The 833886-nt window shown below is 41.0% G+C and overlaps 3 protein-coding genes, 3 long non-coding RNA genes and 1 pseudogene across 14 annotated transcripts; 4 read left to right on the forward strand and 3 right to left on the reverse strand.

The window, feature by feature from the left end:
* Positions 1-41341: 41341 nt before the first annotated feature.
* PDE4D (phosphodiesterase 4D) lies at positions 41342-790852 on the reverse strand. Of its 8 annotated transcripts, none has more exons than XM_048851539.2 (15): positions 789569-790852; positions 223571-223762; positions 204991-205027; positions 200872-200945; positions 195739-195788; positions 111065-111177; positions 60108-60201; positions 54718-54890; positions 54117-54215; positions 53862-54026; positions 52042-52141; positions 47920-48074; positions 47403-47525; positions 46674-46856; positions 41342-45980 (listed from the first exon to the last, which is right to left on the reverse strand). In XM_048851539.2, the coding sequence occupies exons 1-15, from the start codon at positions 789919-789921 to the stop codon at positions 45567-45569; spliced, it is 2325 nt and encodes a 774-aa protein (XP_048707496.1). In that variant the 5' UTR covers positions 789922-790852; the 3' UTR covers positions 41342-45566. The 8 variants fall into 8 exon arrangements, with proteins under 8 accessions (XP_048707496.1, XP_048707497.1, XP_048707499.1 ...); XM_048851540.2 differs by lacking the exon at positions 789569-790852 and adding an exon at positions 689600-690210; XM_048851542.2 differs by lacking the exon at positions 789569-790852 and adding an exon at positions 537824-539009.
* Positions 332979-334825, reverse strand: LOC125637274 (uncharacterized). The gene is made up of 2 exons (XM_048851548.2): positions 334099-334825; positions 332979-333516 (listed from the first exon to the last, which is right to left on the reverse strand). The coding sequence occupies exons 1-2, from the start codon at positions 334682-334684 to the stop codon at positions 333236-333238; spliced, it is 867 nt and encodes a 288-aa protein (XP_048707505.2). The 5' UTR covers positions 334685-334825; the 3' UTR covers positions 332979-333235.
* LOC142071998 (uncharacterized) lies at positions 494888-497824 on the forward strand. Its single transcript, XR_012668282.1, has 2 exons — positions 494888-495041; positions 497499-497824. It is a non-coding gene; the product is annotated as an uncharacterized LOC142071998 (long non-coding RNA).
* On the forward strand, positions 516705-528381 carry LOC142071999 (uncharacterized). The gene is made up of 3 exons (XR_012668283.1): positions 516705-516819; positions 519478-519614; positions 528193-528381. It is a non-coding gene; the product is annotated as an uncharacterized LOC142071999 (long non-coding RNA).
* On the forward strand, positions 603227-604608 carry LOC142072000 (uncharacterized). Its single transcript, XR_012668284.1, has 2 exons — positions 603227-603381; positions 604053-604608. It is a non-coding gene; the product is annotated as an uncharacterized LOC142072000 (long non-coding RNA).
* Positions 790853-795065: 4213 nt separating the features above from the next.
* On the reverse strand, positions 795066-796177 carry LOC125637273 (ubiquitin-conjugating enzyme E2 Q2 pseudogene; annotated as a pseudogene).
* On the forward strand, positions 796124-802020 carry LOC125637276 (myb/SANT-like DNA-binding domain-containing protein 2). 2 transcript variants are annotated; one of them, XM_048851551.2, is made up of 4 exons: positions 796124-796218; positions 796780-796909; positions 800343-800922; positions 801511-802020. In XM_048851551.2, exons 2-4 carry the CDS (start codon positions 796880-796882, stop codon positions 801597-801599), a joined length of 699 nt encoding a protein of 232 aa, XP_048707508.2. In that variant the 5' UTR covers positions 796124-796218; positions 796780-796879; the 3' UTR covers positions 801600-802020. The 2 variants fall into 2 exon arrangements, with proteins under 2 accessions (XP_048707508.2, XP_048707509.2); XM_048851552.2 differs by having other exon boundaries at positions 800538-800922.
* Positions 802021-833886: the final 31866 nt, after the last annotated feature.

Raw genomic sequence — 833886 nt, forward strand, 5'->3', positions numbered from 1 at the left:
TTTTCCAGGGACTGAAGTGAGGCTGACTGGCCTGTAGTTCCCAGGATCCTCCTCCTTCCCTTTTTTAAAGATTGGCACTACATTAGCCTTTTTCCAGTCATCCGGGACTTCCCCGGTTCGCCACGAGTTTTCAAAGATAATGGCCAATGGCTCTGCAATCACAGCCGCCAGTTCCTTCAGCACTCTCGGATGCAACTCGTCCGGCCCCATGGACTTGTGCACGTCCAGCTTTTCTAAATAGTCCCTAACCACCTCTATCTCCACAGAGGGCTGTCCATCTCTTCCCCATTTTGTGATGCCCAGCGTAGCAGTCTGGGAGCTGACCTTGTTAGTGAAAACAGAGGCAAAAAAAGCATTGAGATGGGGGAGGCAGGCACCTGATAAGCCTTCAAATAGGTTAAGGCTGTCATAAAGAGGATTGTGATCAATTGTTCTCCATTACCACTGCAGGTAGGACAAGAAGTAATGGGCTTAATCTGCAAAGAAGAATTAGTTTAGATATTAGGAAATGCATTCTAATATATAAGCTTTGTAAAGAGTAGTTATGCTTTGGAATAGGCTTCCAAGGGAGGTTGTAGAATCCCCATCGCTGTAGGTTTTTAAGAACAGGTTGGACAAACACCTGTCGGGGTGGTCTACGTTTACTTAATCCTTACGCAGAATAGGAGGCTGGATTTGTTGACCTCTCATGGTCCTTTCCAGCCCTACATTTCTGTAATTAGTCCGATTTCAGATCTTTGTGGTTGGTTCTACTAATTTTGTTTAAGCACCCGTTTTGCCAACCGCAAATGTTTAAAAATCATGAATTGCCTCAAAAAACCATGATTTTGCAAAAACCACCAATGTGGGTTTCTTTTTCTTTGCTGTCTGGTTTCTGATCATTCAGGGTTCCATTTTCCAGCTTTTCTCTGCAACTATGAGGGATAACAATTCACTTTAAAAAAGAGTGAGAGAAAGCTGCGATTCCCACCTAGTCATGTGACTTTTAGGCTTTAAGAAAAACACCCAATATCATAAGCTGGCAACACTGCAGCACCTACACATTTAGATTCTTATCCCAAAACCATTGAATCTGCTGGATCTCTTTTATGAGAACAGGATTTTCTGAAGCTTTCAAAAGCTTCCAGTCAGGCCTAGAATACCCCAAGAGCAAGCTTTCCTGATGCAGGCTCACCCCTTCCATCGTTGGGAAGAACCAGGACATGTAGAGGCCTGCAAAAATGAAACACGCTGGACTGGCTGCTCACAGCACTGCATTTGTAGAGGTACCCCTTCATGTATGGACCTCACTCCTTCTACAAGAATGGGTGTGGATCTGCTGCTTCTGCAGCACCATTCTCTTCCTCCTTCTCCAGACACCCTCCCCGCTATTCGGAGTCTCTGAGGAGGGTGCAGAGATCTGCATAGGAAGAGGAGACAGGCAGTCAGATCAAGGTCAGCAAACAGTGTTAGGACCAGGGAAAGCACACATTGTTTTGTCATTGCCACACAGACCTGGAAGAGCCATGGGATTAGGAGTTGGACCAGCAGGGGACAAACCTTGACCTTCCCCCTGCCCTCAATGGAACTAGTTCAGGAGGAACTCTGCCTGGGGACTCTTGTGGATGTTTCCTCCTCTTTAGCTCCCTCCTGGAGACCCAGCTTTGTTCCAGGGAGCACCATTATCTCTGGGTGGTGATGCTCAAGGAGGTAAAGAGCTTGACTTTACTGAATAAATGAAAACAATTAATGTATATGTTTATTCCCCATTTCCTCCCCCACCCCCTTTTCTTGGTTTCATAGCTAAACTAGCTGTTTCCTTTTCTCTTGTGTTTCCCTGTTGGAGCGAGTGACAGTAGTCAGGCACAGAGAGGGGGGACATCCATTCAGGACCCTTCTTGTGACCTAGTGAATTCCACCCCACACACATACCAACTCCCTCCTATTCCGTAATATAGTGGGGCCCTGGGAGGGTGTATTCTTTCTTGGGACATGGTGGGAAAGGGTAAACTCTGGATGTTTGAGCGCTCTGGTGAGGTAAAGGGATTTATCTGGGCCTTGGGGAGCCTTGCTGTGTATTCTTCCACTAATGACCTTTTTTCTATTTTTGCTTTTTTGGATCTCAACAGCATGTGAGATAGTGCTGAGGCAAAGACACTATTTTCTGTAAAACCAATATAAACTAGTGCCAATGCTCATGATTTTAATCACACTTGTGATATATGGTGCTTTCTTTAAAGCCCCAGCTCCTGGAGTCAAGTTGTCGTGCCAGATTCTCAGCTTTCATTTAAAAAAAACCCAGAACTAATAGGTCATGGAGAAAAGTTTGAGAACATTTACTCTAAAGGCTGCAACACCACAAGGCAGATAAGAAACCAGTATTTTTTAAATCTTGTGATTTTTTTTAAGTCAATCTGCCAATCCTATGATTTTGGGGAGCCTGATTCATGATTTGAGTTGCCATGGATACTCCCAGTTTTCAGAAACACATGGATGCCCTAGCTGTTTAATAAAAGCGATTGTGTAGCTAATCCACTCTAATACAAAATGGAATGTGATCATGGTGGACGAGAGACAGTTTTGGGGGCTGGGGAGAGGTCAGTAATTAGTTTAATGTGGAGGTAGAGAGCGGTGAGAGAGCGGGGGTACAGTAGGTTGCAAAGGTTTGCAGGCCTGGCATCACATACCAAGGCCAGCCCTGATCATAGAATCATAGAATCATAGAATATCAGGGTTGGAAGGGACCCCAGAAGGTCATCTAGTCCAACCCCCTGCTCGAAGCAGGACCAATTCCCAGTTAAATCATCCCAGCCAGGGCTTTGTCAAGCCTGACCTTAAAAACCTCTAAGGAAGGAGATTCTACCACCTCCCTAGGTAACGCATTCCAGTGTTTCACCACCCTCTTAGTGAAAAAGTTTTTCCTAATATCCAATCTAAACCTCCCCCACTGCAGCTTGAGACCATTACTCCTCGTTCTGTCATCTGCTACCATTGAGAACAGTCTAGAGCCATCCTCTTTGGAACCCCCTTTCAGGTAGTTGAAAGCAGCTATCAAATCCCCCCTCATTCTTCTCTTCTGCAGGCTAAACAATCCCAGCTCCCTCAGCCTCTCCTCATAACTCATGTGTTCCAGACCCCTAATCATTTTTGTTGCCCTTCGCTGGACTCTCTCCAATTTATCCACATCCTTCTTGAAGTGTGGGGCCCAAAACTGGACACAGTACTCCAGATGAGGCCTCACCAATGTCGAATAGAGGGGAACGATCACGTCCCTCGATCTGCTCGCTATGCCCCTACTTATACATCCCAAAATGCCATTGGCCTTCTTGGCAACAAGGGCACACTGCTGACTCATATCCAGCTTCTCGTCCACTGTCACCCCTAGGTCCTTTTCCGCAGAACTGCTGCCTAGCCATTCGGTCCCTAGTCTGTTGCTGTGCATTGGGTTCTTCCGTCCTAAGTGCAGGACCCTGCACTTATCCTTATTGAACCTCATCAGATTTCTTTTGGCCCAATCCTCCAATTTGTCTAGGTCCTTCTGTATCCTATCCCTCCCCTCCAGCGTATCTACCACTCCTCCCAGTTTAGTATCATCCGCAAATTTGCTGAGAGTGCAATCCACACCATCCTCCAGATCATTTATGAAGATATTGAACAAAACCGGCCCCAGGACCGACCCTTGGGGCACTCCACTTGATACCGGCTGCCAACTAGACATGGAGCCATTGATCACTACCCGTTGAGCCCGACAATCTAGCCAGCTTTCTACCCACCTTATAGTGCATTCATCCAGCCCATACTTCCTTAACTTGCTGACAAGAATACTGTGGGAGACCGTGTCAAAAGCTTTGCTAAAGTCAAGAAACAATACATCCACTACTTTCCCTTCATCCATAGAACCAGTAATCTCATCATAAAAGGCGATTAGATTAGTCAGGCATGACCTTCCCTTGGTGAATCCATGCTGGCTGTTCCTGATCACTTTCCTCTCATGCAAGTGCTTCAGGATTGATTCTTTGAGGACCTGCTCCATGATTTTTCCAGGGACTGAGGTGAGGCTGACTGGCCTGTAGTTCCCAGGATCCTTTGTGGAAAAGGATTCTTCCTTTCCTGGCTTCCTCCGCCATCAACTGAAAGGCTCTGATGGATAGTCAATTCCTGGATTCTGGAATACCAGAAACACCTGGTATTAAGCCTCACTTTTTCAATGCACCATGGGCTTTTTGGGGAAAGGTGGCTACTTTAACACAAACCCTCTTGTCTTCTGCAAAGAAATATGTTCCATCTCTGCTTTCATGGGGGTTGCAAAGTTTCAGAGATCTTTTTTAGCCTTGGAATCTGGGCTGGGACCATAGGCGCAGACTCCGTGGGTGCTCTGGGGCTCAAGCATCCACTGAAAGAAAATAGGGGGTGCCCAGCACCATCAGGACCAGCTTAATCTTTTGTGGACCCTGGACCGTGGCCACCACTGGCAAAACCAAAAGTCAGCGCCTGTGCTCAGGACCCTCTCTTGACTGTCTCCCTTTCAACAATCTCTCACAGCTGAGGAAGACACCAGCATCTGCTTGTTCCCTGCTTATTTTATTCAGTAATCAGTCTTCACATTCAGAGCGCTCTGTTTTCCCTCTCTCTCTGTCCCCATTTCTGGCGCCTGCATAGCAGTCCAGTAAAGCAATCAGGGCTTCTCAAACTGGGGGGTCAGGACCCCTCAGGGGGCCGTGAGCTGATTACATGGGGGGTTGCGAGCTGTCAGGCTCCACCCCAAACCCTGCTTTGCCTCCAGCATTTCTAATGGTGTTAAATATATTTTAAAGTGTTTTTAATTTATAAGGGGCGGGGTCGCACTGAGAGGCTTGTTATGTAAAGGGGCCACCAGTACAGAAGTTTGAGAACCACTGAGCTAACTGATTTCAGAGTAGCAGCCATGTTAGTCTGTATCCGCAAAAAGAACAGGAGTACTTGTGGCACCTTAGAGACTAACAAATTTATTTGAGCATAAGCTTTCGTGAGCTACAGCTCAGCTTCTGCTGCTGGGGCGAGTTTGCCCCTCCCTCCTTTGTTCTGCGATCTGTCACTGCAGCCGGGTTTCCTTTCACTCTTCTTCTCCCCTTCCCCAACTCCGGGCCCCCACTTGAGAAAATGCTCACATTCCCCCACAGAGAGGTGGGAACTCTCACTGCCCAACTCGCCCCTCTTCTGTGTCCCTTTGTCCTCCTCCTCCTCACTCCCCCCTACCCACACACACCCCATTTTCCTAGAGTCCACAATGCAGAGTTAGTGAAGTGAGCTGTAGCTCACGAAAGCTCATGCTCAAATAAATTGGTTAGTCTCTAAGGTGCCACAAGTCCTCCTTTTCTTTTTGGTTCCAGCACTAAGCACTTGCCTGTTAAACCTGCTGCTTTCTTGATCTGCCGACGCAAAAGCGGGTAGCGCTTTCCCCACATCCATCCACAGCTGCGCATGGCTGTATTTAAAATACTGGTTTTAATTCCTTGCCCCGCCTACAAGTAGGTTTAATAAATGAAGCACTTTACTGCCTGTAAACCTGTTGCCATTCAGTTCATTCATCAGAGGAATCAGACTCGTTACATTTTGATGGATAACCCAGTGCAGTGTCTGTTACTGCAAGCCAGAGAGAAACCTTGCTGACTGGTCATGGGAAGAACAAGATAAATCCTTCCGGACTTTACTCTCAAAAGAATGCTTTCGGCTTGTGTAGCTGTGGCAGAGTTCACAAATTCTGTACTTCCAAATGCATTTTGTTTGCTTACTATTCATTTTGCTTTTTCAATATAAAAACAACCTGCTAATGAATGACACGCTCTCCCCGGCATGACCCACAAAAAACAAACCCCACTGGCAACTTATCTGCCCATCCTGAGGGCCTTTCTTGTCAATTATTTAGCAGGAAAAAAACATTATTTTTAAAAAAACAGCACTGACTAGAAACCACCACCAGATGTCACTCTGAAAAGCCAATCGGAGCTACACAATAGTTTCCTTGTTGACACAGTTCATTTTTGTCCCCTTTTAACCTTTATTTCTGAAAACGTAGAAGTATTTCTCGGAAGAGAAATAGGCAGGATGTGATCCCCGATCCTGCCTAATGATTCAGAAAAAAAGGCAAATTTAATTTCTAAAGGATGCTTTGTCAAACATTTGCTTTTGTACCGCACTGGATGTTCCATAGTTGCTGGGAGCAACATTGTATGCTCATCCCCCTGTGCAGCTTTTGCCTACCATTGACAAAGATTTGGGTCAAGTGGAGGAGAGCAGAACAAGCTGTCATCCTGAGATGCTTTAATTTTAAGTGAAAAAGACCCCTGTAGACTTTCCAATAATTCTTAATTGGTGGGGGACAGAGAGGAGGTTTCTGAGGAATGTTCCATATGAATTAAATGGGGCCAAAAAGCCAACAAACCTGTAAGGTCCCTCCTCCAAACAGTCCTCTTCCCAGTCCATCTCACTCAATGATGGAATCTTGTACTTCTGAGGCCTTGAGAGGGAGATCAAGTTAGGCTGTCCAGCCCAGCCCACACCAGCAGACAGCTCTGATGAGTCACTGATCCAGCCAGACTGTGATATCCAGATACCGAAGTCTTACTTTAATTTGTGGTGAGCAACTGGGGGACATAGTCGATTCTCATTTAAATGGCAAAGACAGTGATAAAGAGCTATGAAGACTGTGCTAGTGGGGAGGATTAAAGAATTGGAGTAGGGGGAAGAAACTACCTAGGGCTAACATTGTGAATAAATCCCCGTCACATTGGCTTCTGTTGGTGCAGGTGATGATGTCCGGAGGAAGATGAAGGTTTGGGGGACTCAGTATTGCCAACTCTTGCCATTTTTCCCCCCACAACTGATGTATGTGATTTTTGGCTCAGGATCTGGGAGCTCTTGTTCTACTAGAGATAGCTCCAATTATGTGTTTTGATCTGAATTTAAATCTCAAAGGCTATTCTAATTTGTGGCAGCTATCAATATGGCAACAGAGGAACCTCCCCAAGCATAGGAACACCTGTCTATGCCCCCATTCACCCAGCTATGTGCCCTGCCTTTACCTTGGTCATCAGCACACCCAAGCAAAGACTTTCTCTCTGAGACCACTATGCGGGGCGGGGGGTGGGGAATGGTATTCTTGCCAGCAAGTTAAAAAAGAATGGATTGGATGAATGAACTATAAAGTGGATAGAAAGCTGCCTAGATTGTTGGGCTCAGCGGGTAGTGATCAACAGCTCAATGTGTAGCTGGCAGACGGTATCAAGTGGATTGCCCCAGGGATCCTGGGGCCAGTTTTGTTCAACATCTTCATTAATGATCTGGATGATGGGATGGATTGCACACTCAGCAAGTTTGCAGATGACACTAAGCTGGGGGGAGAGGTAGATACACTGGAGGGTAGGGATTGGAGGATTGGGCCAAAAGAAATCTGATGAGGTTCAACAAGGACAAGTGCAGAGTCCTGCACTTAGGACGGAAGAATCTCATGCACTGCTACAGGCTGGGGACTGACTGGCTAAGCAGCAGTTCTGCAGAAAAGGACCTGGGGATTACAGTGGATGAGAAGCGGGATATGAGTCAGCAGTGTGCCTTTGTTGCCAAGAAGGCTAGTGGCATACTGGGCTGCATTTGTAAGAGCATTGCCAGCAGATCAAGGGAAGTGATTATTCCTATCTGTTCGGCACTGGTGAAGCCACATCTGGAGTATTGTGTCTAGTTTTGGGGGGCCCCCCACTACAGAAAGGATGTGGACAAATTGGAGAAAATCCAGCGGAGGGCAACGAAAATTAATAGGGGGCTGGGGCACATGATTTATGAGGAGAGGCTGAAAGAACTGGGCTTACTTAGTCTGCAGAAAAGAGTGAAGGGGGATTTGATAGCAGCCTTCAACTACCTGAAGGGGGGTTCCAAAGAGGATGGAGCTCAGCTGTTCTCAGTGGTGGCAGATGACAGAACAAGGAGTAATGGTCTCAAGTTGCAGTGGGGGAGGTCTAGGTTGGATATTAGGAAACACTATTTCACTAGAAGGGTGGGGAAGCACTGGAATGCGTTAGCTAGGGAAGTGGTGGAATCTCCATTCTTAGAGGTTTTTAAGGTCAGGCTTGACAAAGCCCTGGCTGGGATGATTTAGTTGGGGTTGGTCCTGCTTTGAGCAGGGGTGTTGGACTAGATGACCTCCTGAGGTCTCTTCCAACCCCGATATTCTATGATTCTATGGTGTATTTTTAAAATGTGCTAGTCAACACAACTTAACAAATGTGTTAAAATCCTTATGCATACAAGGATGTGGTGGTAGCTTTAACACATTACCCAGGCAAGGTAAGTGCTAGCAGAAGATGGTATTTTCAAAAGTGCCACAGGCCCTCAGGCACAGTGTTGCAAGGCTTAGGTGGCTTAGATAGTTAAATCCCATTTTCAAAAGTGACTTAGCTCTGAAGTCTCATGGACTTGCAATGAGAGAGAGGCTCTTAAATTCCTTTTTGAAAATGAGATTTCAGCTAAATTAGTCAGTCAGTCACTTTCTAAAATTTCCCACTGAATTTCTAGCTGTGTAAACACATGGGTAAGGTCATCACCCCCAACTCTGGCCCCTTTAAGCTGGGTAAAAGGACCAGAGTGGGGTAATGGGTCTGTAAAAACCCTAGTTCTGGCTGGAGGAGAATTCCCTGACACAGGAACTGCCAAAGACAGCTACAGGCTGCCTTCTGCAGAGCTGCTCACAAGCCCTGGTGTCAAAGGTGGGGCCACCCCAGAGCCGGCTGCCATGCAGAAATTCTGAGTAATGCTATTGTCAAAGGCTCCTACGCCTATGTAAATTAGGCTAGGGCACACTACAGCCCATGGCGCAGCCCAGAATTGGGGGGTAACGACCCTTTCTCCTGAACTACAAGTTTTGTGCTGGGGATCTAAGAAATGCTGCACAGAATCTCACCCACTTTGTTCAATTAGACCTCAAATCCCATCTACAGAAAAAACACTGTGTAAAGCTTGCAACTCTAGTGCAGTATAAGAAAAAGGCAAATAAAGCAGAGAATAATTATGGAACACATGAGTAGTGTAGGGGCAAGGTTGCGGAAGATTGGTGAGGAGCTAAGTGGTGGACTGAGTATGTGACTGGATGTAAGCGGAGGATGCAGGCAGTTTCAATGAACTTTGTCCGACAGACCCCGCCAAAAGATATTGTAGCATAGCTCAGCATATTTTTGCCTGTAAATAAGTTAGTTTATGTAATAAACATAAATCGTACATATAAGAATGTAACCAGCTGTTGACCCCATGTAACCCCGAGATAAGCGTGGAGAATATAGCGCCGCAGAGGACTCCCCTCCCCGGTGGAGTCCTGCATGGTCAGCTGTCCTGAACGGCCAGAATCCCCTGCAGCCCCTCCGCGCATCCTAGGGGCTCCCCCCGCAGATTGGAGCGTAAATTCTTCCTTCCTTCAATAAAGCATAGTTTACTATTCTTAGGCTTGAGTGTTCTCCTTTCGCTGGTATCTTCCCCCCACCAGCCCTTGTGGGCACAAGTAGGAATCATTTTTCCATTAACGATATGTGCCTAAATGGGGAGGTAGCCATTCACCACAAGGAGAGGAATGATTCTTCTAACAGAATACAACAACAAGAAAAAGAAAAGTATTAGCATTAAGACAATATACTATAGTTGTTAACCACATTCTTCCAGAACAAGCAATGCAAGAAGATTAGAAATTCCCAGAATAACACATCTGATATTCTGATAAGATTCCAGAATAATTCACACAAATGATGATCCTAGCTTAATTTAATTTTCCATGGTTAAATAAATTGAACGAGTGAAATAACCATAAGGCTATTGTTACTGTATCAGTCAAATAAGTAGGCAGCACTTTGAGATTGATTTATGAAAGACTGGCATTAAATACGTTTACAGCTGCAATTTCATATTGAAATCATAGAGGATGGGTATGGGTAGAGCACAAAAGCACATACATACACACACTGAACAGTTATGATACAGGGACACAAATTCACCTGCATGTATGTTACCTGCTCACACACATACTGTACAACATCTCCCTCCTAGTGTTCAAGAACTTCTACCCAAGCAACTCTTTGGCTTCATCGCTTACTTTGCAACCTGCTTGCTGTAAACCTTTTTTTGTCCCCTTCCTGCTAGTCAGACTTCATTCTAGAGACCCTGATCAAAAGAAACTAGTCGGTGAATGAGAGGCTTGTGAATACACATTGGGATACATTAAAAGGTAAAAATAAAATATTTACATCATTCTATAAGTGCACAGCAAACTGCAGTGTTGTGAGCGATGGCACCCTCTAATGAATAAACCACAGAAAAGATGAGGAATCCACCCTTATAATCTGCTAGTTCAAGTGACAGGTTTGTTACTTGAGAGAGAAAAACCAGAGGTTCCAAGTCCAACTATTCATGAGTGAATCATTAGTCTAATAATTCTGTCTGCTGCATATGGATTCTTTACAGATTGGTTTGTGACTGTTAGATTGCCATGCCTATCAATTCAGATGCTCAGGATGAGCTTTGTCTAACTGGTGAAGAGTAAGTAATGTATTCAGTGTATCTCTGTGACCCTAAGTACCCTGTATTCATGCCCTACATGCTATTGTAAAATCTTTGTACCAAATATGCCTTGTAAGGTATCATTTGAAAATAGTAACTTGCTGATCAACAGCAACATGGTGAAATGCATGTAACAACATTATAGATGAAGTTATGGATTCCCCTTATAGGCTGTTATGAGCACATGTTCAAAACGAGACAGCCTTGCCTAGGCAAAACAGGTCTCTCCTAAACAAAGGAATGTGAGTTTACCACAATTTACATATAAGCAGTAAATAGGACCATTAAGCAAGCAAGGGGAGGACACTTCAGGAAAAAGAACAATTTTCATTTTAGCAAAGACTAGTGGGGAGGTGGGAAAACAGCATGGCGCTTCCTTCACCACAAAAATCTGCCACATTTCTCATGCCTTGAATTAACTTTACTTTGAGGGATAACCTTCAGAAATATCCATTTCAAAGGTTCACTGGACTATAAAAGAATGGGCAGGAAAACCCAATTTCTCTCTTTCACCTAAGAAGACAAAAGAACCAGCACTTTTTGGCTTCTAAAGGAGATCCTGACCCAGGTAGGGGGTGGGTGGAGGCCAGTCACTATCTTGCAGGAATACTGTGAGTGAACAAAGCCATCTTGAAAAAAGCCTATACCTTGCTAGATTAAGTTTTAGATGTATGTTTTCACTTTTATTTGCTTGTAACCCTTTCTAACTTTATTCCTTTTACTTGGCATCACTTAACTTATGCCCTATTGTTAATACTTTTGTTTTATTTTTACTAAAAACAGTTCAGTGCTGTGTTTGCAGGAAAGATTATATTTACCCCAGTTAATACTCTGTGATGTGCTTTTGTCTCTTTAGAGGAACAAACTAACCTTGTAATTTCTCTGAACTGTCCAGGAGAGGGCTGGACATTGCAGAGCGTGTGGTTTGGGGAAAATATGAAACTGGGAGTGTGTTGGGGTCACCCTGCAAGTAGTAACCCAGGCTGGTGGAAATCAGAGTGGGGTTGTAGACAGGCTGCTGGGGTCAGAACTGCTGGACCAGGGCTGTCTAGCACACAGACACTCAGGTGTGACCTGCATGCTTGTAGGCTGGCTGTGAGTGTCCTAGGCTGTGAGCTACAGCAGCAAAACAATGTAAGGCACCCAGGATTACAGGGCAGGTGGTGACACAACCCCTCACTGGTCTGGATTGCACATTGAACCCCATGACAAGCCCTACCTAAGTAGCAGGGACATCTAAAGCATCCTCCATTAGCACAAAACCTCCATTAGCACAAATGGTAGAAAGCTCCCTTTTTCAGAGCTGCTGGACCAAAGTTGTAGTCCCAGCCCAACAAGGTTGTGTGTGTTTTATTTACACAGTAATGTATCTGTTTCCTGCCGAAACATGAATTTGGTCACAGCATGTGTAGTATAGATAAAAAAGCTTCATCTTTGTCATCTGGCCCTGTAGGATTGAGGATTTGCCTCTATTACAGCCTCTAATTGCACCACTAGAGAGGCACTGCCACTATTTGCCCTGATTTCAGACAGGAGTAAGCTCCATCGGTGCAGATGGCAGCTTTGCTTGTCCACACTACACAGTTACAGTCAGACTGATGACTGTAGTTGGGGCAAATCACCACTTCAGACAAGGTCTTAGAACAAAGTCTCCTTACAGTGCTGCTGCTAACAAAACTAATTAGTCCTGCTTTAAGTGCAAGGAACTGGATTAGATGACCTATTGAGGTCCCTTCCAGTTCTATACTACTATGATTCTATGAATTTAAAAGACTGTAGAAGACCTTGAGTTTTCTTATTTTTTTAATTTTAGATTAAAACAATTTGAGGAAAAATTAGGACAAACTTGAGCTAAAAGAAATACAAATTGCAAATCAGCTCTTACATGTTGAAAAGATATCTTCCAACTGCCAAGGATTCAGAATGTGCAAAAGAAAAAACCTGGTGTATATAAATAGAGGTGCTAAACATAAGATGTCAGAAAGTATTCTAGCACAGCACAAGAAGTTGATGATCTCACATGAAAATTACTGGGCCTAATTCTTCTCTCACACTGGAGTAATGCAGGAGCAACTCCAGTGAAGCTAAAGAGGAGGATAATTAGGCCTATATCCCAAGTTCTGGGTACCTTAAATAGGTTATTTTAATGCTGGAAAAGGTGGAGAGGAGGAGAATGCTGGTCAGTAGTTGAGGTACTTGCTGTAGGACAGGGATTGGCCACCTTTAGCATGCGGCCCATCAGGGAAATCTGCTGGCAGGCCAGGCCAGCATCTGCAGGTTCGGCAGATCGCAGCTTCCACTGGCCACGGTTCGCCATTCCAGGCCAATGGGGGCTGCGGGAAGTGGCGGCCAGCACATCCCTCAGCCCGCACCGCTTCCTGCAGCCCCCATTGGCCTGGAACGGTGAGCCATGGCCACTGGGAGCTGCGATTGGCCGAACCTGCAGATGCTGCAGGTAAACAAACTATCCTGGCTCGCCAGCAGATTTCCCTGACGGATCGCATGCCAAAAGCTGCCGACCCCTGCTGTAGGATCTTAACTAAAGGCTAGTGAAACTAGGTATTTCTTCTTTTGAAAAAGGGAAGACCCTATTAATACCAACAATCAAACCAGAATTTAATATAAGAGGTGGTCTTGGATCCAGATCTCAAACTGTGCCAAACTTCAGGGAGTTTTAGTTCCAGGGTTTTATTTGGCTCAATAAACAGAGAGAAAAATCAAGCGTGAAATCCATATCCATTCACATTCTGAATGCTGCCTTAGCCCCCACAATTCAAGAACATGCAGAATGCAGGTTGTGGTTCAGGCCCATCTTCATACAAGATGGTAGGAAACTGGGTCAAGTACAAATAGAAAGTGGGGAGGGGAATCAAGCTAAATGCTGGGGAAGGACTGGGCCCTAGAGACATGTAGGCAGCATTCTTAAAGAAAATGATACATGGGGAGGGGAGGGGAGTGTGTGCAGGGGGTAAATTGTTTTCTCTTCAGTAATACATACAGTAAATGGTAAACAGATAAGGGCCTGGCAGGTGGTGAGCTGTAATCACTATTATAGACTGGCCAAAAATTACACACATCCTAATACTTGTGACCCTGTCTCCCTCTTACACCCCCACCCCCTGGCCTACTTGATTGTCTCATCCACCTTGTAGAATTTAAGCTCTTTGGGGCAGCGACTCATTTATTTGTACAATGCCTAACACAGTGGGGCCCAATCTGGTTGAGACCTTTAGATATGACCATGAGTATAATCAATATTTATTATCATTGGTAGTGGTGGTGGTGGTGGTGAACAAAGAGATTCCTGTCCTAGGTATACGTCTCCAGACTGTACCATGACAGACTTACATTCTGTAAAGTTTCTGTCATCATGGAATTCAGATTACTTATGCAATTTAGAGACTTTGGGTGGGATTTTCAAAAGTTTAGCCTTCACCTAACTGCAAATAGTAAAGCTCCCTTTGGACAAAGTTTACCTGTGCGACGTGTTCAAGTTCACTTTGCACCTTGTGCTGGTCCTCTTCTTATGGGTGAATTCCCCCCTTTAAGTAGTATGATTAATAAAAGTTAAACATAAGTATAGCTATGGCAGCTTACTCAACAGGCTAAGCTCTTTTTCGAAGAACTCGCCCACAGACACAGAAGCACCCTCTTCTCTAGAAGTGTTCCTCTAGAACAAGGCTGAGGAACAAAGGTGTGACAGCATCGAGAAGCTTGTTCTGCTGCCTCCTGAGTTATATCTACATCTCTCTGGAAAGTAAGCTTTAGTTAGTCAAAACACAAGTTATTGGGCTCAATACAGGAGAAACTGAATGAAATCCCCTGGACTGAGACATACAGGAGGTTAGACTAGATCTGTGGTCCCTTCTGTTCGTGGATCCTGTGGGGAAAATGAGTTTGAGGACCAAGCCATACAGAATTCCTACCTCCACTTTGTGCAACTAAAGAATTTCATTTACCAAGTTGTCAGTCTCCCCACCCATCCTCTTTTTCTCACTGTCAGATTCACACTCTTTCTGCTTTGTATGTGACACACTAGCAAGATCTTGCATTTAAAATAAGAACTTATGAATCACCTGCCATTCAGCTAAACATTCCAAAGGCACTTTATATATATAAGACGAGACCCTGAAGAAACTCTACAATCTGAATAATCTCCCCAGATGCTATCCATGTCAAGCACTTGGAAAATGCTGCGGGTTCTTAGAATAGTGCAGTGTGTTTTAAACATGACCAAAACGTTTCCTCTCTCAGCACTATTTTTATTTTTTAGTTTTTGATACCTCCCAACCCCATTTTGGGAAGCACTAGTTAGAACTGACTGATACGTGCCCAGTTTCCTACTTCTACTTACTGAATTGGAAAACTTCAGATATTTTTCTGAGGTAGGAGCTATTAAAAGCTATAGAGATCAGACGCAGACAAACTCATGTCTTTAAAACGTGTAATTTTATATCACAGTTGCATCACAAACTGTTTCAGCTTTCAGTTCTTTTTCACATGGCAGCATTTAGACTCCATGTCAGTGTTTAGAGGAAGCATCTCATGAATGAATTTGCTGTTATCAATTAAAAGCATGCCATAATTAGTAAGCTTCCCCAGACATTAAAAAAAATTCTCTCTGCTCCCAGTGTACAACCTCAAGTTATACTAAAACATTTGTAAAACAATACCATAGTTATTTAAAATATTTCCATAAAGGGATACTAATGTATGAGTAGAGAGAGAGAGAGTTTATTGCAGATTGATCAGGATCAGATTACAGAGTTGTTTTAACACAATGCCATGTTGGTTCCATCTGAGATTATCAGTAAGAGACAATGAGAAACTATTTCGGTGTTTACTCCCAAATTCCTGCTACTTCAAACAGAAGCCCACGTTTCCAGGGCAGTGGACTCAGGGCAGTGAGGACACTCGAGTTATAAAAAGAGAGTTTGGTGAATTCAGCCCTGTGCAGGCGGTTAGCACAAGGCCCATGCTCCACTTTAAGTCCCACCTAAGCCTTATTTTTCATATTTCATCCATTTATAGTCATGTAGTCTGTACTGATTTTTTGGGAATCATAGATTTGTTTAGTATTAAGCAAGAGGAATAAAAGAGAGGGGGTTCAGATTAGGACAGGAAACTGCTCTTTAGCCTGTGTATTTACTTATTTATTTTAAAACAAAAAAACTTCAGTTTTTCCTCATGCCCCACTTAAACTTTGTGGCACTAACCTTTGCTTGCTTCCTTCTCCATCCCCCAGGAACATGATGCAGGAGCCCTTAGCAGCACCTCTAGGTGTGTCTGATCTAAAAAGGCCCCCACCTAAGGAGACGGAGAACTTGCCATTACTAATGCTAGTGCGGAATGGGTATACCCCTTGATACTGTTAGGTGTTAGTGTAACGGCTCTGTCTTAGTTCCTGTGGGTACGCCATAGCGACATGGGGTTACAGCAGCGTTAACACGAATGCTTGTACCTGGGAGATGGGTACTAGTTATTCCTGCACCACCGAGGTTATTGAAGGGCCTCACATCTGTCTAAATGCAGATCCAAGCAAATACCATTACAGTCTCCAGAAAAGTGAGGATAAGCATTCAATTATGGTACTTGTTGATAACAATTGTTTGTGCATGAGAAGCTGGTGCACAAAGTTTCTGGTAAATTTCTTTTACTATGTCAGTCCTGATCCCCACAGCAATCTGTGTTTATGCTCCATTTATGCTATTAAGGAATGTGACACTGACTTTGTATTAAAGAATGTTACAGTTCAGGATGTGCATGTATCCTATGTGCTATATGAGCATCTAGAGCCTGTGACACTGGCTGTCAATGTATCTTTATTGAGGAGGGAGTTTGGGTGTAGGAGGGGGTTCCGACCTGGGGCAGGGGGTTGGAGTGTGAAAGGGGGTTTGGGGTGCGGACTCCAGCCGGGCGGTGCTTACCTCAGGCAGCTGTCATATCCAATTCCTAGGCTGAAGGGCCAGGGGGCTCTGTGTGCTGCTCATTCCCACAGGAACTTCCCCCGCAGCTCCCATTGGCCGGACATGCTGGCTGCTTCCGAGAGCCGTGAGGAGCCAGGGCAGGCAGGGAGCCTGCCTTAGCCCCACAGCCTGGTCAGCAGTGCTGACTGGAGCTGTCAGGGTCCCTTTTCGACCGGGCTTTTCGGTCGAAAACTGGATGCCTGGCAACCTTATCACTACAGCATGAACGGGTTCCAGCTCAGTCTCTAACCTATACTCCTAGCTGGCTCACCTACCCCAAGCTTCACTCTCCTCCAAACCCATATTAGAAGCTTTTTGTGTGGATGGCAGTGGGGTTTGGGATAAAACCAGGGTTAACTGTGAAGTGAAGACATACCCCATAAGAAAGCACACTGTGTGTGTCTCCTGTGTAACAGTCTGCACTGGTCACAAAAAGGCTGACAGTCTCTGAAAACAGGACAGGCCTTGGAGACTTGACACAACGTCTGAGCACTTAAAAAGACAAAAACAGTTATGCCTGTAAATCTCTAGTGTTTAACTATATAGTTGGAAGAAATGCAAATAAAGAACTCTAAAATAGTTAGGTTTCAGACTAGCAGCCGTGTTAGTCCGTATCCGCAAAAAAAGAACCAAAATACTTGTGGCACCTTAGAGACTAACACATTTATTTGAGCATAAGCTTTCGTGAGCTACAGCTCACTTCATCGGATGCATGAACTAAAATAGTTCCTGACTATGGAGCTTTATTTAAGTACTGCAACATTATTAACCATGCCCAATTTTAAGGTTTAAGATACAGCACTTCAGAAGTGTGCATCCTGTTTGTCACTGAAGTTTCAAATACCCTGCAAGTGTTAGCATTTTAATGATTAGAACTAGGCTTTGATGTTAACACTCAATTAAGATGAATGGAAGAAACTTACACCTCTGTTTCTGCTCTGTTGTTTCAGTCTGTTCTGCCTAAAGAGAAACCAGGCCAGCATAGCTTTATAGACTGAAGGCTACCTTTGCTAATAAACATAGTAGATGTTTGGTTTTTTAGCTAAGGAAAGCATTGCTTCTGGAGGACATAGCAAATTCTCTAGTGAAAACCTAAAGCTGCAAAATCTGTGAATGTTTTGGCACTAGAATAGTTTTTATCTTTGTTAATTATAAATACAAAAATGCTGGCAAGAGACTTTAACATTGCCATCCGATGGTCTTACCCACCCCCTGTATAAGTTAAACAATAACAATCTGTTAGTTCCCCAATCACCGACATGACCTGTTTTCTTTTCAAGGAAACCATTCCTCTTGAAACCACTGTGCAGCTGGTCAGTGGAGAAACTGCTATGCTTCAGGTTCTCCTAGCGTCCAGAACAGCGATGACCTTTTTAGAGCACCATGTACACACCTGTGCTCGCTACCAATAATAGTTATAGGATAACAATCGGCTTTCATTTTATTAAGGCAGTGTTTTATGTGATGTATCAACAATGTAACACAAGTTCTGTTTGTATTATTTTTCTTAAAAAATCCGTTTTAAAAGAACATAAGATCATGGAATGATGAAAGTCACGATTTTAAGGAAAAGGAGTGAGGGCAGAAGACTAAGCACAATGGGCTTCAAAACAGCAGACTTCAACAAACTCAGCAAACTGGTAGGTAGGGTCCCCCTAGGAAGAAAATCTAAGTGAAAAAAGTTCAGGAGAGCGGGCAGTTTTTCAAAGAGACAATATTAAAGGCACAACAGCAAACTATCCTGATGTAAAGGAAAGATAAAGGCCAAAGTAAAAGGCCAATATGGCTGCATCAGGAGCTCTTTAATTATCTGAAAATGCTCTTGTGCTCTCATTGTGCATCCCATGCATCTGTGCTGGCATTGAACATTCAGGAAACATCCTGGTTCCGATATTCCTTCCTTCTGTTTTTGACTGGCCATCACTCCACAAACAGTGTTCTCATCATTTCAGGTTTCAGAGGAACAGCCGTATTAGTCTGTATTCGCAAAAAGAAAAGGAGTACTTGTGGCACCTTAGAGACTAACCAATTTAAAGTCTGCTGCAGTTTCCACGGTAAACATCTGATGAAGTGAGCTGTAGCTCATGAAAGCTCATGCTCAAATAAATTGGTTAGTCTCTAAGGTGCCACAAGTACTCCTTTTCTCATCATTTCAACCATTCTAACTTCAGAACTATCTGTCACTTACTATAAAAGTCAACCCTCTTGAGCCCTTTACAGTGGAGAGAAGCTGCTACAGGAGTAACCCTGAAGTCTATCCTGATTATATCAGTCCCTGTCACAGTGTGAGCTAGCCTTTTAAGAGGGTTGAGGCTCAGCCTCACTTGAGTCAGGAGTAGCCTGCCTTCCCAGCTGAAGGGAATGAGTCTAGGAGTCACGTGATGGGCATGTGTGAATAGAAACAAGGCCTAGGGTAGCCAACGGTCCCAAAGGCAGGCTGGGTAAGTTTCTGTAGCAGTCTCTTCCTGAATTTCTAATGCAGAAACCCCAAGGGGGTGAGGTGAGAGAGGTAGAAGCTTCGTGGTACACATTATAGAAATGGTCTCTATCAATCTCCTGAGGGAAAACAAACAAACACCAAAACCAGAGCATTTCCTTACCCCGGGGAGGTATTCCCCTGCAAAGGGAATCTCCTGTGCAGTCTGCATTCCCTCTGGGGGCTGGGAGAACATGAGCGAGTACAAGAGTCACAGCTGGGTGGCATCATTCTAAATTAATAATGATCCTGGACGTGCTCCCAGTATTTAAATAGAAACACAATGCCATGCTGTTCTTTATCATTGAAGTGAATGGGAACTGCCCAAGTGGCAAAGATCACTCTTTCAGCTCTACAGGACGCTGTATGGCTCCCACGCAATGAAACACCTGACAGAGGCCAAGATGATCCTTGAGAAATCTCTTTGTGTTCTGAAAGGACTCATCACACAAATTAAAGAAAGAGGGCCAGAGGAAATCTTTTCCTTTGAAAGCATTATAGGAAGCAAATGAAAACCTGATTTCTGTGCCAGGTTATGCCAACTAGCTCACAAACATGTTGTCCTCAATCAGATTCGTGAGCTCCAGATGCAAATTGTGCAGTGACGGTCATTGAACCAGCTCTAAGTCAGAACTCTTAGTGAGCCACTGCTGCGGTTGGAAAGGAGTTCAGAAAAGAGATAATCGATGGCAACAGAAGGGTCATGGGACCTATATAAGAAAAACAATCCATCATGCCTGACCATAGTATGTACATTACATAGAAAACTTGTAGTTGAGTCCAGTCTCAGAAAGAAAGACAGACTAGATGTCTGTTTGTAAAAAATGCAGACACACCTAGAAGGTCCACTCTGAAAGATACACACACATTACCCAAGTGAGGCTGTTAGGGGGCTTATTCCTTCACCCACTTACTTCCCTGGTCCTTCTCGCACGAACAGAGAGCAACAATACCCGAAGTCCAAAGATGCAAACAATTCGATATTTATTGGGGTGAACTTCCAGCAAGCATGATTCCAGTTTCCTTCCTTGGTGTCTCCCTTCCCAGCTCTGACACCACAGAAGCTTTCCTGTGTCCCTGTTCCCATTTCCCCCTTTAGCTAAACATGATTCCAATTTCCCCACCCCCATTCCCTGTTCCCATCCCCCCCGCCCCCTCACTCCCTGATTGACTGCAGACTATATAGTAAAACTTGAGTTCTGCTTAGCTATACCTTAACCAATCATTTTACTGAAATTTAACTAACCAATCCTAACATATTGTAACATGATTATTTAATCAATTATATCCCACCACCTTAATTAGTTTACACCCAGCAAAATTAATTATACAGCAGACAGAAACAATCACAGAACCAGACAGAGATTATACAGACAAACAATGGGGAAATGGGGACTGCAGTGATAGAACAAACACAGAAATGAGGATTTCACATCCCAGCTATTGATAAGTGAGTTCTTGCCAGACAGGATGCTATCAAACTAAGTTTCCTTTTACATCTTCTAAGCACTTCCCTTTCTCCAGAGGTGATAGGCATTATCAGGACAGGATTGTATTCCTAACAGCCCAATAGCACCTTCTTTCAATGTGACTAGTTTGGAATGGGAGGATGTGACCGTTTGCTTCCCAGCTTATGGCTGCCTCTCCTGCGTAGCGAAAGGCCTTAGCCTAAGAACAGGGCCTCAGACTGTCCCAGTAAGAGAAGGCCCTTACACTGGCAGACAGAGATTTTTGATTCTTTCTTTTATACCTCTATCACTAGCCAAGTGATGAGAATACACCTAAATTCTTAGAATACAGGCCTTTACAGACAGGCCTGAATATCTGTATCCTAACAGAGGCAATCCTGCAATGGTGGAACAGGCTTTAGGAGGACATTCCAGCCAGCAGAAATTAAAGCAGCCCTGAAACTTCTTTATTTTGTCTGTGGCTAAATTCCCTCTAAGCTGCACGGTCACTGCCTATTAAGCACCACCTAGGCGCACAGGACTGCAGTGGGGAGAGATTTCTCTCCCGCAGCCCCAGACCTGCCCTGGTGCCCCTCCCCTGGCCCCAACCCAGCGCACCCCTCCTCCGGCCCCGACCCAGCACAGCCTGGACATGCCATGGCCAGGGGAGAGGCGCCTCACCACCCCAGCCCAGGTGCTGCTGCGGGGAGAGAGGGCTGGGGACGGAGTCCCCTCTCCCCACCGTAGGCCCACTGCACCCCAAATCTCTCATCCCGAGCCCCACCCCAGAGCCAAAGTTTTCCCTCCTGCACCCCAACCCTCTGCCCCAGCCCTGAGCCCATTATCCTCGCTTCCCCCCGCAGCCAGAGCCCTCACCCCCCCTCTCCCCCGCACTCGAACCCTCTGCCCCAAACCAGAGCCACCCATCCCTGGCCCCACTCCAGAACACACACTCCCAGCCGGAGCCCCAACGCCCCTGAACCTCAATCCTCTGCCCCAGCCCAGAGCCAGTCATCCCCAGCCGGACCCCTCACCCCCCACACCCCTAACCCTCTGCCCCAGCCCTGAGCCACCTCCCACATGCCAAATCCCTCGGCTCCACCCCACCACATGAATTTTGTTATGTGCACCAATATGGAGATGATTTGTCACACATCACCTCCATAATGGTGCACATAACAAAATTCATTCTGCACATGGGTGGGAAAAATTAGAAGGAACACTGATCCCCAGATGCCTCCAGTGTTGGAGGAATGGGGCGGAAATCTACCTATAGAATCACAGAATCATAGAATATCAGGGTTGGAAGGGACCTCAGGAGGTCATCTAGTCCAACCCCCTGCTCAAAGTAGGACCAATCCCCAATTAAATCATCCCAGCCAGGGCTTTGTCAAGCCTGACCTTAAAAACTTCTAAGGAAGTTTTTGCCCACCCCCCCTCCTCAGAGTCCTAAGGATTTAACCCTTCATGTCACATTGCCAGTCCTCGACAACAGAATTGAGAGAAAACAGTTTGAATTGCACATGAAACAGCAATTGGTAGGCAAGTGGGAGTTTGCAAAGCACTCATAATCTTCACCTACATGCATGCCCAGTTTAGGCTTGAAAATACTCCAATACACAAGTCAAATCCAGCTTGCAAACATGTATAAGTTCCTAAACTAGGGGTGTGCAAAAGTGTTTACATATGTATTGTGAAACACCTGCCATGCATCTTTCTTGAACAGTTGCTGCCAATCATGCCAAACTAATGCCAAATTGTGTGATGAAGACAAATGTACACAAGGATGAAACTAAAAGCATCCATCGAAACCCTTTTGCACCTGCACCCCCATGGAGGTGCATAAAACTTGAGCATGGAAGGTAAGACAGAGAGCTGCTTATGAAATGACATTTTTGTAGAGATGAAAAATAACTTCCTAGTTTTCTGCTTTCTGTCTGGTATAAATACCTGCCAATAAAAACAGCACCAGAAAACAAAAGTGAGCCTGTGTTAATGTAACTTGACTTGAGCGTCAGAGGCAAAATCTACCCTCAGAGATGCACGCACAACCAATTGCCCTTTAAAGTAAACAGGAGCAGTGCATGCATAGCCAAGGCAGTCTTTCACCCATAGTATTGTAGTCCAGCTACCACAGAGACCATGTGCAGTGCTCGCGTGTGCTAAATAAAGGTAAGTAAAACCCCATTACTCCAGTGTATGGGGCACCAGTCTGTGGCAAGTGGACACAGCCTCTGGGTTCCGCACATGCTTTGAAAGCAGGATGGGTCTGAGTAGAGTCTACTCACTGTTTCTAGCTCTGGGTCTGTAAGGCATACTCCCAGGTTCAGACCTCTTGTCTAACACCCTTTTTTGGGATGTGGAGTTTTCTCAGACCCCCAAATCAATCTGAGATCTTTCCCTCCTCCAATTGCTCACATGTTCCCCTGGAATTCCACCGCGACCAGTGGTCCTCAAACTGTGGGGTGCAACCCCCCCCGGGGGGCACAGAGGAACATTTGGGGTGGGGCCTGGCCAGCCCCCATGGAGAATGGGGAGGGAGTGCCACCCCGCTCCACTCCACCCCCCGCTGTGCTGCAGCCCCACCCGCAGCCATAGCCCCGGATCCTGGCCCTGTGCCCAGTCCTGCCCCCAGGCTCAACTCCCAGCTGCGACCCGGCCATGGCTCTGCACCTGGCTGCGGCGCTGGCTGTCAGCCCCCAACCACAGCCCGGCTGCAGCTTCACTCCCAGCCCCAGCCCCGCCCCCAGCCTCGGTCCCCAGCGGCAGCTCTACTCCCAGCCCCAGCCTCAGCCTATGGCCACAGCGCCATTCCTGGCCCTGCTCCTGGTCCCAGCTCTGGGGGGAGGGGCAGATGGGGTAACAGTGGGCACGACCGTGAAAAGTTTGGGAACCACTGACCTAGACTGTGGCCATGGTGGACATCTAGTTTAACCCCTCCAGGCACCTATGGCAAGAAAGCAAGGAACACAGGCTTAGCAAAGGAATTGTTTAACCACAGAAACTTTACTCTTAAAGCACTTTGAAACCTATCTTTAAAAACCAGAGACAAGTCCTGAGGCCCTACCATAGTCTGATCTTAACACTTCTTGTGAAGCTGAGGTTTGTCAGCATTTCAGGCTAAGCAGTATCTCTCCTGCTCTCATCCAACCAATCCTTTGGTTGTGTCTGTGGCGATGTTTGTTCTCCTCCTTTGCACAGAGCAGAAGCTCGCTCTCAGTTAAAGTCTCATCTCTGTGCCAGTGTTCAAGGTGGGAGCTCCTGGCTCCCAGTCATGTTTGCCCCACCCCTCTGTTTGGGCCCCTGTGTAGAAATTCCGTTGTTCCAGGGGGATGGTCCCCTACTTGAGAGACAATCAACATAAGGTTTCAGAGTAACAGCCGTGTTAGTCTGTATTCGCAAAAAGAAAAGGAGTACTTGTGGCACCTTAGAGACTAACACATTTATTTGAGCTGTAGCTCACGAAAGCTTAGGCTCAAATAAATTTGTTAGTGTCTAAGGTGCCACAAGGACTCCTTTTCTTTTTTTAATCAACGTAAGTGGCCCTCCATTGCAGTCATGATGGCTTCCCAGAGACAGTCGTTCAAGGAGATGTGAAGCACCTCTCTCGGGTATTGCAGCTACAGAATGAAAGATTGAATAACCCTCTCCTCTGAATAGATGATAAATAGCCCCTTGACTGGGACGTTCACCTGGGAGACCCAGGTTCACAGCTCTGCTCTGAATACATCCCAGGTGAGTGCTATAACCACTGGACCATTGGCTAGTTTGCAGCGGTGTGTTTCTCTCTCTCTTTCCCCCATTCCACTTTTGGACCTGAGAAACCATCCTGACAAACTTTTCGTCAAAACCGGTATATTTCCCTGAAACGTTTTAGTTTTGATGAAAAAAAGTTAAGTCAAAAATGGTTTGACCAGCTCTCATTGGGCAGATATTTATGGCTTGACTCTCCAAAGGGTTGGTGTTAATGATAATGTAACAACCCCATCACAGGGTGCACTGTGGCTGGGCTGCCCTTCCCAGTTCTTCCCTCTTGAATGGTAATTAAGTGCTGATCTGAGGTCTGAAGTGCTGTGTTATCTTTGGTCTCACAAGGGGGCACCTTTGCATGGTTCATCTGCCATTCTGTTGTAGCAGCTGCCTCATGTCTCCTGTTTCTTTACTGCCCCACCTAGATCTTGATGCTGGTGACTCCCTGATAATATCACCTCACAGTTAGCCTCCTTCTCCCTCATCTCTCAGCCTACCTCCTACATGGCCTTCCTTCCACAGCTAGCTTCCTCTAGCCTGCTGCTCATCCTCACACACCGTTTGCTGTCTCTCTCCTTGTGCCTGAGCCTCGTGTTTTTAAGGTGTCACTGCACTTCTCTTTCTTGATCACTAAGCTTCCTATAGCCCTTTACTGGCTAGTTGCTGATCTGAGGCCATGTCCCTCTGAGAATGGCCTAACTTTTAATTGTTTCCTTCAAACTGTTTCTGAGGTGGGGGGTGGAGAGTTACTTTGAAATATCCTTCAGCCTCTTTCCAATAACTTTCATCAATATAGAGTGTTTCCTCCAAGGATTTCAAAGTGCTTTACAAACATTAATTAACAAAGCCTCAGCATCTGTGGCAGAGGCAGGTATAGAATCCAGGCCTAATGATCCTTATTCCCCTGTTCTAAGCATTACACCATATTGCAGCTCAGGTTTGTGCTTCCTACAGTGTATTTTTTACCTATGCTTGGGGAACCTTCACTTCACCTTGGCTGGTGTCAGTCTCAATGTTTTAAACTCTGCCTGTTATCTAAAGCAGCCAACTCTAATCACCCTTTCAAGAGCTCTGGCCTAAAGTAGGCTATGAAGATCTAAAAACATTTGCGAGCTGGGCCCCACTTCCCCTCTGTATTAATTATTAATGAAGCTTGAACGCTGGAGCGGTTCCGCTTCAGAAGCACAAAGAATAAAAGAGTGATTTACCACCACTAGTGCGCTGCCAATCCACCATCCGGTTACTGCTTCCAGCGAGACACTATATACACGCACTGACCCCTGAGTACATCCAGCTATTTGATTTGTTTTTAGCCGGTACAAGACAGTAACCTCTACATACCAGGGATTTAAATTTAATGATGGCTCATAGGGTGTCCTGGCAAGAATTGGAAGGTAATTGCATCAGACCATATGTACAGAGGACAGATAGTTTTCCTTGAATTACAGTATTGTATTCTGGATTGCCGGTCTTCTGTGGACAATTTTTTTTTCTCCCTTTCACAACCGTAAATGTATTATTTCTCTGTTACTAGAGTGTTTCTAAAACCAGACTTTTATCTCCACCATCAACCCATAAACTAGAATCTGGATTTTAACTAATCCTGGTTTTTTTACTTTGTGTTCTGAGCCTTTTTGGTCTGGGCACAAAAAGGCAGTCTCTTTGGACCATCTCCTCGATAATACATTGCAAATGAAGAGTTATTGAACAATACCTTCAAACATACTTGTAAATTGTCTTGGGATAAAAGATGGAGCTTACATAATGTCCAGAAAGCTAGTAAGAAATTCCAAGGGTCAAATGGCCGTCACAGAGGATGCATCGTCAGCCGCTTCCTTCCATTTACAGTGTAAGAGCTCCGGCTTGAGCACCTCTCTTGGCTGTGGAAGTATGGTGCGATAGCCTGCTCAGAGGACCGGGTGGGCTAGCAGTTAGCACACCTGGCCACCAGCCGTTTGCCTCTCTGACAGGGCGGTAGAGGCGCCTGATTCCTACACCTAAGTCAGGAATCTATTGGTTTCTACCCACATCTCGGCCTCAGTCCTTATGAGCCCTCCCTCTCCACCGGGTCCCAGCCCTGGACCTAGAGGAAAGCAACACCAGCAGGGTCCTCCCTTTAGCAATTCTAAGTCCACTGCCCTGGGCTATTTCCTACTTATATGTCCCTTTAGTTTGGGAGGTGGCCGCTATGGTCCAAACCATTAATTACATAACAAATAGTCCAAATGAGCAGGGTCCTGCTGGAACTGCTGATTCTCAAGGGAGGTGGTGCTTGGAGAAGTCACTGCTTTGGAGTCCTCTGTAGTCTCCTCTCAGTTTCAGCCTTCTGGTGAGGAGGAGCCAGTTATTGCTTGGGTATCACATATAAATATCTTGCCATTACTCAGGTCTTTAAAAGGTTTCTAGGTGAGACAATGATTTAAGACTAGTGTTGCCGTTTGTCTTATGCCAAAATAAATTGGTTTTGAAGCCCTTCCCTAGCAATGGGAGACCCAGTTTGGGCCAAATAACATCCAGATTGGAGCAAGCACATCTTTTCTGAAGTTCAGGACAGCTTCAGTTTAGATTCCTTTCCCCCCAGCAACCCAGCCGTTAGTTTTATCTGTATTGGCAGCTTTTCTGCAGGTCCCACTGCCACCACATTTCTGTAGCTGTAGGAATCCGTCTGCTACCAGTGGAAGGCCATGGAAAGCCCTGAAAATGTCTGTTGATGGTAGAGAGAAGGCATTGGGGTTTCAGCTCCACCACCCCTCGAGGGTAGGGTCTTCCCTGACTTCTGTCTGCTGTGTGAGAGCAGGGCCCCCCTTCCACAAAGATATTGTCAGCTATTGGGAGTTAGGTCCTGGAAACAGAAAACATCTGCTGCTGAAGGAGGTTGACAGGGATGATTGCAGGGACCTAAAAGGGTTCAGGGCGTTAGATAAGCACCCAACCCAAACCTTTGGGCTTTTGATTCATAGTAAACCAAGAGGATCAAGTACCATAATACAGTGCTCTAGCCAGTTAACCAATAGCGCAAGGCTTCACTCCTAGCCTTCACTAAAATGCACTTTGTCAAAGAACTTCGTTTAAACCCTGTTTGTAACTGAATTTAGTTTTGATTTTAGCCATTTACAAAACACTGAGCACCCAAGAGAAACATGTTTCAGCACCACCCACGCTTCCTCCTTGATGGCAGCGTGTGCAAACAGCCCATCTGGAGTAATGAACTTCAGGCACCTACCAGCAGCCATTGTACAGAAAAACAGCACAGTGACCCAGCTGCAGGCACTCAACTGGCAGAGATCCAGAGCAGGAGGCAGAAAAAGCAACAGACCAGAAGTCTCAAAGTTTAACACCACCCTGAGACAGACACAAGTGCTGGTAATTTAATAGAACCTGCTTTGAAATATCAATGAAAACACTCCCCTACATCTTGCAAGTTTAATATTCTCCCTAGACAGGCATGTATCAGCAAGTGTAATGGGCAGCACCCTCTGTTATTAATGTAAGGGGACTGTTGCCCCCTTACTAACATTCAGTGGGGGTGTTTTAGTTGCTAGCTCCCAGTACTAAAAAGGGGGAAGGGTTGATGGGGAATCAGGACCCTGAGACTGACAGCCCCCAGGAACAATGGGGAGAGGCCAATGCCCCAGGTCAGTCTGAATGACAGGGCGGGCCGGCTAATCAAGGAGTCAGGAGGCCAGGGAGATCCCGTTCTCCGTGTGAGCTGGATTTGCCTGGGTCAGACAGAGCGGGGCCGAGCTAAGGAGAAAACAGGGGCCCAAGCTGAGCTGGGGAGCAGAGCCGTGCCAGATCCCGAGGGACCGGAAAAGCAGCCCAGAGAGAGCAGACCCTGTGCTGGGAGCAGAGCTGCAGCCCCAAAGCCAGAGGCACAGCCCAGAGAGAGCAGACTTGCCCTGGGAGGAGAGCTGCAGCAACCAGAGCCAGAGGGGCCAGAAGAGCAGACCATGAAGCATGTCAGTGCTGGGAGCAGAGTCACAGAAGCAGCCTGCAGAGCAGACCTGTCCTGGGAGCAGAGCTGTAGCAACCAGAGCCAGAGGGGCCAGAGAAGCAGCCCAGGGAGCTGGAGGCAGAGCAGCAGCGGCAGTGCTGAGGCAGAGTGGTGCAGCTGGGGCTGGAACAGTCGGGAGCTGGGTGCAGTGAGCAGCTGGGGAGGCCCAGGGGGATGCTGGGCAGCAGGGCCAGCACAGGGAGATGCCTTAGCAAAGAGGCTCTGCAGGCCAGGCTTGGATCGTAACCCCGACAAGGTGGGGGCGACACTGGGAAGAAGGATCCTACCACTTAGAGCCTGAGGCCACCACCAGAGCAAGTGTCCAACCCACAGCATCCCTGGAGCACAGCCAGGGCCTGAGCAGGAGGCCTGGGACTTACAAGGAACACACTGTGAACTGCCCTGACATTCCAGAGACACTGGTTGTGATGTTCCCTGCCACAGAGCGGGGTGATGTGTTTCCTTTAACCTTTCCCATTTTCCCTTATTCTTTTTAAAATTAATTGTTGATTAAATAACTTGCATTTGATTTAACTTGTATGTAATGGTCAGTGGGTCAGAGAAGTGCCCAGTGCAGAGAGAGTATCCCGGAGTGGGGACACCCTGGCCCCTGTCCTAGGTGACCACAGCAGGGTTGGGGGTCGAGCCCCCCAGGAATCCTGGGCCCAGCCTTGTTGGGGTTACGAGGACTGTGCCAGACAGGAGAGTGGAAGGGGAGTCCTCAAGGGCAGGGAGGGCACTGGGTAAAGCAAGTGGGAGCGAGGACTCAGATCCTTTCCCTAGCCCACTTCACTGGGGTAGTGCAGAAGCCGGGAAAGTTCCCCCCAAGAGCGGGACTATTTCCCCGCTTACATTAACATTTAGAAAAGGGACATTGTCAAAGGTTAGGCCCACAATGTAGGTTTTGTGGAAAAAAATGTGTTTATGGCCTCTGATGTTTATCATAAACAGACTTGTCAAGTTCTAGAGCGCAAGTGGAGTGAAAGGCAAAAAGTAAATAAACCACTTCAGTGGCAAACAGTAAATTAGGTTTCTTAGCTTCTTTCAGCTTTTATAATCTCACTGGGAAAGAGCACTGATGCTCATGTAATTTTTTATCTTGACTGTGTTCTTTCTGGTGCTGGAAGCAAATCGCCATGTAGTCAGTAGCAGCACTTTACCATGGATAGTTTTGCAGTGTATCATTCTGTCTAGGGAGGTTGCCCAGAGAGGTTGTGGAATCTCCATCATTGTAGATTTTTTAAGAACAGGTTAGACAAACACTTGTCAGGGACAGCCTAGATCAGAGCTGGGCAAACTGTGGCTTGCGGGCCATATCCAGCCCGTGGGACTGTCCTGCCTGGCCCCTGAGCTTCCAGCCGGGGAGGCTAGTCCCCGGCCCCTCCCCCGCGACTCTGCCGCCGCCAGTGCTCTGGCCCGCCGCTCCTGCCGGGCAGCGCAGCTGGCTCCGGCCAGGTGGTGGGGCTGCAAGCTTCTGCCACTCTGAGCGGCATGGTAAGGGGGCGGGCAGCGGGGGGGCTGGATAAGGGGCAGGGGGTTCTGGGGAGCAGTCAGGGGACAGGGAACAGGGAGTGTTGGATAGACATGGGAGTCCTGGGGGGCCTGTCAGGGATCGGGGGTGTGAATAGAGGTCGGGGCAGTCAGGGGACAGGCAGCAGGGGGTGTTGGATGGGGGTGGGGTCCCGGGGGGGCGGTTAGGGTCAGGGGGGGTCTCAGGAGGGGGCAGTCGGGGGACAAGGAGTAGGGGGGTTGAATGGGTCGAGGGTTCTGAGGGGGGCAGGAAGTGGGAGGGAGCGTATAGGAGGCGGGGGCCAGCCCACCTGGGGAGGCACCGCCTTCCTTACCCGGCCCCCCATAGAGTTTCACAACCGTGATGTGGCCCTCGGGCCAAAAAGTTTGCCCACTCCTGGTCTAGGTAATACTTAGTCCTGCCACGAGTGCAGGGGACTGGACTAGATGACCTCTCAAGGTCCCTTCCAGGTCTATGAGTCTATTCTGCTGTTTTTTAGGACTGGAGATTTGGCAAAATGCTGCCCATTCCTCTGTGGTCATGCTGCTCGCCTGGTGTAGGGGAAGTCATGGGGTTGGGAAAAGCAAAATTTGTGGAGCCTGTGCATACCCTCCATATTCCCTGTGTACCATGGAGTCCAGCTCCAAAAGGGCTCCTGGTGTGTTAGCATGTGAGGTGAGGTGACGGGGACAGGGTTGGGCTCAGGGGTGGAGCAACTCTGCTGGCTTTGTCACTTCACATATCCACTGGCCATTACTCACCATCAAGTGGAAATGCAGCATCTGTGGGTGCTTCTGCTGCCCAAAACCTGTGCTCCTGGTTGCAGAACACCAACCGGGAGGACAGGAGTGTTGAGTAGAGCTGGTCAAAAAATGGGACCTTGTATGGGAAGCGTTGAATTTTGGAAAATGTTGAATTTTGAAATGTTTTGACCAGCTCTACTTTGGGGTTCTTTCCTCTCAGGGTGGGCAGTGAGATCCAGGGTTTGTTCTTATTCAGTGTTACATATGGGTGTCAATGGAGCATACCTAAAAATCTTATCTATCATTTCTTTCTAGAGGAGCATCAAGTCTGAGGTGCTACCAGAGATGTAGCATAACACTCACTTGTGATCAGCACTCTCATACCTACTAACCAACAGGCAGACACCACAACAGACTTACACAGTTATCTGAACTTCCTGCTATCCTGTTGGCTGAAGTGACTGCATGGGTTCATCCTGCACGTTTACCATCGAAGATACTCACATCTGTAATACCGTGTGCAGTGTTGGTCACCCTATCTCAGAAACGCTATTGCACAATTAAAGACATTCAGAGAGGGCAACAAGAATGGTTGGAAAACTCGTTCATGGTAAGTGATTGAAAAAAAAAGGGCTTGTTTACCTTAGAAAGCAGATGAACAACATGGGACACATTAGTGTATAAAACAATGCATGGTTTAGCCAAAGTAAATCAGGAGCTCCTATTCTTCCTGTCTCAGAGCACAAGAACAGGAGGACAGTCAATGAAACTGAAAGGTGACAAATTCAACACAGCTAAAAGAAAATACTTGTTTCACACAACATATCATTACGCTGTGGAACTCACTGTCACAGGATGCTGTTGCGTGCACAAGCTCAGTAAGGTTTAAAGAGGTATTGAACATTTATTTGACTAACAAGCATATCCAGTTATACTAGCTAGTGCTAACAAAGCATATTAGAAGGGAGATAAAAATCTCATGTTTCAGGATTTAACCCAATTTCCAAACGTTAGGGTTTAGGCTTGACCCTCATTGGCAACAGATTAGCTCTCAGCTGCCTTCTCGGGGCTTTCTCACACCGTCCTCTGAAATGTCTGGTCAGCCACAGGACAGTGGACTAGCTGGACTGATCCAGTGAGACAATTCCAATGTTCCTAAATTATACTCTACTATAAAGAAGCACAGACACAGATATTTGCATAAACTGTGTTGCTTTTTCTGCACATTCTATTAGATTTTGAAACAGCAAGGCAAGTTCTGTATGGTAATTGAGACTATCACATCCCCAGGTTTTATGTGGAAAGAGGCAGAAATTATACCTTTAATCCTGCTGTGGTGTAATTATCCCCAGAAAATCCCAGCAAGGGGAGTAGCCATTGCTATTATTAGCTCGCTTTCACATACATATATATAAATCAAAAGACAGTCCCAGAAATGACCACTTTCATTGTCTGAATGTTTGAAATCAAAGGTTTACAATGATTCATTTGCTCTGCTAGAAAGTCTACAATCTAATCAGAATAATCCTAGAGCCTTAGCTATTTTTTACTGCCTAGCACTGCTTTGAGAGCTCTGGATCAGCCTGATGTTATTCATTTCTCATGCCCTTTAATATGGTCCCATAAGATCAATTTTTGTGCTGGCCGCCAAGCTATTTTAACCCTTGTTGGAATCACAACTCATTAAAATGCTAGTATCTCACTGCAGAGATACCTGTAAAATGTCTGCACACAAAAGCATTCTCTAGTGTATAATTAATTGAAATTATTCTGTACAGCTCAGACTTATTAGATGCCTTCTTAATGTCCGGCAAATGTCTCTTTAGTTTTTTCTTGCTCAAAACCAAATAATATGGGAATCCACCTTTGCTGCAATTTTCTTAAGCTGGTGCTAAAATGTTTATGGGTCATGGACTCCAAGCACAATAAGATCCATTGGAACTAAACACGTAAAAATAGCAGAGGTGTGCTTCAAGTAACTGTGTACTGTACCTTGTACTTTAAAAAGCACTAGGCAAAAAAAGTCTTTTGTGCTCTCATTTGCTGCCTTATAACGTATAATCAAGCGTAACTGTATGGAGTCTCTGCTGTCATCATCCCACCAGTTATCTGGTCATCCAGTGAGTCTTTCAGGAAACAAGATTAAAAAAAAAACCCCACCTACATTTCTACTATTAAAAGCTCAGGCACCTCTGTGACAGCATGGGATATGTCTATCAAATTGTGTACTCCATTGTATACTAGCACCCCCATTTTGTACTAGGGATTCCATTTTGTACTATGTGCTGGACACGTGTCCAACCTTTCCCAAGGCAAGACTATAATGATGGATTCTGAACAGCTACCCTGCCCAGGAAAGGTGTTCAATGCCTTGTGATTGAGAAACCATCACAGACCAAGCTCAGGCCAGCAACTTTGATTGTCCCAGGAAACCATGGATTTTCTACACAGGGGTGCCTGTGTGGATAGTGGAGCTGCTGCTTCTCAGCCTGGACACATGGCAAAAGGAGACAGTGACTGTATTCAAGAGCAGGTTTCTGCTCTCTGCAGGGCAGCAGGGGTTTGAGCATGAACATCTTCCTTGAGCCGCCTCCATTCAGCTAAATGCCAGCGCCCCACGTGGAAAGGCAGGCAGGATTCTGCTCTACCTGGAATGCAGGCAAAATTTGGCCTCACAGATGGGGAGGGGTGAGCTCAGACATGGGAGGGTGCATCGCAGGACTTCTGTTGTTTTAAAAGCTCTGTAACTCTTGAGTGCTTTCACAAGTTAAAAGAAAAGGAGTACTTGTGGCACCTTAGAGACTAACCAATTTATTTGAGCATGAGCTTTCGTGAGCTACAGCTCACTTGTTTCTGGTTAAGAAATTCCTCTGCTAAGCCTGTGTTCCTGGCTCTCCTGTCATACCCAGGGTGACCAGAGCCTCTTGGGACGCATATGCAAGTGATCTGAGGGGCTTAGGAGGTCCATGGCACTGGTTTCAGGGTCTAGGAGGCTGGATTGTAGCCTTCCATGTACCAAGGAAGGGCACAGCCAAGAAGTGTGTCCACTAGGGACCTAGAGCCAGAAAGCATCACTAAACTCTGCCCAAGTCCCACTTAGAAGCAAGTGAGACCGAGCATTTGGGGCCCCTCACAATAGACTGATGTCGATCCAGAGGACTACTGGCCAGCTTGTAACATGCCCTGCCTCTTTTTTTTTCTTTTCATGAAAAACCTTCTTGAACCATCATGAAGAAGCACAAAAAGACACAGGGCCTGGATTTTAAAGGTATTTAGGCATTGCTACAGTGTTGCAATGCCTAACTGATTTAGGAGACTGTCTCATTTTTCAACAGTGACTTAGGGTGTGTCTACACTGTGATAATAGACCCATGGCACCGAGACTCAGAGCCTGGGTCATCGGACTTGGGCACAGGGGGCTTGGGCTCTGGAGCTATAAAATTGCAGTGTAGACGTTCAGGCTCCGGCTGGAGCCCGGGCTCTGAGACTCTCCCTCCAGAATGTCTACATTGCAATGAGAAAAGGAGTACTTGTGGCACCTTAGAGACTAACCAATTTATTTGAGCATGAGCTTTCGTGAGCTACAGCTCACTTCATCAGATGTTTACCGTGGAAACTGCAGCAGACTTTATATACACACAGAGAATATGAAACAATACCTCCTCCCACCCCACTGTCCTGCTGGTAATAGCTTATCTAAAGTGATCAACAGGTGGGCCATTTCCAGCACAAATCCAGGTTTTCTCACCCTCCACCCCCCCACACAAATTCACTCTCCTGCTGGTGCTAGCCCATCCAAAGTGACAGCCCGACTTGACTATGTAAAGAGTTATTTCCTGCATAGATCCAGGTTTTCTCACATCCCCCCCACCCCCATACACACACAAACTCACTCTCCTGCTGGTAATAGCTCATCTAAACTGACCACTCTCCAAGTTTAAATCCAAGTTAAACCAGAACATCTGGGGGGGGGTAGGAAAAAAACAAGAGGAAACAGGCTACCTTGCATAATGACTTAGCCACTCCCAGTCTCTATTTAAGCCTAAATTAATAGTATCCAATTTGCAAATGAATTCCAATTCAGCAGTTTCTCGCTGGAGTCTGGATTTGAAGTTTTTTTGTTTTAAGATAGCGACCTTCATGTCTGTGATTGCGTGACCAGAGAGATTGAAGTGTTCTCCGACTGGTTTATGAATGTTATAATTCTTGACATCTGATTTGTGTCCATTTATTCTTTTACGTAGAGACTGTCCAGTTTGACCAATGTACATGGCAGAGGGGCATTGCTGGCACATGATGGCATATATCACATTTGTGGATGTGCAGGTGAACGAGCCTCTGATAGTGTGGCTGATGTTATTAGGCCCTGTGATGGTGTCCCCTGAATAGATATGTGGGCACAATTGGCAACGGGCTTTGTTGCAAGGATAAGTTCCTGGGTTAGTGGTTCTGTTCGGCTGTTCCTCTGAAACCTACATTGCAATGCACAGCCTGAGCTCCTCGAGCCTGAGGCAGTTGACCCAGGTGTGAAGTATTTTATCGCTATGTAGACATACTCTTAGGAGTCTCAACCCCATTGACTGAGTGCAGCAATGCCTACATACCTTTAAAAAGCTAAGCCACAGCCCCTTTCACAAAGCACATTTAGGGCTTCATTTGCTGGGGCCAACCATTGTCCCAACGGATCTTGTCAGTTAATTAGAGCTGGGGCTTGTTCTCAAAGACGCAACCTCCAAATAAATCTCAGGAATCCTTTTTACCTGAAGTAGCCAAGGATTACTGACTGGCAGAAGGGGCTTGAGCATGAACATCTCCCTTCAGCTGCCTCTGTAGGCAAAGAGCATATTCAGTTAAATGCCGAAGGCTTGTATACATTTAATTTAAGGTCAGATTGTGGCTGCCCATTGCACATGTGCACAATATGGGCACATTCTCCCCCCCACCCGCCCCCTGCCCCCCTCTATTAATGGAAGGGCCAGTTGCAAGTCCCTCTCCACCACTTCCTGTAGCTCTCAGCTAACAGCACCTGGGATGCCAGGACACCAAAAGTGGCAAGGACTAGGGGCATGGTCTAATTCCCCTGCCACTCGTCAGCAGGCCTGACTAGCCATGGAGGAAAGCACACCATAAGGAGTGTTACACGCTTCCCTGAGCAGCTGTGACATGCCGAGAGACATTGTGCCTCTCTCTGATGGACAATGCTGGCCCGCAAAGCAATGCCTAAATAGGGCAAAGTGGTGCTCTGGTGCCCTCTTTAAGGGATGCTAATTAATGGCATGGTATAGCAACCAGTGTGGTTTTATTTCATTAAAAATATATCCAGTTCATAATCACAGGAAAAACACTTCAGAGCTTGTATTTATGCTGGATAGTGTCACACAAGACAATATATTCAACTGTGATGCTGTCTAAGTGCTGACACATTTCCTGACATACTTCATTGCTTAAGGGCAAACTTTTCCTCTCTCATTGGCACAGCAGATTTTCCCTACATCGCCAAAAATGACATGGCCCATACACTGTATATCAAAGAGAGCCAGCATTTCAAAAAATGGAATGGACACAGATTGATTGATTGATTGCCAGGAATTCCTAAGTAAGTTTCAGGAGGGCTTTGCCATTCATAAATAACAGTTTTAGATGGGAGGCATTCTTTAGAAATGGAAGAATGGGGGCTATTTGAAATCCAGCTGCAACTAAAGAATAAGGCAGGAAGGCCTTCCTTCCATGTGTGCGCACACACACACACACAGCTTTATGCTCCTCAAACACACCGCACCTGAGCTGGGATTACGTCACAATGGGAATGAGTGCACCAAAGCACATATGGTCTGGCAGCCTCCCTCCCGCCCCCCTTCCCAAAGAAGTGTTTTTCTGGTTAAAATAAAAAGCACACACCTTGCCATGCATGGTGATATGGCAGTGACCACCTGGTGCAATTGGCCTCAGATTTTCACACTTGGGTGCCAGAAACCAGGGTGCCTTATTTAGGACATGGACTAAAAGTGGCTTGATTTTTTTCACAGTTGCTGAACTCCTGCAGCTCCTGCTGACTTGAAGTAAAGTTTAGCCCTTCACTTATTTAGGGGCCTAATTTGCAGATCCCAGTCTGAAAAATGTGCAACAAACACACTGCTATATAACGCTGTAGAACAATTGACCACTTCAACACAGTCTCTCCCACTCCCATTCTCTCCCCTCTTACCCCACCCCTTCATTCTAACGCAGGCTTCTGCCTCATTCATTGTATGCACTACATTCTATGTGCACCTCCTCTCCATCACATTTGCTTCTGCGCCTCTTCCCAGCCCACATGCCCGCTCTCGCTCACAATCACAAGACCAGGAGCCCCACCGCCCAGTCAGCAGGATAGAACTCACTGAACAGTGGGAGCCCAGCAGGTCCACGCTCCAGAGGCAGGCTCTGAGGTGTGTGTGGGACAACAGCTGTCACAAGGGGGCCTTGCTGCACAAGCCCATTGGTTAGTGAGAGGGCTCTGTACTGTGTAGCAAACCAGGCTCTCTGAGTTTTAGAAAGTTTCTTGCAAGCCAAATCTGTGTCACACATGAGGATGGCGCCCTGCCCTGTGAATTTGCCTACGTGCAGCTGGCCGCAAAGTTCCATTTGCCTTGCATTCGGAAGGGCTGAATGGGGCTCCATTCATACGGGGGGCAGGCTCTCACAAATGTACACTGTTCTCTTTTATTTTGGATGAGAAAAACAAGGCTAATTACATGACACTAATACTGTGTGACACAGCGTTAGCGCAGCAGAATGGTGCAAGATGATGCTCAGCGGTGCTTCTGAGCCTGATTTCCTGTCCTCGTGCCGAATAGCGCCTCAGCCCATTCTGAGGGGAGAGAGAAACAGGATGGCATTAAGGGAAGGGCTTTGCCACATGGCTAATAGCGCTGCTGAGCAGTGAATGAAACCCAACAGCGTTCGCTTCACTGTGTTAGCACATGTGGAAGTAATAGGCCAGGGGTTCTCAAACTGGGGGTTGGGACCCCTCCGGGAGGTCCCGAGGTTATTACCTTGGGGGGGGGGAGGTAATGAGCTGTCAGTCTCCACCCCAAACCCCGCTTCACCTCCAGCATTTATAATGGTGTTAAATATATTAAAAAGTGTTTTTAATTTATGGGGGGGGGGTCTCACTCAAAGGCTTGCTATCTGAAAGGGGTCACCAATACAAAAGTTTGAGAACCACGGTAATAGACCAACAAAGACGGTTAAAATGAATGGTTCAGCTTAAAATTGATTCTTTCATAAAAAAACCCAGAGCATTGTGGCATAAAACATGCATTGATGTTTCAATAAACTGCTTTCTTGCTTTATGGTTGAGAAACTATGAATGGATAACTTACATGCACATCAAGCATTGGAACTAGGACTAGCTCACATTAATGAACTGTTAATGCATATCAGCAAAGTCCACACAGCCCATTAGAGGCTCGTGCAGGGTAGACTCGTACCCCAACTTGTTGTGAGCAAAATGTTCCTGTAGACAAGCCCGTAGTCTTAATAATAGCGCCTCTAGAGTGTCTTACAGTCTTTAACCCTCTGTTGTAATCTGTATTATATCCAGCAATATTTTTGAACAGCCATGGGAACCCTGTTAATTTTGGGTTAATGTGTACGTCTGGTTTTCTATCTAGCATATGTGCTTATATGAGCTCATTACCATAGCATCTGACTGCTTCCTAATCTTTACAGTTCTACCCTGTGCGGGCGGGAAGTACAAGTATCTCCAGTTCACAGCTAGGCAACTGAGGCACAGAGACATCCAACAGGAAGTCTGTAGTGCATCAGGATTTGAACCCAAGTCCCAGAGTAGTGCTGTTGTCACTGGACTATCTTTAACAGCAGTGAGTAGCTGGAAGACAGATTTGCACCCTGCCCATGGTGGGTTTTGCATTATTTCACACTCTGCGTTTCCTCTCCTCGTCCTTGTTATGTTTGCCGATTTCTCTGACATCTTTTTTTGCCAGCAGGAATCCAGGCACTTATCTTCATCCCTCACTGAGGGGTTTTGGTATGTTTTTGAATATGGCAAATCAGCTCAAAAATGTGCCCAGCTAGAAAATAAACTGAGGGGTGTCCAGTCAGCACTGTGTTCCCTACCAGCTGTCACTTTTTGTTTTAGTCATGGCAGAGAAAGCAAGTGGCTGGATTGCCACGGAATTGCAAATAGCGACGAGTCAGCTTATCAGTTTCAGAACTATTTTCAACGCCAACAGGTGCAGCGGGCTGCTGTAACACCGGGACTTCATTTTTGATCTTACGCTTCTGCTTGCCTAGTCTGTTGCATTACCAGCATAGAGACTGACAGGGTTTCGTCAAAAGACATAAAGGCAAAAGACATAAAGGGTTAGCTTCACCCTTGCTGGCTCAGGGAGGTATTTGCACCTAGTGGGGTCTTGCAGGGATTGGTTCTTGGGCCTACGCTATTTATCAATGACCTGGAAGAAAACAAAATCATCAATGACAAAGTTTGCAGAGGACACAAAAATTGAGGGACTCGTAAATAATGAAGAGGACTGGTCACTGATACAGGATGCACTTAGTAAGCTGGGTGCAATCAGACAACATGTGATTCAAGACAGTCAAATGTAAAGCCATACATCTAGAAACAAAAGACTATAGGTCATACTTACAGCACGGGGGATTCTTGCCTGGGAGGCAGAATCACTGAAAAAGATTTGCGCAGGGCATGGGGGGGTATAGTGGATAAAGAGATAAACCTGTGACACTGTGTGATTTTTGGATGTATAAACAGGGGAATCTTGACTAGGGGTAGAAAGGTTATTTGTTGCAGGTGTGACCACAGCTAGAATACTGTCGCATTCTGGTGGCCACAATTCAAGGCAGTTGATAAATTGGAGAGGGTTCACAGAACAGCCCATGCAAATGAATGAAGAATTAGACAACAAGTGTTATAGGGATAGCTTCAAGCAGGGCTGTCCCTGGACAGGGAGGTGCAGGGCCCGGGGCAAATCAGCCTGTATGGCCCCCCCGCCTCCCCGACTTAACATTTTTTATACCCATGAAATCTGGTTACAGTGAACTTCCAGGGAAGCTGCTGGCCGCAGGTTAAATATTGATAGCACCCAGCTGTATAATTATAATGTTGTTATACTGCAGTTCTTTTTTATAATTATAATGAAGTTCATATAATTAAAAAAAAACCTTCACTGACCATGCTCAGTGTTGTGCCGCTTGCATTCTGAAATCCACCTTCCTGGACTTCCTTGCAGCAGACTTGCTTCCCGGGTGCATATGGGCTCGCTACCCTCAGTGAATTTTTTTAAAAATGTACTTACAGATTCACAACACTGAGAGCCATGACGCCAGGACCCTCCAGCATGGAGGAGGGGCTCTAAGATTGGTTTTCTCTGAGGGCTGGGAGGGGGAGGGGAAGCGGAAAAGCAGATGGGTGGAGGACCCGTCCTGGTGGGTGGTGGAGAGAGCAGAGTTGTGGGATCCCAGGTCCTGGTACTGCGGGGCAGGGGACCCCCCAAGGCTGGAGAGCTGAAAGGCAAGGAGGCCCGTAAGGCAGGGGGAGGGGTGATAAGGGCTAGCCCTGGCCTGGAGATTACTGGCTGGCACTCACCTGTGCTGGGGGTGAGGGGGCCCCGTGTGCTGCTGGAGTGTCCCACCGGAAAAGGGAAGGGTCCATCCAAGACAGAAGGGCAGGGGGCAGGGTCAGCCTGGCTCAGCTTTGCACTAGTGGTTGGGCGTGGGGGGGGGGCACGCTAGTACCCTGCAGTGGCAGATAACGCTGGGACCTGGCAGAGCAGAGTGGGCTGGAGTCAGGTCACTTGCTGCTGCAGTGACTGAGCTCGAGCCCAGGGGGGCTACGGGCAAGAAAAAGAAATAAACAGACTGGCCGGAGACTTCTGCTCCCTCCGCCAGGTCCACCACAACCCCCCCAGGCCACCCTGCCCTTCCCCCCTGCATCCCTCTTAAGCGTGGGGGCCCAGGGTGGTTTCCCCGGTCTGGACGGGACTGCTCTGGTCTCAAGAAACAATCTATTTAGTTTAACAAAGAGAAGGTTAAGGAGTGACTTGATTACAGTTTTTAAGTACCTACCTGGGAAACAAATATTTGATAACTGGTTCTTCAATCTGGCACAGAAAGGTGTAACACAATTCAAGGCTGGACACTGAAGCTAGACAAATTCAGTAAAGCATCCATTTTTTAACAGTAAGGGTAATTGACCATTGAAACAATTTACCAAGGGTTGTGATGGATTCTACATTACTGGCAAGTTTTAAATGAAGATTGGATTTTTTTCCTACATGCTATGCACTAGAAATTATTTCTGGGAAGCTCCATGGCCTGGGTTATTCAGGTGGTCAGACTGGCTGATCACAGTGGTCCCGTCTAGCCTTGAAATCTATGAATTTCTTCCTTAGTGAAGTAAGCCTCGGTTTTTGATCAGTACTTTAACAACCATTGTGATATCATCCATTTAGATGAGGAGTTGTCTGGTGAATATTTAACTAGAGGAACTCCTCTTCCTTTCTGTTATTGCTCCACTAAGGAAACTCAATAGTGTTCTCAGGTCTTTTTAAGATGAGCCCTTTCTTTCTCTGGAGCCGTTCCTACTTCCACTGAAGTCAGTGGCAATTTCAACGGAATCAAGAACAAACCCTATCTTTTAAAGTGATTAGCACCTTACTGGATTAGACCCTTTATGGAATGTTGTCTTTGATGGGATAACCTCTTTGTTTAATTGACCCCCCCCCCCATTTACTTCTTGTTATTCGGTATATAATATGGTCCTGGAAATGTACTAATCTCATTCTTATTGCATTCATTTGTATCTTAAAATGTGTTGTTACTGATGGCACTTACTGTGTAAAATAAACTTTATTTGCAAAAGAAAGTCCAATACAGGAGCTAGGCAGAATCAACCCATGCTTTTATTTCCATTGCATATAAAAATTTCATATGAAGGTATTGATGTACAGTACTACTCCATAGGCTGTAAGAGAGGCTAAGAAACCATTGAAAGACTAATCATTTGCAATGTTCACACAAGTTGCCAGTCTAAAGACATACCCAAAGGAAAAAACAAATTAAAACAATAACAAAAATTGTTCAGGATTTCTGTTATTATAGTGTCCCTTTTATACTGTTTAAAACAAAAGCAATCAAATTCCTTTGGGCCAGGGCTGCTAAAATCTACAGTTTGTGTCAAAAAGGAGGCTCTGTTTTTCCTTGAAAAAGAATCTCTCCTTTCACTGAACAGTCACATGTTACAAGGGCTGGGCATCAATGGAATGGAAAAGAGGTATCTATCTTACACTAGCAACTTAATTGCTATCAGGAATCCTAACTGGCCTACAGCAATTGTGGTGTTTAAGTGACAAGGGTCCAATTCTGCAAAACTAATAGTAGTGTTATTTAAAGGGTTACAGTCATCCTTTACATCCACACTATGCACATGTGTACAAAAGCCTTAGGTACATCTACAAAAGAGGAAAGCTTTGGCGGCTTGTAACACTAATATTAATGTTGGAAAGCATTCCAAGATTTCAAGTTGTCTTTTACCCTACTCTATGGATTATGGTTATACAGTGGTATACTGTACTTCCTGTACATCTAAGTAAGGAAGGAACATGAAGGACAGTTGTCAAAATAATAACGCATATGAATTCTGATTAATTCATTTTCCTATGTGCCTAAGAGCCAAATGAGTTATTACAACTGTCCCACGTGTACAGCACAGCTGTGCAGTACTGTTTCAAATGATTGTGTTAATTTCAAAAAGGGAACAGGTAATGGCTGAAGTAATCCCTGATTATAGTCTTCAAAAGTGGAAAGAAAACAATCAGGTAGACAATACAATTCCAGTTCTGTAGGTATGGAAAAGCTTGACTTTCAAATGGGGCCATGAATGAAAACAGGTTGTAGTATTGTACATACTAGCTTGTGCCAGTGACCCAACCAATTAACTACTAAAAATATTGTAGGAATGCCCAGCCCTAGCTCCACAACTACCTTTCTTTCAAATGCAGCAAAACAGAAGAAAATATTGTTCAAAGTTAAGGCACAGCCCTGGGACCAAAGACCTGCAGCTTTTTTATTTATATATCTTTATGTATTTTATAGTTTTTCTCAAATCTTCCATAAACAAGCTCTAAGGTGACATAGAATATATTACAGGAGAAAAAATGTACAAGGAGTATGTATACATAATATTCATTCTCTCACCAAGAGTTTCCAAATATAGCAACACCAACCTGTCAAGGATGATGTTATAATAAGAACTGATAATTTACAATTAACATTACAGTATGTACATTACAATAAATACATGGTTGTAAACAGAGACAAACAAGACTGTATTACAGGTAAGGTCATTTGGTGAGAAAAATGCATGGCACAAAATAAAATAAATAATGCATTTTAAAAGAATTGTCAAAGCTTTCTGTAAAATCCATTTCATTCAAGTTTTTTTAAAAACCTTTGAATGCAATTTGTTCTACCTGTATTCGCTCATAATTTTTAACAATAATGCAAAAAACCCCAATTAAAAATAACAAACACAGCATTACTGAGTACAGTAACTTGCAAGCTAAAGTGTATTCTTATAAGCAAATGCAGGTTTTTCTTTTTTTCCCATTCAGTACCCAACTCATTGCACTTTCTTATGGCAAAAATATTTCGAACATGTAAAGCCACTTGTAAATTGTATTATTTTTAAAGCAGTGTGCAATGCTAAAGCACACTTCGGCAAAGAAAATAAAAGATTGTACAGTGCATTAGATCCCTGGCTCTAAGAAATCATGTCTTTTTCTACTATTTGATTGTCCATGTGTATGGGTGTATATTTCACAATATGGTGGTATTTTCTTTAAGACTATTTGTTTTCAATTAGTGCAGATGTAAAACCCTTTCAGGTCCATATTGTTTTTTGGAATTTATATTGCTTTTTTTCATTATTAAGATTCCAGGCACTCTTGGGGATTGAAAGGATATTTATATGGGAGTGAGGGCTCAGGGGGAGATGGTGAGGGAAAGAAATGAGCTTAAAAGCTCCTATCAGCATGGCGAAATCTCTCCATTCACTTTCCCCCTTTGGTATCTTCTCAGATAAAGCCCTTTTGGGGCTAAAGGCAGATAAACCTACGACCTGGATATAGAAAAATGCAAAATGCACTAAAAGCTAAACCATTACCCAAAGTTTTTTAAATGGGTTTGTATCCTAGATCTCTGAAATTGGTATAACCCCTTCTTCATTTCCTATAAATTCACTGGTTCAACTGAACTCAAGCAAAGGAAATAAGTGCCATTTCCATTTCATCTTGTCAGAAAGTCACCTATGCCTTGTCATTCGATCAGAATTTGTGACAGAAGGAATCTATTTGTTTTCCTGGGCAACTATTTCCCAATCTCACTCATCAAAATTAGTCTTAATAAAGAGTCAACCATAGGAGATAAATTCCTTCCCACTACACATGACCTATCAGTAGAACTGCATAATGAGAAGCATGACTCTATAAAACCTCTTTTTCCTTCCAAGTTACTGAAGGCTTAGGTACTGATCAGATTTAAAAGTAGAATCCTTCCAGCGCAACTTGGACATAGAATGAGAAACATTTTCAAGTTGTGAAGTAATCTGGGGGGAAATCCAAACCTTTCCAAGCTTTACTGGTTTATTTAAAAAAAAACAAACCCTTATGATCTGGCTCTTCATGCAAGGAAAAGGAGTTCTGAAAAATATGCTAATAATCATTTTTAAAGACACACACACACACACACTTCCGAGGTGAGCATGTGCTCCAGCTAAACAGAAATTACTGCCCAAACTGCTGACACAAAATAAGCTTTAAGGGAGACAAAATAGGAAAGATTCTACTCTTTTGCCACAGCAAACAGGTTGTTCTTGTTTAGTGATCGCCAGTTCTCAGCCTCAGAGTGACATTCTAAAGGAACTAATTTTATTAAGCAAAGAGAAAAGTGTTATGTTTATATAAAGATGGTTCATCACTTTTTCATACTGGGCCCACTCCTGCAAATCCTGACTTGAGTGGTCCCATTGGTTTCAGTGAGACCATCTGTGGGAGTAAGGGAGGGGCTGCAGGGTCAGCTCCACTAGGAGGACAAAAGCACAATGCAGACGTCTGTTGTTTGTCTGAAAAAATTATAATAAAAACAAACATAAAAGGAATTCCATCCCACTGAAAGGGTTTCCTGCAACACACACAAAAATATTTCAAGGAAGTCATTGGTATATAAAACAATGGATTTTTACAGCTCAGATCAAGGCTATAAAAATCTAACGTGCAAAACTAAAATAAAATAAAATGTATAACTAGATAACTAGAAGTATTATCCAGTGTTGCACAGATTTGTACTGAAAACTTGCAAGTTACTCTTTGGAAAAAATAACCAGTGGCAGATGAAGTTCTGAAGGTGTTTTTTTCTTTAAATATAATACCTCAATACATTTAATAATAAAAGTAAGCTCTACAAAAGATCTCTGTTTTACATATAATACAAAATGCAGAGGTCAGTGTAACCCACTTGGCCACACTTTCTTTATTTTTTTTTCAGTCATGTATTAGGAAGACTTGAAATTAGAAAATTATGCAATTTCCACAGCTCATCTTCCTACAGGTAACAGATTCATGTTGTGTCCCATTATTCATGTGCATTTGTTTTCCATTAGGAACCTCAGTTCATTCTCTGGCTGTTTTCTTAAAACTCTGATGATGAACGTTACTCAATGCCTTGCTTGTAAAATAAAAACAAAACAAAACAGAACACCCAATGCACACCAGCCTTTTGCTGGTAGGCTATATTCCTCTGAAACCACTTTAGAGACCTGATTTCTTTAATCAAATCTGCCAAATGGAGATCTTATTAAGATGCTGTTCATGGATGTTTTCCCCTTTGCTCTCTGATGCCATGGAGGTGAAATTGTGGTTACAATATTCCTGAGTGCCAAACTGAGTAATTAAGGTCAGTTTTGATCAACAAACGTCCTGGCAGGTGACAGTGAGGTGTGACCGTGGTTGTGGCATGTGACGTGCACTTTGGAAACCATTTTCTAATTAAAAAAAAAAAGAGAGAGAGAGACAAAGAGACAGAGAGAAAGAAACTGAGTCTTCACACTGTTACGTGTCAGGAGAATGATCTTCCTCTAGCACGCAAGGTTCTGTGTGGCTCTCCTCCCCTTCTACTTCTTCGCCTACTTGCTCGTCAAGGGGAATTTCAGTGGATTCTGAGTCCTGGGTGCAAAGAGTCTTGGAGTCACTGAAGCTGGTGTCTTCTTCCACTTGACTTCCACTGTCCTTTTCAGTGTCTGATTCACCATCTTCCTCCAGTGTTAGTTCAAACTGGAATTTTTCAGTCTGGCCCTGCCGACCCTCTTCCTGGTCATCCGGTGCAGGAGAAGGGCTCTGAGGGATTGTGCTCTGGTACCATTCTCGATTGTCCTCCAGGGTGTCCAAGATATCCTGGGCATCAGGGTGAACAAGATCTGCCCAGGTCTCCCAAAGAGGATGAACAATGTAGTCTATAAACCCCACCTGTTCCAAGTAATGTCACAATACAAAATTAGGATGAGTACCTTATTCCCAAGAAAAAATGCACATATAGGTTATAAAACAAAATAGAAATTCTTGATGACAGCACAGAGGATCCTGATGTTCATTCCTTCCCAGACGAACCGAGTACTATGTCTGAGCACACTATTGTCAGAAACAGGCATGCTGGATACCCTATCTTTAAGAAGGCTGAAAAGAAGCCGTGTTATTCTATGTGGAAAATGGGCTTTTATAGCATTCTCAACAGATTACAGTGCTCAAGGCTGAATCCTTAGCTTTTTATCTCGTATTAATGGGAGATGGATATTGGAAAGGGTTTATTTTTAAACCTAATTCCCCAACAACTCATTCTTATCTCTTGAGCTGAACTGCTATTTTACATATGATTGTGCTATTAAAGGGAAGCTTAATGAAAAGATGTAATGTATTCCTCCTTATAGCACATCCTACGTGACAGAACAATGCCATAATGGAGCTCTTTGGCCCAAACACAGCTATTTTTAATGGTAGGAAATCTCAACTCCTCTTAAAAGCTGTATTAATTAAAAGGGGAAAAAAATCCAACAACATACATCCAGAAACCCATGCAAATAAAACAAATCAAGTGGCTAAGATCCAAGTTTATCTATTAGAATGTATTGGCATGTTATCTCATTAATTATTCAAATAGATTACCTGTGATTTCTCTACAGATGCATTGTGCTTATCACACATGGGACTTATCTCCATGCCCCTCTCTCTTTCCCGGTCTCCTTGACGAAAGAACTCTTCCATTATTCTGTCGGTCCACTGGCGGTAGAGCTGGAGTGGCTTGGTTGGATTGCTTAGATCTGCACAGTGTACCATATTCTGTAAAACCTAAAATGGACAAACATATATTATCTACTGAGCACCTCCTGCGTTATTAACACTAGAGACGAAAGGCTCTTTATTCCATTTACACATTTGGTGGCTGCGAAACAGAATCTTGAAAATACAGGTAGCACAGCATTTATTCTGTACAGCAAAAGCTGGATGTGCCTATGTGTGTTTTTCACACTTGCATTAATAGCCAAAAATTATCTCACTTCTACAGCTTCTGTCTATATTAAGAGGTAGAAAATGTTTAAGTGCAAGACTGCTCAGGTTCAAAGATGCTTAGAAGTTAGGTCATAGCAAATTAAACCCAGAAAAAGTATTTTCCTTCCTCAAAGCTCAACCAAAGAACTGGTCAATGCCCAACAGAATGTGATACTGAAGTCAAATATGGCACTTGTGGCTAATGGACACATTTGAAAGGACAGGGAGAGCGTAATGAGGTGAGAATGGGGACAGAATTAAATGAGACGAACACCCACGTAGGACTGGGGAGACAAACCTAGTAAATGTAGGCTAGTGACTATTTTTCAGCATGGATGATCTTACCTGAATTCTGTCTGAATAATTATCAAGAAGTAGAACTCCAGAACTAGTCACTTTCTTGGTTTCAACCATAGTTTTCAAATCAGCCAACAGATTCATATGTTTAGACATGTCTGTTGCAAGTACCTTGAAGGTGAAGTCAAAGTATTAGTAACTAAAATAATTGAATGAGTTTTTTTCAATATTTGAATATGACAGCCCCCAAATCACAGAGAGATACAGGTTTATGTTGTTGTTTTTTTGGCGGAAGGTATGGGGGGAAACCATGATCTACACATATGACTATATACATTTTTTTCCTAACTAGGGTTCCCCGTGCTGTAAAGGCTATTGGTTGTGCCAGCCTTTAGTTTTAACTCAAAAGAACTCCAACATACATGCTTTATACATAATGCAATTTTCACTGCATTGCCTGCATTATGTGCCTGAGTGTATCTAATGTACCAGAAAACTACCTAAGGTTTGTTTTGTTAATTCAATCTGAATGAATTAGAAGTGGGAAATTCAAGCTGAAACTCACAATGTCAATAACCATTTTCCTCAGTGATTGTCTTTGTTTTTTGGTCAGATTCTGGAAAATGTCACAATTCTCTTCCTGTAGCAACTTGAAACCCACAGCTAAATGATGGTTCTCCAATACCGATGAGTCATTGTACATCAAGGCAAGTTCAGAGTCTGCAAGACAGTCATGAGGCAGAATGTTAACAAAGCTTGTGTTTCTCCCCAGGTTATTTTTTGATTTTTCAGATTCCCAAGACAGCTTCCTTGGGACATATTCCTCTAATATTTAGAACAGTCCTTCTCTTCATCGCTGCAGGTCAAACTAACCCCTTCCTAGATTTACCATTTGGAATCTAAGGAGATGGTAACATAGAAAAGTGAGTTCATAATGTTTGTAACAGGATTTAGAGATACACTTTTGTTCCTTCTATCTTTTAACTATCTGTATTGGCTTACACAGGAAACGAGTATTGTTTCCTGTGTAAACCAAGTAACTCAGAGACTATAGGAACTGATGAAGTAAACCTAAAACCCCAGAAAACCCTAACAAACTGAGGCAAAGGAGTATGGGGAACAAGCATAAAGAATCAGATCAGTACTTTCAGAACCCCACCCACATGTGCACCAAATCAGATGGAAAATATGGCACACACACCTTATAGCACAATATTATTCAAGTTAAATTGCATCTGCCTATAACTCAGAGCCAGGAAAACAAAGCTAAGGATTTGCCCTGGTTTAGGCATGTAGCAAACAGCTTGATTTTCAATTTATGCACTTCAACAATCTCAGGCACTCTGAGGAGTAAAGGGGTCATTAGTATATGAAAACAGCATGTTTTGGGAGGAGGGTGACAGGATAATACCAGTAGTGTTTCTCAATATTCTATTGGAGAGCCATATGGTTTGAAAGCCCTAAGCAGTGACCTGGCCCAATGACTGAATTGCATGCAACGCACTAATAGTGACAGAATGTTGCCTTTTCAAATGTGAGTATTCTTAATGCAGTCTCTATTGCAGTGAAAATAAAGGGGCTCATGTACCCTCTTAGCAACATCCTGGAACAACTTGTACTTAGATATATGCAAAAGTCTGCATGCATCTACTTAGGCCGACTAACCAGCCAACTTTGAAAATGAAGAGCATATTTTATTCCATTTACGCAGGAACACAGCTAGATTTTATACACACAACCAGATTTTATACATGCCTTTGAGTATATGGCCTATAACGATTGCATTATTGAAAAAGAATACTTTGTATGCAATCACACTTGTCATTTATTGACATTAATTTCTGTTTATTAGTTTCTGTATCCTAAATCTAGCTGTGCATCAGTCTATTCTACTCTTTGTCCTCGTTATCTTCTTTTATAGACACGGTAGTCTAAAATTCCTTCAGCTCACTGGGGTTGCACATGAAGGCTCTTGTGTTCAGATTTCAGGAGCCTCATTACGTATTCTCCTGCTGTCTCACTCTGCTGTACCGAACACGTGAATCTTGTGATTCAGGAAATCCTTCCTCTACCTTGAAGGCAGAAAAGCCATAATAGCAGAGAAGAAAAAGACCTTGTTTGTCAACCAACAGCCCTTTCATCTTTCACAGAAAATTCTGTAAGCATGTTTATTTGCTATTTTTCCAAGAAGGAAAGTGGAAAATTGTAGGAAAAACAGTCTTTCTGGAGGCCAAGGCCGAAAGGAGTGCTCAACACTACTGTTACTCAGAAAGGCTGGCCCTGTGGGTGGTTTGATTTTGTTAATATTTGTAATTGCTGTGGAAGAAGGAAAAGTACCCACATGTTATTCAATATAACAATCTTGTTAGCAGCTCCTGGTATGTTTGTGAGAAAAGACTGAAGAAAACTGTATGGCTTTATATAGTTGCTCTCCCTCAGGGGTTATGATTGAGGGGGAGCCCCTTAATTCCCCCAGGTCCAAGGGACCTTTGCCAAAGAGGCTGGCCATGGGGTGCAGAGAGTCTGTGTCTCCTCTCAGTGCCCTAGCCACATCCCTCCTGGTCAGTGGGAGACCTCTTGGGTCCCATAAATCAGTATATACACTCTTAGATGAACTGTCTTCTGTTTGGGGGAGTGTCTTTGTCCCCGGGGATGGTGATGCATTTTCTACTGTTTTTCTCTAACCCTTTTAAAGTTTGAGTCCCCACTGAATTTAATACTTGTGAAAAGAGCTCTAGTGAGAGCCTTTCTGGAGACTGGCATTCTCTGTTTATCCACAGAGTGAATAAAACACATGTAGTGACAGTACAGACTTCTATACGGTGCCATGGCAATGCACCTCCAACCTAACTGGCAGGGAACACTATCCTGGGGGGGAGACAGTGTTGTGCAGTCTTCATTGCCCTGAAATCCTTGGCCTCTCTTTAGCCTGCCAACAAGAGTGCCAGTTAGTGCCAAATGTAATGTGAAAGCTTCTCCAGCAGTAACTGGGCTAAAGTGATTGCCTCATTTCTTATAAGTCACTGAATAACTATATGAATAGTTGGGCTGGATTTGAACTGTTTATCCAGAAGTGAAGAGCTTTATATACCACTACTAGTCCCTTGAGTTGGCCAGTCACCCAATGGTAATCTCACAAAAATTCAGCAATCTCCCCAGAAACGAATAAAAATAATTCCCAGATTCAAATGCTTTTACTTAAATTAAAACTAATGCTTCTCATTCTATAGCAGTTCCATTCCCTCAAAATATTATGTTATCATTAAGTGTACCCAGGAAATGGTTTATTTACATCTTGGCATATTAAGTGCTATTTTGTGCACTAAACCTGGTTCAGTCTGTTCCTATGTTGAGCTGTTGAAGTGCACTTGCCATCAATATAGCTTTGAAACTTCTGTGACATCCCCAATCCTCCTCCTTGTGGATGAGTCACCAATTTGCATTTCACTGTAGGGTAGCCCGTAGGCCATTAAAGCACATAAAAATAAATTCAAATAATGTTCAGGGTCTTATTTGAACCTATAGCAGCAAAAAAGTCAAAGCTGGATCACTCTCCCTCAGACTGCTGGGTCATGGCATTGTAGCACTAGTGCAACAGAGTGCGTCAATGCAGAAATTACCTACAGTATCTACTAACATGTATGTAGATGGGTTAAAGATGCACCCACAGTCATGATTCCATTTTCTTGATTTTTCCTCCTTGCTTTCTCAGACCCTCAATATAATTTCAACCTTGATATTTCTGGTGAGCTACTGTAAAAGGAAATTCAGTTGGGATGGCAAAAGCAATAATAGTGTATAAAGTAACTTAACATTGATCCAGACTGTGCTACCTTTTTTTTATGCATGTTGTATAATATCTTACTCCACAAATAGTCCCATTCAAATCAATGGGGTTACACATGGAGTTAGGTTCTATTCAATAGAGGTATCACAATCTAGCCCTTAGAAAAATAAAAGTCATGCTCATATTTGGTAGAAAACTCGTGATGCTGCAGCACAGACCAGAGCAGTGCAGAACATGTCACTGGTACACTGGACTTCACATTCAGAGGTGGTGTTAGGCTGTTCCACGTCTCCATGCTTCTTTGTTCATATAGGGGGCTATCACTACAGGCTGTGGAGCATCAGAAATAGGGAGAGGAGAGGTTTTACCACAGCCTAAGAGACTTTGCAGGCAGGAGGCAGCCATGTATGCCATAAGGATGCAGCAGCTAGGAAATTATCACAGGTATGTACAGAAAGGAATGGGCACGGCACATGCTATTTTGCAAAGAGCCCCACAAACCTAGGGCTGACCCTACTCATATTAATTGTTTTCTTTCTTTTTTCCATTAATCTTCTATTCTGCTTTTACCCATTTTTTTCCTTACTGAATGGAAACCTTACAAAACTTCCACTTTATTTCAGGAGAAGACCCATTCTGCCCCTAGTGGGTGACAGTGCTAGAGTTCATCCACCTAGTAACTCCTGCCCCCTTTGAGTATTTAGTGCAATGGGCAGATTAGGGTTAAATTCCTTGCAAAATGACTGTCAGATTAAAATACAAACACTTGTGTATATTCTAAGAGAAGGGTATGAAGCGGAAAAGCTTGTGCTTCTCATTTTCTATGCACATATCTTACAGGATACCAACTGTAGAAACTGTAAGTATTAAAAACAAACAAACAAACCAACCCACACTTACTTGTGTTGATAAGAAATTGGTTTGAAACCCCAGGGTGGTCAACATCATGTATTGCACTGGCAAAAATTGCTGCAAGAATCTCCAGATCCGTGAACACTGCCTGAACCATACAACAGAAACAACAATTACTGAACAAGGAAACTGCCTTTTCAGTAAAAGGACAGTGCATTGATTTTTTCTCCTTCAAAATTCATATTTCAAAAAAATAAAACAAAACAAAAACATCTTTCAACACAGTTTAAATATAACAGGAACTTCAAAATGTTATTTAAATATGATCCTCACAAAGTTTTGGAAAATAGTTCATTACATATACAAGACATTTCATATTTGGGTATCGACATGCACTTGCATAAAAGTGTCTGTTTTTTAGAGGTCCTGAGCACTGAAAGTACCACTGAATTCAATGGAATGAAAAATCGTGGGTTTTTCAGCATCTCTCCATAAATAAGGTCATTTGTATTTAGATCACTAAATATAGAGAGGTGCCTAAATCTTACCACCTACCCAAGTCTGAAAATTTTGGCCTAACTAATCATTATACACTACGGTGTTACCCCAAGTAGTATATTTATGTTGCATTAAGCATGCTTATATTACATTATCAACATATAATATGTACTGGTTACGTTAAAAAGGAGCATGCCTCCTAAATGATATTAAGAGAGAATGGATATGATTTATTATAACTGTAAACTGCAAGGTATACATTCTACAATGTACTGATTCTCCTTTTAGAAGCCATTATGAAAATAAACCCATCAACAACAGCATGCAGGGGGATATGAGTATTTTACTAGCTCAAGCACTGTGCTGGAAAACAAGACTCTGAAGGATAACTGACGGGACAGATTAAGTAACGCTACTGACAATCAATGTGGCTGCCCACTGAAGCGAGTGGTAATGCAGCTCCATTTATGAAAAGAAGCTGAACCTCCTCCCTGCCATGAGGGAAATCTTCTACAAGAGGACTGCTTCTTTTAGGAGCAAAGAGACCTCCCAGATATCCCTAGAGCTCTCCCAATTCATTCACTTCAAGGAGAAGGCGAGGGAGGGAGGGAGGGAGGAGGCATTCAGCACCTTCCAGTATTGGAATCTCTGTGAGCCAGACGGCAAAAATGGAAACCTGGTCAAGGTCAAATCCTTTTGAGTTTCAAAGTAAGATGTAAGTTAAGCTTAATCACAGTTTTATAATAAAAGAGGAGAGAGATTCCAATGTTTCTCTAGCTTCCTTTCCCCTCAGAGACTTAAGCTTTCTTTTAAACAGCTCATATAAAGAGGATTCATTTTTAAAAAGCCTGGATTTCAAGGTTTTTTTTAACAAAGTAAGACAACCCATTAAGGATCTAATATGGGTTTAACACTGCCTGAGTATTGAATGTTACATTGAAGTAAATGTTAGAGAAATTCAGTTCAGAGAAGCAGAAAAATATAAATGTAACCTTCTGCACAGAAAATGTATCAGTGAAAAAAACAACACTGTACTATATTACTTAGGGAACCACATCCTGTCACCATGTTTCCTGTATAATTCCCATTGCTTTCAATGAGAACGCCACATGGGAAATGACAGGACATGACCTGTAGTTAAAAGCAGATGGTGAAAACAGGTTACCAAAAGAATGTGGTTGATTTAGCACTAGCCAAGTAAATAAACTTGGGTCCTCACTAAATTTCTTTAGAAGAGAAAGTCTCATGAAACTATATATATATATAACTTACAGACCCTAGGATAATTTACATTTAGCTTAGAAGAGTTTTTGATATTTCGCATGCATATATGTTTCTCTCTCCCCTCTTCCATGGATGTGTGGATTTACCTCCAAAGCTGGGGTTGATAGCAGCACGTGAGTAGACTGAACGACATCTGCAGCATGTATGTTGTTGTGATATGCCACATCTGCATGGTAATGGTCTTCTAGGGTCATCAAGTAAGTTATTAAAGTGTCTGCTGGAATTTTAAATGTTTTTAACAAATCCCGTTCCTGGAGGAAGGAAGAGGAAAACAATTAAGTTTATAAGAAACATAACGATTGATGAATAAAGAGCACTAGTGCAGCTTCCATCTCGCCCACCTGGAAAATGGTATGCATGATGACTGTCAGAGGTCTGTTTCCAGATAGTTCTGCTATTTTGAAAACATGCAGGCCCCATTTGTTCACATCTTCTAGTTCCTAGAATGAAATTAAGCAACAGAAACTCTTAAATCAAATACTTAATTTTCCAATCATTTTTGTTTGAAATAGCTACAATATCAGAGTCATGAAGATTCAAGCTAACAAACTGGTTGAACCACTGTGAAAATAATATACTAAACCTTCTGATAGTGCTCAAATTAAAGTTTGCCTTTTATTTTGCTGATGATTTATGCATAAGGACCTTATTAATACACATACAATGCTTGTTTATTTTACATTATGTTCTCCTCAGGCAGAAAAAATTCCCACTGCTCTCCTGTTGGAACAGAAGTTTACTATACACTCACTTCGTTTTTTCAGAGTTCCTGATTTATACTTGCCTAAGTGAGATCAGAAACTGGCATTAGCCCTTTAAATCAAAGGCTGTGGAAAGAGTATGGAAAAACACACTAAAGTCTGTTTGACAACCTCAAAACTTCATTAAATTGCATGGTAAGTTTCTAAGATCTTGGTAGAGAACAGGTTAAATCTTCCTTACCTTGGCAAGGACATCTTCTTGTTCGGTTTTAACTCCGAATTTGGGGATACTGGAATTAGTTAAACTAGAGCTGTGCATCAGTTTTTTCACTCCACTGATCTGAGACATAGGCCTCTTCTTTTTCTCTTTCTCTTTCTGTGTTGGAGAAGGGATTTCCACTTCATGTTGTTTGTCTTTGAAGAAAGGGGAGAAAAAAATAACTTTGAAGGGCATTTTCCATACTTATAAAAATTATATATTTTTTGTCGATCTTAGTGGTTAAGATTGATTTTGTGTACACTATAACCCTTCCATTATCATTCTGTCTTTTTTAAGCTAAATGTGGAGACTAATAATTATTCGAAATTAAAAACAACAACAACTGAACAAAGAAACTTTGTTCAACTGTATGAAGCACTGCACTATTCCAAAGGTTGTTTCATTATTTCTGAATAGACTTTGAGTGTAGTTTGTGGCTGCATCATCCCCCCTCGCCCAACAATGTATAGGGAGGTAATCCTTTCCACAAAAAGAAAGTAGTAGACCTGGCCAGAAACTCAAATCGTCGTTCCATGGGACCTTCCAAAATAATAATAATAAAAAGTTCAGAATCAGAATGAAAAAATGAATTTAGGTATTTCCTGTAGAATGCGAATTCCAAAATTTCGTTTCAAACTTCTGGAAACAGCAGGCAGGGAGTCAGGGCTCCCAGGGTTTCCGAACTGCCAGAGTCTGAAAGTCCTGGTAGCTCCCACAGTCCTGGTAGCTCCCACTCCGAGGCAGCCTTTGTGGCAAGCTTCCCCAGAGCCAGGGATTCTGGAAAGGCGGTTGCAAGCACTAGCAGGCTGCCAAGGGGCTGGAAGGCGAGCTGGCAGGAAACCAAGCAGGCAGAACCAACCAAAATCTGCCTGGTTTCTGTTATGAATTTCATTATAATCAATGTGTTCTCAAAGAACGTTTCTGCAGGAATACAACATTTAAACAAACTGGCATTTTCTGACAGAAAAAAATACTCTATTCCAGAAAATTTCTGACCAGCTCTAGAAGTTATATAACATAAATACAACAAATAGCTTGAGCAGATTATGGCAAGAAGAGTATTGATAGATTTTACCCTTAAATACTGGCTTCAGGCTAAAACATTACCATCTCTCATGCGCATATGCACAGCCCAAGGAAATTACAATATTTTTCAAGCCCTTGTCAAAATACTGCTTGTTTTTTCTTTGGTTCACACTTTTAGTTTTGGAAATGTCTGTTGTCTGAAGTGTGATATTCTGAAGGGTGACTTTGTAAAAATAACATTGTGAGGTATCATATGTCTTCTGTTTCTAACTTTGGGACATTACTTACTTAACTTATGATGCAATAGATTTCATTTCTTAAAGAATTGCCACACCTGGAAGTTCAAACTGGGATCTGAAAATCAAGCTGTTCTTTCTGGTGCTTACATCATTACCAGTAATAAAGATATCTGTAATCAGGACTTAACTTGCAAGTTTGCTCATGGCCTGTGAAGTACAAACGAGTGTAGTTTGTTGTTCTCCGATGAATTAGCTCTATCGTGTTAACCAAAGTGCAAACTGTTTTTGTCAGATATGCACATGTGACTTGAAGATGCAAAGGAAGGAGATGTGTTAAATAAGAAGGTACCATTTTTACAGAGTCACTTTTCTGACAAGGACCACACTGCAAATGTGCAGAAACACTTCCAACAGGAAAGCTCAAAGATCCAGAAACATAGGGCCTGCTTCTCATTTACAGATGGCTACTTTATGTTGCTCTGGCAGTGTAAAGGGGGTTTAAAGTTAGGGTAAATTACACTTAGATACACTTTAAGGCCCCCTTTACACTTCCAGACTAGTGAAAAGTGACCTTCATGTAAATGAGAATGAGCCCCAAAGGGTACACTGCAATAAAAGACCTGCGGCACGGCTGCAGCTGTCCCAGGTCGGCTTACTCAGGCTCACAGGACGTGGGCTGCGGGGCTGTAAAACTGCAGTGGAGATGTTTGGGCTTGATCTGGAGCCTGGGTTCTGAGACTCTGCAAGGGGGTGGGTCTCACAGCCCAGGCTCCAGCCAAGCCCAAACATCTACACTGCTATTGTTAGCCCCGCAGCTCGAGACCTGAGAGCCCAACTCAGCTGACCCTGACTCTGAGACTCAGTACCATGGGATTTTTATTGCAATGTAGACATACCCTTTGAGTCTGGATTTCATTGCATGCAATTCATTTGGGACAGGTTCTTCTGAACTGTTTTTATCTTGTTTCAAGCAGATGGAAAGCAACAAAGTCTGGAAGAGTTAAATATTACATGTATTGTTTCCCCGTATGTAAAAATTTAATTAAGTAGTCTCTGAGCTTCCTCCCCCACATTTAAAAAAGCCCTTTTTTTTGTGCTATGAAACAATGGAATATTATTGAATGTTAAAGGTTCTGAAGTTAGCCTAAGTGATCTGGGATGGCTTGCAATGGAGAGAAAAAAGTGGTTTTGCCCTTTTTGCTTCTTTATGATATATAACAGGAGGCATAAAAATATGTTTAAAAGCATTTTTCTTTTTTTCTAACCTTAGAAATAAGAGGGATAGCAAGTCCCGATCTTTCCTGTTTTTGATGGAGGATTGGTGAACTGAAGAATATGCCCTTTCACCCCTCAGCTGAAGAGACAGGGTGTGTGCATGTGAAATCTATTGCAATAGAGGGCTTTTCTCCTAATTTTTAAACAAAACAAATAACCCGCTCAAAAACCAAAACCAAATGAACAAAAAACAACTAAGCAAAGAGTTTTAAAAGTTTGATAAAAAAAGTCTCCTTCTCAATTTCTCAAGCTTATCTTTTGTGATGTAATACCACTATGTGTTCTCCAATCCTTCAAGGAAAATCAAGGACTGATACTTCTAACAATACTTCTAACAATACAATACTGGTACTTCTAAAAATAATCAGGGAAAATCATTAAAAATACACTTCTAAACAAGCCAACCAACCTTTTGACCTTCTATATGTTTACATATATATCTTACAAAAAAAAAAAGTACAAACATCTTTTCCCCTCCTGCCCTGGTCACCTTTAATGGAAACACTGAAACTGCCCAGGCAATGCAGTGGCATTCTGGATTACTGTGTTTGCTTCTTCAGTTTTTATTGTCTACTTTTCAGGAGTTTGCAACTACTGGAAAATGCAGAGAATTCTGAACAGATCACAGCAAAGATGAGAATGTAAAAATGTCACCTAGTTTTTAGCCTGAAGCATAATTCTCTCTTCCCACCCCACTCTCTGACCAATTAGAAAAGCAGGGTAGGAGGAGAGTTCTTGACCGGTGCAAAGAGACAACAGCTGAAGAGCAGTGACTCGTGTGCATACCTTGATGTTTATGGTTTCGGTCATATGCACAAAGTTTAGATCCATCAACGGAGAGGATTATAAACTGAGTTGTCAGATTAGCTCAAGTGAAAGGAAGTGTCTCTGTCTGAAAGATTTGAGATCTGCCATGGAATTCCATGGGATTTCCTCATGTTTTGTTAAATATGGGCAGCTAATGCTATGAGTGCTGAACACCTTTTGTATGTTTAAAATAACATAATTTACCATATTGATATGGTTTTTATAGCAAATTATTTTATACTGGTTGCTAGGTTCTATTACATTATCTGACTAGAAGAGCACTGGTTAATCACACTGTTTATGTATGAATATACTCTGTAGGAATCTTGATTCTCTACCAAGAGGAAAAAAAAAATATATATATATATATATGTTGTAATTATTAATAATTGCATTCAAGGCATGTGTCGCTGATTAGGAGTGAAGTGCCTATATTTCAAAGCAAAACAGGAAAACCCTATTTTTCTCACTAAAGGTTCCTAGCTTTCAAATGTTAGTAGGTCTTTAAATGCTCAGCAGATGGGGAAAAATGCAGAATTTGGTTAACAAGACATAAATTCATTTAAATTTTCTGTAAGAACATTTTCCTTCCACACATCGTTGTTCTGAATCTATATATTTATATGCATGTTCTAATTATACTCTACTTAAGGAGAGTTCTGTAACTGAGGTAACCGTGTTGCAACCTCTTACATTTGCATTTCCTTTATTTATTAATATATTGTTTTTTATTTGCATGCCAGCCACAGAAAGACAATATTCATTCTCAGTAGATTCTAAGTGTTTGTCTCTCCAGAGTTTATTCTGCTTGAGAGATGCAGGTCACATGTGAAAGGCTGACAGCTGCATTTTCTTATTCCTGTCAAAATGAGTCTTAATTTTTCAAGTGAAAACATGCAAAGATGCTGATAGCTCAGCCTTTTCAGTCAGAGGATGTGAGAGGCACCTTCTAAGTGGGTCATCTCCTCAGGCAGCCTTATCCTGAGTTTCTAAATATTCCTGAAACTGTACAATAGAGTTTCACTTCTCACACAGGCAGGCAAACTTTACTGTGTAGGTGAATCTGGGCATTCTACTGAAACAGTGAATAAATAAAATGGACACCACTTTAACCAATTCATTTAGGGTATTGTAGACTTGGATAAAATTTGTTTAAACACACACACACACACATTCATGCTATATTTTAACATATATTCTAATGCCCTTTAATCCTAATCTAGACATACCCATGTGTCCCTACCTATATTCACAATCTTAAACAGTCTAAGTGTATGCGTGTCTTCAAGACATGTTTAAATTAGCATTTCTATGTCTATCTTCAATATACACAAATATAGAATATTGTTTTTATTTATTTAAAAATAGCAAAAAAATCTTTTTTCTTTACAAAATCACACAGGTGGGACTTGAGAGGACTGTTCAATTATTATCTTCATACCTGCTAGTACAGTGTCAGGGTTACCAAGCCCTCCCCACCACAAGCTCCTTGGCTGAAGTTATTCTCCTAGCAGAAATCTGTTCAGATGTTGACTCAAGTCATGTTTATCACCCTCTCTATCTGCAGAGGGGGAATGCCAATGCACCACCACCATGTTCTGAGAGATTCAATGAGATTATTTTTAGCTGTGTACTTTCATCAGATCAAGATGCCTTTATAGTATAACTGTATAACTTCTGTACTGGGCAAAATGAGAACTGGGTGCAAGGATAATCTTTAAATCTATCAAACAATTCACTATATTAATCCCTCCTCAATTATGCTGGTAATAGGCAAGATTATTTCATGTTAACCATAACAGTTCATGGGAATACACAGGGATAGGTCTTTAACCTGAACGCTTTGCTACAGTACTCAACAACTCTCTGAGTAAAGCAGCAACACAAAATGTATATATGCAACAATTTATGCAGAGAGCTAATTTTATCAATTTATAATGATCTCTCTGTCCAAATACTGAACAATGTAGTTTATAAAATGCATAACTACTAAAAAGACAAATCACTCCCATAATATATTCTTACCTAAGAATGTGTTTGATATATATTCTGAGACCTGATTGCCTGATCGGCTCATTTCAGATAAGTGGGTCAACTCCCTGTTGAGCATTCTTTTAAACTGGAAAAAAAAAGAAAAAAGAAAAAAAAAAGCATGTTAATGGTCAAGAAACGGTTAACTTAGAATGAGAAAATGTTATTGATTTATAATAAATAAATACATTATATTCAGAAGATACAGTAAACTGAGAGATGAATTGTGAAAATAACAACACAAAATAATATTGCTTTACTCCGGAACTTCTCCATGGTTAGATGACAGAATTTAAAAATAGATATTCCCCAAAGATTCGGTGTCAGAGACATTGGGACCATGTGAGCTACTGAAAACTCTAACTGCAGGCATGTGCACACATGAATATAATTACTATTTTTGCTATTTCAATCTTCTGAATTTTAAATTGGGAGAGAAATAACTAAGTTATATTCTATGTATACACAAAGGAACACTCTTTAGTTGTGCTAAGGAATGGGAAACCATCATTTTTGAATGACTCTGTACTACAGCTCTCCTTATCATACACATACACTCACTCTTTCCATATGGTTTGTTGCCATACATTTTGCAATTTTCTCAAGTTTTTTTTTTTTTTTAAATAACTCAGATGCTCAAATATCTTTGTAGGAAGGATCAAACATGTCAGTATCTCTTATTTACTCCAAACCCATAACAAAGGCTATCCATGTGGAAATGTTTTTTGTTTGATTTTCTTTTGCAACAAAGGAAAATAGGAATTGCCCACTGGATCAGATCAATGATCAACTAGTCCAGTATCATATCTCTGATATGGGGTAGTAGCAGAGGCTTCAGAGAAATAACTTGCTCACAGATGAAGTTTCCTCCTTACTGCCCCCAGCAGCTAGTGGTTCACATATATATGTATCCTATTTATGTAACTGGATATTCTCATCATCCATATCAATGTGTAATCCTTTCATGAATCCTACCAAACTCTCAGCCTTGAGGATATCTTGTGGCAGTCAGTTCCACAGGTTAAATACACATTGTGAAAAAAAGCTTTACATTTGTTGCCTTTGAATGTAATTGAACATTTCTCTGTCCTTGTATTATGAGGAACAGTAAATACTATTCAACAATTCAAGTTACTTATGAATCCTCTAATTTGTCTAGGGCCCTCTGTATCCTGTCCCTACCCTCCAGCGTATCTACCTCTCCTCCCAGTTTAGTGTCATCTGCAAACTTGTTGAGGGTGAAATCCACACCATCCTCCAGATCATTAATGAAGATATTGAACAAAACCGGCCCCAGGACCGACCCTTGGGGCACTCCACTTGATACCGGCTGCCAACTAGACATGGAGCCATTGATCACTACCAGTTGAGCCCGACAATCGAGCCAACTTTCTATCCACCTTATAGTCCATTCATCCAGCCCATACTACTTTAACTTGCTGGCAAAAATACTGTGGGAGACCGTGTCAAAAGTTTTGCTAAAGTCAAGGAACAACATGTCCACCGCTTTCCCCTCATCCACAGAGCCAGTTATCTCGTCATAGAAGGCGATTAGATTAGCCAGGCATGACTTGCCCTTGGTGAATCCATGCTGACTGTTCCTGATCACTTTCCTCTCCTCTAAGTGCTTCAGAATTGATTCCTTGAGGACCTGCTCCATGATTTTTCCAGGGACTGAGGTGAGGCTGACTGGCCTGTAGTTCCCAGGATCCTCCTTCTTCCCTTTTTTAAAGATGGGCACTACATTAGCCTTTTTCCAGTCGTCCGGGACTTTCCCCGATCGCCATGAGTTTTCAAAGATAATGGCCAATGGCTCTGCAATCACATCCGCCAACTCCTTTAGCACTCTCGGATGCAGCGCATCCAGCCCCATCATAGTTAACCCAGCCCAAACCCCCGGTGTAGACGTGGCTAGGTGGATGCAGACATTCTTCCATTGACCTAGCTACTGCCACTCAGGGAGGTAGATTACTACATTGATGGAAAAACCCCTTCTGTTGGTGTAGGAAATATCCACACTACAAGTGCTACAGAAGTGTAGCGGCCGCACTGAAGCTGTGCTGCTCGTTGTGGAGACGTAACCTAAAAACTCCATTAGAACCACTTACACCCAATCTACTAATATCTAGGGAAGTTCAGTTGTTGAAATGTACATGCTACCTTTATTAACGTTCCTAATATGTATTTAGGCACCTAACTTTTGGCACCCAAATCTGAAAATTTTGACTGAACAGCCTAGGAAAGTTAGTCTATCCAGTCTAAAGATATACCACTTACTTTGGTAGATTATTCCACAGCCTAATACATCTTACCTTTAGGGTATTTTAAGACTAAATTCTTTCTTTCTTTAATAATACACTTAATTCCAGTTACCATTCACAATAGTTGCTTTCCGTCCTGAATGTATACACCTAGACAATTCTGTCTTTCATTTTTGTAGATGTAACATTCATTAATGGTACTCTTTATCACCTAGGAAAGATTGTCCTGGAATTTCTGCTGACCATGCCAACTGCTTAAAAAGTCTACACTCTCTGAATTTCACAGGAACTGGCCTGATGCAGATCCTTGGTCTCTCATCTGCCCATCATATGCATGGGTCATTTTAAACAACATAATCTAATCTAGACTGCCACACAGTATGAAATTGTACAAATATATTGGTCAATGCTTTCTACTTTTCTGCTATTGGATAATAGGGATACTAATATTAAAATAAGGCCCCTAGCAACTCCAATCCTCGGCAAAACAAATAAAAAGGTCACTAACACAATATTTGGAATAAAATCCAGGATTTCAGCCTTGGCCTTCAACGAGACTGGAAATATAAATCCCAAATCTATCCTTCAGTTTATTTCCCATACTAAAAAGGTGCACAACCAACAATGCTTTTGATATGATGTGCTGACTTCATTTTAAAAACATCTAGACAGTGGTTAACATTGCTTCCATTTTCTTTTTGAATTATATATGACAAAGCTAGGTGACTTTATCAGCACTAAGATATATGGTCTGTTGAAGTCCTTTATAAAGTTAATCTTTGAAATAACATATGCTGCCAGTGAAAGAGAACAATGATGCTGTTATTAGGCAGACAAGACTCAGGAATATATAGATATTCGTGTGTTTGAGTTTCTAATGGAGGATTGGGTTAGTGATGAAATAGTCCAGATTTTTTGTTGTTGTTGTGGTCGTATGCTGGTTTGCTGTAGTTGTTTATTATTTGATACTCTTTAATTCAGAAATTCTCACACGCAGTATTCTGTTCTTTCAAGAAACATTACTAAGAAATACAAATAAAATAATAAATAATAATAATAAATAATAGACATAACAATTTGGGCCATGTTCTCTCCTGCTGGGTTCACTGGGCTCTCATTGACTTCAACTGGGGCCAAGAGTGCACTTCAAAAGACAAGCAGAATATGTTGCCCTGCAGCATCAACTCACAGAATGTTTGTTCATCCATGCATTGTTGTTTTAGAATGAAACTGTACTTGGCACTCATGTGCCCACTGCAAGATCCTAGCTTAAATCACACAGGTTCTTGCCACGGCTTTGGGTCAGCACGGTATACATTTCACAGCCTGCCAGTAAAAGCCTCTCTAAGTGTATGAAACTTGGTTAAAATGTCTATACCCTGATGATTTGTAAGTTACAGAAACAGTAATATTGATCAGCTAAGAAGTGCTTTTACATTTCCAGACACGGCACATACATGATCAAAGAAATAAAACTGCTTCTTTGAGAAAACTCTAGTGTTTCAAAATGGCATAAATAAAAGCCAAACAAAATTTGGAATAATTATTGTTATTAATTTTAGATAATGTTAAAATGGTTAAAAAGTTGTATTTTAAAAAAACCCAAACCAACTACTGCACATTTTAAAATAATTTTTAAATTCACAATATGCAAAATCTATTGCTCCTAAAATACATGTACAACATACAGTGTAGCTATTATACTGGCATCTCAGCCTAAGGAACAAAGGTTTTCACAATGGAGATTGATGCCACATCAACAGGGTTTAATAATTCAATTACTGAAAAATCTCTGAAGACAGCAGAAACTCTAGTTTCAATTCTGACATGTTTCTATGAGACCTTTTTTCCCCTTTTCTTTTACTATTACTATAGAAAACTATAGCATAGACACTATATTCAAGTAATGCTAAATATCTAGCTCCAGCCCACAAAAGTGTTACAGTACAATAGCACTGCTTATTTTGGACTATATTCTGCAAAAATCTGTACATTTGCCTAATTTTAAACATGTGAGCAGGCCTATAAACTTCAGTGGGACTACTCACGTGCTTAAAGTAAAGCACATACACAAATATTTGCAGGACTGGGGCTTTTTCCTCAATACTGTGGTTATCTCCAAACAGTGAGTGGTCTTATAAATTGGGTTAGAGGCTTCCTAGTCATTTCAATTTGTTTTGGGCTGAAGCCTAGAATACATATTCCAAATTTCACTGAATTTTCATTTGTGTGTATGTTTACTTTATTCAGAATTTATCCAAACATTATTTTGTTAGATGAGATAAAATACAAATGGTATTTTTCCAGTACTCTGTGCAGAACACCTTTCAATGGTTCTTTGGAGAATGTTGACAATTTCTTGCAGTATTAATGTTTTCAGTCAACACCCATTACATGCATGTAACATTTCTCTGGGGGTTATATTTACAGTGGGTTGAACCTTGAAGTCTCAAGGATGGTAATTAGGTTCACAGTAAATTTATGGTAATAAAATCATTTGGCTTGTGTGTTTAATTTTATATCTACAGCTTTTTCTGATTAAAATTTAAAAACTTTCTGATAGTTTTTGTGATAATCTTGTCCTCAGCACAAAGCTTTAGTAAATGGGCTTCATGCAGGAAGATGTGTATGTGTTTGAATACAGTGAATCCCGCCCACAATAAATATGGGGGGCATATACCCTGCCATTCTGCTGCAGCTCAAGGGCTGTATTAATGGCTGCAGTCTACTGCACCCTCCTGCAACAACACAGAATTTGTGGCTAGTGGAAACAGGTAGTTTTGGACAAACTGGCCATAGCCTTTCCAAACCCTCAGTCTCAATGCTTTCATGGACAAAGCCATTGTGGAATATTGAGTAAAACAATTAAAAAGATAGTTCTAGAACTAAAATAAAAATAAATTAATTTTTTTGCAGTGTATTTGTAAATCTTTACCTTCTAAAAAAACCCCAGATGTGACAGAAAAGCTATTTAATATCGACCGGCCCTACTGGCTAATTCTCAGTCCTCAGTTACTCTTTACTAATGCAAAACTACCTTTCAATCGGAGTCTCACCTGATTGAAGATTTAATGTTTGAGCCCACAGTGTTTAATAAACCTCAAGGTCATGCTTAAGCTTTTATGTACAAGCTTGCTAAATGGATATATATTGTATATATCTCAGCTCTGAGATAAATGACATCTATTGGTGTAAAGAAAGATGCTCTTGGTAAACCATGTAGGAGTATTCCATAGGGACAATCAATTTTCTCAAAAATATTTTAACAAAATATGAGGCACTTTCCAAAACATACAGAAATATGTAAAGCAATTATCCAGTAACAGTTTTAAATGTGTTATGGTTCACTGTATCCAGGACATTCTTTTCTTCTTTAGAATTTCAGAAATGTCCTAAATTCTATAAATATTTATTGTCAGAAGACAAGATCACATCTTTATGGCTGGAAGATTTCCCCAAAATACATACATTCTGCAAACTATTTCTAAATATAATATACCAAAATTCTGTTCAAATACTTATTCAGCTTCTTAGCTAAAACCATTATCTATGCACACTGTATGAAGTTACCATGCACAGAAGACATATTTCATCATGTCTAATCAGGTAAGGCTGTTATATTGCCTACTAAAATTCAATTAGCAAAAGATCAACCCATTTTAAAGACTTCAGCAGAGAGATGGAAAACTGGTTGAACACATGTGTTTTAGGAAATATTTCTGAAAGAATGTTTTTAAATGCTTAACATTTAGATGTACTCAAGAGAATGGAAAATAATTTCAATTTTGATAAATGATAAGAGAATCCAGCTAATTGGCATAATGGAAAACATTCTCTTTACAGATGACTGAACAAAATATTTGAGAATATACTGTAACAATTCTGCAATAGCAGAGAGTAGATACAATGACGTAACAGGGGTTTTCCATTTTTCATTTTTCAGATTCTAAAACAAAGCTGTGATTCTCTTAGTATTAATACAACCAGGCATAAAAAATCCTGTCCTAAGTGAAAACGTCTGCATTATATTTAGCAAAATAATTTAGTTCCTATACTGGACTGTTTAGTTTAGAATGAATACACAATAACAATTTTATTTAAAACACTATGATCTCGAACAGCTATTGCATGTTAAACGTCTGATAATGAAGTTATATTTTAATACATACTCCATGAACAAAATTAGCAAGGCATCTCAGATTTTTTAAATGCATATGCAGCCACATAACTAGAAGACAAATAAAGCCCAAATATGATTTTGTACGAAGTTGATTCTGCATGGTGTGCTAATTAGCATACTGATTTAATTCATCAATGCAAAGCTTTCCATAGGAGATAAACTGCTTTATATTTGTTTGCTAGCAGTATTACAGGTTAAAACTAATTTGAAGTTGCTCTACATTCAATATAGTTCAATACTCAGAGAAGACAATTTTCAGTCTCTTAGTGCTTTAAAGAAAACCTTAATCAATAAGATCTCTATCTCTCTCTCTCTCTCTCACACACACAGGTAACCAGAAAATGCTACTTAAACATACCATTGATAATTGCAGTTATTCAGCTAATAAAAAACAGTATGAGTCATACATTCACCCATTATTTTCAACCTATTCACTTTAATCACACATTCCTTAGCATATGGTACAGTATTTCCACTTTATTTTCTGGAACAGCTTTTTCATGTCTGAAAAAGGCTACTTTTGTACCATGATAATGTTAAAATATCTTTTTTTTTTTTAAATAATTCTCCTGATTTTCTTTTAACTTTACATAGGCAGATACACACCATGTGTTTGGTCTAAATGAGGACTATGCCTTTAACACCTACTTTTTATTATATATTAATAATATTTTTAAATAGGCAAATATACCTTCTGGGAAAGAATGTATACAGTGTGGTGCACTATTATTGCTCAAAGGGGACTCTCTTTTCTGATTCTCATCTTCACAATCATATTATCCACCCTCATATTATCCCCAAACAAACATACTATCCATTATTCATACACTGCAAATCAAAATTATTAAAAGATAAAACAAAAGCCTACCTTTATGTAGCCCCAAGAAACTGAGAGTAAATAGTTTGCTTCAGGCATTTTTGATTTTTTATACTACCAATTTAACTAAAAATATTTAGTTCTTCTCTATCTGATACTGTAAAAGACGCTCCAGAAAAAAGGCTGTTATTATTATTTAGTTACTTTTTCTCATCTGAAGGTTCTCTGCAATTAGGTAGATATGAGGTATTCGGACACGAAATCCAATTGTGTGGTCTTCTGACTGTATAAATGCCATTTGTAAAACTCCAGACGTTCAAGGACTAGTTTGAAGAGACAGATTGGATGAGTTGAAGAAATATCTAAACAGCTACGGATCTGCATATTTCCTGAACACCAGGACTTCATGAATAATGTATGTCAAGATGCTCAGCTGCTGGAAAGACTGGTTCTATCAACTGCTACCAAATAAGGACCCGAGGGGAAAGTCACGAACAGTGTCAAGTAATCCCTCCCACAAACCCCAACTAAGAGCCAATTGTATTTCATCCTTAAAGATACCAATGCAGGGGATAAAGACATGCTTTATGCTAATTTCTGATTGGTTAACATGGGTGAATCTCCTGGGAACAGTATATTTCTTCTTTTGTATGCTAAATTGTATTTAATAATGGCATTCCTGCCTTTAGCATTAGCTCCACTCAAAAAAGAAAAAAAAAAGACTGATTAGCTTAACTTTTTTTTTATTGTCAGTATCATTTGCCAGCTCAATTCAGAGGGAACATTGAACCTATCCAAAAAAAGGTACAGCAGGTATTCTACACAAACTGCATGTCGTTTGTCCAGTCTCTTTAACTTTCTATGTGGGAAAGGAACACATCTGAATCTTATGAACAAAGAAAACCAGAAGAATAAAGTGTCCAGGATTCTTAAACATATGTGACCATCTGTAGCAATGAAAATGCTTTTTCTTTTGATGCCATCCAAATTTAAAAACAGATCAATTCTTGCTTGACCATAGATCAGTCTTCTAACTCAAAACGTTCTGCTATTTCAGCAGACAAAAATCACCTATTATTAAGATGGAACAACTCACAAGCCAACCTACAATCTTACAGTTCTGAATACATGTAAAGCTTCCATACAGAAAGCAGAACAAAGGCACTGTAGTCATGAAATTCTTGCTGTAGCTATGCGACTTTGCATTCTAGTGTCATACCAGATTAATGTAATTAATTACAGTTATACGTCACAGAAAAGAAGTGATTAGTTAAAAAGTGATGCATGTCAATGAGCTGACTCAGAGCTCTAAATGAAATATGCGTGCATGAGCCACTACACAAACATTTAAACTCAGAAAGATGAATAAATTATTTGCACCAATTGGTGTAAAACTTGTGCACTACTGTGACAAATTTCAGAGTCTTTGTTGTATCACAGAAGGGACAATTTTCTAACGTGACAATGGTGATATGCCAAAAGACAAGATGAATGAGGTACAGCATTCAATCTTAGCCCACACTGCTGAGTCATTGGAAGATGCTGACTGACAATAGTCATGAGGGAGCTTTTGGCTGAAGTGGTTTTTACCCCACTGAGTGATGATGCTAGAAAGCAATCTCAGCAGTGCTAAGTGCTTGAAAGGGAATCAAACCCTAGAAAAATCACACACACACACAAAATGAAATTAACAGATCTCCTTACAGGAGAACTGGAATGCAACAGAAATATAGGTTTCAGAGTAGCAGCCGTGTTAGTCTATATCCGCAAAAAGAAAAGGAGGACTTGTGGCACCTTAGAAACTAAGGTGCCACAAGTCCTCCTTTTCTTTTTAATAGAAATATAGCAAACAGTTACAGTTACTACATACCTCTGGCACAGTGTACAGTATGTTGATAAGGAGAATATTATACAATGAAATTTTATTGTATATTTCAAAAATGTAACAAGAAAATGTAACAAAAAATGTAACAATATTATACAATGAAATTTTATTGTATATTTCAAAAATGTAACAAGATTTGAATGAGTAAATCACAGAAAAATATTCTCTTAAACAGAGACACAATCCAATGTGCCTTACTCTTCTAGGCTTATATAGGGAAATTGTCCATAAAATATTTTACCTTTGGAAACACAGGTTGGCTACTACAGCCTCAGCAGAATATTAAAATGGCTCCAAAAAGATATTTGAGGAAAAAATCTACAGTATGAAGAAACATTGTCATAGGACCAAGCTAACCTACTATAGAGCACTGTGAGCTATATGACAGATTTCAGAGTAACAGCCGTGTTAGTCTGTATTCGCAAAAAGAAAAGGAGTACTTGTGGCACCTTAGAGACTAACCAATTTATTTGAGCATAAGCTTTCGTGAGCTACAGCTCACTTCATCGGATGCATTCAGTGGAAAATACAGTGAGGAGATTTATGTACATAGAGAACATGAAACAATGGGTGTTATCCTAACCCTAACCCTCACGAAAGCTTATGCTCAAACAAATTGGTCAGTCTCTAAGTCCTCCTTTTCTTTTTGCGAATACAGACTAACACGGCTGCTACTCTGAAACCACACATACACCAGTATCACTGAGAGTAGAACTTGATTCACCATTAGAGCTGGTCGGGAATTTTTCAACAAACCGCTTTTTCTTTGGAAAATGCCACTTCCTCCAAGCCAAAACTTCTCTGTGGGAAAGGATTGGTTTTGATGAATTGCCTGTTTCAAACAAATTTTGACGAAAGCTTGTCAAAAAACATCCTGTTTTGGTATTTTCAAAGAAGAAAAAAGTCTGTGTTTTGATTCAAAATGATATTTCTGGTAGAAATCTTAGTTAATTTATAGTACAAAGTGTAATTTTTTTTTTTAAAAAAAAGTCAAAACTGAGATGAAATGTTTTTAAATTAAATATTTTTTGTTTATTTTTTTTCACAGAATTATTTGAGATTTCAACTTGTCAGCCAAGATGGGATGGGAACTTTTTTCAAAATCTTGAAAACTCACAGTATGGAAAAACCCAGGTCTACTTGATATATGTTAATTAGCAAGAAAAAACAAAAGGGAAAATTATAGTTCTTTATCATTTGTACTGTAGTCCCATCTAGAGGTCCCACCCATGATCAGGCCCTGTCTTGAAGAGGAAGAATTGTCCAGTCAGTTGAAAACTATCCTTGGATTTGGGAAGCTGCAGTTCAATCCCCTGCTTTTCCACACACTCGCTGTGTGAACCTAGCAAAGTACTTTAGGTACATAAGTCTAAACTTTAGATCCTCAAAACTCTTGCTCAACTGCCATCTAACCCTGTAGTCACCTAAATTTTCTAGGCATGTGAGTTTTCACCAGTAAGTTCCCTAAACACTCACATTTCTACTAATGGGTACGTGCAAAGCTGCCTCAGTCTTAACACCACAAAGCCTCTCGGTACATAAGCCCAGATGGGATCCCTCAGACTACGATTCCCCTGCCTATTTTGCCCGTGGGGCCCAATCCCACAGACCTTCTCAGAGCACAAAGGGCAGTTGAGATGGTGGTGGACCCCCTCGCCCCCATACTAAGCAGGTCATTCATCAGGTTTTACGCTGGACAGTCCTGTTTTTGTATGGTTTGTCCCCTATCCAATACTGAGACAAAACTGACTAGGTTTTTCCAGTATCATGCACAGAGGATGCCATTTTGCAGCTCCCCTCCCCTAGCAGCATGAACTCCTATGCACAATGTGTGTGAACTCATGCCATGGGGGCAGGACATTTTGCAAAATAGCATGCTCCATGTGGCGTAACCACCGTGCATGCGCGTCACTCCACTGGGGCAGGGACAACTGAGGGGACATCCTGTGTTCTGGAGCTACATCAGTAGCCACCGCACCCTGTACACAATAGTTCAGATCTTAGGGCACTCAAGTAGGATGTGGCCAAACCAGGTTCACATCCCTATTATACCTGATTCAGAAGAGGGATGTAAATCTAGGTCTCCCACCTCCCTGTTGAGTAGGCTAACCACTGGGCTATAGGGTGTTCTGGGATGAACTCTCTTGTTGAAGCTGTTCCACATTGTATAAAATATTGGGCCAGAGAGAACACGCAAATAGCTTGTAGGTTGATAGGGCACTCATCAAGGAGGTCGGGTACAAGTCTCTGCTCCAATGAATATTTACATTTTTGACCAGCTCTATATACAGTCTAAACAAGGAAGACAGACAAACGGCATCTCAGTTTTGACTTTTTTTTTTTTAAATTACACTTTGTACTATAAATTAACTAAGATTTCTACCAGAAATATCATTTTGAATCAAAACACAGACTTTTTTCTTCTTTGAAAATACCAAAACAGGATGTTTTTTGACAAGCTTTCGTCAAAATTTGTTTGAAACAGGCAATTCATCAAAACCAATCCTTTCCCACAGAGAAGTTTTGGCTTGGAGGAAGTGGCATTTTCCAAAGAAAAAACGGTTTGTTGAAAAATTCCCGACCAGCTCTAATGGTGAATCAAGTTCTACTCTCAGTGACACTGGTATATGTGTGGTTTCAGAGTAGCAGCCGTGTTAGTCTGTATTCGCAAAAAGAAAAGGAGGACTTTAGAGACTGACCAATTTGTTTGAGCATAAGCTTTCGTGAGGGTGAGGGTTAGGATAACACCCATTGTTTCATGTTCTCTATTTATATAAATCTCCTCACTGTATTTTCCACTGAATGCATCCGATGAAGTGAACTGTAGCTCACAAAAGCTTATGCTCAAATAAATTGGTTAGTCTCTAAGGTGCCACAAGTACTCCTTTTCTTTTTGTGAGCTATATGTTAGAGAAGTGCTTTTCAATTAGCATGAAAGCAGCTGGCCACATATGTTGTATAGTTTTCACACTCTTAGTCAGCTTCTGCAGATGAGCACTGCTGCCACCTATCTGCTACCAAATTTACAAATTAAACCTATCTTTTGCTGATTTTTCAAATTAAATATGGTGAAAATGATGTAATAAAACTTTGGTCTTAAAAGTTACAGAAGAGTGCTATGAATAATCCCCATATCCAGTTTCCTTAAACTTTTTGTTTGGATTAAATGGGCACATGTTATTGCCCTGAGATATGCATGCATTTTCTGACAAATTTCCCCTGCTCTGCTTTTACGGCATATCTGTGGCACTCTTTCATTTTCAGGGACTCTGCAGAATGCTCTTAGAAATCTGGGGATGCGGAAGGGGTTGCGACCAGGCAGCCTGAGGGTAGAGAATTATGCAGGGCCAAGGAATCACATTTTTCTTCATCAGCCCCATAAACAACGCTGAGAAAAGTTTAATAGTCAGGGGCTCCAATACCTTTTCAGTGGTCCTCCAATATGATTCTTTTTAAGAGTCTGTGGGGCAACTCTGGATGCTTAACACCAGAGACAGTTGTTACAGTCCACAGAGCCAGCAGGAAATTCTCTGCCTCTTAACATACCATTGAGGGAAGAGGTGATCTAAACCAGTGGGTTTTAAACTTTTTTATTGACGACCCAGTTGAAACTTATTGATGCCTGTAACCCAGTGGAGCTGGGGATGAGGGGTTTGCAGTGTGGGAAGGACTCAGGGCTGGGGCAGAGGGTTCGGGTGCGGGGGGTGAGGGCTGCAGCGTGGGGCCGGGAATTAGGGGTTCAGGGTGTGGGAGGAGGTTCTGGGTTGGGGCTGCAGGCTCTGGGGTGGGGCCGGAGATGAAGAGTTTGGGGTGCAGGTGGGGGCTCCGGACTTGAGGAGGGGCTCAGGACTCGGCAGGGGATTGGGACACGGGATTAGGGGTGCGGGCTTTTTTCCGACGGCTCCCAGTCACCAGTGCAGCCGGGATGCAGAGGCAGGCTTCCCGCCTGTCCTGGCACAGAGGACCGCGCTGCACCCTGGAAGCAGCCAGCAGCAGGTCTGGCTCCTAGGCGGAGGTGCGCAAGCTCTCCCCTCAGGCACCGCTGCCCAGCTCCCATTTGCCAGTTCCCGGCCAATGGGAGTGCAGAGCTGGTGCTCAGGGCAGGGGCAGGGTGCGGAGCCCCATGGCCCCTTCATCTAGGAGCTGGACCTGCTGCTGGACGCTTCTGGGGCGCAGCGCAGTGTCGGAATAGGTAGGGACTAGCCTGCCTTAGCCACATAGCACTGCTGACGGAACTTTTAACGACCCGGTCGGTGGTGCTGACCAGAGCCACTATGACCCAGTGCCTCACATTCTGCAACACAGTACTGGGTCGTGACCCACAGTTTGAAAACCAGTGATCTAAACCATGACATGGAAGGTACTACATTAACAACCAACATATATTTTACTGTGTATTGGATGAAACCTGCATTCATGAAACTCTCATTGCAGTGAATTGTAAGAATGATCATTAAAAAGGTAAGTTTCCAGCCAGTGTTCTTATTTTGCTATGTTAAGTCTGGTTCGAGAGTTAGCTAAAGATAGTCCTTAAATACAATATGAAAAATTTTTCTACATCTTTGCTAAAAATACAAAAGCTGCATCAGGGAAGGAATATGTTTAAAGAGCTCTTTAAAAAAATTATGCCTGCTGCTACTCTATCTGAAAATACTATATTTTACTGAATATTATTCTCTCGATTTAAGTGAGGACACATCTACTTTAAAATTACAATGTAGGGCTTGTCTACACTTAAAATGCTCCAGCAGTGAGCTTCAGTGTAGAATGCTGAGGGGTCCTCTTGTCAGAGTAGGTAATTCTCCTCCCCAGGAGGTGGTAGCTAGGTTGACGGAAGAATTCTTTTCTGTATGGGGACTTAGGTCGGCTTAACTATGCTGCTCAGAGGTGTGGATTTTTCATGCCCATGAATGACACAGTGAAATTGACTTAATTTTCTAGTATAGATCAGGCCTTAGTAAAGAAGAAAATTACATTTATTATCTAGGTTTCACAGTAGAAGCCGTGTTAGTCTGTATTCGCAAAAAGAAAAGGAGTACTAGTGGCACCTTAGAGACTAACAGATTTATCTGAGCATAAGCTTTCGTGAGCTATAGCTCACTTCATCGGATGCATAAAAGTGGAAAAAAAACTTAGAGAGGGTTAATATCTAGAGAATGTTAAATTCCTGTGGTGAGGTTTGTGGGTTCATGCAAGATTTTGCAATTTTTTTTTGTAAAGATATTTACAGGATTTCTATAAAACTACATGAATACTTTGCTGAGTTTGCAGAGTGAAATTCCTGCAACATGCAAGAGCCTGGCAATCTTTTCAACTGATGACACTGAATGTTACAGTGTGACTTATATTAGTAGTGATTTACACTGTTGATAACTAATTCACACACCATGGAATAAATCTATAATTTGCTTTAGAACCATTAACCCATCCTGATAGGAACTGGCAACTCACCCAATATATTGCACCATCATCATTTTGCTGGTGACGTTAACATGTCACCTGACTTTTAGCTGGGAGGAAAAATATTGTGGACCACCTCATAACTTTAAACTTGGAAAATTCACACATATGACTCGTTTACAGTGATCTTTTTGGCTGATTCTCGTTTTCAGTTCGCAAAGTTGGAATGACTCACTAATGGGTCATAAAAAGAAAAGGAGTACTTGTGGCACCTTAGAGACTAACCAATTTATTTGAGCATGAGCTTTCGTGAGCTACAGCTCACTTCATCAGATGTATACCGTGGAAACTGCAGCAGACTTTATATACACACAGAGAATCATTTACAGTAAATAGCAGTCATACACAATAACCACCTAGGATAAAATGGCACATGGAAAGAACAAACTGGGAAATTCAGGCACTCAAAAGATGCTCTTAATGTACATAGCGGTAAAATGGGATATTCCAAGGATTCTCCTCCCCAGATAATGAGAATGGTAAAAGTGTTAATGACGCAGCTGTAAAAGTAGAAGTGTTCAATAAATATTTCTGTTCCGTATTTGTCAAGAATCAGGATGATTTGCTTGTATCACATAAGGACGATGAAGTACTTTCTGGACCACTAGTAACTAATGAGGATGTTAAACAACATACTAGGGATACTGGAATAAATATTTTTAAATCTGCAGGCCTGGGTAAGATGCACCCAAGAGTCCTAAAAGAGCTGGATGAGGAGAGATCTCTGGCTGCTGATGTTAATTTTTAATAAATCTTGGAATACCAGGGAAATTCTAGAACACTGGAAGAGAGGGAATGTGCCAATACTGAAAAAGGGCAAATGAGATGACCCAGGTAACTTTAGCCTGGTTCTGAGGCGAAATAATGGAAAAGCTGATGAGATCCAATTAATAAGGAATTAAGGACTGCACTACAGCTATGGCCACTCAACATGGTTTTATGGAAAATAGGTCTTGTCGTACAAACCTGATTTCATTCTCTGAGATTATAAAAGTTTGTTAATGACGATAACTGTGTATATATAAAATACTTGGACTTCTGTAAGGTGTTTGACTTAGTAACATATGACCTGTCGATTAAAAAATTAGCACTATACAATATAAAAAAGCACATTAAATATATTAAGTAAAGGCTAACTGACAGATCTCCAAAAATAGCCGTTAATGGGAAAAAATCATCAAATGGTGGTATTTCTAGTAGTGTTCTGTAAGGATCAGTACTACGCCTGACACTACTCAACATTATTATCCAGGATATGAAAGTAAATATAAATCACTGCTGCTAAAATCTGCAGATGAAACAAATACTGGCAGAATAGTAAATGATGATGATAGGGCAATAATAAGGAACAATCTGAGCCCATTCAAACAAAATACATTTTAATGCAACCAAATGCAAAGTTAAACATCTAGGAACAAGGAATGCAGGCTATACCTACAGAACGGGGGACTGTAGCCTGGAAAGAAGTGACTCTGAAAAGGATTTAGGGGTCATAGTAGATCATGAGCTCCCAGCGTGACGATGTGGCAAAAAGGGCTAATGTGATCTTTTGATGTACAAACAGAGGATTAGCAAGAAGCAGTAAATAGGCGATTTTACCTTTGTATATGGCATTAGTGAGACCATTGCTGGAGTACTGCACCCAGTTTTGGCATCGACATTTTTAAAAGGATGTCGAAGAACTGGAGAGGGTGCTGAAAAGAGCTACTAAAATTATTCAAAGTCTGGAGCAAATGCTTTACAGTGAGAGATTCAAAAAGCTCATTATGTTTATCTTATCAAAAATAAGATTGAGAGGTGACTTGATTACAAAGTGTAAGTACCTGAATGGGGAGAAAATACAGCATACTAGAAGGCTCTTTAATTCAGTGAAGAAGGCATAACAAGATTGAAAAGCTGGAAGTTGAAGCCAGACAAATTCAAATGGGAAATAAGGCACAATGTTTTAACAGAACAGAGTGTGATTAACCCTTGGATCAAACTAACAAGGGAACTGGTGTATTGGCCATCTCTTGATGTCTTCAAATCAAGACTAGATGCCTTTCTGGAATATATGCTTTAGCCAAACACAAGTTATACTTTAGTTAAATACAAGTTATTGGGCTCAATACAAGAGTAACTGTGTGAAATGTAATGGCCTGTGATATACACATCAGTCTAGATGATCTAATGGTCCTTTCTGGCCTTAAACTCAATGAATCCATGAGTATTTGCCAAAGCAATTCTAGGGTGGATGTCATATCAAAAGAATCACTGCAATAATTACTGTTAATTTCAGATTATTCTTCAGAAATCTCTCCCTCCTTCAATAGGATATTAACTTCCTAACTATTTGTAAATTAGATGTAAAAGTATAAGAATGAAATGAATCTTTTAAATAAATTATGCTGTTTTGCTTGTTTAAAGATGAATGGGCTTTCACATTAAAATAAACATTGAACCAAAGTGATGGTGGGATGGGGTTAGCTAAAGGGTTGGATTGCATTCAGTCAAGGATTTCTCAGTTCACCACAGGAAATTAACCCATCTACTGTGGGACCTTCATCATGCAAGAATTCTAACTTATAAGGAGATAAATCTCAAAGGATAGTTAGACTCCAGTGCTGTCAGCCACCAAAGCATCTTGACTCCTAAGGATTTAAAAGCTGTACAGTACATTTATAATGAAATCAGGATTATCATTAGTTTAAGTTATCTCAAATTTTCCTATCATAAAGGAAGCAGCAGTAAATACCTAGATGCAATTCAGTTAAACTATTTATTGATTTCCCTTAAAGCCCTGACGCACCAGACATATTTAGAAAAGTTCAACATCAACCAAAATTTTATCTCCATTTTGCAAGAACCACAAGTATCTGGTTATTGGGTTCTCTTTTTCTCAATCCTGGCCATAGAACAAACCAAGGACAGTGATTTAGTCGGTATGAGGAGAGGTCCACAGGCTTTAATTCCAAAATTTTGCAGCTCTTAGAAAAATGGTTTCATAATGTTGCCCAAATGGTCCCCATGGTACTGATTAATCATGGAAATCTGCAGATATTCTCACAGGAGTCCTGCCTATGGGCTATCTGTAGAACATACCAGAAGAACCTACAGATTCTACTTAATACATGATTTTCAACGATCTTCTTTTAAAAGAACCAGTATAATGTTCTGACAAGCAGGAGCATATTTCTGAGGAGCATCGAGGGACAGAGGGAGAAATTATAGATTTTCCGGAAGACTATGAGAAAAGCCTCAAGTCCCTAAAATACAGTATTTGCATTCCTTTCTGGATCAATACCTCTCACAACATACCTTTTAAGATCCATGTGTCCTACACATACCTTTCACAACATGGTAACATTTAGTAAGGCTTTTGATACTGTCTCGCAAGACCTTCTCATAAACAAACTAGAGAAATACAAGCTAGATGGAGCTACTATAAGGTGGGTGCATAACTGGTTGGAAAATCATTCCCAGAGAGTAGCTGCCAGTGGTTCGCAGTCAATCTGAAAGGGCATATCGAGTGGGGTCCTGCAGAGATCAGTTCTGGGTCCGATTCAATATCTTCAGCAATGATTTAGATAATGGGATAGAGAGTACACTTATAAAGTTTGCGGATGATACCAAGCTGGGAGGGGTTGCAAGTGCTTTGGAGGACAGGATTAAACTTTCAAATGATCTGTACAAACTGGAGAAATGGTCTGAAGTAAATAGGATGAAATTCAATAAGGAAAAATGCCAAGTACTTCACTTCAGAAGGAACAATAAGTTGCACACATACAAAATGGCAAATGACTGCCTAGGAAGGAGTACTGCAGAAAGAGATATGGGTCATAGTGGATCACAAGCTAAATATGAGTCAACAAGTGTAACACTGTTGCAATAAAAGCAAACATCATTCTGGGATGTATTAGCAGAAGTGTTGTAAGCAAGACACAAGAAGTAATTCTTCTGCTCTATTCCGCACTGATTAGGCCTCAACGGAGTATTATATCCAGTTCTGGGCACCACATTTCAGGAAATATGTGGACAAATTCGTCCCTTCCAGTCCTACAATTCTATGTGGTGTACTTCATCCAGTGCATTAAATTTCCCAAAAACAACTGTACGGGTGAAACCAATCACTACGCTCTCAAACAAACTCACAAAGAAAAATGATAAAAGACAAAAACACCATATCGTATGTGGATGAACACTTTTCACAAAACAATGACTCCATATCCAAACTCTTTGTCCTCATCCTCAAAGGAAACCTGTACAACACCTTCAAAAGATGAGCCTGGGAGCTTAAATTCTTAACTTTGTTAGATACTAAAAAAACTTAATAAAGACATTGGATTTATGGTTTATTACAACAATCTGTAACCACTAATCTCCCCTTTTTGTCCTATGACTGCAGAGGTGTTAACTGGCCACTCCACCTTGAATAGTCTCTCAGGGTATGTCTTCACTGCTATTAAACACCTGGGGCTGGCCAATGTCAGCTGAGTTAGGGTCACGGGACTTGAGTTGTGGGCCTGTAAAATTGTGGTGTAGATGTTTGGGCTCAGACTGGAGCCCGGGCTCTGGAACCCTCCCCCTAGAATATGTGTTAATTATTTATGCTAAACTATTTGTTCAATCTTGTATTTAGCTGTGACACTCTGAGTAGCTTTCCCAGACTTGAAGAAGAGCTCTGTGTAGCTCAAAAGCTTGTCTCTCTCCCCAACAAAAGTTGGTCCATTAAAATACATTACCTCACCCACCTTATCTTTCTGGCTTCTGTCATCTGAGAAAGGTTCTGAAGGATCAGTCAAAAGGAAAGACAGATAGCAACATTTCAAGCCTGAAGAAAAGAACATAATGGAGGCTGGATTGCCACTTTGGTTACTCAGATGCAGTGCTTTGAACGGTCATAAAAGGAAGACAATTTATGATTTTGGTTTTTCACTCCATGGGTCAGCAGCAGGTAATGGGGGAGCTGTAGCAGTTACATGCTTAGCCTTGAAGGAAGGAAGACCAGTTCTTTATATCTGTCAACTGCAAGCTCATGGACGAAGCTTCACCAAGAAGGTCCAGAAAGAATCCTGAACAGTCACTCTTGACCAGAAGGATGATGGTTGTAGTGCAAGCCATATGTAGTGAACGGTGCAAAGTTAAAAGAAAGACAGACTCTGTGCAAAACACAGTTTAACCCTTCATAGTCTTGTTTAGTTGTCAAAGTCATAGGTGCCACAAGCAGAATTATATATTGCAGTCTTCTCAGCCAAATAAGAATGCTGTTTGAAAAGATCAGAAACATTAATATTGAGTTTTTAAACACTAAATAATAGTAATCATCCCCCACATGGTCTCCTTTTCCTATTGGCAGCTAGCATTAGACTGTTTTCACCGCACTGACCAAGTTCACCTAGGTTTTATGTTGGAATGCACCTTGGCAGAAGGCCTCCCCCCAAAATGGAAAGTCTGCTGAGTGCAGAGGGTTATAGAAACAAAAACTCCTGTGAGCCAGGGTTTGTGTATGTATGGGCCCAACACAGTCATCAAATAGTTTGACATTGGTCAGGAAGGGGGTGCGAGTAGGGCAGCTAGAAATGCACTGATTCAGCCAATCACCTCAGCAGCTTCCCCATGAGCTTGACCCAACTTCCCTAGATTCTACATAAGACTGTCTTGTCGGATGAGACAAAATTTAGAACCAAATAGAACAAACCCAAGACCTTGCCTATACTAGGGATTTGTTCTGATTACAGCCATCTGTGTCCAGCCATCAATGTAGCTCAAGAAGAGTCAAGCTCCACTGGTGACAGGCGACTGAGGGCTGTAATTGGAGCAAATCCCCAGTATAGGCAAGGCCCATGAAAAAAAAGCTCAGCTTTAAAGAACATAATTACAGCCTAATTATGCTGTTGCAAAAGCACAACATCAGCAGTTTAATATTTTTCAGAACTACAGTCATTAAACCAATATTATGGTTTAAGCACCTCCCATTCCTAGCATGGCTGTATTTGGAAAATGGTATATTAATCCTGTGGTTTGAATAACAGTAGTTTACATCGCTGAATAGACAAAATGAAATGTATTCTGAATTATGACTCTTTTTGAGTGGGGAATGGGGAATAAAGAGTAAAACCCAGCATTTACTCACTGAGATGTTCAGTAAGATGTCATGTTCTTTTACTCATTTTGAAAAAATATAGACTCTTGCTGTATAATATGTAATTCAATTTAATCTGTTTGTATTTACTGCCCTCTAGTGATAATATAAGCATTAGCTATTTATATATTTACTTTATGGTGTTTTAAGAGCCCAGGCTTGCAATGTGACCTACTAATGTGGTGACCTGCAGCTGTACATGATTGGGTCCTTAATCAGTACAGTAAATATGGTCTTCTCCACATTTTTTTTATGGTCTGCTGATAGCCTTTTCTTTTTTCTCATTGACAGCTTTCCCTTATGCAGAAATGAGGATGGAATGACTATTCACTTTACTGGAACATTCTCTTTTCACTAACACAGCTTTCACCCACACTATTCTTTTTACATAGAATATTCATAATAATTACCATTACTTATTACAAACACAGCACCTTGCAAAATGAATATGGACAGCGGGCCAGATCCTGGCCACCAGTAACACTGCTTTGTGCCAGCATCTTAAATATGCTTTATCAGGATAGTTGGGATTACCTTGGTGTAGGGGATTCTCCAGCTGGGGAGAGCTGGCATAGCTAGCTCTTTGTCATTTTATCCCAGCCACTGCGCTGCAGCAATTCCTGGCTGGAATGACAGCCCTGCAACAGCCACTACAAAATGGAACATATTAGAGTTCACTCCTGATCCAACTTTAATTTACCCTGGAGGCTGAACCAGTATTCAGGAGTCCCAGGGATTAGGCAAGCATCAAGTTTGTTTAAAGTGATCTATGCCCCTCCACCTCCTCAAATGAGAGGTCTGGTTCTATTCAATATCTTCATAAATTATTTGGATAATGGCATAGAAATTATAAAGTTTGTGGACAATACCAAGCTGGGAGAGGGTTGCAAGCACTTTAGAGGACAGGATTAGAATTCAAAATGATCTTGACAAACTGGAGAAATGGTCTGAAATAAACTGATGAGATTCAATAAGGACAAATGCCAATTACTACATTTAGGAAAGAATACTCACTTGCACAAATACAAATTGGGAAATGACTGTCTCAGAAGGAGTACTGCAGAAAAGGATCTGGGGCTTGTAGCAGATCACAGTGACACATATGAGTCAACAATGTAATACTGTTGCAAAAAAAGCGAACATCATTCTGGGATTAGTATGAGCGTTGCCAGCAAGACATGAGACATAATTCTTCCACAGGACTGATAAGGCCTCAAGTGGAGTACAGAGTTCAGTTCTGGGCACCACGTTTCAGGAAAGATGTGGACAAATTGGAGAAAGTCCAAAAGAGGGAAATAAAAATGATTAAAGGTCTAGAAAACTTGACCTACAAGGAAAGATCGAAATAATTGTTTTTGTTTACTCTGGAGAAGTAAAGACTGAGGGAGGACATGATAAGAGTCTTCAAGCATGTAAAAGTTTGTTATAAAGAGGAGGGGGATAAATTGTTCTCTTATCCACTGAGGACAGGATAAGATGTTATGAGCTTAAATTGCAGCAAGGGAGATTTAGGTTAGACATTAGGAAAAACTTCCTAACTGTAAGCATAGTTAAGCATTGGAACAAATTGCCTAGGGAGGTTGTGGAATCTCCATCATTGGAGGTTTTTAAGAAAAGGTTAGACAAACACCTGTTGGGTATGGTCTAGATAATACTTAGTTCTGCCCTGAGTGCAGGGACTGGATTAGATGACCTCTTAAGGTCCCTTCCAGTCCTCCAAGTTCTAGGATTCTATAAACTCCACGTTGATGATCTGGGACAGCGTGTCTAATTTCTCTGAATATTTGCTGCCTATTGCTGAATTCAATCTACAGTCTTAAAGCTGAAAATAGTAAAAATAAATTAAAAGGGAGACAATTTAAAAAAAATTGATATTCTGAAATAAAGATGAAATGAAAATTATGACTAGAACAGAAATACAGGAGTATAAACTATTTGGATGTTGTGCATATATCTTCAAACTAAGTGCAGGAGCAACCAAAATGTATGCATAATGCTGGAAATTATATATTTGAGACAAGTGCTGATCTTCAAAACATGACATGGCATGCTTCTAAGGAGATATTATAAAATTAGTTGCTGTGCTTCTGAACACATACATAATGATTGGGTATAAAAATACATTATGATGATGATGGAATTCTAAACAATCATTCAAATAAATGGAAATTTACTGAAGTTTCTCAGCTCTTAGCTGTAAAAAAGGCCAGGCTGAAGAACAAATTTAAACATGAGAGCAGTTTGGGAAACAAAGGTTTTGTTATTCCATCAAATTACTACTGTGAAAAGCAGCTGTTGAAAATGGAAGGCTTTCAGCCTCACAGTTCTGCCTCCGAAAGAAAAGATTTACACACACACATCCCGCGGCGCTAGAAATCTCATCTGTACTTGGACGTATGTCACAATGTAACATACGTATTGTATGCTAGCACCTTAACAGGAAAGTAATTCCATGACTGCTCAGTTACTTATACTTCAGCTGTGGATATGTTCAAAATAAAATAAAAATTCCCTACAATAAGGTCTTATTTTTTTTACACTGGTGCTTAAATTGTGCAAATGCTAGTTCAAACCATTACTCCACTACAGAGTCCTAATTCATTAAAAAGAGGCATGTTGCTCAACACGCACCAATTTGTTTTGGTCACAAGTTTTCCCCTCACATAATAAAAACGCCAGCACAGAAATCAATGGTATGATCAGCATGCACAGTACATGAGCTTAAAGGCAGATCAAAATAATGAGTTATTTGAAACACTTTATTATTACTGTAAATGGGGTGGAGGTGTTAGCTTTTGCAGAATTTTATCTTTCTTATCTGAGGCATTTTGAAGGCATCTGTCCCTCTACAGTATTTCTAAGGGGCACCTGTAACCTCTGCTTCCATGCAGCAAACAACCTAAAGTAAACTCTATTTCAAGACATCCCTAAAAGAAAAAGCAAAATGACACATAAGGGGCCCACATCTCATGCTCTTAGTTCTTCCTTCACTATTCCACCCTGCACTGTTCCTTTTGATGGTTTATTTACAAAGTATTATAAAAGATCATTTCACAGAAATTATAGTCGTTGAGTCACTGAATAGGAAAACAGACAGAAGAAAGTTATATAATTACTGTCAAATAGCACAACTGAAGCACTGATCTCAAACGATTAGCAGTAAGATAATTACACAGAATTAAAATGATTTTTGAGGAATTCTTAGGTAATCTAAAAAAAGGAAAGAAAAGAATCAGAAATCAAATACAAAAGCTCTAGTAGATCATCTAGTACATCCCTTTGTCCAGTGCTGGATTGTTCCCCAGAGTTTTCCCCTGTTCTCCAGGGCTTTGCTCTATATGCTTTTAATATTAATAAAGGTGGCTTCCAACATTAACCTTAACAGCTAATGCAGCTAATTTTGCAAAGCACAATCAAACGAAAGGTTTGAGATTTGATAGTACCATGGGTTTTGGGTTTTTTTTGTTTTTGGTTTTTTTTTTGCTTCTCATGCCACTAGTGCATGGGTCAGATTACCCTTAAAGCTAGTTGGGATGCTGCTTTGGAAAAGAGTTTGCCTACCTACTGATGGTTGAGCGTTATGTTAGAGGAGAAATAATGGCCCAGAATGAAGTAGTGGATTAAAATACTATTCCTGTTTACTGCCCTAAGGATACAAATATATGCTTCATAGCACTGGAAACAGGTGGGTTGTGAGATATCAGACCTTAGAACTATCACTGATCCACTGAAATGCCAGTGTTTTTTGGTATTAGCCCAGGGCAGAACAATCCATGTCCTGGACCTCCAAGCAGATTCTGAATGCATAGTATACAAGAGAGAAAAAATACAACTTTTATCATTTTCCTTTGTCTTAGTCTCTTGTTACAGCAGCAGTAACACTACTGGTAGCACCAAGGAACTGGTATCACAGTGCTATTATGAATATGGTTACTTTATTTTGAATTGCATTGTATTAAGAAAACTAGTACCTCTTGAAGATTTCACAGAAAGAGAAAATCCCTATTGTAACCTTCAGTTCCTTTGTTAACAAAGAAACACTCACAACTACAGCTGGCTGTCAGACAGTCCTTCCATTTGGAGAATGAAGGCCTGCTGTAAGCCTCTGTTCTCGACTCACCCAACCAGGGAATGAAAAATAGAAGTCCCAACTACAGGTCACATCACATCCCTTTCTTCAGGGCTTGTTTATCTTCAAAAGCATACTCAAAACCAGAACAAATCAACTCAAACTACTGGGTAATTCCTTTTATAACCATGCCCAATCAGCCACATGTCAGGCAAGGACCCAGTATTTCCTTACATGCCAGAGCACCTTTACACCTTGTCACACCTACCCTAAAGACTTTTCAACTAGCCATAGTCAAGGGACCTCATGATTTGCCTGTAGTGTACCACACAGGACACCACTCACACTGAGAACTCATGCCCTCCTGTGGCCAAGACTCCTCTTGGAGGTCAACTTTTCAGAAAGAAGAAGGACTTCCCTTCCTAGCAAGCAAACCAAGGTTGGGGTCCATATGCCCTACCCATCTGCAGTCTAAAAGTTTGGGCCATTTATCTAATGTTTTTACAAGCAGTGCATTCCTGGGAGATCAGGTCAAAAAGTTGTGATATACAGAAGGAACAATTTAAAAAGTATTTTTCAGCACCAGTGACTTATAACATTAGAGGAACTCAACGTAACCCTACACTTCCCCTTCCCCTTAGAAATTGTACCAACACAGACCCTGTGCACAGTGACTTGTGCAGAAATAACCAACCACAGCAACTCACTGAACACAAAATTAGACTCAAAAAGAGAGAAGGTGGAAAAAAAGTCAAGCATGGGGTCAGAGAAAGAGGGTGGGACTGCCTCCCTGAGTCCTTTACAGTGATCACGGCCAATGAGTGGCTAATCGTGTGGCCCGCCCGTATGCCCATTTGCCATGGAGACCACCATTCAAGAGGCCATGTCACCAAATCTGTTGCTCTTTCCCTTTCCTTCCAGATCTCCACTGCCGCCAAGGAGAAGGCTGGTATTCAGGTCTAAACGTTGATGGCCTGTTAGAGGGCCTGGAAGCCTCAGCACTGCCATGATTTCCTCTCCTTTGCCTGCCCACTCTTCCTTTAGCTGCAGGGATAAAAGAGCCCTTCCTCCTTTGTTATTTTCCTCCTCCTCAGTTGCAGACAGACATATCAAACTGATAGGCTCAAATTCAGCGTCATGAATTGGCTAGGATTTATTTTCTGATCATTAGATTGCCAGTTTTCTTTGCTTTAACCAAGGCAATATTGCATGAACAACTAATCTGCGACTGATTCATGTGAGTTCCTTTAATTAAAAACAAAACAAAACATATCCATATCTGAGTAGCAAACTTAAAGAATAGTTCAAGGAAAATGTAGTTTCTTGCAAAGACTGACATTTCAGCCCACTTGTTTTATTGTAGAAGACCTTTGTAGTCTTACACAAGTTAACTTTTGCTCTCAGGTAAACGTCAATGAACAGAGGCATCTCATGTTAGGCAAAGTGTATTATGGGAAATGACGAAGTATGAAGATAACCAAAGCTACAAAGTCTATGAAATCATATGCTTATTAAAGGAAGTATACAGAACATAAGCTAACTAGAAAGACATTTTAAATGACTGCAAGATAAAAACATTAGAGACCTGAAAAGCAGGGAGCAAGTCTCGTGGCAAGTGCATCTAGGGACAAGAGACTGCTGATTCAGTTTTTCCTGAGGCAACCCACAAAAGTATGTGAACAGTGGCAGATGAAATGGAATAAGTGAAGCTAGCTCTTGAAGGGATGATGCTGATAGCTTCCATGGACAACTCGCCAAAGAGCAAAGATACACATAGACCAAACACTGAAACAATGACCTAATGGCTATAGTTGATGTGATCACCAAAAGTAAGGAGCTGCCAAAGAACCAGGGATTGCAATTTGTTTCACAAGCTTTAAAAATGATAACTCTCCCCTAAATACACTCAGTCAGAGGCCTGTAATCTAAGCCACACAAACAAGTTAGGCCAATTCAAGAGCTATGACTGGTAGACTGCAACCTCACCTTCTCACATTCTTTAATCAGGAATGAACTAGGTAAGAAAGTTGACATTTACATCAATATAACTGGGCATCTCAATGTGATGACCAAGGCAGTTCAAACAGCTATTGTTTCAGGATCTTTGAAAAATCAGGCCTCAAAAAAGGTATTAGGTTGCTCATCCTGGTCATAAACATGCCTTACAGAAGAAAGATGGAGAAGCTAGCAGTAATATTGGCAATATAGCCTGATTATGCCTCCCAATTTCATGAGTATACTTATTTCATTTTAGCTTTTCAGAGATTTTCACCCTCAGGATACTCAAGAAAATAAAAAGTGAATGAATTGTGACTAATACCACATGCCTGGAAAGGTGTAAAGTGTTGATAAAGAACTTAACTATGCAATACCAAAGTCAAAGAGAATGCTCGTATCAATAAGGAATATTGTACCATGAAAGTACAGATCTTTCTGACACCAGCTAACCAGCTCATGGCTGGCAGCATGGGGATCACTAGCACTTGTCTTTGTTATCCTAGCTAATGTAACTGTGGATGCTTTTCTGGGGGCTTGTCTAAAGTAGAGAAAGTTTTACCAGTTGTATTACTACAATTATACCAGTATTACCCCTTGATGAACATTTTGTTATTGGAAAAAGAATGGCTTTTTTTTATTAGGCTTAAATACTTACAAAGAGACATAAGCTAAATGGAAAAAAGACAGTTTTATACCTGAGCTTAAGTGTCCATATAAGGAATTATCCCAGTTTAACTATATCAATTTAAATTCACACTTTAGCTTATGCTGATATAACTTCCTTGTGCAGTCAAGGCCTTAGTAATATAAATATCTTTAGAAAAAATTACTAAACTTTTTTCCCTAACAATATTCTGTTGCAGAGAATTCCATTAGTTAATTACATATTAGACTGAGAAGAATTCTGCTTTATCCATTTTTGCCACAGCTTCCTTCTCAGTTATCCAGTTTATACTTGCCCTTAGGGTACATTCACAAATCATTTATGGACATCCAAGGTTAAATCCAAGTAGGGCAAATTCCCTGATTGTCACAAACTAAAAACAAAAAGGAAACTCTTATATATTGGGCCTGCTATTCAAAAGTTCATCTTTTTGTCACGACTAGTGGGGAGCAAACAAATAGAGTATATGCCTTGGTAACAAGCAGCCACAAAGCATACTGAGTGAACATCCCTTAAAGAGCATGTTGTAGGAGGACTATAAATGTTGCACTTACGCTTCAAACAAGGCCAAATATAATAAAGGAAATATGCAAAATAAAACTGGGTTTTTACAGAAAACTCATAATTTAAATTTAGCTAATAGGGTTTGGTAGTAAGGCAGAAAGTAGAGGGAATGCTTACAAACTGTTTTCTTTGGGACCACATTATGTCTGGATACTTAGGGCTTGTCTACACTGCTATGTTGTCAATAAAACTTTTGTCTTTCACGGTACTTAAAAAAGCGCCCCCCATGAAAGACAAAAGTTTTGTCGACGCAAGTGGCAGTGTGAACGTGGCTTTGTCGGCAGGAGTGCTCTCCTACCAACAAAGCTAATGCTGTTTGCGGGGCTGGAAGTATTTTGTCGGCAAAAGTGCCAATAAAATACCGACAGAGAGCGTTCACAAACACTGACTTTTAGCGACAAGCCTGTGTCGACATAGACTTGTCGCTAAAAGCTGCGTAGTGTAGACAAGCCCTTAGTGAAGAACTGTGACAGCAGGCTATATACGTCATGAGTTCTCTTTATGGAACCCACTGAGGCTCCTCCTCCTTTCTGTGGGAATAGCTGATTGCATCACTCTGATGCTAACCTAATCAGCTGATTTTAAAACACTTAAAGTGGTTCACTCCCACACTGTGATCTTGGGGGTGTTAACTAAAGTCAAAGGCTGTTTTCTCACATAACTGTTTAGCTGGAATCAATAAACAGGAGATGTGTTAACCTATAGAATCCTTTTGTTCTACAAAAGTCAGTTTTGAGATAACCTCAAACCCTTTTCACAAATCCTTTGAGCTGAAGTGGCTTTGCATGCAACTTGATGAACACTGATCAATGAAAGCTTATTCCCTGTCTTTTTTAGATTTCAAATAGATTTTCAAACTCAATAAACGATATAAAAGAATATTTAATAATATACACACATACCCCAGAAAAATCACACAATGTCCCCAATTTTCAATTGGTTAACTTTGAATTTCTTCCTGTGTGCTCTTGTTCTTGATAATAGAAAAGGGCAAACAGGAGTACATAAATGACCATCTCTCAAATATGAATGATTAATTATTATTATTATTATTGACTATTTATACTGCAACAATGCCTAGAGGCCTCAAGCAGGTTGGGGCCACATTGTGCAAGACACTGTACAAACACATGGCAAATGACAGTCCCTGCCCCAAAGAGCTTACAGTCTAAAATGTTATTTGCCCGACATAGGGAATTCCATGGGGAAGACTTGGAAACAAGGGAATGTGCACCTCTCCTATACAAGCCCTGCAAGAAATACTGAGCTTGGGGCTCTCTAACTTTTATTTTCAACATCCCTTTGTGCTGTGGAACGTCCCATAATAGGGAAGTACCATGGGCAGCTGCTGAATAGCTGTGGTAGGAGCTAATGGCAGCAGGGCTGCACTGGAGCGTCGTTGCCCTGCAGACACAGCAGGAGGCCCCAGAACCAATGTAAAGATCGATAGGCCTGTACCTTCAACATATCCCCCAAAATTCATGTGGACTGTGGAAATCCATAGGTTCTGAGAGTGGATCTTCCTGATGATTCCACAGTTAGGGGCAAACCTCATCCCCATCTGCAGAACAAGCTGAGAAAATCTCTGAGGGGAAAACTGTGGAGTTTTCCTCCCTCCTACCACTTCTCATGTGTTTTCTCCTCAGGAAGGGTAGTCTAGGACAATACCAAGAGTGTTTCTTATTAGCAGTGGAATCAGAGCTGTACAAATTTCATAATTCTACAATGTCTACAGGACAGTAGGTTTAAAAGAAGATCATCTCTCCCATAAACTGTTGCATAGTGAATAGACAAAGACATAATGTTATATCAGTCCCTCAGCAATCATGTTTAACAGTAAACATTTAATACTAAAAAGCAATGTGAGATCTGATAATCACACGTTTTTTAAAGTTACAGACATAAGTGCTATTCATATCTAACATTTAAATTCACACTGTTCTCTGTCCTGAAAGAAAGACAGATATACAAACCACAAATGTGCCTTTTTAAAATTCGATATACATATTTTTTGTATGAAAGCCAGACCTGAAGCAAAACTACCACTTTTTCTTTTAAATATTATTGCTCAGTTACCTTTGTGTCAAGATTTTTTTTTTAAGACACCACTCAGAAGCAGTCAGTGACAGTATAAATAAAAACATACAAGCATGGAGTGCTAGGTAACGTTGCTAACAGAAAAACAAACAAACTCAGTGGGGCCCTGACACATACATGCCATAGCAAGCTCCTATAAATCACACTCACAAGATATTTCAAAGGCACATTGCAAGCTGTTTCACAGAGACTTGTTGATTCTAGCTCCAGTTCCTATTAAGCTGGCTATCAGATCCTGACCCTGTCTGAAAAGGGTATCTTGTTGGTGTTACCGTTCCTTCAGAGAACTAATTCAATACTGGCTTAATCAAAAAGGAATCATTCCATTTTATGTCTGGGATACATTTTATTTGATTATGTATTTAGATGACATGCTATTCATATTTGTTTAATCAGAAAAGAAAATCTTCCAATCTAGCCTGAACATGACATGATTCAAATTCACATAACAACCTCCTGTATCATGTATAAATGCAGACACGCACGCAAATGTAATTGATTCTTTTTAAGTGGGCAGCCCACCCAAATGCCTCCAGAGCATATCTAAAAAAACAAGGAGGATGTTTCTAGTTCTGCAGTCTAGTGTGTTGTGAGTTGAGTTTACTGGTAGGCAGGCAAGAGAAAAGATGCCTTCAATGCAAGAAACAATGACATCCTTTGAATACATCTGTATATTTCTTATTCAGTATTTGTGTGGGTTAACTCTTCCCCATACATAGCCTGATTAATCAGCCTTTGCAGAGGAAGTTCCTGATGTTTGGAGGGAATGAATTCATGCCAGTCCATGGATATGCCATAATGCAACTTGGAAGCTATTGTTCCTTCCTATCACACACACAGAGACTCTTTCAAGGGTCTACTCCTTATGGCCCCCTTTGCACCAATGTATTTGGTTGGTGTTGGTGCAGAGAGACCTAATGCATGGCTGTTCTGTTTACACCACCCCTAAACAGTTCCACCACATTTAAGTGATTTGGAAGATCTTGGCACATGTGTGAATTTCACCATTTGCTACAAACATGTATAATCCAAAACAAATACAAGAAGTACCTCTTAAAACCCCACAGTGTATATGAGAATAGATTTACAGGTTTCCAGTTAACTTTGTGCAAGCAGATTTCAGATGAGTGGAAAGAAAATAGCTTTTACACTAGCCTGGGTTGATTTTCCAATGTGGAAATCAGTTTTATGCTAACTTTTACACAGGCTCAGAATGATTAGATTTTTGTTTTGGTCATTTGTCAATTTCACCATACACACACAAACCAATGAAAAAATGTTTCCATTGATAACTGAAATTTACACGTAGTAAAAGTGAGAAAAATGCTGCTTGGGAACTGATTAGAGTTTGATTTAAGGATATTTAATTTGTATATTTTGACATGTGATGCTGACAATTTGTGGATATAAAGCTTTAGCTTTTTGAATCTCAAAGTCTATTGTCATTAAATAATTATTGTCTGAGCACCCCCCACACTTCTGCCCCACCATAATTTCCTGCAACTGTGAAAATTTAAATAGGTAAAACTGGAAAAAAGCTTAAAAATAAACATTTGATATTAGCCTCAAAATTATATGTCTAAAAATTGAATTCCACCAAGCCTCATTTTCAGTGTATATATATGAACGGCTTAATATCAACATCAATAAGTGAAACTCCCCTTAGTGTTACCATGGGTTACATGTGAGCACAAATGGCATGCCAGAACACCAATAAATCGGTTTTAATAAGGACATAATTTCACAGCTAAATCAATATTGCCTTTAAGCCTGCATCTTAAAACTCACCAAGTTCCCAGTACATACTGTAACTTTGTACTGCAACGACATATTACAAACACTGCTTTTATGTATAGGTGTTTTTTTAGTCAATGAATATTCTATAGTAAAACTATTAAAAATATACATTAGCAGTAATTAATGAATAAAATATAGCCTAAATAACTACGTCACTCATGAACTTCAAAAGCAGAGGAGAACAGAGCATTAAAGGCAGTTTCATCTAAAGCACCACACTTCATATATAGAAAGAATTATGGTCAGAATGTTTTTGGATCAACAATATGCCATCACCACTTGCTTTCTGTGCTATCTGATTATGAGGAGGCCTAACCTAAGGACTCCTGTCATTCATGAAAAACAAAAAAACACAGGATAGATTAAAAAATAATGAAAATCACCACACATACTGACGAGTTATTGAGTTGAATTAAATAAAGGAAATGATTACATTGGGTACATTCTTTGCTGAATGTCTAACATGGATAAAGAATACAGATGTATTCAAGAAAGAAAGTGGCAAGACTAACCCATCTTTATTACCAATTTATCGTCAAAATCTCTTTTTAAGAAACACTGTATGTACCTCATATCACTCAGGTTAAATAGAACTTTCTGAAGTCCACATAAAAGTAGTCTCTAGCTGGAAAAATTTACTTTAAAAGCAAACCAAAACAAACCTGGCTTACTACTTTTAGGTTTTTCTTTATTTAGATCCTGATCAAAATGATCTAAAATCAACATTCTTCTTTCTCTTCTTTTTAAGCTTAGTGAAGGGACAATCTTCCTTCAAGTCCTAATTGTTTTAGTGTGAAGACGGTATGATCAATGCAGCATTCCACTGACATTAAAGATGACTATTTTCCACATCTACCTGATAAACAATACTCCTTTGGTTTAGCACCAGATAAAAATGAATGAATGCTCAAATGTGCTGTCCAGCGGCTCGGCTGACAGCTCCTGAAGCAGAATTAAGCTACGTAAAGTTCTTGAAACTGTCAGTACATGACTTGTAAATACTATTTTCCAAATGGGCCCTTCAGTGGTAAAGACAAGATTTGAAAATGCAGGGTACCTGCAAGCAACAGGACTAGTCAGAGGACAGTACAGAGGATGCTGTGGAGGGTCTTGATGAGAAGCTCAATTTCTTCATCCCGACCTGCCAACAGACCCTACTTCTTTAGACCTTGCTTACAGGCTCCCTATTTCTGATCAGCTTTAGGCTAGAATGTGTCTAAGTAAATGTGAAGCACTCTCTAACAGCTCCTGGCTACTGAAAACAGAAAGAGCATTCTCTATGTTCCCCCCACTTCAACCCCAAAACCTCCAGGCTGCTGTGAGGAGAGTGGGTCTCCAGTAGTCTACCCACCCAGCTGACTTCTGCAGTATGTGTGTATATCTGCTTCTCTAGATCTCTCCCTGTCTTCTGTTTGCTATCAGGGGTAGAGAAGCCTCTACATCCGCTCTCCATTTTGTGTTCTCATACCCTCTACACAGGTCCAGTACTTGCTTCAGCTGTGGCTCATAGTTTTCCCATGACAGGAGTTGGGTGAATTTGACTGATTCTTATCAATTTGCACTGTTGCTCACAAGGTTCTGAATAGATGGTTGGCAAAGCTCTAAGCAGCAAGAACTGTCTCTTGACATGGACAAACACAACAGGCCATTCCTTCACACTGGGTTCATTTTCTTGAGGTTATTTTTGCAGCCACAGGGACTGGAAAATTTTAAGAATAAAGAGTTTAAATTCTGCAGCAGATGGATCTGCCCCTTCACTTACTCAGGACAATTTCTGCAGTGACAATGACAAATAGGCAATTGGATTGTTCAAGCTCTGTGATAAGAGGTAAAGATAGCAAAGGAAAATGGTCAAGGGCTCAATCCAAAACCCACTGAAGTTAACTGAAAGACTCCCATTGACTTCAATGGTCATTAGATCAGGCCTTGATTGAATTTAAAAAAATGTGTTAAAATGCTTCAAGAAAATTTAACCGAGTTTCAAGTGGTATCTTTCAACAGCAGAATTCCATACACTTCTGGACCAAAGGGCAGCACTGACTTGATTAAACAAATATAACATCATTATGATCAATCAATGGGTTTCTATACCTTGCCTAAGTCGTCTTTCTCTAGTAAACATTGATATAGGAGCTCATATTTGATAATATTCAGCAGGGCTCAGAAATCTGAGACATTTTCACACTCACACATACCCCATCAATTTCTACTAAATTTAGCATCTCATAAATCTGCTGTTGAATATTAGTAGTGGTTTAGTATATGATATTTAACACATTAACTACCAGCATAGTAAATTCTAGTGAAAACACAACATACAAGTTTGCTGACAACAGCAACAAACATTTATGTCCTGTCTATGCTGCAATTTACAGTTGTGCTAATTAACACATCATAAAATGTGACTAAAAATTCAAGGGTAGATATACCCAGGCTTGTAATTGTATAACCTTTCAAATGCGAATGAAGTGTAAGCCAAAGCTCAGGTGTCTTCCTGAGTCTGCAGACAGGCAACTCCAGGGACTCTGCAGTTCCCAAGGTGCAGCAGAGTCTTGTCAGTTTTCAGTGCTGCCATCCAGAATTCTGTGATCAGTAACATTACTGACAAGGATGAGGTCAACGTAATGCTCTGGTAGTGTGGCAAAGCTCTGAGCAGCAGCATAGGCAGACGCAGGAGCAAAAATGACGCTGGGGAAAGAGTAGAATTGTGCAGACCTTCTACCCCACAGCAGCCACAAAGCTCTGGAGGGGATAGAAGAAACAGAAAATCCTCCTCTCTCCCAGCAGTAAGTGGCATTGAGCTTCATATTTCAACACTGACTATCCAAAGGCTGATACAAATGAGAAGCAGCATCTGCAGCCAGCACCCTTCCTGCTCTGAGCAGTTGGGTATAGCTGGCCTTCTCACCAGGACATGCCTCCCAAAGGTCGTTCATAGAGATGCCACACTCGTCTTTCATATTTATCTCTGGTTAAGAGGAACCAAGTTTGGTACATTTGTCAAATTCTGATAATACACAAACAAACAAACAATGCTACACACACATCAACAGATAGTCCTTTTACAGCATTACAGCCACAATCTCTGCCCCCTCAAAACTAGAAATGACGAAACAGAGGTGCAGCAGCACTAGGGTTTTAAATCTCCTTGGAAGAATACAAAACAATATAGTCACACTGATTTTTTTCTGCTATAGTTCTACTTTACACCAGTTATACAGTCTGCCATATCACCCCTCTTATGAAGTGGTCTTTCAGTATTATAAGGACAGAATTGTAAATATGAACATCAGACTATAGATGTATATTAAATTGAGTTTAAAAACATGCACACAAAGAAAAAACATTATTTTGTTTTAGTCCTTGAATCCCAAGATTATTTTTGTGTGAGTTTTCCTATGTATTCTTATATCTTCTATTTGGAAGATTTTTCAATTTAGTCATTTCATTGTAAATCCAAGTTTTGTAAACAAGGATTAATTAAAAGTTATCCCGGAAATCCCAGGCACATGCATCTGACTATATATTTTTACAGACTGCAACAACATCTTCACAACGATATTTAAAAGATCTCCTGTAACTGAACCTTTAAAGCACCACACCCAAACTACTTTAAATCCCTCCCAGCAACAAAAGTTATTCATTTGTTTTACTGATGTTGAAAAACCAAAATGCAGGTAATTATCAAACATGAAATGCAGTCTTACCTGGATCCAATATTCAGATGTACAAAACTTTGGCCATACTTCATAGTGTAAGCAACACACAATCATTTTACTTAGAAATATTATGCCCTCTGTGTTTCAATATTTAGGCATCCAAAGAGATATACTATGATTTGTTTGTCAAATAATTTCTCACATTAGTATTTTCTCAGAAGTAAGTGTGCTCTGATATCCAGCTAAAGTTTCCATTGCAAGTGAAAAATCAGTTCATTCAAAGAAACCTTTAAATTCCCCCGAAGTTAGTAATTAAAGACATTGTTTTTACAAGCAGTCTTCTTGCAAATACTGTGTTTCACAAAAATTCTGATGTACACATAGAGAACAGCTTTTAAATCCAAGAAGATACTTTCTGGCTTCTTGTAGACCCATACTAGGCTGCATTTACTCCAAAATGGCAGCCTGATCGCTCCTCATTGCTATGGATACATCATACGTCAGACCTGCACTTTTTTTTTCAGACCTGTTTGTTTACGACAGGCCTAGGTGCTTCCTATTATGGTGTCTGCATCAGAACAGCATGCCATTCGCCAGTAATAAGAGCCAGCGGCAGCCACCGAGGTGATCAGCATGCAGCAGAGGACAGAGATGCTGAGGAATCTGAAAATGCTCACTGTAAAACTGCATAGAATGGCTGTTTCAAGAATGGTTAAACAGCATATAAATAATGAATCTTGATTTTGCTGGGAACAGTGCTCTTAAACACGATTTTCTGTGGCAGCAGGTTTTTAATACAGGGGAGCTAAAAGGCAAAAGTGAGAATCCTGCTGGGTGACGTCTTTAGAGAACAAAATAAACATGGAACTTGAGAAGATCTAAAATACTTATCTATCCTACCAACTTCTGAAAAGCTGGTAAGGAGCTGCCATGGCAAGAGCACAGTGTACACTATCCGTATGAATTCTTTCATGACTAAGTGCTGAATGAAATTCCAGCACTAGAATAGATTACTTTCCTCTGGTTACAAAAGTGAGCATGCTTTGGTTGTTCTATGTACATTCAGAGGGAGACACAGCTCAGATTGAAGGTATGGCGACGCTCAGACCCTCCATCCACCACTGTGACCAAACCCCCTCAAACACATATCCGTAGTTTAGGATAGGATAGACCCCTGCCAAATGACCACACCTACTAGGAGGAGGCAAGGGTTAAGCCCATACTGATATATCTGGGCCCATTCACTATACATTTGGAAATAACATGAACACCATTTGAGTGGTAATTCCAATTTCTGGATAACTTCAGCTATATGTATGTTGAATACTGTCAGACTGATGACTGATCATGCAAAATACATGAAAGTTCTAATCTCAAGTGCAATCCTGGAGTCAGCAAGAGCTAAAGAGTGGTCACCATCCTGATAAAACAAGGTTAGAGAAGTACAAACCAAAAACCCGTTTTCCACAGATCTTTATTATAAACATATTTTCAAAATATTTTAAAGTTATTTGTATTTATTATTATTTAGGTTGTGACAGTGTCTAATATAAACTAGGAACTTTCTGAGCACAGAAGACATACTATCTGCTACAAAGAGTGCACAATCTAAAAATACTATATTTTAGGATTTATTCCACTATTTAATGTTTTTGTTTAATACTTTTATTGGAAGATCCACAACTCCACTCCACCCAGAACCCTGATTCAATCTCTGTTCTTATTTCATATCTCTCCTGCATCCTTTTTGTTCCATTAATAAAGCATACCTCACTTTCTTCTACTCTCCTCTTTGTGACTTCTTCCTTGCTTTCCTTTTCAGACTGGAATTCCTTCTCTTTTCCAGTGCATCAAAGGTGAAATCCTGGCTCTCCTGAAATCAATGGGAAAACTCCCATTGATTTCACTACAGACAGAATTTCAATCCAAGTGTCTATCTTTTCTTCATTCAGATCAGCCCTGCAAATGAGCTTCTTCCAGGAAGCTTACAACAATTGCTTCCCACGTCAGTAAATGCTCTCATGAATCACATGCTTACTTTGCAAAAATTGCTCTTAAATAGCCGTAATCTGTGTCTTCCAAGAGGACACCCCTCTGTTGTCTATTTGTTTGGATTATAAACCCCTCAAGGTAAGGTCTTAGTTTGAATTTTATACAGCACCAAGCTCACTGTTAGAGTTTTATAAATTGTAAATAAAATATAAAATTTATAAATAAAAATAAATGGAACCTACATTTCTAGCCCTTGTAATTAAGGTAACTTTCTCAATATGAACTGATGCAGTTCTGTCTTCCAGAGCCTACAGATTGACAGCATGAAACAGTGATTATAAGGGTGTCCTGAACGAACCCATTCATCTCAGTGAGGCTGTAAACAATTATTTGAAACCACATTATGACAATTTAAATGTCGACATTCTTAATTCGTTTAATGCTGACCACTTGAGAAGAAATTTCCAATTTATGTGCTTATCTTGTGTAGTTTGATTTATCAGACTGTTATGTTAACATGTTAGTTAGGTAACACTGCCTTTAAAACTCCTGCTAAATTGGTTAACACCTAGTGGGGAGCATAGGGTACAAGGTCAGCTAATATGGCTTCAAATGTGTCAACCTGCATCTTAATGGGGCTTTTCAGCTATGTTAAACTAACATGATTGAAAAACACCCTTTTTGCCCATCAAGGCCTACCTGTAGTTCTTGTCTAGACTAGAGGCTTATCTACACAGGAAAATTTACCAGCAGAACTATAGCAATATAATGATGCCACTATAACTCCATGTGTAAAACTCTGATTCTGATTTCAGTTTAGTTTATATCACTTTGAAAGTTCTGCTAGAAAAGTTTCCCATGTAGACAAAGCCTAGGATATAAGGTGAGTTGTTAGAACATGTTACCTAATGTGTTCTTAGGTATTTCAAATGGTGTAGACAAGGCACATTGCCTTAACACATGCTAAACTGGTGAAGTTAAAGCCTATGGGAAGCCTAGCATGCTAAAATATATGCTACCTGCTCTACAGTAGACTTTTGGAAGGGGATAGTTAGACTGGATCATGTTCTATCATCAAAATCCTTGTCTAGACAAGTGTGAGAACTTTCTCGGGGAGGGACCAGTTAATTTACATTAGTGCAGTGCCTTGTAGAGTGGGGCCCTGATCCTTGATTGGGGCTTCTAATAACTGCTATTATACAAATAATAAATATGAAATCTTGTAGCTAACATACACAAATGGGAGTCAGAACTGCATTCTATTTCTGGTCTGCCTATGACATGTTGTGTCACCTTGCACTTTATGCCTCAGTTTCCCAACCTGTAAATTGGGGATAATATCGGTTTAATAGTGGGCACGGTCTGTAAATCACTTTGAGTTCCTTGAATATCATGCACTACAGAAGTAAAATCTATTATTGTAGTGTAACATCATCCATCCTCTATTTCACAGAATCTGTAGTACAGGAAAATGACAGAAAAGAAACATTTGAAAAAAAGATTTGAAATATGAAAAGACATTGCAACTTTGAATTGTTTCAGCAGTCAAACAATTTTTGTTATGGAAGTCTTGTGTAATATATTCGGGATTGTTTTAAATAAATTAATTAACCACTAAAGCGTGTCTCAGTAGGAATTAGAAACTGACTTGTGAACAGTATAGGTGGACTACTAGAATGCAGAATTGTTTTTTTAGCCTGATTTTTAAACTGTGAATTAGGTACCTATCCTCCAATTATGATAAAAGATCAAAGCAGTACTATGAATCTCTTTTTTTGTTTGTTTTTTTTAAATAACAAACAAGCTAGCATTCTCGCCTCCTGCCATCACAAAGGAGTGGCTCAGTTTTATGAACACTGTTCTTTTATTCAAAATCAGAAAAACAGAAGTGTCAATCAAAGTAATTTGTCTGGCTGACCACTCATCAGTGGTTTACTACTTAATTAACAGAAAACATAAACTGTTTGAATAGTATTTTAGGAAATCTTGTAAACAGGCACTATGGACTAGTTTGGTTTACTGGTCTCTGAGATTATGGCCTTGTCTATGCTGGCAATTTTCACCCCAGTCCCACTGTAGGCAGGCAAAGCTGCTAAAAGCCACAATTTGTATTAGTGCAGTTCACCCCTGTTTCAAACAGGGATAAGCAGCGCCAGTGCATATGACTGTAACTGGCACAAATCTTTGGTGCAGACATGTCCTTTGTAAAAGTAAAATCTAGCCATGGTAAATCCATCTCAAAGCTGGAAACATAGGTTAGAGAGAGAAAAGTCTCTTAAATATATAGTGTCTTAGTAAAGGATTACAAAGAAAAATATGAAACAACATAACCAAGACAGCAAAACTGCTTCTGATTTCTCTGTCGTATTGCAACTGCACTGCTATTTCTGTGGATAACATATTCACTGCATTAAAAGTTATTTAGCCAAAGAAATTGCCTATAGTTAAAAATGCAAAACAAACGACACAGAAGAAAGATCATTCTTCTATCTTTAAGTGCTTCAAGTCTTATGACCTAACCATCACTACATCAGTACACAGCATAATATCCAGGAGATTCTTGGTTCTAAATTCTGCCATAAAGATCCACAAGTAACTAGAAGCCTTTATGAGTAACTGCAAAACCATTATTAGCAAGGTGAGTGAGCGATTATGAAGTATTTATTTACATACAATCCATTTCTAAGTAACATCTTTGCAATATTCAATACTATTTTCTTAGGAAAGACCTTGAGGTTTTTGGTGAGTATGCTCTCAAAAGAAGCACTTACATTTATATTTTACTTCCAATAAAACATTTTTTTAATTGTCAAAGATCTATTTCATATTCAAATATATATGATGGATGAAAACTAGGCTCATCTTCCCACATCATGCACTAAACTATTTTCACTGATTATTACTTCATAATATTTTCTATTTTTGCTACATTGTTCTGTGTCATTATACCTGAAGGAAAGAATCTTTCATACCTGCGCAAAATTAAAGAGGCTATAAAAAGGGGTGATTGTGCATCAGTGTGCAGGGACTGGGAACATTGCTTCGTTGAGGTGTACAGAGGAAGTCATCAGAGCCCAGGAAGAGGACAGACTGACAAAATCACCTCTACTTGGTTGAGATTGCACAAGTGGGAAGAGATATCCCATCTCCTAAGGCACTTCTTAGGGTAGCTGAAAACGGGCATAGCCATAGGGCTTTTGGGGAACTCAAAAGCTTTTGGGGTAGGAAGGAACTGTAGGTCTAAGCTCAGGCAAGCAGGCAGACAGAGTTCCAGGTTCAAGGTACTAGCTCCAGGTATTAGGTTGTCTGCTCAAATGCACAGTTATGGGACAGACCCCAAGTGCTGTTGCTGTGGCTGGTTGGGGCAGCAGAAAGGAGCAAAGTTGTGTAGAGCTGACAGCTAGCTGCTTGTAAAGAGCCACACAGAGAGTAGGGAAGTGCTTTCCTCTGAGTGCTGCCTGCTCAATGTTTGGAGTTGTCATTTTCTCCTTGGCATAGAACTCAATGCTCCTTTCATCTAGCATGAAGTGGAGAGACAGCAGTGCACAGCCCAATCCCAATGCCAACCCCAGCCAAGGCCCTACCTAGGAGATGAACAGCAGATCTTCTGGGCAGGTTTAAAACAAACAAAAGGAAGTATTTTTTCACACAACGCAGTCAACCTGTGCAACTCCTTGCCAGAATATGTTGTGAAGGCCAAGACTATAACAGGGTTCAAAAAAGAACTAGATAAGTTCATGGAGGATAGGTCCATCAATGGCTATTAGCCAAGCTGGGCAGGGATGTTGTCCCTAGCCTGCTTGCCAGAAGCTGGGAACGGGCGACAGGGAATGGATCACTTGATTACCTGTTCTGTTCATTCCCTCTAGGGCACCTGGCATTGGCCACTGTCAGAAGACAGGATACTGGGCTACATGGACCTTTGGTCTAACCCAGTATGGCCATTCTTATGTTCTAATGACTGTTCAGGGGAAAGCATTTTCTTAACGCCCCAGAAGGTTCTCGGCAAGCTGCTGCCTGACCTCAGTGTTCCTTATCTCTCATGTACTCATCACCCACCACACCAGCAGTTCAGCACAGGGGGTTCCTTGTCACCCAAAGCTGTCCCAGTAGATGAAACAAAGGCTGCTCTCACTCATCTGCAGAGTCCCAGACCCATCACCTCACCCACTGCATGTTTGTTTTTTCTCTTAACTCAATAACAGCCCAAAATCTCAGACCCACCTTCAACACTCCTCACTGATTTGCTCCTTACAAGGACAGGGTATCTAGCTGACTTTTCTCACTTGGAGACAGCAAGAAGTTTCCTTCTGGGGTGAATGGTGGATGTGAAGTCCCCCTACATTGGTACCCTTGCCACCCCTGAGTCTGTGTGAAGACACTGCAGTACTTAAACGGCAAGGAGGGCCTTGTACAAGTCCTCTGTATTATGGTAAATTTCACCCATTACCCGCTGCTCGTGCAAGTCTTTTCACAGTGCATACTAGGAAGTGCCTTACCTACACTCATCACTGTGCTTACCTTAGTGAAAGTTTGTTGTGCTCCAGCACAAGTGACCAGACTTACATGGGAGCAAGTAAGGTTAAGTACTAAGCATACTGACCTAACACAGAGGTCTCAGGACTTTTGCATACCTGTGCCATAGCATAAAAAAGAAGCAGAAAGTGAGGAAAGGGCTTGTTTGAGGAGAATTGGGTTTAAATCAGGGGTGGGCAAACTATGGCTTGTGGGCTGGATCCGGCGCGCCAGCTGTGTTAAGCTGGGGAGCAGGATCGGGGGGCCGCTCCACGTGGCTCCCAGAAGCCACGGCATGGCCCCACTCTGGCACTCCAGCTGGGGAGCAGGGTCAGGGGCTACTCCGAAAAGCAGCAGCATGGCTCCAGAAAGCATGGCCCCCCTCCGGCTCCTATGCGCTCCAATGGCCCCACTCCAATGGCCCCCTCCGGCGCTCCAATGGGAGCTGCAGGGGTGGTGCCTGTGGATGGGGCAGCGTGCAGAGCCACCTGGTCGCACCTCCGCATAGGAGCTAGAGAAGGGACATGCTGCTACTTCTGGGAGCCGCTTGACATAAGCACTGCCTGGAGCCTGCATCCCTGAGCCTCCCTCCACGTCCCAACCCCCTGCCCAAGTCCTGATCCCCCTCCCACTCTCTGAACCCCTCAATCCCGGCATGGAGCACCCTCCTGCATCCCAAACCCCTCATTCCCATCCTTATCCCAGATCCCTCAGCCCCCCCCACACCCTACCCCCCTGCCCCAACCCAGAGCCCCCTTCCACACCCTGAACTCCTCATTTCTGGCCCCACCCCGGAACCCGCACCCTCAACCACAGCCCTCACCCCCTCCCCAATTTTGTGAGCATTCATGGCCCACCATACAATTTCTATTCCCAGATGTGGCCCTCGGGCCAAAATGTTTGCCCACCCCTGGTTTAAGTACAGTTCTTCCAGCATGCAAATTTCGTGCTTAGCTACACATTCACCTTCTGCTTTACTCTTGCTATGAAGCAAGGCTAAGCATGGTGACCCTGTAGAAATCCTCTCATCAATGGAAGGTTGGCCTCCCTGCATTCCTTGTCTAGTTCATCACTTTTTAGCTCCTACATATACAGATACCATCCATACCTGTGCTGTACAAAATGAAACCCTCAATGAATAAGTATTTCCTGATGCTACACTCAATGAAGTTTTTGAGAACAGATACATCTTGTTTGTTTCTAATTCTTGTCAGAATTGGCATGCGTACTCAAGTAAGGAGCTAACCACATCCTTGGATTTTCCTAGAAAGATCAGGAACATCAAGAGTCAATTAAACTATCATGTCAACTAGCCAATTGTAATGGCATTGCCAGACATTATATAAGAATGCTGTCACGCAATAAGCTGCAGAAATTTTTGGAACCAATTATCAGCTGTATTTATCGCTGAAAAGCAAAACAGAGGACCTACCAATTTTGCAACAAAATTGACAGTCGTGATATTAGCAAATTCCTTTTCCACTATTTTATTTCCAGCACATATTTTATTATGTTTAATAGCTGAAACCTAAGAGAGTGACTGATAAAGAAATCCTCTTAAATTGGATATGACAGCATTATCCTTTTTCTCTAATTGGAATCAGGTCACTCTAATCTATGACCATGATTTAAGAAGATATTATTTTACTTTGGTTGAGCTTACAAATTTGGTAAAAATACTATCAAATACAAAGCTTCTACACATGGACTGTCATTCCTGAAGACAAGATGCTAGTCATGTAACAAACTATGTCAGCGTAACTAGAAGTGATTCAAAAGGACATGACTAAAAAATAGTCAGTCGGTTAACAAAAGCTGACTTCTAAATGGTGATTCATTCTTTCATACCACAACATTAGCCTCTTCCTTTATTCCTAGTAAGATGCACTGTATCCATCTAGATGACCATCACCATATTATCTGAGTGCCTCCCATGGGATAAAGCAAAGATGCCAATGAGCTCATACAATAATGAAAAACAAATTCAGTAAGGAAAAAGATTTTGGTTTCATGTGACTCAGTAGTTGTTCTAAACCGTTATTTTAATTCTAATTCTTAACAAAATATTTAGGACTTATATAGTGCTTTACATTTTCAAACCATTATACAAACATTAAACTAATGCACATGTCTCTGATAGGTAAGTAGGTAGGTAAATACTGTTTTCCTAATTTATGGAGAAACTGAGGCAGAAAAGACTTGACTGAGGGAAAACAGATAGTCTTTTGCACAACAGGTGTAAGAACTTAGGAATTCCTGGCTCCCAGTCCTAAAATCAAACCACTATACAAATACATAAATGTATGGCAAAATAAAGTGAAAGGAACATCGCCAGCTTATAAATCACACTAGCATCCAAATATCTTTTTTCCTCACTCTTTTTACAGTAACAGCTATGATTACTGTGATGGGGAAAAAAAGAGGGTGAAAGATACTTCTCTTTTTTATTTCCAATTTGTTTACTTTGTGCATTTGGCAGCATTTGCTGCGTAGTTAATTTAGTTTCTCTCCTTCCCCTATGCAGTCCGTTAGTCAGTTTCCCGTGTTATTTGTACAAGTCTTTCACACAGCAATAAAGAAGAAGAAAAATATTTTTCTCAATAGGAAAATGTGATTATTAAATAACAAAAATTGGCAGGGGACCTCAGTGCCCGGTGTAAAAAAATCATTATTTTAAATCAACTAGATTTCAAGTTGACTGTTTTCTCTTTAAGTCTCATTCTTGTTATCCTTAATGTTTACAATTAAGACATTTAAATTGTGTATAAAATGCAATTCACTTTAATAAAATGTTCAAACCAATCCCTGTTCTATTTATTTTTGTTTAAATCCTTTTTCAGCGGGTGATGGTATGGTCAACATTTTCAGCTGAGTACAGGGCATGGATGGCCATTACAGGAAAATGAAATGTATTCTTCCAGTGACTGAATATGTCCACAAACATTTGGATTGGTGCTCATAGCAAAGTCGCCTTTGAGTGTGAGAGATGGTTAGAGGCATTGCTGCTTTGGAAATCTGCATTTTATTTTTACTTAACAACTCAGAGGAACTTTTGCAGTCACTTGAATATAAATACCCGCATCAACACATAACCTACTAGACATGTTGGACAGCTACAACTTTATTTGATGTATCAAAAAAGTAGCTGTTTTGTGTGGTAAAACTAAATAAAACATACATCTTTCTAACTCTGATGTTTAGAGAAATGTCTTGGAGACATAGTGCACTCACAGTAAACAGGTCTGGGGCCACAAACCCAAGGTTAGCAAGAATGTATCCACATACTGTAACTAACAGTGATCCTCACTGACTTTTGTTCCCACCACTATTTTTGTTCCCAATGCTTTTGATGAATCACAAAGATAGCAAAGAATTTTATCATTATCTGTGGTAAACTTCAACATGCATTGAAACATTTCTGTGTTTAAATTCAGATACAGAGACATACTAAAATAATACACTAGAGATTTTTGCAATCATAAATACAGAAGTGAAAATATGTTTGCATGTTAGTTTCATTATACACACTCCTCTATATTTAACTCATCTACAGATTACTGCAGTCCTGTGGAAAATGTTTGCTAGATCTTTATTAGTAGCACTCCTGGACCGCAGTCAGGTTTCAGGGGCCCATTGTGCTAGGTTCTGCAGAAGCATGCACACACACATGCATACAGGTCCCTGCCCAGGAGAGCTGACAATCAAAGACTTTTTAAAAAAGGATAAAGAGTAAATAATAATAAAAATAAAACACCACCACATGTAACCTAGACATTTTTTAAGAAGACGATTTGCTTGTATGATTGTACCAAAGTGTAAGTTAAGCATCCAAATCCCTGCTCAGCACCTACATTAAAGTTAGGATTTTCAAATGTGCACTGGCGCTCATAGCGCTATCTGAAGTTACCAGGCACTTCTGCAAATTAGTGCATTTTTATTTAGCCATCTAAATATGCATTAGGGAGCCTAACTTTCGGCATCCAAGTTTGAAAATTGTTGGCCTAATATTTAAAGCCTCGGTAGTAGCAAACATTAAACGGAAAGGCCCATCAACGAATGGGGCACCCAGTCTGCATGCCTTACCCACTATTGCCAATCCAAGGACTCAAAAATCAGGAGTCTGGTCCCCGAAATCGTGAGATGATAAAACAATATTTCTTTTTATCTGCCTTCTGGTTTTTGAGCCGTTAGGGATTATGTTTTCAAGCTTTTCTCCACAACTATGTGGGCTAGAAACATACTTTATTTTTTAAATGAAAGCTGAGATTATCTGGCACTCATGTGACTCCAAGAGCTGGGGATTTAAGAAAAAACATCAAATAGTTCAAAATTCACAATAAAATCATGAGCGTTGGCAACATGCTGATTGACTACAGAAATAAACTCGCTATTTGATTGTGATGTTCTTTTGAACTGGTTTATTTATAGAGCCATGCATATAGACCAGGGGTGAGATGGTGTGCTGTTCTTCCAAGAAGCTACTTTTGGGCTTTATCAATTCTGGCACAGTCAGGGTCTGGCACAACCCCTAAATAACTTAAGCATCCCAGGAAGATGATCTGAGTTATGGCAGCCCTGGCTGGACTGCTTACCAGGCAGCTCCAGGCTATAGAGCTTCCCAGAATCGCCATAGCTCTCTGAGCTACACTCACTCTCCTGGCATGCCCAGGCTTGTGAGAGGGCCTGTGGAGCACCACCTATGCTACCTTACACAGTGCCTGCACTGAGGAAATTCCCACCCAACCAGCCAAGGGCCTTTTATATCCCGGTGCACTACTACAGTGGTGTGGTTCCTCAAGATGCTCCCTCGTATTTATACCAACTCCGCTTTCCTGAGTCCATAGCTATGAGTTTGGATATCACTGATTACTATTTATTGTGTACCAATAGCATGCTCTAAACTGTATAAACACAGGACTCAATCCTGCATTGAGATCAGATAGAGGAGCCTTCTGTGCTTGAGCAGACTTAATGCAGTCAGTCAAACTCAATAAGGGCTCAAGGGTCCATGGTATCAGATCAAGATAGTAGCTGTACAGTAGACATGCTCCCTGGCCTACGAAGTTTATAGTATAGTTCTGACACTCACGAGGCACAGACTACCCTAATCTGATAGACGTTCTTTCCTCTAATATAGCTGCTTTTGCACCACTAATATGAGTGAGTCCTTAGCTGGTGTAAAGACAACACAACCAGTTCCCTATGCCACCCCACTATGTCTAAAAGACTCAACAAACAGGGGAATTTGACTGACAGCACAGGGGAAAGAGTAAAATTGAACTGACTATGCAGAAAGTGCTGCCAAATGCACAAAGTAAACAAATTGGAAATAAAAAAAAGAGAAGTATCTTTCCTGCACCATCTCTATTTTTTTTCCAGTTACAGTGATCTTTCGATGTTACTTATAAAAATGGTGGGGAAAGAACATATTCAGACACTAGTGTGATTTATAAGTTGTTGGTTTCCTTTCACTTTATTTTGCTATACATTTTGGTATTTTTCTAATGCTTTGATCCAAGTACTGCGGTCAGGCATTCCTGAGTTCTTATCCCTGTTGCACAAAAGGTTATCTGTTTACCCTCAGACTAGACTTCTCTGCCTCAGTTTTCCCGTGAATTAGGATAACCGTATCTATCTACATATCTACCAGGGATGTCATGAGCATTAGTTAATGTTAGTATAATTGTTTTAAAATGTAACATGTTGTGTAAATACCAGATATTTTTAAAAATAATTAGAATTAGAATGACTGTTCATAACAACTCCTGCAACATTTGAAACTGAAAACTTTTTCTTATTGATTTTTTCCCACTATTGCATGTGCTCACTGTTCTTTGCAAGATGACTAATGGCATTTGATTTGTTTTTATTTTAAGAAAGAAGAACACTGAAAACATACACATAGATTTACATAGTCAAAAAATAAAAAGAGATTTCATTTATGGCCTGCCAACCTTAACGCAACAAAAAACTATCTGAGAGCATTTCTGAATATTTTAGCATGTTGCACTGAAACGAGCAACAGAGAGTTTCCGACATCTGTATCCATAGTTGATGGATCAAGTAAACCTACTCAATATGTGACTGCAATATTAATTTCCAGTTCTGACGTAAGATATGGCATCATTCTGATTGACCTTCAGATTGGCTATGACAACCCAGCTTACTGTATATCTCATATCAAATGCCTTGCCTGCATGATCCTGTTTCTAAAGAAATGAGAAGATCTTTATGAGACACATTTTCTTCCTGATTTCAATAAGTATATATGAATAATGTTTATCTGTTATCTCTGGCAAATCAGGAGTGCATTAACAAATACAAATACAAGAGGGAGAAAGGGGGTGGGATAAGACCTGCAGTTGTGCAGGGTGATGGAAGCTATAGATTTTTTCAGACAAAAGTCAATCAGAATGTTTTCAAAAATAATGACCAATCTTTTTAAAGTCAAGGTTATTAATATATTTGACTGAACTAGTAATTTTTATATTGATTTGTAACTGGTTAGATCTTATTTGTTTAAAAGTCTTGTCTCCTGTGTTCAGAAAAGGCATAAAAGGACTGAATTCAATAAAATATAACTATTATTTCTTTTTTTAAATAATAGAGAGTTTCTCAGGTACTACTGAAGCGAGGACCATATAAGTATCATAAACAAGCAAGCTGATGGGTCAACAGATTAGATAGACATCTTCAGCCTATAGAAAGCTTCCAATGTTAACTTGCTGTGGGGTCATTCCCCCTAAAGTGGTTGGACAAGTGTTTTTAAATGTATTTAATCAGATCCATAAAAGGCTTCGATATTATAATTACAAATAACTGGATAATATTTTTGTACATTTCCTTTCACAAATTAATTATCTAAGCCTTCATTCTTTCCATACTATAAATATCCAATAATTTGGATGGGATTTGCAACAAATGCAGGATCAGGCCCTAACTGTGGCACTGATCCCGCTCCCTTTTTAAAAATGAGAGTTTTGCCACTGACTTCAATAGGAGCTGAAACAGACCCACTATCTCTTGATTTAGAGTAAAAAAATAAGGACCAGTTCTGAGGTGAGGAATATCTGCAAGTCCCAAATGTAGGAGCTCAGTATCTCAGGATCAGATCCTGCTGGAATTGTTGTTAAACAATTTGGTACAAAACTGTTTTTAAAGTTTGGGAAATGTTGAGCTTTACACCATTTCTCTTTTGTGGTTCTGTCTCTTACTGTCAGTTTTACTTTCAAATCATAAAAGCAGCAGAAATAACCAGCTGACCAGAACCAGAGAGACTGTGGAGAAAGGACGGAGAAGCATAAATGGTCACTGAGAAATTTACTGGATATATTATGGGGCTTAAGCAGCATAAAAGCTGAAATTCTTGACATCTTATACATAGCCACAGAAGAGTATCCAGTTAAATAAAAATGCAATTGATGAAAACTGATGACAAAGTTGGGAATGGCAGTCAAAACAAGAAAGCAGAAAGGTAAAATAAAAGACAGAGATTATATGAAGAAAGACCTTACTTGTTTTTCTTGATATTCTGAAAAAAATTAAACTAATTCAAAATAATAAGTTTATTAAAAGGTGAATAGCTATTTGCATAGATGGAATAGAGGAAAGAAGTGTACTTTCTTTGTTACAATTAACCCCCCATTTTTCTAAAGTGATTACAAATGTGGGGAAAACATACGCCTCCCATAGTACCTTGTAGCAAGTTCTTCTTATTACAGATGTAAAATAAATTCTCAGTAATGTCAGGTAAAGCCCATTAAAATGAACACCATAAATATTAGCTGAATATTCAGTCTGTGGCCTTGAGGGCACTGAGGAAAGTAGGATGGTGAAAGAGCTATCTGGAAGCCCTACATATATGGCTTATTCTCTGCAGAAAATTTTAAAATATATGTTCTTTTTCCTTGCAAACATTAATAACAAACAATATTATGCCATATATTAGCATCAATATTTACAGCTAAAATAGGGTCTGTACCACTTAAAATACAATCGTATTGAATACAGTGTTATCTTTATTATCACCTTTTCAGATGTTTACACTCTGGCACAAGGTTGCTTACAACCTTGTACCTCTCCATTGTAGACAACTAACTTCTGAAATTGAAATATACCATTTACTTGGCTCCCAACAGAATGTGTGTGGCAAGAATAAATAACAGAAAAGATTGTAACGGTCAGCAATCAAATATAATACCTCTTATTTTAAACTCAAACAGAAATAGAGAAATAGTTTAACCTTCCAACACCTAACGTTTCACCACTTTCAAAATGTGCCTTGAAATTTACAGCCATAGGAATCTGCACAAACTACATGGGCAATCATTCAGATTCATATGCAGAGCTTCAAACGATGAATGTGTCCTGTGTTTTTCAAGCCCAATACAGTTATTTTAATTTCTTAGACCACTGCATCTTTTTTTGTTGTTAATACTATTCAGATAATTCCCCTTTAACAATATATCAAAGTCTCAAAACTGTTTGTTTTCAGCATCCCTGCTCTATGCACACACACGCCATCAGAAACAGAACTTTGCACTACCATCCTTGGTTGATCCACTCATATGCAGTCATATGAGTCAACAAACCCGTGAACATTTTAGTTAAGGATAACAGCTCCTTCATGTACAAACATTCAGGGTTTTTTTTTTAAATTAAACAGCTTAATTTACGTTAAAAAGAAGCTTAGAGATGCATTAGAGTTTTTACTTGGAGTTGCATGGCTAAACTCCAGTGTGGCCCAGAGAACGGGACCCTGTAAGTAGTTGGATGCATTTTATACCTGGCTAAAAACTATCCACTGGATTTCCAGCTTTGGTAGCAAGTGAGGGAGGAGAAATAGAGGGCAAGGGAGTCCGATGGGTCCTACCTTGTTCGAGGCCATTTCACTGACGGAGTGCCTAGTTTGCAGGGTCTCCAGCTGGTCCAGGCACCAGTCCAGCTCCTCCAGGGTCTCGCTGGCCAGTTTTTGGTAGGCCTCCTCTGCGAAGAGATAGGGAAAGGAGTACTCAGTTCTCAAGCGCTTCACAGGGCTAACAGCAAGCTCCAAAGGGTCCATCCTGCCATACCCAGCCATGCTCAGATGCCCAGTGCCCACACATGAGTGCTGCTCCTTCATATTGCTAACGCAGAGCACTGAGGGAGGGCAGGCTTCAGACTCCAGCTGGACCCACAAAGGAACTGCCTGGGTAACAGAGTCTCCAGCCTCCTTCTTTCCGCCTTAAAGTCAACGGTCGGAACCAAAATCTGCGGGGACACTTGGAAGGCTCGTTTGCTGCGGGCTCAGTCTCTCAAGCGGACCCTAGCCTGCATGATGCTGGCGGGAGGCTCGCCTCCTCTCTCTCTCCTCCGGGACGGCTGATGCAGGGACCTTTGCGTTGCCCAGGCTGGAGACAGGCAGCGCCGCCGCCCCTCCCCCCGCCCAGGCCCGCCCCCCCGGAGAAGGCTCGGAGCAGAAATGAATCAGCGCGGCTGCTGCCGTGTGTGCGGCCACCACGTTTCCTGTGTTCCCAGCTCCTCCTCCCGCCGCGGCGAGAAGCGGAGTCCGGGGCTGCTGCTCTCAGGGAATCCTTCTCCCCGGCCCCTCCCCCCCCACCAGAGGGTATTTTAAAGCCCCCCGTGATGGTCCGGGTTTCCCTGTGGTGGCACCACACGAGCAGCAGGCGAGCGAGAGCCCTGCTGCTGCTGCTCCCCGCCAGCCGGAGCCGGGGGCAGCCGCGTGTGCTGTGTGTGTGAACGGCGGGGGAGCGGCCGAAAACCCGGCGTGGAACTCTCGCAGTCGCCTCCGCCGAGCTCCGTTTACGGCTTAAGGAGCAAACACGTAGGTCCGGAGCCCTCCCGGCTTCTCCCCCACATGTCACCGCCACCTGCCTTGGGCGGGAGCATAGCGCGCGCGCCACAAATCCCCACCGCCGCCCTCCGGGCCACGGGCGCTTATGTAACCGCGAGCAGGTCAACACACGGCTTCGCCGCCGCCTGGGGAGATGCCCCGACAAGATTAGCGCCTCGTAACCTTGAGGCTCCGGGTTCTGAGCAGGTGGCATGCCAGGGCGCTCCGCAGCGGCTCAGCGCCACAACTCAGCTGGCGGGGAGCTGGCTCTGGCCACAGCTCCCTGCCCCTTGCCTCCCCAGCAGAAGTTTATGTCTCACTGGCATATTTCTTCACTGAATGATTATCTGTCACGTGTTGATGTCTTATCCCCTAGGTGTGTTAGCCTCTCGGCCTCAGATGCCCAGGAGTGGGGCAATAATAGTTTCTTACCTAGCCCCTAGGGTTGTCCAGCATTAATCGATTAATAAAGCCCTCTGAAAATGTAATTCCATGTAAGGACTAAGTATAATTATGTTTAGCCAAGGATGTAGCAGCAAAAGGATTTTTCAAATATTGCAGTAATATTTACTCTAAACCAAACGGTGTGTGTGTACAGTGCATCACACAATTTGCTTTGGGGAGCAGGGAGATAGGACTGCTGAAAGCTCTCCTGAAGTTTACCCTGGAAACCTAATATCAGGTTGGAAAGATTTTAGTCTTTTCTAATGTACTAAGTGTCACGTTGCAGCACGTTGTCCTACAACATATAGAAGTGGACGCAGAAAAGGAGCAAAAAGGGCCATGCACACATCCCACTCACAAAATGACCAGTCACATGAGAACCAGCATGCGCTGTGGGTTAGCTCACAATAATCAGGAAAAATAATTATATTTCCAAGGTGAGGATGTCATCTGTAAAGCCTGTCTATGATTTCTCCTACAGAAGTTGCATTTTTCAACGGGCTGAACTGACACTGCTGAAAGCAGTAGTGTAGTGAGGTGCTCTGACTTGAGAACTGTGCACTTGGGAGCCTATGTTAGGTACCCAAGTTTGAAAAGCTGGCATACTTGTTTCTGGAATCAGTGGCATAAGAATGCAATTTCAAGGAAGAGAAAAGGAAGCTCAATGGGTTTGCTCTTCCCTCCTAAAATATCTTCAGGAATTTTGTCCCAGATGAAATTAAATGTAATCTTCAAAATGTCAAGAAAAAAAAAATATTAAACCATTCAGCACTGGCTAGTACCACAGTCGTTTAATGAATTATCCTTATATATATTGTAGTTCTAAGTGCTACAAATTCTTTTAAATGATGTGTTTTTAGTCTGAGTATAAATTTCTTTAAGATAAGTATTAAAAAGTATAAATGAAAAGCTATTTGATTCACATTATGGTTATACAGTATATTGACCAGGTAGAGAGAAGTTTAACAGAGGGTCCATTGAAAATTAATCATATCATATTAATCATGATGATTAATCATATTTAATCATGCACTATAAGGTGGGTAGAAAGCTGGCTAGATTGTCGGGCTCAACGGGTAGTGATCAATGGCTCCATGTCTAGTTGGCAGCCGGTATCAAGTGGAGTGCCCCAGGGGTCGGTCCTGGGGCCGGTTTTGTTCAATATCTTCATAAATGATCTGGAGGATGGTGTGGATTGCACTCTCAGCAAATTTGCAGATGATACTAAACTGGGAGGAGTGGTAGATACGCTGGAGGGGAGGGATAGGATACAGAAGGACCTAGACAAATTGGAGGATTGGGCCAAAAGAAATCTGATGAGGTTCAATAAGGATAAGTGCAGGGTCCTGCACTTAGGACGGAAGAATCCCATGCACCGCTACAGACTAGGGACTGAATGGCTAGGCAGCAGTTCTGCGGAAAAGGACCTAGGGGTGACAGTGGACGAGAAGCTGGATATGAGTCAGCAGTGTGCCCTTGTTGCCAAGAAGGCCAATGGCATTTTGGGATGTATAAGTAGGGGCATAGCGAGCAGATCGAGGGACGTGATCGTTCCCCTCTATTCGACATTGGTGAGGCCTCATCTGGAGTACCGTGTCCAGTTTTGGGCCCCACACTACAAGAAGGATGTGGATAAATTGGAGAGAGTCCAGCGAAGGGCAACAAAAATGATTAGGGGTCTGGAACACATGACTTATGAGGAGAGGCTGAGGGAGCTGGGATTGTTTAGCCTGCAGAAGAGAAGAATGAGGGGGGATTTGATAGCTGCTTTCAACTACCTGAAAGGGGGTTCCAAAGAGGATGGCTCTAGACTGTTCTCAATGGTAGCAGATGACAGAACGAGGAGTAATGGTCTCAAGTTGCAGTGGGGGAGGTTTAGATTGGATATTAGGAAAAACTTTTTCACTAAGAGGGTGGTGAAACACTGGAATGCGTTACCTAGGGAGGTGGTAGAATCTCCTTCCTTAGAGGTTTTTAAGGTCAGGCTTGACAAAGCCCTGGCTGGGATGATTGAACTGGGAATTGGTCCTGCTTCAAGCAGGGGGTTGGACTAGATGACCTTCTGGGGTCCCTTCCAACCCTGATATTCTATGATTCTATGATTCTATATACTGAAATGAGGTTAAGTGAATCAATATGAGAAGGAGATAACATTTTGATGTCTAGCTAGACTTCAGGCTGTCTTTCAACATTCCTTGAAATTCAGAAATTGGGAAATTCACATTTTTCTTCACAAGGTAACAATTTTTCTGAAATCTGAGATTATATTAAGGTGGGGCTTTTGGGAGCAGAATAAAATAAAGTTGAAGGTTGTCAGATTTTAGTAAATAACGTAAAAGGTCCTGTTCACCATCTATTTGTTTTAAAGGTCATATCCCTCTTGCTGCCATCTATCCAGCTATCTTTAAAAAAAATACTCCTAACATTATTGTAGATGTGTATAATTTTATCTATCTGTCCTCCCAAAAGACTTTAACAAGCAGGAGCCCCTCCATTCCCTAACTAAATGCCACCATCTCTGTCATGGACCACTCCATGACAATGGACTCGGTATACTGGACTCTATGAGAATCTTCCATGGTTCTGGGGCTCCATGTGTAGGGAATGTATAGAAGAGGCACACTAGACATAACTCTAATGGAACTACCTGTCTGAGTAAGGACTACTAACATGACTTACAAGATTGAGCTCTTTCAGATCTTGAAGCCCAATTCAATCTCCAGTGACTTAAATAGAAGTTGGATTGGCCTCTGGGGCACCAACATGGCCATGGCTGGAGATGGAATATTGGACAGGGAAGGCCGATACTCTGAGGTGGTACCATGCATTCTCTCTCTCTCCCTCTCTCTCATATGCTTGGCTGGCTGGTTCTTGCTCACATGCTTAGGGTCTAACTGATGGCCATATGTGGGTTTGGGAAGGAATTTTTCCCCAGCTCAGATTGGCAGTGACCTTAGGGAATTTTCACCTTCCTCTGCAGTGTATGAGTGCAGGTCACTTGCCAGGATTATCTGGGTATATCTCACCTGATCATTTCCCTGCCATTATGGGGGCCATGGGCACTTAGGTCCCTCCTATTCTGTGCCATTGGCACATAATTAGTTTAGTCTCCTGTAGTCTGTAATACTTTGGTTTAATTTTGGTTGTTGGGTTTAGTGTGTCGTACTGGGTGGTGTTGGTGGCCTGTGATTTACAGGAGATCAGACTTGATGAGGACCTGATGGTCCCTTCTGGCCTTAAATTCTTTGACTTCACTATGGAACTTCAACGAGTCTAAAATAATACTGGTATTCACATGCTAATATAAGGAGTACTTGTGGCACCTTAGAGACTAACCAATTTATTTGAGCATGAGCTTTCGTGAGCCACAGCTCACTTCATCAGATGTGAGCTGTGGCTCACGAAAGCTCATGCTCAAATAAATTGGTTAGTCTCTAAGGTGGCACAAGTACTCCTTTTCTTTTTGCGAATACAGACTAACACGGCTGTTCCTCTGAAACATGCTAATATGTAAAACAAGCACCCCACTTTTGTTCCTAGAATTCTCAAAGTGCAATGCAACCAGAAGGCAGTTTTTCAGAAATACACCGTAAAGGTTTTGAGGCTCTAAATTTGACCCATCTTTAAATTGTTATAAAATCTGACAAGAAATATCCTGTAGGTTGTAAATTTTTAAAATCTACCATTCCATCACCAAGAAATTAAAAATAAAAATAAACAAAACATTAGCCACTAATTTCTGGCAGGCCCACAAAAAGGTTTCTGTCCCCTGCTTTGGCTCTAGAGTGGTAGTTAATTACCAAACACTTTCCCCAGAGCTGATCCAAAAATCAGCCAAATGGTATGGGTACACAAACAAAGTTCTTTTGTAACGAGAAAGTACTTCATGAGTTGAGCACAGCCAGATCAGTTTCATCTTCATCAAAAAAGGGTGTGTTGGGGTTGGGGAGGGGGTAGGAGGAGGATGTCAATGTTTGCCAAATAGAAAAGGTCAAATCTGGAAGGAAATTTTTTTCTAGGTAAGTATTATACAGAAGGCAGATTAAAATAACTGTGACACAGCTGGAAGGGAGAACCACCTTTCACACACTGATTCTGGAGGTACCTGGTGTTTGGTTTACAGGGTAATTTACTGTAGGCTGATAACTGAATTTATGCTCAGCTAAAACAGTTCCTAAGAGCCATTTTTACAGACAAAAGCGGCCAGATGTTTTGGTGTTCTGACCACGTCCCCTCTTCCCTGGAACGCTCCTAGAACAACTTACAGGAGTGACTGTGAGGGAAGAGCAGCAGCAGCGCTGTGCCACTCAAAGAATGCCCTTAACTGAGGCTATTACTGAGGCACCAATTCCAACCAGCTCTGCAGCCACCCCTTTATGTCACAAGAACTAGCAAAAAGGGATTACAGGGAGGAAGGTTAAATAGAGATTTATAAGAGATTATTTGACTTCTACAATCTTGAGTTGGGTTGTCCAGGCTATGCAGGTGAGTCTCTGTCTAACTGTTTTATAGTATGGTTTTTTTTATTGGTTTCTCAAAATATAAAGAAACAGACTTGAACATTTTATAATTTCTTCCTGTAAATTATTATCCCCTACTATGTATTGGGTTTTAAAGATTACTTAGCACCAATTAACTTGAAAATTTGCATGCTGCTGGGCAAGTGTTCTTAAAAAAAAAAGGGAAGCAGCAGTGACAAATTTTCTTTTTTATGTCAGTAGACTAACATAAACCGTTCCCATCACCCCTCCTTCTAAATTCCAACTACATGTGTAGAGAAAACAAACCCAATACTTACAAAAAGAACAAAGATTAGCCATAATCATTTGGCATTGCACAGCCATGTTTTTAAAAAGGATGTCTCAGATATTTGTGTTTACAAAACAATTAACTGTGAGAAAGCTCCTAATATAACTCCAGAGATAGCTAGCTATGTCCTCATTTACTCGTTTCATTCAGAAGCTTGCTGTTTAAAAGTTTAAATGGGAAAATTTATTGTACGATGATAATTTTGTCAACAGAGATAATGTCTAATTTGTTTAATGGATGATCGAGCTTTTTATATATGCGGTCACTTTATCTCATTTCTAGGTCATGAAAAACAATACCAGACATTTCTTCTATGGCTCGAGTATTTATTACATTAATCTTTTCAGTTTTCTCTTATAGACAGTTTTGACAAACACAGCTGAAGCCAAAGATAAGGGGCCAGATTCTTGGTTACATTCTGGCTACTTTGTACCATCTGAGCAGTGCAAAGGGGCTAGAAAGTAGTAGGATCTGGCCAGCAAAGAATTCCATTCAGTATGAAGGAGCTGTCACCTGGCACAGAACCAGTGTAGTTAGCCACTGCAATGTAGGCGTGTGTTTTGGATGTGTCACAACAGGAAAGGGCATGGCTGGAGGGTAGTGCCCTCCAGTTATGCTCAGTGGGTGTACAGTCCCTTAGCCAGCTGGGATTAGCAAGAGAGGTACCCAGGCTGCTCTGAGCTATGCTGAGGCCAGGGCCAGTTGAGATCCACTCAGAGAATCAGGGAGCCCTAACCCGCTCCCTGAAAGTCACCTTTGTTGTATCACAAATTCACAATAGAACCTCAGAGTCATGAACACCAGAGTTATGAACTGATCAGTCAAACACACACCTCATATGGAACTGGAAGTACACAATCAGGGAGCAGCAGAGACGAGAAAAAAAAAAAGCAAAATACAGTACAGTACTGTGATAATATAAACTACACCACTACCCCGATATAATGTGACCCGATATAACGCGGGTTCGCATACAACTTGGTAAAGCTCCAACACGCTGCTCTGAGCAGTGTGTTAAGGGGGCCAGGCCAGGGTTGAGGAGTTGGATAAGGGGCAGAGTGTCTCGGGGGTGGTCAGGGGCACCCCCCCGCAGGATCTGGGAGGCAGGAGCTGTGGGGGGGCACTTTTGGGGGCCCCGCAGTCCCAGAGTGGCCCGGGGGATTAGTGGGGGGCCGTGAGCAGCCCGCTCCGCTTCCCTCGCCCCGGCCCCAGCCGTGTCACTTGGGGGAGGGAGCTTGGGGGAAGGGATCCCCCCACCCCTGCACTCACCGGCAATGGCGGAAGTGGAGCAGCCCGGCCCCAGCCCGCTCCACTCCACCAGCTCCCAGGCACGGTGCTCCACTTCCTGCCGCAGGTGAGTGCGGGACCTTTCCCCAAGCCCCCCTGCCCACAGCGACACGGCTGCGCCAGGGCAAGGAAAGCGGAGCAGGCTGGGGCTGCGTTGCTCCACTTCCTGCCACTGCCGGTGAGCGCCTGTCAGGGGGCGGGGTGTGTGGATAGGGGTCGGAGCACTTGGGGGACATGGAGCGGAGGGGTTGGGTAGGGGGTGGGGTCGATTAGGGACAGGGGTCTCTGGATGGGGTGGTCAGGGAACAAGGGGGGCCAAAACAAGTTTGATATAACGTGGTCTCACCTATAATGCGGTGAGATTTTTTGTCTCCCGAGGACCGTGTTATATCGGGGTTGAGGTGTACTAAGAAAATAAAGGGAAAGCAACATTTTTTTCTTCTGCATAGTAAAGTTTCAAAGCTGTATTAAGTCAATGTTCAGTTGTACACTTTTGAAAGAACCACCATAGCGTTCTCAGCGTTACGAACAAACATATTCCCGAGGTGTTCATAACTCTGAGGTTCTATTGCAGTTGGTGCAGCAGAGTATCTAGGCCAAGATTTTCAGTTTCTGTAGTTGGCATTATGAACTAATCATCTTAGGTTCAAGTTACAGATTTCTTTCCTTAGACTAAAATGTAAGTACTTATAACTTTTAACCAGAATGCTTCAAGATATCAAATGACTTTGAACTTATACTCAACACCATCATCTACTGTAAACTATATTAAAACTGATTCAATGTCGGGGGAAAACAACCCTGTCTTCTTAGTCATCCTTCTCACAGCTGAAACAAATATAATCATGAATTTAATATTTATTTTTTCCTGAGAACACTTAACTACAGCTATTCATAAAAGTTGTGAAGCTGAAGATTCTCTCTAAGGTATGTTCACAGGTCATATTGTTGTCAAATTTAGAGATATAGACCACTTTGGAAGCTGCTGAGAAAATCCCCTTGATCTTGAGCAACACAAAAGGCTGGTGGTTAGATTTGGAACATGCATCTGTGAAGAGGAGCACAGCTGCAGCAAATTTCTGACAAACCCTGTGATGGTTCCACTTTGAACTCTTCTTTTCTCCATTCCAGGATTTTCTCCAACATTCCAATCTAATAAAGAACAAATGATGGTGCTGTTTAGTGACCTCATGCAGCCATAGATCTATATCTTAAGGACCAGGACTAGATTTCTTTCAGTGTGTGATGATCTGAAGGATTCCCCTGACACATTACTTTAAATTGTACCAGAGGCACCAGCTGAAGATGTTAAAATATCCCCATCTCTTTGAGAAGAAATTGTACTAGTTTCAAGGATAACAGCCGGAGCAGAACATTGAAACATTTTCCATTTGCAAGTGCTTGTGGAACTGCCCTGCAATTGTATTACAGATAAAGGCCATAATTACACAGATGAACATGGAGCAAAGCATGTATTAAATGAGGAACTACTTGAACTGCACAATTAGCTTAATTGAAAAAAGGCATTTCTCTGCCAACATTTCATATTTGCACTTTGGTGGTGCAAAGCAACTCTAAAAGTCAGCAGATATAACCCTCTGAGGATTCCTCTTCAATTAATTCTTGTAAACAAAAGGATATGGCTTCAGGAGTGCAACACTGAGAAATAGGGCTCTTTGCAATTATTGCCTGGAGAAAATAGTCATAAGACATTTGTTACATCTACATCTCTATCTGTGCTTCCTTGGGGCAGCTTTACAATTTGACCTCAATAAGCCCTCTGTTTCTTTGTTTATTATGGGGCAAATTCTGTCCCCACTCCTCAGCTGCACAAAGCAGTTCTGCCGCATGGAAGCGGGCACATTATTTGTGGAGTCTGCACAGGGGGTACACATCTCTCATGTGTGCAGTCCAGATCTATGGTGGCTTCCTGTGTGCCAAACAGTTTGGGCTATAACCTGGGGTCAGGATTTAGAGCTAAGTCACTATGACTGGTAGGATGTATTGTAACACCTGTTATAAAAGTCCTTTTGTGATATAAAGTATTTATCAATTCACCAAAAATCAGAGTTGTGCAAATACCCATATTAATAAAATAGACTATTGGGAAAACCATACTTCACTGTAACCAAAAACATCTGGAAAAGCACATAGGACAACATCCACAACATATCCAAATGATCTATTAATTTAGTGATGGGCTACCTCAGAATTTCAGAGTAGGGATGCTTATAGGGTTGCCGCCACCTTTCTAATTGCTGGTAATGGGACCCTGAAGCCCCTCTCTCTGCTCTGCCTCTCCCCCCCAAGGCCCTGCCCCTGCTCCACCTCTTCCCCCAAGGCTCCAACCCTGCTCCACCTCTTCCCATGAGGCCATGCCCCCTTCATTGCCTCTTCCACCAAGCCACACCCTTCTCCCCTCTTCCCCTGCCCCTGCTCCTCCTCTTTCCCCCAAGGGCCTGCCCCCATCGCTTACTCCTCTCTCCTCCTCCCCCTGTTGCTCACTGGATCATCTCCACCTTCCGGTAACTGGTAACAACTGGATTTTCTAGTTGACACCTGGGCACCTAGCAACCCTAAATGGCAGCTGGACACAGAAGCTGAAAACCAGACTGTCTGGGTAAAACCATGATGGGAGGCAAACCTAGATGCTCATATCAACTATTTGAAATTACCAAGGAACCCACAAGGCCAAATGGTCCTCTGTCTCCATACAGTTTCTCTTCATCTCTACCTAGTGCTGCCTTCTTGTCTGACTTTTTACAGGAAGCAACTTGTACATCCACTGGCATCTTTGGTCGACCACTCTCTTAACCAGTATGGGGATTGTCAGGATCACTGGCCTCTTAAAATTGTCTATGGAAAATTAGGTAATTCTTCATCACATACTGAGGCACACACTGCTACCACCAGTGCCAATTCCTCTGCAAGAGAGTCAAAATGGCTTCTGCTAACTCTCCTGATCGCACAGAGCAGGGACATATAGGAAAGAAAACCAATACCGTGTGACTTGTGACCAATCTCAACCAACCAATCCTGCTCAAAATGTAAAATTACATCAGGAAAATTGTATGAAGTGTTTTTGGTGTTGTTCTAACAACAAAATGTTTTACATGTGGATTTTAAAAAAAATCTGTTTCCATCTCTCTAAAGTTTTTGAACTTTGAAAAAGAGCATTTTTATTTGAAACATACCCCCACTCTCACCAATCAATAACCTTTCCAGCTCTAGTTGTGACAATTCAGAGCTAAAAAGATCTTGGGTAAGAAGTGGAGCCCATCCTTCAACCCAGTAACTCTGGTGTTACGAAGAACTTTGTTTCATGCAGCATATGGAAAATAACTTTTCCAGATTCTAGGATGTGTCTTAGAACTCAGTCCCCTCCCAAGTTGTAACATAGTTTTAAACTCATGATTCTGAGAAGAATGCTGCTGTGGCTGATTCAGTGTAATTTGAGTAGTGACAGATTTTCAGTGGAAAAAATGAATGTACCAGTCTGGAAAACAAGGCCCTCTTGGGCAAAAAGAGGATGGTTGGGACAGTCACACACTCCTGTTTACTGTTCTACAACATCGTGTAGTACTAATAGGGGGATCAAGGGAAATGAAAGTTGCCACCCATCAGGATTTCCCCTGATGAGACCAAATGTTAAATAGTATCCTAAATTATAGGATGAAAACAACATTAAATATATCCCTATAAAACGTGTCGCTCTAATCTTTATATTTTTAATCGTTAGTGAGTGCTATTCAGTTTTGGCTTCTTGTTTTCCTAAGACTTAAAACTTCCACATGAATATATAGCTTAGCCACTTGCCAAATTCCAGTATAAACTTATTGGAAATTCCAGTAAACTCCATTAGAATCCTTCAAACTGATTCCTGTTGGTTTCTGCAGGAGACCAATAATTCTAAGAACCAATGGATCTGTTGTTCTGTTTCAAAATCTTGTTACCAGCTGGAACTGTAAGGACCTAATTGAAATTTTATAACTGGGAGGTCCACCACAGAGAGATTTTGAGGAAATATATTTGTTTTAATAAAATTGTTTTGAAACAATGGTGTTTGAATATCCTTGGAAGACAACAACAGGATAAAAAGGTATCTGTGTATTCTTGGTGGCAATTCCAACTGGAAATAGTAAAAATAGATATATTAATCTACTGCAGTGGTTCTCAACCTATTCACCATTGTGGGTCACATATGCAGCTCTCTATGAGTTATGTGGACCACACAATATATGTAGTACCTGTGTGGCCCTGAGGATGTCACTTGGGCTGCAGCTGTGTGCTGATTGGGCCGCAAGTGGCCCATGGGTTGAGAACCACTGGTCTACTCGTTCCTGGGATATTATACTCTAAATGAAATCAAGTGACACCAGCAGGCACCATTTGAAGGCAGAGCAGGATTAAGCCAATCTGGGCCCTATAGACATTCCAGGACATAGGGCCTCACCTGAGTCTTGTCCCCAGCTGGAGTACAAGGGTCCCATTTTCCTCCCAGAGAGCAGCAGCAGGGGAGCAGCAGCCTCCCAATTACTTGTTTTTGACACTGGAATGTATTTGCATTAATAGGTGAGCTAGGGCTAGATCACCTGTGCACGTCTGCAGAATTCACTGAAGGCTCAGAACTCGGACATTTGCATAGCCTGTCAACCTGGGAATTGTATCAAACTTGGATTCTGACTCTTCTGATACACCAAAAAGAAGAATTTTCTGTCCTAGAAAGGATGACGGGAATCCTGTGACTTCTGGTCTGAACTTTTAGCGCTTACTATCCTCCTTCATTTAACCAGGGAAGGAGTTAAACATAAAAGGCTCGGTCAGCAAGCCTGGGTTACAGACGGAGAGGGTCAAATAGTAGGTGGCGGTCTGGTGAATTGCTCCTCAGAAAATATGAAGTATCGTCAGTCAAAATGAGGCAAGACAAGCATGAGGAGGAACAGATGGGGGAGAAGGTAAGGGCTGAGATGCAGAAGACAGACCCACCTGTAATGGTGAGAAACTGCAACTGTTTATGTGAAGGAGCATGTAAAGGCAGAGATTTAGTGGAAGGGCAATTTCATAAGTGCACGAACTCTGTACCAACCTATTAAACTATATCGGAGCCAACAGCTGACCTTTAGTACCTGTCTTTAATTTAAACATTTATTTAGTTTTTAGAAATTCCCTGCTTTAGGTCAAGTGATGTCTATCAGCTCTCCTGAGGCCCTGATCCTGCAATTTGTTCCACCTGGTGAACCCATGTGCCAAACCTGAGCTCCACTGAAGTGAATGGAGTTCAGTGAATGCTCATGGGTCCACCCACATTGAAAAAGTTGCAGGATCAGGGCTAAGGCAGTGCCTCCTGTCTGACTGACAAGACTGAAATCTGACTGAAATCTGTCTACGTAAAATTTATTAATACTCTTGATGAATTTTTTCCCCATCTACCGTTCTTCTTTTCTCTCCTGTGTTATACTTCTTCCTTCGCTTTTCTCCCATGTTGTTCTTTTCCGCATTGTCTGTTTGACCTTTCAGCCCTCTTTGATTTTGTGGAGAATAGCCGTTCCACACACACTGTGTCCCATAAACCCTTCCCCCTCACAGCCGCTGCCTTTCCCCTTAGACTATCCCCAGATGGAACATTCATATGAGCAATGGTTTTCTGTATCAGGCCCACAGACTCTGATCTTTAGGGCAGGTACTGCATCTTCCAATATGCTCTGTAAAGTTCCATGCACACCTCCGATACTATTGAAATAAAAAATAATAATTTGGTCTGGGGACTGCAAAACTGCAGAAGTGCATGGCTACAGTTTATTTTGAGCAAAATAACTCCAACATCCTCAACTTTGAGTAAGCTGTATGTTATTTACAGTTATCATAAAAGTTTCTAAGTTCTATGTTGCCTTTTGTATTCTTTATTTTTATTATTATTTAAAAATATTTATATTATGGTATCCCAAAGACCCAAATTGGGATTAGGACCCCTTTCTGCTGGTTTCTGTGCAAACATGAAAGGTTTGTACTTTTTTTTTACCTTAAAAAAAGGCAGCACACCTCAGCCTTACTTGCTTTTTATGTTTGTTTTGAAAAGAATGGTAATTATTATGTTTTTATTAATTGATTTTTTCTGGAAACAGGGACACTTATGGTGGTAGGAGCTAAATACATAAAATTATTATTATTATTAAATGTGATAGGTAAGAAATCTACACTTTAAAGCTGAATAAACTGTATTAGTCACACGGTTCATGTACGCTGGACAATGAGTCAACCACTACTTTTGTTACATTTCCTTGTTATATTGCCTCAGGAAGTTATCCTTAAGACTCTTAAACCTTGAGATGACACTGTAAATATCAATTAGTAATCATCCGTTTAGCAGTTGTGAAAGGGCCAGACTAGGGAGCGGTTTGTTTTGGATGACAGGTATGCAACTGTCACACGTCATAAAACAAAACCACAAAACAGCTCAACCTGCTCCTCCATGCGTCAAGTTTAAATCTTGACAAATACTGTCTCAATCTGTCTTAAAGCAAATTTCAGTTCTTTCACAATATTTTAACAGTCCTGATCTTTTTCCTGAAGAAGAATACAGTTCTTGCAGTTTCTGAGAAAAATCCCATAGGCAGATCCTCAACATTGATTTCAGTGGAGTTACACTGACTTACAGTGTAACTGTAATGATGATTTGCCTCCCTCTCCAGCTCCCCTCCCCCTCCCCCTCCCCCCAGTTTTTAGATAGGTGACTGGAAATCATCCAGATATATCAAATGTAACAGTAAGAAAAAATGCATGAAATATACAAATATATTTAAGTAATTCTCACTTTTTTCATTCTGCAGACTATTGCCAAAGAGAAGAACCTCTCATAGACTCACCTACCCTCCCAACTACCTAGGTCCAGATAACCTTTGTGTTCAGAGCAGCGTAAGGGGGCCAGAAAACAGCCAGATCTCCATATTGTGCTACAGATATTTTCAGTGTGTATAAGTTACTACTAACTGGAGCTGGCTGAAATGTGGGATTTCCAGTTTATGAGAAATTTTGATATTTTGAAATTTCCTGCAAACCAGAAATCCAAAATAATAATAAAAAATGTTTTGGAAACACAGACACATGGTGTTTCTCTAAGGACATTTCCTCCCACAGACCCACCAGCTGGTGAGTGAAACGGACATCCTTGTCAGTTAAACAGGCAAGAATGCCAGTTTCACTCACCAGCTGCCAGCGTCTGTGGCTCTGGGGCAGCCCTGTCATGAGGCCTGCCCAGGAGCCTGCTGGCAGCCTGAATAGCCAACTGGACCAAGAGTCTAGAAGCCCCGAGATCCCCAGTCCAGGGCAGTATTCATGGCAGGACTGCCCCAGACTCACACAACCTGGGACTTGGGAGCCCATCCCAGGATTTTCAGGCTCCCAGCTCCACGGCAGTGAGCTTGGAATCTCTGAGATCTCTGGCTTGAGCCAGGATTCTTAGGGCTTCCAGGCTCCCTGCTATGGAGCTGGGAACCAAGCACTAGTTACATTCAGGGCGTTTAGTCTCCTGGCTACACGGCAGGGAGACTGGAAGCCTTGGAGTGGCAGGGCTGCCTGAGAGCCACAGATCCTGGAAGACACAGTTTCTGGCCCCAGAGTGGTCTGAACAGCTGGCTGCCCTAGAGTCACAAACCCTAGAAATGTTCCCCCTGGCCTGGGGGAAGTGAACATGACAGGGATTCCTGGGAGCATGCCAGCTGAGCTGGCATGGAATCAGGCAGGTTTCCATAAGAATTCAGCAACGGTTTGTCAAGCTTGACTCACTTTTGGAAAAATTTGGGGTTCAATGAACTGGCATTTTCTGACAAAACTGTTTCATCAGACAATTTTTGAGCAGTTCTACTAATAATCTATGTTATCCTGCATATACTCCATGAGATTCAGGGAGCCTTAACAAGATCATTGATGATTCTCTGTCGCTGCTGCAAACAGCAACTTGGCACGGAGGAGAATCCGGACCTCGTTTCTCAAAATGTTGCATTTTCAAACCGCCAGCAAGGGATCTCTGGATCACAAATAATTTATGGTCCATACTTGGGGAATCAATTCATATTTGAAAATGTACAGTCCTTGTGTTGCATTCTGGGAAATCTGTCTATGTAAAATTTATTAATTCTGTGTGAGATTATGGACTCTCTTATCAAACTACAAATTTTGTTTGATTGTGTGGCTGGCTAGTCTACCTTCTCTGCTGTCTTTTTACATTTCAACTTTGGGATGAAGTTCTAAGAGGTGGTGGCAGAGGACTTATAATGGTGGGTTGTTAAACCTGGATAGTTTTCTAGTCAAAGGGAAGGAAGCACCTTTGGACAAAGAAGGTGGCCAAACCAAGAAAACTGGTTCTGAAAGGTGGGTTAGTAAACAGGTAGGGGATCACTTGGTTGGCGACTTTGAACTCCTGACAAGGCTGATCATGGGTCACCTAATGGAATGGACTGTCACTTTGTAAAAAGGAGGATGCTCTCACCAGACATTTTAGAGAACGGGAAAAGAGACCACAAGTAGATAGCAAGATTATGCAGGAGGAAGATCCTGGATACCCTAGAGGACTCTGACAAAATCCCAAAGAACTCTCAAAAGTAGTGATAAAACTGAGGAAGGGATAGCATATTGGTGTTTTATTGTTTTTAACCTAGATATGGATCTCTCTTGAGCTATCTAAAGTAAAGAGTAATTGTGTTGGAAATATTTACAAAGCCTGTGTGTTATGTGCTTAAATTATCATATATCCCTAAAGAGGTAAACTGTAAACCAGAGTTCCCATAACTGGAGCTCTGGGAGAGAGTGTGTTTAAGCTACTGGAGTGCTCAGAGAGGTCAGCGCAGGCCTAAAGCAGCTAGATTGCAAGGTCCCACTTCTGCAAAGGGGCAACAGAGTCTGTGCCCAGGAAGTGTGTCAGAAAGGCCAAATGAAAAAGACAGTACTGGAGCTTAGCCAGACCAAAAGATGTGTAAAAGCACACCTTGCTAATATAAAGTGGCTAATTTGTATTAGACACCACAGCAGGGGTGTGTCTTCTTCAGGAGGGACTGTTTGTTTAGTGCATTCTCAGAGATGCAGAAGACCTCAAAAGGAGAGGAGAGAAGAAGGGGCTATGTCTCTCCCTTTCTTCTGCTGGGTTTACAGAATGGGCCAGCTATGGCATGTTAACAGGCTGCACCATTCTAAAGGATCTACGTAGGATGACCTTAATGCTGTTTTGGAGGGGACAGCCCCCTTTTTAAGCCATGTCCCTGATTAGAGTTGTCAAGTGTCTGGTTTTCGTCTGGAACGCCTGTTCGAAAAGGGACCCTGGTGGCTCCAGTCAGCACTGCTGATGGGGCCGTTAGAAGTTCGGTAGGCAGCGCAGCAGGGCTAAGGCAGGTTCCTTGCGTGTCTTGGATCTGCGTGGCTCTCGGAAGCAGCGGCATGTCCCTGTCCACCTCCTAGGCATAGGGGCAGCCAGGGGGCTCCATGCACTGCCCTCGCTCCAGATGCAAGCTCCGCAGCTCCCATTGGCTGGGAACCACAGCCAATGGGAGCTGCAGGGGCGGCACCTATGAATGGGGCAGCGCGCAGAACTGCCTGGCCACACCTCTGTGCAGGAGCCAGAGGGGGGACATGCCTCTGCTTCTGGGAGAAGCCTGAGGTAAGTGCCACTTTGAGCCTGCATCCCTGACCCCCCTCCCACACCCCAACCGTCTGCCCCAGTCCTTATCCCCCTCTCACTCTCCAAACCCCTTGATCCCAGCCCAGAGCACCCTCCTGCACCCCAAACCCCTCATTCCCAGCCCCACCCCAGAGCCTGCACCCCCAGCCGGAGCCCTCACACCCCCATGCCCATATTCCCACCTTAGTCCTGATCCAAACCCCTCAGCCTCTGAACCCCTCGGTCCCAGCCCAGAGCACCCTCCTGCACCCCAAACCCTTCATCCCCAGCACCACCCCAGAGCCCAGACCCGCAGCTAGAACCTGCACCCCCTCCCACAGCCCAGCCCCCTGCCCCAGCCCAGCCCTGAGCCCCCCTCCTGCACCCCACACCCCTCAACCCCAGCCTCACCCCAGAGCCTGCACCCCCAAGTGGAGCCCTCACCCCCTCCTGCATCCCAATCCACTGTCTCAGGCCGGAGTCCCCTCCCGCATCCTGAACTCCTCATTTCTGGCCCCACCCTAGAGCCTGCAACCCTAGCCGGAGCCCTCACCCATTCCCGCACCTCAACCCCTTGGGCCAGTCTGGTGAAAATGAGCGAGTGAGTGAGGGTGGGGAGAGTGAGCGACAGAGGGAGGTGGGAATGAGTGAGCGGGGATGCAGCCTCAGAGAAGGGGCAGGGCAAGAATGTTCGGTTTTGTGCATATAGAAAGTTGGCAACCCTATTTCTGATGTCCCAACTTTTTTTTGGCAAAACTGGGCATTTATCCCATTTGCTCTTGCCAGTTGATCAGTTCACAAGAGCAAATAGGACAAATACCCAGTTTTGCCCAAAAAAGTGCCCTCCCACACCCAGAGAGGAGATGAGGAATGTTCGGGAGGGAGCAATGATGTTTGCGGAGGGACAGGAACCTAGCTGATGTGTCTCTGCTATGCTCTGCCGTCCAATCAGGGAGCAATGGGGGGTCACACACTCACTCTGCAGCCCAATCAGAGGGTAAGCGTGATCAGGGCCCTAATTCAAACTCTTCTCTGGCCAGGCCCTGGAGCCCACTCTGGTAAATGCCAGACTGGGTCCTGCCGGGGCACCAAATGTGGCCCTCCCTCCCCCAGCAGCCCGAGCAAGTGGTCCCCAGAGCCCCTACTCTGGTCTGGTATCCTCCCCACCCACTGTCCTTTGGGGCCATACCCTGGAGCCCTCTCCAGCCCACCCCCACTCCAACTGGCTTCTTTCCCTCCCCAATCTGCCTCTAGTCATCCGCTTCTGCCATATCCCAGCAGGGGTGCCATTTAGGGAGAGCGGGGGACGGGACACCTGCCCCACCAAATTTCGTGCCACTGGTTGGGAGCAACCCCCGCTCTGGTGACACATCAATCGCTCCTCTCTCCCCTCTTCTCACCTGCAGAGAGTAACCGGTCCTCTCCTCCCATCCCATCACCATCTGGGAGTTGCCTGCCCTCACCATACCAAAATCTGAAATGGTGGTCCTGCATCCACCACTTCCCCAGGGCTGCTCTCTTGGTTCCTCCCTCTACCTAAGCCTCCATCCTGCCTCTCTGTTATCCCAGCCCCAAAAAGGGCATCGCCTCACTAGCTGGATGATAGTCCAATAGCTTCACCTCCTGTCTCCGAGCCAAAAAGTACTCACACGCACACACACACCCTGCTTTACTTCACAGATCCCAGCCCATACCCATTCCTCTTCCCTCTGCCCCCATCTCTGGTACTTGGCTCACTGGGGATGCGGAAAAACATTTGTGGGGGGCACGGGTCATGAGCAGCAATGCCAGTTTCAGTTTAGAGAAATATGGTCACCCTAGATTTAGGTCCTCTGCAGACTATACAAAACTGCTCAAGATAGTTAAGTCCAAAGCAGACTTTGGATCTGACAAAACTGGGCGACTGGACAACAAAATGGCGGATGAAATTCAATGTTGATAAATGCAAAGTAATGCACATTGGGAAACATAATCCCAAGTATACATATGAAATTATGGGTTCTAAATTAGCTGATGCCACTCTAAAAAGAGATCTTGGAGTCGTTGTGGATAGTTCTCTGAAAACATCCACTCAATATGCAGTGGCAGTCAAAAAAGCTAACAGAATGGTGGGAAAATAGGAAAGGGATAGATAATAAGACAGAAAATATCATATTGCCTCTATATAAATCCATGGTACGCCCACACCTTGAATACTGCATGCAGCTCTGGTCGCTCCATCTCAAAAATATGTATTGGAATTGGAAAAGGTACAGAAAAGGGCAACAAAAATGGCTAGGGGTACGGAACAGCTTCCATATGAGAAGAGATTAATAAGACTGGGACTTATCAGCTTGGAAGAGAGAGGACTAAAGGTGGGATATGTTAGAGGTCTATAAATTATGACTGGTGTTGAGAAAGTAAATAAGTAAATGTTATTTACTCCTTCTCATGACACAAGAACTTAGGGGTCACCACATTAAATTAATAGACGGCAGGTTTAAAACAAAATTAAGTGTTTCTTCAAACAACACACAGTCAAGCTGTGGAACTCTTTGCCAGGGGATGTTGTGAAGGCCAAGATAATAACAAGGTTCAAAAAAGAACTTGATAAATTCATGGAGGATAGGTTCATCAATAGCTATTAGACACAATGGGCAGGGATGGTGTCCCTAGTCTCTGTTTGTTGGAAGCTGGGAATGGGCCACAGGGGATGGAGCACTTGATGATTACCTGTTCTGTTCATTCCCTTGGAAGCACCTGAAATTGGCCACTGGCAGAATACAGGATACTGGGCTACGTGGACATTTAGTCTGACCCAATATGGCAAGGGTTGCCAACTTTCTAATCACACAAAACCGAACACCCTAGCCCTACCCTGATGCCCCACCCCCATTCACTACATTCCCCCTCCCTTTGTGGCTCCCTCTCCCACACCGTCACTCACTTTCACTAGGCTGGAGCAGGGGGTTAGGGTGTGGGATGGGGTGAGGGCTCTAACTGGGGGTGCAGGCTCTGGGGTGGGGCCGGGGATAGGTGTTCAGGGTGTGGGGGGGCTCTAGGCTGGGGCAGGGTGCTCCAGCTGGGGGTGCAGGTGCTGGGGTGGGGATGAGAAGTTTGGGGTGCAGGAGGGGGCTCTGGGTTGGGGGGAGGTTCAGGGCTGGGGCAGAGGATTGGGACTTGGGGTTGGGGCATGGGCTTACCTCAGGAGGCTCCTGATCAGAGGCGCAGTGGGGCTAAGGCAGGCTCCCTGCCTGTCCTGGCTCCACACTGCACCCTGGAAGTGGTAAGGAGGTCCAGCTTCTAGGTGGGGGGGATCAGGAGGCTCCTCACACTGCTCTTGCCTGCAGGCACTGCCTCTGCAGCTCCCATTGGCCATGGTTCCCAGCGAATGGGAGTGCGGAGCCGGTGCTCAGGGTGGGGGCAGCGCGCAGAGCCCTCCCACCTAGGAGCCGGACCTGCTGGCTGCTTCCGGGGTGCAGCGTGGAGCCAGGACAGGTAGGGACTAGCCTGCCTTAGCCCCGCAGCACTGCCAACTGGACTTTTAATGGCCTGGTTGGCAGTGCTGACCGGAGCCACCAGGGTCCCTTTTTGACCGGGTGTTCCGGTCGAAAACCAGACACCTGGCAACCCTAGGTATGGCTGTTCTTATGTTCTCTTTGACTTACTGTAAGCATCTGCAGAAGCATCAACAGCAGAAGGTATTAAGGCAGCAGGTTCTTGCACAGCTGAAGAAGCCTTGAGATTTTAACAGTGTAAACCTGAGACCATCACTACTTTAAACACATGTATTAAACTGCCTGGAACTCATGTATCTTAAAGTTAAACGGACATACTTGTTTTTAAAAAAATCAACCAGAAAACAAAGCAAGATCTGTAGCGCTGCTTGTGAGTATGTAAACTGACTTCAGTTTGACAGCAATTAAATTTATTGCTCAGTTTCTTTGGTTGTTAAGCATTAAATCAGTTACTTTCTCCAAACTAAAACAAATATTTTTCAGAAAGAGCAGAAGTGAAAACTAAATATATGGTATCATTTTTGATTGTAAGATTATTCCTGAAACCACATGAATTCACCGACGTGCACTAAACTGTAAAGTTACATATCCAAAGAATAATCTAGACCATTTCCTTCTTGCATAATGAATGTATACAGCTAGAGCTAGACATGGTATTACTTGAGTCCACATCAACTTATCTCAAATCTTTTTCTTTATGCCAGAATAACCTTTAAAATACAAACTACAGCAATTTCACTAACCAGGTATATATGATCAGGAAGCAGTGTATATAAAAACCAGGACATGAAACTTTGAGGATTGTTGTCAAAATTCATCTCTACTTCAGTCTTTTAGGATAAATGCAAAGGCATGTCCAATATTATTGTTGTTTTAGTACAAAAGAATTTTAATCATTCACAAAATACTGTTTTATTTTCATTTTGTAACTTATACTTATTTGTTTTACTTATTCATGCAATGTTGCTGGAGTCACTTAGATGTTGGCATGATATGAATTCTATAGCCATTTTTTCATTTCCGCTAAGCAAACAAAGCCTGAGTGCTGAACATCAAGCTGTCCCCCCCACCCCGCCTCCCCAATCCTCCATCATCAATAAACCTGAACCTCAGATGCACCTTATACTTATGTTAATACTGAGTTTGGTCAGGGCTACAGGTGATGATGAGAAAACAGAGAAAAGCCCAGCTTGACTCTCATTCAAGGGTGAGTTTGCAACAGTGTTAGTTAGGGGTAAAAACCTTTTTATATGTAAACTGAAAAAAAGATAGATGAATCACAAAAAACATCGGACCTAACAGCAAAATTTTATAGTCACTTCAGAGCAGAATCAAACTACCAAGAAACTAATTCCTAAGCAAACAAGGTATTTTCTCCAGATACAATTGTAACATCATATCTGAGATATACAGTTGTAATATATGTCAATTATTTCAAGTAATAGCTACTAAAAAACTCAAAAACTGGCTATGCTGCTTTTCTTTTTTTGCACAGAAATGCTTATTAAACAGTTTTTGTAGCGTTGGTGCTTAGTGGCTACAAAGCAGTGGGAAGAAACAGATGGTATGGAAGATGTAGAAAATTGATTATTTTGAAAATTCATGTCATTTGACATAACCTTGATTTAATTTAAGGCACAATGAGTGAAGGGCTTCTAAGCATCATTTTAGCTGAGAAAAAAATGGAGTAAAGATGGTAGAAAAGGGTAAACTTTGAACTGTGTAAAATAACTGAAAAGGGGGCAGAATTGGCTTGTCTGTGCCCATGAGAAGTATTTGATGCAGTGACTGATGGGTAAGATGTCACTCTAGCAATTGGCAACTGCTGCTAAGAGTCCAGAGGTTCAGTACAATATAATGCAAGATTTGTACGAAGCATCTTTCATACAAAGTATCACAAAACACTTTGTAGAGGGCTCTATAAAAGAGAAAGAATGCTTTGGTGAGTGACTCAAAAGCAGAAAGGAAAAAACAACAACATGATGGAGAAGAATAAAAGAAAAAAAGTCTAAAATATAGAGGTGAACTGAAAAGCTAGTTTTAAAAAAATGAACAAATGTAACATAATTGTTTGAGATGCCATTAACAGAAACCCCATGTAGACTTACACATTTTAAACACATATGTTTTAACAGTGAACTGAAAGGCTTTGAGTTCTGGCACTCAAGGCTCTGTTTTTCCTGTAGGAGTTAGTGACAGCACTAACATATAAAGAGAGCAGAACAGCTTTAGGAGTTATTGATGGAATCAGCCTGTGTAAGGGATCTTCCAAATCAGGTTTTGGCAGGCAAGGAAAGAATACACTAATTTTCAAATATTCTGCTGAAAAGCTGGGTTCTTAAATAGTTTTACTTATGTATTTAATTTTTAAAAGCATTTCAGTTTGTCTTTAAACATGGACAAAATGCAAACAAGCAGTCTTGCCAAATAGTTCTGAGTGCAGAGAGAATGGAAGGATGAAATAAATAAGGTGGAAAGGGAAAGGCAAGGAGAGTTTAAAGTGTCTTGTTGGCTAAAGCTTACAAGTAGGTTTTAAGATGAGCTGTGAAGGCATGGAGGGAACAGAATGACCCAGAGATAAAGCTGCACAAATGAACAATTGAGCTCTATGCCCAACCATGGACCCCTTTTCTTCCATTGGAGAATATCAGTAACTCCCACTGAAGGCAACTGGAGTTACTGGTAACTTTTCAAAGTGAATTGAGCCCATGGAAAGATGCAGGAGGCAAAAAGGAGACCAACACTAGATATAGCACCAGACCCTAAAAGTCAGAAGAATCTTACAGAAAAACCTGCGGATGCCATGACTTCTCTTCTCCTCACCTTTAGCCAAGGTGACAAAGGGTGACAGAATACATAGCATTGTATTTGTTTACCCTTTGAGGATTTCTTAAAAATTCAAATTTATGGCAAGTTCTTTATACCCAAAATGACCTCTCTTTTATTGATGTTTTCCAATAATTACCACACTTCATATACCTAACACCAGCTCTAGCTGGATCTACCACAGTTTTGTTTTTTCTCAAAGGTGCTAAAAATGAATATTTTAGAAAGTAATTTTGAGATACTCTCAATGAGAAGCACTTTGTGTCACCCACAGGAGCGTGGAGCCCGCCTTCTTCACCCCATGTGCACACAATGCCCCTGTGGGGCATTTCAAACTTTTGACATGTGAAATTGATTATCTCAACAGGAATATTTACTTGGTAAAAATGCAATCAAACCAGTAGCATGTTAGTACAAATGAAGTAGCTTAACCTTCTGTCATAAGACATGTTAAATCAGTCTTTGAAAAAGTAAACTCTCTTAACCTTTGTGACATAAGTAACGTAACACTCTAAACTGCATCTTTATCTGAATGGATTTTGTGTCCTGTTTGAATTTAGAACAGAGAGTTCTGTTCTAAATTCCATTTGGACCTAATGGGAATGAGGATGTTTGTTTTATCTGATTAGAAAGGAAATTTTATATTCAGAGGTATTATTTTAACACCTTATTCTCTATACACATGAAATGGGCTGACAAAAGGTCTTTCAATGGAAAACATAAAAAATAAAAGGCCTGATCTCAGCTGATGCAAATTGATATAATTCTGTTGATGTCAATTGAGTTACATTGATTTACACCAGCTGAGGATCTGGTCCAAAGTTTGCTTTTGTTTGCACAAGTGTACTAAAATACACAAAACCTCCTGACTTCAAACTCACAAGTAATTGGTTAAATAAATACACCCAAAAAATTAAGCATTAAACCATGACAAAAGACATGTTCTTGTGAGATAACACAAAATGTTTGAGGTACTATGAGGTGTAAGCCAATGATGAGTGCCTCCAATAACCTGGGGATTCTGTTATCGCATAGCCCCATTGTTATTATAGAAAGGCTTTCACAAAAAGAACCAAAAAATTGGGTTTTGATAAGAGATCATATTCTCTTATTTAAAGTTTGTAAGCAATTTTGGTAGTCAAGAACTTTTATGTGTATTTAATTGTTGAAAAGATATCACTGTATATAAGGCCCAGTTCTTCCACAAGTAAGCCACTGTCTTACAACCAAACATTAGTCAAATGCTAAACAGCACATTCAGAAAACAAGAATGAAACAGAGTTTGAGAAATGAGATTAAACAGCCTAGCGTGTCCGTGTGGTTTCCTTTCAATGATACTGTATGCCCTCATTATTTCTGACACCTGATTAACAGTGATTAAATGTTGGCAAATTTTCTTTTCTGATATCATTTTAAAGTACTCTCTATCTAGCATTCCCACGTGGTAACTCTGGCTACCAAAAATACCCACCCATTTTATCCTTGTATAACAGCAGTTCCACCTACTTGCAATATGGAAAAAAAACCTTGTTCAGTAAAATATTATGTAACATGCTAACATGTTTATAATCTTCACTTGTAAATTCCTCAATAAATGTAATAAGAAAGTACCTATGTTACTGTTCTGTAGTCCAGCCAATCCAACAGTCATACTGTACCTTAGGACAAATGGAAAATTAAGTGAGGACCATTATACGTGGCGTGAAGATGCAGGTAGAAAGGGGAAGTCTGGAATCCTATTTTATGTTATGAGTTTAGGATGGCTATATAATGAAGGGAGGGCCTTGAGTGAGTGAATGGTATAAAGTGACCAACCCAATAACATGAAATTACTTTTCTTTGCTATGCGTCATGTAGAGGAAGGGATTTCCCCTCAGGTATCCTGAGAATCCCATTTAAAGGCCCTCTACCCATTACCTTAGGAATTCTTCCCTTGGTCAGGTAGGCTGGACATGGATCCCTCTGGAGCCTGGGAGTGTGAATCCTTCAGTCAGCCACAGTGGGTTAACTAGAAGGAAACAGAAAATGTTCCTTCCCAGTGACCGCGTGCATTACCTCTACAGAGCTCCCATCCTTGAAAGGCCTGGGCAGCAAAGGACTGGGCACAGCTCTTGAACACAGATCTGACTCTGGCCATTCCACAGGGGACTTATTACATGATGAAAAACTGTAGGGTGAAGACTTGATTGTAATTACTATCAATTGCTTTGCCCAGAAGCCTTGCCTCATTTAAAAAAAATAATTTGTACTTTTGATTGAGGAAGCAATTTTTAAATTGTGAAAGTGAATCCACTACTGGCACCCCATGCAGCCATGCGCTGGATCACACAAGTTAGCACATAAAAGTCAATAGAAAAAAACAAAACAATACTGAACATAAGAGAAATGTACACATGACTTAGACGCATGACTGGCTGCTGGCAGGACTCAGTTTTGGTTAGGGTGACCAGACAGCAAATGTGAAAAATTGTGACAGGGGGTGGGGGTAATAGGAGCCTATATAAGAAAAAGACCGAAAAATCGGGACTGTCCCTATAAAATCAGGACATCCGGTCACCCTAATTTTGGTAGCGTTTGTGGTTACCTATTTTAACTAATAGTATATTAGTAATTTTATTTAGCCAATCCAATTTGTTTCTTTATAAAAATGACTGACACAGAAGTACATCTCTGCACTTTCAGCAAAGATTACAGGGTTATGAGAAATTATGCTAAGCACTGTACTCTAAATCACTACAGTAATAGCTTTCTAATTATTAGAAATTGGTCAGCATCTTCCCATCACAAAATCAGCTATGTATTGACTGAATTAAAGAAACTACAGATTAAAGTAGATGACAGCATAGTTTGAAACTGTTACTTTGAAAGGGACACAGACGAGGCAGTGATTTCCCCCGCTTATAAAGGAGATGGTGGCTCAGAGCCATTTTCTTCATTGGGGAATAGGAGAGATGAAACCTCTTTCCCATCCCTATGGTCTCAATGGTGAAGGAGAAAAGGAATATATCAGAGGGTAGTAGAAAAGAATAGACCGCCATTCTCCCACCTATCAGTGGTGAAGAGAAGAGAATGATAGAGAAAGCATACAAAGCCCAGCACTGAAGACAGGCTCAACTGAATATTGAATCCTAATGTCCCTTATAAAAAGAAAAGGAGTACTTGTGGCACCTTAGAGACTAACCAATTTATTTGAGCATGAGCTTTCGTGAGCTACAGCTCACTTCATCAGATGTATACCGTGGAAAATGTCCCTTATGTGACAGGTCCCAAATCCGATCTGGCTCAAACCTTGATTTTGAGACTTGTGCACACACCTAATAAATACTTAATTTTTATCACGATTTTCTTTACTTCTAAACAACATACTTCCATCACAGCACATGTTTCCTCACATCTACTCCCTTTCGTCAATCTCCAGCTGCTGCTGGCTAGGTTCTTTTATGCTAAACAAAAAGTCAGGGAAATGACTAGTGGAATATGTTGATCATTAAAAAAGCAAGTGGAAATAAAAACAAGTCATGCTAACTTCCATTTTATCTGGAGAATCATGAAAATGTAGATGGGATTGACTATTACTCGTTCTAGTGCTGCATCCAGCCTGTTTAATAAACACACAAAAAAGCCAGCCAACAGGAAACTCAGCTTGCCTCTGCAGACTAGTAAAATGCTTTGAACTACAGGCAGTGTGCACACCCAAATGACATACTGTGATACTCACAATATTTGAGCTGTCCCACAATGCAGAAGCCAATTATTCTTGGCAAGCACTCCCACCATGCCTTCCAACTCACCATCACTCACATGTGGAGCAGTGCCACATCAAACAAACCAAGTCATAAATTCCATAAATCCTTACAGATGAAAGTCAAGTATGTGGAGGAAAAAAAACAACCTGTCAGTGCACATAATATTTAGAATAAAGTATCATTCATCTGCTCAGAGGTGTGATTGCTACAGCCCTTTGCAAGGAAATAGCTAAACATTCAATCTAGGATTGACTGGTGACCACTGCAAGTGAATGTTTAATAATGAAATTTCATTAGCTATAGACTGGGAGAATTTTGAACACATATGTTTGAAAAATATAACAATAGAAAATATTAATTACATAGAAAAACTAAATATTTAACCTTTTACGTAACTTTCCTGTACATTTCTACAATTGTTTGGCTGCTGAGAAGAGCCGCAAGGGTTTATTATTATTAGTTATATTACAGCAGTGCCTACAGACTCCAGCTGAGCTTGAGGCCCCATTGTGCTAGCTGCTGTACAAACATATAGTAAGAGACAGCCCACACTCCAAAGAGTTTCTGATCCAAACAGAGAAAGAGCAGGCAGGGAAACAGAGGCACAGAGGGGTGAAATGACTTGCCCAAGGTCATACAGCAGGGCTGTGGCCAAGTTGAAAATAAAACTCAAATCTCCTGAGCCTCAGTTTATTGCTCTGTCCATTTGATATGCTGCCTTATGGACAGTACAAAAATGAACCTGATGCTTTCCAGTACATTTTTGTTTGAAAATATTTTTATTGTACATTGAGTAACTAAAACAGAGGGTGTTCTCTGAATCTAAAAGTCAAGTACAGAGCAATTATCAGGGAGTAACATCCAGACGGCTGTTGTCTGGTGTTGTTTGTTGGGTGATTTTTGTTTTTTATTGTTTTTGGTAAATTGAACATAGCCAAAGGAATTGGATCCAACCAGTCTTACATATTTGGCAGCAGTCACGAGACATGGCGAAAGGTTTATGGTAAGAGAAAACGGAGTGACTAAGAGAAAAGTAAATTACACATCTACCTCAAGTGCAGAAAACATCCCAGCTCCACAACACTGCAGTCCCATCGGTTTTGATGCTGGTGGATGCTAGGCTATTGAATGTTTCCAAGAGGACAGCATTTCATACTGAGGGATCAGCCAGTGATCCATTTTATTTATATCTGTTGCAGTAATCCAGGGTACAAGAGTTTGCTAAGAGAGGTAGTTAAGGAATTATGCTGAGGAGTTAAGGCTTTATTGCATATCACAACAGTCATGAGGCAAAGAATAATGTCAGTGAACAGTCAAGTACAAGAAGGGGTGTCTGATGGAAGAAGACATGCAGTCCCTATAGACTTCAAGGGGACTGTGGTACAATTGCTGGCTTGAAATTATTATATATATTCCATTTCAGTGATGATGACTCTGTGGTAGCCAGTTAGTAATATCATAAATAAAATTAGTGGCTTGCCGTTGCATCATCATCCGCCAATCCTGCATCAGGCAAAGAATTGTGCAGAGAAGTATAACATATTGATACAACAGAGATAATGTTAAAAGGCCTTGTGCAATTAACTCCAGTTCAATTCTGACTATTGATATTCACAAAATAAAAAATATTACAGGAAAAAGAAAATCAAGCTTGTAAGTCTGAATAAAAACAGCAAGAACAACAAAAAACAGATGTTTGTTTCCATGTTGAATTCCATGGAAAGATTGTGAGAAGTGCTACAAGTAACAGATAATGAAGCTTCACAGTTTCATAATATTCATATGTTCCCAATCAGCCTTCCGTGAGAAGCAGGTTAATATTATTATAGCAAAATGCTTAATGCACAACATGTGTTGACACATTACTCTATATGTATGTTATTTTGTTGCTATGAAACCTATTATGTAACAAAATAAGGCATATTGGGTTTTGTGGTGGGATCAGAGCACATCACGGTAAGGAGTGAAACAAGAGGCCAAAGACCAAGTGCCCCCTGCAGCCAAGAAATGTACTCAGTTGCTCCACAACATATGTAGTTCCCACCAGCTGAGATACTTGGATGTCAGAGGTCACAATTATTTTATTAACAATTCCCTGAGCTATTCAGTCCCAACATATAATAGAACTGCATTAGCCCACACCCCCAAAATTGCAAATCCATGCTGAACGTGGATTTGGTGTCCTACAGTTTACTGAAGCACAAAAGCAAGAGTCTGCTGCTGTGCCAGCAGAGGAGCCTGTGTAGGTGATGTCACATTTCCGACAGGCCCCTGGGGAAGGCCATATCACTTCTTGGCTTGGCCCTTGGCACTCAGCAATGCCCTGAAACAGACGTAGTTTAGTTACAATAGTCTGGTTGTTCTGGTGCATCTTCCCTGTCTTGTGAACTCACTAACTCACACATCCACACTGGGGCTCTCCCCAAAGAATAGTGCAAGTTAGTGTGATTCCACTGAATTAATGATTTTAAATAATTTATACATTTCCTTCTTATTTTTCAATTATCAATCAACTCAACTAAGATAATCACAATTAATTTCCATTTAGAGTTAAGCTGAAGTCAGGATTCCAAGAGTAAAGTGCTTGGCCAAATTCAGAGGGGAGTCCAAAATGGCTAACTATACACCGTCTTTCAGTCCTTTGGCCTGCAACACTAGCTTAGATACCTTAGGCCCTGTCTATACTGGATCTTTTTGCACTGAGTTAGCTGTGTAAGTGCAAAAACCGCAGGTAGAAGCACAGCAATGTGTGCCCACATTAGGGATTTGTACCAGCGTAAATACAGTGATGTAATGACACTAGAGAAAACTTCCCTAATCTAGGTGAACACTTAGACTATGTCTACACTGCTTACCTTACAACAGCGTGACTGTCCCACTGCTGCCACCCCTGTGGTAAGGTAGACAATGCAGCCATTCTTTGTTGCCGGGAGAGAGTTCTTCCGGCGACAAAATAAAACCACCCCCAACAAGGGGAGGTAGCTTAGTCACCGGGAGAGGGTCTCCCACTGACAAAGTGCTGTCCACACGGGTGCTTTTTGTCGTTAAAACTTTTGTTGTTCAGGGGGTGGTTTTTTCACACCTCTGAGCAACGATGAGAGTGCCGTGTAGACTTAACCTGAAACTCATTAGGCCAAATTCATCCCATTCACAGCAGTAAACAATGAAGCATCACTAAAGAAGGCAGAGCTATACTGGGGACAAATTAGGTTTGCACAGGCCTTGTTTAGCATCAGGTCTGGATAACATTCCAACGGCGGTTCTTAAGGCAGACTTGAAGAACGCAGCATACCTTTCGATAGGCCTTTTACAAAAGATATGGAAAGAAAGAAAAAAACTGAATGAGTGGGAAAGGGGTAATATAGAGAAGCTGCCAAGGAAAAGAGACCTCAGTTAGTGTAAAAACTGTAGGGGCATTCAATTGCTGTCTGTCCCAAATAAGATATTTACATGTATTATTCTAGAAAATAGAAAGGGTAGATTCAAGGTTACAACAAGAAGGGTTCAGATAGACTAAATCATGTATTGTTCAAATAGTAACCACATACATAGGACTGTTGATCGAATGGTAGTCACCACTTTATATGAATTTTACAGATTTCCAAAAAACCTTTGACACAGTGGATAGGACAGGTTTATGGAAGTTGATAAACCACTATGGAATCCCTCAGAAATTTGTGATCACCATTAAGAGTTTCTATAAAAATATGACATGCCATGTAATGCTAAACAGCGAATTGACCACTAAGCCATTAGAGTTTACAACAGGTGTCAGACAAAGATGTCTTATGTCACTCACTTCTTGAGTGCCTCCTAGCGGCTGGGTGTGGTACCACAGTCCTTTTCTTGTCCCATGTGCCCTCTGCAGGCTGTCAGCCAACCTTGGTGGATTTTCAGTTGCTTGGCCCTCTAAGTCATAAAGTCCAAATGAACCCCTTCTAGGGTAGTGAAGAGTCCAATAAATGAACAGTTTCTGTGCCTTCGGTAGGGTCTTCGGGCTCAGTTTGGGACCTTTAAATTCAGTCCTTTGTTCAGGCTCTCAAAGAAGCCCTCTCCTGTTCTTGGAATCTATGTCTCTTTACCTGTGGCTGGTAGGGGAACCTGGGCCCACCCTCTACTCTGGATTCCAACCTTGGGACCCTACAAACAGCAGCTGCGCTCTGCTCGATTTCAATTTGTTGATGCTTCTTCCCTGGGCCTCTTCCTACCTGGCCCTTTCTAGCTTAACCCTTAGCTCAGGGTTAAGGTTCTTACATCCTCTCTGTTCCTCCAAACCCAGCTAAACAAAACACAGCCAGAAACAAACTCTGGTTATATGTCGAGCACCTTTGGTCAGAGATACGTGCTTTTCCTTGCCTCTCTGGTCCCAGCCAGGAACTAACCTGCTAAGTCCCTGCAGCTCCTTTAACCTGACCCTGCTGGGCTCCGATTGTCTGCTTCTGTGAGGACTCTCTAGGCAGGACTGGAGGACTCACATTCACTGCTCCTTTCCTGTCACTTCACTGCTTCCTGAGATGGGGTTTAGTAGAATCATGGGGCCTCCTGTAGGGAGCCCCAAAGGCCAGGTACATCCCATCACAGTTACTGATGTTCTATATACTGGTAGTGGATCGGGTAATGAGAAAGACCACAGAGCAACCAAAGGGCGCACAGTGGACTTTTCCACAGAAGTTAGCAGACCTACCCTTGCAGATGACATCAAGCTGCCATCCCATACTCAAAGAGACATGCAAGCCAAATTAAATGATCTCCAGGACTATGCACAATTAATTAAGAGTCAATATAGAGAAACACATGAGACACAACATTCAACAAGAAACACCAGTAACCCTTTCTGGGACTGACATAGAAGAGTTCTGGTATTTCACGTCTCATCAGCACTGTACGACAGACAAAGACACTAAGCCGGAATCGCTAAAGCCAGACATGCCTCTAAAGCCAGCCTGGAGGAACAAAAATTTTGTCTTCCAAACTAAACTTTGAATATTTAACACCATTGTAAAGTTGGTCTTACAATATGGCGCTGAAACTTGGAGACATATTAAAATCTTACTATCTAAATTCCAACTTTTCATAAACAACTGCCTTAGACAAATACTCAAAATCAGATGGCTGGAAAAAATCACAAACGAAGAACTTTGGAGGAGGACAAAATAGAAACCAATAGAACAGGAAATTATGGAACAAAAATGGAGATGGTTAGGACATATGAAGGAAAAATCCAAATAAAATAACAAGACAGGGGTTGGACTGGTAGCCTCAGGGCATGAAGCAATGAGGCAAAAGAGGCAAGGATACTGTGGATATGCACAATAGAAGCAGAACTGAAAGCTATCAGAATGGGATGGGAAGAAGCTACAAGTGCAGCTGGAGACCAGTAAAGATGGAAGGCAGTGGTGAAGATCCTATCTTCTGCTCGGATAGTAAGACATATGTGAAAAGAGAGGCCTTGTCTAGACTAGGATTTGAAGGTGTGATGTTAGCACAGCACTTACTAAAGTGTGTAACATGTGTACTCCCTTACACTTTAATTCTGAATTTGGCTCCTTGTGTTTTACCAAATTAGTCACCCAACTCATCCTTAAAGAAACACTCAGTTATGAAACTCCATTGACATCCATGACATAGCTATTATAATAATGCATGCACTAATTAAATGTCTGCTTCTGCCATTGTTTCCCCATTGTAAATCTCCCTTCAAAGGGGTTTTAACTTCAACTGTTCTATTTCTCTTTTGGATGAAAATTGGCAAACAAATTCTGACCCAAAGAAGTATAAAGCGTCATTGAAGATACTGCTTTCTGGCCCCTCCACAAACAAGCAAAAAAAGGCCTTCACTGAGGACTATTTTTCCACCTCCACCCCCTCAAAAAAGTCCCTCATTATAATCAGATCCACAAAAAAATTAGAGCAAAGCAAAATATATTTCCTCTGATTCCTTACAGTGTTCTTGTCATTCTCAAAAAATTCCACAAAAAACAGTGTATTTCACAGGACAAATTTTTAAAAAAGGGATGTTTATTAAGCTTGAACAACTGCTACTTTGCATCATGAGTGGCAACCATTCCATTACTTTTGGGGACGGGGAGGTGGTATTATACTGTGGCGATTACTGGGATAATGCTGTTTGAATAAGTTAAGGTTGGTTAATGGGTAATATCTTTATGGGGTGAGGTGAGACTTGATTTTACATACAACTTTAAAAAAAAAAGAAATGCATTTTTAATGTATGTAAAAGGCACCTGAACAACAGGAAAGAGTTTTATTTTAAAACTAATAACATAAATTAATATGCACGTTTTAATCTATATTACAAATTATATTTGCAATATTGAAACTATCCAAAATCCTAATAGATCTTAAACAAATTTGAATTGCATTACAGTTCATTCAGATCCTATTTATTGTTACCAGAAGTACTGATGGAAGATCCTTTAAAAAAAAAATTGCACCACATGTTGCCATGATTGCTTTTATTGGAAAACATGTAAAAACAGAAGAGTCCACACATGTTCCAGCATTGTACTGGAATTAAAAGTTGCATGTAAAGATTGCTATACAAATATATAATAATTCTGTGATTTTGGGTTTCTTGAATTCAGGATCAGCATGTCTTAATACAAGTAGAGCTCAATACTTATGTACCGTTGGAATGTTTTAAGTGAAGGCACCTAAGATGCTTAAACTATTTTGTATGTATAAACACACTACCGTAACTAAGCACAATGCTGTGTGTTAATGATAGAGTGAGCACTTTCTAATTTGCTTTGACATTTTGCTATAAATGAGGCCCTGAATATTACTAAATATCACTATATTTTGAAAACAATTATTTCTGCTTCCAATTTCATTACCCTTGATTTGCAGAACTTCTACACCTCAGGCTTGCACAGACAAGTCTGGAAAATAAATAACTGCTGCAATGATCGTGCGCAAACCCGTTCACAGAACATCTATGAGTATTTAACTTTCCTGCTTTTCCTCCCTTCTTTCAATAGGAAAGCTGTAAAAAATCAGTGCACTTGCAATAAAAGAAACAACGACTTTGTTAAGTTACAAAGAAACATGTTTATGTGACATTACTTGGAAATGATTTAAGAATGTGAGAAGGAAGATATCCAGCACATACTGCATGACAGCAGGAACTCTGGCAAACAGAGATATTAACTGACACTACTCAGATGATGACTTGTATCAATGTAGAAAAAGCAGAGAGAGGTCTGGAAAGCTGGGTGAGCTAACAAGGAGAAGGGAGAAATTTAGACAGGAAGGCATTACCCAGAACGAAAAGGCAGAAAAGCCGTCATGACAGGAAGTGATTCAAATGTGTTCCCTTTGTGCTAGAGATGAGTCCATAGGAAAACCCCAAAGGTGAAATGCTGGGAAAGCGTGCATATAGATCTGAACCCTGTAGCTATCCCCTTCTCTGTAATGCTCCAGATTAAATATGCTTGAATTTTGGGAAAGTTTGGATGTAGATCTCAATCTGAACCTTGCAACTGAAGTCCAAAGAAAGACTAGCTGCATTAAACAAGGGCTTTCTGTGAGTCACAATGCCATAAGCAGCAGTGAAGACTTGAGGTTGGGGGAACAGAAATGTATAGCAATGTTTTATAAATGCAATTTGTGATCGGACAAGCGACAGTCAACTTCCTGTTTCACACGACATTAAAGGATCTTCCATAAGGACATGTAGACCGGTCAACATGGATGATAATCTTCCAATACGCACAGTGAATTTGTCCATCAATCCTATTTTGTAGTGCTCAGAAATGGCACAGAGTATGTGCTTTTGTCTCATTTAAAACAATGTCAACACGGCAGATTTCACATATGAAATCACTGAAACATCAGGCTGAGCAGCGTGCAAGTACTCGGCATATATACTAAAGCAGGGAACACTACTGAGTGTAGTGATTCAAATATTGACACTTGTGGGTGATCCACTCTCCAAATTTGGAAGTGAGTCCTGCAGAAAAAATAACCCTACTGTGATCGCTATTTATGATCAACTTTTTCACTGGAGAATGTGACAGGCCCAACTAGTTAGTTGAGCTGACCCATCATGTGACAGGGTCATTAACCTTCTGTAATCCTGACATGACTGGTGCCAGGAACTTAAATGTCTCTGCTCTTGTGTGTCACACTTTTATTTCAGCAGATATTTCCTGATTGTTTTAGATGGGCTCGGTTATCTTTCATATTGATAACTGACACTTAATCCACTACTATATCAGTGTTCAGAATGACATGGGGTGATGTTAACATAACCACACCCTCCCCTCCAAGTTTACATAGACTTAGGTCTTTCATAAAAATGTAATTCCATACTGCAATGCATGATTTCCAGTAAATGTATCAGAAATATGTAAGATTAAAGTGAATCATGAATTAATATTCTCTTATTTCCCACTGCAAGAGAAACCTGTATTAATTATGATAGATGACGGCAGTAACTTTAGGCTTGTCATTTCAAGGAAAATGAAATTAGAAAAAAAGGAAGATGTGAATGTTTAAATAGAGTACAATAGTCTTGTTATAGTCTAAGGATTATAGACATTAAATGAGGGGATACCAATAATACTGCATCTCCTGTCTCTATCTGGAATAGTTGGATGACCAGAATATTAATATGCAGAAAATTCTTAAATAAAGCAGTTTAGGCAAACCAAAAGAGTATTTTCTATGCACTATGTTACTGTTCATATATACATCTTACTAGTGGTGGTTTTAGGGCTTAGACAAACATGTAGGTAGGAATTGTACTGTACTCATATAGTATCAAGGACAGAGCGAATAGGCGATAGATGAAAAAAAATATATGTAAAGACAGAAAAATAAGATAGGGTCTAAACAACCTCGGAGTGTTTCACATCAGGGCACCGGTCAGGAGGGAGTTTGTTTTCTGGGCTAGCGCTCTGCTTTCTGAGAATGTAACAAACATTTGGTGAATAAAAGATTTACTGAATTTCAAATATGCAAACATTATCCTTTGGAGATTTATGCAACAGAAATTCCCAAATCCATAAGGCTATGGAAATTTAGCTCTGTAGAGTCCATTTTTAATTCAGGCACTTACATTTCTGCATTTTGACAGGTAGGGACTGCTGCCTTTAGCTATATTTCCCCAGATTATCCCAAAACATGGAAGTTGCTTCACACTGCTAAAACACGTTTTAAACCGATCAGGGGAACATATGCCAACTGAACAAAGATGAAAACACATTGAGGGAAGGGGTTCTGTAGGCAAACTAACTGCTCCCAATTAATATCCCTTAGAATGAAAGGCATACTTCTTGCTTATGTGTGCCTACACTACAAAGTTTTGTTGGCATAGCTACGCTAGTCAAGGATGTGAGAAAAACATAGCCCCGAAACGATACAGCTATGCCGGCAAGACTTGCAGAGTAGGTGCAGCTATTCCAACAAAAGATTGCAGCTGTCAGTATAGCTAACATTATTCGGGAAGGCAGTGTTACCCTTCCGACAAATAAACTCCTTCTGATGGCATAAGCTCCGTCTACACTGGGGACTCTGCTGGTACAGATATACTGTTAATGCTATGCTGGCAAAGCATGTGTAGTGTAGACAAAGCTTGAGAGATTGCTTACACATCTTTCATCTGATTTCATTTTAATAGCTAACCTTATACATATATTCAGGTGGTGGTAACTATTATTTAGTGGAAAAGGAAGGAAAAAAAAGATGGCAAGTGAAAATAAACCAGATATGGATGTTGCAGTGTGTGGCTGGATAGAAGATTGAAAATGTTGCGGTTTGCTCAGATTTAGAGTCAGTGGGCCTGATTCTGATTTCACACCAATTTTATACAGAAGCAACACTGCTGCATTCAGTAGAGCTAGTCCCAGTTGCCCTGATGCAAATAAGAGAAGAACCAGGTCCAGTGTATACAAAATCATTTTTATTTTTGCCTGGTGAAAGTGCATTGACTGCTGGCTCACCAGCAACAACCACTACATCTTTGTTTCTTAGCACTCTTTCCGTTAAAAGGCATTCAGTCATTTTTCTTCCACACCAGCAGGATGAATTTACATAGCCCCCGAAACTACTCTCCCTTTTTCAGCCCAAGGAAGCTATGTATATGAAAAACAGTTTATCAAAATGATTACATAGGTTTGGGATGCTGTCAGTTCAGGCAGTCAAATAAAATGAGCTGTCCTAGTGACAGATATAATCCAGTCTGCTGCTGCTCTTTAACTTTTACATAAGTTTAAAGGATAACATCACAGACCAGAACAGCTCAGGAAGACAATTCTAATCAACGATACATTTGATAATATCTAGAACATTTTTGATTTAGTGCTATTGGTTATGAACTCTGATCTATCTTGTGTTTGTACCGAGAGACAGCGTATGTGATATAACGATATCAGAGATCGATACCCTTCTACACAAAGTCTATGGACATAGTTTTATTTTACAGTAAATAATAAATGAGAACTTGTCTTGCAAATACAATACCACCATGCCACAATTTTGTGGAAGTCGAATAATATTTTGTACTCTTTTTCTTATAGCTCCAGTACATGCTATACATATAAACTTATTTTAATTCTGTCTGATTCAGCGCAATAGATTCCTTTTAAGCAGCTTATTCTTTGTTTGGTGGCCCAGAGCCTATATCCAGCACATGGGCGGTATGCTTTATTTTCTTAGAAAACAAATTCCTACAAGATTAAATTATCCCTTTTTTGATAGTGTGAATGTTAAGTTCCTTCTCCAAAAGACTGCAGCAAGGTTGGGTTTTTTGTTTACAGGAAATGCAGAAGAAATGGAAGAGTTCAGCTGGAGCCTCTGCTTCCTTCTCCGCCTCGCTCCCTCTAACACCAGCTTTTAATTTTCAAAAGAACTGCAATTGCTTGGTGTGGTTTCAAGAGCAGGGGTGCCATTCTCCCTGATGATGACTCTACTGACGTCAATGGCATTCTTATCATGCTTAGTGCAACATCAGAAACCAGCCCTTAGAGGCTACTCTTGTCTAGAGTGGTTGTGTTTCTGATAATCTGTGGAGTGGAGTACTGTAGTGAATGGGATTTTGCTACCACTTTCAATATGGTAAGGAGGTGTGTGTACGTATATGGAAATATAGAAATATATATTTGAGAAGTTTATCATATTTGTCGAGTATTTTATTTAAAAAAACGTGCAAACAATATCATCATTAACAATAGACTGAAAATCAAAAAAATTCTGACTCTTGCTTTTCTATTTTTTTTTCCTTTTTACAGGTAATTTAAAATATTAGCAAATAAACACAGTTGCAATTACTTTATTTCCAGCTCCCCACACTCTAGACCAGTGGTTCTCAAACTAGGGCTGCTGCATGTTCAGGGAAAGCCCCTAGCGGGCCAGGTCGGTTTGTTTACCTGCCGCGTCCACAGGTTCGGCCAATCGCGGCTCCCACTGGCCACGGTTCGCTGCTCCAGGCCAAGGGGGCTGCGGGAAGGGCGGCCAGCATATCCCTCAGCCCGTGCAGCTTCCAGTGGGAGCCACGATCGGCTGAACTGCAGACGCGGCAGGTAAACAAACTGGCCGGCCTGCCAGGGGCTTTCCCTGAACGAGCGGCGGACCGGCTTTGAGAACCACTGCTCTAGACTAACTCATTAACCCCACACAGCCAGTGGCAGAAACAGCCATTTTAGGTTTAAGAGACTATCTAGTTCAGGGGTGGCCAACCTGAGCCTGAAAAGGAGCTAGAATTTACCACTGTACATTGCCAAAGAGCCACAGTAATCTGTCAGCAGCCTCCCTATCCGGTCCCCAGCCCCCAGCGTCTCCCGCCTGCCTGCAGGCCCCGCCAATCAGCGCCTACCCCCACCCCCTGCAATCAGCTGTTTCATGTGCACAGGAGGTTATGGGAGGGAGGAGCAAGGGCATGGCAGGCTCAGTGGAAGGGGCAGGGGCCTTGGGGGAAGGGGTGGAGTGGGGGCAGGGCTTGGTGCAGAGCAGGGGGTTGAGCAGTGAGCACCCCCCAGCACACTGGAAAGTTAGCATCTATAGCTCCAGCCCCAGAATCAGTGCCTAGGTAAGAAGCCACATATTAACCTCTGAAGAGCCGCATACTGCTCCGGAGCCACAGGTTGGCCACCCCTGATCTAGTTGGATCATGTAATCCGGGCCTGGGCAGCGGCAGGTCCAAGCTGAAGATGGATTTCATGAGAGCTTTAGTTTTCCTTCTCTTATGTAACTACCCCCACCTTTCAGTAATATCTGCACACGTTTGCAGCAGCATGTCTGTCTTCATGCTGCTAGAGTTGAATGGAGTTCCTTTTACAGCTCAGTTAATGCAGCTTCTTGTCTGGTGTCACTAAGGAGTGAAATGAGGTTAACCTTCCCTTGCAGAAACTGAGCAAACTGTGGCCTCTCACACTCTCCTTTCAGGTTGCAGAACAGGAGACAAGTTTCAGAATTCTAGCCCTGGCCTCCCTTCTCCAAGTTATTGTACTATCTCCCTCCCTCATTGTTTTTGTTAAGGAAAAACAGTTTGGAAACTAGAGGAGTTAGAATGCTGGAGAATTCAGTCATCTTTCTAAATACACATTAGGTTTAAAGAATCAGTTTTTCAACGGACACATTTAATATACATTAGCCCTAAGGTCCTGATTCTTTTTCTCACTAGTATCTGTTTACACTGTTGCAAGCTTCTTGTTTTCAAAGTGTTATGCCTGATTTACAACAGTATAAGTGAGAGGAGGATTAGGCACAAAAAAGCCAAGATAGCATTTCTTTTCAGCAGTATAGATTGCTATATTTTTAAAAAGCTCCTTTTGTAGCATTTAATTTTTATGCAAGCTACAATAGAAAAGTATGCATTTAGAATTAGTGTGGCAGTTAGGAGGTCAAGGTAATTTTTATACATAGATTGGAGATGACGTGGAACTGAAGTATCTGCATTGTAGAAGACAAAAAGGACAAAGCCATTCTGAGATTATTATGAGATTAAATCCCTCCCAAATTTGAGCTGATAGGGGAAAAACATGGCGAAATGTCAAAGGTCTGAAGGAGGATAGTCACTAGTTAACATATCTTGTTTTGCTATGCCAGGTGTCACAAAATTCTGCAGAATCTGTAGATTTAAATTCTTGCAAGGTTTGACATGCTAGTCAGTTTTACTCCTCCCAAATGCTTTAACCAGTTGTTGGCTGCCCTGAGCTATTACCACAAATTGCCCTGAAATGTCATTCCTTGCAAAAAGACCAAACCTGAAGTAGCAAAAATGGGAAAGATTTGTGGTTAAGGCACTTGAATGATTTGTTCAAAAATCATTACCATGTTGGCTGAACTATTGTCTGTAAAGCACAAGCCTCTTTTGAATGTAATAATTTAAAATGTGGTTCCACTGTTTCAGATACAGAATCATACATATAGACTCTGAACCCCAGATGGTTCCCAGTGACATGTACCCCTGGTGGCGTGATGACTCCTAACGAATTTGGGATAGGGTTACAACAGACAGGGCCAAATTCAATCCTGGTTTCAGTAGGTTCAACTCCCTTTCTTTTCAAAGGAGGTGCACCTGTTTACAAAATGTTTTAATTGCCCCACAAAGTTGGAAGCAGCATCTTGCAACAATTTGGAGAGGGAAAGTGTGGCTTGCTAAAGGTGTGCACACACAGTTGTTTTTGCTGGAGTTCTGAAAGTGTTTCAACTGCACACCTGCACACCGTAATTTTTGCTGCTTCTTTTGTGTCAAAGTGTTGATAGGAACTATGTGCATATTGTAAGTAAAAACAGAACAGGAGAGATCATCCTGAGTCCATGCCCATTCAATAAGGATATAACCTACTCCTGGGACCCTCTTCTCCCTTGCAGGATATCTGTAACTCGCACTGAAGCTAACGGGACTTATTCATATTCTTTCTTAGGGCAACTGAGCACAGAGAATCCCCAAATCCCTTGTGATCACTCCATGCCCATTGTTTAAGAATAAACAATTATTTTTCCCCCTTTGCAGCGGAGACTGTTGTCTTCTTAAGTATGGAAGAGAGTGTGAGAGCGAGACCAGAAAGTGCAGACTTTAGCTCTTGTCTGTACTACGCAGACTAGGAGTTTTTCTTTAAACATAGTTCCAGGTTAAATGTTTTGGAACAGTTTGTCCAGCCGGTGTGGATGGGACCAAACCATGGTAGAGCTGTTTTGCAAAGCCATGTCTCTTAGGTTAGATCACATTTCTAATCATGGTCCTAACATAGATTGGCCCCATCAGGAATGACTTTAACTGGAACTGTGCTTAAACTGGCTCCCTAAGGCTGTGACTATGCTAGGCTGTTTTTTACATTTCCTTCTAATGTCATCACTATTGCAGCTCCAGCGGTGGTGGCAACAGGAGGTGTGCTAATCCAGACCAACCACCAGTGTTTCAAGTGGCTGTTAAAACACAAATGGCTGCCAGAGCCTTGTCTACTCCACTCCCCCACTGCAGCCAGCTGTGTAGCTCCACCACTGATAGCAATGGTGAGAAATGGTAAGAAAAAAGTCTGGTGTAGACAAGGTCCAAGTTAGTTCCTGGCTCTAACGGTTCAGATCATTAGGATTGCTGTTTTATTCCCAGAGTGATCGGTTATGCCAAGAACAGCAAATGTGATTAGAGCAAAAGGGTCCCTAAAGTCTCTGGGCTTGAACACATTCTTTAAAATTAGGCTCCAGGCATGCTGACTAGCCACACCATCTAAAAAACATTTTAGCTAGAATCCTGTTTAGACAGTTCTTAAACACATTAAAAATGATAGCATTAGCCTCATACAAGAGGCCCCCGACTATATCATATATTTTGGCAAGCACAAACTTGGTTACCAAGAAACAGACTCTTTTAGTTGCTTTTTTTTTTTCCCTGGGAGAAATTAAAAAATGGTTGCCACATCTCAAACTACCTCTAAGGCTGGGAAACTTCTTAATAGCATAGGGAATCTATGTTCATATATTAAAATGTGAAGTAGGAGAGGTGAAATTTAAAAAAATTGTACCATTCTTTTAAGCAAAATGAAAGAGATAGAAGAATTATATTACATATAGGAGGCAGTTTCCAGGTAGGAAGATCAGCTACTTTTGGCCAAGTTTCATTTAATAACTAACTATAGAATATAATTTCCTCAAGTGTAATTTTCCTAGATGAGTATTTCAATACATTCAGTTAGCAAGAACATACATTATTACAACCACTGAGTCTTTGCTACTAAAGTTGCCTAGATGTTTTATTTCTATTTACAGTGGTGATGGACTATAGCCTATTCATTGGGTTAACATTTCAAATCCACTGGAGAGAATGACATTCATTCTTCACTTCATATTTCAAAAGTATTAACAATGCTGAACCACCTCAATACATTTGAGGAGGTTCTGACAGTTGAAAATGGCAAGAAGTGGAAATTATAGTCTTAGAAACACATCCAGCTAGATATAATGGCAGTGCAAGTATTATGAATAATGGCAGAAACGGAGATTGGAGGAGGGCCCTCTTTGCAGGAAAGCGGAGGAAGTGTACCATTGTTTTCTGTCTATTGCACAGTTTCTGTTGCCTAGTTCAGTTAAATAGAATAAGCTGTAAAGAGAGAGTGGAGCTAGGACACAAGTGTCTTGAATCCCAGTTCAAAGGCCTTATTCACTAGGCTATTCTTCCTTCTCACCTTCTACACAACTTCAATCTAACTTGATTTAACATGTGGTGCTCCTCATGTGTCTGCCTTTTCTGCATGACTGCATATTTTGATTTACAGAGCCAATTATAAAGATTAAAGTCTTTTAAAAAGCAAGCTGCATACCATCTGATGGCAGGCCGCATACCAACAAGATGTGTACCAAAGATTGAGACCTGCTAGAAGAGAGAGTACAGTAGAATGGGAAGGTGGTGAGTTCTGACTGTACACAGTGTAGGCTTTATTTTAGAGTAGGTTGAGAAAGGTGTCTGCTCATATTGAAATGCTGACATTGGATTCCCAATAACCCAAGCTATCCACTCCCTGAAGATAAAGGAAGCAGTGAGAAAGACAATAAAATGATAGTTCTACAGAAGTGGAGGAATATCGGTTAGGTTTATCATTGGTTGGATAGCTTAGTGTACGTAAAGGGCATTGGAGGTCTGTGTTTCAGACCAGTTCCTAGTATATAGGTGTCTAACTGGCATTCTTGCTGGCAATTTCTGAGAAAGAAGCCAAAGACTGAATGGACAAAATTAACCTCTTGTTCCCAGAGGTGCCCTCTCCCCACGCAATTTAGGTTGAGGCATGCGGGAAGCAGTTTAGGGAATTTTTCACTGTTGCTGAACCTGTACTTTAATTCCAGGGCTGTCAATCCATCACATTTCACTAGCACTAAATTCACTTGAAAGTAAAGAAAAGATGAATGATTGTTAACAGGTTCATTATTTTTTCCTAATGCAAAGTCCATGTCATAGAATCATAAAATATCAGGGTTGGAAGGGACCTGAAAAGATCATCTAGTCCAACCCCCTGCTCAAAGCAGGACCAAACCCCAATTTTTGCCCTAGATCCCTAAATGGCCCCCTCAAGGATTGAACTCACAACCCTAGGTTTAGCAGGTCAGTGTTCAAACCACTGAGCTATCCCTTCCCCCCGGCAATTGTCTATCTAAACAATTTAATAAATCACTGTATATTTAGGAATGCTAGAAATGTAGCCTTACATTGCAAAGACTGTAGAAAGGTACCATAAGGGGAAGTTAGAACTGGGCTTATGACATAGCGTATAGGAAGAACAATGTATTTCTAGGCAAAAAGGCATCTGTGGAGCTTTTCAAAAAGACTGGAATGACAAATGGTGGTTTTCAGAGAACTCTATAAAAACAAAAGTCTTGTATGCATCACAAGTCGATATCTAGGTTGTTCAGCCACCTAACTGCTGCAGCATTGAGGGTGGCACGTCCACTCTCCAATATTTTAATTGGGCACTCCTCCACCACATGTTTCTCCATCTTCATTGCTGCCCAGCAGTCACACTGTGGAGATTAGACTAAGCCAAATTTCTGCATTGTGGCAGCCATTCTGTGCATCCCAGTCAGCAGCCTGTTAAGCCTGGTCCAGGATGTGCAACCCAGGTTGCAAACAGGTAGATGTAAGTTAGGGCTTCACATCTGACAATGGAACATCAGGGCCAACAGCTATGTCCTCAGGAGTGGCAGTAACTCTTGGATGGAGAGACAGGCATGTTTATGACCTTCAGAAGCCCTAACTTACACCCACAGTGTCATATGCAGCTGACAGATCCATCAGAACAGCACCACGTATCTTGCCCTTCTTGACACACAATTTCTTGTATTAGATGAATGACTTGATCTTGGGAACACCATCCTCATCTGAAGCCAGCCTAAACAAAGGGCAATTGTTGATAATGAGCCTTGTTAATGAGCATCAGAAACAGTCTCTCCTTAAGACTCCATAAGACCAGGACCCCATTGTGCTAGGGTCTGTAAACCACAAAACAAAAAGACAGTCCCTTCCCCAAGGAATATATGGCAATGTGCCTGCTGATGCCAGGGCATTAGGCACAGTGTGCTACATCAATGAACCTGACCAGTGTGTGGGACCAGGTCCGAATTTACTCTGAAACAAACCGTGTGGTAGCACGGGGCCCTCAACAACAGGGGGGCCTCCAAAATGCAGGACAAATATCTGACAACCTGCCCTTGAGTCCCTGCCGGCGGTGCAGCAGTAGCTGGTGGCCCCACGCCACTCCCAGAAGCGGCTGGCTTCTGGCAAGTCTCTGCGCACCCTGGGAGGGGGGAGGTGACTCCATATGCTGCCCCCGCTCTGCCGGGCAGTGCACGGAGATCCGCTGTCCCCCTCCCCACAAGGGGCGCGCAGCTGGGCTAAGGTGGCTCCCTGTCCACTCTGCCTTCCTCCCTCCACGCTGCTTCGCACCCGGAAGCGGCTGGCATGTCCCAGTGGCCCCTGGGGGCAGGTGTATGTCTCTGCATGCTGCCTCTGCCCCCCCCTGCTGACTCTGCAGCCAATGAGAGCTCCCAGACAATGGGAGCTGCGGGGGCGGCGCCTGCCGGCAGTGGCATATGGAGAGCCCCTGGTCTCCCCCAGCCTAGGAGCTGCTGCTGGAGGGTGTGTGTGTGTGCCGGTCGCTTTGGGAACTGTGTTGCCTGAGGTAAGCGCCCCCCCCGCAACCTCACTCCTGCACCCCAACCCTCTGCCCCAGCCCAGAGCTCACACCCTGCACCCAAACTTCCTCCCAGAGCCTGTCCCCTGCATCCCCTCCTGCACCCCAACCCCCTGTCCCAATCAAGGTGCCTCACTTTATTTTCATTTACTTCCCGTTACTTATAATATAGGAGGAGGATGAAGAAAAAAAAAGAATGAAAAAATGGGGGAAGATAAGAGAGGATGTTCTTTTTCTTGGCTGGGTCCTGAGGGGGGTCCCTGAAAATGAAGCTGTGCACAGGGCCCCACTAACTCTAAATCCGCCACTATGTGGGACATAAGCACTGAATGTACATTGGCCTACCAAATGCCAGTTGTGGAAAGTGGTTTTGATGACCATTCTGTACACATAATGTATTTATCCCAAGATGCAAGTTGGGTGTTAAATACCTTTTTATAGCTTTAGAAACATTCTACCTTAAGGTTTTCTTACAGCACCCAATACTGCAGTACCTGAGTGCTTTCATATTTGCCAACAACTATCTAAACCTTACTAAAAGGAAAATCTTTAAAAAGGACTAGGTTCTGTGTGTAGATATGGTTGGCAAACTGTGTCCTGCCCACAATGAGGAAAGTGCTGAGCTTTTGATGAATGAGATCAGTAATTAGCAACAGATATTGAAAAGGCTCTCTGACTCAGCCCAAGTGTCACCAGAAAGAGAATGACAATAAATATGCATTTTCTTAGTTAATAATTTCATGTGCCAAACCCCCAAGGGTAGAATTTTTCTGTTGCCACCTTCTTTAATCTGGGGTTGTTACTTCAATAGTTATCCCTTTCATGAACCAATGAAGAAGTAAATAAGTGACCCACGGCTTTATTTACTCAGCAGACAAAAGCTGTGGGTATGAAAATATTTCCAAGTTATGATACTTCTTTTCACCATGTTACATCATTAGCCTTGGATAAATGAACCCAAACCACAAGCTTAGATTCAGGTTTCAAATGCTCCAACATATGTAGGTGTTTGGATCTGGGTTTTGGTCAACCTATTGTACAGTCATATATAAAACGTGGATTAGTGTTTCTAAAGTTTAGAGGAGTTCAGTTCCAAGCCATCTTTGTATGAGTCCTGTGCATAGTGTCTGTTTAGGCTGCTTTTTCCTTGCCATGCTGGATCATCTTTCTGAAACTGATCTTACTTTCCCATGTTGATACCAGTCAGCTCTGTGTTCTTGGGGAACCAGGGAGCAGTATCCAGCCTGTCTGACTCATGAAAGATAGACCCTCTCCCAGCCTCTGCTTGAACCAAAGCCGATCAGAAGAAAGACTTACAGAAAGCAATGAAAAGGCAGAGGGAGACACAGCTAAACCCCTCCTGGCAAGGGTGACAAGATTAAGGCAACTCCCCATGCCTCATCTGCATCAAAGATGGGACAGGGAGGCATCTCCATTAGCATACAGAATGGAGAACAGAGATTCCAAGGCAAGAACTGCACTGAACTCTGGGACCAGAAAAGCTGGGAAGCACTGCATGTTGGGGGATCTCTGCTCCAGATGTTAATGAACCTACACCCAGCTCAGCAGTTACCAGACCAATTCTAGTCATGAATCCTTGATTGATATCCAAAATACTGAAGCTGTCTAATTGCATTGTGAGCTCCCTCCAGGAACACCGCCCAAAGCCAGGAATGATCAGCTCCCATGTCTAGCCTGAACAAAACAAGTTTGGTATTCTCACTTGTTTACACATAAACAAATCTAGTGTTCTCCCTTGAACCATTGTTGTTTCTCTACAAAAACCCCTACCTATGTTCAAGTAAGTGTTCTGATGCCTGGATTCAAAATCTGCATCAGTTCCACTGGGACTCCATCTTCTCCTGACTGATCGTGCTGGGGGCTCTCCTGTCTCCAGCACTCAGGACCCTGAGCTACCACCATCACCTGGGAACCCTGATCAGTTCAAGCTTCATGGAGTGGTGAGACCCCACCTCTCTCTCTCTCTCTCTGTGTTTTCTTTTCTACCTCAGGTATAACTTTTTAACCCTGACTTGTTTGATCGGTTTTTGTAATCTTTAATAACGTAACTGTTATGTCTGTTTAGGCTCTCCTTGTGTGGTTATAACTATTATTCAATAAATAACTTTTACGATTAAGCTGGTTGCTTCCCTCCCCCTCTCTCTGAACTTTACTCTTTTGTGTTTTGGCTTCCCCATTTACTCTGCAGCAACGCTCCTCTTACCTAAGCTAAAGATCCCTGTAGCACCCAAAAATACTGTGGGGTTTGCTCATCAAGTGGGTTACTACCAGAACAATTGTAACATGAAATTGGGGATAGGGATGTGCTGAACCTGTGACATACAAGGGTGGCAGCTTGGAAGTGCTGCCTCACCCAATCTGCTGAGTCCAGGGGCATATAAGGGTAGCAGCCTGGAAGTGTTGTTCGACTCAGCCTGCTCAGGCTTACTCTATTCCGGTGCGGTACCTGTGGCATATAAGGATGGCAGGCTGGAACTGCTGCTGGGCCCAGCCTATTGAGTCCAGGGGCATATACAGGTGGCAGCTTGGAAATACTGTTTGACCCAGCCCACTGAGTCCAGGGACATATTAGGGATCAGCTTGAGAGTGCTGATTGACCAGGTCCACTCAGACTTGCTCTGTTTGTGTGTGTGTGTGTGTGTTCATCTGATTCTGGGGCTGGAGGAACCCAGCCCTGGGGAACCTAGGTCCTGCACGACAGCTCCATTGGGAGGGAACTTGCAGAAGGGAGAAGTCGAGCTCTATATGAAAACACAAGTGACACAAGCAGTACATTAATAGAATTACAGAAACCTCCCCTTCCCCCCAGAAAAGTAACCCTAATAAATGAGTGTCCCCAAAGTAACGGGCAAATCTGGTAACGGTGTCTGAGAAAGGGCGGGTTTTTTGAGACAAAGTGAAGGAAAAAATGCTTCTTTCTGAAGATAATAAAGATAATAGTAGGTCAAAAAAGATATGACTCAGCACTGCAGGGTTAAAAATAAAGAAAAAAATGAACAATTCAGAACAGGAGAAGGGAGGAAAGGGATGCAAGAAGGGAGAAAGAAAAGGACTGAATGAAGGGGAAAAAAGAGTAGGTAAGAAGAAAGAACTAGAAAACAAAGAAGATGAGGAGGAAGTGCTTTTTTTCTTTTCTGTCTTCAATTTGTTTGTTTGTGTTTTTTAAGGAATAAGGTGAAGATGAATGGAAAAAAAGAGCAAACAAGTTCAGTTTTTTATCTGAAGATTCCTTGCCTTAATACCAAGTGCTTCATCCCTCTCAGCCAGTTTTGCTGAACAAATGTAAAAATAAAATGAAATAAAAATCCATAGTTCACTTAATGAGCTGCATTAAGACTTCTGCAAATAGCTGATCATTTGCATGTTTATCAAAAAAATCCCAACTACATAATAACCACTTTTCACATTTAAATTCTTGTCTTCCTTATGGATTTTAGAGATCATTGAGATCAGACAACCCATACTCTCTCTTGATAGCTAAATGGCTCACATCATCACAGTATCAGAGCATCTCCCAGACATGAATGGATTTTTCCTCACCATGTCCCTCTGAAGTAAGTAATAGTATTATTCCTATTTTACAGATCGGAAACTTGTCACAGAGAAATCAGAGTGACTTGCCCAATGTCACACAAGGAGTCTGTGGCAGAACTGAAAACTTTCAGAGGCTCACTCCAGTGCCTTAACTCCAAAGCCATCTTTCCTTCTCTCGCTCCTTCTCTTCCCTCAGTCAAAAGGGCTAAAGCTCCCATTGTTGAGTGAGAAGTGAGAAATAGGGTTTCTCAAGTTACTGATTAATTTTGGTTTGAAACACATCAGCTGGAAACTCAGTTATTCCTAAATGCATGCTACTATGGGTACAATTTTCAAAAGCACTTAAGTCTGACTGAAGTCTTTTCCACATGGTCAGTTTGCATGTGGCAAGCTGTGATGTAACTCTACAGTGCTCTAGTCTGCTGTGCTCTAACTAGCAGTGTGGACCTTGCTACTGGGCACTAAAAGTTCCATATGGCATATTGACATACTATGGTTTCAAACAACAGCAAGTTAAAGCACAGTGTGCAACTTTTCATGTGTGGTAGGGTCCACATGACAACGTAGTGTGCAGCAAGCTACAGCTGCCGTGCACCAAGGCTTGGTCAACACCTAAATCTTAGGTCAACCTTGCTACTTTGCTCAGAGACGTAGTAAGCTGGTCTAAGCCCCGGGATAGACGTTGGTAGATTGATGGGAGAATTCGTTGGTCGGCCTAACTACTGCCTCTCAAGGGAGTATATTTAATCCAATGATGGAAAACCCCCTTCTGTCGTTGTAGCAAGTGTCTACACTACAGTGCTACAGTGGCCTGGTTGCAGTGCCATCGCTGTAGCACTTGTTGTGTGGACACACCCTTCATCTCCATGTGCACAAACTCTTAAAATCAATGGGACATAGGCTCTTATATCACTTTCAAAAATGGTACTTCAGTGTTTTTTTACCTCTTTCTAAGAGACACTGTCCCTTCCCCCACTCCCAATGTGAAGACAAAAGTATTTCAGGGATTGCTTTAAATTACTGTTCCCAGAATGAAATTTAAACTGCAAGCTTATGGCTAATTATTGTATATGCATAAATTAAAAATGGATTATATGTATTACTTTTTGAAACCTGGGTAATGGACACTGTTAATCCTCAATGAATGCACTTGAATAAGCAATGGGGATCTATTTTCTAATATAATTGTCCTGTTGAAAAGAAGCTGGAACCATTTAGCTCAGCAAAGCATTCTGAAAGTTCATGTGGGGAGAAGCACTTTGTGGCATGTGCTCACTTTTTGTTCCCTTCAGTTTTTCACATTTTCCTATTTTATTTCCTTCATAGTTGAATGTTATTTTGCACCCTTTCTCAGCTGAGAGTCATGAGCCTTCTCAGCTGCAATCCACACGGCTCTATAATGTTTTCCTCAGGGGGGCGAAGTGGGTTGTGCTGTACATGCATGTTTCACGTCTGAATGCCATATCTGGATACTGATCTCTCTTACAGTATGATCATTTGATCATAGAACCATAGGGTTAGACGGGACCGCAAGGGTCATCTAGTTTAATCCCCTGCCAAGATGCAGGATTTGTTGCATCTAAAATGATATTCCCAAACTTTGCCACTCTATAGATCCTGAACTTTTAGGGCAGCAAGCTATTACAACATAGGTAATCATAACACTGGAGAAGACAGACCACAGAGAGGACATGGGTTTTCTGGGTGAAAAAACATTCTGCCCTATTTATATTGTTTTGGCATTTAAACACTATTCAGCCTGTATGAGGGAAATGATGCCAGATACTTTGATCGTTCATGTTACTTTGGTTCCTTAAAAAAAGCCCCTGAAACCCAACACCACACAATGATTTTCAGGACCACTGTGTTATCAATTTGTATACGATATCTCTACATGACACGTTTCAGATACAGATTATGACAACAGTGTGTTAGGTATGGTGACAAGAGTTGCTGACACAGACTTGTGAACCACCAATCAGTCTCTGTGTCACAGCAGGCCCATTTAAAAGATAGGCTATACTAATGAGTCCTTATTAGAGCTGCGGTAGAATGCAGCTACATTCTCATTGTGTGTCCTGTGATTACACTTTAGGGGAAACCAAAGCTACCACAGGGAACTGAATCTACTGGATCCCAGTTACTGTGGACCTAGACAAGGACAAAGAAATGCTATAAATGCTGGCCCCTCTCTTAATGCCCTTAATGTGCTACAGTTTAATGTTGAAGGCCTACCAGCCACAGAGCACTTTGTTCTTGAAAACATTGCCTCCCAACACAATGTTGGTGTCATCTACCTTCAGGAAACCCATGTTAATTCCCTTATATCCAATCAGTTCAGAATCTCTGTTTTTAATCTCATAAACTACAGTTTGCATGAAAAATATGGCAAAGCCACTTATGTCAGATCCAATTTAGCTGATGTGGAGACTCTGCTATCTACATCTGACTACTGTGACATCATAAGGATCCATCAGTTTAAAATGGCTAATATTTACACACACACACACACAATCTGTTATGGCCTGCTCCTGCTCTATCATCACTTAAGCTTCATGCCATCTATGCTGGAGTCTTCAATAGCCATCACTAACACCTGGGGCTGTACAGAATGTGATCAAAGTGAGATAGATCTTGCAAACTTGACCTCCCTCAATGAATTACACCTTCTTCATGACTCTAAGCAACCAGCAACTTTTCATTCTGCCCACTGGGACCAAGGCTATTCTCTGACCTCAGCTGGGTCATTTCTGCTGGAAACCGACTCTGTATCAGCCACGTTCATGGTCCTTGGAAATTTCCCCAAGAGCAGCACTGCTGCATCCTCATGCAATTAGGGGTTACCATACCTATTGTGACCACTAGCTCAAGGTTACATTGGAACCACAGAAAGGAAGACTGAGACAATTAGACTAAGATCATTGACTAATATACAGTCTATATCCTGCATAACATCTCAATAGAGCAAGCATATTCAAGATTTACCAAATCAATCTTTAAGGCCATCTCCAAGTCCATCCTATATGGCTGCCACAAAACCTATATACCAATGTCTATATACCATTTCCTTGTAAGGGAGGAAATACCAAAGAAACACACCACAGTGGAATTTAACTTCAAAAAGGGGAACTACACAAAAATGAGGAAGCTAGTTAAATGAAAATTAAAAACACCATAATAGAGGCTCAAACCAAATGTGATATACCCAATTAAAAACAAACAAACAGTAAGAGGACCACAAAAAAAAAAAAGCCACCATTACTAAACAACAGAGTAAATGATACAGTTAGAGGCAAAAAGACATCCTTTAAAATTGGAAGTCAAATTCTACTACGGAAAATAGAAAGGGGCAAATACTCTGGCAAGTCAAATGTAAAAGTATAATTAGGCAGGGCAAAAAAATGTGAAGAGTAACTAGCAAAAGATACAAAAACTAACAGTAATTTTTTAAAGTACATCAGAAGCAGGAAGCCTGCCAAACAGTCAGTGGGGCCACTGGACGATGGAGGTGCTAAAGGAGGACTCAAGGAAGACAAGGCTATTGTGGAGAAGGTAAATTAATTCTTTGCATTAGTCTTCACTGCAGAGGATGTGAAGCAGATTCCCACACTTGAGCAATTCTTTTTAAGTAACAAATCTAAGCAACTGTCCCAGATTGAGGAGATAGAGGAGATTTTGGAACAAATTGATAAATTAAACAGTAATAAGTCACCAGGACCAGATGGTATTCACCCACAAGTTCTGAAGGAACTCAAATATGAAATTGCAGAACTACCAACTGTGGTAAATCAGCCTCTGTATCAGGTGACTGGAGCTAGCTAATGTAATGCTGATTTTTAAAACAGGCGCCAGAGGTGACCCTGGCATTTACAGCCCAGTAAGCCTAACTTCAGTACCAGGCAAATGGGTTGAAACTATAGTAAAGAACAGAATTATCAGACACATACATGAACACAATATGTTGGAGAAGAGTCAACACACCTTTTGTAAGGGAAATCATGCCTCACCAATCTATTAGAACTCTTAAAGGTGTCAGCAAGCATATAGACAAGGGTGATTCAATGCTATATTGTACCTGGCCTTTTAGAAAGTGCTTGATAAGGTCCCATACCAAACGCTCTTAAGCAAAGTAAGCAGTCATGGAATAAGAGGGGAGGTCCTCGCATGAATCAGCAACTGATTAAAGATAGGAAACAAAGGGGAGAAATAAATGGTCTGTTTTCACAGTGGAGAGATGTAAACAGCAGCATCTCCCAATGATGTGTTTTGGAACCTGTGCTGTTTAACATATTCATGAATTATCTGGAAAAGGGGGTGGCTAGTGAGGTGACAGTTTGTAGATGATACAAAATTACTCAACATAGTTAAGTCCAAAGCTGACTGTGAAGATTTACAAAGGGATCTCACAAAACTGGATGACTGGGCAACAAAATGATTGTTGAAATTCAATATTGACAGTGCAAAGAAATGCACATTGGAAAACATAATCCCAACTATACATACAAACTGACAGAGATAAATTAGCTGTTACCACTCAAGAAAGAGATTTCGGGGTCACCTCTGAAAACATCTGCTCAATGTGCATCAATAGTCAAAAAAGCTAACAGAATCGTTAGGAAAGGGATAAACAATAAGATAGAAAATATCATATTGCAACTATATAAATCCATGGCATGCCCACACCTTGAATACCTCATGCAGTTCTGATCACCTCATCTGAAAAAAGATATATTGGAATTGCAAAAAGTACAGAGAAGGGCAACAAAAATGATTAGGGGTATGGAACAGTTTCCATACAAGGAGAGATGAAGAAGACTGGGACAGCTTTGAAAAGAGACACCTAAGGGGGGGGATGAGATAGAGGTCTATAAAATCATGAGTCGTGTGGAAAAATGAAAAGGGAGTGTTATTTAACCCTTCATATAACATAAGAACCAGGGTAACCCAATGAAATTAGTAGGCAGCAGTTTAAAACATACATTAAGTTATTTTTCACATAACACACATTCCACTTGTTGAAGTCTTTGCCAGGGGATGTTGTGAAGGCCAAAAGTATAACTGGGTTCAAAAGAGAATTAGATAAGTTCCTGGAGGATAGGTCTATCCATGGCTATTAGACAAGATGATCAGGAATACAAGCCCATCTGGTGGGTTTCCCTAAACATCTTACTCCCAGAAGCTGGGACTGGACCACAGAGGATGGATAACTCTATAATTGACCTGTTCTGTTCATTCCCTCTGAAACATCTAGCACTGGCCACTGTCAGAAGACAGGCTAGTGGGTTAGATGGACCACTGGTCTGACCTGGTATGGCCGTTCTTATTTTCTTGGATGAAGAATGTGTAGCTCTCCTTAAACAATACAGAAAGCCGGTGATCCAGAAATAGTGAACCAACTCTTAGAGAGCCTGAATGTAGCCCAAAGAGAATGCTGGGGAAGAAAGTAACCTCAGAAAAGGATCTAACAGGAAAACATGGACACGCATCAGGAAATCTGGAGCAGCACAAAACTCATCAGATATATGGCAACAGAAGGTCTCTCCAAACAGTGTCACCATATACTTGACCAACATCATTAAAGCAGATAAGTTAAATTTTCAAGGTGTTGATCAAAAAAGAATGGAGTCAATACAAGTAATCTCCCCAGCTCAATCTAAATGAAAACTTCCAGTGATTCTCTAGAGAAGAAAGAGAAAAGGCACTGAAATTAATGAAAACAGGTAAAGCCTGTGACTTTGACAATATATTACCAGAAGTACATCATCATCTTGGCAAGAAAGCCCAACACTGGGGGGTTTATGACCATGTCCCATATCATACAGGAGAACATGTTACCAAATATATGCTGGAATGCTAAAATGACATCTTTACCAAAATCAGGTAAAGACCACTGTATAATAGCCAGCTATCACACAATATCATTCCTGAGTTGTAGCTACAAACTCCTGGAGTGGATGATTCTACAGAGAATTACACCCATGATAGAACATTTGAGCAATGATTAGGCACGTTTCTGACCAAATCAGATCACCTGTGATCCCGTGTTAGCACTTACTATGTATATTGAGAATGGAGAAAGAAAATTGGAGCTGTCTTTTTTGACCTTACAACAGCCTATGGTACCATCTGACACACTGGCTTGCTGTAGGGGGGTTGTCATGGCAACTGAGCTGATGCTCGGAGGCAGATATTTTTAGGTGGTTCTGGACCTCAAAACCAGCACTTGGAGATTCCAGAAGAATGGATTCCTGCAAGACTCAGTGCTGGCAACTTTATTTAATGTATTTGCCAATGACCTACCAAACACCATCTCCAGGCAGCTCATGTACGCCAATGATATCTGCTTGGCCTTAAGGGACCATAGCTTCCAAAAAAAATGAAGCCAACTGAACAGTGACGGAACTACTATAGGTGGCTATTACAGGAAATGTACCAAGTACATCAAAGACTATGTGAACATGCTCCCACATTCTCAGAGCCAACTTGAGCTTAACATCTCTTTGGATGGGTCAGCACTTGACACACAATTCAAAGCCAGTGTATACAGAGGTCACCCTCATTTGTACGCTCGCATACTTCACATACAAATACCATCTCAGTAAAGTAGCTCAAATGATCAAGACCAGAAATTGTCTCTTGAACAAAATGGTACGGTCCAACTGGGGAGCCAATGCACAAACACTGTATAATTTGGCGCTCGCTCTCTACTACTCAACTGGCAAATACAGTGTCCCAGTTTGGTTAAACTCTACTTACGCACACAGTTTAATCATACCATGAACATTATCCCAGGCACACTGAAGCCAACAGAACATATATGGTTACTGGTCCCAGGCATATTCCTCCACCTAACATCTGGCATCAGAATGCAGCCAATAAAATGATCACCAAGGGACAGCAAATGCCAGACTTGCTGCTGTTCATCCAGCCATAGGATGCTCCCTATCATCGACTGCATAGCAGAAATCCTATTTGGACAATGCTGAACACTTTCCATCCAGCAGCTGCTAGCATCATCAGCTCACTGTGGTGGACAAGATTTTATGCATTAGGCTGAAGTCTGCTGTGAGTATTGACATAATTTGGAATATTTTAAAGGAATTTGATCACATGACAGAACCTTTACACAGGAAGTGGTTTGATGCTAGCTGTGTCTGCAAAATAAATTAAAGAATTATATGTAGGTTTAAGGACTAGAACTGAATGAATTATTTTTTGGTTCACTGGTAGTTCTAAAACATTGGAAAAAAATAGTTTGAAAGTGAAATGACAGCCTCTGCCACTACCAGGAACTCCTACATCATAATCAGGCCAAATGAACGACTACCTGGTTTTGTACATTCACGTCATCTCTAGAACCAGCTTTATAGGTTCAGGTGTCGTATGGTTTGCTGCATCAAGATAGACCGTGCTGGGGCATCCAAGACTGTGCATCTGTAGTGCTGTGGTGGATGCTGCACACGTGCTGGATGGCTGTTCTTTTGTTGTTGGGCTCCCTGGAGGTCTTCCCAAGCTGAATGCTGCTGATTCAGAGGCCATTGGTTGGCTCAAGATCATTTAGCTGGGGTTTTTGTTGTTTTTTAAACTTGGCTTTGCTTGTATTGTCCATATATATTAGAGCTGGGCAAAATTTTTCAGATAAATAGTTTATTTGCTAAAAAATGCAATTTCGGGTTGACTGGAACCATTCAAGAATTTTACATAAAATCACCAACAGTTTCAGACAAAAATATTTTAGCTAGAATCACATGAAGACTTAGGCCATGTCTACATTTAGTGGGGTCGACGCTGCTGTGATTGATGCAGCGGGAGTCAATTTAACAGGCAGACCCACTAAATCAACCGCAGCGCGCTCTCCAGTCAACTCCGGTACTCCACCGGAATGAGAAGGGTAAGGTAAGTCGACAGGAGAGCATCTCCTGTCGATGCAGCACGGCGTAGACACCACAGTAAGTCAACCTACGTTACGCTTCTCCAGCTACATAAATAGTGTAGACAAAGCCTGCGGCACCATTCACTAAAGAGAAGGAAGTCCCACGTGGAACACAGATTTGAAGCTAGGTCTCTCCCCTCCAGGTGAGTTTCCTAACCACCATGCTGTAGTATATTCCTGGATGGGTCTCTCCTGTTGAAGCTGTTCCACCACCACTACCAACACCACGTGTTTTGTCAGTCTAGTCCTTCATTTCTTTTGCTTTTATTTCAAAAATGTTAAAATGTCTGGAAAGGAAACATTTTATTTTGTGATAAACAAAATGTTTCATTTGATCCGAAATACATTTTTCGTCAATTTTTTCAATTTGCTGAACATTCTGAAAAGTTTTACTTTCAAACTAATTTTTTCCAATTATTTAGGACTGCCAGTGAATCAAAAAAAATTCATTCAGTTCTAGTCCTTAAACCTACATATAATCCTTTAATTTATTTTACGGACACAGCTAGCATCAAACCACTTCATCTGTGTAATGTTTCTATCATGTGATCAAATTCCTTTAAAATAGTCCAAATTATGTCAATACTCACAGCAGACTTCAGCGTAATGCATTAAATGTTGTTTTGATTAATATCTGTCATGTTGTAGCATGCATTTTGCTATCAAAAACCATATATGTTCTTGAGGGAATCTCTACAGAAATATTTACATTATTTTTGACTTTGTTTGGAATGGAAATGTGTTCAAAGCTCTTAAATCAGGTTAAATACTGTATGCTTGCATGTGTTTGAATTGCAGTGAATGGATTCAGAAAACAAATGTGTTGTTTCATCACAGATGTATCTCTGAGTAAAAATGTGTTGGTTGCTAAAATAAATATTGAAACATTACATAGCCTGGATTATTTTATTCTGGAGTATTGAAGCCAATCCATTTTAGGTTGTAATCTCATCAAGGTCAATACACGGATGGGACAACTCCAAGATAATGCACAGAACATTGTTAGCGATTCTGTGACTGACTCCTGGGGACACTGTGCTGATGGGATGTGTCATCTTTCATGTATAGCCATTTAAGGTCCTAGGATACTTTTGTCAAGAAAAAATATTAGTTTTTTTCCTGACCAAAATTGAGTTTAGGCAGTGAAATGTGATTGTGCTTCCTTAAATTCTCTTACATACTGCCTTTTATCCTAAAGCTCTTTACAAACTTTTCATCACCATAGTATCTGAATACCAGAGGTGAAAGTAAGCCAGTATGGTCTGGTACAGCGTACCAGTAAGAAAATGCCGACCGTACCGGCTGGGCCACTGATGGGGGAGGGAGGGCGTACAAAGGGCAGCTGCCCCAGGGCTCCGGCAGCAATTTAAAGATTCCGGGACTCCTGGCCACTGCTGCCTACCATGCCAGCGGCCAGAGCCCCGGGCCCTTTAAATCAGCGCTGGAGCCCCGGGCGGCATGGGCTGGGCAGCACTGAAGGGCTGGCTGGGGGATTTTGGCCCCAGACCCACCCCTTCTGGGGACAGAGTCGTCCCCCCACACACCTTGCCCAGGACCCCTGTGTACTGGTAAGTCATTTAAGTTACTTTCACCCCTGCCAAATACTGAGTCCTTCATGTTACATTCATTCTGGCTAGAACAAATTTTAGGAGTTCCTTGCTCCAAAATAGCCGCAGCAAAGAAAACCCAATCTCTGACATACCAAATGTTTTCACAAGCAAAGTCTATGTGACAGACCAACACAGATTACGCAGTAAAGTGCCAATTCAGGAAGGCAATTCAACTAGTGCTTAATTCCCTCTCTATTCAGGGCAGCACTTAAACACATGCTTAACTTTACGCACTAGCTTATGTCTTATTCATCTCATTTAAATCAATAGGACTCAAGCAGATGCCTAAAAGTTCAGGGATGCTTTCCTAACTAAAGGTTAAAATTAGTTAAATCACAGGGAATAAAAATAAATAAACAATGTTAAAATAATGCTCTATCAGTTTGAACTGCACTTTGAGTTTGTCCCTATGTTGATCATAGATTAGAATGACCTAGAAAAATTCTGTATAATGTAAAAGGAATGGAAGCTCTGGGACAAACCTTAAAGTAGGTCTTGCAAGTTGATTGAGTACCATTGACTGAGGCTTGGTATCTGCTAGGGAAATTTTAATTTGTTACTAACACTTCTTTCACTGAAACCAGTGAGAGTCACACTGGGAATCTCACTGTAGATGTGCTGCCAGGTGCAGGCATTGTTTTCAGCACCATTGGTCAATTCCTTGTGTAGGTAAGGGTCCAGAGAGGCGTATGGATATGCATAGTTGTAGCATATTATGTACTTGTCTCAGAGTATTATATAGCCCTGTCTACACTGCAGAACATGTGGGGTAGGCTGGACCAATATTAAAAACAGGTTCAGACTATCAACGGTATATCATATCTCTATCTACTCCACATGAAAGCATGTTATCCCATTTTAGAAAACCCTTTTCACACTTGATCTTGAAAATGATTCTTTAAAATGGAATTAACATACTTTTGCCTGATATACAACGATCAAGAAAAGCATATGAAATCCATGGGAGGATAAACCCATTTTTAAACTAGGTTAATCTAACATGGAATTTTTAGTGCAGGCAAGGGCCTTAAATATGTGCTCTGGGGCATGAGACCCAGCCTCTTCCTAGGGGAAAGGAGGACATTTTGGACAAATATAAAGCTTTTTTGTGGTTTATTTTGACCTTTCAGTTGGATAAAGCTGTTATTTCTGTTTTAGGGAGAAGCGGGGTCTGATGCACGCATTTTTATTTTATTTTGAGTTTATTCTTTGGCTGTCCCAAGATTCGTTGGGACATAATTTAGAACCTTGCTGTGAACTTTCTCCCTCTCCCCCCATTTACAGGAGGAAACTTGGTTCCAGAAGACATTTTGTAATTCAAACTCCACAGGATTGATCTCTACATAGCATAAGGGATTGATCCTTCACCAGCATTATCACACTTTAAAGCGGGGTGGCCAACCACTGACTCCAGAACCAGAACTGGCTCTTCAGAAGTGAATATGCGGCTCCTTGTATAGGCACCGACTCCGGGGCTGGAGCTACAGGCGCCAACTTTCCAATGTGCCGGGCGCTGCTTACTGCTCAACCCCTGGCTCTGCCACAGGCCCTGCCCCCACTCCTCCCCCTCCCCCCCCCCGAGCCTCCTGCACGCCAAGCTGATCGGGAGGTGGGGGAAGGAGCAGGAGGCACTGATCGAAGGGGCTGCTGGTGGCTGGGAGGCACTGGGAGCACGGTGGGAGTGCTGATGCGGGGCTGCTGATGTATTACTGTGTCTCTTTGGCAATGTACATTGGTAAATTCTGGCTCCTTCTCAGGCTCAGGTTGGCCACCCCTGCTGTAAAGTGGATTTTAAAAATATCAATCAGTATTACCAATTTTATTTATTAAGTAGGTACAGTTTGGTAGATTAGCAACCAACCTGCCTAGGTAATTCCTGGACACCACCGCACTGTATTCACAGACAGTGTTTTTGTAAAAGAGACTGACAGAATTTTAGAGGATGAGCTTTGAAAGGTTTCAGATTAGAACTAGAGAGTATTAGACAACACCAAGTCGATTTTTATCCTATCACAATATGCATCCCTCCTAAGAGGGGCAACACTTCTACTTGTGCTGAGCATTCTATATCAATCTTGTTCTCCAAGGGACAAGTCTGTTTAGTTAATAATGTCTATATGTCAGACTGAAGAATGCATATTATATTTATACAGGGCCAAATTGTAGCTAGCCTTTGCATGGGTGCTGAGGTTACAAAGAAACTTCATCTCCTTTGTGTCTTATTCCACTAGAGTTGATCTCTGTTGCAGTCCAGGAGTTCTTCTGAATACAGGGGCTGCTGCATCAGATTTAACTGGGATTTGGTCCTGCTTCGAGCAGGGGGTTGGACTAGATGACCTTCTGGGGTCCCTTCCAACCCTTATATTCTATGATTCTATGATTCTATGTAACCACCCCTAGGGAACAAGTCACCCCAAAGAGGATGAGGAGGAGGTAAGGTCATGGTCTTTGTCATGGCCCTTCACCCCTAGGAGCGAAGTAGAAATGGTATATTCCCACATATACCAATTAACTCTGGAAGCATAATAGCTCTTGGTGCCCAGCAAGGACAGTGGGGTTCTGCATTTCCCCAAGCTCGGGGTTAAAAGCAGCAATAGAGCCCATAAATATTTCATTGCTATGGGACTAGCTGAGTTGCCTTCTCTGGAAGCACATTGTGGTCTCCCCAAAGCAGTAAAAAAGTAATAAATGCTTTTTAAAAACGACTGTATCTACAAATCCTACACCACTCTAAAATCTCAGATCATTTACAGAATCCATGTCACATGAAAAATAACTTTCCTAGCAACATGACAAAGTTGACCTGAAAGGCTTTTTACTTGTCAGTGATTCAGATCAGAGCTCTGTGCTCCCAATGCAAGAGTTGAGGGCAACACTAACTCCTAAAGTAGCATCAAGAGAGGTACTACCTGCTCTGGCTGGGTAAATTGATACCGCTATTGAGCTATGTCTAAGGGCACACACAAGACCTTTCTGATCACATTTAAAACTTATGTATTTATATTTTGTGTAGGTCCAAACTTACATTCTGTTAACTAATCTAGGATCTCAAACGAGATTATTTTAAAAGTATTTTAGATTATCCACAAACATGTTCAAAGCATTTAAAAAAAGTTGAAGGAAGATGTTAAATTCTCAGATTCCCCCACTCCGAGGCAATTTTTTTGTTCCCATCACCTCTGAACTGTCACTGAATATAAAATGCATTTTTAAAAGTAGGGAAGTTGTTAAAAAGAAATAATTCCCTAGTATACCGAGATTTAGGACTAAATGCTGTTGTGTCTGGCAAAGGGTAAGGAAGAAGGGATGGTAGAAATGTGAGGCTTCTGCTACCATAATCCTTCTGGTAGGACAAGAATCTCCATATTGAGCTGGAGAACTGTGCTGCATGGTGTACTTTGCTGCTTCTTTGAACTTGCTTGTTGATGACTGCAGTCTAGGATCTTGCCAGGTGAACAGCTAGACACATCCTCTAAAATGCAGACCATATCTGTTGAGGATGTGGTGACTGGGTGAGTATTTAGCTGGTGCTCTGCTGCACAGTATCAGAGATTGTCTCCTGCTGCTTACAGTGGTGGTGATGTCGGAGTGGATTCCAATGCCCTCTTTTCCACATTGGAGCACAAACAGCACCAGACCACGATTCAGCAGACAGAATGGCGCATGCCAATAAGTGCCACTATTTTATTGCAATGTGGTAATACTGCATAAAAATTACCAGGGCATATTTCCATAGGGTCACACAGAATTGGTGCAGCTTTGCTGAATGTATATTGTTATAATACTTTATTATTGTATTATGGAAGCATTTAGAAGTCCCATCCAACACTGGGGTCCCATTATGCGAGGCCCTGCATAGTAAAAGATAGTCCCTGCCATGAAGAGTTTGCTGTTTAAGTACATGCAATGGAAAAAGAGTGGGAGAAAGGAAGTATTATCCCTGTTTTAGAGATGAGATACTGAGAGACAGAGTGGTTAAGTGACTGCACAATATTACACAGGAAATATGTTGCTGAGCAGAGTACTGAAAACCAGATCTCCTGAGTCCCAGCCCAGTGCCTTAGCCATAAAACCAAGCTTCCTCTTAGTGTATAATATATGGCACATGATATATCCATATGGCACTGAAAAAGCTCAGTTCTGGAAATTATCATGAATGTATTATTCACTAAATATAATGTCAACAACAACAACAACAAAAAGTATGGTCATATACCACTTTTTGTTTTAAGTTCTGGAGGAGCTAGACAAGTATTTAGAACACTTGAAAAATCACATATTTGTGGAGATGAAGTAGGATACAGATTTGAAAAACTATACATTTGGATGCTACATGATAGCTGCTATTATCCTGAGCCCATAATTATACTAATATTCTCACAGACAGCCAGATTCGGCTGCCACCCTTATTCATGTTCAATCGAATCTTACTCAACAAACAGCCACACGAAAGCTCATGCTCAAATAAATTGGTTAGTCTCTAAGGTGCCACAAGTACTCCTTTTCTTTTTGCGAATACAGACTAACACGGCTGTTCCTCTGAAACCTGATATTGCAGAGTAAGGCTCTACTCACCAGAATAAGAGTGTCAGACTTTCTCCTTGATGAGAGAATGATCTAGAATAGAGCAAATCTATTCTGGTTTTGCTGTTTTATATTGATAACTTGTGGCATGTAATATGATTGGGTATATTTCTAAGCAGCACAAACATATGAAAACTATGTGGTTTACCACTTTACTTTAGCTTTCCCGTGTGAAATGTTTACACATGTTAAATGTATGCAACACTTTCTTGTTACTGGACTTTCTGAAAATAGAGTCTTGAAATAAAAGGACATTAATCACTCTATGAACATGGAATTCTTCCCCTCCCACTTAAACCCTGCTATCCTCCTTTGCACAGATCCTCAGTATCATAGTTGGAGTTTGTGATGATAGTGGCATGATAGAGTTTAAAACTACTTATTTATCCCATATGCAAAAAACTAATGGTTGTTCTACCACTACAGAAGAGAAAAGAGCACAACTGAAAACAGAAATAAAATGCTACCACTGCAGCTGAGCTCCTGCATCTGGTTCTTTGTTATCTGCAAACATTAGGGCTGGAATACTAGAAAAAGTTTTAGGAGTTCAATTTGCAGGAGCTCTGCCCATTGGGATGTTAAATTCATCAACGTGTGGTCACAACTACTACCCTTGTGGTATACAACTCTACCCACCAAACTCCCACTGAAAATAAAATATGAAAACAAAACAAAAGCCAGTAATTCTGAATTTTGGAGGAAAATTCTGAAGTACCTGTTTCTCGTCAAAACCCTTCTATATATTTAGCAGTCTTTAATAAAAAAGAGTAATCACAACAACAAAAAGGTTGTGTGACACCTTTCCAGCACAGATATTGAATTCTCTCCCATTAGATGACTCTGCTCATCTGTCAGACCTTTCCATATCCCATTAATACCATTCAGTCAGCCTAGGTGTTATGGTGATGTCAAACTGTTTTCAGGAGATTTTGTCTTTCATTTATTTTGTCACTGTCTTCTTCCTGGGCTTTTTCTCACTGTTATCTTTGCAATTCTTCAACTGAGAAGTATTTATTCAGAAGTTCCTACAGTAACATTATTAAGCTTCCAACATATGGCTTACTAAATACAAGGGGAATTTGAAAAGTCCGCTTAATCCAGTAACCACTTGCGTAATTTATTTCTGAGTTATTTCCTGTTTCCTTAGTACAGTAATAAACTGGTTGTTCCCTAGTGGCAAAACTCACACACAGATGTAATTCTGCATGATCATTTATTTATTTATTTATTATTAAGAATAAAACCCAACCGTTATTTTACTAATATGCAAAAGTTAAACTGCATTTTACTTCATTGTCTATTATTTAAATTTTGATTTGGTTTAGAATTGACTATTAATTCTACTTCACATCTAAGCCATGCTTTCCAACATAAATGTCAATGGTAAAATTTAGTTTCAAACACTATTGAGGGGAAAAAATCTGAAATATATACTGTATACTTAAACACTAACTTTTCAATTAAAAAAAAGAGAATTTTTTGTCTATATATTAAAAGTCAAATAGAACTTCATGATATGGCTGTGACTGCCTTGACCATTCAGAACTTCATAGTGAATAAAACCCAGATACTCCTGATCCAAAAGAACAGCCCCCTACCACTTGGAGTTGAATCTTCTTTTATCTTCTTGACAAGTCTAGTATGACATGCACACAAATTATTGTGATTCAATCCGAGAGAAGGCAATGGTAAATGTGCAGCAGTGGCAAACAATCTGTGGACCTCGAGGCTCTAAACTGTGTGATTGAAGGTGATTGTTAAGAACAGAAATTTGTATTTAGTTACAAAATGAAAATATCTTCCCTGAGTCTTGCCCTACAATCTTTGACTCAGGCCCGTTGCTATAAGGTTGCTGCACAGGGTACTGCCTCCCACTGCTTTCTATACAGCCCGAGTATGAGCCAGGTTGCAATTCTTCCCCAACTAGCCACCTGTTATGGAACAGCCCTATGGCATTTTGCATATAAATGGATATTCTGGAAATCAAACAGGGTTCATGGACTGGTTTCTGTGTAAAACATTACGATGAAGGATATCTACATTTAAAAGTATCCTCACAGCTGGAGAGGTGTTGATGCGTCAATGGTCGTAATTGTGGGAAGATGGGTGGCGTATGAAGAAGTGGGGAAGCATTCAGGTTCTGGTCATGAGGGGCACATAAAAACCTAGGTTTCAGAGTAGCAGCCATGTTAGTCTGTATTTGCAAAAAGAAAAGGAGTACTTGTGGCACCTTAGAGACTAACCAATTTATTTGAGCATAAGCTTTCGTGAGCTACAGCTCACTTCATCGGATGCATTCAGTGAAAAATACAGTGGGGAGATTTATATACATAGAGAACATGAAACAATGGGTGTTACCAGACACACTGTAACGAGAATGATCTCTTAAGGTGAGCTATTACCAGCAGGAGAGTGGGGGGGAAAAAACCTTTTGCAGTGATAATCAAGGTGTGCCATTTCCAGCAAGAACGTCTGAGGAACAGTGTGTGTGTGTGTGTGGGGGGGGCAATAATGTGTAATGACCCATCCACTCCCAGTTTCTATTCAAGCCTAAGTTAATTGTATCCAGTTTGCAAATTAATTCCAATTCAGCAGTCTCTCCTTGGAGTCTGGTTTTGAAGTTTTTTTTTTGGAGAACTGCAACTTTTAGGTCTGTAATCGAGTGACCAGAGAGATTGAAGTGTTCTCCAACTGGTTTTTGAATGTTATAATTCTTGACGTCTGATCTGTATCCATTTATTCTTTTACATAGAGACTGTCCAGTTTGGCCAATGTACATGGCAGATGGGCATTGCTGGCACATATCACATTGGTAGATGTGCAGGTGAATGAGCCTCTGATAGTGTGGCTGAGGTGATTAGGCCCTACGATGGTGTCCCCTGAATAGATATGTGGACACAGTTGGCAACGGGCTTTGTTGCAAGGATAGGTTCCTGGGTTAGTGGTCCTGTTGTGTGGTTGCTGGTGAGTATTTGCTTCAGGTTGGGGTCTGTCTGTAAGCAAGGACTGGCCTGTCACCCAAGATCTGTGAGAGTGGTGGGTTGTCCTTCATGATAGGTTGTAGGTCCTTGATGATGTGTTGGAGAGGTTTTAGTTGGGGGCTGAAGGTGATGGCAAGTGGCGTTCTGTTATTTTCTTTGTTGGGCCTGTCCTGTAGTAGGTGACTTCTGGGTACTGTTCTGGCTCTGTTAATCTGTTTCTTCACTTCAGCAGGTGGGTATTGTAGTTGTAAAAATGCTTGATAGAGATCTTGTAGGTGTAAAAGAATAAATGGACACAAATCAGACTTCAAGAATTATAACATTGAAAAACCAGTTGGAGAACACTTCAATCTCTCTGGTCACTTGATTACAGACCTAAAAGTTGCAATTCTTCAACAAAAAAACTTCAAAACCAGACTCCAAGGAGAGACTGCTGAATTGGAATTAATTTGCAAACTGGATACAATTAACTTAGGCTTGAATAGAGACTGGGAGTGGATGGGTCATTACACAAAGTAAAACTATTTCCCCATGTTTATTCCCCCCCCACACACACATACACTGTTCCTCAGACGTTCTTGTCAACTGCTGGAAATGGCCCACCTTGATTATCACTACAAAAGGTTTCCCTCTCCCACGCCCCCCCGACCCCCCGCTCTGCTGCTGGTAATAGCTCACCTTAAGTGATCACTCTCCTTACAGTGTGTATGGTAACACCCATTGTTTCATGTTCTCTATGTATATAAATCTCCCCACTGTATTTTCCACTGAATGCATCCGATGAAGTGAGCTGTAGCTCATGAAAGCTTATGCTCAAACAAATTTGTTAGTCTCTAAGGTGCCACAAGTCCTCCTTTTCTTTTCATAAAAACCTAGATCTATAGACAGACGGTTTTTATTTTTGTGTATTTCAGTTGAAGAGTTACAAGCATCACAGAAATGAGAAAAATGACACCAACACCATCAGTCGTTCTTCTCTTGCTGATTCTCCTCACCACAAGAGAAACCACTCTCTGTTCTTTCTGCTTATTTTGTCATTCTTATTGCTACAGTAGATGCGGTGTGGACTTACACATACTCCTCAAAGCACAGTGACAGTAAATGAGACAACCAAGATCACAAGGGAAGAGGAAGAACGCAAAGTTTGTCGTCATCATGTCCTGTTTTTCAATGAAATGAATAGTTTTGGTTAGGTGATTCACAGAACTATCGATTATAAAGCCAGAAAGGACCACTGTGATCATCTAGTCTGACCTCTTATGTGACACAGGCCATAAGACTTTCCTGAATTAATTCCCATTTGAACTAGAGCATAGCTTTCAGAAAACATCTAATCATGATTTTAAAATTTCCAATGATGAAGAATCCATGACAACCCTTTTTCCAAGGCTTAATTACCCTCACTGTTAAAAATGTGCACCATATTTCTAGTCTGAAATTGTCTAGCTTCAACTTCCATCCATTGGATTGTGTTGTACCTTTTTCTGCTAGAGTCAAAAGCCCTCTGTTATGAAATTTCTGTTCCCCATGTAGGTACTTCTAGACCAGTGGTGGACAACCCCTGGCCCGCAGGCCACAGGTTCCCCACCACCGGTCTAGACTATGATCAAGTCACTTAATTTTCTCTCTGTTAAATTTAACAGACTGAGAGCCTTGAGTCCTTCACTATAAAGCGTGTTTTCCAATTTTTTAATCATAATCATGGAATTTCCCTAAACCCTCACCAACTTATCAACATCCTTTATGAATTGTAGATAACAGAACTGGACATAGTATTCCAGTAGTGGTTGAAGCAGTGCCAAATACAGAAGTAATATAAACTTCCTTACTCCTACTTGATATTCATCTGTTTATACATCCAAGGATTGCATAAGCCCTTTTGGCCACAGTGTTAAACTGGGAGTTCATGTTTGTAGTTGTTTATCCACTGTGACCCCAAGTCTTTTTCAGTGTCATGCTTTCCCAAAGGTTCCCCCTCCTGAATAGCCTACATTCTTTGTTCTTAGATGTATGACTTTACATTTGGCCATTTTAAATACTCATATTGTTTGCTTTTTGTAAAAGCAGCTCAACAGTGATTTCCCATGTTCAATTACATTTTGAGATCTTGTCAATTTGTCTTTTTTAATCCATTTTATGTATTCCATGTTCATTTGTATGATTCTAATCTCTTAATCAAAATGTCATGTAGTACCAAGTGTAGGTATAATATATCAGCATTATTATTTTTTATCAACCAAACTTGTAATCTCCTCAGAAAATAATACCAAGTTACTTTGACAAGATCTGTTTTCCATAAACCCATGTTGACTGGCATTAACTATGTTACCCTCCATTAATTCTTTATTAATTCAGTGCTTTACCAGCTGTATCCATTATTTTGCCTAGGATCGATATCAGGAAAGAAAGATGATAAAGAAGATTTTACAGAAAGCAAGCCAAAGAAAGTGGCAGGAGAAAGCAAAAATGGCACCCTAATTTGGATTTAAAGATGATAAACTACATCTATACTAGGTCTTAAGTGGTATTTCAAATTAGGTTAGCTATGCTAGGCAACTAATTTGATTAAAAAAGACACCCTTTTCCCTAGTCTAGACAAACCCTAATCGTCTCCCTCATGATTTTTTGTAAAGGAAAATTTATTACACATATTCAGTTTTTGCACAAAATGTTCAGGTATGTTTTTAAAAATCTATTGCAGTACTACTAAAAATAAAATTAAACTTAGATGAACATAGAATCATGGAATATCAGGGTTGGAAGGGACCTCAGGAGATCATCTAGTCCAACCCCTGCTCAAAGCAGGACTAATCCCCAACTAAATCATCCAGACTAAATCATGATGCTTGGGTGTAGTGGACAGAGAAGTGTCTTGAACTCCCATCCAACCGCACCACACTCCACATTCATTCTGAAACACCCTCCATCACCAAAAATTAAACAAGAACAAAAAATGTTAATACATAAATAATCAGGGCCAAGTGTCTCACTTTTAAATTACAAGTTTGGGTTTATTTTGTAATTTGGTAGATGTCTTCCCCTGCCAAATGGAGAACAAATCCCGGAGGGGGAAGGGATCTATGATAAAATCCCAGGCTTTTCAACATGGATGTTGTCAAGCTAGGCAAGTGTTAACTTATGACTTAACTTCTTGTGGAAGTAAATTAAAGTTTTAACAAACGTCCTCAAATTTGATTAAACTGTCAGCTGTCAGTCAATGAAGGCACTGGATATGGGTTAAGAAGCACTGTGATAAAAAATACTGGGGAAATGCATCCTACTTGAAAACTTATTAACTAACAGGATGTTAAACATAACTTAGCACCTAGTCTAGACAGGGTGGTCCACAAATAGGCAAACCTCAGGCTTTTCAATTTCCCATTGTAAGCAGCTACTATATGGCTAAAAGAAAAGGAGGACTTGTGGCACCTTAGAGACTAACCAATTTATTTGATCATAAGCTTTCGTGAGCTACAGCTTACTTCATCGGATGCATCAAGTCCTCCTTTTCTTTTTGCAAATACAGACTAACACGGCTGCTACTCTGAAACATACTATCTGGCTGTAATACATGGCAGCCCTGCACAGACCAACACAGAGGGATGGCTGTTTATAGCAAACAGGGTCACCACTTACACAGATCAAGTAACTACAAACCCTGCATAGAGTCATGAAAGGGCTAAGGCACTAGTGGCTGTGGAGATGCAGCAGCACTGCTGTGTCCTGTCTGTAGAAAGGGGGTGGATTCTGTCATCCCAACTCACTTCTAGTTCCCTGCACAAAGCCCATTTCCTTTGTGCAGGGAAACATGAGTGAATTTAATTCAGAATGTAAGCTTATAGTGCCCAAGGACTCGTACAATAATGAAATGTGCAGTGTGTGAATAAACTGACTCAATTCTGTCTGTTGAATTAACCAAAGGTCTTCATCCAGATGCTAATCAGTGATATAATGCTGAGAACTAAAAGAAAAATCAGGTTAAAAGAAATTTCAATTGTTTTGACCCCACTACAGTTAATGTGTTTTGGAGCAAGCACTGCCTGCATACACTAAATTATAGGAGACAATGGATAGACCATGCATTTGGATAAAGAAGGGATGAAAGACTACTTTTAAAAGTACATCAGAAGTGGATACTATGAACACAGAAACTAAAATGTGACATTTCAATCCCGAACAAGTGCAACAGAGATTCTCTCTCTTACTGTGGATCAGAAAGATAGAAGTGAGATAACTCTCTTTTAACCATCAAGACCCACTCAGGTCCTTTTATAACTATTTGAAGAAAAAGACAGACTAACCCATATGAATATTGTTGTTTCCAAATCTTCTCTATTTATGAAAAATAAAAATTCCTTTAAAAAGCGATGCCCAAGCCTCTTTACATAAACTATATACTGTCAGGGTGGAGGTTGGGTGAAACCCCACAGAAGCTGGTCAACATGATAGCCTCCCTTTATTCAGGATAAATGTAAGAAGCAATTAAGTTCCATTTTGGAGTAAGATAGCTGACAAAATAGGAGCAACCACCCAATATATAGGTGACAGGCAAGATTGGTCAGAAGCTGCACTCTGTGGGCAGAGCAGTTTCACAGCAAACACAAGACCCTTTCCAATGAATTGTCTAAAGGCATATGTCTGCAGCAAGAAGCAGCCAGAGAAAGCAGCAGGGAATTCAAGGAGATAGCAAGAGAAGCACTTGGAGCATGGCTGTGAGAGAAAGCCAGGAGGGAGAGCTTTTTGGATAGAGTGCTGGCTGGAAAGAGGGTTGGAAATGTAAGCAAAGAAACTGACTCCTGTGGCTTGATTCCTACTCTCTTCAGTGAAACAGGACTTCATGTACATTCTCTGTAAATAAACAGGGTTGCATCAAAGAAATACTTGACTCCATCATCAATTTCCTAATGGAAACAACCCACAAGACCCAGTATATTGGCTTATTGCTCAGGTCAAAAGGGGTAACAATACAATATATTATAGTTTAAGCAGTCTTTGCATTCATATACAAATCCCGCTGCTGCTCTCATCTTATTTCTGGTTCTGTTTAAATAAAATGTCCCAATATCAGCTAAATATACGCCTGATCTACAAAGAAAATCTCCCACTGACTTCAATAGGCTTTCGATCAGGCCCTAGGCTTGTAGCTTTTGAAATATTCCAAGTCATAGTGCTGCAATCATGATCTATCTTCCAATACAGCCATTAAACCCCAAGGGAGTTGCTATCAGCATTTCAACAAAGTTAAGAAAACTGTGGTTTGTTGATTTTTTTGTTTTAAAAAACCAGACAGATCCAGGTCTGGCAAAATAAAGCTCAGCATCTTTTCAATGGCCATCTAAAGAGCAATACAGGAAAAAACCCTAAACTCCTAGCATAGCACCCCATACAGTCAACAGAACCCAAATATATTACACCCAGTGTTAGCACATCAATTCCAAATAGGATTTCTTATGTAATACTTAATTCGGAGGGGACCTAGAAAGAGAATAGAGTTTAATATTTTCTAGAGTAAGACAGATCTTTTAGATTCTAAGAGCGATGGCATTATCACTACTCCATCCAAATATACCTTTGTAAGGAGGTAGAGTACGTCATGTAGACTAGGTCATTAGGCTTTTAATCCTACTTCCACCTCAGCCATCTGTTGCCTACTTTCATTTCTGCCTGTAAAGCCCTGCATATAAGTGCCTTACATAACTAAAAAAAAAACCCCAAAAAACCCCCACCCCAGAGCAGGTACACTGGTCATAAATAAAGACCTGCATTACTTAACTAGGGCTAGTAATACTTACATAATGGATCTTACAATTCTATACAATACAAAGGATTGTTGTTTCAGCTCCAGTTCTTTTTCATGCCATTCTTATTTTATATGTGGATACTGAGTTTGGATTAATAAAAACACCTAAATCTCAACATTAACTTTAGAAAAGTGGCAAATTTTCCTTCTATATAATTCTAGAATCACCGTTCAGTGTGATTTATTTTTGAAGGAGATCATAAAGAACACTTATTTCCTGAAAAATGTGTCTCCCTTCCTTGAGGGCTTTTCCTGTTTTTAATTGGCCCTTACACTTCAGAAATCAGTGACACCTGCTGGCAGTAAACAACTATCCTGGTTCTAAGTAACACTAACAAAAAGGAAATACCAACTCCTTTGTGCATTGTACACTGTATTTGTGCATTGTACACTGTGCTGCTAGCCTACACTGGGACCTATTTAAATAACAAATTTCATTTTCACTTAAAAAGGGGGGGGAAAGATGTTTATGAGGTTAGGTGATATACACATTGGGCACAATCAGGTTACTCCTAATGAAGTTCAAAAATGTATTGAAGACATAAAGGGCAATAAATAAAATCATACAGACAATAACTGAATACACACATATGAGACAAGTAGGATAAACTGGTAAGTAATTAATGGGACTCTGTAACTTGTAAAGCAGGGTGTCAAGTAATTCACTGTAAAACAAAATGGAAGTTCAAAATGAATGTTTTCTTGTGTCTTGGAGGCAGGAATTGAGTTGTACATAATTAACAACTTAGTTTGTTTATTCTTCTTCTCAACAATGACAACAAAACAGTGAGGTGCACTATGGATCTCTTCCAAATAACACAATATCAGGACTTAATCAATGTGAACAGCACATACACTAATATACAACCTCTCATCTGATATTTCTTTCAATTTATCTATATTTCTTATTCCTCTACTCCTCCAATAGACTAAAACCCACTGTATACATCATCAGGTGTTATTTTTGTCTTTTACACTTGAGAAAACAACTACAACTTATGTGAATGTATTTCACAGAGATTGATTAAGGGGGAGATTTTCAAAAGCACCTACAGGATTTAGAAGCAAAAATCTCATTGACTTTCAATAAGACTTGTGCTCCTAAATACCTACAGCAGCACTTTTAAAAATATCCACTTCAAAGTCCTAAACTGTTGTATTAGATTGAACTGGACTACCTTTTGTGTCTATCATTGATCTTTATTGTATGTCAAATCCTTCTAATTATCTTTTCAACTACTGGTCCTGTCTTCCATACTGCCTGTCTGCAGATACCTGCCAAATTTAGAGTCCACCAGGAGGACAATTTCTCAATTTCTCAAAAACTAGATATAATTTCCTGCATGTTAAAAGACTTAAAGGTATTTCAAAAAGAAAAGTAACCTACTCTTCGTAACTGTGGTCCCTATTTGCATTCCACGGTGGGAATGTATGCATTCCATGCACCAGTGACTGGAAGATTCTTGGTAGCAGTGTCCATTGGTCCACACCTGCACTCCTCTTCTTCTCATGCTCTGATCTGAGGATATAGGGTGTGGAGCAGATCAACTGCCTCTCTAATTCCTTCTTTACTGCAATTTAAGTCTTCATGATCCAAAGCAGAAGGGAAAGAGAGTGGATAGTGGAATACAGATACGGACCACACATCTCAAAGAACTCCTGTTATGGAAGGTAGGTGACTTTACTTCTTCAAGTGCTGGTCCCTATATGTCTTCCTGATTAACAGAACTCAAGACAGAGGTGGGTGCAAGGATATCTGTTGTACTGATGACTGTAAGACTCCTGACCTAAATGATGTACCAGCCGAGGAAGCTTGTACCAGGACATAGTGTCTTGGGAAGGTAAGAATAGAACTTCATGTGGCAGCTTTACATATATGTCAAGGAATGGTATTACCTGAAGCAAAGCTACTACAGGGCCTGTGCCATGGTGGAGTGGACCTTCATTCCATAAGGTGGAGGATCATCCAATAACTGGTAACAGAGCAAGATACAGCCTGAAATCCACTTTGATAGCCTCTGGGAAGATATTGATTGCACTTCCATGTGTTCTGCTAAGGCCACAGCACTCTAGGTGATCTTCTAGAGCATTTTGATCTCTGACGATAGAACACCTATGCCTGATGTATGTCCAGGGAATGCAGTTTCTGGTCCTCAGTGGTGGTATGAGGCTTAGCAGAAAAACACAGGTTAAGTGTACAGTATGATTCAAGTAATGTCATTACCTCCCAACAAGACTTTCCCATCAGAAACCAATCATCTAGGCAGGGAAAGACTATCAAACCATGCACCGGAAGTGTGCGGCCACTACTGAAAGTACTTTAATAAATACTCTGGGCACTGTTGCCAGTCCGAAGGGAAGCACCCTGTATTGATAATGGTTTGCACCTATCATGAAATTCAGGAACCACCTGTGGGATGGGTGTCGATGTGGAAATAGGCATCCTTCATGTTGAGAGCTGTAAACCATTTGTTTTTATTTAGGGATGGGATTATCAAGACCAGGGTGACCATCCTGAATCTTAGCCTTCAGATAAAGACATTGAGGTGCTGGAGATCTAATATGGCTCTCAATATGACTCCCTTGCATAACAATAGGAGCTGCCATTTATCTAGAGGCTATATCTGCCACAAATACTATGGATTAAAGGAAAGATCTGGCTAGCAGTGTACCCACTTCCATTAGGGCTTGGAATTGCCCTGTCCTCCTGAGGGAGTTTGTCTTTAAATTCTGCAAACTTGGAGTAGCTAATGAAATCATACTTTGCAAATAGTGCCTGATTATAGACTATACCAGTGGTTCTCAAACTTTTGTACTGGTGATCCCTTTCACATAGAAAGCCTCTGAGTGTGACCCCCTTTATAAATTAAAAACACTTTTTAATATATTTAACACCATTATAAATGCTGGAGGCAAAGCGGGGTTTGGGGTGGAGGCTGAGAGCTCGTGACCCCTGATATAATAATCTTGCAATCCCCTGAGGCATCCCGATCCCCAGTTTGAGAACTCCTGGACTATACAGAATTAGAGGCTGGTAATTTCTCCTTCGGAGGTCGAAGTGTTTGGCCTGCTTTTCTGAAGGGGTAGATCTGACATGTTGTTTTCTATTCCTCTCCATAACAGCTTGAACAACCAGAGAATTGGGGGCAGGATGAATGAAAAATATCTGTTCCCTTTGGAGGAATTTTTTGTCTGCCCTCTTACAAGTAGATTAACATGTCACTAGGACATGTCACGCCACTTTGGTTGGCTCTCGGATAGCCTTGCTGACAGAGAGTGCTACCCTAATAGGTCCCGTACTCTCCAAAATATTCAGATGTTTGTGGGATGACTCTTGGACTTTCTTCAAGGGGAACTGGAGGGCATCAGCAACCCCTTTGAAACAACTCCTGAAACTGCTTGTGATCATCTAAGGAAGACAGTGATGCTGGAGCAACTCTCTCACTGGGAGACGAAGACAATATACCAGAAGGTGCTGCTGGATCTGGCTCGTGTTTTTTTTTTTTTTTGTCTTCCCCAGGAGCTCCCAGGGAAGTTCAGTCTCATCTCTTGGAGGAGAGGGATGGTTAGATTATCAGTGGTATCAAATGGATCTGGGATAATGCACATATGGGTCCCATGTTTCCCAGTAGAGCCAGCTAGAGGGATCCATCATGAGTTGGGGTAGACACCAAGGCATAGCGTATTGCCCATCCTGAGGATGGGGCAATCCCATTTTATGGAGTCATGACAGGCCCAAAAGATTCTGGAGCCTGTATCTGGGCTCACGTCCCTTGGAGGAGGTGATGAGGGTACTTATTCCATATCAGACTCACCCGAAGAAGAAAATATCCAAGGGCGGTGATGTTGGAAACGCTGATGAAAAATGACACCAGTCGTTAGAGGGAAGAGAACAGTCTCTTCCATAGTGTTAATGAATCAATGGTGTCAAAATCTCCCTTGTAAGAATTGGTTCACCTAAGAGGGAAGATTCCATATTTGGCAAGATGATGATGTCTTCCAAAGTGGTGTATTTGTCACCATGATGAGTTCTGTCTCTGTGAATTGCCAGTGTTAGCTCAGAAGAGTGTCAATGCTGATGATATATGGGGTAGTCATCTGCACATTGGTGTCAGAGATTGTACAGGCTGAATCTCATGCCTCTCTTTACACAGTAATGATGATCCTGCTCCCACCAATGGTGCCAAAGTAGAAGTATTCTTAGTCTTTGAAGTCTGGAGTTCAATACCATGCCTTTAATGGATTTTTGAGCATCCTGGTAACAGGTGTGATGACTAACCCAACTTTGAAGGTGTACAGCAGGGGTCCCCAATGTGCGCCGCTGAAATGCCGCAGCCGGAGAACTGCCAGCTGAAATGCCACCAAAAAGCATTGCCATTTCTTGGCGGCATTTGGTGGCAACGCTTCTTGCTGCTGACACTTCTCGGCGGCATTTTGGCAGCGGGGTGTCTGGCGCCTGCCACAGTCTTCTGGGAATAAGAATATGCTATTCCCACAGAAAGATTGGGGACCACTGGTGTAGGGGATGCAGCCCTCTCTTTAGAAGTAGATCTGGAGGTGAATTTCTCTTGCATATTTAGAGAGGTCTTCTTACCCTTGGAGTCAGCCCGAGATGAAGAGTCCTTGGCTCTACCCTTGCTTGCTGCTGTGTCTGAAGTGGTGGTGTTGGGCAGTGCATTCCTTGACACCTAAGCCCACTGTTCAGGGGGGGTCTGCCCAGCCCAGATCCAACTGAGGCCTCAGTCTGCTGCGTAAGGTGCTTCCTGAGCCTGAAATCTCACACTTGAAGGGTTTGGGGTGCGAAGAAGCTGCAGATACTACTCTTAATGGAGATATGAGCTTCTCCAAGGCAGTAGAGACACCTCTGGTGGTGGTTGCCGAGAACAAAAGAATGGAGGCAGATGATGGGTTCCAGGCAGAAGCCTGGAATCCTGGGCATACTCAGAGTCCTGTACCAGGAAGGATGGGGAAGTGGGGGCTAAAATCTAACTGTCTAAAGCTAACTAAACTATACTAAGCAGAGTTATTTACAATATTTACTGTTTGTTAATATTTATAGGAATAGTGTTGGAGGATAAGTCGATGGACACTGCAGGGTTCCATCTCAGACCATGTGGCACTAAGAAGGAGCTGCAGAGGCAGTCAGTCCATACCACCCATTGTACTCTCAGATCAGAGCTTGAGGAGAAGGGTGCAGTAGCGTTGCCAGTGTCTGTCTGGTTGTCGACCGGAACACTCAGTCGAAAAGGGACCTTGGTAGCTCCAGTCAGCACTGCTGACCGGGCCATTAAAAGTCCAGTTGGCGCAGGACTGGCAGGCTCCCCACCTGGCTCCACGTGGCTCCCAGAAGCAGCGCCATGTCCTTTGGCTCCTAGGAGGGATAGCTAGCTGACCCTGCCCGAGCTCCAGCTCTGCAGCTCCCACTGGCTGTCAATTGGATTTTTTTTTAATGCCATCTTGGTGAATGGCTGTGAGGTGGAATCAACCAGTGTTTTACAATTGTTTTTTTATTATTATTATGGGCCAATGGGAGCTGTGGGGGCGGCACCTGTGAGCAGAAGCACTGTGCAGAGCTGCCTGTCACCCCTGCACCTAGCATCCAAGGGACATGTTACCACTTCTGGGGAGCTACCTGAGGCAAGCACCATCTCGAGCACACCTTTTCCCACACCCCAACCCCCTGCTCCAGCCCTCAGCCCCCTCCTGCACTCCGAACCTCTCAGCCCCATCCCCCCAGCCCGGATCCCCATCCTGCACCCCAAACCCTTCATCCCCACCCCATAACCTGCACCCCCAGCCAGAGCCCTCACCCCCCCCAGCACCCCAACCTCTGCCCCAGCCCGGAGCCCCATCCTGCACCCAAACACCCTCCCGGAGCCTGCACCCCACACGCCCTCCTGCATCCCAATCCTCTGCCCCAGCTCAGAACTCCCCCTGCACCCCAAACCTCTCATCCCCAGCCCCCAACCCAGAGCCTGTATCCCCAGCCAGACCCCACACCCCTTCTCACACCCTAGCCCCCTGCCCAAGCCCGAGTCCCCTCCCACACCCTGAGTCCCTCATTTCTGGCCCCACCATGGAGCCTGCACCCCAAGCTGGAGCCCTCACCCCTTCCCACACACCAACTCCCTGCCCCAGCCCGGTGAAAATGAGTGAGTGAGGGTCAGGGAGAGCAAGCAACAGAGGGAGAGGGAGTGAGTGGCGGATGGGCCTCGGAGAAGGTGCAGGCCTCAGAAGAGGGGCGAGGCAAGGTTTTGTGTGATTAGGAAGTTGGCAACCCTACGGTGCAGGCATGGACTAATGGATAATACTAGCAAGAATCTTCCAGTCTCGGGCACACGGGGTAAATGCATACCCACAGTGGAATACATAAAGGGAGAAACATTTGATCAGTCAGATTTTACACCAGGATGTAAGCCTACTTGGTATTTATCTTGAAATCCTTATCAAAATAGTTTGCTGTGGTAAATTATGTTTGATTAAAATACCAATAGATTGTACACGAAAATCAAAGAACCCCAAATGCACAAATAACAAAACAGTCAAACTTCCTTCAGCATACAAAGACACTGTACCAACAAACAAAAAAATCCCTCTTCTCCTCAGAACCAGGCCTTCCATGCCACTCCAATGTGTAAGGAAATCTCCCCCAACTCAATCATCTAGAGTTAGGATGATCAACGCATTTATCTTACCTCTGCCACAAGCCAGGCACAGTTTACTCTGTGAAAACTTTTCATCGATCAGAAAACAGTATATTCAAAGGGCAAGTGAATTGTGCCTAAATCAAGAGGGTTGGCATATTTGCTGCACTTCCCTCTTGACCAGGATGTGTTTTATATACCCCAAACCTATTATGAACTCCAGGAGCTTCACTATTTTAAAAGGTGACTCTGATAACAACCATGCAAGATTTTACTTTGTTAAGTGATCTGAGATATTGATTATTTTAAACGGTATTAGAGGCCACTGAATTTCATATATCCATACTCAAGGTAGCAACAATACTTCACAATTGTAGGAATTAGCCATTGTAAGGCATGCATCTTTTGTTCTTTGCTGCCCCCTCATGTTTTTTCACGTGTACTTTACTCCCTGCTCTTCACCAATGGAATCACAGAAGCTAGAAAAGACAAAAACCTCTAGATCATTCAGCACATCTCCCTGCAGCATTATACTGTACAGTTCTTTGTCCAGTTTAGCTTTAAAAGTTTCAAGTAACAGGATGTTAATCACGTCTTCTGGGAGACTAGTCTACAGTCTACATCATTAGGAAGATTTTCTGATATTCAGAAAAAATGCTCTATCTTAATTTCATCCTATTGCTCTATTAAGCTTTTCAGATCTATTGTTGGTTTTGATGAAGAGTGTGTGTATGTGTGTGTGTGTGGTGATGACAAAGATACAGAATGGAAAACTATTACATAGTTGTTTTTTAAAAATAGTTTGGTTTCACATTTCAAGGCTGATATCACTTATTCAGTTACTGTGCTCAAGGTTAATAGTCAGTCATATTTTTCAATGAAAGAAAATCATATTGTTTCAAATATTTCCATATTGTCATTTAATTTGGAGCATATTTTTTCTAAAGCTGCTAGGTCATTCCTAGAGATAATTCAGTCTGTAATTCTTGGAGGTAGAGGGCTTTATATTTTCTTAGTTTGAGTTTTTAGCTACTATTAGTGCTTTGTAGAGCCATCTTTCTATTCCATTGATTACAGTATATAATTTAGTGTGGAGGGACTATTACCTAAGAGGTCTGGAATTTGCAGAGGTATGATTCCTAGAACTTGCTTCTCAATATACTCTTATTATACATTTTCTCACCTCATTTATTTTAATCTTTCCATTTCTGATTTGCATCTGTAGCCTTTTCTTTTCTTGTCTTTTCTTTTTAAAAATGCAGCTGCTGTCATTTCTGAAAGGGCCTAATATGTGTGAATGTGGATATATAGTTTTATTAATTTTTATTATATTAAAAAAACTGCCTATCTTAGGCTGTAAGGAGCCTGATGAACTATTAAGAACAAATCCATAATAGTAAAATAAAACAACTGTAAAACACTGGTTGATTCCACCTCACAGCCATTCAGCAAGATGACATAAAAAAAAATCCTTCACCTCTCAGTTCATTCCAAGAAAAGCCTAAACACCACCCTTCAGAAGCTCTATTTAAAGAAACCACTAAAGGAGAACAATTGTTTAGAACATGTCAGACAGTGGGATATTTGATCATCAGTATCAGCTGTGGTTTTTAGTGCATATACCTAAGCATGTTGGACAGTTCCTCTAGAGCCAGATTGTGGGGCAAGAACCAGGAGCTACGCTTTCCATGTGAATGTGGACAAATTAATGTCAGTAGGACATACTCCAATTAATAAGTAAATACTCCATATTGAACTAAACAACTACTGCCCATTTTAAAAGCCACCCATCTCTTTCCTTCAACCATGTAGCAATACTTTCTTTAAAGAGCTCTGGTCAAATGATCCAATGCCCTGGTTGCCATAATTCCTGTCAAACAGTTTGAAAAATTTTATTCATGTGCTACTGTACAATGAATTTCAGTAGCACCTCATTCCAGCTAAAGCATTTTTTCTCCTCACATGTGCTTCCCTGAAATGAATATCTATAAAGAACAGTTCCTTTTGCAGTGAAGAAAATCCATATTCCCTTCCTTATTTCCTTTGCATCCCTTCCTCACCTTTTCTTTTTCATACCTCCCACCATGCTGCCTCTTACACTAGGAATTCCCTTCACATTCTGGCATCCTCCCTCTCCTCATTCAAATCCTTTCTGAGAACACAATTTTTCCAGGAAGCCTATCAACCTTAATCTACCACCCAAAGTGCTTATTATTTACTTTTGTGACAATGCATCTTCCAGTCGTCTAGTTTAATAGACTTGTGCCTGGTGCCCTCAGGTTCCTGCTGGCAGTGTTAGCAATGCTGTCTGTACTGCTGTGATGAGTGTTCCACTTGTCTGCTGGTAGGAATGTTTAGAGCACCAAGAGCAGCACTGACAAGAAGACTTTCCAGCAGCAAGGAAGCCAGATAGTCAGCACTTCAAACACCTCTGTCAAGAGGCCAAGGGTGGCGCCAGAAAAGGATTGCTTTTTTAATTGTTCTGAGAAAGAATGATACAAGCATTTTTCCTGCCTTTCTCCCTTGGTGCACTGCTTTGGTGTAACATGCATTACCATGATTTTATATGGCTCAGGCAGGTATCTATGCAAACTTCTCTGCTTAGTCATGAAGGTCTGTTACTATGGAAACAACAATAATATCAAATACAACATTATGTCTAGGGATGGGCAAACCAGTTCAGGCAAAATACCATCCAGCTTCAACCCTTACTCATTAGCCAAAGTGAATCCTAATCCTTTTCATGGTCTGCAGTGATTTAACACTTTTTCCAACCCTTAAAGTCTTTTGGCCGTTCAGATCCGACCACCCTAATGTGTAGGTTGGTCATGGGAGATCTGGTGGCCTTTCTGGTGGAGCATGTTAACATTACATTAAATTAAACTACTCCTACACTTCACTGCTCTCTACTGTTGCTCCCTTTAAATTTCCTAGCACAGAAATGTTTTCTAGTTAAATTGCACCCTGAGTGCACCTCATACCTTACAGGAATTCAAACCTCAAATGATGTATTGCTTCTGACATGCACGTTGCACTCCAGGGATTAAGTAAAGGGAAACCTCCAGATCAGTGGGAAATTGTAAGAGCGCAACAGTGTCATCCAGCAGAAAGTATCCTGGGTCCTGCTGTTTGGGCAGCTATTCCTGCTGGAAGAAAGAAATTGGCACAAGGCCTTCCCTGGTAGAGGAGCTGGTAAGGCACTGGCTTGTGTGTGTGCAGATGTGCACGTACAGCCTCTCTTTAGGGTATCATCACATTGTGGGATGCAATCCAGACCAGAGAGAGGTTGTATCATTGCTTGGCCCATAACCCTGGGATCCTCACAATGCTTTGCTGTTGTAGTTCCTAACCTGTGCACCCACAAACAGCCAAACAACTTGCCGGTCACACCCTGAGTGTCTGTGTATAGCTGCAGCCTGCCAGCAACACTCCAGTCACATTCTGGATTCCAGAAGCCTTCGCTACCACCTGCAGGGTAACCCCAACACACACCCAGTCCTCAATATTCCCCAAAAACATGTATTCTGCACTGTCCAGCCCTCTCTGGGGCAGTTCAGATATTAGAGATCATTTGCCCTTATAAAGGGTTAATATACAACAGTTTGCTACTTTAATTGGAGTTACCACACAATTCAGCTTAAACACAACGTTGGATTAGTTTTGATTAAAAATACAACTTTTTTAACTACAAAGAGATAGATTTTAAGTGAGTACAATTATAAGGTATTAAAGTCAGAAATGGTTACAAGAGAAATAAAGATAAAACACTTTCTAGTAACTAAAACTTAACAAACTAGACTTTGTTCGAGGTAAAATCTTTACCACATGTTCCCAGCAACATTGCTAACCAAATTCTCAGGTCAGGATGCCCTCCCAAAGTCAAAGGGCTGGTTTCTTTGTCTTCTTATGTCAAAGAGATAGGGAGAGAAAGAAAGAGAGACTACCTGGGGTCTTTTTTGCCCCTCACTTTTATTCCAGTTACCCTTTGAAATGCATTTTCCTAAGGGTTGCCCCTAGATAAAGTTCCTTCCCACTGTGAGGATGGAGACATGGAGTCTCATGGTGAAAAAGTTTCCACGTTGTTGTTGTTTATTAAAATGTAGATTGATCTATTCCTGTCCTCCTTCTGTTGCCAAAGAATGGCCACTTGACTGGTGTTTGTGTAACCAACACAAACCCCGTACAGAGAGAGAGAGAGAGATTAATGAGTTTGCTCTACAGCCTTAGCAAACAGTCTTATGGCTTTTAGCTCATGTGGTAGAGGCTCATGCACTAAGCTCCAGAGGCCCTAGGTTTGATCCCGCCTGCCAATGACAAGGGTCTGTCAGCATTACAAGTGGGGGCTCATCCGGGATTTGAACTGGGAAGTCTCTGAAGCTCAGGACACGCTTCCTCAGCTATGGGAAGTATGTAGCCCACACACCTCCTAGGTGTAGTGTTCTGTCCCATCTAGTGGCACTGAGACCACTTAGAGAGAGAGAGAGAGATTAATGAGTCTACTCTACAGCCTTAGCTAACGCCCATATGGCTTTTAGCTTATGCAGTAGAGGCTCATGCACTAAGCTCCAGCGGCACAGGTTTGATCCCGCCCACTGACGACTGGTGTCTGTTGGTGTTACATTTTCCAATCAACTTTGATGACACCTGGCTAGAGAAGTTAATAGTCCTTTGTCTTTGAGGAACAGGTTCACTCCCTCTCAGGACTTCTCGGGTAAATACATGTAAGTCAAAATTTCAGCTTATGTTCATAACTTTACATATAATGATGTTACACACATTTCACCATATTATTGACCAGTGAGTTATTAGTTTTCAAATGATACCTCAACAAGGCATATTTTGTACAAAGATTATTACAGTAGTGTGTATGGTTTGAATATAGGAATGCTTTTGGTCACAATTATCAGATATTTTCTTTTATTATTTGGAATTTTTCTGTGCTACAGACTTTCTGAATCCTTGAATCTATAGGAAGGGGCCAAAATTAATGGAAAAAAAAGAACCTGAAACCTATCTCCTTTAAAGGCAATAGAGTCTGGATAATCAAAGTATGAAAAACGGGAAATTTCTGCAATTAAAAATAAGCAGAATAGCAAACAATAATTTAAATGGTTCATGGCTGCTAGCATGAAACCAACCCCCAATATACCTCTTCAAAGAATGCATTAACAAGAGGTTATGGTTACAGTTGTCATGGGGAACAGTTACAATTAATGAGAGATCTATGCAGCTAGTTTTTTCCTCATTTCTTTAATTACCATGCATTTAAGAATTATTATAAAAGAATCTTAGTTGCAGATGATTTTCAATGTGTAAAGAAGTGGGTTTTAAAAAGCTCAAAAAGCCGTTCAATCAAACTCTGATCCACATGTGTGAAGCAGGAAGCAGAGCTGTGCATAACTTGTCATGAAATCAGCAAGCGAGGTGAGCATTTGCAGCATCAGTGAACTTCAGGCTGACTTCCAAGTGCTATGGAGGAATTTAGACTTTATGAAGGAAACCATGCAGAACACAGCAATTGTACATTATTTCAACCCTAAACCAGGTCAAACTTTGTGGTTTTGGCCAAGCTTCCCTTCAAGTATCAGGATTCACTCAAACTCTGAACTCAAAGTGCAACTCAATGAATATGAATCCATCTGAACAAAACAAGCAAACAAAAAATGTTGAACAGGAAACTTACGCTCCTAAGTCACTTACGTACTTTTGAAAACTTTCCACTGTCTACGCTGGGTACTAAATCATACTAAGACATTGCCTCAGTACCTGCAGAACTGCAATTTCCAATCAGTACATCAATTTGTTGCCTGTGCCTACATTTCAGTGCATCAATTTACCAATATACAGTATTACCAGATAGTCACTTATGGATACACGCAGAAGAAAATGAGGACAAAAGACCTTGGTTTATTGACATTTCCACCATCTCAAAAACAAAGTTTTGGAATGAACTCACATTAACATGAAGGATATATCTATATCTAGACATCCATGTCTAATATGACATATCACTGGAAAGAACTAATTTGCTATTTGTGGTAAAAATTAACCAAAATCTTATTTATAAAATAAACTTATGGATGTAAAACAATATACTGTTTTTATTTCAAAAGAGCCATACATTTCTGAATTACATTTTGATTTAATAAATAATTATTTAGTTTCTGAAGACCATTATACTTTCACTTTGTGCTTATATTAATCTCTCTTACCTGTTATAGTTGCTTTGTTGATGGATGGTTGGTTACACATGGGTGACCGTCTGACAATGGGAAAAAAAAAGGCATAAATGCGTCAAGTTTGTATATTAGTGCATTCTTTAAACCATTGTTTGAAAACACTTTTATTTGAGAGATTATTTGGGGTTGGAATGTATAGAAACTGACAAAAATAGTTCATTCAGAGTACATACAGAGGTGAACAGAACTCACAAATGAACCTCATATTATTTCACAGCTTGCGAACTCCAGCTTGGGACGTTTTCAGGCATTACAACTGCACTGAAAAATTGTGCTTAAACACAGTTTACATTTACTTATATTTAAATGAAGTTGTAACACAGTTTGGGAAGGACCAGGTCCTTATGTAGCACAATTTCTCTAACCCCACATTACCTGGCCAAACAGAAGCAGGCCTGCATACCACCTAATACAACTTTACATTCATTCAACTATAAAGTTTTTGGGATGGTTGCAGTGAATCCATACCCAATCGCCATTTGCAGTGACATGCAAGTAGATTCTTTGGAGCTTCCAGAATTCCAGGAGACCTGGAGTGAAATCCCATCCCTACTGAAGTCAATGATTCACACTGACGTCAATGGAGCCAGGATTTCATGACCCCTGATTTGGAAATTGAAGGGCATTGACCATTACATTAATTTAACCCTCTTAGTCTACTTGGCTACAGAGTGTAGGTAAATGTGGAAAGAAAAATAAGGAATGATAAGAATGCCACAATTAATTATGAACCTGGACGTAGAGCAGGGGTAGGCAAACTTTTTGGCCAGAGGGCCACATTGGGGTTGCAAAACTGTATTGAGGGCCGGGTAGGGAAGAGCATATTTTAACTGTTGTATTTCTACAAACCATAACTAGTACAAACTCCCAAAGTCCTCAGAGAGATCCTACAAACCTTATTAAATACTATAAAACCTTGATTCATTCCCTTAGCACCCTCCATCCTGTGCACTGAATGAGGCAGGGCTCCTATAGAAAAAATATTATGCGACCCTGCAATTAGAGACTGAAGATTATTGTGACATGTGTGCACAAAGATAAAATAAAAGTACAAAGGAGAAGGAACAGGCAACCTTAATTCCAGTATTTCCAAATTTTGAATGCTGACTATACAACCAATATATGTTCTGTTAATTTAGTTTTTTAAATCTAATATAATATAAATTGTGTGAAAATTCCTACTGCATACAATAAGGTAGACCAGTCATATTGGTATTACTTTGATATTAAATTGGTACTAATATGAAGCTTTTAGAATACAATTTCAATAGACAGCATTCTAAAAAGAAACTGTCTAGCGTCAAATCCCTCACATTGGGATACTACAGCATAGAGGCATGTCTCCTGGCTGGGAGATGGCAGTAGCCCATCTTGGGGAAAGGTTGCACTGAATATTATATAATAAGGCCCCATGAATCAACAGTATGTAGGAGAAGGAAAATTCTGAATTCAAACTAGGCAAACAGAGCTCACTTAGCCTCTTCTGGCAAGTCTGTCTAGGAGAAGGAAAACTCTCATTTCAAATCTGAACAATCCAACCACTGATACCTGTCCCTAGCAGGCCAGCTGGCTATGCCATGGCATTCCCACGAGCTGGACAGGGTGGATTGGTCTAACAAGCCATTACATTTGAAACTCACTTATTACAGAAACAGGACAGTAAATCAAATTGATTCATATGAATTTTACCCATGGCTAACAAATGGAAATAGATTTTGGCTAATGGCTAAACATGTATGTATTGTGAGCTGGAATGTGAGAAGTCTATTTGCTCTAGACCAGACTGAACTAGTAGTGGTGGAGTTAAATTATCAGTTTCCTTGCTGCCATGCAGGAGACAGGTACAGGAGAGTTGACAGTTGGAAAATACTTTGAATGTTCAAGTGGACAAGTGAAACAGAGATGGGGTTATTTTAGTGGTGAATAAGAAAAAGTTACTTTAGTGAACAGCTGGAAACTGGCATCTGAACAGATTGTCATAACAAGGTTTCCTGCTGCCTCCAACAACCTATGCATAGCTGTGACCTGCTGTTATGCACCAGCAAAAGAAGCAGAAGAGGAAGAGGAGGATGGATTTTATCAACAACCAGATAGCAATATCAACGAGATTCCTGATTATGATATGAATCTAATAATGAGAGATATAGCTGCAAAGGTTGGTAGCAGACAGAGTAAGCAAATGAATAGTGTTGGACCAAACAGCATCGGTCCATGTTAGAGTCTACAGAAGTGCAGAGTGTGGCAGTGATCATGAATCACTAATAAGAAAGTTTAAGATTAAGTTAAAGTCTAGGAAAAATATAATACAATTGGCACCAAATTTGTTGTTGATAAGTTAAAGAATAGCTCTGCAAGGAAGGGATACAAGACGCACTTGGAGGGCATTTCAGGCTATTAATTTGTGATGATGAAGACATTTCACCACAGACTGCATGGGAAATATTCAAGAAAGTGATACAAAACACAGTGGATGAAATTATTGGAAAGCATAAGAAAATAAGGAAAAGCCAAACAAGCAATGAAACACAAACATTACAGGAAAAGTGTAAACAAGCCAAGACTGCTGGGAAAGCGGAAGAATTAAAAGCATTATGCAAAACCATTAAGATATCACAAAGAATGGACAAAGCAAAAGTTTTCAAAAGAAGAGACTCAAGGAGGCTCAACATGAGAAGACATCAAGAAAACAAAATATGAAAAAAACAATATACAAAAAACTAAGGTTGTATGGCAACACAATCAAGCCAATAATGCAAGCAATAAAAAGGCTATTGGTGGATTGACAACAAATGCCAAAAAGGTGTTGGAAGTAGGGAAGAAGCATTTTGACAAATTGCTGAACCCTACAGTTCATCTGTAAGCATTCCAGATATGCTAGATGAACAAGGCAGCTTGCAAGACAGAATACAGACCAGCACTGAACCACCATTAGAAAAAGAGAAAGAGAAATGAAGCAGTTAAAAATGGGGAAATTGCAGGAACACACAACATAAGAGCTGAGCTGCTAAAAGCCAGCAAGACAAGTGCTATCCAAGTACTAGAAAAAATATACAAGAAAGTATTGTAGCAAGAGGAGATAGCAGATGTCTGGCTAAAGGCAATACTTGAACCAACCTTGAAAAAAGGAGATCCTGGTGTTCCAAATAATTATAGAGGCATAGGCTTATTGTCAGTACAGGGAAAAATCATGACAAAACTACATCAACAGATTAAGGCCAATTTTAGAGGAAGTAGTGGTGAGAAATACAGCAGCTTCAGACCAGGCAAAAATTGCACCGATCAGATACTCATGCTCCAACAGTTGATGGAAAAAAAGCAAGAATGGGGATTAAAGATCTTTGCTGTTTTCATTGACTTCAGTCAGGCTTTTTGATTTAATTTGGAAAGAAGCATTAGAGAAAGGAGCAAAATTATATGAAGTTCCAGATAATATGATTGCAATTATAAAAGCTCTGAACAAAGAGTCATACGCTGCCATAAGAACTGGTGGAAAATTTAGCAACTGGTTCAAGTCAAAGTTTGCTGTAAGACAAGGGGACATGGAAGTATCGTTGCTTTTCATCTGTTCGTAAATTGAATATTAAGAATGTTAGATGAGTCAGAGGGTTGACATTGGATAATCTAGAGTTAAACTCCTCAAATTATGCAGGTGATGTACAACAGGCAGAGAAGTTTGAATTAATTATGATAATCTTTGCTACCTTGGAAAATTGGTGTAGTTGACTTGGACTTACAATAAGCACTAAGATGAAGTGATTGCATTTTGGAATAGGGACAATAAATGTAGAAGTGATGAAGTCATAAAACAAGTAGAATCTTATGTGTATCTAGGAAGCTTGATCAGTGCCAATGGTTCCATCAAAAATGAGATTAAAAGGAGGTGTGCCTTTGCTACAAGTGCTGCAAGAAATTGATGAAATTATTGAGCAATAAAAACATTATGTTTGGTACCAAAGTGAAAATTTATCAAACTAGTGTACTGACTATATAACTCTATGGATGGAAGCAGCTGCATTAAATGAAACGGACATCAGAAGGCCGGAGGTAGTAGAGAAAAAGGGCAGGTATAAAGTGGAATGATTTTAAGACAAATGAAGAAGTTAGAAGGAGAGTAGGATGTGAATTTAGGGTATAGGACTGGCTACAATTGAAAATATTATGATGATGGCAACACTGCAGAAGACCGATAGTGATAGGATGCCAAATAAAATAATGCAAGCACATTGACGGTAAGTTTGACCAAGAAGCTGACTACCAACTAGATGGCTGGATGTTGTTTGCAGGGACATGACCAGACGGGGCTTAATGGAGGAACAAGCCAAGGACAGGAATGAATGCCAACACTGTTAACTGCTCCCTGTGTCTACAAAGATGCTCCAGGATGAAAGAGTGTCAAATTATTTTAGAAACTAACAATGCACTATAAACAAGTTCTATCTTGTAACTACAGTGACAAGAAACCCAAGTTCTACTCATAATTTACAACATTAACCACTATCCACAACTCATTAATGGAATTACAGCTGTATATTACATGATTTTTTTTTTGTATGTAAAACAGGTTTCACTGGTGTTAATTGAGACTACATTTCTGTAGCAATGTTGGAAAAAAATGTTGTATGTGTTATTTCTGTTTTATAATCAGACTTCAATAGGTATGCTAAGACTCCATTACCATATATTTTCAAACAAAGGTTTCACTGTCCTGGACTCAATAGGCAGAATTTTAGAATCAGATCCTGCTAGTGAGTTGCCATGTGTGTAGTGGTTCACACACTTGGATCCAGTTGCAGGATCCCTTACACATGACTAATTTGATGCAAGTCACATATATTGCTTAGAAGTTACTCCCAAGTTTAAATAATCACATTGTAGGTAAGGTACTGCAAGATAAAATGATGGCTGTTGGCTTAGTTTTAATGTTTAACACTGTTATTTCAAAATATTAATCGAAAATTAACTGATCATATCATTTGACATCATTTGAGGCTTTTACAAGTCTAATAGCATGGAATGCACTCTGAAATGTAAAGACATCACCCTTAGTTCTAACATTTAATAAGCACCACTCCAAAAAGTTCAGAGGGGAAAAGAGTCTGCACTCACTTGTTGGGTGCCCGATCTGGTAAGTTGGTTAATGCAGCAAAATTATTCCGTACAGTACGCAGGCTGGCCAGCACCTGGAACAAAGAAAGATGTTTCATTCTGAATTCTTGCATGTGATATTGATTTATTGCCACTCCGCTGTGTTAAAGGCAAAAGTAAAATGCATTACAAAATGTTTCCAGGCTTGTTTTAATGTCTGAAGACTGAACATTATTTAACAATAAATCTTTTGTAAAACAAGAACAACAGTTTATGGCTTTCCCCCCTTCGCTAAACAACTCATTATTTGTTTAAAGACAGACTCATTCGAAGAGGAGGAAAGTTTTTCACAGAATGCAATTTAACTCTCCAAAATGACCAAAAAATAATTCATGTTTTGAGAAGAATAGCCCACTAATACCTAGCACTGCATACATAAAAATGATTACATGATTTTCCATTTGCACAGCAGCAAGCTTTTACATTTTACATACAGTTTGAATAAAATGTAGTGAAAAAAGTTACCAAATTCATATGCCTTGCCTATATGAACACTAACAAATATGTGTGTAGAAAATGCATTTAGTACAATGCTAGACCTGAATATAAACAAAGGATAATGTCTAGATTATGGGCACACATGAACCAGAATGGGGCATGGAATGAATATAAGAAACAACAAAAATTAGAAGAAAAGATTTGCTGCTTTTTAAAGAAAGAAAAAAAGAGTAATCAGAAGAGAAAATACTAGATAGAACTGAGGGAAAAAAAAGAGTATGAAGATATTGTAGAAAGACAGAGTGAGCTGGAAGTGGGAAGGGAAAAAAGGACTAAAGGAAAAGAGAAAAGGTGCAAAAATAAGGAAAGATACATGCTTGGCTTTATAGTGAATTTGTATTTAACTTGTATAACCCTCTGTTCTACTCTTCTGGCAGATATCCTATGAGATATCCTGTGAAGGAGGAGAAAAAGGGGAAGGGAAGTGGTTGCTAGCTGTATTTTGAGTAACTATGCTAAAATGGCTAGATATTTATCTTGGACATATAGTTACATTATTGATTATCTCTAGGGGACAGATTCCGGCTGCTCCTGTGCAAGTGGTGAGAATGAGGGGAGGGAACATGGAGCCCTTCCCTAGTTGTGCAAGGGGCAGCCAGAATCCCACTCTTTGAACTCCTTGAGTGGAAAGCGTAGCAGATCACAGCACTGTGAAGATTGCTTGACACATCAAAAAGGCCACTACTTCTTTCCCAAACAGTGCACTAGGTGATGTTCCGAGAACAGTGGTGGTGGGGAGATGCATGCTGCACTCCCATGCTGCTTCTCTATGTGCTCCCCTCAACGCCTGCCAAAGCATTCTACAGCACCCTGCAGGCAGATTGCTTCTGTCATCTGCTGCAATGCACCAGATCTCCACACACACCCTTACAGCGGCTACAGGTTTAAAAGTAACAATACATTAGTTACTAGTGACAGTGAATTCTAGAGTTAAATAATTTTAATTCTCTTTTTTGCTAATTATCTAAACAGATTTATAGTTCCGGCTTTTCTGTTTGTTTTTCCTTCCAATGGGAATATTCCTGTGTATAAAAAATGATACTTGCTTGTAAGTGTTTGTAGGATCGAGGCCTACAAGGGAAAACCAATTAATAAAACTTCACCTCTCCCTTCTAAGTGAACACACCTCTGCTACACAAGGTTTAATCACTCAATACAACTGTTCTTCATTTCAAAATCAAAACATAGGCAAATGTGTGATCATGCAATGAATGAAATCCGCTATGCCTATTTTTAATGTATCATGCTAGACTACTACAGAAATAGATTAGACCTAACTTTTAAAATAATTCCAACTTTATTTTATTTTTAAAACTGGAGTGCATAGAATAAGTTAATTACAATAGTTTCATTACATTAAAATATGAAAAAACCCAAATATCCTAATAATAATGATATTTATTGTACAGTAAAATATTATTAGGTATGGGCCAGATTATGCACTACATGGCATAGTACTCTGTTCTACCTCCAATAAAACAGTAAGTGGTTGGTAGGCCTTGGCCCTTACTGACTACCTTTAATAACAACTGAGCAACCACCACCAAGTGGCTTACGGTTACATGAAACAAAGCCTCCTGCACAACTGAAGCAATTAAGGAAGCCTAGAAATAAACTCAGATCTGTTCCAAATTCCATCACCCAATTTCAACAGTAATGACTACATTAACTAAAATTATTGCTGTGTTATTTGCATAATGAAAATGTATCTGACAAGAAAAAAAGAGCTCTTTCTGAGGAACATATTAGAAAGGTAACTGGGGGGATGTGTGACTGGGATGACGTGTGTAGATTATATAAACAGAGTGCCCAATTCCGGAATCTTTATTAAGGCCCCAATCCTGCAAACTGATCTGCTTGGGTAGACCCCTGTGCCCTCTCAGAGCCCTAGTGATGTCAACAGTACTCTGCATAAACACAGGAGTTTGCATGTTCAAATCCTTTTGCAGGACCAGGGCCTAAATTTTTACTGAATCCTTAACTCAGGCAAAGTTCCCCTTCAAAGTCAACAGGTGTTTTGTCCCAGTACAAAAATCAGTAAATCTAACCTAGTCTGTCTACTTACTGTTTTCCAAGGGAGCTCATAACCTGTTTTATTTGAATGTTATATAGTGTAATTAAGATTGGCATAAAGAGGTCGAGAAATAGTAAATTTGATAATGCATCAAGTCTTTTCCAGTACTAGGGTAGGCAAGTTTTCCTTACTGGGCCAATTTTTCTCCAGGTATAACTCAATTCAAGTTAATTGAGTTACAGCTATAGATAACTTGGTCTACTGTGGTGTGTGTTTGTGTGTGTGGGTGTGCGTGTGTGTATTTTGTATAGGATTCTTTCGAGGGCCTAATACTGCAAGGAGGAATATTGTAATATTTTTTGTTGCTATTTCAACTGTAATTCCTTGTGTTCAGTTATTTTTGGAAAAGCGTTTGCAATTCGGCAATCTGAAAATGGTCAGGCTCAGTCTTTTCTCCTCCAATAAAAGGAGAACAGAGAAAATCTTATTGCCAGCTCTCAAGAGTTTTACCCAGTGCCCTGTCAGCTGCATGGTTTCAGAGTAGCAGCTTTTATGGTGGGTCATGAATGACAAGATGATCTCTGATGCAGGTAGGTGCCAATCCAGTCCTGACAGACCAATATGGATCCCAGGTAAACCATGTACTATTGATTAGCTCACTGAAGTTCTCATAACTATATTTTAGTAATATTCATTTTGTGACATGCACAAACATCATGCTAAGAAAATTTGGATGCTCAAACTGAAGGAGGACATTGTTCTTACTTTACTCTGCTATATCTCACCCTTCCTCTCCTCTTTCGTCTCCAATCACATACAGCTCCATGGGCTTAGGTCTACCGTTAAATACACAGAGGCAACTCTCAGTCACTTCAGTGAGAGATGCCCACATCTACTTGAGAGGAAAATGTGGTCCCATGAGTTCTGAAATTCACCACTGAAATACTTAACTTTTGATATATCATAAGACAGCTATATTGTTAAAATGTATCCATGATTTATATTTAAGTTATAATTATATTTGAATTGATATTTTGTAAAACATAATAAAACCTGGTTACAAGAATCGAAACTAAATAATTAATATATGTGATTCTGTAAGTGAACATATTCTGTGCAGAAATTATTATATATAAAAATATCTGCAAATAAAGAGCTGAAAGTGGCTAGTAAACTCTGGATGACAGAGTATACTGACATTTTAATAGCAGGAGATCACAGTTTTCTCCTGTTGATGGCACAATAGCACTATGACTTGACACAATATTTGAGGAGAAATGAAAATAGGTTATTTTGTAGTTTATGTAACTGCTTTTTATTACACAAATAATCAGAGGTAAACCAATAAAAAAGAGCTGTAGGTAACATCTGTGGCAGAATCAGCTTGTTGACAAAGTTTTTTTTTTTCTTTTCCTTCCCTGAATCAAGCAAGAAATCTGATTTCAACATAAGAGACAGGAAACAATGGGTGTGACCATGGGGCCCTTCAAATGTAAACTGTAACATCACCTGAAAATTAGATTACTCATCATATTACTTCATATGGATATATGATAAGTTGTGCCTACCTGAGCGAATGGTGTCACAATCAAGTCATCTCCGTGTCTGAAAAATAAACAAAATTATAAATTAGATGTTACTCACGACTATTCTCAATGAAGCTACTTTTAAAAATATCAGGACATAAATTAAGTCTTATAAATTACTTTAGTTAACCTCAGTCTTATTCCTCAATATCCATTCATCCCAGCTGCTTTAAAAATGTCTCTGAGAGGAAAACATTTAGCAGTTATCCAATCACCCGGTGGCTTTATGGGACTGCTGGAGAACCAGTTGATTTTTACGCTGCATGTTGGACAGATGAACATGGACACACAGGATGAATCAGCAAAGATCACATTCCCAAACTTCCATTTCCCCCCCTTCCTTGAATCTAAATGGAATCTCTTTCATATAAGAATTAACCAGGCATGCCTGTGTGGCTGGTAGCACCCACAATTAGTTTTGGTGGAGGGACCCAGCCCACCTAAATATTGAAAGTGATTTGCATTAAGTGTTACTAACAGATTATACTTTGTGAGTGTTGGACAAGCTAGTAACTGCAGATGACTGGGGACTGCATCACAGACTAATAAAAACCTAGTTAAACTTTTAAACTGACTAACATATCTGAAGTTATATGGGAGTGTTACTTAATGTGTGCGGTTGCTGTAGCAACCACACCCACACCATGCTAGGTGATGTAGGCGCAAAGTGTCATAATGATGTGTCTTAGTGGAGGAGGGAGGGAAAGGGGGTTATTATTTCTTCGGTAACGAAAACTTCTTGTTGGAGGAAACTGGGTAATTCCCACTTCCCTGGTGAATAAAATTTCAAAGTTATACATAAACTACCACAGATAGTCATGGCCTGCGTGCGATATTTTGCATTTAGTTACCAGAGGTACTGAGTAACCACAGAGCAAAGAAACTTAGAGGGCTGACATATATGTACAGTTTATCCACTCTTTAATGACATTTTCACAGAACTGTGACTGATAATGAATATACTGTAATTAACCCATGACAGACACATACATAATCCGATAAGTCATCATTTGAAATATTTTTCCCCAAATATGCTCCAATATGAACAATTTGTCTAATATTACTTTTATGGAATAAGGGTTCTAATCCTAGAGTTACCTGGCATCCATGTTCTTTTCAGAAAAAATAATAATGCTAGCTTTATCCAACTAGCTGGAGCTAGGAATTTCTAATTTTTAAATAAGGCAAAGAATACAGTCAATAAAAGCCAGAAAATGATTCACAAAGAAATAATTTAATGAGAATTTGTTTTTAATATGCCTGCTTTATGCCTGCAATAGATATGTCACACAGGTTATTTAACAAAAGGCCAAATGTGGTGTGCAAACAAGACTTTACTCCAGTAGGTGGCAGGTGGGGGTAGGTGGGGATGAGTTCACTTTAGTCTGTCTGCCCTACCTGAGTCCATCCACTTCCTCTGTTTTAGGCTCTTTACCGGTAAGGCCCTCTTGACCTGGGACGAGCCCCTGGAGCCATGCATCTTACCATCACCTGGAAGAGGGTTCCTTTTCTGGGTTCAAGCTTCAGACGGGTAGCCGTGTTAGTCTGGATCTGTAAAAGCAGCAAAGAGTCCTGAGGCACCTTATAGACTAACAGACATATTGGAGCATGAGCTTTTGTGGGTGAATACCCACTTCGTCGGATGCATCCGACAAAGTGGGTATTCACCCACGAAAGCTCATGCTCCAATACATCTGTTAGTCTATAAGGTGCCACAGGACTCTCTGCTGCTTTTTCTGGGTTCAGGGTCCCCACAGAGGTCAAACCATAGCAACTCTTCTATGAAACGGCATATAGTCCTCTGTGATCTGGAGTTCCTGTTGCTGTCTGGTAAGCAGACAGGTTTTCCTAGGGGGTTGGCACTCATAGCTCTTCCTTCCTTTTCAGAACCTTCTGTGTCTTGGAGCACTCTTCTTAGGTTCCCTTTCTTGGTGAGCTTTCTAACCAACAGAGGCTGTCCTAGCTATAGGCAGACTTGGATGGATATTTCTGTGATGGATGACGCTGGCAGGGCAGTCAATGGATGGAACCAGCTGAGGTTCTGAAGAGCAGGAAATTGCTGACAGCTGGGCTGCCAAGGAAGCACCACCACCCCTTCCCCATCTGCTCCCCATGCTCTGGATGGGTAAGATCGTAGCTGCGGCTCAGGGCTGCTCCTTGGCATTACTGCAAGCATGGTTGTGGCTTTGGCCATAAGTGTCACTACCTGCCTAGCTCCATATCAGCACCTAGCTCACACCTTCCACTCCGCACCTGGCCTCCACAAGCCAGGCTGCTTAGGCAGCCATTGGCGCCTGCCTCTGCCCCAGCTTCCACCCTTGACTCGCACTGTGGCTAGTCCTTCAACTCAGGGCCGGTCCACAACATTTTGGCACCTGAGGCAGGGAGCTCAAATCATGCCCCCATGCCCCCTCGCTTGGGCCAAAACTTTGAAAGGTCTCAATTCTGCATTCTTCCTCTTCTACTCCTCTCATGGTACTGCTCTGCTACCTACCCCAATAAAGGAGAACTAACTACTTTCAATGCCTTGTTCAAAAATTTTAAGTAACACTTAACTTTCAAACTCCTGAACAGCAAATGTAACTTTTCTTGTCTCCATAGTAAACACTGGCATTTTTATCTGTTTGAACAATCAAAGTGGTGCTTTCCGTGTCTTCTTGGTTGCAAAGATTTGAACTGCTTCCTGCTGAAGGTCCACAGTCTGAGCCAGCTCATGCTCTATTGAGATGGTTGCAAGGCCGACCAGCCTCTCCTGTGTCATTGTGGAGCGTAGATGTGTTTTTATTAACTTCAGCTTGGAAAAGCTGCGTTCTCCACTGGCAACTGTCACAGGAAGCATTAGAAGTATGCTCAGAGCATCAAAAGCATTTGGAAAGAGGGTGGTCATCTTATTTGTGCACATATATTCCAGAACAGCCTTTGGAGTTGACTTTGCTGAAATGTATCTTGAAAGGGCTTTCAGTTCATCACCTAAATCACTTGCATCAATATTGCGCATGTCATCATCTGTCAACACTGTCTCTAGTGCCCTGCATTGCTGGTGTAGGTCTTCTTCAGGTATAGTGAGGAGTTTTGGAATATCATACAACATCCCAAATATACTGCTGTGTTCCTTGAGCTGCATGAAACGTTCTTCAACTGACTTTATCGCACAATCTAGCACCTGGTTAAAGAATTCAACTTTGAATTGTTGTTTGGGGTCTCTTATGGGATTATCCTGTGCCTCATAATCAAAATGTCTTCTTCTTCAGTGACTCTTGTACTCTTGAATGGGTGGGAAAATAGCTTCAGTGTGAAGTTCCTCTGCCAACTTCTGTGCACTGTTCAGAACATTTTGAAATCCCTCATCTGACCGGTAAGACTGTAGGTATGACTTTGCTTTGTCCAGTTGTTCGATTGCTCCAGATATATCAAGGCCAACACCTTGGAGTCTCTTGCTTACACCATTTATTTCAAACAGTATGTCATGCCACAACACTAAGCCACGTAGAAATTTGAAGTTTTTTATGTTTCTGGTGACTCCATTTCCCTCTGCCACTGTTCTCCCACAAACAGTTCCTGTCATAGCATTATCCTCCATAATGGCAACTATGGCATCATCTATCTTCCCAGTTTGGTATTTGATAGGCTTTATCGCCTCCACTCAACTTTCCCATCGTGTGGCACTCAGTGGTTTCAGTGTCAGAGAGGATGTTCCCAGATGTTGCTTCAAAATTTGCCATCGATAAGTTGATGCAGAGAAAAATATATAGATGCTTTGAATTACATTTAAAAATTCAGCAGCCTCACTAGAAGCTGATGCTGCATCACTGACCACCAAGTTCAATGAATGAGAACTGCATGGGACAAAAAAAGCTCGAGGGTTTAACTCTCGGATCCGTGTCTGCACTCCTCTGTTCTTTCCTCTCATGTTGGCACCATTATCGTAGCCCCGACCTCTCATGTCAGCTATCGCAATTTCTGTATCTTCCAGCTTTTTAAGAAGCACATTTGTCATACCAGCTCCTGTAGTATCATCAATGTCAATAAATTCTAGAAAATGCTCTCTGACCATCACCATTGCAGGGACATTTTCACTAGGTTCTGTTGTTGTTACATAACGCACCATTAAAGTCATCTGTTCCGTATGGCTGATGTCAGGTGTGCAGTCCAGAATAACAGTAATATCTTGCTGACTTCAGATCTGCCACAATCTTCTGTTTGAGTTTTGTTGCCAGTAACTGTATCATCTCATTTTGAATTGTTTTTCCAAGGTAGTGGTGGGTGTACGTTTCTTGGGTGGTGACTCTTCTTAGATGCTCCTGGAGTACAGCATCAAACTCAGCCATCAGCTCCACAATTTTAAGGAAGTTTCCATTGTTTGGCACATACAGCTAATCTGAAGTGCCACGTAGTGCTAGGTTTTGGGTAGCAAGCATTCTCACAATGGCAATGAGCCTTTTCAGAACATTTTGCCAGTAAAGAGATTCTGATGCAATCTTCTCTTGATGCTGATCATCTATGATGGCCTTTAACCTTAGTCTCATCTCAAGCTCTTTCCACCTATGGAATGCTCTCTGGTGATTTGCTGCCTTCTCATGGCATGCCAGATTTCTAGCCAGATTTTTCCAGTCCTTTGTTTCTGTAGAACCCAATGTGTCTGGAACATTAGACTGGAAGAGTTTGCAACAAAAACAGTATGCAGCATTCTGGCTTTTTGAGTACATAAGCCATGGCTTCTCCACTTTGTCACCATTGGGGATTTCATGCCAGTAATATGTTGGATGGAAACTTCTATTTTCATGGTCTTTGGGAAACGTGAAGTTTTTCACTTGCTGTGGCCCATGCAGTACAAGGCTACTGCTCAAGTGGGTCAACAGTCCTGGATCATCTAGACTTAAGGAACTAAACTCAGCAGCAGCTGTTTCTTCCACCTTCACCACACTCTTCTCTGATCTACACTTTTCTTCAGGAACGTGCATGGTTACATCCGTTTGAGATGGAGATATGGATGCTGCAGTAGCTGCCAGGTCACCTGTACTCTGACTAACTGGAAGATCAGGCATCTCCTCACAAGCCACTGACATAGCACTTGGACACATTAAATAATAATTATAATTGAATTTGAAAAGTGTCTCCATGCTGAGGCATTCAAGGTGGTCAACATATACTAAAACTGAGTGGCAAAAAACTACATGAAGGTAGAGTTAAGGTTGCTTGATGGTATGTCGTCCCTGTGCAGAAGTTGACCTGAGCAAAACTTAAACTTCTGAAAACCAGGAAATTTCCACAGTATGCATCCGATGAAGTGAGCTGTAGCTCACGAAAGCTTATGCTCAAATAAATTGGTCAGTCTCTAAGGTGCCACAAATACTCCTTTTCTTTTTGCGAATACAGACTAACACGGCTGTTACTCTGAAACAGGAAATTCACAGTTACAGTTGTCCATAAAACCTTAACTCTGCCTTATTTTAGCAATGCCCTGGCACAGGTCATTAACACACATAGCTCTACTCTGCCAACCCCACAGTCACTGGAACATACAAGCTCTTCACCCCCTTTTTACAACCTATTCATTCTCACCCACAGGTTTCCATCTAACACTACTAAAGGACAAAAAGGGGGAAAAAATGTTGTCCATGGCACACCACGTTCCCTCTGTTCCTCTGGAGCTGGCACTAGTCAATGGAATTATTTACATACACTCCAGAAGCAGTCATTGTGTTAGGCATACCAATGTTAGGCACACCAAATTTCAAAGCCATCTGAATGACCATTCAGATATCAGAGCACTTAGAAGAACTGAGCTTTAAAGCATATAAAATGGTGGGAATGGGAACCCTCTAGCCATTTTTCTTTACTGGCGCAGAAAGAATGTACAGAATGTACATTTTCTTAAATAGCATTTTCAATTCGGGTCTTCTGAAATTTAGTGGGTGCCATGCACTGTCTTGGGTAAAACTCAACAGACAAACCATTTTGACCCACATCAATAGTTTGATCTCTAGCTCTGGGCAAACAAACAGACAAACAAACAATGCCTAGAAACCTTTTTTTAAAATGGCTATTTTGGGGCAGCTTATATCTTTGCAGCCTCTTGGTCAAATTACCTCAAAGTTAGGTCACTAAACCCTACCCTGCACCTGACTGAGGCACACCAAATTTCAAAGGAATCCAATTAAGCCTGTGGATTATGGAGGTTCTAGAATGGTCAGCCTTTAAACAGGACCTGAACGATAGCGGCACTGCAACTATAATATAGAATAATCACAGACATAATGAAACAGAAAAAGGAAACCCAGACACACTATTATATAAAGCCAAGTAATGTAGACTTAACAAAATGGGTATAAGAAAACTGGATGCGTACTGGACTGACAGAGTATAACTGGGAAAAAAAATAGTGTTTTCAGATTATTTTTACAGTGGTGTGAGAAAGGTCAAGACAGACGTCCATAAGGTGAGAGTCTCACACACTTCCTTGGGACCACCACAGCAGTTAAAAAGTCATCCTCCTGAAATATGAGTGTGAGCCTGCCAGGATGGAACTCCTGAGCGGTGTCATGAATGAAGTCTCCCTTCATTAAGGGCAGTTACCACCGAGGGGGCCAGAATAAAATTGATTCATCATCGTACAGACAGATCACATAAAGAACACAAGATGGGCATAATATGCTGTGATAACAGCTCAATCCTGTGAGCAGACAGGCTCCTGTATTTTGTACAGTTTCAAGTGGTGGAGAAGCCCTGCTGAGAGCCTTAGCTAAGGGTACATCTGGACTATGAGTTAGGGGTGTGATTCCCAGATCCCATAGGCATACTCGTGCAGCTCTCATCATAGCTAGCATGCTAAAATAGTAGTGTAGCCTCAGACCACAGGCAGCCATGGCACAAGCTAGCAATCCCAAGTACAAACCCACTTGAACCCCATGGGTAGATACTTAGGGTGGCTAGCTCATGCCATCGTTGCTTGTGCTATTTGTTTAGATACGATCAAGCGCTCATGCAGGCAGTGAACAGCTTGGGGGATGGAACTTTGAGGGAAAATCACATATTACTTCCTTCAGTGATTTGAATACACACATATGAAAGAATATAGTAAGTAACAATATTGGCCCACATTTTCAAATATGTGAGTGCAAACAGGTGGGTTTGGAAATGTGGTTTCTAATGTATCCAGTTAAAATCCCACAGAACTGGTTAATTTTCACAAATGTATTTATAATATATGGTGGATAATACATTCAGAGCATTTTGAAATTCTATATCACTTTAAAGTAGAGTATTACACTGGTATACAACTGAAACACCAAGGTATCTTTCCAGGATTTGCACTGGATGAGAAGGCCAAGCAGTCTGTAAAGCCAGCAGGCATTCTTTGCATGGTGCTCTATGGCTGGAAAATAGCTTTCATAAAAGGGTGGAGCCAGGCAGTAGGCTTTGAAAAGGCTGTGCTCAATGTTATCAACCCTGGGGAACTAGCATCCTTTGACTGTTCTCTGGGGCTGGGAACTTAGACTGTTGGATAAATGGGGTGGCAGGGTGATAAAATTGGCCCATTTTTAAACGCTGCACATCACTGTAAGGTATATTTCAGCATATTTTTCATGTATTAAAATTTATCAAACAACAAAATATAGGGGAAAATGTCATTTGCTCTGTAGATGTGCTTGGGACTTTGAGCTAACACTGTTTACACTCAAAAATTGCACAATATATGAAAGGCCACTACTGAATATTATTATGGTCTTCAGGATGAACCCAAAAAAATCTATTACAACCCCATCCTCACTGTATACTTCTATACTTGGATTAAACATGGCATCCACCCACCTGTCTTTGTGAGGCTGGTTCGGACATGGTATGAAGCCTGTGGATGCAGGATTAGAGAAGACAGTCTGCAAGCCCTACGGTTGTGTTGTGCATGTACACCAGACAACAACAGTAGCAGGAGCGAAACCTATGAGTACTACATGTGAAGTAACATTGCTTGAGTACCCCATGCCTAGACTTTGTGATGTCTGCCCTGTTAAAACCTTATAGGACTTGATGAAGCCTTTGGAAAAAACTATACATGTATGATCTGCATGGTCTAGAGATGTTAAAAAATACTGACTATTCAGGATCAGGTTCTAGCTACAATGATGGTCAAAACTGGAATCTGAGTCCAAACTGCGTTATGATATCACAATGTAAACCGCATTATCACATTACGATGCCAATGCAGCAGAGTCTGAGCTCAAAGGATAGAGAGCAGAAAAAAGGGATGGCTTCTCCTTGTACCTAGGACTCTCATACCATCTGCACTTGGGAAATGACCCACTGAGTGTCAGATTTATGTGCTGGCTTCACAATTCTAATTTTACTGAACTCAGTGCTTTGGGTGAATATATCAGAGGTGTACAGAATTTAATTTATATAGGCTCTTCTCCCTCCCCCTCTTTTAACCATTTCCTTAACTCTAGTAGTCAAGAAAAAGTACTTGAATATAAAATACGTACTTTCAAAGGAAACAAACCAAAGGACATACTATTTCAGACTTTTCATCTTTTAGAGAATGAATTCAGGGTTAATACAAAACTATCATCAATGCAAGCACGCAAGAAGCTTTTTGTGCCCGAAGGGATGAAACATGAACTAATGTTTCGTCTGGATTGATAGTGAAGTTAATTCAGTACCTGTGCATATCAGGTGACCAGTGAGCTGGAAGCTGGACACAGAAGTTTCCCAATGAGCATTAAGATTTCAGTTTTAAGAAGGCTATCTCTCCACACCGCTCCACCCTGAGGCTATGCACACACACGGAACTCCCATTATCGCATTAGCAGGAGCTATGCAGCAGGCCAGGAGATGACTGTTATGATTAATTGAACTCTCAATTTAGAATCTTTTTTATTGTAACATGCTTCCTGCAACAGCATTAGCTTTGTCTAAAGAGAAGGTTTAGGAACTCAGTTTCCTTTGCTAAGTATACTGTTAGTGAGTAACTTGTTTTAAACATTTAATATTTCCACAAGGAATAACAAAACAAGAACAGACTCCTTAAAACTATTAATGGAAGAAGTAGTGTGTTTTGCAGTAAAGATTTTTATTTGGAAAACAAATAAGTTTTAGTGTTAAGCAATACTACCAGTGATGGTTCTGCATTTTTAATAATATAAAATGAATTCTACTTGTATGTCATAAAGAATAATATCCCGTATTATATGGTATTGTAAAGGCAAGTGAGCAATACTTAGGGGATCCTGGATTCACATGCATGAAAAAAAATCCCATGGTCATAAAGAAACACACCCTTTTCTTGCGCAATAACAGACTGATTGCATAGTCAATAAAGGGAATTAACTCGGCCTTATTTCACAAACTTGTTTGAAAAGGGGATCGTAGTGAGTACTTTGCCTTCGACACCCTGTGAATTTCTGTAAAATATTGCAAGCAATTGGAAATGGCACAGTACTCAGGCACTGGTCTTCATTTTCGGTTATTCTTTGTTTATAACTTTTTAAAAATGGGTTATCAGGATTTCTTTAAAATATGGTAATATATTCACTGATGCCAAAGTCTAGAGCAAGTTTGAAGTTTAAAGGCTTATCTAATCTAAATATAAAATCTTAAAAACAAAAAAACTATGTTGCATCTTTTTCTTAAAAGGCCATAAATACTTTTCTCTTGCTTTAATAAATAAAATATGCCCCTGTTTTACTGAAATTCTCCAGAAAAGTACTCATGTCTGAGTTGAAATTAATCAAATTGATCAAAAGAAAACATATATAGTAGTGGGAATGAAACTTGAGGTTCAGAATGGAATGGTTCTTTTCATCCCTTGTACATATTTATGTCACTCATTCTGAGAGAAGAATCAAGATACCTGCAGTCCAAATTCCTCAGAATCTAAGGAAGCCAATAGTCGTTTCTAATTTTGTTAAAATATAGTGCAAATTCAATTTTTTAATAACTATGTATTTTTTCCTCTCCTTGAATCTGACAAACACCTTAAAATTGAAAACTTTTTGCAGATCATCTTTAAGGAAAAGATGCTTTTCTTGCATACCCTAAGAACTGACATCATGTTTACTTACAGAGTATTATTATAAGCGTTAGATTTCAAGTTCTTTCTGGCTCAGAAATATGAGTATAGGCTGTATCATGGGGTAATTTGGCTTTCTGTTCTTGAAAACAATATATATTTTAATTTTTTAATAGTAAAGGCCCAGATGAAGCTTATATAGTAGCTCAACTGGTTGGACCTAAGCTTCACTAAGCTTCAAGGAACTCTCCTTTCATGGGCTTAAACTTGCACTCAATGCAAATTCTACCTGAACAAACAGTACAGGATTAAGAACATTTATCTAAGTTTACCTGAAAATGTCCTTTCCTTGAGTAATAAGATCCATAGTTCCACTACAATGGGTATTTCACTCTGTTTGTAACTTCACGGCAAATCCAGACCTGTCCGTCATAGGCAGTAGGGGAAAGCCCTCCACCTGAAGTTCTCTCCATTTCAGTCAACTTCCATATCCAGGATAATTCCAATCTACTTTCCTAAATTACAGATTGTGTAAACTACACTTTGGGAGGTGAGTGGGGGGAACCACAGTGTTTTCTCCTACTGTGGAACATGGGGATAATTAATCCTGAAAAAGTAAACCCAAATATTTGGATATCATTTTCCATCTCTGTCCGATGAGAGAAAGACCCTTTTATTTCCAAGGTTGTAAGGATTTTCTCTCTGAGCCAAAGACACAACACTGGGTCTCACCAGACAAAGCACTCAACTCCAAAAATTCAAGTGGTGGAGATAAACAGCTAATGAGAAAACCACTTTAATAGAAAAAAGTTAAGTGACGGTTCCAACAGGAGTTCAACTGGATGATCCTTGTAAGGACCAGAATGAGGACCTTGTCGGGGTGGAATAAAGATAGTCTTTCTAAGAAAGCACTTACTGTCAGGATTTGTGGAAAATTCTCTTTTCCCAAACACATGGAGAACATGAGACTCTGCAGCACAGACGCTCTTCTACAGCTATATGAAGGCCTGACTGCACTCAGTGCTATGTTGCACTCCCTTTAATATGGAAGTTAAAACATGGACCTTGCAGCAGCTGGTAGAATATGTTCTGTTTGTTGACTTCTTTTTAGGATCCATGAAAGAATTAATCACATCATCTGACTAGCCATTTTTGAATCGGGATGGAGAATTGGTCCTGGATGGAGAATTTGTCTTTGCACTAGCAGATATCCTCTATGAATCAACGACATTGGGAAGTCCACCACTATGTTAATGAGTACTGTGAATCACAGCACCTTCAGTCAGAAGGCATAAATAGTATCACTACTGCTTTCTCTTTCCTAGCTTTTGAATGATTCTGGGGAGCAGTGGAAAGGCATACCAAACACACCTTGGCGAGCTCTACAAGAAAGTAGAGCTGTCACCTCACATCCTAAGTCCTCACATGAGAGGAGGCTATCGGTGCTTTATTGCTGCTTCCAAATGCAAACAGGTCAATCAGCAGATTGCCAAGCTAAAAATGAGTGAGGATACTTCCAAGTGGATTCTTTGACGAGAAGATGCCAGTAAGACAGTTTGATGTTTTAGGACGATATCTAATATATTACATTTACTATTTAGCTAACAGTTATTCAGGTCATGAGAAGGTGCAGTAAGTAGTAAGAAATAAGAGAGAAGCCAGAAAAGGTGATGGAAAAAACTCTTTGGAAAAAGCAACTGCCATCTATATAGCCTCCAAGTGAGCAGCAAATCAAGCAATCAGAAAGACGAGAAGCCTACCTTTAGAGAAACTGCATAATGAGTTAAACAACTGCCCACAACTTGATCAGAGGAAAATACATGCAATTGTGTGGACAAGAAACAAAAGAATGATGGTGTGAACACATTATTCATAAATGATGCAGGAGGCAGACTGCTTGTGACAGGAGACATGGTATGTAACCAATGCTGAGAATACTATAAGAGTCTACTTAATAAGGAGAACCCTTTATATGCTACAATACTATCATGTGAACCAATAATTACATGTGTTGAGGACCTGTGAGAGGCAGATGTCAAAGCTGCCCTGCTGAAGATGGCATCCAGAAAAGAAGCAGATCCGGATGAAGTCATGGCAGAAATGATCCAAGATTTTAGAGAAGTTGGTGCACACTGTCTCACACATATCCTGCACATAGTTTGAAAAGAGAAGAAAATCCTAAGAGAATGGAGAAAGTCCATACTGGTATTAATTTACAAATGAGGAGGTGACATACAGATTTGGTTGCAGTACCGAGGAAATAATAAGCTACTGCCCCAATGCATGAAACTGCTAGAGAGTAGCAAGTACTGGAGCCCATTTTAGGAAAGGAGTAGTTTGGTTTTAGAAAGGAAAAGGGGATGATAGATGGTATCTTCATCATTAGACAGTTAGTGGAAAAGAAGCTGGAGGGAAATATTGACCACAGTTGGGGTTTTCTCTCTTTGGAGAAATCACTTAAATTCCTAGGAGATTGCTGGTGCCTCTATAATGATTCTCTGGGGTACCAGAGGACCTTGTCCAGATGGTGTCCAGGTTTAAACAAATTGGTTGTTTAATAATTTGTTCCAGTATCTTTGTTCAGTATTGAAGTTAGGCTTACTGGTCTATAATTCCCCAGCTCTTTCTTTTACTCCTTTTCAAGATAGGTACTATGTTTCCCTTTTCCAGTAATTTGGTACTTTATCAATCCTCCATGAGTTCTCATGATTCAGAGATTGCTTTCCCTAGTTCCTTACGTACTCCAGGGTGATATTTCATCAGGCCCTTCTGACTTGAATATATCTAACTTATCTACGTATTCTTTAACCTGTTATTTTTCTGTTCTGGTCTGAGATCCTTCTTCCTTGTTAATATTAATTGGGTTAAGCACCTGGTCACAACTAACTTTTTTAGTGAAGAGAGAATTAAAAAAGGCATTACACTTCAGCTTTCTCTGTGTCATCCATTATTTGCTCTCCTTCCCCATTAAGTAATGAAACTACACATTATTCCATTATTGTCTTACATTAGAAACATTTATAGAACCACTTCCTATTTCTTTTTATGCCCTTGCTTGTTGTAACTCATTTTGCCCCTTTACCTGTCTGATTTTGTCCTACATGTGCTGTTTTTCTACACGCTTTCTTAGCAATGTGCCTTTGTTTCCACTTCTGGTATGGCTTTCCTTTTGATTTTCAAGAGCTCCTGATGCAGCCAGATAAGTCGATTCCTATTCTTCCTATCTTTCCTCCACATTGTGATACTTTACTGCTTTGCCTCTCTTCTCTCATTCAGTATCAAAATGCTGACTCCCACTTCCGACTGGCCAGTAATGCCAGCCTCCTTCACCCACTTGCTAAATTTTCAAGCATGCATCTTTTGTTCTTTCTCCCAGGCTGCCCCTAGACTTCAGAGGTGGTCCCTGTAAACATCCACAAAGTTACCTCCTCATTCTCCTTCAAATCCCTCCTTAAAATCTCAGTTGCTGCGATGCCTATAAAAAAATTGACAGTAGTGAGGGTGCTGGTGTGCTGAAATCATTGCCCATCATGCTGACCAATGATATCTCATTATTTCCTTGTACTCCCCCATCTATCTGTCTGTATCCATCTGCTGTCTGATATGTTGTCTCTTATCTGTATGTCTTGTAAGCTCTTTGGGGGAAGGAACATCATTTTGTTCTGTGTTTTTACAGGGTCTAGTACAATGGGGTCCTGGTCCATGATTGGGGTTCCTAGCCAGTGCAATAATCCAAATTACGTAATTAATTAATTAATAAGATCATGAATTTATACATCAATACTGCCATCTATTGGCTATATTTATTCATAACACTACACATTTGTGCTTCACTTTAATATTTCTTTACTGCTTTTTCTTTTGCTTGCGATCCTGGAAATCCAAAGTGATATCTTAAAAAGCCCAATTTATGCTGATGTGTAATGGAAATCAGACATCTCTAAATTATTTAAAGCCAATATATTATTTCCCTCCAAGTACATATGTACATTTTGTGAATTACATACAGCTAGAGTTAATGCACTGTTGAGGTTGAGAAATCAAGCACTCAAGAGTCAGAGAGTTTCAGGGATTTTCTTCTATAATATTAATCCAGTTAAATTGCATATCCTATATATTTTGTGATATGCATTAACAATACAGAAAGAAACATTAATGTTTCTATTTAACCAAAAGTCAGGAATAGAAATAAATTGCAAAATGGCAAAGTAAATAATATGGCAACAACTGTTACCTTAACTTTGGGAATTTCCAAACTTTGCGTACTTGATTTCTTGACTTTTATGATGCTAGTGTTAGAAGTTTGCATTTTTTTCCTCCTCTAATCCACTTCTTTCCCCTTTATCTTTTTCTTTTAGGGAAGAGAGAAAAAAATGCCCTTTGCTGAAAGGAGCTGACAGGCTCGTCAGGGTCTCCAAATTCCTTGAGCTAGAGCTGTGCATCTTGAAGACTCATAAACCAACTGATTTTGCCAGAATCCTTCTGAATGTAGCCCTGCCTTGGCCCCAGACTAGGGTGATCAGATGTCCCGATTTTATGGGGACAGTCCAGATTTTGGGGTCTTTTTCTTATATAGGCTCCTATTACCTCCACCCCGTCCTGATTTTTCACACTTGCTGTCTGGTCACCCTACCCCAACCATTAAAATCTAAGGAAACTGAGGAAAATACCCAAGTTTGTTCTCAACTGTTAGGAGGGTCCATAGGATGAAAATGGTCTCAGACATATCTAAGCTTCACAGATCAAAAGTCAACATACTGAATGTCACCAAAAAGCAAATTGCAATTTGGAATTCTATGCGGAATTTGCTATGTTCTTTGATTGGATATTCAGTGTACAAAAAGCCTCAAAGCAAGTAAGCTTTGCCATGAAAGTTTTCATCTGTAATTTGTTTGAGGGCTCAGAAAATGGTAAGAATCAGAGCACAGTATGGAAGCTCCCATTAATTCAGCAACATTTCACAACTATTGACTAAGAAGAGACGTGCTAGTGATCCTGATTTAAAATCAAGAGACCAACTGGGTTTATGACTCCTTGCAAGAAAACATATAATAATATATATACATATAATATATGCATATAATAATATAATATATATATATATATTATAATAATAATTATAAACATATAATAATTGGCATCATTTTGCAAAACAAAGAGGATTTAAAAAAGGCTTGGAAATAGCATTATACTCCTGCTATTACTATTATTTCTTGACTCATATTTACTTGTTTTAAAGCACTTCTGGAATCCTGTGCCAGGTCTTCTTAGACCTCCCCTCCTTTGACTAAATCATCAAAAAGCTATGCAGTCATTACATTCACAGGCACCACGGACCTGAAAATAAGACTTGTGATCTTGTTTGTTAAATATCATGTTGTGTTAATATTAGCTGCTGGGCTACACATTGCTCTCGCTGTAACTCTGAATGATAAACATCAGGACTTTTCTTTTTGCTGTATGGTCAGCATTTTATCCCTGTGTTAATGTAAACTTTATGTATGCATACTGCCCTGAAGAATATTCATCAGTTAAAATTAAGCAGGAACTCAATCCATTTTTTCCTCATTATTTTTCTTGTTTTTATTTTTGTCTGTGAAGTGGCTCCTATATTTGTTGTCCTGAGGTGAACAGGTAATACTGAGGGATCATAACAAAGATATCATGAATGGATAACTAATAAATGTAAATGATCTTTAAATATTTGGGTTTTTTTCTTTACTATCTGTCTTTCTTTCTCTTTCCTTGCTTTTGTTTCTTTTTCTTTTTTCATTTCCGTCTTAAATTTACTGTTGTGATTTAATTAAACTTAACAGAAACATGTTTATTAAGGTTTAATGATAAATATGCAACTCAGATATATGATAATGTGTGCTCAGATGAGCCATATAAATCTTATTGTATCCCAACAATGTATTTCATTAAATTTTCCACATAGCATTAGTATAAAATGACTAGGTATAACTTTTCAGTACTGCTCACCCCTTCTTTTCATTTATGTACTCTTCAATTTTTTGCACAATTAAAATTAATTTTAAAGAATTTTGCCTGTAACAAGGTGTACTTTAGGAGTCTGTAGAAATTATGTTGGTTGTATACTTTATTGTGATATGACCTTTGCTTTCTGCTTTGAGTAGCAGCTTTTCAAGAATGCTGACCAATCAGATAGATGGCTCAATCTCTTATTTGGATACTGAGATCACTAGAAGGACATGTGCGAGAAATGTGTTGCCTCCTAACCGGAAGGTGTGAAGATGTCTGTTTCTGGGAGGAGTGCAGACTGCTTCCAGCCTTTGTCACCTCAGTGTCTGAACGAACAGCAGATGAAGACACTTACGATGTCAGGACATTCCAGTGATGGCAGTCAGAAGAAAATGCTTGGTCAAGGAGGGGTATTTGACTATCCAGAGGTAAGAAGGTCTGCTCTTTGTATTTCATGTTCCCCTCCATCCTGCATAGTGAGCAGTGTCATATAAGAGCTGCTCCATTGCACAACGGCAGAATCTCTAGTCTGATGGGGAGCACTGGAACGTTTACCCATTTGTGAGCTCTGATTAGCCAACTGTTCTTACATGTTTAATGTTGTTTCAAAGGAACACTGATTATAAATATCAAAAGAGAAGAATGTCTTCAGTGTTGCAATAGTTAAATCATTATTCCAAATTTTTGCTCTGTGTTGAAATCTCACTAGGAATTCAAGGAAATGCCAAAATGAATTATGGGTTTATGGGAGGAGCAGTAATTGAAATTGTTAACTGAAATAACTCACCTAGAAGCAGGTTGGGGATCCGTATTGTACCTTAGACTGGGAAAGTCTTTTCAAGTAGGATTGTCACAAGAGGTGACACAAAAAGTTTGGCCTCATGGAAGTAAGGTCTGGATCAGACTGTCTGTCTGTGATTACAATGTGTTTTTACATTCTTTTCAGGCAAGACAAGACCATTTTTGTCTCACTGATCTTTGGTCTCACCCATATTGTTCATACAGGGTGAAAGGGAGAAAAGGGGCGACACTAGGCCTAGGAAGTGTTAAATCAACAGGGCTTACATGGTGCATAAGCCTTGTGCTGCCTCTTGGCACACAGATGAATGTCACCTACAATGGCACTCAAATGGGAAAAGAGCTGTCATTGGGTAGACAAATTAACATCTACAAAAAAGATACATAAGCTGAAAATAGCAGTCCCAAATTCCCAAGGATTGGAATTCTAGAGGAAAATACATTTCACAGTAATGAATGAGAATTCACACATCCCGAAGGGTGACTTGTTAAAAAAGTATGATGTTCAATTAATTTTTATTCCATTTTTATAAAATAAATCTTAGCACTTACATCAAGATCCGATGTTTCTATTCTCCTGATTTCCTTGTTCAGTAGGGGACCTTTGCAAGCATGTCTATCTACTTTAGCGGTTTACAATTCAATCCATAACACATACTCAGCAATGGAAGTTGGAGCAGATTTAAAAATTAAAAAATCATTTGGCTATTATTCATTTCTAGCAGTTAGTAGAGGTTAGAGAATTACATGTTTTTTTAGTGCCTTATAAAATAAAATAGATTTGCATTTGACTTAGGACTATCATATGAGTAACATTTGTTTTGGTATGTGTTTGCAGGATTAGCCCGTCTGGCAGAAAGTACATAAAACACAAAAATAGTAAAAAGCAGTGAGAAGCTTGAGGAGCCCCTCAAGAGACCCTTGTTAAAATTTTGACACCAAAGTGAAGGGAAGTTAGAGTCTTTTTCTGCCTCTGATGGAGTCATTCCATCTCTGGAATCTGCTAAATCATTCCTGTCAGAGCCTCAAAAATACGTCAAAAGGGCAATTTTAAAATTTATTTATTTATTTTGAGCCTTGGGAATAGACTGGATTGCAACGTAACAGATTTATCATTTTTAAAAGGGTGAGGATACCTCCTTACAAACTGTTCATCCATCTCACCACTATGCTGTACTACCAAAGCAGTGTACTTTTAGGAACAAAGTATAAACATTTTCAGAAAAGGGTAGCTTATCATAATTTAGCTGCTACATTGTTAACCTTGTGAGAAATTGTTCCTGTGGAAATGCTGGAAAAGTAAACACATTCTCCAGTTCCTCACTTCTTTTGTCCACAACCACAGGCAACCATGGTACACAGGGTTTATAACAGGCTCGATGGGATAACTGTTGCACCCCTTGCCAAAAAAAAAAAAAAAAAAATTAACAGCCTCACCAATTAAAATAAGATAAATACATTCCTTACAAAAATCACTAAAGTAACATATTCAGAAATTGAGTGAATTTCATGGGCTGATTGACATATTTATTGGCTATTTTGAAATCGGATTGACAAATTAAGTGCATAAAAATAGCATGTATGTGTAAGGTTGATTGTAAAAACTCTTAGTAGTGAATTCAGCAGCATTTGTGATTGTTGTCTTTGATTTCTGAAGGAGCTGATTTATGGTACCAAAAATGTAATGGACCATTTTGCCTGGGTTTGTTGTTAACATAGGGTGAAATGATAGCTAAAATGTGGGAGGTCTACATTTTTTCTTTTTAAAACACTTACATGTCACTGGCAATGGAAGAGTTCCTGGACATGGACTTTGGAGAGAGGTCATAGTCACTGTCTGACCGGTAGAGGAAGGACTCCCTGCGTTGACTATGGACGAAGTTAGCCTGGAGAATTAGCCCTGACCCAGGGCTCGTCATGGGATCCAAGGGACTCCGTCCCGAAGATGTGCCATTGTCTACATCAAAACTGTAAGAAAGAGGGGGAGGGGGTAAAACAAAGATTTATGCTACAGTTATGCTGAGAGTTTTGAAAATAATAAATGCAGCTATAAGAGCAGATGCCTCTAACACATTTTTCACTAACTAAAACCTTCTGTTAATAGTGGGAAAATCTACTGCTGATCAACTCCACTGTTCAATCAATAACAAAGGTGTGTCTGGAGATATACTGTGGAATTGCTGATAACCAAAGAAAGAATGACAGGGGAGGGGGGCAAGATAAATCACTATTAAAGTTATTGAAGTTTACACGCTTCTTGGGATGTGGGGTGTCCACTGGTGGCACTATGGACTTAGTGCATGTGTTTTCTCAGCTGAAAAGTGTGTAAGAGAAGAAACACAAGCTTGGGCCAATGAGCTGGAGCTGCTCCTATGGTCAGCTGTATTAGGGAACACAGCAGGAACAGGGAGGGAAGGTGGTTTTCAAGAAACTGCTTATCCCTTTGCACACAAGAGCACATTAGCACATTAGGGAGTCAGAGTGGATCCAGAAGCTTTCTTCACCTTCACTGGTTTCTCCTCCATGCCCTTGTCCCCCTGGTCTTGTGACCTGCCTCCCCGTCTCCCACTCCAAGGGATATGATTCCAATCTAGCTTCTTACATGGGCATCATAATACCTGACAACTGCTCAAATATTAAAACAACAACTGTCCTATTTTTATTCCCAGCAGTTAGGAATATAATGCTTGAATAGAATTAAGGGGTGTGGGTATATTAGGGATTGTTCTTATTGTAAAGCTAGGTCAAATAAATTAGTTTTGCATTTATGACTATTCAGAGTAAGATTTGTGGCCATTCTTATTTCTTGTGGCAGTGAGTTCCACTTCCACTGTCTAGATCCAGTTCCTGCCAAAGCTCTGTCTACTGGTCAACGATTTCATTGTTCCCAAGGAGCATAGCCGGCCTGGGAGGCCGTGGTCACAAAGAAAGAGAAAGGTGGGTTTTTTTTAGGTAGCTAGAATCAATTCCACAAAGGGCTTTGAAAACTCAGAACAAAAAAGTCTTGAACTGGACTCTGTAACCAATGGGGAGCTGGTGCAGAGTGCACAGCGTTAGGGTGATGAGCTCATGGCAACCTGTGTTGCTTAGCAGCCCACCCGCAGCATTTTATACCAGATGGAGAGATTTTTGGAGCATATAGCTCAGTTTCTACAAACAATGAGTTACAGTCTTCAAGTCTGAAGGTGATGAATGTGTGAACCACAAGGTCAGGGATGCATCTGATAGGATGGGGTACAGTCTTCTGGACAGGCACAGTTGTAAGTGGGTGCTATCTGCTACCCTGGCGATTTGTGCCTCTACAGAAATAAACAGTTCTATTTTCAGTGCTCCATAACAGAAAATATATGTTGGGTACCTTGGGTGCTGCACTATATATCTGGTGTGGCTCTGCTGAAGTGCAAGTGTTGGAAGTTAAAGGTTGATTCTTAAAGAATGCTGCTAACATCTGCTGCAGTGAAGCGGTTAAAAGAGGATGGAACAAATATTAAATATTCACTCTGAATGGACTGTGTCAGGTCTGATTTGTCCATCAATCATGGCAGGGACTGTCTGCTACTTTGCATTTGCACAGTGCCTAGCACAATGGGGCCCTATTCTTGGTTGGTCCTTATGCACTACTGTAATAAACATGATTCATCTTATACTACTAGATACTCTTCCAAGTAGCCAATGAAAAAAAGAAACAAAGCAATTGAGACGGGAGAGCGAGTGGAGGAACTGATGACCCATCAGAATATTTTGGGCAGGGAGGGGAGATGGTAACATCCAAAATAGAGATGACACTGCTTAGTAAAGAAACAAGCTCATTTAAAAAAATATTTTAGAAAACAGCATTCAGAGGAGGAGAAACAGCCCTCACATTACGTCTCAATTCTCAGCAATCCACCCTCTGGAGAGAGGTCTGCATTGCATAAGAGAGTATAAACAAAACCCAAGAGTTTATGTATTTTACTTTTATCCTCTCCTCAATCAGTTTGTTATTCTTCCTTGAATTTCAGGCATTCTGCTGCATTTCTCTTGAATCTGTCATCACCTCAGATACCATCTCTCACAAATGGTTTGAATACAGAAAAGGAAAACAAATATTCTCTGAAAAATTATTCAACACAATGGTATTCAACAAGGACTCCGCAGAGTGAGCCCAACAGATGTTTTCAGAACTGTTCACTGATTAGATCATCAGTAATATCCTGAGATGCATGGTCTTTTGAACCTTTGTCTTTACATTTCAATTCCTTTTGCTCATATCTGAGTACGTTTCCTGTGACTACCAACACCCTGTTATTACAGGCCCCACAGAATTTCCAAATCTCAAATTAGCTGCGCTTTATAATTTGAGAAATAAAGCATAGTATTTAAAGGCTCATGGTTACCTATAATATTTTAATGGCCCTCTTCTGAAATCAGTGCACTCATTCACTGTTCTTCCAGATTCAGTTAAAGCTTTTCGTTCTCACATTTAAAACACTCTACCCTTCCAGCTCCTGCTTATATCTCTGTCCTAATTTCCTCATACAACCTGATCCTGCTCCCTACAGTTTCCTCAAGTCCCTCCCCTATTTTCTTTGCCCCATTCTAGTCTCCTTTCATTTTTTACATGCTTTCTGTACCCTTGGAAGAGCATCCGAGTCGATATTCACCAAACACTCTCCCACTCCTTAAAACTCGTATGTCCTGCATGTATGCACACAAAATTCCCCCTGCAGCTCATGTGTATTCCTTTTTTTTTTTAATTCATACTATATCCGTTTGAGTCGTTAGGATGGCAGCTTCTGGTGGGGGAAGGAAATGAGTTTCAGAAGTCTGCTGTTTTCTTACAATAAAGCACTGTATATACTGTACGCTGGCACAGGTGCTGCAACTAGGGGTACGGTTGGTGCTGTCGCACCCCTTGGCTCTAAGTAGTGATAGCTACCCAAATACACTGTTTCCGCCGTCTGCACCCCCACTACAAAAACTGTTCCAGCACCACTGCATGCTGGTATTTAAATAAATAATAAAATTACTGTTTATTAATGGCCAAAATTTTAAGGCTTAGTTGCCTAAAGTTTACAGAAGCGCTAAGCACCCACAGTTCTTGTGGAAATCTATGAGAGATGCACATGCTCACACATCTGCAAATCTGGGCACTTTTATTTAGGTAACTATGGATTTGGGAACCTGCCTTTCACAGCCAGGCCTGACAACTTTGGGCAAGGATAATTATTAATAAATAGAGTACCACTAGTTTAATCATGTCTGAATATGACCCAGTTCAAAAACATCACTTAATAGTAAACCAGAATGCTTACAGAAACTCAACAGCATCATAAAAGCAGTTTAAGAATCCAAGTCATTTATAGGATACACGTTAAAACTTAATTGAAAGGCTTTACTCCTGTTAGCACCTGAGTTCTGGCAGACAGAGTTTGGAGCAACTTCTCTTGAAGCACATTGAAGATATCTCTAACATCTAAACAGTACAGGGCCAGCAGAATTTCCTGACATATCTTCTGTTAAGGATTTGAAGGCTTTCAAAATTATTTTAATAAGCTCTTCAGGTCACCTTTAATATAATTTTAGGCCTGGTGGATGATGGCTGGCTGACTTTTATTTTAATTGTAGTTAGGGGGAAAAAAACTTTATTTCTTGTGTTATGAGACTGTCTCCCATGCCACTTGTAAGTTTGTGTAAAACTAGCAACACCGAAAAGCAAGAGAACATATGAAATTGGTTTGAGTTAATCAAAAAACAATGTTGAGTCATATGAACTTTTTGAAAACATGGTCCCAAATTCCATTTAATTATTTTCAGGAAACTGCATCAAGATTCAGATGAGTGTGGGCTGGCTTGTTTCAGGTGGTAGCATTGCAAAGTTCAGCGGTCTTGGATCATTTTGCTTTGAGTTTTAGGTTTGTTTAAACCCAGAAATTCAAAGTGTCACGGGATGTAATCCCACACAAACTGAAATAAGCAAACCAAATGTTTGCCTCAAACCTCTCTGAATGGGAGCTGGAGTCTTCCATAATTCTGTTCATTAAGTAGTTCAGTAACCATTATTCATTTGGACCCGAAGAGAGCTCTTAATTTAGTCAAGCAAAAACTTGGAGGAGAACAGTGAAACCCAACTGAAACTTATTTAACAGATGTGGTCCTCTAATTAAGAATCTGGGGGCAATGCCAGGCAGTCCCCAAATAGGTGGTTGTCTAACAAGTATGGTCTTTTGTACAGGTTTCCTTGACCATGGAATTCATCAGTTAATTTCATAGGATAGTTCAGGTGTCTTTGGGGTTTTTTTTGTTTTGGTTTTTTTTGGTTGGTCGATCACCCTTTTGGGGGAATCAGATATGATTTTTTCACTTACAAAGCTTATTTCTCCCAGTGTGGATTTCTGGTGCTTTGAAGCAAATGATTTTGCCCTCCACTGAGGCAAAGGTTTATGTTTTTAAAAGTTTTAAATTTAAAATCATGTAGGCTAGAATCAGCAGAGTTGCATGCAATCATTCCTGACATGAGGGGACCCATAATCTATATTTCTGGACATCCACTAGTATGCATGAGGCTGAGGAGTTTTGTGACTTTGGAAGTGTTTGGAGTTTAACATTGTTATACTGTGCTGTATCCACTAGATGGGTGTCAAAAGTCAAAAAAGGAATCAGCTTCAAATGAATCAGGCAGGCACTTGGAGCTTGTGCTGAAGAGCCCCAAATGACTCTCTCAAGTAGGTTTTTTATGAAAAAAAGTTGATTGATGGTGCATTAATGGAAAATAAGTCAGATACAGATTGCGGGAGATAATGATGCTTGAGAAATTAAAAAATGCTGACATACTAAAAAAATTTCAGTAACACTGGAGCACTTACAAATGTTCTGTAGACCTTGCTAGTTCCTGAGGAATACAAGATATACTAAAAAAACTTTCAGGCACAAAACACTAAACTACTATGTGTGCATGACTGTAAACAAAAGAGTTTGTTAATCTGAAAAGAAAATATATTGATTCTCTGGGTGAAGCACATATCTTATTTGCATGAATTAGTATGACTGACCACATCACTGCCAAGTGGATAGACAGCCATAATGAGCAAATTTATTTAGGACTTTCATGCACAAGATAATTTGTCATTTCATTTTATATATATATTTCTAATATATTATAGTTTAAAATTCATTATTGGGCAGATTTACTATCCTACCCAAGTAGAAACTGCAGTGAGCCAGTAGTGGCTCCTTGATCCTCATCCTCCAGCCTTGAAGTAAGTTTAAGTTGCCAGGAGCAGTTGTAAACACTATTCTTTCTCGGTTTCAGAGTAGCAGCCGTGTTAGTCTGTATCCACAAAAAGAAAAGGAGTACTTGTGGCACCTTAGAGGCTAACAAATTTATTTGAGCATGAGCTTTCGTGAGCTACAGCTCAGTTCATCGGATGCATCTTACTCAAATGAAGAAATGGACGTATGGAACTCTGCTCATCCACATACCCTCCCTATTCTGCCCACACCACATCCCCAGAATACTCCCCCACACACTTTATAAATTGGGGGGAGAGGGGAAAGACTGGCAAAGGAGGTGGAAGAGCAGCCTCTGCCATCTTCTCACTGGCAGAAAGTTCCCCTGTTCTCTACTGGCCTTCTTTGTCCCGTTTAAGGCCATTTTGCACCACTTACACAATGCAAAGTGGCTATATTGGACTGCAGAATCTAGCACATAAAGCACGATATACCAAACATACCTATATTAAAAGAACTTTAAGGTTCCAAAGAGAAACACCCCAAAGCTAGGAAATACCAACATTAATTCTGCCATGCATATGCGGGGATTTTGAAAAATCTTCTAATGATGAGATCACATACAATTTCTTTTCACAGAACCCTTCTTCATTCCATGTACATAATGCTCAGTGAATAACAGCATGCTCAATATTTCTTCACCATTCAAAAGATGCCCCCATGTCTCATTCATTGCATACCATCCAAACACTGCACTCAAAATGGACTAAATACAACCTATATACCTTTGTACAGTGTACATTCACAGGGTAACTGTGTGCCTCCCAAACATTAATGTATTGATACTCACAATGCCCCATCAAGGTGGGAAGTATTATTACACCAGGTGATACTCAGTAAGATTAAATAATTTGTTCAAAGTCACATAAGGAATCTGTGGCAGAGGCAGAAACAGACCTAGACTTGCCGGGTACCAGCTCATTGAGTTCTTCCCTTTTGATGGAAAAAACACTGTCTCATTCACAACACAATACAGCTTCTGCGCTGAATGAGGACAAGTTTTTTCTGGACACCAGACCAATTTAGTATACAAGCCTCTCTCCTTCTCTCTCCAATATGCATAGAGAATGAGGCAGGGGCCCTTGGAAAAAAACAATATGTGCTTAGCTAATAAAACATTGTATCAAAATACATACACACAAAAGGGAAGAAGCAACCTTAGCTTTGTCATTTCCTTACTGTTGTGTAATATAGTTAACAGCCTTAATGTTCTTTCAATGTAGTTTTGTTTGCTTTGTATAGAATTTCCTAATTTAAAAAAAAAAAAGAATTCCACCATATTCAGCTATTTGCTAGACAGCATAAGAATACTCTATTGTGCAATATGTGCAACCAGTCAGGAGGAGCTCTTGTGGCCATCCATGCACACCTCTCTCATTTGTAAGGAAATGGCCCTGGTCCCTGAGCACTTTCAGTAATGACAGAAAAAGACACAGCTTTGCCTACAAACTTTCCTAAGCAACAAACAGGCAGAACTGTGGCCTAGGATTGCATTACAAAATGCAGTGTGAATATGCAAAGAACACTTTAAAACTCTTAGACGTTTTATAAACCACAACCCATTTCTACCACACAGCCATGTCCTACAGACCAATCCCCCTGCCAAATTTCAAGGTGTTACCACTGACAGGTTAGAGCTGTTCAAAAATGTTTACGTAATGGGAAATCTGTATTTTGGTTCTTGAAAATGGAGGAACAACTTTCACTCAAGCTTTCCACAATAATTAGCTCCCTGGCTTAGAACAAACCGGCCACATTTCAACCAAAAATGTATGAGACTGCAAAAAGTTATATAAGCAGCTCAAAATAACTATTTGGAATTCAAAAACACAGGGCCTGTTTCTTTATTTCATCCAGCTTCTGCCAGACTCAGCAGAGGGTGAGAATGCTGTTTACAAGCTCCCTGATTCCTGACTCGACTCCAGGCACTACCGTAAAGTGCACCTGGTAAAATGTATGATGGTCCAGGCACTCCTCCTTCCTTTCCTCCAACCTCACCTCCATTGCAGCTGTGGGGAGGGAGATGTATGAGCCAACATCTTTGAGGGCTCGTTTACACTACAGGTTATGTCGGTGTAACTTATGTTGCTATGGGGAGTGAATCAGCCACTCCCCTGAGTGTAGAGTTGCCAGCTCTGACTGAAGCTATTCCGGGAGGTTTTTTTTTTTTTCCCCAACATGACATAATGTCATTTTCTTAAAATATCCTATTAAAATCTCCTGGGTTGCTTTCAATAGTCACCAGGAGATCGATTTGATTCTTGGAGACTCCAGGCCAATCCTGGAGGGTTGGCAACCCTTCCTGAGTGATGTAAATTACACAGACCTAACTGCCAGTGTGGACAGCAATATGTTGGCCGGAGAGCATTTCGCACTGACATAGCTGCCGCCTCTTGCGGAGGTGGTTTTATTATGCCCTCGGCACACAGAATCTTCACCAGATGCTATGCAGCTGTGCTGCTGTAGCCTTTCTAGTGTAGACTAGCCCTAACTCTACACCTACTGGGGACTTCTCCACACTACGAGTGTCTGTCCTCAGCAGAGAGGTTATGGGCAGCCTCTGACTGCCTTGTGCTATGGGGCTGAGAATGTAGCCAACAATGTCTCCTGGAGTTCCCCAGCGTGCCTGAGGGTGGAGAGAGTGCGCAGTGTGTACCGGTGGCATTTTCTGGTGCACAGGCCCTGCTCTGTAGGCCAAGGTATGGAGCCAGGGGAGGAAGGGGAGTCTCCTTTTCTCCATTCATTTTTGAACAGCTGGCTCACCAGAGGAGGAAGTGGTGAACAGTTCCAGCACCAGGGAACTGCTATTGTGATCAGACCTTGTGTGGGCTGCAAAAAATGTGTGTGCTGAGGTTTTGTGTGTGTCACAACCAGATAAGGGATTTATCACCATCTTGTTCTTAGTTATTACAGCCATTGACTTGCTGTGTTTAGATGCTAATTATTTCAGAGGCTATGCCAGTTCAGATGATGTCGAAATCATGCCAAATACAATAACCCAGTTATTCAAATCACAAATAGAGACTCATGTGATACCATATCATTAAAAGTCATCTCACAAAGTCATAAAATTAACATCCCCAGAGGCAATGTCCAAATCCCAGTCATACAAAGTAGGGTGGGAGGACATGAAAGGAAGAATGGAAGCTTGTCTTTTAATAAAAACAGAAACTGACAGTTAGTAAGAGTGGGTTTTTAGTGAAGTATTTAAGTTGCCTAGGAAAAGTTCTGCCTTGATTTGCACACTATGCAAATTCATTGATTTCAACGAAGTTGCATGAGGAGCAAATCAATAAAATTGAGGCTCCCTATACCTGTCCCAAAACGTGTTTAAATTACCACAGAATTATTAAAATATGATTCCTTTGTGAAAGTACTGATTTTTGAACAAACTGGGTAAATAAATTAGAGGGTCGGACAAATACAGTACAGAATACAACAATTACTTTTCTTTAGTCTTTTCTTAATTTTTTTTATCAATAACCTTAATATTAAAATTTCTGAGCCAAAAAGCTGATTTACATGTGGATTTTGATTGACCTTTGTGACCTGAAAATAGGTACCCAAAGGTCACTCAGCAATGCTCAGTAATAAAGGTCAAATTCTTGAATGTTCTCCTGTTCATCAGAAAGAAACAAATCTTCAACAATTACATGTCCCCACTGATTCCCAGCTGGACATCAGATTTTAAATAGGTTAACCCACATTCTCAGAAAAACAAACCCTGAGAAGTTCTTCAATTGAGTCACATCATCACTTCTAATCTGATCTGAACTGAACTCTTGCGTAGATGCAAACTCTTCAGTGACGATTCTTCAACACAATTTCTTTACATAGATACATGTCCAGGGACTCAGGTGCACCAATGTCTAGTTTTTTACTTGTTTTCTTTGGATTTCTTCCCTCTTTACTAGTAAGAAGTAAGGTTAGATGGAGATGAATGGGCAAACACCAGAGAAAAATCTGCATTGAAACTTCAGTATGAAATATTAATCCATCTCCCCATGTTTGAAACAAAAATCACTGTTTGTGACCCACGTAAATATTTTGTACTTTCCCTACAGCAAAAGTTTTTGAAAATAAAGCAACATTAACAAGAAAGCGATGATCCAAATTTGAATTTTTCACTTACCATACTATATTGTAGAATTCAAGCCCACTATTTACTTGTTGGTTTGAATTTCCACTTCAATGATTCAGCAAACCAACCCAAAATGGCATGGATAGGTTTTTCCGAACCCAGACTCCAAACAGAAGAAGAAAATGTGTCATTGATTGTAATTTTTTTATTTTATCACCAAGGCTTGATTTTTGCTTTCAGTGTTACTGTCTTTGGAAGCATTTTGAGTATAATAGAGCTTTATAATTAAGAGGAAAAATATAGAACTTTTTCTAATGATATTCTAACAGGAGAAGTCACACTAAAATGGCAAACAAACAAACAAAAAAACCTATTAGAACATCCAGTCCATCTCTCTAAAATAGATTTTGTAGTGTTTGGATCAGTCTTGTTTTAAAATTCTCAAAGAATGGGGATTCCACATCTTCCTTATGGAAACTATTCCATGGCTTTGGAGGTCTCATTGCCAAGATTTTCCTGATAGTCCACTTAAAAAAATCCTTTTTTTAATTTCACCTAATTATCCCTAGTTACACCTCCATGCACCATTTATCTAAAAAGGATGTGACCTCCTTGCAAATTGAGCATCACCCAGATCAATCTCTGGCAAGATGCTTGAGGTAGTCTGGTTGTATGCCCATTACAGGCTATCTTGTTGTGCCACTAAAGCTTTTGATACCCAGATGATTATCGGCCACGTAGCCGCATTCTTTGGTACACACACTTTGGAATTCATTGTTTTTCCATTCTAAGAATACACCCATACCAAGAAAGCCACCAAAACTGCCTCAGAGCTGATGTGGCAGTTGCTATGTTCAGCTTCAAATATCTTCATTTCTGATCTTGTCCTGCCACTTGATATGGAAACATTGATGAAAATAACAGGACTCAAAAATGTCAGTCCGATGTTCTTCAGCCTTCCTCAGCTCCCATGTTTCATTTCCATAAAACAGAGTTGGTATAACAGTGGTTCTATAGATCCGCAGCTTCAAAGCAAGCTTGACACCACAATGTCACCACAGAGGCTGCTGAAGAGCCTAAAACACAGCAGCAGCTGCTGATATACAAATGCCCACATCCTCCAGCACAGTATATGACACTGCCCAAATATTTGACAGTTGCCACCTGCTTGATATCTTGCCCAGTGGGGTTAATACTGAGCTAGTTATAATCTGGAGCTGGAGGCTGCTTGATGGTAATGGCCATGGATTTAGTTATCTGGATTAATAACCAAATCATGTTAACATCTTGAATCAACAATGTGGCAAAGGCTAGGATACTCAGTGCAGCTTTAGCCCTGGTTGTTCCATTGTTGATCAGATCTTTACCTTGAGATCACTTTTTGAGAAGATGGCTGAATTTAATAAGCTATGTGCAGCACCTTTTATAGACTCCTGTCAGGCCTTTGATTCAGCACATCCAGCAAGTTTGTGGGATCTGATAAGGAGCATTGGCATCTCTGGGAAGATGGCATGATAGAAGAGCTCTATAATGGAATAGAAAGCTGCATTGGCAGATAGACAGGAGTTCAGAAACACTGTGTTCTATCATCGTAAGTGTTTAGTATCAGGATAGACTGGTTGATGGACAAGCTTGTGGACGTGGTGTTTAGCTGAACTCCATTCTGTTTCCAGGTCTTGAATACACTGACTTGTTGGCTCAGTCTGGTGAACCACTGCCGCTGATGGCTGATGCAGTTGGGCAAGAAGCAGGGTGCACTAGTCTGATTATTAATTATTATTATTATTAATAATAATAATAATTCAGATATCCTTGGTATTAACACCTTATAAATATTTGTAAACTTTATTAGATCAGTCTCTTAATTGTTGCTTAGCCAATCTACGTTCATTTTGATGCTCTTTAATTCTTTCCTCATAAATGAGTTCCTCCAGCCCCTTTGTACTTCTCTGAATAGCTTCCAATTTGTGAACGTCTTTCTAGTAATGTAGAGCCCAAAACTGAATGCCATGTACTACTACACCAAAACCACGTAGATGGAAACTATCTCCCCTCTGCTCTATGACATTTGTGAGAAGCCCAAAATAGCAATTGCCTTTTTGCAGCGCAATAAAAATGCAAGAAAGAAATCAGGGGGGAAATTACATAAAATACAGTTGGAATGAAAAACAGTAATTCTGAGGAGGATTAGAAGTGAAAGCGAATGACTTATTAGATTTGAGTTTGTCCTGTACTATTTTGCCCCACACTTCTACTCATTTTAAGACACACTCTGATTTTTCTGACCCAATACTCCTAGAGGGACTATTATGCTAATTTTACAAATGTAGAGCACAGACATGTTGACTTGCCCAGTGTCATAATGGAAGTCTATGACAGGGCCATGATTGGTATGTGTGGAGATATCACTTAAGAGGCAAAGCCTATTTTTCTATATTTGAATAACCTAGAACAGATGAGTGCAGAAAAATATGAAATAATAGATATTGAAATTGTTAGCTCTGAAAAATTTGAAAAAATAGATAGCAAAGATTATAGATCAGAAAAACAACTCTTAGATCAGCTAATCTTTTTCCTGCATCATTGCTGGATTCTTATTTATTTTAATCACCTAAATGTTCTGCCTGATATATTCTTGAACATCTCTAACTGTGGTACCTCAGTGTTGTTGAGGGATCACTATTACTAATACCTAAATTACATTCTCCCCCTTGTACCATTCAACCACATAATTCTTTACTCTCATTTATATTATGCAATGTCACATCTCCACTGAGTTTTCTTTTCTCTAGGCTGTACATATTAAATTCCCTTAATTTTTTTCATAAGTTACACCATCTAAATCTCTTTATCATCTTTTTCTCTCTTTGAGAACCAGTTTAAGAATGACTTCTGTAGATCTATGGATTCCAGGATATGCCTTACTTTTTCCTGCCAATGGTAGTGTGAGATTATGTCTAATTTGATATCCATTATCACCCTCAGATCTTGCTCTCCATTACTGAGTTTTAAGAAGTATTTTGGACAGAGAGGTACAAAATAAACATACAGTAAAATGAATGAGTGTGTGAGACAGATTTGTTGTACTTCTACTTGGTGTTAGCTTTTATCTTATTTAAATTTAAAGACAGGGCATTTGGGAAGTACTTTTATTTATTTTAGAATTTATAAAAATGTACAAATATTATAAACATTTTGACCATTACCAATTGAAGTGAAGCTCCTCCAAGACAATATCTTAATGCATCCCACAGTTACCCTTAGGCAAATTCCCCAATATAAAAGTGAACCTAACACTATACTTTGAAAGTCATCAGACAAAAGCTTTGTTGAAGCAAACTGGGGAAATAAATTCCAAATTCATGGGCCCTCCAGTGAGAATACTCAACTCCTACCACTGAGAATTCACTTGTTAGCAAAAGTGGTTGAGGTGCTCTGAAATGATCTCAAAATTAAGAGTGAACTGAATTAGGTATGTAGAGGAAAAGGCACTGTCTCTGATCACCAACATCCAACAAAGCACTTTAAGGACCTAAATCAACTCTTTCAGGTACATCTGAAAGCAAACAGAACCCAGTGCAAACTTCTGAGAATCAGTTTAATATGTTCCTCAGGGCTAACTCTGCTATGGATGGTCACATGCTGCAGAAACAGAAACTCCTGAAAGATCTTCAAAGGTAATCTCAAGAGCAGAGCACTGCAAGAATAAACATGTCTAGAAATCACAAAAGACATAGATAACTGTGCCAGGACTTGTAATCAGAAAAAAACTCTAACAATGTCCTGGTCAGGTAATAAGCAATAATAGTCACTAACAATAATAATAATAGTCAAGAAGTCCAGAAGCACCTCTAGAGTGCAAACCTTACGACAAATGGAGGGCACACTTCTCAATATCATCTCAGCCATACTTCCTTAAGTCCTCCTCCACTGGTCTCACCATTCTCTTTTGTCTAGAGCAGTGGTCCCCAAGCTTTTTATCACGTGCCCCCCTCTTACCCCTGTCCAACCCCATCCCCTGGAGCCAGGACAAGGAGCAAGGGCATGGCTCCAGGAGGGGTGGGGATGTGGACAGGGATAAGAGGGCTGAGGCTGGGGCCACAGCTGCGGGTGGGTATGGAACCCCAGGGGTGAGGCCAGCAGCCGGGACTCTGGGTGAGGGCTGGCAGCCTGGGACCCTGGGCGCGGGTCCAGGAGCTGAGCTGCAGGCATGGGGCCAGTAGCCAGGAGTTTGTAAAGGGGTGTGTGTGTGTGTGGTGTTCTGGTTTTGGTTTCTGTGTTTGTGGGGTTTTATTATTATTTGACAGGAGCTTAGGAGGGAAGGCTATGACAGCTACAGAAGCAGCAGTAGTAGAGTTCTGAAGAATGGAAGAGACAGTGAAGACACTGCTGTGGAAGCTGTGGGGTGTACATTATTGATGAGGTAAATGGCCAGTGGAAGCTTGTGACTATGAGAACAAGGCAGAGGCAAAGATTGGCGCTTAGCAAAGGAGAAACAGAATGGAGGAACAGGTTTGCTGAGTTGGAAAATGAAGGGACATGGCAGGCAGTAACAGAAGGTGGGAGGGCAAGGTGGAAGAGAAGATGTGCTAATCTTATAAGAAGAGGGGAAGAGTCAATGGAGATAGCCAGAGTTTGGAGCCCCTGGATGATACAGGATGACTCGCAGAAGCTTGCAAGTGAGAACAAAATAAAAGGAGACTTGCAACCAGAAAGAACAGAAGGAATAAGGCCGCACAATTTCACCAACACCAGGAAAAGGCAGGTATTTGTGATTGGGAACACCAGACTAAGAAGAGCAGACAGGCCTGTCATCATAGCTGATCTGGAGAACAGAAGGGTTCTGGAGGATGGTGTGGATTGCACCTTCAGCAAATTTGCAAATGACACTAAACTGGGAGGAGAGGTAGATACGCTGGAGGGGAGGGATAGGATACAGAGGGCCCTAGACAAATTAGAGGATTGGGCCAAAAGAAATCTGATGAGGTTCAACAAGGACAGGTGCAGAGTCCTGCACTTAGGACGGAAGAATCCCACGCACCGCTACAGACTAGGGACCGAATGGCTAAGCAGCAGTTCTGCAGAAAAGGACCTAGGGGTTACAGTGGATGAGAAGCTGGATATGAGTCAACAGTGTGCCCTTGTTGCCAAGAAGGCTAACAACATTTTGGGGTGTATAAGTAGGGGCATTGCCAGCAGATCGAGGGCTCCATCCCGTAGCCCGCACCTCGTACCCCATCCCACACTCCAACCCCCTACCCCAGCCCTGAGCCCACTCCTGCATCCAAGCCCCTCATCCTTGGCCCCACCCCAGAGTCCACACCTCCAGCCAGAGCCTGCACCCTCTCCCACACTCCTTCATCCCCAGCCCCACCCCTGAGCCCTCACCCCCTCCCACACCCAACCCTCTGCCCCACCCCAGAATCCACACCCCCAGCTGGAGCACTCACCCCCTCCCACACCCCAACCCCCTGCCCGAGCCCAGTGAAACTGAGTGAGGGATGGGGAGAGCAAGCGACAGAGGGAGTGGGGGGGCATGGCCTCAGAGAAAGATCAGGGTCTCGGGAGAGGGGCAGGACAGGGAGCAGGGCAAGGGTGTTCGGCTTTGTGCAGTTAGAAAGTTGGCAACCCTAGCCCCTCCCCAGCTCCGGGCCCAGTGCTCATTGGTCAAAGGGGCCTTGGGCTGGCTGTGTGTGTGTGGGGAGGGGGGAGTTGACCCTGGCACCCTTCTGACCATGGCACCCTAGGCAGTCACCCATGTCACCCACCCCTAAGGCCGGCCCTGATGATGTCATTGATTCTTTTGCTGCAAATCACAACAGACAGATTGTCCTTAAGTGATATGTCTCATCTGTGATGAATAGTAGCTCAGTCTTTGTACATGCAGTTATTTGTTTCATAATGTATGTCAGTTTTTCACTGGTTTAGTGAAAACCTTGAAAACCACTCGTCCCATACTGTATGTTAAAAAATAACTGGTATTTACATCTTGATTTTTGCTGCCTGTCAAATGCTGTTTTGGGGCTTTATTGGCAGCGTTTTATTTATTTTGTGCTTTTTTGGGTATTTTTGTATTAACTGGCAGTTCATTTAGTTAAGAGCCAAATTGCTTTTGTTACTTTAACGAAGACTGTGGCTCATGTGGGTGCACAACAGACACAGGAAGAGTGAAACCACTCTCTCTCCACCCCCCCAAAACAGCTTTAAAAATGTTTAGAATTTTCAGATTGTATGTATTTGATTTGACAATGAAAAGACGGGCTCAACTGGCTAGGGGAACAAGTGTACTTAGTTTTGGTCAGTTGTTTATTCTACTTTAAACAGCAGTGTGTATGTGTTGTTGTTTTGTTTTCTTTGCATGTGCAAATGGCTAATTTTAAAATATAATACAGTACGTTCTCCAGTTTAAAGTAATTAGCTAATAGTATTATTTAACCAGTATTTTTTCCAGAAGTTTTCATTTGTTTATTACCATTGTTAACATTATTCGTATTATTAGTTTATTTATTTATTGGCTTTGGGTTTTTTCCAATTGGTTTTCTGTGAATAAATGCTGCACCAATGAGCTGCCATAGGTGAAGTTTAACACTGACCTGGCCATATATATATTTATTCTCCTTTTCAGGATGACATAGATAAAACACACATTTAAGTGCATATTGTTAAAAAAATAAGTAAGTATGTGTGCTCACAAGATGTATAGCGGAACCGCCCAACCCCCCAATATTCTGTCTAGCCCACCTCAATCCCCACACCAGGAAGAGACTGGCACCACCCCTGATCCACTGAGATTATTTTTTTTATTAAACATCCACAAAACATTTTTCTGATTTTTTTCCTGCTGGTTTATTTGATAAGCATACTGTTATTTTATTCAGTGGAGTGACTGATGAACCCCCACAGGAGCTCAGACTGGAACTGCAATGTTGGAAACTTACATTTTAGTGGTTAGTATACACACTTCATCATTACTGCATTCCACTCTGTAATATAAATTTGATTGACTGAGCATCTAAAAGGCCTCAAAGATAATGTGGAACATATTTTCTTTCAGAAAGTTTAACTGCAACCATAATTTAAACAGATTTTAATTTAAATTCTGTTTCCATGTAGATTATAAGAATTCTATTAACTATTAAACAAAGTAACTACAATTTGCACTCGTTTTGCTGTCAAAGACATTGTCAGACTTGCTGAGAGGAAAAACTCAAAATGTAGTTCTTTAACTATCAAAAGAAAGAACACAATTAGTGCAAAGTTACCACAAGCACTCACCAGCCTTAATTTGCTAAATGACATAAAGCAGCACAAATAGGCACGTTTTCAAGAGCCAGTCCAAGATGAACTTGAGATGAGATAAAACAGAGCACTAGGTGTTACAGTTCTCTTACGCCAATGGCAAAACAGACTACGTCTTGTCAAAGAAATGATCTTTCCTCCATTGAGAAATGCAGAGCTACACAGCTACCATTTCATGGTCCTTATTTAGAAGAGTTCCTGAGAGAATGCTAGCACATTTCTTGTAAATGTGATTTAAAACTTTCAAACATATCTCACATTAGTTGGTTACTTGTGCCAATTGGGCTGTACATAGTCAGGGATTAAGAAAATTGAAGTTTAAAAGTCAAAGCGTCTTGTTAAAAATAGAATTTGAGCAGCAATAAATGTAATGGTCTGGAATGAAATAGGAACAAAACAAATACATTATATTGTAATGGACAGTGATCCAGGAACCAAAAGCAACCGAGAACATCATCATCTAGGAAAAAAGTTATTCCTTTGATCAAGAGCATTAACCCCTTCCTATTGAACTGATATCTGACTGCTTTACTAAACATTACAACACATTCAGAAAAAATATGCCCACACACAACTATCAACAAACAAGCACAAATTCAGGCTCTCCCATCCCACTGCACAGGGTAAACAGGATGTGCGGAGCTCAGTCCAGCTCCATGGGAAACTTGTGCTCTAGTACAGTGGTTTTCAGCCTTTTTTCATTTGCGGACGCCTACAAAATTTCGAATGGAGGTGCGGACCCCTTTGGAAATCTTACACATAGTCTACAAACCCCCAGGGGTCCGCAGACCACAGGATGAAAACCATTGCTCTTGTGTACAGCAAGGGATTAAGGCTATGTCTACACTTGCAGAGTTTTTGTACTGTCAGTTTCAATGGTGATGGAGAATCAGTAAAAGAAAAGCGCTGGTTTGTGGTCTCATTTACTTCCACAGGCATCAGATTGTGTTCACATTTGCAGCACTTCGATGAGAGCAATGCACTGAGGGCAGCTATCCCACAGTGAAGCTCTCTCCATTTTGAGGATAGGTCTTGTGGGAAGGGCGGTGTGATCGCAGGGCATCCTGGGTCCCTGCACAGCCTCCTCTCCCCAAACACGGATCAGCTCCAGTAGTTCATCATTGCTCCAAGAAGGGATCATTTGCTTCGTGAAGCAGCCATTGTCACCTGGCCAGATGATAAGTGAGCACTTGCCAAGAAAACAGGAAGGGGAGTTTCAAAGTTCCCAGGGCTTTAAAGTGGGAGGGGCAGATGTCTGTTTACTTGGCATCAGAGCAGCAGAACTGCTGGCCAGAGTGGTCACCTAGGCACTGTGGGATATCCTCCGGACGCTAAAAGCTGTGTAAACAGGAAGAACGTGTCTTCACTTGCACATTACTGCAAAAGCATCACCAGTAAGAGCTGTACACCTCTTGTGGAGCTGGTTTTCTGTTTGTCGTGAAACTTTGAGTTTCACTGCAAAAAGTTATTGGCAAGTGTAGACGCTCCCACAGTTTTTGTGCAAAAAAGGGACTTTTTGCGCTTTAAATGGCAAGTGTAGACATGTCCTAAGAGCAGGGTTGAGAGGCTGATCGGTGGATTGCTCCTGTGTTGATTCATCAACCATTACTTGCCTCCCACGGAGCAAAAGAGCTAACTGTATTACCCTGGAAAAGTTACAAAATGCTCAGTCCGACAGATGCATATGGAGAAATGCCAACGTCCAGGACAAGTGAGTATAGTAAAACAATGACCGGATAATACTGCTGATCTGGGAACAAGGTTTGTTGAGAACTTACTTGCACTGAGACCTGGTTACTTCATTCCTCTGGAGTATTGCCTGTGGAATCTGCACTTTTGCAAATTGTAATCTAATAGTAATGTTAGCAAAGCTCAACCTACATCTCTGAAATCGTTGTAAGCCTATCACATGTGGACACATATGCACAGGCACTGAGGTCATCTCTAACCACACACCATCATCAAAGTCATATGTGTGTGCAAACACCAGCCACTCTTAGCACATGGTATTGTAATAAAATTCATGACCAAAACCTCTAGCTTCTGAACAATGAGATAAAAAAGTAACCCCGATGGGTTAGCCAGTAGCGGGACGCTGTGCAACTGAGTAAGGGACAATAGTATATTAACATATACACTTGCTAGAGCAAAAATTTTTAATTCAAATAAAAAACAAAAAAATGCCTTAGTGGCTAGAGCACTGGACTAAGACCTGGGTTCTATTTCTGGCTCTGATACTGGCCTGCGCGGTAACTTTGGGCAAGTTAGTTTGCCTCTGTGCCTCTGTTTCCTCATCTGTAAATGTGGGTAATGATATCTGTCTCCTTTGCAAAGTGCTGTGAGACCTACTGTTGAAAAGCAGTATATAAGAGCTAGGTACTATTTTTAAAAACTGAAACTTTGCCAAGAAGCTTATAATTTCTCTGACACCCAATTTTTTTTTTTTGATTTTTTTTTTTGGTCCTTTTGTGACAGAATACAGCAAAATGCAGAATGCAGAGATTGGCTTTTTTTCTCTCTCTCTCTAACTTTTTAAATCTTCCTCAGCTTTGGCAAAAGTACAGTGGTCAAAAGGAAAAAGACAACAATGAAAAAGTGGGTAAAACCCCCCCAACGTCTGGACATCGAGTCTATTGCATTCAGTGGTAAAAAGGAAGGGAGGGGAAAAAAAGGGGAAAAAAAAACAAAGAAAAGAAAATTCACACTAACATTTGTCAAATAAGTTCCATTAAAAAATGAAAAAGTGCAAAATCATTCTGCTTCAGATCAAAAATGACTCAATTTTTTCATAAAACTGTTTTCCCTTGCTTAGACCAGCTCTATATACTACTACATTACTGTTTTTCCTGTCAAGTATGGAAAATCAATATTAAGGGGAAAAATTAAGTGGATTTGTTTTACAAGTAAAAAAATACTAAAATGTAGCAATTATCTGTCTCCAGCATACCAAACTTAATTGTGTCTAGAATGCAAAGCTCTAGCTGAGATACTGTATTTGGCATTTGTGGTCTGGCCTGTACTTGGAAGGCTTTGCTGGTATAGCTATGCCAGTATACTATCCTGGCAAAGTGCTCCGCTCTGGATGCAGCTTACACTGGCAAAAATTGCTTTTACCAGGATAATTTACTCCAGCCCCTACCGAGTGAAATAATATGTACTGACAAGACCACAGCTTTGGCAGTACAACTGCATCTACACTTGGGGCTTTTGTTGGCACAGCTACTTTGGTTGCAAATCACACCTCAGAAACCTGCCTGACATAGTTATGCTGGCAACAATTTGACCTGGCCTTCACCTCAAAATGTAGTATTGCCCAGAAAGGCTAGAGCCAGGCGATGCTTGACACAAAATATAACAACTGAAAAGGAGAGCCAAATAAGCAATCATGCATAAGACTTACAGGGTATGTTTTTTTCTTTGGAATTTGTCTCAAACTGTCAATATAAACGAGAACTCCTTCTTGTTTAGTCAAATATCTTTTTTATAGCGCTGCTGATCAAACAAAAAGCAGCAAATGTGATATTTTAATGTAATTTTTTGCTAGCAAATGATGGTTACAGCCTAAAGTGGACACACATGTTTATGTGACAGAAATAAAAATAAGTATATGTTTACTTCATCTTCACAGAGTTGTACAATTGAAGGAATTACTATAAGAAATCTTTGAGACATGTAAGTTTTTGTTTAGGAATCTAATTAAAATTCCTTAGGCCGTATTTCAAATAGAAAGAGAAAGTGGCTGCACATTTATTTATTTTTTTCAATTATTAAAATCTAAACATTCACTGACATTTGAGACACTGAAATAAAAAACAGTATTTTTTTATTTGAATCTTAAAATAATACTGTGTTCTAGTATAATCTTTGTGATTGTTCATACATTCAAATCAGCACAGCACTTTTGCCAGATTCCATATAATTTGAACAAACAGCAATGATAAAGAACTTTGTTTGAAGAGTTTCAGAGTAGCAGCCTGGTCGGGGTTCTAGGCATGTGTATTCTATCTGCTTCCCAAGATCCATAAACCTGGGAATCCTGGACGCCCCATCATCACCGGCATTGGCACCCTGACAGCAGGATTGTCTCACTATGTGGATTCTCTCCTCAGGCTCTATGCTACCAGCACTCCCAGCTATCTTCGAGACACCACTGACTTCCTGAAGAAACTACAGTCCATCGGTGATCTTCCAGAAAACACCCTCCTGGCCACTACGGATGTAGAAGCCCTCTACACCAACATTCCGCACAAAGATGGACTACAAGCTATCAGGAACAGTATCCCCGATAATGTCACGGCAAACCAGGTCGCTGACCTTTGTGACTTTGTCCTCACCCACAACTGTTTCACATTTGGGGACAATATATACCTTCAAGTCAGCGGCACTGCTATGGGTACCCGCATGGCCCCACAGTATGCCAACATTTTTATGGCTGACTTAGGACAACGCTTCCTCAGCTCTCGTCCCCTAACACCCCTACTCTACTTGTGCTACACTGATGACATCTTCATCATCTGGACCCATGGAAAAGAAGCTCTTGAGGAATTCCACCATGATTTCAACAATTTCCATCCCACCATCAACCTAAGCCTAGACCAATCCACACAAGCGGTCCATTTCCTGGACACTACTGTGCTAATAAGCAATGGTCACAAAAACACCACCCTATACCGGAAACCTACTGACCGTGATACTTACCTACATGCCTCCATCTTCCATCCAGGACACACCACACGATCCATTGTCTACAGCCAAGCTCTAAGATACAACCGCATTTGCTCCAATCCCTCAAACAGACACAAACACCTACAAGATCTCTATCAAGCATTCTTAAAACTACAGTACCCACCTGCTGAAGTGAAAAAACAGATTGACAGAGCCAGAAGAGTACTACAGGACAGGCCCAACAAAGAAAATAAGAGAACGCCACTAGCTGTCACCTTCAGCCCCCAACTAAAACCTCTCCAGCGCATCATCAAAGATTTACAACCTATCCTGAAAAATGATCCCTCTCTCTCACAGACCTTGGGAGACAGGCCAGTCCTCGCTTACAGACAGCCCCCCAACCTGAAGCAAATACTCTCCAGAAACCACACACCACACAACAAAAACACTAACCCAGGAACCTATCCTTGCAACAGAGCCCGATAACTCTGTCCACATATTTATTCAAGTGACAGCATCATAGGACCTAATCACATTAGCCACATTATCAGGGGCTCATTCACCTGCACATCTACCAATGTGATACATGCCATCATGTACCAAGCAATGCCCCTCTGCCACGTACACTGGCCAAACCGGACAGTCTCTACGCAAAAGAATAAATGGACACAAATCTGACATCAGGAATCATAACATTCAAAAACCAGTAGGAGAACACTTCAACCTCTCTAGCCACTCAGTAAAAGTTTAAGGGTGGCAATTTTGCAACAGAAAAGCTTCAAAAACAGACTCCAATGAGAAACTGCTGAGCTTGAATTAATATGCAAACTAGATACCGTTAACTTGGGTTTGAATAGAGGCTGGGAGTGGCTTGCTCATTACACATATTGAATCTATTTCCTTAAGTTAAGTATCCTCACACCTTCTTGTCAACTGTCTAAATGGGCCATCTTGATTATCACTACAAAAGCTTTTTTGTCCTGCTGATAATAGCTCATCTTAACTAATTAGCCTCTCACAGTTTGTATGGCAACTTCCAACTTATAGGAAGAAGATATATATATACATGCAGATATGTTCCATTCTATGCATCCAATGAAGTGGGCTGTACCCACAAAAGCTTATGCTCTAATAAATTTGTTAATCTCTAAGGTGCCACAAATACTCTTGTTCTTTTTGTGTTTGAAATAAAGCTAGGCTTTTCTGACAAAGAGCTGCCCTTATTCTCCTGAAAAATATCAAGCATTTCTAAAGCCAAACCAACAGTAAGTATGACTACTTTTATTCTGCCTCACTGAACGCTACATTTGAGGTTGGTCTTGAAAAGAAAGAACTGTATTTAACATTTAATAATACAAATTACAAATAATTCAAACAATTGTCTATAAAGTCTGACAGCAGTTTAGAAAATTAACTTTGAATTAACAGATGTTGTTATTCATCATTATCATTATTTTGGCAACACAGACCTTGGGAGACAGGCCAGTCCTCGCTTACAGACAGCCCCCCAACCTGAAGCAAATACTCTCCAGCAACTACACACCACACAATAAAAATACTAACCCAGGAACCTATCCCTGCAACAAAGCCCATTGCCAACTCTGTCCACATATCTATTCAAGGGACACCATCATAGGACCTAACCACATCAGTCACAACATCACGGGCTCATTCACCTGCACATCTACCAATGTGATATATGCCATCATGTGCCAGCAATGCCCCTCTGGCTAAACTGGACTGTCTCTAAGTAAAAGAATAAATGGACACAAATCAGATGTCAAGAATTATAACATTCAAAAACCAGTCGGAGAACACTTCAACCTCCCTGGACACTCAATAACAGACTTAAAAGTGGCAATTCTTCAACAAAAAAACTTCAAAAACAGACTCCAACGAGAAACTGCAGAACTGGAATTAATTTGCAAACTGGACACCATCAGATTAGGCCTGAATAAAGCCTGGGAGTGGATGAGTCACTTCAAGAACTAAAAAAACCAAATCTCCCCATGCTAATTTGCCCCTACTGTTACTTACACCTTCTTGTTTGAAATGAGCCACCCTGATTACCACTACAAAAGTGATTTTTCATCCTGTTGATAATAGCCCATTTTAATTGATTTGTCTCGACCCCCCCACTGGGTAAGGCGACTCGCATCTTTCCATGTACTGCTATATCTATCTATCTATCTTCCTACTGCATTTTCCACTCCGTGCATCTTAATAAGTGGGTTTTAGCCCATGAAAGCTTATGCCCAAATACATGTGTTAGTCTCTAAGGTGCCACAAGTCCTCCTTGTTGTTTTTGCTGATACAGACTAACACAGCTACCACTCTGAAACCTGTCACAATATGATAGAGACTGTTTTTAGGACTTAGGAAATCACAGCCCCTGTTGTGAAGGCTTTACAATTAGAAAGTGAAGCAACATACAAAGGATGGGGGAGAGGGATACAATCACAGATCCCAATCCTGCATAACCTTGTATACAATATCTAACTTTGGGCACAAGTAGTCCCATTAAGCAGAATGATACGTAACATCATTTTGTAAAATTGCATGGGTAAAGAGGGGCAATTTCCTCTTAAGCACAGCTAGCTATACTATATCATTTGAAGCAGGACAATGGATAAGTCTTATATTTGTTTTCCTAGTTAATACAACTGCAATTGCTTTTGTTATTAATATAAAAAAAAGTCTCAATAATATCCTCCAGCAAGGCATTTTGGGCTGGGAAATAATTTTTTCCTCATACTATACTTCTAAATGACAAGGATTTTGGGAACTCTAACTTAAAAAAATACACCTTAACGTACTTGGAGGAGAGCCCAAATAGAACAGTGAGCAATTTATCAGAAATACTACACATTAGACTAAACAGAGAGCTACAAGAAAATCAGCTCCTCCAAGCAGCATGGAAGTTTCTGTACAGAGATTCTTGTTAAGAACATAAGAATGGCCATATTGGGTCAGACCAAAAGTTCATTCAGCCCAGTATCCTGTCTGCCAACAGTGGCCAATGCCAGGTGCCCCAGAGGGAGTGAACCTAACAGGTAATGATCAAGTAACCTCTCTCCTCTCTTAGAGCTAGGACAGTTACAGGTTTTAGTTATTTGTGGTTTCTACTACTACAATTAGACAAATTGAATTTCACACTGCACCTCTGTACTACACTTGGCTAAACATCTTGAGAACAAATTATGACAAAAATAATTAAATTTGGGGAAATGTTGACATCAAACCCACACCAATACCATACCAATTGTATCAATGGATGAAATATAATATTGTCATTTACTAGAGCTAGTTACCATGAGAATGTTGCAGCCATGCAATGTCAATAATGCAGTCGTCAGTGAAATAATATTACCATATGAAGGTCAGCTTATAGATTTCAGGGAAGAGTGTCATGACTTTGGGAAGAAAAACTGCTTGCAACAAGATCAAAAGTGGTGATGATTTTACAATACATCATTTCCTAGTTATTCATCTCCAGGACTTTCCAAAAGGAATAATAGATTGCTTCACAGCTGTGAAATTCCTGCCCCGCCAAAAATGTGATTATAATTAGTGTCTACACATCAAAGATGAATGATGGTACTGCCAGTGAATATGAGTAGTGACTTAATGGAAACTTCGACCTATAAAGCTGGATGTCAAGTTTAATTTGGAAGGGGTATGGGTATGCTATTAACATAAACAGCATGTGTGGAAACCCTGGCCAAAGCAGTGAGGAATTTAGTCAGAAGAGTGAACATAATTTTATTGAGTGACTGCAGTATTTGTGTTGATGCAAATGTTAAGATTTTATGAAGTCCTCCACCACTACCACTGGGGCCCAAATAGTTCAAGACATTTTTCCAACTCAAATCTATGACCCTTAAAGCCTGAAAACCAAATGCCAGCAAATAAAGCACTAAGCTGCTTTTTTTACTAGACAGGAAACCAGTTCCTGAGGCAATAACGTCTAAGCCACTTCTTTGTATGATTTCCCAGACGGCCTGGAGTATGAATGGCATCCAATTTATATGGCCACTACTGTCATACACTAAACTAGTCTATCTTGTTTCTCACTTTAACAGTGTGGAATTCAGTACAGATGGTACTAGGAACTTTGTACCACAAGATGAGAGGGACATTTAAAGCAGAGGCCAAAACACACATTGGCTGAGCCAGAGTTTCCAATAAGGCAATTAAAGAAAATATACTTCTGCAAACTAAGATGGAAATGTCACAGAACTAAATCTGGGATAGCGTCAGCAGCAGACTTTGGCCCATAAACATATTGGTAAAGACGACCTGGCTAGTTTGCTTTATAAATCTGTGTAACTTTTATAACACAATGTAAATAAGTAATCAAGATTGTATTTTTAAAATACCTAATTAAATGTGCATTTGTAGTGAAGCCCCAAATGGATCATGAGTATGGTTTGAGACAGAAACTTTAGGATGGCAGCACAGGCCTCTACCAGTTGAACTAAAGGAACTATCACATTAACAGTCAGCGGCAGTAGGCTGGTGAACCAGCCACTAGAGCTGGGGGGAGGACTCATAACGTACTGACACAGTAGGTTACACTTGTAGTAACCATCCTATTTTATAGACACAGATTTGCTAGGTTCTAGCCTCAATGAGGTTAATGGCAAAACTCCCGTTGACTTCAGTGGGATCAGAGTTTCATCTCTAGGTTCTATTCCCAGCTTCACCAAACTCTGAAGAAAATTCTAATTTGGAAAAAGATCCTGTATGCTATGTAAGTTTTCAGCAGACTGCAAGTTGTGTGTGTGTGGAACCTAGGGGTCAAAATATGCCTTACAGAGTAGGTCTACATGGCATACTAAGTCCAGGCTCTGACTCAGATTTAAGCCCAAGCTCCCATTCCATCCACAGAGAAATTAGTCTGAGCCAGGCCAGGAACTCTTCATGACTCAGGCCTGCAGACCCTGCTAGGGGGGGTGGGTCAGAGCCCAAGTTCCACAGTGACATGGGACAGAACCCAGGTATTTTGCAGTATGGATGCAACTCAAGTCAGGTCGCCAGTCTCAGTTGTGTAGAGTCTGCTAACTCTAACCCACAATCTCCTGGGGCTGGGGTGGGAGTGGGGGGTTCCCAGTCCTTCATTGCCAAAACTTGCCACTTGCTTCCTGGGAACTGGACACAACCTCCTCGTTCAAATGCAGCTGCTCTGCATTTAACCCTGCTTCCAGTGCTCAACTGGAAACACAGTCAACACAAATGTGTGTTAGCTGTGGCCAACAGTAAGATGAAGTCCAGCATCAAGCACACTGCTCGTTGGCCAGAGGAATGCAGCCAGATTCTGGTTAACCGCTTGTGATTAGACCGCAGAACAATGCAGCGAGCAGATCAAGCAGCTGAAGACAGAGTACTGCAAAGTCAAGGATGCGAATGGCATCTCTGGAAACACCCTGTCTTCCTGCTTATTTTAGAAGGACTTTGACCAGGTACTGGGAACTATACTGAGCACTGAGTCCCCAATGTGCATGACAGTCCATTGAGTGGGGATGGCATCCTTATAACCCCAATGTCAGGCACCACCAGAGGAAAGCCAGCTGCCAGATGAAGGGCAAGAAATGACCCTGGAGCTGAGGCCAGCAATCAAAGAGGCTATGCCACCAGAGCAGCTACAGTGTATCCTGGGTCCATACATGGATGACCTATTTGGGGACAATCCTGGGCAGCCGCCTACTACATAATCAGCATCAGAACAAGCACCAGTGCCCGGTAAGTTTCTGCAGCCATATTTATAGTTATTAATGTATGGACAGGAGGGATTTCCCACTTATGGGCCTATTAAGTAATTGATACAAGCTAGAATTTGTGTTCTGTTCAGGGCAAACCCAGGCCACACCAAAATGACCACCGTGAAAAGAGGGGTGAGGGAATAAACAAGCAGGTATGAATTTTTTTTTTACTAGTTACTTGCTGATTGTTAAGCATGGGTTGTGGCTCCACAATTCATAGCCTGACAAACGCTCATCTAATACAGCACACCTTATAAATGAGCCACATGTGCACAGTGGAAGACTACGTGAACTGAGTCCCCAAAAACATGGCCTTTATGTGTCCAAACAAAACTAGTGTGCATATTTGGTCCATTGCTTACTTTAATGTCTGAGTACAAACTACAGTCAGTCTGTGTTAGGAGTCCCAGTGGCTGGCAGTCGTTGGGGTCTTTGCAACGACACAGAGTACTTGTATGGAGGCTGTACCACGTATGCATGGAAATTCAGCATCTTGTTTTTATCATTGCAAGATGCAGTGTTACTGTACGTACTGATATAAAGGGGCTTAAGTATAAGTACCATGTACACCATTGCAGAAGTATTTATGAGTCCAAGTATGTGCTTATGTATTTATAAGTAAAAGTACAAGTGCAAGCACAAGTACCAGTCTGAAGTAAACAGGATGAAATTCAATAAGGACAAATGCAAAGTACTCCACTTCGGAAGGAACAATCAGTTGCATGCATACAAAATGGGAAATGACTGCCTAGGAAGGAGCAAGGAATCTGGGCACCACAGTGGGATCACAAGCTAAATGAGAGTCAACAGTGTAACACTGTTGCAAAATAAAGCAAACATCGTTCTGAGGTGTATTAGCAGGAAAGTTGTAAGCAAGACATGAAGAAATTCTTCCACTCTACTCCATGCTGATTAGGCCTCAGCTGGAGTATTGTGTCCCGTTCTGGGCACATATTTCAGGAAAGATGTGGACAAATTAAAGAAAGTCCAGAGAAGAGCAACAAAAATTATTAAAGGTCTAGAAAGCATGACCTTTGAGGGAAGATTGAAAAAACGGGGTTTGTTAGTCTGGAGAAGAGAAGACGGAGAGGTGACATGATAACAGTTTTCAAGTACATAAAAGGTTGTTACAACGAGGGGAGAGAAAAATTGTTCTTGTTAACCTCTGAGGAAAGGACAAGAAGTAATGGGCTTAAATTGCAGCAAGGGCAGTTTAGACTGGAGATTTGGAAAACCTTCTGTCAGGGTGGTTAAGCGCTGGAATAAATTGTGAAGGGAGGTTGTGGAATCTCCACCAGATTTTTAAGAGCAGGTTGGACAAACAGCTGTCAGGGATGGTCTAGATCAGGGGTTCTCAACCCTTTTCTTTCTGAGGTCCCCCAACATGCTATGAAAACTCCACAGCCCGCCTGTGCCACAACGGGTTTTCCACATATAAAAGCCAGGGGACATTAGGGGACAGCAAGCAGGGCAACTGCCTGGGACCCCATGCCACAGGGTCCCCCACAAAGCTAAGTTGCTCAGGCTTTGGCTTCAGCCCCAGGTGGTGGGGCTCAGGGCCCCAGGCTTCAGTCCTATGTGGCAGGGCTTCGGCTTTCTGCTCTGTGCCCCAGCGAGTTTAACGCTGGCACTGCTTGGAGAAACCCCTGAAACCCGCTTGCGGCCCCTGGACCCCTGGTTGAGAACCACTGGTCTCGATAATACTTAGTCCTGCCATGAGTGAGGGGACTGGACTAGATGACCTCTTGAGGTCCCCTCCAGTCCGATGATTCTATACTTTCAACTGCTGTATTATATGAATTAGCTCATCTATGATAAGAATTAGCTTATCTATTTTTTTCTTTGGACACTGGTCTATCACAATCTATCACAGTTGCATCCGATGAAGTGGGTATTCACCCACGAAAACTTATGCTCCACTACATCTGTTAGTCTATAAGGTGATACAGGACTCTTTGCCACTTGTTCTATCACAGTAATCGCTGTAGAATAGTATCCAAACAGGGAGCCTTGTACTTTGGGGTGTCTCCAGCTACTGTGAACTAGGCTGCTGGCTGTAGTGACCAATGAGAGAAAGGGTGAGTGGCAGCCCACCTCCCTGGCTGGTGCAGCAGCCTGGCCAAGCAAAGAAACCTGGCAGCCAAAACTTATGGCCTGGAGCTCCCAAGACAAGACAGTGGATTCTGGGGGCTAACTAGAGTCCAGGCCAGTTGGGAGGGATGTGGTTGTTTAAAAAACAACTATTTTTAAAATATACTTTCAGATAAAAGAAAAGTTGCTTACACTTCAAGTTCCTTTAAAATGTACTTAAATACAAGTATAAGTACTTAAATACAAGTTTGTAGAGTATTTCAAAATAGTTAAGTATATATCTAAGTACAAATTTCCATGGGAATTCTGCTTCCTGCTGCTGAAAGCAAGTTTCACCAAGTAGGCACTCCAGATGGTCGGCTATGTTACAGGGCAGAGCATACGTATTAGAGGTGACTCTAACTCACAAGCCCCCTCCATTCTGAGATGTCCTGGTCGGTTACTAAATAGCTCCTTGGCATACACAGCTGGCTGTCCTAGAATAGAAGTTCACGCTTCCCCGGGGACCTCCAGAATATCAATGGGCTCCAGAGCTTGCCCTGACATCACTGCAAAACCATACCTCATAACTAGACCACTCATAAGTCACACCCAGCCAGGGGAATATTGAAATAATTTTAGTTGAAGTTTGTATTTGTGTCTTAGCATGATGTGTGCTGGTGTCCAGTGATCTTTGAAAGGAAGTCTGAAGTGGATAGTGTTATGTGCGTCAATAGACTACAGCCCATTGATAAAACGTTATCATCTTTTGACCTTTAATTAAAACAACCTTTTTCATAAAGTGTGAAATGTAATTTTTTTTTATCATGATCAGGCAATAATGTGCTCTGTCTTTCTCCATTCTAGGGCAAAACACATGGCACCAGGGGGTAAAGACCAACCTACTGCAGGGAAAGAGAGAGAGAGAGAGAGAGAGAGACTGAGATGAGCTGATGGGAGAGCTGCCAGATAAAAAACTAATCAACAGATATCTGTCCAGAATGATCAAAAGGAGTACCAAAAATGCGAAGAATGCTTGCAGGCCAGAAAGCAAGACAGAGGCTGCACAACCTGAGGAGAGACTGGTGCACAGATGCTTGTATCATTACCACAGGTTAGGGGAGAGAGACAGAGTATAGCAGTTTGAGTGATTACTTGAGATCATGGCTACCAGATTGCAGCCTTCAGGTCTTGCTCCTGACCCACATGGTCCGAGTCCCCTCATCACAACTGTCTCCTGCACAGCATGCATCCTTTGGACAATTCAGGGGTTGGCTGGACCGTGTTGCAGGCAATGAACAGTAGCACGTGAAACAGACAAATGTAACCTATACATTCCATCCACTTCTGTCCAGTTGCAGCCTGCATGTGAAAAACATGCCAGAAATGCCAAGGGGAACTGTCGGACAGGGGACACCCAGGTATAGTTGGGCATATCATTTGGGCACATGGACCTATAACTTTTTTTGGCACCATGTTTTTTACTGTGCTGCTGCTATGATGGCAGCTGCTCTGCCTTGCCGGTTCTTGCAGTAACTACCCATGTTTAAAAAAAAAAGCTGAATTTGCACACAAGACTACAACAGGAAGTTTTATTATATGTAATAGTAAAAGTGGCATTAACTTTAATGAATGCCATCAAATACCCAATCTCTAACTTTAACAATACAAATTTACAAACTGTCATCACAGTAATCCATGAACTGTGAGTTGCAATACATGGCCAGTATTGATAAAATGCATGACATCTCCATACAATGCATGAAAGTGTTTACAGAATTAATACACAGTACCGATACATTTACAAAAATCTTCGCACTGCTGGCCCGCACCCCTACAAGGCACAGTACCATTTCATCTTCACCCCCATGCATGGGGCCACGCAAACACATTATGTGGGCGCAGAAAGCATCCCTGATTTCTGTTGCACAGCTGGATCCAGATCCAGTCATGACAGGTGCACAGTCTGGCTTGTATACCAGTTCAGATGTCCAGCAGTGCCCTAGGTCCACTCCTGGTGAAAATGTTCTCCCTTCTACTTGCAGTCCTTGTACGGAACACAGCAGCCCACAATAACGTGGACTGCATTGAGGTAATTGGCATTCAAATGGTTTTGAAGGCAGCATCAAGAGTATTTCAGTCTGTCAAATGAACATTCCACAACTATCCTACAGCTATTGAATGTATAGTTGAACCTTCTTTTGCCGAGTCTGCTAAAATCAGGGTATGGTTTTCATAACCATGGCAATGGGGGAGGGGGAAAGTAGGGTCCCTTAAAATAACAATGGGGACAGTGACTCCATTTATAATAATCTAATTTGGTGAGCATAATATCCCAGCCTGTCCGTGAAGGTAAAGTCCCAATCTCTACAACACTCGGACATCATGCACCGTACCAGTGCATCCCAAGCGAGGGTCCCTGAATCTGCCCCTGTGGTCAAACAGGGCCTGAGTAACAATACAGTTTATGTGCTCATGTGCTCCTTGTGGGGCACACTATAGGCACATGAGTCCCATGAATGGCCCCAGAGCAGTTTGGGAAGTCCATTCGCTGAAAACCAGCAATAATTTCAGGAACATTTGTAGTGCCCACCACCTTTGGGTACATTGCAGTCTTGATTGCCTCACAAACCTCAGCCACAACCTCCCTGTGATGGGTTCTCCCCCACTCGGGTGCTGCCTGGAACTGGGGTACCACTGAGCCCACCTGACCCACCAGCATGGGCTCCCTTTCACCCTGTGGTGCTGTTATAAGTTGCCAAGCTCTCCAAGTTTGCTCTTTCACCAGCATACACACAGATATTAACTACAACAGATAGATTTTAAGTGATAGCAAACAGATCAAAGCAGATTACCTTAGTAAATAAACAACACCGCAAACTGAGCTTAACACACTAGATAGGTAGGATATGAATGAGCAAATTCTCACCCTGAGTGATAAACAGGCTGGCAGATTCTTAAGGCATATGCTGTGTTGGCTTTCCCAAGTTTTCAAACACAGGCTAAAAATCTCCCTAGCCTGGGACCATTACTTCCCACAGTTCAGTCCTTGCCCCTCAGGGGTTTCCAGGTGTGCTGTTGCTAACTCTGAGAGGTTTCTATTATACACAGTTCCTGGGGTAATCCTTGTGCTTGTGTGCATTTCCTCAATAAGCCATTAACATTGTTTGGCCTTTTTACGGTTGTACTTGAAAGGCTGCTTCTGGGTGTTTTCAGCCACACATGTTTCAGTAACACGTACATAGACAAACTTCAGAGCTTCACATATGACGACAGCACATAGAGTCCAACAAGATATTACTGTCTAGCAGATCAAGACTTTTAGAATGACACCTTACAAGGCATACTTTGTACAAAACGTATCCTAATTACATGACAGTGGTGAATACTGGGGTGCAAGCGTATCACACCTCCCAACACACACAGTTGATTTGCCAACTCCAAACTGGTTAGCCATGGACCTTTAGAAGTTTGGGGTAGCCAGCATCCAGATAGCTATCACAATCCACTTTTGGAGCAGCATGGACACCCTCATGTGGGTGTCCTGATGTTGGAGAGTAGGGGCAAGCTGATCACAAACCTGCAGGAACATCTGCTTCTTCATGCAAGAGTTCTGGACCCTCTGCTGGTCATCCGAGGTCTGCATGATGATGTGGTCTCACCAGTCTGTATTTGTAGCTCCAGAAGCACTAGTCTCCAGAGGGGGAATCCGTGGCTAAGGCAACAATAGGCATAAGCAGCATCACCTGGTTCGCAGCTGGCATGTCAATATTCTTTTCTGAGAGATGCCTAAAGCAGTTCAAAAACTGCCACTGAAACGTCCACCAGCATCTCCACGTATTTCCCAAAACAGGACTGAGAGCATGAGGTAGAGGATTTCTTCTACTTGCGTGGGATCCAGGTTGGCTCTGGTTACTGGGAGCATGCAGACCTAAAGTGGCTTGACTGGATATATTTGTGGGCTAAAACCAGCCAAAACACTTCCAGTCAACTCCCAGAGAATGGACAGACAAGTTTTCCCACAAGCCATACGAAATAAGCTCCAAAGTGGCATCAGCTGGCTCGGGCACTAGGAACCCTGGGATACAACAGCACATGTTCACAGAAGCGGAAGTTCAGACTCAGGTCTGCATAATGCAGCATGGACACGTCAGCATGGTTATGAGGTCCAGGTTTCCAACACAGTGCGGATTTTCAATCTGAAGGTCACAGAGACCAGGGTTTAGTGTGTAGTGTAGACGTACCCACAGTAGGAATGAGAGATTCAGCCTTACCTTGAGGATTACCACTGTATTTTCATAATTAATAAGTGAACCCCAAAGTGTGGGTAAGCATCCAAAAGTTTGGATGTTTATCCAGACAGCATCCCCATTGTATCCAGATTTATTTAAACTGAAATAAAAATCTCCTCAATTTAGGCTTTCTTGTGAGATTTCCATTATATCTGGGTGTCAGACAAATGTGAAGGACTAATAAATGAGGGATTTTCTGGGAACCAGGCACTGGAGTGCTGATATTTCTGGAAGAGGGGACTGCTGGCATTTATTTGTGACTGCTTCTGTTCCAGTATTGTTTATCTGTGTGAATAAAACAAGTTACACTTAAACTATACTTGGGCTCTACATCACTGACTTCTCCTCCCAGGAAAGCTGATCTGCAAGTCCCTGGAATTCTGCTACCAGTGAGCATAGGAATGATGCTGGTGCCAGACTGCGACACTGGTTTTAGAAGAAGGGCAACAATATAGCAACTCTTTTTGGGCATGGACAGTCTTACAGTGTGTGAACAGCATCTAGAAGAAAGGGACAGTGATCCTAGGTCCTACAAATATTAAACAGCTACAACACTGAACAACACTGAACCCTTGTACTGTTAAGTTTGGGGAAAAATACTAGAATTCAAACACCCTTTAAAAATCTGTTTGGCAGTCCATTAACACAAGATCTAAATTTTGTGAAATCGTTACAATACTGAATGCATTATAGAATTCAAATCCCCTCTTGACAAAGTGCAACAGCTATTACGAAAAACATAAGGCATGAAAGATTAGTGGCCAAGATCTCTCCAGAGAGCAATTTCCTTGCTCCCCAGCAAGAAATTTGCTTGCTATGTCATTTTATATAGATAGAAACAAAAAAGAATTCAGAGAAACATTAATGAATTTCATTTGCTCCAATCTTAAAAACCACCACCAGCATCAGGAGATATTTCCTGCCAAATAGCCACCTCTAGCCCTACACTGTGGAACACTTTGCTAGGAGAAATAATAAATTCTACTTTGATTTTTTCAGAGCATGTTGCAATAGGATGGCTTTTGCATTATGTACTGAAGAATTAATCCAAAGTAATGAGAGATGAAAGAAACAAGAGACAGATAGGAGTGGTGGGGGGGGGGGGGAAGGAGGAGGGGGAATCCAAGAACTACAGTGTCTGCTGGCAAAGATGGACATAAGCTGCATATACAAAAAAATGGATTTTACCCATTCACACTGCCAGAAAATTTAATCTCAAGTTTCAAAAAAAAACAAAACCAACCAAACAAACAAAAATAACCCCAGAACTTGAGGGCTAGGATGGTCAGTATGGAGCATGTTTTAAATAACCACATGTTTTTACAATGACTGGTGGTAGACAGAAAAAGAAGTAGGAAAAGTTATACAATTTCAGAACCATCTAATTATGTCAGATTCACAATCCATTACTATGTACCAGACCATGTACCAGACTACAGTAACCTAGAATTGATTTGGAAATGATCTGGATCTTAAATCTTCAATTCTAAAACAGATTAAAGCTGCCGAAAACCTTGGAAACTATTACCAACATCTCATTAAATGCTATTTTCTCAGGCTAGCCAGTTAGGTAGAACTGCAGGATTACCCTTTCAATTTATATCTTGCAACTACATTCTGATACGGAGTGGTCCTTTTTATTCCTTTAATTGCTTTCAAATCACTGAACATGCTTATAAGAAAACTTAGGCCTAAGCAGCAGAGAGGGAGAGAGACAGTCTTCCTTAATTCCTTAATTAATGGCCTTAATTCCATTTAGAGTCTTAAAGAACACAGTTTTTCCCCTCTTTTCCATTAGTGACCTTCTTAGGTCAATTTTTTGTGTGCTTGTTTTTGGTATTCCAAGAATGCACATGTGAGCAAAAAATGAATGACTAATACAGTCCCTACTACTGAAAAATATATGATGATGACTACTACGAGAACATCTACAAACAGATAGCCTGAGAAAACATTTTTTGCTGTACACCGGCAACTCGACATTTTCATTTGTCACAAATGAATATGCTCATAATCAATGTTATTGACTGCGAGGTTAATAGCTGTTCTACACACCTAAAGTTCATATTTAATTCAATAGATTTTTGTCTGTAAAAGAATGCGATGCATGCTCACAAATTCCTTCGACAGCTGCAGATATACTAGGGTCAAGCTCATTAAAATCTATATACACAAGTAACACAAACTCCCTAGAGGAGTTTGTGAAGTGATTTTTTTTTGGATCCATCAGACTTCTTACATCCATGATTCCCTAAGGATTCTTCTCCTTTGTGCGCTTCAGGACCGTGTCATCCAATAAATGGAAGCTATATAAAACCAGACTTACTCAAAACCAAGGAAAACAGTAAATAAACAGTGCAACCAAGTCCACGCACTATTAGGTGCCCCCTCATGGGGTCACAGCTCTCTCATGGGACAGTTGCCCCCACTGCATCATTCCGGCACTCTGGAGATTTCTCTGTGAGTAACTCATCCATTAACTCAGCCCTCCAGCAGCATGGTCATCATCTTTAGTCCACTCCTTCCAGGTCCTGGTTATCCAAACCTAATATCCCCAAACTGTCTTAATACAAAATAAGTCCTTCTTTTCTCTTTAGGATTCTTCCTCAGTCAGTCCTTGGTTCTGCCTTCTGCCCCCTTGCTGGGCTCAACAACCAGTGTGCAAAACTCATATGGCCCTCTCCTGGGGGCTGGTAGGGGAACCCAGCTCTAAGTTCCAGCCCAGGGCCCTGTACTGAACAGCTAGGTTAGTTCCTTTGTTTGTATTGTAGTTTTCCCTAGGCCACTTCTTACCTCACTTCTTTACTTCACCTCTGGGTCTCCCAGTCTCTTCCCTGTTTGATCAGCTTTCCTCTCTGCTCTGACTCTCTTTCTGAAGGCAGGTGTACACTAGAAAATTAAAACAACCCAGCTATGTTGCTCAGGGGTGTGGAAAATCCACAGCCCTAAGCAACGTAGTTGAGCTGACCTAAGTCCCCATGAGGGCTGCCCTAGGTCGCTGGAAGAATTCTTACATCAACCTAGCTACTGCCTCTCAGGGAGATGGATTATCTACACCAATGTAAGGAGTTCTCTTGTTGGCATGTAGTGTCTACACTGAAGTTCTACAGGTACATCAGTTGAGCATCTGCAAGGACCATGGGCATCATCAACACCTTCACCTTGCCAAAATCATGGGTATTTGTGCCACAGGACACCCTCTTCATTCTTTCTATCTTGTTGGGGGCCCCAACCCTCCTTTTGCCACCCCACAGTTTCCTAAGCAGTCAGCATCTTTTTATATGGCCTGCTTCTCTGCATCAAAAACAAATCACTCTCTTCCTTGTCTTGATAGTAGGCCACACCTCTGTGGTTTTCCTCATCCTCCACTCTCCTGGGCTAACTTTCTCCACAGCTCCTTGCCTGTTTTCCCCTATCTTCAGGTTTCAGAGTAGCAGCCGTGTTAGTCTGTATCCGCAAAAAGAACAGGAGTACTTGTGGCACCTTAGAGACTAACAAATTTATTAGAGCATAAGCTTTTGTGGGCTACAGTACACTTCATTGGATGCATAGACTGGAACATATAGTAAGAATATATATATATATATATATAAACACACACACACACACATACAGAGAAGTTGCCATACAAACTGTAAGAGGCTAATTAATTAAGATGAGCTATTATCAGCAGGAGAAAAAAACTTTTGTAGTGATAATCAAGATGGCCCATTTAGACAGTTGACAAGAAGGTGTGAGGATACTTAACATAGGGAAATAGATTCAATATGTGTAATGACCAGGCCACTCCCAGTCTCTGTTCAAACCCAAGTTAATGGTATCTAGTTTGCATATTAATTCAAGCTCCGCAGTTTCTCATTGGAGTCTGTTTTTGAAGCTTTTCTATTGCAAAATTGCCACCCTTAAACTTTTACTGAGTGGCCAGAGAGGTTGAAGTGTTCGCCTACCAGTTTTTGAATGTTATGATTCCTGATGTCAGATTTGTGTCCATTTATTCTTTTGCGTAGAGACTGTGCGGTTTGGCCAATGTACATGGCAGAGGGGCATTGCTGGCACATGATGGCATATATCACATTGGTAGATGTGCAGGTGAATGAGCCCCAGATGGCATGAATCATAGAATCATAGAATATCAGGGTTGGAAGGGACCTCAGGAGGTCATCTAGTCCAACCCCCTGCTCAAAGCAGGGCCAATCCCCAATTAAATCATCCCAGCCAGGGCTTTGTCAAGCCTGACCTTGACATGGCTAATATGATTAGGTCCTTTGGTGGTGTCACTTGAATAAATATGTGGACAGAGTTGGCATCAGGCTTTGTTGCAAGGATAGGTTCCTGGGTTAGTGTTTTTGTTGTGTGGTGTGTGGTTGCTGGAGAGTATTTGCTTCAGGTTGGGGGGCTGTCTGTAAGCGAAGACTGGTCTGTCTCCCAAGATCTGTGAGAGAGAGAGGGATCATTTTTCAGGATAGGTTGTAAATCTCTGATGATGCGCTGGAGAGGTTTTAGTTGGGGGCTGAAGGTGACAGCTAGTGGCGTTTTCTTATTTTCTTTGTTGGGCCTGTCCTGTTGTAGGTGAGTACTGGGTACTCTTCTGGCTCTGTCAATCTGTTTTTTCACTTCAGCAGGTGGGTATTGTAGTTTTAAGAATGCTTGATAGAGATCTTGTAGGTGTTTGTCTCTGTCTGAGGGATTGGAACAAATGCAGTTGTATCTTAGAGCTTGGCTGTAGACAATGGATCGTGTGGTGTGTCCTGGATGGAAGATGGAGGCATGTAGGTAAGTATAGCGGTCAGTAGGTTTCCGGTATAGGGTGGTGTTTTTGTGACCATTGCTTATTAGCACAGTAGTGTCCAGGAAATGGACCGCTTGTGTGGATTGGTCTAGGCTGAGGTTGATGGTGGGATGGAAATTGTTGAAATCATGGTGGAATTCCTCAAGAGCTTCTTTTCCATGGGTCCAGATGATGAAGATGTCATCAATGTAATGCAAGTAGAGTAGGGGTGTTAGGGGACAAGAGCTGAGGAAGCGTTGTTCTAAGTCAGCCATAAAAATGTTGGCATACTGTGGGGCCATGCGGGTACTCATAGCAGTGCCGCTGAATTGAAGGTATCAATCTTCAGAGTCATTTAAGAATTCACAGTTCAAGGGCAATTCAAACAATCCCCACAAGGAATCCTATTTATTTAGTCCCCTGGGTACATATACTGACCCTCTAGGCTCCCATCCCGGATCAGTTTCTCTTTGTCCCAGTAATCCAAAATAACAGTCTTTCAAAAGAGAACACAAACACGAACACTCACTGTCTTCACCCCAGGTTCAGCTGGGCACGAGGGTCTCTTTGCTTCCCAGTACTTCCTGCCTGGAATTTATCCTTCTCTCCAGGCCTTTCCAGATAGGCCCTTGCAGTCTCCTCCATGTTTTGAGCAGGATCTCTTCCAGGCCTTGAGAGCCTTCCTCACTCTCTCTGCTTGGTAAGGGTCTCTCCCTTGCTTCCCTGCTTAGAGAGCTATCCTCCCTGCTCTGAGCTTCCTTTCCTGCTCTTACTCTCCTTTGACCCAGAGCCCTGTGAGAGCCCTTTTGCTCCCTGCAGTCTCTTCCCTCCAGCTGGACTCTATCAGCACTTAAACCTGGCTCCTTTTATAGAGGAATCACCTGATTCCTCCAAGTGGGGCTCATTCTGTAATCAAGTTGCCTTAGCACCAGGCTCTCCAGCCGAAGGACAAACGGCCCTGTTACACAAAAGTAATAACGTTTAAATAAATAAATGTTAAATAAATAACAGAAAACCAAAAAGAGGGTTCTTTGTACCATAAACAGCTGCTGAGACCACTTAGAAAGATTTGAAAACAATTTATTTAAATCTCTCTGTGTGTGTGAAAGAGTGTGAGATTCTTTCAGTATTGTCAACCACAATGGTTCAGAAATCACGAGACAGGCTCCCAAAATCATGAAGTTGTCTTAAAAATAATAAGATTTTAAAATAATAACTGTTGTGTTCTTTTTATTTGTCATCTGATTTTTGAATCTTTAAACCTCACATTTTCAATTTTTTTTTTGGAGGGTGAGGTACCCATGAGGGCTAGAAACTTACTTTTAAAAAGAAAAAGAAAACAGACTCTCATGTAATCAGTTAACTCCAGGACTTGGGCTATAAGAAAAATGCAAATTTTGCAAGATTTAGCAACACTGTGTGCTTCCGCACTTTCATTCTTCACTACTAAGAACACTTGCTTGTTTACAGAACTATACTTGTTTCTTAAGATTTCCAGCCACTTCTATTATGTATTCTTCAAAAGAACTAAGCTCATTCTGAGGCCAGAATCTTTACCACACCAAATGGTGCTGGTTTCACACACCAATCAAAATTATGTTGTTAAACAGCAATTAGGACAGTAATACACTTTCAAATCCACAGGACTAAATAGCTTTCACCCAAGAGTGTTAAAATAATTGGCTGAAGAGCTCTTTGAACAATTACTGTCAATATTTAACAAATTTTGAAATACCAGGAAAATTCCAGAGGATGGGAGGAGGGGAATGTTGTGCCAATATTTACAAAGGACTAACTAATATTTACAAAGGATGTCCCAGGAATGGATAGGCTGGTTAGTCTGACATCAGTCCTGGGCAAAATGATGGAAAGGTTGATATAAGATACAGTCAGTAAAGAATCTAGAGATAACAGCATAATTAATGCCAGTCAACATGGTTTTATTGGTGAAGGTCTTTTCAAACAAACTTGATAATGTTTTTTAATAAAATCACAAATTTGTTTGATAAACATAACTGTATTGACATAACATACTTAGACTTCTGTAAGGCATTTGACTTAGTCTCATTCGGGTAACAAAATAGTACTATGCAAAATCAGTGTAGGTCATATTACATAGATTAAAAACTGGTTATTTGATATATCTAAACATTTATTATAAATGAGGGATCAATCATCATCCAACAGAGGGGAAAATGAAGCAGCTACCCCGGGGCCTGCGATTTTAAAGCCCCCCCGTACTGGTAAGAGACACATTTTACTTTCACCCCTGACCACACGTATAAGATGGGGGACTGTAGCCTAGGAAGCAGTGACTCTGAAAAGGAGTCAGGAGTCATGGCAAAGAGCCAACTGAACCTCAGCTCCCAGTGCAATGCTGTAGCTAAGAGAGCAAACAGAAATATATAAACTGGGGAATATCAAGTAGGAATAGGGAGTTAGAATTGCCTCTACATACAGCATTAGTGATATCATTACTGGAATACTGAATAGGTGTAGACAACTAGAGGCTTGGGGAGGCTTTAGCCTCCCCCCAATCTGTAGGGATTGCATTAATCAAGGAAACACTGAGTTTGGAACATAAATTCATTTATCCCACTTTATTGAAAGTGGACAAATTTAATCATGATACAAAACTACTCGTTAATGAGATATTCAACAACTATTTTCTTTGTCTATAGCCCCCCTCCCCCACAAAAATAAAAAAAGTTGTCTACATCCCTGTACTTTATGCAGTTTCTAGTGTCCATGCTTCCAAAAAGATATTGACAAATTGGAAAACATTCAGAAAAGAGCTCCTAGAAGGACTCTAGGTCTGGAACACATGCCTTATAGGGAAAGACAAAACAACTCAATTTATTTAGTTTATCCAAGAGAAGGTTAAAAGTTGACAATCATGGCATACAAGTATCTACACACAGGGAAATGTCTGATAGTAGATAGCTCTTTAATCTAGTACAAAAAGCTATAAATAAATACAGTGGTTGGACGCTGAAGCTGGGCAAATTCAGATTAAAAATAAGGCACACATTTTTAAGGGGAAGGTAATTAACCACTGGAACAAATACATAGGGATGTCATGAATTATCCATAACCTTTAAATCAAGCCAGGATATCTTTTTAAAAGATATGTTATATTTTAACCCAAAATTATGTGCTTAATCCAGAAATTAATGGGTGAGATTATTTGGTCTGTGTTATGTAGAAGGTCAGACTAAATGATCATAATGGTTCATTCTGGCCTTAAAATATATGGATCTATGTCAGGCTGGAAATAAGCTGCTGATGGATTTTTGTGAACAAAAGTTCAAGTTTTCATGCAAAAGGCCTCAGAAATAATATAAAAGCAGGATGAAATAAATATATATATATATAAGCAGAATTCAGTTTAAATAGGTTTTTTATTATATCATCCATGAATCGATTAGGACTTTAATGTATTATAAAAAAGGTGGTCTCCTAAAAATGTGGTACTTCATGTTCAGTCATTTATACTATGGTATCAATGGAGGATACATACCCTTATGCAGATTTTCACCTAAAACAATAAAGAAGTTATTAACTTCTATCTGATAACACAAGTGATATGAACAATTTTCAAAACTGGGAAATATGCAATCATATAAAAATGAAGTTAGAAATTATTAGTGTTCGTGCAAACAAACGTACACTACATTGACATATACTGATATCAAGCATATGAGCTGATGATACAGTGAAAGGAAGGAGCTGTTAATAAGACAAATTATTTCAAAGCCATTCTCCCCTAATGTGCACATACTGTATTTGTAAATAGTTTTCTCTTATTTTAGTTATCTAGTAAATTATAAGCTAATATAATGCACTTTAAAGTGAAATTTGTACAAGAAACTACTCCTAGCAGGTAACCTCCCTAAAATACTGCTCCAAAGTATCCCCAATGTACTAAATAAAGTTCTGATCCTAATCAATGTTTTTTTGTTGATGCCTTGCATCATGTCTTAAAGACTGGCTTCACTATACTTTTATAAGATACAATTATTTTATAGCATCCTAAGGTGTGCTAGGTGCTCTAAGGGTATGTCTACACTGTAATCAGAAGTGTGATTGTAGCATGTGTAGACATACAAGAGCTAGCTTTAATCTAGCTAGTACAAGTACCAACAGTAGTGAAGCCACGGACTTCAGCGCGGGCTAGCCACCTAAGTAAATAGCCAGGGTCCCAGGCAAGCTTGCACAGCGTGTAGTGAATCCCATGCTACCACAGCTTCATTGTAGTTTGGGTATGACTACATATGCTGCAATTACACTTCCAATTGCAGAGACATACCTAGGAGGACACCAAAAGACATGGTCCCTGCCCAACGAACTTACAATCTAAATTTACAATGAACGAGAAAGAATTTGTATACTTTGAAGTACACTGAGTGGCACTGGGGAGAGACCTGGAGAATTGAAAAGAAGAATCCAGTGTGCATGGATGACAGTAAAAAGGTGACAGGAGTAGTGAGGCACTAGCAATTAAGTAAAAAACCAAAGGAAAAGTGTATGGTGCATGTGTTTGCCACTGCCCATTCTGTGATCTGGAAATGGTAGCGCTTGATGAAGAAAAGAAGAGACACCTACATATATCATACAAGAAGATCTGGATGACCTTGTAAAATGGAGTAATAGAAATGGGATGATATTTAATAGTGCAAAGTATTTAATGATATTTAAACTTCATAGTGCAAAGTTGTGGGCACCTCCAACCCTGTGTAAAAGTCAATAGGAATTGAGAACTGAAGTGACAATAAATGAAGATGATAAGCATTAGGGAGTAGATGGGGTTAGGAAGGATGGTATAGCAGTAATACAAGTAGGTGGTTTTTCCGGCTTGGTCTACACTACAGACATAACTATATAATGATGTCGCTCAGGGTGTGGAAAATCATAGTTATATTGACCTACCCCCGCTCCCTGCCCCATGTAGACAGCGCTATGTTGATGGGAGGGCTTCTTCCATCAACATAGCTTCTGCCTCTCGGGGAGGTGGAGTACCTACACCGATGAGAGACGTTTTCCTGTTGGCATAGGTGGCATCTTCACTAAACACTACAGTGGCGCAGCTGCATTGGTACAGCTGTGCTGCTGCAGCACTAAATGTGTAGCCAAGCCTTCAATTTAAGGCATTTGAACATCTTTGGTGGTTTTTAAGTATGGAAAAACGAAAGAGATCAAGTTAAAAATTGTGAAAATAATTATCTCATTGCAGGTATTATAGAAGTAAGTTTTCACAAGAGACTTAAATGAGGAGAGGAGAGCATCAGACATCTGTCAAGCAGAATATTCCAAAAGTCTTTATAAGAAGAAGGTGCAAAGTAAGATTTAATTGCAGGTGGTAATGGCTCAATGGGAGGAAGAAGTAAAAGTTTTGGCTCAGAGGGGCAGTATGAGTAACCCATAATTGTGGAAAGTGCTCAGAGACAAGGCAATGACTGCTGGAGTAGAATAAGCAGGAAAATGGGTATGTAGATATGAAGTCAGGGAAATAGGGGGATGAAGAAATACTTGGAAGTCTCGAATGGCAACGCGGGAATGCCTCAGTGATGCCGTATGCTTAGCAATAGTTAAGAAGTGTTTGTAGTCCTACAGTTTGGCATATGCCTTGGAAAAGTTTCTTATAAGTACTTTTTTTGGAACTGAACTTACAAAAGATCTTACAAAAGCAAAAACATTTCAAATATTGTTATTACAGCATATAAGCAGATAGTGAGAGATGAAGACATTCATCCTTATGACTTCACCAGTCACAACACACAAAAGTGTGCAGGAATCCAGCTGTAAATTGTGCTGTATGTTGCAGCTTATAAATACCCCAATGCACACTATTACACACAAAAGCTTGAACTACAAGGCTATATAACCACTAAGAAGTTCTGATGGAATCAGAGTAACCATGAACATGGAGGATGAGTAGTTTGTTATATCATCAAAACTCGGAGATGTTTGTACAGTGACTTTCATAGTTTTCCTGTGTAGCTTATGTGTTATAAAAACTCACAGAACAAAATATTTGTTGCCTCCTCAACAGTAGCTGAGTTATGTTTATGATAATGAAGGTTTTTCTTGTACCTTAGCTAAGTTTCATTGCTTTAAAAAGTTGGTGATTTTTAAAAGTTTAACCTTAACTTGTATTTTCCTGGTTTTCTAATGTTTGGGTATTTTTGAACAACATTGTTCTCTTCTTTTCCCCCTTTAAATTACTGATACTTTCTCAACATTAACTTCAGCCTATACAAACTTTTTTTTCCTGACAATTTTCTGATTTTTAAAGTTATGAAGGAAACATCCTCATACTTCTAAATAGGAAGCTATTTACTCTCCATCATTATATTACATTATACAGTAGATGTGCTATTTAGCATATCTTGACCTTATATTTAGTGGAACTATACCAATTTCCGCAAAAATATGGCTGAAGTCTTAAAAAAACTTCAACACAGGTGGTTCAGTTACAGTTGTGATGGGAGGGAAAATTCTGTATATTTGTGGAGTGGGTGTGAGGATGAATTTGTGTGTGAAGTCCAACTTGTGTTTGCAGGGAAAAATTGGAAGTAGACTGTTGTGGGCTCTGGGCAAATTGTGTTTTTGTGTTTGCACATGCTGGGGAAGAAGGTTCTGTGTGTTTGAACAGGTTGAAGTGAAGTGCTTAGGAGGATTGCGTTTCTATGTATGCTGGAGAAACAGTTGTTCCAGAATACTGAAACAGTATTATCAATGTCATGAAGAATTTCCTGAACTTTGTCAGATCATGAAGAAGTTCCAAATTCTGATCAAATGACTAGTGATTAGCTTGAAAACTAACATTTAACATCTAGCCCTATTTGCTAGATCTCATCAAGTATTCCTAGAGTACAAGGCCAGAAGGGACCATTGTAATCATCTAGTCTGACCTCCTGTATAACACAGGCCATAGAACTTCCCCAAAATAATTCCTAGAGCAGATATTTTAGAAAAACATCCCATCTTGATTTAAAAATTATCCATGACAGAGAATTAATCACAACTCTTGGTAAATTGTTCCAATGGTTGCCTACTCTCACCATTAAAAACATAGGTCTTATTTCCAGTCTGAATTTGTCTAGCTTCAGCAACTTCCAGCCATTGGATCATGTTAAACTTTTCTTTGCTAGATTGAAGAGCTCATTATTAAATATTTGTTCCCCAAGTAGATATTTATAGACTATAATCAAGTTACCCCTTAACCTTCTCTAAATAAAACAAATTTGAAGATTTTAGACCAATTGGTTTTTAAATAGGATTTGACTAGAAGTTAGAAAAAAAATCATGTATTTTAAACTACCGGTATTTATTCATTTCCATCTCAATGTTAATTGATTCATGTTCAATTTTTTTTAAAAGTCTTCCCTGGCCAAAAACAGTACATACAAACTTTCAAGCCCAGTGGGCCTTTGAGGTATTTAGAATATAGGGTGGAGAAAAGGGAGACCAAAGTGTAAAAATGGGCCTCACAACAGAAATCAGTGCAATTTTATAACTATGGTGAGACTGTTGTCTCTCCATATCTCCTCAGAAAGAAATAGGATCTAAGAAAACCCAACAACCACCACCCCACCACGTCTTTACAATAAATTCTGACACTAAATGTGCCTTTCTAAATAATTGGTAAGTTCTGAGTAGAAGCTACATTACAACACAAAGCTTTACAGTTTGATTTTAATAACAGTTTTTTGTTGCGTGCTAGTTTAGCTACAGTTGAAGTAACTCAAGCAATCAAACTTCACAGACTTATCAACAGTTCATCTGCACTCTTAATCTTTCCAGTTGAAATAGTGCTAGTCTGTTAGTGTTGTCTTGAGTACTCTCAACACTGTCAGCAAGTAATAATTCATGGCCTGCTCCTGCAGTCTTTATTCATGTGAGTATTCTTACCAACTTCAACTATTCAAGCAAAAAAGTCTGAAGACTCAGGCCCACAGACATGAAATATACAATATATTATTTTTCTGAGGATAAGAGGATTTCTGTCTCTACTGTTGTCAATTTGGCACCTTTTAGGAGCATAAAATACATTTAATTAAAAAACACAAAAAGGGTATGTCATAAATATAAAGGGAAGGGTAAACCCCTTTGAAATCCCTCCTGGCCAGGGGAAAGCTCCTCTCACCTGTAAAGGGTTAAGAAGCTAAAGGTAACCTCGCTGGCACCTGACCCAAAATGACCAATGAGGAGACAAGATACTTTCAAAAGCTGGGAGGAGGGAGAGAAACAAAGGGTCTGTGTGTCTGTCTATATGCTGGTTTCTGCCAGGGATAGACCAGGAATGGAGTCTTAGAACTTTTAGTAAGTAATCTAGCTAGGTATGTGTTAGATTATGATTTCTTTAAATGGCTGAGAAAAGAATTGTGCTGAATAGAATAACTATTTCTGTCTGTGTATCTTTTTTGTAACTTAAGGTTTTGCCTAGAGGGGTTCTCTATGTTTTTGAATCTAATTACCCTGTAAGATATCTACCATCCTGATTTTACAGGGGGGATTTCTTCATTTCTATTTACTTCTATTTTTATTAAAAGTCTTCTTGTAAGAAACTGAATGCTTTTTCATTGTTCTCAGATCCAAGGGTTTGGGTCTGTGGTCACCTATGCAAATTGGTGAGGCTTTTTATCCAACATTTCCCAGGAAAGGGGGGGTGCAAGTGTTGGGAGGATTGTTCATTGTTCTTAAGATCCAAGGGTCTGGGTCTGTAGTCACCTAGGCAAATTGGTGAGGCTTTTTACCAAACCTTATCCAGGAAGTGGGGTGCAAGGTTTTGGGAAGTATTTTGGGGGGGAAGGACGCGTCCAAACAGCACTTCCCCAGTAACCAGTATTAGTTTGGTGGTGGTAGCAGCCAGTCCAAGGACAACGGGTGGAATATTTTGTACCTTGGGGAAGTTTTGACCTAAGCTGGTAAAGATAAGCTTAGGAGGTTTTTCATGCAGGTCCCCACATCTGTACCCTAGAGTTCAGAGTGGGGGAGGAACCTTGACAGGGTATTTTACGTAACTAAGCTGACTCAAATTGGTATAAGTTCCAACACAGCAGAAATGAAGTGGGAAGAACAAACTTTCGATGTAAGTTTGCAAGGTATATATAGGATAGCATGGGATAGTTGATTTTCTCACTTTGTTAGACTTCCATAATGTGTGAGAAAAATACCAAATTTCTATGTTATTAGATACAAAACATAACTCCTTCAGGAAATGGTACAAAATAAAAACATTGATGGCATCTTCTCAGGAATTAAGTAAACCTCAATTCACTGTTAAATATGCCAATAGCTTTTTCAACAGCAAGAAATCATACTAATGTTACAGCAAAACTGTTAAATCATCTTTATTCTCAAAATAATCAGTTGCTGCTTTGTGTGTACCATCATATATGGATTATCTCAGTACAGAATTTCTAGCTTCTAAGAGGACAGTCTGTAACCTGAGAGTACAGAATCTACCTGCATGCTTGTGATTGACCTCAGCAGTCAGAGGTATACATAAGACCTGATTTTTTCCTCATTTACATTAGTTTTACACTGGTCCAATACCCTGGATTTCAGTGAAGTTACTCCTGATTCACACCAGCATGAGAGGAGAATCAACCTCATTGACATCCATGGAATTAATCCCGATTTATTCCAGTGTGACAGGAGAATAAACTCTTTTGTCCTTTCAGAAGACTTCTGTTTATAAGTCCCTAAAGAGGGGGTAATTTTCACTTTCCTCCTTCCAAACCAAACATGCATGCTGACTCTGCAATAATCTAACCACCAGATGGCATAATGGCTTCCTTTACCTGACTAGAGAGGCTATTTTAACTTTCTCGCTAACCCCTCTATTTCAAAAGGTACCATTATCCTTCCTCTTTTCACATCAGTTGCTCACTTTTCAAATAAAGAGACCATCTTGTGATAGCATCTGAGGGGTGAATTGCAGCAAAATCACACAAAAACTCAGTTAATAAGGTAAACTATAATTGCATTTAATGAAAATGAAACAAGCATTTTCTGAGAGAACAGTTTTCCATCGGAAATGCTGATTTGAATAAATTGAAATGTTCTATGGGAACATGTAGCTTTTGTCAAAACATCCAATAGAGACCATGCAAACAGACAGGCTGGTTAGCTCCTGACTTGTTTCCAGGAGCTGGTCAGTTGGCTGTTCAGTGGCCTGGCTCCCTGGGCTCTCAAGCTACTTGACTGTTCAACTAATAGGTGGTGGGGCTTTTGGGCTAGCCAGCTTCTGGGCTACATGGCTCCCTGGCTCTGCTCTTTGGTGAGCTGGCTCCCAGATTACCCATTTCCAAATGAAACTAATCTGGAAATGCACAATTTTCAGCAGAATGGAAACTCTGGTCCCCAAATAACGATCTCTGCTTACCAATAATAAATAACTAAGTCATCATGATTACATAGCTCACTTAAAGTGCATCTATTTCTGATTTAACCAAGAATTTACCTCACAGTGAATTGCTCTTTTATACCGGTATTTCTCCTGGTGAATACAAATGTCATGCCAATGTTATTTCTTTCAAAAGCTGATATCATGCAGCAGCTACAGGCTCTTCTGCTGAAACATCAGTATCCTTTGTGAAGTTAGGAATGAGAGGCAGCCTTAAGTGATGTCAAATTATTTTTTTTTTACTGCAAAACAAACAACTACTTCTCATTTTTTCTCATGAAAAACAATGATCTGTTTCCATTACAGAATAATAGAATCATACAAATGTAGGGCTGGAAAAAACCTCAAGAAGTCATTAAGTCCAGCCCCCTGAGCAGAGGCAGGATCAAGTAAACCTAGACCATCCCCGACAGTTGTTTGTCCAACCTTTTCTTAAAAACCTCCAATGATGGGGATTCTACAACTTCCCTTGGAAGCCTGTTCCAGAGCTTTAGTACTCTTACAGTTAGAAAGTTTTTCCTAATGTCTGACTTCAATCTCCGTTGCTGCAGATAAAGCCCATCACTTCTTGCCTTCCCTTCAGAGGACATGGAGAACAATTGATCACTGTCATCTTTGTAGGAGCCCTCAACATATTTGAAGATCGTTATCTGGTCCCCCCTCAGTCTTCTTTCCCCAAAACTAAACATGACCAGTTTTGTTTTGTTTTTAAATATCTTCTCACCGGCCAGGTTTTCTAAACTTTTTATCATTTTTGTTGCTCTCCTCTGGACTCTCTCTAATGTGTACATATCTCTCCTAAAGTGTGGAGCTCTGATTGGACACAGTATTCCAGCTCAGGTTCTGACAAGTACAGAGGGACAATTACCTCCTGTAGTACACCTCCGAATGATATTAGCCATTTTTTTTTTGGAACTGCATCATGTTGTTCACTCATGTTCATAAGTGTTCCACTATAACCCCCAGATCCTTTTCAGCAATACTACAACATAGCCAGTTATTTCCCATTTTGTAGTTGTGCATTTGATTTTTCCTTCCAAAGAGTAGGTTTTTTTGCATTTGTCTTCATTACATTTCACCTTGTTGATTTCACACCGACTCTCCAATTTACCCAAGGGCATTTTGAATTCTAATCCTATCCCCCAAAGTGCTTACAACCCCTCCCATCTTGGTGCAATCCAAACATTTTATAATCATACTTTCCATTCCATTATCCATGTCATTAGTGAAAATATTAAGCAGTACCAGACCCAGAACTGACCCCTGTAGAACACTATTGGATAGCAGATTGATAGCAAACCACTGATAAGCTATACTCCTTGAGTCTTTCAATCAGTTGTGCATCCACCTTATAGTAATTTCATCTAGTCGGAATTTCCCTGCTTTGCTTATGAGAACGTCACGTGGAACTGTGCCAAAAGCCTTATTAAAATCAAGATATACCATATCTACTGCTTCCCCCATATCCACTAGGCCAATAACCCTGTCAAAGAAGGAAAGTAGGTGGGCTTGGCATGATTTGTTCTTGTCAAATCCATGCTGGCTATGTCTTATAATACCGTTATCCTCCAGGGGGTTACAAATTGATTGTTTAATCATTTCTTCTACTATCTTTCCAGGTATTACAGTTAGGCTGAATGGTTTATAATTCGCTGAGTCCTTTTTGTTCCCTTTTTTTTGAAAGATAGATGTTCTTTTTTGAAAGATGTTTTGCCCTTATCTAGTCTTCTGAAATCTCATCTGTCCTCCATGAGTTCTCAAAGATAATTGCTAGTGGTTCCGAGATTGGTTCAGATGGTTCTTTAAGCACCTTAGCATGAATTTCAGCAGCCTCTGCTGACTTGAATACATCAAATTTACCTTCTTTAACCTGTTCCTTTTGTTTCTGCTTGCGTTCCTTCCCCTTTATTGTTAATATTAATTGTGTTGAGTATCTGGTCACCATTAACCTTTTTAGTGAAGACTGAAGCCTTCTTGATGTCATTAGATAGTTGCTCTCATTCCGCACTAAGAAGAGGACCTACACTTTCCTTCATCTTTCTCTTGCTGTTAACATATGGAAAGAACCTCTTCCGATTGCCTTTCATGTCCCTTTCTAGGTGTAACTCATTTTTTGCCTTAGCATTTCTGATTTTGTCCCTATATTTTTCTGTACTCCTCTTTAGCAATTCATCCATGTTTCCATTTTGTGTAGGATTCCTTTTTGATTTTCAGGTCATTAAAGAGCTCCTTTAGATTCCTAGGTTAGAAGGGACCATTGTGATCATCTAATCTGACCTCCTGTATATAAAAGGCCATATTAACTTCTTCAAAGTAATTCCTAGATCATATCTTTTAGAAAAACATCCAATCTTGATTTAAAAATTGTCAGTGATGGAGAATCTACCATGACCCTTGGTAAATTGTTCCAATAGCTAATTACTCTCAGCGTTAAAAATTTACACCTTATCTGCAGACTGAATTTGTCTAGATTCAACTTTCATCACCATCCTGGTTTGAAATGACGACACTGGATAAAAATTTCAAAGGTGCCTAAGTGACTTATGAGTCTAAAGTGCCTAAATGATTTAGGATTATAAATCATCTAGGCTCTTTTGACAATTTTATTCACTGATCCCAAAGCTCCCCTACGGAAGTTAGTTCTGTGTTGGGGCTAGAGCATTCCAGGAGTTTTTACTTGTGCAATTTTCCTGTCAATTCTTTCATAAGAGATAGGGTTTGTCCCCTCACAGAAGTGACAAGGGTTTGGTTCAACTTTCAAGCCACTAGAGACCAGGGCAAGCCCCACAAATCCATGCTCCCAAGGATTCCCCTGCTAACCGCTGCCTCTGCACGAGGGATGATTCCAAATTGCCAGGAAATGATGGATCTCAGTGCACATCAATTCAATATTCACAATTAGCAGGAAATATATTCCGTCCCACCAGATCAGTATATTCATTCAGATGTGCTACAGTGACAGGGGGCCACACAATGAGACAAAAAGATAGATTAGAGAGACAGAACATCAAGTTGTCATGTCAGAGACCTTGTAGGGTATGCACACATCAGCATGAAAGATATTTTTGTGAGAAAGAAGAGCAGTAAAAATGGTATCTCTGAATAACCTCTCCACTTCTAAGTAAGATATTTAGTGTAGTTGCATATTGTTTTCTTATGTACAAGCTAAGACATTCATATACTGTCTCACTGATTTAGAGGCTATATACTGAGATTGATTATGTATTATTTTAGATCAGTTGAGGCCTCTAGGACATTATTGCTTCACCATTTTACACAATATTGTACAAAGTATAGATCTATCTATCTATAGATCACTGCAATTCTTATTTTTATTACATTTAAAACAAAAATAAAAAAATCAATACCTGGGGATACATCTTGCAGTCCTTATTCAGGCAAAATTATCCCTGACATCAGTGAGGGTTTTGTTTGAGAAAGCTCTGAGGATTGCATAGTGTGGTCAATAGTTTGAAATTGTTAACACTATTCCATTTTATCTTGTTTTAATACAAGATAGCTAGAAACAATTAGTTACCACTTATTATCACTCTCACCTGTACTGTATGGATTGGAGTGATTCAATCAAAAAGCTTGTGGAGTTATGGCAAAAACAAAACTTTTATAAGCTCAAGATCAACTATGTTAACTTGACAGGTTTGACAACTAAAGATGTATCTAATTAGTATTACACATCTGAGTGAAAGCACCTAGGAAATATACTGCTTAATTCTAAGCAACAATTGTGATTTTTCAGAAATAGAAAAAATCCTTTAAAAAAATAGTATAGAATTTTACTTTAATGGTCCAAAACACCATAGTTTACTACAGTGTCAGTGCAGGGTTCTGAACCATTACCCTAAAATACTGTAGGTTTTTTATATCCATAATAAGGTATGATATAGGTAGGAGACTTAGAAAAAGGTAGGAAATTCACTAACAAGCTAAATTTGTTTATTTGTATAGCTACGAGAAAATTTGCCCTTCCTGTGTTAATCAAGCTCCACAAAGTTCACTCAGTTTAGTAATGAGAATAATTAAACAACAGATAATACAACCTTGACAATCACCAGACGATAAATTTAACAAGAAAACAAAACACACTGTATTGACTGCTAATTTAGTCAACTTTCACTTTTCTGAGTGGAGGAAAAATGCATAATCCATAATGCAGCGCAGAATCTCACTTTATGTCACTGTAGCTGCTGTCTGTCTTTTCTGTGGACAGTCATCCATGAGCAATAAGTCTTAGTGCAACAGAAACCATTAACTGTGTATACGTATCCAAAAATAGCCAGTGAAAACTACAATTTTCATTTTACCTATGAGACTACAAATCTGCAAGTTTGATTTCAGCAACTAAAGTTATAATTCAGATCAAGTGTCACATATTAAAAAGTGTCTCAAGTGAATTAAACTGATTAGTAAATGTGACCAATTGATAATCTGCATTCCTTATTCAATATTAGGAACACACTGTTGTACAAGGAGGAGCACACTAATTTTTTTTTTTTTTGCTATTAACTATTCAATTAAACTTAACAGCTGAGCATTTCTAGTAACCATGCAAGATCTGTCAAACACCATTAAATACAGCCACTTTTTCAGTGTGTTTGTGTGAGAGAATGGGGGGTGGGAGGATGACAGCATCAGGAAAAGAAAACCCCAAAACACATTACCAAATTGTATCTGCAGTCCTTAAGGAGCTGGTAGATCGGGATCTTGGCTTCATAACAATACTCATTTTGAAAAATTCCCCAAGTATTTTTAGCAGTGAAACTTCAGTTGCCCTTATAAAGCTCACTCCACGTATTCCATTTCAAAGTGAGATTTGTGTAAAAAAAAAAAACCCTCTGAAATCCTCCTCCCGTAATAATCCAAGCTCCAAAGGAGGAGTTGCAATTCACAGGAACTCTTTCCTTTTTCACACTGAATTTACTCCAGGACTAGCCTCTTCAGAAGTGACAGTGCTTGTCTCTTCTGTCTCCTATTGCCTGGGGAGGAACAGTATTTTGAATCTATTCTCCATCTCGGTCACATGGGAACCAAGGCAGCTGAAAGAGACTCTTGAGCTCTTTTTCACAGTCCTATAACAACAGGTTTAAAGGTCAATCACATTCAAAAAATAGCAATTGTAAAAGGAAAATAATGAATGTAAGGTATTTCCAGGGAAGTTCCCTTTTCAGAAGTGCTAGATGAGTTCATCCCAATGGAGTAAGGGAAAGGGAACAAAGCTTTTTCACCTCAGGTTCACCAGATGTCTTATCAATGAACAGAAAAGGAGTACTTGTGGCACCTTAGAGACTAACAAATTTATTTGAGCATAAGCTTTCGTGAGCTACAGCTTATGCTCAAATAAATTTGTTAGTCTCTGGTAAGGTGCCACAAGTACTCCTTTTCTTTTTGTGAATACAGACTAACACGGCTGCTACTCTGAAACCTGTCATTATCAGTGAATATAATTCTTCCCCTCCCCTTCCCCTATGTCCTCTGCCTCTCCTAGATTTGTGAATGAGAAGCATTATTAACCTCACAAAGCAGAACATATTCTTTGAGGGACAAGTGACCTCTCTGTGAAAACAATGCAGGGAAATTAAAGAAAAATAAAATTCCTCATTGATTGTTAAAGTTTCTGTCTCACACACATGCAACACACACTGCTATAAATCACTGAAGTACAAAAATGCCATATATCAAGTGCCATATTATGAAGTCCTTTTTACTAAAATGCAGAGAGCTGCTTGTCCCCTGCTACAGCAGAGACTAACAGCATCTCCATTACAAACAGCTAAGCTTTTTATTTTTAACTTCTAGCCAAAAGCTTAGCATAAAAGCTTCCAGCCCAAGAGCAAATTCCCTTTTGGAAATCTTAATTTAAGTTGGTTTGTCAGTTTCACAGTTAGTGGAAGCAAAAAAAAAGTACATTTTGTCTGCTTACTGTTTTAAAACATATACCTTTAGTTAAAAAAGAACAGAACTGTGTTTGTGTGATTTAAATGAAGTTTTGCAAGTGTACTGTAAACCAATCTGCAGTGGAATTTCTTTTTAAATTGAAAGAGCCAAGTTATTACTCGACAAGTGGTTACATGCATTGTAACAATTCCTTTACACAATGTTTTCAAGGACAGAGAGCATACTATTTTGATGATGGAACAGCTGTGTGAATAACTGAGAATAAACAAATATTTTATTAGTAAACTTTTGTGAAATTTGAATATATTCAGGAATGACCCATCTACTTCTATAAGCCACATGGATGGTGGAAACAATGTGCTACTTAGTTTATTCAAAATATGTAATAAAATTCATCAAGTGAAATATTGAACTATCGCTCAATGATCGTATGCAATGTTCTGTTGATACTAATGAATCTTTGCATATTCACAGATCCATAATGTGCATTGTAGAGTACAGAGCATTGTCAGAAAAGATCCTGAAGGGCCAGCAGGCTTCCACTAGTTATCTGCATATAAATTGTTCCCTGACAGCAGAAAGAATTTTAATGAGAGTTCATGCCAAGCATTCTGTTCTTCATGCTTTCAGGGCTGCATCTTTCAAATCACACTTACTGGCAGATATAGGAGCTAAAAGAGCCTGTGGAATCATGTAAGATAGTTCCAAAGAGTGGAGGACCAGAAAAGATTTTGCTGATAACTGTAGCTTAAAATGAGAAGGGTCCAGCATCCACAGACCTTTAATAATAGCTGGATCTGCCAGTAAACACACCACACTTCTTTGATAGTATATCTAGATGTGCCAGGACTTGCTGAACCTTGCTCCATCTTGAATGAAAGCGGGATGGATTCAAATAAAGACAGAATGGGTGTGAAATGGGAATGCTGGACTGTTATGGAATATCTAGACATTTTTAATTTTTTATATTTTACTTAACCTGGTTACGTACCTTATTATTAAACTTAAGTGCCAACACCCTCCCACACCCCACTTAAATAACAATGAGTCAGAAACTCACAAAGATTATCAAATCATGCATTAGTAGGGCTTTGGACAAAATGGCCTCAAAGTACTATACCTGAATGACATTCAAGCACTAAAAATATCACAGTGTCAGACAACAGAGATCTCAGGATGGTTAGATCTCAAAGACACATCAATGAAAATGCTGCCTCTGTCTATATGAGGTACCTCCAGTTCAACGGGGTATTTATTAGGCACCCAGAGGCAGAACACTGTAGTGCAACTGCATCCCAGCGAGTCAAATGATCAAGACCATGCCTCAGGCACCATTCTGGTCCAGAAGAGATCTGGGACTCCAGTAACAAAAGGGGGGGGGGGAAGAGTGTGAAGCCCTCCAGGGAATGCTGTTATCTGTATTATATTCAGAGGTTGCCCAAGGACAAGTTAAAGAAAACGTGTGGAGGCGGGGGGAGGTGAAATGCAGAGAGCAAAGCTAAACTATGAAAGAACACAATTTCTTACCTAGGGGTTGGGAACTTTGCAAGCCTGGTGGTCTTTTCTGGATGCAAGAGACGAGCAGTGATTGCAAAGCAATACCTGGATCTTCTCAGTTCAGTGAGTGGACAGAGAAATTTGCTTTTTATACTCTAGTTATTGTACAGACAGTATTTTCAAAAATGCACCACAAAGACAAAGTATTCTAGGTTTTTGAGCAAACATATTAAACAGTTAGGCATAGCTTGGAAGAGACCCCAGTTTCATATAAGTTTTCATATTAATGTGACCTTGTTCACATTAATGTCAATGGGAGCTTTTATCACTGATTTGAATAAGGGCAGGGGCAGGCCCTTACACTGCACTGTGGTGACAAACATGACAGCCTACAGACAGTACAACAATTGCAGCAACATAAAACAAACATATTTTAATATACCACCAAGTAATCACTCAATCACCACCAGGTGAAACAAATGGAACTTTTCATGGATATAAAAGATTGCATTAGCAGATCCCAAAGCAGGATCATGGCCTATGAAAGAAAGAAATGTGTATTAACTCATTGCAAAACAGTTTTTTCCCCCAATGATGTATTTTGTTATTTAAAATGGCAGCCTGTTGCGATATTAAGCCTAATGTGCCAGCACTTGTCTTTAGGTGTATTTTAAGTAGTTTAAGAAGAGAATAGTGAATGCAAATATGTTTATAATTTTATATTTTTTTTGTAAGTGGCTGTAATATGCTTTACAGATTCATGTTTAACTTGTGTGTACCTTTTATGCAGACAGCCAATCAACTGCTTAGAACAAACGTAACAGCCATATGTGGTAGGTGATTTATGCATGCAGTATTTTCAACTGGTAAAATTCAGTTTGTGTGTTTTTCCATGTAGTAACAAGAAAAGCAACAATAGCATGTTTTGACTGTATATTCAAACTCCATCAGTACTAAAAGATATGGATGTGATTTCAAACAATAATAAAAAAAAAAAACATGTGCAAGAAGCAACCCAGGGTGCTTTCCTTTCAATAATACATCTTTAAAGTAGTATGTAATCAGATGAAAATTTTGACTAAACTGAAAAAAATAATGTAAAGAATGAACAGTGTGGCCAAGGGGATGAGGACTGGAAACCAGTTCTGTTCCATACTCTGCCACTGGTTTGCATTGTGACCTTGGGCAATTCACTACTCTGAACCTTAGTTTCCTAATTTGTAAATCAATTTGAGATGTATGGATGAAAAGCATTATATAAGCAGTAAGCACATGATTACTACATAGTATTTGCTGAAGTAAATGCTCAATCTTCCTTTTAAAAGATGAACTGAAAGCCATTTTAACTGACAAGACTTGAGTTCTATGTTGTGTGTTATTCGTGCAGTGGCTGATGTCACCAATATTTACTGGGGAAAAAAATGCAGGAATCTGCCATAAATTTGTTTTACTTTAGGAGTCTTAGGGATGTTGTCAACTCTATTAGGAGAAATATAGAATCTTGGCAGGTAAATCAGGTCTTGGCAGGCAAGTAAAGGATGAATGGACTCTTCAATAATTTGTTTGAAATGTATTTGTAAATGCTAGGCCTATATGCCTATTCTGATACTTGAGAGGGATTCTTAAATTGTTTTACTTATTTATTTATTTTGAAAAGTATTTCACTACACCTTTAAGAAAATATTATTGATCATTCTCCAAAGATACTTGTGCTATTTCCCCCTTCTGCTAGGTCTCTTAGATGCTATTCATGAAACTGGACCCACACACGCAGATCCCCGTGTCCCCACAGAGTCCCATTACAATGAATGGAGCTTTGTTTGCATGGATGTCTGAGTCCCTCAGGGTAGATCCAGTTGCAGAATCAGGGATTTAGTTGAATCAAACTTTTAAATCTGTGCTCAGATAACACTGACTGAACTAAGTGGAAATTTGGCCTGAATAAGGTCAGAGAGGCAAATTTTGACTTCTGTATACTATCAAAATAAATGGACTTTGTACTTGGTGGAAGTCAGGGAGTAAGGACTATACTCCTCCTGGACAGCGGCTCCATATGGTTTCATTCCTTCTCTGCTCCTAACTCCATCCTATGCAGTAGTAGTGACTGAATCATCAAAGATCAGTACAAAGAATGAGGAGTACTTGTGGCACCTTAGAGATGAACAAATGTATTTGGGCATAAGCTTTCATGGGCTAAAACCCACTTCATCAGATGCATGCAGTGGAAAATACAGTAAGAAGATATATATATACACAGAGAACATGAAAAAATGGGTTGCCATATATAGTTGGCATAACGAGACTAATCAATTAAGGTAGGCGATTATCATTAGGAGAAAAAAAACTTTTGTAGTGATATTCAGGATGGCCCATTTCAAACAGTTGACAAGAAGGTGTGAGTAACAGTATGGAACAAATTAGCATGGGGAAATAGTTTTACTTTGTGTAATGACCCATCCACTCCCAGTCTTTATTCAAGCCTAATTTAATGGTGTCCAGTTTGCAAATTAATTCCAATTCAGCAGTCTTTTGTTGGAGTCTGTTTTTGAAGTTTTTTTGTTGAAGAATTGCGACTTTTAGGTCTGTAATTGAGTGACCAGAGAGATTGAAGTGTTCTCCGACTGGTTTTTGAATGTTATAATTCTTGATGTCTGATTTGTGTCCATTTATTCTTTTGCATAGAAACTGTCCAGTTTGGCCAATGTACATGGCAGAGGGGCATTGCTGGCACATGATGGCATATATCACATTGGTAGACGTGCAGGTGAACGAGCCTCTGATAGTGTGGCTGATGTGATTAGGTCCTATGATGGTGTCCCTTCAATAGATGTGGACAGTGTTCTTCATTACCTGGAGAAGCTGCGTCCCCATTGCAAAGTGTTTCTGTGGTTGGGAGTCCTCTGTGTGGTGTAAACACAATGAATCTGCTACTTTTGAGGACTTTTACAGGCCACACGATTTGGGCATGAGTGAAGGCTGCGGGCTTAGTCTTTACATTCACCATTCACATTAAAGTCACCTAGTTTATTATTTATCTTAGAATGCTCAGGAATATTTATTTATGAATAGATAACTCCTATTGTATTTTCTTTGTCATATTTGAATATGTCTCTATGGATAAGTTAAAACTTTGGGAAAATAAAATTAAATAAAAAATAAAAATTAAAAAATATTTATCTGCAGCTTGAAAGGCACTTATTTACAGTCCATGTAGCTTATGACTCAAAAATAGATGTAAATAAACAAAGAAAAGCTTATTGATGGAATGAAGTGTATTTCTGCTTTGGCTTTTGGATTAGCTTCCCTTGTGACACATACTTAAGAATTATGAGAAGTTACAGTTTCTGAATTATTTTTTTAGTTATTTACTGGGCAAAAATCTCCTTTTCCAGCTCTGATATAATAGCTCCAGTCAAAAAGTGATTTTCTTTTTCTTCAGGTAGAGAAAAATTGCATCACTGTCCCACTACTGTGCAGTGTGAGGGTATTTTGCTGCCAATTGCTAAAGCGTAGTAGAGCACAGAAGTCCCTACGGCACTTCTGTGTGGAAAAAAAAACAAACACCTTAGATGGTTAGATTTACTGTACATTCAATCTAATTCCCACATTACTAATTCTTAGTTTTAAACCAAACATATATAACCCAAGTGGGTATCTGGAGCCTGTAAGTTCAGAAATGCTATAATAAAACTTTCCTAGCTCAAAACACAGGAAAAGGAGTTAATCTTTGGATTTTCTAGTGAACTTCATCTACTGCTTTGTCAGAGGATGACTAGGTAAATGTGAAAAAGGGTATTCAGCATCTTTCACTAAAAAGCATTATGACTATGTACAGAAATACATATGATTTACCAGTAGCATATGTTAAGGGATTGATAGGTGATATTGTACACAGGTATCTGGCACCTCTAGGTCCCAGAAAAGACAAGGAACTTCAAAAACAGCCAAAGTAGCAAAAATCTTACATAGGGATTCACCAATAAACAGGCAGAAGTGGGAGTGAAGTGGGGAAGATGGTTCGGCAATAGCAGGTGTTCCTTTCAAGTTTTACTTTTAAAGGTAGTTCTAGTCTTGAAATATGTTAATTGCTCATGAATTTGTTGTACTTTGTTTATAATTAGAACTAGTGTAAAACATTCAGAGTGTGAATTATGAGTTAAGTGATATTTTGGCACATACTAATTTTATTATTATGACTGAAGACACACTTTTCATTAAACGGGACATAAATTTTGCTATGGGGGAATTAAAAAAATAATTTGTCAGAATAATTCATAATGTGGTCAAATGTGTTGTTTCATTGCAACCCTTCACATAGCAGTACGCTGGAGGTGTGTGTAATTGGTATTATGCATACTACAGGTCAAATTCTGATACTGCATGCTTTCACAGTCTCATCAATGAGATGGAGATCAGAAAGCCAGCTTCCTGTGCACTGAGGAATTAATGCTGTGTTGTTGACAGGTCTGAAAACATCACAGAAACATATCCTTCCTAAATTAGACCCTGAGGCTCATAATGGAGGTTGCACCAGCAGAACTAAGGAGAGTATTTGGCCCAGAGAATATACCAACAGATTTTCAAGGTTGGCATGCTTAACTATGCAGACGTATGAGGGTGCTCCTAAATTAAGTGTGCAGATATGTGACATGCATAGACAGATCAAGTATGTGAATGCAGACATATTCAGTTAAGTGTAGAACTGTCCATGGCATGCACACAACTATAGGTGATGAAAAAAATGGGTTTGTTATTAATTCTTATTATTATTACTACTAAAGAGTTATAAACCTTTATACATTTTAACAGAATGTTCTTTCCCAGCAAAGGTTACATTTTCAGTAAAACAAGTTACATTGTTATCTTCAGTATGTCAGCCCACAATTGGCTTTTCCTGATAACCAGAAGGTGCAATTTAACAATCATGATGTTATGGAAAACTAGGCACATAACTCCACTATTCTAGGTTTTGGTTTATCTAACCATATGGTTCAGCATATACTTGGGGAAAAAACCCTGTGCGTCTGTGTCTACGTGCACACACACAAAATATGTTAGAGATTAGCCTCAAACATATACCTTAATGTATATGGCATATGAAAAGTGGGTGAATAATTTCCTAACTTTTTAATTATAAATTTGTCACTATAAAAAGATAGTAAGCATTGGTTCCCATCCTTAATTATATAGGGGCTGATCCTACAGTCCTATCTTGGGCAAATCACCCACTGAGTTCAACTGGAGTTTTATCTGAATAAGGATTGCAAGGTCAGGCCCATTTGGGTATGTTTACACTGCAATTATACACTCGTATCTGATCAGTGTCAGCTGACTTGAGCTCATGGGCTTACACTAGTGAGCTGTTTAATTGCGGTGTAGATGTTCACACTCAAGCTGGAGCCTGGGCTCTCCCATCATGGGGTCCCAGAGCCCAGGCTTCAGCCCAAGCCTGAATGGTTACACTGCGATTAAGCAGCTGCATAGCCCACGCCCTGTGAGCCAAAGTTAGCTCACACAGGCCAGCCACAGGTGTTTAACTGCAGTGTAGACATACCCATAGACCATAACTGCATGGAATGCTTCCAGCAATTCAGTATACAGAGGTCTGAAATAGCTAAACATATGTTAAGCCCTACCTGGGACGAACATGTGACCCTTAGACACTAAAGTAGGCATTAACAATGTTTTTTGCTAAAAACAACTGAAACTAAACTTTATTTGTTTGAGTAGTTCTATAAATCTGTCACATGTATTACTAATATTATATTCTCTGTTATTTACGCTGATGCCAATGTTCACCTTTTTACAAAGAAGCAACAATTTTTTCAAGGCCTATTTTATTTAATTCTTAAATCTTACTGAATGGTAGTTCGTGAAATCTGTTTTTAAATTACTTGAAAAAAGTTCAGGAGATTGACTATAACTATACTAGCATAAACTCATAGCATAAATGCAGCCTATAGCCTACAGCAAGAGACAGGGGTTTTTACATTGGAGTAGGAATACCACTGTGATGGGTTGGGTCACAGAAACCCCCTTGGGACTGTCACCTCATGTGCTGAGACTACCTCTGAGCCCATTTTCTCTGCCAGTTTGGGCCTTCAGAACCCTGCCTTGTTGAGCCAGATACACTAATCTGCTGCAACACAGACCCAGGGTCTGACCCACGCCCCCAAACCTGCAGACTTAACTGAAAATGGCTTAGCAAGCGCTCCTGTCTCCAGCACCCAGACACCGAGTGCCCTATGGGATCCAAACCCCAAATAAATCCATTTTACTCTGTATAAAGCTTACATAGGATAAACTCATAAATTGTCCGCCCTCTATAACACCGATAGAGAAATATGCACAGCTGTTTGCTCCCCCAGGTATTAATTGTTTACCTTGGGTTAATTAATAAGCAAAAGTGACTTTATTAAGTATAAAAAGTAGGATTTAAGTGGTTCCAAGTAATAACAGACAGAACAAAGTAAGTTACCAAGCAAAATAAAACAAAACATGCAAGTCTTAGCCTAATATGTTTAAGAAACTGAATACAGGTAAATCTCACCCGCAGAGAAGTTCCAATAAGCTTCTTTCACAGACTAGACTCATTTCTAGTCTGGGCCCAATCCTTTCCCCTGGTACAGTCCTTGTTCCAGCTCAGGTGGTAGCTAGGGGATTTCTCATGACTGCAGCCCTCTTTGTTCTGTCCCACCCCCTTTTATAGCTTTGGCACAAGGCGGGAATCCTTTGTCTCTCTCTGGGTTCCCACCCTTCCTTCTAAATGGAAAAGCACCAGGTTAAAGATGGATTCCACTACCACGTGACATGGTCATATGTCCAGGACTGGCCCGTATGTATGCAGTGGAGGCTTGCAAGTAAACAGAGGCATTTACCACCAATTGTCCTAGTTGATGGGAACCATCAAGATTCCAAGCCACCATTAATGGCCCACATTTTGAATAGTTCCAGTAGGAGTTCAGAATAACACTTCATATTTCTAGCTGCAGATACAAGAATGATACATTCATACAAATAAGATGAACACGCTCAGTAGATTATAAGCTTGTAATGATACCATACAAGAGACCTTTTGCATAAAGCATATTCCAATTATATTATATTTACACTCATAAGCATATTTCCATAAACATATGAAGTGCCACATCACAACCACCTCCCTAAATGACAGTAGCTAGGTTGATGGAAGCATACTTCTGTCAACTTAGTTGGGTCCATACAAGGAGCTAGGTCAGCATAGCTACATCACTCAGGGGTATGTTTTTCCACACCACTGACGCCCTGGCCAAAGACAGATCTTTAAACACATTTTAGAATCTGATATGGTTCAGAAAAGTTTGAAAAATGTAGAATCTTCAAATAAACATGAAACATGAGATGACAGTGCATATTATTTATAGTATTTATCATAAAAATAGTTCTGCTCTCTTGTTGATGTCACCTCCCTATGTTGGCAAATTATGCCTTTAGAGTGAAAGGCCTGAAACGGTTTCTATAATAACCTTTGTTTTTCAAGGGCTCACAGCTTGTTAATGACTATTTGCTCCACAATGAAACTTGGCATATAAGATCTCAGATGAATGATTATTTACAAAATAAAACACAGGTGCCTGTTTTAAAATCATGCTTATTTTTTCAAAAGCAACTGTTCAGCCTTTTCACCTGTAAAGTAAACTTATGTGTGGTGTGTGTGTGTGTGTATGTGGTTTATTTTTTTGTTTTTGTTTTTTTAAATGAAAAAGTTGACCTCTGAATGAAGGGTAGGTGAAAACCCTGTATTCCACTTAAACTTAATATATTAGGGCCTGAGTCTATAAAACAATAACCACTCAGTGCGGTGCTTACTATCTCAAGAATGGTGGTCAAATATTATGCCTAATAATGTTTGCAGAAATAGGTCATTAGTTGCTACTTTTCTGAGGAATGGAACAGGAGTCTACTGGCATTGCTCTAAGGTAAAAGATAGGATATGAGGGAAGGACATCTCAGACACTTGGGAACTCCCGCCGTTACAACAAAAGTTCAAATGTACTCAAGCACATACACAGCCTGGAAAATTCCATAAATACAGACATATATACATACACATCTGAATTTCAAATATTTTAGAATAAAACATTGTATGAATTAAAGCTGAAATGTTAATTTATTGTATTTAAATTAGGGCTGTCAATTAATTGCAATTAACTCACGTGATTAAAAAAATAATTAAAATAATCAATTAATTGTGGTTTTAATTGCATTATTAAACAATAGAATACCAATTGACATTTATTAAATATTTTGGATGTTTTTCTATATTTTCAAATATATTGGTTTCAATTACAACACAGAATACACAATGTACACAGATTTCAATTACAACACAGAATACACAGTGTACACTGCTCACTTTATATTATTATTTTTGATTGCAAATATTTGCACGGTAAAAATGATAAACAAAAGAAACAGTATTTTTCAATTCACCTAATACAAGTACTGTAGTGCAATCTCTATTATGAAAGTGCAAAATAAAAGTGTTGATTTTTTTTTTGTTACATAACTACACTAAAAAACAAAACAATGCAGAACTTTAGAGCCTACAAGTCCACTCAGTCCTACCTTTTGTTCAGCCAATCGCTAAGACAAACAAGTTTGTTTACATTTATGGGAGATAATGCTGCCAGCTTCTTATTTACAATGTCACCTGAAAATGAGAACAGGCGTTCACATGGGACTTTTGTAGATGGCATTACAAGGTATTTAGGTGCTAGATATGCTAAACATTCGTATGCCCCTTCATGTTTTGGCCGCCATTCCAAAGGACATGCTTCCATGCTGATGATGCTTGTTAAAAAGTAATGCATTAATTAAATTTGTGACTGAACTCTTTGGGGGAGAATTGTATGTCTCCAACTCTATTTTACCCACATTCCGCCATATATTTCATATGTTACAGTAGTCTCAAGTGACAACTCAGCATACGTTGTTCGTTTTAAGAACACTTGCGCTGCAGATTTGACAAAACACAAAGAAGGTACCAATGTGAGATTTCTAAAGATAGCTACAGCACTCGACCCAAGGGTTAAGAATCTGAAGTGCCTTCCAAAATCTGAGAGGGATGGGGTGTGGAGCATGCTGTCATAAGTCTTAAAAGAGCAACACTCCGAAGCGGAAACTACAGAACCTGAACCACCAAAAAAGAGTATCAACCTTCTGATGGTGGCATCTGACTCAGATTATGAAAATGAACATGCATTAGTCCACACTGCTTTGGATCGTTATCAAGCAGAACCTGTCATCAGCATGGATGCATGTCCTCTGGGATGGTGGTTGAAGCATGAAGGGACATCTGAATCTTTAGTGCATCTGTCACGTAAATACCTTGCAACACCGGCTACAACAGTGACATAAGAAAACCTGTTCTCACTTTCAGATGACAATGTGAACAAGAAGCGGGCAGCATTATCTCCTGCAAATGTAAACAAACTTGTTTGTCTGAACGATTGGCTGAACAAGAAATCAGGATTGCGTGGACTCCTAAGCTCTGAAGTTTTATATTGTTTTATTTTTGAATGCAGTTTTTTTTACATAATTCTACATTTGTAATTCAACTTTCATGATAAAGAGATTGCACTATAGTACTTGTATTAGACGAATTGAAAGATAATATTTATTTTGTTTTATCCAGTGCAAATATTTGTAATAAAAATAAATATAAAGTGAGCACTGTACACTTGGTATTCTTTGTTATAATTGAAATCAATATATTTGAAAATGTAGAAAACATCCAAAAATATTTAAATCTAAATGTATTCTATTATTGTTTAACAGTGAGATTAATGGCGATTAATTTTTTAATTGCTTGACAGCCCTAATTTAAATATTAACTCAACTTTTGTGTAAAAGAAAAAAACTGCCATCATGACGAGATTCGATTAATACTATACACAATGTTCTGGAAGTACTCACTCACATCCAAAAATGAACATGTTTTGGCTTGTGCCCCTTTGCAAACACTAAAGCAATTGAGTTTTATCATCACAAATGCTAGCAGAAAACAAACTGTAAGCTCACACAGTGGAGTATTTACAACTGAAGTGGTATGTTTATATGGGATGGGATAGTGCTTTACACAAAAAGGGAACAGCTTTCCCCAAATCCCTCAGCAGAATCCTGGCACACAGGTAATAAGCATTGGATCATGCCCTAAATGAGCAAGATATGGATCAGACCACATTCTTAGCAGCTCAAGGGCATATGCAATTTTGTGAGAAGGCAAAGTTAAATCTAAATTCTGCACAATGCCAGCAAATCTATTTTCTTAAGGAATAAGGCCTCTTGGCAAGTCTTACATGACCCAAAAAGGTAAATGTTTAACTTTTTCTAAAATTTCTTAATCCTGTTTATCTCCCACCTCTCCCTAGGAGTTTCAAATCCCCAGGGACGTCTTTCAAGTATGGTACAAAAATATATATTGTGAGTTTTATATAAACAACCTCTCAAGTAAAGCAGCTCAAATTTTTTAAATCGACTATTGAATTTTTTGTGATCAGTCCCTGGTGGCTGGGAGCAGAGGGAAAACAATAAAATAACAATAACTACAACATATCTGAGAAATTTTGATTAATCAATTAATATAACAAAAATGGCACTCTGCTGGAGAACATTCTGCAAGCAGAAAACAAGGTTAAACTCAGAGCAAATTACTTGCTATGAATTATTCACTCAGTTCTAAACACAGCACAATAGACGTCAAGAGGACTGACTGTACAGTGCTCTAACATCACTATTTGACCTTCAATACTTTAGACTAGAGGCAGTGCTTGAACTGAATGGAGATCTAATTAAAAATTACCACTAGGCATTTGTACAAAAATGCAGACTTAGAATTATCATCAGGTTTTACTTCAGGTCTTATCATGTTTGCAATAAACTAAGGATGAAACCATGTCAAAATACACACACTACACCACATCTATAATGGATGTGGTAACTGTCTACCACTATTCAAGGTAAGCTGTATCTTTGACTCCTGACTCAGCCCCTCCATGGGTCCCTCTTTCAAGTGACAGGCCCAACTCTTGCACATCTCTTAGCGTGGAATCCGGTGACTCACACATTTTAAGACTGGGTGTCCAGATTACACCACAGCAAGTCCAGATGTGTTTGGCTCCTGCGCTAGAGACTTCCTTTCTGGAGCTATGAGTTTATGCAGTCCTACCGAACTACTTCTTCAAAACAAAGTATTATTTATCTAGCCATAGGAATGTAGCAGAGAGAAAAGTGTTAAAAAGGTTAAAACAACAAAAAAGGCCTATGAGTATTTTATCTTACCTAAGCTTAGCATTTCCCTCAGAATTTAGGTAGGCCTGACTTATCCCTGGTAACTCAACATTGGTGAGAGGAGGGTCAGTGTCTCCTCAGCAGTCCTTCTGGTGTTCTCAGCTTCAGAGCTGAGGCTTTTAACCTCTTCCAAGCCCTTTGTTTCATTTTACCAGCTTGGATTTCCCTCCTCCTCTTGGGGTTACCAGACAGCCTGATGATCAGAGCATGATGGGGATAAACCTTCACAGGAATTGACACCTGTGTTGTTTCTTAAGTATCAGTGATTGGGTTATCTACAGCCACTGACTCTGGGTGTGCAAAAAACCACCTAGGAGTAAGTTAACTCCTTGCACCCATGTAGCAGACAGTATACTCAATCCGCAGTAATCAAACAGACAAAGGCACATATAATATTCATAATAATAACAGACATTTCCCACTTTTTTCACAGTAATAAACAGACAACTCATTTACAGTAAATGAAGTATATTTCTCTAGCCAAACAAACAGAATTCAAACCATCATTCATTCAGAAATTCCTCAGTGTCTGTTTGCTCAAGTGTCATAGGAAAAAATGAAAGGGAAGGTGGGTCAGATCCGTTGCCCAGTATACAAATGAGATGTAGAATGAAATAAAATCTTGAGCAACATTTTCCCACCAACTCTCAAATCACTTTTAGCTAAACAAATACTGTAGGGAAGTTTAACTTTCTTGCTGGGTCAGACAAAGGAACAGCACTTGTCATCTTGTTGTCCATGAGTCACCACAAACAGCAAAGCAGCTTTTTCTTTTCCCGTTATTACCATCAACAGTGAAGAGCTTTTAAAAAACCCCACAACCCGATTTTCTATCATTGTAAAACTGTAAAGCAATAATTGTAAAGCAATAATTGCAGTTGCTACGCCATTTCTAATTTTTAAAACATTTCATTCATTCTACAGGCACTCTTTACTCACAAACATACATGCACGTCCTTACCTATCATAGATATAGCATGTGTGCCCTGCACAGGGCTTGATCAAACCAAATATCCAGTGGGACCGGCCATTAACATGCTACAAAGGTGTCAGGTAATATAATGTATATATAATCCCAACTATACATATAAAATGATGGGGTCTAAATAAGCTGTACTCAAGAAAGAGATCTTGGAGTCATTATGGATAGCTCTCTGAAAACATCCATTCAATGTGCAGCAGCAGTCAAAAAAGCAAACAGAATGTTGGGAAACATTAAGAAAGGGATGGATAATAAGACAGAAAATATCATATTGCCTCTATATGAATCCATAGTACACCCACACCTTGAATACTGCGCGTAGATGTGGTCGCCCCATCTCAAAAAAGATATATTGGAATTGGAAAAGGTTCAGAAAAGGGAAACAAAAATGATTAGGGGTATGGAATGTCTGCCATAGGAGGAGAGGTTAATAAGGCTGGGACTTTTCAGCTTGGAAAAGAGAAGACTAAGGGGGATATGATAGAGATTTATAAAATCATGACTGGTTTGGAGAAAGTAAATAAGGAAGTGTTATTTACTCCTTCTCAGAACACAAGAACAAAGGGTCACCAAATGAAATTAATAGGCAGCAGATTTAAAACAAACAGAAGGAAGTATTTTTTCACACAAAGCACAGTCAACCTGTGGAACTCCCTGTCAGAGGATGTTGTGAAGGCCAAGGCTATAACAGGATTCAAAAAAGAACTAGATAAGTTCATGAAAGATAGGTCCATCAATGGCTATTAGCCAGGATGGACAGGGATGGTGTCCCTAGGTTCTGTTTGCCAGAAGCTGGGAATGGGTGACAGGATGGATCACTTGATGATTACCTGTTCTGTTCATTCCCTCTGGGGCACCTGGCATTGGCCACTGTTGGAAGACAGGTTATTGGGCTAGATGCACCTTTGGTCTGACCCAGTATGGCCACTCTTATGTTTTTATGTTATGTTCAGATTTAAAGTTGGCAAAGTTAATATAATCATCTATCAGAGAAAAATTACTATCCAAGTGTTTAGACAATATGGTCATAAAATATGGAGCATGACAAAGTAAACTTTTTTTTTCAATTTATCCTTGTTAGACATGGTGTCTGTGGTATCCCTCATGGCACAGCCGCTTTGGCTAATCTATAAAAATAAACTGGCTCCATCAGCTATTCAGGCTGACACCAGAGAAACTTGCTGCAGTAGCAAAACACTTAAACCCCAGGGTACTGCTTGTGGATGGTGACTTTGGAAAGACGATTTGCAGCAGTGCAGTCAGGTTTCCACTATACAATGCTGTGTCTCAATAGTTAATAGAGAGGACAAATAGCTCCCTTAAAACAGAATTATTTTGTGAGGTGACAGTGGTGTCTTAGCGGTTTTGTTCCAGAGCACCATGACCAGGGATTCCCATGATACACCACCTCCCCTTACCAAGAGGGTTGGTGCACCATCAGCAAGTTACTCCAACCAAGAACCTCAGGCTATATAGAATGAGAGCATGAGGTATTTGAACTACAACTCCCATGAGGCACTATTGCAGCATTTCCAAATGGAAGTATTTCAGTTTTTGATTTTTCACCAAAAAATTGAAATTTTTTGGTTTTTTTCTGTGCAGGTCTAATATTTATCTTTTTAAAATATTTGCAGTGTTTTCTAAAACACATCTTCTTTGTTCTTTAAGCCTTTCCTTTCTTTTGGGTCTTGGACTATCTCCCTGTAGTTTTTACTGTCAGTGCTTGCCCTCTCTCTTCCATTCCACCCACTGGTCCTCTTGCTCTTCTCCTAGTCCCTCCTGATCTCCACTATCCTTAGTTATTTCAATTAGTTAAATGTTTTTTATCGTGCTTTAGAATGACGTGCTATACAGCAGGTAAGTATTATTGTATAATATCCCTCCACTTGATCTTTCTCCTATGTACTACTCTCCACCTTGTACACTTACAGATCTCACCACTTCATAACCCCCCAGCTTGGTCTTTTCCTCACCTTTTCACCACCCCAAACTCTTTTCCTTCCCCTTACCTCTCCATCTTCTCCCAGCCCTTTAAGTGCCGCTCAACTTTATTGGCCTCAAAAAATTTCACCTGTCTATTCTGCCCTGTTCACTGGTCTCCCCAGTTATTTTCCTCCAGGAAGAAGAGCAGCACCTTTCTGCCTTGCACACAGTACCAGATCCAGGGGAGGAAGAAGCAGCTTTACCTCTAGTTTGAATAAAGCACCTTCTCTTCCACTGCACATGCAAAAAAGAGAAAGAGCGGAACCCAACAGGCAGGGATTTTGAGGGAGCTGAAGTTTTGCCAGGCCGGAGCATAGAAAGCTTCTGATCCCAAAATCTTGTTCTCCTTTTCCAATACATGTTATCAAAGGATGATCAATGTGGATGAAAGAAAGTAGAAATGGATGCCAATGACAGTGATGAAAATTGACAGAGACCACGAGTACTAGCAATATTTCAAACCCAATTCAGTGTTGCATAAAGACAATGTCAAATAGGTCAGCGGGAGACCTGACATATCTATCTTTGCCTTTTGGGGGGAAAATTGTCACATGATATCACATCCTGTCCAAATTTGTGAAAATAAATTTCGTAGCTCAACTTATCATATTGGTTACACTATTTAGATGCATGTGGTTTTCAAACTGTTCCTCAAAGGTCGAAAGTTCAGCCTGTTATCAGCCTCAATTCTCCATTTCTTTATTTCAGCCATTAAGTTCTAGTTATACCCTTTCACTATAGCAAATATTTTTTCTCTTTCCTTGCAGTTTACCTTTCAAATATTTGTGGATTTACAGCTCTCCCCACTTAGTTGTTGATTAGCAAAACTATATCTATTTAATATTTTTAATCATTTATTTTAAGCCTTCCACTAGCCATTTGACATAGTGTAAAACATAAAGAAATGCTAAAAACAAATAAAACAGTCTTCCTTTAAAAATTTAAAGTTACCAAGTTGCTCTCCTCTTTTTTATTCTCTCCCCACCCTCTTTTAATATATAAACAATTTCTTTATCAACATCACAAATTTCCTGCAAATAAACTACGTCCTTGACCATTTGCAATGGAAAATTTCTTACCTATTAATTTCCTTTCTGTGATTAATATCTCTACCAATCCATTAGTGATATGCTACTTTTCTCTAGTCTAGACACAGACCCGGAGAACCCTGAACTATAAACCAACCCATTCTCCATCCTACTAGGAGAGTACCTTCATAAGTGTTTAGATAACTAAGTACTTATTAACTTTGTAACCATTATATCTTAAATTTTTCATCCAGAACAAGAAACTAATGTTAAGCCACCCCTGAGGCAGTAAAACCTTAACCTTTGTTAAAATAGTAAACCAAATGAAGGTGACTCAGACTGAAGATGTTTATCAGTTAGGAAATTAAAAGCAACAGAAATTTGTCTGTGTCTCAGACACTTGCTACTCACCACTACTAATAAGAAGCAGCAGTAGTGAACTGAAAATGCCTTCTCAATGAAAGATACATAATCACAAATTTTATTTGGCTATAAAATGTTGTCTATGTCATAAAGTATATTTTTCTAATGTAAATTAAAAGTGTTTAACATGTTCTATCAATTATGAATTTTGTAGTCAGGTGGCTATAAATCATTCAAACTTTTAGACTTGGTTGGTAACTCATACATTTTCTATATCTATTTCCCCTTTATCTTACCAAAGCCTTAAATGACCTCTTTCTAGCCAAATCTAATCTTCATCTTCCTTGATCCCTTGTGCCTTTTGAAACTGTGAACCACTCTCCATTTCTTAAAATCCTGCCCTCCTTTAGCTTTCGCAACACCATACTCTCAAGGTTGTCCTCATAACTATGATCCTTCGTTTGGAGTCTTGTTTAGTGGATCCTTCTCTTTTCCTGTCTCCTTTTCAAGTGGGTATCTTCAAAGTTAAATCCCATGGCCTCTTGCTTTTTTCTCATTTCATCTTATCTCTAGATGTGCTTATTGACAAGCATATATTTGTGCTGATGACTCTGAATCCAGCTAATAGACATGTCTCCTTCCACTGAATTCTGCGTCTCAGCCAGTCTTTCTGACATCTCCTCATGAATGTTCAACCAGAAATTTAAGGATAAAATGTCTAAAACTAAGCTTTAAATAAGTCTCTAAACCAGGGGTCGGCAACCTATGGCACGATTGCCAAACACGGCATGCGAGCCAATTTTTAATGGCATACTGCTGTCTGCCGGACATGGGCAGATAGCAGCGTGCACTAAAAATCCTGCCAGGCCCGGCCCGCTCTTTTCCGCCCACCGCTCTCTCCTTCCACGGCAGGTGAGGTTCCCCCTCCCACTGCCTCTTCCCCCAGTGTGCTGGGGTCCTGCCCCTCCTTCTCTCCCTCCCTGCGACGGCCCTTGCTACAGAGGGGGAGAGGTAAAAGCGGAGCCACAGTGTGCTCTCTGCTCTGGGGACCTTGGGGAAGGGGGTGGAATCAGGGCATATCCCCTCCAGCACCCTGCCGTGAGCTGCTCAGGGCAGGGGGCTGGGAGCACCCTCACAACCCCAGCCCACACCCCCAGCCCTCTGCCCTGACCCCTCCTCACACACACCCAGCCCTCTGCCCTGACCCCTGAACCCTCCTCACACACACCCAGCCCTCTGCCCTCACCCCAGCACCCCCCACACACCCCAGCCCCATGCCCTGACCCCTGCACCCTGCCCCCACAACCCCAGCCCTGACTCTGGCACTCCTCACACACCCCCAGCCCCCTGCCCTGACTCCTGCACCCCACACACATCCCCAGCCCCCCCACACCCTATGCCCTGACTCTTGCACCCTCCACATCCCCACTCCCACCCTGAGCACCAAACAGGAGCTCCTACACACACCCACACACACACCCACACCCATTCCCACCTGCACCCCTCACACCAAATGGGAGCTGCCCAGGTAAGCGCTCCACACTCAAACCTCCTGCCCCTACCCTGAGTCCCCTCCCTCATTCCAGCTCCTGGCCAGACCCTGCACCCCAACCCCCTGCCTGCTCCTTCACCCCCAGCCCTGCTCTCAGCGCACTCCCACCCACAGCTCAGTGCATAGAATCATAGAATATCAGGGTTGGAAGGGACCTCAGGAGGTCATCTAGTCCAACCCCCTGCTCAAAAGCAGGACCAATCCCCAATTAAATCATCCCAGCCAGGGCTTTGTCAAGCCTGACCTTAAAAACTTCTAAGGAAGGAGATTCCACCACCTCCCTAGGCAACGCATTCCAGTGTTTCACCACCCTCCTAGTGAAAAAGTTTTTCCTAATATCCAACCTGCAGAGAGAGAGGAAGAGAATGGGCTAGAACCAGGGAGAAGGTAGGTACCTACTCTATTTGGGCAGGGCCGGGTTCCCAGACCAGCAGCAGGCTGAGCGGGGCCGGCAGCTGGGACCCTGGCTGGCAGGAGCCAGTGGACGGAACCCCAGACCGGCAGCGAGCTGAGTGGCAGTGGGCTGAGCCGCTCAGCCCACTGCCGGTCTGGGGTTCCAGCCACCGGCCCTGCTCAGCCCACTGCTGGTCTGGGGTTCTGGCTGCCGGCCCCTTGCCAGCCAGGGTCCCGGCTGCAAGTGAACGGAACCGCAGGCCAGCAGCAGGCTGGCGGTGTAAGATCAGCATTTTAATTTAATTTTAAATGAAGCTTCTTAAACATTTTGAAAACCTTGTTTACACATGACAATAGTTTAGTTATAGAATACATAGACTTATAGAGAGAGACCTTCTAAAAAACGTTAAAATGTATTACTGGCACGCAAAACCTTAAATTAAAGTGAATAAATGAAGACTCGGCACACCACTTCTAAAAGGTTGCCGACCCCTGCTATAAACCTTCCATCTTCTCAATTTTTCTGTCACCATGGATTACATCACATCTTTACACTCAGTCCTGTAATATGAGCATCACCTTTGACTCAGCTGTCTCTCCTGATCCACACACCCAGGTCATGTCCAAATCTTGCTGCTCCTAGCTACATAATACTTCTAAGATTCAGCAGTTTGTGTCTGTCCAGACTTGCAAAGTTCTTGTTTAGGCCCTAGCCATCTAACTCCTCAACTTTCTGGCCTTGATGCCCTTTACAAGCCCATTAAAAATACTGCCACTAATATTACCTTTGTGGCATTATCTTTCTGAAAAATTTTCAATAACATCACTCCCTCTGGGTGTGTCTCTACTAGTTCCCTCTCCTCCATTGTATCAGACATTAACACCTTGTCTTTTCCCTTCAGACTCTTGACCATTTAGCTTTACCCAATCTACCAGATCTACTAGTTTATCAAATAGTCGACCCCTGCCTTTGCTATGCCAATAATGGCATCCTGAATCACTGAATCACCAGTCTGACTCTTCCTCCATGCTTTCTCCCAAGGCACCCACATTCATGGAAAAATTTTCTACTGAGTTTCACAGAGCCACACCATATCTGCTTTTAAATTGCTCTTTCAAACATACTTTTGCTGTGATGCCTACAAATTACACTGTCTGATACTGGCAATGACAAGCTTCAACTTCTGTTTCCTATATGCTGTCAGGGTGAAATCCTGGCTCCACTGACGTCAATGGGATTTTTCTCAATGACTTCAATGGGGCCAGGATTTCACCTTCTTTCTTTTACTGTTACTTCTTCCTTCCTATCCATCTTTACCCAGTTTGTCTGTTTCACATAGATACAGGCATCTAGGCCAAGGACTGTCTTTGTTACATGTCTGTACTCCACCTAGCATGATGTAACCCTGTTCCCAGGTACAACCATAATACAAATAAAAAACAACAATACATAATATATGTATAGGTTCCATCTGGCATGAGTTTGATGGTCACAGACTTATTCTCTCTAAGGGACATATATGGTTGAGGAGATCTGCAAGGATTTGAGGCATTTATATACAAGGAATTACTTAACTTCAAAACAAATGTTTAAGTCCTTTATTGAATCAGGGTCTAAATGGATAAATCAGTGTCAAAGTGGAGTATATTACTACTAAAGATGTTTGAACATCCTGACTCTGCTATTCAACTCAATAGAAACACAAAAGCATTCTCACACAGTGAGGCGGGAGGGAAGTAATTTGAAGGTCAGGATAGGGACACGGGATATTAGTATTATGTGTATTAGATATGGCCTTCAGTTTGCAGTGCGAGAAAATTCAGTTGTTTGAAAAAAGCAATAGCATCTAAAAGGAGAACAATATTTTAGCATATATTTTAAAATAGGTTGAAATTTAGATTGAAATCATTACAAAATTTCTACTAATTGGTGTCATAGGAAACTATTTAATTAGTGCCCCAAGCAGCATGCATGCAGGAAGTGAGTTCCTTGTTGATTTTGGTGGCTTCAGGGTTTATCTGGACAGTATTTCAATGAGCTTGCAGGAGCGCTGGAAAAAATGTCTGATTTTTAAAATTCTATTATCAGCACTTTACATGTTACTTTACAGCTTTTTCCAAATCCAAATGTACATTAGGCAAGTAACTATAGCATGTTGCAGATGCCATTCTATATATTGGGTTTGCCCTTCACCTTTAAATCATCACAATATTGAAAATGTTAGTGAAAATAAGTTGTTCCTAAATTTCTGATTTATAAATACTAATTGGCAATGGCATTTAAAGGGCATTTCACAAAGATTTCTAAAGTTTATTAGTCATTCTAATCTACAAAAAATATATAGGAAAGGCTCTTTTCTTCAAAACTAGCATAACACTGCTAAAACTGCTTGCAGAAAATGATGCCTACTCTGACATTACAAGGACCGTTACTTAGAGACTGTTTAGATAAAATGTTGGTTCTAATAATGTGGGGACAATGTGTATACCATTCTCCATGCTCTCATGTATATTGATTTATCTAATAATCATCATTTAGTATCACCAAAAATGTGTCAGGAGCTTTTTAAAAAGAAAGGGAGATAAAGCCTCTGTCTGAAGAATGTAAAGATTAAAACAATAACATTCATTCTCAATATTTGATCAACCACTATATACTTATGTAGCTGGACTTACAAGTAGAGCAATTACTAGAAAATATCAGATTCCTTATTGGGAGATAGTGTTATATTATCTCCCATTCCTTAACAAATAAAGTGCTGTAAATAACTTTGATATCAATGCACTGGTTTCAATAACATTAATAAGTCTATTTTGAGGATAGGGAGGGAAAAGGTTAGAATGAAAGGCATGTGAATTTAGTACTTTTGACAGTTCTGGAGGTTTATCCAGGGCTGATCAACACCCAATGAAATAAGGTAAAAGTGATTTTTTTAAAAAAATGATTGACTTGTTTTCTTTCAACATTTAACTATGAACCTTAATTATTCTAACCTTATTTACCCAAAACAAAGTTATATGCGGCTCTAGTAAGCTTGCCATCTCCAATAAACCCCCTTGTGGCTAGGATCACATTACAGGCAGCCTGCCTCAGTTCCCCCTCTTGGACTGTTCAAATAAAACTTCCCTTCAGTTGTTTTTTTGGTCAAAAATACCTCTCCTTGAGGGGCTGGTTTATTAATATAAAATAAACGGCAAATAAAGCTCAAAATTCCAACCAAAAGGACATTCCTATGTCCACACAACAAAACGTTTCTCTTTCTCCTCCCAGGGCTTCCTGCCTAGGACTTCTTCAGTCCCTCCCCTGCCTGAACAGGGCCTCTCCCAAGTCTCCCTGCCTAGAGAACCTTTTAGTCCCTACTTCACTTGGATAGGGCCTTGCTGACTGGGCAAATCTACATTCACATATTATTATGTTCTATGTAGTTCATATTGACTGTTAAATTACCTACAGAAAGAGAATAATCGAGAACTAGAGAAACACAGATTGTAACTTGTGTTGTGTGGATTTAGGAATGTCCTTTGATTGGAATTTTTAGCTTTTATCACATAAATATGCAGAACACACAATCCAGAGAAAAGGAGGAAGTAGAAGTTATCAGACTGTTTGTGGCAGCATCTCTTTCATTTGGCTGTTCTGCTGTTGTTATGCAGTTGAAGAGCCTAGGTGCTCAGTACAGAGACTGTATAGTATGTATCCGATGAAGTGAGCTGTAGCTCACGAAAGCTTATGCTCAAATAAATTGGTTAGTCTCTAAGGTGCCACAAGTACTCCTTTTCTTTTTGCAAATACAGACTAACACGGCTGTTACTCTGAAACCTGTACTTTAAGAAACACAAATCACATCTTCACAATGTTGTTAGAGTTGACCCAATAATTCTTGAATTCTTGAGCTAATAGTTTATTTGCACAAATGCAGGCTCTAGAAGTCTGCTCTTAATCTCTTAGAAAGAAGGAATGTCAGTGAGACTAGTCCAATTGGTTTTGTTTGCTTTCGAGAGAAATCCTCCATGTGTGATATTTTCCTTATATAAATTGTACAATTGCTTTGTAATTCAGTTCAGCCAATAGCTGAAAGGAATGGATTCTCTATGAGTCTTAAATATCTATACATTGTGCAAATCAAGGTGTTCTTTCTTTCTTTCTTCTTTGTGAACTAGTAGCGTACATTGTCAATTTCCAACCACCATCATGAAATTTTACTTCTACAGTGTAGTTACAGAACACATCATAAATCAGTGAAATACTGCATGATCTCACTGTTGTGTTCCAAGGCCAATAGAAGGACCAGACTACAGCTACGCTCTCTACAGGAACATATGTGTCAGCGGGGGAACAGTCCCGCTCTTGGGGGGAACTTTCCTGGCTTCTGCACTACCCCGGTGAAATGGGCTAGCGAACGGATCTGAGTCCTCGCTCCCACTTCCTTTACCCAGTGGCCTCTCTGCCCTTGAGGACTCCCCTTCCACTCTCCTGTCTGGCAGAGTCCTCGTAACCCCAACAAGGCTGGGCCCAGGATTCCTGGGGGGCTCAACCCCCAACCCTGCTGTGGTCACCTAGGACAGGGGCCAGGGTGTCCCCACTCCAGGTACTCTCTCTGCACTGGGCACTTCTCTGACCCACTGACCATTACATACAAGTTAAAGCAAATGCAAGTTATTTAATCAACGATTAATTTTAAAAAGAATAAGGGAAAATGGGAAAGGTTAAAGGAAACACATCAACCCGCTCTGTGGCAGGGAACATCACAAACAGTGTCTCTGGAACGTCAGGGCAGTTCACAGTGTGTTCCTTGTAAGTCCCAGGCCTCCTGCTCAGGCCCTGGCTTTGCTGCAGGGATGCTGTGGGTTGGACACTTGCTCTGGTGGTGGCCACAAGCTCTCAGGCTCTAAGTGGTAGGACCCTTCTTCCCAGTGTCGCCCTCGCCCTGTCGGGGTTATGATCCAAGCCTGGCCTGCAGAGCCTCTTGGCTGAGGCATCTCCCTGTGCTGGGCCCGCTGCCCAGGGTCCCCCTCGCTCTCCCCAGCTGCTCACCGCACCCAGCTCCGGACTGCTCCTGCCCCAGCTCCACCACTGTCTCTGCACTGCTGCTGCTGCTCTGCCTCCAGCTCCCTGGGCTGCTTCTCTGGCCCCTCTGGCTCTGGTTGCTACAGCTCTGCTCCCAGGACAGGTTTCTGCTCTGCAGGCTGCTTCTGTGACTCTGCTCCCAGCACTGACCTGCTTCCTGGGCTGTTTTTCTGGCCCCTCTGGATCTGACACAGCTCTGCTCCCCAGTTTAGCTTGGGCCCCTGCTTTCTCCTTAGCTCGGCCCCACTCTGTCTGACCCAGGCAAATCCAGCTCACATGGAGAACGGGACCTCCCTGGCCTCCTGACTCCTTGATTAGCCGGCCCGCCCTGTCGTTCAGGCTGACCTGGGGCATTGGCCTCTCCCCATTGTTCCTGGGGGCTGTCAGTCTCAGGGTCCTGATTCCCCATCGACCCTTCCCCCTTTTTAGTACTGGGAGCTAGCAACTAAAACACCCCCACTGAATGTTAGTAAGGGGGCAACAGCCCCTTACATATGCTTCAAAGTCTAGATTCTACTAGTACTACTACCACCTAACTCTTATACTGCACTTTTCATCAGTAGATCTCAAAGCACTTTACAACAAAGGTCAGTATCATTATCCCCATTTTATATTTAGTTTACATTTTACACTACTGTACATGTACATAGCAATCTCACACACCTCTAGAAAAGATCCCAACTTGCTTATTGTGAGGAAGGTGGGAGATATTTGTATATTTCATTATTCTGATATGTACCTCTGTCTATTTGATTGCTATCATGCTGTCTGCTACATGGGTGCAAATAATTAACTTAGTCCTGGGGGGGTGGGTTTTAAACATTTTCAGGAAGGCAGGCACTGGTAGTAGATTGCCCACTCACTGATAAGCAAGATCTGTGGTTTTGTCTCTGTCCAAAGGGAGAACAATCACTCTCATTTTAGGACAGAGCCAGGGCCTTAGGAGGACAATGGAGACTACCAACTGAAGACTATTGACTTGCTAATGACTCTAATCCACAGTAAGGAACACAGAAGGTTGGAGAATTACAGAGTGGAAAAAAAGTAACAGGGGAAGAACAGGAAGAGACAATGGGCTAGAATTACCTGTTCAAAGAAGACTCTCTGGAGCAGAAGGGAACAGAACAAGAGGAGAAGGCTGAGCAGGAGGTAGGGATGACACTGGGACATCCTAGAAGGACGCTGATTAAGACCTAATGGCTCTCAGGAGGTGTGAAGAAACTGAGGGAAGGTTTTGCATGCAGGTATTAGATATATTTCCATAGATCTATGTATTTATTGTGTTGTCTCTATGACTAAAGTGTGTAGGAGTGCCTTTGCAAAGTCTGTGTCACTTGCTTTAACCATCATGAAGTCCCCGAAGGGATGAACTATAAACTGGAGGGGCCCATCACTGTTGCGCTCAGGATAGGGTAGGCGTGAGCTACTGTGGAGACCTGGGCATCAGCTCTGGTCTTGAGGCCTAGGACAGCTGGGCCACAGGGTCCCACAACAAAAGAAGGGTACCAGCACTGTCTGTCCCCCAGTAGTGTGCCTGACAGGCCAGACTGTCTGGATGCTGCTCTGACTCAGCTGACCTAAAAGTATATTAGTTCCAAGGTTTGGATTTAATTTATCAGCCTAGTGGCTGTCCACAAGGGGGAGTTCAGCCAGAGCTATAACACTTATAGGCTGTAAAAGTACCACATCAGTAAAATGTAGCCACCTCTAAGGTGGAGAGTGGGAGGTACTGGCACACTGGCTCACAACAGTGCAGAAAGGAGAAATTTTGGCTGTGGATACCAAGCATGGTCAGGATTTAATTTCTTTAAGGTCTACATTCCAAAGACCCTTCCTCCCAGTAAACGTCATGGTACTTAATGTATCTACACTGGAAAGATGAAGAGTTCCATCTACTCTTCTGAGATTTGGGCCTATGGCTTTTGGGAATCTAGGGATTATAATAAATCAGGATTTGCACACAAAGTCTGAAAATGTCAGACTTTTTGTAGTTACTGGTTTTGTTTCACATTCCACTACACCTCCATATTTACCCTTCTATTTCAGATAGATACACCAGAATGTTCCTACATTTTCTATATATTTGTATATTTAAATATTTTAAACTAATAGTAACAAAACATGCTTTTCTAAAATGCAGTAACCATTAAACTGAAGGTAAAGTTACTGAAATAGATCTGATTAATGTTACTCTCTCTTCCCCATCTCCCAGAATTTCCACAGCACTCAGTGTATTTATTATGTCTTGAGGAACTAACCACAGCATGCTAAAATTCTCTACACAGTATAAAGGTCATAGCTTCCTCCCCTGCCCTTCATTTATAATCTAACACAGTCTGAGACAGAACAAGAAAAGCAAAAGGTTCAGGTTAAAGGTGAAGAACTCACAATGGAAAACACCAGAGTGATGAACAATGTCCAGCCATATAATTTCTCTCCTGTTTAATAATTTTTTTAATGATCAATACAAAGCTCACATCAAAGATTTCTTATGTACAACAAAGCATACTGAAAAGTCTACAAACCAATCCACCATCTCTACAAAGATTCAATTTTTAATTTATATATTCAACCAACTGTTTGATACTCTTTCTGGTTTCTATTTAGGATGATATCATATATCGGCCAATCCCATCATGAAACAACATCTCAGAGGCCAGCTGTGCAAAGTGAGTAGTGAGTCAAGGCTTTCACTACTGGTGGGAGTCACAAGGAAAATAATTGCTCTTTAAAGACCTTTGAATGATAGCATGCATTTACCCTGAGGGACTCCTTCCCACTAATACAGTCTTTACTATTCCTTTGCTTATCCAAAGGATTTGAAATACTGTAAAGAGAAAACTTCATTTAAAAAATACCTGAAGAGGCCTTCCCCTCCATTATGTGGCACTATTCTTGTTTTAATTTGGCATAGGTTTTTGTCAAAAAATTTCAAGCAACAAGCCACTGTTCACAATGTCACAATTTCACATTTTGCATTGCCAGGTATGTCTCCCTAAGATTAGTGAGATATATCTTTTGAGCCGTAGTATAAGTAACATAACTCTATCTATTTACTTCTCACCCCTCATTTCATTCCACAGCCCCTACTTGTTCCTTATGCCTTACTCTCCTCTGGATGCTTCCATTCTAATTTCTCTCTTTGTCTGGTTCTTCCACTCTCCACTTCACCCTTTCTTTCTTCACTAGGAACAGTTTATATGGTATGTCTGGATTAGTATCTTGAGACGCTTGAACAGACTTCTGCACTTCCTGAATACTTATTGTCTTCCCTCTCCTCCTTCAGATCCTTCTCTTTTGTGATGATGTCATGCATTTCACTGACTTCCTCCCCAACAATCTCTCCATACCTATTTGTCTTTGAATGGCATTCACATGTACCATATTTGTCTGAGCTAGACTGCAAGGTCATTGGAGCAAGGACTTGTCCTGCTACATGTTTAGTAACACACAGTTTAAGCTTACAGATATCTATAAATAATAATGAATAAAACAAAATTCAAGAGTCCCCCTATAGTTTTGGGGTTTGAGTTGTGAAGCTGACATCTTACTGCACACTCCTTCTTTCCCAATTCTTTCCTTATTAATACAAGAACAAAATTAATGCTGTTAGTGCACCTGACTTAAGAAGCTTCCATCTTCATTTGCCTCCATTTCTTTTTTTGTGAATGCTTTGAGTGGTACAGTAGGAGAGAGGTATCCCTCAGGTCAGTGCACATAGAAGAACATGGTGAAAGGATGTTAATGAAGCATGACAAAGCAGCGGAATTCCAAAAGCATGCATTCGTGCATAGAAAAAAAAAAACAACACTGAGTTCTTTCCCTGCCAAGAAGCTTACATCCTACATGCACACAAATCAGCCATTGAAGTTTTAATGAAACAGGGAGCTGCAAAGTAGTTAACATGAGACATTTATTTCCTAAATGTCTATACTGCTACCCAAATAGATAGGTTTCTTATAACTTGCTGTCAGTGGTTCTCAAGCTTTTTGGGCTCAGGATCCACTTGTAAATGTTTATGGCCTGTCTCAATCAAGTAAATAGTGTGGGGGTGGAGGCCCTGGGGTGGTTTCAGTCTGTTCCTTCCCCCCCAGGGCTGGTTGGTGTTTGGCTCCTGCCCGGCACTCATCCCACAATAGAGGCTCCTGCAGCTCCTGTGCCGTGGGGCTGGCTGGGTTTGGCTCTTGGCTTTGGGTGTTGTAACCTCTGGGTTGCAGCACGGGTCAGGTTTGGTCCTGCCCCCTGACTGGAGCAAATTTGTGTGAGTGAAGTTGTGACGTGGCTACAGAGGTTGCAGTGCCACTCACTCAAATTTGGCCTACCCAGACTCTTGTCATCATGATGGCTGGGCCAAACTTGATTGGCGCTGGGACTCCAGCAGTTGGAGTGCCTGGAGCAGGGAGGCGAGCCCAGCCAGCCCTGTGGGACAGGAGCCACAGGAGCTGCCACGTGACCCTTTGAAACTGGCTGGGTGAGATTCGGTGGCCTGCATTGTGCAGGAGGTCAGACTAGATGATCATAATGGTCCCTTCTGACCTTAGTATCTATGAAACATTCTAGTGACCCAATTTTGGGTCCCGACCCATGAGTTGAGAAACTCTCTTGTAGCTATGTTGTGCACAGATGCTTTTTCATGTCAGAAAGATGGTGGAAGGGGGAGTTATTTTTATCTGAGGTAACCATTCTGGCAATCGAAAGCAAACAAAATAAGGAAAGTTCTCTCTGGCTCAGGGAGAGACCATCAGGAGTTCCAGTTCCTTCCACAATCTTTTCTGTTATGAAGGAGGAGACTGTTTATATCCCAATCCCTGTACCTAGTAAGACTTCCTGTGGAGGCCAACACACCCCAGCTGCCCCAGGTCGTATCTCTCTGGAGTGTTCCTGCCTGAGATGAAGGGGAGCCTTGCCCTTAAAGGCTCCAGTCCTTGGCCCTTGATAGAGTCAGCAGCTTGAGATCACTCTCAAACCATAAACTAACAGCTTGGAACCAATTTCTTCCTCTTAGAGGTTGTCAATTTTGACCAACAAATCTGTCTTTGTTCCTGCATTGGGGTCGTATGGACTTCCCTCCTCAGACTTAAAGGGCCAGTATACACAATTTAAAATTGTAAACATCTATTATTTAGGGTTTTTTATACCTATCTACTATCTAGAAAGTATAAATCAAGGCCCTTATCCTGCAAACATTTATGCACATGGGTAAGGAGGGTGGTGAAGCACTGGAATGCGTTACCTAGGGAGGTGGTGGACTCTCCTTCCTTTGAAGTTTTTAAGATCAGGCTTGACAAAGCCCTGGCTGGGATGATTTAGTTGGGAATTGGTCCTGCTTTGAGCAGGGGGTTGGACTAGATGACCTCCTTAGGTCCCTTCCAACTCTGATATTCTATGATTCTATGATTTCCTCTTTTACTTTCTCCGGTCACTGTCATTTTCTAAACCTTTGTGCAGATGGGAAAAAGGGAAGCCAGCAGACTTATTACTTTATTCAGCAAAAAGATGAACTGAATGTCTCAATCATTCCACCAAAGAGCACTAATTCAGCTAGCACTTTTTTTTTTTAACACATGAAAAATCCAAGTAAACATGAAACTCTAAAGGTGAACCATTTAAAATATCTCCGAAAAGAGAGAGCCATTCCATCACTATTCCTTACTGCACTTCAGTGCATCTAATAGGCTAAGCATTAGCAGCAGTCTGTCAAGTACAGCAGATTGTTTATGTGCTTGAATGAATTCACACCAATGATAGGCCTTCTATTACATTGTGGCTAGGGTAAATTAGATCAGGATACAGTATTAGATACTGGATAGTGCCCTGCAGTTTCTTTTCATTGTTTAATATAAGTAGATCTCCAGATTCTTCACTTTTGAAAAAAAAATGCATCTACTAGTAGAGCTGTATGGAAATTTTTGTATATAAATTAAAAAGGGAAAACAACAAAAAAGTCCCATTTCATCACCAGCAAAAACTACCATTGGACATCACCTCAAAAGGGTAACTAAAGAGCAAAGGATAAATTCTTGGGGACACCATTTGCATTGTCTGAATTTTATCCTCCCTGTTAGAGAGGGAAGGAGCTCTCAGGTAGGCATCTCAGGTACTGGTTAAGAAATGTGCAGCAATAAATGGCACATACACTCTAGCTAATGCTGTTTTCTTTCCTCTGTGTTGCCTTGGAATGTCAACACTGCAGGCTCATTTTGGTGACCTTGAATGGCAGGACATCTTTTTGTGCTTGTCAATTCATGCCCACTAACATTACTTGAACAATATTTTCTTTGATTAAAAACAAAACACCTCCTTTAGAAACCCTTTGAGTATGTGCCAGAAGAGCACAATATTTGACTACAACTAGTTGAAACTTATCTCTGCAATTGATAGCAGGATTGAAACCAACCATGGCAGCACTGATTTGGAAAAGAGGTGAAGGGACTGTTACCAGAGTTAAAGGGGTTGTGACAGACATGATTACCACTGTCATTTCCCTAGAGGGAACAGAACTGCAGGAGCTGAGCTGCTAAGTACTAACTGCTGAGTAATCATGGTTACTACCAGCCAGGCGACACTAGTGACTTGAGACCTGAGCATACTTGATGGGACCAGGGGAAGTCAAAGGTGTAGTTTGCCCAGTAACTGTGACATTGGGTAATCATTGATATATTTTTAAAATAAAGTGTCTCTATCAATCTTACTAATAAGTACTCACCATAAAATTGAAAAACTTTTCAAATGTAATTTAATGTCACCACCTAGGCTGTGCGTCCTTTTTTTCTATTTTCTCAACTTGGACAATGAAATAGACCAGAAGAGAAACCTGAGGAAGATAGTGATGACCACTGGGTCGCTATTAATCTCTGTGGGAACATTCTTGCTGTTTTCCAGTAGACAATGCCACAGATCTCCCAATAGTTCCAGCACATATACTTCCAAAACCACAGAGCTTCCACTGGGTTGGGACAAGAAGAGAATACTGTCAGTTTCCAACAGATTTTGCTCATTAGTTGAGAGGAACATATGAAAAAAAATAGGAAGTAAAACTTTACTGTACCAACAGGATTAAAGAGGGAGCGCTAACAATCTCAGGTTTCAGAGTAGCAGCCATGTTAGCCTGTATTCGCAAAAAGAAAAGGAGTACTTGTGGCACCTTAGAGACGAACAAATTTATTTGAGCATGAGCTTTCGTGAGCTACAGCTCACTTCATCGGATGCATTCAGTGGAAAATACAGTGGGGAGATTTATAAATATAAATAAATATAAATATAAATCTCCCCACTGTATTTTCCACTGAATGCATCCGATGAAGTGAGCTGTAGCTCACGAAAGCTTATGTTCAAATAAATTTGTTCGTCTCTAAGGTGCCACAAGTACTCCTTTTTTTCTAACAATCTCAGACATCCAGACACAAAATAAATGTGTCACTACAGGGCCTACAAGAGGAAATAAAGTTAGAAAATATGGGGCACAACTCTCCCATGCCCATATTCATCACTCCATAACTTCTAAAATACAGAAGAAACAAGCCATATCAAGCTCACTTTGTTATTATTGATTGATTACATAGCAGCAGTACCTACCAAGCACTAGGTGATTTTCAAACACATAAGATGACATAGTTTCTGCGACAGAGTGCTTACTGGTTAGAGTAGCTAAACAGAGATATATCTAAAAACCTAAAACTAAGAGAGGCAAAAAGACTCACAAAGTAGAAGCTTGATAATTATTACTTTGCTAATCTGCACTGTTCAATCAATTTTTATTATCAAGCTGTGATACTTACTGATAGGACACCAATTACTTTAGAATCTAGGCTTTAAGTACAAATTATGAAAAAGAGAAGATGATAATATTAGCTCTGCATTTACCACTGAAGCTCAGCCACTTAATTCACTGGGATTTTTACTTTTTTTTAATTTCCTTCCCCCCTTTCTTCTTCTTTTTCCCATTCTTTCTTCTACCCACCTCCCACCTCATCTTTTTTCTCAGTATTGAACAAAGCAAAAATGTACAGAATAATTGTACAAAGTACATTTTGTGAACCATTAGCCTTGCTTTTTTTGTGTGCATTCACTTATTTCCAAAATTCAGTACATTCCGGTGGGTCTCCTTGTCATTCATCCTCAGAGATATACAGAATATTCTTAACTAGAATGACACAACATATGGAATAATGATGAAGCAGTATTAAATACAAAGTTAAATCTCCAGCACAGACTCTACTGGATTTGGGTTTATTTTTTAATTTTAAGGAGGCATTGATTAGGCCTACGAAAATCACTGGAAAAGTACGAAACATGCAATAGGTTGTCTGTACACTCTTGGCATGTCTTACCAATTATTTCCTTATTAAAATCCTGAAAATGTTATATTGAGACCTGTAATACCCATGGCGGTACCATTATGTATACTTGGAGACACAACAAACAAAATTACAGTAAGTGAAGCAGGCACAAAAGAGATCAGTCCATTAGCCAAAAAGTAATGGTAAGAGATTTAACAAGGAGCAGAAAAATCAGCAATTAAAGAACAGATCATAACTCCAATGAAAGACAGTTATATTCAGGTTGCAGCATACATAAAATGTCAAGAAAAATCAAAATTGTATGCGAAACACGCAAATCAACAGACACAAGAAATTTTTTTTTTTAAATGGAGGCAACAAATAGCCTTCTCCAACCTATCTAATGATATGGTCTATTCCTCTAACACTTTCCTAAACTTTCCTGATTTATCCTGTGTGTGCAAAAACTAAAAATTAAAAATAAAAACCAGATTCAGGCCCCAAGAGCTTAAGTGTAACAGAAACAGGTGTGTATAAATGCTTCAGGTAAGATACATCACCAAGTGCAAAAGCAGCAGTAATAAGGGATTGTGTTCAGGATGAAACTGGCCCTAAACATTCTCTTCCTCCAACATTATTCTGTTCAAGTTCTGGAGTAGCCTAGCTCTGATTTTGACCCTACTTACAAATATTATTTATTAAAAAAGCATATATCCCAAATGCTGTCCATGTACATTGAGAACTCTAGCTGTAGCATAAAACATCAAAAACATAAGCAACATATGGCAATGTTAAAAAAAATCAAAAGTTTTTATGTTAGTTCTGGTTTTCTGGGCTTAACATTTTGGGAAGTGATTCTATGCGAATAAGCATATACCATAGAATCGTAGGACTGGAAGGGACCTCAAGATGTCATCTGGTCCAGACTCCTGCACTCATGGCAGGACTAAGTATTATTTAGACCATCCCTAACAGGAGTTTGTCTAACCTGCTGTTAAAAATCTCCAATGATGGAGATTCCACAACCTCCCTAGCCAATTTATTCCAGTGCTTAACCACCCTGACAGTTAGGAAGTTTTTCCTAATGTCAAACCTAAACCTCCCTTGCTGCAATTTAAGCCCATTGCTTCTTGTCCTATCCTCAGAGGTTAAGAAGAACAATTTTTCTCCATCTTCCTTGTAACAACCTTTTATGTACTTGAAAACTGTTATCATGTCCCCTCTCAGTCTTCTTTTTTTCACACTAAACAAACCCATTTTTTTCAAACTTCTCTCATAGGTCATGTTTTCTAGACCTTTAATAATGTTTGTTGCTCTCCTCTGGACTTTCTCCAATTTGTCCATATCCTTCCTGAAATATGTGCCGAGAACTGGACACAATACTCCAGTTGAGGCCTTATCAGTGTGGAGTAGAGCGGAAGAATTATTTCTTGTGTCTTGCTTACAACACTCCTGCTAATACATTGCAGAAGGATGTTTGGTTTTTTTGGAACAGTGTTACACTGTTGACTCATATTTAGCCTTTAATCCACTCTGACCCCCAAATGACTCAGCCAAATTGTGCTGTCTCTATTCAGCTGCAGATTCAATTCAATTCTATATAGGTTTTTCATAAAGTCCTCATCAACTTAGCAACTGAGCTCCTTCCAATAGTTCGTTAAGCCATGTGACTATGCATCTTCATGTGTTACTTGTGTAACACTGACAAACCCTGGTTGTCGGTGGGTGGAATCGAACCTAGGACCTCTAGAGCTTAGTACATGAGCCGCTACCACATGGACTAAAAGTCAATTGGCTGTTAGCTAAGGCTGTAGAGCAGACTCATTTCATATCTCTCTCTAAGTGGTCTCGGTGCCACTAGATGGGACAGAACACCACACCCAGGAGGTGTGTGGGTTACACTTGCTCTTTTATCCTCTACTAGGGAGGCCACTTGTCTGGTTTTAAATCAGACAGTCCTCTCTTTGGTTTCTCCCCTACCCGGTACTGAGACAAAACTGGATGTTGTTGTGCCCAGTATTGACCAGGGACGCCATTTTGAAGAGCATGCCACTCTGCCCCTGGCAGCCTGACCTTGTACCCACCATGTGTGCAAGATCATGCTGGCAGGCAGGATGGCATGCACCTCAAAATGTACATGAAAGGTCACGCCAATGGAGGTTGGCTCACATCACTCCCAGAAGCACCAGAATGTGTGATCTTCCAGGAATTAATGGGTGACCACCTTCTCCCCTCCCCAGAGGGATAAGCATGTGTAGTGGAGTTTCTTGTTCTGGTAGTGTGCATCTTCTTATTTTATTATTCATATAAATATGCCTGTTACTATGAGTTTACATGAGAGAAGGCAAGGTCAAAGAAATGTGCCTTGCACTTGGACCACAAAGTGTTGAGGTCTGCGATGGTCCTTAGTTCCTGGGAGAGTTCATTCCACAGTCTCGGTTTGCTCCCAGTTTTGTCTCCTGGCACTGCTGAGCTTTATTCTATTGTTCAAAGTTCTCTTTGTGCCAGAGAAGAGTAGTTGCTAATCACAGTCTATGTCCTGGAGCTTTAGACAATGTTTTAGATATTCTGGGCCAAGGTCATGCAGCACTTTGAAGATAAGGATTTAGATCTTGAACTGGATTCCAGGTCTAATTCAGTGTATGGACTGGAGGACAGGTGTGATGTGTTTACAGTAACCTGTGTTGCTGTGGAGATGTGCTGCACCATTCAGAACTAGCTGGAATTTCCTAAGTGCTGGAGGATTCTGTAATCCAGCTGAGAAGAGACAAAGCCATAAATAACTGAGGCCAGGTCACTGTCTGCCAGGATGGGATGAAGCTTCCTAGCCAAGCAGAGATGATAGAAAACATTAGCATTACTTTCAGATGCTGCTAATTGAGAACTCAGCATCAGCAAGGAATTTAAGACTACCCCTAAACTATGACTGAATTGACCTTTTGTGGCTGTGTATTTCAACCAGTGGAGACGGCACCATGGCTGCGAGCTCTTCAAAATGCCTTCCTCTACCCACCAGCATCACCTCTGTCTTGCTCGGGTTCAGCTTCAATCAGTTATTCATCATCCAAGAGCTGATCTGATCCAAGTACTGGCCATCTTGGTGGTAGTGGTGTGATCATATGTGGTGAAGGATAGGTACAGCTGTGCGTGATCTGCATATTGCTAGCACTTGAGTCTGCGTCGTCTGATCAGTTCACCTAATGGTTGCATGTAGATGTTGAAAAGGACTGGAGAAAGAATTGATCCTTGTGGAACTCCGTTAAGTGTGGGGTTGTGACCACATGCACCCATGTATGTATTCACACCCGACACACTACTGCAATTATAGTGGTACAAGATATGCCTTGTGAGGTATAATTTGGAAAACTAACAACATACTGATTATTAATATAATTATAAAATGCATCTGTTAAAATTATGTTAAGCTATAAAGTCCCTCTGTATGATGTTATTAGAACCTGTTTAAGACTAGCCTAGGTAAAGGTGATAAACAGATCTGTCCTAAACAAAAGAATGTGGGTTTACTTCAATTTACATATTTGCAGTAAATAAAGCCATCAAACTAAACCAGTGTGGGTTATCCTGATCCTAAACTTAAGAGACAGAAAATTAACATGGCTCTTGCACCCCAAAGAGACCCAGGAGACTGAATCCCCAAAAGGCCTTCCTAACTTGTAAGACAAAAACAATCCCTTTGGGGATATAAGAAAAGATAGAGAGACTCCATCTTTATCCTTCACCTTAGGAGACAATTGAACAAATCAATTTGATCTCTGTGAAGGATCTTGGCAGGCTGGCCAGTAAAAGCTGCAAGGAAGCTTTGGGTGAGAGAAACAATCTTGGACAAAGACTGCATCTTACTAAATTACAGTTTAGTCTTTTAGATGTGTGTTTTCACTTTTGATTTGCTTGCAATCATTTCTACCTTTATCCCTGCCATTTCGTATCGCTTAACCTGCGTCCTTTGGTTAATAAACAGTTTACTTTTTATCACCTCAGTGTGGTGCTTAAAGGGAAGGGTGTATCTACACCAGTTAATAATCTGTGATATACTGATTCTTTAAAAGAGCAGGAAACTTAATATCTTCTGTAAATAAACAGTGGGAGGGGCTGTGCATTGCAGAGAAAGATCTCTGAGGAACTTGAGGGCTGTAGTTCATTGATTGTTACTTGCTAGACAAGGCTGGGAGAACCTTGAGGAGTTTGCTGGTGAGGAAGTCTGACTGATGTGGCATGGAGTTGACACACGGTCTTATCTCTAGCAAGGTACTCTGTTGCTGAGACAGAATGGTAAAATGGTGGCTCACTGCTCTGGGTATCCCCAGCAGTGTGATTCAGGGGTGTAGTGGGGAGGTGCAGTTTCCCATCACTATTCATTGGGAGCATCCTTCCAGGAAGGATTCAAACTATTTTAGCATATTAACCTGGATCTCCTTCCACATTACTTAGGTCAGACTGCGGAATGTCATGGTCAACAGTACTGAATGCTCCAGAGGGGTCCAGCAGGATGGGAATTGATGTCTGCCCTATATCCACTGACAGGAGGAGATCATCTGACAGTGCCACTAAAGCAGTTTCAGTTCCATGTCCTGTTCTGAATCTAGACTGTGCCAGGTCTAGAAGGCTAGCTTTAATTAGATGAGCTTTTAGCTGGCCTATTTCTAGCTTCTCTGTGAGCTTGCTCAGGAATAGGAGGTTTGACACTGGGCGGTAGTTGGCTAGGACTGAAATATCCAGGGAGGGTTTCTCCTGTGTTGGTAGGACTACTGGATGTTTGAAGGAGGAAGGGAAGATTCCTCCTCTGAATGTGATGTTGGCTGTTTCTGTCAGGAGTGGCTCCAATTATTCATAGCTCCCTTTCACAAGCCAGGAAGGGCATGGGTCAGATGCGTAAGTCTTGAGTTGAGACTCCTTTAGGGTGTCCAAAACTTCTTGATGAGTGAATGTACTGAACTGTGGGAATGAAAGTGGGCTGTTGGGTTGGGGCAGAGCAGATCCATGTTGTTTGAGAAGCCTTCCCAAATTCATGAGATCTTTTCAGCAAAGCAGGATCATAATTCTTTGCAGCACTTAGTGCTTGGCTCTGATACAGATTATAGGCATTCAGGATTGATGAAGTGGTTTACCACCTTGAATAGCTCTTTGGGGCAGCATTTGGCTGCTTCAGTAGAGATTGATAGGAAGGTTCTCTTGCCCTGTAATACAGCTTCAGCATAGGCTTTGAGAATGTTTTATGTTTCATCCTGTCTGAATCCACTTTGTTTTCTGCCATTGGTGCTTGAGCTTTTGCCCTTCTCTCTTCATCCGATGCAGATCAACTCTCTCCCCGGGCAGAGCAAATGCAAATGTAGCAAATCCACATCTCCGATTCGTGGAGAGAGAGCATAGTCTCCACAACATTGTTTCCCTCAGCCCCTTAATAGACTCTTAGTAGATTCTTAATATGATTGGGGATCTGTGCATGGAGAAAGAATAGGTCAGGGGTAGGAGAGGGTGATGGTTTCCACATATTATCTCCTCAAAAACGCCTGTGGAGATTTCCTGCCTAACATAATTTTGACACACAATAAGTATTTGCTTAGGCACTCGCCTCCTAATATTGAGCTCTGGCTGTTGCGTGGTTGGGGACAGCAAGAAAGCCCTATCCGCTCTGCTCCAATGGAGACACAGTGCTCCCTGTAGATGGCCTTTGCATCTTAGGGAACAATCTAGAGCTTAGTTCTGCCTCAGTGAGTACACAGACAAAAGCCTCATTGAAGTGAAGGGAAGCTTTGTCATAGTAGGACCTTCAGGATATGACTCTAAGTTACATTATCCTACGTTGCCAGCTCTCACAATATTATTGAGAAAAAACAACAAGGAGTCCTTGTGGCACCTTAGAGACCAACACATTTATTTGGATGTTTTTCTTAAAATCCAACTCCTGGAGTCCTTTCAGTGCATGAGAATCTCAGATTTCATTTAAAAAAAAAAGTTTCTAGCCCTCAAAATTGTGGGCAAAAGCTTCAAAATCAGCCACCAGAAGATAAATAAAAAGAACAACAACAAAACAAAAAAAAACCCCTCCAAAAATTAACTCTCATGATTTTTTGAGGCCTGATTCATTATTTTTGAATATGTAGTGTTCACAATATTGTACAGTAATGCAGTTAGAAATACAAAGAAGTCAAAAATAGTTTATTTATTAGAGAAAGTACTAGACAGGCAAAGACAATTTGAATCAAGAGTTAAATATACACATCCTCTATGTATATGATTGGTCCTAACAAGACACATTGCCATATTGGATTTTTTTTTTATTTGAGCCTTCTTTCTATTTTTAAAATAGGGGGGTTAACACATTTCTGCAATCAAATAGGTTCTACTTATGATTCCCAAAGACCTTCCTTGTCTCTAGTACTTTCTCTAATAATGTTTCCTGTTTGTTTATAGCTCTTTTTAAAATAGTTTTGGTCACTAGCAGAATTTTGCAAAGCTAAAATCCAAGGTATGCATTTTAAATAAATATTTATATGTCACAGGCTTTGGCTGTGCATGAGATTCAAAGCTGGAATCAACTTTTTTTCTTTTACTGTTTGCCTAACTTTAGTTAATTAAAAAATAAAAATCAAACCTTGTAATCTGTAGGGCTCTATGTGGCAGCAAAACCGTAGAAAATGCATTTATTTACTCATTTCCCTTTCATTGGCCTTAGCTTTCAGCATTGATAGGATCTGTTTGGTGCCTTTATTATCTGTTTTATTTTCCCAGGCCTTTCACTAATCTCAGTATAAATGTAATTAGCACTCTGCTGGCTGAGAGACTTCCCCCTACTCTATATTTTAACATCCTTCCAATGAGAAGTAAAATTGAGATACTGACATCTTGTGGGTTTAAAAGTTTTTGGGTTTGTTTTATTCTGTTCTGTTTTTTGGTAAGAAGAGGTATATTTAAACCCAGCCACATAACTACTGCAGCTTTATTTTGCCCACCTAAATCACCCTGCAATTTCAATTGGATATGATATTCTTTTCCACTTCCTGTCCTAGTTTGTTATGTAGTGTGTGCTGTGCTGTTACACAACTATTTCATTCCACCCAAGAGGTAGCTACATGGTTCAATATACACAATATCCTGTCCTGGCCACAAAGGGGTGTTGGTAGACTCAGTTGGCTCTTATTTTTAAAGGACTCAGACTGTCGTGCTTAGATGACAGGTGCGATAAAAATGCTAATTACTGTAGATATTTTTATTAATAAACTGTCTTGGAATTTAACAAAAAAGTTGCACTCCTTTATTTCTCCAGGTCCCTGTGCCAAATTTAATCCCTCTTTTAACTTAAAGATTAGCCCTTTCATGGGAAAGCACAAGAAATCTTCCTGACCCCTTGCACTGCAAAAACAGAGGCCAGTCCCGCTAGTGCCCCCTGCTGGTACCTCCTAGGGAGAAAGCTACCCCAAAAGAGGCTGGGAGAGATGGGGAGGAGAGAAGGCATGACCCTACTCTCCCTCTGCAGCAGCCAGCCGATCTAACTGACCACGGACAGGGATGTTTGACACACACTCCTAACATGTGGAACACTGGTTGCCCTTCTCAGGAGCTCAAGGAAACACAATACTTCTTGGAACGTTTGCTTGGGTAGTCTAACTTTGCACTGCACCCATGTGGGACTGTGCCTAATAGGTACTATCTGACCCACTGGCAGGGATACATCTTTTAATATTTCTATTTAAGATTTATAAGTCTTTTGAAAATTAATATTTGGTGCTTTTGGAGCACTTGTTTGGGATGTTAGCAAAAGAATAATTTAACATCATATATTTTTCTATATTTTCCAGAAACAGAAAGAACTGAAGCAGCAAAATTTGAGCCTGTCCTCTCTGGCAGATCCCAGCAGTGTAAGTCTGCCAGGATGGATGGATGGATGGGATGTGTGTGTGTTTTGAAACAGTACTCTGATAATATCATATTACATTTTGCTATACTGACAGTGTAAGTAAATAATCCCATCTGAGTCATATTAATAACACCCTTGTCTATCAACAACCAGCAATATTTTGACTCATTTGGCTTTGCCTAATTTACATTGTAAAACCACTGCGGCTGTTTTTCCTGTTTTCTCCAGTGCTGAGCTGATTTCCTGTCCTGCACGAAATTTTGATATTTCAGTATTTTTTTTTCAAATTGAAACAAAAACTCAAAATATGCCACACATCAACAGATGCTGTGGTTCATCATAAGTAGGGCCCAACCAAATTCACAGCCATGAAAAACATGTCACGGACCCTTGGAAATCTGGTCTTTTGTGGGCTTTTACCATATACTATTCAGATTTCACAGGGGAGACCTGCATTTCTCAAATTGGGGGTCCTGACCCAAAAGGGAGTTGCAGGAGGTTGCAAGGTTATTTTAGAGGGGTCATGGTATTGCCACCCTTACTTCTGTGCTGCCTTCAGAGCTGGGCAGCTGGAGAGTGGCGGCTGCTGACTGAGGCCCCAGCTCTGTAGGCAGCAGCACAGAAATAAGGGTGGCAATGCCATACCAGGCCACCCTTACTTTTGTGCTGCTCCTGGCAATGGCTCTGCCTTCAGAGCTGGGATTCCGGCCAAGAGCCACCGCTCTCCAGCTGCCCAGCTCTGGAGGAAGAGTTGTCACCAGCAGCAGTGCAGAAGTAAGGTAGCAATACCGAACCCTCCCACAAACAATAACTTTGTAAACCGCTCCCTCCATTCCTTTTTGGGTCAGGACCCCTACAATTACAACACCGTGAAATTTCAGATTTAAATAGCTGAAACCATGAAATTTATTATTTTAAAAATCCTATGGCCATGAAATTGACCAAAATGGGCTGTGAATTTGGTAGGGCCCTAATCATGAGAGATGTAGTCTGGCCAGGGAGCTTGGCCCACGGGAGAGAATGGGGCAGGAGGCATCCAAACATCAAGCCCCCTGAGTATCGTGTCGTCTCTCCATACATGATGCACCAAAAAGGTTGCACTCCTCTGGGACATCACAGTTCACAAAACCCAGGATGAAGTGTAGGAGAGCTGGAGAAAAAGCATTCTGTCAAATGAGCAACCTGAAGAACCTGCAGGAATAGGAAACTGGGACCATGGTGGTTCTGGGCCACTGATGCTTCCATATCAGCACTGAAAGCTTAGGGTAGGTTTCCACCGGAGGTCCCTGTGAAGCTAGGCACTGCAGGAAGTATTGCTCAGCAGGGTCTGAGTGGCAGCTCCCCCCCACAGCCCAGTGATTGGCTCATGCTGGTACAGAAATGAGGAAGCCAGCATGGGGAGCTGTCTGAGCCACAACACAGACTACCTGCTTGTTTCGGTCCCTAAACTCCAGCTTCTGACCATGGTTTGTCCCCAACTCTGCTATTTGCCTGCTGACTGTAACCTGGTGTTTGATTCCCTGGTATCCTGACCTGTCTTGATCCTGATTCTGATATGATATGATGTGATTGGAATAACAGAGACTTGGTGGGATAACTTACATGACTGGAGTACTGTCATGGATGGATATAAACTGTTCAGGAAGGACAGGCAGGTCAGAGAAGGTGGGGGAGTTGCATTGTATGTAAGGGAGCAGTATGACTGCCCAGAACTCCAGAATGAAACTGCAGAAAAACCTGAGAGTCTCTGGATTAAGTTTAGAAGTGTGAGCAACAAGGGTGATGTCGTGGTGGGAGTCTGCTATAGACCACCAGACCAGGGGGATGAGGTGGATGAGGCTTTCTTCCGGCAACTAACTGAAGTTACTAGATCGCAGGCCCTGGTTCTCATGGGAGACTTCAATCACCCTGATATCTGCTGGGAGAGCAATACAGCGGTGCACAGACAATCCAAGAAGTTTTTGGAATGTGTAGGGACAATTTCCTGGTGCAAGTGCTGGAGAAACCAACTAAGGGCAGAGCTCTTCTTGACCTACTGCTCACAAACCGGGAAGAATTAGTAGGGGAAGCAAAAGTGGATGGGAACTTGGGAGGCAGTGACCATGAGATCATCGAGTTCAGGATCCTGACACAAGGAAGAAAGGAGAGCAGCCGAATACAGACCCTGGACTTTAGAAAAGCAGACTTTGACTCCCTCAGGGAACTGATGGGCAGGATCCCCTGAGAGAATAACAGGAGCGGGAAAGGAGTCCAGGAGAGCTGGCTGTATTTTAAAGAATCCTTATTAAGGTTGCAGGAATAAACCATCCTGATGTGTAGAAAGAATAGTAAATATGGCAGGCGACCAGCTTGGCTTAACAGTGAAATCCTTGCTGATCTTAAACACAAAAAAGAAGCTTAGAAGAAGTGGAAGATTGGACAAATGACCAGGGAGGAGTATAAAAATATTGCTCAGGCATGCAGGAATGAAATCAGGAAGGCCAAATCACACTTGGAGTTGCAGCTAGCAAGAGATGTTAAGAGTAACAAGAAAGGTTTCTTCAGGTATGTTAGCAACAAGAAGAAGGTCAAGGAAAGTGTGGGCCCCTTACAGAATGAGGGAGGCAACCTAGTGACAGAGGATGTGGAAAAAGCTAATGTACTCAATGCTTTTTTTGCCTCTGTCTTCACGAACAAGGTCAGCTCCCAGACGGCTGCACTGGGCAGCACAGCATGGGGAAGAGGTGACCAGCCCTCTGTGGAGAAAGAAGTGGTTTGGGACTATTGAGTAAAGCTGGACGAGCACAAGTCCATGGGGCGGGATGCACTGTATCCAAGAATGCTAAAGGAGTTGGCGGATGTGATTGCAAAGCCATTGGCCATTATCTTTGAAAACTCATGGTAATCAGGGGAGGTCCCGGACGACTGGAAAAAGGCTAATGGAGTGCCCATCTTTTAAAAAGGGAAGGAGGAGGATCCCGGGAACTACAGTCCAATCAGCCTTACCTCAGTCCCTGGAAAAATCATGGGGCAGGTCCTCAAGGAATCAATTCTGAAGCACTTAGAGGAGAGGAAAGTGATCAGGAACAGTCAGCATGGATTCATCAAGAGCAAGTCATGCCTGACAAATCTAATTGCCTTCTATGATGAGATAACTGGCTCTGTGGATGAGGGGAAAGCAGCGGATGTGTTATTCCTTGACTTTAGCAAAGCTTTTGATACCGTCTCCCACAGTATTCTTGCCAGCGAGTTAAAGAAGTATGGGCTAGATGAATGGACTATAAGGCGGATAGAAAGCTGGCTAGATCATCGGGCTCCATGGGTAGTGATCAATGGCTCCATGTTTAGTTGGCAGCCAGTATCAAGCGGAGTGCCCCAAGGGTTGGTCCTGGGGCCAGTTTTGTTCAATATCTTCATTAATGATCTGGAGGATGGTGTGGACTGCACCCTCAGCAAGTTTGCAGATGACACTAAACTGGGAGGAGTGATAGATACGCTGGAGGGTAGGGATAGGATACAGTGGGACCTAGACAAATTAGAGGATTGAGCCAAAAGAAATCTGATGAAGTTCAACAAGGACAAGTGTAGAGTCCTTCATTTAGGACGGAAGAATCCCAAGCACCGCTACAGACTAGGGACCGAATGGCTAGGCAGCAGTTCTGCAGAAAAGGACCTAGAGGTTACGGTGGACGAGAAGCTAGATATGAGTCAACAGTGTGCCCTTGTTATCAAGAAGACTAACAGCATTTTGGGCTGTATAAGTAGCGGCATTGCCAGCAGATCGAGGGATGTGATCGTTCCCCTCTATTCGACACTGGTGAGGCCTCATCTGGAGTACTGTGTCCTGTTTTGGGCTCCACACCACAAGAAGGATGTGGAAAAGTTGGAAAGCATCCAGTGGAGGGCAACAAAAATGATTAGGGGACTGGAACACATGACTTATGAGGAGAGGCTGAGGGAAATGGGATTGTTTAGTCTGTAGAAGAGAAGAATGAGGGGGGAATTTGATAGCTGCTTTCAACTACCTGAAGGGGGGTTCTAAAGAGGATGGATCTAGATTGTTCTCAGCAGCAGCAGATGACAGAACGAGGAGTAATGGTCTCAAGTTGCAGTGGGGGAGGTTTAGGTTGGATATTAGGAAAAACTTTTTCACGAGGAGGGTGGTGAACCACTGGAATGAGTTACCTAGTAAGGTGGTGGAATCTCCTTCCTTTGAGGTTTTTAAGGTCAGGCTTGACAAAGCCCTGGCTGGGATGATTTAGTTGGGGATTGGTCCTGCTTTGAGCAAGGGGTTGGACTAGATCACCTCCTGAGGTCCCTTCCAACCCTGATATTCTATGATTCTATGATGATATTTGCCTGTCACCTGTAACCTGGTACCTGACCCAGACTTCCTGGTATCCTGACTCGGCTTGACCCCAACTCTGCTACTTGCTTGCCTCCTGCAACTTGGTGCCTGACCCTGACTTCCTGTTATCCCAACCCTGACCCCACAACTCATCACCTCACTGCAACGTGATAACTGACCAGTGTACACAGGCCGTCCCTGGCCTTGCCCTGACACTACCAGAGAAGGTTCAATTGTTCCAAAGCCCGACTGATTTTAGAGCACATTACAAGACCCATTTATCTGCTGAAACTTTTCAGCATAACAGCTATGTTAAGTGTGATTGGGATTGGGGCAGAGGGATGTTTAGGGACCGAATGGCTAGGCAGCAGTTCTGCGGAAAAGGACCTAGGGGTGACAGTGGACGAGAAGCTGGATATGAGTCAGCAGTGTGCCCTTGTTGCCAAGAAGGCCAATGGCATTTTGGGATGTATAAGTAGGGGCATAGCGAGCAGATCGAGGGACGTGATCGTTCCCCTCTATTCGACATTGGTGAGGCCTCATCTGGAGTACTGTGTCCAGTTTTGGGCCCCACACTTCAAGAAGGATGTGGATAAATTGGAGAGAGTCCAGCGAAGGGCAACAAAAATGATTAGGGGTCTGGAACACATGAGTTATGAGGAGAGGCTGAGGGAGCTGGGATTGTTTAGCCTGCAGAAGAGAAGAATGAGGGGGGATTTGATAGCTGCTTTCAACTACCTGAAAGGGGGTTCCAAAGAGGATGGCTCTAGACTGTTCTCAATGGTATCAGATGACAGAACGAGGAGTAATGGTCTCAAGCTGCAGTGGGGGAGGTTTAGATTGGATATTAGGAAAAACTTTTTCACTAAGAGGGTGGTGAAACACTGGAATGCGTTACCTAGGGAGGTGGTAGAATCTCCTTCCTTAGAGGTTTTTAAGGTCAGGCTTGACAAAGCCCTGGCTGGGATGATTTAACTGGGAATTGGTCCTGCTTCGAGCAGGGGGTTGGACTAGATGACCTTCTGGGGTCCCTTCCAACCCTTATATTCTATGATTCTATGATGTTGGAGGGAGAGCTCACTGGAACCTGGGAGGATTAAGAACAGAATCCTCTGTAAACCAGCTATAGACATCATCATGCAGATGTAATTTACCAGTTGAGAGTTTTCTATAATGGGTGCTGTAGATAACCCTAAGTCTGCTAATAGGGAGCATTCTGTCCATGCAGTCAGGACACCACAGTGACTGTGGACAGCGTCTCTGCATAAGTGGAGAGGTTTCTTGTAATATCCCTCTCATCAACATCCAGGGAGAAGCAATCTGGCCCTAAACATTTTGGGGTAGATTTTCAAAGGCACAACATACAGAAAGTCACCTAATTCCTATTTAAAAAAATGAGGAGTACTTGTGTCACCTTAGAGACTAACACATTTTTTGGGGCATAAGCTTTCGTGGGCTAAAACCCACTTCATCGGATGCATGCAATGGAAAATACATAGGAAGATATATATACACAGAGAACATGAAAAAATGGGTGTTGCCATACCAACTATAACGCGACTAATCAATTAAGGTGGGCCATTATCAGCAGGAGAAAAAAAATACTTTTGTAGTGACAATCAGAATAGATATGTGGACAGAGTATCTATTCGAGGGACACCATCATAGGACCTAATCACATCAGCCACACCATCAGAGGCTCCTTCACCTGCACATCTACCAATGTGATATATGCCATCATGTGCCAGCAATGCCCCTCCGCCATGTACATTGGCCAAACCGGACAATCTCTATGCAAAAGAATAAATGGACACAAATCAGACGTCAAGAATTATAACATTCAAAAACCAGTCGGAGAACACTTCAACCTCCCTGGTCACTCAATTTCAGACCTAAAATTTGCAATTCTCCAACAAAAAAACTTCAAAAAAAGACTCCAAGAAACTTCTGAGAAACTGCAGAATTGGAATTAATTTGCAAACTGGACGCCATTAAATTAGGCTTGAATGAAGACTGGGAGTGGATGGGTCATTACACAAAGTAAAAACTATTTCCCTTGCTAATTTTCCCCCTACTGTTACTCACACCTTCTTGTCATCTGCTCGAAATGGGCCATCCTGATTATCACTACAAAAGTTTTTTTTTTAAGTGTCAACGGAGGTTTACCTGCCCCTGTACGGGAGAGCTAATAGACTTCTTAGGCTTTGTTAAAGTATGTCATGCTGGGGCATTGGCTTTTGAAGCATAAACAGAAATCAGTCTTGTGAAGTCTGTGAAATCGAAGCACACCCAAAGGAGCCAATTACTGAAATTAATTGTTTCAATGTTTTAAAACTTAGTAGAGCATTACCTTTGTTGATAAACAGTGAGTTCAAATACACAGAAGATTTAGCTTCTCACAAGTACATTTAAAAGAAAAACTAGGATATATAAAGAATCAGATCGGAAAATACTAAAAATATTTTAATTGCAGTAGTAGCTGAAAGCCTGTGCTGTCACATGGGTATAATTCATAAAATCATGTATGTAAAACAACTGAAAATGACTGAGAACTTTAATATTGGACAATAGTAGACTGCAATCCCAGTGAAGACTGAATCTGGTGATAGTCTAAATAGAGATCTCAACCATGCTTGTAGCTGTTCCTATCACTTCACACTGACTCAGGAGACATTCTAGGCTTCAGAGTGCGCTTGGGGTTCTTGTGTATGCTGGTTGTGCTGTTGTGTAGGTGGTTGTGTAGATTGTGTGTGGGCTGCGTTGTGTTAGCTGTGTGTATTTGTGGCAAATGAAAAGTGTGTGATGCAGTGAGTGTCGATGTGTATTTGGGATTATTGTGTATGCTGGGGTACTTCTGTTGATTTGAGATTTGTGCGAATAGCAAATGAGGGGGTGTGCTGCAGTGAGAACTATGTATATTTGGGGTTACTGTGTATGATGGCATGGTGGTTGTATTGATTTGTGTCCCGGGGGTATCGTTGGATCTCTCTCCATTTAATATTCCGCCCCGCCCATGGTTGATGTGGGGTGCCCTGCCTTGATTTCCCTCACCTGGGGTATAATAAGTCCAATTAGGCTCTTCAGAGGGCCTTATGTTTAACAGAAAAGGATCCCCCATAAGAGAAGTGGAACCATTAGTCAGCAACTCCACCAGAAAACCCTCTGCCTCTGGATTAATCAGTTTTATGTCATGGCCCTTTAGCCACAGCTCAAACTGAATTATTTGCTTGGAGTTTGGGCCTCTGTGGGAAGTCCTGCCACTACCTCTCCTCTCCCTGACACAGTTCATTGTCATTGCTGAGTAAGTCTCTAGTAGTTCCCCTAGAGGGTCCACATCTAGTTCGGTCTCCCAAGCTGCCCCTGTCTTTTTTCTGGGAGTACTTTCTCTCTGGGACGGATCATCGCACCATGAATCCCTTCTGTCCAGAATCTTCTCCCTGGGAGTAGCTTCCTGGCAGCCTGGCCTTCCTGCCAGGGTATGGGAGATTTCTTTTGCTGGGACTAGGCCTTCCTGCAATGCCTGTCTTCTGCAGCTCTCTCATTTGGTGGCTGGGTCAAGTAATCCACCATCTGAGCTGTGCCCCTCATAGAACCAGTTAAACTGCTGCATTGAAATTAGCTGTAGAGTAAGGGTGGTGATTACTTGAGTTACATGTGACAATTGTTCCCTACATGATGGAGAGATACATGTCACGGAGAGATACATGCCTTACTTTAGCTGTGCACTGCACAGGTGTCATTCATAAAGTCAAAATGTCTGAGAATTTAAAAAATGGATGGTAACAGGCTGTGAAACCCGGTGAGGATCAACCTAGTGATATTCTGAACAGGAGGAGTTCTCAGCCATGCTTGTGGCTGTTTCCATTGCTTCACACACACAGGCAGAAAACATTCATTGCTTCAGAGTGACCCACAGAGTGACACTCCTGGATTATTCTTATAGAGATTATATAAACCAATGGCACCCTGTCATCTGGGTGCCATTGGTTTATATATTTTCAAAATCGTCTATGTCACAGAGAAACTTCAGTTCCATTTTCAAAAGTGCCTAAGCCATTCAGGAGCCGAATCCACTGTGTTCAGTTCTGGCCACCATATCACAGAACACATACAGCAGAAAGAGAATGATTCTAAGGAGTGGTAATAAAAATTATCAGAAGCAGGAAGAGACTTCCAGATGAGGTGAGATTATAAGGGAGTTTGGGGAAGGGAAAGATTGGTGCTCATTGTTCCCAATGTGCAGCAGTGGGAAAATAAATAAATAGATACATACGGATGCATAAGAAATGGGATGGAGAATAATACTGAAAATATTATAATGCCATTTATATAAATCAATGATATGCCCTCACCAGGAACACTTTATTCAGTGCGAGTCACCCTGTTTCAGAGAGAAGATAGCACAATTAGAAGGGGTTCAGAGACAGGCATCGAGAATGTTTAGAGTCATGGAAAAACTGCCATAGGAAGAGAGGTTGAAAAGGTTTGGACTGTTTAGCTTAGAGACAAGACTAATAAGAGGTGATATAAAGCTATACAAAATAACAAATAGTACAGAGACATTGGACTGGACACCTCTATTTATTCAGTTTCATAATACAAGATAAGAGGATGTTCAATGAAATTCAGAAGGAGATAATTTTAAACTGATAAAAGAAAATACTTTTTATACACAATGCATAATTAGCCTGTGGAACTCATTGTGATAAGAAATTGTTGAGACCAAGAACCTAGCAGGATTCAAAAAGGACTGGACATAGATACGGATAACAAAAATATCCAAAGTTATAGTAAATATTACAAATCCAAGAATTTTGGAAGGGATATAGACCTTCATTCTTCAGGGAACAGAACACCCTCTAACCATTAGGGTTTAGGAAGAAACATTCCTTAAGAGCTGCAGAGCTTCTTACACCTTTCTCTGAAGCAGGTGGCGCTGGCTACATTGACAGCCCTGAGACTGGATTACATTTAATGGACCAATGGTCTGATCCAGTATGGCAATTTCTATGTTGCTAAGGATGCCAGAATCCTGATGATTCTTTTCCTTGGTTGGTTCAGGGGCATCTATATTTCTTTTTACTTTCTTTTTCTCCATGTAGAGAGTAGCACTTGGCCCCTTAGTTATTTTTCAGTATCTTGCAGCATTTTTTCTGTTAGTAATCACGTATCTCTTTCACAGAGCCCATTTAAACATTCAGTTGCCTGAAGATATCAGCTGTTTCCCAGAGCTCATAAATAAGTTGCTTTTGTTAGGTCTAAAAGATAAATGTCTAAACTCAATTCAGGAAAACTCCATATTTCTCAAATTGTCCTAAACAAATTACTAGTTGCAATAAATGACATATCCATTCCTAGCTCATGATTTACATACAAATATTACAGATGAACAGCACTAAACTAATGTTGATAGGACATTTTGATTATCCTTTCCACCAGTTACGTTCTTGTTTTATGCAAAATCTAGAAATTAATTACTGCATCTTGACAGAGTACATGCTGAACTAGGGTCAACTTGTTTACCTGATGTATTCGGTATGAGATCTGCTGATAGTTCTATTTATAGTGGCCTAAGATTTGTTACACATCAGAGAATTGCAATTCACATAGCCTTGACACTAAAATAAAAATCCCTGCACATATAACATTTTAAAATCAAAACTAGTATTTTTTTGGCATTTCTGGCCAGTGTCTTACACACCATCTTTCACATCCAGGAGGATCCCAAAGTGCTTTACAACTGAAACTGGCATACAAACTATAAACAGGAATCACTTCACTCACCACTGAAATTAAGTTACCTCTGCCTGAGGTGAAACACAACAGCTATTTACCACAACCCACAGCAACATTACACAACAATTGAGGGGAGTAAGTGAAGAATACTATATCCAAGTAGAAGTGAAGGGGAAATTTCGTTAGAATGTAATTATCTACGTGAGAATTTGGGTAGGATCTTGGGGTGATCACTCCTAATTCTTGCAAAAAGTGTAATAGGTTCTGTAATAACCACAATTAGTCAGGATTTTAGCTCTATGTGTCAGATATAAAATGACGTTTCCAGCAGCACAGCACTCTCAAGGACTGTCAGGACACTGATTTGAAACTGAACCACACAGGAGTAAGAATGAATTATCAGCACCACTCCCTGCGGCACCGACAGTAGATACTGCATTTCCTGGAGGTTTTTCAATCCAAGTCTTATGTTTCACTCCACTTAGCTTGTGAGACTTTATGTAAACATAATCAGCTTACAGCATTAAGAACACCTACTATCTACAGCATTCTTGTTTATATATTTCTGGTCAATATTTTATTCATACAACACTAACAGGATCATTTCTGGAAAAAACAAAAAACAAAACAAAACAGGAAACACTGGCAGGCTAAAGCCCATTTGTGTGGGTGGGAGGAAAATATGAGAAATTTAAATAAGTGCCAGTCTTCACCTTGACCATTTTACTTGTAGACTCTACTCTTTTCCCTATCCTTTATCTGATTATATTATAAGCTTTGGGGACCAAGAATGAGTGTTCCCACATGTTTGTATAGTTTCTGGTACATTTTAGACATTACAGTCATAAAGATACTAAAAAAAAGTTAGGTCTATTGCAATGGCAATAATCAAGACACTGTACATAGTGCAAACATGAATTTAGCTCTGCCAGTGCTGTTTAATCCTGATCTACATGCTCCTTGCTATATTTCAGCTTCCGCTGAGAAAGGTTTCGCATGGGTCAGATCAGATTATGTTACAGTTGGTGCTGGAACTGTGGTGTAAAAATGTGTCTAACACACACCAGAATTATATTCAACACCTTATTTCACTTGTGACAGGCACATTTTGAATCAAGGAACTTCTGAGGTGAATCAGGCAGAGACCAAAACCATGCACTGTAAGTTTCACCACAAAGTTAGTTTTTAATGAAACCCTCAAAGTGTATAATATTGAGATACTGTTGCAAACAACACTGTTATTTTGTACAGTGTCTAGCATGGTGAGATCCCAAATCCATGATTGGAACCTCGAGGAGCTACCACAATATAAACAAACAAACAAATAAATAACTTTAATCTAGTTTTTGTTACAATTTTACCAGAGGGACAATAATATCTAGTAACTCTAGAATACCTCACTTTGCACTCTAAGACAGCATTTATACGATTGAGAAATCCCATTACTTGTATTTGGCAATATGGAAAAAACCCTTGTTTGAGAGTCAGGTTTAACATTCTAGGCTCTAAGATTTTAGTGTCTTGCAGCATAATTATGTGACAGGATGGAGTCAGCCTCCTTACTTATGAACCCCTTGAACAGCTGGCTAAGGAACTAAGGGTATGCCTACACTACGGAATAAGGTCGAATTTATAGAAGTCGTTTTTTTAGAAATCGGTTTTATATATTCGAGTGTGTGTGTCCCCACAGAAAATGCTCTAAGTGCATTAAGTGCATTAACTTGGCGGAGCGCTTCCACAGTACCGAGGCTAGAGTCGACTTCCGGAGCGTTGCACTGTGGGTAGCTATCCCACAGTTCCCGCAGTCTCCGCTGCCCATTGGAATTCTGGGTTGAGATCCCAATGCCTGATGGGGCTAAAACATTGTTGCGTGCAGGCCACATTGTGCTGGCAGTCACAATGGAGCACTCTGATGGGGCTAAAACATTGTCGCGGGTAGTTCTGGGTACATATTGTCAGGCCCCTGTTCCCTCCCTCCCTCCGTGAAAGCAAGGGCAGACAATTGTTTCGCGCCTTTTTTCCTGAGTTACATGTGCAGACGCCATACCACGGCAAGCATGGAGCCCGCTCAGGTAACCGCCACCGTGGCCACGTCGGCCATGAGCGCCTGGGCAGACATGGGCGCAGGGACTAAATTTGGAGTGACTTGACCAGGTCATTCTCTTTAGTCCTGCAGTCAGTCCTATTGAACCGTCTTATGGTGAGCAGGCAGGCGATACGGATTGCTAGCAGTCCTATTGCACCATCTTCTGCCGAGCAGCCATGAGATGTGGATGGCTTGCAGTCCTTCTGCACCGTCTGCTGCCAGCCAAAGATGTAAAAGATAGATGGAGTGGATCAAAACAAGAAATAGACCAGATTTGTTTTGTACTCATTTGCCTCCTCCCCCGTCTAGGGGACTCATTCCTCTAGGTCACACTGCAGTCACTCACAGGGAAGGTGCAGCGAGGTAAATCTAGCCATGTATCAATCAGAGGCCAGACTAACCTCCTTGTTCCAATAACAACAATAACTTAGGTGCACCATTTCTTATTGGAACCCTCCGTGAAGTCCTGCCTGAAATACTCCTTGATGTAAAGCCACCCCCTTTGTTGATTTTAGCTCCCTGAAGCCAACCCTGTAAGCCGTGTCATCAGTCGCCCCTTCCTCCATCAGAGCAACGGCAGACAATCGTTCCGCACCTTTTTTCTGTGCAGACGCCATACCAAGGCAAGCATGGAGGCCGCTCAGCTCACTTTGGCAATTAGGAGCACATTAAACACCACACGCATTATCCAGCAGTATATGCAGCACCAGAACCTGGCAAAGCGATACCGGGCGAGGAGGCGAAGTCAGCGCAGTCACGTGAGTGATCAGGACATGGACACAGATTTCTCTGAAAGCATGGGCCCTGCCAATGCATGCATCATGGTGCTAATGGGGCAGGTTCATGCTGTGGAACGCCGATTCTGGGCTCGGGAAACAAGCACAGACTGGTGGGACCGCATAGTGTTGCAGGTCTGGGACGATTCCCAGTGGCTGCGAAACTTTCGCATGCGTAAGGGCACTTTCATGGAATTTTGTGATTTGCTTTCCCCTGCCCTGAAGCGCATGAATACCAAGATGAGAGCAGCCCTCACAGTTGAGAAGCGAGTGGCGATAGCCCTGTGGAAGCTTGCAATGCCAGACAGCTACCGGTCAGTTGGGAATCAATTTGGAGTGGGCAAATCTACTGTGGGGGTTGCTGTGATGCAAGTAGCCCACGCAATCAAAGATCTGCTGATATCAAGGGTAGGGACCCTGGGAAATGTGTAGGTCATAGTGGATGGCTTTGCTGCAATGGGATTCCCTAAGTGTGGTGGGGCCATAGACGGAACCCATATCCCTATCTTGGCACCGGAGCACCAAGCCGCCGAGTACATAAACCGCAAGGGGTACTTTTCAATAGTGCTGCAAGCTCTGGTGGATCACAAGGGACGTTTCACCAACATCAACGTGGGATGGCCGGGAAAGGTACATGACGCTCGCATCTTCAGGAACTCTGGTCTGTTTCAAAAGCTGCAGGAAGGGACTTTATTCCCAGACCAGAAAATAACTGTTGGGGATGTTGAAATGCCTATATGTATCTTTGGGGACCCAGTCTACCCCTTAATGCCATGGCTCATGAAGCTGTACATAGGCAGCCTGGACAGTAGTCAGGAGCTGTTCAACTACAGGCTGAGCAAGTGCAGAATGGTGGTAGAATGTGCATTTGGACGTTTAAAGGCACGCTGGCGCAGTTTACTGACTCGCTTAGACCTCAGCGAAACCAATATCCCCACTGTTATTACTGCTTGCTGTGTGCTCCACAATATCTGTGAGTGTAAGGGGGAGACGTTTATGGCAGGGTGGGAGGTTGAGGCAAATTGCCTGGCTGCTGGTTATGCGCAGCCAGACACCAGGGAGGTTAGAAGAGCACAGGAGGGCGCGGTACGCATCAGAGAAGCTTTGAAAACCAGTGTCATGACTGGCCAAGCTACGGTGTGAAAGTTCTGTTTGTTTCTCCTTGATGAAACCCCCCGCCCCTTGGTTCACTCTACTTCCCTGTAAGCTAACCACCCTCCCCTCCTCCCTTCGATCACCGCTTGCAGAGGCAATAAAGTCATTGTTGCTTCACATTCATGCATTTTTGTTCATTCATCACACAAATAGGGAGATGACTACCAAGGTAGCCCAGGAGGGGTGGTGGAGGAGGGAAGGAAAATGCCACACAGCACCTTAAAAGTTTACAACTTTAAAATTTATTGAATGCCAGCCTTCTTTTTTTTTGGGCAATCCTCTGTGGCAGAGTGGCTGGTTGGCCGGTGGCCCCCCCACCGTGTTCTTGGGCATCTGGGTGTGGAGGCTATGGAACTTGGGGAGGAGAGCGGTTGGTTACACAGGGGCTGTAGTGGCAGTCTGTGCTCCAGCTGCCTTTGCTGCAGCTCAGCCATACACTGGAGCATACTGGTTTGGTCCTCCAGCAGCCTCAGCATTTAATCCTGCCTCCTCTCATCACGCTGCCGCCACATTTGAGCTTCAGCCCTCTCTTCAGCCCGCCACTTACTCTCTTCAGCCCGCCACCTCTCCTCCTGGTCGTTTTGTGCTTTCCTGCACTCTGACATTATTTGCCTCCACGCATTCGTCTGTGCTCTGTCAGTGCGGGAGGACAGCATGAGCTCGGAGAACATTTCATCTCGAGTGCGTTTTTTTTTCTTTCTAATCTTCATTAGCCTCTGGGAAGGAGAAGATCCTGTGATCATTGAAACACATGCAGCTGGTGGAGAAAAAAAAAGGGACAGCGGTATTTAAAAAGACACATTTTATAAAACAGTGGCTACACTCTTTCAGGGTAAACCTTGCTGTTAACATTACATACATAGCACATGTGCTTTCGTTACAAGGTCGCATTTTGCCTCACCCCACTGCGTGGCTAACCCCTCAACCCTCCCCGTGGCTAACAGCGGGGAACGTTTCTGTTTAGCCACAGGCAAACAGCCCAGCAGGAACGGGCTCCTCTGAGTGTCCCATAGAGAAAAGCACTCTATTTCAACCAGGTGACCATGAATTATATCTCACTCTCCTGAGGATAACACAGAGAGATAAAGAACGGATGTTGTCTGAACGCCAGCAAACATACACTGCAATGCTTTGTTGTACAATGATTCCCGAGTACGTGTTACTGGCCTGGAGTGGTAAAGTGTCCTACCATGAAGGACGCAATAAGGCTGCCCTCCCCAGAAACCTTTTGCAAAGGCTTTGGGAGTACATCCAGGAGAGCCGCGAATGCCAGGGCAAAGTAATTCTTTCACATGCTTGCTTTTAAACCATGTTCAGTATTTTAAAAAGGTACACTCACCGGAGGTCCCTTCTCCGCCTGCCGGGTCCAGGAAGCAGCCTTGGGTGGGTTCAGGTGGTACTGGCTCCAGGTCCAGGGTGAGAAACAGTTCCTGGCTGTCGGGAAAACCGGTTTCTCCGCTCGCTTGCTGTGAGCTATCTACAACCTCATCATCATCATCATCATCTTCTTCGTCCCCAAAACCTGCTTCCGTATTGCCTCCATCTCCATTGAAGGAGTCAAACAACACAGCTGGGGTAGTGGTGGCTGAACCCCCTAAAATGGCATGCAGCTCATCATAGAAGCGGCATGTTTGGGGCTCTGACCCGGAGCGGCCGTTCGCCTCTCTGGTTTTCTGGTAGGCTTGCCTCAGCTCCTTAAGTTTCACGCGGCACTGCTTCGGGTCCCTGTTATGGCCTCTGTCCTTCATGCCCTGGGAGATTTTCAGAAAGGTTTTGGCATTTCGAAAACTGGAACGGAGTTCTGATAGCAAGGATTCCTCTCCCCGAACAACGATCAGATCCCGTACCTCCCGTTCGGTCCATGCTGGAGCTCTTTTGCGATCCTGGGACTCCATCATGGTCACCTCTGCTGATGAGCTCTGCATGGTCACCTGCAGCTTGCCACGCTGGCCAAACAGGAAATGAGATTCAAAAGTTCGCGGTTCTTTTCCTGTCTACCTGGCCAGTGCATCTGAGTTGAGAGTGCTGTCCAGAGCGGTCACAATGGAGCACTCTGGGATAGCTCCCGGAGGCCAATACCGTCGAATTGTGTCCACAGTATCCCAAATTCGAGCAAGCAAGGCCGATTTAAGCGCTAATCCACTTGTCAGGGGTGGAGTAAGGAAATCGATTTTAAGAGCCCTTTAAGTCGAAATAAAGGGTTTCATCGTGTGGACTGGTGCAGGTTTACATCGATTTAACGCTGCTAAATTCGACCTAAAGTCCTAGTGTAGACCAGGACTAAATGTTGGCAGTAGTTACAATCACATGATCAATCCTCTTGGCCAGAGGAAATATGCCAGATGGCCAAAGAAGAAAAAAAATACACAGGGGGGATGGAACAAAAGAAGCTCTCATAAAACAACTGGGAACCCTCCTTTATTTTCCATGTGGCAACTTAATTTTAATATTCATAGTATTATTATTTATTGAGTTTTGATAGTGTGCCTTCATACATAGCTGACAGGAAACTCTAGTTTTGAAATTACATATATCCATTACTTTATAAGGATACTCCTTCAACAGTTATTTAATTTCATGCGGGAATTATTATATGTAGTACTAATACTAAGTCATTTCTCCACAGCAAAGCTTTGCCTTTAGAAGCTCACTCACTTTAACCAAACTGCTACAAAACTACATACACCATATGAAAGTTTTTTCTTCAGCAGATTTATTAAATAATCATTCAAATCTATTTCATTATGGGCCAGTTCCTTCCAGTCGCTGAACCCATTTGGAGCACTTCTGAGGACTGACAACTTGCACCAAAGTCAATGAGCGTTGTGGGCACTCAGCACCTTGCAGGATTAAGAAGGGGTTCAGAGACAGGCATCTGTCATATTGCAGGTTTCAGAGTAGCAGCCGTGTTAGTCTGTATTCGCAAAAGAAAAGGAGTACTTGTGGCACCTTCGAGACTAACAAATTTATTTGAGCATAAGCTTTCGTGAGCTACAGCTCACTTCATAGGATGCATTAGCTGTAGCTCACAAAAGCTTATGCTCAAATAAATTTGTTAGTCTCGAAGGTGCCACAAGTACTCCTTTTCTTTTTGTCATACTGCAGTTCATTTGTTATGCAGTATTTTTTCTTAGCTTTTTGTTGTCTAGTTCAGTAGTTCAGTGGGTACGATATGGATTGTTACTTCCAGCTAGATGCATGCTCTCTTTCCTTCCCAAATCACAAACTTCACTCACATTTTTACATATTTTTAGCTGTTGACTTGTTGCACTTAAAAGTAATAATTGGCTAAAGGGTTAACATAAAGTAATAATCACTAACTCAAACTATGAACCCAAACACTTAAAACAAACCAGCAGAGATATTAAGTAACCCTAAAGAGAGTCTAGATACACCCAACATGCACACTGAGGGGGTCATAAGAGGTTTCAACTTAAATAGACAGGCTCTCCAGTGAATTTGGCCCTGGGGCTCTAAGCCACAGTTTCTTTGGTGGGGTATGAAGTGGCTAAACTGCACTGGGATTCCCTTCAAGGGGGAGTTTGGGCCACTTGCTATTCGGCACTGACTGAGACACTCATAGAAATGTAGGGCTGGATGGGACCTCAAAAGGTCAGGAGTCCATCCCTCTGCACTGAGGGAGCACCAAATATACCTAGACCGTCCCTGAAAGGTGTGTTTGTCCAAACTGTTCTTTAAAACCTCCAATGAAGGGGATTTCACAACCTCCTAAGGAAGCTTATGCCAAAGCTTAACTACTCTTATAGTTAGAAATTTTTTCCTACCATCTAACCTAAATCTCCCTTGCTGCAGATCAAGCCCATTACTTTTTGTCTTACCTTTAGTAGACATGGAGAACAATTGATCACAGTCCTCTTTATAACAGGTCATAACATATTTGAAGACTTAACAGGTCCCACCTCAGTCTTCTTTTCTCAAAACTGAACATGCCCAATTAATTTTTAACCTTTCCAAATAGATCATGTTTTGTAAACCTCTCTTCAGTTTGTCCACATCTTTCCTAAAGTGTGGTGCCCAGAACTGGACACAGTACTCTAAAAACGAGGCCACAGCTGTACCAAGTAGAGTGGGACAACTACCTCCCGTGTCTTACAAATGATACTTCTGTCAATACACCCCAGAATAATATGAGTCTTTTTTCAACTGCATCACATTATTGATTCGCATTCAATTTGTAATCCACTATAACACCCAGATCCTTTTCAGCAGCGTTTCTACTCAGTCAGTTACTCTCCACTTTTATAGTTGTTCATTTGATTTTTTCTTCCTAAGGCTCTTTATTGCACTCATCTTTATTGAATTTCATCTTGTTCATTTCAGACCAATTCTCCAATTTGTCAAGGTCATTTTGAATTCTAATCCTGTCCACTGAAGTGCTTGCAATCCCCCCCAGTTTGGTGTTATCTGCAGATGTCATAAGTACAGTCTCCACTCCATTATTCAAGTCATTAATGAAAATATTGACTAGTGCCAGACAGACCACTGTGGGTCCCCATTAGATACATCCTCCCAGTTTAACAGCAAACCATGAATAACTACTGTTTGGGCATGGTCTTTCAACCAGTTGTGCATTCACCTTATAGTAATTTAATCTAGCCCATATTTCTCTAGTTTGCTCATGTGAATATCAGGTGGGACTGTGTCAAAAGCCTCAATAAATATCAAGATATATCAAGTCTACAGCTCCCCCTGTCCACTAGGCCAGTAACCCTGTGAAAGAGGGAAATTAGGTTGGTTTGGCATGATTTCTTCTTAGCAAATCCATGTTAGCCACTCCTTATGACCTTATCATCCTCTAGGTCAGGGGTCGGCAACCTATGGCACGTGTGCCAAACACGGCATGTGAGCCAATTTTTAATGGCACACTGCTGTCTGCCGGACCCAAGCAGACAGCAGCGTGCACTAAAAATCCTGCCCTGCCCGGCCCGGCCCGCTCTTTTCCGCCCCCCACCCACCGCTCTCTCCTTTCAGGGCAGGCAAGCTTTCCCCCCCCCCCCCCGCCTCTTCCTGGGTGCTGGGTTCCTGCCCCTCGTCTGCTCCCTCCCTGCCGCAGATCAGCTGATGGCCCTTGCTACAGAGCGGGAGAGGTAAAAACGGAGCCGCAGCATGCTCTGCTCCGGGGACCTTGGGGAAGGGGGTGGAATCAGGGCATATCCCCTCCAGCCCTCTGCAGTGAGCCACTCAGGGCAGGGGGCTGGGAGCACCCCCATGACCCCAACCCTCTTCCCTCACCCCTGAACCCCCCCACCTCTACCCTGAACCCCCCTCACACACCCCAGCCCTCTGCCCTCACCCCTGAACCCTCCTCACACACACACCGTGCCCTGTGCCCTGACCCCTGCACCCCCCCACAACCCCAGCCCTGACTCCGGCACTCCCCACACATACCCAGACCCCCTGCACCCCATGCCCTGACTCTTGCACCCCCCACATCCCCACTCCCACCCTGAGCACCAAACGGGAGCTCCTGCACACACACACACATTCCCATCTGCACCCCTCGCACCACATGGGAGCTGCCCAGGTAAGCGCTCCATACCCAAACCTCCTGCCCCAACCCTGAGCCCCCTCCCTCATTCTAGCTCCTGGCCAGACCCTGCACCCCAACCCCCAGCCTGCTCCCTCACCCCCAGCCCTGTTCTCAGCACACACCCACCCTCATCTCAGTGCAGAGAGAGGAAGAGAATGGCTAGAACCAGGGAGAAGGTAGATACCTACTCTGTTTGGGCAGGGCCGGGATCCCAGACCAGCAGCGGGCTGAGCGGGGCCGGCAGCCGGGACCCTGGCTGAGCTGCTCTGGGGTCCCGGCAGCTGGCCCCGCTCAGCCCACTGCCGGTGTGGGGTTCTGGCTGCCGGTCCCTTGCCAGCCGGGGTCCCAGCCACAGGCCCCGCTCAGCCCGCTGCCGGCCTCGGTGAACGGAACCCTAGTTTGCCTTTTCCTGTCCTCTGGGACCTTACCCTTCCTCCATGAGTTCTCAAAGATAATTGCGAATGGTTCCAAGATTGTTTGAGTAGTTTCTTAAGTACCCGAGGATGATTTCATCAGGTCCTCCCAACTTGAATACATGTAACTAATAATAATCCACATATTCTTTAATCTGTTCTTTCCCTGTTTTGGCTTGTATTTCTTCTTCCATGTTGTTAAATATCTGGGCACCATTAACCTTTTTAGTGAAGACTGATGAAAAATAGGCATTAAACATGTCAGCCTTCTTGCTGTCATCTGTTATTAGCTCTCCTTCCTCACTGAGAAGATGACCTACACTTTGCTTCATCTTCCTCTTGGTCTTAATGTACTGCAAGAACCTCTTCCTATTGCCTTTAATGTCCTTTGCTAGATGTAACTCACTTTGTGCTTTCGCCTTTCTGATTTTGTTCCTACATGCTTGTGCTATTCTTTTGTACTCATCCTCAGCAATTCGTCCATGTTCTCACTTTTTATAGGATTTGTTTTTGATTTTCAGGTCATAAATCATAAATATATCATAAATGGCTTTAAAATTAGACATATAAGAACACACTGTATGTAAGAGAAGAACTGGTCACTAAGTCAACAGATTCAATAGTTCCGAATGTGCTAATATGAAAATATTACATTCTTGTCCAAAAAATAGTAACTGCAATTTTAAAATCATAGTTTATTCTAAAGTAAAAGTAAAATTGGAAAGTAGAAAAAACAGGGTTTGCTAAACAACATTTTTCATTGAAAACTTAGATGTGTTATTGTCATGTGTTAATTTTTAGAAGCCCATGCACACTGACATCAGATATTTCAGTGACATTAGCAGAACTGTGAGTTGACAAAAACAAGGTTATTAAATTACACATGGACTGTATACTATAAAATTCTGTAGTATTCTTCCAAATATAACCTACAGTGTGAATGCAGCTGTAGCAATTATATGGTAATATGCAAGACTATACAAATATTAGGGCTTCTGAATCCTCTTTCCAATCACAAGTTATGGTTATCTTAAATTATAAAAACAAAATATGACTGTTAAGTAAAAACAAAACTCTCCCTCATTTATGATCACTTATCTTCATTCTGCTAGCTCCTGACAATTCCTAAAATCTCCAGAAAAACAATTCTACTTATGATGGTAAGTCTTGTAAGACATCATCTGTTGATATCTGTAGAGCTCAAGTAAGATTTAGGTTAGTTTGGTATTCTAAGTGAAAAGAAGTCTTTCACTTTTAAGGCTGATTTATGGTTGCAAAATCTATTAAATGGACAATAGTTAAAACTTGCATTACTTAACTACAGTACTGAAATATGCACTTCATAAATCAGACCACTCGTCAGCATGCTTTCTGAAAACAGCTTTATATGGAAGTTGGAATCATCACACATACTGGGTAAAAAATAATTTAAGGTTTTTTTTTAAACCTATTCAGAAGATCTTTTTCTTCTGTTTGCAATCACCACTTTAAAAAGAACACAAATATGTTCTAGTTGTGGGTATTTTTAAGCAGAAGCATAAATCTATAAGATTAACAGATATTTTCATACAGCCACTATTCTAAGCATAAGTACAGCAAAGCAAGAATAAGCTTGTTAGTGATGCAGTCAAATAAGCTGACTTTATCATTTCATTTCCTCTTTGTTTTACCATTTTAACCATTATATCTAATATTTACCATCAAAAAGACCAAGATTTGTTCTACACTCAAACTGAGGTTTATATTTTAATATTTTATATGGCAATTAGGCAACTCCTTGTACATGAATGATGTAGCTTTTGCATGGGAAAATGTTGAGAGATGTTTACCACCTTACGTGGTTAGTTTTGTTGGTATTGTATATTTTTGTTAACTGCCTGTTGTTGTTATTGTTATGTAAAGCACTCAGCCTCTTAGGCAATTTCACTGTACAAAAGTGACAATAAATAAATGTGGATATTGAATCAGTGGATACAAAAAGTACATCTTACTCAGAAGGAGATGTACAACAGGTCCTTAATTATATCCTATAACACAACTGACAGCACTTTTTCCATTCTGCAACAAAATTGTAGACTTTGACAATATTAAGTTTATAATTTAAAAGATATAGATATAGATAAATATTGTGGATAGATGCTAACCTGGCAGCAATAAGTTTAATTTTAATTTCAGAAAGCAGTATAAAAGAAGTCTGTGTAAATAAACAGCTTTCTAATAGTGACACCAAAGACAAAATTTGAAGCAATTTTTTTTCCTGGATTATTTTTCTCTATGTTCTTGCATACTACAATATTTAACAAACCTGGTTTGCTAATTCTGGTTGCTCTGCTAATTTCTGGTATTACCAATCTGCAAAAGCCTTCCTCAACATTAAATGTTAATTCAGATTTGGCATTACTTATTTGTGTTACATTCATTTTATAGAGTACATATGTTAATCCAGGCTTAGAGGATAATATGCAAAGATATGTTGAAAACAAATGCATCTTTAAGGTTGCCATTTCCAATAATTTGTTATGATATTACTATATATAATACATTCAATATTTTCCTAAAATACATACTGAGAAAAACCCTTATAAAGGTCTATGAAATAGTGTGAGCTATAGTAAATACAACAGGGTAACAGATTTCTACACACCACAAATTTGAGGCAGAACATTAAAGAGCTGCAGTCACACTGAATTATCAACAGCTACCCCAGCAGGGCTAAAACAGATACCTGTAGGACTTCAAAAAACGATATCTCATCTTGTTTCTTGGAGATAAACGAGGGATAGAGACCCCCAAGGGATCCCAGAGAAAGGCCATTTGCAAGGATAGTGCCAAAAGAGTCTAAAAATATATATGATTCAGCCAGGAAGCCAGGCAGTTGTGCTGAAGTGCCCTGCCCCAGTCATGGAGCACTTGTAACTGTGTAAGGGAATATTGTTTTCTCATGGTGTGCTTTGGTAGAGATGAGACTGGCTGAGAGCATAGGCTAGAAGGGATAACCAGGATTCCCTGCTGCACGACACTTGCCCTTTGCATGAATACTTGCTATATTCAGAGCTCTTATCTCATTAGTAAAGCAAGAAACTCTCATAGTAAATCTGTTGATAATTATAGCACTCATTAAAAAGCAATTACACATGGTACTGAAAACTACAGAGAAAATACATTAGGTAAAATACAGAAACAGCTAACTCTCTAACAGTTTCTAAAACCAAAACTCCAAACCTGTAACAACAGATATACTTTGTTCAAAATATAACACCAAACAGTAATACTTCCAATATGTTTAGATTGATATCAGAAAGATAAAGAACATACAGCAACATAAAATATCTAGTAAAGACGAATGTATCAAAGGAAAAAAAAATAATAGGAAAAACATGTCATCCGGCCCCTAAATTGCCACCCAGTTACATTCTTACTAATTCTATTCAAACTTCTTTTTTCTCCTCACAGTTTCTCATGGGTATCAATTTATACTATTAAGCAGCTTTTCTGAAAGGGCTGAATCATCTGTGAGAGAGCAGCCACTCTAAGAGAATGAGTCTCATATTAGCAGATCATTTTCAGATGTCTTGGCAGGTTTTCCCTCCAGAAGACTGCATTGTTTGTCTTACTGAGTTACAGTGAATGACTTTGACAAGAAAACTCAGTTTACTGTTATCTATGCACCAGAAATATTCTGAAGTTTTACGGTGGCAATCACTGTTATATTTAAGCATTGAAATGTCTTTTTTTCCTTACTCTCAAGCCCAAAGTAGTTTTAAAAGGTAAACCCTGATCAGCTCAGCCTAGCAGTAGTAGCAGTGTTCAACCAGGACATAACAGAAGACTCTAGTTTGATTGATAAATTGGAGTCTCACTTCCTGGGACAATATGGGATAGGAGCACGTCAGAAACAATAAGCCAAATTCAGTTCTGACATAGATGGAGGAAACTCCAATGAAGTCAGGAGAGTTGCCTCACTCAAAGGTTGAATATGGTACAAATTGTTCAGTATCACTTAACAGATAGGTTTCTAGCTAATTAAAGAACAGTACAGTAATCTCTGAGTGTAATCCAGTCCAGCATTCCTCGTCCACAAGGAGAGTGATGGAGAAGGAATGAATTATGAGTGTGTATGTGGTAAGGTGTTAAATTTGGTGAAAATGGAGGGATACTGAGGGCTCCAATGGGAACTGGAGAAAAATTGGTTCTTAAGGATAAACTACTTTGTCACTTATATGATCAAATATATTAAAACTATTTGCATGGTAGCAGAATACTGGAATACACTCCATTCACAAAGATCATAAATATAACTGAATATACTCTGCTCTAGAGAAGACCCATTTACTTGTGATATATTAAGAAATGTACTACAGATAGTCAATCTGATCATAATTCTCCTCTTCCTTTGAAATAGGACTTGTGCATCAGGTCTTGGCAGGTGAAGTGATAGCTTTTTGTCTTTATGTAATAAAATCCATATATTTTAGAGCAGTTTAAATAATACCCCATTTAATTCAATTCTTGTTAAACAGCATCTCTTTGCAACATGAGCCCCAAACAATGGCAGATTGCTGAGCAATTCTCTTGATATCTAAAGCTATTATGTATTGTCAGAATCATGATATTAATTAGGATTTGAATTATTAGTAAATTATTATAAAATCTGATTGAATTATAATAATATTGAATATGAACACTAATTTTTCTCCTGGGAATCAAGACCAGGGACAAGCTATATTGTTGTTATTCCAACCTCAATAATGTAGCATATTGCCAGGTATACTACATTCTCTCATTCTATTTTAAAAACTGATCACATGAACCATCCTAATAAAAGCACAGAATTTGAAACAGAAGAAAAGCACCTGAACGAACATGCTGATTATTAGTTACATTTTCTCCTTCTGCTCCTTCTCCCAATATTACACTAAACCCATTGACACAACCAGCCTCATGAGGTCAAAGAAATAAGCTACTTACAATTAAGATTACTGCAAAGAAAAGATAAGCCTTAATTTCAAATACAATTACTGTCATTATTATAGTGACATGTACAGTGACCACCTGTATCATTACAAACTACAATATGTTCATGCATATTAAAGTAACTGAAGGGACAAAAAGCTTCAGAACACACAAAACCGCAGATTAACATCTTCTGAAGTTTACCCTGGGATTGATTCCTGTCTTTCCTAGGGTTTATTTCCCAGTGGTTTGTGAATTTCACTGAGAATATAAGCGTCTCCCAGGCACTCAAAGAACACAAAGCAAATGGACAAAAGGTCAAATCAAGTTACTATTTGTTGGCAGTCTTTTGGATAAAAAATAGCTATGTATCTGAGAAACCTGATGTACCATTTCATAAGAGGTAAAACAAACCATTACATGCAGTGATTAGCAAAACTTTTGATAGAAGTTTATATTATGAAACATATTTCCTGGCAGAGATCGTCGATGTCTTACAGAGATTTGAAACTGCAACAGTTGTTTGCATTTTGCTTAATACTGGGATTCTGGCCCTGCAAATGATCTTCGTTGATTCAAAAGCACTATCAAGTGATATTACAGCCAGGTTTGGATTTAAAGGTCCCCTACTGATATTGAGAGGGGAGCCTTTTCTTTATTATTCCAAGAAAGAACAATGTGATACAAGTTTGATTTAAGAACAAATTTTTATGAAAAAAAATTCAGACAAGAATATTTTCTTCTTGTGAAATTTCCTTATACGTCCCAAAATCAAACTGACTAAAAAGTTTTAATGTTTACATTTAAAAAGAATATATTAATAAATTCTCAAATTAGAAAAAATAATTTTTCATCAATTAACCACCCCATAAATGTTTCTGGCTGACACATGTAGTCAATGACAATAATTCCACTGCATGGAGTTATGATGAATGTGGATGCTATGACTTACAAATGACTGGTATAAAGACCTAAAATAAGCTGTTGTATAGTCATGCTTTTTCCCATTAGTACAGTCCCCAGGAAGCGCCTCAAGACTGCACAATCCTTCTGCTTCAAGGGTACTAGCATACCCAGTACTGTATATAAAAACTTATGTAGAATCTATTCACTTTGTCTGCCCTCCTTGAGACTCTATAGAATGAGAGGGATGCAGTCCCCTGCTCCCACTTATCTGTCAAACACAAGGCAGTGTATCACTCACTGGGCTAAAGCCCCTCCAAGAACTGGGGACTAAATTTATACTATTCCACGAAACATTAAAATGCTCCCCTCAGACTGTAGAGTGCCAGTGAAACCATTCTGCACCTCTTACTGAAACTCAAAGCTGCAGGATTGTCCATTGTCTCTATGCTCCTCCTTGAATAAGGTTTTGGCCACAGGGTCCACATAATGGTGCATCCACTGCCTTTATCCTATTTCACCTAAAGCAGGACTCCATCCCCACATGCCTCTTTGTGCAGTAGCAGAGAGAGAAGGAGAGAGCAGGAGTGCGCTGTTAAGGTCACTGCTGCTCAATTTGCAGAAAATGTGTGGCCTCTTGCATGACCTCTTTGTATCTGGGACCCCTACTGTGCAGTGTAACTGCTGATTCCTAGTCTTTAAAGTTTTCCAGAAGTCTTCTGTAGAATGCATATTCTCCCCTACTGCATACAGTGCTGTTGAATGGAATAGCAGTTTGAGAGAGAGAGAGAGACAGAGAGAGGGAGAGAGAGAGAAGGTCACCTATTACAGTTGCCTGGAACCTATTTGTTTGGGCAGTAATAAAATATAAACTTTAAAAATGAAAGACTTACTTATAAGATAATATTGAAAATTGAGATGCTTTGAAGGAAACAGTTAAATACAGACTGGGTTTCTGTTAAAGTGTAGTCAGTTACTTAGATTAATTTCTATGACTTAGTGCCTGGCTTGTCTAATCAAGAGTTATCCCCTCGGTTTTCAAACAGTGCATGATGGTTTAGTTGGACAGCTCCAATTAAACTAGCACTGGGAATTACATGGCTAAAATCAAATATTTACTCACCAGTTAGCAGAGATTGGCTTGTATGAAGGCAGATATAAACAGTCTGGCATGCATTTGTGAATATTTTATTAAAGCCAAGGAACTGTTCAGTTTATATTTCTTGATATTATTGAAACAGGAACTAAGAACACAAACTAAACTTATATTCATAGATCATAGAATATCAGGGTTGGAAGGGACCTCAGAAGGTCATCTAGTCTAACCCCCTGCTCAAAGCAAGGCCAATCCCCAATTTTTGCCCCAGATCCCAAATGGCCCCCTCAAGGATTGAACTTACAACCCTGGGTTTAGCAGGCCAGTGCTCAAACCACTGAGCTATCCCTCCCCCCACAGAGGGCATCCATTTTGTAGTCTTAAAGTACCATCTCAGGATGGAATTATTAGTTTATGAATACATGACAGGGAGTTAGGCACCTATCATTGCTTGTGACCCACAACCAGGAACCCTCTCCTGGAGTCAGACAACTTAGGTGCCTAAAGGTACTTCTTGCAAGAACAGCTTAGGTGCTAGCCTTCCTCCTAACAAAACAGAGCTGGTCTCTCCTCTTATAACCTTTAACCCAGTGGTTAGGGTACTTCCCTGGTATGAGGGAGACTCCAGTTCAATTTCCCCCTCTGCAAGATGAGGAGAAAGGATTTGAACGGGGATCTCATATGTCTCTGGTGGATGCTCTAATCACTAGACTAAGGGATATTCTGATGTGGGTCTTTCTCAATCTCTCCTATGGAAACCTTCCCCCTTTGTATTAAATAATTATATATTAACTGGGCCAGAGATGAAGCAAGAATTACTCTGTAGTCCCGTGGGTAGAGCACTTACCTGAGAGGTGGGAGAGCCCTGTTCAAATCCTTTTTCCTAATCAGGCAGATAAGGGAATTGAACTAGTATCTCCCACATCCCAGGTGAACTCTAGTCCTCACCACTGGGGCTAAAGAGGGAGGTTCTCCTCATCTTCCTCTCCCCCCGCTCTGTCTGCTTGTGGGTGGAGTTAGGTGTGCTCAGAGTACACCTACTGAATCAGGCCCTGCAGCCAAGATAGGCATACCCCACCCCCACCTTCACCTGGATTTGAGGATCACACTGGGGCTATGAGATAGGCATCTGAGTGCCTGCCTGAGGCAGCTATATTCCTGACCAAACCCATAAATGTATTCACCCAGAGCACTTTTACAGTGAAAATATAGGTGCTGAGTGAGTTTAGGCACCTACAGGATTAAGGGTATTGTGGATCACAGTAGTGCATAAATCCAAGATCTAGGTGACTAAATCCCTTTGTGGACCTGGACCTAACTTCCTCCCAGCAATGACTGTAAAGTGCCATGTATCGCTATGGGACTGTAGAAACAATAAAAAGAAATAAAAACATTGTGAACTACTTGAGTTTAGCTCTACAGCAGCCTGCAGCAAAGAGGTTTTTTTTAAGTGACAAACAGTAAGACAGGTAAAACAATCATATTTGGCATAAATATAAATAAGATTTGACCTAATAAGCATTAGGAATTTGTGGCATCTCATATATTGCTGTGGGGTAACTGTAATTAAATAATGACATTTTAATGGAGGCTAACTACAAAGAGAGCTCTGCAAACTGATCATCATTGCAAAAGTCAGACAACAAAATATTAGTATGCTCAGAAAGTAAAAGGAATGCATCTGCACTGGAAGCAGATCATATGGAGGGCTAAATATAAGATAAAACTAGCATGGGAATTCTCACTGGTAGATTAAAATACTAATCGCAGACAGTGAGAAGAGAGAGGTCAAAACGGTCAAAAATGTACCACCCTGAAGAGACGGGCCATTCATTAAAACTTAAAGATAGCTACCATCCCGAGTATGTGAAAGATATCCTCAGTGTTTCATTAGCAAAGAGTGAAGCTGAATGCAGGCTAAGTTGAACAAGTATAACTTTATTACACCGAGTCCACTGCTCTGTCCAGCTGGCCGAGTTACTTCCCATCTAATTCCAACTACCCATGGTGTCCCATCAATAATGGCCCCAGCGGGGACCATGGGCCCTCTGACTCCAGTTTCACTTATGATGCATCTTCTCTATTTTACAAACATTTGAATATAAACATTAAAAATAAATAATTGATGCCCATACCACCACCTTGTTTCCCTTCCTCCAGAGGTTATTAGCACACGGCCAAGTTGGAGTCTTGTCTTTACCACAGACTGAGCTGATTAATTGGTCTTTCAGATAATATGGTCTCCTCAACTGGTGACCATACCGAGAGTGACCTCTCTCTGTCTCCCTGTAACCTATCTCTTTGTGGAGTCTCCTCCTTCCCTTGTGGGGTTGGCCTATGGATGGCTCTTTGTCTCTCCATTCTGTGATGATCTCTGTTGCCTCTCTCTATGTGTCGTGTCTGTTGGCTTGTAAGTGTCTCCTGTTCCTTTGGATTACTTGTTCCTTCTGCGTAGTCCACCTCGTAGAACCTGGGTGCCACTGCACTCCTCACAGCTCCTTTAGTCCACTTCTTCTGATGTCTCGCTAATGACTGGATACTTACAGGAGTGCCTGTCTCCAGGCTGACCTGTCATACTTTAGTGCCTGCTTTCTCTGATTGTTGACCATCTCCTCTCAGTGATGTCTCCATCCTTTTGGTGATCACAGGTCTCCCCCTTACTGGTACAGAATTTAGTCCTCATCCCATCAGTGCCCATGCTGGACTGTTTTGGCATCCCTGTGATGAGGTATTCCTGTGTTCCAAAAATGGTAAAAAGAGGTGTGAATCGAAGAAACAGCCTTGTGTAACAGTTTCTTAGCAGTTTGCACAGCTGATTCCACTTTACCATTACTCTGTGGGAATGCTGGGGACGACCTATGGTGATCAAGCTCCCAATTGCTTGCAAATTCCTTGAATTCTTCCAAGGTAAGATTGGGGTCCACTGTTTGTTAATATAGTGTCTGGAATGCCATCTCATACAAGAATCACTGTCTTGTTTCTTGTACCAAGCAGGGCATTGACTTTCCATATCTTTGAATAGTAAGTCCACTGTAATCAAGTGCTGCTTTCCCTTGAAGGTAAATAAGTCTGTCCCTACCTTTTCCCATGGTCAGGTGGCACCTCATGTAATGGAGTCCCTTTCTACTGCTTATCACATGACCAGCAGATGTCACACACTTCTATCAAGTAGTGGAATTGTGTATTCATTCCTGGTGAGTATACACACTTTTAAGCCTAAAACAGCTGTCAATGCCCAGATGTGAGGCATGTATTTTTCGCAAGATATCCTTACATAATGATGCAGAGCTCTCTGTTCTCTATGATTCCATCCTGCATATTAAGCTCATCTTTAATTTGAAAATATGGTTCACACTCTTACCAGTACTTGGCTTCTCCTTCTATTGCTCTCGACTGCTTGCAGCTGGATGTACTTTTCCATAAGCTCTTTGATTTCTATCAGCTTTGTTATAAAAACTGGGTTACTGAATCCACTAACATGCTGCACTATGTCCTAATCCCCTTCCCCCAGCTCTTTGATGATGGCTATATATGCCCAGCTCAGGGTGTCAGCTAGCACTGGTAATCCTCTTGGACAATCCTACCTGTTAGCAGTGGAGCTACATCAACATGTGCTGAAATCTTCCTGGAGCTCTAAGAAAGGGTTTTGTCATGATTGTCTCTAGGGTTATGTGGTCTGATTGCACTACCCCGGGTGGCCGTAGATGTACTGATGGAATTACTCCACTCCAAATACCACAGCCAGAAACTCTCTATTTTGGTGTACCCCTCTTAAATCTCTGATAGGGCTCTGCTGGCATAAGCAACTGGCTACTGCTGCAAAAGAGCTATACACAGTCCTTTCTCCAGTATACCACACTGGAGTGTCAGTGGCTCTCTTCACTTGTAGTACTGCAGGAGAGGCATCCATTATCATTTGTTTCAGAATGTCAAATATTTGCTGCTGGGAAGCTGCCCAGTCCCACTCAACATCCTGCCTTGTGAGCTGACATCTGCTACAGTAGCCAGGTGTGGCAGTATTTGAACTGAAATTTCTCATTCTTATGAAGTGCTGTACCCCTTTTACAACCACTGAAGCTGGCATGTTGCTGACTGCCTTAATCTTGTTGGGATCTGTTTTCAGTCCCTCTGCTGTGAGTAGATGTCTAACATATACCTTCTCATGCTGTTTGAGTTACATTTTTTCTGGGTTCAGTTATAAGTTCTTGTCCCTACATTGCTGTAGAAAAGCTTGTTATTTTCCGTCATGGTCTCATTCGGTCTGATCAGCTTCATAGCTTACCTGGCTGTATTCCCCAGGTGTGTGGTGCTTACTAACTGCCACCACAAATTTAAGTTGGTACCATCTGTTATTTTTGGGGGTTATTTACTATGAGGACATATTTTCCAATTGGCTGCCTTATTGTCTTATTGTATAGCTATTGTAAATTATTACACTGTGTCTGCTCTTTTTAATGGGTATGTTCAACTCCCAATCCACCCTGAATAATCACACTGCAGGAGGTCCCACTATCCACCTGAAAGCACACAGAGCATTTCCTTATTAACACTGCCGTACACAAGGAGGTTGGTATTATCCTTTGCAGTAGTCCTGTCTTGACAGCCTGAACCTGATATGCTCATGAACTCCAGGAGAGAGTCATGATGACATCACCACTGACTAATGTGCCATCCCCTTCATGTACCAATCTGACTAAATCCTTCTGGGACCTCCCTCTTCTCTGGCACACACTGCTGCAATGGTTCATCTTGCCCACATTCCTCACAGTATTGTCCAAGAGCGGGGCATTTCTCCTTTACCTGCTCATGCTGCATCCCACGATAAAAGTATCTTAATATGGATATGGAAACCTGCCCACCTGCTTTCCTGTGATGCTGACTCAGTCCATGCACTTCAGGGGCTGTTGTGTTTCCTATGGCTTTCATCCTTTCTTTTGAGGCTTCTGCTGTACATTCCATGTCTAAGCATCTGTCAAATGTAAGATCACCTTCCTGAAGCAGCTGTTTCTGCAGAGGGTGATCCCAAGTGCCACAGATTATCTTGTCCCTAATCAGGGAGTCTAAGGCCCCAAAACTGCATGTAGCAGCCAACATGAATAAGGCAGTAACATAGGGGTCTAACTCCTCTCTTTTGGATTAATCTCTAGGGAAAAGCCTGAGTCACTTGACAGTTCATTTTTCTTTGGGGAGCAATATACTCCGAGGACTACTTTGAAGATTGAGGCAGTGCTGAGCTTCAGAGCGGTGCTGAACTCTGCCTTGTTCCCTGAAAAGGTAAAGTAACACTTTTACTTTCCTGTTGTTGTCGTCCTGCTAATACTCAGGTCTGCAAACAGCCCGAATTCCTCCATCCACCAGATCCATTGCTGGTCTAGGTTTGTATTTGCAAAATCCAGGGTCTTTGGACTGAGTTCCATGGCTCATGCTGCCAGCTGCTGCACTGCAGAGAACTCACAACTCCAATGCTGCCACCATGTTTCAGTAGCAAACAGTGGAGCAGAATGCAGGTTAAGTTGAATAAGTGAAACTTTATTAAATCCTGTGCTCTGCTCTGTGCATGTGGCTGAATTGCTTTCAGCATAACTTTAACCATTCCCTGTTCCCCAGTGTCCTGTCAATAACAGGCCCTGCAGGGAATAGGGCCTCTCTAACTCCAGTTGCACTGATCATGATACACTCAGGAAGGGAGATCTAGAATGGGAAGAGGGGGATCCCTGAACAGGGAAGACCTTAGCCCCAAAATTATTTAGGCAAATCAAAAAGATGGAGGGGAAAGGTAACATGACAGATTTTAAATGCTATGAAGGACGGTGGCAGTCATTCAAGTACCTCAAGCCAAGGCTATTAAGAGGTTTTACATATAGAATCAGCAAGTTTTTCTATGAATTCATTGGCTTACTGGCAACTAATTCAGACTGTGGTGGGCAGACGTTACCATTCCTTTGACACACTGATTATATCAATGAAAATATAAATAGCAGAATTGGAAAGGGTTGTGAATGTCTTATTTCTAGAATTCGAACATACTGGGTTATCCCAGTGTATATAAAGTAACGAATAATGGTGTAGGATATACATGGCAATCTTAGGCATACTATGCTCCATACTATAAAAAAGTTATAAATGGGAATATTCTATAAAAATCTATGAATGAAAATATTTGTGCTATGATAGTTAGCCCAATTAATTTGTGGGCACTACTGAGGATTTTTTTGTTTTGTTTTTTATTTATATATAAGACTGAATGCCCTTCTATATTGGAATGCACACGTAAGAAACTCTGTGTGATAAGATAAAGGACTACTATACTAATGTGTGCTGTGATTGTTTGTATTTTTAAAAATTCCTGTTGCTTAAGTCAAAGCTGTTCATGTCTATTGTCTCAGTCGACCGTGATGCACTTCAAGGACAAATGACATCTCAAGAATCACAGAGATAGCCTAATTTTAGTTCACATGAAACTGAAGAACTTGTGCAAATGATGACCAGGCACCACAGACTTATGCTTGTAGCTGGGTCACTGAAAAGGGATTTAATGAAGAAGCAAAGAGAATAGGACAGCCAGGTAGCCGTGGAATGCTCTCAGTTGTTCTTGGGAGATTTCAAACACAAATGCTGGTATCTCTTAATTCCTAGTGAACTGTCCGAGACCCACTGAGCAGAATCATCCTTACCTCTAATATGGACCACCATTAAAGGGGTGGGATTTTCCGATGTGCTCAGGATCAGCCCATTTCTATTCCCACTCATTACAGTAGGAGCAGAGTTAGGTCCACGCTGATTTTGAAAATCGCACGTCAGGGCCAGACCAGAAGTGTGGGACAGCTGTAGAAACTATTTAAAAGTTTACTTCAGAAAAAGCTTGTTTTTCCAAATCTCACAAGGACTTAAAAATCAAGGCACATTGAAACATTTATATGTCAAATTACTGGATTTACTGTAAATTAATGTACAAAAGTCCTGTTTGTATCATTACTGCATAAAGTAACATTTTATAATGATATAAGCAAAAACCATATTTTAACGCATAAGTATAAGGGGACAGAGTTACCACTATCAATGTAGCATGTAAATTCCTTTATTCAGGAACAGAGTGTTTTCATATCTTCAGAACCAACTGACCACAGTCCCACTTGTTTGAGGCCAATTGAAAAGCACATGACAATTCTTTTGATGCTGAATGGAACTTGCAGACAACTGAGTCCCACCCTAGAAGATAATTTATTGGATGGTTAGGCAGGTTCTTACTCACTGTAGTGAGAAGAGATTATATGTGCAGGGAGAAGACGGGTAGGGACTTATTTGTAAGAGGGGAATTATAGATGTTAGAGGAGGAGCAATAGCCCTGCCCATGACTTTCCTGATGGAGTTTGAATGAACTGACTCCCTACCTATCTCCAACAGATAATACAGACCCTGAGTTTAAAAAGTCAATAAACAGGGGGATTAAAAATGCTGTAGAACAGCGTTTCTCAAACTGTGGTCCGTGGACACCTGGGGTTTGTGAAGGTACCGCAGAGGGTCCACTGATCAACTCCTCCCCTTCCCTCCCAGTGCCTCCTGCATGCGGGGGAACAGCTGTTCAGCAGCATGCAGGTGGCGCTGGGAGGGAAGGAGGGGGAGGAGCAGGGACAGGGCGCGCTCGGGGAAGGAAGCAGAATCACATCCAGGGCTGCCAGATGCACTGATCAATTCCTCCACCCCCATCCCAGTGACTCCTGCACTCTGGGGAACAGGGACCGGCACGCTTGGGGGAGGGTGGAAAGAGGCAAGGAAGAGGAGGGGCAAGGAAGAGGAGGGGGCGAGAAGAAGTGGGGCAGAGGTGGAGCCTTGTGGGGAAGGAGTGGAGTGGGGGCAGGGCCCGGGGCAGAGCATGGGGTTTGAGGGTCCATGGAAAGTTTTAACTCAAAATGGGGGTCCTCAGATTGCTAAAGTTTGAGAACCACTGCTGTAGAATATAATGCTGTCTGCAAAAAGGAGAGGAGAGCACTGAGTGGCACTATTGCCTGGAATATGTACACATACTTTAAAAAGGGAAGGTCTCACAGAAAGAGCTACAGTTCTGCTAATTCAGCTCACTGAATATGTGGTATTTATCACAGAAATTTTGTGTTGCAATATTATATCACCCAAGAGAGAATCTAATATTTGTGATATTATATAGTTAATGTTAAGAAGCACTCCAAATTTCTATAATAATACTTAGGCTTTCATCAAAGTGTTATAAAAATAACTGGAGAACTCATGGGAGGTAAAAAAGCATTTTCTCCATTTAACAGATGTGGAAACTGAGATAGAAAAGTTAATTGACTTGCCCAAAACCAAAGAAGAAACAGACATCTGAAATGGGATTGGAACTCTGGTTTCCCAAGATCCTCGTCCTGTATTAATGCATTATACTTAGCCCTGGTCTATACTGGTGTCATGAAAATATATCCAATATATATTGTGTAATGTTGTAATTAGGAAGGGACCAGTTTCAAACATAGAATGAAAATTACACTGCAACCAGGAACACATATTATGTTTTGTTGTTAAGATTTCTGCAGTGTATATATGCCAATTAATTTGTATTTTAAGTCAACACACACATTAGTTAACCAATGAAAGGAGAATTAGTTTTATAATACATGGAAGATGATAATTTTATAATCTGCAGACTTTTGGGGTCTTATTATAGTCCAGTACTGACATAAGATTCTACTTTTAAAACATTTGGGAGCAGAACTACCTATTTGGATTTTAAATCAAAAGATGCTATTATAAAATTCTTAAAACACTGCTTCAGGGCAACAAAATATAAATAAAATTACTGTGAAAGATTGACACACATGAACACATACTTGCCACTGCAGACTGTTCTAAGAGTTACAAATAAAGGAGTGATAGAAGATCTTCAGTGGCAAGTGTTCTCCATGTAGTCTACAAGAATATTGATGGTTACTAAGGGTTTTCTGACTGGAATAAAAAATTTCAATGCAGAGTAATATTTTTTACTAGGTACTGTAATGCTTGCCACACATCAAAATTGTACAAATAAAGCTATAATTCCATCAAGGGAAGTGGATTAAACACTCCAGCTTCTGGTGGCTTATCATGTGAATCATGTGATTGAATTATAGCATAAATGATGTGGGTTATATTATTCCTTAAATTAGTCTGATTTTCAGAGATGTATCAATTCATTTGCAAAGGGATTCAGCTCTCTGAAAAATATGCTTTTGTGCCCTCTAGTGTTCAAAATCATGAAGACCATTTAGTATACAAATTCACACTGATTTCAAAGCAGCAGCCGTGTTAGTCTATACCCACAAAAAGAAAAGGAGTACTTGTGGCACCTTAGAGACTAACAAATTTATTTGAGCATAAGCTTTCGTGAGCTACAGCTCACTTCATCGGAATGCATCCAAAATATCCAAAGTGCAGAGCTTTTTTCAGCCATTTCCCTACATGATTGAACATTATTGTAGTCTGACAATGAATTCATACAAATGCTTCTCATTGATCAAATTTTAAGAAAAAAAAATCTAACATTTCCCCATAAGTCATCAGTGTGCATCACAGGAATCAATACTATTGCTGGTTTTTATCTTATAACAAATTTATTTTTTACCATGCTACAGAAGAGGATGAATTTGTGCACAGAGTGACTAATATCATATAGTATACCCTTATGTGACTATACACTGTAACTGCCTTAATATTTACCTAATATTATATTATACAATAGGAACACAGGCCTAGACAAGACAATATATATTAAGGCGGACAATGCCAAAAACATAATGATGCTGTATTAATCATTTAAAAAAACCTGATTCAAAGTCATATTTAATTTACAAAAATATAAGATTCAAAATCAATTTAAAGAAAATACATCAGTCATACCTGTCTTCTGTTAAAATGGGATAAACAGGTTTTGAACTTACCTGCAAAAAAAGAAATACTGATTAAAATCATTCACTATGTTTTTTATCCAGAATGTTTAATAGCTTATTCTTCAGTAACATGACCTAAAACCATCTTTTTGGATATACTTTATAGTCAGGCTATTATGGAAAGAGCAATATACAACTTCTATTCTCTGATAAGATAGTATTACAGTAAAGTCATTATTATAGGAAACTTTAAAACAAAATAACTGATTAAACCCAATTAACTGATGGGTTATGTGCCAAATTGCACAGAAATGGAATGTTGTTTACAGTAGGCTCAGATTGTGATGTACACTTTTTGAATCATACCATTCATTTGAATGCAAACGTGCAGCTTTCACTGAAGTTAGTAAACACTTCTGCGGGTAGCACATGGCCCCACTTGTATAAATAAAATTATTTTTCAATCTTCAGTACATCAAATGTTCCCTGTATGTATCTGGATCCAGCCATGTACACAATAATTGGTACTTTTGTACCAATGCAGTACACATAGTTCTAAATGATTGAAGATATCAATATTGTTACAGTATTAACACCAATATTAACACCAATATTGTTACAGTAGTCTGATCTAAGTAACATGTTTGCTGAAATAGTAAATACCCCATTATAAGGCACCTTCATAGAATATATATGAGTAGCCTAATATATTCATTATATTTATTTTTATTTTGGTGGGAGTACTGTCTACATGTACTGTAAGAGTGTTGTCTACAATGTGGCTCAGCATTAAAAGCCTCTATTCTCAGTTTATCACTAACTCACTGTCTGACTTTGGAGGCAGCTCATTGTCTTTGCCTCAGCAGATTTATCTGTAAAATGGATATATACTTACTGTACCTCATACTGGAACTGTGAACATTAATTTAGTATGTGTAAAGTGTTTGAAATCCTACAATGAATGAGACTATGTAGAACATTTAATAAAGAATATTATATGTAACAAAACTGACAGGTTTTTTTCTGGTTTCAAATAATAATACTTGGGATGGAATATTGCACACATTGTATCTCTTTCCAAGTCTCTAATTTTTCCGATTTTAATGAATTAATAGTTCTTCAATAATACTAAACAGTGCCATAACATATCTGAGAAAAAGAGCAGAAAAAGAGAGCTTGCAAGATGAACCATGGTTTTACTAGAAACTAGCAGGCTATTCAATACAAATCGTGCAGCATAATTCTCAGTATACATCAAACTCTGGCAGGGTTGTCAAGACATTGATCTACTTATGAAGCCCAAATGAACTACTCAGATTTCTTTTTTTTAGCAAAGTACAGTTTTAGCCCTCATAGTTGCCAGAATCACCTTCCAAACATGAAGTAGTTGAAACCAATGCAATGTTGTCTTCCTTAGTCTTCAGACAGTCTGAAATACTAACTCAGGTCTGAACTACCCTGTCCCCATTAATGTTATTAGGATGCCTACTGTAAAGTCAAATGACAACACTTAAATGGCAACACTGATATTTCATTGCTTAGCTTTTCATCTGATAGGGAAGCTGAATGGGGAAGGATGTGGGAACAGGGAGCTGCTGCAGGGAAGAAAATGTAGGGGATATAACAGGTCAGACACACAAAAATCACACCAGAGAAAGAGTAAAGAGGAAGGGAAGGAAGAGAATCAAAGGACAGAAACAGCAATGGTCCTAAAGATGACCATATATTTCCACTGATTGATAATAAATGAGACAATAAATCATTGAACAAAAAATAAATGATAACGAGTAAAAGTTATTACATAAATCCTATAGGTAAAGTTTTAAAAGGGCCTAAGGTCCAGATCCTCAAAGGTATTAAGGTGCTTAACTTCCATGGGAGTTAGGCACCTAAAATATTTGAGGATCTGGGCCTAAGTTCCCTCATCAAAAGTGACAATCATTGTGCAAACATGCTGCTGAAATCAGTGAGGGTTCCACTCTGTGCACTTGGTCTTGCACCAGATACACGAGTTTCATATTAGAGATGACTCCAAGCTGCAAAGTTGGATTCAGGACTGCTGAGAACCAGGGTTTTAGTGATGCTAAACATCATCATACCAACAGGCGCCAGCTATGATACTTGTATCTGAATTCCCCCTCAACATTCAAATTTGCTCAGAACCATAAGGTTTGTTTGGGACCATCTCTAATTTGTGACTCACATAACCACCCATATAATTCATACCTGGACCATCTAGCAAGGATCACACAAGGTTTTATTTATAAATTAAATTAAGTTCTTAATTACGGTCCTTAATTACACTCCGGTGGCTATAGCTTAAAAACCAATAAGCTTTTGTTGGTACTACCAATTAGAGTTGCATTTTTCCTATTTAGTTCTTTTAAAAAATCATGACATGTTTAATTAACAAACAGGACTCAAATTTTCCAATAGCTATTTCATGGCATAAAAATTAGCTCTACATGCTGTACCTCAGCAGTACTTTATTTACTTAAGTGTATGCTGTTTAATAGAGAGTAAATTTGTCCATTAGATGTTTCTGCCTATCTGCCTTCCTAAATCTAAAAAGTGAAAGTGTAGTCTATGCTTAAAGCTCCACAAACCTTGTATCCTCAAAGGCATTACATTATTACATCAAACATGTCTGGTTCTTTTAAAATATTCCAAACTTGAAGTCTGAACTAGGAGAATTTCAGTTTCCACCTCCTCCTCCTTTTTAAAATTTAATTCAAAGTATTCCAAATGAGAAACTTCACCCAAACTTCAGCCTGTTCACCCAAACGTAGGCCATTCCTATTAGCCTGTTGTTCAAAAATGAATCTGAACTGAATGTAGGAGGAAGGGAGAGGGAGAGAGACCAGAAATCAGCTACATTAGGAAAAAAGGGTCTCAAATGATGGCTGTCATGTAGTTCTTGTTCTCTTACTAAGGATCAGGAATGACTGGTTAAGACCAACAAGATACAAGAGAATCAAAGCTATAGGGCAAATGTGAAAAAGGCTAATATTCTAGGATGTATTAACAGGAGTATTGTATGAAGGTTTTTAAGAACTGGTTGGACAAACACTTATCAGGGATTGTTTAGGTTTATCTGGTACTGTGTCAGCACAGGAGCGTGGACTGGATGACTTCGAGTCCCTTCCAGTCCTACATTTCTACGATTCTGTGGTTCAGTTTCAGAGTACAGAATCCCATGCAAGGATGAGGTATCTCGGGGGAGATGCGGGGTTGGGGTGGGGTGGTGGAATATATTTGGGAAAGACAGGCTTTCAAAGTTGTATGTGTCAGCATCTAGTAAAACATAGGTCTGCACAACGAAAGTGGTTTTAATGGGCTTCCCTGGTGTGTGAAAAAATGCAACCACTCTCTTTTGGCAGCTACCAAGGCCCTCAAATCCCCACTGTTCAAGAAATCTTTTTCTAGCAGATAAATGTCAACAGATATCATCAAGTGAGGTACAGTGGTCTCCCTGCAGGATACCCTGCAGTGACCACAAATAAGTAGAATTATGCAGCTTGCCCATCTAAATCCAATCTTATTGGCACTTGTGCTGCAGTGAAAGAAATTGGCATGCTAACATGCAGAAGAACACAAAATGCCATCCCAGAGGGTTGCCATGAGCATGAATGGTTGAGAGATGCATAGTATACCATTGTCTTTGTAAAGGGCAAGATTTTGAGCCAAGAATGTTGCAATGTTTGTCAGCCCTGCACTCTCTCACTTATTGTTAAAGGGACACACCAAGTAAGTTTTGAGTATAGCTGGTTGGAAACCAGAATTTCCTTTCCACAGGAAATTCTAATAATTTGATTTTTTTTATTCCAAATCAGAATGAAAAGCCAAAATTTCCCACACAATGAAAATTCCAAAAAATTTCAATTTAGAACTTTTGAAGCATTTCATGTCAATACTGTCAAATTGTTTCATTTTGAGAAGGTAAAAATGTTTTTTTTCTGTCAAAATTTCATAATAGAGTATAAAATATGTAATATAGAGATATTAATATCTGAATACAATATAGACATTGAAACAAAATGGATCAGAATGGTAACCCTGAAATCAAACACTTCAAATGTATTGAAACAAAGTCAAATGCTTGATTTTGACTTTTTCCAGTTGAAAATATTGAAAGATACATTTCCACAAAATGTGGGAAACTGCATTTTCTGAGAGAAAACTGTTTTGTCAACAACAACAAAAAATACCCATCTCTAGTTTTGAGCTCAAATAATTTGAAAACAAAATAACTTTCACAACTGTGTAAAGTAAAGTTTTAATTTTGTTGAGTCAGTAGATGAAAATAAAATCATTGCCGTTTCCACTTCCTGACATCACCACTATTATTTAACGTTTACTTAGAAGACACTGCACTGAGATTCATAAAATCTGTGCTTATTGTCCAGTTCTGCCAAAAACTTTGGGTGTGTGACTTTGAGGAAGTCACTAAGACCCTGATTCAATCAGATGGGTATGGGTAACTGGCTGGTATATTTGGGAGGGGCAAGGAGGAGGCCTTAGCACCTCTCTCCCTCTACAAAAAAATGGGGATTGGAGGTAGAAATAAAAAACACTGAGTTTGAACAAAAGCTTGTTTCTCTCACTTTAATAAAGGTGGACAGTTTCAGGCTATGTCTACACTAGAGACCTTACAGAGGCACACCTGTACCGCTGCAGCTGTGCCCTGAAAGTTCTCCTGTGTAGCCACTCTATGCTGGTGGGAGAGAGCTCTCCCACTGGCATAATTAAGCCATACCAATGAGCTGCAGTAGTGCTGCCCACACCAGCTCTTCTGTCGGTCAGGGGGAAGGGGCGGGGGGTCTTTTCGGGCACCCCCACCCTTAAACTATTACTTTTTAAAATATGAGTTAAAAAAATGACTTGCACATCTGCAAAAGTTCCAAACGATCTTCACCAGGGCTTCTTGAAATGAATTAACTTCTTGACATCTGTAAACTGTAAATCATCAGTTTTGTCCTTGTGTATATGTATATCAGTTGAGCCATGATTGTTCTAATGTGGATCAAAGCCACTTTTTAATACAATGTAGAACCGTGAAACTAGACACACTTACAGTATTGGTTGCAGGTACCAGTGAAATAATTTTTATCAACCACTTTTGCAAGAAGCTGATGTCCAGTTTGGCCCAATGACCTGAGATATTTCTGAACTAACTTCAACAATCTTTCTTTAAGATGACAGCTGGCTAGCAGGAGATGAAATGAATAATCAGTTGATCATGGTTGAAATCAGAAGCATATACTTGAAATACACCTTACAGAACAATGTAAAAAGGGTCACACTTGGTCAGACCAATGGTCCATCTAGCCCAGCATCCTGTCTTCTGACAGCAGCCAATGCCAGATGCTTCAGAGGAATGAACAGAACAGGCAATCCTTGAGTAATCCATCCTCTGTCATCCACTTCCAGCTTCTGGCAAACAGACATTAGCAACACTCAGAGCATGGGGTTGCATCCCTGACCACCTTGGCTAATAGCCATTGATGGACCTATACTCCATGAACTTATCTAGTTCTTTTTTGAACCTTGTTATAGTTTTATCCTTCACAACATTTCCTGGCAAGGAGTTCCACAGGTTGACCGTGCAATGTGTGAAGAAATACTTCCTTTTGTTTGTTTTAAACCTACTGCCTATTAATTTCATTGGGTGAACCCTGGTTCTTGTGTTTTGTGAAGGGGTAAATAACACTTCCTTATTCACTTTCTCTACACCAGTCATAATTTTATATACTTTTATCATAATGCCTCTTAATCTGTTTTCCAAATTGAAAAGTCCCAGTCTTTTTAATTTCTCCTAACACAGAAGCTATTCCATACCCCTAATCATTTTTGGTGCCCTTCTCTGTACCTTTTCCAATTCTAACATACCTTGTTTGAGAGGGGTTGACCAAAACTGCAGAATCTTGAACTTGTGTTTCTGTTATAATTGGAGTTATGAGGGTTTCAAGTTTTTGAATAATTTTGTAACCTCTCTATTTGAAGTTGGATTGAATACTGGACATTGTAAAACTAATTCATTTGAAGTAGATGTACTTATACAATTTCTGTGCTGAATTTGGGTAGCTGGGCTCACCTTTCTGTATTTCCATTTTCTTGGGAACTTTTTTCTTCCATGGAAGCTCAGGGAGTCTCTCTCCAATTTAAAACTTCTTCTGGTGGATTAACTCCCAGAATAAATTATAGCTTTCATCTGATTACAGGGATTGAAGTGAATGAAGAGTCATTTTCATGTAATTGGCCATTTGTTGCTGAAACATCTGACCCTTGCAGACTTTTTGACCTAGTTCAATACCAAACAGGAAGTTAAACTTTTCCATTTGAGCTGTTATGGGAATGAAGATCATAGGGTAAAAATCAGTGGACCAGAAGGGAATATCAAGAAGAGAATCCCTGAAAGCACCCACTGTTCCTCAAAGGCATCCCAGGAGTCTGTGGACACTGCCCAGAGGAACTCTACTTGGACATGTGATCGAACCAGGGACTAGAAATATACCACACAGTCACAGAGCACCCCCCATCCAATTTACCCCTCTTTGCTTGGTGGATGGCCATCTTGTACAACCCTGATATACTCTATGTAGATGTGCGCTGTGGTCTCCCTCTCACCACAAAAGGAGCAGGTGGGTGTGTGTGTGGGGGGGTAGGATTAGTGAACTGTGCCAGGTACATGCCTGTGCTCACGGCTCCATAAGATGCTACCACCTGATATCCCTGGCAGGCTGTGGAACCAATCACCGACTGATATCCCTGGCAGGCTGTGGAACAGGCCGGCCCACCAGGATTCATTGTCCTCCTTAGTATCAGGGTGGGACACAAGGGAGAGGAGGTGAATAGTATGAAGCATGAGTGTACGGGGGACAACTAATGAAAAACAGGGATTGGAGTGATGGTCACAGGTTCAGCATGAGTGTATACAGATGTTTTTCCTAGGTGCAGTTCAGAAGTGGACCAGGTGGATGGTATTCAGCCAACTTAGGTTGTGCGCTGGGGGTGGCCGGGGAGGTTCACAGGGCAGGGGCCCAATGACAGCTTCCGGGAGGGCCAAGGGTGAGAGGTGGCTGGAGAGTACCCTCCTCCAGGATCTGCTCAATGAAAGGAAGAGAAGCAGGAGGCAAGGCTGCCCGCACCTTCTTTGGATGTTGTGTAGTGAATGAGGCAGGGGATTGGAGAAAAAAAAAGGATGGTCTCTTGGTTGGGCAGCTGAATGCAGCTCTGGAGAACTGGATTCTATCCCTGCCTCTGCCACAGAGTTCCTATGTGATTCTAAGCACGTTACTTAAACCAAACAAACAAGTTATAGAAACAAACTTTTCACAGGTGGTCACTAATTGTGTGTTCCTCATTTTCTGGGTGCAGGTCTTGAGGCCCTGGGTCTGATTTGCAGAAACACTGAACACTTATAGCTGCAATTCAAGTCAATGGGAACTGTGCTTTGAACATATTAATGCCCATAACCTTATAACTACTACCAATTTCCTTGTAATTTTAAAGTTACAAGATGTTTCATTCTGCATTAAATAGCTGCACATGCATTAGCAGTATTCCATGTTTCAGATAAGTACTCATAGATAAACCTACTATACACCATGTATGTGCCAGTGTTGTTTTAAACACAGATGACCTATATACTTTTCAGTGGCCAAAGCATGAACCACTCATTATGGCCAGTGGACATAGGCAAATAAAATATAAAGTTTCAGCTGTTTATGTACAATCCCATGTGGGGAGAGGAGTGCATTTTTATAAACAATGGAAAAAATCTAATTTTTCCTCAACTTTTAACTCAAACAGCAAAAGCGGTTTTGCTCAACCTTTCAAAAAACAAAATAAAACAAAAGCTCAGAATGAAAGAGAACAAACATGGAAATGTACATTCCTAGCAGTGAAATTTCTGGAAAGTTATGAATCTGAGAAACAAGTAGTTATAATTGACAGTGTTTTGCAACCTTAACCATAGTAGTAACCAGTGATGGTCACTATAGTACACGGATACAAAATCCACATGTAGACACAGACTGTGTAAACATGAAATCAAAAGTATCCATTCATGAAGGTTATAGTGAATTCTGTGGCATCTAGCCAGCTTCACCTAACTACCAATCTTTTTACATGACATCCAACAATTACACACTGGTGTTACCACCTTAATCACAAGACTCAGTGTTTGAAGTACAACTCTGTTTATTCTGAGAATCCAAACCTTTTTCTTAGGAGCTTCTTGAAGATAGAAACCAGTGCACAGCTACAAGCCCGCCTCTTCTTCCAGCAGCTGTTTACTCTCTGACAGTGGTGCTGGAACAGGGAGTGCTGCCACACCCCCTGGCCTGAGGTAGTAATAACCACCACCAAATACATGGTTTCCATCATCAGGAACCCTACTATAAACTTTCTTCCAGCGCCCCTGCTCTCTGAACACTCCAGCCTCTGCAAGAGCTCACTAACAATGTCTCCATCATATTCTTAATTGGGCAGTTCCTATTTATCTTATTTATTTCACTAATAACAAAAACAACAAATCCAACCATAAACAAATATTCAAGATTATTGTTAAATATAAATAATATGAACCTATTTATTATCTATTCCATCCATTCCAGAGACTTAACAGTCTTCCTGGTTAAAATAAATGTTGTCTCAATGCTGAACAACTACTATATTAAATATAGTTCTATTTTTTCCCTAAAACGCAGCCTAGCTTTCCACCATTCTGTAGACTTGTAAAAGTTGACTGTCCCAAATGATAATATGTCAGTGTCTGTTTTGGTCTTCATATTCTGATTGTCTTTGAGGTTTTCCTGTATGAGGTGGTAGCTCCTTTTGCACTGACAAACATTTCTGAGTACTCTGGCTGAATTACGTCTACTGCCAAATGTTCTGAAACTGAGTCATCAGCATGGAGTTCAAGGCCAGATGGTCTCAGTCCCTCTGAAGATGGCTGTGCTGGAGCTGGTAATGAACTCTCTTGCTTCAAGATTCAGTGATGTCCTTGTTTCTCTGTGTAGAATGTTTTGTGTCATATCAATATGACTGTCAGTTGGGTCAACTGATGAAACCGGTACAATTCCAAAATCCAACCATTTTGAGTTTTCAGAGTCCTCCAAAACATTTCTTGGTTCCTTCAGTCTTTTCTGCAAAGACACTTTCTTTACTTTGAAAACAATTTCCCCCTTTTCTGCAAAGACACTTTCTTTACTTTGAAAACATTTTTCCCCTTGGATGGCTCTTCACTTTGCTGTTTGGATATACAGTGCGGGATCATCATGCTGAAGCTCACATTTATGTCATAGTATTCTTACCAACCAGTAATTGCACAAAAAATCATTCTGACATCAGTCGGGCAAATCAGGTAGCTTTGAGAGTCTCCCATACAAAAGCAAGAAGACTGGGAAAACTGTCACTTCACTAACTGCAATTATGGCATGAAGCACACTCTTTAGATACTCCTTCCAATTTGGTTTCTTGTCCTCTAGAGTTCTGAGCATGAAGGGTTCAGTTAAATATTAAACTGGATTTTCTTGGGGATGGTATGGAGTTGTTGTAAAATTTTTGGATACCTGTGTATTCTGAAGCTTTTTTAATCTCAAATTCTTCAATTCTTTTATTTGGTTATGGTATATCTTTTAAGGGAATCCAAATTACAATGTGAAGTCACTAAAGATTTTCTCAGCAGCAGTTTGTTGTAGGATACATTCAGGCAAATTTCATAAAATTATCCTTGGTCACCAGGGTAGACTCATACCCTCCTTTACCTTCATTTGAAAGGAGGAATCAGTGCAAATCATTTCAAATGGTGCTGTGGAGAGAACATTTTGCACAGGTGCTCTGCTAGGTATATTTGGCCTTTTCCCCTTCACATGTTTACAAACGCTTGTGATATGATGTTATATATCCTGATGGATCTTTTACTACTCAGTCTGTTCCCAAGTGAGGCATTTCTTCATACCACTGTTTATACATTAGCTCCCTATTTTGCATTTGCAGTACAAGTTGGGTGCTACAGGTTGTCTTGCATCTCAAAATAGTATTGAAGTCAACATGAAGTTGGGTCCACTTGTATAGCAACTGTTAAACTACATAGGAATCCCCTTTTCTTTCCTTCAGACTCAATTTGATGTAGCTTTTCTTTAGCTCTATAATTCTTCCAATTACAGAATCACTTGTTTAAGATATTTTTAGCTCATCAGGACACATTTGTCACCCACTGGGTTCAATACATTGTATTAATTTGCTTGCAGAGTAGACAGATCTGTTATAATTGCCCAAATTCATTCCAAACCACCATCATTTGGAGCTTTCACTGCTTGAACATTTGCTGAAATGCTCTCTGAATAATACTTTTGTGTGCATTTCTCATGTGTATTTCCATATTTAAAGATTCCCTGGATAAATAGTGGGCATCAGCATTCACTTTTTCAGGATGCCATTTTATGGTGAAGTTGAAATCGGAAAGCCCAGCTCTAATCAGAATCATTTAGTAAAGCTGACGTCACTACATGCATTAGTGTGGTAATTATCAAATATGTGAATGAAGGTGCAGAGAAGAGGTAATAGTTGAACCTTTTTATTATAGGCCACGTCAGAGCTAGAAATATCAGTTTTACATAATGTAAGTGGTAGTTCTTCTCTGCAGTGTTCTGGATCCACAGGCCATCATTTGGAATTTTCTATCTTGCTTCTAGTACAAGACAGCTCCAAGACATTCATTAGAGGCAACAGTATGCAAAGTGAATTTCCAGTATCGGAGTAAGCCAGGATTGGAGGATTGGATACAGCATGAATCAATTGTTTTTAAATTCTTTGATGTAGTTCTGTACATACCTCTGATTCTGGTTCTTTTTCTTTTTGAAGACAGGTTGTTTGGAATTGGAAAGGAAATCATACAATTGTTTTGCCACCCTCAAAAATCACTTATAAATTTCTTGTGCTATCTAGTAAACGCAACCAATTTTTGTATTTCTCTCACTATAGAAGATTTCAAAGCTTGTACAGCAGCTATGTCTTTTAGGTCAGTTTTTATAACCCTCAGCTGACACCATCCTTCCACAATAATGCTGCTCCTTGATACCACTTTTCTGTTCACTTTTGAGAACTTTTATAACATCCTCCACATGATCCCTGAAACCTTTATTGTAGACAAGGCGCATAACTATAACTAAGTTAGCTATGCTTCACCTCTCAGGTCTTCTAGGCATACTTCCATGCAGCACTGGAATGCCACAGAGACATTAGGTGGTTCAAAAGGAATGTGAACACATTCATATAATCCCCAGAGTATGATTAAGGCTGCGAGTTTGTCACAGAGGTCACGGAAGTCACAGATTCCATGACCACCATGACTTCTGCAGCAGCCGGTGCGCCTGGCTCAGAGCCAGGGGCAGTCTTGGGCCACCCCCTGCCCCCGAGCAGAGTTTGGGTGTGGGAGGGGTCAGGGGTAGGGGCATGGGACAGGGTGAGGTGGGCTCTGGCCGGTGCTTATCTGGGGGGCTCCAGAAGTGGCAACATCCCCCTCGCTCAGCTGCGAGGCAGAGGTGTGGCCAGGCAGCTCTGCATGCTGCCTCCGCCTGCAGACACCACCCCCACAGCTCTCAGTGGCTGCGGGGGTCCTGGGCCACGTGCTATCACCCACAACCCCCAGCAGCAGCGGGGATTCCAGGCTGCCTGCCCCCCTCCCCGCACCAGCAGGGGTTCTGGGCCGTGCGCCGATGCCCACCTCCACTCCAGCACCAGCAGGGGTCCTGGGTGACGCACTGCTGCCTGCCCCCTCGCAGCACCCAGGCCGCCTTCCCTCAGTACTTGCGGTGCCCCCAGACAGCCCCTCCCCCAAGTTTTAGTAACAGGTATTTTTAGTAAAAGTCAAGAACAGGTCACAGGCTGTGAATTTTTGTTCACTGCCCATGACCTGTCCGTGACTTTTACTAAAAATACTCGTGACTAAAACGTAGCCTTAAGTATGATTAATGCTGTGTGAACACTTCCTTCACTTATAATGTGATGATGAGCTTTTCTTTGATCAAGGACAGAGACTCATGAGTTTCCACCTAAGCCATCAAGGATATCTTGAATTCTGATTATAGGATCTCTGTCAGAAACAGTGTTTTTGGTTAATTTTCAATAGTCTATGTATAGTCATAATGTGTCGTCTTTTTTTCTGACATACACCACAGGTAAGGAATATGATGATATTGTCGTTTGCCTCCACATTCTGGCAGAATCTTTTATGCAATCTTCACCTCATTATAGAATGGTGAATAGCATTATACATTTTCTGGACAAGGGTCTTGTCAAACAATTTAAGGTCCATCTTGAAAGTTTCAATACACTCTGCCCCTGAATCATCCCTTATAAAAGTGCTACATTCTTCATACAATATGTCTTTGGAAACTTCCTGTTCTTCTTCTGTGAGGTGTTGCAAGTTGACAAGAGGGTCCTATACTTCACTGTGGAATTGTGAGGTGTCTTTATGCTCAGGCAGCCTTAATTGGTTGGTTATTGTAATGTTCATTTCCTTTCAATGGGGGCCCACTTTTTGGCTTCTGTGGTAATTGCACAGTATAGATAGCATGGACCAACTGTACATGCCCCATTATGGTTCTCCCCTTGAAGGTGATATGTTTAGTGACATTCCTGACAGTGACTCCAATCTGATGAGAGTTTCCTTTTGGAAGACAAATGAGGTGTTCTGCCATATCCAGATTTTCAGGCCACAGTGTATAATTTGGTACAAACAGTACCGGGGTGTCTCCCTCTGTGCAGTTGCTTCTTGCTGTACAACTCATCGCAACTGTTGTCCTCTTGGAATGGTGACATTTCTCGTTCTTTTCTTGACTGAAAATATTCTCTGCCCTTTTGCTCTTCTGCTTTATTAATTTAGTATGTTTTTGCCTGATTTACCTCTGTATGAAGTGCTGAATTTAAGAATTGCACAAAATGTAAGAAAAGGGCACTAGACTTTCCTTGAGTCACCTACTAATTTTGGCAATGATACTGAAGCCTGCTACAGATTGCTCCATCTCTCCATCACATATCTTAGCATTAATTAAGGTGCGGTTCTGCATAATTCACTATCTACCAATCTTATTATATAACATCCACCAGTTATACACTAACATTACACTTTTAATCACAACACTCAGTTTTTCAAAGAGGACTTTGTTCATTCTGGGAATACAAACTTGTGGTTTTTTTCGGAGCTTCTTGCTAAGACACACCTCAGCGCACAGCGTCTGATCAGCCTCCTCTTTTGGCAGCAGTGCACACTCCAGCTCCTGCAAGAACTTACTGACCATGTCCCCAACTTATTCTTAAAGAGGGCATTCCATTTTTCTTATGTCATTTATTTCACAATTAACAAAATCAACAATAAACAAATATTTAAGATTATTACTAAATACAAAGAATGAACCTATTTCTAAAACATCTATTCCAGGGAACACACACGGATACAGAACACAATTATGCAGCTTGCTTTGCTAAGTTATCAGCCTATAAAATATTAATGATTAACTCTTGTATAAGCAACATAATGAGAAGTAGTTGCTGCCTGCTAATAATTGAGTGCCAAAGCAATATGTTTTACTGATGTACTAAGTGACAGAAGCCAGTAGGTAATTAAAAAAAAACCGGTTTGAAGCATAGATCCCATTATTGCAATGGTCTATTCCATTAAAGTTATTATGTACCCTCACCACTGCAGTATTTGAGCACCTTTCAGAATTGCACTGAGTATCACAATTAGCATCTGAATGTGAGATTCTTCCTCTCCCCAGGAGTGCAAAGATCTGCACCCTGGATAATAACTGTTGTACATGTGTTTAGTGAAGCAAACAGCTCAACAACAAAAAGAAAACACTACTGCACACAGAAAATAAGTTTACTAATCAAAAAGAGGTTGAAAAAGTGCAGTGATCAAAAACAATGGTCTGATTACAAGAGGTATTAACTGCTTACAACTCTCATTGAAAATAAAGGACTTGATTCTCATTTACATTAATGCCATTTTACACAATATGATGAGTAAGATATTTTACACAAATTTTAGGGTCAGAGGAATGTAAAGCAACCTTAATGTAAATGAGAATTACACCCAAAATGTTCAAAACTTTTAAACAAAAAAAAAAAAAAAAGGGCTTAGGAGAAACAACACATTTACATAATTTTTAATTGATAAATGAAATAGCAAAATACACATCAGAAGAGGGAGCTCTCTATGCACAGAGAAAACAAACATGTAGGGCCTACAATGGACAAATGGACAGAGCTGGTGTACACTGTGCAGTATGCTAATGTGTCACTCTTTAGAGACTTGGGAGGCTACTGTAGCACAGGCCACTAGTGAAATGAGTTTGGTGGTCTAAATTTAGTCCTTAATAGACTAGTCCATATTATAAAAGCACCATGTGTACACAGCTCGGTGTAACAACTCATCATTTCTCTTAAGAAATGGAATAAAACTAAATAAGAATAAAGTGAAACGTTCTGCATTGCAGTTTCTTAAGCAGAAACATTACAATTTAAAATTAACAAATGCCAGAGTGCAAAGTGATTTAATAGAAGCTACAAAACACCAGTGCAATAGCAGACATAAACAAGAACACATGGGGCGGGGGGGTGGGATTACATACTTGGAAGAGAATACGGGATTCCTTGTAACAATTCACCCTCCTATTTTAAAATATGAAAGGTGGCAATAGGTTAACATTAGTAACTGTCAGTTTATCAATTGTTGAGCATCAGCTATCAAATGTGTGATGCCAAGATTGTGATGATGTAGCCCTCACCAGGAAGAAATTCCAGTGTGAGAAAGGCAGGAGATAACTATGTATATTTACAAAATGTCCTGTATAAATCTGAATGATAAATTCCTATTGCATAGGTCTTCACATAACAAAAGCCTCCTTCATGTTTGGAAGTATTTGATGCCCTGGATAAGATCTCAGCAAGAAGATTAACGTTTGCCTAGGCATGGAAACTGAACTATCACATCAACTTAAAGGTACCTCTGCCATGTCAGGTTTTAGGCACACTGCTGTGATGGTGCGGGTTAGATTGTACTGCTACTGTCTCAGGTGGTTGACACTCATTGGTTATACGTTTTACATACTGTACCTGTTCTGTGGAAAAAATTGAAAATTTATGTCTACAGGGCTGTTCAACTGAACTAAACTTAAATTTAATTTAAATAAAATAATCTAGTTTCCCATGAGAACATTCTGCAGCCAGCAATGCAAAATCCGCTCAACTAAACTTGATCACAAACAATGCATATTGTTCTGAATTGAATTTATTTTGTAGTACACAAGATATTCAGTGCAAAGTCAGGAAAGTTACAACTGTGTACAGGGCGGTCCCTAGGGGGGCTGCGGGGCCCGGGGCAGAAGTGATGAATATATCACTTCCAGGACCGATCCATCACTTCTGGGGCCAACTGCCCTGGCCAATCACGCTGGCCCACAGGGCCCCCGAAGTGCGGGGCCCAGAGCGCTTGCCCAAATTCGCCATACACAGACAGAGCCATCCCTAGGGTATGTGTAACAGGACCTCCTTGGTCCTGCTTCTGTCTCAGTTAACAAACCACGCAGGGACACTTGTGGTGTTTCAACACCCTGTGCAGTTTATTTATAATTGATTCCCACCACCTTCACAACTTACCTTGCACCTTTACAAGCAGGGAGAGAGCAATCTCTTTCTCCCTGTCACTGCCTGCTTTCCCCCTTTTCACTTCCTTCCTGTGCATATTTGTGGGCTCTGGCTAATGGCTTAATTAACCTTTCTGCCCTAACCTCCCACAAATTAGGCACAGGTCTGCCACCTCAGCTCCAATCTGCTATGCCTGATTGGAGCTGCTGTGAACAGAGTGCTGACTCAGGGTTTCATACCAAGCACTCAGTCACAGTATTATCTTACTAAAGTCCGACATCCTCAGCTTTGAACCCAAGCTGCGCCCCCTTCTGTAGCTCCTAGTGTAAGTGGCATTGGATGCTTCAGCTATTTTCCAACGGCAGATAGCCCCTTGAGAACCTATAGCCAGGTGACGAACTTTAGAGTAGCTGCTAGGCTACTGCAAAACAGGCTGGTACAAGGGCTAGCACAAATGACTTTAGAACCAGGGAGCTGCAATCAGCTCGTGCCCACTTCCTCTCCATCCAGCAGCAGCACTTTTTTTTTTTTTTTAGAAGTGACATACATTAAAACAAATGGGTATATCTTCCAATATTCTCTTTTGCATGTTTGCAACTCCCACAATGTGCTCCTGAATGTCAGCCTCAGCCTCGAATTTCCTGGCTTTTGTTGATTTGTCTCATAATCATAATGCTATTTAAACACCGTTATTTGTATTTAATAAGGCAGTGTAATAAGGGTGCAGTTGTTGTACTTATCTAGTGCCCAATATCTGTTGCTCTCTGCTGGTTCTTAATATTTACTTTGTGAAAGTTAAGTTAGTTTGTTAGTTAAGTCTTAAGATTCAATAACCATTACTAATGACTATTTGACTCACATTTTATTGAGAATAAATGAGATGCTGAGGAAAATATATCATCCTATATGTTCAGAATCCATGTATTTAGTAATTTATCAAAGGACTGGTCAAATTAAGATCTCAGCAATAAAATACCCAGGCTTTCCTAAAATCACAGGTTTCTTTCTAGCAATTTATTAACATGGCCCTCAAAACATTCATAGATTCATAGATATTTAGGTCAGAAGGGACCATTATGATCATCTAGTCTGACCTCCTGCACAACACAGGCCACAGAATTTCACCCACCACTCCTGCGAAAAACCTCTCATCTATGTCTGAGCTATTGAAGTCCTCAAATCGTGGTTTAAAGACTTCAAGGAGCAGAGAATCCTCCAGCAAGTGAGCCGGGCCCCATGCTACAGAGGAAGGCGAAAAAACTCCAGGGCCTCTTCCAATCTGCCCTGGAGGAAAATTCCTTCCCGACCCCAAATATGGCGATCAGCTAAACCCTGAGCATATGGGCAAGATTCACCGGCCAGATACTACAGAAAATTCTTTCCTGGGTAACTCAGATCCCACCCCATCTAATATCCCATCACAGGCCATTGGGTCTGTCATAAATATAAAGGGAAGGGTAAACCCCTTTGAAATCCCTCCTGGCCAGGGGAAAGCTCCTCTCACCTGTAAAGGGTTAAGAAGCTAAAGGTAACCTCGCTGGCACCTGACCAAAATGACCAATGAGGAGACAAGATACTTTCAAAAGCTGGGAGGAGGGAGAGAAACAAAGGGTCTGTATGTCTGTCTATATTCTGTCTTTGCTGGGGATAGACCAGGAATGGAGTCTTAGAACTTTTAGTAAGTAATCTAGCTAGGTACGTGTTAGATTATGATTTCTTTAAATGGCTGAGAAAAGAACTGTGCTGAATAGAATAACTATTTCTGTCTGTGTATCTTTTTTGTAACTTAAGGTTTTGCCTAGAGGGGTTCTCTATGTTTTGAATCTAATTACCCTGTAAGGTATCTACCATCCTGATTTTACAGGGGGGATTTCTTTATTTCTATTTACTTCTATTTTTATTAAAAGTCTTCTTGTAAAAAACTGAATGCTTTTTCATTGTTCTCAGATCCAAGGGCTTGGGTCTGTGGTCACCTATGCAAATTGGTGAGGCTTTTTTATCCAACATTTCCCAGGAAAGGGGGGGTGCAAGTGTTGGGAGGATTGTTCATTGTTCTTAAGATCCAAGGGTCTGGGTCTGTAGTTACCTAGGCAAACTGGTGAGGCTTTTTACCAAACCTTGTCCAGGAAGTGGGGTGCAAGGTTTTTGGAAGTATTTTGGGGGGAAGGATGCGTCCAAACAGCTCTTCCCCAGTAACCAGTATTAGTTTGGTGGTGGTAGCGGCCAGTCCAAGGACAACGGGTGGAATATTTTGTACCTTGGGGAAGTTTTGACCTAAGCTGGTAAAGATAAGCTTAGGAGGTTTTTCATGCAGGTCCCCACATCTGTACCCTAGAGTTCAGAGTGGGGGAGGAACCTTGACAGGGCCTATTTACCATGAATATTTAATTACCAAAACCATGTTATCCCATCATACCATCTCTTCCATAAACGTATCGAGTTTAATCTTAAAGCCAGATAGATCTTTTGCCCCCACTGCTTCCTTTGAAAGGCTCTTCCAAAACTTCACTCCTCTGATGGTTAGAAACCTTCGTCTAATTTCAAGTCTAAATTTCCTAGTGGCCAGTTTATATCCATTTGTTCTTGTGTCCACATTGGTACTGAGATTAAATAATTCCTCTCCCTCTCCGGTATTTATCCCTCTGATATATTTATAGAGAGCAATCATATCTCCCCTCAGCCTTCTTTTAGTTAGGCTACACTAGCCAAGCTCCTTGAGTCTCCTTTCATAAGACAAGTTTTTCATTCCTCGGATCATCCTAGTAGCCCTTCTCTGTACCTGTTCCAGTTTGAATTCATCCTTCTTAAACATGGGAGACCAGAACTGCACACAGTGTTCCAGGTGAGGTCTCACCAGTGCCTTGTATAACGGTACTAAAACCTCCTTATCCCTACTGGAAATACCTCTCCTGATGCATCCCAAGACCGCATTAGCTTTTTTCACAGCTATATCACATTGGCGGCTCATAGTCATCCTATGATCAACCAATACTCCAAGGTCCTTCTCCTCCTCCGTTACTCCTAATAGATGCGTCCCCAGCTTATAACTAAAATTCTTGTTATTAATCCCTAAATGCATGACCTTACACTTCTCACTATTAAATTTCATCCTATTACTATTACTCCAGTTTACAAGGTCATCCAGATCCTCCTGTAGGATATACCTGTCCTTCTCTAAATTGGCAATACCTCCCAGCTTTGTATCATCCACAAACTTTATTAGCGCACTCCCACTTTTTGTGCCGAGGTCAGTAATAAAAAGATTAAATAAAATTGGTCCCAAAACCGATCCTGTAGGAACTCCACTGGTAACCTCCCTCCAGCCTGACCGTTCACCTTTCAGTAGGACCTGTTGTAGTCTCCCCTTTAACCAATTCCTTATCCGCCTTTCAATTTTCCTATTGATCCCCATCTTACCCAATTTAACTAATAATTCCCCATGTGGCACGGTATCAAACGCCTTACTGAAATCTAGGTAAATTAGATCCACTGCATTTCCTTTGTCTAAAAAATCTGTTACTTTCTCAAAGAAGGAGATCAGGTTGGTTTGGCATGATCTACCTTTTGTAAAACCATGTTGTATTTTGTCCCATTTACCATTGACTTCAATGTCCTTAACTACCTTCTCCTTCAAAATTTTTTCCAAGACCTTGCATCATACCTAAGGGTTGGGTGAAGTTTATAGTGTTCTCATGTGTATTTGCCAACTGAGGTAGAAGCTAGGTTTAAATCTGGGAACAAATAAAACTCAGGGACAAATAACGTACAATTCATAATTTCTTTCAAAAATTAGCTACAGGATTTAAGCTTTAACTGCAATACTCCTAACCTTCCTCACCTGAAAATTAGAGACATTTACAGAGTGCTAGTTTACTGTACATTGACACATAATGATAAATGTTTCCCACAAGATCTGTAAGAAAATAACTGAATTTGGTTTAATATAGCAACTTTCATACTCAAGGCATCTCAAGGTGATGATACAGATATCAATAGTACAAAGACTATATAGGGAAAAACATGCATTACAGGTGTGACAGACTATGTTTATGGGTTAGACCCATGGAGGGAGGCATAAGGCTTGAGATTTTCAAAGCCAATAGCTCCTGTGTCGGTGTCAGACCTGCAAAATGTTGCACATCGACCAAACACACAGGCCATTCTTCATGCATTCGTGCAGAACATGCTGAATGTCACAAGCACAAGGGCTGCAGTGCAGATTGGCTGCCACTAGGGGCTGCTATAGCACTCTGTCTGCTCTCTATTCTCCCTGCCATCCTAAACCATGTGGTACCCAATGAAGAGATGGACGTGGCTGAGTCGTTATTGTCATTATCCCATAAGGGGAAAAGAGGGGCTGGTAGAGGGAAACAGGAGCAATAGGGGTTGGGGGCAGAAGGATGGAGACAGGACTGTTGGAGATGGGACAACAAGGAGAGAGACAGAGGCACTGTTGGAAGGAAGGAGGTGACAGGAGCTATTCAGAGTGCGGGGAGGTAAAGTAAGGGCTACTTGGGGAAAGGTGGGGACAAGAACTATTGATGGGAAAGGGTGGGGCAGGAGCAGATGGTGTGAAGGTAAACAGGGAACAGAATGGGAGTGGCAGAAACTAACAGGGACACAGGATTGGGACAGAGACCTGAGCTAATAGACTGGACATGAGCTAGTGGCCCTAATACCAACCTATGCACCCTCCCTTCCCCCCTCCCCATCCCATTACCTCCCACACAGCAACTGCACCCCATACAGACTTCCCTGTATATCCCTGTCTCCGTCCAAATTGCCTTTAACTCCGCACAAGATCTTGCCCCCTCTTTCAAGTCATACAAGCCGGGATTGGCTCACCACATACCTGTTGCCACCATGCATGGGAATCCTGTAAGGGAAATCTAGTCTCAGGCTAATGCTTTGCACCAACACTGAACCCACGAAGTAATTTCAACACCAGTGCTTATGGTCACATAGCAAATTAGCTAATTACATTATTTGCATAAAATGCAGTTGCACTCAACTTCACAGCCATGCTGCGTGAGTAAATAAACCTCTTCATCCACTCTGTTGTCTGCCTAAATCATGCTTACCAGAAATAAGTTATTGAAAATAATTAAGCCCAAATTAACTTTTGAAGATGCATCTGAGCTCTCTGGCAGAAACAAAGGTACTTTGTTATCGAACCTGGCTTCCTGAAATAGATGCACTGAAGGGCAATATGTTTACAATACTTTGACATTCAAGGCTATCCACAGTTACCTGGCAGTCAGTGAACTGTCAAGGAGCCTTGGAATGTTTGTCAGGAATGATCTCATGAGACCACTCTATGCGTGTGAATATGAGCATGCTCGGTGGAATCCATTTTATATTATAGCAGACATACTGTGTGACTTCAACTTTTTTCCTGGTAATGGGGGATGGGTCAAAAGAGTTAAATTTCAAATCAGTGTTAGGGTGCTGCAGGACATAAAATAATTTCCTTACTAGGCACCATAGTTGCAGAGCTGTGAGGTTTCTGCTTGCTCATAAATTATTGTTATGCATGTCTTTTAAACTATTCAAAATTCATCCATGGGCCATTATATTATGGGTGTCTTGGTAACTTGTGAATATAAAAGTGACAAGTGATTCAACAATGAAAAATAGATTCATGAATATATTTGTGAATAAACATCTGAAATTTGATTCACTGTTATTGTGGAATCATACTACTCATATATGTTCAGGCTCATAATGTTTGTTATTTGTCATTGACAAACAAATCTGCAAACCAATAAATGACAACATTTATATAATAGTTGGTTTCACAAATACTGTTTGATTAACTCTACTTTTCCCATATGATAAATTCTGTTGGGAAAATACAAACTTTGATCATTCAATAATGACATGTGACATGGTCTTCATATTTAAAATCCACAAAGAATGAATGCTAAAAAAGGTGTAGCTGAGATAGAACACTTTACAATATGCATATTCACCAATATCCATTTTCACTTTAAAAAAACTGTTTGCAAATCCATTTTGCTGGCTTTTTATAACCATTTTTACTTTATCTACTTTTAGCAGATTAATCAGATTTCTCTCATTGGATTCTAAGAAAAAACTGAAAAGCAGCTTTCATCACTGATGTACATGTATGACAAAATTGCTCCCAAGATAAACTTTATTTTATTTTATTTGCCTACTAATGGAAATGGCAGACATCTGATGTCACCACATTCTTTGCTGGAACAAAGTTTTTTTTCTATACTTCTAACTATGGTGTAACAAATTACCTAGTATACAGAGCCATCAGAATTCTATGGTGTGTTTTTTCTGGAATTCAGTGTTGCCTAGATAGAGGCCATTTAAAAAATATCAGTACTTAGTTTCACTCCATTACTTTCAATGAAGAAGAATGTGTCAAGTCAGTGTCTGGTTGCATGCTAAACCAATTCAGAGGAAAGTTACTTGTTTCGGTCTTTCTGACTGGTTTTATTAAGCCCTTGCTGTTGGCTATAGACTTGAAAGTGGAAAACATTTTTCACCAAAATAGCAGGAAACTGCCTATTTTCTCTTTACTGTAAATCTGTGTTAGATAAATAAGTATAAGATACTTCTAATACAATATTACCTTACATATTTCCTGATAATATTTTCACCAGTTTTACACTCATATGATTCAACTGACATCCTGGTGTAAATGAAATCAGACTCCAGACAAAGACTAAATCTGAGGTATAGCGTGGTAAGGTGATATTGCGTTACACTGCCACACAGTGAGGAAAAACAAATAGATGCAATGCAACATGAAGTGACAGCTAGACACTGCAAAATATTTCAAACAGCAAAAGGCAACTTCAGATGGTTCGGTATTGGTTCAGATAAGGCATTCATTACAAATTTGAAATGCTTCTCCAAAGTTTGAAAAATTGTCCAAACTTTTTGGAAGTCCCTACAGCGACTAACATGTTTTCAGATATGACCCATTTTCCTAGTCCAGTCAGGACTAAAGTGACAATATGTAAAAACTTTAGTCTTACGTTTGAAAAAACAGCCATTTTAATGAGCCATATTCTAACAGCAATAAACTACTTCTGGGTGTGCATCAATAATCTACTAATGCACACTGTGTCATGCCCTATTGTTATAATGACAAGGCTATCTTTTTCAACCTAGTCTGCATTCAAACTGGGCTTTGTAAGTTTCCTTTTTAAAAAAAAAAAAACAACCACCCTTTTTCCAGCAAAGGTTTTTGAACAAATAGATCATTACGGATACTTTAAAAACACAACCATAATTTTGACCTTTTTTGCACCTTTAACAAAAAGGTCCCCAGAACGTTTCCAGTAATTCTGATCTGTTGAAAGAACCTTGAGAAAAATGTATTTTCATCTTATTTTGAAAAACAAACAAACAAATAACTGGCCCACACTTCCTGGCCATATCCTATCGCCTTTACAATTAGTCAGGCTGGCTGAAAGCCAGTACTTGCTTAAAATTATTGGCACCTGTGAGAAGATATTTTATTATTCTGCTTTGATACCTACAGTCTATACAGCAGTATGCAGAAGTGCACAGGAGAAACTATAGACTTGGAGTGTGGCAGTATAGAAAAAAGGTCAAGATTTTCAAAAAGGGTGCCTAAAATAGGTTAGTAAGTGCATTTTTAAATACCTACATAAGTGGCTGAATTTCAAAGGTGTTGAGCACCCAACATCTCTCAGAGCAGAGCATCAATATGCTACAGAAGTATGATTACTAGTTATGACCCTGATCCTGCAAGAACCACCACTCTGGACGGACCCATGTGCCCAATTATTGACAATATATGAACTCTTTTTTTTTCTATTTTGGTTTAACTGGAAAGAGCAGTTTCATTGATTTTCTTATATTCATAATTTTTAGAAGAGTTTTAAAAAAATGAGGGACAAAATCATTTAAAATAAACTGAGAAATACCTGAACTGCAAAATTCAGATATGCATTCAGTTCTGAATTCTGACGTTTGAGGATTTGCATTTGGGGGTCTTCTATTTGACTCTTCCTATTCTTCATTAAAGGGGCACGAACGAATCTTAAAATTGTATGCCTGATATGGTTTCAAATAGTCCCTAAGTTTAGTAGAATTGAAAGAAATTAGAGAAAAATATTTGTCCTTTTTATTCTCTCTCTTGGTACCTATAGGGCCCTCATCATGCTAGTACCTGAGTATCTCACAATCATAGTCTATCCTGACAACACTCCTGTGAAGAAGGAAAACATTATTCCCATTTTACAGATAGGGAACTGAGGCAAAAGGTAGATTAAGTGACTTGCCCAAGATAACACAGGCAGCCTAGGACTGAGCTGGGAATTGAACCCTTGCCTCCTGATTAAGTGCAGAGCCCATCTATTTGACCATTCTAAATATGCTGTTTTGTACATATTAGCGCCCCTTTGGGTATTAGTCATTTTCATTGTTTTCTTCATAGTGAATTGTACTTCTTGTCTTATGCACAGCACACAGACTCCTTCCCAGGCTCTTTGCCAATAACAGAAGCAGCAATACTGAAAATATAGAATCAGCAGATAATCTAAGTAGATAAGTAGGAGTGTGGAGAGGAGGAAGAGGAGGAAAGGTGAGACTAAGCCTCTAATGGTATTGTTGTCAGGCCCACACAAAAGACCCTTCTAAATACTAGCAGGAGAGCAGAAAACCCCTTATAATTTTTAAAACTTCTTAAAAATTCTGTGCATGCTATTTAAAGTGTGCTTTATCAGAAACTTTTGGTTTCTGAAATCAGCTTGAAAAATTCACGTTGACATATGTTATTTATTGTTACATCTGAAAGATGCCAATGTGTTACCGATACTCTTCAATTGAGTCTAGGTTCTAAAGAACTTCTGCTCCAAATATTTGCTAATTTCATAAGTAAATCCATGAAACAAAATGTTGGATGTGATAATTAAAATAGTATTGCCAAACCAAAGTAGTTGATTAATCAGGCCCCAAAACTATGAGACTGGTATAACCAAAATAATTAATTAACTAAATAATGTTGAGGGTTTTTTAATTTGTCTTTTGAGTTTTGACCCTTAAGGGTGCAACATGGATCATATTTTCAAGCTTTTCTCTTTCTCTAAAAAAATGAAAGCCAGGAGCCTCACCTAATCATAAGCCTCAAGGAGCTGGGAATTTCAGAAACACCAAAAACTGTGATACCCATAATAAAACCATTAGATTTGGCAACACTGAACTTAAAAGCAACTAGCTGGAGTTCGCAAAAAGAAAAGGAGTACTTGTGGCACCTTAGAGACTAAACAATTTATTTGAGCATGAGCTTTCGTGAGCTACAGCTCAAAGCTCACGAAAGCTCATGCTCAAATAAATTGGTTAGTCTCTAAGGTGCCACAAGTACTCCTTTTCTTTTTGCGAATACAGACTAACATGGCTGTTACTCTGATAGCTGGAGTTGTTTTTCAAACTGATCTGTGTTTACAAATTCAGAAGACTCAGTGAGTTGCATGAAGCAACAGCCTTTCTTCTGGTTTTTTTTCTATTAAATATAAATTTATATGAGAACAGCTACTATCACACTAATGGCATTGCAGCATACGCAATAAAAATAAAAATCATATTCACTATTTATGCCCTGAAGAAAAGCTCCTGTTGTATTTCTAATGCTGACTACTGAAACAAAATGATCAGTTAAACCATGAGAACAAATGTTCTCAGAACACTGAAAGTAATTGGTCAAGAACAAGAAGTTTTTAATCACTTACTTTATTAATGGCCATTGCCTGTCTGGGTCATAAGTGAGAATTCCAATAAAAACACAGGGATTATACACATTACATCACCCTCCATTTTGCCATGCCCTAACAAGAAATTAGGACTGTTCTGATTACCTGACTATAAGTGAAGATAGAAAACTAAGTCTGTTTCAGAGATACTGAAAAGAGTTAGCTTTTCTCCACTCTTTCTTCAAGGCACACAACTCACATCACAAAACATCACACCTTTGGGAGTGGAGGAGAGCGAGAATGTGCAAGAGAGAGTGAGTGGTGTGTGTTGTCTTTACAGAGTCAGCTCCTACAAAGCACCTATTTGTTTTTTACATTAAGAAAGCCTGGAAAATAAAAAATAAGCTATTAAATTAGTTGGTTAGAATTCAGGGGACTTTTCCTACCAAGAAAAATTTTATGGTAATCAAAATTAGGATGTAAAACTTTTTCAATGTCTAAAACTTTTTCAATTTCAAAGTGTAAAATGTATTTATGTAACACTAACGTATCAAAGTAGCATTCATTTTAAGCGCATTGGCAGATTCATATCTTGTTATCTTCAGAAGCTATGTTGCCCAGTTCAGAGCCATAGCAATGCAAACTGCTGGCATAATAAAAACAGCTACGCAAAGTTGAATTACCGGACAGTAATAGACTGACCTCCTTCCCCAATATGAAAATGCTGAAGTTATAAAACAATTTAGGTTTAAGAATGTATCAGCCAATGATTTTTAGAGGGGATTCAAAATAATTAGAGCATCAGGAACTGATAGTGATCTCAAATCAGGGCAGTCAGGAGTAATTCACCTGAACTGAATGGAATTACAGAAGTGTAGAACCAGCATGAGATCAGAATCCTGTCATCGGTGTTTAAAGAAGATTTATAGGGACTGATTCACTTATATTGTAGTAAATCAAGAGAGACATAATTGAAGCCAGTGTAGTTTATACTGGTCTAAAACCAGTCTAAGAGAAAAAAACCAGAGGCCTATAATAGTTTTAACAATATGTTAAATGGGTGTTGGGGTTGGTCAAGATTATCTATTTCATTGTTCAAATATTACAAACTTCACATTACATGCACACTACTAAAATAAAGACTTCAGGAGTGTATTTTGTACTATAGGTATATTGAAAAAAACACTCTGAAAAACACAGGAACAAATGACATACTAACTAAATATTGTATGTTCTTTTGCAATGGAACTACTGCACACAGTCCGGCTATACCGAAAAAAGGACAGAAGACACCTGATATGGTTTTAATCAGGCTGCAACTTTATTATTAATAGGCGTCTGGGACTATCCGGCAGATAAAAATGTATAGTGCAGGTAACCCCATGTTCACTCAATATCTACCTGGGGGGCAGGGGGGTGTTTCCCTCAGCCCTTCTTTTTCCATTCTGGCCCCCCAGCCAACCACTCCTGGGAACTTACCATTCCCCCCTCGAACAAGAATTAAGGTGGGCTATAAAAAAAGGGGGTTTGCTCCCTGCCATATGAGTCATAGAAGCCCCAGCCCCTCCCCCCGCCACACCCTGTTCCACTCCTTTAATCAACACCTCCTTTTTAAGTACTTTACTAAGCCATTTATCTGCTCAGTGTATCCCTTCCCTATGGAGTACATGCACTGGACATCTGCCCCACACTTACGTGATGAGTTGTGACATCATAGCCTAACTCCCATCCGTACTCACCATAACAAAGCCCTCCCTGTACCCTGTGGGGAAGGTGAACCCCCTCCCACACACACACACACACTCCACCTAGGCCAATCTGGTGGTGAGGGAAAAATTCCTTCCCAGCCCCCCTTAGAAAGGAGTGACTAGCATGATGCCCAGAGCTGGTATTCTGCCACCTCCAAGGGGAGGGAGGGTGGGCACTGCTCTGTCTGGTCTGGGGGAAAGGGGCTCCTCCTCCTGCCAGGCTTGCTCCTTTTCAACTCCCCAGCCCTTCTGGTCCTAGAGATGAGTCAGCATTGCCACATTTACCATTCACCCCTTTTGCAGTAACCTCTGAGCCTCTCTCTCCCTCCCGCACCCATAAAGTGCTATTCCTTCTCCCCAGGCAAGCCGGACATGCCCTACCCCCACTTCTCCCCCCTGCACCCAAAGGTGCAGTGTGGTCATTCTTCACCTCACTAAAAAACAAGTCAATCATCCTTTGTAGCCAGTAAATGAAAAAAAAAGAGGAAAACCAGAGATTGTTTATATATCTAACTAAGAACCACATTTTAATTAGTTTCCTTTTTATTTAATTCTTAATTTCTTTCTCAGAACATGATGTGCTTTTCTTCATGGTTCACTACAATGATGGCTTGCAGTATGCTGTGGCTCACTGATTGTTTCTTTCTATTTTTATGGACACTAAGACACAACTAATATATGAGCCATAGTCCAGGTCCCAGCTCCCACCACTGTATTATTACTATTGAATCATTTCCATGGATACCATTCTAATCATTTCCATGGATACCAACATGCTTGATGATCTGACAAAAATCGAAATATACTCAGAATTAGAGCTGTGGGGGACCTGGAATTTTTGTTTCACAAAGAGTTTTGTCATTTTGAAATTTCTTCTGTTCGAGAACAAAATTACCCATGAACCAAAATCCTCCAAAATTGTATTTCAGGTTAATCAATACATTTCATGTCAACAAACTTAAAATGTTTCATTACGATTTTTTTACTTTTTCATTTTATATTTTATAATACACAATAAATACTGAAATAGAAAAATGTTTTGTAAAAGAAAATCATGACAATCCATTCCAAAAATCATTTCAACTTTATCAAAACTTTTTTTTTTCAGTTTTTGTTAATGAATTTTTGTCAGCGGTGACACAGTTCTGCAAAAGGTTTCTATTTCAATGAATCAACATTTTCTGACATAAAAATATTCCTTTGGAAAATTCATACCATCTCTACTCAGAGCCTTTTCTCTGAAAATGTGGAAATATTTGTCTGATGTTACTAGACAATGCATAATACACAGAATTTCATAATCAGAAATCTACATGCTTAACATCCTACACTTTGTAAAATAATCAGAATTTACCACTGCATACAAGGGAACCTGCAGTCAGAGTAGGTATTCTTAACCATAACTCCATAGCATGGATGTAACTATCCCTCAATCAGGTAGTCATGACAGTATCTAGCTCTGGAAAAGGTATGAGGAGGGGTTTAAGCCAGGGGGAGATGCTTACCCCCTCTACCTTGGCACATTTTGCATCAATTACCTTCTCCATATCTGGGCTAGCTTTCAATTTATTACCACATGAAAGACTTGGATGGGAAGCTCCTTGTATACCGGACAGCATGCTCAGTACAGCTTTGAGAGGCAAATGCTGGCCTCACTCATATCCCATGCAATTCGCATGGATTTCAAGCCCTTATTGCTTAAACTTCTCAGAATTCATAAAGCCTCCTGAAATGAAGAGGAGGTGTGGAAAGGCAGGAAAATACATTTATGGTGAATGTTCCATTTATATGGCACATTATTGAGAATTCAAAACAGAATTTTGTTTATATAAAAAATGGATATTCTGCTGCTCATCTGTTTGTATAACCAAGATCTGTTTATGTCAATTTCAACAGAACTCACCTCCACAAACATGCCGTTTTTCACAATTTCATGGTAGTAATTCAAGAAGTGACATACAACCCTGGTAATTGAGCCTTTGGACACTGCAGAGTTTATTTTCTGTATCAGCCAATTCAGCTGATTTATTTATTTAGGTTTATCCAAGCTTTTAGGTACCTCTTATTATAAAACAGGCAACTACAAATTTTAAAATCTACTAATTCAGATCTCCAGTTACACAACACACCAACTAACAGATTCTGCCAGTGAGAGAAAAATAATCACCCTATCCATTTGCAAGGCTGCACCTAAAACTTCCTTCAGCCTACAACTCAGCCACACCTAGAATCTCTCTCAAACACCCAAGAAAAGAGATGGCTTGCAGTATGCCTAGAAGGTTTACAAATCCAGTCTCGGGCAAACTTAGTTTGAGCATCTGTTGTGGAGTGCAATTTCCTTATTCACTCACTTTAAGGCTGCTTCACTTGAGTCAAGATCAGCACTAATGTCCCATTCCTACAAATACTTAAGTATGTGCATGACTTTGATCATATGAGTTCTCCCGCTGACTCTTCACTCTTTTATCTTCTTCAGTTAAACAAAAAGTTTCTAACAATCAAATTTTTGGCATAGAAGCTCCTAAATTATACAGGACACTCTCAATCTAGAAATTACATTATGTCTAGAAATTCTTTACCCATTATATTTACAAGTAACACATATGAATATTGTAATTGAAATGACTGGGAAATGATGAAAATATATATTTAACGTTGTGTATTTGACAGTACTGTGTGAATAGTGAGTTTCCCCCTCCACTGTTTCAGTCAGTCTGGCTGTGATCCTGCATATTTCACACAGAACCCCACTAAAGATGATCGGGTTCCCACTGAGTGGAACTTGGAGGGTCAGGGTCTCAGCCATTTTACCCCATTATTTGCATGAGCTTTTCCAGACACCATCAGATGAAAGAAAAATTACATTTAAAAATAGAATAATAAACTGGCTAGGAGACTCAGGGTAGCTGCAGCACCTATAACTAGTTTAAATTCATTTTTTATACTGACTTGATTTTGAATTAAGACAAGGTGGGTGAGGTAATATCTTTAATGGGATCAACTTCTGTGGGTAAATGAAACAAGTTTTTGGAGCACCATAGAACTCTTGAGTTGTCCCTTCATACTTAAAAGAAAGTTAGTAGGAGTAGTATATAGTACTAAATTGTGCCAAGTGCTTTATTTGACTCCCCAGTTATTGAAGTGACACATTAGCTATTAACATGAGCATCTCAAATAGGATAGATGTAGACTAAGGATCAGTTCTTCCTTCTAATATACAGTGCTTTATTAATTCCTAAATAGTGGAAAGCCACAAGAAGTTCTTAGAGATGAAGCACAATGGGTCCTGGTCTAAAACTTGGACTCCTAGATGCTACAATAATATAAATAATAAATAATGATGATGATAATCACAAAAGTTGTAAAGAGTAGAAGAAACAGAAATACATCCCCCCCACCAAGAAGAGATGGTTTAATGGAGGAAAATATCCCTGGCTCACTCCTACAAATAAAACACGGCTCCTAAACAACAGGAATAATAATACCTAGCTCTTATATAGGATTTTTCATCAGTAGATCTCAAAGCGCTTTACAAAGAAGGTCAATCTCACCTGTGTTATGCTGCATATCTTGTAAAATTCAGTTATGAATTTTACTCCAGCTGAGGATCTGACCCTCAGGGCATATTGGTGTAGCTCCGCTGACTTCAATGGAGTTATGTCAACGTGCACCAGCTGAGGATCTGACCCTGAATGTTTAGTAGCTGGTTTAGAGGACAGAGTAATTTGTTCTTGTCTAGCACTGAAGACAGGGCTCCAGCTTCAACAAAAATAAACAAAATTCTAGCATAGAACTTTATATCCTCTCATCCTCATGTTTCAGAAAGGAAGCTGCAAAAAGTATGAGATGTGGCTTCTTCCTGAGGACTTTTTCTCAGTTTGCTTTGTAATTTAAAAAGTCCATTTACTGTTTGCTGATGTGCATTTCTATGCTCTGTACAAATGATACCAAACCCTAAATCTTCTACATGCTGTACTAAACACAGATTAAAATGAGCCTTAGCCAGCACATTGATTAAAGAGAGTGGAAAACTGTTTACTTTTGGGAAGGTTACAGTGCGTTCCATGAACTTCCAAACTCCGTACCCTTAGGATTTTTCAATGGGATCTCTAATGGAGCACTTTGTTTCCATACCAGACTCTGAATTCCCATACTGTGTTATTTCAAGTCACCATTCAAAACTAACAATTTTAAAAATACACAGAACTGCAGATTACAGACGGTCATTTGTTACTGGAAAATGCATTCACGAATGGAGCTTTCTCCTCAATGCATCTAAGAAATAAATGTTCAGCTCTCACTTTCAACAGTTTTAAAGGAAATATACCAAAACAATAGCTGAGTGATTTTGCATAGAAATAATAATACAAATTAAGGCTAAAGCAATGCCTCAATATCTTAACAAATAGAAAAATTACTAGAAATATTACTCTGAAGTCACACCGATGTGTGCTGAGTTAGTTGAATATGAAAATAAAAAGTTGAATTAATATTTTAAAAGCATTAATCTCATTATTAGATATGTGCTCAAAAAGGTGTACTGCTGTTAAAACTGGATCAAAGTTTCACAAAAGCTAAGTAAGTTTTAAGCAGTTATCACATCATATTTTTAAATCTCCACATTAATCAGCTAATTCCATAGAAATCTTACCTATGACATTTTCATCTATTAACCGAACTGTCTAAGTTTATGTGATATATTACAGGGCTTGTGATGACGGTTTTAGATTTCAACGGTGAATACTTTGGAGGAAAGGGCTGGAGGAAGGGAGCATCTCTGTCAAGAATCCACTCGTCTCCCCTTACCCAAATGAGGCAGAGTGTTAGGAGAGCCTGATTTTTCCGAAGCAAATCAGAGCTCTTGTCCAAACTGAAATGATGACTTTTGATTTCGAACCATACAATTATGCGGGTGAGAAATTGATATTTCTTGACATGTTGCTTCAACAACAACTTCACTCCAGTCCAAAAGGAAGCCTCCCCTTCTCCTCCCATGGTCAGGCTCAGTTTGAAAAAGATGGACTGGAAAGTGAATGTTAAATTTGCTACACAAAGAAGAACTCTTCCTTTAGTATAGACATACCTCCCTGCCTTTTGAATCTCAAACACACAACACAGGCTATTAAGTAAGAGAGAATGTATGTGTGCACATTGGGGGAAGGAAAATGACAGCAATGTGGAGCTTTGCCATAGAACTGCTTACTTTATAAAGAAAGCATCTAACAGGATGTTAATGCAATTTCTAATACAGTGGTCAACAACATTTAACAAACAGATTAGTGAAGATTACTTTGAGTTCTTCCGTCTTCTGAAAAAATGTGGAACAAACCTTTTAGACCAAACACTCCATACAATATAGAAAATTTGAGAGCTAGAATTAAAAAGCAATTTACAAGTAATTAAATTCTTAGTGTAAAATCTTTTTAAACTTTCAGTCTCATTTGCCTGAGGTTAAGAAACACTAGTAACCTTAGTTTTCTTGAATTCTAAAGCTTTACTGTTGCCTCTGAGAAATCTACTTAGTGTATTTATATAGCACCGCAGATAGAGTATTGTATAACAGGTAAACATGCTGAATAACTAATTAAAAAGTATTGTGTCTGTCTAGAACAGATATATATTTTTATTAATTTGAAGTTAGAAGTTTCTAGCAGGTCTCTTGTATAGGTTTGTTTTTTTTTACAGCTCTCTTTATGGTTCAGTTTTGAATACAAAACAAGTATCTACAGACAATGTACCTTCTCCCTCACCTCTTTATGCTTTAAAGTGGCAAACTACAGGCAACAGAATAAAAATATTTTGTTGAAGAATAATAAAAAACCTCATACCGTCTCTTCTGCTGTTTAATATCAATTGGCTTGTTAATAGCATAAGGTGATCCATGAATGTAAGCACTTCGGAATCTAGCCACCTTCTCCAAAGTCAGGTGCTCACAGCTGGAGGGTAAACTCATTTTATCCAATTGCAAGCTGTGCAAAGCTAATAGCCAAAAAGACACATTCCTGGGAAAGCTGGAAACAAAGCGCTACGTAATAAATTTTACACGAGTGTGCAGTTCAAATATAGCTTAACACTCCTTTGCTTGGAAAGGAAATGCCCCTCTTTCTTCAGCTGCTGCATTCACCCTCCTGGATACAGGAAGCTGGCTGCTTATTTCCATGCAGACTCAAACTCCAACCAATTACTGGTTCAGCAGATGAAGTGGAAAGGCTCTAGCTTCACAGAAGCTGTTTTCCCCCAACCACCTATCTTCTTCTGGTAGAGAGAGAGAGGGAGCACAGCTTGATCGATTTTAAGTCCAATCGCTAAAGACTCACTGACTGACTTTACTGAGTAGCAAAAAGAAAAGGAGTACTTGTGGCACCTTAGAGACTAACCAATGTATTTGAGCATAAGCTTTCGTGAGCTACAGCTCACTTCATCGGGTGCATCCCATGAAGTGAGCTGTAGCTCACGAAAGCTTAAGCTCAAATACATTGGTTAGTCTCTAAGGTGCCACAAGTACTCCTTTTCTTTTTGCAAATACAGACTAACATGGCTGTTACTCTGATACTGAGTGGCACTAGTTCAGTAATTAGGGTTATTTATGCAGATAACAAACACTCCTTTGCTGGATGAGAAATGCTCAGCCCAGTGGTACATTTCAAATGGTCAAATTATTTTTCAAGCACACAGTATAAACTCAAAATAATTATATTTGTATATGAAAATGATTTCAAGCCATACCCTATTTAAATCAAACATTAGAAGTCGAACATAATGATGGTCATGTCTGATTTACAAACTTTTAAAAGGGAAGTTTTATTGCTATAAAATGATTTATCATTATACTGCACTATATTTCCCAACCACTGCAAAGCAGCCCGTCGCACATATTTATGGGTTCACAAAAGCTGGCAGAATAAATTGATTGTTTGGTTTGTTGGCAAATTTGGAAAAGTAGAAAAAATCTTTTGGGGTCAGACTGAAGACAATTTTATTTGGCAAATTGAAAAGTAAAAAACAACTGTTCCGGGTCTAATGAAATATTTTGTCTCAACAAAATTAAAATATTTCATTTTAATATCAACAGGTTTTGATTTTTTTAAAATAAACTGAAAGGAAAAGTTATTTCAAAACAAAAAATCAAAATGTTTAATTGAGTTTTTTTCATACGTTTTGTTTCTGGAGGGGTTTGGGTTTCCCTCCACAAAACTAACAATTCAGGAAAACTGATATGTTTTGGTGTCACTGAATCTGCATTTCTCACCTAAAAAAAAATAAAAATTCAGCCACAGTTTTTTGCCCGGTTCTATCAAGAACACTGGTCTTGAAGGGGTTAATGAGGGCCTATGGGTAGAATCACCCTTGCCTCATTATACCAGCAGCAGGAGTCAATCCTGGAGCAAGGAGTTAAATAAGGAAAAGCTCAGATTAGTGGGGGCTGGCTGGTAGAGGGAGAAGACCTCTTGGGCTAGCCCTGTGAACGAAAGCCTGGCTGGGGCTAGAGACTGCCTTGTAGCTGCCCGTGAGGAATCACAGTCATAGAAATGTAGGGCTGGAAGGCACCTTGAAAGGTCATCAAATCCAGCCCACTGTGCAGAGGCACAACCAAATAAACCTAGTCCATCCCTGACAGGTGTTTATCCAATTTTACAACCTCCCTTAGAAGCCTATTCCAGAACTTAACTACTCTTATAGCTAAAAGTTTTCCTAATATCGAACCTAAATTTCCCTTGCTTCAGATTATGCCCATTACTTCTTGTCCTACCTCCTCAGGATATGTAGAATAATTGATCACCATCCTTTTAATAAGAAACCTTTACATATTTGAAGACTGTTGTAAGGTCCCAGTTCTGTCTTCTTCTCAAGACTAAACATGCCCATTTTTTTTTACCTTTTCCATATAAGTCAGGATTTCTAAACCCTTTATCGTTTTTGTTGCTCTCCTCTGGACTCTCTCCAATTTGTCCATATCTTTCGTAAAGTGTGGTGCCCAGAACTGGACACAATACTCCAGCTGAGACCTCACCATTGCAGAGTAGAATGGGACAATTGACTTCTGTGCCCTACATATGACATTCCTGTTAATATACCAGACCAATTCTCCAATTTGTCAAGCTCATTTTGAATTCTAATCCTGTCCTTCAAGAAGTGTTTGCAACATTTCCCAGCCTAGTGTCATCCGCAAATTTTATAAGCACATGCTAAATGCCATTATCCAAGTCATTAATTAAAATACTGAGTAGTCCTGGAACCTGGTCTGACCCCTGTGGGATCCCAGTAGATTGCCCTTCCAGTTGGACAGGGAACTACAACTACTCTTTGAGTACATTCTTTCAATCAGGTGTGCACCCACTTTACAGTAATTTCATCTAGACCCCAATTTCCTAATTTGGTTATGAGTCGTGATACTGTGTCTTAGCGAATCCATGGCTTGCTGACCATTCCTTATAACCTTATTATCCCCTAAGAGTTTACACATTGATTGTTTAATAATTTGTTCCAGTATCTTTCTGGGTATTGAAGTTAAGATGCCTGGTCTATAATTCCCTGATCCTCCTTCTTTCCCTTTTCAAAGACAGGTATTATGTTTACTCTTCTCCAGTCTCCTAAGACATCACTCATTCTCCAGGAGTTCTCAAGGATACAGATTCTGAGATTGCTTCAGCTAATTCCTTAAGTACCCAAGGATGAATGTCATCAGGCCTTCATGACTTGAATAGAGCTAACTTATATGAATATTCTTTATCCTGTTCTTTCCCTATTTTGGCTTGTGCTCCTGCACCCTTATTCTTAACATTAATTGTGTTGAATATCTGCCTGTCATTAACCATTTTAGTGAAGACTGAAGTAAAATAGGCACTGAATACCTTAGCCTTCCTATGTCCTTGCTCTCCTTCCCCACTATGTAGATGACCTGCACATTCAGGTCATTAAAGAGGTCCTGATGGACCCATATTGGCCTCTTATTAGTTTTCCTGTGTTTCACAGTTGGATAGTTTGCAATTGTGCCTTTAACACTGTCTCCTTGAGAAACTGCTAGCTCTACTGAACTTTAACCCTTAAATTTTCTTCCCATGGGACCTTAATTATGAGTTCTTTGAGTTTGTTAGAGGCTGTTTTGTTTTTGTTTTTTGAAGGTCATTGTCCTTATTCTGAAGCTCTTGCTCCTTCCTTTCCTTAGAATCATGAAACCTATCATTTCATCCCTTCCACCCTCAGATTCACACCCAATTCCTCCCTGTTGGTCAGAATCAAGTCTAAAATAGTTGTCCTCCCCAGTTCCTTCCTTCACTTTCTGAAACAAAACTTGTCCCTAATACATTCCAAGAATATACTGGACATTTTGTGTTTTGCCATATTACTTTTCCAACATTTATTTGTCTGGGTAGTTAAAGTCTCCCATTACTACCAGGTCTTATGTTTTGGATATAAAAGCCTCATCTACCTCCTCTTCCTGATTTTGTGGTTTATAATAAACCCCTACCATGACATCACCCCTATTTTCTCCCCTTTTATCTTTTTCAGAGACTTTCAGCTGGTCTGCTTCTCACCCTCCTTCTGGATCTCAGAACAAGTGCATATACTGGATCAGCTGGGGCTAGAGTCTAATTAGAGACTGCCTTGAAACTGTCTGGAAGGAAGGATCACCTGGGTCTAGAGCTTAATTAGGAACTCCTAATGTCAGAGCATCTTTTGGGGCAGTAGCCTTAGTGTAGAATCTCATTATGCAACAGATATATCAGAGGTCAATTCTCTTAATGTGTGAAGGTGCTACACAGATTGCAGGCCTGATTCTCACATCCACTGTGGGTGCTCTGAGCCACGCTAGTTTTACAAAACTGCCAGACACCCAGCAAACCTGTTTACTCAGGATCCCCCTTGAGGAAGAGGAGTTTCTGGATGGTATAGAGCTGGTATCACAGGCCTAAACCATTCCCTTTCTCATTTTTTAGTTTGGAAAGTATATCTAGAGAAAGAGGGGCATAGCTGGGGCACGCCAACAATTCCCAACTTCCTTACTGTGCCTTGGAGTCACAAGCAGCCAAGTCTAAGTTCCACCATAAGACATAAGGCAGTTCTCATTTACGTCTATGGCTGGCTTAACCCCAAGACTGAGGATGGCTGTAGGCCACGTTTTATCTTCATCTCTAGGTCTGTACCAAAGTGCAGCACAAATGGACCAGAGAATCTGGGCCAACATCTAATGCAACAATTAACATGATTAACTTATTATGACCAGAATACTGACCAACTGAAGGGTAAAATAAAGAAACTAGACTAAACAGTTTCAGTTTAGTCTGATTATCAATATTGTTTATTGTGCAGAGTCTCTTTTTTAAACAGGTTTCCATTTTGTTTTATACTTTCTATTGTTTACATTAATCCCACAGAAGCTTGAAAGAAATTTTCATTCCCTTAGTCATTTAGATTCTCTTTCCATTAGTCAATATTGCTTCTATTTTCCTGTATTTCCAATTATACTTAAAATAAATACTGCTTTTTTGTCAACTTGCTCATTTACACACCAACATCCAAAATGCCCAAACCTCTCTGAAAATACAGAAGATTACATTAGTTAAGTCCAAAGGAAGCTTAAGACCACAGACATTATTTTGCATGCTATAAATAAGTATTTGTATTACCTTGGACTTTGTTGCTTACTGAACTGGTCAGAAAATGAAATTTTCATCCCCTGGGAGATTTGACATTTCTAAATTTGTTTACCTTCTGAACCAGAACAAAAAGCTGAAATTTTGAATTTTTTCTTGGAATGGGAATTTTTAAAATATTGATTTGGAAAATTGAAACATTTTGTTTGGATGACAAAATATTACAATATATACTTAAATATAAGTATTAAATATGGTATATTAACATATTATAATATTAAATTATAATATAAAGTCAAAACAAAATGATAGTCAAAATGAAACATTTCAACCTCAAAAATGAAATGAGAAAGTCAACAGTTTAAACACCATCCTGATGAAAAATTATTCAAAATCAACACTTTTCTGTGAAACATGTTGATTTTGACAAAACTGCATTTTCCTATTGAAAACAGTTTCTTCAAAAAACTTTGACCAGCTGTAGTTGGTTATAAATCTGATTAAAGTGTGGAAAGAAAATAATAGATTAAAAAGCAAAAAGCTTTTTTATTTTGGTTTCCATTTGATCTTCCTTTTTGTGCCTGCAGATGATAGTGTGTGTGTAATCAGTGTATTTTGATGTCTGACTCCCTGATTGCATCTGCTCATTAAGAAGTTAAACCTTTACATTACATTAATGTCATACACTGCTATATGCTTCTGCAAGTTATGGATGTAAAATAAGAGCGTCCAGGCTTCAAAATGTTATCCCTTGGAAGCTAAAGGAATGTTTATATTGTAGTATAACACTAACACATCCACTCCAAGAGGCTATAAGATACAGAAGACGGCCAGCCTCTCAGCCCACACAAGTCCTTCCCTCAGATGACTTAGACCTAATAAGCTGCCTGCTTGTCCCAATATACCAGCTTCTCCACATACTTTCTCTTTTGCTTTCACCAGAGTTGGGGCAGAACTGTGCAGTGGCAAGGTTCTCTTGCCACTGTCTAGAGCTACACAAAAATGAGATTAATTATAGGTAAAAGAAGCATCCTGCTGCTAAAATACTAGTGGAATAGTCTTGGAGGGGTTACAATTGACCACTTCACTGTGCAAACAAGCAACAGCCTGTAAAAAGCACAGAAAGCACACTACTCTGTGGCTAATGTCTCATCTGAGGCAGAGGTCTCAGAAGAATAGTGTGTGACATCAGCTAATCAATTTTCTTCGTGCACTTTCGTAACAGAATGATAATCCCAGAGCTGTAGGTGTCAAAAGTGGCAACAGTCAGTTAAGAACGAGACAGAAGGTTCCCAGGCCCAGGAAAGAGGGCAGAATGTACTAAACCTCCAAACTCAGCAGCTCCAGGAGCAGTATAAGTATGTAAACCAAGAAAGTCTGATAGTTGTCCTGCACCTGTATATTAATAATGTTTATCCTTAATACAGCATATAAACTAATTTTCTCCACATTAGATAGTTGAATAAAACCCTCAAAATATTTGTTGCTGGTTAAAAATTAATCGAGCCATAAAATGGATTAGAGATGGTATGTAATATCAGAGCAGGCGAGACCACTATAAAGAGTCCTTTGCTGAGAATCCCACCTTTATCATCTACATATATAGTGTATTGAGCTGGCAGAACAAGATAATACCCAAGCTGTTAGGATGTGACTTTGCACATGCACAAGGTGGCCAGACCATTTTGTTAAGGCACAGAACAAGCACTGAAGGATATAGATGGGTCATCTGGAAGCATCATCTCCAGAATATCTCTTCTCTATGCTGACACTGGCAGCTGCTGCTGGTCTGGTCTGCGATGAGAGAGAGTTCTGTCTGGAAGTTCACAGGGTATAAATCCCTTCCCTTTCCTAGCTCCACAACCTCCCTCCCAGTGTTCCTGGTGGTTCAGTGTCCCCACCGGTTCAGTGTCCCACCTAAGCTGGTCACTTCTGGTTCCCCCTTGGTTCAGCCAGGCATTTTCCCCGTTGCCCTATAACCCAAGGCCAAGAGGGACACTTAAAGGAGCTATGGCCCCTTTTCTTCCTGAAGGCCAGCCAAAGTCCCGCTGCGTTCAGTTGTGGTGAACATATTTTCTGTACGGACATTGGCACCATGTGCCAACTTGGATTTCCTCACTTTTAGAAGCTGACAAGGTTCCTTCCCCACTCTGCACTCTAGGGTACAGATGTGGGGACCTGCATGAAAGATACCCTAAGCTTATTCTTACCAGCTTAGGTTAAAAACTTCCCCAAGGTACAAACTTTGCCTTGTCCTTGAACCCTATGCTGCCACCACGAAGCGTGTTAAACAAAGAACAGGGAAAGAGTCCACTTGGAGGCGTCTTCCCCCAAAATATCCCCCCAAGCCCTCCCCCCTTTCCTGGGGAAGACTTGATAAAAATCCTCACCAATTTGTACAGGTGAACACAGACTCAAACCCTTGGATCTTAAGAACAATGAAAAAGCAATCAGGTTCTTTAAAGAAGAATTTTAATTAAAGAAAAGGTAAAAGAATCACCTCTGTAAAATCAGGATGGTACATACCTTACAGGGTAATCAGATTCAAAACATAGAGAATCCCTCTAGGCAAAACCTTAAATTACAAAAAGACACAAAAACAGGAATATACATTCCCTCCAGCACAGTTTATTTTACCAGCCATTAACCAAAAGGAAATCTAACACATTTCTAGCTAGATTACTTACTAACTAACAGAAGTTCTGAGACTGCATTCCTGATCTGTTCCCGGCAAAAGCATCACACAGACAGACAGACCCTTTGTCCCGTCCCCCCCCCTCCAGCTTTGAAGGTATCTTGTCTCCTGATTGGTCATTTTGGTCAGGTGCCAGCGAGGTTATCTTAGCTTCTTAACCCTTTACAGGTGAAAGGGTTTTGCCTCTGGCCAGGAGGGATTTTATAGCACTGTATACAGACAGTTGATTACCCTTCCCTTTATTTTTATGACAGAAACTAATGTACAACTATAAGTATTTGAACAATGGAGGAAAGCAAGAGATGGAGTTCAGAAGCAGTTATGGCCACCAAGTTTTAAGTTGCACTGTACCAGGCTTCTAGAAAATCCATGAAAACTATTTGTGAGTCAAACGGTATGTAACAGTTAAGAACTGGCCACAGCAGAAGCTGCTAATTTCATGGTCAATAACATTACAAGGGCAAAAACTGAAGAATACAATGACTGCACCACAACTAAGGTGGTGCAGAGTTTGTCTGGGCTTACCCAGGAAGGGCAGCTCTACTTTGTGTGTGGGGGGTGGTGGTGGAAAGAGGTCAGAAACTGCTGTAAAAAATGGTGCTCGGTGGTCAGCTTTGCAGCAATGACTCACCCGCACCTGCAGGAATGTGCATAAAGGTATAAAACCAGGGTGGGACAAGTCTCTTTGTTCCAAATAGCGGTCTATAAAGCTTAAAGGAGAACTGCCCACCAATGGGACACAAATTCCATGTGTCAACAGCAAATAGTCCTTTTACACAGGGCTACAAGGTAGCAATTTAGTTCTAAATTAAAAACGAAATCTAAGTGGCATGCAAGGCATAATTAAAAGTAAAATAAGACAAATCCTAAAGTCCGTTCACAGAGGTTGCAGTTCTGACAGATAAGCTTAGAAACATCCATGAGCAGTTGGCGGTCAGGTAGAATTTGATTTGAACTGGTTAAGTGAGGGAGGGAAGGAGGGAGGGATTGTGTGTGTGTGTATAGGGGAGGGGGTGTAGAGAGTCTTGTAAATGAATCAGTTGTGTGTCATTACTGACACTTTTCCTTGCCCCTCCCCCGTTTTAAACATGAACCCTCTCCAGCAGAACACTGAACATGCTCCCCTGTTACGTGCCAGGTAAACCAGGTTAAGAAATATTGATTCCAGGCAATATACATATGTGACAGGGGCAGGCTGTAGCATGGTATTTCCATGTAAATGATACAGATAACATAAATGAATAAATGAGACCATGTTCATATTCACCAGTTTAATATATGATCATGTCTTTAAACTTTTTTTGTTTTTGGTTATGACAAACACATGCACACAGCTCTGCATAGCTCTCATACAGATTTCACCACGGAGTAATTCAAAACCGGACCCAGCATCCAATTATAAACATAGATAACCAAATCTCAGGATTATTTCTGAAGCACTTTAATAATAGCACTTTATAAGCAAAAAGTACTGGAACTTTAAAAGACATACTTTTATTTTAGAAAAGATGCACAGGATACCAAAAAACACTTGAATGAAGGGCTACCAAATAAGGTTACTACAGTGTACTCAGAAATCAAGAACAAGAAATCCAAACAGCTCCGAGAGTCCAAAAAACCCCAAGGACAGCTGCCAAGAGGTAAATTCTTGCCAATATTCAGCAGTTGGGGAGTGCTGAAGAGCAGGAGTTAGTAAAATCAGTTAAAGCAGTTTAGAAAAGTTGCAGAGAGCCAGAAAATACTTTTGTCAATCACTGAATATAAAATAGGGAAATAGTTTTAACGGGTTCAGTTTAATAATGCACAGAATATGTTCCACAAATAATCTTGTCCAATGTTGATTAATGTTCCTGGTGCTTCCTGACATTCTAGTTGAGAAACCTGCTGCCAGTACATTAATTTCTGCCAATAGAAAAGAGTCTTCTCAGGAGCTGAACTGGTGGTATGTAGATTAAGAACCACCTCCTCACGTACTTAGAATGTAAGCTTTTTGGGGTAGGGACAGGGGCAGTCTTTTTTTTGTATATGTATATACATGGCCTTGCAGAACAGGGCCCCATACCCTGATTGGAGCCTTTTCATCAAGACTGCAATGCAAACAACTAACTACAACTATTGTTATTCCCTTATACAACACCGCATATGGAAAGAAGTGATTTTTAGTACCGTATCTTAGGATCTGGTTCTTTCCTGTTGACAAACACACATTCAATAATTAATTATGAGCCAATAAAGAACATTCTGGCAGACATTGACAAAATGCAATATACAGCATTGCTTACACATACATAGAATGTGTCACAATTTAGCTCATTCCTGGAAAAATATAGTTGTGATCTACTGCTGCTGGATCTACAGAAAAAAGTGTGATAGGCTGTGAGTGTAAATAATTGAAACTTCTATAAAACTTCTATCTAAGGATCTCAAAGAAGTTAACTACGCCTCACAAAATGCTTTGAGGAAAGTATCCATATTTTACTGATGGACAAACTGGAGCACAGAAAGTTTAACACCCAACAACTCTAGTAGGGCTTGTCTAAGCAAACCCAAAGAAAAACGTATGTGCTATAGTCTGACTGAGCAGGCAATTCTTAAGCATGCAGAGACAGTCATCTAATTCTTGCAGGGAACTAAAATGGTACTTAAAAGGAAGCCTTTTCTTCTCAGTCTAGAAGGGTATAATGGGAGCTCAAACTTCACCTGATTTGAACTTATCTGAAAATGAAAACACCATTGGCATGATCCTGTTTCAGATAACAGAATGTTTTGGATAGGTGAGGCATATTTACCGTATGTAAAATTCCATACTAAAAGCTACCCTCAGGGAATGTTAAGATCGCAGTCAAGTCAGAAAATGTCAAAGCTGCACTGAGACTAACTGCTCTCAGTATTGCAATCAGAGCCATGTGGAGGATAGATGTTCCATTTCACAAAGGATTTTGAAATTTCAAAATTGGTCTTTGTTCCAAATCAGAATGAAAACTGAAAATTCTGAAGTTCTCCACAACGGAAAATTATGAAAAAAGAATGTTTAGGGCCAATTGAAATGTTCCAATTCAATAAAATCTAAACATTTTGTTTAGATTTTTGACATATTTATTATAAAAAAAAATGAACAAAAAGTTGTTTCAAAATGAAAAATCAGAAGTTTTCATTCTGAAAATTGTTGGAACTTTCCCCCCAATTTTCTCAAACAAAATTCCAGTGAAGTCAACCCCATTTTGGTTGACTATGGAAACATATATTCTGACAGAATATGGTTTTGCCAAAATGTCCTTGACCAGCTGTAATTAAAATACAATTTAATTACCTGATCATACACTATTTCTCAAATACTACGCATGACAGTATAGTTTTTCCCAGCCACACACTTAAAAAAATAATAAAAACTATACTGTATATGTTCAGTATGTGATTTTTCAAAGATAACTTAGTTAAATAAAAACCCCATTTCTCTCTAACATGCAAATACCTAGTTTCTCTAAACACTATCAGTAGAACTTTGTGAGGACTGTGGAATTGAGGAACCTTAGATTCTAGGGCTTTTATTTTATTTGATTGTGTTATTTTCATAACACAAGAACCATAGGTCACCAAATGAAGGTAAAAAAACAAAGAAAAGAAAGTATTTCTTTATACAATGCACAATCAACTTGTGGAACTCTACCAGAAGGCCAAGACTATAACAGGGTTGAAAAAAGAACTTGATAAGTTGATGGAGGATAGGCCCATCAATGGCTATTAGCCAGGATGGGGAGGGATGGTGTCCCTAGCCTCAGTTTGCCAGAAGGTGGGAATGGACGACAGGGGGTGGATCACTTGATGCATCTGGCATTGGCCACTGTTGGAAGACAGGATACTGGGCTAGATGGACCTTTGGTCTGACCCATTATGGCCGTTCTTATGTTAGCATGATGCTAGTAAACCTACTAACAACAGAGTCGATTCCCTGGCACAGGATTGTTGTGGATGGAAAGTCTTCCTGCAGAAGGGCTACAAAGTATCCCAACTTCTCCAGCTTGAGGCTGGTCAGCCCCCAAAAGGGAAGTACAACAGACGTTGGTCCAATAAAAGGTATTACCTCACCCACCTTGTCTCTCCAATATCCTGGACCAACACGGCTACAAGAACACAGCATATATAAAAACCTTGTCAACCACATGATAAAGATTTGTTCAGTTTATATAAAAATAGATGCTTTAGAGTTGTATTGGGATATTTCCTACAAACTGGTGACTTTAACTTAGTCAGATTATTGTTATATTATTGCTTATTTTTACTCTTTGACTTACAAAAGTAAAAAGCCTTAAACCTAGTCACAACTTTCTGTGGTTCTTACAAGTCAGAAAATTGTTATTGGGTGGGATCCTGATGTATTACTTTTTTATTTTTTAAAAAAATATTCTATTAAAAATATTGATTAACTTCAAAAGATATTATTCATGAGTAGAGCTGGATAAAACTTTTTAGAGGAATTTTTTTGCCAAAAATGCAAATTTGAGTTGACAAACATTTTATGAATTTGTTTTGAACTTGCTGAATTGTTTCAGTAAAAAACAAGAATTCAAAAATATTGAAAAATAATATTTTTCCATTTTCTAAATGAAATGTTTCAATTTTTAATTTAAAATGACTTACTTCAATTTTATTTTTTTAAAGTTTAAAACATCAAAAATGAAATGAAATATTTTGTTTTAAATTGAATAAAATGTTTTGTTTGCCCCCCAAACATTTTGGTTTTTAACATTTTCAGTTCACTGAAAAATTCAACAAATTTTCCTTTTGGGTTGACCTGAAACTTTTTTGATTTGGCCAGCAAACTGAAAAATCATAGCTCTATTAATGAATACTAGTGTCTTGTCATCTAAATATAATAAGATATTTGCAATGGTATCACTATAACTTCAGAAGGGCTAGTGTTATTTTGCATGTGGTGTCACAACAGTATTTTTATATATATTTTATATTATGCATCCAAATTTCTTTCCCAAAAATGGTTATAAAAGTTACTTGTGCTCCCCCCGAATTATGCACAACACTGGCTTCAGAAATTTAATAGAAATACAAAAGAGAAGAACTTGACAAATCTCCCTCATATCAGAACTACAAAACGGTTTGTTTTATATTAGATAAGGAGGGACTAAAGGATAGATAGCTGTCTGGCTTACATCTCAATGTGTTATGCATGAAATGATTTTACTCTGGCTTCTTTGATCCTTCTTGAGCGCACCCTTCAAGTGATATGCCTGGTTTCCTACATCTCACTCTGAGTGGAACCATGCAGTTCAGGTACTCTGGGATTGACTCTCTGGGCATCAGCCATCCTGTTTCACAACCATATTAATACAATAGGCCTAGCTGTATTTGGAACGTCTCAGCAGGGCCATCCTTACCCATATGCAAAGTATGCAGCTGCGTAGGGCATCAGGAAATTTGGGGCACCAAACTTCCTGGTGCCCTGAGCAGCTGTGTGCTGCTCCAGCCCCTGCTCCGGCTCTTCGCCAGGCCCCCGCCCCAGACCGGCCTCTTCCCACCCCTGCTCCACTCCAGCCCCGCCCCCACTCCCCATAGCTCTGCAGCAGGTTCGGGCCTGCCCTCACTGGCAGTGGGAACTGCAGCAACCCGGCCCCAGCCGCACCCTCCAAGCCAGCCCTTCCCCGCCCACCCACCCCTGCAGGGGGGCTGCATAGCGCCCCAGAACAGCTAGGGATGGCCCTGCTTCTCAGCCCTTTCACTCTGGGGATCTGTGAAAAGCAAGATGATAAAAAATATCAGACGGGTAACTTGCAGGGCTGGCCCACAATATTTTGGCACCTGAGACGGGGAGCTCAAATGACGCCCCCATGTCCACTCACTTGGGCCAAAACTTTGAAAGATCTCAATTCTGTGTTCTTCCTGTTCTACTCCTCTCATGGTACTGCTCTGCTACCTACCCCAATAAAGGAGAACTAACAACTTTCAATGCCTTGTTCAAAAATTTTAAGTAACACTTCACTTTCAAATGCCTGAACAGCAAATGTAACTTTTCTTGTCAGCACAGTACATATTGGCATTTTTATCTGTTTGAATAACCAAAATGGTGCTTTCTGGGCCTTCTTGGTTGCAAAGATTTGAATTGCTTCCTTCTGAAGGTCCACAGTCTGGGCCAGCTCATGCTCTATTGAGATGGTTGCAAGGCCGACCAGCCTCTCCTGTGTCATTGTGGAGCGTAGATGTGTTTTTATTAACTTCAGCTTGGAAAAGCTGTGTTCTCCACTGGCAACCGTTAGAAGTGTTAGCAGTATGCGCAGAGCAACAAAAGCATTTGAAAAGCGGGTGATCATCTTATTTGCGCACATATATTCCAGAACAGCCTTTGGAGTTGATCCTGCTGAAATGTATCTAGAAAGGGCTTTCAGTTCATCACCTAAATCACTCGCATCAATATCATGCATGTCATCATGTATCAACACTGTCTCTAGTGCCCTGCATTGGTGGTGTAGGTCTTCTTCAGATATAGTGAGGAGTTTTGGAATATCATACAACATCCCAAATATACTGCTGTGTTCCTTGAGCTGCATGAAACATTCTTCAACTGACTTTATCGCACAATCTAGCACCTGGTTAAAGAATTCAACTTTGAATTGTTGTTTGGGGTCTCTTATGAGATTATCCCATGCCTCATAATCAAAATGTCTTCTTCTTTGTTGACTCTTGTACTCTTGAATGGGTGGGAAAATAGCTTCAGCGTGAAGTTCCTCTGCCAACTTCTGTGCACTCTTCAGAACATTTTGAAATCCCTCATCTGACCGGTAAGACTGTAGGTATGACTTTGCTTTGTCCAGTTGTTCCATTGCTCCAGATATATCAAGGTCAACACCTTGGAGTCTCTTGCTTACAACATTTATTTAAAACAGAATGTCATGCCACAACACTAAGTCACACAGAAATTTGAAGTTTTGTATGTTTCTGGTGATTCCATTTCCCTCTACCACTGTTCTCCCACAAACGGTTCCTGTCATAGCAATATCCTCCATAATGGCAACTATGGCATCATCTATCTTCTCAATTTGGTGTCTGATAGGCTTTATCGCCTCCACTCAACTTTCCCATTGTGTGGCACTCAGTGGTTTTAGTATCAGAGAGGATGTTCCCAGATGTTGCTTCAAAATTTGCCACCGATAAGTTGATGCAGAGAAAAATATATAGATGCTTTGAATTACATTTAAAAATTCAGCAGCCTCACTAGAAGCTGATGCTGCATCACTGACCACCAAGTTCAATGAATGAGAGAACTGCATGGGTCAAAAAAAGCTCGAGGGTTTAACTCTCGGATCCGTGTCTGCACACCTCTGTTCTTTCCTCTCATGTTGGCACCATTATCGTAGCCCTGACCTCTCACGTCAGCTATCGCAATTCCCGTATCTTCCAGCTTTTTAAGAAGCACATTTGTCATACCAGCTCCTGTAGTATCATCAATGTCAATAAATTCTAGAAAATGCTCTCTGACAGTTACCATTGCAGGGACATTTTCACTAGGTTCTGTTGTTGTTACAAAGCGCACCATTAAAGTCACCTGTTCCGTATGGCTAATGTCAGGTGTGCAGTCCAGAATAACAGAGTAATATCTTGCTGACTTCAGATCCACCACAATCTTCCGTTTGAGTTTTGTTGCCAGTAACTGTATGATCTCATTTGGAATTGTTTTTCCAAGGTAGTAGTGTTTGTCCATTTCTTGGGTGGTGACTCTTCTTAGATGCTCCTGGAGTACAGCATCAAACTCAGCCATCAGCTCCACAATTTTAAGGAAGTTTCCATTGTTTGGCACATACAGCTGATCTTGAGTGCCACGTAGTGCTAGGTTTTGGGTAGTAAGCATTCTCACAATGGCAATGAGCCTTTTCAGAACATTTTGCCAGTAAAGAGATTCTGATGCAATCTTCTCTTGATGCTGATCATCTATGATGGCCTTTAACCTTAGTCTCATCTCAAGCTCTTTCCACCTATGGAATGCTCTCTGGTGATTTGCTGCCTTCTCATGGCATGCCAGATTTCTAGCCAGATTTTTCCAGTCCTTTGTTCCTGTAGAACCCAGTGTGGCTGGAACATTAGACTGGAAGAGTTTGCAACAAAAACAGTATGACATTTTTGAGTACATAAGCCATGGGTTTTTGAGTACATAAGCCATGGCTTCTCCACTTTGTCACCATTGGGGATTTCATGCCATTAATGTGTTGGATGGAAACTTCTATTTTCATGGTTTTGGGGAAACATGAAGTTTTTCCACTTGCTATGGCCCATACAGTACAAGGAAGTCCCTCAGGCTACTGCTCAAGTGGGTCCACAGTCCTAGATCATCTAGACTTAAGGAACTAAACTCAGCAGCAGCTGTTTCTTGTGCCTTCACCACACTCTTCTCTGATCTACACTTTTCTTCAGGAATGTGCATGGTTACATCCAGTTGAGATGGAGATATGGATGCTGCAGTAGCTGCCAGGTCACCTGCACTCTAACTAGACGATCACTCACATCCTCACTGGGGCCAGAAGGCTCACTGTGAACATTTGTATCTCAGGAGAGTCCTTCCTGCGTAGATAGAAAAGCTTCCTTTGCTTTCTTTCTTTTTCTGAATGCTGCCCCAGAGGTGCGTTTTCTTCTTTCACTCATGACTGCTGTTCTGTGCCAGCTATAGTGGCTCTCAACGCTCAGTTGAAGGGGACAGACAAGCAGGCTGGTAGCAGGGCCTTAGTGAGGGAAGATATCAGCATCTTAAGGGCCTAACTGGCTCCTACTACTTCAGTTGACTGCCTGGTCTCCTCAAGTGGGTTCAGGGAAGCATCAAGAAACAGGAACTCCCTGAGAAGCTGGTGTTAATCAGTCCAGGCTCCTGGGGGTGCTAGAGAGGTACATAAGAGGCTCCTCCTCCTCTCTCTCCCTGCAGCTCCTGCTGCTTTCTGTTATCCCCTCTCACCTTTTCTCCTGCCTGCCTCTTATGTTTCTTGTGCCCTCCTTCCTCCAGCACAGCACTCCACCATCTCTGTGCATCTAGAGCAGAGAGAATAAATATGCGCCAGCAGCAGACACAATTTTCTACACTCTGGGTTCTAGTGCCCCCCCCCCCCACACACACACACAGTCTGGCACCTGAGGCAGCCGCCTCAGTTTGCCTCATGGTAAGGCCAGCCCTGGTAGCCTGATGTCTTCATGTGTCAGTATATTTATGCTTATATCTGTAATTTTCACTCCATGCATCTGAAGAAGTGGATTTTTTTACCCACAAAAGCTTATGCCCAAATAAATCTGTTAGTCTTCAAGATGATAAAAACAGCATCTTCCAAACAAAGCATTACTCATTCATTCCCTAAAGGCACAAATCATGTAGAGCAAAGGGTAAAACAACAAACAGCCTATACAGCTGGGTTTTAATACATTTTAAACTTTCCTTATCACTCCAGCTAGCTCCATCTCTGTCAGGGAGAAGCAGATTGTCCCTGCTGCAGCGGGCTCCCTGTTTCTGTGTGTGGCCTTGCCAGCCTATCAGCTTTTATGGATAGATGCAGGGCAGCCCCTTGCTCCTCCCTGAACCCCTCCCTCTCTCGCATCTTTGAGGTTTAGAATCCACTTTTTTCACAGGCTCAGGCTAGGAAAGGTAAACCATGGCAATCTTACTGCAGCCAGACAGAGGGTATTCCTCAAATGACAGCTTCCCCAGGATTGTTTCCTCAAGGAGCCTTATCTTTTTCCCATTCTTTAGTTTCCTGTTGGCATCCCATTTTACAGAGTCCTTTGATTTAACTCCTGGTATTCGAGCAGTATAATATCAACCATAAACTGAGATGCTTATGATATTTGTAAAAAATGTAGTACCGCTAAATTTCCCTATCCTCCATAAAATGGTATTTTCTGTAACTGAATGGGTATATCATGAATTATGAAAGACACAAGGTAGATGAGGTAATATCTTTATTTTGGAAGGGACAAGTTTTCGAACTTCACAGAGCTTTTCCTTAGGTCTGGAAAAATAAACAGAGTGTCTGAGCTAAGTACAAGGTGGGACAGATTGTTAAGCATAACAGTTTCACACATGCTGTACGATACCACTTAAAATGAAATGAATAATTAAGGGTTGGCAGGTAGTAAGGTGTATTACACATTGTTGTAATGAGCCAGGACACCAGTAGCACACCCTACTGTCTGCTTATCCTTAATCGCCCACTCTGTGAAGCTCAAAAGCTTGTCCTTTCCAACTAACACAAGTTGGTCCAAAGAAGATATAACCCCACCTACCTTGTCTTTCTCATATCCTGGGACAAACATGGCTACAACAACACTACAAACAATCATGAATTATTAGATTTTTCTGAATCAAGTACATGCCTTATGGTCCTAATTTAATGGGGGGTCAGTGGGACTTACGATGTGCTTAAAGTTAAGAATTTAATTCAGTTGCTATGATGGATGGGGGCCAATAAGAGCAGCATGCAGGAATATGACAGTGTACCTCTGGTTTTCTATATTTAAATTAACATATCATTTTAAGGAGCAGTCTGTAGTTTAATATAAAATTAGTACTTGCAAAAGGTACCTGAATGACAGTACTAGAAGTCATCTGTAAAGTATATACAGTACTGCTATAATGTTATAATAGTATATAGAAATCGTCTTTACTAAATAGAATTTAGACAAAGAAGCCATTTATACAATTCTCTATACGTTATATTCAAAGGACAGTCACAGCCATGCAAGCTTCTCCCCACTGCTCTGTTAATGGCTATCAGTTGTGTAGTGGAGAACCACTTCCAAGAGTATGAGTAGAGCTCAGGATATATGCCCATTTAGGGCCAGATTTTCAAGTACTCAGCACCCATTCTGACATTTATGATTAAATCTCTTGAACTCTTCTAAATTTTGGTGCTGAGCTCTTCCCAAAATCTGGCCTCAATGGAAGATGTTGAGCTCTTTTGGGAAATCTATTAATCCTTAGTTTTTTGTGTGAAAAATCCACACCCCTGAGTCATGTAGTTAAGCTAACCTAACCCGTCGTGTAGACAGCGCTACGTCGATGGAAAACTTCTTCTGTCAACCTTGCTATTGCCTCTTGGGGAGGTAGATTACCTACGCTGGTGAAAGATCTCCTCCTGCTGTGCCACTATAGCTTTTCAAGTGTAGACAAGCTCAGCAAACATGCCATTTGTATTATCACTATGCACTCAGTTGAGACTATAAACTCATTTTATTACCTGGAACCAAAGTCAGCAAATTACTTCCACTCATTACTTGTTGGAGTTAAAATGAGAGAACTAGAGATGGAAGTCTCTCTATTCCAAGTGCTAATACTTTGTACTTCTCAGATTCTACAGCATATTCTTATATTAACAGTTACTGTGATTTGTAACTCAACTGCATAAGGAGAATCTCACTGTTTATAAAATATCAATCCAGTGTTGCACAACCATCCCTCCAGTAGATATCACAGGCCAATGTTCGTGTAATGAACTCATTTAGTTTTAAAGTAATACACAAGAACATGAAACACAAGAAGAGAAAAGGAAATAAATGAAATATTCCCCTTACAGTTTCACAGTTTACACTCAAGGATAGAAATATCGAAAAGAATAGAAAGGATGAGCTGCAACACTAGCGCAGATTTCAAAGCCTTCAAAACAAGCATCTTGTATTAGTTCTGACATGCAAGCACCTATTATCATTCCATATAGTTAATGCATTATTGCTGACTAACTTTAAGAAGAAAACTAGTTTTTGTGTAACATCATTCATAATGACAACACTAGAAATTTCTTACAAAAATTTAAATAATCAATACTTTTTTCTAGTACATCTGTCAGAAAATGTGTTTAAGGGGACAGAGTAGCTGCTAAAAAATAAGCATCTAAAACCAAGAGTTCCTATTAAACACTAACCCCAATTTAGATCAACTACTGTCACTGTATATAAGGTTACGCATTAAAAAAGATGCATGACATACTGCTGTAGCTCCATAGCAGAACAATTGTGTTTATTCATTTTCCTAAATGAACATCTTCCTTGAATATCAGCTGCTGCTCCTACAATTAGAATATCTAGATGGCAGAGCAAATGTTGTTTATTGAATAGGCAAAATAAAGACATTTTAGAAATGTTAGGTCTGAAAGTATTGTTAATATGTATTAGTTATGTGGCACACTGAGTATCAATTTAGCTGTTTAAAATTAAATTTGCATTCTCAGTGCAGGTTAACAACTAACTCATTTCTTAGGTGTACACAATGTCCTTTTTATGTGATATTACCTTCCATGGATTTATTTCCTAATTTACCAAAATATGGATATGGATGAAAACAAAATATGTATGTATGTATTTACACACTATTCACCTAGGCTGAATTCAAAATTTCCAATGCACAAGCAGTCTCTGTATCTCATTACTAATCCTCACTACCATCCACTTCCTGAGAAAAGATTCTTTTTTTACATTAAAAATCATTTTTATAAAGGCAACAATGTATATCTAATTTTCAGCTTTTTAAAAAATTCTAACAACTCAAAATGTATCAAACTTGAAGGACCATTGATTGCAATTTGGGATTGGTGTTGGACTAGACTTTGTTACTCCTGTGTGAAGTTGAGGCCTCACCTCTGCAAAGTCCTTCCCTGCATATTATGAGATTTTAAAATGCACATTATTGACCGAATAATCTGTAATGGCTCTGTGGAATATATTATAACCAGGTTGTCTTTTAAAACTATAAACTCCTCCATCTCCACAAGCTTTATCCTCACAAATAACCCATCAATAATAAAGTGAGACAGGAGATAACTAGGGCATTGTTAGCGGAAGTCTTCGACTGAGTCTAGGTGACTACAACATATAGGGTGACATTCTGACCCCAATGAAGTAATTTTTACCCATATATTTTACGAACAGATTTGTTTTTTAGAGATCATGTGATGTGGTTGCATGAGAGGGAATAAAAGGTTTTTCCTATCTCCAAAGTCTGGTTCAACAGTGGTCAATAACTTGGTGTTAATCCTAGGGAGTTGAGGTTTTCTTGCTGTGAAGAATTTTCATGTTATTTTGCAAATAGTGTTGTCTGCTACTGTGGACACAGAAGAGTATCTTAAGGAGCCAAACACTGGCTGTCCTCTGCTTGTGTTCCAGCTAATGGTACTCCCTGAAGCTCTGGACATGCTGTGGGATACAGAGTGTGAGTTGGATCCATGCCCCCAAAGGTCTTCAAAAGACAGGAACACGTACTGGTGGAGACTTTTCCTAAGGGAGTGAGAGGGCTGTAGGGTGCCAGTGTGACCTCTCCTCAAGAAGCCAATTCTTGGTATTGACAATTCTGCTAAATATCAACCAGTACTCAAGCTCTCACTTTTGATAAAGGCCACTGAAAAGGCTACATTGAGGCAGCTCTGGCAGTTTCTTCAACTCAGAGAGTTGCTTGACTCAGAGAGTTGCGTGACTCAGAACAATCAGATTAGACTTGGATATGGATGAGAAACTGCACCATTTTCGTTATAGTTTGGGAGCTTAATACAGTAAAATCTCATTCCATAGGTAAATTAGTAATAGAAAGGTAATGGAGGTGTCATTTGATTTATAAAAATCTGCAGAGTCATGATTTCAATGGTGTCACCCTCTCTGGTGTGTCAGGGGGACTCGCTCTCCCCTGTCCCAGCTCTCAGATCCAGGTCTTCTCTGGTTGGTGGAAATTTTGATAATACAATTTAATCTGAAATAAACTGAGCTGGGTATCATTCGAAAGCCCTTTCTCCCACAGACATAAAGGTATCAAGCATGACAAACCTAGAACAATGATGTAGATACGTATTCAAGAACATGTTAAAAAAATCATCTTTTTAAAAATTATATAACACAGGGATACACTGCTTACATAAAAATACATTGATCTTTGGTAATCCTAGGGAAGTAGGACTGAAAATATTTAATCATCAAAGTCATCATAAGTGTCATCTCTACCTACGACAGCACTGCTGAACATGTTATCACACTGTTCTCATCTTCACCACACGCACACATCTCCATACAAGGCAGGCTGCTGGCCAAACATTTGCAGGGTGGCAAGCATCTTCTCCTTGCACATGAGCATTTGATTTACTGCAGGATTGATTCAGGAGCGCATGGTATTTCACACATAACTGGTGTGATAAATCCATCCTCCAAGACCCATCCATGCCCAGGAAGGGTCGGTAGTTTTGAACGTGCTTGATCATCCCGGAGCCATTCCATTGCTTGATAATTTGCCTTCTTGATATACGATATAAATTCACCCTTTATCAGTGGCAGTTTTTCTCTGTTTGTCTGCTTCTTGGGAAACATCCACAATGGTAAACTTGGCATATGAATGCTTCCCGTGCATTTATGACCTCATCAGTGGTTCTCTCGCAGGTTCCGAGCACCTTGAGAGTGAGGAGAGTGTCTTCAGAGGCTGAATCAATACCTTCCACTAAGAAAATTTGGTCTTTCCTGCCAATCTTCCATAGCATTACATCCTGAAAGGGTATGGAAACCTGGCAGTGTGGTGGCTTGTGCTGGTCCAAGTGATAGGAACACATCTCGGATTGATGTACAGTGATTCTGTTGCCCAGCAGCAGGCACAAAAACAGAATCTTGAGGTGAACTTTGCCATAGGTTCAGTATTTTCTCTGTGCACTTATATAATGTAATGTTCAGCCAAATCTCAAACACTTCCTGGTTTGTCAAGAGCTTGCACCTCAGCCATACTATATATGATTGCTTTGCTGAAAGGTGTCTGCTGATATAAGGTACAGGTCACATTGTCACTAGGTGCTGGCTTGCTGAGACCATGCACAATGTGTATTAGTTTGCTTTTTGCCTGTGACATATACATTGGTCCATCACATTGGAACATTGATTGTGGTACCACAGAGAACATGTACTGTTTCAAAGTCTCATGTAGATCAACACCACGCTGAGATCTTCAAATGACCAGGAGATGAGCAAACAATGACCCGTCTTTGGCTAGCTCTGTAATAGCCCCTGCCACCTTCACTCTGTCTTTGCATTTGAGCACAGATTTAGTCTGTTTTTCTTGAATGGAGCCTATTGATAGATGGACCTGGGATAATTATTTGGGTTTTGAAGGTTTTATACAAGTTATAACCCAAAGTATCCATTCAACTGACATTGTTAGCTATCTCATCTGAAGTCTGCTTTTTTCATGATATTAATGACTCCAGTCTGTCATATACAAATAGGCTGCCAATGTGACTAATCTCCTCCTGTAGCTTAAGTTTAACCCTCTTTGGCATTTAACAGCACCTAATGATGATGGCACTTGATTGCTTCTGGGGAAGTCATCCCAGCTATGCTTAATGTCTCATTCAAGATTCAGTGGAATTCTGGGGATGTAAGGAAAAACTAGGAAGGAGCAATTGGATGGTGTGGTATGTGCACCAATGACTTTTCATTGCTCTATTTTCATGTTCTAAAGCTGCATCTGAACCAAGTGCACAGAAGGGAACAACCCAATTTGCTTTTTGAAATTCTGCCCATATGTCTGGGTCAGACTTTTCTACACCTCTCGTTTCAGCAAAGTATCAGGCAATAATTGCAGGGTAGTTAGTTAAATCCAAAGCAAAAAAGTATTTCATGAGGTCTTACAGTGGTGTGAGGTGCAAATTCCAATTAGCAGTCCTGACAGAGCGAATTAAGAGCAGCAAAGACTCAATTATCTTCCTGAATCCCTGCATCATTTCTGAAAGCTCCCTGATGCTTGATATACTTCTTTTCCAGGGAAGGATGGGAAGGATGGTCTTGTGGTAAGGCAATTGAATACTACTCTAGAAAACTGGATTCTGACCTTGCCTTTCCTACAGATTTCCTATTTCATGTTGGACAAGTCACCTAAACCACAGGTGGATATTAACAGTTTGCCTTATTTTCTGGGTACCCAACTTGAGACACCTTTGGCATTTGATTTACAGAGTTGCTGAGCAGTCACAATTGCAGCTGAAGTCAATGAGAGCTATGCTCAGAACAAGTAAAGTGCTATAAATGTAAGTTGAAAACTCAGGCCATAGACACCTTAAATTGAGCACCCAACATTAATGGACACTTTTGACATTAATGTCTCTGTGCCCCAGTTCCCATCTGTAAAAGGGGAACAATGCCATTTTACTTCACAGGAATATTGTGAAGATAAACTCATTAATATTTGCTAAGCACTGAGATACTAGAACACAGAAAGTCCATGAGGAAATTAATAAGTCAGTATTCAGAGCAGTGTTTGAACAGTGTTGAATGATGTGTAGTAAAAAATAGGGCTGTCAATCACAGTTAACACACGTGATTAACTCAAAAAAATTAATTGTGATTTTAAAAATTAATCACAATTAATTGCACTGTTAAACAATAGAATGCAAACTGAAATTTATTAAATATTTTTGGATGTTTTCTACATTTTCAAATACATTGATTTCAATTACAACACAGAATACAAAGTGTACAGTGCTCACTTTATATTTATTTTTGATTAAAAATATTTGCACTGTAAAAAACAAAAGAAATAGTATTTTTCAATTCACCTAATACAAGTACTGTAGTGCAATCTTTTTATCATGAAAGTTGAAACTTACAAACGTAGAATTATGTACAAAAAAGTAACTGCATTCAAAAATAAAACAATGTAAAACTTTAGAGCCTACAAGTATACTCAATCCTAATTCAGCCAACCACTCAGACAAACAGGTTTGGTTAAAATTTGCAGGAGAGACTGTTGCCTGCTTCTTGTTTACCATGTCACCTGAAAGTGAGAACAGACGTTCGTATGGCATTTTTGTAGCCGGTGTTACAAGGTATTTACATGTCAGATATGCTAAACCTTCAAATGCCACTTCATTCTTCGGCCACCTTTCCAGAAAACATGCTTCCATGCTGATGATGCTCATTAAAAAAATCATGTGTTAATTACATTTGTGACTGAACTCCTTGGAGGAGAATTGTATGTCTTCTGCTCTATTGTATCTCTCCTGCTCTGCATTCTGCCATATATTTCATGTCATAGCAGTCTCGGATGATGATCCAGCACATGTTCATTTTAAGAACACGTTCACAGCAGATTTGACAAAACGCAAAGAAGGTACCAATATGAGATTTCTAAAAATAGCTACAGCACTCAACCCAAGGTTTAAGAATCTGAAGTGCCATCCAAAATCTGAGAGGGACGAGGTGTGGAGCAAGCTTTCAGAAGACTTAAAAAAGCAACTCTCAGATATGGAAAATACAGAACCCGAACCACCAAAAAAGAAAATCAACTTCTGCTGGTGGCATCTGACTCAGATGATGAAAATGAACATGCGTCGGTCCGCTCTGCTTTGGATTGTTACCAAGCAGAACCCATCATCAGCATGGACGGATGTCCTCTGGAGTGGTGGTTGAAGCATAAAGGGACATATGAATCTTTAGCACATCTGGCACGTAAATACATTGTGGCACCTGCTACAATAGTGCTATGTGAATGCCAGTTCTCACTTTCATGTGAAATTGTAAATAAGAAGTGGGCAGCATTAGCTCCTGCAAATTGTAACCAAACTTGTTTGTCTGAGCGATTGGATGAAGTAGGACTGAGTGGACTTGCAGGCTCTAAAATTTTACTTGTTTTATTGTTGAATGCAGTCTTTTTTTGTACATAATTCTACATTTGTAAGTTTAACTTTTATGCTAAAGAGATTGCACTACAGCACTTGTATCAGGTGAATTGAAAAATACTATTTCTTTTGTTTTCTTTATTACAAGTATTTGCACTGTAAAAATAGATATAAAATGAGCACTGTACACTTTGTATTCTGTGTTGTAACTAAAATCAATATATTTGACAATGCAGAAAACATCCAAAATATTTAAAGAAATGGTATTCTATTATTGTTTATGTGACGTGGGATTTACATGAACTTGTGACCATATAGATCATTGTTGCAACCAAGGTCCGATAGTTGCACCAAATCTTGTATAAAGGAGTCAAGTAAGGTGTCTATGGAAAGGTTGTAATTTTCTAGTTATGATTATGCTGTCTGTATGTGTGTATCATTCTTGTATTTGAAGTTATGAATATTGGCTATGTACCTGTAACTCCATGTGTTTGATTCTAAGTAGCATCAGTGAAGCATTTGGTCAGCTTCTTGAGAAAGGACTATTCTGAGTAAGTGCCCAATCAAGAAACATTTAGCTGACAATGGACTTTGGGAGACGCCAATCCACATTTGAGCTTTCCTGGGAACGTTCAAACTAACATGTAAACAATGGTATCGGCCTGCAAAAAGCTGAATCATTCATAGACATGTGACTTGCCCAGGTGGCTACAAACTCCATCTTGTTGCTGTGATTTTGCACAGAAGAACAAAGGGGTTTCCACCCACAAGAGAGAGAATATAAAAGGCCCTGGAAGCCTCTCCATTTTGTCTTCAGCTGGCTCAAGAGATGGCCTCTCCACCCCAAAGAGACGCCTGAAAGAAACTGGAACAAAGGACTGTAACTATAGGGGTGAGAGTGATTGCTGGACCCAGGCCATAAACCACAAAGTTGGTCTGAAAAGGATTGGGCCCAGACTAGGAAGGAGTCCAGTCTGTGAAAGAAGCTTATTGGAATATCTCAGAAGGTGAGGTTTACTTGTATTCAGTTTCTTAATGTATTAGGCTTAGACTTGCATGTTTTGTTTGATTGTGTTTGGTAACCGACTTTGTTCTCTCTGTTATTACTTGAAACCACTTAAATCCTACTTTTTATACTTAATAAAATCACTTTTGCTTATTAATTAACCCAGAGTAAGTAATTAATACCTGGGGGAGCAAACAGCTGCACATATCTCTCTATCAATATTATAGAGCGCGGACAATTTATGAGTTTATCCTGTATAAGCTTTATACAGAATAAAACGGATTTGGATCCCATTGGGAGCTGGGTGTCTGGGTGCTGGAGACAGGAGCACTTCTTAAGCTTTTTTCAGTTAAGTCTGCAGCTTTTGGGGGCATGGTTCAGACCCTGGGTCTGTGTTGCAGCAGGCATGCGTGTCTGGCTCAAGAAGGCAGGGTTCTGAAGGCCCAACCTGGCAGAGAAAATGGGCTCAGAGGTAGTTTCAGCACGTCAGGTGACAGTCCCCAGGGGATTTCTGTGACCGAATCCATCACAGTTTAACAGTGTGATTAATCGTGATTAATTTTTTTAATCATGATTAATTTTTTAAATTACTTGACAGCCCTAGTTAAAAAGGATACAATGGAATAGTGAATAGCTGCATATTCAGTGAATACCATCCATCCCATGCACTTAATGAGTCTGGGTCCTGTGGAAAAATAGTATGTGATTACGTAATTAAGACTATCATAAAGTGTATGCAGAAGGAGACTGAATTAAGATTGAATTAAACTTAAGTCTGGCATTTCATAATTTCTGAGTATTGATTTTGTAACCTTACCACTTCTAATGTAGCTTTGTGTATGCAATGTGAAATATTTCAGGTGATAAAGGAGTCTGGATTTTTGTAGACCAAGAAAATATTTTAAAAGGAATGTTTCCATATTAAAACAAACAAAAGGGTTGTTCCTTTATCCTGGACTTTAAACATCAGGTTTTGAACTATTGCAATTGCTTTACATCAGGTTTTGAACTATTGCAATTATGACACATCTCTTTGTGCTGCAACAGTCACATTGTTTGAAATGCTACGTGAAACATGTCAGGATTTCTGATCTCTGTTGGACCTGAACTTTGGTTATAATATAGAAAACTGTGCACCGACTTTCCACTGAAATCACTAGAGAACCTGCTTTTACACAGGTAAAGCTTCTGAATTTCTTCTGTGGTATTTTGACAGGTATGCTATTATGGTGTTCTTTTCAAACAAAAGAATTGCATTACTTCTCTTGTAGGAAGTATTGTGGGGTAGAGTTTCCTTTCCGTTTTCAAAGCTTTGAAAGTAATTAGTGGTTTAGTCTTTCATTCCTCATAGGTAATGAATATATCTGCATTTGGAATATGTCTATAACTGCTATACATTTTAATTTTCAACAAGATAAAACAAAAAAACAATGCCATCCTGTAGCAAATCATTCTGAACATACAAATGGCTTAATTGTACCAAATGAGTGACTGCTTTCCAGGGTAAGTTACAGAGCAGAAATGAGGGGAAACAATGCATTTCACCCTGTGTTTGCACAAATTATTACTTCACACCTTAGCCAAATTTAATCAGCATGTGTTGAAATTTTCTACATAAGCGAGGAGAAAGGTACAAACTAAGCCATTATCTCACTTTCGTAGCTTTAAACATTCACTCATTTACTGTAATGCCTAAGTAAACACCATTGAAAAGCTTTGATACAAAAGACTATTGTGGCTCAAGGTGGGGGAACTTCAGACCTGGAATTTCAAATCCACTCAAACATGTGGCTTCTTTAAGGGCTGAATTAAAGGGCACTGGATTTCTGGAAGCTAGTCATTCATTGTACTAAATGATCATTACATCACCAGAAGAAACTGTTTGCTGGTGTGCAATGTTCATACTCTTGGGATTAGAAAAGCTAGAGATGAGCCCTACCAACATGAACACTATAGAATGCTTTCTATAGTGTCACAGGGCATGCCTGTCCTGTAGCACCCCTTGCTGGCCAAGTGGGGTGCTGCAGGCACTCCCTGCCTCAATTTCCTCTCCTCTCCTAAGGTGTTCTGTCTCTCCAGGGATTCACATGGCTTAGCCCTCCAGCTGGGTCACTCTCAACATTCAGTCTCTTTTTGGGGTAATAAAAGTCCAAACAAACCAAAATTACTTTTCTCCGACAACTGGGCTCCTCTTCAGCCCTCCCTCAGGGTTCAGTTCCCAATCCCTTATGGGTTACCTTTCAGTCTCTGTGGCTCAGGAATAGAGCCTTGACTCCTAGGCTCCTTCCCTGGAGTCTCCTCATGGTCTCAGCCCCTCTAGGTTACCTTTCCCTCTTCTGTGCTCTGGGATATGGTGCTGACTCACAGGATACTTCCCTGGAGTTCTTCCAGACCTTGCTTCACAGCCTTCCACAGGAGCCACACTTGCTCCTGCTTCCTCAGGTTCCTTTCTTCAAGCTGAGTTTTCTTAGCTCTTTTAAAGAAATCACTCCACCAACTGAGACCAGTGTGGGAGGGGACAGGTAGCTAATTTGGCACAGATGTGGGTCAGCCCAACTATCCTTGAGGGGTTCTCAGGGTCATAAAGACCAATTATTTCTTCCCTCGCCCGTCACCTTTATGGAAGCATATGTACAACTGGTTCAAGAAACTTGCTTGACATTGCTAGTCTTGCCAACTATAGACCTATTTTTAATCTTCCATGTCTGGTTAAACAGCCAGCCAACTCATGACATATGGATTGAAAGTAGCCTTGTGCATGGTCTCCAGGCAAAGACAGTCATCCTCTCCCCCTCCCCCTCCCCACCCCCCACCCCGCCAGGAATATTAAGATAGCTAGGGTAGGAGGGAAGGACTCAATATCTCAGGGGATAATTTTGCCAGTGGGGAGACTAGATGTTTAAAGAAACTCATTCCAAACTCCCTAAGGCAGACCCAGGGAGGTCACTTAAGATACATCTACACTGTAAAAAAACAAAAGTGCGGCAGTGAGTCTCAAAGCTTGGATCAACTGACTTGGGTTCATGGAGTTCACGCTACAGGGCTAAAAATAACAGTGTAGGTGTTCCCACTTGGGCTGGAGAACAGGCTTTGAGACCTGGCAAGGGGGGTCTGGCACCATGACAGAACTTGTCAGCTTCCAGAAGAGGGGTGATGAACAGGCACCTCCTTGCTTGTTTATGTAGTGCTTCGCCAGTAGGTTGTCTGTTTAGATTAGCATGGTGGAAATTCACAGAACAGGTACAAATATCATACAAGCTAGTCTAATGGCTCGGAGTTTTGGGACATTTATGTGAATTTCCTAGACCCCTTGGGACCAGGTCCTTAATATCCTTCTCCTGAGTTTTGTATTTGTACTTCTTTCAATGTGTAGATCCCTAACAATTGCAGCATGCCCTTAAATCTTCAAGCAAATGGAACACTTCATTGTTCTGCTACTAAAGATCTCTATCCTTTCAAAGGGCAGGCCCTCCAAAGTGGATGTACTTCTTTCTTTGAGAATGTTGGATGCTGCTCATGGTTATGGCCATAGCTATCAACCTTGTGGCTGTGTCGAACACATCCACAGCCACTTGTAAAGCCATTTTCACAACCACCTGACCCTCTGTCATTATACTGTTCACTTTCTCACTATTCTCCTGTGGAATCTTGACCAAGATTCTTTCCCAGGTGTAGTAGATATATTTTGTGAATGGGGCCTGCTAGTTTGCAACTTGGAGCTGTAATGAGGTGGAGGAGCATGACTTGTGCCTGAAGAGGCCCAGTTTATGAGGGTCATTTTCCTTCGGGGTGACCTTGGTAGGCATGGACATCTCTTGCACTACAGATACCATCAAAGACTCTGGATTTGGATGGACACAGAAATGTTGAAAGCCCTTGCTGTGATCTGGTACATCTTTTCAACTTGTTTAGCTGTGGATGGAAGAATGGATGGGTCTGCAAAAGTTCCTTTGCCAGCTCAAATATGCCCTCATTGAACAAAAAGGTGATCTTGGCCAAGGTCAGTATATCAAAGAGCTTGTGAGACTTTTCCTGGATCACCTTGGTTTCAATGTCTGGGGTCTCTCCAATCCAGTACAGGATGCCCTAGAACACCCTGAAACCATCAACCACCGGTCTCAGGGTAGCTGGTGTCACTGTTCATCTGGCAATAACTATGACTCTTTTGGAGGGTCAGCGGTTGCTGCTCTCCCTCTATTGTTGCCTCGAGCTTCTTCTGGAAGCCAATGTCCAGCTCCAGTACGGGAAGCGTCTTCCTTGATGTGTAGGAAGGGGATTTGCTCCAGGATAAGTGATGACGGTCGCCAATATGGCCAAGGGAATGTAATAAAGATACGGGACAGGTTGAGGATGGCTGGCCTAGTGCCACTCATGTCTTGATGCCTCACTTCAGGTAGGCCCATAAATGGAGGGCTTCCAGTACCCTCCCCAAAGTCAGTTTCCAAAGGTAGTGGAGAGGGGTCCTTACTTGATGTCATCAAAATGAATAGGTCAGTGAGGGCAATGAAGAGTATACTTTCTCAAATGCTGGCGCCTTAGAGTGTTATGGTCCGAGAGCCTGGAAATGGTCTCAATGCAAAGGTTGACTTGGGAGAGGATATTAACTCCTCCTTTAGGATGTAGTTCAATCCCTTGCTGGATTCAGCCACTGGTACCAATGTCAATGCCTGAGTTGGCACTGGGTCACCCCATCCCTATTTGGTGCCAATGATATGCCTTGCGTCTCCATTCTTAAAAGTGGTGGAGTACTTGGAGGCTCTATCTTTGGAGGAATGGTATTTGTGGTCCCTATTATGGGATGATTCCACATGATGTTTGGAGCTATGTTCATGCTCCATCTGTCTCTGCTTCTAGGTATTGCTGTTTGGTATCAGGGGCACAGATGCCAGGTGTGTCACTACAGGGGCCAGAACTGAGGCTGTCCGTGCCAAAGCTGCTGTTTTCCTGTGTGGTGTGGCGGCTGCCCCACACAGGGAGAAGAAGGGGTTAAAAGCAGCACCAGGAAGGCTGTGCAGAATGCACTAATCAGGAAAGGGCTTACTGAGCCCACCAATAGAGGAAAGGCTTGCAGGAACAGCCAGTCAGGGCCGGTGAGGGCATATACAAAGGGCTGCTCAGGGAAGGGAGTCTCTCCCTGGAAGGCAAGGGAGAAGACTGGCTGCCAGAAGAAGTGCCATAGATAAAGCAGTGCTGGGCAGGGGCAGCAAAGTGCAAGGGTGCTGGCTGACCACTACCAAGCTGGGGCCTTGCTACAAGGGCTGAGAGGGTGCTAGGGGTCTGGGGGAAGTGTCCCGGGGAAAAGAGGCAGCAGTTTGGAGGAGGGCAGTAAGTGGCTGCCGGCTATAGGGTTGCTGAGTTGGGACCCAGAGTAGCGGGTGGGCCTGGGTCTCCCCTCCCCCGCACCCTGTTGCACCTCACTTGCCAATGAGGAGAGTGGCCTATATCCAGACTGCAGTTTGCCCGAGGCGAGGGGCTGGACCTTGGACTGCAGTTGGCCGCTGAGGCAAGTGGCGGAACTAAGGAGGGATGGTCCCCCAGAAGGGAAGAGCACTGAGTAGGGCACAGCCAGAGGGCTGTGTCCAGAACAGGACACCATGGTCTGGGAAGCGATGTGGGTTCCAGAAGTGGAGGTGAGAATGACGATGGGTCAGACACCACTTGACGAGGGTGCTCCGGCGAAACAAGAGCTAATTCCCAGGATAGCCAGCAGGAGGCGCCACAGCTGTGAGTCCCACCGCACTACAGTCTGGTTGAAGGCATCAGTGTGGGCATTGCTGGTGTTCTTTTTGCCTTCTTCTTGCAGATCGTGGAGTAGGGTGTTTGCTTGTAAGAGCCCTGGCTGATGATGACTTCTTCAGTTCCAGTCTGGTGGTTACTGCTTACTCAGGGTAAGCAGGGACCCAGAGGCACATGAGATGCATACGCCGCTACAGTGAGATCCACACGGACATGATTGGAAAAGGGCTAATGTAGTGCCCATCTTTAAAAAAGGGAAGGAGGGGGATCCTAGGAACTACAGGCCAGTCAGCCTCACCTCAGTCCCTGGAAAAATCATGGAGCAGGTCCTCAAGGAATCAATTCTGAAGCACTTAGAGGAGAGGAAAGTGATCAGGAACAGTCAGCATGAATTCACCAAGGGCAAGTTGGTGAATCTAATCTAATCGCCTTCTATGACGAGATAACTGGCTCTGTGGATGAGGGGAAAGTGGTGGACGTGTTGTTCCTTGACTTTAGCAAAGCTTTTGACACGGTCTCCCACAGTATTCTTGCCAGCAAGTTAAAGAAGTATGGGCTGGATGAATGGACTATAAGGCGGATAGAAAGCTGGCTAGATTGTTGGGCTCAATGGGCAGTGATCAATGGCTCCATGTCTAGTTGGCAGCCGGTATCAAGTGGAGTGCCCCAGGGGTCGGTCCTGGGGCCGGTTTTGTTCAATATCTTCATAAATGATCTGGAGGATGGTATGGATTGCACCCTCAGCAAGTTTGCAGATGACACTAAACTGGGAGGAGAGGTAGATACGCTGGAGGGTAGGGATAGGATATAGAGGGACCTAGACAAATTAGAGGATTGGGCCAAAAGAAATCTGATGAGGTTCAACAAGGACAAGTGCAGAGTCCTGCACTTTGGCCGAAGAATCCCATGCACCGCTACAGACTCAGCAGCAGTTCTGCAGAAAAGGACCTAGGGGTTACAGTGGACGAGAAGCTGGATATGAGTCAACAGTGTGCCCTTGTTGCCAAGAAGGCCAATGGCATTTTGGGATGTATAAGTAGGGGCATTGCCAACAAATCAAGGGATGTGATTGTTCCCCTCTATTCGACATTGGTGAGGCCTCATCTGGAGTACTGTGTCCAGTTTTGGGCCCCACACTTCAAGAAGGATGTGGATAAATTGGAGAGAGTCCAGCGAAGGGCAACAAAAATGATTCGGGGACTGGAACACATGACTCATGAGGAGATGCTGAGGGGACTGGGATTGTTTAGGCTGTGGAAGAGAAGAATGAGGGGGGGATTTGATAGCTGCTTTCAACTACCTGAAAGGAGGTTCCAAAGAGGATGGATCTAGACTGTTCGCAGTGCTAGCTGATGACAGAACAAGGAGTAATGGTCTCAAGTTGCAGTGGGAGAGGTTAAGGTTGGATATTAGGAAAAACTTTTTCACTAGGAGGGTGGTGAAACACTGGAATACGTTACCTAGAGAGGTGGTGGAATCTCCTTCCTTAGATATTTTTAAGGTCAGGCTTGACAAATCCCTGGCTGGGATGATTTAGTTGGAGATTGGACAAGATGACCTCCTGAGGTCCCTTCCAACCCTGATATTCTATGATTCTATGATATTCAAAGAACACTTTTAAATCAATTGGAAAGGGTGTCATCAGCATCTTTTATCACCTCATAAAAGCAAACAGAATGTTGGGAGTCATTAAGAAAGGGATGGATAATAAGACAGAAAATATCACATTGCCTCTATATAAATCAATGGTATGCCCACATCTTGAATACGGCACGCAGATGTGGTCACCCCATCTCAGAAAAGATATATTGGAATTGGAAAAGGTTCAGAAAACAGCAACAAAAATGATTAGGGGTATGGAAACTCTGCCATCTCAGGAAAGGTTCATAAGGCTGGAACTTTTCAGCTTGGAAAAGAGAAGACTAAGGGGCGATATGATAGAGGTTTATAAAATCATGACTGGTGTGGAGAAAGTAAATAAGGACATGTTATTTACTCCTTCTCATAACACAAGAACAAAGGGTCACCAAATGAAATTAATAGGCAGCAGATTTAAAACAAACAAAAGGAAGTATTTTTTCCACACAATGCAGAGTCAACCTGTGGAACTCCCTGCCAGAGGATGTTGTGAAGGCCAAGACTATAACAGGATTAAAAAAAGAACTAGATAAGTTCATGGAGGATAGGTTCCATCAATAGCTATTAGCCAGGATAGGCAGGGATGGTGTCCCTAGCCTTGTTTGCCAGGGGGGAGGGATAGCTCAGTGGTTTGAGGATTGGCCTGCTAAATCCAGGGTTGTGAGTTCAATCCTTGAGGGGGCCATTTAGGGATCTGGGGCAAAAACTGGGGATTGGTCCTGCTTTGAGCAGGGGGTTGGACTAGATGACCTCCTGAGGTCCCTTCCAACCCTGATATTCTATGATTCTAAGCTGGGAATGGGCGACAAGGGATGGATCACTTGATGATTACCTGTTCTGTTCATTCCTTTTGTGGCACTTGGTATTGGCCACTGTCGGAAGACAGGATGCTGGGCTAGATGCACCTTTGGTCTGACCCAGTATGGCCGTTCTTATGTTCTCATTGTTCACTTCTCTAAATCATTAATACATTAAACAACAGCAGTTTTAGTACAGAACCTTAGAACCACCCCTTTGTTAACATTTTGCCATGTTGAAATTTGAACCTTTACGCCTATTCTTTGTGATCTACATCTTTGCAAGTTTCTAATCCATGACAAGACTTTCTCTAAAACCTATAGATCTTGCGAGTGACTTTATCAAAGGTCTTTTGAAAGTCCAAATAATTTATTTAATCTGTTTCACCTTTAGTCACAATTTTTTGGATGTGCCCAGAGAATTCTAGAAGATCAGAAGCAGAGTGATTTTTCTTTGCAGAAGTTGTGCGGGTTTGATAGGGCACTAGTTTGGGTGTCAGGAGAAATGGATTTATTTCTGGATCTACTTTTAACCTGCTTTGTGACCTTGGGTAAGATGCTTCAAATTTCTCTTCCTGAGTTCACCCATCTGTAAAAATGGGGATTATTAGACTCTCCTGTGGGGAAAAAAAACTTGCAGATCAAAGTATAACAGTAATATAAAAGAACTATGTATTTCTATTTTTATGCCACATTCAACTAGGTGTTTCATAATCCCCTATTGTTTCAACCAGGTTTCCTGGTCTGCAATTCCCAGTAGAACATTTACTGATTTTTTTAATGCAGTTGCTTCCCTCTGGTATACTACCCAGCTGATATTAATTAGACTGTTGTTAGATGCTTGGCCTCTTTATTCTTAAATGCTTTCAGAGCATCCAAATCTTGACAAGTTGTTACTTTTTATCTGTTTGTTCCAGCAACTTCTCTTTTGACACTTCAGTGTCTCACATAACCTTCCCTTTATTCCTTGAAAAAGGTAGAGCTTGGATAAGAGTCCTCTGTGAGAAATCTGATGCAGAGAAGTCATATAGGGCAGGAGACTTCAAGGTACTGAGCACTCCAGGTTTGATCCAGCAAAATACTTAGAAACATGCTTAACTTTAAGCTCCCATTAATGGGACTTCTCACTTACTTATAATTAAGCATGAAGTTAAGAGTTTAACTGGAGCAAGTAAAAGTGCTCAGCACCTTGCATGACCTTAATGTACTTATTCTTTTTAATCTCCCAATCCAGTGTCCATTAGAGTCATTGGACAGCCTCCCATTGACTTCAGGCCCTAATTGATCTGTTAATTGCCCAGTAGTCCAGCAGGTCCATAGATCCTCTTACAGGTTTCCTAATTCTAATATACTTAAAGAATTTCTTATTATTTGTTTTCATGTCTTTAGCTATTTGCTCTTCAAATTTCCACTTAGACTACCAAAGTTTGTGTGCCTTTCTGTCGGTCTCTTTAGAGTCAATAAATTACATATGGATTCACAATTCAATGCCACTGCAAGCAAGGTAAATATGGAACGTGGGATATTCTATATATCAAGTATGCTGAGACTGCTTGTAAAAACTGGAGGTAATTCTGATATTTAATAAGCCCTGTGCAAGGGCGCACTTTAATGCAATTTTGAGCTCTTCAATTATAAAAAGCAATCTGGAGAAAATATAAAAGACAACTATAATTTTAAAGAAACATAGACAAGTTAAAAAGGTGGGTTTTTTCATGCACTTATTTTTTCATTTTCAGGTACTTTCTGGTTCTGTACAAGACCGGAGACTTAATATAAAAAAGGGTGGTCTCATAATTTTTCTCTGGTCCTACCAGAATGTGGAAGAACTAGAAATCTCAGGAGAAATTATAAATTATAACGTTTTTCAGTTTTATAAACTTCATAAAACAACTTCTTGGCACTTTACAAATATTAATCCTAAGAACTAATGCTCACAGAACCGACAAAGTAGACATTATCCATTGCAGTAGCCAGCAGCCACAGTCATGCATTGCAGAGGGTAGAGGGTAACCACAGCCATGATTTTGACTTTGGTGGTCTCATGGTTTGAGGAAAGAGCAGCGCCTGTACTCTCTGACCCATCTGGCAGAAATGATTTAGCTGTATTTAGAGAAGGATTACTCCCTTCACATTAGTTTCAGAATTTTAACAAGTGGTGGTTTCCAAAATTCCCTCCAGTGCATTGGTGTTTCCTGTCTGCTAGAGTACCAAGTTCAGTTATCCCTCTAAACTGGCCCTCTCCATAGAGTGTTGCTTATTGCGGGGGGAGTTTCTGAATAAACTGAATGGTATTAAGGTATGGTACAGATATTAAATATACAGTACAGGACCACAACTTCTGCTAATCAGGTGAGCTAACATAAACATGTGATGATAGCTATTTATGTATTTGTGATTTGAATTGGGGGTTTAAAATCTATCTCAGCTGCAGTGTAAAAACGCAGGTATATTTCCTTTCCTGCTGCCATCTGCTGTTATCTCACACTGTGACAGCTTTTCCTTAATTATCTCAACTCGTTTGTTCAATACCAGAACTTATGCCAGTTCCATCTCCCACAGATATAGAAATTTTACTCTCATGACAGCTTTTTAGGAGACCTATTCTTCCTTTCATCTGGTGAACAATTTCTTTCAGTGTTTGGTTTCGAGATCTGCACAGCAGTGAAACACCTATTCCAAGATATTAGACATGCAGAATGACTTGCCTCCACATTCCAATAAAAGCTTGTTGGGTGCCTAGACAACAAAAGTTAGATTTTGTTTTAAATAAAATATACAAGCTTTTAGGTCAATAAGATCCTGCTGCTAAATACATGATTTGCCTTTATTCTTTCTTTTTACAGAAAGAAGAAGAGTTGTATACATTAAATTAGCTTTGCAAGGTACAGTTTAGAAAAATAACAGTAGAACAAACAAGTTAATGCTATTAAAAGAATGGAACTTAAAAGCTAGCTAATCATTTCAGGTAAAACATCAATATTAAAAGAAAGACTGTTAAAAAAAAAAACCCTCCAAAACACGGATGCATTTCCAAAGGGATCTCCATTGTGTCTACATTTGTAAACACACAGTTTAGTCTGAGCCATTTTTCAGCATTGTCACTTATAAGTGCAAATGATGGAACTTATATGCACAAGACCCAGTTGGACATAGTTTGTGCTCATAAATGAGATTCTACCCATGTAAATACTAACTTTTGCATACAAATAATTCTCAAAACTAAGTGAGAGTGATTTCTGCATGTGTAAACTGGGGGCCCTATTTATAAATTTGGCCTTTTGCTCATTTATCCCTCTTGGGGACATGAGAAAGTCATCCCCATGCCACAAAATTCAATCCCTTGCCTCATAATACTTAATAATAATAATAATACATAATAAAATATGGCCATGTTTAGCCTTGAGAAAAGAAGACTGAGCGGCAATAAACAGATAAGAGTTTTTAAGTATGTTAGGGGCTGCTGTGAAGAGGACTGTGATCAATGCTTTTCCATATCCACTGAAGGGAGGACAAGCCTAAAGCCTAATTAATCTGCAGCAAGGGAGATTTAGGTTAGATAACAGGAAAACCTTTCTAGCTATAAAGACAATTAAGCTCTGGAACAGACTTCCAAGGGAAGTTGTGGAATGCCCATCAGTGGAGGTTTTTAAGAAGAGATTAGACAAGCACCTGTCAGGGATAGTGTAGGTTTACTTGTTCCTGCCTCAGCACAGGGCACTGGATTTGATGACCTCCCAAGGTTCCTTCCAACCCTATATTCCTATGATTCTATGAAATACCTAGCTCTTATATAGCACTTTTCATCAGTAGTTTTCAAAGTGCTTTACAAAGGAGGTCACTATCATTATGTCTGAAGGGGATTTGACCATCCTCTTTCGAAGAAGCGACAATGGGAAATTACTTTCCATTCTGAAGATTGTCCACAAGTGATCACAAAGATCCCTTCTAATCTCACATAGATGCTCCTGGTTAGGAGGCTTTGTAAGGCTCAGATAAGGCATTCCTATTGGTCAGGCAGCATTCCATATAAAGGGGATCAGTATGAACAGTGCAAATGTCAGGCCTATCTCTCACACCTAACTTCTGCCATATATGATCCCTACAAGAAAAATAAATGGGGGAGAGGAGGGAAGATGGGGGAGAAGAAGAGATAAAGCAGCAGAAACTTTCACCGCAACAAACTGAAGAAAAGTCAGGAATCACTTCCCTCCCTTCAAAGATTTATATGAAATACAGTTTATTTTTTCAGTTTACAGGAAGAAAAAGATACAGTCATCTCATTTCCCTTTATTGTATCAACATAATTATAAAATGATGCTGTTTATTGCAGTATTTGCCATTCTTCAATTAGAGAGAAAGCTTTAAAATTAATGAGCCAGCCAGCTACTTGGCTACGTCACCTGTACACTCTTCATTATACAAAGAGTAGATTATAGCAATAGGAATTACTTTGAATAAACTATGTAACAATTTACAGTGACATTTTTGATGAGCTCTCTTTCTCATCACTGGATTAGCCCCAGAAACTCTTGTGTTCTGAAACCATGGTCTTGACTTACCAAATGGAAATGTTCAGAATTTCTGACATTTTCATTCTATATTATTTTCAGCCAATATTACTTTTCTTTTCCCCCCTGATGTTGTCAAAACAATTTTAATAGGCTTTTAATCGAAGTAAAGGTCAGTAGCACGCTCTTCCCTGAAAAAAGGAATGTACTGCCACTAAAATATCTGGGATATAAAATATATGAAAGGAATCACATCAGTCTCCTTAGCCTTCTTTTGCTTTTCTTTTATGCACCTGGAGTTTTATTAATTGGCAGAAAATAAACTCTTTTGATGCATGGTTCAATTAATCCTACCTATGTTATAGACAAAAAGAGTGGTGGAAGTTTAGTTAAGGTTTAAAAAGGGTTCCATAATAACTTTCTGTTTTCACTGGTTCTTAACATCTTAAGAAATTCCTCCTTTTGGCCTGAAATTTTTGTTTGTTTTTTAAAATGATGAAACGGTTAATTAAGATGAAAAATATATATACTTTTCCACATTACTATGAAAATGTCCCCTTGTTCTTCTGTTATCGGACAAGGAGAACTGAAGTTCCTATCTCCCTCCTATAAACCACCATTTTACATACTTGTATCATGCTTCCTATTATTTATCTCCTTTCCAAGGTAAACAATCACAATCTTTTTAATCTCTCTTCATATGAAAGTTTTTCCATGCCGTTAATCATTTTCATTGCCTTTCTCTGAATCCTCTCTAGTTCAGAAGTATTATTTTTGAGATGTGGTGACCAATACAGCACACATTATTTCAGATGAAGGTGCACTATATAATATAAATTCTCCATATTGTTCACCAGGACATTTCTTATGAAATCTAATATCTGGTTTGCTTTTTCAACTGCACCTGCAAACTAAGCAGAAGTTTCCATTGAGTTGTCTAAAATGATACCCAGTTCCCTTTCTTGAGGTGATACAGTTAATTTACAACCTACAGATTACTAATCTATAATTCTCCAGATAACCCCTAGATTCTTTTACAAATTACATTTAAAAATCTACCTTAAAAGAACATTAAGGTGGTAAAGTCAAGCAGTCAAAAGTTAGGAAATGCCCCCCTTGTGCATATGCATTATGATACTGTTTTTAATTATGTGATCACATATTAATTTGTGCACAATCCTCTTTGGGCTAAACCTCTCACTGGTTCTGTTCATAGGTTATTGTCATTCTTCTCATCACTGACACCCCTCTGGTTCTGTTCATAGGTTATTGTCATTCTTCTCATCACTGACACCTCTTTATCTAGTTCCTGTGACAGCCTTGTTTCAGAAATTGCCTTGACCCTGGGTCACTCGCAAACTGAACTAAATGCTGCTTCTTAAATATCATCTAGCAGGCTTGCTTCTTGGTCATGCATCTAGTTGCATGACCCTCTCCATCACAGTCCAATAAAAAGGGAAGAAACCCAGCACACATGGGTAGTCTGTGCTTCCCAATCCTCTTAAAAACCCTGCTCAGTCTGTGATGGACCCCCAAACAAAGTGTCCAGCATATATGAAATGGCAGAAGATGTTATGCACCTCAACATACACTATGCTAGGTCTTTTATATTAAAATGACCGCTATATCAATGTATGACAGGGACTCCAGACAATAAGAGAAACATCTGTTGTTGTGCTGTTACCAATTGTAATTCAAAGTAAACTGCAAAAAAATGTTGACTTTGCACCTATGTGATTAGGTAGGTATTTCAGCAAACTTAACAGCTCTGCTTGCAAGAGAAACTTGGATATTGTCCATAATTCTTTAGACTTCCAAAGTTTCATTAAATTTAAATTTTTAGAGGAATATAAGTTAAAACTGTTTGAAAAACATGAAGAGCCTTAAACAAGAACCAATATTTCCAGATTATATTCTTGCATCAGTGTGTTTTAAGGTATTTATCCTTTATGTGAACAAAAAGAAATGTCTCCTATACTATATATACATTATGCAAAGTGGCCCACTTGTATGAAATCAAAGCACTCTGAAACAACTGAAATACTATAAACTTGATATTTTTAAAAAATGGATAATGTTTGTATGTTAAAGATTTACTCTGAATATCTCCGAGACCTATTTCAAAATGCACTAAAACTATTTTAAAATATAACTTTAATCTAAATGTGTGCAATTTACAGACGTTATAGTACTTTTTGGGAAAACTAGCTGATAAAGGCTTGGGAGCCTTTTCTATTAAATGGGTTCAAGAATCATCTACAATTTTCTTATCAAAACCAAGATCCTGGCCATTTATGCTCATTAAAGCTTCCCTGGGACTTTTCATAGTTTGTAAGGCCAGAAGGGACCCCTGTGATTATCTAGTCTGACCTCCTGCGTAACACAGGCCATAGGATTTTCCTGAATTAATTCCTGTTTGAAGTAGAAGATGAATTAGATATCAAGGGTGAAATCTCAGGCAACAGAAAGGTTGTTTACTCCAATACTCAGCTCAAATTCCAATTTACATAATTATATTCTGCCTACATAAAATTTCCCTATCAATTTTTTATTAGATACAGACATTTAACTTCCTTTCTTATATTTCTGTAATGTTGCTGTGCACAATCATGGATATACATATCACTATGTAGTGATAGGTAGAGATCTGCACACATACACCTCTCTATATAAAATTACTTTGTAAAACATTTTAGATCCCTCTGGATCTATGTAAATATAAATTTTTAAGTCATTTGCATCAAAAACCTAAGTAATTTAAAAAATATTTATGGGAAAATTATATTTTTCAATAACGAAAGGCATCCAAGTTGTGATTATTAAAATACTGAGGTCCATCATAGCGCTTTTCATCCAGACAGTTCAAAGCACATTACAAAGCAGGGTAAGTATTAGAGCTCGTCAAAAAATGGCATTTCTTTCCACAGACGATTTAGATTTTTTTGGCAAAACTGAAAAAAAATGGTTTGGGCATGCTGCTGCGGTGTCTTATGGGAGTTGTAGTTCAGATGCATCATGTCATAGAATCATAGGGTTGGAAGAGACCTCAGGAGGTGTCATAAATATAAAGGGAAGGGTAAACCCCTTTAAAATCCCTCCTGGCCAGAGAAAAAAATCCTCTCACCTGTAAAGGGTTAAGAAGCTAAAGGTAACCTCGCTGGCACCTGACCAAAATGACCAATGAGGAGACAAGATACTTTCAAAAGCTGGGAGGAGGGAGAGAAACAAAGGGTCTGTGTGTCTGTCTATAGTCTGTCTTTGTCGGGGATAGACCAGGAATGGAGTCTTAGAACTTTTAGTAAGTAATCTAGCTAGGTACGTGTTAGATTATGATTTCTTTAAATGGCTGAGAAAAGAACTGTGCTGAATAGAATAACTATTTCTGTCTGTGTATCTTTTTTGTAACTTAAGGTTTTGCCTAGAGGGGTTCTCTATGTTTTTGAATCTAATTACCCTGTAAGGTATCTACCATCCTGATTTTACAGGGGGGATTTCTTTATTTCTATTTACTTCTATTTTTATTAAAAGTCTTCTTGTAAGAAAACTGAATGCTTTTTCATTGTTCTCAGATCCAAGGGTTTGGGTCTGTGGTCACCTATGCAAATTGGTGAGGCTTTTTATCCAACATTTCCCAGGAAAGGGGGGGTGCAAGTGTTGGGAGGATTGTTCATTGTTCTTAAGATCCAAGGGTCTGGGTCTGTAGTCACCTAGGCAAATTGGTGAGGCTTTTTACCAAACCTTGTCCAGGAAGTGGGGTACAAGGTTTTGGAAAGTATTTTGGGGGGAAAGACGCGTCCAAACAGCTCTTCCCCAGTAACCAGTATTAGTTTGGTGGTGGTAGCGGCCAATCCAAGGACAATGGGTGGAATATTTTGTACCTTGGGGAAGTTTTGACCTAAGCTGGTAAAGATAAGCTTAGGAGGTTTTTCATGCAGGTCCCCACATCTGTACCCTAGAGTTCAGAGTGGGGGAGGAACCTTGACAGGAGGTCATCTAGTCCAGTAGTTCCCAAAGTCGGTCTGCTGCTTGTTCAGGGAAAGCCCCTGGCGGGCCAGACCAGTTTGTTTACCTGCTGCGTCCGCAGGTTTGGCTGATCGTGGCTCCCACTGGCTGCGGTTCGCCACTCCAGGCCAATGGGGGCTGTGGGAAGCGGCATGGGCCAAGGGATGTGCTGGCTACCCTTCCTGCAGCCCCCACTGGTCTTGAGTGGCGAACCGTGGCCAGTAGGAGCCACGATTGGCCGAACCTGCGGACGCAGCCGGTAAACGAACCGGTCCGGCCCGCCAGGGGCTTTCCCTGAACAAGTGGCAGAATGTCTTTGAGAACCACTGATCTAGTCCAACCCCTTGTTTAAAGCAGGATCAACCCCAACTAAATCATCCCAGTCAGGGCTTTGTCAAGCCAGACCTTAAAAATCTTTAAGGAAGGAGATTCGACCACCACCCTAGGTAACCCATTCCAGGACTTCACCACCCTCCTTGTGAAATAGTTTTTCCTAATATCCAACCTAGACCTCTCCCACTTCAACTTGAGACCATTGCTTCTTGTTCTGTCATCTGCCACCACTGAGAGCAGCCTCGCTTCATCCTCTTTGGAACCCTCCTTTAGGTAGTTGAAGGCTGCTATCAAATCCCCCCTCACTCTTCTCTTCTGCAGACTAAATAAACCCAGTTCCTTCAGCCTCTCCTTGTAAGTCATATGCCCCAGCCCCCTAATCATATTCATTGCCCTCCGCTGGACTCTCTCCAATTTGTCCACATTCTTTCTGTAGTGGGGAGCCCAAAACTGGACACAGTACTCCAGATGAGGCCTCACCAATGTCGAATAGAGGGGGATGATCACGTCCCTCGATCTGCTCGCTATGCCCCTACTTATACATCCCAAAATGCCATTGGCCTTCTTGGCAGAAAGGGCACACTGTTGACTCATATCCAGCTTATCGTCCACTGTAATCCCAAGGTCCTTTTCTGCAGAACTGCTGCTTAGCCAGTCAGTCTCCAGCCTGTAGCAGCGCATGGGATTCTTCCATTCTAAGTGCAGGACTCTGCACTTGTCCTTGTTGAACCTCATCTGATTTCTTTTGGCCCTATCCTCCAATTTGCCTAGGTCATTCTGTATCGTATCCCTACCCTCCAGCGTATCTACCTCTCCTCCCAGTTTAGTGTCATCCGTGAACTTGCTGAGGGTGCAATCTGTCCCATCATCCAGATCATTAACGAAGATGTTGAACAAACCAGCCCCAGGACTGACCCCTGGGGCAATCCACTTGATACCTTTCAGAGTAGCAGCTGTGTTAGTTTGTATCCTCAAAAAGAAAAGGAGTACTTGTGGCACCTTAGAGACTAACAAATTTATTTGAGCATAAGCTTTCGTGAGCTACAGATCACTTCATCGGATGCATGCAGTGGAAAATACAGTGGGGAGAGTTGATATACACAGAGAACATGAAACAATGGGTGTTACCATATACACTGTAACGAGAGTGATCAGGTAAGGTGAGCTATTACCAGCAGGAGAGAAAAAAAAAACCTTTTGTAGTGATAATCAAGGTGGGCCATTTCCAGCAGTTGACAAGAACATGTGAGGAACAGTAGGGGGGGAAAATAAACATAGGGAAATAGTTTTACTTTGTGTAATGACCCATCCACTCCCAGTCTTTATTCAAGCCTAATTTAATGGTGTCCAGTTTGCAAATTAATTCCAATTCAGCAGTCTCTCATTCGAGTCTGTTTTTGAAGTTTTTTTGTTGAAGAATTGCGACTTTTAGGTCTGCAATTGAGTGACCAGAGAGATTGAAGTGTTCTCCAACTGGTTTTTGAATGTTATAATTCTTGACGTCTGATTTGTGTCCATTTATTCCTTTACGTAACACCCATGGTTTCATGTTCTCTCTGTATATCAAATCTCCCTACTGTGTGCATCCGATGAAGTGAGCTGTAGCTCACAAAAGCTTATGCTCAAATAAATTTGTTAGTCTCTAAGATGCCACAAGTACTCCTTTTCTTTCCACTTGATACCATCTGCCAACTAGACATGGAACCATTGATCACTACCTGTTGAGCCTGACGATTGAGCCAGCTTTCTATCCACCTTATAGTCCATTCATCCAATCCATACTACTTTAACTTGCTGGCAAGAATATTGTGAGAGACTTTATCAAAAGCTTTGCTAAAGTCAAGGTATCCCCCTGCTCCTCTATGGGCTGTTCATCCTGGCTGGACTAAACCTCCTATGGCACACCATAATCTCCATTCTTGCTGAGCATTATGGGAATCCCTAGGTGTGGCATATCATTGTAATTGTAGTCAAGGTGGGGAACTTGGCTTATAGAGGATGGGGGCACAAGGTAACCAAACTACAATTCCCATGAGGCACCATGGCTCCATATCTGAAACAAAATTTTAATGTTTTGGATGAAAACCCAAAACCAAGTTTTCAGGGGTTCATTTTTTGATGAAAAGTTACTATTTTCTGCACAAAGCATGCTTTGGGGAGTGGGGGAATAGCTTAGTCCAAATCTAATTTTTCATTGAAAAACTGTTTTGACAGAAGATTTCAACCAGCCAAAGTATCATTATCCCTTTCTTTTAGATGAGGAAACGGAGGCACAAAGAGGTGAAATGACTTGCTCTAGGCCAGAAACAGATTCCAGGTTTTCTGAGTCCTCCCAGTCCAATGCCCTATTCCCTCAACCACACAGTCTCCCAGATATCAATTATATTCCAAACTTTCAGAATGAAAAACAAAACTTCCTTTCCTTGATTAATTGTCAAAAGAAAAGGAGTACTTGTGGCATCTTAGAGACTAACCAATTTATTTGAGCATGAGCTTTCGTGAGCTACAGCTCACTTCATCAGATGTTTACCGTGGAAACTGCAGCAGACTTTATATACACACAGAGAATATGAAACAATACCTCCTTAATTAATTGTGATGCTCGTACAATGGAGAGAACTCAGTGACATCTGCTGTTCATCTGGGCAGCCAGCAGGTTCAAATGAATATTTCATGAACACTAGCTGTAATCTTCTGTCTCCTTTCATCAATACCAGACAAATAAAAAAGCCTCCCTGTAACAGCAGAACTCTTCAGAAAGAAACTACAGGGGTACCTTAAAACTATTTGCAATCCTTACCCAATCAGGTAATGGCATTCTTCATTGTCATTGCCTTGTTTTTACCTCATTTGTTACACTTCAGGCAGGTACTTAGGCATGGTACATTTTCTTTCAGCTTAATGAAGAATACAGAAAGTACTTACCTAGAAACAAAAACAGTAAAAAAAAAGATGATTAAAATATGAAAAACATATTTCTGTTTTACACACTATTGGAAACATACACAACTCTTTTTGGAAGATATAAGGTCATAGCAGGACAGATTTTTTTTATCACGTTTTGAGACCTAAGGTTTTTTTATATCATTGTGGTAATTGAAAACAAATTAATTCAGCACTTGTATCACCTTTTTTAATTATTAAAATTATATACAAATTTCATCAAGGTTCTTCTTCCTTATACAAATACTTCACTAACTGGTCATTGTAAATAACAGATATTAAACATTTCAGCTAAATTTTTAGTTTCAGATGTCATATGATTCGTTTTTCCAAATTGGATGACTAGTGTTACTAATCAATACGTTTAGGATATTAACTATTGCACTATTTGAAGTATCCTATTTGAAATAAACTATTGGCAAATATTCAAACAGTTGATCTGAAAGTTAGGTTTTTCTGAGTATTTATGCAAGTAAATCTTGAGTGTACAAATCTTCACAGAAAGCAAACAAAAAAGAATTACAGAAGTAGTTATAGCTCTATTAGTTTAAATGTGTTTGTGTGTGTGTGTGTAAAATTCTGTCCAGTACTTGCTCAGCAGTAATAAACATACATGACCATATTTAACACAGTGTGTAATGTACTGTAAACATTATACCTCCTCTAAAATGCATCCACTATTTAACAACACACAACAACGTGGTAGAATAAAAACCTCTCTAGCAGTGCCACTGAGTTTCAAATATAGGCGTAGCATTTCCAATAACATCGACTTGAAAATGTCATTTGTGGATAGGTTGAATTCTCAGTTCAGAAATGAGTCTGAAGAATCGCATCAGAATTACAAGGCTGAATAAAAGGATATATTAAGTGGCTGCTGGCCCACAGAAGCAGCCACTGTAACAAGAACCAATTCTCTCCACTCTCCTCCATGTAGCTGGCCTATCTTTAACCAGCTATCCAGACATCACAAAGACTGTCATTCTTTATTCCCTTCCTTTGTATGGCCTGTCTTCCGCTACACATTCCAGGCCCTAGCCAATGTTCTCCACCTGTTTTCTACTAGTATCTGGATTCATACTCCATCTTTCACAGCCAGACACCTGCTCATGGGATTCATAACACCAGTAATCCAATTGCTACCAAAATTGTAGTGGAAAATGTTAATAAATTCTACCACACACTGTAAAATAAACTGGACAGCAAAAACAAATAAACAAACAAAAACTCATACCAAAAACCAACCCACCTCGCCCCCTTGGCCCTCAAGAACTTTAAAAGGTGAGGAGCAGAAGATTCAGTCCTCCAGCCATCCCTGTTTCTATAATTGTTTCATTACAGGTGAACGTCTGTTCTGTATTATTGTGAAATCTCCATACTAGTCCCTTTAAGGAGTAATAAAGACTTGTATGTTTTGCAACCACGCATGTAACAATATTTTTACAAATACTACATAATGCTCTTCTATGTTCACTTTTTAATAAAGTATTGTAATCTTCAATTTCTTTGTATGAGAGCTTCTAAATCATTTTATGTTAATGATTTCAAAATGGAAAGTTCATTAAATATAACAAAAATTTTGACAGAGCTTTTTACTCGATATAATTCAGACATAACAATTCTTAATTTAGTCCCCTGTATTAGCAGCACTTCTAGAAAAAATGGGGAATGGAAATTTCTGGTATTAATCACAGTTTTCTGCACATCCAGACACAGACACAAAGATACTTAAGGGTGGCTGAAGACTCAAATATTATAAAAGATTTCAGGAAATGAAGGATATTTATAATTGGGAGAAGCTGACTACCGACACTTTACATTTGTAGATTGAATTATATTTCCACTCTTTTTCAAAAGAGGTTTCTAAGACACCTTTTTCGGCTGCTACTCTGAAAACTTTCAGGGATGTTATTCTGTAATCCTTACAGATGACAGGAATACTGAGATTAAAGGAAAATATCTATGATGAAGGTACAGAATGAAATATTCAGGAATAAGACTAGCAGTTTGCAACAAGGCTAACCAATGTTTTAAAGTCTTATTTTTAAAGCTTTCCCTTTGTTTTAAGGCATTACACCTACAGGACAAATACAGCTTTAATTGGTGCAGAGTGCAGCCAGCTCTGCAAAGCAGTGTAAAAAGCTTTAAAAGCTTCCCCAAATCCCAAGGATCATAATGAGATACACATCCCTGAACACTATCCCAAAATAGCATTATGTGCCTCCTCTTCCCCTCAGCTACTCCAGCAATAAAGAAGCTGCAAAAGCAGCTTTTAGAAAAGGGATCCTCTGAGGGCATAAAAGCCAGAGGATTTTATACTGACAACTACCTCTACCCAAAATAATCCTCAATTATCTCTCTATCCTAAGAAACCATTGCCTGTTTGATATGAAACATTGCTAGCACATGCTTGTCTTTTAACCAGCCAAGTCTTCAGAGAATATCAATGTCTGATAAATACTGTACATAGTATAGCCCCACTTGTAAGACTTTTGGGAACTGGACTGTTTGTACAGTTTCCAGTACTCGGGTTTTCAACCCTAGGGAGATCACAAACAGGTGTCAGGAGTCACAATCACCCTATGCTTCCCATATTGCTAAACAGTGCTGGTCTGGCAAGATGGGGGTCCTCGCATGGAAAAGTTTGAGAGCCATTATCCTAGCACAATGGGGCCTCAATCTTCAGATGGAGGTCTCTAAATTTTACTGTAATATATATGTTAGTAATATTTATACAAATTAACAGCAAGAAAAAATGGTCAGAAAAGCATAGTAAATGCATTATTTCTTTCTTCTCCTTTCCTTGATTTGCCCCCATCCTACCATTTCAATTCTAGGATTACCATATCATCATCTCACCTCCACAGCAGGCCTCAATGTTGCCTTCTACACTGAACCCGAATGGCTCCCCAGCTACATCTCTTGATATTCATGTGCTTGAGGGAAGAGGGACAGATGTATATATTATGCAAATATAACCCATACACCTTCTGGGTGTGGTGTTCTGTCCCATCTAGTGGCACCGAGACCACTTAGAGAGAGATATAAAATGAGTCTGCTCTACAGTGTTAGCTAACAGCTGGCTGGTTTTTAGCTCATGCGGTAGAAGCTTATGCTCTAAGCACCAGAAGTCCCAGGTTCAATCCCACCTGCTGACGACCAGTGTCTGTTTGCATTACAAGTGGGGGATTGTCCGGGATTTCAACTGGGAAGTCTCTGAAGCTCGGGCCACACTTCCTCAGATTGGGGAAGTATGTAACCCACACACCTCTTGGGTGTGGTGCTCTGTCCATCTAGTGGCACTGAAACCACTTACAGAGAGAGATAAAATGAGTCTCCTCTACAGCCTTAGCTAACAGCCAGTTGGCTTTTGGCTCATGCACTAAGCTCCAGAGGTCACAGATTTGATCCCGCCCGCCAGCGACCAGGGTCTGTCAGCATTCCACAAATATCAGTGTCCCCAAACAAAGAACTGTACTTGTACACACTACAGCGTAGACATATTTCTAGTTAGAATTATCTTCTGTGTTGAAACATACTCCCATTTCATGTTGTAAAACAGTTTTACAACTCTGGAAATGAAGGAAGTATTCTAATTAGCTGTCATAGCTGCCATCGTGTCAGTCATAACAATTAAACTTGCATGGAACCTCTTTTTTCTTATTTTACAACCTCCATTTAAAAATAGCAAGTTTGGAAATAATTGTGACAGTTTTGAAAACCACTACATGCACTACAGATCACTGCTTGATCTATGCACGCTAGGGTCTAGATTACGTGATTTACATACAGGCCCACATTGGGGATGTTGCAGAGCCTAGCACAGCCTTCTCTAGATGCAGAAAACCCTCCCAGTGGCCAACCTCCCACACCATCAAAAACCAGCCACTGGCCACGCCCGCCACCATCAAAAAAGATCCTAGTGCCAACTACAGCTCGTTTTATCATTTATCTTATCCTAACATAGTGCCGCAGTCTGGAATATGGAGGTGTGAATTACGCAATGCTCTAAAATGTCCCAAGTGGCAATCTCCACCCCTCCAGCACATTACATCTTTTAATCGGCAAAGCAGTAAAAAAAAGAAAAATGGCCAGGTGGCAACCCTAGCAGAGCCACACCATCCTATGGAAGGGACTGTGTTGTACGAGGCATTATCTTTCCTAGGCATGTAGCAGGAGTGCATAAGCTGTAGCTCATGAAAGCTTATGCTCAAATAAATTGGTTAGTCTCTAAGGTGCCACAAGTACTCCTTTTCTTTTTGCGAATACAGACTAACACGGCTGTTACTCTAAAACCAACCTTTTATGACAGTGCAGTGTGCATCTGTCTATTCTATCAGTTCTGCTGGCTGTTCGCAGGGCAAATAGAGCCCCATCCTTTTAAAGGAGGGTTTACTATCTCAGGAGTGCTAGGCAGGATTAGGAATTGTGGTTGTCTCTAGTCCTTATAGGGAGGATGTAAAGGAGGAGTAAGGTACTCTCTGCTCTCCTCCCCATGCATCTTCATTAGGCATACTAAATCTTACATACAGATGTCTTAATTGATATCTAAAATAATTTTAAGAAAAAGTCATTGATTCTGGAAATGCTGCATCCTTTAGGTTTAGGGCCCCTACACATTTATAATGTGAGAACCCCAACACCATTGGTAGAATCAGTCAATAATGTACATGCTGTTGCAGAACTCCCAGCTTTCAGCCAAGGGCTGGAGGGGAATTTGTAGAATGCTGGGGATGGAAGCTGCCTTTTCTTAGGGTAGTGATTATCAAACTTTTCATGGTGGGGTCAGACCCAACAAAGGTGGTGTTCTGGACACCTCCCGTCCCTATTTGGAATGGCATTACATCCTTCTGGAAGATATTGAAATTTGTAAAATGGAAGAGTAAGATTAGGAACGTGTTTAGTGTATCTTTTGTCTTTCATGCCATAACTGTTTTTTCCATATTGAAAAAAAGTTAATCACTGCCTACTTGAGCTTTTCATTTCATAACCGCCTCCCACTTGTTCTGTTCCTTTCCCTTCCTCTTGCACATGCTTTCTACCTACTTTCCTTTTCCTATTTCCCCCTCCATATGATTAATTGCCACTTGGTTCCCTTCTCCTTTGATCACTTGGGCATGCTGCTCAGCAACTCATTCCTCGATAGACAGTTCCCTTGCCTCATTCCCTTCTGCCTTGGACAATTCTCTTCTACTGCTCGCTCCACAGTCCTATTGAAGCAAAGTTCCTCTTTCCTTTTCTCTTGTTGTGTAGCAGAGACTTCTAACAGATGCAGCTGGTCTGTCCCTTCCTTATTTCCAGATGCTTTTTCAGCGCTCCCAGTCCATTTTGCAATGAAGAGTCAGAACACTGGAAATAATGAGCACTATTAGCATCTGATCAGTAGGGTCAAACAATTTGTAGGGTAATTATAGTGCCCTGTCAAGCTGTGGGAGAAGTTTGAAGAAGTGGCTTAAAAGAGAAACTCTGAAACAAATGGGAAAGCCAGGAGGGAAAAGATATATGAGCTTACTGGAAGGTTTTGACTGGAAAATACTTAGCGGCTGTATGGGAAGAAGCTACAACCTGCAATGAATTGCTTGTTGGTGTCCAAAATGGCCATCTTTGGTCTCTAGTTGGTGGTTTCTCATGGATTTAACACAAAGTGTGTGTGTGTGTGTGTGTGTGTTGGGTGAGGTGCTGCCAAAGGACAGTATAGGGTCCTTTCATAAATAGAGAAAATTTAGTGTCACACACAAAAAACCCCCCAAATCAGCTCCGGCTAATACTGATTAAAAGAATTAAATTACCAACCCCTGGACTGGCAACAGGGATTATCCACAGAAAAGTATGATATTTTTGCTTATGGGAGCTAACTGTAGCCTCATTTTCTTTTGCTTATTATTTACTGTTTATCAAATGCTTAAAAAAAGTTAATCATCTATCTTCTGCATTTGAAATTCCCTCCCCCCCGCATTTTGCGCACAGCATAGCACCACTCACACCCATCACACAGTGCTCTGATGAGGAAAGCAAGAAACATCCCCCCATACCCCGACCAACAACTCTGTCCAATGAAGCACTCCATGCTATACTTTCTAATCCCGACAAAAAGGAAGGTTTGGGGAAAATGTTTACCAAATAAGAGAACATAACAAAACTGGGAGCTGTCCTCACCTGTTGGGAAACAAACAGCTAGACTGGGTAAACACGAAAAGTTTCATTCTATGGGGAAAGTGACTCAGAAGGGCTTTCTATTTTTCCTACCTACACTCCTGCACTAGTTGGAAGGGAAATTTATATCTTCCGTCTGTGATAGCACAGAGAAAGAGATGGAATTTGGCATAGACACAAAATGATTAAGAAGCTAGCCTTACAAGGAAAGATTTAAAGAAATAAATACATATTAGCTTGTCTAAATAATAAAGGAGCATGGTATTTGGAGAGTATAAACACCAAGGAGAGAAAAAAATTGTTCCTGGTGGTCCAAGAGATACAACTAGGAGTCACAGGCTAAAGATGAGGAAAAATTATTTATGGTGGTGAAGTCCCAAGAGACAAGTAATGAAAACCTGCTTAGATATTTAGAAAGAACACAGCCCTAAAATGTGCAGTGCTTGAACTCATTCCCAGGGTAAGAACTAATGGTTCTAACAGGCTTTTTCTCTCTCCAGTTTCTATTACTCAAAAGGAAGAGGGACAGGGGAAAGGTGATTCATCCTCACTTTTCACAAACAAATCCATTGGATGCCTGTGGCACTCACAACTGACTATGCACATAATGTCAGATGAGCCAGGCTGGAATCTGGTCTCCTGATACGTGTATCAATTAAAATTAAGTATTCATTGTCTGGGATTGAGATCGCTAGAGTTCAAAATATGGATTTTCCACCCTAAAGGCATTTTTGAAGACCTCAGAGCAGCCATTATATCTATATTTTTAAATCTACTGTTTTCCACAAAGATTTTGCCTGTTGGAGTTAGAATGACAGAAATGTAGGGCTGGAAGGGACCTCAAGAAGTCATCAAGTCCAGCCCCCTGCACTGTAGTAGGACCAAGTAAACTGACAGTTTTTTGTCCAACCTGTTTTTTAAAACCTCTAGTGATGGGGATTCCACATCCTCCCTTGGAAGCCTGTTCCAGAGCTTAATTGCCCTTATAGTGAGAAAGTTTTCCATAATATCTAACCAAAAGCTCCCTTGCTGTAGGTTAAGCTCATTTCTTCTTGTCCCATCTTCAGTGGACATGGAGAATAATTGATCATTTTCCTTTTCATAGAATATCAGGGTTGGAAGGGACCCCAGAAGGTCATCTAGTCCAACCCTCTGCTTGAAGCAGGACCAATTCCCAGTTAAATCATTTTATAGCAGCCCTTAATATATTTGAAGACTGTTATCAGGTTCCCCCTCAGTCTTCTTTTCTCAATACTAAACATGCCCAGTTATTTTTAAATTTCTCCTCATAGGTCAGGTTTTTGTTGCTCTCCTCTGGCCTCTCTCCAGTTTGTCCACGTTTCTGATAAAGTGTAGCACCCAGATTGGACACAGTACCCCATCTGAGGCCTCAGCAGTACCAAGCAGAGCAGGACAGTTACCTCCCATGTCTTATATATGACAGTCATAGAATATCAGGGTTGGAAGAGACCTCAAGAGATCATCTAGTCCAACCCCCTGCTCAAAGCAGAACCAATCCCCAACTAAATCATCCCAGCCAGGACTTTGTCAAGCCGGGCCTTAAAAACCTCTAAGGAAGGAGATTCCACCACCTCCCTAGGTAACACATTCCAGTGCTTCACCACCCTCCTAGTGACAAAGTTTTTCCTAATATCCAACCTAAACCTCCCCCACTGCAACTTGAGACCATTACTCCTTGTTCTGTCATCTGCCACCACTGAGAACAGCCTAGCTCCATCCTCTCTGAAGCCCCCTTTCAGATAGTTGAAAGCAGCTATCAAATCCCCCCTCATTCTTCTCTTCTGCAGACTAAATAATCCCAGTTCCCTCAGCCTCTCCTCATAAATCATGTGCTCCAGCCCCCTAAAAAATCATTTTTGTTGCCCTCCGCTGGATTCTTTCCAATTTTTCCCCATCCTTCTTGTAGTGTGGGGCCCAAAACTGGACACAGTACTCCAGATGAGGCCTCACCAATGTCGAATAGAGGGGAATGCTCATGTCCCTCGATCTGCTGGCAGGCAATGCTCCTACCTATACAGCCCAAAATGCCATTAGACTTCTTGGCAACAAGGGCACACTGTTGACTCATATCCAGCTTCTCGTCTACTGTAACCCCTAGGTCCTTTTCTGCAGAACTGCTGCCGAGCCATTTGGTCCCTAGTCTGTAGCGGTGCATGGGATTCTTCTGTCCTAAGTGCAGGACTCTGCACTTGTCCTTGTTCAACCTTATCAGATTTCTTTTGGCCCAATCCTCTAATTTGTCTAGGGCCCTCTGTATCCTGTCCCTACCCTCCAGCATATCTACCTCTCCTCCCAGTTTAGTGTCATCTGCAAACTTGCTGAGGGTGCAATCCACACCATCCTCCAGAACATTTATGAAGATATTGAACAAAACTGGCCCCAGGACCGACCCTTGGGGCACTCCACTTGATACCGGCTGCCAACGGGACACAGAGCCATTGATCACTACCCGTTGAGCCCGACAATCTAGCCAGCTTTCTATCCACCTTATAGTCCATTCATGCAGCCCATACTTCTTTAACTTGCTGGCAAGTTACTGTGGGAGACCATGTCAAAAGCTTTGCTAAAGTCAAGGAACAACACGTCCACCACTTTCCCCTCATCCACAGAGCCAGGTATCTCGTCTAGACGGCAATTAGATTAGTCAGGCATGACTTGCCCTTGGTGAATCCATGCTGACTGTTCCTGATCACTTTCCTCTCCTCCAAGTGCTTCAGAATTGATTCCTTGAGGACCTGCTCCATGATTTTTCCAGGGACTGAGGTGAGCTGACTGGCCTGTAGTTCCCACGATCCTCCTTCTTCCCTTTTTTAAAGATGGACACTACATTAGCCTTTTTCCAGTCGTCTGGGACTTCCCCCGATCGCCATGAGTTTTCAAAGATAATGGGCAATGCCTCTGCAATCACATCTGCCAACTCCTTTAGCACTCTCGGATGCAGCGCATCCGGCCCCATGGACTTGTGCACGTCCAGCTTTTCTGAATAGTCCCGAACCACTTCTTTCTCCACAGAGGGCTGGTAACCTCCTCCCCATGCTGTGCTGCCCAGTGCAGTAGTCTGGAAGCTGACCTTGTTCGTGAAGACAGAGGCAAAAAAAGCATTGAGTACATTAGCTTTTTCCACATCCTCTGTCACTAGGTTGCCTCCCCTATTCAGTAAGGGGCCCACTCTTTCCCTGACTTTCTTCTTGTTGCTAACATATCTGTAGAAACCCTTCTTGTTACTCTTAACATCCCTAGCTAGCTGCAATTCTAATTGTGATTTGGCTTTCCTGATTTCACTCCTGTATGCCTGAGCAATTTTTTTATACTCCTCCCTGGTCATTTGTCCAATCTTCCACTTCTTGTAAGCTTCTTTTTTGTGTTTAAGATCAGCAAGGATTTCACTGTTAAGCCAAGCTCGTCGCCTGCCCTATTTACTATTCTTTCTACACATCGGGATGGTTTGTTCCTGCAACCTCAATAAGGATTCTTTAAACTACAGCCAGGTCTCCTGCACTCCTTTCCCCCTCATGTTATTCTCCCAGGGGATCCTGCCCATCAGTTCCCTGAGGGGAATACACCCCAGAATGGTATAACCCCTTTTCACAGCTGCAACATATTGTTAATTCATGTTCAGTTTGTTATCCACTATAACCCCCAGATCCTTTTCAGCAGTTCTACCACCTAGCCAAGTTATTTCCTATTTTGTAGTTGTGCAATTGACTTTTCCTTCCTAAATGTAGTACTTTGCACCTGTCTTTATTGAATTTCATCTTGTTGATTTCAGACCAATTTTCTGATTTATCAAGTTCATTTTGAATTCTAATTCTGTCCTCCAAAGTGCTTGTTACTCCTTCCAGCTTGCTGTCGCTACAAACTTTATGAGTATACTCTCCACTCCATTATCTAAGTCACTAATGAAAATATTGAAGTGTCAGACTCAGGACTGATTCTTATGAAACAACCCTAGATTCATCCTCTCAGTTTGACAGCAAATCATTCCTTTTTTCCGCTAGTTGTGCAGTCACCTTGTAGTAATTTCATCTAGACCACATTTCCCTCGTTTGCTTATAAGAACGTCCTTACTAAAATCAAGATATATCATGTCTATTGCTTCCCCCACATCTACTAGGCCACGTCAAAGAAGGATATTAGATAGATTTGTAATGATTTGTTCTTGACAAATGCATCCCGGCTATTCCTTATAACCCTATTATTCTTCATGTGTTTACAAATTAATTCACTACTTTGTTCCAGTATCTTTCCAGGTACTGAAGTTAGGCTAACTGGTCTATAATTTCCTGAGTGCTCTTTGTTCTTGTTTTTAAAGATAGATACATTTGCCCTTCTCCAGTCTTTTGGGCCTCATCTGTTCTCGAAGATAATTGCTAACAGTCCCAAGGTAACTTCAGCTTGTTCCTTAAGTACCCTAAGATGAATTTCATCAGGGCATCCCAACTTGAATATATTTAACTTATGTAAATATTCTTTTACCTGTTCTTTCCCTATTTTGGCTGCATTCCTTCCCCCTTGTTGTTATTGTGTTGACTATCTGTTCACGATTGAGCTTTTTAGTGAAAACTGAAGCAAAATAGGCATAAATATGGCTAAAATTTAGTCACGGGTATTTTTAGTAAAAGCAATGGACAGGTCAGGGGCAATAAACAAAAATTAATGGCCCATGATCTGGCAATGACTTATATTAAAAATACCTGTGATTAAATCTGGAGGGGGCGGCACCGGCTGGGAGGTGCATCTGAGGGGGGTGTTGCTGGGGGAGGGTGCCCGGGGCCAGCGGCACCAGCTGCCCTGTGTCTGGGGACCGCTACTGGGGGCTGCCGGAGCAGCAGCTGGTGTGGCTGTCCCCCGGGCCACTTCAGCAGTGACTGGTGTGGCTGTACTGGGGAGCACTGAACTAGCTGGCCTGGGAGCCAGTTGCTTGGGCAGCCCTGGGACCAGCCACACAGGCCCCTACAGAAGTCACGGAGGTTGCGGAAAGTCACAGAATCCGTGACTTCCACGACCTCCGTGACAGACACGAAGCCTAGGCAAAAAAATCTCAGTTTTTTTGACATCATCCATAATTAGCTCTCCTTTTCCACTAAGCAGAGGACCTTCATCTTTCTCTTGCTCCTAATGTATTTAAAGAACCTCTTCAGATTGCCTTTTATATCCTTATTAGGTGTAACTCATTTTGTGCCTTCGCCATTCTGAGTTTGTTCCTACATGCTTGTGCTATCCTTCCGTACTTCTCCTTAGCAATCTGTCCATGTTTTTACTTTTTGTAGGATTCCTTTATGATTTTCAGGTTCTTAAAGAGCTTCCAATGGAGCCATATTGACCTTTTGCTATTCTTTCTATCTTTCCTTCACATCAGAATAGTTTGTAGTATTTAATACCATTTCCTTGACAGACTGCCAGCTTGCCTGAACTCCTTTATCCCTTAGATTTTCTTCTCATGGGATCTTACCTATCAGTTCTATGAGTTTGTTAAAGTCTGCTTTTTTTTGAAGTCCATTGTCCTTATTCTGCTGCTCTCACTTCTTCCTTTCCTTCGTATCATGAAATCTATCATTTCATGATGTATTTCACCCAAATAGCCTTCCACTTTCAGATTTGCTACCAATTCCCCCCTATTGGTCAGAATCAAGTCTAAAATTGCTGTCCCCATGATTATTTCATCCACTTTCTGAAACAAAAAGTTGTCCCTAATATATTCTAAGGACTTATTGGAAATTTTGTGTTTTGCCGTATTACTTTTCCAACAGTCTGCGTAATTAAGGTTCTGGATTGCTATCAGGTCTTGTGTTTTGGATATTTTTGTTGTTTATTGTAGAAATGCCTCATCCACCTCCCCTTCCTGATTTGGTGGTCTACAGTAGACCCCCTACCATGATGTCACTCCTATTTCTGAACCCTTTTATTGTTACACAGAGACTCTCAACTGGTTTGCCTCCCACCTATTTATGGCTCTCAGAACAAGGGTACAATACAATACCTTATCCTTTTTTATCCTGCTTATCCTTCCTGAACAATCTGTTCCCCTCTATACCAATACTCCAGTCATGAAATGTATCCCACTAAGTCTCTGTGATGCCAGTTAAGTCATAATTTAGTGTAAGTACTCAAACTTCCAGTTCTTCTTGTTTATTCCCCATTCTCCTTGCATTTGTGTATAGACACTTAAGATGTTGAACAGATTCCTTCAGTTATTTCTTTTTTGTTGCTTCTATGACCCTATTGTAATTTTCCATGTCTCCCCCCTCCCAACACCTAATCCTCTGTTAAGGTTGCCTTTTTTATAATTACATGTGGGATTTTGTCACCTACCCCTTTTCAACCCCATTTAAAGCCCTCCTCACTAGGTTGGTGAGCGCATGAAGATGCTCTTCTTCTTAGTCAGGTGGGCCCCATTTTTTCCCAGAACACTTTCTTCCTGGAACAGCATCCCATGATTGAGGAAACTGAAGACCTCCCATTAATACCATCTGCAAAGCCATACATTCATCTCTAGGACATGCATGTCCCTGCTGGGCACTTTCCATCAACCCGATGGACAAGAACACAATCTGTGCCTCTGACCCCTTCACCCTATCTCTCAGAACCTTGTAATCACTGTTGATCTGCTCAGCATCAGATCTTGCAATATCATTAGTGTCCACATGGATGAGCAGCATAGGGTAGTGATAAGAGGATGGATGAGCCTTAACAACCTTTCTGTAATGTTTCAAACACAGGCTCCAGGCTGGTAGTACACCTCCCAGGACATCATGTCAGGACAACATCAGAGTTAGAATTCCCTTAAACCATTTGTTGTACAAATATACATTGTGAACCAAACCCTGTAATTAATTGGTAGCCCTTCAGAACATATCCATCCACTAGGAGTTACGGCCACCTTCTTTAATGGTGATGTAATGCTTTGTTCAAAGCTACAGATTATTCAAGAAATAAGACTTGAAAGGCATTACATTTCTGGGATACTTTGTCACATCTTGATTAGGACTAGCAAATCATATATACTCTATTATCTAGGCTGTTTTAATAATTTATAGAGGTGCTATGACAATGAAAACTGGGTGTTATTTACAAAAATTAGAAAAGCTATATAAAGGTGCCTGCAGCGGATATTATTAAACTGTCACTAGAACACTAGAAGTTAAATGGCAGTGATACCATCAAGAAATGAATACTAATAATAATAATGCAACCCCCCCCCCCCCCCCCAAAAAAAAAAAAAGAGAATTTATCAACTAAATGTGCAGAACATTTGTTCTCAAGGCCTCCAAGCCTGGGGTTTTATGACATACGGAACTTTCGGCAAAATGAGGCATTTCAGGGCTGAGTTTTCTGACCTTGTGTCACCCTTACTGTTGTCCTCCTGGACAAAATAGTTTTACCTATACAGTCAAGAGCAGCTCTGACTCTCACCCAGCTAACTGTATAGCTTGGCCTTATTTAAATGCTAATTTAACCACTGTTGGGCAGTCTGACACTAGACTGCTAGGAATCAAAGAATCTAGGTGCTTTTTCCACACTACCTTTTCAGTAAACCTTCTGAAAGGAAAGAAGAATGATTTGAGTCATGGTGATCCAGAAACACTCTACACTGTTACCAAGGTCATTGTAAACTTTGCTGATCTTTAGAAGCAAATCATCACATTTTATAGAAGAAAGAGGATAGTTCTCCTGGCCCGCATACTATGACCAACGGGATTTTTTTCTTTGACCCCAGTGAAGCAAAAGTTCTTCCAAAAGGTACTCAAGCTTATATTTTCCCCTATATTAGAGGTTTTTACAAAGCTTATACTGATCTATTGCACTCAAACAGCTAAAACAAAAAAATTTAAAAAATGTAGAACGAATACTCATAACAAGCAAAACATAACGGTGCTGGATTCAGTTAAAATCATTGGCTTTTATGCTGCTGAAATCAATGCAGAAGTCTGTAAGCCCTGAAAATAGCCAGACTTTTCTATATGCAGCATAAAATATGGGCAGGTTTCTTATTGAATCTATTCCTGCAAATGTCACTCAAATAGATTCTTGAATACAAACAAGAACCCTATGTTAATTATTTAACAAATTATTTACATATGTAAGTAAAAAGTTTAATACTTCTTGGAAGACTGTGTTTCTTAATGGCAATGTACAGTATTAAATTTGTATGAATATATTAATTTAGGAAGTAACTGGAACAGCTTTAAATAATTTAGTAGGAAATTCTGATACATGGTAGTGGGTAGTATTGTGATACGTGTCTCAAAACAACAATGGAAATACATGAGCTTCCCTGAGTACCAGACAGTCCATACAAGAAACAATTACTCAGTGATGAAAAATGTTGAGACGTTGGATGCCCATGTACAGACTGCACAAAAGATTTCAAACTGGTGTAGAAACCACATTACAAAATGTATTACAGAAAACAGAGTGTAAGAAGAATTACATAAGACTTGGAATGTGTGGGGTTTTTTAAATATTTTAGATGAGTAAGAGCCAGACGGAGTTGTTGGATATAGACAATAATGATGTGTAAATCTATTGTATGGAATTGAATGTTCAATGAAGCTCTAATACAATTTTCATAAAATTCCCAAAACAATCTTTTATTCTGAAAGTCATGTTGTTCATGAAAAGTATTTTTAAATAAGAAGTGACATTTTCTAGGCAGTCTGGTCAATTCACTGCATTAAATTGTTTACTGAGCTCTTACACAGACCAGGACTTGTTCTACACAGAACTGGCAGAAGACAGAGTGCTTACAGAGGGGAAAACGTATAGCCTATTGGCTGTTGCTCACTGATTAGACAGAAAATATTCATGGTCATTTAAGAATTAACAGTCAGAAAGAGAGGAGTAGTATATAACACAAAAGTAGAATAAATGAGAAACCATATGTTCACTTTAAGTCTATCAATAAAATAGGATATAATAGCAGAGAACTTGTTTACTGCTGTACAGTTCTGGAACTACAAGTTAAAATTGGTTTGCTAGACTAAAATGCAGGGTGTTAAAGTATCAATAGAAATATTTTTCTGAACACATTCAGCACATTTTTGCAAATAACTTTATACAGAAATTCACATATACTTTTATTTAATGAGTCATCCTGTGGTGTGAAATACCATTAGAAAATTTCACATAACACAATGAAAAGCAGCATTAATCAGTTGAAATACAGGTGTGGCCACATTACCAAGCTGTTACTATGGTAGCTGTCTGCAATAACGTCACTTAAAGGTTTAGGAATTATGTCCAGACAGAGGCAGGGTGATTTCTGTTCCGTATATGATAGCACCATTAATGTAGTTGTTCACTGTGATTTATATATACACATTTATATACCTACACACACATGCAGAATAGCACCCATGCTGGATTAATTAACTTAATTAAAATTAAAATCAATTAAAAGTAAAACCATCCACTTCTCCTCATGCCTTCAACGCCACCAAAAAACCCCTCAAACTAAAATAACAAAATCAAATTCAAAGAAAACCCCTTTCTCTTAGAAACATCAACCCTTATTGTGCACCTACCCATCCCTAAAAAAAAAAAGGTCTAGATAAAGGGATAAGTCATTCAGTCTATTTCAGACCCAGGAGGAGTATAGGTTCCAAAGTTTCGGGTCTGTCACAGAAGATGTCCAACTGGAAAGTCCCTCTTTATTATACCAAAGGGACTCCACTCTGACTGTGGATGTGGCACTATGGTAAAGGAAGAAAGGTGGTAGCACCTGTCCAAGATCATTTAGGGCTTTATCACTCAAAACTAACACCTTATCCCAACAGATAACGTAAACAGATAGTGACTGAAGATCACAGAACACTGTCTCCTGCTCCGTGAGAAATACATCACCTAATAAAAGAGAAAAGGAGTACTTGTGGCACCTTAGAGACTAACCAATTTATTTGAGCATGAGCTTTCGTGAGCTACAGCTCACTTCATCAGATGCATACCGTGGAAACTGCAGCAGACTTTATATACACACAGAGAATATGAAACAATACCTCCTCCCACCCCACTGTCCTGCTGGTAATAGCTTATCTAAAGTGATCAACAGGTGGGCCATTTCCAGCACAAATCCAGGTTTTCTCACCCTCCACCCCCCCACACAAATTCACTCTCCTGCTGGTGCTAGCCCATCCAAAGTGACAACTCTTTACATAATCAAGTCGGGCTATTTCCTGCATAAATCTTGATTATGTAAAGAGTTGTCACTTTGGATGGGCTAGCACCAGCAGGAGAGTGAATTTGTGTGGGGGGGTGGAGGGTGAGAAAACCTGGATTTGTGCTGGAAATGGCCCACCTGTTGATCACTTTAGATAAGCTATTACCAGCAGGACAGTGGGGTGGGAGGAGGTATTGTTTCATATTCTCTGTGTATATATAAAGTCTGCTGCAGTTTCCACGGTATGCATCTGATGAAGTGAGCTGTAGCTCACGAAAGCTCATGCTCAAATAAATTGGTTAGTCTCTAAGGTGCCACAAGTACTCCTTTTCTTTTTGCAAATACAGACTAACACGGCTGTTCCTCTGAAACTTAATAAAAGAGAGAGGATGAATTTCTGGTTAAAGCAGTGGATTCAACCACTGGAGATGGGGGTTCAATTCCCTGCTCTGACCCAGATTCTCTGTGTAACTGTAATCAGGTCATGTATATCTTTGCCCCAGTTCCGCTTCAGTAAAACAGGGATAACAACATTTATTTTGTCTTGTTCAATTTAGATTGTAAACTCGTTGGGTCAAGGACTGTGTCTTGCTATGTTTACAGTGTCAAGCACAATGGGGCCTTAATCTCATTTTCAGTTTCTAGATGCAACTGTAATACAAATAAGTAATAATAATTACGTTCAGACTGCTGCATCCAGTACCATTTTCAGTTACTGACTTGACCTTAATGTGTAGCCCCATTTAGACCACTCTACCACAATCAAATCTTCAAGTGATGAAAGCAGGAATTAGAGTCACAAGGTCTACGTCCAAAAGAAATGGCAACAAGCTCCTTGCTAGACAAAGAAAATTTCCTCAACACCGGTGCTATGTAATTGCTTAACAGCAGCTGGGGGATCCAACAATAACCCCAGATTCTGAGCTGTAGTGACAAATGGTAGGCACATACCCCTAATAAGAGAGGCAGATATAATCCTTGCCACATTTATCTGTTGCTTACCCAAACCTATCAGCATCATCTTTGTTTTATTAGAAAGAACCTCCTTTGTGCTCCAACCTCAGCCATACACTGGGCCAGGTATTCAGCAGCACTAGCTAGACTGGATATGCAAGATACATGAAGCATTAGAGTCCCTTCCTCCATATGAGCTACCTATACACCATATACATAAATAGGGCCCTACCAAATTCATGGTCCATTTTGGTCAATTTCAGCGTCATAGAATTTTAAAAATTGAAAATTACATGATTTCAGCTATTTAAATCTGAAATTTCACAGTGTTGTAATTGTAGGGGTCCTGACCCAAAAAGGAGTTGGGGGGGTCACAAGGTTATTGTGGGGGGGAGGGAGTTTGCGGTACTGATACCCTTACTTCTGCGCTGCTGCTGGTAGCGCTGCTGTCTTCAGAGCTGGGCAGCTGGCAAGGGTCCCACAGCACAGAAGTAAGGATGGTCTGGTGTGGTATTGCCAACTTTACTTGTACACTGCTTCCTGCAGAGTTGGGTCCTGAGTCAGCAGCCGCCACTCTCCAGCCACCCAACTCTGAAGGCAGCATAGAAGTAAGGTGGCAATACTGTGACCACCCTAAAATGACTTTGCCACCCCCCTGCAACTCCCTTTTGGGTCAGGACCCACAATTTGAGAAACTCTGGTCTCCCCGGTTAAATCTGTATAGTATAGGGTAAAAGCACACAAAAGACCAGATTTCACAGCGGGAGACCAGATTTCACAGTCCGGGATGCATTTTTCATGGCCGTTAATTTGGTAGGGCCCTACACATGATGAACAAGAGGGGAGACAGGATGAACCTTGCTTAACTCCATGACAGCACACTAAAGGAAGAGAAGCAATTGTCTAATAAAACTCTTTTGAAACACATAGCAAGGAAGGAACAGAGCTGCACAAATGCATTGCCACTGCTCCAGCTGCAGCCCACAGTTGAGCCAACAATACTTTATGACCAATAGTATCAAACGCAACTGATCCATCTAACAATATCAGGATGGACACTCAATCTCCATCCATTACCAGGAGCAGATCATCTATCAACCCCAACAATGCAGTTTCTAAGCCATGCTTTGCTCATACAAGGATCAAGGAGATCTGAAGCATCTAGGTCAGGGTTGGGCAAACTTTTTGGCCCAAGGGCCGCATCGGGCTGCGAAACTGTATGGAGGGCCAGGTAGGGAAGGCTGTGCTCCCCAAACAGCTTGGCCCCTGCCCCCTCTCACTTCCCGTCCCCTGATTGCCCCCCTCAGAACCCGCGACCCATCCAACCCCCGCTGCTCCTTGTCCCCTGACCACTGCCTCCCAGGACCCCCTGCCCCAAACAGCCCCCCCCCGGGATCCCACCCTCTATCCAACCCCCTCTGCTCCCTGACTTTCCCCCCGACCCCTATCCACCACCCTGTTCCCTGACAGGCCCCCCAGGACTCCCATCCAACCTCCCCTGTTCCCAACGGCCCCAGAACCTCCGCCCCAACCAACCACTCACTGTCCCCTGACTGCCCCCCGGAATCCCCTACCCTACCCAACCCAACCCCCCCCCCCCCCCCCCCCCCACCGCTGCCCCCTTACCATGCCGCTCAGAGCAGCAGGAACTCGCAGCCCCGCCGCCCGCACGGTGGCATAGCTACTGGGGAGGGGGGCAGCAGCGGAGGGGCCAGGGGCTAGCCTCCCCTGCCAGGAGCTCAAGGGCCGGGCACGATGGTCCTGAGGGCCGGATGTGGCCAGTGGGCTGTAGTTTGCCCACCTCTCATCTAGGTACTCAAAATTGTTTTGCCCACTTAACCAAAAATGAAAGACTGGGTACTGGATGGTAGTTGGTCATATAGACAACATCAGGTGCCCTTTCCTTAACAAAAGATTACACAAATAGATTAAGAGACCCTTCTCACATGCATTAACAGTTTATTGATGTCCTTTGATCTAGTCCTCTTTGAAATGGTACAAGATCAATGTTCATTAACAAGCTGCTAATATTCTTCAGCAGGGTCCACACAGAGTTAGTCCACAGCAGGTTAGTTAGTCCACAGCATAGATTCACACCGCAGCTTGCTGCAGAACTAATTCTTTATGTAGACAAGTGAGCATCATTGGCCTGAACTCAACCTGAGAAGAGCCAGAACTTGTCCCCCACCTTACATACTTGGAGCAAGAGCACTTAGCCAAAACTGCTCAATTTTGATCTGTAAAATAACCTGAAATTTTCTCATAACCACTGAAAGAAGGCAGCTCTGATTAACTAAGCCATCAGTCACTTGAAATAATTTTCCGTAGGCAGTAACTGTGCAGAATCAGGAAGGCCATCATATAGTTACTTTAGCAGAATTTGATAAAGAGAATAGAGTGGCCTCCTACACAGCACAAAGAAATATTATTAGACTTCATAAAAAAGGAGTGGGGCGGGAGAAGAGAGTAAATCACAATATTGCATCCCAGATCAAGCAGATGTACTTCAGAAGGCACTACCATAGTCTTGTACACATATATCTCACCATCTGCTTTGTATAAGAAATCTATGTGCTGAATCAGTATTGTGTTGTGTTATGAGGCTTAGTTCCATTTACCAATATTAAGAAGCCTTCTGTAAACATGTATTGGGATTTATATAGAATGAAAATATACACATTTTACTCAATGTAAACTTACTCAGTATTAAAAGTCAGCAAAATGCTACTGTGGTAGTGGTTAAAATATTTACAGTTGTACCTTTTTCCTTAGCTACATTACCACAGTATTCATGGTATCATAGTCAGTAATGTTAATTACTTGCAAACTGCAAACACCAAGATTTTAATGGCAACCTACGTTAGTGATGTGATGACCATTTTTCTCCCATCCCCCATGTATCATAGCTATATGGCCCATTTTATGACAGAAAAATCAGTTATGGTCTCCTAGGATGCATATTAATAGTAGTGCATAATATACCATATTAACTTATTGCTTAGTAATTAACAGCACTAGTTTGTACATATTAAAATCAGATGGACCACTAATGAATGTCATCACTGTGTATATTACATATATTATTTATTTTATATAAAATATAAGGTGGCTATTATTAGAGCCCTGTGTTTTTTGCAAATGTGAAATAATATGAAATAAAATAAAAAACAATGATTGAAACAATTTGAAATTAAAAGCTCCCCACAGTGGCAGCTCCTGTCCTGCAGGACTCGGCCTGGCTCCCCACTCCGGGCATTGCAACCTAGCACACAGGGTTGCAGTGGCCTGATCATGTGGGCCAGGAACCGTCGCTACAGGATGAGTGCAGGGTGGGCTTGCTGTGCTACCCTCCACCCCCCGGGGCCTCCCACTTCCTTGGAATGGCATGGAAAGAACAGATAAGAAATTCACCAACCATAAAATGAAACATTACACAAAATAAAAAGAATTTCACTGGGCTCTAGCTATTGTTGTTATGCATTCAGACACTGGATTCTAGTGAGCAAGGTGGCTTGGTTTACTTATACCAACCAATCACTTTACGTAATAAAAAACAAATCTGTAAGCTGTAATATGAGCTGAAATATACTGAAACAATGTTTACTAGAGTTTTTCTTGTCTGTTTTAATTCAAGTAAACTCATATCAGTATCATTCTATTACCTTCCCTTGGTACTGCATAACACAAACTGTCTTAACATGACACAAAACAGAAAAATCTCTCTCACTTCAGAAATGAGGGTGTAGAGGAAAACAGGTAGGAAAAGCCTATGCGGGAGAAAAAAGAATAGATCCATTATCAAAACATTTAGCAGAGGTGTTAAACTCTGTTTTGAATTTCTCACACACATTTCTCAAGTGCCTTATACAATCTGGGAGCGACACAGCTAAAAAACTACACTGCATTTATTATCATGAGTATGTACAAATTGGAATATATATGTTATTCGCAATAGTGACTATTACATTGTGTGACCATTTATTAACACTTCAAAATAATTTATACGTGAAAAGAAAGTGCTGTCCACATTATGTGAAACCGAAATATTGATCATTGTATGATAACATGTGACAAGTCGTGCTATTGCTTTATAACCTACACTGATTTTTAGAAAAAGCTTTAGGTCAAGAGATTCAAAAAATATCATTTTAAAGCTAAGCTCTTAGGCCGGGATGCACAAAAGAAGTTAGGCACCTGAGTCCCTGTTTTAGGCATCTAAGTCCCAGTTTAGGCTTTGCTGAGATGTACAAAACTCCAGATGAATCCTGTAGATCCCTAAACTCACTTGGTGTCTGAGTATTTGCAGTAGAAGTTCTCTAGGTACTGATGCTTGCGCCTCTGAGCACACTCACTGCTGCCACCTTTTAGACATCCAGGTGCTTATCTCCCACTCTGGCCCCAGAGCAACTCACAAACCAGGGGAAGACAGCTGTTTCGGTGCTAACTCACCCTGTACCAGATTGGGGCCTCAGGAGAGTTCACATAAAAGGAGCTGGTGGGGACAGAGGGAGAAGGAAGATATCCATCTTACAATTTCCTTCCCATTCCTCTCTCCGCCACATAAAAGGTGGGTCCCTAACCTCATCTTGGGGAGACATAATATGGTTTGGAACCACTTTAGTTTGCTAGAAATTTCACTTAACAGTTTTCAAGTACATAAAAGGTTATTACAAAGAGGAGAGAGAAAAGTTTTTCTCCTTAATCTCTGAGGATAGGACAACAAGCAATGGTCTTAAATTACAGAGGCAGTTTAGGTTGGACATTAGGAAAAACTTCCTAACTGTCAGGGTGGTTAAGCACTGAAATAAATTGCCTAGGGAGATTGTGGAATCTCTCTCATTGTGGATTTTTAAGAGCAGGTTAGACAAATACCTGTCAGGGGTGGCCTAGATAATACCTAGTCCTGCCTTGAGTGCAGGGGACCGGACTTGATGACCTCTTGAGGTCCCTTCCAGTCCTGTGATTCTAAGTTTCCCTTAAGAGCCAATCTACCATTAACACTCTCCCTAAAATGAGTTAAAAATGCAGAAGGAAAGTTAATGTAGCCTATAGCAGCATTAACACTTCTGTCCTATATCCACTGGATTTCTAAGAACACCATGACATGAATAGCAGCTGCTACCTAGTCCTACACATTTTTTCTTCTGAGTGGCTTGACTTGTTGACCCTAGAAAGCCCTAATTTTGATAAATGCTCTTAGAGGAACTTACATGAGTTCAGTGAAAAGGTGCATCATACTACAGAATGACTGCTTCCACTTTCTGCATACACTGCCTAGGTCAATTAGCTTTTATTCCCAACCACCAAACAACTGGAGGGAAGCATTGGCTCATTAACGTTTAACTTTAAAAAAACACTATAATAAGTACACTGAAAACTGAAGACCTCATCGTGAAATTGGCTCCACACAGGCAGATCCAACTGTATGATCAGGGATTAAAACATTAACATGACTGAATTTCTAAACCAGTAACACTATTAGATATCGGTATGCAAACTACACAGAGCAGTTCTGTGCCCAGGTTCATGTGGGCAACTCCACTGATCTACATGGGGCTGCCCACAGGTGACAGAGTAGAATATGCTCTTTTGTTTCTAAGTTCCATCATTACAGAATGTACATTTTTTACTGTTTTTCTAAATGTTTCTCATGTAATCAGACATTTGAGAGACAGGAAATTCTAACAAAAGAGACTCCCAAATTATTTCTATTTTACAAAACAAAGCTAAAACCTTAATATCCCTAAAGTACATGGCGTGTTTGAGAATCTTCTGTAAGATAAAATCTGTTATTTTTTCTAATGAAATTTTGTTTTGTTATATTTCATCTTTTTCTCTCCCACTGAGTTCCTGCCTCATTGCCTTGTTTAGCAGCCTTTAGCATGCCATGAGGTGTCATACAAACTGAGCAGTCAGGCAAGCAGAGAAGGAACCTTAATGAATAAATGTTCAAAGAGAAGAGCCTAGGACGTGACTGTTACTCTATTTCAGATACTGCTGCTAGCAGGGCTGGCTCTAGGCACTAGCAAAACAAGCAGGTGCTTGGGGGGGCACATTTCTAGGGGCGGCATTCTGGCACCGGCCATGCTGCCCCTAGAAATGTGCCCCCGTCGCCCCAGCTCGCCTCTGCCTGCTCCCCTGAGCACGCCACCGCTGCCACTCCGCTTCTCCCCCCTCCCTCGCAGGCTTGCCACGCACAAAACACCTGTTTTGCGTGGCGAGGGAGGAGAAGCCGAGCGTCGGCGCACTCGGGGGAGGCGGTGGTGGTGGAGCGGAGGTGAGCTGGGGCGGGGAGCGGTTCCTCTACCCCCCCGTTTCTTCCTGCGGTCCCCCCACCCTTGCTCACCTCCACTCTGGCTGCTCCCCTGAACGTGCTGCCTCTCCCTCGCCTGAGAGGGAGGGGGAAGAAGTGGAGCGGCGGCATGTTCAGGGGAGTAGGCAGAGCAGAAGTGAGCTAGGGTGGAGGGTTGCGGGGGGGGGGGGAGGAAGCAGCAGGAAGCAATGGGGGGGGGGAAATGCGGCACGCCCGGGGGAGGAGGCGGGGTCAGGGATTTGAGGAAGGGGTTGAGAAGGGGTGGAGTTGGGGTGGAGCCAGGGGTGGAGGGGCAAGAAAAAAAAGTGGGGGCAGACAAAAATTTTTTTGCTTGGGGCACCAAAATTCCTAGAGCCGGCCCTGGCTGCTAGCGTCTTTTTTTCTGAAAAAGGCTGCTAGCGTCTTTTTTTCTGAAAAAGGACTAATTTCTGATTTGGATTTATAATAGCATAGTGTATTAAACAAAAACAAAAAACCTCACCATAACTCCAGAAAATATACAGTTTTCAGTCTGGCAAACACTAAAACCCTTGAACACCAACCCTGTATAAGTAGTCCCAGTTACACTTTTGCTTAAGGATGTGCAGGACTGGACCCTACAGATATCTGTATTGGAATGCTTGTAAGCAATTAAGACTGGCTTTTTCTGAGACGCCCACAGGAGTTAGACTCCTTTGAAAACCCAATGTAAATTAAAAATATGAAAATCAGGTAAGATGAAAGATTTTATTGAGACGCTTACTGATTCTTTGAAAAAAATGCATAAAATAATAAAAGATAGTACTGGTTCATAATAAAGGACAATATAAATTTGCTATTGTTTTAATATATACACACAGTTGGAATATTTCAGACGCCAACTTAAGAACCCTGACATGAGAGCTTCCATATCTTAATAGATCCAAAGTCCATCTTCTATGGTTATATTGTATCCAACAATGACCAATACCAGATGATTCAGAAAAACATGCTAATTCTTCTCCATCCTTCCCACACTGCCCCACAATGTACTGAATTGTGTAACAGTTTATTATGGTGAAAAGAGGGAAGGATCCTTCCTGACCTCAGTTGATGATCTGTATTTGCCCCAAGGAATAACAGTCAGTATATTTTTCTTATTAGCATAACGACTATTACACTACTATTTTTATTCAACACATTTGTAATCCTAAAAGAAAAAAATTATTACCACTAAGCTACTTCCTCAGTAATAACCTCTTACACTTGGTGTCATTTCATTCTTTTCTGACAATATTTCTCTACAGTACTGCTCCTGTGAATGATGAAGATAATTCTCTATGAAAAAGGTGTCCCTAGAAATAAGTGTGAGAAATTTCTTAATCTACTAGTTCTAAAACAATATGAAAGGTGAATATGGTCCTACAAGGGAAAAGAACTGATTCCTAAGATCTGTATCTCCACTTCCCTGTCCCTTGCAAAGTCCTTAACCCATAGGTCAAGTGGGTGTAAGACTTAGAAAGGTAGCATTTTATACTCACTTTGCCGGTGTGTTATTGACTATACAAGATGCAGTACACACCAGATACAAGTGGAGCATAAAGCCGCTAGATTCTTCAGGGATAGTATTTAGGATTCTCAGTGTATTCCTTTGCTTATTCCATTTCTCTTCCTTGAATAAAAATCACTACGAAAGCCCTTTTTATACTATTATAATTTATTTACTTATTTGCACTAGAATCTACTATGTGCTAGTCACTATTCAAACACAGGAGGATGGTCCAACCTCTAAGAAGTTCACAATCTAAATACAAACAAGTAGAGAGTAATCAGTGGAAGGAGAATAACAATAGGCAATCCATATACAGTAAAAGCTTTGTTATCCTGCATGTTGGGGGAATAGGGTGCTGGTTAGTCAGTTAACTAAGAGTTATACTTACCAATGGAGGGAGGGAGTTTGGGTTTGGGCTGGGGTGTGTGTGGGGTGCATGACGCAGGCTCTGGGAGGGAGTTTGTATGCTGGAGGGGGCTCGGGGCACGGGGTTGGGGCACGGGAGGGGTGTCAGGGTGCTGGATCCGAGTGGCACTCACCTCAGGCAACTCCCCACAAGAGGCGATATATCCCTGCTTCTCCTAGGTGGAGGTGCAGCCAGGCGGCTCTGCATGCTGCCTCCGCCCACAGGCACCACTCCCACAGCCCAATTGGCTGCAGTTCCCAGCACTCGGGGCGGGGGTAGCGCACGGAGCCCCCATGGCCGCTCCTCCGCCTAGGAGCAGCAAGGACATGTCGCCGCTTCTGGGGAGCCACACGCAGATAGATAGGGAGCTTCCTGGCCCCGCACCAACCAAACTTTTTAATGGCTCGGTCAGCAGTGCTGACTGGAGCTGCCAGGGTCCCTTTTCGACCAGGGGATATCAGAAATGCCAGTTTCTAGAGCTTTCTGGTTGGTAATGTACTGGATAACACATCTTTTACTATACAGTTTATGTATAAGTTAACCAGATTCATTACAGGCAGCATGGCAGCACTCCTTTCATACAGAACTGCTGAGGATTACGTGTCACTGTGCTGTCAATAGTGTTATCCTTGCTTTTTGTAAATCATTTGTGGACAAGGCAAAGCTTCTCAGCAGACTGTGTTCAGCTCATGGCTCATACATAAGTTCCAGGTTAGAGACACATGATGAGATGTTGGATAAGATGGAAGGAGACAGTTTAGTAATGGAGAGATAGATTGAGAGACATTAGCATAAACAGATGATAGCTGAAGGCATGTGAGCTGATGAGACTACCCAGAGACAGGATCCAAAGGAGAAGAGCAAATGGCCAGGAGACTGACAGAATTAACAGTAGCAGAGAGGTCAAAGAGGGTGAAGATACAGCAGGGGCCCTGAATTTGCCCAGGAAGAGGTCATGAGATACCTTAATGAGAGCAGTTTCAATAGAATGGAAATGTCAGAAGCCATACTGGAAAGGATCTAAGGCAGTTCATAGAATCACAGGGTTAGAAGGGACCATAAGGGTCATCTAATCTAATCCCCTGCCAAGATGCAGGATTGGTTGTGTCTAAACCATCTAAAACAGATGTTTATCCAGTGAAAACCTCCAGTGAAGAAGCTTCCACAAACTCGCTAAGCAGTCTGTTCCATTGTCATACTGTTCTTACAGTTTGGAATTTTTTCCTGAGATGAAATGTAAATCTCCTATGCTGTAGTTTGAAGTTGTTGTCTCTTGCCCTGCCCTCTGTGGCAAAAGAGAACAACTTTTCTCCATCTTTTTTGTGGCAGCCTTTCAAGTATCTGAAGACCACTATCATATCCCCCCTTAATCTTCCTCTTTTCCAAACTAAACAAACACAGTTCCTTCAGCCTTTGCTCATATGGTATGCATTTCATCCCTTTGATCATCTCTGTCACATGCCTCTGTTTCCTTTCCAGTTTCTCTTCCAGTCAAAATTGGACACACGACTTCAGCTGAGGCCTAACCAGCACCAAGTAGAGCAGTACTGTCACCTCCTGTGACTTGTATGCTATGCCTCTGTTAGTGCAACCTAAAATTGCATTTGCTTGTTTTGAAACAGCATCACATTGCTGATTCATGTTGGGATTGTGATCCACCATAACTCCCAGATCCTGCTCAGCAGTGCTGCCGCCAAGCCAGTTTCCCCCCATTCTATATTTGTTTTTTCCATTAGTTGAATTTCATTTTGTTCTTTATAGCCCAGTTCTCTACTTTATGTATCCTCTAAAGTTTTGGAACTCCCCCCATCCCCCTCCGCAGCTTTATGTCGTCAGCAAATTTGACCAGCATATACCAGTCATACTTGCATCCAGGACATTAATAAAGATGTTAAACAACACCGGACCAAGAAGAGATCCCCATGGAAGCCCACTTGAGACCTCCTTCCAATCCAATACCATTCCATTAATAGTTATTCTTTGTTTGTGGTTGTTTAATCATTTATGTTCAGTCGAGCCCGCATTTGTTCATCTTACTTTATCAGAATGTCACGTGGGACTGTGTCAAAAGCCTTGCTGAAGTCCAGGTATATTATGTCCACCACATTCCCCCTATCCACCAAATCAGTTATAAGGAAATCAAGCTGGTTTGGCATGCTTTGTTCTTGGTAAATCCATGCTAGCTGCTAATGATTACCCCTTTATCCTCCAGATATTCACAAATTGAAGAGGAGTTTGAGAAGAGGAAATCAGTGCATTGGTTATAGACTGTATGTTCCGTTGTTTTAGAGATGAAAGAAAAAAGGGAACAGGGATATTAACTGAAAAGTCACGTGGGACTGATGGACAGTTTTCTGATGGCAAGGGAGATCAAGGAATGCTTATATTAAGCAGAGGAGTAACCAGAGGATAATGAGAGGTTGAGAAGGACAATGTGGAAGGGGGTGGATATAGGGGCAATGGAAATAAGGAAGCAAGAAGGGATGGAATCTCTGGGTCCGCTGGAGCAGGGCTAGAGAATGAAGGCAGGAGACCTCAAGGTTGCTGATGGATGAACGGGGAAGGATGAGGAGAGAGAAATGTCTCCAGATTTTGTCAATTTTCTCCGTGAAGAAGTTAGCAAGCTTTCTATATACAAATGTGTTTCCTCTATCCACACTTTTTTTGTAGGAACACCACTATTTTTGTTTTATTCATTGTACACATAGGGCATTCTTTTTCTTACTAATGGGAAACATACCAGATGTTTTCATTATTTTTGTATTTTCTATTTATCCCCTATGCTTCTGATTTTTCTGATCAGAATCACTGGTATACACAAACAAGTACAAATATGCACATTACAAGATCAGCTGACAATGTACTGCATCCAGATACCATTACAGTGTTGTCTAATAGGGTTCTCATATTAGATTTGGTAAGATTATTTTTGTCCACTTATATTTAGTTAAATATGGATTTTGTTTCCATAAAATATTAATGATGTAGAATATTTCCCATCATGTAGAACTATAATAGCAGATTCTCCTGAGGACATATAGTTTTCCAAGAATTCAGAAAATATTTTAAATCTGAGAATGAACAGGATTTATACACATTTTTATTATACACTATGTTTGAGCTTGCTCTATCATTAAATAATTAAAGCATAGACATCCTTATTATCAGAAGAATGTACATAGAAACCAGCTTCAGAACTGCCGTGGGCATTCCCAGAGCTCTGACGTCAATTTATATCAAATGCAGATAACTTACAGAGTGAGCTGCTTGATTCTCTCAAGGTCCATGAGAATCTTATCTCTTTAAAATTACTCCCAACCTAAATCCAACGACACTAACTAGCAGATATTGGCAAGAACGATTATTAGAGTTCACTGATCTCTAAACCCCATCTTGCTACCCGTTGTAGATTCTTTCCCATTAATTTATTTTAAAAAAATATTAACCAAGAGAAGGGAACTGATTATTAAAGTGCATGGATTTTCTGTGGTTCTTTTTTGGGAGTGAGGGGTGCTTCTGCACACTGCTAAAATATGTCTCATATTTTCATGGCTGTAGTTCAGTTTAACAATCTATAAGATAGATGCCACCTGTACTCTGATCATAGCACCCGTTACCAAGGAAACTTCATACTTTGTTTCTATGCTCCTCTTTTCTTTCACAGTCTCAGCACCCTTTACAGCATGGGCAGATAGTAAAAGTTTTCCAAGGATGTTGATAGATACAAAGAAAATATTGCCTTCAAATACTTGAAGTAAGCAGCATAGCATTCCAATAATGTCACAAATTAGAAAGGCTTGTTGCTAGCAAGATTGCAAATCATAATTTGTCACTTTTCATTACAACTGTACTCTGCCATGAATAAGGCAAATCAAAACCATAATAATATATAATAGACTATTGATATGTATTAAGTTCCCACAAAGACTTACAGCGTGCAGAACACTGAACATGTACAGCTATATACAAAGAGAGTATTATTTTGTTTGGAAGGAAACAGGGTTTTATTTGTATGAGGAATAATTCTTAACTGTCTGTAACTTGGTGGAGTGATGCTAGAAATAAACCACAGGTGCAGGCAACAAGCAGTAACGGATCAAGTCCTCTGCTAGTATAAATCTGCATAGCTCCACTGACAGAAATGGAGCCAGTGTACATACACCAGCTGAGGATCTGGCCAAATGTTTATAACACAACATTAAAATGAAGCTAACACGCATTAGAGGAAGAACAGAAAACTATCTTATGGCACTGGTATGGCAGGCGACATTCTCACGGGCATGATAGCCCATCTCCTGAGCACCTGTACAAGAGGAGGAAGAAGCTGGGCTGAAAAGACTCCTTTTTTTCCTGGAGCTCAGGTAGTGTCCCCCCTACCCTGTCACTTCTTGTGAAACCAAATGCTTTGTAAGTTAGTGACCTTCTTGGGAAAAAAGGGAATAGCTCCCAAATATTTCAAATCTGTACAAGAAAAAAGCCCAGCTCTAACCCAACATCATTTAAGCCAAACCACAGACTAAAAATAACTCAGAAATGGACTGCAGGATGATTCAGCACTTGGGAAGAATCAAGGGCTAACCATTCCTGCCTGCAAAAAAGCAGGATCTATTGCTAGCTTCAGAAGTCAGATCAGGAACTGCAACCAGCATGTTTTAATGTCTTCCAGTACCGTTAAAAAATAAAAAGACAGATTTTTTGGGGGGTGTTGTATCTTTCTTCAAGAACTAATTCAGAAAAACTGGTATATCAAGCAAACCTTGCAACAAAGTTAATGCAGATGCAGAACATGCAAGCCTGATTTACAGTCTGTTGCTGTCTCACTACCATCTAGACCAGGGGTCTCAAACTCAAATGACCACGAGGGCCACATGAGGACTAGTACATGGGCCCGAGGGCCGCACCACTGACCACCCCCGCCGGTGCCCTGGCCCCACCCCCACTCCACCCCTTCCGTGAGGCCCTGCCCCTGCTCCGCCTCTTCCCACCCCTTCCCTGCCCCCATTCCAAACCCTTCCCTGAAATCCCCACCCCAACTTTGCCCCCTACCTGCCCCCAGGGGGTGCACGGTGTGTCAGGGGGCTCAGGGCAGGGGGTTAGGATGCAGGAGGGGTGCAGGGTGCAGCAGGGGGCTCAGGGCAGGGGGTTGGGGTGCAGGAGGGGTACAGCAGGGGGCTTAGGGTGGGGGGTCAGGGTGCAGAAGGGGTGTGAGGTGCAGCAGGGAGCTCAGGGCAGGGGGTTTGTCTGCAGGAGGGGTTCGGGGGGCGGATCCAGCCCGGCGCACACTGGGGGCAGGCTCCCTGCCTGCTTGCCCTGTCCCTGCGCCGCTCTGGGAAGCAGCCAGGCCGGAGCTGCTCTAGGTAAATGCTGGGGGGCTGTGGGGAGCTGGCGGGCTGCAGAAAATAACCCTGCGGGCCGCGTGTTTGAGACCCCTGATCTAGACTAAGAAAAGGAAGAGGGATGGAAAAGAACAAGATTTTAGAAGAAAAAGGATGAGGCTTTCTTGAAACCATGTTACAATGGGCTTGAATTCCTTGTACAATGAAACTATGCGTTTTTAATGAATTATCTAGCTGGAAGACAAGTGAATTTTTTTTATTACTCTGTGGCATATTATATTTTTAATTGTTTATAGATATTTTCTTCACCCTCTTTGCTACAGATTCACTCATTAACAACATGCAATTTTACAGGTAAGAAAATGATGCTGCAATAATGCAAGGTACCAGGCTAAACTGCAAAAAGAAATCCCTTAACAAACAAAACCTTGACGTCAACGATTTCCTGCATCCAGGGATTTATCAGTCATATAATTAAATTGTATGACTGTACAGGGAAACAGAGGTATATGTAACATGAGAATAAATGGAGGGAGGCTTGCGGTTAGGACTTGGACAGTCAGAAAATCTGGGTTCAGTTCTCAGCTCTGTCACAAATTGGCATATGTGTGAACTTGGGCAATTCTCAATCTCTGCGTGTTTCATTTCCCCTTCTGTAATAAAAGGATAATAATATCCAACAGGCAGTAAAGTTGTTAGAATAAACCTGTAAATATAGAGATATGCCCAGATACAATGGGAGTGGGGCCATATAAGTACTTAGATAGATAGCATTTACATTTTAAGTCATCTTGGGAGCCTCTGGTATATGCAGTTCTATCCCCATACACCATCAAAAGCAATGGAAGTTTTGTCATTGACTTCAGTGGCCGCAAACAGGATCAAGCCTTTACCTTTAAATGAAGCACATGCTGAAGTGTGAACTTCAAAATAGCATACAAACATTATGTGATCCATTCCTAATACTTCAATAATGTATTTTTTAAAGATTATAAAAGCAGCTAGTTCCCCTGACTTTCCTAAAATTGTAGTGGAAATGTCCCCGTCCTCTATATCTGTTATGGACTTGTTGGTTGCTTCTGACAAGAGAGAGAGAGACCCAAATTGTTGGGAAACAGACTTGTCATCCTCCTGTTAGCTTTTGTAAACAGACTGTAGGTGTACAGTTTCAATTAAAATACATATTTTATTATCCCCAAATTTGTGATGGAATAATGTCTAGAGAAACACCCTGATAGAAACCTACAATTTGACAGACCATACCACAAACTTTACAATGTACAATATCACAGCGGTTTAACCAATTCATTATTTACACTTCAAAATCCTTAAGAAACTCAGTAAAAAGGCTTATCTGACTATGCTGGGACAATATGTCTGAAGTTCTTGGAGAACTATGACCACCTTATTCTTGTGCTACTAGCGAACTATAGATATTCCAGCATGTCAGCACCACCTCCTCCAAACTTCAGAGTGTGGTTTCCCAGAACTGTGCACTAGACACAGGAGTAGGAGAAAGTCTGCTCTATTTGCAGTGGGACTTTGGGGAAGTAGTGTTGGAAGGCTGGCATCATTACTGGGTAGAGGTAAGGTGTGTTGTCTGCAGTGAAGTGTAGTTCTACTGGTGAGGTGTGTGACTGGATGAGGGAGAGAAGGTATATACTGTTAGATGGCTTCGTTTTCCATTTCCTTACTTTTGAAGTTATGTATCAGATATATAAAATATGTTGCAACCTTAACCAATGCATAACATGGTGTTTCTGAATAAGAACTACAAAAAACTGCCCAGCATCCAATAAATATTGAACTAACAGTTATGTCTTATGAACACAGAAAATAATCTAAACAGAGAAGTTTGTAAAGTTCAGTTTCTTGTTAGATCACAAACCACAATTTTTTAACCCTGTAATGATTAAACTGACAGCTTCTTTGGCTTTGTTCTCTGCCCTCGCACTGACACCCTCTCCCCATTTGTTCTTCATGTTCTGACAGGAACAACTAATTTGAGTAATTCAGAGAATTGCAAATTTTACAAGAACCATGTAGAGTTTTGAATGTAAGATTTGGAATAAAGTTAATATATGAGAAACAGAGTTTAAAGGAGATAGGCTGTTACCCAAGTTTTCAGAACTACACTACTGCAACCTCCTAATATGTTGTACAGTTGCTTTTAATGAAATTACTAATAGTTGCTTTAGTGTGTTCAGCTGTGCAAAGTATTTGCAAAGAAGCAGGGAATGAGCGAAAGGAGATGGATCACTTGATGATTACCTGTTCTGTTCATTTCCTCTAGGGCATCTGGCACTGGCCACTGTCAGAAGACAGGATACTGGGCTAGATGGACCTTTGGTCTGACCCAGCATGGCCATTCTTATGTTTCTATGTCTCAATAAGCTGTACCTTGCAGAAATACTTATCCGTGTGAACAGAAACTAAATTTATTCTGGAAGAATAATAAACTTAATAATGCAATCACTAGTGACAAACACTGTTTAGATATTTCAGTGAATTATTTGAATATTCTATAAGGTTGCTTATATATTTTATTTCAATTTTGAAACTAAACAAGATGCCTAATCAAAGTTCTAGGTGCCTTACCATCAATTTAAAATCACTTTCATAATTATACAACACAATAAAGCACCTGAATCAGCCTTACCCCTTAACAAAATCCAGCCAAAATTTGCATGTAGTAAGATGAATAAACCAATATCCCATTCCACTTACTTCATTCTCTCTATACTCCTCCAAAGCCCAAGGAAACAGATGAGCATTACAATAAATTATACTTTTACATTCAAGAGAGAGACATTCAATAATATTTCAGGATATTTTAGGATACATAACAGATGTTTAGGGCAATATTATATGTGTATACTGACTACATGTCATAGTAAAAAGATACATATAAAGCTTCGTAAGACTGAGATATATGAGGAAAACTTGGGATGAATAATTCAAGTCAGAGAAATGTATGAAAATGCCAAACTTTCTTTATAAATATTTCTGTTGGATTCATGTATATTCTTTTGAAGATTCCATAATTATTAATACAAATGTTGTCCTTTATCCAAAAATAATATTTAATTTCTGATTTCTATAAAAAATAGGATTTTCCCCCCCCGTATGATTTTCACAAGCATAGGCACACGTAAAAAACCAAACAAAAATCATTTATGATTTCTTTTGTATTGTCGAAATTGCCATCTGATTAAAGGGAGAAAACTTCTGCTCTTAATGTCAGTGTTACTAATAGGTTTTCATTGTAAGCTATAGGATGTCACAGCAGGAGATCAAAAAATAATATCCAAGAATCCAAATGATTTAAAACCATATAAATGGCATACACCTGCCTCCACAGCTGGAGATGCTTAACTGATGTAGGTAGCAATCACTTTTCATATAATAAAGATCGCAATATAGAGGCAAATTCTCTGCTTCTAATTGTACAAAGCTCCCATTGATTTCAAACAGAGTTTTGGTCCATTAGGACTACATAATTTGGTTCCTAGCTTGAACTCTTCATAATTTGTTTCCTAGCTTGAACTCTTCATAATTTTAAGATGCAGCAACAATTTTAACAGTTGCAATACTATGAACACTTTTTCCACTAGGGAACTCCTGTTGTCCTCCTCTGTGTCATTTATGCACATTAATACAAGAACATATTTTATGACACCTTTAGTGGGGATACATTGCTAAACCATCGGAAGCGTCTGCAAATAGTGGTTTGCTTATCACTTAGCATTAACCAAAGTAGCATAGGCAAGACCTGCTGTCAAGTCTCTTCTCCAAACAGGCTCAAAAGATCCAACACCTCCTGTTTACTCCAGGCAAGAGAGCATCTGGAGAAAGTAACCAGGATGGTCGGTTGGGTAGTTGCACACAAAATGAGAGAGCTGCAAGGTGCTTGGCAAACTGGGCAAACAGGAAAAGGCATTTCAGAAATACCTGGGGTTTTTAAAGGGGGTTTGGCTTCTGGTGTCCCTTACCCCAGGGCAGTGGAGTCCACACTTGTGACCAAAGCAATCAGTGTTGGACATTGTGGGACAGCCACTTGAGAACTGTTAGGGTCGACACAGATCACTCAGTGTCTATCCTCTCACTGCGTCGACCATAGCAGGCCAACCATGGCTCAACATCATTTAGGGAGGTAGTGTGACTGTATCACTATTAATGGGGTGCTTACACTGGCAGGAGAAAAATATGAGTGTAGGAATATGCACAACTTGCTCAATGCAAGGTGATTTACATTGACCTAACTGTACTGTAGACCAGGCTTTAGTGTTAGTTCACCAAATTCTATTTTAGGGCACTCAGATCAGCATGTAGTTTAGACATCCAAATATCATATAAGGCCAATTGCACCAAATGCAAAACTAGATGTCCTAAGTTAGGTACTGAAGTCTGAAAGGTAAATTCTCACAGTACTTCAATCTTTCTTTCTTTCTGTATGGAGGGGCTGAAGGGGAGCAAGAGAGAGAGGTGTTACACATTTAACAAAAAATTTTAAAATGAGCATTTACAAGCTAGTCAAAATAGATTGTAGTGGACACATGGAATAATTCATATATTTTACAAAAACAAAAACACTCTTATAAAGTGATACCTGAACTTTCTCAGCATCAGTAAACTTAGATCTGCCAAATGAGACTGCTTGCCTAATGGGGGAGACTCCACTTGAATTCAGCTTGCAAATGATTTCTTCCAGTGTTGCCGTAAAAATAACTAAGATTTTATAAAAAGTTTACACTTTCTGAACACTTTTGGATGCATTCATAAAACAATCAAATTGACTATGATGCACCACAGATTATTAAAAATCTACTAATAAATCAAATTCATAATTTATAATGCCACTCTTCCATCATATTTCATAATACTGTTTGCAATCAACTTTTTTTAAAAAGGTCAGATTATTTGAAATAGTAGGAATAAGTAAAAAATGGATGGCTAAATTTTAATTATAAAGAATGTTCTACCAAATCTCAAAATGCAGCATAATCTTACATCTTCTCAATTAATGTGCTTTAAAAATGCATTGAAAAGAATGGTACTTAATTCATGTGCTACTAAAAAGACACCCTTGAGGCTTAAATATAAATAATACATCTCATGGAGAAATTAGCTCAATTACTGGTATGGCAATTATAAAAATAAATGTGATTAGATGAATACTCCAAAATTACAATAAATTGGTAGAGAGTGAACTGAAGGAGAGGGAGAAAGCAAAAGGCCCAAATCAAGGCACCCCAATTACAGAAGAAATTAGTGCATTTGTGTAGGTACATACTTGGAGCTTGATCCTACAAGTTCCTCTGCTTGGCGCCCCATTGACCTGTAAGGTCCTGGCTGGAGGATCAGTGCTTTAACTACTAACCTCTCTCAAAAATAAACAAACTATCTAAAGATTACCTATCCACAATGACTTTATAATGACTCTCATCATGAGCATCAGAAGTGATGCATTAGAGAACACCACTGACAACTTGTAGAGAAATTAGGAGACTGGAACTTCTAAAGAGATAAGTAAGGCGATAAAGGAGAACCTAGAAATAAATAGAAAGAACTATGGGCTGTTGGGTATTTTTGAGAAGGATGTTATTTTCAGCAATTACTGTGAAGACAACAAAAAAAAAACATCTAAAAGGAAACATTAGCTACACAGCTCAATAAAACGTTTGTAGCAAAGGTTGCCTTGTTTCAGTTTCACTGCGGTTTATGAACATTTTGGTGAACTTCAACAAAATTCTGATGAAAACAGTGCCACTTTATACCTCCAGATGGAAATGAAGTGAAGCTTGGTAGTTTCATTAAGAATTTCTTAATTTTTCTTCTAAAATTCAGTTTGGGACTATTAAAAATATAACTTAAAAAACATGTTTCATTTTTACACAAGTTCCATATGAAACTAAAGGACCTAGGAATAGTATATAGAAGAATAGCGTAAAGGTCTTTTACTTTCACAACGCACAAAAAGAGATACACAGAGACAAGAAAAGAATAATACAAAGAGGAAAGTATATAAATAAACAAACAATACCAGCAGGGAATCCAGCACTCAGTAATAATACTTAGAATTTATCAGGGACTTTTCATCTTCAAAACAATTTATAAATATTCATTAAGTAATTTTCTCAACTTCCCCATGCCAAATTAAGCGTTATTATATGAATTTTCTTGCTGAGGGAACTGGAGCTGAGCGATTAAGTAAGTTGTCCAGGACCACAGGGAAAGACAATGTGAAAAGCAGGATCAGAACTATGAAGTTCTGGCTCCTAGTCCTGTGCTCAAACAATTAGGTTATGTATTTATCTAAGTGCTGAAAAGCCGAATACTTTAATTCCCTCTTCTCCTCTCCCAGAGCAGAAGTCTGTACTCTTCCTTGTGAAAAGTACAGCACAGCTGAATAACTTAGCCTCTCCATACAATGTGGACTCTACAGTACCTCAAGCATTACCTGAAACACAACACCCCTGAATTAGTACTTCACTCAACACTACATAATCAAGGATATAAATGAACTATACAACCAAAATAGAATTATTCCTTCATGCACTGCTCAGCCCTGTCATATCTGCTTTGTTCCTTGTCCTGGCTCCAGATCTCTTACAGAGTCTGGTGGTTAAGGTCTGGTATAGGAGTCTGGGACCCAGTGAGCCTAAGGTTTAACAGGGCTGGCAAAACCTGAAGGGGGTCTTGGGGGAGTTTAATCATACTAGTATTGTAACAGTAGTAGAAAAAGTCCATCCAGAATTTGCTTTGGCACCAACATTCTTCCTGAAATATGTTCAAACCATATTATTAGCACTGTCTGTTGAGAGAGGAGCAAGAAATTACTCTTATGCCTATTCTTGATTGGCCTCTGACAGTGGACTATGTAGGTGTGCATAGCACAGTCTCAGATGCCAATATCTGCAGCAAAAAATACTAACATGGAAAGGGGAGACAACAAATATTTAGTATCTAAATCAGCATGGCTTTGAAGTTGAAAAAAATGGTAAGAGAGCCTCAAATATGCATTTTTGAAGGCAGCAGATTTTTATCTTTGTCTTTCATGATTATGCCTGTAATCAGGGCCTGAGAAGACATACAACAGCAGAGTGCTGGCCAACCATATCTCAAAAAGAAGACTTTTGAAAATGGTATGAGCAGGGCCGGCTCCATCTTTTTTGCCGTCCCAAGTGGCGAAGGAAAAAAAACAAAACAAAAACCCAAGCCAAGTTGAGCTGCCGCCGAAGTGCCATCGAAGAGGAAGAGAGGGACTGCAGGGCCTGCCGCCGAATTGCCACCGAAGACCCGGACGTGCCACCCCGATGATGGACGGAGTGCTGTCCATTTCTATTGGCCGCCCCAGGCACCTGCTTCCTTCGCTAGTGACTGAAGCTGGCCCTGGGTGTGAGAATGCTTACAGTTCCTAGTTACCATGAAAAGATGACCAGTGGAGCTATGTCAACAGGAAATGATTGAAGCCTGCAGTCAACCAAGGTACATGTTATCCCTTAACAGCACAACTATTTTAACGTTGAAAGCAGAATATGTCATAATGACATCCAACAGCAGGGGGAGCGCTAAGACAAGCTGGGCTACCAGAAATATTATCAGGAGAATACTAGAGACAATACCAGATATAAATAAAGGATTGCAGGTAAAAGTAGGGCGTGTGAGAAGAGGACCTGGGGTGGTGGGGACAATATGAAACAGTGAGAAATTTATAAACATTTTTAAAAAGTATATGTGGGAGAGACAGACAGTCTAAGAAAAGAAGCCATAGTCTCTAAGGTGCCACAAATTCTCCTTTTCTTTTTGCGAATACAGACTAACACTGCTGCTATTCTGAAACCAATAACTAGAGGGGGGCCAAGGAAATTCTGAAAGTGGATGATGGATGTGAGAAGATACTGTGCAGGGACAGAAGGGGTTAAGATAACCATAGAGCTGTCACAGACAGAAACATTACTGTAAGTCATCCAGGTAAAACAGGGAATGAAATAAACACAAAAATCATAACCAAGAGTCAGTTAAGATAGATTTCTGGAATGCAGGGTTGCAGAGAATCAGGATTTTGCTGCATCAGTAGTTTCTTCTCTCTCATAATAACTTCAAGAAAATGTAAAGAGAATTTTAAAACAAGTCAATGTATCTTTCTAACACATTTAATAAAATAATTTTGTCCCTCTGGCAAATTGGATTCCCTGCCACAACGGACAGACCACTTGCTGTTGTTGTTAGATGCTGCTCTGTGTGTTGGAAGTGGTCTCCAAGTTTGATAAAGCTCTATGTAGACAGAACGGAATGTTAAGTAGTAAAGACATATTTATGCATAGACTTTACATTGAACTAATTTACCCATCCTTATTTAAAAAATTTTTTGTATATTTTATACTTCTAAATTATTTACCTTTAAAATTATTGTATTGGGTTGAAATTGGTATTCCTTTTGAGACCAATTCTGGTTGCACAGAATCAGATTAATTAATTCTGAATCTGTCATGGTTTACTCACACAGATTAAAGAAAAAATATAAAGTTGTTCAAAATGTGTCAGATTTTTCTTAAAGTGACTGTCATGACGTTCAGGCAATTGCTGGGATTATAAAAAAAACCTCACATATGATGAACTAAGTGGATTCTGTAGTTCTTAGTTATAAATTATATAATGACAAAATTTGCTTTATTTATTGGCATAGCTGACAAGTTTTGTGCAGTCCCATGTGTAACTCTATACAAGTTGTTTGCAAATATGCAAAGTAGCTCATTAAATAATTTATATATTTACAAACAATTTATATGTGGCAAACTTCAGCTACAGATTAGTAAACACCATGCCATGCAGAGACAGAGATAGGACATGGAGTGCAAAAAACTCGACAGCTGCAGTAGGCAGATGGGGGCTGAAGTTGTGGCTGAAAAGTAGTAGGTGGGTGGTGGGTAAGGTTAGGCCAGGGCATCTGGGTTTGTGACAGGGTTTGTGCAGAAGATGTGAATACCTCAGGACTGCCAGGGAAACTGGGTGAGTGGCTGGCTCTGGGAAGCTGGGAGGTAGTTAAGGGAAGTTAGGTTTGGGGAGTTGTCTGGCGGTGGGAGAAGGGGAAAGATGGGAGCAGCTCAGTGGCTGGGGGAAGCTGGAGATAGCTACTGTAGTGAGGCGGTGTGGTTCCCCGCCGCTCCAGAGAGAGACGAGTCCCTCGGGGCACCAGAGTGGGTGGAGCCAGGGAGCTCTGAGGTCACCCCCCACAGGGTCAGGCGTGGCACCGGAAGTATAAAGGCCTGACCCCAGAGCTCATTAAGAGAGCAACCACCGGGGAGGCCAGACGCCTCCAGCCTAGCTCACGATTGGGAAATGCCAGAGGCCTGTGGTAAACCCAAGTACTGCCTGACCTGCCCCGCGCCAGCTACCCGGAGGAGTTGCTGAGCCTGCCCCTCGCCAGCTACCAGAAGGAGTTGCCAAGTCTACCCCATGCCAGCTATCCTGAGGAACCCATGGTGTTGGACCCCCCTGAGGACAACACCTTGACCCAGGTACCTCAAGACGGGGAGCGTGGAAGTAGCCTGGGGGCAGCCGACCCTAGTCTGGCTGCACTGCCAGAACCCATGTCAGTGTGTTGCGGCCAGGATCCCTACTGATGCAGCAACAGGTCTTCTGCTGCTGCTAGGGCCCCGGGCTGGGACGCAGTGGAGTGAGAGGGCCTGCATCCCTCCTGACACCCAACTCGCAGGTGGCAGTCTCCCCCTCTCCCAGACCCTTTGGAACCTAGGGCCTGGGCCTACTGTTTATATAGTTGTTGCTCAGCCCCTGCCTGAGGGTCTGACTCACCAGTGCCCCGTCCTGACCTCGGGCCTGGGCTTACTGTGTTTATTTCTACCTTCACAAAGACCACAGAGGAAGACTCCTGTGGCCGGACTAATTCCCCGCAAGACCTATTCCCCAGTTTAGTGAGGTGGTGTGGTTCCCCACCTTCCCAGAGAGAGACGAGCTCCGGCTAACTTCTCTACAGCTACATTTGTGAAGGTGACCAGGAGATGATGGGGATGGATGAGGAGAGTTGGGAGCACTTTGTCTGAGCTGGGGAAATACAGGGGCAGCTGGGTGAGACGACTGGGTGGATGCTGGACCTGTCCAGGAAGAGGAAGGGAGATGGGAGTGTCTAGAAGAGCTGGCTGGGGCCAGTACTGCATTCCTTTACATTTTGTCCCCACAGCCTCTGCTTGCTGCTCCTGTGGCTGTCCCTACTGCCACATCTCAGTGGTGGCAGATGACAGAACAAGGGGCAATGGCCTCAAGTTGCAGTGGGGGAGGTCTAGGTTGGATATTAGGAAACACTATTTCACTAGGAGGGTAGTGACACTGGAATGGGTTACCTAGGGAGGTGGTGGAATCTCAATCCTTACAGGTTTTTATGGCCTGGCTTGACAAAGCCCTGACTGGGATGATTTAGTTGGTGTTGGTCCTGCTTTGAGCAGGGGATTGGACTAGATGACATCCTGAGGTTTCTTCCAACCCTAATCTTCTATGATTCTATGATTATTGACCATCACAGTGGTTAGATGACCATCACAGATAACCATAGGTGACCATCACAGTGGCTAGGCATAGTGCAGACCAGTAGAAACTGAAATTAGCCATCAGAAAATCTGGTCCTGAATGCGTATTAGTTTAACTAGTTGTGGTGAAGTTCCATCTGACAAAATTAAGTAAAATGAGAGAATCATGAGTAAGCATGTCTGACTTGTTTTCAGGAAACCATAGCACCTGAATTTATTGAAATTCCATCCGGACAGCACTTCTAGAATAGACAAGGGAGATGCAGAGCTTTTAAGGAAACACTCACAAAGGGCTACATTTGAAAATTCATGCTGTGTCATGAAACAAAAACACTTTGCATTTATAAAGGATTTTATATGTTTAAAGTGCTGTAAAAATATTAAATAGTGAAAGGACGAAAGAGAGGGGAAAATTCTCTGAATTTTATCGATGGACCTTTTCCAATTTGACCAGAAATCACTAGTGTAACCATATGTATCAGTACTGGCTTTCCAGCTTTCTATTATTTTACAGACTATAAATCATGTAATGGTATTTTAAAGAGAAAACTGAATCCAAGTTTTACCATACTTTACCATCATAAACAGAAAAATATGAAATAAAAAGGAACAATGTAGTTAGAGCAGAAGGCCTAAAGTCTTTTTAATACCTAAGCCAATGCAAAACCAATGCAGACAAAAGCCAAATGAGAGCTGGAATAATGAAAAGTTTGCTTAATAAGTTGCTTCCTCACTTTGACCAGGAACAAAATAACTTGCACTTTTCAAAGACATGTCTCAAGCTATTGGCAAAATGGGTAGCTGTACTGAAGACAGCCTGTAAATAGGAAGGTAACATAAATTGATATAGAAATGCAATATAAAACAAAGGAAGTGTTATGATTATTACCCCAGGTGCTATATCTAACCTTGGTCTGCATACATTGACATGGTATAGTTACTTCTCTTCAGCTGCTGTATGAAGAAACTAAAATGGTATGAACTCCATTTCAAAATGAGCAAAAGATATAAGCATGGGCATAGCTAAGCCTATATTGTATAAACCACAACTTATCATTCTTTACTTCCTGGGAGAAACATTTCTTATTTGCCATTGGTCCATAGAGTCTGATATCCTTCCACTGGCAGAAGCCTATGTCCATTTCTTCAGTGGAAGGTGAAAAGTCCTAGTAATCCTATTGCCAATTTTGAAGCGCTATATGTGCGTGGGTGTAGGAAATCCCCATATAACCTCTGCAGCAATCAGCTGCCACTGGGAGGCTTATCTGGCTACGACTCTCATGGAATGTGTAGCTGTAAATGTTATTGTTGGTCCTTAAAATATCCAGCCTCTCTTGAAATCCAGCTTCCTCATTTGATTCTATATAACCTCCTGCTGTAGTAATTCACACAGACTAACTAAACCTCTTGTGTTGAATTCATTCAGTGACCCCTTCTTTTGTTGACCCTGTAATAAAGGGCAGAACTTACCATTTATATTTTTTTAATTCCTCAATGAATTCCTCTTTAATATAAACTACTGAATCTTAGTGAATGTACCTATAATAATTATTTTATTTTTATGCTTCGCCTGCTGTGCCCAATTATTCAAAGAACATGTGGGTCTGTTCCAGCTCCCAGATACAGAGCCTTGGTTCTTTAGCTCAAGCTGCAGAGACCCATGCTCTTAGAGATCCCCCTGGTTTAACTTCTGGTGACTCAGCCGACTGCTGATATCATATATGTAGTATATACTTAGGAGCTATGAATATACTGAATGTTGAAGACAATGGATCTGCCACTATGAGATAAACTGTCATTTTTAAACCATAACCCATGGTGCTGGAGGGAGAGGGGCCATGAATGGAGGGGCTGAGTTACAGAACAGCTAGATTTTCTTCTGTGGATGGCACACTAAAATGACAACTCTGCTGCCTTTAAAATAAATGCAGGATGCTCTGCCTTCATGCTGTCTCCCTTGCAGCACATTGTATGAATGGGAGAGGAGAGGAGCTATTGTATCTAACACCAACAGAAAAGTGGAGATGTGATTAGCTGTTCTTTCCACCCTCCTGTTTCCTTCTGCACAGCTATAGGACCAGGCAAAATATTGTGCTATAAGTGCATATTTCACATTTCACTCTACATTTTGACTGTATTGGTCATGGAATAATTACAAAGGATCAAGAAATAGCAGCTTACAGATAAAATTCAGTACAGAGGGAACACCCACGAAAACGAATGGTAGTAGTGTAAACAGCGTATACAGTTCATACTAGTGCCAAGGGTACATACTAGACCTCTGTACCAGTTCAGAGTTGCAGATGGCTTTGCATGGGCTAACTCAGTGGCCAGAAGTAGCATGTTGTGCTGCTGATATTGAGGATAAAACTCTGGCAGTTGAGCATCTAAGATAGCCTGGTACAAACAATTTTGAGGGGCAATCAATAATGAGGGCATTTGTTTACATGTACAGCTAGATGGTTTTAAGACACTTTTTTAAAATATAAATTATAAGAAATAAATAAATACTATAAGTATCTGAAGTAACTATCAGCCATCCTCCTACTATGTTTTGGGTCATCATGATAGCAGTGCAACATCTGCTTCCATAATGATAAACTGAATAGCCAGCTGACATGAAAAGAATTTGCATCAATTTTAGGGAAGAATGACTCTGGACATCTTTTGACAAGTTAATACATAATTCTCCCATTAACAAACTTAGCTGCTCTAGTGCCCAGAATGAAAGAGGTCTCAAGGACAAATGTTGCCATTTTTCAGCTCCACTAAAATTTCCTTTTTCATTAATATTTACAATAAAAAAAGCAAGCAGCAAACTATAATTTTCTTGACAGACCATCTACAGCAAAAGAGCTATTCAAGTATTCTCCTCTACTTTGTACATTATTTATAGAGGTCATATTTCTGGAAAAGAAACAAGGTTTAAGATTTCATTTACTAAATATCTTCTCTATTTTTACACTATTTTCAAATTTAAAAAAATAGGAAATGTGGTGTGAACAACCCTAAAGGATCATTAATACCTAATGTTTTATTTATATCTACCCTTTTAGTCACGGAGTTGGGATATCCTGAGTCTAGACTACCCAGTATGCTGAACACAGGCACCGGCTTCCTCCTTTCACCGTGGATGCTCAACCCCAGGCCCTGCGCTCACTCCACCTTTCCCCCAAGGCTCCAACCCCATCTCACCTCTTCCCACCCCCACTCCACCCCTCCTCTTTCCAGCCCTGCTCCACATCTTCCCACCCCATTCCACTCCCTCCTCCAAGTACACCCCGTCCCCGCTCCTCCCCCTCCCCACAGTGCCTCCTGCATGCTGCTGAACAGCTGATCATGGCAGGTGGGAAGCGCTGGCTGGAAGTGGGAGAAGTTGATCGGTGGAGCCATCAGCAGGTGAGAGGCACTGTGGGGAGGTGGGGAAGCTGGCTGCAGGTGGGTGCTAAGCACCCACTAATTTTTTTTCCGTGGTGCTCCAGGGCTGGAGCACCTACAGAGTCAGCGCCTATGATGCTGAATTATACCAAATTGTTTGGTGCCTTTTTGATGTGTGCAAATGAGAACTCAGATGAAAAATCACCAAATTCATTTTTATTTATGAAACAATGCAGAATTTGAACTCACATTTGAAAAGGCGAGAGTCTAGCATTTTAACCCATTAGCAGACTAGTCTCCTGATGTACTCTTTATACAGTAATTCATACTGCTTTTTCCCCATTTGAACAGCTTTGTTAAACTTTGTGCTCACTGATTTCTATTTTATTTCCTTGAACCAATACATTTTTTTTAAATAGCTTCTTGCATCTTTTTTTGGGAGAGGCAGGATATTGAAGTATCAGGTGACCTAATGTGAACAAACTAAATAAGAAATCTGCTTAATTTATAAGCCTATTTAGTTTAAAATGCAAACCTGCAAATTCAGTAATGATGCTGACTACAGGGGGTACCTAAAGATCTGGATAATGTCATATCAGTAAAGCCCATTTTCATTAAAGTGGACAGGAAGGTCACTGAACGTTATATTTGTAAATGTAGTTGTGTGTTATAACGTACTTAGATTTTCACCTTAAAATTGAACTAAAAAATTGTTACTCAGTTTTAGATAAAGCAGCATTCGCAAGTTTCATAATACTCCACTTCTAAATACATTATACCAACTAGCTTCCGTTAAGCCAAGAAGCCTTCCATTCTTTAGCTAGGATTATTTTAATGTACTATTTGTTGAACAGTAATGAGATGCTCAGCACAGAAAATGCAGTAGACAAAGTTCTGCCCCATGATGGGAATGCATATATTTCCTGTAAACCTTACAATACAGATAGCACATTTATTCTTACTCTCTAAAATAAAAAATTTTCACATTGGTGTTACTAAGGCAATCAGTGAGTAGTAATGGTTTAGAAGTTAATCTTTGTCTCATTCTTTAAGTTATGAAAGCCACTCAGAGCTAGAAGAGAAATCTAAAAGTCAAAAACTGAATGATTCTTCTCAAATCATTCAGAGACCCATAAGTATAATTTAACAAGAAATGTTATTAAAATTTACTACTAAATGAGCACACAAAGTCTGCAGTGTCCATGTCTTGGATTTTTTCCACATCTCAATCTAAATTAGAAAATGAAATTCTCTTAAGCTAAATGGCCATATGTTAAGGCTAACTTGCAAGGCCAAATTCAGGGGTAAGTCTACCTGTATCACAGTGACTCTGAACTGATGTAATCTACACTTGTCAGCATTTTAAGTTTTATTCCCTTGATTCAAATTCAATTACTGAAACTCTCACCCACTTACTATGTTACTTACATCCTCTTACACCTCATCTGTGAATTTGAGGTACCGAGTTTAAGGGAGTCGAAGCTCATCTAATTTACATTTCAGGTGGTCAGAAAAACAGTGTAGCAGATAGGACTATAAACAGGGGATGTCATAATACTGCAAAACTCTTGCGCTGTCTCTCTCTCTAAGGTTCTCTGGATTTCTGATTTCTGCCTTAAATCTTGTGAAGTTTTACCCTTTCTCAGAATGGCCATCTCCCAGGACAGAAGCCACAGGTGTCCCTCATAAAGATAGTTGCCATGGTGAGGATGCCCAAAGATGGCTGTCACCTCCCATTGTTTCTAATGGGGCTGAAGCCAGGCTTGCTCTCGTGGATGATGGTGACGCCTTAGACATCATCTCAGTGCCAGATGCAGGGAATGAGACATTGGGGGCAGCAGGGAGGGGAAATATATTAGGGAGCTGGACAGAGATATATGGGAATCTGAGAAGCAGGAGGCCAGCGGGGGGACTGGGAGGGATGTGGAACAACAGAAAGGGAAATTCTGATGGGCAAGAGACTGTATAGGGTAGGTGGAGGACTGGAGGCCATAGAGAACATGGAGGCAGAATGTGAACAGAGTAGCTGCCTATCCTGTCTATGACAATGAAAGACAATGAAAGAGTGAGAGCACTGCATATCTCAAGGGATAAGAGAGGAAGTGGAGTCAACATAGGGGTTGGCAACACTGGAGTCAGGAAGTGTAAATTAAAGCAAATCACCTCCTATTTTAAGTTTAATCTACATATATTCTTATGTTAGTAGCTTTCCCTACCACAACCATCCCTACCACAGCCACACACATAGTGAGGGAGGTAGACGGTAGTTTAAAAAGACGTAAATTAAAATAATCATTTAAATGTTTTTTGGCTCCTTAGTAGGCAAATTACACCAATTTAGAATGCCTTATATGCTGTGGAGTTGGTGTAAGTAGGTCTAAGGGAATCCAGATATAAGGGAGTCTTCATTATGATGTTTTATTTGTATTACAGTAGCATCTAGAGGCCCTAATGAATGATTGGAGTTCCCTTTTTGTTAGAAGCTGTACAAAACATGTAGTAAATACAGTCCCTTCTTCATAGACTTTACAATCTCTTTTAAATGACACGACAGCGAATGGATAAAACAAACAAACCTATTGGGGGGGGGAGGGGAGGACAAGGTATCAGTAACGTTATGTTTTTGCATCGATGAGCTATAGCCTAGCAAAAGCTGGTGTAAGATCATATTTACACCACTTTAAAAATCACTTAGTAATTTGATCCTAAGTATCTAATTAATATAAAAAATGACTTTGTATTTCCAAGACTATCTACTGGTAGTTTATTGCTTGTTAGTAGGGTTTACTGTGTCCACACAGCTTCATTAGCCATGGCTGGCTTGCTCCCCTTTCCCCCACAAAAGGCATGCTCAGTTCCACTGTTTAAAATATAGGATATGTTGAGCTGGATTAACACTGTACCTTTTAACTTAGTCAAGATGCTACTATATTTAGGAATTTCTTTGCTTTATTTTTCAGGTTTGATTTTTTCAATCTCTCAAGGGCAGTATATTTAGTGTGCCATATATTCCTTTCATCAGAGCATCTCATTGACATGTGGCATGGCAATATTATAAAAGGTGGCATGCTCATTGGTGGGAGCTGCTATAGAATGAAGGCAACAATGGGAGACAGTATACTGTAGTTGATGACCTGGTTTGGCTCCAAAAATTTTTTGCAGATACTCTGGGCACTAAGCCGTTGGAAACAAGAGATGGTCAGCACCATGCAACATGGGCTCAACTAAAAGCATTGCTATAGCCACTGTTTGTTTCTTTTCCCCTACAGGAGATAACCAGGTCAGAATCAAAAGCATGGATACTTTTAAAAAGATTGTGCACTTTAGGAATAAAATAATTGCATTTTTCTTTATTTATTTTAAAACAGTAACTCCAAAATCTGCAGCTCCTATTGAAATGGTAGTTAGATAACAAACAACATTATTTTCATCCTGAAAGTTCTTGCTTCTTTAAAGAACAAATGTTATTTTTTACATTTATGCCTGGGAAGTTACTTAAAAAATTCTAAATCTCTATTTACATATGCCTGAATATAACAGCTTTAACTATCTGCGACATAGATCAAGGACAAGGAGTAATGGTCTCAAGTTGCAGTGGGGGAGGTTTAGGTTGGATATTAGGAAAAACTTTTTCACTAGGAGGGTGGTGAAACACTGGAATGCGTTGCCTAGGGAGGTGGTGGAATCTCCTTCCTTAGAAGTTTTTAAGGTCAGGCTTGACAAAGCCCTGGCTGGGATGATTTAATTGGGGATGGGTCCTGCTTTTGAGCAGGGGGTTGGACTAGATGATCTCCTGAGGTCCCTTCCAACCCTGATATTCTGTGATTCTATGATTCAAGACACTTGAATTCTCTACATTGTTTTAAATATATATTTGCTACAGTACAACAACAAAGTTATAGCCACCTTTAGATTCTCTTTCATAGTGCTATGTTACCCAAAATATCAGAGAGACTATTATGCTGGCAAAGTGGGTGGGAGCATAGTACAATGATTCTCCAGCAAATTCCCTCTCCCAAACAGTCCACTGAGCTTACCTGAAGATGTTAGCATGTGTTTGGGGTTCCCGGGGCTGGATGCAGGAAGCGGAGTCTATGCAGATTGCTCTCCAAGGACAGTCAGAAATCTGCTTGGGATTTTGTGCTCGGAGAGTGTCTCAGGCACAGTCCATCCCTAGTGTTTCTTTTGGGGCAGTGTGGCTTTATACTATCCATAATGCAGGTCATTACTACCTGTAGCCTGATTCAAAGATAGTCTAATCCAGTGGTTTTCAACCTTTTTTCATTTGCGGACCACTAAAAAATTTTGAATGGAGGTGCAGACACCTTTGGAAACCTGAAACATAGTCTACAGACGGTTATGAATTATACCTGAGAAGACACGCACACAACTGCGCTAACGTTTCCTCAACAAGACCCCAAGGGTCCATGTACCACAGGTTGAAAACCACTGTTCTATGGTAACAACAACCTTTCACAAACCTCTTAAACATAGTCTGTGGATTTCCAACGGTCCACAGACCACATATTGAAAACCACTGGTCTAACCCAAGGAGTCTGAATCCAAGTATGGATCAAGATACACATTTCTCAACAGTATGAGAGTGCTCAGTGTCTGTGTTCATGTTCTGAGTCTTCTGTAGTTAGAATATTCAAATATTTTATATTGTGACAGCTGTCTTCATGGTTAAAGTAATAACAGCACTGAAAAATGCAACCCTAAATGTCTGTCCCAACTAGAAGTTACAAATTCTGTCTTTGAGAGAAGGCATATCCATTCCCATCAGAATAATTATTAATTCTCTATAGTTAAAAGATCAGAAGAAACTTTCTAGCCAACGTAAGTAACTTTTTCCCTCACTTTTCCCAACAAAGCTTGCAAGTTTGTAGTACTACAAGTATACAACTAATCTAAAATTAAGCAAATCAAAATAACAATATTTAGTTATTCTGCTCCGTGTCTGCCACAGTGAGGAACACAGAGGACAGAAAGCACATAGTAAGTTCAATTTTAGGTATAAGATATCAGTGATATCGTACTCCATAAAATTTGCTGATAGCAGCACCTCATTGTGAATATGTTCTATGAGGTATCAGATTAAATATCTCTAGTGCTGGCAGTTGCCAGCTGCAAATGCAACAACTAATAGTTATTGATCTCTTTTAACATCATTATGCTTAGAATCATAAAATCATAGAATATCAGGGTTGGAAGGGACCTCAGGAGATCATCTAGTCCAACCCCCTGCTCAAAGCAGGACCAATCCCCAACTAAATCATCCCAGCCAGGGCTTTGTCAAGCCTGACCTTAAAAACCTCTAAGAAAGGAGATTCCACCACCTCCCTAGGTAACACATTCCAGTGTTTCACCACCCTCCTAGTGAAAAAGTTTTTCCTAATATCCAACCTTAACCTCCCCCACTGCAACTTGAGACCATTACTCCATGTTCTGTCATCTGCTACCACTGAGAACAGTCTAGAGCCATCCTCTTTGGAACCCCCTTTCAGGTAGTTGAAAGCAGCTATCAAATCCCTCCTCATTCTTCTCTCCTGCAGACTAAACAATCCCAGTTCCCTCAGCCTCTCCTCACAAGTCATGTGCTCCAGTCCCCTAATCATTTGTGTTGCCCTCCACTGGATTCTTTCCAATTTTTCCACATCCTTCTTGTAGTGTGCGGCCCAAAACTGGACACTGTACTCCAGATGAGGCCTCACCAATGCCGAATAGAGGAGAATGATCATGTCCCTTGGACTGCTGGCAATGCTCCTACCTATACAGCCCAAAATGCCATTAGCCTTCTTGGCAACAAGGGCACACTGTTGACTCATATCCAGCTTCTCGTCCACTGTAACCCTAGGTCCTTTTCTGCAGAACTGCTGCCTAGCCACTCGGTCCCTAATCTGTAGCGGTGCATGGGATTCTTCCGTCGTAAGTGCAGGACTCTGCACTTGTCCTTGTTGAACCTCATCAGATTTCTTCTGGCCCAATCTTCTAATTTGTCTAGGTCCCTCTGTATCCTATCCCTACCCTCCAGCATATCTACTCCTCCCAGTTTAGTACCATCTGCAAACTTGCGGAGGGTGCAATCCACACCATCCTCCAGATCATTAATGAAGATATTGAACAAACCTGGCCCCAGAACCGACCCTTGGGGCACTCCACTTGATATCGGCTGCCAACTAGACATGCCAGTACATCAGTACACACAGATGAAGATCAGTTTTAAAAAAATCCTTTTCTTTACTCACCATTTTAAAACATATAATCGAAGTGTTGAAACGACTGCAAATCCATAAACAACATTTACAGAGATTCTCAGTAATTTGCTCTACCTTTTTTACTAATTATACTTTCAAAGTTCTTCTACAAGCCTTGTTTGACATTTTGCAAAATAACTGCTGTAACATTCTGTTTATTTCCCCCTAAAAAGAATATGACAGCAACTAACACCCTTAGCCACCCAGCAGTCCTAGAAAGCCAGTCCAGAACCAGATGGTGGGAAAATGGAGATAAGAAATTTAATTCTGAAATCTGTTTCCCTAACTTATTTAGATTAACAATAGTCTAGAAAAAATAATACATCCATAGAGTTCCATTCCTTTCAGCATTTTTCAGCAGACATACAACAAAAAAAAGGAATTTTTTTTAATAATCCCTCAATATATTAAAACCTTAAGAAACAATCTTGTACTTGCTGATGAAAGGACTAAATGAATTAATAATGACATAAATTAGAGATGGAGCAGATTTATGTTTCTTTAAAATAATAATCGTGTTTTGCACTTATATAGCAACTCCAAAGACCTCAAAATGCTATACTATATAAATAATGAAGTCTTACTACAACCCTGTGATATAGGTTAGTACTATTCACTCTGTTTTACAGATGGAGAAACTAACGCACAGAGAAGTCAGATGACTTTCCAAAGAACAGAACTCCAGTGTCCTGATTCCTCGTCCACTGACCCAAACAATAGAAACACCCCGTCTATACATATAAGTTAAATAAGAAAGGTGATTTACCATATATGCCTGTTTCACCTAAGCTCTTTGGGAAATACCCTTCCAGAGTTCTAGTATAGTTACAATAGAACACCTAGACTCCCTATTCTGTGTTCTAACCGCTCTCTAGTGTCTTCAAGTCACCTGCCATTCATGAGTGCCAAACAAACTTTAATGACTTTAAACTCAACACCTGTGTGATGTAGCAAAGTATTAGAATCCTCATTCACAGATAGGGAAGCGAGGCTCAAAGACCTTCCCAATACCCTATAGGTATTTACCTATAGAGTAGATTAGCCAAAGCCAAAGAAACCTCCAGCAACTAGAAAGAAAAAGAACACACAGATGATTTATTAGACCATGTTTCCCTTTTCATTTCAATTTGATTAAGGCAGGGTATTTTGTTGTTGTTTTTTATTGTGGCCTAATGGATCTCTCTGTGATCACATGGGTTGCCAGTGCAATCTCTGTATACCTGAAATATTGTTTGATTGCCAAATTAGGCACCAGTACCTTAGGTATCCTATGCTAGGCTCAGTAATGTGGACTAGGTCCTGAGCCAAAGATTCTTGGTTAATATGCTGAATTTGAGATACAGTAATATTTTTGTTGTGAGTAGAGTGATTATGTGGAGGGGCTCCAATTTAATATCTTATGAGAAGCTGGTAAAATAACATTTTTAGATGTGGTTTAGGTCAACAGAATAGATTATTCGCTCATTTCTTCCAACTGCTGTGGACAGTACATAATAGCACTGCATAATTTGTGATGATTTATAACAAATACACCAAAAGAGGCACATGGTGGGGAAAGTACAAATGTGACGAATTAAAATATGTAGAACATAGGGGTATAAGAATAACATTTTCAGTTCCCTGTTTAGGCACTACTAGAGAACTAGAGAATGAACCATCTAAAAAAATCTGCATTTTGTAACAGCAGAAAGAATGCAAAGACATTCTGCTGCATATATATAATGAAATTATTAACTAAAAAATGTAAACCCTCTGACTATGAAATAACTCAGTCTTTTGAATTTTCACCCTGAGGAGGGCACCTTTTGTCAGCTGATCACCTGTTTACATGCAGATCAAAGATTCAAACTATATAGAAATGACTCTCAGATTCGTGGGGGGTACTTATTCTGAGCCAAGATGGTTATAAACTTGTAACCACAGGAGGAAAAAAACAACCTTGATGTGGTTGAAGGCCTGTTCACTTGTCAGAGTCCATGGCCAGAGTTGGGGTGATCTCTGTAAGCTCATTAGCATGTGTGTAAATTCTTTTATTTTTTTTAATATGTTTTCTCTGTAGTGCTTTTACCACATGCTTGTTTAGAAACAACAGTCTGTAACTTAACAGTGTGCAGTTATTCTATTTACAACCTCTGACGAATGAAGGCAAAGCAGGCCTACTGAGGCAGTCTGCCTTGCTGGGGAATTCAAAATGTAGGCAAAGAACTGTTCAGCATGGAAATACCGGGCTGGGTATTTCCAGGGAGAGACAGACACACGTCTCTGCCCAAGAGAAGCGTCGGCTAGGGAGCTGGAAGCCTGAGAGTGGATACCCTTGGGTGGACCACAGAGGTGGAATGCAGATGCAGTTGCCCTGAACTGTAACATACCATATTTAAATAAAATCAGTGCATTTCAAAAAGGAGAAGAGTCAGGGAAAACAATAAGAAAAGTTGTTCTCAGTTCAGGAATGGTAAGTACATATTTATTATACAAAGGCCTTGGTCAGGGTTGAAGACACCATTGTGCTTGTTGCGGTACAAATACATAGAGACAGTCCCTGCCCTCAAGAATTTGCAGTCTAATTTATGAAAATACATAAGTACTTTTAACAAACAGAGGGAATGTGGGAGGGAGGATGAAGGGCCATGTGGTTACATAGACTGACCACTGAATCATAGAAATGTAGGACTGGCTGGGATCTCAATAGGTCACCAAGTCCAGTCCCTTGCACTGAGGCAGGGCTAAGTATTATCTCTAGACCATCTCTGACAGGTGTTCATCTAACATGTTATTAAAAGCCTCCAATGATGGAGATTCCATAACCTCTTTAACTAATTTGTTTCAATGCTTAACAACCCTCACAGTTAGGAAGTTTTTCCTAATGTCCAACCTAAATCTCTCTTGCTGCAATTTAAGCCCATTATTCTTGGCATGTCCTCGGTGGATAAGGAGAACAATTTATCACTCTCCTCTTTATAACAACTTTTTACGTATTTCAAGATTTATCTCCCCATTCAGTCTTCTCTTCTCCAGACTAAACATTCTTGTTGCTCTCCTTTCTATTTTCTGCAATTTGTTCACATCTTTCCTGAATTGTGGTGCCCAGAACTGGGTCCAGTACTACAGTTGAGGCCTTATCAAAGCTGAGTGGAGTGGAAGAATTACTTGTGTCCTGCTTACAATACTCCTGCTAATATATCCCAGAATCATGTTTGCTTTTTTTGCAACAGTGTTACATTGTTGACTCATATTTGGTTTGCAATCCACTATAACCTCCTGATCCTTTTCTGCAGTATTCCTTCCTAGGCAGCCATTTCCCATTTTATATTTGTGCAATTGATTATTACTTCCTAAATGCAATACATTGCATTGTCTTTATTGAATTTTATCCTATTTATTTCAGACCATTTCTCCAGTTTGTCAATATTACCCAGCTTGGTATCATCCACAAACTTTATAAGTGTACTCTCTATGCCATTATCCAAATCATTTGTAAAAATATTGAATAGAACTTTAACCAGGACATATCCTTGTGGAACCCCACTCAGTATGCCCTTCCAGCTTGACTGTGAACCATTGGTAACTACTTGGAGTATGGTTTTCCAACCAGTTTTGCACCCACCTTATCGTACGTTCATCTAGGTTATATTAACCAAGTTTGCTTATGAGGCCATGTGAAACAGTATCAAATGCCTTAATAATGTCAAGATATATCTATTGCTTCCCCCTGCCCACAAGACTTATTACTCTGTCAAAGAAGAATATTAAGTTGGTTTGACATGATTTGCTAATCTAGCCATGTGCACGATTAGCAGGTTTAAACTAAAAATTTATATTTCAAGATTTAAACAAACAATATTAATGAGGAATCTCCACTGGCCATCTGCCTATTCATCATTAATACAAGTTATGTCCATTAGGCTTTTTAGAGAACACAAATGCGCCTCCTGTGTGGGAGTTTCCTTTGCATTATTTATTGTGGTTAACATTCACTTCTTCTACACAAAGGAGATGTGCCACTGATTTCAGTTGGGCAAGGATTTCACCCCAGGTGTCTGGTAATTTAAGATGCATGTTATATTACAGAACCTCAGTGTTAAGTATTACAGTGAAACACAGTAAAAGACTTACATCATGTTTCCATTAATTTATCATTATTATAATTAAAATAATAAGAAAGGACCAGGATCCTGAGGCTTTCGAGTCAAAGAGAAGGCAGTTGGTGTAACAAAGTTGAACTTGAGCAGTTTAAACCAGTCGTTCTCAACCAAGGGTACGCATACCCCTGGGGGTACACAGAGGTCTTCCAGGGAGTACTCAACTCATCTAGATCAGTGTTTATCAACCTGGGGGTTGCAGCCCCCGCCCCCGCCCAGGGGGGTGGAGGGGAAAGAGTCACAGGATGGGTTTAGTGGAATCACAAGTGCAGGGCCGGCATTAAGGAATAGTAAATAGGGCTACTGCCCAGGGCCCCGTACCGCAGAGGGCCCCATGAAGCTAAAATACATGCTTCAGCTCTGCCGCCTGGGACTCAGGCTTCAGAAAAGGCACACAGAAAACAGGCTCAAGTATCACACTGAAATGTAAGTACGATATTTGTATTCCAATTGATTTATTTTATAATTATATGGTAAAAATGAGAAAGTCAGCAATTTGTCAGGAATAGTGTGCTGTGACAATTTGTATTTTATGTCGGATTTTGTAAGCAAGTACACCTCTACCCCGATATAATGCAGTCCTCAGGAGCCAAAAAATCTTAGCGTCTTATAGGTGAGACCGCGTTATATCGGGGTAGGGAGAGGAACCGCTACTTGCCCCAGCTCACCTCTGCGCTGCCTCCTCCCCGAGCGCGCCACCGCCGCCTCTCCACTTCTCCTCCCTCCCTCCCTCCCTTCCAGGCTTGCCACGCCAATCAGCTGTCTGGAAGCCTAGAAGGAGGGGGGGAGAAGCAGAATGGTGGTGGTGCGCTCAGGGGAGGAAGCAGAGGCGAGCTGGGGCAGGGAGTGGTTCCTCTGCGCCCTCCCCTTACTTGCTGCGCCCCCCCTGCCCCAGCTCACCTCTGCTCTGCCTCCGCCTCCTCCTCCTCCCATGAGCACGCCACAGCTCTGCTTCTCCACACTTCTCCCCGCTCCCAGGCTTGCCACGCCTGATTGGCACGGCAAGCCTGGAAGGGAGGAGAAGCGGACCGGCAACCGCGTACTCAGGGGAGGAGGCGGAGGGGAGGTGAGCTGGGGGGGGGGGGGGGGCGCAGCAAGTAGGGGGGGCACAGAGGAACCGTTTGCGGTAACACAAATTCGGATATAACGAGGTAAAGCAGCCCCGCTCCCCGGAGCGCTGCTATACCACATTATATCCGAATTCGCGTTATATCAGACTGCATTATATTGGTGTAGAGGTGTAGTATTTAAGTGAGGAGAAACTTGAGATACACAAGACATATCAGACCCCTGAAAGGTGTACAGTAGTCTGGAAAGGTTGAGAACCACTGGTTTAAATTGCACATGCCATCTCCCATCCATAATGCCATTTTATTTTTTCTCCAGGGATGTCTTGAAATGTCAGCCGTTCCCAGGCCAGGAAAAGCATTTCTATGAAAACTCTATGAGAAGTTACAAATAGAACTTTTCAGGTGAGAATATGGAGATGCTGCTTCTACCATGCCAATTTCCAACATTTAAAAACTGCATTCTTCTCTCTATTATGCAGTTGATGTCAGTTATAATGTGCTCAAGCATAAAGATGGCTCCCATACAAAAAAAGTTATATATTCAGGTTATTTTTTAAATTGTAGTGGTGATTTTTATACTTTCCTTCTACATGTTTTTTTTATTAAAACAAAACTCTGCTTGTCTATTTTAAAGTTTTTAAATGGGATCTCTCCATTTTAAACATGCTCACAAAATAATAGTGTAGTATGATTGTCATGAGCCTCTTACCTGCCTAATACTAAATTTTTTCTTCAGGTAACCTTAGAGCTTAATCCATACTGGTCTTTTTCCGGTACATTTTTTATTTTGAAAGATGAACATCTTTATTCTCAGCTTTCCCCTGACTTGGAATCAGCCCACGCTTTCTCTCAAATTAACTATGTTTATTTTATTATAGTAATAAGATTTCTGTCTTATTTTATTGATGAATCTTGTTAAGAAAAAATACTATTCAGGTTTTGCCAATTCTCCTTTAGAAGGCTTAAGTACATATACTGAAGTCCAAAAGGCATAATTAAGGTAAGTTTCCACCCTGTAGCATGACATTCCTACTATCCTGCATGCTTGCTCTACTAAATACCTGAGGTTATTCTACAGCTGTTCTGACCATCTGTTGGCTATCTAAGTTTGTCCTCATGTTGATCTCTCTGTATATGATTTATTTGTAAAATTCACTCTTTATTACACAATTATACAGATACAGTCTAAACTAGCCATTCAAGTACATATCCAGGGTCCGGATGGGCTTGTACGGTCTGGTCAGCCATGGCTTCATTGCTACTGTTATTCAAGCTAACTAGATCAAAGCTAGCTCAGGCTGCAGTCACACTGACTGCAGTGTAGATATACCTTTATGCAGCATAAGGGTATGTCTTCGCTACCTGCCGGATCGGCGGGCAGAGATCGATCCAGCAGGGATCGATTTACCGCGTCTAGTCTAGACGCGATAAATCGACCTCTGGGCACTTTCCCGTCTACTCCTGTACTCCAGCGCCACAAGAGGCGCAGGCAGAGTCGACGTAGGAGCAGCAGCAGTCGACTCACCATGGTGAAGATATCACGGTAAGTTGATCTAAGTACGTCGACTTCAGCTATGTTATTGACATAGCTGAAGTTGCGTAACTTAGATCGATCCCCCACCCTCTAGTGCAGACCTGGGCTCAATTACACATAGGGCCCTTTTGGCCTGAAGAACAACCCTAATCGTTTAAAGCCACCTTAGTTGCCCCCCGTGTTTAATTTGTGCCAAGGCTTGCCAGGGCTGAGCCTCGGTACCTCTAGGCTTGGCAGTTCATAGCCCCGGTACCTCTGGGCTTGCCGCCCGTGTCAGTTATGAAAGTACAAAAATTGCTTGAGCCCCGGCACTTCTTTCATTACAAATTAAGTAGTGGTCACCCCCTGCTACTGGGCTGAGAGTTCTGTGCTGTGCCTCTAAAAGGTGTAGTACAGACTCTCACATGCTATTTCTTTGTGACTGAATATGGTAATGTGTGCTCCAAAGGAAAAAAAAAATCAGAGTCTAGACAGAATGTAAGATTGAAAATGAAAATGAAACATTTTCAATGGTATATCCTTTTCTTCAAGTGAAAGAATTAGGTCATGGAGAACTGCAAAACACAGTGAAGGACAAGGTATTCTCTGAGATTTCCCACTCCCTGATAAGTCAGAAAAAATACCACTATTACTTTGCAACAATACCACTTGGTAATACCTATTAGTTGTCTGTGATGCTAATATCCTGCACAAATATTGCTGCCAACTCTTCAGATTCTAGGCACAGTGCTCTCCTTTTTCAAATTTCCAAGATCAGTCAGTTATTCAGGACTGCACATTTCACCAACTAAATGATTGGTAAAGTCAGTCTACATTTAGCCTCTAGCATTCCTTGAATGTTTGACCTGCAGAAGTGTGCAGAATTGTATTGCAAAATGTGCAATTCCACAGTGGCATTCTGATAGCTACAAATCCTGCCCCCCCCCCAATCCTTTTCCTTTTTGTCAATGTCAACTCAGTGGTACTGACAAAACACAGGAGGCAAGGACCCCAGAAGGTGATGCTCCACAGTAGTTTTTCTTTTTTCTTTTCTTTTCCTTTTTTTTTTTTTTAAAAAGCAGCACATAAAACATTTCAGCATTTCAAAACATTATTGCTCTTCAAACTATTCACAAAGGAACCTCAGCCCATGCAAATCTCTTCTGGTTTCAAATTTCACAACTAATATTTTTATTGTTATTTGATTATGGTCATGAGGATAGTCCTCCAGATGCCTCATTCTCTAATTTCCATATGACAGTTTCATTTTTCACAAAGTGTCTGTATTTTCCAATATACTGTAAAGTGGTATAATCCCTTTACATTATTTAATAAAACAAAAAGTATTTTAAAAGCAGATTTATCATTTTGGTATTCTGTGCTTTTGGCTTATAGCATTTATAGAACAAACGAACAAGTCCTCCAACAGTGTTGTTTGAATTTCGCCCATGACCACCTTGGTTACAGCAAACCTGTATAAAATCAGCTTATAAAATGCAAGACATTAATTGTTCATACAAGTGAAGAATTACACTGTACATAAATGTTGCAAAGCAAAACAAAAAAATGCTGCTTCCTTCCGTAAGGTTTCAAGGGCAACTAAAAAACGAACTACTAGGACTTAAAAAAAATAAATAGAGGAAAAGAACAGAAACCATTAATGCAATCAGTTTTAATGTTGCTAGCAAATTTACAGTCCATGACAGCCATACTAAGTGAATGTTATTTACGCGTGTTCTTTTGGTATAATAGAAGAGATGGGAGTAAAAAGGATCTGCTGAATCAGATCTTCTGTGGCTGCTTCAGTACAAACAGTAGTTGAGTTCTCAGTAATTAATAACCAGCTGCACATCTTGAATTAAGGCCAGATGGGTCCAGCAATTTTAAGTAATACAGAAACTACTTGCCATGCAGGTAATGGCTGCAGTGAAATAAATTAGCCCCTAAAAAATGTAAAATCATGTACTAAAGTGATAAGGGCATATTTCACAATCAGTTTCATGGCTGTTACTTTATTTCAATTGTTTTTATTTTTAACACACTTATTTTCATGTATGAAATCACTGATGCTTTGGGGTTGGGACAGAATCTACTCACCAATCTCCATCACAAGTTATTATTGGTGGAGCCGGTTGCGTTTGCCTATAGTTAAAGGTTCCGCCGCACCATTATAATACCCTGTTTTCAGTTGCTTATAACTTTACCAAACTTTAACCATTTGAGCTGAAATTTTCCATGCCCGGTGTCTGCCCCTGGCTAATTTTAGGGGGACAATTTCAACAAAATGGATCATATTTCTTTCAGAAAAAGGTTGGGGGAAAATGTGGTGTTTTGCCTGTTAAAAAAAACGTATAACTGGTTTTCTGAGAAGTTCTAGCTCCTTCATGCTTTGGGGCAAGGGCTTGAAATTCAGTGGGAAGCATCATCCTGGTGTCAGGAATGGGTGTTTTGCCATCCCTAATAAAAGTTGCCCAAATTTGGCCAAGTTATAAGCCTCTGAAACATTGCAGTTCAACCAGGCTTCTGCAGAGACTTGTTAGAGTTTGGCAGCTAAGCTCCCCAAAGATTCCATGCATACCTGGCATGTTCCAGCCTAGGGGCTGCAGGGACTGAGCAGGACTTCACTTATAACTGATGCTCCTGGCTGTTGGGGGCCACTGTGGCACTGGGAACCTGAATGAAGGCTGTCTCCCGTGTGCTCAACACTCCTATCTGTGCCCAGGCAGCATGGAGGAAGAGAAAGATGCAGCCTAACTCAAGTACAAAGGTAGGAAGGGATGAGGGAGGCAGCAGAGGGTAAATGGAAACAGAGAGGTTGCAGGTGCCGGGGAGGTGTGGAACTAGAGGTGGTGATGGCTTGGGCGGGGGGTATATTAGTGCAGAGGGGAAGGGGAGCAGGAGGTGTTGGATAGGAACAGAAGTGGAGAGGGTGGGAGTCCGGAGCTGGGGCATGAGGAGTTGTATAGGATCAAGGTGGGAGTGTGCAGGAGTTGGGGAGCTGGAGAGGTTAGGAAGGAGCAGAGAAGGAATGGAGATGGTTGTGGACACAGGAGCAGAAGTCTATGTTCCCCTCTAGAACCTGGAATGAAACCCAGGAATCCTCAGTCTCTACATATTCCTCTGCTGTAGAAGTTACGGTTAAGAAAGTTTAATGCTACCCCTGGAAAACTGGATTCTATCCGTGCCTCTGCCACCGAGTTGCTGTGCGATGCTGGGCAAGTCACTTAAACCAAAAATCACAGGAGGCCGCTAATGCGGTGTTCCTTCTTTTCTGGGTGCTAAGACTTCATGACTACAACTGAAGTTGTTTGAAACAGTGCTTTGAACATACAACATGTGCTTTTAAAAATATACAAATGAGCATATAATGTGCTAAGTACTTTGGAACATCAGCTCCTAGGTGTCTCAAGTTGCCACTCAAAACTAGTGGACATTTTGTCTTTAATCTCTTTGGACTTTAATCTCTCAGTATTTTTGTTCCGCATCTGTAATGGAAATAAAGATTCCACCAGTTGTCACAGGAGTGGTTGTAAATATAAATTCATTAATGTTTGTGAAGCACCCAGAAATTATAGTGATGAGTGCTGTAGAAAAGACCATGACATAATTAACAATTTTGTATTTATAGCAGGGTTTGAATGCTGAGTATTAAGTAAGGCCTGGGGACCACACATTGAAAGAGCAGAATTTAAAAAAAAAAAAAAAATGAATAACTGCCCATTCACTGAATGAGGCAGGAATTCTGTGGGGGGAAACAGTATGCAATTGCTTAATTAAAGGCTGTATCCTAACGCACAAGGGTGGACAAATTAAGGTTACATGAGCAACCATAATTCTGGCATTTTCTAACTTCTGAGTGTTTGATTTTGCAATCTTAACATTCTTTTAATGTAGAGTTTTTTTGAATTTGTGTAATGTTATACAGAGCTCAGTTTAGACACTGTTTAAGTGTACAAAGTGGAGTGTCATAACCTGGTAAATATATTTAAACGGATGCAAAAAATTTTATTTTGGCACTCACTTGCATTAAGCATACCAATCTGCCAAATTGTGCATAGTTTATCCCCATCATCATAGTCTCTGAGCACCTGTGATTTAAGAATAAAAAACTAACCCTATGTAGCCATGAAATTATTTGAAAATTTGAAAACTGATATATAAATATTCTAGCCCTGAGTAAGATTATTAACATCATATCCCTTTAAAAGTACGCACAGAAAATCAGGATGGGCAGCTGCTTGGCTGGGCTTTGTTCTCAATAGCCCACACACACATGGTCTCTTGGCTTCCTACCTGCATTCCCATCTGTCTGAATGGAAGGGATCCCAACCACAAGATGGTCAGAACTTTTCTCTCGCGCATAATTGACAAAACAGAATTATTTTAGATGGGCAAATACCATTTCCACTGCAAGAACTTCCTCCTGTGTGAATAAAGCAATAACAACACTAAATCCTGTAACACTTTTTATCAAGTACTGTCTCCATACCCAAGCCTTAATCCAGACAGACAAGAGACACGGAAATCTGAGGCATGCAGATATTTTGAGCGTTGTTTTCCTACTGCCTTCTCAATAATCTTAACCCCAAAACAAAACAGACTGTCAACTAACCAGACTGTCAGTATCAAGGGACGGTTTCTCATTCAGAGACCATACACATACTTTTTAAAAGACAGTCACCACCCTACCCACAAGACAGGTACTGACAACCCCCACCAACTGTGTACTCAGTACTTCCCCTCTGGTCTTCCTTAGCTAAAGCACAGATCATGTCAATTCAGTATGGAAGTTTTGGAAACTTCACCAAAACCTCAGTGAGGAGCAGGCTGAAACTCAAATAGAGACTTAGCATTTACTCCCTTGACGAAACGCTTTGTCACCAGAAATGTAGACAGTTGAGTTTAAATTATAGCAATTTTATCTGAAAAATATGAGATACCCTGTGTCTAGGGCACTGAACTGGTAGTCAGGAGATGAGAATTCAGTTGCAGTTTCTACAATTGTGTGAATTTAGGGAAGTCATTTCACTTATTTGTGCTTCTGTTTCTCCTTCCATTTTTGTCTGTCTTGTGTATTTAGACTAAGCTCTTCAGGGCAGGGGCCATCTCTTATGTCTCTTTGTCCAGGACCTAACATAATGGGGTCCCAATACTGATTGAGGCTTCTAGATGCTAATGCAATAATACTATTCTTGCTAATAAATACAACTCTTCTTCACAACAGGAGGAACTTGAATCAAACCCTGAAGGAGAGATCAGGCTTCCAGAACCTTAATCCATCTGTAAAATGGCTGTATTGACAACTAACTATGCCACAACCATGTCAGGAATTAATTAATGCCCGTAAAGTGCCTTGGGATTCTCACAATAAAGGCACTGTAGAACCAAGCACTTATTGTTATAACACAATATCCACCTCTCTGGGAAATGAAGAGTAAACAAACCTACAGTTTCACGTCTTCCACCAGAGAAAGAATTTAAAGAATGAAAATTATGAATAAATATAATACAGTAAAATTATCTGAATATTAAACTTTATTTTAACTAGCATGGTATGTGACTTATCTCTGATATGCAGTAGGGCTCTCATACAGCCAGATCCATTTTTCACCAGCTTAGCAGTAAGAATCTTACAAATAGGGCAGGAACTCCTGGCCCCATTGAAGTCAATAGAAAAAAACTCGGGGGGGGGGGGGGGGAAGGGATTAGAATTTCACTCCTGGATGCTAAGCAAATACTTTTATCTCAAATAAGATGTACAGTTCATACGTCATGAGCAGAGGTACTCATTACATGATCTTACACAATGTAAACAACAAAAAGGTTGCAGTTTAAAAAAAGGCAAAATAGATTTATTTTTAAATATTGGAACATTTCTCATCATCATTTGTTTCCAGTTTTTATACTAAATCTGAGTAAACCATATTTTTCTGATTTTATTAAGCTTATGCAGTTCATGCTATATGATTTTAGTCTCATCCCACAAACAAAGGAAACATCAGAGAAATAAATGAAATCTCCAGGCTGGCTGGCTTTTCCCATGACGTCAAGCAATATAGCAAGTGAGCCAGGAGCATGTTATAGCACATATCTAAGCCTTTTCTCTGTCTGTATGTACAGCAAGTTCTTGAATCAGTTTCATCTTAAATTTGCCTTCAAACTTAGTTTTACATTCAGAGCTACCCTCCTGTCATGAAAAATGTTGACATGTGTACATTACAGAGGGCTAGATTGTGCAAATTGCACACAGCCCTATACTGGAGACAGTGCAGATGCACACACGGGTAGGAGTCATTGGAGTGACACAGTAGCCTGAGCTTTCTGGTGAGCTGGCTGCCTTGTACCTTTGTGGATTGCACTAAAATTGATATTGATCAGTGAGTGTAATGGCTTGAGAATAAAGTCTTTTCTCTTTTTTTTATATTTCTTTGCATACTTTTGGCCAAATCCAGGGACTCGGTACCCAGCCCAAGCAGTGGCTGGCTGTGCACTAAAAGGACCCTTTCCCTTCATCCCTCCAGTCGATTATGCAAGGACTACTTTAGCTCAACAGCTGGAGTGGAGTCTGTTAAATTGTTCTGATCACAAGAAAGGACTGGAAGATAGAGAAACTCTAGATCTACCCATTCCCTTCCTACTTGTTTTGTACTGCCAAATAGGGAGCCCCTGAAAAGTTATGGTAATCCCTTGCAGAGGATCCTCTACCCCATCTACTATGCCCTGTGCAGTAGAGTCACACCAGATCATCCAGTAAGAGTACAAAGGCCAAAAGAGCAAACACCAGTTAAGATTCCAATAACAAGGGGGCAACGTTAAGCCTTTGCAGGATACCATTCAAGTATCCAAAAATCCTCTGTAACAATCAGGGTCCAGATGTCCCAAAAGAAGAACAGAAGGTTTATGGCCCCAAAATGAATAGTAGAACCAACTGATTGCACACTGTGTCGTTGTACTATGAAAGTATATCAAGTAAGGTGTTTTATTAAAGCTTATAATGTTCTAAACTTAGTAATCATTATGAAATATGTATGCAGGCTATGGTTAGGAATTTATATATTTGTATATACAGAGAATTGTGCTTATATACTTTGGCTCCATCTCACAGCAGTGCAGTGAGTGATCAAACAGGGAGAAGCACCTCCCAAGCCAGATGTTTACACAAAACCGGACTAAAGTTCTGATCCATTGTGCAGCCCAGGAAAAGACATTGATGGGCCATTAGTGTTAATGGAAAGACACTGAGACAACTGGGGATTTTCCCGTTTTGAATATCTATTGAGTCTGAAGAAGAAAAAAAAATTGCAAATCTTTTTCAAAAGGGAGGGTTTTGAATTTAAGGGCATCCAAAAACTGAGGGACAGCCTCCAGGAAGCAAGCTGTCCATGAAAGGATGGATTCCCCCCTATAGCTAGGGGCATGCTGGGAAACAGTTCAAAAGCAATAGTAACTTATATTAGAAAAGGGATTTTATCTAATACGGAAGTGTAAAGCCTGGGGATGTCTATGTTTATTTTCTGTGTCTATGTTTGTTTTCCTTACTATTTCATCTTTGAAATTGTGGTTTTTCTATTAAATACACTTTTTGTTTATTTTTACCCCAAGCAAGTATCTGGTGTGCAAACTGTGTGTACCACAGTTAATTAACTGGGTTGGGGTCTAGTTTCACAACTTTTGGTGGCAGCAAACCAGAGGGGAACAGTCCAAGCGTCTGGTAGATAAGCACTCTGGGAGGACAGATTTGGGGAGACTTGAGGCTGGAGGGGCTGCTGGTGTTACCCTGCAAGGAGTAACTGAGCTGATGAGAGCCAGGGTGAGACCTTATGCTTGGGGGCTGGCTACTGGCCACCATAGCTGTACAACTCCAAGCCTTGGAGCGCAGGTGGTCATATAACCCATTATCAGTCGGGGTGGTTCCCAAAACATCACATCCTCCATTCTTTAATCTTCTGATTTGTTGTACCTCCTCTAAATGATTCTGTAGATGTAAAGGCTTCAACGCTATACACTAGCCAAGATCACATTGCATAGAGTAATAATACTCTCTACTATGAAAAAATGACAAAGCCAAATACATGCCTTGTATTTATTTATATCGCAGTATTTAGTTGATGCAATGTATATTTTCATTATTTCTTTTGAAGATGATGTACAATGGAGGAAATTTTGTTAGGGATTTTTCTACTACTATAGTATTGTAAGGATTTTTCAGTGAAGTACTTGGCAATGAGTTGCTTACAGTGCTTTGAAAGTTTGGTGAATCTCATCTTTACACAAAACACTCCATCTATTTTTAACATTTTTACAGTAGTAAAGAAAATGTTTATACGTATACAAAATAAACTTGATTACAGAATTTTTTTTACCCATTCTGATGATTACAGAACAAACAGTATCCTTAATAGAGCATGAAGGAGGATTATTTTATTTCCTTGTATACACCACTACTTGGCTCCCTTTTAATGTGCCTCACTGTCACACACTGAATAAACCTTATATTATGTGCCAGCTTGGTGGGACAACCACAAGGAAATCCAGGCTAGGAGGAAACTGCAGGGTTCTGTAATGCTTTGGGAAGACATTGGAGTATCTTACCATATCGGTAGGCCAAATGGAACAAAAAAGCCAATACAGATAGAACCAGTAAAATTTGCATGAGTGTGTTTATTTTTATGCCAATAATTCTACTTCTTACCGAATCCATCAAATTAGGATGTAGAAAAGGTAACAGTAGAGTGAAAAATAACTAGCTAAGAGAAACTGTCTACATACCTTCTCATGCCTTAACCATAGTTGTCAGATATTAATTGTAACAACTTAAGGACGGGGGCTTTGTTTTCTGAAATGTGATCTGCAAAGTGATATGTTCATTTACGGAGCATTAACACTAACAGAGGAGGATTACAATACTCCAGAGGTGTGCCTTCACCGCTGTTTCCTCTATAAGATGCCAGGAAAGTACTTACAAGTAGTCTGTCCAAAAGTACTGAATGTGATTTTGTTAAAAATTTGCCAACATGTTTCCTTGTGAAATTTGCACAAAACTGAGTAACAGCAAAAACAATATTATTTTTTAAATTCGAATTACATCCCTCCTTCCCTAAAACCACTACTACACATCTCCCTGCATACAATTTCAGAACCATATCTGTACATGAGCGCCACTTTCCTTTGAATCTATGAAATAATATTTTACATTTTTTAGTAGATTCTGTGCAATGTTTTTTATAAAAGGGTCTGAGCAGTTTTTTTCTGTGTTTTATTACTTATGTTTTTTTCCTTAAACAACTTGACATGAAAGACATTAATGGTAAATACAGGGTTTAGCACAGGGGTCTCAAACTCAAATTACCACGAGGGCCACATGAGGACTAGTACATTGGTCCGAGGGCCGCATCACTGACCCCCCTCCCCGCTGCCCGCACCCCCACTCCACCCCTTCCATGAGGCCCTGCCCCTGCCCCACCTCTTCCCACCCCTTCCCCGAAATCCCTGCCCCCAGGGGGTGCAGGATGTGGCGGGGGCTCAGGGCAGGGAGTTGAGGTGCATGAGGTGTGCAGGGTGCGGCAGGGGGCTCAGGGCAGGGAGTTGAGGTGTGGGGTGCAGGAAGGGTGAGGGGTGTGGCAGGGGGTCAGGGTGCAGGGTGCGGCAGGGAGTGCATGAGGTGTGCAGGGTGCGGCAGGGGGTTAGGGTGCAGGAGGGGTGCGGGGTGTGACAGGGGGCTCAGGGCAGAGGGTTGGGGTGCAGGAGGAGTTCGGTCGGTGGGGGGGCTCCAGCCCCGCACACACCGGGGGGCAAGGCAGGCTCCCTGCCTGCCTGCCCTGCCCCTGCGCTGCTCTGGGAAGCGGCTGGAACCTGGGGGAGGGCGCGGCACAGGGGTCTGTTGTTGCCCTGGCTGCTCCTCCAGGTACCTCCCCCGAAGCTTCCATTAGCCACGGTTCGCAGTTCCCGGCCAATGGGAGCTGCAGGGGGCGATGCCTGGAAGCAAGGGCAACACACAGACCCCTGTGCCCCCACCTCCCAGGTTCCGACCGCTTCCCGGAGCGGCGCAGGGGCAGGGCAGGCAGGCAGGGAGCCAGCCCTGCTCCCGGTGCACGCCAGGCCGGAGCCGCTGTAGGTAAGTGCTGGGGGGAGCAGGGAACTGGCGGGCTGCTTTTTTGAGACCCCTGGTTTACCAAATTGATAGAAAACAACATTTGCTGGTTCTCTGTGTGTGCACAAAATTGTGCACTTGCAAGCAAGATCTCACAGACAGGGCTACTCCAGAGTATTGAAAGAGACAATATGCAATTATAATTACCAGCCACTATCAAAATGGGATATATAATCTCAACCGAGCACTACTATAATAACTGACCCATTCCAGCCCAGACTCCTGGGCCACACTCTCTGTGGCTGCTGCTCCCTGAATCTCTGCTGGCCCTGGAGTCGGGTCCATCCACCCGGGCAGCTGTTACTGCCTGTGGGCAATCGAGGAGCGGCAGGGAGATGAGGAGCAGTCACAGCCCCGAACCTGTGGGCCCTAGCAGGAGGAGGAGACAGGAGAGTGCCGCAGCCACCTGCCCCATGGTACCAGCAGGTACAACAGCTGCCCCGCGCTTCCCAGCTCAAGCTTCTGGCCTCTGACCTGGCCAGGGGGTGGAGTCTCAGGGGGGAGAGAGAAAAAAGTGGGGCCAGCACCTGAGGAGGAGCAAGGTATGGGGCTACAGACCGGGGTGGGGCCCCCCAATTGTATGTCTAGCCTTCCTCAATGCCCCACCCCTTTTCAGAGAAGTAATGAAAGTCATTCAGTAATGTTTTATGAAGTGCTTTGAAGATAGCCAATAAAATGTTTGTATTCCAGTAGGTTCTTATACTCTGTCCATCACCATGATATCTGGTGACTTCCAGCATTGCATTAATCAGCATGATAAATGGATTTCATCACAGATATAGGCAATAAGATTCTTATATATCGGGGTTTGTCTGAGGTAGAATGGTGGGGGGGAAAGTGTTGTTCCTACATAGACTTAAGATTTGTAGGTTCAATTCCCATTTTGAATGGTTCACAATCTTTCTGTATCAGTTTATCAGATAAATTCATACCAGGAATTGCCACTTTCCATTTAGCTATGGTAATTCTAATCTGAAGTGGAGCTTGTACTGCTCACAACTGCAAGAGTGGGGTTTGGAGCAATCCAAGCTTCATTAAGGATGTCATCATATACAAACTGTAACAGGATGCAAGAGCACAGCTGCATTCCCGGTGAATAAAGAGTAATCTCCAGATCAGGTTTTCCCCTCCTACTGAGAAGATAACTTTGTTGAAGGCTGGATTTTTTCTGCTGAGTCATTCTATCAATTTATACAAATAAATGGGAGGACTGGAGTTCCACTGAGAAAAACCTTTAGTGCTAGTGTTCATATGCAAACCCACAGTAGTAGTAGTAGTTTGGAATGACTGTCTTATCCAACTATAAAACATCCAACTTTAATATCACTTTTCTCTTGCTTTCTCCTAATTAGCTTCTATGCTTACCTTTTTCATGTTTGGAATGGTGGCAGTGAAGTGATAAAGCAGTTAGCAAAAGAAATTAGTAGTCCTATAAAGTCCTCAGATTAATAAAAGAAAACTTCTAAAGGCATATAAGGGCATGAACTGACATTTTGGTACATAACTTTAAGGAAAATGAGAATAGAGAGGCCAAAATCTGCACCTCTAATTAATCATTTCAGTTTGTAAAAAGTTTAATTGTCAGAGCCCACCTACAGGGTGGTCAGAAAAAAACCCATAATTTCAGATACAATAATTGATATTTATAAGATTAATAGCTGGCTCTGGAGTGAGTATAAGGGAACAATGCACTTTAAGAACTGCAGACACAGTAGTTCACAAGGAAACAATTGCTCCAATACTTACTCCTGGGACAATTCTGTACCACTGCGCAACCACAGAATTAATGTTCCCTGCAGATTCTCCCCCACCCACAGAATAATTGATTCGGATGGGGAGGTGAAGGGAAGCCATGGTAGGGGTCATGCTGCAGTTAAATCTTTCGCCCACAAGAGGTTGATGTGGCGCTGGAAGAGAGTGCAATTGGCTCATAGGCTGGAGCAACCAACCACAGAAAGGGAGGGGGCAGAGGCTACCTTCCTCACAGTGCCCTGTCTGTGGGGCCAGATGAGGAGGCACAGGATGTGGGTGGGAGGGACACAGAGGGGCACATAGGGTGCTGGGGGGGTCACACAGAGTGGGGTAGGGTTCAGAAGGGCTAATGTGGGGGACAGACTGGGGCGAGGAGATGGGAGCTAGTGTGGTGATAACATAGAGCCAAGGGATGAAACAGAGTGGGGGTGCAGGAACACATAGAGACAGGGGAAGATGTGCCTGATTGAGTGGGAGATGCTAGGGGTCAGCCAGGGTCTGCATGGGGGAGGCTCCCCAATTCCCTAACAATCCCCCCCCCCAAAAAAAACCACTGTTCCATACCTCTCCCATCCACACCCAACAACTCTCCAGGTTCACTCCCAAACTCCTTCCCAGAAGGTACTTCCCTCTCTCTCAGCTCCTCCATTACCCCTGACTCCCTCAAGCCTTTGCACTGTTTCTGAAGGGTGTGGGAAATACATTTCTGTATTGTAGTTTAAATAAATTATTAGTCAGAGTTCTGTATTAAAATGCCTAGTAAATATTTGTCAAAAACATTTCCTGAATCTTATTGTCTCTATTGTTACAGATATACGTGCTGACAGATATTTTTAAATAAATTACCAAAATAATTGAAACTGGCATAATTATATTGTGTTATTTTGACAAATAAAATATGCAGAACTTTGCAGAAATTTAGAATATTGTGCACAGAATTGTAAGGCACAGAATTCCCCCAGGAGTAAATAAGAATGGCACCAGAGATCCTGTGAGATCGAATCTATTTCTTTGCTGGGGTGACATGGTGCCATTTATTAACTGAATTTTCTAAAGATAAATATGAACTTCTAAGCACATTTAGGAGGCCTAAACAGTAATCACAGATGTACATTGGAGATTACCACACCAGTCCTTGCCTACAGACAGCCCCCCAACCTGAAGCGAATACTCACCAGCAACCACATACCACACAACAGAACCACTAACCCAGGAACCTATCCTTGCAACAAAGCCCGTTGCCAACTGTGCCCACATATCTATTCAGGGGACACCATCACAGGGCCTAATAACATCAGTCACACTATCAGAGGCTCGTTCACCTGCACATCCACCAATGTGATATATGCCATCATGTGCCAGCAATGCCCCTCTGCCATGTACATTGGTCAAACTGGACAGTCTCTACGTAAAAGAATAAATGGACACAAATCAGATGTCAAGAATTATAACATTCATAAACCAGTCGGAGAACACTTCAATCTCTCTGGTCACGCGATTACAGACATGAAAGTTGCGATATTACAACAGAAAAACTTCAAAACCAGACTCCAGCGAGAGACTGTTGAATTGGAATTCATTTGCAAATTGGATACAATTAACTTAGGCTTGAATAGAGACTGGGAGTGGCTAAGTCATTATGCAAGGTAACCTATTTCCCTTTGTCTTTTCCTACCCTACCCCCCCCCCCCCCGCCCCCATTCCTCAGACATTCTTGTTAAACCCTGGATTTGTGCTGGAAATGGCCCACCTTGATTATCATACACATTGTAAGGAGAGTGATCACTTTAGATAAGCTATTACCAACAGGAGTGTGGGTTTGTGGGAGTGGGGGTGGGGAGAAAACCTGGATTTGTGCTGGAAATGGCCCAGCTTGATTAGCATACACATTGTAAGGCGAGTGATCACTTTAGATAAGCTATTACCAGCAGGACAGTGGGGTGGGGGGAGAGAAAACCTTTTGTAGTGGTAAACACCCATTTTTTCATGGTTTCTATGTATAAGAACATCTTCTGTATTTTCCACAGTATGCATCCGATGAAGTGAGCTGTAGCTCACGAAGCTTATGCTCAAATAAATTGGTTAGTCTCTAAGGTGCCACAAGTACTCCTTTTCTTTTTACCACACCACTGTTATTGTATTACCAACCCAATACAGCATTCCAGTGATTATGGCAGAAATGATTTGTAATCACTGTAACTGTGAATTTCCATACTTTTAAGTGTTTGTAAACGTAACCTAAATTCTGAGTCTCCTGGGTTTCTAATATTTAGGTTTTAACAAACCTTATTGAAAGTAAAAGATTTAGATTAAATTAAATTTCAGGAAAAACTTCCTAACTGGAAGAATAGTAGGACAATGGAACAGACTGTCTAGGGAGGTTGTGTAAGCACGCACCTTCATTGGAGGATCTTCAAAAGGAGGCAGGATAACCATCTGTTTTGGCTGTTTTAGACACAACAAATCCTGCATCTTGGTAGGGGCTTAGATGTAGGGTGACCAGATGTCCCGATTTTATAGGGACAGTCCCGATTTTGGGGTCTTTTTCTTATATAGGCTCTTATTATCCTCATACCCTGTCCCAATTTTTCACACTTGCTGTCTGGTCACCCTACTTAGATGAGATGACCCTTGCAGTTCCTTCTAACGCTATGATTCTACACACTCAAAACACTAATATGGAGCTACCACCTTAAACTATTTTGAACCGATTCTATTTTAACAAGAGTCTTCAAGCAGCAAGGCCCCTATTAAACTCCTATTGAACTCAATGAGAGTTGCTTAGTGCTCGGTGCTTTGGAAAAATCAGGCCACTAATGTTGGTGCTTAAATATGGACCTAAGAGCCTAACTTTAAGAACTTATAGTTAAATGTATAAGGTTTTAGTGTATAAGGAAAGGAAACCTATACTTAAGTGTATAAGGTTTTAGTGTATAAGGAAAGGAAACAGACCTAAAGGGAAAGACTAGCTTTATTATTTATTGAGTGCCAGTGTTCTTGGCACTTTCCAAATATATAACAGGAGGAATAATTCTTGCCTCCAAATAATTTATACTATAGAAAGAATGAGTAGTACATTCTGGTAGGATAATCTTTAAAGGGACGAAAGGAAATTTGAGATGAATACATATTAAGAGGAAAATTAAATTATTTTATGACTGTTGGCAATTTTCTGAAATCAGAGAAATAAAATTCAAAGAGCAAGAAGATTGCAAGAGCATAAAAACAACCATTAATATTAATTTAAAAGGTGGAAATGAATTAAACAAATAAAAGCACCAATGCCAGGCAACATTACAGAGTACTAAGGAAATGGGGACCAATCAGAGGTCTTGGTTCACATTTTCATATACTTGCATAGATTAACAGAGTCCCAAAAAAATCTGAAAAAAGCTTTGTTGGGTGAAAGATATTAAATTTAGCTGATAATATATTTAAAGGAACCAGGACACCTAGAAACAAGGATGTATATACAATTAATCTTTCTGTGCAGAAAAGCATTACATATGAAGAGCCCAATGCCACACTGTTCAGAAAGCCACCTCAGAGGTCAGGGTGCTCAGCATCTCCAGTGCACTCTGTAGGATCTTTGCAGGATCTGGCCCTAGACCCAATGAGAAAGTTTGTGTTCAGTGAGTTCACGCTGCTGCTGTCTGCTTCATAGAAGAAAATTTTTCATTTTGTGCTTCTGAATGTGTCATTTAGCAGTACAGTATAACTTAAAAAGTATCTTTCAGCTCTTGCACTGTGGACTGTACACACAGTTAAAAGAATGATAATGTTGTTTTTATTTGGTCCAACTGAGTTTATTTCTAGGATTTCTTTTATGTAGCTTTTAAGTTTTGCTTGGATATTATCTTCCAAGTCTGATATGCTGGAAGAGATCTGATCTTCTTTACAGTCTAGTGTAGGAAGTGTCGAAGTGTTAAAAAACTCACATTGCCTCAAAGAGCTTTGTGACTGGCCATTGCAAAATGACCCGTTTTGCTCCAAGTAATCATGGAACTTCTGGGCACAACCTGCTATGGTGGGGTTGGTTGGTTGGTTGGTTTGTTTTTGGCGGGAGGGGGAAGATAATGTGCAGAATTTACACACTCCACAGCTAGACAGCTCTGGTTGATGGTGAAAAGTATGAGTGGGGCCACCTCTGTGGGGTTTCACCTCCTTCCTGACCCTTTTAAGAAAGTTATCAACTCTAGTCAGGAGCAGTCCTCCTGTGAGGGAAATGCAAGCACTGCAGCTAGGATGAGCTTCTTTGAAAGGAAACCCAAGGAAGGAAGGATCTTTTTGCCTTCATACCACTTACTTATTCACTAGTACCCAAGCTACCCATAACCAGACACTTAATAGGCACTTAAGTAAGTATTGATATAATTGTTAGTTTGGATTTCCAGATATTCAGATTTTTTTTTTTTTTTGGTTCAACAAAGAATGAAGTTACTTCACCAAATATTCTACTATTGTTGCTTACACACTAACAGTCATGGTAATGGGAATCCTACAAAAAGAGGAAGATGGACAAATTGCTAAGGATCAATAAAAAAGACTAGCACAAACATATAGGGACGCAGTCAGAAAAGCTGGGCACAAAATGAGTTATACCTAGCAAGTGACATAAAAGGCAATCAGAAGAGATTCTTTAAATACATTAGGAGCAAGAGAAAGATGAAGGCAAGTATAGGTCCTCCACTTAGTGGAAAAGGAGAGCTAATAACTGATGGCATAATGAAAGCTGAGATGTTTAATGCCTGTTTTGTTTGTCTTCACAGAAAGGTTAATGGTAGCCAGATATTTAACACAATTAGTATTAACCAGGGAGAAAGAACACAAGCCAGAAAAAAGGAAAGAATGGGTTAAAGAATATTTAGATAAACCAGATATATTCAAGTTGGCAGCTCCTGATGACATTCTTCCCAGGGTACCTAAGGAACTAGCTGAAGCAAGCTTACAATAGTTAGCAGGTTTCAGAGGAACAGCCGTGTTAGTCTGTATTCGCAAAAAGAAAAGGAGTACTTGTGGCACCTTAGAGACTAACCAATTTATTTGAGCATGAGCTTTCGTGAGCTACAGCTCACTTCATCAGATGTTTACCGTGGAAACTGCAGCAGACTTTATATACACACAGAGAATATGAAACAATACCTCCTCCCACCCCACTGTCCTGCTGGTAATAGCTTATCTAAAGTGATCAACAGGTGGGCCATTTCCAGCACAAATCCAGGTTTTCTCACCCTCCACCCCCCACACAAATTCACTCTCCTGCTGGTGCTAGCCCATCCAAAGTGACAACTCTTTACATAATCAAGTAGGGCTATTTCCTGCATAGATCAAGGTTTTCTCACATCCCCCCCACCCCCATACACACACAAACTCACTCTCCTGCTGGTAATAGCTCATCTAAACTGACCACTCTCCAAGTTTAAATCCAAGTTAAACTAGAACATCTGGGGGGGGGGTAGGAAAAAACAAGAAGAAACAGGCTACCTTGCATAATGACTTAGCCACTCCCAGTCTCTATTTAAGCCTAAATTAATAGTATCCAATTTGCAAATGAATTCCAATTCAGCAGTTTCTCGCTGGAGTCTGGATTTGAAGTTTTTTTGTTTTAAGATAGCGACCTTCATGTCTGTGATTGCGTGACCAGAGAGATTGAAGTGTTCTCCGACTGGTTTATGAATGTTATAATTCTTGACATCTGATTTGTGTCCATTTATTCTTTTACGTAGAGACTGTCCAGTTTGACCAATGTACATGGCAGAGGGGCATTGCTGGCACATGATGGCATATATCACATTGGTGGATGTGCAGGTGAACGAGCCTCTGATAGTGTGGCTGATGTTATTAGGCCCTGTGATGGTGTCCCCTGAATAGATATGTGGGCACAATTGGCAACGGGCTTTGTTGCAAGGATAAGTTTAGATGAGCTATTACCAGCAGGAGAGTGAGTTTGTGTGTGTATGGGGGTGGGGGGGATGTGAGAAAACCTTGATCTATGCAGGAAATAGCCCTACTTGATTATGTAAAGAGTTGTCACTTTGGATGGGCTAGCACCAGCAGGAGAGTGAATTTGTGTGGGGGGTGGAGGGTGAGAAAACCTGGATTTGTGCTGGAAATGGCCCACCTGTTGATCACTTTAGATAAGCTATTACCAGCAGGACAGTGGGGTGGGAGGAGGTATTGTTTCATATTCTCTGTGTGTATATAAAGTCTGCTGCAGTTTCCACGGTAAACATCTGATGAAGTGAGCTGTAGCTCACGAAAGCTCATGCTCAAATAAATTGGTTAGTCTCTAAGGTGCCACAAGTACTCCTTTTCTTTTTGCGAATACAGACTAACACGGCTGTTCCTCTGAAACCTGTCATTATGCAAGGCACTGCATTTAGCCGTATGGAGTGGAAATCTATCAACTGCATGAAGAAACTTGTACAGATACAGACAGACATCATCTTCCTTTCCAAATGCAAACAGATGGACATCGTACCAAAAGGACTGAAGGTCAAAAATCCATTACAATCTACATACCACACAGACTATGCTGACAGCTTGTGCCTCACGCTCTCAAAGAAACTGCGGAATCACCTGATCAAGATCCTCTACAGCAAACAGGGAAAGATTAAGAATGAGCTCTCAAAAATGGATACTCTCATAAAGAACCAACCTTCCACACAAACTTCCTCGTGGCTGGATTTTACTAAAACTAGACAAGCCATTTACAACGCACACTTTGCTTCTCTACAAAAGAAAAAAGACACTAAACTTTCTAAACTACTACATGCTACAAGGGGCCACAGCAATGGTTCCCTCACCCCACCTAGCAATATTGTTAACCTATCCAACTATGCTCTCAGCCCAGCAGAAGCAGCTGTTCTATCTCGGGGCCTCTCCTTCTGCCCCTCCACCCCCACGAACATGATACAGTTCTGTGGTGACCTAGAATCCTATTTTCGACGTCTCCGTCTCAAGGAATATTTCCAAAATACCTCTGAACAACATACTAATCCACAGAGGTCTCCCTGCCAACACTACAGAAAGAGGGATTCTAGATGGACTCCTCCTGAAGGTCGAAACAGCAGACTGGACTTCTACATAGAGTGCTTCCGCCGACGTGCACGGGCTGAAATTGTGGAAAAGCAGCATCACTTGCCCCATAACCTCAGCCATGCGGAACGCAATGCCATCCACAGCCTCAGAAACAACTCTGACATCATAATCAAAAAGGCTGACAAAGGAGGTGCTGTTGTCATCATGAATAGGTCGGAATATGAACAAGAGGCTGCTCGGCAGCTCTCCAACACGAGTTTCTACAAGCCATTACCCTATGATCCCACTGAGAGTTACCAAAAGCAACTACAGCATTTGCTCAAGAAACTTCCTGAAAAAGCACAAGATCAAATCCGCACAGACACACCCCTGGAACCCCGACCTGGGATATTCTATCTACTACCCAAGATCCATAAACCTGGAAATCCTGGGCGCCCCATCATCTCAGGCATTGGCACCCTGACAGCAGGATTGTCTGGCTATGTAGACTCCCTCCTCAGGCCCTACGCTACCAGCACTCCCAGCTACCTTCGAGACACCACTGACTTCCTGAGGAAACTTCAATCCATCGGTGATCTTCCTGATAACACCATCCTGGCCACTATGGATGTAGAAGCCCTCTACACCAACATTCCACACAAAGATGGACTACAAGCTGTCAAAAACACTATCCCCGATAATGTCACGGCTAACCTGGTGGCTGAACTTTGTGACTTTGTCCTTACCCATAACTATTTCACATTTGGGGACAATGTATACCTTCAGATCAGCGGCACTGCTATGGGTACCCGCATGGCCCCACAGTATGCCAACATTTTTATGGCTGATTTAGAACAACGCTTCCTCAGCTCTCGTCCCCTAAAGCCCCTACTCTACTTGCGCTATATTGATGACATCTTCATCATCTGGACCCATGGAAAAGAAGCCCTTGAGGAATTCCACCACGATTTCAACAATTTCCATCCCACCACCAACCTCAGCCTGGTCCAGTCCACACAAGAGATCCACTTCCTGGACACTACAGTGCTAATAAACAATGGCCACATAAACACCACCCTATACCGGAAACCTACTGACCGCTATTCCTACCTGCATGCCTCCAGCTTTCACCCTGACCACACCACACGATCCATCGTCTACAGCCAAGCTCTGCGATACAACCGCATTTGCTCCAACCCCTCAGACAGAGACAAACACCTACAAGATCTCTGTCAAGCTTTCTTACAACTACAATACCCACCTGCAGAAGTAAAGAAACAGATTGATAGAGCCAGAAGAGTTCCCAGAAGTTACCTACTACAGGACAGGCCTAACAAAGAAAACAACAGAACGCCACTAGCGGTCACCTTCAGCCCCCAACTAAAACCCCTCCAACGCATTATTAAGGATCTACAACCTATCCTGAAGGATGACCCAACACTCTCACAAGTCTTGGGAGACAGGCCAGTCCTTGCCTACAGACAGCCCCGCAACCTGAAGCAAATACTCACCAACAACCACATACCACACAACAGAACCACTAACCCAGGAACTTATCCTTGCAACAAAGCCCGTTGCCAATTGTGCCCACATATCTATTCAGGGGACACCATCACAGGGCCTAATAACATCAGCCACACTATCAGAGGCTCGTTCACCTGCACATCCACCAATGTGATATATGCCATCATGTGCCAGCAATGCCCCTCTGCCATGTACATTGGTCAAACTGGACAGTCTCTACGTAAAAGAATAAATGGACACAAATCAGATGTCAAGAATTATAACATTCATAAACCAGTCGGAGAACACTTCAATCTCTCTGGTCACGCAATCACAGACATGAAGGTCGCTATCTTAAAACAAAAAAACTTCAAATCCAGACTCCAGCGAGAAACTGCTGAATTGGAATTCATTTGCAAATTGGATACTATTAATTTAGGCTTAAATAGAGACTGGGAGTGGCTAAGTCATTATGCAAGGTAGCCTGTTTCTTCTTGTTTTTTCCTACCCCCCCCCCCAGATGTTCTAGTTTAACTTGGATTTAAACTTGGAGAGTGGTCAGTTTAGATGAGCTATTACCAGCAGGAGAGTGAGTTTGTGTGTGTATGGGGGTGGGGGGGATGTGAGAAAACCTTGATCTATGCAGGAAATAGCCCTACTTGATTATGTAAAGAGTTGTCACTTTGGATGGGCTAGCACCAGCAGGAGAGTGAATTTGTGTGGGGGGTGGAGGGTGAGAAAACCTGGATTTGTGCTGGAAATGGCCCACCTGTTGATCACTTTAGATAAGCTATTACCAGCAGGACAGTGGGGTGGGAGGAGGTATTGTTTCATATTCTCTGTGTGTATATAAAGTCTGCTGCAGTTTCCACGGTAAACATCTGATGAAGTGAGCTGTAGCTCACGAAAGCTCATGCTCAAATAAATTGGTTAGTCTCTAAGGTGCCACAAGTACTCCTTTTCTTTTTGCGAATAGTTAGCAATTATTTTTTAGAACAGGTTAGGTCCCAAAAAACTGGAAAAAGGGAAATGTTGTGCCCATCTTGTAAAAATGGTAACAAAGAGAACCCAAGAAACTATAGACCAGTCAGCCGAACTTCGATACTTGAAAACATATCGGAACAAGTTCTTAAACAATTTGTGGACGATAATAGGAATAGGAAGAAAACAAATCATGCCAAAACAACCTAATTTCCTTCTTCGACAGGGTTACTGTCCTAGTGGATAGGAAGAAGCTGTAGGTGTGACATATTTTGATTTTAATAAGGCTTTTGACACAGTCCCACAGGACAGTCTCATAAACAAACTAAGGAAATGTGTTCTAGATTAAATTACTATAAGTGAAAGCACCACTAATTAAGAGAATAAACTCAAAGAGTAGTTATCAATGGTTTGCTGTCAAACTGGGAAGATATATCTAGTAGGGTTCTGCAGGGGTCTCTCCTGGGTCTGGTACTATTCAATGGTTTCATTAAAGACTTGGATAATGGAGTGGAGAGACTGTTTATAAAATTTGCAGAAGATACCAACCTAGGAAGGGTTGCTAGCACTTAGGAGGACAGGACTAGAATTTAAAATAACCATTACAAATTGGAGAATTGGTCTGAAAACAAGAAGATGAAATTCAATTAAGACAAGTGCAAAGCATTTCCTTTAAGAAAGAAAAATCAAATGCACAGCCGCAGAATGGAGAATAACTGGATAGGTGATAGTACTGCTGAAAAGGACCTGTGTGTAACAGATAATCACAAATTGAGTCTGAACCAACAATGTGATGCAGTTGCAAAAAAGGCTAATATGTTGGGATATATTAACAAGAGTGTCATGATCAAGACCCAGCAGATAACTGTCCCATTTTACTCAACATTGCTGAAGCCTCAGCTGGAGTACTGTGTCCAGTTCTGGGTGCCACTCTTTAGGAAAGATGTGGACAAAGTAGAGAAAGTCCAGAGGTTTAGAAAACCTGATCTATGAGGAAAAGTTAAAAAAACTGGGCATGTTTACTCTTGAGAAAAGAAAAGTGAGTCTAGTTTTTGTTTGAAGCTAAATGAGAACCCTATTACAGACTTATTCACATTCACAAACTCTATATTGCAGCTGTAAATAACCCACAATTGAAATGACATATTATAGCATGTAATGCCTGCCTTTCTTCAAGTTCTCTCTCCCTGGTATGTAGCCCAATGGACTTGCACTATACCCTGCATAGTTCTGTGTTAATGGATATTGCATTATTTTAGACCTGTTTTGGAGATTTACTTTAAAAAAAACTCAGAATGGTAGAAATATGCTTCCCTTTGCAATAATACTGGAAACACAAGAGCATGATCTGCCATATTGTATTGGTATTGGTAGATCTAACCCGATAACCTTCTGAAGCTTGCCTATTACCAGCTATAGGTTATCAGAAAGCCCATAATAGTATGTTTCTCAAATTGTGATGTATGTCATTGGTTGTCCAAAGAGAGCTTACAGGATGCATGATGCCGACTACACTTCTTTTACCCCCAAATTATTGCAACTTCATTTTAAAGAAGAACCTATATTCCTCTAAAAGGAGTTAAAAACACCCTAGCTACCCCTGCTAGTGGCTGCTTCTATGTAGGAAGAGACGAAACAGCTACCCTCAAGAACCAAAACTACTGTGACCAAAACTACGGAGCAGTTAAAAATGCATAAATACTTTCCTAATACAGTATACTCTGATTCATCTGCAACTATATTTTCTGAATTCTGCATTATCCAAATCCCTTCATCCTTCTCCAGCATGAGATATGTTCACTTTGCAGCATGCATCTCATGCTGGGGGACTAGGAAGGGACTTGGACAATACAGCAATCTGAATAATAGAGCAGAGACACCCAGCCAGGGGGGAGCAGCAGAACCCCTGGCCAGGTGGAGGCCACCTTGCTATGAATGGCCCCACCACTTCCCAGAAGCCACGCCCATGCTCCGCCCCTTCTCCAAGGCCCTACTCCCTCTCCCCTCTCTCACTCCATCCACCCTCCCTCCGTCGCTCGCTTTCCCCCACCCTCACTCACTTGCACCAGGCTGGGGCAGGGGATTGGAGTGCAGGGTGTGTGTGAAGGGTGCGGGGAGGGGGAGTGTTGTGAAGGTTTAGCTGGGGGTGCAGGCTCTGGGTGGGGCCAGAAATGAGGGGTTCAGAGTGCAGGAGAGGGCTTAGGCCTGGGGCAGGGGCTTGGGGTGGGGAGTCTGCAGGCTCCAGGAAGGAGTTTGGGTGCAGGAGGGGACTTCAGGCTGTGCCAGGGGGTTGGGGTGCAGACAGGAGGAGTGCAGGATCCCAGCGGCACTTACCGTGGCTCCGAGGAAGAGGTAGCCAGGTCCCTGTGGCCCCTAGACACATGGACAGCCATGAAGGCTCTGCAGTGCTGTGTGCTGCCCTCGCACCCACAGTTTCCTTTGGTTGCGGTTCCCGGCCAATGGGGTCTGTGGGCCTGGCACTCGGGTGGGGGCAGCATGTGGAGTCTCCTGTGCCTAGGGGCAGCAGGGATCTGGTGGCCACTTCCGGGAGCTATGCAGAGCCAAGGCAGATAGGAAGCCTGCTTTAACCCCAGACCCCTGCTGTGGTGCCAACTGGACTTTTAACAGCCCAGTCGGTGGTGCTGACCGGAGCCGCCGGGGACCATTTTCAACCGAGCATTCTGGTCCAAAACCAGACACCCGGCAACCCTACAGTCCTGCTGTCACAGGAATGAGAGGGGCCCCAACAGGACTCTTCTCTGCCCAGCCAGGACTGTAACCTTCCCTGCACCTTGTATCTACAGGGATCAGGCGTCACCCGCAATGCGGCAATGCCAGGAGCCCTTTGCAGCCTCGCTGTCATGGGAGTGAGTGAATGGGGCAGAGCAGAGACCCCCAACCAGGATGGCGAGAAGGAGCCCCGAGCCACAACGGAGGCCACCCTACTACTGAATGGCTTCAGCCCTTTCAATTATCCAAACAAATCTGTGGCCCTCATGATATTTAGATAATTGGGTGTATGATATATTACCTTTCCATGGAAGCAATTGCTGAAGCTGCCACAAGGATGTTGCATGAATGGGAGAGATAGTTGTCCTCACTATCAAAAGTTGATTCAGCATTGTTATGAATGGAGAAGGTAAGGTGTACACAACACTCCTTTTTTTGAGGTGGAGTCCCCACAATGTAAAATGTTGAGACTCCTAGCCATGCTGTACATTGAAACTGTACACTGCTGTCCCCTGGATGAAATCTCTATTACCTCTATTTTAGCAACAGCCACTACAAATGTAATTATTCATCCCTTTTAAACACATCTTCTCCCAAAAATGCAATTTCATTGTATGTAAAAGCAAGGGATTGTTTGGTATGGCACAATCTATATCAGTCTTTTTTTTTTTTTTTTTGCAGTAATTCCTCCTTGTATCTTGTTCACATGGATCTATTAATTTACCATGTTATTAATGCTGTCCAAGATGTTAAATTACATTTGATTTTTTTGGTTCCTTCTGACTGTTGTGAAGATTCAGGCCCTGATTTATCAAAAAGGGAGACTGGATCAGCCTGCATGTGACTCTGTTTTAGACAGTGTATGAATGTCAAGGTCAATAGGGCTAAATTATGATGCAGAAGCAATGAAGTTTAATAGTGTGAAAACAGGTGTCTGACATGTTGCTAAATCAAGAATATCAATAGGACTTCAGGAAAGGAGAGAAGCGCTGTCACATGGAAGCCTAGTAGTGACACCAGTAATGCTGGCCAGAGCACTAGCTGCTGGTATCTCAATGACAAAAGCAGCAGCAGAGCTGAAGCTTGAAGTAACTGAAATAGTGCGAACAGAAAACATAGCTGACTTACAAAAGACGTGCCATTTCAAAATCAGAGAACTGTCATGTGAAGTAGTAATAATCACTCTGAGCCACAAATTTAACCCCTTCCTAAAAAGTAGGGACATCATTTCAGACAAATCTGGGGGGAGAGGGCACAAAGTTGTGTCAGCACATAGAACATTATATGTGACTCTATTATATCCTGCAAAGTCCGGTGGGGCAAAAAGTCAAAGACATAATGGAGCATACAGATCTATGGAAGTCAGGGGAGGGGGAAGAGGGGAAAGGACCGAAGCAAGGCCGGGGTGAGCCCTTGCCTCATAGCAAATGGTGCCCCTGCTAAAAAAGGGAGAAAGATAAAAAACAGTACATAAGCCAACAGAGCTTGACTGGAATAACAGAAGTGCCCAGTCTTAGTAGATGATATTTTGGTAATTTTGTCCATTTTTTGTGTGAGATTTAATTTACTATATTATTTCAGCTAGTGGCAATGTTAAGCTTTTAATGTCACTAATGCTGCTGCTACCATTCTTGCATGCACAATCAATTTCCTTAACAGGTGTATGTAATACCAATTTTCAGCTGTGTGCAAATCACTGCCCTTTTGGGAACTCAGGGCCTGATTCCTCTCACTAACCCTGGTGTAAAATCAGTACTAATGCCACTGTAACCAGTGAAGATATTCGAATGCAGAACTAGGTATGAGAGAGGAGACTCAGGCAATAAGTCATTTAAAACAAAGGGAAATAATATCTTGATTAAGGACAGCAAACAGGAAAAGGAGGTCATATTTTTGTTGGTTTATCATTGCTCAAGAATATTAGTGTCTAAAATACAGTGCAATAAACTGCAGGAACACTAATCATCATCTACTGTACTTACAAGGACATTTTTAAAGCTTTTGACTACATTCAACATCATAAATAAAACAGAATGTGTTGTGGGATAGGGCATTTAATTCACTTGAATGAAACATTTGGATAAGTCAGGGAACAACTGGCACTGAAAAAAAATCTCAAGATGGAAAAAAATATTTTTTAGGGTTTTTATTATGCATGTATTCGAATCAGTGTGTTCACAAGATTTGCAATAATAAAATAAATAATAATAATATCTAGCCCTTATACAGCAAGATTAAAATATTAATTTGTGAAAAAATCTGAACAAATAGGAAATACAGAAGTATCTCAGCTAATAAACTATAAGTTAATGTTCAATGCTAAAAATAAAAAAAAACAAAAACAAACAAAAAGAAGTGCTGAAGAAAATAATAAGGGACTATCTCCTAAATGGAAAGGTGCTATCAAATGCTATTCCTGCCACTATTTCCAATTCAGAAAACAGTAACAAAATCAAATATCTTACTTTGAAAACTGAAATAATTTATCCATAAGTGTCTGCAGTCAACAATGCACATGATAAATCACTTTTCCTATATAGAGCTATGTTTAAGAACCAGACTATTGCACAAAATTTCTTCCTCCTTGTTTCCCCACAAATGATGGGAAATAGATCAACCTTTGGTCTGACCCAGTATGTCCGTTCTTACGTAAATGCAAAGGAACTTGCTCTTTCTTCACAGTTCCCCTTAGTGAAGATAAGTGATGGCTCAGAATGGTCAAAGAACTGGTGTTTTACCATCAAAGCTTCTTTTGGTATCAAGAGCGCTTGAAAAACTCGTATCTGTCAATCTTATTAACACAAATCATAATGCCAACTGCATTGATGACCTCACCTTATGAGCAATAGAAGCTAAAGAACAGCATTCTTACAGCACTTACCACTGATGAATAGCTATGAAGAATAGGGTACTGAAAAGCCATTTTCTCAGAAATTAAACATTCTCCTTATTATCTTGTTCTGTGCCATCCCTGACTGAAGTACAGAATGCATTGATACACAAGGGGAAATTATAAAATTATGCTTGTTGTGATGGAGTGCTCAGGGCTTTTGATGCCTTCTTGTAGCATAATCGAAAGCATTGCTGCAGTCTATCCCAATGGTGTCCTGAGAAGAGGGCACTTCTGAACCAGCCCCAACAGCCTGGGATTTCAAAGTAAATTCTCAGCCAGGATTCAGAGGCAGTTCAGGGAGGCACTACCAGGTAAGTGCTTCAATAATTAAGTAATGTTGAATCTATTCAGACCAAGATCTTAAAAGAAGGTTTTTTTTACTCTCAGGAAACACTCACTGGGGGAGATGAAGGGGGGGCTATATGGAGCAGAATCCAAGACAGAGTTCTAGATTAACACAGGAGCTAGCTTGTCTGGCTTGTATTTTTATGTTTACTACTTGTAAGTCCACATAAAATTAATGCACCTAGAGAATTTTGCCAAATTGATATCAATTTTGGAGTAAACCTGAACCCCTGTAACAATATCCTACCCAGAGAGGGTGATTATATAGTCAAACCTGAGCCTTTGGGGAATTTTTCTCTCTCATTGTTCTGCCTCTGCCCTGCTATAGTTACCAGAGGAAATGCCTATGTATATATTGAGAGCAGATGAAATCTCTGGAGAGACAGTGAAGAGAAAGTTATTGACATTCTAAAGTCTCTATTGATACTTCAGTGTTTTTTGAAATTCATGTGTCAAGAGCTTTTAATGGATGTCCTTAAAGTTGCTAGCTACTGAGCTAGTTCCTTTTGGTTTTTTTTTTTTTTTTTTTTTTTAAACAGAATGGAATTCTGAGGCCAGTGAAACACACATTTGAGTGGGAGGGCAAGGTCAGACATAAAAAGGTCTTGAGGTTACCACCCTGTCCCTATTTTCTCCAGTTAACATTAGCAGATCTTACCACTGTATAATTCCAGTTCAAAAGTAACCTCTTGATGATGCAGGATTGGCTCAGTACCGTGGTATGTTTTCTGAATCAAAAAGTGGATTTATATTTCTGTTTATATATATATAATGTGTGCATGTTTATAGATGTGTGTGTGTGTATGTATGTATGTATGTATGTACATCTTATCTCAAATAGAAGCAAAGTATCTGATCTATTTTTATACCTTTTAGATGACTGCATATGCTCCTGGCTCAAAAACTTGCATTATGCAAAAAAATTTTAAACTTTCATTCACATTCATTTTTCAGAAGATCAGCTACATTTTAATCCATCTTTTCTAAGGTCTTCCTTCTATTTAGGGTACAAATATGTAAACCTCTGGTTGGTACAATCCCTTAATTTCTGCCTCCTGCTTGGCTCCAATAAATAAGCATACATTAGCTCAGCTGCCGCTCAGCATGTATACCTTTTTCTTACTGTGGCATTCCCAGTGGCAGTTCACTTCACCATAAGCCACGTCTAATTGCAATGTGATGGGAGCTACTATGATTAGCTTGTGAGGATCGTATTATATACTATGCTTCAAATATTACAAAAAATGTTCTATGGGATGTACTGCACCAATATGTTATAGTGTATTTTAAATAACATGGCATTCAACTTACTGAAAATTTGTGATACGCTGATAACCAAGCAAGAATAAGCAATATGGCACTTTAAATATTTTATTCAGTTATAATTTCCTGTTAACTAGCATCTGTCTAAAATCTAAAACAAAAACTCCCAGCCTTTCAATATTTTTAGATGGGGAGAGATTTCAGGTTCGGACCTCACAGACAGACTCTCCCTTGATGTTTTCAGGGATCAGGCCCCAATAGTCATACCTATTCCCCTTATTTTCAGTCTCTTTTGGTGGGTACCTCCTCCTATTATACATTCATGAGACAGGATGGTCTGGTGAGAATCAGTCCATCCCCTCCTTCAAAGCCTTTTTGGGAGATGGGGGTTAAGAACGAATGGTCCCTGCACCTATTTTCCCCAGGACAGGAGAAAGTGACAGAGCCTGCTCTCTGCTCAACCATATTAAGTGCTCAGAAATCCTTCAAACCATGCAGTGTCTTCCAGACTGCATAGTTATGCAACAGGGCTGCTGCCCTAAGGTGTGAGAGGAGCATACAAAGGCCACCTACCACCACCCAAAAGACGATGGATTGGGAAGCTGTTAATTGGCAGTCCTTTGTCTCAACTTGGAGCTACCACCCAGGGCCTCTCAAAGAGCCTTCAAGTTGAGTACAGCCAACAAGCCCTCCTATATGAAGACATGAGTGGAGCAAGAGACCTGGATGGGGTGAGAGGTTACTACAGGGATGTGGACAGGGATAGAGGGATGTCAATTCTGGACTTGTAAAAGAAAGATATTTTCTAGTTCAGGCATTGCACTAGACCCAGGTTTAATTCCTAGCTGTATCATACACTCCCTGTGTGACCATGGGCAAATCCATCTCTGTGGACCTTAGTTCCCTGTCTGTAAGTTGGGGATAATAACACAATTTTTGCTCCACACTTTGCCTGTCTTGTCTATTTAGACTATCTTCAGAGGGGTAGCCGTGTTAGTCTGGATCTGTAAAAGTGGCAGAGAGTCCTGTGGCACCTTATAGACTAACAGATGTATTGGAGCATGAGCTTTTGTGGGAGAATACCCACTTCGTCGGATGCATGTAGTGAAAATTTCCAGAGGCAGGTATAAATATGCAAGCAAGAAACAGGCTAGAGATAACAAGGTTAGTTCAATCAGGGAGGATGAGGCCCTCTTCTAGCATTTGAGGTGTGAACACCAAGGAAGGAGAAACTGCTTTTGTAGTTGGCTAGCCATTCACAGTCTTTGTTTAATCCTGAGCTGATAGTGTCAAATTTGCAAATGAGCTGAAGCTCAGCAGTTTCTCTTTGAAGTCTGGTCCTGAAGTTTTTTTTGCTGTAGGATGGCTACCTTTAAATCTGCTATTGTGTGTCCAGCGAGATTGAAGTGTTCTCCCGCAGGTTTTTGTATATTGCCATTCCTAATATCTGATTTGTGTCCATTTATCCTCTTACGTAGGGAAAAGGATTATTTAGACTATGAACTCTTTGGGGCAGGAACTATCATACTGGGGCCTTTGTCTCAGCTGGAGTCTCTAAACTGTAATAATAAGAGGTAAGGTGCTACAGGAGTGCAGTGTTTAGATGTGAGTGAGGGTACTGAGCAAGATGGGAAGAAAGGCGCCATCGGCACGTGACACTAATTGGGTGGGAGGAGGGTTCAGTGAGGCTGTGGGCCAGGGTGAGTAGGAAACAGAAAGGTGCCAGGGTGGGTGAGTTGGAAGGTACCCAAAGATGCCGCCCTGGCATCTGCAAGCAGAAGGCAATGGAGGCACTCTAACACCAGAAGATAACGCCAGGAATGGCTGGTGGTTACTGGTGGGTATGTCTGACATAAGGCCTGTGGAAGGGAAACGGTGCTGTGTAGGGACGTAGAGTTACAGAAATTGGCATGCAGAGGTCTGTAGAGAGTGGTTAGGGCCTCAACAGGTTGATTAGTTAAGATGGGAATCCAGCATCTCAGTCCAAGGATTTCAAAATTTGTCTCAAAGTTAGGCACTTAAGTCCATATTTAGACACACAAATATATGACCTGGGAGCTATCTAGAACTCCGCTCTTTTCAAACTCAGGCTAAATATGGATGCTTATCTAAATGGAAATCCAAATCTATACATTTCCTTAATCTCTGCTTTTTACAGCATATATTTTTACTATCTGGGGATGATTTACTATGTGCTACAACAACACTCAATATGCAATGTTCAACATACCAAAAGTGCTGGGGCTGTGGGTTGGCTTGCTGCATGTTTCTATGTGCATTTTATGGTTGCTGGGGCAGGAAGACAGGATATGTCTGTAAATTCTGAGGGTGGGATTTGGATGACATACTTCATACCCTTTGTAATCCTACAAACATGGCAAAAATATTTAAAGATTAGTTAAGTGAGATGGGGAAGCTTGGAAATCTCTCTAGTCCTATAAGCCATGAAAACAGAACACAAATCATGATTCTAGATTTTCCTGTTGGAAATCTAAAACACTACTGAGGTTTTGTCAACACCAAACATAGCAGCAATGGGCTCAGTCTAGGGCTAACAGCATTTTTAAGGGCAAAGGAAAAAGTAGTGCATCTCTATCCTTTATGACTATTCAGTCATAACTGAAAGCACATTGATCACGGTCCAGTCTCAGCAAAACAAATTCCTTTCTTGAGCAAGGGGGTCCATTCTCTCAAGGCAAAAGTAGTTTAAAACGTGTATTTGTGCCTATAGCTGACATACCATCTCAGCTATTCAATTAACGATCTTAAGTGTTCAGTTTGGATATTGCAAAGAGAATACAAAAGAGTTTTGCAGTCAACAGAAGGGGACATACAGCTAGGGTTAAATATGAAAAATTAAAATTAGAGGTGTATAAATGAGATAATTTTGACATTACACAGACAGTAAATTAACCTTTTTATAAATACATGACTAAAATAATTTCCTAAAATCTATTTTTATAACAATATATTTATAAAGAAATATGAAAACCAGAAATAAGGAAAAATACGGAATGAAAGAAGCTTGCTACAAGATGTTATATAGTTCAAGAGCATATTATATTATAAAATATATTTTTTCATAGTTTTCTAGATTTTAAGGCTAGAAAAGGGACCATTGTGATTATCCAGACTGCACAGAACAGGCTGTAGAATTTCACCCAATAATTCCTGCATTAAGCCCAATAACTTGTGGTGGAAATAGAACATATATTTTAGAATGACATCCAATCTTGATTTAATTAATTCAAGAGATGGATAATCTACCACATCCCTTGATAAATTCTTCCAGTGGAAAATTACCCTCACAGTTAAAAATGTGCCTAGATCTTAGAATCAAGTACCAAAGACTCAGTTCCCTGCCAGTTGAAACTAGGAATTCTATGGCCATAATGTAAACATTACAAAATCAGAAAGCATACTTTACAGCAAACATGCTATAATGGGTAGGGTTTACTGCCTTTTGTCATTGGCAAAGAATAATCTATTATTAAAAAGGGCACAAATTCTGATCAATCATATTGAGATGATTTACAATCACTTCAGAAAACTTGGAACTGGAATCAGTACTACTTTATAAAAAAATATGGAAAAGTTCCATATTTCAATCTCTGAAATAACTGAATATGAAAGACTCCCACTTGATAAAACCTGAAGACCTGTGATATTCATAGTTGGTTTTTTAACTAGTTTCTGCCAGAGTTAAGCTTTAATCATTCAAGAAAGATACCCTCATGATTAAAGGATGTACTAAAAGAAATTGGGCTACCTTAATTTCTACCTACTCGTGATGGGGAAGATAGGGAGTCAATTAACTCGGCCCTGCCTCTCTAAATCTGCAACAGTTTTCAGGAATGGAAAGTGTACTTAAAAATAAGAGGCCTTGCTCAGGTAGAAGTTGACCAGGAAATAAAGCTTCTGTTTCTTGGAGGCAGAAGATTTGAGAGGCTCCGAGTAAGATAAAAGGTGTAAGAAATAAGTGTGATGTCCTGGTAGGGGTCTACTACAGACCGCCAAATCAGGAAGAGGAGGTGGATAAGGCATTTCTAGAAAAAACAACAAAAATATCCAAAATACAAGACTTTGTAACAATTCAGGACCTTATATATCAAGGCATCTGTTGGAAAACACAACATTTAAAAAAAAAACAAAAATGGCAAAACACAAAATTTCCAATAAGTTCTTGGAATGTACTGGGGACAACTTTTTGTTCCAGAAACTGTAGGAAGTAACCAGAGGGACAGCCATTTTCTACTTTATTCTGACCAACAGGCAAGAATTGGTAGCACATTTGAAAGTGGAAGGCAATTTGGGTGATATACATCATGAAATAATCACTGACACTAAACTGGGAGGAGAGGTAGATACGCTGGAGGGTAGGGATAGGATACAGAGGGACCTGACAAATTAGAGGATTGGGCCAAAAGAAATCTGATGAGGTTCAACAAGGACAAGTGCAGAGTCCTGCATTTAGGACGGAAGAATCCCATGCACTGCTACAGACTAGGGACCGAATGGCTAGGCAGCAGTTCCGCAGAAAAGGACCTAGGGGTTACAGTGGACAAGAAGCTGGATATGAGTCAACAGTGTGCCCTTGTTGCCAAGAAGGCCAATGGCATTTTGGGCTGTATAAGTAGGGGCATTGCCAGCAGATGGAGGGATGTGATCGTTCCCCTCTATTTGACATTGGTGAGGCCTCATCTGGAGTACTGTGTCCAGTTTTGGGCCCCACACTTCAAGAAGGATGTGGAAAAGTTGGAAAGAGTCCAGCGGAGGGCAACAAAAATGATTAGGGGACTGGAACACATGACTTATGAGGAGAGGCTGAGGGGACTGGGATTGTTTAGTCTGCGGAGGAGAAGAATGAGGGGGGATTTGATGGCTGCTTTCAACTACCTGAAAGGGGTTTCCAAAGAGGATGGATCTAGACTGTTCTTAGTGGTAGCAGATGACAGAATGAGGAGTAGCGGGCTCAAGTTGCAGTGGGGGAGGTTAAGGTTGGCTATTAGGAAAAAAATTTTCACTAAGAGAGTGGTGAAGCATTACCTAGGAAGGTGGTGGAATCTCCTTCCTTTGAAGTTTTTAAGATCAGGCTTGCCAAAACCCTGGCTGGGATGATTTAGTTGGGGATTGGTCCTGCTTTGAGAAGGGGGTTGGACTAGATGACCTCCTGAGGTCCCTTCCAACCCTGAGATTCTATGATGATAGATATTAAGGAAAGGAAGGTGTGAGAGCAGCAGAATAAGGGTAATGGACTTCAAAAAAAAGAAAAAAAACAGACTAAGAAACTCTCAGAACTGGGAAGATAAAATCCCATGGGAAGAAAATCTCAGGGATAAAAGAGTTCAGGAGAGTTGGCAGTCTCTTAAATAAAGAGTATTCAAGGCACAACTGCAGACTATCTGCAGATGTGAAGGAAACACAGAAAGACTAGCAAGAGGCCTATATGGGTCTATCAGGACTTCTTTCATGACCTGAAAAGAAAAAAAGAATCCTACAAAAACTGGAGACATGGACAAATAGCACAAGCACGTAGAAACAAAATCAGAAAAGCTAAGGCACAAAATGAGTTACACCTAGCAAGGACATAGGAGTCAATCAGAAGAGGTTCTTTAATTTAAATACATTTGGAGTAATAGAAAGATGAAACAAAGTATTGGTCCTCTACTTAGTGGAGAAGGAGAGCTAATAACTAATGATATCAAGAAAGTTGAGGTGTTTAATGCCTATTTTGCTTCAGTCTTCACTAAAAAGGTTAATGGTGATCAGATATCCAACAAAATTAATATTAACACCAAGAGGGAAGGAATGCAATTCAAAACATGAAACCATTGGGTTAAAGAATATTAAGATAAGTCAGATATATTCAAGTCAGGAGAACCTGATGAAATTCTCCTAGGGCACTTAATAAACTAGCTGAAGCAATCTTGGAACCATTAGCAACTAACTTTGAGAACTCCTGGAGGACGGGTGAGGCCCCAGAAGACCAGAGAAGGGAAAAATATAGTACATATCTTTTAAAAGGTGTAAAAGAGGACCAGGAAATTATAGATCTATAAGCCTAACTTCAGTATCTGGAAAGACCCTGGAACAAATTGTTAAACAATTAGTTTGTAAGCACTTAGAATTATAAGGAATAGCCAGCATGCATTTCTCAGGAACAATCTAATTTCCTTCATCGACAGGGTTACTGGCCTAATATATAGGGGGGAAGCAGTAGATGTGATACATCTTGATTTTAGTAAGGCTTTTGATATATTCCTACAAGACATTTTCATGAGCAAACTAGGAAAATGTGGTCTAATTATCAATGGTTCAGTGTCAAACCAAGAGGGCATATCTAGGGAAGTCTGCAAGAGTCAGTCCTCGCTTTGGTATTTCACTATTGACTTGGATAATGGAGAGGACAATACGCTTATAAATTTTGCAGATGTCACCAAGGTGAGAGAGGTTGCAAGCACTTTGGAGGACAGGATTAGTATTCAGAATGACCTTGACAAACTGGAGAACTGGTCTGAATTCTACAAGATGAAATTCAATACAGACAAGTGCAAAATACCACACTTAGGAAGGAAAAAACAAACGCACAGCTACAAAATGGGGAACAACTAGCTAGGTGGTAATACTGCTGAAAAAGATCTGGGGGTTACAGAGGGTCATAAATTGAATATGAGTCAACAATCTCATACAGCTGTGAAAAGGGTTAATTAATTCTGGAGTGTATTAACAGAAACATCATATGTGAGACACGAGAGATGGTACTTGTGAGCCCTCAGCTGGGGTACCAGTTCTGGGCATCACACTATCTGAAAGATGTGGACAAACTGGAGAGAGTCCAGAGGAGAGGGAAAAAATGATACAAGCTTCAGAAAACCTGACCTATGAGGAAAAATAAAAAAACCTGGGTATGTTTAGTATCGAGAAAAGAAGACTGAGGGGGAATCTGATGATAGTCTTCAAATATGTTAAGGGCTGTTATAAAGAGGATGGTGATCATGTCCTCTGAAGGTAGGACAGTGAAATAATGGACTTAATCTGCAGCAAGGGAGATTTAGATTAGATAACAGGAAAAAAACTTCCTAACTATAAGAGAAGTTATGCTCTGGAATAGGCTTCCAAGGGAGACTGTGGAACCGTCATCAATGGGGGTTTTTAAGAATAGTTTGGACAAACACCTGCCAAGAATGGTCTAGGTTTACTTGGTCCTGCCACAGGGGCTGGATTTGATGACTTTTTGAGTCCCTTCTAGTCCTACATTTCTGTGATTCTTCCTTGACATAGGAAGCTTGATTCCAGCGAACACTGTGAGACAGCTTGCTATCTGGATGAACCTAGGAAGACTGGAAGACCCAGGAAGACTGTCAAAAAGGACTGACTGCATGAAAACAAGCCTTAAGTAGAAGGGCAACATCTGTCAACGAGTCCTTAGAAGACCCTGTTTTTCTTTTAATTTTGGACTCTCAGACTCTGAAAGAGGTAGAACTCAAGTGTGTCATAGCTGGAGGGCTATAGCACCCTGGCACTAGACCTGTGAGGGGTGCCATCCAACTGTAGAGGACCTGCACCTGGGTGAGTTGTACCCTGATGGGAATCAAGTGGGCACCACCTAGGCTACCTGGTTACACAGCTAAATTCCAATACTGATGTTCTGACATCATCATTCTAGTTTTCCAGTCCTTAAAATGCCACAGGAATTAAAGTCTTTCTTTCTATTTATTTAAACAGGAGGTGGATCACAGTGTATTGCACCATTTAAAATAGTTGCACACTTATAACTACCTTTCTTTTTTTTAAAATCAAACAATGTTTTCAATAACAGTAGTTAAAAATTGGTAATTGAATTGCCAAGAAATCTAGAAAGACAAACTAAAATGTTTTCTAGAAGTAGCACATAAATTAATAGAAAGAGAGGTGGCATAGTTAATTGCATGCAAACAAAAACTAGCTAGAGAATCAAAATGAAAATGAACAGACAAAATAGTTACTAGTATGGGTAACCAAACTTCTTAAATCCTTTTCAGATACTATTCCCTGTGCTGTCCATCTGTCCCAAGCTGTGCTCTGTGATATCAGGAGATTATTCCATTTTACTAACTGCTGCCAACAAACAGGTTTATACTGGAAATATTCTTGCTTCCCTTTTAACTGGTAATGTAGAATTCAACTTCAAACACTTCTCTTATTATCAAACAGTTAATCTATGCATATAAATAAGGCCCTACATTCTATTTAGTCTTCAGGAGATAATTTTGTAATTCAGATTTACATATGAAAATGTCATTTAGTACATTACACAACAAAAATTAGCAATGTATATTTTTCACATGATCAATATATAATAAAGCTATAAATTGTGTGTGCCTAACAATGTTCTTCACTTTTGTAGTTATGAATTCACAGCATTTTGGCAGCTCATTCCCTTGTCCCTAGAAGCAATATATTACACTAATAAAAATAAACAGTAAGCCCTTCCACCCACACATGCAAAACTTCCTTTGGTTCCATCTAAATACACTGGCTAGGTGAAATTTTCCTAATGTTATTTATCCAGTTTAATGTTGAGACACCATACAGGTGATAATTAAGTATATCATTCGGTAGGACAATGTTTCATTCTCAAAAAATATGTTCCATATTTGATTTTTGGACAGCGTCATTACTCTTCTCCAGGGGCATAACCAGAGCAGGGCAAGTGGGGCTGCCGCCCAGGGTGCAAAGCCACAGGGGAGGAAAAATGGGGCAGTGTGGGTGGGGTCACGTGGGGTTATGTACCCCGCCCCACAGAGCCCAAGCATCTCATGGCAGCCAGGCTCTGTCAGCTGGGCTCCTTCGGGGGACAGGCAAGAGCATGTCAGGGGCGTAACTTGGAGCTGTGCTGCCCGCCATGCCTTGGGGGTGCCCGGCCGTGCAGAGGTGGCCCAGCTTGGGAAGCAAGGAAGGGAGTGCTGCTGGGCACCAAGCCAGCCATCAGCTCCCACAGCATGTAGAGCCAAGAGCCCTCTGCATGCAACCCTGCAAGCATCAACTCTAGGGGGTGCAAATGTGCTCGCTCACCCAGGTGCTAAAATGCCTTCTTATGGCTCTGCTCTTCTCTGTAGCCAGTAAACTGAACATGATCCAAATCACCATCCTCAAGTGAGTAACGCATTAAAACAGAACTAAACCCATTTCACTCTACCCAAGGGACTGCAAAGTTTGAATCCAATGTGTTTTAATAACAGATTAACATGTAAAAATATAAGTACTATTAAAGCAAAATGTTTAATTTAGTAATAGTAAGCATCAAAGTTTTCTCCCACCTTATTATTAAACTATTATTTTAAAGTTTGGAGGTAACTGGTAATTATTGCTGAGGCAGAATGGCAGGTGCGTCTTGTTAAGCACAACTAGGATAGGAGAAGTTGAAGTCTCTCACTTAAGGCAAAGGGAACAAAGGGCTGGAACTGAGAGTCTACAGAGCAGAGGTAGGCAACCTACAGCCCCCGGGCCACATCCGGCCTGCCAGACCGTCCTGCACAGCCCGAGCTCCTGGACCAGGAGGCTAGCCCCAGCCCCTCCCCCACTTTCCCCCCTCCCCTACAGCCTCAGCTCACTGCGCCACCGGCACAATGCTCTGGGAGGCGGGGCTGTGAGCTCCTGGGGCAGCGCAGCTGCAGAGCCTGGCCTGACCCGGTGCTCTGTGCTGCGTGGCGTAGCTGCCTGTCCTGGTGCAGCGGAGCCGCCAGCCACCGGTGCTCCAGCCAGGCGGTAAGGAGGCAGGGAGCGGGGGGGTGGGGTGGGGTGGATAGAGGGCAGGGGAGTTCGGGGGGGGGGGGTGGTCAGGGACTGGGGGTGTGGATAGAGGTCGGGGAGATCATTGGAACAGGCTGGTTGAAAGGGGGCAGGGGTCCCGGGGGGGCCGGTCAGGAAGGAGAGGAGGGGTTGGATGGGGCAGCGGGGGGGCAGTTAAGGACGAGGAGTCTGGGGACGGTGAGGAGACAGAGAGCTGGGGGTGGATGGGGCAAGGGTCCCCGGGGGTCCATCAGGGAACAGGGATGGTTGGATGGGGCAGGAGTCCCAGGGGGGCCATCAGGGGGCGAGAAGCAAGGCGGGTTGGATAGGGGGCAGAAGCCAGGCCATGCCTGGCTGTTTGGGCAGGCACAGCCACCCCTAACCAGCCATCCATACAATTTCAGAAACCCGATGCGGCCCTCAGGCCAAAAAGTTGCCCGCTGCTGCTATAGAGAAACCCTACAAACAGCCACATTTAAAGAGAAAAATGACTCAGGTTTAATTTTTATTATTGTTATTTGAGTTCCCAATACAGCCAAACCAGAGGAAAGCAGAAATGTGCACTATATACAGTATGTGTACTCTGTTCATAGGAGGATGGAAACTCCACTTGCTTATATAATCTTTCCTGAAATAATTTGACCCTTTGAAAATGACCAGTGCATAGATGTGTTAGTATGCACAATTGTCTACTGCCATACCATATCATTGTGGTATCACTTTTGCTATTGCCACATAAAGAAGGTGTGCCTGGTTAATATTTGGATGGGAGACCTCAAAAGAAAGTCTACGGTGTTACAGTAAAGTAATGGTACCAATTCAAGAGCAGTCAGTCTTCCCCTCTGATCATTTCTGATGCACTGTTCTATCCAAGCATGGTGTTATAAAGTACTGAAACATTATGTATTATTATTTCTACTGCAGTAGTAGCTACAGGACCCCACCAATATTTGGGCCCCATTGTGCTAGGCACTGTACATATAGATTATAAGAGAAAATCCCTGCCTCAAAGAGCTTACAGTCTTAACAAACAAGACCAACAAAGGGTTGGAGAAGGAAGATATGAAGTATTGTCATTCTCATTTTAGAAACATGAGCTATGGCACAGAAAGGTGATGAGGCCAGACAGGAGGTATTTGATAAAGCCCAGAACTGGACTCTTAGCTCCTGAGTCCAAATACAGTATTTTAAACAAAAGAGCATGCTTCTTCTTCAGACCATCCTTCCTCGCCTATTGGAAATGTCATTTTCCAAAACATAAAACAAAAGTCTTAACTACTTGCAGTAATTTAATGGGAAATAGCTTAGGGTACATCTACTCTGAAGGCTAGGACTATAACAGGGTTTAAAAGAGAACTGGATAAATTCATGGAGGCTATGTCCATTAATGGCTATTAGCCAGGATAGGTAAGGAATGGTGTCCCTAGCCTCTGTTTGTCAGAGGGTGGAGATGGATGGCAGGAGAGAGATCACTGATCATTACCTGTTAAGTTCACTCCCTCTGGGGCACCTGTCGGGAGACATTTGCCACTGTCGGTAGACAGGATACTGGGCTGGACGGACCTTTGGTCTGACCCAGTCTGGCCATTCTTATGTTATGTTCTTACTCTATAGTTAAAAACCTGTGGCTGTCCTGTGCTGGCTGACTTGTGCTTGAGGGCCGAGTAGAACTCTGCAAGGTGGGAGGGTCCTGAACATCTACACCACAATTAAACAGCCCCTTAGCCGGAGCCTTGCGAGTCCAAGTCAGCTGGCACAGCCCAGCCACAAGTGTCTAACTGCAATATAGACATATCCAGGGTGGTCTAATTACCCAGTGTATATATTTACTCTGGAACCACAGGCTAAAATCCCAGCAGAGTCAAGTCATCCTTCTGAGGACATTAAATTGAGTACCATGCAATTTACAGCAGGTTTTTATATATATATATCCCATGACATTATACTGCTGTGTTGAGAGCTAAACAGCTGCTACATTTCAGTGGTGGGTGATATGATCCCTATATCCCCTTGCTCCACGTCACAGGAGTATTGTGATATCTAGCTGGTTAGTGTTCCTGGAGCACTCTGAGTTCTCCAGATGAAAGGCACCATAAAAGAAAGAAGCATTAATATAATAGAGAAAGGAAAGGTTTGCCCTACTTGTCCTTGGTCAAAATAGTTCCCCCTCTTCACTGATGTGCAGCGTGTTGTATGTTGGTTAGGTGATACCAAAAGGATAAACAGTGTTTGAAAAGATGAGGATATAAAAGAAAAAAAGTCAACAGAAACAGTGGTTTTACTGCAAAATAGTGGTTACTACTGTTTGCTTCATTTAGTAAAAATGTATAAGCCTAGCTGTATTTCACCTAATTTGAGCAGTGTACATAAACAATGCCTGAAGCTCTCTAACACTACTATTCAGCACCAGAAATTTGAGATGACGACCTTTCATGCTTATCAGCACAATCAAAACCTACTGGCAATAGAAGATTAAGAACTAACTGCATTTGGCCTTAACAGGATCTGTCCTCATGCTCAGAAATCAGTCATTTGGCTTGGAGACATTTCAGATCCTGTTACGCATCAGAAGGAAGGGATTCCTTTGTAGCCAACAGAATAAGGCCTGAAGTCGTAGGTCTAGAAACTAATTAAATATAATTCTGAACAGAAATTCTGGCACAAGTTTGCTCCCCTCACTATAAAAAACCTAGCACAAACAAGAGATAAGGTAGAAAAACAAGTGAGCAAGTACATGGCCCTGGACAAAATATTCCATTTTAGAGTGTGTTACTAATTCAGGGCTTTAACTTGAGGGATGCTGATCATTTCCTACACAATGCCAACCATCCTCAGCTTCCCGCTGATTTCTAAGTGAGCTGAGGTTGCTCAGACCCTCATATGATCAAACCGAATGTTTAAAAAATAATTCTGTTTTCTGCCTTATCTACTAATGTCAGGATATTTATTTTCTTTCACTTTTCTACCAAGGCAAAATGTAACTCCAGCCCCACAAAATGGAAAACCTTCACAATGAGAAACAGCTAATAATTGGATAATTGGTGACAAACTATATGGTTCAATAATTAAAATGTACAAGTATGGGTAATAATACTATTATTCCAGAAGATTCTGAGAACCAGAAATCAAAGAGACTTATTTAAATTTGTATTTAAACAATGATTTACTAAGGTGCTTTTCAACAAGGTAGCTGGCCATCAAATTAATCTAAAGCAAAAGGCTAACCATGCAGCCACACATTCACATTATTTTGCATTAAATGAAGTACATAGCACAGTAATGATCAATGAAGTAAATTTGACTAGATTAAAAGGCAGGAAAGGATTTATTTATTTATTTATTTATTTTGGCTCCATTTCTTTGCTCACTGACTTGCTATACAATTTAAATTTCATTTTATGTCAGTATCTTAGTAGAAAGGAAACAAAAAAGAATAACTGAATATAGATTACATTGTCCTAAAATATGTGCTCATACATTAAATTTTACATCTTTACAGTTTTGAGGACACAAATACTTGAACTCAAAAATCATAGCTCTTCTAACTTTTCTATGATAAAAATAGGAAAAGATATACCCAGCAAGGCAAACCAAAATTAGATACTATGCTTATCTTTATTTGGTTTGGCATCAAAAAGTCAGAAAAAAGTACAATGGAAAAGAAAGCTATGTAATACAATCCATTCACAAACATTTCTAAAGTAGTTTCAAATCTGAAAAACAATAAATAGCTTGTTCTACATATTTGCAGATACTTGCTGTGCTTAAGTAGTGGTGTTATATCATAAATATAACAGGCTCCTATTACTCCTTATCTAATGTCACCCCACATCTCATTTTTCTCAGTATTCCCAGGACTAACTTTATCCTCTCCTAGAATATCGATCGACTTCGCTATCATAATCCTTCCCTCCTGGCTTCCCCACATTTCACCTCTTCCCACTCCAGTCTATCCAAAACAGCTGCTACTAAAATCCTCCTCTCCACACCCACTCCAACCACATCACTTACACACCCTCTTTGAACCCCTCAGTTGGCTTCCTGTCTTTTACCACAGAGAATTTAAGTTACACATCCTCACTTAGAAGGCTCTTCATAATCTTGCTCTCCTTGCCTACAATTCATTTTCCCAGGCAAGGAACAGATCATGATATTTAGTTATAAACTCCACTTTATTGTGCTATGTAAATGATTTTCCAAAATAATGTATTAACTGGGAGCCAGTATAAATAACATTCACAGTAGGGTTTAGTTAGGGGCATTCACACTTTAGGGATGGAAGGTTGTGAGTTCAAGATCAAACCCAGCACTTAGAATTGGTTCTTGCTAGGGATACCTACATCTTTTGGAAACCCTTCCCCCAAGCCCACACATACCCCCAAACAAACACAAAGGCAAAAAGCACCTTGGCTCCCCCATCTGCACATAGCAGTTAAAAGCCATGGACTTTGGGGGGATGAGGGGAGACGGCTGAAACAAACCAAATTAACTTAAAATTCAAAAGGTTTTATTTACTCGCCCAGGACCGATAGCCACCTATGTTTCATTCTATATTGGAGTCAGAGTAGGAGAGATAAAGAGAAATAAAATGCCTATGAAGGCAGAGAATATACTTAAGACTAAAAAAATAATGTCGCTATATGTTTATCGGCACTGAATCTGAATATGGATTTCAATATTTAAAACATAGTATTTCAAAATTAAATATGTACTATATGCTGCTTTTTACAAAATACCTTCAATATGTTGTTCAATGTTATGGAAAATATAGCGAGAAGAATCAACTGATATAGCTGTTAACCTAGCACAATACTAATTGGGTCATATGAAAAAAAAAGTATCTTCATCTAGCTTCACTATCATCTTGCCAGAAGACAGAAATATATACAGACCACTCTTTCTATATCTACTCAAATCTACTATGGGAAGCTTTGCTATGTCTGGCAGCCAACGCACAGGTTTTGTGAAAGTGCTTCTACAGAATTACAAAAATGACTAGTAACTCCAAAGTCTACCATTCAGAAATGTTCTTTACAGATCTAACGTAGCATGAATAAGCAAATTTGCCTGGTTCCTAAAATGGGCAGTTGAACAACACTGAGCTGAAACATTTTAATTTCAAAGTAAGGTCTGGGATCTAGTGAGCCATAAATGCTTGCATGGTATAATCTGCATTCAGATCATATATTAAATGTAAATCATGTGAAAGCCTACATACATTTGTGCAGCACCACATGTAAAAATATCCCACATTGCTGGTATAGTACTTCCTGTTACAGAATGTATTCCCATTTTGGTACAGATACCAAGGAGACTAGGAGGGGGTGAACAGGGAAGGTAGGCAACTGCCTATGAGAGCAGAAAAAACAAACAAACAATTGATGTGATCAAACCCCCTCAAAAAGAATTCAAAATGTTGGTTGCAAAGTCCTGAGACACAGAATAAACTTCAAGGCTAAAAATGTTTCAGAACAATTTCTCCAAGTTATTAAAAAGAAAAGTAGGCCAAATTCTTAGAAGACAACAGAAATATCAGGGCTTTTCTGTTAGGTGTGGACCACACTGCACGTTGCAAAAGAAGCTACAAAAGCAGGGGGATGAGCTTAACTAAAACCTTATCTTTATTATTTGTTTTCCCAGGTGATGCTGTTTAAAGTGGGCTATAGGAGGATATTACAATCATTTCACTTGATTTCACTTAGCCTAAGATTGGTGTTATGGGAAAGTGACAGAGGACTGTGATAGAGGAGTAAAATGTGTTAAAGGAATGAATCTGTATTAATTCTGCATTAAGATTTAGTATCAATACAAATTTAGCAGAGTCATAAATTCACAGCATCCCCTCGTCTGAGAGGCTGTCACAGGTGCACCATGGTTCTGATTGGTTCTGAGCTGGATAGCCAGAAACCTCTGACAAATGACACCCGTCGGAGGTTTGTGGTTGTGCTATATTGTTGCTACATTTATACTATATTGTTAAGTACAAGTTTGAAATACACTGAAGAAAATAATATTTTGCATTGCTGTAAAGGTATTGGCCAGGGAAAATCCTAATGAGTTAGGTATCCAAACAAAGATTTATACTAAAGGCAAATCTTTTGACTAAATATAAACTGTGCAGACCGAACTTTCATAGTATGCTTGCTTTTAGTAGCTTTAAAAGAACTGAAATAAACCCAAAAATGTAATAAAGACTAGATCTTATATAAAACTGGGCTTTGCCCAGAAGTCAGTAGTTAGTTAAAGCATTCAGTCATAAATTCCAACATTAATAGCATGACATGACGCCAATCAACTGGAAAATAATCATAAAGTTGACCTTAATACATTATAAAGTAAGTTGTAGACAAAGGTTACTCCCTGAGCAAGAACTACAGATGTGTCTGGGTTTAAGAGGAAACAGATGTTTTAATGATGTTGAAGTGATTTTAGTTCAGTGGGACTGTTTTCCAAACAGCCAGATTTAAAATATTAGCACACAAACCTATTTAAAAAACCAAACTGAATTAACATAGGGGAATAATTTATCCTTGTTTTTTGGTCAACTGAACTCTAAAAAGAAAAAATTAGAGGCCAGACAAGTCAATATTATATGGGGAAAACAAGTTTGTAGCAAGAAGAAAAGGAGTACTTGTGGCACCTTAGAGACTAACCAATTTATTTGAGCATGAGCTTAAGTGAGCTGTAGCTCACGAAAGCTCATGCTCAAATAAATTGGTTAGTCTCTAAGGTGCCACAAGTACTCCTTTTCTTTTTGCGAATACAGACTAACACGGCTGTTCCTCTGAAACCTGAAGTTTGTAGCGTTTCTCTGAAAATAATGTTATGAATCAAATGGCAGAGTCTTTCATTGATCCCATAGATAGAAATATTTCTATTTCTCAAAAGGTTCTTATTGATTGTATTTTCACAGCTATATTATCTTCTCCCTTCTCCAGCTTGACTCTTCTGTTTTGTGATGGCACAGGGGTGCTAAACTTGTATTACATCACCACTACCATCTCTGTAAGATTTTCATTTTACAACAGGTCAATCCTCACTTGCCATTAACAATGGAAAAGTCAGCATCTGGCACTTGCCATAGTATTTTGCAAACAAGCATTCTGAGTTTAACAATCTGTAGTGTGTATCGATTACTCACCATATCCATGAATGCCTCCTAAAGGGGAAATTATTCACATGCATCATGTTCACAGATCTTCCTGCATTAGTATTTTCCCGGTCAGATAGCTTTTTCTGTGATGGTATTCATAGATGCATTCCAAAACAACTGCATGAGTAGCTAACACCAAGCGTTATTGCAAAAATTATTGTATTCCACAAAAATAAAAATATCCAAGATATGAGGAAAGACTTTTCATAGGGTTTTCTAGGTACATTTCCATCCATTTATGTCAAACTGGTTAGTTAAAAAACATGAAAGTATATGGTAACTGCGTATCCTAAGTGAAGGCAAAGGTTCCCCTTGATACAATCCAAATGGTTTTGGTGTAAATTAAAGCATCTTCATATGAAACATTTTGAACAGTTGGAAAAGGTTAGTCAAACGATAGTTTCTGGTCATCCATGCTAAATCAGTGTTTAGGGGAAAATGAATAATTGCGGATTCCTTTGCCATAGGGTCCTTTAGAAATGAATATTGCTTTTTCTTCTTTCTTAGACACATATTCATCAGTGATCACTTTAATGGAGTTTTCCTTTCTTGTGAGCCCTGTACAAAGACTGGTGGTTAAAAACCCATGTACATCCAAAGCAAACTTCTCTGAATTTTGATTCTCAGGGTTTATTTCTTCATCTAAGAAAGACGGAAGGAAGTGTGCTTTTTCTGCTCCATAGGACCGGACTACAATTAGATACTAACATGAATATAAGGTTCTGCCATGATCAAATTCATTTTGACGTCTAACCCCATAAGGCTGTCTGTCTTTTAAGTAAAATGACTACGCTATTGATTCTTTCACTGCATAACCTAGTTCTAATTTGATGTTATACTTTATATAAAAAACATGTGCATGCATTCAGATTTTGCCACAAAAAAGGAAAGCTTTAAGTCCTACGTTATCTAAGAATTCCTTCTCTGCTCTCCTTCTCTCCCAATTCAGCAAACAGTAGTTATTACTCCTGAGGCTCTGACAACATCCTTGGGAAGGTTCTTAAGATCAAGCCATACAGACCATGTATATATTAAAATAGTGCAGGCAGCATGCTCTTAATTTCTTTCTCCTGACAAGAATTGCCAACATACCCTCTGAAATCCTTGGATCCTTTCATACTGTGTCTTTGCTCTCCTGCTCAGAAGCAGCTCAGGACACTTGCAGACTCTATGGCACTATTACTCTGCAGCAGAATCTGCTCCCGGCTGCAGTGAATGCTGCCTGACAGAGGATGTGCTAGCGTCAAGGGGGCCCTTTAGGTGGGTTCTCTGGCACAGTATATCCTCCTGTGCTTTTTTCAGCAGACAGACAGAGAGAAAGTAGGAGAGGGGTGTTTGTGGGGAAGAGGCAGGGGGACAAAACAAAAAGAAAAACAAAACCTTTCTTTAAAAGACCCTATTTCTCTTAGTAACTACAATAAAACAAAATTTAAAAATAATTAAACATGTAAATGTTAAATAAAGAAAACATACACCTAGGACAAAATATTGTACTGTATTTTTATTTGATGTCTAAAAGATGACAGACTTATTTTTCATTTACGTTTTCATGTGCCTAGACCATAGTGCATGTCTTCTTTCTTTTTTTAAAAAAACATGGTTTATGCTGCCCTATGACTCTTAAACTTCAAATAACCACTTGCCCTTTTGGACAGGAAATCCTATACTATGAAAGCCAGCTACACCTTCAAAGGCATCAACACATGCCATAAAACTGCATGTTTGATTAGGGAGTGATCTGACTAGGGAGTGCTGTGATAAGACATTGCACTGCACATTTTTATGTCTTCTATTTCCTTAAGATTGTTTCTCCTGCTGTCACAGCTCCATTCAACAATACCCCAAATTAGCCCTAGCACTGTTGATGCCATTTTGGAACAAGAATAAAATAATAAACTATCTGAGTCCAATAGTGTATTGGCAATGAAATAGTATTTAAATTCAACAATAAGAATGGCCCTACTATTTGCATACAGACAGCAAAATATTCATGTACCTGTTTTAATTACTGTATTTCAAAGACTTATGGCACAAGATACAGTACATCTCAGAATTTAAAAGAGCTCTGGCAACCTTCTCTCCTGCTACAGTATGCGGGGGGGGGGGGGAGGGTTTAATAAAATGCAACCATCAGAATTTGAAATTTTTGTTAAAGATTAAGAACAGTACATAATTTTATTACTTATCATCAGCAAGTCAGAATGAGAAACAAAATGAATAAGCACATTTAATGAAGGTAAATAATTCAAATTAACTTTTTAATGGCTTGGTAAAACCATACTCTCTTACGCAATGGGACTTCATAATATGTAAAAAGCATGTGCCCTATACCCCCTGTTGGGGCTTATTGCAAAATACATTAAAATATAATATAAACAAATACTGTGAAACTATATAGAGGCACGATTCATTTCATTATTCAGCAATATTGCCTTTAGTCTCTCCAATTCCCTACTCCTTTGACTGACAACATACAAGCAACATATTAAGAGTACAAATTTTGTCAGATGCTTTTTTTCTCTTTGTTTTTGTTGTGTCTCTTAAATTTTTGTCTCTTAAATATGTATGTCTCTTAAATTTCCCCAAATCATTCCCTCATTCCCCCATCTAAGAGCCCCAGCTATTCTGATCTGCTATTGCTGCTCATCCCACAATGAGAGTTCCCTTCCCTTTATGAAAGGAGCAGGGACCCCTGATATCTAAATCATAGAATCATAGAATATCAGGGTTGGAAGGGACCTGAGGAGGTCATCTAGTCCAACCCCCTGCTCAAAGCAGGACCAATCCCCAATTAAATCATCCCAGCCAGGGCTTTGTCAAGCCTGACCTTAAAAACTTCTAAGGAAGGAGATTCCACCACCTCCCGAGGTAATGCATTCCAGTGTTTCACCACCCTCCTAGTGAAAAAGTTTTTCCTAATATCCAACCTAGACCTCCCCCACTGCAACTTGAGACCGTTACTCCTTGTCCTGTCAATGATCAAGTCCCTCGATCTGTTGGCAATGCCCCTACTTATACATCCCAAAATGCCATTGGCCTTCTTGGCAACAAGGGCACACTGTTGACTCATATCCAGCTTCTCATCCACTGTAACCCCTACGTCCTTTTCTGCAGAACTGCTGCCGAGCCATTCGGTCCCTAGTCTGTAGCGATGCATGGGATTCTTCCATCCTAAGTGCAAGACTCTGCACTTTTCCTCGTTGAACCTCATCAGATTTCTTTTGGCCCAATCCTCCAATTTGTCTAGGTCCCTCTGTATCCTATCCCGACCCTCCAGCGTATCTACCACTCCTCCCAGTTTAGTGTCATCTGCAAACTTGCTGAGGGTGCAATCCACCCCATCCTCCAGATCATTTATGAAGATATTGAACAAAACCGGCCCCAGGACCGACCCTTGGGGCACTCCACTTAATACCGGCTGCCAGCTAGACACGGAGCCACTGATCACTACCCGTTGAGCCCGACAATCTAGCCAGCTTTCTATCCACCTTATAGTCCATTCATCCAGCCCATACTTCTTTAACTTGCTGGCAAGAATACTGTGGGAGACAGTGTCAAAAGCTTTGCTAAAGTCAAGGAACAACACGTCCGCTGCTTTCCCTTCATCCACAGAACCAGTTATCTCGTCATAGAAGGCAATTAGATTAGTCAGGCATGACTTTCCCTTGGTGAATCCATGCTGACTGTTCCTGATCACTTTCCTCTCCTCTAAGTGCTTCAGAATTGATTCCTTGAGGATCTGCTCCATGATTTTTTCAGTTACTGAGGTGAGGCTGACTGGCCTGTAGTTCCCACTATCCTCCTTCTTCCCTTTTTTAAAGATGGGCACTACATTAGCCTTTTTCCAGTCATCCAGGACTTCCCCTGATCGCCATGAGTTTTCAAAGATAATGGCCAATGGCTCTGCAATCGCATCCGCCAACTCCTTTAGCACTCTCGGATGCAGCACATCCGGCCCCATGGACTTGTGCACGTCCAGTTTTTCTAAATAGTCCCAAACCACTTCTTTCTCCACAGAGGGCTGGTCACCTCCTCCCCATGCTGTGCTGCCTAGTGCAGCAGTCTGGGAGCTGACCTGGTTCGTGAAGACAGAGGCAAAAAAAGCATTGAGTACATTAGCTTTTTCCACATCCTCTGTCACTTGGTTACCTCCCTCATTCAGTAAGGGGCCCACATTTTCCTTGACTTTCTTCTTGTTGCTAACATACCTGAAGAAACCCTTCTTGTTACTCTTAATATCTCTTGCTAGCTGCAACTCCAGGTGTGATTTGGCCTTCCTGATTTCACTCCTACATGCCCGAGCAACATTTTTTACTCATCCTTAGTCATTTGTCCAATCTTCCACTTCTTGTAAGCTTCTTTTTTGTATTTAAGATCAGCAAGGATTTCACTGTTAAGCCCAGCTGGTTGCCTGCCATATTTACTATTCTTTCTACACATCGGGATGGTTTGTCCCTGTAACCTCAAAAAGGATTCTTTAAAATACAGCCAGCTCTACTGCACTCCTTTCCCCCTCATGTTATTCTCCCAGGATATCTTGCCCATCAGTTCCCTGAGGGAGTCAAAGTCTGCTTTTCTGAAGTCCAGGGTCCGTATTCTGCTGCTTTCCAGCAGTTGTCCAGTTAAAAAAAATGCATTAACCCTTGTAGATGTCAACAAAGTCCCTAAAATCTCTAAAGAGGTGCTCTCTTTCCCTCCCTTCCTTCCCGCCTCCTGCAGCTGCATTTGTGCTTACAGTGGCCAGAGGAAGTCCCTGCCTCCCATCTGTTTTGGCCCTGCCTCCAGCACTCTGGCAGTAGCGTTTTTCTCCCATGTAATGTGAGGCTGTTAGGGGGAAATCAATAACATCATAATAGTAATATATAATAAAAATCGTACAAGTAATTGAGAATAAAACTACACCAAATTGATATAGAACTGTCTGGAATATGCAAAATAAAGGATAAAACTCATCAAAAACCAGGAAGATAGAATAATAGAATCATAAAAATGTAGGCCTGGAAGGGACCTCAACAGGTCACCTAGTCCAGTCTCCTGCACAGAGGCAGGACTAAGTATTATCTAGACCATCTCTGACAGGTGTTTGTGTAACATGTTCCTAAAAACCTCCGATGATGGAGGTTCCACAACTTCCCTCATTAATTTGTTCTAATGATTAACTAGCATTACAGTTAGGAATTTTTTCCAAATGTCTTACCTAAATCTGCCTTGCTGCAATCGAAGCCCATTACATCTTGGCTTGTCCTCTATGGATAAGAACAACAATTTCTCACCTTCCTCTTTATAACAACCTTTTAGATACTTGAAGACTTGTATGTTCCCCCTCAGTCCTCTCCTCTCCAGACTAGACAAATCAATTTTTTTCAATCTTTCCTTGTAGGTTTTCTTGTTTTCTAGAACTTTACTCATTTTTGTTGCTCTCCTCTGGACTGTCTCTACTTGTTCACATCTTTCCTGAAGTGTGGTTTCCAAAACTGAACACAGTACTCCAGTTGAGGCCTTATCAATGATGAGTAGAGAGGAAGAATTATTTCTCGTGTTTTGCTTACAAAATGATGTTCGTTTTTTTTTCTTTTTGCAACAGTTTTACATTGACGACTCATAGTTAGTTTGTGATCCACGATAACCCCCAGGTGCTCTCGGAAAAGAGAGAAATCAAATTTTTTAAGGTAAGAAACTACGCAGAAACCCACCTTACCAGCTATTTGTGCAAATGAAACTAGGAGTATTTTACTTGATTCACAAAGAAAACTGGAATAACTGGACTAATTAGTACAATTTTGCCAGTATGGATACACTGAAAGCACAAACAAAAAATGTACAGTTAACTACAAGAATTATAATCAGATAGACATCCTCACTAGAATGCAGACATCTTCATCTCACATACATACTCAATTTGTTATGGTCATGAAGCCCTTTCAAACAATGTGGAAAAGGAAACCAACTGCTTAAATATTTGTTTTCATTCATCAACAGAAGTATGAAAACTGCTAACCATGTATTGATGAGAAGTAGGGATATGACAATTCCCTCATTTGGAATGGATCTGAACAAAAATTCACCTATAATGTAAGTATTCAGATGCATTCAATTCTCCCTCAGAAATACAAAGATAAAAAAAACCCTGCCTAATATAGTTAGAATTATGTTCCATTATCTACAGCAGAAATACAGTAATTAAAAATATATATTGTCTAAGCCATATAAAAAAAGTAAATACAAGAGCTGGGGGCAAAATCTTCAACAAGTATTCATTCATTTAAAAATGAATTTGCTTCAGCCATGCTTAAATCCCTTCCTGGTTCACTTTGTGCAAACATTCAAGTCAGTGAACTTTATTTGTGTGAATTCTTGCAGAAAGCAAACCATAGGTTTGCATGCTTCAAGTGCATAGAAATTACCTTATTTTGTGGCCTAACCAGAAAAAGATACTACTTTTTCTAAAATTCCTTAATACGACTTACCTGCATTATTTCCCTGAGATGTTCAAGTCTCATTGGCTTCACCAAGCTCCCCTCCTGATTATAATAGTTATGCCCATTTATCCAGAGTACAAAAACAACACCATATAATTCACATGACCAGTCAAACTAACTACTACGGTTTGATCCACTAATATTAAGTACTCATAGTGAATAGTTTGAGTTCAACCCAAGAGAAGAAAAAGCTGGTTGGCTCTTGCACTCTTCCCCACATTGCTGTATCCTCTTGCCTTTTCAAATTGGTTGAGGTCCAGTGGATTCTTTCAAGTTCCTCACATCATTGTGGAGGCATAGTTGTGGTACAGAAGTCTACAATTTAGAAGTCTAATATTAAAAATAAGTAGGAATTTTGTGTAGTTTGTCACAACTTGAGGCTGGAGAAGTTATGGTCTTCCATTCCCATAACAGTCTTTTCAGAGGAGCTGATTTGTGGCTGATCTTACTCTCAGGGGCTGCTCATTTGTGCTGAGGATAATTATCTGTAGGCACTTGGTTTACTGACCTGCAGCTTCCTGTACATTCTTAGTGTATCTTTTACATCCCCATACCCTGTACAACTGAGTCAGAGGGACTGGTGGAAGGAGGTGGTGGATGGGGGGGGGGGTTAATGTCTCCCTCAAAAAGAAACCAAATATCCTTCTCCTCCCCCATAAAAAAAGTACACTCTGATGCGACAAATTTGTGGTGCTGCTTGGAAAAAACTAGTCCTATCCAACACCCTGGCTCCCTGGTCTGGTCAACATTGATCCAGTCCCAGGTCCATCTCTTCTTTTTGATGTGAGTGGTAATTCCATATAAGATCAGACCTTCTGCACTCTAAGGGATTTAGCTACAGCTCTTCATTTTCTCTTTGTGACACCCTCCCCACAACTCCCATTCCATAGGTGTCTCTGGTCCTAAGTGGGAAAAAGGAGGAGCAATCATTAGCAGTAATGCCACTGTGAAGGAGAGCAAGAGATTACATTTAGTCTAGTTAAATTGTTTGGTATAGACTTTAACATTTTCAAATGGAGATTAATTTTTTGGGTCCATCTAGTAAGTCAATTTGCCTCTCATGCTCTAGCTTCCCTCTTTGTTACTGAGAGCAGACCTCACGCTGTGTGTAAGGCATCATGTTTTTCAAGCAGTTACCAATTAACATGAGACTGACATTGTACTGGCTCTTTGGATTCATACCTAGTCGAGAGTCACAAATTCCCAAATAACGACATTGCCATAATCTTAGCAAAATAAATATGAATATTATTCATCATCACTGAATCTCCCATAAACAGTTTGATAGACTTTATTTTAAGAAACCAAAATGACCCTTCTCACAGTCGTAAAGCAGAAGTGGTAAGACTACTTATACTGTAAACAACTGAAGCCAGGTCAGATACATTTCCAGCAAATAACCATGATCTTTTCTTTTATACAATTACCTCCTGCTAGTTTTGTTGTTGTCGTTTTATTTCAAACCAAAGTAATAGTTCAGACTATTCTATTCTTGAATAATATATTAGTCATTTGTACTTACAAAAGATGCATAAAACAATTTACTCCAGTATAATATTGAGACATTAGATAGTTCGGTGTAATATCATATTATCCTTTTTCTGTAGGAGGAAACATAAGTAAATTAAACCTTTGCCTAAGATGGTACCAAATGATTTTCACTTGAATACACTGTCCTATTCATAAGGAACCCACTGATAAAGGGTGTAATTTTCAGAAAATCAGGCCCACAGTGACTGTTTCAATACAGTCATATAAAAGACCAGTGTTCCATTTCAAGTCCATTCTTGTTTCTGGACCAGAAGGGAATGTTGCAAAGACAGCACACTCAGCCTATATGGCTGGGTTAATGTAATATTAATTAGGAGCACTGATAGATTCCACATAGAGTTCTATCTAGTCCTGTTCAGCCAAAAGACTGACAGCTGTGGGACAGGATTTCAAAGGTGGTAGTGGGGTGTTAAGGGACGAAATGTAAGCATCTTCAAGAAATGCAGACTATCCCTCTGGGCAAACAGTTTGAAATATTGGGGATTGGGAAACAACTTTCACATGAAATATACTTGGAAAATTTTGTAAACTGGAAACTCAGCAATACCTGTTCATTGACATGAGCAACAACCTCCTTACAGTGTTATAGAAAGAAGCTGACATATCCCATTTATGGTTTATTGGGGGACATTAATAAAAAAAACAGGTTTTCCCAGATTTGGGAACAATTATGCAAAAAGTGGTATTATCCTTGCCAGTGTTTAATTCTCTGCTAATTCACATATTGGCCTACTAAAGATAGCTTTTATCCACACTGGAGCCAGCATATACAGTACTGAATATTGTTATACTTTGAAAAGGAGTATGAAAATACATGAAGTGAGAAATTCAATGAGAAGGGAAATGATGGCACTTAGAAGAGGACTCTTCCCTTGACATTATTCTTGTATCCTGAATAGAATACAGAACTACTCCTGGGGGAATTCTGCAGCAAAAAAAATTCTGCAACAAAAAATTAAAAATTCTGCACACAACATTTTCAAATTCTGCATATTTTATTTCTCAAAATAACATAACATAATCACACTGGTTTCAATTATTTTTGTTGATTTATTTCAAAATACCTGTCAGCAAGTATGTCTGTAACAACACAGACAATAAAAAAGATTCAGAAAATGTTTTTTGAAAAATTGATTCCTTACTGGCATATTAATACAGAACTCCGAGTAATGATTCATTTAAACTACAATACAGAAATGTATTTCACACACCCTTCAGAAACAGCGCAAAGGCCTGGGGGAGTTAAGGGTTACAGAGGAGTTGATGGGGAGGGAAGTAATTGCTGGGAAGAAGCCTGGGTGTGAACTGGGAGGGTTGTTGGGTATGGGTGGGGAAAGTATGGAACAGGGTGTTTTTTGGGGGGCGCAAGGGGACTGTTAGGGAGCTTCCCGCCTGCAGACCCTGGCTGACCGCAGCCTCTTCCATTCAATCAGGCACATCTGCCCTTGTCCCCATGTGTCCCTACACCCTGTAGCCTGATCTTAGATTATGTATTAATTATACTGATTACTTAAGAATCCCCAGTTATCACTTTGAGGGTTGCCAGGTTCTTGGCCCAAGATCAGGCCTAGTATTATTTAAATTATTATATAGTTGGGAACCCTGATGTGCACAGTTGCAACACTCACAATATAGGAACCTTTTATATTTACAAATATAGTTTATTAATACATTTAGCACAGTCACAAACAACCCAACTCAGTAAGATGGATAGAAATACTACAGAATGTACATCTATATATTCACACCATCCCTTGTAGAACAACCTGAAATGCTAGCTATCATCTTCCTCATCACCATCACCTTCCCCATCATCACCACTGGCCGTCATTCTGGCACCTCCCAAGGACTACATCTCTCTCTCCTACTGCCCCTAAGGTGGGATGCCACTTTTATAATTTGTTATGCTGACACCGTTATGTTTGATGTATATTCCGTAGGGGATTTTTCCTTTCTCCTTATTTGTATTTCCTCACCTTACTAATGTTGGAGTGTCTTTTTCCTACAGGGTTAGTATCTCAATGATCTCAACTTATTATATACGTCAATTCATTACCATGGCCCTTTGTGGTTAGATATCACATTTGTTATATCTGTCCTAACTTGTTATTTCGGTTCTTTCCAAGTTCGATGTTGTGATGTATCTGTTAAGTTTAAAAGGGTATGAACTTAGGAAAACCCCTATGCCAACCTGCTTTAACACATCCTCTATGTTAAAGGTCGCAGTCATACATGGACCTTATGCTTTAGCTCCATTTATCTAGGTGAAAGGTCCCAGACATATGTATGCTAATTTTGCCATTGCTCACTATACAGGATTTGGCCAGCAGGTCCCTTATGTTACAGCTAAAATATACCCTAATATAAACCTATTATAATAAAATAATCAAACCTATAAGAAAATAAGAAACTTATAAGAAAAGATATATATAAGTTTTATATTAGGGTATATTTTGGCTGTAACATAATAGGTTTACATTAGGGTATATTTCTTATAAGTTTCTGTATATAAGCAAGCAAGCAGGCTAGCCTTAAATGTATCTCACGTACCTGGTATGTACATCAGTTCATTGCCAGGATACTTCTGTGGTTAAATTATTTACCTGTGGTCAGAACTCCCTCTTAAACTCTATTTTCAGTTCCCCAAATACTTGGGGTTTTCCATTGGGCCGTTTATCTGTTCAAAGTTCATAGCTCTCAACTATGCTAACTTGCTGAAGCTAATGTCTTACAGGATACAGGCCTGCAGGTTTATTGAATTACTGGTGAATATAATGCAAAGCAGTAAATATAATGAAGGCAAGTTGGCCACTGGGCTACAGTCGAAGTGAATATAATAAAGGCATACTAGTCCACTGGGCTACAACCCCATGTCCATGTGTCCCTCCACCCCCACTCAGACACCCACTCCCCCAATCTCCATGTTGCCCAGCACCCCCTGGCCGTGTCTCTGTGCCCCCACTCAGCCACCCCCTTTCCCTATGTGGCCCTGCACCCCCTCCACTATCACCATGTGGCCCTGCATCTCCCTCCCCACCATGGCCCTGCACCTCCACTCCCATTCAACCCCTTCCCCAGTCTGTCCTCCGTACAACTAAGGCTGTGAGTCTTTCACAGAGGTCACAGAAGTCATGGATTCTGTGACTTTCTGGTACCTCTGTGACTTCTGCAGCAGCTAGTGTGGCTGACCACAGGGCTGCCCGAGCTGCTGGGCATTGGCTGCTGCTCGGGCAGCACCAGGCTGTCCCGGAGCAGCAGTCAGGGAGCAGGAGCGGTGCCCCATCCAGAACAGCAACAGTGGTGGGGCCCCAGAGTGCTGCCACCCTGCCTGGAGAAGCAGCAGTGGGGACCCTGGGCTGCACCCCTCCCCAGGGTCAGCAATAAGAGTGGGTCCTTGGGCACCCCCCGAGGGAGTGCCCCCCCTCAGCACCTAAGATTTAGTTAGGGGTATTTTTAATAAAAGTCAAGTAGAGGTCATGGGCTGTGACTTTTTGTTTACTGCCCGTGACTTATCCATGACTTTTACTAAAAATACCAGTGACTAAATTGCAGCCTTATCTATGAGTCCCTGTCTGACCCCTCAGCAGCCCCACGCTGTCTGTCTTCCCATAGTCCCTGCCTCATGACTTGGCCCGACAGGCGCTGTGAAAAAGGCAGGCTCTCTCTCTTCCCTAGCTGGCCTGGAGAGGCTGCTCTGTTCTATCATCACAGTGCCCTCTGGTGGGCAAAAGGCAGAAATGCAGCAACTTTACAGCCAAAGTTATTTTCTGTTGGGGCTGGTGCTAGAGGTTGCTCTGTTCTAGTGCCACAGTGCCCTCTGGTGTGAGAAAGGTGAAACTGCAGCAACTTTCCTGCAGAAGATTTTTTCTGCACAAAAAAATAAAAATATGCACAGATCATTAATTATGCACACGTTCAGTAGTGGAAATTTTCTCTAGTCTAAATAACTGACCACTTCATGTTACTGTGAAATGACATAGATCAGGGATATGAATATTGACGACCATGAAAGTGGGGAGACCGAGGTAGACTAAATTTAGGTATGGGTCAAGTGTGAAGTCCAGCAGGAATCAGTTTGCCAATATGGATGAAAGTCACCTTCTGTTATGATGGGGCTTCTCAGTATGCATGCAGGCCCTTTCCCACTAGCCACCCATTCTCTTCACAAACTCAAAACATCAAGCCACTCATCTCAGTTACCAAAATCACCTGAAAACTCCCATAGTACTAAGTGTCCTAACCCACCCAGATGCCAAATCTTCCCACTCACAGACATTCTATAAATAGAGAATTCTACCAAATTCCAAAAACAGTCCCCATCCTCCCCCTGAGAAAATCAAATGCCCAATGACTTGATTCTGTTTCTTCATTACATATATACTCTGATGATTTTGGGGGTTCTGTCTGTACCACTTCTGAATTGTAGATGATTTTAAGAAATTGTATCATGGAAAGCCTATAAGTATGTGGGTAGACCAGAAGTTAGAGGGATTGTGTCAAGTCACTCCCAGGCCAGAGAAAAAGGTGAGTGATCGGCACTCAGTGATAGTCTATTCAAAGTAAAAACACCTTGGGACAACGGGTTTGCTCTAGTGGAGATAAGATACTTCTTTTTCTTGTCTGAAGGGAGGGAAGTTTGGAAGTAATGGAAAGTTACCAGGAGCAGAACTAAAGCAGTTGGTGAGCCCTGCCGGAGTCTATAAATGTATTCTGGTACGTAGTGAACTGACACCACCAGTCAAATTTGACCCACCACAATGTTCCCTTCAACCCACGTGCACACAGGACTGTGCAGCAGTTACTACTTCATGTACCTCGGTCCTGCTCTGCCTGCTATCCTGCTGGAACCCATGGCAATTCATCTTTCCACCAGGAAAGCCTTAAGTCAGTGAGATAGGCTGGGGGTTGCAGGCATGGGGCACCTGTTCTGCCTGCTGGGCCACCCTTCTGGGCCCTGCACAAATCCTCCACCCAATTCCTCAACTCCCCACTTCACCTGGTAGCTCTTTGCCTTTCCCTCTCATCCCAGCCCCCCAGATAGGCTGTTGGCCTATGGGTGTTTTGCCCTGTCCTTGATCTCTGGCTGCTGTATACACCACTGTACCTGACCCAGCCACCCAGCTAAATCAGCTCAGCTGGGCACCAGCTCAGCCTAGGATTCAAGGCTAGAATAGACAGGGCACACTGGTGGATGCTACACAGATTCACAGGCTCTGATAACCTTCAGCCTTACATTTCAGCTTGTTCCACAGTGGGATGTCAGGCAGCCAGCTTCACAACTTTTGGATGGAGCTCTGGGAGAGGGGTGTGTTTAAGTACCAGGGAGTTTGAAAGGTCAGTGCTGTGCCCAGTGGCGCTAAGCAGCTGGACAGTGAGTTTCAGAGATAGGTGCCAGATGGAAGGTCTGCACCCTGAGAGAGTGCCTATAGACCCTGAGATTGGGGGCCATGGATGGACTCTGTTCAGGCTCCAGAAGCTTAACAAACCCCAGGAGAGCCAGAGAAGAGAGGCCAGGATTCCCCTCAAAGCAGTCTTAGTGGGCAGCCAGGAATGAGTGCTCACTACGATCTGTTACAGAATCCTCCCTTTCTTTACTACAGTTACACTCCTACAATCAGGAAACAAACTATAAGGTTACTAAGAATCACATGGCTGTAATAGTGAAGAGCAAATACATCCTTTTAGTAAAACAGTCTGTAAACAACCCACAGGCTGAAATTTATTACTGAAATCAATAGAGATAGACCTAATTTACACCGTCAAAATAGAGAAACTGGTCCCAAGCTTTTGTCAAACAATTATGAAACCAAAAAATGTGTGAACATTAGCCTGTTTCCCATAAGAAAATAAAGGAAAAATAATTTCATAAACTGTGCACAGGAAATACTGAATATTATCGAAGTAAACATATACAAGTTGCCTAGAAAGGAAACATGTTAAAATAGGTGGTAAAAATAACTATATATTTAAATTCATTACAATGTACTTTATATATTTGAACTGCTACTTTTAAGGACCATCGCCATACTATGGAAAACTAATTTGAATCAACCTCCTTAAATCTATAATAATTAGTATATCACTAATGTAACTGAAATGGTTTCAGATGTAAATACTGTTATAAACAGGGCCTTGTAAGTAGGTCCTTGTTTCAAAATAAAATTAGTCTCAAGTATTAAATATTTGAATTAAATATAACCATTAAAATAGTCTGATGCACCCCTAAAAAAAAAAATCTATCAAGCACTCTTTAGAGCACTAGTTCTACAGTGTTCAAGTATTTAGGTATCTCTCAAGAATGCTAAAGTTAAGACAGCACTCATTTACTCCATATTTTACTCTAAATTGACCTGTTACACTCAAACTCTTATTTGTTCCCCGATGCCAAACAAATTATGGTAACTACTTTTAAAGATGACAAATCTATCAAAAACACAACAAAGTCAAAACAGAAAATTACACATTTGTAATATTTCAACTATAAAAACAACAGTTACGTTTTTCCCTAGCTTGGGAATATGAGAATCAGTGTTAATTCTAAATTAACTGTTCAGAGATGGTACTAGTGATTTCTACATTTTTCAAGTTTAATGTGCAATAGTGTCTCAAATAATATGAAAGCCACATTTAAAATGTCTGTGAGGTGGGTAATAGTTCTCACCTGTGCAAGTTTCCAGGGTTGCTGTGTTATTCACTGAGCGTTCCATTTCTCTTAGTTCTTCTCCAGACTTAGATTTTCCACCTGCCCATTGAGTTTCAGCAGCAAAAGCCAGATCAAGCCTACCCAGATTGAATCTAGCTACCTGTATGCACTTGGTAGCAAAATCATAGGGTCTTCCCAACAGAACAGTAACTGGGGAAACTGGGTGGATTGCCTAGCAACCATGGAGCAATGGCAAGTGATGTGTTTCTGAGTCAGAAACCAGTATTACAATGAGAGAGAACGACAATGAGAGAGACTTCTATTGTCCTCCTCCACGTGACCTTTTAAACGTTGGGGGATAATGTCTGATAATAGCAGCTGTCCAAGAAGCCAGTGTGGGAAATGGAAATTGTAGACCTCCCCGTGAAGGCAACCAAAGCAGACATAAGACATCTCGCAGAACTCACATTTGTCATGTCTTCTTGTATCTCAGCAAAATGTGATGGAGAGAGTCTCTCTCCAGACACATACCCCATAACTTAGAATAAGATGTTCTGAGCTGCGGGCCAGGAGACCATGACTTTCTGATGATATTTTTGAGCCCTTCACAACTGTTATTACCCAAGGTCTCATACCATTACTTTAGCAGAAGCAACTACTGTTCACCTATTTTACAGGTAAGAGAGAGTGCACAAGATTACTTCAGACAGAGTTAGGAATAGCAATAGAACGCAGATCACTAAAATAAGAGACCCTAGCCTAGGTTCATGCACTTTACCACAAAGTCTGTATAAGCTCTGAGAAGGTCAAGACTTAATTTAATAAATTTATCTTTCTGGAAAGCAAGACTCATTATTGAAAAAGTAACATTAAGAGGGAGGGGAAAAGAAATAGTCCCTTTAGGTATGAAGTTTTGGAAGCAGCCATGGAGGGACTGGAGTAAATACAATGAGAAAAAAAATTCTCTAAGGGCTCATCTACATGAATAGCAATGATTTCTAAAGCCCCTAGCACATTTTGCATGAACAGGTTTGTATAGACTCTGCTGGCATGAACTAATAGTTCCCTAGTGCACCTAGGGAACTTTTAGCTTTTGCCAGCAGGGTGTATATGGACCAGGCAGTGTTCTTTAGAGAATCACACCACTATTGTGTGCACATTGCCTCCTGCATCGGAACCAGAAAACAGGGTCCTGTGGTTTTGATTCCTACCTGGAAGCAGAGAATTTCAAAGTCAGGGATTTTTGAATTGGAAAACTTAGAGATGGAAAAGACCTATCAGATCAGGTTATCTAGTCCCTTTCCTTGCCAACACAGGATTGTTCCTACAGAACATTTACTAGTGTTTTTTTCCAGACTAGTTCTGAATTAGGAAAATGTCTCCCAGGGGTAACAATTTCACAGTCTTAGTAATATGGATCTTAGTAATATAGCTCTAACAGCTATACCAACAGAGAGAAAACACTGTGGACAGGCTTGTTCTTCATTCACGAGTGAGAAGCAATACAATTTCCCCTGTTCCCCTCCTCCACAACATTTGTAATATAGTATAGGTAGAGAGATATAAGAAGAAGTTGGGAGAATAGCTTAATATGCTTTATAGCCTTGCAGAGGTATGTTTACATACTATAAATTTCTCAAGTTCATAATCTACAAAGGTATGATCCCTATATTCCGCAAACTGAAATATATATTAATCAACCTCACCTGGTGTGATTCTTGCATTCTCTCTCATTCTTTCACTGCTGGACTTCATTTTGCGAAACTGGCCAATAATTAAATGTATTTTAAAGGGTCAGTGGTTGGAGAATGGCAGGTACACACTGGAAATAGTAAATATTTATTTCAGGTTGTTTCTGTTTCCTGCATTCAGTGATCATTTGCCAGCCTGAGACCATTGGTCTTTTAGATCCAAAATCAAGATGTGCAAGTTTGTTTATAAAAAGGTGTACTCAATGTTTAATGACAGGTTTCAGAGTAGCAGCCATGTTAGTTTGTATCCGCAAAAAGAGAAGAAGGACTTGTGGCACCTTAGAGACTAACAAATTTATTTGAGCATAAGCTTTCGTGAGCTATAGCTCACTTCGTCGGATGCATTCAGAAGTGAGCTGTAGCTCACGAAAGCTTATGTTCAAATAAATTTGTTAGTCTCTAAGGTGCCACAAGTCCTACTTTTCTTTTTTCAATGTTTAATATAATCAGATGGGCTAATACAGCAGTTATGATAAAGGATTAAATATTTACACAGGATCCCACATTATACATATATTCTCCTACAATTGCAAACAAACCTTTGTGGCCAATGAGACATAAAAAATGTTTTCTTAAAAATGAAGTAAATTTGCCAAAGACTCATCTGACAAGAGTTTTCAAGCTATCCAATTTAGATAATCGTCTATGGTCCAATAAGTGCTTAGTAAATTAATCTCATTGTATCCAGAGGAAATTTTCTTCAAAATATAGTCAAAAATGAAAATAAAATATCTTTTGTTTCATTTCTGAATTTGAAAAGTTAAATCCCTTCCCAAGAAAACATTTGTTGGTAACTAAACTGTAAAAAGGAACACTTACTTATCTTACAGTAGGTGTGGCTCTTCGAGATTGTGTTGTCCATATGCATTCCAATTCTGGTGCACATGTGCCCCTATGCACTTGAGATTAAATTATTTTAGCCAGCAGTGTCCATCTAGGCCATTCCTGCACCCTGGACACTGCTGGCTGAAGGAATTCAATCTCATGTACATGGGTACACGTGTACGAGAAGTGGAATGTATATGGACAATGCATCTTGACCTGCTGCTCACAAACCGGGAAGAATTAGTAGGGGAAGCAAAAGTGGATGAGAACCTGGGAGGCAGTGACCATGAGATGGTCAAGTTCAGGATCCTGACACAAGGAAGAAAGGAAAGCAGCAGAATATGGACCCTGGACTTCAGAAAAGAAGACTTTGACTCCCTCAGGGAACTGATGGGCAAGATCCCCTGGGAGAATAACATGAGGGGGAAAGGAGTCCAGGAGAGGTGGCTCTATTTTAAAGAATCCTTATTGAGGTTACAAGGACAAACCATCCCAATGTGTAGAAAGAATAGTAAATATGGCAGGCGACCAGCTTGGCTTAACAGTGAAATCCTTGCTGATCTTAAATACAAAAAAGAAGCTTACAAGAAGTGGAAGATTGGACAAATGACCAGGGAGGAGTATAAAAATATTGCTCGGGCATACAAGAGTGAAGTCAGGAAGGCCAAATCACACCTGGAGTTGCAGCTAGCTAGAGATATTAAGAGTAACAAGAAGGGTTTCTTAGGTATGTTAGCAACAAGAAGAAAGTCAAGGAAAGTGTGGGCACCTTACTGAATGAAGGAGGCAACCTAGTGACAGAGGATGTGGAAAAAGCTAATGTACTCAATGCTTTTTTTGCCTCTGTCTTCACGAACAAGGTCAGCTTCCAGACTGCTGCACTGGGCAGCACAGCATGGGGAGGAGGTGACCAGGCCTCTATGGAGAAAGAAGTGGTTTGGGACTATTTAGAAAAGCTGATGTGCACAAGTCCATGGGGCCGGATGCGTTGCATCTGAGAGTGCTAAAGGAGTTGGCGGATGTGATTGCAGAGCCATTGGCCATTATCTTTGAAAACTCATGGCGATTGGGGGAAGTCCCAGATGACTGGAAAAAGGCTAATGTAGTGCCCATCTTTAAAAAAGGGAAGGAGGAGGATCCCGGGAACTCCAGTCCAGTCAGCCTCACCTCAGTCCCTGGAAAAATCATGGAGCAGGTCCTCAAGGAATCAATTCTGAAGCACTTGGAGGAGAGGAAAGTGATCAGGAACAGTCAGCATGGATTCACCAAGGGAAAGTCATGCCTGACTAATCTAATTGCCTTCTATGACGAAATAACTGGTTCTGTGGATGAAGGGAAAACAGTGGACGTGTTGTTTCTTGACTTTAGCAAAGCTTTTGACACTGTCTCCCACAGTATTCTTGCCAGCAAGTTAAAGAAGTATGGGCTGGATGAATGAACTATAAGGTGGATAGAAAGCTGGCTAGATTGTCGGGCTCAACAGGTAGTGATCAATGGCTCCATGTCTAGTTGGCAGCCGGTATCAAGTGGAGTGCCCCAAGGGTCAGTCCTCGGGCTGGTTTTGTTCAATATCTTCATAAATGATCTGGAGGATGGGGTGGATTGCACCCTCAGCAAGTTTGCAGATGACACTAAACTGGGAGGAGAGGTAGATACGCTGGAGGGGAGGGATACGATACAGAGGGACCTAGACAAATTAGAGGATTGGGCCAAAAGAAATCTGATGAGGTTCAACAAGGACAAGTGCAGAGTCCTGCACTTAGGATGGAAGAATCCCATGCATCGCTACAGACTAGGGACCGAATGGCTCGGCAGCAGTTCTGCAGAAAAGGACCTAGGGGTTACAGTAGACGAGAAGCTGGATATGAGTCAACAGTGTGCCCTTGTTGCCAAGAAGGCCAATGGCATTTTGGGATGTATAAGTAGGGGCATTGCCAACAGATCGAGGGACGTGATCGTTCCCCTCTATTTGACAGTTGTGAGGCCTCATCTGGAGTACTGTGTCCAGTTTTGGGCCCCACACTACAAGAAGGGTGTGGAAAAACTGGAAAGAGTCCAGCGGAGGGCAACAAAAATGATTAGGGGACTGGAACACATGACTTCTGAGGAGAGGCTGAGGGGCCTGGGATTGTTTAGGCTGCGGAGGAGAAGAATGAGGGGGGATTTGATGGCTGCTTTCAACTACCTGAAAGAGGGTTCCAAAGAGGATGGATCTAGACTGTTCGCAGTGGTAGCAGATGACAGAACAAGGAGTAATGATCTCAAGTTGCAGTGGGGGAGCTTTAGGTTGGATATCAGGAAAAAAATTTTCACTAGGAGAGTGGTGAAACACTGGAATACGTTACCTGGGGAGGTGGTGGAATCTCCTTCCTTAGAAGTTTTTAAGGTCAGGCTTGACAAAGCGCTGGCTGGGATGATTTAATTGGGGATCGGTCCTGCTTTGAGCAGGGGGTTGGACTAGATAACCTCCTCAGGTCCCTTCCAACCCTGATATTCTATGATTCTAACACATCTCAAAGAACCACAAATCAGATGTCAAGAATTATAACATTCAAAAACCAGTCGGAGAACACTTCAACCTCTCTGGACACTCAATTACAGACCTAAAAGTCACGATTCTTCAACAAAAAATGTTCAAAATCAGACTCCAATGAGAAACTGAAGAACTGGAATTAATTTGCAAACTGGACACCATTAAATTAGACATTGAATAAAGACTGGGAGTGGATGAGTCATTACACAAACTAAAAATTATTTCTCCATGCTAATTTTTCCCCTACAGTTACTCACACCTTCTTGTCAACTGTTTGAAATGGGCAATCCTGATTATCACTACAAACGTTTTTTTTTCTCCTGCTGATAATAGCCCACCTTAATTGATGAGTCTCGTTAGAGTTGGTATGGCAACACCCATTTTTTCATATATCTTCCTACTGTATTTTCCACTGCATGCATTTGATGAAGTGGGCTTTAGCCCATGAAAGCTTATGCTCAAATAAATTTGTTAGTCTCTAAGGTGCCACAAGTACTCCTCGTTCTTTTTGCTGATACAGACTAACACAGCTACCACTCTGAAACCAGTTATTGTAGGGTAAGTAACCATTCTCTCTTCTCTGAGCACTTGCCCATATGTATTCCACTTCTGATGACTTTCAACCAGTAACCTGATGTGACAGAAGTGGGTGCTCAGCATCTACCTAAATAACAACTCCAAGACAGCACTGCCCAAATCGTGCACTGCAAATTTAAGATGGATACACTTTTGAAAGTGAGCACTGACCTAAAAAGGTGGGACTAAACTAGCTAGCTCATAACACATTCTGATGTAACTAGAAATCTACTTAGATCATCTCTAAATGGATATAGCCTGACTCTTCATTCTATCTGCCAAAGCAACAAACAACTTTGAGAGATTCTGAATGTTTTGGTTCTATCAAGATTGATCACAAAACTAAAAACTAGTGGTTATTTGCAAACAGAATAAAGTCCAAATCAGTAATATATATAATTGATGCTTTTAAAAGGACCAGTTTCACAAGGCTGAAAACAATTATGAGCCAAATCAGCTGGAAAAAAAATTTAACAGAAAATTGTGAATGATAATTGGGAATTGTTTAAAAACACTTTACTAGATGCCCCAAAAGCCACAATTCCACATTGGAAAAAGGCCAAACATTGGCGAAAAAATCAACCTGACTTACATGGAAAATAACAGCAGTTGGGTAGAGTGGGTTAAAACCAATACATAATACATGAAAAAAGGGGACTATGATTGTAATGAACATAAAACAGAAGCTAAGAACTGAAAAGGGAAGCAAAAGATCTAAGGAGAGATCTATGACCAGCAGAGTAAAGGATAATACAGAGGTGTTTTAAGTTTATTAGGTATCAAAAGAATCCAAACAAAGGTATTGGTACATCAATAAATGGAAATGGTAAAATTGTCAATAATAATGGAGAAGAGGCAGAAGTATTCAATACATATTTCTCCTATGTATCCGGTGGGGAAAGATGATGCAATTATATCATATGATGATAAAAAGAGGATGTTACACAGCACGACTGAAATTAGACATTTTTAAATCAGCAGGTCCAGAAAACTTGCATCCATGATTTGAAAAAGAGCTAGTGGAGGATCTCACTGGACCATTAATGTTGTGCCGTATTTAAAAAGGGACGACCTGGGTAATTATAGGCCTGCCAGCCTGACATCAACCCTAGGCAAAATAATAGATGCAGGCTGATATAGAACTTGATTAATAAAAAAATTAATATAGTTAATGCTAATCAACAAAGCTTTATGGAAAACAGATCCTGTCAGACTAACTGTATTTTTATGAGATTACAAGTTTAGTTGATTACGGTAATAGAACTGATGTCAAATATTTAAACTTCTGTAAGACTTTTGACTTGGTACTGCACAACATTTTGATTAAAAAATAGAATGACACTAAATTAACATGGCACACATTATATGGATTAAAACCTGATTAAATGATAGGTCTCAAAAGTGATTATAAATGGAAAATGATCATCAAGTAGCTGTGGTTCTAGTAAGGTTCCACAGGAATTGGTTCTTGGCCCTATGCTATTTAAGGTTATCAGTGGATTGGGAGAAAACATAAAATCATCATAGACAAAGTTTGCAGATGACACAAAAGCTGTGCAAGTGGTAAATAACGAAGAGAACAAGTCACTGACAAAGAGTATCTGTATTGGTTTGTAAGCTGAGCACAGGCAAACAACATGTATTTGAATATGGCCAAATGTAAAGCTGTACATCTAGGAACAAAGAATGTAGCCAATATAGTAACTCCCCACTTAATGTCCTCTCGCTTAACGTTGTTTCAATCTTACGTCCCTGCTCAATTACAGAACATGCTCCATTTAAAGTTGCGCAATGCTTCGCTAGGACGTCATTTGGCTGCCTGCTTTGTCCACAACTGGCAGCCCCCCATCAGCTCCCTACACCCAGCCCCCACAGCACCTCCCACCCACCGGCAGACCCCGCAGATCAGCGCCTTCCCCCCAGCTCCTGCCGCCTGCAGCAATCGGCTGGCTTGCGGCATTCAGGAGGGAGGGGGGAGGAGCAAGGACACGGCGCACAGGCTCCCCCTCCCTCCCTCCCTTGCCTCTTGAACACCGCAAGCCAGCTGATTGCCGCAGGCAGGAGGCAGGGGAGAGAGGGGGGAGGCTGTGCGCAGGGTCCTCGCTCGTTCCCCCTCCCTTCTGCCCCCTGAACACCACAAGCCAGCTGATTGCCGTGGGCAGGAGGAAGTGGGGAGGAGCAAGGATGCAGTGTGCGGAGTAAAGGGGGAGAAGGGGGGAAAGAAGAGGTGGGTTAAGGGTGGGGGCTTGGAGGAAGGGGTAGAGTGGGCGGACTGAGGTTTGAGCCCCCCGCCCCTGGTGCTTACAGAGTAGGGGAAGCTGCCGCAGCACAACATGTTTCTCCGAGCTGACAGCACCTTCAGCCTCCTTGCCTGCCTCATTGTCTGCAGTGCCAGTGGGCTGTGCCTATGTGGGGTAAGGCGGGGGCACCTCCCAACTATAGTACTGTACTGTATAGTATGGCATAAAAGTTTCCCTGGAACCTAGCCCCCTCATTTACATTCATTCTTATGGGGAAACTGGATTTGCTTAACATCTTTCATTTAAAGTCGCATTTTTCAGGAACATAACTACAATGTTAAGTGAGGAGTTACTGTACTTACAGGATGGGGGGCTCTAGTAGAAGACTCGGGAGTTCACAGTGGATAATCAGCTTAACTTGAGCTGCTGCCTACTGATAAACTCAAGGAGCTCGATCTATTTAGCTTGGCAAAAAAAGAAAGCTAAGAGGTGACTTGACCAGAGTCCATAAATACCAATATGGGGAACAAAAAAATTGATAATAAGAGCTTCAATCTAGCAAAGGTATAACAAGATCCAGTGGCTGGAGAAATTTAGACAAGAAATAAGTCCTACATTTTTAACAGTGAAGGTAATTAACCATTAGAACAACTTGAGAAGGGTTGTGGTGGCTTCTCCATCACTGGAAAATTTTAAATCAAGATTGGCTGTTTTCCTAAAAGATATATTCTAGTTCAAAAAGGCAATGACTTCAGGGAAGACCTATGGCCCCTGTTATACAGGACATCAGACTAGATGATCCCAGTGGTTGTGGTGCCCCTGCATATTCTCAATAGCTGAGTGGTTAGGGCACTCAGCTGGGATGTGGGACTCCAGATTCAAATCCCTGGTCTGGACCAGGAGCTTAAACGTAGGTCTCTTCCACACAGGTGAGTGCTCTAACCACCAAGCAATAAAATATTCTCAATCTCTTCTGCTGAAGCTTTTCCACTTTGTATAAAATATTTGAGGCATTACTCCTGACAGAATTCTCCGCCACTACAGAATTCTGCAGAAATTAACGTTGTGCGCACTGAATTTCCTTTCCCCCACAGAAATGGGCTGCACTGCTGCTGGCCATCACTAGGAGCAGATGTACTCAGCAGAGCCCAGCTTACACATAGAAGACACTGCTGGGGGAGGGGAGGGAGCTAGAGGATTCCTGGCAGTGGCAGTTCTCAGCATGCCCTGAGGAAAGGTGAGGGTGGAGCACAGGAAACTCCGTGCAAGCCTGGGACCGAGCACCAGGCTGTTTCTCCCTCTTGATCCCTGGGCTATGGCCGGGCGGGGGGGTGTCTGGGCTGGAGGCCACAGCTGGGCTCTGAGGAGGGGGAGGAGATGGAGGTGGATGTCTGGGCTGCGGGGGAGGCCTGTGGCTGGGCTCTGGGGGGAAGGGTGCGGGTATCTGGGGCGCGGGGCCCCCGCAGCGGCGCTCTGAGAGGGGTGGTATTTGGGCAAGGGAGGGCCCTGCGGCTGGGCTCTGGCTGAGAGAGGGTATCTGGGCTGGGGGGCCCGCAGCTGGGCTCTGGGGGAGGGGTTGTGGGTGTCTGGCCCCCTGGCTGGGCTCAGGGAGAGAAGGGGGCAGAGAAACAGGAACTGGGTTGTCATAGGGGTTTCTTTAACTCTCTACTCCTGAGGGAAATTTTGTATGTGTCTATATTGTTACAGACATACGTGCCGACAGGTATTTTGAAATAAATTACCAAAATCATTGAAACTGGCATGATTATGTTGTGTTATTTTGACAAATAAAATTTGCAAAATTTTGCAGAAATTTAGAATATTGTTTGCAGAATTTTTAATTTTTTTGGTGCGGAATGCCCCCAGGAGTAAGGCATTAAGGAGTGCAGGATATCTAACAGTTTCTGGGATTTTTCCTGTATCATCTCAACCAGTGTCTCTAGCATGTCCCTCCCGCCAGTAGAGATGATCCTGGAATACTATGTAGTCACCAAGGTGGCATGGTGCAACAAGGATTTTAGTGTCATCCGGTGAAGATGAGGACATAGCTGTTAGGATAAGCTTCATAGCCCTTTGGTTTACTTCATCAGAAGCCTGCTCCTGATGAACTCAGTATTGTCACTTGAGGCTGTACACTCTACTGTGGAATGAGACCTAACCCTAGAAGGAGCAGTTGAAGTTGCTTACAACTTCCTTACAAACGATAAGCCCCTGGGGATCCTGCAGGGCCAAGATGGATTGCTATAAGGAAAGGCAGCATGGATTTACCATGGGGATTACCAAGGATAGTGCCCATCTCTAGGTCCCTTAGGTCTGTGTGAGAGTAGTAATGGGACCTAGAATCCCTATGAGAACCAGTGGGATCCTATCCTGAGCAGAACCTTGGAGAATAGGGAGGTGGAGCCCTGCTAGCCATACAAGAAAGGGCAATATTCTTCCTCAGGGGACAGAGCAGATTTAACAGGAGTCCAAGGATGTGCTTAAATCAACTTCTGTACCAGATAACTGGAGGATGGTTAATGCAATGTCAATTTTTTTAAAAAGCTCCATAGCCAATCCTGGCAATTACAGGTTGGTAAGCCTAACTTAAGTACCAGACAAATTGGTTGAAACTATAATAAAGAACAGAATTATTAGACATATAGATGACTCTTTTCCCAACATACTGTTTTCAGCAAGGCTTTTGTAAAGGGAAATCATGCCTCACCAATCTTAGAATTCTTTGAGGGGATCAACAAACATGCGGACAAGGGTGATCCAGGGAATATTGTGTAAATGGACTTTCAGAAAGCAATTAACAAGGTCCCTCACCAAAGGCTCTTTTGCAAAGCATGCATGAGGGAAGGTCCTTCCATGAATCAGTAACTGGTTAAAAGATAGGAATCAAAGGGTAGGAATAAATGGTCAGTTTTCACATTGGAGAGAGATAAACAGCAGGCTCTTCCAAGGATCTGTACTGGGACCTATGCTGTTCAACATATTAATGATCTCGAAAAGGGAGTGAACAGTGAAGTGGCAAAGTTTGCAGATGATACAAAATCATTCAAGATAGTTAAGTCCAAAGCTGATTGCGAAGAATTACAAAAGGATCACACAAAACTGGCTGACTGATCAGCAAAATGGCAGATGAAATTCAACATTGATAAATGCAAAGCAATGCACATTGGAAAAAAAATATCCCAACCATACACACAAAATTATGGGTTGCACTCAAGAAAGATCTTGGAGTTATCATGGATAGTTCTATGAAAACTTCAGCTCAATTCACAGCAGCAGTCAAAAAGGTTAACAGAATGTTAGGAACTATTAAGGAAAGGGATAGAAAATAAAACAGAAAATATCATACTGCCATCATATAAATCCATGATGTGCCCACACCTTAACAGTGTGTCTAGTTCTAGTCCCCGCATCTCAAAAGTGATATAGTGGAACTGGAAAAGGTTCAGGGAAGGGCAAAACAATGATCAAGGTTACGGAATGGCTTCCACGTAAGGAGAGACTAAACAGATTAAGGCTGTTCAGTTTAGAAAAGAGATAAGGGCATCACAGAATAATGGGGGGATAGGATAGAGATTTATAAAAATCAAATGTTCCTGCAACCTTCAAGCTTATATACCACATTTAACAATAAAACAAACTCTGTTGTGGTAACTGCATACAAGTAGTAATTGCTGGAGACTGAAGTAAATGAGGCACCACTGCCACACAGAGATCCATGCACATAGAGCCAGTTACAAGATTAGAGCTTTAAATTGAACCTTAGGATCACTTCAAAAGCTACCATTGCAAAGGATAGCATTATGACATGGTTTCATATTGCTCGTTCTGGCAGAACTAAACTGCATTAAACATATTACCAAACAGTGTTCTCACATGTTAAGATGAATGATGATTTTTTTTAAATGCAGATAATACATTTAAGGTGGCAACAAAAAATATGGGCTGTAAGGTGATTTCATAATCATGGAATCATAGAAATGTTGGACCGGAAGGGACCTCGGTAGGTCAACTAGTCCGGTCCCCTGTACTGAGGCAGGAGTAAGTATTAATCCCTGGCAGGTGTTTGTCTAGCCTGTTTTTAAAAACCTCCAATGACAGAGATTCCACAGCTTCCCAAGGTAATTTGTGTTGGTGCTTAAATACCCTGACAGCCAAGAAGTTTTTCCTAATGTCTAACCTAAATCTTCCTTGCTGCACTTTAAGCCCATTACTTCTTGACCTATCCTCAGGGGATAAAGGGAAGAATTTATCACCCTCCTCTTTATAACAAGCTTTTCTGTACTTGAAGACCCTCTCAGTCGTCTCTTCTCCACACTAGAAAAACCCAAGTTTTTCCATCTTTCTTTATAGGTCATGTTTTCTAGAACTTCAATAATTTTTGTTGCTCTCCTCTGGACTTTCTCCAATTTGTCCACATCTTTCCCAAGTTGTGGTGCCCAGAACTGGGCCAAATACTCTTGTTGAGGCCTTATGAGTACAGTGGAAAAATTATTTCTTGTGTCTTGCTTACAATACTTCTGCTATATATATCCCAGAATGAAGTTCATTTTTTGTGCAACAGTATTACATTGCTGACTCACTTAGTTTGTGATCCACTATAACCCCCAGATCCTTTTCTGCAGTACTCCTTCCTAGGCAGTCATTTCCCATTTTGTATTTGTGCAACTGATTATTCCTTCTTAAGTGTAGTACTTTGCATTTGTCCTTATTGAATTTCATCCCGTTAATTTCAGACCATTTCTCCAGATTGTCAAAATCATTTTGAATCCTAATCCTGTCCTTCAAAGCACTTGAAACCCCTCCCAGCTTGGTATCATTCCAAAACTTTATAAGTGAACTCTCTATGTCATTATCCAAATCATTTCTAAAGATATTGAATAGAATAGGACCCAGGACATCTTTGTGGGACCCACTCACTATGCCCTTCCAGCTTGATTGTGAACCAATCATAATTAAAGGTAAGATTTTGTTATGGATATTTTTAGTAAAAGTCACAGACAGGTCACGGACAATAAACAAAAATTCACAGAAGCCTGTGACCTGTCCGTGACTTTTACTAAAAATACCCATAACAAAATGGGGAGCTCAGCTATGGGGTCCCCACACTGTCTGCAGAGGCTGGGCAGCTATGGGGGCCCACTCCAAGCTGTAGGGTCTCTCCGCTGCCCGTGGTGGCTGGGAGCTCCAGTCCCCCCACCACATGCTGCCTGCAGCAGCCAGGACCTGCAGGGTACCCCCATTGGATGGCAGGAGTACCCTGCAGCTCCCCACTGCCTGGGCAGTGGGGGGATCCTGCTGCTCCTGTCTGCTGCGGCTGAATTCATGAAGATTGTAGAAATTACGGAATCCATGACTTTTGCAACCTCTGTGAAAAAATCATAGCCTTAATGATAATTACTGTGAGTACAGTTTTCCAACAAGTTGGGCACCCACCTTCAAGTAGCTTTGTCTAGGCTATATATCCCTAGTTTGTTTATGAGAAGATCATGTGAGAGAGTATCAAAAGCCTTACTAAAAAATGAGATATATCATATCTACTGCTTCTGACTTACTCACAAGTCTTGTTACCCTGTCAAAGAAGAATATTAGTTTGGCTTGACACAATTTGTTCTTAACAAATCCATGTTGATTGTTACTTGACACCTTATTATTTTCTAGGTGCTTTCAAATTGATTGATTGATTATTTACTCCATTATCTTTCCGAGTACCAAAGTTAATCAGCGTGGCCTATAATTCCCTGGGTTGTCCTCATTTCCCTTTTTATAGATAGGTACTATATTTGCCCTTTTCCAATCTTCTGGGATCTCTCCAATCCTCTACAAATTATCAAAGATAATTGCTAATGGCTCAGAGATCTCTTCAATCTGTTCCTTAAGTATTCTAGGATGTATTTCATCAGGCCCTGCCAATTTGAAGACTTGGCTAAGTAATTCTTAACTTGATCTGTCCCTATGTTAGCCTCAGATCCTATATTAGTAATCTAATCAGCGTCAATCTTTTGGGTGAAAACTGAAGCAAAAAGGTATTTAACATTTCAGCCATTTAAAAAGTATGGGTTAAGTGTTAAAAAAACACTTTCTGTTATTGTCTTTCCCTCCTCATTGAGCAATGGCTTTATCTTGTCCTTGGTCTTCCTCTTGCTTCTAATGTATTTGTAAAATGTTTTACGGTTACCCTTTATATCCCTAGCTAGTTTAATCTCATTTTGTGCTTTGGCCTTTCTAATTTCATCCCTCTGTGCTTGTACTGGGTTTTCTTTTTTAAATATTCATGCTTTGTATTTTGATCTAGTACTCATTTTTCATACATCTCTTTTTTGAGTTTCAGGTCACTGAAGATCTCCTGTTTAAGCCAAGGTAGTCTCTTAGCATACTTCCTATCTCTCCTATGCATTTGGACAGCTTGTCTAAAAAAACTGCCAACTCTCCTGAACTCCTTTTTCCCTTAAATTTGCTTCCCATTGGATCTTACTTACCAATTCTCTGAGTTTGCTAAAGCTTGCCTTCTTGAAGTCCATTGTCTTTATTCTGCTGTTTTCCCTCCTGCCATTCCTTTGAATCACTACCATGACTACAACTACACTGCATATATCATTTCATTATCTCTTTCACCCAAGGTGCCTTTCATCTTTAAATGCTCAACAATTCCTCCCTACTTGTCAGAATCAAATCTAGAACAGCATCTTCCCTAGTCGCTTTCTCCGCTTTTTGTAACAAAAAGTTGTCTCCAATGCATTCCAAGAACTTGCTGGATAATCTGGGCCCTGCTGTATGATTTTCCCACCAGATGTGAAGGTAGTTGAAGTCCCCCATCATCATCAAGTCCTGTGCTGTTGATGATTTTGTTAGTTGTTTTTAAAAAAATACTCATCCACCATTTCTTGCTGGTTAAGTGGTCTTCTTCTGGGTTAGGTGGTTAGATATATGGCTTGCTTATGTAGTACAACACCAAAAAATGAAAAAAATATTGGTAATATCTCTTCTTACCATAACATCTCCAAGTTACACACTGAAATAAGCCTGTTATTAAAATGCAATTTACCATTACACGTACAGCATGTAATGACTGCATCTGACTTTTTAAATCTGCTCACGGTGATTCATAATGATCTGTTTTGTTATATGTTAATCTTAAATATACTCCTATATTAGATTAAATAAGGAATTGTCGCTGTATTCCTCCTGTATCAGTTTGTTCTTCATTGTTGGGATACTGTCATCTAATGAGCTTATTTTTCTAATCCAGTGCCCAAGAGGCACCTTAGCAGCTAGCTATTCCTGCTTTTCTTTAAGTGATATGTGGAAGCACATATCTATGTATAATCTGTTTCATTGATTTAAATTCATCTGGGCATAATGGAAAATTTTCACAAAAACTGCTTTGAAAACTGAAAATGTACAACAATATTTACCACTTCATCATTTCTTGCACAGCACAGAAAGGCGTGCAGGACTGTATGTTTGCATACACAGACTATATACAGCAGATCTTAACAGACTATAAATAAATCTTTTACCATTTTACCATTAAACAACAAAAGCATATTTAAATTATAAACACACATATAAGACAAAATATTAAAGATATTAAAATTATCTGCTGAAAATTAGACTGGACCAATATCAATAATTGAGCTGCCCATATGCATTAATTGATCTTTAACTATTCATGGTAAATAGGCCCAATGGCCTGTGATGAGGTGGGATCTGAGTTACTAAAGAGAATTCTTTCCTGGATAACTGGCTGGTGAATCTTGCCCACATGCTCAGGGTTCAGCTGATTGGCATGTTTGGTGTCAGGAAGGAATTTTCCTCCAGGGCAGATTGGAAGAGGCCCTGGAGGTTTTTCGCCTTCCTCTGTAGCATGGGGTGTGGGTCACTTGCTGGAGGATTCTCTGCTCCTTGAAGTCTTTAAACCATGATGTGAGGACTTCAATAGCTCAGACATAGGTGAGAGGTTTGTTGCAGGAATGGGTGGGTGAGATTCTGTGGCCTGCGTTGTGCAGGAGGTCAGACTAGATGATCATAATGGTCCCTTCTGACCTTAATATCTATGAATCCTCATTTCACCACTTTACACGTTTCTGGCATACAACTTTTTGAAAATGTAACTTAGTATATCCAGGTTTCAGAGTAACAGCCGTGTTAGTCTGTATTCGCAAAAAGAAAAGGAGTACTTGTAGCACCTTAGAGACTAACCAATTTATTTGAGCATGAGCTTTCGTGAGCTACAGCTCACTTCATCAGATGCATACCATGGAAACTGCAGCAGACTTTATATACACACAGAGAATATGAAACAATACCTCCTCACACCCCACTGTCCTGCTCCAGCAGGACAGTGGGGTGGGAGGAGGTATTGTTTCATATTCTCTGTGTGTATATGACAGTGGGGTGGGAGGAGGTATTGTTTCATATTCTCTGTGTATATATAAAGTCTGCTGCAGTTTCCACGGTATGCATCTGATGAAGTGAGCTGTAGCTCACGAAAGCTCATGCTCAAATAAATTGGTTAGTCTCTAAGGTGCTACAAGTACTCCTTTTCTTTTTAGTATATCCAGTATATCCCAAATTTTCCAAGTTAGGTGCAGGTAGTCCCATATGTTTGTGGATGTCTAATTTATGGAAGTAATTTTGTGTACAAAAAGTTGTTATGCACAAATGTACATGAGCAATTGGATACTCCAGTCTGAAAATCTGGCCTGAGAAGGGAGCAAGTGACCAGAATCATGGTATAACATGATTAAGTTATATATAAATCTATAGGATAGGTTAGTCAGAGAACCCAAAATCCATATAAAAAGGGCCATGCCACCCACTAGTCACTTTCTGTTTAATAAAAACCAGCTATGGTTCTGCTCCTCAACATCTCTATTTTCTTAGGCCTGTGAAAAAATAAAGGAGATATTACTAATAGTAGGCAGGGAAGATTTTTGTTATTGATATTGGTGCAGTCTAATTTTCAGCAGATAATTTTAATATCTTTAATATTTTGTCTTGTGTGTGTGTGTTTATAATTTACATATGCTTTTGTTGTTTAATGGTAAAACTGCTCTTCAGTAATTGTTAGGTTTCTAGAGACTCTAATTTTAAATTTACTTTATTTAAACATTCTAGTTAACCATAAAATATTTACTCATTATTGGACTACAGTGGCATTATTTTGCATTCTACCAATTGTAGAGATTATTCCTAGAGCACAATAAGGTGTCTACATATTTGATACAGAAATGTGTTATAATTTTTCTTTTCAATGAACAGTTGTACTCAATATTTTGCTGATCATTATTCATATCCTGCTCCTTTAGATATATAAAAATTATCAGTGTACAGTAAGTGAAATCCTGGCCTCACTGAAATTAACGGCAAAACTCCCATTGAACTCATCCTGGATTTTTAGAAGTTGCTAATCAATCAGACTTTTCATTAAGAACAATATAATGTAACAGCAGCAGAAATCATGTCTTTTCTTTAGTGAACACGGTTTCAAAACTTCTAATGTTTTAACAGAGTATAAAAATGACAAATATCTACAACAAATTGAGAACACGTAAATTAAATTGAAAACAAGAAGGCAGTATCATCAGATAATAACCAGGGACTCTTATAGAACTTGCCTATAGGAATGCTAATTAAACTCAGAAAGTACTCCAAAACTCTAAATCCATTACTAAGCACTAAATCAGTCAATAGATATATTTCCTTGCTTGGTGAATTTCTCCATTTGCTATAGGAAATACCAAGAGAAAACTACTTCAAATCCTTTTAATGTTAAAATATCAGAGGGGTAGCCATGTTGGTCTGTATCCACAAAAACCACGTGGAGTCCGGTGACACCTTATGTTAGTCTTTAATGTTAAAATATGTTAACTAAAATATTAGTGTTTACAATATTGTAATGACACAGGGCTGAATATTGTTTTGTTTTGATTACTATCATGAAAACATTTAAAAATACCAATACAAATCAGGACACAAGCCCACCCATCTCCCATGCTTCAGCGCCTAAGCTCCAGCCTGAGCTTCAACTTCAAAGCACTGTCTATACAGTAATTTTTAGAACACAAGAAAAGTACAGCTAGCCAGGATCTGTAGACCCCACTGAAAGGCTCACTCTGAAATTCTGTGTAGACATCCTTTTTGAGGCTTGGAAATAGCATTCCTTCCCTAACAGTTTTATTCCTTTATGTTTCAGATATTAACAATTACCCATTTTTAAGAATTACAAGCCAACGTGGCTCTGTTTCATTTACAGCACTTCCTGGTTCATGTACCAGATGAACAACTTTTTATTCCTGTAACCATGCCATCTTGTGCTATAATCTTGTCAGATCCACAAATTAAGCAAGGCCAAATTAGATCAGCTTGCAGATGAGAGACAGCCATGCAACATACTTGAGATCTGAATTGTATTGCTAGAGATCAGAAGGTATCAATACTACAAGTCAGTGAGGTTCATCTTCTCTCCCCATGATACTGTCCTGTTGCACTGGTGCTATGGTATTGGTATCTCCAACCAGCTAGAATCCCGACGGAGGTGGCTATTCCACCGTCCTGGTCCCCATGGTCTCGGTACGTAGTGTGTCCCTGTATTAGAGGGGATTATATTCCAAAGAATAAACCAGAGATGCATCTGGCTTGGATTGGGGCAGATACAAATTCCAAATCAGAGGGTCCATCACTGAAAACTACCTGCCAGGAATTACAAGGAATTCAATCCTGTGAACTAACAGCCAAAGGATTCCTGCCTCAATGCAGTTGCTGCAGCAGGAAACAGAAGAAAAGGAGGCAATCCAAGACAAACAGTCTAAACTACGTGGGACTTCATAGACAGTAGTCAACAACTTGAAGTGAACCTAGAATATGAAAGAGTTTTCGGCAGCTCTATGTGTGACTTTTCTCACCAGTGAAAGACAGTTACTAATGACTAAAACTGGTCAAAACTCAGGATTTCCAGTTGGTGGGAAATTTTGACGTTGATAAATTCCTTTTGGTTCTGACTCAGAATGAAGAAAAATATTTTTGAAATTTCTTGTGAACTGGAAATTCTGAAAAAATTCAGTTTCGTATGTTCTGTTTTGGATTTTTTATATAATTTTGTATTTCCAAATCTAATTTAGAAATTTCAGATTTTCATTTTGGAATTTTTGAAACTTTGTTTTGAATTTTATTTTATTTTTACATTATTTCTTGACATATCATTGGTAGTAAAAGGACATAATATAACAGGTGTATCAAATGTCCTACTGTTTCATTACACCACAAACAGGAGACACTTTAGTACTGATTGAAACATCTTATCTTTTGTAGATTAAATAGAAATTGCCCTAATGATTGCAATAAAATAATAAAGAGAATATTTCAACTATTATATCATGTTGTGAATGTCATAATGTACTATCACTACTGACATGCCATGAAATATAAAATAATATTTTAAACAAAAATTCAGAAGTTTTCAAAAATGAAAATATTTTCATTTCGAAACATTCTTCTGCAGGAATTTTTGCCAAAATCAACATTTTCTGAAATGTTTTGATTTTGACAAAAATGGTAACTTTTGACTAGTCTACTTTTGATTAGAGGATGGAACCGTTTGGGACCAGGGAAATAGATGGGGATTTCACGTAGAAGAGCTGAAACAGATTTAGGAGGCATAGTTTTGTGCTGGTCCTCATCTGACATTCTAGACAAATCATACAATGAGTTAATATGCATGTTTACAAATAATTTGTATTTAACCGTAAACTTCACAGTCTAGGAGAATGTGTAATTCTGTGGTCAAGTTAATGATTGAAAAGTAAGGGAGGCGTAATTTGACTAGTAAAAAAAATCTATAAAATCATAATCTGTGTGGTATCACCCTCTGCAGCATGGCGGGGGGACTCACTGCACCCCCCCGGCTCCCAGCTCCAGGTCCTCTAGTTGGTGGAAATTTCGATAATACGTCATCAGAAATGGGTTGAGCTGGGTATCATTCAAAAGCCCTTCCCTCACAAACACAAAACCAAACATGACAAACCTAGAACAATTATGTAGCTATATATTTGAGAAAATGTTTAAAAATCAGTTTTTATTATTATACTTTAACACATATATGCCAAACAGACAGCCCTCAAAGTTAAACTGTGGCCCTTAACTGTCAGTACTGTGTTATCATTTAATGATCAGAACCTGATTAAGTTTTTAAACGTTACATGTTCAATGGAAGGGATGCTTCCAGTTGATTTGTACTCATCAGCAAAACAGAAGCAGTTCAGTGGTACTGATTCTCAGCTTTGTTTAGTACGCCAAAAGAGATGTAATGAGGCACTGCTTAAGATATCTGCATCCAGTCAGAAATTACTAGAATTCATCCTTAAATGGTATGCACATAATTATGTAACATACATTACAAAATGAATTACAATCCCAAAGTATATATTACAAAATCCTTGTTTTTACTTTGGTCTTGATCATTTTTAGGCATCAATGGGGAGAGAAAGAGGACTGACTAGTAGCTGAATCTTTGGAGAATACCAGCACCCCAGAGGACCTGGTTAAATGGTGCTTGGTGGCACCTTACATGCTATAAGAACATTAAAGGACTTGGCAGATGAAATTGCAAGCCCAATAGCAAGTATTGTTAGTGAATTTGTAAACTAATGGATCATATCCTATGTCAGGAGAACGGCAAATATAGTACCTATATGTAAGAAAGGAAAAAATATGATCCAGGAAATTACAGGTCCATTAATATGACCTCAATTGTATATAAGGTCTTAGAACAAACTTTGAAAGAGTAATTAAAGACTGTGACAGGGTCAGGCCAGTTGGCTACAGGAGAGTGATAGAAGGCAGATATATTAGCCCCAGGTTAAGTAGGTCCCCTTTCCCTGGGTAAGGTAACAGGGAAGGTTCCAGAACAATCAGGAACTTTCTGGAAACAATTAAGGCAGACAGGCTGATTAGAACACCTGCACCCAATCAAGAAGCTGCCAGAATCAATTAAGACAGGCAGGCTAATCAGGGCACCTGGGTTTAAAAAGGAGCTCACTTCAGTTTGTGGTGTGCGTGCGAGGAGCTGGGAGCAAGAGGTGCAAGAAGCGGACAGTGAGAAGGCGTACTACTGGAAGACTGAGAAGTACAAGCATTATCAGACATCAGGAGGAAGGTCCTGTGGTAAGAATAAAGAAGGTGTTGGGAGGAGGCCATGGGGAAGTAGCCCAGGGAGTTGTAGCTGTCACGCAGCTGTTACAGGAGCCACTATATGCAGCTGCAATCCACAGGGCCCTGGGCTGAAACCCGGAGTAGAGGGCGGGCCCAGGTTCCCCCCCATCCCTCCAACTCCCTACTTGATACCGGAGGAGTTGAACTGGACTGTGGGTTCCACCAGAGGGGAAGGTCTCTGGCCTGTTCCCCGATCCACTAGGTGGATCAGCAGAGACTGTGGGGATTGTTCTTCTTCCTTTCCCCATGCTGGGCCAGTGATGAGGCTAACTGAGTGAATGGCAGATTTGAGCCACGAAAGTGGCCAAACTGAAGGCTGCCATGAACCTCCGAGGTGAGAAAATCTGCCAATAAGCACAGAACCCACCAAGGCAGAGGAGGAACTCTGACACAAGACATAGAGGTAAACAGTAATTGTGATAAAATAAAACATGGTTTTATAAAAGATAGATCATGCCACACCAAACTGATCTCTTTCTTTGAGAAGATAATGGATTTTCTAGATAAAGGAATTGCAACGGTTCTAATCTACTTCGAGCAGATGGGGATTAATACAAGAATTAAAAGGTGGGTAATGAACTGGTTAAACGGGAGACTTCAAGTCATTCTGTCAGGCTGGAGGGAGGTTACTAGTGGAGCGCCTAAGGGGCCAGTCTTGGGACCGATCTTATTTAACATTTTCATTTATGAACTTGGCATAAAAAGTGGGAGTGTGCGAATAAAATTTGCAGAAGACACAAAGTTGGCGGGTATTGCCAATCTGGAGGAGGACCAGAATATCCAAAGATCATCTGGACAAACTTGAAAACTGGAGTAATAGAAATGGGATGAAATTTAATAGTGCAAAATGCAAGGTCATGCTCTAAAGGACTAACAAGAAGAATTTTTGCTATAAGGTGCGGGTGTACCAGTTGGAAGTGACAAAAGGAGGAGAAAGACCAACCTGAATTGGTTGATCACAGAACGACTATGAGCCACTAATTTGTTGTGGCTGTGGAAAAGGATAATACAATCCTAGGATGCAACAGGTGAGATATTTCCAGTAGAGATAGGGAAGAATTATTACCATTATACAAGGCACTGCTGAGACCTCATCTGGAGTACTGTGTGCAATTCTGGTCTCCCATGTTTGAATTCAAACTGGAACAGGTGCAGACAAGGGCTTCTAAAATGATCAGAGGAAAAGAGACTTAAGGAGCTTGGCTTATTTAGCCTAACCAAATTAAGACTGAGGGGAGAGGTGTTTGCTTTCTATAAATACATCAGAAGGATAAATACCAGGGAGATGTCAAGGACACAACCAGGATGTGGGTGATCAGACCTCATGGTCGGGCCAGGGGTGGTAGCCAGGCCTGAAGGTTAAAGTAGAATCAAAGATCAGGACCACAGGACACGTGGGGTGTAGTCAAGAGCAGAACCAATGGTCAGAGTCATGGATCAGAACCCAAATTCCACAACCAATGGGTGAGCCAGAGATATTGTCAGGAAGGAGAGCTGGGATCCAAACCAGGGCTGACAAGGACACAGAAGTACAGGGGCTAACGTGGAAACAAGAGCAGGGAACAAGAAGCAGCACCAAGTGCAGCTGCAGGCATGGAACACACTGAGCAGCTGGCAAGTTCTAGCTCTTCCTGGGTCAATTGCTAGCTAGCTCCACCCCTCTACCATCAGGAAGTGCAATCAATCAGATAACCCCTGCTAGAATCAGCTGTGTTCAATGTGTTGCTAGGAGGCTGACCTTGCTGCAGGTGTCTCCCTAACAAGAAGAGAACGAATTATTTAAATTAAGAGCCAATGTTGGCACAAGAACAAATGGATATAAAATGGCCATCAATAAATTTAGGCTTGAAATTAGACAAAGGCTTCTAATCATCAAAGGAGTGAAATTTTGGAACAGCCTTCCAAGGGAAGTAGAGGGGGCAAAAAACCTAACTTGTTTCAAAACTGAGCTTGATAAGTTTCAGAGTAGCAATCGTGTTAGTCTGTATCTGCAAAAAGAACAGGAGTACTTGTGGCACCTTAGAGACTAACAAATTTATTACAGCATAAGCTTTCATGGGCTACAGCCCACTTCATCGGATGCATAGAATGGAACATATAGAAAGAAAATTCTACACACACACACACACACACAGATAAGTTGGAAGTTGCCGTACAAACTGTGAGAGGCTAATTAGTTAAGATGAGCTATTATCAACAGGAGAAAAAAAACTATTGTAGTGATAATCAAGATGGCCCATTTAGACAGTTGACAAGAAGGTCTGAGGATACTTAACTTAAGGAAATAGATTCAATATGTGTAATGACCTAGCCACTCCCAGTCTCGATTCAAACCCAAGTTAATGGTATCTAGTTTGCATATTAATTCAAGCTCAGCAGTTTCTTGTTGGAGTCAGTTTTTGAAGCTTTTCTGTTGCAAAATTGCCACCCTTAAATCTTTTACCGGTTTTTGAATGTTATGATTCCTGATGTCAGATTTGTGTCCATTTATACTTTTGCAAAGATCTTCGACTACTAGGAGTGGAAAATGGGAGGGGTCAGCAAGGAAAGCTACCTTATTGAGGTCAGAACACGTAGGGATAAAGTCAGAAAGGCCAAAAGCCATGTAGAGTTGGACATTGCAAAGGGAATTAAAAGCAATAGTAAAAGGTTCTATAGCCGTATAAAAAAGAAGAAAACAAAGAAAGAAGAAGCAGGACTGCTTAACACTGAGGATGGAGTGGAGGTTAAGGATAATCTAGGCATGGCCCAATATCTAAACAAATACTTTGCTTCAGTCTTTAACCAGGCTAATGAGGAGCTTAGGGATAATGGTAGGACGACAAATGGGAATGAGGATATAGAGGTAGATATTACCAAATCCGAGGTAAAAGCCAAATTCGAACAGCTTAATGGGACTAAATCAGGAGGCCCGGACAATCTTCATCCAAGAATATTAAAGGAACTGGCACATGAAATTGCAAGCCCATTAGCAAGAATTTTTAATGAATCTGTAAACTCAGGGGTTGTACCGTATGACTGGAGAATTGCTAACATAGTTTCCATTTTTAAGAAAGGGGAAAAATGTGATTCGGGTAACTACAGGCCTGATAGTTTGACATCTGTAGTATTCAAGGTCTTGGAAAAAATTCTGAAGGAGAAAGTAGTTAAGGGCATTGAGGTCAATGGTAACAATGGGACAAAATTACAACATGGTTTTACGAAAGGTAGATTGTGTCAAACAACCTGATCTCCTTCTTTGAGAAGGTAACAGATTTTTTCGACAAAGGGAATGTGGTAGATCTAATTTACCTCGATTTCAGTAAGGCATTTGATACAGTTCCACATGAAGAATTATTAGCTAAATTGGAAAAGATGGGGATCAATATGAAAATTGAAAGGTGGATAAGGAACTGGTTAAAGGGGAGACTACAGCTGGTCACACTGAGAGGTGACCAATCAGACTGGAAGGAGGTTACTAGTGGAGTTCCTCAGGGATCGGTTTTGGGACCAATCTTATTTAATCTTTTTATTACTGACCCTGGCACAAAAAGCGGGAACGTGCTAATAAAGTTTGCGGATGACTCAAAGCTGGGAGGTATTGCCAATACAGAGAAGATACCGGGATATCATACAGAAAGATCTGGATGACCTTGTAAACTGGAGTAATAGTAATAGGATGAAATTTAATAGTGAAAAGTGCAAGGTCATGCATTTAGGGATTAATAACAAGAATTTCTGCTATAAACTGGGAATGCATTACTTGGGAGTAACAAAGGAGGAGAAGGACCTCAGAGTACTGGTCGATCACAGGATTACTATGATTCGCCAATGTGATATGGCAGTCAAAAAAGCTAATGCAGTCTTGGGATGCATCAGGCGAGGTATTTCCAGTAGAGATAAGTTATACAAGGCACTGGTGAGACCTCATCTCACCATTATATATTGTGTGCAGTTGTGTGCATATTGTGTGCATCTCACCATTATATATTGTGTGGAATATTGTGTGCAGTTCTGGTCTCCCATGTTTAAGAAGGATGAATTCAAACTGGAACAGGTAAAGAGAAGGACTACTAGGATGATCCGAGGAATGGAAAACCTGTCTTATGAAAGGAGACTCAAGGAGCTTGGATTGTTTAGCCTAACTAAAAGAAGGCTGAGAGGAGATATGATTGCTATCTATAAATATATCAGAGGGATAAATACCATGGAGGGAGGGAGAAGAATTATTTAAGCTCAGTACCAATGTGGACACAAGAACAAATGGATATAAACTGGCCATCGGGAAGTTTAGACTTGAAATTAGACGAAGGTTTCTAACCATCAGAAGAGTGTAGTTCTGGAACAGCCTTCCAAGGGAAGCAGTGCGGGCAAACGACATATCCAGATACGTCGTTTGCCCGCACTGCTTCCTTTGTCCCTTCAAGACAAAGCTTGATACGTTTATGGAGGAGATGATATGATGGGATAGCCTAATTCTGGCAATTAATTGATCTTCGACTACTAGGGGAAGATACGCCCAACAGCCAATGATGAGATGTTAGATGGGGTGGGATCTGAGTTACTCCAGAGAATTCTTTCCTGGGTGTCTGGCTGGTGAGTCTTGCCCACATGCTCAGGGTTTAGCTGATCGCCATATTTGGGGTCAGGAAGGAATTTTCCCCTAGGGCAGATTGGTAGAGGCCCTGGGGGTTTTTCAACTTCCTCTGCAGCGTGGGGCATGGGTCACTTGCTGGAGGATTCTCTGCACCTTGAAGACTTTAAACCACGATTTGAGGACTTCAATAGCTCAGACATAAGTTAGTGGTTTGTTTCAGGAGTTGGTGGGTGAGATTCCGTGGCCTGCGTTGTGCAGGAGGTCACACTAGATGATCATAATAGTCCCTTCTGACCTTAAAGTCTATGATTAACTGTGGGTTATGGATGTAGTTTTTAGCAATCCTATTCCCAAAAATGAATCACATATCCTTAAAAGCTACAGAAGATGTGGTCCTATCAAAAGTGGAAGAAAGCACAGAGGTCTACAGTAATACTAAGACACTGTTTGCAGATGCTACATTTTTAGGAAAAAGCATTTTGTCCGGCAGTAAATGGGCATTTTAGGGATCCATAGCTGATGCCAAGCATGAAAAAATAATAGTGCATGACCTGTACTACTACTTGAAGGGGTGCATTGGTGATCACAGTGACTTCAGCACAAGCAAGTATGACAGTAAGCAAGTAGAGCACAAGATTGTCATTTTATTGCAAAGCCTCATGTATAAGTGCTGTGAAAGAGTGAAAGATAGGTTTCTAACACATACACAATCTACCATTACAAGTGGCTGTTAGCTTACCAATTCATTCCAAAACCCACAGCAAATTCCTCATGCAGCTTATGCAAAGAATTGAATCCTCTATTGCAGGGGTCGGCAACCTGCAGTACGTGAGCCGATTTTTACTGGCACGCTGCTGCCAGCCGGTGTCCCGGCCACCGGCCCCGCTCAGCCTGCTGCCTGCCTGGGTGAATGGAACCCTAGGCTGGGTCCCCAGCTGGCAGGAGCCAGCAGCCAGAAGCCCAGACTGGCAGCAGGCTGAGCCGCTCAGCCCACCGCCAATCTGGGGTTCTGTCCGCCGGCCCCACTCAGCCTGCTGATGGTCTGGAGTTCCAGCCACCAGCCCCTTGCCAGCCAGGGTCCCGACCATCTGCCCCGCTCAGCCTGCTGCTGGCCTGGGATACCAGGTGCCGGCCCTGCTCACCTCGCTGCTGGTCTGGGGTTCCAGCTGCCCAGCCCCCTGCCAGTCGGGGTCCGGACCTCCGGCCCTGCTCAGCCCTCCTGCCAGTTTGGGATACCAGCAGCCAGCCCAGGGCTCTGCTCCTGTCCTGGTCCCAGCGCTCAGCAGCCCTTATAAAAAATTACACTACAATTAGATTAAAAACTTAAAATTTTGTATATTACAGTAATAGTTAAAATGTATAATGTTAATAAATACATAGGTTTGATAAAACAAAGTAGTTGTACTTATGTGTCTGTGCTTAATTTGTGTTTTTGATGATTTACCTTCTAAAAAAAATCTCACATGTCTCACACCCCCAAAAAGGGCATCTCGCACCCCCAGGGGGTGCGTGCACCCCAGGTGAAGAACCACTGCACTAAACTGATAAGATCTGCATTTTAATTTGATTTTAAATGAAGCTTCTTAAACATTTTAAAAACCTTGTTTACATACAACAATAGTTTAGTTATATAATATAGACTTATAGAAAAAGACCTTCTAAAAACGTTAAAATGTATTATCAGCAGGCAGAACCTTAAATTAGAGTGAATAAATGAAGACTCGTCACACCACTTCTGAAAGGTTGCCGACCCCTGCTCTATTGATTACAATAAAGTACTCCTCCTGGAGCCTGCAATGAGGTTCTTCACCACAAGGAACTGAATGATGGGTTGTACATTCCCCTAGACTTCGTCAAGTGTAGGTTTATATTTAGCAATGCTGATAGCTTTGACTTCCTTGACTATAAAGCAAATGGCAAAGGTACCCTTCATACTACTGTTATGGTCTGTTATCAGGAGCATATTAATGGGAATCAGTTCCAGCCTCAGATGCAGTCTGGAACAGCAAAGAATCATTCCTTGAAGGACCTTTCTGACTTCATGATTCACTCACTTTCCTACCACATCCAAAATATTTCTGAAACCAAGTCATCCAGTTTTCAACGAAGCAACAGTTATGGAAACTATAGTAGAACTTTCTACATTCACTAACCTTGAATTAATCTGGTTATTGTACAAAAGTGGGTTGCACTCCACAGGCAAAAAATCACTGAGTACAACTTCAGAGATGGAAGTCATACCTTCAGGAAAAGAGATAGAAGATGTACCCTCAAATGATCTGGACAACCAAGACATACCATACCACACCATTTCATGAGAAAGCTACATTCCAACATGGTCAGTCTTTAACTCAGCACTACACGAATTGCCAGAGTGAATGTCCTTTGTTTTCATCCTGCCAATCATACCTTTTAGGCCCACAGACTGCTCAGTTCAGTTAACAGTCCTTAAGCAGCCGGAATTCATGAACAAATACACTTTCAGAACTAAATCAAAATGTGTTGTGACTCTAGACATGGGCCTTTACAGTCCTGTTCAACAGCTAATAATGACCCACGGTGATCTTCATGGACGATGGATTGTATGGTGGGATCAGTGGGATCAGAGAGTAATGGCTGGTAGAATGTGGTGTTGGAGAGCAGCCTAGCAGCCTCTTGTCATCATGAATAGGTCATAATATGAACAACAGCACCTCCTTTGTCAGCCTTTTTGATTATGATATCAGAGTTGTTTCTGAGGCTGTGGATGGCACTGTGTTCTGCACAGCTGAGGTTATGGGGCAAGTGGTGCTGTTTTTCCACAATTTCAGCCCGTGCACGTCAGCGGAAGCACTCTATGTAGAAGTCCAGTCTGTTCTTTCGACCTTCAGGAGGAGTCCACCCAGAATCCTTCTTTTTGAAGTGTTGGTAGCCATTACCCTCTGATCCCACTGAGGGTTACCAAAAGAAACTACACCATCTGCTCAAGAAACTCCCTAAAAAAGCACAAGAGCAAATCTGCACAGACACAGGAACAGTATCCCCGATAATGTCACAGCAAACCTGGTAGCTGAATTTTGTGACTTTGTCCTCACCCATAACTATTTCACATTTGGGAACAATGAATACCTTCAAATCAGTGGCACTGCTATGGGTACCTGCATGACCCCATAGTACGCCAACATTTTTATGGCTGACTTGGAACAACGCTTCCTCAGCTCTCGTCCCCTAACACCCCTACTCTACTTGCGCTATATTGATGACATCTTCATCATCTGAACCCATGGAAAAGGAGCCCTTGAGGAATTCCACCATGATTTCAACAATTTCCATCCCACCATCAACCTCAGCCTGGTCCAGTCCACACAAGAGTTCCACTTCCTGGACACTACAGTGCTAATAAGTGATGGTCACATAAACACCACCCTATACCAGAAACCTACTGACCGCTATGCCTACCTACATGCCTCCAGCTTTCATCCAGACCACACCACACGATCCATTGTCTACAGCCAAGCTCTACGATACAACCGCATTGCTCCAACCCCTCAGACAGAGACAAACACCTACAAGATCTCTATCAAGCATTCTTACAACTACAGTACCCACCTGCTGAAGTGAAGAAACAGGTTGACAGAGCCAGAAGAGTACCCAGAAGTTACCTACTACAGGATAGGCCCAACAAAGAAAATAACAGAACGCCACTAGTTGTCACCTTCAGCCCCCAACTCAAACCTCTCCAGTGCATCATGAAGGATCTACAACCTATCCTGAAGGACGACCCATCGCTCTCACAGATCTTGGGAGACAGGCCAATCCTTGCTTACAGACAGCCCCCCAACCTGAAGCAAATACTCACCAGCAACCACACACCACACAACAAAAACACTAACCCAGGAACCTATCCTTGCAGCAAAGCCCGTTGCCAACTGTGTCCACATATCTATTCAGGGGACACCATCATAGGGCCTAATCACATCAGCCACACTATCAGAGGCTTGTTCACCTGCACGTCTGTGATATATGCCATCAGGTGCCAGCAATGCCCCTCTGCCATGTACATTGGTCAAACTGGACAGTCTCTACATAAAAGAATAAATGGACACAAATCAGATGTCAAGAATTATAACATTCAAAAAACAGTCGGAGAACACTTCAATCTCTTTGGTCACTTGATTACAGACCTAAAAGTGGCAATATTACAACAAAAAAAACTTCAAAAACAGACTCCAAGAGACTGCTGAATTGGAATTTGCAAACTGGACACCATTAAATTAGGCTTGAATAAAGACTGGGAGTGGATGGGTCATTACACAAAGTAAAACTATTTCCCCATGTTTATTTTTCCCCCCTACAGTTCCTCACACATTCTTGTCAACTGCTGGAAATGGCCCACCTTGATTATCACTACAAAAGGTTCTTTTTTTCCCCCTTCTCCTGCTGGTAATAGCTCAACTTACCTGATCACTCTCGTTACAGTGTGTATGGTAACACCCATTGTTTCATGTTCTCTGTGTATATAAAATCCTCCTACTGTATTTTCCACTGCATGCATCCAATGAAATGAGCTGTAGCTCACAAAAGCTTATGCTCAAATAAATTTGTTAGTCTCTAAGGTGCCACAAGTCCTCCTTTTCTAATGTGGATACAGACTAACACGGCTGCTACTCTGAAACCTGTGATTGAATTTAATAGAAAATGAAAACCTGTCTCCAGTTTTTTCAAAGCATCCTATAACCTCACTTAACCAATTTTCTGCTATTGTAGGAGCTTTGGGCCTGGTACACCTCAGTCCCTCCTATTCTCAGCCTGTGGCATATAACAGTTTAGTCTCCGGATGGCGGTAACACTTTAGTATAATTTCTGTAGTTCGGTGCAGATGCTGGGTGGAGTTGGTGGCCTGTGATACACAGGAGGTCATTCTATTCATCTTGGTGGGCCCCTTTGGCTTAAAACTCTAACTTTAAGGGCTAGGCTACACTAAAAGTGCTACAGTGGTGCAGCTGCAACAATGTAGATGCGCTGCTGTAGCACATCTGATGAAGATGCTCTATGCTAGTGGGAAAGCTCTCTCCGCAAGGCAGTAGCTATGTTGGCAGGAGAAGCTTTCCCACTGACATAGCGCTGTCCACAGAGGCACTTAGGTCACTGTAATTTAAGTCACTCGGGGGGTGGTTTATTCACACCCCCGAGCAACATAAATTTACAGGTTATGTTCATATGTGTAGACAAACCCTAACAGAACTGAAGTAAGAGTATAGAAATGAGCATATAGAAATGAGCATACTGGGTCCAATCAGTAATCCATTGGGTCACAATGTGACAGTACCAGATAATTCAAAGGAAATAGCAGGAAACCACATAGCAGATTATTATGAAGTAATTTATGGGGGGAAGTTTCTTTCTATTTTAATCAGTCACTAGTTTATGCCCTGAATCTTGAGGGTTTTATATACCTCCCATCCCCAACTTCCTTTCCCCTGGTATAACTGAATATGTTCCCATTCAAATAAATGTCTAATCCTTTTTGGAACCTTGTTAAGTTCTTGATCTCAATGACAAGTTTGAGCTTTTCGTTTGTCTGTTTGATTTATTGGTGATCAAAATAATGGCTTTTTAAAAGCTGTCGAGTAGAATTTTGTTGACCTCCCCTCTCCCATAACACACAAACATCTCAAAGATTGTCCTTATACTTTCACAAACACAGAAATGTACCTTGACACTCAAAGTGCATGACACTAAAGATGATTTTTTTTTAAAGTTGTGCACAAAGAGTTATAATGGAACCATGTAGATACTTATTTTCCAAGTGGAAAATCCAAGTAGACCAAGATCTTCAAAAATGGGAGCCAAAAATTAGTGATCTAAATCCATATTTAGGCACCTAAATATGTGGCCTGATTTTCAGAAGTACTAAACATGCAGCAGATCCCACAGAACAGAACAGGAACTGCTCAGTGCACAACATGTTTTAAAATCAGAGTGTTGACAGTCTCTCTGAGCCTTCTTTTTTTTTTTTTTTTAACATAGTGTCACTCCAACTTACTCTAATTCATTTGAGCTGCTATACTTTAACACCTTCTTTCCAAATTGGAGAGACTGACTGCCAGCCCCAATTCTGCTCCTTGGTTAACTGATAGGGTTCCTTAATGAACTGACTAGGTAACCAGTATACTTCCTCAGGAAATAAAATAGTTGTCTTTATTTCTCAGTAAATCCATTCCCAGCCAGAACATTTAATTTCTCATTCATGCTACGATTATGTTACTGGAAGGTTTTTTGATATTTAAAGTAGGATCCATATACTCTTACTGGGTCAATTTAGGGCACAAGTAGTCCTATGCACAGGACTACCATAATTTGCCTGCAGGCCTTGGAGACCAGAAGGAAGTGTGAGCAGCTAGAGCTTCCAGCATGACTAATTGTCCCTGAGGGGGTGTTTGTGGGTTGGGCAATGTGTTATCTGTTCTGACCGGAGTACTAGCTATATCTAGAATCACCTGTTACCAGCCTCCCTCCTCTGCTCAGAAGACATTATTTTGTACGTAGGCATAATGTCTCCTAATACCATTGCTCAGGCAATGCAGCCCCTCTCCCTTCCTAGCGTGGATCAGCCTTTTAAGATCCATAATTAAACTCCCCTTCCCCAGATTATAAGTGGAATAAAATTTGAGAAACCCCCTGAAAACTTCAATAAATATATTTGCAGAGAAATTATTTACATACAATTTACAATTAGTACTAATGTACATGCATGTATTGCACAAATTTGTAACAAAATATGACACATTCACTGCTGGAGAAAAAAGGAGTTATGTTTGTGGGTTAAATAAGAAGGCAGTTCTACTAAATCTAAAGTAGGTTAATAAATGAGGCAAAAGTACGTTTGCCTTCATCAACAAACACCCCTAACCCCTTCCAAAAAAAGTCCCTCACCAAACAAAAAAACCCTTTGAATTTAAAATTAGTTAACATATAATACTGGCACACACTTTCCTTCAATCAATTCAGTATGTTTAAAATTTTAATTCACAGCTGCTGTAGAACCTCATATTGACACAATGCAAAGAAATTTTCACACAATTTTACATTAATTTATTAATAGGTAACATGTTCTATCTATAGTAAGAGCAGTCACAAATTCAAATGCACTGAAGCATCATACTGTAAAGCCTCAGCTGGCTGACCTGTTCGAACACATTCTACCCAGGCCGCTTCGTAGACCCACTGATGTTTTCAGTATCTCTTTCACTCAGTGCTTATCCAATCACACTCTACAGTTAACTTCACGCTACTGTGTTCAACAGCACAGTATTTTGGGAATAAAGAAATGATCTATTTCTACTATTATTAGCCTTATAAAACAAAGTCTCTCCCACACAACCACATCTGAGATACATTTAAAAAAGTTATCAATAGAAGTTTTCAGTATCATGATACTTTGTTTAACTAGTCCAGCAGATAGTATTAAATTAGGTACACAAGCAAGTCCCTGCCTTAATCATTTACAGTCTTAACCATATAGTCCTAATTCAGAGGGGTGTTATAAACACTAATTATTCTTTTTAAAATGCTATGAAAATATAAAAGCTATCCACAGTGCCAAACAAATGTAATTAAAGCAAATCAAAAACAGCAGGATTTGTATTACGGTTTAGTAATAAACTCATTGGTGGTACTTAGGTCTGAGGCTGAGGCCGAGGCCCAGTGCCATTAACTACAGTGTGTAATTTTTAGACCATAATACATATCCTGGAGTGTCTTATGCAATTATACTAATTTCTAATGAAAATATGAGCAATATGAGAAGAAGAAAAAACTTTAAATTAGATATAGGGTTACATTTGAGGAAATGATCTAATAATTTAAAAAATATGATAAATCATTAAAATTTTAATGAGAAACTTTTAAAATACTAAATTAATTGCTGAAATGAGAAAAAAATTAAATAATCAACCATTTAATTTATTTATAATTGGAAAAGCAGATTGCCATGAAAGGCACAACTGGTAAAAACTAAGCTGCATTTTACTTTTTGGACTGGTGGTGGTGCTGGATTGCAGTTCATGGTGGTACTGCTTAAGAGTCTTCACGTTACCAAAGTTTAATTTTATTAATATAGTTAGTACTCATGGGCTGCATACCATACAAAATAGTTTCCGTTTTAAGAGTGTCTTGGTAGTATTTAACTGAACACTTGTGAAAAGCAGGGGTTTTGCTGGCTTATGTGAACAGGTTTCCTAATTCAACTATCAGAGTAGCAGCCATATTAGTCTGTATTCGCAAAAAGAAAAGGAGTACTTGTGGCACCTTAGAGACTAACCAATTTATTTGAGCATAAGCTTAAAAGTCTCTAAGGTGCCACTAGTACTCCTTTTCTTTTTGCTAATTCAACTAATATCCTTCAAAGTTAAAGTTTAAGACTATGGTGCCCAAACTTTTTACCTCATTCCCATCCCCCCCCCCACTTACCCTGTCCGCACCACACATACATACACATACACACACACACACACCCTTCAGCTGGGGCCAGGAGCGGGCTGTGGCTCAAGGAGAGGGGGATGTGGACGGGGTAAAGTGGGCCGAGGCTGGGGCCACATCTGGGAGCGGGGAGTGGAGCTAAGGCCGGCAGCCGAGGCCCAGGGTGCAGGGCCAGGAGTAGAGGTGGGTTGGGCTCCCTCCCTGCCCTATGTGGGGGCTGGCCGAGCACCAGATGCACCCCCAACAGTTTGGGGAACTCTGGTTTAAGATCATGTAGGTGGCCCTGTTGGATAATTTTGAATCCCCTTCTCTAAAAGAGTAAGGAGATGTCAACCTTGCCTTGACAATACAAAATGACAGACTGCAGAGTGATCAGAAAAGCCTAGTTTCAATAATGGAAATGTTTTCTTCTGACTGGATTCAAAGTTTTAAGATTTTTTAAACTTGAACACTCAGGAAAAAAAAAGTGTTTTTAAATATTTTTAATCATTTGAGAACCTATGGAGCAACAACAGCTGATAAATGTTGAAGGATGTTATTCGAATTGAAACTGTGGTATAAATTAAATGATGAATTCAGCTTTACAAATAATGAACCATTTTAACTGGAACAAAGTGTGGTGAAGCTTGTTAGTACCTTGCCTGGTTGATACAACACAAAGGTGGAAATCCCTGAACTGTCAAAGAATGGGGCACAACCACTGACTGTTCATGAAGGCTGCATAAAAAGTACTGAACAATTGAGCAAAACATACATCATCCTTACAATGCAGATGTATTACAGCTCCTGACACATTTGGCAAGACCAGTAAATGTAACTGGGCCGGAGCTATGAATCTTTAGTGGCATTCAGTTTGCATTTTCCAAGAAAAAATATAGTCTTGGGAAATGCAAACTGGATGTTTTCATAAGGCACTGAAACAGGTAACGTTCTACTGATCAAAATTTAACTGATCTGAAGGTCAGATTGCTAGACTTTCTGTAAGCCCATTGTCAGGTACTGATATTTGGAAAATCTATGTAACATCTTTTGGATGGAAAAAAAAAGAGGAGGAGGAGGAGGGTAGGCTGAAAATAGGCTTTATGTTTTCTCTGTTCACAGAGGATACCAAACAAGTGAAATGGCATGATATAGTCATAGATTTGAAGGCCAAAAGGGACTACCATGACCATGCTCCCCTTCACTGGCTCAACTCAAAGAAGGATATCATCCCAAGCACAATACTGTGTTACCTTTCCTTGCAGACTTATAGTTTTCAAGTATTTCACCAAGCAGGGAAGATCATAAGAACACATTTTTTTTCCATGGGTCAGAGGAGAACAAGAACCACACAAGGGTACTGTGACACTGAACTTGAGGGGTGTAAAACCCCCAGAATGTAAAAACCTCACACTACAACTAAGGGGGCTTAAAAGAACAGCTCTGGGTGCAGAGGACCCCATGCAGCTGTACCTGAAGAGCATTCTCCAGATGGAATGGGGCTTAATAAGAAGCCAGACAGCTGAGAAGGGGACTGACAATGCATGGAGAATGTCCTGCCCAAGGAGCTCCCAGGAAGACACTCTGCAGAAGCTTCTCTGGGAAAAGAGGACTAAAGACTAGGATTGCCAGGTGTCCGGTTTTGACCAGAACACTCGGTCGAAAAGGGACCTTGGCGGCTCTGGTCAGTCCAATTGGCGTGGGGCTGGCAGGCTTCCTAGATGGCTCCCGTGAGGCCTCCCGGAAGTGGTGACATGTCCCTCAGCTCCTAGGTAGAGGGGCAACCATGGGGACCCCACACGCTGCCCCCACCTTGAACGCCAGCTCCAGAGCTCCCACTGGCTGGGAACCGCAGTCAATGGGAACCTGCGGGAGGAGGCAGTACGCAGAACCGCCTGGTTGCACCTCTACCTAGGAGCCAAGGGACATGTCACTGCTTCTTGGGAGCTGCCCAAGGTAAATGCCACCTGGAACCCGCACCCCACACCCCATCCCACACTCCAACCCCCTGCCCCAGCCCTGAGCCCCCGCTCGCACCCAAACTACCTCCTGGAGACCGCACCCCTTCCCAAACCTCAAACCCCTGCCTCAGCCCAGAGCCCCCTCCCACATCCTGAACCGCTCATTTCTGGCCCCACCTCTGAGCCTGCACCATCAGCTCAGAGCCCGTAACCCCTGCCACACCCCAATTCCCTGCCTCAGCACAGAGCCCCATCCCACACTTCAAACCCCTTGGCCCCAGCCTAGAGCCCACTCCTGCACCCTGAACCCCTCATTTCTGGCCCCACCCTAGAGCCCGGACCCCCAGCCAGAGCCCTCACCCCCTCCCGCACCTCAACCACCTGCCCCAACCTCCTGAAAATGAATGAGTGAGTAAGGGTGGGGGAGAGCAAGCAACAGAGGGAGAGGGGATGGAGTGAGTGGGGGTGGGGCCTCAGAGAATGGGCAGGAGGCGGTTTTGTGCGATTAGAAAGTTGGCAACCCCACTAAAGACTAAAAGTACAATTAATATCTCTTTTTAGTACCTTTTGCTACAGACTGAAAAACTTACACTAGAGGGCATGGGGGGTGGCGGGGGGGGTAGGAAGTGGTCCAAAGAGGGCAGCTGTAAGGCACTCTTGGATACCTGGCCTTGGGTACCCCTCACAGGGCCCTGAGCCAGAGCACAGAGGAGTGGGAGGGCCCAGCTCACTACCAACCCCCTCTCCACTAAAGAGAAACTGATGCCTCAACCACTAGGCTACACTTCCATCAAGTGCCAGCCATCTCAGTGACTTTTCACTTTTTTTTGTTTTAAATGATTTATTATGTCTAAAAACAATTTCTATATACATTATGATTCGATAATTTACAGTATTTTTTTGCTGTTTAATTGTTGAAGACATATCACAAAATCTATAGATTGACTATATATAGCATTTAATACATATCAATATTTATTTTTATACTGCTACTGCCATATAATCCTATTCAGAAATCTAACAAACCAGCTTCAATTTAAATAGTTTGCAAGAAGTTCAAGGGAATATATACAGAGTAATACAGTTCTTATAAATATAAATGATAGCGTCAGATCCACTGAAGCTAGCAGAGTGAAGCATATATGTTGGAATTAATCTCTGCATTCCTAAACTATGATGAGTGCAACATTTTAAAGTTTATAAAATGCAATGTAATCTCTGGTAATTTCTTAATTTAATCTTTGGAGCAGCATCCTTGTAGAATACTTTAATAAGCACTCTTCTTTCTCAAAAGACAATGAGAAAACTAATAATCAGCACTGCCAACCTTTGCTTTTTAGATTAAGCATTTATTCACCCAAAGGGTTGAGTTCAGTATTGGATTGCCTGAATTCCAAGAAAATACACATCAGAGAACAGTATAGGTACCTAAAGACTACTTTCTTAGCTGGACATGTGGAGAAAATTTTCCTTCAAACAATTATATTGTACAGGTAGGCTAACTTATGGTACTGTGTTTTCAAAGATACTTCACAAGATTTCAGCCATAAACTTCTACTGGTGTCATCGGGAGTCACATGATAACCCTCTTTTTCATTAATTTAATTCTCATGAAAGGACTGCACAGAGACCTTGACGTCGTCTACTGAGCTACACAAAGTGCCTGAACGCTGCCCTGAAAGACACTCTTACCCCCACCCTAAGCTCAGATTCAGGACTCAATTAACTCTTGGACCTTCTGCTGAAATTGCCAGCAAATTTATGAGCCAGTACCATTTATGAACCAACTGAATTCAAGCTCATTATACAACCACCAGATGATAATTTTCAGTTATTACTATCCCGGACTGAATTTGAACCAATGATCTACAGCTGAAAAGCTCTTTATTTCATTAAAAATCCACTGAGCAATCAAGTCTTAGCTAAAACCTTTCACAACGTTTACAAACATCCCCTTAAACATGTTCTAAACACATACTGACATCCAACAGTGCTAAGATTCTCACTGGTTCTCATGATTTGGCTTCTCGGGTCATATGTCACGTACACCTAAAAATATCATGCGAAGATCAATACTATAATTTAGCATGCTGTACACGGCTTCACATCTGCTTCCAAGAAACTACAGCCAGTCTCTTCCTGAATACAAGTAATTATTTTAAATATTTATATTTTCCCTTCCTAAGCTTTTGATCTGTTGTTGCTGAATAGCTGGAATTGCAACAGCTTCGATATGAAAAATAAACTTGAGAGGAAAATATAAAACAAATGTGAAGAGAGTGATTTCCACAAAGTTCTTTCTTTAAGTCTTTTCTAGTCAATAGAGAATAAAATAACAGTAAAATAGACTTTTAAACTTTTTTTTATTTGCTGTGACATTTATGACATAGAAAGCATATTATAATTCACAATCAACTGTGACTTTGGCTTTCCTTGGTATAGAGTCAGGCTGCCAGGATATTAACATCACAGAGATGGGAACTGGCAGAGAGTACTGCTTATGTCATCCAATTTATAAAGAAGGGTTGCTTGTTTTTGTTGTTATTTGTGGTTTTCTTTTTAAACTGAGAACAACCAATTTCTAAGTACACAGTTCCCCAAATAAATCTATGTCTTGGCCTAAAATGCTGGGATGAGACAAAATATGTCTGTAATAGCTGATTGTATCAGAATTTTTCCAGAACAAATGTTTACAAAAATAAAGACACAGTTTTTACCCTTAAAATGACAAACTGCAGAGAGACAGCTTTCTCATCCAAGTATGTTCCTCAGAAGTCAGCTGCTACCAAAACTGCCTTACAAGTATTGCTTTTGTCATATGGAGATCCTTTCCCCTGACACTTTGGAAACTCCAAAAATGTATGGAAGGGCATTCATCTGTTCCACAAGTCAGTCACATACTGCTTAGAATAGACAATTACTTGAAGTATTTTAAAGAGCCTGCTATTCTCTTGTTTAACACACACATAATTACATTAAGACTAAACTGAATTTGGAAGTACACTATATGGAATAAATGATTCTAAATATTTCAGCCACCTGTGGGTGATTATGTAATTTCAGTCTGTGGTTTAACTTTGCTTCCACTATCTTCTCCTCTGTTCTAAAGAACAGAGTTCAGTTTTTACCTCTGTATTACCTGGAAACTATTTGAATATGACTGTTGTACCCTTTGTCCTTTTTTATAGGCTAAACAAGCTACTGTTGTCTCAGTATCTGATCTACAAAGGCCTGAAAACATTGCAGAAGTTAGTCATAAACTTGGGGGTTCTCTTTAACAGTGATGGTGCTGGACACTATTCATGCAGGTATGTACGCTTTTCCATGACACCACATTGGTTGCAGGAGAGTTAAACTACACAGTTTTAAGTGAATTAGATTCTGTTTTAATTTAAAAGTGGAAACTTCCGAAGTCCCACTCTAACAATTATATTTTTGGAGACATTTAGTGCTCAATGTAAATGACTATTTAGAACCATGTCTTGAATACTTAGCCAATATAACAGTATCAGTCTTTGCTTCATTTTCCCCATGTTTAAGAATAAGAAAAAAATCACATATCTTCATAAAGCACTTCCTCAGATGAAAGATTCTATATACTGTAAATGCAAATTATTATTATTTTGACTAAGCCCTTTGGGACAGAGAAGGTCTTCCTCTATAGCTATGTTGTGCCTTCCACATTTTGGATGCTACCATAATAGAAATAATAAATATCCATATCAGTAAATTGTTACTATTACACTGGTCTACCAAATAAAGTGCTATATCAAAGTGATGCTGATTTTTTTTATTTTTTGGAAACCATACTACTTTCTGGATAGGTTTTCTGTAAAAATTTGCATAAAAGTCCTACACATCAGTGATAGCAGAAGGTACAAAGATTAATATGGCGGGAACTGTGTCTTCCTCGGTGTTTGGAAAGCACCTAGTACATTTTTTGCATTATTTCAATACAAAGAATATAATAATAGTGTGGGGTACTGTCATAAATATAAAGGGAAGGGTAAACCCCTTTGAAATCCCTCCTGGCCAGGGGAAAGCTCTTCTCACCTGTAAAGGGTTAAGAAGCTAAAGGTAACCTCGCTGGCACCTGACCAAAATGACCAATGAGGAGACAAGATACTTTCAAAAGCTGGGAGGAGGGAGAGAAACAAAGGGTCTGTGTGTCTGTCTATATGCTGGTCTTTGTCGGGGATAGACCAGGAATGGAGTCTTAGAACATTTAGGAAGTAATCTAGCTAGGTATGTGTTAGATTATGATTTCTTTAAATGGCTGAGAAAAGAATTGTGCTGAATAGAATAACTATTTCTGTCTGTGTATCTTTTTTGTAACTTAAGGTTTTGCCTAGAGGGGTTCTCTATGTTTTTGAATCTAATTACCCTGTAAGATATCTACCATCCTGATTTTACAGGGGGGGATTTCTTTATTTCTATTTACTTCTATTTTTATTAAAAGTCTTCTTGTAAGAAAACTGAATGCTTTTTCATTGTTCTCAGATCCAAGGGTTTGGGTCTGTGGTCACCTATGCAAATTGGTGAGGCTTTTTATCCAACATTTCCCAGGAAAGGGGGGGTGCAAGTGTTGGGAGGATTGTTCATTGTTCTTAAGATCCAAGGGTCTGGGTCTGTAGTCACCTAGGCAAATTGGTGAGGCTTTTTACCAAACCTTGTCAAGGAAGTGGGGTGCAAGGTTTTGGGAAGTATTTTGGGGGGAAGGACGCGTCCAAACAGCTCTTCCCCAGTAACCAGTATTAGTTTGGTGGTGGTAGCGGCCAGTCCAAGGACAACGGGTGGAATATTTTGTACCTTGGGGAAGTTTTGACCTAAGCTGGTAAAGATAAGCTTAGGAGGTTTTTCATGCAGGTCCCCACATCTGTACTCTAGAGTTCAGAGTGGGGGAGGAACCTTGACAGGTACAAAAAGGGTATTAGGCTCAGGAGGAGCGCAGACAGTGTACAGCACAGTAGGAGGAAATGAGAAGGGAGATTTTGTGCAATCTTGACTAAAATTTACATGTAAAGCCATAATATTTTGGATTGTGAACACAGAGCAAAACAGACTGAAAATTATCAACAATTCTGGAGATAGGGTAGTATTATAATCCATGACAGAAAGGACACCTGAAATGGAAAGATTTTGTGAAAGCCCTAAAATAAACTGGAATAGGAAATAAATGGCCTTTCTGACATTTACCACTGCTAATTTCCCACTTTTCACAAATTTTGGTATGTGCTACCTCTGTATATTTTATGTTTTTCTTCTGTCCAATTCCCCCAAAAAGCCACAGTCTTGTACCTACACATTGTAAAACACATTTAAAAAGTGAATTTCTATCTTAAACGTTAAAGTAAAACTATCATTTGTTCAGTGAACTGGATTTGATAAGAAGGTATACACTAGCCTCATATTTTACTGATACATGATGCTACTTGTTTTCTGAACACATGTATTCTGAGCATCCTTAAAATTCCACCTATCATCCAGCGTGAATTCTACTGAAAAACAGTGAGTTCCTCTAAATAAGAATTAAAAAAATAATAAAGATACATCCTCTTATCATGGGACGGGTGGAATTTTAATACTTCCTCTCAACCATGAGACCATGTCCATGAAAAAGTTTGCTAAGGTCCACTCACCCTGGCTAATTTTAGCAACATAGTGTCCATTGCCTCCTCACTGTCAGAGCCTTTCCCTGCTGCAGGGAGCTGGGGGACCCTTTTCCCTACCACAGGGAAAGGTTCCAGCAGCAGGGAAAGGCTCTGACAGAGGGGAGGCAAATGCTGGTGCCTAAGGCACCCCATTGCTGGAACCTTTCACTGCCACATGTAGCTACAAACCAAAGTGCAGATGCAGCCTGCTTTCACTGCAGCACGGGTTGAGGGAGTTCTGCTGTTTGGCAGCACGGAAGCACTGGGAGGGAGGGGGAAGAGCAGGGAAGTGCCACGTCTCTGCTCCTCTCCCTCCCTCCCAGAAAGTCCTAAGCCCGCCAAACAGCTGTTTGGTGGTGCTTACGACTTTTTGGGGGCAGGGAAGGAGCAGGGATGTGGCGTGCTCCGGAGAGGAGGTGGAGTGGTGGTGGGAAGAGGTGGGCCTGGAGTGGAGCAGGGACGGGAAGAGGCGGGCCTGGAGCATCCCCCAGCAAAGTCGGCGCCTGTTCTTCTCTGGGTAAGCTGCCACTGCTGCTGCAAAGGCACTGCTGTGCCTGTGTGGGGTAAACCAGGGGCACTTCCTAACCACAGTACAGTACAGTACTGTACAGTATATAATGCCTTTTGTCTGTCCCCAAAAAAATTCCTTGGAACCTAACCCCTGGCATTTACATTAAATCTGATGGGAACATTGGATTTGTTTAACATTGTTTCACTTAAAGTTGCATTTTTCAGGAACATAACTACAACGTTAAGTGAGGAGTTACTGTACTTCTGCCAGGCCGCCTGTGGGGGCTGGCCTGGCCCTGCCACATGCCCCCCAATCATTCTTCCACACACCCTTAGTGGGGCACGTTCCAGTACCTTAGATGTATGTAGCAAGAACAGGGCAGATGTGAGAATAGACCATGAATTAGTGGCAGCTAAACTGCAAATAATCATCATAGAATCATAGGACTGGAAGGAACCTCGAAATGTCGTCTAGTCTAGTCCCCTGCACTAAAGGCAGCACTAACTATTATCTAGATCATCCCTGACTGGTGTTTGTCTAACCCACTCTTAAAAATCTCCAATAATGGAGATTCCACAACCTCTCTGGCAATTTATTCCAGTGCTTAACCACCCTGACAGTTAGGAAGTTTTTCCTAATGTCCAACCTAAACCGCCCTTGCTGCAATTTAAGCCCATCGCTTTAGTTAAGGAGAACAATTTTTCTCCCTTCTCCTTGTAACAACCTTTTATGTATTTGAAAACTGTTATGTCCCCTCCAACCTTTTCTTCTCCAGAGCAAACAAACTTAATTTTATCAATCGTCCCTCATAGGTCATTTTTTCTCAACCTTTAATCATCATTATTGCTCTCCTCTGGACTTTCCCCAATTTGTCCACATCTTTCCCGAAATGTGGCACCCAGAACTGGACACAACACTCCAGTTGCGGCCTAAGCAGCACAGAGGAGAGTGGACGAATTACTTCTCGTGTCTTCCTTACAACACTCCTACTAATACAGCCCAGAAGGATGTTTGCTTTTTTACAACAGTGTTACGCTATTGACGCATATTTAGCTTTTGATCTACTATGATCCCCAGATCTCTTTCCACAGTACTCCTTTCTAGGTAATCATTTCCCATTTTGTATATGTGCAACTGCTTGTTTCTTCCTAAATTGAATACTTTGCATTTGTCCTTACTGAATTTCATCCTATTTACTTCAGACCATTTCTCCAGTTTGTCCAGATCATTTTGAATTTTAATCCTATCCTCCAAAGCACTTGTGATCTCTCCCAGTTTGGTATTGCCTGCAAATTTTATAAGTGCACTCTGTATGCCATTATCTAAATCACATATTAATATATTGAACAGAACCAGACCCAGAACTGATCCCTGCAGGACCCCACTTGATATGCACTTCCAGCTTGATAAGAACAAGGAAGAGATCTGAACAACAGAGATGCCTATGCTATAACATCACGAAGCTAAAACAGATGACAAAACAACAACAGTTTAGAACTGTGCAAGAAAATAGTTATCAAGTATTTACAGATTAAGATGATGTAACAGTAGCAGGCAAATGAAAACAAGTAAAGGAAATTTTCACTAAAACTTGTGAAGAAGTGCTGAGATTCAGGAATAAACATCAGAACAAACGGTTATCTGAGGCTACATGACAGAAAATAGAAGAAAGACACAAAATTAAACAAACTAAATCAAGCAAGAACAAGAACACAGGAACAGTGACTCCAAGAAGAAATATGCTGTAAAGAAACAAGAGTCCAAAAAGAGTGCTAGGAAAGAAACAAGACTTTATAGACAAAATGACAACAGATGCATAGACCATTGGAGAAAAAAATGACATGAAAACACTACATCATCATTAGACAGTTCTCAGAAAGAGAGACAAGTACTAACCAACCAGGTCGAAGGGCAAGTTAAAATGAAGACAGCAGAACAATTAAATATAATATGGAGACATTTCTTTAGTCAGCTACTAAATGCCAAGCCAGACACAGAGGAAGGAGAAGATCTGGATGTGAAACAAGGACCTATCACCAGAACAGAAGTGGAGAGGGCAGTCAATCAGTGAAGGACGGTACTGGGTTTACAATGGTGCCGGGCCAGCACTCAGAAGGGGCCCCGGTGTCCGGACTGTGGCTCCACCTGCACTCTGCCCCAAGGTCCCTCCCCACTCAGCCTCTGCCCTGCCCACTGCTCACTCCTCTCTGCCCTCTCCCCCACGTGCGAGCGGCAAGTGGAGCTTTGAGGGGAAGAGGCCGAGCCAGGGCAGGGCTTCGGGGTGGAGCGGGGCCATGAGTTCCGGTGCCCACAAAAGATTAATCCAGCCCTGGTTAAAGAGTGGAAAGGCACCAGGTTCAGAAAACAGCATAATGGAGGCTCTTGAGGCAGACATTCGGAAAAGAGTCGACAGTTTGATAGGTATCTTACAAAAGGTAGAAAAACAGAAAGAAGAAAAATACCAAATGAATGGGTAAAGGGTCATATAGTGAAGCCGCCAAAGAAAGAAGATTTCAGACAGTATAAAAACTGGCAGGGGATTCAATTACTGTCTATCCCAAGTAAGGAATTTACATGTATTATTCTAGACAGAATAAAGAAAGTGATAGATTCAAAGTTATGATAAGTACTGGAAGGATTCAGACAGGAGAAATCAGTTAAGGATCAAATAGAACTACATATCTTCACAGAACTGTTGCTCAAATGGCACCCACTGTTTTATTTGAATTATATAGATTTCCAAAAAGCCTTTGATACAGTGGATAGAACAGTTTTATGGAAGTTGCTACACCACTATGGAATCTCTCAGAAGTTTCTGAACATCATTCAGAGCTTCTATGAAAATGGGACATGCCAAGAAATACAGAATACCAATGTGACTAAGCCATTTGAGGTTACCACAGAGTCAGACAAGGATGTCTTATGTCACCCAGGATCTTTTTACTGGTAGTGATTGGGTAATGAGAAAGACAATAGAGTAACTCAGGGGCACACAATGGACTTTTCTACAGAAGTTAGAGAATGTTGACTTTGCAGATGACATCAACTTGTTATCCCATACATATAAACATGCACCCCAAAACAAATGATCTTCAGGGCTCTGCACAATTAGTAGGGTTGAAAATCAACACCACGAAAATTAAAACCATAAAAATTTAACACAAGAAATACCAACAACCCTTTCTGGGACCAACATTGAAGAGAACCAGTATTTCACATATCCTGGCAACACTGTAAGTAAAATGTGGAACAGAAAGACATTAAAGCCAGAATAGCAAAATCCAGATATACCTTTGTAACGCTAAAGCTCTAAAGCTAACTCTAAAACAGAAATCTTCCCTGCCAAACTGAACTTTCAATATTTAATACTACTGTAAAGTTTGTCTTACTATATGGCACTGAAACTTGGAGACTTGTTAAAGCCTTCCTATCTAAACGCCAAGTTTTCATAAACAGCTGCCTTAGACAAATCCTCAGTATCAGATGGCCAGAAAAAAAAACCCTCTGAAAAATGATGAAGCAGAAACTGTTTGGGCAGGAAATTACAGAACGAAAATGGAGATGTCTAGGACAAATTTGGAAGAAAGATCTGAATAACATAACAAGACAGATGTTGGACTGGAACCCTTACGGCAAGAGGCGATGAGGTACAGCCAGGATAACACAGAAATTCACAATTGAAGAAGAACTGAAAGTTACCACAATGACATGGGAAGAAGCTAAGACTGCAGCAGGAGACTGGCAAAGATGGAAGGCAATGGTAAAAGACCTAAGTTCTGCACTGAATAGAGAAGAATAAAAGAAAGGAGAGGTATATTGGTAAACTAAACCCAAGGAAAAACAGTTTACACTCTTGTTCAAGTGCATTATTTACACTGTAATGCATAACTTTAAAATTAGATGATTGTAGTAGATGAAATGCTTCTTTTCTAATTAGTGTCTCTAACAGTTACCAGAGAAGTGCCTTCAATCAGTATCATTTGCTATTTCTTTCATTAGAATTTATTTTATCTAGTACCATTCTAAAAAAATAAACTGACTACATTTGTGGTATAATCTTCTGCCAATACAACAATCATTTGCATTTGTACAGTGATCTCAAATTAAGAAGGTTTCAGAGTAGCAGCCGTATTAGTCTGTATTCGCAAACAGAAAAGGAGTACTAGTGGCACCTTAGAGACGAACCAATTTATTTGAGCATAAGCTTTCGTGAGCTACAGCTCACTTCATCGGATGCATTCAGTTGAAAATACAGTGAAAAGATTTATATACACACAGAACATGAAAAAATGGGTGTTATCATACACATTGTAAGGAGAGTGATCAGTTAAGATGAGCTATTACCAGCAGGAGAGCGGGGGGGGGGGGACACGACAGGAGGGGGAAAACCTTTTCTAGTGATAATCAAGGTGGGCCATTTCCAGCAGTTAACAGGAATGTCTGAGGTAACAGTGGGGGGGAGGGGGAATACACAAAGTAAAACTATTTCCCCATGTTTAATGACCCATCCACTCCCAGTCTCTATTCAAGCCTAAGTTAATTGTATCCAGTTTGCAAATTAATTCCAATTCAGCAGTCTCTCCTCGGAGTCTGTTTTTGAAGTCTTTTTGTTGTAATATTGCAACCTTTAGGTCTGTAATCGAGTGACCAGAGAGATACTGAAGTGTTCTCCGACTGGTTTATGAATGTTATAATTCAAGCCTCATCTCATAAATTAAGGAAGCGTCACAGAACCCCTATGAGATATGTACATTAAGTAATTTTACTAGCAAACAAACAAAATTCTGAGGTTGTAAATAAGTATTACTTATAAAAATATTAGAACAGTGTAGTTTTAAAAGAAAATATTTGAGAGCCAGAACATTCAAATGTAAGGTTCCAGTTTAAAAAAATGAAACATAGAATTTGAAAGCCAGGAAATAGTCACAATTTACCATTGACTCTGTAACAATCTACATTCTCTACCTATCCAGCAACCACAACTTTACGCTGAATCACTACAAAACCTTTCAAGTACTGTAAATCTAGATATACAGAGCACCTTCATCATAGAAACAGATGATCTTCCCAATTCATCCACAGTTGACAATGAGAAAAGTTGTCCGATATGCTTAATATACTTCCAAAAAAACCTCTCAATCATATTCACCATTTATATATGAAGTGAATGACCCAATGAACCTCATCTACACTCCACTCTTAATTCTGCCCCCTCGTACATCCAGCCTACTCAGTGAATGAGGTAGGCTTCTCCTTTTCCATAACATTAAGGTGGAGAAAGCATTTGACTGATATGTTTGTGGTCTTCACAGAATTTACAGAGGAAAAGCTGCATGACTAGTACAGTGAGGATGGGAGTAATAGTCTGCATTAGTCTCAAACATTTGCATTATATGTCTTCAGGACCAACAGAGGGAGAATTGTGGACTTACTACTGTCATCATGCAGGACTTTGTCAATATTCTATATCTCCTCTTCACATGATTAGCAAGAAAATATTACTGGCTTCTGAGCTGCAGAATGAGAGCCAGCAAACCATTTTTCAAGTTACTCAGAAACATTTAGGGAGCATCAAGGCACTGAAGCATGTTCTAATCTTTGTCTGAACTGTCTTAGCAGATGAATGAAAGAAACATTGTAATTATCAACCAAACAGAAAATATCAATATTTGTATGCCATATAAGACAAAGTTCAACTGTTAAAAAGAAATACATTGAAAAAAATGCAACAGGAATTTTTCTTTATTCTCTTCTGTTCTACTACATGAGGGGGGATTTAGAGACCAATAAAGACACCGATGTACAACACACTGTCTGTGCTACAAAATTTTATTTGTATGTTATAGACCAGGTTGTATCTGTATACATAGGGATCCAATTAACTTTCTGCTCAGGATATTCAGGGAGATTGTTTTCTATTTTTTTAACGTTCTCAGTGTCATCAGCTCACTGCTTCCTAGACTGAAAGTGAATAGGAGTGCAAAGTCACTAACCAATAGGAGACACATTAGAAAATAGCTGGGTCTATTAAAAAATATTTTCAGTAGGCTTATACTGGTAAAATAGCATTATTGTACACTCTAGTAAAAGGCACAGCCAAAGCACACTAAGAGGTAATGAATATTGTATGCAAAACAAGCCAAACATTGAGTATAGATCCCTGTCAGTGACAATATCCTCTATAATGCACCACTTCGCATATAACCTAAAATCTCAGAAAATAATGTTAATAAATATAATCCAGGTTTCTTTGGAAAGCAATCAAACAGGTAAATAATGACCATAATACTTATGGCATCCTCTACTGGTCAGTCTGTGAGTAAAACTTTAGAGTAAAGATATATAAAATATATTGAAGACTCTTCATTGAAATATTGTAACAACAGACACTTACAGATGTACAGTAGAAGGTTTTTTTTCTCAGTTTTACCAGAACTATACCAATATATATAAAACTGTATACAGTAGTACTAGAAGAGACAAACCAGAAATATAAGCAATGTTTTTTTAGCCCTAAAACATTCAGAAGAAATATATTACTAGTGCTTTAATTGAATGATATTGAACATTTTTATTCTCCAGCCCACAGACACCAAGAAATCACAATCTCATCCCCTAAGGAGATGTCCTAACTCCTTCTGTAGGGCTTTCTCATACAACTGAATATCCTCTTGAGGTGCATATAATCCCTCAACACTGCTTTTGCCCTTGTGAAATCCTCAGAGCCAATTGGGAAGTAAGATACATATTGTATTTAAAAGCAAACACCAATACTAATTGTAGGATCTTATTAGATCACTTATTTAATAAAATTAAAGTTATTAATGTGATTCTGCAAATGCTGCAAACAATGGGAATTTGTGGGCTTTTAAGATCAGAGTTACAAATTCTAACTGTCATACTTCCAGCTGTTTTATTTCTTTCTGGCTACCCAACTCTCATTTTTGGTCATTGTCTTTTCATTTGACAAAGTTTTCTAGATCCTGGACAAACAAATACCACAAAGGAGTACCGTGAAAGCATCAAGCATAAAATACTTCTCTCAATACTTCAGGGAAATTTTTACAACTAGGCCTCTAGCTTTGTTACTCTAAATACCACTATATGCCAAGACACACACTGCAGAATTTGTAAACACAGGAGAGTTTGTCACAGATTTCAATATAGTCCAGATTTCAGTATAGTCATATGATAGCATCTTCCTATGTGCTGCTCAGTATCTGAAGCATAGCAAATCATTTGATATATATCACTACCCTTATCACCCAGGAGAGCATTTACAAAAATAAATGAAGGTTTTTTCTACATATTGACAGGTTTCTGATGAAGTGAGCTGTGGCTCACGAAAGCTCATGCTCAAATAAATTGGTTAGTCTCTAAGGTGCCACAAGTACTCCTTTTCTTTTTTCTACATATATGATTGGGTTGATTCTCAACCCCTCTCTTAACACAGAACACAGTTACAGTGTTAGGCCTTGTCTACACTACAAAGTTTTGTTGACAAAAGGCAGCTTTTTTGACAAAACAGTGGATTCGTACACACTGTGATATGACTTTTGGTGGCAAAAATGCTGTTTGGGTGACAAAATAAAACCACCCCAAAGAGAGACATAAGGCTTTTTGCGAAAAATTTTTGCCAGCAAAGTGCCCGTGTAGACACCATGCTTGATTTTATCGCTTTAATTGCCTCCAGGAGGTGTCCCACAATGCCCATCGTGACTGCTCTTGTCAGCAGTTTGAACTCCACTGCCCTGAAGCCAGGTAAGCAACCATCCACCCCTCCCTCTTAGAAGCCTTGGGAATTTTTGAAATTCCATTTCCTGTTTGCTCAGCGTGGAGATGACTCATCACATCTTCCCGGGTGACCATGGCATGTTATCACAACAAATGCTCTCCTGCTTGGAGCATTGTGGAGCTGCTGGATCTGCTAAGTATATCGGGTGAGATGGCTGTGCAGTCCCAGCTGCGCTTGAGCTGTAGGAATTTTGATACCTAGGGCAGATTTCTCGAAGCTTGTGCTAAAAGGGCTATGATTGGGACACACTGCAGTGCAGAACGAAGATAAAGGAGCTTAGGCAGATGTACCATAAGGCGAGTGAGGCAAACCATTGTTCCAGTGCTGCCGGTTCTATAAGGAGCTGGATGCTATCCTCAATGGTGACCCCACCTCCACTACATAGAATCATAGAATATCAGGGTTGGAAGGGACCCCAGAAGGTCATCTAGTCCAACCCCCTGCTCAAAGCAGGACCAATTCCCAGTTAAATCATCCCAGCCAGGGCTTTGTCAAGCCTGACCTTAAAAACCTCTAAGGAAGGAGATTCTACCACCTCCCTAGGTAACGCATTCCAGTGTTTCACCACCCTCTTAGTGAAAAAGTTTTTCCTAAGAGCCCCATGGATACTTTGGCAGGCTTGGAGGCGGCAGAAAGAGGACCTAATCTGGAGGACAAAGTCATTGTTGAAGAGGTGGAGTTAGAAGATGATGTGGAGCTCCTGATGGGGGCGGGCAGGCAGGCAGGCACTGTTCACCACTCCGGAGGTGTCTAGCCAGTCTCAGTGTTGTTCTCCAGTGAGCAAGCAGTAGGAGAAGAGACTCCTGGTAAGTGACCGTGGTTTGTGTAGTGCGGAGGTAGGTTCAGGGTATAGAAATGTACAAGGCTGGCTGTGTTTCTGTGTGCTGGACATTTCCCTGGTTAGCTAATCAGTACGGTGGAACAGGGTGTTGATGCATGCCAAGATCTCACAGGAATCCTCCAGAGAGATCTCTAGGAAAGTTTCCTGGAGGTACTCGGTAATCCCCTGCTGAAGGTCCCTTGGCAGAGCTGCTATGTTCCTTCCCCCATTGTAGAAAACTTTCCCACACCATTTGGCAATTACTTGTACAGGGACCATAGTGGCCGAGCAGCATAGGGACCAGGGCGGAAGCCACAAGTCAGTAGTAGATGTACCCTCCCTTCCCTGCTTAACCTCAGCAGTGAGATATCTGCTACAATGACCCCCACCTGTGGAAAAAGTTTGGGAGAATTTTAGAATTTTTCCCCCACTTAGCTGCATCGCAACCCTTGCAGAGTACTGTATCCCCATGTAGAGCATTCCCCACCCCCAGCCAACACTCACCATGCTTTGGGTGTTCAACACAGAGATGTGTGCTTGCCAAGGGTCAGTGAGAAAGTGATTGTTATGTTACCAGAAGTGTATTTTACTGAAATGTTTCAATGCTGTGCGTTAACTTAATCATGCTTCTGTGCATTGTTCCTTCTGCTTCGGCAGACGTGGCCTTCAGGAAATCCCCACAGACACTGGCCAAGCGTCTCTGCCAGATAAGAAAGTGCTTAAGACAGAGTAAAGAAGATATGTTCCAGGAGGTGCTGCAGTGTTCCAATGCAGAGAAAAAGGAATGCAAGAAGTGGAGGGAAGCCAAAAGGCAGGACAGAAAAGAAAATCAGGAGTTTGTTAAGGATCCTAATGAGCGGATGATTAAAGTCATAGAGGAGCAAATGCAGATGCTGAAGTCCTTAATAATGCTGTAGACTGAGCAGATGCGTGCCCGCCCTCCCCTGCAGCACATTCAAAACTCTTTTCCATGCCCCCTCACACCCCCCAACTCTGCCCACACATTCCTTTCCACTTTCTGGGACTTCTCAGTTTCCTCTTAACTCCACCCCCTCAGACAACATTCAAAATGATAGCTGGACCTACACACAGCTCTGAAAATCTGCCCTTTCCTGGTACCTCCTTTCCCACCAAGCATCTTTGTGTATGTATGTAAGTATGTGTGAATGTGTTTTGTTTCTTGTGCAATAAAAGCAAAGTTTTGGAATGCTAACATCTTTATTTGTTGCCTACAAATTGAGATAGCAGGCACTACCAATACATACACAGGCAGTTTAATAATTTGCTTACTTGAACGTAAGGCCCCAAATGTCACCATTGCTTCCTAGGAAAACTACATGTAATGTAACATTGCAGCACAGAGATATACATTACTGGTTCTCATTTTCAAAGTGTTGCCTCAAAGCCTCCCTGATTTTAATTGCCCCCGCCCCTCCAGGGCCCCGTTGATAGCCCTGGTATCTGGCTGCTCAAAATCAGCAGCCAACCAGTCTGCCTCAACACTCCCCTGAGCAAACCTTTCACGCTTAGCTGCATAAAGATTATGCAACGTACAACACGTGGCTATGACTATGGGAATATTATCCTCTACCACAAAGGCATTGCCAGTGCACCTTTAATCGGCCAAAGGTACATTCCACTGTATACTGCTCATACTGTCAATGCTAGTGCCCCAAGTGTGGACATGCTCTGCTGACAGAGGGAGTGAGTGAGTGTGAAAAATGCAATACTGATTTTTATTATAGCGCTTTTTGAGTGTTGACATAAACTTTTGTAGACAAAACTCTGTAGTGTAGATAAGGCCTTAGTGTCCAAACTCACTCCCCTTACTAGCAGTCTCCATTTATTCTTAAGAATAAAATATACCCTAACTTGAACTACCTCAGGAATATCTGGTTTTAGATTTTCTCCTGCAACCCTCACTCCCTAGCCTTTATTTTCCCCTAGAGACCTTCAAACTTTGTTGGAGCTCCATACACCCACTTAATCTAGCTGCCAGAATGAATCACCAGAATAGCAGTGCATCTCCTTGCAAAGTGCTAGAACTGACTTATATCATTTATTTCAGTCCTTCCTTCTCCCTACTTTTGCACAGTATAAACAGTTAGGGCTAAACTGCTAGTGAAAAACAGTCTGTGTTATGAGGAAGGGAAGGTGCACACCACCTAGTAGCAGTACTCAGAGGCATGGTGTCTGAAGCTTAACTCATGCTTCTTAATGAATCTAGAGAGCACATAGGAGAAGCAGATTCTATATGCTTTTACTAAGAATGTAACAGCTCTGCCACCTTAGCTCAGCTTTGTACGTGCAAAAACCAAAACTGTCCTTTTGGCCCATCACCATGTTGCAAGGTGTGGGAAATTTCCTTTTACTCTCTCCGTACACTTGCATGTTTATTCACACAGTCAGATTCTTTACTAAACAATCAAATGCACCACTGAGTCATTAAAGGAAGAGTTTATGAAAGAGAAATATATACGCTGTCTTGTGTGGAGGAGGCAGGTTTGATGGGGAGAGGAGCATTACAGGTTTGTTTGTTTGGGGTTTGTTTTTTTTTTGGGGGGGGGGGAGGTTGTACTGCAGGTAACCGTCTGCCTATTTGAATACTGTATCATTTGCATTAGTATGTATTGTACTTATATTTTGACAATTTTTACTAAAGCTACTAAAAATAAATATGGCGGCTACATTGCCTGCTGTTGGAATCCAATTATTCTCAAAGCTATGCTGTGTTGCTGATTCTAACAAGAAAGAGCAATGTTGTATAAAAAAGTTCTTACCAATAATAAATCTTTAGGTTTTATTATCCTAAAGAATGAAATCCCCTTTTTGTTCTTTTGGTTCCATGTGCTTGCTTGAATGAAAGTCAAAGCTTATAACTAGCCAAGCTATATCAGGTGCTCGACAATGTTCCAGAACATCCTGAACATAAGAACAATGCTGACATCTTCCTTGTCAATATGTCAACTCAGTTTTAGCTTGAGAAGTTAAATATTTTCCACGTTATGTTCTAGGCAGGAGACATTCAGAAGAATCATTGTTTATAACAGTACTCTACAACAAGGCTGCATGATACAGCTCATGATTGCAATTCAGTCTAATAATCTACTAAGTACAGAAGCACAGCATATTCTACTAAGGACACTAAAAAAGGGTGGGGGGACTGTTGCTGAGAAAAAGAAAATAGGAGCCAAAGTTACATTCCGAACCAAAAGTAATTTAATTATTATTATTGTTATGCTGAAAGGTATTAATAACCACCACCAGGCGCGGAGAAGGTGTGTGTCTTATCCAAAGGCAATCACTGACCTCGTTAATGCCAGTGGGTATGTCAAGCACTGTCTTTCAGCCTCAGTAGAATGAGGAATTAACAGAGGTAAATATGTGAGGCACTAACCAGGTGCTCAGGCTGAGCAAATTGAACCCAGGTAGATTAACAGGAGTTTTCTGTTTGCAACCACGGGGCTAGGATGCTGGTTTGCAAGCTGCGTTTTGGTAAAAAAAAAAAAGCCAGAAAAGGAATTATGAGTATAATCCTGAGGGTAAAAGCAGACTGGCTGAATTTCCTGGCCACAGAGTTCACTAGAGTGGCAGACTTGGGAATTTCTGAAAGAGGAAACTTCCTGCTGTTTGTTTCTGTTGCGTTCAGGAATTAGGACCATGTGTACATTCTTTGTAGAGATACAAGATTGCATTAACAGTATACCTAACGGAAACAACCCATCTTGAGGCAGATAACTAAGGGGGAGGAAGAATATGATAGAAGTCCACAATGGTGTGGAGAAAGTGAATAAGGAAGTGTTATTTACCTCTTCACATAACACAAGAACCAGGGGGTCACCCAATGAAAATAGGCAGCGGGTTTAAAACAAACAAAACTAATAACACACAGTCAACCTGTGGAACTCATTGCCAGGGGACGTTGTGAAGGCCAAAAATATAACAGTGTTGAAAAAATAATTACATAAGTTCATGGAGGATAGGTCCATCAATGGCTAATAGCTAAGATGGTCAGAGCTGCAACCCTATGCTCTAGGTGTCCCTAAGCCTTGCACTGCTAGATACTGGGCCTGGATGATAGGGAATGAATCACTCAATGATTACCTTGTTCTGTTCACGACCTCTGAAGCATCTGGCATTGGTCACCATCAGAAGACAGGATATTGGGCTAGATGAACCAGTATAGCCATTCTTAAGTGTCTATAACCACTTTTGAAAATGTTACTCCAGACCCCCATTGTAAAAACAAATACTGAGACAGAATTTTGCTACAAAGAGCTTTCCATCAAAAAAAGCAAGACAGGATGGGAAGAAGAAAGTACCATCCATGTTTTAAAGATAGGGAACCAAGGCACAAAGACATTAAGTGACTTGCCCAGGGTCACACAGGATATCTGTGGCAGAAGTAAGAATTGAACCATAAAGCTGCTGAGTCTTTGAATAGGTCTACACTACAGCTGGGATTGATGCTCTGAGATCGATCCACCGGCGGTCAAGTTATTGCGTCTAGTAAAGACCCGCCAAATCGACTGCAGATTGCTCTCCAGTTGACCCCTGTACTCTACCCCCAACGAGTAAGGTAAGTCAACGGGAGAAAATCTCCTGTTGACCCCCTGTGGTGTATACCCCGCGGTAACTCGACCTAAGGTACATCGACTCCATTATTCATGTAGCTGGAGTTGCGTAGCGTAGGTCAACTTACTGCAGTATTGTAGACATAGCCTAAGTCTTATGCATTCCTTTCTGTTCCTTTCTGTTTTCCTTTCTAATGGCTTTCTTCATCAGAAAAGCAGGTCTGTGGCTTCAGACAACATCTCTACATGGCTTTCCAGGCTTGGTTTTCTCAAAGCTTAATGCTAATTAGAATTAGTTAAATAGTAAGAAAAACTGACTGCACCTACATTTGCTAAATCTGAATTGTATCTGACAGAAAAGTATGTATGTGCTCACTTTTTTTGTTGTGATTTTTCACACAATTTTTTGAAAATATATTTTTATGCAAATGTTTCAGAGGAAGCTTTTATTCATGTTAATAAATGTGTCTGTATGGGCAAATTAGCCTGTTTTCACACAAGTGAGTTTATTTGTATCAGTAATGAAAGAAATCAGCAGTTATAAGTTTGTGGAGTGGGTGTAGGTGAAAGAAGACCACCACCACATAATGGGCACTACATACAAGTAAATGGTGGCCTACAAATTTAATATAATCATATATTTAAGCTAGACAAATCTGAAAAGGCAGAAATCTTCTTCCTTTCTTTTTTTGCCCTTTGATTCAATATAAACATACCAATTGCTCTAATTTTACCTCCTCCAAAAGTTACTCACATGCTTTAAGCCTAATTCTCCTCCAAATTACAACCAATACATGCCAGTGTCATTATATTCTGTTATTTCTAGCTTACACCTGTGTTGAAGGAGAATTAGGCCCCCATTTATTTATATTTATTTTTTGCAAAGATTCAATTAGGAATTAATTTTTATATTCAAGTTATAAATCCCTTAAAATGAGGAGAAAAGAAGTACTTGTGGCACCTTAGAGACTAACCAATTTATTTGAGCATAAGCTTTCGTGAGCTACAGCTCACTTTGGATAAGTAAGCTGTAGCTCACGAAAGCTTAGGCTCAAATAAATTGGTTAGTCTCCAAGGTGCCACAAGTACTCCTTTTCTTTTTGCGAATACAGACTAACACGGCTGTTACTCTTAAAATGAGGAGGTTACCATGCATATTAGCAATGAGTGACCATCATAAAGCTTGGAGTTTTTGCTCAGACAAGTTTTCAAAGGTTCAGATGCAAACCTCTTTAGTCTGCACATTTGGGATTGAAATTTTACAGGAGTAGGTTTCAGAGTGGTAGCCATGTTAGTCTGTATCAGCGAAAAGAACGAGGAGTGGCACCTTAGAGACTAACAAATTCATTTTTCCCCCTACTGTTACTCACACCTTCTTGTCAACTGTGTGAAATGGGCCATCCTGATTATCACTATAAAAGTTTTTTTTCCTCCTGCTGATAACAGCCCACCTTAATCGATGAGTCTCGTTAGAGTTGGTATGGCAACACCCATTTTTTCATATATCTTCCTATTGTATTTTCCACTGCATGCATCTGATGAAGTGGGCTTTAGCCCACGAAAGCTGATGCCCAAATAAATGAGTTAGTCTCTAAGGTGCCACAAGTACTCCTCTTTCTTTTTACAGGAGTAGGGTCTCTCATGGATTGCTTTAAGTTTTATATTTTGTTTTTTCAATTATGTACATTCAAAGAGTGCTGACGGGCATGTATTAGAAATTTTATGATAAATATATAAAATGCCTACATTAAATTCCCTATCTATTCATTGATATGGTGGATGAAACTAGGTTTTAAAACAAATACAATATAACAAACATGAATAGATTTCTTGTAAATGCTGGAGGAATTAGTTGTAAAAAAGTGAAGCTCTGCCATCCAAGTGAAGTAATATAATTTAATTTGCTCAACAAACTTTGAAAATATTTTGTCTGAGAGCCAATTCAGAAAGGATTCCACGTATGTCTAACAGAAACTTGAGTGCCTTACATTTTTCTTTTTCATTTCACTGTTAATGTTTATATTGCAGTAGACCCAGAGGCCACGTTATATTAGGTCCTTTTCAACCACTTGGGAAAAAGCATAGTTCCTGCCCCAGAGCTTACAATCTAGGACAAGTTACATAGTGTAAGGGGACTGTTGCCCCCTCAATAACATTCAGTGGGGTTGTTTTAGTTGCTAGCTCCCAGTACTAAAAAGGGGGAAGGGTCGATGGGGAATCAGGACCCTGAGACTGACAGTCCCTAGGAGCAATGGAGAGAGGCCAATGACCCAGGTCAGCCTGAATGACAGGGCGGGCCGGCTAATCAGGGTGTCAGGAGGCCAGGGAGGTCCCGTCCTCCATGTGAGCTGGAATTGCCTGGGTCAGACAGAGTGGGGCCGAGCTAAGGAGAAAGCAGGGGCCTGAGCTGAGCTGGGGAGCAGAGCCGTGCCAGATCCAGAGAGAGCAGACCCTGTGCTGGGAGCAGAGCTGCAGCCCCAAAGCCAGAGGCACAGCCCAGAGAGAGCAGACTTGCCCTGGGAGGAGAGCTGCAGCAACCAGAGCCAGAGGGGCCAGAGAAGCAGCCCAGGGAGCTGGAGGCAGAGCAGCAGCAGCAGTGCAGAGACAGTGGTGCAGCTGGGGCTGGAGCAGTCCGGAGCTGGGTGTCGTGAGCAGCTGGGGAGAGCGAGGGGGACCCTGGGCAGCAGGCCCAGCACAGGGAGATGCCTCAGCCAAGAGGCTCTGCAGGCCAGGCTTGGATCGTAACCCCGACAGGGTGGGGGCGACACTGGGAAGAAGGGTCCTACCACTTAGAGCCTGAGAGCATGTGGCCACCTCCAGAGCAAGTGTCCAACCCACAGCATCCCTACAGCACAGCCAGGGCCTGAGCAGGAGGCCTGAGACTTACAAGGAACACACTGTGAACTGCCCTGGCATTCCAGAGACACTGTTTGTGATGTTCCCTGCCACAGGGTGGGGTGATGTGTTTCCTTTAACCTTTCCCATTTTTCCCGATTCTTTTTAAAATTAATTGTTGATTAAATAACTTGCATTTGCTTTAACTTGTATGTAATGGTCAGTGGGTCAGAGAACTGCCCAGTGCAGAGAGAGTACCCCGGGGTAGGGACGCCCTAGCCCCTGTGCTACGTGACCACAGGCAGGTTGGGGGTCGAGCCCCCCAGGAATCCTGGGCCCAGCCTTGTTGGGGTTACGAGGACTCTGCCAGACAGGAGAGTGGAAGGGGAGTCCTCAAGGGCAGGGAGGCCACTGGGTAAAGGAAGTGGGAGTGAGGACTCAGATCCTTTCGCTAGCCCACTTCACCAGGGTAGTGCAGAAGCCAGGGAAGTTCCCCACAACAGCGGGACTATTCCCCTGCTTACAATAGGACATAATTTTCATATGTAGACAAAATATACACTTATTTACACTGTTTTAACTTATTATTTTAAAATTTCAGATGGCAGCTCTCTCTAAGTGCCCTCTCAATTTTGCCATCATTAACTGGTTGATTTCCTACAAGAGTCACAACAGAGGTGTGTCTTGAGGATTTTGAAAGAACTTGCTAAATCAGTGTTGCTTGGTCCTCACGAGGCATAGAAGCAGCAGCAGGAGATGAGGACAACTGTAAACATTCTCAGAATTCACTCTCCTAGGTGTGGAATCAAGAAAGTATCCCTATTCAGCAAACAATGGGACTTAAGCACATACTTAAAAGCTTACTTGAAACAGGGCCTTAAGAAATAAGATGTCTGGGAAAGATATTTGCACTACAGAATTTATTTCCACCCTAATGGATTCAATACACAAAAGGTAAGACGGTAACAAACATGATTAATCTGAAAATAGAACTCTCTCAGATATTTAAGGTTCATATTACATTTTTATCCAAATACCAGCAGATAAGTAAGAAAAGACCTAAGCAAACAATAAGGAACTAGCCCGGTGAAAGTGAGTGAGGGTGAAGGGTATGGAGTGAGTGGGAGTGTGGCCTCAGAAAAGGGGCAGGAAGGCATGGGACCTCAGGGCAGGGGGTGGGGCAAGGATGTTTGGTTTAGGGCAGTTAGAAAGTTGGCAACCCTATATATTCTTGGTAAGAATAATGACATCTAGTGACCAGACAGGAAATCACAGCTGTGTCTTCTCTCTCTGTGGCTTCAGTCCTTCAAAGATTTACACCATGCTCAACTTTAAATTCATAAGTAGTCTTATAGAGCTATTCAGGAAAAATAAATCATTTGCATACATCTTTGCAGGATCAAGGCCTCTGTGTTTCTTATATTAGTACCAGCATAGAGAGTAGATTATATGAAACATTGATTATGGTTTAGAAAGCATGGGGGACTACACCAAAAGTCCTGCATATACAGATTTTTACTCTATAAATATGCCTTTATCCTTTATTTTAATATCTTGTGCTGACAGATGTGAAAAAAGTTATCTAAAAATAAATTAAACTTGAACATTTCAAAGGAATACCCCAGCCAGAAAATCAACTACTGAAACTACTTAGTAACTGGTTTCAGAGTAACAGCCGTGTTAGTCTGTATTCACAAAAAGAAAAGGAGTACTTGTGGCACCTTAGAGACTAACCAATTTATTTGAGCATAAGCTTTTGTGAGCTACAGCTCACTTCATCGGATGCAAGTGAGCTGTAGCTCACGAAAGCTTATGCTCAAATAAATTGGTTAGTCTCTAAGGTGCCACAAGTACTCCTTTTCTTTTTACTTAGTGACTCTGCTTTTCTGTCTTGTAACTTTTTTTTTTAATTATGGGGAACAAAACCAAACAAAACAGTCAATGCTACCTAATGTCTTTCCTCAGGATTCTAGAACATCAGTACTTAGAGTTTTATATCTGACAGCTAGGTAGCATAAGAAATTAGGTTCTAATATTCCAGTTACAGATTACAATCTATAAAGTTATGCAACAATATGTTCTATAATTTTTTCCAAGTCAACAGTCCTTTCCTTATGAGATTATTTCTTTCCAGAGGGTCTCAAATTTTATTCCCTTCACAGCATATTAGATAGTGTCTGAATCTCTCAGGGCTTATATTCACTGCAGTGTTGGCTCCAGGTGTTCAAGTGTTACTCTCAGCCCAACGCCCGTGCACATACAAAAATCGCTAGCTTGAGTTGGGTGGTGGTTTAAACTCAAGCTAGCTAGCCAATCAGGGAGTATGTGCCAAAGTTTGAATGCTGCGCACCCTCACTAGTAATGCAGTGGAGACAAAACTACAACCTACAACTAGAGTTAGCACAAATCAACTGCTAAACCAATCAATCAATCTGAATAGCTCAAGTGTTGTTTCAAGTATTTTTGCAGTGTGGATATAATCACTTGAACTAGGCTAGCTTAAATAGAGGAAGTCAATGTTAGGATATAGATATTCATGCCTGTCTGTAAAGGCCCATACTCTAAGAATTTAGGTGTATTCTTATCACTTGGCTAATTATAGAGGTATAAAAGAATCAAAATCACTATCTGCTGGTGTAAGGGCCTTCTCTTTCTGTGACAGTCTGAGGCCCTGTTCTTAGGCTAAGGCCTTTGGCTAAGCAGCAGAGGCAGCCATAAGCTGGGAAGCGAACAGTCACATCCTCACATTCCAAACTAGTCACATTGAAATAAGGTGCTATTGGGCTGTTAGGCACTATCAGGACAGGATTGTATTCCTATCACCTCCAGAGAAAGGGAAGTGCCTAGAAAATGTAAAAGGAAACTTAGTTTGATAAAAAGAAAAGGAGTTCTTGTGGCACCTTAGAGACTAACCAATTTATTTGAGCATGAGCTTTCGTGAGCTACAGCTCACTATAGCATCCTGTCTGGCAAGAACTCACTTATCAATAGCTGGGATGTGAAATCCTCACTTCTGTGTTGTCTTGTCATTGTAGTTCCCACTTTGCTATTGTTTGTCTGTATAATCTCTGTCTGGTTCTGTGATTGTTCCTGTCTGCTGTATAATTAATTTTGCTGGGTGTAAACTAATTAAGGTGGTGGGATATAATTGGTTACATAATCATGTTACAATATGTTAGGATTGGTTAGTTAAATTTCAGGAAAATGATTGGTTAAGGTATAGCTAAGCAGAACTCAAGTTTTACTATATAATCTGTAGTCAATGAGGAAGGGGGTGGGGGTGGGTGGGGGTGGGCATGGGCATGTGGGTAAGGGAGATGGGAACAGGGAATGGGGGTAAGAAAATTGGAATCATGTTTTGCTAAAGGGGGAAATGGGAACAGGGAATGGGAGTAAGGAAGTTGGAATCATGTTTTGCTAAGGGTAGGAATGGGAACAGGGACACAGGTGTAAGGCTCTGTGGTGTCAGAGCTGGGAAGGAGGATACTAAGGAAGGAAACTGGAATCATGCTTGCTGGAAGTTCACCCCAATAAACATCGAATTGTTTGCACCTTTGGACTTCGGGTATTGTTGCTCTCTGTTCATGCGAGAAGGACCAGGGAAGTAAGTGGGTGAAGGAATAAGCCCCCTAACACTCAAGATAACTATTGCAGTGAAAAAAGAAAAGGAGTACTTGTGGCACCTTAGAGACTAACAAATTGATTTGAGCATAAGCTTTCGTGAGCTACAGCTCACTTCATCGGATGTATTCAGTGAATGCATTGCATTCATCGGATACATTGCAGTGAAGACAGCCCATAGGACACCAAATTCTCGTTCATATTGGTGTATGTCAAGACCACTTAACACTATTATCTAACAGATCATATCAATATGACAGTGTATTATATTACACTTACACTCAGGACTATGTTATTTTATTATTAACATAAAAACACACACTTGCACCAAAACAAATGATGTTTCGAGACACATCATGCTATCTAATAGATGTTATCTATGTTTTGTTTGATTTTACCCACTATGTAACACATGCAACTATGCTGGGTAATGGGTTGCATTACACTATAATGTTATTCCTTTGAGGTTTTTAAGCTCAGGCTTAAAAGCCCTGGCTGGGATGATTTAGTTGGGGACTGGTCCTGGTTTGAGCAGGGGGTTGGACTAGATGACCTCCTGAGGTCCCTTCCAACCCTGATATTCTAAGATTCTATGATGATTAACTCTGTTGTATTGCTCAGGAAACTGACTATTCTTGGTAAGAGACTCACTGTACAGCACCAAAATTATTTTAAAATTCAGTAGCTATAGACTTACTCTGGATAATATAAAATCATCTGACAGTATTTAGCTAATTCCTGAGAAATAATTTTTAGAAACCCATCTAGAAGTGTACCACACTAACAATACAGAATTGTAACCCTCTATTTCCCAAGCAAAATCAAAATTACATCTAATAAAGGTCCCTGTTCAGCAAAACACTTAAGTATATGCTTAAATCCATGCTTATTCAGCACAGCATTTAAGAATATGCTTAAATCTCACTGAATTTAAGCACTTGATTAAATGCTGATCTAGGGATGAAATTAAACACCTATGCAAGTCCCATGCTCAACTGGGGCTTTAGATAATTTCATGGTGTCCTATTACTCACAAAACGAATAATACTGCAAACTCCTGAAAATAAAGTTTTAAACAATAAAAAACTTTGAAAAAAACCCTTTAAGGTTTATGGGTTTGTCCCCAGGAAAATAAATGAACAAAAAATGTTTTGTAGTTTAAATTTGGACTAAGTTTCACTAAACAGAGCACTTCTGTTGGGATTGACAGGATTGATAAATAATGCCACCTTTCAGGCTAGTAACTCCAAAGGTTGTTCCAACTTAACTCCAAGAAATCACATGTAACAAATGGAATTTTTAATACTGCTTAAAAGCTAATTTTTCTAGCAGAGATTCTTGTAACAATATAGATATTAATATTGAGATTTCTCTAGCTGCTCTGGTTTCTTGAATCTGAGCAACCAGCATTTTCAAATGATTAAGAAATACTTCAGATCCCATAGCTTACCTACAAAATGACACACTCACTGAGCCCTGGTCTACACTAGGACTTTAGGTCGAATGTAGCAGCATTAAATTGATGTAAACCTGCACCCGTCCACACGATGAAGCCATTTATTTCGACTTAAAGGGCTCTTAAAATCGATTTCCTTACTCCACCCCTGACAAGAGGATTAGCGCTTAAATCTGCCTTGCCGGGTTGAATTTGGGGTACTGTGGACACAATTCGACGGTATTGGCCTCCGGGAGCTATCCCAGAGTGCTCCATTGTGACCGCTCTGGACAGCACTCTCAACTCAGATGCACAGCCTGTACCCTGAATAACGTCTGCTCACTTCAGTAACAGAGAGTGTGTGTATACTACTCATGTTCGTACTACACAGCCAGTACAACTACTGAAAACCTGAGCGGTCTCGTGCTGTGTTTTTGTCTCATTCATCATCAACAGAATGGTTAACTAAGTTCTACTTGCCAGGCCAAAATTCCAATCTCACTTCAACTGTGTAATCCTACTGAAGACAAGTGGGATGTACAGGGTTAAATGAGGACAGCCATTGGCACATAAAATCTTTATTTCAGAGTAACAGCCGTGTTAGTCTGTATTCGCAAAAAGAAAAGGAGTACTTGTGGCACCTTAGAGACTAACCAATTTATTTGAGCATAAGCTTTCGTGAGCTACAGCATCCGATGAAGTGAGCTATAGCTCACGAAAGCTTATGCTCAAATAAATTGGTTAGTCTCTAAAATCTTTATTATTTCTAGGATTGCCAACTTTCTACTCCCACAAAACCGAACAACCTTGCTCCCCCTACCCCACCTCTCCTCCAAGGCTCCACCCCCTGCTCACTCCATCCCCTCCGTCGCTCAGTCTCCCCACCCTCACTCACTCATTTTCACCCGGCTGGCTCAGGGGATTGGGATGCGGGAGGGGCTGAGGGCTCTGGCTGGGTGTGCAGGCTCCAGGGTGGGGCCAGAAATTAGGAGTTCAGGGTGCGGGAGGGGGCTCTGGGCTGAGGCAGAGGGTTGGGGTGTGGGAGGGGGCACGGGCTCAGGGCTGGGGCAACGGGTTGGGTGGGGGGATGGGATGAGGGCTCCAGATGGGGGTACGGGCCCTGGGGTGGGGTTGGGGATGAGAAGTTTGGGGTACAGGAGGGTGCTCCAGAATGGGATCGAGAGGTTCAGAGGACAGGAGGGAGATGTGGGTTGGGGCATGGAAGGGGATGAGAGGTGCAGGCTCCAGGCAGCGCTTACCTCAAGCAACTCCCGGAACCAGCAGCACGTCACCTCTCCGGCTCCTACGCAGAGGCGCGATCAGGTGGCTCTGGATGCTACCCCATCCGCAGGCACCACCCCCACAGCTCCCATTGGCAGCAATTCCTGGTCAATGGGAGCTGCGGAGCTGGCTCTTGGGACGGAGGCAGCAGGTGGAGCCGCCTGGCTGTGTAGGAGACAGAAGGGGGATATGCAGCTGCTTCCGGGACCCGCATGGAGCTGGGCAGGTGGGGAGCCTGCCTTAGCCCAGCTGTGCTGCCAACCGGTCTTTTAACGGCTCGGTCAGCGATACTGACTGGAGCCGCCAGGGTCCCTTTTTGACCGGGCGTTCCGGTCGAAAACTGGACAACTCACAACCGTAGTTATTTATGGTGATGTACTTGAGAGAAAAAACCCTGCTGGACTTTTAGATTCTAAGCTCAGTTTTCATGGCTGACAGTTAAGAAAAGTCATATTTTCATTGTAAACTGAGCAAAGGAGACCGACTATACATCAGGGGAGAACACACACACACACACACACAGACTTTTCAGACTACAACTTCACCTGAGTTGTGGAAAAGAACAGGAAAGTATTACCACAGTTTACCAATCCCACACTACCCTACCAAAAAATACGAAATGAACTAGATATATTATAGCTTGGGTATGATGCAAAGGGAAAAACAACAAATCAGTAACACTGTTTATAAAATTGCTTTCATTGCTAGGTTACAAACAACAGCAAAACATTAGAGAGAGGAACAATATTAATCACTCATAATTAACTCCATGCAAAACCTCTGACCTTTTCAAATCAGCACAGAGAACACAAGTTTAATAACATTCCATATACTCTTGGAAAAAGTATACTATAAAGGAATGAATTTAAATGTCTAAACATATTCACATTTGGATACGTAAAAATCCATGATAAAAAGGTAAATATTAACTAAATTTTATGCAGGATTTTAGCATTGTCAAACATGTCTGGTAAATCCATGCTTGAGACATTTCACAGTAAACATTTCAAATAAAGCAGGACTGTATCCAGATTTTCTATACTTTCATTTTGTACTTTACAGTGTTTAGTATTCAAAAAGTTCAGTGGAAACAGTGTTCACTTGTACAACAGAATGGAGAATTTAAGTAACTACACAGATAATGTACGAATGTGCTAACAGGTCCAACAATCTTGATATATTTTAGAACATGACCTGTCAATCATTTCTGAAATTCTAGAGGGTCTGGTGCGTGAGGTGCTAAGTGCTCTTTCTCCCAAGGAATTCAATAGGTGTTGAGGAAACATGGGGACTCACAAGAGCAGGTCATTAGTAAGCAAGGTCAATGTGTATCCTGTGTCTCATGCAAGTGATGTCTTGTAATATTTGGAGGCATCTCCAGAATTATGTTTGAGAGACCAGTAATAATATAAAAACATACATGTATTTAACAATTTCCATCTAAGGATCTCAGAGTGTTTTTCCAGTATTAATTAATGTTAGCCTCACAACATTCATGTGTGTTAGGTACTAGCAGCTTTATTATTACAATATTACTGCCATAAAATATAATACAGGTGTGAAGTTTAATTTTCTGAAGTGATAATATTCCACAGAATTAAACATTAGGTCTCCATTATGCTTTATGACAGGAATAAGAAACTGTGTCAATATTAACATTAATAGTTAAAAATATCATAAATCAACTGACTAAGAATTTTACAGTGGTTCTAAGCAGTCAAAGCTTCCACAGCAATGAAAAAGACTAGAAAACATTAGCCTGTAGATAAGGCTTCATATTAACAAAGAGAAAGATCCAGTTTGAGAGATGGTCCCTATAGCCCTGATCCACATTAGATCAGGCCCTATATTCATAATATAAATTACTGATAGACCTGGTAAAATTTTTCAAAATGTTAGACATTTTTCAAGTGTGCTCACCGTATATGTGAGTTGTCAAAAAGAGCACAGAGCAAACACTTACCCAACTATGTATTTCTTCATAAATGGTACTTACCTATAAAGCAAATAAATAGAAAATAAGTAAAAGAAATCAAAAGTATACCCATTCTAGCACATTAAAAAAGAATGCAGACCATAAAATGTGCTGTTCGCTCATATAAGACATTACAGGTCATTTTTTTCTACCTTGCGAAACTATCACTTCTTATACACCACTGGTCATCCACAGTAATAGAATGCTGAATGGGATTCCTAGATCAGCTTGTTCTTTTTTTACATTCTTCTGGCTTCTTTTTTTTTTTTTTTTTTTTTTTTAAAGTAAATTTACACTCTTCAGAGTTTTAAAAATGGCTTGCAAGTCCTTGTACATCATATATCCAGATTTTAAGGATCAGCTATGATGCAAAATATATTTTTCTCTAATATGGGTTTTCCTCTATAAAGCTTCCGTGTTATAACAACAACATAATGATAAGAACAATAGTAGCATGCTGACTACTCTTTCTAACCAGGTTAGGAAGCCACTCTACATTCCAACAATAAAACAGTATTTTTTACAATTATTTTATGTTCTGCAATCTGATAATGCTCAGCTGCGATGCCACAGAGTACAGTGTACTTCAATATCACAGCAAGACAGCTTGAGCCCATTCGTGGGACTGAGGAGAGCAGAGTCCTATTCCCAGCCCTGACAGTAACCTGTTGTGTAACTTTGGAAAAAGTCATTTGCCTCTCAAAGCTTCTGTTTTCCCTCCTACCTTTGTTTAAACTGTAAGCTCTTCAGACAGAGACTGTCTCTTACTATGTATTTAGTACAATGTGACCCTGATCTTGGTTGAGTCCTCTAGGTCTCACTGTAATACAAATAATAATAATACATTGTACCAGAGAAAACTGATGACATATGGAGCTGGTTTTAGGGCTCAGATAACTTCTCATTTTCCTATGGTATATGGCAGGTTTAGGTCCCATTAACTTATTTTTTTTAATACCTATGTAAAAATAAATTTGAAAACTGTGCCATATAAGAGAGGAAAACAAATTCTTATCTGAGCTTTAATAAGCCAGCTCCATATGACAGTCAGAACATAAACAAGTGAAAAGTAACCTGTTCCTCTTAGCCCATCATGAAGGCCTCTCTTTGTTGAAGTGGGGAAACCCAGCACATATTGGTGATGTAAACATATTTTCTTTTTCTGCTTTGCAATTTAAGATGTTATTTTACAATTCAGACCTCAGAGCTCAATTCAGTATCATCTGGCATTTGCAATTCTGTACAATGTAGAATTTTTCTTTCTTTATTTGGTCGCGGGACTTTGAAAAGTCTAACATTTGTGGTGTAAAGGCTAGGCAAGTTTTTAGATTAATATGCTCTTGCAATAGTGATGACAGGAGAAGGATTTTTCCTTTATTCACAGTCCTGCAATGACTTCTCCTTTCTATTAAAATATCCTACTGCACTTTATAGATGTCAGCATGGGAAGCCTTAGAGCTGCAAAAAAGTGCTTTTAAAAAGTATTATTAATATGTGACACTTTATAGCAGGTTTCCTCCATGGCTCTCAAATCACTTTACAAAGGTGCATATCACCACCATCTTACAGACAGGGAAAATGAGGCAGAGTTCTTAACTAGCCCCAGTTCACTTAGTGAGTCAGTGCTCAGATGGAAATACGTCTCCAGACTCCCAGTCATTGTGTCCTATAATGCAGAATCATTAAATTTTGTTCTTTAGATTTATTATATTAGAATTTATGCCATTAAATAGCTCATGTATTTTATTTCATTTTATTTTATTGTTTTAGAGAAAAAATAAATGAGGTAACAAGAGAAAAAACAACATTTGCTAAGCCTATGGGGATCATAAGATGCCTGTGGTCAGACAAAAGTCAAAAGAATGTGATTGTATTCTGTAGCTTTGTAAAATATGGACAAAACTTTCAGAATGCAATGGACAAAAAGCCATTTAAGCTCTGTGCCTAAAGACAAAAAGGTTTCAAAAGACAAAGGAACGAAGTTCCTCTGAACCTGTGTAGACTACCACATGATCAGTTTGTATAACAGAGATCCAAATGAATACATGCTTCTGTACTTCTACACGTGAATGATTTCATTTCTATGTTCTTGCAGAATATATTAAAATAAAAACACTAAAATATTACTACTCCACAGTAGCTGGTTGTGCAGTTAGCAGCCATAAAGATTTGACTTCTGAGTTTGGACCCAAACTCTTATAACAGATCGGGAAGATATACTGTTTATAAATGTGATACTTCTCAGCACCCAGGAGGGTCTATCTGCCAGTTACTGCTAACAAATTGCGAAGGGATCTTATGACAACCCTCAAATAAAACAAAAACATTTAGACAAAGGTCACAAAGACCAAAAAAAATGGAGTACTTGTGGCACCTTAAAGACTATGAAGTGAGCTGTAGCTCACGAAAGCTTATGCTCAAATAAATTTGTTAGTCTCTAAGGTGCCACGAGTACTCCTTTTCTTTTTGCGGATACAGACTAACATGGCTGCTACTCTGAAACAAAGACCAAAGAAAGCCACCTGAATGGCCATGGTCTCTAAAATGAATAAATAAATAACAATCAAGAAACTACAATATGTAATCAAGCCTAATAAGAATTTTCTTTTATTAAATGCAACTTTGCACTTCATGTCCTCTAGTCATATGCAATATACTTTATTATTGCAATCTTTCAAAGTCGCTGGTCAATTCTTTATCTTTTTTTGTTACCTATAAGACTCCATATTTCAACTGTATTTAAATATTTTGAATTCTGGAGTCCTTTCAGACGAGTTAGAACAACAGGTGTGGTGGTCAAGAATGATGCTAACTCAATTTATTTCCTATCAGACATGTAAGTTTCAAATTAAGTCCCACTTATATGGCTACTTTGACCAAAATATGAGTGCAAGTGAGAGAGGACTATTAATAGTTAAAGATGATTTATTTTTAAACATTAGAGGCCAGATCTTCACCTGGTATAAAGCAGCTTCAGTGACGACACACTGACTTACACTATTGCTCCTTGGCTATGTCCAGGGCTTTGAAGGATGGCTTCTTAGTGGAGGAGTCAGGGTATATTTTAAAGTATAAATTGTTTTTGTGTACACGAACACTAGACCTGGAACAGAGATAGTCACAAACACCATGCTGGCAACCCCTTATTTTACGAATCTCAGCCCAGCCTCAATGCCTTTTCCCTAGGGAGCCTCTCTACCTCAAGAGTTGACTCCAGTCAAAGACAAAGCCACAGATCTCCTGCCACTGGCAGAGTGCCTTCTAACCATAACACTGCATAACAAAACAGCACTGCCCCATCCCGCCTCTCTACCCCCAACCCTAACCATCAGCATGTCTTGTGGAAAGAAAAAAAACTTGGAAGATGTTAGAATATAGATATTCACGCCTGTCTGTAAAGGCCTATACTCTAAGAATTTAGGTGTATTCTTATCACTTAGCTAGTTATAGAGGTATAAAAGAAAGAATCAAAATCACTGTCTGCCTGTGTAAGGGCCTTCTCTTAGTGTGACAGTCTGAGGCCCTGTTCTTAGGCTAAGATCTTTGGCTAAGCAGCAGAGGCAGCCATAAGCTGGGAAGCGACCGGTCACATCCTCACATTCCAAACCAGTCACAATGAAATAAGGTGCTATTGGACTGTTAGGAATACAATCCTGTCCTGATAATGCCTATCACCTCCGGAGAAAGGGAAGTGCCGAGAAAATGTAAAAGGAAACTTAGTTTGATAGCATCCTGTCCGGCAAGAACTCAATAGCTGGGATGTGAAATCCTCATTTCTGTGTTGTTCTCTTATTGTAGTCCCCATTTCCCCATTGTTTGTCTGTATAAACAGACATATAAACAGTCCCCCATTTCCCTATTGTTTGTCTGTATCTCTGTCTGGTTCTGTGATTGTTTCTGTCTGCTGTATAATTAATTTTGCTGGGTGTAAACTAATTAAGGTGGTGGGATATAATTGGTTAAATAATCGTTACAATATGTTAGGATTGGTTAGTTAAATTTCAGTAAAATGATTGGTTAAGGTATAGCTAAGCAGAACTCAAATTTTACTATATAGTCTGCAGTCAATCAGGAAGTGTGTGTGGGAGGGGATGGCAACAGGGAATAGGGGTGGGGATATTGGAATCATGTTTTGCTAACGGGCGGGAATGGGAACAGGGACACAGGTAGGGCTTTGTGGTGTCAGAGCTGGGAAGGGGGACACTAAGGAAGGAAACTGGAATCATGCTTGCTGGAAGTTCACCCCAATAAACATTGAATTGTTTGCACCTTTGGACTTTGGGTATTGTTGCTCTCTGTTCATGCGAGAAGGACCAGGGAAGTAAGTGGGTGAAGGAATAAGCCCCCTAACAGAAGATTGTGCAGAACAGCACTACCTGGTGACATCTGCCATAACATTAACACCACAAAAAAACTGTCCTGAATCAATTAGGGTTGCTACACACATAACAGGTCTGACACAAACCCACAATGGTAACAAATGCAAAGTTAAGCCGCCACATAGTATATATCCTCTTCGCCTTCACCCACAGACATGTCAGTATTACTACAGCTACTATATATGACTGCCCATACATGACAATCTCAGCTCTGTCACCCTTCATTCTTCTGCAGACACCAGATTATTCTTTCCTACCACCAGGACTTGGTTGTTTAGGGAGATGGTCATTTGGTAATTGGGTGTATGAAGTAGGGCAGTCAAAGTGTTTGATAGGATAGGAATAGTCACTGAATGGGAAGTGACATTTTCTTGGACTCCAAGACAATCGTGGATTAAATCTCCAAAACCTGTCCACTAAAATTTCCGTGGCACTTTCTGAACAAAACACATGCACACTCTATTAGTGCGTAACATCCTCCTTCTTCCTGGGGTTTGCTTGAATGACAACACATCCAACCTCAGCCTAGGCTTTCTCCTGAGGGTGACTTTCCTGTGAGAGTCCCTGTCCCTTCTTACTCAGAGAGCATGGTAACCTCCACCCTCATTACACATAGAATCATAGAATATCAGGGTTGGAAGGGACCCCTGAAGGTCATCTAGTCCAACCCCCTGCTCGAAGCAGGACCAATCCCAGTTAAATCATCCCAGCCAGGGCTTTGTCAAGCCTGACCTTAAAAACCTCTAAGGAAGGAGATTCTACCACCTCCCTAGGTAACGCATTCCAGTGTTTCACCACCCTCCTAGTGAAAAAGTTTTTCCTAATATCCAATCTAAACCTCCCCCACTGCAACTTGAGACCATTACTCCTTGTCCTGTCATCTGCTACCATTGAGAACAGTCTAGAGCCATCCTCTTTGGAACCCCCTTTCAGGTAGTTGAAAGCAGCTATCAAATCCCCCCTCATTCTTCTCTTCTGCAGGCTAAACAATCCCAGCTCCCTCAGCCTCTCCTCATAAGTCATGTGTTCTAGACCCCTAATCATTTTTGTTGCCCTTCGCTGGACTCTCTCCAATTTATCCTTCTTGTAGTGTGGGGCCCAAAACTGGACACAGTACTCCAGATGAGGCCTCACCAATGTCGAATAGAGGGGAACGATCACGTCCCTCGATCTGCTCGCTATGCCCCTACTTATACACATGGGGGAGTAAGGTGGCTGCTGCAACAGTGGTGCAATGCCAGGAAAAAGTACCTATCATGAAGAGACATATGTGGACACAGTGACTAGGAGATAAAGGAGATTGAGCCAATACAGTGCAGGATGCTGTTGCACTGAATGAGAACAGACTTAGGGAACTTTTCATTTGAAAAACTCTCTCGCTCTCTCTGCATATAGGGTGTATTTGAAGAGGTATGAACAGGATATCAAGGTGTAGGACTCTGCAAAGCAACTAGGTCTTTTCTGCTGAAGCTTGCAGGTTCATAGTGGAAGCCAGAACAGGTGGGGATTAGCAGCTCTAGTCCAGGATATAAAAGATTTGGGTAGCTCTCTGAGTAAAAAAGGACTTGGCCACAAGGGGACTCACAGGAAGAATGTGGGGGGAAAAGTCAAGCTTGTGGGAAAGCTTAGGGTGAGTTTGAATGTTTTCAGAGTAACAGCCGTGTTAGTCTGTATTCGCAAAAAGAAAAGGAGTACTTGTGGCACCTTGGAGACTAACCAATTTATTTGAGCATAAGCTTTCGTGAGCTACAGCTCACTTCATCAGAGGCATCTTTTTTTGAATGTTTTGTCATTCAGGCAAACCCCAGGAAGAGGAAGGAGGTTCTACACTAACAGAGTGTGCATGTGCTTTCTTGAGACAGTGGTGTGATGTCTTTGCCTATTCGCAAGGCTAATTTATCACACAGTTTGTTCCCAATAATTGACAGAACTCATAATAATGTGCTAATCTAGGCCCTTGGGTATCATATTCAGACAAAGCTATGACAAAGCTAGACAAAGACACAGAAGCTATGATTTTTTTTATTTTTTCTGATGATTTTTCCAGGGATTAGACAGGTTAGATAAAATAATAGTCTTCTCTCTCACCCCACCGAGGTATCAAATGAAGTGGCTTCTGGTGAGTCGATTTAATTGTGATAGGCTTATCCAACAGGCAAGAGAAAAAACCCTCTTCTTTTTCCTCTAGACTTACAGTTCAAACCTGAAGTGTACTGACAAACTGTAGTCTCAATGTTCACAGATCTCCAGAAAACGCAAAAAAAAAAAAAAAATGTATCCAGATTTAGTGAAAAGTCCATGAACACTTTTGGTTTTGACCAAAAATAGAGCCAACCACTGAGGATTAAAACTCATCTAAAGCTAATTCTGAATATATTGATGGTTTGAGATTTATGTTTTCTCCTCACCTAGTTCCTGAGGGCAAAGTATCATCCTGTGAGCCAAATGGGATTTTAGGGCTTTTTTCTTACACCTTGATTCAGCCACCAAGCCTCATTTATTTTTCTAATTCTGCCCCCAGCTCTACTCATACCTGTCCAATGTACTTAACAAGTGACAACACTCATATTAATCACAAAGCTATAGCTATCTACATTCCACCAGAATTTGGTGTCCTCCTCACTTTCATTGTTGAAAATTATTTAAATCAGAAATAAAGAATTATGAAACTGGGATTATTAAAAAAACACGTTATTGTCACTAAAGGAAGGAATCCCACAGCATTTGACATTTCCTGCATGAATAATTGTTTTTGTCCCCCTCAGTCCCGATTTTGGGTCTATCACATTAAGCCACACATTTGTAAGTTTGCGAGAGGTGCCTCCCCTGTTCAGTATTTCTGCACAGGTTGGAAAGTTCATCTGAAGAAACTTGGTGCTAGTCTAACAGCTACAATGGCTCACCTTCCATATCTCACGAAGATTAACAGCATCGTCTCATTAATGGTTATAGTCCCTCTTGCCTGAGTGAAACCTCAGGCTAGCTCACAAATGAAAGTGTAAAGTAGTAGCATAAAATGCAGTGCAGTGACTATTGTACACAGAAATCACTTTATCGCTGTGATTTCATTTAAAAGAACAAGTCAAAGGGACATCCCTGCTTTGCCTCAACCCCCAAAAGTTTGGAATTACATTTTGAGCATTCTGCATTAGGTATCAGTTTTCCCTGTCTCCAATCTTGAAAAAACCAGTCAGCCTTAGCCACATGACCTGCCCATATATATTTGAAATCAGTCACATAGCTAAACACTATACTCGTGTCATCTTGAGATTTAACAGTTGCTAACTGAAGTTGAAACATACAGCAGTAATGCACCATATTGAAAGGTTCCAGAAAGATATTGGTTTGGGTAGGTAGGATTTTTGCAATGAATGTTCTTTTAGTGAATGTATTGCTTATTAAAGCAAGGGACTAATTGCATGCTCATCCAGTCATAATCTGGGAAAAAGGTATATAAACTTCCTTATACAATTATGCCAATGCAATTGAATCCTGCACTGCAACTCCTTTATTATTCCACTCCTGGACCTCTTCAGCGCATAGATTGCCAACTGGGCTAACATGCACCAAATGTTGGAGGTACAGATCTAATGTTTTCAGACATATTTAGACAATGAGTTCTTTGGGGCAGAGTGCACCTGTGTGCCATACAATACTGAGCCCATACTTAGCATTTAACAAATAACTAATATACAGCAATGCAAACATATCTGCCATATGGTTTGCTGGATAGAAAACATTTGAGCAAGTTACTTCCTTTCCTAACGAGTCAAGTGGCATCAGTATTTCCTTTGAGACTTTAGTTTACATTTTTAAAAAGGGTAAAATTAAACTTGGCCAATTTCTCATGCACAAGAAAATTTAGTTTTACGACTTGTTTACACCTGAAAGTTAATTCAGATTGGTTATGAATTTAAAGTGCAATAACTACTCTTGAATAATTTCATGTGCGGACATGCTCATTCAAGAATAAGAATGTCTTGCTCTTGTTTATCTTAATCCATTTTGGGATAAATGGATTAAAATAAACAGGAACAAGGCACTCTTATTCTGGAAAGAATGTGTCCACACACGAAAATATTTAGGAATATTCCTGAACAGCTATTCCTCCTGAATCACTTCATGTGTAGACAAACCTTTATTTTGTCAGCAAACCACCACCAACAGGCACAAATTTGAGTTTGGAAAGAATACAATTCTACCTGGAGTATTATAAATAGGGAACAAGCCAATTCAGATTGCCAAAACATGCCATTTGATTCATGCTCATTTCATGCCATAAAAATTTTGTTTAAAAAATATGCTGTAACAATGTTTTTCTCTATGTTTATATAAAATTAGAAACAACAAAGGACCTGGCCAGGAACTATAGGTACATATTTTCACAGTGTTTCATTATGAAATAAATATACTTTTTTTTTCTTAGGTTTGAAATCATTATAATGATGTGAAGACCAGTTATGTCATCCCTAGACACATTGAGGTTTGCAGAATGAAGAAGTGACATATATGATAATCTGCCAACAAAATGACAACCTCTTCTTGCAATGCATGAGGCACATTGCACAGAGACACGAATTATGATACACTGTTTTGGTGTTATTTCATTAAAACCAAACATGCTCAGTTCCCTTATGAAGAAATATACCATGAACTACAATGCAAACATTCAGCTGGACGATTAAACCTTCAGGGAGTAGTTTCCTGACAGCCTACCTTCTCAAAAAGCTTGGTAGTTAGAAGGTAATTATTTATTTAAGTCCATACATAGGGAACCCAATAGTTTGCTCTAGTTTAGTGGCCTTATTGACAAAATTCACAGTAAACTAAATGAGCTGAGTAATTATTAGCCATCCATGAAACATGGCTGTGGCATCATACTTACATTATAAATTTGACTATCAGTTAGATCGTAATATATAGTTTGCTGTCTTTCACATTCCCTTTACATCTCACTGTAGGTAAGCACCATAAATACCACATTGAGCATGATTACTGTATATTAATCTCATCTAAAAACATAGACAAAACATTTGTATACTGAATCATCCACATAAATCTTGTGAGTTCAAAAAGGCACTCTAACTGAGGCCAGGATCAATAATGTTTTACTAGAGATCTTGTTTTTTTGTTGTTTACCTGCTTATTGTCTTCTTCTGGAGCAATGTATAAGTGAGAACTCATCACTCACTTCCAAAAGACACAGGAATCTAACCTGTATGCTAAAGTAGCAAATTCAATAATGAAGTTAATAGAGGAACTAATAAGACTTGAGAAGGTCCAAATAGTACCCCACACAACAGATGGTACAAGCATACTTACGGATAAAGTGGAATGATCTGGCTGGGACATATCTATATAGATAAAAGGGTGTGCCATTTAAAAACACAAGATTACGCTGCTTGTCATTAGTGATTTTTTTCATATAACTTTGCATAGTTAAATTCACCAACTTCATTTTAGTGATTTGTGCTCAACATTTCAATTACTGTGCTCTGGATACAGTGCACACCCAACTTATCAGGACTCAAGTTCTAACCTAAAATCTAGTACAAAGCTCATTACAGAGCCCAGATTTCCTGACTTCAAGTCCTGTTCTTTAACTGTGGGTCCCATCCTACCTCTCCATTATATTTTAATGGTATAACAGCTTTCCCAGAAGCAGTCATGAAAAAGCTCCATCACTCAAATAATTTAAAAGTAGATAATTAATGGTGTGGAGGTCACCCCAGTGTCCCTCCTGAGGTCAGGCACAGCACTCCAGGTGAGCTCCTGCCTCAGTTTCCCCTCACCTGCAAGCACGCTTTCTAGTTTTACTTAAGAGAGCCCTGTTCAAAAGATTTATTTAACAGAAAAGGACAACATGAAAACAAACAAAAGTTTCAGTCAGCTACTCCACTGGAAAATTTCAGCCCTTGGGTAAATCAGTCTTATGTTTCGCCCTTTTACCCTCAGAGTACACTCAGGCTAGATTCCCTGCCTGAAGTCTGGGCCTCTGGTGGGTATTCAGCTGGATGCCAGGCTTCACCCATCAGTGTGTTGTTCTTTATTGAGACAGTATGTTGAATCTCCCCAGGAAGTCGCATGTCCCAGGTCATTTGTTTGCGCTGCTATGTCTCCCTGGCCTGTCTGATGTCTATGAGCCTCTACTCTCCAGGGAGACACCATGGGGAGTAGCTTCCTATCCAGCTCCTATGAGGGGTTTCCCCCCTCAGGATTTTCTTCTATGGCTTCCTGACTGAGCCCTCATAAATCTTTATTAGGCCTAGGTGTTCCTGATTAGCTGCCACTTAAGACTATTAACTTGCCCCAGGTTGACTTTGGATGGCTCACTCTCCTTAGCAGAGCCTATCACAGATAGCCTGGATACCTGATCCCCTCAGAGGCCAGCCCCCACAATATCATAAGCATCTATTTCCTCTCTACCCAGGGGGTGCTCAAACCCCACCTTTGCCCCAGGCACGCCCGCACTCCACCCCTTCCTCCAACGCCCCACCCTGCCTCTTCCCACCCTGCCTCTTTCCGCCCCTGCTCTGCACCCATCCCCACCCCCACTACCTCTTCCCCATGGCCCCACCCCCCATCTCTTCCTGCCCCCTTTCCCAAGCGTGTGCCGTCCCTGCTCCTCCCCCTCCTTCCCAGTGCCTCCTGGATGCTGTGGAACAGCTATTCTGAGGCATGCAGGAGGCACTGGGAGGGAGAGGGAGGTGTTGATCAGCAGGGTCACCAGTAGGCAGGATGTGCTGGGGTAGAGCAGGAGATGGCTGCCGGGGGGTTCTCAGAACCCACTAATTTTTTTCTGTGGGTACTCCGTCCCTAGAGCACCCACGGAGTCCGCACCTATCCGTGACATACCTTTTCCCTCAGAACAGACCTGCACCACAAAGGTAGGCTCGACAAAGCCTAATTTTATCACATCCTGCAGCCAAGATGGTACCTCCTGGAGCAAGGAAGTCTACAATATACACTGGTCATATTTTTATTCTTGTCACTGAAGTACAAAGACACCAAGAGTTGTGACAACCAAAATTCTAAGTAGATCAAGCTGGGAACAAAATCCCGCATAATCCTCAGCATGTCATAGCAAGCCATCTGGCTTGCATTCCACCCCTTTGATCATCTCTGTCACTTGCCTCTGGATACTTTCCAGTTTCTCTACATTCTTTCTATACATTGGTGACCAAAATTGAACACAGTACTCCAACTGAGACCTAACCAGTGCCGAGTAGAGCAGTACTATCCCTCCCTCCATGACGTGCATACTACGCCTCTGTAAATGCAACCTAAAATTGCATTTGCTTTTTTTGCAACAGCTTTGCACTGTTGATTCACGCTGAGGTTTTGATACACCACAACTCCCAGATCCCTCTTAGCAATGCTGTTGCCAAGCCAGTTATTCTCCATTCTGTATTTGTGCATTTGGTTTTCCTTCCCTCAGTGTAGCACCTTACATTTGTCTTTGTTGAATTTCATTTCGTTGTATATAGCCCAGTTCTCCAATGTATCAAGATCCCTCTGAATTTTAGCTCTATCCTCCAAAATGTTGGCAACGCCACCCCTTCCCGCACCCCAAGCTGTGTCTCATCTGCAAATTTGATCAGTGTGCTCTCTTCCCTACATTCAGGTCATTATTAAAGATGTTAAACACCGGACCCAGAACAGATCCCTGTGGAACCCCACTTGATACCTCTGTCCAATCTGACATCATTCCATTAATAGTCTTTGTTTGCAGTTGTTTAACCAATTCTGTATACAACCTAATGGCAGTTCCACTGAGTCTGCATTTCTCCAGCTTACTTATCAGAATATCAAGTGGGACTGTGTCAAAAGCCTTTGTGAAGTCCTGGTATATTATGTCCACTGCATTCCCCCTATCCACCAAATCAGTTACCCTGTCAAAGAAGGAAATCAAGGTGTTTTGCATGATTTGTTCTTAGTAAATCCTTGCTGGCTGCTAGGGATTACCCCTTCATCCTCTACGTATTTGCAATTTGAATGCTTAATACATTGCTCTAGTAGCTTCCCAGGTATCGAAGTCAGGCTGACTTGTCTATAGTTCCCCAGCTCCTCCTTTTACTTCTCTTTAAAGATGGGCACTACGTTAGGCAACTTAGCTCCCACTACTTTAGTCTCAGATGGTCGCCAAAATAAATAAATAGACCAATGGGATGTTATGATATTGCAATTCCTATGCTCCCATGAGAGCCTAATGGTCATTTTTGTGTATACTCACTCAGGAGATTGCAACTTAAAGTAGTAACTGAATAACACAGATTTAACTGCAACTGAATTAACTAGGTTTCAGAGGAACAGCCGTGTTAGTCTGTATTCGCAAAAAGAAAAGGAGTACTTGTGGCACCTTAGAGACTAACCAATTTATTTGATGAAGTGAGCTGTAGCTCACGAAAGCTCATGCTCAAATAAATTGGTTAGTCTCTAAGGTGCCACAAGTACTCCTTTTCTTTTTGTGAATTAACTAGGCAATTCAGTTTTTGCCAGTGTTATTGAATAATGTTTTTAATTATAATAAATGGCTATACAGATTTGTTACAAGCCTTTGTTCAACCAACACCTAACTTATTGGAGAATAAATGAAAGTTACAATTAAGCATACACTAAAAACTATATTATGAAACTGAAGCATGATAAACTATCACATAAATTCAGACACAATTGAATGTGAATTACTGAAAAAAATTAGAATAGCTGACAGTTCTTATATCAAAATCAGCAAAAGTGGTTCTTCTAGAAGACCTGCAGTGATGACAAGTAGACGGTAAAAGGAATTAGAAAACTGGCTTTATAGAGCTTTTATACCCCAGCATCATGTTTCTGGTGTTTTGTGACCCACTTTCTGTGACAAGGTGCAGGGACCACACATGCCAGTCAACCTGGAATTACCCTCAGGCTTAGTTTCTCCTTCCTCCTGAACTGGTACTCAGGAAAAAGCGTAGAAGAGAAGCCTTGGGAAGATATGCAAACAACATGTGACTGCTGAATCCTAAGCTAAGGAGTTTTTCTGCTTACTTTCCTGATACAGTCACTCAATATGTGAAGAAGAGATCTAACTGGTAGGTTTTTTTTTTGATTGCTTTCCTGAATCATTCTACAAGCTTATACTCCCCTATGCCAACCTTCTAATTAATAGCAACATGAGTGATACTGTTAAAAAACAAAAAATCTCTCATAACCCAAAAGCCCCGAAGGATAAACATATTAAAAAAAAGTCTCTAAATCAACTACTTATTTTCCCTCAAATCCCTCCTTAAGACTCACCTGTTTTGTGAGGGCTACAAAACATTAAAAGCAGGTGGCAAGCTGAAACTGGTGTTCCTTAAACGTAACACCCCTTACCCCATACACACTCTTGTACATTTAGCTATACAATGCATGTTTGTACCACTGTTACTTTGTCCTATCTACTCTCTTTGTTCCAAACATCTATTGCATCTCATCTTAAGCTAAGTTTGTGAGTGCTTTGGATGACAGACTGTCTTAAGTAAGTCTGCACAGTACCTAGCACAATAAAGCCCGGACAGTTGAATTCTCTACGTGTAATACAAATAACATGGAATATTGACTTTATTTTATGTATTCTTTCCTCCCTCCTTATTGCCTGATAACTTATCTCTATAGTCCAAGTTATAGTATGACAAACCAAATGTATACTGTACACCATGTACAAAGGCTAGGACCATGTATTTATTAGCCAAATAAAATACAACATACAACTATGCTAATATAAGTACCTGATAAATATGAAATGTACACAGCAAATACTTTCTGCTTCAGTTATATTCAGGAAGCTACATATTCAATTGTTACTAATTAAGTTTATGTTGGAAATAATGAACAAGTGAAATCTGTCAGGCAGCACAAAATACATCTGATAATTTATCAAGGAAGAAGGGAAATGTCTTTTTCCCTTTACTTTCCAACTGTCACTCCTTTTAATTTCACTTGAACTTATTCTTCACTTCCACTACTTTAAAAACAACAACTTGTTACTGGTATAGAATGTCTGCAAGAAATGGCTGCGTGTTTGTGATGATAGAATGACTCCTACTGTAGGCTGAAGCATACTATATGAATGCTGTCTGTAGAACACTTTTGAAACCCCTAAATATTAAATAAATGTAAGTAAAAATTCTGATTTCATCTTTATATTTGACATAGTACACTGAATGCTGTATTATACGACTATCCCAAAAACGTCCTTTAAAGGGAGAAAATATGCAATAAAAACCTTTCCAGTAAAAGACATTAAAAACAAAGAAAGGATGATGAGATGAAATCTCCACTCTGACTCCAGTACCCTTCATTGCTTTCTGAAACTCCTGGGAATGGAATTCTCCCCTGACAGCATGGCATTCTCCCTGCTTGCTAGTCTTTAGAATTAAAAGCTTCCTCTCTGCCTTCAACATTTCTGATGCAAGTCACGCACATATTGAGGTAAAGCACTGACAGAAGCAGCAGCAAGTCTTACATTTCTGAGATAGGAGTACCCTCTGTAGGGAACAAAACTGCAATGCAAATGTCCTTCACCTCAACCATAAAATTCTCCTTCTGCTTAATTTTATTTACTGAACATTGTTAGTCAGATCCTATTTGGATAACAAACAACAGACACTGAAAAAGGGCAATAAAATATGTTGTAATATTCCTACATCCTACAATTAGCACTGACCAAATAACAAGCATTCCTGTACAATCTCTGGTTTGACATGTTATACCATACAATGAAGACAAACATACAACTAGGACAAAGGGATTGAATGTCTGCTTAATTTCTTTTCTCCTAAATAAAATGAAAATGTTTTGATTATAAAACATGAATATAAAAATATCTACTCTTAGCTGTGGCATACAAATCTCTTCACATTTATATTTAATCCACTACACTAAAAATGTAAAGTAATCTAGAAAAAATATACAGTGACGTATTTAGTAAGGAAATCAAAACAAAATTAAGAGAGGAAATTAAAAAGAGGAAAAAGCTGAACTCCAATTTCTGACATTCCACAAATTTGCAGACAACAAAATATTTTAAAAAATCAAAAACAGCCCCCTCCCCATCCTCCCTCACAAATAGTTTGCACCTTCTTTTGTAAAGATGGTGGTTTAAATCCTTAGTGAAACCAAATTTCTCAGGTACATAAGATTTACACAATGTAATTGCTTTACTATTCAATGAAAAACTGTTGTTCCCAGGTATCTTTTTTCCAGTTAAGTTAGAGTGTGATTATTATATTCTGAAAATGGCACAGCACTAGTTCCTGCTCCCATTGTCTTCAATGCACCACCTAGAAAGAGCAGAAGTTAGCCAGAGTGTTACGTTGAGTAAGCAACACTGACACTTTTCTGATGGGTTTCAGAGGAACAGCCGTGTTAGTCTGTATTCGCAAAAAGAAAAGGAGTACTTGTGGCACCTTAGAGACTAACCAATTTATTTGAGCATGAGCTTTCGTGAGCTACAGCTCACTTCATCAGATGTTTACCGTGGAAACTGCAGCAGACTTTATATACACACAGAGAATATGAAACAATACCTCCTCCCACCCCACTGTCCTGCTGGTAATAGCTTATCTAAAGTGATCAACAGGTGGGCCATTGTGCTGGAAATGGCCCACCTGTTGATCACTTTAGATAAGCTATTACCAGCAGGGCAGTGGGGTGGGAGGAGGTATTGTTTCATATTCTCTGTGTGTATATAAAGTCTGCTGCAGTTTCCACGGTAAACATCTGATGAAGTGAGCTGTAGCTCACGAAAGCTCATGCTCAAATAAATTGGTTAGTCTCTAAGGTGCCACAAGTACTCCTTTTCTTTTCACTTTTCTGATGGTTGCCTCAGCTTCAACAAAATTTGAAACTGGTACATTTAGGGTTGCCAGGTGTCTGTTTTTTTACCGGAATGCCCGGTCAAAAAGGGACCCTGGCAGCTTGTTGTATCAACCAAGCAAGGTACTAACAAGCTTCAACAGGACTTTATTTTCAAAGTGGAAACCTCTTTACCAAGCTGCTGCTGTACCCTCTGTAAGCTCTCTCCTAGCCTCTCAACTCCTCCCCCCTCCTTCCTGTTTCCTGTCTTTTCAGACTCACAACAGCCAGTGCTCCCAATTCTAGTAATTACAAGCAACATCTAAACTCCACATTCCCTCCTCTCTTAAGAAACTCTCCCAGTTAAAATAAACATTATTGTTCTAACCACAGGAACAAATTTGAAACAAGACACTATACTGTTGGCAGAAATATTACACTGAAAACACTGTAGATAGTACATTACATAGTCTCTAGTCCAGACAGGTGGTCATCTGGATCTGACAGGCCATCTCTCAAGCCCCGGTTCCAGTGCAATGTCTTGTTGTGTTGGCACGATGGTGAAGTCATCCACTGCAGACTTGGTGTTGGCATAATCTCCTCTTGGTGCATAGGCAGGTGCAAGATAAAAAGCATTCCATACCCACCCATCAGAAAGTCAATAGGTGTAAGGTCCCTTCTTCTCTATGATTTGAAAAGGATTTATGGTGAATTTATGGTCCCCTTTGCGTAAAATTCAATGTTTTCATATACTAACAAAGGAACCACACTCAACCTTTGGTTCCTTAGCACCCCGCCGCTTGTCTGTGAAAGCCTTAGACTTTGCTTGGTTCTGTTCAACTGTTTTTCTCACATCATCCTCGTTTGGGGCATCAGGTCGTGCCTTCAACAACCCAGCAATGTTCAGTTTAGTATTCATCTGTTTCCCATGCAGTAACTCTGCGGGTGATCTTTGTGTTGTGGCATGTCGTGTAGCCCGGTAAGCTTGAAAGAAATCAGTAGTGAAGGGTATCCACAATCTCCCTTCCAGTTTAGCCGTTTGCAAACTCTCTTTCAAACTTCTGTTAAACCGTTTGATTTCCCCATTGGCTTGAGGGTAATATAGGGATGACCTTCTGTGTAAAATGTTCCTCTGTACTAGAAAAGTTTCAAACTCCAGGGAAGTAAATTGACTTCCTTTATCTGAAACCAGTTCTTTGGTGTTACCTTCCCTGCTAAAAACTGAAGAGAGGAACTTAATTACTGTAGCAGAAGAGATTTGCGATGTAAACACTACCTCAGGCCATTTACTGAAATAGTCAATTAAAGTGATGGCATAATGGCAGTCAATTGGAGCAGTATCAAAGGGTCCCACAATGTCAATCGCCACTTTTCTCCATGCAGATTCAGGAAGAGGAACACGCTGTAATGGAGGGGTACATGTCACTGCTGTCTTATCATGCATTTGTCAAGTGACACAGGATTTTATGAGTGCTTCAGTTTGAGAGTCCATTCGTGGCCACCAATACAGATCCCATAGTCGTTGTTTGGTTCGGACAATTCCTTGATGAGTATCAGGTGGCAGGTGTATGAGTTTTGACAGTAATTCTTCTGGCACGAGGAGCTGGTGTGTACCTCGTAGCACACAGCCATCAAACAAAGAAAGTTCATCCCGAACTCTAAAATAAGACAGCAAAACTGGGTCAAGGTTTTTAGGGTGACTGGGCCATCTCTTTGTCAGAAATTCCCATCGTTTTTGTTGAATTGGACATGCTGAACAAGCAGATTGAAATTGTTCTCTTGTAACTGTAGTGAGAGTGCTTGTAATAAGTGCAACCACTACATCCTCATCCTCTGGTGGACCATCTGGTGAAGGCAAAGGCAGGCGAGAAAGGCAATCAGTGACCACATTTTCGCTTCCAGGCTTATATTCCAGTTCATAATTGAAAGAGAGTAGTCTTGCAGACCATCAAGCAATACGGTATCCTGCTCTTCCCAGTCCTTTCGTGGTGAGCAATGTCGTCAAAGGGCTGTGGTCTGTGCCCAACTTGAACATGCGGCCCCACAGGTAAGTTCTCCATTTTTCAATAGCCCAGACACAAGCAAGTGCTTCTTTTTCAACTGTAGAATATTTTCTCTCAGCATTACTTAGTGTCCTTGAAGCAAATGCAACAGTCCTCTCTGGGTTGTCCTTATGCAGTTGTGCGAGAACAGGCCCAAGTCCATAATCAGAAGCATCAGTAGTTACAATTGTGGGCAATGCACGACTGAATAGTGCAAGTACTGGACTACGTACAATCAAGTCTTTCACCGTTTTGAAACTAGCTTGTGCATCCGTTGTCCACACTAAGGTTGAACTTCTCCATAGTAATTCCCGTAACGGTTCAATGACAGAAGCATAATTGGGAATGAATTTGCATACCAGGAGGTAAGACCCAAGAAGGAACGTAAGGTTTGCAAATCTGTTGGAGGAGGAGCATTTGAAATTGCCAGGATATGATCTCGATCAGGTTTTAGTCCAGCCTGTGAAATTGTATGCCCCAGAAAGGAGAGTTCAGTTTGTCTAAATTTGCATTTGGACCTATTGAGCTGGAGGCCTGCTGTGCTGATGCAGTTTAGTACAGACTGCAGGTTATTGTCATGCTCCTCAGAAGTATTTCCAAACACGATAATATCATCCAGATAGCACTGAACTCCATGTTGATTCTTCAGAATCAATTACATCATTTTTGAAAGACACTTGGGGCAGATGCGAGGCCATGTGGAACATGTTTAAAACAAAATAGTCCCTCATGTGTAATAAATGCTGTGAGATCTTCATGCAACATAACCTGGTGGTATGCGCTCTGCAAATCAAGAGTAGAAAACATCTTTGTTCCACAGAGTTCTGCAAATAATTCTTCTATGTGAGGAAGAGGATGGCTGTCAATCACAATAGCTTTATTTGGCTCCTTTAAGTCCACACAAAGGCGAATGCCTCCACCCTTCTTCTGCATCACTACTACAGGTGAAACCCATTCCAAGGAGTCGATCTCTTCAATCATGTCCTTTTGAACAAGTTTTCTAAGTTCCTCTGAAATAGCTTCCCTGACAGACAATGGTAAGTGCCGTAACTTCTGTCGTATTCCGCATTTTAACTTTATGCAGAAACCCGTAAGCACAGTTGAGTTTCTCCTCAACCTGGTGTTGGGTCCCAGCTGAAACTGGTGTATGTACTGCAAGAGTGCTTTGCTGAGGAAGATCAATTTGTCCATTAACTTCCCTGAGATTTAAAGCAGCCAATAAATCTCTGCCAAGGATAGGAGTGCCTTTGTGGACAATGGACTCTGCAGTTACACAGCAATCACCGAAAGTAAATATTACTGGCAGGCAGCCATGTACTGGAACATGGTTTTGCAAATAGCACACCAAGTGAAGTTTGGGTTCAGTAAGAGGCACATCTTTAAAGTAATGCAGATAGATGGAATCAGGTAGTATAGATACTGCCGAGCCAGTGTCCAATATTAGCTGAATAGAGTGTGGTTTGCCTGAGGGTATGGCGGAAACGTTTACCGTGCACTTTATCTGTTCTGGAATATGTGCAGTAGTGATTTTGCCCACACTCAGTAACATCTGGTATTGTAACTGCATGCACCTGTTGATTGAACTGGCTACTGTGACACACTTTAGCAAAATGTCTAATCTTTTCACAATGATTGCACTGAGCTACTTTTGCCAGACATCCTGTGTAGCTTGCAAGGTGTTGTGGGGATCCACAGCGAAAGCATGCTTTTACTGTACTTTGAATTTGCTGATTCGGTGGTTTTTCATTAGTTTTCCTCTTGCAATTGTGTTTCTGCAGTGGTAGTGAACTTTTCTGCAAAGGAGTCATAGCCTGGACTGTGCCTCCTGAATCCATGCTCATTATTTTGGCTTCAGCTGTAGCTGACTCAATCTGAGTAGCAATGGTTATTGCTTTTTCTAGTGTAAGTTGTGGTTCTAGAAGTAAGCATTCTCTTACATGAAGCATGGTTTTTTTCTCAATGAGCTGGTCTCTAATCATCTCATCTGCCATATTCCCAAAGTCACAAATTACAATCAGACTCCTCAGGGAAGCAATATACCACAATATACTGCATAACAGTTTCCCCTGGTTTCTGCTCACGCTGGCGAAATCTGTAGCGATTAGCTACTACATTCATTTTTGGCACAAAAAAATTCTTTAATGCAGTGAGTGCAGTCTCATATTTATCATCTGCAAGGGGAAAAGTGTAAAATATACGCTGCCCTTCTCTGCTCCAAGGCAGTGGATTAGTAGAGCACACTTTCTTACTTCAGAAATCTCTGTAGCACTGATTGCAAGCAGATAAGTCTCAAACATATGGATCCAGGTAGTAAAAGCAATTGGAGGCTCACCATGCCCCACCCCTGAGCCCCCCAGCCTGGAGCCCCCGCACCTGAACCCCTCATTTCTGGCTCTTCCCCAGATCCTGCAATCCCAGTTAGAGCCCTCACCCCCTTCCGCACCCCAACTCCCTGTCCCAGCGCAGTGAAAGTGAGGGTGGGGGAGGGCGAGCCACCAAGGGAGGGGGAATGTAATGAGTAGGGGGAAGGGCCTTGGGGAAGGGGTGGGGCTAGGGTGTTCAGTTTTGTGGGATTAAAAAATTGGCTAAACTAGGTACAGTGCTATCTGAGCCTTCAGACAGAGAGATGCAAACAAAAGATCTCAACCAGGCGTAAGCTACCCCAATCAACTCAGTGGGACATATGGTGTTCTACAGGAGACCCCGGGGGGCTGCACAGAGATTCTTGTTAAAATTCCATTGTCAAATCAAATGGAAAGCTAGGCTGATTTTCTGCTTCTGATAAACCCATCCCCCACTCTAGGTATTGCTCGAGCTGTCAATGCCGTCATCATGAGAGAGTGTACCAGGCCCTTCAAGACCCCTTGCTGGAGGCCTTCAGGTTCTACCACACCCTACTCTAGGAAGGAGCAGCAGAGGTGGGTCCTTGAGCCTACCTAGAGAGGCTGCATAGAAGCAGCCAATCAGAACCCAGCAGGCTCAAATAAAAGATGCTGCAAGGTTTGAGCAGATCAGTTTTTTGTTGCAGCCAGAGGGTCAAGGCAGGATGCTCCACTCTGGCCAGAGGAGCTAGATGGACTGATTTACTGTCCCTAGGAATGAGAGGAGGTGTTAATTAAGGTAAGTTGCAGACATAATGAGGCTAGGTGGGAAGAGGCCCAGGGAATGTAGCAGCAATCAAGTAAAGGAAGCCGTATGTGGCTGCAATTCATAGGGTCCTTGGGTTGGGACAGGAGTAGTGGGAAAGCCTGGGTCCCCCCCCCCGCCATTGGCCAATGCCTAAGTGGCCTAAGCTTTAGAGAAAGTGGGCTTGGCTAGTTTAAAAGCCCGAGAAAAGGGCTAGAGTTTACAAGGCCCCAAACCAGGGCTGAAAACCCTAGTCAAGGCAGACAGTTTGTTGAACTCTTTGCAACCCTGGATGGAATTTGTCCATTTTAGATTGTGACTTGGATGGAGGGCTGAGCCACTGAAGACCTGCCTAGTCAGAGTGGCAACCTACAGGAGGTCCCAGGAGTGGGGGGAAAAAGATTGCAGCTCCACATCTAGGCATTAGGAGGCAGTGAGTGCCCTGTCACAAGTGGCTATACAACAAATATAACATACCAACACGAGTGAAATGTTGACTGTAGCCAGCAGCTTTCTCCAGTACATTCCCAGCTTCCAAACTGCAGGGTGACCTTTGATTTTTGCAGCCACATACCAGATCTTTACATAACAGTAGCTACTCCACACAATGTCCAACAGGTCCTCCCCACACTTCAAATTATATAAATTGACCACTGCTAGTCTATCAATATACTCTGAATATTTTCAGCAAGAAAAAAAAAGGTTTCCAGCCAATGATCTTAGTATAAATTTGTTGGTTAAAGTGCTGTTACCGCTCTCCTTCATTGTGGTTATGAGACAGCATTTTTTTAAAATGGAAAAACAAATGAGTAGGTTTCACTGATCCCTTAATCTCTCTTCTCTGCAATCCTGGAACACAGGGTAATAGGAAGAATATGTCAGAGCCTCTTTTTAAAGTATTAGCACATTATTTCAATGGGCTATTAACAATCATATCTATTGGTGATCATTTACATGACATTATTTTGAAACTGATCAGTTGATCAGAAACATGCAGCTATTCTGAGACTCCTAGAAATCTCAGAAGGCAGAGTCTGTGTAGAGTGCTCCCAGCCCTGACCTCTGATTGTGAGGTTACATAGGAGTCTCCTTTAATCATAGGATATCAGGGTTGGAAGGGACCTCAGGAGGTCATCTAGTCCAACCCCCTGCTCAACATGTTTGTCATTAAATCAAATTTTACCATTTTAAAGTAGAAAGACCTTTTTTCCTAACTGCTAGCTCTACCTATTTATCCTGCAATCTGAGAGACAGGTATCTCTCTAGCTTTGACATCACCAGTAATTAAGATTATGCAGTTAGAAATTAATGACTGATGACTGTGTGAAAAAATTCAGTTTACTCTGTCATTGCTCTTTCTATCAGCATTGCATTGTTTAGAGCAACCAAAAGTAGTCAAAACCTATTCTGTCACAGAAGTAAGCACATGAAACTTTGAATTCATATAGGGATCAGATCTGGTAAGAATGAGCTATTTTGACATAGCCACTTTTCTGACTATATCTCCACTTCATGGTTACTAAAAGCTGTTCACTTTACTTAGGTGTGTTATGCCATATTTAAAAGTTTTAATGCATAGTACTGTTATGGGTTGAAGTTAATCTTGTTGTTCTAGGTCAGGCGTGGCCATCAGCTTACATTCAAGACAAATGTAAATAAACTATTGTAATCCAAGTGTCTGAAACAATATAAGTAACATTCAAAACATAAAAAGAAAAGGAGTACTTGTGGCACCTTAGAGACTAACCAATTTATTAAATATAATAATAAAATAAAATATATTGGTTAGTCTCAAATAAATTGGTTAGTCTCTAAGGTGCCACAAGTACTCCTTTTCTTTTTGTGAATACAGACTAACACAGCTGTTACTCTGAAACCACTCAAAACACAGGCATGTGGAAAAGGTAAATCAAAGCTGAATCATGTGGCCCTAGGGATTTCAAGCACAGGATCTGGGCTTTGATCAGTGGAACTGTTTTAGGGGGAGGGGGAGGAGGAGGAGGAATGATAGACAGACAATGAAGCAGCTCTATAGGACAAATTGAAGCAGTGAGAGGACGCCAAGCAGACAGTAACAGAAGGCTGGTAATGTGGCCCTGAGAGAAAGCTATGAGCAAAAGCTTTTTGAGTACAGAGTGCTTGCTAGAAAGGTAGGTTTTGAACAGTGAACAAAGAAATTGTCTCCTGCTCTTTGTTTCCTACTGTGTTCAGGGAAATTAGACTTACTACATTCATTGTAAATAAACGAAACTGCAAATTACCTATTGCCAATTTCTCGTAACTGAACAACCTTCAAGACCTCACATTTTTGGCTATCTGCTTGGGTCCAAACGGGATAACAATACTCTGTTTGGACCTTTACAAAAACACCAAACTTGCTTTCATTTCATGTTATGTGGGGGATTTTATAGTAAATTCACTTTATTCTAAAATATCATCAATGTTAAAAGAGGAAAGAAAAGAAATGGGGGATGGAGGAGGAACCACATTACTTGGTACTAATGGGTAGTTAGAGTCCTCTTGTTGGCAATATATAGGTTTAAACCAAATGGGGGGGAGGGGGAGAAACAAAAGAAAAGAAAAAAATCAAACAAAAAACCCCTCCAAAAAAACCCAGGGCAGAAAATAATAGTTTCCTTAAGAAGAAAAGGGGTGCTTGTGGCACCTTAGAAACTAACCAATTTATTTGAGCATAAGCTTTCCTGAGCTACAGCTCACTTCATCAGATGTTTCTTTAAGTTTCCTTGAATACCAAGAGGACTCTAGCTACCCATTAGTACCAAGTAATGTGGTTCCTCCTCCATCCCCCATTTCTTTTCTTTCCACTTTTAACATTGATAATATTTTAGAATAAAGTAAAGAATTGTATTAGCACATTATTAGCACTGTTGTAGTTGAAAAGTACTCCTTTTCTTTTTACAAACAATTTGTCCATCAGTACATACAATGCAAGAAGAGAATCCTCCTTTTTGTGCAATGTGCATAATCAAATTACAGTGGAGTTTTATACTGAGCCCTTACAAAGCACATGTATGCACTTTACCAGTCAAGTCTTCGGTCATTTTTAAAAATTTAACTGGGACTAATTCTGAAATGTATATAATAGCATGATTTTATTTACTGTAAATTTGAGATAAATTTTATTTTTTCATGCTCTAGGTGCATGTAAAAAAATTCAAACAGTGGACTAGATGGTCAGTCACTATGATGATGGGGATACTCTAAAAAACCTAGATAGATAGAAAGATAGATAACCATCAGTTGCAATACCCTCTCTATCCATCTAACTCGATAGGACCTAATATTTTTTTCTCTGTCCCACTCAATATACAAATACAATTTTCTCCACCCTCCCCATGAATACAGATCACATTGCAAAATCCAGTCTGAAAGTGACAAAGATGTGAATAATTTTGACTAGATCTGTAGCTGAAACACCTCACAAAGCACAAACATGTAGATATACATTTGGTTACTGTTATTAACTGGACTACCAATTGCAACCTATGATCAGCAAGTCCCTACACTCAAGCATGAATGACAAAGGTAGGCACTTGTCTTCCCCAACCTGTCAACATCATCTAAATGTAATCTGATTTAAACTTCAGTCAGTAAACTCTCCTCCACATCCAAACTCATCTAGACACCAGCAAAACTGATTACTTGCATGGTTTAATATGTAGAGTTGCATGTGCTTATTTGGCTCCTGGAAACATGAGAATCTATAAAAGCTCATCTTCTCTTGTGGTTTAATCTATGTGTTTTAACAAGGAGAGTGATGGAATATAACCCTGTAGTTTTGTCACAAGACAAGCATGAGCAATTGCTAAACTGGAATATTTCCAAAAATGAAAGAATGGAGCCCTCCAACAGAATTTGTGAATACTCTGACCTCTAGAAGCCTCAGATAGGTCACAAAACCTTGGGTTCAATAGCATTAAATGTCACTGAAAGTTCTAAAAGATCAAATGTAAACCTTGATTCTTTGTCCAATATTGGGTATGAGTCTAAGAGATTGAGGCCTGGTCTATACTACATGGGTAGGTCAACCGAAGGCAGCTTACATCAACCTAGCTGTAGATGTGTCTACACTTAAATTTTGCTCCCGCCGACATAATTGCCCCCCTACGCCAACTTAATAACACCATCTCCCTGAGCAGCACAGACTCAGGGTTGATGTAGTCAGCGCAGACACTGTTATTTACATCAACTGTTACTGGCTCCCAGGAGCTGTTCCACAATACCCTGCACTGATTACTCTGGTCACCATTGTGAACTCCACTGCCCGGGGGTCAGGTGGGCAGGAAGCTGCCCTTCCCCTTTAAAGCCCCATTAATTTTTGGGATTCCTTTTCCTAGTTGCCTGGTTTGGCGAGCACACTTAGCAGCTTTCCACTGTTGAGTGCAACTGCGCAGCCAGTGGACCAAAGAGGGTATGCAGGCATAGTTCTGATATAGCCGTACAGACTTCGACATCTATGAGCAGATTGCTTGGGGGGGATGCAGGAGAAGGGATACAACAGAAACCAGTAGCAGTGTGCTGCATGAAAGCCAAGGAGCTGTGTTAGGCATACCAGAAGGGAAGGGAGACCAATAATTGATCAGGGTGGAGCCACAGACCTGTTGCTTTACAAAGAGCTGCATGCTATTCTTGGTGAAGATCCCAATGCCACACCCAAGAGCACCATGGAATATTTTGGAGAAGCCTGAGTCACAGACCTGCACTGTGAACAACAAGAAGAAGGTGGATGAGGAAGGAGGCGGTGCAGCACATGGGACAGGCAACCAGGTAATCCAGCTGCTCAGTGAGCCAGGACATGTTTATGACTCCACCACAGTCCAGCCAGTTGAGCATGGGTGAGCCTGAGGCAGGAGAAGGAATCTCTGGCAAGTATGCTGTTTGCTTTGTGATTACATGGATGGAAGCCAAAGTAGGAGGACATGTCTGTTTTTTGCTTGTGCTAGAAGAGGTAGTGCAACAACGAAGAGAGTCAGAGTTCCTGTTTGGTTTTCATTCCCTTCCAGAGTGAGGCAGAGGGGGCCATGAAGAGTTGTTTGTATAGGTTACTCCTGGAGAAAATCTGCACCACTGAATGCATGCACAATTCATATCCCATGCAAATTTCTATGCTTACCCACAGAAAAATAACTGATGGGGAAACAAAGGGCCACGCAATAGTGGTCATGCGCCCCTCCCCAGCAGCGCCTAGAGGTAAATCACTGCGGAATGGGGCGGGGGGGGGGCGCTGGAGAAGGTTGGGGCGGACTGAGGACACCCTGGATGGGGCCAGGTAAGTCCCACCCCCAGAAACCTTCCCCTCTCCCACCCCTGCCTCCCCACCCAATTCCTGCCCCCATCGCTCCAGGGGGGAGGGGTCACTGTACAGGGAATTGTTCCCCCATCTGCCCAACCCCCATGCTTCCAGACCCCCACCCCTGTATCTAGACCACCCTCTGCTGAGCCCCCCGCATTTGAACCCCTCATCCTGATGAGCCCCACCCAATCATTTGTACCTGGACCCCCACCCCACCCCATCAAGCACCTTCACCCCTGGTGACATGGACCTCTCAGGCAGGCTCAGCCCTTGCGCTGTGTCAGGGTCAGGTGCAGCCTCACTGTTGAGTCCATGTCCCATGGTGGGGGTGGGAGGGCTGCAGGGTGACCTCCCACCTCCATGCATCTAGTGGCCTCTACTCCGCAATGCAATGCTGGAGCCTCCACTAACAGATGAAATACTGAAAGCTGTGTCAAATGGACCTCACGACATCCCAGAGGTTGTGATGGAGAGAGCAGACAACAGCAGAGCAGCTGATGGAGTGACAAGTGGCCAGCAGATGTAGCATGGCGTGATGAGGGGCTGATGGTGGAGTAAGCAAGTTGCCTTTCCACCCACCCACCGAGTGGGAAGCGAACTCACACAAATGCTCCTCTGAACTTTGGGTCTTTACTCACCAAGGAAAACAACTGTGAGTTGGCTGTGGTGGAGGGACAGGAGAGGTGCACGTTAAAGGAACTTTTGTTTGTTGGACTTTCTCACGGCAAGGTAAGAACCTGAGGCAAAGCGTACTCTGGAGTGGGTGAATTATGCTTGTGGCAGTTTCCCAAACTAATGCTAGGTTACTTTCCCCTTTTTATTAAAAGTTTATTTTCTACACACAGACTCAGTGCTTGCGAGAGGGGAAGTAGTGCCTCTTAGAGGTGCCTAGGGGTGGTGTGTAATTTTCCAAGGTTAGTGGATGGGGGCTCAAGTCTGTTCTGTGTTGTAGTGTTAAAAAGGAACCCCTAGATATTGAACTTGGCCCTTGTTGCTGCTGACTCTACCTGGCAGAAGGGGTACTGGGATATGCATGCCATCTATCGCCCCATCGCAGTTCAGGAAAGCCACTGCTGCAAAACCATCCACTATGTCCTGCACATTGCCCGGAGTCACAGTCCTGCATAGTAGGAAGCAATTAAAGGCCCTGCATGAGAATGGCCCCTGTGGTGGATTTCCCAACTCCGAACTGATTCCCGACTGACCGCTAGCAATCTGGCATTGCAAGTTTCCACAGTGCAATTGCCGCTCACTTCTCAACTCAGTGCGAATCTCGTTTTGATGACCCTGAGCTCGAGGGCTGGGGCAAGTCTGGCATATCCAGGAATCTGGCCTTGTGCAACTAAAAGTTCTGCAGCCACTGCTCATCATCGCAAACCTGCATGACAATGTGATACCACCAGCCAGTGCTTGTTTTTCAGGCCCAGAACCAGCACTCCACCATCTCCAGCTGCTCCATGCTGCACCAACAACCTTGAATTGTTTCTTCCTATGTCTCACAGTATTCTAGCCTCCAGGGAATTGTCAATCTCAGCAGGTACTCTTGACGCTCTACAAATACAGCAGGATCAGGCACCCTGTGCTTGCAATGCTCATGACAAGAATGTAGAGCTTGCTGGCTCCATGCGTCTATCAGAGATAGCAGGCAGTGACAAGGGACATGTGAATGTGTGGGGATTTTGAAAAGAGTGCAAAATACGGGATGCTATAGCAGGGTGGTCACCTGCTCCTACCCTGAAGGGCCTAAAACAGCCCAGGAGAGGGCTGTGGCTTGGAGCAAGCAGTTCCAAGGCTGACTGGGGAAGCAGACTCAGCTGTGGCCACACCCCAATCAGGGCTCAGCTGGCTCTTATAAGAGGGCAGTGGGCCAGGAGCAGACAGAGTCTCCTCTAGCTGTGTAGGGAGACAGGCCTGGATGCTGGGAAGCTTGAGAAGGTACCTGAAATGAAGCAGGGCTGGGGAAGGCCAAAGGAGCTGGGAGGCTCCAGACTGGAAAAGCCCCAGGCTGCCAGCCTGGCAGAAGGCCAAAAAGGGTATTGGGGTTGCCAGGGGCAGCCCATGGGTAGGCAGAGGCAGGAGGTCCAAACCCCCGTTGCCTGTGATGATTGGCTTATATACTGCAGTCCACCCCAGTGTGCGGGGGCTCAGTGGTGACTGGCAGTAGCCAAAGACTGAGGCGAGGTGGGAATAGTGGGTGGGGGTTCCCCTGGGAGGGGGAGACCCAGATCTGTGGGGGTAATGCCAGGGGGCAGCACCCCAGGAAAAGTGGCACCAGGGTCTGGGAGGGTCACGGTGGGGCCAGCGGAAAGTGGGACACTGGCCTGCAAGGGGCACTCCAGAGGCTGGAAGAGCTAATTCCCTGAGAGACCAGCAGGAGGCACTGCAGGGGTGAGTCCCTCACTGTGACAGATTGCTATGAAATTATGGTATGGAGAGCACTGCATTATGGGAAGTTGGCCCCATGCTCCCAGTCACCCCATATGACTCGTTTCAGCCCCATGAGGCATTGCAAAAAATTCCCAGAACACCCTGCGCTGTATGGTGGTGAGTTACACAGTGGGATACCTACCCATGGTGCACTGTACTTTGCATCAATACAAGTGCTCATGGTGAGGACGTGCACCACAAACACAAATTATGTAGTATGCACAAGTTACGTAATAACTGCAGTGGCTGTACACTGACGTAACTTAGGTAGACATAATTTTGGATATGGAGAAATGTCCTATTAACCCTATGGGATAGATGTGCACTGATAAAAAAATTAATACCTTACCAGATCTAATGTTGTGGGATCCAGATGTTTTCATATGATCTGCAGTCTAAATTTTATATTGAAATATGTTTTGTTAAACATAAATTAATAACTGAGCATTATGTTAGAAACTTCCTATTGAGTTGAGAATAAAAGTGGAAAATTCTACCACAAAAGTACTTCTTGATCCAACTGGAATAAAGTTTATAGCATCTGTATCTTCAGGAAATTTGCTTTATTGCCCCCAAACTGAGCAAATAACTGTTTTGTTGAAGGTAGATTAAAATACAGAAAGGGTGACTGAACTGTTTAGCCCAGGGAGGGCCAAGAAATTGCTATAAGTATCAGCCCTGCAACTACAACAGTGAAGAAGGTTGCAACCCAGGGAGATCCAGAGATGACATCATCATCTGGACCCATGGAAAAGAAGCCCTTGAGGAATTCCACCATGATTTCAACAATTTCCATCCCACCATCAACCTCAGCCTGGACCAGTCCACACAAGAGATCCACTTCCTGGACACTACAGTGCTAATAAGCGATGGTCACATAAACACCACCCTATACCAGAAACCTACTGACCGCAATACTTACCTACGTGCCTCCAGCTTTCATCCAGACCACACCACACGATCCATTGTCTACAGCCAAGCTCTACGATACAACCGCATTTGCTCCAACCTCTCAGACAAAGACAAACACCTACAAGATCTCTATCAAGCATTCTTCAACTACAATACCCACCTGCTGAAGTGAAGAAACAGACTGACAGAGCCAGAAGAGAACCCAGAAGATACCTACTACAGGATAGGCCCAACAAAGAAAATAACAGAACGCCACTAGCCGTCACCTTTAGCCCCCAACTAAAACCTCTCCAACGCATCATCAAGGATCTAAAAGCTATCCTGAAGGATCTTGGGAGACAGGCCAGTCCTTGCTTACAGACAGCCCCCCAACCTGAAGCAAATACTCACCAGCAACCACACAACAAAACCACTAACCCAGGAACCTATCTTTGCAACAAAGCCCATTGCCAACTGTGTCCACATATCTATTCAGGGGACATCATCATAGGGCCTAATTACATCAGCCACACTATCAGAGGCTCGTTCACCTGCACATCTACCAATGGGATATATGCCATCATGTGCCAGCAATGCCCCTCTGCCATGTACATTGGTCAAACTGGATAGTCTCTACGTAAAAGAATAAATGGACACAAATCAGACGTCAAGAATTATAACATTCAAAAAACAGTCGGAGAACACTTCAATCTCTTTAGTTACTTGATTACATCCTAAAAGTAGCAATTCTTCAACAAAAAAACTTCAAAAACAAACAGACTCCAACGAGAGATTGCTGAACTGGAATTAATGTGCAAACTGGATACAATTAACTTAGGCTTGAATAAAGACTGGGAGTGGATGTGTCATCCCCATGTTTATTCCCTTCCCCCCCCCCTCACTGTTCCTCACATGTTCTTGTCAACTCTGGAAATGGCCCACCTTGATTATCACTACAAAAGATTCCCTCCCCATCCCCGTTCTCCTGCTGGTAATAGCTCACCCTACCTGATCACTCTTGTTACAGTGTGTATGGTAACACCCATTGTTTCATGTTCTCTGTGTATATAAATCTCCCCACTGTATTTTCCACTGCATGCATCCGATGCAGTGAGCTGTAGCTCACGAAAGCTTATGCTCAAATAAATTTGTTAGTCTCTAAGGTGCCACAAGTACTCCTTTTCTTTTTGCAGACATTGCTGTGTATTTGGACTTTTTGTTTACAGTGCATGGGAGGACTTTTGCTTTGGCCAGATAGCTAAAGTACTAAAACCACATCAAACTACTTTACCACAAACTGGGGGAACTGCAGACCAAAGGAGGAAATTATGGCATAGCCCCAGAAGAGAAAATAAGCCATCCACATACCAGACAGACAATAAAGGAGTGAGAAAGAACATGCTACACCCTCCCCATGGAAGGCATAGACAATTTCCTCCAAAACTGGGGTTAACACTTCCCAAATTGATTTTACCAATCACAAAGTATATGGTCCCACTTAGTAAGTCATAGCCTGAAATTTCCAAGCATCACTAGACCCTCAGTGAGCAAAACTGGCCTGTACTGCCACAGGTTAGACACCAACTGGTTATCGCTAGACAGTTCTGTCACCATGGAGGCAGACAGTAAGGTCTGAATTTGAACACACAAAAATAAACAGAAAGCTCCTCTGTTTCTGAGCCTCTGTCTGCTCGCTGTTTGGAGAACAGCTTTACAGATCAAACTTTGTGCATGCTTTTGTGGAGATTAAGAAACTCTTTGCCTCCTGTACTGCCCTAGCATAAGCTTTCCAAAATGTGTTAGAAACATAGCTCAGTCTGCAACTTCTACAACCGTAACTCTAGCTGACTCCTTCCCACTTTATCTGTCACAGAGCATCTCTATACCAATATTGGTAGCTGATGACAAAAGACTCCTATCAGGCCACTGAATGTGGCAAATGTTTACAGTAGGTCATCGCCCCAATAAAATGTCCATCTCCTCTTCGAGATGTAAGTGGTTCTGGTCAATCACGACAAGGGGGGGTGCATTCATTAACAACCCGTGATACATCTATAATCATACTTTTGATGAATTATGAAATTATATTAATTGTTAGAAATATAGAAGACACAACACATCAAAATTCTAACATCACTAGACAGCATTCACATAAAAGAACTGAAATTTGGACTTGAGTACAACATAGATCCCTTAAGAAGTAAGTTAATGAACTGTTCTTCTAACTCAATTAGTATAAAATACTGTCTTATACAAACACCTATTATTGTTATAGAACAGTAAAGGACAGTTATCTAGAGCATATCCTTACCAAATACAGTTAATGACTTCCAATTCCGTTGTTTCACCAAAGAAAACTAACAACTTAATAGACCTGGGGAAACTTTTGAGAAACTAAAGTGATGTATTAATGAAGCAGAAATTTCAAAAATTTCAAGAAATAGCGTTCTAGTAATAAGCCACAACCAAAAAATATTTTCACTATAGTGACATCAAAGGTTAACTTGAACAATCTAACTATGCCTGGACATTGTACAATATAATAGTAAATTCTATAACGGATTGCTGTTTTGTGCATAACATCCTGGATCAATCCCATTGATACTGATGACCAGAACCCTTGAAGAACTTTCACCTAAATTGCTTCTAGGCAGAGGTGGTCTGTATTATTATTTATAGCAGTCTCATTTATTTCTAAGGTACCCATCCCCCATATTTTTTCAGTACCATTACATAAACATAGAAATATTTAGGATTTCACCGAAGAACAAAGCTCTTATCTCCACCTGCTCAGATTAGGTCTACAGATTTATGGTAAGAGGAATCACATCCTCAAAAACATACAGATTTCACAACTTAGTTCTTAAAAGAAGGCTTGCTGAAAGAGTCCTCGATCACACCCTAAAGGTAGCAAGTTGTGGCCTCAACCTGATCTCCAGCAGTAGTGAATTCCACAGCCAAGGGCCCTTCTCTGACAACACCTTACTCACCCCCACAATCCTGCATGTTCAGACATGATCTCTGGCATCCTCAGAGTCTCTGTTTACATTAAGTAGCATTAGGGAATGCAGAAAAAAACGACAGCCTCTCAGGTAGCTAGACCCTAACCATTTATGACTTTGAAAATAAACAACAAAATTGGGGCCACAGATGGGGGGGCTGTTATATAATGCAGGCAGGCAATATAAAGTGAGGAGAACTAATGTGATATATGGCCAGCTACACATTTTATCAGCTATAGCTACTTGTTGTTCATCAGGACCAGCCTGTTGACAGTGTGTTCAATAAAGTAAATTAGCCACGTAAGGACTGGTACAAATTCCAGTGAAGTCAATGGAAGTTAGATCAGGCCCATCAGGCCCTAAATATGTGCGCACAATTCTCATTGACACCAGAGTGACCTGAACACAGAAAACTGATATACAATATGGCCTGCAGATTCTTTGTGATAGACTTCCAATAGGATTCAAATAAAATAAAGCCTTCTGCTAACCTGGGATAACACAGTTGCACTTGCATTGCCCAGAGGTAACGTAGTGTAATGTAGGATGTTACAGAATTTAATTGAATGCAAGTCAGACCATTATTGATATAATACATTAATAGATTTAAAAACAAAACAAGAAAACACCATACAATAGCCCTGCTGATCATGGCCAGGTAAGTGCCAAGCTTTCCTTAACTCCCTTCTTCCTCTCCTCTACCCCCTCACTTACAAAAAATACATTGCATACAATTAACAAAGCTGTGCCAATTCCTCCTCAGAATCATTTGCTTGTATATTGTATACCCATTCCCTATCTTTTGTCTGTTTGTATCTTTAGATTGTTAACCATTCACAGCAGGGATGGTCTCTTTTATATTTTTTTAAAACAACTAGCACAATGGGGCCCCAAATCCTCTTGGAGTTTTTGAGGCTATCAAAATATAAATGTTTAACAATAACTATAACAATAATTTTGTTCTTTTGCACAAGAACAAAAACATCAGAAGTGATATTAGGTACTAGTGTGACATCTTTCTAAACAGAGTTTAAAATGTCAATACACTTATTTCATTTATTTGGGTATAGTAACGTTAGTACTAACACAATAAGAAAAAGTATAAAATCATAATAAAGCAATCACCTTGACATCTTACTAGTTTTGTCTATAATGTTAATTAGGAAATAGTATATTTAGTGAATTACAATCCAAATAAAATATAATCTCTGATCCAGCACAAGCCACAATCACCAATGGACTACTATTGCCAACACTTCAAAAAGACACTTTTTGGAGTTTTGCTTGGGACATTGTTCCTAGACAGGGGCACAATTAGCATTCCACTTTCAGAAGTTTCTGGAATTGGGTGTGGTAGTTTAGCAGATGCTCAATAGGTTCCCTGTTGCTGGACTCAGCAGACTGCATGAGGGCAAGTAGTCAGGATAGCTGCTTTACAAAAGGCCACAGGTACTGTGTGGGTTTGGAGAAGCTGAGCCAGAGGAGTAGAAAGCAGGCTGTTTTCCCTAACTCTGAAGCATTTTGCAGCAGGTTAGTGATACTGTTAACCTTCCAACAGGGAAGCCCTGGCAGTGTTAATTACTGAAAGGGAAAACTGGGAGGGAAAAATAAAATTTTAATTCTATACTTGGAATGTTTGATTTTAGCCAAACTATTTTAGTTAATAACAAAATAATTCTACATTTGTAAGTTGCACTTTCATGATAGAGAGATTGCACTACAGTATTTGTATGAGGTGAATTGAAAAATACTAGGTTTCAGAGTAACAGCCGTGTTAGTCTGTATTCGCAAAAAGAAAAGGAGTACTTGTGGCACCTTAGAGACTAACCAATTTATTTGAGTATGAGCTTTCGTGAGCTACAGCTCACTTCATCGGATGGCCCACCTCCTGTTCTCTCTTCCTCGTCCTCACCTGATGAAGCAGTCGCGGGGACTTCAACAGCCCCAACTTTGGAGGACAATCGGGTTCTTCAACAGCTTCTGAGGCAGGCCGCCCAAAGCCTGGGGATTCAGGCGGAGGAGGTGGAAGAGGATTTAGATCCAGTCATAGATATCCTGGCTCCCTCCGGCCCATCCATGCATTGCCACTTATCAAGTCAATAACAGAAACATCTAAGAACTTGTGGCCAACCCCTGCCTCTCTGGCACCTACGGACAAGAAATCTGAGCGCTGCTACTTAGCTCCCTCTAAAGAGTATGAACATCTCTACACCTACCCTCCTCTGGACTCTTTGGTGGTCAACGCAGCCAATCAGAGAGAACGTCAAGAGTTTCAAGGATCCACCCCTAAAAACAGGGATACCAAGAAACTGGACCTGTATGGCCGAAAGGTCTACTCGACAGGAGGCCTGCAACTCCGTATAGTCAACCAGCCAAGCCATAATAAGCCGCTACGGGCATAACACCTGCTCGTCTATGGCTAAGTTTACAGAATTCCTGTCCCAGGAAGCTCGGGGAGAGTTCTCTGCGCTCCTGGAAGAGGGGAAGCTGGTCTCCCGAGCGTCTTTGCAAACGGCCATGGACGCTGCTGGCATCAATAGGTCCTTGGGTCACAAGGGGAGAAGAGACTGCACCTACAGAACCACCGGGACTCTGTGAAGGTGCAAAGGTTTACGTACATGGACAGTATTGCAGGACCAGGACCTAGAATGATCCCATGAAAGTTGGAGGAGGTTGCAATCCTCCCTATATCTATAAGGAAGTCACTTTGCACAGTAACTGCTTTAATTTGCCCCATTGCCGCTAATCCATTAACTGCAGGATCACTCCATACTCATAAGATGGTGGTTTAATTGGGCATTTCATATAAAGCAATACATCATATCTTTGATAAGTGCCAGTTTATATGCTGCAGCTGTAGAGTGGTTAACAAATGGAAAAATTACATACATGGGAATCAATATTTTAAAATACAATAGAATATAAAGAAAATTGAAAGGACACTGCTACATATTTTTTAGTTTTTTAACTTTATCCTCCCTATTGTGTTCTTTTGGTCCTGATTCATTACTGAAGCCAACAGCAGTTCTGTCCAAGTGAGAACTGCAAGAATGAGCCCCTAGAAGACTGGAAGGGAAAATTACTTACTAGTAGAATCCACTTCATTTCATTTAATAAACATGGATACATTCCTTGTGCTACTAATAGATAACACATCAACGTAAGCTTCCTGGTGTCATTAAGATCTTTAGTGTCAACAACACAGCTCTGACTTATTTAACTTCCCCTCCGTCTTGCTGCATGGCTACCTTGGCAACAGCACAGAAGCTATTAGTGATATGCATTCTCAGCAGCTTGGTTTTCTTAATTATAATTAACTAGCAAAAATGCTGGATTTAAAAACAGTACCTAGAATCCAGAGAAGATACTCCATTTAAAGATCACTGTAATAAGGAAGGGTGCATTTTAGATCTAAAATGCTTGAGCATGTTAATTTGTAATTTCTTACATTAAGTCAATACATCAATATTCATCTTCAAAATGTCAGGAAAAAGTTCTTATAAAATGTCATGCCATTTTGTTCTACTTCAAAAATATTTTCATCTTAATGCCATTGACTACATGATTAAGAAAATATTAAAAAATAGTTTAGATGATTTACAGACTCTTTCCTCAAGGTGTTTAATCGAGAGAATTAAACACCGATCACTCAGTATAAATTTAGTCACTAGGAATACTTATAGAAAGATGATATTTACTAGAAATGTTGGTCTCCCTTCTAGCACATGCAACTCGGATTATTTTTCATGACAGGAATTATTATACACGATTGGAATCTATATTGCACTTCTCATACCGAGTTAAATACCTGGAAAATACAACCCCACATTGGCAAACTAAATTATATAATTTCTGATTACCCAGCTGTAAATATTTCCTGGCAAAGTTCCTGTACTATCTTATTCAGGTTCTTATGTGGCACCCCCAACAGTTTACAGTCTGAAAATCTCAATACTAATTTTTCTCAACACGCCTATAAAATAGAGTAGCATTATTAAACCTTTCCTCAAAGTCACACATGGAATCTGTGGCACACCCAGAAACTGAACTCAAATTTCTGAGTGCCAACTCAATAACTTGATCATAAGGCCATCTTTTATCTGTGTAATGCTTTACGTGGGTAACCAGATATGTGAGGCACCTCACTACTACCTGCCCATAGCACGAGGAAGCCTTATCTGTGCCTGCTGTGAGTCAGTTCCCCAACACCACAAGCCTCTGGCAACACAAGCACTGCCTTTCAAACCTCCATAGATCTCGCTCTCTCTTTACAGGTTAATGATAGTCCATAGTCCAACCCCAGAGCTATCTGAGTATCCCTTCAACTATCCAGCCCGTTCCACTGGACATTCACAGAATTAACAGATCCGCTACTCCTAAAGAAATAGTACACACCAGCTTACTAATTACACCTGGGGATGATCATTATGTTCAACGAATAGCATAGCATCAAAAATGTAGGGTTGGAAGGGACCACACTAAATCATCAAATCCAGCCCCTTCCACTGTGGCAGGATCAAGTAAGCCACCCCTGACAGATGTTTGTCCAACCTGTTCTTAAAAGCCTCCAGTGATGGGGATTTCACAACCTCCTTTGGAAGCCTATTCCAGAACTTAACTACCCTTACAGTTAGCAAGTTTTTCCTAGTATCTAACCTAAATCTCTCTTACAGCAGATTAAGACCATTACTTCTTTTCCTACCTGCAGTGGACATGGAGAACAATTGATCACCATCCTCTTTATTAGAGCCTTTATTAGGTTTCCATTGAGTCTTCTCTTCTTAAGGCGTTTACAAATTGATTAATAATTGGTTCCAGCATCTTTCCAGGTACAGAAGTTAGGCTGATTGGTCTGTAATTCCCCTGGTTCTCCTTGTTCCCCTTTTTAAAGTGTACTATGTTCACCCTTCTGCAGTCTTCTGGAACCTCACCCATCCTCCAGCAGTTCTCTAAAATAATTGCTAACAGTTCCATGATTGCTTCAGCTAGGTCCTTAAGTACCTTGAGATGAATTTTATCAGGCTCTGCCCACTTGAATACATCTAACTTATCTGAACGTTCTTTCCCTATCTTGGCTTGCATTCCTCCCCCCTTGATAATATTAATTATATTGAGTATCTGGTCACCATTAACCTTTTTAGCGAATGCTGAAGGAAAATAGGCAGTGGACACCTCAGCTTTCTGGATGTCATCCATTATCAGTTCTCTTCTTCTGCCAAGCAGAGGCCTTACACTTTCCTTTATCTTTCTCTTGTTCCTAAAGTATTTAAAGAACCTCTTGCATACGTTTATAGTAAAAAGAAGTTTATTTAACAAAGAACAGAGAACAGAGAATTGAGAAGAAGCAAGTAGATATAAAGTATACGAAATATAGGGTAACATATAAAATAAAATCATAACATATTCTAGAACCTAGTATTTGCTCAACAGCATTTTTCAGCCAAGTAGGCTGCAATTTCTTTTTCATGAAACAAACCATGCTCTCAGCTTGTCTCCTGAGTAAAGGATGCAGTATAGCTCTGTACCTACAGTGATAGTTAAAAATCCATTGGTCTTCACTAGTAAACAGAAAAGGAGTACTTGTGGCACCTTAGAGACTAACCAATTTATTTGAGCATGAGCTTTCGTGAGCTACAGCTCACTTCATCGGATGCATACCGTGGAAACTGCAGCAGACTCATATATACACAGAGAATATGAAATATTCCATAATGCTGGATGCAGGACAGTGGGGTGGGAGGAGGTATTGTTTCATATTCTCTGTGTATATATAAAGTCTGCTGCAGTTTCCACGGTATGCATCCAATGAAGTGAGCTGTAGCTCACGAAAGCTCATGCTCAAATAAATTGGTTAGTCTCTAAGGTGCCACAAGTACTCCTTTTCTTTTTGCGAATACAGACTAACACGGCTGTTACTCTGAAACTAGTAAACAGGACTCCTTCCTGCTGGTTTATTTCTTCCTGTAAAATTCCTTCTCTGGAAGATTTCATAACCCCTTCATTAGCATCCACATCAGACTGTAAATGGACACCCATTGTGCCATGCAATACTCAGTTTACACGTAACCAGATAAATAAACATCTCCTGCCTGAAAGAAACCTGTTTTCTCACCTTTTGTGACCAGCCCCAGGCCACAGAACTTAAGAACATAATTTTCATATGTATAACTCCTTACATATTATCCATGGCTATGAGCACCAGTGTAATACAGGCTTTAAGGACACTGTTTGATGAACTAATATGTAGATGCCAGAGCCTACAACTCTTATGCACCCCTGTGCCTTCTGCCAATTGGCACCAAGATGTCCCCAAGTCACAATCTGACTTACTAATCTTATTGCTTTTGTTTCAATACACATGATTCCCAATCAGCCAATTATTATAGGTGATAGCAATGCCTATAGTAAAGATTGCCCCGCCTTTTCTATATAAGACCTCTGTTTTCAGTTGCTTATAACTTCTGCAAACTTTAACAGCGTAGGCTGGGATTTTCCATGCCAGGTCTGCCACAGTGTGTATTTCTTTAATTCTTATTTTTAATTTCAGCAAAAACAATTCAGTCAATTCTCAGTATGAGGTTAAGAAAAAATACTTTGTCCATGTTAAAAAAAATTCTTACAACTATTTCACTGAGAAGCTCTAATGCCTCGTTATAGAGCAGGAAATAGAAATTTGGTAGGTTCAACATCCTGGTATTAGGGACGTGTCTTTTGCTTTCTTTGTGAAAATCTCTCCACATGTGGCCAATTTAAGAGTCTTTGGGGGGAAAAAAATCACAGTTTGCACATGCTCACAAAAGACTCATTGGAACTTGACAGCTAAATTCTCTGAACAGTGTCTGCACTGAGCATGCTCCATCCCTTCAGGGATGAGTCATAGATCCTGGTGGAAAACAAATAGTATATGGTTATGTAATTAAATACTAGATCAGAACTCATCACACAAGGTAGATGAATTAAGATTGCATAGGCAACATTAATTGTGGCCTTTCTTAACTTCTGAGTGCTTGATTTTACAATCTTAATGTACTTGTAACACTTTTTTTCGTATGTAAACTGCAGATGTGGTCCAATATATGATTTTCCTGCCCATTCTATCATATTTATCAAACTCTTAAAATAGTTGAAGTTTCCATAATGCACCAGTATCACAAACTGAATTTTCCTCCCCAGAAAATACTGTTACCTTACAACAAATTATTCAAATTAGTAAAGGACAGAAAACAACGTTCTGTTCGCTCTAATGCAGGGTTCTCAAACTTAATTGCACCGCAACCCCCTTCTGACAACAAAAATTATAACACGACCCTAGGAGGTAGAGGCTGAAGCCTGAGCCTGCCCAAGCCCTGCCACCCCAAGTTGGGAGGCCAGGGCCAAAGCCTGAGTCCTACCCCCCAGTAGGGGGCCAAAACTGAAGCTCAAAGGTTTCAGCCCCAGGCAGGGGGCCTGTAACCTGAGTCCGGCCGCCCAGGGCTGAAGCCCTCATGCTTTGGCTTTGGCCCTGTGCCCCAGCAAGTCTGGGTTATCTAGGGAGGTGGTGGAATCTCCATCCGTAGAGGTTTTTAAGGCTAAGCTTGACAAAGCCCTGGTTGGGATGATTTAGCTGGGGTTTGTCCTACTTTGAGCAGGGGGTTGGACTAGATGACCTCCTGAGGTCTCATCCAACTCTAATCTTTTATGATTCTAAGTCTTAAGCCAACCCTGGCGACCCCATTAAAACGGGCCTGAGACCCACTGTGGGGTCCCAACGCACAGTTTGAGAACCCCTGCTCTAATGTATTAATTCACTGTAAGTGAAATACGCTAATTAAATGAGGTTTAATTAGATTTTGTGAATTTTAGATGTCATACTAACACACACAAAAAGCTTTTATTCTGCATGACTGTATCAAGTATCCTCCAGTCTCTCCCTCATTGAAAAGGCTGTCATATTAAGTAGAGCAGGTGACCGTTTTTTCCATCAAGATGGATTGTTGCTGTGAAAAGGTGATGAAGTTCTTTGTAAGGTAAGAATGTATTTTACATTCAGTATTTACTTTGGACAATAATTTCATTGGTTTTGTTTACCTCCCAATGGAAATTAATATCTTGTAAGTGTTCTTTTGTAGTTCTAGAACTTCACAGTTTAGTAAACATGATAAAGACATACACACACAAATACATGCACATACCCCTTTCACAGTGCTTCTTTAAGTTCATTATTTATTTCCAAAAGACTAACAAACACATTATAATACAAAGGGAACATATAAGCTGGGGACCAGAGTGTGTACTTTACTATCAGATCTGCACTGGGACTGATGCAGAACTATACAATTCCAGGGGGAAATCTGGAAATACTAGTGCAGGGGTGTTCAAGCTTACTGACCCTCTGAGCCGCACACAACAATCTTCAGAAGTTCGAGAGCTGGGGCGCGTCTGCAGAGGCTCAGGGTTTCAGCCTCATGGTAAGCGCTTACGAGGGCTCAAAGCTTCAGCCCTGCAGGGCTGGAGCCCCAGCAGGTGCGCCCTGCAGGGCTGGAGCCCCGAGACTCCCCTCCCTACTGGGCAGAAGCTAGAGGCAACATGTGAGGGGGCACATGGCATAGGCACTGACTCCATAGGTGCTCAGGGGCTCAAGGACCCACAGAAAACGAATAGTGGTTGCTGAGCACCCAGGAGTCAGCGTGTGATTTCTGTGCTAACAACTTCTTCCCTTGGGGCAGAGAGTTTGTTTATAAACAGAGGCAGTGTGATTAAGATAACAAAAGGCTTGTCATTAAATTAAATTAAGGATCTTTAGATGTTCCTGAAAGCATTCCCAGGTACTCCAGTTAAAAGATAGGAAACAAAGGGTAGGAACAAATGGTCCATTTTCAGAATGGAGAGAAGTAAATAGTAGTGTTCCTGAGGGGCTTATACTGGGACCAGTTGTTCAACATATTCACAAATGATCTACAAAAAGGGGTAAACAGTGAGGTGGCAAAATCTGAGGTGACTGCAAAGACTTACAAAGGGATCCAACAAAACTGGGTGACTTGGGAACAAAATGGCAAATGCAAAGGCCTGGGACACATGCCCCCCAGCCTGCTCCCTGGGTCACTTTCTACCACAGCCTCTGCCTCTTCAAGATCACCAGAGAGTCTGCTTCTGGACTCACCAAATTCGGGGGGGAGAGTTCCCCCAGCAGTGATCCAGAGGCTCTTCTCCATCAGTTGTGCCTGCCATTCCCAGCCTCCACAGGGACACTTGGCAGCAGAGTCCGGTCTTGATGGTGTCCAGCTCCTGCAGCCTTTCTGCTCCATTGCTCTGTCTACCCTGACTGCTCCATTGCTCTGTCCTGACTGACCTGGGCTGCTCCCTTTTGCACTTCATTTCCAGTGTGAGCATGCCCAGCAGGTACAGATGGGCTGGGCCTTCTGAGTCCAGAGTTGCTTGGTTTCCCAACATTGTTGCATACCACAGTTAATAGTTCTGCAATTTCATATCTGAGTTCCTTCAGAACTCCTGGGTGAACAGCATCTAGGCCTAGTGACTTATTACTGTTTAATTTATCAATTTCTTCCAAAAACTTCTCTACTGACACCTCAATGTGGGACAGTTCCTCAGATCTGTCACCAGGAAAGAATGGCTCAGGTGCAGGGATCCTCCCCCACATCCTCTGCAGTGAAGACTGATGCAAAGAATTCATTTAGCTTCTCCACAATGGCCTTGTCTTCCTTGAGTACTCCATTAACACCTCGATCATCCAGTGACCCTGACTGTTCAAAATGTAAATGTTTGAAAGAAACTCATGGGATAAGGAGGCAAACCCATGCATACTGAAATAAGGAATGTGTCCCACCACAAAACAGTGAAGAGCATTTCATGCAACTAGTCATTAGTATGTCAGGGGTGAAAGTAACACAGAGGACTTACAAAGGGGTGAGGCTTCGGGTGGAAGGGGCGGGGCTGCGGGGGGTAGCATCCTCCAGCCAACCCATCCGTGCTGCCTGGTCCACACCGCCTGGGGCTCCAGCGGTGATTTGAAGGGCCTGGGGCTCTGGCTGCTACCGCGGTAGCGGCAGCCGGAGCCCCGGGCCTTTTTAAATCACTGGCCCCGGGGCAGCATCTCCTTTTGTCTCCCCTACCCCCGTTGGCAGGTGCACTTTAAAGTCAGCTGCGTACTGGCCGGTACCGGCGACCTCTTTTTACCCGTATGCCATACCGGCCCGTATCGGCTTACTTTCACCCCTGACAACAACTAAAATGGAGGACTGAAATGAGATGGGTAAAATGATAGTTTAGCTTGTAGGAGCTAAAATAGAACTTCACAATTAGATTCAAACAGCTACAAATGCCAGCAAGCAGGTAAACTCTCCATTCAAATTTTTAAAATCCATATCTAGGCAAATGACACAAAGAATTTCTAAAAATCCAAATGCAGGACATTTAACATTACAGAAATCTTAATTAATGGTTTATATGGCTTTCCTGTCTATACTTTGAATTTAAGATGCTGACAGAGACAAGAGACTGCCTATTGCCGTACAAATTACTATTATAGTTTTCATATTTCGTCAAAGTAAAGATCTCTCTCATTCTATTTGAGAACATGAGACCTAAAACTCCCAAACTGTCTTTCTGTTTGACAAGTGTTCTGACTCTCAGCACACAAGCTCTTTACTATTGCACCCTTATAGCCAAGGATAATCTAAATCAGGTTCATGGGAAAGGTTTGATGCTTACATACTGTGTTAGGCTCTTTATAAAACACAGAGAGATTGCAGATTAGATTAATTTAAACAGAAAAAACCTCTGGGTGTCAGGCTTCCACCTACCCCATGTACATTTTCTCTAAAGCGTTTTGGTGAAATTTAGAGGGTGTGCTATCACACAGGTCAGATGTTTTGATTGTTTCAACCCTTAACCTACAGGCTAGGTTAAGAGGATTAAGGCTAATTTTTGCATGTGCTTCACTTGTAGCATATCCAGTGTAATTCTTAGTTATCTGTTTTCACTGCAAGTATTTTGTGGTAAAGATTAAACCTTTCAATTGTATTTGCATAACGCTGAAGGTATACATAGCACTTTATCACATACAGAAAGATGAGGCCTCTGCTCCAAAAACGTATAATCTAATTCTTACAATCGTGGCATCTCTTGATAATGAAATGAGCCCTTTTGGCCAGAATACATAATTATGAAGTTATATTCTCATATATCAACTATGATTAATACTTTCCAACCTTAGTGCCTAAAATTAAACCCCTAAATAAAAGTAGCTTGATTTTCCCAGGTACAGAACTCTTGCAATTTCCATCGGTTCTCGTTTGCTTAACTCAAGAGACAGTATCACTCATTATTCCGCAGGTGTGTCAGATCAAGAAAGGTATGAAACATACTCTGTGGTGAAGACCAAGTGATAACTCCAACTGAGGATCACATGTTGGAGCTACAGAGTTGAGGTGAACTCCCAAGAGAGCTCCCCCTGAATCCAACAGAAGTTGCCGGTACCCAGCACCTCTCATAATTGGCACTTAGGTAGTAAGTAAAATATGTTAACTTGGAGGAGTGTGAAGGAACTGGAATGTTTCACAGATGGAAGAGGTGGTTGTTGTTTTGTAACTGGGAGGAGAATGCACATCTTATCTTTCTCCCTTTTGAACTTTTGTTTCCTCTTGAACTCTTTCTGGAGGGGAATGTGGAGTTCTTTAAGTCACAGTGTTAGACAGTACAATGAACTGTTTTGGAAGGTACTCAGTAGTGTAGAATGCATAGATCCCAAAGATATATATGTACAGGTGGGATCACTACATCAAATGAGCTGCATGTCTTGCGTAATTTTCTTAACCGAAACTATCTATATATTACTCTAAATTTAAGGTATACTACCATAGCACGCTAATTTAGGGACAGATTCTGTAACCTTTATTCACACTGAATAACGTACTTACACAAGTAGAATACCTGAAATCAATGGGACTGAATTATGTGAATTACTCAATGTGAGAGAGCTTTGCAAAAACCTGACCCTCAGAATTATTCATAGCCTAAATTCCTGCAATGGATCTGCCAGGCAGGAGATTACCATTTCCATCAACTTCCTCCCAATTACACAACCCCTTTTTTCCTAGCCATGTAGGAAGAGGGGGCATAAACTCCATGAAAAGACCCTGAATCAGGAAGTGAACAGGCACTTTTGGGAAAGAGCAGGATCAGAGCTAGCCAGGAGCTTCAGGGCATCAGGGTTCCCTCCCCACTCTGAACTCTAGGGTACAGATGTGGGGACCCGCATGAAAGCCCCCCTAAACTTATTTCTACCAGCTTAGGTTAAAACTTCCCCAAGGCATAAATTCTTTGCCCTTGGAGGGTTCGCTGCCACCACCAAGTGATTTAACAAAGAATCAGGGAAAGGACCACTTGGAGTTCCTATTCCCCCAAAATATCCCCCCAAGCCCTTATACCCCTTTCCTGGGGAGGCTTGAGAATAATATCCTAACCAATTGGTTACAAAGTGATTACAGACCCCACAGACTCTGGGTCTTAGGACAATAGAGAAATCAGTCAGGTTCTTTAAAAGAAGGATTTTATTTTTTAAAAAAAAAAGGTAAAAATCACCTCTGTAAAATCAGGATGGAAAATAACCTTATAGGAAACAAAAGATTCAAAACACAGCAGAACTTCCTCTAGGCTTAGTTTCAAAGTTAAAAAAAACAGGAATAAACCTACCTCCAGCAAAGGAAAAATTCAAAAGCAAAACAAAAGATAATCTAACACGCCTTGCCTGGCGATTACTTACAATTTTTGTAATAGGAGAGACTTTTATGATGGTTTATAGGAGAAGGAGTTTTCTGACCTGATGCTTCTCTGCTTCCCAAGAGAACACACAAAACAAAGCTCCCAAGATTTGAAAATATCTTCTTTCCCCATCGGTCCTTTTGGTCAGGTGCTATCCAGGTTATTTGAGCTTCTTAAGCCCTTACAGGTAAGGGGAAATTCTAGGCTACCCTGAGCTGAATGGTTATGACACAGGGGAAACCCCCAAGGGAACTGTGTAAAAAAGCAAAGTGTGATGCTGGATATGCAGCCAGGACCAGGTTTGTGTGGGACTCATTGGGAGCAGCAGAGACTGTCAGAGAGGGCCCCCAGTCAGAGATGCATCACTAAGTGATCCTGGCCTGGAAACCTGCAAGCTCCTATCTGCTTTGAACAGAGGCTGACCTATTGCCTAGAGTGTCCTCTCCAGGAGAGCCGTAGCCCTCGACTGGACTGTTCTCAGAGCCCAAAATAAGGACCACTATTGCTCACTTTTAACCATAACTGTTTAAGCCATAGGCAGTTCACTAGCCCATTGGGAGCCCAGAGCAGAAATATTTTAGTGGGCCCATATTATTCCTCCCGAATAATATTAATTACATTATTTCCAACAAACCAAAAAATATACCAACACAATACATACTAATACACTTGTTTAAAAGTTCATGTTAAATAAGATGAATGGTGTTTTGTGGGTATAATCAGGGGCTTCATAAGCAGTGTGGGACCCTAAGCAATTCCTTAGTCTGCTTACGGCTAGGGCCACCACTGGTTTGAGCCACAGTAGCTAAGGTATTTACCACCTTTCCCTTTTCTTACAGCCCTAGTAACATACCCTCTCCTTTTAGCCATGTGGTTGAGTGGTTATAGAGCTAGTGCCTACAAGGCCGACCAGCTAAAGCACCTGCCTCTGGGACTTTAGAGGCTTGGTGTATAGAGGAGCTATAATAATTACACTCCATTAAAATAATTAATCTAATTTGTACAACAACCTTATTTTCATAAAAGGTGGATCAAAACTAATTGGTAGAATAAATTTATCAGCTGGCAATTCAATGTCACTCCATATTGCGATGTGTTTGTTTTCTCACTCAAATGGCTGTTGTGAAATATATACTCTCATTCTGAATCTTGAGAGAACCTTGTTTTCTCATTGGCAAGCTAAGGAAAAGGTTTCTAAGCACAACTTCTTACTTGAGCCAACATACTGCCACTTAATTTGTTTGTAAATTCCTATAATGTTAAGAATCCCACTTTAAAGTTTCTATTGTTTATTTTCTGTTTATATGCAACTTAATCTGTGACAACAAAGATATTACCTTTGATTGCCAACAGGGTGTGATGGAAACAGCTGCTAATTGTATTGACCAAACTCTAGCTAATATAACAAACTTAGATCTGATAAAGCAAAACAAATTTTACAAGTCACCTAATTGGATTTTACATTCCTTCCCCTTTTTACTCTTTAAGTCCACAATGATGTTGCTTTATGTTTATTCAGCCATTTGGATTACAGTTTTAAATTAAGATTTTAAACCTGATTGAGTTTGTTTCATTTGTTTTGGACTGATGGTGATCTTTATTACCAATATATGCAAGTAGCAGCAGCATGTATCTGGTTTGCACAGCCAAAAGACACAAAGATGCATTTTCAGTGCTATGTAAGCTGCCTTTAGATGCACATTTCCGACTGTTTGCTACAATTAAATGGTCATGCACATCACTGAAATCCTCTCTGAAAGATTGAGCACAATCACTTTCATCATATAGAAATTTAGTGTTTGGGGGACTAGATGTCTTCAAAGAATTAGAATTAGTAATGGAACATGGAGTCCTTCCCCTTTTGACTGTAGTGATGCAACTTTGCAAATTGATAGTGTTTGGCAACCTGTATGTGAAGTTAATATTGTGGCCACAATCTAGTTCTTAGTGAACCATAGTCCACAACACAAAAGCTACCACCCACATTTGGCACTATAGATGACAATATGAGCAGAAGCTCCAAATACTAACTGGCCAATGAATGTTCTTTTAACCATTTCTCAGATAACACAATTTAACTAACTATTTGAAATATTTCAAACTCTCGCTGATTTATTTCCAAATAATACATTAGACACTGAATGTTAGCCTTTTTCCCTTTTTCAGTGTATTAGTTTTGAAAAAGTTGATCAAAGAGACTGTTTTTAATACACTCTCCCAAAGTATGTTTCAACATTTAGTTTGTGTTAAATTGTAACAAACCCCCTTAAAATAACTTGATTCTTGTGGCCTATTTTTATTTTATTTGTAATTTCATTTCAATCACCATGAACATCTGGAAGTTTTATAGCATGTATTGTAAAACATTTGAACCTGAAAATTTAGCTATGTTAATCTGCAGTTTTGTATGGATGTCAGTCTGCTCTTCATGTTTACATTTTTAAATAATTTAGTGCTATCCTCATCACTAAGTCTATTCATGAAAAGTCAATTATACTTTGACAGCAAAGGGTATGTTAAGTGAACTTCAGAGTGATGCCTCAAAAATGGAACATTCATTATGATTTCAACAACAGCCTATTGTACCATTAACCATAGCTCTTATGTGAGAGTAGTTTAGATTGCAACACTTATTTCTCAACATTTTGCACTAGAAAAATTAAAACCTAAATAACTAAAACTGAAATTAACCTCACATGAGAGTTATTGCATACTTATTCTGGACACACACAGTCTCTTGTTCAAAATACAGCTTAAATGACTGAGGGTGAATAATTTATCTTTGGTTTGTTTTGGTTTTTTTTTATTCCTTTGCCAATTGAGTTCCAAGGCTTATTCTTTCCTGATCAATTTTTTTCTGACACTACATTCCTCTATAATAAAGAAAATACAAAATCAGTGTGCCTTTCCTGTTTCACTTGCTCTCTGCACATATAGATCTCTCTGCACTTAAACCTGGGCAACTATTAGCCCCATTTTACAGGTGGGGAAATTAAGCTACAGAGCAGTCAAGTGCCCAAGTCAATAGCATAGCTCGATGCATAACTCAGGTCTCCTGACTCCCCCATCCAGTGTACTATCTGCTAGGCTATGTTGTCTCCTAAACAAAAAGATATGGGCTTCCTGTCATTGTACAAAAAGTCCCTTCCTTAAAACAAAATGGAAGTCTATTCACTTGAAGCTAGCTGGCAACATGCTGTAATCTTAAAATGTCTTTTTAAAAATTCTACTCCTCCTTGCTCATATTTTTACACACTGATACACGTTGTTGCGATAAAGCTGGAAAATGACTACAAGTGCCTGTTATAAACTCTTTGGTAGATAAAACCTACCACAGCTGAAGGGGTATAAGAAACTCCAGGTGTAATGATCTTGTTCTTTAAAAGCTGAAGGACTTTAGTGGATTTAAGCAACTATTCTCACAAACACCTAATAAAGACTCTTCCTTAGCTGAGAGCTACTTCTTTTGGATATGAAGGTTATTGGTTTTAGTCCCAGCATTAACATATTCCTCACATATACACAGCCAAGAGGGAAGCAGCAGAACATACATGTGAAAAACAAGGAATAAGTTAAACAATGAATTTATTGGTTCATTTAAGTAATACTCCTAAAATATACTCCCATGGTGAAATTCATTCCTGGCATAACTCTACCAAAGTCAGTAGAATTACAGCAGAGATTAATTTGGCCCAGACAAGCTAATATATAGTACAGTAAGTTGTGCATCATGCAAGCTGAGGACCAGTGGCATTACACCCAATATTAAGTATTCTGTGCTTATTTACAAAAAGAAAAAGGAGTACTTGTGGCACCTTAGAGACTAACAAATTTATTTGAGCATAAGCTTTCGTTGTGCTTATTTAGGCAGCGTATTGTCCACAAAAATCTCCATATAAGGATTTTGGTTATAAGTATTTGCTCAGCAGGCACAATGATTATTTGTCTAAATTAAATAATCAATATCATTAACAGGAGACTGTCTCATACTGTGGGTTTGTACCTAACCGGCAGAATGGAGCCCCAGTCTAGTTGTGGCTGCGTTATATTAAAACAAATAATAAATAACAAGAAGGTATTTGCAAAGGACAGAAAGTGTTTGATGCACTACAGAGTATAGAAGAGACAGGGTCACTGTTCAAGAGGCTTACAATCTAAAAAGGTAAACAGATGACTATTCAGAACTAAAGTACCAGGTCATTGGGAGATGAATGCATCACACAGTGGTGCAGCGTGTTAGTTTATTCCTAAATAAAGTAGTATCACTTCTATGAGTGATGGTTTAATGTTCAATCTTCATGATGGCACTGTGTTTTCGGGGATAATTTCAAAAAGTAAAGGATGAAAACCTGCTGCACCCTGCAGAAGAATAATTCCATACATATTGGGCAACACAGGAGAAGAGAGATGAGAGTAGAAGATGACTACCAAGAAAGTTGGGAGAAATGTGGAGCAGGAAGAGCTATTGCAGCAAGTTTTGGAAGTTTGAAGAAATGAGAATGCTATAGGACAGAACTGACTTGTGTAGAGACTTGAAAATAAGGAACAAGAAGCTTGTGGATGGCAAAGAGACAGTGGAGGGATCTGAACCCACAATAGCTTATATATATATAAAATCAAAAATCCCTCAAAGACATTAGTCTATTTTTATTGTTCTAAGCACTCAGATGGTTAACTTAAAATGAAAAATCATTATGTAATGTACAGGGCGCATGAGCGTGCCCACTGTCCTGTTTGAAGTCTTCAGCTGCCAGTTGGGTCAGGTGGCCAAGGATTATGTGATGGCAACACAGAAGTGGTGATACGTATAAGAAGGAGTTCATCCAAACAAAGAGAGGAGACCTAGGGTTGAGAAAGAGGCTCTCTGCACCAGTAAATTGAAAAATACCTTCAGGGAACAGGTCTTGGTTGGGAATGTTTTTAGCAAAGGCCAGGTAGAGGTCAGATTTGAGAAGGCTATGGAGAACTGTGGATATTTGTGTTGGAAGATTTTATTGAATGGAACTGTTCTATTTTGTTAAATAAACTAGTTCCTATGAAGGGACTGTGAGTGAACTATGTGAGTCTGTAGTGGGGAAAATGAGGCAGAAGATAAGGGAAGCTGATTCTTGCAAAGAGATATTAAAAAACAGTCTGAAAATATTGGATGAAGCAACGAAGAACACCACATAGGGAATAATCCTGTACTGATGAGGGAAGGGAATGTGAAGTAAAGGAGCTAAGGCTTCTTTTTATTTTCTGACTTCTGTGATACTAAGCCATGATTCAGTGCAACCAAAACACTTACAGCATGTTTCTCCCCTCTAATTTACAAATAAATAATTGGTTTCATGGATTAGTTATAAACCCCTGAAAATACACAAAAGCTAGCAAATACCCAACTATAAAGACAATAATGCCATCATTAGAATTCCCTTAAGAATCATGTATGATATAGTATAGTTGTAGCTGTGTCAGTCTCAGGATATTAGCGACAAGGTGGGTGAGAGATATCTGAGCCATGAGCAATTATCTTCAAAAACTTATGGAGGTCAGAAGAGATTTTAGAGGACAGGAAGCAGGGGTGAAAGTAAGCCGTGAAAAAACCAGTAAACCAGTAAAACCAGTAAACCAGCAAACCAGTAAAAAGTGGCCGCCTGTCCCAGCCCGTACTTCTGACTTTAAAGCACTGCTGCGGCAGTGCTTTAAGCAGGGTCCTTTTGCCGCAGCTGCACTTTAACGTCGCTGCCCCTTTTGCGCCCCCCATCGGTGGCCCTGCTGGGTCCCTACTGGCAGTGCCGTTGATGGGGGGTGCAAAAGGGGCAGCGACATTAAAGCGCTGCCACGGCAAAAGGACCCTGCTTAAAGCACTGCTGCGGCAGCACTTTAACATTCCTGCCCCTTTTGCCACCCCCAGGCTGCCAACAGTGGGGGGGCCAAAAGGAGAAGCTACCCCGGGCCCTTTAAGTCACCGCTGGTGGCACGGGCAAACAGGCTGGGGGACACTGCCCCCACAGCCCCGCCCCTTCCACCTGTGGCCCCACCCCTTCTGGGCGGGCAAAGCTATCCCCTGCCCCGTACTGGTAAAAGAGAAATTTTACTTTCACCCCTGACTGGAAGAGAGCAAATATAGTGCCAACCTATAAAAAAGGAAATAAGGACAAACCAGGGAACTACAGACCTGTCAGCTTAACCTCAGTATCTGGAAAGATAACGGAGTCAATAATCAAGCAATCAATTTGCAAACACCTAGAAGATATTAGGTGATAGGTAACAGTCAACATAGATTTGTCAAGAACAAATTGTGTCAAACCAACCCAATAGTTTTCTTTGACAGGGTAACAAGCCTTGTGGACAGGGTGAAGCAGTAGATGTGACATATCTTGACTTTAGTAAGGCTTTTGATATTGTCTCACATGACCTTCTTATAAACAAACTAGGGAAATGCAGTCAAGATGGTGCTCCCATAAGGTGGGTGCATAACTGGTTGGAAAACCATTCCTAGAGAGTAGTTATCAGTGGTTAACAGTCAAGCTGGAAGGGCATATCAAGTGTATTCCTGCAGGGATGGGTCCTGGGTCTAGTTCTGTTCAATATCTTCATCAATTATTTAGATAATGGAATACAGAGTACATTTATAAAGTTTGCAGATGATACCAAACTGGGAGGGATTGCAAGTGCTTTGGAGGACAGGATACAAAATGATCTGTACAAACCGGACAAATCGTCTGACATAAACATGATAAAATTCAGTAAGGACAAATGCAAAGTACCCCATTTAGGAAGGAACAATCAGTTGAACGCACACAAACTGGTAAAGGACTGCCTCAGAAGGAGTATTGCGGAAAGGGATCTGGGGGTTATAGTGGATTACAAGCTAAATACGAATCAAGTGTGTTGCAAAAAAAGTAAACATCATTCTGGGATGCATTAACAGGAGTGTTGTAAGCAAGACACGAGATATAATTCTTCAACTCTATTCTATGCTGATAAGGCCTCAGCTGGAGTATTATGTCCAATTCTGGGCACCACATTTCAGGAAAGATGTGGACAAATTGGAAAAAGTCCAGAGAAGAGCAACAAAAATGATGAGATCTAGAAAACATGACCTACAAGGGAAGACTGAAAAAAATGAGTTTGTTTAGTGTGGAAAAGAGAAGATTGAGAGGGGAAATAACAGTTTTCAAGTACATAAAAGGTTGTTACAAGAAAGAGGGTGAAAAACTGTTCTCCTTAACCTCTGAGGATAGGACAAGAAGCAATGAATTTAAATTGCAGCAAGGGAGATTGAGGTTGGACATTAGGAAAAACTTCCTAACTGTCAGGGTGGTTAAGCACTGGAACAAATTACCTGGGGAGTTGTGGAACTTTAAGAAAGGTTAGACAAACACCTGCCTGGAATGGTCTAGTTATCAGTTAGTCCTGCCTTGAGTGCAGGGGACTGGACTAGAGAGCTACTAAGGTCCCTTCCAGTCCTACAATTCTATGATTTTATCTCACGCACCTTCTCTCCCATAAGAATCATGTTATTTGGAGCATTATACCTTTGTATACCTTTGCATTTGTACAAAGCCTGTCATAGCAGGACTTCTATCTTCTGTGAGAATTCTGGGATGCACACTAAAAATAAGTAATAGTAATCATAATAGTCGATAAATAGAAATGATAACAGAGCCTATTAAAATTTCATTTACAGTTCCACTCTAATATTTATCTGCCATTAATACAGTGTATTAAGTTAACCAAAATATTTATAATACACATTTGTAACATGAGGCCCCCTCCCAGGCACCTCAGGGCAGCCCTGCATGTGGCCTCTCACCTCAGTTTCCCTTTTAAATCCCTAGTAACTCCACAGAAGCTTATCTTCCAATCCCACAATAGTGTATTAACAACCATTGTACAAGCAGTCCAGAACAAAAGTTTTAAAACAAAGACCATATCACACCAGTGAAAATAGTCCTTAAAAAAATCATATATCCGCTTGGGCATTAACACAACACATGCCCCATTCCGGCATCTTCTGGCATACATGGACTCTGTCAGACATTGTCAGGATGCCCACCCCAGCCCTTCCTTCTAGGGTGAAACCTGCTTTTCCCAGCAGGACCTCCACAGCCTCTCTACACAGCCTCTCTCCTTTTACTGTTCCCCTTGGCCCTACTCTCCAGCAATGAGACATCGGCGGATAAGCCCGTCCACTGCTTCCCCTTTCATCAGCCCTTTCTATCCCTTGGCTTTGGCTCTCTGGCTTTGAGCAGGTAGGCATCTCCCTCTGCTGCTGCTCCTTCTGCCTTCAGTTCCCTTCAACCCTAGCTCTCACTTTGTTCCCCTCACTGGATCTCACCAGGCTTCTTATAGCTCCCCAAGGGCTGCCTTGCCCTTACCTGGGCCCACTGGGAACACCTGGACTGGAACAGGAGCACTAAGCCCAGTTCCAATTGAATAGGCCAGCTATCTTGCTACAATGGTGTTATACTGCATCCTATCCCTAGGCATATGCAGAATATGCGGATGCGTAGGGCACCCGAAAATTTGGGGCACCCCGGGTCTTAGTGTCCACCCTTCCACCACTTCCTATCCCTGTTCTGACCCTTCCTGCAGGTTCCCACAGCTAGCTGCTGCAGCCTGGTGAGTCTTCCTCAGGAGGGGATCTTGTAACTTAAAAGTGAAAAAGTCTTCCAGCCTGCCAGACCTATTAGCACAACACTGAAACTGTTCAAGAGCCATTAAAGTGGTAATGAAGCCACTTTATAGGCATTTGCCAACCCCTGGATATATACTGTCAGTTTCTGAATTTACTGACAAAAACAGTTATGCATTACTGTAATATTCACTGAGAACATGTTAGTCTACAGGACCTTAGTTTCAAATTTGCTTTAAAAATATTTCATTAGTGTGTTGCTGAAGATTATAGGTTTCAGAGTAGCAGCCATGTTAGTCTGTATTCGCAAAAAGAAAAGGAGTACTTGTGGCACCTTAGTCTCTAAGGTGCCACAAGTACTCCTTTTCTTTTTGCGAATACAGACTAACACGGCTGTTCCTCTGAAACCTGTGGCACCTTAGAGACTAACAAATTTATTTGAGCATAAGCTTTCATGAGCTACAGTGGAAAATACATAAAGTGGAAAATACAGTGAGGAGATTTATATACACACAGACCATGAAAAAATACACATTGTAAGGAGAGAGATCACTTAAGATGAGCTATTACCAGCAGGAGAGTGGGGTAGGGGGAGAGAAAACCTTTTGAAGTGATAATCAAGGTGGGCCATTTCCAGCACATTTCGAGGAGTTAACAAGAACGTCTGAGGAACAGTGGGGGGGGGGGGGGGGAACACTCAACCACTCCCAGTCTCTATTCAAGCCTAAGTTAATTGTATCAAATTTGCAAATTAATTCCAATTCAGCAGTCTCTCGTTGGAGTCTGTTTTTGAAGTTTTTTTTGAAGAATAGTCACTTTTAGATCAGAAATCGAGTGACCAGAGAGACTGAAGTGTTCTCCGACTGGTTTATGAATGTTATAATTCTTGACATCTGATTTGTGTCCATTTATTCTTTTACGTAGAGACTGTCCAGTTTGACCAATGTACATGGCAGAGGGGCATTGCTGCCACATGATGGCATATATCACATTGGTAGATGTGCAGGTGAACGAGCCTCTGATAGCGTGGCTGATGTGGTTAGGCCCTATGATGGTGTCCCCTGAACAGATCTGTGGACACAGTTGGCAACGGGCTTTGTTGCAGGGATAGGTTCCTGGGTTAGTGGTTCTGTTGTGTGGTGTGTGGTTGCTGGTCAGTATTTGCTTCAGGTTGGGAGGCTGTCTGTAGACAAGGACTGGCCTGTCTCCCAAGATTTGTGAGAGTCATGGGTCGTCCTTCAGGATAGGTTGTAGATCCTTGGTAATGTGTTGGAGAGGTTTTAGTTGGGGGCTGAAGGTGATGGCTAGTGGCGTTCTGTTATTTTCTTTATTGGGCCTGTCCTGTAGTAGGTGACTTCTGGGTACTCTTCTGGCTCTGTCAATCTGTTTCTTCACTTCAGCAGGTGGGTATTGTAGTTGTAAGAATGCTTGATAGAGATCTTGTAAGTGTTTGTCTCTGTCTGAGGGGTTGGAGCAAATGCGGTTGTATTGTAGAGCTTGGCTGTAGACAATGGATCATGTGGTGTGGTCTGGATGAAAGCTGGAGGCATGTAGGTAAGTATAGCGGTCAGTAGGTTTCCGCTATAGGGTGGTGTTTATGTGACCATCGCTTATTAGCACTGTAGTGTCCAGGAAGTGGATCTCTTGTGTGGACTGGTCCAGGCTGAGGTTGATGGTGGGATGGAAATTGTTGAAATCATGGTGGAATTCCTCAAGGACTTCTTTTCCATGGGTCCAGATGATGAAGATGTCATCAATATAGCGCAAGTAGAGTAGGGGCATTAGGGGACGAGAGCTGAGGAAGCGTTGTTCTAAGTCAGCCATAAAAATGTTGGCATACAAATGTGGGGCCATGCGGGTACCCATAGCAGTGCTGCTGATTTGAAGGTATACATTGTCCCCAAATGTGAAATAGTTATGGCTGAGGACAAAGTCACAAAGTTTGTGTGTATATAAATCTCCTCGCTGTATTTTCCACTTTATGCATCCAATGAAGTGAGCTGTAGCTCACGAAAGCTTATGCTCAAATAAATTGGTTAGTCTCTAAGGTGCAATAAGTGCTCCTTTTCTTTTTTCTGAAGATTATAAAATCACATCTCTCCAAAAATCCTTGCATAGATTTTTAGATGCACAATCTGAGTACGCATCTTGAGCCTTAAATGCTTGAAATTTCAGACAGTTTTTTAAATAAATCCTTCAAAAGGCCACCCTTATCTAAAATACACATTTTAATTTTAAAGACTATAGTACAAAAAACTTACTTCCAAAGTTTTCCTGTCCTTTCTGTCTATCCCTTTCTCCCTTCACCACCCTGTTGAAGAGAGCCCTTAAAGGGACAACACCTTTCCTTCCAGATAGCTGGACAAACGCATTTCCCTTTCTTTGCTTCTGACTATTTGATCAACTAGTTTTAAGAGAACCCTCCAGCAAAATCCGTACCTTAGTAAGATATACAATCTGATGAAGTGAGCTGTAGCTCACGAAAGCTCATGCTCAAATAAATTGGTTAGTCTCTAAGGTGCCACAAGTACTCCTTTTCTTTATACAATCCTTTGTTATGCCTAAAATCTTTCGAAACATATTTTTTAAAGTTGGTGAAACTTCAGAAACATGTCTATTGTTATGGAGATCACACAAAGTACATTAATGTTCCCGTTTTCTAAAAGCAATGAACATTGTTATGAACACACTAAATCTCTGTGACTGATTAATTTAAAATTATGTCTTTGTTTCAGTGAGTTAAATATGTAGTAATCTGGAATGATTACTTTGTGAAGGCTAAAGAGTACATTTAAAATATAAAATCAGCTTAGAAATACGGATTTAAAAAAATGTAATACAGAAGAGCTGCATCATGTAGTCAATAATATTTAATGTTGTAGTCAATAATATTTAATGTTGTATTCAGCAGGACAACTGACTTGCCCTTACTACGAAGTTTTTGCAAAGAAATCTCTGACAAACTTCAGAGTATATCAAAAAACCTGTGACTAATCTTTTTTTATTCCCAAATTTAGTGCTTTTAATTAGGTACCTTCTGCATGTCCAGTCTTCACCATCTAGCATGCAGTGGAAAACATGCTCCATTTTTTTTAGAAAGAAATTGCAGAAGAGTGGTTTTTTCAAATGTCATTTGCTTCATTTGGGTTCAGGGATTTGGCTGAAAGGGGGTGAGGAAGGGAAGAGAGGAAGAAGGCAGTGGGGAGAGGGTTGGGCCTGGGCAGAGTGGGGGCGGGGTCTGGGGCAGAGCAGAGGTGGAGTATGGGTGGGGCCACAGGCAGAAGAGGTGGGCTGGGGAGCTAGCCTCCCCAAGCGGCAGCTTCACCCCCCGCCCATGGCAGCAGGTAAGAGGAAAGGTCAGCACCCAGTGTGCACTGCAGTCTCCTTAGGTAGGAGCCGTATTCACAGAGCCGAATGCGCCAGCATCACACGTTCTATGTGAGGAAGAGGGTACGGAGGTCTCTGCAGGAAACTGTGAGGTGGGCTGGGCGTCTCGGTATCCTTTGCTGCCTTGTCCTTCCCCAACCTGGGCTGCGAGCCCGAGGTGCCATCGGGCATAGGGGCACCTGTTTAATAATATTGTGTAGCGCCCCATAAATCCTAAGGACTGCCCTGCTGTCCCTGAGCAGGTGCACAAAAGGGAATGGGTACAAGGAGCTTCATCCCTCATGCTGTTAAACAGAGACTTAGCACAACTGCAGTGTCATGGCTAAAGAATGCCATATAGACAAACCCTAAGTCTATTTAAATTTGTACTGAGTATAAGATCAACCACTGAGCATTATCATTTTGAATTCTTTCCTGACTAGGTGTCAAGAACCATTTGATTATGTCTACACTGCAATTAAACACCCAGAGCCAGCACATGTAAGCTGACTCGGGTTCATGGGGCTCAGGCTGTGGGGCTGTTTAACTGCAGAGTAAATATTCAGACTTGGGCTAGAGCCCAGGCTCTCAGACCCAAGCATCAACAGCACCATTAGACAGCCCCAAAGCCCAGGCCAGCTGACACGGGTCAGCCACAGGTGTTTAACTGCAGTGAAGATATACCATTTATGTCTTGGAGCATATTTCTGCCCCTTGCTGGTTTATTCAGCTGAATGTGTGCACAGTTCACAGTTACTGCTATATCAGTTGTGTTCAAACATATATTCCACTGTTGGTGGGCACCTGAAGGCACTCTAATGGAAAACAATGGCATCTGGTGATGCTGTGAGCCGAAATGGTTATATACTTTACAGAGGAAGCAGAGACCAAGTGAAAGGTAAACCTCTAATCTCAACTGGTTAATATGATGCATATTATGCTTTCCCCCCCATGGGAAAGGACATTTTTAATTTTTTTTTTTTAAGGAAAAAGGTAAATGTCAGAAACAGCCCCCTACACGTGTAAATCAACAGGCAGTTTACATCATCTTCTAAAAACTTGGTTCTGTAGGAATGCTGCCAATCTGCCACAGAGCCCTTTCTTAGTGTCAGTGTTTGTTAGTCAAAAGTCTATCAAAATGGTTTAGTTTCCATAACAGAGAAATTCTTCCACAAAATGACTAGCCTGGAGAAAGAGATTGCAAGGACTGTTAGGAGTAGGTGTTTTGGGTCCATAGAAACATGACAGAAACTGTTTTGGCTGTAGAATTAGAATTATGTTTGCAAACATTTCAACTACAGAACTGTTGAACTTATCTTGAATAGAACCTTATATGATCAGTAGGTTGTCACCTTGCTTTTGTTTAAACCTTTAATTAAAACAATTTTTTTTCTAGTAAGGTGATCCAAGTGGTTCAGTGATTTAGAAAGGGGAGGGTATGGTAGAGGAAACCCAGAGAATCTAGTAGTTCCAGACAAAGAGAAAACTATTATCCTGATAAAACAGATACAATTTTGCCCGTGTTGGCAAGGCTAACAGCAACTCTGATCTTCACCTCATTCAAACTGTCACCTCTTACAAAGCTGTACATTTTATTTTAATAGCTCTAAAAGCAAATTACTGTAATTTTTTTTTTTTTACATCTATGGCTTGTTTAAACATTGCCTTTAATCTCACTCACATGTACACACATCTAGCTAAAATCATAGTGTGATATGGCTACTCTTTGAAATATTCTTTTCTGATGGTATAAGGTTTAGGTTTTTCCTATGAAGCCTGAGTGACACACTGCATGAGTCTCTAGATCCCTTTCTGTTGTCAAATAAAAGCAAGCAGAGTGTGCATTGTTTATGATCCCTCGCCTTTCTCTAATCTACTGGTATACTTTGCCTCCTCTCTGCTTTGATGGAACCTCTCTCTTGAAATGCTTCACATGTATCAATCTGTAATTATTTGGGCTCCCTGAGATGTAGGAGTGGTGAAGCAGGGCAAAAGGAAAGGACAGGTAAATATCCATTAAATATCCTTAAAAAAAATATACTGATGGTAAGCAGAAGAAAGTAAAATATATATTTCTGTGCTATAATCAGTTTACGCAGCAGCAGAAGATTGTGAAACCAACGAAGTATAGGTTTCAGAGTAACAGCCGTGTTAGTCTGTATTCACAAAAAGAAAAGGAGGACTTGTGGCACCTTAGCAACTAACCAATTTATTTGAGCATAAGCTTTCGTGAGCTACAGCTCACTTCATCGGATTCATGTGTGCATCCGATGAAGTGAGCTGTAGCTCACAAAAGCTTATGCTCAAATAAATTGATTAGTCTCTAAGGCGCCACAAGTACTCCTTTTCTTTTTCAACAAAGTATAGTCACATCAATAGTGTTGGATAGCCTGTTATGAAGGGACATTTTTATTTATTTATAATTGACTACTTAGGTTGATGGGTTTGTTTTTTTTTAAAAAAGAGTGAGATAAAAGTAAAAAGCATGTTGTGCAACATAAAATAAACAAAACCATGGAGTTTATCAATGCTATTATGGCAGTTAAATCCTGAAAATTAAATGGCACACCCTACCAAGATCTATTTAAGGTATTTCTAAAGCACATATCATTTGGTATTTAAGTGCCAAAGTCAATGTAAGAATATTTATGATGGGTGGAGATACAGGTTGGTTGAATTCAAAGTGAAGTACTGTATATAACAGAGTACAAATACTTTCACAGTCACTAAACTACAAATTTGTAGTTTTGAAACTATCATTCAATGGAATCAGAATACAAAATAAGACCAAAAAAACTAAAAACACAAGTTAAAAAAAAGTCACCAAAAGGGCTGAAGCAAGTCAAACAGAAGACCAAACAAAGAAACCCCATCATATATATTTTACTAACTCATTGTGAATACAAAGAAGTAAGAAAATGTACTGTCCAAAAATACATAGAGTAGAAAGAAAACTGATCATTATGGGTTTTAATAATCAAGATAATAATTTTCCCCATGTGAAAATATTAAATTAATTAAAAATTTAAATTGCCATGTTTACATACGTCTCTCTATATATACACCTGTGTTTATTTTAATAAGGCCTCACAGTTTCTACAAGTTTACTAGCAACTAATTAACTAGGCTATTTTGACTCCTCTAGCCAAGACTCTACTTGGCCTTACTTCTTTTCTTTCCTTTGTTACAGGGGGAGTCTTGGTGGAGAAAAAGAAGAGTCTGGCTACCATAGGATCTGAGAATAAAGCTGTAGGGTTCGAACTTCTGAAGTATTCATTCTAGAACGGGGCAAAATTTTTCAGTTGAAACTATTTTTTTGGCCAAAAAAAAAAAAATGCATATGTGGCAACACCAAAATGTTTTGCAAATTTGTTTCAGTGTCACCAAATTGTGTTGGAAAAAATATTCTGAAAATGTAAAAACATTTCAGCATTTTTAAATGACATGTTTTGATTTGAAATGACTTTTTGTTTTGAAATTTCTTTCAATTTTATTTAAAATAATTCATTCAACCAAAAAATTTTTCAATGAAAATTTTGAAAAATTTTTTCTTTGATTTTTTGGAACTTCCAGATAAAGGCCCCCACTCCCCCCCGCAAATCACCAATTCTCACAGTTCTAATCTATTCACAAACCTTTTCTCACATGCACAAATGTGACACACATGTAGCGGGGTTGTTCACACAGCTAGGAAATGGTCAAATCTTTCTCTCTGCAACTGGTTTCCCTCTTTTCCCCCATCCCTTTCCACAAGCCTGATACCCATCCATCCTAGAGATAGCTAGGGGAAAAGGGGCTGGGAGGTAGGGGCAGCATAGGGTGCATTTAGGAGGGAACTAGCCGTGAGGATTAACCCAGGATATTACAGGCCTGTCAGCCTGACACTGATCCTGGACAAAATAGTGGAATGGTTGATATGGGGCTAGATTAATAAAGAATTAAAACAAGGTAATATAATTAATGATAATCCTAACTGGGGATGTTTTTATGAGATTACAAGTTTAGTTGATAACTGTATTTGTGTTAATGTAATATAGACTTTCTGTAAAACATCTGATTTGGTACCACACAGCATTTTGATTATAAAAATAAAATGATACAAAATTAAAATGGCACATTTTAAAAATGGATTAAAAAGTGGCAAAATGACTCGTTTCACAACGTAACTTCTAAACAGGAAATCATCATTTATCAGCTGTATATCTAGCGAGATTGATTCTTGGCCGTCTGCTATTTAACATTTTTAGAAATGAAAGAAAACACTCTCTGATTAAGTATTCAGAAGATACAAATATTGTGGAGGGAGTAGTAAATAATGAAGAAGGCAGGTCATTTATATAGCCTGATCTGGATCTCTTGGTAAAATGGGTGAGAACAAACAATATGTATTTTAATATGGCTAAATATAATGCATACAACTAGGAACAAAGATTTATACATATTTACACGAGGGACTCTGTTTTGGAGAGCAATAACTCGAAAAAAGAATTAGGGATTATAGTGGATAATCAGCTGAACATGAGCTCCAAGTTAGATACTGAGTCCAAAAGAATGGGATCAGTGTACATATAAACAAGGGAAATTTGAGTAGGAGTAGAGGAGTTATATTGCCTCCCTATATGGCATGATTTGACTGCTACTGGAATACCATGTCCAGTTCTTGAGTCCATAAATTAAAAATGATTTTGATAATTGGAGAGGTTTCAGAGGAAAGCCACAAGAATGGTTAAAGGATTGGAAAACATGCCATAGAGTGGGAGATTCAAAGATTTCAAACTATTTAGCTTATAAAGCAAAGGTTAAGGGTGACTTGATCAGTTTAAGAGAACCTACATGGGGAACAAGTTTGATAATGGGCTCTTCAGTCTAGCAGAAAAAGGTGTAACACAATCCAATGGCTGTAAGTGGAAACTAGACAGATTTAGACGAGAACTAAGGCATGTATTTTTAGCAGACAGGGTAATTAACCATTGGAACAACTTACCCAAGACAATGGTAGTTGCTCCATCACTGGCAATTTTTAAATCAATTTTGGATATTTAAAAAACAAACAAACAGATAATCTAATTCAAACAGGAATTATTTTAAGGAAATCCTGTGACCTATGTTATACATGAGGTCAGATTAGATGATCATTCATAGTAGTTCCTTTTAGACTAATAATCTATGAATCCTTACATGGCTGACTTTGTCAAACACAAACTAGCAGGGTTACTTTACCTTTTAGTACCTGCTAATTCTCACAGCTGTTGTAACTTAAATATTATAAGGCATTAAAATGAACGCAACATGCTGTAAGCGGTAAAACAATATAATGCATATTTTGGGGGAAAGAGAGTTAACATGTCTAACCTGTGTAAGTTTCAAGTCTTCACCATTAATGTTGCAATAGCATATTCCTTTTTTAATTGTTCAAAGTTTATGTAATTTTCATGTTACCAAGTCTGAAATACATGGAGGTTCAGGATGAGTTAATTATTTTTATTTCCATTAGACTAGGAAGGATTAGTTATAACATTGTTTCGAAGCCATGAGTAAGTTATTCAGTAATTTCTCTGCTATCATAGAGGGAACTCCTATCAAACCCTCATACTTTCACTTTTCTATTTGGAAGTCCAGCTCACATACTGTTAGAATTACATAGGTCAGAAGGACCTACCACTCACAAACAAATATTAGCTAGATTTCTATAGCAGACTAGTGATTAAAAATTAAGTTCAATAGCCTTCCCCCCCAAGACAACATGGAAGACCCCTCTCAAAAAAAAAAAATTTATAAGCCATGTCATGCCCTCCTATATAAAAATATAGAAATGACAAAATTAAGTGAAAAAACACCAGTTTTCACTCAGAGTTCCACCAAATCTTTCAGCTGGTATGTGCGAGACTTTCATATCCATGGTTGGGCTAGGGGGCATGGTCCTAAATCCCATGGATGTCCCATGATTGGTGGATAAATCCCATAGAGCCCAGATCTGGACAGAGGGTCTCCCCTTTCCCTAAAGCAGGGTTTTACAGACATTAACAATGGCATTAGTGTATCTTCCACTAGGAGTTCCATGGGGATTTCTATGGGTTAATAAGAGATAGAGCATCACTCTATGCAGTATCAGCTATTTCCTCTCACTAAAACCCACATCCTCTTCACATGAAAGGGCTTCCACACATTTGGATGAGTGGTGGTGGAAATTATGCCACTACAACCCTGTCCACACAACAATTTATCATAGTTTGTAACCGGTAAGTACCACGGTTTGTGTCTGCATGTCAGATAGCAACGGCAGCTAACAGTGTTTTTCCCCTGCAAAAGGGTTGGGATGGCACACGGTTTAGATCCTGTAGACAGCTAATCAGTCATTCTATTATTTTAAAGGGGGATTATTTGTGTAACCATATTTATGTAACTGGCTGTCCAGTTCCTTCTCGTTCCCAAGTATTTATGCGATAGGACTTCCCAGAGTATCTACTTCCATGTGCTGTTGATGTTCTTCTGTTGACATGTCCTCAGGGTACTCTATTCCCTACTGAGGGTGTCTAGTTTGCAAATTAATTCCAATTCAATCCCTAGTCACTCAATTACAGACCTAAAAGTCGCAATACTACAACAAAAAAACCTTCAAAAACAGACTTCAACAAGAAACTGCTGAATTAGAATTAATTTGCAAACTACATACCATTAAATTAGGTCTGAATAAAGACTGGGAGCGGATGGGTCATTACACAAAGTAAAACTATTTCCCCATGAAGAAAAGGAGTATTTGTGGCACCTTAGAGACTAACCAATTTATTTGAGCATAAGCTTTCGTGAGCTACAGCTCACTTCATCGGATGCATTCAGTGGAAAATACAGTGAGGAGATTTATATACACACAGAACATGAAAAAATGGGTGTTATCATACACACTGTAAGGAGAAAAGGAGTGATCACTTAAGATGAGCTATTACCAGCAGGAGGGGGGGGGGGGGAAGGAAGAAAACCTTTTGTTGTGATAATCAAGGTGGGCCATTTCCAGCAGTTAACTGCTGGAAATGGCCCACCTTTCTCCTTTTTTGACTGAAGGACAGCCAAATATTCTCTCAACAGGTTCAGGCACAAAAGGTTATTTACTTTTGTAAAAAACTTTAAATCACTTTACTTGTAAAGGACTTTTAAGGTTCAGCTATATGTGGATGAGTCTCTCTCAAAGCCTTCATCTGATATAACCTGATGGCAAGGAAACAGAAAGCATTGAATAGCTGTAAAAATGAAACAATACACCACAAATGAAGAACATGTTTCAAGATACTTGTGAATTGCAAAGCCTCTTCTAACTGATTCAGTTAAATGTCACAGAAGCCTTGAGTAATCTATATTTTATAAATTAAATTCAAGGTTCATCCTTCATCTTTTATTTTTTGATCAAATGTACAATAACAATATATCTGTTATTAGAAAAGTATTTCTGTTTAGTTTTCTTTTCTGAAGCAGATGCTGTTGCTATTCTGTCATATTTGTTGCTATGAGGGTTTAGTTTTGTGAATATTTGCTAGAAACCAATCGGATATGGTGAGGATGTGTACTGTTTCTTTAAATCTCCAGCAGAAAGACAGTGAAGAGGGGCTGGAGAAGGTTCTAGGTCCAGGGTTCTCAAACTGGGGATCAGTACCCCTCAGGGGGTCGCAAGGTTATTATGTGGGGGGTCATGAGCTGTCAGCCTTCACCCCAAATCCTGCTTTGCCACCTGCATTTATAATGGTGTTTAATATATGAAAAAGTGTTTTTTAATTATAAGCAGGGGTCACAGTCAGAAGCTTGCTATGTGAAAGGGGTCACCAGTACAAAAGTTTGAGAACCACTGTTCTAGGTAAAAGATCTACAGTGAAGCAAAGGTAGAGATAGAGGCTTTATCAGTAATACTGTTTTCCTTATTCTAACCAAAAGTTGATGGATTTTGAAACAGAATAAATAAAAAAAATACCAAAGACCCATTCTCCACAAGAATTTTGCTTTGATAAACCCCTTGAATAGTCTGAGTAAAAGAAGTGCTTCACCAGATTTCAAATCGCAACAATATTAACACAAAGTCTGTACATAATTTGTATTTATAGAAGAATAATCCTGGCAATATTTTTAAAAAGTTTGATGTCCATTTCATTCCAAATAGGAATATAAAACACCAACAGATGTACTATTACCAAGCGTTTAAAAGTCTGGAAAGTGCACAGAGACCTTTATGAAGGCATCATATGAACAAAGCAAGCAGCGTGACTGGTATCCAAAAGGAAGAAAACAAAAAAGAACATCTGGTAGATGTAGTTTTAAACAAGGTACTTTCAGATTTATTACAGTTTATGTCTCATCTATCTGTCAAATAAGTGTTGCAGCTACTTCCACTGTCTGAACTAGTGAAAATGCAAGTCACCTACCAAGAAAGTAGGAGAAACAGTCCAAGAAGTAGAAAACAAATAATTTATGTGAGGAAAAGAGCAGCACCATGTAAAAATTAATCTAAAGACCATAATATTCCCTGGGCAGAAAAACGGAGGTATGGAAAAGGAGAATACAAGATATATGGGGTGCCCAGCCAGTGAAAATGTACAGTAAATATAAGTACACAAACAAATCAGGAAGATAATCAACAGAAGGATAAATGATGCTTATTTCAACAGGCTTTAACTGCCTCACTCTATATGTGACCTCTCAGTCCTTATCCTCAAAAGTTAACACATTTAAAAGATTAACCTGTCTTAAATTCATACCTTTGCTAGACACTAAAAACCATGGACTCAATAGAGACACTGGGTAAGCAGTGTAGCCGCTCTTTGTCGGCAGAAGAGAGCTTTCCCGCCAACAAAATAAAGCCACCCCCAACAAGAAGCAGTAGCTTTGTTAGCAGGAGAGTGACTCCCACTGACAAAGTGCTGTCCACACCGGCACTTTTTGTCGGTCAGGGGGAGAAAGTTTTACCGATGAAAGTGCAGTGTAAACATAACCACTGGATTTATGGCTTATTACAACAATCTTTAATCCACTAACCCCCATCCCCAGCTTTTTTTCACCCTCCCCTTCCCCCATCCCCCCATGACCGGTCAGGTGTTACCAGGCCATTTTCACCTTGAATGGTCCCTTCTTGAAATGCGTTAACTACTTATGCGAAACAATCTCTTACACCTTGTATTTAGCTGTGACGCTCTGAGGCCTTGTGAAAAATCCACACCCCTGAACAACACAGCTAAACAAACCCCCAGTGTACCTAGCGCTAGGTTGACAGGAGAATTCTCTTGTCAACCTAACTACCACCTCTCAGAGAGTTTGAGGACCTATGCCGACAGGAGAACCCCTCCCATCAGTCCAGGTAGTGACACTGAAGTGCTAAGTGGCATTCGTGCTGCTGCAAGTGTTTTAAGTGTAGACAAGCCCTTAGTACATTTCCCAGACCTGAAGAAGAGCTTTGTGTATGCTCGAAAGCTTGTCTCTCTCACCAATGGAAGTTGGTCCAATATAAGATATTACCTCACCGACCTTGCCTTTCTAACCTCAAGATTTGTCATTCGATTCTTACATTTAAAAGTGATAGGGTAGATATCACTACAACATGTAAAGGGACATTTAAGGACAGAATCTCAACCCTAAACTGGAACACTCCAAGGTAGTGCTCAGGATTAATTAGTTACAGCGAGACTCTGTGCTCGGCCCTAAGAGTACATCCCTACCATAAATTAAGCTGTAATTTTAACATGGGTAGGCTTCCCCACACTAGCTTTAATCTAGGTAGCGCTGGTGCTGGTAACAATAAAAGTGATGATGAGGCAGCATGGACACTGATTCAGGCCAGCAACTTGAGTGCATATCCAGGGTCCCCGGTGGCAGCTAGCCCACAATAAATCCTGTGCTGCCATGTCTTCATTACATTTCAGCGTAGACATATCCTATTATGACAGACTCCCCAGGCTACCTTACTGGCCACAGTTTTGCCTGGAATCTTGCCCCAAACATATCTTTAGCTCTGGCCTGGCATACCACGTAAGAAGGGCTAGGGCTTGTCTTTGGAAAGCAGTTTTACGGCTGTCTCTCAAAGTGTCTGCATGAGGGGAATCCTCACTCGGCCAGATATAGGGCTTTTACGGCCCCTTCACACCTTGCTGGTTCTTTTTCCTGGAGAAAGAGGGCTGGAGTGGGGGTAGAAGGGGTGAAGATTTTTCCCATAGTTTACAAGTTAACTGGTGCAACAATACTTTCCAGATTAGGTGCAGCTAGAACATTTCACCATGTTGTACTTTGCCCTAGACTTCCACACTGACAACTTTCAATGCCTTTCAGAATTCATTGCTTTTGTTGCCTTCACTTTGGCATTACAAAAAGAGCTGAACCAAAAAAAAAAAAAAAAAATTGGCAGAAGACCTAGGAGAATGACCTAGGTCAGGGGTTCCCAAACTTGGTTTGCAGCTTGTTCAGGGTAAGCCCCTGGTGGGCCAGGAGACACTTTGTTTTCCTGGTTTCAGAGTAGCAGACGTGTTAGTCTGTATTCACAAAAAGAAAAGGAGTACTAGTGGCACCTTAGAGACTAACCAATTTATTTGAGCATAAGCTTTCGTGCTCACTTCGTCGGATGCATTTCCTGAGCATCCACAGGTATGGCCGCTTGCAGCTCCCAGTGGACACAGTTCGTCATTCCCGGGGGCTTACCCAGAACAAGATGACCTCCTGAGGTCCCTTCCAACCCTGATATTCTACGACTCTATGATTCTAAGCCACGAACCAAGTTTGGGAACCCCTGACCTAGGGTGAGTCTCTTTCATTCTTTCCTGTTGAAGCTGTTCCATTTTGTATAAAATATTTGAACAGTCATTGGGCCAGAGAGAGAGAGAAAGAAACTTTATAGTCAGGTGGCTGGGCACTCAGCTAGGAAGGGGGACACCCAGATTCTAATTCCTGCTCCAATGACTGTTGAGTAATACGTAGTTGAATAGCTTCAACAGGAGAGAGTCAATTGAGAGATACTAAGCATTCTCCATTGCTCAACTTCTTACAAGTTTATTACAAAAAAAAAAAAAAAAAATACTGTATTTTCTTTGTTGACTTTTCTTGGCAAATTAATTTTGGTTTCAACCCTTGTGGAAACAATTCTATCCAAATTCAGTTTTTACCTTGATTTACTCATTTATAAGCTGTTCACCAGGTTGTTGAACCCATAACTAATATGAACAGTTCGATATTTTTCGGACTTTATGTACATTGATCAAGGGGAGAAGATCAATTTTTTGATCTTTTGATCTTTTTTGATCAAAGATCAAAAGCTTAATTTTATTTAGCTTTCTCTAACGTATTTGTAATGCCTTCTTATCAGGTAAATTTCTTTGAAAACAAACATTCCTAAACTTTGGAAACATTGTTTTCTTCTCCTCTCCAAGGAGCAATAATATTCTCCAATGGAAAGGTACCCTGTTATTCTAATGCAGATCTAAACAAGCACCCTGTATAACAGCAGTTCTTTTGATTATTTTTTTTATTCTCCATGCCTTCCTGAATCTTGCTTGTTTTTTGTTTTATTTTTTCTCAACACTATATCCACACACTTCACTAATTACTTTAAGTCATCTTCCTACAGTAATGTCTAAATCCCTTTCCTGGTCGCTGTGCTGTATGTGTGTCATTTTAACATGTATTGTTGATTCTGGTTAGGCCGTAGGCACATTTTACCATTTCTACATTAAATGCACTTTCTGTTATATTTACATATGCACACACACACAAACTGCAGTATATGCACACACTCACCACAATGCATAAACATATGGCTACGTTCTGCAATTAATTTAATTCAACTAATGAAATCAATATTACTGATCCATTCACTGATTAAAACATGCCACCCTTTAACATCACTTTCTGCTGTAAGCTTATTCCCTTTACACTGATACCACAAAGACAGAGCATATCAAAGATGACAAGACCATCTCAGCAAATACCAGTGCATTATTTCTTGAAGTACAAGAATACAATTATCATTCTGAAAGATAATAAATATGAAAGCATACTATTCGTACACAGTAGAGGGATTCAATGCATATGAATGTTTTTCATCTAACTAACCACACACATCAAAAGAGTGATAAATATTTAACATGGGGAATTACTTTCTCTTTTCCTGTATTTATTACAATAATTATTTTAACAAGAACAACTACTCCATACAGAGGACTAGCCCCTCCACTACCACCAAGTTCTACTAAATTTGAACGCTATGGAGACCTAATCTTCTACTTAGGAGGTTATAAATATGACAATTTTTTAAAAAGATAAAAATCACACACACACACAAAAATCTCTGCCTAGTCACTCTGACTTGAACAGCAGAAGGTCAAATACATTTACTTTTTATTGTCCTTGTTTGAATGCCTGAGGGGTGGGGGGCAGCAGGGGAGAAGGAAATTTCCTAAGAAAATCAAAGAGAAAAAGTCATCCTGACACCAATACTGTGTATTCTCATTGTATATCTAGAACAGAATTTATTTTGATAAACTTCACACCTGACGTCAACTTTGAGTGACTGGCGCTCTTAAACTATTTTTAACACCCATCCAAAAGATTCCTGCCCAGATTTACTATGAATTATTTTACATTTATGGAATAATGCTGGAACAATACAGATTTTTTTTTTAAAAAAGCTTTCCATGCAAAAGTAAGCACTGCTCTGCTGCAGAGGCCAAAAGTTAACCCTATATGTAATCTCTTCTGTCAACATGCACAATTCTTACCATGTATGTGCTACAGTGAAACGCCGCTGTTTTGGTACGTTGCTATTCAAAAGCATCCTGCGTAAGAGCCTTGGAGAATTTCTAGGAGAAGTGACTGGAGAGAACCTGGGTGAAACAGACGAAGACTTCCTGGATGTCTTGGACTTTTCATGCTGCAACAGGTTTTCCCTCAGGTTCTTTACAAGATCCTCGTTCAGCCATGGATTTTGGCACTGTGGATTATCAACTTCAGGTACAGTCAAGGTGTCTGGGCTTGTTGTCTGCTGAGCCATATTCCCCAAGTAGCTTTAATAATACCGTAATGTGATATTTGTTTTGGTTGTTTAAAATATTTCCTTGTTAATTCAGTTCCAGAGAACCGTGCAGAGCTTCTACTCCGACTCAGCAGCCTATTCTGTTTTCAACATGGTGTTGCCTGCCCTCCGCGTCTCTTTATAGATAATGGTCTGAAAAGAAAAAAGCAACTAACTCCTCCACCGAAACCTATTAAACATTACCACTCCTCTGACAATCCCGTTGCTAAAAATCACTTACTAGCTATCATTGCAAGTGAACATGGAGGGAAGAAACTGCGTTAGTACGGCTTTCTGTTAGAGCTACAAAGCTGCCTGTTAAACTATTGGAACTAACGCGCTGCAGCTGCTTGAGCAGCTTCTGGCTATGTACATAAAAAGCACTAGGAGGAGGGCTTAAACGTCAGATGCATGTCCGTATTGTTTGCTATTCTTTCCGTTTGCTCATTCCTGAATTTTAAAATAGGCTGAAAGGGGAGGTGGGTGAATGCTGAACATCTTCCTCCTCCCCTCCACCCTCATCTACAATGTTTACCTTTGCAATCCAATCACTCACAGAAGAAAATTGCAAAACATTTTTAAGGTAACAAACAAGCAACAGGACAAAATAAATATAAAAAAATGTCCACTGATCTTCTACACCACAATCGGTTACCTAAACAAGACCGCAAGAAAGAAGAATATGTTCATCTTCAATAATACAAAAGAAAGTGAAATGGCTTTGTCCTATACACACACACACAAAACAGGCTATGATTGCCACAAGAACTGTTTAATTAGGTGTTCTAAATTAACAGGTCAATACATCTTCCTATGTCCCCACAACTACTTAATCTGGAAGATAATTCCTATTCCTTTGCACAGTTAGTGAGTGCTGAAAATTGCCCTATCATGCAATACAGTCTTTATAAGTGAATTCTTAACATATGATAAAAGTGGTCATTATTGATTCCTTTCCAGTAACACTACTATTGAATTTCATTCTGAAGAAAAGATCAGCTTTCCTTTTGGGAATTATACAAGGCACTGTGCTGCTGTATTTTTCTTCTGATCTTGCAAATCCTCCCTCAGTCAGTGCTGAGGGTATTGTTTTCAAATTAAGCTCAATCCTCTCTCCCTGAATAGCTAAAGTACTCTTTATAAACATCATACACTTTTTCTGAGACTGACATGATGACCCACAGCAGACAAAGCCAGAACTGGAATCAGAGCCCTTATTGATTTAAATTTGGTACATGTCCTACTTTCAGGTCACAGAAACAAACACCCCGTTTCTTTTAAAATGAACACTCCCTGTGTACTAGAATGTCACCAAGATACAAGAGGTCTCCTGAGTGGCAGAGTGTTATATGCATATTATATCACTGCAATATGCTTCTCCCATTAAGTTACATTACCTTGCATTCAAGCTCTCAGGGGAGAAAGCATTTAATTATAAAGGTCCCTTGGCAAAGTTACTCACCAACTGGTGAGCCACCTTGTGGCCAAGTGAAGCATTGTGGAATTTCATTCTCGTACTCCTGCTGCCCAGGTCTATTAAAATGCTTAATGACATCCTCCCAGCCAGGTCCTTGTGACCTGGCCCTCAAGGAGGGTCATCTTTTATTTCACCTCTTCCAGGGTAAAACAGGGTTTCCACCCAATAGTTCCAGGCCCTCATACCAGGTTGATAGTCCTGGTCTAGGCCCAATAATCCTTCTGGCCCCTTCTGTCTGGGGTTTTCCAGCTTGTCCTCATGTTGAGGCGATGGGGGGAACTCAGTACCTGCCTCTACTCTGGGTTCCAGCCCCGGGACACTTGTGGCAACTGGCTGTTTTGTCAGAGCTCTTGCTCCTTCTTTGGAGCTACTTCCTACAATGGATCCAAGTTCTCAGTGCCAGGGGATTATATTCTCAGCAGAGGTCTGTCTCAGGGCCCAGCCCCTAAACTCAGTCCTCAAGGTACAGAGGAAAGGAAAAGAAATAAAGACTAGCAACTTCTCTGTCCTATCTGGATCCTCCAGCTGCCCAAATTCAGCCAACCTAAGCTAGCTTGTCTTTCTGCCATGATCTTCTCCAAGCTTGGCCCTTCTGAAATGAGCTTCTCCCTTCTTAAGACTCCTCTACTAAGATTGATATGCCCCCCAGGTGCAATGGGCCAGGGCTACCTCATCCCAAAGCTGCTCTTTAACACCTTCTTGCTTGGTACTGTATATGGTTTGTATACCCCACCACACATCCACATGGTGACCATGCTTTCAATATGGTAGTCAGGCTTGCCCAAGGGCTAAGTGATAGTGAGTGCACTGCTATGTGGGAGAGGAAGTTTCTGTTCTCTCTCCTAGTTTCTAGATGGCACATGAAATCCTGCAAAGGCAAAACTGAGTTGCAAAAGAGACTTAGCACTCAACAGCAAAGTCTTCCAAGCCTCCTCTGCTAGAAGCATGACGGCTTCAGCATAGCTCCTCAAAAGGTATGTGAGAAAAGAGTAAAAATTATGAAACAGGCTTTGTAAAGGATAAGAAGACTACTTTTCCCTAATCCCTCCTTCCTTTGTTTATAAAAAGCTGATAATGACTCTACATAAGCCTGATCATTTTTCCAAACAGCCAAGTTTATGTATGAAAATCCAGGTGCTCTTGTGCTATGAAACCCTGTACTCTTGTGCTCACACTAAAGCATTTTCAAGAAAGCAGAAATGGTCTCATAGGACTGGACAGACTGCCCTATTTGGGGCCAGATCTTGCACCACTGAAGTCAACAGGACTGTTGTCATTTACTTCAATGAACAAAGGATCACACTTCAATTAGTATGATCTTACAAAAATAATTTGGCTTACATACCGGTAGCCTTATTTCCATTATTTGAAATAATGCTCTTAAAATTAGTCAACATAGCAACCACTACTATCTCAATACACTGTATAATGGGCATACTGTAGCCTTGCCACACATTAAAGAAATGCCAGTGTATGAATAGCAGCACAATAAGGCCCTTTGTTTTTAACGGAAGTTAGGAAAAATGAAAGTTCGATCATTATACAGTGTCAAAGTCCAGGACGAATAGCTATTGAAATGCTTTTTCCACACTGGGACAGGAAGTTATCTTTCTGAACTTTGGTTTTCTAGCGACTCTAACAACTTCCCATAAAGATTTATCCTCTCCTCCCTCACCAAAAGAGAAAGCTTGGAGGAAACAGCGATGTGATTTAAAAAAAAAATTACAAAGCATATATGACAGGTAGTTTTAACATATTCAGTTTTATTGGTTTTGACCAATTAAAGTGCATATATGTCTGACATTTATTAATATATTTTGGACTTGTATACTTTGTAAATTGCAGTCCAACACCATCAACCTTTATAAAGCTGTCTTCACAATCCAAGAGTTTTAAGAATCTGTTGAACAAACCAACCTTATCTTCACTGATTGATGTCAATGCCCAGGGTTTATACATACAATGAAAGAAAAAGAGTACTAGTGGCACCTTAGAGACTAATCAATTTATTTGAGCATAAGCGTTGGTGAGCTACAGCTCACTTAAGCTTATGCTCAAATAAATTGGTTAGTCTCTAAGGTGCCACTAGTACTCATTTCTTTTTGCGAATACAGACTAACACAGCTGCTACTCTGAAACCTGTCTACATACAATGAAAACTCTCAAACTAATTCACTCTCATGAAGTTAAATGAAAAGGTTTACTCTAAGGCTACAAATGCAAGTGGTCCCCATTGTAACAAAAAGTCAAGGTTTAACTTGAAAAACAGCTATTTCTAATGCTACACCATAAGCACACAGCAGTTTAAACAGAGACTGTTTACTCTAGATTGGAGGAGGAGGGAAGGAATCTTGCAAAGTGACTTATACAGCACCTTTCTCCTCCCACAGTATAAACCTTTACAAGCAAACTACACAATAGGGAGGGGCAAATCATTCATTTCTCCTAAGCTACATACAGTTTATTTAAAAATGATAGTATGATGGAGATATGCGCTCTAAATAATTTCCATCTTCCTATGAAAATAAACATGATTAACTGATAAGCAGTGCTATTTGGGTCTCTTTGAACAGACACATTTCTGATTTTCCTACTATAAACATTGTAGGTCTGGATTCCCACAACCTGCCAAAACCAGAAAGGAATGCCGACCACTTCTTTGAATATGGTTAGGCAGGCCTCATGACTTGATAGTTTAACATCAAAATCTAATCTTTTCTAACGCATAGGTGGGAATGACACTAGAACTGCTGCAGCAGTTCCAGTCAACATAATCAATAATTTAAGCATAAAGATATTTAGTTGTTGGTGTGACTGCTTTTTGACTGATGAGTTAATCTGCTGGGTCCATCTCTAACCACTAAGAATGGAAGGAGGTTGTTGAAGGTAACCTATTAAGCTTATCCGAAGAAAATAATTATTTTTTCTAGACAGCATAGTTTAACATGAAATATATGCATATCACATATTCAGAGGACAATATTGGTACTGCTTTTAGGAACAAACTAATATAGCATATGTCTAAGCAATGTATAGACTGAACACAAACCTAATGTTCAAGTTTTATTTTGATCACAGCTGCATAGGTAGGCCTTATGTCAAAACTAGATATTACAGCAAGCTAGATTTCATCTTTGCTTCTAGTTCACTCACACACCACATGCAAAGCTCAAGTGATTAAACCACTAGCTGGATTAAAGCAAAATTTGTTAAACTGTAAGTGTTTTTTATTTGTGTGCACATTTCTTGTTTCCTTTTGCTCTAATACCGATTGTGCCCTGTTGCTTACTTTATAACATGAAGGTACCCTTTCCCGGTCACCAGGCATACAAATATACTGCGGGCTACTATTTTGATCTTTTAACACTGTACTGTTCCATTCCATTTTTTAGCCTTTGGTTCTGGCCCCGCAGCAGGGAACTAGAATCTCTTTACAAAAGCATTGCTGAAAATCTAGAGATAACTACCAGCAAATAATACTCATACTCCACCCACCATTTACAAATATAAAATGAAAATCAAACATTCAACGTTTATGAAATTGACATAATCTTTACTTTCCGAAGATGTTGATTATGCTAAACAAAGTAATAAGATGTTAAAGGCTGACAGTCTCAGATTTCTGTATTAAATATGAAAAGCAGAAACAACCATAGCCGTCTCTGCTATGTCTGTCTGTTCTAACAGATTCAAAGTACAAACACAATTCGATAAGATAAAAAGCAGAAGTAGATTAAATATACTAACAGGCTAAACAAACATGAAAATGCAGTGTCTAGGTACAAACTACTTTGCATATATGATTATGGTGAAATTATTTTATTATATAATTACATATATCAAAATACAAGACTATTTATTAACATAGTATCCCTTAAAAAAGTGCCACAATATCCTTTGTGGATAAGGTCATTGTGTCCTAAGACCCCCTTAATGCCAACTGCCAGGGCGGTTATAGAAATATCATGAGTCTGGTATGTACATTCTAGTTTACCAAAAAATGTCATGTGTGGTCTCAATTGAAAGTCTGTGTCACACTGGTTATTGATATCATTGTGAAACGTGTACAGATATAATGTAAGGAGTTACGTATATATACACTGAAAATAGGTTTTTAGAGTCTGTTTCAGTATTAGTCATGAGTAGCTGTGAAAAAAAGGTTCTGTCAGACAAGAGATGTTTATTCATCTCTCTCTCTCTGTCAGGATGTTAATTAAGCATTGTAAGCTAACACAATGGATGCCTATTTACATACAAAGCTAACAAACAGATGTGAAGTCAACAGAGAACCAGCACACAGGAAAAAAAGAAGCCATGAGGGTTATCCTGGCTGTGTGCCAAAACAATTAACTTTGGGGGGTATATCTATAAGGCAAAGGCCCCATGGTCTTGCACCTAGGAAGTAAATATTTTACATTCATGAAAATGGGATCTTAGCCAACCTTGTTGAAAAAGCTGAAGAAAACTAACAGGTTAACCACCTGACTAAAGAAGTTTTATCTCATACAAAGTTAAGTTTAGTCTCTAGAAAGCATGTTATGCTTTTGTTTTATATGTAACCATTTGTTTCCAATATTCTACCTCATGTCTTGAATCACTGATAAACTTATTTTTGTTTTCACTATAAATATATAGAGGTGATATAATGTGAAGCCAAGTGCAGGTCCTGAGAAGGTAAGGGGAGGGCAAAGGAAGGGCTGGCATAGGACAGCAGACCTAGTATTTCTGTGAGTAGTCAATATCAGGGGTTGGATATCACAGGAGAATATTTCAAAGGGACTCTGGGACGGAGGTGCACCTATTGCTAGTAAGGGCAAAGGAAGGACTGGCATAGCCCAGATAAGAATGTTTTAGTGTCTAACAGACTGGTGTCAGCTAAGCACAAGCAAGACTCCTTCTCACTGGTGGTATGGGGTAACAAGGTGACTCGCAGTCCTGCATAGCCTGAGAACGGTCAGTCATCTACAAACTAAGGAGAAAAGGAAGACTTGTAAAGCAAAATATGAACAGGAAAAGTGACTCAGTGGCTTGAGGGGGCCAGACAATTTCAGATAGAAAGGACTGCAAAAGTGAAAGAGGGAACCCTCCCTCCCCCTGGGATATGGATATTTGCAGAGAAGAGACCAATATTCCAAGACTGGAAAAGTTGAGAGGGGTATGGAGTAACAGAGATACAGCAGAAAGACTTGTCCACTCTTGAAACATTACAGGGCACAACTGTAGTGCTGCAGCTGTGCCACACTGTAGTGCTTCACATGTAGACACTCCTACAGCAATGGGAGGGGTTATCCCATTGGCATAGTTAATCCACCTCCATGAGAGGTGGTAGCTAGGATGATGGAAGAATTCTTCTGTCAACCTATTACTGTCTACACTGGGGGTTAGGTCTGCTTAACTAACTCACTCGGGGTATGGATTTTTCACTTCCCTAAGTGACATAGCTGGGTCAACTTAACTTCTTAGCGTAGACCTGGCCTAAGCGGAGAGAAGATCAGGAGAATCTTGAAAGCCAGTGAAACTGGTGAAAAATGGATACTATATCACGTTTCCATTTCCTGAAGCATGTATTCTCACTGCAGCATTCTAGCAATGCTCTGTAAATGGGGACTGTCAGACTTCTGGATGAGGGAGAGATTCAAGGCTGTAGAGGATTCCATGATACCTGGTTTTAAACTGGAGGAGCATAGTACGGGAGTAAGAAAAACAGACAAAAAGAAACAATTAACTAGGGATAAAATGAACTGAAAGCAGTATTTATTTTTTAGTTTTTTCTGGTAGTGTCCAGAATGTGTTAAAAGAATAATTGCTTGCATCTAGCCAGTCTAGTGAACTAGTTATCAACCATTTTACAGAGGCGCCAAATTCCTCTCTACCTGGGGAGTTCCTGACCCCTGCTCTACCCCAGACCCCACTCCCACTCCACCTCTTCCTTCAAGCCCCCACCTCTGCCCCTCCTCTTCCTGCTCCCATTCTGTCCCAGGCCCCGCCCCACTTCTTCCCACCCCCACTCCACCCCCAGCCCTGCCCTCACAACACTTCTTCCCCCAAGGCCCCACTCTGTCCCTGACCCTGCCCACACTCCACCCAAGACTCCATACCTGCCCCTTCCCACCTCTCTGCTGTAATCTCTACAGCCTCAAGGAATTGTGGTAGTAGTCGTCAAGGATTGCCCAAGTGCAGTAGCAGCACTGACTAGCTACACATCCTTTCTAGAAGCCACATCCCCCCTACAGTGGAGACTGTGGGAAAGAGTGGCATTGAGCTGCAGTAGGTGACTAAACAGTTTCAAAGGAAGATCATGTGGGGACTAAAATTGGTGGGCATGTACTTGGAGATAAGCATGGAGGGAATGGTTGCACACTTCCCTCAACTGATTCGGAAAATGTCACGGAATTGCAGCACAGAGTCTATTGTACTATTTTTATTTCACAAGTGAAGCCTTTTGAGATCTGTTATATCTTTGGCATCAGCAGAACCAGTGTATAAAAAAAGGACATTTTAAATTACTAAAATTACAGAAATAACTAAATTACTGATAGTCTTCAAATTAGGTAACAATTTTCCATAGACCAGTCTCAGGCAGACAGACATTGAGAGCTATATTTTCAAGGAAAAGAAATAGACAAGAACAGGTGATTGCACACCCAATCACAAGCACAGTTGTACTCTGGCATTTTCAATAAATAATCTATTGCCCACCTAAGCACAATAAATTGATGGGCCTAGGGACATGGCCATGTATTAAAACATGCATGTGGATTCTAACAGACCTAGGACCACATTTTCAAAGGTATTTAGACACTTAAATATGTAGTTAGGTGCCTAGTGGGATTTTCAAAAGCACCTATCTGCATCTTTAGGTACCTAAATACATTCAAAAATAGAGCCTAATCCAACTTCTTATTGATGCCTATGAAAATTGGATTAGCCCTCACAAAAGGGAAAATGATTTTCTTGCCATCATGAGAACAATTTTCTCCAGTGCACTGAAAATTTTAGAAGACAAGGCGGGTGAGGTAATATCTTTTATTGGACCAACTTCTGATGGTGAGAGACAAACTTTCGTGCTACAACTCATTCGCTTTGCCTCTCTAATATCATGGGACTGACAGCTGCACTGCATACTGAAAATTTTATGACAGCCAAATGGGGCAGCACAAATCTCTTAATATTTTTCATTGCACATGACATGTAAGAAAACAGTTCTGTTTTTCATGTGTGCAATTTTGTGCTTCACTGTTTAAAAGGCATTCTTGTCTGATAGGAGGAAACTCCAAACTACAGGTCCAACACAAATTAGGAAAAAAGTAAATGCCTAAAAAAAACATTACAACATGGACTTTAGTGTGTCTAATTAAAAAAGTCATCCCAAATCATTTATTTGAGCATACCACATGATAAGTACTACACATAGAAGAATGTATGGAAGGAATAACGATTTAGATTAAGGAAGCATGTGATGACTATTCTCAGCTATTCTGTGGTACAACAGTAGTTTAAGATAAGAGAGTCATAAAAAGTAACAAGCTACAAAATTAATATATTAGAGGGGAAACAAACCTCTTTACTGAGGCCTTTACAACCAGGTTATAGAACACCCAGGAGCAGTAGAGTTGAGATAATGGGCCTGATCCTACATCCACTGGTTTCACATCGAGAAGGATCAGGGTCTACACTGTGAATATACAAATTAAAAGAGCACCTTTGGCTCAAAAATAAATCAAGGGCCTGATCCTTCAACCCCTTAATCATGCAAGTTGTTCCATTTAAATCAGTGGGATTAATCACATGAATAGGATGCTTAAGTGAGGAAGGCATTACATGATTGGCTCTGCAAAATAGTAATGAAAACCATAAGCACCCTGCCACTCAATGTGCAAAAGGCTGTGGGAAACAGAATGGGCCAAAACTTGATGCAGCAGTCTCTCTTTTTTAAAAAAGAAATTCAAAAGTGTATAGGCTCTTAAATCAGATGATATTCAGCTGAATGGACAATTCTATTTTTTACTTTAACATTTCAAAACAGCTCCTTAGAAATAACAACAAGGTCAATTTTTCCTCAAGTTACAATGTACAAAGCTGAATTTTTTTGAAAGATCAAAGAAAAATTATGTCAGATCTTTACAGTATACTATATGTTTGGCATTTGTAGTTTATTAACACGTTTTAATTGCAACAAGAAAATGCTACTCAATCCAATCCAAACAAATGTGATAAAAAATGTGGAACATTTGATTTACAGTAAGATTTTACCATCTTGGTTTCTAATTTTAAGTTTAATTTTAACACATTTTCTTTTTGGAGCCTAGGCTACTGTCTTATATACAAAAGCAGGCTATCTCCTGCAATTAAAAAGTGAACATTTTATTTTATGGGAAACTGGTAAAGAGCATGTAGAAAATACCACAGGTGTGGGGTTTTTTCATGTGAATATAAGACAAAACTTCTATTCTTTGGGTGGGCAAAGATAATCCAAAGGTTGGCTTGCAAGGGAGAAGACTACTTTGTGGTTAGTCAGTAATGCTGCTACTGTTGCTATGGACAATGCCTGTTTTTGTGATTAGGCTTTGTGTAGTCAGTCAGATTATGTCATGGAAATTGTAATAAACTAAAAAAGTATGGGTCTGTTAATAGTCTGATGTCTGTAGAGTAAAATAAGAGATTAAATGTTTTGCATGAGAGGGGAATTCAATTTCAGGCCATATTGTATACTTTGAAAGGGGTACTTGGCACTCCCAGTTACTCTCCAAATTAACTCCATTTCATTGGATTGGTAGATTTAGCTTTACTGTTTTTATTATTCATACTGCTCAAAAAGAGGACAATTCTCAGGTAAAGGCATCCACAGCCATACCACTACTTACAAATGGATAATAGAACACAGTGTGTTTTTGTATCACGTAGTAAAAAGGGAGCACTTACATGGTCTATGCAAGTGTAAAAGATACTGATTAGTATATGTATGTATAATATTAGTCTGAGTGTGTTGTGAGACAAAGATGAAATCTTATTTCTATCAGAGTATATATTTTTAAAAAGCCAAAAAACATTAAATGGTGTTTAATAGACTGTTTTGAAGGGGGTTGAACAATGAATCCTACTACAAAACCAATTCCTAACAACATAAATGAAAATACAATAAAATAAAATGAAATGAAAATAGGGCTATAAACATCTTCTCTCTACTAGTTGGACAACATTTATTATTTCTCCTTCCCAAAAGCCACTTTCTTCCCTATTGTAATGGTATCAACTAAATTTGGACTAATGGGCCTGAGTTTTCATTTTAGACCATGATGCTGGAAACAAATCCATGAGGGATTTCTGCCCCCGTGCAAAGACCCATTGAAATCAGTGGGATTCTGCATAAGTTCAAGGGTTTACCACACAGATCCAGTTGCAGGACCAGAACTTTTGTTTACATAATTTTCAGGGGGGAACATGACATTTAAAATGGTCACTTTTTCTTTTATTTTTAAGGCACGGGACTGGAATGCAGGAAACTTAACTTCTATTCCTGGCTCTGCCACAGACTTCCTATGCAATGCTGGGCTATCTGCTATCACAGTGCACACACACAAAGGGACAAATTTAGATTGCATGAGCAACTTCAGTTCTGGCATTTCCTAACTTTTTAGTTCTTGACTTTGCAGATTTAATGTTTTAGAGCAACAGAATAATTTTTCTGTTAGCAGCAACTTTATGTAACTCTTGTTACAGTGTGTATGGTAAGACCCATTGTTTCATGTTCTCTGTATATATAAAATCTCCCCACTGTATTTTCCACTGCATGCATCTGATGAAGTGAGCTGTAGCTCACGGAAGCTTATGCTCAAATAAATTTGTTAGTCTCTAAGGTGCCACAAGTATTCCTTTTCTTTTTATGGACTTTCTACATTTTACAGTTCTACATTTTATCTGCATTACTGTAACAGGGTGACTCTCCCCTTTAAAGTAGTAGGGTCAGGCAACACCTGTTCCAGGGTGTATCCTTTAAAGTTTCCTCTGACTTCTGGGGTTGTCAATACTGCAATTAGACACCCACGGCTGGCCCATGCCAGTTGACTCAGGCTTGGGGGACTCAGGCTAAGGGGCTGTTTAATAGCGGTGTAGATGTTTAGGCTCAGGGGGCAGCTCAAGCTCTGCGACCCTCTTAGCTCCAGCCCGCGCGTCTACACTGCAATTAAACAGCCCCTTAGCCCAAGCCCCACAAGCCAGAGTCAGCTGGCCCAGGCCAACCATGGGTGTCTAATTGCAGTGTAGATATACCCTTAGAGAAGGCAAAACATAGAGAATGGCATAGGAAGGTATTAATAAAGAGGAAGATGTTTGAAAAGGAATATAGTTAATGCTTAGGGAAAACTCAGGCTACTATTTCATTAAGGGCCTTGGGCTAGGAGCCTTATAGTGCAAGTTGGAGTCAAGACTCTCCTCTCCCCAGCCAACTGGGACAAGCTATGGGAAAGAAGGCTGTATATATTCTGTCTGTTCCTTCACAACAGGAGGCATACTAGAAGGGGAAGGTCGCTACTCACCAACTTCTCTCAGCGATGGAAGGGAAGGGAAGGGACTGAACTACAAATAGGTGAGGAACCAGCTGAAGGAGAAGCTGGTCTTAATGCTTCATCTAGCTTGAATTAATGAAGAGCCTAAGGAGGAGGACTGTGGGACTCCTGAGCCCAGGAGGAGAGGCCTGATCAGTTGGACAGAGGTCCCAAGAAGGAGAAGTGTGTCACTACTGAAGACAGGAGAAGGGTGGGACCTGATGGCTAAAAGTGTGTTTTGGGGAAAAGACTAGGAAAATAAGGCCCCACAAAGTGAGAAATCTTGTTTAAGTACTCCAGCCTGAGAGTAATTCATTACAAATAATGAAGAAAGAATTGAGGATAGTGTATCTGCAGGGCTACCTCAGGCCATGAAGTAATGCCATAGGACAGCACCAATCTACAGTTTCCATCAGACCATCTTCTTACTAGATACAGATAGAGCCCAGTATTTAGAAGAGCCAGACTTTTGTCTTTATTTCTCTTTACCACCAAGAGATGGAATCTATATGCATTTAGATTGCTCTGCCTGGTTGGTGCCACATCCTCACTGGCTAGTAGGGGAACCCAGACCTTCCCTGTACTCCAGGATCCAGCTTAGGAATCCTCGAATCAGCAGCCATGGTCTGCATGCCTATCCTTTGCTGCTTTCCCTCTGAGCCTGCTCCTACCTTCCTGGCTTCCCCACTTTGTGGGTCTGGCAGATCCCCAGCTCCCTCTCTCAGGGACTGACTACAGAGGAGTCTCAGCTTCTGGGCTTTATACAGGACCCTCCTATTCCTGCCCAGCTGAGCCTCGTTTAATCAACCCCTGTGCCCTGACTTCTGCTCCAAGTGCAACATGAGGCGTTATTTGGCCTTCCTGGCCACCTTAAACCTTTCAAGCCTTATGTGAATTGGAGACCCCATGACAGTCTCCATGAGAGAACAGAGTATATTTCTCCTCTCACAGTCTACACTGAACTCTACACACAAGGAAAGTGCTTGAAATTTAATGCTGAGACACATAGCAAACAAAAGGAAGGGCAATTTCATAGCTACAGACACCACAAAGATACCCCAAAAGATAAGAGATGAAAAGCAAATGCTGATACATATAGGAGGAGGATTGCAGCAAATAAAACACTTACAAAAAACTGTGTATAAGTTCTTCAGCTTTACTATATGCCATAAAAGGATTATCAGTTTTAAATCATTACTAGAATTTAAACTGAGGAGGTGCATGGTTTTTTTTTAATGAATTCAATGGACAACTCTCTAAAAGTGTTCAACACAGATTAAAGGAAAGATGGTCTAATATCCTGAAAACATACTTGAAGATCTTCTAATAGCAGACATTTATGAAGATATTTTATATATTCACAAATCTTTATTTTGTTTATAATTACAAAGTATGCTGAATCAACCACGTAGGTGGAAATATATTGAGGAAGCAAAACTTTAACTGAAATGTAAATGGTTGGTTTCAGAGTAGCAGCCGTGTTAGTCTGTATCCGCAAAAAGAACAGGAGTGAGCTGTGGCTCACGAAAGCTCATGCTCAAATAAATTGGTTAGTCTCTAAGGTGCCACAAGTACTCCTTTTCTTTTTGCGAATACAGACTAACACGGCTGTTCCTCTGAAAAATGTGGCACCTTAGAGACTAAGTACTCCTGGGCTTTTTGAAATATAAATGAGTGATTTGTAATGAAATGGCATTTGTTCATCTGATTACTGATCATTAACTTTCTTACACTACTTATTTCTTAATGTATTATTTCAGTGAACTACGTTAGATGTTTCAGCTGATTCTTGTGCACCTTCTCTTCCTCCACCCTAGTGTAATAGATAGTGACCATAACACTGGTGCATATGAAAACAATTGTAACATTATTCACTGATCTGTGATCAATGGTTTCAAAAGAGTTATTTTATGATTTCACAGTAAATTTACAAAGGCATCATACTAAATCCATGATAAGTATGCAGTTATTAATGCTGTCACTGTGTTCAAGACACAGTAAACATCACCTTCACATAGATAAATCCCTGCTGGCCAAAGGCACATCTTCTGTGCTGAGGGCTCTGCTATACTGAGAAATCTGAAGCATGTTCTCAACTCATTGTAGGATAAGAACTTGATCCCAATATGGAGGAAAGATTCCTGTGCCATTAGCCCTGACTTCTGCTACTAGTTTGTTGCTAGGGAGATACACCTTCAGAAAATGAAATAAATGCAGTCTAGTAGGAGGTTCCTCAAGCATACATACTACTACTCCTTAATTATTCAAAATAGTCTGTATTATACATGTAAGCAGAGTCAGGATGAGCTCCATCCTGACATCTGGTGGTGAGGTGTGGCAAGTGTGAAAAAGAACTTCAGGGGCTGATCTCATTTGCATAGGCACACCCACCCCGCCTAGAATGAGGCCATAGCTGCCCAAGTGGTCACTTTGGCTGCTGTGGGATCCCCAGTGTCTCTGTTATTGGGGCAGGAAGAATAAATTGTTATTACCCTGATTATGGGAATCAAGGACAGTGGAACTGTACTTGGCCTTTTGTATGATGGAAGGACTCACCATCAACTAAGTAGCACTTGCTAGGCAAGGGACATGGGTTCCAAAACTCTGTGAATTGAGAGAGGCTTGAGACAGGTATTAGTACCTGGTGGTGTGGGACTCCTTTGTGAGGGCCTGAAACATCAATTGCACCTCTGTCGCTCTCCACTGTAGAATGTCAGAGCTAATTTTGGGTCTATTAACAGCCTAGCTACAGGTACTGTGCTGAATTCACTTTGGCCTTATGGTGCAGCAGCACTAAGGCTCCCACTACTGCAAGCTGAAATCACTAAAGAGCTAAAATTATTAAGAGCTGAAATCACTGAGCACTGTGCCAAGTAGGGGGGAGCCGTTCGTGAGATGGTGAGCGGAGCCCTGTGGAGCAGTCAGCTTCAGGTCACGTAAGGTGCCCCTTACCTCTTCCCCCCCCCTCCCCCCACATGCACATTTTTACCCAGACTGGGGAGTAACACTCTGCAGATGAACTTTTGAACTCTGGGGCTGGACTTTTTGGACTTTGGGTGATTTTTGGACTCAAGAGACGGCTGGGTTGTGGGACTCAAGAACGCAAGGGAAAGGACATGGCCCAATTTGCTGGGGTGGATCTTTGCTCATGGTTTGGTTAATGAACACTAGTTGTGGTGTTTTCCCAATTTAATGCTGATGTCGTTTACCTCATGTTATTAAAGATTCTCTGCTACACCAAGACTCTGTGCTGGCGAGAGGGGAAGTAATGCCTCTTTGAGGTGCCCAGGGGTGTGTGTAAGATTTTCCCACATCACTGGGTGGGGGCTCGAGCCAGTTTTGCATTTGCTTTGATGAGAGGGAGGCCCCTGTGTATTGAACCCGGCCCTTGCTGCTATCAACTTGGCCTGGCAGAAGGGTTACATACAAAATGCACTTTTCTTGACAGTCCAAAACAAAATAAAACAAAACAAAAACACAATACTGAAATGGTTTAGAGGATGGTGTCTTTTGTATTGAATATACAAAATGGGCATGAATTTCTAGAAGTGCTCTCCTTCAATGGATTATACAAAGCAAACTAAGATAAGTACAGTGGATACATTAGCATGCTAATTCAGAGCTGCAGTAAATTAAATGGGAATTAAAGCCAGGTACAGGTGTGTAATGAAGCTCACTCCTGCAACTCCCTGTGTTCAAGGAGTCTAGAATATACTCCTCAGTGATGAACACGAGTAACAAAATAATATTTTTAACAAAGAAATCTAAGAAATTACACCATTAGCATTAAAAACATTTGGAAGCCAAAATTAACTACAAAATTAATGTAGAAACAAGAATGAAGTTAAACTTTGGTCTTGGCCAATGTAAACAAAGAAAACACTCTCTTTGAGAGGGCACTCTACAGAAGGCACATGAATTCTCAGATGATATTAAAGCAGACTGTGAAAATAGCCCACATCAAAATACTTATGTGTACAGAGAATCTTACAACTTAATAAAAAGTATGATTAATGTAATTATGTATTTGTATCATTGTAATTCCTAGGAGACCCAGTCATGGACCAGTTGTGGTAAGTGCTGTACAAACACAGAACTCATGTTTACAGAAATTTAAACAAAGAGGTGGCAATTGGGAATATTCAATCTCAAAATTCCTCCTAAAGGAGGTCATGGGGTGTGGCTGTTTTGAGAGGTGGAAAAATTGCTCTTGAAAAAAAATAAAGTGCAAGATATATTGTTCTAAGCCCACTAATATTACCCTATCAAAGGAGTGGCTTGAGAAGCTTTTTATATAACCACTGATTGGGGATAGTGTTACAGCAGCTTGAGTGTGGATGCCTGGATAATATGAAACAGGGGGTGAGGAGTGGGGACAGAAATCCAGTGACTCCATTAACTGTTACTAAGAGAGATATTCAAAAATTTTCAGACAGAATAATTTTCTGTAAAACCCTGATTTAGCAGAATCAAAATATTCCATGGGAACATATCAATTTTGTCAAAAGTTTCAATGGAAATCTGGCAGTGTAGACAGGCACTGGGCCAGCCTGGCCAGGTTTCTGCCAGCCCGTTCACCAACTGGCTAGCTAGCAGACTGGCTCCCAGCTGTTTGTCTGGATCACTGGCTTCCTACTCAGAATTTTTTGAAAAATTTCCATTTTGGTTCTTCCAAAACCAATTTTTTTTTACAACAAATGTCCATTTCATGGGAAATTTTGCATTTCTGACTTTTTTTTTTCCAATTTGGAAGGAAATTTTTTTGGAAATACAAAATCTCCCATAGAACAGAAATTACAGTTCCTGCATAGTTGTAATTAGTAACAACATATTCATTAAGAATATGTAACTATGTAGTTGGTAACAACATATTCATTAAGAATCTGAACATAGAAGCAACTGCAAAACCTCAGCTACCTGAGCATCAAGACTAGGACTATATAGTGACCCTGTTCTTACTAACCCAGGATCTTCAGTCACTCCATCAGCAACATCCCTATAGAAATCAAAAAACAAAGTACCATCTGCCAGACTGTGACTAGCATCTGCCGGACTGTGACTAACAGTAAGAGAATAATAAATAAAATAAATAAATGAATAGTGGAAATGTCACTGCCAAAATGTGCCGGTCATGGCATTTTCAACAGAGCACATCCAGAGTTTGCACCAGAAAATGCGTCTCTTACTGTTGGAACCAGATAAGCAATTGATCCCAGTTTCCCTTCACTGGCTCATTAGAACTATGTAAACTGTTGTCAGGTTTGCCAATAGTACACAGCGTTATAGGATATGTCGTTATGCTGAATGAATTTACTGGCTATTTGGTCTACCAGCTGATCCTTTATACAGGTCCCTTCTCAAGGAATCCCATTTTTCAGCACTCTATCTGAGCAGTAGATAACTACCTTTCCCTCATCTTTGTTTTTCAGTGTGCCCTATCTGTCACTGTATTTGTAGGGCCACTTTCTTCTTGGCAGACATGAAAATGAATTTTTCTTGACCAGGCCTAGTTCGGCCAAGAATTCAGCATTTTGTGAACCCTCTTGTCATCTTATCCTCCAGGGGTGTGATGTGGCCCTTAATTCTACCTGCTTCCAATAGTCAGCCTCCTATTGCCTGAGCACTTTTAAAAATGAAGCTGTTGCTATCTGCTGCACAGGCTGTAACCAGCAACACAGTTTTGGTTCACGTTTGTGTCTGCAGCCGTGCCTCTTCCCCTCCTCCATGCACCCCAAAATATTTTTTGTATCAATTGATTTCTCTCGTAATTTGGAGGCAAACACCTTACCTGCCCGGCTTGATCTCTGCGCACATGATTGTGGACATACTTTTGAAAAGTAGGCACTATATTCAGAACAAATATATTAATGCAAGAGCCCTCACTCAGACAAAAAATAGAGAGAAAAAATAGATCAATGAGTGTTGCTGTGCCAGTCTACTTCTCAGCTCACCTGCAGAAATGAAAATTACATTGAAAGTCTAGAGAGGTTGGGGAAAAGAGCTGATATCTGTATTTCTAGGCCTGGAGGACTGCCTGAACAAACTGAAATATCTATAAATGAGTGCCTTACATATGCAAAAAAAAAAAAGAAAAAAAAAAGATGTGAGGTTAAATACAGAAATGTGTCACTATACAATTAAAATATGCATTTGACAATCAGCAAAATAAACATAGTTCAGGCCATTAAAATGGAGATTTATTCTCTCCCCCAGGTACTTCGTTTCATAGGATTATACTAGAGCAGAAAGTGATCTATTAGGTCACCTAATCCATCTCCGTGACAGTGTAGGATTTTTCACTGCAGCAAATTTGCAAGGCTTGTGTCCAATCTAGTGTAAACATTCCAAGTGATGGGGCTTCTAACACTTCTTTTGGGAGATTGTTCCATAGCCTAATAGACTTCACTATCAAGACTCTATCATGATATTGTTAATTCTATCCAACTTCCTGTTTTTAACATCCCCAAAATACACCACACTAAATAAATCCTCTCCCTTATTGCTGTTTACAGCCTTAATATATGGGGAGACTTGTGTTCCCCTGCCCCTCTGCCTTAGTTAGTTTAGATCAATTGTACTTTACTAAACAGTATAGTGCTTTCACTCATCTATTTTCTACAGCAATCTGATCATTCCTGTTGCTTGCATGTGAACTTTCATCTGTCAGCATCTTTCCAGCAATATGATGCTAAGAGTACTCCAAGCTGCAACAAAAACATACCCTTATTAAAGGATGAGGACCTTGCTGCTCTGTGACATGAAGCTTTTCTATGTGATTATGGATAGGTGGGGCTACTGACAGAAAAAAATAGTATATGACCAGAAACATTAAGTTATGTTCATGGAAAGGATGTATACAAACAAAAGTTATTACCAATTGCCCTCATCTCCCCTCTCTTCCTTTAGGTTACACTCATTTGCATTTTCTGAAAGGTCTGTGTAGAAGGAGGCCATGGCTTCCTGTGTGTTTGTATAGTCTCTAGCCTAATTGGGCCACAACTCTGATACTGCTTCTTGGGCACTAGCATGATAAAAATATCAAATGGTAGTAATAAGCTACTGAAACTTGAATTGGTCTTTTTGTTCCTTACTGCACTGCTAACTCACATCTAATATACTGTCCACTGTCAGTTCCATGATAGCTGCTTTCCAAGTTTGTCCAACCCACTGAATATCTGTATTTCAGATATTATTTCCCCACATTGTTATCTTCTGCCCATGTTGTTAGAGCCTTCTGCATTATGTCTATGTATTTGCAATTTCTCCAAATTATATAATGCAATTTGTTAATTTCATCAATTTGCTGCTTATTTCCTCTTCTAAAACATAAATTAAAAAATTAAATAAGAGTAGACTTTAACACAGATATCCTGCAGTACTCTAAAGATGTTTCTGCAACTTGATAGCCATGTTATTGATTCCCTGATTATCCTCTGCCCTCATTTTTCAATCCACAGGCCAAGGATCCTCTCCAAAATAATTTGAATTCATTATCTTTCAGGGCTCAGAAGTTGCTTCCTGCCCTGCATATTTCCTTGAGAAGATACAGCAGACATAAGAAACCTAGAGGCAAAGGAACTACCTTTCTTGGAATCAGATTATTCCATCGTTTGAAGTGAAAAAGATTGCTCAGACAAAGAATGAGTCATTGATCATGTCACTCTATAATACAGCAGGAAAACAAAGACCCTAGGAGTGAAATAATATTAGTGCGTGTGTGCATGTGTGTGAAGGTGGATGGGAAGAACAATCAGAGATAACCTGAGTGAAAAGTTGGAGATCAGGCAGAGAGCAGAGTCAGTATGAGCAGGTACGAGAGACAGGATTGAAGAGGTGGTTCAGCCAATGCTGCCGAACAAGCAGGGCCTATAATATCAAAATAAGGCTGAAATTCCATCCCGATGTTTCCTGCTCGTGTTCCAGTATTACTGGATTTAGAGAACAAGCTACTTTATACTGATTGAGAGCTCTGCAATGACAATAACTTGAGACCCCTAGGGAATCAATGTGTCAAGGGCTGGATTTAGATATAAGCATTATAACACTGTGCCTAGGGCCTCAGCTCTGAGAATTACATGATGAGGTCAGAATCTCAGATTTCATTTGATTTTTAATGTTTAATTTCTAGAATTTATACTTGCAAAGTTAAGCTTGAAAACATGAACTGAGCATAGGTGATGTAGGGTCTTCTGCCTGAGCTGGTAGACAGCATGGCAAGATAGCTCCAAGAGGGGTGAGCTGCCACATACTCTCTCAATGGATTGTTAACTTCAAGATCCTCTGATCTGGCAGGGTGCTGCCAGCCCCATCTAAGTAGAGTGTGGCAAAAGAAAGGGGCAGTGAGACCAGCCCACTCACCTGCCCAAGCAGAGAGAGACACACTGCTGGGGAAAATATTGTGCGGCTCCCCCATGCTGTCCTTGCAGCTCTTGAGGGGACAAAGTTTGCTGCTTCCAATCCAGGAGTAGAGAGTCGGAAATAAGGGGCCTGTTGCCATTACCCCTGCTTCTGGGAGGGGCACGGAGTCTTTCTGCTTCCATCTGCAGAAAAGAACCTGGGGATTACAGTGCATGAGAAGCTGGATATGAGTCAGCAGTGTGCCCTTGTTGCCAAGAAGGCTAACGGCATATTGGGCTGCATTAGTAGGAGCATTGCCAGCAGATCGAAGGAAAGGAGTACTAGTGGCACCTTAGAAACTAACCAATTTATTTGTTAATTTATTTATTAGTCTCTAAGGTGCCACTAGTACTCCTTTTCTTTTTGTGAATACAGACTAACACGGCTGCTACTCTGAGATCGAGGGAAGTGATTATTCCCCTCTATTCGGCCCTGGTGAGGCCACATCTGGTGTATTGCGTCCAGTTTTTGGGCCTCCCCACTACAGAAAGGATGTGGACAAATTGGAGAGAGTCCAGCGGAGGACAATGAAAATGATCAGGGGACTAGAACACATGACTTTTGAGGAGAGGCTAAGGGAACTGGGATTGTTTAGTCTGCAGAAGAGAAGAGTGAGGGGGGATTTGATAGCAGTCTTCAATTACCTGAAGGGGGGTTCCAAAGAGGATGGAGCATGGCTGTTCTCAGTGGTGGCAGATGACAGAACAAGGAGCAATGGTCTCAAGTTGCAGTGCGGGAGGTCTAGGTTGGATATAAGGAAACACTATTTCACTAGGAGGGTGGCGAAGCACTGGAATGGGTTACCTAGGGAGGTGGTGGAATCTCCATCCTTAGAGATTTTTAAGGCCCAGCTTGACAAAACCCTGGCTGGGATAATTTAGTTGGTGTTGGTCCTGCTTTGAGCAGCGGGTTGGACTAGATGACCTCCTAAGGGCTCTTCCAACCCTAATATTCTGTGATTCTATGATCACACCAAGTGGTTGGCAGGGCTATAGTGCACAGGCAGTGCTGTGGGGTTTCCCATGTAACTGTGTATGCCAGGCACCAGATTGCCTTAATTCAGCCCTGTGTGTACTCATTTAACATGCCCCTTACTGGGACACTTTGCTGGTTCCTTTGTCCTGTTCCACAGGAAACCTCCATCCGTTATTATTCTAAATCCATTTAAACACACTCATGCAAGTTATTGATGTTAGATCTATTTGTCCCATGGGACCTCCAGCTCTGACAACATAGGAACTTGAGAAAAATGGTGAGGAAAAGGTCAGACACTGAATCTTGGCAATGCAGCCAGAAGCCTGTGGTTTGCAGGAATCATCTGTTCAAGACTGAGACAGTCTTATTTGGAGTAAGGACAGGTAAAGTGATAAGGAAAGTGATTAAGGTATGAGGAAGTAGAAGAACATCTACTACAGTGTTTTTCAAAGTTCGGGCTGCAACCCAGTATTGGCCCGTGGCATGTAAGGCACTGGGTCGCCTTGCTCAGACCCTAGCGGCTCTGGTCACCACTGCCGACTGGGACATTAGAAGTTCTGTTGGCAGTGCTGGCCAGGTAAGGCAGGCTAGTGCCTACCTGTTCTGACACTGCACTGTGCCCCGGAAGCAGCCAGCAGTGGGTCCGGCTTCTAGGCAGGGGGACCATAGGGCTCTGCATGCTGCTCCCGCCCCCTCAGGTGAAAGCTCCGTGGAGCCACTTGAGCGCCTCTGTCTAGGAGCTGGACCTGCTGCTGGCCACTTTTGGGGCACAGTGCGGTCCACGGTGCCACGACAGGTGGGAAGCCTGCATCTGCACTCCGGCTGCACCACTGACCGGGAGCTGCCGGAGGTAAGCCCACATCCCAACCCTGCTCCCCAATCCCCTGCCCCAGCCCTGAGCCCCTCCCAAACCCAGAGCCCCTTCCTGCATCCCAAACCACTCATCCCTGGCCCCACCCCAGAGCCTGCACCCCCAGCCCATAGCCCTGACCCCCTCCTGCACCCTAACCCTCTGCCCCAGCCCTGAGCCCCCTCCCACACCCTGAGCCCCTCATTCCCAGCCCCTCCCCACAGTCTTCACCCCCGAACCCAAACCCCAGCTCTGTTGAATTTTCTTCAACTTGGTCGCCAGAAAAAAAGTTTGAAAACCACTGATCTAGTACAAGGGATCTTGGCAAGACGCAGAAAATGGGCCAGTAGAGTAATGTAGGGGGAAGCATGATTAGGTGGGAAAGGGTTTGAAGAAGTGATCATTGTAATTTAGGGGAATGGGTCTCACAGCAGGCTGAAACAAATGGGCATTCAGATGAGGAATAGGGCTGTATATATATATATTTTTTAATCGAGGATAGGGTATAGCCAGAAGAAACAGATGAGAGGAAGAGAGGGTGAATTTAAGGAAATGTCTTTTAAAATGGAACAGACCCAAGGTATGCGTGATTCTGAGGACTGAATTATTTTTTTTTGTCTGAAACCAGTAGTGAACAGGATCTGAGAGTGTGTTGAAGAAGGGGATGACATCTTGAAAGGAAGTAGACCTTAATAGTTTTTTAATTAAAAGAGTCTCTGATAAGAATTCACATAGGTAACTGATCTTGTTTCAGAGTAACAGCCGTGTTAGTCTGCATTCGCAAAAAGAAAAGGAGTACTTGTGGCACCTTAGAGACTAACCAATTTGAGCATAAGCTTTCAGTGAGCATAGCTCACTGAAAGCTTATGCTCAAATAAATTGGTTAGTCTCTAAGGTGCCACAAGTACTCCTTTTCTTTTTGATCTTGTTTCAAAAATCAAACGGGTTCAGGAAAGTTTCCAAGAAGAATATGACACTGACTAAGCTCACATTAGTTATGGACATCACAAAGAGGTTTATTACTATTTTGGGATTCTGGTAATGACGAAGATAAATGCTTAATCCAAAGGGAGATCAGGGAGAGAAAGAACTGAAGGTGTAAGCCAGTGGCAGAAAATGTTGCCAAAAGCACAACTGTCACATCTGAAAGGCTTACAATGAAATAAGATAGAGTCACAAGGAGACCAGACTGGATCAATCAATGACTGCATCTGCCTAATTGCAAAGGCCAGGGTGGGACATCCTTTTCATTTGAACTGGAGGGAGTGGTTACTGAAAAACTAATTCCTGGTACCGCTGATTATGTAGAAGCAGATGTTCATCTAGAAGTGTTAAATAGACATAAATACATAAAAAACAACAGTGTTAAGTACCATGTGCATTAAAATCAAGTTCAAGTGAACTGCAGTGCACATAACTGAAAAGTGCTCAAACTTTGACATAGCCAATTGCAACAAAATTTGTGGAAATAGAGGCTTGAGCACTCCCTCTAGTGGATGATATGAAGAACTAGAGTCAAAAAGCCTGTGAAAGGAAGGAACATTACTATTAATCTCAAACTAAAGTAGATTTGGATTAATCTTTTAAAAAAAACTAAAACAAAAAGCTACAGCTGAATTGTTTTGGCTGCATTAAATATGTTCGGAGCAATAAGATTTTTTTTTAAATTCTGAACTAAATAGATCTAATCTAAATTTGATTTGTAAAGAATTATGCATCATGGAAAAGGAGAGTATGGAAAAGTGTTTTGAAGGAGGAAAGTAGCTTTGTGGAAGTTTGTGGGTAGTTACTCCCAAGAATGGGGGGCAACTTCGGAGAAAGCGCAAATGTAACAAGTAGAGCGCGAAATAGAGTTAACATCTCAATAGTGAAGGAGAAATGGTAGATAGGGTGGGGATAAGCTGTGTAGAGCCTTGAAAGCGAAGACAAGCAGCTTATGTTTGATGAGACAGAAGGGAGAGCCAGTAGAAGGATGCAAAAAGAGGGGTGACTGGTCAAAGTGTCACCCTAGGACAATGGTCTTTGCAGCAGCATTCTGAATGGATGTGAGTGGAGCAATGGTGCATTTGTCAAGGCCAAAGAAAAGGATGTTGAGTAATCAAGATGAGAGATGATGAGAGCCTGGATGAGAGTTTTAACTATGCGGACAGACATGAAAAGCTGTATCTTGGACATATTATGTGGAAAGAATCTGCAAGATTTAGACATAGCCTGGATATGAGGACCAAAAGAGAGATCTGAGTTGAAGATGACACCCAGGGTTACAGGCAGGCTGGCGGTGAAACAGTAATGTGTTTGCAAAACAGTCTGTCTGATAAAAAGTCTAATACAAAATTCAACCATTGGCTTATCTAGTAAACCATCATTCTGTAAAAATGATATGTACACAAGTGTATGTTCTCTTAAAAATACTAAGAAGGCACTTGTGGACTCTATAAATTGCTGAGATCTAAAGAGGCAGGTACCTCATTTTTTCTAATAACCTAAATTTAATCTCAGACTTAAAAGCAACCAGACCAATTAGATTCCTGAGTCACCCAACAGTACTATTACAGATGGTCTTATGAGTTCTCTTTAACTGTCCATACGGGCAGTTATATCTTTTTATACATTCTTATTTTTATCTGGGATACATTTATTTTGAAAGATGTGCATGCCACCACTAAGGTTGATTCTCTCTGCTCAGTATCTCTCTGGGTATGTGTAAGGGGACTGTTGCCCCCTTACTAACAGTCAGTGTGGGTGTTTTGGTTGGCTATCTCCCAATACTAAAAGAGGGAAGGGTCGATGGGAAATCAGGACCCTGAGACGGACAGTCCTCGGGAACAATGGGGAGAGGCCAATGCTCCAGGTCAGCCTGAATGACAGTGTGGGTAGGCTAATCAGAGTCAGGAGGCCAGGGAGGTCCTGTCCTCCGTGTGAACTGGATTTGCCTGGGTCAGACAGAGTGGGACCGAGCTAAGGAGAAAGCAGGGGCCCGAGCTAAGCTGGGGAGCAGAGCCGTGTCAGATCCAGAGAGAGCAGACCCTGTCCTGGGAGCAGAGCTGCAGCCCCAAAGCCAGAGGCACAGCCCAGAGAGAGCAGACTTGCCCTGGGAGCAGAGAACTGCAGCAACCAGAGCCAGAGGGGCCAGAAAAGCAGCCCACAAAGCAGGTCAGTGCTGGGAACAGAGTCACAGAAGCAGCCTGCAGAGCAGACCTGTCCTGGAAGCAGAGCTGCAGCAACCAGAGCCAGAGGGGCCAAAGAAACAGCCCAGGGAGCTGGAGGCAGAGCAGCAGCAACAGCAGTGCAGAGGAGTGGTGCAGCTGGGTGTGGTGAGCAGCTGGGGAGGGCAAGGGGGATCCTGGGCAGCAGGCCCAGCACAGAGAGACACCTCAGCCAAGAGGCTCTGCAGGCCAGGCTTGGATCATAACCCCGACAGGGCGGGGGCGACACTAGGAAGAAGGGTCCTACCACTTAGAGCCTGAGAGCGTGTGGCCACCACCAGAGCAAGTGTCCAACCCACAGCATCCCTTCAGCAAAGCCAGGGCCTGAGAAGGCAGCCTGGGACTTACAAGGAACACACTGTGAACTGCCCTCACATTCCAGAGACACTGTTTGTGATGTTCCCTGCCACAGAGCGGGTTGATGTGTTTCCTTTAACCTTTCCCATTTTCTCTTACTCTTTTTAAAATTAATTGTTGATTAAATAACTGCATTTGATTTAACTTGTATGTAATGGTCAGTGGGTCAGAGAAGTGCCCAGTGCAGAGAGAGTACCCTGGAGTGGGGACACCCTAGCCCCTGTCCTAGGTGAGCACAGGCGGGTTGGGGGTCGAGCCCCCCAGGAATCCTGGGCCCAGCCTTGTTGGGGTTACGAGGACTGTGCCAGACAGGAGAGTGGAAGGGGAGTCCTCAAGGGCAGGGAGGCCACTGGGTAAAGGAAGTGGGAGTGAGGACTCAGATCCTTTCACTAGCCCACTTCACCGGGATAGTGCAGAAGCCAGGAAAGTTCCCCACAAGAGCGGGACTATTCCCCCGCTTACATATGCTTACACTGCCAAAGAGCGTGCATTCTTAACTCAGGTTAGTGAACCCGAATTAGCTAACTTGGGTTAAAATAGCAGTGAAAACACAGTTAGTTGGCTTTTAAGTCAGGTTAGCAGCTCAAGCTAAAGCCTACAGGGGAGCCTAAGATTGAACTTGAGCTGCTAACTGGAGTTGCTGTGCCATCACAGGACTATGCAGGACTATTTTAACAGAGCTAACAGAAGTTAAGAACACACCTCTTTTTTGTTGTGTAGACATACTTGTTCATGGGTTTGGAGGGTGAGGTGGGTTAAGAACTACTGCCTACAGGACACACCCATGCAAGTAAACCAAAAAAAAAATATATTGTATGTATATATTACATGGTATCAGAACATTACAATATCCCTATTATAGTGTGTCCACAAGGATACCAGAAATTGTGTAGTTACTTGTCTTTATCTCTCCTGTTGAACAAACCATGTTACAATGACAAGCTTCTTTTCCTTTCTAGTAAGGAAGATGCAATTAGGGTTTCCTAAGATGTCACTTTCCTAAGATTGGGTTTCATGTTAATCTGGAGTCAGTTCTGCTGTCATTGAAGTCAATTACTTCAATGGGAACTGGCTAGGTCCGTAATATCACTGTTACTTAACTATATTGGTATCATTTAGTACAAGTCTATTCAGTTAAGAAAGCAGGGTACCATAACTAAAAACTTTTCCCCTGAAAGTACCCTTTGAATAAAGCGCGCACACACAACAAAAACAACCAACAAAAAAACCCGTAGTTATCCAGTTACAACATATACACATAAGTTAAAATCATTCTGTATTATACTACAATTTAAACAGACTGGTGGGAAAGTACTAAAATAAAACTGTATGGAAAATAAATCAAATTGATTGCACTTCATGGTTAAAATATTTTAAACACTTTAAGAATTAGGGCACTGGAACAAGTTTTCAGCCCTGTTTGTAATCACAGCCAAGGATTGAATGGGCTATGCAGGACTTAACTATTCTCTCACCTGTTGAGATGGTCCCTGCGGAACCCAGTTAAGGCACATCAGTATGACAGTATAAGAAAAACTGCATTGCCACTGCATTGTGCTGTCAGTGTTTTGAGGGTAACAAGATAACTTCACGTATATGACACCTTTCAAAAAGAACAATTATATTTTTAATAAAAGATTTATAGCATTCTAACCTACAAATACATACTAACATCTTGTCTACATGCAGAAATTGCCCAGCAGCATTTCACTTCTATTTAGAGCATTTTAATGATTTTTAAAACTGTCTTAACAAAATTGAGGGAAATTTATATACATGAAAAGGTGTGTCAAACAACAAAAATCCAAATGCACCATTTTTAAAGTGTCAAAACAAATTTTTTTGACAAATTTTTTTTGACAAATGTAACAAATTTTACATTTTTTTTATTTTTCCCAACACTGACAATTCAGAAAAACCAGCATGAATTTGAGAAATGTTTTGGTGTCACTGAATCTGCATTTTTCACCAAAAAAAGGTTTTGGCTGAAAAATTTCTCTCAGTTCCACTTTCAGTGCTCCCTCTGCTGGCACTCAGACAACATGAGAAAAAAACATGACTCAAAGTAGCGCGGTGAGGATAGAAGCAGACCGAGGGCAGGGACAGGTGCAGAGAGATTACAGGAACAAGCATCAAGGGGAGAAAATAGTAGTGACGGGGCAGGGACATGTGGGTCTATTGCCACGAGAAGACACTCCTCTCCAGAATCTTGAACCCAGGTCTCAGTAATCCTAACATTCTTCTGTCACCCACTAAATAGCTGTGAAACCCACCAACAAAATGTGTGCCTTCCCCTGCTAGTGGCAGGTCTAAATAGAGGATAATAGGCTTCTAATTCTACCAGTTTCTCTATAAGCTCAAATGGTAGAAGCCTGTGCTGCGGATCCAAAGACTTTAACCTTGTTGATGACAATGTAAGGGTCAATATGGATCCATAGAATGGGATTCCTGTTTTTTCGATTTTTTCAACACTTAAGAAATCACATTAAAAACTATGTTAAGAAGGTTAAAGTTTTCAAAGTCAAGCACTCAAGAGTTAGGATATGCCAGAATTCAGGTTGCCTGTGAAACTTTAATGTGGCACCTTTGTGCATATACATTATCGTTTGGCTGTTAAATTACTTGTCCACAAGACTCCTGCTTCAGTCAGCTCAGCTCTAGGATTTAATTCAGTTTTGTAGCGAATGAAGCTAAAACAACAGAGATTGCTATCTGCCTATGTAGGTGATGCTACCTAGTCTTTTCTAATAGTTTGAACAGAAATAAGATTGCTGCAACTTGATTCTTGAAAACTTACAGTATTGAGTTGACATATTGACTGAACACCCATTTTCCAAGGTGGACTATTTTACAACTATCAAATTATAGATATTCCCATTTTGGTGAGATGATCAAATCAAGAGGTGGCCAAGCAGGGCCAGCTCTAGGCACCAGCTAAGGGCGGGGCAAATCAGAAAGGGCGGCACTTCGGCCGTTCTTGGGGCAGCACTCCTTCCTGGGTGGCACTTCGGCGGCAGCTTTTTCATTTTCCCTTCCTCGGCGGCACTTCAGTGGCAGCGGTTCGGTTTATTTTTTCTTCTTCGGCGGCCGCTTTTTCTTTTTTGCGCTTCGCTGCTTAGGGCGGCAAAAAAGGTAGAGCCAGCCCTGTTGCCAAGAACAGACATTATCTAGTAAGGTAATTATCGTACAGACATCCTGAAATATGACTTAACATATTTGAAAAGGATTTTTTTCAGAAGTTAAGAGGTATGACACCCAAAGGGGAAGATGTGAGAGAGGAAGTACAGCATTGGAGTGCTGCATCGTGCCTGTGTAAAGGCAAATATAATGATTCTGGTGCCTCTGAAAAAAGCATGCTTAGACAAAGCAGCTACTATGAAGAATGTACTGCTATTCCCTCCCCCTCCCTTTCCCCCCAGGTGGCCTCCAAGTACTGGACAGATGTACAGGAGATATAGGGCCCTATGCAAGTCCATCGTACTCAATCACATCCTCTTTGATGTGTGCAGTACCACTAGCAATGGTAACTGTTTCTTCAACTCTACCCACCCAATTCTGAGAGCACTGGTTGCTTCATTGAAACAGTTCTCTACAGGAACTATTTCCTTCAGAAGGAAAGAGGCTCCTTGGGCCATCTCTTTTCTCTGCAGCAATAGCCACAATTTGATCCCAAATACACACAGTCATGGCAAACCTTTAAATCAAACAACTCCACTCAATAAAGGAAAGGCAAAATGTTTGTCAGTGCCTTGTGGAGCAGCTAAATTGAGAAAAATAAATGTATACTTCAAAAGAATTCTAGATTTTGTTCCTTTTTACAATTGCTATAATAAGAAAAATGGAATGTGCTGGATATTTTACTTGTTTACATGTAAATGACAGTTCATGGTTTCACTTTCTAACAAGAAGTGAACAATTAAACAACAAGCACAACGGAGCCATCCTTGGATATCGTAGGCTACGTGTGAACTAAGGACACAGATTAAAGGGAATAAAAAAAAATCTTTAAGGCCTGCGATGTGAATTGAAGGTGGGAACAAACATGATCTTCTCAGAGTGATTTCTGGTGCCAAGTGCCAGACCACATAGAATAGAAAATTAATACTGGCAATCAGCTGACAGATGCACCCATTGAAGAAGAGGAGTCATGGAACTTCAATGGTTTCTGAGTTAATGGATGCTATAGTGACTGCTTATTAATGGGTTATTTTTAGCGCCCTTGACAAATATCTTTTCTAGTGTGTCAATTAAGTTTACAAATAAAATGTGGGGAATTTTTTTCAGTGACTGGCTGAAGTTAATACCGTCCCTTCAACTGCACATCATGCCATTAATTCTTCTTAGTTGCTCTTTAAAGTCCTGGACATTTTTTGCACCTCAATCATTATTAAAGTGCTTTGATATTCCTAAATGTGACTATGTATAAATGGCACCTTTTTAGAATTTGTCTCCTCTGAAAAATCATGCTGCTTTAACTATACCAGCATAAAGCCTGCCCAGTAGTGTGAAGCCAATTATAAATGTGCTTATACTGTTAAAGTTATTCCAGTATCAGAAGGGGAATGAGCTGTACCAGCATAAGGCTCTTTTATACCTGTATCCAGAAACTGGTCAGTATGACCTGGCAACTAGTGAAAAATTCTATGGCTGTCTACGCTGGCCCTTATCTACCACAGAATACTACTCACCTGTCTGGAAACATAGCTCCCACATCCCACTTCTCAATTCTAACCTCAAGACCATTGTGCAGATCATTATGAATACAGTAAAATCAGTTCCATAACCATGGCTTCCTGTCTGGTGCACACCTACCCAACCCGACTTGTCATGACATAAGAATCTTACAAGAATTCCATCATGTCTGAGGGAACAACAATCTTCCAGTACATGAAGACAGAAATAATATACTTTGTCCCTTCTGACACAAATCCAGAAGTGCTTTTGGGTTGTAGCACAAGAACTCAACCATTCAGGGTTTTACCCTTACGATCAATGGGCAAGCATGATGGAAGACTGCCAATGTTCTAAACACCTCATCATGGACCCAGCCAAAAAACCCAGTGTGGCTTTTCACTCCCATGGAAAATATGAGCTACTTAAACCATATCTGCATATCACATGGCAGTTGCTTCTACATTCTCCATAAATGGGGACAGACACAATTTGATTTGTGATTGTGGAAATAAACTTCAGTCTACAGAACACCCATCAATCAATGTCCTAAACAATAATAACCTGGTGATATCTCTGCTATCCATGCCACATCACCCAAAGCAATCAATTGGATCACCAACCTAGACTTGGACAACTAACATTGCTATTGGTAAGCCATATGAAAGAATAAGACTGCATTCAGACTAGGGGTTGCACTGATATAACTATATTGGTTAAAAAAATCACCCCTCCTTAAGAAAATATAGTTATACAGGAGCCCAGACCTTATTTAAGAAATTTGTTCCCTGGGTGCAGTCAGAGGCTTAGCTGCTCACTTTAGTTTCAAAATTAATTATTTTAATTAATTAATTAATAATTAATAATTAAATATTATTATTTATTTTTACTGATTTTCATTTCTATTAATCCTGTAAAGCCAACACAGCTATGTAAGATGGAGCGGTATTCTGTTTGGTTTTGTACATTGTCCATATAATTATTTACTAAATTCCAAACAGTTACATCTGTGCAAACTCATCGAAGGCAATGGGGCTTCGCGGATATCCATGAGGATAAGTCTGAGGGCCCGAGCATGGCTTGCAGAACTTTCATTGCTGGTTGTGATACATTAGAAGGAAAAACCCATTTTGACTCTCGGGTTGAGTTTGTAGAGCTATAAGTTAAGGGAAAATCCAATCTCTTTACTTGTATACTGAGCACATTAGACATGTAAATCACTGAGAGAGAATAAAATGAAGCTCGATTATATCTGGTTTCTGTAAAGGGAGATTATGTCTTACTAATTATTAGAGCTCTTTGAGGGGATCAACAAACATGTGAACAAGGGGGATCCAGTGGACATAGTGTACTTAGATTTCCAGAAAGCCTTTGACAAGTCCCTCACCAAAGGCTCTTATGTAAATTAAGTTGTCATGGGATAAGAGGGAAGACCCTTTTATGGATTGAGAAAGACAGGGAACAAAGGGTAGGAATAAATGGTAAATTTTCAGAATGGAGAGAGGTAACTAGTGGTGTGCCCCAAGGGTCAGTCCTAGGACCATCCTATTCAACTTATTCATAAATGATCTGGAGAAAGGGGTAACAGTGAGGTGGCAAAGTTTGCAGATGATACTAAACTGCTCAAGATAGTGAAGACCAAAGCAGACTGTGAAGAACTTCAAAAAGATCTCACAAAAGTAAGTGATTGGGCAACAAAATGGCAAATGAAATGTAACGGGGATAAATGTTTAAAAGAGAACTGGATAAATTCATGGAGGTTAAGTCCATTAATGGCTATTAGCCAGGATGAGTAAGAAATGGTGTCCCTAGCCTCTGTTTGCAGAAGGTGGAGATGATGGCAAGAGAGAGATCACTAGATCATTACCTATTAAATTCACTCCCTCTGGGGTACCTGGCATTGGCCACTGTCGCTAGATAGGATGCTGGGCTGGATGGACCTTTGGTCTGACCCAATATGGCCCTTCTTATGTTCTTATTGTTGATCAAGAGTCCATAGTATAGTAACTCCTCACTTACAGTCGTCCCGGTTAACCTTGTTTCGTTGTTACGTTGCTGACCAATTAGGAAATATACTCATTTAGAGTTGTGCAATGCTCCCTTATAATGTCGTTTGGCAGCCGCCTACTTTGTCCACTGCTTGCAGGAAGAGCAGCCAATTGCAGCTAGCTGGTGGGGGCTTGGAACCAGGGTGGACCAGCAGCCCCCCTATCAGCTCCCTGCTCCCCTAAGTTCCCTGTGCAGTGGCAGCCGCCCAGCAGGCTATCAATTGCTGGGCAGTTCAGCTGTCCCTCCCCCCACTGCCATGTGCTGCTCCGGCTGTCTGCCTTGGAGCTGCTTCCAGAGCCTCCTGCTTGCTGTGTGGGGGGAAAGGGGGAAGAGGAGGGCAAATGTCAGGGTGTCCCCCTCCCCTCTGCTCCTGCCCCTTGCTTACCCCATCTTCCATAGAGCAGGGGGGAACACACAACAGGGCTCAGGGAGCTTCCTGGCAGCAGCTGTGGTCTCAGCTTGCTGATCTACTTAACAAGGCAGTGTACTTAAGAGTGGGGTCAGTGTACTTAAAGGGGAAATGTGCATCTCTCTCTCACACACACACACACACGGTGTGTGTCTCTGTTTGCCATGCTGTCTCCCTTCCCTCCATTTGTGCTGTCTTTTAGAGTGTGAGGCTACATTAACAATGAGTTAACCCTTGAGGGCTCAGCCAATTGCTAGTTCATCATTTAGCACTAAGGCATTCACTGGGAAATATCCCAGCCTTTGACTTCCCCACCTCAACTAAGCTTCACAATCATCATCACTGTGATTATTAATTAGTTTGTTTATTAAATTGTTGGTTTAAAACTTATATTGTGTGTGTGTACAAATATATAGTCTTTTGTCTGGTGAAAATTTTTTCCCTGGAACCTAACCCTCCCTATTTACATTAATTCTTATGGGGAAATTGGATTCGCTTAACATAGTTTCGCTGAAAGTCTTATTTTTCAGGAACATAACTACAATGTTAAGTGAGGAGTTACTGTATGTCCATACCTTTAATACTACATACAGTTCAGGTCACCCCATGACAAAGATGATATATTAGAATTGGAAAAGGTATAGAGAAGGGCAACAAAAATGATTATTCTCTCCTCAGATGGCACAGCTTTCATGTAAGGAGAGATTAAATAGGGATGTGTTATTTACTCCTTCACATAACACAAGAACCAGAGATCACCTTAAGAAATTAATAGGAAGCAGGTTTAAAACAAATATAAGGAAGTATTTCTTCATACTACGCACAGTCAACCTTTGGAACTCATTGCCACGGGTGCTGTGGAGATCAAAACTATAATAAGGTTCAAAAAAGAACTAGATATGTTCATGGAGGATAGGTCCATCAATGGCTATGAGCCAAGATGGTCATAAGAACATAAAAACAGCAATACTAGGTCAGACCAAAGGTCCACCTAGCCCAGTATCCTGTCTTCCAACAGTGGCTAATGCCAGGTGCTTCAGAGGGAATGAACGGAACAGATAATCATCAAGTGATCCATCTGCTGTCGCTCATTCCCAGCTTCTAGCAAACAGAGGCTAGGGACACCATTCCTGCCCATCCTGGCTAATAGCCATTGATGTACCTAATGCTCCATGAATTTAGCTAGTTCTTTTTTTTGTATCTAGTCTTGGCCTTCACAACATCCTCTGGCAAGGATTTCAATGGGTTGACTGTGCGTTGTGTGAAGAAATATTTCCTTTTGTTTGTTTTAAATCTGCTGCCTATTAATTTCATTTGGTAATCCCTAGTTCTTGTGTTATGAGAAGGAGTAAATAACACATACTTATTTACTTTTTCCACACTCATCATGATTTTATAGACCTCTATCATATCGCCCTTTGTCATCTCTTTTCCAAGCTGAAAAGTCATAGTCTTATTAATCTCTCCTCAGATGAAAGCTGTTCCACATAGCTAATCATTTTTGTTGCCCTTTTCTGAACCTTTTCCAATTCCAATATATTTTTTGAGTGGGGTGACCACATCTCCACGCAGTATTAAAGATGTGGGCATAACATGGATTTATAAATATATGGTCAGGGATGCAACCCTATGCTCTGGGTGTCCCTTGCCTCCGATTACCAAAAGCTAGGAGTGAACGATAAGGGATGGATCACTCAATGAGTGAATGTTTTTTTCATTTCTTCTGAAGCACCTGGCATTGGCCACTATCAGAAGACAGAATACTGGGCTAGATGGACCATTGATCTAATCCAGTATGGCCATTCTTATGCACGAGTTACTTCTCAGAGCAGAGTCACATTTTCAAAAGTTTATATACTCTTTTATCTAAGACTATAACAGTGCCATAGATTTGTAGGGCACATTACAGATGAGCAATAGTGATATTCAGTACTTATAAGGTGTTCTGATGTGTTCAAAGTGCTGTACAAATTTGAACTGTGAACATAATATATTAAGTTAATGTATGCACAGTACTTTGAACAGGTAACACATTATGTAAGTGATATGCATGGATCATTAATATAATTAATTAGCCAAAATAAGATGATAGGTCCCTGCCACAAGGAGCTTACAACTTAAATTATGAAGAACAGTGAGTGATGACAATGTCAAACTTTTTGGTGGTTCAAATTTTAACAGTTAGGTTCAGGCCCATAGCACAGGAAAAACACTAAAACATTAAAAAGAGAATAATGATTAATCAAATTAATTTTAAGGAGAGATTTGAAAGAGCAAAGGGATATTTGCACGGTAGCAAGGGGATGCTTTTAATGATCAGGGGCAGCATCAAAACATGAAGTAAAGAGTGAAAGAAGGAGACAACGGTTTTGTTAAGACATGAAAACCTGGTAATATGCAAGTGGGAGAGTTTGTGGAAAATGAGGGCTGAGATGTGGACTGCACAGAGAGCTCTGAAGGTTAGTTTTAAATTGATGTGTAATGAAACAGGGAGCAAATAAATGGATTAAATAGAGTATTTGGGGAGGTGGAGCAGAAGAGACATGCTTGGAGTAGCATGAACATGTTAGTTTAGCTGCAGTATTTTGACTAAACTGGAGAGAGTAAAACTGGGGAGGATGAAGGAAAAGTTTAGAGTAGACCAGGCAAGATACACCAGGGTAAGACTCAGTTTTGGCTGCGGAGACAAGAGAAGAAGGTTAGAATTTGAACATGCTTTAAAGAGAAGTAATGGTTTTGAGAAAGCATAGGTTTGAGAATGACAACCACAAGGCTGCAAACCTAAAAGACAGAAAGGCATGGGGAGTCAGGGGAGAAGGAGAAAGGAAGAAGTGGAGAGAGTTTAAGAGGAAAGGCAAGCTCAATTTTTTGTTTTCAAGTTGGGTAAGTGACAGAGTATTTAAGAAGAGTTATTGTAAAATTGATTAAAAAACAAGCCTTATTCTTAAAAAGATGTTGCATTTTGGCGGTCCTCAATTTCTACTGCACTGAGAGTAGATTTAAAAATAAGCCAAACAAATACAGATGTTCATCTGGGACTGAAAACAATAAAGGAAATCTTTAAAGAAAAAAAAGTATACCAGCAGCAAATCTATCCTGTGTACGTGCATAAAAAAAGCTTATTGAAACTTTTAAAAAAGAAAGACCCCTCCTTCAGGAAGTGCAAAGGCTTTTTAAAGGTTCCTAATGATGGTGCTATATTGTTTTCATAACACCATTTCAAACTAAAGCCTTTTAAGACCTGTCTCATACTCCCATAATTGCCAGCCAATAGAGCACTGCATGGCAGGAGAAAAGAAATCTGCCCTTTAACAGGTTTTAAATGAGCATGTTAAAAATCTAGAAATATCATTAAAAGTCCTTTGAAAGCACTTCACACACTGTTCTTTTACATTCGTATGTATTTCCTGTCAGCAGCCAAAATGGCCTGTTGCTCTGTGATGTAGGATTTTTATACTTGGGTTAAAATTGGAAATATCAGTTTTATGTTTACAATAAACATCCCTAACTATGAGAGTAATTTTCAAAATCTCTGTTTCACTGAAAAACGAACCTGAATGCATTTTATGAAAACTTATGTCCCCAAAGTGTTAAATGAATTCCATGTGTCCAATGAGTGATGTCAAGGGTTTGGAAGCATGGAAGAAACAGTATGTTCCTGAAATTCGGCAGTCAGGTATATGCAGGTATATAACTGCACACTGATTCTGTATGTGAAAAAGAGGTCTGAATGCATTTGTTCAATCAGGTCACAGAACTCTTCAGGCACAGAGTTGGCCTTGAGATTTTCTGGAATTCCAGAGATGTCTACATGTATAACGAAAAAGATACTTGACCTCCACGTATAAATTCACTGTTATATTTATGGGTGAAGAAGTTCAATGTAGCTCTTGGCCATCGGATTTGCTTCCACCCTCAAATTTCCTCTCTATACATGCTGTTAAAGAACAAGAAAAAATGTTTCATGTGAAATGACAGTAGTTAATCCTAACTAACAGTAGAGGGGGCTCACTTCTAACAAAAACAAAATCAAACTTGTATTAGATTTAGAATTAGTAGGGGAAGCAAAAGTGGATAGGAACCTGGGAGGCAGTGACCATGAGATGGTCAAGTTCAGGATCCTGACACAGGGAAGAAAGGAGAGCAGCAGAATATGGACCCTGGCCTTCAGAAAAGCAGACTTTGATTCCCTCAAAGAACTGATGGGCAGGATCCCCTGGGAGGATAACATGAGGGGGAAAGGAGTCTAAGAGAGCTGGCTGTATTTTAAAGAATCTTTATTGAGGCTACAGGGACAAACCATCCCGATGTGTAGAAAGAACAGCAAATATGGCAGGCGACCAGCTGGGCTTAACAGTGAAATCCTTGCTGATCTTAAACACAAAAAAGAAGCTTACAAGAAGTGGACGATTGGACAAATGACCAGGGAAGAGTATAAAAATATTGCTCGGGGATGCAGGAGTGAAATCAGGAAGGCCAAATCCCACCTGGAGTTGCAGCTAGCAAGAGATGTTAAGAGTAACAAGAAGGGTTTCTTCAGGTATGTTAGCAACAAGAAGAACGTGGGCCCCTTACTGAATGAGGGAGGCAACCTAGTGACAGAGGATGTGGAAAAAGCTAATGTACTCAATGCTTTTTTTGCCTCTGTCTTCACGAACATCAGCAGCTCCCAGACTGCTGCACTGGGCAGCACAGCATGGGGAGGAGGTGACCAGCCCTCTGTGGAGAAAGAAGTGGTTTGGGACTATTTAGAAAAGCTGGACGAGCACAAGTCCATGGGGCCAGATGTGCTGCATCCGAGACTGCTAAAGGAGTTGGCGGATGTGATTGCAGAGCCATTGGCCATTATCTTTGAAAATTTATGGCAATCCGGGGAAGTTCTGGACGACTGGAAAAAGGCTAATGTAGTGCCCATCTTTAAAAAAGGGAAGGAGGAGGATCCTGGGAACTACAGGCCAGTCAGCCTCACCTCAGTCCCTGGAAAAATCATGGAGCAGGTCCTCAAGGAATCAATTCTGAAGCACCTAGAGGAGAAAAAAGTGATCAGGAATAGTCAGCATGGATTCACCAAGGGCAAGTCATGCCTGACTAATCTAATCGCCTTCTATGACGAGATAACTGGCTCCGTGGATGAGGGGAAAGCAGTGGACATGTTGTTCCTTGACTTTAGCAAAGCTTTTGACACACTCTCCCACAGTATTCTTGCCAGCAAGTTAAAGAAGTATGGGCTGGATGAATGGACTATAAGATGGATAGAAAGTTGGCTAGATTGTCGGGCTCAACAGGTAGTGATCAATGGCTCCATGTCTAGTTGGCAGCCGGTATCAAGTGGAGTGCCCCAAGGGCCGGTCCCGGGGCCGGTTTTGTTCAATATCTTCATAAATGATCTGGAGGATGGTGGGGATTGCACCCTCAGCAAGTTTGCAGGTGACACTAAACTGGGAGGAGAGGTAGATACGCTGGAGGGTAGGGATAGGATATAGAGGGACCTAGACAAATTAGAGGATTGGGCCAAAAGAAATCTGATGAGGTTCAACAAGGACAAGTGCAGAGTCCTGCACTTAGGACGGAAGAATCCCATGCACCGCTACAGACTAAGGACCGAATGGCTCGGCAGCAGTTTTGCAGAAAAGGACCTAGGGGTTACAGTGGACGAGAAGCTGGATATGAGTCAACAGTGTGCCCTTGTTGCCAAGAAGGTCAATGGCATTTTGGGATGTATAGGTAGGGGCATTGCCAGCAGATCGAGGGACGTGATAATTCCCCTCTATTCGACATTGGTGAGGCCTCATCTGGAGTACTGTGTCCAGTTTTGGGCCCCACACTACAAGAAGGATGTGGAAAAATTGGAAAGAGTCAAGCGGAGGGCAACAAAAATGATTAGGGGACTGGAACACATGACTTATGAGGAGAGTCTGAGGGAACTGGGATTGTTTAGTCTGCGGAAGAGAAGAATGAGGGGGGATTTGATAGCTGCTTTCAACTACCTGAAAGGGGGTTCCAAAGAGGATGGATCTAGACTGTTCTCAGTGGTAGCTGATGACAGAACAAGGAGTAATGGTCTCAAGTTGCAGTGGGGGAGGTTTAGGTTGGATATTAGGAAAAACTTTTTCACTAGGAGGGTGGTGAAACACTGGAATGCGTTACCTAGGGAGGTGGTGGAATCTCCTTCCTTAGATATTTTTAAGGTCAGGCTTGACAAAGCCCTGGCTGGGATGATTTAGTTGGGGATTGGTCCTGCTTTGAGCAGAGGGTTATTCTAGATGACCTCCTGAGGTCCCTTCCAACCCTGATATTCTATGTTTCTATGAAACTAGAAACCAGTTCCGATTCTTTGAAAAAGTAGTGCACATTCTATGTACTGAACACTACTACAACTATGTTAATAGAGAGATTGAACAAACATCCTAAATCTCAAAAACACATAATGCAGATAGATTCCAATCTCCAGAATTTTGCAGCAAATTACTTTATGTCCTCTCCTGCTGGAAGCAGGGATGAAATTTTAATGTTTAGATTTACTATAATAGTTGGTTCTAATTTTATCTGTTTTTATTTACTATTCTTCAAAAATAAATATGGGGAGACTGTCACTAAGAAAAATTGAGACTCTAGAAGTAAAGAATCAATCAGGAATGGGAGAGAAAAAAGGAAAGAAGCACCACATTTGTTCACATGACAATCAACCCCCTTTTTGCTCAGTCCAGAGGGGCACATAACGATCTACAGGGCCTTTTGAACCGGGAAGAGTGGAGAACAATGTAGTCGTATGAAAATTACCAACTGCATTCTTCACTAGCTGGACTAGGAATTAAAAAAATTATCAAAAAAGTAACTATTGCTGTGTGATGTACCTTTATAATCAAAGAATTCACTATTAATATACAATATCACTCCACCTCCAAAGGAAAACTAGCTGTAACAGAATGAAATACAAAAACAGAAAGACCCAAATCTAACTTCTATTTAGATGCAGCTACTTATCTGGGAGTTCACAGTGATGGATTTAGGAATTTTGGGTCCAGAAGTGGAAATAAATTACCTGTTTTAGGTATTTACATAGTCCCACAATACAGTAGCATCTGAGCACTTCAGTGTCTTTAATGTATTTATTTTTACAACACCCCAGTGAGGTATGGAAGTACTATTATCCCTGATTTACAGATGGGGATCTGAGATCCAGAGAGACTAAGTGACTTGCCCAAGGTCACATAGGAAGTCTGTTGCAGAGCTGAGAATTTAACCCAGTCCCAGGCTAGCACCATAACCACTGAACCATCATCTCTCTCCTGCCAGAGGGCTCTGAGATCTCTATACCTAATGGTTAACGTATCCAAAACAAATGTTTAGCACTACAAAAGAAATATCTTTTACACCAACTAAATGAACAGCTTGGTTTGCCATCAGAGTCAAACACTGCACTCTAGACACAGTAGAGTGATCAGTAATCCCAAGCACTGTCACACCACACTCTGAACCCTATTAGGGAGCTTCCTATAAACAGTGAAATTCACCCATTGGCAGGAGGTTGATTTAAGTGCCTTGTTCCATGGAACCCCAGCAGCACTCCTATGTTAGGGTTATTGGTATGGATAGGTAGCTACATGTGGAGATTTCTGCACCAGGGGGTAAATACCACACCAGCACCAAATGTGCCGGAGAAGAAGGGAGCAGCAAGCTGTAGCAGATTTATGATTATGAAGGTACTTGCATCTACGTATATTGACAAATGATGGAAAAATATATTTAAGAAGTTTCACAAAAATTGCAAGCACTGTGTTTCTTTGTTTTTTTAGCTATCTTCCTTTTGGACATGTTCATTTGGAAACAAAAATATTCTTGTATATTTTGGCAAACTCAGTTTAGGCCTGGTATTAATTTAACTCATTTTATTTTTACCTTCTATATATGCTGGAATACAGTCAAATGCCAAAGTTAACCCCCTTGAGGACATAGGTCCAAATTCATTCCTAGCATACGAAAGAGTATCACTATTTTCTCAGCACAGGAAAACAAAGAATTGAGTTACTGCATGTATTATAACAAAACATAAAAAGAATGAACTTTTTTTTTAAAAAGGGAAGTATATAACGGAGTAATATCTGGTTACAAAAAGACTATATTTGGCCCATTATTTGTATCATCATAATCAAATATATCTTTGTTAATGCTGTAGTAAATGTTGTGTTTAAGGTTACACAACCTGACAGGGGCTTAGGGCCTGATACAGAGGTGAAAGTAAGCTGGTATGGGCCAGTACGGTGTACCGGCAAGAGCTGGTGCACAGTACCGGACCGGCTTCCCCAGGCCGGCGATTTAAAGAGCCTGGGCTCCCAGCAGCGGCCAGAGCCCTGGGCCCTTTAAATTGCAGCCACAGCTCTGCTGCCAGAGCCCCCGGGTAGCAGAGGTGGCTGGGAGCCCTTGGGCTCTGGCGGTGATTTAAAGGGCCCGGGGCTCCGCCGCAGTAGTGGCAGCTGAGAACACGGGGCCCTTTAAATCACCGCTGGAGCCCCTGGCTGCTGCTGCTACCCTGTGGGGTCCAGCAGCAATTTAAAGGGCCCAGGGCTCCAGCTGCTGTGGGGAGCCCTGGGCCCTTTAAATCACCACTGGAGCCCTGCTGCGGAGCCCTGGGGTAGCGGTGGCGGGGCTCTGGCGATGATTTAAAAGGCCCGGGGCTCCCAGCCACCGCTACCACAGTGGAGCCCCGGGCCCTTTAAATCTCCACCAGAGCCCCGCCACTGCTATCCCAGGGCTCCAGCAGTGGGGCTCGGACGGCGATTTAAAGGGCCCGGGGCTCTGGCCGCTATGGAGAGCTCTGGGCCCTTCAAAGCACCACTGGGGAGCCCCGGTGTAGCAGCGGCAGCCGGGGGCTCCTGCAGCGATTTAAAGGGCTCTGCTGCAGTAGAGGCAGCCAGAGCCCCAGGCCCTTTAAATCACCCCCGAGCCCTGGGGCTCCCAGACTCCTCTGCAGCTGGTAGCTCTGGCAGTGACTTAAAGGGCCCAGGGCTCCCAGCTGCTGCTACTGCAGCCAGAGCCCCAGGCCCTTTAAATTGAGCCCAGGCCCTTTCAATCTTGATTGAAAGGGCCCGGGGATTTAAAGGCCTGCCTCTTCTGGTTGAGGCCCCGCCCCCCTGCTCAGGACTCTGGCATACTGGTAAGTCCTTTAAGTTATTTTCACCCCTGGCCTGATCCAAAGTCTAGTGAAAGCAATGGAAGTTTATACATTGACTTAATGTGCTTAGGATCATCCTTTAATGACTCAATGTATGAACGTTAAAAATACACTGCACCAAATCTTCAGTTGTGTAAATGATTTCAATGGAGCTAAGGTTGATTAAATCAGCTGAAGACCTGACTCGCTAAGAACTGAGTCAGTGGTAGTTAAGGGAACTCTTGTTTTCTCCTTCTCACACTACAAACAAACAAAGGATAGGCGAAAGATGTTCCATATAAGAGACAACTTTACTTTCACATATTTTTCTATCCTACTAAGCTTATATAATTCAAATATGTTTAAAGTCATAAAAAGACAAAAAAAATTAAACATGGCTGATGTCCTTTTTCCTTCATCGGATGCTGGGGGTGGGGATTGGAACTTAAAGGATGCCTCTCACCTAAGGTAATTACATAAAGACAAAAAGTACCAGGCTTGCACCACTAAGATGTTCTGATTACATCAGGCCCAGACTTCTTGCCTGAGCTGTCAGTTATGTGTCCTCTGCTCTTACTCTCTGCAAAGGGATACATAATCTACAGGCAGACTGCAGGAGGACAAAGAAGAGCAGAAGTGTAGTGCAAACAGCCAAAATGATCACGTATGGCAGAACTATTAAAACATTTTCAAAAGCGTAACAAACAGTTGCTTTACAAACAAAATAGATCTATGAAAACCAGGAAAATCCCACCAAAATCAAAGTGCCTGGTTATCAGCCAGGAGCTCATCATCAATGAAAAGGTTTCTATTTAATGGTCTGTATATGAACTGTTATGAAGAGTTAATTTTGGTATCAGAATTGTTTATGTGAACTTAGTCTGAGATTTCCATAGTCTGTAATATTTATGTTGATTTTTTAAACCACTCTGTATGTTTTCTCTTAAATTACATTCAACTACCTTAACAGGAGCTTTTAACAATTGAATTTAGTAAGTCAGTTCCTTCGTAATAAGAAATATACTGATTGCATATTGGAATATACTTTGTTATGATGGAATCCATTTGGTGATTTATGATTTTTATATTTGCTTTAAATGAATCTTTAATTGCGTTTAAGTCATTTCTGAAATTCACCACTAGAACGTCAATGAAGCACTAGACATGCAGGAAGGACACGCAGGAGTGCGTATGAGGGGAGGGCTCGAGTTACCTTAAGTGCCTATACACAAATGCAAGAAACCTGGGAAACAAGCAAGGAGAACTGGAAGTCCTGGCACAGTCAAGGAATTATGATGTGATTGGAATAACAGAGACTTGGTGGGATAACTCACATGACTGCAGTACTGTCATGGATGGATATAAACTGTTCAGGAAGGACAGGCAGGGCAGAAAAGGTGGGGGAGTTGCACTGTATGTAAGAGAGCAGTATGACTGCTCAGAGCTCCGGCATCAAACTGCAGAAAAACCTGAGAGCCTCTGGATTAAGTTTAGAAGTGTAAGCAACAAGGGTGAAGTCACGGTGGGAGTCTGCTATAGACCATCGGACCAGGGGGATGAGGTGGACGAGGCTTTCTTCCAGCAACTAACGGAAGTTACTAGATTGCAGGTCCTGGTTCTCATGGGAGACTTCAATCACCCTGACATCTGCTGGGAGAGCAATACAGCGGTGCACAGACAATCCAAGAAGTTTTTGGAAAGTGTAGGGGACAATTTCCTGGTGCAAGTGCTGGAGGAACCGACTACGGGCAGAGCCCTTCTTGACCTGCTGCTCACAAACCGGGAAGAATTAGTAGGGGAAGCAAAAGTGGATGGGAACCTGGGAGGCAGTGACCATGAGATGGTCGAGTTCAGGATCCTGACACAAGGAAGAAAGAAGAGCAGCAGAATACAGACCCTAAACTTCAGAAAAGCAGACTTTGACTCTCTCAGGGAACTGATGGGCAGGATCCCCTGGGAGAACAACATGAGGGGGCAAGGAGTCCAGGAGAGCTGGCTGTATTTTAAAGAATCTTTATTGAGGTCAGGAATAAACCATCCCGATGTGTAGAAAGAATAGTAAATATGGCAGGCGACCAGTTTGGCTTAACAGTGAAAACCTTGCTGATCTTAAACACAAAAAAGAAGCTTACAAGAAGTGGACGATTGGACAAATGACCAGGGAGGAGGATAAAAATATTGCTCGGGCATGCAGGAATGAAATCAGGAAGGCCAAATCCCACCTGGAGTTGCAGCTAGCAAGAGATGTTAAGAGTAACAAGAAGGGTTTCTTCAGGTATGTTAGCAACAAGAAGGTGGTCAAGGAAAGTGTGGGCCCCTTACTGAATGAGGGAGGCAACCTAGTGACAGAGGATGTGGAAAAAGCTAATGTACTCAATGCTTTTTTTGCCTCTGTCTTCACGAACAACATCAGCTCCCAGACTGCTGCACTGGGCAGCACAGCATGGGGAGGAGGTGACCAGCCCTCTGTGGAGAAAGAAGTGGTTCGAGACTATTTAGAAAAGCTGGAAGAGCATACGTCCATGGGGCCAGATGCGCTGCATCTGAGAGTGCTAAAGGAGTTGGCGGATCTAATTGCAGAGCCATTGGCCATTATCTTTGAAAACTCATGGCGATCCGGGGAGGTCCTGGACGACTGGAGAAAGGCTAATGTAGTGCCCATCTTTAAAAAAGGGAAGGAGGAGGATCCCGGGAACTACAGGCCAGTCAGCCTCACCTCAGACCCTGGAAAAATCATGGAGCAGGTCCTCAAGGAATCAATTTTGAAGCACTTGGAGGAGAGGAAAGTGATCAGGAACAGCCAGCGTGGATTCACCAAGGGAAGTCATGCCTGCCTAATCTAATTAATGATGAGATACCTGGCTCTGTGGATGAGGGAAAAGCAGTGGACGTGTTATTCCTTGACTTTAGCAAAGCTTTTGATACCGTCTCCCACAGTATTCTTGCCAACAAGTTAAAGTAGTATGGGCTGGATGAATGGACTATAAGGTGGATAGAAAGCTGGCTAGATCATCAGGCTCAATGGGTAGTGATCAATGGCTCCATGTCTAGTTGGCAGCCGGTATCAAGTGGAGTGCCCCAAGGGCCGGTCCCGGGGCCGGTTTTGTTCAATATCTTCATAAATGATCTGGAGGATGGTGGGGATTGCACCCTCAGCAAGTTTGCAGGTGACACTAAACTGGAGGAGTGGTAGATACGCTGGAGGGTAGGGATAGGATATAGAGGGACCTAGACAAATTAGAGGATTGGGCCAAAAGAAATCTATGAGGTTGAACAAGGACAAGTGCAGAGTCCTACACTTAGGACGGAAGAATCCCATGCACCGCTACATACTAGGGACCGAATGACTAAGCAGCAGTTCTGCAGAAAAGGACCTAGGGGTTACAGTGGATGAGAAGCTGGATGAGAGTCAGTGTGCCCTTGTTGCCAAGAAGGCTAACGGCATTTTGCGCTGTATAAGTAGGGGCATTGCCAGCAGATCGAGGGACGTGATCATTCCCCTCTATTCGACATTGGTGAGGCCTCATCTGGAGTACTGTGTCCAGTTTTGGGCCCCACACTGCAAGAAGGATGTGGAAAAATTGGAAAGCGTCCAGCGGAGGGCAACAAAAATGATTAGGGGACTGGAACACATGACTTATGAGGAGAGGCTGAGGGAACTGTGATTGTTTAGTCTGCAGAAGGGAAAAATGAGGGGGGATTTGATAGCTGCTTTCAATTACCTGAAAGGGGTTTCCAAAGAGGATGGATCTAGACTGTTCTCAGCGGCAGCAGATGACAGAACAAGGAGTAATGGTCTCAAGTTGGACTGGGGGAGATTTAGGTTGGATATTAGGAAAAACTTTTTCACTAGGAGGGTGGTGAAGCACTGGAATGCGTTAACTAGTGAGGTAGTGGAATCTCTTTCCTTTGAGGTTTTTAAGTTCAGGCTTGCCAAAGCCCTGGCTGGGATGATTTAGTTGGGGATTGGTCCTGCTTTGAGCAGGGGGTTGGGCTAGATGACCTCCTGAGGTCCCTTCCAACCCTGATATTCTATGATTCTTCGACAGCTCACAACAAACTACAGGGTAATATGCTAAAAATGCATTAGAAAGAGCTTTCAGTATAGAACTAGTACTAAACAACTTTCTTCCCCTTAGCAAAATCAGTAAGGATAACACCCTAATAATTATAATGAGCAACTGTGAAACATTTCAATTCAGTATGAAAGGCAGAAGTTACCACCACCTGGAAAGCTCACTTGTCAAGTGTAATACATTCTAAAAGATATTCGTAAGATTCAAATTTACAAACTATCCCATAACACTTTTGAAGATTTGTAAATATTTTACATTTTTAATCATGATGTTTTCTGAAGTGACTAGAATAAACTTATTTGGCTAAATCTTACTTTTTGCTTCCATTTTATTTTAAAAATGCACTATATTTTGAGCAATAGAAAAATAGATATCACCTAGAGCCTATGTCTATCTTTCTGTAATATCCTTGGGTATTTTTTATGTTTCTTTATCTATTCTTTTTCTTGTGGCAGAGTGATAGGATGGTAGGAGGAAGGATATATTGAAATATTGTTAGTTCTGAACACACATATATAAATTAATCTTCCTGGAGGGACACACCCAAACAGTAGTGATCAGAAACTGCACCTCCATTTAGGTTCTTCTTTTGTGGAGTCAGAAAAGGGTCAATTCTCTCTTCACTTCTATTCAGCATTTACATGGAGTTACAGTAGAATCTCAGCATTATGAACACCAGAATTACAAATGGACCGGTCAACCACACCCCTCATTTGGAACTGGAAGTATGCAATCAGGCGGCAGCAGAGACCAAAAAAAAGGGGCGGGGGCAAATACAGTACAGTGCTGTGTTAAATGTAAACTACAATAAAAAGAAAGGAAAAGTTTTTTAAAAAGATTTGACTAGGTAAGGAAAAATTTACTCACCTTGTGCAGTAACGATGGTTCTCTGAGATGTGTCCCCCTCTGGGTACTCCACTGTAGGTCTGCTTTCGTCCCTGCGCTGCTGATAGGAGAATTTTGGTAGCACTGTCCATTAGGCCCGCACATGTGCTGTATCTTCTCATGCCCCGCCACAAGGCTAGCCAGCTACCGCAGAGTCATTGACAAAAACTCTGAAGTAGAGGGGAGGAGGGTGGGTCGTGGAGCACCTACAGAGGGACACATCTCGAAGAACTATCATCACTGCACAAGGTGCGTAATTTCTTCTTCGAGTAGTGTCCCTATGGGTGCTCTATTGTAGGTGACTCCCGAGCAGTATCCCTAGTGGAGGACTGGGGCTTTAGTGTCGAGTCAGTTACAGATGACAGTACTGTGGAGCCAAAGATGGCATTGGAGGCAGAGTCCCCAGTAATCTCAAAGTGATCTGCGAAGATATGGGCTGACGCGTACATCACTACTCTACAGATTTCTGAGATAGGGACAATCTTGAAGGTGCTGATGGTTGAGGAGATTGACCTCATGGAGTGCATGCAAATAGTATCTGGAGGTGTCCTGTTGCAAATCTTATAATATTGTCTAATGCCTATGGTGCTGGGCGGGGGGGAAGGGGGGTGTCTCTGAGCACTGCTCCTGCCCCGAACGCCGACTCTGCAGCTCCCATTGGAACTGCAATCATTGGGAGCTGTGGGGGCAGTGCCTGTGGGCAGCGGCGCACAGACACCCTCCTGCCCCCCCCCCACCTAAGAGCTGCTGCCAGAAGGGTGTGTGGGTCACTTTCAGGAGCCACCCGAGGTAGCGCTGCACCCTTCACCGTCTCCCGCATCCAACCCCTTGCCCCAGCCCAGAGCCCGCATCCTGTACCCAAACTCCCTCCCAGATCCCAACCCCGCTCCTGTACCCAAACTCCCTTCCGGAGCCTGCACCCTGGACGCCCTCCGCACCCAAACTCCCTTCCGGAGCCTGCTCTCTGAACCCCCTACCGCACCCAAACTCCCTCCCGGAGCCTGCACCATGCACCCCCTCCTGCATTCCAACCCCCTACCCCAGCTCGGAGCCTGCACCCCTCCCGCACCCTAACTCCCTCCCAGATCCCAACCCCCCTCCTGCACCCAAACTCCCTCCCGGAGCCTGCACCCTGGACCCCCTCCGCACCCAAACTCCCTTCCGGAGCCTGCACCATGCACCCCCTCCTGCATTCCAACCCCCTACCCCAGCTCGGAGCCTGCACCCCTCCTGCACCTTAACTCCCTCCCAGAGCCTTAGGCAGGTGTGTGGGATAGTGGGACTTGGACCCATTCTGGGCACCACCAAAAATTATACAAATCTGCTGCCTGTTGTAAACGGACTGCTAATAGCTCTGTCCCCAGCCAACAGTGGTTGAGAAGGAACTAAGGTGGCAAGGGGAGTTAAACAGTGCACGCAGCTTAGCCTTGTGGCGGGCATGAGGAGAGACAACATGTGTGCAGGCCTAACAGACACTTTTACCAGTTTTCTGATCAGCAGAGCAGGGACGCAAGCACATCTACAATGGAGCACCCATAGGGACACTGCTCAAAAAAGAAACTGTTTCTGTGCTCGTTTCATTTAAATTAAGATGGGTACAAGCAGCATAGTAAAGTTTCAAAGCTGTATTAAGTCAATATTCAGTTGTAAACATTTGAAATAACCACTATAGCATTTTGTTCAGAGTTAGGAACATTTCAGAACACCTTCATTCTCAATGTGTTCGTAACCCTGAGATTCTACTGTACTATGAAAATTACTACAACAACCTGGATTCAAGTGGCAGCAATATGCCGATGAGACACAGCTCTACTTACCTTTTGCCCTATATGACTAAACTACTACCACCAAGATTGCCCAGTACTTGGATGAAATCAGCTCACAGTTGAACAGCTGTTAAATCTGAACCCAAGCAAGAGAAAAAAGTTATGCTGGTGGGCAGAGGAAAGAGGAAATACCCACAATTCACTAATTCAGTCTATAGCAATGTACCTAGTTTCCTTGCTGACGCCAAGCTCTCATATACCATTATCTGCAATAAGACTTTTATCACCTCTATTTGACTATCAGATTCATTCCCATCTGAGGCCTGGTCTACACTACAAAGTTAGGTTCAATTTAGCCGCATTAGTTCGATTTTATAATGAATGTGTCTACACAACCAACCCTGTTCCGTTGACCTACAGGGCTCTTAAAATCAACTGCTGGACTCCTCCCCGATGAGGGGAGTAGTGCTAAAATCGACCTTCCTGTGTCAAATTTGGGGTACTGTAGACACAGTGCTGTGCAATTCGATGGTATTGGCCTCTGGTAGCTATCCCAGAGCGCTCCAATGTGACCTCTCTAGACAGCACTTTCAACTCTGATGCACTAGCCAGGTACACAGGAAAAGCAGCGGGAACTTTTGAATTTCATTTCCTGTTTGGTCAGCTTGGCAAGCTCAGCAGAACAGGTGACCATGAGGTCCTAGAATCGCAAACGAGCTCCACCATGGACCGAAAGGGAGACCCTGGATCTGATTGCTGTATGGGGAGAAGAATCTATGCAGGCAGAACTCTGATCCAGCAGAAGAAATGCTGATATGTGTGCCAAAATCGGACAGGGCATGGTGGACAGAGGCTACACTAGGGACACACAGCAGTGCCACATGAAAATTAAGGCGCTCAGGCAAGCCTACCAAAAGACAAAGAAGGCAAACGGTCGCTCCAGGTCAGAGCCCCAGACACGCTGCTTCAATGATCAGCTGCATGCCATTCTGGGAGGGAGGGGGCTCCCACTACCCCACCACTGTGCATGGACACCTGCAAGGGGGGAGGGGTGGAGTCTCACACAACACAGATGAGGATTTTGTGGATGAGGAGGAGGAGGAAGAAAATGCACAGCAGGCAAGCGGAGAATCCATTCTCCCCAGCAGCAAGGACCTTTTCCTCACCCTGGAGCCAATACCCTCCCAGGGCGTATTGTTCCCGGACCCTGAAGGTGGAGAAGGCACCTCTGGTGAGTGCATATTTGTAACACTACAGGGGTTAAAAGCAATAGTGTTCAATGTTTGATTTGCCCTGAACAATGGGGGTGCATTTGCAGCCAGTACAGCTACTGGGAAAGTCTGTTAACGTGTCTGGGGATGGAGCGGAAATTCTCCAGGGACATCTCAGTGAAGCTCACCTGGAGGTACTCCGAAAGCCTTTGCAGAAGGTTTCTCGGAAAGGCTGCCTTATTTCGTCCTCCACAGTAGGACACTTTACCACTCCAAGCCAGAGCAAGTGGTCTGGAGTCATTGCAGCACAAAGCATAGCAGCAAATGGTCCTGGGTTTTGGTCACATTCATACAACATTCAGTCTTTATCTTTCTGTGTCAGCCTCAGGAGAGAGATATCATTCATGGTCACCTGATTGAGATAGGGGAAGTTTTGTAAGGGAACAGTAATTCCCTCGGTTTGGTGATCCCTGACACTTTAGATCCTGGGCATACTAGGCTGTTTGTGCTTGGCTAAAAGGGATTATCCTGGAGAATAGCCAAGTTGGGGAGGAAGGGTGTGCTGCACATCCACCCCAAAACCACAGCAAACCCAACCGGCATTGGTTGCTATGGGAAAGGAGGGTGCTGCAGTTTGAAACCATTGCCACATGTTATGAATGCAGAAGAAGCCAACCTCACATACCCTTTGGCTTACCATGGCTGCCTGGAAAACTAATCCTGTTGTCCAGCCGTGTGTGATGTGTCACCATACCAGCAGGCATGCAATATAAAAGGGAAAGTGTGACCTTGTACCTAAAACACATGTGCTGTCTGCTGTGACTTGATTGATTCACTGTGAAAGAGTCTCCCTTTTGTTCTCAGAAACATATCTTCTTAAAAGTCTACTCTCCCTTTTTTCCACCCCTGCAGCTGCAAATGCTTCTCTGCTCCCTGCATCAACTCCGCCCCTGAGGTTATTGCAGATTAGAAGGCAGAAAAAACACACTCGCAATGACATGTTTTCAGAGCTCATGCAGTCCTCCCGCACTGATAGGGCACAGCTGAATCATAGACTCATAGACTATCAGAGTTGGAAGGGACCTCAGGAGGTCATCTAGTCCAACCCCCTGCTCAAAGCAGGACCAATCCCCAATTTTTGCCTCAGATCCCTAAATGGCCCCCTCAAGGATTGAACTCACAACCCTAGGTTTAGCAGGCCAATGCTCAAACCACTGAGCTATCCCTCACCCCCATGGAGACATTCAGTGGCAGATGCCAGGAAAGCATTAAGTGAGCATGATCAGATCGCTCAGGAGGAGATGCTGAGGCTAATGGGGGAGCAAACGGACATGATGAGGCATCTGGTTGAGCTGCAGGAAAGGCAACTAGAGAACAGACCCCCACTGCACCCATTGCGTAACTGCCTGCCCTCCTCCCATATCCTCCTCATCCAGACGGTCAAGAACGCAGCGGGGGGAGGCTCTGGGCACCCTGCCACTCAACTTGGGGACGGCCCAAGCAACAGAAGGCTGTCATTCAAACAGCTTTGATTTGTAGTGTGGCTACAATAAGCAATGTGGCCTTGTCCTTCCCTCCTCCCCCACCCCAAGCCGTTATCAAACCCTTTGGACACCCAGGCTTCCTTGTACTAGTCAGCGTTGTCAGTGATCTCAAGGTTTTTTTAATAATAAAGAATGAATGGATTCAGAACAATAGGGACTTTATTTCCTATGCCAGCTATGGTCGAAGAGGGGAAGAGGGATTGGCTTACAGGGAAGTACATTCACCAAAGGGGTGGCTTTGCATCAAGGATAAACACACAACTGTCACACCGTAGCCTGGTCAGTCATGAAACTGTTTTTCAAAGTCTCTCTGATGTGCAGCACACCTCGGTGTGCTCTTCTAATTTCTCTGATGTCTGGCTGTTAAAAATTGGCTGCCAGGCAATTTGCCTCAACCTCCCACTCCACACAGCAAGCAGCAATAACAATGGGAATATTGTTTCGCTGAGATCTAACCTACTCAGTAAACTGTGCCAGTGCCCTTTTAAATGTCCAAATGCACATTCTGCCACCATTCTGCACTTACTCAGCCTACAGTTGAACTGCTCCTTACTGCTGTCCAGGCTGCCTGTGTATGGCTTCATGACCCATGGGAACAAGGGGTAGGCTGGGTCCCCAAGGATAACTATTGGCATTTCAACATCCCCAACGGTAATTTTCTGGTCTGGGAAGAAAGTCCCTTCTCGCAGCTTTCTGAACAGTTCCGAAAGATGCAAGCGTCATGCACCTTTCCTGACCATTCCACGTTGATGTCAGTGAAACGGCCCTTGTGATCCACCAGTGCTTGCAACACCATTGAGAAGTACCCCTTGCAATTTATGTACTCTTTGGCAAGGTGGTCTGTAGCCAAGATAGGGATATGCGTTCAGTCTATCGACCCACCACAGTTAGGGAACCCACTGCATCAAAGGCATCCACTATGACCTGCACATTTCCCAGAGTCACTACCCTTCTTAGCAAAAGGGTATTGATTTCCCTGGCTACTTGGATCACAGCAGTCCCCATGGTAGATTTTCCCATTCCAAACTGATTCCCGACTGACCGGTAGCAGCTTCCACAGTGCTATCGCCACTCACTTCTCAACTGTCAGGGCAGGTCTCATCTTGGTATTCCTGCACTTCAGGGTGGGGGAAAGCAACTCACAAAGTTCCATGAAAGTGGCCTTACGCATGCAAAAGTTTCACAGCTACTGTGAATCATCCCATACCTGCAACACTATGCAGTCCCACCAGTCTGTGCTTGTTTGCCAGGTCCAGAATCGGCATTCCACTGTATCAACATGCCATAATGCTGTCATGATATCCCAATTGCCACATCCCATGCTTTCAGGAACATCTGTGTCCATGTCCTCCTCACAATCTTCCTTATGCTGGCAGCTCCTAGCTAGGCTCTGCACATACTGCAGGATAATGCGGGAGGTGTTTTACATGCTCACAAAAGCAGTGTGCAGCTGAGCGGGCTCCATGCTTGCCATGCTATGGCGTCTCCATGCATAATCCAGGAAAAAAGGCACAAAATGATTGTTTGCTGTTGCTTTCAAGGAGGGAGAGAGGAAGGGAAGGAGGGAGGGAGGGGAGACTGACAACATGTGCCTAAAACCACCCGCGACAATGTTTTTGCCCCATCAGACATTGGGAGCTTAACCCAGAATTCCAATGGGTAGCAGGGACTATGGGATAGCTACCCACAATGCACCATTCCGTGAGTTGATCCTAGCCATGGTATTGATAATGCACTCCACCGACCTAATGCGTGTAGTGGGGACATGCACGATCGACTGTATAAAATCGCTTATTAAAGATCAACTTCTATAAAATTGACCTAATTTCGTAGTGTTGACATGCCCTTAGTCACCTCCCAGCCAGACGACAATATTGCATTTTACATAGGACATGAAGCCATTAGCCTTTAGGAAACTTCAGTTAGTACAGAATGCTGCAGTGCATCTCCTCAGCAAAACAGACTTTTGGGAACACATCACACCTCCTCCTCACCCTCTACAGTACCTTTTGTTAGAATATTAAGTAGAGCTGTCAAGCAATTAAAAAAATTAATCGAGATTTTAAAAAATTAATGGTGATTAATCATGCTGTTAATAAAATACTATTTATAAAAATTTTAGATGTTTTCCACATTTTCAAATATATGGATTTCAATTACAACAGAATACAAGGTGTACTGTGCTCACTTTATTGGAAATATTTGCATTGTAAAAATAAAAAAATATTTTTCAATTCACTTAATACAAGTATTGTAGTGCAATCTCTTTATCATGAAAGTTTAACTTATGAATGTAGAATTATGTACAAAAAATAACTGCATTCAAAAATAAAAAAAATGTAAAACTTTAGAGCCTACAAAGTTCATTCAGTTCTACTTCTTGTTAGCCAATCGCTCAGACAAACAAGTTTGTTTACATTTACAGGAGATAATGCTGTCCGCTTCTTGTTTACAATGTCACCTGAAAATGAGACCAGGTGTTCACATGGCACTATTGTTGCTGGCATTGCAAGATGTTTACGTGCCAGATGTGCTAAAGATTCATATGTCCCTTCATGCTTCAACCTCCATTCCAGAGGACATGAGTCCATGCTGATGACAGGTTCTGCTTGATAATGATCCAAAGCAGTGCAGATCAATGCATATTAATTTTCATCATCTAAGTCAGATGCCACCAGCAGAAGGTTGATTTTCTTTTTTGGTGGTTCAGGTTCTGTAGTTTCTGCATCAGAGTGTTGCTCTTTTAAGACTTCTGAAAGCATGCTCCACACCTCATCCCTCTCAGGTTTTGGAAGGCACTTCAGATTCTTAAATCTTGGGTCGAGTGCCGTAGCTATCTTTAGGAATCTCATATTGGTACCTTCTTTGCATTTTGTCAAATCTGCAGTGAAAATGTTCTTAAAACAAACATGTTGGGTCATCATCCAAGACTGCTATAACATGAAATATGGCAGAATGTGGGTAAAACACAGAGCAGGAGACATACAAGTCTTCCCCAAGGAGTTCAGTCATAAATTTAATTAACACACTTTTTTTTAACAAGCGCCATCAGCATGTTCTCTGGAATGGTGGTCAAAGCATGAAGGGGCATACAAATGTTTAGCAGATCTGGCACGTAAATACCTTGCAATGCCAGCTACAAAAGTGCCATGCGAACGTCTGTTCTCACTTTCAGGTGACATTGTAAACAAGAAGTGGACAGCATTAGCTCCTGCAAATGTAAACAAACTTGTTTGTCTGAGCGATTGGCTGAACAAGAAGTAGGACTGAGTGGACTTGTAGGCTCTAAAGTTTTACATTGTTTTGTTTCTGAGTGCAGTTATGTAACAAAAATCTACATTTGTAAACTGCTTTCACAATAAAGAGATTTCACTATGGTACTTGAATGAGGTGAATTGAAACATACTATTTCTTTTGTTTATCATTTTTACAGTGCAAATATTTGTAATAAAAATATAAAGTGAGCAGGGTCCACTTTGTATTCGGTGTTGTAACTGAAATCAATATATTTCAGGTGATATGGAAGGTGATATGGAAGGGGGGGGTTCAGCTGTTGTGACCTGCACTGGATGTGCCATGTTTGTCTTTCTTCCACAGGACAGAAGTGACTTTGTCTGTACAAAGTGCAAGCTGGTCTCCATATTGGAAGAGAAGATTGAAGGTCTGGAGCAACAGATAACAACCCTGCGTTGCATACGGGAAACTGAGGATTTTCTGGACAAAACTCAGGATAGGCTTCTAGGGGCACAAAGCTCTACAGATATAGAGCAGGTTGCACAGAGGCGCCAAGAGGCCAGTGAAGAAGCTTGGCAACATGTGACCTCCCGAAGAGGTAAGCGGAATGTCCGGGTTCCAGTAACACAGACACAGGTAACTAACCGCTTTCATGTTCTCTCCACAGGTATCGTTGCGGAGAGTGGACCAGATGATATGTCTGGGGCGAGAAAGCAGAAGGAGACTCCGCTGGTTGGAAGGCATGAGATGCGCTGTCCTGAGGTTGGGAGTTCCACGACCACCACTCCCAAGAGGAGAAGGTGGGTGGTGGTGGTCGGGGACTCTCTCCTCCGGGGGACTGAGTCATCTATCTGCCGCCCTGACCGGGAAAACCGAGAAGTCTGCTGCTTGCCGGGGGCTAAGATTCGCGATGTGACGGAGAGACTGCCGAGACTCATCAAGCCCTCGGATCGCTACCCCTTCCTGCTTCTCCACGTGGGCACCAATGATACTGCCAAGAATGACCTTGAGCGGATCACTGCGGACTATGTGGCTCTAGGAAGAAGGATAAAGGAGTTGGAGGCGCAAGTGGTGTTCTCGTCCATCCTCCCCGTGGAAGGAAAAGGCCTAGGTAGGGAGCGTCGAATTGTGGAAGTCAACGAATGGCTACGCAGGTGGTGTCGGAGAGAAGGCTTTGGATTCTTCGACCATGGGATGGTGTTCCAAGAAGGAGTGCTAGGCAGAGATGGGCTCCACTTAACGAAGAGAGGGAAGAGCATCTTCGCAAGCAGGCTGGCTAACCTAGTGAGGAGGGCTTTAAACTAGGTTCACCGGGGGAAGGAGACCAAAGCCCTGAGGTAAGTGGGAAAGCGGGATACCGGGAGGAAGCACAGGCAGGAATGTCTGTGAGGGGAGGGCTCCTGCCTCATACTGGGAATGAGGGGCGATCAACAGGTTATCTCAAGTGCTTATATACAAATGCACAAAGCCTTGGAAACAAGCAGGGAGAACTGGAGGTCCTGGTGATGTCAAAGAACTATGACGTGATTGGAATAACAGAGACTTGGTGGGATAACTCACATGACTGGAGTACTGTCATGGATGGTTATAAACTGTTCAGGAAGGACAGGCAGGGCAGAAAAGGTGGGGGAGTAGCACTGTATGTAAGGGAGCAGTATGACTGCTCAGAGCTCCGGTACGAAACTGCAGAAAAACCTGAGTGTCTCTGGATTAAGTTTAGAAGTGTGTGCAACAAGAGTGATGTAGTGGTGGGAGTCTGCTATAGACCACCGGACCAGGGGGATGAGGTAGATGAGGCTTTCTTCCGGCAGCTCACGGAAGCTACTGGATCGCATGCCCTGATTCTCATGGGTGACTTTAATTTTCCTGATATCTGCTGGGAGAGCAATACAGCGGTGCATAGACAATCCAGGAAGTTTTTGGAAAGCGTAGGGGACAATTTCCTGGCGCAAGTGCTAGAGGAGCCAACTAGGGGGGGCGCTTTTCTTGACCTGCTGCTCACAAACCGGGTAGAATTAGTGGGGGAAGCAAAAGTGGACGGGAATCTGGGAGGCAGTGACCATGAGTTGGTTGAGTTCAGGATCCTGACACAGGGAAGAAAGGTAAGCAGCACAATACGGACCCTGGACTTCAGGAAAGCAGACTTCGACTCCCTCAGGGAACAGATGGCCAGGATCCCCTGGGGGACTAACTTGAAGGGGAAAGGAGTCCAGGATAGCTGGCTGTATTTCAAGGAATCCCTGTTGAGGTTACAGGGACAAACCATCCCGATGAGTCGAAAGAATAGTAAATATGGCAGGCGACCAGCTTGGCTTAATGGTGAAATCTTAGCGGATCTTAAACATAAAAAAGAAGCTTACAAGAAGTGGAAGGTTGGACATATGACCAGGGAAGAGTATAAAAATATTGCTCGGGCATGTAGGAATGTTATCAGGAGGGCCAAATCGCACCTGGAGCTGCAGCTAGCCAGAGATGTCAAGAGTAACAAGAAGGGTTTCTTTAGGTATGTTGGCAACAAGAAGAAAGCCAAGGAATGTGTGGGCCCCTTACTGAATGAGGGAGGCAAACTAGTGACAGAGGATGTGGAAAAAGCTAATGTACTCAATGCTTTTTTTGCCTCTGTTTTCACTAACAAGGTCAGCTCCCAGACTGCTACGCTGGGCATCACAAAATGGGGAAGAGATGGACAGCCCTCTGTGGAGATAGAGGTGGTTAGGGACTATTTAGAAAAGCTGGACGTGCACAAGTCCATGGGGCCGGACGAGTTGCATCCGAGAGTGCTGAAGGAACTGGCGGCTGTGATTGCAGAGCCATTGGCCATTATCTTTGAAAACTCGTGGCGAACCGGGGAAGTCCCGGATGACTGGAAAAAGGCTAATGTAGTGCCAATCTTTAAAAAAGGGAAGGAGGAGGATCCTGGGAACTACAGGCCAGTCAGCCTCACTTCAGTCCCTGGAAAAATCATGGAGCAGGTCCTCAAAGAATCAATCCTGAAGCACTTGCATGAGAGGAAAGTGATCAGGAACAGCCAGCATGGATTCACCAAGGGAAGGTCATGCCTGACTAATCTAATCGCCTTCTATGATGAGATTACTGGTTCTGTGGATGAAGGGAAAGCAGTGGATGTATTGTTTCTTGACTTTAGCAAAGCTTTTGACACGGTCTCCCACAGTATTCTTGTCAGCAAGTTAAGGAAGTATGGGCTGGATGAATGCACTACAAGGTGGGTAGAAAGCTGGCTAGATTGTCGGGCTCAACGGGTAGTTATCAATGGCTCCATGTCTAGTTGGCAGCCGGTATCAAGTGGAGTGCCCCAAGGGTCGGTCCTGGGGCCGGTTTTGTTCAATATCTTCATAAATGATCTGGAGGATGGTGTGGATTGCACTCTCAGCAAATTTGCGGATGATACTAAACTGGGAGGAGTGGTAGATACGCTGGAGGGGAGGGATAGGATACAGAAGGACCTAGACAAATTGGAGGATTGGGCCAAAAGAAATCTGATGAGGTTCAATAAGGATAAGTGCAGGGTCCTGCACTTAGGACGGAAGAACCCAATGCACAGCTACAGACTAGGGACCGAATGGCTAGGCAGCAGTTCTGCGGAGAAGGACCTAGGGGTGACAGTGGACGAGAAGCTGGATATGAGTCAGCAGTGTGCCCTTGTTGCCAAGAAGGCCAATGGCATTTTGGGATGTATAAGTAGGGGCATAGCGAGCAGATCGAGGGACGTGATCGTTCCCCTCTATTCGACATTGGTGAGGCCTCATCTGGAGTACTGTGTCCAGTTTTGGGCCCCACACTTCAAGAAGGATGTGGATAAATTGGAGAGAGTCCAGCGAAGGGCAACAAAAATGATTAGGGGTCTGGAACACATGACTTATGAGGAGAGGCTGAGGGAGCTGGGATTGTTTAGCCTGCAGAAGAGAAGAATGAGGGGGGATTTGATAGCTGCTTTCAACTACCTGAAAGGGGGTTCCAAAGAGGATGGTTCTAGACTATTCTCAGTGGTGGAAGAGGACAGGACAAGGAGTAATGGTCTCAAGCTGCAGTGGGGGAGGTTTAGATTGGATATTAGGAAAAACTTTTTCACTAAGAGGGTGGTGAAACACTGGAATGCGTTACCTAGGGAGGTGGTAGAATCTCCTTCCTTAGAGGTTTTTAAGGTCAGGCTTGACAAAGCCCTGGCTGGGATGATTTAACTGGGAATTGGTCCTGCTTCAAGCAGGGGGTTGGACTAGATGACCTTCTGGGGTCCCTTCCAACCCTTATATTCTATGATTCTGATTCTATTTGAAAATGTAGAAAAACATCCACAATATTTAATACATTTCAATTGGTATTCTATTGTTTAGTAGTGTAATTAAAACTGTAATTAATCATGATTAATTTTTTTAATTTAGATTAATTTTTTTAGTTAATCATGTGAAACAGCTCTAATATTAAGTCAAATTAAAGTTTCAGGCCTTATCTTTAGGCATTCAGTGGTCTGGGCCCAGGATAGTTAAAAGATTGCCCAGAGCTCCTGGAGGAAGATCATGGAGAGACAGCTTTCTTGGGGGCAAATCCTAGACTGGGGAATGAACTCACAAAGGAATTAATGACCATTACAAATCTTATCTTCCACTCAACATGCAAAGCTGATGTCAGCTCTTAATTTTCTAACATAACACTTTGCAGTGTGTACATAAAAGAAAGTATTTTTTTTAAAAAAGAACTACCAAAACAAAACACTACATTGTGTGCACAATTCTCCCCCTGGGGAGAGGAAGATCCCCCTCCTCCCCCGACACAAACACACATATTACAAATGTTAGTCACATCCCTTAATGCACTACTGGAGAGTGCTCAGATACTACAGTGATGTTGGGCTTATAGTAAACTTTATAATAGTGATTAGAACAGAAAATGATTCTTGTTTGATTATAGACAAATGGAATCATTGTACTGTAAGAAACTCAAATGTTAATTATGCAGTAAAATATAAAGCATGTTTGAAAAAAAATGCAATCATATAGGAGAAGCAGCATGAGATAAAGAAAACTAGTTTCCTTATCTGTACATTTTTGCTTAATAATACAAGACAGCCGTCATCTGGACGTTACTGAAAGATATGCCTACTGAGTCCACCACAACAGAAGTAGCTTAGGGTTCTCCCCTCCACCCCATCTTCTAACTTGGAAGTCTTCCTTCTTGCAGCAGCTGGACTGCCACAGCATTATATTCTAACTCTGGAAGATCATTTCCAAAGTTTACACTATATAAACTAGACAGAACATTACCAATTAGGAATGTCATTATAGATTGTGTAGAGTTAAAAAAACCCGACAGACTCAATTTTACAAAGAATGTTTCATTATATAGGAAGAGTCTAACTTTCTCCAAAAATATTTTGAAACAGAAAATTAATTGAACCTGACCCATTCCTGTGAAAAGTTTCAATTCTAATGAATTGACATTTTTAACAGAAAAACATCTTGTCAAAAAATTGTGACCAGCTTTATTTATGAGCCAAGGAATCCCTGGTCTCTGAAGCTGATATGGTGCAGTCAGGAATATAGATGCTCTGTCTGCATTGCTGGCCTGCTTCGGTGGTATCAAAGTCTGAAACAAGTTAGTGCTCATTTTTCAGGAAAAAGAATGGAAAGTTCTAATAGTTCTGAACTGTCTACTGAATTTGTATGCACTTAAATGCCAATATGACTACGAACTGCAGGAAATGAAAGGAGATTAAAATGATCCTAACATCCTAACATTATTAAAGAAAAATTAACAACTGGATTTATTGGAAGTTAGAATAATGTGAGAATTTCCAGTTTGAGGTATATTAAAACAGAATTTATATGACCAGAAATTATACCAAAGAATAAAGGTTTTGGTAGTGGTGGGGGTGGGGGTGGGAGTTGGTGTTTGGTTAATTATGAATAGCTTATGGCACATTTAGTGGACAGTATAAAGAAAAGTTTGCTTTAAATCCATTTTTAGCAGTAGATCATCCTGGTAATATGGATGTGCATGCCTACTTTCTTCACCTGAGCTATCAAAAACTCACATCAGTTAAGACAACACTGTGGATATTGCTACACTAGAATTTTTAAACTAATATTAAATTATTGCCAATTAACTCAAGCTAGCTAACATATTTGTACATACTAGTCTGGACATCCTGGAACAAATGTTTGTGGAGTAGCCAGACTAGCACATGTAAACACGATGGCTAACTTGAAGTAACTGGAAATCATTTATCTTGAATTTTAAAAAAACACAGTGCAGACAAACCATATAGGAAGAGAGATGTGAAATGACTGCATGGCTAGACCATGTATTTCCTTTGAAGCAGGACATGAAAATGACTGACAACGTATTATGGGAAAGGGAAGTTAGGATTACTGAGATCTATGAAGCACAAAAAGGCAGAGTGGAGCTATTTCTTGAATGAGAAATGGAATATTTTCTGTTCTGAATCTTGCTCAGGTGGTGGTACTAAGATTATGGGTTCTAAAGCTCTGTCTGGATAGAAATCCATTGGTATTAAGGATGGAAGAAAGAAGAGAAAAAAAGAAATGTATTGAAATTCTAAGAAATATGAGTTTTTGTATGACATTTAGAAATCTTCTGTCTGAGGTAAAGAAGAAAGGAAAATGTTTAATTTTCTCCTTAGGGTTAAGGACACTTAAACTGGCACATTTTACATTTTGTTGTTCTTGATCTGTTGAAGGAAGATTTCCATCATGCAAAGCAGAAAAATACTTCCCTGATCCAAAAGAACAAGAAAAGATTGTTTGTTAGATTAAGAGCTCATATATACTTCTGGTACCAGGTTTTTCCTTCTCTGATGAAAGAACTGGAATGAGTGAACAAGTTGTTCAGTGTGGATGAATCCCCAACATTTTCTCTGGTGGATTCTCTGAACAATTTAGTCTCATTTGATTTAATTTTTTCCTTCGTTTGATATGTTTTGGACCAACATAAAGTAGTTTGTGAGAGATTAGGCAGGGCATTACAACTCTCAGCCAATTTGGCCATTACCTTAAAACTTCCATTTTTTAAGAAAAATTTAATGACGTTGCAAATATATAGATATATATAGATATTCCCCCAAATACATTGGGAACATATTTTCATGTCCCCGAGAATAAAGTGCAGGGGGAAAGGTGTCAATAATCATTCCAGTCCCTGATTCCTCCATACCAATGAGGTATTATGTTGGAAATGAGGTGGTCTTATGTGGGGTTGGCAAACTGCTGATGCAATCTGTGGCCACTCTGAAAGGATACAGGAACTTCCTGCACTGGAAAACAGGCTGAAATCATGGGTGGCATGAATATCTGGGCAGAAGCACTTCCCTTTTGTTTTAAAATTTACTGTGTCGATGGGGGGAGGGATATCTCAGTGGTTTGAGCATTGGCCTGCTAAACCCAAGGTTGAGTGAGTGAGTTCAATCCTTGAGGGGGGCCATTTAGGGATCTGGGGCAAAAATTGGGGTTTAGCCCTGCTTTGAGCAGGGGGTTGGACTAGATGACCTCCTGAGGTCCCTTCCAACCCTGATATTCTATGATCTAAGACCTGTTGCAGTAGCATTTAAGTGATGTCATAGCTGGGGCACTTTACTCCCTTAAACTGACTGCTTTCTGCAATATTACAGCCATTTGGATTGTTCACTGACTCCAGTTGTTGGTGTGAATTACTAAACCACTTCCTGCTGCAGTGAAGTGAAGAACTTCTAGAAGACCAAATTGATAGCCTAAGCTATGCCACTCTGGTGCACACACAGGAGACTGGAAGAAGAGAAATTCAGGCTTACCTTGCCTAGACATTTTGGCTGAGATGCTCAGAGTCAAATATGGGAGTTAGCCAAACAACTTGCTGCAATTTCAATGGAAGTTGTGAGAGTTTTGAAAATTTCAACCTCCATCAATGTAGACAGCCTATTACATATGGGCTAGATGATATGGGCTAGATGATATGGGCTTGATCACTGATGACTTACTTAGGAAAGCTAAGACAATATGTGTAAAATGGTGAGAGGAACTAAGCCACAATGGTACACAAATTACACACACTCTCTCTGATAACGCAAGTTTCAGACTATTGGATGAGACTAGCATGTGAGAAAGAATTTTTTAGATCTTTCAATCACAGATATTTTCAACAGGCCCATCATCTTTGTCAGTTCTTGTAGTCTGAAAAAATATTATATATTTTCTTTTTGAGAATCATATGTATTGGGAGATTTCTCTTCTCACAAACTGGCTTGACCCTCTTTGTTCCTGCTCACATAGAAACTTCACTTTTTTTGGTTTTGGGGCTTTGAGTTAGGAAGCCACGCCCATCCCTGAACCAGTTCCCTCTCCTCTGTTCTTTCTCCATCTCCCCACTACAAGAAAAAATGAATTTTCTAAATTTACTTTTAGAAAGCAATTCTGAATCTAATTCTATACCTGCTAATATAATATGTAGCATAGTTGTTACTCTCTGGTAGAGCTGATCAAGAATTTTCCAAAGGTCTGGTTTTTCTTCAGAAAGTGTTGATTAATTTAAACAGAAAGTCTTTGCTGAAATGGACCCAGATTTGAAGGAACTTCTGTTGTAAAGTTTCTCAGGTTCAGGATGGAATTTCTGGTCAGAGAAAGAAAACCTCCACTGCACAATAGCCCAGTGGTTATGGCACTTGCCAGGGATATGGAAGAGACAGTTTCAAGTCCCTCATCTGAATCAGGCAGAGCATCTCATATCCCAGGAAAATGCCCTACCCACTGGGATATTCTGGGGTGGGGTATCTATCTCTCTCTGACTTAGAACAACGCTTCTCAGCTCTCGTCCCCTAATGCCCCGACTCTACTTGTGCTACGTTGAGGACATCATCTTCTGGACCCAGGGAAAAGAACCCCTTGAGGAATTCCACCATGATTTCAACAATTTCCATCCCACCATCAGCCTCCGGCTGGACCAGTCCACACAAGAGATCCACTTCCTGGACACTACGGTGCTAATAAGCAATGGTCACATAAACATCACCCTATACCAGAAACCTACTGATCGCTGTGCCTACCTACATGCCTCCAGCTTTCACCCTGACCACACCACACGATCCATTGTCTACAGCCAAGCTCTACGATACAACCACATTTGCTCCAACCCCTCAGACAGAGACACAAACCTAGAAGATCTCTATCAAGCGTTCTTACAGCTACAATACCCACCTGCTGAAGTGAAGAAACAGAATGACAGAGCCAGAAGAGTACCCAGAAGTTACCTACTACAGGATAGGCCCAACAAAGAAAATAACAGAACGCCACTAGCCATCACCTTCAGCCCCCCAACTAAAACCTCTCCAACGCATCATCAAGGATCTACAACCTATCCTGAAGGATGACCCATCACTCTCACAGATCTTGGGAGACAGGCCAGTCCTTGCTTACAGACAGCCCCCCAACCTGAAGCAAATACTCACCAGCAACCACACACCACACAACAGAACCACTAACCCAGGAACCTATCCTTGCAATAAAGCCAGTTGCCAACTGTGTCCACGTACCTATTCAGGGGACACCATCATAGGGCCTAATCACATCAGCCACACTATCAGAGGCTCGTTCACCTGCACATCTACCAATGTGATATATGCCATCATGTGCCAGCAATGCCCCTCTGCCATGTACATTGGACAGTCTCTACGTAAAAGAATAAATGGACACAAATCAGACATCAAGAATTATAACATTCAAAAACCAGTTGGAGAACACTTCAATCTCTTTGATCACTCAATTACAGACCTAAAAGTGGCAATTCTTCAACAAAAAAACTTCAAAAACAGACTCCAACGAGAGAATACGGAATTGGAATTAATTTGCAAACTGGATACAATTAACTTAGGCTTGAAGAAAGCCTGGGAGTGGATGAGTCATTACACAAAGTAAAACTATTTCCCCATGTTCATTCTCCCCCTGCCCCCCGCTGTTCCTCAAATGTTCTGGTCAACTGCTGGAAATGACCCACCTTGATTATCACTACAAAAGGTGGCCCCCCCCCCCCGCTCTCCTGCTGGTAATAGCTCATCTTACCTGATCACTCTTGTTACAGTGTGTATGGTAACACCCATTGTTTCATGTTCTCTGTGTATATAAAATCTCCCCACTATATTTTCCACTGAATGCATCTGATGAAGTGAGCGGTAGCTCACGAAAGCTTATGCTCAAATAAATTTATTAGTCTAAGGTGCCACAAGTACTCCTTTTCTTTTTGTGAATACAGACTAACATGGCTGCTACTCTGAAACCTCTCTCCCTGTTTTTTCATGAAATGCATTGAAAGGTTTTGCTTTCATCCCAACTTGGAAGAGGAGAGTTTTGAAATTGCAAAAGTTTTCATGGGATGGGGAAACCATTTCCCACCCAGCTGTACTGCCTGGTGCCACAGTCTACTAATAACTAGTCCTGTACTGGAGACCAGCAGGAACATGATTATAGTTACTTTGTAATCTTAAAATTTATTGAGCTTGCAATCTTTGCCTCCAAGCCTTTTTCTTACCTCTATAACAATTTCCAAAATGAAGTGCATTATTGTTTGGTTCCCTACCTTGCTATGAAGGATTACGTTTTAACTCACTGCTAACATAATTCTTCTAATTCCTAAATTTGCCTCCACCTTTATTTCAACTATTTGATGTACTCTAGTCAATATCTGTGTAATTAAAATATACCACTATTGTGACTCTGGCCGTTTTACATATTTTTTTCCTATTTTCTAAGTCATTCCTTAGTCACTTCAATTATTTTCTTTTAGTCAGTTGTCAAGAATGATTTTATTTTCTGAAATTTCTCCAAACTCAGTATATAGTATTTTCTACATCATTACAATGTCTCCCTAATGCCTTCTGTTAAATGACTACAAATCCTTTATAATTTAAGATGCATACCCTCTATTGTTTTTCTGTCCCTCCTAAATAATTTACATTTCATAATTAATATTAGATAAAGCAGGCAAGAATATTGACACTCTTGGATTGGTAAAGAGATGTATTAGATGATCAAACTGATCATGATCCCAGTAAACCAAAATGAAACCAGATTGCTGGCATGTAAAATTAAAAAGGTCATAGAGCAGTTTTTAAACTAAGGGCTGGGGGAAAGCCAACAGATGCAGAGAAGCACATGGTTTGGACAGACACATCCCTTATGGGAGGATCTATTAATGTATATTCTCTATATCCCAGTAAGGAGGAGAGGATGGAAGATGATATGGGTAGGATCTAATGAGAAACAGTCAAATGAAAAAGAGTCCCATTCAATTACATCACATAATGGTAGACAGATAAAAAGTGACAGTTTATTTAAGTGCTTATATACAAATGCTAGAAGTCTAAATACTAAGATGGGTAAACATAAATGCCTTGCATTAAATGGAGGATATTGATATAATAGGCACCATAGAAACTTGGTGGAATGAGGATAATCAATGGGACACATTAATACCTGGTACAATATATATCAGAAGGACAGAATAGGTCATGCTGGTGGGGGAGTGGCACTATATGTGGAAGAAAGCATTAAGTTAAATGAAGTAAAAATCTTAAATGAACCAAATTGTACCATAGAATCTTTATGGATAGTAATGCCATGCTTGAATAATAAGAATATAGCAGTAGGGATATACCGCCGACCTCCTGACCAGGATGGTGATAGTGACTGAAATGTCCAGGGAGATTAGAGAAGCTATAAAAATAAAAAACTAATAATAATGGGAGATTTCAACTATCCCCATATTGACTGGGCACATGTCACTTCAGGATGGGATGCAGAGAGAAAGTTTCTTGACACTTTAAATGAATGCTTCTTGGAGCAGTAGTCCTGGAACCCACAAGAGCAGAGGCTCGTTTATGTGTCTAAGTTGCGTGTCACAACCAGTCTTCACCTGTTGCCTGACTTGAAACAGATTTACATGGAGAGAGGCAGGAATCCTTTTGCAAAATATGTTCCATGAAATCAGATTTTCAATGGGAGCTTCTGGATGTTAAGCATTTTTGAAAACTTCAGCAGGATGCTTAAGTGGGACCTGTTGAAAGCTGCCCTCTTTAGAAAATATGGCCCTAGATTTTTTAGGGTCAATTTCTCTCTCTCTCTCTGAAGCATTTGAGGGTGAGAGAAAAAGAAAAAAAGGAAGAAGAAGGATGTGTATCTCTCCTAGAAATGATAATACAGTATTCACCCTCCTTCCTAACAGGTCCAGGAACAGAGTCAAAATCATTACTTTACCTTACCAACTTTTGCCAATTTCAGATACTGTTTCTTAAGGTCTCCGGATATTAGAAACTTATTAAATGTTTGGAAACAACACAGTCCTGTTCAAAGCACATGAAGGTAGAGTGGTCTTGCAACATAGTGGTGTGTGTTTCCACTTTATTAAAGGAGATAGAAATGAGGTTTGTAACAACATTTGATGTTTGATTCTCTTCCTTGAGCAGACAATTATAGTTATTTATTTTTCTGCTGTAAAATGTCTTCAAGTATGAGAAACATATTTTGAGGTTATTAAAATAGGTTAATCTTTAAACTACAAATACAGATATATTGAGAGTGTAGGTGTTCCTACTGTTGGCGTATTTCCTGTTCTCAATACAGCACATGCAATCTACTCCTATATATATGGTCACTAAGGTATCATAAAGGCAGCCAACAATAGATAGAGTGACAAATTAAAGATATGAGGCCACCTATAAAAATAAAATAGATAAAATCTTCTCTACCTCTTCTTACATGACTTCTTAAATTCAATCTCGTTCATTTTCAAATACATAGAAAAGAGAGTTTTACGTTTGGCAGTGGCTGCAAACCAAACACCACAGTAATTTTCAGGCAATATGTTCCAACCTCTTAGACACGTTGGATGATTTAACTGGGAATTGGTCCTGCTTCGAGCAGGGGGTTGGACTAGATGACCTTCAGGGGTCCCTTCCAACCCTGATATTCTATGATTCTATGATAGTTACTAATAAAGAAAAATAATATTGATTGATGTTGTAGGATATAGAAGTATTTGTAATTATGGGAAAAAAACAGTGGAGAAATGTGGTGGCATTCCTGTTACAATATTTCAGTTTTGGTTCCATTTACCTACAGCAAATGATAAAGTATCTCTATTTGTACTGTCCAGTTCTGTCAACAAGATCACAGGTTGGTCACCAGGTATTACAATGAAAACTTTAGTGAAATTAATTCTGCAAAGAGAAATTACGATGCACCACCTTTGCTACAGATATACAAAAAATATAGTACCCCAAGAGACAAAATTATTGAGTAGTTTAGCCCATCTCTTAGCAACATTAAAAAAGCACACATATATTTGTGTCTTCATTTTGATTTAAGAATTTGATAATTGGCTTCTAATGATTCATATTTCTTCACCTCTATTTTCTGCTAAAAGCTACAGCAAGTAACAATTACAACCATGTATTGTTTCATGCAGTTCAATGGTCTATATCTGCACTCTAAAAAGAGGTTCCAAATGTAAACCTATAAGTCAAAAACTGAGTTGCTTAACACTGATAATGGTTCTGATTATGAGAAATGGCCACATGGAGTTAATTAGATTCTACATTTTAATCATAATGGTAATTAGCTGTACTGTTAAAATGCTGTAGGTGCCCAGCAATGCTTCTAGGAAGTGAAAACAAAATATTCCAAAGGTTCCACACCTTTCAGTGGTGAAAAACTCAGATTCACAGGGAGCATAAGTCCTGCTGATTATCCATAACAACCCCGAAGTCCTTGTTATGTCAGAGTCATAGCTCTCTAAAATACAGCATCTCCCATCTTATAAATGTGACCTGCATTCTTGGTTCCTAGATATATGACCTTGCATTTTGCTGAATTAAAATGTATGTTGTTCAAGGGAACCACCCCCCCTTGCCACGTGGTTCAGATTGAGCTGTGTCATTTGCAAACTTTACTTATTTTCTTCCAGATCATTGATGACGATACTGAATAGTTAAACATTTTTTAAAAAATGGTCATGGTTAGTCTTGAGAAAAGAAGACTGAAAAGCGGGAACCTGATAACATGTTAAGGGATTGTAATGGTGTGGCATCCACCTCTCGCAAGCACTCCCTTCTGGTTGGGTGTCTGTTGTCTTTAAACAGTCCCAGCCCTGGTATTGGGCCATATCCCCAAAACTTCCTCCCCGGAAGGAACAGTTTCATCCTTTCTGAGCCCTTCTGGCCCCGCTCTCCAGCTGGGCCACTAAGTAGTTCAGATTCCATTCTGGGGGTTTATTGCTGTCCAATTGTAGGCCACTTCTCCAGTGACCTATGCGGGAGACCCAGGCCCACCCACTACTCTGGATCCCAGCGCAGGGATCCTAAGAATAGCAGACATGGCACCATGTCCCTTTAACTAAATTGCTTTCAGTTCCCTGGGTCACTTCCCCACAGTCACAGCCTTCACCAATGCTTTACCCTTACCTCACGGCTCTTCTATGCTCTGGCCTTGTAGTCAGCCAGGAGTTCTGTCTCAGGTCTTGTCTACACTAAAGGGAAAAGTCAATCTAAGCTATGTAATTTGAGTTACATGAATAGTGTAACTCAAATGCATGTAGCTTAGATCTACTTACAGTGGGGTCCACACTACACAATGTTGACGGGAGATGTTCTCCCATCATCTCCCCTTACTCTTCTCAATCATGTGGAGGACAGGACTTGATGGGAGAGCGATCGGCGGTCGATTTAGCTGGTCTTCACTAGATCCACTAAATCAACCGCCAATGCATCTTCGCCGCAGTGTCGATCCTCCAGTAAGTGTAGACAATCCCCCATTCCCCAAATCCCTGCCATCATTAAGCTGTCCATGGTCCTGCAGTTCCCTTTAGCCAGCCAGGAGCACTACTGACACTCCTCTGGCTGCAGCTAGGAACTGCCTCCAGTCTGCGCTACAGATCCTTTTATGCTAGCCTGAAACCCTATGACTGACTAGCCCCTTTCAGCCTCCCCTGGATTTGCGGCTTTCCTGCAGTCTCTCTAGGCTACTTGGAGGATTTTTCTACTGCTTTTTTCCGGTGACAGGTGTGGCAGGACCACAAGGCCTCCAGCAAGGGGCCGCTGGGCCTAGTCCATCCCATCACAGGGCTGTTATAAACAGGTGATCAGTTCTCCATGTCTGCTGAAGGTAGGACAAGAAGTAATATGCTCAGTCTGCAGCAAGGGAGATTTAGATTAGATATTAGAAAAAACTTTCTAACTATAAGGGTAATTAAGCTCAGGAATAGGCTTCCAAGGAAGATTGTGGAATCCCCATTTTTGGAGGTTTTTAAGAACAGGTTGGATGAACATGGGTCAGGGATGGTCTAGGTTTACTTGGTCCTGCCTCAGTACAGGGAGCTGGATTTGAGCACTTCTTGAGGTCCCTTCCAGTCTTACATTTCTATGATTCTATTAATAGCTTTCAGCCAATAACAGATCTCTGTGGGATCCCACTAGAAACAGCCAGAAGGGTTGGTTCTCTGTTTACAATTACTCTGAGATTACCAGTTAGAAAAATTTTAATCACTTTTAAATTTAATGTGCTACACAGATTTTGTAGTTTTAACTTTTTAATTAGAATGTCTTACAGTACTAAGTCAAATACCTTACAGAGTTTAAGTATATTATGTCAGTTATCTTTGCCAAACTTGTAATCTAATAAAAATCTAATCTAATCTAGAAAAATATGAAAATGGATATAAAAATGATTAGAACACTCCCCTAAGTACCAATCAACTGAAGATGCCTCAAACATGCTACAATTCATATTGATTTAAGAATACTATTTAAAGCAAGTTAATAAAAGGAATAACTCACATGTGAGAATTATTATAAAGAGATAAAATCATACATAAAAGTTCTTATAAGATCAGCCTTCTTCTCACTTATGAAATATAATTACCTGTAATTGAAATGATATTTTATTTATATTATATCACCCCCCCTAGATACCTCTTTTAAAGGTATCTTAATCTCTAGGTACTCAGATTTCTAAATTGTGCTAGGATAAAAGATTATTTTAAATTAACTTTAAATGCAAATTATAATTCTGCACTCATTATAATCAGAGACAGAATTCTTATTTTAGAATTCCCCTCGGCCCTTCAGGGAAACATATGAGCTGAGTGTTTAAGGAAATATAAGTCATGTTTATGATGGGTTACCTACTACAGAAACACACATGTGAGTTTAGAATTTTAAAAACTAGAATGTATTATTTTATAGCTCTAGGAGATTAAAATGTATATATTTTACCATCCATTTATATTAAAAAGATTTTTCAATACTTAGTTTGAAATATTCACATTATTTTTCTGGTATAATATATGCTATTACTGCCAAAAAATTTTTTTGGTTAAAGCTATAAAAATGCTTGTATAGAATAGGTTAATTTTATTTTACAAATTAGTTATTTTTCATATTTTTCTACAAGATGTATAAATAAAGAAATGGGACGTTCCAAAGATTTCATTACTTCGTGTTGCCGCTGTTTATAATGTCCAAAATGTGACTATAGTATAAAGGCTGACTATCTAATCCTGAAGACAGTTTGTGGCAGGGGTTATCTTCCTTGGAAATGGGAATGCTAGCTAGCTATGCACAAGAGAGATATTCAAGAGAGAATTCAAATTCTCTCATTTGAATAACATGGCAGCTAATCAGATTTTACAGAAAGCAAAGCAATGGGAAAGAATTCCTATCAGTGAAGTCCAATCTCTAAAACCTGAGAGGTTCCCTAGTCTCTTCCCTACACCTTTCAAAATACCACACAGAACACCTAACTACATCCCTGACTAAAATTGACACTACGGTAATTTCATAGTCTGGTCTCCACCAAAATCTATCAATCAGTTCTGTTTCTTTCATCTGAAAGAACATTACAGACTATACTTTTATGATATTATAATCTACAGATTAGTTTAACTTCTTGGTCATTTTTACTTTCAAATCCATACTGACCATCTCCAAAATCTGGAGGGGCTGACAGCCTCCACATTAAAAATATTTATCAGCTCAGATTATTCCATGCCACCCAAAATGCATATCATTATTAGAACTGTATACCTTAAAAAAAAAACAAGAGACACTGTTTGACCAAATGTCTACCTTGTTCTCAAATTATCTGAATAAATCAATAATGTGTCCATTGCAGTGAACCTAAGTTACAGATGAACTTAGGTAGAATAACCTATCAGCATGAGCCTCTGAACATCCAGTAAAAAGCTCTTTTACAAACTGTCAAGGCTGTTTTGGTTTACTCAGCTCTAGTTAATATATTGGTCTAATCCTCATGCCCTGTGAAGAAATTACTATTGATTCAGTTCAGTGTCTAAAACAGAAAAACAAGGCACAGAACAGAAGAAAAATGATTTAAAACAGTTTCAGGTTTTGCTTCTCCGATGAGTTGCCAGGGAACACACACAAAAATTGTGAACAGATAGGTATTCCACCAGAAATAGAGGCATAGTTTGAAAATCACATTTAAACCTATATGTGGCAGGCCATGTCTAAGTTAAACAATCACTAGTTTGGCAGATGCTTGGAAAAATTTGAAAGGCCATATGCAATTTATGTTGAAGGGTCCTTCTTGCATGTAGCAATCCATTAATATTTTAATGTTACAGGTGAAGCTATTGAAAAGGCTGACAGACCATTATTTGCTCAGCACTCTGAGAGCCAAGAGTTAGAACTTTGAGCTCAAAATCACAATATACCAATAAACTTACTGCAGTCTCATTGAATGCAATTACAGTTGAGTTGGAGGTCTAATTTATCATCATTTGCATCTGCAACTGAGGCAACTAAATGAATAAATTTTTACATATGCAATTCTAAAAATGTATCCCTAAGGGACAACTGTTGTCATATGTAGAATGAGTATGCTTCATCATAAAAGAAGGCAGGGTAGACTAATGCATCAAAAGACAGTGATAATAGTAATACCATTTACGCACTTTAACATATGCCTTTTGTTTGTAATGACCGACTTTGCAATAGACTTCATCTGTAAAATTATAGACAGTAATAAAAAAACCTGGACAGGCTTCAATCCATAACTAGTCATTGTCATTGTCTTTTAATAAAATGGCAATTGGTTTATTTTATTTCAAATGTTCAGGGTGGGGGGGGGGGTTGGTGTTACAATAGCACTTGGAAATCCAAATCAAGATTGGGGCTGTATAGTGCTCAGTAGCAAACACACAGAGTAAGAGACAGTCCTCACCTCAATAATATTAATTGTGTAACTTATACTTAAATTCATTATGCCTGCTGAGCAAATAATTTTCATCAGAATTCTTATATGGAGATAGAAAGACAACCCCAGCCTCAAAGAGCTTGCACTCTAATTTAGGATATATCACAATAGTGAGCGTAACAAAAACAGCAAAAAGGAGGGGATGTGGAGGACAAGGGAAACAGCAACGAGAACATTCATTCTCAGCATAGGCCAGCTAAGTGCACTGCTAGAGATGCAGTTAGTGTCATTTTATAGTATAATGTCTCTTTACATTCTCTCATTCATCCATTAATATAATTATTTCTCTCTCTCTCACGTGCGCACACACATTCTATAATATTACCAACAAATGAGATAAAGATCAGAAATCTACCAGCCAGGCCTATATATCCAGATATTATATACTTCAAAATCTAATTTTATATACTGAAATTTTAGCTCAGAAGGTACACAAGTGCTTTTTGAATAAATAAGAAAAAGCAACCTAAAAAAACTCTGACCTACTTTTTGTTTATATCTTTGGATGAATGTAGTACTCCTGAAAATGAAACATCAGTGCTCAGAATCAAAGATGGAGATGCTGTGTAAGGCGTGCCACACAGTTTTACCAATGATTTGTAAGTTATTCCAGGCTTAGACATCTCTTGAACAGACTGCCACTCATGTCAAGTTGTGTGATGATTTTGTGAGAGACCAAGTTTCCATTTGTAACCTGAATAGAATTCAAACTTGCATCTCCTGAGGAGAATATTGCTAAGTTGCTGATTCTACTAATTTCTGTGGATCTCCTTGCAAGATTAGGGTACTATTTGGGATGAATATTCACTGTAGTTTGTTAGCCAAATATGGGTTTATATTTTTCAACAGCATTTCCATAATGGGGTTATGTGTAGACGTGTATATGGATCGACTGAATTATTTGCATATTTATCATTTCCTAATAAATCAGATATGCCAGAATGACTAAAACAGAGACACCGTTGTCATTTATTGGGTTAAAACTGATTTCTTTCTTTTTTGTGAGAGTCTTTTAATGTTCATTTACACCACAGTGTGTGTTACAAAGAGTAAAGAGCTATTTCCAGTTTTTACCAGTTTGGGATGTGCATTTTCTTGTCAAAATCCTGACAACATCTGCATTTTCTCATGCTTTTATATCTCCTTCCTTCTAAGAGCTATTGTTTTCTCAGTCAAAATCCTTATAACTAAGGATGGGACTATCACCACTCCTGAGTCAGCTTGAGGGGACTCTTATCTGATAGGCCATACTCCAGCTCTCCCCATAAAGATGTGGGACATTGTTCCTGCAATCATTTCAATCTCTGCTATGAGTAAGAGCACATGCAATAAATCAAGGGGAAATGTTGTGCTTCTTTATATGGGAATATATGCAAATTAGAACTTTATCAGATTATTTAGCATATTAACTAAAATAATGTATACAGAAACTATATTAAATTTGATTTATGAGTCTATCTATAAAGGCCAAGTAATTCAGAGTTAAGGATGAGACTTTATCCTTTCCATGTTATGTCTAAGCATATAGTGTTTTATATTGAGTGATTTTAAAACAGTAAAGCCAACATTTTCAAACATGGTGTGTTATTACACCATAATGACTAAATTCTACATCTCTTGGACCTACCTGCTTAAGAGAGGACTTCTCTTCCCATACAATACTTTCACATTTGTGATCAATGATGACAATCATTGATGCATCAAGTCTGATACATGACAATCATTATAATAAATCTGAGGGGGCTTCAAACAAGGGACTGCTGTGGCAACGTCTTCTCAGCAAGGGCCCCTCAATTTAAGAATCACTCCTTCCCTTATGTGACCAGATTTGGTCACACTGATACCATGCTGCAAGGCCTATATTTTTCTATGAGTTTTTGGGGAAGCCCAAAGCCTGGGGTTTGAAGTATTTTGTGGTGATTGAGGTGGGGGAGATTTTTCCTCACTTGCTATTGGGGGGTGGGAGGGGGCAAAAATGGCTGCTGTTTTGCTATGGATTATTTTTAAGAAGCGTCCAGGTGTCTGTGATAGGTGTCTTCCCAATGTATCTAAAAAAAGGGCACAGAAATATAAGTGGCTGATGTTGCAACTCCCATTGATTCAATGAGAGTCATGAGCACTCAGCATTTCTGAAAATCTTATTTATATATCTAAAATTTAGGCACCAAAATTTGAAACTGTTGGTTAATGTGACTTTATATACCATATGAACTCTAATACTAGGGCACAGGGACAACAGGATAAGCTAAGGACAGAGTTTCAATCTTAACTTGGTATAACTTAGTTTTTGTGTTCTTAAGCCACACTCCTGGCACTATACTACTGTACCTTTTTGTAAAAATTATTAATTAGGGCTGGCAGTTTCAAAGGAATCTATGGGAGTTAGGTACCCAACTCTAATTGAAATTCAGTGAGAACTGGGTTGCTTAGTTCCCATAGGTTTCTCTGAAAATCCCAGTCCGAGTTAATAATTCACATTCAAAATAATATAAGGAGAGTGACTTAATACAAAACATAAGATACACAGAGTTAAATATGAAACTGTCCTTTAGTTTATTGTACTGTGCCTTGTGCAGCCACGCTCTCCCCTTCCTTCGCCTCCACCCTCTTGCCAGGCATAGCACTAGCCTAACCCTTTATTCCAGTTTGTTGAAGAGGAATAAAATAGAAGATTGGCGAGCAAGGGACAAAATGTTATTTATATCTGATTATACTATTGATTTTAGTTATTTAGAGAAAGCTGATACTTTTGATTCAGTACTTGTGAAGTAATTGTTTTCCATTAATAAGAAAAATCCAGAACCATTATTAAAACTATTAAATATTGCTTTTCACCATTTGCAAATAATCATAGAAACAATCACCCTTTTATTCATTACAACTCTACAAATACCTCTCTGTTTCCCTTAGATAAATACAACTCATTTACTCACTCTGATTATTAATGCCTTAGTGCGAGTGAAGGAGAGGCAACAGTCTACAAGAGACTATGTTGTTGAAATAATAGAGAGAGGATCTGCCATAATTTTGTGAAATGTATTAATGTATGAGGTTTTATCTCCCACTGATGAGTGGGATTGTTAAGCATATAAACTTCCCACGCATCAGTAGATAAACAGACCTTCTTAGCCATGTGAACATGAATGATTTTTCCTTGAACAGAACATACAGGTACAGCTAGTGCAAGTAATTTTGTAATTAACTTCCTCCATTACTAATATGGCACCACCTCAATGTCCTGGGAACTATCCTCCAACCAGCGTATTTTCATATTTAATTTACATAATAAACAAAAGGTTAAATAACTTGTGTATTTTTCTAAAATGTCAAAGAATTGGGGTAAATCATTTAGGAAAGCTCCTGATAAAATATCTTAGCATTTGGGGAATAAAGACAAATATCACATACTACAGTGGCAGAATACAATACATGTGATTTTATATCTACTAAACTGCCAAAAGAAATCCAAATGATATCTCTCTTCAGTATACATTGAAAGTAGACAGCAGTCTAAGGGCTTGACATCGCTGAAATTAGCCCTGTAAGTCTCCTTTGCTCCTTAGCTATAGGGAGCAAATCATGATTCTTGAGGATAAATAACTCCTCTTCAGAAGCTGCAGGCAAATTAGGAATTAATCAATGCCACCTTCTCAAGAACAGAGTCCCAAACTTCAACCCTTTGAGAATGATAACGAGGTACTGATTTCCATGAGGGGGGGAATCAGTTCCTCTTTGTCTAGCTGAATGGAAATTCAACTATTGAATATATTTTAAAGGTTTCCCGTGACAAGTTCTTGGAATCTTTCTTGACGTGGTAGAGGATCAGTGCTCATGGTCAGTATGAGAGGGAGGAGAGGCCATTAGCCTATATCCATATGAAGTAAAACTCAAATGGCTGTAACTCCTGTCTACATTTTCACAGCCATGAGTTTGAAAGCTTTTTGGAAACATGATAGCTAGAGTACATTTGCATGAACTTTCCCCCTCTCAGTATGTCCAGAAATTTAGAGCCATAAAAAATGTGTTTGAGTTGGATGGGTGAGAAAGGACTTTAAGGACTTCCATAATAGGCTATCTAATCCTTTTAAAACATTGGTATGATAAAGGATAGGAAGAATGATCTGGAGATCAATGCACTAGTCGGGGACTTGGGAGACCTTGCTTCAATTCCCTGCTCTGCCACAGACTTTTTGTGCGACATTGAGCAAGTCACTTAGAATCATAGAATCATAGAATATAAGGGTTGGAAGGGACCCCAGAAGGTCATCTAGTCCAACCCCCTGCTCGAAGCAGGACCAATTCCCAGTTAAATCATCCCAGCCAGGGCTTTGTCAAGCCTGACCTTAAAAACCTCTAAGGAAGGAGATTCTACCACCTCCCTAGGTAACGCATTCCAGTGTTTCACCACCCTCTTAGTGAAAAAGTTTTTCCTAATATCCAATCTAAACCTCCCCCACTGCAGCTTGAGACCATTACTCCTCGTTCTGTCATCTGATACCATTGAGAACAGTCTAGAGCCATCCTCTTTGGAACCCCCTTTCAGGTAGTTGAAAGCAGCTATCAAATCCCCCCTCATTCTTCTCTTCTGCAGGCTAAACAATCCCAGCTCCCTCAGCCTCTCCTCATAAGTCATGTGTTCCAGACCCCTAATCATTTTTGTTGCCCTTCGCTGGACTCTCTCCAATTTATCCACATCCTTCTTGAAGTGTGGGGCCCAAAACTGGACACAGTACTCCAGATGAGGCCTCACTAATGTCGAATAGAGGGGAACGATCACGTCCCTCGATCTGCTCGCTATGCCCCTACTTATACATCCCAAAATGCCATTGGCCTTCTTGGCAACAAGGGCACACTGCTGACTCATATCCAGCTTCTTGTCCACTGTCACCCCTAGGTCCTTTTCCGCAGAACTGCTGCCTAGCCATTCGGTCCCTAGTCTGTAGCTGTGCATTGGGTTCTTCCGTCCTAAGTGCAGGACCCTGCACTTATCCTTATTGAACCTCATCAGATTTCTTTTGGCCCAATCCTCCAATTTGTCTAGGTCCTTCTGTATCCTATCCCTCCCCTCCAGCGTATCTACCACTCCTCCCAGTTTAGTATCATCCGCAAATTTGCTGAGAGTGCAATCCACACCATCCTCCAGATCATTTATGAAGATATTGAACAAAACCGGCCCCAGGACCGACCCTTGGGGCACTCCACTTGATACCGGCTGCCAACTAGACATGGAGCCATTGATAACTACCCGTTGAGCCCGACAATCTAGCCAGCTTTCTACCCACCTTGTAGTGCATTCATCCAGCCCATACTTCCTTAACTTGCTGACAAGAATACTGTGGGAGACCGTGTCAAAAGCTTTGCTAAAGTCAAGAAACAATACATCCACTGCTTTCCCTTCACTTGGAATACATCTACACTGCAGCTGACAGCATGCTTCTCAGCAGGGGTAGGCAGGCATGCGCTAGCTCTGCTTGAACCAGCATGATAAAAGTAGCACAGCCAGAGGTAGTATGGGAGGCATCTCAGGCTAGCCGCCAGTGGGGCTGGGCAGGTTTGCACTCAGGTGGCTAACCCACACTACCACCTCCTAAACTGCTTTTCTCAGTGCACTAGCTAGAGTGGAGCTAGCTCATCTCTCTCCACCTGAGCTAGGACGCATGCTCCCAGCTGCCGTGTAGACACGCCCTTCATCTCTGTGTGTGTCATATACCGACCTGTAAACTGGAGACAATATTTCCCTACCTCACAGGCATATTGTGAGGATAAATGCATTAAACATTATGAAGTGCTCTGATAAGGAGGGCCATTATCCCATGTTGCCACTCACACTTGGGAGGAGGTCCCAGTAAACATCTTCAAAATTAACTTATTATTCCCCTTAAAACTTTCCTTTTCCATGTTGCCTACAAAATACTTGACAATGATTAGGCTGTTGGTGTCCTGACACCACTGCCTATCATGCAGAACAATATTGTCTCATTGTTTCCTTGTAGTCACCCATCCTGTCTATATCCACCTGTTGTCTCTTGTCCTATACTTAGATTGTAAGCGGTTTGGGGCAGGATCATCTTTTGTTCTGAATATGTACAGTTTTAGCACCAGGGGTTCCTTATCCATGTCTAGAGCTCCTAAGTTCTACAGTAATACAAATAAATTATGATAAGCACTTCAGATAGATAGAATCAGTATCAATATCCTTCTTGTGTTGGTGTGACCTAAAAGGTAATAACTTAAAAGGTAATTTTATTGTCTTTTTATAGTTTGAACTTGTGCTCCAACAGAACAATATTGCATTCACATGTCTTGGAAAACTAGCTATTGTATTTTTACACATATGCTCAAAAATTTATTTTCATATACACAATTTGCTGTGCATATTGGAAGTCAGGAATGTTTCCAAAGAAACAAGATAGCATTTTTGCTGTTTCAAAGTTGAAAACACCTAACATATTGTAACCATGTTTAATAAAGCAAATCACTACACTGTAACAAGTTAAAAAAAGCTAATAATTATTTGATTTAGCAGAAACTAGTTGATAACAAGTAATCATTTTCTTATTAGTCTTAAGGTATTTTGTAACTTCTATCAGTTCGAAATAGAAAAGAAGTTGTGTAATTAATTAGAATGGATAAAATGTCTCACAATACAAATTAGCGTTTAATTACATCACACAAGACTCTACAAGCTCCCTTGGCCTGTTTCCACCTCCCTCCCACCCCCCAAAAGCTATTTCAGTGCTGCAGCTAGATTGAGATTTTATTAAATCTATCTTCAGCAGTTACCCAGAAGCCAGTTATTTTACTTAGAATAAGCATAAAATGTATCACTTTTTCCAGAGTGAGTAATAGCATTATAAAAATAGGATTCATTTCCTAAAAGATCATGTAATAAAAATCAGGAAACAAGAAGTCATAAAATCATATTTAACTGTGCATAAATAGCAAACAAACAGTCACCAAATATAATGAGATTAATATAATCAAAAGTGAAGCTCAAGCCCAGGGTTCCAGCCAGGAAATAAAGCATAGTAAAGCAGCATATTATTTTATTTCAGCCAATTTCTTTAATGTTAATATAATGCTCATTAAAAAATAAAATAGCCTTCAAATACCTAACCCAATAATGTTTTAAGGTCTTTTTGCAGTCAAAGGGGGTGTTGTATTTTCAATACATGACTTGTTTAAAAATAAATGAATAAATAAAAGCACAGAGTAAAATAATATGTATAGATATCAAAATTCATCATCCATTTTGTTCATAATGATTATTCACATGGTAAACATCCAGAATTTCTGCAGAATCCTCTTCCATTACATTACCATGGCAAAGTGGCTCAAAAAGCAAATAGCAATACCATCACTTTTCTGCCACCTCTCCCACATTGCCCTTTGCACGTGTAGATCTCAAAGCACTTTAAAAATATTGGTATATATTATTCTCTCCTTTTGCCAAATTGAGTAACTGTGGTACAATGAAACTCATTCTCCACTATGTCCAAGGTACTCTAACTTACTAGCATAAGTGAGGATCAAGTACAGTATAGCTTAGCTTAATTTGTCTCCTCCCACCCTCAGTCTGCCTCTTCACACCAGTGCGGGAGCAGCAGCAGCTGCTGTAGGCTGTCTTTGCCAGCATTACACCAGTGGACACTTCCCATAATCCAGGGGCAGATATTCTTCAGTGGGAATCTCCAGCCAGGAAGTTTGCTTTGTGCCACTAATTTGACAGATCAGAGAATCAGCCCCAGAATGTTTAAAACCTACATTTTTTCAAGGGTCCACCTCCATTTTGGGTTGTTCACATTCAGACACTCTAACTGCTGATTTTCAGAGGTGTTGAGCACCTGCAACCCTACTGATTTCACTTGAAGGTGTAGGTGCTCAGCATCCCTCAAAAGTAAGCTCTAGTTTTTCAAGTTGGGCATTCAAAAAATCAGAGCAGCCCAAAACTCGCAGACTTATCAAAATTTGGGTCTAAGCACATTTGAGACATAGCCTGGTGTAGAGTCTAGAACTTAACCTAGGTATCCTGCCTAGCAGCCCAATGCTCAATCCAGCATACCATACTGGCCCCTCAATGTAAAACCACACCCCTACCCTCATCAAGCAGCATTTTGAAAATCTCATATCCAAACCTCTAACAACAAAAGCAAATAACATTTGTTGCTATTGTGTACACATCATGTCTTTCCCCTGCTCTGTTCTTGTCAGCTGAGAAGATACTAAAATTAAGAAAAATATTGCTCTGTCAACAGTATTAATTTAATAATTAGGTATGTACTAATAATTCATGATCCAGCACCATTAATCTCAAAGGTAGTTATGTCATTGACTTCAGTTAGAGCATCAAGCCTTTCATCTGAAGATCTCAAAGCACTATACAGTCATTCATTAGGACACTCATGTGAGGTAGGAATTACAATCCTGCTTGTTCAAATACAGAAAGGAGGTCAAACACATTTCGCACTATCACAAAACAATCTGTGGAAGAGCTGGGAACTAAACTTGAAGGTCTGATTCCCAGTACCATACTCTAAACACTAGAAACACTCCCTGCCTTACTCAACACCTAGATTCTTGTCAATTTCAATATTCTACTTGTTGATAATAACAAAACATATAGACAGAACAGAGAAATGTACAAAATGTTTATGCCAAATACATGTCCACAATTACAAGTAACTCAGCACTCCAGTCACAGGCGCCAGTTTCCTCTGGAACCTGGGGGTGCTCAACCCGCATGCTCCACCCCAGACCCCACCCCCACCCGACCCTTTCCCTCTAGTCCCCACCCCTACCCCATCTCTTCCCCCCCAATTCTTCCCCCTCCCCAAGCATGACCCTTTCCCACACCTCCTGCTCAGTGCCTGCTGCATTGTCTCAGAACAGCTGAATTGCAGCAGGTGAAAGGCACTGGGAGGGAGAGGAAGGAGTTGATTTGTGGTGCTGCCAGCAGGATGGGGAGAAGTTGATCGCAGGGCCACTGGTGGATGGGAGGTGCTGGGAGGGAAGGGGGGAGCTGGCTGTCAGTGAGTGCTAAGCACTCTCTAATTTTTTCCTATGGGTGCTCCAGCCCTGGAGCACCCACAGAATTGGTGCCCATGACTCCAGTTTTATTGATAGGTTGACAGCCTAACAAGGTTTTAGCCCTTATTTTATGGGGCTAACAGATATTTTCATGCTGCAGGAGAAGTTTTTTTGATTTTTAAAATCATACATAATAAAAATGTAAGGAGCAGGAAACAACATTCCAGCCCTTTCTACTTGGTAGCATCTCTTTGAAAAATCTGTGGAGGCCATAAGTACAGTGAAATTCTGAGGTTGAATAGGTTCTCTCTCTCTCTCTCTCTCACACACACACACACACACACACACACACACACACACACACCATCTGCATACATCAAATAATGTGTGTGATGTTTCTAAAACAAAATCAAGATTTAAAGAAATTGTCATGCAATTTGACATAAAATCATTGATGAGCAGGGATATACTCCCCTCACTGCATCATTGAAATTATATAGCTGGGAGGGCAGTGAATACACATTTGGCGGAAGAATTTCTATTTTTCTAGACTTCAATTGAAGTTTATTCTCTTTTTTCTTTTTATTTGAATGCTACTGACTCTCAGCAAAAACACCAATGCACCTGTTCTCTAAAGGCATTCAGATACCACAGAACATGTTCAGAGGAGAAAATCCAGGATATACACCTTAACACACCTAAAACCACCTTCAAACAAGGATATTCCACCAGAGAAGTAGATTACATCATGGAATGGGCATCCAAATACCCCAAAACAACCTGTTTCAATACACAAATAAAACCCTCTCCAATTGCACCCCCCTAGTTGTCACCTCCAACCCCACACTAGAACCCATATAGAGTATCATCAAACAGTTACAACCCAGACTCGATAGGGACCACATTCTGAAAGCAATCTTTCCAGAACCCCCTTTTTGGCCTTCATACAACCCCTAACCTCTCCATGCTCATCATCAGAAGCAAGCTCCCTGCAAAGCACGGCACACCAACTCAAACGGCACCAGACCCTGCCAGAATAAAAGATGAAAAACCTATAGACATATCTCCACTGCAACAATGATCAACATCCCCCACAACACATCTCTGAAAATCTAGTGGTCCTACACATGCCTATCATAACATGTGGTGTACTTCATCCAGTGCACTAAACGCCCCAATAGCAATTATGTGGATGAAACTAGAAAATCACTATCATAGAAGATTAGGGTCGGAAGAGACCTCAGGAGGTCATCTAGTCCAACCCCCTGCTCAAAGCAGGACCAATCTCCAACTAAATCATCCCAGCCAAGGCTTTGTCAAGCTGGGCCTTGAAAACCTCTAAGGATGGAGATTCCACCACCTCCCTAGGTGACGCATTCCAGTGCTTCGCCACCCTCCTAGTGAAATAATGTTTCCTAATATCCAACCTAGACCTCCCACACTGCAACTTGAGACCATTGCTTCTTGTTCTGTCATCTGCCACCACTGAGAACAGCCTAGCTCCATTCTCTTTGGAACCCCACTTCAGGTAGTTGAACGCTGCTACCAAATCCCCCCTCACTCTTCTCTTCTGCAGACTAAACAAGGACAGTTCCGTCAGCCTCTCCTCGTAAGTCATGTGACCCAGCCCCTGATCATTTTTGTTGCGCTCCGCTGGACTCTCTCCAATTTGTCCACATCCTTTCTGTAGTAGGGGGCCCAAAACTAGATGCGATACTCCAGATGTGGCCTCACCACTGCTGAATAGAAGGTAATCACTTCCCTCAATCTGCTGGCAATGCTCTTACTAATGCAGCCCAATAGGTCATTAGACTTCTTGGCAACAAGGGCACACTGTTGACTCATATCCAGCTTCTCATCCCCAGGTCCTTTTCTGCAGAATTGCCACTTAGCCAGTTGGTCCACAGCCTGTAGCGGTGCATGGGATTCTTCCATCCTAAGTACAGGACTCGGCACTTGTCCTTGTTGAACCTCATCAGATTTCTTTTGGCACAATACTCCAATTTGTCTAGGTCACTCTGGACCCTATCCCTACCCTCCAGCATATCTACCTCTCCCCCAGTTTAGTGCTATCTGTGAACTTGCTGAGGGTGCAATCCATCCCATCATCCAGATCATTAATGAAGATGTTGAACTCACACAGAAAAGTGATAAAAGACAAAAAGAGCATATCACCTATGATTAACCCCTTTTCACAAGCAATGAGCCTGGGAGCTTAAATTCATAACTTTGCTAGTCCTTAAAAATCAGGGACTGAATACAGACACTGGATTTATGGCTTAATACAACAATCTATAACCCATTCTCCCCCACCCCAATCTTCTCCAACACCCCCCCTCCGCCGCCATGATAGATGAGGTGTTAACATTTTACTTCACTTTAAACGGTTCCTTCAAATATGTGTTTACTACTTAAGCTAAACAATCGGTTCCACCTTGTGTTTAGCTGTGACACTCTGAGTACATTCCCCAGACTTGAAGAAGAGCTCGAAAGCTTCTCTCACTCTCTCACCAATTGAATTTAATCCAATAAAAGATATTGCCTCATCCACCTCACAGCAAAACTGTCCTTTATGGCCTACATAACAAATCTCTAGTTCAATATTCTGTAATCTTTACATGCATAGCACCTACCTTGGATATCAAAAGGGTACATTTGCACAGGGATAAAAATAACCAATTACTTTCATTCAAGTGGACTATTCTGCACTCCTATATATTATTTAAATTGACATAGGTATTTTACAATGAATAATTTAATTTTCTGTATGCTACCCAAATAAATATTTTAAGATGAGGCCTTAGTTTGTTTTACTTCAGTCTTGCTAAACAAAATCTGGGCAACATTTTTAAAACAAGCAGTTGTGAAGTACAGTTTCAGTCCAAACTATTTGCAAATTTGACACAGCTTTGCCAAATAATTTTAGCCAAAAAATAAATTTTCAGGCTAAATTCAGAAGGGGACTTTGCTGCCATTCACAAAACAGCCAGAGGAAGAGGAGGTTGCTATTCTTCTTCATAATGTTTCGCCCAGTAGTTAGGACACTCCACTGGGATGTGGGAGATCCTGATTCAATTCTCCCCTCTGTCTGATGTGGAGCAGGAATTTAAATTGTGCCCACTGATAATTCTGAGGTAGGTGTCTCTCAATCTCTCCTGTTGAAGCTGTTCCAAAGACTATTCAGATATTTCATACAACCTGGAGCAGGGACTGGAAACCAGCAAGTTCTGAGTTATTAATATTTTATGTAAAGATCTCCAGCTTCTGAACTATACATTTATTTTATGTAGAAAAAAAGGTTGCTTCCTTGTATCTCTGAATTGTTTCATATTAGAATTTACAAATTAACCTAAACTATGTACAACTTTGACAGTAAATGATCCTTGCTATGCCCAGTATTTTGATTTAGTTATTTCAGCCCTGTAGTGATGAAGTATGGAGACCTCCTTTCTTCAACACATCCTCTCTTTTTATGTCCTCCAAGCAGCTACTCCTATGGACTTTCCTTCCTTGTTCCTGGAGACCCTGAGTGTTGTCTTGTAATATCCATCCCTACCTCATCTTTCCTTAGGCCCTGCGGAGTGGGGGGCATAGGGGTGGGCCGGGTGCAGGAGGGAGAGAGAGAAAGAAAGTGAACTTAGAGCTAACGCTCAATTTGGCCATGACCAAATAGGGGCTCTGCATCCTGCACACACAAGTATAGTACATTTACACCTCTGCACCATAGCAAACCTCTAGCCTCTCTCTGTATCACCCCTGCAGAAGTATGACATTGTTGAATGAACTTGAGATAAAAATCAGTCAAAATAATAACACTAACATCTTAGACTGTACATGCAATAAGTAAAAATGAAGAAAAAAATCTCATTTACATTGCATTGAACAGATCTAGATGCTACAACTAGTCTATTAGTCTTCTGAAGTTAATTAACAGCATTGTAAACAAATATAAATTCCACATAATTTGGAAGATTTAAGGTCGTTTTCAAAAGATGATTCTCACTTTCATCTAATGAATGAATAGAAATTTGCAGAATTCTGTAAAATTTTCATTATAGAACCAGAGCTCAAATCAAGTTAAAAGAAAACCTGGGCTATATTCTGAATAAACTTGGGCTAAGAAATGGTTCCCCCTGGAAACTATTCAAGTCTGTGGTTTTGGTTGTGTTTTGTTTTCAATTTTTAAATTAATTTAAAAACAAAACTCAAAGCAAAACACAAGAAATAAGGTCACGTGTGAATCAAAACCACAAAGAAGTGTCACAACATTCCTATGCACTGAAACCATCAAGCTTCACAAAGTGTATGTCTACACTGAAATCAGAGGTGTGACTGCACCACACAGACACCCAAACTAGCTTTGATCTAACTAGCTTGAATAATAATTGTAGTGAAGCTGCAGCAACACGGGATAGCAGCTCAGACATATACCCAGGATTAGGGGCAGGGCGGGAGGGGAAAGGGGGTAGTACAGCCTAAGTTACCGTGCCTTTGCTGCTGCTGTTATTCAGCCTAGGTAGATCACAGCTATCTTGGATATGTCTACATGTGTAGCACTTACACTTTTGATATCCATAAATTATACTGCATGGTTCTACCTTAATACATAATTCTTTTTGGAAAGTTATGTGGTAGGTTTCATTGAGTCAGAGGAATTAAGAGTAATAATGAAAGGGTTTAACACTTTCCTTTACTCTTTTTGAAATTATAAAAGGCATAAAATAACTAGGAGCAAGTAAAATGTTTATTGCAGAAAAAAATGAATGAGGATATTTTTATTACATTTTAAATGTGCCAAAGTACAAGAAGATTTTTCTAAGAATAGAAAGTATTTAAATGAATCTACACTCTTGGGGTCCAGTCCATCTGTCACAGAAATAAATAAAAGTCTTTCCATAGATTTTTAATAGGATTTGGATCTGTCCCCTGATATGTAAACTTTTAATACAGTGCCCATCACCGAAAACGTACCATGGAGGACATTGAATACACGTACCATGAGCTGTATCCAGTCTACTCAGAAGCTCTGTCTTACCTACAAGTGCTTTACAAAAAAGCACCATGAACTAGACAATCACAACGCTCTCAAATGAACTCACAGGAAAATGATAAAAGACAAAAACAGCATATCACCCATTGTTGAACCCTTTTCACAAAGCAATGATTCTATATCTGATCTCTCAGTCCTCATCCTCAAAGGAAACCTGCACAACACCTTCAAAAGATGAGCCTGGGAGCTTAAATGTATAACTTTGCAAGGCACTAAAAATCATGGACCGAATAGAGACACTGATGTATGGCTTATTACAACAATCTAAAATCCATTAACACCCACTCCCCTCCCTGCAGCTGCTTCTCCCCCACCTTCTTAACACCCCTCCATTCATATGGAGAAAATGGGTCACTTCACCTTGAATGGTCCCTTGAAATATGTATTAACTACTTATGCTAAACAATCTGGTCACCTTCTGTTTCGCTGTGACACTCTGAGTACATGTCCCAGATCTGAAGAGATCTGTGTGATCTTGAAAGCTTCTCTCTCTCACCAACAGAAGTTGGTCCAATATATTACTTCACCCACTTTGTCTCTGTAATATACAGTGACACGTTTGCCAGGGCTCAGCATAATGCTTCTTTAAAGAACTTGCACTAGAAAATACTTTTCATGTAAGAAAAAGTCTTTTTCTAGTACTTTCTCATTAATAAATATACTACCAAATTTCTCCATCCATATTGAACTGCTATGTTCAGTAAGGGATGTCTGCCTTTTGTACACCCAACTTTAAGTTTTTCTCCTCATCTTAAAGAGGGTTGCCATGAAAATGAACATGTGTTAAAAATACAGTAATCATTTCCTGTAGGAAGTTATTTGAAATTGAAAACTGATTGTCCATTCTGAAGTAGAGACCTTTTAAACACCAGCATACCTCTCCAGTCAAGTGAAAGCAAAGGCAGATATTTCTACCTGCACATTTTGTAATAGCTCATACTGTGGAAGGAATGTAAACCTCTTAGTTTCATCATCCAACATAACTATGACTTTTCTGAATTATTTGACAATGTACTTTTACAATAAAAAGCCTTGTTCTCCATAGTCTATGATGAGACTGCAGACTTATCAGAATTAGGCTTGAGTGGCTACTTCAAAAACAAAAGTCTTTTAGACAGTGCATTAAAATTGAACAGAATTCTGTAATCAAATAAAAAACACCACTATATGCTTATATTGTCTATGGCCAGTAGAATAAAATAAAAGATAATAAAGCAAATAATCCTTGCAATATAGATTACAAATTGATTTTCCTAATAATACACAACTAGCAATGCAGCTAGATCAGCCTACGGGTAGATCAGGCCTGAGTTTAATATAACCAGACTGCACTTTGTGGAGACAAGGTTCTATGACCTTTGATAGAACTCCACCCAAAATCTCTCTGGCAATAAAACCAGTGAAATAAAGTTTGTCATTTGCTGACTGTGTGTAGACACAGTAGAACATAAGAACAAACTATTGGCTGATTATACTCTGAGGGTAAGACACAGTTTCTAGAAGCTTTTGAAGACCCCCATTAAATTGTTCTCTCATCCCCTGAGGAGGGGAGTCTGTGGAATGGAGACTTCATATGTAGAAAGGAACTTGAGAACTTGTCACCAAGAAAAGAAAAAATTGGATGCACATACTGAAGAACAAAACTACAATAAGCAGTTTCATTTGATTACCACAGTGTGCAGTTAAAAAAAAATCCCTTTTTGACTGTAATAATTTCTCAAACATTTTGAAAAATTCTGTTGGTTATGGTGGAAGAGGGAAGCATTATAAAGGGCCTGATTCTGCATAGTAATGAGCATCCTTACCTCGAACGGACTACAATAAGGGCTGATAGCATTCAGCAATTCACTTAATTTAGCCCCAAATGGATAAACCCCATAACCACAGAATCACATAAACCAGCCATGAAATTAAATAATCTACAGATAAAATGTGTTATATAAGAGCTAAATATTATTATTATTATTAGAGCTGTGACAATGATTTTTCAGTGTGATGGCTGAACAAAAAGAGTTTTTTAAAAAAAAAAGTTTTAGATTGACTTGAAATGGAATTTCTTTTTCCTCACTGAAATGAAAAACCAAAACAATGCTCTTTTGGGTCAAACAAAATGTTTTGTCTGACATAAAATTAATATCTTTCCACTTTGTTTTATTTTCAGGGATTCTGTTTGTTTCTTTAAATAAAGCTAGCTAAATTTCAAAATAAGATGTTTTAACTTTAAAAAAATTAATTTTTTTTGGCTAAAACTATTTTTGCAAATTTGGATTGAATTCACAAAATAGTTTTTTTTCACCTGAAACTGCATTTTTTTCGGTGAATATATTGGCCAACATTTTTTGCTCAGTTCTAATTATTATTATTAATTTGGCCTAAAGTAATCAATGGAAAGTAGCTAAGACCCACAGGTACTATTACACATGTCCAAGCTTCTGGTTTTTACTCCCTGAAAAACAAATGCAGACCAAAATTAATATTCTCCATAAATTTTCATGAATTTTAAAAAATAAATCGTTTTCCAAAATTGCACTCTATACAATCCAGTTTTACAATTTCCTATAAATATAATACAAATCATACTAAGTTAACATTTTGTTTGTACTATATGGAGATTTATAGTTTCTACTTGTGGATCAAAAATTGAATAAAACTCAGGGTTTAGTTAAAATGACTTATGCTGAATCTTAGAGTGAGCAACAGTGATCAGTTCATCAGTTTAATTCTCCATGTTCTATCAAATTTAAAATAGGAACATTTTAAACTGCGTTTACCTGAAAATTTCCTTTCTTCATTCTAAGGTCCACAAATCTTTTTAAATGGGTGCTTCAGCCCACTTGCCGTTTGAGGCAGAACAAGACCTGTCAATCATTGGCAGCAGGGGAATGGATGAGTGAAGTTCTCTGTAGTCGAGATAACTACAGGACAAATAGCCAGGATAATTCCATTCTACTATCCTAAAATTACACATTGTGTTAACTATACTGTAAAGGAAAAATATGACAGTTTCTCCTGCTGCAGAGTGTGGGGATTAATTTTCCCAAATGAAATAAACCTGAATCTTTGGATGCCAATTTTCATCTCTATTCTGGATGATCCATTTGTCTTCAGGGTTGGCCAGGTACATGGACCTTATTACTCAAAGAAACAAAATTTTCAAGTAAGCATAGATAAATGTTTCTATTCTTCATTTTGCTGAGATCAGCTGTTGCAATGAGATTTTCACAGCAGTGTGCCGCCAGAGTGGGAAGAAGGATAATCCTTTACATATCGACATCCCAAAATGAGGTATATTAGGGATCCTAGATCATCCACTGGGCACTGAAGCATGAAAAAGTCTTTAGCCAATGCCATTTGTGACAGAAGACTATGACCAATACGCAGAATTTGGTAAATGTAAGTATTGATAGCCATATGGCAAGCTAGCAGATCTCATTACAGGACACAGGACTTTTCTGCTAGGAGATTATTAGTGCTCCTAACGTTTACTTTAATGGATAGGAGATATAATGGCACCTGCCACAGGGATTCACTTAAAATACTACTACTAGGACCAGAATGAGGTTCCAAGATCATGCTCTGTAACCTTATGGGGCTGGAATCAGGATAGATGCTCCTAAAGAAGCATTTAACGTCAGGGTTTATACAAACTTCTTGTGAACATGCTAAGAACATTACAGTACAAAGACTAGATCTTGTGGCTTGGACATTCATACAGTCACAACAACGTCATCCTGGAGGAATTAAAGGCTATGTTTCACTTGTTTAAAGTGGCATTTGAATAATGGATTTTGCTTCAGCCAGTTATTCATTAAATTCTTTCTATGACCCATGAGAGCAATAATCACTTGATCCAAGTATCCATTTTGAATATGTCTGTTGCTGTATGGAGGACTGGATTTTTTAACATTTTTCTTCTGTGAGACACTGACATAGAAAGGTCCAAGCCTAGGTTAAACAGTATCTCACTGGTACTTTCTCCTTGCTATCTTTTGTATGCCCCGGGGAAACAATGGAAGAGGTGAGAAGGAATATAGCAGAGACCTTGCCCCACCATGCAAGAGATAATTCAAAATTTGTATCCTAAGTCCTGACATATGGAGAGTTCACAGGGTGCTTTATTGCTGTTTATAGGTGCAAGGAGATTAACTGCCAGCTCATTTAATTGACTTTCAATGAGATAGTATAGTTCTGGGTGCAGTTTCCACTCTGCTTAATCCAACTTGTCTCTCTCTCAGGGAAGCTATTAACCCGGGGTACAAAAATAGGTTTCCTAGAGGCTCTATCCATTTCTACTGTATGAGGTCCATATGGGTCAGATAAACCTATGTTTCCCCACAGGTTGGGATAGGAGTAGGGATGCTCGAGGAGGTCTGTTATATAGGTGGCGACAGGGGAAGGGGCAGGACCCAAAGGTCCCTTATTCCACTCTCCAGTACTGGCAATGTCTATCATGTTTGTTGTGCCTTCTTTCTGAGGCTCAATGGGAATAGGTGGCTGAGTTACACTGTAAGAGATGTGGCTGTTGGTGTGGGATCCAGGCACAATCTTTGTTCTGGCATGCTGCCCTTCCGGCAACAGTGGCCTCATGGAGATGCTTGCCCCCAAAGCCAGCTATTCCAATCCTGCATGCCTCTTTTCCTGCCCAGAAAGAAAGGCCAGTGCAACCATGCCTCGTCTAGGCTGGAGTGGGAAGGACTTTCTCTGCCCTAATCAAAGACTGAACTCTCCAACAAAACACTCAAGGGTGAGGAAGGGGACAAAGCCCCTTCCCTTTTTCTCTGGCTTTTCTCAGCTTAGTTCTCTCCCTGCAGCCTGTGGGCACATCTACACTGCAATTAAGAACTTGCAGCTGGCTGGTGTCAGCTGACTCAGGCTCATGGGGCTAGGGCTAAGGGGCCGTTTAGCTGTGGTTTAGACATTCTGGCTTGGGCTGGAGTCTGGGCTCTGGGACCCCGCGAGGCAGGAGGGTTCCAGATCCTGGGCTCCAGCCTGAGCCTGAACATGTACACTGCAGTTAAACAGCCATTTAGCCTGAGCCCCATGAGCCTGGGTCAGCTGACACAGGCCAGCCAGGAGTGTTTAATTGCAGAGTAGACACACCCAGAAGTGTGACAATCTCCCCTGCAAAAAGACAAGTGGAGCCCCAGGACACAGACTGAAATTAGATGGAGACATTATTGAGCTACACTGTTAGTCATAACTTAGAAATGAAAGTATAGCATTTCCCTCAGAAAAAAAAACTCTACAGCAAGGAGGCCTGGCTGAGCCAGGTAGACATGATATTCTCTTGCTACCAGTGACTGACAAGTTTGGTTCTGCCACCAAGCTATAAGCAGAATAAAGTACCTATTGTAATGGATCTGTGAACCTTGTTCTTTAGATTGTAAAGAATGGGGTTTGTCTGATATCCTTTCCTCACACCTTTCCCACATCCCCAGAATCAGCAGGAGGTTTAGTCTCAGAACCTGTACATCCTGGCCTATGCATATAGATGTAAAGCCATCTGCACAAAAGTCCTGTGTTTCTGCACATGTTTCAGACCTGCCCTTTCTTGCCTCTCCACTCATATATGCACTTGTCACATAGCAAAAAATCTCCGAAATAGGCTTGGTCTCACAGGTTTCCCTAACGGAGGCTGCCTCCAGGATCTCTCCCCTGAAGGAGGTTTCAGAATGCAGAAAAGACACCTACCTAAGTTGATGATGATCAAAATTAACCTGCCTGGGAAATTCCAGCAGGATTCATATGGATAGGAGTTGGAGGGGCAACAGGTACACAGATAGTGGATGTTCCATCAGCTCTGACCCCTCCAGCTTATGGAAGGTCAGCTGAAAGGTGAAAAAACACCAGAGAGCTGGCACTATTGCCTCATGTTAGCTTATTTGTAAGAAGTACATCTATTCCTTGAACAGGTACTTCAAATAACATTTAAACATGACTACACTGAAACCTAATTTAAATGGTTCTGGTTCTATTAGGGTTGAAGAATTATTAGAGAATACAGTTTCCATTGTGAAATAAATTAAATAATGATTGTAATAAATTTCGGAAAAAAGAGGTCAGAAAGAATAAGGCAATGTCTGTTAAATATAAATTGTTCCATTTTACTTTTACTTGATTAAGATGAACATGTCACACGCAAGTATCACATTCCTATATTTAACAAAGAAGGAAACCAACACCCACATGCAATGAAATGAATGTTCTTCAAACAAACATTTTGCAAATATAAATACCCTCATTTTAAAAGTCAATATTTATTCTTATAATTTCATACAGCATAAAACTTAGCTATTTGTAATTACAGAGCATTTCAAATCACATAACTAAGTAATCTGAAGATGTAAAACTGAAGCAATCACTGGAAGGAAAATTAAAATTAAAAGTAGGATGCTATAGTCACTTATATCAATGCAATTTTGAAATATATAAGAATTATTTGTTTAAATTACTTTATGGACAATTCATAATGGACATTAGTCCAACAATATTTATTAAGTTCAGAAAAGTATTTGTATCTTTCAGGGATTCAAAGTATGCCAATCATTACAATATCTAGGTGCCAATAACACTTTGAATTTAGTAGTAAACAAAGCAATAAACAGCTGCCAGAGAAGTAAATGACAAATCTCCTAAACATTACTGCTATTATACAGGCTGTCACCACATTCTGAAAAGCTGTTTTTGTTGGTATGTCAAGTTTGAAAATACCATAGCCCTCACTTGTCTTGGATTGCATGGAGGTCCTCAGGGCATAACTAAGGTGAATAACTGATCAAAAGAACTTATGCCTGCATCTGTAATTTTTACTCCATGCATCTGAAGAAGTGGGGTTTTTTACCCACGAAAGCTTATGACCAAATAAATCTGTTAGTCTTTAAGGTGCCACCAGACTCCTTGTTGTTTTTGTGGATACAGACTAACACGGCTACTCCTCTGATACTTGATCAAAAGAGAAGTTTCAAACTGAGCAAAAGATCAAAGGTGTGACTTGGGATGAAAAGAACCTTGCATTCTGTTAGAGCTATCAATCATTTTTTTTGCCAAGATTTGTGAAGTGATAATGATTTTTTCTAGTACCTAGAGCTGTAGCCACAGAAACCTTGCGTCTCACTAGCTATGCCACAAGGGGGTGATGAGGTACCAGGATTGTACATAACCTCTTGGAGTGGGGGGGTGTAGATAGGGCAGATGTGAGACCGGGGAGTTCAAAAGAATATATTGAAAATGTGCTAGACAGCTATGAACTTTGGAGAACATAAGGGTTAAGTGGAACTCCTGGGGAATCCTGAGGAAGATGTTAATGCAAATTCCCCAACTCAGGTTATACAAAAACCTTTTTGAAGCTATGTCCTAAGGAGGTGGTCATCATCTGCTGATTACATACTACAGAAGGCCAAGGCCAAAGGCCTGAGCTGCATAAATAAATGGCTGATGTGCCCAGCTTTTGTTCTGGTTCTAAAACAGATGTGAACTTGTAATCACAGGGAAAATCCAATCCCAGGCTGGAGTTGGGAGTGACTTCTGGTAGACTTTTTAACACATGTGTAGAAACTTAATTTTTTATATGTTTTCACAGCAATGCTCTTACCTTAAGAATGAATATGCTCCCTTACAAGGATCTGTGTGGTAACTTAAAACTGTGGGCAATAGACATAGCCCTTGGAGGGAAAGCAGAGAAAAGACTGTGGCATTTTTAGGCAGTTTGGCTTGCTGGGGATATTATGGTGTATGACAGGGAGCATTGTGGTGTATGATGTGCAGCATTAAAATCTCCAGTTAGGAGGGAGTGAGACGCTGGTCTCTGCCCAGGAGAAGTGACATCTGGGAGTCAGAAACTCATAATAATAGTGGGTGTCCTTGGTGGACCACTGAGGGGGAACACAGGTGCCTGAAATTATGACAATATACACACACACACACAAATTGCACCATGTACTTTTTGGTCATTTAGCCCTCAGGGTATAAAGGGAAATCTGGCCTGAAATGACCCAGAGCTCTAAAAACCTGGGCAACACCCTGTCCAGAAATATTTTACAGTAAGAAGGGCTGGTTCTGGAGTCTAACAGACGATAGATTACTGGGTCTGTGAGAACAGGAATCCGGAACTCAAAGTTTTTGGAACAGTGGAGGACAAGTGAATAATCTGAGTCAAATCGTTTTCCTATTACTAACATAAAACCATTTAACTCACCAAATGGAGCAGGTATTCCAGTTATTTGCAAAAAATCTGTATTTATTTCACATTCCTCTATTTGCCTTCAATATAATTGACTAGTAAATAGAGTAGATTTAGAAGAGACGTCTGTAATAAAATTGCAAAACAAATCAGACCTCTTTTATATTAAAACAATCGTACAAATACCTGTAGTCCTTTAGATTGTGGTTTACAAGGCTGCAGAAATATTATGTAGAGACGTGGCAACTAGCCCCAATGGTAAATTGAAATGTTGTATATGTAAGATGTATCCCAGTGTTTACTTACTACATCATCAGCTCCATCCTGCACCTTTCTGAAGTCACAAATTTCAAATAGAAAAACTGGAGATGAAAATACCACGTGGTGAAGTTAAACTCAGTAATATTTTACACTTACATATCACGCCTTTCATTCAATTATCTCAGAATACTTTAACAGAGATTAGTAATTGCTGTATTTCTATCCATATTTTATACACAACCACAGTCAGGAACCAATAAGTTAATTGACATGTCCAAGGCCACACAGTGAGCAAGTTGCAAAGTCAGGAAAAGATCCCAGGTCACCTGACTTCTAGTTCCCAACTACCTAATGAACTACACTGCTTCCTTTAGCCTTCCTGTGTACATGAATTCAAGATTACCCTCAAATTTTAAAATACAGGGGATAATTCTCCATTTAAGAAGAGATGACACAATGATTCTGATGTACTTTTCTATGTAATGAAATATTGTTGGGTTTCTTGAAAAAAGTGTACTACAATAAATTATTCTTAAAGAAGTGCAGTGGTAATTATAAAGAGACACTGCATTAAAATTATATTTATAAACAATATTTCATTTTCTGTGTTCTCCTTTTAGCTGATCCCCTCCTAACCAACTCCCTGCAGCCTCCCTCAGTCCTCCACCCCCAAGATGCATGGAACTAACATGACATTTTCACTATCACATTGTTCACTTGTTTTTGTGTTCTGCCCTTTTCTCCACCCAGTGTCTGTCTTGTCTGTTTAGATTGTAAGATCTTTATGGCAGGGACTGTCTGCTACTCTGTTTGTAAGTGGGGCCCCATTCTTTTTTTTGTCCTTAGACACTGCTGTAATAAATATAATTAATAAAACAGTACCATATTATAAAAAACTGCATTTTTAAACACCTAATTCTCTTTGCCATTTATGCTTACTTTTTGGGGGTTGGGGGAAGTTGTTTTTAATTTTTCATTTTCCTCAGTTTGGATAATAAAACTAGATTGGCCTGTTTAACTTTGGTTTTAACAAATTCACTTTCTTGTTCTCATGTTCTAGCACAACACAGTTATGCATGAGTTTGAGTATTTTGCAGGTAAAGCTTAAAACACTACAGAAGGAACTTTAAAAACGTTTTCACTGAGTAGGTTTTAAAAAATCATGACCAAATTTTCAAATTGCACTCCAGTACATTTTGTAAAAACTCTTATACACAATCTAAATTTTGAGTTAACACTATTTAACTGTATCCCTTTAATACAATATGGTATGATATCCATTTCTACATAGACACTATAAACAAGTTGTGTCCTATTTTCTGATTTTATGAATTTAAAAAAAATTAGAAACATCCATCATACTAGCCAGTATGTCCACAGGGAATCGATCCATCCATGAAGCATTTTTAAAGAGATGTTCTTCTGACAAATAGCTTAAATTATCTAGTAGTACTAAAAACACAAATTAAACAAAGCCTTCTCTGGAAAGTCACCAAAAATGAACTGAAGTACTCCTAAAGACTTACCTTCTTTTCAAAAAATTTTGCGCAAAATACAAATTATACAGAAATACTAAGGGAGTATATTGCTACAGGTACTTTTTTGTTTATAATGAAAACAGCAACACTGCTATAACACTTGGGATTTAAGTTGTAAGTGATCCCCTATCAAAGCTCTAGAAAACCTGATCTTTCTGAAATTTCTTCAATATCTTTAAACATTTAAATAGAATTTGTTACAGTCCATTTTGATTTTACATTCAACCGTTACCTGTTTTCAATCAGAATATTTTACTTTGTGTATTCATTTATGCTGTCAACAAATACACTTTAGCTAAGCTTCCTTACATCACTTTCCTTCCTTACTTCAGAAAAATAGATGCATCTGAAGCATGTGTTTCCTAGAACATAAGATGAAAATAACCACTACAAACCCTTGAATTATAAAGTAGCATGGTTTAGTCAAAACAATATTATTAACACAATGTTCACGGAGAATTTTAAGCTCCTACACATTTCTCTATTCTGAAGAAGAATTAGTTACTAAAAACTCCAAAATGATACAAAAAGAGAAGGGAAAAAGCAATAGCAGCATTTTTTCCCTTGGCTTCTCACCCTCTCACTAACTGATTAGTTGAGTACTACGTACATGCAACCCTGAGAATGTGCTAAGACCAGTCACAATATGGGAAAATGCTGAATACTTATGCCATCATTTTGTGATTCACACCAGCTATACTACTTTACTTGTTTCAAGTAAAGAATCAACATTTATTCTTGAAAACTAAAATCCTAAACCGTACAGTGAATGTTTTTATCTATTGAAATACTGTAATACATTCAAATGGTTATTAGAATAGAAGATAGTTCATTCTTAGACATTATTATTTGTTCACTTAAATCTCTGTGTTAAAATCAATGTAATAATTATGGACAAACACAAGCTCACATAAGGGATACAAAGATTTAATAGTGGAACTGTCACTTGAAACAAAAGATATTAAAGATAGATCAAGTAAAAATACAATTCTAAATTTTAGTTGTTGAAATTATTTTTATGTACTATTTATAAAATGGAGACTAGGGCTAGTGTTGTGCAGAAACAGAGTAACTGAGTGCAAGAGAGCATGTGTGCGTCTCACAGTTTACCAGAGGGGCACAATCATACCATGCACAAGGTCACCTACTGTAGAGCTCTAGTATGCACAAAATAATTCTCTGGTATTTATTCACAAAGCATACCACACTGTAAGAGTCTGACCATCCAAATTAGAAAAAAAAAATCTTATCAATATTTAACTGCAGTTCAAAGTTCCTCTTCCCACATTTCACTACAAGCCTTTATTCACAATGTCCACCTAATATTCAGATTCAAAGGTGTCATTTTTCCAACTAAAGGAAGTGGTTCCACTTGCTGCAAATGAAGAATTATAAATTGAACTACACCCTGCCATCAGTTTTATAGCAAAACTACACATTGATTGTAACAGAGTTCAGTTTAAAAAAAGGTATCACTCTATATAGCCCATAAACTGCAAAGTAGGGACCATTTAGCTGCACACAGCAAAATAATATATAGCTCACTTAATAGGGGACCATGTTAATATGATGGACTAAAAAAAATCATTAGTCTATTTCTCCATTTAACCCATAAATCCTAGCAAGTCTCTAACCCTGGATCTGTTACACTGCTCACCTTCACACAAAACGGTTATTATTGGAACCTTATGTTGACAGCACAGGTTTCATCCTTCCCTCCCCTTCTCAGTACCAACATTTTATATTCCTAAGATAGCACTGTAATGAAAGCAGCAGTGCATCTTTTAGATTCTCTTTAATGAGGAGCGAGTAGCAGGGAGAACGAGAAAGGGGTCCCTTCCCGCTAAGCCAGGCGCTCTGCACTGGGTGATGTGCTATAATGAACCTATGTAATGAATGAACACATTTCTGGGGAAGATGATTATACATTTTGCTCTCAAACTTTCCCAAATCAGCCACGTGTTTGGTGGTGGGTTGCTTTGGGTGGGGGTGGCGGGGTGTCAAAGTCTTTCCCTACTTGTATGATAAAAAGACAAGTTCTTCCTCGGTTCCTCTTGGCCATCCGACTACAGCCTGACTCAGGACTCAGCTGCTAAGTAAGTGGCCCCCAATTCCAAGGTGGCTTGGCACAGCATACACCTCTCCCCCGCAGCTGTGCCCTCATTACCTCCCCTCGCGCCTGTGTCCTGATGCCCCCCCCAACCCCCTTCCCCAAAGCCCTCACTACAGGTCTCACCTCTGCCCTGGTGCCCCCCCCCCTTCTGTCCTGCCGGCCCCTACCCAGCCCTCCCTGTCATCCTCCCCCACGGATTCCTCTCACATCCCACCCCCCAGCAATGGCCCTTCCTGTCAAACAGCTGCCGGGCGCACAGAAGGGGGCTCTGGGCTGGGGGGGGCGGCGGGCGCAGATGGCGGGAACGCCTGGCAGTCACCCCAATGCCGCCAGCCTCCCCCCCCCAGCCCCACCAGCCAGGAGCGGGGGACGCGGGAGCGGCGATGGAGGGAGAGCGGGAGCTCTCCGCCCGCAGGCAGCGCGCCCCAGCCCCTTCCTACCGTCGGAGTCCCTGGGAGGACGAGGGCCAGGACATCCGGGATTTCTTCAAGCCGGGCCGGTGGCCGGTCTCCACGGCGTACGACGCGCGGTCCATGGCTCGGCAGTTCAGGTAGCGCTCCGTGTCCGAGTAGCCGCGGTGCCTCACCCGGCTGCCGCTGCCGGCCAAGTAGCGGCCTCGGGAGGCTGGTGGCGGCGGCTGAGGAGGCTGGGGGCACTGGGGCGGCGGCTGCCGGAGCTGGGGCTGCTCGTGCCGCCACAGATGTTTGGGGGCTTTCAGGCTCCCCCCGCCGCCAGCCCTGTCGCCGCTGTTGGCCAGCGCGGATAAGCAGCTGCCGCCGTCCTCTGCCTCCATGCTCGCTCCTTCGCCTCGGGCGGGCCGGCGGGGGCACCTCCGCGCTGCAGGCGGCTGCTGCTTCCCGAGCAGCGGGGAGCTGTTCAGCAGCCCTTTCCGCAGGCTGCCGCCTTTTTCCCCCTTCAGCAGCGCCGCGGGGAAACCGCGCTGAAAAGTTGGACAGCTCCTGCCTCACTTCCCCGGACTCCGCGAGGAGCAGCTGCCGCAGGGAGCGAGAGCTGCTGCCCTCTCCCCGCAAAAACACTCCGGGTCACGCAGGGAGCTGATGATGAAGCCTCGTGGCTTCAAGCACCGAGAGCCGGGCTGGAGCGCTGGGGAGAACAAAGCGCAGAAGAGACTGGAGCAAGCTCTAGAGCTGCTCTGTGAGACTGAAGCTGGCACTGGAGAATAAAACTAACGGCCCAGCCCAGGCAGAGGGATGGACTAGATATGACCTAAGACGAGTTTCTATTGCTAATTTCTCCGATTCTTCTCATCCTTTAAAAGCTCCTTGGAGATTTTCTCTTGCTTCTTGAAGGCAAGCGAAGTAAGCATGCATTAGATAGCATTTTGCCGCTTGTCTGCCTTCTATTTCTCTCCCACTTGGACTCAGAATGGAAAGTGACTTCAGGTAGCAAAGTACCACAGAGTGGATGTCGCTGCTAAATTGACTGAGTAAAGATGGAACCGTAGGCTTTTAACTCCTTCGCTTCTCAGCATTATACTATATTTTTAATCGTTCCCATATCAGGCTCAGAAGTCCTCTGCTCCCACTTTGAATCGTCCCCTCGTCTTTCTTCTTCCCCGATGATTAAACTCTCTCTTCTCTCCGCGACTAATCCTGGCTGTGAATCAACGCGAGGAAGGTTTAATTATAGCGATGCTGTGCCTGCTGCTGGAGTGAAGGCTGAATCAAGCTTTTCCATTATAAACCACGAGTTTCAGGAGTTTGTAACTGCCTGTAGAAAAATCATTCAGCTGAAATTTACAATACAGTAGTTTCAGCTCAAGACAGCATTTTTTTCAAATACAGTTATTTTAAAATTTCAGTCTGATACGTTTTGCACTCCTGTACACTAAATAAAAACAGCCATACTTATGGCACTGAATAACAATTTGATAAAATTAATTTGTGGAGGCTTTCATACACAGTATGAATTAGATATTTTGATTGATTCTTAAAAGTAACAGTATTTGAATTCAGTTTTACATCTGGCAATAATTTTTAAATCTGGCATGTCATTAATAAACATAGCAATATTATGATGAAAAATGATAGAAATTTAAACCATTAATGCATTTTTAACAGACATCTTTCCTGTCTACTCAATCAAACAATTATTCTGTTTGCCAAAATACCAGTGACAGAGCATGCGAAGTACCATGCAAGTATCTGTCCTACTTTATAAGAGGGTACATTTTCTGTCTTACAACACTGTGGATGAGTATGCACTCAAACTGCTCCAAGTAGGTATTTTCACCCACAATTTCTGATCCCTCCAAACACATATGGTTCACTCTGCTTTTCCCCTCTTTCCTCCATCACTACACTGCAAGTGCATCCATTACTCCTCTGCAAACATCCCCAAAATGACCTCCCTTCCACATCTGTAGATTTCCTATCCATACTCTCCAAATTGAACCCAACTTTGACCCTCCCTTAACTGTTGACCTTTCCTGAAAATCTCCCTCCAAAAAGGGACTTTATTCCCTCCCAGTTACCTAACCCTCTTTATGTCACAACCCCAAGCTATACTGTCAAAAGCACTTTTTTTTTGCAGGTGTAAGTTGTCTACACTAAGAGGGTTTGCCAGCGTAGCTATACCAGCAGACCTTTTCTAGAGTGGACTAAGCCTCCATCCCCATTCATTCCTTGGCCTTTCTACTGAAACTGTCAACAATGGAGTCAATTAGTGCCACATGAACAGTGATCGTTTTTGTTAAATGGACAGTCCTCCGCTAAGAACTGAACTGAGAGTTCCAACTCTTTCACATAGGCCACTGACAACAACTTTCAGACACTACCAACAAAGTGTGCATGAAATATGGAAATGCAAAAAACACTCTCAGTTCCTTGAGTCCTTCCATTCCAACCCACCCTACTTCTTCTGCCTTATTTCTCCATCTCTTCACATATTACCATTCAAGAAGAAAACACACTGTTGAACCTCACAGGGATAATTTTGATATGAAACAATAAAGAACTGTGCAATGCCATACCTACCCTCACCATTGCCTGATTGCTAGCAATGACTAAGGTTCATGATGTTTGTTTTAAAAGACAGTTTATGGTTGCAGTTTAACATATTTTACACCATTTCTACAAAATATATAATAAAAGCCTGAGTCGAATACTGATAAAGATCAATTAGGTAACTGAAAAAAAAAACGGTCTAATGGAAGATCAGTCTCACTGTTTCTTGTAGCACCTATGATCAGCTTTCACAGATGACAATTTATAACTTTACATAAAACTCTTTATTCATAGATCATAGGATTTTGCCAGTGCAAATAAATAAAAAATAAAAACCCATCCTCATCAATTGTCCTTATTCCTAAAAGTTAGAGCAACTCATCAGTAGAAATAACAAATGAGAAAGGTGCAAGACCAAGGACCAACTTGGTTTGAAATTAACTCATTCATTTTATAAAACTTACTGAGTCTAGCAGTTCTGTGACTTTCTAGATCCTCCGGGCCCTAAGACATCAGCTATCCTGGTTCCTTAGCAGTCAATCTATGATGGAAGGCCTTCTTTTGTAATGTATATTTGGCCCACATACTCTTTGGGGTAGGAATTCTTATTTGTTTTGCACATTTACCTTTTATTATTCATACAATGCTGTATACTTATAGAAGTAAATACACACATACGCATCCTATGGCCCTAGTTTGGAATAATTCTCCTGTGTGGCAACTCAACATGCTGGGTAAGAGGGAAACATGCTTTGCTGTCCATCTTGTTTATTTTTAATACATATAATCTTTTAGTTCTTTGGGGGAAAGAATTTTGATTGCAATGGATACTTTTGGGGAGTGAGAGGGAAAGATACTACTACAGTGATGGGCACCACTACAAGAAAAAAGATAGACAAAGGCAAAACAAAGGGTACCATTTTCAAAAGAGGCTTAATGACTTAGTCCATTCAAAAACAGGATTCAAGCTCCTAAGTCGTTTAGGAATTTCCAATTAGAGTTAGGCTCCTAAGTCACTTTTGAAAAGGGGACTTAAGCACTTCTGAAAATGTTCACTAAGACAATCAAATTAGCAACAGGTGAAGGCATATTTCCTTAGATTGTGAGCTCTTTGGATCAGGGACTTAACACATAGCAAGTAGTGGCCAATACTGCAAATAAATAATTAATAATTTGCATATATTACTCTTGCTAGTTGACATGCCAATTCTCGAAGTTCACCAGAAAATTTAGGTTACTCCAGCTGTTGGGAAAGAAAAAGGAATGGCTAAAATAAACAACTCTCATAACAGCCTCAGAAACAGATGCTTTCACCAAGAAAGGCATATAATCAAAATTCTGCTCTCTTACTTCACCTTGTAAGGTTGCTGGCCTAATTCTTCAGTCTAGGAAGGATTAAACACCTTGCCCAGATCTCTTTCAGGGCCTTTCTTAAGGACATGGTTTATTAATTCAAACAAAACCTAGCAGAGTAATGAAAAATAAAGCGACGCCCTTGACCAACACAGACTGCATGGGTCCAGAAGTCTTTCACTATATAACTGTCTATTTGCTCCAGGGCCATCCATAGGAATCACCTTCCCTTCTGCAGCACCTCACCAACTGAGCTCTCAGTCTTTTATAAGGATCACCTGTTTCCTTCCCAGCAGGATCTAATAATTGAACAAAGCTGGCTGGCCCCATGGCCCCTGTCCCTTAAAGGGGCAGATCAGCCTGTTACACACCTGTTTAAAGTTCTTCTACAGCTAATGAAAATCTAGTCAGCTGGGAAAGAACTCACTTCTGCAATACAGGCACCTGGGGGACTTTCCAAGCATTTGCTGTGAGAGACAATCAACCAATTTGGGTGAGTCTAGTCCTCTGTTCTGGAGAATGGGGGTTGGGCTGAGGTGGCAGCATGCCTAGTTAGGCTTACCAAGGACAGAGAAGAAAGGATGTCCTCCCTTAAGAATTACAATTAGTTTCTTTGGTTGAATAACACAGCAGACCTAAAGAACTTCTGAGGGCCAGCATCTACAAAAACTAATTCTGGTTGAACAGAGCTTTTAATTCATAGAAGATTACCCATGCTTCATTTAGAATGTGCCCAATTGTAAAGAAGAGCAATATAGATTTGTATGTCTATATTAGAGTATGCATTTGTTCTTGGAAACCAATCACTATTTTATGGTTAATAATAATAATGAATAATAGTAGCACTTTGCATTTACATAGCACTTTTCATCCACAGATCTCAAAGTGAAGTACAAACAGTATTATTATTCCTATTTTACAGAAGCAGAAACTGAGGAGCAAAGATACAAAAGCGACACTAACAGTTTAGTGATAAATATACGACTCTCCTGACTCTTAGTCCTATGTTCTATACACTACTTTTACACATTTGCATTTTTGTAAAAAAATGTAAGATACATATCTCTTCGATCAGTTTATTCAAACATTGCCACAGCATTTGCCCCTAAGGCAAAGAATATTTAAGCTTCCCATAATACCATTTTTTAAAAAGGAGTGGCCAGTGCTTCTTCCCTACTCCATATACAAAAAATGCAAGTCTCTGCAGTCCACAAGTTCTGCAAAGGGTAAAAAATAGTGAGCGACTCCTACTGAATAATCTTTTAGTAACTCAGTTGCTGCCTTTAAAAAGTTTACACTTTTAAATAAAAAGGGAGAAGGGAGGAAGTGGCCCAAATATGCTTAACTTAGAGACAAATACAGTGAAGGCCAAAACTGTTAAGTCCAAGATATCTAATAAGAGCAAAATGCTAAGGCTGTAAATTATACTGGATGTGCCAGTTGACAGATTATCCACTAATTTATCTAATAGCTAAAGTCTTCAGTATGGCTGTTATATGGGCACTCATAGCTTGAGAGAGATAGAGAGAGAAAGTGTGTGTGGGTGTGTGTTGGTTGAAAGGAAATTTTAAAAAAGAGCTTGTTTGACATTGGTGCAGGTGTACAACATTCCACAATATTAACCACCTTCTTTTGGAGGAGTGCATCACCCATTTTTCTCATGTATTTGTACTAGATACTTATAGGACTGCTGTGCTCTTGCTAGATTATATTGGTTCTTACTGGCTCCAAACTGTACTCTGGCTTTTCCTTTGACTAAAGTGCCATTGATGACTGATTGTGTTGAATAGGAATTACTTCAGCCCCGTTTAGTAAGAAGTTCCAGGCATAATGCACCCCCACCCAGGACATACCCTCCCATGAGCACAGAAATACCACTTGCACAAAGGGAGGATCTAAAGGAAAATTATCCTTAATGAGAAGTTGAGTAAAATGTATTCTCTACACCTTATTTTTCTTGTAAGACCTGAAGATCTATAACGGGCTGTCAGGATCAACTTTTAGAAATTTAACGTGCCACTTGTACAGGCTGTCATTTATAAGTTCCACTGAATGAATCCTTGTTTTATAACTCTGATCTGTATATATCCCTGAGCTCTTTCATAAGTCAATCTGAAACCTGGACTGACCCAGACATTTCACCATTTAGGTGGTGGTATCTTTAATTCTTTCTAATTTTTTCTAAATTTAGAAGTTGCTCTTTTTCAGTGCCTTCATACTCAGATTTCTTTCCATCAACAGGTTCTTCCCCCTTCATGTCATAGTGATCTAGGTCTTCAATGTCTTCACTTCCCTCTCCTCCTCCTCTTCTGACATTACTTCTTCTGTCACTGAATTCAGTCCTCTTGGTAATGGCTGATCTAACATCTCAACATCTGGATGCCGAGGAAGGTTGTATAATCTGCAGAGGTCACATAGCAATCACTTCAGTTGAAGAAGCAGACTATTGCACTTCTTAATGTCTTATAATCGCTCTAACACTGAAGTCAGATTTGGGTCATCTGATTCCACAAGCCATACTGGTGATGAAGAGGGATAAGATTCTGTGACACTGCAGTGGATGGTGATCAGCACTGGCGGCTGCGGGCTGCAACCTGGCGGTGGTGGCAGTAGAACAAACTGGCAGTGCAGCTCATCCAGCTACCAGGAGATGATGCAGAAGCACTCATGGTCCTTGTTGAAGATGGACTCGAGGAGCTTCAGCTCAGCCTTGAGCCCAGACACTGACATCCTGGCCTCATCTCTGGCCCAGGCCTGCACCACCTCACCTTGTAAGTGATGATGCCTTTTTGTTAGTATATTAGACACAGACTGGGCAGGCTTATTTTAATTTTTCTTGTCTGGCCATTTCCATGTTAGACTCAGAAAAGGTAGTAAGTCTGTTGAACATTCAGTAGACATATAGAGCATTCTGCCTTTGAGAGAGTTCTAACTGACAATAATTAACTGAAAATATATTCCTTTTTCCATTTTCCCAGAATTTGCTGCAGCTTTCCCAGAAGAGATTGCTGAAGTGAGCCTTGAATATGAGAAATGTTGCCTTAGACATACCCATCCATTAGTATGTGTATAAGCATCTTAGAGTTCTCTTCATCAATCACAGCTAAATGCACAGTGATCCATAAAATAAAACATAACATTTTCAACTCATGAAGAAAATTCAATTTTTAATTAGTTAGGATTCTTAACCTTTCCCATCTTTTTAAAAACTTGTGCATGCCTAAAAAAAGAACTATGCAGAAAAATGGACAGAATCCAAGGTCTGGATGAAAGCAAGGGAGCTAAAATGCAAATTTTCTGAATGCATTTTCATCTGTCTTTGTTTACCACAGGACAAGGGTGAAAATATCTTTAGAATTTGTTCAGCTGAAGCACTTCAGCTGTTAATAGTGTGGCAGATAAACTGGTGTATTCTTTTCGTGTTTCTTCAGAATGGCACTAACATCAAATGAAATAGTGAAGGTAAGTAATCTGCATTTGTTTTTTTCTGACTGAGTGCATGGAAACTGGAATACTTTTATCATGCAGAAATACTGGGAATATTGTCTTTTGTATCTCCATTTCCTGATATGATGATGATGTGCAGCCCACAAAACTATTGCACTTTTTCCTTTTGTGTAAATATAAAGAGAGTATAATGAAAATTGAGTTGTAATAGAAACAATTCCAAATTACGTTAGAAACATATAACTGTAAGTATTAAACAGATAACTAGTATATGATAATCAAAAGAGGGAACATTTATTTAGCGATTTAATCCAGTAAATAACAATATCTACCAATCCCACATATAAAAGAAGATTCTTTATTCCATTCAAGTTACATTACATTAAAGCAAATCTTCAATGCCATTTAAGAAACTATACAGTATTTTCCAGGTGACCATTCAGTTTTACTTGAGTAGAGCCAGCCAAAACTCGAGATTCCTAATTTTAGCAGAAATGTCAAAATGTGGAAATTTGGATTCAGTCTGATTTAGACAGAAAATATATATTTAAATTTCTCACAAACCAGAAATCTCTCCCACCGCTCCAAATACTTTTGGAAACAGCACCAACACATGGTGCACAGTACCCATGAAACTGACAACTATGTCAGTTTCACTAAGCAGCTTCCTGGGCTTTCAGGGTCTCCTTCAGTCCCACCATGCAGACTGCTCTGGAGCCAGAGACCCCAGGGCTTCCAGACTGCCAGTTGACCTGGGAGTCTGGAAGCCCTGAGTCCTTGGATCTGAGGCAGTCTTCCTGGTATGAATGCCCCATAGTCAGAGACCCTGGAAGCTTATTTCAGGGCCTCCAGGCTCCCAACATTCCATGCCAGGGAGCCTGGAAGCCCAAAGAGCCCCAGCTTGAGCCAGGATTCTCACGGCTTCTAGGCTTCCTGCTACAGAGCTGGGAGCCTAGATTCTGGAATGCTAGACATAGAAGGGCTGCCCCAGGGTCCCCAACAACTTGGCATCCATATGGTGGGGCTACCCCAGAGATGCTTGAAGCCCAGCTCCCCAGAAACTTGCGGGGCAGAGTTCCATTGGAATCCAGTCTGAAAGTTGATGAAAATTCATCAACCCAACTTGCTTTCGCAAGATATTTCCAATGAACTAGTAATTTCTGACAAAACTCTGTTTTGTCAGTAAATTTTCTTCAGCTCTACTCAATCTTTTAAAATTGAATGAGTTTGCATTTGAAGTAAAATCAAGATACAGTGGACAAACTCACTGAGCTAATTGTTCATATCAAAATTTTTATCATGTCTGATTCATGAAGCACGAGCACATTCCTGCTGCTGGTAATGGAAAAAGAATTCAGTAGATAATCATTATATAAATCAATTGAAAATATGAATTATTAAAGAGAATAAAGCAAGTGCTTTAAAAGCACGGAGGTCTGATTAAATATAAAAAGACATAGCTAGATGTAGAAATTACAAATCATAGCAAGGGAAAACAATATTACAAGAACATGTTCACTAATATAAGTTTCACATAATCCACTTGCAGAATGCATTTACATTAATCATAAAGTTATTTTCCATTGCAAACAAGTATTTTGTGAGATAGGCTAAGGGTAATGTGTCAATTTCAATATACATTCTAAAATTCTATATAATTGTAGAGAAAAAATTAACAATCAATAGGCTTTTTGTTGAATAGCCTATATAATTACGGGATGTTCTTAATCATTTGATTCTGCTAAAATTAGTTAACATTATAGTTGTAAAAACGACAAGTAATCTAAAATTATTGTTATTCAAGTTTGAAATTGACCACTGATCAGATTGGGTTGCTTTTTGCAACATATAGGCAAAGATTTTTATTCATTAGCTATGTAGGGCACCCATTGCAGAGGAGGATGCTGATAAACAAAACATATTTCACAGTTTACACAGAAATAATGGTAATTTTATTAGTACCCACTGCGGTGCATTACACAATGGTGAATAATAAAACTACTTAATTTATTCTTCTATTTACATATGATAGACATTTCTTGCATCTGGTTAGCTTTTTCCCTGGTTTGATCTCTGGTTAATTTAAAGAACTGCTTTTCTTCAAACCAGTCTGGTACAAATACCAAACTCAACTTTTAGTATAAAAGTTAAATTCACTTAAATATGTATTACATGACTGACAATTACATTTTTAAAATCTGAATCACCCAGAAGCGAAAGGCAGAGCTAATAGCTCCCTATGAGCTAACAGTTCATACAAATTAATTATTTAATTCCAGTCTGTTACATATGTTCGTATTTTACTCTCTCTGTATGTTAAAGGAGTGTTTCTTTGAATACACAAAATATTCTCTGTTGTGTGTTTTTCCTATTCATTGTGACGAATAAGGTTTGCAGGACTGGGCCCCAAGTGCTGTAATGTACAGTTAGTTTATTTCCGAGTACTTCAGCATTTGGGGTCCAGTTTTACAAACCTTATTTATCATACTCTAGCCCTGAGTGTGACTCATCTCACTGTGGCCACACAAGAGAGTAGTTCAGCCATCCTCCCTGTCTGCTAAGGTGAGGAAGAGATCTGGAGTCCTCTTCCTTCCCTCAAGTAAGTGGGCAGAGTGCGACAAAGCTTTGGCTTTATCTCCCCTAACACACCAGCGGGGCTGAGCTGACATGAGGAAAGAGGTAATTGCATTCTGTATAGGGGTGGCACCGATTACTGCTCTCTCGGAGCAAGGAAGGATTAGTGACCTGAGTTACAAAATTACTTCCACATGCTCCTCCTGGACAAGCACAGCTCCATGCAGCCCATAGTCAGGGCTAGGAGGATAGGTGCAATCTAGCCAACAAGTAGTCCTAGGATCATCACTAGCCTACATAGCCATACAAGAAAGTAAGGGGAAGTAAAGCCCCCCCGTATTCCCTTATGTGGGCTACCTATACTGTGAGTTGCCGCATGGGAGAGGAAGCAGGATCTGCAGAGCTACTACTTTCCTTAACCAGGGCAGGTAGGTAGCACTGGAGTGGGAGGGGTGAGGACTGAGCACAGCCAACGCTTAGCTCCCCACTTCTTCTCCACCCCATGGCTCCCCACTGCAATATAGCTCTGCTGCCACACTATGCCCTGGTCTACACTAGGACTTTAGGTCGAATTTAGCAGCGTTAAATCGATGTAAACCTGCACCCGTCCACACGATGAAGCCCTTTATTTCGACTTAAAGGGCTCTTAAAATTGATTTCTTTACTCCACCCCTGACAAGTGGATTAGTGCTTAAATTGGCCTTGCCGGCTCGAATTTGGGGTACTGTGGACACAATTCGATGGTATTGGCCTCCAGGAGCTATCCCAGAGTGCTCCATTGTGACTGCTCTGGACGGCACTCAACTCAGATGCACTGGCCAGGTAGACAGGAAAAGAACTGCAAACTTTTGAATCTCATTTCCTGTTTGGCCAGTGTGGCAAGCTGCAGGTGACCATGCAGAGCTCATCAGCACAGGTGACCATGATGGAGTCCCAGAATCGCAAAAGAGCTCCAGCATGGACTGAACTGGAGGTACAGGATCTGATCGCTGTATGGGGAGAAGAATCCATGCGATCAGAACTCCGTTCCAGTTTTCGAAATGCCAAAACCTTTGTCAAAATCTCCCAGGGCATGAAGGACAGAGGCCATAACAGGGATCCGAAGCAGTGCCGCATGAAATTTAAGGAGCTGAGGCAAGCCTACCAGAAAACCAGAGAGGTGAACGGCCGCTCCGGGTCAGAGCCCCAAACATGCCACTTCTATGATGAGCTGCATGCCATTTTAGGGGGTTCAGCCACCATTACCCCAGCCATGTTGTTTGACTCCTTCAATGGAGATGGAGGCAACATGGAAGCAGGTTTTGGGGACGAAGAAGATAGCTCACAGCAAGCAAGCGGAGAAACTGGTTTTCCTGAAAGCCAGGAACTGTTTCTCACCCTGGACCTGGAGCCAGTACCCCCCGAACCCACCCAAGGCTGCCTCCTGGACCCGGCAGGCGGAGAAGGGACCTCCAGTGAGTGTACCTTTTAAAATACTATACATAGTTTAAAAGCAAGCATGTGAAAGGATTAATTTGCCCTGGCATTCGCAGGTCTCCTGGATGTACTCCCAAAGCCTTTGCAAAAGGTTTCTGGGGAGGGCAGCCTTATTGCGTCCTTCATGGTAGGACACTTTACCACTCCAGGCCAGTAACACGTACTCGGGAATCATTGTACAACAAAGCATTGCAGTGTATGTTTGCTGGCATTCAAACAACATCTGTTCTTTATCTCTCTGTGTTATCCTCAGGAGAGTGAGATATAATTCATGGTCACCTGGTTGAAATAGAGTGCTTTTCTTCAGGGGACACTCAGAGGAGCCCATTCCTGCTGGGCTGTTTGCCTGCGGCTGAATAGAAATGTTCCCCGCTGTTAGCCATGAGGAGGGGGAGGGTTGAGGGGGTAGCCACGCGGTGGGGGGAGGCAAAATGTGACCTTGTAACGAAAGCACATGTGCTATGTATGTAATGTTAACAGCAAGGTTTACCCTGAAAGAGTGTAGCCACTGTTTTATAAAATGTGTCTTTTTAAATACCGCTGTCTCTTTTTTTTTTCTCCACCAGCTGCATGTGTTTCAATGATCACAGAGGCTAGTGAAGATTCTCCTTCCCAGAGGCGAGTGAAGATTAGAAAGAAAAAAATGCACTCATGATGAAATGTTCTCTGAGCTCATGCTGTCCTCCCACACTGACAGAGCACAGACGAATGCCTGGAGGCAAATAATGTCAGAGTGCAGGAAAGCACAAAATGACCGGGAGGAGAGGTGGTGGGCTGAAGACAGGGCTGAAGTTCAAATGTGGTGGCAGCGTGATGAGAGGAGGCAGGATTCAATGCTGAGGCTGCTGGAGGACCAAACCAGTATGCTCCAGTGTATGGTTGAGCTGGAGCACAGACTGCCACTACAGCCCCTCTGTAACCAACCGCCCTCCTCCCCAAGTTCCATAGCCTCCTCATCCAGACGCGCAAGAACGCGGTGGGGGGGGCCACCGGCCAACCAGCCAGTCCGCCACAGAGGATTGCCCAAAAAAAAGAAGGCTGGCATTCAATAAATTTTAAAGTTGTAAACTGTTAAAGTGCTGTGTGGCATTTTCCTTCCCTCCTCCACCACCCCTCCTGGGCTACCTTGGTAGTCATCCCCTTATTTGTGTGATGAATGAACAAAGAATGCATGAATGTGAAGCAACAATGACTTTATTGCCTCTGCAAGCAATGATTAAAGGGAGGATGGGAGGGTGGTTAGCTTGCAGGAAAGTAGAGTGAACCAAGGGGTGGGGGGTTTCATCAAGGAGAAACAAACAGAACTTTCACACTGTAGCCTGGCCAGTCATGAAACTGGTTTTCAAAGCTTCTCTGATGCGTACCGCGCCCTCCTGTGCTCTTCTAACCGCCCTGATGTCTGGCTGCGCGTAACCAGCAGCCAGGCAATTTGCCTCAACCTCCCACCCCACCATAAAGTCTCCCCCTTACTCTCACAGATATTGTGGAGCACACAGCAAGCAGTAATAACAGTGGGAATATTGGTTTTGCTGAGGTCTAAGCGAGTCAGTAAACTGCGCCAGCGCGCCTTTAAACGTCCAAATGCACATTCTACCACCATTCTGCACTTGCTCAGCCTGTAGTTGAACAGCTCCTGACTACTGTCCAGGCTGCCTGTGTACGGCTTCATGAGCCATGGCATTAAGGGGTAGGCTGGGTCCCCAAGGATACATATGGGCATTTCAACGTCCCCAACAGTTATTTTCTGGTCTGGGAATAAAGTCCCCTCCTGCAGCTTTTGAAACAGACCAGAGTTCCTGAAGATGTGAGCGTCATGTACCTTTCCCGGCCATCCCATGTTGATTTGGTGAAACGTCCCTTGTGATCCACCAGAGCTTGCAGCACTATTGAAAAGTACCCCTCGTGGTTTATGTACTCGGCGGCTTGGTGCTCCGGTGCCAAGATAGGGATATGGGTTCCGTCTATGGCCCCACCACAGTTAGGGAATCCCATTGCAGCAAAGCCATCCACTATGACCTGCACATTTCCCAGGGTCACTACCCTTGATATCAGCAGATCTTTGATTGCGTGGGCTACTTGCATCACAGCAGCCCCCACAGTAGATTTGCCCACTCCAAATTGATTCCCAACTGACCGGTAGCTGTCTGGCGTTGCAAGCTTCCACAGGGCTATCGCCACTCGCTTCTCAACTGTGAGGGCTGCTCTCATCTTGGTATTCATGCGCTTCAGGGCAGGGGAAAGCAAGTCACAAAGTTCCATGAAAGTGCCCTTACGCATGCGAAAGTTTCGCAGCCACTGGGAATCATGCCAGACCTGCAACACTATGCGGTCCCACCAGTCTGTGCTTGTTTTCCGAGCCCAGAATCGGCGTTCCACAGCATGAACCTGCCCCATTAGCACCATGATGCATGCATTGGCAGGGCCCATGCTTTCAGAGAAATCTGTGTCCATGTCCTGATCGCTCACGTGACTGCGCTGACGTCGCCTCCTCGCCCGATATCGCTCTGCCAGGTTCTGGTGCTGCATATACTGCTGGATAATGCGTGTGGTGTTTAATGTGCTCCTAATTGCCCAAGTGAGCTGAGCGACCTCCATGCCTTGGTATGGCGTCCGCACAGAAAAAAGGCGCAGAACGATTGTCTGCCATTGCTCTGACGGAGGGAGGGGCGACTGACGACATGGCTCACAGGGTTGGCTTCAGGGAGCTAAAATCAACAAAGGGGGTGGCTTTACATCAAGGAGTATTTCAGGCAGGACTTCACGGAGGGTTCCAATAAGAAATGGTACACCTAAGTTATTGTTCTTATTGGAACAAGGAGGTTAGTCTGGCCTCTGATTGATACATGGCTAGATTTACCTCGCTGCACCTTCTCTGTGAGTGACTGCAGTGTGACCTAGAGGAATGAGTCCCCTAAACAGGGGAGTGGGGGAAGCAAATGAGTACAAAACAAATCTGGTCTATTTCTTGTTTTGATCCACTCCATCTATCTTTTACATCTTTGGCTGGCAGCAGACGGTGCAGAAGGACTGCATGCCATCCACATCTCATGGCTGCTCGGCAGAAGATGATGCAATACGACTGCTAGCCATCCTCATCTCTTGCCTGCCCGGCAGAAGATGGTACAGTACGACTGCTAGCAATCCGTATCGCCTGCCTGCTCACCATAAGACGGTTCAATAGGACTGACTGAAGGACTAAAGAGAATGACCTGGTCAAGTCACTCCAAATTTAGTCCCTGTGCCCATGTCTGTCCAGGCGCTCCCGGGCGACATGGCCAGGAGCACCTCGGACATGACGATGATGGCTACCAGTCATATTGCACCGTCTGCTGCGAGATGGGAATGGGTTGCTGCTACTGTGTAGCAATGCAGTACCGCATCTGTCAGCACCCAGGAGACATACGATGACGGTTACCTGAGCGGGCTCCATGCTTGCCGTGGTATGGCGTCTGCACAGGTAACTCAGGAAAAAAGGCGCGAAACGATTGTCTGCCCTTGCTTTCACGGAGGGAGGGAGGGAGGGAGGGAACGGGGGCCTGACGATATGTACCCAGAACCACCCGCGACAATGTTTTAGCCCCATCAGGCATTGGGATCTCAACCCAGAATTTCAATGGGCAGCGGAGACTGTGGGAACTGTGGGATAGCTACCCACAGTGCAACGCTCCGGAAGTCGACTCTAGCCTCGGTACTGTGGAAGCACTCCGCCAAGTTAATGCACTTAGAGCATTTTCTGTGGGGACACACACACTCGAATATATAAAACCGATTTCTAAAAAACCTACTTCTATAAATTCGACCTAATTCCGTAGTGTAGACATACCCTAAGTGATGTACACTCTGCCAGGGATAGGCCCAACAGAATTTACTTTCTGCAGGAGCAAGGGGAAGACCAGGAGGCAGTTGGTCTGTCTCAAACTACTTCACAGGCAGCTCCTGGGATAGTGCAACCACATGGTGCCTCTTGCTCAGAGAAATTGTAAAATGACAGTCTAGCCCCATGTGAACAAGAACTACTGGACTCTTCTCTTGAATTACTATTCTGCCCTCTTAAAACGGAAGACTGCGTACACTAGTCTCACAATATTGCAGTAATGTTACAATTGTGTGGACCTCGTTGATTTCAGCTCACCGAGTTTCATGTGAGCACTTCCTTCACATTTGATTCACACAAGACTGCAACCCCTGAATTTTAGTTTGAGTTTCATGAACAAAAAAATAAAAAAAATTCCAAGTTAAGCACATTAAAAAATACTGTTTCACTCACATTTCAATGGAAAAATCATAAATTGTCCTAGATTCACAAACGTTAGTGAAACTTGCAACAAAAGAAGGCTGAGTTTTTAACAAAACACCAGGGGTGTTTTCCATGATTTCACATTTCAGACTAACATCTTGAATAAACTAGTAAACACACCAGCATTATTAAAATGCAGAAGAGACAAAGTAATTATGAGGAAGTAGTTTGTGTAGGGAAGATATTTCACTTTAATCTATTCGCCCAAATAAGCAATGGGTATGACTGCGCAGGAGACAGTTTCTCTTTTAACTCTGCAAGTTATGGCCTGCATATGCTATTTTTCCAATACATCTTTATATTGTACTCCAGTCAGACGGCAATGTCTAAGCACACCTGCTCCTTGGTTTTCATCTAAACATAAAAGGCAATGCTTAAAACTAATAAATAAACAAACATGAACATAACTCCATCTATTTAATCCATGCTATTTCATTCATTCCTGATGAAATTCTATTGACTTCAATGGAGCTGTACTTACACCAGGAGTGAATCTGGTCAACAGTTTCTCATCTCTTCTTGCCTGATCCAATGCCCACTGAACTAAAATGGGGTTTTCATCAAGCTGATTGGGAAGTGATTTACCACCCCGACTCCTCCTCCCCCCAGAAATAAAATAAAATAGAGAACATTGAGAGAGAGAGAGAATCCATTTAGCCAAAAGTCATTTTCAATCAAATCTATTTTGATGGAAACATTTTTAACCAGTTCTACTTTTCAGGAATTATACACTAGAAGAAAGATTTTTCAAAGCTACGTACAGGATCTAACAGTACTGGACATTCAGATCCCTACGGCAGTTCTGAAAGTAACATCCCTGCTTTATGTTACCCAATAAAAATTTGATCCTTGATATTCTCCTTGTCTGATCAGGGATATGATTTATAAACAAGGCCATGATTTTCCACACCCTCAAAAACCCTATTAGGTCTTTTGCAGAATGTGCATGGATACTTCCATGATTTTCAAGTTCTCTAAGCAGTGAAAACAGAGCTGCACACATTTTTGGATAAAATTGAACAACTGTTTCATTCATTCCTCAACTTGCCCTTATTCTTTAAGATTCTCATAGCAATTTTTAAGTTTATAGATTTCCCCAGCTCTAACAAATTTGATTTAAAGTATTTATATATATAAATGTAGCAGAGAATGACTACTTCAGAGCAAGTAACTAAAACAATTTCCTAGAAGAGCCCAACAGGAATATCATCCAAACTGTTCTTAAAGACTGGCACAGAGTATAATTAGAAATCAGCAGTACAGAGTACCTCAAAGAAATACAGTTCAGTTAGCAACACTCAAAGCCTCTTAACATTAAAAAAACAAAACAAAACAAAAAAACCACAATAGAAAAATAAAGGAACTCGTGGTCCTGTCTTCCTTAGGGAGAAAGTTATAAACCAATCATAACAAATGTACTTCCTTGGGAACTGTATTAAGAAAATGAAATTCTTGTGTATTAATATTTGTATTATTATTGGACAGTTTAACTAAAATATACCTTTTCTATTTTAGACAGAAACATACTAAGATGAAAGCATTCAATCTAGTCAGACTGAAGACACCTTCAACATATCACCAGGAGGTACTTTCATTAGAAAGGGAACATACAGAATAAATCATGAGTAAAAAAAAATAAATTAAAAATAGATTGACAAATTATATTTCCAGTAAAAAAAGTAAATTGCTTTTGGTGAATCAAAATCTATTAAAGATTTGAACAGCAGAAAATAATTTGGTAATAGATAATTATTTAATGAAGCATAAGAGGGGAAAGTAGTATTCATTAATGTGGATAAATCAGTATGAGTACTGTCAATTCCATTTTCCATCTGTAATCCTCCTAATTAAAGGTCTTTATGGAGGGATATCAAGCATTAGATATAAAAACATTTAAAATATTATTTATATAAACTGTCAAATGTTACTTGTGCTGCAGATATAAGGAAAAAATTCCTGGTGTGACTTCACTGACCTTACTGATTGAATTTGGCCCACATTTGGCCTGATGCTGTTCCAGCTAAAACTGATGGTAGTTTTGTCACTGATTCCACTGGGATCGGAATTGCCTAGCCCATTTTTTATTATAAGCTGTAAGTGAACTTTATTTGAACTGTATTGTTAGCCTGGAGCCTGCATAATACTATATATCAATTTTAGTTATACTCTGAAAATGTAAAATCCATTGGATGAAAATTATTTAACATTTATCAGATATATTACCTTGCAGCTACAAAGTACTGTCCTCAAGAGACCCATGTGAACATCAGATAGCAAGACAATTATATACACAGGAAAATAAAAATTGTGTAAGTTATATATTGGGTACAAGCAGGATGTCATAGGTTTGCAAGATCCAAATGGGAGCTCAGCCAGACTGTGACTGCCCTGGATGTTGATGCACAAGGAGGTATGGCTAAAGAATCCATCCCCTGCAGTGCCATTCACAAATCAAAAACTAACTTGCATACTATGGTCTCACCTACCCTCTAAACTAGGCCAGCAGAGTTGGTTGACCTCAGAAGAGAGCACACAATGCACCTGTCAAAGGTGCACAACAGGGGCCACATTTCTCTTGCGTGTTTGGTAGCTTCAGAAATGATTGCCTCCCAGAGCTCCTGCTGGGACAATGCAGCACCATGCTGCTGCCAAGGTGGGCCAGTGTGAAAAAACACCACCACCACCACCACATGATGGAGAGTCTTGGGTGAGATATAAAAAAAAACAAACAAACAAAAAACCCTTGCACCCTGGAGAAGAGTGATTAAGATGGCTTTAATACACCTTTACACTGCACTCTCCCAATCTTGAGCTCCTCTGGACACCCCTCAGCCACACACACCATACCAATAACTTAGATAGCTGCAGGGACTGCAAGTTGTAGGGGCTTCTATGGATCCGCCCCATAGGCCACAGCACTTCCTGGAATCTTTTCAGAGCTGTTTGCAAATTCTATCTGCCATTTTATTATATGTCTTCTCACACATCTAAATCCGAGTAAATATGATCTTCTATTGCACTCAATCTGTCAGTGTCTACTGACTCTAATATTTGAATTAAAGCAATTTCTCAGCTTTTTTTTAAAATACACACACACAGTTGAGTCTACTGATAAAAGCTGTGTAAATATCTTCAGTTTCAATACAATGTTCTTCAGCGAGAGATCACTGACCCTTTATTCCTATGCAGGTAAGAAGTTGGTCCTAAGCACAGTTAGCAAGCTCTCTCTCTAACCTAGGTCTCTGCAGGAGACAAGTAATCTGGCAACAAACAACTACAGAATTATAGGTTAACTGAGGATTCTTCTTCTCAAGCTTCTGGGCAAATCATAAAATGTGGAGAAAACTAACCCAAATAAAGCTAAATTTGATCCTCTGCACTGCAACTGAGAAAACAGGTCACGATGTATGGAGACAGGCGAGTCCTGCTGAGTACTGTAAGCCAAAAAACTACTGGCTTTGAATCTTGGTCACGACAGACAGTTTAAAGTCATTTAATGTTTAAGCGAAAAGGCAAGATGGTCTCAGATCAGTGTCTAGTGGAAAATATTACAAGAAACCAACAGCAGTAATTCAGTAGTTTTTGCCATCTATGATTAAGAAACAGTAATTGGGGAGAAAGCATAACCTATTCACATTTAAATTTACTGAAATAACTAATAACTAAATTATATATTTGGCATGCGTAGAATATTTCAGCTTTGATATGGTCAATCTATCTGAATTTCGTAGTATTTTGAAGTACTGAAAAAGAGGATGGGGAATATTAAAAGAAAAAAATAAAAATATGCTGTAAGTATTGTTGCACAAATTATGCTTAAAATAGGAAGTTCTTTAAGACACTTAAAGAGTTAGGAGAACTTCCTCAAGTAAGGTTGGCAAGGAAGGGAAGTAAGGATATATCCCTGAAGTGAAGTGCACGCTTCTGCCTCTCATATACCAAAGTAGTGCAGTTATAGTAACATTTCCACCTTATCCCATTTTTTCAGTGTGCATTTTCTCGGAACTATTGTTATATTCAACAGATTAACAGTGATGATGAATCCTCTGAGTTTCTAATTGAGCATGTATTTTCTCAAGTTATTCCTTATTAAAAATATACTATAATATGATGGTAATAGTCCAAATGCCAAATGATATAATTACAGTCCAGAACACTACAGCTTACTCTAAAAACACCACAATATTTTTCTTGAAATGCTTTCAAACAACAAACAAACGTGGTCTAGACTTTTAAAGAAATTTATAAATAAGAGCATTATAGAAACATCAGTATATAATATTTAAACATAAGAAAATAAAGATATACTTTTATGATTTGAGGGAACACTGAAAATCCATAAAACGTTAGTGAAAGCAGTATTAAGACATATAGCAAATTAATTGTCCACATCAATCTTATGGAAATGTTTCCTTATACACAGCTTGGCTTACTTTTATGAGAGTTCCTCTTACTGAATGCAGGTGCAGGTGGTAAGGAGTAGCATGTTATACAAACTGAAAGGGGGTTCTTGGGGGAATAAGGAAGAAACTGCAAGTATTCCAATGTGTTACTATGTTGTTTAAAATAAAAAAAAAAAGGTAAGTGTAGGTAAAAAATGTACAGGACAAAACTGCAAATTCTGAACTGGAATTTTATCAAATATGAGACTTGTGGCTTATCATCAAGTGCTACTGTGTAGTTCGTGGTTTGAGCCTGTTTGAAACTGCATGTGGGACTGCATTAAACTACCTTAGTTAATATATTTAATATTATGGGATAGAAGGAAAAACAATTTCCCCTCCCCAAAAAGTTGTTCAGTATACTGTGCACAAGCCTGTCTACTGGCAGCTGTGACAGATGTGTTTATGTTTCGATAGTATATATATACCTACAGTGTGTGGAATACATTGAGATTATTTCATGTAGAAGGTGCTATATAAAAGTAAAAGAGAAATGAGGATTATTTAAATCCTTCAACTACAACTGTCTCATCCTAGTACTGTCTAGGATACTCACTGTTGTTTTAGTGGTAATTTGTGCATATGTTCTAAACTAGCCATGACTCTAGGGGTATTCAGGCATGGGGGATAGCAGTGTGGAAGTTGTGGCTCAGGTGGTGGCCTGCTGGAGCTGCTAAATCCACACTGCTATTTTTAATGTGCCAGCTGGAACTGAGCTAGCATGAGTCTGTCCTCCTGGGCTGGGAGGCTCGCTTCTAGCTATAGTGTACACATACCCTAGAAGTAAAGCTGCTAGCACAGTTGGCATATGTGATTTCCCTTCCTATGCAATGCTCCCTGTCACAAGCTCCTGTTATCCCAAAGTGCCTCTCTGGTTTATAATCTCAACTCCTCTCCATAGTGTGCAGGGTGAGGGGACTTCTACACATAACCTCAAGTATTTTGTGGTGTGTGTGCAGGACATCTTCTACAATCTCACCTACCAACACCCTTTCTGGCCTCTGGGTATTAAAATAAATATTTTTAATTGACCCAGGCAGGTTATTTTCCACAGAACCCCCTAATGCAGAAGCATGAACTCCAACTCATAGCACCACAGCTGGCAATATAGTCTCTTATTATTGGCCTTGCATCTTTGGGACAAAGGCATATGGGTACACTCAGACAGATCTTCTCACTGCAGAACTGCTAGTCTCTCAGTCATGGAGTTCTTTCAAAAACAAACAAAATTTCCAGTCAGAGGCTTTGTTTCCCAGTTTTTAAATTGGCAGAACTCCTCATTCTAGAGGGTTTGTTTCAAAGTGGACATTTCCCTTCCCCAGTCTTTAGTAGTTAGCACTGGTCTGTCTAGTATGCTGCACTGCCTTTTTTCTAGTTATATCCCAGAATGTCTCAACAATGAGCAAAAGCATACGAACAATGGAATGACTTGTCCTTGTAAATCCTCAGTCAAGAAAAATGCAGGACTTGCATCACTCCTTCTCCCAGCATGCCTTACTTAAACCCAGCTACATTTCCAGCAATACCAAAAGAAGGGGGGCGTTCCAGCCCACTTGTACAACCGAAACTCCAGTTACAATTGAACAGCAATTCAGGAGAGCTGGGTTCTATTCCTGACTCTGCCATGGGCTTCATGTGTGACCCTGGGCAAATCAATCTCTCCCTGCCTCAGTTTCCTATCTGTAAAGTGACTAAGTGATAATCAGGCTTCCCCTAGCTCACAGAGTAGTGGCAAGGCTAAAATCCATCAATATGTGAAGATAGTGTAGCGCGAACTAGAGACAAGTCCATAAATAAATATCCAATACTGACCAATGTTGCGGATGGATTACCAGACTATAGGATCTTACGATACGGCAGTTCTTGTGTTTTCTTCGGTTAGTAACAACTTCTTCTATTTGCATAGTTTTTGTTCTTGAAAAGAATCACTTATAACATAGTACCAAAGAATAAAACATTCTCACACATCAGACCAATTGGCCAGACAATCAAAACTATCACTTCAAATGTAATTTAATTTAACAAAGAGGTTGAACATCTTTAAGATACCAGCAAATCAGCATTGCTTCACCCCGAATTGCCCCATCCTAATACCATGTGTTTTAAGAGGATTTTTGCTTTGGCTACTTCAAGGTTGTTGATTTCCTCCATTACAATAATGAAAAACATTACAATTCTAGAAGCTTTTTAATAATTACTGCTATTTACTCTGAGCTACCATGTCGTTTACTGTTAACAGTGAAAGTCTTAAAATCATGATTTTCTGTCTTTTCAATTAAGGATAGATTTACAGAGTAGTCTCCAGAGGAAATGCCAGGCTACTGATGACTCTACATTAATCTTCCACACAGCTTTTAGCATCCATGTGTGGGATGGATCCTGCTCCCACTAAATTAAATGGGATTTTGCTAGTCTTCAGTTGCAGCCGGATCTGGCCCTATAAATATATTCTACATCAAGAAGCCTTAGTGGCACAAAGATGAAACAAGAGTCATTATGGGCCAATTTATAGCAATTAAACTATAAATCAAAAGTACAACTACACATTTGTCTTTGATGGAAAGAAGCAACTGCTAGCAATTCAATCATACACAATAAATGAAACAGCTCAAGGAAACCTTTAAGGTTAAGGCTTTTGTGTGTTACATTGGCTGTCACACAATCAGATTACCTTTTGGACTGTGGAACTACGTTATCTTTTCTTTTCTTTTATTATTAATTACCGAACCACACTATCTTTTCTATTTTATTATGAATTATCAAAATAATTTTCTGCAGGTTTCTCTATATCGTAAAGGAATTTCCCATGGCATTTACACCTATATTTTAAGAGCTATCCAAGAAAAAAAAATGTTGAACAATTTTTCCCGATAATGATCTAAAAACTTCTGTGATTTCATCATTATAAAGGGGCTCAGATACAACAGTGATTGAAGTAGTATAAGTAACAGGATAGATGCCTCCATCCATCATTCCCATTGGTCATTTGTGTGCCCAGAGGTATTAACTCACTCCCCCCGACCCCCAAAAAAGGAAAAATGAAATGCCAAAAATAATAATGGGGATAGAGCGATTTATTTGTGGTGATATGCTAGAAAAGCTAAATAGGTATAATAGGCTAACATCTGACTTAGAGGGGAGTAGCAGGGTTGTGATAATCTCCAAGTATCATAAGGGCATAAACACCGAGCAGGAGATGAATCATATAGGATGACATAAACTAGGAATAATAGGATGAAACTAAGAAAGGAAATGTTAGGGTAATTTTTAGGAAAAACTTTCTGATAGTGGGTTCCTTACGTCTCTAGATCTGCTTTCCCAAGGGAAGTGGTGAAAGACTCATTGCTTGGGAGGTTTAAATCTAAATTAGATGAAAGCATTTGAAAACACATTGTAGAAAATAATTCTGCAGTGCCAGGAAAATTAACTGGTGTGCTAATAAGTCTTTTCCATCTCTAATTTCCCTAGTTTTGTCATTTAAAGATAGACATATCAACCCCAAAAGATTAAAAATACAAGACCACTGAAAGAAGTGGACATTTAAGTAACTGATTTATCTTAGCAAGAGTCTTATCGTACAGTTTTTAAAACTCCTCTGAAGAGATCACCCATCATTACCAATCTCAATTTTCTAGATCTATTTTTTTGTCCTGTTTTGTTCCCTTTTTGTTTTGTAAAGGGAAAAAGGAAATTTAACAGAAGATTATATATCTGGGAGAGGGTGAGGACTGATACAAAAGATGCCAGGAGTGCTTCATTTTGGGTGGCCAGACCTGTATTCATATATGTTTACATGTCAAGTAAAATTCAGATCTCTTATAACTATAGAAAGGCTATTTCTCAACGAAATAGACATATCTTTTCAATCCCCCCATAATCTCAAAGATGTAAGTACTAGTAAGACACTAGATATATTAATAAAACAATCTGTTTTATTTAAGAATCTCACATAAATTTCGATACACTACTCACTTATTCTCAAAGTAAGTTGGACCTAATTCTGACCTCACTAACACCATGGCATGTCAGGTGTAACTCTACTAAAGAGAAGAGAATTACAGCTGTATAGAACTTATGTAAGAGAGTTCAGAATTAAGTCACTTGTATACAGAATGTCAGATACCCACATCAAACTCCTCTTGCATAAATAGAACATGTATAATTGCAACTTTCAGTATTTAAAATTCAGAATGTGTACTCATACCTTAAAGATGGTAAAATATTAATGTTATTAAAATGTAATCTCCTAGAGAATTGATGTCAGGTATACTAAAATTTCTTATTATAGTTAAAAGTTATTTAACTTTGCTATTACTATGTTCTTGAAATATTCTGTAGCATCTTCATTAATTTAAGTACAATAGCTGTTAAAGTTTTTTGCAAGTGCTTTATTATCTCTCTCCCACAAGGATCCATGTTGCTTGTCTTGCCAGGTAAGCAGGGCTCAGCATGGATCCATATGAAGCCTTCAAGACTATTCACACAGAAGGATCATTGTTAAGCAACAGCAGACATTTATTTCTCCCAGTTTCCAAGACCCAGTTGGCCAGAAATGAAAGATGACATTTGAATTTGGATTCTCACTTCACCCCCAAAAGATAGCATATTAAGTTATTTTGATCTTTCTCCTCAGAACTGCACAAGTCATACCATGACCTGGACACTTTTAATCTTAAACTTTGATCCTTAAACTTAAACTTCAGTCCTTACATAAGCAAAATTCCCATCTCAAATTGAATATTGTAGGATCAGGCCCTTAGTTAGAAAAAAGAACTGGTTTTTGGGTGCGCAATAGACCATAGTAATATTTTGGTGGAGGAAAGGAGTATCTTCAGTCTTGTTGCTAGACTGGCTAGGTTAATGGAGTTCCTAAATCAACCAAAAATAGCAGGCATTTGTTGTATGATCAGCTTCTCAATACAACCAGTAGAAAGAGCAAACTCTTAATACAAATATCTGAGTTAGCTATCAAAGCTTTCAGTCGACCACTTTTATTGGTTGTTGCAGCTGAGATTCTATTCCTAATCCTACCCACAAATCCCTATATGACATCATTGCCCTGATGTACTGTTTACTCTAAGTTAAGCATAGAAGAACTGAAGTTTAAATAGAAGATAGAATGTATTTTGCTTTGGCTATAACAAAAAAACTAAAAAATGGGATTTCAGAACACGTGAATACCTAACCCAAAAAATTGCTTAATATTATTGCCAATATTTTTATCTTCCCTTCCTCCCAGTATTTATCATCACTTACCAAGTTATGGCTTAACTTTGTTTGAAAGGTCGCTGCACAAGCAAAGCAAGAAACTGCTTGAGATCCAGCTTTTGGGGGACTGTCTTTTGTTTGTGAAATGCCATACACATGTATAAATAATAATAAATGTTAGCACAAAGAAACAACTGGAACAAGATACAAGGTGGTGAAACAAGGATTTTGTGCCTAATATAGTAGACTAGAAACATTACTGAAGAATTCAGAGTAACAGCCGTGTTAGTCTGTATTCGCAAAAAGAAAAGGAGTACTTGTGGCACCTTAGAGACTAACCAATTTATTTGAGCATAAGCTTTCATGAGCTACAGCTCACTTCATCGGATGCATACTGTGGAAAGTACAGATGATCTTTTTATACACACAAAGCATGAAAAAAATGGGTGTTTACCACTACAAAAGGTAAATCAGACACAAATCAGATGTCAAGAATTATAACATTCATAAACCAGTCGGAGAACACTTCAATCTCTCTGGTCACGCGATTACAGACATGAAAGTTGCGATATTACAACAAAAAAACTTCAAAACCAGACTCCAGCGAGAGACTGTTGAATTGCAATTCATTTGCAAATAGGATACAATTAACTTAAGCTTGAATAGAGACTGGGAGTGGCTAAGTCATTATGCAAGGTAACCTATTTCCCCTTGTTTTTTCCTAACCCAAGTCATACCATGACATTCTTGTTAAACCCTGGATTTGTGCTGGAAATGGCCCACCTTGATTATCATACTCATTGTAAGGAGAGTGATCACTTTAGATAAGCTATTACCAACAGGAGAGTGGGGTGGGGGAGAGAAAACCTTTTGTAGTGGTAAACACCCATTTTTTCATGCTTTCTGTGTATAAAAAGATCTTCTATACTTTCCACAGTATGCAGCCGATGAAGTGAGCTGTAGCTCTTGAAAGCTTATGCTCAAATAAATTGGTTAGTCTCTAAGGTGCCACAAGTACTCCTTTTCTTATTACTGAAGAACAAATGGGGGGAGGGGGGATAACTTTTGGTGGTCTTGAGGGGTGGGGGTTCTTTCCTCTTCTCACAGTAATCAGAGGACTGACCTTAGAATTTGTATGGCCCCAAGTCGTTGGAAACAGGCATTCAGCTGTGAGCTGCTTCCCTCTAATCCTTCTGGTTAAGTGACATGCTTGTCTGCCAACAAGTTCTTCCCTGGCCCTGTGGTCTTACTAAAGGAGATATTAGGAAACAAGACTGTTTTCTGCCCAGCTAGTGCAGAATTGGGGGTAAGTAGAGTTACCATCCACTGGCAGGCACACACTTACTTGCTGACCCCTCTAGGAAGGCAGCTGATTGGGGAGCAGGCCAACAGGCCACCTAAAATGATTATGAGATAGGGAAGCAGGCTGATGTTGTGCCACTGAATATTTTGCAAAGGAATCTGGAATGAAGGCCTTTTTAGTGATACAAAAAGTGTCAAAAGCTGGGTAAGAGGAGTGGGAGCGGCAGTTCCACTGGGGCGAAGAGAGACTGCTTGTCCAACCTGAATAGAGTTAATGACACACACTCAAACCCAAACTCATTTCAACTCGTGTTGGGTTTCAATGCTAAAGTTTCACCAAGCTCTATGGACTTTTTTTTTGAGCATAATTTTTAGAGGTGCTGAGCACTGCAGCTCCCGTTAACCTCAGCTAGAGCTGTGGATCCTCAGCACTTCTGAAAATCAGGGCCTTCTATTTTTCATTGGTAAGTAGTACAACATTTAGGAAAAAAAATTGTTTTAAGATTATTTTTCAAATAATTTACTATTTGGATCTTGTAAAAGGTCAAGGTTGACATTAACTAAGATAGGTTTTATTATAAAACCTCTAAAATAAGCCAAGTTTATGTTAATTCATGGTTTTACTCTTACAAACTATCTACTTGATATTCCAGAAACATCCTAATAGTCGGGAACAAAAATATGAAGTTCAACCCAATGATCAAAGAAACACTCAAGAGCTATATATGAATGTTAAGTGATTCATGACAGTATCACCTCAACATTTTTGCTTCTTTATTTGTAGCATATTTCAACTTTACAATGTATAATATAGAGCAATGGAACAAGTCCTGGCTGACAGATTGAGGGAAGTGATTATTCCCCTCTATTCAGCACTGGTGAGGCCACATCTGGAGTATTGTGTCCAGTTTTGACCCCCCCCACCCCAACTACAGAAAGGGTGTGGACAAATTGGAGAGAGTCCAGTGGAGGGCAACAAAAATTATAAGGGGGCTGGGGCACATGACTTATGAGGAGAGGCTGAGGGAACTGGGCTTAGACTTCAGAAGAGAAGAGTAAGGGGGAATTTGATAGCAGCCTTCAACTACCTGAAGAGGGGTTCCAAAGAGGATGCAGCTAGTTCTCAGTGGGGGAAGATGACAGAACAAGGAGCAGTGGTCTCAAGTTGAAATGGCGGAAGTCTAGGTTGGGTATTGGGAAATACTATTTCACTAGGAGGGTGGTGAAGCAGTGGAATGGGTTACCTAGGGAGGTGGTAGAATCTCCATCCTTAGAAGGTTTTAAGGCCCTGTCTGGGATGATTTAGTTGGTGTTGGTCCTGCTTTGAGCAGGGGGTTGGACTAGATGACCTCCTAAGGTCTCTTCCAACCCTAATCTTCTATGATTCTAAGTAATTGTTACTGGGTTGAATGGGTTAACATTGGGAAACCCCAGACTAGAGTTTATAGACTAAATCCAATTAAATTTTATTCCATTCCCTTCAAAAAGACATTGTTAAAGACATTTATAATAATGCAGGAAATATTTGACATCCCAACCAGGAATAAATAGTCAAAGTATACAGGTCTAAGACTGCTAGCTCTTATTTATGAGTGTAGTTCCAATTTAATTAATAGGACCACTTGCATGAGTAAGGACTAGCAGGACTAGCATATGGAGTGGCAAGGGTGTGGGTGAGAGGACAGGAGGTTAGATGTTCTTATTTGTATGTTCCATACCTGTACTCTATCCTGTGTCTGCTTTGTATGTTTAGAGTGTAAGCTCTTCAGGGCAGGGACTTTCCACCACTGCCTAGCACAATGAGACCCTAATCTTGGTTGGTGCCAAGGCACTCTACCACCTGGAGGCAAAAACAGACTCTCACCCCAAAACACATGGGATGGTAATTCAGCTATTTCCACGCAAAAACACAAGGCATGTACCTCATGAAAAACAGTTCAGGAGAATAAGCTATTTGTGGAAAGGGTGCAGGAACAAGGATTTCTACATCTGAATAAGCCATTATTATAGCCTTTCTATTCCTTTTTCCTTCCTATTTCTTTTGTGATAATCAAGATTTTAATAATCTGCCTAGGTATTTTTGGAGTGAAGCTAACTGCTCCTTGTTCCATTTTCCTCTTTGTATAGATAGGTTTTTATTTAGAAGGATTACTCTATTTAAACAGCACACAAATGACTGATGTATCTAATTATTCTATGTGTTTGAATGGCTCTGCTTCCCAGAGACCTATTTTCTGACCTCACCATGGGGGCGAGGGGAGAAATAAGTGTTCATTACACACATCAAGTTGTTGATCTTAACAACCAGATCCTTTAACATAAGCTGTAAGCAGTTCTGAGCTACATGTCTAACTGGAGGATGCCCAGAGAAAGTCTGGGGATGCAGAGCAAAATGAAAATTACATAGGCAAGTGAGGTATTTAATAAATATACTTACAAAATCTAGTTAATGCAAAATGTGGATCTGAAAAAAATATTTACTATATTTGATTTCTTTAGAACATAAATTTGGATAGAGTTGTGCACGTGCCAAAATTTACTTTTGGCATGAAATTCCATGATTTTGAAATCTGGTTTTGTTCTGATTCAGAACACAAACAAAATATATAAAAATTTCCTGTGAAATTATAGTACTGGAAAAATAAATTTTCTGGTCAATCTAAACATTCTATTTTGATTAATATCAAAACACAGCCTTCTAATTTGACTTTTTATATCATAATTAATAATTTCAAAACAAAAAGTTGTTTTAAAACAAACAAAAAATCAAAACATTACATTCCAGTGTTCTATTTCAACATTATCAAAACATGTAATTTCAATTTTTTTCAAAACACAATTGCACCAAAACCAACAAGTTTCCACGGAATGTTTCAATTTTGCTGAAATCATTTTCTGACAGAAAAATGTGCTATTGGAAAATTTTCAACCAATACTAATTTTGAACTTAACATGTATTTTTGCATGCAAAAAAAGTTAAAAAGAGCATTGATTGAATATACAGTTAAAATTTGCTGTCTAAATTTGGACCTGATATTGTATGCTATTTAGATAGTATCCCTTAATGTTTCTTAACATTCTTCAGTGAACTTGGAATTTTACATTAACTAACATTTGGAAGTAATTTGCAATACTAATGGAAACATGTTCAAAAGATACAATAAGCTCAATTTTTAGCTCTAAATTGTACCCACTCAACCCAGTAGCCTACATAACAGAAAAATATGAGAAGCAGAAAAATGGGACTGTGTGCTTTAATATTTAGATTAAGGAGGAATGCACCATCTATGATTATCTTTTCAACTAGCTTTCAGGTAAGTACTATTTAATATTTATAGATGAATTGAGGTATTGTATTTGAAGAAAATGCTATCTCAAGATCACCTACAAGATTTGTTTGAAGGTCAGCTCTGCAGAATGCTGCAAGTAAAGAAACCATCAGTGATAAATTCAGTTAGCACTATATACAGGCAAAATGAATAACTATATATTCTTGTTGGTGTGACATCCATAGTTATTCATCATGTTGTATGTACTTTTTAAATTAAACAGAATAGTTGACATTGTAAGAAATTGTATTACATAAGCAATACAAGAGGCAGCCAGGTGTGAAAAATAAGGTCCTAATCCTACAAACATTTAGGAACAGATGTAGCTTTATTCATATCAGCTGTCCCTGTCAAGGCAGCCTGCAACATTCCATGGGGGTCAACAGATTCAGGCTATTTCAGACTGAGGTGTCGGGGAGACTATTTTAAAGGAAAAGGGTCTTCATGGAGAATGCCCAACCAGCAGCCCCATCTTTTTTTGTACTGTATACCTCAACTCATGTAGGCAGCTTTCAGGCTGTTCAGGGCTTTACAGAGCAATAGGAACAGCTTAAACTTCACCCAGAAGCCCATATGCAACCAGTGAAGATCATGGAGGACTAGGGTAATATGCTCACAATTCTACTTAACAAGCAGGCTGCTATATTCTGTACTACTTTTATTTTCCAAGTAGATTTGAAGCATAGACTCAAGTAGAGCACACTACAATCTCCTACTGATATGTTAATTTTAAAAGTCAAAGGTTTTTGAAATCTAAACAGACTCCTAGGAAACTAACATATATACACACACACACCTTTCTGCCACATCTTCTGCTTACTTTGCCCAGCACACCAGTATCATCTTTGCTCTATCTGGATTGAGCCTCATTCAGATCATCTCTCATCTCTGGCAGAGAGTGAAAAAAGGGACTTGACTAAGCTAATCTCCTGGAGAAGATAAAAATACAATGGGGTATCAGGATCATATTCAAGACATTATAACATTTGCTTGCTTGGTAACTTTCCTAGGATATGTCTACACTGAAGCTCGGAACAAACCTCCCAGCCTGGATAGACAGGCTCACAATAGAAGGGCTCATGTTAGTGTGCTAAAAATAGCCTGGATGTTGCAGCTCTGGTGGAAACTTGGGGTAGTCACCCAAGAACAGAGCAGCAAGTCAGCTGGGCTTGAACGCCCGAGCTGCTCTCCACAAAGCCACAGTGTCAACACTGCTATTTTTAGTGTGCTGTGTCAAGACGAGCTAGCACGAGTCTGCCTACATTGCAGCTGGGAGTGTGCCTCCCAGCCCACGCAGACATATCCTCGGAGAGTTACCAATGAAGCAAAGGTTAAAGGGTCTTGAGTACGCTGCTGACACCCACCCCTAATGGCCTCACATACGTGCTGAGCAAGAGACAGATGACAAGAGTAACAGCATGCTGCAGTGGACACAGCATTGGACAAGGACTGCAAGCACCTCGGTTCTATTCCCAGCTCAGTTACTGACCTGATGTGAGACCTTTGGCAACTCATTTCACCTTTCTGAGTCTCTTCTTCCTTTCCCACTTTTTGTCTGTCTTGCCTATGTAGAATTGTAAGCTCTTCGGGGGCCAAGGTATGGTCTCTTTCTTCTCAGAGGGAGGAAGAAAGTAGAAAGAAGAGTGTGTGTGAAGTATAATGGACAGAGAGAGTGAAGTTAATTGTTGAAGGGTGGTGGTGATCATGTCAGGGAACTTCTGCTGCTGCTTCCCATGCAGAGGGATGAGAAAGAAAAGCCTCCAGGTCCGATATCCTGGGTGGGTTCCACTGAGTCTGCTATGGAGAGGAAGCTGGAAGGACCCAGCTTGTACCCAGCGCCATCTACAGCCAAAAGGTGCAGGGACCTTTAGAAAAGAAGCCACAAAGATCTGGAGATTTCTATAGTTCTCTTGAAAACTCCTCCCAGCTGCTGCCTAATTATCATTTTCACAAACTAGGTCGATTATGATTACACTTATTTACATACACATAGTTGTATTTAAATCTATATTAGACTGTTTTCTTAAGATGACCTGCTGTTGCTACCACCAGTGTTAGCAACAGTAGGAACACTAGCATAGACTCACTGCTGGTATTTTAATTGCTGCATCATCTAACCATGCTCAAAGCAGGTCTGGACAATAGATTTGTTAAAACACTGTTAAAACAGCTCCCACCACTGGTGAAACTGCACCAATGGTAGCAGTGGTGGGAAATTTTAAGGATAAGAGTATAGTGCAGGAGGTGTGAGCCGGTACAACATCGTGCATCAACTATGGGAAAGGGACTGAGAGACTTTTTCCATTGGACCATATGAACTGGAACCATAAACTCACTGAACATTAAATCCCACCAAATGAGGGTAAATCCATCCTCATCATCGTATCCACTCATTATACTCCACACCTGAACATAGCCATTATATGAACAATATACCCCCATATCTCAATGTCTGTACTTTGACCCGTTAAACTTTTACCCCCAAATCGGGGAGATTGCAGATTATGTATTCCTTACGCCACCCGTTCCTAAACCGAATTTCGCACCCCTTGATAATCTGTACCTTATTCCCTGATAACCAGAAACCTTTATGCTTAAACTCTGTACTGTTTTCTTTTTACTTCAACATCATCTTAATAAAATTATTAAATACTAACAAGGACTACATACTGGCATACGTTTGCCACATTGAGCCCTTGAAGAGTACTGCAGTGTTGCCCTACCATTGCTAAATGTGCAGCATACTTAGCCCTTAAATTTGTTACGCTTAGGCATGGTTTTCCAGATGAAAAGGCGTTATATCCATAACATTACTTTAGTATACAAAACCATGCACTCAAAAGTTAAGAAATGACAACAATTAGGTTGCAACCTTAATTCTGCCTCCTAGTGCATATACATTGTAATACAATCTTTCATTACGTGCTCATATACTTATTTTTTCCCATATAACTGCTGTCTCATTCAGTGCCCAGGATGGACAGTGCTCAGGCAACAAGGAAGCTGTTTAGTATTTCATTTTATTCACCCCATTCACTGTCTGTCTTGTTTACCAAACACTATTCAAAGATTGCAATGAATACAGGATTATTCATTTCCTTTGGTCTTGTCTAGGGTGCTCATCAGCATACTTATCAATCCACTGAGAGATAAAAAAGCATTATTTATCCACGTTTTAAAATGGGGAAACAAGACTCGCCTAAGGCCACACAACTGGGACTGGAAATGGAGTTAAGACTACAACTCAAAACCTTTCAACTCCAAACTCTATGCTCAAGATCACACTGCTTTACTTCCAGAGATGCTGAGCATCCATAACTCCTGTTGACTGCAGCTCAGAATTTCTGCAATCAGGCTCCAGGTGTCTCAGGTTAGTCACCCAGAAAATGAGGAACACACAAGCAGTGGCCACCTGCCAAAATTTTTGTTTCAGTCACTTGCTCAGCATCAAACAACAAGACTGTGGCAGAGGTAGGAAAAAAGAGAATTATTCTCCTCTGTGACATTAACCTGTCTTAACCACCAGAGCATCCTCTCTCTTCTGGCAAGTCCCTGTTTAATTCTCCCTATGCCTTCCATCGTCTAGAGCAAGGAATGCAGGGATCCTAAAGACAACAGCTTCATTTACTACATTGCTCGGATTCATTTCTTGAGCAGCATCCATCCTGTGCACTAAATGAGGAAAGGATCATATGGAGAAAAACAGTTTGTGATCATGTAATTACAGACAATCATAATGCATACTCACAAGGAGGACAAAATTAAAGTTGCTTGGGCAATCTAATTGCTTATCTTTCAGAGGTCAACTTTGCAATCTAAATAATGGTCTTTTCTGTAGTTTCCTAGGTATTTTTTCAAAAGCAAAAATAAATTCTATTACGTGCACCTGTAACAATCTCCCATCATGAATCAGCAGGGTTTGAACCCTTAACCTTAAGCAGTACAGCACAGACTGCTACCACTTGACCTACTGGACTAAATATAGTAGCTAGTAGAAGGAGGCGGCTTTTATCCAAGAGGGAGAATGGGACACTGGGGTGGTCTGTATGAGGCCTGCTCAGATCTTTCTCTTTCCCCTTCCACAGAGAGTATAGGGCTTCTGCCCCACATACTGTAGCGTCTTGGGGCCATGTATTAGATTCAAGTCAGGGGCAGTCTGGTCTAGCTCCTGGATTCTCTCTCCATCTACTAAAGCTACTCCAGTAATAGCTGGACTGCCTGCTTCCAATGCATGAGGTGTTGCTGCTTTGATGGTGGTAGCATGAACCCAGCCTTCGATTAGAATGTTTGTGCTCATTTATTATTTTCGCATGCTGCCAAAATTTTGCTGACAGGGCAAGCAATAGAAGGGAAATGACAGTTTTTGAAAGTATTTTATTCAGCTAAACCAGAATGGAACTTCTTGCTATGAAGAAAAGGTACTTTTCTGGGTCCAGGACTTTCTCCCTGATTAATTTCAAAGGCTTGTTGCAAACAATGGAGGTGTTAAAGAATTTTTAAGTTGCTAAGCAACTTAAATATAGGGGTCACTACCAACTCCTCCTATAATAAAATGTAAAATATAATATTCTCACTGTGATAGTAAAATTAATGGATTGAAGTTATGACCAATACTATTACATACAAATTGGCATTAATGTGACAAAATACATTGGGGTACATATTGTGAGATCCCTTGATTTAACAATTCTTTTTTATATTACATTTTCAATAAATCAGACATTGTGTATGGGCAACTGGCCAAAGCCAAGACCTTGACAGAATAGACCTTGTAAAGAAGGGCTTGTCATTTTAACATTCCCAAAAGGAATATAAATAAAATGTAAATGTGAGATCCTCTCCCTGCTCTGGCTGCTTTATGCTGGCTAAAAGGCTAGAGCAGTGCAAAGTGATTCCAAAATCCCTGGTTACATCTGGGAAGGATTGCTCTGGCACAGGTACCGCACAGTAAATCATAAGGCTACCTCTTGACCTGAGGACACTCTCAAGCACTGGCAGGATGCTGGGGCAGGAGCACAGTGCAGAGTGCTACAGAGATTCCTGGAAAAAACAACGAGCAGTCCGGTGGCATCTTAAAGACTAATAGATTTATTTGGGCATAAGCTTTCATGGGTAAAAAAACCCCACTTCTTCAGATGCATGGAGTGAAAATTACAAATACAGGCATAAATATATGGGAAACCCAGGGAAGCTGACATATCATACAGACCCCCAGGACTCTCTAAGGCTCTCTCCTGCATAGCACCTACACCGCTGTAAGCTCTCTATTTTAGCCATACCCTCAATTACACCTGAACCCTTGCCAGCCACTACAACAGCCCACATTTGTTTTTAGCTGAAAAGTGGTTAAAAGACACCATAGCTCTTCCTTTCACAAGGCTGAGAATGCTTTGCTGGACTTCATATAATCTCACCCCAAATCTACCTCCACCACACTCACAGAAAGGCCACATATGACCATATTAAAATAAAAATATGTGTCATGGTCAGGGTTTTCCTTTTACAGGACTCAGTATTCAGAGTATGAAAATGCTGGGGGAGAGGGGTCTCTTCCCAGAGTTTTCTCCAAATTCTTTGATAGGGATGGGCAGGGTTTGCCTTCTCCTTACAAGGGCTATAGGATTATCTACAAAGAGGTCCTGTGTTTATATGCCAGTTTCATGACCACTCTTCCATACTCCACTAGGGATTGCCCAGAACCCCTGTTAGTTACGTGTGGTTCCATAATACATTGGCAGTCCACTGGAAAGTTAACAGAGCCTTAGACCATTTTAGCTTTTGTGCAGATTCCCTGGGAGGTAATGGAATGGGATAACACTCCTGTCCTGCCTCTAACTCCTTCCCTTTTTGTAAATCCCTATCCATTGCAAATGTCCATGTGTGAGCTACAAGGCTAGAGGCAATGGTGCTTTTGTGGTGGCTGAACCCCCCTTCTGCAGAGATAACTATGGCAACACCAAGCCCCAGATTGGCTGGTTCATTTCTTAACTAAGTTAAGAAACTGTGCTAAACACAGACTATGCCTGAAAGGTATCAATTTTTTAGAACTGGTACATCATCTCTGCTCCTCTCTTTGTGCAGAAAATGAACTTGAACTCAACTAATTTTTTTCTTCCATCACCACGTATCTGACCCACAGCAACTATAATTTAGGTTGTAGAAAGCTGCCTTTTACTTTTCTGTCTCTTGCATTGTGAAGTAAGCCCCTGTGGCCTTACATCCCAGGTGTCACCAATCATCTCAGCAGGCATGTGAGTGGGAAATTAAAGACCATATAATACTCAGTCCTTGAAAGGAAAAGAAGAGAGACTTTCCAGGAGAACTGTGAGAAAGAGTAATTTAAAGAGATCACTAGTTCATGAAACAAAACCCCACATACAACTAAAACCAGCTATGAAACAGGGACACTATCCCACCTGCTACTTCCTGAACAACAGAACCAAACAGTATGAATAAACACGTACAATAGAATGAAATTGAGACTAGTCAGATGAAGAAATCCCATATTTTGATGAGATATATCAAAGATATAACAATAACCAAAAATGAAAATATTTTACTACATAAATTCCAAACAAACTATCAGTTATATGTATTAAGCAACATGTTCCTCTTTTGATATGGTATTTGCAAATACTCCCTTTTCTAAAAAATACGTGGACACACACACACTTTATCTCCCCAAACCACGAATGAGCAGATTATTGCAATACATGTTTCCAATGTATTTCAAGAGCTTCAGTACTAACAAGTGATCCTTTTGGGGCGGGGGGGGGGGGGGGGGGAGGGAGGAATGCTTTCACAAACTCTCAGAGAAACCTAGAATCCAGGTATTCTGCTATGAACCTTGAGCCTCCACAGTTTACTAAAGTCTATCCAACATTTGGTTCATGTAAGGACTGCTTCGAGAAATAAAACCATTAATGATTTTTAAGTTGTCATCCAAAGTGAGACCAGAGCATAGGTAAGTACATTGGAGACTTTGGTGATGGTCGCAGGGAGGGAGGACTCATCTCAAAAGTGCAGATTAGATTGTGACATTTCCGTAGTAGAATCTAATACTTTGCCATTTCTTTTGCTTCTAACAATCTGCTATCCTCTAGGATTAAATGAGATCAAGAGTCAATACAATGCAAACCCAGACTGGAGCATTCACTAAACACCTCTTTTTGACTTACTAAGTTTATTGGCTAAGGATGTAAGAGCCTCCAAATGTCTGTCAATTTCTTTCCAGTCTCCACAGACAACTTTCTGACAGGCAGTATGATCTAAGAAAGGGGTTAAGAGCCAGGCGCTCTTGAATTCCATTTCCAGTTTTGCCACGGATTCTGTCTGTGGCCTTGGGCAAGTCACTTCACCTCTGTGCGTGGGAATAACAACGCATAGCTATTTATCTACCTCAGAGAGGTGACATGAGGGTTAGTTAATGTGTTTACTACACTTTTAAAAGAAAGACATATTCTATACAAATGCTAAAAATTGTATTACTGTTCATTCTTCTTACTGCCAAGTGAATTGTAGTGCACAGCTGCTTCTGCTGAAAGCAGCCTAAATCTGTGTGAAGCTGCTAGAGACAGCGGAGGCTTAGGGGCCCGAAGAACAGGATTTTGAGTCGGAAAATGAATCAAACTGAAACTTTTCCTTTCCCCTGTCTTTCAACACTGTTTTTTCCACTTATTTTCAGCGCATAAACTACCCTGCTGAGCTGCAAAATTATATATCTGAAAAGCAGCTTTCTCCCAGGATTCATTTCCAGTGCATGCTGCTCTGTTATGGTCCAATTTCCCTATTTTCATCATCCCTGGCAATGCTCAAGCTCTTAAAACAAGAACCTGGAACAGTTACAACTTCCAATATGAGTTTACTGGGCAGTAAAATTATTGTGGCAATTTTATAATAGAAGCTAGAGCTTTCTCCATTATTCTTTGAATCACTTTTCTTGAGTAATAAGTTATTTAGGGCCAGATTGTGCCACCTTTACTCGTGCTGAGTAGTACCAGTAGCATAGCCGGGGGGGAGTGGCCGCTTCCCCTCTGAGCATAAGTGGTGCCTTTTTAATTTATAGGCGCCTTTTTTAATTTTTACTCACCTGGTGGTGCTTCGGGTCTTCGGCGGCGGGGGCCTTCACGCTCTCCGGCTCCGCGACGGCACTTCGGCAGCACGGGCCTTCACACGCTCCAGCTCGGGGGGGGGGGGGGGGGCCTTCCTTCGCTCTGGGTCCTTGGCAGCATTTCGGCAGCGGGGGCCTTCAGTGCCACTGAGGACCCAGAGCAACGCCCAGTGAGTACAAGCGGGTGGCACCTTTTTTTATGTCTGCTGCCCCTGTTCGCTCCACCTAGCTACGCCACTGAGTAGTACCTTATTACTTGCAGAGTAAAATACAACTTGTCTTTTGAGTAAAGATTAAAAAATCTGGCCCTTAATGTCTTATTGTAGGACGGACAAGAGTGGGAGACCCAGAGACAAACCAGGATTTACCCTGTTAGATGTTAGTGCTCTCGGTCTATTCTATCAGGCCATGCCTACACTACCCGCCGGATTGGTGGGTAGTGATCAATCTATCGGGGATCAATTTATTGCATCTAGTGTAGATGTGATAAATCGATCCCCAATCGCTCTGCCGTCGAATCCGGAACTACACCACGGTGAGAGATGGAAGCAGAATTGACGGGGGAGTGGCGGCCGTCGATCCCGCGCCGCGAGGATGTGAAGTAAGTGATTCTAAGTTGATCTAAGATATGTCGACTTCAGCTATGCTATTCTTGTAGCTGAAGTTGCATATCTTAGATCGATCCCCTCCTCTAATGTAGACCAGGAATCAGAGTATTGATTTTAATTCTCCAAATAATTCCTCTCAAAAATGAGGAGAAATTAGCCATGTCTCATAGGCAGTTTGCACCTAGCAAAACAGTTGATAATTAGGACCAAACTACTGCATCTCAAAGAGGGGAGAGGGAAGTAGGGACAACATTAAAACAAGGTATGGACAGATCTATCATCCACAGAAGTCAATAGAAAGACTTTAATTGACTTTAATGGACTTTGGATCAACCCTTAAAGATTTAAGTAGGACATTGCTTATCTAATCTACAATATTTTTCCATTAACATCATCTTTGAACAACTAGCTAAACTGGAGCAGATGTATGGGAAAGATGAAGTTTCATGGATTAAGAATGTGCTACATTTAAAATTCCAAAAGTTTACTATGGTATAAGCCACTGTCACCACAATGGTCTTTAATGCCACCAATATTTTTTTTTAAATCTTTTTACTTGGTTATATATTTAAACAATATTAGAGCAATTTAAAATAAACCTTACATAGTACAATAACATTCATGCCTGAGAAGTAGTGTATGAACAACACAGAAAGCAGGAAATAGTAACAGGAACTGCAATTTGAGTATATACAGAGTACAGCTGTGTGAAATTCAGAAATTTGTATTTTCAGAATTTTGCAGTGAAAACTGATTTTTATTTGCATGTTTCTGAGAATCCATCTCCCAATTTTGCTTTACTTGCAATTATACTGAAAGTTATTTAAGAGAAAATGCAAATGTTGGCCTATATTTCAGGCAAGGACATGAGACTCATTTTCACTCTAAAATGGACCCTTTGCTGGAAAACAGACTCATGCTTGCCAGAAAAATGTAAGTATCTGAGCAAAACAGCCTATGGAAATGGGCCTCTTTATGTGTTCATAACAAAATGTACCAAGTCTAAAGTTATCAGAGAAGTATATCGTTTAAAACCTCTTAGGAGGCCTAAGAGTTGTGTGATTTCTTCCAAGTTCAGGCTAACGTATGTTGTGTTAAGAGAAAAAGGAGTACTTGTGGCACCTTAGAGACTAACCAATTTATTTAGTTGTGTCACAACTCACTCACAAGACGTACATCCTGCAGTTTGTACCTTGGTGTTATTTCTGTGTGAACTCTAGATAAAGTTTAGTGTCAATGGGTTTGTTAGAACTAGCAGTAGGATTAATCCTTGGCTCAGATGTAACCACACTTGTTTTTAGGGTAACAAAAGGGCTTGTCAAACTGATCATATGAAACATGCTCACCTAATTGGGAACACAGGTGAAATGTAATGAAACTTGCTAGCATGTAATTAGAAGCCTGTTTAACAACATCCTTTCCCCAAAATACCGAAGATTTTTTGTTCCAAATATCTGTTTAAACGCAGTCTCCAAATGCATTTTAGGTTTTTCCGTTTATGGAATTGGCATCTCATTAATGTGACATTTCACATCAGATTACGTCAATCACATTGTACATAAAGAGGGCAGAAGCATTATAACAATTGAGACAGCTGGCCTCATTGTCATGCAAAAGTCAGGCTTTAGGAGCAATCTAAGGGCTCCTATTCCTCAGGCTCAGATGCATTCCTGGAGGTACTGTAACATTTGGAGGTGGGTGTCTGTGTGATGGGGAGATTGCTGCTGCACTTCATCCTTTGAAACTAATATTGAGATATTCTTGAGGTAGCTGGTCACCTCATCTATCTGTTGCAGATGAAATAACCAGATGGAAGTTGCTTGTGGATGGGAGTGGAAAGAGGAATATACAATAGCATCTGCATGGATGGGTGGCTGAAAATTCTTGGATCATATTTCAAGAAGCCTCTTAGTCAGACTAACCTATCAAATTGTTTTATTCAGACTAGACCATTTCAAGTGTCCTTTCCCTGGACCAATCATCATTCATGGTAATTCATAGTAGCAATTAATAGCCATTGGGCCAGTGCAAGAGAGAAAATGACTCTGTAGCCCAGACGGTTTAGGACACCCATCCAGAATATGGGGGAACTGTTGTATTGAGATAAAATAAGCAGGCCAAAGATATTAACATAATCCAATCACAGTCCAACATTATAGAGTGTTAAACAAGATCTGGGGCTTGGTGTACAAAGCCTGCTTAGCACCACGGCAAACACACCATTAAAAATCTTTTTCAACTTTTATTAAAGATATGGAAAAAGGAAAAACAGTTAAAGGATTTGAAATATAAAGTATTAAATTAGGCTTTCATTTTAACAACTTCCTGTGTTCCTTTTCCCTTTAGCTGTAGACAGTTTTTAGAAGGAATCACTTCCCCTCCCTGCAAGGGCGTCGGAGCCTTCCCAAAAGTGGGTGGCCAGGGGCCTTTGCTTCCCCAAGGACCCACCCACAGCCAAGCCGGAAGTCAGAGCAGGGCTAGGGAGCTCGCCCTGCCTGCACCTGGAGTGGGTGGGGCCCTAAAGCAGCCCCCTGCCTGTGTCCCTGCCACCCAGATCTCCCGCCCAGGGCAAGTGGAGGGACTCAGGCTCCCCACAGCTGCCCGCACAGCTCTCCCCCACCTGGCTCTGGCAATGGGGTAGGGGCCTCAGAGCCACAACCAGGCCATGATAAGAGCTGCATGGGCAGCTATGGGGAGCTGCAGACGACTCTCCCACTTGCCTGTGCTGCAGGGAGCCCAAGGAGAGCAACCCCTAGCCCGTGTCCCTGTCCCCCCCTCCCAGGGCAGATGGAACATCTGCGGCTCCCCACAGCTGCCCGCTCGGCTCTTATCATGGCTGGGCTGCGGTTCTGAGGCCCCACCCCCTGGCCGGAGCAGGGTTGTGGAGAGCTGCGTGGACAGCTGTGGTGAGCCAGCATGGAGTTGCGAACCCTCCACCGCCCCTGGGCTGGGTGGGCGGGGACACGGGGTAGGGGCTGCTCTCAAGCCTCCCACCCCCACTGCACCGCGGGCAGGTGGAGGGTCTGCATGGCTCCCACAACTGCCTGAGCTTCCTGGCCGGGCTCCACACTGGCCTGGCCAGCGGGTGGGGCCTCAGAGGGAAAAGGGAAGGATGCAGGGTCCATCCACTTTCAAAAAGTAGGAGGGCTATGGCCACCTGGCCCCCCTGGTTCTGATGCCACTGGCTCCCTGTTTGACAGTCTCTTAGATTATATCAAAGATAGTAATAACCATCCTTTTGGCAGAAAAGAGAAGTGAGTTGAGATGGGCTGGAGATGTCATTGCTGCTTCTTATGTTAAAGACCAATTTTAGAAGGAAAAAGGCCCCTTCGTTTATAGTCTCTTAGATGGTATCAAAGATGGTAACAACAGTCATTCCAGCTGATGTTTGGGATTCAGCTGGAGCCAGTGGGGGTGGCAATGTCATCTGGGTCCCTCTCTCTCTGGCTTGTTCTGGTCAAGACAACTCTCAGGATCAGGATGATGAAGGGCTAGGGTTCCAGGAAACAGTGTGGGTGAGGGCCATGGTAAAGCTGTTGCCTCTGTCTTTTCCATCTGTTCTATTTTTTCTTTTGTACTTTCACCAAAAATCTCTTTCTTTTAATGACCTGGAAAGGGAGTGATGGTAGAATAGCTCATCCCCTCACTATTTTGGTTGCTAACTAGGCCTGAGTGCCGACATACCTATTTTAGTTCATTAAACTTTGGGCTCCACAGCACCTGCTTTTAACAAGCATAATTTCATCACAGTCCTTAAACCATATCAACTTGGCTTTTTACTGAGGCTAATTCAGTTATTCTGTCTCCCTTTGATACCTTTTCCCATCAACATTTGTTATTATAGGTTCTTGTAACAACTTATGATTTCTTACATACTTTTTACAGTTGAACCCACCCAGGCACATTTGTAGGCTGAAAGGTCAAAACAGACCCAAGTTTAAGTCCCTGCTCCAATGACTATTTATTTATAAAATGTGGATGATCTTCAACAGGAGAGACTTAGAAACACCTGCCCGAGAAACACCTGCCCGAGAATATCGCATAGTTCAGTGACTAGGGTCCTCTCCTGCAATGGGAGAGACCCAAATTCAAATCTCTTCTACTCATCATGTAGAGGGGGGAATTGAACCCAGGTCTAATACCTGAAATAAGTTCCCTAGACACAGGGCTAACACTTATAAGTCGGGGCCTACCAAATTCAGGGTCCATTTTGCTCAAGTTCATGGTCATAGGATTTTAAAAAATAGTAAATTTCATGATTTCAGCTATTTAAATCTGAAATTTCACAGTGTTGTAATTGAAGGGTTCCTGACCCAGAAAGGAGTTGTGGAGGGTTTGCAAGATTATTGTAGGGGGGGTGTGATACTGCTACCCTTACTTCTGCGCTGCTGCTGGCGGCGGCGCCGCCTTCAGAGCTGAGCAGCTGGAGAGGGGCAGCTGCTGGCTGGGAGCCCAGCTCTGAAGGCAGAGCTGCCACTAGCAGCAGTAAGGATGGCCTGGTGTGGTATTGCCATGCTTACTTCTTCACTGCTGCTGGTGGGGTGCTGCCTTCAGAGCTGGGCTCCCACCCAGCAGCTGTCCCTCTCAGTTCTGAAGGCAGCGCAGAAGTAAGGGTGGCAATACTGTGATGCCCCTAAAATAACCTTGTGACACCCCCCCCCGCAACTTCCTTTTGGGTCAGGACCTCCAATTAGAGAAACTCTGGTCTCTCCCATGAAATCTATATCATATACACAGTATAGTATAGTAAAACCACACAAGACCAGATTTCACAGCCCATGGTGTGTTTTTCATGGCCGGGAATTTGGTAGGGCTCTACTTATAAAAGAGGCACCCCCAACTCACCCTGTTATGTGAATCCTTTGCTTTGTTTTTGTCAAATGCCTGAAAGTCTAAATGAAATTTTTTGAGTTGAAATAAAATGTTTTGTTTCAACATTACCAAAATGTTTAAACTTTTTTGGTTCAGTCAATACTATTTAGTGAACTCAATAGAAATGTGCAAATAGTTTCAGTCAACCTGAAACTACATTTTTTGGTGAATATTAAATATGAAAAATGTCCCCTCTCTCTACTTGTTATTTGAAGAAAACAGACTAGAAGTTAAAGGATTTCTTCACATGCAGAAACTGATTGATATTCCATCTTATGATATATATACACACACACCACATTCATAATTATATATGCAAACTGAATATATTGCTCATTGTTGAAAAATAACCCGAAAAATAAGTACTTTCATAAATATTAAAAGAGGCTGCCTGCATACTTCTAATCTGCCATACAGAAGGTTAGGCAATCACTAAATTTAATAAATGTAACTGAGTTGCTATCAGCAGCATGCTCAACCCATCATTTGACAAGCATTTATTTTTGCAGCTCCTGCTAGCTGCTCTAGAAGTGAAACATTAATATAAAGCCTACAAATCCTTTATCTCAACAATGGCCTTGATTAACCGGTTTTACACTCGCGTGAGATCAGAAACAGGCTAGATATATTTAACACTCTTAAAACATGCAAAAGAAAATGAGCAGGAATAAAAAGGAATAGTTTGCCAATGTGAAAAAGCAATTTTACATCTTAAATAGTAAGACTTCATAGAAATGAGGGGACAACTTTCCATTTTTCATCATTTGGCAATGA

Source organism: Caretta caretta, chromosome 5 (genome assembly GCF_965140235.1).
Source record: "Caretta caretta isolate rCarCar2 chromosome 5, rCarCar1.hap1, whole genome shotgun sequence".
Classification (NCBI taxonomy): domain Eukaryota; kingdom Metazoa; phylum Chordata; order Testudines; family Cheloniidae; genus Caretta; species Caretta caretta.

Bases quoted from the DNA above. Each gene is read 5' to 3' on its own strand.
- LOC125637274 (XM_048851548.2), bottom strand. From the start codon at position 334,684: ATGCAGAGCTCATCAGCAGAGGTGACCATGATGGAGTCCCAGGATCGC. The intron at 333,517-334,098 runs GTGAGTGTACCT...TTTCTCCACCAG, and splicing joins AGGCGGAGAAGGGACCTCCG to CTGCATGTGTTTCAATGATC.
- PDE4D (XM_048851539.2), bottom strand. From the start codon at position 789,921: ATGGAGGCAGAGGACGGCGGCAGCTGCTTATCCGCGCTGGCCAACAGC. The intron at 111,178-195,738 runs GTAAGAGAGATT...ATCTCTTCGCAG, and splicing joins CAACAAAGCAACTATAACAG to AGGAGGCCTACCAAAAACTG. The intron at 47,526-47,919 runs GTGAGTTTCAGC...TTCACCTTCAAG, and splicing joins GGAAAATGGTTATTGACATT to GTACTTGCAACAGACATGTC.
- LOC125637276 (XM_048851551.2), top strand. From the start codon at position 796,880: ATGGCACTAACATCAAATGAAATAGTGAAG. The intron at 796,910-800,342 runs GTAAGTAATCTG...CTGTTTGGCCAG, and splicing joins CATCAAATGAAATAGTGAAG to TGTGGCAAGCTGCAGGTGAC. The intron at 800,923-801,510 runs GTGAGTGTACCT...TTTCTCCACCAG, and splicing joins AGGCGGAGAAGGGACCTCCA to CTGCATGTGTTTCAATGATC.